The sequence below is a fragment of the Thermobia domestica genome, chromosome 2 (assembly GCF_964235325.1).
Source record: "Thermobia domestica chromosome 2, izTheDome1.hap1.1, whole genome shotgun sequence".
Taxonomy (NCBI): Eukaryota; Metazoa; Arthropoda; class Insecta; order Zygentoma; family Lepismatidae; genus Thermobia; species Thermobia domestica.
This window is the reverse complement of record NC_137455.1, coordinates 52,384,937-53,409,349: the sequence shown is the minus strand read 5'-3', so window position 1 is coordinate 53,409,349 and position 1,024,413 is coordinate 52,384,937. Positions and strand designations below refer to the sequence as shown.

The following is a 1,024,413-nucleotide window of genomic DNA, read 5'->3' as shown; positions in this document are numbered from 1 at the left end:
AAGTAATGAACATGTTTAGTATAATGTCCAGTCCATTTTATAGCTTGGAAACCGAATATAGGCGATTTGGCATGTTAGAGACAATGGGCAGTTTGATAAAACCAATTGATTATGTTATTGGACAGAAATTATCTTAAAAGAGAAAGAAAGGCGAGGTTTCGATGGAAACATTACAAGTGCTTGGAAAGTTTGTGCCTATGCGAAAAATGCTTAAACGATTTTTGGAGTTACCGAATGTTCTGTCAACGTTACTCCACTTCAAGAACAGTGCAGAACAAGAGACTGAAGTACTTTTCAGTAGTGTGCAAGGACTGCATTGGAGAAACGAGGTAACGTTTTCTGATGATCGTTTGATATTACCTTTATTTCTTTACTTTGACGATTATGAAATTAACAATCCTTTAAGTGGGCATGCTGGTACAAAAAAGATAGGGGTAGTTTATTATACAATTGCATGTATTCCACCGGAGTTTTTCGCGAAACTAGAGAACATATTTCTCGCCTTACTCTTTCATTCAAACTTTCGGTAATAAAGCAACCTTTTCAATTCTTATTGAAGAGTTGCGTTTCCTAGAATGTGAAGGTATATGTGTAATGTATAATGGTTTAGAAGTACAGATTTATTTTAAGTTGTGTGTTATTACAGGTGACAATCTTGGATTGAATTCCGTTCTTGGCTTTACAGAGTCATTTTCTGCTAAGTACCCTTGCAGGTTTTGCCTTACATCAAAAACAGATTTACAGGCGCAGTCAAGAGAAAACGTCCGGAATTTGCGGGACGTTGAGAATTATGAACTACATGTAATTCTCGGAGATGCTTCACAGACAGGAGTAAAAGAGAATAGCACTTGGAACATGTTGCCGAGTTTTCATGTTACCAAAAATTACAGTGTGGACGTGATGCATGATCTTTTGGAAGGGGTGGGGAACTATGATATGATGCATATTTTGAAGTACATCAACGAAACACGTCTTTTCACAATGGATATTTTAAACAGTAGGATTTCGGCCTTTGCAAGCATGTCAGATGACGTAAATAAGCCGGCACCTTTATCTTCTGAAAATCTTGAAAAGAATAAATTAAACTTGTCTGCTGCTGAAATGTTATTTCTCATAAGGTACTTTGGTTTGATAATGGGTGACTTAATCCCCGAGGAAAATATCGTTTGGAAATTTTATATTCTGCTAAGAGAAATAACAGTCATATTAACATCAAAAGTTATTCACGTAAACACTTCTGAATTACTTTGTACCTTAATTGAAGAACATCATGAGATATACAAATCTTTTTTTCAGGATACATTAAAACCTAAGCATCATCATATGGTTCACTATCCACGTTTAATGCGACATATAGGACCACTTGTTTTCACATGGTGTATGAGGTATGAATCCAAACACCAACCGTCCAAGATTGCTGCCCGTATTGCTTATTGTCGAAAGAATGTTCTAGAAACTATAGGTTTGAAACACCAATTGCAGATATGTTATAAGTTCTTTCAGAAAAACGGTTTTCATATTCAACAAGAAATTGGACCTGGAGCAAAGATATACCTTTCACAAGATCAGAATTTTCCATTGTTTTCAATGTGTTTACCTCCTTCGTTGTTGAAACTTTGTCGGTCAGTAGCTTGGTGCATATACAACGGATTTGTGTTCAAGTGTTGCATGGTAGCGTTCGAAATTCATGAAGATGGTTTAAACTTTTATAATATAAAAAAAATTTTGTTAGACGAAGAGTCGCACATTTTCCTTCTATGTAAGAAAATGAAAACAGTTGGCTATGACAGTCACTACTGTGCATATCATTTGTCTTTCACGCAAGAGTGGATCTGCATACCAGTAAATTTGAATTTTGCAGGGCCTCCTACGTATTATAAGATAATCGATAATGACAACATATATGTTTCTGTTTCGGTATGATTTTGTGTTGCATGTGGGGCAGTGTTTTCTAACATAATCGTAATAGGGATCGAGCATAAGAAAATGTTTCTTAATCCATGTGATTTTCAGTCAAACAATATTATATCCACTAGCAAAGCATTTGCAATGAAGCATACATTCCTGTACTACTAGATGTTTTGCCTGCATGGTCCTATGGCCACCGAAGTAGGAACTAAACTTTTAAAAAACATGGTTGGTTCTATGTAAATTTTATACAGATTTTTTGTTCGGAATAGAAAAAGGTTACATATCGAGTGTAAGGAAAAGATCGCACAGCTTGGACAGAATCTGACTCTACAGCTGAAATGAAACGAAAATGTCTTACGATATTTTGTCCTCCGAGGTTCCCTTTTGAAGTGACAGACGGGTAAAATTTGGACTATGAGGTAACACCTTGCAGTACTCTGTAGAAACACGTGATAGTTTTGTTTAGTTTAAACTTCTTCGTTATCTAAGGTTTTTTTAAATCAGTTTTTTTATTTTAACAACAAAATGGCTAGATTTGAAACGGCATGTTTTGTCATGATCTGGGCACAGAAAGCTTCTTTTTGTACGACATTTATTCAATTTGACATTTTAAATGTACGTTTTCATCTCTTCACATTTTCCCGCCACATTTCAGACCTTTTGCTGCATCCCATATTCCATACTTTTATTTAAAAAAAAGAAGAAGAAAAAGAAAAATGACAAAGAGCTTTGAAGTTAGGTACCTTCGTTTGAAGTACGGCACTTTCCTCTACTCCACGATAAACACCATTCCAAAGTCGCTGCTGTCAAGTGTTGTTACGGACAACCCGTGCGATATTGCCATATCGACCAAAGTTTACCGGTCTCTCCCTTCCAAAAGGGGGCCTTAAAGGACAACTTTATAAAGACATTTTCGTATCGTTTTAGCTGTAGAATCAAGTCTGTCTGCCTGTACTACCTTTTCCTTACACCCGATATATATAAAACCGCTTTGGAAAAGGAATCCGTGTACCCAGTCGCAAAAGTTTGTATGGGTTCGGTTCCTTTATAAGAATGTAACTTGGATTTGCTAATGAAAAGGATTTAGTGTTACCGAAATGGGTTTAAAACAAAAGTTAAACAATATTGCGTGAAAGAAAGGTAAATCGTTGTCTGCCATTTTTATTTCTAAGTATTTTTTTTAATTGGGAAGGATGTCATGCAGTGTTGAATTCAGACATTTTCACCCGGGGGGGAATGTGAACTCCTCGGGGGGGAGAGTTGTTTTTCTGTATTTTTGCAAGAAAACAGAATATTTAACAATTCCATTCACATCCACATCTTACCTAATATTGAGACTAATTGCTGATAAATATTCAATGTGAGATTATAATTAAAAAAAAAACAATCGTTTAATTTTATCTAAAACATTAAATAAAGACTGGCAAAATATTTTACACTGAACTTTAACTGCTATTTACAGTATCTATTTTTGTTATTATTTCCTATATTCAGTAGTTACTGTTTGTTACTAATGTAGAAGTTTTTAAAAAGATTTAAATTAACTCAAATATTTTTTGTCCTAAAACAAACATACATAGGAATATCTTAACAAAAAGTTATCATTCTTTCTCAAACTACTGATTCTAAATCAAGCATATTAGCCTTGGTTTCTTCACTGCATACACATCAATAGTTTAGTTTACGTAATCTTCAGTAGATTAGTGCCGTGTCGTGGAAAATCAGCGCTTGGCGCGAGAGTATACGACGGCACCCCCGTATATATGAGTGAGGTCGACAGACCAGCCGCGAAAGGTGAGAAAATTTTAAAAAGTAAACCATGCTTTTCCTTGATTTTGAGCACTTTTCATTACTTTTGTGCTTTCATTTTATATATGTGCACATATCCACATGTGTTTCATTCCTCTGTTTTTCTTACCTTTTCTTTTCTTTTCTTTTTCCCTCCCGAATTTTGCACCTCTTACTTCCTCTCTCGGGGCCGTCGCCCCGCTTGCCCCTCCCCCATGGCACGGCACTGAGCAGGATCTTCATCACCTTCAATAGCAATCTTTCACTTATATACTACTATTATATTGATAAATCTATATAAATCTCTAACCCAGGAGGGATAACTTCCTCCCTGATCCCTCTAAATAACGCCCTCTGAACCTCACCCTTTAACTGAATTATTTTTGATTAAAGAAAGGTGTGTTTACTTTAACAATCGTAAAACACATTTACGTCTGTTACTTCCGATGCGAGAAATGGGATTTAGGCGCCCTATTTCAAATAATGCAAGAACTGTACATTTTCAAGAACTGAAGTCTGCTGAATCAGAGATCATATGGAATGATCGAAAGATCTTCCCTATCTTTCCTTTCCTATCTCAATCTGTGCTAGTGCTACCTACTAATATATAATATCGGGCGAGAGTATAGTACCTACTAAAATACAAACCTTTCTTCAATAGTTAACAATTTCATGTTCTGCCAAACTCGGTCATAGCGTTAAGAAATACAAGTTTTATTGACTATTTAGTATTCTATCTTAGATGTTACATGTTTAATATTTATATAGAATGGGTCTGCGTCATTTATATGTATATTGAGAGATCGGATTTCGTCTGCACGTGCACAGAAAGAAAGCAAATAATTGGGTGAAGTAATTTCTACATTTTGTGACTGAAATTTTTTGTTTCTCCGGGGGGGAAAGGATTTTCTTCGGGGGGGAGATTCCCCCCCGGGCTACCCCCTGAATTCAACCCTGATGTCATGTGACACTAAGTTTAAACTACTAAAAATATATTTATGAAAGCAGTTTTTAATGGGTTTCTGCAATTCTAATATAAATGTGTCAAAGTCAAGAACCGTATCTTGGGAAGGTGTCCGTCTTAAGAAAAAACATATGATGCCATTAAATTCCGATTATGTGGTAGTATGATGTGTCGTACGTCGAAAAGAATAGCTTTTATTGATTACAAATACATTGCTAGTGGTCATAATATTTCTTTATTCAAAATCTCACTGAATTACATAACCATTTACTATAACCTTTACTGAGTTCAAACTATACTTTGTTCTAATTTTAGAGTTGAAAATATGCTATTGGACGTAAGATTGAATCCAGGACGTCAGCCTGACGATTCCTGTTCTGATCCTTGGTGCACTAACAAAATTTTTACTCCTTAAAATGTAGATACTTGCAGGAGCTGCTCCAATTTCTTTGTTATACATTTTGTCTCCTCATTTTATTTTAAACTTATAAAAATAAGGAAAGGTTCTAGGAGAAATCGAATACTATTAAGGAATGAAAACCACAGGCGTGACGTCGCGAAAATCAAATGCCATTAACTCTTAAAAAGAGATAGGTACGGAAACATGTAGCGAACCTATGATAGAACATGAATCAGTAGATATTCTTTCGTATTGTAACGTTTATATTATGTGTTACGAAACGTTACGCTAACGATGGTTCTAATTATTGTCCCTTGTATTTAAGTATTTTATTTGTCCTTATGCCTTTTCTTACAAGTCTTATTACTGCTTAGCAAATACTTTCGTATTATTGTTAGATGCAAATAATGCATATTGTACCAAGAAAATAATTTCAGAAAATGTAAAATAATAATAATTACTTCTAACGAAAATATTCGTCGTGAAATTGTGTCGTTTGTAATCCAGTCTGTGTGGGCATTTAATGTAAATTTTTGTTTGCGTTTATCATGTTAAATAATGTCATGTGTATGATGGGGTACTCAGTTTCCACAGTGTCTGTACAGTAAAATTCCGGCAGATGGCTCCTCGTGCATCACTTGGTGGTCAATGCTTAAGCGACTTTGTGCTAGAAGATCACGTTTAATTTTTGCATATATTTCCACTCGTGTGTTTCGTGATGGCAGTTTCGCTTGAGTGTTGTATACTGTTAAATCCTCGGCCCTTGAAGTTGATTTCCATTCTGAAGAAGAAGAAAATGTTACACGGTGCAGAGTTGGGTAAATCCGATGGAAAGTTAGTAGTATAATTTTTTTCACAGTCTTTACAGCAAGTCTCTACACAGCCTTTACAGTAATCCTCCCATGTTCTCTTCGTGGTACAAAATCCTATGCCGATTGACGGGTATCCTGAACGGACATTATTTTCAACCGATGTTCTGTCACTTTTAACATGCTCTTACGTTTGACCATGGCCTAAAGCATCTTTTCCAAATGTTGACTTCAACATTTCATGAGTTTCTGAAGCAGATTTTCTAGCTTTACCTAGTTTCATAAATTTCGTCACCTTCAATTTCGCTGTTACTCAGCGCATAACTGGGGGAAGATACGCTTAAAAACTAAATGCGACTTCCTAGGACAAAGCCGCTTAGGGCACTGACTCTCAAAGGATGTACGAGGAATTGCTTGGTGGTGTTTAATCATTCTAGCTTAAACTTCACGAGCTGCAAAACTATTCTGAAAACTTTTCAGTACTCCGTTATATACGGTACACTTTAGAAAGAAAGAAAAAAAAATTGAGAGATTAAATGACATTAGAAATACGCACTACCAACTCCAAAAAGCTTTTTGAAAAATAAGTAATAATAAAATGATAAGGAAAATTCAGTTAACATAGCGAAACACTAATTCAGTTCAATCTTCTAAGCTTTATTTTATGCATGTTTCCGTATTATTTATCAAGCGTAGGAAGAAACACATTTATTATGATGTAGGTATTGACCCTAAAGAACTACATGGTAGTTACAAAATTTTCCATTTAAAAAAGCAGTCTTGTAACATGTTTTGTATTTTTTTCATATTATTTACATTTTTAATGCAAACGGTTACCAAGTTTCAAAAGAATTCTGTATATTTGTTAAGTTGTACTCATTTTTTTTTCTTCTTGGTTTTCTGTCTAAGATAAAACTTAGCAGTTTTGGTTGAAAAATGATTTATTGTATCAGTATTAGGAATGTGGAAAATAAATTAAAAATAAGTGCAATATGATCTTACAACAATAAAGCATTAGTGTTAAATTCATTAATAATAAAACGAATCAGCCATAAATCGTATTATAATATATTCATTATCAGTAAAACAGTAAGTCTGCGTCTAATGGAATAATACATATATATATTTGTTTTCTTCTGATTCCTGTTCTGTGTGAATCAGTTTAAGCACAAATACTTGCCACTTAATTTTCAAGTTTGAATTTAGAATGTGAAATGAATCAGCATTTAATTTCATTTGATATTCATTTACATGCTCCTTACTAGAATCAATATATTTCTTGCTTGTATGCATACCGAAGTCGTAAGGAAATGAACTTTAGAACACTAACTCCTCTACTATGATTGACAGAGTTGATGTACCATATTCCGCTCAAGGGAGTAAAACTTTCAAATTTGAATATTTCATAGTTTTGTGTTGAAACGTAACGGATATGGTGGAGGCGGATTGTCCTGCGAAGAACGTTTTTCTTTGTAGTTTTAAGGACTTTACGAGGACCAGGGTATTCAAAGTTCATTTTCCTGCGAATTCGAGTTCTGAATCACCGTGTATATATGTGTATTGTATTAAGTGAATCTTGATTCTTCAAAACTTCTAGTTTATGTAATTGGGGCAATTCTTAGTATCCAAATTAGAATTATATCTTACAGTCTGGTTGTACACCTGACAGCATCTTCAGATAGAGAAAAATAGGATGGGAAAAGAATGGATTACAAAATTGAATACTTCGAGTTCTTCTCAATTTCCTTACCCGTTATTTGCCATCTTATTTCCTCTCTCTGAAGATGGTGTCAGATGTACACTGAAACTGTGTAAGATGAAAAATAATTCTAATTTGGACACATCATCAATATGTGTCTTCCGTGTTCAGTTACTTGGAATAACTGTTATTTAGTAACATCCACATTTTATAAAATACGTGTAAAAATATTAAGAAAGAAATGTAAATCAAAAGTATGTGGTATATTTTCATTGCATTGATTAAAAGATTTATATACTTTCATAACTGCATTATTGTAAAGTTCCTTTTCTGGTATTACTGTGCTGCATTTCTAATTTTTCTGTAATGTATACTTGATTAAAGGAAAATAAAAGTAGTTGTTATAAATGCTGTGTAATTTCTGATCTACATTGCATACCACCTCAGTTCCATTGTTATAGAAACAACACTGCATGGTTACGATAGCTATAAACACACCACCTTGATTCTGCTTCATATCAAACTTCACAGAAGATAAGACAAAAGTATTATTAGAAACATTTCCATTATTCATTTAAAGAAGTATTGAAATGGTTACTGGAACTGTTTCTAATAATACCTTTGTCTTATCTTCTGTGAAGTTTAATATGAAGCAGAATCAAGGTGGTGTGTTTATGCGTGTTGTTTCTATAACAATTCCGAAATTGTTCCACACACTATGCTAGATTGTTCTGTCAACAATCTAGCATGGTAACAGCAAACATACTTTATCTTCAATATTACAATACGGCATGGCTACCATAGCAATATAATATGGTTATAGTACCTATGCAGGTTGTTCCATCTACCATCTTACATGGCTGCTTCAACAAGACGTTCTTGTTCACATAGCCATACCGTATTGTAGATATAGTCATATCATATTGCAACTACAGCAATATAGTATGGTTACATCAAGTATAAAATTTGGTGCACCTACCCTGCTATATGGTTGTCTCAATAAGACAGTATTGTTAAAATAGCCATAGGGTATTGTAGGTACTGTAATTTAGTCTTGCAAATACAACAATATATAATGGTTACAATGACTATACGGTATGGTTGTCCACCTGTTGTCCAACCATCTAGTATCTTTGCAATACCTATACGGTATAGTATTCGAACGAATATGGTATTGTAGGCAGAGCTATAAAGGTATAGTTGGGATGTAGCTGTATTGTAATCTGCATGGTAATATTGACTATTAACTCCGATTATAGTTAAATTTACAATACAGAAATATGATACTATTGCACATATGTATGGTAACAATAACCCGGATTTAATAGCCATACCTGTATGCTATTACTGGCCATAAGCATAGCTGTCCCTATATAAGCAATACTATTCTGGTATTATTAACCATTTAATGGTTATGCCAACTATACCATTTTTTAGGGTGTACAAAGGTGATCCTCCTTGGAACTCATCTTGGGAAATGCTGTAGAATGCAGTGGCGGGCGGACACAGCACGACATTGTATGTGTGAATGTTCATGGGTATTGCGCGGACAGTGCATGGCAGGGGAACGACAGGGCACAGTACTCTACGTGTGAATAAGCCTTTAGCGTAAATACTATGTAGATAGTACGTGACTATGTAGATAGCGTACGCGCCTGTGGACCGAGATCAGTTTCCTGGTGGGAGCTTATGGGGCTCGAATCTCACGTTAAAATTTAGGTCCAAGTCTTATGTAATCTCGCTGCTGAAAGGGCCTGTAAACTCAAACCCTATACCCAATTTAGCTTAAAGGGCAAAATTGTGGAACGTAAGACTAAAAATTTCATTTTATTTAATTTATGAAGGTTCAGCAATTCTCTATAGATTGGATTTGAGTAGTTCCAATGAAGGAATAAAATAACGAGCATTCTGTTTCGTTTATTTATTTTCTTTGATATGAGTAAGGTGGTCATACAGCAAAAAACCTTGTTTACTAGTGTTACTGTTATGAGAAAAGGTACTTCATACGCACAAACAAGGGCGCCCATCAGAGGGAAAAGGTGGGGCGCTTGCCCCCTAAGAGGAAATTGTACTTGGGAATATCGAAAACCCAATAGAATTTTTACATTAGTTACAGCAAAATTTGAAACTATATTTGAAACGTCGTTTATACTTGCCCCCCCCTTGGAAACCACAACATGGGCGCCCTTGCACACAAATAAACGTTCTTACACACAAATTTCATATTTCTCATTACTCGAAAATTCGTTTATGAATTGGTGCAGTTTTAGCAAAAATTTTCTCTTGTATCGTTAATTTCGACTGCACAGAAGAGAGAATTCGTACGCTGAACAATTACTGTAGTTTGAAAGACGAGAAAATATGGAAAATAGTTGAATATGTCTAAATACATTGTAGTATTTAGTATTGATTGGTGGACTCTCTAACAATTACAAGATAACAGTAGTTTCCACAATATGAGAAGAGAAACGCTAGTATATAATAGGTTAACAAGTAGTTTAAGAAATAGGACAGAATACTACATTGTTAGAACAGCCTCAAGGTATACAATAACATGAATTGTTGTCCATTATCGTTCCAAATTCTATTGATAACAATAGACAGTTCACTACCACAACAAATCCCCGTGGTAACACACACAGATGTTCAGCAGTAACTGACACTATTATAACAATTCAATGCGCATTGTTCCCTCTTTCCCTGTTTCATACACTGTTTGTCTCATCTATGTACACACTCTCTATAGACCATATTGTAAACCTTATGCTGATACATGTTTTATTAAATACAAGGTTCTTGTTATGTCGATGCATCTTTCATTTTCAAAGTTGGGTCATTAATTGTTGAAGGTTTGTTTTGTTTTCTCATGTTAATGGTAGAAATAATGGTTATTTACTTGGTAACTATGGTTATCAGATAATAATTAATGAACCTATAGAGCTTATACGTAGGTGGCATGGTGTATCAAATTTTTCCCTGCTTAACTTGACGTTAAGGATCTTCACTGCGGTTACTTCTCTCTTCTAACCTCCTCTCTCTCTTTCACTTAGGGATGCGCACGAGACGAGTCGAGACAGGATTTTCCTGACAAAATTCGAGTCGAGACACGGCTCTTCCAATAGAAAAATATATACGTATTTTTCGAGTCGAGACATCACTTTTACAGCACATTTCCGAGTCGAGACAGACACAAATCTTGTCTCGTGCGCATCCCTACTTTCACTAAATAAGTGCCAATAAACTATACTATAATTTTCTAATAGACTACGTTTAATGTTTGTTACAAGTAGTTGAAATTCTATCGAGGAATTTGATGCTTAAAATATATAAAACGATAATCATGCCTGTTGTTCCCTATGGTTGCGAAATATGGTCACTTACTCTGAGGGAAAAACGTAGACTGAAAGTATTTGAGAACAAGATGCTCAGGCGAATATTCGGACCCAAGAGGAATGGGAATGGGGAATGGCGGAAACTTCATAATGAGGAATGACATCATTTATACGGTTTTACCAAACTTAGTTAATGTCATCAAGTCTAGGAGGCTCAGGTGGGCAGGTCATGTAGCCAGGATTGAAGAAGGTAGGAACGCTTTCAAAGTTTTAACTGGAAGCTCAATCGGAAAACGATCATAAGAAAGACCTAGAAGCAAATGGGAGGATGGATCTTGCAGAAATAAGAATACAAAATAGAAACTGGATTCAGTTGGCTAAGGATAGAAGTCAGTGGAGAGCTTTTGTGAAAGCGGCATTGAAGCTCTGGGTTCTATAGGCCATAGAGTTAGTTAGTTACAAGTAGCTGCCAACGAGACGAGACGAGACGAGACACAGTAATTTTCAATACTTTTCTGACCAGAGTAGTACAGCGGGTGTTCTAAAAATGGCGCCCACGCACCTCAGAGCACTATTCTACATATCAAGATAAACCAACATATATATATTTCGGGTCCTCATCTGGAGGCGCGAATTGCACTATGTGGCAACGCCGCAGAATCATAGATTAGATCTACCAATCAATCAATCAAATAATTACATTGATTCTTGCCAGATGATAGTTAAAGTCAATAGACATCGACGTTAGCACTACTTCTTACCTCAACAATCGAGGTAGCTGTTGGATACCTTTTTTTTTTTTTTTTTTTTTTTAGAACAATGCTGATGGTTCCAAGATAATGTGCGATGTTGCCACATACTGAAATTTTGATTCTCCATAGCGACTGAAGGAGACCCCAGTGGGCATTCCATCACATACCATTTTCGGTTTATTTCGACCTCTGTGGTCCATGGGCGCCATTTTAAGGACACGCGATATACTTTTCTTAAAAAATTAAAATAAGTCGGGCTTCATAACATTAAATTATATTATTATATAATTGTAATTGTTACATTTTATAGTTTTAAATTTTTAATATGAAACAATTAGGTTTTGTTATAAATTACTGTTTCATTTTAAATATATAACAGTTTTCTTTATCATAATTTTCACTTTTCCTTTTTTATATAAAATAATAAATTTTTAATAACTGTTATACATATTATAAATTTAAAATGAAACAGTATTTTATAACAATATCTAATTGTTTAATATTAAAAATTTAAAATGTAAGAATTAGAATTATATAACAATAGTAACTTAATATTTGAATATCTCTTCCAAGTAAGGTCTGATGAAGATAACGTTATTAAAACTGTTACTTCTTATTTTAATTTTAATTAAAAATGTATATACTCTGGTTAGAAAAGTATTAATTATTTATGTAGTAGTTCTAGATTTGAGATGGATGGAGTTACAATAATTTTCGTCTCGTCTCGTTTCGTCTCGATTCTTGAAGGATTCATTCTCGTCTAGTCTCGGTTCTTGAAAAGCTTTCCTCGTCTGTCTTGAATTTTTAAAGTAGGCTTTGTAAAATTTTGCATCTAGTTCTAGTCAACAGCGCCAACTTTCCAAAATTTATGTGGGTGCATATCAGTGTTGGGCAAAATCAATTAAAATCAATTGCAATTGATCAATCAATTGAAAGTAATTGCTCTGAAAATTAATTGTAATTGATTTCAATTGCAATTGATTTCAATTTGTAATTGACAATTAATTTCAATTGCAATTGAATTCAATCAAAATTTGTAATTAAATTTTCGTCAATTGTTAATTGTTAATTGGTCACCAGGCAATTGAAACTTTCAATTGTTAATTGTCAATTGCAAAGGGTGCAATTTGAAACATTTAATTGTTAATTGCAATTGACAATTGAAACTTGTAATTGTTAATTGTAATTGTTAATTGCAATTGAAATCAGCAATTAAAACAAGATAAGAAGATGTGAGTATATTGTGTTGTCCACTTGTTACTGTTTTACATATTTCAAATAAGGTACTTATAAGAAATGCTGGATAAGTACTATCCCTTCGCCCCCCTGGGAAGAAAGCCGTGAAACTAAGCATTTTTTAAATATATTATGTTTATGGTTCTATTTCTCTCGAAAGAACTCTATATGCCTGTCATGTATACAATAGGAATGGGCACAGTTCGAGCGAGTTTTCTTTAAAACTCAACTCGACTCGAAGCAGACATCTTTGAGCTCGACTCGAGAACTCGGCTCGAAAAAATTCCCCCAACTCGACTCGAATTCGGATCGAGTTTCCATCGAGTCGAGTCAAAACGAGCCAATCCGAACTAAATCCTTTGTGTAGTTCCAAGTACTACTCTCTTCAAGTATCCTACATAGACAATATAATTATCAATGATACTACTACTATTACTATAACTAATTATTATTATAACACCGTTCACCTGTATAAACATGGAATATAGGCACCTGTATAAACATGGAATGTTCCTACCGAGCCGGCTCAAGCCATCGACTCAATTGAGCCCAGTCGATGGGTCATCCCAACCAAGCCAGCTCAAGCTGTACGCTCAGTTGAACCGAACCGAGCCGGTTGACATCACTATCCCGGTTAGGCTTCTACTTTGGCTAAATATTTGGATGGTAAGAACTACAGTATATACTTATATTGGTGCTCACGGCGTCATTAATTTGTTCCCCCACCAACGAATTTCGAGGTACATTATTTTGCATATTTATTGCATGTTTTGTGTCGTTTTATGCGCCTATTCCCACATTTTGTGTGTCACCGGAAGTGGGTCAAAATGGGCCTACAAATGTGGCGAAACAAGTTATTGCTGTTCCGCCACCAAAATTTCAAGGTCGTTTCCTTCACATTGTGTGGTGCCGTTTTGTGCGTCTACTTCCACTTTTTGTGCGTCACCGGAAGTGGGTCAAAATGGGCTTCCAAGATGAGACGAAAATGGCCAAGAGTTCCGCCACTATCGACTTTCGAGGTCGTTAATTTCACATCGCGTACCCTTTTGTGCACCTATTTCGACGTTTTATGCGTCACTGGAAGACGGTCAAAATGGGCCTCCAAAGTGTGACGAAAATGACCCACTGTTCTGCCACTACCGAATTTCTAAGTCATTTCTTTCGCATCGTTTAATGCCTATTTTTTAAAAAAAGTTTTCTGTGCCTACTTCCTCGTCTTGTGCATCACCGGAAGTGAGTTAAACGGGCCTTTAAAGTGGGAGTTAAATCAGTCACTGCTCCGCCACTACCGTATTTCGAGGTCCTTCCTTTCACATTGTTTAGTGCCTGTTTTGTTCCGTTTTGTACCCCTATTTCCACGTTTTTTCGTCATCAGAAGTGTGTCAAGATGAGCCTCCACGGTGTGACGAAAATGACCCCTGTTCCGACACTATCGAATTTCTAGATCGTTACTTTCGCATCGTTTAATGCCTTTCTCTAAAGTTTTCTGCATCTATTTCTCGTCTTGTGCATCACTCAAGGTGAGTTAAACGGGCCTTTAAAGTGGGAGTTGAATGGCTCACTGTTCCGCCACTATCGAATTTTGGGGTCGGTTCTTTCGCATCGTTTATTGTCTATTTTGTACGGTTTGTGCGTCACCGGAAGTGGGTCAAAATGGACCTACGAATATAACGAAACAAGTTAATGCTGTTCCGCCACCAACGAATTTGGAGGACGTTTCCTTCACATCGTTTAGTGTGTATTTTGTACGTTCTATTCGCCTATTTCCACGTTTTGAGCATCACCAGAAATGCGTGAAAATGGTCCATCAATGTGTGAAGAAAAAGAGCCTTTGTTCCGCCACTATCGAATTTGGAAGTCGTTTCTTTCGCATCGTATAGTGCCTGTTTTGTACCGTTTTATGCTATTTCCACTTTAGTGCGACAACGAAAATGGGTCAAAATGGCCTACAAGTATAGCGGAATAACTTAATGCTGTTCCGTCACCATCGAATGTCGAGGTCGTTTCCTTCACATTTTTTATGCATGATTTGTTTCGCTTTGTGCATAAGTGGAAGTGGGTCAAAATGGGCCTTGAAAGTGGGATGAATATGTCTTTTTCTGCCATATTTGTAGGTCTTCTTTGACCCAATTTCCTTGGCGCACAAAACGTGAAAATATGCGCAGAAACGATACAAAACATGCAATAAACAATGCGATAAAAGCGACCTCGAGATTCGATACTGTTGGGAGAGTGGATCATTTTTCTTCCCACATTGAATGCCCGTTTTGACCCACTACCATTGATTCACAAAACATGGAAATAGGCTTACAAAACGGTAGAAAACACGCACAAGACGATGTGAACGAAACGATCTCGAAATCGTTCCTGACGGAACAGGATTAACTTGTTCCGCCATATTTGTAGGATAACATTGACCCATTTCCGATGACGCAGAAAACGAGGAAATAGGCGCACAAAACGACACAAATATGGAAATTTAGCTTAATTACATGGAAATTTTAAGTTTGTAAGCTTAATTATATGTATAATGTTATACATTTTTCTTTACGTTGGTCTATTTTACGTTGATTTGGGACTCAAATTTTATTCTTTTTTCCATTGAAAAGTATCTATAATTCAACAAGGAAATAATTATCAATGATAATTATAATAATTATCTATATAATTGAATTCATTGTAATTTGGTCCATGATAAACACTTTACCATTTCATACTAGCTGTTATGCCCGTTCTTCGCGCGGATCAGATAAAATATCAATGTAAACAAACTGAACAACGGGAGAACAATTAAGAAACATTTCTAAAATTGTATATATTTTGTGTGAATATATATCCAACAACGTACATGTGTTTTCATTGATTCAGCTGATGGGGGCTGTATTTGGAAGTCAAGGCCTGTGGAAGTATCACCATTCATCTCAGCGATAGCGAAAACTATGGATTTGACACTAATATCGGTCATTTTCCATTATTTTTACATGTCTCGCAATTCCCCACCCCCGGTGACTCCCGGCCCGCATACAATGGTGGCTAAATTTGAAAATCATCGCTAATGAAAGTATCACCATTGATCTCAGCGACTGCGAAAACTACGGATTTGACACTAATATCGGTCATTGTGGATTATTTTTACATGTCTCGTGATCCCCTTTTTAATGTCCCCGTTCCTTAGCTGTTGGGGGATAAATGTGAAAGTAAACGTGGTCTTGAGATTCACCATTGAACTCAGCGACCCCGAAAACTATGGATTTGACATTAATATCGTTCATTTTCGATTATTTTTACATGTCTCGGAACTCCCCCCTCTGGTGAACCAAGGCCAGCATACAACGGTGGATGAATTCGAAAGTCATCGCTAATGGTAGTGTCACCATTGATTTCAGCAACCGCGAAAACTATGGATTTGACACTAATATTGGTCATTTTGGATTACTCTTACGTTTCGGTACCCCCCCCCCCCCGTTGACCCACGGCCCGCAGCCGAATAGGGTGAATTTGGAAGTTAATGCGATCGGAGTTTTACCATTGATCTCAGCGACCGCGAAAAATATGAAATCGACACTGCGGTCATTTTTTACTACTTTTACATGTCCCGATAAACGCCCCCCTAAGACCCCCTGGTTCGAATTTTGTCAAAAACGCTTCGCCCTGGTGTGGGACCTGGACCAAGGTATCTTTGACCACAATTTGGTCAGTCAACCACCTCAGTCAACTTGTCTGCTCCCCAGGCCGGTCCCGGTGAACGTCACTCTGAGACCCCTTAGTTCGAAATAAGAAAAAAAAAAAAAAAAAAAAAACTTCGTCTTGATCTGGAGCCTAGACCAAGCTACCCGTGACCAAATTTTGAAAAGTTTCGGTCAACTCCTCTGGTCCACAGGCCGCGTAAAGATAGGCAGACAGACACGAACAAACTTTATTTTATTTATATTAGAAAGTTCAGATCCGCCCTTATTGTAATAGAGCAGTGCTTGAGCGATTGATCGTAGAAATTCAAACTCCGATGAGTGATAACTTCATAGGCTTGTTTTATTACAAGTTTAAACTCTTTAGTCAGTAGAGAAGAGGGCGTGAATCATGGGTCAGAGTTGATGACAATGGGTTTTGGTGGGTCTGTGGGTCACAGTGGGTGAGAGTGTTTCTTGGTGGGTTGTGGGTCAGAGTGGGTCACGGTGGGTTGTGGGTCACGATGGGTGGTGAGTCAGTTGGTCGTGGCTAAAGTTTTCATTGCCCCACGCCCTCTCTGAACTAGTGTTGAAAATTAATCAGTGAAAATCAATTGCAATTGATCAATCAATTGAAAGTAATTGCTGTGGAAATCAATTGCAATTGAATTAATTGCCAATTTATTTCAATTGCAATTGAATTACTGAATTCAATTACAATTACTTTCAATCAATTGATTAATTGCAATTGATTTTCCATTATTAATGGCCAACTGCAATTAACAATTAACCATTACTTACTTCAATTGTTAATTGGAATTAACAATTAAATTTACAGATTAATTGTTAATTGTTAATTCAATTGAAATTTGCCCAACACTGGTGCATATCAATGGCGGGACGTGTTAGCCTATATCTTTTCAGGGAAGTCGAGATATTTTTTGATTGATTTCCTTTTAGTTAAAATCTTCTATGAACACTGTCACAAAGGGCTGTGCTCGTGCTGTGATAAAGTAAAATATACAGGTACTATAAGGATAAGTTGGGGCTGCCCTAGCTCAGTCGATAACACGGCTGAGTTAAACGCAAGAGAAACGGGTTCAAACCCGGGTCTATGGTTAAGGATAAGTTACTGTAATGAATATTCTCAACATATGTAATCGTAACATTAAGTGTATGCTTTAAACAACTTACATGATGCATAATGATTGCAAGATATCAACACGTTACTAAAAGAAAATACCACATTCATACAAATTAAAATGAAAAGATCTTCATAAAAGCAAATCATTTAAATGGTAAGTGCAGACAGACCTTGCAAGGATTTTGTTGTGAACATAAACCACAAAGTGACTAACTTAAAGTGTGTTGCTTGGTTGCCTTTGCACAAACATATTTGAAACAAACGATTATGTTTTAGAGGTTAGAAATTTAAACTTTCATCGCAACGTTTTAATTGTTTAATTTTTTTTTGATAGTGACAAGTGAGAAATATTTATTTTATTTTGTTTTTATGAATATAAAGATCTTGTGAGTGCACCACACTCACAAGATTATTTGTGTGGGTGCTGGAATCCTGGAGCGCATGGTTCTAGTAACAGGGAATTCAAAAGGTATATAGTGATAACCGTCGAATAATAAGCATCAAGCCCTATCCAGGGGGGTCAAGGGGGGACGCCCCCCCTAAATTTTCGCTGCCCCCTAAAATTTTCACGGTAGGCTTGCAAATGAACTATAATATGGTGATGAACTATAATTTGGCTGGATCGGTTCCCCTAACTTCGGCCGGGCCCCTCCTATATTTTTGGACTGGCTACCGGCCTGACAAGCATTTATTAAAAAAATATAGATATCACCCAGGTACCCTCAGCAATGTTATCCTTCCCATTGATCTAGTTTATAGTGTGTGTGTCTTCGGTGCACGTGGTCCGGGGTTTAATTCCCGCTGGGAGAGCACAGAAAATTTAATTTTATAATCATTCTCTTTCATTAATCATCCGTCCTCTTCAACCTAAAGAGCATAAGTGTAGGACATTAAAATAAACAAGTAAGTTTCCTTTCACAGAGTGAAAACACGATAGACTTCCAAACTATTCGAATTCAGTATTCAAACTTGAAGTAACATATCTATAGCTACTGGTTTGCAGTAGATTAATAAGATTAAAGATAGAACCTGTTCCTCGGAAGTTGAATCTATGGTACATCTGAAAAAAGTAAACTAAGTGCTCAAAATGGATCTTTGTGCTCAAACGAAAGAGAAGTTTAATGCTCAAAAGTTTAAATGGAGCTGTGTGCTCAGGGAGTTTATTGCTCAACAGCAGCTATGTGTTCGGAAATTTAAATGGAACTGCACTGTAAAAAAATTCGCCTTAAATTTACTGACCGATTACCGTCAACTCTCGCTGCCATCTACCCTAAATTTATGGACCATCGTTTTTTCATAAAAACGGCAGACCGTATATTTAGAAGCAAAATAATATTGACCATGTTTAGAAACAAATTTGGTACCGTATATTTTACGGTAATTTACCGTAATATTTAGGTGTCTTTTTTTTTTTTTTTTTTTTTTTTTTTTTTTTTTAAAGCACAGGTGTGTCATTACCGTACAAGATTTACGGTAGTTATCACACCGATTTCCCATCTAGAGGTCCTTGCCGGTCCAGCATGCCCTCTTGCTATATCCAGTAAGAATTATTGCTGGGTAATATATATTTACCCAATTTTCATCGAATTGCTGCAAACTGTATCAGTACACACAGTGGCTAGCAATATTTTTTCCTGGATGGATGCAACTAGAGTGCACGCTGGTCCACTGGTGTTAAAGACTACTCAACTAAAGAAAACACAAAAGTGAAGGAAAGAAGCGTTGCACCTACGACGTGCATAATGTCCATAAGAATAAAAGTTGAAATTAATTCTTAGTTTGTAATATCGAACCCTTGTTCTGATATAATCTTGAACATACATTGCTTTTTCTTTTCAAAATTATTAATTTTGTCATGTATTGAACAAAACACCAGAAGAGGATTCGATATTACATACAAAAAAAAAAAAAAAAAAAAAAAACTACTTCTTGAATTTTATAGCTGAGTTTTCGCACACTTTGAAGATGTAGTTGGAACAAACATCCATGTCCTTTTAAGATATTCATAAGTCGATATTCTGTTGCAGTGTTAAGACTAGTTTTATTGCATGTATTTTCGCTATGAGTACCAGTAGACTAATAGACCTCAAATATTCTAATCAGCGATTCATTCGATTAGTCGCATTATTACGGTTTCAGATAACCAAGCAGGCACACAACATAGCTTAGAATGACCAGAAATACGACTAAACATGTGTAAAACCATATGACTTCTCACAACATTGCCTACAGTATCCAGTATCCGCTATCCCAAATTAATCAATACGTGTTTGCATAATTATGTAACAGTGGCATCAATGCTAAAAAAAAAAAAAAAAAAGTCACCAAACTTCCAGAGTATCGAACTTTTGCATATTTATTAAACGCTCAAATGTATTAACAAAACACTAGAAAAGATTGTAGGTACTCAGAACAAAATTAAAGATTAAAAAAAAAAAAAAAATACAGAAATATTTTTCAAATCTAACAATTCATTTATCCAGAAAAAGTAATGACAGCATGGGCGCCCGATGAAAATTTTCTAGTGGACTCATCTCCCTGGTTACTATATCCCCTATTACATTTGATATTTTTTTATTTGTATTAAAAAATTTAATACGTTTTCATTAGCTAGGGGAGCGACTCCCTGCCCCTCCTTCGGCCACACATGAGTGACAGTATACTTTTATTTCTGTAACATGAAAAATTCCAGTTGATGCAACACAATTTATGTAATGCTGTATTAAGTACGGTAAACTACGAAGCACTCCCCCCCCTTTTTTTTTTTTTAAGTATTTCAACATTGTGATTCTAATTCTAGCTTCACCACCACTCGTAGTTGGATACATTATCATAAGACTTTAGTTTATACGTCCAGCAGCTTCTTGGTTTCGAATCGTTGCACTTTGGAGCGATCTGCTTGCCACGATAGCCAACTAAAGTTTTGTTTGTCACCGAAGAAAGTTCAAATATTAACATGGTGCTTTCCCATACTTTACCTTGCTTAATGTTGAATTTCCAGGATATCTTCAACAGTAGTAGGCCTACTGTATATATCACACCGGAAAACCACACACTAAACTAGAGACCTGCACGGGCCGGGCCTGGCCCGAGGCCCGAACCCCGGTCCGGCTCGCGGGCCGGGCTTGAGCGGGTCGACTCTGTTATTTCTTTGGGCCGGGCCGGGCGGGCCGACACTGTTATTTCTTTGGGCCGGGCCGGGCCGGGCTTGGGCTGGCCGACACTGATTTCTCTTCAGGTCGGGCCGGGCTGGGGCCGATCAATTGTAATTCATTAAAAGCCAAATGTTGAAGAAGTGTGTCCGTGAAAAATGTTACAAAGAATGCAATAGCTATTTACAGTTTGTGTTGTTTAGCGGCTCCACTTTTACTATAGAGGATTGCAGGCATTATGCGGTAAATTGAGCACTGACCTTGACCTTCACTGATCTCAAAATATAACAAGAAGGGGTGGGAATGTTTTGCCTGTCGCTAAACAATATTGCCATCTTCACTTTATGCTAAAAATCAATTAAGTTAGATTTTTGTTACAGGGAATGGAGTTTTTGTTCTCTCGATGACAGGCAAAGTTCTAGGAGGCAATGGTACCATTCGGGATGCAAGCGTCAGGTTGTAAACCAGAGTTTGGAAAAGGTTTCTGAAGTTAGGTCAAATTTAATACTAAATTTTGAGAAAGATTGGGGCTCGAGCTATTTTTTTTTTAAATATCGGGCCGAGATCGGGCCAAAACTTTTAAAATTTATCTGGCCCCGGCCGGGCTTGGGCCAAGAATTTTAAAAAGCTTATCGGGCCGGGCCGGGCTCGGGCCGAAAATCTCCTAAACTTTTCGGGGCCGGGCCTAAGTATGTTCCTGCTGGATTGGGCTCGGGCCGAAAAAAATTCGGCCCGTGCAGGTCTCTACACTAAACAAACAAACAAAAGAAAGAAACAAAACAAAACAAAGCACAACACATCCGAACCTACTCGCCGTCAATCCTCGCCTCGAACATGTGCTTTTTCTCCCCAATGAACATGCCCGACATAAGGATCTGACAGGAAAACGGTCTCCTACCATTATTTTAGAAAAACGGTAAACTGTATATTTTTCATGGTAGGAGGCACTTATTTTCACGGTTATTGGTTACAGTGTGTGTGTTCACCAGGAGCTATGAGATCAGAAGTAGAGGGAGCCATTGTGCTCAAACGAAAGAGAAACTTAGTGCTCAAAAGTTTAAATGGAGCTGTGCTCAGGGAGCTTATTGCTCAAAAGGAGCTATGTGTTCGGAAATTTAAATGGAGCTCTGTACTCAACAGGAGCTGAGCTCAAATGTAGAGGGAACCACTGTGCTCAAAAGGAGCTTTTGTTCAAAAGTTTAGAAGCAGCTCTGAGTTCAAATGTTCAATCAGAGGGAGCTTAGATTGTCTTACGAGACCAGGGGAAGGTATTGGAAGATTAGGAAGATGTAATTTCATTAATAAGTATCAGGTCATGATAAATGAAAACAGATTAAAAGAAGAAAACGTAATTGTGTTCAATATGGATGATCATGTTCGTTTATATAACTTTTGCAGTATTATATTAAGTATTCGTTTATATTGCCTAAATTTTATGTATGTATTTATATTGACGTCATTTTCTGTGGAAATCGTATTTGGTATTAAAGTATACGTCTAGTGGTATATTTTGATAATGATCTGTTTGTAGTATGGATATATAACGTATTTATATATGAGGATGTTTATATGTAGTTAGCCCTATTCAGTAAGCCTAACACTAGGTAGATGGCAACTTCTTGTTTAACTATCTACTGCAGCACCCACATTATAATAGTTGTAAAAAAAAAAAAAAAAAAAAATGCACATAAAAGTCCTGCACAGCACAAAACAACTCTGTAATCATCAACATCATAGGTATTCTGCCATTATTGGCAGGTCATTTGCTGCAACTGAGAAGCTTTCATGCTCCACGTTCTTCAGTTTACCTCTTGTCTTCATACGATTTTTCTGTTTTGATATCGCCCATCAATTGTTCCACTCCCTCTCTTTCCTACCAACAAAAAAAGAAACATTTGAGTTTTATGCCGACTAGGCTAAAGGAGACGGTGATTATGAGAAATGAATGAAATGGTGGAATGAAGAAAGTGGGAGGAAACGGGAGAACTCCGAGAAAACAACTAATAACTGATGTTAACAAAGCAAATTTTCGGAGTATATAAAAAATGGAAAGCTAGTGGCTAAGCTTCTGACCTCTCGTAAGTATAACAAGTAATGTAACAGAAATAATAATAGACAATTAATCAAATAATAGACAAAACCATTCAAATAAAATTTAATTCCTGTAGAAATTAGGTACCCTTACTTTGAATATTACAATAATTCCCTTAATTACCAAAAAAAAAAGTGCTTATTGCTGTGTATTTTTCGTGCTGTTGTTGTACACACTTTCGGTCTATATGTTCCTTTTTAGTTTTAGAGCTCCTCCGTGGCTAAGCGGTTAGCGTATGCGCCTTTTGGCGTGGGAGATCCGGGTTCGATTCCCGGCGGGAGCTCATGTGGTTCGGATTCCACGTTAATCAGTAGGTCCACGTCTCATATAGCCTCGCTGCTGAAAGGGACGCTAAACTAAAATCAACTCAACTCCTTTTTAAGTTTGAAGATGCTCTAGAAATTACGAACGGAAGACAGACTGATAATAAATAAAAGCGAAGAAAGTATAAATGAATCCATTATAACTACTTATTGTGTGAATTTTATGACTAAACATTTACAATAGTTATAATACAGAAAATAGTTTTGTTTCTGTTAGCCTACAATACAAATACTTTAATTAAAGAAAAATGTGTTATTTTACAATTTTTACACAAGATTTATATACGTATTTTCTTTCACCCCAACGATGGGGTAAAACCGCATGATTTCACTTTTTTCATTTACAACATCGTTAATTAAATTATTGAGCTTTGTAAGTTTTAAGGTTATCTTATAATAATAAATATTATTCTGTACTTTTTCTGTGTATAATTTTACAGCACATTAGAGTCTTGTTCTACCGCACCTCCCTTTATGTCTCATAGGTAATATAAGTTACAAGATATTATTAAATGAACTACATTTATGGGGTTATCACTTTTAAACCCATCTGTGCACGCATCATAGTTTGTTACAATTTTTTTTTTTTTAAAGGTAACCAACCGACACGTTTTAGCCAGCACGGTAGTCCCTTTTTTCAACCATTTTTCCTTATTCTCAAACGAGACATCTAAATGTCCTATTTCAAAGTAAAAATAATCAAAATGTCCCGTAAGTGTTACTGAAAATATAATTGTTCAGAGCAAATACTACACACTTTCTTTAGAATGATTGTGCATAGATCTTTATTTGGTACAAAACTCACTTGGAATTTTTACGCCATGCCTGGAACTTTTGAATGCTTTACTTGGTTGAGTTGAGTTGATTTTGAATTTAATGTCCCTTTCAACAGCGAGGCTTTACTTCGTAATTTGTAACTTTATAACACTGCTAGTGCTCAAAATCAGGGGCGGATTAAGGTTTTTGGGGCCCTGACCGCTATGTTATAAATACAAATAATTCCAGAGCATACATTTTCTTTGCTGTCTTCCACAGCCTCATACGCTTATCAAAACACCGAGAACTATGCTATAATATTTTAATGTGCTCCAAGTTTACAATAATTAGTTTAATTACATTCATTATTAGCAATTAAACGCTCATATCCTGCAGTGTAACACACAAATGTCAAATACAAGCCAAATGATCAGCAGTCCCTGTAAAACCACTAACAGAGTAAAAGGAGAAAACTCATATACCAATAGGTAAAGCTGTACAAAGCAACATTGTTAGAAAAGTTTTCTTACTACATTTTTGCTCTGCAAAGGATTCTGTTAAGTCATTAAACGACATTGAAATGACAGATATATTTCAATGGAATTGTTACCACAAGCTAATAATTTGGTTTGTAATAGGGGCCCAAAATTACAACGACTCACCAAAGGTAGTCATCAACCCTGGTTCGGCTAATAATATAAGTATAACTTTAGTGGCAATAATTGTTTACACCTTAAAATATCTTCCGTAATTATATTCACTAGTATTATCACCTTTTCTACTGAAATTACAAGTCCATGATAAGTATTAGATAATTTATTCGTTGATTCTCCTTTAACGTATATTCACACAAACTGACTTGCAATCAAAACATGTCCATTGAGTATCTATAGACAACTACATAGCAACCAACTATACAGTAATAATGTATATTTCTTATATCTTAAAAACATTCTTCTTTTGTTATTTTTAAGTAACATTATATCAGGTATAGTGCTTGTGTAGAAGCACTTTCTGCCCAAGATACAGGTAATCATCGACCAATACAAAGTATCTCGTTGTATAAAAATGTCGCCCGATAATGGGACTAAATATAAAAGTTACAAGGTAGCTTGACTTTTATATTTAAGAACTACTGGTCCGTTTATAATAATGGTATTCTATTAATTGTGTCCTTTACATTTTGATCGCCCCTCGTATATAACTTCATTAAGTTTCCTTCATATAAATACATTTATAATAAGTCTTTTATTCCTTTAATATTTATCTTTTATTATAAAAACGTCGTCGCTTACTAATATAATCAACGAAGGGTGCGAAGTCAAAAACGTAAGAGGTAATTACATTTTAAAACATAAATCACAATGATCAACAGTTTCAATCATTATTAGAAACGGTGATGTTAAAAAAAATGTTTGATTTTTCCAGGGCGCATTATATAACAGCTACGTTAGATGATATTTTTAATGTATACATCGTATCAATAAGGCGTCAGAATACAGAAGAATCTTATTCGAGTAACATATAAGGTGGCGCATGTAGACAGTCGTCGGATAATTAGCTTAATAGAATGAACCTTATACTTAACATAATCTTTGACAATTAAGTTTCAACATAAATCAATATAATATAAATAACCTTTGCTTTTAATCAATTATAAATCGAACTATAATTCTTCACATTAACAAGAAAGAATTAAAATCATTTGAAAATTATAATTTGTGGAAACAAACGTGATAAAGTATCTAAAAGTCATAAGGGTTGTTTTCATTATTGACATTAACACATAAATTTGAAGATAAATGTGCATAAGAATCTATAACTGATATGGGTTTAACCCTTACTACATCAACTGCAGTCAGTTTAAATTCGTACTTGCATATGATTCTAATAAAGTACATTGTACTGCACAATCGTGATTATGTTCCGCATTGTTATTCTGTACAGGAATTGTATCATTATCTTGATTTTGATACGAAGTGCCATCTCTTGAATTACGATTACGTCTATCAAAGTAGTTTACGGTATTTCTGGAATTTCGCCATGTATTTCGTCTATTTTTGAATCTACTTTGGTTATATGGTCTGACGTAAGGATTGTCACGATTAATTAGGTTAGGTGGATTCCCAACATATCTTTGCCTATTTTGATCGTTCTGATTGTTTAAATTTGCTCGATTTAGGTTATGTTCCGTATTGTCTGCATTACGGATATTTAGATTCCGAACAGGTACAAGGTGATCTGAATTGTTTTTAATTTTACCTATTCCCGCTTGATGATTCAGCGCCTGGTATTGAGTTTCATAACATTGGACAAGCATTAATAGGTGATTAAAACTCATGCATTGCGTAGAAAACAGGATTTGTTGTAATTTAAACGGTAGTAGATTTCGAATAGATGCAATCACTCTAGATTCCGATTGCAACGGATTTACGACTTTTAATTCGTTATACGTATTTACAACAAAATCAACAACAGATTTGTGCAAGCGAGGATTAAAAGGTTGGTTTCTAATCGTGGCATCTCTGTTTGCAAGTAAAAAGTCGTTTTCATAATTTGCAATCAGCGCGGCTTTGAATTCCTCATATGTATGGACATGATCCCGTACTGTTTTAAACCATAAAGAACATGGTGGGAGTAATAAATGAGGGATTAGTTTCATATATTGCGATTTATCTATACACATTATACTGCACTCATCCTGAAATTTTTCTAGGAAAGAAGTAGCATTTTCATTACATTTACCACTAAACTTACTCATAGCACGTATTTCGCTCATCTTTACACTTAACTTTACATTCCTTTCACCGTTTCGTGTTCGTGTTGAGTGACAATTTCTACCTACTGCGTTATGCGTGGTTCCGCCATCTCTTTTCCGCCCATCTGTATTCCTTGGATGAATTCTTTCCAAAATAATGTCCTCATCGGATGGATTACTTGAAGAAGAGATAACGTAAGGTCCACGTCGATCTGCTGCGGGTGAATGCGAGGGCATCTCTTGTGAACAAGGGAACTCCAAACGATCATTAACCATGTTGTTGTGGTATGCGTTGTCCTTAATCTGTAACGTTCTAATTTCCTCTTGTAAGGTAGATATCAATTGAGTATTTGCACGTATTTGGTTAGAATTATCAGTGACCTGAATCTTTTGCTGACGAACAGAAGATTCTATTACTTCCAAATCCTTTTTTACACAATTGACTTCTTGGATTACATGGTTGTAATTATCCTGGCAATCTTCAGATAATCTTTTTAGCTTTTCATCAAACTGTAATGTGATGTCTCTCACCGCCTGGATAACAGATTGTTTCGTCTCTTCTGATTTTTGATCTATTTGCTCTAATCCCCTACTCAATTCTTCTGACTTTTGATCTATATGCTCTAATCTTCTACTCAATTCTTCTGACTTTTGATCTATGTGCTCTAATCCTTTACTCAATTCTTCTGACTTTTGCTGGACCGTTTGTTTTAATTCGTTAGACATTTGAGTTAAATTTTGTTCCAGTCGTTGTAATGCTAGTAGGATTCTGTCTTCTAATGTCAACATTCCAGGTGCAATAGGAGCTGTATTCTGCCTGTTGTCAACACTGTCAACAGTTTCATTCACTACTGTCTCATCAATCATGATTATTCTTGGGATTACTCTGCCACTTCTAAGAACGGTTGAGTTCGTATTCATGAACCTTCTTACTGAGGTAAATTCACCCTTACTTTAGATTTCGGGATATGAATTTACAAGAATCCCGGGTGAGGTAAACCAAAAATTTTACAACGACTCACCAAAGGTAGTCATCAACCCTGGTTCGGCTAATAATATAAGTATAACTTTAGTGGCAATAATTGTTTACACCTTAAAATATCTTCCGTAATTATATTCACTAGTATTATCACCTTTTCTACTGAAATTACAAGTCCATGATAAGTATTAGATAATTTATTCGTTGATTCTCCTTTAACGTATATTCACACAAACTGACTTGCAATCAAAACATGTCCATTGAGTATCTATAGACAACTACATAGCAACCAACTATACAATAATAATGTATATTTCTTATATCTTAAAAACATTCTTCTTTTGTTATTTTTAAGTAACATTATATCAGGTATAGTGCTTGTGTAGAAGCACTTTCTGCCCAAGATACAGGTAATCATCGACCAATACAAAGTATCTCGTTGTAAAATAGCTCACTCCCTCACAAAGTAAGTATCGTGCAGACGCTTGTCCAAGAAGACTTAACTCTTGCGATACCGCGAGCGGGGGAAAAAAATTAACATGCGTCTGAAGTTGATTACTATATTTTGGCATTAAAGAGAGGGATTTTTTTTTTGGAGGGGCCCTGAGCCTGGGGGCCCCTGGCTCCGTCCTTAATCCACTCCTGCTCAAAATGCAACATGGGAATAAGAGGTTTATCAAATCCCCGTACGTCTCGTGTTTGCAAGTTCAAATTCTGGTAATCTTATTCTCAATCCATGTTATGCACCAGTATCTGATGTTTTATAGAATTCCTATGCCCGTCCTTCCGTCTCTCGGCCAACAGGTATTAAGACCAAAACCTAAGAGATACCCAAACAAACCTTTCTTTTCAATCGATTCATCGTACTGAGTATAGGTTCCATCTATTCTATTAAAGCCCTATTCAAACCGGAAATGGTAGAAAATATAATTTCCGGTTTCAACATTATTTACCGTAGGAAGAAGCAGGTTCTTGAAATCAAGTCTGTGTCCGAGGAATAGATTTCATCTTTCTCCATATGTGTTTCCTAAAACCGGAAATGGTAGATAGAAATTTACAACTACTTCCGGTATCAATATTGTTCTCCATTGAGCAAAATGGTAAGATGTAGGGGGAACTTTTTTTTTTTTGTATGGATTCAATGTCAGAAGAATATTTACCATTTCGACATTTATTCCGCTATTCAAATCGGAAATGATAAAAATCCTAAATTTTCGGTTTCAACACTGATTTTATAGTGAGAAAATCGGTCATAGATGCTTGTCAACGAACTTAAAAAGTTCGTTGCTGAATTCTCTATTTCTGTGTGTCTGTCTGTCTGTCTGTTGCTTACGATTTTTTCAATTTTGAAACCTGCATTCGATAGAGCATCAAAAACTATCTGAAAAAGTGACTGTTTTTTTCTCGTCACTCTTACCGTTCCCGAGAAATTGATAAAAAAAATGGCCGATTTTCAGGGATTTAAGGAGCCATATCTCGGGAACCGTTGTCACTGTCCAATTGGCAACAGGCTAACTGGCCACCGTTCCCCAGATATTGGCCAAAAAAGTTCGAATTTTGGGAGATTTAAGGAGCTATATTTTGGGAACTCTAAGTCATAGAGAGATTATATTTTGCGAATTTTTTGCGAGAAACAACAAGGTGCGAATAAAAAGATTTACTTTTATATCTAGGACCAATCACAGTTATCCTCCCTGCTCTATCTCTCTATTCCTTATAAGTTCATTCTGGCAATGCTCTTGGAGTATTCTCAACTTAAAAAAAAAAAAAATAGATTTAGTACCGCAACGAACACGTTCCATCTCTCACCTGATAACGTTATTGCAACTGAAAGTTATAGATCTATTGTTTCCTGTTTCGTATTCAATTCACATAGTTTGGAAGTCTACAGTAGTTACAGATTGTGGAACGAAACCCTCTTGTCTTTGTATAGAAAATAGAATTTTCAGTTTAATTTCCCACGTCTATGAACTGTAGATTAAAGAGACAGATGGTAAATGAAGCGCTAGAAAAATTCAGGAAACGAAGGGAGCAACAGGGAACTCAAAGCCCCATCATGTACAGGGTTTGTTCGTAAAGTAATGTGACAAGCCACCGCTCGGCGCTCCAGTAGCCAACAACGCGCTCCTCGGTGGGTGAATTTGTGGTGAGTGGTCTAACCTAAGTAACGCAGTCGCGTCCGAGCTCTGATGCAGCGAGAAACAAGCGTGGCGCTAAAGCTGTTATCGAGTATCTGTCACGGTAGAGAGCGTGAGAAATGGAGCGTTCGTTAGAGCAGTTGTACACAATTAAATTTTACTTTTACCTCGACAAAACCGCTTCCGATACCCTTTCCTTGGTCAAGGAGGTTTTTAAAGACGACACGTTGTCAAGGGCCCAGGTTTTTCGGTGGTTCACTGAGTTCAAGAACGGACATTATAGCGTTAAAGACTTGGAGCGAACGACAGTGATCACTTTGGTCACACTTTTGTCCAACTTACTAGCTGAAGGGCATCCAGATTGCTGCATGTCTTCAATGGTATCCAGTCCGTTCTCTAACTCACTGAACAACCGGAAAACCTGGATCCTTGACAGGGAATCGGCTTTGTAAGCCTCTTTAATCAAAGCAAGCGTCTCGGAAGCAGTTTTGCCCGGGCGAAAGGAATATTTAATCGCGTCGCGCTACTCTAGCGAACGCTCCATTTCTCACGTTCTCTACCGTGATAAGAACTCAAAAACAGCTTTTGCGCCACGGGTGATTCTCACTGTGTCAGAGCTCGGACGTTATTGCTGCCAGATGCGTTGCTTAATTTAGACCTCCATCACAAATTTCCCCGTCGGGGAGCGCGATTCTTTCGATTGGAGCGCCGTGCGGTGGCCAGTCTCATTACTTTAGGGACTAACTCTGCAAATAATCGGACATTGTCTGCTACGGATGAAGCCAGGGACCTCTCAAACCAGAAATGAGAAATTGTTGCTTATTCTTCCTTAGCAATATCGATCCTATTAAAAAAAATAATAAAGGCCTATAACTTCAAAAGGAATTCAAAACATCTATATTTACACTGGAGATTTGTGTTTTCTTCACACTAAGAAAGAGAGCTGGTAAACACTTACCTACGAGAAATCAGGGAGCAAGATGGCTCAGTAGTAAAGCGCTCACCCCTGGTGCGAGGGGCCTTGGTTCGCTCTCAGGCCATGTGAATTTGTAGTGGAAAACATCGTAACCTTCGGTTTTCTCCGGGTTCTTCCGTTTCCTCCCAAATTCCATGCCATCAGATTCTTTCATATTCATTCACATTCATTTAACATCAGTCTTCTTTAGCCTAAAGAACATAATCGTGCGACGTAAAACTAAGTTTTATTTTCACGAGAAACATTTAGATACTCTCATTAACGTTTTAACCTAATCTACATAATTTAGGGGGATTATATTCCCTGAGGTTCCCCCTTTTGAATCCACTTCTGATCTCAGAAGAAAAGAAATGAAATAGAGCTGAAGTAATTAGTAAATATATTAATAAACAAAATGGAAAACACGGAGAGAAAATTTATTTGAAAAACACAATGTTAAAAAAAAAAAAAGAAAAAAGCAAAAGAATTTGTTAGAAAATGGAAGGGAATTTACAGTAATAAGGGCGGAAAGAGGGGAAAACAGTCTGCGTTAATTTGACACTCTGAGTTGTTATTTAAGCTCGCTGAACTTCGTCAGAAGAGTGAGTGAAACAGAGAGAGAGAGGGAGAGAGAGAGAGAGAGAGAGAGAAAGAAAGAAAGAGTGAGGAAGAACGGGGAAGCACAGTTAGGTTTAACTTCCATTTCGAAATTGGCAATTTGTATTACTCCTCGGTCATCAGGTAGATGGGTCTCTAGGATGACTTTCGTAGGCGGGGGTAAAGGGAAAGAAGCACGGGTGGGTGTTTAGTAGAACACGCAGCGAGAGAAGATATTTGGTTGAGGAGGAGTAGGAAACGGGGTGTGTTTAGTGAAAAAAAAATGTGTGCGTGTATTTAGAGAAAGGGAGAGAGAGAGAGAGAAGTGGAAAGCATTTATATTAGATGAATTCAAGAGGGGCACGGCAAAGTAAAAGAAAATAAAAACATGTATAGGGCAAATCGGGGCAAGACGAGATTTGGGAGCAAAGAGCTCAAGAATTCTAAAAAATAAAAAAAAAGTTTTTTCACGAAACCTCGCAGTAAATTGGTAGTCGCTCATTAATTATAATGTTTCTATGCTGAAGATTAATATAACAACGAAACACTACTTTTGTACTCTATGCAAAAGAAACAGAACTGTAATATAGAGAAGAAAAGGAAAAGACAAAAGAGAACAAGAAAAATATAGTGAAAAAGAGATATTTGTTTTTTTCTCTTTCTTTCATTCGTCCCTACTCCAGCCATCGTTATTACGTGTTTACCTAGTTATATAGCCATGAACAAGTTGTCAATATTGTAACAACAGAGGGCAGCACTAGCAAACAAAGAGAAAGAGAGCGAGAGAGCGGTCAGCGATAACAATGAAAAGGAACACATTTTTTGAAAGAGAGAGAGAGAGAGAGAGAAATAGAAATAAACTTTGGAAGGAAATAATGAAGACGAAATACATAAACCAGGTAAGGACTGACCAACTAGTCTATGCTACATATATATATATATATATATATATATATATATATATATATATATATATATATATATATATATATATATATATATATATATATATATATATATATATATATATAAATTATAAGAATTCTTAAAAAATATATTTAAAAAGCTGTGGGGGAAGACTTGTTCTGTTTGACTATATACAAGAGAAACTGGGAGAAGCGGGTAAGATTGAATGGAGCATCATTATCTCAAATATAAACTTTTTTTTGCTATTTTTAGCTTTATTGTTATATTTTTTTCAAGCTACACATATTTTTATTTTTTGAAAAAAAATCCCACTTATAACAAAGGTGGAAGATAGGGAAAAAAAACGTTACTTACCAGTAATCACCGATGCATACAAAATTGGTCAGTTTTTGTAAATCCCTTTTTTTCTGTAGACGGCAAAACTATGTTTCCGCTTTCCAAGAGAATAAGCTATCTCGTTGGTTGGAAGAGGTCGAGCATGCAGCCAATCAACGTGTCCAATAATAGCTTGCGAGAGAATGAGAGAGAGATAGGGAGAAGACTTGTGATCTAAACTTCACCATAGTAACAATATAAATCTGTATATTAGCGCTAATGATAGCAGAAGAAGGAAAATACATTTGTATAAAATGTAAAAGAAGGAAGTTTTGAATTATATATATATATATATATATATATATATATATATATATATATATATATATATATATATATATATATATATATATATATATATATATATAATACAGAGTACCAGAACGAGTCACTGTGTAGGAGAGAAGCTTGGCGAGATGGAATAGTTTATGAATTGCGCAAGAGTGAACTTGTCTTTTTCTTTCTCTCAGTCTTTCTTTTATTATTGCGAAGTAATTTGCAAACAAAATACATATTTTAACTAAGAAACTACTTTTAGTTTCAACAACACTTGACTAACAGTTATTTCAACTGAAATTCAACCAACAAGCCAAAATTACTTTTACGACGATTGAAAAGGAAGTCATGACAGAAATCAATAGACTACAAACTTTTTTATTGTAGGACGTACAAACGTTTATATATGCCTTCAATGTAATTCACAGCCACATTTACGACCTGCTGCAAGACGTTGAACACCATTAGCAGTCCCGTTTTTTACTTACGTTCACAATAGAGCTCCTCATCGCGCATAGAAGGGCGTCTCTAGGAAGAAAGCGTTGTCTTCTAAATGGTTCCTCTAGTTAGGAGAGAAGATCAAAGCTACAGGCGCTCACATTTGGGGAGAATGGAGGACGTTCAAGAACCTTGCGTCCCTAGTGTTGTGGTACGTTGTCCACAAAAGAATTGTTGTGATTACGAGCATTGAATTGTAGTACAATGGGCAGTTATGCTTGGAACTATTTCTGTTTCTTTAGCATAGCAGAACAAAGGATGATGTTCTAAGAACTGATGGCATTCACTATCTGGCCTGGAAGAACCACATGATGGAGTATGTCATCCTCCATATCATATGCCACTATCACCATCAATTTCCAACTACTTCGGAGTTCTTGTGAAAGAACGATGGATCATGACATCCACTGGACTTGTCGTTTAAATCCTGGTCGCGGCTAGGTTTTGTACATGCCGATGGTTCGGTACAGAAACGAGTATCTTACACGTCGTAACCCGCCAAGTAGTCACTTGAGGGCTGTGTGCTCACTTTTCAACCTTGTTAAAGTAATGTGGCATCTCTCATATTTCTGTCAAGAGCCTCCTCAAATATCTATATATGCTGCTCTAACTTCGAAGATATAGTTTCAGGATAGTCCTGATAGACATCGCTTGTTTATATGCAATGAGGCGAAAATGTTGCCAGCATTTTCTTTCGAACCCTCGTATATACACAAGGTGTTGATGAACTATACCGACAAACTGTAAGAAGTGATTCTTCATATCAAACTAAGGAAAAAGTTCATGTGAACATGTGGGCATAGGCTCTCCAAAAGCTAAAGAACTACATCCCAGCACGTGTATTTCCAAATAGAACTAATAGCGGATATACTGTATGTTTTTGTGTGTATTTTTTCCGCGACAGTCTCTGACATCTTCAATGTCTTCAATTCTGTTGTTGCCTTATCGTAATGCTGTTGCCCAAAGCGTCACAGTCCGATATTCTGAGGTTTGTTAGAGGCTCTGATGTCACTCGGATTTTCGCCGCGAGCTATCTTGGTCTGTATCCATTAATGCAGCTCCAAGTTTTAAGACGTAGCTATTTAGGGCAGTCCAATTAATTACACATCAACACTTCACAGCTGCGTTTTCGTCCATATGCATATACACGAGCGACGGTGAATACATCTACCTCTTCACTATACATGCTTAGGACAGCACTGTGCCCTCTCGTGTTTATATATAACTTAGCGACAGTGTTAAGTACTTTCTTTCTAGTCTTCATAATTCAAGCAACTATTTTTCAAAAAATATTTTTGCCTTTGCAGCTAGAACAAATAGTTTATCCTTTAGCTTTGAATTTAAAATTTCCTATAAAACACATACTCATTTTACCCATGAACATTCTGAAATTTCATAATAAATTTTGATTATCTCATTTTTGGTGAAAACATACGAAGCACTTCAACATTTCAGTTTAATTCATGTTGTACAGAAAGTCTCACTCGCATTTTTTTAAATAATTGTAACATAAATAAATATATTGCAACGAAATTTTAACAAGAGTACATTCATTGTTAAGAGATGAAATGTTCGTGATGTGTCACTTAATACAAGGAACAGCGACACATTAGCCAGTCAGCATGCAGAGCAGGGAAGCAGCGGTTGTCGAAGAATGCTTGCAGTTTTCGAGAACATTTGGCAGAGCATTGTCATACTGAAATACGGCGTTTGGTGTTGTTTCGACTAAGGGTATGATCTCGGCCTCTAGCTCCCTCTGATGTAGTAGTTACTGCTGAGATTGTTTTTAGAGTGTAGCGTTCAATGGAACCTTACACAATCACACTTGCCATTCGACATCTTCTTACGCTTGAAAATGCACGCTGGGATATTGTGTTCATCCTTATGGAGCCTAATGCATATGCTGCCATCACTGTAGGACATATTCAAGCAGAACTTGTACGAAAACAATGTACCTCAATACGCAAGAATAGGGCTCAGACATGTCCAGTTTGCAATCGGTTCTCACTCAGTCTTTCGTGGGCTCACAATCACGCTCTTCAATGAAGCTCGAGCTCAACTCAATTAGGCTTACGCTATCACAAACTCTCGCACTAGCTGGAGCTCAGTTCGTTATTCTCAACTAGGTTCTCCCTAGCCCAATCTCACACTTATTTACCTCATTGGCCTCGCATTCGCTATTCAGTTGTAGGGCTCGTGTTCGCCCATGCTTACACTCAATTTTTGAGCCTGAGATCCAGGTTTAAGAACTTGGACAACTCTGGAGTAGATTAGCCGGCTACTTTTCCTTGTACTTCTTTAGGAAAATTTCAAGACCAAGACTGTGACTTGTCATCCTGCCATATGTAGAATGCGTAGATCATGGGCGGTTAGTAATATGATTAACGGATCAACTGAGAATTACTCGGGTACATCACCTGGTAATAAAGTGAAAGACAGAGAGACATAGTTTAGTACTGGAAGTATGTTTATTCATTCTTAGTATGTCCCGACAGTTGAAATGTGCTTTTTTTGGGGGGGGGATGCCGAATACATAGTTCAACAGGAAAGAACTATGGAATATCAGCACTGCGCATTATGCTTCTGCGAAACATGTTGGATGAAGTGCACTCACAGAAGTTCGTTTGGTGAGGATCAAAACTAGAAGATGTGGACCTATAGTTTAATTTAGAAATCGAATCACATAAACTTCCTCTACGAATCGAATTCATATCTCCAGCCCGAAACATGTATATGCTAACCATATAATCATCAGAAAGTTTTACAGTGACGTGAATACGGAATCAGTGGCTTGAGGAAGGAGCTACTTAGCTATGATAGTGATTCCGATGGCCCTATTATATCACCGATCAAGAGGGTAGATCTGATCTGAATGGCTAATACGGATAGTACAATATCATGAACACTCAAGCAAGAATTCTGGAGTTACAGAACGACCGGCTGATATGGTACCAAGAACATCGCGTATGATGAAGCGAATGGTAAGCATATTCATCTTCGACGAATTCAAATTCTGTCTGGAGTCACACAACAACAAATCTATGTCTGGCGGAACTGCAATAGCAGAACAGGCGAGGCATGTATTTTACATTACCATATCCCATCATGTTTTCAGGCGTTTCCCGGTGCGTATCGGAGGCATAGCGGTCATGCCTACTACGGGAACCTTCTCTCTATTATCCTGTACATCGCTCATGCACTACTGATGGTTACGACCCAAATTAGCGACAATTATGTCCACCCGACCTGTCGCAGCTCTACTACACGTGAAGTCACTTGCTTGAAGAATAGGCGTTTGCTGGCACTGTTCTGGTATTGCAAACAAACTGTGGTCCATACACATCGGATTCACGCACATAAATACCCTCATGATGTGCATCGATCTTCAAACTAGGATCAACATACTCTCTACATACATACACATTCTGTAGTGCGAATTTCATTTGAATAGGATGATGTTATGGAGTGTTCTGAAATGTGTTTCCAGAAATATGTAGTCAGCCTCAAATGATAAAACAGGTCTATCTTGAAATCTACGTAAAAGGAGAACGAAAGCAACAGCAACACGTGAACATCAGGCTTATCTTGAAATCAAAGAAAAAGAAATCAACAGGAACAGCAACACGTAAACACCAGGGTTATCATGAAATGTAAGAAAAAAATAGAACAACAGCAACACGTAAATACCAGGCTTATCTTGAAATCTAAGAAAAAGGAAGACAACAGCAACGAGTAAACACCAGGCTTATCTTGAAATCTACGAATAAAGTAGGATAACAGCAACAGAAACAGGTAAACATTAGGCTTATCTTCAAATCTAAGAGAAAAAGGAGAACAACAGCAACAGCAACATGTAAATACCAGGTTTATCTTGAAATCTAAGGGAAAAAAGAGAACAACAGCAACAGTAACATGTAATACCTTTATTGAAGAGTTAATGTCAGTTTGCTGGGTAAACGGTAGGAAAGTTTGGAAAAGTAAATATCTAAATTTGTTTCCATTGTTTTTTTTAAAAAAAACTACGTAAACAAACATTTCTGCTATGAATTACCAAAATTTTGCTGATATATTCTTTATCTAACTAATAATGAGATAGAAGATCTGGCTGTAGCCTATTTTTGACACAGAAGAATTTTATTGTAAAGCAATTTAGAACAAAGAATGTTAAAAGGTGGTTTATACGAATCGTTAAATCAATTACCAATTATTATTCAGTAACTATTTTTAAATAACATAAATAAATAAATAAATAAAACTTTGAATAACGAAATTCTCAGCTGAAAAACTAACATTGAGAAATTATTGTGTGGTACGGCAAACATCCTAATACGGTATCGTGTGTACTAGTAAATGGCTACTGATCCCTTTTTCATTCACCGAAATGAAAGACTATATTTCTTTGAAAGTAGCTATCCTTTGTGTTCCAAATTTACCTGGTGGTCTCTCATTCCCCTTCGATACATGCATCCCCAATTCTCCCTGCAGCCTTTGTTAACCTCTTGATAACGAGAAGTTTCGATTTTGAACCACAATTTTTCTCTCTTTCTCTCTCCATATGTGTATGAAATGTATGTGTGTGTGTTTTATATACACTGTATTCCCCTTTTTAAATAAAATACAATCGATTCACGTCTTACCCTCCTTCAAAATGTCCACTAGCAATTGAAAATAATAATAATAATAATAATAACAGTACTAAAAAGAGATCTAACAAACCAACAAGAAATCAGGAAGGTTTGATGGATGCATCGGTAGAGTTGATAGAGGCTAGTTCTGGAGCTACAGAGAGAGAGAGAGAAATAAAAATAAAATAAAATGTTCCCTTGCCAATGCTCTTTTCAATACGAAGTCATTATTGAGTGATTCCAGAAAAACGAAATGGAAAAAAGTTAAGCATAGGGGTTGTTACTAGTACCATTCCGTTACAATTTATCTCCCCTGCCCCTTTAGGGGTCACGGGAATACTTGAAATTACTCTTGGTTGAGAAGAGTTCCTCTTCTTTTGCCTATATGTACGTACCATATATATTAGTTCTTTTGATATACGTTTTTTTTTAGAAATAAAAATAGTTTGGTTGCTCTCTCTAACAGAAATCGTTTATATTGCTAATGATCATTCTTATGATATATAAACATATATTCTTCAAAATAAAAATACTCTCGCAAAGAGGTTTGCTTTTATGGACATAAAAGTACAAGGACATACTTGTATATAAAATTAGCAACTGAAATGATTAATTGGTTTCTGAGACTTAATTAATGCTAATGTGAAGAATCAATGAGTATATACTTGTCAGTAGGTGATGCACACAAGCAATTATGAGCCTGTGATCTATTGGATATAGTTCAGTGAATAGGCGACAGGCTCAGCACTGTCAGTTGGCCATTTATCCGCAGTGATAAAGCCGAAAACGTATTGTTGGAACCACGCCTGTATCGACTTTGCCTTTTAGGCCGAATCCTGTTGGAAGACCCATTGAGTATTAGAAAAGAGAGTATGATTGAGATGTTCCACCACAGGTATCATATCAAACTGATAGTGCATAGCATGCATTTTCGCTCCAGGACTACAGAACAGGAGAGAGATGTATGATTCTATAATATGTGAACTCCCACCATACCATAACTGTGACGAGACATTGCACTCGTTGCACGCTGGAAGCGATAGTATGCATCTGGTCATTTTGGATGTTTAAGGACTCCTCAATGGTAAGTATTTATTTGTTTGTAAATAAGATGTGATTTTTAATCACCTGTGAAAACGCTGAAAACGCTACTTTTATGACGCTGTTCCACAGTTGCTGGAGAGTTAAGAAATGTTCTTTGTGGTGTTTGTAGTCCGTAATCACTAGATCATTACTCAGTATCTATGGATATAGTTTCATTTCTTTTACCATGACAACTTGCTTCTGCACTGGATTTCATTCCAGTCGGGCGCGCACATTTCTGATGGTCTGTTGAATAGTTTCAGTACGCAGACGATCCGAACGTGGACGTCTACTGATCTCTCTATGGTTCGGTAGACGAATACACAGGTAATCCCGAGCGGCTGCAGAAAGTTGAGGTTGAATATCTCACTTTCGGTCTTACCGGTAGGCAAACGCACAACGTTTTATCCATATTCTTGTACCTTACTCTATCTGAAACAAACATTGCAGGTTAAAGCATCGTGATCAAACATCGTTACTCTCGTATACGTAATGTATAGAGTTTCGCCAGCTTCTTCCTGTCTACTTCACTTACAGTAGCGTAAAATTTGTATCAATACTTTTGTCTAGATTGGGTCTCAGTAACAGCCTCACAAGGGAACATCTTATATTGATAGTAGCGTTGCCCAATCAAACAATGTGCAATCGATAGAGGAATTGAGGAAAAGTGAGATGGTTCTAATCATAATACCATCATCATACCATCTTCACAGGTATGGTTCTAATCATAATTAGATTTTCTACATGTTATAATTTGTATTCCGTGCCATTTAACAAAACTTCATTTTGTGCTTAGTTGACAACACTGCGTTACATATGATGTTATTGAGCATATCTGTGGGTACAATGTTTGCTTAAATGTCATTTTGATTACTTTAACCATTTTGAAGTTCTTTCAGTGCCAGTGTATCTTTTACATTGCTATCTTCACATGATTCTAGATTCTTCTTTCCTCTGTATCTCCTGTGTTTCTGGGTGTCGGCACGTAAAACTTAGGATTTCTCACTTTTCTTCACTCCTCTATCGATTGCACATTGTTTGATTGGGCAATGCTAGGTCTACTATCAATATAAGATATTCCCTTGTCAGAAGGTTTTCATTTTATCTGTACATTTTAAAGCGTACAATATTTCGTGTTTAATTTGTAAAATGTTTGTTCAATACAAAGTTGGTACTATTGCCTTCTAATTGCATATTATATGAATTCATATGTCTATATGTTGTACATGCAAATTATTATAACTTAGAAGGAAAAATGTTCTCTAGGATAAATATCGAATACAGATCGCTTCATTGGCTCAGAACAACTACAATTTATTGGAGAATAATTTAAAATATTTATATCATTATACATTCCTTTAGTTTATTTAAATGTTTGAAGTTTTGAGGTTTTCGTTATGTTTCCTGTTTCGATCTATTATACAAGGTGGCGCAAAAATCAGTTAACCATTCACAAAATTCAAGTTTAATTCTTTCGAAACGCGCGTAGTATATGAACACGTAAACCCCTAACGTGTCGCTAAAGTCGTTCCTAAAGGGTTAATTCCTTCACACTGTTACGGCGTACTTGCAAATTTCTTTCTGATAGTATTGTCGAATTTATGTAGACTCGTTACAAATGCATTACCTACTTTCAAATGTTTCTTGACCAGACCTCGACACAACTGCCACATAATCCATTTTTTCAAATTTCTTGTTCATTTCCACAGCTGTTGTTGAGGTGGTGAAGGTGGCTCATGAAATTTAGTACACAAACTTTCTGCTCTTTCGTTGTATCTTAATCATATTTCCACCACAATCGAAGTATTTTGTACTTCAAGAAACACGAGCTGATTTTTTGTATACTTATCCCTCTCAGGGGTGGATTCCTTATGGGTAGACAAGTAAATAAGTTCATATGACCATACGTCGGGAAATAAATCGTTACAGAGTTGTGGCCATTGAGGTGCCTGACAGTGTGAAGTAGTCACAGTCTGGACGCCCCGCAATGTGACTCAATTTAAACCTCAAAAAGTCAACTCTTAATTAAACTAGAAAGATAATTTTGGTATCAATGTCTTCCTGAAGGATGAACTACACGTAAACCACATCCAGATATAGCGTGTATGTTGTCGAGCGAGCATGTATCCAGATCACCTGCAGTGAGTGTAGTGTTTATCAGCAGAATGTACATAATCCTCATGCCGACAATAATCCTCATGCGTTCAGTCCTAGGAGACATGAACAACAGTTTGCTCTCAGCGTATGGTATGGCATTGTGAGTGACACTTTATTACGCCCACACACAATCCCGCAGAGGCAGACGGGAAACCCTATCGAGACTTCCTGAAAACCCACATTCCGGATGCGTTTGATAACTTGCCCTCAGCTCTGTGCCCACCCGTGAAAATGCATATCAGTGGAAAAGCTTCATTCTTCAGAAAGACATTGATACCAACAGTGGCGTAGGGAAGGGGGGGGCCCGGAGGGGCCGGGCCCCCCCCAAAGAGGTCCGACAATGTACTTTGGTACTTTGATGTTTGTAATTTTTTATATATTTTTATGTTTATATATTTTCTTCTTTGTAATTTTTCTATATGTACCTATAACAGCACTTGGGCCCCCCCCAAACACACATCCTGGCTACGCTACTGGATACCAAAATTATCTTTCTAGCTTAATGAGGAGCTGAGCTATTGAGGTTTAAATTGAGTCACATTGAGGGACGTCCAAAATGAGACTATGTCACACCATCAGGCGGCTCAATGGATGTAACTCTAACGATGCATTTCCCGACATATGGTCATACGGACTTTTTTACTTGTCTATCCATAACGAATCCATCCCTGAAATTTTGCCGTACCTTTTTGTTATATCCTGTATATCTATCTTTTCCTCCCTTTCTTGCCTGAGGTATAGTTTATATCTCTGCTGTGTTTACAACCTATATTATATAGTCAGTTAAGGTAAATGCTTTGGTTTCCACGAAAACTCTTCGCGTTGGAAATAATTACCCAATATGGCGGCCATAGTAACCAAACTCGACACGAGATTTTTTTTTTGGGGGGGGACTTTCTCTTAGTTGCAGAATAAAGTATCATGATCATTTTAGAAAGGTTTTTTTTTTTTTTTTTTTTGAATGGCCGGGTTTCATCTACTTTTGATCTAATTGCACTGAATTATGTGTAAATAAAAGAATATTTGAGTTATTTTCAAAAAGCTGTTTAAGATGGTTTGTAACAAATATTGTGAACTGTAAGAATTTATATTTACGCGGTGTATAGTCTCAGGAGAGTTTAATACATAAGCTGAGAGAGAGAGAAAATTAACTATAGTGCTATTGTATGGCGAATACGATTACGAATAAAGGATAAAGTAGATTTTCGGTTTTACTTATTGATAGTAGAGATTTTCTAGTAGAGAAAGTACTCAAAGAACAATTTATAAGGTTGATGATGGCTTCTTGTCTGCACGGACGACAAACCATTAGATTAACTTCAGTAGAAATTAATACTGGTATAATCTTAGAGATCAACGAACACAATCGTAATAGTAAAATCAAGGAGTACTTTATCAGGAATGTCGACAATTTTATTAAGGAATCATTGGTAACATTATGGAATTTACAGTGTGGCCAGTTTCTACAATACCTTTGTTATATGATGGTTATTTAGTAACGTTTCACTCTTATTTTTAACTTACCGTTAACATTCTTTTACCTTTTTGTTACAATTATTGCCCACAGTTCGATTAAGTCAACACGATCCAGCACCTTAATTTTTACTCATAATTACAATAGAAATTAGGCACATCAAATGCATATCACAATTAACTTTTATTCTTAAAATTCCATGAAAAATCTTTCTTCTGTAGTCATAGCAACGCGAAATAACTATATCTTGTTACAACAACTCTCATTACATGATTATTTTTATCTATCTCCACATATATTCTACCTTCTTCTTCTTCTTCTTCACAACAGATTGTGCACTTATAAGCACCGTTGCCCAAAATAGCTACAATTAGAAATGAAAGTAATTCACAGATGTCAGATATACAATATCGTTGTAATTTCGAAATAAGAAATCAGCACCTTTTTAAATAACATACGAGATGATGGAATCTCTAAAATGTTTGCACTGTCACGAATGTAAGACACATTCCAGTTTTCCACAATTGAAATTGGGATAATATGTGCAACTTATAATAGGGCCAATACAGGATCTCGATTCATATTGGCCCGAAAGTCTAACTATCCTATATCTACTTCCTTCTACTTCTTCTTCTTGTACAAGTTTAAGCCAATCCTAATCATTACAAAAAGATTACTTATTCCAAATGATCGCAAAAGTTTTAAATTCCACCGCTGTTTTGTATTTGATACCATCCATCAACATTCTTTTTTCTGGTTTCCGACTCCTATGGATAAATCTTTTCAAAACCACTATTTTATTCTCCTAGTATTAACTCCTATTGCTAATAAGATGAACAGTATTGTTTTCACAGCTTCAATTGAATCACCAAGCTGTTGTGTGGCGAATAATGACAGAACTCAGAACAACTGTTTACTATACAGATGCACTTCATTTATAAATGGGTAGTCACTTTTTGTTCAGCAGAAAAGTAATTAATTTATACAATCTTTGTAATCACATAACATATCTATATGAAGAAGTCAACATTCATTTTTTCCCCTTAGGATCCATTTTTATTTTATTGCTGTATTTCTCAATCCATTTATATGTGAAATAACTGTACTAATTAAACTTTTGTAATTTATATATTCAATTAATATGAGCAGTGGCGTATTTAGGGGGGTGGCTTCCGGGCTTAAGCCCCCCCCGAAATCTTACCTGGTATAGTAAAGTAAATGAAATATCTTGCAGAATTTTCACATTTCCAGTCAAAGCCCCCCCCCCCCCCCGAAAGTTAGCAAAGCCCCTCCCGAAATAAAATCGTAAATACGCCACTGAATATGAGGATGTGTTATTTTTAGTGAATGCACTTTTTGTTTAATTGAGTTAGTTGATAACACCCCCCCACATACACACACACACACACACACACACACACACACACACATATAATATATATATATATATATATATATATACAATTAATTATGAAAACACTTAAGTTTACTATTGTGAACAGTTAAACATATACAAATAATACTTAGAAAGAAGATTATTAGTGAAACAAGCCGCGATGGCACAGTTTTAGAGCGTTCACCTCTGGTACATGGGGTCCCTAGTTTGATCCTAACTCGTGCCAATTGAACTTTGTGGTGAACAAACACCGTGTGCATGGGTTTCCTCGGGGTCCTTCCACTTTCTTCATTCCACTATTCCGTCCATTTCTCATCCTCACCATCTCCTTTATCCTAGCCGGCATAACTGTAGGACATAAAACTTTAAAAAGAAGAAAGAAAATTGAAGATCACTTCTCTTTACAATTATAATTAAATAATTCACTATTTATTATCAATTCAGTTCAAGTTTATATTTTTCAATCTGTGTTAATGTTTCAAGCAATGTCACAATTAGTTCTTGCCAACACTTAATACAATGTATTAATGAAAAATGATAGTTACATTTCAGAACTACTATTCATATATCTATAAAATATCTCATGCGAATGACGACGATTTTTATCCTATAAACTATACAAGGCAACTATAAAACATAAAACAAACTCGATTTATAGCTACTTTAAGCATCTGGACAATTTATAAAACCTGTAATTTAATTATTTATATTAAAAAAAAACTGTATGCATAAAACAATTTCACATTTTTTTAGCACACTAGGACACGACATCATGTCTGGTGCACCATCTTAACATTAATAAAGATGATGGATAGGTAAATTAGATGATACCCAGGACTCACACATTTTTCCGGACATCAGAATCTCATTTAAAATGTAGTGCATTTTTTTTTAAAAAATGTAAAAGAATGAATAATGCAGTTCAATATTTGCTGCTCCTCTTTTATTTTACAATGCTTTTATTAGGTAACTTTTCTCTTTGTTTGTTTGTTAGAATCAAGTCTTGGAACTTAAATTTTACGCACGTCCATTCAAACTAAAACAAAAAATGTATATGTATATATATATATATATATATATATATATATATATATATATATATATATATATATATATAAACTCAATCATCATACAGGTGACACCGCGTAGCGTAATGTTAACGCTCTCGCCTTTGGTGCGAGCGGTCCCGAGTTCGATTCCCGCTGTGAGGACACTGGGTCGAAAAATGTAAAAGCTTTTTCAGGCCAAGGATCCTTAGTGAAGTTTTCCTCATTCACACCAGGCAAACTCCAGGATGCTACCTAACACATAGGTTCAACGCCGCTTCTTTCCTCTCCCAATCCTTTCTTCCTTCCCTTTCCTCAGATAGTGTAATCGCCGAAAGGACGTCATCCTTCATACGTGACTGGCTAACATGGCCATAGATGCCGAAAAACCCAGAAATCTAGCTCCTAATTAATCACTATATTTTAAAAAAATGGAGCTTTTTAACGGCTGTTTTGCCTCGGAAATTTTGGACATTTTAAAATAGTTCACTTTTAATGAAGAAACAATAGTACATTCCACTTTCCTTTTTCCACTATATATATATATATATATATATATATATATATATATATATATATATATATATATATATATATATATATATATATATATATATATATATATATATATATATATATATTTAAAAAGACGCTTAACACTAGAAGTCCGCTTAGGGGTCTTCTTTGAACCCAACATATTTTATTATACAGTGAAACCTCTCTAAAGCGGACAGCCGTGGGGAATCAAAAATTGTCCGCTGTAGAGGGGTGTCCGCCTTACAGAGGTTTCAATATTTTCTTACGTAAATTAGTAATCAAGGTGATATGTAATTAGAATTTTTTTTTGCATAAATCGTGTATTTAGGAATATTACCAAATGTTACGGTACCTGCATTATCCTCCGCCATCCAATACTCTATGATGCTATAGTTTACACTTATCACTACTTACTACGTTTTCAGTATGTCGCTTTAATTTGTGGGTTGTAAGTCCAGAAGTGTGTTTTTTGAGACAATATGCGTACCCGCGGGCAAAAAAAAAAAAAAAAAAAACTTGTCTTCTGCTTGGTTAGAGATTCCAGAGGGACAGTAGCATAACGTCATCCTAAACGGCGAGCAACTGTCAATCATTTTTATGTCTAAAATAGCTTGGGTGGGAGTGGGATGCAAGCAAAGGACATGAGAGTGTTGATAAACAGAGACGCATCATCTGAGTTGCTGAGCAGACAGTTGATGAAGCTAAATGTCACATTGCTTCCTTGGTGACACATATATGAATTACTAAAAATGATTTTTTACTATATTTTTAAACTTGTTTCTAGAGAAAGTGTCCGTAATACGGAGGTAAATATTACCTATAAAAGACAGAAAAGACTGTCCGTGTCCGTACTAGAGAGTGTCTGCTTTAAAGAGGTTTGCCAATACGTTTTTTTCCTATTGCAATGTTTGGGGATTACAAAATACGTCCGTTACGGAAGGTGTCCGCTTTATAGAGGTGTCCGCTAGTAGAGGTTTCACTGTATTTCTTACACTTCTACTAGTATTAAATATTGATAATAATTATATGGGTTATGCCCATGGATGTCTTACTATTATCTAAAATGCTTTAATTAACTTGAAGTCAGTGAAATAAATAAATAATCAAACGTAGTTACTGCTAAGATAAGTGTGAGGTCTAATTTGACTCCATGCGGACTTAACGTTACAATATTCAATGCAGACTTCTAGTGTTAATCAGTGCATTCTGAAGGACAAAATTGAAAAAAAAAAATATTAGTCTGGGTGCATAATCCTGGGACATTAAACTCAATTTAACACCAGTGTTATTAATAACAGTTTTCAAAATGTAATAAATTTCGGAGTCGAAATTTACCATCGAAAAGTTATGAAGAAACTAAAATCCCATTAACGATTATTAAAACCATTAAAATTTAGAAAATGAGAAGGTCGAAGTTTTTCTTTCAAACACTTTGACACTATGTTACAGTAATGAAAGTTGGAATTATGTGAATAATGAAGTTTTATTATCATGTTAAACTAATATCTTATACGAAATAGCCGTTTATGGCTTTAATTTTGAACTATATTAAGTTCTTATAGAATAGCTGAAGCTCAAAATAAAGTATTTCTCGATTGGAGAACAGAAATGTAAGCGAAAAAATGAAATCTTTGAGCTTTACGTGTCACTATTATGCCGGTTAGGCTAAAGGAGACAGTGATTTTGAGAAATGAATGAAATGGTGGAATGGAGAAAATGGGAATAAACGGGAGAAATCCGAGAAAACCCACGAGCACAGTGTCGCAAAGCCCACACGACGCGAGTTGGGATCGAACTAGGAACCCCAAGCACCGGAGGTGAACGCTCTACCACTGAGCCACCGCGCCCCAAAAAATGTAACTGACATTTTATGGAAAACAAAAATGGGTTTTGTATAAATTACTTCGTATATAAATTACGTTTTACTTTCTTACCAGTTTGAATTAAGACAGCGAGTAAGACAAATATGATAAGATGTATACCTTCCAGCCATTAGATAATATTGTTAGGCAACCAACACGACACTCGTGTTATGGTGGGTTGCATAATTGCCAGTAACAATACAATGCTAGTTTCAGAAGCGATCAAAATAGCCAGAACTCTCAAGTATTTAATGTTGTAAACAGACTTTCTTAATTGTAGAATCTACTACATGGAAACAGAAGTGGCAATTGAATGGAGAAATAACAAGAAGCTAAAAATATCAGTTTTTTCAAAAGAAGCCGCTTTTATAGAAAACATAGCGTCTCCCCCCCCCAAAAAAAAAGTAGTTTTTTAATCTTTACCGTCAGGAGAAGATAAACAACAGTAGATACCATACAATCTAGTGTATTTTATTACATATACACGACATTAATAAGTGAAGCCCAGCCATCCTGAGTAAGGTTTCTCCTTGGCTTTCCTCGTTCACACCAGGCAAGTACCGGGATGGTATCTAATATAATGGTCCCAGGTCACTTCCTTCCTTCCCTAATCCTTCCTTCGTCATCAATTTCCCGGGTAGCGTGATCGCCGAGGGACATCATCTCATATGTGTGACGGGTCAAAAGTCACAAATTTAATCAATAATCTTATCATTTGATAAAATAACCCTTTTAATCTCCATAAAACTGCGACTAAGTACTTCGTGTTTAATTTAGCAATGAAATCAGCTGGTAAAGTTTTTCTTTGTATGTTTAGGCTTAATGTTAGATATGGTAGCTTGAGCATATCTTCAAAACTGCAATAGATTAAGTTTTAAAATAAAGTTACTACGCGCATTACAGCATTAAAAGAAAAAGAAGTAATTATTCTGAAGCAAGATGGTGGTTTTAAAAGTTACAACATAATGTGAAATCAATCAAATCTATCTTTATGAATGGGAGTTGGTTCTTTCCTTAGGATCTACTTGTATTCATTCTTCTTAGCATCAGCTAAGTAACGTTGACCACTTTCCTTTCCTTCATTTTGAAGGACACCTTCCTCTAGGACACTTCTCTGCAGAAGCTTTGGGGGATTGATCCATCACACTGCAACTTTGACAATAACATATTTCTCACACTCGCGATATGACAGCTAATACTTAGCTCTATTAGAAGAGAAACACGGTGTGGTCATAAAGCCAACACCATTTTTGAGCTTTGTTCTGAATTACAAGGAAACAGATTGACACTTAGGTACGGATTCCCGTTACAACATAGACCCATAATACAACAAAAACACTATTTACCAAAAATTGGTACTTATCCCCATTAGAACTAAATACATTCAAATATCCATGACTAAATTTTGTATGATCTTAGACATGGAGAAACTCAGAACGGTCCCTACGTTAGAGAGCGTTGAAGTTTTGATTAAAAAGATCCAGATTGCTTATTGATTCACTTTATTTACGACAAAATTTCACTTTTATCTCTTCAAATTGACTAAACCAGTGGTCGCCAAACCTATGAAGTTTCTGTGCTACCGTAACATACTATGAACTACCAACCAAAAGAACCAAGAAAGAAAAGTTTGCTACTCTGTCTGGGGTTCCGCAAGGGTCTCATCTGAGTCCTCTGCTATTTCTGCTACTTATTCATGATATTCCGTTTTTTTATTGAAAATTCTGAGATTCTCCTACCAGCTGATGAACTCAAATTATATTCTAGAATTAATTTAACTGAAGACTGCTTATAACTACAAGACCTACAGCGAGTTCAAACATGGTACGATGACAACAAATTAGTAATAAATGTATCGAAGAGTAAATCCCTTTAATTTACAAGGAAAAGAAATCCTATCACCTTTGACTATACGTTGAAAGAAACTAAAGTGTCTAAACGACGTACTGTGAAAGATTTAGGCGTTTTTTTTTAAATCCCGAACTAAGTTTCAATCAACATGATAACAAACAGCGCATATAGAAAGAAACTTAGGTTTGATTTATAGAATAGGGCAAGACTTCTTCAGTGAGACAATGGTTGCAACACTTTATTTTGTATTTGTTAGATCAGAAGTAGAATATTGTTCTACTATATTGACCTCAATAATAAAAAATACATTCAAGAAATAGAAACGAAATTCTTAAAAATGCTTGCATACAAAAAAAAATTGTTATTATCCCTAATAGTTTTCCTACAATAATCTAGTAAACCATCTTAATTTTCAAACTTTATAAAAAAGAATATGGATGTTGGAGTTGTTATTCTTATACAAGTTATTAAATAATAAGATTGATTCTATACAGTTGGTCTCGAAAATATCACTGCGAATTCTCACTTGCAAAAACAGAGTAGAGAATACAGGGACATTTTATTGTGCGAAAGCTAGAAGTAATATATTATATAAATCCCCTATGTGGAGGCTGTGTACATTATATAATGACATTGTAAATAAGCTTGATAAAGTGGATATATTTACTTTCAGAAAATAGGTTCGGATCATATGGAAACAAGAAATTTTCTGTAGAAATAATTAAGAAATTTATATATGTAACATTTGCTGTATGTACACAACACTGTAATTGGGCATTAAGTCTGTTCTGTTGCATATTAAATAAAAATAAATAAATAAATAAACCACCAACTTGCTTTTTTTTTTAAAAAAAATTCTTGCATTTGTTTAATGCCTATAAACTTACCATTTATTAGTTAGTCAACCGGAACGTTAACGCGATCTACCGAAAATGTCTCCGCGAGCTACTAGTAGCTCGTGATCGATAGTTTGGCGACCACCGTGCTAAACCACTGTGTTGTCGCTCCTTTGAAAAGTCAAATGGTAAAGTAGGAGTGACATTCTGCCATGTGTTAGCTATTGGTGGTAATTTTCACGCTTACCTTAAGGGGACTTTCGATCTGCTTTTTTAAACTTATGAACAACTTAATTTTATTTATTTCCTGAATGTCTACTCTATCTAGTTAATTTACATTCACTGTAATTGACCCATAAGCAAAGGGGTATTTTCCAGACTAATGCAAAAATATGTCTAAAAAGACCCTGTGAGTGAATTTGTATCGTAATTATCTGCTTGTATTCCATAAGCCTTAATTTAGTGTGTGTGTTTGTGTGTGTGTGTGTGTGTGTGAGAGAGAGAGAGAGAGAGAGAGAGAGAGAGAGAGAGAGACTACCATTATTGATTGTTCATCACTTAAAAGATGTCCCCCAAGTAATAAGTTAAAAAAGGAACATTGTTTTAAACATTTTAACCCAATTTTTAAAATACATTTAGTCCAACATTATGAGCAAATGTGAAATTTATCTGACATGGTTGGAAAAATAATTTGATAAAAAAAAATTGTTTCCGGGAAGATAAAATCGTCAATTAGGGTTAAAAAAAATCAGAAAAAAATATGAAAGAGTCCTAACCACTTGGTTGGGGAGATGTGTGGGAGGGGAGAAAATAGGAATGGGTAGGTGTGTTTGGGTGTGTACAATCACACTTACATATACAACATATGGTAGATTATGCAATATAGGTGTAAGCTATTTAGCACATGAAGGAAAGTTAAAATAATAATGAAGTAATAATAAGAGTCAATTTCACAAGCAATATATTTTGTTTACTTTTCACATTAAAAAAAAATGAAACTGTCAAATCGTAATACTAATCCACTCCCACCGCCAAAAACAAACTAAACACTATGTGTTATGAAAGTCATAAAAAAATGATATCTATATAAATTTGAATCAATTATTGTTCCTTTTTTTTCAGTTGGGGAAGGGATCCATGGCAATATTTCATTTCAATAACCATATTAGTTTCAACTTATTACATCATTGTTTTTTTCTTTTTTGTAACTGAAAGATCTGTACAGCATGCTGCATGGAGAGAAAAAAATATCCAATTAACGCAAAATGAAACTTTATTTACCTCAAAATTTAATAATGTTTCACGCTAATTTCTTGTTTGTATATTTTTAAAAAAGTTTATTATTCTTGTTAAGCTCTCTAATTATTGGTTGTTGCTGTAATTGTTAGTATGTTAACAGTTTGATTGTCTTTTTTTTCATGCAGTATGTTTATAACTTTACAAAAAAAGTCAACGGTCTTCATGTGAAGAAAATCTTTAAAGTTCAGACAATATGGTATCTGGATAAGTATAAGAGTTTTGAATTATTTTTTTCAATACAAGTTTCTTAATTAATACAAATTCTGTTTTAGGCAGCTGATACTTTATGACCAGACTTTATATACTGTATGAATTATCTAGAACATATCCGGTGCCAAATTTACTATTATTCTCGAATATTTTACTTTTCATTACTTTGCAATTTAATACAGGCAGATTCGGACGTACGAGTATGCCCGTTGGTCCCACCTGTAACTAATGAATACTAATTAATGTAATTTAATATTTAATATACATTTTATCTTTTTCACAAGCTTCCTGCTGGAGTCCATTAGACCAAGTGCTGCGACCAGTGGAGTATTTACGGGGGTGGCTATAGGGGCCAAGCCAACCCCGAAATCAATTTGCTATATGCACAACTTCATTAAAATTTGTCGGCACACAAAAGGAAAAAATATAAGTAAATATTCACGTCTTATACATAGCCCCCCCCCCCGAAACAAAATCCTAAATACGCCCCTGGCTGCGACCTTAATATTACGAGTATATCTCGTAAGTATAAATTGTTGAGAAAAATACTCATAAAATGCTTCGTGTGGAGTATTGTATCTTACGGGTCAAAAACATGAATATTACGCAAAAATTATGAGAGACGACCGGAAGCTTTTGAAATGTGGGTGTGGAGAAGATGGGGCGAATTAGCTGGGTCGAGCAGAAAACGAATGAGAGGGTGATAGAAATGGTGGGGAAGGAAAGAACAGGAAGAGGAAGATAAAACGGTTGGGACATTGGCTAAGAAGGAACTGTATCGTGAGAGACGTGTTAGAGGGTACAGTCGCACGAAAGAGAGAGAGGGGGCGAAAGAGACTGAAATTAATGGACAATATCAAAACAGAAAAATCGTACGTGAAGGCGAAGAGGTTAGCGGAAGACCGTGGAGCATGGAAGCTTCTCAACTGCGGCAAGTGACCTGCTAATAATGGCAGAATACCTATGATGATGATCCCATTAGTGGTTGAGACAAAAGAAAGAAAAATCTTGCATCCTGCATTTTATGCTAGCTATTAAACTTAGTTGTGTGAAGTCCTTTTAGTAAAATTACTATTTCCTCTTTACAGAAATAGTACAGAAGATGAATTAATACAGAAGATGAATTTATTGTCTTTCTTGGCTAATTGTTGGATAACGTTCTTTTCCAGCACCAAGAATATATGAGACGGGACCTACTCATAATGTTTATAGTCTGATCCGAACAACTGCTTGGGTTTGTATTCTAGGAAACCTCTTCTTCGATGGAAATCAAATTTGGAATCGTGCGCATGGATTTGGAACTTCAGCTGTTCATTATTTTTGAGTCTTACATCATTGCGTATCGTTTGGCCGTAGTGCTTGTGATGATTTAAGATTTCTCCCGGGGGACTTTCAATACACAGTGGTTTAAAGGGTTATTATTATTATTATTATTATTATTATTATTATTATTATTATTATTATTATTATTATTATTATTATTATTATTATTATTATTATTATTATTATTATTATTAAGTATTCTACCTTTTGGCTAGTCCTGGGACTAATGAGTATTTTTTAAGGTTCGGGCCTGGGAAATGTTCTTCTATGTTTCTCGATTTTCAGCTTCCTATTTCCAACATTTCCTCCAACTTTTCAAATCATCGATCGAGGCACTCGCCATAGACTCTGCTCATGGTAGTACATTTTAATATTTATTGTTAATATAACTAAAAATTATTTACAAGTATACTTTTGAATAATATTTTTTTCTTTGAATGCAATAATTAAATAATATATCTACATAATAACAGTGTCGGCTTGAAATTCTACAAGTAAATATACAGGGTGGCCCAAAAGTAGGTATACACCTCTGAATTGATCAAGTATAACTTCTGGTTTATGCGTTTATTTGCTTCGGGTGTTTCGAGCTTAAGGTATAAGTAACACATTCAGTACAAATAATAAAGGAACTGAGTCTACTTGATAGATGACAATAAGAAATGATATAAAATGCAATGAGCTGATCAGTATGGTACTGTATACCTACTTTTGGACCTCCCTATATTAAAACATTCAATCATGTCTATTAACTACTGGCACATCAATTAAAACAGCATAAAGTGTGAGTTATGATTATCACACAAGATTACAAACGCTGTGTGCGTTGGTTTTCTCGGAGTTCCTCATTCCATATCACTTTTTTTTTTTTTTTTTGTCATTCCACTATTTCATTCACTATTATCGTCACCGCCTTCCTTGACCTCGGAGCATAATCGTGTGAAGCCAGGCTAGAGGCTAGGTGTTAAAAATAATTTCTTAAATTTGAGGAACCGTTTCTTATCTGTGCACCGAGACAATATTTTCTTAGAAATGAGATTGGGCAATTCTCATTCATAAGGAAAGTAACATTATATTTTGTTGTTCCGCCTTATACAACCTCATCTACTTTCCTTCATCCCTCATTAATGAGAGTTTTAAACATTTTCTGAATGTCTACTCTACCTAGTTAATTTACATTCACTGTAATTGACCCATAAGCAAAGGGGTATTTTCCAGACTAATGCAAAATTATGTCTAAAAAGACCCTGTGAGTGAATTTGTATCGTAATTATCTGCTCGTATTCCATAAGCCTTAATTTAGTGTGTGTGTTTGTGTGTGTGTGTGTGTGTGTGAGAGAGAGAGAGAGAGGGAGAGAGAGAGAGAGAGGGAGAGAGAGAGAGAGAGACTACCATTATTGATTGTTCATCACTTAAAAGATGTCCCCCAAGTAATAAGTTAAAAAAGGAACATCGTTTTAAACATTTTAACCCAATTTTTAAAATACATTTAGTCCAACATTATGAGCAAATGTGAAATTTATCTGACATGGTTGGAAAAATAATTTGATACAAAAAATTGTTTCCGGGAAGATAAAATCGTCAATTAGGGTTAAAAAAAAACAGAAAAAAAAGATGAAAGAGTCCTAACCACTTGGTTGGGGAGATGTGTGGGAGGGGAGAAAATAGGAATGGGTAGGTGTGTTTGGGTGTGTACAATCACACTTACATATACAACATATGGTAGATTATGTAATATAGGTGTAAGCTATTTAGCACATGAAGGAAAGTTAAAATAATAATGAAGTAATAATAAGAGTCAATTTCACAAGCAATGTATTTTGTTTACTTTTCACATTTAAAAAAAAAATGAAACTGTCAAATCGTAACACTAATCCACTCCCACCGCCAAAAACAAACTAAACACTATGTGTTATGAAAGTCATAAAAAAAAGATATCTATATAAATTTGAATCAATTATTGTTCCCTTTTTTTTCAGTTGGGGAAGGGATCCATGACAATATTTCATTTCAATAACCATATTAGTTTCAACTTATTACATCATTGTTTTTTTCTTTTTTGTAACTGAAAGATCTGTACAGCATGCTGCATGGAGAGAAAAAAATATCCAATTAACGCAAAATGAAACTTTATTTACCTCAAAATTTAATAATGTTTCACGCTAATTTCTTGTTTGTATATTTTTAAAAAAGTTTATTATTCTTGTTAAGCTCTCTAATTATTGGTTGTTGCTGTAATTGTTAGTATGTTAACAGTTTGATTGTCTTTTTTTTCATGCAGTATGTTTATAACTTTACAAAAAAAGTCAACGGTCTTCATGTGAAGAAAATCTTTAAAGTTCAGACAATATGGTATCTGGATAAGTATAAGAGTTTTGAATTATTTTTTTCAATACAAGTTTCTTAATTAATACAAATTCTGTTTTAGGCAGCTGATACTTTATGACCAGACTTTATATACTGTATGAATTATCTAGAACATATCCGGTGCCAAATTTACTATTATTCTCGAATATTTTACTTTTCATTACTTTGCAATTTAATACAGGCAGATTCGGACGTACGAGTATGCCCGTTGGTCCCACCTGTAACTAATGAATACTAATTAATGTAATTTAATATTTAATATACATTTTATCTTTTTCACAAGCTTCCTGCTGGAGTCCATTAGACCAAGTGCTGCGACCAGTGGAGTATTTACGGGGGTGGCTATAGGGGCCAAGCCAACCCCGAAATCAATTTGCTATATGCACAACTTCATTAAAATTTGTCGGCACACAAAAGGAAAAAATATAAGTAAATATTCACGTCTTATACATAGCCCCCCCCCCGAAACAAAATCCTAAATACGCCCCTGGCTGCGACCTTAATATTACGAGTATATCTCGTAAGTATAAATTGTTGAGAAAAATACTCATAAAATGCTTCGTGTGGAGTATTGTATCTTACGGGTCAAAAACATGAATATTACGCAAAAATTATGAGAGACGACCGGAAGCTTTTGAAATGTGGGTGTGGAGAAGATGGGGCGAATTAGCTGGGTCGAGCAGAAAACGAATGAGAGGGTGATAGAAATGGTGGGGAAGGAAAGAACAGGAAGAGGAAGATAAAACGGTTGGGACATTGGCTAAGAAGGAACTGTATCGTGAGAGACGTGTTAGAGGGTACAGTCGCACGAAAGAGAGAGAGGGGGCGAAAGAGACTGAAATTAATGGACAATATCAAAACAGAAAAATCGTACGTGAAGGCGAAGAGGTTAGCGGAAGACCGTGGAGCATGGAAGCTTCTCAACTGCGGCAAGTGACCTGCTAATAATGGCAGAATACCTATGATGATGATCCCATTAGTGGTTGAGACAAAAGAAAGAAAAATCTTGCATCCTGCATTTTATGCTAGCTATTAAACTTAGTTGTGTGAAGTCCTTTTAGTAAAATTACTATTTCCTCTTTACAGAAATAGTACAGAAGATGAATTAATACAGAAGATGAATTTATTGTCTTTCTTGGCTAATTGTTGGATAACGTTCTTTTCCAGCACCAAGAATATATGAGACGGGACCTACTCATAATGTTTATAGTCTGATCCGAACAACTGCTTGGGTTTGTATTCTAGGAAACCTCTTCTTCGATGGAAATCAAATTTGGAATCGTGCGCATGGATTTGGAACTTCAGCTGTTCATTATTTTTGAGTCTTACATCATTGCGTATCGTTTGGCCGTAGTGCTTGTGATGATTTAAGATTTCTCCCGGGGGACTTTCAATACACAGTGGTTTAAAGGGTTATTATTATTATTATTATTATTATTATTATTATTATTATTATTATTATTATTATTATTATTATTATTATTATTATTATTATTATTATTATTATTAAGTATTCTACCTTTTGGCTAGTCCTGGGACTAATGAGTATTTTTTAAGGTTCGGGCCTGGGAAATGTTCTTCTATGTTTCTCGATTTTCAGCTTCCTATTTCCAACATTTCCTCCAACTTTTCAAATCATCGATCGAGGCACTCGCCATAGACTCTGCTCATGGTAGTACATTTTAATATTTATTGTTAATATAACTAAAAATTATTTACAAGTATACTTTTGAATAATATTTTTTTCTTTGAATGCAATAATTAAATAATATATCTACATAATAACAGTGTCGGCTTGAAATTCTACAAGTAAATATACAGGGTGGCCCAAAAGTAGGTATACACCTCTGAATTGATCAAGTATAACTTCTGGTTTATGCGTTTATTTGCTTCGGGTGTTTCGAGCTTAAGGTATAAGTAACACATTCAGTACAAATAATAAAGGAACTGAGTCTACTTGATAGATGACAATAAGAAATGATATAAAATGCAATGAGCTGATCAGTATGGTACTGTATACCTACTTTTGGACCTCCCTATATTAAAACATTCAATCATGTCTATTAACTACTGGCACATCAATTAAAACAGCATAAAGTGTGAGTTATGATTATCACACAAGATTACAAACGCTGTGTGCGTTGGTTTTCTCGGAGTTCCTCATTCCATATCACTTTTTTTTTTTTTTTTTGTCATTCCACTATTTCATTCACTATTATCGTCACCGCCTTCCTTGACCTCGGAGCATAATCGTGTGAAGCCAGGCTAGAGGCTAGGTGTTAAAAATAATTTCTTAAATTTGAGGAACCGTTTCTTATCTGTGCACCGAGACAATATTTTCTTAGAAATGAGATTGGGCAATTCTCATTCATAAGGAAAGTAACATTATATTTTGTTGTTCCGCCTTATACAACCTCATCTACTTTCCTTCATCCCTCATTAATGAGAGTTTTAAACATTTTCTGAATGTCTACTCTACCTAGTTAATTTACATTCACTGTAATTGACCCATAAGCAAAGGGGTATTTTCCAGACTAATGCAAAATTATGTCTAAAAAGACCCTGTGAGTGAATTTGTATCGTAATTATCTGCTCGTATTCCATAAGCCTTAATTTAGTGTGTGTGTTTGTGTGTGTGTGTGTGTGTGTGAGAGAGAGAGAGAGAGGGAGAGAGAGAGAGAGAGGGAGAGAGAGAGAGAGAGACTACCATTATTGATTGTTCATCACTTAAAAGATGTCCCCCAAGTAATAAGTTAAAAAAGGAACATCGTTTTAAACATTTTAACCCAATTTTTAAAATACATTTAGTCCAACATTATGAGCAAATGTGAAATTTATCTGACATGGTTGGAAAAATAATTTGATACAAAAAATTGTTTCCGGGAAGATAAAATCGTCAATTAGGGTTAAAAAAAAAACAGAAAAAAAAGATGAAAGAGTCCTAACCACTTGGTTGGGGAGATGTGTGGGAGGGGAGAAAATAGGAATGGGTAGGTGTGTTTGGGTGTGTACAATCACACTTACATATACAACATATGGTAGATTATGTAATATAGGTGTAAGCTATTTAGCACATGAAGGAAAGTTAAAATAATAATGAAGTAATAATAAGAGTCAATTTCACAAGCAATGTATTTTGTTTACTTTTCACATTTAAAAAAAAAATGAAACTGTCAAATCGTAACACTAATCCACTCCCACCGCCAAAAACAAACTAAACACTATGTGTTATGAAAGTCATAAAAAAAAGATATCTATATAAATTTGAATCAATTATTGTTCCCTTTTTTTTCAGTTGGGGAAGGGATCCATGACAATATTTCATTTCAATAACCATATTAGTTTCAACTTATTACATCATTGTTTTTTTCTTTTTTGTAACTGAAAGATCTGTACAGCATGCTGCATGGAGAGAAAAAAATATCCAATTAACGCAAAATGAAACTTTATTTACCTCAAAATTTAATAATGTTTCACGCTAATTTCTTGTTTGTATATTTTTAAAAAAGTTTATTATTCTTGTTAAGCTCTCTAATTATTGGTTGTTGCTGTAATTGTTAGTATGTTAACAGTTTGATTGTCTTTTTTTTCATGCAGTATGTTTATAACTTTACAAAAAAAGTCAACGGTCTTCATGTGAAGAAAATCTTTAAAGTTCAGACAATATGGTATCTGGATAAGTATAAGAGTTTTGAATTATTTTTTTCAATACAAGTTTCTTAATTAATACAAATTCTGTTTTAGGCAGCTGATACTTTATGACCAGACTTTATATACTGTATGAATTATCTAGAACATATCCGGTGCCAAATTTACTATTATTCTCGAATATTTTACTTTTCATTACTTTGCAATTTAATACAGGCAGATTCGGACGTACGAGTATGCCCGTTGGTCCCACCTGTAACTAATGAATACTAATTAATGTAATTTAATATTTAATATACATTTTATCTTTTTCACAAGCTTCCTGCTGGAGTCCATTAGACCAAGTGCTGCGACCAGTGGAGTATTTACGGGGGTGGCTATAGGGGCCAAGCCAACCCCGAAATCAATTTGCTATATGCACAACTTCATTAAAATTTGTCGGCACACAAAAGGAAAAAATATAAGTAAATATTCACGTCTTATACATAGCCCCCCCCCCCGAAACAAAATCCTAAATACGCCCCTGGCTGCGACCTTAATATTACGAGTATATCTCGTAAGTATAAATTGTTGAGAAAAATACTCATAAAATGCTTCGTGTGGAGTATTGTATCTTACGGGTCAAAAACATGAATATTACGCAAAAATTATGAGAGACGACCGGAAGCTTTTGAAATGTGGGTGTGGAGAAGATGGGGCGAATTAGCTGGGTCGAGCAGAAAACGAATGAGAGGGTGATAGAAATGGTGGGGAAGGAAAGAACAGGAAGAGGAAGATAAAACGGTTGGGACATTGGCTAAGAAGGAACTGTATCGTGAGAGACGTGTTAGAGGGTACAGTCGCACGAAAGAGAGAGAGGGGGCGAAAGAGACTGAAATTAATGGACAATATCAAAACAGAAAAATCGTACGTGAAGGCGAAGAGGTTAGCGGAAGACCGTGGAGCATGGAAGCTTCTCAACTGCGGCAAGTGACCTGCTAATAATGGCAGAATACCTATGATGATGATCCCATTAGTGGTTGAGACAAAAGAAAGAAAAATCTTGCATCCTGCATTTTATGCTAGCTATTAAACTTAGTTGTGTGAAGTCCTTTTAGTAAAATTACTATTTCCTCTTTACAGAAATAGTACAGAAGATGAATTAATACAGAAGATGAATTTATTGTCTTTCTTGGCTAATTGTTGGATAACGTTCTTTTCCAGCACCAAGAATATATGAGACGGGACCTACTCATAATGTTTATAGTCTGATCCGAACAACTGCTTGGGTTTGTATTCTAGGAAACCTCTTCTTCGATGGAAATCAAATTTGGAATCGTGCGCATGGATTTGGAACTTCAGCTGTTCATTATTTTTGAGTCTTACATCATTGCGTATCGTTTGGCCGTAGTGCTTGTGATGATTTAAGATTTCTCCCGGGGGACTTTCAATACACAGTGGTTTAAAGGGTTATTATTATTATTATTATTATTATTATTATTATTATTATTATTATTATTATTATTATTATTATTATTATTATTATTATTATTATTATTATTATTATTATTATTATTAAGTATTCTACCTTTTGGCTAGTCCTGGGACTAATGAGTATTTTTTAAGGTTCGGGCCTGGGAAATGTTCTTCTATGTTTCTCGATTTTCAGCTTCCTATTTCCAACATTTCCTCCAACTTTTCAAATCATCGATCGAGGCACTCGCCATAGACTCTGCTCATGGTAGTACATTTTAATATTTATTGTTAATATAACTAAAAATTATTTACAAGTATACTTTTGAATAATATTTTTTTCTTTGAATGCAATAATTAAATAATATATCTACATAATAACAGTGTCGGCTTGAAATTCTACAAGTAAATATACAGGGTGGCCCAAAAGTAGGTATACACCTCTGAATTGATCAAGTATAACTTCTGGTTTATGCGTTTATTTGCTTCGGGTGTTTCGAGCTTAAGGTATAAGTAACACATTCAGTACAAATAATAAAGGAACTGAGTCTACTTGATAGATGACAATAAGAAATGATATAAAATGCAATGAGCTGATCAGTATGGTACTGTATACCTACTTTTGGACCTCCCTATATTAAAACATTCAATCATGTCTATTAACTACTGGCACATCAATTAAAACAGCATAAAGTGTGAGTTATGATTATCACACAAGATTACAAACGCTGTGTGCGTTGGTTTTCTCGGAGTTCCTCATTCCATATCACTTTTTTTTTTTTTTTTTTGTCATTCCACTATTTCATTCACTATTATCGTCACCGCCTTCCTTGACCTCGGAGCATAATCGTGTGAAGCCAGGCTAGAGGCTAGGTGTTAAAAATAATTTCTTAAATTTGAGGAACCGTTTCTTATCTGTGCACCGAGACAATATTTTCTTAGAAATGAGATTGGGCAATTCTCATTCATAAGGAAAGTAACATTATATTTTGTTGTTCCGCCTTATACAACCTCATCTACTTTCCTTCATCCCTCATTAATGAGAGTTTTAAACATTTTCTGAATGTCTACTCTACCTAGTTAATTTACATTCACTGTAATTGACCCATAAGCAAAGGGGTATTTTCCAGACTAATGCAAAATTATGTCTAAAAAGACCCTGTGAGTGAATTTGTATCGTAATTATCTGCTCGTATTCCATAAGCCTTAATTTAGTGTGTGTGTTTGTGTGTGTGTGTGTGTGTGTGAGAGAGAGAGAGAGAGGGAGAGAGAGAGAGAGAGGGAGAGAGAGAGAGAGAGACTACCATTATTGATTGTTCATCACTTAAAAGATGTCCCCCAAGTAATAAGTTAAAAAAGGAACATCGTTTTAAACATTTTAACCCAATTTTTAAAATACATTTAGTCCAACATTATGAGCAAATGTGAAATTTATCTGACATGGTTGGAAAAATAATTTGATACAAAAAATTGTTTCCGGGAAGATAAAATCGTCAATTAGGGTTAAAAAAAAAACAGAAAAAAAAGATGAAAGAGTCCTAACCACTTGGTTGGGGAGATGTGTGGGAGGGGAGAAAATAGGAATGGGTAGGTGTGTTTGGGTGTGTACAATCACACTTACATATACAACATATGGTAGATTATGTAATATAGGTGTAAGCTATTTAGCACATGAAGGAAAGTTAAAATAATAATGAAGTAATAATAAGAGTCAATTTCACAAGCAATGTATTTTGTTTACTTTTCACATTTAAAAAAAAAATGAAACTGTCAAATCGTAACACTAATCCACTCCCACCGCCAAAAACAAACTAAACACTATGTGTTATGAAAGTCATAAAAAAAAGATATCTATATAAATTTGAATCAATTATTGTTCCCTTTTTTTTCAGTTGGGGAAGGGATCCATGACAATATTTCATTTCAATAACCATATTAGTTTCAACTTATTACATCATTGTTTTTTTCTTTTTTGTAACTGAAAGATCTGTACAGCATGCTGCATGGAGAGAAAAAAATATCCAATTAACGCAAAATGAAACTTTATTTACCTCAAAATTTAATAATGTTTCACGCTAATTTCTTGTTTGTATATTTTTAAAAAAGTTTATTATTCTTGTTAAGCTCTCTAATTATTGGTTGTTGCTGTAATTGTTAGTATGTTAACAGTTTGATTGTCTTTTTTTTCATGCAGTATGTTTATAACTTTACAAAAAAAGTCAACGGTCTTCATGTGAAGAAAATCTTTAAAGTTCAGACAATATGGTATCTGGATAAGTATAAGAGTTTTGAATTATTTTTTTCAATACAAGTTTCTTAATTAATACAAATTCTGTTTTAGGCAGCTGATACTTTATGACCAGACTTTATATACTGTATGAATTATCTAGAACATATCCGGTGCCAAATTTACTATTATTCTCGAATATTTTACTTTTCATTACTTTGCAATTTAATACAGGCAGATTCGGACGTACGAGTATGCCCGTTGGTCCCACCTGTAACTAATGAATACTAATTAATGTAATTTAATATTTAATATACATTTTATCTTTTTCACAAGCTTCCTGCTGGAGTCCATTAGACCAAGTGCTGCGACCAGTGGAGTATTTACGGGGGTGGCTATAGGGGCCAAGCCAACCCCGAAATCAATTTGCTATATGCACAACTTCATTAAAATTTGTCGGCACACAAAAGGAAAAAATATAAGTAAATATTCACGTCTTATACATAGCCCCCCCCCCCCGAAACAAAATCCTAAATACGCCCCTGGCTGCGACCTTAATATTACGAGTATATCTCGTAAGTATAAATTGTTGAGAAAAATACTCATAAAATGCTTCGTGTGGAGTATTGTATCTTACGGGTCAAAAACATGAATATTACGCAAAAATTATGAGAGACGACCGGAAGCTTTTGAAATGTGGGTGTGGAGAAGATGGGGCGAATTAGCTGGGTCGAGCAGAAAACGAATGAGAGGGTGATAGAAATGGTGGGGAAGGAAAGAACAGGAAGAGGAAGATAAAACGGTTGGGACATTGGCTAAGAAGGAACTGTATCGTGAGAGACGTGTTAGAGGGTACAGTCGCACGAAAGAGAGAGAGGGGGCGAAAGAGACTGAAATTAATGGACAATATCAAAACAGAAAAATCGTACGTGAAGGCGAAGAGGTTAGCGGAAGACCGTGGAGCATGGAAGCTTCTCAACTGCGGCAAGTGACCTGCTAATAATGGCAGAATACCTATGATGATGATCCCATTAGTGGTTGAGACAAAAGAAAGAAAAATCTTGCATCCTGCATTTTATGCTAGCTATTAAACTTAGTTGTGTGAAGTCCTTTTAGTAAAATTACTATTTCCTCTTTACAGAAATAGTACAGAAGATGAATTAATACAGAAGATGAATTTATTGTCTTTCTTGGCTAATTGTTGGATAACGTTCTTTTCCAGCACCAAGAATATATGAGACGGGACCTACTCATAATGTTTATAGTCTGATCCGAACAACTGCTTGGGTTTGTATTCTAGGAAACCTCTTCTTCGATGGAAATCAAATTTGGAATCGTGCGCATGGATTTGGAACTTCAGCTGTTCATTATTTTTGAGTCTTACATCATTGCGTATCGTTTGGCCGTAGTGCTTGTGATGATTTAAGATTTCTCCCGGGGGACTTTCAATACACAGTGGTTTAAAGGGTTATTATTATTATTATTATTATTATTATTATTATTATTATTATTATTATTATTATTATTATTATTATTATTATTATTATTATTATTATTATTATTATTAAGTATTCTACCTTTTGGCTAGTCCTGGGACTAATGAGTATTTTTTAAGGTTCGGGCCTGGGAAATGTTCTTCTATGTTTCTCGATTTTCAGCTTCCTATTTCCAACATTTCCTCCAACTTTTCAAATCATCGATCGAGGCACTCGCCATAGACTCTGCTCATGGTAGTACATTTTAATATTTATTGTTAATATAACTAAAAATTATTTACAAGTATACTTTTGAATAATATTTTTTTCTTTGAATGCAATAATTAAATAATATATCTACATAATAACAGTGTCGGCTTGAAATTCTACAAGTAAATATACAGGGTGGCCCAAAAGTAGGTATACACCTCTGAATTGATCAAGTATAACTTCTGGTTTATGCGTTTATTTGCTTCGGGTGTTTCGAGCTTAAGGTATAAGTAACACATTCAGTACAAATAATAAAGGAACTGAGTCTACTTGATAGATGACAATAAGAAATGATATAAAATGCAATGAGCTGATCAGTATGGTACTGTATACCTACTTTTGGACCTCCCTATATTAAAACATTCAATCATGTCTATTAACTACTGGCACATCAATTAAAACAGCATAAAGTGTGAGTTATGATTATCACACAAGATTACAAACGCTGTGTGCGTTGGTTTTCTCGGAGTTCCTCATTCCATATCACTTTTTTTTTTTTTTTTTGTCATTCCACTATTTCATTCACTATTATCGTCACCGCCTTCCTTGACCTCGGAGCATAATCGTGTGAAGCCAGGCTAGAGGCTAGGTGTTAAAAATAATTTCTTAAATTTGAGGAACCGTTTCTTATCTGTGCACCGAGACAATATTTTCTTAGAAATGAGATTGGGCAATTCTCATTCATAAGGAAAGTAACATTATATTTTGTTGTTCCGCCTTATACAACCTCATCTACTTTCCTTCATCCCTCATTAATGAGAGTTTTAAACTCTTGTTTTTAAGAAAACATATTCTCGGTGCACATATAAGAAACGGTTTCTCAGGTTTAAGAAAGTGTTTTTAACAGTGTACCAAAAAAAAAAAAAAAAAAAAAAACTCAAATTTGTAATACGATAATAATGCCAGGAAAACAAAGAGACTTCTTTCATGTGCGCAAACATCATTATGAATATTAGTTTAGAAAATTTTTCAAAGTACATCTAATGATACATGTTTTGTAAAGATACGAGAAATGTAACAATTATTATATACCTACTCTTAACAATTTAAGATTTTTATTAAATTGAAAATTTGCGGCGAAACTTACCCTGGAGAGTTTAAGAATGTAAATCATCTTTAGTTTTATATTTTCTATCACGGAATTCATAACAAATTTTGAAGAATTCTAATTCTCCTTACACAAGAGCAGTAAACTTTTAGTTTCTGACAAAAATCAACAAATATTACGCTTTTCAACACACAACAAATACATTATTTCAACTGATATTTATATTTCAATTCACATTAGCAATCACATGAATAAAGTACCACGTTTATACATAAAATGATCCCTAGTTACAGGACGGGAAAAGAAAGTTTGAAAAGGCGCGCCATAAATAACAACCTCAACACACCCCACAAGAGAAACCTAATAGCACAGCAAGAGCGACACTGGATTGACCACGGATGCAAATAACCACTCGCCCGCTCTTCCAGGGCGAGTAGTTTATAGGTGCGCGAGTATTTAATATCATACCGAAGGTAAGTAAATGATTTCTATTGTGGGATGTGGGCTACCGGTAGTAACTTTTTTCTTGGGCGATTAAAATTTTGTTGCTTATTTGCATCCCTGTTTTAATCAGACTAATTACTATGACGTCACAAGATTCTCGAAGATCTGCACTCTGGTCTTGCATCATAGGGCACGTTGTCACGTTAGAAGAACTTGTAGCTGTCATTAAAAAAAAATCTTGAAATCCAATCTTTCTAATTACTCTTTACACATTACAACTTCCTGAAAGCAAGAAAGGTATCACCACCCATGCAGCACTGCACTCTAGTGTACAAACAGTGAGTCTCCTCATTAAAAACGTGTATTTTGGTGCACTTCTCCTCCCTGTCCAAACATAATTCGTTGTTTCGGAAGCGGCGAAACTGTTTTTTCCTTTATGTCAACGGGAGGGCGATAGCAGGTAGCAAGCAAGACGTCGCAGAAAGTTGCACATTGTTCAACTCCTTGCAAGGTGAAAAAAATGTGTGTTCCTTTCAAGACTATGTTTACATGGTGAAATATGGTAGGGTTTCAAGATTTTTTTAAAATGACAGCTACAAGTTCTTCTCGTAACGTGACAACGCGATCTAAGTTGTGTTAGTATTTGCCGTTTACGGATGTTTGTGATACTATAGTATCCTTAATTTGTAATGTCGAATAATAATTTTAGTTTTCTTTTACCATGTTGATTTGCAATATGTAATAACCTGAAGTAGTGACATTTAAAAAATATAACTAAATTGGGTTGGCAACACTGTTAATCTGATAGTATTGCGGAGTGCGTCAAACAATGTTCTATTATCGATATTTCTGTATTAGAAAATTTCATCTAATGTTATCTATTTGTTTTAAAAGTTACAAGAGGGGTTCAAGATAAATGGTCCACCCTGTATATCTGGAGTACATGAAGTTATTACTTTTGAGTCTCCACTTACCTATCGAAACATGACATTTCCATGTGTCCACTCAACCATATTTACTCACGTATTTTCGTGCTTCATGGAGTCAATGAAAGATTCGGTGCTTGGTGTGTGTGTATGTGTGCTTTTATTTTTTATCTTATGCCAAAAAGCACTAAAATTTACGGACATACTATACTGAAACAATATAAAATAGACAACGTATTTTTCATAAGGTCTCATAATACTGTATACTACTAATACTGCGGAGACAACATAAGGTCTTCCGTAGAATATACTGAGTAGTAAATGTGGTCCCCGCTTGATAAAAGGTAGAGAAACGTTGCTCTATATCAGCCAAGTGCAACATCCAGCCCCCGGGCCAGCTCCTGCCCATTGAACTCTTTCATCTGGCTCGCCTGACCCCTTATTGAAAATGTAATTCTTATATAATCTTAAACTGAATTGAAAATATTTCCTGGATAAGTGATGTCCATCTTGGAAAATATCATCCATGTTGGCACATTCAGTGTATCACGGAACATTGAGAGACTAATTCAGAACATGAAGAATCAAATTCCCCAATAAGGTTGCCAACCGTCCGGTATTTCACCGGACAGTTTGGTTTTTGACCTTGCCCGGTGTCCGGTACGACTTCAAAACCAGACGCGAAATGTCTGGTAATTTTTCCTTTTACTAGTTCTATTCTCTGTTCTGTAAAAGTACGTAGGCATTATGAGACATTGCCAGCCCCAGCGAAGGCGGTTAGATTTATTTTTCAAGTATATTTTGTGTATAATATAATTATATTACCAATTATATTTGCTTTTCTGTTTTAAATACAATGTATTATTGATGGTAGACTACAAAAATTACATGTGCCGACTCAACCAAAACTGGGATAAGAAAGCTCAATAAGTGGTTCAAAAGTAGCTAAAGTTGTTCAACTCGAACTCCAAATCCCTCAATTTTATGTGGAGTAACCGCTTTCAAGTTGTTCACATTTTTGACGAGCGATATTGTTACAATCTGAAGAGTATACGTACAGCTCACAGATGACGAGAAGAACCCTAAAACAGGGGAAGCGGGGAAAGGTCAATGACACGGTCAAGTCCATTTTCGGTTTTTTTAGGTGTGGTCTATACTTACATGTCGTCTGCCACTCCGGGTAAAGTTATATGTGTGCTGTTCCGTGGTGTCATTTGAAACCCCCGTGTGAAAAGTGGGCGAGTCCATATCTACGTCACACTACTTCTGCTAGGGTTCTTCTCGTCATCTGTGAGCTGTACTCCTGGAGGGTGCCCGGTATTTCTGTTTTCAAAAGTTGGTAACCCTTTTCCAGAATAAAATGATAAATAAATAGATTTTTCTGCTTTTCTTTAGTAAATACATATTTTGATTATCGTTATAACAGTCTCTGTGTTCCTGTGATGTTAGTATACGATGAACGATTTTCTCCATTAAATATGGCCATTCGATTGTTATGAAAATGTTATACAATATCTCATACGGCCATCTCACGCTAGTAAGTTCTCTATGATTGGTCCACTTCCTATTGCAACTTGCACATACTGTACCTGCTTTATTAGGGTGACCAGATGTACTGATTTTCTCGGTACAGTACTGTATTTCAAAGAGCTGTCCTGCGTGTTGCGAAGACGCCTAGAAAATCAAGAAATGTCCCCGTGCGAAATGTCCTGAGTTAACTTATTTCCAATATTTTAATGTTTTATTCTTTATTCACAACATTTTAAATCACAGGCACTCTTTTCCTGAATAATGAACTGATTTGTTTTTTTAACACTTGTCAAAAGATTAGGGAAGGAGAACAATCAACAAGCCATTGCTTTTACTGAGAATGTCTTGTTGAGATATGGGTAAGGTAGAAAAGGTTTCTTTTTCAACTTATGACAGTGATGTTAACCAAGTTAAGTAGAAGTTTCCTCTGCCAGTCTATTTTTTTATTATTATTTCTTAAGGGTCTTCACTACAGCGAAATTAAACTACCGCTAATTTTAGAGTTTTTCTGTAATATCTTGAAAACAAGTAAAAATATTCGAAAAGCAGGAACGTAGTGAACTAGACAATACGATTTTGCATGTGATACTTTTACCACAATTCATCTATCTGCATTTGGTATGCCGCTATTTACAGAAACAGAAAAAAAAAAAAGCTAAATCTATCTACAGTTGCAAATCGAAAGCAGATAGGTGAGTTGTGATAACGGTATCACATGCAAAATCGTATTGTCTAGTTCACTACGTTTCTGCTTTTCGAATATTTTTTATTTGTTTTGAAAATATTACAGAAAAACCCTAAAAGTAGCGGTAGTTTAATTTCGCTGTAGTGAAGACCCTTTAAATACCACGCTCCGAAAATCGTTAAAAAATATGTTTGGCCCAACACGAATTTTCACTGTACGTTTATAAAAATAAACCACTTTGTCATTCATCAAAGCATTTAGAGTTGGTTGAATTTCTTCAATACTTTTGTTTAGTACCTTTCTTTTTAACAAAAATGAATGATTAACATAAGGTTAACGTTAAATTAAATAAGGACTTGCGTATTGTCGACGCAGTAAACTATCATATACTATTATATTTGTGTCCTACTTTTCGCTTGTCAGAATCTGGTCACTCTATGTCTTATATAATAGCATTAAGTACAAAATAAGGGTATTTTATAATACTGTAATTTGGCAACACTAGCTTTGAAGCTGGGGCAGGGGAAAGTCACACTGGCAAGTGTTGGATACTGTCTGCTGACGTCGAGGCAATTATCTGCCACATATCTGCATAACCAAAGAGCCTTCAAGTGTTAGATTTTTGCCAATCGTGTGCTATTATTCAAATGCAGTACCACCCACTGTGCAGAAGGTAAAAAGTCATTTTTAGACGTGTTGCATTAATATAACCTTGTAGCTGGCACCCTGCAGAGACAATATGTAAGGATGTGGGTGGTACAGTGGGGCTTCGTCCGACCTTGGAACAAAAATAGAATATAACGGTATAATAGTTTTTTTGAAGGAGTAATGTATGTCATTTGTTACAAACATGTGACATAGTCAGCAATAACAAAGAATTAAATAAACACATTACAGTTATTGCAGAATAGTGGATCAGTGGTAGGATGATTGCCTCTTATATATAGGGTTGCCAACCTTTCAAAATGGAAATACCGGAAACCCTCCTGGAGTACAAATACTCTTAAAGAGTCTTTATCCCGGTGAAATTAAAATACCGCTAATTTCACAGTAATTATGTGATATCTTCAAATAGATAAAAGATAATTGAAATATGGAAGAAGAGTGCCCTAGACAATATTACTTTGCGTGAGGTACCGTTATCACAAGTCACCTAGCGACTTTCCGTTTTCAGCTGTTTAGAAACGCGAAAATAAATGTCGATTTTCAAAACGGCTCGAAATCGAAAGCAGATAAGTGAGTCGTGATAACGGTTTCTAACGTAAAATAATATTGTCTAGGGCGCTCTTGTTCCACATTTCGATTATCTTTTATCTATTTGAATATATCACATAATTTCTGTAAAATTAGCGGTATTTTAATTTCGCCGGGATGAAGACTCTTAAGATCGTGATACCATCGCTCGCCAAAAATGTGAACATCCTGCAAGTAGTTACTTTACATAAAATTGAGCGAAATTGGAGTTAGAATATAATAACTTTAGTTACCTTTGAAGTATTTATTAAACTTACTTATTCCAGTTTTGGTTGAGTCGGCCCATGCAATTTTTGTAGTCTACTATCAATAATACATCGTATTTAAAATAGAAAAGCAAATATAATTGGGAATATAATTATGCAATGTACAAAATACGGTATACTTGAAAAATGTCTTACCAGCTTTGCTCGGGCTGGTAATGTCTTATAATGCCTACATAATGTTACTGCATCTGGATGCATTATTTAAATGGAAGATGTAGATGAGAATGAAGCAGTGTTACTTGCACTCTTGGAAACGTACTTTTGTTGACCTTTAGCAGTTTTGATAAGTTCAGTAAATTTTTCCTGCCTTCAAGTCTTCAGCAGATGGCGCGCACGACAGCTCGATACCAAAGTGAATTAAAGCTCTGCTTTAACCATGTTCATTTCGTCACTATAAAATAATCTGAATAGAACAGACAATAGGACTAGTAAGAGAAAAAAGTTACCTGACATTTAACGTCCGGTTTTGAGGTCGTACCGGACAGTCGACAAGGAGGTCATAAACCGAACTGTCCGGTAAAATACCGAACGGTTGGCAACCCTACTGATATACAGAGTCGTAGCGAGATTTTTAAGCTCCAGGGGAAAAATCAGTCCCCGTCGTAGGGATTGGGGATTAGATTTTAGGGCTGGTGGCATCTATGCCTGTATAGTTCGTCACGTATATGAGGAATGACGTCCCTCGGCGAGCACACTATCGGGGGAAAGAAAAGGAAGAAAGGATTGGGGAAGGAAGGAAGCGGACTGGGATCTATATGTTAGGTACTATCCCGGCATTTGCCTGGTGTGAATGAGGGAAATCCACGGAAAGCTACATTCAAGATGGCTGGCCTAAAAAAAAAAAGCTGTTACACTTTTAGGACCAATTGTCTCCATCGGGAATCGAACCGGGATCGTATATTGGACATATTGCCACAAAACTTTGCAAACGTATTGAAAAACTTAAAAAGGTTTTTTTTTTTTTTTTGTGTGTGTGTGTGTTGCAGGTTCACTTCTGATTTGTTACACGAGAGCGCATAGTGAGCATTTATTGAAGATGGCGGTAGGCGCAAAGAAAGCTTTCGTTGTGTTCGAGTTTCATTCACATCAGTCTGTCCTAACAGTGCAAAGACACTTACGGACCAAGTTGAACAAATATTCAACTGCCAAGCCAATTACCCCCACTGTTTGAGGTTGAAACTGTCAGAGGTAAAAGGTTAAATTCGTCGTTTAAATAATAATAATAATAATAATAATAATAATAATAATAATAATAATAATAATAATAATAATAGTAGTAGTAGTAGTAGTAGTAGTAGTATCATAGGCAACCCGCATTATTTGTCATTTTAATATATAATAATTAAACACTTATATAAGTTTGACTTAAATGTAGCACATTCTTCGAGAACTCAATAGAAACAAACAATGCCAAAAGTACTGACGGAAATACAATATGTCATACTGGACATCCATAATAGAGATCAACTCTTACCTGAAAAGAAAAGAACAAATTAGGTTAGATTTTTGTTGGATTGGAGCTTAGCATCCTTTTCAAAACCGAAGCTAAAACAGACGTGAATGTACAGCTTAACGTAAGATCTAAACAGCATGAGTTTCCACCGGGAATCGAACTCCGGCCTCCCTTCACCAAAGGCAAGTACGCTAACCAGGGGTGGGTGGTTTGTCTCCATGAAAAGGATAGTGATGCAGATATTGAGACAGCGACATACAAGTTTGTCGGAGAGGTAACAGGTTTCATTTAGATATGTCTGTTAGAATAGACATCTCATGTTATGTGTAAAACCAGATATAATTTTATCTGGTTTGGGTACAAAACCTCGCGGCCCAAAATCTCGCCGGGCCGTAACCTCACTTTGCTAAAACCTCGCACCTCAAACTCTCGCCATACCCAAAATTTCGCCTGCCAAAATCTCGCAGTCCTGATCTCTGGACACAGAATCTCGCCTGGTCTAAACTACGCGGGAAGTAATCTTGCCTGGGAAGAAATGTCAGTATAAAACCGTCACGACGATTTCTTCGATATAGAATGCTCTATATATTGCTATATATATATTTTGTAATAACACATAATTGCATTAAAATAATGACAAGAAAATATTCTAACGCGTGCTTTGAAAATCTGTATATATAAAAATGAAAATTACTATGTTTGTGACATTATACCTCTTGAGCCACCCGACCGATCTCGATCAAATTTTCAACATAGATGGGGTTCAGGCCTGGGATGTCTTTTGTAATTTCACTTTGACGGCATAATGAAGTGGAGGGGGAGATATATAAAAATAAATAAAACTTAATGATTCTTGAACCAAGAGACCAATATCGATCGAATTTGCCAGACAGATCAGGTTACCGCCTGGGATGGTTTTTATCATTTCATTTTGACGAGAAGGCAGAGTGAAAAGGGGAAACACACAAAAATAAAAGTGGCTCAGTTTATGACTTAATAACTCTTGAACCACCCAACCTATCTCGATCAAATTTTCAATATAGGTGGGTTTTGAGCCTGGGATGGTTTTTATTTCACTTTGGCGGGACCTTAGAAAATTCTAACAAAATCGAATAATATTTATGAAAGCATGAAATAATATCTGAGTTTTACGTAACTCTATTATGTCCTGTAGGTTAAAGAAGACGTAGATAATCAGAATGAAGGAAATGATGGAATGAAGAAAGTGGGAGGAAACGGAAATATCCCGAGAAAGCCCAGGAACATGATGATTTGTATATTATTATTATTATTATTATTATTGTTATTATTATTATTATTATTATTATTATTATTATTATTATTATTATTATTATTATTATTATTATTATTATTATTATTATTATTATTTGTAATATGGACCTGCATATTAAGAAACTCATTGAGCAAATTTTAAGGAAAGGTTTCATTCAGCAAATTTTTGGCCAAGCGAGATGTTGGTCGGCGAGGTTTTGGCGCGCGAGATTTTGGGCGTCGATGTTTCGACCGCGAAATTTTGTCCGTATCCCATTTTACCTACAACGTAAGGCGTAATTTTGAAATTAAGATATTTTAAACAACAGTGCCGTTTAGGTTTGATGTTTGATTACAGAAGACAGTCCCGGCGCTCTGGCAATAGCTGTAAATTAAGGTTAGCAACCTTATATCCACCTTGAAAAGTTACTAGTATTGACACAGGTTCATGATGTACTTGAAATAGACCCTATTTGGTGTATTATGCCAGAAAAAAATAATATTTCAGGAAAATTTATTTATTTTATTTTCGTTATTATTTTCTTGGGGGGGAGGGGCTCATAAAGGGAAAGAACAGCGAAAAATTGTCTCGGATGTTTGAAGGACTAGTCCGTCCCTAGAGCTCTTTTTTTTTTTTTTTAAGTAAGTTGGTCTCGATCGGAACTCTTTCCTTTTAATTCATCTCGATTTTAAATTCTATATAATCCAATGCGACAGAGACACGAATGCAGAAACTTGTAGCACAGTTAAAAATGTCCATGCTCTCGGAGGGACTTGAACACCTGACGGACTTCGCTTCATGATCATCACAACCATATAAATCACAAGGGATGTTCGAGATTAGCTGAGACCCGTAGTCCCAGGAGACTTCTCAGCTTACTGTAAGTTACCTGCCAATGTTGGGAAAATACAGGTACTTATGTGAAATAACAACGACAAATTTTAGACAGAAATCCATCAACAAACATTTCATATTTAGTAGATTTTTTATTTTTCTATAAAATCCTCATTAAATCCGTAAATTTGTGTGTGGAAGTAAATGTGAAAATTTCATTTAATCCGATCCATCTAAAAATACAGACAGCTATTTTTCATTGATCCCTCTATGCATAATTTATTCCTAATGAGTTTTTCATCGGTGTGAAAAATTCGAATATAGCAATTCCCCTTCTCTCTCTCTCTCTTCCTCTTGGTATTACGCCCAAACAATAAACAATGATGTAAACAATTTGTTAATCTGTTATTATCACGGTATTTATTTATTTTTCTCAGTGGTTCTTTAGAGATTTACTCATATTTAATGAATATTAAACACTTCTATACCTTAAAAAAAAGTTATTAAATAACGGTCAAACGCGTTTCTCTTCATTGATATATTTAAAAAAAATCACATATGAACAGATCTTGCACTATTATAATATTCAGGTGAGCTTTTTCACACATTCAAATCATAAATCACAAGACCCACAGGATTGCATATTATGCGTTAAACACAGATAAAATTGCAGTTTTCACTCATTGTTAAATTTAAACATTTTTTTCTTTCTTCCCAATAAGACGGGGTTACTGTCCAATTAACTGAAATATGTGTTGTTTTCAATAGAGCTTATTGAAGGGTCTACCTCTTATGTAGTTCTATACAGAAAATATAATCACAGAATATGTGAGCTGATGGAAAATTTCTATGAGTCGAGTAGAAACAAACACTTCTCCCAACGGTCTTATAATCGATTTTTTTAAGTATTATTTCTCATGTGACAGTGGTTGGAAGACATTCACTACGGGAGTCATCTTCAACACTGTCCCGTCCAAATTTGAACAGAGTCATCTAGTTGCTAACAGTGACAAATGATGAAGCCGAGTTTCCCAACACTGTGTCCAATTCAGCTTTGATGGCTGTTATACTTATGAGAAAATAGAAGAAATTATAGATAGGGAGAAAAAGGGTGCATGCATAATTCTAATGGGAGATTTCAATGCAGTTGTGGGAGAAAAACAGGAAGGTAGTATTGTAGGAAAATATGGTTTAGGCGAAAGAAATGAAAGGGGAGAGGGACTGGTGAATTTCTAAAGACAGAATTCACTAGTAATTGGGAACACTTGGTTCAATCAGCACAAGAGAAGAAGATATACATGGAAATCACCAATAGACGGCGAAAGATATCAGATAGACTATGTTATGATTCAGGACAGGTATCGGAATAGCTTAAAGAACGCTAAGACCCTTCCCGGGGCTGATATTTTCTCTGATCATAATCTTGTGCTGGCCGATGTAGATATTCAACTGAAAAATGTAGGCAGAAGAAAAGTAGGTAACAAAGTGTTGAATACTGAAAAGTTGAAAAACGAGGAAATAAGAAATTTTTTCGTTGAAAAATTCGAAGAAAAATGTTCAAACGAGGAAAGAATAGGCGCAGGTAGTAACGCATGGTGAGAACATATTAAACGTTGCTTATAGCAGGCTGCAGAGGAAGCAGTAGGTTACCGCGAACAAAAAACTGCTAAGAAACCATGGGTTACAGAGCAAATGTTGCAGAAAATGAGAGAGAGGAAGATGTGGAAACAGGTTGATACAGACGAGGGCAGAAAGATGTACAGAAAGTTAAATAATGAATTACGAAGAGAAACAGACAGAGCGAGGGAAGAGTTTTACAAAAGAAAATGCGAGGACATAGAAGAATTAGAAAGAGTTGGGAAATATGAGGAAATGTATAAGGAGGTGAAATCTATGGAATTTCGGAGGGAACAGGGGTATATTACGATGGCAGTAGAAAATAAAAATGGGAAGGTAGTCAGCGACAGAAATGAGGTCATAGAAAGATGGAAAGAATACTTGGAAGCCTTATATGAGAGTAGGGATAGACCGTGTAGCCTAAATGTTGAAGTAGAAAATGAAGTAGGCGAGGATGATAAGGATTTAGCATTCTTCAGGATGAGTTTGAAAAGGCTATATCCGAGATTAGGAATGGAAAGGCAACCGGAATAGATAACATACCATTCGCATTCATTAAAAATATAGGAGACAAGGGAAAGAAAGAATTGTTCCGACTATGCAATGAAATATATGAAACAGGAGAATGGCCAAAAGACTTCCTGAAGACAATCATGATACCGATGGCTAAGAAATCGAACCCAAAGAGATGTGAGGATTATAGAACTATTAGTCTCATATCTCATGCAGCTAAAATTCTGCTCCGAATACTGAACAGAAAGTTATATGAAAGAACAAATAAAGAAGTTGAGGAGGAGCAGTTCGGGTTCAGAAGAGGCAAAGGCACAAGAGATGCAATTGGATTATTAAGGGCGATCGGTGAAAGATTTATAGAAAAAGGGAAAGAGGTGTATGTTATATTTATTGATCTAGAAAAGGCTTTTGACCGCGTGAATTGGGAATTGTTGTTGGGAGTTCTAACGAAGATAGGGTTGGAATGGAAAGATAGAAGATTCATAAGAAACTTATACATGAACCAACAAGTAAGTGTTAGGATAGGGGAAGAACTGACGGAAGAGAGTGCAATTGGAAGGGGGGTTCGACAAAGATGCTGCCTCTTGCCAACACTATTTAATGTCTGCGTTTAAGTCAGTCGTGTTATTGACTGAGCTAGGGCAGCTCCAATTTATCCTTCTAGTACCGCTATATTTTACTTTATCACAGCACAGCCCTTTATGACAGTGTTCATAAAAGATTTCAACTAAAAATAAATCAATCAACTATCGGGACTTCCCTGAAAATATATAGGCTAACACGTCCCGCCATTGATATGCACCCACATAAATTTTGGAAAGTTGGCGCCGTTGTTGTGTAGACGAAGTTAACACACATAAACAAGGCATTGAAAAGGCGGATTGGAACTCCAATTATTTGAAAGAATTAATCGCGGAAATTGCGCTCTAACTGGATTTAACCTGTTGAAAACTGATAATTGGAAAACCTACATAGTTCTGGTCGAATGTGGAGCTCGTATAAAATTTTACTAACCTTAATTCATTAAAATCCGCTGTGCCTATTTACGTTTCTCCGCCGCCATTGTGGCGAGGAGAAGAATCTACAGAGGGAAGGACTTTGGGAGGCCTGAAGCCTATAACCAGTAAATCATTCAGATAAGCTGAAATTTGAGATTGGCAAGGTCTTTCTCATCTGAAATTAATCATGCCTGAGATCCAAATAACAAAGTTTCATTATTTTAAACTTGAGTGCAGTCTGGAATTGTGAATTTCAAGATGGCGCCGACTGTGTTGATACCGTAATAATTATATCAGCAATACCATAAACTCAGTGTGAACATAAAGGTATGTGTATAGAATATCGAATTGTTTGACAAAATGGCACCTCCAATGCAGGATTCGTTTTCATGTAGATGAACTTACATCTAAAATTATTCACATTGTGACGAAAGTAATAACGTTTCAAAATGGCAGCCCTAATTATTGGTGAGATTTAAACGTCGACCGCCACAAAGTAAATCGATAAGTTCCGAAGCAGAGTGGCGTGCGTCTAATGAAAACTTGACCCACGACTCACTGACCCATCACCTATCATGACCCACTCTTATCCAAGACCCACCATGACCCACTCTGACCCACGACCCTCCGTGACTCACTCTGACCCACCACCTACGAAACCCTTCGCATCAATTCTGACTCATGATCCAGGCCCTCCTCTCCACTGACTAAAGTGTTTACACTTGTAATAAAACTATGTAATAAAATTATCAGTAAAAAATAATCGAAGTTTTAATTTCTACTGACAATCGCTCAAGCATCGCTCTATTACAATACCGATAGATCTGATCTTTACAACATAAAACGGTAAAATGTTTGTCATGAGCCCATATACAGATTCATTTTGTATTACGATGAATTTCAAATTAATTAACATATATAAATACTTCCTTGTTGAATTACAGATACTTTTCAGTGGAAAATAGGATGCAAATGAAAGTTTCAAATCAAGGTAAAGTAGGCGAATGTTAAATATATATATATATATATATCGACTGTTTCCCAAAAGCCAAGTAGTCAGTCCTATTGGCATTATTATCATTAAAAGTATCAATATCCAAAATTGGAGTTATTTTTTCACATAGATATACTTATCTCAGGTAAGTAAATAGGAAGAAATGAAAAAGGAAAAAAAAAATGAAGGCCTTGAAAGTAAAACGTAGTAAAAGTAAATTCACCAGTGTTCAGAAAGATACTGCCTAAATGCAGTGAGCAGAGTGGGTCGGTGGGTCGTAGTAGGTCGATGCGTCAGAGTGGTTCTGACGATAATCGCAGTGGGTCACAACACTCACAAATCTTGTCCCATGACCCACTGATTCACTCCACCTTTTTTTCTTGCACCACCTGGCGATGCTGATGCGGCTCATGTATTCAACACCATATATTACCATAATTTCTTTGTGAATTTCACTGGGCTTTTCCTCTTAACCCCACAAAAATCTCGTTGCTCCCCGTTGTCCGTCAATACTTGTCACGTTGACACACAGTTCTTCTACCAAGGCAACACGTGATATAACTACACCGCTCTCTAGCGTGAACTGACAAGTTACAATCTGTAAAGAGAATAGAAAATAGTGTAAGTTACTTTTCAATGTTCCTTATATCCTCCACCCTTCCAATTATAATTCATCTTCAATCGAAATGGAAGGATGAGAAGGCACCTCGACCCAAGTGTTAAAATGTTCACTAGCTTCCCTGATCCAAGCTTTTAAGTGTGATTTGCTCTTCCTCTGTCGTTCTGTCTGTCGTTGGACACAATATCCCTCGTTTTCCTCTCTAAATCTATTTGTTTCGTTAGTAGCTCTGGCATTGTTTTTTTTTTTTTTTTTAACCTCCCTTATGGGAGATTTATAAAGGAAGTCCCGGCCTTAGAGCCCTGTGGACTACGTCACTATATTTGTTGTAATTATAAATTGTTTGAAATAAGAATATGTACTAAATTGGCACGTGTCCTGTGTGGTTTGTTTTGAAGGATGTCTACGTTAGAAACTATGGAAAATATTTTTTTATGACGTGTAACAATGAAAAATGGATAATACTTAAATTTAATAATTAATAAACATATTGTTGCTTTCTGAAATATTATCTACTAGTAAAACATGTATACAAGTCAAAATAAAGCAAAAAGTATATGTAATTGTATACCTTTTGGGTTCTCTGGGGAAGCGAATTGCACTTTGTAGCAACATTGTAGATAAAAGAGCCATAGAGTAGATATACAATACCAATTCATCAAATAGTTACATCGATTCTTTCCAGATCGAGTTTAAGTCGATGGGCGTAGACACCTGCATCACTTATTCTTAGTGCATAACGATGTATGTAACGGCTTGATGGATTCGTAGAGCAATGCTAATGGTTCCATGTTAATCTATGACGTTGCCACATAGTGAAGTTTCTGATTCCTCGTACTGGCTGAATGAGGCCCTGGATTGATTGATTGATTGATTTTTGAGTTTTACGTCCCGTTCAGCAGCGAGGCTATATGAGACTGGACCTACTGATTAACGTGGAATCCGAACCACATGAACTCCCGCCGGGAATCGAAGAGGAAGCCCCGGAGGGTATACCATTAAACAGCATTTTTGCTTTATTTTGACCTGAAAAATAGCGCTCTGTTGTCCGTGGGCCTCATTTTTAGAACGCATTTTTAGAACTATGCGTGTACTAATGGAGAACTTAATTTTTGATGGTATTTTTCAAAGATTAAAATGGCAATGAAACTTGTAACGTCCCTCGATTTTGCTTTTTAAAGTGAAATGAAATGAAATCTTTCAGTTTAACGTCCCACGATTATACCTATTAGGCAAAGGAAGACGAATTTTTTAGACAAGAGAATGATGATGGAAGAATTGACGGAAATGAATGTGGGAGGAAACGGGAGTACCTCGAGAAAACTCACGGACACGATGTTGTCCACCACAAACTTACTTGGCCGATGATCGAACCAGGGAACCCACACACCAGAGTTAAGCCCTCTACCACTGAGTCACCGTGCCCCCCCTCCCCCCGCCGGTTCTACTTTTTATTCTAAAGAAGACAGATGACCAATCAATAAAAGTGATTGCATATGAAATAGCTGGTGGGATGAGAATGTGGAAGGAAATAGGAAAACTGGAAGATCCATGAACAATTTGCTGTCCACCACGAACTCAATATGCATAGAACTGAACCAGAGGTGAGCGCTCTACCACTGAGCCATCTAGCCTTCTCTGTTTGGGAAAAATAGTTAGACCCTATACACGGGACACTATGGTAGTTCTGAAAACCTGCAGGCAGTAGGATTGTTTGATATCTTAAGAGGCGTACAGATCTAATGGACGTCCCCGGATTTTCCTTTTCGATATTTACATACGAGTACAAATTTCACTTTATGTGATTACGGGAAAATAATGCTCTCGTTCGCAGTACAATTAATTTTAATTTTCGCAACTCAGGTAGTAAAACGTTAGTGCACACTCGCAAAATAATACATTTTCAAAAAAAAAAAAAAAAAAAAAGTAGAATAAAAAGAGGAGAACGCATTAGACAAATGTCTTCCACGGAAAGTCCTTCGTAAAGGTTTAGGTCAGATGGCAGAACGGCCAAGGCGCTGCGACGAGTCAAACCGAGCCAATCCTGTAAGTGGAAGTGATCTGACAGGGACCAGGGGATCTTCCAAAAGCAAGGCGAAAGGGAGGGAATAGTAATTTCATCAAGGGGCCATATAAACGCTGTAGTGGTAGTCCTAAGTAGAAGGGGAAAGAGAGGCAACATAGGAGAAGTTTAGCTGTGTTGCCTTACTTTTCCTAGTGATATGAAATGTCACTCGGGCCTAAAAGCCTTAAGTCCAGCCCTGGACCACTTCAGAAAATTATTCCCCCAAACTCCTTCTCTCCTAGATTCCTCCTTTCCCTTTTTTCTCACCACCTTTCTCTCTGTCTCTCTTTCCAACAGAACAAGTCTGCATCTCCAAAACATAGAAACCACCTCAAACTATCCCCTACTCCTCTTTGCTCTATCCACTTACCCATAGTATTTTCTGGTCTCTCTTCTCTTTCCACTTCTCGTACGAAAACCTTCAATCTTACCAATCAGCCTAATGACGTGTAGTGAAGCCTTTTTCAACCCTCCCCCTCCTTTCTCTATCTACTAGATTCTCCCCCCTCCTTTACCCCCCTGCGTCCTCTGTGAGAATCACATTTTCTTCAAAAACTCTGCGGAACTTCTCAATGCTTTTCCACCTTCAAGAAGTCAGCAAGATATGTGGCGAGAAAGAGCCTTCAGATTTTTTTTAAAGGAAAGAAACAGTCAAGTTTCTTGATGTGTGATATGTGTTCCTTTCTCTCTCTCTCTCTCTCTCTCTCTCTCCTTCTTTCTGTTGTTATTTTCATCTGTCTTTTCACTGTATCCAATATCTAATATATATCGCAAAATCCAAAAAAAAGTTATATGTATGTGAGCGTATTTGTGTTACTTTCTTGTCTATCTTCATTTATGAACTTCCCAATTTCTATATATATATACGTACGTGCTATCTGTATTATTGAAGGAAGAAAAGCATACAAAAACTTTCTGTTAAACACGAAACCTAAAAAAAGAAAGAAAAACTTATATTTCATCCTCATCTTAGTCCTCAGTTAACGAAAAAAGGAAACTTCAAAGAAGAAGAAGAAGAAGAAGAAGAAGAAATTGAACAGGCGCTATAAACTGTGGCACAAAACAGTAAAAGAAAGAGTTTTTTTAATAAAAAAACATTGAATTCTGCTTCTGAATTAGTCACTTCTTTTCCTCCTTTCCTTCCTTCTTCTCAGATAAAATAGATTTTCTGTAGCCTAAAAAGGAATAAACCACACTGACGGATGAGTTCATAGATTAAACGTGGAAACTTTCTGTAGAAATTTCTCGCTCTTTTGTATATAGTAGTACCTGGCTACTCTGTAAACTAAAAGTGGTTTTTTAGCCATTCAGTTATTCAATCCTTACACACACAAAACATACTCCATATATACGTGGTATAGTTTTGTCCAAAAGTTTTAGGACCACAAAATGCGACCGCGGTTCAGGATAAAAAACACACATATTCTGTAGTAGATATATAAGATATATGTACCTTAGTGTCTCTTTTATATATACACATTACGTGCACTTTACACACAGATATTTTCCTCTTATTTTATGTGTGTGTGTGTGTGTGTGTGTATGTGTTTTAAAATTAAAATCAAAGCAACAGAGGGCAAAGTACACGAAGGTAGCAAAACTGTTAGCTACTGGCTTCTCTCAGAAAACGTATTTATACGGATGTAGGGAAACTCTTTTCTCCACAGCAACTCAACATCCATTTCATTAAATGTTGACCTCCGAACTTTACGTATCTATCATACGATATAGTGGCTTTTTTTTTTTTTTTTTTTTTTTTTGAATGCTTTTCATCTGACTTCAATTAACGTTGTAAAAGCAAAAGAGACGTTGAAAAGGGAAGAAGTTTTAGAGGAGAGGGTATAGTTAATTCTGGCGTCCCCCACTTCCCCAAATTGTTTATGTGTGTGGGTTTTCTTTTCTTTCCTGTTAATATAAGTTGGCGTAACTATGAGTTGTAGTATTATTGCACAAGCTTTTTGGTATGATATTCAGGTTGGTTTTCTCCTTTCTCATTCATAGGAAAATACCACCACAAATTTTCATAAAAAGTATTTCTTCATCTATTAGTTTATTTTTTAAATGTACAGAAGTGCTTGTAATTCAGACTCTATATATAAGACTCTAATTTAGTACCAAGTTCGTGTTTTAAGAAGGACATAATAATTTTTTTTTTTTTTAAATGTATCTTTGATTTATTTTACAGCGTATTCTAGAACAAAATTCAATAGTAATGGAGACAATGCATCTCCTTCTTTCAGGCCATTTTCGATGTAAAAGCTTATATACAAGTATTTTCCTGCTCGAACTATACTTTGAGATTCATTTAAACACATATTAATTAATCTAATCAGCCTTTTAAGGTATTCTACATTCAATAAGAATGTCCTACGATGTTTTCTTCCTAATAAACTCGTAGGTCTTCATTGAAATCAATAAATAATTGATGTATAGGAATATTGTATACCCATTTCTTTTCGAGTGTTTGACGAATAGCAAATACCTTATCTATATACCTAAAACCGCACTCATAATCTTCAATAATTTCATCTGCATAAGGAGTTAATTCTGCTAACTAAATGTTTGAGGGGATTTTATAGAATGTTAACCAAAGAGAAATGCCTCTATAGTTATTACAATCAGTTTGTCGCTTTTCTTGTGAATCGAAACAATGATTCTTTCCACTATTGCTGTATTTCTTCCCTTTTTCCAGATGAGAAAAATGAGTTTGTGTATTTCGTTTCACAGTTTTTTTTTTCCTCCAGCTAAAATTAACTCAGCAGGAATTTTGTCTACAGCTGGAGATTTGTATTTCTTTAATTTCTTTATAGTAATTTCTATTTCTGTGTGGTTAGGATCTGGAATATACGGTTCTGCTGTATGTTTCCACTTCCTCCACGAACATTATTTTTAGGCTGTGTGTTCAGCAAATTGTCAAAGGTATCCTTACACCTATTCAAAATATCAATATCCATAAGAATAATTCTGTCCTCATTTTTTAATATATAAACACACAGGCTGTTAGTCTTCCTTAAATTTTTTGACATCCTAATATATATGTCCCGAATATATTTGATTTTACCACTATCTTCAAACTCAATAATTTTAATCTTCAAAAAAGTCACGTTTCTTTGTTCTGTAAGTTATGAAAATGATGTTAATGAAATTTTGTGCTGTTCTGTAATTCGAATTTTGAAGCCAACGCAATTTTGTATGTTTACTCTTTTCTGATAGTTTAGTATATTCCTGGTCGAACCATGGTTTGTTCCTAGTATTGCCCCCGTATCCCAATTTTTCTTTCCCCGATACTTAAATGCTATCACTAATTTTAAGCCAAGTATCCTGAACATTAGCCTATTCTAGAACATCTAAAACCGAGAATCTATTCGACACTTCAGTCTGGTATTCCCCTTTCGTCTGAACCTTTTCTAACGTCTTTAAATTACACCTCTCCGTTTACAGATCCTGAATAGTTCCTTATTTCAACAATAATGTCTCTCTTCTAATCGCTGGTATCGGGTAATGGTCAATGTCACAGTCAGCTGTTCTGAACAACCGAACACCAGTCTTGCCAGACTGTCTTCTTCTTGTACTAAAGCGTGATCAATTTGATTGTTTTTCATTTTGTTTTCATCTGGTAACGTCCAATAAACTTATAAATGTCGCGATGTGTGGAATTTATATATTCTTCACGGTAAGGTTTTTGGATGTTGCAACGTTCTGGAGTCTTAACACTGTTGTCATTACTTTCCTTATGCAGACTATCATTCTCTCTGACCGGTTTGAAGCACTTGATACTTACACCTACCCAACTAAAAATATCAAATTACTCTGCTAATAATGGCAGTGGTCCGGTAATACACAATATGTATTTTATAAACACTCGTCATTGTTGAGTGTTAATTCAGAACTTGGATAAAACGAGGAAAAGAAGAAAGGAATTATTATTGCAACACCCAGGCACTTATCATCTGCTGCTATGTAAGCTCGCATAACCAAAATGTAATGCTGGTTGTATACAAGGAAGACGTTTTTAGAAACTGCTGCAATTGTGCATACATTTTGACCCCTCGATAAATTCCCCCGAGACGAAAATCGTAAGATAGAATCGTAATCGTTCATATACTATTAGACATGGTGCAGATCTTTCCTGTGTATAAACTTCGGTGGCTCTACAGATTACACATGCATTATTTTATTATTAAAGATGAAAAAACTTGAATGCCTGCTAAAGGTATCTCTGATAAAAATGAAAAGTTTTCGGGTAAAATGTATTATTTTACCGAAAAAGAATAATGTCTAAGAAACTTTTTTAGCTGATGTAAGTGGTATACCTGTGGCCAAAGTTACAAAGTACTAAAAATATTAAATGTCACTTCGTTACAAAGTAATCCTCCAATCGAGAACTACTTTATACAATATGCACACGGTTTGGTAGTGAAACAAACTATATAAAGGTCTACGTAAGACATGGTACACTTAATGGGAAAATTAAATATTCAAATTCTGCATCGGATTTGACTGTTGCTCGTAAAACAAAATATTCCAAACCAAACATTACTTAGTTTGTTGAAAGAGTAATCGTTCTAAGTTCTACGTGAGACACATATTAAGTTAATTACAATTAGAAATTATTTCCAATTTCTACGTGGAACATTATTTAATTAATTGAAAAAGTAAATGTTCCAACTTCTATGCAGGATATTGTTCAATAAATTGAAAAATAATATTATAATTAACTCAAGTTCTACGCGAGACATTGATAAAGTAAATGTCCCAACTTCTATGCAGGATGTGGTTCAATAAATTAAAAAAAAAAAAAATAGTATTATAATTTACTCAAGTTCTAGTGAGACATTGATCAAGTAATTGTCCCAACTTCTATGTAGGATATGGTTCAATAAATTGAAAAACGCAATTACTTCCAAGTCCTTCCTGAGACATTGTTCAATTAATTGAAAAAGTAAATGTTCCTACTCCTGCGTATTATATGGTTTTAACAGTTTAAGTATGTAATTACTTTCAAGTTCTTCTTGGGATATGATTTAATTGATTGAAAAAAGCAAATTTTTTTAACTTCTACGTAGGATATGATTCAATAAAATGAAGTAAAAATGTATTATAATTGTTCCAAGTTTTATGGGAGACATAATATAATTAATTAAAAACATAGGGTACGGTTAAGAAAAATGAAAAAAAAAATACAGTAGACTCCCGAGTATCCGGCCTAATGTGTCGGAAGGGCAGGGCAGATAGGCCGGAGTTCTATGAACTTATTAAGAATACCTCAAGAACAATTTACGAATACAGTATTGTGTGTACTGTACAATTATAAACAGGAAAAGCATCAAGTATACTGTGTTGAGGTCCGTTACACACTGACGAAACAATGAACAAGGAGCAGAACGCTGCTCTTTTCCTGTTATAACTTGTATTTTGTACACGACACATAGGAGGATCGTAGAAGACGCCCTCTTCCAATGCCTTGGCAATATTGCCAATGCAACGCCTTTGCCTTCCTCATTTATTTACAATAAACGGAAACTAGACCGGATAGTACGGAGGCCAGATAGTCTCGAGCCGGATACTCGGGAGTCTATTGCACTTCCTGATTCTTCATAAGACATGATTTAATTAATGTTCCAACTTCTGCTTGGGATATAGTTCAATAAATTGGGAAAAGGAATCCCTCTAAACTTCTTCGTGGGACATAATTTAATTAATTGAAAAAGTAAAATGTTCCAACTTCTACGTAGGATATGTTTCCATAAACTAAAAAACTTTATTATCCCAAGTTCTGCGTGGAACATGGATCAGTCTTTTTATGATGATTTAAAATGGCTACTGTAGACTCTCTGTTAACCGATCACCAAGGGATCAGGGCCTGGTCGGCTAACGAAAAAGTCGGTTAAAATGAAAATAACCATTTCATAGGCCTAAATTGTATAGCATTTTTATGGTTAAAAAGAGCTTACAATATTATAACTCGTAGCGACGTTCTAGCATATCATAAAGCATCGTGAATAAGTTCATTGCTTAGTTTCTTTAGTATACAACGTGCCGATAAAACTTATGCCAATCCTTACTTGAAATTACTCCTACAACAAGTTCATCACTGAAAAATTTTACAGATTCACCTTTTTCAAGTCTTTCTATTACTTTTAATTCTTTTTCATAATCACTTCTATACTTATGTTTTATTCCACCACTCATTCGAGTCAAACTCTGTAGTCTGCATTAAGTGAAGACAACCCAGTCCTCAACATGAAATAAGAAACAACTGTCGAAACCGAATCAGGACAAAAACATCTACTCGTTGCTTAGTTACTTTGTTTATTGTTGCACGGTATATTGTGGAGCACCCACCGCAGCTAATATCGGAAATGTCCTTGTTTTCTTAAATATGAGCGGTTAAGTCAACTAGCAGTTAAGAAAGAGTCCACTGTGACATTTTGATGCTGATTATTTATGTAATTGACCATCACGTTACAAAGCGATCTTCTTTAACAATAGATAATAGACCATTTCTTAAACAATAAACGTAGAATAAGCGCCATTAGGTATGGTACCACAGCTTCAGGAACAGACGACCACTTCTTAAAAACAAAAGTTGTGGAACCTTCATATTCTCTTCTCATTCATCGCTTTAACACGGTCCTTGTCGAATGAATTACCCAAGAAAAAAAGAATGATTTAAGAGGCCTAATCACTTTGAAATTAAAATACAGCTAATGTTACAGGAATTATGTGATATCTTCAAATAGATAAAAGATAGTCGAAATGTGAAACAAGAGCGGCCAAGACAATACTATTTGGCATGAGGTACCGTTATCACGAGCTACCTAGTAGTTTTCCGTTTGCAGCCATTTAGAAGCGCGAAAATAAGTGCCGATTTTCTAAATGGCTGGATATCGAAAGCGGATAAGTGAGTCGTGATAACGGTATTTCATGTAAAATAATATTGTCTAGGACGCTCTTGTTCCACTTTTCGATTATCTTTTATCTATTTGAAGTAGTGATGAGCAAATGCAAGACCAAGACCAAGACCCGGGTGGTCTTGGTCTTGGTCTTGGTCTTGCACATGCGGTCTTGGTCTTGGTCTTGCAGTGGAACCCTCGGTCTTGGTCTTGGTCTTGGTCTTGCACACCTAGTCTTGGTCTTGGTCTTGTTCTTGCACACCCAGTCTTGGTCTTGCTTGCAAGAGTCTTGCAAGTTTTGCTTTTAAGAAATCTATGATTTTCATAAGTAAATTTTACTCTGGATATAAGGGATAATAAATCCTACATTGCGTCAATAGTGAGGGAAATACAATGTGTGTTTCTAAATGTAATATAGGACCTATTTTACCTTCGTGTAAGTGTGTTGATACTGTACAACATAGGCGATGACCTTTACTTTTGTTTTCAATGGGTGATCACGCTTCACTACTTATAAGATAAATCACAACATTTCGTAATATTTTTATATGTTTTAACCGATCCAATACTCCACTGGTTCCCAAACTGGGGAGGCTATCCCTGACAGTGAGACGCATGAAAAAAAAAAAACAAGACGGCACAGATTACTGAAATACCATAAATTGCAAAATTATTTTTACACTCTAAAGGCGTCAGATTTTTTCTTCCCTACCACGATTAGCTCATCTTTGTATTGAACAATCTTCCAATTAAATATTGAAATTTTGTTTTACTGATTCTAATATGTACTGTATGGGGCAGAAATAAGAACATACGCAAAAACGATGAAACAGTTAGACTTTCGAAATGTGGACATGAAGAAAAAAGGAGAGAATCAGTTGGGTTGAACGGAAAACGAATGCGAAGGTTTTAGAAATAGTAACAGTAGGGGAGAAAAGAAGAATTTTAGATGTAATGAAGAGGAGGACATTGGTTGAGGAGGAACTGTATTATGAGGGACGTGCTAGAGGGAGGGGGCGAAGGAGATCGTAGTTGAAGAAAGATATTGAGACAGAAAATTGCTACGTTAAGACGAAGAGACTAGCTGAGGACCACAGTCATCGAAGCTTCTCAGCTGCAGCAAGTGACCTGCCAATAGTAGCAGAAAAGCTATTATTATGACGATGATGATATGTTTTGCAATATTGACCAAAAAAGAGAGAACAAATTAAAATAATAATAATTAAACCTTTTAATATTTTAGAATATGAAATGAAATTAAATTTGTGAGTTTTACGTCCAAGGATTATGCCGGCTAGGCTAAAGGAGACAGTGATGATGAAAAATGAATGAAAATGGTGGAAAGAAGAAAGTGGGAGGAAACGGGAGAACCACGAGAAAACCCACGCACATGGTGTAGTCCACCACAAAGTTCACTTGGCGGGGGCTGGGATCGAACGCGGGACACCAAACACCAGAGCTGAACGCTCTACCACTGAGCCACCGCGGCTCCAATATTTTAGAATAATTTGAGTCAAAACTGAAAACGACTCAACTCTCTGTCTTTTTCTTATATATACTCAATTTATATAAATACTTTTGACCTACATTAGAAATACATAACAACGACATCAAACTTCAAGTTATTTGAAATAAGTACGAAATCACTCTCAGTTGTGAATATAGATTATTTATTGTTGTATAATGTTATATCGTTGAATCCTAGATATGCCGTATACCTAAGGGGGTTATAAGTTATATTGATAAACAATTATTCAACGTATAAGCATCCACCTATGAAATCAAACTTGCGGTCACATGCGCTAAGTTTTTGTCAATGTCATGAAAATGTTATTTCAATATTAATTTTATAAGTACACATTAAAAATTTCCAACGGATGCTTGAACCTCAGAGCCAAGGCCATACCCATGTAGTCGGCACCTATAGTGTACGGAATTGCCGATGTTCAATGCTACATTTCCCGTTAGTTTTGGAAGAAGAACACCATTCATATGTTTTTGAAATGAAATTAAATATCTACTTTAACGTCCCACGATTATAACACTGAAGCTAAGGGTAACAGTGATGATGAGAAATGGTGGAATGAAGAAAGTACGAGGAAACGGGAAAACCCACGCACAGGGTGTTTGTTCACCAAAAAAAGTTCACATCGCGCAAGCTGCGATCGAACCAGGGCCCCATGTACCAGAGGTGAACGCTCTGCCACTGAGCTACCGTATCTATAACATGCTCTAGTTTATTTTTGCTTATCCACTTCTTATGGACACAACTATTCTTCATATGATTTCCCAAAATCCAATCATGGGCCGTCTTGAATGATCAAATGATGACCAAAGTAAATCAGACACTCAAGTTATTATAGCTTGTAACAATTCATAGAATTATGCTGTCGGACGTCTCGTGAACAACCGATTCAAAAAACGACATACTGTAGCTATATGTTACAGGAGCAGATCGACTCACATGGATTGCATACACTACTGGGAACACATTTACTCCGGCGGTATTTTTATTGGAGCCAAGAAGTTCACGTGAAAGATGTAATGATTTTTCCCCTTCCTTTTTACATTCTATAAAAAATTCAAGTAGTGTTGGTACTTGTGCAAGACTCTTGCGCAAGAGTCTTGGTCTTGGTCTTGGTCTTGCAGGTATGGTCTTGGTCTTGGTCTTGGTCTTGCACCCCTTGGTCTTGGTCTTGGTCTTGCATCGGGATTCCTGGTCTTGGTCTTGGTCTTGGTCTTGGTCTTGCATGCAAGACTCTTGCAAAAACTGCAAGACCAAGACTCTTGCGCTCATCACTAATTTGAAGATATCACATAATTACCGTAAAATTAGCGGAATTTTAATTTCGCCGTGATGGGGCCTCTTAAAACCTATATTCATTTTCGAAAATAAATAATAAATAATACTATTGTGTTAAATCGCAGTAAAATGCTAATTGATCATGAAGGTCGGATGGAGCAGTTAGTGGTTCACCTAATTGAAAAATTAATTGTTCACATTCTACGTAAGACATTGTTAAGCAGCGCCAAAGTAGAACAATGTTTAGTATATTAAGTATTATTCTAAGTTCTACGCGAGACACAATTTAGTAAATTGAAAAGTATCTCAAGTTCTACGAGGGTAATGGTATCGTTAATTGAAAAAAAAGTAATTGTCTTAAGTTAAACAGAATCATACTTAAGTTGCTTAAGAAAGTAGACATTTGAAAGTTCTCAGTGGTACATGATTCATCCAATTAAAAAATAATTACCTCAAGATTCTTAGTAAAATATGGTTCAATAAACTGAAAAAAAACTTATTCAATCTTTTACGTTAAATATGGCCGAGTAAATTAAAAGAAATATTATCCTAAGCCCCACATGGAATAATGTTTAGTAAATTTGAAAATAAGTATTCCATGTTCTACATGGAACAGGATTCTGGTACTTTTTTTTTTTTTTTTTTTTTTTTTTAGAAAATATCCCAAGTTAAACGTGGAACGATGCTAAAGTTAACTGACAAAGTGAACATTTGAGAACCTATGAGGAACATGGTTTAGTTATAAAAAACATAGAATTGATCCAGTAAATTAAAAAAAATATCCCAAGATCTGCGTAGAACTGGCCAAGTAAACTGAAAAAGTAGCTATTTCAAGTTCTACCTGAGATATGACTTATTAAACAGAAAAGTATCACAAGTTGTATGTGAAACATAATTCCGTGAATTTTCAAGTTAAACGTGAGACATGTTTCAGTCAACTGGAAGAGTATTGATCTCAAATACTCTGCGAGGTACAGTTTAGTAGATTGAAAAGAAAATATTATCCGAAATTCAACGTAGAACAAGGTTCAGTAAGTTATAAAAATAATTAGCACAATAATTCTTGTGTCCTTAAACTGTTATAGGATTGGTGAATCTCAGAGCCTTTGCGTTTAAAATTTTATAATTTCCACTATTGTTTAGAACAGATAGTTTTGCATTGTGTTAGTATGGTATTTCGCATTTAATAAACATAGATCTTTTGCTACAGGGAATTCAGCCAGACACAACTGAAACTAGACGATCTTAGGTTTACAGGCAGGCCGGTGTTTACCATGTTGGGAGGCGTCTTTTCACTAAAAGTAGTAGGATTCAGTGAGAGGGTATCAATAAAGGAGCGGGTAAGGTAAATTGTATCCAATGCTTTGCTTTACAAGAGCTGGGTCTTATATTTATTTTTAGAACATATAGTCACTTTCAAAAGGTTTTCACAACGTTCATAGGAGACTTACTGTAGTCCGTAGAGACTTAGACACACACACAGACACAAAGGAGACATACGAATGAGTTTAATTCTAGAAAGACTGCATAGATAAATATCGTGTACTTTTTGTGGCGGCTTTCTCTCACCCGTCCAGGCTTTTTTAACATAGGACCAGTCCCTTCCTGTAGCCCTTATCGTGGTTAGTGTAAGTTTCTTTTTGGTGTCAGTTAGGGATGGCCTTTTTCGAAAAATCTGTTTTTCGATTTTCGGAAATTTCATTTTTCGTTTTTTCGTTTTTCGCTTTTTCGAAAAAAATTCGTTTTTCGTTTTTCGAAAAAATTTCGTTTTTCGTTTTCGAAAAAGTATTTTTCGAAAAATTGTGGTCATCCCTAGTGTCAGTATGTGTGTGCTTTAAATCACATCAATAAATTTAAAGAGAAATATCACTCACGACCTTCTCAAAGCTATTCCTCATTCAAAGTGAAGGCCCTGTCCGAATGAAGGTCTGGGGCTGAAGCCCCCACCCCCCACGCCTCTTCGTAAACCCAGGTTTGTTCACTGACCATGAAAAGAGGTAAAATACAGAATTATAAGTGAGGTGGCCATGGATAATATCATGTTTGTAGCGAAATTTGCCCTATACGAGTCACTATATGCGGTCATTTTCGTTGTGCATGTAACAGAAAATCTGATTGTGTTCCTATAGAAGATAAACAACATATTTATTCCTGACGTCACGTACTTCAGATCTTGTGAAAGTATCACATTTCGGTGTCCCTTTATACACCCATATTTCTCTAGGTATCGATTTAATAGAATGCGGGTGAAACTCTGAAGTCGTTATAGAATAAGGTGGAACGAGAAATAAGTCCTCTCCGGGATCAAACTCTGGGCAGCTAGTAGATAGGTATACTACGGCTCTAGTTGTATAGTAGTGCTTCTCGTAAATTATTTTCTGAATAGATCTACTTGAGTAAAGGGAGTGGTGGAGAAATTTTGTTGTGCGCAAGGATGATCTTATTGCAGAGTGTGACTCCTTGAATTGTTTCCTAACTTACCATCGACAGTGTCTCCAATACACAAATCCGTACTACTAAATGCTTACCACGTACAGAATATACCTTTTGCAGAACTCCTTGGGGCTATATGGTTAACGTTCGCGTTTTCGGTGCATAAAACCCGGGTTCAAGTTTCCGTGGAGGCTCATGTTATTTTAATTCCACGTTAAACTGTAAGTCCACGTTTCACATAGCCTTGCTGCTGAAAGGGACACTAAATCCTAAAACAACCTGCCAATGCCTTTTGCAGGCATAGTCCTGCGTTTCTATTAAAGTACAGATTTTTCTTTTTGGCGTTGATCTAGCATCCTGACGCGACCAAGAAACTACTAGAGAGAGGTATTTAGAGATAGTGAACTCCAGTATACAAAATAAAAATAATGACAATGGATACCAGTGTACTGACCACACATCACCCAATTGAAAGCCATCTGATTTGGAACGACAGGGAGTTTAGTTTTAGATTTTCAGCTCAAGAAAGGTGAGACAAAACTTGTTGATGGAAAGGGACCAAGATCTCTGTTTTTATTGGCACGATAATCTTTTATAATCACTCCACTAGCGATATTTTTTTTTATCAGTCTCTGTTTGAGCTGTACTTTATTCACCATCACGTTTTTTTTTTTTTTTTTTCTGAACTCAGCTTTAAATTTAGCTAACCTCTATCAATGCAAATCTGAACTCGGATCTCGGATATTGAGATCTGTAACAATAATCTATATTGACTTTCGCTCTTGGGTTGGAGCTACTGTAAAACGTTGAATAGCAGGGAAGATATTCCTAAGGGAATAACCAGCGTCGATGTTCCGTTCTACATACATTGGGTCGGTGAAGAAGGGTAAGTGAACGGGAGAGAGAGAGAGAGAGAGAGGTCAAAGAGGGAATTGAGGACCCAACCAAAAGCCTCTTCCTCCATCGTGTCCTGTCGTGGTGTCGCTATCAATCCTCATCGAGCCGGCAGTCGTCCGCCACTTGGAACGGAATCGTGGTCCATAAGCAGCGTTTAAGTGGCTCAATTTGGTCGCCAATATCCCGTGTCATCCGTTCATTACGCTACCGATCTGGTTTGGTGATGCAGGGAGCGCGGGTCAGAGGGAGGTTCGACAGTTGCGTGGCTGACTCAGAATAAGAGAGAGAGACAGAGAGAGAAGGGTGTCCTTTTCGTTCAAGTGGAAGTGAGGATACAATTAAATACAAACAGAAACAAATCGATGACGGTACTTATATGTGCTTCAGTCGACTTTATTACTGCGTATATACGGATAAGTGCTTGAAACAACAATATTGCGTGCTGCAGATAACTTGACGATAAATAAACCAAGTAAAGAGACAGCCAGTCTTCCTACTTCAGTCTACATTTACAGTACATAAATGAAACTTAAGTGTATCCTGAATTGGTCCTGTTTGCGAAACGATTAACAAAAGACTTAAGTCGTTTAAGTTTTACTTAACGAATGTAAATTCCTAATTAGAACAGAAACTAATAGAAGAGTTTTTATGTCCTATTATTGTATTTTATAATTAAAGAACATAAAGTAAGACGAATGCCCTCTTTCGAAAATGATTAGCCTTTGGTATTGGAGGATTGAGTTCGATTTCCAGTAGAAGTACATCTCGTAGCAGCACACAGTACCCTAACAATGGGAAATAGTGAGGTAAACAACTGCTCTATATTGTAACTGACCGCTATACTGAGTATTTAACAACCTAACCCCCTACGAAGGAAGTAAAATTTCGTTTGGGAGCGCGAGGTCGAAACTATCGGATAAATGAGGGCAAGTTATTAGTTGGCCAACAGACACTATTCCCAACTATGCCGACCATTAGCCTATTGTTGGATAAACGATGGCAAATTGTTAGTTGGCCAATATACACTTTAAACCACGTTGGAACAATATATTTGTGTAGTTACCTATTCCTAACTATACCGACCATTATTAGCCTACTGTTGGATAAATGAAGACAAATTGTTGGTTGGCCAACATACACTTCAAACTACGTTGGGCCAACCACTAGCCTACTTTGGATAAACGAGCGCAAATTGTTAGTTGGCTAATATACACTTTAGACTACGTTGGGCTAGTGTAATTTTTTAAGTTACCTATTCCCAATCAAGCCGACAGTAAATTGTTAATAGACCAACAAAGCTACATTGGGCCAAGATATTTTTGTAGTAACCTATTTCCATCTATCCGACCATTAGCTTACTGTTGGATAAATGACAGTAAATTATTAGTTGGCAACATACACTTTACATTTGGCCAATATATTTTTGTAGTTACCTGTTCATTCCTAGTTATGAAGACCAGTAGCCTACTTTTGAAAAAGTGACGATAAATTGTTGGTTGGCCAACATATACTATAAATTACCCCAGATTCATGTACTTTTGTTGTTACCTATTCCCAATCATGCAAACAATTAGCCCACGTAAGGTCTAATAAGTTAGTGATTAACCTCGTGAACTAACTGAATGGAAACAAGCAAGTTAAGAAAATTAGTAAGAATGGCAACGGTGCATCATAATGTGCTGACCACACAGAAGTGTCTACTTCTCAAAGTGGTGGTGTATCTTCCCCGGGAAATTAATACAACTTACTTTTATACTCTATCAACCTTATGCAGAGTCATTTTGACACACGATTAACGTCATACTAAAGGCCTGACTACTGCAAGAAACATATGTTAGTCGAACTCTTTAGTATGGCACCAATCACACGTCAGAACGACTCTGCATAAGGCCCTGTGACTCTAATCTTCAATATCTACCCCCTCCTTAATGTCTTCCGCCTTTGTTAACATACGTTTTTGTATAAATAACAACCTTTCTCGTACATTTTTTTAGTTGCAAACTGTCTCAACTCTTTCAAGCTAAGATATCTCAAAACCCCTTAAAAATACAAGTACTTTGCACCCTAACCAAAGCAATAACAGTTGACGGTACCAATGCACCGGAGCCTCGGACGAAACGGCCCCACACATGCTGTTTGAAGTTCATATTACTTATTACTGAGTACTTAAAGTTACCTTGTTACTTATTTTATGTATGAGATTTGTACTTTATGAAGTCCAGATTATCAGCAAACTTGATTTGATTCTCTTATATTGATTGCTATAATGCTAGTAATGTTCAAAAATTGACAAACTATTTACATTATAGAACAATTAAGATATCTCACAAGCCAGCTTAGACTGGGCTTTTGAATTCAGAAGATCAAAATAGTCATTGAAACGACGGCGAAACCGATCGTCATTGTATCGTTATAATAATTTAAAAAAAAAAAAAAAAACTAAAATTTGTCTGTTGAAATCGAAAGGTATAGTTGAAAATTTGTTTTGTTTTAATGTTGCTATCCGTTCCTGACGCCCAGGAGAGGGACAACAGTTGATGCAGAACCAACAATATATAAATCAAAGGGTCACGGTGTTATGGCTTCTGCCAATGAGTTCTTCAACTGTTACATTTTCAAAAGAACTCCTTATTGGGAAACCCCGCAATAACCTTCTACATTGGGCCAACTCGCTTATTAAGGGGTCCCAGAAATATTCTCCTGCACTGGGGCCACGAAAAGACTGACTCAGGGGGTAGGTCCTGGGTGTTGGAACCACTGAAATCCCGACTTTTCTGTAAATTTAGTATATTTAGGAGAAAGTTTTACAAATTTTGATATAATTTGACATTATATTGAATATGGACTTCTCCCCGAAATAAGTTTTTGCGTATGTCCCTAGACTGAGTATAACTATTCTTTTTGTGAGCACCTCTGGAGCACACATTCCCCCAATTGAAAATCGATATCTAGATATCTTAAGCTTTGTGCCATTTTTTAGTTCAAAGACATTTTACAAGTTGATAAACGCTAGGGCAAGTCCTCGGGTGGGCATATGTTGGAAGGCTTTGTTCATTATTCACCTGTACTCCATTCGCCTCGCCTTTGTTAGCCTTGTCTCAGTTTAATATGTCGCTATCTAACACCTGCATATGAGCGCTATCAATCTCTGATTCTATTGGTGTATAGACTGGTCAATCTATGCCAGAAGAACCTTCAGATTCGCTTTCAACACAGACGCTTGGTATAATTTTTACCTCTCAACTAGAGCAGCATCTTCAATTACATTGATAGAAATTGGCAGCAACTATAAAAGTAGTACCAACGTCCTGAAAAGCAGATTGAATTGCCCGAGCATTTGTCTTTATCGACCAACCAAAAACCATAATTTCCGTATAGTTGTATGCCGGAGTCTATAGTTTTATACATATATACATACCGCACTAACAAAACCTCTCGTCCTCAATTGATATCACGAGTTGTGCAGATTACTGGGAGAGACATCTGTCGAAGCGAGCAAAGCAGCCATCATTTGCCGCCATCACCACCCACCAAAAGCTAAAAGAGAATTGAATCAACTTTATATGCGTCTCCGGGGAGAGGGAACGCAATGAGATGGGCCCAGGAGGAAGAAGGGAAGTAGGTTTTACGGAAATGGTTTGGGAGAACTCCGCCCCAGCTATTTTTATTCCAGTTAGTCCACAGAATATTTTATTACGGACACAGGAACAGTGACAGCTGGATGTCGCAACTAATTATAAGAATAGCTCTCTCTCCACTCTACCACGTCACAATTGCTATAAGCAAATTAGATGAGTCACACACACACACACACAAGTACTTGGTAATACTATTCAAGATACTTCTCTTGTCTCTACCATGGCGGGAAAAGGAGGAGGGGAGAGACTCTGGAGGTACATATAATCCGTATTAACAGCAAAAGCTGTTTAATTCTCTTGTTATGTCATTTGTTAGTCTACTTGCACACTATATGTTGATGCGTCAAATTATATATATTCATACCAATACTACGCTACTAAAAATAATAATACGGTTTTACATTTTTTCGAGTTTGCACCAAATGCCCCACTTTCTTTTTCTTTTAACCAGGGGCGGATCCAGGACCGACTTCTGGGGGAAGGGTTGTCATAATGCTACTTTTAAGGGCTCCAAACTCTGGGACGGATTTTATTTATATATATAAAATAAGAAAGTTTTCTCTTCTGGGGGGGATCGCCCCCCCCCTGGATCCACCCCTGCTTTTAACTCTTGTTACACTATGTCCATAAAATAAAGAGACTATATCACAGAGCGATCGATATCTTTCTCTCTATAAAAATGACTAACGAACAATTTTTGGTTCTACTTGAAGAAAGAAACTACTGTAATAACATGTAATAACCATACAGAACCGTAAAAATCAGCGGTGTGAACGGTGATACGCACTAGGCCCCCGAACGAAAGCCCCCTCCCCTCAATGTTTGGAGCTCATATTATCTGTTACTGAATGCTTCAATTATACTGTTATTCCTTTATTATGCAGGGCAAGTGAAACTGATAGACTCGATTACAGGAAGTTATTCTGCGAAATTTAATAGATTAAGCTTATGCTATTGCACTGGCGTCTCTGGCATGTAAAATTTGGGGAGGGGGGGACATCAAAGAAATTGATTTAAATGGAACTTCCTAGTCCAACCTGTTTATTATCTTCGATTTCATTTTTACCCTTCTGCTTACCTTCACGGATCCCCTGAGGTATATTAAGAACTGTGTTATAATCGTTTCACACCCTGAATATTATATTCCAAATAAAAAATATTATTATTTATATATTATTCTATCGTTAGTAAATAATTAAATTAGAATAAAATATTGAATATTTTGTACTTCAAAATATTGGGGGCGTGTCCCTCTCGTCCCCCCGCCAGAGACGCCAGTGTGCTATTTGTAAGACATACGCTAAGAAAGGATAATTTTCGAAGTTTAGTTTCCACGAGGTGTTTCCGCTTTCTACCGCTAAGAGTCAGCAACGAGCATGAAATGAATTGCTCACATTGACTGCAATATGTAATGTTAGAGGAAGATGGAAAAGGTAAAATTGATGGAGAGCGTACCAAACGAAGATATTTTAAAACGAGTAAAAGAAAACAGGAAGCTTTTAGCCAGTATCCTTCATAGGAATGCGAATTGGATCGGACACATCTTGCGGAGAAATGGTCTTCTTCATACTCTCGTAGAGGGAAAGATGGAAGGAAAACGAGGAATAGGAAGAAGAAGAATACAACTGATCGATGATTTGAAAAATAGAAGATAATATTGGGAGTTAAAAGAGAAAGCTGAAGATGGAGAAACATGAAAGAAACACTCCCAGGCCTGAAAAAAAAAACAAAAAACATTAATACCAGGACTCGCCCACAGGCAGAATACTAATAATATTTATGTAGTAAGAAACTATGAATGGAAGATGAACTCGAGCTAGGCTTGGGTTTGCGGTGGCTCAGTGATAGAGCGTTCACTTTTGATGTGTGTGAGGTCTTTGATTCGATTCCAGTTTGTGTCAAGTGGGCTTTGTGATACACAAACACAGGTTTTTTTTAAATTTTCTCGTTGTTTTCTCATTTCCTTCCATTTACTTTTCACTCTACCATTTCATTTATTCTCAATATTACGTTTTCTTTAGCCTAAAAGACTTAATCGTGGGACGTAAAACTGAAAAAATTTCATTTCATTTCGAATTAGCCGCCCAAAATTATCTCGCCCTCCCCTGTCTTAGTGTTCTGGTTAAGGGTTTGAGTTGAAAGTGGGAAATCCAGATCAAGTATATAAATATTTCGCTCATAAAGGGGGAAAGGGAATACTTTTCTTATTGCTTTAATGTCCGATTTTTATAAGCACAAAATGCAGAATGCGAGAATTCGCTTAAGTAGGAAGATCTGACTTATTGATTATACACTTCTCGTTAAGAATGAGAAAACATATATTGCACCTTTCTCCGCTTTTAGAGAAACAAAAACTGAACTTCAGTGCTGAAATTTCTGAGATTTTATTCATTATTTTTTTGGATATGTAATACCCCGAATTCCCTTGCATACTAGTTAACATAGTTTGTGCTGTGTACTTAAGCCTTTTCCCTAAGCTCGGCCTCATTCGTTTGAATTTCATATATAGTGACCAAGAAGACAACTTAAAAGACAATTAAGAACGTAAAAATATAAGAAGTGAGCCAGATAGTATTTACTAAATGGTATTACAAGAACTAATCATAAATTGTTTCCTAGACCTTTCGTATAAAGTATAAATTTGGATGCCCACAAATTATGACGTCATCAACTGTCCATCCAAAATTTTTGATCTATAAGAAAAGGTTTACATTAGTTTCCTTAGTATGGTGTCAACTCATCGATCTGAATCTTAACGTAAATAAATGTTTTCTAATATCATACTCTCATAAGAACATATCTCTAAAACATAGCAACGTCAATGTTGAGAAGATCGAAGAGCCTAAGAGCTGCGAGGAATATGGGATGAAAATAAATGTGAGAAACACAAAAGCCATAGTGATTGGAACGAAGGGGTCGGTGTCAAATATAGAAGTAGGAGGGGAAAAAATAGAACAGGTGCCTAGTTTCCGACACCTCAGTAGTATTATTAGTAATGATATGAAGTGTGAATGTGAAATTAAAGTAAGGATAGGAATGGCAAAAGAACCCTTTAGAAGGAAGAAAATACTATTTTGTGGGACTTTTGAATAAAGAGCGGGGAAAAAGACTCATAAATTGCTTCGCGTGAAGTATTATACTGCATGGGTCAGAAACATGGACATAACACAAACATGATGGAAAACGACTTTAAGCTTTGGAAATGTGGGTCTGGAACTGTTTTGTGGGACCTTTGAATAAAGAGGCGGGGAAAAGACTTATAAATTGCTTCGCGTGAAGTATTATACTGCATGGGTCAGAAACATGGACATAACACAAACATGATGGAAAACGACTTTAAGCTTTGGAAATGTGGGTCTGGAACTGTTTTGTGGGACCTTTGAATAAAGAGGCGGGGAAAAGACTTATAAATTGCTTCGCGTGAAGTATTATACTGCATGGGTCAGAAACATGGACATAACACAAAAATGATGGGAAACAACTTTAAGCTTTGGGAATGTGGGTCTGGAACTGTTTTGTGGGACCTTTGAATAAAGAGGCGGGAAAAAGACTCATAAATTGCTTCGCGTGAAGTATTATACTGCATGTGTCAGAAACATGGACATAACACAAAAATGATGGAAAACGACTTTCAGCTTTGGAAATGTGGGTCTGGAACTGTTTTGTGGGACCTTTGAATAAAGAGACGGGAAAAAGACTCATAAATTGCTTTGTGTGAAGTATCGTACTGCATGGGTCAGAAATATGAACATTACGCAAAAATGATGGAAAATAACTTTAAGCTTTCGAAATATGGGTTTGGAGAAGAATGGAGAGAATTTGTTGGGTCGAGCGGAAAACGAATAGGAGGGTGTTAGAAATGGTGCGAGAAGAAAGAACTATTTTAGATATTATTAAGAAGACGAAGAAATACTGGTTGGGACATTATCTAAGAAGGAATTGTATCATGAGGGACGTACTAGAGAGTACGGTGACAGAAACGAGAGGGAGGGGTTGAAGAAGACTACAATTAATGGATTATATAAAAACAGAAAGATCATACGTGAAGACGAAGAGGTTAGCAGAGGACCGTGGAGGACGGAAGCTTCTCAGCTGCGGCAAGTGACCTGCCAGTAAGGGCAGAATACCTATGATGATGATGATGATTTAAAAAATGTGTAGGGAAGCTCATAGAAACCTGGGGTATACAGTAAGAACTGGAAGGAATTTCAAGAAAGAAGACACATTAAAAACGATATATAATGCAATCGTTGAATCGAAATTGGAATACGCTGCCGAAATCTGGAACCCTGCAAACAAAAAATATAGCTGCAAAATAGAAATGATACAAAGTACCTAGTTTTCAACTAAACAGGCATATATCCTAAATTTGAAACATATCAATGTTTAATTAAACAACTGAACATTGCATCCCTTGTGAACAGAGGAAATGTTCGATTACTCTTCCTTCCAACAATTTTTTTTTTTAAAAAGTCCAATTGTTAAATTGAACTTCTGAAATTTAAAGTTCCCATCATCAGAAGATATCCAAAAGCTGGCTTATTTCACTATAGAACAGTGATCGCCAAAAAGTCGATCGCGAGCTATTAGCAGTTCGCGGGAACATTTTCAGTAGATCGCGTTAACGCTCCGGTTGACTAACTTTGATTCCTCCACTGAGCTGAGTAACCACAAATGTAATTTTTTAAAGTTGGTACTACTTGTGATTGATAGCTCACAGTAGGATTTATTAAAAATGGTACGGTGGTTCAAAAGCTTCATGAGTTTAGCGACCACTGCTGTAGAACATTAGAAACCAACATAATGAAAAGCTCACCTATTTGGAGCATGTGTGATCTCTACAATCAACCTTTGGATAGTTGATCCAAATATTGATATATTCATAATGACCTTCACTGTTTTTTTTAAACAGTACATTCTTTAAGTGACAGAATCGATTATTAACCAATTCTTAAAATTATCATTTGTATGTTTATCCAACTGTTATATCTAGATTGCGCGAGAGAAACTGTACAAGTCAGAGATTTACCAAAATGAGATAAGTCAAAATTGCAGATCTGTGTGTCATGCTCCACTTCCGGTTACCTTGGTATAAGTCAATTCTAAACGTGAGTTGAATAATCGCGTCTTGGCACTGTTAATATACATGATTCATACTTATGCTTGGTAAAATAAAAACAAAATCGCCTCCTGAAAAACTTTTTTTTTTTTTTTTTTTTTTTTTTTTTTACTAACTGTTTCTTCCGTGCAGTCTAGATATGTTAATCTGTTTCTATAAATACTGCAAATGGTATTCGTCTCTCTTTTAAATAAATAAGTAGAGTTTTTTTTTTTTTAAATCGAGCTTACTTCCTACGTTTTTGATATTTAAGTTATTCATTAAAATTTAAAAGAAGTGAAAATAGCTTAGCGATGGGGCTCATAGCATTGCCAAGGAGCTTCAACGACCACGTATTAAAAGCTGATCGGGGACGTAATTTGATGCTGTTTATTCTTACGTTAGGCTATAGAAACAATGTAATACTCCTTGTAAAAATTAAAGCTACACGAATACATGTTTATCCTGCAGAGAATGGGAGTAAGCAATTGTATGAACACGAGAACACAAAGATGGAAGGATAGACTATTTCACTCCCCCACGCCCTGCCACCTCTCGCCACACCTGTCTTGAATTCTTCAAGAAGAAACCTTTTACTGTTGACCATTCTGACACACATAAACACATTGGTCAGTGAAGCTCTTCATGTTAGGAAATGCGTGACCAATCGAATCTGTTCTTTACAGGTGTGTTACATTCTTACCACCAGTACGTATATATATAATGAATATAGTGAGACCAAACAGTGGGGGGTCTTACCTGGCAACTCAAGTAGCCAGACAAGTTCATGGCTTTCTCCAATTGTTGGTCCATCAAAGTAGGAGTCATACCGAAGAGGTGGTAGTGAGATCCATTTTGAATTCTCCTTCTCTCGTTTCTTGAGTATAAATTCACCTTCTTTTTGCAGCGCGTCGTAGGAGAGAAATTTATAGCTATCCCAGTCCACACTAATATATTTACAAAAAAATACACAAAAGGAATCAGGTCTTTATATTCTTATGTAATGTCTCCCAGAAGTCTTTTCTCATGACCTTAACAAATACTATTGCCTGAACTAGACAACATAAATTCTTCAACTGTGACAACTACGGGAAGAAGATCACATTTTTGCCATGACTATAGTTAAAGACTTGCGAGTCATTTACGGCACAATTAGATGTCACATACGGAATGTTGCTATAGTGATTGCAGCCATTGTATGTAAGCTAGTACAATAGAGTGAATCGTAGTTCACCTATAACATTTAGCTTGGTGATGAGTCAGGGGGGGATTATTTGGGGGCGAGGAAAGTTAGGAGGTCAATCTCCTCCCCCAGAATTTGAGAAAAACACGTAGTTTTTAATAAATTGTGTAGTAGTATATTAATAAAAAAACATGTAGCTCTTAAGTCGGTGGTCACAATCTGAAATAACGCTACTACACTAAGTCAAATATGATTCCTATTGAATCAGAAATCATATTTACTTTAATTAGGGTTGCCATATTTTTTTGATCCTAAAATACGAACAAGCCTTAAAATGACGACCATCAAAGTTACGGTGCCCAAACATAATAAATAATTTGAAATTTCTTACCTAAAAAAGTCACCTTTTTAGGTTATCAAACAAATGTTTACTATAATACTTAAAACACTGTTGGAAACTAACATGTTTTATATGTTTTCATTAACATAAACATAATAAATCATGCAATTAAATTACGTATATTAAATCTAACCAAAAGAACCCTGGAATGGAAAAATTAGAAACTTTTTAAAAACATAACCTACTTTATTCATAGTAACTAAAACAGGGATGCAAATAACTCGCCAGCTCTCCCGCTCGCCCAGGGCGAGTGGTTCATCGGTGCCGGCGAGTAATTAATATCATATCGAAGGTAAGTAAATAATGTCTATTGTGGATGTGGGCTAGTAGCTTTTTTCGTGGGCTAGTAAAATTTTTTAGTTATTTCCATCCATGAACTAAAAAAAGTTATAGGGGTATATAATGAAAATACAACTCTTTTCGCCCGAGCTTTTAGCGATTTCCGACTCGGAAATTTTCAGACAGCTCCAAAAGCTGTCTAATACATACGGACATTTTCCTATTTCATGCTTTGTACGATACGCACACGGACACGGACCCAAAATACAAACAGTCCGTACAAAATACGGACATATGGTAACCCTAACTTTAATACTAATCAAAAATATTTGAGGTCAGTGTATTTTCTGAGATAGTATATCTTCTCCATTCCTCATTCAACCTCAGAACGATCTGAATCAACTTCAATATCATACCAGGAACGCCCGTAGGATTTTTTTCCAGCAAGGGGGCTGAGGGAATACAAAACTGAAGTCGTGAATACACTCCTTAATGCCCATACTAATTTATGTAAAATAATTATTATTGTTTCAGATTGCATTTTTGTATTAATTACAGTAAATGTACTAAATACTGTAGAGGGTGTGTAGGCAGTTCTAACGTGTTTGGACGTGTATTTCGAAGAATTGAAGCCCTCTCGAAAATCTAGACGGGGCAATTGTAGACGTCCATGATCACTAATAATAATGAGGGAGAATTGATTGGAGGCAAAATCGACTTTATGGAGGAGCCCACCTTTGTATACTGGGTTTCACGTTTTCTGCACAAATTGCATTGCACACTTTTTAAAAATTATTATTATTAACATGTTATCATCTTAAGCGCATGTCTGTCAAGATTGTACTATAGGCAATCTAAAATCTTATTCGAAACCTAATTGAATCTTACACCATTTATTTACCTTCTCTAATACGAATATTGACTATTAAAAGTAGTCATAATAAGGAGGAACTGCTTAAAGCAAAATCTAACCGGACGTCAAGTTTAACCTTCCGTCTTGCGTATAGAATCTGTAAGATGAAGAGCAAACATTTTTATCTGCCATCCTTAGAGCTTTCCCAGGAATGACATTGGCTCCTCTCTAGCTTCCAATTTTGCTGAAATCTATACAAAACCCTATATTGTTTCTCGTAGTTCAGTATGATCTGCTGTAGTGAGCTTGTAATCTGTGAGATTACTTGTGCCCGATCGTCTCACTTTTCGTTATTTTTCTAAAACTGAATTTTCTTTTCACGAATATGTCATAATTCTTGACCGCCAGAGCTTGCTAACAGTATCTTCTGTGTAACTTCATTTATATGAGGTAGTCTGAGAGATCAGTTCTAAACATTTTTTTTATTAATGAAAAATGAAATGAAATCTTTACGTCCCACGGTTATGCCGGTTAGGCTAAAGGAGACGGTGATGATGAGAGATGAGTGAAATGGTGGAATAAATAAAGTGGGAAGAAACGGGAGAACCCCAGGAAACCCATGCACACGGTGTTTGTCCACCCAAAGTTCACTTGGTGCGAGCTGGGATCGAACCAGGGACCCCATGCACTAGAGCTCTACCGCTCTACCATTGAGCCACGTTCCAGGAACACCTAATCGACCCTGACGTCTTGGTGATTTATTTGATCATTATATTTTGTTATCATATTTGTAGCATGCTACTATAAACAATACAGGAACATGGAACACCATTTGGTAATATCTGCCTTACTAATTGAACATTACTATAAATTGCACTGATCTTATGAACACAACAGCTCACGGTTTCGGCCTCCTTGGTCTAATGGTAGCGTTCCAAATTCTACTTAGTAGGTCAAAAATTTGACTTTGGTTCAGGCCGCATGAATGATGATGGGATGAATTGCACTGAGAAAAAAAATTGTAGGTGACGTACTTAAAAAGATAGGTTACATGCGTAATTCCTGTAGTTTTTGGACTTAACGTACAACAGACGTATAACTGAAAACGCATGTCTTATAATACTTTCTGTATAAGTGTTCCATCTATACGTACTTTCTGTATGAAACAATGTAGGCGGTCAGGATCTCACATACAAATGGACGTATATAACATATAGCTGAGGAGTGTAACATAAGTATATGCATGTGATATACGGAAAACTGTTAGATGTCAGACATTCTGCAACGGCATGATGTAACATCTAAGGGCAGTGCCTATGTAGCATACGGATAACGTATGCTCCGTAATTATTTCTATAATAAGCAAGAAGATACCGTATATTTGTACCATATACCGCTGTCCGGAGAACGGATTTTTCTCTGTGTGGTGGAATGAAAACAGTGGGAGGAAACGGGACCACCCCGAAAAGTCATACAATCGGTGTTTGTTCACCACAAAGCTCACATAGCGCGAGCAGGGATCGATCCGATGACCTCTAGCACCTGATGTGAGTGCTTTATCTACTTAGCCACCGTTGCCCCTCGTAGATCAAGCATTGGTTCACATTCTACGCAGACCGGCCATAATAACTAGCATTTCTCCGATCTTTTCTGTACTTAGAAGGTAAATTCTATACCACCAGACATACCAACTCTGACGTGAAGTCGTAGCAGTTGTAGTAGTATTAGCAGTTTTCGTAGTAGTAATAGTAGAAGTAATAGAGTACTTTACAGAGTAGTCTTGAACTTGACAGTATTTTACTAGAAGAGTAACTCCGAGTGTGTTGTGTTTGTCTGGTGTAGTAGTTATTAGTCAATTTGTTTTGATAAAATTATGTATCATTTGTATATTTGTAATGTTGTATGTATGTATATTTGTAAAATTACTAATATATTTCAGATTGCAATTAAAACAGGAATTTACAGCCTGATATAATAATTAGGAATCTGGCTGAAAGAAAATAACTCCCACCCCAACCTTCTTGGGAAAATAGAAAACGAAAAGAGAGCAGAGATAAATTATAGTAATAAGAGCGATTAAATAGAGTTAGGGGCAAATGCGTCTGCTAGTAAGACCACAAGAAGTGGCTAAGGCAGGGGTAGTGGAGGAAAAAAAAAGTATTGAATAAAGAGTCATTTTCCCAAGCACATTACGATTGACATTAGTTTCCGATCTATCTTCCACAGTGTCCGGGCCCTCAGCTCGGCCCGGAAATGCATGTGCCCGGTTCGGCCCTATAGCATTTGTGTCCGACCCGGAATGTGCACGGTCCGGTTCGACTCGGATAGGGTCCTATCCAGTTTGATATACTTGAAACGCGCAGGACCGGGCCGGGTAATCCGCCGGGCCAAACGGGCGCGCCCGGCCCGTGGAGGGCTCTGCACCATAGTGCACAACTGATCTGTCAGATTAATAACAATATTTTTTGCTCATTTCGCTATAATGAACTGTAAGAGTACTAAAAGAATTAAGTTTATTTAAATTTTGTACTAGAAACTAAAATTGAATATTAAAACAAGCATTACAATAATACAACTACACATTTCTTCTGACGCAAGGTCTTTCATGAAAGAACATTCAAATTACTTGAAGTTGGTAATGATTAATTTCAGAAAAAAATGCAGTTTTATTACTCTAATAAATGTTTCATTCTTCAATTTTAGATTCTACACGTTCTATATAATTTATATAATACTAGCAGCTTTCACCCCGCTTCGCTGCGGTCACCCCGGAACGCAATAAACTTTGTTACTTAGATAATTTTTACTTTTTCGCTTTCAAGTGATATGATAAAAACCATAGTAGATTGCACTAAATGTTAACATTATATCGCCTGTCATTTATGTTAACCCGCCGAGTGACACGGTCATGCGGGTTGCATATAAATACGTTTATTTTTATACCTATGATGAACTAACAAAGGATTTGTACGTTATGGACACTTGAATGGTCAATTATCTCAAGACACTGGTAATTAAAAATTAAAGTGATATGATAAAAACCATCTAGGGTCCAAATCCTAATAACCCCCCAAAAATGAAAGAAATTGGTTCAGCCGTATTAGCGTGATGAGCTAACAAAGGATTTGTGCGTTCTCTTTTATATAATAGACTAGCAGCGTTCACCCCGCTTCGCTGGGGTCACCCCGGAACGCAATAAACCTTGTTAATTAGATAATTTTTACTTTTTCGCTTTCAATTGATATGATAAAAACCATGTTAACATTATATCGCCTGTCATTTATGTTAACCCGCCGAGTGACACGGTCATGCGGGTTGCATATAAATACGTTTATTTTTATACCTATGATGAACTAACAAAGGATTTGTACGTTATGGACACTTGAATGGTCAATTATCTCAAGACACTGGTAATTAAAAATTAAAGTGATATGATAAAAACCATCTAGGGTCCAAATCCTAATAACCCCCCAAAAATGAAAGAAATTGGTTCAGCCGTATTAGCGTGATGAGCTAACAAAGGATTTGTGCGTTCTCTTTTATATAATAGATAATTTAATTAAATTTAATTTTGTTCATGGAAGACCTACTTTCAGAAAGGTATGTGCAGTTGTATTATTCTAATGGAAGTTTTATTCTTCAATCTTAGTTTCCAATACATAATTTAAATAAACATAATTGTTTTAGTACCTGTTCAGTCTATTACAGTGAAATTGGCAAATTATTAATGTTGATAATCTGACAGATTGGTGTTATAATTAATATTTTCCTCGACAGAGAGTTGTGGACACCATAATTAGAAAAATTTGTGTGTTAAATTGGCTACTTAGAAGTATTCAAAGATAAATTTATGTGGAAAAAGTTCCTACAAACGAAAGAAATAAATAGTAATTAAGGAGATAATTAAATGTAAATTTGCATAATATCCCCTTCCACGACAGCAACATCCATCACTGCCGAAACATCAAAATACTCGTCGAGATACATTTCACGGAAAGAAGGAAAGATGTAAAAGGAAATTCAATGTTTTATACGTAAAATGGTTGTCTCACTACACGCGGATAGAAGATGGCGGAGTGTTAGTGGATTGAATGTGTGTGTGTTATAAAATGATATAAAGTTATATGCCATTTTTATAGCGTTTTAACTTTATGATTCAACTACGTAAAATCAACATTATTCTTAATTGCTTATTACTAGACCAATATATACTCTTCAAACATTGTTTTCTATGTATAATCAATTATAACATGAATAATAAGCAAAGATTTTATCATTGGATTTTCCAAACTTGTTCTATTGCAAGAATGATAGAAGATCATTTTTACTTTACCAATAAATTATTTACTATAAATACAATTATTTATTATATAGGGTGTCCCGTAAATAACTACATAAACTTCAGGTGTGAATTCTTGAGGTCCAAAGGAGTGAAAAGCTTCATATGAATATAGATGCTTAGAAACCTCTGAAAGAAGATATTCAATGAAATTGAAAACGGCTGGTAGGTGGAAGCATCTTAATAGTGTTGAACATTCATTCTGTAGAACATGACAAGAACAACGTTATTTCATGTTTTAAAGAAACGGACGTGTAAATTAGCGATCACTTATTGAACTTTAGCGATATTAATTGTGGATTTCAAAGAACCCTTAAGGCTACAAATACAAACTTTTGGTACTTTATCATTAATGAAACATTGCGACAGCATTTACAGAATTCTATTCCGGATAATATACCTATTTTCACATCCAATCTGGTTCAGCAGTATGAATCACCAACATCAGCGCAAGAGTATTATCCGTATCTTGTTTAAGAACATTCGCTCTTTAAACTCCAACAGAATATTTGAGAAACACTGGCGGCATCTCATAACATCGACTGTAAATGCCTGAATGAAACAATTCTGAAAATAATCATTGCTATTTACCCAAATATCATTATTGCTTCGTTCTGACTTACTCCAGGATGTTGCCCGGGGCGGTGCTGCATTACCTCTTACGTGTTCCTGCCGAAACTTCACCACCACATTCTGAACAATATCCGGAACACGTCATTGCTACGATCTATTTTCCAGATCGAGTTATCACAGTACTAACATATCTATGTGAGGCCAATTCGACTACCGTCATATTGTTTCCCCACATATCTGGACCTACATTTCAAAACCTACGCTCTTCTGGCTGACATAAATTACTATTCTCGTATTGCAGCTCAAAAACAACAGTTTCATGACTTTCTTCTTACTGCGAGTGCCTCTTTCATTCAAATCCCACAGCCCACACTCCACGACAGTGGAACCACTTCCCATATAGTCATACTATTAAATAATCTTTTGACTTCTTCTACAATCGAAGTATTGGGAACTATAGGTAGTGATCATCTTCCAATTCTTTTTACCGCTAAGCAGCCCGAACGTACTTAGAATGTCGTGTTTTCATCTCTAAAATATAATTTCAAGAAGGCCAACTATAATATACACAACTTACATCACCGCACGGTTCGAAGATACTAATTCAATTCTGACTACCTTTGAATCAATAAATCTATTAACGGAGACGTTAATAGAAGCTATTACAAGTGGTACCGAACATGCTGTTCCTAAACATACTCTACTACAGCCTAATCTCTTTGCATACGCACTTACACTTCTAGCTCGTTCTCACGACTACCTCACGGAGTACAGATGAACAAATGATCCATATTTTTTTCATTTATGCAGTTTCAGAGAACGGTAAAACACTACATCATGGCAAAGAAGTGGATTACCTGGCAAAGAAGTGAATTCTTGTAATCATCTCAATAATGAGCGAAATTCAACGAAATTTTGGAATTCGTTTAATCGTTTGGCATTCCAGAAACATGGACCTCAGTATCTTTTTCTTGTTAATGGTATACGGCTTGACAAGACAATGACAAGAAAACTGCATTTGCAATGCACTTTGAGGACGTCCTTACACTCCACTCCAATGTTTGCATATCCTTCTCATCAACCTATCGAACTAGAGGGAAATCCAAATCAGCAGTTTGGCGCTCCACTCAGTCATGTCGATGAACTACTAGTGTCAGTTACACCTGAGGATATACACAATGGTCTGCGTAACAGACGCAATGTCTCACCCGGAACAGACTTTGTCAGCTATCGTCAATTTTCACAGACACCAACTATATTTCATATGCTCCTTGCCATTCTCTATACTACCATCTTAGAACAGGATGCTTTCTTAGTCCATGGAAACTTGCTAGACTCATAGTCTTCTTAAAACCACAGAAAGACTCGACATCAGTTACTTCCTACAGACACATTAGCCTAACTACAGTCTTCAGTAAAACATCGGTAAAAATCTAGTTAAAAGGCTTCATTTTTATACCTCACACTGTAATATACTTCCTCTTACTCAAACAGGATTTCGACCCTTCTTTGTTACCAATGATTATATATACCTGACCAATAAATTTGCTACTAATAATCTTCACTGTGCACCAGTAATAACAAACAAATCACGAGCATTAATGATCTTCAAATTATTAAATTTTATTACATATTAATGAAATTACATGTTAAAGTGTCTATTTACTCATGATATGTCTCTGTATATTTATTTCGAATACTAGGTAGGACAACATAGGCAATATTTTATTTCTTATTACGTGCATATTCTCTGCTTGAAAGCATAGATTCTTTCATATTTCACATCGATCTGTATTTTTTTAAGAATTGTGGATCTGAATAAAGATCTCTTGCCCTCGACTTTCCATCTATTAATGGGCACAACTAGACTCAGAATGATTGGGTGATTGGAGGGAAAATGGAAACGTCATCCGCATGGCCATTTGTTCCCGTTATAGTGAAAGCTACTAACCATATGCATGTGGGTCATAAATTGGGAGAAACGACTGTAAGTTAAAAACCACAATAATAATAATAATAAAGAAAACACATAAGAAGATCATGAAAACCAAATGCTGCAAGATAGGGAATAAACGAGAAGTGAGTATTGGGTGTAAGAATGCTCAGATCGAGGTCACGGTAGTTCAGTGGTACAGCGCTTACCTCTGGTGGGTAGGATTCCTGGTTCGATCATCGGTCAAGTAAATTTGTGGTGGACAACAACGTGTACATGTATTTGCTCGGATACTCCAGTTTCCTCCCACATTCTCATTCCACCATTTTTCCATCATCCTTCACTTGACTTAATCATCCATCTTTTCTAGCCGAAACGGCATAATTGTGGGACATTAAACTGAAATATTTCATTTCATTTTTTTCATTTCCGAATACTCAGAGAGACGATACACTCCTCACAATACAGACTGTCAATAGTACATAAATATTTGGTCTAGGAATTAATTCGTGCGGTTGGTACGCACACATTGAAGCTGTAGTACAAACACAAAATACATAAATACCTTAAGAAAAATATTGTCCATCGCTAGCCACCACTTTCGCCCATCTGTCAGGCAATGTACGGATTCCGTGGCGAAAGAAGTCCTCATCCTTGGAAGCGATCCAGTCAGAGACCCATGTTTCGATATCTTCTGAAGAAGTAAACCGCTGTCCAATCAAATCGTTGTTCATGCAATCGAACAAGTAGTAGTCCGAAGGAGCAACGTCTGGTGAATACGGCGGGTGGGGTAAAACTTCCCATCCGACATTTTCTAAATAGGTTTTGACCGGTTTTGCGACATGTGGGCGAGCGTTATCATGTTGAACAATAAGTTTATCATGTCTGTTCTCCCATTCTGGTCGTGTTCTGGCCAGAGCTTGCTTCAAACACATTAATTGTCGTCGATAACGTTCTCCATTCATAGTTTCACCCGGTTGCAGCAGCTCATAGTACACCACACCTTTCATATCCCACCATATGCACAGCATAACCTTTGCACAGTGAATATCTCGTTTTGGTTGTGATGGACCTGGTTCACCTGGTTTCACCCAGGCCTTTTTTCGTTTAGGGTTCTCGTAATGGATCCACTTCTCATCACCCGTAATAATTCGATGCAGAAACCCCTTTCTGCTCTGTCGTTGAAGCAGCAATTCGCAAATGGTTTTTCGTCTTTCAACGTCTCTGTCTTTCAATTCATGTGGAACCCAATGTGACATCTTTTGAATCATTCCCATGGCTTTCAAGCGTTTGGAGACTGTTGTTTGATCAACGCCTAATGCTGCTCCAAGTTGTTCCTGCGTTTGACACGAATCCTACTCGAGCAATGCTATCAATTCTTCGTCTTGAAATTTTTTTGGCTGTCCAGCTCGCTCTTGGTCTGCCAAGCCGAAATCACCACTTCTAAACCGTGCAAACCACTTCTGACACGTTCGCTCAGCTAGAGCATGGTCACCATACACTTCCACCAAAATACGATGACTTTCAGTTGCACTTTTCTGCATGTTAAAGTAATGCAGCAGGACACCCCGCAAAAACACTTTATCAGGCACAAATTGCGCCATGTTCACTTAACTACAAACTGGTGTTGTTGACGCTTTAATCCACTGCCCTATACTACGAACGATACGCGATGACAGGGGTTTGCAACACATGTGTGGATACACGGAACTGTGGGACGCTCCGTTCGTTGCGCCATCTGTTGTCCACCCGCACGAATTAATTTCTAGACCAAATAAGAGTGTGAGACAAGCAGGGGCGGATCCAGGAGGTGATCTTCCCGATCTCGATAAAAAACTTTCTTATTTTATATATACATAAAATCAATCCCAGAGTTTGGAGCTCTTAAAAGTAGCTTTAATTAGCAGTATTATAACCCACCGCCCCCACCAGAAGTCCGTCCTGGATCCGCCCCTGGGCAGTAGGGTCGAGCGTTTTGCAGTTTTGTTGAAAATTCGATGACGGCTAGTGCGGAAAAGGTGCCATTAGTGGCACCGACCTTACTATTTTTTAAAAAAATATATTTTTGGACAATCCCTTACCCTGCCCCAACGGACTTAAAGTTTTTAAGTTTTTGGTTAGGCAACACGCACAACACCAATGACAGAAAAGCTACTTGTGGTCGTTTTTAGAGTTACGTGATGGCTATAATACAATAATTTTAAAATGCTTATGAGTCAAAGTATAGCTATATTAGCTCAGTTGTTGGAATTAATGTCCAGATTTTGCTTGGAATGCCACGTTAACGATGATTATAGGCATAGCCCTTGATATAACACGATTTTCTTTGTGCAACTCTTCGCTTAATTTGCTGTGTACGCAAAATAACCCAGAACTCACCACGGAGAGGTGGTTGCACATCGAGTTCTGCCCACCCACCCACCCAGTAGGCATACGTTGACATTTGACCTTAGGTCACGTAGTTCTTCTTGGTCTTGAAGCGGGACATTCTTGTTTTAGACTTCAGTTTGGCTCTAATGTAGATATCTCTTGCGTTCTGGCCGCACTTTTTCGACGCTGCCTCGGACACCAGCTTCACTGTGCGTTTCACAGCTTGACTATGGCAAGGAAATGTTGTTAGAGTAGCTTAAGTTCGGATGTTTTCTTCAAGCTGCTGATCCGTTATGTTTCGTGTGATTGGCGGCTCTGTTAGACATTTAGGGCAATTAATCATGTCGTAGTAATTTTCAGTTGTAAAGTTTAATTTCGGAACAATGAAGTCACGTGGGCAGCTTGATCTCCGAGTCTTCTGGCTACGGCACTTTTTTTTATCCTTCTCCAGCCTAACGTTCGAATATGCGGATTTTCATCTGCTGTCATCGCTATCAGCAGGTTTTCATGATGAGTGTAGTATCCGTTTGTTTGTAGAACAGAATGAAATATGTGTTGTAGATATTCTGGCAGAAAACGTGATAGCTTAACTATGCTAAACAGATGCATGGCGCCCATTTCGCACGAAGGATTTCGCCGTATTGAAAACCAGACGGGAGCGTATACTTTAACAATGTACTAGCAAAGTAGGCACCAACTTGAACTAGGTTTATCAGTACTGATGTAGTAGCGAAGCATCCTGCAGGCCAATGTAAGTCATCGTGAATGTGATAATGGTCCTAGTTTTCTGTTTGCTAGATCGGTAGTACACATTCCTGTAGCAACAGCCTTACAAATTTCAAAGAGATAATTCTGGTCGCTGCTTAAACCATATGGGTTTTAAATTTCAGACACCCATTCAACGGGAGTGGGTGTAAAGGAGACGATCGGTGAACGTACACAATCCTTTAATTTCTTTCTGATGGGTCCGGAAAAAGCGTTGGACCCGGTCGTCCCACCATCCAATTCGGTAACAAGGTGTCGAAATGGCAACTCGTTGGTATGAAGAAGGCAAATGAGATGCTGCAGTTCCTTTCCTAGGGATCTTTGTATCTGACTTATCCCATCCTGTGTTCGTGGCTTCACCATCGCTGCCGACTGCCTCAAGACTTGACACATCGTACTGGTTCTTCTCTAAAAGCTCCAATATAGAGTCGCCAATATTCATGCCAGTGCCTGACTCAGGTATGACATGGCCCAAGTATTCTGAACCGGGCTCCGATTGAACTGTGATATGCTTTTCTGTAACCTCTCGTCTTCGTAGTTTGCCGTTAATTTTTTCTTGCACAAGAGTTACATCATTTTTCCGTCGAAGTAGATACTTGTAATCGCCCGGCCTAGGTGAGCCTTTTCTTTCTGGATCTTCTCACCCAGTTTATCTTTTCCTCTTCGTACCTTAGATCTGTCAACAACAAGATTTTTGTCCTCTGGCGTTATGAGACTCGCGTCCTGAAGTACGGCAGAAGCGATCAAAGCAACTTGTCTGTCTGAAGCTCCAGTTCTAAACGCTGCCTCCGCTGTATTTTGAAGACAGATGAGCTTTAGGCTATGTTTTCTTCTTGATCGCGCCTCGAAGTCAGATCCCGACGTGCTTCCCGATTCAACAGCTTCGTTGGATTCCCCTGACGACGCCAGTATCTTTGACCTGTACCTATGCCTAATCCCACTAGTTGATGGACTTGCTTCAACACTTCCAGCGCATTTCTTGGTTGTCTACCCCTTAAATCTGCTCACTTTACGGGAAAACATCTTTGACAGAGATTTGCTTGTTCGGACGTCAATGTTGCCAATACTCATTTTCCGTGATGTTCTCTGGTCCAAAGGAAACTTGAATTCTCGTTTTGGAATCTTGCGTGTCCTCTCACAGTTGCAATCTTCGGCGGTTTTACATTTGCAAAACGCAATATCAAAAAGAGACTTTTCCGCGTGTGCAACAAAACCCCCACGAAGTGTTGCTTCTTGTCCTTATCGACTGACATGTTTTTTCTTGGTGTGACACTTATTATAAAATGTTTTCAGCATGTCAAAAATTCTCTTTTCTGAAACCACAGGAATGCTTGCTTTACGCCAAATATGTACAACTCTTTGTCCAACTAGTTTACAAATGTCAGTCACTGGTAATTTAGTTACACTTTCGTCACCACTTAAACCACTTCGAAACCAATGATAATGTCGCATAAAGTCAGCGTATGTGGGTAACTCCACTTCACTCATTTCACTTGGAGTGCCAAATAAGCCCCTTTCACACTTTACTGCGTTGGTTTGCTATGGGGCTTTTTCTTCATATTGCTTTTCATTGCTTCCGAACTTGGAAACCAAAGTATACAAAATGTCTGAAAATCTCACTAAGAAGACTGTAACTTTAAGTACAATGCACAAACTCCCTGTCTTAACCGAAATAGTAGCGAACTAAAACCGTTAAAGCTTAAGCTGCAATAAACTGGCCTGTTGTATTGGTTGGCCAAAGTACGCAATATTTATACCACCGCCGAACTTCGAGCGAGAATATTCTAGAAACGTCGGCGTAGGTTCGTTCTGGAGCCAACGAGTCGAGCGGGAGGTGCGCGAATTTTCTGGACGGAGCTGGATGTTGCGACGATGCTCGAAGAGCGTGGCCAAAGTAAGCATCCACGAAGTTGTGTAGCCTGCCGATAGATGGCACTGTGTACATAACAAGCAAAGAGTTGCCAAAAACAAATCGTGTTATATCAAGAGCTATGCCTATAATCATCTTTAACGTGGCATTCCAAACAAAATCTGGACATTAATTCCAACAACTGAGCTAATATGGTTGTACTTTGACTCATAAACATTTTAAAATTATTTACTGGCATTGCTACAAGTTTCTTTTAATAAAATAATTTTATTATAGTCATCAGGTAACTCTAAAAACGACCACAAGTAGCTTTTCTGTCATTGGTGTTGTGCGTGTTGCCTAACCAAACACTTTAAACTTTTAGTCCGTTGGGGCAGGGTAAGAGGTTGTTCAAAAAAATAAAAAAATCAGCAAGGTTGGTGACACTAATGGCACCTTTTCCGCACTAGGCGTAATCGAATTTCCAACAAAAGTGCAAAACGCTCCACCCTACTGGATGAAAGGTGCGCAAACACGCCAGAAGCACTTATTTCGACGCCTAGTACACGTCGATGTTTGCCAATGTTCCAGAAGAGGCTTGATATCGTGAAGTGACACGTGTCTTGGAATATGCTTCATTGGAAGTGGTGTTTGTATCCCGAGGACTTAGAGTAGTGCCATACAGATGAGTCTTGATCTTTGATGACACTTTTTAGCCATACACTGCATGTGACTCGAATTAATATGATTGGGATAACGTTACTGATAAGAAACAACTTCGGTCTTTTTGCTCAGGGAGTAACAGTATTTTGATACTCACATATGATATACAATTTTGAATTATTTCTCTGTTTGCAAAGAATGGTGAAAAATCTATAAATTTTGCTAATGTCTCTATCTTTACGTTTGAATTTCAGGAAATTTCATTCGATTAATAATAAAAGAAATGACTCAGATGAGTAAAATTTAAGCTTAGTTTACTAACAAATGTATTCTAACAGGGTACATTAATCTGGTATTTTACAAATCTTTTAATATTAATTTTTGTTCAAGTAGTAAATATCCTTCAGGTTGTTACTTCCCCATCCATTAATAATATCGACATTGCGCTTACGAATGGTCGTTCCCGATTTTCCCTGTGCAACAAAGATAATGATCTCTGATTTACTGTCATTAATAAAGGGACTTCTAATGGCAATCTCGAGTTTCAATTTGTAATCTCTATTCTTTTGGCCTATTCCAATAAAGCATGGATTGCAGAACTCTTCCATGGCGTCTATCACTTGCAATGGGTCTTCTTTGTCTTCAATTACGGTATCAGACACTTTATGATCGATGGTAACGATGTCATTGCTTTCCAATGCCAGTGGAGCCTCGTCTGCAAGGCAGTTGATATCTAGCTTCAGCTTAATTCCCATATTGTAAGGTGGCGGCTCTACAAATCTGCAAATAAACAGATAAATACACTGTTACAACAGCTCCTTCAAACTGTTATAGGTAGATTGCAATTATTTTCTGAACAGCTATGACTTTTGTCGCGAAGCTAGTCAGCGAGCCAGAACATGGAAGGGGAGTGATGAATTGCGCACAGTGAAAGCGCTGTGGTCAGTATGTGCGAGCTGTTAGCCAATTGTTTTCGCGCTGTTGTAGAAACGTCATTCTGTGCGACTGGATTCAGAGATGCACGTACGAATGCTCACAACTGTTCCGAAAATAATCTACCTATACGTTCTATATTGCTGTTTCCAGTATTGGAGTTAAATTTTAAGACATTACTAAGGGAGAATAGGACATAATTTGAAACATTAGTAGTAACCTATCTCACAAGAACACAACATCAGTCTTGCAGATACTACCCTCGCACACGCTTACAACTCAGCATAGCGATTGTAATGGTTAGGAGAATGTGTTCTTCACAGACATCTTGAGTCTGCAATGGAGATGATTTGTCACACCACATTACTTTTCCAACCATCGGTGGTTCATGCTATATATTTTCAGACAGTGGTGTACGCAGACGGAAGTTATTCCATTTCCCCTTCAATAAGATAGTATGAAAAATCGTATATTTACCATATTAAGACACAGATAGTTATCAAGATAATAGAATCACCCGGAGTTCTAAACAGGTTAGATGTCCGGGTTGGAACAGTCAGGCGACGGCCGCAGTGCAGGGCTGTTGGCGTTAGTGTGTTGCTTCATACTATGTGAGGAGCAGTAGAACGGCAGTGTGTAGCGAATTGGCAAATTATGATATCAGCACTTCCCACAGAATGTGTCAATAATCACAACCTGTCGCGAGTTAAACGATATGGATATACAAGAGCGAGTTTCACAGGCGACACTGCTGATAAGGGATCATAACGTTTTAACACGACACCCACGATGCTGTGAAAATGCCTCATGGAGCGCTCATGACTTCAAACGTAAGTTATTGACAGATAAGTAATTCTTCATCTTATTTCAAACCAGGGTTCGTGTTTTCGTATCTCAAATGTCTCCGCCCAGCCTTGAAACAGAAGCAGCCCTGTGATGTTGTTGAACATGATATCCTGGTTTCCAGTGGGTCTTATGTTTACGTTTATCAGTTACGTTACTGCTCATGATTATGTTGCTATGTTAGGCTAGCATTAGTATCTTACGGCACGGATGTTGTTTTTGCACAATGACGCCATATTCCAGGATGATACTACGCCAATTCGCATAGCTGGAACTATTGTGTTGTTGTTTCAGGAACATTAAAATGAAGTTGAATATCCCCCTGGGCGGCTCAATCCCCGAATTTGTACATAATTGAACAGCCTTGATCCGTTTTGAAGACACGAATCTGACGAAAATTTCCGCCTTCATCCTCTCAGGGAACTGACTGATACACTGTGCGCAGAACGGTGTAATATTCCATTTATTATCATTCGCAATCTCTTTGACTTCATTTTACGTTGCATCAGAACTGTTCTGACAGTGAAAGGTAGTCCAATGTCATATTCATCTGTTAAGTTGCGTTTTTAAGGAGTTCCTATTATCTTGATAGTCATCTGTGTATATACAGGAGGAAGTCGGAAAATAAGTTTCTTCTCAGGGTTATCGCAGGGTTAGCAGTAAGTTCGGTTCAGCGGCTCATTCTGTACTCGACAAGTATGGAGGTTGAAACAATCAATGCTCAATTGTTTTGTCAGCGACTGAGAAGACTGAAGTGTGCTTGCCACCCTTAGTTAGGAGCACCTTGTCTATGCGTCGTACAGTCGTAGCCTCGCTCCCAGCGACTTCCGCCTCTTTCTAGCCTTGGAGAAGGCTCTCAGTGGAAGGTATTTTGGAAGCAATGATTAAGTGAAGACAGCTGTGAAGGACGTCGCATGATAAGCATTTCTCTCAAGAGGAGTGTTTAAACCTTGATAAGCAATATGATATACCTTAGTTGAAATAATAATAATACAAAACTTCTAATTTGGACTTAACTGCAGTACCTTGTATGAATTTACGATATCTGCCTATCGCTGTAAGAATCAGAGGCGGCGGAGCCTTCATTCCTAAAAGATCGAGTTGATGAAAAGGCGGATCTCCAGGCAAAAGCGGATTTGGCGCATCACCAAAAGGCATAGTTGAGTAAAATCATGAAATGTAAGATATGCCTGTTGCTTATTTCAGAGACAATATACATCAACGTTCTTGGTTCTTAAGTAGAAAAATAAAGTAAGCCAAGTTCTGTATTTCTGCAGTATATTATTTGTCTTACACTCACACCACTATTCATAGCCGTCAAGAGAAACTTACTTTCCGACCTACCATTGTACAAAAATCTTTAAACTTATGACGCCAACCTGGGGTCCGTGCGGACCCCAGGCTTTATTATGTTCATATATTTTCTCTGTTTGTTTCATTTTCTTATCCACGGCCTAGGACATCTCTTTTTAATATGTTTCCAATTCACTCATAACAATTTACTTGTTGTAGCTTTTGCATTTAGAAATTATAAACATATTTAAGAACCAAAACGTATTTAGCACACCTGGGGTCCGTACGGACCCCATGGTTTTCCATGCTTCCATATGTGCAGATATATAAATAAAGCTTGCTAATTGGTAGTTCCTAACAACGACAACATAAATAAAAGTAAATATTTATTCCTCTCACAAGTGAGTTGTGTTGTTTTAAAAATTGTCAGAGATGGCAGCACTATCTTTGTGTTATTAATCTATTAGAATTTGGATACCTCACTGGATGTTACTATACACATATTTTTAAAACAAAAAAGTTCTCTTTAACAAAAAGTGTACTTCCTGTATAATATTTGTGAGGAAATTGTTCAATTTTATTTGTATTTCAATGTTGCCGGAGTATATTACTACTCAAATATACAGAAAACGGTGCGTTTTAGGCAAAATTACATTGAGAAAGTTCTGTTATTTAGTTGCAGTGTCTCGTCTCGGACTGCCTAAAGAAAGCGTTCTGCGGATGTTAGAAGTAACTAATAGCAAAGCAACTGAGGTTAAATCGGACGACAGCCATTACGAGTATCAACGTGAATTGTGGGAAAGGAGGAAGGGAAAGGAGACTGAACTACCGGTAGCTTTAATGAACGTGACATGAACCTGTTTTCTAATTATGACCCTCTGCAGCGTTCTAGCCGAATTTTAGACATGTCAACAGAGCACGGAACAAAGACTACAGAATTTACACCTCCACGTGGAAAAAAAAATCAAGTGCACAGGACCCACCAGAACACCAGATATTGGCAGAAAATGTCGTCAAGGAACTCAAACCAGCGGAATTAGATATTCAGAATGAACTACCTGCCTTCCAAGTTTTCAAACTCCAGAATCAGCAAATCTAATTGTGCAGGAAACAGAAGCTCGAATCTATGTTGAGAAAGCAAAGGAGTAAAACTCAGAAAACGACGAAACTGAAATATATGCGTTCATAGACTTCATTATTTTGGCCCTATTGCCAAAATCGGCAGAAGAAGGCTTGAATGAATTGTGGCCAAGTGAAAATGGACGTCCAATATTCCAAGCAACGACGTCGCTGAATCGTTTCAACTGTCTCCTTAGCTTTTGTTGATTTCATAATATTCAAACTAGTCAAGAGAATCTGGAAACAGACAAGTTATCAGCATTCCGTGAACTCGGGGAAATATTCATTCTGAATTTCCATGACTTGTACAGATCTGGAAATTTGTAAGCTATGGATCAGTAACTGGTACCTACATGTGGAAGATATCTTTTTGTATGTTTACATTCCAAGTATGACCGGAAAATACGGTATAAAAATTTACTGAGTGTTCAATACTGAAACATCATAATGATTCAGAAACAAAATATATGTTTGTCAGCATCTAGGGCATGAACGAGGGAATGTAAAAGACCTGGTGAAGTGACTTGTAAAGCCATGGTTAGATGAGCGATGATATATAACAATGGATATTTATTTCAGAAGCACCGGGCTTGCCGGGAGTTATGTCTTCTCATAACAACAGTTCTTGGTACAATGAGAAGGCGCAAAAGGGATATCCATATGGAAATGGTTGAAAGCCGTGAGCGATCAGAAAACACGTAGAAATAAAGAAAATGTAGTATATATAAAATTTCAGTAGAATGTATTGTAGTACACAAATGTTGCACTACATACATACATATATATATATATATATATATATATATATATATATATATATATATATATATATATATATATATATGTGTGTGTGTGTGTGTGTTTAAAAATGGTTTGTGTTTAGTATATTTTTCTAGTAATATATATATATATATATATATATATATATATATATATATATATATATATATATATATATATATATATATATATATATATATATATATATAATTGTTACTATATTATAGTAAATAAAACTAAGGAACTGTATTTAACAATATAATAAAAATAAAACCTAACAAAAAAGTACCTACTAACAACGTTATTGGTTGGGGTCCGCATGGACCCCAGGTTGCCATTAAAGTAATTTTCAAGAATGGCGTCATAAGGTTAAAAATATGACATTAGGAGCTTGAATCTCTTCTTTGATGAAATTCATATACACCACTGTTTTTGTATCTTTTTGGTCTACTGACTTGCCGACGGCATAAGAATTTTATTATAGCAATCTGATCGTGAACGTTGAAGTTATGCAATTCTCATGACATTTCTACTGTAAAATGAGAGATTGATACAGTTACAGAGACTCGTTAACAGTTTTATGGACCCATAGCCAAACCAGTGTGCTACGACTAAATTTTCCATGTAAAAGAACACTATATAATTTTGATCGTGGGCCATTGGGGATTCTAAGACTAGTTTCTGTCCATTAGCCAACTTCTCTGATGATATCTTGCCACGAGTTCTGTATCCCGTCAACATCTTGAGCCAGTGAACACCTAGAAATTTCTTTTCTCGTTTCGGAAACGACGAAAATTGACATGCTTCCCGTATCATCTCGAATTTGAAACTGACGAGAAAAATCTTGCGTTTCGTGGGCATCACTAGTTCGCCTAAGTCTTTGATTTCAAATGGTGTTTTAATATTACATGATTTATAGTATAGAAATTATAAACTGATAAAGTGATTCCACGAAAATAATGACAAACCTTGTAAAAAAAAGGTATAGCCGAATAAAGAGGTGAATATTCCCCTTTCACGGATTGCCGTGAATGTATTCCAAAGGTATCGTCATCCGCAAAAAAAAGTTCGCATATACTGTAACTTCCACATTTTCATTAATAACTCAGTTTTCTTAATATATTATCGCTTCTTTGTGCTTTCCTTAACAAAGCAGTGTAGTAATGAATAATTATTTATGATTTTTGTGAAAAAATAAAGCAAAATAAGAAAATTATAAGCAAAAAACTGATTGTTATGAAACTTTAGTCTGTCAGATAATTACGCGAAGAATATCCCGAGGGAAATTCACTCCATACAGTGCACAGGTATTAGGAGCACTCACAAATACGTAAAATTGAAGGAACAGAAAATAATGTATTTTTGAGATGAACATACAATTCACACTTCACGTGAAGTTCCAATATGGGAAATCAATCAATATCTTCAGTTGAAATTACTGAAAAAAAAAAAAAAACAGAAAATGGCTATTTAAAACTCCAAGTGTAAACCTGCGCTTGGAGCGAGTCTATTTCTAATATCAGAACGCGTTATTTCGTAGCATGCCTGCGTGGCCAAGCGGGTTTAGCAATGCTGTTGAAATTCTAGAACCGAAGGGTGGTAGTTCGAGCCTGAGTGCGGAACGCTTTTTTTTTTCAATATAGTGAAATATTTTTTTTAAAATATAAATGTCTAGTTTGAAGTGCTTAAAAACACAAGACCAGATGAACAATCACTTTTCAAAGCTCAGTCACATTTATTCACTATGTTCATCAATTAGGCTATATACGAAGACACTAAAATGTGGAACGTTAACGATCCTTATTAACGTTAATACCACATCCGTTATAATGAGAACAGATTTGTGATCTGAATACCAACCTTAAACCATACGTCCAAAATGAAAATTATTCATGTTCTTGATACCTATTGCAACATTCAGTTGTAATATAGAGAGTGAGAGTGCGAAAGAGAGAGATAAAATACTGTATACAGGGTGCGGAAAAATTCCCGGAACGGTCCAATATCTCGCGAAGTATAAATATCACCAAAACAAAAATAACACATGTTAAATAGTTTTAAAGAAGCTATCCAATGACAGAAAACGCAATCACCTATCCCTACCTACTTGGGGACTACGGGGGATAACTTTAAAATTTTAAATGGGAACCCCTATTTCTTATTTCATATGTGGATTCTCCAGAAAAAGTTATAGTGATTCGATCAAAAATTGAAAACAGTGTGTGCGAAGATGAAGTTACATGGAATACAATATCGATAATTGTTTTGCAAAGTAGCTTTATGAAGTAGTTCTTAGTAGTAGGATTATTTACAACAAAAATAAGCCCTTTTTGTCACCATTTTTATTTTCTTGCAAATTAATAAATATGGACAAATGCATTATTTTATGGAAGTTAAAATGTATGAATTCGTTATGTGGGTAAAAAAATCACATAAAAATTTTACTCTGCGTGGGAATCGAACTCACGACCTTTCATGCCGGAGTCCCGTACGCTAACCGCATGGCCCAGAGCTCGACACTGAGAGGCCACCTTTTCATAAAGATTTACCGCCTCCATTTTTTATGTGTCGATTCAAGTGCTATCCGTGAAGGCACTGTTTTCAATTTTGGGTCAAATCACTGTTACTTATTCTGAAGAATCCAAATGTGCAACAAAATATGGGGATTTCCATTTAAAATTTTAAAGTTACCCCCCGTGTGGGAATGGAGGGTTGCGTTTGGTATCATTGGATAGATTTTTCAAAACTGTTTAACACGTGTTATTTTTGTTTTGCTGATCTGTAGATTTCGCGAGATATTGGACCGTTCCGGGACTTTCCCCGCACCCTGTATAAGCTTGTATTTTTAATTAAAACAGTTAGTGTAAATCATAATCTGGATTTTTATAAAGTAAATTAAACAATCATATAGAAAATGTATACAGTTTAAAATTGAATTAAATTGCAATTCCAGAATCTGTAACATTATACATTTCTTATTTATTTACATCGAATGTTAACTTATTGTATAGTTTATAGCATGAGTATCAGCTGATATGTAACACAAAATTATCTATAAATTGAATTTAAATAGGAAATGATATAGTTGCTATAAGAACAAATTTATGAAAATGAACTGTATAATAATGGTTGTATTTGAAACAGAGTTTGCGTAATGGAGTAAATATTTACACCGCCAGCTTTGCAATACTGTGCGGTTTAAATTGTCAATCTCATCAATTTTACTTATTTCGCTTGAATGCTTATGGAATTTAGTATAGCATTATGAAACATTCAACAACTGATCTAGTAGTGAAACATATTTAATAAGATTACCGCACATTACGGTAGAGTCCGAGATCGCTCCCAGCTTTGCGAGCACTTGATAATATTTTGTTATTATATTAGATAAAATATTATGTGGAAGAGCTAAATTAAATTAGAAAATGAAATGAAATATTGAACATCCCACTATTACGCCCTTTAGGCGGGAAGGTTCTAGATTGCTGGTCCTCACATAGAGGAGAATTTGGATTAGTAACCAGTTTGGTTCTTTCCTTTATCAAATCTCAATACACAATTCATATAGTAATGTCGAGCAAGCGATAGCGAGTGAAGGCAGGTTAACAAGTTGATTGCTTTCTTCATCACCACTCAATTGGTATACGGACCAGTGTTCTAGACTCCTGCTATTTTAGGCTAAGGGAGAAGATAATTAAAGTAAGAAAAATGATATAAGAATTGGTGGAATGAGAAAGTGAAAGGAAAGGGAAATGCTTTGAGAAAAGTCACGGACATAATGTTGTCCACCACAAGCTTACTTGGACGGAATAAAACCAGAGACCGCATGCACCAAAGGTAAGCGCTCTACCAGTGAACCATCGCGCCCCATAAATTAAATAAGAAAGATAAGTAGTAGGCATTTTATAATTGAATATTGTATGTAAGAAACTTATTGTCCATAAAGATTCTTTTTCTTCAAGCTTTTGTAATTGATGTTGCAAATTGTCCGATGCTTTGCAATGTGGGTCAAAGGAATAAATGCATTTTTTCGGGATAGTATCGTCTGCCCTTTGCTACTATTGGTGGTATAAAAGTAGTGTTGAGTTGATTTTTAGTTTCTTGTTCCTTTTGTTATGTGAATATAGACTAGACCAAAATTTTTTACTGGTGTTCATTTCAGGATCACTCGGTAGCATGTTTTTAGTGGAGGAATGTTACGTGAATATAGATTACACCAAGTCACAAATATTTTGACAAAGATATACATTTTTATTACACAAATAGTTTCTGCTTTTCCTTTTACTGCAGATGTTTGTTTCTAATAGTGATTTTTATTCTTATTGTATCCGTGAATACACATTCAAGACTTTTTTAAAAAAAATAAGTTGTTTAATAAGGCACTGAAAAGTGTTGGATTTTATAACACTCTAACACTTAAAAACATAATACTGAGTGATCCTGAAATGGACACCAATAATTAATTTTTGTCTAGTCTATATTCACGTAACACTTTCAACAGCGAGGCTATATGAAACGTGGGCTTACTAATTAACGTGGAATAAAAATAAAAAAAGTCTAGTGGCTAGCGCGAGTGTTTTTGGTTCTTGTAGTCTCGGGTTCGATTCCCCGTAAGGGTCGATTCAGGTTAAATTTTCAGGGGAGTTTATGGGAAAAACGTTAAAAAATATAATTGTAAAAGTCTGATGCCAGTGTTTTGTAAGCTATTGACAAAATAATAGAAAGACAGGAAAGAAATTCTCTTGAGAACTGAAAGTGAACAATGTTTTCGCATTTATGCTTAATTTGCTACTAGCGTGACACATTAAATTGAATATAATATAAATATTAGACACAAAATTCGCTACTTCACGGTTGATAACATGGTAAATGCTAGGTATTGTTAAACATTAAACGTAACACCTCAATTTTATATCAATAAATAACTTAAATAAATAAATAACAAGACAGAACAATACTATTAACCTATATTTGCATAGTATATAAATTAAAAACACGTTATATGAATTGTGTATTATCATAACGAAATGAATTATCGTATTATCATAACGAAAAATGGCTGAACCGTTTGAAATGAATTTTATTAACATAGTTAACACCTACCTCGGACTAGGTTGTTGTCACGCCATTTTTATTGAAATGCGTATCCAAACAGAAGAGAGGGGGTTAAAATGTATGCCAAAAATAGAATCTCTCACGTTTGTGAGATGAAATATGATACATAAATTCCTTATTTAAAACGAGTGTGCACGTGTCGGACCGTGTTTAGAAATTTCGGTACTAAATGGAGAAGAGGGGCAATTTGTATCGGTTTTGCTCAATATTTAAGAATGATGACATCGAGATTGTGTCTTGTCTTCACAGCAAAACGGATAAAGCACTTGAAATTATCTTTTAAATATACGGTATTTAGCATTTGGTCCAGTCGGATTCATTAACACATATGTCGTAAGAGGAAATGGATATAAACACCTTATTTTAAAATATGTGAGCCCATCTTCCGTTGTCCTTAAAAATCCACTTTTGAGGGGGAAATGGGGCAAATTCCAAATAAGGCGGTCAATATGTAAAAGTGACGTCGTGTTTGTCTGTCCGATCATCACGGGAAATCAAATCAGCCGTTTGAAATAAATATTTGAATACATTTAGTACTTGGAAGAAAATGGTTAGCTGACGTTCACTAGAAACTTGACAAAACTTCGATACAAATTAGAGGATAGTCAGCTATGCCTAAATCTAATATTGTAGGTGGAAGTGAAAACGACGAACGAAGTAACAGCGGATTAAAATTTAGCATTAGAAGTCATTGAAAAACAGAATGTGATGCGCGAAAACGAGAAAAAAAGAAAAGAAAAAACGTAACGTTGCCGACGATAACACACTGGATGGTGCTTATCAAAAGACCCATAAACGCTATTCATTAGCTCATTCTTCACGGTTTGGATTGCAAGAAATAAAACTATTTCTTTGTGCTAATACGCCTCTCAAAACGAAATGTTGTATTTCTGCAAAATTTGTTTTTCTCACATGACTGGATATTTTTTTAAAAAATTCTATTGTGCTGAAGAAAACAAAACCATATGACAAGCTGTATTTGATCTGAAGACCCCATGATCTTTACTACATGTTGTTATTCATTACATCAGCGAGACGTTGTTTGCAATGACACTGATACATTGAGTGGTTTGTTCGAGAAAGTTGCTTGTCTCGATTTTGTTTACTCTTTAGGTTTTTCGTAGAATACATGAAAAAGAAATACATTTTTCGCTTAGATATCCAGGAATCCTGTTTTAACTGATCAGAAAACAGCAATCTACTGGTGAAATGATATGGGGTAATGTGTAGCATTTTGTTTTCACGCCATCGATAACAGCAAGGGGCACATGAATTAAATAAAAAGAGAGTGTGTTGTTATGAACTACTAATATCTTTTTCAAAAAAAAAAATCTACGTGTTACTTCGTAGCTCAGGGGATAAGTGAGAGATTACAATACACAAGTTCGCACGATCGAGTCTTGTCCACTGCTATTATGTTTTTTTTTTTTCCATTTTCATTGAAAGTGACGTAGATACATTTTCATTGGCATTCAAAAAAAAATGGAAGGGAATACGTAGCCCTGAAAAGGGCTGTTTATATATAAGTGTCTAATAGGAGGTCCAATGACCTTCTACATCGATGACTGCCTGGAGCCTTCTGGACATGCTTGTTTGACTACAAGGGAGCACTTCACAACTGATTGCTGAGTGATAAGATCTGTGGTATTCTGTTCAACTTTCCTTTAGGCAATTTTAAACGTAATAGACAATATTTGTCTGACCTTGTCAGTGCCTGAGGCAGAAGCCAAAATCAATGAAAATGTTTTCAACATAACATTTTCGATTTATCTTTATCTCCTATCCGTTTTTATTACGATTGCCTCCTTTAGAAATATCAGCTCTCTTTTTTTTGGCCCGTATAAGGAAATGCTATTGCGGTTTTCCAACGTTCAATATTTTTGGCAAAATTGACACTTTCAAATAAAGCTAAACAAGCATATGTTTCACAGACAAAACAATATGTAAAGTTCTACTTTCCAGTTAGGCAACATTCCTTCAAAAAATTGCAACTATAGTTTGCATCTCAAGTAATTGGGTAAATGTGCCAGTAGTCGACCATTTAAGGAGATTTTCAACTTTGTTAAAGTATAAAAAAATCATTTTTAACTAATAACTTTTACTGCATATGTCATTAGAAAGAACAGTGTTTAAATTTTACGTTTGTGTAGCTCGCATAGGAAATCTTTTATAAATAATTACACAGGAAAAAGAAAATACCAGAAACCCTGAAAAAAACAGTAGTTGGCCTATGAAAACCAAAGGTCAGCCATTACTTTAACCAGTACTCAGCCCACTATAGAATTGACTTTTTTAATGGAATTTTAGAGATCAATTCCTCATTGCACTCAGAGTTCCTACAAAGAAAAACTAGGTGGAAAACAGGCCCGCAACTAGAGGGAGCTAGGGGGCCTGGCCCTCCTAAACTTTTCGTGGCCCCTCCAGACCTCAACACAAAAAACACAATTTAGATATGTGTAAGAGATTTTTAATGACTTGCCCCCCCTAACATATCTATGCCCCCCCAAACCTCTGTGGCTAGAAGCAGGCCTGGTGGAAAATATATTGCGATACAGGAAAAAAGACTTATTGTATGATATTTACCATAAACTAAGAAAAATGTGCCTCGGCCTAGACTAGCCTATTTAAAACTAATATATAGGCCTATTTATATTTACATTGATATTTATATTTAGCTATGACATTAACCCTTTAATATGAAGTTCATTAAGCACATTCAGGACACATAAGCACTTGTTTAGCAGGTTCCTCGTACGATAATTCACTGAGGCACGTGCATTTTAAGTGGTACCAGTGATCACAAAAGTGACACCCAATATATTTAAGTGTATCGTTCTCAATATCACTTATGAATTCTTCTTCAGGCCTTAGACGGCATTTCAACAACTTCTTGCGTCTCGTCTTTTTAACTACTGGTGCTACTTGGCTTGACAGTCCTTTTCTTTTTGTTTGACTTAAAATTTTTCCTTTCTTTTGTATTCTCTCCCTTTTTCATTTTAGACGTTCCTCTTCAAGTTTTCTTTTCTTTTCATTCTTTACCATCTGATAATTTCTCCATGCTTGGAGGATACTGCACTTTGAACTTTTTCTCTGGGCACATGTTTGGTAGTTTTGTTTTTGATTGGAGCTAGCCAGAAAAGATGCTAATCAAAGCCAGATGATATGGAAGTATTTTACGAAGGTTTTCTTTGAATTTCTTCTGAGATCATATGGAGTTATTTCTGGCTCTACTGACTGTAAAAACAGAAGCAGACCTTTCACCTTGCGTCGCTTCAGTACAAGATGCCATAACGGATATATTGTTTTCCTGGTTTGAGTTAGACGTAACGTCTATTTCTGATATCGAAGATATATTTGTAGGCTCTGGACGGCCAATTGCTAAAATTTGGTATGTTCCAGGACTAAGATATCGAACATTTCACTAGCAAGTATCTACTGATAGCAGATCAATCCTCTTCGGACAGAACAATAGCCTTATATGTGTTCATTAGTGTAGAATAAGAAGACTCTTTGGATAGAGTATCCTCAACGCACCTGATTGCAAAAACATCTGACACTGAGTCTATTCCAGTAGATGTCTTTGGACTGGTTGAAAGAAACGCTAAATCACGCGTTCTTAAACTGTTAGACATATTTTCCTCACGCTCACAGTGAGTTAGAATGTAAATATTTATGATTATTCTGTATTGTTTCGGCAATCAGGCAACTCTAGGAACAGAGCAGATAACAGATAATAATAATAATAATAATAATAATAATAATAATAATAATAATAATAATAATAATAATAATAATAATAATAATAATAATAATAGTTGAAGAGCAATTGCAGCCTTGGAATTAAAAACGTGCAGAAACGCGACATTGTGCGGAGTAATTTAAAAAAATAAATCAATTAGATATTGATAACCCTTACTTCCTCATAGCTACCTTAGATTAAAAGACTAAGCTATGATCAGGGTCAAGGGCGTCGATCCTGCTAGGGCCGGGGGGCCCGGGCCCCCAAAGCTTATGTGGGCCCCCTATTGTATTTATGAATATACAATATTTGGCATAATTTGAATGCAATTTGTCTTAAAATCCTAACCTTCCGCATCCGAATGACCCCCAAATTTACAGGGAAATCGGCGCCCTTGATTAGGGTAAAATAAATACTCATTACCTGTCCTTTTTAAATTTTAGAGAAATAATTCAGACCAGCCATAAATCCTTAACCTTTTTTCCCTTAGTTCCAGAAAAATACAAGAATTGAAATGGTTACAATACCAGACTGATATTAAAGTACGGGACAAAAATAAACGACCAACATCGTCATAAGTTTTAATGGCATTTTCGATCGTTTAATTTTGTCCCGTACTTTATAACTGTATTATACTTGTATGATGCAATTAGTGACATCATAACAGTTACTTTTTCATTAAATCGTTAGAAAAGTCTTCTACGTATTAGTTAAGTGTCTTAGTTGTATGTCATGTGTCATTTAAATTGAATGAATGATAAGTGGATGACTACTGGAGTATATGTATCCAGTAGCCGTCCGTTGAAAGTAATGGGGGGCTGACCATTGGAAATTGAAGTGAAGAGTCATTTCCAGTAGTCAGCCCCTAATGGCTGACTACCGGAAAACGTTATCAAAAATGCAACTTGTAGTCAGCCCCCTTATTTCTACGCAATATCTTGTTTTGTATCATAAACCACGAATTTTTAATAAGCTACGATACATTCATGCATAGAAGAAAGCAATAACTCGTACTATTTTACAATAATATAATTTTAACTTAACTTTGAAGTAAAGCTTCTTCCTTATTTTTTTTTATTAACAAAATGCACACTTTGCTCACTTGCATCAGCAGACCTCAAATGATAATTTTTCTTTTCTACCACGAGGAGTCACACCAGGCCAGAACAAATGAGGTTGAATACTGGAGCTCTGATTTAAGTTGTAGTTGATTATTTGTTTGATAACAAGCTACTGTATGTTTATTTAATATGCTTTTTACTGAAAAATGGCTGACTACTGGAGACGGCTGACTTTAGGCACACTTACCCTCCTAACTAACTAACTAATTCTATGGCCTATGGAACCCGGAGGTTCAATGCCGCATTCACAAAAGCTCTCCACTGACTTCTATCCTTAGCTAACTGGATCCAGTTTCTACTTTGTATTCCTATTTCTGCGAGATCCATCTTAATATTGTCCTCCCATCTGCGCCTAGGTCTTCCTAATTATAAGCTCAAGTAATATGTAACATAATAATAATAATAATAATAATAATAATAATAATAATAATAATAATAATAATAATAATAATAATAATAATAATAAGAAGAAGAAGAAGAAGAAGAAGAAGAATGATAATAATAATAATAATATCTTAGTATCAAACTTTAAGCGATTTTTATATGATGCATATATTCATGAAAATAGTCACTACTTGTTATGTATTCATTTGGTGTTCCCCTAGGGTTACTAGGAATTGAAATCACGATCTCTGACTGTGCAGTCCAGTATGCTAACTGTATGACCACAGAGCACGGATCTGACAAAAAACATTTTCATAACGTTTTGCTACCCCTCCTTTTCCCGTATCGATTAAAGTGCCATCCGTGAAGGAATTGTTTTCAATTCTGGGTGAAATCAGTCACTTTTCTCTGGAGAATCGAAATGTCCAATTAGAAATGGGGGTCCCACTTTAAAATTTTAAAGTTACTCCTACCGCCAAAGGGAATGGGGATGGCGGATTTTGTTTGGTATAATTGAACTATACATATAAAGCAGAAACATATATTCTAATTTTGGGCGTGTGTTTTCAATTTGATATTAACTTAGAAATCTATTTGAACTTTGGTAGAGCTAGCATTTCCATAGCGTCATCTTCGTATACAAACAGATGGTGAATAAAAGTGACAGAGGTTTGAAAGCTGACAGTTTATCTGATTTTGTTTTTATAACCAATTCAAATGTTAAAAATGTAACGTTGTATTTAGAAAAAATAAAATATCCTTATATTGAAAGAAAACCGGACTGGGCACCGAACCGTCAATCATTACTGTAATTTCAAGCGCCTCGCTAAACCCACTTATTTTCTTCTTAATTTACGTCGCGAAAGGCGGCCCCGAAGTTCACTTACCAAAGTCTGCTTTCCCCTTATCAGTAATTTCTGTATATTTCCTACTCGGTTATACACGTTTTACAGTAACCTTGAATGATAGGGACACAAACACAGACACGTCGAGAACATTTAAAATTCCAAAAGTTCTCCCACCGGGAATCAAACCCGGTACCCTGTACACCACAGACACACATGCCAGCCACTAGACCACACAGCCAAGTTATAAAGCCAGCGCGTTTTAATAATTCTACTGGAAATGCACGAGATATGCACTTGTAATACATTGAGTGATTTATTCGAGAGAGGCAAAGCACTTTACTTTGAATTCATTTCTTGGTTTTGTTTCTACTGTGTTTATTCTTTGTATTTTTCGTACACTACTTGAAAAAGCAAATACATTTTTCGCTACGGTGTCCAGAAATACTATTTTAACTGATCATAAAACAGAAATCTTTCGGTGAAATAATATGGGGTAATGTGTGCTATTCTAGTTTAATACCGAGCTCCTTCGTAGCTAAGCGGTTAGCATACGCACCTTTGACGTAAGAGACCCGGTTCGATTCCCGGTGTGAGTTCATGTGGTTCGGATTTCACGCTAATCAGTAGGTAAACGTCTCATATAGCCTCGATGCTGACAGGGATGTTAAAATCAACTCAACATTATTTTATACCACCAATTGAAGCAAAAGGTAGACGATACTATCCTGTTAAAAACATGCATTTATTTGTTTGGCACATATTACAAAGCATCGGACTATTTGCGACACTTCAAGAAAAAGATGCTTTATGAATATTAAGTCGCTTCAAGCGTTGAAATCGCTTTGTAAAAATCCAGATTATGAATTGCAATAACTTTTTACGTTGTAATTAAAATAACAGCATATATTGTTTTCTATCTCTCTCACATACTTTCTCTCTCTCTCTTTCTTTCTCTATATATACACACCTGTATATTACAATAGGTATCAGAACATGAATAATTTTCATTTTGGACGTGTGATTTAAGGTTGGTATTCAAATCAGAAAGTTGTTCCCATTATAACAATGTTAACGTTCCTCATTTTAGCGTCTTCGTATGTAAATGATGACAGGGTGAACAAATGTAACAGGCTTTGAAACATGATAGTTCATCTGATTTTTTTTTCAAGCACTTCAAAGCAGAACTTTATATTTAAAGAAATGTTTCCATATGTTGAAAAAAAATCAAAACTGCCGGGAGACAGATTCGAACTGCCGCCCTCCGATGCTAGACTTTCAAGAACACTACTTAACACGCTTGACCACCGAGACAATTCATGAAAAAATATGTTGTAATAATGCTCATATATCGCTCCAAGCGCACGTTCACACCTGAAGTTTTAAATAGTCATTTTCTCCCTATATCAGTAATTTCAACTGAAGATATTGACTGATTTTGCATATTGGAACTGTGCATGAAGTGTGAATTGCATATTAAACGCAGAAATACGTAGTTGACTCTTCAGTTCATGTTTCTGTTCAATAGCTTCACATGTTAGTGAGTGTTTCCTAATACCTGTGTCATTTTCCCTCTTTTTTCCCACGGGATATTCTTCGTGTAATTATTTGACACACTAAGGTTTCATAAGATTAAAGGTTTTTTGCTTATAATTTTCTTATTTTGCTTTATTTTTCCTCTAAAATAATAAATAATTATGCATTATTACACTGCTTTGTTAAGGAAAGCACAAAGAAGCGATAATATAGTCAGAAGAGCGAGTTATTAATGAAAATGTGGAAGTTACAGTATATGCGAACTTTTTTTTTGCGGATGACGATACATCATATCCAAAGATAACTTTGGCTAGAAAATCAACTTCAAATTCTTTCGAACTTCGAAGTTATTGTTGAAAATGCAAATATAAAAAAATGCTCATATCTCGAAAACGACTGAAACAAAATACGAGTATGTCTTACTTGAAGGACCTTACTGAAGACCAGAAAACAATGTATTTCGTCCTTCAAATCGAATTCAAATATTTTTACTTTGTGTTTGAGTGACCACATTCTATTTTCCACTGTAGAAGCAGCAGCAACCCACCTATAATGTTTTTTGACCATGGTTAGATACCCTAGGTGCAACTTGGTGTAAAATCAGGCAAACCAAAGTCGGACAAGCCAGGGAGATATGCAACCCGCGTTACACCATAAATGTTTTGTCCGGCACGAATACTGGTAGAAGTCAAGAATGGTTGAGTTTCGACGCGCTTTTCGCTAGAAATTTGAAGGGCGAAATACAATGACCTTCAACCAAAGTATATCATATTTTGTTTCAACCTCGTAACTTAAGTCGTTTCTAAGATATGAACAATTTTTGATTTTCGAATCTTCAACAATAACTTCGAAATTCGAAGGAATTTGAAGTTGATTTTCTGGCCAAAGTTATCTTGAATAATGAGTTACCTTTTGTATGAATATTAATTGCTCCTATATACTCAAATTAATTGCTTCTATTCTATTATGAATAATTGGGAATGTATAGAGAGTCAAAACTAACAAGTTTCAAACTTATTATTCTAATTTTCTTTCAACTTACCTATGAGTTGAGATTGATGTTTGCAGAGGGTAATAAACGGATATTCCCTATCAATGCTTTCACAAAATCCTCAGATACAGAGAGTTTGTCCTCATGAGGTGAGAATTTATGTGAACTTCGCACATTACAAAATTATATATATATATATATATATATATATATATATATATATATATATATATATATATATATATATATATATATATATATATATATATATATATATATATATATATATAGGCTATATATATATATATATTTATTTATTTATTTATATATATAAAATATATTTATCATACAGCACTTGAAACTAACTTACCGACGATAGACTTGAAATTTATCAACAACACCAGATCTAGTAACTCTTTCGTCCAATCGGCTATAGATGTTATATTCTCGGAACAAAAACTTCTCAATGGATTTTCCTCGCTCGTGAAGGCTCTCAATATCCCATGCCTCCTTCAAGAGGAAGAAAAGGTTGTTCCAGTGAACATTATTTCTTATATAACGATTTAAATTCTTATCTTCTCCCGTAGATTGGTTCACCTTAAAACTTGTGGGCACCGCATCTATAGTGCTAACATCACGAAGTTCATAATAACCTAAAACACGACACTTGTTATTATTTGGTTTACTGATAATTGCTAACAAAAAATTGCTACTAGCACAACAGTTCAGAATATCAACAATCTTCGTACCAAATGGAACACGATTCTCTATTGTTGGTTCCACGTGTTTATCAAAGAAATCCATAAATTTCTCCGTTCTGTAGTATAATCTGGATGTAATCAAGGGCTCGACATCACGAATGCTCATCCTACATTGCACCATGGAGTATACTTCATGGATATCATCCAAAATTTTACCAGCAAAGAAACAACAATCTCCATTGTCCACATACCTCCAGCAGGTTGCTGTAATAATTTGCAGTTCATAGTGAACAATTTTGAGAATATTATACCGGTAGAAGATGAACAATTTTTCAATCTGAGATTTGTTTCTTTCAGGAAGCATTTCGTCTTTCGTAATCAACATTTTACGTATGATCATTTTTTTAACTTTAAGGAAACCATATTTGAGAACATTGGCAGATATTTCAGAAAATCTTTGGCACACTAAACGTATTCTGACAACACTTTCGTAAGTCAAAAATCTAAATATATACTCAAGTACTCCCGTTGGCAAAGCAAGAAAATGGATGTTTGTCATCTCGTGTAACCAAACCACCTGTAAAGGCTTTCTTCTAACAAAAAAATATTATAATAATGAGTATTCAACGTATTTGTGAAAGCTATGCATTTATTGAATTTAACCCATATAATTCCATAGATTTTTGTAATTTTATGAATATCATTTATCATTATTAAGTTATACAAAGTAATTGTTGTTTTAATAAGTTAACAATATTTTTATATATATATTTTCATTTTCAATAATATGTATTTTCAACAAATATGATAATTGCAATAAACGTTTCTACGTTTACACATATTGTAGGACAATGTACGAGAGTTATCCGGGGGAACAAGGTGGCGACGAACATCTTTACACCTGGAGTGTCATGCTCTTACAATTGCGCAATTGTGAATTTGTTCATAATTTTAAATTTTGACAAAATTGAATTCTTTACAATTTTTATATATTATTACATCTTTTTTATATGTCCTGAGCCCCAAACCCCCAAGTAATTTTACAAATAGTGTAAAAACAAATTTACTTAGAACAGGCGAATTCGTCCATGTTGGAACGCGCCATTTTATACAAATATACGTTTTCAAAAACAATTAAAACAAATTTAGTGAAGCAGTCCACTGGGCTGCTATAAGGCTGGGACTTTCTTTATAAATCTCCCTAAAGGGAGATAACTAGAACTAGAGAGTTATCCAGAAAGTAAGGAACGGTTTGATGTGACAGAAACTTACATTATAGTCATTCAGGGGAAGATTGACAGTTGGGGAATACCGACACTTCTAAGCTTAGAACACTATCAAATCTACCTGGAAGTGAAAGTGTTGGCGTAATCAGTACTAAGTGAAACTATGGGGTGTATGGAATGTATATCTGTAAAAGTTTGAAAATAAGTAGAATAATTTGAAGAGAAAGGTCGAAGTTTATATGGTAAGGTGTGAGAGTTATGGGAGAATTGAAGGATCATTGTAAAATTTGTGTATGTTTTGTTAAGCTCTTGTTTGGAAGTAAAAGTTGTATTGTTCAGTATTCATGGTGGAGAGCATACAGCTGAAAGTTGTGTAATCATAGGTAGTACGCTCATCAGTGTGCAGTGTTTCTAACCTGCATAAAATATAGTTAAGTGCAACATATGCATTTGGGGTATTTCCGACACTCACATTTGGGGCACTTACGACAGATGCTTTTCTTTTTCCCTTTCGTTGTGATTTTAAAAAATTATATATCAAAAATACTATTTGTATTAACATATAGATAATAGAATATGTGCGTCCTTTTTCCATTGCATTAGATGCTCCTGGAATTTGAACAAAATGTCAGTAACCATAGAGGCCGTAAAGAATGCAATGCTACTTGCTACTTCTTCAAGAGCTTTTGAAGTCCCTCGGATACGTTGCATGACAAGTTATTCAAAGTTAACTGCAAGAAACATTTTGGTGAACATGCAACATTTGCTGAAGAAGACGAATTCGCACTAGAAGAAAAGTTAATTATATTAGACGAGTATCGGTTAATCCAAGAACATAAGATGTGGTAATGTAAATCGAAGGACAATAGTGCCAAACTTTTAACATCTGCACAAAAAAATAGAAAAATCAAAAAGGTAGTGACAGATAAAAGAATGTACATATACGTAAAAATGTTGCAAAACGCAGTAACAAAAATGAAAAAAACTCAAAATGAAAATTATTGTGCTATCTGCCGAGGTTGGTTTTACGGCAAAAACAATTCCGCTGATTGGGTTCAATGTATAAAATATTTTCAACGGTTTAACGAAGACTGTGTTCTTCATCCAGGCGATTCCTTCTTTGTGTGTCAAGAATGTGAAATCTCAGACAAATATGAGTATAATGTTTGCTCTTTCCTGTATATGAAGCTAACAATAATATTTTAATCTATAATCATACTTTTGATAACATATGATTAACATAAATTAACAAATACTTTTTCATGAAATACAGAATTTTTATGCTCTCTGCACTAGCTCACATTTAACATATTATGTTTTAGAAAAGAAATTCTTGTTTCATATATTTCTTGCAACTGAACAATTTTGTCATTATTCTTTCCCTCATTTGTAACTCACTGACATTTTTTTAATATTTTCTGTAGCTGTAAATAAAGGTAGTCTACATTCCTAAACTTACAGATTCCCATGTTTGTTTAAAGCACATGAACTACTTTACGAAGAATAATGTGCGTTGTGGAATTATTAGTGACATTATCATAGTACGTAAGGTTAATGTTGATGTCGGTATTACCCCAACAACCTGTCGGTCTTCCCCATAGATTTGAGAAAGTCCGACACTTCATGGTTCATTTCCATTGTGGCTCCATAGTCACATATTGCTTTTGTGTAACATGTATCTGTCAAGTAGTTGATATTGTATACTTCACCATGGGCTATAATTCGTTTCTTTAATAATTCGCTACAATGTTGTAGTAGTGCAAATGTCCTTAGGGTGTCGGTATTGCCTCAAATGACCATACATATTTTACTTTTCAACATATTTGCAACACACATTCTAGCGGTTATCATTGCAAGATACAAGTTCCTCATTGTCTTCTGTTGCCGCTAAACGTATTGAAAGCATCTGTGAGTTCACTAGCAATGGAAAAGTGTTTCCCGTACAGAGTCTTTCAGTTCTGGAACAAGAGGAAATAAAAAACCTTATAGCAGTGGTGCCTACCACCCCTTATGTCCATGACGCACCCCCCCAATTGTCTATCCGTAGGTGTTCTTCCATAAAAAAAATCTTTTCGATTAATTTTTACACCCCCTCAAACATATTTATATAGATTTTTAACACCCCAAATATTTCAATGACGCAGTTTGCGTCATAGCCCCCCTTTGTGGGCACCCCTGCTTATAGATTTCACATTTCACAGTTATGTGTCACCAAAAATGCTTCTTTCTTTCTTAATGACCATCGTAAACCACGAGAAGCTGTATTCCAGTGCAGCTAGGGTATTGACACTCACTTAAAAATTAATTAACCTAATTTGAGTAGTGATTCCAAAGTGACCATTTGCGTCTCATGAGCCACAAGAAGTGTTGCCTGTGCTAGACGCTTTACCATCGCAGCTTTTGCTAATACGGTTAGGCAGATTTAACTTCAAATTGAATAATTGAAATACTACTTAAAATTACAATGTATCTGAAATCTATTAATCATATTAAATCATTGAATGGTGTGGTGGCTTCGCAGAAGAAACTTTAGGAACAGTTGTTATAACTTAATGTGATTACCCTTGAACATTCCTGCACAGAGGTACCAGAAGGACACACTATTCCATTCAGAACTGATCTAGTGCTCTGCACACGGGAAATTTAAAATTAAATGGGATTCGGGCCGCGGTGGCTCAGTGGTAGAGCGTTCACCCCTGGTGCATGGGGTCACTGGTTCGATCCCAGCTCACGCCACGTGGACTTTGTGGTGGACAAACACAGTGAGCATGGGTTTTCTCGGGGTTCTCCCGTTTCTCCTCACTTTATTCATTCCACTATTGCATTCATTTCTCAATCATTACCGTCTTCTTTAGGCTAACCAGCATAACAATGGGACGTAAAACTGAAAAACTTCATTTAATTTTTGAATGGGACTCATAAAATTAACCTAAGCTAACTCTCGTTCATAAAATCATCTTCCATAATGAGACAATAACCACAATAAGAAATCACAGGAAAATAAAATAGCCGAAAATAAAACTGGAATCATATATTCTCAGAAAAATATATTCTATAACTCTCGGTTACTGTTTTAGGCCAGAAACGTTACATTTCTAGAGCTTGTCTATTTCAGTTGTGACCTCTGAAAATATGTGAAATATACTTCAAACCCTACCCCCGCCCGCCTCTGATGAATGAAACCCTCCCTCTGCTTAGGGAAAAGAAGTGAATGATCTCAGCAGTGTTGCCAATTTGTCATTCAGTCGTTTGGTCTTGACGAGTGAAGATCGTAGACTACTTAGAATGGCTAACAAGACAGCGCAAAGCGGTCTTGAAATAATTCATTGTGACAACGCTTCCGCATCCAACAATTGAAAGATCTCGGCCGCAGTAACTTGTCCCTCCTCTTTCAAGGTAGTTACGGGAAAACACACATCAACAGCAGCGCTAGTAGGGGCACAGTTGAAATAGAAAGGCTCTATCTATCTTAGTTTCGCCAGAAATAGTCTTCTACTTTATTGCGCTAGTAACATCGTTGCAAATAGGTTGGTCGACGTGAGAGCAACATTGAAAGTCATAGAATGGATTTGTTAAGACGTAAATTTGTGGTTTCATGTTTATATGGTAATTTACTGGTGGCTGCTTATCAATTACGTTGATATTTTTTCAAACAAATTTATAATTTAACTCGATTCCCCATGTTTTTAGCGGATGAAAGTTTTTTTTCGAGGGGTTCTATACCCGTTTTCTATTATACTGTTCTGAATAGTTGGTTGACATTAAATCCTAAGTTGTGTATTGATAAATTGTCTCTACAGCAGTTACGTTGTCTTCCATTATTGCACTCTTCAGTATTATATGTTCAAGGATCCCTCATATCAACTTCTCTTCTTTAGAAGTTAAATTTAATTTTGTTAGACGATTTGTTAAAGCCTGATGGAAAATGAAGAATAATTTCTGATTTTTCCTTAGATAATGAACGGGCATCTTCTGTACGAATTTTTACAAATTATGTCCAGGAAATTCAACGAAAATGCCAATGGTATACATATACATCAATGGGTATAAAATTATTCCACTGTGTGCAGAACCGTAGCTAGGGGGCGAGTGGGGCGGTGGCCCTAGGCGCTGATAGCAAGAGGGAGCCGAACGAGCAAGAAGGAAAAAAATATTAGAAAAGAGTAAGCGACGCGGCGTCCTGTAAAAGTATTTACGTCTTATTAAATCAATATTGTTGTCGGTTTGCAAAAAAATAGATTTGGTAAAAAACTTCTTGCTCGCTTCGCTCTCAATCCAAATGTTTCAATAAGAGTCTCAACAAGTTTTTACTTATTACTTAAAGGAAGTTATTATATATTATTTCGTAATGACAATGTGATATACATAGTTCCGAGCAATCAGTTATAGTGTAAGCACCAGCGTTTTCAAAATCACAAATGACGAAAGTCTGGAATACGTGTTCGGTGTTTTGATGGTGATGAATTTGCTTAGTTAATCATGCTTTTCTATCCAATCGGATTAATCACGACAGTGAGAATGAAGGTATGAAAATAAAAGGAGTGAAGAGACATTTCATTCATTAAGAAATTAAGTAATTACTATAATTTCAAACGTAAGTGTTAGCCAAACTATATTTTGCATTTTAAATACAAACATTACACATATTCTTTACCTCCATTGATCAATATTGAGAAACTCGCAAAGAAAGCTTCTTCTGAATTTCCGTTATATTTCACACTTTTTTTTTTTTTTTTTTTTTTTTTTACCGTACAGGAATCGAAATTAAAACGCTATTTGCGTGGTCACATTCAGGATAAAAATCATTACAACAGTTTATATTTATTACTGGAAAATAATGTTGTCACCTATTTGGAATATTAAAAAAAAAAAAAAAAAAAAAGAACAGTTTCTAGTGCATTGAAATTTCATTTCTTATCGATAGTATGAAACATTATAAATAGTTGTAAATTTCCATAACTGTTCTCCAAGTGAACCTGCATACAATCAAAGGTAGTTTTATCGAGTTTAAGAGAAAGTTCAAAATAAGCCTCTTGAAAACAGCTCTTATCTGTAAAAGAATACATAATGATCGTTTTAACTGTTGGAATGGTCTGCCCAAGAAGCTTAATAAAATTTCAGCGTAGTATAACAACAAATGCAGCTTCTCTTATATGTTAAAAAAGAAGAAAAAAGAAAGAAAGAAAAGAAAAAGAAAGAAAAGCTTGGTAAAGTGAATTTGAGGTCGCCGACTTCTACTACGCCCCTGGCGCTGTAATCTCTAGCTATGGTTCTGACTGTGTGTTAGTTTATATTTCAAGTTTACGATAAAGCTTATACTCCATTTTCAATTAAAAGTAATTCGTTTCTCCCTATTATTTTATATTAATTTCTATAAGCCTCACCCTTAAAACGTAAATATAATTACCAAAGCAGTATTTTCCTTAACAATAATTTCACACTTTTATTATCCATACGACTTAGGTATAGTTAACTCGCTCCATACAAATCTTTGTACTGTATCATCATATCTTGTAATGCCAGGTTACAACTAACTCCAATTAACTATTACTATTTAGAGCAGGGATATAAGTGGATGTGAAAAGGCAGGGGGGCGCACAACGTTACGCCCAAGGTGGTTGCGCCTTCCCCCATGCTTAGCTTTGTAGGTTTTTTTTTTTTTTTTTTTTTTTTTAAGGAAATGAGGTGATACCATAGATATATTTTGGAAGTGGAGTAACGACATCCACCCGCGTTTCTTCTCACTTTTACCCCTAATGTATAGCAGTCATGTCCTAAAGCCATTCCCGGCCCACTGAACCCTTTCATCCTGCCTGCCTGACCTCTAATTGAAAATATACTTCTTACGTAATCTTAAGCTGAATTGAAAATAATTTTTGAATAAGTAATGTCCACCTTCGAAAATATCATCCACATGCAGTGGAACATCCAGTGTACCACGAAACATTGAGAGACTATTTCAGAACACGAAGAATCAAATTTCCCACTAAATCATAAATAAACAGATTTTTCTTGTTTTCTTCAGTAAATAAATATTTTGGTTACAGTTGTAACAGTTTTTGTTTTCCTGTGATGTTAGTGTATGATGAACGAGTTTCATAATTAAAAATGGCCAATCGATTGTTATGAAAATGTTCTACATTTTCTCATATGGCCCTCGACTCCAGCAAATCCTCTGTGATTGGCCCACCTCTTATTCCAACGTGCACATTCCTGATTTAGAGTCTCTTCTTCTTCTTAAAACCTCTTTAACGAGGCGGAGATAAAATATGAGGCACAGACTATTAGTCAAAATTTTGCCTAGATTCAAATTATTGTCTTCAAACTAGTTAAAATTATAATTCTAAGCTTGTTATTCGATTTTCCCTCATAAAATTCGAAGTTAAGTTATTTTGAACGAATAATACATATTATTATTATGTGAAGTACAAGCCATAGTTAAGTTGAAATTCAGCACTAACGAAGGTCGTAGAATCTACAGAAACGTGTTTACTTCTTGTTCTTAAGAGGTATATGCTATGACGATGCAGATAATCGATAATATTCATAATAATGTTCCATTTCCCTGATGTTAAGATTTATGCTGATAGGTATATAGCGAACCACCTAACTATATAGTGACTTTAGCAATTCTTTTAGTTTATCTTTGAATAAGGAACATTCTTGGTTGATATTATTACTTGAATATTATTTGATACTAATAATAAAAGTAATGTATTCCTTTTTATAACAGATCTTATTGCAAACTACACACCAACACACACTTATTTAATGTTAAAACTTTACAGTTTAACCGTATACGCAAAATTTTTGTGTCAGTTCTTATAACTTTCACATATAAGCTGCAAAGTTTGTCACATACTGTAGGTTATATCACTGAATTATTAAGGGAGTCATGTTAGTTTAACGACACAGATCGAAGGCGGGGCCGTAATTCGGTAATTGAGCTTTTTTGCATTAGATGTAATGTAGTGGGAAACGATCTATACTTTGAGGATTAAACCTGCATAGTTAACCCCTCTGTACGCCTGCAAACTGCACGGGATTAAACCTGCATAGTTAACCCCTCTGTACGCCTGCAAACTGCACAGGATTAAACCTCTGGTGTGATTTCGGATCCCACATTAATAGTAAATCCAGTTAGAATGAAAAACATAGAAACTCAAATTGAAGAACAAATCTCAGGCAATTCTTGAATAATGTAAAACATTATCCCTTATGTTCTCGAATAACACAAATCACGGAGCAAGCAATTCTTGAATAACATAAATTATGATCCCTTATATTCTTGAATAACATAAAACAAGTCGCAAGCGATTCTTGAATAACATAAAACATGATCCCTTATATTCTCGAATAACATAAACCAGAATAAATAGTCCAATTACAATCGCCGTTATTCGTTAATCCTTTAACGGATTGACTCAAATAACGAATTCGACCGAGATAATCACTGCAGCTCTCTATTGCAGAAAAAAGAATTAAAAAGTCGTATCTGTTAAATAGTTATCGTGCGAAGTAACGAACGAACGGATGGACGTTCGGGTATACTAACAACACAATATTATAATTCTCACTGCGTGATTGTTATAACAGGAATTAATATTAGTAGGGTAAAAATAGCCGAAAATTTCACATAACCCAGAACTAAATACTATTGAAATGATTTTTTGCTGTAACGTTAATGGGTATGGGTACTCTTCACAGGCGAAATGCTAAAGCATGGAACTTTGCGAAAATTGTTCTATGAGTACTTGAATTTTGGACCACAGTTTAACAAATTTTGTTGTTTGGATTTATGTAAGACATTTGATATAACCATAATTATTGTTTATGTGTATATTTTACATATTTATTTTGTCTCTAGTAATGTTTTAAATTATTAAATTGAAAATACTTATTATATTGCGACATTTTTCTTATACAGGGTGGTTCAAAAGTCTGGCACCATAGGACAAATAGGTAAAATATATGTGTAACATATTTATATAGCTAAAACTTATTTTGTACGTTTATTTTACATATTTATTTTACTTTTGTGTAAAATATTTTACAATTTGCACTTATTGTAAGTATTTTCATTATCCTTTCAGATGTCTTTAAAAAATTGTAGTGAAGTATCAAATTAGTAAATGATTAATTACAGTTCCACAAAAATGGAAAGAACCAGTTACAAGGATGATCTATGCGTCATATGCCAGAAAAAACCGACGAAGAAACAAACACAGTAATCAGGCGAGGATTACCATCGCTAACAGCAGCTAATCTCAACAGGGAAGATAAAAGAACTGCACAAATATCTTAGTGAAATATCTGTCATGCAAAGCCCACCATTTGTTTTAGTACATCACAGCTGCCGCCGTCGTTACACGCATGAATATTACATAAAAAAGGATAAAGGAATTGCAGGACCGGGGTCCCCAATAAAGAAACGAAACTTAAGTTGGACGATGTACCTTTTGACTGGAAAAAGGACTGTTTTTACTGCACGAAACCAGTGCACCTAGCTCATCAAAATCGAGTAAGGCGAGATGGCTTCACCGTTCGCACCATACCATTTGGTGAACATGTTCTTTCAGTGTGCAAAACACGCCAAGACGAATGGGGAGAAAGAGTGGAATGTCGGATGCAAGAGTGTTTCGATTTAGTAGTAGCCGAAGCTGTCTATCATAGTAATTGCCATACATTGTTCATGTCTAAAAAGAAAGAAACGCTACCAATGACGGGAAAAACTGCAAAATACCGCGGGCGGCCAAGTAACGTGAAATTCGCAATAGCATTTGATGCACTATGTGAGTGGCTAGAGCTATGTTCTGATTCAAGTGTGTATAGTTTGCAGGATCTTCATGCAAAGATGATAGAACTTGCTGGGAATGATGATGTGTGTATTCAGAGAAATGGTTGAAAGTTAAGTTGCTTGAAAAATATGGAGAGCATATCACAATAATAGAGTTAAATGGAAAACCAAACGTCGCGTGTTTCAAAGATATGGCAAGTTATATTATTAACGAGAAATGGGATGAATCAAAGAGAGACAACATCGAGGAAGAAAAAATAAGAATTATTACAGCAGCCGCTAAGTTAATAATTGCTGATATGAGATGCCATAAGCAACAAGGGAATGTGTATCCTGCCCCATCTCAAGTTCGAAATATTCAGGAATTGTTAAATTTTACCCCTCTTTCTTTAAGAACAATGCTTAAATGTATAATTTCTAAAGACGTGAAGGTGTGTAGCATCGGACTTGCCATAATGCAGTCGGCAATGCCAAGAACTGTGCTTTCCCCGCTGCAATTTGGTCTTGCGGTAGAACTCGATCATGTATATGGATCTAGGTAGTTGATTGACGAATTATGGATTTTGTGTTTCGTATTCAGAAGTTCGGAAGTACAAGCAGGATGTGCTAGAGTGCAGTAATTATGACGTGATCCATTCCAGTGCTCCTCTACCTGCTTTTGTCCAGTGGTCTGCAGATAACGTTGATCACAATGTCGTCACTATTGATGGAAAGGGGATATTTCATGGTATGGGGATCATGAGAGCATGTGTCTATACCAGCACTCTTCCTCAGGATGCAGTCATCAAGCGAGGGGCAAAAGTTAAAAGCGTTGCGTCATTGGTTAAAAACTGTGCCATTCCCATCCGAAATATTCCATCAATTCGCCAACTTCAACAACCTGAGTTCGCTCCAATGTTGCACTTACAAATGCCACACACTCTGCTGCAATCACTCAATTTTGATCTCCTGTGGCACATCCATTCTACATTATACGACACTGAAAATAATCAATTCAGCTGGAGTGAGTTTATGCAGGCATATTCTACATCTGAAGCCTCTTCACCATCTCATATCACATTACTTCCCCTTGTGAACTTAAACCCAAATGATAAAATCTGTATCTACAGTACACTCTGCTATATTGAAGAGCAAGCCAAAAAGTTACAAGTATCCACTCCATCCGTAACTCTGGGCCAACCACTTCGGATAAAAGCCATTCAAATTGTCAATAGTATTGGTCTCAACGTTGTTTGTCGCTTAGGTCCGTTTCACATGCTAATGAGTTTTTTTTAGGAAGCATAGGATCAATAATGAGTGGATCTGGCATATCTGAATTACTTGGAACAGTATATGGAGAAAACACGGTTGTTCATATGCTCAACGGAAAAGAATTTTCAAGAGCATCGAGAGGACGTTTTCTTGCACAGAGCGCGCTAATGTCTATCTTACTATCATCAGTCTTGCCCACTATACCCTCCCATGAAGAATATGAGTATGTATTTGGTTCTAACCTCCAACATATCACAGATGCTGAGTTTACAGATCTGAAAAAAATCTGCAGTTATATTGTAAAAGTTGAAGGAACTACAATAAATCCAGTGCAGGGTAATATACTATCGAAAGTGGAACAACGTGTCAACGAGCTGAAGCAAGAATTGTCTGTGCAATCTCGAACCTCAAAGTTATGGGTACAATACATAGAATGCATCAACACTGTTCAGATATTTGTAAGGGGCGAGCGAGAAGGAAATTGGAATCTACATCTTGCTGCTGTGACATGCATGCTACCCCTATTTGCTGCGACAGGGCACAATATGTATGCTAAGTGTGGACGGATATACCTTCAGATGATGCAGCAGTTACAATTTACACATCCGTGGCTATACGATCAGTTTAAAAAACATGGAAGTCATGTCATCCGTCGAACATCAGAAAACTGGAAAGGAATTTCCTCAGACCTTGCAACTGAACAGAGTATGATGCGTGTTATAAAGAGTAGAGGAGGTTTAACCCACGGTCGTGGAATGACACAAAATACGTATGACACATGGATTCAACGCATGCATATATTTGGAGAGATGCATTCTGCTATGACATCTTTAACTGGAATTGAACGCCAACAGAGTGGACAACATCGTGAACTATTGCCCTCACGTATGAAGAGGGACCGGAGTGATCGAAGACTTATGATCCAATGGCTGAAAAAGCATAAACCTTTTTCAGTATACGACTCATCGTTGCGCAATGTACCCACTGGCGTTATAGCAAGAGTTGATGACAAAGTGAACTGTGAAGATGCAGACGTTGTTGATAATGGAATACATCAGAAGTTGGATGGCAAACCTGGGAATGCCGTTAGATTAAAGAAGACTGACCAAACAAAAACATTACAGCATGTAAGCAAAGGAGTTCACTATTTCGACAATTCAATTCTCTTCTGGCGACTTGCTACGCTCGTTGAGCGCGAACACATACCATCCCAGTATTTCGCATATGAACTCACTCCCACACCATCAGCGTTATTCTCTGGAGAGGTCATGAGGAAATCATCAAAAGCTGCACTAATTCATTCACTTATGAAAGGATTTGAGAGCCTTACGCAGCAGGTATCTGAGGAACAACCTGAGCTATCAGAATCATTCGTTATTGATGACGGATGTTTGCTTCGACGTGTGGTATGGTCTAAACACCAGTCATGGATGGATGTGCTTCAGCCATACTGCAATTTTTATGTCAGCATTTTCATATTCCATGCATAGTAGTATTTGACGGGTACACAAATGGCCCTTCCATCAAAGACCATGAGCATCAACGTCGAAGGATTCATCCTGCAGCACCCGATGTGAAAATTTCATTGAAGATACCAGCATACGATAACCAGTATGCGTTTCTCTCAAATGACAACAACATTAATCACCTAATAGATTTGTTGTCTACAGAGTTGAGTGCAAATGGTCACATCATCTACAGAGCACAGAATGATGCTGACACGTTAATTGTTTCAAATGCAATTAACATGGCTCTTAAGAAGGAACAAGTTACAGTTGTGTCGGATGACACGGATATACTGGTGATGCTGTAGCATCATGCTGATGACTCGATGGGTAAAATTTTCATGAAATCATTTGCAAAGGGAAAGAGGCATGAACATAAACCACTCTATGATGTCAGAAGTATTCAGCGTCACATTGGTCCACTAGTTTGCAGGCATCTCCTGTTCATTCATGCAGTTAGAGGATGTGACACAACGTCAGCACCCTACAAACAAGGAAAGGCAAAAGTTCTGAAAACAATTCAAAAGAATGTAACCACTCAAGAATGTGCAGAAGTATTTCTTTCAGATAATTCGCCAATGGATTCAATCTCAAAAGCAGGCAAGCAACTTTTCGTCATTTTGTATGGCGGTACACAAACTGATGACCTCCCTCTAGTTCGTTACACAAAGTACATGCGAATGACAGCAGTAGCGTCAAAACCAGTTCCCGAGCAGCTCCCGCCTACATCCCGAGCCGTGCATTTTCATTCGTTAAGAACTTACATGCAAGAACAATAATGGAAAACTTTATCAACGACAGAAATGGATCCTCTTGAATGGGGTTGGGTACTCAAAGGTCAACATCTTTATCACGAAACTACTATGAACCTCCAGCACCTGACTCCATCTTAAAAGTTGCACGTTGTCAGTGCAAAGCACTGGGAAGAATATTATGTAGTAGCATGAGCTGCTCCTGCAGAAAACATAGATTAAAGTGTGTGTCTGCATGTCGATACTGCCATGGCAATGGCTACACTAATGGTCATGAAAGCGTAAGCATTTCCGTAGACGATTCATCATGCGATGAAAGCTTCTAATTAGAAAAGAAATATGAAAAAAAAACCCTTAAATTCACGATCAAACGTTGTGCTAATGTGCGTCAATATACCGGAACACTCAAGTGTATGTATCGTAAACTCTGAATTCGTGAAGGAATTCGCAATGAACGCAGTGGGACGTGTGTGAATGTGTATGAGTACTGTATATAATGTAAAAAGTGTATGGTGTATAAGAGTTCATAAAAAGTAGTGCTTATATTAAAGTAAAACTTAGAACTCTCTAGCAAGGAAAGTGATCAAAATTTGTTTTATTAGTGAACCGAACACGGAACGGGTCATTAGGACTCGCATGTACAGAGGTGAAGGAGTAATAAATATTGGCAAGGAATGCAATCAAGACAGCATATAGAGAGTAACTTCACAAACAAAATAAATAATAACCAGCAACTTGGTTGCAGTTACTTGCATACAAGGTTCAGAAACAAGGAATGAAACATTGAAATTAACGAAACATAAAGTTATAAGAGAATTCATAGAAATATTTTGTGTTTAAATCAAATAATAAAGTATTCACACAGGATAGAAACAGGCTATGAAGTATAAATCATCATAGTGAAATGGGAATTCATACATATATATTTTAATTATTTTTACAGTGAGGAATCCGAAAACAACAATTCGAATTTTTTAAAGGTGACTCAGGGGCAATATGGTGAAAGCGCTGGGGAGACTTTCATTTTACAAAATTGCAAACTACGTTTGAAAATATTGAATTTTTATTTTCATCCATGTTTACCTCGCGACTCAGATGCATATTTTATCCGTTTGTTTTATCGTGCCCGACTTTTGAGTCACCCTGTGTATAACCATCTATACCAATATTGAAATTTCAACACATTTTGACTATAAATTGCCACTGTCTTGTTACGGACGAAATATATATTGTACTGCATGCATAAAACAACTTTTGTGTGTACTAACTGGTATTACTTCAATAGTAGCATTTGTTTCAAAAAGCCATTTTGCGTTACAACTTCAACCTGGAATATCTCGAATTTCGCAAACTTCCAGACTTTAGCATTCTCTGGTTAATTCACTCATAGCTACCTGATTTCATATCCCAAAGAACTTTTCAATAGTATTTAGTTCCGGGTCAACCTCTAATTTTACCCTACTATATGGTTATTTATTGTAACGCCTATTCATTATGTGTACAATATTTGACAAAGATGAAATAGCAATTTTTTTTTCTTGCATACAAACTGCTCCTAAAATGTTTTGTCGAATAAGTTTTGTTTACGCGATCATGAAAATTTTACTTTTGGGTTAGAGGGAATGCAAAATTCTTCAACAAAATACTTCTTTTACAATTACAGGTTCATTTCTACCAAAACAAAAGCATAAACAAACTAACTAACTTGACAGCCAATTAAGGGGCTATGATCAAACGAACAGCTTTTAGAGGGAAATGTGGTTAGCACCTTTAAACTCCTAGTTTCATTATTAAGCTGGATTTCGCTAACTGAGCACTCAAATACCTCTTTAGTTGTATCATAATCTTAGTTCAAAAATAGACAAACTATGTGATCCCACCGGAAATCGAACTCGAAGTTAGGCATTCTAAAGACAGATTCATTTAGTGGTGAGCAGTGGGAATATTCCCAGTGGGAAGGAAAATAAAAATGGGAATATTCCAGGGATTTTTCCTGGTATATAAATTCACGGGAAGGAGTTTAATTCAATTTCTTTAATTTATTTTCAATACTATAAGAACCATATAACTAATTACTTTATTTTAATTTATCATTTAATTTTAGGTTTTAAATAATTTCGAGGTTTGAACAATTAAAATTCTTTGATTGTTCTTTATATAAATAATAATATAATAATTTAAAGTTCCATTTCCATTTGCACTAAAAAATAGCAAGGTACAAATTTATAAATGATGAAAAGGAACCTGTTTGTAATGTATAAATTATGTAGAAATAGAGATGAAGTATTATTAATACACCCCGTACCACCACCGTTAGTAATAGACGTCTGTCTGCTGTCTCTGACTCGAATTTCTGAATAGGTACTCGAACTTCTCTTAGATGTGAATTAACGCATGAAATTTAGAGAAATGGGTAGGAAGAATTTGTGTGGCAATGTTACATGCAAAATATATTATAAAAATAGTCAATATCTCGCAATTATTGTGGACATAAATATGTATGCGCAAATGTTAACAAAATGGTGAGATATGTGTTTTTTGGCAGATACCCAACATAATTTGTTTATAACATTTAAAAATGTAATATGTTTATAATATCAGTAGTAGGGTCAAGTTTAGAATATACCTTTAGAATATTTAGCGGTGTAAAAGTATGTGGACTTCCTATACCAAAAGTTCTTTTTTTCAACATATTTATTCGTATAAAACATTGTAAGTAAATATACATTTATGCGTACTTTCTAAATACTGTATAATAAAATAACATAATACCGTTCAGAATATACATTTTAAAGAATCCTCTGGAGACAACAGTAATAAATATACTGTGATAAGAAAACATATTTAACTTTAAAATCATAATATAGTAATATATTGCAATTTTCTTTGTTTGTACATAAATTTCCGGAATATTTTCATTTTTGGGAATCTTTCCGAAAATTCTTTCCTTGAATTTGCCCATCACTAGGCTCATTAGCTACTTTTATTAAATTAGTATTGAGTTGAGTTGATTTTAGTTTAGCGTCCCTTTCAGCAGCGAGGCTATATGAGACGTGGACCTACTGATTAACGTGGAATCCGAACCACATGAGCTCCCGCCGGGAATCGAACCCGAGTCTCCCACGTATATATATTAAATTAGTATATATATATATATATATATATATATATATATATATATATATATATAACAAATAGCCCAGTCGCTAATGTTCATGTTCAATCCAACCCATTAAATACAATTAAATGCATGTTTTTCGTCTGCCCCTTGCTCCTTGCGAGGATATGAAAATAAAATACTACACATTACACCATATCATTCCGCCATTAAATTCTTATTTTCTGATCAGTTAAAACAGTATTTCTGGACTGGACAGGGTAAAGAAAAATGTATTTATTATTTATTTTATCACGCATTGTACGAAAAACACAAAGATTGAACACAATAGAAACTAAACAAGGAAAATGAGTCGATGTTAAATGCTTTGTCTCTCTCGAACAGTTCACTCAAGTATCATTTTCTTTTGTAATCAGTGTCTCCGTGGTGTAATAGATATCATCGTGGACTCGAGATCATGGGGTCCTCATATCGATTCCCACTTAAGCCATATATTTTGTTTTCCTTACAAGAACGGGATTACCTCGGTCGAGTTCATTAATGGAATCCATTCGTTAATAAAATAATTAATAACGGTGACTTTAACGATTAATATATATATACATCCTATATCTCATATATGTAAGCAAATTTTTGAATTCTGGGTTTTGCAATAGATGGCTAGAACGATTATCTCGGTGGAGTTTGTTATTAAGGGATAACCGCTACCTTAATGAGACCTCTCTACAACCCATATTCTATACATATAAGCGAATATTTATGTATTTATGTATTGCAACAGAAAACTAAAGCAATTCCCTCACGGTCAAGTGACTTTTTAAATGGAGTCAAAGGGTAATGTTGACTTTAACGATGTCTATTCATATCTCATCCATTCATAAATGTACGTTTCACGTCATCCTCTTTACTAGTCTTTAGCAGAGTTTATTTTTATTGAAAGTATCTATAATATTCCCATGTTTGAGCAGTGTTGCCAATTTAGTGGTTTTCCCAATAAATCTGATGGTTTTAAATTAATGTTTATTTGGTAGGGAAATTTTTCAGTCTGGTGGGTAGTGAGAAATATCAGTGGGTTGTGTATCATTTTTAAGCAAATCTAGTGTATATTACAAGGTGTTTCAAAATCAACATTGGGGTTTAAGGCCTTGTAATATTTATTACAATTAACTTACAATTATAATTAATACAACAAATGAAAGAGCAACTCAAACAGTTTTGTTCGCACGCATGCACATGCACTGTTTTCTCTGTCTGCCGTTAGAAAGCGCTAGTAAAAAAGATGGCGAAAAGTGAGCAGAAAGTTTTTTTGTATTTTACATTTTGCAAAGACTGAATCTGTAATTGCAGTGCAACTATGCTGTTGCTACAAGCTCTAAAGCTTACAAACTACGGTTTACGTGCCAACTTTGCAAATGAAATGTTGCTGCATGATGATAAAGATTTTCTGGATCTTGTCGTCTTCAGTGATGAATCGACATTTCACTTAAGTGGCGATGTGAACACTCATAATGTTCGCATCTAGGGGTCAGCAAATCCTCACGAGATGGTACAGTTACAACGAGACTCCCCTAAATTGAATGTGTTTTGTGCCATATGGGCCTTTCTCGCCTATCGACTCGATGTGTGCTATGTGACAAATGGTTTTCACATTGAACACTTGTAGCAAAAACTATTTGAGTTGCTCTTTCATTTGTTGTATTAATTATAATTGTAAGTTAATTGTAATAAATACTACAAAGCCTTAAAGCCCCGATATTCATTTTGAAACACCCTGTATTATTACAAATTGGTGATCAACTGTATATGCAATCTTGCTCACCGACCCCGTCTCAGTAGCGTCAATTCAGATTGGGTGCACTGAAATTGCGCAAACTTTCACTCCTTTATCTGTTGACACCGATAAAGCCTTAATGAGCAGATAATAAAACTGGAAAATGCGCAAAAAATGTTGTGCAACCTTGCCATCATTACCATAAGGATTTCGACTTAAAAAAAAACTGTCACCAAAGTCGTTTTAGGGAAAAATTACAAAGTAATGGGTGACAGTAAGCATTTTCAGTTATTCTTATTATGTGTGTTCACGGTCGTTGTTAGAGAGCGGGACAGGGGAATTTTTTCTATAATGTCTAACAGTAAGATTGCCTGTAAGATTAAAACTAAGAAAATAGTTATAGGAAACAGGGATAAAAGTGGATCTGAAAAGGTAGGGGGACGCATGACGTCACGCCGTCTCCCGTGCCTATCTTTGTCCATTGTAATCTTTTAGGAAGTGCAGGGACGCCATAGACATTTTTCTGGAACTGGGGGAACAGTGTCTCCCCGTCTTCCTACTCATTTTTACCCCTGGTTGGAAGCAAATAGTTATTGGAAAACTGTAAGGGAAACGAATTTCTAGAAATTCCCTTTAAACATTGTAGACAGGCGGTCTACCAGAGATAGGGATTTGTTTACATTTTCCAGTTTTGACCAATTACAAACAAACATTTGTTTACATATTTCAGGTGTGTCTTCCACGTATCTTAGCAACTGTCCTTTTAACTTTCTATAAATTAAAAAGTAAAAGTATAATAAATTAAAAGTACTATATTTGCATTTTACATATTAGTTACTGTTCTTAGGTGCTGTGAGAAAGATCTGTTATTCCATTTCAAAAGAAACCGAACTTTTGAAAACAAATAGTACCACTAGTGCCATCTGTTGTAATATTTTACCGGTAGATGGCGTAGTCCCTCATTGACAACTGGTATAAATGTCATGACATTTGGATGCACGGCAACAAAGTTATTGTGTTTCAACTGTCAGTGTGTTGTGTACATCGGTCGGAAAATGAGTTTCAAACAACGAGCTGCAATTGAGTTTTGTGTTAAACTGGGTAAAACTTTTAGTAAAACGCACCAAATGCTACAAAATGCATATGGTGATGAGTGTCTATCCCGTACGCAAGTTTACGAGTGGTTCAGGCGATTCAAATCGGGTAGAGAGACGCTGGATGATGACGAAAGATCAGGCCGTCCCAGAACCGGATTATCGGAAGAAAACATCGAAAAAGTGCATGAATTCATCAAACATAACAAAAAATCGTCGGTGAAAGTTATTGAAATGGAATTAGGCATTCCTCAAACAACCGCATACCGCATTTTGACCGAAGTTTTGGGCCTTAAGAAGGTTAATTCGCAGTTTGTACCACACAAACTCACCGAAGACCAAAAAGTTGATCGAATTGCGCATTGCAAAGACATCGTTAAAAGTGCTCGGCAGGATCGAAACTTCTTGAAATCGATTGTAACTGGTGACGAGACGTGGTGTTTTGAATATGAGCCCGAAACAAAGCGGCAAAGTGCTGAATGGAGAGCGCCGGATGAAGGAACACCCAAAAAAAGTCGCTTGGTGAAGTCAAAAGTTAAGGTGATGCTGATTTGTTTTTACGATTCAAAAGGAATTATCCACAAAGAATTTGTTCAGCCCGGCCAGACAGTCACTGGAGAGTTTTACTTAGGCGTCATGAAGCGTTTGCTGGCAAGAATTCGTCGTATTCGGCCCGAATATCGTGAAATCGGCAGTTGGACTCTTTTGGACGATAATGAACCATCACATCGTTCGCGACTTGTAACTGAATTTTTGGTCAAAAATCACATTATTCGGTTGCATCATCCGCCCTATTCACCAGATCTCGCTCCGTGCGATTTCTATCTGTTCCCGAAACTGCATTTGGCGATGAAAGGAAAGTGGCACGCATCGATTGATGCCATTGAGAAGGCGACGACCGCCGTCCTAAAGACCATTCCAATAAAGGACATGGAGAAGTCGTTTGACAACTTGCTGGAGCGTGCAAATATGTATATCGATGCAGAAGGGGAATACATTGATTATTGTTCCGAAATGTACATTGCTTTTTTGTTTTTTTAAAACGTTCGGTTTCTTTTGGAATGGAGGGTATATTCAGGGTGCGAATTACCGGGGGGATGAGGGGGATTTTCCCCCTCAATCACATTTTGTTCCCCCCCCCAAAGAAGTCAGCTGAAGTATCCCCACCGGGGATTCTCGCTTTCCCCCTCAAACTATGCTTAGTATAACTCCAAATTTCACTGATTTTTGTTATTTCTTGTAAATTTAATCTTCTAGCTGTATTTCGAAATGATCGATGTAAACTGTTCAGTTTTGGTCATTTCTACTTACCACCTAATTACCCACTATTTTCAACGTTGTTTAGTAGAACTATATTATTATGACTACGGTTGTTACTTGCAACTGTACCTTCGTACCCTTCAGTTCGTCATCGTTTGTGAATTTGAATGTACTAATTGTGTATAACAAAGCCACATATAGATTTATAAATGTTCTTAGCGGTTGGCCAAGAAGAAGTAAACAAATAGCTTCTTCTACCATACTTGGCGAAGTTCGGATATGTCACATTAATCCTCTATATTTGTATCGATTATCATCTTATTTTAATTTTTGTTATAACATGTTATTTCATTTTCCAGTGTACTCTTTGTTAGCACATGGTCTTCATTCCCTAGTAGTTTGTGTGTATGCAACTCAAAAGTTGCATTTAATTTGTGATAATTAGCATAGTAATCACTGCTTTTACAGTTTACGGAAATGAACTTTTGAAACTGTACTCAAAATCTGAGATATAGGGATTCTCTTGTAAGTATATGTTAACGTACACGCTGGGGGATACGCTCCTAGTGAGCAGACATGTTAATGAAGGTGATTTTTAGGTGAATAAGCGAATAATTCAAGATTTGTTTCAGCATTTGTTAATACGACTGGTTCTCCGTGTCATTGTCTGTGTCTGTATAAGCATTTCAACTGGAGCGGGTTTTTTTAAAGTTAACCCTTCATTTTTCCATCTTTTTGCTGTACAGTTTGCTGTCCACGCAATTAATGTTGTCTGAAAAACTTCAGTGTAATATTTTACTTTATTTGAATAACGTAGCCCATAGTGAATTAACTCATCTTCAACCTAACAGTAAAGTAATATTTAAGTGTTGACTTTCTGTGCCCATCACGGAATCGATATTTGGAGAAAAAAAGTCGTGATGAGCACAGCTTTAGCGGGAAGTAGAAGCACAAGCTCGAAATTTGAATTGAGATATTTTAAATATTTGGTCTTCGATTTGACCTTGATGTGAGAAATCGGGACCAGCAACAATCCATTTCTTATTTGATAGGCTAATATCTAGATTTTCTTAAATAATAATAATAATAATAATAATAATAATAATAATAATAATAATAATAATAATAATAATAATAATAATAATAATAATAATAATAATAATAATAATAATAAATAAAATGTCCGGTTTAACTGATAATTTTAGTGGTTTTCACAAGACTGAAGTAGGTTTCTTTTCGCAACCTGTATGTATTAATGCAAAGTGGAAGCTTTCAATATGAGTGGAAAAATTAACATATGCTTGTGATCATGACTATCGCTCGGGCCGAATTTTTAGGTAAGTAAACCTTAGAGAGCTATGGGGACAAGAGTGAGTACAACATTAAAACACGTTCAGAAAGGTTTAGTGGGATGTGTGTATGTCAGACAATATATATGTGCATAGTTATTGTCGGTAGATTTATTAAATTAATAAATCTCTTATTTATTACAGATGTCACACACACACACACACACACACACACACACACACACACACACACATATATATATATGGGGTAAGGCATTTATTGTCTCATTTTGAAATTTGAACCTTCAGACTATGTCCTTTGGCCTAATTTTATCCCCCCCAATATAGATTATCTAATTCGCACACTGGGTATATTATCGTATAAATTGTTACAGGAATGAGTGATCAGTGTGTTGGTTGCAAATATAATAAATAATATAACAAGCCAATGAGGAACGAGAATCACAACGAGTCATGTCGGACAACAAATGGACCAGAAGCTTTACATAGACACTACAATAATCAATTTACTTCACTGCTCCTGATGTTCATACGGTGAATTCGAATGGAATCTAAGAGATCCAAACGGAAACGAGTTCGTCATGAGGAAATAAGCAGCATTTAGGAATTCATAAATAAACCATAAGAAGGCACATATGGCATTTTTAGAAGTTGTAGGATTTAAATCCCAAGGATTCAAGCTGTAAACGTGAAATGTTCTGTAAACATATATATATTTTGCTTTGTAAATATTTGAATGCATTACAAGTATATCTCATAAAGGAATTGCGTTTATACATTTTATTTCGGTGCAAAATTTCACACAATTTTTCTGAATCCTGTTGTAGGCAACGTCGCGATGGACATACGCACAATTTTAGCACTTTCTGCTCCTCATATTAATAGGTCATAGATTACAGAGATTATCAACAATCTAATCCTTAGAAAAATTTGCGCAATGTTGTTGCACCGTTCAGATTTTTGCCAGAGGGGGATAGAATTACTCACCGACGTAAGAATTTCACATTTTAAATTAATATATTTTACAACTTATTAAAAAAGTATGTGTTTCTTAAACTGGATGGGGGTGCAATTGTCCATCCATATCCTCCCCAAATGGGCAATTGCATGTCTCCTCTCTTTCCGACGAAGCAACAATGAGCAAATCGGAACAATTCAAACGTCATCCAAAGATATTAATATAGGCAATATATTACAGTTACCGATATAGGCAAGCTGAGGAGTTTCCCTTAAAAATCTCGCCTGATAGGAACAAATAAAACGTCGCTCTAATCGATTTCCATAGTCATGGGCGGCGATTAGGGGGGGCAGTTGCCCCCCACTTTTCTGAAATGGCCTATTGATGTTTATAGTATCAACCAGGGAAATTTGTATATTAACATTGATATACAAATATTCAGATCATGTCTTGCCACCCCACTTTTAACGTCCAATCGCCGCCACTGTCCATAGTGATTCTAATATTGTGCAGCTGGGAAACAAGGTTGTACTTTTAAAAATCGTGCCATTTTGTTCTATGATGTACTAAACTACCTGCAAGAGTCAATAATTAAATTTATATCTTTGAAAGAAAAATGTGAACAACTGAACTCTCGAGTCACTATCATAGAGCTTCCTCTCGAATTTTATGTATAATTCTCTTCACATCACTTACAATTATATTTACTGAAAATGCTAACACATCGGACTCCATTTTGTTTGAGAAATTTGACATCTTTCTTACCTAGTGGATTTTCTGTGAGTTTTAAACCTTTCTAGTGTTCTAATGTTTTTGTTTGCATCTTTGATCTAGTGGGGAAACGCACTCATGTATGAATAAGTGTAAGCTTAATTAACTTAAGATTACATAATTATGACAGCTAGATACCATTCGAATACAGCAAGTACAGCAATTATATATATTGAGTAATTCTAATTATAAAGGTATGAAATGAAATGAAATCTTTTGTTTCATCACTCCACGATTAAGTCCTTTAGCCTAAGGGAGACGGGTGATTTTAGCAAGTGAATGATGATGGAATAATTGGTGGAATTAACATGTGGGAGGAAACAGGAGTACCCCGAGAAAACCCACGGACACGATGTTGTCCACCATAAACTTATTTGACCGGGGATCGAACCAGAGATCGACGCAGTAGAGGTAAGCGCTTTACCACTGAGCCACCATGCCCTCAGTTATTATAAAGGAAAAGCATGCAGTTCGTGAGTAAGCTAATATGCAAACTTCAAAACACTGAAGAGTTACCGGTTGCATAAAAATCTAGGAGGAAATACTTAGCTATTTTTAATCCTTATTATAAGATGTCTCAGTCCGTCAATCACGCTAATTTTCGATCAAGATAATAGTTGTCGCTAATTATGCTGCCTCCTACGTGGCACCAAGAGATGTCGCTAGGTGCTGGTAGCTTTGAGACGATTCGAAGACTTATGAGAGCAACTAATAAAATTATTCTTAAAATTCTGACTGTAAATTTCTTGACATTTCTCTCAATATTTATTTAAGAAAAGAGTCAACATTGGTTATTAAGTTACTGTCTGTACCAAAGAAATATAGCATATTCAGTTCTAATTCGATTTTGGCCATCTTTTCTTCATTGGTTATTGGTTTCCTGAGGATACGTTTCTTCATCTTGATGAGATGTTGTATGTTTTTTAGCGAAACTTGTCGCTTGTGAACCATTGTCTGTCCAGGCACTCTCGTTAGGGTAATCACTTGCTCTGTTCGGTAACATCCACACACTGATTTTGGATTCCTTACACTTAGTTCAATGCTAAAACAGTAATCTTTTTGCTTCCCTTGTGCCCCACTATTAGGTCTACAAAACACTTCCAATGCATTGGCAAACAGAATTAAATCCTCGTTCATGGTATTATGACAAGATTTTTCGGGCGCTTCAGTCAATTGATTGTCCTTCAATAGAAGAGGGGCTTCGTCCAGGAAACAGTATAAATCCACCTTACATCGGATCCCTATTTGTTTATTAAGTCCTTGCACATACCTTAAAACAGAAATTAATACTAATGAAATATCATATTTAAAGAATAACTAGGAAACTGTAACGAAGAAATTGATTTTAAAATATTTTAATCAATATTCTGTATGTTATAACAAAGGATGTCATAAAATAGAGGATCTGCCTATATGTATCTTCATCCTATTAATTCAATGAATGCATAAAACAACCGAGCATCGGCACATTTGATTGGCTACTCTCGTTTCTTCCGGGGGGCGCGGTGGCTCAGTGGTAGAGCGTTCACCTCTGGTGCTTGGGGTCCCGGGTTCGATCCCAGCCTCCGCCAAGTGAACTTTGTGGTGGACAAACACCGTGCTCGTGGGTTTTCTCGGGGTTCTCCCGTTTCCTCCCACTTTCTTCATTCCACCATTTCACTCATCTCTCATAATCACCGTCTCCTTTAGCCTAACCGGCATAACCGTGGGACGTAAAACTCAAAGATTTCATTTCATTTCATTTTCTCGTTTCTTCCATGAACGTTGGCTCAAAACATTGCGATGATAGTGGGTGGAGCTAGCAGAGTGGGGGTGGCGAAACTGTGACGTATGGCTTCACGGTTTTGTTGTATAGGCAGATCCTCTATTTTATAACATCCTTGGTGATAACATAAATAACATTGGATTTCTAACAAGGGAGGGTCACGAACTGGCTCCACTGAAATCCGAACGAGAGAATTGTGTTTGCATTTGATATGTTATAACTAGACGAATCCCAAAGTTATACGTGCCACCGGGCGGAATATCGTGAGTTACAACATATTTTCTAATGTAAGAACTACAAAAAATTACCTAGTAGAATAGTTTGAACCGGGTCATTTGTTTGGAAACGGTTGGGTAGATGGAAAACTCGACCAACAATTATCCAATCATTTTCAAGGGAGCACATTTTTTGGGGGAAAAGTTTGACCCGGGGTCTCCCGGAGGGTCCCAGTCGTCCCAGGCAAGTAGCTCATCGTTTGAAAGCTGTTGTTAAATGAAAGAAGATGGAACAAGTCTCGACTCTCTATGATAACCCTGTGCAAAATTACAGAGGGTCTAGATGTAAACACAAACATAATGAAAACTCTATGGCCAACTTGAATTCAAGATGGCCGCTTAAAACCTACGTCGAAAGTATAGGCACTCCAAACTACGAAGCTAGGCAAACCTAATTTCACATGAATGTTGATCTGTAAGGGTGGATGACGAAAAGATACGAAACGTTGAAAAACGTGATGTGTTGAGTTCAAAATGCCACACTATGTATCACGCATGTCCAGTTCAAACCAAAGGAGCTGGAAAAAAGAAATGTGGTATTTACGTTTTGTCAATAGTAGATATTCACAAAACGTCAAAGACGTATCATCTGTAGTCCAATATGGCTGCCATTGTGAAAAATGAGTTTGTATATAAATGCTGACAATTATAAAATGAAATCTTTAAGTTTTACGTCCCACGATTATGCCAGTTAGGCTAAAGGAGACGGTGATGATGAGAGATGAGTGAAATGGTGGAATGAAGAAAGTGGGAGGAAACGGGAGAAGCCCGAGAAAACCCACGAGCACGGTGTTTGTCCATAACAAGGTTCACTTGGCGGGGGCTGGGATCGAACCCGGGACCCCAAGCACCAGAGGTGAACGCTGTACCACTGAGCCACCGCGCCCCCCCCCCCCGCTGACAATTATGTTGCATTTGACAATCACAGCTGACAATTACGTTGCATCTTCATTCATTCGACCCGTTGAAATAAAGACATCTACGAATGATCTCACCAAAGTACAGAAGTTGTTGCCATCAGGCAACAGCTCTAACCGCCGCAGGAGACGATTGGAAGCATCATAGAAGGGAGACTACTATTGTTTTTAAAATCTATTTAGGCCTACCATTTCGATTATTTCTTATTTCTTTGTTATTCTCACTTTCATTTTCTATCCTGTTTGTATCATACATAAAATAGTCCATCATTGGGAACTCAACTTTCATTTCACAACAGCTTTCAAACAATACGCTACTAAACACTCCTTGCCTTCGAAACTTTTGAGTTGGATTCCACCTGGTACCCTGCGGGGGTCCTGGGACAAAATGTTTTTACTTTTTGTACTTTGAAAATAATGCCACACGTTCTTTCCTGTTTTCACATTTGTCTCGCCATTTCCGATTTATAGGGGTGGTCATGGACTTTTCAGTTAAGTTTGTGTTTACATCTTGATCCGCCTCTATTTTGCATAAAGTTGTTATAGAGAGTCGAGATTTGCTCCATCTTCTTTCATTTCACAACACCTTTCAAATGATGTGCTACTTAACCCCCTTGTCATTTGAAACTTTTGAGTTGGACCCCGTCTGCGACCTGCGGGAGACCCTGGGGCAAACATTTTTACCTCCAAAAAATGTGTCCTTAAAATGATGGGATACGTGTTCGTTGAGTTTTCCATCTACCCAGCCAGTTCCGAACAAACGAACCGGTTCAGACTATTCTGCCAACTAATAGCTTTTACATTATAAAATATGTTCTAACTCACGATATCCCGACCGATGGCACGTATAAGTTTGGGATTCGTCTAGTTATATATAACATATAAAATGCAAACGCAATTGTCTCATTCAGATCTCAGAAGAGCCAGTTCAAGACCTTCCCTTGTAAGTGTATTATCTATGCTAAAAATAGCAGCGGTCACATGAACGGTAACTTTGCACTTTCGGTAGTTATTAAAATTTGTAAATTGTTTAGGGTTTGAGTGTGTACTTTAAGAACATTTTTTTTTTATTATTATTTTACCAAGAAGTACCCAGTGCAAGCATACAGAAAATGTGTAACTTTCACTTGAAGTAATGAATTTAAATCTTTAAAAAATCAAATTTATACAGACCCAAACTGAACCCGCACCAAATATTGGATATGAAACAAAATGAAACAATACTTCAAGCATATTATACGCGCATAGAACAAAGATTAATGAGTAGTAGACATGAATGTACACTCGTGAACACTGCCACTAGGTGTGCATTTGTTGTGCTTAATAAACAATAAACAAATAAAATGGAAGAATTCGTAGTTCTCCCTGGATATCACATCTCTCATCCTGCATCGTAATGCAACTTGGGAGCTATTTGAATTGAAAAGTCGCGAAATTCTAGTCTAGAAAACAGAAGTGATGACGTTGAGAATAGACGCAAAACGTACAGATCACACAGTCGAATGTGCGCAATTTGATTATCTATATATTCATGCACAGCAGATACTATTATTATTAGGTATGGTGTAGTATTTGTTTATAGTAAAAAATTCCACCAAATTTCCATTCAAACTGTCTGTTTCCTCGCCCTTCCTCCCAGCTTTCACTCAAGAATAGTAGAAACTTTTTATTGCCTAAAATACATTTTTCTGTAACCAATTCTATTAGAAGCCCAGTTTATAGAACCATACATGGATTAAGGACTTATGTACTTCCTTTATCACGAAATCGACTTTTAATACCTTACAAATTGTTCCTTATGCGAGAAGTTACGTTAGTGGGTTCAGATTTACTTTAGAAGGGCCTAACCGGTATGATTGTAAATTCAGTATATGGACATATACCACGAAAGCTATATGGCAAAAAACACCAATTAACATGGCTATGTGGCTACTGAGAGCAAGAATTGTATTCAACACGAGTATGGGCAGGGTGAAGCTGGTGGGACCACGCGAAGTTTCATCCTTAGGAAGCAGGTGCAATAGCGACGGTAAGGATGTGCGCAAATGAAGATAGTCAAGAAATAAATTACATAATTCTTCTGTAAGTTTTACAAATGCATGGTGACATATAACAAGAAACTGCTATCAAGTATTACTTAGCACACTGCCTTAACATATCACTACAGTTTATCATGGCTTTCTTGAAATGAAATGAAATGAAATCTTTGAGTTTTACGTCCCACGGCTATGCCGGTTAGGCTAAAGGAGACGGTGATTATGAGAAATGAATGAAATGGTGGAATGAAGAAAGTGGGAGGAAACGGGAGAACCACGAGAAAACCCACGCACACGGTGTTTGTCCACCACAAAGTTCACTTGGCGGGGTCTGGGATCGAACTCATGGCTTTCTTATGTAGTACGCGATTAGAAACACACACTTTGCAATATATATATTTACCCTCTTACGCATGTCACAGGTAGCATACCCATATATTTTGAATATATTTCTTTTTTTAAAATCACAATAGATATTTCTTCGTCTTAAGTTTAGTTCCAGTTTGAAACCCACAAAAAAGCCGTTAAAACATTAAAAATTGTTAGGTTAGTTTAGGTTAGGTTTAGTTAGTTTATGTTAGGTTACAAGGTAAGATTTTAATTACACTAGAACAGTGACTAGACCCGGTTCTCATAGAAGCTTCAATCATCACTTAAATTCAGTAATCCGTTGCTCTCTTAAAACTTTAATAAATTTTCTTAATTATTATTATGTAATTCTGTAAACTCAATGCGGAAATATCACATTCAACGCATCGATTTGCCATACTATACGACTATTATGCTGCTGAATCATCGAAACCTTCCACATCTTGCAAATGGTACGCACTTCTACATATCTTTTCTCGTAATTATCACAACTTTATTGCCAAACTTACACACTAAACATCACGTAAGAACTCCAGATCATCATTTCCGACCTCATTTCTCCTGTAAATTTTCCTAATTTTTATAAAAACACGGAGGGACACTTCTAAACTTAACCTATTTTTTCTGTACATTTCTTCTGTACGTCCCACAATTATGCATCGACGCTAAAGTAGACGATGACAATAAGATAGATGAAAATGGTGTAATAACGAAAATGGGAAGAAACGGGAGAACCCAGACAAAGCCATGTAACGGTGTTTGTTCACCATAAAGCCTACTTGATGGTAGGGAGGATCGAACCAGGAACCTCACACACTAAAGGTGAGCGCTCTACAATAAGCGATAATCTATGGTCCCAGATTTTAGACTAGCATCCTCTTTCCGCCTACTCTATATGGCATTTATTCCGAAGTTGGTTGTCTGCCTGGTTTTCAACAAGAAACGTAATAAAGTTACGAATATTTAAAAATTACCAATTTTTAGGATCACTTTAACAGGGTATAATAGAGTACGGTAGAGTAGAGTAGAGTAAGGTAGCGATAAGTAGGGTAGGGTAGGGTCCGGTTAACTTAGGGTTAGGGAAGTTTTGACCCATTTTATTAACATTAATAGTGTAATTATTTTTTGTCTCAGCACAGGCCCGTATCCAGGGGGGTCTAGGGGGGCCGGGCCCCCTCTAAATTTTCGCTGGCCCCCTCTAAAATTTTCAAGGTAGGCTTGCAAATGAACTATAATATGGTGATGAACTATAATATAGTTAGATCGGGCCCCCCCTACATTTTTGGGCTGGCTACCGGCCTGTCTCAGCATAAGGCTACCAAATGGAACGTCTCTGTACACCTGCAGCCATGTTCAGAATACAAATGCTTGTTACTTTTCCACAGCCCAACCATGCAGTAACCCTGCTCGAAGTAGTTCCTTCCGCTTGCAGAATAGTTTCATGTTTATAACCGCTTATATATATATATATATATATATATATATATATATACAAGTTTCGCTCTCCTTACATATATTAAAAAGAAGACAAACGAGCAAATTAGATCTATTTCGGGTTAAGTGCTGTATCGCCGGACCAATTTTAGGAAATTTACTGGGTCAATTGGAGAACTTATTTAAGTTTGTGAGGAAGAATGAGTGAAAGTCGGGTAAGGGGAATAGTAAAAGTTAAGAAATTGGTTGCATTTGTTTATATATATATATATATATATATATATATATATATATATATATATATATATATATATATATATATATATATATATATATATATATATATATATATATATATATATATATATAAGCAGCACTGTATGTGGAGGCGGATGAACTATTTCGGGCAGAAGTACACTTGCTATGATATAATGCCGCGAAAGACAGTGTTGAAATGGCTCGTGTATGTCATGGGTGTGACATAGATTGTAAAATGTACACAAAAATTTGGGCAAGTCTCTAATTTGCCCATTTTATGTCGAGAACAGAACCCAACAAACCCCTGCGGGACTTCTAACCTATTCCTATTACTACTTATACTATGGATCCGTATAGTAAAGCTGCACGCCTAATGTAACGTAATCTAACGTAACTTAATGTAATACAACCAACTGTAACCGAATGCAGTACATTTTGGAACTTTTTTTTCGATTTTGAAATTGGTTCGGCGATACAGCACTAATGCCTCCATTTCTTCCCGTTAATTTTTAAAAATTTTTGCTAGAAACGCACGACCAACTTTAGAACTTAACCCATTTACATTTCTTCTATAACAATGCGTTCACTTCTATCATGTATTATCAAATATAGAATGTAAGATACGTAAAATAAAAAAATATTTACCTATGATCTATTAGAATAGTTTCCACATCAGATCCAGTATCTATTTCAACTTTCCGGCAAAACAACTTAGTATTCATGAACTGATCAATGACACCTGCACAATTAGGCGAAACCTCTGCATCAGACATGGCCTGCAGAAGGTAAAATAGATTATTCCAATGAATGTTGTTTCGCACATAACGATTTAAAGTAGGAATATCACCCGTTGAGTGGTCTGTATTCAGGATATCAGGAACGGAATCAATAATACTGATATCATGGAACTCATAATATCCAAACATATGAATGGAATCACCTGTATGGGAAAATACACATAATATATTGTTAGAAGCACAACAGTTCAAAATATCAGCAATCTTTATGCCGATAGGTATTCTGTCATTAATTGTAGGTTCCACATACTTGTCGAAATAATCCATAAACGATTCTGTGCTAAAGTATAGATTTGAGGTAAGTTTTGGTTCTATTTCGTGGATATCAACTCTGGATTGGACTAAAAAGTATATTTTATTGATCTCATCCAAGATTTTACCGCCAAAGAAACAACAATCACCTTTTTCCACGTATCTCCAGCAGGTTGCAATGACAATTTTTATCTCACAACTAATTATCTGCAAGATAACGTAATTACAAAAGAGATTAATTTCATCATTATGCGAATTATTTATTTTCTTCTTCTTTCGTTCCTCGTATCTTGCAAACAGTAGCTTGGATTTTAGCACTGACATACGATAATCAATCTTGCGTTTCATATTCAGTAAACCATATTTTAATACGTTTGCACAAATTGCTGCAAATCGTTTGCAAACTTGGCGAATTTTACTTACGTCGTGAAATGAGAGATAGCCAAGCATATGTTCCAGAACTCCGGTTGGAAGTTCAACTAAATTCGCTATATCACTCATATTAACAAGAAATTGCTAATAGTAGATAAAAAATTATGGTTCCCTTTGGTTTACATTATGTTTAAAATTTTGTTCGGAAGCTAAGATAAAAGAATCGTGCAAAATATTTTAAAAGCTAATTCTTGTATTTAAAAATTAAATGTTAATACATAACAGTGACATTCATTTGTTTTAAAGAATAATTGTTGCTAGTTTGCTTTACGAGAAAAATTCTTCGATATGGCTAATTGTCCATCTGTCATTGATTTATAATTTTCGGTTTTATTCTCAATTTGTGAAATTTTGTTGAATTTGAAACTGAATAAAATAGGTCTATATAAAAATGAAACTGATTTTGTGGTTGATCAAATCACGAGGAAACGAAATAAATTTTTAAATATTAAGGGAGCAGAATTGATGAAATGTAATCTTTTTTCTGGTATTGTGAACACAATGCTCATCAAATATGCATACTATTACATTTCGTTCTTTTTTTTTTTTCAAAAATTGTGATTTTAAAGTACATTTTGTATTTTTGCATATTTTGCCAATTTTTAACTTTCAGGCCATTTTCTCTGATTTTAGGTTACTTTTTGTCATTTTACCTAAGTTTTGGTGATTTTTCGTCATTTTTGGTATGTTTCGGTATTTTTCAAAATAAATTTTTGCCGTTATTTTGATTTCAGAAATATATTCGAGACTTTGCACTATGTAAACTGGACTACAGATTTATGTTTCTATGTTGTCAAGATAAGGGTGGTACTGTCACTAGGGTTGAAAATATATTCGTAGCATTTTATGTTTTCTTTTGTCCTACTACGATTTGTTTGCTGTTTGACGAAGTGTTGATATTTATTCGAAAGAACACTCTTTCTACTCTACAAAACTGTGCTAATCATTGTTTAATCTCTTTGGGAGCTTGGGTACCCCAGAGCTAACCGAGAACAACAAAGAGACTCGCCTTCAAATTGCTTCTAAACATCTTGCCCTTCACCGAGCAATACGTGGACATAAGAAACGTTTTTTTTTTTTTTTTTAAATTGAGTTGATTTTAAGTTTAATGCAGAACGTACCGGTTTTTTTTTTTTTTGTACTGAATCGTAACGAGAGATGAGAAATAATGTCTATACGTTAATCTGAAACAAACAAAAGACTGAGTGACTCCAGGGTGATATGCCGAACCCGAGAGTCAAGCGATCCCATGCTCATTTTGTTTTCTGTTAGCGAACATTCCAACAATTATTCAAGTAATTTGAACGATTTTATTTTTACTCTTTCATGATAGAAACTATTTTAATGAAAAAAGAAAGAAAAACAAATTAGGAGGAAATTTCCGGAATATGAAAAAAGATCGAAGTTTGGAATAAGGATAAACTGTTGGTAGGGTAGGCACTGGGATGATTGGAGTTTTTATTCACAACTTAAAATAAGCAAGCATATTACGCATTTCTCTTGCTGGTACTTCAAAAACGAAAAATCCCTTTTCCCCCTCTTTACATACATACATACACACACACACACATACAGAGAGAGTTGTATTGCACATGTAAATACATACAAACGAAAAAGAGAGAACGAGGTAGTTCTGAGGCCAATTTGCAGGTCTAGAGCTCAACTAAGGGAATGATGCTTGCCTTCCTTCATTTATAACGAAACACGGTCCTGCCGCTAGCCTCATTAGTGGCGTAATGAAGAGGGGTTAATTACGAGCAGAGAAACTGTGATCGTACCAACAACGACAGACTATATATATATATATATATATATATTCCAGAAGAACTTCAAATTAGGAAAAAAAAAAATACTGACAGAAGTTGAAAATACCTTTCTATATCTCTAAGTGTATGTGTTATATGTTTATGCGTTGTTAGAGGTTTAAAAAAAAAAAGAACTAGAAAGATACGAGAAAGCGCTTTTTATTAGGAAAAAAAAAATAAAATACTAGATAATTAGCACAGGTAAAATGTGAGAGTGTCCGAACAGCGGAACCGGTAAAGCATATTTGCTTATTAGTAATATATGTCATGTGTAAACATATATATACTACGAAATGGTGGAAATGTATGTTTTTCTACAAGTACTTCTGGCTAAACACTGAAAGATGTAATATCATATCCGTACAAATACACCGTGAATGCCACAGTTTCTGGTGAATTGGCTCCGTTCATACGGGCTTATCAACATACAAAGAAAAGAAACATTTTCAACTTTTTTTTTTTTTATTTGGTATCCTATGGATAGTGTGCGTCATGACAATAATTTGACTTAACCTATTGACCGGTTAAATATTGGTAAATATATTGATGGTATGAAGTGTGAACATGAAATAAAAGCAAGGATAGAAATGGCAAAAGAAGCCTTTAGGAGGAAGAAAATACTATTTGTGGACTTTAAACAAAGAGTTGAGAAAAAGGCGTTGAGTGCTTCGTGTAGAGTACCTACGTATTGTCCTTATGGGGTCTTCTTATTGTCAGTTGAAGCAAGTGACATGCAATACACTAAAAACAGGGACACCTATGAAAATTTACAGTACAATCATAGTTGTCATCACGCACTGTTTTTTCGTTCCTATTAGTTGAATATCTATGAATAATAAAAGCGGATTTTTTTAAATTGTACGAATTATAATTATTTGTTTTGAGAAAAAAACCGGAACATATAGAGTTCAAACAATTTTTGGGTTATGGGTAATGTAAATCTGGGACTGTTCAGGTTAAATCGGGATGTCTGGGAGTCCTAGGCATTAACCGTAGTAAACAGTAAGGAAATTCATCAGTCTTTGTAAGTCTTTGTATGAACACCATGTACACGTTATGCTGACTGAAGGAAAAGTATCAACTAGGAATCTTTACAATAGTTTACCCTACTCAAACACATAATTTATTCGCTTCAATCACATATACCATATACTCCGCACATTTACACTTCTACCATAATTCGTTTTCCATTATAAATTTTCTCCCATTTCCCCCAATTGTTACCTGAGTTCATTTTAGCATATGGTCGTCTTTCATTGTATGAACTTCTTTCCTGATTTCTAGGTTCCCTCTTTCCCAATTGTAATTCCTTACTTTTCTTGTTCTATTACTTTATCATACTTTTTACTTTCTGCATTTTTTTACTTCTCGCAATATCACATTATCAACCTGGGTTGTTACTCCTTCAAAATTGAGCTTGGAATGTAGCTGATTCTGTTATCGAGCACTTAGAGTACTCCCAGATTGTTTGCATTAGCTCAAAGTATATCCTACATTATCTATATTGCTAACATTAAATGAATGCACCTATGATGTGCTATGAGGTACTTTGGGGATCTCCACCACTGTTTTTGATACGACAAAACAGATCCGTGTATGTGTGTGTGTGTGTGTGTGTGTGTGTGAATGATAAACACTATTAAAACTACATGTATTTCGTCTCGTTCTAAATGTGCTGAAGTGTATGTTTGTGCAGCAAATGTTGGCAATGTATTTTTAAAGTGTTAGACAATTCTCAGGCAATAAGAGGATAGGTTAACTGAATCATACCTCACGTAGATGATGATGTTGACTTAAGTCCGGAAGTGAATTTGCTAAGTACAGCTATCTCTATGTACACTATATCAGTCTATTTAAGTAACTTTATAAATGTTAAGTGTAAATGTCGATGACCAACTATGATTTAGAGTCTGACTAACTCTAAATCCAACTTCCTTTGACAAAATACATTGAAGTATTTTATACAACAAAGATCCTTGCACTGCAGCTCGTGGCACCCAAAATTCGGGCTGAAATCACTACACGTGCATATAAAATTTCTCCGAAGAAATTTTAGTTAACCAATAGTGAGCATCATGTCGGCACTCTGAATTTTATCTAAGTTATATAACGCTGTCCAAAGCAATGTGTTTGTATTAACAAGAAAAAAAATACAAAATGCTTACATTAACAAAAAATTTCAGACGGGAGCAGGAAAATTCGGTGTAGGAAAACTTGGTGTAAGGAAATTTGGTGCACGAAAAATTTATTGTACGGAACTCTAGGGGAATGCTAGGTGTAGGTGTGGGGAATGCTAGGTGTAAAGAAAGATTTGTTGCAGTAGAGCGTAGGATTCACTAGAAACTTAACTTTGAAGATAAAGAAGTGTATTAATTTTAAGTTCAAAGTTTGTGTAGAACTTACTTTTACTGTCTACTATAAGGAATTAAAAAAAATAGTGATCTTGAAATAGCTTGAATTTGAGGGCCGTGTAATTTAGCAAAGCGACCGTCACTACCAATAGACATTTAATTTGAAACAAGTTTTTATGCTGTTTTAGAATGTCTTCTAAAATTTTCTACTTCCAAATATAAGTGTAGGTTACTGGAGAAGTGAAGTTAAAAATTGCAAGGGTTTCGACGCTCACATTGGTGGTAGTCATCCATCAATATGGAGATTGCTGGATGTCCTGTAAAGGGAGCAAACGTTACCAACCTTCCAAATTGAAGGGTTACATGCAGGTCACTCCCATAATAGTAATAAGAGATATAAATGCACCACTTCCAGATTGCAGTCGCTTGCAACTACTTTTGGAAATGGAAATATCTTTCAATATTTGAGAGAAGTGGCCTAAATTTGTCATTTTGACAAATAATTCTGAATCTCGCATTTGTTATGCATATATCGAGTCTTGAGAGCACAAATGTCATATGTCCAGTTTTCTAAATTTTTCGATAGACTGTTTCGAAGTGATAAATGTGCCCTACCAAAGCAGTGAGTTTGAGTTTTGAGACAACTGTTCACTGTGTATTGCCAAGGAGCTATTAATGGTGGATATATGATATTTGTGCACCTGACATAGCAGATATCAAGCTAGCGAAATAGTTGACAAAGTCAATATTTACAAAAAATCGACACATGACATCTGTGCTCTCAAGGCTCGATATAAAACCAACCTACTTTACATTGCCATCCGACTAAGACCTTTTTGATCAATATATTTTTGCATCTTATATATATATATATGGAAGGTGTTTTTAGTTGTTTCAATAAATTCTGTTCCTTTAACTATTATAGTTGTGATTGTTTTATATCTGACGAAGTGTCAGATTGATTGTGTGATGGAAACAAATTATAGCAATCTCCCTTAAAAAAAAAAAATGTAAGAGTTATCGGACAACCCAATGCAAGAAATAAATTTTCATTTCTTGAAGTACGTAATAACATTTTATTTGGTCCATTTTATGGCGTTTTTGTTTTCACAATATGAAGTCTATAAGTTATCGTAAGGCGTAATATGCAATAAGTATTACACCGAATCCACCTTACATCTAACTTTTTCCATACACCGAGTTTTCCGAACACCGAATTTTCCTACACCGAGTTTTCTTGCACCGAATCTTCCTACACCGAAATTTCCTAAACCCCTTTCAGACAATTTATAACATTCACAGACTGTGTTTTGTAAAACTGAAATTCCAAAACAAAAACTAACTTTGATATTCTTTTAAAAGCAGAGAATTAATATACACATTTTTTCTATTAATGAAAATAAAATATTAAACTCCGTGATAATATAGTACATTTTTTAATTGTCTAACTATGTAAATTGGTGGCAAGTCTTTTACAAGACGCTTGTCACTCAGAGAGCTCTTACGTTTTCTACCTTACAAATTACATGTAGCAGACGAACGACAGTGGTACGGCTAAATTGTTTGCAATGACACGAACATTATTCCGAGGGTCTGCTTCCACGTAACTCCTGAGGAGCTCATTTGAACATGATGTTAGTCGTTGCCCACAAAGCTTATGCAAGTCTGCGTCACCAGAACGAAATTTGCCAAACCAATGGCGAATGGTGTGTTCATTCACCATTCCTGGCTCAAATGCACTTATGTTTTTGCTTACTGTACAGAACGTGTCAACTTTAATTTGTAAAAGTAAAGCACTCGCAATTGTGTTTTCTCAAAGTGCATTTTCATACAAAGGACAAAAACAAATTAAAGAACTAAGGTCAGGTATCGTAGGTAGGATGAAAGTAAATTAAATGATTAAGGCTGTCCATTGTAAGTAGCATAAAATTAACGACTAAAGTCGTTCATTTTAAGGAGAAGCCACAATCAGGAATAAGATCAACCATGATACGTATCACAAAACTAAATTGTACGATTGAAGTCGTTCGTTGTAAGAAGAATAAAAATAAATGATTATAGTGAGATATTCTATTTATTTAAGGATCAAAGAGCTTAATTTTTCCGTAATATTTAACATTTTTGAAAATAATTGGGAGCTCATCTAGTGATTACTCTGTTTTAATTCTCAAATTAAGCTACCAAAACACATTAGTCTCAAACGGTAAGTTTTGGGTTCTTCTCATCATCAAAACGTTGATATTTTTTTTTTTATCCTTCCATTACTTTTTTCTGTTGGTTTCAGCGTATAACAATGCAAAGTATTCTCTTAGGCTATATACTGTATATCCTCTCGCAGATACATGAACTGGAATTATAAACAAAAGTTTTACCTTGTGTACAAAGGTGTAAATTCACAATCATTTAGCGTGTAAGAAGCACATCCTCAAGTTAGACATTAAAACAAACACGTGCTGCGAAAATACTGAATATCTCCAGCTTAAAATCTAAACAAGCTGAACAAATAATATTTTATATATCCACAGTATATACATATACATCAACATTGTGGGCTCTTGGAAATTTCTGTATGAAATATAAACTTGCATCCTCACGCATCTGTAATTTTTATTTTTGCCACATCAAAGAGCACCTTTTAATAAATTCTTTTAGAAAATTAAGTTTAAAACAAACAGTAAGTTAATACAAATCTACCAAAACACGGTCTGATTAACTCAACAAACGTCCAAATAATTCTACATACAGTTTTTCTTTACTTTTCACGTATATATATATATCTCCTATGTTTCAAGCTTCCAACCAACATTAAAACTCCATCCAGGTATGACGCACAGTATACAGAATTTTTTTTTTTTCAATCAACAAAAGAAAGATGCAGAGAATTGCTATATAATTTGTAAATAGGAATTAACACAGACTATAAACCAAATGGAATGAAGGCTAAAATAAAGTACACACAAAGCTCTCTCATTCGAGATATTTTTCCCCCTCATATTTCTTAACTGTAACGAGGAAAATACAGTTCTATGTACAGTACAATTTCTAAACTTGTTTCCGTATATACTTGCTTCTGTTTGCATATTGTTGTGTGCATATAAATAAAGAAAAACAATGAATTTTCAGAAATCATATCACATTTATGAGTCAACTTATTTGAAGAACGAATTCATATAACTCTTATCATATTGTACTTATAATGCGTTTTACTTTAATTGCATTTCTTTTTTTTTTAATTCTATTTTATTCTCCTCTAAACCTTAGAAATTTAATGATTTTGCTAACTCACGCGTAACTAACTTTAGATAACCTGAAGAATGACTTGTAAAACGTTGGCGATAAAACGTTGAAACCGATATTGAAACCAACAAACTTGAACCACTTCCGGTTTTAGTAGAGTGTTATGGACAGTAATGTTACATTGTCTTGAAGCGCTGAATCGTTTACAGAAAACAGCTTCTTGCTATCTGTTACTGATTTTGTTCTATGGCAACAAACGTTGAAACCGGCAATGGTAAAATTTGAACCACTTATCGGTTGAATAGAGGGTTAACGGAGGTGATAGAATCTATTGTTTGGAAGATGATTCGATTGAAAACACTACTTCTCGATGTTTCTTTGCTCTCATATCTGTCGATAGTTGGATGGACGGACAGTCGGACAAAGCCATTCTATAGGACAATCAAGTCTAAAAGACTTTGGATGTCTGAAAAGTTGTGAGATATGTTTCAGCCGTTACGCTTTCCCGCAGCAGAGTCTTCCTGAGACAGACGTCTCTTCTGAAAATGGCCTAGAAATGATCTTTCCTTTACATACGATTCGGAGAATCTTTCTCGTCATTAACTGTAGTTTCACTTCTTGCAGCATGCCGTGGAGGTCTGCAGGTGTGCTTGAATTCAGCAGCTCCTCTCAACCGGTGTACAGATACTTCACTAGACATGCATCCATTTGGAACTCCTTCGTGTCTAAGCTGTTAGAGTACGCGCATTTGGAAAACCCGGGTTCGATTCCCAGCGGGAGCTCATATGGTTCGGATTCCAAGTTAATCAGTAGGTCCACGTCTCATGTAGTCTCGCTGCTGAACGGAACGTTAAACTCAAAATCAACAACAACAACGTGCATCCATTTGCTTTCACTGTTTAGTTTCTTTTTTTCTTATTATTTTTCTCTTTTATTCTGAGTTCTGTTCTCTTTATTCCCCCAATGCTTTTATTAGGTTTGTATGGAGGAAATTGGCGTGTTATTTTCTCAATTAAGATTAAAACTGGAAGTGAAAATAGCTATCTAGTACTTCAGGTTTAAATAGAGAGATTGGAGTAGAGATGACATATTCTTGGGACTTAATAAATAGCAAAATACTTCTAGCCACTTATTACGCCTTTTATTCTATGACGATCAACGTTGAAACCAGAAATGGTTGATGTCTGCCACTTCCGGTTTGAATAAGGGTTACGAGAGAAGATGATACCAATTCTTTGAAAGTTAAATCGATTCCAAAAACTGCTTCTCGCTATCTTATTGTATTTCCTCTGTGTAGGATACATTATTAAAAACGGAAATTGTAGTGAATTTTTACCACTTCATGTTTTAGTACAGAATCAAGAATGTGTATGAAACGTACCATTGAGACACTTTGTCGGTTACAGAAATACGCTTTCCGTTTTTACTTTATAATGATCAACGTTAAAACTGGAAATGATTGATTTCTACTACTATCACTTTCAATCAGGGTTGTTTTGTTTAAAACAAAATGTTTAAAACAAATGATTAAAACTTGTTTTAAACAATTGATTTTGTTTTAAACAAATTTTATATACGTTTTAAACATTTTGTTTTAAACATGTGTATTTTTAATACTTGTCTTATTTATTTTTATTTTTATTTATTTTTATTTATAATAGTCCTCTACAGAGCCAAACTCCATTTACAAAGGAACACATGTATACACACATAATTTCATATGAAATACATATATATCTATATATTGAAAGAAATAAAAAAATACATGTAAACAAGGAAAAATACAAGTTAAATAATAAAAACAAATTAAGATATTAATAGAATAATTATATTTTAAATATATACTTATTTTTATTTTATTTCATTTTTGTAAAAAAAAAAAAAATCTGCCAGTAAAAGAAAATGGTCAAAAAGTGCTTCTCATTCAAAAGACTATTTTCTTCCCATGCGAATGTTTTGATTTCTCGTGGCTACAGCAGGTCAATGTGGTGATCTACAATTTCTATTGTCTCTTTTTTCCCCCTTGTTTTTAACGTTTATTGTATACTGTTTAAATGCCTATCAGTTAACTTGCGATAAAGTGTCGTAGTAGAAGCTTGGACTTCTTATAGAACTGATATTAAAAAATAAATAAAAGAATTATAACGGAAACAAGTTTTTGTGATGTATTCAGAAAACAAACAAAGGGTTCTTTGCTAAATTGTGCTTCTGAAATATTGCAGGAATTCGTTGATACAGTATTGGTTCTCAGTCTTCATACAGTATATACATCTTTAGAGAAAGAAAAAATCCAAAATGAATGAAAGAAAAACTACATGACAAAGTGCAATTTAGAGTTTTATATGATAGCCGCTAGAGAGGGGCGTCCGTTTAGAGGTCATCCGCTCCCTAGCCTCAATTTCAGATGTCGGGAGCAGTAATGCAGATTTAGAAAGCCTTTGCTGAGCAAAATCCACAGAAAAAAAATTGAAGTCCTTATACCGAATAAATACAGACTTTGATCACCATTTCTATTGACCGTAAGGAACTACAGGACTAAATTGCTCTCTTGTGTTTTTTGGCCTAGGATTTCAAAGGTGGATCTACTTTCAAGTTTCGAGCCTGCTTAAAATTCTGGAAATTGAGCCTAAGCAACGTTCCAGTTTTGATCATCTATATTTCCTCCGTATTTATTCGGTGTAAGGACCAGGGTTGCCAACTTCTCTTAAGAAAAAATCGGGACGGAACAATCCGTGTTGGAACCCGTTCCTCAATTCTCCCCGAGAAAATTACACATACGGCGAATCGTTGAAAACAATGTAAATAATCAGCTGAATAACACGAACTTGAACGAATGCAGCACCTTATATATATATATTCCCACCATGCTCATCACTACGTATCAGCAATAAATATACGCAACAAATTCAAACCAACACAACTGCAATTTATTTCATATAAACAAAGTTTAGAGAGAAAATTGTATAGATTTTTTTTATCACAAATGAGTGCATAACATTGCTAAGAAATTACTGACAAAAAGTATTACTGAAATCAAGTCTTATTCTTTGGCTATTATCATGCGAAAAAGGCAAGTCAAAGTAATTGTAATTTATTTAACATAGTCTAAACAACGTTTAAAACAGGTTGCAAAAACAATATTTTTAGTGCTGTATGGAATATACTATCATCATAATCGGCTGGATTATCAACTCAAAACAATTAGGGAATAACTATAAATTAAAGACGAGCTGCTATTTTTTCATGAGTCAAATTAAACACACACATTTGCTACAAGTGATTCTGTACATAAAACTGCATGTAAAAGAATGTTATTTCTTTGTAAAAATGGCCCAGTAAAATATTAATTAACTTTGAAAATCAATAAAACGGGACAATATGCGTCCCGACGAATATCCGGTCGGGACGCGGGACAAATAAGTCAGAAATCGGTATAGTCCCGACAGAATCGGGACGGTTGGTAACCCTGGTAAAGACCTCAAACTTGTTCTGTTGCACTTTTCTTATCTAAAGGTTTCTAAAACTGCCTTACTGTCCCCAAAATCTGAGATTCAGGGTGGGGTTAGGGGCGGCTGCTTCCTGCCCCACTGATGCCACTGTCTAGCGGCTGCCATATGAAACTATCCTACGCCATTTTACGTGGTTTTAGTTACATTTATTTCGGACTCTTGGCTGCGAAGATATTACGTTTTGAACAAGAATTCATTTCCTGAGTAACACTGAACCTTATTGAAAATGGACTTGGATCCATTCTGCTCTGAACGCCCCAAACATTACTTTTCTTCAATAAATTATTGGCTTGAAAAAAGGAACCAATTACATAGGCTTGCAGAAAATATTCTAAACTTAAAACAACGCGAAGTGTGATCCAAATATTAAACTAACTAACTAACTAACTCTATGGCCTATGGAACCCGGAGGTTCAATGCCGCGTTCACAAAAGCTCTCCACTGGCTTCTATCCTTAGCTAACTGCATCCAGTTTCTACTCTGTATTCCAATGTCTGCGAGATCCATCTTAATATTGTCCTTCCATCTGCGCCTAGGTCTTCCTAATGGTCGTTTTCCGATTGGTCTTCCAGTCAAGACTTTGAAAGCGTCTCTACTTCCTTCCATTCTAGCTACATGACCCGCCCATCTAAGCCTCCTAGACTTGACGACCCTAACAATGTTGGGTAAACCATATAAATTATGTAGTTCCTCGTTATGAAGTTTCCGCCATTCCCCATTCCCGTTCCTCTTGGGTCCGAATATTCGTCTCAGGATCCTGTTCTCAAATACTTTCAGTCTATGTTCTTCCCTCAGAGTAAGTGACCATGTTTCGCAGCCATACAGAACAACAGGCATGATTATCGTTTTGTATATTTTAAGTTTCAAATTCCTCGACAGAATTCGCGACGACAAGAGATTTTGAACCGAATAGTAACACGAATTCCCTGCTTTTAGTCGACATTTAATTTCTCCGTGAATATGATTTTCCTCTGTTAATATTGAACCTAGATATTTGAAAGTATCCACTTTATCAAAAGTATTATTTAGTATTTTAACGCATCCATAATTTGCTGTATTCCGGTCCCGACGCACTTCCATGTATTTAGTTTTCTCTGCATTTACTTCTAAACCCATATCCCTGCAAGCGTTTAATAATATCTCTGCATTTATTTCTACTGTTCTCCTATCATCTCCTATTAAATTTACATCATCAGCATATGCCATAACCTGGTGAATACCGTTCAACTGTAAGCCCTGGTTGCTATCTTTGATTTTCCTTATAGCGTATTCCAAAACGAAGTTAAATAATAATGGCGACAACGCATCTCCTTGTTTCAGGCCATTTTCGACGTGAAAGCTCGTGGACAAAAATTTTCCTACCCGGACTTTACTTTGGGATTCATTTAAACATATCTTAATTAATCTAATTAGCTTTCTCGGTATTCCAAGTTCTGCAAGAACGTTGTATAATGTTTCTCTCCTAACCGAGTCGTACGCCTTTCTAAAATCAATAAATAGTTGATATACGGGTATTGTATTCCCACTTTTTTTCGAGTTGTAGAGACTTTTATAGTGAGTTTGTATCATTGCCATTATATTTGCATAACGTTTCTCTTTTGTTTTTAAAAGCAGTTTGTGTGTGTGAGTGTCAGCAAGTTGAGCACCAAGAGATCCATACAAGACGGTCCTCCGGAATTCGTACAAAAAGACAATATAACAGTTGTAAGTGTTTCAGTTGTTGTGTAGTTAGTGCAAATAAACATGTATTCATTTATCACAATTAAGTTGTTTTGTGAACATTTATTCATCAAAAGACAGACAGAACATTGGTCAACTCCGACCGGATCACAGTGAACCAGCGTGTGATACAAACTGTGAATATGTATGTGAACAATTGTTACATTGCTCTTTGTTTAGTTTTGTTCGTGTGTGCAGTGACGTTTATTAATTCTTCTGGAACTTATGTGAATAGACATAAGTGAGAACACGTTCATCAGTGTGGACTTGTGTGTGGACTTGTGTTTATTAGTTAGTGTGGACTTAGAATCAGTGATGCCAATTGAAGGGAAATTTCCCTTGGCGCAGGGAAATTTTGAGTAAAGTTTGGAGGAAAGGGAAAAAGGGAAATTGCTTGTAATCTCTCAATATTGCAGGGAAATTTGAACCTTTCTTCAATATGGGCGAATACTGGGTCATTAGTGTATGTGTGTTGTGTAAGTTTACAAATTTTCTGGTGACTGTGCGCACAGAATCATAAATTCTGAAGAATTCCGCATATCTAAACTTTGATTTAGTTTGTATTGTGCTTACGAACATTCCTCGTGTACAGCCAAAGACAGTAGCAGGTAGAATTTTCTTTGTACCTGTTCGTATTTGTTTCAGTAAATATGGGAGTGCTGTTCCTAAGTACATACCAAATATATACTTAATATTTTCTTTGTACCTTAGGTTACATTAATATTAAAATCTATCATGATATCTAGGATAAAAATTAAATTTACATAATATTTATTTTATATTTTTTATTATTTATTTAGGTTGTCCGTCCTGACCAAGGTATTTATAGGGCTTTTCCTCAGTCACACCAGGCAAATGCAGAGATTACACCTTTAACATAGGTCCGACCTACACCTTTCCATATCCTTTCCCCTCCCCTATCGCGACGCCTTAGATACCTAAAGAACAAATCAAGTTCAAATTCTGCGTAAGCTCAAAGGAAGGCTGTCAGGTATCTGCTTGTATGTGGTTACAAGATTGCGGTGAGGGGGTGGAAGCGAAAACTATTAGAAATACGTTTACTAAATACAGTACTTGAACGGTTTGGATGAAGGGAAATTTTGACCAGAAAAGGGAAATTTTGAAGCTTGTGAAGGGAAAACGGCTCTGAAGGAATTGGCATCACTGCTTAGAATATTTTTCAAGATGGAGGATTCAGACAGAAGCAAGTTAGTGAAACAACGTGGTGTGTGCAAAAGTCAGCTGACAAGAATTCAAAACTACGTAAGTAATATTAATTCAACAACTACAATTAGTCAGGTGAAAGTACGTAAGACTGCAATGATTGAGTTGTATAAAAAGTTCGATGAAGTACAATCACAGTTAGAAATAAATTACGAACAAGTAGAGGACGATGCATATAGGGAAGAGTTTGAAACCAGTTACTATGATGTATTAGCGCAACTAGAGGATTTTATTATTCAGCGTAGCCAAGAATCTCATTCAAACAATTCCTCAAAAAATGAGAATCAGGTGTCAAATGATCAATTAAAATTGCCTCGTGTTGAATTGCCATCATTTGAAGGACGATACGAAAATTGGCTTTCATTTTCAGACAATTTTAAAGTTATGATTCATAATAACGATAACGTGTCAGTGTTGCAAAAGTTCCATTACCTTAGGAGTGCATTGAGAGGGGAGGCGTATGATTTAATAGCGAATCTGCAAGTTACAGAAGCTAATTATAAAATTGCATGGCAATTATTGAAAGACAGGTATGAAAATAAGCGTTTGATTGCAGCTACTCATGTCCGTAATTTGTTACATATTAAATGTATCACAAAGGAAACTACATCAGAATTAAGAGAATTTATTAATACAGCTACTAGTAACTTGAATGCATTACGAGCTTTAGATTTGCAGACACCACTAGAAGAGGTTTTGTTAGTTCAACATTTCGTTTCTCAATTAGACAGTAACACTAGGCGTGCGTGGGAGTTACAAATCACAGATCATTCTTTCCCTCCCTTATCAGAGTTCTTTGCTTTCTTGGAACGTAGGTGTCAAGCATTTGAAACTATAAAAAATACACCATCGCAAGAAGTAGTGTCAAGGTCAAGGGGCGATAAAAATAGACAGAGTGGTGAACCAAAACAAAAAGAAAAAAACAACCAAATCATACGTGACAACAACTCACTCTTTCTGTAACTTTTGTAAACAAAACCTAATACATCAGTTGTTTAAATGTCCTGCATTTTTAAACGCTGAAGCAAAAGAAAGACAAGACTATGTTCGAGATAATTTATTGTGTTTCAACTGTCTCAAAAAAGAATGTAAAGACGTGCAGATCAGGTGGCTGTAAACGCTGTTCCAAAAGGCATAATAGACACGGCGCAAGATAACTTTGCACTTTGAAACCGTTGCTTCTCGAGCGAGTGAGATGAAAATGAGAGGAAATGGTTGATCCTACGCATGCGCAAGATATGTTGCCAACCGCGATTATCCAAACTTCTCAGTAGTAGATCCTTTTTTTTTTTTTAATAGTTTGTTTATTACTGAATGTTTGCCTCTTTGCAAAGCATCACACATCCTCTCCACTGCTTTTGCAACTGGACTGGTACAATTGACAACAATAGACCGTCGTTTGCTCTTTCTTTCTCGAAGTAAGCTCTGACACTATATATCAATTCCCTACTTAGACTTCTGATCGTAGTACTGCTCCCGAGTTTTTTAAAAAAGATCTTTCATCTTCCATATCATAGCGTTAATTAACCAAAGTATAAGAGAATTTGAAATCAATTATTAAAATTAAGAATAACTGAATGTATCAAACACCTGAACGTGCCGGCATAAAAAAAGAGGTAAAGAACTCATACAAATACATCAACACAAACCCAGATATTAACACACAAAAGAATAGATACACATAGTATTTTAGTTCTACAAATCACAAAAATTCAGATTTATATACACCACTATAACACAATGCTAAGTAATACTGAGTGGAAAACATTCTTTCACCCTTCTTATTTTGACCTTTGGGTTACCAAAAAAAAAAAAAAAGTAAAGAAAAGAAAAGAAAAAGAAATCCTCCCACACATCTGTTGGTCAACAGAACACATGGTACATTTTGGCAATCGTAGCATTCCATTCGCTTAGGTCTAAAACAAGAGACATTGCTCACTCACCCCTCGAAATAAGATATTTCCGATGCTTGTGGAGGTTTTGTTCTTTCGCTGGGTTTCGTGTAGTGTGCTGGTAGATTGAAAATAAGGTGTTTGTTGTTACTATCGTATTCCGGTCCAGTGTAGTGTGGATAGGCTGTTGTAGTGAATTTAACGTGACTATAAATGTTATAAACCCCAAAGTGAAGCACAAAAAGATCCCAAGGATGGGTTGCTTCATGAAACACAACTTTCAAAATTAATGATGTTCAAAAAAAACTCTGTGAAATTAGGTTCGGGCAAATCGGGAGGAACGAATGGATATCAGTCTGTAATCACGTGAAGCAAATTGAAACTCAGTTGGGAAGCAGAAGGAATTATGGATGAAATTACTGAGAGGGTCGTTATCAGTCTGGGTGGCATCGATAGTGATAGCAACAGTGATTCAGAAGAGGACACTGACGGTGACTTATCGGGAATACTGTAGAAGAAATGTAGGTGAGTGTTTCCTTTATGTACGCATACACATAGATGAAAAAAATTTGACATTTCATTTTTATTTGTGGAATGCAACGTCTATTATTAATAGTAATGATCTAGATATATATAGATGAAAAAGTACAACGTACGAGTTATGAATAATATCTCACATTTCTAAATTCATGGCGAATATTTATTTCAGTTGGCAACGCTGATAAGTTCACTTTTCTTCCTCCTAAATCACGGTCAGATGGGAACCAAATCGCGAACAGCATTACGTCACTCAAGTGCAGAGTTGTTGTGCGCCGTGTCTACCTTGCTGCATTATGATGTAATGTCAAAAGCAGATGAGAAATCCAGTGTTGCTAATTCACAATCAAGAAATTTTTCGAGTCATTCTAATACGAATAGAGAAAATATAACACAAGGTTCTTATTGCAATTTCAAGGGAAAACCAAATGTTACTGTTATGTTATCTACTGCTATAGTAAATGTACGAGATGCAAATGGTAAATTACATCCATGTAGGGTATTATTAGATTCTGCCAGTCAAAGTAATTTTGTAACTGAAGATTTGGTTCAAAGGTTGCGTCTACCTAAAAATAAACACCGAGTTCCAATTCAAGGTATTAATAGTGTGATTAGTGAAACAAAGCATTGTGTAGATGTACATGTAGAATCAAGAATTCGTGAATTTGCAATTGATGTAAACTGTTTAGTTTTGCTCAAAATAACAAATAACATTCCAAGTAGGCCAATAGATCATACTGATTGGAACTTGCCGACAGACATAGTGTATGCAGATCCTAATTTTCACCAACCAGATACTATTGACATTTTGTTAGGCGCGGAAGTGTTTTTGGACATTTTGCGGTCGCATAAACTAACTAGACCAGGGAATTATCCAGTAGTACAAGAGACTGAATTTGGGTACATTTTGGCGGGTAAAGTTCCTACAACAAGAGGTTCTAGTATACCACAAGTGTCATTTTTTGTGCAAGAAAGTAACCTTGATAGACAGTTACAGGCATTTTGGGAGCTCGAAACTATACATTCAACAGTCATGACTCAAGAAGAAAGGCAATGTGAACGACAGTTTGAGGAAAACACTACCAGAGATACCAGTGGTCGATTCGTTGTACGTCTGCCAATTAAGCCAAGCCATAAACCATTAGGAGAATCATATAATTTAGCTCTTCGTAGATTTTACCAGCTAGAAAGACAGTTGCAGCAGTGTCCAGAAATTAACGAGCAGTACTGTAACTTTATGAGGGAATATGAAGAATTAGATCATATGAAACCAGTGAAAGAAGAACATGAAGATAATGGTATGAAATGTTATCTGCCACATCATGCAGTATTGAAACCATCCAGTACCACAACAAAGCTAAGAGTGGTTTTCGACGCTTCTGCAAAGACTTCAACGGGGGTTTCATTAAACGACATACTTATGACAGGACCAACAATCCAGCAAGATTTACATTCAATTGTCACAAGATTTCGAACCTTTCCTATTGCTTTTACGGCGGATATTCAGTCAATGTATCGAATGATTAAAGTTCATGAAGATGACATTGGACTTCAAAGAATTCTGTGGAGATATTCATCAGTAGAACCAGTCAAGATTTATGAGTTGCAGCGGGTCACATATGGTGAAGCATCATCACCATATTTGGCGACTGCGTGTCTTCGAAAGTTAGCGGAAGAAGAAAGAAATAAATATCCTCAAGCAGCAACAGTATTGGAACGTGATTTTTATATGGATGATGTAAGCTCAGGATGCCACAACGTTGAACAGGCGTTAAAGCTTCAGAAAGAACTTATTCAATTATTGCAAAGCGGTGGGTTTACTTTAAGAAAATGGTGTTCGAACGAGCCAGCATTGTTGGAAGCAGTGCCAGAAGAACATAGGGAAATTCACTTACCGTTTGAATTTGAGTCCGAGTCAGGTGTTTCAACATTGGGTTTATTGTGGAATTCTGCATCAGATAAGCTTCTCATTACCAACAAGTCAGTTAAAGAATGTCTCACGACCAACATACCAACCAAACGTCAAGTGACTTCGACAATAGCAAAAATATTTGATCCTTTAGGACTTATAAGCCCTGTAGTTACTCCGTTCAAGATTTTCTTACAACAAATGTGGATCCATAAGATCAATTGGGATGACCAAATACCATCAGAGCTCTATCAGCAATGGTTAGACCTGTGTCATCATCTTCCAAGTGTTAACGAAATACAAATTGATAGGTGTGTAGTGTTGAAGAATTATGTTCATGCCGAGATACATGGGTTTGCTGACAGCAGTCAACTTGCATACGGCTGTTGCATATATGTTAAAACTGTAGACATTTCAGGCAAAACTACTGTTAAACTTTTGGGTTCTAAATCGAGAATAGCTCCTATTAAAAAGGTAACGTTACCAAGACTTGAACTTTGTGCGACAGTACTTTTGAGCAGGTTGTATCACAAAATAATTCCGATATTAAACATTTCAGTGAATAATACTTACTTCTGGACCGATTCAAAAATAGTGCTTGCATGGATATCATCTCCAGCTGCCAGATGGAAGGAGTTCGTGGCAAACAGGGTTGCAGAGATACAGGAGATCACATCAGTCAACCAGTGGCATCATGTGTCGTCAATGGACAATCCAGCCGATATTATTACACGGGGAATGGATCCGAAACAGTTGAAGGAAGCAGATATTTGGTGGCATGGACCCGCATGGCTTGAATCATCTGCATGGCCCGAACAATCAGAAGTGGTAGACGAAGATGTTCCAGAAGAAAGGAAAGTAACGAGCATATCTTTAGCCAGTTATGAAGGTGACATAAGTTGTCTGGAAAAATTTTCATCATTGTGGAAACTATTGCGAGTTATTTGTGTGTGTCGTCGTTTTATTTACAATTGTAAAAATCACAACGAGAAGAAAGTAGGAACTATTTCCACTACTGAAATTGGTGATACTTTACAACAATGCATTAAGTTAACCCAACAGGTTAGTTATTCGCAAGAATTCAAGGACTTAGCTTCATCAGGCCAAGTTTCATCCCAAAGTGAACTTAAATCTTTGTATCCATTTATAGATAATGAACAGTTGCTACGAGTGGGAGGACGACTAAAAAACTCCGACTTACCGTATGATAGCCGACATCAGATCATCTTACCACCTAAAGAGCATCTCACCAAATTGATAATTGAAGCGGAACATAGAAGATTGTTACATGCTGGACCGCAGTTATTGATTTCATCATTGAGGCAAAAATATTGGATCCTATGAGCTAAACAAGTCGTTCGATCTATCACTCATCAGTGTCTAGTTTGTTTTAAATTGAAAGCGTCAGCCTCAGAACAACTCATGGGTCAATTACCATCAGCACGAGTACAGCCAGCTCGAGTTTTTATTCACGTAGGGGTGGATTTCGCCGGTCCCCTAATGATTAAGCTAGGAACTAGATCTCGTAAAGTGACAAAGGCGTATGTTGCAATATTCGTGTGCTTAGCAACCAAAGCGATTCATATGGAGTTAGTGAGTGATTTGAGTAGCTAAGCATTTTTAGCAGCTCTTCGAAGATTTGTATCAAGAAGAGGCAAATTTTCGAACATCTATAGTGACAACGGAACCAATTTCGTTGGAGCGCAGCGAGAACTTAAGGAGCTTCAACAACTACTCAGTTCACAACAATCTCAAAACTCAATTCAAGATGTTGCAGTGCAAGAAGGATTTACATGGTATTTCATTCCACCCAGAGCAAGTCATTTTGCAGGCATTTGGGAAAGTGCAGTGAAGTCATTTAAGTTTCATTTAAGAAGGATAGTAGGTTGCACGATTTTGACATTTGAAGAACTCAACACAGTTATAACACAAATAGAAGCCTGTTTGAATTCAAGACCAATCACCGTTCTATCCAATGATCCCGATGATCCTTCATTTTTGTCGCCAGGACATTTCCTTATTGGTGAACCTTTGATGAGCATTCCGGAACCAAATCTAGTGGACATTCCGACCAACCGATTATCAAGATGGAATCACCTTCAGAAGATGAAGCAGCATTTTTGGAAAAGATGGTCTCAGGATTATCTACATGAACTCTAGCAGAGAAGAAAATGGACAACAAAACAACCTAATATTTCTATTGGAGATGTAGTTCTAATCAAAGAAGACAATACTCCTCCATTGTCATGGAAATTAGGTGTCATTCAACAAGTGTTTCCGGGAAAAGATGGACTAGTGAGAGTAGTGAGTGTATAGTGTAAAACAGGGACTGTTAAGAGACCAATTACTAAAATTGTACCTTTACCTAAGAGTGATAATGTGGTTTATGTGTAAGTTGATTGACTTGGTTCAATCAAGAGAGGGGAGAATGTAGAGACTTTTATAGTGAGTTTGTATCATTGCCATTATATTTGCATAACGTTTCTCTTTTGTTTTTAAAAGCATTTTGTGTGTGTGAGTGTCAGCAAGTTGAGCACCAAGAGATCCATACAAGACGGTCCTCCGGAATTCGTACAAAAAGACAATATAACAGTAAGTTGTAAGTGTTTCAGTTGTTGTGTAGTTAGTGAAAATAAACATGTATTCATTTATCACAATTAAGTTGTTTTGTGAACATTTATTCATCAAAAGACAGACAGAACACGAGTATTTGACGAATGGTAAATATTTGGTCGATAGTTGATCGATTTCGTCTAAATCCGCACTGATAATCTCCAATAATTTCATCTGCGTATGGGGTCAGTCTTGCTAACAGAATATTTGAAAGGATTTTATAGGATGTTGACAGAAGAGAAATGCCTCGATAATTATTACAGTCAGTTTTGTCGCCTTTCTTGTGGATTGGAACAATGATTGATTCTTTCCACTCTTGTGGCAATTCTTCCTTGTTCCAGATAAGGAGAATGAGTTTGTGTATCTTGTTCCACAATTTTTCTCCTCCTGCTAAAATTAATTCAGCCGGAATTTCATCTACACCCGGAGATTTGTGTTTCTTTAATTTCTTTATAGCGCTTTCTACTTCTATTCGGTTGGGTTCTGGAATATACGGTTCTGCGGTGTGTATCTCCTTTTCTCCACGAACACTAGTTTTTGGTTGCGTGTTAAGCAAATCGTCAAAGAAATCTTTCCATATATTTAAGATGCTATCCGTGTCAGTGAGAACTGTACCGTCAGATTTCTTTAATATATAAGCACGAGGTTGATAGCCTTTCTTAAATTCGTTGATTCCCTTATACATGTCTCGTATGTTTTCATTTTTACTATTATCTTCAAGTTCCTTAATTTTAGCTTTCAGAAAATCGCGTTTCTTTGTTCTAGAAGTTTTGGAAGTTTCCCGCCTGATATCTGCGAAATTTTGTGTAGTCATTTCATTCGGATTTTGTAGCCAGCGTAATTTTGCCTGTTTTCTCTTCTCTGCTAGTTTTATGCATTCCTGGTCGAACCATGGTTTGTTCCTACGTATTTCCGCGTGTCCCAATTTTTCTTTTGCTGAAATTTTAATGCTATCTCTAATTTCAATCCAGGTATCCTCAACACTAGTGCACTCCGAATCTTCTAAAGCCGAAAATCTATTCGAAACTTCAATCTGGTATTATTCTCTTACCTGGCTCTCTTCTAATTTCTTTAAATTGAATCTCTCCGTTTTCGGACAATGAATATTACCTTTATTCAACGATAACCTCTCTCGTATTATCGCTGCTACTAGGTAGTGGTCAGTGTCACAATCAGCCCCTCTAAACGACCGGACATCAATTATGCTAGATTGCCTTCTTCTATCTACTAAAACGTGGTCAATTTGATTATGTGTTTTCCCGTCTGGTGATGTCCAAGTGTATTTATGAACGTCGCGATGTGGGAATTTTCTACTCTTCACGATTAGGTTTTTAGATGTTGCAAAGTTCACGAGTCTAACACCGTTGTCATTACTTTCCTTATGCAGACTTTCGTTCCCTATAATCGGTTTGAAAATATCCTCTCGTCCTACCTTCGCATTGAAATCCCCTAATAGAATTTTCATATGGTATCGCGGGAGTTGGTCAAATATCCGTTCCACTTCTTCGTAAAAACTGTCTTTTATACCGTCATCCTTATCTTCCGTTGGGGCATGTACATTTAAAACAATAATATCACACCACCGGTCTTAAGTGTAATAAAAGAAAGTCTGTCAGTAACAAATTCAACCCGTTTAATTGCTGGTAATATACGTTTATGAACGAAAAACCCTGTTCCTAACTGGTGATTTTTATTTCCTTCCCCGTAAAAGAACGTAAAATTTCCGGAATTCTCAGATCCATTTCCTTCCCACCTAACTTCCTGAACTCCTACTACGTCCATCCTGTATTTCTCTAACTCCCTCGTTACGGATTTTAATGCGCCTGCCCTATAGAGACTTCTAATATTCCATGTTCCAAATCTCTTGTCCATTTTCTTTTGCTGAGGTCGTGCCAAGTTATCAGTCCTTCTCCGAGGCTTTTGCAAATATTACTTTTCGAAAATTTATTATTTTAAAATAATTTTATTAGCATCAGTGTTCTGAAATAGTAATGAAATTTTGCAACTAAAATCTCACCCGTCTCACGATACGTGAGTTTAGCCCCTGAGGACATAACTAGAAAACTTCCAGAAACAGTAACTTTGAAATTATTTGTCTTAGGGCTAAAATAACCGCACAAGCGTATTTATGGTAAAATCCTAAACTTAAAACATGTAAAATGATTCCCTTTGCATTTGAAATTTCGAATTGCCATTGCATTTGAAATTTCGAATTGAAATTTCGAAATTTGAAATTTTAAAATCTACCTAAAAAGCATATTACAACGAAGAAAGTACTTATGAGAGTTATTGGCAAGAGGGTGTAATAAAAGGGGGTCGTAATATGAAAAAAGTTGAGAATTACTAATCTGTACTGAAATATTCTGTACCCAACACATTGTAGTCTTAACAGCGATAAAATAAATGAAAACCTCGGTTACAAGCAGTGGTGCTATTCAGCCGGTTCCGATCGATTCGCTAGAACCGGTTGTTAAATATTCCGAGTTCGCAGAACAGTTTGTTATATCCAGACATAACAATAAATTTTACCCAGTTATACTCAGTGTATCCATATTTTGGGCCCAGCGTCACACTCAGGAACAGTAAATTTTAGTTTAACTATCTTTGTTTTTAGAAATTCTCATAGCTAAAGGGTTAAACATATGATTCCGAGAAACAAAGTATACGGTAAGCGATTTATTTCTTAATCTCAAATGCTCAGATATCAAGAATGAAAACTGGGATTACATGAGTGTAGTGATAAGGGTTATTTAGGACTATGTATATTTGAAACGCACACATATTATCAACACTTGCCGATCCATTGCTGGATTAAGGTCTTTCCAATATTTTTTGACAACCATCTACGTTGGGTAATTTGTTTCCTAGATATTTGCAATAGTAAATGATTTCGTCACACCACCTTGTATTAGAATGCTGTGTAGGTCGCTTCTCGTCACTTGTGGTATCCAGTAAAAAACCGCTTTTGTCTACCTTTAGGGATGCGCTCGAGTCGAGACATGTCTCGAATCTCGACTCGACTCGACTCGAATTCGAGTCGAGATTCGAGTCGAGACACACTTTGTAAAATTCGAGACGAGTCGAGACAAACGTATTTCTCGACTCGAATTTTCGAGTCGAGACACGAGTCGAGTCGAGACGGCTCTTAAAAATCTCGACTCGACTCGAATGTCTCGAAAATCTTTCTATAATTTTTAATATTATTTTGAAGAAAGTATTCACTCAGAAACAGCCTTGAAACCAATTCCAGCTTTTATTCCTTCAGAAAGGCACAGAACACATAAGATTAATAGTTAATCTTTAAAGATCAAGATTTAATTTTCAGCTCAATTCAGTTAATTAGAACTAATAGTTAATGTCGTTGTATTTGGTTGTACTGCAAATATAATGATAATAATAATAATAATTGATTATCTAGTTTGTATAAAACTATTATCCGTAGTCTAAATCTAGTTTGTATAAAACTATTGCGATAAAGTGAACTTCATAAATTCTCCGAATGAGCAGCTGGTAGTCTATAGTAATTTAGCATAGTTATAATTATTGTGTTTTCGTTCCCATGAACGCAATAGGGTTACGTAACTTCTGGATTATTCGCTTGCCCAACTATTCTGAGGCTTTAATATGTTGCAGCATATCACGAGCTACGGATAATATATAATGTAACACTTGTTGTAAATCACATATTATGATACGAGACTATTTTACATAGTATATCTTATCTAATATAAATAAAATAAAGAGTTTGTTTGTGTGTTTGTCTGTCTGTCTGTGTGCGACCTGGGGACCAGACGAGTGGACCGAGAGTTCCCAAAATTTGGTCACGGGTACCTTAGTCCAGGCCCCAGATCAAGACGAAGCGTTTTTTTTTTTAAATTTCGAACCAGGGGGTCTCGGGGAGGGACGTTTACTGGGACCGACCTGGGGACCAGACAAGTTGACCGAGAATTACCAAATTTTGGTCACGGATACCTTGGTCCAGGTCCCAGTCTAAGGCGAAGCGTTTTTGTCAAAGTTGGAACCAGGGGGTCTCAGGGGGGCGTTTAGCGAGACATGTAGTAAAAGTAATCCAAATTGTTCGACATTAGTGTCAAATCCATAGTTTTCACGGTCGCTGAGATCAATGGTGACACTTCCATCAGCGATGACTTGCAAATTCAGCTACTACTGTATGCGGGCCGGGTGTCAGCGGGTGAGGAGTACCGAGACTCGTATAAATAGCCCATATTGATTTATGAAATGAATGGTGATACTTCCACAGGTGTTGACTTCCAAATACTGCCCCCATGCGAAGAATGGGTATATTAAGCTAGTATTACAATAAATGGACTGCTTGGATGCCAAGAACTAGTACAGATAAGTACCATTCACTTCTATGAATAGGTATTTTTAAAAGGATTTTTGTAAACACTAAGTTATAAAACAATGAACTACATACAGTAGTTATGGTTTTGGTTCCCAACATAAAGGAAATATGGATTGTTCATGAGATATTGAACTTCAACTTTCACTCCTGGAAAATTTCAATTTTGGAGTTAGGCCACTTGGCATCAAAGCAGTTCACTGTAAGATAAATACATTCCGCACATTAGTAACATAGTTGTTCAGGGGCCTTCGATTTCCATCCTCTCAAATGAAAGCTGAACGATAGCTTGATACATGCTGACTATATAGGAGAAATAGTGTATTAAGTTTTCGAGCTTTGGTGCGTATCCGTATTTACACTCTGATATAACTTTAAGTTCACACTCAAATCGAGCTAATTGTTTAATGCATTTCGAAAGCTTTTGTTTTTATGCAGCTCATTAACGAAAATCTATTTCATAATCGTAACATTTATGTACTAAGAAACTATGAACGTAAAGTGGACTCGACCTAGCCCCGTGGCCGCTGTGACTCAGTGGCACAGCTCTCACCCTTGGTGTGTGAGGACTCTGATTCTGTGTGTGTGTGTGAACTCCGCGGCTAGTGTACGCGTCTTTGCCGTGGAAGACTCGGGTTCAATTCCCGGCGCGAGCTCATGTAGTTCGGATTCCACGTTAATCAGTAGGTCTACATTTCATATATCCTCGCTGCTGAAAGAGACGGTAAAGTCAAAATCAACTCAACAATATATATGTGTGTGTGCTTATGTGAATTTCCTCGTGGCTGTATGGTTAACACATACGCCTTGATCGCGGGAGACTCTGGTTCGATTTACGGTGGAAGCTCATGAAGTTGTTACCGGTATCCCACTTTAAACTGTAGATCCATGCCTCATATAACCATAGATATAATACATATGCCTTTGATACACTTATTTTCCGACTTGGAAGCCATCGAAAATTTCCGGACACAGAGTCACATGGGTACAGAGTAAAACAGCCATAGAAATTTAAGCTTTTTAGGCTAACTTAATCCTTACATATAATGCAACTAGCTTGGCCAAGTTATAATGGAGGAAATGCTATCATTGCAACACTCTGAGAATAGAAAATGTTCGTCAGGTATTACTATCCCCCCTCTCCTGCAGAATGAAAACCCTGACTAAAACAATATATATATATATATATATATATATATATATATATATATATATATATATATATATATATATATATATATATATATATATATATATATATATATATATATATAAACTATTTTGTGTAATGTAACAAACAGTAGCGGATAGTATTCATGTTTCCTTGCAGAGGTCCTTACGAGGGTTCGCTTCCATCTTCCTCTCCCCAAGAACTAAAATAAATTTAAAAATTGCTATTACTTGTTAATCTTGTACAAAGGACGCAATTAAAGTCCCAGTGTAACACCCCTTCACATTTAGACTTTTCCCCTGGAAGAAAACCAGTTATTATTGTTTCTTGATTTCTCAGTCTCACCTACATAAACATACGAATAGAATTACAGGATAGGACATGTTTAGAGTGCTTGCACGTGGCATCTAACTATATTTCTCATCAAATGTGTCACAGATGAAAATTTCCGTTTGTACTGCCTCTATTTTCTGGTACATATGTTTCATTTATGTTATGTTGTTAAAATTCGTTAGGAAACAAGTACAGACTGCGCCTGTGTGCCTGGCAAAACGTAAATGTACTGGATAATTATTTCTTCATTTTCTTCCAGAAAAAAAGTAACCCATCTCATGTCGGCTAACAAAAGGAGGTAGCGGACCAAAGATAGCCGTTGTTTACCTAAGGTCGTTACACAGCAGGGGTTTCATTCAGTCAGAGGAAAAAGAAAAAATAATATAAGGTTTCTACATTTGTTTTGAACTGCAATATACTTCTTCCTTTTATTTTAAGAACCATTTCCTTCTCATTTGGCTGCATCAAAAAAAAATGCAAAAAAAAAATCACTAGAATGTGCCTATTTACCCAAATTACGTACTAGATCACTAGTTCAATAGTAAAATCACTAAATCGAAATCATAAATGTGACATCCCTGGGTTGGAGCGAAAGTAATGGTTGGAGTAAAAACTATTCCGTATTTCTACTGCGTTCTGTTGTTGAATTCACAGAAATGTTCAAAAATAAATTCAAGGAGTAAAACACGATCCTACAAAAGACTGTTTACTTGCTCACTGGTTTTCGTATTGTGAACTGAAACTCAAGTGCGCAGTCATGTTGAATACTTCTGTTCCTTTCTACTTTACAACTTGAGGTGGGATGAGGGTCAGGATAGATCTAGTGATATACCGCTAAAGGAAGTGCTTCAGTACAGAGTCGGAAGCGGTATGTGTTTTTTATACTACTTACAACGTTACCCCCCACATAAAATATAAATTCACCCTTTCTCCCTTCCCTTTTTCGAATACAATGAACCGACTCTTTTGCTGAAGAAATATGCTAAAAGAAAATTGAAACATCTGTGTCTAAACTTTCTTTGAAGCGCAGTCTTTTGTATTTGTAAGGTTTTGCGAGTGTTTTCGAGATAGCCAAATCTTTTACCATGGACTCCTGCTGCGAACTGACCGTAAGTAAACACCCGATCTCGCTGTGCTCAATTTCTCTCGCACACGTGAAATGGGTTTGTTGTTTCCAAAACAAATAGAAAGTTACCTTGTGCTTTTGCATTTCTGCACGCACACAGGTACCATTGTTGTTTTAATGATCAGAAGAAATATCAAAACCATCCGATATATATGATACGAAACAGCTAACAGAGGGAGGCAAAGATAAAAGTAGGCCTATACCAAGTTTTCCGCGTGGTACCATTATGGAGAATAAATATTTGATAGTCACGTAGATGCGCTTAAACCTATTCCATCTGTCCTTATAACTTTTCTGGTCTCATCAATTTCTCAGGAGAATACGTACAACATATGTCCAAATTCCATATATCTCTTTCTAAACTAATGAGTAAACTCATTAAGAACACCAACTGATATCAATAAACAGGAAAGAAAACAATAGTTTATACTTCTATCATTTGGTACACATCTCTATGAAGCACAGCTTGTTTCTTTTCGAAATAGCTCCTTCGTGTCACAGCTGTGGTTAGTTTTGTTTTGTGTTAGGATGAAAGAGAGAAATGCAACATTTGCTTCGCGGTGAAGTTATATATATATTATTAAGATGAGCGGTGATAAGCGAGGTTTAACAAAGAGTGCCTTTCGGATGCACAATTTAACGGGTAGTTGCAGTCCGTGTTGAGAATCGAACCAAAGCTATGTAAGACATGTTATGACAAATCCAAAAGGTGTGTTGTATCGGTGCAGTACCAGCTTTTCACGTTCTTCAAAATGTTCTAAAACCCAAAGAATAATCTTTAATTTCTGATATTTTAGTCGTCACAAATTACAATTTTATAATGTAGTCAATGTTTATAATTACTGGGCAGTTGGGCGTTTAAACTAATGACATCATAATAAAGTCAAAACCATAATTTTGAGTTGAATTGATTCTGAGTTTAACGTCCCGTTCAGCAGCGAGGCTATGTGAGACGTGAACCTACTGATTAACGTGGAATCCGAACCACATGAACTCCCACCGGGAATCAAGCCCAGGTTTCCCACGCCAAAGGCAAGTATGCTAACCGTTAGCCACGAAGGAGCTCCACCATAATTTTAGTGGGCGATAAGAAATATCTCGCCAGTGCTTTTACAATAAATAAAATTTTATAAGTATTAAAGAATAGTGGTAAGAGATTTTATAATAGCTCTTTTATTTATGAGATATGAGTATTTTGAAAAAAAAAAACAAAGAATAGGTTGGCGGAACCACAAAAGACTCGTAAAATAAACTTTCTTATAAATACATACGCACCTTACTCACCTTTTATAATTGCCATGCTTACGTTCTCCATAAAAACAGAAATTCTCTTTTAGTGATACTTTACACAAGACCATGAAGTGGGTTCAAATTTAATTAAAGGCAAAATACAATACACTAATTCACAAATATTGCCTCAAGTGAGTTTAAAGATTTCTAAACACTAGTGCGAAACCCGGCTCTGCCGTTGCGATCGATTTACAGGTCTTGAGACGAAAGTAAGAAGGGACTTACGCACACAGTAAGTAAAAACAATTAATATGCCTGTAACTTTCCCCCAAATGGGTGTATCTTAAAACTAACCTCACCATTATTTTTCTAATTAAATTCTAGCCCGAAATTATGTATCATATTACCCTATTCCCATTTTGAAAACTTGACCTTAATTCAAAATGGCGGATTTCAAGATGGCTGCCATCAAGGTCATATCTACCATACGACTTCCCCCCAGGACTTATATGTATCCACATGGTTTTTCTTCACTTTTCTTCATTAACGCTCCGTCTACAAAGGGTAGTAAGGGACTTCTGTAGTAACTTCTAATAATCACATCACAACTCTTAAAAGTTATTAAAAAAATAGAAAACATGCACCATGGCAAAAATTTGTCATCACAAGTAATGATGCATACATGCCTTCTATCAGCAAAAACAGTTTCATTGAAATTGGAGCCGGACATTTGAGTGATGTCCCTTGTGGGATGTGATTGAACGTGACGTCAGAGCACATCGCCCCCCTTCCCGGAATTTACGGGAATTAGGTGACCTGAGTGAGCACATGTGGTGCCAGCTCTCTCCAGCGACCTATCAAGGATCATTGCGTGTATGCCAAGACGTGTCGCCGTTTTTATCCATGCCAAAAGTCGACATACTGACAATTAGGTAGGTAGTCATGATGGTCTGGCTGATGTGTGCGTATATTTTAACTCGTACATTTTGTCTCGACTCGAATTTCGAGACGTCTCGACTCGAATTCGAGTCGAGTCGAGACAGAGACTGTCGAGTCGAGACAGAAACATATTTTCGAGTCGAGGCACGAGTCGAGACAACATTTTCTCGAGACGAGTCGAGACAGGCTTAAATCTCGACTCGACTCGACTCGAATGCATCCCTATCTACCTTGTACGGTTTGTTTCCTAAGAGAGTTATACCTATCCATCTACTCTCTCCCTGTCTATATATATGTATCACTGATTGCTAGGAAAGAGCAAGAAATCTTAACAAATAAATTATTACCCGATTTTGAAATATATGTTTAAAATCATGTTTAAACTGTTCAAAATGTTTAAAACATTTTTTCGTGTGTGTTTTAAAACATTTTGAATGCCTTTTCCATGTTTTAAACACATGTTTTGTTCTTTTTTTTAAATGTATTTTTTCCAACCCTGGTTTCAATATCAGTTATAAAAATGAATTCGATTCCTTCGATTCCCAACTTCTGATCCTCTACGTCCTGATCAAATTTGATGGTAATCCATGAAGTAGTTCTTGATATTTTTGTTTTCCTGACGGTCGGATATGCGGACAAGGTGAATACATAAAGGAGTATTGATTAACCAAAATCCTTAACTAATTATTGAGCACTGCTCTTTATACAACTCAAATACTCACGGGGGCCGCGGTGGCTCAGTGATAGAGCGTTCACCTCTGGTGCTTGGGGTCCCGGGTTCGATCCCAGCCTCCGCCAAGTGAACTTTGTGGTGGACAAACACCGTGTGCGTGGGTTTTCTCAGGGTTCTCCCGTTTCCTCCCACTTTCTTCATTCCACCATTTCATTCATTACTCATCATCACCGTCTCCTTTAGCCTAACGGGCATAACCGTGGGACGTAAAACTCAAAGATTTCATTTCATTTTCAAACACTCACAGACGACTAGGCAGGCATTCTGTCGACTTCATGTCAATAAGTTAGGGCATCGATACTTTTCCAGAACTTGCTCTGATACGTTACCGAGTGAATGGTGACGAGTTTTGATAAATCCTTCCCTCTCCACGTTCTGAGTCGCTTTCTAGAGATCCACGTATCAGACTTACCCAGCCAAGAGCAGTTGGATCTATGGATCGAGCCGGAGGAGCTGCTCCTCCTGGACAGCTATCCAAATGGGTCTTTCTACTTTCATCATATCATTCGTAGCTCATCAGCGCTTCATCATCAAGTGTCACGGCTCGCCATAACTCTATCAGTCTCCACGATAGCAGACCTAAGTGATATTACTTTTGGACAAAAGGTAGATGGACGACACGCTTGTCTTTCTGCTATATTTTCCATTCCATCCGCTTCGGACACGAAGATGGTCAAACGGAATGATACAGACAATCAACAGTGAACACAATCCGGAAGTTCTACCGCCTCTACAAGATCTGATGTTTCCACCCGGTCCAGATTTTCAAGAAATCAACATCTGTATAAAGATGCTATCAAGCAGCCTCGTCATCAGTCAAAGAAGCAGCAGCACCACGACATTTCAAAAAATTCAGACATGGATGTAACCGATGAAGATAGCATTACAGTCATTCAAGACTCTCAAACATCAGCCACCAAGAATTAACCTCATGATAAGCGCATTCTTCATTCATTCCTTCTCCAATATTATGATACCAAACACAGAAACGATAAATTCATCACATTACAACTCAGAAAATATCTCCTAAGCATACCATTAACGGAAGTAATTGAAACGCGAAACGGTGTCATTTTAAAGTCCATAGACCCCAGTTCGCCATCACATTATAGATGGGGTGGTCTACCACCATATTTCACATGCAATAAAGACATGCTGAGCGACCAGACCGAAGTGCTGAGTGGCAAGCAGTATATCTACTGCAGGAGTCGATCCTGTAGTGTGTCAGGTCCTTCCATGCTCTGCAGGCATGCCGGCTGAGCGTTACGAGAAGACAAGTTCACCTCCCGCTAGTCAAGCACTAGCTACCGGCTTCCACACTTTGAACACAACCCAGCAGAGTCTAACCCAATTCGGGAGCCCCACACGAGATCGAGGTACTTGATCATTCTCTGTCCTGCGTATTTCTATCGTTCAATGGCTACTGCCTTTCGCGTAGAAATTGAGATTGCCAGGATAAGATCCAAACCACATGGGCTTTGGTGGAAAACGCATACTCTGACCATATAGCAAGAAGGGAGTTACAGATAGGAGAAAGTTAAATGGAGTTTGATGAGACGCAAGTTAGCAAACTATATAGGTCGATATTAATAAGTACTCTATCACAGGAGGAGATAGTGTTTCCGATGTCTTACTAGAGGCTAATTTTAGATTTTTTTCCGGGGATTTTACGGAATGTAGCTAAATGAATGATGATTTGTTTTCCAAAGGTGACCATATCCGTGTGTGTGGGTTTTCTCGGGGTTCTCCTGTTTCGTCCCACTTTCTTCATTCCACCATTTCATTCATCACTCATCACCACCGTCTCCTTTAGCCTAACCGGCATGACCATGGGACGTAAAACACAGAGATTTCATTTCATTTCATTTGTGACCATATCCCTATTACCCATTCCTGTAGTCCCTTTACATTTCTCTCTAACATTTACTCGATGGTTCTAACCCTACAGTACCCAACCTCACTGTTTAAAATCTTGTTTTTCTAGTCCTTTCATTAAAAAACAACCACGTAATTTACGTCATGACATTCTCTCCCTTTGTGGGCACCTCTGTGTTTTGTACAATGTGTCATTATATCACTATCTTTGATTGACGGAGTGTAAATGTTATTTTTTTATTATTATTATTATAGCCAGTATTTAAAATCCTTGTAAATTAAACCTCATAAAAGAAAAGAAAGGGGAGAAAATAGAAGCAAAAACAGCACTAGAAATAGGAGAAGGGGAAGAGGGCACATTTCTGGTTCGCGGGTAACACTTTACTTTCCTTTTAATTATGATCCGAAAGCCTTTTAAGGTGCAGCCATTTCACATTTCATAACAGTCCGCTGATTCATTAACAGGACGGCTCATTAATACACAGCTGTAGGCAAATCTTCGTTCACAATGAAACACGCCATTAGGAGAGGAGAGACAGAGTCTCTAACCCCCCACCCAACTCCCCACTGAATCCTTTTTCGTTACGTTGTCATCTCTACCAAACGATTCCTCCGCCCTTTTTAAAAAAGAACACTATCCTTCCGCTATGCAACCCCACCACACTCACTCCCTCAGATAAAATAGTGCCTTCCTTTTGTTCCGTCAGGGAAGAAAATAAAACTATTTGATGATCGTAGTTTCCGGCTAATGCCGACAGGGGGAGAGAGGACTCGAGTAGTGTCTGCAGCCATCCTAAGGAAAGACGCGTGGGCTTAACGTTATTGAACTAATTTGCGGGCCGGATTTTGCCTTAGGCATATAACTACGAACGAATACCTTCTCATTTATTGTGTATATATAAGTATATATACATGTGTACGCGTATAGAGAAAGAAGTTACGCCCTTTATTTTCACAAAGCGTGAAATATATACAGGGTGTTCCACGATTTACTTTTAAAGAATCATTTTACGGATCAATTATAAATCTTTATATATATATATATATATATATATATATATATATATATATATATATATATATATATATATATATATATATATATATATATATATATATATATATATATATATATATATGTGTGTGTGTGTGTGTGTGTGTGTGTGTGTGTTCCCGTATAACTCTGGAACGCCTGGAGCAATTTTAACCAATCTTTGTACACATATTACTTATAGTCTGGAAAACAGTACTGTTGGGGTAGGACTTCCTAGCACACCTAGGGGGAGTAGAAGAGGTGATATATAAAAATAATCGAAAACGGCCGATATTATAGTCGATTCCATAGTTTTCGATTGCCTAAGTTGATTAGTGACAGTTTTGATGCCCCTTAAGTTCAAAGACATCTCCCAGTTGGGGAAAGACTCCCAAGCAATCTGAGGGGGAGGCATACAAAAATGGTCCAAAACGTCCAATATTAGAGTTGAATCCATGGTTTTCGGGGTCGTTTAGATAAATAGTAACTCTCGATGCCATTTAAGTCCAATTTAAATTACCATTAACACGCGGGAGGAAAAGGAGGTTTGAAGTGGTGACATGTACAAATATTGAAAAGGACACACATCAGTGTTGAGTCATTAGTTTTTAGTATTGCTGAGTTAATTGGTGGACGTCTTGATGCCGTGCAGGTCCAAGTTCAACTTTCAGTGGGCGCAAGTCCCCTAAGAACTACTAGGGGGAGCAAGAGCGGGAGACATAAAAAATATTAAAAAAAATGACCGACGTTTATATCGAATCTATAGTTTTCAGGATCGCTTAGATAAAGAGTGACACTACAGCTGTCATTTCAATTCAAGTTAAACCCCCACTGGCACTCGCGGAGGGTGAAATTATGATAAGTAAAAATAGCTGTAAATGACTTAATTAGTGTCCATCCATAATTTTAAGGGGGTCGTAAGTTGATTCATTGCGGTTCTATTGAACTTGAGCATAACCGTGGGACGTAAAACTCAAAAATTTCATTTCATTTTTTTTTTTCAAGTTCAGCCTCCAGTAGAGGTAAGATCCTCCTAGCATACCTAGGGAGAGTGGAAGGGGTAATATAGAAAATAATCGAACACGACCGATCTGAGCGTAGAGTCAGGGCCGGCTTTAGGTGGTGCGGGGTCCGATTGGGAACATTTTGTGGGCCCCCAGGTTTACAACTAACTTCAACTAACTTGCACCAAGGTCTGTAGAACCAATATATATCGCTCTCCCTGCTGGTCTAGTGGTTTGCGCCTGTGGTATATACTACATACATCATAATAACTATAAATACCATAGCTTCTTTGTTAATTTTGTCTTACACGAATTGACGTTCGAAAGTTATTTTTCAACTTAAGATTAAAATAATAGGCCCTACTTGCACTGTGTGGTAATATGACTGAATAAAACATATAACACCTACGTATAATATCTTATGAAAGGTCGCCCGTTACTAAAGGTATAGGGGTCTACTTGAAAATGAATGAATGAATAAGAAAATGAAATAATCTTCATTATTTCAGTCACACTCAATGATATACCATAATCTTTAACGATGTTATAATAAACATTTCCTACTGCTCTTTATGCTATTCTTTTAAAAATCAGTGACTTCATATTTGAGATACATTGTTTATATATTGATCACTAAAACTTACTTCAAATGATATAATATAAAGGTAACCAAGAAAATTCTGTCGCTTTTTCTGGAGGTATGTGTTCAATTTTCCCTCACACCGAGAGTTGAATGCGAATGGAGATAAGGCGAAGGTCAGTTGTTGGTGTGGGTATATCCAACATACTACCTGGTTCTGGCAGTTCAGACACGGTGAACATGCGTGAGGACAGAGTGAACATGAGACCTCCACACAGCGTCATAAAGGCGTCTATGCTCTATGAGTTCAAACTGGAGTCAAACGCCGCTGCAGCGAAGCTGAAGATATTTTAGGCTTTTGCTGAGGGTGTCGTGACTACGCGGACAGTGCAGTGGTGGTTTAACAAGTTTTAGGACAGTGACGAATCACTCGAAAACGCACCACATGCCGGAAGACCAACATATATACAAAATGAAGATCTTTAGGCAGCAATTGAGGCGAACAGTGGCCTGACGTGTGAGGAATTGGGACTACAATTCAGTGTGAGTGGAGAGATCATTCCGTAGCACCTTCATCAACTTAGAACCACGGCGCCGTCATCATTGGTTAGCATCACATGAACCCGTTCCAAAACAGCCGAAACTAGCACTGCACTAGAAGGTCCTGCTGTGTGTTTGGTGGACTACTCGCGGTATCATGCATCGGGAATTGCTAAGAGCTGGTCGGAGCATCAATGCAAATGTGTACTGTCAGCAGTTGGGCCGTGTTCAAGAAAAATTCAAAACTCTGGAGCCAGCATTTCTGAATCGCAAAGGGGTCCTCTGTTACAGGACAACGCTATGCCCCACGTGGCTAGGATGACCCGGGACACCATTCTACGCCTTGGATTGAAACACTATTGCATTCACTATACTCCCCGGACATTGCACCGTCCGATTATCACCTGTTCCATTCTTTGGGTAATCACCTTAGAAGACTCCAGTTCAAATCCCTAGTAGAGGTGAAAAATACACTTGATACCTTTTTCGCTGCACGGCCCACCAAGTTCTACCGCCATGGAATTCCATGGCCTTCCAGAACGTTGGTAGAAGATCGTTGATGCTGATGGGCAACGATCTTTCAGGTACGTCTTAGGTGATATATCGATGTTTGAAGGTGGTTGGGGGAAAAAAGCTTTATTGGTTACCTTTATTGGTTGGACGGAGCTTTATTGGTTACCTTTATAATCGTAAATTCCAATCAACTGTGTTCATAGCACGAAAACGCACACAAGTGACTCCCTCTTTCATTCTGAGGAACAAGCAGATGTTAATCTGTCGATGAGACGGACACTACTTTATTTTCCTGCAGATAAATTATACTAGCTCCCTCTTTCGATTATTTTTGTTGGTTAGTAAGGTTAGAGAAGAAGCAAGAAATGATGTGTGAAATCTATTGAATCTTAATTTAAAAATATCGATAATATGAGTAATGACAGCCACGGATTAATTTATATATTTATTTACTTATTTATTTTTACATACAGTTTCAGTAATAAATTTTGCAGCACTGATAACATATATCTACAAATTTTTACTCTCAAAAATGTGCCGAGATGAAACAATGCGATCCTTACTAAATCAAACGTCCTGAAAACGAAAATGCAGTCAGTTTTTCCGTATCACCCTCAGATTTTCTGCTATGATAATGATGATGATTAACTGCTGACAGGAGTAGATGTACGTAATTTGAAATATAAAATAAAAGGTGTTTATGAAGATAAATCCTAAGTTTTGATGAAAGAAATACATGTAAGTTGATACTTAAGGGTCTTCACTACAGCGAAATTAAACTACCGCTAATCTTAGAGTTTTTCTGCAATATCTTCATAAATATTCGAAAAAGCAGAAACGTAGTGAACTAGACAATACGATTTTGCATGTGATACTGTTATCACAACTCACCTATCTGTTTTCGATTTGGAACTGAAGATAGATTTAGCATTTTTTGCGGGTTCTGTGGATAGCGGTATACCAAAAACAGATAGGTGAATTGTGATAACGGTATCACATGCAAACTCGTATTGTCTAGTTCACTACGTTTCTGCTTTTCCAATATTTTTATTTGTTTTGAAGATATTGCAGAAAAACTCTCAAATTAGCGGTAGTTTAATTTCGCTGTAGTGAAGACCCTTAACATTGCAAACACATCATTTACAAACTTATGTGTATATCGTTATTACGTATTCATATACAGGTTGTACCGGGAAAAACCGACAAACTTCACATATGTTTTCAGAACCTCAATACAGAAAAAAAAAAAAAAAAACAGCAACTTTGATCGAAAACGCTTATAAGCTTGGTTAAGAAAACGATTAACGGCAAAGACAGTTTTGAAACATTTTCCCACTTCTATGTTGTGGAGTCCTCTTTCAGGAGGAACTAACAGTAATCTCTCATCACGGACGGGGCCCAATTTCTCTTTATAAGTTTTTTTGAATCTGCAACATGTTCTGGTGAAAATGCTTACCCTGTACATTGCTTATACAGTATTTTTTTTATTATTCAGAAAATAACCCAGATTGAAATGGACACAGTGAATGAATTTTAAAATACATATTCACCCTTGTACCTGGTACTTTTTCAAGAAGTTTCTGTGCCGGTATTTCACAGTTTTCTCCTCTTACAAGTAAACCTATCGATGTCGAAATCTAATTTCTTGACTAAACTTGACACAGAAGTGTGGAATATCAAGAAACGAGCGTAAGCAAAATTTAAAGTGCTTCCTTTCATAGACGGCCGCAGTGGCCAAAATCCTAATTGATCAGAATGATTCCTCCCTGTTTCGCCTTACATCCTTAAGCCATATTAGAAAACATGTTGATAAGCATCTTATCTTAAGGCGAAACAGGAATTCCTGTTTCGCCTTAATGTATGATGCAACACTAAGCAAAATTTCTCAAAGGGGAATTTTCTGTTCACATTGGGAATTTCTACAAACGAAGAAACGCAAACTAGAAGATACTCAGTATATTTTCAGATACTCAGCAAATAGGGCTCTTGAGTGAAACTGAGTTCTTAATGTGCTCTTTGATCTTTTGAAATTTTGTTAATTTTAACCAAATTACTTCTTAAAAGACACAGCAGTAGGCAAATTTCACTAATACTCAAGCGCTAAAACATACAACTACTATTATTTAATATTCTCTTACATACTTTTATATAAACTCTATGCACAAAATTTTGTATGTAAACAAATACCTGTTTTGTAGTGTGACAAATTATATAAAAATGAAAGTGACTATATTTGTAACTTAACAACTTCTGAACCACCAGACCGATCTCAGTAAAATTTTCAACGTAGATGGGGTTCGGGCCTAAGATAGTTTTCATCATTTCACTTTGAAGTTGCAACTTGGAGGTAGGAAGGGGGATATATATTGAAAATGACCGATATTAGTGTCGAATCCATAGTTTCCGGGACCGCTGAGATGAACAGTGACACTTTCGACGCCGTTTAAATCCAAATTCAGGTCCACAACTTTAGGGAGGAAAAGATGTATAAAAATGATTGAAAATGGCAGATATTACTAGTGTCAAATGAATAATTTCCGGGGTTGCTGAGATGGACAGTGACACTTTCGATCCTGTTTAAATCCAAATTCATTACCGTATATATATATATATATATATATATATATATATATATATATATATATATATATATATATATATATATATATATATATATATATATATATATATATATATATATAAGTGATGGAAAATGGCCGATATTAGTGTCGAATCCGTAGTTTTTGGGGTCGCTGAGATGAAGAGTAACACTTTCGATGGCGTTTAAATATAAATTCAGCGCCGTAACTTCATTGAGGGGGAAGGATCGATACATAAAAAGGATCCAATATGACCGATATTAGTGTGGAATCCATAGTTTTTGGAGTCGCTGAGATGAACAGTAACACTTTCGATGCCCTTTAAATCCAAATTCAGCGCCGCACCTAGGGGGAGGGAGAAGGGATAAATACATAAAAATGATCGAAAATGGCCGATATTAGTGTCGAATCCATAGTTTGGGGTCGCTGAGATGAACAGTGACACTTTCGATGCCGTTTAAATCAAAATTTATCCCTCATCAGGACTCCTGAAGGGGGATAGTGACATGTAAAAGTAATTGAAAATAACATACTAGTGTCGAATTCATAGTTTTGGGGATTCCAGTTCATTGGTGATAGTTTTGGTTTCCTTTATGTCAAAAATCAAACGTATTCTCCCTGTGCGAAGAACGGGTATTTTGCTAGTATTTAATAATAACGAACGGAAGTTTCACACGTTAATTTTTTTAAAATATATTTCTCGCTGCTCAAATTTACACTTGTGCGGTGTATAAGTATGTGTAAATAAGATCATTCCTCTTTCTGAGTTATTTGAAAAATATACAAATAATGAAGAGGGATTTTTCACCAGAAATCAGAAAACTAAAAAATAAAATTAAAACCTGCTGCTTTTTGTACTTTTCCCGCTAGCGAAATACATTTTGTATACGCTGCAGACACGCTACAGCAAATAAGATTAACATCAGGGGGCGCGGTGGCTCAGTGGTAGAGCGTTCACCTGTGGTGCTTGGGGTCCCGGGTTCGATCCCAGCCCCCGCCAAGTGAACTTTGTGGTGGACGAACACCGTGCTCGTGGGTTTTCTCGGGGTTCTCCCGTTTCCTCCCACTTTATTCATTCCACCATTTCACTCATCTCTCATCATCACCGTCTCCTTTAGCCTAACCGGCATAACCGTGGGACGTAAAACTCAAAGATTTCATTTCATTTCATTTTTCAACATCAGTAGAAGAAATAGTTTTTAAATTGAATTTTCCGGTTTTTGCCGACATTTCCGAAAGATTTTTAATGAGTTCAAAATTTCGGGCTCCATAATATATATTTGATTTTATTTTTATTTATATTTATTTATCCATAATATATATTTGATTTTAACATACCTTATTAACTAAAATGATTCTGGCCCCGTTATTATAACACTCTCTGCCATAAAGCGGGAACTTCGTAAGATTCCTTAAGATTTAAATGGGTCTCTTCATAAATTAATTTTATTTTAGTAGCCATTCTATCACGGTGCTAACATTAAAGGAATGGTGCACATATATTTGTTGACACAAATTTCCCCTATTCTAATACAAGAAACATAAGCACTCAATGATCTTAACTGTAAACTAGTAAATATATATTTTTTTATTTTAAAAGCATAATGTAGTAAAATATTCGAAAATTTCAATTTTTTCAAATTTTCGGTTTTTCCCAAGCTCGGGGAAAAAATGGCAAAAAACGGTAAAAAAATAATTTAGCTATTTTCTCCGTCGAAATTTGTATATATATGCTTCTGTACATCTGTAATTTCCAGTATACTATTGTAATTTTTCTTCTTTCTTTCAATGAATTTCAAATAGCTTTGTGAGGTGAATTACCTCTCTCTTAGATTGTAATCCTAGTAACATTCTTCTTTGAAACTAATTTCGTTAAATGATTGGCTTTCTATAGTGGTTGGACCAATTACGGCCTGTCTTCTGTAAGCTTAAGATAATATACATTAATAACAATTTTGTGAGGTGAACACGGGGCGGGGACAAAATTCAGGAACTGTGAAAAGTAACTATGATATTATTTAACTATAGAAGTAACTGAGATTATTAGGATGCCCATATGATTCTTTTCCTTGGATTTTGTACTGCACTCGTTGAAGTTCAGCTGTGTTTGATTTTTCATGTTTTTAGCAACATTCTTCCTTGAAACTAATCCCGCTGAATCAATAGCTGCAGCTTCCTATTGTAAGGGGTTGTCTCCTGGTTCGTATTTAGTAATCTTCAAAATAATTCAAACGTTTTAACACTTTCTTACCTGGTTTTTAATACTTAACCATGAGAAGCGTACATAATCAACTTTCTGCATATACAACAAGATGTCTACACCTTTATACATACTTATTTACTCGACAAGATGTCTACGTACATGTACATTTATTTACGACGTTGCTATAGTAACAACTCTCTTTTTAGTTAACGATTACAAAATCGAAATCTCTATGTGTCTTTCTTTTCTTTATACATAACATTGCTCAAATAATTCGCCTCTGATCCCCTTTTTGTAAGCTGGCACAGATTGCTAATATTATATACAACGTTATCGTTGTACTATACTGTGTAGACCAATCATAACCCGCCATTTGTAACTTTAAGAACATTTTCGTTTTAATAATAATTTTGTTGAATGAATTATCCCCTTAAAATACCCTTATTATATGAAATTTCCCTTCAAAGTGTAAGGCGAAACAGGAAAAGGCAAAACAGGAATTCCTGTTACGCCTTAAATCAAAGTTTGATCTTGTTATGTTGGTAAAGATGCCAGGGGGCAGAAAAAGCTGGAAAACTTGTGTAAGGCAAAACAGGAAAAGGCGAAACAGGAAGACACCGATCAGAATAAACCATAACAAAGGGTTTCAAGTTTAAAAATTTCATTTTATTTGTAAAACGGGTGAAGGAATGAAGAACAAAATCACATTAACCGACACCGGAAGGAAGTAGACATCTATTTGAGGATATACTTATCATGGCCGCCATCTTGTGGCCTCATGTAGCGTAGTCTCTAACGCTCTCGTCTACGGCGCGAGCGGTCACGGCTTCGATTTCCGGTGGGGGCACTCGGTCGAAAAAGTTTAAACGCTTTTCAGGCCAGACACCTTGAATGAGGTGTTCCTGGGTTTTCCTCATTCACACCAGGTAAATGCCGGGGTAGTACCTAACTTATAGGTCCCAGGCCGCTTCCTTCCTTCTCCAATCCTTTCTTCCTTCCCTGTCCGCGGATAGTGTGCTATCATCCGTCAAACGTGACGGGCTAATAGCCATAGATCCTGAAAGCCCAGAAATTTCAATCCTAAATCCTAAATCAATCTCCGCCATCTTGAAGTTGGCCATCTTGTATCTCGCTCGCCTTTTTTTCTTAATAGGAAGGGCGTTATGTAATATATCAAATTGGGCTAGAATTTTACGAGAAATACAATGCTGAAGATTATTCTTCCATAAGTTTATATTTGTAAGACATAATGAAATGCACTTTGATATGAATTCGTTGGTTCAAAGATTTCTTAACAACTGTATCTTTTCGAAAATAATTCAAGTCAGGGAAACCTAATGTACGCTAGTGAGAACATCGTAGGTAGCTACTTAAAAAAGGTATCATCATCATAAGTATTCTGCCCTTACAGGCAGGTCACTTGCAGCAGTTGAGAAGCTTCCATGCTCCACGGTCCTCCGCTAACCTCTTCGTCTTCACATATGATATTTCTGTTTTTATATCATCCATTAATTGTAGTCTCCTTCGCCCTCTGCCTCTCTTTCCCACTACCATACCCTCTAGGACGTCCCTCATGATACAATTTCTTCTTAGGCAATGTTCCAACCAGTTTCTCTTCCTCTTCTTAACAATATCTAAAAGTGTTTTTTCTTCCTCACCATTTCTAACACCCACTCATTCGTTTGCCCTCGATCCAACTAATTCTTTCCATCCTTCTCCACACTCACATTTCGAATGCTTCCAGTCGTTTTTCATCACTTTTACGTAATAACCATAATTCCGCCCCATACAGTACAACACTCCACACGAAGCATTTTGTGAGTCTTTTTCTCAACTCTTTATTGAAGGTCCCACAAAACAGACTTTTCTTCCTCTTAATGTCTTCTTTCGCCATTACTATCCTTGCTTTTATTTCACGTTTGGACTTCATGTCATTACTAAGAATACTACCCAGATATCGAAAACAATTCACTTGTTCTATTTGCTCCCCACCCACTTTTATATTTGACACAGACCTCTTCGTTCCAATCACCATGGTTTTTGTCTTTCTAACATTTATTTTCATCCTATATTATTCAAAGCCCATCCTCAGGTTTTCTAACATTTTATTGATTTTCTTTTCAGATTCTGCAACAAGCGCCATATCGTCTGCAAATCTTATGCATCTAATCATTCTACCTCATACCGAAATTCCGTCATCATCATGTAAACTCTTTTTCACTATCTCTTTTAGATAGACATTAAATAGTGTTGGCGAGAGGCAGCATCCTTGTCGAACTCCCCTTCCAATTGCACTCTGTTCCGTCAGTTCTTCCCCTACCCTAACACTTACTTGTTGGTTCATGTATAAGTTTCTTGTGAGTCTTCGATCTTTCCATTCCAACCCTATCTTCTTTAGAACTCCCAACAACAATCCCCAATTCACGCGGTCAAAAGAATTTTCTAGATCGATAAATACAACATACACCTCTTTCCCTTTTTCTATAAATCTTTCACCGATCACCCTTAATAATCCAATAGCATCTCTTGTGCCCTTACCTCTTCTGAACCCGAACTGCTCCTCCTCAACTTCTTCATTTGTTCTCCCATATAACCTTCTGTTCAGTATTCGGAGAAAAATTTTAGCTGCATGAGATATGAGACTAGTATTTCTATAATCCTAACATCTCTTTGGGTTCGATTTCTTAGCCATCGGTATCATGATCGTCTTCAGAAAGTCTTTTGGCCACTCCCCTGTCTCATGTATTTCATTGCATAGTTGGAACAATTCTTTCTTTCCCTTGTCTCCTATATTTTTAATGAATTCTATTGGTATATTATCTATCCCGGTTGCCTTTCCATTCCTAATCTCGGATATAGCCTTTTCAAACTCATCCGGAAGAATACTAAATCCTTTATCATCCTTGCCTGATCATAAAAGGTATAATCAGCTTGAAATCGTTATCAACTGCAAACAAAATGAAATGGTGATGATACGATCACACACCTTAAGCAACTGATGGAAGATGGATGACATATTTTCCGTTGGATTATTCGAGGATGGAAACTTCATAAGCAGCCACGTATTTAGTACGCACTAGTATACATTCGGTTTTCCTGACTTGATTTTAAAAAAATATATCCGCGGGATTTTTCGTAGGAGAGGGAAAAGTTTGCTCTTTGGTTTTGTATTTTTAATATAGCTATAACAGGATAAAATATATGCGTTGAGGTTGATTTATTTGATATTACCTCGGTATTCACGATAACATCACATAACAAAATCAGTAAGAACGCCAGAAACTTTTACTTAGGAGAGTGTTCAAAATAAAAGAGGATGTGTACCAAGAATAATGATATACATTTTTTCACAAAGTCAAAGAAAACAATATATTTAAGCCCAGGTGTATGTGTAATTTTGGGGAAATGTTAGGGGTGTTGGAGTGTGCAGAATACTCCCTGGACATAATATATATTTTTACAACATAAGTTGTAAAGGTAAAAAAATAAAGAAACTACTGCAGCATTAAATTCAGAAAATATTTACTTATGCCCGGAAACTTAATACAAACCATTCATGTACTTGTTAGGGAGAGGCCGTACTTTCCCTTGTGGAGTTCATGGATTGCACTATTGCATTATGTTGTGTGAACTTGACAACCGAGAGTAGCAGAGCCATCTTAACGGTGTCGTAGCCATTTGGCTGGGAGCTCCACGAGTAGAATGGCATGTATTAATTACATGTATTAGGAGCAAAATTTAATCATACAGACAACAACACACTTGTTTGCTCTGGGGCCTAATACGCTGTAAAAACGCCATAAGCGCGGGGCACCATTAGGCGCGGGGCCCGATTGGGAGCAATCGGCTTAAGGCCGGCCCTGCGTAGAGTTCATAGTTTTCGCAGTCGCTGAAGTGAACTGTGACGTTTCCAATAACGTTGAAGTCTAAGTTCATCCTCATCGGCAAAATGAGGGAGGAGCTGAAAAATTACATGTCAAAAGTGACTGAGATTTCGGGGTCGGGGAAACCTCTGACCCTTCTAAAACGACTTTTGAACGATAGTCAGTATCTATTTCAAACTAGAGTTTTAAATTATGTCAATTTGATTATAGGTATATTTTGTGGGGGTAGGATGTTTCAATATTTATGCCAAAAGATGAGTACCTTCTGTATTTTTATCATTACACTTTCTTATAAACAGGAAGGTGATTCAAATATTTCCCGTAAATCTATGCTCCTCGTGCGAAGAATGCTAATAATCAAATAAAACAACAATTTATTTTACCTCTGCCAAGAATCTCACTGATTGATACTATAAGAAGTCGCAGTGTCTTATCTCGAGATATTACGAGGAGTGATCAGAAACTAAGGTTACAGAGCTTGCAGTGAAATGTGTATATATTATTTCATAATCAATACAGTCAACAGATAGTAAATGCATCAGATTATTTTTCAACATATCGATTGACGCACTTGTCGCATCGTGGGATGATTTTCCCTCCTAGTAAAAATCCTGTCCTTGCGTATTCAGCCATGCTGTCACGAAGTGTTTTATCTCCTCGTCTGAAACGAAGCGACTGCCTCCTAGGTGCTCCTTCAAGTGCCATCAGATGACCTAACGTGATCTTCCAGTTGTCCTGAATCAGCTCCTCCAGGTGAGCTCTGTTCATAACTGTTGATGCCGTGCTGGGTCGGCCACTGCGGTCCTCGTTGGTGACGTTTTCTCTACCAGCCACAAACTTTGGACAACATTCTGCGACATACTAACAATACATTACAGTATCTCCGTAAGCCTCTACCAGCTTCAGGTGAATTTCAGCCGTGATTCATTTTTCGCCCACAAAAATCGAATAACTGAGCAGGCTTCTTCGCGAGACCAGCTTTCTAAACGAGCTGTCACTTGTGTTTACCTACAAAAGGCGTCGTAGGAATTGGGCGATTGAAACTCTGCACAGTTGCCAACTCCATGTACACACAGAGCCCCAAACGACTCAAAACGACACGAAAATGCAAATGTCTTCAAATTTGGACGTATTTGAATGTATACAAATGAATTGCCTTCTAACGGTGGACGTAATAAAATATGTCGATTTTTTGATATTACGAATATATCCGCCATGAATGTAAAAATTTGAAAAACTATAGCATGTCAAAATAATCTACTGACTTGTTTTCATTAGTTTTGACGGATTAGTATGTTATGTTTTAATCATTAGGGCAATGTTTGAGTTGAGTTGAGTTTAGTTTAGCGTCCCTTTCAGCAGCGAGGCTATATGAGACGTGGACCTACTGATTAACGTGGAATCCGAACCACATGAACTCCCGCCGGGAATCGAACCCGGGTCTCCCACGCCAAAGGCGCGTACGCTAATCGCTTAGCCACGAGGGAGCTCAATGTTTGAGTTGAAGATCTTGTATGTTAAAAATTTATACTTATGCCCGGAAACGTGAACGGTTGTCGTTTGTCTCTTGTTATCAGTGTTACCAATGTAGCACTTTGTCGCTTCATTTATAAAATTTTAAGAATATTTTATCAAAAAGAATTGGTTCATTTATCGTTTTTATAATGGGTATTTAGCATCTTTTAAATGTTGTCTAGTGACAAAACTAACATTATTTCCACTAAAATTCTTTTTTTCTAGCCTTTTCTTTCACTGTGCTTAGCGACAGTATTATTCACGTTGTTGGAAATATTGCTTGTCATTAAAAAATGTTGTGTTTGTAGTGATAAACGAAAACATTTTACTTTTAAAATTGTTAAGAAAGGCGAATGTCTACAACGAAGAAAATACACCAGTAAGTACTGTTAAAATTAGTAGAACATAGTGGGAACAAGACAAGACATATATGCGAGAGTGCAAGTTTAATAGGTGTTATAAAGCTTAAGCTCGTACTAACAAGGCAACAACATAATAAAAGCTTAGAGTGAACGAGGCTATAATTGTTGAAATAATTTTACTTTTCAAACGTAATTATTGAGTCTAGTTTCGTAGAGGGCATACTTCTGCAAAACTTACTAAAGTTCAGGTTAACTGTCGCAGAATGAGTCCACACTTACCAACAATTAGCAAAATTTACAGGAGAAGAAGGGTAATTTAGCTGATTTTGTGACCGTCTGCCCGGCCACAAAACTATGTTTTTGGACGACCAGTGTATTTCTTTTTAACTTTTTTTCATGCAACGAAATTATTATTTTACTCATAGAAACGAACAGCTATTTTTCCTTTTGGTGAGAACTTCAATTTTTTCTGTTGTATGCAGGTGTTCTTCAGTCGTTATCGTTTCTCAGGATAGAACAAAGTACTTGTTTTTCAATGCAATGTTTATTGTCTAGCCAGAGTGTTTCGTCGCAGCAAACTTATTTTTTTCTTTCCTTAAAATAGTTTCCAACTTATAGTCTTCGTCACCATGACTGTTCCGCATATACTTTTTTCTTAAGAACATTTATTAAGATTGGGAATATTTTTGGATACGAAGTTGATATTGTGTGTTTGAATGATATTGTGTTTGTCATGTTCTCACGCACTCATATTACGTCATCCTTCCTGCCGTGAGAACAAGCGTTCATATCCTGCAGGAGTCGTAGGTGGAATGACTCGGAGTCCTAAGCCGGACTCAAATTACGGGGCGAGACGCCCGCGCTTTTCAAATTGTGTGTGCAGCAAGGAAAAGAGAGATAAGGAGAACGGAGTCAGTTGAGGTTCAGATTGAATTAGCGACCTGATGCCTCATTGACACCAACCCACACGCATGTATTAGTGGTATGACCCTGGCTCTGATTTATTCAGATCACAGTGCCGGGTCCTAGATGCAATATTTAGGGAATACCACGAAAGCAATAAATACATGAAATCTATTATGTAGTTAGAGCTAGGTGTGAAATAAAAACTGTAAAAAATAAATGTAAAATAGGAATTCCAATCCCGGCGTGATAGAGAAAAATCATAGAAAAACTAGAAGTCTTAACCACTATTGAGCATGCGCATGAAAAAGTTTCTCCCAAGCTCGATGAGGCTCGTGACGTCGCTTTCGAGCGACGTCAGAAATGGCAGAAACGCGTGGGACGAAACGCCTTTATAAGCGAGGCCTGTTCGCCGGGCCGGAGGATTCCGCAGTAGACCGACGACGAGTGTGTGTGCTCCCTAGTCACGGCCGCTCTGTATAACACCAGGTATGTGATTATTTTTTCTAAGTTCCCCCTTCAACTCGGGACGAGCACTTGGAGATTTGTAGTCGCACCTTGAGAATGTTTAGTGACGAATATGAAGTTTTTATAACTCGAGATCAAATTCCCTCTTCGAGAATTAACACTTTTCCCTTTGGGCCAATGCAAGTTGCGATGTACGAAGTTCACATTTCACTATTTTCAATACATCGCGGTTTAGCATAAAAACCTTCTAGCACCCATTGAGTATTATAGGGGTTGTGCTCCCACTTAAGTGATGTAGTAAAACTTCCAAGTTGTAATTCCAAGTAACCGATTTTGTTAAATTCATCTGTATTCTTATTTTTATTTTTTTTAAATAAACGTAAAGTGGAATGGTCTCTTTAATTTAGACAAGCCATCCCACCTTTCTAGATTCAGCTCACAGTCTTCATATGTTACCTGGGTTTCGATTTCCAGTACCAAGCTCTACCACTGTTAGTGCACTTTCTCATCATCTTCGAACCAGTAAGCCAAAGACGTTTTCGAGACCGAGGCTAAAAGGGAGTTGGACTCCGAACCAACTTTGTAATACTGGGTGGAGAGTGAAGAAGTGATCTCAATTACGATTTCACAAAAGAAAGTGTACACAATTGCTACGCCAATCTCAGAACAAAATATCATATAACAGTTTTATGGTGTTCGGTGTTCGCCGGGTAACCAACTGTGTGTTCTTGAATCTCTAAACAAATCTCTGGTGCTCATTCACTTTATAGGGGAACCAAATATCTCAGTTGTCCTAAAACGCGATTTTTGCAAATCGGGAGTGATTTTTTTTTACCGAAGAGCTATCAATAGATAAAAGTGAAAAGTGTACGCGAAGTTTTTCTTTTGACTAGTCAAGGGGTGTATCTGTAATATGTAAAGTCAGTACAGTTCAGTGGCGTACTTGGACTAGGCGGTGTTCAGCCTATGACTCTGATATACAAGTATAATTTTTTCTGCTCTAAATAGTGCGTTTCACAAGTAGTGAAGTGGCGACGAAAAATTTTTTATTCTCAACTTCTCTCGCTTTAAGTTGTTATAAGTCAGCGGAATAGTTGCTAGGTTCCGCAGAGCAAGACTCAGTTCACCTCACGACGTTTTTTCTGTAGTAATGGAAATGGTAAATCGGGACGCGAGTGTTAAAAAAAAGAATTCAGCTCTTGTCTCATGTACTTGCAAAACCCTAAGTCTGCTTATGCTTCTGCTCGCTTTGGTAGGGTCACAGTCAGTTTTATCTCTGGTCAACAGAACCTCCCGTTTTACGGGATGAAAGTTCGACTAGTTTGTCCGGCGATAAGTGGCTAATACCCTTACCACTTATTTGGGAAGGATCACAGGCAGTTTTATCTCTAGACAGCAGAACCGCCCGTTTTACGGGATGAAAGTTCGACTAGTCTGTCCGGCGATAAGTGTCTAAAATCCTTTCCCATGCAACGCTTGGGGGTCACAGGTATCTTATTCTTTAGGTCCAGGAGGGCCCCTCTGTACTAGGGGTGCAAGCCCGACGGCTGCCTGGGAATAACTGCCTAAAACTCACCTTTATGCAAATGCAATACCAAAAATCAAAATGCAGGTACATGAACCAATGGTTGGATGATCGAAGTCCCCCTTGTGAATTTAAAAACAAAATAGTTTTTTAAAAAAATTGAAGTTTTAAAAAAAGAAAAAAAGAAAACAAATTAAAGAATAGAAGTAAAAAAGTAAACTCATCATAAGTGAACAAATAAACATTATCTGTTATAAACAGCTGTCTAGTCACTTTCCGTTTCCCGTTCTAAAAAAGTAAAGCCAAATTTATAAAGAAAGGGAAGTTGAGTATTTCAAGTTCAAAGGAAGTTAAATGAAGATATTGAAATAATAATAAGTCTCATAATACGTAAAAATTTGACGTAGCATTTCCGAGGGAAGTAGCTATCAGTGATTAAATTCTTACTATATCAGAGGAAATTGGTTGATTACCCACTGGCCTGGTTTAAGAGGCCACTGACTTGAAAGAAAAACAGATTTATTCATCAAAAATGAGTTTCGCGCAGAAAATAAAAGAAAAGCTATTAGATTTAGGGCAATCCCATTGTCCTAAGACACCCACGGGCAAACACCGTTATATTTTGGATCGGTGGAATAATTATTATTGTATTGAATGCAATAAAATAAAAGTACATGGGCATTCTCCTCCTGAATTTGGCCGTTGGAAAAAGAATCCATTACCGAGATACTTGGATACCTGGAGTCAGCCCAGATATCTTGAACCAAGGACCGCTAGCCCGCAAACTCCAGACGCTCCGGCGAGTGGCTGCGATCTAACGCCGCTGGCCGCGTCTAGCCCTATCCCGACTAAAAATGAGATAGAAATACAAAGTGCTGGTTCAAGTGAAAAACCAACGCCAGCTCCGAGGACGATATATGTAAATTCAGATACGGACGAGACCCCACCGGGGGTAGATCCAAAAACTCTAGTGACTGAAGTAAACTTAAAAGATGAACTAGAGATAGCCGAACTAATAACTGCAGGTCAGGAATGCCCTCAGGCAACAATTGAGATAGAAACAACAACAGGTGTAATGCCTGATGTTCCCTCGAACCAAAGTCCCTTAGATAATAATAAGTTAGCTGATAAGGAAAATAGACTAAGTGACTTAGTGTTAAGTTCAGAAAATAAAGACATTGGTGTATCTAAAGGGCCAGATAGCCCAGTAGCGCTATATTTTCCTATCAAATACGAACTGTCAGATCCTAGAACGCCGTTAGAAATGCAAAGACCGAACTTGCAATCTTTTTATGCTGGTAGTAGTGATGAAACAGTTTATGCTGAGATCGGTCTTAGAACTATGTATGCTAACTTAAATACTGACTCACGAATCTCAATGAGTAAAGAGCCAATTTACGAAAATATTGGTCTCGAACCCAAGGCTTTACCGAATAAAGAGCCAATTTATGCAAATATAGGAACCGAACCAAGGGAAACGAAAATTGAGAGCCCTGACGAGAATAATGAAAATGAATTGCGCTCTCTGACCCAACCTAACGATGAAGCATTAATAGACCAGATTCGGCATTCATTACAAACGGAACTGTCCCCGGCAGTAGGAAATTTAATTCGACCTTTAACTAGACAACTACGAAACAAGAAAGTACAGGTCACAGTTGTTCGTCGCCACGGTGACGACGACGAGAAGTTAGGTATTTTATTTCAAGCTGACCCCTCAGCCCCCTTTGAAGATTTATTACCTGAGGAAAATGTAGTTGGCAATTTTGACATGGAAATACAGACCGACGTTTTTCAAAAGAAAGATGTTAGTGTTCAGACCGAATATAAGTTTCCTAAAATGATCCGGATTGACACAGATCGTGAACTTAAGGTTCTACGGACAACTACTACTCAAACCAACCCTGTCATGTTTGAAGATAGCCTTACCCTCCAAGAGAAACTGCAATATTTGGACAGTATAGATAACATCCTCAGTGTAGTTAGTAAAGTTAGGTGGTCAAACGGAGATATTAGTAGTGCCGATTCAGATGGGGGTGAATCTTTGAAAGACGATTGGTTAGGATACGAACTACAGAAATTACAAAACGAAGAAATAGCGCAAATACAAAACGACAAACCGGAGTCTCCTCCTGCGTCATTCCTGGAGGATGAGTCAAAACCTTCCTGGAACTCCGAAGAAGAACTCCGATATGACCATTGGGATCCTCCTACGGTCTCTACTCCCCGAGCAGCGAACCAAGACCCTCCCCCAGAGGACGCTGACCAGAGAAATGACCTCGTCGCCCCTGCTCCAATTGAGAGGAGGTTAGGCGAAGAGAAGAAAAGTGATGATGCTTTTCCCTCAGTTTGCTCTGACCACCAGAAGCAAATTGAAGAGGAAGAAAAAGAAAATAACGATTCCTGGTCTGAAAGTAGAATAAACGAAAACATTGGTAAAATCTTTGATTATGCGGAATTTGGTGCGTCTGTAATTTGTTTAGATGAAGTAGAAAATAGAGACGATCCCTCAACCTCTCCAACCCAAAGTGAATCTAACAAACAAACTGATAGTGTTATAAATAGTGGTTTACAACCTTCAGCTAGTGCTAGTTCTAAAATTAGTTCCTATAATGAAACTGGTGAATCACCTGCGACTAAAGAAATGAAAAGGTACCAACAAGAGGAAAAGTTAGATCCCTTACAAATAGTGTTTGTTTCGCCACCTAGTAGCGTAATTACACCCACGACCCCAGTGGAGAAATTAGATTTTAGCGAAGGGGAAAAGACAGAAAATCAGTATTTAGCGAACATGATAGATCTTATACATCAGAATTTAGTTCAGAACAAATCTCTGAGTTAGAAAATAGAAGCGTAACTGATACCGACTATTTGTCCGTCTCTGAAAATTTCAACACCTCGGCTTCTTTAGACAGGTCCTTAGATCTGAAAGATGAGCCCGTTTCACATTCATCAAGTGAAGATAAGACTTCTGATAAGCAAAAATCAAATTTTTCTTCCTTTCTAAAAGTAGATCCTGAGAATAAGCCTCGTATAAATTTAAAATCTGAGCAAGAAATTAAAACTAGTCCGGTTACCGAGCCATCTATACCATATATTTTCGAGAAACCTAAATTTACGGATACAGTAATAACAGGCAAAGTTAGCAACCCTCCTCCCGAGGGTGACAATCAAAATTCTACTATTGGTGCTAAACCACAAGTATTCAAGATCTATCCAAATGTTGAAATTCCCTCCTTCTCTGGCAATAGGCATGAGTGTGTGGAACTTTTCCTGCAAGAATATGAATTAGTGGCTAGCATATACGATTGGTCAACCTTAGAGATAGTAAATTATCTTCCTTACTGTCTGAAAGGGGAAGCTTTCTCCTTCTATTTACTAGACCTAGCAAACATTTTACCTTTAAACTATAGCGAGATGAAGGAAAAACTTAAAAAGGCTTTCCCTAGTATTGAGTCTACTGCAAGATTAGAATATGACGTTGATACAAGAAAACAACAACCCAATGAAAGTACCTTAGCGTTCATTTATAAGTTAATAAAGGATTTGAAATTCTTACGAGGTTGGGTTAATGAAAGTGAATTGATGAGTAAACTTAGAATGAGTTTGTTACCTGACATCCTAAATAAGCTGATGCTTGAGGTGGATGATTGCGATAATCTCGAACAGTGCCTACAATATCTTAGAAAATTTCATACAGCACAAAGATTAGTTAGTCAGAGAATTAGCCATGACGTAATATGGGAAAACGACCGCTTGGACTGGTCATGCATTAAAGAACAACACCAACCTGGATTTGTACAAATTAGTTCTTGTTACTCAGACGAAGTAGTAGCAGAACCGGGTTACAAAACGTATAGGAACAATCACCAAAATACCTATGGCCTTGGCCATGGGCGGGCACAGCTTTGTACAGTCAAGATAAAAATAGGAGACCGCTGGGCGCAAGCTCTTATAGACACTGGCTCTGAAATTTCGCTGGCTTCGAAAACCCTCTTACCCCCAAGATTCCCACTAACTGAAAGACTGAAGGGTTATGTAAAGCTTCGTGGCGCAGGTGCCCAGCCCACAGATTACATTCCTGTAGTGAGAATAGCGTGTTGTTTCAAGGATCACTTGAAAACAACCAAACGAAGGTTTCTAGACGTAGCTATAGTTAATCCACAGTTTTGCGCCTATGACGTTATTTTAGGGATAGATTTCCTGCACAAGTATGTCACAACCATTCATTCCAAATACTTGGAACTAGCAGATAAACACGGGAATCACGTTGAAGACCTATGGTTTACAATCCCAAAAAGTACATATGGGTATCGTCAAGGTGTGATTCATACCTTAGATTTAAGACATGTTGAACGATACCCACCATCAGTAGGAAAAAGATCGTTTAACGATTCCCAATCAATACAGAACGATAATGCTAGACAAACGGCTTTCTCTATCCCCCCTCATAGAAACAAACCAATTTATAGGAAACGGAACCTCCGATACAAGAGGAAGGATCTGTCTCCAAAATTGGTCACCGGAAATCACATAAATCCCGTTGTTAGTGTACCTGATAAGAGACAAAAACTCCCTGTTGAAGAAATTACCTCTCGAGTATTCGTGTGTTCCAGGGAAACTACAAAATTTCCCTCGGAGCCTACGAATAAAACGAATGGGAAAGTCAATAGACGTAAAAAGACAAGACGTAAACGAACTAAGAAAAGCAAGGTATCTTCCAGTGCTCCTGAGCTGGAACTTACCAAATCGCCTGACTTAGACAGAGAGGAAAAGAATCTATGCAGTTTTGACCCTCAACCAAGCCCTAGTGGAACTTTGGCAGTTAGTTCTACAGAAAGTTCGGATACAGAAATTATTCCTAGAAAGAAAAAGAATGCGCCTTATGCGACAAGATATAACAAAAAGAACCAACACTCTGTAAAGCCACCCCTGACCTCCCAGGCGCATGAGCCTGTAGAGAAAAAATCGAGTAGAGGACATTTAGAAACATTAGAAAAACAATTGATAACGCAAGGAAGTGTAAATGATCCCGCAACCCTCCCTGATCTAGAGAGTTCTGCTCAGGATCATAGTAAGAAAGAGGTCGTGCCAGACCCCTTGGGGCTGAGCCACGAACTTTTTGATATTTATCCGGACACTACCTACAAAGTACACCTTCCAACAAATGTCCGCGTGCCGTCCAAAGCTTCATATGACATAGAAATTACCGCACCAACCGGGAACGTGCATATTTGGGAATTCTTACCGTCCAAAGGAATTCGATATTGGCACTCCTGTTTGATCCCAAGAGGTCCAGTTTTTACTGACAATGGAAATATTACTCTGACTATTTTTAATAGTTCAGATCGAACCAGATCTTTGTCTAAAAATCTTTATTTAGGGAAACTTGTTCCCCAGGTCGAGTCCTTAAATGACGAAACGGAGAATAACGTACAGGCCGTTAACCAGATCATACACCTTACTAACAAAGATGAAACAGATGACGTGGAAGTCCCTGAACAACCCCAGAAAGTCCCCCAAACAAAGGAAGAATTAGCTCAAGCACTAAATATTGGCCCAAATTTAAACCCAGAAGAAAGAAACCAATTACTGGACTTATTGATGGAATTTATGGATGTAGTAGCCTGGGACAAGTCTCGTCTGACTGCGGCTACAGATAAATTTATGTGTCCCTTAGAGGTCATTACAGATATACCTGTTTCTCACCCACCATATAGAGAAACACCAAAACAGAGAGAGATAGTCGCGGCAGAGATCCAGAGAATGTTAGACAGCAATATTATCCGGGAAAGTAGAGTCCATATTCTGCACCAATTGTGATAGTAGCTAAAAAAGATGGCTCCCCGCGCATATGTACGGACTTTAGAGGATTAAATAGGATATTAAGGCCCAATTATACGCCAGTGCCGCGTATAGATGAGATACTAGCGTTTCTGAATGGTACCAAATACATAACTACGTTGGACATGCAAAGTGGTTATAATCAATTATTAATCCGTCCGTGTGATACAGAGAAGACTGCATTCATCTGCAGCCGTGGAAAATTCGAATTTTTGAGACTACCATTCGGCCTAAGCACGGCCCCGGCCCTTTTTCAAAATATGATGAATGTTATATTTGGCGACATTATGTGGAAATATGTAATCTGTTATTTAGACGATTTGGTTTGTCCTAGTCCTTCTTTCCCAGATTTAATAGAAAGAACGAGAATTATTTTATCTCGACTCCGGGAGGCCAACTTAAAACTCAACCCTAAGAAATGTTACTTTGGTTACGAAGAAGCCTCGGTGCTTGGTCACATCGTCGGTAGGCGAGGAATTTGTGTAGATCCCGCAAAAACGGAAGCTATATCAAAGGTGCCATACCCTACTACAGTCAAAGAAATACGTAGTTTTATCGGACTTTGTTCATTTTACAGAGCTTTTGTCCAAGGATTTTCTTCCATTGCAAAACCACTCATTTCGTTGACTAAAAAGAACGCCAAATTCGAATTTGGAGAAACTGAGAAACAAGCATGGGATACTTTGAAATCTTGTCTTATCTCTGCTCCGGTCCTTGCCCACTTTGACCCGAATCAGGACGCCATAGTTTATTCGGATGCTTGTCGAGACGGAATAGGTGGATATGTCGCACAAATTAAAGAAGATAACAAAGAACACCCAATAGCTTATTTTTCGAAATCTTTGTCCCCAGCGGAGCTCAACTACTCTACGGTCGAGCTCGAAGCGCTAGGAGTTACTAAGACAATTCTGCATTTCCACTTTCTATTGGCAGACCGTCCCTTTATTGTGCGGACCGATGCGCACGGCATATGTTACCTCAGAAATAATAAGATGCTAAATTCTCGTTTCATGCGTTGGGCAATTCGTTTGCAACCCTATCAATTTAAAATCGAACACGTCAAAGGCCGCAATAACGTGACCGCCGATTTTTTGTCAAGATGTCCGCTAAAGGATGAGTTACCCTCCAAATTTGGCCAAGAAGAAGATTGTGCAGACGTGTGCAACTTAGTGTTATGTCCCAAAATAGATATCAAAACAATGCAAAAAGAGGACGATAAAATTAGAGAACTAATACAAAAGAAGAAAGATAACCCCACTGATCGTGCTCTAAAACCCTATGTCGTAGTTGACGATGTGTTATATCGAGTCATGAACAAAGATAAGAAACTAGTGATACCGGAAAAGGCTATCCCCGACATACTACAACAGGCCCATTCGTCTCCGCTGTGCGGAGGCCATACGGGATTTTCTCGCACTTACTCTAAAGTAAACGAACGTTACTATTTTCCGAACATGGGAAAAATAGTTAAGGAATACGTGCGCTCTTGTGACGAATGTCAGAGGGTGAACATCCCTCGAGAAAAGAAACAAGGTTTTCTTCATCCTCTACCTGTAAAAGAGGAATTGTTTTCCCGCTGGAGTTTAGAGATTTTTGGCCCGCTACATAGTAGCGCAGGCTACAGTTATATCCTGGTTATGATAGAATATCTTAGCCATTTCGCAATACTGGTACCGCTACGAAACATGAAAGCTCCGACAGTGGCTAGAGCCATGTTGGACGAGTTAATCACGCGCTTTGGCCCCCCTAAAGAGATCTTGACGGATAGAGGAACAAATTTTCTCTCGGCGATAATGGCCGAACTAAATGACTTATTTGACATTAAACACGTTCGAACTGCAGCATTTAAGCCGTCAACGAACGGACTGTGTGAGCAATTCAACTCTGTCATTGCAAATTTCCTCACTAAGTACACGGCTAAACAGCCTACTAAGTGGGCGGAATATGTCCGCTTGTGTGCATATGCCTATAATATATCAACCTCCCCTATTAGGAAATATTCCCCATATGAAATTGTCTTTGGCCAAAAGGCAAGATTTCCCACTCAGTTGGACACCCAGTATCAATTCACAAAAATACAGGAACATCAAAAACAACTAAAGTTAATCCGTAAGTTAGCCCAGCAGGCTTTGACACATGCACAGCAGCAGACTAAATTACGCGTTGATCGCACTAGACAACCTATTAAACTAAAGGTTGGTGATTTAGTATTGTGTAGAGATTATCTACCTAAGAAGGATATTTCTCCTAAGTTGACACCCAAGTTCATGGGGCCGTATTACTTAAGGAGTATTTCTCCCACAAATGCCTGTAAAATTGAACTAGTAGCAAACCCTAACCACACTCAGATTGTAACTATTGAAAGGTTAAAGAAGTATTTCCCCCGAGATAACTCACGCGAGCTGGAAGTTTCTAGCGATAGTGAGGAAGAGGAATGTTAAGCGTAACATATGGGTCGCTCATGAGACCTAGTCGCATCAATTTCGACAAATTAATAAAAAAAAAGTGGAGTACATGTAGTCACACATGACCTCTGGCATACCGGAACACTTGCATACACGGCTATAGATAGAGCCTGAAAGGAATACATTGTAAAAAAAAGTTATACTATACTCTTCATCAATCTGAGAACAAAAAGTTACTTCCTGGAATCCATTCTCCTCTCCCTTCGATGCTGTAGACGGCATTAGACACCCATGGCCTACTATGGGAATAAGCAGTCATCTTAGTGGGCGGCGCTAAAAAGTGATCTGAGGAGCAAATAAGTCATCTTTAGAATCAGGGCCCTTCCATAACTACAATACCAAAGAAAAGTTAGACGCGTCACAGAAAAAATTATGTCGAATTGATACCAAAATGAATGTTTTGCCAACATATTGGGATGAATATTTTTTTTGTTCTTTGTGTGAATGTGCCCGGGCACGAATGAGTTACCCCTCTTCTTCTATAGGACTCCCAATATGCTGCCAAACACAGAGAACCTATAAGGAAAATAAGTGGTGACATAGCTGAAAAAAAAATATTATTAGTAGCTACTAACATTAATACGTACAGATGTAATTTTTTCTTGTATACTTAACTCCGACTTTAAGCATACGTCGTTGCAGCTGCAGACTCCTCATTCACAGTACAGGATTCCATCCGTTGCCGCCGCCTGATTATTTCATTTCTCTCTTTCGTGAACCTCGCCGCTCTCCCTCTTCGTGTCTAGGAAAGCATTAACCTGGAAATTAAAGCAAAGTCAATATTGCCCGTTCTGGGTTGTTCCGCCACAAACTTATGCCTACTTAGGATACACGCATGCTTATGGGTCGTTTTCCTGTGACCCAGGTTATCTACCTGTTAAAAAAAAACGGAAAGGGGAAGCTGGATTCCCCCCCCACCAGATAGTTACATAGGTTACTCCACACAATGCCTACCCCATATGTTTTTCCTTGAGAAATTACTATTTTTATTTTATTTTTTTTCCGCGTAGTTCGAGCGGGAAGCATATTGGTTAAAATAAAAAAAATAAATAAAAAAAATAAAATAAAATAGAAAACGAAATAAGGAGAAATACGCCTTAGTCTTTGACATGTTGTTCTCTGCTGCTGCTGTGGACTCCATATCCATATATATATGTGAAAATTTTTCTGCGACCCCTTCTGGGTGAACACAAGTGACCTTATGCTGCTGTAAAAATGACCAATCTCTTAGCGAGGACCAACCTATTGGCAAACTACGGCAATGTACTAGCATACTGCGCATATTGTACATACTGCCTTTACAAATATATAGGTATCGGCCATCCATTGGTTTTCTAAAGAATGTAAATAGCTACCTGGGTACTATATTTCGCTACATTTAGTCATCCCTGTATCATCCCTGTGTAACTGCCTTCATACAAGTTAAAATCTTCGCTTGGTTCGATTAACAGGCACATAACGCTGAGAATACAACGCAGAGTGGCATTAAATCACGCTATCACTTGTGCATTAAAATAATAATATTATTAATAATAATAATAAAAATAATAAAACATTGGAAGCGAATCATTACGTATACAACATGTCGTAATGAGGTTTAATACTCGAATAATAGAATCTTTCATAATTTTCAGGACACATATTAAGGATACTCGAGCTCTGTCAACTTGTTTTTAATGAATCTAGTATAAAATAACTTAATTCTATTCAGAATTACACTTATGATTATGCCCGTCAAAAGATTTAAAACTACAAGTCAGGAGACTTTCAAAATTAGGTGGCCCCTTCATAAGCGGTCCTGTTTAATAGGTGGAAAACGCTGCTTCACAACAGCGCATGGCGCACACGAACTTTAGAATATAAATATAAGAACGTGACAGTATTTATAATTTTGAGTGAAATAAAATGTCAAAATAAACAAACAAAAGGGTATTCTTTAAAAATTAAAAGTTAATCGAATAGCATTTTGTTTTGATGCAAATATTTATAATGTTCACAGATACTTCCTCAACACTCGTCTTTCATTCAGCGTTAAAACTAAAAGCAAATCACCTCTTATCGGGTGACGGAAGTGAGTCCAGCTGTTAACAAGGACTCAGGATGTTGTTGCGTGTAGCGTCTATACACACCAACATTTATAACGGGAACATAGATAAATAAAAACAAAAAAAAATAGGGAAATGACATCACAACTAAATGAATAATAATAATAATGTTGCCCCATAAATCATCACGATTAGGATACCCCATAGTCTCAGATAAGCAATTGATTCTTAACGACCTCTGGTTCGATCCCCCGAAGGATCATTTCTTTTATCCTATATCTAAATTATCGCTCCGCACGAGCGCAAGTTTGTATTGGTTATGTGAAAGTAGGTTAGAATCAAATACTTTCAATAGACACTTAGTTTACCACATATCTTCATTATCTACACTAGAGGTCCCGAGTACGAGACCCGGAATGTTTGTCAAACTTAATATCGTTGTCAAAATGACATCACTTTCCGGTGATTATTGGCATTTACGCAATTGTATCCAGCTTTGAAAGGAAACAGATAAGTCGGAGATCGAGTCCCGACTCACGCACTTTTTGTATGAGTGACACGCACAAAACATCGTTTTTTGTTTTTCCTTAGGGAAACACTTACTAAACTCACAGATAATGCAAAATGCACTTTTTATAATCACTGTTTAACTACGACTTTGGCCACTATCTTTCATTGTGGCTTTCACTTAATTCAGTAGTAATAAAAATCGGTATGGGATACTCCCAGGATATGAACTGTGATTTCGTTGCACTCGAGTTAGCACTCAACTATGTTAACACTCACTAGTAATAACACACTAACATTTCAAGGAGATAGTACTTACCCTGTAACAAGAAACCTCCCCTTATTGTCTCTGGAGACGTACGTCTTCCCTTCTCCTTCTTTTGCGTTCTCCGAGCAACAGATGATACGTATACTCCAACAAGCTGAAAAATATGAACCACAAAGTTAAGATCTTATTTAAATTCGTTGGTTATCATACTTAATAATTAACACAGTGCAATAATTAGCATCATACTTAATATTTAGAAATTAAATAAAGGTAACTATTTAAATCCAGCCATGCCTTAACTACCAAGTTCGTTAATTTTCGGCTAATAAGTATTCGGAACACTACATTCAACTTCAGGTCCCCGCGTCCAGCCTATAATACTATGTGTGTGTGAGAGCATTTTTCGTTTCAGGTTTTTCCTTTCAGAAGCCTAAAAGCAGAACCTGCCCAGGTAAAAGCAGTGAAAGGACCTACGCCTTGGAAATAACTGAGTATTCGTTTTCCTTTTTTTATACTTCTATTAAAAATTATAAGTTTTTAATCACTTGAATATCAATTTACTTCAAAAAAATAAGGGGAATTTGACATTTTTCTTTGTTATTCTTACTAAGTTACCTACAAAGGGTTGCAAATATAATGAACAAATCACATTGTGCGCAAGATAAGACTGCCTCCTCTGAGGGTCTTAGTTATATTAATTAACTTTATAGAGCTCAAAAACCCTACAATATTATTTCAAGAAATCTATAACAATTGAGATAACATGCACGTTAACTGAGAATTTCTCAAGTGCTGGATTGCCCTATTGTTAGATACGTCTTATCTTGAACACTATGGGTACACAAGGTGTAATAATGTGTAAAAGTAGAAATGACTACCAATTAGGAAATAATACACAATTCAAATTCATACCAGTCTGATTGATATAATTGAAAATTTTCAATAAAGTGTAAAAAGTGTAATAAAGTGTAAAACTAGCCATGAATTTCAATTATGAAACAACTATAAAAATTTATACTCGTTTGCTTGAGCTTGTGTTAAATTTTTAGTTAAAATTGATTGATATAAATTTTGAAGATACTTTGGAACTAATTATGTTAACTGGCGTATTTGTAAAAGTATAATTAGATTTAATTAAATCTTGTTGAATCTCAACTCTGTTTAATAGTTCTGTGGTTTACGAAGTAACCTAAATTCAAATCTCACAATCTTTGTTAAAGTTTAATTTAAAAAAAGGGGTAGATAATATTAACATTTCAAGGTATAAAAGATTGTATACAATAGACTTCTTGTACTCATGCATAGAAATCCGAACGACTGACCACTCCTTATTCTCTAAATTAGTAAAACAATGCAAAAATACTTATCTGACAATGTTAAGAAGTCCATGGTCGGAAGCCGGCGTCTGTAGCAGTATACTAGATGAATTCTCTCAGTTGCGATGCAAAACCCCCTTTTTCCCTTCTCTCTCCGAACATTCGTCAGCTGAGCTGATAATTTACAAGCCACTTATCATTATACCAAGCTGTATAATTAGCTCATTTCCGCCACGCTGGCTAAATTCAAACTTCCTTTTAACACTCTAGCCCTCAACCTGACTACATCTGAAAACAAAATATACGGCAAATGTATGTCATTATGGCAATTACGTCCTGACGTTTTCATAACAAACCAGGTATTGCCCATCTTGTAAAGTACCTTGGATTTACTCACCATATGATTCATCACCCATTAATCATTACAGTAAATGAAAAGAATATTTAATAATTCAGTTTCCTCCATCATTATCATTCCACTCACAAAGAAACAAACCGAGTTAGGTACATCAATCAATTTGAGAAGAACTTGTCTTACCGTGAGGTTGTTTTGATCTTCATCCACACTCACGGCTTGAACACAAGAGGCATCCCAACAATAATGTGTGGTCAGCGCACATACACTTAATTCTAGGCTTCCGGTTTAGTTGTTCAATGGTACAAAATTGATTCTTGTGATATTACTACAATAACATACATTAATTAAATAAGTTTCTATACCTAGACTTTGACGATGTGTGGACAGTACCCCCAAGACATCTGAATGAGCAACATTTGGTATTCAATTCTCATTTTCGAATAGCCTCACTTCTGGGTAACCCTTGCAGGTTCCATCGATCACTATACCCTTCTTAGAATTGATGTGTGGTCAGCCCCGTTAAAAATATATATAATGAACCATTACAAGAAGGATTCAGTGGACTTCTTATATAAACAAATACTTCGAATAAGCCAAGGTTATTATGTAACGTATTAATGATTATGTAGTCTAATAGCCTCTTTGATTGCAGATCTCTATCCATTGCCTTCCCAGTGTGATGTCTAGAGTAAGGCCCCCCCTGGTAACTGGAGGTTTCCAAGGATCCAGATCACAGCATAAGGGGCCCATCCAGGGCTGATCCAGAGGGATGATATGGTAATCGATTACTGTTATTGATCGATCCATCACTGCTTAGTAATGGACAACCGTTATCTAAAATCTGAACTTCCATCCGGATACAAAACTTTCTCTGTGCCACAAAATATATAAACTCCTGCAGTGACAAGGAAATCTCGTTTATCTACGGACAGACTCCTATTTACCTATGTCAGTTCATTGCTTACAGATGAAAAAACTCTTCTCGTACCAGGACAAACACAGAAATCTGGACAAGTGATAATACTCAATGTAAAAGTAATAAAAACTCTTTCAAATCAGCGTTGTGACAACTCATAAGAACATTGTAACAAAACCTTTTTTTCAAATCTGCGTTGTGACAAATCATAAGAAGACTGTAAGCAACGTCAAGAGACTTTAAAACTTTTTCAATATATGAAATAACTCAACTTCATTGTAATAACAACGATCTAACGTAAAAAAAGAGAGAAAAAACAAAATCATGGAAAGGTATTGTCTAAATTTAAAAATTAAATTCCTATTGTTTGGTCAACTAAAAGCACAAGTTTGTTTTTAGACATTTAAAAGAGCCTATATGTGAGTATGGTAATCGAGTGTCCACATTTTCATTCCACCATGTTAAAGACCGTAATTTTTGGAACCCTCTGTATAGCTATCTCTTGGCAAATACCGAAGCGAAAAAGACAAGGAAGTAATTTATTAAATTATCCATTGCACATTGTAGTTAACTGTTGCTCAACAACAGGTCACCGTGTCGTCTCCATATAGAATTATTCTCCGCATAACTAAATCCCTTACACTATGTATTTAAGATTTAAAAAAACAGAAAAGTTCACCACAACGGAAATCAAGGCCTGTTATCAGTCAAGGCTAGTAGAATTAAAAGAAAGAACGGAACATACTTCCGGTGTGTTTTAAAAACATATCAACCATAGCTTATGTTGTGGTTAATTTTTGCGTTTAAAATCTATTCTATAAATCAACAAGATCCACTAACATGATGAAACATGATGTAACTTTACTTCGTAAAATTTCCTTTGTAACCGCAAAGAAATCCCTCTCGATTTCGGTGTGTATTTTTTAAAAAAAAGACATAAAATACGTTAATACTATTATTAATAATAATAAGAATAGGAAGACTAACAATACTAACCTATAAACCCCCCCTAACATTCCCCTCTAATTATAAAGAAACGTTATGTAGTCCCCTGCAAGAAACATGTCCTCTGGTATAGCAAATGTAACTGCATCCCTGATTATTAGATTTTGTATCTGATATTACCATAGGCCATTAGTGCATAAGCTAACACACTAACCATAGGGTCAGTATTTTAACCATTCAGACTCCCCCTTTGCTAACAGAACCACTCATGGAAAAATAAATCTAAAGTAATGGCATATAAATCCCTAGGTGCGCTAAAACGCACCAATCAGTTGTAATGTCTGTGTATTGTCAGTATACGTAAACATCAATGTGTGTAGCGTAATGCATACCACACAGGATGAGAGAAACTAAATTGAGGTCGCAATAGCAATCAAACTGAGTAGAAGTTTAGAAAAACACATGTACATACTATGATTACCCTGTATAGGACAGAGCTATACAGTAAGTTTGTAATATATTACATTTATTGCATTATCAATGTAGAGAGCAATAACTAATAATGTGAGATTCATTCTTCGATAACATTAAGATGAGTTTAATATAAAATGCGTATAGACGCACTTAAAACATTTATTAAGCATTAAGCAACTGTTTTAATCGCTAGTTGTTAATTATTCACGTTCTTTTACATACGCGATTTAATCATTTAGTATGCAATCGCTTCTATGTTACAAATAATTATATTACCAGTTATGTAATGGAGTACTCAAATACTTTCAAAGTTAGATTTTCCTTACAGGTCATAAAATATTCACTTGATTCTGAAAAGTAGAGTATAGCCTATGATTTATGAAGTATAACTGGTATATTGAAACAACATAAGAAATTTTGTTCACCAACTGTAAGGCACAACCCCGCAATAATTAAAAAAAAATTAAGGCAACACAATCAAGTGTACTAGTCTAGATCATTGCATGTTTTTCCCATTTGGTTTATACTATAAACAATGAGAACTACTCTTGTAATTTTATCGTTCATCACAGTCAAACTTTAAAGCGCTTCACGCTATTTTCTATTTGAGTGTATTTAATGTTGAATTTCTTTCATTTATAGTGGAATAAAATTAGTAGCCTCAGACAAGCACATTTAACACGCATAACTATAATTGTACTCAGTACCGTAAATACAAATTGTAATTAGCAAATCCGTGGACTCACAAAATCGTAATTTTCTTTATAATACTAGAAGTTGTACTCATAATCGGTTCGAAGTCATGCTTAATAATATGATTAGGAATTGGTTTAAAAAAAAACAAATATGCTATTGTGAGTTCACACGAAACCTTTTGATAGTTATAAGCTAGAAGGATTCCATGATTGTAAGGTTTCATCCTACATATTTTTAATCTACTAGTTTGTTAATGGAATTGAGTAACATTTAAACGTACTATAGTTAGTTAAGACACATGAAATCTTACAATCCCGCTCTCTTGCAGTTTATTCGTGCATAATCTCCAAATCCCTCAGGAAAGTTTTGTTTTTAGTTTCCTAGCGCCTTATGTAAGGCCAGTTCTATATCCCTTTAACCCTTTAACTCCCAGCAACTTGCCTTGGACAACCGTTTCTGTAATTGAATATAAATGCCAGAAAGATAACTTTCGACATTTTTTTTGTTTATTTTTTTTACCGAGGTCGGCGGATAACTGTTACACAGTTGTGCCTCGAAGTCCTAAGCCGGACTCAAATTACGGGGCGAGACGCCCGCGCTTTTCAAATTGTGTGTGCAGCAAGGAAAAGAGAGATAAGGAGAACGGAGTCAGTTGAGGTTCAGATTGAATTAGCGACCTGATGCCTCATTGACACCAACCCACACGCATGTATTAGTGGTATGACCCTGGCTCTGATTTACTCAGATCACAGTGCCGGGTCCTAGATGCAATATTTAGGGAATACCACGAAAGCAATAAATACATGAAATCTATTATGTAGTTAGAGCTAGGTGTGAAATAAAAACTGTAAAAAATAAATGTAAAATAGGAATTCCAATCCCGGCGTGATAGAGAAAAATCATAGAAAAACTAGAAGTCTTAACCACTATTGAGCATGCGCGTGAAAAAGTTTCTCCCAAGCTCGATGAGGCTCGTGACGTCGCTTTCGAGCGACGTCAGAAATGGCAGAAATGCGTGGGACGAAACGCCTTTATAAGCGAGGCCTGTTCGCCGGGCCGGAGGATTCCGCAGTAGACCGACGACGAGTGTGTGTGCTCCCTAGTCACGGCCGCTCTGTATAACACCAGGTATGTGATTATTTTTTCTAAGTTCCCCCTTCAACTCGGGACGAGCACTTGGAGATTTGTAGTCGCACCTTGAGAATGTTTAGTGACGAATATGAAGTTTTTATAACTCGAGATCAAATTCCCTCTTCGAGAATTAACACTTTTCCCTTTGGGCCAATGCAAGTTGCGATGTACGAAGTTCACATTTCACTATTTTCAATACATCGCGGTTTAGCATAAAAACCTTCTAGCACCCATTGAGTATTATAGGGGTTGTGCTCCCACTTAAGTGATGTAGTAAAACTTCCAAGTTGTAATTCCAAGTAACCGATTTTGTTAAATTCATCTGTATTCTTATTTTTATTTTTTTTAAATAAACGTAAAGTGGAATGGTCTCTTTAATTTAGACAAGCCATCCCACCTTTCTAGATTCAGCTCACAGTCTTCATATGTTACCTGGGTTTCGATTTCCAGTACCAAGCTCTACCACTGTTAGTGCACTTTCTCATCATCTTCGAACCAGTAAGCCAAAGACGTTTTCGAGACCGAGGCTAAAAGGGAGTTGGACTCCGAACCAACTTTGTAATACTGGGTGGAGAGTGAAGAAGTGATCTCAATTACGATTTCACAAAAGAAAGTGTACACAATTGCTACGCCAATCTCAGAACAAAACATCATATAACAATATATATATATATATTATTCCGTTCCGTACCCACACATATTCATACTCAATAAGTAGGAATTTACCTAAGTAAATATCGTCTTCATTCATGTGTGTGTGAGTTCCTGCGAGCAGACGGCTTGCCAGTTGCGTGTATGTATGCGTGTGCATACGCAAAAGTAAGTATAATACAACCTGAGTCTCAAAAGCACCAACGTGGCTTTTGCCAAATCACTTGTCATATCTCAATATTATCAATCAGCGCCCAGACAGAGTATGAGCCTGGACCAGAATTGTTATCAGATGTTTTCTTAGGGAGTCTTTCGGGAGCCAGCACCCAAGGGAAACGGCAGGTAGCAATTTTTTTTATTAGGCCCTCAGGGTAATGCGTAGGTCTTGCGCAAAACAACCAACCAACCTGTTCTAAGTGGCCACTGAAAAGAACAAATGCTCTCTAAGCGGGCTACTAAGAAGAACGAATGCTTTCGAACAGAATTAGCGGACGAGCGGAGCAGGGGCCACTGTATACATTTTAAAATTAGACATTTTAAAGCAACGGATGAAGTGGAGGGCTATGAGGGAAGTTGGGGGGCCCTTTAGAAAATGTTAAAAAATAATTTGTATTTCAAAAAATTAATGCTAACTAAATTTATTAAAAATAAAATATTCTTTTGATGGTAAAACAATTACAAACCTGAAATAATCAAGAGTGTGATCATTCCTAAAAAGAACTTTAAAAATCATTGTATTAGGTACTGGAATTTTGCTGATAGTTATACTGAATATACTGGAATTTTGAAAATGAAACTCAGTAGACACACTGGTGAATATAGGTAAAGAGGATTTTGAAAATCTACTGCTTTCATAATACAAAGATATCTTTTTCGAAAGTAATTCGCTCGTTATATTTAGGTTTGCACGGCGCAGATTAACTTTATTTTATAAAGATTATTTTCGCGAAAACACCAAATAACCTGTTCTAGGTGGCCACAAAGAAGCACGTACGCTACCTTGCGGAGACAGGGTAGGATATATATTTTTGCTCAAGTCACTTGCTCGTTGCATTGATGTATACATTTGCATTCCCGCTGCAGATTCGTTTTAATAGGTTTGGTGCAAAAGCACCAACATACCTGTGCTAGGTGGCCTCCCAAAGACCCCGAAGGTGATCTGACCGAGTTAGAGCAGGAGCATATCAGAGAGCGCGCGCGGAGCTGCGTGGGTCTTTTATAAAGACATCAAACAATTTGTGCAGGCTGCCCTCTAAGAAGCACGTATGGTATCTAACCGAGTCGGGACAGGGAGACAAGCGCGGTAATGCGTCTGTAGGCAGCAGACACAACAGCGATGGTGTGCATTCGCATAAACGAGGACTATGGAATAGTACTCCTTTCACAGTACAAATATACTTTTTATTCAAGTCATATGCTCGTTACATTGAGGTGTTCAATTCACGGTGCAGATTGACTTTAAGACCACGGTGCAGATTGTGCAAAAACATGAACCAATATATGTTAAGTAGCCACTAATAACCACGGATATCATATAATCGAGTGAAGACAGGAGCACAGCAGCTGATCCGCGCGGGAGTGCGTTGGTCTTGTGCAAAAACACTAACCAACTTGTGCCAGGTGGCGACTAAAAAGCACGAATTATATCGAACTGAGTCAGTGTAGGAACGCAGCAGGGGGCCTGTGCGAGGATGCGTCCGTAGGAAACAGACTCGTCAGGGATGGTGGGTATACGTGCATGCGAAGATTGTGGAAAACCACTTTCACAATACATAGACATCTTTTGTTGAAGTCATTTGCTCATTACATTTAGGTTTGCACATACATTCCGCGGTGCAGATTAACTTTAAGATGTTTTCTGGGAAAACACCATCTAACCTGTGCTGATGGTCCACTGAAAAGCACGAATGGTATCTAACCGAGTCAGAATATTTTCACAGCAGAAGGCTCGAGCGGGAGTGGATAGGTCTTAGGTAACACCAACCAACCTGTATTAGGTGGCCACTAAGGAGCGCTAACCCTATAAAACCAACTCAGGAAAGGAGCGCAAGAGGGGAGCCGAGTGGGGATGCGTCCGTAGGGACCAGACGCGTCAATGATCTTGGGTATATGCGTTACCGAGTATTGTAGAAAACTACTCCTTTCACAATACAAAGATTGTTTTTCTGTTAAATTGATTTTCTCGTTACATTGAAGTTTACTATTGCATTCCCCGATGCAAATTCACTTTAAGAGGTTTTGTACAAAAACTCAACCAATCAAATACGTCATTGTACGTGTAAGTTTGCTATATATTTTAGCGAGAAAAAATGTGTAATCTTTAATAATAAATATATCAAAGTGTAATGCCATATTTCCGCTTTAACCCTTTTAGATTCTTGGGAAGTGAAAATAAAGAAGGACCTGGATGAAGAAAACAGTATTTCGGTAGAAGGTAGAATGACTAGGTGTGCACAATTTGCAGATAATATGGAACCCATTGCAAATCTCAACAGAAAATTAATATTATGTTAGGAAACCTGAGGAAAAGCTTTGAGCAACATGAGATGAATATATAAATGTTAGAAGGACAAAAGAAATTGTGATTGGAACGAAGTAGCTTGTTTCAAGTCTAGAAGTATGAGGAGAGATAGTATAGTAGGTGATAGTTTTCGGTATCTAGGTTAGTATTATTAGTGAAGATATGATGTGAGAATATGAATAAAAGCAAGGCTAGGAATGGCGAAGGAAACAGTTAGAAAGGAGAAATATGCAATTGTGAGTGCAAAATCAATAAAATGTTCCAAGTAGAATATTATATTGTATGGAACAGAAACATCAATACTATGCAAAAGCGATGAAGAAAGTATTGGAAGCTTTCGAAATGTAAATGGGTAGAAGAGTGGAAAAAGTTAGTTTTGGCGAAAGAAAGATAAATGAGGAAGTGTTAGAAATGGTCTTCTTCTTGTTCACCGCAACCATAGGTTGGTGGGCAACATGGAAATGTTAGAACTTTTCTCTCGCTTGGGAGAGCTGTTTTATACTTTGATAACGTCTCTTCTTCGTAACTGCATCTAGATTTTCTATCCTTGGTCTTCCTCTTCCTGGTTTTCCTTCTGCCTTTCCCTCTATCAACACGGTGATCCAATCGGAGTGCCGAATAAGATGGCCAAGCATGCTGTTTCTTGTTTTTCCTATTATCTTCATAATCGGTCGTCCTTCATTAGCTTCCTTTAGTACGTCTTCGTTCGTTAGAAATGGTAGAAAAGAGAGAAAGCAATAACTTTAGATGTAGTTAAAAAGAGGAAAAAGCAAATAGTTGGGACATTAGCTGAGAAGAAACTGAATTCCAAATGATGTGACAGAAGGTACGAGTATAGGAAAAAGAAAGAAGAGAAGGAAGGCTACAATTGATGGACGATATTAAGACAGAATATTGCTACTTAACGACGAAGAAGTTAGCTGAAGATAATGGTGCATGAATGGTTTTCAGTTTGCGACAAGTGACGTGTCAATAATGGCAAAATTCCTATGATGATGATTTCTTTTTTGTATTAATTTGCACAAGTAAGATATTGTTTCCACAACATTCAGTATTTGCGAACTCTAGGTTCCGTCTTGATTGGTTTATTCAAACTAATATTATCTCTCTTCCTGCAAGCATGCAACCCAACTTATCTCTGGGATTGTTTGGGTTGCTAACCAACTTATCAGTTTCTGAAAATTGTGCATATTGATATATTTTTTTGGGAGGGGGGGGTGGTTAACTCAACTCAGATTTTCAGGCAATACTATCATGAACAAGAAAAGAGCCATAGAAGAATTATAAAGATATTTTTGTTTTTGTATAAAAGCATGTTTGCATGACGTTCTCATTTTGGCCAAAATTCGTCTATGAGTTATTTATAATATGATATATACTGAAATTTATAGTAGTATATATATCAAGAGCTTACATTAGACTCTTCAAATATTCTTTTGAAGAGCCTGATACAAGTTCTGTCTGTAAATTTACAAGTGAGGGTAGAGTATTTGGTTGTAATGATGGAAATGAACCCAACCAGGGCCGTAACTTGTGGAGGCAGGGGGGTAACTGCCCCTCCAGAGAAGCTTCCCGCTGTTCCAGGAGGCCCACTTTATGACAAAATTTTCTTACTCCATTTACGATACGAACATGAAATTATAATAAAGCATGGGTTCACTAACATTACATAGGTTCACTAAATTACATAAACAAAACAGCACACAAAAGGTAAATAAAACAAAAATGAGTCGTGGACCCATTTTAGTAAAGAATGTCCACTATTAGAGTCCCCAGACGTAATATTTATTCCCATGGCGCTGAAATCTGTCAATATTGTCTCCTTAATTCATTTGCCATGTATAGAACGGGCCCAGGGGCGTGCGGGAGGGTCCACAAACAGTAAAAGCAAGATGGAAAGAAGGGTCTATCTTCGAATTTTGCGGGAGGGCCCAAACACTTTTTCTAGGGGCCCAAATATTAATGCATGCCCCCTCCCCCAGAAAAAATCTAAGTTACGGCGCTGAACCCAACGTTTCTTTCTTTGTTCATGTTCTGTACGTTCTACTCAATGAGGATTTATGGAGTACTTTAAAAGAATGCAGCATTTCAGAACAATAAAAACATCTTCCTCATTGAGATGATCTTTCTCTCTCTTTGGATTTAGCAGGGCCGCGGTGGCTCAGTGGTAGAGCATTCACCTCTGGTGCTTGGGATCCCGGGTTCGATCCCAGCCCCCACCAAGTGCACTTTGTGGTGGACAAACACCGCGTGCGTGGGTTTTCTCGGGGTTCTCACACTTTTTAATATTATAGCTCCCTCGCAGCTAAGCTGTTAACATATGCCCATTTGGTGTGGGAGACCCGACTTCAATTCCCGGCGGGATCTCATGTGGTTCGGATCCCATGTTAAGCTGTAGGTCTATGTTTCATATAGCCTTCTGCTGAAAGGGACGCAAAAATCAAATTAATCAACTAAACTTTTCTTTACTGAGGGTATTTAAGACGAGCTACAGCGTGACGTGCGATTCGTATCAAATGAGCTCCGACCGAGAATCGAGTATTCTCACTGAAAGGCATTCTCTTATATACTGTCATTTTGTGTTATGGCTTCCACAAGTAAAAACAAATAAAACGGAAAAGAAAAAAGGGGAGGTGAAGAAGAAAGCGCAAATTCTATCTAGATGCAGTTTTCAGTTTAGATTTTTTGTCCTTTGTTTTGTTTCACTGTACCTTGTTATCATGTTCATGAGAGCAAAATACTTTCCCAATCATTTCTTTCAAAAATGCAATCTTCAATCTATATATTTTCTTGTCAGTAGCTATTCTCTATGAGACGAGACGATATATATTAGACTGATCTCTTCCAATCAAAACAGGTACACTTACCGGGACGGGACATCACTTTCGAGACAAGACAGCTCCTAATTTTGTTTCGTCATTAACTGTACTTGTCAGCCACTCTTGAACAATTATACGAATACAAACAATTTTCTGTGGCTTAAATGAGAAAACTATCTTCAGCATTTATCAAGAACAACCCTCTGATTCATTTCACCTTTCTAAAATTATTGACAAGATCATTTCCAAGGAGTGAGGTTCGTACTTTTGCAGGTGAATGTACATCGATACGTACATCAAATAAATTAGATTAACAACTGACACGACTGGGCAATGAGTCCACACATTTTACACGGTTGATGCCCGCCAATAATAATAATAACAAAAAGGAAGAAAAAATATATACAGTGACGCAGCAAAAAAAAGTTAGAAGCAATTTAACCTTGGTTCGTGCCAATGAAAAATGATTAAACGTTGTTATGCCGCTCTGCCAACATTGAGAAAAGTCCAGTAGCGTGTAATTTCTTCGCTGTGTAGGACAATATTAACTGGACGTTGTTGTAAATGAGTTCTATACACTTTTTCAATCTGTCACCCTTCGTTTAAATCTAAGGTAGCCAGGCAGGAAATTTATCTTTTTTTTCTTTCCTTCTCTCTTATCCTTCATTCTTTCTAAGTTAGGCACAAAATGAAAGAGAACAAAATCTTAAATAAAAAAAAGAGCGATGAAAGAGTAATGGTGCTTAAAGAAAATTTAACCCCTTTTGGCGTTGGATGAACTTCATAATATTTTGTCCGCCTTCGCAATCTCTTCCCTGACTTCAATTGTTATGTCCAAACTGTGGAAGTGAAGAAAAGAGGTTAAAATATGCTTTGTCATCTGTGATTACTACTTCTTTTACCTAGCATTCATTGACTACAGTGTTGCCAAGTCAATTCCCATTTATATATATATATTAGGTATTCGCTTTAGCTCAAGGAAATTATAGAGAGAAACAAAGAAAATTAAGCGTATTATATATTATTTCAACTTTAGGAGTGAACAAATAAAAGTCAATCTTTATTTCATTGAAACAATATAAAGAACTAGAGATGCCCTGCCCTATGTCGCAGTGTTGATTCGAGCGAGCTCTCGATTATAGCTTTTGATTCGAGATATCCTCTCCCAAGATGGCGTATTCCGCAAGTTTCAGTCAGCGTATAAATAATGACGGGGAGGCCCTATTTGGGAGCTCTCTAATTTGTAATACGAAACTATAGGCAATGCTGTATGTAAGAAGTGCGTAAACTTCACAATAACCCACAATAAACTTCACAATAAGTTACCGTAGATTTTAAAGAATACCATATGTTACAACGTTTTACGTTATCCGCTCTACGCTTTACGACACTAAATCGGAAATTATTATTTTTAAAGGTAAATCGTAGTGTGATTTTTAACTAACAAATTCCACCAAAACAAAAATAATCATATACTATACAGTTTACGTAATACAAATTTACAATTTTGTAGAACTGTCTGCTAAAGTGAACGTGAACTCATTTACAAATATTTTTTTTTTTTTTTGTACAGAATATCGATAAATAACGTGCGACTTGTATGTGAGATTGGCCTATTATTCCTGTTAACAGCGAGTGAGGATTTGTATGTGAGATTGGCCTATTATTCCTGTTAACAGCGAGTGAGGATTATTTTATACAGTAATTGCTCTCATTAGCAATTTTTAACGTAGACAAAGTAGGCCTACTCCCTCCGCAACCAAACAGTTGCCTTGTCAAGGTGTCACAGACCATAGGTGCAAGTTACATCATTTTGGCAAAATTTCTAACAACTCATAAACATATAGTTCAAAAAATACGCAAACTTAATAATAGTTTGACAATTCTCTATATAGTAATATTAAGTCTTTACGCGCCTTTTGACAGTGTAAATACAGTGCTTAGGCCTATTCACCCAATGTTATTACAAGTACTGTTATTATTGACTGTTACAAGGCAAAAGAAGAAAGAACATTACTTAAATTTGACATATTACGAAATTCCAATGAACGTTGACTTTTTTCGTCATGCATTTTTTCCTCCTAGGAGCACATACAATCAACGATAAAAGAGACATAAATTACTATGGAGCTTTACGTGAAAAACTTCTTTATCCTCTCCCAATATGGTGGATCGATTCGATATATGCGAGTTCGATACCATCAAAGATCTCGCATCAGGGCATCTCTAGTTGTTAGATTAACTCAATGTTTTATTTAAAATTTATTTTTCTGTTTATGAAATTCAATTAAATTTCCATGATTATACTCGTCACTCTTTAGGGTAAGGAAGACAGATGATGAACAGATGATGAATTAAAATGAATAATGACCAAATAATTAGTGGAATGAGAAAGTTGGAGGAAACTGAACCCGAGAAACCTACATACGTGATGTTGTCCACCACAAACATGCATGGTTTTCTATTAACGTTCGAATGTGCTCTTTAGCTTTTAAATACTATGGTGATAGTATACAAGTATGAATAACCCTGTAACTAGTCAGTTGAAGTTCTGTAAATAGGAACCATGTGAGCTTTATAGTACCTTACGAGTATATACAGAGAGAACCTCCAAATAACATCACCGATAGGACACTATTATTTATCCGTATGTGAAATATTTAAATGAATCCCAAAGTAAAGTCCAAATAGGAAAATTCTTGTCCATGAGCTTCCATGCCGAGAATGGCCTGAAACAAGAAGAGTTATCCCATTATTATTCAACATTGTTCTGGACTAAGCTATAATGAAAATCAAACACAATAACCAGGGCCTAGAGCTGAATGGTATTCACCAAGTTATGGCATATGCTGATGATAAAAATATAATAGGGGATGATACGAGAAAATAGAAAAAAATGCAGAGATCATTAAACGCTTGCAGGGATATGGGTTTAGAAAGAAACGCAGAGAAAACTAAATACATGGAAATTTGTCGGAATCGTAATACTGCAAATTATGGATGTGTTGCAATATAAAATAATTTACCTTCGACAAAGTGGATACTTTCAAGTATCTAGGATCAATATTAACAGACTACGACCTATTCATGAAGAAATTAAATGTCGACTAAAAGCAGAGTATTCATGTTATTAGATGGTCTCTTACTCTGAGGGAAGAACGCAGACTGAAAGTATTTGAGAACAAGATCCTGAGATGAATATTCCAATCGAAGATGAACGGGAATGGGGGAATAGTGGGAACTGCATAATTTATACCGTTCATTAAACATTATTAGGGTCATCAAATCTAGGATTCTCAGGTGGGCAGGTCATGCATCCAGAATGAAAGAAAGTAGGAATGCTTTCAAAATTTTAACTGGAAATCCAATCAGGGAACGATCTAGGCGCAGATGGGGAACAAAATTAAGATGGATCTCGCAGAAATAGGAATACAAAGTAGAAACTGGATCCATTTGGCTAAGACAGAAGTCAATGGAGAACTTGTGTGAACAGGTATTGAACCTTCGGATTCCATAGGCCATAGAGTTAATTTAGTTAGTTAGTTAAATGAAAGGTGACCGTTACAGACCCGTCACACAAATTTATATTATTCACAGTTCATGCAGTAATTGTGTGCAGTATGGGTGTACAGTAAAAACGAGTATAGTAGTTATAAATCGATACACTGTACTCAGGACTCGAATTACTGAGGGAGTTTTGAAAACAGGGTCAGAGGAGAAATATCCCTCGTTGAAATTTCACCGTAAAACTAATGACGTTTCTTTCTTTAACTTTGAAGTTGTAAGGGAAAGTGCAAGCCCCAAGAGAAAAGAAGAGTGAATTTATTATGGAATGGAAGAAGCTCTCGGATTTAGAAATGAACTTCCCGTCTCACTGGCAACACTTCCTACGAGACAAGAATTGAGTCTGTCTCGTCTCAGGAAGTGTATCTGTTTCTAATGGAAGAAATTTGTTGTATTTCGTATCTTGTCACGAAAATTCTGTCTTGTCTTGTAGTCAACTTTAATTACAACAGAAGTACAGATGCCCACATGTTTGAAGAAACAAGATGCATATTTTCGATGGTTGTCGTGGTTTATTTTGTAGTCGTTGTCGGCTAGGATATAGTTTAGTAAGGACTGTCTAAGAATCAGGAAAAGGCTCTCTGGATATTGATAGTTGTTATGCAAGGGGAAGTATTTCTCGAAGCGAAAGGAAAACACAAACAACAGACATAAACAAATTCTGAGCGTTCCATCTACCAGAAAATTATGCATCTGGAGAAACAACCTTGAGAAAAATTTGATAAAATACTTATCGTGGCTACATCAAATCTTTAAATCAAAAGTACATGATTGTGAACAAAGGAGCACTCTCGCGGCTAAGCGATAAGCGTACGCGCCTTTGACGTGAGAGACCTGGGTTCGATTCAAGGCAGGAGCAAATGTGCTTTGAATCCCACATTAAGCTCTAGGTCCACGTCTCATATAACCTTGCTGCTGAAAGGGACGCTGAACAATAAATGAAATTAAATAAAATGATCGTAAATAAATTTATTGTACGATGATATTTTGATCAATAATAAAAATTCGAAATTTCTTAACTTGTAGGTCAGTTCCGTGAATGCATACAACCTAACAATGCACAGAAGTTACCGTAACACAGGAGAGTATAACCTTTGATGATCTAAAATTCCCAAATAGGTGAAAGTTTTCTAAGAAAGATCATACAACACACACACACACAGATACACACACGCACACACACACACACTAAAAAAGAAAAAAAAGGTCAATTATAATTCAGAGCTGCAACGTGATCAAGAGTACAAGAATTAAGTACGATTAAATCTCAAATTACGAAGAAAACTGTTCAACTTTAAGAAAAAAATGCAAGCAGAATGCGAATTAATGTATTTATATAGTGGCATCTGGGGTGTCATTTCGGAAGAGAAGGGGACAATTGCTTCCTCTCTTGAGTTTGAAAAATACATTTATTTTTTTAAAAAATAAATTGTATACTAATATATTAACAAAAAACGTGAAGCTCTAGTGGACAGGTTAACTTATAAACTTCAACTACAAAATTTATGTATTACGTCACTATGTGTGACGATCAATCGATGGTTGTTGACGATTAATCTCAATCAAGTGACAATCAAACGATCTGGCCCAATTTCAATCAGATTTGTTTCCATGGGGCCGAACAGGTTAAATTGTTTAGCTTCTAAAGATTTTGAGTATTACGTCACGTTACATGGCGATCAAACGCGATTAATTGACGGTCAAACGATTTGGCCTAATTTTAATCAATTTTCTTTCTATGCATGGGGGCGAACAGGTACCTAGTTAATTTATCCTACAAAATTATGCTTATTACGTCACTATGAGTGGTGGCCAAATGACAATTGTTGCCGATCCGGGCCTAGGACAAATCTGCCAATGACCAAATGCGCCAATCGTGAAAATGGACAAATCTGCCAATTGACAAATCCGCCAATGGACAAATCTGCCAATTACCAAATGCGCCAAACGCGAAAATGATCAAATGCGCCAATTGTGAAAATGGACAAATCTGCCAATTACCAAATCTGCCAATTACCAAATGCGCCAAACGCAAAAATGACCAAATGCGCCAATTGCGAAAATGGACAAATCAGCCAATTGACAAATCTGCCAATTACCAAATCTGCCAACTACCATATCTGCCAATTACCAAATCTGCCAATTACCAAATGCGCCAAACGCGAAAATGACCAAATGCGCCAATCGTGAGAATGGACAAATCTGCCAATTGACAAATCCGCCAATTACCAAATCCGCCAATTACCAAATCTGCCAATTACCAAATGCGCCAATTGTGAAAATGGACAAATCTGCCAATTGACAAATCCGCCAATTACCAAATCTGCCAATGGACAAATCTGCCAATGAATAAGTCACCGAACTATCATTTTACTTTAGATGTATTGTTCAATCATCGTCCCACAGTATTACAAAGAAGAAGAGGAAGGAGAATTTATGAAAGAGCGGAAAAGGATATTTTCATTTTAATGTGTGTTACTTTTATAAATTCGCAATTATGTTTCAAAATGAATGTTTACTGATGTTGGTTGTTGGAGTTTAGTATCCCATTACTGTACTTAGGTTATATGAGACGTGACGTAACACGTTTGAATTTTAATGCCCTCTCACTGGGAATCGAACCCGAAAAGACTAATGTTTGTTGTAATTATTGGATAGCCAACAAGCTAATTTGGTCTTTCACTTAAGTAGCTATTGCTTCAATTCTGTTCATCCGATTATCTTGGTTCATATGCCATTCACTTCAGAATAAACCAAGCTTGCAAGTGGTACTATGCGCATGTGTACATGATGTATAAGAAGAAAGAAATTAAAGGTAAAATTGGGAATTTCCCGTCCAAAAGTCCCTTTGTTCAAATGTAGCACCCCCTGGTACGGCCCCAACTAAAGGCACCCAAATATAATATACCTTTAAAACTACTATAGTTTATAAATAATATATGTGCCAAGTTTCATTGTAATACCTACAATAGTTGTGACGGAAAAAGTATTTCTCAGTTCTGCTAGACAATACCAAATTTCATATAGGAAGAAAGTGAGATAACTATAAAATCAAATTAATCCGAACAGTATTATTTATTTGAAATGAAATGAAATCTGAGTTTTACGTCCAACGGTTATGGCGGTAAGGCTAAAGGAGACGGTGATGATGAGTAATGAAAAAATGGTAGAATGAAGAAAGTGGGAGGAAACGGGAGAAACCCGAGGAAACTCACGCACACGGTGTTTGTCCACCACAAAGTTCACTTGGCGGGCACTGGGATCGAACCCGGGACACCAAGCACCAGAGGTGAACGCTCCACCACTGAGCCACCGCGGCCCTTTTATTTATTTAAGTATGATGACTTATACGTCATTCTCTTCAGAATAAAACAAGCTTTCAAATGATATCATGATAATATGTGTGTGTGTGTGTTGTACGAGAAAAGGGGAAATTAGGGTAAAATTGGGAATTTTCCGTCCAACAACAATCGGCAAGAGCAGAGTTGCTCCAGTAGCCCTGATATCGTTTCTCCATCATAGATATAACTTGGTAGAAATGTTTCCCATGTTCATCAATGACTGCTCCACAATTTTCTGGGAAGAAATCTATGTGGGAGTGCAACATATGTATTTTTAGTGATACATTACACCCTATTGCTTGGTAGAAGGTATTAGGTGCAACTCTACTTTCTTATAGTTCTGAGACCGCTCGTTTTCCAAAACATTCGTCACCACTTTTCGGAAAGAATCTCATGCAATCCTCTCTTCATTTTCTAACACTGCATCAAATTCAGGATCATTGAGTTGAATTGAGGAGGCGAATTTGCGTGCCAATAAGGATTCATACCTGATTTTAGTTTCAGCAATTTGTGGAAGTTTACGCAGAATATATTTGAAGAATGTTTTGATGCGTCTATGAATAGCCGCCATTCATTGAGATTATCGTCTATGTTAAGTTTACTCATAAGACCAGTTAGGCCTTCATAGTTACAACGTAATATGTCACTTTCCACTGAAAATATTGTTTGGAGATTCTGACCTGTTCAAAACACGAACACTTTTAGATCTTCAGAATAAGCTCCCCATTTCTTGAGTTTGGATGCCAGCAGTTCTGCGCCACTTTTTGAAAACCCCAGGTAATTTAATTCAGGTTGAGTATCATATGGTGAATAGATAATGATATTTTGGTTTTGTGAGGTTATGATCGTTGGAAGACGATGAATCTGCAGCAGAATTTGACAATGTGGGTCGACATTGTTCACCTTTTGTTCTTCATCGGGTAAAACATTGGAGTAAGGTACGAGAAGTTGTGGAACCTTTAGTTCTTCAGAATGTGGCTCAGTGATGAACATTTCAAGGAATATTTGAATTGAATAAGTAGCAGTCCACTTTTTTCTTTTTTGGATATACCTTTAATTGGAAGAACTATGCAAAAATAGCAGTTTGAAGTATGATCTGTCGGTTCTCTTCATATCATTGGAACTGCAAATGGCACGCATGGCCTTTTTCCGTGTAGCCAGTCCCGCAAATTTGTAGAACAAGTATTACAACATATATGTGGTGCTCAGTTCTTGTCCACATCTCCCACTTTACAGCCAAAGTACAAGTGATAGGCTTTCTTTATGATAGGAGCGAAATACCACTTTTCGCTTCACTTCGTTAAAAACAACAATTTGCTCTTCACTGCAAACACATTTACGCGACATGTTTCTGCTTAGTATAGTCATAGAAAGATAAATAATAATAATAATAATAATAATAATAATAATAATAATAATAATAATAATAATAATAATAATAATAATAATAATAATAATAATAATAATAGCACGCACCCACCCACCCACCCAATATACCACCACCACTACGTCCGAGATGGCAAATTGTAACTACAAAATAACGTTACACACCATGTTTTCTCTGTCAAACTCTTCAATACAAACTAAACCGTGAAGTGGTTGATATTTCTTTGTCAGCGATGAAGTGCGAGCAATATGAATAGCCAGAGACTACACAGGAATTTATTTCGGGAGGGGCCCTAAGCTTTTCGGGGGTCCAAATACAATTTGAAGCTAAATTATATTAAAATTTGTAAAATTTAACCTGAAATTAGACTAAATTTACAAACAAGTCGGGGTGTCAAGACCCACAGGACCCACCCCTGCGTATGTCCCTGAGGGTAGCAATGAAACTAACCGTCAAACAATGGAAGTTTATTGAAATAAGTAGACAGCTTCTGTTGCTAGGAACCCTTAATTTGCCCAGCAGAGCACATCGGATGATAACGTATTTCTTTGAAACCAGAACCAATCTTCAAAAACTAATTTCATATCCGTTATCAGCACCCTAAAATTAGTAAGAATTGATTAGTTGTATCTCCGAAGCATTTTCACTGTTGACCAGTGTTTTCAGAGCAAGTTTCTCTTTATGTAGTTAATACGTTTAATGTGGATTAAATATGATCCAAGATTAGTTGATATAAAAGGAAAATTTGTATAATTGAGTTCACTTTTCATCTATTAGTAAATACACATTAGCAACTAGTGTTTTGTAACTTGTATGCTTAGTGCATAAAATAATTTTGTGATCTTGATAACAGATTCCTAAAGTGAAAAATATTAACTGTTAACAATCGGATTGTACCTTTTGTTGCTTGATTTCTCTTAACACTGACACACATATTTCCAAGAATGATATGCGTAGTCCTAACAGTCTTCCAATGACGAGACATATATCATTCCATTGATAATATTGAGGTAAACAAAATGCCATGTAAAAACCCGTGTAAACTTTAATAGAACATGTACTAAAACATCTATTCGTAGATATGAAAATTGATGCTTTGTTACAGCTACTTACTGATATAAAAGTGAAACTGAATTATATCGTCATTAACCATGCGCGCTGATCTTGGGGATCGGCATCCCTGGATGTAGATATCTTTATTCGAATTTGTGACAAGGAACTACACATATTTCAATGCCTCCCCAAAGTTATATAGAAGTCGTCGTCTCTGTCATTAAGATCTTTATTACACCAATTCTAAGACTACATTACTCAGTTAATGAAATATAGTCCAGAATGTTGATTGATTTTCTTACTTTAAAAATAATATATATATGTCAAACACATTATTTATGTATAAATCAATAAATCACATCGAACCAATTAAAATGAGATGCTCGAGTACAAGTTTACATGTTAAGTTTATTTAAAAAAAAAAAAAAAAATATGCTGCACTAACAACTGAATCTTTCGTTGCCAATAATCAGTGACAGCTTTCATTCATTGTCCTGGCAGTAACGAACTAGCAGCTTGCTTGTCTTTTCGTAAGGTGACACACATATACGTTTTCGAACATGCTAGTTGTAATCGTAAGTAATAACAATCAAGTTAATTAAGAAGTCTTGGTAATAAGTATTTTCAAATTGGTTAAAATGAATCCGAACCTGTTTCAGGACGGGTAATTTGAATAGGGACATCAAAATATAAGCCGTCACTTTAGAATCTTTTTAAAGAAAATTACAAAAGCGTTTACTTAAAATATTTACTTTATTGATTATTTACAAGGCTATAAAGATATTCTTTCAAATATTCACAACTTTCACAATTACAAATTAGAATTTCTCACTAAGTACAAAGTCGTACAAAAAATAAATACCAAAATTTATAGTTGTAAAACAATTTCTTCTGTTATAACTTTCGGTTTTAAATTTCACGACTGTAAATCAGGTCAAGAGGACAACAGTTACTTGTAACATGGGCAAAGTTCCTACAGTCTAAGAACCCAGCAAAGCTGACTCTCAGTGAACTAAAGAAGCTGCTGTATGTATAAACTAACGTCTTATGATAATGTAGCCAACTACGAGTGGTTCTTTCTTCTTTTTTTTTTTTTTAAAAAAAAAGAAAAAAATTAGGAAAAGTGCTTCGTAGTTTACCGTACTTAGTACAGCATTACATAAATTGTGTTGCATCAACTGGAATTTTTCATGTTACAGAAATAAAAGTATACTGTCACTCATGTATGTCCGAAGGAGGGGCAGGGGTCGCTTCCCTAGTTAACGAAAACGTATTAAAGTTCTTAATACAAATAAAAAATATCAAATGTAATAGGGTATATAGTAACCAGGGAGATGAGTTCCCTAGAAAATTTTCATCGGGCGCCCATGCTGTCATTATTTTTTCTGGATAAATGAATTGTTAGATTTGAAAAATATTTCTGTAAATATTTTTATCTTTAATTTTGTTTTGAGTACCTATAATCTGATCTGGTGTCTTGTTAATACATTTGAGCGTTTAATAAACATGCAAAAGTTCGATACTCTGGAAGTTTGGTGACTTTCTTTTTTTGAGCATTGATGCCACTGTTACATAATTATGCAAACAGGTATTTATTAATTTTGGATAGCGGATACTGGATACTGTAGGCAATGTTGTGAGAAGTTATATGGTTTTATACTTGTTTAGTGATGGTTCTGGCCATTCTAAGCTATGTGTTCGGGTGCCTGCTTGGTTATCTGAAACCGTAATAATGCGACTAATCGAATGAATCGCTGATTAGAATATTTGAGGTCTATTAGTCTACTGGTACTCATAGCGAAAATACAAGCGATAAAGCTAGTCTTAACACTGCAACAGAATATCGATTTATGAATATCTTAAAAGGACATGGATGTTTGTTCCAACTACATTTTCAAAGCGTGCGAAAACTCAGCTATAAAATTCAAGAAGTAGTTTTTTTTTTTTTTGTATGTAATATCGAATCCTCTTCTGGTGTTTTGTTCAATACATGACAAAATTGGTAATTTTGAAAAGAAAAAGCAATGTATGTTCAAGATGATATCAGAACAAGGGTTCGATATTACAAACTAAGAATTAATTTCAATTTTATTCTTATGGATATTATGCACGTCGTAGGTGCAACGCTTCTTTCATTCACTTTTGTGTTTTCTTTAGTTAAGTAGTCTTTAACACCAGTGGACCAGCGTGCACTCTAGTTGCATCCATCCAGGAAAAATTATTGCTAGCTAGTGTGTGTACTGATACAGTTTCCAGCAATTCGATGAAACTTGGGTCAATATAATATATTATATTATATAATATATTATATAATATGATATTATATTATATAATATTATATAATATAATATTATATTGCCCAGCAAGAATTCTTACTGGATCTAGCAAGAGGGCATGCAGGACCGGCAAGGACCTCTAGATAGGGAATCGGTGTGATAATTACCGTAAATCTTGTACGGTAATAACACCTGTGCTTTTTTTAAAAAAAAAAAAAGATCCCTAAATTTTACGGTAAATTACCGTAAAATATACGGTACCAAATTTGTTTCTAAACACGGTCAGTATTATTTTGCTTCTAAATATACGGTCTGCCGTTTTTATGAAAAAACGGTGGTCCGTAAAATTTAGGGTAATCGGATGGCAGCGAGAGTTGACGGTAATCGGTCAGTAAATTGAAGGCTAAATTTTTTACAGTGCATATGAAAAATAACTAAATATTCTAAACTTTCTAAATATAGTCCTCAAAAAAGATCTCAAGATACGTGTTTGTACACAAGTCATGATTATACTAACTACTGCTTACTTATTAACGATGTTATTATTGCTATAATAATTACATTTCTTCTTACTTTCCTTATCCATTTTCTGTTAAAGATTACAACTTCTTATTGAAGACTTTTTATTATTAACTGATTACCAGCTGCATTCTTCTATTATAATAAGGAATATATATATTGGTTTATTTCGAAATATAAAAAAGAAGCTGACATCCGCTAAATGAATTAGGTCAGCCATAGACAGGGCTGCTCGTAGATTTTATGGTCTTTTACACAAATTCTATGAGAGGTCCAACCAAACTTGCGAAATCTCCATCCCCGTAAAAGTCGTCAGCACAGTTGTAACTTTGTTTTTGTTGAAATAGTAAAGTAACAATATTTATATGGTTCAAGTCCTTTTTTATTATTTCTTCCACTACTTTTAAAGGGCCTGTGACACATCCATAAGTTGTCTGGGCCACAACCCTCGATTTTGATGAAACTTGGTAGATTAATAGGACACTTTGCAAAACTAATGTAACTAGCAGGAATTTGTCGAAAAAGCTGTAGTTTCTGAGATTCGATTCAGAGCCCAGACTATTCAATATATGGTAATATTTTGGTGACAAAATTACCAGTGACAAAATTACCGTGACGAACTTTCCGGTGACGAAGTTTCCGGTGACAAAATTACCGCCGCCCGTTTCCTCTCGACGTTTCTCCCATTGTGACCAGAGAAAAACAAAAAGAGGGAAGGAAGCAAAACCTTGCATGAAGCAACTGTAGGAAGGGGGACACCTAGCCACGTATTGGTTAATATCACCGGATGTAAAATGTTGCCAACTCAACACAAAGTTGTATTTTTTGAATAGCACTACGTTAAGTTATTACAAATTTTAAATCTACATACAAATCGAAAAAAAACAATACCACTTTTATTGTTCAGTGTTGCAAACTAATTATGCTATAATATCACAAAAATCCAGAAACATCCCAATTTTGGAGGTCTCTATAACAGTGATGACGCAAGTGAGACGGATGGTGCATCGCACATCGAAAGCACCTTAGTGTCGAATACTATGGTCAGCATATGATGTATTTCTATCAAACAGAAGAAAAAAGCTACAAGGAATTCAAAACTTGACTTCTTGCAAAGGGCTTTATTTCGAAAAAGAGCTGAGATAAGTATCACATCTAATTACGTAGATTATTTTCAAAAGATGTAGTGATCATAATGCCGTTTACAGCAATTTGATATTTTACACCGTTTAGGAGATATGATAATGAATGTTAAAGTTGGCAATACTACTGAAAGTCGTGAAATTAGGAGAATATGTGGTAATCACAACTACCAAAAACTGTTGGTCAAGTATCAAAGGTGCGAAAACAAGCAACGATCGCTTTATAAATTTCTTGCAACTGCGTCATTTTAAAAAGTATTGCCAACTGTAACATGTATATATGATGTCTAGTGATGGGTAAATTCCCGGGAAGAATTTTTTTCCGGAATATTCCCGGGAAGATTCCCCAAAATGGGAATTTTCCGGGAATTTATCTACAATCACATATAAAATTGCATTCTATTACTATATTATGATTTCAAAGTTAAATTCGTTTTTATATCACAGTATATTATTACTCTTGTTCCCAGCGGAGCCTTTAAAATGTATATTCTGAACGATGTTATTTTACTAATATTTTATTATATTTAGAGAGTACGCATAAATCTATATTTATTTACAAATATATATGTGAATGTGCTACGAAAGTAAATGTTTGAAAATTGGTATAGTAAGTCCACATACTTTTAAACCGCTAAAAAGTTTAAATTTACATGTAAGTGGATTATCTGAACTTGACTCTACTACTGATATAAACATATTAAATTTTTAAGTGTTATAAACAAATTAGGTTGGGTAACTGCCAGAAGACACATGTCCCACCATTTTGTCAACATTTGCGATTGCAAGATACTTTCTTATCTTTATAATTTTGCATGTAATATTGCCATACACGACATTTTTTCCTGCCCATTTCTCGAAATTTCATGCTTTAATTCATATGTAAGAGAAGTCCAAGTACCTCTTCAGAAATTCGAGTCAGAGACAGGAGACAGACCGACGTCTATTACTAACGGTGGTTCAGGGTTTATTAATAGTACTTCATCTCTATTTCTACATAATTCTACATTACTTTACAAAATGGATTCTTTTCATCATTTGTAAATTAGTACTTTGCTACTTTTGGCTATTGTTTAGTTTGGTGGGTCCAGATTTTGCACCTACTTTTTTGCGATATTCTATTCCGATGCGGTTGTTTTATGGTTTCATACGTTAAATTACGTTACCAACATTAAATTCAGACAGCATTGCCGAGCGAGAGTTAGCGAGTGAAGGCGGGGTAGAGCCCCGCAGGGCACGTAGTCTTCTATCTTCGTTACCAACAATTCACTTTCTTTTCTCACATAAATCACTTCCACTTACCTTTACGGTTTGTACAAATCCCCTACTGCCCTAAACAAAATTGTGTTCAATACTTTCTTGACTACTTGAACACCACTATCAACTCATTTGTTCCGTAAATCGTCCTACTTTTTGCTAGTTTTGGGCCCCCAATACTAAACAATTACCCTACATTTTAGTGCAAATGGAAATGGTACTTAAAAACTCATATTATTAATTATGTCAAGTACAGTAAAAAAAAATTAAATTTTTTAACCTCCAAATTCTTTAAAATCTAGAAGTAAATCATAATATATTAAAATAATGTAATTAGTCATACGGTTCTTATAATTTGGAAGATAAAGTAAAAAATGGATATAAATTCCTTCCCGGGAATTTATAGGCCAGGGAAAAAAACGGGAATATTCCTATTTTTTTAAAATCCCTTCCCACTGGGAATATTCCCACTGCCCATCACTAGTAATGTCCAAGAGGTCGGGCGCCCCAAAATATAACCTCAGTGCAGAAAGTGGCCAACCACTTCAGCAAATAACAAAAACATTCATTTTTAACAGTTATAAATCCATCAAAATTAACACATAATTACAATCAAATTATCTCTCATTGCCTTAGAGCATGTACGATTTATTGAACTTTTAGATCATATGTCTCTCCGGTCTTCACAAAATAACCAACTTTTTAAACATATAGGGGAGACCGGGGCTGGTTGGCAAACTTTTCGTTCTTTATTTTTTTATGAGCAGATTGTGCACTGTATTGCAAAGTAATGGATGTGTACGGATAGACCAATGTTTCCTCTAATAAATTCCATTTTTGTTTTTGTTTTGTTGCTTACAGTTTTCGAGAAATAATTTTTCTTTCTTTTAAAACGGAGTATGCCAACCAACCCCTATTAAGGGTCTGGTTGGCTGATAGCGTGGGGCCAGTTGGCATTCTTTTTAAATATAGCAAAGCACACAAAAAATTGGATTTATTAGAAATATACGTAATTTTTCTGAATTCTATCTATATTATAAAAGAGAACGTACAAATCCTTTGTTCCCTCATCACGCTAATACGGCTGAACCAATTTCTTTTATTTTTGGGGGGTTATTAGGATTTGGACCCTAGATGGTTTTTATCATATCACTTTAATTTTTAATTACCAGTGTCTTCAGATAATTGACCATTCAAGTGTCCATAACGTACAAATCCTTTGTTAGTTCATCATAGGTAAAAATAAACGTATTTATATGCAACCCGCATGACCGTGTCACTCGGCGGGTTAACATAAATGACAGGCGCTATAATGTTAACATTTACTGCAATTTGAAAGCGAAAAAGTAAAAATTATCTAAGTAACAAAGTTTATTGCGTTCCGGGGTGACCGCAGCGAAGCGGGGTGAACGCTGCTAGTTATATATATTGCAATGAAGTAGGCTATTTGAAGTTTGAAATTACTTTTATTCACAACATTTAAAAGAATCAGCATTACGAAATATGAAAACTTCTTTCTTTCATTCTAGCTTGGTTGTCATGACATTGAAAGCTACAAGATTATCAAACCACATCAGTTTTAATATGATTTGGTGTAGGTTAATTCTTCATATTATTTCAAAATGTAATTAAAATAACTGAACTATCAAGAAAGGTAGTTTATTTCCCGCTGTTCACAAAGTAGCTAAGAGAAACTAAGATATGTTTTAACTGAATTATCGAGAAATGCAATTTATTTCCTACTTTCCACAAAGAAAGAAAAAGCAATAGCTAGGCCTCTATTTTTGTAACAAAAGAGCACATGCAAAATATTCTTGATCCTGAGAATTAGGCCTATTCAGAAAATTCAGAGTCAGGCATACAGTCTTATCTCGATTTCTAAATTTTGACAGCAATCCAATCAATACCTGCATGCTATTCTATAACATTGAAGTAAAAGATTGGTAGAACTGTAAACTATATAAGAATAAAACAAACAATGTAACAATAAAAATAAAATGAAATAAAATTTCACATGAGGTTGTTTGGCGCACTTGCCAACCAACCCCAAATGCTATACGCCAACTAACCCCAAGCCCATTTTGTGCAACAAAGTCGTAATTACTCAGCAATTGTTTGGCATTTACGATTTATTGTTTAAATATCCATAAAAACAAAGATCAGATCTAACTAATGCTATATTACTTACCTCTGTACCCCAAGTAGTGACGATTCTGTGATGTTGTAACAGAGAACTGAAAAAAATACTTCAGACTGGCAAAAATACTCTTTATCTAACAGATACCATAATCCGCAAGTTACAAATTCCATATAAAGGTGGCAGCTATATCCATAGGTCGCTCTTTTATGACAGTAGCAACAGTTCATTATGTTAATTAATGAATGAGTTATATGCAGTTCGTCAACCAGCCCCGATCTCCCCCAATAAGTAAATGTTAATGCTATTGTAAATGGTTACCTCGTTCAAATCTTCAAATATTTGGGCGATGATTTGATTACTTTCTCTTAATTACTCTTAGTTTCTTGCTTGTTATTCATAAATACTTTCTTTCTTTATGTTTTTACTAGATTATCCAGTTATTTGATGATAATACAAACAGAGTTGGGTGTTTTCCGTTTGGCAGAATTGTCAATTGGAAGATTTGTCCATTTTCACGATTGGCGCATTTGGTAATTGGCAGATTTGGTAATTGGCAGGTTTGGTAATTGGCGGATTTGTCAATTGGCAGATTTGTCCATTGGCAGATTTGGTAATTGGCTAATTTGTCCATTCTCACGATTGGCGCATTTGGTCATTTTCGCGTTTGGCAGATTTGGTAATTGGCAGATTTGGTAATTGGCAGATTTGGTAATTGGCAGGTTTGGTAGTTGGCGGATTTGTCAATTGGCAGATTTGTCCATTGGCAGATTTGTCCATTCTCGCGATTGGCGCATTTGGTCATTTTCGCGTTTGGCGCATTTGGTAATTGGCAGATTTGGTAATTGGCAGATTTGGTAATTGGCAGATTTGGTAATTGGCAGATTTGTCAATTGGCAGATTTGTCCATTGGCAGATTTGTCCATTGGCTGATTTGTCCATTTTCACAATTGGCACATTTGGTCATTTTCGCGTTTGGCGCATTTGGTAATTGGCAGATTTGTCCGGGTCCCGCCGATCCAACGCGAACAAATAACAATCAAACGGTCTAGCCCAATTCAGATCAATTTTGTTTACATGGAAGGCTAATAGGTTAATTTGTTAACTCTTTACAAATTTTGTTTACTACGTCATTACGCGAGGCGATCAAACGTTGATTTTTGGAAATCAAACAATCTGACTCAATTCCGATCAATTTTCTTATCGTGAAGCAAACAATTTAACTTGTTAACTCCCCCTACAATATCAGCGTATTACGTAACTAACGCGTGATGATGAAACGATGAATGTTGGCGGTCAATCGTGATTAAACGACAGTTAAACAATATCCCCTAATTTCAATCCTTTTTATCTTCTAAGGGCTCAACAGATTAACTTGTTAACTTTTTATAAAATTTTATGTATATTACAACAATACGCGTGGCAATCAAACGACGATTAAACGGTCTGACCTAATTTGTGTCAATTTTTCTTCCATGAGGGGGGGAGGGGAAGGATCTAACAGGTTAACTTGTTAGCACCTTTATAAAATTGTGCGTATTACGTCACTACGCGTGGCGATCAAATGCAATCAAACGGCGACCAAATGATCTAATCCAATTCCGACCAATTTTGCTTTTATTGGGAGCTACAGGTGCACCAGTCAGGACTTGGTAGTTTTGACATCTCTGCTCAGGTGAGGTAAGACCATTAAGCCACTGGAATATGGGTGATATGGAGACTTGTCTTTCCCTTGAAATTTCGTAAAGAATATGGAAAGCTTGAGTTGAAGAAGTTGGAGTTGAGGAAGATTTTGAAACTAGGATTAGCTATACCACATAAACAGAAATTGAGTAGTGTTGCCAACCAGACGAGACAGGAAATAAGATAGAATTCTCGCCTCTCTTTCTTGAATAATCTTTTTCGTCCCATTTTGATTCTCGAAACAGCTTTTCTTGTCTTGTTTTGTATAGAAACCATATTTCCTTTTCTTTTTAATTTCACCGAGAACTTATCAGAATCCTTTTGCGTCATGAGAGGTCCACGAGAAATGTGGTAGACTCTATAGCAATACTTAAACCATATTTATAATTGGAGTATACTGTGTAATTACTTGCTTATCTTTAAACGCTAATAAATGTTCTTCATTCTGTTCGTACAGTCAATTTGCTTGGTTGACTCTTTCGAGTTTAGCATCCGTTCAGTACCGAGCAGAGATGGAGTGTGTCAATGGTTGTGGGCCAAGTGAGTCAAGATTTGAGTGGGTCAGTGGATCATGGGTGAACAGGACGTGACCCACAGCGACCCACCCCCACCATGACCCACTCTGACCCACCGACCCAGTACGACCTACCGACCCACTCAGTGCATTGTAGATAGCATCTTCTGAACACAGATAAAGTTGTCTACGTTTCACTTTCAAGCCCTTCATTTTCCTTCCTTTTTCATTTGTTTTTATTTACTTGACCTGAGATGAGTATATCTAAGTAAAGAAAGAACTTCAGGCACTTTTGGATATTGATATTTGTAATTGTAATAATAGCAATAGGACTTACTACTTGGCTTTCGAGACACAGTCAAGTTTTACGTCTTCCCCCCCCCCCTTTCCATCAGTTGGCCTACTTTCCCTTGATTTGAGACTCAGATTTCATCCTATTTTCCACTGAAAAGTATCTGAATTCAATAGGAAATAAATATATATGACAGTTAAATTGAAATCCATCGTAATATGGCTCACGACAAACACTTTACCATTTTCTATAGTAAAGGTCAGATCCACTGGTATTATAAAGGAGCGGTGCTTGAGCGATTGACCATAGAAATTCAAACTCCAATTAGTGATAATTTCATAGCCTTCTTTTATCACAAGTCTAAATTCTTTAATCAGTGAAGAGGAGTTCGTGGATGACGGGTCAGAGTCGATGACAATGTATTATGGTGAGTGGTGGGTCAGAGTGGGTCAAGTTCTACTAGGTCGGAGTTGATCAAAGTGGATGATGGATCATGATGGATAGTGAGCTACGGTAGGTGGTGGGTCAATAGGTAATGGGCCAAGTTTTCATTGACCCACTCCATCTCTGATACCAAGGCCATATGAGACGTGAATCTACAGCATAAAATGTGATTCGAACCACAATGCTCCCACCGGGAATCGAAGCCGGGTCTCTCATGCTGAAGGCGCGTATATTATCCTTATAATCACGAGCGAGTTCGTAAAATTACTTTATTAATTCATAGTTTTTATATTTGAATCATGTAACACAAAAACCAGTATTTGAAATCTAAGAATTGGGTGATCTAGTGTTGCCCATGAGAATCGACAAATTTGTTATCTCGTCTCAATTCTTGTCCCATAAACGAGACGAGAATTGTCATATTTTTAGTCTCGTCTCAAAAATAAAAAATGTACTAATCGTTTCCTGGGCAAGACTAGTTACCGTTAACAACCCTGCTTTAAAATGTCAGCGACTTGTCCTTCACAGAGAAGTTAATCCCATTTACAAATGAAATGAAATATTTAAGTTTTACGTCCCATGTTTATGCCGGCTAGGCTAAAGGAGACGGTGATGATGAGAAATGGATTGAATGGTGGAATTAATAAAGTGGGAGGAAACAGAACTCCGAGCAAATCCAAGCACAGGGTGTTTGTCCACCACAAAATTCACTTGGCGCGGGCTGAGATGGAACCAGGGACCCCAGACACCAGACGTGAACACTCTATCATTGAGCTGTTCCATTTAAGCTAAAAAGAAAATGTTTAGGTACACCGATCTTTCTAAGCTTGCCTGATTCACTTCAATTTACTTCTTAGCACAGCCAGCTCCCGGACCATCTCGACCCACTAAACCCTTTCATCCTACCCGCCTGAACTCTAATTGAAAATATACTTCTTACGTAATCTTAAGCTGAATTGAAAATATTTTCTGAATAACTAATGTCCACCTTGGAAAATATCATCCGAGTTGAAACATCCAGTGTACCACGGAACAGCGAGAGACTATTTTAAAACACGAAGATTCCCCAATAAAATAATAAATAAATAGATTTATCTGCTTTTCTTTAGAAAATAAATATTTTATAGTTATCATTATAACAGTTTTTGTGTTCATGTGATGTTAATGTACGCAGGAACGTCATTTCAGATTTTGCTTCGGAGGGAGGGGAGCAAGATTCCCTTGATACAAGTAAAATTTCGCGTTTTTCACTGATTTACTACTATTCTATTGATAAAATCTATATACATCTCAAACTCAGGGGAGCAATTGCCCCTCCCTACCCCCCGTAAATGACGCCCCTGAATGTACGACGAACGATTTTCTCCATTAACAATGAAGATTCGATTGTTATGAAAATGTTATACATTATCTCATACGGCCCTCGACGGCCCAGTATATCCTCTGTGAAAGGCCCATCCCCTTTTCCAACATATGTGGACTTTTGTAGTGGACAAACATCGTGCTCATGGATTTTCTCGGGGTTCTCCCGTTTCCTCCCACTTTCTTCATTCCACCATTTCATTCATCTCTCATCATCACAATCTCCTTTAGCCTAACCGGCATAACCATGGGACGTAAAACTTAAAGATTTCATTTCATTTTTTTTTCCTTTTTCCAACATGCACATACTTGCTTTAGCACTTAATTTACAAGTACCAAAGTAATTTGCAGCTAAATATAAAACTTACCTTATATGCATGATATTTAGAATCACTGGCGTCTCTGGAATGTAAAACTTGGGGGGGGGGACATCAAAGAAACTGATTTAAATGGTACTACCTAGCCCAACCCGTTTATTATCTTTGATTCCATGTGTTACCTTTCTGCTTACCTTCACGGACCCCCTGAGGTATATCAGGAACTCTGTTACCTATTATATTGCAAATAAATAAAATAATTATTACTTATATGTAGTTCTGTCGTTAGTAAATAAATTAAATTAGCATAAAATATTGAATATTTTATACTCCAAAATATTGGGGGGACGCGTCCCCCTCGTCCCCCCGCCAGAGACGCCCATGTTTAGGATTATATTTAAAAGTTTTGTCAAGTCGAAAAGGTGCTCTAAAATTACTATAAATTAAGAAATAATTTAAAGTTATAAAATGTCACTGAATTGGGGTGTTACTTATCTTACAATATCAATTTACTGTTAATAACTTAACACTGAAATAACTTATATATGGCCAGCCCATATATAAGACAAAATTGTTATTGTATTTTCATTTACAAAGTAAATAATTGAATTATTGCAAGAAAGAGAAAAAAAAGAGAGTAACTTCATGTCTAGAAAGGTTCCTTTATTTGCATACATTTTGCTTTATGTGCCACTAAACGAATCTGCATTCATTTCTTTTGAACTGCTTTCCATAATGTAGCAAAGGTGTCAATCAAACCTTGCGGTGTGCATACATTTTTATTTTTATTTTTTTATTTTCTTGCATGTGACAAAAATAACAATACCAGGGGGAACATAGAGAGATAATTCACTTCAACACATCAGTGTTGCCACCCCATTTTCTCCCGGTTTTTTTTTTCAATCTCCTGAGAGTTTTTAGTTCTAACAATTTCCCCATCATTCACTTTGGCCGCTGATGTTTTTTCTTTCTTTCAGGGTAGAAGAAAAAGTAAAAAAGAAAAAAAGAAAAAGAGGAATGCCTAGAAAAATCGCTCTTCTACTATTCCAAGCTTGTAAAGCAATTCCGGTTGAATCTAGATCCTTTTCCCCTCGAGGAAGGGTCTTTATTCCGCAGAATCATCACGTCCCGCTAGAGAGAAATCTTATTTATCTTGCTCGGCCGGCGGAAAACACAATAAGGAGTCTCCCGTGGCCTGATGGGTAAATTAACAAAATCATATTTTCCTTCTCTCCTTTTTTTCCGGGGGATTTTTTTCATCATCCTTGTATTTCCGTCTCTTACTTTCTCTTTTCACCGTATTCTTTCACTTGGGGGTCCTCTTTCTCTCTTTCCCGCCACATTTCTCCGTGTTTTCTCACTCCACTTTTCGCCTACCAGAACAATTTGTTCTGGTTAAGAGGGGAATAATTGGCCCCGGCTTCGGATGAGGTTAAGTAATGAGCGACTGACGCGCCACTTTCGGCAAGTTCAAGTACTACAAGAGTCCCGACAAGGCATGTTGGGTAAAGTAGGGGAAAAGTTTGGTAAAAAAAAAGGAAGAGAGAGAGAGAAAGTGAGAGATAAAGAAGAAAAATACTTGAGATTTTCTTAAATTTCTTTTCGAGCAAGCGAAATGTGCGAAAAAGGAAGAAATAAAAAGTAAATAGCAAAGAAAAAAGGGGAGAAAACTTGTGTAGACTCGCTTTAGATGTATCATTCTGGTGCTTCTAGAACTAAGCTACCTCAATGCTTTTCCCTAGAGCCCTTACCAGTTCCAGAACTATTTGTCCTACTTACTCCGCTTTACCCTATCTTTAACCTTAACACTCACAGATGATCTTGTTACCCCTTTATTTTTTTTAGCCCAATCTTTTTTTTTTAAAGTAGAAGGTGAGCATGGTAGAGGCAAGTGTAAAAAAAGAAAAGCAAAAAAGAAAAAACTGAATATGTGTGTGTGTGTGTAAGACGACGAGGGGAAATTTTGTTTGACCAAGAATGAAAGTTTTTTTGAAAAAAAAATCAAGAAAATGCTTGAAAAGAAAGAGCAAGAAAAAAGAAAATGCTATTTAAGAAGATGCAGATTGAAAGAGTTGAAGATGAAAGAAGAAATGGAAGGGGGTGGAAGAAATTCAGAATTCCTTAAAATATTGATAAGGAAGCAAAAAAAAGAAAAGAAAAAAGTCAATGGACAAACGTGAAAATGGAAATAAGAGGAGCAGGAGTTGTAAGCGAGAAATATGCTAAACATAATTAATTTTAATTGTTGTTGTTACTTCGATATAAAAGAAAACCTCTGAAAAATTAAGAAAGAGAAAAGGGGAAGTAGACTCCTAAATTTACAGTTCAGAAATTAGTGGTTGTGATTTAAAAAAAAAAAATCCCTCACAAACTTATAGTCCATTAATTACTGGATGCCCAAGAAGTCTGTAACCATTTCTGTAAAGCAGCCACCTTCAAATGAAGTGTTTATAATATCAAAGAAGACAACGTAGGCCTTATGCTGAGTCGTTTTGACGTATGATTAGCGTCATACTAAAGGTCTGACTACTGCAGAAAAACATGTTAGTCAAACTCTTAAGTATGGTACTAGGCACACATCATAATGACTCTGCGTAAGCATTTTCACAGCTCCCAAGAGGTTCATCCATTACATGGCTGAAGTAGCACTCTTATTGGCCACGTACCGATGACGTCACAAAGTTTCAAGTTCAACCTGCTACTATGCTTGTTGCTTTCGTTTCTGTGTGTGCGTGTTTAAAAAGGGAGAATGTAGATTATCAATATTACTACTTGTGAAATACAGCGAATTATAATTCTTGATTTATGTTCACTTTTTATGCGGTACAAATATATTATTCTTAAATAAGTCTTCGTCCAAATAAAAGTTTTAAAAGACGCACTACACATGAATGTTATTACTGTCTGCAGTTTTAATATTTTTACTGGATCACATATTAGCTGATGGTGCTCACAATGAATACACAATGAATAGAAATCGTACACTTTTGAATGCAGCACCTTTTGATTTCAAATTTACGTACAGAACTTGGGTTCCACTCACTTGATGATGCAAAATTAAAAACGTCTTAGCCTTCTTACTTTTACCATGTACAAAATGTTTCTCAAATTAACTTCACATTACACACTCCAGTTCGCCTTCATTTGCATCCAAGAGTCTGGTTTAGAAGTATTTTGCAGCAAATAACATTGTAGTGTCTTTATAGATAAGACATACTCTGTTCAATTGCACGGGAAATGCCCATCAACTTGAGCTAGATGGCCATATTTAGTTAGCATTGCATATGAATCACATAAGGATGCCAAGTGGAGCATACAATGTAAATTGCATTACGATCGTTTTCGAACACCAAGGTAATAATGGAACATGGACCTACTGTTACAGTGGAATCCGAACCACATGACGTCACGCCGGGAATCGAATCCGGATATCACGGGCTTAAGATGCGTACGTTAACGATATAGCTACGAGATAGTACCAAACAATGTAAAGTTAACCTTGTTTTTCTTTAAAATGAATATACTAGAGTCAACTTTACATCGCCTTAAACTTTAAAACCGTGGTTCCCAAGGGCTCGCCTCCTGGAGGGGACTTGAAGAACAAGGCGATGTATCACAAGCTAACGACAGAAATAAAATTATCAATAAACTTAACAGGTGTTACGTGTTTTATATTTTGTCTTTCTTCGACTCCCATTCGAGACTTTTAAGTAATTAAGCACTTAATAAATATAAACAGATGAAAACAAGTCGAGTGGTTTGAGGTTTGGAGTCCCATTCAGCAGGAAAACTATATGAGACGTGAAGCTACAGTTTAACGTGAAATCCTAACTACATAAGTTCTCACCGGGAATCAAACTCAGGTCTCCAGCGCCGAATAATCATATAGCCAATTGCATTATTATTATTTTTATTATTATTATTATTATTATTATTATTATTATTATTATTATTATTATTATTATTGACGATTTGAGATTTCAATGCTGAATCTAAATCATAGATGGATCAGACAAAAAAAGCGCATATGGCCAATGAGCGTGAGGGAGGTTAGCGAGAAGTATACGGGTTTAAGAAGGAGGCACCAGGTAAACACGGTTGAGAACCACTGCTTTAAACATTATCACTTAAATTTTATAACCTCCCGCTCGTGCTTCCTGCTTCACCTTGCCCTGATGCAGTTTTTATGCAAAACTAGCTTGTAAAGACTACCCAGCACAGATTGGCGCGTATTTTACGCATTTGACTACATAATTGCATCGAGAAACTCTTATCAATAAAGATACGACAATAATATATGTTACAAAATACTGCTACACGTCGAATGCACGTACGTACTGCAGGACTCTATTTTTTTTTTAAATTATCTTTATACGAAACTCGTAATCTGTAAATAGGCCTATTCCATCAGCGGATTTCCTTTCTGCTACAAATGCTTTCAAGAAAAGATTTGTTTCGTAATCCACTGGGAAGTGTAGACACCTTAATAGCACAGGGAGATGGTTTAAAAGTAAGGATAATAAATATGAAATCACAAGCCTTAAAACACCGCAGACAATTAGCCTATATGTTGCATTTGCTGCAGGTTTGGAAATCGGACGGCAAAAGCTGGGAATTTACAGGGAATTTGCAGCTGGGAATGAAAGATGTAGTAATTAAGATTTGATTTTCAATTTGAATTTAGCGTCCCTTTCAGCAGGAGCCTATATGAAACGTGGAGCTACAGCTTTACATGAGGCCCAAACAACATAAGCTTCTTCCGGAAATCGAACCCAGAGTAGTATGTTAAATAAAAGTAAAGTAAGTTCCTAATTATGTATTCATAACACGTAGCAAGCTGCTTTACTTTCTTGCATTTTACAATCAAACTTGACATTGATGAATAGCTTTGAATTACATATTCCGTGGAGATGTTGTACATAATAATTGTTTTTACGGGCGGTCTTTTTATAGTATGACAGTTTGAAGAATGGATATACCCTTTTACGCATACTAATGACACATAATGTATGCAGGTGCGGCCGGAGGTTGTATAAAGAACATGACATATAATAAATGTTTCCGGTGAAAAAGAAAATGTTAATTGGATAAGCAGAATACAGAAAAGACCTTTCGGAAATAAAATATGCAGATCACACACGTAGAACAAGGTAACGCGGCAGCTGCTGGAGAACATTCTAGAAATTTGGATCGTTGGAATGAGTGAAAGAAAGCACTGGAAACTTCCAGATCTTTTTTTTAATTTATTATTGTTGGAATAGGGGAAAGAACACACTCGAAACTTCTAGAAAGATTGAAGGGCATATAAATACTGAGGCATTTGCATGATGTGTACATTTAGAAAGAAGAGGGCACCAAGAACAAGTGTTAACTTTGCGAAGAAGATATTTTACTACTAGGAGAGATTGGAAGATTGGTAAGTAATAACGTTGTAGTTTTCTTGTATTAGACTTGTTCATTTTTATATGGGAAAGGGACATATTGTAATTGTTGGAAGTATAAGGGGGGCGGAAGTGTTTGGTTTTATCGGGAATTGATTGCGGATTTTCCGGCATTGAAAATGATATGACTCGGTGTACTTTTATGGAATTATAACTTGACTAAGATATAGTGTAATGTAATATGGAGGGAATCAACATTAATGATTGCACCGGGACTCGAATGAGTATTCTCCCACGTGGAGAACCGTACGCTAAATTGTATGCTTGAAGTGTGAACTTATTACTTATACATAGCTATGAATTGTGTATGACATAACAGGTATATATAAATTATATTGTACAGGAAGTCAACAGAATGCGCTCCCGGGAATCGAACCAGGGCTATTCCACGTGAAAAGCCGTACGATAAACATTTTGCTTAGCAGATATTGTTACTTATATGTAGCTATGAATTGTGTAAGACGTATAACTGGTATTTAGAAAGTATATGGGAAATTTTATTGAGCAGGGAGCCATGACACTGCCGGAACTCGAACCAACACTGTCCCACGTGGAGAACCGTACGCTTGCTTGCACTCTAGACTTTTCTCAGTTATAAATGGTATATTTTACAAACTTATATTGGAGAGGTAGTTAACAGAATCTGCACCGCGAATCGAACCATGGCTCTCTTACATGCAAAGCCAATATGGTTGAGAACGTTATTGTTACGTTGAATATTATATTTTGTAATTTGAAAAGTCGTAATACGGTAACTAAGTACACTTTTTTTCTTTTCTGTTTTAGGTGCTGAAGCAAATAAGTGATAGAATCGAGAAAAAGCAGAGAGCACGAAAGACGTGGATTGTAATTGGATCATTACTTAAACAGAGATAAACTAATATTCGGTAAGTATTATTATTATTATTATTATTATTATTATTATTATTATTATTATTATTATTATTATTATTATTATTATTATTATTATTATTATTATTATTATTATTTTCAAAATTTTGTTTGTTTACAGGTTTTTTAATCATTGTATACATATATTGATTGCACTTTTTTGTCTTGTATTTTACAGAAAAAATGGAGTTTTACTTTGAGGAATTTAACGTGATTGATGAAACCATTTTCCAGGGAAGACTGAGAGGCTTGGATACTGCTGAACGTGTTTTACATACGTGGCAGCAGGTAGTGGGCCTGCAAGTAGCAGGGTATATTGGATCGTCTGAAATTGTAAGTGATCTACTATCGCTTTTGTACCTATATTATAAAAATAATCAATATATTATACTGAATAATGTTCGCTCAGCAGCGGACATTATAGAGCTTTTTGACCACGGATTTTTCCGTGAAGATCGACTGTATGATGCGGCATTTATGTCATATTTAAATTATATGGCCACTGAGAAGGGTTAGTTAGAGCGGGTGAGTGATAAAAGTGTATCCGCGTTCTTTTCATTTACGGGAAATCGAGAAAATGTTCAATCAGAACATAATGATGATGATGACTCATTACATATTGATTGGGCACTATTAAATGAAATTAATTTGGATGAACCAGTAGAAATTCAAAATTCCGAAACTGACTTTACAGAGATGTTGTGGCAAAAATTACAAGAAATTGAGGAAGAAAATGCGCGTGTTGATCGTCTGAATAATGCACATTATTCAGAAGATATGCGACCCACAACTTCTCAGCACCCTCCATTGCGAGGGTATGGAGGGAATGAAAGAGAGTGTAATATGTTTGAAATTGTGGGGAGAAATGTGAGAGAGTACCCACGTTTCAATATGAAAGGGGTGGAAATTATTGTAAAACCAACTGTACAACATGTATTACAAATCCCATGGGTTATATTACATCCATGATGGATTATGCGCTTTCTACCGTTCTGAGGGATACACGACCTCACGATTTTGTTGGTTTAAGAATAAATTCCGACCGAGATCTTCTGAATAAAGAAGTGTTTGTTCCATGGAGAAAACGTCAAAATTTGAATACCGATGTGGTTCTTAGAACGGTGGAGAACGTATTAAATAGCAACGAATCATTTCTTTTAGGAAATCAATTAGAATTCCGGTTTGATATCGTTGATGGATTACACGGACAGGGTATAGGTAAACGCGCAGCGGTAAGAAAATATGCAGAAATGAGTATTTTTTTCAAGGATCATGTGGTGGCCACAAAGGCTAGTGATTTTCTTTGTCTGCCAAAATCCATAGTATATTGGATTACAAAGCATGAACAAAGCAGGCAGGCTTTATATGATATGACCCTGCCTACGAAGAAAACATGGGGAAATAAAGCACAAAAATTGTGTAACGATGCGAAAATGTACGTTGAACGGAAACAGGGATTTGATTTGGAAGATGTAGTTGCTTTTCAAAATTATTTAGTGAAAAAGAATTATCAAATTGTAGTATATGAATTACCGGAAAATTCCAGAACACCTGTGGTACGCTACCCAGGAGTAAATGCTGAGAAAAAGATATTTATTCTGTATCAAAGAGGGGATACTGTGGGCCATTTCCAGCCCATTAAGAATATTACTTCGTTTATGGGTAAGACAAGTTTTTGCTTTTCATGCTTGGAAGGATTTCATGGAACACGTGCGGCTCACCAATGTCAGATGAGATGTTCGTACTGTGAACATTTTCATGGTAAAGAAACTAACGCGAAATTGGTACATTGTACACAATGTAATAGAAACTTTGCTGAAGGCACTTGCTTTAATAACCATTTAACACTAAATAAAGTAAAGAAATCCACATGTGATTACGTAAAATTGTGTAACGCATGTGGTGTAATCTACGATGTGAGAAAAAGAAAATCAGCTCATGTATGCGGCGACTACTATTGTAGTCTTTGTAAAGTGCACGTAACTGTTGGGCATCGATGTTTCGTTCAAAAGTGTAAGCTAAAACGCACTGAACGGTTTTTGTATATTATATTTGATGTGGAAACCATGCTATTAGCACCAAATGAGAAAGGTGAACGGGAACATGCCGTAAATTTATGTTGTTGTTTGAATGTATATTTCCACTGCATAAATACTGGAGTAGATAGTTTATGTTTCAAGTGCGGAGATAAAATATCCGGGAACCGTATGTTTTCTTTCACAACCATGGAGGCGTTTATTGAACATGTGCTTATGGAAAGACCAGAGTATCAGATCATTGTGGCACTTGCTCACAATAATTCGCGATATGATGGCCTATTTTGTGTGCGGACACTTATTGAGAAACAAAAAATAACTCCACATGTTCTTATGCACGGTCAAAAGATATTTCAAATTAGTATTAGTAATCGTTTTTATTTTCGGGACACTTTTCTTTATCTTGGTGTAAAATTATCCAAATTACCGAAAACCTTAGGATTGAATGTTGAATTGAGAAAAGGAGATTTTCCATACCTCTTTAATACAGAGGAACATCAAAATTACGTTGGAGAATGGCCGGCATTGCATTATTATGACCCAGACTCACGTAGTACGGCAGACCGGGCAGAACTTATGCTGTGGCATGAAGAGCGAGTACGGAATGGTGATATTTTTGATTTTCAGAAAGAATTGATGGAGTACTGCCGGAACGATGTGCGTATATTGGCGGAGGCAGTAATTAAATTTACCTCCATGATTGAAGAGAAAACAAATGGTATTCAATGTTTTATTTCCAGCACGACGATCGCTAGTCTAGCAATGTTGACGTACCGGTGTCATCACCTGATTGAAAACACAATTCCAGTTATTCCTCCAAACGGGTTCCAACTTACTCAACAACAGAGTATTAAAGCATTAAAATGGTTGAAGTATTTGGAACATGTAACAAAGAGATCTATTGTTACTTCGAATAATGCGTTGGAGGAACGGTTTGGCAGATATAAAGTCGATGGTTTTGACGCTAAAACAAACACTATATATCAGTTCATGGGATGTTACTGGCATTCCTGTAAAAGCTGTTATAAAGATAATAGAAACAGCATTTTATGCAAAGAAAATGGTGCGTACAACACTTTTGAAAAGAGATACGAACAAACAGTGCACTGCCGCAACTATTTGAAAAAATTAGGTTATAATTTAATAGAAATTTGGGAATGTGAATGGGATGCAATGGTTAAACGTGATAAACATATACAGAAGATCCTCGAACAACGGTGCAAACATATTCGTGATCCTCTCATTCCGAAATCTGCCTATCAAGGAGGTAGAACAGAAAATTTTAAGTTATATGTAGATTGTGCAGAGGACGAATACGTAGTTTACGTAGATGTCACTTCGCTTTACCCCGCAACAATGTGTAAACGAGGCATGCCTGTGAATGTTCCTAAAGTACACAATGGCCCCAATTTCCCCAATGTGCGAAACATTCATGGACTTGTAAAATGCAGTGTTCTTCCACCCTCCGATTTATATTTTCCAATCCTCCCTTATGTTACGGGAGGAAGATTAATCTTTGGATTGTGTAAATCGTGCATGGATGAACAAAATGATGATGAATGTACGCACATAGATCTTGAACGTATCATTACCGGTACGTTTTGTACCCCCGAACTGCACAAAGCATTAGACAATGGGTATGAGCTAATTGAAATTCATGAAATATGGGAGTTTGATTTATTAGTCCCGGAAAAAGATGTTTGTGAAGGATTATTTGGGTCATATGTAAAATCCTTTTTACAAATGAAACAAGAAGCTTCAGGCTTTCCTGCAGAATGCAGTACAAAAGAAGAGCAGGAAAAGTACATTCAAGAATATTTCAGGCATGAGGGAATACAGTTAAAATATGAGAACATAGAATATAATCCAGGCCTGCGCAGTACAGCGAAACTGTTTTTGAATTCGCTGTACGGGAAATGGGGACAAAGAACAGACCTTTCACAGTGCACAATGGTTGATACAGCAGAGGATTTTTTAAAAATTTTAACAGATCCTAAATATGAAATTCAAGCTGTAACACTAGTTGGTGAAACTCATTTAATTGTTCAATATAAAGACTGTGAGAGTGAAAATATCCCATTAGCATTTTCAAATGTTGTGCTGGCAGCATTTATAACCTCATGGGCACGACTGTGGCTGTATGATCTACTAACAAGTGTTGGAGAACAGAATGTAATCTATTGCGATACGGACAGTATCATGTTTATACAAAGAAAAGATGAGCAACTCCCATTAAAATTAAGTTCGTATTTGGGTGGGTTAACAAATGAAGTTCCCGAAGGTTGGGAAATACGTAAAGTAATAGCATTAGGTGCAAAGAATTACGCCTACGCTTTACGCAATGCTAGTGGGGAAATGAAATATGTCTATAAAATACGTGGAATAACATTAAATCACAGAACAAGTGATAAAATTAATTTTGATAGTTTTTATGATTTAGTGACGGGGAATCGGGAGGCAACTGTAATCGAAATGCCATCCAAAATTGTTCGGAAACCAGATTTGCGCATCTTTTCTCGAAGAGAACTAAAGACACATCGAATGGTGACCAGTAAACGCAGACGAATAGACGCTGACATTGTGACTGACGTACCAAGAAGTGTTACTGTTCCGTATGGCTATAGATCTCATAAATGATTGGCCAGAGACTCGTTTTTTGGGGAATAAAAAGCAGAGTTTCTATCACATTGTGTCATTTGCAACGAAGATGTTACGTTTTAAACATCCGTGCACTATTCTCATAGCTGGTCCTTCCCGTGCTGGTAAAACTCACTTTGTGAATCGATTAATCAAAGAAAGAAATGATATGTTTAATGTTTCCTTTAAAGAAATTGTATGGTGTTATGGCGCAGTTATACCAAACTTGGACGTTGATGCAAAAATACGTTTTCTGGAAGGAATCCCCGATATAAATACTTTTGATATAAGTGAAAATTCATTACTCATATTAGATGATTTAATGTCAGAAACAAATGACGATGTGGCCAAATTATTTACCAAGTACGCTCACCACAAGGAATTAACCGTAATATTTATTGTTCAAAATTTATTTCCAAAAAACCGGCATGCTCGAGATATTAGTTTAAATGCACATTATATAGTGGTATTTAAGAATCCACGTGATAAGTTACAAATTGAATATTTAGCAAGACAAATTATGCCTCGTGAAAGCAAACAACTCGTAAATGTCTTTGAGGAAATTACACAAAAACCACACACGTATTTATTGTTTGATCTTACACAACAAACACATGATGCCCTACGACTGAGAACAAATATATTTCCCGGAGAAATAATGCATGTGTACAGTAGTGTTAAAAACGCGGCCACACCGTTTTATGTTTAGTTAGCATCAAGATGTTGAAGGTAAAACATCATTATAATACGCTCTGCACGCTTGCGAAATGCAAGCCATCCGATCGGAAAGTTATTCTTCAAAACGCACCGGGTGATTTGATTCGTACCATATCACAAGTAGCAAAAAATACTATAAAAGGAAATATCCCCATATCATTAATTCAGAAGCAAAGGCTCCGTAGACATAAGAAGATCTTACGTGCTCTCTCCTCAAAACTTTCTCTTAAAAATAAAAAGAAATTATTACTACAGAAAGGTGGTGCATTACTTCCATTAATTCTCGGGCCACTCATTGGTGCCTTAGCCTCAACAATTTTTGGAAGATAACATGTCGGAATTACGTAAAATGCTATTAGTTCCAGAAAATGCACTTCATAGAATACAATCTAATTTAAAGACGCATGAAGCACATCAATCAAGACTAGATAAAGATATGAGCGAAATCTTACATCGTACAGATTTGAGTAGAGAACAAAAATGGAAATTGTATCAGCAAGTATTACATCAATATTTACATTATAAATCGGGTCCCACACCGGAAAATCCTATTGCCTTACCCATTGTTGACTCAGAAAATGCAAGTAGTCGTACAAATAGTGGTATTTTAACTCTTGTACCCGACATATTACAATCAGTACCAAAAACACTTCGAAGGAAAACGGATTTATTACTTAAACAACTCATTAATTCACAGAAAATCTCGTGGGATCAAACAGGTACAGTAGCTATCAATGGAAATATCATTCCCGGTTCCAATATTATCGATTTAGTAAATGATGTCGTTCGTACACGGAAATATTCAACACAACCAGTAGGATTACAGCCATTTAAAACGTTATTGGATGATATTAATGTTCCTCGGGAATTTATTAGTTCACGTACACCAGGACCGCCTTCACCTGCTTTTACAACCCCGAAAGTGACTGGCAGTAAAATTCGAAAACGGCATTCTTCTTCGACTGCAGTATCTCCCGCAATTGCAGCTAACGTATTTCGGTATTGGGAAGAATATAAAATGTAAATAAGAAATGACAAAATTATCAAAAATCTATTACAAGTATTCAGATCCTGCATCTTTATCCAGTGTTAGTACATTAGAACGTAAAACAAAATTATCCCGAGAGAAAATTAAAAAATGGTTAGCATCGCAAGATGCATATACAATGCACGCTCCAATACGAAAAACATTTCCACGGAAACAATATTATGTTAGTGGTCCTAATGAAACATTACAATGCGATTTGGCGGACATGCAAAATATTGCAAAGTATAATGACGGATATCGCTATATTTTATGTGCAATTGACATTTTTTCACGGTACTTGTATTGCATTCCTGTGAAAACAAAGAAAGGGCCTGAAATGGCTAATGCAATAACTTCAATTTTAAACCAAGTGCCATTACTGGTTCACGTTCAAACTGATTTAGGGTCAAAATTTTATAATCGCCATGTAAAGAAAGTGTTTAAAGATTTTGGGATTAATCATTATAGTGTACATTCGGAAATGAAATGTGCGTTAGTAGAAAGAGCAATTCGTACCATTAAAAGTAAAATATATCGTTATTTTACTGCAGAAAATACGTATCGGTACATTGATGTGTTGGATCAAATTGTACACAATTATAATCATAGTTATCATTCAACTATTAAAATGGCACCCGCAGAAGTAAATGATTCAAATATCAATCAAGTGTGGAATACGCTGTACGGAAAGACTGTACATAAGAAGAAATTAACTTGTAAATTTCAAGCAGGAGATTATGTTCGTATTACTAAATATAAACATAAGCTTGAAAAAGGATATTTGCCAAATTGGTCTCGAGAAATATTTCTCGTTGATAAATGTATAAAATCAAATCCTGTAACTTATAAATTAAAAGACTGGAATGGTGATGAAATTAAAGGAATATTTTATGCTGAAGAATTACAAAAAATATTTCTAAGTTCAAACAAAACCTATTTAATTGAAAAAGTTCTTCAACGTAAGAAGGGGTGGGTTTTCGTAAAATGGTTAGGCTACCCAGAAAGTATGAATTCGTGGATTCGAGTATCTAGTATTCAGTCTGCATAATGAATTCGTCATTGAAACACGGTTTTTACGTGACGTTACCTTCCAATGCAAGTAGTACACTTTTTGATAATACAACATCCTCATTTCGAGTAAAACTTGCAAGGGCCATAGATTTAACGGACGGAGAGTGGGTTGTGGGCTTAACACAAATTAATATACCGTGGAGTTTTTATAATGTTGGTCCGGGTGAACAAATTACAATTGATACATTTATTGATGGTAAATATATTCGATATCCTGTTAAAGTAACGGAGGGATATTATGCATCCATTAAAGCCATCTTAAATCTAATTCCCGAGAAAGTACGTATAATAAAATATAATTATTTTAAGAATCAAGTGTATATTCAACATTCCTTCCGGTCACGTGATCGGTGTATTCTAGACATAACAAAAGGTTTACAACATATACTTGGTTTTGTGAATGAAAATTCAAAATTTTATAATTCAGTGGTGTATATAAAAGATCAACATAGGGAACAATTTCTGGCTCCTCAGGGAAAATATCCCTGTAACCTTGATTATAATATTCCAACAGAAGTTAACGTATGTGTGGATATTGTAAAACAACAAGAAGAAATTGGACCTTTACGTCGTAAAATTAGTATATTTTACGAGCGGTATGGACGAATCAAAAATATTTTATTTCATAACCCGCAGTACTTGAAAGTTGAAAAGAAATATTTTGATACGATAGAAGTAAACTTAAAAGATGAACTCGGTATAAACTTACCATTTCGTTTTGGAACTTCGAACTTGACACTTCACTTTAAACGAAAATGATTTCTGAAAGCATCGAAGACAGTTTCTACATTACACTGGTTTCAAATGCAAGTACAGACGTTTATCCTAAAAATAGTCCAACCCATTTCATTAATAATTTGAAAAATACTGTACGTTTAACAGATACGGATTGGTGTGTCGGATTAAGTGAAATACATATTCCTTTAACGTGTCATAATGTCACCGAAGATGAAAATATCGTTTGGTACAAATTAGAAGGTCATGAAATTATGAAAAGTAAAATTACGCCTGGATATTATGCAAACATTGAACACATACTGGAAGAATTAAATAAAGTTTCAGAATTTATACGATTTAACGCTTCCAATATTATTCATGTTACTTCTGAACCAAACGTTGAATTTATAACACTTTCACCTACTTTGGCTATACAACTAGGTTTTCATGAAAAAAATGACCTCGTTATTCAAAAACAGGGATTTAAACAACCATACTTAGATATTGGATATCCTTTTCAAATTTTTGTGTATACTGATCTTATTGAATATCAATTGGTGGGAGATACGCAAGCTCCCTTACTACGTATTGCAACTGTTGGCAATATGACTTATGGAAAAGTTCAAACGTTACGATATCAAGATATTCACTATATACCACTCTCTAAATTTTGCTTTAACAGTGTTGAAATACTACTAAAGGACCACGCAGGACGAAATTTACCATTTCGTTCTGGGACATTGACAGTGACACTTCATTTTAAACGTTCTCCTGGAAAATGAAAAAGCAACATACGTATTATCAGCTTGGACGTGGCCTTCCCTTCTTTTCAGGTCCAGTTTATCAACGGGGTCATGGGATTGGTAGTTTCTTTAAAGGTTTATTTCGTTTTGCATTGCCTTTATTAAAACAAGGGGCCAAAGCTGTAGGCCGGCAAGCGTTACAAACAGGAATACAAGTTGCAGGTGATGTACTAGAAGACCGTCCATTTAAAGAATCCGTTCGTGCACGCGTAGAAGAAGCTGGAGAAACATTAAAAACTAAAGCTGCAAATAAACTTAGTCAGTTGTTAACCGGTAGTGGTAAGAGACGTCCACGAAAACGTAAGGCTCCTGCTATTGTACAATTCGGCCCTCCGGTCAAACGTAATCGAAAATATTCCGGTGATATATTTAGTTAATCATGGCTTTACTCAGTGGAAGTAGTCCTGAATGTTGTACAAGTGAACTTGATTTGTTTACTATTCCAATGACTCAAACTGCTATTGAGTCATCTTCCATTGTTGAATATCGTCCGGTTTCTACTTTATCGTCAGAAGGACCAATTGAATTTGTTGTACCTGGTGAAACTGGTGATTTTATTCACACTGCATACTTGTATCTCTATGTAAAATGTAAAATTACAAAAAACGATAATACAAATTTAGTTGCGGCGGATATTGTTGCACCTGTAAATAATTTTCTTCATTCGTTATTTAGTCAAGTTGATGTTTTATTAAACGATAAATTAATTAGTTCATCATCTGGTTCATATCCGTACCGGGCTTATATCGAAACATTATTAAATTATGGTAGTGATGCCGCTCGAACCCATTTAACTGGGGGATTATGGTATAAAAATACTGCAAACCAATTTAATGTATTAGGTAATGCAAATACTGGATTTACAAATCGTGCCCTGTATGTTAGAAATAGTGCATCATTCGATATGTATGGCCGTATCCATGCTGATGTTGCCGGTGTGGGATGTATGCTTCCTAATAAAGTAAGCTTACGTGTAAAATTACATCGTACAAAAGATACGTTTTGTTTAATGTCTGCTGAAAATACAGCATATAAAGTCAAACTTGAAGACGTAACACTTCACGTGCGGCGTCTAGATATTGCTGCCGACTTAGCTATGCAAATCAATGCTGGCATGGAACACACTCCGGCCAGCATACCTCTTACTCGTGTTGAAACTCGTACCTATACCATTCCCGCAGAAGTAAGTTCATATAATCTCGATAATTTATTTTTGGGTAAAGTACCAAAAGGTGTTGTTATAGGTTTTGTATCAAACGCTGCATTTAATGGTCAACCACATGTAAATCCTTTTGAATTTCAACATTTTAACGTTAACAAACTGCAATTACAAGTTGGTTCAAAATCATTTCCACCGACACCCCTCACTCCTAATTTTGAAAATGGATTATATGTTCAAACATATTCCACTCTGTTTTCCGGTACCGGTATATATTATCAAGATCATTCACATACAATTTCCCGTGAAGAATTTCGACATGGATACACTTTGTACCCGTTCATTCTATCTCCAACAGGAACATTAGATGATTCTACGTGGGATGTCATACGTGATTCCCCTGTCAATTTAAAATTATCATTTTCTCAACCTCTACAAAATTCCATTACATGTATTGTGTACGCTCAATTTGACTCTCTCATTCAAATCGATAAAGACAGGAATGTATATACTGATCATACAATGTAAAATTTCGTCATTTGAGTGCCATGAGGGTTATTGTTCACTTCTCCGCGTTCAACGATAATGATGATCATATTATTATTAAGGAACTTGCAATTGTAAATCCTGATATCCCCTTTGTACAAAGCTGGATTTTTAAACCACCATATCCATTACATGAATTACGTGTACCGCTCATACTTTCGAATAAACATCTAGTACAACATGATTATGGTATTGACTGGTACAATGGCGATGTAGATTACTCATTGTTACCTACTATATTGAAACAATATTGTGCTAATACCTGTACCTTGTATACTTATGGTAAAACACGTCAGGACTATCTGCAGCAACTATTGGAACGGACTGTTGTGAATTTAGAAGATTTACAGTGCCCAAAAGCGTCTTCCTTGGGATTTCATGTTTACTCTTGTGCTTATTTAAAACATAGATTTGGACAATTTAAGTGTTGTGTGCGTGAAGCTTTATTATATGCCGAATACTTAAAAGTCTATGGTTATGTTTTATACGTAAATCCAAATAGTGCAACGTATGTTCCATCAAAAATAAAACAAGAGGAGGAAAGTAAGGATGAAATAGACTAATAAACATGTATAGTGATCAATTATTACAAGTGTTACTAAAGGACTGTATTACCGGTGCAAATGTGACTGGAATTTATCCCATTGATCGTTTACCTATACTTGTTCAACACCCTGTAGGACTGATTATTAATTTGGACAAGTCTGATTTACCTGGTAGCCATTGGGTAGCGATCTATATCAATAACAATAAACATGGATACTATTTTGATTCTCTGGCACAGGGTGTGCCTAAACTAATTCAACAGTTCCTACAAAGGAATTGTAAACTCTATTTTGTAAATACTGTACAAGTTCAAGATAATCATTCTATCATGTGTGGATATTTTGTATTATATTTTCTGTATTATATGATACGTGGTGTTTCATTTGACAAATGTATTGCAATGTTTAATCATAAAAAATTAAAAAATAATGATAAGCTTGTCAAAAAACATGTAGAAAACATAATGAAAAAGAAAAAAAGTAGATGTTTGTAGATTTTTAGAAATAAATAAATACCAATTTTTTAAACTTTTATATTTTTATTTCTCCATAAAATATATCTTCCTTACAATAATTTTAAGATTACAATGAAAACATTAAACTTGCTATGCCCTTAGTAAGGGTTGTGGATCGCTCATTTTTCCACCAATAATTCAATTGTTGTGCATTTCGATATGCACATGCCGATTTTGATTCTACTTGCTTATGAAATGAACAAATTTCATTACAAACAGTACCTTGTAATTCTGTTAATGGTGGACAACCTTTTCTTTCCAGATCCACAACGTTTGCTAACGCAAAGATTTTCTTTATCCAAATGGATTTTTCCCCACCTTTACAAAGGAAAGTTGCATCTGATGCACAAAAATCATACATAATATTCCGAATATGTGATACGAGATAGCCAGTCTTACTAGACCATGACAAGCCATGCAAGTGGTTTGTAAGCCAATCGATTTGTTTTTGGCAACCTATTGGTAAATCGTTAAATTCACATGGTACTTTTACTAAACAATGAAAATTTAATGTATCATCACACGCAGTAAGACAAAATTCACGTATCACAAATTCATTCGGGGAAATCTTAAATCCCTGTATGTCTACAATATACATTTTATGGCAAACTGAAATTTCACACGAACGTTCCATGACAACTGGAATAAGTTGTCCAATAAATTCAGTATTTTTTAAACATTCACCAGTTTTTAACACAAAGTTTGTGATTGAAATTTCACGATGCCGTTCATGAAAAATTTCAAAGAGTTCTACTAAAGTCTTATCATTCAACAAGTGCTTTTCAAGAAAAGTTCCAGGATTATGCTGCATACCACTTATTCCATTTGAGCGTAAGTATACAGTTATCGTTTCTAACACACAACTTTCACTAATGTTTTGTCCACAATTCTCACTATCACAATACATTATTACTAATAAAAGGAAATCAAACAATACACAATTTAACATATGTCCACGTATTTCCCATAATCTTTTTCCAGTAAAATTTTCAATAAAATGGGTCTGTATTCAAAGTCCCACACAAGATCTCGGAAACGTTCAATGAAATTCCATATCATCGCAAAAGGCTGTCCATGCTTTTTTCTGTAAATTGATAATAATTCTTCACGAACTTCAAATTTCGTTACAGCATCTATAGCTTTCCGTTCAAGAGATTCCGTATCCAACACCAAACAATCGTGTGTCCATTGACTGCCGTCTCCGAACCCGCAAGCAAAACAAATACATATATCGTCTGGTTTCCAGTATATTATACAGTCTTTTATACAATCCAATGATGTACGTTCCACAGTACACTCACATGGCAAATTCAAAAATTCTTCCAACTCCCAATTCTCCACTGGGGAATTACTCACTGTTGGCGAAGGTGTAGGGGGATATTCTTCTATTTCGTTTTCAACATCAAGTAACGGGAAAACTTCTGTTTCCAGTGGCGGAGGTTGTGGGCTAACCACCGGTTGGGATGAAACTTCTGTTCCCGGTAATACATCCAAGTTGGCCGGGGTAACTTCTGTTTTCAGTGGCGGAGGTTGCGGGCTCACCACCGGTTGGGGTAAAAATTCTGTTCCCGGTAATACATCGAAGTTGGCCGGGGTAACTTCTGTTTCCAATGGCGGAAAGTGCGGAATCACCAGCGGTTGGGATAAAACCTCTGTCCCCGGCAAAGATGATGATTCTGCGAGATCACTTTCACCTCTTGTACTAAGATCCAACGGTTTCGGTACATCCATGCTTTAAAACCAATTTATAACTCCTTTTTCACTAAAAAACACTGGGTATTTAATATGCTTCGTCCATCACGTGATATCCCATTCCAACGATCCAACTTTCTAGAATATTCTCCAGCAGCAGCTGCCGCGTTACATGTGCTGCATATTAATGAATTACCTTGTTCTACGTGTGTGATCTGCATATTTTATTTCCGAAAGGTCTTTTCTGTATTCTGCTTGTCCAATTAACATTTTCTTTTTCACCGGAAAAACGTTTATTATATGTCATGTTCTTTATACAACCTCCGGCCGCACCTGCATACATTATGTGTCATTAATATGCGGAAAAGGGTATATCCATTCTTCAAACTATCATACTATAAAAAGACCGCCCGTAAAAACAATTATTATGTACAACATCTTCACGGAATATGTAATTCAAAGCTATTCATCAATGTCAAGTTTGATTTTAACATGCAGAAAAGTAAAGCAGCTTACTACGTGTTATGAATACATAATTAGGAACTTACTTTACTTTTATTTAACAAACTACTACCCAGCCCTCCTGCGCCAAAGGTGCGTATGCTATCCACATACAAATGAGAAGGCTATGTGTAGTGATTTAGAAACGAAGACCATCTTTAAGAAACTAGCTACGTACAAACATCTTCCATCTGTTTATATTTATTAAGTGTTTAATTACTTAAAAGTCTCGAATGGGAGTCGAAGAAAGACAAAATATAAAACACGTAACACCTATTAAGTGTATTGATAATTTTATAGTTTATTTCTGTTGTTGGCTTGTGATACCCTGGCTTGTTCTTCAAGTCCCCTTCGGAACCAGTGGTTTAAAGTTCAAGGCGATGTAAAAACTGACCAAAGTATATTCATTTTAAAGAAAAACAAGGTTAACTGTACATTGTCTGGTACCATCCCGTCGCTATATCGTTAATGTACGCGTCTTCGGTCCGGGAGATCCCGATTCAATTCCCGGTGTAATCTCATGAAGTTTGGATTTCACGTGTAACAGTAGGTCCTTGTCTCATTATAAGCTTGGTGTTGAAAGGGACGCTAAACTCCAACGATCGTAATGCAATTTACATTGTATGCTCAACTTGGCATCCTTATGTGGTTCATAAACAATGCTAACTAATAATGGCCATCTAGCTTAAGTAGAGGACATTTCTCGTGCAATTCAACCGAGTTTGGCTTATCTATAATGACACTAAAACGCTATTTTCCGCAAAACACTTCTAAACCAGACCTACTTTCGGATGCAAATGAAGACGAACTCTAGTTTGTAATGTAAAGTATTTTACATGTTATATATAATCAAGATTGATTTCTTTGCTTCTCTCTCCTTGTATAGTTTAACATGTCTTCACCATTGTCGCTTGTTTATTTTATATGTAATTAGTTTCATTTTCACTTTTTATGTTTTATTTTCTTTGTATTGTTCTGTATGTCTGTAACTCTTTAACGTGCCTAAGTGTGTATATTCTTTTTATTGTCGTTGTAAAAAAAAAATTAAAAAAACTATTATGAGATCAGATTGTAAAAGAAAAAAATGTAAATTATTGAGTGGAAGAAAAGATTACTGGTATGCCTTAACTCCGCCATTTTAAATAATAAATAAATAAATAAATAAAGTTAACTTGAGGCAGTAATAACATTCTTGTGTAATGCGTTTTTTATTTATTTATTTATTTTTTTATTTTTATTTATTTTTTTTTGCACGAAGACTTATTTAAGGATACTATATTTGTACCGTGTAAAAAGTGAACATAAATCAAGAATTATAATTCACTGTATTTGTATCAAGAATTATAATTCACTATATTGATAATCTCCATTCTCCCTTTTTAAATACGCACACACAGAAACGAAAGCAACAAGCATAGTAGCAGGTTGAACTTGAAACTTTGTGACGTCATCGGTACGTGGCCAATGAGAGTGCTACTTCAGCCATGAATTGGATCGGCGAAAATGCTCTGCATAAGGCCTCGTAAGTAGTGATGGGTGAATTCCTGGGAAAATATTTTCCGGGAAGATTCCCCAAAATGGGAATATTCCGGGAATCCATGTATAAAAGAAAGAAACTTGCATTCTATTACTATATTGATTTAAAAAATTAAATTCCCTTTTTTTTATCACAGTATATTTATTACTGTTGTTTCCAGAGGATTCTTCAAAATATTTATTCTGAACGGTATTATGTTATTTTATTATATTTAGAGAGTACGCACAAATGTATATGTACTTACAATATGTTTTATGCGAGCAAGTATGTTGAAAAACATTTGGTATAGGAAGTCCGCATACTTTTACACTGCTAAACAGTTTAAATTTATACGTAAGTGGATTTTCTAAACTTGACCCTATAAGTATAAATACCATATAAATATATTAAATTTTTAAATGTTATAAACAAATTAAGTTGGTAACTGGTAATTGCCAGAAAACACATGTCCCACAATTTATCAACATTTGCGCATACATATTTATTTCCACAATATTTGCAAGATACTGACTTATCTTTAGAATTTTGCACGTAATATTGCAACACACGACCTTCCTTCCTACCCATATCTCGAAATTTCATGCGTTAATTCACATGTAAAAGAATCCAGAGTACCTATTCAACAACTCTGAATCAGAGACATCAGACAGACAACGTCTATTAGTAACGGTGATTAGGGGTATATTGATAGTACTTCAACTCTACCTCTACAGAATTTCTAGATTACTTTACTGACTTGTTCCTTTTCATTTATAAATTAGTATTTTGCTACTTTATAGTACAAATCGAAATGGAAATTAAAAAAAAAAAACATATTATTAACTATTATAGAAAGTACAGTCAACGAATTTCAATATTTTAACCTCCAAATTATTCCAAGCCTAGTAGTAAATGATAATAAATGAAAATAAAGTAATTAGTCATATAGTTCTTATATTTTAGAAAATAAAGTAAAGAAATGAAAATAAAATTCTTTCCGGGAATTTATATGCCAGGGAAAATACCCGGGAATATTCCCAATTTTTATTTTCCTTCCCACCGGGAATATTCCCACTGCCCATCACTACCCGTTAAGTCAACGAAATGACAGCAATTCGACATGAAAAGGCTTGCCAACCACACGATAACTTATCGTGATATACGATAATTTAAGCATGAATACTATGTATCATACTATAATGCCATTGCGATAACATGAATATATGATAATTTTAGAACGCACACTTTTATTTCGGTTTTTGAATATGCAAATAAATTGTAGATGTGCGCTAAATGATTATAAAACACACACATACACACACACTATAGTTTTTAACAGTCATTCTCGCTCAAATAAATCAATAACGATTTGAGAATTGGCAAATGGGAACCCTGCATCCATCCTTTAAACTCAATTACGTTTACGAGGGGACAGGCCGGTAGCCAGCCCAAACATGTAGGGCGGGCCCGGCTGAAGTTAGGAGGGGACCCAATCCAACCATATTATAGTTCGTTTGCAAGCCTATCGTGAAAATTTTAGGAAAGGGCAGCAAAAATTTAGGGGGCCCCGGCTCCTCCTAGACCGCCCTGGATACGAGTCTGTGAGAGGATGGGAATGTTGTTGCTCAGAATGGTGTTAATAAGGATTTAGAAAATGGTGAGGACCGTGATGCCGAGTTGGAGTTCGAAACTGAAGATCACTAGCTCAGTCTAATATATATATATATATATATATATATATATATATATATATATATATATATATATATATATATATATATATATATATATATATATATATATATATATATATATATTGTACATTGCTGGGGTAACTGTACACACTGACGCTGAAATGCGTTCACGCAGTGCTTCAAATCCCTAATCTTTGCCTATAACACATCTCCTTAGTCATATTTTATTGTAGGTCAGTTCAAGTAAAGTAATGCAGGTCAAGCAACGTAAGTCAAGTAATGTAAAACTTTTCTTTTTTGGTATACAGAAGAATATCTACCCTCCAAAACAAGAAAGAAAGAAAGGAAGAAAGAAAAGAAAAATCTGCCCCCGTTAGCTCCTTCCCCCAAGAAATTAAAGCTGGCGTCGTCACTGAATGACACGCTGATCAGATTTTGGAACTTCTGCTCGAGAATTCCTGTTCCGATAATTTTCTAATGCAGTAAATGATATAAAAGTGTATTGTTTTATTAAGAATTTCATTTTTTATTTTGTTGAAATATTAAAAAAAAAAAACTTTTTACCATGTATGTATGTGAAGTTGAACTTTTTTTCTTAGTAAGTATTCAGGTGAGAAAGCAAAATTATTTTTGACAAGAGTGAATGGGAAATTTAAGGACATAAACACTGTATAAGACAACTTTGTTTTTTACGTAGTTAAGTTTTTGGATTTTATTAAGGTGAAAATAATATTTATTAAAAAACCAAAATTATATAAATAGTTGAAAAAATTATACTGAACTTATTTTTTTTGGAACTTCGATTCCAATGGACACATACATGGACTCTTTTCTTAAAGAACAGAATTTTACAGCACATTAATATTTAGAGACATGAGAGAACTAAACTGATATTTGCAATGTAAGTTATACCTTTACTTTATTATTATTATTATTATTATTATTATTATTATTATTATTATTATTTTTTTTTTTTTTTTTTGAGGATTGTATTTCAATTGGTGTTTTCCTAAGGCTTACCTTACAGTATTTTATTTTTGCATTAATATTGCTTTTGAAACTTTAAAATGATTGTTATTCATGCAGACTAATTTAGAAAAGTGCACTTTACATTTTTTTGCTTAGTTTATTTTTGCTTATTACAGTGAAGAAAGAAAAGTTTGCAATTTGTTAGATTGAATTTTTGTAATAAATAATAAACAATGAAGTTTTTATTGTTTTTAAAAAATTGTTTAGAAAATGAGTTTCTTTAAGACTTAAATAAGGTAATGGATACTACCACTACTAGTACTGAAAGATATGCTTTCATTTTTAAACTTACTTTATTATTATTAGTATTATTAAAGAAATTCTAAATTGACTTTTTTTAATTAAAAAACATATCACATGGCTTTTGCCCGGGAACCGTTATAGGCAATATCAATAAAGCTTTTCAAGTTATGCAGTTCTTTGCCCTTCAGGCACCTTCACTCTCGATTAGTATTGCACTATGGATGGTACTTGCTTATTTTTCAAAACAAAAGACCACTAATACATTTCTCACAAAAGGCAGACTCACTACATTTTTCAATATTTATGCATGTCTAGTATTGGTAGTTTGCATCATACTTGTGCATGTAGGTTTATCCTTTGCTATATTTAAGTGTGTCTTTTTGTGGCTATTTAAAGTATTAGAAAATGTACCATTATGTCGCGTAGACAGCAGAACGCTAGTAGTGACCTCAGTGCTAACTCCTCATCTCAAACACCGGTTGCTTATCCGTCCTTTCTCGACACCTTTTCGAATGAACAAGGATAAGACGCGGAAGCTTTCATTCAACAGTTTGAGAAATTTGCATTATTGCATAACTTAAATGACCAAAAACGTAAACAAATATTTAAGCTCTCTTTGTCTAGTTTTCCTGCCCTTTGGCTATCCAACAACAGTAGTTACTTGAATCTATCCTGGGAATATCTCAAAAAAGTTCGAATTCACATATATACATGGTAAAAAAGTTTTTTTTAAAAAAATATTTCAACAAGATAGAAAATGTCATTCTTAATTAAAAAACACACATGGCTATTGTAAATACCTTCCCGATTTCAAAGTTTTGTATATTTAATCACAATGACATGCAACTTACACTACCGTCCAAAAGTATTTGAACACTTGCATATTTCGATGTACAGTCAAAATAAAGCAACAAAGACATATTTATTGGTTGTAGTTCGTTGAAACCTATCGCGTCAATGTTATTGATATCAAAATATTATCCATATTATTAGGTTCTGACCTCATTGTTAGTATGAAAAACAATAAATACAACGTTCTTTGCATTTAGATGTTTGTCACAATTTCGTTGGTTTCATTCGTACACAGTGTTCCTTGAGTTTTATTTTTTCGGTTGGGTATATCGGTTTTATATTTACGTAAGCCCAGGGGTAAAAGTGGATCTGAAAAGGTAGTCGGACGCATCACGTCACGCAGGCCAGTAGCCAGCTCAAAAATATAGGCCGAAGTTAGGGGGGGCCCGATCTAATTATATAATAGTTCATCACCATATTATAGTTCATTTGCAAGCCTAATGTAAAAATTTTAGGGGGGGCAACGAAAATTTATGGGGCCTGGCCCCCCTAGACTCCCCTGGATACGGGCCTGACGTCACGTCATCCCCTGTACCTATCTTCGCCTATTGTATTTTTTTAGAAAGTGGGGGGAAGCCACAGGTATTTTCTGAAAGTGGGGTGATGGCGTCCCCCCGCGTTACCCCTGCGTAAGCCCATATACTACGTTTATTTATCTTGTCCACATGACTAGAAAACATGCGTCAATATTATAAAGTTTCATTTCCTATAGCGTACTAATACGGTATTGTATATTTTTTCAACAGAATGGGCAAAACAAAGGAATATTCCGAAGAGAGTAGAGGAATTACCATCGGTCTTCATAAATCCGGCAAAAGTATTCGAGACATTTCAAAACTGCTGAAAATACCACTATCAAATGTGCACTAAATTATCAAGAAATTTAAGACTCAAGGCACACCATCCAACAACCATCGTTAAGAAAGACCCCGGGTTACAACTTTGACGGAAGATTTCAACATAGTGCTGAAGAACAAACGCAACAGACGATTGACTGCACCCGAAATAGCAGCAGGTGTCAATGTGGGCCGCAGTAAAGCTGTGAGAGTGTAACTACAATTAAAAGAAGGTTAGTGGATGTTGGTCTCAAGGGATGCATAGCAGTATCGGAACCGCTCCTCAAGATGATAAACAAGAAGAAGAAACTCAATTGTGGAAGAGAACATCAAAATTGGACAACTGCTGACTGGAAAAAGGGTCCTCTGGGGCGACGAATCAAAATTTGAAGTATTTGGGTCCAAGAGAAAAGTATTTGTTCAACGTCGGCGTGATGACAGAGCATGTGAACCATGCATCGTCCCTTCAGTCAAGCATGATGGAGGCTCTGTGATGATTTGGGGCTGTTTTGGTGCTTCCACTGTGGGAGATATTGTACGAATACAGGGAATGCTGAATAAAGAAGGTTACAAGGACATATTGAAAACTTATGTTGTTCCTTCTGGAATCCGTCTAATTGCGCCAGAGTTTATCTTTCAACACAATAACGATCCTAAACACATATCCAAGCTGTGCAAGCAGTTCTTGAAGGCACAACAACAACAAAACACCTTAAAAGTCATGACATGGCCCCACAGTCCCCCAGACTTGTATCCCATAGAGCTGCTGTGGGATGAACTGGAGAGACAGGTACGGAAACGTTGCCCTCCATCTCAAGAAGATTTATGGCGAATAATACAAGATCAATGGTGTAAAATAACCACATCCACATTAGAAAATTTAGTTGAACGTTTACCCAAAATTTGTGAGGCTGTAATCAAAAGCAAAGGACGACATATTGATGAATCAAAAATATGAAATGTAAATGACTGTAAATTGGTGTATCATACTTTACGTACGGAAAATGTATATTTTCTAAACGTATGACAATGCTTTATTTAATCTACCTCCTTCAGAATCATTGTTTTCGGGGTGTTCAAATACTTTTGGATGGCAGTGTATGTTAAATAAAAGAAAAATTGCGTACGTTTTGTGTTCCGCATCAAAGATGCTCAATATGATTGCCTTTTGTAATTTAGCACACATCAACCCAATAGTCTAATTCTTTCCACATCCTCTCCAACATCTCAAGAGTCATTAGAAGCGACTGCTTTTGCAATGTGTGTTAGAAGTTAAGGTAAATTTTTAGGTAATGGTGGTTAATTCATTTGGTTTGTAACATAATATCACAAAAAAGTCGCATGGAGTGATATCTGGGAGGAAAGGAAGCATAAACTGCATGTCTAGCTCGTCCTATCCCTTGATTTGGTAAATTTCTGTTGAATTCTCTCCTGACACCCCGGAGCCAATGTGGGGTGCCCCATCCTCCTGGAAAATAAAATTTTCCATGTCCTCTTCCAGCTGTGGGAAAAGCCATGACTGCAGCATATGAAGGCAGGAAAATCCGTTTATACAGTGTCTTTCTCGGGATTTTCTAGGCCCAGATTCTCACATTTTGTTTGCTTACTTTTTTTTTCTGAAAGGTGAAAGCTAGCCTCATCACTAAACACAATTGATTCAATCAAAGCATCTCTTTTCGTAAGGTCTTATATCGCAGCGCAGAACTCAAGTATCTTATTCTTGTTAATAGGTTTAAACACCTTCCACAGTTTCAATCGATGTGGGTGAAATTTCAAACGCTTTCCTGTGTTGTCCGCTTTACGTTCAATTCTTCGGTGCTTGCATGCACCGGTAATTTTTGTGGGTTTCTGGCGAAAGTCGCACAAACTCACAACCAACTGTTCCCTCATCAACTCCTGGTTGGCCTGTTGGTTTCCACATGCAAACACCCAAATTGTCTTTACCACTTCCAAACTGAATGCCTCTTGAGGAATCTAACCCGAACTTCATTCCGAATATTCGTCAAACACTAACTATAGACTGTTTTACATGAAATTCGAGAACACAAAATGCTTTCCTGTCTTCGTTTTCTGCTAATAACGTACGCAGGGGGGGGGTCCTGGGGATCCGAACTTCTCCATAAATCTCGATTTTTCTGTAAATTTAAGCCTAAGTAGCTTATATTGACTTTGGACCCCCAAAGATTTGCATCCCCCCGAAATAAATTCTTCTGTACGTGCCTTTTCTCAGTCATCTTGATTTACTGTCGCTGCAGCGGTGGAATGTATAACTAGCTTTGCCAGCCACTAAAATATTTTTTTTTTTTTAAGTTTTCTTACATTTAACGTAAATTGCATGTTATTGTGAATAAATAAACGTGAGTTATTAAACTTTGAAGCCGGGAAGATCATTTACAATAGCTCAGTATCAAGTTTTAAGATATTTTGTATAATCAATTATTTATGTATTATTTATTGTCAATGCCTATACGATAAATTCTAATATAATGTTTTGTTTTTCCTTTATATATATAAAAAAAAAACTTAACAGAAAAGACTTTTAAAATGCTGAAATAATTGTTAGTAAAATAACTTTTGAAAAGCAATTCTTGTAGCTTTCAGAAAAAAAAAAAACAACTACGAATTTTTGAAAAACACCACAATATGCATCCGCTGGAAAACTAGTATTTTAAGTCCGTCCGCAAAGAGTCAAAGAATCAAGATCTTATATTTTTAAAGTTACCACGACTGCAAGGAAGTTTACAGACGTGGAGCTCAGTGACTCAGTGGTAGATTCTTACCTCTAGTGCTTGGGGTCCTTGGTTCGACCCTCGGCCACGTAAGTTTGTGATGAACAACATGTATGTTTTCTAGGGATACTTCGGTTTCCTCACACTTTCTCATTCTACCAATTCTTCCATCATCATTTACTTGCTTTAATTATCGTATCTCTTATCCTGAAGGGCATAAGCGTGGCACGTTGAACTGAAAGATTTCCTTTTTTATTGCAAGAAAGTTTACATCTACCACTGCCTTAAGATACTCTTTTATTCGTAGTATTATTGACAATTACTTCTATCTCTGCAGAAGTTCTGGAACTTTGAAGTCTGTCCTAACTTTCCATAGCCTTACATATACATATCTCCAGTATACTTATTTATACTATATATATATATATATATATATATATATATATATATATGTGTGTGTGTGTGTGTGTGTGTGTGTGTGTGTGTATGTAGGTATATATAAGGCTATGGAAAGTTAGGACAGATTTATAGAATGTATACGTAATGAGAAGAGGACACCGTATATTGTACTTCGGGTGGAAAACTAGCAGTCTCTTTTAATAATAATGTCCTAACAAGGTCCAGCTCCGGAACAGATAAAACCTCCCTCCTCCTTCCGCCAGAACGATAGATATAACAAGCATTTCTTTTTATTTCCGAGCAGACAGCAGAATACGATGGACAACAAAGCTATCTCTTTCTGTGTCTTATTTGGTAGTCATTATTGTGTTTGTTTATTGTTGTACATATTTACCAGAAGGCTATTCTTTTTTTATTTTTATTGTTATTTCTTTTTCAAAATTTTTGAATTATTTTGTTATGAACGATAAAAGTACTTCTACCGATGTATCTTTGCTAGGCAACTGGAAATAACGTTTTCTTCCTTTCATTAAAAACCGAACCAGATTGGGAAAAGAGGAGGGAAAATTTAAAAAAAAAATGAAAATAAAAAAGCTGTACTTGGGTTGATGCTTCAATTTGTGATGGTCAGTTTGTTCATGTTGGTTGCAAAATAATGAGATCTTCCTGTAGAAGAGAAGAGCTATCAAAAGGAATATGTTCGTTATAATGATTATTTAAAAAAGCAAAAAGAAAAGAAATGGAGAAAAGAGAAAATATAGTGAATGATGCCATTTTTTTGTTATTTTCTAAAACTGCAGTTTGATAAATTAAGTTTTATTCCTAAAAAAAAAGGTAGGTATAAGTTTGTTTTTAACTAGTGGGTGTCACGAGCGAAGTACGATGTCCTCTACTTGATCGTACCAAGTAATTGTCATGTGACTATATCTAGCAATCAGCATAAGCTGTAGAGGACACACAATAGAACTTGAGACTTACAAATAGTGATTTTGCATAGGTATATATTAAGTTTATGGCGATTTAAATTTTGAGTGTTGGAACTGTGATAAGACTGTGTAGTCCAATCTTAGTAACTTTGAACAAATCACTTGCGTAGCTAGTGATGGGTATGTGGTGTACTTTCGCGTTGCTATTACGGTGGAAAGCTGATAAAACAGTCGCTAATCTCCCTTTTCTTGCTTTGTGTGTCTGAAGAGAGAGAGAGAGAGAGAGAGAGAACGTGTACATAAAAAATAGCATATTCTTTATAGTTTTTGTCATATTCTTAATAAATTTATACTTGTTTAGCGAAGAAATAATTGTTGTAGTATAAAAATTCAATCTAACACTTCAACTGTACTCTTTCTTTTCTTGTGAGCTCTTTCGTCCTAGTCGGTTAGCGTACGTGCCTTTGGCGTGGGAGATTCGGGTTCGATTCCCGGCGGGAGCTCATGTGGTTCGAATTTCACGTTAATCAGTTGGTTCACGTCTCATATAGCCCCACTGCTGAAAGAGATGTTAAACTCAAAATCAACTCAACTTTCTTTTCTTATACGAGGATGATTCAAAAAGTAATGCCTCCAAGGCGATACTTTTATTTATGTTTGACAGATAGCACCGTTAAGGGTATCAATGGAAAGCTTGCAATATTAGCTACAAATGGTGGCATCATTTTTCAACATAGTCCTCATTACGGACAACACACTTGCGCCAACGTGAAACAAGGTTTTTCATGCCGTCGGCAAAGAATTGTGCTGGCTGCTGGTGACCGCATTGCCGAACTGCTGCTCCCACCTTCTTGTCACGAATGTAGCATTGGTCCTTAAGGTGATCCTTAAGTTTGGGGAAGAGCCAACAGTCCCAAGGCGCAAGATCCGAACTATAGGCAGGATGAGGCTGAATATCTATAACACTCTCTGCAGATGGGTAACTTTGAATATTTTTTGGAAGAAGAGAGAACATGTGGCGGTACTTCATCGACTGACGCTCCGTTTCCGGGTTGTAATAGTATCCGTATCCACGACTCATCGCGGCGATGAATGTCCCTGGGCGCATAACCTTACGCAGGCAGAAACTCAATGACAGCCCGCTGTTTCAACCGGATGTCACCATTGGATGCCATGGATTGCTCCATTACTCTGAAACGAGAAGAGACAAAGGAAAGGAGAAGGTGAAACAAGATACATTGTATAGCTCAAACATTATAATCGCCTGGGGTTGAGACTCTGTTCGGGTGCCATTTTCTGTAATCGATTCGTTGTCCCTGTTCGGGTGCCATTTTCTATAATCCGCCTGGGGTCGAGTCCCTGTTCAGGCGCCATTAATTTATGTAACCGCTTTCCGTAGTCTGTCCTCCGTGGTCCTGCCCATGAGTATTTTCCGGAGACCTGGACTTACCTGGGTAGGACGTTGAAAGACATCTCCAAAAAGGGATTACTAAATTTTCTCCGAATTACCCGCCGGTCCCAATAATTAGATGAGCATTAGGCGCCGAGAAGTTCGGATGTCTCGTCTTGAAAACCCCACGGACGATCAGACGGTCACTCAGACCACAACGCACACAAACATTCATTCGTAGACACAACAAATACACACTGGATTAAACGACACTATGCTTATTTTTTAAAATACTATTTAAAGAAAAAATAACGGATTAGGAAAATAATCACAACACTTAACACTGCATATGTATAATTATTTCCTTTAATAAAATCACACTTTATTTTCTCACTATGCTTTAGCCCTTTGTCACTTTATATATTATGATTGAAGATTAAAATAATAATTAAACTAGATATACTTTTCGCACACCGCTAATGCACTTGGGGGATTAGCACTGGAGAAAAGTCGCCGGGATAATCCCACAAAGTAATATAAATGCTGCTCCAAACAATCCTCAAATGTTGACGTTTATCCACAGTAAAAATAGGTAGTCTCCAAAGCGGAATGATAATGTTGGACGGTGCGTTTATAACTTATACGCACAAGGTGTGTGAACCTGAGATTTACTGATCGAGGCTAGCCATGAGTAAGTCCTTAACTGGCTAATAACGTATACCCCTTAGCACAACATTATACTTGATGTCCGACGCGAGGTGCGTGGTTGCTGCCTCGAAATGTGGAGTAACACTCTTCAAACTCGGGGGTTCGAGATACAAGCTACATTGATCGAAGTATCAATGTTGGCAGTTCATTCTCAAAAGCACTCAGGTTAAATCACTTGTATGGGAACGTAAATAGAATAAAGAGTTGACGTTAATTTTAGTCCACTGGCCACGACGCACAAAACATGGCGATAACTTGACTGTGGGAACATTCAGATAACGAGCTACTGAAGCGATGTGGCTGGCGCTTCCTTGGTCGCTCCTGCACCTGGTGAGCTACGAATCGCAGTATTTCCATAAATGATTGGAGAATACACTTAATTCAGTTTCAAATGACCATAGAACACAGTTTTTGTATATTAATGAGTCAGAGAGAAACACTGAGAAGCTTCGTCGCTCACTGAAATGTTCTCACCATTTTTCTGTATTTATCAATAATATTTTATCATATATAATATAATATTTTATCAATAGAAATATTATTGATAAATACAGAAAAATGTATATGAATTAATGTATTCAATGGTTGCTTGCTCCTTGTTGTTTCTTTCTGGTAAAATGTTATGTTGTCCCATTGGTCAGTTCAGATAGATTTCCAATCTTCTGATTGGCTGTTTGAACGGGCCAATGAGAGAGCAGATAGGGAGATGAATTGTGTATATATACTTGAGTAATTTTTTGTATCACTCAGTGTACGTCTGATGAAGATCTTGGCTAGAAGATCGAAACGTCACGTGTAAATGTGTTTTTATATTAAATAAGTGCAGTCTTGTTCAGCAGTGTGTTTATTTTTCTGATTTTTTTCTGAAGGTAAAATTCGAACCACCACAGTGTCTTCTAATACACTCCACAATGCTCTCCCATCGGAAATCTAACCCTGTAACCCGTGCACCAAAGACTAACGCGCTAGCCGCTATACCAGCACAGAGTGTATAGTGTTTAACTTTAATATAAGCCTCTCTTCAATGGAATTTTGTTTTGTGTTGAATATTTTGGATTGATTTGAATTTAACATCCCTTTCCAGTAATGAGACAATTCGAAACGAGATTTATTATGCTAAGGTACCATCTCAACTACTACTCACCGGGTTCGATTCGCGGCGGGAGCTTATGTGGTTCGATTCCACGTTAATCAGTAGATCTACGTCTCACATAGTCTCGCTGCTGAAACGGATGATAAACTCAAAATCAACGTAACTCAACCAATCACTACTCGGGCTTTGTGTCCGAAGCAAAGACCCCACCACCACCAAGAATCGAACTGGAATTGAGTGTAAAGAAATTGAGCTCATTATAGTGACCGTGACGACACTACACACTAGAAGCCTGGGTTCTACACGAATCATTGAACTGCTTTTTTTTACTTCATGTGTGATGCATCGGAAGAATTCGGTACTGTTCGAGAAGCTGCTTTTCGAACACACACTTGAACAGTGTTTCTTTCAGAAAAAAAAATCCGAGACGGTACTTAGTATTCGAAGCAGCACATACTATTTTTACACGGTACTATTCTATTTATTATTATATTATAGACGTAATATTTTGGTCTCCTCTGGGGACCACTCTCAGACCTAGAGGGGGCAGTGCCTCTAAAAAAAGGGGGGGAAAGAAACACTGCACTTGAGAAAACGTGAAACAACAGAAGCGCACCAACAATGTTGCCAAACTTAGAAGTTATGGCGAGCGAGTGATCAAAACAGAACTATAAAACGAACACTAGCAATTATTGCAAATTAAACGGTAACATAATAATACCAAAAATATAAAACAACAACAATAACAATAATAAACCAAACCAAACTAATCCGACAACACTTGGAAGTTGTTCTCCGTATAGCACGAGAGACGATAGTGGCAACACTTCATGGATGGAGATTGATGACTGGGACGCACCCTCGCGTTTGATTGGATGCTGAAATTGATAGATCTAGATCAAGCTTCATGACTCTTTGCGATCACTATAGTCACTCAGACACGATAAGACAGGCACGTTTTGGGTTGAAGACAATGTACACAATGTGCATATAAATCTTAGAATCTTGTTTCTAAGCGTATAAACCTAATATGGTTGTTGGGTCTTCTGTTGGCTTCAAAGCGCCTTTTAAGAACGTATCCCATTTCTCGTGCGATGGTTACTGGTTCAAACCCTACTGGTAAGCTTAACTTTAAGAAGTTTCACTTAAATATTGTGCCGTAACATCGATGTTTCGCAAGAAACGTGATGATAACTTCATATCCTTATTTGATTGGCTGATATCTATAGAGAAAAGATGATCTTGTATATTTTCAATTGAAGAAGAAGCTGTAGATATGAAAAACGAAAATTGGCGGAAGCCAGATAAATAAGTGTAAACTAAAATAAGAAAAAGCAAAGGCAGAAACGAAACGACCAAAACAGACATAACAGACATTCCCGGGAGTTCACAATCGACCGGAAGGCTGCTTTCCCCAGGATTCCTTACACATGTCACGTCCGGGAGTAATCCGTCACTAACGAGTAGAAACTTGGGGCTGATGGGAGGGGAAATTGGGAATATAGGAAGAACGAACCAGGAGTTGTGGGGGAGCGCGAGAACTACTGTAGATGAAGAATACGAAGGTGTCGAGTACACGAGAAACAACGCTATCCTATGTGTTTCTACTCAGCAACAGTCTAGTCTTGATTTATCTACTTCTAATGGATAGTCATTATTCTAGGCTTTAGGACGACATATTAACTTACGGAAACACAGCAGGTGAGGTTGTGAGTTACGTCACAATTTAAGACCAGGAGCCACGGTAGCACAGTGGTAGAGTGCTCACCTCTGATATTGGGACCACTGGTTTGATCTTAGCTCGCATCAAGTGAGCTTTATGTTAAACACCGTATGTGTGTAATTTTTCTTTCCACCATTACCATCCATCTCATAATCACCTGGAGGCCGCGGTGGCTCAGTGGTAGAGCGTTCAACTCTGGTGCATGGGGTCCTTGGTTCGACCCCAGCTCGCGCAAAATGAACTTTGTGGTGGACAAACACCGTGTATGCGAGTTTTCTCGGGGTTCTCCCACCCTCTTCATTTTACCATTGTTTTTATTTCTCATTACCGTATCCCAGCGTTTTCCAACCTTTTTCAATTTGCGGCACACTACAGGTGTAACTTGAATTCTCGCGGCACACCCATATGTTGTTTTGTATTATTATTATGTATTGCTATTATTATTTATAAATATAAAATACTGTGGTATTTTTATGTGATTACTTATCTCCTTCTTACAGAGAAGAAAGCTCGATCACTAATTTTCCCCCGTGGTAAATCATTATGCATATTTTTTATTCTAATTTTAAAATAGAAAACAATTGCAATGAAATATAGGACTCGGGTTTTAAAACTCCACTTTCTCTTTCGAAAACTGTATCTAACCTTTAACTAAAAGGGAAGATCACTAAATAACGAATAAATAAGCAAAAAACACAAGTGTAGGTAATTTGTATGCATGTTTGCTTTGTTGAATTTATTGAATGATATGTTAAAATTTCAAGTTACGAAATAGTCTGCAACAATAAAGTAGCAATAATGATCATGACAATGATAAATACGTTTTTCAACATTAAAAATGTACAGAAAAGTAACACAGCATAAAACTTAAAATTGTAGATTTATAGTAGAGGTTCATAGTAATGTGAAATACAAATATACATTTTCCCCTATGTCTTGTAATTTGGTTCCTATAGAATTAATAATTTGTTTCGATTTCCTCGCGGCACACCAGCGGCCCATTCGCGGCACACCGGTTGGGAAACGCTGTGGTATCTTTTAGTCTAGCCGGCATAAATGTGGGGCGTAAAACTTAAAGATTTCATTTCATTTCATTTTTTCATAGTTACCGTTACCGTCTCCCTTAACCTCGTAGCATAAGGGTGGGATGTTAAACTAAGAAATTAAGACTAATACATGTTGTAAAGAATGTATAATACGTTTGACCACACTGAGAAAAATCTGTTATTTGGACAGCGGTATATTGTACAAATATACGGAAATTTGTACGAAGAATAGGTTATTCATATATTACATACGTACTGCCCGTTTCCCGTTTAGATGTTATATCATGTAGCTGCAGGATGTCCGACATATAACAGTCTTTCGTATATTACATATGTATACGTACAATATGTTACATACGTTAGCTACTGTATGTGTTATATGTCCATCCATCCATAACCACCTGACCGCCTATATACAGTTCTTTCTTTTGTACTGAAAGTACGTTTAATCGGAAAGTACGTATAAAACATACGTTTTCAGTTATATGTTTGCTATAGGATGTTACATAGGATTGTATGTCAAGTCGAAAAACCAGGCCCGTAGCCAGCCCAAAAATTTAGGGGGGGGGCGGTAGAAGTTAGGGGGGGCCCGACCCAATCATATTATACTTCATCACCATATTATAGTTCATTTGCAAGCCTACCGTGAAATTTTATGGGGGCCAGCCAAAGTTTAGGGGGGCCCGGCCGCCCAGCCCCCCCATGGATACGGGCCTGCGAAAAACTACAGGACTTTTGATCATGTAAGATGTAACTTACGTTTTTACGCACTCCACATATGTTTTTTTTTCTTTTCGTCAGTACAAGCTACGACATACAACAAGCAACAAAAGAGTCGTACAAAATGAGTGAACTAAATATTATAGTATTTTTCGCAAGTATGTCCTTTTTGTCTAAGTAAGATGTTTCGTAAGATTTATTTAATCAATTACATCACCCAACCTGTAGTAGCGGTACAATAGTCAAACTATAAATCTATCAAAACCAAATACTATAATGAAAAAAAAAATGAAATATTTAGTTTAACGTCCAACGGTCAGTGGCGGATTTAGAAGGTAAAAGCTAGGGGGGCAGCCAGAACCCATACTATGATAAGTACAAGGGCGCCCATCAGAGGGGTAAGGTGGGGCGCTCGCCCCTTCCCCCCTTTAGAGGAAATTGTGCTTGTGAAGATCGAAAACCCAATAGATATTTTAGAATAGTTACCGAAAATTTGAGATTACATTTGAAATGTCGCTTATACTTGCCCCCCCCCTTGGAAACCACAACATGGACGCCCTTGGATAAGTATATCATGAATTTGCAATTTTTCATGGGTCTTGTAAAAAATTCCAACTTTCTCCCGATGGGTATTATGACTAGTGTGGACGTTTACATTATAGACTTCAGGTATTGTTTTACACATTGCATAATGATAACAGCAAAACTGCAACTCTAACTATACCTAATGTTTCAAAAATTTTGCAATGTAGAATAAAAGGCAATGCTTGCCGTAAAGTTTCAAAAATATATAAATAATAGCTTCAATTACTTTTCCCACTGGAAAAACTGGGGGGGAGGCTAGATCCAAGACTGCGAAGGTTATATCCTATAAACTAAAAGGGACTGATTATTATGATGAATTTCTGGAATGGGAATGTGGGAGGAACGGGAGAATCTCGAGTAAACCCATAGACACTATGTTGTTCAGGGGATTAAACTCTGGACTAGAGGTCAACACTTTACTACAAAGCCACCGGATTATAGTGGAGACTAAAGAGATGACTTATTGATAGAAACATTTTAATTTTGATCTTTTATGGACGGTGTCGCACAAGCTCAAACAACACGCTAAAATAACAAGAAAACCAATGTTTTTAAAGCGAAGCGTCTTAATATTATATATATATATATATATATATATATATATATATATATATATATATATATATATATATATATATATATATATATATATATATATATATATATACAGTGGCGGATCCAGGATATGATCAAGGGAGGAGCTAAACTATAGTTTGCAGTTTTATCCAGTGTAAAGCAGGATTGAAGCCCATTTTATCCAGTGTATATCTGAGCGCCAAGGGGGGCTATAGCCCCTATAGCCCCCCTTGGATCCACCACTGTATATATATAATATTATTAAACATTCAATTGATTTAAAATGCCACAACTTTCGGCATCTCAAAAATGCTGCTGATGTAATAAAAATCTTATGTAACTGCTTCATTGTTGATAGGTACGATAAGGTTGATAAGATATTTTATGGATATTTCGCAGAATATTTACTGTTGTAAGAAATTGTACGTTGGAGGCTTCAGGGAGTCTTACAATGAAACGGGTCATTAAATTGACAAAAAAAAATCTACTAAATTTCCTTATTACAGAAAAAACTTAATATCATTTTTTTAAAATAAAAGTAAATCTTTAATATAAGTTCACACTGTGTTTGCAACATAGCTGGTCTACTGCTTTATCATTTATTCTCTTATGCCTCAAATTAAAGTTTAATAACAGCATTGTTTGATGCATTATTGTTTTATACTTCCGCTGCTCTTACTCCGAGCTTGGTCCAACCCACTTGTTTAGATCTTGCTGACCTGAAAGCACGTGGAGTCTTAATTTGAGGGAAATGTCCCTAACGTAGGGAAATTTCGAAGATAAATTTAGCAAAAAAAGGGGGAAAGGGATGTTTTTGATAAAACGTGAAAATTTAGGGAAATTATCGTGCTGACCGATTGATCAATATTAATGTTTAAATATTTCTTTGTTTTTCAGAAATAAACTAATACAAATGCAATAATGTGTCTGTTTAAAGTAGCATAATTTACACAAATTAATACATCTAAAATAAATAAAATAAAGAGTTTGTTTGTGTGTTTGTCTGTCTGTGTACGGCCTGGGGAACAGACGAGTGTACCGAGAGTTACCAAATTTTGGTTAGGGGTACCTTGGCCCAGACCCCAGATCAAGACGAAGCCCTTGTTTTTAAATTTCGAACCAGGGGGTCTCAGGGGGGGTGTTTACCGGAACCGTCTTGGGAACCAGACAAATTGACCGAGAGTTACCAAATTTTAGTCACGAATACCTTGGTCCAGGCTCCAGACCAGAGTTAAACACTTTTGTCAAAATTCGAACCAGGGGGTCTCAGGAGGAGGGGACGTTTACCGGGACATGTAAAATTAGTAGAAAATGACCGATATTAGTGTCGAATTCATAGTTTTCGCGGTCGCTGAAATCAATGGTGAAACTCCGATCGCATTAACTTCCAAATTCACGCTATTCGGCTCCGTGTCGGGGGTCACCGGGAGGGGGTGGGGAGGAGTGAGATACCGAGACATATAAAAGTAATCCAAAATGACCGATATTAGTGTCAAACGCGGGAGGGGGGATACCGAGACATGTAAAAAATACCCCAAAATGACCGATATTACTATCAAATTCATAGTTTTCGCGGTCGCTTAGATCAATGGTGATAGTCTCACAGGCGTTGACTTCCAAATACAGCCCCCGTGCGAAGCATGGGTATATTCAACTAGTAAATAATAAAATAAATAAATAAATAAATAAGTGAAAAATGAAATAGAAGCAAAAAGCAAATGAACAAAATAAATATGGTTGACACTTCCTTTAATCTAGCTAAATTAATCTTATCACATAGCTTTCTGTCATAGAAATTGGACACTCAACAAACTAGGGAAATTTTGATAAAACTTTGTGTCAGTGGAGGGAAATTTTCTTAAGGAAACCTACATGGAGTTAATCCTGTGTTGCAATTCAGCGCACATTCTTGGACTTCCCCAGCTGTACAGCTTTCGCTTATTGGCGTGACGTGGCAACAGCCGAATGCTTTCAAGAACATGAAGTTATTAGCAGCCAATGAGAGTCTCCTGATTTAGATGCTAGTGCTGCGTGATTGGAAGACGGTTCATGGAGTGACGTGACTATGAATGAAATTTTTGACAATTAAATTAGAAGTCCAAACTTTAATTTCGATGGCCAATAACTCGGGAACCAAGGACTGCATACCATAGTACTTCATGTACGAATTAAGGTTCTCAGGGCCTACCACTATGCCAAGTTCGATCACAATCGGATGAATCTTATTGAATACCGTAAGACGATGTTACTTCGCACAAAAGGGGCCGCGGCGGCTTAGTGGTAGAGCGTTCACCTCTGGTACTTGGGATCTTTGGTTCGATCCCAGCTCACGCCAAGTGAACTTTGTGGTGGACAAACACTGTGTGCGTGGGTTTCCTCGGGGTTCTCCCGTTTCCTTGGATTCTCCCGTTTACTCCCACTTTCTTTATTTCACCATTTCATTCATTTCTCATCATTGCCAGCCTAGCCGGGATAAGCGTGGGATGTAAAACTCAAAGATTTTTTTTTTTTACTTTGCATCAGATGTAAGGAATTCTAAAGGAAATCGCATGTAACCTACAAACGTAATTATTTAGAATACTGTATTTTAAACGTAGATATAATAGCTAGATATATAAGGAAAAAATTCGTGCAAGTGCATTAGTAAACATTAAGTATGACCACGGATATGGAAATATAAACTTTGGTGAGGATAAGTATTCTCCCATAGGTGAGGATACTTCGCACTACATACAAAAAAGTATTTTTAACATACGAACATAATGTTTCTTTGGAATGTTTTCTCTCCAGTATTCATACATGTCATTTCCTACACTAAACTTCATGCAGTCTGCAAATATTGATATTGGAATGATGGTACCGCTATCAATACTTAGTATGAATTATCGATATTTGTAAAGAAAATTATGCATTTTCTGGTACCGGCACAGGAACCACATTCTGATAGTTTAGCATATCCGCACAAAAATGCCAACTCAGGAACAGAAGAAAAATCCCCTTGAACTGATTTGCTTTGGTTGCTCTTTATGTCCAAGAATATCCCAACTGTAATCAGTGGAAGATTTACGAGGTTTAGGGCTTTCAGGCTGAAGCCCACCAAAATTGCAGGATTTCTTTTAAAACAAATCTGATGTTAGTCATTTCTATGTGTATAAGCTTCAAGGCTTTCAAAAAGTCTAGTGATTTCTAAAACAACGAAGCCTTTGTAAGTGAAGCCCTTCTTAAACTAGTTTCCTGGATCCGCCACTGTTAGTAATTTATTTTCCAGCAAGAAATCCATTCCGACATATACATAAATAGGAAATTTACCTAAAATTAGAAGGCAGGGGGTACCAGCAGTAATAATTTCCTATCTAAGGGACTACTTTGGACCGGTGCAAAGTAACCCCGAATAGAGACTGAAACCACCTTCTCCCAGTTTTATTTTTTCTATGACTTTAAAACGTTTCACATTTCAATTTCAACCATTGCATCAAAGTCCCATTATACACAGTAGTATTCTACGAAACTGACTTAACTTTGACGGAAATTCTTGTACTTGATATCTTTCGAATTTTGGCGGCCTTTACAGTGACTGGTTTTCATACCCCTGCAACAACAAACCCTTCAGGTAATTAGAACTTATGTTAACCGCCAATATTATAGCCAACATACAGTTAGATGTTCTATCTTACAGTGGCAATTGAAACTTTCTCTTTACAGTTCATGGTTTTACCGACAGAGGACTGTGCAACTTCTTTCATATTTTGTGCAAAGTTACCCCTGAAGTGCAAAGTCTTACGGTATATTTTTTGTCTATTTGATTTCTGTGAAGAAAGAAATAAGACTCTGACTTTATCTTTTTTTTTTTCAGAGAATTCAAGGGAAAGACAAAAATCATCCTCAAAAACATTACTGCCAGTCAAATTATTTCTTATAATAATATGACAAAACATATCTGACATTTTGTGAATTTCAGAACTTTTATTTCTTGAAATATTGGGTCGTGATAAGCGAGAAAAAGAAACAACACGCCGTAAAAGAACCAGATATGCAATCTTCAACCCAACTATATTCTCCTCAACCTATATTCTTAAAGTTGAAAAGAAATAAAACGAGCAATGTGAAGATGTATTTTTTGTGAATATATTTTTTAAAGAACTCATTACATGTAATCATCTACCGAAGTCAGAGCATGAGTCCTATGGTTTGTTTCTTTGCTAGAAATGCAATGAATACAATATATCATTGTTTCTCTATTACTAGGTACCATAAGTATTCTTATTGTTAGGTCTTATTTTGTTGTCTGCAGATTAGAAAAAAAAAAAAACAAGTATTATTGTTACTACAACAAAAACCCCAAGACATAAAATTATGGAGGCAACAATTTCTGATCGTAAAACGCAAAGCTTCCAACTAAAACAGAGCATGATGGGTGAGTGTCAGAAAAGCGCTAACTTGCATGATGTCAGAGGCCTGCATTTGACCATGACTTCAATCGCCCGGAGGCTTCTGCTCTTTGTTGAGTCTGCAATGGCTAACTATTATGCATTCTGGTCTCCCATAACAACTACATTCTTGTTGCCACTTCTTATTCATGTACTTTTTGTTATTTTTTCATTCAATAGAAACACTTCTTAAGAAGCTGTCAAACTAAGAAAGATATATATATACAGCATAAACGCATATAACTGCTTAAACAACGCTCGGTTAGTATAATACTTAAAAGGGACTTCAAAAGCATTAACTTTCAAATTTAATTAATTACCATATGTGTATTCTTAAGTGTAATTACGCTTGCTGATTATAGGGCAAAGATGTCGGTCTTGTAAGACCAGAGCTGAATAAGAAAATAAAGTCATAAATTGTGTTTAGTTACAGATTTTACATTTGATAGCAAGCAAAGAAGTTATAAGTGACTGCCGACCTGTGTTAGGATCAGTTTGCAAATAGAGCAGTAACTAGCTTTTAACTTTTAACGTTATCTATAAATAGTCTTATTATATGCAGCTATGCTATAATGAAGTAGGTTATGCATTGTAATTTTAGGTAAAATTGTCACGAACGACATAATAATCAAGGTTGCTCAAAGTTCAATTACAATTCAGATGAAGACAATATTAGGAATACAAGAATGATCTGTATTTTACAAGGATACGTCAACAAATTCGACACAATATACAGGATGTGCACGATATATGTAAAAAGGATACACTGTGGAGAAATAAGTGGTGGCCACAAAAACCGGTTAGGTTTAAACCGAAACCGGTTATCGGTTTTCTCCAAAAGCGGTTCGGTTTTTCACCGAATCCGGTTTCGGTTTCCTTCAAAACGGTTCCGGCTTTTTCCAAAATTTGTTCTATTTCTGACCAGAATAGTGTTTCGTTGTTCTCCGGAAGCCGAATCTGTTTCCACAGGAATAGATTTATGTGTCTTCCAAAAGTTTTCACCGAAACTAGTTTCGGTGAAAATCGAACCGGTTTTGAAGAAAACCGAAACCCGTTTTGGTAAAAACCGAACCTGTTTTGGAGAAAACCGAAATGTCGGTTTTTCGGGTTTCGGTTTTTCTAGAAACCGGTTTCCGGTTTTTATAAAAAACGGTTTTGCCCATCCCTAGGAGAAATATTCTAATGCAGAACATGTTCAATGCTTCTGCCATTTTGATTTTGAACTTCATTGAAGCAAACCACTGATGTTGATTACCCAATGAAACAGGTTTCCGGTAACTTCACTTCCATAGATACTTAACTCTAAAGAAATAATAAACACTTCTGACCAGAGTATATACACTTGTTTATTAAAAACTAAATTCCAGTGTAACAGTTTCAACAACGTAACGTTGTCTTCATCAGACACTAACTCGAGTTAGTGTCTGATGAAGACAACGTTACGTTGTTGAAACTGTTACACTGGAATTTAGTTTTTAATAAACAAGTGTATATACTCTGGTCAGAAGTGTTTATTATTTCTTTAGTGAGTTCCAGAGTCGTGATGGATAGAGATACTTAACTCTACTTTGAAATATTGCCGCAATCACCCTATTTTCCTGATCTGGCACCGACTGTCTTCTTCCTATTCTCACAGATGAAGAAAACTCTAATTCGGAGTCGCCATTTTGACAACACATGTAACATCATAATGAAAGCGGTACAATGATTTTCGATTCAATCTGATTCCCGGAGGGAGCTCATGTGGTTTGGATTCCACGTTAATCAGTAGGTCCACGTCTTATATAGCCTCGCTGCTGAACGGGACGGTAAACTAAAATCAACTCAACTGAACTCATTCCATTCAATCTGCCGAGTTCTGCAATGAAGGCATTCAATAGGTCAAAATAAAAACTAAAAAAGTAAAAAGATGAGATAAATGTGTAAGTCTGCACATTGACTACGTAGAGAAGTATTAATAATGGATATAAAACTCAAAAATCTGTCTGTATTAGTTCATGGTGATCGTTAAAACTTTTCCCATATCCCTCCGTATAGGTTAAAATCATGCTGAATGAAAGGGTCTAATTATTATTTATTTATTTATGTTAAGTTTACCCACTAACTATCCCAAAATCCATATACTGAAGTACTACGTTATACAGGAAAGCGATAGTGCCGGTGGCGACAACTTTTAAGCTGAATGTTTACTTACTACAAGGATTAACGTCAATATTGAAACGTTTGTAGTTTATTATTAGGATCAGGGGTAAAAGTGAGGTGGGACGCCATCACCCCACTTCCAAAAAATATTTATGGCGTACCCCCACTTCTTAAAAAATTACAACAGGCAAAGATAGGCATGAGGGATGGAGTGACGTCATACGTGCCCCTACCTCTTCAGATCCACTTTTACCCCTGTTTAGGATTATATTTGATTTGATGATAAATGATGATGCCTTAATACGATTTTCAGGCTTTATTTTATCCACTCAAGCCGGGAGTTAAATACCCATCAGCCGCTGCAAGAGACGTTAATTTTAAATTATCAAAACAGCAATTTTCGCACAGCGTCACAAAATTAAACATAATTTCATGTAATAAGATAACAAACAGATGGCAGCACATTGTAGTCTACCCTTGAATGACATGCTTTTTTGTTCATCTAGGAAAACAACAGATGGCAGAATGTGCATCATTTCGTCAGTACTACATGGGACGTATACGTGGACGTCGAACAGCATCTAGAAACATTATGCGGGTCCGAACATGTGTACGTCGAACCCGCTTGACCGGTTATTTATAATTTTTCTGTCAGAAGATAATCACTATAATTAAAATCGATATTTCTATGTTATGTATCGAAAATTTTCTCAGTTTTTACTGAAAGCTTTATTTACAACATTGAGATCATACAGAAACGTCGATGTTGCCTTATATTTTAACATGCTACCTGAAGCACATGAACTCACTCGGAATTAAAACACTGGTCTTCCGTTCCAGGAACGAGAAAGCTAACTATTTTCAAAAAAACTTAACGCTGGTCTAGTGGCTAACGCGTGCGCCTTTGCTGAACAAAATCCCGGATTCTATTCCTATTGAAACTGCCTTGAAATTTAAAGGCATTACGATAGTTCAGATTTCTCCTTAAACTTCTAGGTCCATGTATCATATAGCTTCGCTGCTGAGAAGGACTCTACACTCCAATTTAGCCAAGTTCATAATTTACTCAGGAAGGAGTTCCCTTTAGGTATTTCCGCAACAATTTTTCTAGAGCTAGTTGGGGAGTATTTCAAATTAAATGCCCGTAGCCAAACTCCCTCTATAAAAATTGTTGCGTAAGTACCTTAGGATTCTGAAACATGTATTTTTGGATAGCGCACATATAAGTTCTAAATTAAGTCTTGAAGCGACTACGGTATTTCCCAAAGTTTTGGAGCAATTAGGAATGCGCAAGTCGAGTCGACTCGAGATTTAAGTCTGTCTCGACTCGTCTTGACTAGAAAATATGTTTCTGTCTCGACTCGAATTCGAGACGAGACGTCTTGAAATTCGAGTCGAGATAAAATATACGAGTTAAAATACACACACACACATCAGCCAAAACATTATGACTACCTACCTACTTGTCAGTATGTCCACCTTTGGCATGGATAACAACGGCATCGTGTCTTGGCATGGATGCAATGATCCTTGGTAGGTCGCTGGAGAGAGTTGGCACTACATATGCACACACAGGTCACCTAATTCTCGTAAATTCCGGAAAGAGGGGCGATGCGCTCTGACGTCACGTTCAATCACATCCCAGATGTGTTCGTTTGGGATGTGTCCGGCGAGTTGGGCGGCGAGCACATCACTTGGAATTCGCCCCTGTGTTCCTCGAACCATTTCATCACACTCCTGACGTTGTGACATGGTTCATTATCTTGTCGAAAAATGCCACTACCGTTGGGAAACATGGTCGTCATGAATTATAGAAAGATTTTCGAGATATTCGAGTCGAGTCGAGATTTTTACGAGCAGTCTCGACTCGATTCGTGTCTCGTCTCGAAAATTCTAGTCGAGAAATACGTTTGTTTCGACTCGTCTCAAATTTTACAAAGTGTGTCTCGACTCGTGCGCAACCTTAGGAGCTATGGACTTTTAAAGTTCATTTTTTTTTCATTTTCGCCAGCGTATAACTCCGAAAGGAAGCATTTGTGTACCCAGGTTAGTCTACACTTTTTGTCTTATCTTGGTGTCAGGAATCACCTCCCAAACGTTTTCGGTATTGTTTTGAAACACTCTGCATTTTATTTCGTATAATATGGTATTTGTATTGTCTTTGGCTCATAGCTTTTGCCCCTGGCAACGCCCCTGCCAACAGAGGTTGTTGAATGAAGAGAAATGAATTGAAGACTGGCTGAGCAGAAGACCGCAACGGAAGAGAAGAAGAAAAAGTATTAAAAAATTTAAGACCAGAATTTGGCTGTTAGTGATTTAAGGAAGAAGCTTCATGACCGGTCTATCCATCTATCCATGCACGTTTCATCTGCAGTTAATCACCAGTTGCTGCTTTGCTCTGCCCAAACTCCAGATACTTGCACTTCACCTTGACACTCCTGGTTCTTTCCTGATACTCACGTTTGTTCTTCCTTACTGTTGATAGTTTTAGCTTAGTGTTCTAATGTAAAGTGAAGTTAACGAAATGTTGTTTTTTTTTTAAAAAAAAAAAAAAAAGAATAAAAAGTACCAGCGCACGCTTCTTTCAACAACCAAGAAGTCATCTTGTACGGTCATCGCTCAAACTCAGTACAAACAACTACCTTTAACTGATGGTTAACACCACACGACTTCTGACTAAATCACTGGTTCTCTTCTTTCTTGACTGAATTCCTATGAGCAAGCGACCAGCTATTTAACCACAAAGTTATTTACTATAGTCTAAAAAATATCTTTCTTTTAACCTTCACTGCGAGGTGTTATTTATCTCTAAGAGTCAATAGGTCGATAGTCATCAAATTTATAAAATAAGATTAGACGGGGCAGCGGTGGCTCAGTGATAGAGCTCTCACCTCTGATGCCTGGGGTCCCTGGTTCGACTTCAGCTCGCATCAAGTAAGCTTTGTGATGCAAAACGCGATGTACGAGGGTTTTCTCGGAGTTCTCCAGTTTCCCCCTTCATTCCAATATCTTGTTCATTATCGTCATTAATGTCTCATTTACTGGTTAAGCTAATCGTGAAACTTTAAATAAACTAAAATAAAACGTAAAAGTGGATGTTTATGTGCTTAAAATACCAAGTGAAATTTCAGCACGATTAAATCCTTCATGGCTAAGCGGTCAAAGCATGACCATTTTTGATTTCTAGTTGAGGTAGCCTTATATACATACATCCCCGGGTAGGCCCAGTGGTCGATGCTGGAAAGGGCGCTGAGCTCCAATTTGAATATTAAGCATTTTTTTGTGTTAATTAATATTCAATTTTTCCCGACAAAAACAAAAATAAGTTTCTCAGAATACCTAAAGTATCAGATTCGATTGATGGAGAGTATTACTCTGAACGAAAAGTTCCCCGAACGCGTTTTGTGGAAAACTGGTTCTGTAAACTGGCCGCTTAGAATATATGACGATCTCTCCTTCTGCATTATTTGGACTATTTTCTATTGAGTTACCTTAAGTCTCAGATCTATGAGAATAAGTCAGGAACAATTCGTGAGCTGAAACGGAGCATTCAGTTCAAAATTTCTCCACAGCACTGCACAATATGTTTATAAAAGTAGTGCAAAATTGAACCTTGAGAACCTGTTTCAGCAGGATGAGGTTAGATTTATATCCAAGTTACACCATCCGAGCTTGACGTAATGTCACATGGTATTATCATGGGGCAAAGGTGGAACAAAACGAGCCCTGAGGAGCATCTAAACTCCTTCGCTCGCTGACGTTTCTTCAGCTATGTTTCGTAACGTACAAAATCATTTTTTTAATCAACAAAGTTGTGTGGGGAAAGTGGACTACAACAGATTTCAGATGAGAAGCGGCATGGCCTTGAGTTGGCTTTACGCGGCGTCCAATTGGCTTTGAGCGGTGTTGACAATTCGCGACAAGCAGTTCTGCACGCTGACTTCTCGCGCTACTGCGAATTTTGACAATATTAGAGGCGCTTATTAGAAATATTGTATTAGCACATTAACTGCTCACTTTACGAAGTAGAGAAAAGAATTACGAACACATACGTGAAAACTACATCTTTTTATGATAACTGGTTGTCATGATACACGCTTTGAAAGGTTTCCATATAAAACAATTAGTAAAACGAGCGTTGAGTCCCGTCTAATTTCCAGTGGATTTTTCTTCGATTTGGAAATGGAACTCAACTTTTATTAAAGGATAATCAGGGGTGTAACCAACAGGTTGTTCTAGGGGAACATTACTTTCAGGGGGAGGAAAGCTTTTCACACATTAAAAACAGAACAAATGACCTCTTTCAGAATATGAAAGCATTTTAACTCACCATGTATACTATACACATATTATGTTTCCTCGATGCTACCTTAACAAAAGACGGATCTTAACAGTACTGAAGTTGAAAAGCGGATTGTAAGAGATAAATCAATAAGGTATTCATAAGAAAACAAATGAGGTTAAAATACTAAAAGGAAAAAACTCGAAAAAATATCAACTCAGATATTATTATGCAATAATATAGTAGTGAGAGATCCTGGGGGGACTGAGGGAGCCAGGGCCCCTCATTTTATTTGTAAATGTGCAATATTAGGCATAATTTGAATGCAATTTGTCTTAAAATCATCATATATGCTTTCTGCATCTGAATGCACCCCCCCCCCAATTTACAGAGAAATCAGCGTCCTTGTAATTAGGTACAGAAACTGTATTGATGATGTTTTCTTTTTTCTTTTTTTAAAAATCTTATTTTATTATAAACGTTCCTAATTTGCATTAATTATTAAATAAGTTTACTAAACATATACTAGATGAACCTCATTTCGGGGCTGGAAATAGTTTGGAAAGTCAAGGCCCGCTTTTCCCCCGTTTCTACACCCTTGAGAATAGTAAGCGATCGAATTAAATAACAAGCCTCTGCAATTTGATTCATATATATATATATATATATATTCGATTCCCGGCGGGAGCTCATGTGGAAGAACAGAAGGTATGGGACATTCGTAATATTGTTTTGAAATTGCCTTCATGCAAGATTCTTCCTTATTCGACAGAAGAAACGCAGTATGATTTTTTTTCTTCGTTTCAATACCTTACGTATGTGTGGCCAATTACGTACTCCTTCTTTACTCCTCTAGCAGGGACGCAAAAGCACCAGGCGTGTGAGTGGTGTCATAAATTATTGTAACCCAAAACAAACTCGACCATATCGTGTTGCTTACGAATCAGATGGATTGTTGTTGTGAGACCTACATCAAGTATAAGAGTATGTTATTACATGGAAGCAAAGGAGCTGATTGTGTGTGTAGGAACGTAACTTCTCTTCTTCTAGCATAAACAGAATTCATCAGTGTCTAGGTTGCTTTCTTTCGTGGTAGTTCATTTGTTCTCCAAAATTATAGTTGACAATGTCTTTAAGGAAACCGAGTACAAGTGCGGAATTTTCTTTTTTTTTTTTTTTTTTTTTTAAAAAAAAAAAAAGTGCTACGAAGTGAAGCTCGAAGAATTATTTTTTGTGTTTACAATTTTTGGAACTCATAATAAAAAATTTACAAGAGTCAGATTCAGACAATGGCGAAATATTAATTGACATAGACGATAGTGAAAGTAGTGTTGAAGACGAACGTTTAGCAGTTCCACTGGAATAAGTTAATAGGTAGGTTATTCAGTTGCTATATATACTTCTAGGATACACAGCCAAAATCTTTGAGTTTGCTGGAATAGTATATTTACATTGTGAATAATGTTGCCAATGTATGTGTAATAATCTCAACTAGAGGAAGAGCGAGAAGGGAAAGGGGAGTCCGAAATCCGGCAACACCGAGCGGAATATCGCACAGCATTGGCTACTGCCCGTGATGCTTTACATCTGAAAAACACAATAATTACTACGTGACATTACATTACGACCGGATGGTGCAACTTCGATGTAAATTTAACTAAAGTTCATTCAACGAACCTTCTGATCCTGATGTAAACATTGTAGAATGGTATTACTCCACCAGTTATCGGATAATTGGCTATCGGTCACCGCTTCGTTTGAGAAGCACGCGCTTGTACTCTGTCGGCGTTTTTCATATTCCCCGCACGCAGCCATATTGTAAACTGTGATTCGCGCATAAGGTGGGCCAAACCCAGTTTCTACGCATACGTATTCTCTTTTATTGCATTAATTCAATTTAGTTCTTAGATAGAGTGTTCTTTCTGTTATTTCACTGTAAGTAAATTGTATTTCTGGTAATGAGCCTTATAAGCAACAAAAACATTGAAAAAACAGCTTATTTGACAATGGACTATTTTCTTCTGCCGCATGGATGTTCCAAGGCTCTTTAACCAATAAAGTGAAACAATTACCAGGTGTATCTGTTTACATGAGATACTGAACGTTCCTTGAATGAACTATACACCCGTTTCAGACATTGAAACAGAGGAGGGCATATGAACGACACATCTTCATAATAAAATGGATTGTTTTTCACAGCAATGAAAACTGTTTTATTATCCGTTGTGTTTTCATCCTCATTTTCAAGTTATGTCATTCTTATTGATTTACCAATAATCCTTGGTACCCTCTTCAGGACTTTTACATACGAACTTGCATTATACCCCTATATACAAACGCATGTAACAGTTCATCTGGATAATGTTGTGATTTTATTTTTCTATTTTTTCTATAATACAACAAGTGCATACGAGCTTTTACCATTCGACTCAGCAAGCACTATCTCTCCTGTCTATTCCACGATAACCTTTGCAAAATGTATCCAATTTTAATGGTATGCCTTGTGTCCTCTGCCATACGTACGCATCCCGACAAGACACCACCTTAAATTCTCCGGAAATATTTCTCACAAACCAAAGTTTGCTTCTAAATTGTCTCAATGTCTCTTAATTTCTAACACTACTCGTTCCTCCAAGATATCTCCTTAACTAAAACATGTCGTTCTTGTATAAATTTATACACTTTTAATACAAAATTTTAGTTATTAGCTGATTTTAAATCTCAATTCTTCTGCTGCCCCCTAAAATTATAGTAACACACTTTGAGTCAACCTTACATTTTGTAAATAACTTGTTCTTCTCTTCACCCTTAAGAAGTAGACCAATTGCTTGGTCTTAAAAATCCGTGTAAAGTAAGGTGATAAAAAGAGACGTGATCTTGCATCCGTACTGTTTGAAAGCTCTTCCAAAGCTGAAAGCTATATATCAGAATGTCATGAACCATAGCGCCTTATGAGACATATTTAAGAGTCTTCATCCCGGTGAAATTAAAATACCGCTAATTTTACAGTAATTATGTGATATCTTCAAATAGATAAAAGATAATCGAAATGTGGAACAAGAGCGCCCTAGACAATATTATTTTACATGAGAATCCGTTATCACGACTCACTTATCTGCTTTCGATTTCGAGCCATTTTGAAAATCGGCATTTATTTTCGAGTTTCTAAACAGCTGAAAACGGAAAGGCGCTAGGTTACTTGTGATAACGGTACCTCACGCAAAATAATATTGTCTAGGGCGCTGTTGTTCCATATTTCAATTATCTTTTTATCTATTTGAAGATATCACATAATTACTGTAAAATTAGCGGTATTTTAATTTCGCCGAGATGAAGACTCTTAAGACTTATGTCTTATTGGTTAAGGTTGAAATTAGTTAGATATACAAGGAAATGAATAACTGTCAACTTAAAAAGACATCTTTAACTATTAATCTTATAAGTTTAATTAAAACACAACATGTTGAGGCTTCACGTAATGTAGCCAACAACTTGAAGTTGTCGTTAATAAATGACAAAGGAGAGAATTAACCTAATCAATATGTTTAATAATACTTGTAATTAATATTTGTAATTGTAATAATAGCAATAGGACTTACTACTTGGCTTTCGAGACACAGTCAAATTTTACACTCTTTTATTTTCGCTTTACGTTGGCCTACTTTTCCTTGAATTGATACTTTCAAATTTCATCCTATTTTCTACTGAAAAGTATCTGTAATTCACAAGGAAACAATTACATATGATAATTAAATTGAAATTCATCGCAATATGGTTAATGACAAACATTTTGCTATTTTATATAGTGTAGGTCAGATCTACCGGAATTGTAACAGAGCAATGTTTAAGCGATTGACCGTAAAAATTCAAACTCCAATTAGTGATAATTTCACAGCCTTGTTTTATTACAAGTGTACAGTAAACTCAGTTGACAGAAGGGCGTGGATCATGGGTCAGAGTTGATGGTGATGGGTCTTGGTGAGTCACAATCGGTCATGGTGGGCCATAGTGGGTCAAAGTGGTCATGGAGGGTAGTGGGTCAGTCTGGTCATGGCGTGTAGTGGGTCACAGTGGGTCAAGGTGGATCGTGGGTCACGGTGGGTTCGTGGGTCCAATGGGTCATAGGTCAAGTTTTCATTGACACACGCCATCTCTGATAATAGGTAGGTGACTAATACGATTTCCCCCTAGGACTTCAGATCCGCCCACGATTCACCACTTCAGATATGCAACAATATGAAAACTAAACTATATTTTAAGCTACTCTTTTACTATGTTGATAGTATTAATTTTTTTATTATACTACTTTTTTTATATTAATTTTGTGATAGTATAAAGAATTGTATTTATTTTTTTTTTCTTTTTCGTTAGCTACCATACAACTAACCTCCTTAGTACAAGAAACACGACATTGAATCCCAGTCAACCAGATTCAAATTCACAGGTTCAATTCCGTCATTAGCTCTGTATTTCCACTGAATTCTAACATCTCGACCCTTGTACTCACGTTTTTCTCTTGTAAATCCGAGCACTTGTTCCCTGCCTCTATTAGCTGCTTTCTCAAATCCCTGAATTTCAATGAAACATTGGCCAGATTGAAGCTTGAAACAACTGTTCAGTTCTCTTTTTTTCTTTTATTTTTTTTATTTTTATTAACCAATCAAGTTCTCTTTTTTCCCCTTCCATTCTCTAGATTTATTTTTTTTCTATACGTAACCTTTCTTGCTTTCCTTGGCCAAAATCCTATCTCAGCTACTAACTATTGCGCGGGTTGTTTTTAAAACCTGTAATTTTCGTAACGGCCTGACGGAACAAGTGAAGCATGACGTCACTAATGATCTGTGTCGTCATTAAGTGAAATACGAGCAGGGACTACTGAAGTTACATTTACTTCTGCTATTTTAGTACTTATTCGACCGGAGGAATGCACCCCCTACCCTACAATTCACATTACCTCTCTAACAAGGGAGAAAAGGGGGCATAAAAAAAATCGTTTTCGTTCTTTCAAATTAACAAGAAATTTCCTTGTACCCACAATTCCGAAAGAAAAAAAGAAAAAAGAAAACTAGATGTGGTACATTCTAATCTATCCACTTGTCACATATTGTACTCTGACTAATTAGCAAGAAAACAACAGAATTACGGAAAACGGGAACAATCTGTATTCTTAGCAGGGTTAGGCTACACAAAAGAAGAGTATTTGATTTGATTTGCAAAGAAGCATTCATTAATTAAATTCATTAATATTTAACTTACTTTAGAAAACAAAGGTTTATTGTTATAGTCAACTCAATGTACCGTACAGCAAAGAATACTTATTAAATTTGGTATGAACTAAATATAAGTATGTTTTCCAACATAATTTAACTAAAAGTTGTAAATATGTATTAATTATAAGAATTCCGTTATTTAAAACAAGTTGCGGTGTCACACGGATTTAGGATTTAGATTTCTGGGGTTTCGGCATCTACTGGTAAGGCCATTTAGCCCTTCACGATTTGAGGAATGACGTCTCTCGGCCAGCACACAATCCGGGGAAAGGAAAGGAAGGAAGCGGCCTGGGACCTATAAGTTAGGTACCACCCCGGCATTTGCCTGGTGTGAATGAGGAAAATCCAGGAAAACCTCATTCAGGGTGGCTGGCCTGAAAAGGCGTGTTATACTTTTTTGATCGAGTGACCCCACTGGGAATTGAATCCGGGACCGCTCGCACCGAAGGCGAGAGCGTTAGGGGCCATGCGGTGTCACGTGTAGGCTACTTGTATGATGTTATATTTTTTTCAATACACTACAGAAACAAGAAGTGGTTGTGGATTTGAAACACTTCTAGTTTTAGTAGAGTGATTAGAGATAAGATAGAACATATTATTGGGATGCTTATTTGATTGTAGGAAACCACTTCTCACTATCTATTACCGTTCTTATTCTATGGCGATCAACGATAAAACAGGATGTGGTTGGTTCGTGCCACTTGCAGTTAGAATAAAGGGTAAAGGTAAGCCCGACATACTAAAAAATAATACAAAATTTAATATTTTTTTCTGCTTTTTTTCATAAGTGAAAAGATATAATGAGATGCAACTTACCACAATCATAAATAATGCTATTCCACAACAGCAAATATGAACCTGAAGAATTTTCAGTGTTGCCAACCATAGAAACTACAGTGTTGCTTGAATAACATTTCCCTCAAAATCTAAGTTAAGGCAGAGACTAGAGGAACGAACTCAACTGCATTTAAGTTGAGTTGATTTTGAGTTTAACGTCCCGTTCAGCTGCGAGGCTATGAGACGTGGACCTACTGATTAACCGAACCACTTGACCTCCCGCCGGGCATCGAACCCGGGTCTCCCGCGCCAAAGGCGCGTACGCTAACCGCATAGCGACGAAGGAGCTTTCAATTGCATTTGATTATGTATCATGTTGTTTTGGTATCCTGTGAACTTCTTTTTAAATAACATTATTATTTAATTTTAATAACTGTATGTTAAGACTATTTTGTTTATTACGCGGTAGCTCAGTGGTAGAGCGTTCACCTCCGGTGCTTGGGATCCCTGGTTTGATCCCAGCTCGCGCCGTGTGGCCTTTGTGGTGGACAAACGCCGTACTCATGGGTTTTCTTGGAGTTCTCCCGTTTCCTCCCACTTTCTTCATTCCACTATTTCATTCATTTCTCATCATCACCGTCTCCTTTAGCCTAACCGGCATAAGCGTGGGACGTAAAACTCAAAGATTTCATTTCATTTTTCATTTAGATGGACAATCTAAGTGCGTATCCCCGCACATACGGAACTTAATAACTACGGTTACCGTTTACCTACATGAAACGAATAATAATATCAATATATATTAGATATGGAGTTCTGACACTGAAAACAGACTGATGCAAGTGTGTATATACTAGCAGCCAGGGATATCCAAATCCTCTTAGAACACCGTTGTTTTTCTCCCTAAAGCACCGTTGGACTTCAGGTTGAAACTGTGGTCGTTAGGAATATTTTGAGAAATAAGGTCATTAATATTAGTTCGGGAGAATTAAAACAGAGGCCAACAAAGGATTCCTGTACTTATTGAGTTGAGTTGATTTTGAGTTTAACGTTTCTTTTCAGCAGCGAGGATATGTGAGACGGGACCTGCTGATTAACGTGGAATCCGAATCACATGAGCTCCGGCCAAGAATCGAACCCGGGTCTTCCACGCCAAAGGCTCGTATGCTAACCGCTTACCACGAAGGAGCTCTTCCTGTACTTATATATGTATAAAATTCCTTACGTTGCCAAGGAACTGCTCGTAAGCCTGGCTCGTTGTGAAAGGAGTTCTACTGTGTAACGCATCTAAACATGACATCAAATATTGACAATGGTATATAATAGATTTTTGAACTTGACTCTTCTTGCAATGAGAGTTGCACTGCTGAGCACACCATGAGTGTAACGACAATGATGAGGGTTGCTCAGAATGTAATGTGAAAAGAGAATAAACTTTTTTTTTTCCTTTTTAGTTCATACGATTCTCAGAAGGACTACGTCGCCATTAGCAAAATATCTTAGTTATGCTAATCGATGTAATAAAGCGAAGAAGAATGGGAGGCAATAGAATAGAACCAACCTGAGGGAAAACCCGTAACAATTGGCGGCACAAGCGGTGCAAAATATTTGGGCCCCCGGGTAAAGGCACCTGCACTTGATTCGAAGCTCAAACTTACATTACTCTGTTATGGATGGATTTTGTTTATATGAGATATATATGATACATTATAAAATTTCAGATTAATAGCAAATTAATTTTGACCCCTTGTTAGAATGTAAGTATAATGTTCAAAAAATAAAAAGTCGATTAACTATTAAAACGATTAAAACAGCTCGCATTCTACGTATGTATTGTGCAATCAACGACGAAAATTTTTCCATTTGATAAAATTAGATTTCCATTTAAAATATAAACAACTTCAACATGGCAGGATAATTTGAGTACAGTTTTTCAGTATATATAATTTTCTGTACGTTCCAGCCATACCACCGGTTTTCACAAAATAAATTTTACAGAACAGAAAGAACTTCTGTCGCTGACTATACGAAGTTCTGCCATCGAATACAGAACAGTAAAAGAACCACTGAAACAACGGGGAAAAAGATTATCTGTATACAATTACGATAACTATCAACACTACATATGTAATATGTCTGTATTGAAATCAAGATATCCAGTAGGGCTGGTTTATTTTGATTTATTGGTGTTATCCGTTTATGGCCTACGAAGGAAATGGCAAGAGTAAAGGTGCCCGAAATCATGAGGTCGACACTCATGAGTTCGGAACTCACTCACTCGATCTTACCCTCACAAAGTAGGTGTGAGGTTGGGTGAGCGCAATAAATCATGACGTGAGTGTGAAGTCGAATCAGCGTTATGTCGGAATAATATTTTGAGTCATTGAGTCTGAGGTCAAGTGAGCGTGATGTCGAAAGGGTGTTGTGAGCGTGAGGCTGAATGAGCGTGATGTCGAAAAGATGTGAGCGTGAGGTTGAAAGGATGTTGTGAACGTGTGGTCGAGTAAGCGAGATGCTGAAAATATGTTGCGAGTGTGAGGCCGAGTGAGCGTGATGTCAAAATGATATTTTGAGCGTGATTTGGAGTGAATGTGAAGTCGAAAGGATGTTGTCAGCGTGAGGTCGAATAAGCGTGGTATCGAAAAGATGTTCTGAGCGTGTTAGTTCAAAGTGGGCACCTCTGTGCACGAGTCTCAAACTTCAGCTATTACATCTTGAAAATAGCTTGCTGACTGAAGGGGGATAAGCAAAATACCCTCCTGCATTAGGGGCGTGAATAGATTTGTTATGGCACTGTCTGAGAGAAGTGGATTACAACCCTGATCGATTTGTATTGGCACAGGGCACATCCAATGGTGGAGTGAGTGATGTTGTTATTTGTTGGAAGTTAAGCATCCCTTTTCACCATCGAGGCTATGCGAGAAGTGAATCTGCAGTTTATGCTGAAATTCGAACTACTGTAAGGCTTCAAATTTTAACGTTCTTCCACCGCGAACTTCGGAAGAGACAGGTATCATGATGACAGTAGAAAATAAGAATGGAAAGATAGTCAGGGAGAGAAATGAAGTAAAAAAATATGTTGAGGACTTATATGAGAGTAGGATTGAGTTGATTTTGAGTTAAATGTCTCTTTCAGCAGCGAGGCTATATAAGACGGACCTACTTATTAACGTGGAATCCCAACCACATGAGCTCCGCTGGGAATCGAACCCGGGCTATATGAGAGTAGGGATAGACCGTGTGGCATAGATATAGAAGTAGAAGATGAAGTAGGCGAGGATGATAAAGGGTTTAGTATTCTTCAGGATGAGTTTAGAAAAGCTATAACCTCACGCTCACATCTTTTCGACATCAAGAAAGGCAATCGGGATAGATAATATACCAATCGGATTCATTAAAAATATAGGAGACAATGACAAGGAAGAATAATTCCGACACTGTAATGTAATATATGAAACAGGAAAGTGCCCAAAAGACTTCCTCACGACGATCATGCCGTCGTGGGTTTGGCAAGAAACCGAACCCAAAGAGATGTGAAGGCTGTATTCATGTCATTAGTCTCGTATCTCATACAGCAAAAAAATTGCTTCGAATTCTGAACAGAAGGTTGTATGAAAGAACAAATGAAGATGTTGAGGAGAAACATTTCGGGTTGAGGAAAGGTAAGGGTACAAGAGATACAATTGGATTATTAAGGGTGATTGGTGAAAGGTTTATAGAAAAAGGGAAAGAAGGTATGTGGTATTTATTGATCTACAAAAGGCTTTTGTTCGCGTGAATTGGGAATTGTTGATGGAAGTTCTGAAGAAGGTGGGTTGAAATGCTCGTAAGAATCTTATATATGAACCAACAACTAAGTGTTAGAATGGAGGAGGAAATGACAGAGGAGAATGCATCTGACAGGAGAAGTTCGACAGGGTTTCTGTCTCTCGCCATCATATTTAATATATATCTAGAAGAGATAGTGAGAAAGAGTATACATACTGACGACATCATTTCAGTACAAAGTAGAATGATTAGGTGTATACGGTTTGCAGATGGCATGGTACTTGTTGAAGTCTCTGAAAAGAAAATCATTAAGATGTTAGAAAACTTGAGGAAGGGCTGTGAAGAATATGGATGAAAATAAATATAAGAAAGACAAACATCGTGTTGATTGGAAGGAAGGGCTTGGTGTCAAATATAGAAGTAGGACGGGAGAAAATAGAACAAATGACTAATTTTCGATATGTGGGTAGTATAATTAGGGATTATATGAAATTTGAAGGTGAAATAAAAGCAATAATAGGAATGGCGAAAGGACGCTTTAGGAGGAAGACAATACTATTTTGTGGGACTTTGAATAAAGAGTTGAGAAAAATGCTCATAAAATGCTCCGTGTGGAGTATTGTACTGTATGGGTCAGAAACGTGGACATTACGTAAAAATGACTGGAAGGTTTCGAAATGTGAGTATGGAGAAGAATAGCGAGAATCAACTGGGTTGAGCGAAAAATAAATGAGAGAGTGTTAGAAGTGATGAAAAAAAAAAAACAATTTTAGATATTATTAAGAAGAGGAAGAGAAATTTGTAGGGACATTGGTTAAGAAGGAAATATATATCATGAAGGACGTGCTAGAGAGTATGGTGGTAGGAAAGAGAGGAAGGGGGCGAAGGAGACTATAATCAATGGACGATATCAAAACAGGAAAATCGTACGTGAAGACGAAGAGATTAGCGGAAGACCGTGGAACATGAAAGCTTCTCAGCTGCGGCAAGTGACTTGCCAATAATGGCAGAATACATATGATGATGATGATGATCCACCGCGAACCGAATCTGGATTATCGTGTACCAAATGATGGAATTTTGTTTCTCGGTCGATGAACATTCGCGTTCTATAAGACACTGTGTAGACTTGTGCTGAATGTTACAGAACCCTGAGTTAATACGAGAGGGGTGGTGATTTTAAAAAATAAAATAAAATAAAAGCAGCGGTATCCAAGGTAACAGGTAGTCACAAGAATCGTAGTGCAAACAAGTGTTGTTCAACCGCGTTAGTAATCTTCTATAAGTGTAAAAAGAACTATTTACACGGGAATAAAGCTATATAGCTTATATATACAGACACATTAAAAGACCCTCGTCTCCTTCTTTGTGTATCATGTGTGTTTCCTATATGATTACGTGTAAGGGAGTGAAAGCCTTCTGCATTGCACCGTATGTTTACCGATTGAATCAAATACTGGAGGTAAGAGTTCTAGGAAAGGGGAAGAGGTGGAGGTAGAACTTTTGCCAGAAAGCTTGGCTATTAATATTTCACGACGTCTTCCTGTGTACACATTGACTGAAATTGCTACCTGCTTTACTTGCCAGAAAGGTAGTAGCTACAAGAAGTAGGCACACTTCAGGAACAGAAAGGAAGCATACATTATACATATACATGTATATGTGTGTGTATATATATATGTAAGAGGATGGGGCAATAACGGAAGTGAACGGCAACATGCGATAGACCATTTTTAACATTTTCAAAATTAATATATGAAAAAAAGAAAAATCAATTTATAGCTTACTAAACATATTATTTTAAACAAAACTGTATCGCATAGCTCAGTACCCTCTCAGGACACTTGTAGCATCTTCTTTCCGCCCTCCATTTGATTCTCTTCCCTCAAAAATCAATCAGGAAGACACTCACAGGGCATTAATGAACTCACTAGGGATGATTCCATATCGGGACCAAGTACTTGGATAAAATCTATATATCGTCTGAAAACTCTTGCCATGAGAATTACGAAACCGTTTTCAAATCACGGGCAAACCCACAACCTCACCCTACAGGGGGCCAGTTTGTTGGTATTTGTGACCCTATGTATGACATATTCGACAGAAGTAAAAACGAATGTTACGACCCATAACACGTAAGCATCTGAGCCCATTATGTTCCTTTTTGGCTCGTTGCTAGAACGTTACTCGGGCAAGGGTTTGGTAATATTACTATGCACCCAGACATACCCATTTGGTCAGTGTTGCCAACGAACTATAAATACAATGTAGCAAATAGTTTCTCTACCACTGAACGTATATCCATGTAACGTGGCATAAACATCATTCGTCATTAGAGAAAATATACTGTGGACGTATTCCTCTCTCAAGGACCCCAGTTTGTCAGTGTTGCCAACCAATTGTAAAAACCAAACAGGTCCCGTACGATAAGACATTTATACACCAAGCTTGGCAGAAACATCACACGATACTATAGCAAGAAGACGTTGAGTGTGACCATTTCCCAACCATTCTAGGTTGTCAGTGTTGCCAACATAATGTGAACATCACGATATTGCAAGTGACATGCTTGCAATTGAACCAATATATAACAAATGATTTGAAAACGGTTTCGTTCTTCTCATGGAAAGAGCTTTCAGACGATATATAGGTTTTATCCATGTACTTGGTCCCGGTATGGAATCATCCCTAGTCAATGCCACATATTTAGGAGCTGATTCTCTATATCAAGAGAAAGATGAAAGTTCTACGCGTAATAAACATGAGCGGGAAAATATATCCTTTCAGAGTTATAAATAGCCGAAAATGTAAAACATATTAAAGTGCTCAGGCTTAAAATTACGGGACCTTTTAGAAGCAGTTCAAGGAATTAGGAACTAGTACGTGCTCTATCTAAATATCGCTATTTCACAATCGTCTGCTACCCGTGCAAAAAGTACTCAATTAGCACTTAAAAGAGTAGCCCCATACCACAATTTTTAACTATGCACAATTCGTTACGCTTTTACCGGGAATTGTGAAATACGGATATTTAGATAGGGTGCACACTAATTCCTGTGTAATCGAGAGATCCCGTAATTTTTAAACCAAAGGTTTTAAAATGTGATTTTTAATCACATTTTCGGTGATTTTTAACTCTGAAAGGAGGTGTTTCTCGACCTATGTTTATTAGAACTTTTTCCTTTTATTTGATATAAAGAATCGCCTTATAAATATATGATAGGGTATACTGAGTTCATTAATGCCCTGTATAGTGTCCAGCCTTACGTTGTTTTGCCCTGAGGTCAATATGGATTTTTTTCTGTCTTTGTAGATTTTTTTGGAGTAAAGGTTAGTATAGTATCTGTAGTGCAGCGAAGCTGGTTGTGTTTCATCTTCTGTTTTAAGAGGAGCCGGTATCACTCTTTTGTTTGTAAGAGCTCGTGTGGTTTCGTTATTTCTTGACGAAGTGCTGTGATTTAGTCGCTCTCCTTCAAATTGCTTTTTTGGAGCAAATTTTTTTGTGTTGTGGAAATAATATCACTTACAGCACGCATACCTTTAGGGAATCGCTCGAGTCGAGTCAAGACGGATTTTCCTGACAAAATTCGAGTCGAGACACGGCTCCTCCAATAGTAAAATATACATTTTTCGAGTCGAGACATCACTTTTACAGCACCATTTCGAGACGAGACAGCCACAAATCTTGTCTCGTGCGCATCCCTACATACCTTGGTTTCTCTCAGATTGTGCATTGGGTACTTTACCTGTATATACCTATTGCTTGAGTGTGTAGGATATTTTGCTGTCACATATAGTAAAGCCCATATTTTCATACCATATTTTGCCGGTTTACTAGGTATATATTACTTGAAAGGGCAATGTCGTCTAATCCCTACCAACTGTCAACAGTGACATTTTCATCAGGATAATAAAGTTTAGGAAAAGCTTCTATCCACCTTCCGCATACATCTCAAAACGCTGCAAGTTTATCCATCTATCTTCTTTCTTGTCAAGTAAATTTATTGTCAAGTCGAAGCACACGTAATATAGTAAAGAATTTTTCAAATGGCATAGTTGCACGAAAGATAGATCTCCCTGATTTCTCATCCCAAAGATTCTTAATGTATTACCCTTACGATTAGCAGCGTCGCTTTGTGCACTTCACAAGAGCATGTGAACCACCAAATATTAAGCACTGTTTGTTACTCCTTAAGATATTTAATAATTATTATATTATAATTTCTTTTCCTTCTTTTATTTCTTTAAATTTAAAAGAGACTTTTTGCTTACTTTACCGCTTGCGTATATGCACTCCATCACACCAATTTCACAACTGGGCTGCGAGCGTGATAGGTCACTTTGCGTATAGTACAAAAGAGAAACTCGTTGCTTATTTAGAATAATGAAAGAATTCTAGAATTAAAGTTTTCTAACGGCTGTGAATACCGAAAATTATGTCACGAGACACCACTGCATACAATTTGTACACACTTTGCTAAAATTAATAGTCCAATAATAAGCATGGAAAACTGCACTTTCAATTTTTTTCCACTTTCTACCATACACTCGTTTTCCTTCAACTCTTGTTATTTTCATTATTTTTTATGATATTAGTATAAAAATAGATTCGCATGAAGACTTGATACCTGATATTCTTGTCACTGCATATCTTGTTCCACCTGGAGATGTATTTATAATATTAGGTGATGATGAATGTCCACAATCGTTCCTAAACATTTTTTTTTCTAAAACAAACGAAGAAACTTTTTAAAGTAGCCTCCCACTTCATCCCTACAATAAGAAACGAAAACGAATTAGCGCGTTACTTTTAGAAATCAAAGGCTGGAAATCGTTTTCTAATCCTTCAAATGAGAAGAAAAGCAAATTTATACACGTTTTTCTTATCCGAAAACGCAACATAGTTACACAAAGAGAGGGGAGAAAGACCGACAGACCAAGAAATAGAGACATGAACATAGTATATTTCAAAAGAAGAATCAGAAACGAGTTGAAAACTCATTCTTAATATATAATCGCACTGAAAAACTTATTTGGGTCACATTGACCCGAACGGTACATTAGTAACGTTAATAAAAATTCCGAAAACCGGAATACGAATTATCGGAGAACCGGAATTTAAAATACGAAATTTTCAGAAAACATAATCATCATCATCGTCATAGGTATTCTACCATTACTGTCAGGTCATTTGCCACAACTAAAAAGTTTCCACATATCAGGGTGTTCCGCTAACCTCTTGGTCTTCACGTACGATTTTTGTCTTTTCGTATCGTCCATCAATTCTAGCCTCCTTCACCTCTCCCTCTCTTTCCTGCCATCATACTCTCTAGCACGTCCTTCATGATAAAGTTTCTTCTTAGGCAATGTTCCAACTAGTTTCTCTTCCTCTTCTCAATATCTAAAACTTTTTTCATCCCCTACCATTTCTAACATTCTTTCATTCGTTTTCCGCTCGACCAAACTAATTCTATCCATTCTTCTCCACGCCCACATTTCGAAAGTTTCGAGTCGTTTTTCATCATTTTTGCGTAATGGCCATGTTTTTGACTCATAGAGTGCAATAATTCACACAAAGCATTTTACTAGTCTTTTTCTCAACTTTTTATTCAAGATCACACAAAGTGGTATTTTCTTCCTCCTAAAAGCTTGCTTTTATTTCACGCTAACACTTCATATCGTCACTAACAATACTACCCAAGTATCGTAAATTAGTCACCTGTTCTATTTTCTTTTCTCCTGTTTCTATATGATACCGACCGCCTCGCTCCAATCACCATGGCTTTTATCTCTCTAACATTTATTTTCATACCTATCTATATTCTTCACAGCCCTTCCTCAAGTTTTCTAACATTCTATAGATTTTCTTTTCATATTCCGCCACAAGGGCCATGTCATCTACAAACCATATACATCTAATCATTTTATTTCTTACCGAAACGCCGTCTTCATAATGTAGGCTCTTTTTCACTATCTCTTCTAGATATATATTAAATAATGTTGGCGAGAGACAAAATACCTGTCGAACTTCCCTTCCAATTGCATTCTTCTCTGACATTTCCTCCCCTATTCTAACACTTACTTGTTGGTCCATATATATAAATTTCTTATGATTCTTCAATCTTTCCATTCCAACTCAACCTTTTTTAGAATTCCCAACATCAATTCTTTTCACCGATTTCTCTTAAAAACCCAATTGCATTTCTTGTGCCCTTACTTCTCCTGAACCTGAACTGTTCCTCCTAACTTTTTCATTGTTTCCCCCCACAACCTTCTGTCCAGTATTCGAAGCATAATTTTTACTCCATGAGATATGAGACTAATAGTTCTTTAACCCTTACATCTCTCTAGGTTCAATTTCTTAGCCATCGGCATTATGATCTCTTTAGGAAGTCTTTTGGTCACTCTCTTGTTTCATATATTTCATGCCAGTGTCGGAACAATTATCTCTTGCCCTTGTCAATCCGATTGGTATATCATCTCTCCTGGTTGCCTTTCTATTCCTAATCTCGGATATAGCTTTTTCAAAATCATCCTGAAGAATATAAACCCTTTATCATCCTTTATCATTTTCTACTTCAACATCCAGGTTAAACAGTCTATCCCTACTCTCGTTTAAATTCTCAACATATTCTTTCCATCTTTCTAAGATTTTACTTCTCTCTAACTACTTTCCTATTCTTATTTTCTAATGCCAAATGCCCTTTTGTTTCCTTCGAAGTACCATAGATTTCATCTTCTTGTATTTTCCCTCATATTTCCCAACTCTTTCTAATTCTTCTATGTCCTCGAATTGCCCTTTGTAACAATCTTCCCTTGCTCTGTCTGTTTCCCTTCGTAAGCCGTTGTTTAACTTCCTGTACTTTTGTCTGCCCTCTTCTGTATCAATCTATTTCCACATCTTCCTTTTCTTAATTTTCTGAAACATCTGTTTTGTAACTCATCATGGTTTGTTAGCCGTTTTGTGTTCGCGGCAACTTATTACTTCTTTTGCAGCTTGTTGTATGTAAAGTTTAATATGCTCCAATGTCTATTACTACCTGCACCTATCCTTTCCTCGTTTAAAGTATTTTTCTTCGAATTTTTTAGTATACTTCCTTTTTTTAACAAAAGTTTCAGTATTTTACTTCTTGCTGCCTACTTGTCTTCTGCCTACCTGTTTTGGTTGAATATCCACTTCGCCGAGTATAAGGTTATGATCAGAGACAATGTTGGCCCCAGGAAGGGTCTTCGGGTTCTTCAAGCTTTTCTGATACCTGTCCTCCATCATAACATAATCTATTTGATATCTTCGGCTGTTCATTGAGGGTTTTCCATGTGCATCTTATTCTTTTATTCTGATTGAACCAATTATTCCTAATAATTGGTGAATTCTGTCTAAGGAAGTTGACCAGTCCCTCTCCTCTTATTTCTTTTGCCTAAACCATATTTGTTTACGAAACTACCTTGTCATTCTCCCACAACTGCATTGAAAGCTCCCATTACAATTAAGCATCCATTCCTCTTCTCCCTGTTTATAAGTTCTTCTATTTTCTCATAATTTTCCTCTAATTTTCAGTTGTATGCAAAGTCGTTGGTGTATATGTCTGTATCACCACTTGATCCCTTTTCTTTTCCTTTAAGTCTTAATTTCATAACTATCAACAACAAATTCTACTTTCACTACTTTTTCTTTCAAGCGCTTACCAAGACTATTCCTGCACCACTATGATGGCCCTTTTCATTCTATATCCTTCGCTGTTCAACATCCGATTACCTTCCTATCTAACTTCAGAAACTCCGATTAAATTTAGATTATCTTATTTCATTTCCTCTCTAAGATTTTGTAATTTCCTTCCCTGTAACATAATGCGTACATTAAATGTCCTTATCGTAAACCCTTTGCTCGTGCATACCTTTCTTTCCTTATCTATCTTACTCACCTTGTTACTTTCTCGTCCAATAGTTTATCCCAAGACATTCTCCTTCCAGATGTTAGAATAGGGAATACTGTACGTCCGGAACTATATTTTGACATAAAAATGACCACTGTACATATGTTTTCTTTCTACTGTTTGCAGACTAGGGAAAAATAAAGTGGTAGTTTCCCGTTGTCTTCCACAGCGCAGTATCCCAGTCACTAGAGTCACTCTGACCACGCCTGGCTTGGTCACTGAAGAACTGCTGTCTTCTCCCAGAACACTCTTCGTCTGGCTACTCCATCCGTCGACATAGCTCTTAATTTCACTATAGCACACAACCCTCCTTACTCGACACGTAAATATCTTCGTAAAATGAATCTAATAATAATACGAAGAATCGGTAATCAAACTATGATTTGAAGAATCGGTATAGGCCCATATGGCATACAAGTTCCACGTAAAATGAGACTGCTATGTTTAATTCCAAATAATAATTCATTTCTAGAACAAAATGAACTTACCTAAATGTTATGAATGAATATGAATGTACGTATGCATGAATTAATTAGTCAAGCAGAAGAAATATTTTCCATTTATAATTTTGGGATTAACTAACGATAATTTAATAAAGAGAACATATCTGTCACAAATGTTTTAGTGTGTTATGTTTCACACAAAATAGTATTTCAAATGCATAAATACTTTGCCATTCGTAGATTGATGGGTCACTTGGTGTCAAATGTATGACTATAAGATGCAAAGTTTGTATAGGTAAATTATATCTAACTGATTGATACATGATATGAAAGCAAGCCTTCTGCTAGGAGTAGCAACACTAAAAGACAGTAAGAACCAAGAAGGGGAACGGCGAGAAAACTGTAGAGAAGTATTGCCAGTGTATGAGTAGGCTTACTGGAGTCATGGATTTACGAGTAGCGTACTTGCAAACCATCATCATCATTAATATTCTTACTTCCTGTCAATACTGTCTTCATCAACGCCGATTTGCACGGTCTTTTCCTCATGTCCGTTTGTCCAGTTTACTAGGAACACTCGTTCTTTCAGAAGAAATGCTCCGGGGAAGGGGGGCATTGCTTGTACTATTCTATTTATTATTATATTATAGACGTATTATTTTGGTTTTCTCCGGGGTTCACTCTCAGAGCTCTGGGGGTGAGGGGGCAGTGCCCCCCCTAAAAAAACATGTCTGGAAGAAACACTGACTAGGAATAGGAGAACCAAAGAGCGGACTGGTGACAGGAATGTTAGACCCTTCTTAAAAGCCAGATGCAACAACACTAAAATCAATATTGCTGATCGGATTTGAATATGTGATACAAGGGGAAACAAATGATAACCTGAAGAATCGGCATATGTAATACAAAGTGAATCAAATCGTAATGTGAAGAATAGGTATATATGAAACAAGGTGAATCAAATGTTAATCTGAAGAATCGGTATGTGATACAAAGTGAATGAATAAAACGATAATCTGAACAAATGAAAAACATTCTGATTGGTACCATACTATACTAACTAACTATACCTATTTGCAAGCATTTAATATGGATTCACATAGGACCTGAAAGTACAAAAATAATGCACTTAACAATTGAATCAGTTTATTTTGACTAATGGTTTTCATAATACTGAGTGAACAGGCATTTTTAGGTGTGGGAAAGACTGCTTTTCTTGATCCCAGCATAAGTCTTTCTGAGTTGAATTCGAACATAATAATTTTTGGGAAGATTATCGACTTTTCCTAACAATTTATCACAACCATCTTAGGATGTGTGAAAGAAATGTAGGTGTGTCTCGTCCGAGTGTGGGAAATAATACTCACGTGCAAATCACGTAAACTCATTTCATGTGTGTGTGTGATAGAAGGGGAGGGTAATGATTCAGCCAATCATTAACAACTGCCCAATACATGACGTACAAGCTAGTTTTTTCAATCTGAGAAATAAAAGAGAGAAAGACAATGAACCAAAAGGATGAGAGAAGGAAAGATGAGGTAAAATGAGGAAATAAGCAAGTGCTGGCAGTATTTGCGTAATTCTGGATCCATTACTAGTATGCCTAATAAACCATTGACTATAGCTAACGATGTTCTTGCTTCCCTAGAATAAACAAGTGTTGGCAGCATTCGCGTAGTTGTAGATCCATGACTGCTATGAATGCAAAACCATCCACTATGCTATCCATGTCCTTGTTTTCGTAGAATAAATACGAGGTGTGACACAATAAAACTAGACTGGTTCAATAAATCATTGTACTTACAGAATCAGTTCTCCGTGACATCATCACCTTCAAAGTAGTCCCCTTCAGCATTCACACACTTCTGCATTCGGTGCTGCCATTGCTGGTAACAGTTCTGGAATGAGGTTTTTTGGAAGGCCCTACAGGAGATTCTCCGTTTTAGTCTGAACCTCTTCAACTGAGGTAAAATGAGTTCCCTTTAGCAAGATTTAACTTTATGGAATAAAAAATAAGTCGCATGGAGCTAAACCAGGAGGATGCCCCATCACAGTAATGTTTTTGCTGGTCAGAAACTGCTTGAGCATTGACAGTATGGACAGTATTCGTGTAGTTGTGGATCCATGACTAGTGTGCCTGCAAAATCATTGATTACGTTATCGAAGTTCTTGCTTTCCTGGAAGAAGCAAATGTTAGCAGTATTTTCGTAGTTGTGGATTCGTAACTAGTATGACTGCAAAATAATTGGCTATATTATGGATGTTCTGCTTTCTTTTTAACACTATCTTTTATGAATGTCAGGTTTGCTTGCTACCTGCTCCTTCCCCAAAGTATGTGGTTTACTGAAAAGGGAAGCATTAAACTACGACGTTTCAGAGCATTCAGCTGAAAATGGCTGATTTTAGGTACAAGTTATCAGAATCATTCTGTGTCTCGAGAGGCCCACGAAGGATGTGATACAACAACATTTAAACCGTATTTAGTATTGTAGTATACTGTGTAATATCTTTCGTATTTTTAAACGTTGATAAATGCTCTTCATTATGTTAGTGTACTCACTTTAAGAACTTCAGTTGTTACATTATTACTTATAAAACACAAAAACAGTGTTTGAAATATGAGAATTGGGTGAACTAGTATTGCTTACGAGACTCGAGACATTTTTTGTCTCAACTCGAGTTTAATCTACAAATTTGAAAATATTTCTAGTTTACGTCTCGTCTTGTGGGTAACACTGCATTTTAGAAACATTCATTTCTGGAGGCGAAAGAATCTTGTTTCGGGGTAAGAAAGATTTACATAACTATCAACTTTGAGGAAACTTATTTACGGGCATCATTGGAATATTTCATTTTTGGGAAACAGAGAATTAAAACTTTTTCCGTAACAATGTCCGTCGAATGGTGTATCACTAATGAGAGAGTGATTTTTTACTACATCTCCACTTTGACCAATATCGTGTAAGAACGAATTTGAAGAAACCAATTTTCGGAGGTGAGGGCTTACATCTTTCATGGAATGAGGCTAACCTTCTGGTTTCTAGTGTGAAGAGAAGAAAATTAAATCTTGACTCCGTAAAACACTATTTATGAATGACTGGGGAAAAAAATTCATTCCGGACTTTGGGAGTTAAGAATTTCCGTTTAAAATTTTCAGTTCATGAGGGTGGATCTTTCAATTTTTGTCTATGGCGAATCATTTAAAAGTCTTCATCCCTGCGAAATTAAAATACCGCTAATTTTACAGTAATTATGTGATATCTTCAAATAGATAAAAGATAATTGAAATATGGAACAAGAGCGCCCTAGACAATATTATTTTGCGTGAGGTACCGTTATCACAAGTCACCTAGTGGCTTTCCGTTTTCAGCTGTTTAGAAACGCGAAAATAAATGCAGATTTTCAAAATGGCTCGAAATCGAAAGCAGATAAGTGAGTCGTGATAACGGTTTCTAATGTAAAATAATATTGTCTAGGGCGCTCTTGTTCCACATTTCGATTATCTTTTATCTATTTGAAGATAACACATAATTACTGTAAAATTAGCGGTATTTTAATTTCGCCGGGATGAAGACTCTTAAGAAAGTTTCGATTTTTGATAAAATACGTATAATTAGGAACGGATTCACAAAGAATCGTTTTCTCAAGTCTAATGATTTGTAGTGTTGCCCATGAGACGAGATATATCTCGTCTTGGCTCGATTATCATCTCCAGAACGAGACAAAACATATACAGTATAACACAGTCAAGAGTATTTATCAACGTTCAAAAATATTCAAATCTTTACACAATATATTCCAATAATAAATATAGTTTAAATTTTATTGTTGGATATTGAACCTGGTAAAAAGTACTTTTAAATGTTACGCAATACTGTTGAGAAGTTGAAGATAGCATATAGCATGTGAAAACAGAAAGATAAATGGATGTTTCAGACAAGTCATGGAAGATTATAAAAGTTAATTAAGAAGATTAAGATTATTATGTAAGTTAGATAGTTTTTTGAGATACGACTGATGTGAAGACTCAAGATTATAGAAACGGCTCAGATATAGAATAAAGAGGTCAAATAACGATATTGTGTTTTTTTAGTAATAGAGTAATTCTGGACGTTACAGTAAGTCACTTTATGTAACATTAGGTATCTAACATTTATATCGCTACCTTTGAGGATCTCTCGAGACGCGGATGCAATTTATTAAAAAGAAAACCAGGACACAAATTTAGTACATAAATTTAGGGTCGTCCCCCTTGTCCCCTTCTAGCGTCGTCGCTGAATCTCGGGGGCATTCAATTATCTATATCCTTATCCATATTTAGCTTTCAATTGAAATCTTGAATAATTTATACCAAAACGACAATCCTGTGTCTAAACTAAGAACTATCAATTCAAATTATTCGTTTCCTAGACCTGTAACCTATGAGCTTCTGTAACATAGACATAACATGATTTTCGGCTAGTTTTTCATGCATCTCATTTCTTCCTCTTCGGAAAACGAGGATTTATGCTAATGTATAACGGATACATACAAGAGTGCATAAAAATTCGTTTCGAAGTTATTTGACTACGCTAGAGAAGCATAGACAGTAGGAACAACATTGCAAAAGGGTAGGTCAGAAAACTGCCAATGTTAGGGCCTATGTTACAGTTGGTTGCTTCGTCGAGTTATTTGATCAACCAACTCCGTTTTTGCAATGTGAACCTTACATACATTTTGTGTAACTCGAATTTTTAAACGTTCACCTACGCTAGACCAATGTATTTTCTGGTCGAGGGAAACCAATGGTGTGGGGTTATGGGAGTACGGGATCAAAACTATTGAATAAACATTGGGGAATCGTTAGTTGATCAATTTATGTTTTAACTACGCACTAGCTGAACCTGCGCTCTTTGCACAGCTCATCATTCATATATGAGCATGACTCTTCTTGTCATTCCTTACAACAACTGTACATGTTCCTTTACAGACACAAATGAAAGACGCTTTGATAAAATCGACAAGGGGTACCAAAAAGGAAAGATTTTTTCGATTATTTTTTTCAATATCTCGCACCGTTTGCAAGATTTGAGCCTACATCCGGTTGGAGTTTCTAATTCATATATGATCAGTGTTGTCTTTCTTCTTGCATGCAGTATGTAACAAGCAAATACATGTGATGTATGGTGTTCATTGGGCAAAATACTCCAAACAATAAAGATTCATCTTACATGTTAGACTGGAGAAATGGTTACCCTTCGTTTTTCATCATTTGACCATAAAACAAACGCCTGAGAGCCATATTACTCCCGTATACAGTTATGTGGTATTGGAATGTAAAATTCGTAGGATATGTTGCTTTACTTTTTAAAATTTGAACACTTGAAATGTACCCCTAAAATGTAATAAAGAAATAACGGCTATGTTTTTTAAATATTCAATTAGAACTGGACAATCTACACAAAATTTAGAATCGACCAGTGAAAACGGAACGTTTCTAGCACTTGTGGTTTTCGAGATCTCAGTGTCGAAAGGATTGGAGACAAACATATATACATTTCTTTGGAGAGAAATATATAAACCTATCATTTTAACATATAGATTGAGTCAACGCATTTTTTTTCTTTTTTTTTTTTTTAATATTATTTTCGCAACTACCAATTGCTGACCACGCCACATTAAATTTACGTGGAGCCAGTTAAATGTTCTGTTACAAAGTAAAGGTCATAGCCTACGTTGAGCAGGCAGAATTGTTTTTGAAGACTGTGGATCTACTACATTCTGTACACAAGTGTCATATAGTTAGCACGTAGGTATTTAGTTTTGCAAAAATAAAAGCAAACACAAATTTAAAAAAAGAATGCAGTAGTTTCTCACTTGAACGCCAGAGTGCTCTGTAGGTACTTAATTCGTATCCAAGGCTGTTCCAAGGAAATTGAACCCTTATGACTAGGAAATTATCTTTTTTTTTTTTTTTTTTTTTTTTTTGCCAGAAGACGATGACAAATATTGCTATTATTGACTTTTCTGTCTTTGTGTCGACTATTTTATTTTGGAAAGGGTAGGGGTAGGAAGAGTATGAGAGTGTTTCCAAGATGGAAACCAAGCGTCACATACATATGTTGCGTGTTCCTAAGCAGTTGGTTCACCAAGTTGACTGTCAAACATTATGAATTAATAATAAACTTCCCCAGACGACTCGAGAATATGTCCTTTAGTTTTTTTTTCTTCACATCGACCTCTCTCCCCCCGTTTACAACGGCTATGCTATCACTCTTAATGTGGCTCCTCCTTCCTATGAACGCTCATCAAATTGCCCCTTATTTTCTCCCTCGGTAACAGTGTTGCACAGTTGCGTGTTGATGAGTGTTTATTGTCATATAGTATTTTTTTTCACTTACAATAGATGAACTTAGTTTAAAAAGAAAATAAAAAAATAAGTTAGTGGTAAAAACTTATTCAGTGTTTCGATTAGATAAGCACCAAAGCGGGAGGCGGAGTGCAATATAACATTGTAAACTTTTTTTTTTTTTTTGCTTTATTCAATATTCAAGAAGCAAAACTCCAAGAAACAAAAACAAAATTTCTGTTAATATTTTATTACTTTGTGTGACATATTATTGCTGTTTCCCAACAAATAATAGTAATTTGAAAGTTCCGTTGAAAAAAAATAAGAAAAATGTTTATTGATATCGTTCCAATATGGCTAATATTTTAGTTGTAAAAACGAGAGGAGGAAGAAGTAAAAATAAAATATAATTTCAGGTTTCTATGTATAATTTTGTTCAAAAAAATCTAACCAATCGAGCTCAATCGAAAAGCCCCATGCACAACGAAAGTAAATCTTCTTTAGCCGCTGGGTGGCTCAGACATCACGCACTTTCGATATCACTTGTATTCAATGAGTTTCAAAGAAATGTGGCACATATGGACACAACAATTAATCAGCTCCGACAATTGGATTCTTCTTCGTGACTGTGGGAATGTCTTCCCATACAACTGTAACTAGCAAAGTTGTGTATCGATAAAGGAGCTGATTAGGTAAACAGTTGAATGGACATCATTTTCTTATACTTAATATTTTCACTTAATCAAATGAGTTCGGGCACTTTATTGTCATACCCTGTAGCTGTACAATAACAATTAAGAAATTATAGTAGCTAATGATATTCAATGATTATGTCAGCCAACTATGAGTCATAAGTCTTGAAATATTCTAGTACACAAAATTTCTGTATTTATTGGAGTACATTTTATTTTACGTAGCAAACTTTAATCTTTGAGGCGATACGACGGCTGGTGCTCGACAAAAATCCAATTACCTAAACCTCAAATTTAAATTAAGAACGGAATTGCCTTCTATACAGCTTCAGATAATCGAATAACTCTGTTACAAGTACTACAACGACCTGAATTTTGGCTTTAGCCTAAAATCTAGAGATGACTAGGGCCACAGGAGTTTTTGAGAGTCTGTAACATATTTTTTTATCTTCAGAAGAGTACGTGACTAATCTTTGCTCTATTGATAGCGTTAGCATATTTCTACTCTTTCAAACCGGGACACACTGGTGGGTGGTAAATATTCCAAATCGGGACATTTTCTTGGGAAGTTTACCTTCACTCTTTCCATTCACAGAAAATACTTAACAAGCATTAAAGCCATTTTGATTTCCATACTGTTGGATGTTTAAGTAATGATGGTTAGGAAAGTAACCCAGATCTTAGATCTAAAGATTTAGAAAGAACTATAGTGAGGATAGGGCAAACACAATAGGGCTGGTTTCACTAGTAGCTGGAAGTCTTGCCCAGTCCTCAACTGGTTTCAATATATCTGTAATTCTTCATTAAATGGTCTTAGAATGCACTGCACATAATATACACATACATATTTAAGATGCTGCATAAAATCTACATAAAAATATTTTGTATACGCACTAATTTCTTCTGGAAATTTTACATGTACTATGTAATTAGTCCTTTTGAACAAACTTCGTTACTGAATTCTCTCGTCTCTGGTGTGTGTATCTGTTATTTGCGAATTTTTCAATTTTGAGCTCTCCATTTGATAGAGCATCAAAAACTATCTAAAAGAAGTGACGGAATTTTTCGCGTCACTCGTACTGTTCCCAAGATATGTATTGGTAAAAAAAAGTTCCGATTTTGGTAGATTTAAGAAGCCATATCTCGGGAACCGTAAATCATAGAGAAGTTATATTGGTGTTGATCAATATCTAAGAACATGGTGAACATTTTGGTACCAAAAAGTAACCGGTGGCCAATGTTCCCCAGATATTGGCCAAAAAAGTTCGGTTTCGGGAGATTTAAGGTGGATTACTAGGTGTTCTCGATGCTATGCTAAACGCTGCTTGAATAGTGCTGCGTTGCCAGGTAGTATCGAGTGTTAACTGATGCCAGATAATAAAGGAAATAATCATCGATTTCTGCTTGGATACTTACTGGAGAAATTAGTTTTCGACCCTTACCGCAAATCACAGCTAAGTTCCGCTTCTCGAACTGCAACGCTAGAATCCAGGAATTAAACGTACAAATTTGGCTACAGCGCATTATGGCGTTCTGCGCAAGTTTCTTCTCAAACTCTATTTCCTTAAATGTAAATTAATGTTTAAATAAAATGAGAAACATAACAAAAACGGTCAAACAATACATCTATTTTGTAATAAGATCGTTACTTTAAAGTACTTTATACATTCAAATAAACATTTCATAAAATGGAGCATTTCTAGTAAGATCTAACAGCAAGTGCCATCTTGGGTGATCATTGTAAAACGAATCAAATATTTTCTTTTATTTGTTACCTTTTTCTATATCAGAAGACACAACCAAATGAATCAGTGTCTTGTGTTATAGCTAAAACATAACTCTATCTTGTAGTACAATATTTATAATATGTAACTTTTCATTGCGCAGTAGTTAAGGGAATGAGCTAAAATATGTAGTGACTTCCTGGTGGTGATCCACCTTAAGGAGCCATATCTTGGGAACCATAAGTCATAGAGAGTTGACATTTTGCGAATTTTTAAATTTTGAGCCTTCTATTTTGAGCATGTGTCTTCGTAAAACAATATGTAGAACATTTTAACAAAACTCTTAAGTCTCTTCATCCCGGCGAAATTAAAATACCGCTAATTTTACAGTAATTATGTGATATCTTCAAATAGATAAAAGATAATTGAAATATGGAACAAGAGTGCCCTAGACAATATTATTTTGCATGAGGTACCGTTATCACAAGTCACCTAGTTACTTTCCGTTTTCAGCTGTTTAGAAACGCGAAAATAAATGCCGATTTTCAAAATGGCTCGAAATCGAAAGCAGATAAGTGAGTCGTAATAACGGTTTCTCATGTAAAATAATATTGTCTAGGGCGCTCTTGTTCCACATTTCCATTATCTTTTATCTATTTGAAGATATCACATAATTACTGTAAAATTAGCGGTATTTTAATTTTGCCGGGATGAAGACTCTTAAACGAAACATGTGGGAAAAATTAGTAATCAAAGAAATTATAAGTGGATAGATATATTACAAGAAATGGTTTGATAAGTATAATAATAAAGTACATAGAACAATTAGTATAAAGCCTGTAGAAGTTAATAAGAGAAATTAATTCTTTGTAAGTTAGTTCTGGCAGTGCTCTTTTCAATTTTACAATCATATTTAAGGAAGTGACTATCAAATACCTCTATTAATATTCGTGGTATTTCTGAATCAGTTACTTCGAGAAACGATTAGACACGTGTGTACTAACAGCGTTAAAATGTCTACATGGTTGGTGTATGCAGGTAACTTGGTTCTAACGTCATGTAAATAACGAATATGTACAAGCTCTTGGGATGTGACATGTAGCTAGTTAAATATTCTCTTAACATCCTCTCCTGCAGTTTCGAGTGGTATGTTGTTTTTGCGTTAGTATCTCCAGAGGTACTGTGGAAAAAGAAAGAATAAAAGTACTTACATACGTGCATGTTACATGCTGAGGACTTCAGAGAACCAAATCAGAAACGGTGCTTTTGAAGACCCTATACACTTTCTAGTTCATTCTAAAAGGCTTGTGAGAAGGGACTTTTTTTTTCTTCTTTTAACTTTCTGGGAGCAAGCAAACGTTACCAAACTCACATGAAGGTTAAGGTGTACCTTCTGTAAATACGTTGGTTTCTTATTTGTTTACTTCTGGGAATGTTTGTCCGTGTTTGGTAGTAAGGTAATTTCATCAGTTGCCAGTTCCATAAATAATAATGGGGAATTGGGAAATTGCATTTCTTATTATATTTAACACAACTTAAAGAGTCATTTTAGTATATTTTATTGTTTGTCATATGTTTTTCTTAAAAAGAAAAATGTAGTTTGTCATAACAATCTATAAAGCAATGTACTGTACCATGTAAGTTCACATATAAAATGAACCTCATTTAGAGACACTATTTAGTTTAAGAAAATCTATAAAACTTTTTTTCTATTTATGCATGATTAGAAATAAATTTAATTAGTTTTAAGTTTAGCGCCCCGTTCAGAAGCGAGGCTATATAAGGTGTGAATCTACTGCTTATCCACATAGCCACAAAGGAACTTGGCCAAAATATAATAAAAGCACGGGAAGTGCTTTTATATACGATCAATGTGTAAATTCTTGGATCTTCATGTAATATTATACGTCAGTATACTTTAATTTGTATCAATAACTAGCAGCATATTCGTTCTTCGCACGGGGAGAATAAGTTTTATTTTGGACATAAAGGAGTGAATTTCGATTCAAACTACATTAAAAGTGTCACTGTTCTCAGCGACCCCGTAAACTATAGATTCGACACTAATATCGGTCATTTTCGATCAGTTTTAAATATCTCCCTCTTCCCTCTCCTAAGTTGAACCGTCAAAGTGAAATGATAAAACTCATCGAAGGCCCGAACCTAATCTTTGTGGCAAATTTGATCGAGATTGGTCACATGGTTCAAGAGTTATTAAGTTTTATTTATTTTTAAATATTTCCCCAATTTTGCCCGCTAAGTTGCATCGTCAAAATGAAATGATATAAACCATTTCAGGCCTGAACCTAATCTTTGTGGCAAATTTGATCGAGATCGGTTAGGTACTTCAAGAGATATGAATTTACAAATATAGTCACTTTTTCACTTATAGTCACTTGCAGATAGATATATAGATATAGATAAGAACGTTAGAATATAATATTAACATTATACTGTATTATAATTTTACGTCATATTTGAAGAATTCATCAAATGATCATGCATGAGGGCGCTTCCCATTAATTTGTTATTATTCGTGCATAAATAAAAACTTTTCTTAAAAAGTAACACGATTTTTTAAGTTTTGTTTGTTAACTTCTTAGAAATCAAGCAAGTTTTTCTAATACTTATTTTAATTTCTACTTTTTCTAATCATAATGAAATACATTTGCTATCGTTGCATAATTTCGTACGTTTCTTTCCTTCACGGTTGCCGAGACTCGGTGTCTTTCGACACGATATTTATCTGAGGAAAAGATTCAAAAAATTGCTCTCAGTTCATATATACGAGGAGCATGCCGAACGTTTTTAGTTACTAACATTGAAATAGCGTTGCCATACTGAAACGTATCAAGTTTAGTACCGTATGCCTTCTAGTAGTGAAAGGTATAGATGTAAGGCTGTAGGTTTTTCTTTCTTTAAATTAGACGACTGAATGTGGAGGGAGGTTATTTCGAGCCTGTCAGTCGGTAACAATGGAGTTCAAGCAACGATCTTTTACGATTTTAAGTATGGTTTAATACAAGAGCAGTGCCGAAATCATTTAGAAACTTATTTCAGGAACTCTGCCCCTTTACGCGTAACCGTTTTAAATTGTTTTGCAGAATTTAAACACGACCGAGAAAGCCTGGCAGATAAGCTTCGTTCTGTTCATCCCAGTACCGCAGTTACGGATGAAAGTGTCACTCACAGCAGTAAGAAATCTTGTGAAAGAGAATCACCATATTACATACGAGGAAATTCAGTCTATCTTGAAGATTGGATCAACTACTGTCTAGTCCATAATAAAGGACAATCTCGGCTTTTCCAAGCATTGAAGTCGCTGGGTCCCATACGTAGTTACGCTTGAACAAAAAGATAATTACGTGAACTAGTGATGCCATGTGCTTAAGATATTTTCGCAGAGCTAAATTAATATATATATATATATATATATATATATATATATATATATATATATATATATATAATATCGTTACAGGTGACGAAATATGGATTTACAACTAGAACTCCGAAACAAAACAAGAGCCGACACTATTATATTTTCAAAATGAAACTCCGCAGTGGAAAGTTAAACTTTGCACGGAGGGTGGGTAAACTTATGGTGCCATCTTTTTTCTCTAAGATCGGTCATGTAGCAACTATGCAGTTAGATAATCGTCGTACAGTGACAGCAGTGTAGTACATTACTTATTGTATTCTGAGTGTCTTTGAAGCTTGTAGATCTGCACACCGAAAATCTCCACTGTCTCACTTCCTTCTTCATCACAACAATGCACAACCACATACACACAGCACCAAAAACTTTAGGGTTTCTACTAGGGATGGCCAGAGCCGGTTCCTGGTGGAACCGGTTTTCGGGTCTGAACGGATCCGGTTCCGGAACCGGTTTTTCGGATCCAGACTGGAACCGGGTCTTCGGATCCAGGTCTAGAACCGGTTCTTCGGATCCAGGTCTAGAACCGGTTCTTCGGATCCAGGTCTAGAACCGGTTCTTCGGATACGGTTCTGAAAAACGGATCTCCAAGAACCGGTTCCTCGTGGAACCGGTTCCGCTAGAACCGAAACTTTGTGACCATCCCTACGCTAAACCCGAGTTGTTGGTAGGCTGTGAACAGTATGCTAGATGAAATGGTGGAAGCGACAGGCAGGCGCCCAGGCGGCGGCAGCTTGTCTCATTTGACTAAATAAACTGGGTAACTGGCAAACTCATTGGCTAAACAGGCAAACTGGCCAACTCATTTGGCTAAACACCCACTGGTGGACCAAAATTTTTTTCTGGGGGCACAAGCGGGTCTGGGCGGGGAAGGCACAAGCGCATGGTCCTCTTTGCATTTTTTTAAAGGTGAACTTTGTGCCTCCTTTACGGGTTTTTGGGGGCTTTCGCATCCAGGTCTGGAACCGGTTCCTAAGATCCGATTCTGGAACCGGGTTTTCAGATCCAGATCTGGAAACGGTTCTAAAAACCGGATCTCCGAGAACCGGTTTTTTGCGGAACCGGTTCCGCCGGAACCGGAACTTTGTGACCATCCCTAGTTTCTACAGGAAAGAGGAGTCCGTATTCTACCGCATCCGGCTTATTCTCCGGCTTAAACTACGTCGGCCTTATGCAGTCATAATGACACGTGATTAGTGTTTGATTACATATATTTCCTGCAGTAGTCAGTCCTTTAGTATGATGCTAATCATATGTCAAAACGACTCTGCATAAGGTGGTGTGTGATTTTGCCTTCTTCCCAAAACTCAAGAAGAGGTTTCAAGGACACTGCTTTCAAACAAGTAAAGAGGCTATCGCAGCGTGTAATAATGATATTTCTGGTATTCCAAAAAGCAAATTTTTAAAAGTATTTGACTCCTAGTTTTTAAGAATGTAAAAGTGTATTGATACTTGTAGGGACTATTTTGAGAGATAGTAGAAGATTTTATGTAAATAAATTGATTTTTTTCAAAGAATATCTAAAAACTTTCGGCGCATTCCTCGCATTTATAAAGAGTAACAATGGAATATTGTATTGTCACCCGATTTATGCTGCTGTGCAAAATGTCAACATAGTATGTCATCAGGAAATAAGTTAAATTAAGGTTGCGAGACTTGAGGACACGGTTGAACCATTGTATGTGAAAGAAAAGCATGTAATAAATAAATAAATAAATAATATTACTATATTACTAACCAACTGCAAGGCCATGACGCGGACATGTGTCATTCAAATTTTAGGTGGTAATGGAGAATGAGAGTTAATAGAAAACGTACGTTTAATTTATTCAAGAACAATACTTCTAATCAATGCCATATCACAAGTTGGAAAAGTCTAAAGGCTTCATATGCTATGTATTTTTTTATGTTAAATTGCATACAATTTGGACACTTCTTAATACAAGTAACTTGCAAAATCAATAGAACTGAGACATCATAGAACACTTCTAGGAAAGCTTACCTTCAATGATAGCATTTTTTTTTTCAGAGCTAATGTGTCGTACGTTCCAAGTTTCCTCGCTTTCTGTTATCCTTAAACTTTCTTGTTGCCTCATAGTGTTCATGCAATTCCTCCTTCATGAAATCCCTACGTTGCATCTATTGTATAAGAATACTTCTTACACTTGTGCAATGATGTCTATGTTTCTTTTTTGTGTTCTTTTAAACAAAATGAGTTGTTTACATCTTGACTCTTTATTCAACCTTCGATATAAATTTACGAATAAGTGTGGTCTGTGCATGAAGAATGGGACGAGTGTCACCGGCCAAACAGTGCAGGAGAGGTAATTTAAAGGACTTCAGCTCACTTTGCATTCATCTTTGCTTTGATCTGTCCGTTCCCCGTTGTTTCACTGAACTTTACAACAATAGGGAAGTTAAAGTAATTACACAGAGAATACCAGACGGACTTCCATATAGTTTTCATCGACCTAGAGAAAGCGTATGATAGAGTGCTACAGGATTTTATTTGGTGGACACTGAAGAAGAAGTGTGTGTTCCGAACACATACATCTGTACAATTCAAGATATGCATAATGGATGTAGGATAGGAGTGAAGAGCGTGTGCCTAATAACAGAAGAGTTCACAGTTAAAGTGCAGGACTTCATCAGGGATCTGGTCTTAGCCCATATCTTTTTGCAATTGTGATGGACGAACTTACAAAGAATATCCAAGAGTGTGCTATTTGGAATATGTTATTTACGGATGTCATTGTGCTGATGAGTGACACCAAGGCTACTCTGCAAGAAAAATTAGATGCCTGAGAGGAGCATTGGAGAGCAAAGGGCTCAGAATTAGTAGAATTAAGACAGAATATTTACATTGTCCTTTTAAGATGTAATCGAAAATATAAGAATACAACAGGACGAAAAACAGGTGGTAATGACGAAGAAATTCAAGTTCTTAGAATCAATTCTGCAGGAAAATGCAGGAATAGAGGGAGATGTAGGCAGCAGAATTAGCAGAGATTGGACGAAATGAAGAGAAGAGGCAGGAGTGTTGTGTGACCATAGGGCTTTAAAAGGAAAATTTTACAAAACAGTTGTGGGACCTGCCATGTTATACGGAGCAGAATGTTGGTCGACAAAGAACAGAGAGGAACAGAGAAGTTGTATGTTGTAGAGTGACGAGAAAGGACAAAATTAAGAAAGAAGTGATCCGGAGAACAGTAAAGGTCAGAGCAGTAGTAGAAAAATTGCAAGAAAGTAGACTGAGATGGTTTGGGAAGGTAAGGAGAAGATCTTTGAAATACGTAGTTTACCGGGTAGATGCTATAAAAGTGAGTGGTAAACGAGCTCGAGATAGGCCAAAGAAGAAGTGGGGAGATTGTGGGAACGTTATGGCGCAATGTGGTGTCACAGTGCATATGACATAAGATAGAAATAGGTGGACAACGACCCGAAAAGCCGACCCCAGCTATCTGAGGAAAAGGCTTAGAAGAAAGAAGAAGTAAGTGTTAGAATCATTTTTTTCTCAAGAACATCTCGACGTTTCACTGACAATCCGAACTTTGCTCATTTTTGGGGCTTGCTCCGTTTATCGTTCGAATCCGAAGGCTTCAAATATTATATGACTTTACTTTGGATTCCTTATAGTATATAAAGACTTTACTTTGCTATCTCCAAAAGTTCTTCTATGACCGTTCGAAAGTTTAAAAAAAAAATATATATATATATATTAGCATAGAAAAAAAGTGCCATACTAATGAGCCACAAAATGTTTCATGTATTATAAATTTTTTGGTACAATGTTTGAAAAATATTTTTGTCTTTTGACAGATACGCTCTTCAGATCTCTTTGTAGGTTACAACATCAGAGAATTTCTCAATAGCAGAGACGGCCTGGAAAGACTTTAAAAGCGTAGAGGAAAATGCCTAATAGAAAGCATAATCCACTCGTCTGCTTCCCTCCCTCTCTCTGCTAGTATAAATTTATTTTCCAGAAAAGCGGAAAAGCACGCTCTTTCAATCGTCGTAAAACGTGTTTGGCTTCTTTTAATCTGGCAAAAACCAATCCTTCTTTTGATAGCTCATACTGCTAATAAGCACTAATTGCTACAGTTTCATTGCTGGTTGCTTTTTGACTACAAAAATCATTATCGTTGTAGGTTTCTTTCCTTCCTAACACTGACAAAGAAATAATGAAGAAATACCGAAGGGAGGATATACACTCTTCTACTCATCATTACCGTCAACCCTTGTAACACCAACCTTGATGAAGCCTTCTTGACTCTCAATTTCCTTTTAGCACGCCCCGCCACTGTATCCTGTTCCCGTTCCATTCCATTTTTCTGCTTCTACTTACCGTGGTCCTTTTCTCGATTAATTGAGTCGCGATAATTAAGCAAAAACCCTGTTAGTAAAAGCCTGTAGGGAAGGGTAGAATGATTGTATATGCGTTCCGTCGTCAGATGAGACCGAGATATTTCTTTCTGTTTGATTAGCTTAACGCTGTCATTCTATGCTAAAATCGTTAAAACAACACAGAATACATTTCTCTTCTTCTTCTTCTTCTTCTTAATTCTTCTTAGGCTTAGAAAGACGAGAAGAAAATACAAACTGCGACAAATTAAGTTGTACATCGAATTTTCGCAAGTAAAGGAAGGTATAACCCTTTTCGGTAATAGATGTCTTTAAAAAAAATTCGAATGAAAGATTGCGCTCAGTCGGATTCAAACTCAATAATGGAGGACGAGCCCTATAAATAGGTAGCAAACAGAGGTCGAGTCCGAGCGAATGAAAGCGTGAGCCTGATTGAGATTAGTGAGCGCAAGTATCATTCAGAATATGAGTTTGAGAAGCGTGAGCTTCATTAAGATTAGTGAACGCGACACTTATTGAGAACGTGAATCTGAGATAGCGTGAGCCTGATTGAGATTAGTGAGCCTAAGATAGCATGAGTTTGATTATTGAATCTGAGATATCGTAAGCTTGATTGAGATTAGTGAGTCCGAGACTCATTGAGAATAATGAGTATGAATTAGCATGAGCCTGATTGAGATTAATGAATCTGAGATAGCGTGACCCTGATTGAGACTAGTGAATCTGAGATATCGTGAGCTTAATTGAGATTATTAAGCTCGACGTTAGAGTATAATGCACTTGAGATGTCGTGAACCTGTCTGAGATTAATAACTATGAGCTTCATTGAGAATAGCGAATCTGAGATGATTCATTCCGTTCTGCCTAAAGGTCCTCCAGCATTTAGCAGAAAATATTTTCAGTGATCTTATCTTTAGGCAGAATGGGAATTTAAGGAAAATGCTTCACCAAAATCCTTCGCTTCTAGCGTGTTTTTTTTATGCAGATGCGAACTCATGTATATTATTGGCTATAATAACGAGGGTGGGGACAAAATGCAAACGGTCAAAATTCAAGGAAAATTCTAACGAGGCGAACAAAATTCAAGGGAGAGAATCATAGCAGTATATATTTTATTTTATGTAACAGTGCACGCTCTATTTTTTCTTCAATTGTTGTATATTCTAAAATTTTATCTGTAATTTATCAATTTACTGAAATAACCTTTTCTCTTTTTTTAACACTGAAAACCCAATAAAACGTAAAACTGTTATAATAAAAGGTCAGATTAGCTTTAATTACTTTCACCCACACCAATATGAAAAGTTCTGAATACTCCTATTTATTATACATTTAATACTCTTGAAATAAGTTCAATGTCTTACTGTAAGATGGTTCATTTTAATTACGGAAAGTAATTTTGGTGCTATTTGATTTTTTTTTTAAACTTTCATCCTTACGAGGTAGCACATAACAGTCGTTTATTTTGAGTGTTGTATAAATATTTATTTATTTTAATTCTGAAATACTGATCAAGATTATTTTAAAAATAGATCAAAATGTGAAATGTATACTTACTATACCAATCTTACGTGTTTTATTGGGTTTTTAGTATTAAAAAAAATATTATTTCAATAAAGTGAAGAATTACAGATAACATTCTAGACGCATAACAGTTCAAGCAAAAAAAAAAAAAAAATCCTTTTATTAGACTGCGCCTACGATTCTGTCACATGAATTTAATCCATTTTGTCAGAATTTTCGTTCGTAATAATGTTTAGTTTGTAATTCTGACAGATTCTGTAAGAAGAATAACTATATCTTCATGTTTCATCATAAATTTTAGACGTAATTCTACTTGTTCTTCTCGGAAAAATGATTAGGATATTGTTCTATTATTAGCAGTGTTATTCGTATCTACTTCAGTAAAGATGAATGTGATTTTTTAAAATACCTGCGCGAAAAGGGAAATATGATTGACTCAGTTGTAAGAAAGCCATTTGACATTGTACTGAAACGAACACAAAACAGACTTACTATTGTTTCTAGTAATTTATTTCCGGCATACTTTCCCTTAGCAGCGAGCCTAAGCACGTTGGAGATAAGCTACTGGAAAACTGAATAAAATTTTATTGTGAGATTACGTGATATTAGACCGAAGTAAGTTTGTTTCAGTTACGATGTCAAACGGCTTTCTTGCAACTGAGTCAATCAATTTTTCATTTCCTTGCAGGTATTTTCACACATAAACAAAAAATCACATTCATCTTTACCAAAGTAGATGTGAACAATACTCCTAATAACAGAACTGTATCCTAGTCATTTTTTGAGAAAAATAATTAGAATAACATCTAAAATTTATGATGAAACTTGAAGAAATAGTTAGTCTTCTTACAGAATCTGTTACAATTACTAAAGAAAAAATCTTTAGAAAAAATCCCTCGCTGTGCAGAATTCCACGTCTCCAAACATTAGGCAGAATGGAAATTAGGCAGAACGGAAATTCCCGTTCTGCCTAAAGATAAGATCATTTAAAATATTTTCTACAAAGTGCTGGAGGGCCTTTAGGTAGAACGGGAATTACAGAGAACGGGAAGACACCTCTGAGATAATATAAGCCTGATTGAGATTCTTCAGCGCGACCTTAATTGAGAGTAGAGAACTTGAGATAGTGGAGCCTGACTGAGATTAATAATGGAATGAGATTAATAAGTGTGAACTTCATTGAGAATAGTGAACCTGAGATAATGAGATAGCGCAAACCTGACTGAGATTAGTGGGTGTAAGCTAATTGAGAGTAGTGAACCTGGAGAGGTTGATAGAGATTAGTGAGCGCAACCCTCATTGAGAATAGCGAATCTGAGACAGCGTGAGCCTGACTGAGATTAGTGAGCGTAAGCCTGATTGAGAATGGTGAAACTGAGATAGTGTGAGCTCGAGTGAGCCTCAATTCCGAAAATTATAAGTTTGGTTCGAGCAAGTATCAGTATTCCTATCGTTGATCAAAACTGAAGATTCTAATTTCAGTTGTTTTAGTAAAAACACTTATTATTTTCGGTACGCTTATTATTAATTGATATTCTTCCTATAACTCTATTCAACTTGTCTGGTTAACTGGCGTTTTGAGTGCTAAAGTTATTGGAGCAATAGCCTTTCTTCAGTCACTTTCTAAAGTCTTCCGTTTGCTAGCTTGTAACGTTCCCTTTCAATGCTGTTACATGCTTGTAATAATAGATAGCTAAGTGATTATCTCAGCTGAGTTCATTAATGGAGTCAATCCGTTAAATATTAACGACTAACGGCAAATTCAACGGTGACTATTTATAGCTAATAGCTAGTGAATTTTCGAATTCTTTTTTTTTTTTTTTTTGCTTTAGATAACTGGATTGACCGGATTGACTCAACTAACGAACTCCTCCTAGATAGTCGCTCCAGTTATCTAGGAATCGTATGTAAGTGAATTTTTGAATTATATATATATATATATATATATATATATATATATATATATATATATATTTGCTATAGATAACTGGAGCGACTATCTAGGAGGAGTTCGTTAGTTGAGTCAATCCGTTAGATTCAAACGAGTAATGGAGACTTTAACGGTGGCTATCTAGGAATCGTATTTCATACATGTAAGTGAATTTTTGAATTCTATTTTTTTTTTGCTATAGATAACTGGAGCGACTATCTAGGAGGAGTTCGTTAGTTGAGTCAATCCGTTAGATTCAAACGAGTAATGGAGACTTTAACGGTGGCTATCTAGGGATCATATTACATACATGTAAGTGAATTTTTGAATTCTATTTTTTGCAATAGATAACTGGAGTGACTATCTCGCAGGAGTTCGTTAGTTGAGTCAATCCGTTAGATTCAAACGAGTAATGGAGACTTTAACGGTGGCTATCTAGGAATCGTATTTCATATATGTAAGTGAATTTTTGAATTCTATTTTTTTTTTTTGCTATAGATAACTGGAGCGACTATCTAGGAGGAGTTCGTTAGTTGACTCAATCCGTTAGATTCAAACGAGTAATGGAGACTATTAACGGTGGCTATCTAGGAATCGTATTTCATACATGTAAGTAAATTTTTGAATTCTATTTTTTTTTTGCTATAGATAACTGGAGCGACTATCTAGGAGGAGTTCGTTAGTTGAGTCAATCCGTTAGATTCAAACGAGTAATGGAGACTTTAACGGTGGCTATCTAGGAATCGTATTTCATACATGTAAGTGAATTTTTGAATTCTATTTTTTTTTTGCTATAGATAACTGGAGCGACTATCTAGGAGGAGTTCGTTAGTTGAGTCAATCCGTTAGATTCAAACGAGTAATGGAGACTTTAACGGTGGCTATCTAGGGATCATATTACATACATGTAAGTGAATTTTTGAATTCTATTTTTTGCAATAGATAACTGGAGTGACTATCTCGCAGGAGTTCGTTAGTTGAGTCAAACCGTTAGATTCAAACGAGTAATGGAGACTTTAACGGTGGCTATCTAGGAATCGTATTTCATATATGTAAGTGAATTTTTGAATTCTATTTTTTTTTTGCTATAGATAACTGGAGCGACTATCTAGGAGGAGTTCGTTAGTTGACTCAATCCGTTAGATTCAAACGAGTAATGGAGACTATTAACGGTGGCTATCTAGGAATCGTATTTCATACATGTAAGTAAATTTTTGAATTCTATTTTTTTTCCTATAGATAACTGGAGCGACTATCTAGGAGGAGTTCGTTAGTTGAGTCAATCCGTTAGATTCAAACGAGTAATGGAGACTTTAACGGTGGCTATCTAGGAATCGTATTTCATACATGTAAGTGAATTTTTGAATTCTATTTTTTTTGCTATAGATAACTGGAGCGACTATCTAGGAGGAGTTCGTTAGTTGAGTCAATCCGTTAGATTCAAACGAGTAATGGAGACTTTAACGGTGGCTATCTAGGGATCATATTACATACATGTAAGTGAATTTTTGAATTCTATTTTTTGCAATAGATAACTGGAGTGACTATCTCGCAGGAGTTCGTTAGTTGAGTCAATCCGTTAGATTCAAACGAGTAATGGAGACTTTAACGGTGGCTATCTAGGAATCGTATTTCATACATGTAAGTGAATTTTTGAATTCTATTTTTTTCCTATAGATAACTGGAGCGACTATCTAGGAGGAGTTCGTTAGTTGAGTCAATCCGTTAGATTCAAACGAGTAATGGAGACTATTAACGGTGGCTATTTAGGAATCGTATTTCATACATGTAAGTGAATTTTTGAATTCTATTTTTTTTTTTTTGCTATAGATAACTGGAGCGAATATCTAGGAGGAGTTCGTTAGTTGAGTCAATCCGATAGATTCAAACGAGTAATGGAGACTATTAACGGTGGCTATCTAGGAATCGTATTTCATACATGTAAGTAAATTTTTGAATTCTATTTTTTTTTGCTATAGATAACTAGAGCGACTATCTAGGAGGAGTTCGTTAGTTGAGTCAATGCTTTAACATTCTAACGGGTAATGGAGACTTTAACGGTGGCTATCTATAGCTAATATCCCATACATATAAGCGGATTTTTGAATCCTGTTTTTTGCAATAGATAGCCAGAGTGATTATCTCGTCTGAGTTTGTTGATGAAGTTAATCCCTTAACATTTTAACGGATAACTGCAATCTTAACGACGGATCTTTATAACTCATATCCCATACATATAAGAGATTTTTTATTTTATTTTCAATAGGGAACTAAATAAATTATCTCGGCCAAGTTTGTATAATGGAGTCAATCCGTTCACATCTTAACGGATAACATTGACTTTAACGGTAGCTATCTTAACGGAGAAATGAAATGAAATTTTTGAGTTTTACGTCCCACGTTTACGCCGGTTAGGCTAAAGGAGACGGTGAGATGAATGAAACGGTGGAATGAAGAAAGTGGGAGGAAACGGGAGAACCCCGAGAAAACTCACGTACACGGTACTTGTCCACCACAAAGTTCACTTGGCGGGAGCAGGGTTTGAACTCGGGACCCCAAGCACCAGAGGGGAACTCTCTACCACTGAGCCATCGCGGCCCTACTATCTGAACGGATAAAGGTGGCCATGTATATCCCATACATGTACGTTACGCATGGTTCTCTTTGCTGGCTTTACCAGACTTCATGTTGTTATGTCTACATTACATAGTACTGTGAAGAATCAAGTCGTCAACATGCAGAACATACCCTCTTCTCCATCTTCCGTTTTCTAGTTGTTGTGTTAAACACAACGCTAAGTACTATATAATTGAAAGGAAATTAAGATTATATTAATGTTATTCTATTGGCTGAGAAAACAAGAAACATCTATTTTCATTCCGAGGAAGTTCGCCGGAAGGAGTCATTTCATGCTGAGTCAATCGTAGAACAGATTGCGCGGGACATGGCAATAGATCGGATGGTTGGAAACAAGTAATAACAAAAATACATTGACCAACGTAGTTTAAAAGGTATGTTGGTCAACCAACAATTTGCCATCATTCAGCCAACAGTAGGATAATGGTCGCATGTTTGGGAATAAGTAACTACAAAAATACACTGGCCCAACTAGTTTACACTGTACGTTGGTCAGTCAATAGTTTGCCGTCATTTATCCAACAGTAGGCTAACGGTCGACGTGTTTTCAAATAGGTAATTACAAAAATGCATTTACCCACGTAGTTTAAAGTGCATGTTTGTAAACCAATAATTTGCCGTCATTCAGCCAACAGTTTCAATCTCTTACTCCCAATTGCAATTGTGCATCTTTTATAGGAGTTACGTTCACATTGAAACGGTTGACAAATGATACAGTATGCAAAGATGCCAATTATAACTGAGGGCCAACGTTGGTAATTGACAATCAATTTCCACTGTTGGGTCTACTGTATACTGTATGCAGCTGGAGGAAGATATTTCCGATTAGATAAACTTCAATGGAATCCTTTAAAAGTAGTCGCTCTCTAACATTTAAGACAACTGCCCGGCTTTGCAACAGCTTAAAACAATTTTCTTTAAAAATATTATATTGGCGACTCCTATTTTAATTTGTATTGTACTCTTAATTTGCAGATCTTGCATTTGATTTATACTTTTTGTTTAATTTTGGAAAGTAAATTTCTAATGTGCAATTTATGTTGGCCATTTGCCTTATTTGACGAGAACAAATAACATGTCTGCTGACGTCTCCATGAAACTTTAACCAATCAATCAAGCTAACAATCGCAAATTTAAATGCAAATATTCCACTAAAAGTCTGGATATTTGGAAAGCGTTAATTTTGGAATAATGGCTTTACTAGGATGTGATGCGTGACCCTCCATACATTTGCCATCCGAATAAAAGTATCAGGTTCATCCCCACCGTAAAACTCTCGCAAAAAGACGGTGTTATTTCATGGGAAAGGCTAAAAAAGAAAATAATAATCCAATCTTTCTAATCTATTTACAGTAATATTGAATCTAGCGGCAGTTTTTCAGGGAAGCCATGGCGTAAAAATTTCAATGTTATTGCTGGAAGCTAAATGAAGATAACTTCACACAAGTTGTACCACAAGAAGTAGTACATTAGATTAGGTTTTTTCCCTTTAGCTTGTAAGCGATAAAATTTACACTTTTTACCTATGGTTCGTATATAAGGTGGGATCAAAGAATACAGTGAATGAAGCTGCACAATGCCATCTATTGATGCTGTATCCATTTCAACTAGTAAGCCCGGTAGCCTAAAGCTTTGGTACAATTAATGTCGAGTTTGAACGAGTTACGACATGTTAGTTTGCTTCCAGAGGCAGAAGAGTAGGAACGTGTTAAAAGTCTCTGCCGCGCGCCAACATTAAATTTTGTTGTAAGCTGCAAAAACATGCCAAAGAAGCTCATGAAATGTCAAAATCAGTGTATGGCGATGAAGTGGCGGCATTGAAGACCGTTTACATGTAGACTGAGAGCGATTCAAAAGCGGCAAGGAATCGATTAAAACCGAGCAACGATCGAGATGTCCTTTGAGGTCAAAAAACAAATGAAAGCATGCAAAAAGTGGCACAAATGATTTGTTCAAACGTGCGAATGACTAGTCGAGAGCTTTCCGAAGAACTAAACATCTTGCATGTATCTGTTAAAAGCATTTTAACCGCCGATTAAATGGGCAAATGGCTTCCTTCTTCACCACGAAAACGCGCAGTGCCACGCCTTGCTTTTGATTCAGGGGCTTTTGGGGGAAAAAATATTCCTGTTTGTCCACATTCGGTGTGCTCTCTAGATATAGCACCATGCGACTCCTGTCTCTTCCCAAACATTAAAACCGTGCTTAAAGACAAACTTTTTGACACTATTCCTGACTTTGAAAGGGCCACGACAGAACAGCTGAACGCCCTTCCAAAAGGAGTCTTCCAGAAATGGTAGCAGTCATGGATTCAACGTTGGGATAAATACATTGCTAGCCAAGAACAGTACTTTGAAGGAGACTAAATCAAATTCCATGTAAGCTTATTATTTTGCTTCTAATAAAATTCCATGTAAGTTTATTACTTTGTTTCTAATAAAATTTCATGTAAGCTTATTACTTTGTTTCTAATAAAATTCCATGTAAGTTTATTACTTTGTTTCTAATAAAATTTCATGTAAGCTTATTACTTTGTTTCTAATAAAATTCCATGTAAGTTTATTACTTTGTTTCTAATAAAATTCCATGTAAGTTTATTACTTTGTTTCTAATAAAATTCCATGTAAGTTTATTACTTTGTTTCTAATAAAATTTCATGTAAGCTTATTACTTTGTTTCTAATAAAATTCCATGTAAGTTTATTACTTTGTTTCTAATAAAATTCCATGTAAGTTTGTTACTTTGTTTCTAATAAAATTTCATGTAAGCTTATTACTTTGTTTCTAATAAAATTCCATGTAAGTTTATTACTTTGTTTCTAATAAAATTTCATGTAAGTTTATTACTTTGTTTCTAATAAAATTTCATGTAAGCTTATTACTTTGTTTCTAATAAAATTCCATGTAAGCTTATTATTTTGTTTCTAATGAAAGTATTCACTGAATTTTTTGATCACACTTCTTATTTTTGAAACAATAACATGAGACACTTTCGGTTTGAATAATACGGGTCATTTTTTTAAAAATCGCAATTACATGGTATAATAAAAGGGTATTTATTCCTTACATATTTTGTGAGAACACACATTCTCTGTGCCATTTTGCAGACACATGGCTTCATAGGTTACTGCCATATTAAATAAGGCATGCTTAGTTATTATCATATTCGCTATTTTCACTATTCTCGCAACATAACATTATTGACAATTGGTATGACATTTTCATGACGAATGCAATCGATTTCGTCGTAATTACGCGTTTAAAATTCACGAATGAGAACGTTAAACACAAATCCATAAATTATAGGACAATTCTGTGTCCCGGACAACTTTGTCGAGACACAACCTCTTACTATAAGGGATAATCCTGTAAAATGCAGGCTGTATACGATGATTAGTTTTATCGATTGACATTCCACAAGAGCCTCAATGGTTGAATAATACATATTTGATTTCCCAAACAGAATATTGAATATACTGTAGATGAAGAACTACTTCAATGAGTTATTATTATTATTATTTAACAAGAATTTTAGGAATGATCCAAAAATGCATCGAAAGGTTGCGATCTTGGCCAATAATTAGATGTTGGGTCAGGAGCCACAAAATTTTTGAACGGCCTCTAAATCGAGTTTCCGTATATTTTTATGGAATAAGCACATCATGCTGAGTTAAGTGGTAGTTTTGGTTTGGGTATACTATATGTAGTTCTCGAGATATAAGGCGTACAAGAAAATATTTAATTGAATGAAATGTATTGGATTTTTTTGGATGAGGGTCCACAAAAATTTTGAATGGACCCTAAATCCTATATGTAGTTCTCCAGATATATGGCCAACAAGAAAGTTTCTGCCTGAAATATATTGGATCTTTTGATTCAAAAAAGAAGGTTTGCGACAATTATTTATTTCTGTCAAAAAAGGAAAGTTTCAAATTGCTCGTATATTAAAAATGAATAGATTTCTTTATTCATCTTAAATGATTATTTACATATACCAGAAGCAAAAGAAGTCAACACATGTTATATTATATATATATATATATATATATATATATATATATATATATATATATATATATATATATATATATATATATATATATATATATATATATATATATATATATTTAAATAGGGAATGTGGAGCAAAATGGTGCACACGTTGAGCAAAGAAAACTAAAGGGACGTAATGGTTAGTAGGCGAAAAAAAAGAATACAATTTTTTTAAAAAAATAAAATAAAATGCGTCTCTCATTGCTTCTCTCTCATTAGAACTAGGTACTAACGCAAAGCAAGCAGAGAGTTAACCTTGAACATTAATTACAGAGTTAAAGCACCACCGTTTTTAACATGAGTTCAACTTTCGCTTTGGCCATTTTCCTCCCGTTTTAGGAACGACTCATTTTGTTGCTAATTGAATTTGGCAATTTCTCTCTCTCTCTCTCTCTGCTTGGTACTCACGACAACTTTAGTAGAATGTATATCCGTTACCGTCTACACAATGTGTACCAAGTACTTCTCTCTACCTTCCTGTCGTCTGTTTCAGACTTTTGCTTAATCCCTATCCATTCTCCAAAAAGGCTTAAAAAGGGATGAGATTATTGCAGGCAGTCGATAAGCATTTACAAAGAATAGTAACGACTCCTCTCGACTTGTTTCTTAAGTGTTATGGCCAAACTCTATGCTTACACTTAAATATTACTTCAGTTTCTGTTCTAAATCCTTCTTTATGTCTTTAAAACTTTCTTGTCCTGTGTTCAAATATCGTCGTCTACACTCATTGTATTACCAGTCGGATGCACTACAGTACAAGAGTTGATCCATTTATTTAAGCTAATATCTTTTAGTTTTCTTTCTTTGCTTGTCTAACACATGCTGTATTATGCAGTACATTTGAAAATATTTAAATAATTCATAATGGGAACTTTACTTAAATTTCCAGAATACATTTTTGGGAGTTCACATAGCTTTGAATGTAAAATGGGCATGACAGACATGTCCCGAAAATAAGCACCAGTTTTACTACTCATATATACTATCTTCTTTTTCTTCCTTTTGTTTATGTCTACTTTCCAACGAAGACCTAGGGGATCAAAGATCTATTATTTCCTAGTGAGCTATGGTTATGTCATGTGAAAATGTTAATACTATTGCCAGAAAACCAATGTTATTGTCAAATTGACGAGTAAATATTAGACGTACAATAGGTATGTTAGACACCAATAAAGGGAATAACGAATATTCTTGAGGTACACTAATATTTGGGTGTGTGGGTTGAGTTTTTACATGGTTATATTATTCTTTTGTTATTAAAATTATTGACTATTCTGCCTCTTGTTAGGCACTGGGACTAATGAGTTTCTTTTTTCTTTTTCTTTTTTTTTTTTTAATGTTCGGGCCTGAGAATGTTTTCTCCACGTTTCTCGATTTTCAGCTTCCTCTTGTAACTCCCAACATTTTCTTCTATTTTTCTTCTATTTGTCTTCTTCATTGTTCTTCTTCTTCCTACTCCTCGCTCTCCTTCCATCTTTCCTTCTATTATGGTATGAAGAAGAAAATTTCTTCGCACGATGTGTCCAACCCAATTGGCCTTCCTACGAAGAATACTGACTAAAAGCATCCTTTTCTCTCCTATCCTCTTTGAAAACATCTTCATTTGTTACTCTCTCTCTCTCTCTCTGTCCATTTTATCTTCTTCCAACACTACATTTCGAGACTCTCTAAATATTTCATCTCTAACCCGTAATATCCAAGTTTCCGAACCATATATAGTTCACTACTCCATGTATAAAACTTCCCAGTTTTTTTTTTTTTTTTTTTTTTTTTACTTAGTCCAACATTAAGCCTGTTAGTTAAGAATGATCTTTTCTTGTTGAATGCTTCTTTGGCTACGGCAATTCTTGAACTGATCTCTTTGGTGCTGTAAGTGTCTCTCTGTCAACATATTCCCCAAAATATTTTGAAATGATCGACCTCCTCAAGTTCTCTTTGTTCTACTCTGACCCGTAAGGTTAAGTATGTACGAATGTAATTTATTTCTGTCAGTAGTTTGCGTTCTCTTTGCTTACTCTTCACGTCTTCTCCTCCAGGGTGAGAGTGCGCTCCCAAGTTGGAAAGTACTGTTGGAAAAAATGATAGAAAGTAATGTTTTACAAAGGTAACAGTACAACATTTCTAACCATGATCGAAAAGAACAAAACTATTGTGGATTGAACAAGTATAACCAAAAGAACAGAATATACCGTACTTCCAATATTGTTTATATAATATTGGTACAAAGGCGAATAATTAGTGTTATTCGTGAAACACATAAAAGTATATATATATATATATATATACAGGGTTTGTCCGGGAAGTAATAGGACTGATTTTATTCCGCCATGACTGTACTTCGGAGAGTGCGCGCACCGACTGGATCCGGTAGAGGGCGTTCCTAGCTAACGAACGAGCGGCTGGTCAGTTGTCTCCGAGCACACGGAGAGTCAGGACAGGCTTTTTCGCGTGACGTGTTTCTGTGAGTGGTGCAAGCCGAAAATGCAGCATTCGTTAGAGCAGAGGTACGCGATTAAATTCTATGTTAAACTCGGTAAATCTGCGACAGAGACGTTTGATATAATCAAGCAGGCTTACCCAGATGATGCTTTAGCAAGAAGTGGTGTGTTTCGGTGGCACAAGGCCTTTTCGGAGGGCCGGGAAGAGGTCGCCGATGAAGACCGTGCTGGAAGACCTTCGACTTTGACGAACACCGACAATGTGACTCGTGTGCGCGAAGTTTTGAACTCAGACCGTCGACTAAGTATTCGTTTAATTGCCCAGATGTTAAATTTACCAAAAACTGTGGTTCATGAAATTGTGACGGAGCATTTGAACATGCGCAAAGTGTGCGCGAAGATTGTCCCAAAAGTGCTCACTGACGACCAGAAATTTCGGCGAGCTACCTGACCAAGGCCGGCATCCCAATGCTTCCGCAGCCGCCCTACAGCCCAGATATGGCCCCCCCCGGACTTCTTTTTGTTTCCTCGCCTGAAACGGCCGATGAAAGGCAAGCATTTTGAGACGACAGAGGGGATCCAAGCAGCTTGCACCGCGGCTCTCAAGGCTATTCCGGAGAATGACTTCCGTGACGCCTTCAATGCTTGGAAATCGCACTGGCAGCGCTGCATCGACGCAGAAGGAGCCTATTTTGAAAGTTTTTAAAGAATTGTAACGATTGTCTCAATAATTTTTTTAAAATCGACTCAGTCCTATTACTTTCCGGACAAACCCTGTATATATATATATATATATATATATATATATATATATATATATATATATATATATATATATATATATATATATATATATATATATATATATATATATATACGATTTTGTTTAAAGTAGTGTCGTATCGCAATTTGCTACACAAAATCCCGTAATTGTGATGCGAATACTAGAAAACAGCATAATATACATTTTTCTTCATGATGGGAGGGTTCTCTTTTGATATCATATAAACAAGGTGACCAGACGTCCCGTTTTAGCCGGGACAGTCCCTTATTTTCAACCGCTGTCCCGTTTTTTTCTAATTCTCAAACGGGATACCTAAATGTACCGTTTTTAAGCAAACATGACCTAGGTGTCCCGTAATTATTATTCAAAATATAAATGGTCAATGCTAATTCTATACTCTTCCGTACCAACACTCATTGGGAAGGTTCAGCCGTGCCTAGAACTTCTGAATATTCAAATGAGAATTGAGTGTTCTGTGGTTCAAGTGGGAATTGAGTGTTCTGTGGTTAAAGTGGAAACTGAGTGGCAATTCTGAGTATTGAAGTAGTTAAAAGTATTTTTGGGTAGTACTTAAGTTAGAAACGCTGTGTTATCATTCTTGCTTTTTGTATTTTGTAAATTGAAAACACTACTGAGTCCCAAAATGCAATGTGGAAGTACCCCCATCCCCACCCGTCACCGATTCGTATGCGTCCCGTTTTTGAAAGTGAAAGTTCTGGTCACCTTGCATATAACTGATATAAATCTCCTTCTGAAAACCCGACTTATCTCTTTAGGTGCCTCGTTCTCAGTAACCAATCCACTATACACACCAATTCCTGTGGATTAGCACCACATTCTGAAGAGCTGGCCGTAGAATAGACTACAGAAAGACCAAGTACACTTTGACATTTTATAGCATCTGGTAATAAAGAGTCTCAATGGGCTTAGTAAATGCAAAACTTCAGCTCACTCTTTCGGAAATAAGATAACTAGCGAAAACACAGGACTTTATCAGTACTCCCTTTTCTGTCCTGTTGTTTCAAGCTCTTGGTTAAAAGATCATTGACGTATCTGCTAGTTACTTCACAGCATTGCCCAGAAGTATTCTTTGATAACGTCTTCTTGACTTTTACTGAATTAATGACAGAAAAGTAGTGTTCACTTTATGTTAGTTTTTAAAAATAGAAATGAAAACAAACAAACTTGATCAGAGCATAATTTGGCTACATTATAAGTTAGGAAATTAACACTTGTGTAAAATTGAGCTACTGAGCTTTTGTCATAAAATTGCAGGTTCACTTTGTTGCCTGTGTAATATCAATTCCCCTTTGTTGACGACATTACTGATTCGGCATTTAATAAAAATTTCCGTGTGGACAGATTCAAAGTATATACCAGTCTAGGCAACGATTGAGAAAGTTACTGTAGAATGAAGTTAATACCTTAATGTATCTATAATCACTCATACTTTATTACTTTTCTTATTTTTGGATTTTATTATACACGTGTTTGTTATATTTAAAAAATGTTTATTTTTATTATTACGTGTCCACAGTAAAAGAGTAAAATAAATAAACACGAGAAGTGATCAGAAAGTAAGGTTACAATGCCTACAGTGAAATGTGTATATATTATTTCATACAACCAATACAGCCAACAGGTAGTACCTACATTAGGTTATTTTTCGATATATTCTCCATATCAGTTGAGGCACTTGTCGCATCGTGGGATAAGTTTAAGATTCCCTCCTGATAAAAATCCTGCCCTTGCGTGTTCAGCCACGTTGTCACGAAGTGTTTCACCTCCTCGTCTGAAGTCAAGAGACGGCCTCTTAGGTGCTCCTTCAAGTGTTGGCACAGGTAAAAGACTTAGTTTGGTCATTTTTATAGACGGAGTTTGGCTACAGGCATATAATTTGAAATACTCATCAACAACTGACTCTATAAAAATTGTTGTGGAAGTACCGGAGGATTCTGAAACTAGGATATTTAGATAGATAGGACACATACTAGTTGAAACACCCTATATTATATATATATATATATATATATATATATATATATATATATATATATATATATATATATATATATATATATATATATATATATATATATATATATATATAAGGTAGGCAAAATCCAGCACTGCCCTTTCATTTTTTAAACTTTTTGGGGAAAAAATGACGAAACTTGGAATGTGGGTAATTGAGGCGAGGGTGCACCAGATTGCCATTTAGCATCAGGGCGGCCATCTTGAAATCCACTATTTTAAAATTCAGGTCGAATATTTTAAATCGGAAAGAGTGCATGCAAAACATGATTTTAGGCTACAATTTCACCAGAAATACGAATTTGAAGTTATTTTGCACCTAACTTTAATCAGTAATGATATTTTTTGAGGTAAACGTTGTATGTGGGATCTGCAAGATATGCTCTATATGTTCCCCATTGTGTGCTAGATATAATGCAAGAAGTTTCTTTTTTCTGTCCTGATGGGCGTGTAATAACACTTCCGGGGTCACAGAAACACAAACGTGCCTGATTCGTTATTCGAGGTGACAGAGATCAGATCAGTGATTTTTTTTTCTTGATCAACAAATGCTTTAAGATGGTCCCATAGATAAAATTGTAATTGTCAGGTCGAGGGGACGGGATGGCCACTCAATTAGCCCTCAACAACCAATTCAGTGGTCAGGGAACTATTTATATCCCGCACCATACCATCACCTTTTCCACACCAATTACCCTCGAGGCATCTGTCCATGCTGGGCTTGTGTCTGACCAATAACGGTGATTCTGTTTATTGAACTAACTGTTCACAAGAAACAGAACCTGATTACTAAACAACACATTAAGAGGAATCGTTAGATCCTAGTTACACTTCGTCACAGCCCATTCTGCAAATTGTATTTTACTATGTAGGTTATTCTCCGTTAAGTATTGCTGGAGTTGGAGTTTGTATGGATACAATTTGTTTGTGTACAATACGCGGAGTATCGATCTCTGACTTACATGTGAAACCGAAGCTAAACCTCTGGTACTGCGTTTTGCGCTTGTCACCAAAGTTGGTACAAGTGCCGTTGGTGTTGCCTAATCCGTTGCAGTCCTCGAGCGTCTACTGCGTTGTTTGTCGTGTACAGATCCAGAAACTTAGTTGTCCCTCTCTGGATACCGGACATTGAAGTCATCAGTGACGGCTCTAGCAGTGCGTCTCACACTGATGAGAACAATTTCAATATTTCTTGGGGGGTGAGAGCCATGTTACATCACTTGAAAAGATAAACCAAAACCCATTACATGACAATATGTAATGTTTACTTCATAAAATTTCATTATTGATTAAAAGTAGCTTCAGAATAACTTCAGATTCGTATTTCTGATGAAATTCTAGCCTAGATTCATATGTCCCATGCCAACTGAATTCAAAATGACGGATTTCAAAATGGTCACTATAATGCCAAATGGCATCATGTGATGTGAAGCCACCCCAACTACCCACATGCAAAGTTTCTTCATCTTTCTTCTAGCAGTTTCAAAAATAAAAAGTGGTGGACAAACACCGTGTGCGTGGGTTTTCTCGGGGTTCTCCCGTTTCCTCCCGCTTTCTTCATTCCACCATTTCATTCATTATTCATCATCATCGTCTCCTTTAGCCTAACCGGCATAACCTTGGGACGTAAAACTCAAAGATTTCATTTCATTTTCATTTCAAAAATAAAAGGGTGATGCTGGACTTTTGCCTCATCCTGTATATTAAAATGCCTGAATTAAAGATTTGAGCTTCAATATAAATGAGGCGACCTTTCTTGAATAAAAGTCTTGAATACACAAAGAACTTCAAAACTGGTTTCAAGTTTAAAAGAATGAGTTTACAAGTAATATGTGAGTCTGTTGTAAATAAAGTGTGTCACTGTTAGGAGATCTACAGCAAGGGATACAATTTAGTAGTTAACAGTGTATCCTTTTTTTAAAAAAATGTGCACTACATAAATAAATGATCTCTCTCAAAAGATTAAAAACTATTGATTAGTATTTGGCAACTAATGACATATTTTTTACGCATGAAAGTTTGTCAATTTTCTCGAAAAGTACACATGAGAATTGACATTCAAGCATACTCCACAGTTGAGCTCAATATAATCTATCAATTTCTATATACAAGGATCATCTTTGCACAATAACATAATCCAACAAAAATATATATATTTTAATAGTTAATAATAATTTTGTGTTGTGTCTCATTAACTATACTGTATCCCAGGGGCGCACCAACGCGGGGTATCCACCGGATCCATACCCCCCGCAAAACTTCGTATGTCGACATACATTTGAACAATTTCTTAATAAAACTATACTTACCTGTAGTTACCGCGACAACTTGTGAAACCGGAGCTTTACACGAATCATAGAACTGGTTTTCCTCAAGTGTCATGCATCGAAAGAATTCGGTACACTCCGCATCAAAAAAATTGCGACAGCTAACGCCGTGCAGCTAGGCCACCCAATATACATCTTCTTATCCCATAATTTTGTCTGGTAAAGAGACCCCTTCTCTCTCCTCCTTTCTTCTCTACCATACTAAAATTAGCTAACAACATGAACGCAATTCTAATTTCAAACTACACATGTATTAGTATCGATAAAATGAAATAGCAAAACCGGGACGAAACAAGATTCATAAGTTAATTTAGGGAGAAACTGAAACACACACAATCAAAAATTGAAACCAATGAATGTCTATTACACAGAAGTTCCGTTGCCAGAAATCCAACAGTAATATAGAAATAACGTTTGTTTTTATATTTTTCACGACTTTTTAAATATATAGAGGATGCTTGAAACATTCATTAAGTCTCTTTCAAAAACGATAACATACTCAATTTCCAGTGGAACTGTAGATCTCACAGACACACCTAAGATAATGTCAACAGTTTAACACATACTTTGTTTTCGCGTGGTTCGGTTGTAAATTCGGTGGTGTTCATTGGACGTACTGATGCAACCTACATTCTAATAAACCCAGTAGGTAGCGTAGGTCATATTTTCCATCCCAGACTACTAATGCAAAGTTAACACAAAAGAAGAAAGAAACGAAAAGAAAAAGAAAGAAAGAAAGAAAGAAATTTGAATCAGTGCTATTTTACTGGTAAATTTTTATCAGAAATATCCTATATTAAAAGTCCAAACCGTATCATAATGAAAAGTTACAAATGTTCAAATGAAAAATTGGATGTTCCTTATACATGTAGCAGACCTTGCATGTTTCAAATTTCAATATGAATAAACGACATTGAATTATAGGATGAAAACAAATTTGTGTTGAACTAGTATAAATAAAATTTTGTTTTCAAATAACCAAAGATTTTGCCATTTTCTAGTCTTTTCCGAAGATTTATCTGTTCCGAACATCCAGCATCACTTTCATCTCTTGCGGATATAACGTTGTAATTTGCACAGATAGAATGAACACGCTAGAGCTCAAAGGGATCATAGTGGCAGTCGGATGATGTTGGTTACTTTATGGACCACCACTGGATCGAGGATTCAAACCACTAGAGTCCCGGTAATTCGACTGAGACTCGGTAACGCAGATGATAAAAAAGATATGTTGCTTATTCCTTTGCCTTTAAACAATATTTCTTTCAGAGATGACCAGGACTGGCGATGTTATGCCCAGAACACGAAAAACTCGAACTGAAGTTGGCAGTTAATTACATATTCCAGACCAGGTCTATCGGTCTCTTACTCCGTTTTAACTTTGGAACACCACACGCACATGAAGCTCGTGTGTACGTGAGGGAGGGGGGAGAAGTGAAAGATGAAACGACAGGATACGGAGACGTCACGAAAGAAGGAGAGAGAGAGAGAGAGAGAGAGAGAGAGAGAGAGAGAGACGAATATAAATATGAAACATATTTATCATTACAGTGTATGATTAAGAACGCACACACTGTTTATTCGAATTTTCGCCAGTGATGCTTTGTAAGTTCTCCAACAGAAGATAAATCTTGTTTGCAGCCATTACTTTATCCGAAGAAGTTAAGCTACCTGATGGGGAATCGAACTTAGATTTTCTGCTTGGAAGTCGGGTACTTTACCACTACACCACCGAATGCTTTACCCAAACTTTGATCAACAAATGCTGTAATATTTCTCTCTGAGAACGATAACACGAAAAGTGTTTACTGCAGATCAATGAAGTATTTGGAATTTCCTGGTAAATCCCTTGCTCAACCAACATTCGTAAATCGTCTCTATCCTGATAAAGGTGTTTGCTTCCACATTCTTAAGCATTGCATGTCTAATATGAGAAATCGATTCTTCACTATCACTTTGTAAAAAATCCAGCTTTGGCGTGAAGAAGACTTGAACCCATTCTGGACAGCTGTATTAATCGTAACTCCATTACGTTACCGCTACGCTACTATGCCACCTGAGAAAAGAAGCAAAATACTACTTACTTTAGCCTTGATCTTTGGAAGGATGAAGCTTCTTTCTGTAAGGTTATTTGCACCTAAATGCACAACGAAATTCATTTATTCGACGACCTAGAGATAAATTAGTACCCACTAATAAAGGAAACAACATACAATCCAGGAGAAATTACAGAAATAGAAACATATTATGAATTAATTTCACCCTGCAAGTTCAAAAGTACGCGAGTAATAATAATAATAATAATAATAATAATAATAATAATAATAATAATAATAATAATAATAATTATTATTATTATTATTATTATTATTATTATTATTATTAGCATCAATTGGCCGCTTTGCTGATCTAAATTGAGAAATAATAACAATATGCTCCGTTATTCAGTCACTTTTTACTATTACCAGAGCTTTATTTGATATCGTTGATTTTCGATGAGTTTTATATATCCCCTCCCCTTCCGATATTGCGTAGCACGGCATCTTCAGTGTCATTGTTCATCTCAGCCACCCAGAAAACTATGAATTCGACAATATTATTGGTTATTTTGGTCATTTTCATATGTCTTCTCCTCCTCCATGTTGCAGGCTGAATTTGGATTTAAACGGCATCAGATGTGTCACTGTTCATCTCAACGACTCCAAAAATTATATAATCGATACTAATATCGGTCATTTTTCGTTCTCTTTTAAATATTGCTATCCTTCCTCCTTCCTTTAGTTACACTATCAAAATAATATAAGGGAAACCATCTCGGGTTCGACCTTCATCTAGGTTGAACATTTTATCGAGATTGGTGCGGTGGTTCAAGACTTATTAAATTTTATTTATGTTTATATATTTCCCCGTTTCCCATTCCCCTTCTCTAATATCTAGTGTCAAAGTGAAATAATAAAAAAACATATCAGGCCCAAACCTCATCTATGTTAAAAATTTGATCGAGATAGGTCGTGTGGTCCAAGAGTTATTAAGTTTTATTTATTTTTATATATCTCTCCCCTCCCCTCCACTCCCCGAAGTTTTACCGTCAAAGTGATACGATGAAAACCACTCCAGGCTCGAACTTCATCCATGTTGAAAATTTGATGCAGTTCTGTCCGGTAGTTCAATACTTATTAACTCATTAACATAGTCACTTTTTTGTTAATTTACATTGATTTTTGTATATCTCCCCGTCCTCCCCCTTCCCTGCATTCCACCAACAGAGTGACATGATTAAAAGCATTCCATGCATAAACGTAATCTATGTTGAAAATTTCATCCAGATTGGTTGTTTGATTCAAGACTTAAGTTTTCTTTATTTTTTATATTTTTCCATCCTCCCCCTCCCCTAAGTATCACCATCAAAACGAATAGATAAAATACTCCCAGGTTCGAACATTATCAATGTTGAATTATTGATCGAGATCGGTCAGGTGGTTCAAGGTCACAGTCACTTTCAATTTTATAATATTGGCTATTATTATTATTATTATTATTATTATTATTATTATTATTATTATTATTACTCGCGTACTTTTGAACTTGCAGGGCGAAATTAATTCATAATATGTTTCTATTTCTGTAATTTCTCCTGGATTGTATGTTGTTTCCTTTATTAGTGGGTACTAATTTATCTCTAGGTCGTCGAATAAATGAATTTCGTTGTGCATTTAGGTGCAAATAACCTTACAGAAAGAAGCTTCATCCTTCCAAAGATCAAGGCTAAAGTAAGTAGTATTTTGCTTCTTTTCTCAGGTGGCATAGTAGCGTAGCGGTAACGTAATGGAGTTACGATTAATACAGCTGTCCAGAATGGGTTCAAGTCTTCTTCACGCCAAAGCTGGATTTTTTACAAAGTGATAGTGAAGAATCGATTTCTCATATTAGACATGCAATGCTTAAGAATGTGGAAGCAAACACCTTTATCAGGATAGAGACGATTTACGAATGTTGGTTGAGCAAGGGATTTACCAGGAAATTCCAAATACTTCATTGATCTGCAGTAAACACTTTTCGTGTTATCGTTCTCAGAGAGAAATATTACAGCATTTGTTGATCAAAGTTTGGGTAAAGCATTCGGTGGAGTAGTGGTAAAGTACCCGACTTCCAAGCAGAAAATCTGAGTTCGATTCCCCATCAGGTAGTTTAACTTCTTCGGATAAAGTAAAGTAGACCTGGAGCTACAAGTGGTAGACAAAAGAATTAATTGTTTTATTACCTAACCACTTTTTTGTCGATATGGTCGTGTTGGCCTTGGGGAGGTTTCTGGGGGAGGTGGTTTTATTACCCTGTTTGTTAGGTGGTTAGATGGGTTCCTGGAAAAGGTTGAGTGTTAGGAGGGATGGAGTAGTTTCTAGAAAAGAGGTTGAAGGACATGTATCACGTGATTTTGATAGGGTTGTTTCTAACAGCTATGCTAAGATCAAATTAATTATTCTTTTATTTTATAGGAAACTTATTCTTATTTGTATTCTCCTAATAAATTAGTCGGAACAATTGTATTGGTTCGCTTGCTAAGCAAGCTCCTTATTTATTGGATCGTTTTTCATTCTTTCGCTTCATTAGAAGCTCATTCTTATTTGCATTCTCTTAATAAATTAATTGGAACAATTTGTATTGGATCGCTTCATTAGAAGCTCATTCTTATTTACATTCTCTTAATAAATTAGTCGGAGCAATTTGTATTGGATTGTTTGCCCTGCAAACTTTTTTATTTATTGGATCGTTTTTTCATTCTTTCGCTTCATTAGAAGCTCATTCTTATTTGCATTCTTTTAATAAATTAATTGGAACAATTTCTATTGGTCGCTTCATTAGAAGCTCATTCTTATTTGCATTCTCCTAATAAATTAGTCGGAACATCTTATTTTACGGATTGCTTGCTAAGCAAGCTCAGAACAGCTACGCTGAGATCCTATGAAGAATGTGAACATATTATTTTTTTCCCAAATCGTATGCTAAAGCATGCTCGTTGTTAAATTTGATTGTGATCATATTAATTAATTTGACCATTTGCATAGCAACTTGTATTTTGATGAATCGTTTTTTCATTCTTTCGCTTCATTAGAAGCTCTTTCTTATTTGTATTTTCCTAATAAATTGGAGGGAATAAACTTTATTCATGCGGGACACATTGTGGATTCTCCGTCTGAAAGACGTCGTGTATATAATATGTAATGCTGGTACATATACAGAGCGTGGTTCTTGTACGTCTTTCGCTGCTGAACTTAAGACATGAACTGAACTTTTCGCGCGCTTTTTGGAAACTCGTTGTGCAACAGGGAAAGATGGCGTTGTTGGGTAACAGGTGCGTGTGAAAACGTGAAGACAAATACAAAAGAAACCGACGACGTGTTTAGTACACATCACAGAGTGCCGACAGAGTAATAAAAACAAGTTTGGCGCCAGGGTAGGTGAACACAAAACATTGTCGGCGAAGAATACAAAGAGGATTGAGGTTGTGGCAGGTAAACATGTTGAATCATGCCCCTATGCTAATTGGTAATAAAAACAAGTTTGGCGTCAGGCTAGTTGAACACAAGATATTGTTGACGGCGAATACAAAGAAGATTGAGGTCGTGAGACGTAAACATGTTGAATCATGCCCCTATGCTAATTGGTAATAAAAACAAGTTTGGCGTCAGGGTAGTTGAACACACAAAGAAGATTGAGGTCGTGGGACGTAAACATGTTGAATTATACCTGTATGCTAATTGGTAATAGAAAAGAAGTTTGGAACCGCGTTAGGTGAACACAACACATTGTCAATGGTGAGTACAAAGAAGATTAAGGTTGCGGTAGATAAACATTACAGAATACCGAGAGAGTAATAAAAACAACTTTAATGGTATAGGAAATGAAAATAAAACATTGTCGACGAGGAATACAAAAGAAGTTTGGCCCCACGAATGGCGGTACATGCCGCGACAGTGAACGGAAATACAAAAGAACTGTTGATTCTGTTGAAACATGAAGTGGTACTGAATGCGAATACAATAGAAGATTGTCACATTGATATGATACCGAATGAAAACACAAAAGAAGTTTTGCAGTATGAACTGTGTTGACACTTTTCTTTGTACGTAGATAACATTTTTAAGTGATTAGTACAGGATATGAATAACATTATTGAGGGAATACCGTTGTAAGATGTGAATGATCGTGGCACAATGTAAATAATATTGACGATGTTGTATCAAAAGAATGTTTGATCAATAAATGATACATGACAACATAAATGAAATGTAAGTATATGTTTTCTCCGTCCCTTATACCTATTGAAAGTTGTATAGAGAATTGGGAAAGTACATCTGAAAATATTTTAAATGATGTAAGGGGAGTGTTTTAAAGTACCACGTGATGTGACGTCGACATAAGTTTTCCTTATATATGTGGTATGATGAGAAGACGGGTATAGTATCATCATGGATTCGTCTGCCAGTAGAGTACAACGAGAAATTCAACTTTGCAACGAAGTAGATTGGGATTCTTCATTTGACTATGTTGAATCTCCCAACAAAAAGTTTAAATTGAATAGAGAATCTCCGGACTTGTTTATTGATGAAGAAACTTGCTATTTTTCACCGGCTTCTCCAGATGTTATTATAGAGGAAGAAATTTGCTCACCGGCTTCTCCAGATGTTATTATAGAGGAAGAAATCATTGATTTAAGAGAATAGCCAATATTAATTCCAACTTCGCCCGTTGGATCAAGAACAACTTTACCAGTACCAGTAGCAGGAACACCGGATCAAAAGTTTCAAGTTCCAGCGATAAAGTGGACACTTGCAGAAGAAGAAAGATCAACATCTCCTGATTTATTTAATGAGGAAGAGAAGGAAGAAATTTGTAAGTTATTCAGTGAGATAGAAGAGTGCAAACCCAGCACGCCATCACCAAGTGTTTCACCGTTGGACTTTCCATCTTCACCCCAAAAGGTCCCCCTGGTTGTACCCTAAATTATTTCAATCAGTTCGGGCACAGGTGCCTTCTTGTGAATATATTAACTCTCGAAGCAGAAGCATGGAAAATTATGGCCAGCAAAAATGTGAGAGACAAAGTGTATGAAAATTATGTGAAATCGCATTCTGCTAACAAAAGAAGTGAACATTTATTTCATGAAAACTATGACAACTTATTTAAGAACCCAAATTATATTGAAGGACTAGTGAACATTTTATTAGAAAAAGATAGAAACGCTGCAAAGTAATTTCTTTTTTTGTATGTAATATAATCTGTATATATTATTTTCTATGTCTGTGTGTGTGTGTTTGTACATATATATATATATATATATATATATATATATATATATATATATATATATACATATATATATATATATATATATATATATATATATATATATATATATATTCTATACTTGTTTGCCTGTATATATCTTTATCTCCAAATAAATATATACGAATTTCATTTCTTGATTTTTATTTAATAAAAGAAACTTTCCTAAATAAAAGGTATCATTGACATTTTACAAGGTGAAACTCATTTATGGTTTCTATCGTTTAAAATTGGTATTTGATGAGTGTTTTATATTTTTCTTGATTTTACTAATACTTCGAAGTATTTAAAAGTTTGATGAGTATTTTTACAAGTTTGCGATTTTGAAAACATAGATCCTCAAAGTTTGTGTAACAAACAAACATACCTTGAATAAGAAGAGTTTATGTAACGAAAGATCCACATAAATAAATAAGAACGAATTTGTGCAACAATTATTTGATGAATTACACTCTATGAGTATTGTGTTAAGAAAAGTAAGCAGACTTTCTGCAAGAATTTTTATTATATTCACAATCATAGATATTTCAGAGTTCCACAGAAACTTTTTAATATATTCACAATAAAAAAAATTAACACTGACTTTGCAATGAGAAAGGATTTTCTAAGTTCACACTTAAGTGTCCTTAGTATTTTACATAGTAATTATTTAACACTACATAACTATGTTGATGTAAGAGTATTACGGTAAGTAAAACGAAATAATAATAATAAAATAAGAAGATTGTTTATCGCATTCTTAATACGTTCACACAAAGTGTTCGAGTAAATAATTACGAGATATTAAATAATACAAGAGAATAAAAATTCAGTAATATTATAGTATGATTTATATACTTACCTTACAAATACAATAAGTTTCACATACATGTGATATAAAATGCAGAAACTGATTTTACAAACGCGAATCATAACATGAAGAAGAAAGTTTTTCATACATGTGATATAAAATGCAGAAACTGCTTTACAAACGCGAATAATAACATGCAACAACTTTTCACATACATGCAATATAACATGCAGAAAATGTTTTTACATACAAGCATCATAACATGCAGAAGGTGTTTTACATACAAACATCATAACATGCAGAAAGTATTTTACATACAACCATCATAACATGTAGAAAGTGTTTTTACAAACGCGAATCATAACATGCAGAAAGTTTTCACATACATGTAATATAAAATGCAGAAACTGTTTTTACAACCGTGAATGCTAACATGCAGAAAATGTTTTACATACAAGCATCATAACATGCAGAAACTGTTTTTACAAACGCAAATCATAACATGCAGAAAGTTTTACATACAAGCATCATAACATGCAGAAAATGTTTTTACAAACGCAAATCATAACATGCAGAAACTCTTTTTACAACCGTGAATCATAACATGCAGAAAGTGTTTTACATACAACCATCAAAACATGCAGAAAGTGTTTTACATACAACCATCATAACATGCAGAAAGTGTTTTTACAAACGCGAATCATAACATGCAGAAAGTTTTCACATACATGTAATATAAAATGCAGAAACTGTTTTTACAACCGTGAATGATAACATGCAGAAAATGTTTTACATACAAGCATCATAACATGCAGAAACTGTTTTTACAAACGCAAATCATAACATGCAGAAAGTTTTACATACAAGCATCATAACATGCAGAAAATGTTTTTACAAACGCAAATCATAACATGCAGAAACTGTTTTTACAACCGTGAATCATAACATGCAGAAAGTGTTTTACATACAACCATCAAAACATGCAGAAAGTGTTTTACATACAACCATCATAACATGCACAAAGTGTTTTTACAAACGCGAATCATAACATGCAGAAAATGTTTTACATACATGTAATATAACACGTAGAAAGTGTTTTTACATACAAGCATCATAACATGCAGAAAGTTTTTTCACATACATGTGCTATAAATGTCGAAAAGTGTTTTCAAAAACAAATAATTAATACGGAACTTCTATTGAAGTGATTGAACAAAATTAAAACTAAAAATACAACTTGTCAAATGAAATTGTAACTTTCAAAATTAAAAATGCAAGTTGTCAAAACTAAAATGCAACTTGTGAAAAAAAATGAAAATGTAACTTGCAAAAATGAAAATGCAAATTTAAAAAACAAAATGCAGAACCGTAAACTGAAAATGTAATTTTCAAAATTAAAAATGCAACTTGTGAAAAAATGAAAATGCAAGTTGTCAAAACTAAAATGCAACTTGTCAAAATGAAAATACAAATTTTAAAAAACTAAATGCAGAACCGTAAACTAAAAATGTGAAGTTTTTCACATGCATGCAATATAAAAGTGTACAAACAAATTTTAGGCACGCGGATCATAACATACGGATTTTTTGTTATATGCATATGTTAAAGTTTCATATGCACATGATAAAGTTTTTTAGTTGCATGAAATAATTTTCACAGAATATTTTAAGTACGATAATGTAAAACGCATTTACACAAAAGAAAGTTTTAAAATCATACATCTAAGGAAATAATAAAAAAATGAAAACAAGTAATATACAGTGATAAAATTTTATTTACAAATTACAATAAGATATAGATATATATAGTTTACATACAGATACATTTGTGATTTTAACATTCCTTGATATATTGTTTAATACAATCTATATTTATATTAGTATATGTACAATTACATATTGGCCAGTTTATTGCTGAAAGTTTTTTATCACTTGTTTTTGTTAATTTATACATATTGTCTTTATTATTATTTTGTAATTGATTAGCAGAAGAGTTTTTATTTTCCATTATTACTATTTTTTGTGCATATTATAATGTAAATCTTTTTGTAAGAATAACTCTGTAATTAACTGAATGTTATCTTTGTTTAATAAAATGTTATATAATGTATATGTAAATGTCCAATCATCAATTTCAGTATCACAATGCACTGTTGGAAAATCTTCATATAAGTCATCAAAAGTTTGTGTGCTCACCATTCTACGCCATGCATTATAGCATAACATATCATAGTCTAAAGTAATACACTCGTGCTCATTTAAATTAGCGCAATTTTGAAAACACCCGTAACACAAAAGTTCTCGCTGTGGTTTCCAACGGTCAATACATAATAACACACATTGTTCATCTATAGAAAAAGAAGAACACCGATATTCGCAATAATTGTATGTATTTAGGAAACGACATTGGTACTCAGAGTATGGATTGTTGATACACATTTTTATCGTGTTCAAGATATGCTTCTCTTAAATCAGAAATATGATAATCATTAAATGTAATCTCCTGATATGTATAGTTAAATTTGTTTATAAGATGGGGAATAATGTTTACGTCTATATATTTCACATGAATTTTTAGATATTGTTTTAATATTTCTTCGCGTGTTGATTTCTTAATTAGGAAATTCCACACAGTAGTATTTAATTCTTCATCACTTTCACTTACACATTTATGCTCAGTTTCTTTCTCACTACGAATTGCACAACTTTCACAAAGTAATGGTTCAGAAAGTTTATATTTTTCTAGTAACTGTTTTACACAAACTTCATTTACTTCATTAGGAGTACAACCACACTTCACATCATTGAATATCAGAATGTCATTAGAAATTGTATTTTGATTTACCACTACTACTTCCTCTTCAAAGGGTATTTCATTCGGGTATCTGAAATTTCGTCTATACACAGTATCGTCTATGGTAATTTCTTGTGTTGTATAAATAATCCTATATCTTTCAGCGTCTTCTTCAGGAATGTCAGGATCATTTGGATGTACAAGAATAATTTTCTTTTGTTTTTCAAGTTCAAAACGTTTTTCACGTGGTGAAATGTACTTTACATGTTTACTTTGTGATAAGGAAAGATTGGTTTCAATTTCACCTTTCCTTTTCTTATTATGAAAAGAAGAATATGTTCTTAATTGTTTAACATTATGCAGGTCTTTATTTATTTCTCGCTTTGCAACTGCTGAAACATCTACCTTTTGACTGTACATCTTAACAACGTATCACCCACTTTATTTGTGTTAGTACAAGTACACGCATGCGCAGGATTTATAGTGCAAAGGTAGGGGATGCGCGAAACAAATGCGCAGAAAATAAGTATGAATATTTTAAAAGTTTTTTTTTTCAATTACAATATTTGTTTACATATTGAATTAGATTCTGTGTATTTTAAATATCAAAAATATTTAATTTGATACATCAGACTAACTCCACTTTTATTTTCATTGAATATAATAATAACTTAAGAATAACATTAATTATATACATGATCTTATGAAAATATAGTGTGAGAAAGCATGATTTTATTCATACAGATTTAATTGGATGACAATTCAGGATTTGGATGTTACAGTACTATATCCATTTGTAATGTTTCATGATACAGCACATATACACAAAGTAAAGAAATATGCATGTAACAGTAGACATATACGTGTAACGGTTGACTTATGTTTGGCTTATGTTGCACATGTAAGGAAGAAGGTATCATTGAATGCACACATTGTGACGTCCAACATGTCTTAACAGACACATATTGTACCCCAGAACTTCATAAAGAGTTAAAAAGTGGATATAAAATTCTGCAAATTATTGAAGTATGGGAATTTGAACTGTCCGGTTCTGAGCTTAGTCATTTAAATATTTTTCTTTAAATATAGCAGGAATCTTTAAGATTTCTACCTCATGTCAAATCAAAGGAGACAAAGAAAAATACATGAAAGTGTATCATGTATATAAAGAAATAGAATTAATGGAAGATAACATTAGAACGAACCCATGCATGAAACATAATGGAGAAAACAATCTACACGTCTATGTACGGAAAATGGACATAACGATCAGACTTACTGCAAAACAAAAGATTTTGTTTTACTTGCTGTTAACGCAACGCCATGCTACGGGTGTGAGGGTAAACATATGTAAACTTACTGCAGGCAGCATTCCTGCATTTTGGCTGTGTACCGACTATTGTGTTGAAAAGTTGCAAGTCCGCAAAGATATTGTTAATCTGTACTGTGTGGGCTTCTTTCGTCAAGACAATATGCTGAAAGCTACGTGTGAAAAAAATTAGTGAATTTGTGTTTGCAGGGAAGACTACGGGATTAACTGCTGATGATTTCGACGAGTTAATGGGTGTTTTTTCGGGGTTAGTACGAGTTTTCCACCAGAACATAGTATATGTTCTACATTGTATGGTACAGGCACTCGGGATTACTTTCGCATTGTTAATAGTAGAACTAGGCACTATCCTTATTTTGGTCTGCGTGGAAAGGAAGTTACCATTGAATGTATGCACTCTAGTGGTATCGAAGACCCGCAAACATATGTTCGCTCATTATTCGAATTTGTATAAGAATATACGCTAAATGACGTCAATGATGATATGTTTATCGGTATTACTATTGAAAGTTCGCGTCAAAATTAAACAAACGATTTACATGACATGACATTCTAAAAAAGGAATTGAACCCCGATATATCGTTCCATATAGTTGAAAATGTTTTAAATACTAATGAACATTTGGAAAGAAGGGAGATCCACATTGTTAATCCATGCAAGGGAAAGGGTCGAACCCATGGACCAGCCAAATATGAAGATTATGCAGCGCTTTGGAAAAGTGTTCCACCCCAATGGAGAAACATTATATATTGTCATCCTCGAAATGGGTAAGACTGATCAACGTCGTAACTGCATGTACAAATTAAAGAATCATCCTGAGCTAGTATTAAAACAGGCTAAGGATTTGTGCATTGATCCCAATGTTAGTATTGACCATTAACATGGTTGTACTATTGCAGATGCAAAGAAGTTCGAAAACAAACTAACCTCTGAACACCAGATGATCATTTATGAAAAGAACAAATGAGATAAGAGTATAATATATCCGTGAATTAAAGATGGTAACAAAATTTACACCTTGTATGAGAACCAATTGATAACTAACATACATAAACGTTTGTAACCCAATGTTTTTGTGGTTATTGTTTGTAGGATCTTAAATGTATTATAGTGAATATCTTACTATTACTTATTTCCCAAATAATTCTAGCAGAAGCGTATCTTTCAATATTTTAAATTGGGTTGTACATAGTTTTCATTTTGTATTGGTGTTAATCAGTTCTTTGCATCATTTACTAATTTCTTTTCATCATTATCAAAACATATGTTTAAAATTATCGCACTATACCGAACTATGCAGTAACTATTGTCAACTTTCTTAGAGAATTACAGCAGTTAGATTCATTTGTTATCAGTTTTTACGCTCACAGAAGAAATCAAGTCATACCAAATCCTTTTTTACACTTTGTATGTGTAATACGCCTACAGAGGAGTAACATTTTCATCCATACGTCTATTATTTCTTCATATTTTCCAATCACAAACACTATCACTATCACTATGGTTTTTATTCCAAATTAAGAATTTCTTAAAATGTTTCTGCAAGAATATTTCTATCAGTTGATTAAGAAATGTATCATTATGAATGGCATCATCATATATATGAAAAAACTGTTCTAATTTATTAAAAGTATTGCCGTGCATCTTTTGAAACTCATACCAAATTTCATCCTGTATATCAATGTCCATAACAACACTTAGTACTTTTGTTTTCAATATATTTTTATCTAACAGAATACAGTCATGGTTTATTGCGTCTTTTAATCCACGTGCACATCCACTGCAAAGAAGCATACTTCTTCTTTTAGATTCCCACAGTTGAAACGCATTTATTAAGCACTGAGTGGTTATGCGAATGTTATCGCAGAAACAAAGCCATACGTTTTCAGCATTAGACATTTTTCAGCTCGGATTTTCAAGTTTTGAAAATATTGTTGTTTTTATGTATTTTTTCTAAAACACTAGGCACAAGTATTTTCACGGCCCACCATACGAAGAAGAAATCTTTTTTCATCGACTACAACAGCACAAGATTATTTATATGTACCTTTGTTAACTCGGGTATTTATACGTTTCACCGTGGGATGTATTGTATTATTTGGATTAACCAATGAAAACAGGTTTCAACAAGTTTAAGGTAGACCTGAAACTCATAGTTTCCACCCCCATTAGTTTTAGCTGGTATTCTTTTATGATTATGAAGTGATTCTTATATTCAAATTAACTTGAATATTTCATCTTTGCAACAGTTTTTTTACAACAGACAAAGTCACCCATGCCATTTACCCGAGCTTGCTTGAATATCACATCTTTGCAATAAAATATTTTCATTTTTACAAAAGTTTTTACAACAGACAAAGTCACCCATCCCGTTTACCCGCGCTTGCTTGAATTTTTATATACTGACATTTAGATTAATAATTAGAAATCACGATACCTGAACACCAATAGATCCTTTGCATGTGTTTGTTTTAATTAGACTATTGGATTCCAACGCAATGTGACAGTTTGACTTGATCCATAAATAATCCCTTTAAAAGTTGAAGGAAAGATTTTAACAATGTTTACTAGATTTTCCGATTCTTAAGTAGTCCTTTGCTCTTGTTATTTTCCAATAATGATTATCTTAAGCTGTACCTAATTATCATTTTCTTACTTTTGACCATTCTTAAGTCTCTCTCTCATGCTGAGTTTCCTACTTTGTCCACACTCGTCCTATCCTATTATCCATTGAAGCCTTAGCGGTTTACTCCCCTTTCTATTTCCTTTTGGTATTGCTTTTGATTTGGTTCCCGCGTAAAATTCAACAGAGTTGACACCGGGATGGGGTTAGTTGTTCTACAACAAAACATTACCTAAAATAATACTGGTCATAGGCAAGATCAATTGGGACTAATAAATTGTTTAAGAATCTGAGAAGTGAACTTTGTGCCGGACAATATTGTGTTCGTATCTTTTCTTGGGAATTTTCTCCGTTTTCCCTCATAGTTTTATTCATTTCGCCATTTCCTTTAGCCTAACCGACATAAATGTGGTACGTAATACTCAAAGACTTCATTTATTTTATTGTTTAAGGAGAACGAGCATGTTTGTTAGCATTGGTTAGTGTAGGTTGCGAATATATGTTGCAGTTGTACTCGCTGTCCAAATCAGCTATTCTGCTACAAACTTATACAAATTCTCATATTCAGTTGCTAAATCTCCGAATGCTGATATTGATCACAGTGCAGTACACTTTTTTATAGATAAATAGATACTGAGACCTTCATAGCTAACATGTCCTTAAAGACTGATAAGCTCAAACAAAGAAAGAAAAAAAATCTAATTCCTAATAACATTTATAGTAAACTGAGCAAATTATAAAAGTTTCCAACATCAGCCTCTGCCACCTTTCCTTCTTACGTTTCATGAAATTGGAATTTATTTTTTACGGATAAAGTGTGGTATATCGCCTATTTATCTGTTGTACAATCAAATAGCTTTATATGTAATAGGGTACACATCTCTGATGTGGTAGTTTGTGATTCGATTCCCAACACCCATGTTTTCCTTCATTTATTCACCCACGTGTCTTAAGAGGAGTTCTTCATACCCACTAGAAACAAAGATTTCAGTTCAAGTATACTTTCTAACTTGAGCCCATTCACCTTGTTGGTATTTAATAGCTTCAGCTATATATCAGGTTTAACTTTGAAGTGTTTACTTATCATTATTTAGTGTTCAAACAATTTTAACAAGGACTCTGCTACGCATATGCACTCTAAAATAATAATAATACGAAAAGATTACGGTGAGAACTATGAAATTGTTGACAAATCCATCATTAGGTTAGTTCTAGCTTCGTATTGCTTATGAGGAATTCAATTGAATATGAAGATCGTAATGTTGGGAAGAAATAAAATGATGTGGACTATCAAATCGTTGTAAAGATAGGAACATATTTCGCAAAACCATGAAGATTATTGAATACAAACTTTTTTGTAGTGTACATCTTTTTCTCTCCCTCCCTCTCCCTCTCTGTACCTCTCTCTGGACTTATCTCTCTCCCTCTCTGTACCTCTCTCTATCCTTCTCTTCCTCTCTCTCCCTCTCTGGACCTCTCTCCCTCTCTCCCTCTCTGGACCTCTCTCTCCCTATCTCCCTCTCTGTACCTCTCTCTCCTTCCATCTCTGGACCTCTCTCTACCTCTCTCCCTCTCTGGACCTCTCTCTCCTTCCATCTCTGGACCTCTCTCTCCTTCCATCTCTGGACCTCTCTCTCCCTATCTCCCTCTGTGTACCTCTCTCTCTTCCTCTCTCTGGACATCTCTCTCTCCCTATCTCCCTCTCTGTACCTCTCTCTCACCATCTCTGTACCTTTCTCTATCCTTCTCTCCCTCTCTCCCTCTCTGTACCTCTCGCTCTTCCTCTCTCTGTACCTCTCTCCCTATCTCCCTATCTGTACCTCTCTCTCCATCCATCTCTGGACCTCTCTTTCCCTCCATCTCTGTACCTTTCTCTATCCTTCTCTCTATTCCTCTCTCTGAATCTCTCTTCCTCTAAATGTACTACCATGAGCAAAATAAATGACGCGTCTCTTTATTTTGAAGTTTTTTGAAAATATCTCCGTTTTCTTTATATGTTCGAAATTTCGGAAGGTTTCCCCAGCAGGACAGGTTAATAACAAACCCGTTTTTAATATTTGTGTTAGATATTAGCTTAAAATAAAGAAATTAGAAGCAAAAAACTTTAAATCGACAGAAATCTCGAGAATTACCAACTCTGCTAAAGTGGGAAATTTTCAAGAACGCGAGGGAATTCTGCAGTTCAACACGAAGCAGCGACATCTATGTCATTGAGAGAAGCGTGGATTAGATCTACAAACGAAAATTTTAACGAAATATTTCTAGTATGTCTTATTATATGCATTATCAGCGAACTTCAAATATATGAATCTATGCTAAGTATTAACGTATAGATAGTGCAAATAGTGGAAATTACCTATGGAAAAAGACGAATTGTTAGCCCAATCGTAATGAAAAATCGTCTTTACTGTAGAACAGGTTCAGCTTACGTAAGAGAGCAAATAGTTCAGTTAGATAAAGCAACGAGTTTGTATACCGAAGGTAGACCGTTCGAATCCCGTGGAAGTACTGTTGTCATTTTTATCACTAAGGTTATTTTATTTCTTTTTTATTTGGGAAAGAATCAAATTGTAACATATGTGTAAAACTCATGACGATACCAAAAAAAAAAAAAAGAGAGAGAGAGAAAATATCGTCGCATTTGCATTAGTGTCTCTAATTTTTGTTTGCAAACAGATTCGTAATTATTTCCCCTGTGCTCACTGATGCATAACGAATGTTTTCCAGTAAATGTTAATTCTAATTTGGAGAATTTTATAGTTTCACAATGTTTCTCACTACATAGTCTTCTATCTACGTGTTTGGATATTTTGATAACAGATTTCCCTATTAAATGTTTAATTTTCTCTATAAATATTTGTCTTAAATTGAAATTGTTTTGAATTTACTACATAAGCAAAGTTGCCCGAAGGAGGGGAGCTCAAGTAATAGATATTCTACGTAAAAGCAACCTATTGTAGAATGATGATGCTTCTTACCTTCAGCACATAATCTTAACGTTAGAGAGTCAGACAGAGAAAAATCCTGGTTTTTCCTCCTCTATGACCACCCATCTTAAACCTCTACATATCATTGTTCGTCTCACATAATTTCGGCTCTCCAAAGACATTCATATTTATTATTATTATTATTATTATTATTATTATTATTATTATTATTATTATTATTATTATTATTATTATTATTATTATTATTATTATTATTAATGAATATGCCACCCTTACATAATGTTGTAACTTTACACATTTTAGTTTAAAGTGCTTTCTTTAGTAATAATTTAAGCAACCACGTCACAAAATTTAAAATGTATGAGGGGGCACGACGTTTTATTTCCCCTCCTCTCTTTTCAGCACCCTCCAACAGAAGGTATATAATTTCTGAGAAGCAGGGCAGACAAAATGAATAAGAAATATATTTAGAGCATCCTTTCCTCCTTCGTGAATGTAATATCACGTAGCATTTTTTATTCTACTGAAGACGACCCTAGGCCGTTATGGTTAGGTAACAAAAGAAATACCTAATATATTTATAGCGCATCTTATCTGTAATATTACCTCTTCTTTATTTGTTCGAGGCTTCCTTACACAACCAAGGGTGACAAAAAGAATGGGAAAAGTGTCTAAAGAATACAAAAGACTTTATATTTTGTCAGAAACAAGGCAGTATATACACAACATTGCTTTCGTTAACAAGTGTTTCACCCTTGAGTCGCTTATAAAATTATGCAGAATAACTTTTGCCGATCATTGTTCTAGAGGGATTTGTCCAGGATGGTTTGGTGTCGAGCTAATAACGATAAGTATATTTATTTACATCACTGTTAAAGAAATAGCAAACTTTCTGAAAGGAACTTACTTAGGAAACAGATCTTCCTTCTACTTAGCCAGAGCCCACTCTGAAAAATTGCATCTGGCATTCTGAGTGAAAGTTCTATGGGACTATTAGAAAAATATATTCCCGTTTTCACGCTGATGGTAGAATTTCTTAAACAGTTATTGAATTACGTTCGAAGGGTAGGCGTAAATAGCGCCCCCACAACAATGTGGCGTGGGGACCGCACAAGCTGCAAGGCCAAAAAATATACAGAAAGTACGCAGGGGCGGAGCAGGCCAAATTTTCACACGGGCAAAGTGACTTTTTGGCGCCCTTCCCCTAGTAGTAGCCTATATTTTACATTTTATCATAGTGTTTTTAATAGTTTAAACCAGGAGCGTCATTTCAGATTTTGCTTTGGGGGGGGCAAGACCTCTTGATATAAGTAAAATTTCGCGTTTTTTACTGATTTACTACTATTCTAATGATAAAATCTATATACATCTCAAACTCACGGGGGGCAAATGCCCCTCCCTGCCCTCCCTAAATGACGCTCCTGTTTTAAACCCATTTTCAAAAAGAAATCCATTACCTAGGAAAAGTTCACAAAGAATATGGCCCGCTATAAACAATACCAACTCCACCCCCCCTGGTCTAGTGGCTAGCACGCCTGCCTTCTGTGGTACCGGGTCCAATTCCCGGTGGATTACTGTTGAACGATAAAAGTGGTTCGGATTTCACTATAATTAGTATCCACATCTCCCTTGCCCATTAAGGCATAACCGTGGAACGCTAAACTCAAGCAAACAAACAAACAATACTTAATTCCCGGCACTCTTTATTCTACATGCCATCTCTCAATTTTTCGATACAGCCCCCTTAGTACTATGAAACTCTCTTCTTCCATAGTGAAATGGAAAAAGATCATATAATTGCCACTACTTTACAAGAATATAAACCAAAAACGTCCGTAGAAAGCACATTATAAAATTTACTTTTTGAGGCTCGTTTTGGTGCCCCTGTTTCTTTGGCGCCCCGGGCAGTCGCCCGGCCCTTAGTCCGCCCTTGAAAGTACGGACGCATAACTAAGGACTGCGGAGGAGAGGTTAACCTTCATGTTATGCCACTGGTTTGACGTGTTTGAAATGTTCAGTAAGTGATCAGTTGGTGAAATAATTTCGACGGTTACTGATGTTTAAAGTTTAGCTAAGACAAAGCTACCTAATCAAATACATTTGATATCGCGATGTCACAATTTGATTTTTCCTCACATAAAAAATATAAAAACAATAGTAATAAAAACCCTTACTCGTACTGGGCTCCTAACTAACTAACAACCTAATTCTTACAGACTAGTTGCTCTGACCAACTGAGTTTCGATTTCTTACGCGAAAGAAGTCTGTTATATTAAGAGGCATGCTTTTCATTATCAAAACTGTTCGAAGTAATACGAACATGGCTTAAGAACAGGGACGGAACTGAATTACCACTCGATTGACCTTGAGGGCAAATCACCAAAGCGTAGCTATAAACGTAAGTTCAGCATGCATTTCTCTGGAGTTGTGTTCAGTATTCCTATCTGCCAGTCATGCTTGTTCGTAGGAGTAATATGTTACAAACCTAACCTTTCGATAGAGCACAATGACAGAGAATCAAAATTAATGAATTCTTGCCCTTGTGAACTTGGGATACCACCATGTGCAATAAAACTGTCGCGTCTTCTGAAGTGATATTTTATCGAAAATAACTCGTTTTCCTTTATATATCCGAAGTTTTTGAGGGTTTCAAAATGAGGAAACGTTACTGACAATCAAGGACGCATTTAGGGGTGGGTCCAGGTGGTCCGGACTCCCCTCTGAAATCCCAACTTCTCTGTAAATTTAGCCTAAATTTAAGGATTATCTTTTAAATTTTATAATTTATCCTAATATTGAAGTCGGACTTCTCCCGAAATAAATTACTGCATACGTGCCTGCTGACAATTTTCAATATATTCCTTAAATAAGTAAAATAACTAAATTAGGAGCAAAAAGCTTCAACACGGGCTAACTTTTGTCCATTGCCAATATTGTTAGAAGGGATATTAATAGCAAAAACTGCTAGGCAATGCTGAACCTTGGAACTTCACTCCAAACAGCAAGCTTATTATTGAGAACTACATATGAAACATTTTATCAAAACTTATCTAGCTTTTACCTGGCATGAAATTATTATATACACCAAAATTCACTCTCCTAAAATGTGTATCTAAACATTGCTCTCCGTATCTACGAAGCAATGAAAATTATTTATCGAAATATGTGAGCAGGGAATTCTAACAGCCAGCCATTTTATTTAAATCGTAGTAAACCGTGTAACCGGGCGTTAACGTGAAGACAAAGCTTGGTCCATTGGTAAAGTGTTGGAAGAATTTAAACTCAATGTTCGTAGGTTCGAATCTATCCACTCACCATAACATTTTGTTCTTATGTGTAACGATGAAATAAGAAAGAAAAAATGTGTAACCGTTAAGACAAAACTTCAACCAAGTCTGAAGAGAACAATACTAAAATAGTAATACAATGACGTCAACCAAAAATTATTTCATGTAGCGTTTGGACGAAATTACAGCTGTTAACAATTGCAGAAATAAAAACAGGCTGTAATGCAGTCTAGACTTCTGAATGCATTTACTTCCTGAAAACTTCCGTCTCGTCATTGGTATGCCGTTTAATCATTGTAAAACCTTTCAATTGGAAGTGAAATGACACAAACTAAAACAGTTTTAAATCAATAAATGTCTATGTGTAAAAGTAGGTGTCTTTTATCTGTAGTTCTGAGTTCCTTTTACTTTGAAGTGACAAATGAGAGAAGAAAGTATGGTGTTCGAAAAAAAAATCAAATTTGAGATTTCAACGAATTTACACGTATTATAGCCCCTAACACCGAAAAAGTTATTTTTCGATACATGTCCATCTGTTCGTCCGTCCGTTCGCTACACTTTTCTGTGCACTCGCCTAGAAGCCATACCTGAAGCCATACCTCGCCTAGAAGATATACTTGAACATGCCGTAAATTAGTTGAAAAATTTACGGTATGTTCAACTTATCTGCACCAAATTTTAGTTTAAGATTTTCATAGTATTTCCTATAGTTTTTTTTATTTCCCTCCTACTCCCAAAACAAGGGTAGTTTCCTGTACGATGAAAATAAAAAAAAGATATTTTCTCATAACTGGCTCTAACGATCTTGTTTTCTTTCTTTTTTTATAAATCAATATTTAATTAGCAACCCTATTTTGTGGTATAAGGCATTTATCTCAGAAAAATCTACAAGGGGTAGTTTATACTAAGGGGGTGAGTTTTTTTCTCAGTGATTTTCTCAAAATGGACTCAAATGTTTTCGTTCATATTTCATAAATAAAGATTTCATTAATAACTTATCAATATGGCATAACTCGTTTGTCCTAAAAAATGCGAGGGGTAGTTTATTCTTGGTGGAGTGTTGTCTGGGCGATTTTCTCAAAAACGACTCAAAAGAGTTTATTCATATTTCAAAAATAAATATTTCGTTAATAACCGAACAATATGGCAAAACTCGTTTGTCCTGAAAAAATATGCGAGGGGTAGTTTACTCTTGGGGGTGTTTTTCCTCCACGGTTTTCTCAAAAATGAGTCAAGCAATTTTGTTCGTACTCAGAAATAAATATTTCATTAAAAACCTAGTAATGTGGAATAACTCGCTTACCCTGAAAGAATCCTCAAGAGATAGTTTATTCGGGGAGTTATTTTTCCCTCACGATTTTCTCAAAAATTACTCGGACAATTTTATTGATAATTCATAAATAAGTATTTCATTAATAACCCTATATTTTAGTATAAGTCATTTCTATGAAAAACAATTACAACGGATAGTTTATTTTTGGGGTCAAGGTTTTTTCCCCGACAATTTTCTCGAACGACAGGCGATTTTGTTCACATTTCGCAAATAAATATTTCATTAATAACCAAAAGTATATCTTAACTCATTGTTCGAAACAATTCACAAGAGATAGGTTACTCCTGACGTGTTCTTTTTGAACGACTTTCCCAAAGTGACTCATTTGATTTTTTTCATATTTCATAAACAATGATTGCATTAATTGGTCTATTATATGTCTAATGAAAATGTGCTCAAAGTGTGAGTTGTAGTATGGATTTTCTTCAATCGAAGTTTTTTATTCGATAATCTGACATTCGATGTATTTGAATAATACGATAATTTTATTCGTATTATCCAAATACACACTTCAGTAACAACTGCGGCCTAACACAGTTAAGAAATTGAATTGAAAAAGTTTAGTGCGGTGGCCCTGTAATTGAATATTTTTTGAGAAACTCCCTAGCTTTTTGTGGTTAACTCAGGCTTTTCTTTTTCGAGCGACAAAAGAGAGAAGAAAATATAGTGATTGTGAAAATAATATCAAATTCAGATTTCAACGGATTTACATGTTTCATGGCGTCTACATACCGAAAATGTGACTTTTCGACACCCGTCCTTCCGGTCCGTCCGTTCGGCACACTTTTATATGCACTCGCCTAGAGGCCATACCGTTCAACTTATCTACACCAAATTTTAAACTTAGGGTTTACTTAGTATTCTTACAGGAGCTTTTCCATTTTTTCCTAGTACCTAAAATAAGTGTGGTTTACAAACAGCCGAAAATCGAAAAACGCTATTTTCTCAAAAATGGTTTTAACAATTTTGTTTATTTTTCATTAATCAATATTTAATTAACAACCCTATAGTGCAGTATCAGATATTTCTCTTAGAAAAATTTACGAGGGGTAGTTTATTCTTGGAGATGACTTTTTCTCGACGATTTTCTCAGAAAAGATCCTGGCGAATTTTGTACACACTTCATAAATAAATATTTGACCTTACAACATGGTATAAGTCAATTGACCTGAAAAATATATGAGTAGTAGTTTATTCTTGGACTTGAATTTATTCCCAGTGAGTTTCTCAAACACGACCAGTTGGCAACCCTGTATCTCGACAACGAAGCTGAATTCGAAAACTGCAAGAGGACCATTTCTCTCCTTTTGATGTCACGAATCACCTCCCGAAGTTTGTGGACATCTTTCAGGTTCACCCTTAATGAAACTTCTTTTCGAAAAGTTAACTATTAACTTTAGGCATTGTTTATCTTTTTTTAAATCACAAATGTCGTTATTAATTTTAAGGCAGAGAACTACTTCTGAGAGAATAGATCTTGAAAAATAATTTTAAAACTTAGACTTTTGTTTTCGAGACATTCCAGACAAGACGAGACATTTTACAAGCTATCTCGTGTCCAAAACATTTGCCTCGTATTATCTTGGATGTCACAAAGCGCGTCTTGTCTCTTTCTCGAGACATGTCTTATCTCGTGCGCATTCGTTAACACTTGGGAAGGATTATCTTTCTACTCAAAGCATTGTTTTTATAATGGTTGCATATTTATGATAATTGCTGTCCACATAAATTACAGTCCTTTCAGTTGAATTAATTTTTATTATTATTATTGAAATTGCAATATCTAGTTTAACGTTGGACGATTATGCACCTACGCTAAGGGAGAATGATGATGAATGAAATGGTGAAATGAAGAAAGTGGGAGGAAAATGGAAAATCTCAAGAAAACACATACCCATGCACACGGTATTTGTCCACCTCAAATTTCACTTGGCACGAAGTGGAATCGAGCCACGGACCCCCTGCACCAAAGGTCCCTGCAATGCTTTATTATTATTATTATTATTATTATTATTATTATTATTATTATTATTATTAATAATAATAATAATAATAATAATAATAATAATAATAATAATAATAATAATAATAATAATAATTGAAGCGAGCTTAACGAGTTTCAACCGTACGACTCAACCAACGTTTGGGTGCCTGTTCGTTCGTCTGCTCCTCTCATAAAAGACATTTCATTTTAATGAAACTAGTAAGTGCCTTCTTTTAGCTCTGCGAAGTAACTATTGCTTGGAATATGAATCTGCAAAACATAAGAGGTAAAATTAACCAAATGGTGCAAGTTTCCACTTATATATACAAAACAATTTTGCAATATCAACTACGTGAATCTTGTCCCATAAAGAAGCCGAAACCCCTACACCGAAGAGCCCTCCGAGATTTGATCATTGTCCACACGGACTGAAATTGTCATTTGAAGCCAAGACTTTAATATGAAGCCAATAATTTCTTTAAAATAGACGAAAAATTCGGAAGTTATAAGCATTTTCATATTTTTGCCTTTTCCCATAAGGGAGCCGTAGCCCCCTATACTGAAGACCCCCCCGGAGATTTTATCATTGTCCACTCGGACTGAGTTTGTCATTTGGAACCAACACTTTAATACGAAGCAAAATATTTCTTTAAAATAGACGAAAAATTCGAAAGTTATAAACATGTTAATAATTTTGCCTTTTCTCATAAGGGGGCCGTATTAGCCTACACTGAAGAGTCCCATGAGATTTGATCATTGACCACTTGGACTGAAATTCTCATTTGAAACCAAAACTTTAATATGAATCCAAAAATTAAACTTTTACATCAATTTAAACTGACTGGGTTCCAGTTCCCCCACTATTGTTTAGTTTAGTTAACTGGTAATTTGTGACAGCTTCACATCATCAAAAGAATGTTTCACTTCCCCTCCCCTCCCCCAGGAGTTCATGCTGGATCCACCACTGGAATCAATAGACACTCTTCCTATTCTTTTTGTCACCCTCGATTGTGTAGGGGCTCCCTCGTACAAATAAAGAAGCGGTAATATTACAATCAAGGGGCGCTATATATTAGGTATTTTTTTAGTTACCTACCCCTAACCGCACAGGGCCATCTTTCGTAGAATAAAAAATATTACGTGATATTCCAATCATGAAAGGGGAGAGGATGCTGTAAATATATTTCTTATTCATTTTGTCTGTCCTGCTTATCAAAAATTACTTTCTGTTGGAAGGCTACTGAAATGAGAGGGGCAAAATAAAAAGTCGTACCCCCTCCTACATGGTTGCTCAAATAAGTACTAAAGAAAGCATTTTAAACTAAGATATTTAAGATTTAAACTAGGAAACTAAGATATCCTACATTATGTAAGGATGGCATATTCAGGATTATTATTATTATTATTATTATTATTATTATTATTATTATTATTATTATTATTATTATTATTATTATTATTATTTGAATGTTTTTGGAGCACCGAAATTTTGTGAGACGAACAATGCTATGTAGAGGTTTAAGATGGGTGGTCATAGAGGATGAAAAACCAGGATTTTTCTCTGTCTGACTCTCTAACGTAAAGATTATGTGCTGAAGGTAAGAAGCATCATCATTCTACAATAGGTTGCTTTTACGTAGAATATCAATTACTTGAGTTCTCCTCCTTCGGTCTACTTACCTTATGTAGTAAATTCAAAACAATTTCAATTCAATACAAATACATTGTAAAACTTTTCCGTAATTAAACATCTAGGGAAAATTAAACATTTAATAGGGAAATCTGTTATCAAAATATCCAAACACGTAGATAGAAGACTATCTAGTGAGAAATATTGTGAAACTCTATAAAATTCTCCAAATTAGAATTAACATTTACTGGGAAACATTCATTATGCGCCAGCGAGCATATGGTGAGCAGTGAGCACAGGGGAAATAATTACGAAACTGTTTGCAAACAGAATTAGGGACGCTAATGCAAGTGCGACAACAGCATTTTTTCTTTTTTTGGTATCGTCATGAGTTTTACACATACGTTACAATTTGATTCTTTCCCAAATAAAAAAATAAAAAAAATAACCGTAGTGTAGTGATAAAAATGATAACGGCACTTCCACGGGATCGAACCCGCTACCTTCAGCATACAGACTCGTTGCTTTAACTAACTGAGCTATTTGTTTTTTTACGTGAACTGAGCCTGTTCCGGTAAAGACGATATTTCATTACGATCGTCCTACCAATTCGTCCTTTTCCATAGATAATTTCCACTATTTGCTCTATCTTTATGTTAATACTTAGCATATATTCATATATTTGGAGTTTGCAGATAATGCATATAATAAGACATACTAGAAATATTCGTTAAAAGTTTAGTTTGTAGATCTAATCCACATTTCTCTCAATGACATAGATGTCGCTGCTTCGTGTTGAACTGCAGAATTCCCTCGTGTTCTTGAAAATTTCCCACTTTAGCAGAGTTGGTAATTCTCGAGATTTCTGTCGATTTAAAGTTTTTTGCTTCTAATTTCTTTATTTTAAGCTAATATCTAACACAAATATTAAGAACGGGTTTGTTATTAACCTGTCCTGCTGGGGAAACCTTCCGAAATTTCGAACGTATAAAGAAAACGGAGATATTTTCAAAAAACTTCAAAATAAAGAGACGCGTCATTTATTTTGCTCATGGTAGTACATTTTGTTTTGTTTTGATTGTCAGCATTATTCATTTCTCTTAGCTTACAGAGCATAAGGAAAGGAGATTACACTAAATGATCGATGTATCGATTTCACGTCTCATATAACCTCACTACTAAAAGTAATAATAGTTTTTCTCTTTGTTCTAGCCTGCCTATGAGATGAGACGAGATGAAACAAAAGTTTGTATGGTTAAGCGGATAGCGTACATGTCTTTGACATCTAAATTTTATTCGTACTTATATTTTTCTAATATCATTTTCCATTTATTTCACAAGTAGCTCTTAATATGTTCATAGACTTTAGTAATTCGAAGGATTTTTTATTGGCTCACAAATAAATTTGTTCATAGCTTGAACAAGCGATTCGTTAAAAATTGAAATTGGTAAGTCAAAATACATGGTGCAAAAGCAGATAATCCAATAAAAGAAATACTCAAAAGAAGAAGAAATAAGTAATAAGAGGATTCGATTCCCAAGTGGAATGTTTAAAAGAACTTCAAAGTCTATCAGTTTACTATCTAAGGACTACAAAGAAAATAGCTTTGATGATGGTGAACTCCAAACAAATTCATACATATCATGACTATCTTACGTAAAGTTTTCCTTAATCCTGCAACGCAAATGTGATGTCAAATAAAATAAGATTGTTTTCACATTACGCTCACAAATTCAAAACCAAGGGAGGTTTACACCAATTAAATGTTAGAATGAGACTTGACATACAACTTGCTTACTGTTCTATCCTCACGATTACATATTTTCAAACTAATTGTTGAACCAAACTTCACCTTAGATGGTTGAGATCCCGGGTTGACCAACTAAAATTATTGCTGAACATATTGTGTCTGTAACTTTTTTTTCTTGAGCATTTCCAAGCGTTCCCCTCAGAGTTTCTTCATTTTACCAATTGCTTTACCCTAGACAAAATAATTGTGAAGTGTCACATTTCATTTTAATACACAGTCAAGGGGAAATCATTTCAATACATAGCGAAGAGAGACCACTAATTATTTATTTAACTAGTAAAGAATCTGATTTCAAATTTCAATATAAGACAGCTGTGGGTCAGTGGTAGTACCACCAGTTAGACTTGTAGTGAAATCTCTTGGAGTTTTTCAAGACGAAACAACATTAAATCATTCATTTCTCATAAATACTGTCTCCTTTAGCCTAACCAAGTTTAAACTTTGATTAGTTTACCACAAGACAAAGAGAAATATTACTGGTGAAAAATCAAAAAAGCAATTCTCTTTCTTTCTTTTCAATTGTTTTGAAATCTTCAAGGTTTGCACAGTATAGTTCCGTGTACAGTTTGTTTTCTACTGAAAAAAAATCATGTAAGTACCAACTAAAATTGTTTCATGACCAAGTGGTTAGTATGATCGTCTTGGCTAACTGAATAGTACATCAGTGTTGGACATTTAATATTTTTATTTGTACGAAAACATTTTCTAATATCACTCGTCGAGGATTCGATTCCCGAAGATAGGTCATGTGACAACAGATTAATTCTTACAAGGAATGTTCTAAGAATTTAGAAAAAATAGAGACTTCTTGCTGAAAAATAAACTCAAAATTCAACCATTCATCAAAAATAGAACCTGCATTAATTTCAAGTATATATAACAGAAGAAACCTTATATGTTTGCACAAAATGAATTTTCATTACTCATTATCAAAATACCTCAGCACTGTTAAAAAGTTAGAAAGGTTTTAAAAATTCAGAGGAAAGAAAACACAAATTTCCCAGCACCCATCCAACAACACCACACGATTTATTTACAAAATATATACACTTTTATTTTTCATCTCATTTCTTCATTCGTTCTTCAAGAGCTATATATTTTAATACAGCACCAAATTTAATTGTCCGATTTTCTTTATCACAATCTTTTGCAAATATAATAAATATCTCCTCTATGTCTTTTTTTGATAATTTGTATGTTTTGATCCTTTGTTTCGTAACCTTGCCTACAGACCCTTTCTTCTCATCCTGAATTTTCGTTGATGATCTTGTTGGTTGGTGTTGGGACTCCATTTCTTCTGGAAAATAATAAAAAATAAAAATTATTAGTACAACATAATTTCATCAAAATAGTGCAAATTATAATTAATGTTTTTAATGTGTACAATATATACTTAATACTTAATAGAAATACAAATTCTGTTATTCTATCCACGTACGAAAATCAGTTTCTTTTAGCGTACAAAACCTATAAAAACTATCTTTAGTTTGCAAGAGCTATGTAGGATTCTGGCAGAGTACTTTATACATTTTCGAATTCTCAATAAATCTGTACAAGCAAACTGTGTTGTGTAAGACCCAAAGCTAAACGTACCGATAACTTAAGATCAAATCTAGTGTTCCCTCACAATATAATTGCTAACGCTCTTGCATTCAGTGCGAGCACCACCTGGTTCAATTCCCGGTAGGGGAACTAGTGTTCCCCTCACAGCGTAGTCGCTAACGCGTTTTGGCTTTAATGCGAATGGTTCCGTGTAGCATACTCGCTTTCGCTTTTGCGTTCAATGTAAGCGGTCCCGGGACCGATTCCCGGTATAAAGGTGTCGCGACGCGAACGTACCCGAAAGGGCCTGCGAATTCCGGTCCGAAGGGGCGAATATATTCACAACGATTCTGGATCAATTACCGGCGGGGCATTTAGTCAAAAATAATAATAATGTTTTTTCTCATTTACACCAAACAAATGTCTTGCGTGACACCTAATTTCCCTCTTTTCGCGAATAGTATGCTCGCTGGGAGTTGTCTGGTCTCACAGGTTAAAATGTTTAGAGATCGGAAATATAAAATTAAATCAATCTTTTACCAACGTATAAAAGATAAATCTAATTCACCCGCAAAAACTCTTGCACTTGTAAAATCCTATATCTCAATCCCGATAAAAAAAACTTATATGAGTCCACTCCAACAACATAACAAGCAAAATTTTGATGTTATAAAACGGAATTCATACAAAATTATTTATTTATTTAAAAAGCGGTAAGGTGTTCACTTCATATGTTTAGGGGGTCTGTAGTTCAATCCTAGGTCATACCAACTGAACAAACACTATGTCTGCGGATTCCTTATACTTTTTTATATACTAATACTACCAATATGTTTCCAAGAAAAAAATTCAGAACCAGTACATTAGCAATAGTGATTTAATACTATTTTAATAGAACTAGTAGTGACACCTAGCGGCAAAAGTCATAATTAAAAATTAGTTGTGCGTTGAAAGTTGAGCACTGCTGACGCGTGTATAATGGAGTTCCGTATATTTCTCAGGTGAGTATAGTATATATGTTTTCAATGTGTAATAAACCATAGCACATATTCACTTCATTCAAATACACATGCTTGTATATTCTGTTGGTCTTAATATTCTATAAAAGTATTGAAAATCAAACGAGTATAAGTAAAACTATTGGGTTAAATAAGGAATATAAACCCAAGTCTTTCAGTGACAGAACGAGTATTTACTTAAGTGGTGCCGTACCGCATCATTTCTGGGGTATGAAGTCCAGTCTTTCAGTGAGGAATCACTACCTCCTCATTTCAGGGGCTGACCCCTCTACTAGTATTGCTGCATACGTTTACATTGAAATCCTAGTGCCAAAAAGACGGAGTAAAACCACCATCTCTCTCTCTCACTGCAAAATACATGTATAAAACAAGTAACGTTTAGTAATGGGAGGCATTACTCTTAAACACGGGTATAGTCCCCCTCTTCCCCACGCAAAAAGAGCGCGTTCACTATTTGGAAAAGTTATGAGGAGGAATTCAGTCTTAAACACGGGTATAATCCCCTCTTCCCCCACGCAAAAGAGCGCGTTCACACTGCATTGGATTCTCTTTCTGCATCCCTAACAAGATATTTCGTATTTCATTTCATTTTACAAAGCCAATATTTATTTTTCTCACTCATTACCTTGCTTAATATAGATTTAGTATGTACAAAAAGCATGTGACTACCATATGATTAAGATTCTGAATACTGCAACACTTGTTTAAAATACGCAAGTTCATATTTCTTACCTTTTTTCAAATATATTCCCAACACTTATTCAGAAATAAAGAACATCTACCTTAAATTTCTCTCACTTAATTACATTCGTTTATTCGTCATGTCTTGGAAAAAGAAACATTTGAGTATTCACTACGTTTCGTGATGAACAAGCTATTCTAACACGAATGCAAAGGGGGAAGTCCACCGCTATGATCCAAAATGAATCAATGAACGTAGTTCTTTTCTTTCGAGTCTAACTGTGGGAAAGAAAAGTCTACACATTTACGTAAAAAATGCAATATTCGCATGTATCTTGGAAAATTGCATCCACTACAACTAAGAACTCTTTATATAAAACACTTAATACTGACTGATTTTCTAAATATTAGGGATACAAGCAAAACAAATGTCTTTCTGTTGAACTTAATTATTTTACACTAAACATTATATTTTGAACATTATCTATTATATAAAAGAGAACGCACAAATCCTTTGTTAGCTCATCACGCTAATACGGCTGAACCAATTTCTTTCATTTTTGGGGGGTTATTAGGATTTGGACCCTAGATGGTTTTTATCATATCACTTTAATTTTTAATTACCAGTGTCTTGAGATAATTGACCATTCAAGTGTCCATAACGTACAAATCCTTTGTTAGTTCATCATAGGTATAAAAATAAACGTATTTATATGCAACCCGCATGACCGTGTCACTCGGCGGGTTAACATAAATGACAGGCGATATAATGTTAACATTTACTGGAATCTACTATGGTTTTTATCATATCACTTGAAAGCGAAAAAGTAAAAATTATCTAAGTAACAAAGTTTATTGCGTTCCGGGGTGACCGCAGCGAAGCGGGGCGGGTTAACATAAATGACAGGCGATATAATGTTAACATTTACTGCAATCTTCTATGGTTTTTATCATATCACTTGAAAGCGAAAAAGTAAAAATTATCTAAGTAACAAAGTTTATTGCGTTCCGGGGTGACCGCAGCGAAGCGGGGTGAACGCTGCTAGTCTGTAGTAAATATTGAATATGTATCTGTTCTAAAAGTGTTCTTTATGTGTAAATTGTTTATTTTCCGAAAAGACTTCCCAATATGAATACATATTCACGACAAATCATTCAGACACAATGTATTTATATAAAATCTACAATCAAAAATATTGGACAGTACGCAATTCTGTTTAATCGCAATTTCAGTTATAAAGATTCAAAGAAATTGCACACTTGATTTTGCCGTAAAGTCCGTTAGTGGCGGGTCTTAAGGCACATTGCCAAACGTTTCTAAAACTATAAAGTATCTCATTGGTGGTTCTTAAGGGACGTCACCACGCATTTCTAAAACCTCCAAAAAATCTGCAGTAAACTATAAGTCCATCCGTCATTGACGGTTCTTAAGGGATGTCACCACGCATTTCTAAAACCTCCAAAACTCTGCAGTAAACTATAAGTCCATCCGTCATTGACGGTTCTTAAGGGATGTCACCCCACATTTTTCTCTAAAAAGATTAACACTGCCAAGATATTTTCTCGTGTAAAGTTCCCCACATATTCTTAACTATAATAATAATGCTAGTTCCATTCTTCACTCTTTCCTGTGGTTAACTTGTCCAAAAACGCAACCGAAACGGAATTAAAACTCAAACATAGTATTCAAACAACAGTTTAATTATTCGTAAAACAATTCATGAGGCGCTAATCTCTTTTTAAAAAGCAAATATTTCGTTCCTTCGTGGGGGTGGGCCAGCCCGTTCAGGAAGCTAGCTTTTCCCGGTGTTGGCAAACACGGTTGGGCGTTATGCCCCATGCATGGTTCCCCTGTTTCGGTAAACACGGAAGGCGATATAAGTCAAACGCGGTTCCCCAATTTTGGCAAACACTGTGGGCGCTATGCCCCATGCATGGTTCCCCCGGTTTTGGCAAACACGGAAGGCGTTATAAGTCAGACGCGGTTCCCCTGTTTGGGGGTGCTATGCTCCCCCACAAGTTGAAACATATTGACAAACTCTTAGTTCGTTTCTACACTGTTAATTATTTTCATAAGAAAAAACAATATGTGTTAATTTTCTAGGGGGAGTCCCACCATTCGATACTTATGCAAATATATCTAATCAATTATAATAATATAAAACTTACTTGAATATGATATCTTCTTTGAACAAGACACAGAAAAAAATCCAGAAAAAAAAACACTAAAGAAGCAAACGCAAAAGTCCTCGCAAGCAAGATTGTCAATACAGGAAATGTGTACTGCATTTATATAATATATTTTTTTTTATTTATTTATTAACATAAGGGGAATGGAATAGGGGGAGAAAAAAATAAAGTAAATGAATTTGCCTTGTAATACAGCATTGCCTCACTCTACAAAAAAGAAGAAAAGAATTGGGGTATTTCGTTTGTCGGTATCTTTCCGAATCGAAGGAAATATTTCTTTCTTTCTTTTTCTATAGAGGTAATACCAGGGAATTTTCACACAATGCCTAAAGTTTGAAAAACATCGCCAGCATGTCTGAATTCACCCCTCAAAGACGCCAAATTGTCGTATTTTTCACGGCAAATAGTTGTTTACCAAGCAATAAAGAAATAAAATTCGTTAAAATGAAGCTCAAATTTCGGGTTTATTTAGTAAACTATATAGCTATCAATTTTCAACATCTGTTTCAATAACTTGTATTTTGCCGAAAAGAACAGCACAATTATTTTATGTGGCAATACACAGAAACCATTCTACAGGTTTTTTGTGTGTGTTGTTTTGCAAACTCAATATGAGGTTATCGCCATTGAGTCCAAGGCCAAGTCTGGCAACCATCACCTTGTTTGTTTGTCTGAATGGGCGGGGGGAAGGTTGTTGTTTCCAGAACCAACCACCAGAAGTGGTTTGAAGTAAACATCCTTTGTGACGAGGAATGTATGTCAGTTGTCGCGGGGTGGGGAGAGGGTAGAAACCTGTTCACACAAGACATTGATGAGGCCATGAGAGGCGGGGGAGGGTGGGATCACTCAAAACTAGAGGAAATGATTGGCAGGTAACTATCTCGGTTTGGTTAAACATTGAAGGCGGAACAAACTTGACTTTCCTGGCCAATCATATCGCAAGGTTGTTTGCATAGGGTTCAAGATAGCTAAGTTTCATTCTTCCACCATTCAGTCATGCAATGGAAGTTGGAGAAAACACAGGAGCTTGCGTATCTTCAGCTCTGTACTGACCAGCGCTGAAAAATAGCAAAGTTAAGAACCACGCAAGCTAAACGAAAGAAATGCAGTTCGCAACAAAAAAAAATTAATGAAAATAAATAAATATTTCTTCCTTTCCTTCCCTTTTTTTCCATCTTAATACTTTACTCCGTAAAACAAAGCACCATTAAAATTCATTGCTAAACATTGGAGCTTAAAGGGTGTAATCATATTCATTATTCATAATTTTCTAGTTCAAATAAGAGTTGAGTTGAGTTTGAGTTTAACGTCTCGTTCAGCAGCGAGGCTATATGAGACGTGGACCTACTGATTAACGTGGAATCCGAACCACATGAGCTCCCGTCGGGAATCGAACCCGGATCTCCCACGCCAAAGGCGCGTACGCTAACCGCTTAGCCACGAAGGAGCTCCAAAGTTCAAATAAGAGTGTTCAATTAGTTACGAGCTTTACAAGTCAGATCATAATTAAATTAATGGGGAAAAAAGCTTGTGGGAGCTAGGGACCGCGTTTTAAGCCATATACTGAAGTTCTAATTATCTAAATCATAGTTTTAATTCTAATTTAATTATAATTTCGATTCAAAAAACGTATAGGTTCATGTTTAAAGCTAGAAACAGCGTTCAAAGCCGTATCCTAAATCAAAAATCGTGTTGGATCGCGTTCAAAGCCGTATACTGAAGTGCTAATTATCTAAATCGTAGTTTTAATTCTAATTTGATTATAATTGTTAAAATTTCGATTCAATAAACGTATAGGTTCATGTTTAGAGCTAGAAACAGCATTCAAAGCCGTATCCTCATTCAAAAATCGTGCTGGATTGCGTTCAATGACGTATACCAATGCTCTAATTATCTAAATCGTAGTTTTAATTCTAATTTAATTATAATTTTTAAAATTTCGATTCAAGAATCGTATAGGAGCGTGTCTCAACAAAAAAGAAGGTCATTCCACTTTTCCAAACAACCTCTATTGCACAACTAATAAAACCACTTCCCCCAAAAACCTCCCCCAAGGCCGACACGGCCATATTGACAAGAAAGTGGTTAGGCAATAAAGTAATTAATTCTTTTGTCTACCACTTGTAGCTCCAGGTCTACTAAGTAATGGCTGCAAACAAGATTTATCTTCTGTTGGAGAACTTACAAAGCATCACTGGCGAAAATTCGAATAAACAGTGTGTACGTTCTTAATCATACACTGTAATGATAAATATGTTTCATATTTATATTCGTGTCTCTCTCTCTTTCTCTCTCTCTCTCTCCTTCTTTCGTGACGTTTCCGTATCCTGTCGTTGCATCTTTCACTTCTCCCCCCTCCCTCACGTACACACGAGCTTCATGTGCGTGTGAGTGTTAAAAAGTTAAAATGGAGTAAGAGACCGATAGACCTGGTCTGGAATATGTAATTAACTGCCAACTTCAGTTCGAGTTTTTCGTGCTCTGGGCATAACATCGCCAGTCCTGGTCGTCTCTGAAAGAAATATTGTTTAAAGGCAACGGAATAAGCAACATATCTTTTTTATCATCTGCGTTACCAAGTCTCAGTCGAATTATCGGGACTCTAGTGGTTTGAATCCTCGACCCAGTGGTGGTCTATAAAGTAACCAACATCATCCGACTGCCACTATGATCCGTTTGAACTCTAGCGTGTTCATTCTATCTGTGCAAATTACAACGTTATATCCGCAAGAGATGAAAGTGATGCTGGATGTTCGGAACAGATAAATCTTCGGAAAAGACTAGAAAATGGCAAAATCTTTGGTTATTTGAAAACAAAATTTTATTTATACTAGTTCAACACAAATTTGTTTTCATCCTATAATTCAATGTCGTTTATTCACGTTGAAATTTGAAACATGCAAGGTCTGCTACATGTATAAGGAACATCCAATTTTTCATTTGAACATTTGTAACTTTTCATTATGATACGGTTTGGACTTTTAATATAGGATATTTCTGATGAAAATTTACCAGTAAAATAGCACTCATTCAATTTTATCTTTCTTTCTTTTTCTTTTCGTTTCTTTCTTCTTTTGTGTTAACTTTGCATTAGTAGTCTGGAAAGGAAAATATGACCTATGCTACCTACTGGGTTTATTAGAATGTAGGTTGCATCAGTACGTCCAATGAATACCACCGAATTTACAACCGAACCACGCGAAAACAAAGCATGTGTTAAACTGTTGACATTATCTTAGATGTGTCTGTGAGATCTACAGTTCTACTGGAAATTGAGTATGTTATCGTTTTTGAAAGAGACTTAATGAATGTTTCAAGCATCCTCTATATATTCAAATAGTCGTGAAAAATATAAAAACAAACGTTATTTCTATATTACTGTTGGATTTCTGGTAACGGAACTTTATAATGTTAGGTTCTTTTCTTACTAAGTTTAAAATTTCACATTATTATCTGTTCTTCCTTTTCTTTTTCTTCTTCTCTCGCCTTCTCTCTCTCTCTCTCTCTCTCTCTCTCTCTCTCTCTCTCGCTCTCTGCTTCATTTCTAAACCTATGTGTAATATACATCCATTAGTTTCAATTTTTGATTGTGTGTGTTTCAGTTTCTCCCTAAATCAAATTATGAATCTTGTTTCGTTTCGGTTTCGTTATTTCATTTTATAGATACTAATACATGTGTAGTTTGAAATTAGAATTGCGTTCATGTTGTTAGCTAATTTTAGTATGGGGGAGAAGAAAGGAGGAGAGAGAAGGGGTCTCTTTACCAGATAGGATTATGGGATAAGAAAGTGTATGTTGGGTGGCCTAGCTGCACGGCGTTAGCTGTCGCAATTTTTTTGATGCGGAGTGTACAATTCGTGGACTACCTTCCAAACGCATACTTCAGAAAAAGTCAAACTACAAGCTTCACGATTCCTTGCGATCACTGTAGTAGAGAAATTATTTATATAACCCAAATATTTTATCTTACACATCATCTGTACCCCTTTTTTTTACATATAAAAACAGTTTAGTTCTATCACTTTTCTTGAGAGTATAGGCGACAGTACTTAAGAATTACTTATCGCCTTTTAAAGAATAGAATAATACGGTTAATACTATATACACCGTACTGTGTTGTACTATTGGATCTCTCTGCTCAAACTTTGGATCACTCACAACAACAACAACAAAATTCTCGGTACGCTGTCATCTTGCTAGCACCATAATCAAATAGCTTGAAGAGAATATACTTCAAAACAGTCACGTACCCAGAAATTTTTATTGGGAGGAGTCTAACGTTTGAGGGGAGGGATCCAATACTACAAGCCACTGCTTCTATATAGTATTGAACGGGTATTATTCTGCACGACAATAAGTAATTGTAAAATATTTTGACCTATATTTTCAGAAAAAAACAATGATAAAAGTGGATTGTTTTTTGTAAGAGAAAGAGAACAGATGAGTGTTAAGATTAGATTTTCAATGCTACATCAATCATTTCCCTGTTAAACAAGTATAGTTTTATTCAAGGGTAAAAGTGGATCTGAAAAAGTAGGAGGACGGTAGGTAGCGGCATGACATCCTGTCGTCCCCCTGCTTATCTTTGCCCATTGTAACACTTTTAGGAACTGGGGGTACGCCATAGTTATTTTTTGGAGGTGGGGAGAGGGCGTCCTGCTGCGTTCCCCCGTACTTTTACCCCCTGGTTTGAGAAAGTGTACAAATGTATGTTGAGGTAAGAAGGTTTTATGGGATCCGAACCCGGGGAACCTCACACGTATGCGCCTGTGCTTCAGAATCACTTCAACTTCAATCTTAATAGATGATGTGGTTGTCATACAACATCGATTTTTAGATTTACAAAAACATAAATAAAACAAATAAAAATAAAAATACTTTCTCGAAAACTACTCATGAGGATCTACATTTACCTATACCATTTTGTTCAGCTCAATGAGGTCAATTTATTTATACTGGGCCGTGATGGTTCAGTGGTAGAGCATTCATCTGCGGTGCGTGGCGTCCCTGGTTAAATTCCCACTCACGCCAAGTAAGCTTTGTCGTGGACAAACATCGTGTGCATGGATTTTATCGGGATTTTCCCTCATCTTCACCATCTTCTTTAGCCTTGGCGTATTACGTGGAATATAAAACTTGAAGATTTCATTTTTAATCTATTGGTTTGTCTCATGTTTAAACCGTTTTTTTTTTTTTTTTAAGTATACAGTAAGAATTTTGCATAATATGTTTATTTACTTATTTATTTATTCATAATTTTATGCAATAACCTTGTTCTATATTCTTAATCAAGTTTCTGTATCTTTGATCATGTACGACGGGATTTCTCAAACTCGAGGTCGGGGTATTTTATAGAAGCATTCAGGTTGCAGCAGTTAAGATAAGCGAAACGATTAATTATTTTGTCGGTGGTGCCGAGGAAATTACAGAGGATAAGCATAAATTGTCTATAGAAGCGTTGAGTTTGTTGAGATATCAACAATGCAGAAAGATTTCATCGACAATTAGAAAGATTCTTGGTTTGGGATCTTTTGATATTCTTTGCAGGGTTGTATTTGTATGTAAGGCTTACGCGACAACTGTAAACAGGGACCGATCCAGGACACACTCCTGTGGGGAAGGAAGCAGTTGGGAGTGCAGTGATAGATTTTTTTTTTTTTTTTTCATCAGGCATCTACAGCACTAGTGCCTATGCCGCTGGAAGGGGTTGCGAATATCTTCGCCTCTCTCTGAATCCGCCTGCTCAAATAATCGAAAACCTTATTGCAGACCGAAAATTACTTTTGGGGGTCGCTGAAAAGAGAATGCTATAAAAGGCGTGCCATTATATGAAATAGGCTGAGAAAACCTAATGTATTGCGTAAGGGCACGGGTGAAAGTTAAAACACAAAGGAAAATAGACGCTACTAACAGGCAAATGTGTTTTTCCATTGCAAATGCCAACGCAATGATGCAGACACTGTTGACAGGTCATCTTATTTGCTACAATTCTGCATGAGGGTACGGTCTTCAATTTGTCACAATTTGTGGCGTACCCTCTTCACGTACTTTTGACGGGCATGAAGTCCAAGTTTCGTAGCTTGATCTTGATACGACGGACGAATTGTAGTGCATTTTTGGCTTTCCACCGCACATCATAGACGTTCACGTCAGCAAAGTTCAGAAATGCTCTTGGGCGTTCTTGTGGGACATTTGGTAAATTGGCGTTCCGTGGTACGAATGATAATTACTGAGTGTGTCGTCAACTAGTCTGTTATTTTCTTGGCATAATGGCAGGTTGTCAGGTCTTGCCAAAATAGTTATCACCGTAATTATTTTCTTAATGAATTGAGCAACTTGGGTAAACATCTCTTGGTGTATTTGTCGGCTGTGATTGTTAGACTGGTTGGGTGACATTAACTGTATATTGAAGAATGGTTGTGTGATACCCTTTAGTGAAATAGCCACCCATACCAGTACTTTCTTCTGAAATTTTTCCTTGCTTTTGTAACGTACTAACTGAAGTCTCTATAATATCGGAAGTATAATAACCATGATGATTATTGTGTAAGGATGCAAAATGTCGCAACGAAGTTTTCTACACTTGTTTCCTACTGTAGGAAGCTGTTTCTCTGTATATATGGGTGCTTTTTGACACTTAAAATATTTCACACCCATTTTCTGCAAAATACTAGCAATTGTTCTTCTGGAGTCCGAAATTTGTCAGCCAGTTTCTGACTACTTGTCCCAACACGGTTTTCTGTATGTTTTTTGAGTTTCTTCTTGTCACTATGGGTCAGTTTGCAAAGATGGCTACACCTTGGCAAGTCTTCAATCGAGAGACAATTTTGATAGCGTTTTATGATGATATATATTGTGTAAGACGAAAAGTTCTCTTTCTGAAAATGCTTGACAACCACTCCCATAGGTAGCTGTCCAAGAAGGTGATTCACAAGTCGTCGTAATGCAAGTTTCTCTTTTCTGTTCAGCCGCATACTGCTCAGTACGAAGCACAGTATCTATATTACTTTCGATATCCTATACTGGCTCACACTGCTCAATGTAACCTTGGTGCAGCGATGACACGTTTTTATATTAATTTTCGTCCATGCCCTTAGATTCAGGAACCATTAAAATATAGGGTGTTTAAAAATATCAACAACGTTTGGGAGATGATTCCTGACATCAAGGTAAGACAAAAAGTATAGACCAACCTGGGTGAACAAATACTTCCTTTCGGAGTTATAGGATGCCGAAAACATGAAAAAAAATGAACTTTAAATCTCCATAGGTCCAAAACTATGGGACCTACCGTAGTCGGGTCTAGACTTCACTTAAGAACTAATATGTGCGTTATCCAAAAATATGAACCTTAAGGTATTCACGAAGCAATTTTTATAGAGGGAGTATGGCTGCGGGCATATAATTTTAAGTACTCTCCAACTACCTCTAAATTGTTGCGGATGTACCGCAGGATTCTGAAACTCGTATATTTGGATAGGACACATACTAGTTCCGAGGTGAAGTATTGCCCCGACTATGGTAGGTCCCATAGTTTTGGAGCTATGGACCTTTAAGTTAATTTTTTCATGTTTTCGGCAGCCTATAACTCCGAAAGGAAGCATTTGTGCACCCAGAATGGTCTATACTTTTTGTCTTATATTGATGTCAGGTATCACCTTTCAAACGTTGTCGCTGTGGTTTTGAAACACCCTGTATAAGGATCAGGTAAATAACATACTAATGCCACATCCATTTATTTCACCTTCATCAGGGATGTACACCTACCTCATAGATATTCTTCTTTCTTCTCTTACTAAGTCTTATACCGCTTTTGCAGGGTCTACAAATTTGATGATTCGCTTCCATCTTGATCAGTCGCAAACATCATCTTCTTTTAACCCATTCTTCTTCTAAATCCATAATCACACAATTTATTCATCTTGTTTTTTGGTCTCCCCTTCCGTTATATTTACAATTTAGAACAGATTAGGATTAGGAATTTGATTTCTGGACTTTCAGCATCTATGGCCATCAGGTCCGTAGCCAGCCCAAAAATTTAGGGGGGGGGGCCCGGTCGAAGTTTGGGAGGCCCGATCCAACCACATTATAGTTCATCACCATATTATAGTTCACTTGTAAGCTTACCGTGAAAATTTTTAGGAGAGGCCAGTAAAAATTTAGGGGGGGGGCGCCCCCGTAGACCACCCCTGGATACGGGCCTGATGGTCATGTTAGCCAGTCACGTATGAAGGATGACATACCTCGGCGACCACACTATTCGAGGAAAGGGAAGGAAGAAAGGATTGGAGAAGGGAGCGGCCTGGAACCTGTATATTAGGTACTGTCCGCGCACCACGAGAAAAACTCTGATGTAGTTGTGTTACATGTGTCTACGTTGTTGACTTCACTCGCGCGAGGGAGGCCGTTTCTTTCGAGCACAGGACATCGTGAGATGAACAAAGGTTGCCAAATTATGAGCAATTGTTAAGAATTGGAAAAATAAAACGTATCTACAGCAAATAATATTGCACTTAACGTAGAACCATTGAATACATTTTGGCGATATTTTCACTGAAACATAGCTTAGAAATAAACTTGAAAAATAGCTACTTTTCGAGAAAAAAAAACTCCTTTGGTTGATATTTTAATATTCGAGGAAAACTGATAAGTGTTACACATGTTGATTTCTGGTCTTTAAAAAACTCTGGGGTAGAGAATATTACCGCCTAAGATATCTCCGAACCAACCCTAGTCACAGAAACACTATAGGGGGTGTTCGATAAGGCTGATAACCTATCGAACTTCGGGTGTGAAAATTTATCGAATTGTCATCGATTACTCGAAACCGTTTGAGTATTTGAAATTATCAAGGTTTCGGGTATTATCAAAATTTGGAATATTACCTGGCTTTTACAAAGTCAGAGCAGAAGTAGCTTCGAAGACCTATCAGAAGGAACACCTTGTTACTAGCATGGATCATATTGTTCATCTAGACGACATCAATAAGAAAAGGTATGTACCTGTTTCATATCTGTCAATGCCTAGTCATGAGTCAGTGCTTGGGAAGTTTCAAATAGACACTACTGATCAAAATTACTCACATTAAAATCATTCCCAACAGATTCTTTTATTTCAACCGAAATGATTAATGACGAATTCATTGGTGTACAACTTATCGATGTCTAGATTATTAAGAAAGTTTTGGTTATTGCTATGACACCTCTTGCATACGTCCCGTTTTATGTAAATCATAGAGCATAACCGCATGGTGGAGGCACCGGGTATCGATCCCGGTACCTCTCGCACCTTTACTTTTTACTTCAGTTCTATGTTCACACGGGGTATAAAATCACATAAGAAGCTCGATAGTGCTACATTATTTTATCTGCTCCTCAACCAAAATAAAATGATAATAATATTTGGTGTACCAAATTATTCATTTTTCAACAACAATTTGTTTTGATTCTGATGTTCGTTTACTTCAATCATTCATAGTTTCTAAATTACATAAATAAAGAACCTTTACAAAAAAAGAAAAGAAAAGAAAAAGATGAAAAACTAGCTCATTCTTTGAAATGTGATTGCGGTTCCCGGTTGGTAATTTCCTTAGGCATATATTCGAAGGTCAATATGCCTTGATATCTCATTCCTTCCACGCGGAAAGTATAAGCATAAACCATTGTTTATCCCCAGATTCTGAAAATAGAGTTGTTCTTCGTGTCATTCCTTACCTCGTCTCCCCTCTGTATAGAGTTTTCTCGTGGCGCGCGGGCTGTACTATCCTGCCTGGTGTGAATGAGAAAATCTCAGGAAAACCTCACTCAGGATAGCTAGCCTGAGAAAGCTTTTACACTTTTTCGACCGAGTGCCCCATACCGGGAATCGAACCCGGGACCGCTCACACCAAAGGCGAGAGCCTTAACAACTATGCCACGCGGGACCACAATTTAGAACAGAGTTGAAACTCTTTCTTTAAAATAAAATAAAGAATGTTTATTTTCCGAGTTAATTTTACGAAAGGAAAAGTCCTTTGCAGTTACAAGACGATCTAATTCTTTGAAGACAAGATTATATTAATCTTTATTTCTTCTATAGCAGAGAATAAAGCTTAATAATTGTATTTACTACTGATATTATTTATTTTTATTACTGTTAATTAAAATGTTATAATTAACAACAAAAGTTTCTACTAAGATCGTTAGCGCAAGAACTTTATAAGGAAGGAAAAACAAAAAAAAAATCAGAAAAGTATTAACATATCTCTCATAATTACCTTGTTTCTGAAATATGAACTTGATAATGAGCGAAGAGTTATCACATGAAAATTATTATGCATTATACTTTTTCTTTTAGTTTTTACATTAAGACTTTAGACACACATATATGCATACAAACACACACACACACACACACACACACTTACACTGTAGAAGAAAGACACTGAAGAAAAGATAGAAAATGAGAGAGTTTTGGTTTTGTGTATTTAAATTTTTCCCTCTCCCCCAAAAAAAAAATTAAAAATAAAAAAAGTGTCTTTTATCTTCGTAGGAAAACTTTTGTATTGAGGACGAGCCTTGTAATAAAAGGGGTGTAAGTTCCTTCCATTATCAAAACCAAACTTCTAATTAGGAGCTAAGGAATTAGAGAGAAAAGAAAGAGGTATTCGTAACTAAAGGCAGCTGTAATTAGCTTACACCTTAGGCTCTTGCTTTTTACTCCGCACTCTAGTTTTATTTTTTCAAAATTTCTTTCTTACTTTTTTTTGGAGGATAAATTTCCCTTGTCTTTCTGCAACACAAGAAGATAGACATTTGCTTCTTTTTTTGCAAAAATAAAAAGATAATAAAAATAAGAAAGAAGGAGACGTAAGGAGTAAAAGAAGAGAAGAAAGAGGCAGACAATATATCTACCTACCTACTGTATAGTTATAGTATACGAAGTTTTTAAAGTATGGCTTCCTGGAGTAATGATATTGAATCTCAATGCTAGGTGGCAGCACTTGTGCATGAGAACGAGTATTCGCGTGTTAAAGAAGAGGAGAAGAGCAAAAGAAAAGTATTTTGTCTTTCTATTTCTCTCTTCATGTTGATCTTGTTTTGTGTATATTTACTTGTATGTGTGTGTGTGTGTGTAAAAGAAAGCAAATGAGAAGAACTAACTAGTCCCCAACCCGCGCTCCTCTCTCTCTCTCTCTCTCTCTCTCGAACTAGTTTTTTCGCCCCACTCCTCTTTCTTTCTCTGTTGCTGTGAAAAGAGAGAAGAAAAAGAAGAAGAGGGAAAAGGTAAAATGAAAACGAATGATCGGTTACGCAGAAGCATCTTTTAGTGTTTCCTTCTAATTAAGTCGTTAATTAGAAAATGTAATTAGTTTCCACAAGAGTATTCGGGGAGGGTTCTTTTGGTATGCTTGTTTCCTTCTGTACTTTTACTCTCTCTCTTTTCACTCTATACTTTCCTTCTGTTTCTCTCTTTCTTTCTCTCCTTCCTTTCTTCTATATCTCTTTCTTCCATTTTCCTTGCATTGACACATAAAATCAAAATTGAAACTAATATAAAATGGATGGAAGAAAGGTTTATATAGATATTTTCATTAAAAGAAAAACGTAAGTAGTGCAATGTTCACTTTCTATAATATAAATACTTAAGTTTTCCTTGGTTATTGCTTCATATACATGTTTCCATAGCTGTGGTTATATTGTCTCTATTACATATGTAAATAAGTCACTTTGACATTTTATTAAATAACCTTACAAATTGTCTTGTAGCGATAATGAGATCTTGACAGGAATAAAGTACCGAACAGCACAAGCTAATTGTAAAGTTTGTTAATTTGCTGACTTTTAATGCACCAAATCTGTTATTACTTTAACCTTATTCTGAACTTTAATTTCTATCAGTCAATCCATAATACCTTAGGTGCTTGTATCGAATAATTAGTTTACTGAGTTGTTATCATTTATGTTTTATTATTATTATTATTATTATTATTATTATTATTATTATTATTATTATTATTATTATTATTTCGACCTCTCAAAAGCATTTGACATGATATCAAATTTTTTTATTAGCAAGTTCAGGATTGAAATGAAATGAAATGAAATCTTTGAGTTTTACGTCCCACGTTTAAGCCGGTTAGGCTAAAGGAGACGGTGAAGATGAGAAATGAATGAAATGGTGGAATGAAGAAAGTGGGAGGAAACGGGAGAACCCCGAGAAAACTCACGAACTCACACACACGGTGTTTGTCCACTACAAAGTTCACTTGGCGGGGGCTGGGATCGAACCCGGGACCCCAAGCACCAGAGGTGAACGCTCTACCACTGAGCCACCGTGGCCCTATAAGTTTGGGATTGTCACCATTATTTATAGCATGGCTCGAAAGCTTTCTTTGCAATAGAACTTTTAGGGTAAGAGCTAATAATGTGTTATCAGATGAGGGAGAAATTTTAAAGGGTATTGCTCAAGGGTCAAGGGGCTCCTTCGTGGCTAAGCGGTTAGCGTACGCACCTTTGGCGTGGGAGACCCGAGTTCGATTCCCGGCGGGAGCTCATGTCGTTCGGATTCCACGTCAATCACTAGGTCCCGAGTCATATAGCTTCGTTGCTGAAAGGGACGTTAAACTAAAAATCAACTCAACTTCTCAAGGGTCAACCCTAGGACCATTACGGTTTACAGTTTTTATTACTGACATAATGTACAACCTTGAGGATGTAAAAATTTTATTATATGCTGACGAACTAAAACTTTTTAAAACGGTGACAAGTGTAAATGACAAAACATGCATTCAAAAGGCATTATATATCATTCATAAATGGGCATGTGACAACGGTATGAGCATAAATAATAGTAAATGCAAATATGTAATGTATACAAAGAAAATTCAGTATTTGGCAACAAAATATAGTAACATTATAAATAGTAAAACTATAGACAAGGTGGAATCTGTCAGGGACCTTGGAGTAACTCTTGATTATCAACTCACATTTAACGTCCCTGTGAATGACGTTATCAAACATGCAACTTACTTAGAAACTGGTCGAATTTCAAAACCACAGCACATATACAATGTGTCTCAAAAGTCCCCTGACATAGGGCAACTCTGTTATTATCAGTTACAACAAAATGTAAGAGGGAAAACCATCTCCAAATATATTTTTAATCTAAAGTAAAGGATTTTTTTTTTTTTTTATCGAAGGAGCCGTTTGGCCTGTAAAGATGTTAAATGAAAATGTAATATTGCCATTAACCTGGGCCCACAACATAAATGAATGAAGTTACTGTTTCTAACACTAACGTGTCGATGGCTAACCTCCTTTTGAAATATGCCCCCAATCACTTTATGTTGTGAGTCCAGGTAAATGGCAACGTTGTATTTTCATTTAACATTGGGCACATACAGAATGTACAGCGCAAACGGCTCGTCCGACGTCCGGTTTAAAAAAGTTCCTTCACTTTAAATTGACAACATAATTTTTGGAGACGGTTTCTCTTCTTACATTTTGTTGTAACTGATAATAACAGACTTACCCTCAGGGGACTTTTGAGACATCCTGTATAAAACTTATCAGACCTAAACTTGAATCCGCAAGTGCGTTTGATCAAACATTAGCAAAACAAATAATGCTAAAATAGAAAGGGTCCAAAAAGATTTATAATATATTATATATATATATATATATATATATATATATATATATATATATATATATATATATATATATATATATATATATATATATATATATATATATATATATTACATTTGTAATAATATTGTGGCTACGAGAGATACAGGGTGTCTAATATACAATGTAACCCGGAGTTTGGGATAGTAATCTTTTGAACCGGAAGCGGTACACAAATAATGGTTATACCAAAATGAAGCCTTGTTCATACATATATTTTAAAACTAGGAAGCAACAATTGAAGTACACTAGGAACCACACAGTGTTGCCAGATGTAACCCAAGGTGTAAATCAATTTTTCTTTTTTCTTTTTTTCTTTCTTTTTTCTTTTTTTTCTTTTTTTCTTTTTTTACAAAACACGTAAATTGACTCATAACTCATACGCATGGATGTTCTGTCGTTCATTTTCAGTTTGAATAGTTGGAGTAGTTTGGAAACTATGGAATGGAAAAAGATTTTTTCATTTCCACCGATAACCAGTCGGATGAGGCCTCTGTAAGGGGTTACTAGGGAAAACGTGGTTTTCATAAATTAACATTCTGAATTGGCAACAGTGGTGATGTTTCAGTGCATCAAAAGGTGTGTTAAGGATCTGTCTACATTATGCAATTTCTGAAAACAATGAAAAACAAACTTTGAAATTATCGTGATAGAACTTTTACTTACATGTACCTGGCAACACTGCTATTCATTGAATCAAAACGGGGACATTTCCAGAATCTGCCGTAGAACTGACAATTCAGTTCGTGGTGAACAGTAATGTACTGGGTACGTATGAATTATGAGTCAATTTACGTGTTTTGTAAATAATAATAATTTCCACTTTCGGTTACATTTGGCAACACTGTGTGGTTCCTAGTGAACTTCAATCATTGCTTCCTAGTTTAAAAATATATGCATGAACAAGGCTTCATTTTGGTATAACCATTATTTGTGTATCGCTTCCGGTTCAAAAGTTCTACTATCCCAAACTCCGGGTTGCATTGTATTTTGGACACCCTGTATTAGAGGTTTTTAATATAGTTTTTTTTATCACAAAGAAGAGAACAACAAGCGTTAAGATTTTTGGAGTTGCCATACATAAATTATACAATCAGCATCTTGCAAATAATATCTCATATACATCGCTTGTATGCATACAGAGTACCAACTAACAGAGTAAGGAAAGCAAATTTATTGTATAAGAACGGTAAAGGAACTCTGTATTAAGTATCTTACTCACTATGTTTAATAACAGGAGATCGGACTCTTAGGGCCTTATGCAGAGTCGTTCTGATGTGTGATTAGTGCCATACTAAAGAGTTCGACTAATATATGTTTCCTGCAGTAGTCAAGCCTTTAGTATGACCCTAATCATACGTCAGAACGACTCTGCATAAGTCGGTTAGAAATGAGGGTAAAGTTAGGTTTTTAGTATTTTTATAGTTTTATCCTGTTATAACAACAATTCATACATGATTCCCTTTAAATAGTTGTATTTATGTTTTATTATTAGACAATCTAATCATTAAGATTAGGACAATTTTAGTGGTTTTACTGTGTCATATTTTGCTTTATATGACTCAGTTCTAAACTATGAAATTTTACAATTGTACTCTTACAAGGCACTAACATTGAATTTTAAGTCTTTAAATTATATTATATACAAAATATTCAATTACTCTGTACAGTGGTATATTTGGGTAGCGCTGTTCTTACCATAAATTAAATTAAATTATTATTGTTATTATTATTTACGAGTAATTCGTTCAAGGCTGAAAACAATGTTTCTAAGATTTTCTGAAAAGTTTAAAAATTAGTAAGTGTTATTATATCACATTAACCCTTCGAGTGCCAAGGTAAAAATGTTACGTAAATTACCAAGACTGGGTCATTTTGACCCGAACATTATTTTTTTTTTAAAAAAAAGAAACATACATTTAATTGGATGCAGTGGGTTATAATTTGAGATGCGCAATAAATAGGACAATATGCCTCATTGTGCCATATATTACATTACATGTTATGTACACTCCTGTCCAAAATTATAGTCGCATGTCTATAAATATGTTGTTGTAGTAATATAAATTGATAACGAATTCGCCCGGTATTTCTTATAATGCTAGTATGTGTATAATCGGCAAAGACATGTATGTGACAAATTTCATGTCAAAAGAGCAGTAAATAAGAACAATAAAATGAAAATAAAACTTTCTTGTCCATTTAGCAACATTTTGTTTTACTCATTCTAATTTTCGTATTTATAATTGTTTTCCTATGAAATTTACCACAAATATACATTTCCCGATTATACACATAGTATCAGTGTTAAAAGTACCTTGCAAAATCATTATAAAATTATATTCTTACAAGAAGACAGTTATAGATATGCGACAATCATTTTGGACATGAGTATACATATAATACAATGTGTGTTGTCTATACATATACAATTTCTAATGTGTCCTCTTTGAAGCAGTACTTGAAATAATAATTAAAAGTTAAAAACACTAACATACAAATAAGATTTCTCTTTTTGAAGAGGGGCCGCGGTGGCTCAGTGGTAGAGCATTCACCTCTGATGCTTGGGGTCCCGGGTTCGATTCCAGCCCACGCCAATTGAACTTTGTGGTGGACAAACACCGTGTGCGTGGGTTTTCTCGGGGTTCTCCCGTTTCTTCCCACTTTCTTCATTCCACCATTTCATTCATTACTCATCATCACCGTCTCCTTTAGCCTAACCGGCATAACCGTGGGACGTAAAACTCAAAGATTTCATTTTCTTTTAGAAGAAACTGGCATCACCATCACATATTATATCTTGATTACATTTTATAGTCCTTGTAGAGCGGTTCGCTGATTTAGTGGCTTTGCACACAAACTTGTCGCATATTGCAAACTTTTGAGAATACTTCTTGTCAGGGATAAAAGTGAGAGGAAACGCGGGGAGACGCCATCCCCCTGCTTCCAGAAAATATCCGTGGCGTCCCCCCACTTTCCAATAAAATTACAATCGGCAAAGATAGGCAGGAGGGACGGCGTAACGTCTTCCTTTGTCGTCTTGTACCTCTACCCCTGCTTCTTGTTACTTTCTGATAATGTTACACACGGGACGACACTAGACTGAATTTTTGGTAAGAAATACGATACGAGACAGACGTTTTCCAATATATATAAAGGTACAATTGTTGGGACGAGACTGTATTTCCATGACATCTTTCCAAGACAAGAAAACCCCAAATCTTATCTCGTAGGCAATATTCTTTCCTGGTATTGTATATACCAACTTCTGTGAAATGAAGTACAACAGTAAAGTGGATGGTGAAGGAGCAGTGCAAATATAATAATATGCCACTACGGTACTTTTTTTTTAAAAAAGGTGAAATTTCTAAAATAAATGTCATACGGGTCAACTTGACCTGAGTCTTGGTACTAGAACGATTAAATGATGTATATTCCAATCTTGCTAGTATCACAATAAAATGAAATTATTGAGAGGGGTTTCTGTATTTTACTATCAGTTTTACTTTAATAGATGGCGTATTTCTAAGCGTATTTTTATTGACCATGAATTACAGTTGTTTTACCCCAAAAACTAGTTTTGGTCAGTTTTCTCGGGAAACTACATGTGATTTAGCTTAACTTGTATGACGTCTGTAGAATGATAAATTAGTTATCTGTCTCAATTTTGAACATACAGGATGACCCAAAAGTAGGTACACAGTCCCTTACTGATCAGCTCACTATATTTTATATAATTTCGTATTGTTATCAAACAGATAGACCTAGTTTCTTCATTATTTGCTCTTAACGTTTTTTTTTTTTTTTTTTAGTTATAACTTAAGCCCGGAATAGTCGAAGCAAGTAAATCCATAAACTAGAACGTTATATTTGATCAATTTCTATGCGCTAATCGTGTTGTAAAATTATTTACTTTTGCACAGAAGTAGAGAAAAGCTTTCAGCACAAACAGAAATTTTTTAGATCAAATTAAGTTTTTTTTATCATCTCTCTCGCCTTTTCTTAGTTTTTGTAAACAACAGAATAAAAACAAACGCTAGAATTCTGACAAGTGGGCCATTTCCTAGCTACAGAACTCTATTAAACGAAATAACACGGAGTTGTTCTAATCTCAAGACATTTCATTAAGTGTCTTCACAGTTATAACGGCATAAATTGGGTATACCGATCTCTGGTATATAAGAAAAGAATAGTTATTTATTAGAATTAGTTTACTTATTAGTATTTTTTCTCTGTTACCAGATAATATCTGGTTCACTTTGTAAATGTATTATATGCTGTCTTCAATATTATTTACTAAGTTATTCACTCATTATTCATAATGTAAGTTATTAAAAGTTCAAAAATCTAACGTACACACAATTTACAAAATCGACAAAAACTTAATAATAATAATAATAATAATAATAATAATAATAATAATAATAATAATAATAATAATAATAATATTATTATTATTATTATTATTATTATTATTATTATTATTATTATTATTATTATTATTATTATTATTATTATTATTATTATTATTATTATTGTTGACGGTAAGTTTTTCATGGACAATAAAAGCAAGTTCAGAAACATAAAATCTATTAAGTTGAAATTGATACCAAAATACAGGAAGCTCCATCAACCTTTCGTTATGACACTATCGACATGACAGTATCATCATCCTTATCATAGGTATTCTGCCATTATTGGCAAGTCATTTGCCGCAACTGAGAAGCTTCCATGCTTTTCGTTTTCACGCATGATTGTTCTATTTGGATATCGTCCATTATTGTAGTCACGTTTGTCCCTTCCATATACTCTATGGTTAATTGGATATATTAATGAGATATCAAATGTAAGTTATTCAGAATCAATAAAAATCGTGGAGCACGTAGTGAATACCCTTAATTACCATTATATTGCTGAGTTCTCTCGGAACTAAGTGGATAGCGTATGAGCCTTTGGCGTGAGAGACCCAAGTTCAGTTCCCAGCGGAAAGCTCATATGGTTCCGATTCTACGTTAAGCTGTAAATTCATGCCCCATATAGCCTCGACGATGAAAGGGACGGATGCTAATTCAATCCATCCATTATTATATTGCATCTTGTGCATCCCAGTAGAAAATCATAAAATCTCAGCTATCCAACGCAAAAGTTACATTATTCTTAATTGAAGAATATAGTACCTTATTTAGACCTGTGATACTGTATTTAATTCATATGTGTACATCTATGCGTCCACAATCAAAGAAGAAGAGAATTCGTTAAATATTGTATACAGACTTTGGAACAACATTTCATGAATCCAAGCGAACGTATAAAATATTCAGTGAGGTTTGATTGAATCTGGCAATTTCTGACTTTGGTAGACTATGGTTTACTGATGGACGGACACCGTATAACGAATTCCTTCGGTCTCTTGTCCCTTTCTGAGATCCACAAAGTAGTCACTAGTGTAATTTTGCTTTCTCCCACTGAACATACAAACATATATATTGGACAGAGAGAGAGAGAGAGAGCAAGCGAGAGAGAGAGAGAGATTGTCAAGAAGGAGTTGGTTAATGAGAAAGTTTTGGTTCAAGCAGGAAGAAAAGAGACAGACAGATAGATAGACAGACAGAATGAGAAGATACAGTTGAAGAAGTATACTGTGAAAGAAGTCGAAACAATGTCTAGTGAACGAGATACAAGCTAATGCACTTCGTCTTCCAGTTTCTGTCCAGGAATATTTCATGGAGAAAAGGAAATTTCCAGGCTTTGTGCCTTTCCAAATGTAATGTACAGATGAAAGAAAAAAAAAGACGGACGGTTGAGGGAGTTGGATAGCTTGCTCTTCCTTCTCCCCTCTTGTCTTCCCTTCATTGTCCGTCTTGACGTCGCCTTAATAGGTCATTCGATGACCAAAACCACCAAGGCTCTCTAACTCTCCTGCTTTTGAGATGGTTAATTTATCCGCATGATCCCTTCCTTCCTTTCTACCTGTCTAGTTGCTTGGACGTCAAGTTACTTCCAACCTCTATGCTAGATGATGTCTTCCAGCTACCAATCTACCTGCCTACCTCAGGACTCATCAATTAAATTATTTTTCTTTTAAGGATTAGTTTGCTTGTTGTTGTTCTTGTAGATGGTACAGAATAGTTTAGCAGACATAATAAGCTAAGATACAGACATTTTCTTGATCTCCCGTCGTATGATTATTCTTCCTATATATTATTCACTTAATTACAAACGATGGCATAACTGAAGCCCGAAACTTGTAGCTTCCTCTGCTATGTTACACAGAACCATTGGTTCAACCTATAATTTTATAATTATTATTTTATGGGTCACGAATAATTATGTTGATGTTCTATTGAAATTATCAAATCAATTGTTCACTTCATTCAGAATGCAAAAACAGAATTCAAGACGATAAGATCAATTGTACCTCGGACGAAGCCGTTCATTCCCTATTTACGAAGTCTTAGAATTAATTAGATTTACGTACCCTTACCGCTGTCATAGTTATTTTCTCCTCAATTAATTTTCAACGAGCTTAAAAAATTCGTTACTGAATTTGCTATGTCTGTCTCTCTGTGTGTCTGTTATTTGCGAATTTTTCAATTTTGAATCATCCATTCGATAGAGCATCAAAAACTATCTCAAAGAAGTTGTTGAGGCTTTTTACAATTTCAGTTATTTATTTATTTATTTATTACATTGATCTGGCAGCAGTGAAAAATAGTAGTGAGTGATAGTGTTGAAGCATCAATATGAGCAGCAAAATTTTAATTAGGCTCATCAGAGCAATTTATTTGCGCAGTGTTAAGACATTTATGATCATTTTGTGTGTTTCACACATCTGCCATCTTAGATATTTATTTATTTATTTTTAATGCCCTTGACAGAGCTTTATGCTCCATTTAACAAGTGGCAAGTAAAAGAATACATAAGTTAAATTACAAGAAGAAAGTATACAAAATTCTAAGAGAAAAAGTCTACAAATATTTTGAAAATACTGTAGGACAGTATAAATAAATTGAGTGTGTTTCATTTCAATGTACATTTCAGTTCACTATTGCACATTTCGCAAGGTATTTCATGTATAAACAGAAGTGATGGAATTTTTCGCATCGCTCTTACCACTCTCGAGATATTGACCAAATAAGTTCCGATCAAGGTATATAAAATAACGGGTAGCCCCAGTTCGCGTTTAGCGTTCTGATTGGCTCTCTGTCCGTGACGTCTTGTGGAGGAACTTTTGCCCATCTTGAAACAGTATATAACATCTAGCGTAATTGATTATGCAGTATTTCACTTGTTCTCTTGAACGATACCTCGCGATACCCAAGAGTGTTATAAAATAGGGGATCTGCTCGTATGTATCTTCATCCTATTAATTGAATGAAGCCACCCCCCCCCAAAAAAAAACTTAGCACTGGCACGTCTGATTGGCTACTCTCGTTTCCGTCATATATGTTGGCTTAAAACATTGCGATCTTCTAATGTGGACATGTTCTACTTGTCATTTACATTTATGTAAGTCGTTGCATCAAATTTATGTTATACAATGATTACATGCTGCACGTATGGGTGTACAAATAGGACTCAGAAGAAATTACTCGAACCTTTAACCGTTCACAGGTAAGAAAATCACCAGTCATAGGATATGTATGGCTTCACGATTTTATGGTATGGACAGATCCCGTATTTTATAACATCCTTGGCGATACCTCCACGTGATGTCACTGACCGCAAAGTATCCTGGAAAAAATGAGAGCAGAAAGACTGAATCGAGAGACCCCTGAGTTCCGATTTCGGTAGATCTAAACAGCCATATCTCGGGAACTGAAAGTCATAGAGAGATGATATTTTTATTGGTCAATACCTAAGAGAATGGTGAACATTTTGTTATCAAATAGTAACAGGTGGCCACTGGCTATCTGCATTTTCAGTATATATACGGTGATAAAAAGTGGCAGCTCAATATAACTAATTGAATAGATCCCCTAATAAGCAGCTTCCAAATATGTAAGTGTATTATCTATTGAATTTAATCAAATAAATTTAATATACAATTTCATATGAATTAAAAAAAAATCTTTTTAAGTTCGTTCTTGAAATGCTCTTCGACCATTATCAACTGATTATATTTGGAATAGTGATGAATGATTTTTATTTTGTTTAGTTTACTTTAGTTTAGTTTAGTTTAGTTTTTATGTTGTCAATTGAGTACGGTCACCTCAGACGCCGTAATTCCAGTCTAAGTTACATATCCAACAAATTCCTTATAGAAAACAAAACTTATTAACTTCAATATATATCCTCACATTACAAAGATGCTTTTCAATATACTTCAATAACATGGAACACGAATAATGAGATTGATAATACAAATATCAAGGAAAACACGAATAATGAGATTGATAACATAAATATCAAAGAAAACACATAACATTAGGGCATTTAATCAAATTGAGAATCAATTTGATATGTCTTTTCGGACGCCTCTACATCAGGTTAAGTTACATGACCAACGAATTTGTTTGGGTTGCATCGAGAGTCACAAACCTGAATACAGTCTGTCGCGTTATTTACATCTACAGTTCTTTGTTTCTTACTTGTATTACTATGATACCTGCCATCTGCGCAGCGTCTCAAACAAATCGCATTATTTCTGTTGTAATTAAATGATGTTGTATTATCGACCAAATTAGGTTCAGTTCTTCTTCGTTTCACAGGTGGTGAAATATTGTGTCTCCTAACGGATCTGTATTTATCCTTTATATAACATCCACGGTAGTCTGTCCTGCCATGATTTCTGTTTCTTCTGTAGTTAGATTGCGTTATATTACCGGTCCAATTAGATTCGGTTGCGCAATCACTACCACTGTTACTGTCACTACTAGGTTTAGGTTTGGTTACATGGTTATTATTACGGTTGCTATTAAGATTAGGTTTGATCACCTTACCGGTAAAATTAGATTTAGTTCTCATTCCTTTTAATGGTGACAAGGTGTCATGTCTCCTAACATATCTGTACCTATTCTTTCCACAATGTTTACGGCACTTTGTCCTACCTCAGGTTTTGTTTCTTCTGGGATTAAGTTCAGTTGCATCACCGGTACACATGGATTTAACATCTTCTTGCTCATTGGGATCACACTTCAACCTCACATGAATACATCGCAATTGGTCTCAATTAAGGTTAGTTTGATTCAAGCTAGCACCGTATTGCATCACAGATGGATTTTCAAAACTTTGCAACGGCGTACCTGGATGACTTAAATCAACGCATCGCATTACGTTCTGCGAAGACACCATCGGATTGTTTACTAACATCCTTCCGGTCTTTTCGTTGAATGTACTTTTCTCCGGGGTTTCTATCGAGTCAGCAATTTGTTGATTTACCTGATTCAGTTGTTCCTGTATCAGTTCCCATTTGCCTTCGTCGCGTGTTTGCAATTGCTCTAGCTTTTCTTCGAAACGCTGTGACTGATCTTGAACGTGGTACTTATTTGTTATGACTGATCCTGAACGTCTTTAATCTGTTGTGATATTCTTCTCAGGATATCTAAAACGTTTTCTGAAACATTCCTCTCAGCCTGAACCATCGTTTCATTACTTGTAGTGCTAATTTTTTTCAAGACAATTACATTATTTTTAAACATTTCTTTCTCTTCTTTTTTTTTATAGCAAAACATCAGCCAGTCTAGTACAAAATTTGAAATATTTTATGACCCAAAATTACAAGTGAATATTACAAATTACAAGTGAATATTACAAAAATATACAATGTATCGTTGTAAGTTGGCCACCTGGTCATCTTGGCCTGGTTCTTCTTGAACCTGGATTTTTTTTTCATACTTAATACTGGCTATCTGCATTTTCAGTATATATACGGTGATAAAAAGTGGCAGCTCAATATAACTAATTGAATAGATCCCCTAATAAGCAGCTTCCAAATATGTAAGTGTATTATCTATTGAATTTAATCAAATAAATTTAATATACAATTTCATATGAATTAAAAAAAAAATCTTTTTAAGTTCGTTCTTGAAATGCTCTTCGACCATTTTCAACTGATTATATTTGGAATAGTGATGAATGATTTTTATTTTGTTTAGTTTAAATATTAAAGTTACTTTAATAATATAATACAATTTAAATTTCATCGTAATTAGTATTATTTTGTATAACGAATAGGATTTCTAATTTTTGTTACGAATCAGGTAATTAAATGCTAGAAGTAGACAGGAAAATTGTTGATCTAACAGTGGAAGTAGGGAAGGTGATGTGGTAGAGAGTAAAAATGGTGTATGCTTATAGTCCCTTTCTATTCGAATGCACTTTTTCTAGCTGTGCTCCAGTTTCTGATAATACACTGTAACCCGTCATATATATAGAATCCATAGCAGCTTCGTCTGTGCTGAAATACCTGCCCTTCAGACATGTTTCCACGACAGAATACAGATGACAACTTGAAGGTACTAAGTCGGATGAATAGGAGGGATGTTGAATAAATTTAAAGCCACAGATATGCAATTGCTAGAGTGTCCGGCGAGCAATTTACTACAGCACGTTGTCATGAAGAAAGAGAACATCGCATCGCGTTCCAGTGTGACTCTGAGTTCAAAAATATGGTTACATTGCTCTTTATTGGAGGAATTGAAAAGGATCATTTTGAATTAATATGCATTTTAAAAGACATTTTTCTCCCTTGCTTTGCTGCAAGCTAGTAACAGAGAAAGGAAATACGTAAAACTTTCTGAAGGTGACTGATGTTGCTATTGCTGCGCAATTTTGTAGGAAGTTTACTTGTCGAAGATTACTCATAATCATCATACAGGATACATTAATCATGATTTTGACAACGTGACGCCGCATTAATAAGCGGAAATTGGTTAAATAGTTAAGAATCTATGGATAAATCTAGAAATCTTGCTATTGAATTCTTCCGGCTGTGACAGTACACGTGTGTACATGTGTGTCACGCCACATATTCTGGGTGCGGCAGTCTCTAAGAGCCAATCAGAATGCAAAAGAGCAATAAGTTTCCATATTTGTGGAGATGATAAAACGGATGTACTGACTGATACGAGGGTAGAGTATGTCCCTCATAAAACAATAAAAAGGGACCTCAAGGTCTCAATGATTGATTCAGACACTCCGAGACGCAGCGATTCGGAGATACGTAGCTTCGAGATCCAGCATTTCAGGACGTCGATTATCAAGTTGCTAAGTGTTCGAAGACTTCTAATACAAGGTATGTAAGAGCACTTGTTGCATTACTAACTTCAATTTATGAGAAGTCATGCAGTTCTATAAAATGATTTGTCTGCCTATCGTAAAACTTTGAAGGTTAAGAACTGTTGTCGCATATTCGTATATCATCTTCCATCTCCAATAACTTAAATATCTGAATAACTTGCCTGTTAGTCGATATATATTAGAATATATAACAATCAAACGAACTATCAAATATCAAATTATTCTTGTTAAATCATTCAACTAAATGTTGTTGTACGTATATTACCATTTTAGTTATGTAATAAACTTACTTTTTATAAATAATGTTGTCATTCCCCTAGATTAAACCACTTTTCCCATGAAAATCATGGTGTACTTTGATTATATTTTCTTTGTGACATCCGCTACAGGATTAGCGTGAGCAGATCTTTACATTATGGTGGAATAAAACGAGCTAAGTAAACAGAAGAAAAAGTCTGCAAATCGTCACACAGGGCGCTTCAACTGAATCTCTCCTCACATGTACTGCAACATGTTTCAGTAAAAGTATGCACTAATAGTCTGTCATTGGGCAGGAAATCGCTAAGAAGAACACATCATGCGTTCCAGGAAACTCCTCATGCGTCACTTTCATGCAAGCGATTTCCTTAGTCTGTCGAAAAATATTATGGGATTGAAGGAGTGCCTATTGAGGAATATGCAAAAGAAGAGTTTTTTTTTTTCAGGTTTGGAAGACGAACTACTAGAAGATTTTGTAGAATCATTATCGACTTCTGTGAACAAAGAAAGAGACACCATAGAAAACATGATTTTGAACCCATAAAATGTAACGTAGGAGTCAAGTGCAATTGTGTTTCAAGTCTGCCTTCGATATGATTCTAGAGTATAATATGTTCTCATGGCTCTACACGAAACTATTTAAAGGTTATAAATACTTTATTACGTTGCCTGTAAACAAAGTATTGAGTGAGTGATATTTTTTAAAGTTTAAATATATATAAACCAGCTTCATTCACGACTTACTGATGAACATCTGGAATCTTTATTTGTGATTAATTCAGAAAGAAACATTTTGGCCCAAAATCGACTTCAATGTCACTACAGACAAAATGTGCTAGAGGAGCACAAAATTTAGAAGACTTCCGCGTTATTTTGAAATAGATTTCTTTTGTAAGCATAAGATTTTTTTCATCATATTAATGTTCATAAATGTTGAATGAAAATAAAAATCATTTAGGCTTTTGTTTGTAGTATCTTTATTCAATTTTATGTCTTATCTATATATTAAAATGATAGGTTTATATGTTTGCCTCTAAAGAAAAGCTTATATGTTTGTCTCCAACCCTTTCGACAATGAGATCTCGATTGTCCAGTTGAATATTTAAAAGAAACGTGGCCATTATTTATTTATTACATATTTAGGGGTACACTGGAAGTGTTTAGATTTTTAAAAAGTAAAACATCATATCCTGTGAGTTATACATTCCAACACAGCATAGTTGTATACAGGGGTTGTATATCTCAGGTGTTTGTTTCATGGCTAAATGATAATACAAAACAAAGGGTAAGAATTTCCCTAGGCTAAGATGAATCTTTATTGTTTGGAATGTTTTGCGCAATAAAAACCATATATATCACTGACATTATAATTAATTGTGTATGTAATATATTTGCTTATTAAACACTGCATTCAAGAAGAAAGAAAACACTGATCATACATGAATTGAAAACTCCAACCGGAAGTAAGCTCAATCTTGCAACCGGTGGGACAAAAATAATGGAAAAAATCTCCCCTTTATGGTACTCCTTGCCTACTTTTTTTTTTTTTAAATTATCAAGACATCTTTCACTTATGTCTGTAAAGGAACATGTACCATTGTTTTGAGGAATGATAAGGAGATTCATGTTCATATGTAAGTGATTCGCTGTGTGGAAAGCGCAGGTTCAGCTAGTCTTTTTATATTTTTTTTAGATTTTAATTTATTAAAACCAAAGATGTTACAAATATAGGATCTGCCCATATGTATCTTCATCCTATTAAACCGGTGAAGCCAAAAAGCAACGAGCATCGGCACGTCTGATTGGCTACTCTCGTTTCTGCCATCGTCTGATTGGCTACTTTCGTTTCCGCCATGATTGTTGGCTCAAAACATTGCGATCCTATTGGGCGGAGTGGACAGAGTAGGGGTGGCGAAACTGTGACGTATGGCTTCAAGATTTTGCTGTAAGGTCAGATCCTCTATTGTATAAGATCCTTGATTAAAACATTAACTGTTAACAATGGAGGCAGTAAACAAAGAGAAATACAAAGGAAAAATTCGTTCGTTGTTGAGAAGTCCGTTACTAAGATAAAGTGAATCAGGCCCTATGTTATTTGTTAATTTGTTTTCTACGTAGTCGGCGTTTCCTTGCTTTAAATTATTGTTTTCGCAGGATTTATTCAAATAAGACCTAGTTATTATATAGTGAAGGCGCTTCTACCTTCCTTTGTTTGATTGATTCCTTAGAAAAAGGCCTGATATGTTACAGTGTATAATGTTTGCTTTATTTGTTTGTCTTGTGGAGTGTATGCTGAAATGTGGTATTTATGGTTGTGATGAAGATAGAATCGTGGATTATGTTAAAAAGAGGTAAGAGAAAGTAAGCAGATCTGACGTGAGGTGTTGAGTTAGTGTTGGTGGTGGTAGCTGGTGTTGAGTTGAAATTATTGGAATATGTTGATGGCCGTTACTTTGCATCACCAGTTGTTGAAAATATGGTTGTGGTTGAAATGATGTTTCGATATGATGTGCCAGGACTTGAAAGCTGTGATTTCTTGAATGTTGTTTTTCTTGACTGGAGGAACGAGGGGAGGATCCTCTGGAAAATCTTAAAGGAAATACTGAAAACGGTGATTCGAGCCATTAGAAGGAAAAAACGGGCAGAGGCTTGCAGAATGTCGCGAAGCAGGAGACAAATTCGTAAGACCTAAGATAGGAAGAAGAAGGATAAGAAAGAGGGAAAGAAGAAATCTGGAAAGGGAAGGAAGAAAGCCAATGCATCAGCTAATGGGAGTAACAGTGAGTGTTCCTCTTCTGAGAGTTTCTCTTTTTTATGAAGATGGGTCAGGAAGTACTACCGAGGAGGATGATTTTGAGAGTGATGGTAGTGAAGGATATTATGATCTTGAGGACGTGGTTTCCAGTGCTGTTATCGTCGCACCTGCTGGAGCCCATTTGTTTCGTGGATATCAGGATGTCGGAAGGCCAGTCAGTGAAACAGTACCAACCCGTAGATTGAATAGAACGCCTTCAACAAAAGACAACAGGGCCGGAGTCACTCCCACACAGCGAAAGATCCACGGAAACGCATCCACAAATTAACGTTCTGACAAGACCTGAGAACTCCCAAGACCTATAATAGAAACAGCAAACGCAATAAATATAAAATTTTAACAAATTCTACATTATTTACAAAATTACTTCATACATACCACTAACAATAGAATTTAATCTCTTATTTACTACAGGTATTAGTATGTAGTCTTTAACATTACTATACCAGTTCCTTAGTATTAGAATCTCAGTTTTTCTTTCAGCTTTTCTTTCCTACAAAATGGGCTTCATGTAAACAGACTAATCAGAAATTGCCTCGCCAATTTCAAACAACTGGCTCTGTGGTGGAGAAGAACCGACGGCTCCAACCAAGTGTTCACACCCTTCAAAACATTGAAGCAGTTCCCGTTGCTTTCACTAGAAGTCCTACCAAATCAACAAAAATGATGGCTGCTGTGTTACGAATATCTCGCCCGTCCATACAAAGGATCTGCATTCTGATCTTCACATCTTCCCTTACAAGAAACACTTGTTCATAAATTCACAGCAGACCACAAGCAACGAAGACATCATTTCGGTTCAGAGCTAATGCAAGGGGATCACGTTCTACACAACACGCCTTTTACTGATTACGCGTATTTTCATTTAAATGCTCTACTGAATAAGCAAAATGTTCATTTTTGGGCAAGTGAACATCCTCACATTCTTCACGAAAGGGAAAATCATGGAGAAAAGGTCAGTGTATGGGCAGCAACTTTATTGCATGGCATCATCATACTATTTTTCTTTGATGAAACGGTAAACAAATATCGATATAAGGACATGTTGGAAAACAGATTTATTCCAAAACTGTTGGCAACAGGTCTCCCATTACAACCACAATGCTTCACACACTGCAAATGTTTTTGATTATCTGTATGGCATGTTTGATGGACGGGTAATGTCACATCGGTTTCCTGAGCGTCACCAAGGCGGGAGACAGAGGCCCCCGCATAGTCCTGGCATCAATCCATGTGATTTCTTCTTGTGGGGCTACTTGAAAGATAATGTCTTCCCAAGGAAGCCTGCAAGTGCACCTCAATTTAGGGCTCTTATCATGCAGTCGTCCTGTCTGATTTCTGAAGTAGGCTCAATCTTGCAAACGGTGCGAGATATTGAAAAGAGAATCGAAAAATCTCCCCTTGCCGATTTTTATCAAGACGTCTTTCACTTATGTCTCTAAAGGGACATGTACAGATGTGAGGAATGACAAGGAGATCCATGTTCATATGTGAATGATGCGGTGTGTAGAAAGCGCAGGATCAGCTTGTATTATACTTTTAAAAAAACAACATAATACGAGTTGTCTCTAACAACAAAAACTATAAAATTGTCCAGCGTAGCATAGTCGCTTATGCTCTCATCTTTGGTGCGAGTGGTTATAACAAACAACTATATCACATTATCCTCTATCCAACAACACAGAGAATACGGACTTCAAATATTCAGAATAAAGGGTTCAGGATATCGCTTCTCCAAGTTCGCTTTGGATTGGAATCCCCAAATGTAGTTATGGCTATTTATAATATTTTGGATTACACGACATTTCCTTAAAGATAGGGGTTTAAGATGACGTAAGTGTTATCAAAGTAAAAGTGTGCAGTTACATATTACCATATCTGTATGTACATTGGCGATCATTAAGATTAGGTCAACAGCGTGATTAATTAATTATATCGAATTCAAACACCAAGCCTTATTTTGTTCAGTTCGGCATAACATCAGCTCGAACCCGAAATCCCCTTTTTACGTGGAGTCCATCTGTAGCATCACTTGTCAACTCTAATATATTCCTTTCAGCCATCTAGTACATATCAGAAATCTATACACATACACTACTTCAAAATTTTATCAATAAAAGAAACTACGGCTTTAACGTCAGAACTTAACCATATTATCTTCATTTTATTAAATTAATTATACTGATTCTTCGATATACAGTGGCGGGTCCAGGATATGATCAAGGGAGGGGCTAAGTCATTGTTTGGCGCTTTATCCAGTATAAAGCAGGATTGAAGCCCATTTTATCCAGTGTGTACCTAAGCGTCAAGAGTTGGCTATAGCCCATCTCTCTCTCTCTCTCTCATATATATATATATATATATATATATATATATATATATATATATATATATATATATATATATATATATATATATATATATATATCTTATATATATATAAATTAATAATACGAAATTCAGTATTAATTATATATTTTGAAAATGTTAAATGGAAATGATATAGCCCACTGTAAACAATAAACACGTTTTTTTGTATTTTTTTTAAAGAAAAGGAAATATGAAGCTTAACTCAACATGCGTTATAACCAAATTCTATTTAAAACGATGCTTTTGTTTTGCTTTTCTGTCCCGTTGAAGGAGGAATAGGAGAGGATAAAAATAGGAAAAATTCGGTATAACCGTACCCTAAGTGTTACCCTTCCTCAGGGATCAAGGTTCTGACTCTTTAAGTTAATAGTCCTTATATTAAAGAATGATGAATTACATGAACGTAAATATTAGCTTAATGAATCCAGTTGGTCAGTTGTTATGTAATTTGGCATTGTTAATCTTTTTTGCATTACACAGTTGGCGTTAAGATATTTGTCTTTTTGCACGAGATTTCTTCTGCAAGAAATTTGTGTTTAAAAATTTGCTCTCTCTTGAATTTAAAAGGTTGTTGTTATTGCATGAAAGTAGTATTAGGTGCCAAGATTAAGCTTTAAAAATTACAGAAAATTCCTGATTTCTCGTGACTATGTTTTATACTGTAATATGCAGTCTACTTACAACTGATTCATACGTGAAGAGAATAATCCATGTCTTCTGTCCACCTACTGTTTTACATTTGTCTGTCTACATGTTCAACAAAAGGATCAAGATCTCCATCCTCTGCCCTATCAATTAGTGGCCCTGGCTATTTACCTATAAAAACAGAGGCTGCAGTAAAATAACATGACAAGATCCCAGTATATGACTCCTTGTATTAAATAAAGAAAAAGTGATAATAAACACGGGTTAGAAACAACTCCTTTCAAAGTTGTAAACCGCCGGTAAAAAAAATATTTTTTAAAAACATCCTAGTTTGAAACCTATGGCGGTTAGCGCAAGCTGGTCATACAGGAACTACGTAGTAAATGCTTTTAGATTTTTCTGACTGTGTTTTCTCACCGGGAATCGAATCCGGGACATTGTAACGGACCAAATTTTGGCCTCGTTTCGTTATAGATATATTTTAATAGTTTAACAAATAGTGTTGTTTTCATCTCCTAAGATAGCTGCTTCCGTAAGGAAGAAAAAGAACTTCAAGAATTATTCAAGGATCTTATAAAATAGAGGATCTGCCCTTACAACAAAATCTAGAAGCCATACGTCACAGTTTTGCCACCCCTACTCTGCCCACTCCGTCCAATAGGGTCGCAATGTTTTGAGCCAACAATCATGGCGAAAACGAAAGTAGCCAATCAGACGATGGTAGAAACGAGAGTAACTAACCAGACGTGCCGATGTTCGGTTGCTTTTTGGCTTCACCGATTTAATAGAATGAAGATACATATGGGCAGATCCTCTATTTATAACATCCTTGGAATTATTTGTTTATTTACTAAGATGTTTTACATTCAGAAATATATATTATTTTAATGCTGATTGGATACTCATACATATACCACTATTGTATCCAGAAGGATCGTTTGGAGGGGGCACATCGCCTCCTGTACGATTAATGCAGGCTTGAAATGCGGTGTTTCACACAAGATCCGAATAAAGTAGTGGAATATTTTGTGTATATATAGATCTAAAAAAAAGATAGCCTTTGGAGGAGGCGCAGGACCCCTACTGCCCTCCCAATGGATCCGCCACTGACACAACACAGATAACAGTTTTCCTTGCTTAGTTACGTTTAAAACAGGGTTGTAGGTGTTCTCTTTACTACTGTTGCTGCTTTAGGCGCAGAGAACTCTTTGATCTTTCTTGCTGCCAACTCTAATTTGTCTCTGAGTGAGGAAAATTGATCGCTAAACTCAGCATAAACTCACTGTTCGATTAAGGAGAAAAGCTGATTCGAGATAAGATAATTTAAAAGGGAATGATGAAATAGGAAAATTTTGGTATAACCATACCCTTACTTAAGCTTCTACATTTTGCGCTACTAAAGCATATCACCCATCAATATAAAATCTTCAGTCTGACTTAAATCAAGGATACGCCATAAGTTACAAGTGCTGATATGCAGTCTTGCAAACAAAAGTAGAAGTTTCAGATAATTCACACATTTTTTGTTGCAAAATTGTTAAAGAATCCAGCTTTTTCAAGGACATCAAGAATGCATCTGTCGAATATAATCATTTACAATATTTACCGAAAATAAATAAAAACTCTCATTCGAAATATATTTAAATTTATTACATAATGTGCATATGTACATTTACACACACACACACACATTATATATATATATGAAGGAGCCTCCATATATACAATGCGAATATTTACAATATATACAATGGAGTTATTGACATATGTACAATACAGTTATTTACAATGTGTTCAAAAGAGTAAATTACTTATATGCAATACAGCTATTTACAATATATACAAGTTCTGTACATTACAAAATTTAGGCTTATATACAATATTCACATAATTATTACCGTATTTACTCGCGTAATTTTCGCACTTTTTTAAACGAAAAAAGTTGTTTTGAAACAAGGGTGCGTAAATTGTGCGGGAAAAAAAGTTAGCCACATCAGTGAAGAGCATCTAATTTTTTTCCCCAGTCAAAATAGCACGAAAATACCGGTACACATTTTCTTTGTAGCAAGAATTGACAACAAACAACTAATTCTAAATTTGTAGAAAAATAACATTAAAAAATTGATTAAGAAGTTTCTTACCTTAGAAATCACTGTCAAATTCTCGGGTGCGCAAATTACGCGAGGAAAATAAAATATACAGAAAATGCCCTTCAAAATTGTGATGCAAAAATTATGCGAGGGCGTAAATTACGCGCGTATTTACGGTATATATTTACAAAGAAAGAACTATTTACGTGATTACCTATAGGTAATTACAAAGCCTATTTACATACATTGGAACTGTGTTTCTTAATTTTTTGTATTTTTTAAAGTTTTTTGATTTTTAAATTTTTTATATTTCATATTTTTTTTTAGCTTTTTGAAGATTTTAAAATTTTATTTTTTGTATTATCTGGTTATTTGATGTGTATATACACATTCACATAATTATATATAAACTACTTGAACTTCATATGTATACTATATATACAGTTGAACTTCAAAAACAATTCCAAGGCGATAAGAGAAAAGAATAATGTTGACATCGACAGACGAATCTCCTACAAAAGTTGGATCTTCTAAAACTAAATCTTCTTTCCAAATTGTGACACTATTGCTTTTCAAGTTCTGTTAATTTCACAGCGAAAATATTTACCTCATTAAGACTTGTTTTGATAATTTTCATCTCTCTTTCTTGCAATTATTTTAAAAGGAAAACAGGAAGGAGCCGACTGATTACTGCTGAAACTTTTTTGGAAAGCCAGGTATAAACTTACATATCTGTAATGCACCGCAATTATATAACTGAGCATCCCTGAGGATGTTTTAAAAGGATAGCGGTCCGTATCAGATGATTTAGAAATTGCCAAATCTAAAAAGAAATTAATTTTTTCGAATCGTTTTTTGGATAAACAATTTGGTATAATATGTATGAAGGAAGAACCATTTCCTGAATTAATTGGTAATATGTATTTTAAAAATATGTCTGTAGTAACATGTGAGCCTCGGATCGAACGTCGAAGCTGTGCCAATTGTAGTTTGTCCTTTTATATTTTGTGTAAAATTAATCTATCAGATAATACAATATGCAGTCTTTATCAGTGACCAGTAGATTATTGTATGATGCCTATATGCATATGCATTGACGAGATGATTCTAGTGTTTCTTATTAAAACAGCTTTCTACGAATTATAATGAAATAAAGATGATTTTTAATAATAGTGAAATATGGAAAATTAATATACAGTAGATACAAATAATATAATAATATGCGATGAGTGTACGCTAATTATAATGTGTAAATTGATGAAAAGTATGTTAAAAAGAGTTCGGAATTAATCTTCAATTTAGGTTGCCATGTACGTACGTCTAATATATAGAGAAGAGAGGACAACATTTTTTCACTGCGGGAGTTTCTCCATCAACACAACGAATCTAATGTATGAGAAACTATGGAGTTGTAACACCCTTCTACAGAGTAGTGAAAGTGGGAGTTTTATATACCAAACTTCTTCAATTCTTCTATCGACAGTTCAATTACTTCTTCGGGTGCTTGGAGACTTCTCACCTTCAGCACAATCTTGCTTAATTGCTCTTCGAAACAGCACCTCATTTTCTCTTCATTTTCGACGACCAAGTTCTTGAGGACATTGGGGAGTTGATCATAATCATTAACGGATGCTGTTTCCGTCATTTCACTAACTTCTTTGGTTTCACCATCGGCTACACCCTTGTTCTCAGCTGTATTGGTTTCAGATGGTGTGGTGGCGCCAATACTATCAGCTGGAACAAAAACCTGTAACAATGTTAAGCAATTAATCCTGATAAGGTGATGCGGATGCGATGTTGTAGCCTCCATAGCTATACTTGAGATACACAGAGGTTGTATCAACCGCTGTCGCAATCCGGTGAAATTAATTGCAAGGTGATGATACGTTTCCACAGATGACGTTGTGAACAAACAATTTGCAGCAAATGGTCTCTGCAATGCAGCTAGTGATGTCTCTGCTACACCACGTATCATGACTGCAGTTGCAAATGAGATGTTAACAACTGTTCGTGATCCGTTCCAAATGTTTTCATATTGCGCTTAATCTAGCTGGTATTTGGAAAATGATAATGCCCTGCGTTTTTTGACCCTTGTTTCAGGTGGAACACAAAGTGGTCTTAACCAGTGACCCATCGTTAGGTGTTCTTGTCCTCTTCTTTCAGCCTCAGTTATGAGATAATAACCAATTCTCTGCAGTGTTGTCACATTTCCCAGTAGAACGGTGAGAATGAATGGTGAGGCGTCTGTGCAGACGTAGGTTTACCTGCGATCGTTGAAGGAATTTTGGTGTTCTCACCGAAGAGGCAAAGACAATGCAAGTATGAAATAACAGTTGTTGGCTTATGAAGAGTTTTAACCAGCCAGTGAGCAACGTTTTCCTAATCAGTATGAATTGATTTATAGATGACACTCGAGTACTTGAAGGCAGCCCAGCAGTCCAGCTCAACCCAAACTGTTCCGACTTCACAGAGCTCATCTTAGGATTGGCCAGGGTTGGTATTTGACCATATCTTGTAACTCTTCAAACGAAACTATCGTATTTAAGCTAATTGGCCAATCAGAATGTTGTTGGAAACATATGGCATATTCGAATTTGATTTGCCGTTGTTTCCAACTCACGTAGTCTTCACGAAGCACGTGGTTAATTCCGAAGACTGAAGTAGTAGGTCTTATGAGTGAAAAACTGGAACATGTCTTTAACTGGTCACCTAGAAGAAATACGAGGCTACAATAGGATGGCACCAGCAAAAATGGCTTGGAAGATTCATCACCACGTGGAGGCTCAGCAGGTGTTCGTGAGGCTTTACTCAGTTGGGGACTGAAAGATGTTGTTCCAAGCTTAAATTCTTTTGATGGAATCACTTCTGTCTGGGGGATACTGTACTCCGCAGTTGGAGGATGGCTTGTTGACTCCATTACCATGTTCCTTTCTTTATAACGGCATATTTCATCAACTGGTGAGAAAGATCGAGCATTAGTTTGGTTCCTTAAACATGAAAAGGCGTCTCCACCTCCTGCCATACATACCATAGCTTCAGCGTTTTCTCATGGAGCCTCACAGTCCAATTTACCTGGATGTAAAGCATCACATATCTACTTTCCTGATACAGTAAAACCTGTAAACTTTTTAACGGTTCGTAGCTTCTTATTACCTTAAAATTGAGCCTTTATAACGTAAACTTTCATTGTCATACTTCCATTTATTTATCTATCTATTATTGTTTGGTTGCTACAGACTACCTCGTATCCAAAGTCCTATTATTTAAACATTATAACATTTGAATATCTATATCTTTATACATTGACATGCCAATTAAATTATTTTTTAAATTATTTTTAAACATTTCTTTCTCTTCTTTTTTATAGCAAAACATCAGCCAGCCTAGTACAAAATTTGAAATATTTTATGACCCAAAATTACAAGTGAATATTACAAAAATATACAACATACCGTTGTATATTATGGCTCCCGACGGACTTTTCTTTTTATTCATTAACCTCATAAAAAGAAAAAGAATTCTGGACCGTTTACATATACATGTGATTCATTCGAGTTTTCAAATGCACCTTGTATATTTAAAAATTACAAATCATATAACTATACACATATATATTATACGTAATCCTATAACAATTTCATTATCATATTTATTTATCATATTTATTTTAAACTTTATCCTCATTTTAATTTATTTATACGTTTCATCGACAATAATGCTCGTTCGAAATTAGATTAACAGGTTACTTAAGTCCTTTTTCGGGTCCATTTGCAAGTTATTTAAGTTCCTTTTCGGGTCCATAAAATGCTGATTACAAGCGATTAATTATTTACTTAGGCTTCAAGGAGAATATTTCGAGAAAGATGTATGTGAATACAACTTGATCGAATACAAGATGTAGTTAAACAAAATATAGATTGAGATTGAAATATCGATGATAATCAAGATATAACATAAGAATTAATGTCTTATTAACATCATAACATGAATAATGAGACTGATATTATATGTTGGCAATCATAAAAAAAAAAAACACATAACATTACGATATTTGTAGACAATTTGAGTAATTGCAATCATATATATGAACTCAAGATACGAACAACACATGAAATCATAATGACGTTTGAAGCAAAATCAATTGAGTACGGTCACCTCAGACGCCGTAATTCCAGTCTAAGTTACATATCCAACAAATTCCTTATAGAAAACAAAACTTATTAACTTCAATATATATCCTCACATTACAAAGATGCTTTTCAATATACTTCAATAACATGGAACACGAATAATGAGATTGATAATACAAATATCAAGGAAAACACGAATAATGAGATTGATAACATAAATATCAAAGAAAACACATAACATTAGGGCATTTAATCAAATTAAGAATCAATTTGATATGTCTTTTCGGACGCCTCTACATCAGGTTAAGTTACATGACCAACGAATTTGTTTGGGTTGCATCGAGAGTCACAAACCTGAATACAGTCTGTCGCGTTATTTACATCTACAGTTCTTTGTTTCTTACTTGTATTACTATGATACCTGCCATCTGCGCAGCGTCTCAAACAAATCGCATTATTTCTGTTGTAATTAAATGATGTTGTATTATCGACCAAATTAGGTTCAGTTCTTCTTCGTTTCACAGGTGGTGAAATATTGTGTCTCCTAACGGATCTGTATTTATCCTTTATATAACATCCACGGTAGTCTGTCCTGCCATGATTTCTGTTTCTTCTGTAGTTAGATTGCGTTATATTACCGGTCCAATTAGATTCGGTTGCGCAATCACTACCACTGTTACTGTCACTACTAGGTTTAGGTTTGGTTACATGGTTATTATTACGGTTGCTATTAAGATTAGGTTTGATCACCTTACCGGTAAAATTAGATTTAGTTCTCATTCCTTTTAATGGTGACAAGGTGTCATGTCTCCTAACATATCTGTACCTATTCTTTCCACAATGTTTACGGCACTTTGTCCTACCTCAGGTTTTGTTTCTTCTGGGATTAAGTTCAGTTGCATCACCGGTACACATGGATTTAACATCTTCTTGCTCATTGGGATCACACTTCAACCTCACATGAATACATCGCAATTGGTCTCAATTAAGGTTAGTTTGATTCAAGCTAGCACCGTATTGCATCACAGATGGATTTTCAAAACTTTGCAACGGCGTACCTGGATGACTTAAATCAACGCATCGCATTACGTTCTGCGAAGATACCATCGGATTGTTTACTAACATCCTTCCGGTCTTTTCGTTGAATGTACTTTTCTCCGGGGTTTCTATCGAGTCAGCAATTTGTTGATTTACCTGATTCAGTTGTTCCTGTATCAGTTCCCATTTGCCTTCGTCGCGTGTTTGCGATTGCTCTAGCTTTTCTTCGAAACGCTGTGACTGATCTTGAACGTGGTACTTATTTGTTATGATTGATCCTGAACGTCTTTAATCTGTTGTGATATTCTTCTCAGGATATCTAAAACGTTTTCTGAAACATTCCTCTCAGCCTGAACCATCGTTTCATTACTTGTAGTGCTAATTTTTTTCAAGACAATTACATTATTTTTAAACATTTCTTTCTCTTCTTTTTTTTATAGCAAAACATCAGCCAGTCTAGTACAAAATTTGAAATATTTTATGACCCAAAATTACAAGTGAATATTACAAATTACAAGTGAATATTACAAAAATATACAATGTATCGTTGTAAGTTGGCCACCTGGTCATCTTGGCCTGGTTCTTCTTGAACCTGGATTTTTTTTCATACTTAATACTCTGTAAGTTGGCCACCGGTGTATCTTGGAAGTTGGCCTCACTGAAGCAATGTTTAGTCTATGATGATAATTATAAATTTACCTGCGTGTCTTGGCCACGCAAAATACCGTTTTGTTATTTTTTAAATAACTCTTTCGTATTCCCATATGAGAGGCAGATGTTCTGTATTTTGACTGAAGGTAAATAGCCAGGACATAACCCTTATAAAGTGGTGGTGAAGGAAGATGTGAATAAAAAAAGCATATACAGGAATTCAGGAAATGGTTTATGTATTTGTTTACCCTGTCTGATTAGGTAAAACCATTAGCTATATCGGCTCCTTTCATCAGTGGGGAGCTCTAGTAATTCCGGAAAGATTAAAGCTAACCATCTCAATTGTCCACTACTGACACATGACGGCTTGTCGAAAAGTAGCGGAGGTATTGAGATCTAAATTTCCTTAAGATTTTCTCGAAACATCTTTTGGTCCGAGGGAAACACTTGTAGCTCATTAACAAGAGGTAGTTAACTACAAAATTAGAATGTACATATGTGCTAAAAGGAATAAAAGAAATACATCTAAAATGAACCATCTATATTATAAAAGAGAACGTACAAATCCTTTGTTCCCTCATCACGCTAATACGGCTGAACCAATTTCTTTTATTTTTGGGGGGTTATTAGGATTTGGACCCTAGATGGTTTTTATCATATCACTTTAATTTTTAATTACCAGTGTCTTGAGATAATTGACCATTCAAGTGTCCATACGTACAAATCCTTTGTTATTAGTTCATCATAGGTAAAAATAAACATATTTATATGCAACCCGCATGACCGTGTCACTCGGCGGGTTAACATAAATGACAGGCGCTATAATGTTAACATTTACTGCAATTTGAAAGCGAAAAAGTAAAAATTATCTAAGTAACAAAGTTTATTGCGTTCCGGGGTGACCGCAGCGAAGCGGGGCGGGTTAACATAAATGACAGGCGATATACTGTTAACATTTACTGCAATCTACTATGGTTTTTATCATATCACTTGAAAGCGAAAAAGTAAAAATTATCTAAGTAACAAAGTTTATTGCGTTCCGGGGTGACCGCAGCGAAGCGGGGCGGGTTAACATAAATGACAGGCGATATAATGTTAACATTTACTGCAATCTTCTATGGTTTTTATCATATCACTTGAAAGCGAAAAAGTAAAAATTATCTAAGTAACAACGTTTATTGCGTTCCGGGGTGACCGCAGCGAAGCGGGGTGAACGCTGCTAGTCATGAATAAATTTGTTATTAATAACTGATTACGTATTTTTCGAAAGGTATCTACAGAAAATATTTGTCACTGTTGAAAAAAAAAGTCATATAAACTGCACATAAATTGTTCAATTTATAATTTTGCTTTTCTTTTTTTCAATCTGAATAACTCAGTGTGCTACAACATCAATTTCAATAAACTGTCTACATACATTTTTATTTTATGGTTGTTTGTGTTGATGTGTTTTCAAACCGAATAATTCAGTGTACCAGACTAATTTTCAGGAAGGGAAAGGTACGTATATTAAACATACAATAGTATTTTTTCTAGTACTGTATATTGGTGTGATTAATCTGTATACATTATTTAAAAGTAGCTGTCTCACGCAATAATTTTTACGGAGCTAGTTGAAGAGTACTTCAAATTATATGCCCGTAGGCAAACTCCCTCTATAAAAATTGTTGCGTCTTCTTTGGTTCCATTTTTATAGACCATATTCAGGTGGCTCGTTCTCATTCGGTTACCATGTGTTTGTTGTTCTTCGTGCCACACGTGTCGTTATAAACAACAGCACTTGTCGCTTGTAAACATATGCTCACACTGTGATGTGGAGATCCTTACAATACAGGGTGGCACAAAAGTAGGTATACAGTACCGCACTGATCAGCTCATTGCATTTTATATAATTTCTTATTGTTATTCATCAGGTAGACTTAGTTTCTTTATTATTTGTTCTTAATGTCTCTTTACTTATGCCTTAAGCTGGAACAACCGTAACAAGTAAACCCATAAAATAGAATCTTATACTAGATCAATGCAGGGGTGTATACCTACTTTTGGGCCACCCTGTATATATACATCCGTACATAATTTCTGTTGTTTCTAGTTGCGGATAAAGGTCGCAGTTTGCACCATCTTTATTATAAGAACAACAAAACCTATGACTTGACATGTCTGCAATCAAAATGTAATTAAATGTAAATTTGACACAGTTTGACGTAGTAAATTACAATGTGCTTGTGCAATTTGGAGCCCTTACTCTCATACATATATTGACGATATAGAACGTTTTCAGTATAAATTTATATAATATTTGTATAAAACTAACCAAAAAAATCTGTCGCTTATGTGGAAGTCTGTGCTCAATTGGCCCACACGCCGTGAGTTGAATCCGAATGGAGATAAGGCAAAGGCCAGTTGTTGATGTGAACATATCCAACACACTACCTGGTTGCGGCAGTTCAGTAACACCGTGAACTTGCGTAAGGACAGAGTGAACATGGGACCTACACAAAGTGTCATAGGGGCGTGTATGCTGTACGAGTTCAAACGCCACTGTAGCAGGCCGGACGATATGTCAAGCCTTTGGTAAGGGCGTCGTGACTACGCGGACAGTACAGGTTTAACAAGTTTAAAGACGATGACGAAACACTCGAAGACGCAGAACGTGCCGAAAGAACAACACATGTACAAAAATAAAGATATTTAGGCAGCAATTGAAGCGAACAGTGACCAGATATTTAAGGAACTAGAACTATAATTCAGTGTGAGTGGAGAACCTATTCGACAGCACCTCCATCAACTTGGAAAGCACTACAAGTTGGGCCGATGTGTTCCACATGATTTGACTTCGGGCAGAAGGCAACGCGAGCAGACACCTGTGTTTCTTTACTGTCTCGTCCGAGGAAGAAGCCATTTGTTGACAGGGTGTTGACATGTGATGAGAAGCTCCACGGTTCCGTCATCATTGGTTAGGATCTCATGAGCCGGTTCCAAAACAAGCGAAACCAGCACTGCATCAGAAGAAGATCCTCCTGTGTGTTTGGTGGACTGCTCGCGGTATCGTTCATCGGAAATTCCTACCAGCTGGTCAGAGCACCACTGCTACTGTGTACTGTCAGCAGTTAATTCGTGTTCAAGAAAAACTTTAAAATTCTGGAGCCAGCACTTCTGACTCGCAAAGGGGCCCTCCTGTTACGGAACAACGCTAAACCCCACGTCGCTAGGATGACGCGGGATACCATTCTATGCCATTGATGGGAAACACTATTGCATCCGACATACTCCCCGGACATTTCACCGTCCAATTATCATCTCTTCCATTCCTTGGATAGTCAGCTTAGAGGACGCCAGTTCAAATCTCTAGTAGAGGTGCAAAATGCACTTGATACCTTCTTCGCTTCACGGTCCACTAAGTTATGTCGCGATAGAATCCATGACCTTCCAGAACGTTGACAGAAGGTAGTCGATGCTGATGGGGACTATTTTTGATCTTCAAGGTATGTCTTAGGTTGCATATCGATGTTCGAAGGTGGTGGGTGAGAAAGTGACAGAACTTTCTTGGTTACTTTATATATTTTTTAAAAGTATAACAATTCAGCTACAATAAATAGAATACGATATTCTAATATGTTGCTGGAATTTTCTATTCCTACGATAATTACTCAAAATATTTACGTAGACTGTCTGCTCAAAATATTTTATTGTAAAAAATTATTAATTACTTTCTGGTGTGCATGACTTCATAAAATATAATAAACTTAATGTTAAAAATCTGCGGTTGATAGCACTTATACCCAGAGCTGAACACAACAATTTTTCTTGGGGACAAGACTTTTTCAGGGGGAGAACTTTTACACACTAAAAACAAGTGAGAGTCTGGCTTGAGAACGTGATAGCATTAATAACGCACCATACACTAGAATATATAGACATTGCACATTATATTATTATTATTATTATTATTGACGTGGGAGACCCAGGTTCGAATCCCGGCAGGATAGGGATAGGCATAACTCGAGCTAAAACTCGACTCGAGTTTCGAGTCGAATCAAAGTTAATTTTCTAGAGTCAAGTTCCGAATCACTGTTTTTGAGGTCGAGTTTCGAGTCGAGTCGAATTTGATGAATAGCTCGCTCGTTCAGCTCATTTTAAATCATTTTGAAATCATGGCCTGATTAGACTGGAAAGCGAAAGCCTGAGAAATGTAAGCAGTAATGTGGAATACTTTTAGTATTGCTTACGACAGGACACACTACCCGCATCTTGTCTCGTCTTTATAACGAGACAGCCTCAAATCTTCTGATCACCAATACCATGAAGACTGAGAATTTTATCAGCACGGTCGAATTGTTTAGCCCAAGCAGAAGCCAACCTGGGTAGTGATGTCAACCGGCTTTTGGATCGAGCCTGAATACTTGCTCTCTGGAACTCAAACCCAGAACCTCTTGAATAATATCCTTGCTTCCTGAAGACTTCTTGATGACCGAGATCTGCAGTCAACTAGTTTTCAGTATTCAGATACAAACCTCCTATCTTTCATAGTTATACACGGTGTTGTAATGATGATGATGATAATAAATAATACTAATAATACTAATACTAATACTACTACTACTAATAATAATAATAATTATTATTATTATTTGTAGTATCATTTATAATTATATTGTCTATGTAGGATACTTGAAGAGAGTACTTAAAACTACACACAGGAATTAGCTCGATTTGGCTAGTATTGGCTCGACTCGACTCGAAATTCGATCCGAATTCCAGTCGAGTTGGAGGAAATATTGCGAGCTGAGTTCTCGAGCCGAGCTCAAAGATGTCTGTTTCGAGTCGAGTCGTGTCGAGTTTCAAAGAAACCTCGCTCGAACTCGTTCGTGCCCATCCCTACGGCAGGAGCTCATGTGGTTCGGATTCCACGTTAATCAGTAGATCCCTTATCATATAGCCTCGCTGCTAAAAGGGACGTTAAACTCAAAATCAATTCAACTTCTTTGAGCTAGTCTTGCACAAGAGACTCACGAAATGTCTCATCTTGTCTCGAATTGAAGTGTGTTCTTCGCGTTTCAGTCCTCGTCAAAGGAGCCACGCCAATTATGGGAGTGTTGTCTGTGCAGTGGCATCGATTTCTGTATAACTTTGTGGCAGGATTCAGGATTGCCAGATATCATCTAACAAGGCATCAATAAGTATTTTAATACAAAAATATAGGCTCAAGCAAACTTCAGGAAAGGGTGAGCACGATGGCTCAATGGTAAAGCGCTTACCGCTGGTGCGTGGGGTCGCTGGTTCAATCCTCGGCTAAGTAAGTTTGTGGTAGACAACATCGCATCCGTAGGTTTTCTCGGGTTTCTCTCGATTCCTTCCACTTTCTCATTCCACCAATTCTTCCATCATCATTCCCTTGCTTTAATCATCGTCTCCCTTAGCCAAAAGGGCATAATCGTGGGACGTTAAATTGAAAGCTTTCATTTCATTTCACCCCCTCCCCTCCCCCGGATCGGTGTCCTTTTGCGTATGTTGCTTGGGAAGGAAGGTGATATTCAGTGGCGTAGTATGGTTTCTTAGTTAGGAGGAAGCTGTCAAATTTTTATTACTAAATAATGACTAGAATCAAGATTGTTTATTTTAAGTATTGTGAGAAAACGAAAAAATAATTACCTTATTTCTATTTTTACTATAAAACGAATTTTCAATAATAATATTGTGAATAACACATTATTTTTAATGTTGTAAGACATTGGCGTTACGCCCATGGTGATGTTAATAAAATTGGTTTCAATTTCCCTATATTATTTAGTTATTTTCAGTTTATCTTTTGAATATGATTCAGGGGTAAAAGTGAGGGGTAACGCGGGGGGACGCCTTTACCACACTTCCAAAAATATATATGGCGTCCTCCCACTTCGTCCCCTTACGTTTTCAGATCCACTTTTACCCCTGATATGATTCATCCCTACCAGCAAAGCGCTACACACTTCCTTTGGCAGAACAGCAACTAGAATTCTTAAGCTTTTGCTTATGTAAATTTATGAACATTGCAAAATCACTGACAGAAACAAAGTTACCGATCTTAGAGAACAAAATTGTCGTTTTTTGTCTTTAAAATTATCGTTTATTCATTATCCACGTAACAATTGTATAAACAAGTATAATACTATTCAGGGGCGGGTCCAGGATATGATCAAAGGAGGGGCTAAACCATATTTTGCCGTTTTATCCAATGTAAAGTAGGATTAAAGCCCATTTTATCCAGTGTATATCTGAGCGTCAAGGGGGGCTGTAGCCCCCCCCCCCTTGGATCCGCCACTGATACTATTCATAATAGCAGTAATATATATTAAAGTTATCTAATAATCTTCTGTTTCGAACTCCAAATCTGCGTCACTGTTCTTACCAGTTTTCAAAATCCTTATTAACACAAACCCGAAGAACAATAACATTTTCACCCCTCGCAACGTAATTGAATTTTAAAAATGGATTTAGGGCTGCCATTTTCCAATTCTCAAATTGTTATTGATTTATTTTTAGGGAATATGGCTGTTTAAAACCTCAGTGTGTAAATGGGTGTGTGTTTGTGTGTGTGTTATAATTATTTAATGCACATCTACAATTTATTGTCATATTCAAAAAAGTGCCAAAATGTGTGCTTACTAAAATTATCGTATTATCGCAAGAGCACTATCGTATATATATAACATTAAGGCTTGAATTATGGTATATCACGATAAATTATCATATGGTTGGTAAGCCTGGACAGAAAGCAAAGTACAGAGTGGCCCAAAAGTAGGTATATAGTCCCGTACTAATCGGTTATGACATTTTATATCATTTACAGGTATTGATTTAGTTTCTTCCTTGTCTGTTCTTAATTTATGTTCCTTTCAGCGTTGCCAATGTGTGTGTAATTGAACAAAATGTGTGCAATTTTGGCCTGTTTGTGCATTTTGTGTGTAATGCCAATCTCTGTGCATTTTGTGTGTAATGCCAATCTCTGTGCATTTTGTGTGTAATTTGGCACAATTAAAAATTTTGATCATTGATGATTTTTACGAAGTTCCTTTTATTCAAATATACATTATTTACACCATTTTTTCCCTGAAAATTGCCTTCTAAGAACTACGAGCTCCAACGCCTGACTCCAGGCCAGCGCAATAAAACCACAGAGAAAATAACAAGTTATTTGTTATTATTGTTAATCTCTTGTTATTTTTTTACAGTATGATAAAACCTATCTTGCTTCCTTGGTACCTTACTTCTTGTTTTTCAGAGGCGGGTGTCACCCCCAAGCAAATACGCTTTGTTCAAGCAAGCAATGTGAATGAATGTTGACCCTCGATGTTGGTCAAAACATTGGGTGGAGGTGGTAAGAAGTCTTGTCTTCTCACCATTTGTGAAGAAAATGCCATTTTGCAAACGGATGAACGACAGAGTGGCCGATGTCCAATTAAAAACATTAAGTACGTTGAAACCAATGGCGCAGACTTTCCAAGATTTATGTGGGTGCATATCAATGGCGAGTCATATTAGCCTATACGTTTTCAGGGAAGTCTCGATGTTTGACTGATTTACTTTTAGTTAAAATATTTTATGAACATTGTTATAAAGGCCTGTGCTGTGAGAAAGTAAAATATACCGGTACTATAAGGATAAATTGGGACTGCCCTAGCTCAGTCGGTAACACGACTGATTTAAACGCAAGAGAAACTGGTTCAAATCCGGGTTCAAGCTAAAAAGCTTGTGTGTGTGCCGCACCAATAAGATTATTTATGTGGGTGCCGGAGCTCTGGAGCACCCACGTAGTCGGCGCGCATGGTTGAAAGTAAAATGAAAGTGACAATGGGCGGGAAGGTGACGGTTATACAATAATAATAATAATAATAATAATAATAATAATAATAATAATAATAATAATAATAATAATAATAATTAATAATAGTAAATCAAACACCGAATCCTTAAACAATGGCTGGTCAATGTACACTCATGTTCAAAATGATTGTCGCATATCTATAACGGTTGTGTTGTGCGAATATAATTGGATAATAAACTCGCAACGCACTTCTAGTACTGTTACTATGTGTATAATCAGGAAATGTATATTTGTGCTAAATTTCATAGAAAAAAATATATAAATACGAAAATTAGAATGAGTACATCAAAATGTTGCTAAATGGACAAGAAAAGTTTTTTCGTTATATTGTTCTTATTTACAGATCTTTTGACATGAAATTTACCACATGCATGTCTGCCAATTATACACATAGTAAGAGTGTTAAATATACCCTGCGATATCATTATCCAAATTTATTCGCTCAACAAGCCTGTTATAGATAGGCGACAATCATTTTGGACATGAATGTACGTACAGGTATGTACGTCATTAGACATAATATACATATAGATAGGTAGTTTGTATTGCGTAATGCTGTGTGCAATGTATTACAACTTATGTGTAAAATTGTGCAATTTGGACGGAAGGTGTGTGTAATTTTGCTTGTTGTGTCTGGCAACACTGGTTCCTTTATACCTTAAGCTCGAAAAACAAGCCAAAGCAAACAAATTCATTATTTTAATTAATTAAAATGTCATACTTGATCAATGTTTGTATACGTACTTTTGGACTACCTAATATTATCCTAATATTTCTGCTGGAGTTATGAATGAAGATAAATTTCTTTGTTAACAAAAAGATTCTAAAATATTTGATTATTTTATCAATTACTATTCGTATTAATTCAGTTTTATTTTGAGAAGCTGTATCAAATTTCGAGCAACTTTCCAAAATGTATTTTAATTTTGTATGTGTTCGCTAATAGCTGCGAACTTTTGCCAATTATAATTACTGGTCTCCAGTGGAATTTGGCATCCCATCTGCTGATGGAATGAAAAGCATTAGTTTTTCATGATTCAGCTATCTTACATAGGCCCTATATACTCGTAGATGAAACAACTTTATTCAGCATGCTTTTAATTGCAATAATTTGTAGATTTGTGTCTGTGTGCGCGCTTGTGTGTGGATTTCTGAAGTTGACTGACGGCTGCGTTATTCTTACTTCGTAAATTACTTGCTTTGCATCTGAAATATTGTGTTTGTGTCAATGTCTCCGAGAATTCCAAATACTCTCTTCCTCGTCTTGTATCAGAATGTATAGTCATGCAGGTAGGCAGAAATGAAATGAAATCTTTGATTTTACGTCCCGGTTATGGCTAAAGTTATGGTTATGCCGGTTAGGCTAAAGGAGACGGTGATGATGAGTAATGAATGAAATGGTGGAATGAAGAAAGTGGGAGGAAACGGGAGAACCCCGAGGAAACCCACGCACACGGTGTTTGTCCACCACAAAGTTCACTTGGCGGGGGCTGGGATCGAACCCGGAACCCCAAGCACCAGAGGTGAACGCTCTACCACTGAGCCACCGCGGCCCCTGCAGGTAGGCAGGATTTCGTAAACGGGGGAAGGGGGGGTTCATGACATGAAATACTGTGGTTATCACACCAAGGACTCAATCATTCTATACTATTTTATTGGCAACATATATTGATTCATTAGGACAATAAAATGAGGATATGTTAGTAGTTTAACAACATACTATGAAGATATCTCGAGTAAAAGAATAAAAAAATAGTATTGAAAAAGATTATACAATATTTACATTCCTTCCTTTGTTCATTCAAATATAACAATTTTCCTTTCATTATGAGCTTAGCTATTATAAAAAAGTACATATCCACTATTATAAAAACTACATATTCAGCAATGTCTTGTAAAATATTTTACAATATCTGCGTTCCTTTCTCGAATCAAATGTTAAGAGAACTTTCTTTCCATATAAGTTTTTTGTTTTCATTATTCCGTCAACTACTGTTTGCTCCAAATGACAGGTTAAAGAAGCAGTAGAAAACTTTCTGAAATCGTAACATGTTTGATACTACACAGAAGCAATGACGAAAAATTATGATAAAAAAATGTTTACACGGTTATAGACCGGCACTATGCTTTCGAAAGCTTGACATTTCCCTGACTGGTAGCAGAAATTCTGAGAATTCCGTAACTTTTCTAGAAATTTCAAATTCCCGACTTTTCCATGATATCCCGCTCATTTACCACTATGTATGCAAGTAATACAAATCTCCTCACAAGAAAGAGTAACCAAACGCTTGCTGTAGCTTTTTATTTTTAACGCTGATTCTTCTTTTTCTCTTTCTTTTTGTTTCATCCTTCCTTAAATATTTCATTTCTGAATTCGAAAGGGAGGTCCGGACCCCCCCTGGTTACGTGCCTAGTATAGCCCGATGTTTTTCAAAGGCAACATTACAAAATCGTACTACGAAAAACTTAATAAGATTTCTTATCTTAAAACGAAAGAAGAAAAATTATCCTCAAGAGGGTTCACTCATCAATATTACCATCCTTTTTTCCTTTTTATTTTGAGTTATCATAGCGTAGTTATTAATGAAATAAAGGGCCACAGTTGCTCAACGGTAGAGCGCTCATTGGCTCAAGTCTGGTGCAAGGGGTCACTGATTCGATACCAATCCAAGGAGTTTGTGCCGGACAACATAGTGCCCATGGTTTTCCCATTTCCTTACACATTCTCATTCCATCAAATCTTTCATAGTTATACACTTTATTAATCACCCTGTCCTTTTGACTACAGGGCATAATCATGGGATGCTAAACTAAAAATTCCATTCTATTTTCCACTTAAAAAAAATCCAAATAGAACTTACCCATATCAACAGACTACCCTTTCTGAATAACTTCTAAGGAAAACGCCTAATGTTATACCATATTACGAGGAAGCAGAATCTACGTTTTTTTCTTTGCATGAACCAAATAGTGCGAACGTGTTATTATCACTGTCAGTTGGTGATCTTCAAGCACAGTGGTTCAGTGGTAGAGCGTTCACCTCCGGTGCTTAGGGTCCCTGGTTCGATCCCAGCTCGCGCCGTCTGGACTTTGTGGTGGACAAACACTGTGCTCGTGGGTTTTCTCAGGGTTCTCCCGTTTACTCCCACTTTCTTCATTCCACCATTTCATTCATTTCTCATAATCACCGTCTCTTTTAGCCTAACCTGCATAACCGTGAGACATACAACTCAAAGATTTCATAGTTTCCCTTTTAAACGTACAGTTTAACTTGGAATCCTAAACGACGTAAGTTCCCAGCAGGAATCAAAACCCTAGTCTACTAGGTCCAATATGTGGACGGTAACCACATACGACGCCCCAACGAGCCCCAAACATCCTTGAGTATCACTTTTCAGTGATATCACTGTATTGTGTCATGACAACAAGGTCTCTCCCTTTCTTGGACCACACCAGGAATCGAACTCAAAATTATGCACACTAAAAATATTTTAGCCATTCAGCTACATGGAAACACCGAAAAATTTATTTGTCTTGAAATGATATAATTTTTAATATTGGCAAGTGTATTTTAAATAGTTATCTAAAGGATCAATCTAAAATTCATAATATGGTGGTTTAAAAATAAGGGAGTTATGTTTATCAGAACTACTCTACATATTTGCTCTGCGTCGCAAGGGCGCCGATCCTGGGGAGCCGAGGAGCCCGGGTCCCTCCATGGCTCATGTGGGTCCCCATATACTTTTATGAATATGTATTTTTTATTGTTATATGTATTGATATATGTATTTTTTTATGAATGCCCCCCCCCCCCCCCCCGCCATAGGTTGCACAGAAATCGGCATCGTTGACAATAACTCAAGAATACAATGTATAACCGATGGGACAAGCAAGCAATATTACTTATACTATTGCCAAGCAGTGCCTGATGCTTGTGAGCGAAGTATCATAGGAAATTTCGGTAAACAGGAAATTCTATCCGAAACTATACTTCAGCTAAGAGACAAATAAAGGCTGTAGGGGTAAGAGAATTTCTTTGACCCCCAACTGCGTGTCGAAATTGCTGTAGAAGAAGTGAGGAACGGGAATAGCCTAAGAATGAAAAGATTGACATTAAAGCAATGGCTAGGAAACACAAAACAAAGACAAGGGAAGAAAGAAATCTGACAGAACCACTGAACAAGAGGGTATCATCATTCGGGTGCATTGTATGTGTCTTCACCTGTGAAATGGAGTCTCGCCTGACCGCGTCTGTGAAATGAAGAATATATCGTGAGTCTGATATAAACAGGTTTGGAAAAAAATGCGAAAGAATGATTAACAAAGAAAATAACTGTTATATGATTTTTTTTCTGTCCTAGAAAGTTGTCAGTTTCAGATTTCAGAAACAATTAGAAATGCCAGTTACAGATGCAGTAATCTTTATTTAGTCTTTTCCACCCTTCTCGTGATTTTGTTAAAGAAAAAGTGCATAATATAATATTAGTCGTAAATTACTTTTAAAGAACGAGACGATTGCAATATTGAAGAGGACATCAAACTGTCCTTTAACAGAAATTTATATATATATATAAAAAAAATACCAACAGAATATGGCTATAGCGGTCTGTTAGTATTTTTGTCTGGGCGCCCACAGCGGGGAACAAGAAGGGAAAACAGTATTTTGGAAGGTACTTCAGTTATTCGAAATGCATGTCAAAATATATTAGATTTTCTTACTCATACAATAGTATTTACTATAATTTACTAATAAGTTCTACAGTACGTATATTCAGGGCCAGCACTACGCAATTTGCCGCCCCATGCAATGGCATTATTTGCCGCCACCCCTTTCTCAAGAAAGAATAAATATTAAAAGCCATGATTTTAAGTATGCTACCCCAAAATGAACAACGAAGGGGAGGGAAAGAACACTCGCACTCAGAAAGGCTAAACACTACAAATACAATCTCGTTGTTTGTGAGTTTATTTTCTTTATATAATAATCTATTATGTTAGTGAAAGATAAAGCAAACATCATCTGCAAAGAAAGATGGTAATCCGTTTTACAGAATTCAATACCGAGCTTCAATCTTAATATATCAGTTTGCAATTCCAGTGCAACTTGTTCCTTTATATTTATTTGTTGATTTTCCTTCTATATCTGTGATTTTTTTTTTTTTAAAAAAAGCTTGTTTCCTCTGTATAGAGAATACCTTTGTGTTAATTTGCATGCTATTATTGTATCAATTTGCATATTGATATTTAAAAATTTCTTCATTTACATATGACATTATTTGCGTATTAGGAGATTACGTCAGAATTATTCTTTTTCAATTACATATTTTTTTCAAGCTAATAGCCTAATTGGTTTACATAATAAAAGGGGATGACTACTTTATTTGATGCAACTTGTCCCTTCTAACAGTTGCTTTCCTCTATTTTTTCCTTCCTGCACGTGGTCATAACAATCAGGCAAGAAGAACTGTTTCTATGACAACAGTACGTTCGGCCAATTATAGTGGCTCATTTCTCTCGCACTGCAATGGTAAACATCCCACCCCTTCCGCACGTTGCCAATTTGAATATTTTTTTTAAAAAAGAATGCACATTGTTTTAGTCGAATATCAACTTGAGTAGTGGACCTAATTTTCTTTTGTAATTCGCACCTTTAAAACTTTCCGATCTTTCCTGAGGTTCCCCACTTGTCTACAAATGACAGAAGGCCACATTTCGTAACTTTATCCGCAAAATTTGCGTATCGTAACTAGGGATGTAAAATACCTGGGTATTTATTTCAGCGGGTAAATACCCTGGGTAAATACCCGGGTATTTGCCCAAAATGGGTATTTTAGTGGGTATTTTATGTTTCAATTACCAATAAATGAATTTTATCGTTGTCAATGAAAAATATAATGGTCATTTGTATCACCTGCAACAGGAGCACTAAATAACCATTACATTAATCATTTTTTTCTATTAATTAAAGAATGAAGTAACACAGTACTGATTTCCTAGCTACTCCCCGTTATTTTTCTTTCTACTCGCACTAAATTTCCTACTATTATCCTTGTCGGAAAATAATTGTCCATTCTACCCCGTAAATTCTTACCTTAGTGTGCCCCTGAGGCGTCCAATCAGTTGCACGGTATAGAGTTTGATAGTGAACAAACCAACACGAAAATATAAAATTTATGATAGAACATGACGATGACCAAAGAAAGTGAAGTCAGTTGTCACCAAACTAATCATACACTATTATTAAGTATTTTGTCTGCCAGCAGCTTCTGGTACTAACACGAAATTTAAGTTATTCCTTAGGTTCGCGTTTGATGAAATTGCTTTCTTCATTTCTCTCGATCTGGCACATTTTTTATTTCCAATACCTTCTCCAGTTTTTCAAATCACCGATGAGCACACTAACTAAACTATTTAAGTAACAGTGGGACCTCTATAACTAAAATGAAAACCACTTTTTCTTTAGGTTTACCAAATTCATTAATTGCAGAAAATGAATTATTAATAATTACTTTCCTATTATAAGGATCTAAAGTTTACATTATCTTAAAAATGTGAATAGTACTGATGAAAAACAACTTCTTTAATAATTTAAAAAAAAAACTGAACTGATATTCCAAATACAGCTGGTTACTTTTTTCACGCAAAATAATGTTATTTTTGGTATTTTATCTATTAGGCAATGAGATGTACTGAATTGTCAATTATGCAAAAAAAAAAAAGCAATAAATTTCTTGTATTTTACTCCTGGTTTACTGAATTAACATATTACATCTGATTGAGAAACTATACTGTAACATCTAAGTTGTGGATATAGTTATAAGTACAGAAACTCGACTTTAGTAAGTAATAACCTAGAAAATATTCAGAAACTAAACAAATTACACATTTACTAATTTGCCATTCTGTAGAAGTAATTATATAATTACGAAAATTGCAGAATAATCAAAGTAACTGAATTTAATAAATTGTTCGATCAAATTATTTACTAAATATGCCGTTGAAAGAAAATGATCTATAAAATAAGAAATAACACTTCGTAAAACACTTAAGTAACTAATTCCTGATTTTTAGAAGTGTTCACTAAATGGAGTTTAACACAATCGACAATCCTTTGTGAAAGTACTTATTGGAATAGCATATTTAAAATACTAATGTGATAAAGAAAACGTTATGCTGTATAGTAACTACGTGAGGGTAATATTTATACCTTAAATTATTCAATATAGAACAGCAATTAACCCCTATCATATTTGGAGCATTATAAATAAAACGATCACAAGTTTTACTGTTCTACTCAGTATCAACCGTAAGTTTAGAGTCAGAATCATCACACATTTCTTCAGTATCAATTGTTTCATTATTTTCTTCTATGTCACTCATTTCTTCTGTATTCTTTTCCAATGTCTCTGGTATTTTGTTCTGTTCCATGCCAACAGCTGGTGACTTCTTCCTTCTAGACCAGCCAAAAACTAATGTGCGTGGAGAAAAGGAGATACACACTGCAGAACCGTATATTCCAGAACCCAATCGAATAGAAGTGGAAGCCGCTATAAAGAAATTAAAGAAACACAAATCTCCGGGTGTAGATGAAATTCCGGCTGAGTTAATTTTAGCTGGAGGCGAAAAATTGTGGAACAAGATACACAAACTCATTCTCCTTATCTGGCACAAGGAAGAATTGCCACAAGAGTGGAAAGAGTCAATCATTGTTCCAATTCACAAGAAAGGCGACAAAACTGACTGTAATAATTATCGAGGCATTTCTCTTCTGTCAACATCCTATAAAATCCTTTCAAATATTCTGTTAGCAAGATTGACCCCATACGCAGATGAAATTATTGGAGATTATCAGTGCGGATTTAGACGAAATCGATCAACTATCGACCAAATATTTACCATTCGCCAAATATTCGAAAAGAAGTGGGAATACAATACCCCGGTACATCAACTATTTATTGATTTTAGAAAGGCTTACGACTCGGTTAGGAGAGAAACATTATACAACGTTCTTACAGAACTTGGAATACCGAGAAAGCTAATTAGATTAATTAAGATATGTTTAAGTGAATCCCAAAGTAAAGTCCGGGTAGGAAAATTTTTGTCCCCGAGCTTCCACATCGAAAATGGCCTGAAACAGGGAGATGCGTTGTCGCCATTATTATTTAACTTTGTGATGGAATACGCCATAAGGAAAATCAAAGATAGCAACCAGGGCCTAGAGTTGAACGGCATTCACCAGGTTATGGCATATGCTGATGATGTAAATTTAATAGGGGATGATAGGAGAACAGTAGAAATAAATGCAGAGATCTTATTAAACGCTTGCAGGGACATGGGTTTAGAAATAAATGCAGAGAAAACTAAATACGTGGAAGTGCGTCGGGACCGTAATACGGCAAATTGTGGAGGCGTTAAAATATTAAATAATGCTTTTGATAAAGTGGATACTTTCAAATATTTAGGATCAATATTAACAGACGAAAATCATATTCACGAAGAAATTAAATGTCGACTAAAAGCAGGGAATTCGTGTTACTACTCGGTTCAAAATCTCTTGTCGTCGCGAATTCTGTCGAGGAATTTGAAGCTTAAAATATATAAAACGATAATCATGCCTGTAGTTCTGTATGCTTGCGAAACATGGTCGCTTACTCTGAGGGAAGAACATAGACTGAAAGTATTTGAGAACAGGATCCTGAGAAGAATATTCGGACCCAAGAGGAACGAGAATGGGGAATGGCGGAAGCTTCATAACGAGGAACTACATAATTTATACGGTTTACCCAACATTGTTAGGGTCATCAAGTCTAGGAGGCTTAGGTGGGCAGGTCATGTAGCTAGAATGGAAGAAAGTAGAAACGCTTTCAAAGTCTTGACTGGTAGACCCATAGGAAAACGACCATTAGGAAGACCTAGGCGCAGATGGGAGGATAATATTAAGATGGATCTCGCAGAGATAGGAATACAAAGTAGAAATTGGATGCAATTGGCTAAGGATAGAAGTCAGTGGAGAGCTTTTGTGAACACGGCACTGAACCTCCGGGTTCCATAGGCCATAGAGTTAGTTAGTTAGTTAGTCACTCATTTCTTCTGTATTCTTTTCCAATGTCTCTGGTATTTTGTTCTGTTCCATGCCAACAGCTGGTGACTTCTTCCTTTTAGACCATGGTTCCGAGAGTTGCATCCGTGAAACTTCCGGTAATTTCTTATTTAAAAGCTTCCAGTTATATGAAAGATATTTTAGTTTCCCTGCCCTCTCCGATGATAAACAATTTATTGTTTTACTATGGTCCAAGTAAATGTAGAGAAAGTTCTTTCTGTGGCAGCAGATGTAACCGGAGCACTAAGGATTCGAATGGCAACATCAGCTAATTCAGTGATGCCTCGAAACCCTCTCTACCAAAGTAGTGAGCTCATTTGTTCCAGTCCGTCCCACAAAAGCTTCCTTGCCCATATTCCTTTCTTGTCCCTGTAATCAGTCAAATGTGCTCTCAGTAAAAGAGAATTCAATCCCATTTGTTTTCTAACTTTACAAATGAAATGTATTCATCAAGCAATTATTCAGCTGTCAATTTGCAGCCCTGAAAAGTGGAATTGAGGAGATATGCAGCCAGATGAATTGGACCCAAGCCGAATTCACTTCATTCTTTAAATTTTTCCATTATTGACTGCTCTTCTGTTTTTGAAAGGATTGACGATGGTAACTGTTCTGTCCGAGTTTGATGAATTCTCTGGAATTTTGAATACATAATGTCTATATGAGGCTTATTTTACTCGAAGCAATTAATCAAATCCACTATAGGTTTCAAAATGGCTGCAAGTTTTTCAATACAAACCCAGAATACATTATCAAGAGGTCTTTTCTTGATTTCTAAAGGTAATGACAAATCCTCACTCACAGCGAGCGTCTGAAGCCTAGTTTTATTGACAAGAAACTTTAGGCAGTGTAAATGGCTTTCCAATCTTGTTTTCCAAGCAACTTTAACGAAGTTGCAACCCTTCTTTCCTTTGAGATTTGTGTAAATAGTGCTTGGAAGTGATGTCTATGTTTGTATTAACAACATCAGTTACACTTCCCAGTAATGTCTTTACTGGGACATCCGAGGATGTCAGAACAAAGCAAATGGAGATGAGCAAGACAACCCAAAGATACTATATTAAAATACTTTTTTTTTGCTAATATAAAAGCTGCTCTCACGCGTTGTCTCCTATGATTACTAAATTTTTTTTAGGGTTATATTGTTTACAGAACATTCATGATCTCTTCAGACAAGTAATGTGTATCTTTCGACAACTGAAATCAACAAAAACAGGTCCAGACTTTGAAATGACGAAATAACTGATAGATTCATTTACCCATCACACTGTAAATCTAGATTTGCAGAATTCCTCTAACTTCATTTTAACTTCCCCTTACATTTCACTGTATTGAGCATCCAAGTAACTCGTAACCAGGCGATACGAAGGACGAATTAAAAAAAAAATCAATCCACAAAGGGTGACCAACAAGTGACAGGGGACACCCACTAACGAGATCGCGTTGGCAAGGCTTTCTTTCAACATTTCCTGTAATATACTTCCCGTATGACTTCATTAACGTTCCATACGTCGTTATTTGTTTTAAGACTTCATTAACGTTCCATACGTCGTTATTTGTTTTAAGAAACGTCTATATTAAGATTCTATCAAAAATCCTAAATAGTAACGTTGAACCTAAGAAGCCATAAAAGTTAAGGAAAACCTGTACATTTGATGGAAATTGATGTAATGTTTTTTTATTTCAGCATATTTTCATATAATAAATGCGACTACATCAAATATATCGAACTCATTTTCTCCTTTCATGATAAAACTACTCTCAAATGTCCTTTTAAGTTCCAAACTAGTAGACATAGGGCACACTTTTTTCATGATTAACTTGAAGTCCATAATGTTCTACTCGGAAAGAGTTTGTTAATTTTGGTTGTCTTTATTCAACTAGTTATAGCCTCTGATATGTAATGCTTTAGAACATAATCCAGCTTTCGTTTATCTTTTATTTATGTGTCGGGTGTCTGAGTTGTTTTCTGTGAAACGGATTGTAGGAGTCTCAAAACATCTGCTGAAATGAAAATACACAGTAACTTGAAAGGGTTCTTGAAAATTGATGGCGTATTGCAGACTTTACATTTAAAACTGGGGCTGTCTCCCAAAGATTCAACAAAGAGGGTTTATGTACGATTTCTATGTTTGGACAACCTAAGGCTTGAAGTCATACTAAGATTTGTTATTTTTTTTTAAGTCTTGGTGTAAAACTAATCCAAGTTTAAAAGCCATTCACATCTTGTTGAAGAAAGGGCATAGACGCATAAGTATAGTAAAATAGCCCCAGATAAATCTTGAGAGGCAATGTAGGTATCCCGAGGAGACATTAATCCCTCAAGTTTGAACTCTGATTCTGATTCTCAATCTGATTTGTTCGTGAGCGAATACGTAAAATCGGCAATGTGGTGTGAATTATTTCTCAAGATTGGCTTGATCGACGTTGATCAAACTTTGATGTACGTATAGGTGTACGCGAGGACTTCGTCTGAAAAATGTAACAACTCACCCCCACCATCTTCCCCTTTCAAAACATTCGATTCAATATTGTGATCTCTTTACCTATGAAGTTCATCGAGAAAAATTATTTTTAAAAAATAGGTTTTAGATATCGCTTTAACCTAGAACAACCTATAATGTCCAAAATTGTACCGCTAGTGCGCCATGGTTAAAATTGCCTTCAAACCCGCACCGCACCTGAACGGGGTCAATTGGTTATTATTTTGCATATTTATAGTGAATGAATGAGAAAACACGCTCGACAGACCCTAAAATATTAAAAAGAGGTCACCTGTATGGTTAACAATTCTTAAAACTTCATAATAACTGAACTTTCGTAAAATACCCATTTTTTGGGTAGGTAAATACAAAAGGGGTAAATACCCATTTTTTATTTACCTACCCACTGGGTATTTACCCGACCCACATCTCTAATCGTAACACAACACAAATAATGCAACAAGTTATACAGTAGAGCGTCGATTATCCGAACGTCGGTCAACCGAACGACCGCTCAACCGAACTGTGTACTCGCTCGCACCTGTTACTCTCCCACCCTACCGTCCATCATCCCCCTCACTCCCAAACCAAGTTTCCCACAGTAGTCGCCGCACTGAGCCACCGCTGGCGGAACATTGCTTCTAATGGGGCGCTGCTGACCGGCCAAGCCGCCAGTCACTGTGTTTCAACAATCAGCACACTTCTTTTTATGAATAAATTTACTGTACAGTACTTCTTTTTGGCAAATAAACATGTACAGTTCGATTATCCGAACAAACCAGTTTTCCGAACACCCATGTCCCCCAATTACTTCAGATAATCGACGCTCTACTGTATTATAATTGTTATACCGGGTAAAACGTAGACAAAAGCGAAAAAATTTGCTTTGCGTTGCCGCAAATCGTTATGAAATACAGTATGTTCATCTGGGATTTATAAACATTTACCGGTACTTTATATCACAATATTTCTCTCTGACACATAGCGTAAACATTTTTAATTAAAAACAGTCTCACAATAGCCTCCAACGTGATAGTAAATACAGAATGAAGTTGTTATTACAAAGTTAATATAAAGTAATGACATAAGTATTAGAAGTAAATACATTAAAATAAATTTAAATATTTCATCTTTGTCACTATTGTGCTGCCAAAATGTCTTGAGCCGTGGCAAAAATGCGAACTAAAGCTCACACCCTCACACACCCATGCGTTGAGCCAATAAGGGTTCAGCTGTTTCTAAGCGAGAGAAAGCGAGTGGAATTCCTTCAGCCGATAGCAGCGCTTGCTACGAAAGACTAGGGATCAAGTCAATGTGGCATATCTTTAACAGCTACAGAGTCTTCCGTTTGACAAAAGATTCCTCCTATACTTGGTAACATTGACTGAAGAAAGTCTGCTGACCTTAAATTCACATGTGCAGGAGGCTACTCCACAGCCAGTGTTCTTAGTTTGAAGGAAATTTCGCTATCTACGGACATTTCGTAGGTAAATTTAGCAAAAAGGGACTTTTTCAATAAAACATAAAGATCCAAGGAAATTCTGGCGCTGATTAATTGACCGATATAAATGCTTAAATTTTTCATTTTCCAGAAATAAACCATTACGCCTCTTTCACACTACATGCTGAGCCGTGAACGGCGCCGCGCCGTGTGTACAAAAGTTGTGACGTGATACATACGGCTTTTGTCGTGAAGATCACGGCAGCTTTTTTTCTTTTTTTTTTTTTTTTTGCCGAAAAAACAAATTGTCGTTTTTACGGTAGAGACAATATGGATGATCGAGATAGGTTATTATATCTGTACTGGTTCTATTTAAAATCTAAAAGACGAAGGCTTAGAGGAAGAAAATGGGTTTATTTCTTGAATATTCAAAGACCTGTAGCTGGTGCGTTTGTGATATTATTTAGTGACTTAACAACTGATGAAACGAAATTTTAAAATTATTTTCGTACCTTTGATGAGTTGTTAGAGAAAATAAAATGACAAATTTTAAGGGAAACTATCCACTTATAACATGCCATTTCATCAACTGAATGACTTGTCATAGTTCTGAGATAAGTAGTTGGAAATTCTACGTTTCGAAAATGTTTGATCTTCATATTTACACATTTTTATCCAATTGTAACTTGGTTTTGAAAATATATATCCCAAGTAATACAATATCAAATTTAATTTTAAAAAACAGGATCTAAATCACATTCCCCAAAGTATTAATAATACGAGATTAAACTAAATGCTATAATATACTTTTTCTCAATTTTTACTTAAATTATGCAAAGAATAAATGCAACACGAAACACTCATTGCACTTCATCAAAAGAAAATTTTTATTTTTCTCATTGTCGCTGAAAATCTTAAAATTGGAATTCAATCTAGTGCAAACCTCACTCCAAGCAGCTGTTGTTTCGTTCTTGGACTTGTATGAATTCAAAGATTTGTCCCACAGTATGGACCTCTCCTCCACCAAACTAATTAATATCTCTATATTCATCTCTCCCATAGAATCCATTTCTTAAGATAGCCAAAAGCAACTCCTTCTAGCACCTTTCAATACAGAATTTTGTCAGGCTAGCGTCATCTAGTCTGAAGAGAACCATAAGCAACAATAGTAATCAACACGTCGTGTACGGCACGGCGCCGCGCAACGTCTTGAAGAGCACCGTGATGTTTACGGCGCCCGCACGCAGCGAGAACGCCGTGGGCAGATAATCTGAAAAGCCTCATATATACTAAAGGTAATCAAATAATCACGGTGCCGTGCCAGAAGCGGCACGCGGCAAACGCCGCACAGTCTGAAAGAGACGTGACAGTAGCAACTATTTGTGTTTATGTGTGTATGTGTGTTCAAGTAACATCATTTTTAGCCATTGTCAGCTGTGTGTATTTTTTTGTAAAAAAAAAAAATAAATAAATAAAAAAAAGTGAAGGAAAAAGAAAAACGTAGAAGCAAAAAGCAAATGAATAAAACAAAAGTGTTCCTTTAATATATATAATTTAATCTTATCACACAACTTCTGTAATAGAAATTGGACATTCAACAAACTAGGGAAAATATGAGAAGAAAAGGGAAAATTTTGGAGTCAGTTGAGGGAAATTTTCTTAAGAAAACATACGAACACTGCTCACAGCTTCCTCCGTGCGATTACTTGCATTGAAATATATAGGCCTGCTCCCCTTAAATACCTAAAATTTTCAATGTTCGTTCGCAAATTAGAGTGTACGTTACGCACAGTATAAAGAGGAACAAACAGTATTTGCAACGTGCCTCGCTGTTCGTGGTAGCGTGTTGTGATTCATTTGAAGAAAAATCACATTTTATGAAAATTATTTTAAAAAATTATTCAACATTCACTAAGTAATGTGCATATGCGAATTTGCGTATAGACAGTAACCCGTACTACTGCTATTTTAGTAATCTGTCTATGAATGATGGTAATGAACATTAGGATATCCACCAGTGAAATGAAAGTTAAATGATACCTTTTATTTAATGCTCCACTTAAACATTCTAAATATAAAGTAAACAGATAATAAATGGACGATCGATGGAATATGAAGAGTGGAATGAAGCGGGAATTCGGCATTAAAACTTCACGGATACGAAAGCTTGCATGCTATAGGTCGAACAAAGGACCCTTTGCATTAGAGGTTACATCTCTACCACTAATCCATACGTGCCATAGTTATTCTAATGTGCCAATTCCTTCCACATTTCATTAAATATAAAGTGTAGGTCAGGATGACATTGCTTTGGTCTTCAGTAATAATCATATCTCTGTGTGTAATAGACATACTGTAAATCTTGTTGAAGCGAAATTTTGAATGTAATTGAAGATATTCACATATTCACAATCTATTTCTTTTCCGTATATATTCTCTTTATACATGAGCTACAAAGTTAGCTTGTATATTTACTTCATATCCCATATTTATTGATTTGTGTTCAGTATCACAAGAGATCCGCATAGACAAGATCTCTCCCTATTTGACTGCCGTTTCTTCTTTTCCCGTAACCTTGTCGGAAAGCTGACCAGCTATATAGTCGGCCACTTTAGTAGGTAACAACGACAACAATGCCCAAAGGGCTGAAGCGCACAAGAGTATCTCCTTAATGGTCGTTCAGACTAGCTATCTCCTTTACCCTCTTCAAATCGATACAAGTTGTTTCAGTCGACTGAATGTCCGTTACACTAATGGTCGTGTCCTTTTCTCTATATCCCCTCTTACTCCAGATCCCTAAAAGAGCCTCCCTCCACTTGCAGAAGTCTTGGTCTGTTTCAAGCAGAAAGCCTTGGAATTTCTCCCGTCAACCCACTCAATTGGCTTCTTATTAACTGGACAATCCCCATATAATAGGGACCCTGTTCTGCTTTCATGTTGAATAGATCCACGATGGAACTATATTTCTCCCTTCTTCTAATATATATAAATTGGACTCTCTCTCTATTATATATATGCAGCGACTTTGTCGTTCTACCTCTCTTTGTGAATATATTCACTACTGAATATACAGTATATATCGTAATTTGTGTGTACATCTTTAGAGGTTATTGCCTATTACTTTTCTTAATGGTAATTTTCCTGGAATTACTGTTAGAAACAATGCTTATATGATCTGTTGACCATGTCTGATGTAACTAAGTTGTATAAAAAAATGAAATAAAATCTTAAGTTTTACGTCCCAGGGTTATGCCGGCTAAGCTAAAGAAGACTGTGATTATGAGAAATGAATGAAATAGTGGAATGAAAAAAGTGGGGGGAAACGGAATAAGCGCGAGAAAACCCACGCACACTTCACCTTCACCAGAAAGTTCACTTAGTGGGAGCTGGGATCGAGTCCGGGACCTCACACACCAGAGGTGAACGCTCTACCACTGAGCCACCGCGTACCCCTAAATTGTATAAAAAATTTCGATTGCTCTATAGGACCACTCATTTAGGACAGAGACTCCACATTTATAGTAGCCTTATGATAAGAGACTTCAGTGGTGTATGCACTCTGTTTGAAGATCTGTTCTAGAAGATATGACAAGAAAGTTCCAGGACTGTTGCTGGTACTCTGTAATTAATAGTGACAGAAGATTGTTTGTCATATGAGGTTAATGTTATGATATTATTCTTGTGCAGGATATGTGAAAATTTGATCGAAAACACTGTGGTTCCCATTGCCAAAGATTCTTACACAGAACAAAAGGCGAACGATTTAGCGACGGACGTGAAGACGTTCCTAATGACTCCAGAAGTGGATATCCGACAACCAGTCCCTCAGAGGAGAATGCCGAGCGTCTTCGTGACCTGTTCCTGTCAGACCATCGCCTGACCGTCCGCATCATGAAGGATTTACTGCACATCAACCTCGAAACGATCCTGGGAGATCCTGACATGAAGATTTAAAACAAAAGATTTGTGCGAGGTTTGTGACTTCTTCTTTGACTAAAGAGCAAAAAGCTTAGAGAGTCATTTGCTGCAGAAAGTTAATTGAGTACGTGGAGGCGGATCCTTCATTCCTGGATCGCATCATCGCATAACATGAAACCTAATTCCATCAATATGATCCATCAACAAGAAGCCAAGACATGGAGTGCAGGGCAACAAATTCACCACCATCCAAAAAGATTCGTCTCTAGGAATCAAGGTCTAAGATAATGTTTTTTTTTTTTCTGCAAAGATATCATTTAATAAGGAATGGGTTTCTGAGGGTGCAAAATTCAATGATTCTTTTAATCGTGACATTCTTGATCTCTTGCTGAAGTGAGTTCATAGTGTCAATGCACACCTGCAAAAACACGTTGTTTTCTCACGGGTGACTCACTCACTAGCAATTGTGATATAGATAGTTCTTAGCAAAGTATGGGATTCCCCGAATCACTTATACTCTTTATTCCCCGAATTTGGCTCCAGTAGACTTCTTTCTATTACTCAAACTCTAACTGGCACTAAGGAAAACTTATGACTGCTCAGGATATCCAGACATCCATAACAATATAACTCATTCTAAGGAATTACTCCAAAACCAATTTTAGAGACTTTTTGAAACGGGAAAATCAGAACATTAAGACAAAGAGAGACTACTACGGTCTGACTGAATAACTTCAACTTTCCAGCTGCCAACATCAATTCTGAAACTTTATTGTTAAACCTTACATTTACCACATTAAGATTCCTCATCACTGCGAAATTAAAATACCGCTAATTTTACAGTAATTATGTGATATCTTCAAATAAATAAAAGATAATCGAAAAGTGAAACAAGACCTCCCTAGACAATATTATTTTGCGTGAGATACCGTTATCATGACTTATTTATCTGCTTTCGATTTCCAGCCATATTGAAAATCGGCATTTATTTTCGCATTTCTAAATAACTGCAAACTGAAAGCTAGTAGGTGACTCGTGATAACGGTACCTCATGCAAAAATAACATCGTCTAGGGAGGTCTTGATCCACTTTTCGATCATTGTTTATCCATTTGAAGATATCATATAATTAATGTAAAATTAGCGGTATTTTAACTTTGCAGTGATAGGGACTCTTAAGATACTGATACAAAAATCACGCCAGATGTCATAGACTGCTAATACTTTTGCAGCATTCGTTACTGAAATGAATGATAGTGACAGTACGCATGTTACTAAAGGAGGAGAAATATGGTGCTACTGACGCACCGGCCATGCGAACGTTTCAGTCGGTGACGGATGGACTGTGCATCGGTATATACAGGGTGTTACAAAGATGTGTCACAATATTTTGAGAACAGATTCTTCATATCAAAATAAGAGAAAAGTTTATACGGACCTATGCTCAAAAGTGGATATTTTCGGAGTTATAGGCTGCCGGAAACGTGAAACAAGTGAAATTTAAATGTTCATAGCTTTACTACTATGGGACATATCGTAATCGGGTCAAGACATCAAAGAGGAACTGGTATGTGAACTATCCAAATATACATGTTTAAGAATGTTTCCATATCAATGTTTAGAGAGGTAGGTGGAGAGTGATCAAGGATTCCCAAAAGGTATCTCTAAAATGACTGTGCAAGTGCCGGAGGTTCTGAAAAATGGATATTTGGATAGTTCACATACTAGTTCCTCAGTGATGTCTTGACCCGACTACGATCGGTCCTAAAGTAGTGGAACTATGGATCTTTAAAGTTCATTTCTTTTACGTTTTCGGTACCCTATCACAGGTTCACATGAACTTTCTTTTTTTTTTCTATTTTGATGTGAGGAATCTATTCGCAAAATATTGTGACAAATTTTTGTAATACCCTATATATATATATATTTCAAAACATAGGACGTTTCAAAACAACGCCGACAACGTTTGGGAGATGATTCCTCACACCGACATACGACAGAAAGTATAGACAAACCTGGATGTACAAATCCTTCCTTTCGGACTTATAGGCTGCCGAGGAAAACATGAAAAAATGAACTTTAAAGGTCCATAGCTCCAAAATCATGGGACTTACCGTAGTCGGGTCAAGATTTCACTTAAGAACTAGTATTGCCCTATCCACATATCCAAGTTTCAAAATCGTACGGTATTTCCGCAACAATTTTTATAGAGGTAGATGATGAGTATTTCAAATTATACGCCGAAAGCAGTTTTCTGTTATCAGTTAGTATATCCCAAAAGTATATTCTATCTTAATTCTAATTTCTTTACTGACACCGGAAGTGGTAGAAATCTACTACCACTTCTAGTTTCAATATTATTTAAGAAAATATCACGCTACACTAACCAACCACTTTCACGAGATGTACACGTAACACTTCTACTTGTTGATTCAAGCACTGATGATATGGAGAAAGCCACAAAAAAAATACGTATAAGGGAAGTTCCTCTAAGAGCGCGCGGCCTCTAAGAGTACGATCAACAATTTGCCAGATCTGGCAACGCTGTACGATGTTCGTGTGCATTCCTGCAGAAGCGTCGCTGTGTGAAAGGTGGTTGTACGCAAGTTGTCAGCTTCCAGCATCTGTGCCCTATGTTTTATTGGTAAGTATATATGTTTGATACTTCCAGTGTAATAATTGAGATCCCACTAATTAGTGTGTGTAGTTGAATACAGATATATTCTGTTTCTAAACTTAGCATCAAATGTTAGGTATCGCAATCAGGTTTGGGCATAAGGCAGATAATACCATCATATCTGGAAACTATTGCACACTTGCGATAGATTTGTAAAATGAGTGTGATTCCTCTAAGAGTACGCATTTTCTTTCCTTCAAGAGTACGCGCGCACTCTTGGGGACCGGTGATGCCGTACTTTTGGAGGACTGTGTAGACAATTGAATTTGATTATCAGAGAAGAACACCTTGTCAGATTCTTTTCCAATTCTGACACTGCAGGGTTACTTTGAGGCAAAATAAATAGGTTTCTCTAATATAAACACTAGCGGTGTGCATCGCTGTTGATTCGCAGAGCCCGAGAAAGTAGGTAGGCCTAGGCATGATGTGAATCGCCGGCAATTTACACGGCTCACTAAAGCAATACTAATGTGAATCACCAATGATTTACATTATAGCAATGTGTCATCACGCTATTCCTGAAGTGAATGAAGTAGGACAAAATCTCAGAAAAGTAGATATGATTATTTGCAGAATCTGATGATGACAAATTTGAACCTACTGCATGCGAACTAACCTTAGAAAAGAATCTCATAATTAAACTAACCTACTGCAATGAGTTTTTTAATGGTTTTTGTTTAGCTATAGTTCCCTGTTTTTTTTTATTTTTCCAGGGCACTGTTCCAACGTGTCTGCCACGGATAAAGAAAACATTCAGTCCTCTGCAAGAACAGGAATTGGCTTAGCACGTAAGGGACCTTGACTCCATACTTTACGGTATCACATGCCAACTGATGAACCTTGCGTTTGACTATATAGAGAGAAATCCCATCAACACAACTTCAACGGAGAGAAGAAGAAAGCCGGAAAGAATTGGATATATGCATTTTGCAAAAGGAATAATAACTTAATATTGAGCTCTCCGGAGAAGTGCAGCCTTGGAAGAACAATTGGCTTCAACAAAACTCAATATACGATATTCTTCAGCAACTTTCAGGCAGTGTTACAAGACAAACAAGTTCTATCTCATAGAATGTTTAATATGGATGAAAATGGAATTTTAACTCTCCCAAATAAAATCCCAAAAGTACTTTCGCCAATCGGTAAAAGGCATGTGGGTAACGTTGTGTCTGGTGAGAGGGAACAGACGATTACTGTTCTCTGTTACATGTCTCCAACTGGAGTTTACGTGTCTCCAGCCATCATATTCTCCAGAAATAGAAAGAAAATAGTGTTGTATGAAGATGGACCTGCAGGAACTTTACCTCTGGTCTCAGATTCTGGATACATAACCAGCGAACTTTTTTGGATTGGTTGAAACATTTCTCTCATCTCGTGATGCCAACTCAGAATGATGAAGTGTTGCTCTTTCTTGATAACCACACCACACATTGCACTTTGGAAGCAGTGCTGTATTGTAGGGATAAATACATTACCTTTCTTTCTCTTCCTCCGCCTGCAAGCCACATGCTGCAGCCCCTTGATAAGGAGTTTGGACCTCTGAAGACTGTCTTTGCAGCTAAATGTGACAAATGGATGGTCAATGGATGTGATGAGCAGTACACGGAACCCATCATCGAAGATTAGGTGCAGTGTCATGCCTACAGGAAGTGGTGGCATGAGGCATGTTCAAATTATGAGGGCATCGGTTTTTTTTAATGTGACAGCTGCTAATGATCATAAAAATGTTAGGTTTTAGATGCACAACTTCATTATAATGTTTCTATTTGTTTTATTTGCGCATATAAGTTTCTGTTTAGTTTAAAGGCAGTGTCAATTATATTTTGTAATAATTTGGCAGTTTTCAATTTTATTTTGTAATTGCACTTTTTAGGCCTAGGTTAATTGTAGGCTATCTTTTGGTTTCCCTCATTATCAAGAATTTGAATACTTTTGATGTTACATTTATATTTGTATTCATTTATATCAATTTCTCGCAAAATCAAAAAAACTTTGGGCCTCTTTCCGTATTTCTCTCATAATTTTCTTTGAATTGTGTAATGTCATCTTCATTTGCTGCCTTGTAATAGTATTATTCCCACATAGCAAATGCGTACTCTTGGAGGACACATTGCGTACTTTTAGAGGCATAGTCCTTCAAGAGTGCGCAAATGCATTGTTTTATAACAATGCGTCTATTGTTGTAACTATTGTGTCACTGTCTTTATGTTTGCCTCCAATTTTAACCTTAAGGAATGAATAAAGATTTGTGATAGAAATTATCACTCTGGGTGATTTCCCTTTTCTTCGTTACGTGTTTAAAGACTAAGTGCGTACTCTTTGGGGAACAAAGGTTTTTCAAAAGTTAGCGTGAAAAATCGGGAGAAGGAGGAGGTAATTCAGCTATTTATTATCCACTGATTTTAGCTCTACACCGAGGAGATGATTAAGAAACCTTAAGAGTCTTCATCCCGGCGAAATTAAAATACCGCTAATTGTACAGTAATTATGTGATATCTTCAAATAGATAAAAGATAATTGAAATATGGAACAAGAGTGCCCTAGACAATATTATTTTGCGTGAGGTACCGTTATCACAAGTCACCTAGTGGCTTTCCATTTTCAGTTGTTTAGAAACGCGAAAATAGATGCCGATTTTCAAAATGGCTCGAAATCAAAAGCAGATAAGTGAGCCGTGATAACGGTTTCTCATGTAAAATAATATTGTCTATGGCGCTCTTGTTCCACATTTAGATTATCTTTTATCTATTTGAAGATATCACATAATTACTGTAAAATTAGCGGTATTTTAATTTCGCCGGGATGAAGACTGTTAAAGAAAATAAATTCCATATTGCAAAGAGCCAAAGATTCCTTTTACGAAAATTATCGTCGAACATAGGAAATTTCATTCTTTCATTCTAGGTAGAAAATCTCTCTTCCTTTTTAAGTGTTACGTCCTATGGTTTTGCCGGTTAGGCTAAAGGAGACGGTGATAATGAGAAATGAGTGAAATGGTGGAATGAAGAAAGTGAGAGGAAACGGGAGAACCTCGAGAAAGTCCACGCACACTGTGCTTAATCGACCACGAAGCTCTCTTGGCGCGAGCTGGGAACATTCTAGATAGGTTTGAGTCCCCAAGATGTGAGGATCATCCGAATCCATTATATTTTCACAAAATTTAATAATTTTTACGCAGTTTATACTGCAGATTTGTTTTATAAGTATATGCACATACTTGCAATATGAGGTGAATTTGACCGTCTTGCACCCGCTTATTCTCCGTGCATTGCAAACACGAACTTCTTTTGGGAAAATTGGAGAAAGATATACACCAAGTTTCAGGTAAGTTTTCATGGTTCAGATAAACTAAAATCAAATAAATTTTACGAGAGTTATCGCGGAACAGAAAAACGGACAAACACAAATGGTGATCGAGTCGAATAGTAGAAACTCGCTATGCTCGCTTCAATCATACTGGACAAAACCAGCTGCTCAAGCGACAGCTGCCGCTAAATATTAGAAATATTTCGTAATATATATATATATATATATATATATATATATATATATATATATATATATATATATATATATATATATATATATATATATATATATATATATATATATATAGGAGTTACATAATAAAAAGGTTTTAGAGTGCACTGCAGAATATTTTCGAAACAAAACATTGATTTTCTAATAGACAGGGAAGGGAGAGCAGAAAATCTCTGTATTAGTAAGACTTAAAAACACTAGTTTCTGTTCCTCACTAACTAATTTTCTTTAGTGATTTGCTTCAGCTTTCTATTTCTAATATACGTATCTCACTTGTTTTTAGTTTCTCGTCTTTTTAGCAAAGCTTTTCCTCTTTTGACCCCCTTCTCTCTCTCTCTCACTCTTTGTTGTTCCTTTTCTAGCATCTGAACTCCCTCCCTAGCCCCTCTCATTTGGAGCGCTAACAAAGAGGGCATCATTTAGCTGTTGTGGTTTCATTGATTGAGGGCCCTCGCCTTGGATAATTACTGCTCCCTGATGAGAAGACGCCCTGGGCCAATTAGCATCACTGCCGGTGTGGGTGGCTCAAGGGGTGCTGGGAGGATGAGAGGAGGCTGCTTGCCTGCCAGGCTGAAAGAGAGAGGGAGGGGGGAAGAAATGCTCAGTAGAGATGCTGGGAACGAGTACTTTTCCCTATTCTACAGTAAGAAGTGTGAGTATTAGTAGCTGCAAGAAATGGTCAATACACGCAATACATAACAAGAACATTTTACAGTAAGATTTGCACACACACACACACTTTAATATCTCTGTTAAATAATAATATCTATAAGGAGAAGCGGGTTGTGTTGAGTACAGTAAAGGATTAATTAATTTGCTTCGAAACTAACTGATTAGATAAGAGATTAGACCGTTGCGTGGACACATACACGTACGTAAATCAAAACACTACGACATATTAAAGAACAAAACTCTTAATTCTTACAAAATAGTGGAAAAGACAAGTAATAGATATTTATAGGGCAGGGTTTCTCAACCTGGGGTCGCGACCTCTAGGGGTTCGTGAGAGGGTTTTATGAGGGTCGCGAAGATAAGCGGAAGAGAGAAATATAATTAGAATCTAATACCGGAAAATATTTTTTAAATATTATTTTGAATTTTGTTCTGATAGGCATATTTTTATGTTATACATACTGTTAAGAACAACAAAAAATAGGTCTATATACTAAACATTCTCAACAGGTACGGACTTGTTTAAAAATCAATTTAAATGAAAGAGGTACGATATGAAACTAATCAGAACTGCATATTGAAATACCAGAAAAATACAAAATGCAACAAAACCTGCATATTGAAATACAATTAAAATTGAAAACTAATGAGATAACCAGCGTATAGTGTGATTTCACTACTACGGCAATCTCCGGTTCAATCTTCGGATGCACATTATCAAGTCATTTAAAATATTCAATAACTTTTTTTTTAAACAACTGTCCAAGTTTTTTTTAAAACGAAAATTAGAAATCACTTCATATTTTTATCATATAACCCAAAATTAAGGAAGTTATAAAGTTTTAAAATTTTCAAGCGGTCTCTCTTTCGTAACAGTATGACGAATTGGATTCGATATTTGTAAAATGAATGAACTGATCAAATTTGGTTTTAATCCATTCGCTTTTAGGGAAGTTACTGTATCCACTACGGTATATAGAAGAAATGGTTTCTACTATTATAGAAATACATGGATTTCGTGAAATCTCCGCAATAGGTATATCAAAAGCACTACACAATCTTATTACAAACCAGAAATTAAAAAAAAAAAAAAAAAAGGATCGTTGGCAATAGGACGTGATAAAATGGGGGTCGTGATAGAAATTAGGTTGAAAATTACCGGTTTCGATAGTTGTGTGGATACGTATGAACGTAAATCAAATCACTACGACACATTAAAGAAGAAAACCCTTAATTCTTGCAAAATAGTGAAAAAGGCAAATAACGAATATTTCTAGGATATTTCGACTTTTGAAGAATCTATTTGAGTATTTATTTTAAAAAAATCTACTTGTTACAGTTTTAACCAATCGATTTCTTCAAAGATCTTATAAAATAGAGGATCTGCCCTTACAACAAAATCTTGAAGCCATACGTCACAATTTCACCACCCCTACTCTGCCCACTCCGCCCAATAGAATCGCAATGTTTTGAGCCAACATTCATGGAGGAAATGAAAGTAGCCAATCAGACGATGGCGGAAACGAGAGTAGCCAATCAGACGTGTCTATGCTCGGTTGTTTTTTGGCTTCATCTATTTAATAGGATGAAGATACATATTTGCAGATCCTCTATTTATAACATCCTTGGATTTCTTAGAAAAGAAAAAGTGATTTTTGAGAAAGATGAACATCATCCTCAATCATACATTGTTTTCATTGTATTATGATTTGCATAGTTGACCCTCACAGAACTTTCATAAAAGATTACATTATATTTCCTTTCTTTTAAGTAACATGAGAGTTTGGCAACATACATATGCAAATTCTAGTATACCTTACTTTTCTTTAATTTATTGAAAAAATATGCAAATGTTCATGTACTCTAATTTTCTCTTAATTTATTTTGATTTTGAGTTTAGCTTCCCTTTGAGCAGCAAGGCGATATGAGACGTGGACATACAAAATATGAAATGAAATCTTTAAGTTTTACGTCCCACGGTTATGCCGGTTAGGCTAAAGGAGACGGTGATGATAAGAAATGAATAAAATGGTGCAATGAAGAAAGTGGGAGGAAACAGAACTCCGAGAAAACCACGCACACGATGTCTCTCCACCACAAAGCTTACTTGGCGCGAGCTGGGATCGAACCAAGGACCCCATGCACCAGAGGTGAATGCTCTACCACTGAGTCACTACGGCCCACGTTAACATACAGCTTAACACGGGATCCGAACCACATGAACTTTGCCAGGAATCGAACTCAGGTCTCTCACGTCAAAGGCGTGTATGCTAACCGCTTAGAAATGAGGGAGCTCTACCTTATCATAAAATAAAACTTAAAATTCTGCTCCAAATAAGATTTGAATTTTTACATTTTCAGTGACACCTCTTATCCAGTGTGTTATAGCGTCACACGCTAGCGAAAGAAAGCATACCTTATGTAATTAATTATTTCACACAGCTTTCTGAAGTAGTATGAAACCACCTTCTCTTTGGTTTTACTGATATTATTTAAATATTTACCAATGTGACTTCCTCAAGAGATGCCCCTGAAGCTATTAAGTTAATTAAATGTAAAATTAATAGAAATTATAGCCTGGTTTAAGAGAAAAATGTGCTTCTACTTTAATTACAAAATTGAAATCAACTAAAATAAGAGACGATTTAACTTAGAATTAGGCTATTGTTTTAGCAATCGCTAAAAGCCACTGGTCTATAGACCCATTTTTGTTTCGCAACTAGCCTAGTGTAGGCGTTAGCAAACAGTGAAGTTTTTCGGAAATTACAAACTTCTATAAAGTAGGGATTCGTAAAACCAGTTTTTAAATGTCTATATATTAAAATGCTAGGTTTATATGTTTGTCCGCAAATCCTTTCGACAATGAGATCTCGAAAAACCATAAGTGCAAGAAACGTGCGTTTTCACTAGTCGGTTTCAAATTTTGTGTAGATTGTCCAGTTCTCATTCAAATTTTCAAAAACCGTGTCCTTATTGTTCTATTCAACATTTTAGGGACCGTTTTGAGCCCATAAGATTAACGTTGTTGCAGGCCGAAACTACAGTGTAGGCAACCAGTAGAGAAATTGCGTATGGTGGGTTAACAGACATTGCAGGCGCTTTGCTTAAATCTGAATGGCAAAATCTATTGCATGCTGGCAACTTCAAAGGCCTCAAGAGACGCAATGAGGCGTACTCGGACGAATTTATTTAAAAAATATATTTCCGTTTGATATCGTGTTACTTCTACAAATTTGCTACAAACTCACTCCAACATCTATACGTAGCAATTCACTTTCTTTGTGTGTCTTCTATTCTTTACTTGTGTGAGTATGGAGACATGCACTGTGAGGAGATTCATGGTCATAACTAGGGATGGGCAAAACCGGTTTTATAAAAACCGGTTTCAAGAAAAACCGAAACCCGAAAAACCGACATTTCGGTTTTCTCTAAAAACCGGTTCGGTTTTTCACTGAAACCGGTTTCAGTTTTCTCCAAAAGCGGTTTATGTTTTCTTCTAAACCGGTTCAGTTTTCACCGAAACTGGTTTCGGTAAAAACTTTTAGAAAACACATAAAACTATTTCTTTGGAAACGGATTCGGTTTCCATAGAAAAACGAAACACTATTCTGGTCAGAAATAGAACAAATTTTGGAAATAAACCGGAACCGGTTTTGAAGAAAACCGAAACCGGACCCGGTGAAAACCGAACCGGTTTTGGAGATAACCGATAACCGGTTTCGGTGAAAACCGAACAGGTTTAGAAGAAAACAAACCGGTTTTGGAGAAAACTGAATATACTTATTTCCTAATAAGTTAAGAAAAAGACAAAATGTTTTTGAAAGGAAGTGGTGAAAGAGCGACCTGTCATAGAAAAGTAAATGACAAAATACGAAAGAAATAGGCTGTATCAAGAACGGTTATTGGATCAGCTATAGAAAATCGAAGAAGTTTTAAGAAGAAACCTAGGTAATACCATTAGTGTGGATTTGAAATGTGAATGGAAAAATTGAAACAAGGATAGGCATCGTGAAAGAAGCCTTTAGGAAAAAGAGATTTTGTCCGTCGTTGAACTTGTGTAAGTATAGGAAAAATTGCGAAAAATAACTAGATGTAAAAATGATGTATTCGTGAAACTTGCGGTGAAACTTGAACTAGTTAAAAACAAGGGGAAAATCTGACTAGGAGAGACAGGAAATCGTACTCTAAGGACATTACAATGGTGTGAAAGAACTGCAGAAATGTTTGGTATTACCGTAATTACTATTACATAGTAATCAATAAACGGATACGATATGGAGAGAGACATTATAATATCTGAATGCAATGTCATACAGCATACCTTTTGAACAGGAAATATCAAATATTACTGAAAAAAAAAACACTTTTTGCACATAAACTTTAAATCTTTGTAGCCACACCAATTGCATTACGCACGAATGATAAAGGGAAATACGCTATTGCCTGCGTAACATAGGTAGGGATGGACGCGAGAGAGTTCGAGCGAGTTTTCTTTGAAACTCGGCTCGACTCAAAACAGATATCTCTGAGCTTGGCTCGAAAAAATTTCTCCAACTCGAATCGAAACTCGACTCGAATTCAGGTCGAGTTTCGAGTTCAGTCGAGCCAAATAGAGCTAAATCCTGCGTGTAGTTTTAAGTACTCTCTTCAAGTATCCTACATAGGCAACACACAATTATAAATGATACTTTATATTATTATTATTATTATTATTATTATTATTATTATTATTATTATTATTATAACACCGTGTATAACCATGAAAGATAGGCGGTTTGTATCTGAATACTAGAAATTAGTTGACTGCAGATAGGGATGCGCACGAGTCGAGTTGAGACAGAATTTTCCTGAGAAAATTCGAGTCGAGACACAGCTCTTCCAATAGAAAAATATACGTTTTTCGAGTCGAGACATCACTTTTACAGCAGATTTTCGAGACGAGACAGCCTCAAATCTTGTCTCGTGCGCATCCCTAACTGCAGATCTCGGTCTTCGAGAAGTCATCAGAAGGCAAGGACATTGTTTTCGAGGTTCTGGGTTTTAGTTCCAGAGAAGTAAGTATTTGGGCTCGAGCCAAAAATTGTTAAAAGTTATAGGGCACCGGTTAAACATGTTCAAAACTGATCGATTCTGGTTTAGGGTCGTCAACGGCTCGAGCGGTTCGGCTCACAGCTCATTCATTATCGAGCCGAACTGAGAAGTAAGTCAAGCCAACAGCTCACCCAACCGAGCGGGCTCGAGACGATGAACTCGTTTCAATGGAGCCGATTGCTCACCTGAGCTGAGTCGGTGGTTGATCCCAACCGATCCAGCTCGAGCCGTTCGCTCCGTTGAACCGAGCCGAGCCGGTTAACATTACTACCCAGGTTGGGCTCGTGCTTGTGCTCAAAAATTCGACCGTGCAGGTCTCAGCCTTGATGGTAAGCATTATAGTATATACTTATATTAGTGCTCACGACATTTGAGGTTGTCTCGTTATAAAATTCTATTATTGTCTCGTTATCGAGCAGACGAAATGTGAGCAATGTCCCCTCTCGTGAACAACAATAAAAGTATTCCAGATTACTGCTTAAGTTTCTCAGGGCTTTCGCTTTCCAGTTTAATCAGGTCATGATTTCAAAACGAGATAAAAACGAGCTGAACGAGCGAGCCATTTATCAAATTCGACTCGACTCAAAACTCGACCTCAAAAACAGTGACTCGGCTTGAACTCGATTCGAGAAAATTACCTTTGACTCGACTCGAAACTCGATTCGAATTCAACTCAAGGTTCGAGTAGAGTCGAGTTTTAGCTCAACTTGTGCTCATCCCCAGGGGTGTAGCCAGCAGGTTTGTGTAGGGGGGGCCCGTCGTTTTTGAGGGGGGGCCAGCTACAATGTACAAAGCTAAAAAAAAAAAAGGTGTTGCTGCTAGTGTTTTTGAGGCCTGAAAGAAAGGAAAATTTTGGTTTTCTTCTGGAAAACTAAAAACACTATTTTAGCTTCTTCTTCTTCTTCTTCTTCTTCTTCTTCTTATTATTATTATTATTATTATTATTATTATTATTATTATTATTATTATTATTATTATTATCCATAAATTATATTCAAGATAGTTTTTATTATGCTTAATCAAGAACTACTGCCCGGGACCAAACGCTATACTTTTGTGCATAACTGTAAAGGTAACCAAGAAAGTTCTGTCCATTTTCGTGGAGGTCTGTGTTCAATTGGACCTCACACCGTGAGTTAAATGCGAGTGGAGATAAGGCGAACGTCAGTTGTTGGTGTGGGTATATCCAACATACTACCTGGTTGTAGCAATTCAGACACACCGTGAACTGCGTAAAGACAGAGGGAACATGGGACATCCACAGAGCATCATAAGAGCATGTATGCTAAACGAGTTCAAATGGAGGTCAAACGCCGCTGTAGCGGGACAGAAGATATGCCAGGCCTTTGGTGAGGGTGTCGTGACGACGCGGACATTGCAGCGATGGTTTAACAAGTTTAAGGACGATGACGAAACACCCGAAAACACCACGTGCCAGAAGACCAACACATGTACAAAGAGGAACTGGGACTACAATTCAGTGTTTGGAGAAACCATTCGGCAGCACATCCATCAACTTGTGAAGCACTACAAGTTGGGTCAATGGGTCTCACATATTTTGCCTCCGGGCCAGAAGGCAACGCGGCAGTCGCCTGTGTTTATTTACTGTTTCGGAGCCATTTCTGTGATTTCGGAGTCGTCGACATGTGATAAAAAGTGTGTCCTATACGAAGCTCCACGGTGCCGTCATCATTGGTTAGCATCCCATGAACCGATTTGAAATAGCCGAAACCAGCACTGTACCAGAATAAGGTCCTTCTGTGTGTTTGGTGCATCGTGCATCGGGAACTGCTACAAATTGGTCAGAGTATCAATGCAACTGTGTAGTGTCAGCAGTTGAGCCGTGCTCAACAAAAAACTCAAAACTCTGGAGCCATCGCTTCTGAATTGCAAATGGGTCCTCGTTTACGGGACAACGCTAAGTCCCACGTGGCTAAGATGACTCAGGACACCATTTTCCGCCTTGGATGGAAAACAATATTGCAACCACTATATTCCCCGGGTATTGCACCGTCCGATTATCACCTGTTTCATTCTTTGAACAATCACCTTAGAGGACGCCAGTTCAAATCCCTAGTAAAAGTCCAAAATGCACGTGATACTTTCTTCGTTTCATGGCCCACCAAGTTCTACCGCGATGGATTCCATGGCCTTCCAGAACGTTTTCAGAAGGTCGTCGATGCTGATGGGACTATTTTTGATCTTCCAGGTTAGGTGGCATATCAATGTTCGAAGGTGGTGGGTGAAAAAACAACAAAACTTTTCTTGGTTACCTTTATATTTAAATTTAAGACCTTGTATACAGAACCTATCTACACAAGATTGATTTTCTTTGAAATTTCCCTTAATTTCTTTACGGTTTCCTGACAAAAATATTTATTATTCGTGACTAAAAAACATAATTATTTTATTACACTGAGTAGAAATAAGAGAGAGAGCGAATGAAATCCAAATTGAATAAAAACATTGTTTCTCACCAAATTTTCCATCTTCTATGTCTTTTAAAACACTTGTTAAAGCATATAAAAATATACTGTAGTTACAAATCAGTTTAATACCTTTGTTTTATGGCTGTATTTGTAGTACTTTGTTAATACGTTTGTCTTCAAACTGTCAAATATAAATCGCAGTAAATTGTGTAATCTGCTGTCACAAAAAAATGTATCCTATTTTTCGATCGGTATGGAAAAAAACAATATTTCTCCTTACTATTTTACCATAAATTATTAATTGTCAATAAACTTTGTTACTTTTAAATGAATGAAGCGAGATAATTTTACTATGATGTTTTAAAAGCTGGTCATTTGGGGGGACCAGGAAACCATTTGGGGGGGCCCGGCCCCGATGGGCCCCCCCTTGGCTACACCCCTGCTCATCCCTAAACATAGGCTTCCAACTGTCAATCTTATGTCGTTTCCTGCAGGCCATCTCCTCTAGTACAGCCTACAATTGGTAGTCCAGAGAACTAATAAGTAAAGGTCCGTATGTTTGTCGCGCAAATCTGACGGAAAGATATGGCATTTTATTGCGCATAAAAGAAATAGAAACCATCAAAATTTAAGCTGCTATGGACCATATGGAGAGGAGCTAAGGAAGAGAAAACTGAATTTTGCCGAAGAGGGCAAAGCAGTAATGACTGTGAAATTGAATATCTTTCAATGAGTGAAAGTAAAGACCGCATTGCCACGTTACATAAATCTTGTAGCTGTCATTTAAAAAAATCTTGAAACCCTACCATATTTCACCATGTAAACAGTCTTGAAAGGGATATACAACATTTTTTTCCAACTTACGAGGAGTTAAACAATGTGCAACTTTCTGGGTCGTCTTGCTTGCTATCTGCTATCGCCCTCCCGCTAACATAAAGGAAAAAACAGTTTCGCCGCTTCCGAAACAACGGATTCTTTTGGACGGAGTTACGGGTTGTCATAATAATAGGTGTGATCGATATAGATATGATTGTCATATCGATGAATATATTGACTATGAACAGGCGAAAAGTGTATTCAATATAACATGTATATATAACGGAAAGCTGTAATAAACGGAAATAGTGTATGACAATGATTATGGCATTTTCGAAAGCATGAAGTTATTGCTTTGTGCCTGTAATTGTCTGTCGATAATGAATTTAGGCGCTTCTTTCTTGAGGGAAAAGCGGAAAGAAAAGGTTTGGATTGAGCAGAAGTCTCACTCCTGGTCACTCGTGGTTAATAAAAGAATTTGCTGGTAACGTATATCTATACAGATGCTGTATCAATTGTCAGTTTCACCGAGATTCTTCTAGCATTTCAATCACTAGTAGAAAGTTCTCTTGTTTGTAATTGATTCTTCACTGGGAAAAATCTTTATTTCTTATGAATTAAGATGAGCAAAGTTTGAAGAGAATCCTTACTTAAGTGGGAAAGGTTCGTCTCATTTCCGAATGGGAGACTTGCATGAGTTTTTGATTCCAGTAGTTCACATCATATCTTAGTCGTATTTTAAGTAGACAGGGCCTCACTCTAACTCCTTCCTGATTTCAAAGGAGCAACTGAGTTGGATTTCGCCAGGTGTTAGGATGCCTCTTGGCATCAAGTGAGGGATGTAAGATCACCCGCTTCGGCGTCAAACCCGAATATGTTGGTTGACTCATACTCGCTAAAGAGTTCCCTCCATCGGTAGGTAGTTGGGTGTGTTCATTGTGTTAATTGCGTAGCCCATTATCATTCTTGGGAATGGTTTGTAGTAATAGATATGGGAACGGAGCATATTACTTTCAGACTGAAACGACGCAGCGGTTTAAATTGTTCAGGTATTGATATTAAAGGAGTGTAGCTGCTTAGCTCATCACGAGTAATGGTAAAGTTGAAATTCCATTCTATTAACCAATATCCCTTCACACACAAAAAAAGCCTTGTTATGCAGTCTGTTGGGAAATTCAATTTACCTAGTGTTCAATATCATCCCGCGGTCGGAGAATTCCGTGGCCTGTGATGGTCCAATGAAATACTTCAAGAAAGAGACAGGATCTTCCATGGGTAGGTCGATCAAAGTTCACACATACTGCTGGGGAGGAGATGTTCATCCTACTCCCGAAGTGGCAAGAATTATTGGTTCCATCGTAATACATGTGGTGCCTCAGCCGGAACTGCAGATAGACAGGAACCGGTACCAGAGTCTTTTATTAGTTTTCAGAGGCCTAATGGAATTTGTTGGACTCTACTCGGTTTGATTAAATCGTGGATTATAGTACCTTCTAGTGTTGGGACTCTTCCTGGCACCAAGAGAGGAAGGTAAGCATGGCTTATGGCTACGATTTGGAAACTACACTAAAAATGAAATCATTATTTGATTATTTGAACATTTTTTAAAGAAATCTCTTTTGGTTGTTGTTTAACAGGTATATGCAGAAATGATCTACATTGTTCTACCAGTGAACAAACAATGTCTAGAATGTATCCTGACAGTGGTTAATAAGAACTGCTCTAAGCGTGTTCAACATGTTCTTAAACTTCGGATGTATCCATTGAAAATACGGGCAGAAACGACTTGTAAATATGTAAATGGTAATGTGTAAGATGTCCTAATACTGTTTAAAAGTCATCTGTGTGCCCATATAAGCATTGGACATATATCGAAAGTTCAGGTACACTTTGAACACTCAAAGGATAGTTCCCATTAACCATTGTTAGGAGACAATTTTTGTTACCTGATTGAATACTTTAGAACATTTTGGGACATACTTATTAAATAATGACGAACAGTCGTCTTTTAGAAAAAAATATTCGAACGCTGATTTATTTATTTATTTTTTTTTCAGTGAAAAACGTCGGTAGATCCGTACTTGTTAAGGAAACCGGTAGGTACTAAGTATAAATCGTAGAAGTCTTTTCAGCCCATTGCGGTAACGGACATATCGCATTAACTTTTCTGTGAAAGGTCTCGTTGTAAACTACTTGTGACAAGAACGAAGCATACATGTTACCGTCCAGTAATAACTAACGTAAGAATCGGTTTAAATGGTAAAGTACCGGTCTCTGTACAAGAATGGTGCCTGGCTAGCCCATCGTGGGTGCGGGTATTACTCGATTGTCAATCAACATGGTTGCATTAAAGGAAAGCTAATGTACGTTCTAGGATATATTAATACTTACATACTGTGTGTGTGTGAGAGAGAAAGTATAAAAGATGTTTCTTCAGATGCACTCTCTTTCTCTCTCACACACAATCTTTTTTTTTTTTTTTTTTTACCATTTATTTCTTTTTGATTCTTTGTGAATGTGATTCCCTTCTTCACACAGTGGCGGCGCTGCTGGGCTGATGCTACACTACTGAATGATGAATAATCTTTTCACTTCTGGATGAAGGGACTTGAATTGCAACTGTTGCAGGTAAGCGAATGGGAAGGGAGAAGATTAGTAGTAAGCCCCGTACAATAGAACCGCACGTGTGTAAGGAGAAATTTATATATATATAGGGAGAGAGGACTGAGTGTTTGTAGTAAATCCTTGAAGAAGATCAAGAGCTTTTTTTTTTTTAAGCACACCAAAGGGAATGAGGTTCTAATAGTACCATTCGTTCAAAATAAATACTCTTCTTCCGTGGAACTTGAATGAACACACAAATCCGTTTTCTCCCTTCCTCCTTCAAGGGAAAAGCGGTTCAGAAAATCACAGAGACAAAAATAACCAAATAAATACTGAAAATTTGCTTGTTGATACGTTTTAATGTGCAGACCTATCAGATGAAACTACACATTTTAAGCACAAAGTAACACTATTTCATTATTGAGCGTTTTGTTTAAGCGATGTCGCATTATTATTTGTCACGCAGAATCGTAAAATTCCTATGCAAACGAAAAATGCGATGTATCTATGGGCTAGCGGAATCATTTGAGTACGGCAGGGGGCAATTCCCCCATAAATTTCAGTGGTTCATACTTCTCAGTTGATTGTATACTAATATAGTAACTAGGTAGGTATGCATTAATTGCAAATTTGGATCGAAACGGTCGACCTTTATTGATTATTCATAGATTTTTTTTGTTTTGTTTTTTTAGTGCATCAATTCTTTTCGTGATGATGAACACGACGTGCAAACAGTTGAATTTGGTATATCAGCGAAAGGCATAATGACTTTGAAAAATTGTGTTCGCAAAAGAAAGGAAAAGGCCTTAGCCCTATTTTTAATGCTGAAAATTCTGTTTTCCATTGTTTACATTGAGAATTCGTGCGCAAATGCTTTCCCAAAGTTAAGTCTACGGGCATCCCGTTCTTCGGTTATTGTTTCTCAATGGTATGCTCGATTGGGATATGGGATCCTTGCAACGCTTTCAAACCACTGTCAAATTTGGTTAAGCAGGATTCAGGCATCTCGGAGGAATATCCGGATAAACGAATGCCTAAGTTTGTAACACCTCTTTCCATAAGTTACGTTTGTTTATCAGTATGAGTATGAAAATATTTTCTTAAGAGGCCTCATCCCGGCGAAATTAAAATACCGCTAATTTTACAGTAATTATGTGATATCTTCAAATAGATAAAAGATAATCAAAATGTGAAACAAGAGCGCCCTAGACAATATTATTTTGCATGAGGTACCGTTATCACAAGTCACCTAGTGGCTTTCCCTTTTCAGCCGTTTAGAAACGCGAAAATAAATGCCAATTTTCAAAATGGCTCGAAATCGAAAGCAGACAAATGAGTCGTGATAACGGTATCTCATGTAAAATGATATTGTATAGGGCGCTCTTGTTCCACATTTCAATTATCTTTTATCTATTTGAAGATATCACGTAATTACTGTAAAATTAGCGGTATTTTAATTTCGCCGGGATGAGGCCTCTTAATATTATTATAAAATTTGTTTGGGTCGCCATGTTGCTTCACAACACCAATTGTTTTAGTACCGTAGTTTTGTGTTCTCAAAATAAACCTTCAACTATGTAAGATAGGACCAGAACTCTTCTAACGCATCTCTTGTAACTGTACCAAATTTTTGCTTAATATATTTTTCGCTTAAACGCAAATTCTGCGTTAGTACATTATGTGACGTTCATCTAAATTTGTACGCTTTGTGTGGTATATGCTTCTCATTGATTATGCTGCCGCCTGGTGGTGTTAAAAGACAGAGTAGAAGAAAAGGAAAAGGAAAGAATGGAGGGTTTTGAAACGCAATAGTTGGTTTTGGTGTTAGTGTGTAAAGTATGATTCGGCAAGTTTCACTAATCTTACGGTAGTTTTATCTCGACGCCAGAATGCATTTTAATAATTTAAAATTATGTTATGTTTTAGAAAAACTAGAGCTGTCTTTGAAGCTCCATAAATGATCTGTGAGAATAATAATGCAGAAACTAGTATTTTTCGTAAGTGTTGTGCAAGTTGTTGTTAAAGTAAATCAGCCCCAAGTAATACTTTATAACGACAAGGGGACGTGATCGAGATTACGAGTGAAACAAAGGACTCGGCAAGGTGCACTTGAAGGTAATGAACTCCTGATCACCGACTAACACGAAAAATGTCGGAACAAGTCAATTCTTCAACAGAAATCGCAACATAAGGCTGTCATCACGTTTGCCTGGAAAGACTGTTTATTAAATTCCTTGAATTGGAAGAAAGGACAATTACTACGAGAGGATTCGTCGGATACTTAGTGTTTCTACTTAAAACGTGATCACGAATATAGGCGCGCCATGGTGAACTAAAACTGTTCTTGTGAGTAATATTAAAGCATATTTACGAATTCGCTATGTAACTGGGGCAACGTAATGTAAGAAACATATTTGTTACAGGTACGTTTATCCATTTCTAATAAACGGCACTATAATATGTAGTTTTGTCAGTTCATTCTTTTCACAGATAGCATGACGAGACGAGAACGTGGTTGTTGAATTACTTGTGAACAATTCATGAAAGTAGGTGATGTTCTAATCTATTTTCCATAACACGCCTTAGGTCTCCTCCCAGGTGGTTCCGTCCGAATCTGGACCATTACGGTAAGGTGTATCGTGCCTTCCTTGAACGATTGTCGCGGGGACGAACTTTCTGAACCTCTAAATAAAATAGTGCAAAGCTATATTATTCGGGGACAAAGAGTAGAGAGTTCTCCGCGGTGGCCGGTTAAGGATGGTGGGTGCAGATAAAGTAAACAGATTATACTACTAATATGATATCTCAGCAGTTTCGAACTTAAAATATCAAGGAAAATAATTATTAATTAAATAAACAGTCAAAGATTTTAACATTTCAGGAAGAAAAAAATTATAACACAACTTCTACATATTCCAATTTAGGCGAGATGATACAATCAGTAGTTTTAGCAACGAACCTACAGCAACGTGTCTAGAAGCACTCATAGTTTCATATGCACATTTGGTTTCAATGTAGGAACAAATTATTAAATTACAACAGAACACAGCAGAGTGCAATTGTCAAGTAATCGGTTTTCTTTTTAATTTTTCATAAACTTCATAAAACAATTATCGTCGACATTAATTTTCTACATATATTAATTTCATTCATTATCTTTTTGCATTTATTGAGCCTTGTATTAATTATAATCTTCCCCTGTTGATGATACAACTCTGACATACGATATTCCGTTGAAACTTCTACTATTCCGACATTTGCTTCACGTACATTTAATGATCAGATTGCTGCTACAAATAAACCTAACTAGGAAACAAGTCTTCAGTTTTGGTATTTTAATACTACTGATGGCTTAACTTTAGAGTTGCCCCTCCAGTCTGAAGGTGCCCTTGGACTTTGCAACATACAAAAAACAGTGCTTGAAGTATTAAAAATTGTTACATTTCACTTAACTTTAGTACTCCGTGGGCTTCACAAAAATTTAAAAGGTTTTCTTCATTATTTTTGAACATCCGTTACACCTGTTCTCCATATTTTACAACTACCATGCTGCTGAAACCTTCCGCGAATGCTTCCGCATCCGGCAAATAGTACTAACTTCCACATATCTTTTCTCGAATTAAACATAACTCTCCTGCCGAACTTACATTCCTAAACATCAAATAAAAACTTCAAATTTCTTACCTCATTTCTCCTGTAAATTGTCCTGATTTTTATAAAAAGCGGAGGGATAACTCTAAACTTAACCCCTCCTCATATTTATTTCATTTACATAGTAGAGATATCAAACTAAATTTGCTTGATATAGTCTTATAAGTTATAGATTTCGGAGTATGTTTAGTACAAGGGGTCCAGAAGCACGTGCAAAAACACAAAATTTACAGGAGAAATTAATGATGCAAGTACTTAGACGTAACAGAATGTAACCAAATCTAACCTAACCTAATCTAAAGTAGCCTAAGCTAACCTGAACTAACCTAAACTAACCTAATATTAGTAGAAATAAGCGAAATTCTACCATTTTGTGGAAAATTATGCTGGACCCAAACACTAATATAGCATAAACCTAACATATACTAACCGAACCTAACCTAAGCTTACCTAAACTAACCTAACTTACCCTAAACTAACCTAATGTGAACAGAAATTACCAAAATTGTAACACGTTTTAGAGAAAAGAGCTGAACCCCTTCTGCTAAACATAGGCCTATATATTTCTTTTTGGTAACTTAAATTTTAGGCATAAAGCATAGTGACATATAGGAATTAGCGACAAAGATCTACTTAGAACGACATTTCTCTTAATCGCAGCTACTCAACAATTTGTATTAAAACCTTAATTATTTGATAACACGATTCACGAAAATTAAGTACAGTACTTTTCTATGTCTAATTGCAGATTACCTAGTTTTGACATAAAAAGTATATTTTAAGATTAATAGTGGCACTTTTTTTTGGGTTAAATTCCAAAGTTGGGCGTCCGTTTCCAGCGAAATTTTTAAAATTTACAGGAAATATATGGATAATTTGATCGTTTGTGTGCTTGATAATATATAAGAGTCACGAAAAATCTGTTTATTTGTTATATATAAGCGGTTATAAACATGGGACTATATGGCGAGCGGAGGGAACTACTTGGCGCAAGGTAACCGAACAGTTGCATTGCGGGAAAGAAACGAGCATTTATGTTACTAATATGGCGAATGTACAAGGGCAATGAACTAGCAGTTTTAACATTTGTGAAGGAATACATTGATAACGAGCAAAATCTTTTAAAAGTTTGTGAAGAGCACGGATTAATGAACCTAATAACAAATTGCAGAAAGTGTGGAAAGGAGATAACAGTGAAAAACTTGACGAAAGCGGACGCCCAACTTCGGAATATATGCCCTTTTTATTCATTCAGAACTATCATTTTTCGTTCTTTTTTTCAAGACTTCAGTACTTAGAGACCAGAGAAATGGCATTCACGGAGATGACAAAGTTTCCGTACAAAGTACCTCCAACTTGTAAATATTCTGTAATTGTACCAAATAATAAATAATGCAATCATAAAATGGAATACATGGCACATAGATTGCCATAATTGATTGATCAAAATCAACATTAACCATTCTTCATAACATTTTAAACAGGTTAATTTAAAGAATAAGGGCGCACACAAACAAGATCACATAAATTCCTGTAATGGATCAAACTGGTCCATTGCAAGTTGAATAAAGAGAAGCTTCGCTGCAATAAATACACGTGACATTCTTATTTCGGTGGAATATCGTGACTCCTCCCTGGAAAAATCTGAAATAAAGCTATATACGTACGTATGATCATAATTTATTACTAGAAGTTTAGGTGCTACCTTAATTTTTTCTATTAAAATGCTCAAATTAGCTTGTGTGGCTTAGAAAATACATTAAGTGAACATTACTAGCAGTGTTTTAGCTGCACCTCTTTACACCTTTTCGCAATACCGTCTTCTTGTAAGCACTTTATTCGCTTCTTTGCGCATTTTTTTCCTATGCTATTTATAATGCAAAAACATATCAGTCTGTCAGTCCCGCTAATTTCCAATTGATTGATTGATTGAAGTTAATGGGGACGTCAGCATCGAAGATGTTTGTCCCCGTCACGGTCAACACGACTTCTCAAACACGCACTGCTGTGAATAGAATTTAAAAACGAACATATCAAAATAATACGAGAGTAGTTGAAAGAACAGAGTATATAAAATGTAATATTAAAAAAAAAATTAGCAGTTGCACTTGCGCATCACATGAAGGAATTTAGCATAATATTTTGTAAATTAACATTTAAACCGGAAGTTGATTTCTACCCCTTTCTGTTTTAGTAGACAAATTATTATTAACAACAACTATTAAAAAATATCATTGATTGAGATTGTATTTACAGATCTTTTACGACAAAAGAAAAATCACAAATAAGTTGTGCTTCAGTAATTTGAGTAACCCTCACCACTTATTGTCCTTTGAACAATGAATCACTATGTAAAGAATTAATGAAGCGATGCTACTTTGTCAATTTTGTCCAAGTGTTCTTTGATCTTATGCATACGTTCCAACCTATTCATTTATTACCCTTTTTGAATCTAACAGCAAAAGCTAGAACAGAGCTTTATATCAAACTAATGATATATATAAAAATGAAAACGTATCTGTTTGGTATAAATATAGTATACTTTGCTAGATGCGTGAATAGAAGAACATCTTTAATTTTAATGGCGAATCTAGTGAACTTAACGCTATAATTGTCAATCTTTAATAGACGAACCTAGTCACTCATGATCAAAGTAAATGAAAATACTGAGAGAGACTCCACATTTGGGGAAGGATCTTTATAAGCAATAAGTGCGTAGCCGTTCAAATTTCGAGATGGGTATATGAGATCACTCATAAATTTTGGAAATTGCAATATTTTTTTTTAAATGACAGTGTATATAGGACATATTATATACCTCTATAAGTTTGGGCGGTCCATCTCGTTCCCTTTTTGGGTAAAAAAAAAAAATACCCAAAAGTAAATTTGGGAAATTCTTGATCTAATCTATCATCCTGGATGAGGCTTTATAACGTTATGTATGAGTAGAGGGGTTCATTTGTAACGTTATATTTATGTTACAGTCTAGCCCACAGTTCGCGTAATTTTAGCTATATCAACATGATCAAATTGCATTAAATAAGACGCACCTCCTTGTATCACTATTACCTTTTATTATCCTCAAAACTTCATTAATAATACTTGTTTTTCCGGTGGTTGTCATAGCAACATTTAAATAAACGACTATCTACTGTGCGGTAACTAAGATCATCGATTATACCAAGGATGTTATAAAATAGAGGATCTGCCCATACTACAAAATCGTGAAGCCATACGTCACAGCTTCGCCACACCTACTCTAGCCACTCCGAGCCACTAAGATCGCAATGTTTCGAGCCAACAATCATGACGGAAACGAGAGTAACCAATCAGACGAACCGTCTCAGACGATGTTCGGTTGTTTTTTGGCTTCATTGAGTTCATATGTTGAAGATACATATGGGCAGATCCTCTATTTTATAACATCCTTGGATTACACACATAAAATCAACATATATCTTGAGCTACTAAGATTAAATCTTAAGGACTAACTCGGGAGAGTAATGCTCCGGAAATAGAAACGAGAAACACAATTCTGATTGGTTGGCGTTATCCACTTCTTGCCACGTTGAATTAAAATAGCAGAAATCAAACGCTTACTGGCATCGGCCTTCGTGGTCGAGTGGCCGCTATATGCTAGTAATAAAATTCTCTTTTGGCGTGAGTTCAAACCCGGCCCGAGGAAAGTTTTTTTTACGTTTTTATAACACTTGTTAAATTAAAATAATATGAAAATGATATTTAAAAAAGTGATTTATTTACTTTGTGCAGATAAGTAGTTGTGGTACTTATGCCCTTGTACTCCATGATATAGGGCTCGTTTTGTTCCCTTGTACTTCATGATATAAATTTTGTTACCAACTTAAAACAACTGGCTAGGATAGCGCGTAAGACAGCTGGCTAGAGTAGCGCGCGGAAAAACGTACTTCCGGTAGTATTACTCTCCCGAGCGGGTCGTAAATCTTATTTCTTTCTATTTAGAATCAACAACCTATATATTCTTTTCTTCTTCTTCTTCTTCTACACAACAGATTGTGTACTTTTATGCACCGTTGCCCAAAATCAAGATATAAAAGAAGAAATTCACAAAATAAATATACAATATCGTTGTACATTCTCTTCCAAAGGACATGGGTACATGATATGACCCTCTCAAATTTCGGGAGGAGTGCATAGGACTACTTAAATTTTGAAAAGTGTTAAATTAAAAAAAAAATAGTGCGATAATAGAGGGCTATAGTGCATAATCTTTAGTAAGTTCGGTTGGTCCATCTGGTTCCGTTTTATGAGTAAACAAAATGACATTTTTTACCTATCTGAACCTCTTGAATGAGGTTTTATTGTATTAAATTATTATATACAGAGGTCTACTCTTTTTAAAGGACCTGGGTATATCGATGCTCCGCTATCAAAATTTGGAAGGAGTAAATTGGTTTAAAAAAATTAACAAAATTGTATTTGGCCTAATTTATCTTCTTTAAGAAAATCAAGGTCATCGTAAAATACTTTGAGGTAGGTATGGGGCACTCCTATATTGATGCTAAATAATACTTCGTCATATGGATAGAATACATGTTAACACATAATATAAGGTCCCTAGTATTGACACAATAAAATAATCTCAGGTTCGATTCCCGATGGTAGCTTTTGGCAAGTCCTTGTTTGATTTTGGAGGTAGCTTTTTATTTGGCTCTTACATTAACCTATAGGTGTGAAATGATGGACCCCTGTTTGATCTATGGTTATGAATTGACGCGAAAATCCGGGTTTATTGCTGTGAAACTCGCTAAATCCTCGATTGAAACATCCTGAAGACGCTGTTTTAGATCCATTGTAAGCAAATGCGAAACCCATCTAGCGCAGTTTTTTCAGGTCCAAATTTTTAATCAGTATGTGATGTACAGCACTTTTTGAAATACGTACGATGTCTGTAGCTTGCGCACTTTCAGTCGACAGTCATTCAATACCATTTTCTGGATTTTCTTCATCATATTTTCTTTGGTTAAATCTTTTGGTAAACCACTGTGATCTTTGTCTTTGCAGTTCGTATGGCCTCTTTTAAACTTTGCCACCCAGTATTTTATTGCTGTAAACAAAGAAGCAGAGCTCGTCTTTGATATTGGTTAGACTGAGACCTTTCAAACGTAAGTATTGTATCATATAAGGATGATCCTTTTCTTTTTCATGTTTACAAATTCACTGAGACCGTTCAGTATTCATGGCTAGCAAACAAACCATAAACAATGTAGCGTCTTCAAACTTCAAACCTAAGCTTTATAAGGTTGGTACTTTGGACCAAAGTAATGTTGTCCAAACCACAACCGCCATCTATACGTCAGGTCGGGTAACTCTAGGATTACCCATGTAATCCTACGTATATCTATGCATGTATATAAATTTTCAATTCTGTCTTTGCAATAGATAGGCCTATTTGGAGCTATTGTTTTCGCCGCGTTCTTTAATGGAGTAAATCCATTAAGATCCTAACGGCTAACGGTTCCTATCCATATCCCATACATTTATTTCGTGTGATCCTCTTTACTGTCTATACCAGAGATTATTCTCAGCATTCTTATCAAAACATTGAGTTTGGATATCATTTACCATAAGCTGATTAATGAGCTTTATCAAATGCATTAATCAACCGTCCAAATTTAGCGATTTACTTGATATGTTCCCTGAGAAAGCTATCTCTGGTCTAGAACGGAGGAGAGGACAGATGTCTCACTTCTAATGCGAAGGGTCCCTAGTTCGATCTCAGGCCAAGTGAGTTTGTGGTGAACTACAAGATTCCCATAGGTTTCATTGAAGTTCTCCCGTTTCCTCCCACACTCCCATTCCACAAATTATTTCATAATCATTCACTTTCATTAGGCGTTCCTTTCCTTCATCCTAAAGGACATAACAATGAGACTAGAAATTCTTATTTTACTTCCAGTCTCTAAGATCAGAAATAGATGCGATAATCTCACCGGTTTGGGTACAAAACCTCACTTCCAGAACCTCACGGCGAAAACCTCCCTTGGCGAAAAGCTCGCCTCCCAAACCACCGAGGGTCAAAATCTTGTCTATCCAAAACCTATCCCCACAATACCTCGCGGGCCAATATCTCGCCTGGTTAAAACATCGCCGCCGAAAAACTCGCGACCCAAAATCTCGATTGGCGAAAACCTCGTCACAACGATTTCTTCAATGTAGAATGTTCTTTATATTGAAATATGTATATATTTAGTAAAATTCTGTTTAGGTACTCCGACCACTTAACTATCAAAAGCCGCCTGGCTGATCTTAGCCCTCCACAGGCAGTAACACCAAAAGAATTAATAACTAACTAACTAACTGACTGACTAACTAACTCTATGGCCTATGGAGCCCGGAGTTTCAATGTCGCGTTCACAAAAGCTCTCCACTGACTTCTATCCCTAGCCAATTGGATCCAGTTTTTACTTTGTATTGCTATCTCTGCGAGATCCATCTTAATATTGTACTCCCATCTGCGTCCTAGGTCTTCCTAATGGTCGTTTTCCGATTGGTCTTCCAGTCATGACTTTGAAAGCGTTTCTACTTTCTTCCATTCTTGTTACAAGACCTGCCCACCTAAGCCTCCTAGACTTGACGACAATAACAATGTTGGGTAAACCGTATAAATTATGTAGTTCCTCGTTATGAAGTTTCCGCCATTCCACATTCCCGTTCCTCTTGGGTCCGAATATTCGTCTCAGGATCCTGTTCTCAAATACTTTCAGTCTATGTTCTTCCCTCAGAGTAAGTGACCATGTTTCGCAGCCATATAGAACAACAGGCATGATTATCGTTTTGTATATTTTAAGCTTCAAATTCCTTGACAGAATTCGCGACGACAAGATATTTTGAACCGAATAGTAACACGAATTTCCTGCTTTTAGTCGACATTTAATTTCTTCGTCAATATGATTTTCGTCTGTTAATATTGATCCTAAATATTTGAGAGTATCCACTTAATCAAAAGTATTATTTAATATTTTAACGCATCCATAATTTGCCGTATTACGGTCCCGACGCACTTTCATGTATTTAGTTTTCTCTGCATTTACTTCTAAATCCAAGTCACTGCAAGCGTTTAATAGGACCTCTGCATTTCTTTCTATTGTTCTCCTATCATCCCCTATTAAATTTACATCATCAGCATATGCCATAACCTGGTGAATGCCGTTCAACTCTAGGCCCTACTTGCTATCTTTGTTTTTCCTTATACTGTAGTGTATTTCAGCACAAAGTTAAATAATAATGGGGACAACTCATCTCCTTGTTTCAGGCCATTTTCGATGTGAAAGCTCGTGGACACAATTTTTCCTACCCGGACTTTACTTTGGGATTCATTTAAGTATATCTTAATCTAATTAGCTTTCTCTGTATTACAAGTTCTGTAAGAACGTTGTATAAAGTTTCTCTCCAAGCCGAGTCGTACGCCTTTCTAAAATCAATAAATAGTTGATGTACCGGGGTATTGTATTCCCAGTTTTTTTCGAGTATTTGGCGAATGGTATATATTTGGTCGATAGTTGATATTATTGGAGATTATCAGTGCGGATTTAGACGAAAGATCAATCATCTGCGTATGGGGTCAATCTTGCTAATAGAATATTTGAAAGGATATTTAGGATGTTGACAGAAGAGAAATGCCTCGATAATTATTACAGTCAGTTTTGTCGCCTTTCTTGTGAATTGGAACAATGATTGATTCTTTCCACTCTTGTGGCAATTCTTCCTTGTTCCAGATAAGGAGAATGAGTTTGTGTATCTTGTTCCACAATTTTTCGCCTCCAGCTAAAATTAACTCAGCCGGAATTTCATCTCCACGCACATTAGTTTTTGGCTGCGTGTTCAGCAAATCGTCAAAGAAATCTTTCCATGTATTTAAGATGCTATCCGTATTAGTGAGAACTGTTCCGTCAACTTTCTTTAATAAATAAGCACGAGTTTGATAGCCTTTCTTAAATTCGCTGATTTCCTTATACATGTCCCGAATATTTTTATTTTTACTATTATCTTCGAGTTCCTTAATTTTAGCTTTAAAAATTCGCGTTTCTTTGTTCTAAAAGTTTTAGAAGTTTCCCGCCTGATATCTGCGAAATTTTGTGCAGTTATTCCATTCGGATTTTGTAGCCAGCGTAAGTTTGCCTGTTTTCTCTTCTCTGCTAGTTTAATGCATTCCTGGTCGAACCATGGTCTGTTCCTATGTATTTCCGCGTGTCCCAATTTTTCTATTGCTGAACTTTTAATGCTATCTCTAATTTCAATCCAAGTATCCTCAACGCTAGTGCACTCCGAATCTCCTAAAACCGAGAATCTATTCAAAACTTCAATCTGGTATTCCTCTCTTACCTGGCTCTCTTCTAATTTCTTTAAATTAAATCTCTCAGTTTTCAGATATTGAATATTACCTTTATTCAACGATAATCTCTCTCGTATTACGAGTATCGCTACTAACATTCAGTTGTCAGCGCCACAATCAGCCCCTCTAAACGACCGGACATTAATTATGCTAGATTGCCTATCTACTAAAACGTGATCAATTGATTATGTGTTTTTCCGTCTGTTGATGTCCAAGTGTATTTATGAACGTCGGGATGTGGGGATTTTGTACTCTTCACGATTAGGTTTTTGGATGTTGCAAAGTTCACGAGACTTTCCTTATGCAGACTTTCGTTCCCTATAATAGGTTTGAAAATATCCTCTCGTCCTACCTTCGCATTGAAATCCCCTAATAGAATTTTCATATGGTATCGCGGGAGTTGGTCAAATGTCCGTTCCACTTCTTCGTAAACACTGTCTTTTATATCGTCATCCTTATCTTCAGTTGGAGCATGTACTTTTAAAACAATAATATCCTACCTATATCGTATTTCTCTAATTCATTCGTTACGGATTTTAACACGCCTGCCCTATAAAAACTTCTAATATTCCATGTTCCAAATCTTATGTCCATTTTCTTTTGCCGAGGTCGTGCCAAGTTATCAGTTCTTGTCTGAGGCTTTTGTGAATGTTTCTGAACAAGTGCTCTTTTTTATAGAATGAGGTTGTTAGCCTTACCCAAACCCCCAAGCTGGAGGACTACTCCAAATCGTCTGTCCGCGACTGCTTATTCAGTATATTCGCAGCTAACCTCTATAACTAGAGGCCTTCTCTTCGATCCGCAACCTGAGGACGCGCCATGTTGTGGTGACAGGAACCCACGTTACACGGACAAAAGAATAAATTAATCCAAAAGAATTAATTTATACTTCATATATTAAACCAAGATAATATTTAGATAAAGGAAATATATCGATGAAAACATAATTAAGGTCATTGCTTATAGCCTAAATTAATTAATTGGAGTGCTCAATATCAATTAAACTCACGTTCAATCTCTGTAACAGCATGGGCTATTGAAATACAATTTACGGTAATGAACAGAACTCAATCATGTAATCTGACCCACAGTACTATTTTCTAGACGATTCACAAAGATATTAATGAAAGGTGTTTATTGTGCTAGTTCTGAATCGGCTCCCTTCTATCTTTAACTGATTTCAATCAATGCTAATAAAGGAAAAGAAGATAATAAGCCCAGAAGAACGGAAATTTATTTAGCAGTTCTTCTTACGCTAGACAAAATGCTTGTTAGTTTGGAAACTCTGTCTGTAGTGGTAGTACTACATGCTGTTGTCATTCGTAACTATCACAGCTACCAGCATTCTCCACATCGATCGAAAACAAATGAAGGAAGACAGTTCGTTGAAGTTTCTTGTTACATTAAAGCCTAACATTTCTACGATCGATTTCTCCAATGGGGTGGCAAACTGGTACGCGGAGTAGGGTGGATGGATATTACAAGCTAGGCGTTAGGAGTGTGTATGTGCGGGGCAAAGGGGAGAGAAGGTGACAGCAAGTTTCCAAAAGAGTGAGAAGGAAAACGAGGAGGGCTATTTTGAGTGATTAGAATTGCAAGGTTAGGGGGGGAGGTGCTTAAAGGAGAACTAAGACAGGAAAGGGTGAGAGAGGTGAAACAGAGGCTGAGTAGTACTGGAGAAAGTTCATTAAGCAGATCGTGTTAAGGGCGGCTCATCCTCCAGACTGTAGGTCGTATTTTACGTCAAACACGTTTAGCATACACACTTCTTCTCCTTCGTTGCCACTTTATCTAAATGTTGGTTTTTAGTCTACACCAGACGGTAAGAAGACAACGCGACTAAATCAAGTGTTTATTGTGCACGCTAAATATAATCACACGCCTTTGATTGATTAATTGATTTGAGTTTAACGTCCCTATCCTGCATTGACGCTATATGGGACAGAACTTACCGTTTAAATTCGGATTCGAACCAATACTCGAGTTTCTATCCAAGACAGTTTGTTTAAAGGCTAAGATCCTGAGTTCGAATTCGTATCTGGATGCATGTGTGATCCTGGTACTTCAAATATGGGAATTACGAGCCATCTTCATAGTAAGACTTCTGCCTTCACTAACATAGATTAGTTGCCTCAAAAAGTGAGAAATTTCGTTCTAACTTACTAATTTTGTTATTTATTAACTTTAGATTTAAGTTTTTTATGAGTGATAATAAAATGCACATTATTATATTTTAAATTTATTAAAACACAATTTTTTCATTCTCTTATACAATCCGCATCCATAACTTTTGATTTTATTTAACTGTTGCATTTAGATACGCGCGAGAAAGATGGTACTTGATCTTTCTGATTACCAAACGGGAAATGTTCTCTTCTTTGAAGAGGACCGTCTGCTGCTGAAGGTGAGCTTTAAATTAAATAGATAAATAGAAATCTTTCCTATTGATGTATTCCATGTTGCATGTGAAACAACTCAAGACGATTAATTTGGGAAGAGGTCATACGATATTTCTTCTCTGTGTAGCTTATAACCGCAAATAAAGAATCTCAGTGACGTAGCGGAAAAAGGAAAGTAGAAGTGATACCCTATTGGAGCTTGCTGAGCAGAAAAAAAGCTAATGTTGAGGCCTAATGTTCAAATAATACAGTAAGTTACTGGTTCAGAAGAGGACCATAGTTCTTAGAGATGGGAATTTTTCCTTGGAGATGGCGTTTCGTGCTCATTAAGAAGTTTCGTGTTCAGAAGAGGAGTTTGAAAGAAAGGGGAAAAAAGGAGGAGATCAGACCTTATTAACAGCTTGCTAATCAGAAGAAGAGCTAAGCAACTGAAACTTAGCGTTCAAACAAGGATTTTTTTCTAAGATGAGGTTGGTTCTCGGGTATGGAGTTCTTTTTCTCAGAAGTGGAGTTTTGTGCTCGGTAGAGCAGCTTCTTGCTCAAGAAAGAAGGAGAGGAGAGGTCACACTCAATTAAAGCTTTCTGAGCAGAAGAAGGGGTAGGCATTGAAGCTTAGTGCTCAAACTAAGAGCATATTATTCAGAAGAGGAGATCGGACGGAAGGAAAAGAAGGAGAGGTCAAATCCTTTTGGAACTTACTAATCAGAAGAAGAGTTAAGTACTGAAGCTTAGTTATCAAACAAGAAGCTTGTTATTCAGAACAGAAAGTTGGTGCTCGGGTATGAAGCTATTTTTCTCAGAAATGGAGTTTTGTGCTCGGTAGAGCAGCTTCTTGCTCAAGAAAGAAGGAGAGGAGAGGTCACACTCAATTAAAGCTTTCTGAGCAGAAGAAGGGGTAGGTATTGAAGCTTAGTGCTCAAACTAAGAGCATATTATTCAGAAGAGGAGATCGGACGGAAGGAAAAGAAGGAGAGGCCAAATCCTTTCGGAACTTACTAATCAGAAGAAGAGTTAAGTACTGAAGCTTAGTTATCAAACAAGAAGCTTGTTATTCAGAACAGAAAGTTGGTGTTCGGGTATGGAGCTCTTTTTCTCAGAAATGGAGTTTTGTGCTCGGTAGAGCAGCTTCTTGCTCAAGAAAGCAGGAGAGGAGAGGTCACACTCAATTAAAGCTATCTGAGCAGAAGAAGGGGTAGGTATTGAAGCTGATTTCACAAACAAAAAGCATGTTATACAGAAGAGGAGCTTTGTGGTCAGAGAAGGAGTTTTTTCTTCTTCTGAGTACTGTAATTTTGTACTCCATAGAGCAGTTTCGTACACACAAGAGAAGCTTGGAAGAAAGAAGGGAAAGGAAAGATCTGACCCTGTTAGATCTTGCTGATCAGAATAAAAAAATATTTTAAAGCTTAATGCTCAAATAAGCTAGTTATTCAGAACAGGAGCTTGATGCTCAAAGACGAAGTTTTTGATGAGGTGGAATTTCGTGCTCAGAAGAGAAACTTGGTGCTCAACCAGATAACTTAATACTCAGAATTGGAAGTTGTGAAGGAATTCAAATTACGAAGTAAAGTGTTCGAAGTAAAGTTCTAGAAGTTTTGTTTATTTAAAATTTAAAACAGTGATGAATAAGTCCCCGACAACTACAGAGAGAGGAGAATCCATATATTACCACACTGTCCTACCATATATTAGATGGCGAAATCATGAGAAAATGTATAACCTCCAAAAGTATTAGTGACTGTGTAGACTACATTCAAACCAACACAATCAAAATTAAAAGGCAGTTGCATGTATAAAATATCATCTAGTAATACAATATACAGTAGTATTTCATTGCATCACAGGTCATACACTTACAGGGCCTCTTTATTTACACCTCATGTCTCCTTTCGCCCATAATTCACTTTATATTGCACTATTTCCTATGAATCACTTTTGTGATACACTATGTTTGAACCTGTAAATCATTGTATCTATATCGACAAATTCTTAAAAAGCTTGATTAGCAATTATCCAGACAAATTAATTTCATTTCAATAAAGTAATTTCTACCCAACAAAACCCTTACGAGTATTTATGACCCATCTAATACCTCTGGGAGCAGAATAATACGTGTATACTGTAATGATTTCAGGAGTAGCCCGGTGGGAAGGAATCCCTCTAGGCATTTCTCCAAACTCGCTTTTGCACAGTCTCAAAAATGAGTCAAGTCTGGTGATCATCACAATAGCCATTATCATAGTTACCCCTGATCTACTGACTTAGCAATGGATAGAACTAGATATAGAAAATACAGTGTGTCATGTGACACGTTCAGACTATTGGGAGAATCAAGTTTATAAAAAAACATATTTCTGAAAATATAGCCAATTATGATGTTTCGTATAGTTTGTGAATACGGCATATATAGAAACGGATGCAGAACTTCGTTAAGAGGGTTAAACTTACCCATGTGTTATTTTATGCATTGTAAAGTACGATCGGCTGTCATAAATGTCATTGTACCTAGTGTAAATTTGGAGCTTAATGGCAAACCATAGCCTCTATAACTCCTCTTAGGTGTTCTTGTAACACTCGTAGTAGTTGCAGCATGTTGGCTTTCATTAATGCCTGTTTGCTAAGGATTAAAATATATATATATCTTCTAGTGTGGTTACTTGGCGAGATCATTCACTTGGTATAATGTGGTGCCCTTTCTTCTTCTCTTAGTTTACAAGTACTTTATATTATTTCACACGGGTACGTTTTCATAATCTACTTATCTTTAATCTTCGAAAGCTTCTTCTTCTTTCGGAAATTCAATCAAAACGTACACTTGTCTCTCTAAATACGGTATTATCTTTATAGGTCAGGGTAGAAAATACACATTGTAAATTCCATAAGTAGCACATGTTTCTTTAGAACTCAACATGAAACAGTTGATGCCGAAAGTACCGGCGGAAATATGCCATGCTTGGCCCGCCCATTGTAAGTTCCATATACAAGGTGTTCCAAAACAACACCGACAACATTTGGGAGGTGATTCCTGACACCAAGACAAGACAAAAAGTATAGACCATCCTGGGTGCACAAATGCTTCCTTTCGGAGTTATAGGCTACCTAAAACACGAAAAAGTGAATTTTAAAGGTCCATAGTTCCAAAACTATGGGACCTACCGTAGTCGGGTCAAGACCTCGCTTAGGAACTAGTATGTAGTCTATCCAATTTTTATCCAAGTTTCGTAATGCTATGGTACTTCCGCAACAATTTTTATAGAGGTAGTGGAGAGTACTTCAAATTATGTGCCCGTAACCAAACTCCCTCTATAGAAATTCTTATGTGAGTACCTTAGAATTCTGAAACATGTATTTTTATATAGGGCACATATTAGTTCCTAAGTGACGTCTTGACCTGACCCGTGGTGGGTTCCCAGTGACTCACGTATTGTTGACCCACAACCTATTGATCCACTAACAAATCTTGACCCACCTGACCCACGGCCCACTGACCCACTCCATCTAATCACTCTAATTTTCTCTTAAAATAGTGGAACCGTTTTGTTTATTCGGGATCATATGCAAAATTAAAGAGATAACAATTATCTATTGTACCCACATATGAATCAGGATTCAAAAAAAAAAAAAAAATAAGCAATTGTAGGAAAACATTGGAATAGCTGAGCTATTAGCAAAAGATTTGATACTGTGTTGTTTACTATACCACATAAATCCCTGCCTTACGAAATCTAATGGCTTTAAAAAAACTCGGTGACGAGTTTCAATCCGGTAAGGATCCTTGTAGTTAGTTTCAAAACCCACAAGCGTATTTGCAAATTTTGAATCACTCTGTAGTTTAAAACAAAAAGAAAAAAAGAACCTTACGATCCTATTTGAGAATAATTCATTTTAGTTGGGATATGACAAAAGGGGTGGTAGAAGGTAAGAGAAAGAGAGGAGACGAAGGTTATAGATCGTATCCCTTGAATTATGCTAGACTGTAATTTAAACATAGTGATATTTTACAATTATTTTCCGTAATTTAGTGAAGAAGCATACTCTGTAATTGAAAGAGTTCAGAAAGCAATTAGAAAAATATTACTTTTCTTCCTCACTGCTGCATAACAAGTAATTAGCTTATGTTTCACTGCATTCAATCAGTGTAATATACAGTAATATATATATATATATATATATATATATATATATATATATATATATATATATATATATATATATATATATATATATATATATATATATATATATATAAACTCTTATTACTAGAGTGGAATGGCGAATCCTGCTGTGGTTCAGGTATTTGTTTATCAGTCGAAGTTAATTCTTGCTGTATTAGAGGCTGTTTCTGGGAAGGCATGATGATGGGAGGCTGGGGCGGAAGCTGGTTGAGAGGAAGGAAGGGGCATGGAAAGAGAGAGGGAGAGAACTAGAGAACTCAGCTGAACGGAATATCAAGAGACTGACCAAACAATGGGAAAAGGAATATAGCAAGTGAGATGTAGAGTGCTAGCTTCATAATTAGGTCTTGCTATGACGACCTATTACTGCTAATTAAACGAGATAACAAATGCTGATGGTCGCCGCTGAGTGCGTAGGATAGCGTTTTTCCTACTTCGTTTTAATTATCTCAACCTCTCTCTCTCTTTTTTTTTCTATTTTATGTATATTTCTCAAGCACTCGTTCTCATCAGTTAACTAAATTCATATGCTATATATATATTATACAAGTAGTTGAGTTGAGATGATTTTGAGTTCAACATCCCTTTCAGCAGCGAGACTATATGAGTTGCGGACCTACTGATTAACGTGGAATCCGAACCACATGAGCTTCCGCCGGGAATCGAACCCGGGTCTCCCAAGTCAAAGACGCGGACCCTAACCGCTTAGCCACGAATGAGCTCATTATACAAGTAGTGTGTGTGTTGCTGTTAGAACAAATTAAACAACAAATACTGTGCTGCTGTGTAACAATTGCTGTGTAAAAAAAAATCAAAACATATTAGTGAATAAATAAATAAATAAATAATCTAATCCTGCAGAATAAAAAAAACACCTACTGAATTAGATTAGCAACATTTTAGCGCTATAAAAATTGTTTTTTTCTCGATTTTCTCAAAAGCTACGCATCAGAATTTACTCTTAAGCAATGTCAGTTTGTTCAGCTTGATCTGATCAATCAATTGGACCGTTTGGATGCCAGGAGATCTAAACTCCAAAATGGAATTTTTTCCAAGAGTGAAATTTGAAGTTGAAATATCTCATGAACGATTCAATTTGCTGTTATGTTGGCTACAAAAATCATAACTTTGGAGTTTATAGTTTTATAATTTTACAAAAACATTTTAGAAAAGGTACCTTATCTATAGAAGTCAATAAAAACCTTAGCCTTTCTTTGGTTGTTTGGAGTTAGGTCACTTGGGATCCCAAGCAGTCCAATTGTTGTATGTCGTTTTCTTGGACAATTTTATAATTCATTGTTTACAAAAATCTTTTACAAAAGATACCCAATTTATACATGTAATAAAAACATTAATCTTTTTGTGTTGTTGTTTGGAGTTATTCCACTTACCATCCAGTTTAAGAGATTAATAATATTGGACTATATGTAGTTTACTGTATACTACCCTCTAGTAGAGGTCTGCAGAACGCAACACGAGCAGATACCTGTGTTTCTTTGCTGTCTCGTCTGACGAAGGAGCCATTTATATCACTTCCGATTATAGTACATTGTTATAGATGGAGATGAAAGGTCTTCTTGGGACGCAGGATCAATTGCAAGAAACCATGTCTCGCTATATGTTACTGTCTTTGCTCTATAGTAATCAATGTTAAACCGAAAATGGCTAATTTCTACCTCTACCGATGGGTAAATCATCTTCATTAACGAACTTCTCGAAATAATTATTTTTAGCCATCGATTCCAGGAGACGGAATTCAATAATTCACTTGCATTTAGTAGTTTGTGTGTGAAGCAAAAGTCGTACGGGCGTACGAACTAATATTACAATATTGTAAATCCCACTTGGGTGATCCTGATAAATCTACGTGTGTTTGTCATATTTGGATATATTAGGTAGTAATCATGTGGAACAGAGAACGTTAAAGTATTGAAAGTTTAGGTCGTGTTATATGAATAGTTTTCGTTATGTTGAGAAAGTGGTATCGTATACCTTGATATTGAAAACAAGAAAACATCAAAAACTATTCAAATATTGAAAACTATCGAAAAATCGTCATCGAAAAATCCCATTTCAAACTATCGATCGATACATCGAAATATCGCAAGTCCTACCCACGACACTGTGCACCAAAGGTGCGCGTGCTAGCCAATAGCAGGGTTGTTTTGTTTAAAACAAAATGTTTAAAAGAAATGATTAAAACTTGTTTTAAACAATTGATTTTATTTAAAACAAATTTTGTAAACTTTTAAACATTTTGTTTTAAACACGTATATTTTTTATGACTTGTTTTAAACATACGTTTATTTTTATTTTATTTTATTTTTGTAAAAAAATTGCGAGAGAAAGAAAATTGTCAAAAGTGCTCCCCATTAAAGACTATTTTCTTCTTATGTGAATGTTTTGGTTTCTTGTGACTATAGCAGGTCAATGTGGTGATCTGCACACATGGGAAACATTTTCTCTCTTTTTCCCCTTACTTTTAACGTATATTGTATTGTTTCAATGCTTCTCAGTTAACTTGTGGGAAATTGTCATAGTCGAAGGTTGGACTACTTGTAGAACTGATATTAAAAAATAAATAAAATAATTATCATGGAAAATTGCTTCTGATGGTTCTAACGTCAGTGATGTGGTTGAGATGCAACTGGAAACTTCAGATAAAAATTAATTTTGTATCAACAACATCTTTTTCATTATGTTATGAAACTTTTATTTCGTCCCTCTTCCCCACTTCAGTTCTAAATTTTCTTTAAAACTTTACACCTTGGCACAGATTATATGAATTAACTGGGTATGTCGCAAGGTATGGCCGTCGCCCGCCTAACCATTAAAGAGTGATACTTACTTTTAACATCAGTGCCGAACGTCAGTGTCTGGGACAATTTGATCTCAATTTGTTCGTCTGTCTGTATGTATGCACCAAGCAATTTTTGGTCTTTTAACATTAAATTTTGAGGGTAGAGGCCGAGACGTCGGAATTTGCTGTATAGATTTTGACTGCAATCCGACGTAAAATTTCAAAATCTGTGGTTCATATCCCATTTTTAACAAAAATCCATGTCTCTTATAGCCTTGCTATTGATGCAAGACTGTGAGCAATCAAACTAAACAAACTAATTTTATGCGAACAAACTTGGGTTGCAGGATAAATTTGACTCCAACTCAGTTTTTATAAAATATTTTTAGATATGGAGTGGTTCAGAGCACAAGGGGATCCAAGTCCATTTTCAGAAAAGTTAACTTTTGGTCAGCAAACGTAGTGTTTTCATAGCCAAAGGTACGAAATAAATGAAACAACAGCAACGTGAAAGGGTGTGTGGACTAAAGTTTCATAGGACAACCGCTAGACAAGAGTATTGATGGAATGGGGGACGAGGGCTAATTTTCCCCTCCTTGCTCAAATTTAAGATATTAATATTATAATGTATACGCTGCAGCGTGGGAATGATTAGCAAGTCAAGCTTCGAATGCTATAGTCAGTGATGCATAATTACGTTAAATAAATGTAGGGTGTGTCCAAAAGAATACACCGACGTAAAACGTCATATTTTCACAACTACGAATCCGATATGAAAGAAAGAAAAACTACATGACAAGATGCAATCTAGAATTCTATATAACTGCCACTAGAGAGGGGCATTCGTTTAAAGGTCATCCGCCCCTTATCCTGAATTACATATTTGGAGGCGGTAATGCAGATTTAGAAACCTTTTGCTGAACAAATTTCAACATAAAAATTTTTGAAGTCCTTACACCGAATAAATACGGATTTTGATCAATTATAATCAATTTCCATTGGCCGTAAGGAGCTACAGACCTATATTGCTCTCTTGTATATTTTTTAGCCCAAGGATTCCAAAGGTGACTTTACTTTCGAGTTTCAGATCTGCTTAAAATTCTGGAAATTGGGCCCATGCAACTTTCTAGTTTTAATAATTTGTATTCGGTATAATGACCTCAAGCTTGTTCTGTTGGACTTTGCATATCAAATGATTCCTAAAACTGCCTTACTGCTCCCAAAATCTGAAATTCAGAATGGGGATGGAGGAGGATGTCCTCCTGTCACACTGACGCCCCTGCCTAGCGGCTGTCATATGAAACTATCACACGCCTTTCGCATGGTTTTACCTACAATTGTTTTGGACTTTTGACTACGAAGATATTACGTTTTGAAATAGAATTCATTTACTGAGCAATACTGAACTTTATTGAAAATGAATTTGGATCCATTGTGCTCTGAAAGCCCCAAATATTACCTTTATTCAATAAATTATCGACTCAAAAAACACCCGATTACATGGGCTTGCAGAAAATATTTTAAACTTAGCACACATGAAGTGTGCTTCAAACGTCACTTTTCGAAAATTTATTATTTTAAAATAATTTTATTAGATCAGCGTTCTGAAATAGTAATAAAATTTTGCAACAAAAATCTCACCCGCCTCCATGAAACGCGAGCTTAGCCCCTAAAGGGATAACTAGAAAACTTTGAGAAGCGGTACCTCCGAAATGGCTTGCTTTAGGACTAAAATAACAGCACAGCCGTATTTCTGGTAGTGTCAGACCACTTCCAAGTTTCATCATTCTCCCTCAACCCATTTTCAATACACAAGGATGGTGAGGACTTTTGTTTTGCTATGTATATTGATAGATTATGTGAAATCCCTATAGTAGGTAGATTTTAAAATCTACGTAAAAAGCTTATTAGAACCAAGAAAGTACTTACGAGAATCACTGGCAAGAGGGTGTAATAAAAGGAGGTCGTGATATTAAATAAGTTGAGAATTACTAATCTATACTGAAATATTCTGTACCCTATAGTCATAACGAGAATAAAAGAAATTTAAAGATCGGTTGCAAAAACAAAAATGTCTTAATAAATAAGTTAATACACGGTTTTGAAATGTTTAAAATCGTGTTTTAAACTGTTCAAAATGTTTAAAACATGTTTTTTTTGGTGTTAAAACATGTTTAAAACATTTTGAACACCTTTTTCATGTTTTAAACACATGTTTTGCTCTTTTTTTTAATGTATTTTTTCCAACCCTGGCCAATAGGCTAGCGGAAAAAGCTGTGCCCAAACTCACGAAATCGGCGCTCACGAGTTCGGAACTCACGCTCACTCGACCTCAACCTCACGAAGTGAGCTTGAGATTGAGTGAGTGTGAGGTCAGACTAGTGAGGTGAGCGTGAGGTTGAGTGAGCGTGAAGTTAGAATGATGTGAGCGTGAGGTCAGGCTGGTGATGTAAGCGCGATGTTGAGTGAGAGTGAGGTCAGACTGGTGGTGTGAGCGTGAGGTCGAAATGAGTTTGTGAGCGTGAGGTTGAGTGAGGTTAGGTCAAAATGGTCACCTCTGGTCAAGAGTTCTTGGGAGCAACTGACTCGTTCCTGCTTTTGGAGGGTGGTTAGTAGCTGGGAAACTCATCGGTCAGACATGTTTTATGCAAGTGCAAACACTCATGCATTACTTTTTCAGGTTCCATACTAATCTTGACATCTTCAGCTAGTTGACAAATAGTCATGAAATGATCTTCCAGACATCTTCCAATAGACTGTTAACTTAGCATGAAAGTATTACATTAACAACGAACTCTACAATATTTGACTACATCATGTAGACACCACTTCCTTACGAAGTTTCGTAGTCTTTTCCTAGTAACGACGCTCACAGAGCATGCTTGTCTTTTGAAGGGCACAACGGCGTACTAGCAAAGTAAAATGGACAGGAGATTTGGAACATGGGATATAAAAAGTATTTATAGAGCAATCGCGTTAAAATCCGTAACAAATAAGTTAGTGAAATGTAAAATTGACCTAGTACAAGTTCAGAAAGTTAGATGGGAAGGAAAGGAGCAGTAAAATCAGAAAGTTTTACATTCTTTTACGGGCACCAATTAAAAGCAGCAAACAGAACTTCTCATTCACAAACGAATAACATCAGCATTAAACGGGTTGAATTTGTTAATGATAGACTTTCTTTTATTACTCCTAAGGGTCAGCAGGGTCAGGACAAAAAAATAACGACGAATATATAAAAGATGGCTTTTGCGAAGAAGTAGAACGGGTACTTGACCAACTCCCGTGACCAGGAAAATTCTATTCGGATTTCGATGCGAAGGTAGGACGAGAAGATATTTTCAAATCGATTATAGGAAATGTACTGTAAGTCTGCATAAAGAAAGTAGTGGCAATGGCGCTAGACTCGGGAGCTTAGCAATATCTATAAACCTCTTTGTGAAGAGCACAAAATTCCCACATCGCAATGTTCATAAATTTCCACATCGCGACGAGATGCACTTCACCAGACGGCAAAACACATAATCAAATTGATCATATTTTAGTATAAGAAAGACAGTGTAGCATATTGATGTTCGGCCGTTCAGAGAGGCTGATTGTGACACTGATCAATACCTGGTAGCAGCGATAATAAAAGAGAGATCATCGTTGAATAAAGGAAATATCCAACCTATGAAAACGGAGAGATTTAATTTAAAGAAGTTAGAGGAGAAACAGACGAGAAAGGAATACCAGAATGAAGTGTCGAATAAATTCTCGGTCTTAGAAGGTTAAAAAATGCACTAATGTTGAGGATACTTAGGTTGAAGTTAGCGATAGCATTAAAATTTCAGGAAAAGAAAAATTGGGGCACGTGGAAATACATAGGAACAAACAATGGTTCGACCAGGAATGCACCAAACTAAGGGAAAATAGGCGAAACTGTGTTGGCTACAAAATCCGAACGATATAACCACATAAAATTTCGTTGACATCAAGCGAGAAGCTTCCAAAACGTTTTTAAAAAATATGGTTTTCTTGAAAGCTAAAATTAATTAACTTGAAGATAATTGTAAAAATAAAAATATTCGGGATATGTGTAAGGGTATCAACGACTTCAAGAAAGGTTATCAACCCCGCATTTATATATTAAAGAAAGCTAACGAAACAATTCTCACTGATTCAATAAATGAAAATATTTCTTTGATATCAAGTTTAACACACAGACAAAAACTAATTTTCGTTGAGAAAGAGAAATGCACACAGCACAATCGTATGTTCTAGAGTCAAACCAAAAAGAAATGGAAAGAAATCACTAATTCTTGTTATCTGGAACAAGGAGGAATTGTCACAAGAGTGGAAGGAATCAATCATTGTACCAATTCACAAGAAAGACGACAAAACTAATTGTAATGATTATCGAGATATTTCTCTTTGTCAACAACCTAGAAGATCCTCTCAAACATTTTATTAACAACATTGATCCCATGCATAGGTGAAATTATTGGAAATGGACCAAGGTACCCGTGACCAAATTTTGGTAACTCTCGGTCCACTCGTCTGGTCCCCAGGCCGCACACAGACAGGCAAACACACAAACAAACTCTTTATTTTATTTATATTATCAGTGCGGATTTAGGTAAAATCGATCAGATATAGACACATACTTACCATTCGACAAATACTCGAAAAGAAATGGGAATACAATGCCGTGGTACATTATTTACTGGTTTTTAGAAAGACCTACTACTCGGTTAGGAGGGGAATATTGTATAACATTCTTACAGAATTTGGAATACTGGAAAAGCTAGTTAAATTATTTAAGATATGAAGAAATAAATTCCAAAGTAAAGTACGAGTAGGAAAATTCTTGTCCACGAGCTTTCACGTCGAGAATGGCCTGAAACAAGATGTGTTGTCGCCATTATTATTCAATTTCGTGCTGGAGTATGCTATAAGGAAAATAAAAAACAGGAATCATGGCCTAGAGCTGAATATTATTCACCAAGCCATGGTGTATGCTGCTGATGTCAATCTGGTAGGGGATGATAAGAGAATGATAGAAAGAAATGAAGATGCCTTATTAAACGCTTGCAGAGACCTGGATTTAGAAGTAAATGCAGAAAAAACTAAATACATAGAAGTTCGCCGGTATCATAATACTGCAAATTATAATTGTGTCATAATAATACTTTCCACAAATTGGATACTTTCAAATATCTAGAATCAATTTTAAATGACCAAAATTATATCCACAAAGAAATTGAATGTAGACTGAAAGCAGGAAAATTATATTATTATTCAATTCAAAACCTTTTGCCTTCGTGAATTCTGTTGTGGAATTTGAAGCTTAAAATATGTAAAATAACAATAATGCCTGTTGTGCTGTATGGTTCCGAGACATGGTCGCTTACTGTGAGGAAAGAACGCAGACTGAAAGTATTTGAAAATAAAATTCTGAGAGGAACATTCGCATCCAAGAGGAACGGGAATGTGGATTGACGGAAACTGCATAACGAGGAACTACATAAGTTATAGCGTTTACCAAACATTATTAGGATCATCAAGTCTAGGAGGCTCAGGTGGACAGGCCATGTAGCCAGAATGAAAGAAAGTAGGAACTCTTTCAAAGTTTTGACAGGAAATTCAATTGAAAAACGTCCAATTGGAAGACTTAGGCGCAAATGAGAGGACAATATTAAGATGGATCTCACAGAAATAGGAATACGAAGTAGAAACTGGATCCAGTTGGCTAACGACAGAAATCAATGGAAAGCTCTTGTGAATGCGGCATTGAATCTCCAGGTTTCATACACTATTGAGTTAGTTAACGGCGCACTAGTGTCCTCTAGTGATATATTTATATTAGTACACACACAAAGAGAGCAGTGTGAACATATGTTATAGGTAAATACCCCTAGCAATTGTGAAGAAGTGTATTTATAAGAGGCGTCCTTGTCCTTAGTTCCATGCTTGTAATTGTCGTTTCTTACGTTCGAACGTAGACCAGAGAGTAGAAGAAAGGAAAGTCGAGGCAAGTAACCCATATTACACGTGGGTCTTGAAAGAAAATATAATTAGATATCGCTTTAACTCATATTTTCCCAATTACAGGTGAAGTATAGTGATATGGTGAACCGTCTTACTTTCTTTTAAAAATATATAATATAATAAAATGACGATGTCTCTGTGATTATATTTAATATCCTTCCGGACAGCATTAAAGATGCATCTTCTCGTATGTCAATCAAACTTAACTTCAAACCCGCTCCTCTCTGCTTCTTAATTCCACTAGATTTTGAATCATGAATCCAGAACATGAAATTAAGAAAAGCCGTGTCGTCTGAAACACGTTTTATGATGTAGCTAAACAGAGAAATTAATTTCATTTTTCTTGCTTTCTTTCTTTATTTTCTTTTCCCCCCTCAAAATGTTCTTTTCCATTCTATAAGACACCTTGTTCTCTCCTCCCCTCCTTTTTTGTCAAGTGTCCCGAGGCAGTGTTTTAATTGGATGAACTTAGATCCTCATCCTCTCTCTCTTTTTAAGAGAAAGAGAGAAAGAAAGAGATAGCTCTTTTTTTTTTCTCCGTCGACCAGGCAGGCATCCGCCCTCCGTTGATAATTTTAGCGATTCAGGCCTCATCAGCAGCTTTTTCATCTCATTACTGGAAGTTATTCTGCGTCCGTAACTAGGTTTAAATGATTCAGCCCCCCTACTCTCTATTCTCCTCCTAACTCCCTTCTTCTCCGCAGAACGATTTCCTCATTTAGTCTACCTCTAAAAGTCTCCCTTCGTCTCTCCCTCTTTTTCTTGCTTTCACCACTTCTTCATACTTAATAATCGTGACGTCACTAATGACGACACGATCTAATTAGCTTCTATGCTTGTTTCGTCATATGGTTCTTTCTTTCTTTTTATTTTTTCACTATTTGGCGCTCCGCAAGAAGGGACACACAAAATCTAGAAGAAAACATTCCACGAACATTCATACCCCTTTTCTTTTGCTTTCAAAATTACTTCCGAAAACACAAAATAAAAAAATTTAGCGATCATTAAATACTTAAGAAATTGTTATGAAATCAACTTAAATGTCCGTTCTTCGCACGGGGAAAATAGGTTTATGAAAAATATTTGAACTCCGTTTTCCCCATGGGATACGGATTTCTATGAAAGTGTAACTATAAAAACCCACAAGATACTCTATTTTTGGCATAATAACTTTTGGTAAATAATAAGATATGTTTCAAACTTCATTTCAAAGTCTACAGCCATTTTCCCGCGATGCGATCAGAAACCACAGACAACAACGCTTTCAATGCGGAATGATAAAATAATAGAAAAGGCCTCTTTCCTCCTAAAACGGGATTTTTTTTAAACGCAGAGACACATGTCCGCTTACTTTTAATGATGAGTTTATATGCGAAGTTTCATCTCCATATCTTTAAGGATTTATGTGGTACGCTATTTTGGACAAAACATTTGAATCTTCTTTATCTTCCTTAGCACATATGTTTCAAACAAAAAAAAAATGTTCATTGCTATAACAACAAAAGGAATTTTTCTCTTTGTACAAATCTCACGTTTCTAGATATAATTATATGGCCTGAATGTTGAGTGAGCCATTTTCACTCTTCCATATAATCGTGTAACGACCACTTTTGTCTGTTTTATATATAACGGTACACTATAGCCCACAGTTCGAATATGTCTAACATCTAGTCTACTATTTTACCAAAATCCACATAAACACTTCATCTTGATATTACCTTTTATTATAATACGTAATGAAGTAAATATTTTACACCTTGTAAATAACATACATGTAGATTATACAAGATGGATCCTTTGTTATATCTTATATCTCTCGTTGCTATGACGACCAATAACACATGTCGTCAGATTACTATATTAACAGAACATCAATCATAATATCAGAAAGAAATTAAATTCTATTTCTTTTTTTATATATTCTTCTTCTTCTTTTAACTAGCTTGTGCATATTTTAATAGCACATATTACCCGTAAATACGAGTAATGATATTAAAAATACAAGTAATGATATTAAAAATACACAATATCGTTATAATTGTACCTATTGCTCCCTCTTCCTCTTCTAGAAGCGGAATTTTCGAAAGCGTTGAAATATGCGTGTTTCCCTTACTTTTAATTGAAAATTTACATAACAAATTTCTGTTTGAATAATGGGAAGTAAATTATCCTCTTTACACTCTTTAGAAGGGAATTTTCGCAGACGCTGAAATGCGTATTTAATTATTTTTATTTACCGATTCATATCTCCAACTTAAGCAAACCCTGACAGTGACCAATAAATAAAGGGAAATTTGGATATTATAGAATTAACTCCAGTTTTCCTTCTTCGAGGCGGAATTTTCAAAAACGCTGAAATATGTCTTCCCTTGATTTTTATTTATTTATTTGAGTTTATGTACAGTTCGAAGCATACAAAATGTTACAAAAAGTTTAAGCCCAACTTAGAAACAAACTCTTGCGCCGTGTGCTTATGCATTTGTAATATGCCATTACAGTCTAATGAGATTATGTTTTTAATAGGAGGGTGCCCGAAATTTTTTGCACCGACTGTACTTGATGTTTAACAAAAAATTTCTGGCTGTTCATATAATTCGTAATTTTGTTCGTTATTTTATTTCAAATTAACATGGAAAACTGTAAAAAATTTCATTAGGAATTATAGTTTTGGGAATCAATATCTTTATTTATATTTTAAATTAGTTATAAGTCTTGTATATGGATGTGTAAATGGATTATTACAATTCTTACGGTGTCAGTGCTATCTGAAAACATAGGTCCACTATTGGACGGAACTTCCAGATCAAATAACCTATCTAAAATTCGACAGAATTTTCAGGACCACCCTTCACCCCTCTTTTAGATACCTAGGTCCTTCTAAAATCTAGTTTAATCCAGATTTTACCAAATTTTATTCGTTTCAAAGCCCCACCGCCAAAATGCTTAGTTTTGATTGGCTGATAAACCCACGCTATGATATTAGGGCGCAATTATTCCATTCCGTGCCGGGAAGTGTTACTAAAGACGCTAGATTCTTATCGTCTAGCTTAAAACCTCGAAAAGGGAGTTAGAAAAGCTGCAAATAAAGGTAATATTGGGACTTTATTAACGTCTACAAATCACTGGAAGTCTTGGGGAGCCAAAAACTATTAAATTTCATAGTAGAAACTGGACAAAAAAGCAAAAATAGGAAGCATAATTTAGTAACGCCATGTTGAGCAGATATAGTTAATAGTGGACAGGTTTGGTGAAGTGCATCAGTTCGCGAGTTGTTCTTAGGGACCCACAAACAGTTTCGGAAAGTGGTGTTTTCCCCTTAAAATACTTTATCCTTAAAATTATTCCTTTTCTAGTTACGTAAGACCTGCCCCACTACCGTTTGTGTTCGTGTATATAGTGGATGTGATTTCTTTTCGTATTTATTCATTAGTAACATGGCGGTATTTAATTTCTTTGTAGTTAAGATAGGTAGAATAATGCACTTGTAAATTTACAGTAAGGGCTCCTATCTGACTCCCAAATTGGGAGTACGGCTTCCAGCGGGATGAGTTGAACATGTAGTTTGTTCCGGGTTCCGGCCCCTTCAGGGCAGGGGTCCTATTGTTAGTTCATACTTCGATATGTCCCCTCAGGGCATCGATTAAACAGGTTGAGTAAAGAATGTGATTTAGTAAATATAAGGGCCAGTTGGCCCTGTTCATTTCTTTCCTTTTCCTTTCGAGCCGATTCAACATGGTAAAATATGAATGTTTTCTGTGTATATTTATTAGTATAACATGTATTAATGTAGTGTGTAGTATGAATGTGACATGTATGTGTTCGTAATGTAGAAACATGTTCTAGTAGTAGTAATTGTGATAGTTAAGTGATGAAAGAGTGTGTGAGATAATTAAATATGGACAGTGTAGTATTTACTATGCGATAAATATTTTATTATTCCGTCATTAAGTGAACTCATACACAATATTTATAAAAGTGAACGTAATATAGTATAATAATTCCGTGTACAAGGTCACATTCAGTTGTTCAAGGGTTGATTATATCGTCGCTAGCCCTAGTGTCAAAAGTCAGTACTAACCGCCATTCTTCTGTCGAGGTGCTTAGTGATTTAGTTTTCATGAAATTGACCTTTCTTTCCGAAATAAAACCTAGAAGGTATAATTCACAGCCCATATGAATGTACAGTTAGGTCAAGTGACCCAAAATTAATATATGCTGAAAATTTCAACATTCTGCCTAGTCTAGAAATCGAAATATTTAAGTAAATAAACAATACGTAAATTTTTAACAGAAGTCGGGCGATATGATGCTAGTTCTTCGCTTTGAAATTATATTAAATGTCCATTTTTTCTTCGTGGCTGCAGAAGTTCATTGTTGCTGCAGAATTTCATAAACATTAAACATTATCGCAGATAATTCTATTTTCAGTGAACATACGTAGGATTTTTTTTCTTTCTTCTTAATAAAGCTACCGAGTATTACATAGTATTGTGTGTGTGGTGAAAGAGTCCTGAGTTCGAGTGAGGTTGTCGTGCAGTGATCGGAATGGGAAATGTTTGTAGTGATTATAGATTTTAAAGTGTTATGATGAAATGTGTATATAGGCTGGGCGTAGATAGAGGAAACAGGGTGTCTGTAAAATATAGCGTCGTAGTGAATGAAAAGAATGATGATATGAATATAATATGAATATGAATATGAATATAAATATGAAAGTATATGAATATTGTAGTAAATGAATATAGAAGATAGGACACCCATATAGTTAAATATATATAGTAGCCCAGTGAATACTTCGCCGCGTGTTGATATATAGATATTGAATAGATACGTGTAGCTACAAACATCTCGGGTTCTGACCCCTGCACCATAATATCACGCGGACCGGAGGGCGATATATAGTCGGACTATGGTAATACTTTGTAGTTTAATGTAGTTTAATCAACCATAGTAATACCATCTGATAGAATGGGTAGCATCATATAATCGCTGACTAGACATATTGAATAATAAATTATGAAAAGACAGTAGTAGTTATACAACAGGGCTGTATATTTTCTGGTCGGTTTTTAAAATAGAATATCTTGCTCTGTGAGATTTTTTTTTCTTTCCTTCACGTTACCTACTCGAGCTAGCTTACAATGTTCATGGAGGCGACGGCGCTGACAGGGTGACAGAATCAAAACAATTAGATATATATATATATATATATATATACATACCGTACCCGGGCATCGACCTCTCCCACCTCGAATATTTTCGTTTTCTTTTCTTAGTTTTCAAACTGGATAGTGATGGAAATTAATCGATGCCTCAGAATTTAGCGCATTCTGCGAAGGGGAGCTATCGGTGAAGTTTGGCAATAGAAATCACCGATCCAAAATTCAGTTTATTTAATTTTTTTTTTATTTTGGCAAATCATTAATTAGGGATATCTTAGCTATTACTTTTACTCTAGTTTCATTACTGTCGTAGAACCTCCTTAGTTCTTCTGAGGGGTCGAATGTTTTTTTTTCTTACTTAGAGATTTCAAAATTGGGGACGCAGTTACCTGGTCCCTTCCCCCTCTCCTTTTATCCTGCTGGTTTGGGCCGGATACGGTTACTAGATAATAATTTTACAAGCAATAACTTGTGAAGTTATTATTTACAAGACACAGAACTTGCATCCTTGGCAGCAGGGCGCCCTTTGAGTCTACGTATTTGAGTAGACCACCCTTTTGGCATGTTAAGAATATTTTGGCTATGGATTTTGTTGAGAGCGAAATTCGACTTCTATCTTTGTAGCGTTAGTTATTTCTCACTTAAGTCTTTGGCGCCCCTATTCTTCGTCTTCCTTCTTCTCTATCTCTCTCTCTGTCTTCATTACTTCGAGATTTTTTTCAAATTTTCAACCTCCCCCCCCCCCCCGATTTTGAATTTGTTGCTTACAATTTATTTAACGTACAACTCTGATCTGAAATTACCAGCTGAGACGTTGCAAGACACGATTCATGGATAAAGTAGATAATGATTGGGTCCTCCGTCACATTTTGACCTATCGCCGAAATGAACAAAGACTTCATATTTAACGACACTTCAATTACGTTCTGTCACCGTCGTCCTCTTAAGTTTTTTTTTTTAAAATCCATTGGTCACTTTCCTTTCTGTTTTGGTTTTCGATTACCTTGTAGTTAACCTGGGCCCAGAAATTGTATTTTGGTTTATCTAGTTATATCTTTAGAAATGCTCTGTGTCACGTGCCTGCCTCATAAAGTTTTTTTATTATTATTTAAGCACGAATTGATTATATAAAAGTTAAAAATTTATAGACGCGCGGTATCAGATAAAAAATTCAATTCTTTTCAAATGTAATGTTGGAAGTCATTTGTTTTCTTGGACAATTATGCAACCTTTTCAAAAAGTATTGTTGGGGTGATTAATTTAAATGTGTGCGCATTTATTATAAATATATATATATATAGAGAGAAATGAATACGTCGAAATGTATACACTAGCGGATCCAGAAGGATCGTTTGGGGGGGGCGGTTCTTTTCCTGGAAGATGAGCGTAGCCTCAAGGTGACCAGAATTTTACTTTTAAAAAAATCGGACGCATATGAATGCGGGAATTGAGGGGGGGTATCTAAACCTGATTTAGCTAAATCTGATTCCGATTCCATTTTGAGAACCATTTTTTTTTAATGAGAGTATTTTGAAGATTTAAATTAAATACGCACTTTCATTTCGGAGACATGGCGGTGTCATGATTTACTAGTCACCGCAATATATCAGATGCGCTGTCTTGCACAGTAATTGCACAAAAGAAAATACTGTATTGACTACGGCATTCATTTTAGCGGAAAAGTGTAGAATTTGCTCTAATCATTTATATTTTGAATACAATTGCGGAGCAGCAGTTGAAAAAAAAAAAACAAACCAAAACAAAAAAGACAGATTCGGTGTACGCAAAAATCAATATCAAATGTATACATGCATAAAGAATAATACAAAATGTCAACAAATAACAAAATACATTATTATATTTCTGTATACGTTTCTCGGTAGCTTAAAAAAATATATTAATTATAAAGTGATGTTTAATAGTATATGGCACACAGTGTTCAAATGGGCCAAAATATAGGGGAGCAATCTTTACATATTGCTTTCATTTCTATTTATATCAGATATAATTCAGCAAATCGAAAATTGAAAAGAAAGAAATATAATATTCAAACTGAACTCCCAGGATGTTTAGTGGCTCCGTGATTATTCCTCGTAGTAGTGATTGCCCGAACTTGAATTTCGTGGCTTTCCCCCGAAATAAGGATGTTATGGCTTTTGCCTTAAAATAGCTATGGCCTGCGCTTTCAAGGGCACAGATCTAGTGCAGAAGAATGAAATAGATACACTTTCTAATGCATAATACTAATCATAGCTAATACATAATACTAATACATCATAGTACTAATCATTGTACTGTACTGCTAACGAATCCAGAGCGACGATTTGAAGTTAACCTACAGAATTAACATACAAAGAAATGAATTGTGAAGATAAATCCTACATAAATATAATATATTGCAGTACTCCTTAACCATATAAATCATTACGAAGGTAAACGCACAATTTATTCAGTAAAATACTGCAAATAATATAATAACAAACACATCAATACTAAACTTTCTCTTACACAAACTCAACATAAATTTTGTCGTATCTAGCACGAAATGTGTATAAATTTTACACGAACTAAAATTATATAGAATTACAATATAAGCCATTATAATGTATAACTAGTAAAAAAAACAAAGAAAGATTAGCGAAGTCTAGTACAAAATGAATGAAAGAAGATCAGAAATGTAAAACCAAAGTGATGTTTCCGTTATTTACAGCACACAAGTTATATTTCCTAAAACATACCGACTGGCGATATTATTTGACAATATCAGATATTTTTTTTAAAAAAAAATGCAAATTAAAATTTAATTTTGAAAAAAAAAATTATCACTTTTAAACGAAATTACCAATAGAGAATAAAGTACGTATAACTTGTTTTTCTTTCATCTCAGATATAATATGGACCCCGTTTGGTCTAATGGCTAACACGCTTGCCTTTCGTGCGCGTGATCCCGGATTCGATTCCCGGTGGGGGTACAGTTGAACGAAAAACTGGTTCGGATTTCACTATAATCAGTAGGTCCACGTCTCCTTTAGCCTTTCTGGCACACACGTGGGACTTAAACAAACAAATATTATATGTATAATATATAACTGTTTATTAAAAATATAATATAGTCTATATACCGGTACACTTCTTTTACGATTGTGGTTGTACCCTTTTGTTTCAGTTAAAGATTTTAAAAAAGCAATTTCAGAAACTTTTTCGAGTTCGTTCATATTTCTTGATTTTGTTTGCGATTCAGATACATCCAAGGAGTTCAACTTATACTCAGGCTCATGACTTTTGTGGAGTACCCACGAGTTGAAAATAATTACGAGGAAACACCACTACGGGCGAAAACAAAACAACAGCCTTAGTCACCTTGCATTGCATCTCTGTGAAAGTTACAACACAAACTCAAATCTACGTCCTTTCTTGTTCCTGGCAAATCTGTCGATGATACGAGCGTTATCTACGTTTGTCTTGATGCGTATATAGTAGTGCCAGGTCGCTAAGTCGATCTGCACCCATCCAGGACCGTAGCCATGTCTTCAACCTCTTTAGCGTTGAAATGTTCTTTCGGCTGATGCTTTGTATAGGGTATTTTGTACGAATACACCCCCTCTTTTGCAGTGGTATAATTGAGTATGTAAACAAAAAAAAAGGATTATACCAGAGTAAGAATACGGGGTTGGAAATTGGCTCTATTAGGTAATTTCTTAAATACAGTTGTTAGAAACATAATATAATTATAGCTATGCTTACAACAATAAAATTATATTATACTAACCTTCGCCTAGGTAGGGCTTCGCACCCAGACCCCCAATTTGCTCTGCATACGGCCTCACACAGTATAGCAAATGCTCCTACGTTTTACCGTGGCACAATTTTCGCCTTCTTCCTTCTATGTATCTCTTTCATATAGCATTGGATTGAGCTAAAACTCTGTCACGAAAGTCAAACACCTCGTAAGGCATTTTAGTGAACCACCCCCACCTCTTTTCCTTCTCTTCTACGTTAAGTGGCAAAAAACGCTCAAATATGTTTAATTATTTTAAATGAAAAATTAAACTACTAACTTTCATGTCTCTAACCGTAAAGGATCCCGAGATATGAGCACCTTATAATAATAATAATAATAATAATAATAATAATAATAATAATAATAATAATAATAATAATAATAATAATAACCGTCCCTTTTCTTTCCCTCTATGTAAAATATCAAAAACGCTGAAATAGATATTAAATTATTTTGAGTGAGAAGTCCATACACCAAATTTCATGTTTCTAACCTTCGAAGATTCTTAGGTATTGATATTTTATTTTTATAATTGCAAACCCCGCCCCCTTTTCTTCCCCTCCCTTTTTTCCACATTTTACTAAAGTATCAAAAAACGTTAAAACGCATGTCAAATTATTTAAAATCAGAAATCCAAATACCAAATTTCAATTCTTCATCCTTAAGGGATTCGGAGAGATGGCCACCCCTTCCCTTCGAATTTCCAAGAAATCCTTCCTTAGTGATATCCTACGCCAGAAATCTTATCTACAGTCCGAATCCCAAGTTTCTAGCTTGAGCGGTTTGGCCTATGCGATCAGTTACTCACTCAGGACTCAGATGAAATGCCATTAAAAGTCACAATAAATCCCTGGTCCCTTCCTAATGTTACCGTGTTTGAACCCCAAAAGTCACGGCTCTCTTCGTTGATCTAGTACCTAGCGAACGTATCTTTGATGTATGAGTGAAGTGAACTCATACACAATATTTATAAAAGTGAACGTAATATAGTATAATAATTCCGTGTACAAGGTCACATTCAGTTGTTCAAGGGTTGATTATATCGTCGCTAGCCCTAGTGTCAAAAGTCAGTACTAACCGCCATTCTTCTGTCGAGGTGCTTAGTGATTTAGTTTTCATGAAATTGACCTTTCTTTCCGAAATAAAACCTAGAAGGTATAATTCACAGCCCATATGAATGTACAGTTAGGTCAAGTGACCCAAAATTAATATATGCTGAAAATTTCAACATTCTGCCTAGTCTAGAAATCGAAATATTTAAGTAAATAAACAATACGTAAATTTTTAACAGAAGTCGGGCGATATGATGCTAGTTCTTCGCTTTGAAATTATATTAAATGTCCATTTTTTCTTCGTGGCTGCAGAAGTTCATTGTTGCTGCAGAATTTCATAAACATTAAACATTATCGCAGATAATTCTATTTTCAGTGAACATACGTAGGATTTTTTTTTCTTTCTTCTTAATAAAGCTACCGAGTATTACATAGTATTGTGTGTGTGGTGAAAGAGTCTTGAGTTCGAGTGAGGTTGTCGTGCAGTGATCGGAATGGGAAATGTTTGTAGTGATTATAGATTTTAAAGTGTTATGATGAAATGTGTATATAGGCTGGGCGTAGATAGAGGAAACAGGGTGTCTGTAAAATATACGAAAGTGATCCTAAAGAAAGGTCTCATGACGTGTCCCAGTGTTAAATAAATAACTTAAAACTATTCAAATAATAAGTTTGGAAATGGACTGTCTAAGAGGAGAACATCCTCTAGTGAAAGTTATTTTCTCAAAATCCCTAGATGGGTAAAGCGTCGTAGTGTGCGATTGCAGACATAAACTGTTAAGAGTTACAAACCAAATATAGACGATGAATGGTTTTTGTAAACCAATAGTTAGATATATATATATATATAGATATATAAATAAACACAAACTAAGTTAAATGGAGCGAAATGTTTTGGACACTACGAGTAGTGCGTGATTTGTGATTTGAACGCTCAAAATCATTAATATTTTATTACCCAATGTGAGGTAGAGACTCATATAAGTTCTGATACACCTAAAAGTTTTTTTTCTTTCTTTCCTCTTTGTTCATATTTTTTTTAAAGTGAAATAAGTGTCTTTTTTGCGTTTGTCGCAAATCATAATTTTGCTTTAGCATGCCTAAGATATGATACATGTAAATATTTTTTTTCTTTCCATTTGTCAATGTGATTGAATATATAAAAATTTACTAAAATATAACACTATGTACTCTATTAATATATAACTAAGAACTTGTGCTTCTAATATTTTCTTCATAATTATTTGTTTTGTCTTTTCTTTCACTATGAATGTAATAAACTATTTGTACCCTTGTAGTTAGTTGGTTTCCTTTGAACATATATACACTGTCCTGAGTGAGTGAGCGTGTGAATGCATGATGGATTTAATTTAAGTAATTTGTGTGATATCATTTGTCATATTAACATCTGCAATATATGTGTCATGTTTTAACATATGTGTTAAGGTAAATAACCTAGGTCATGAAGGACCGTCACTAACGGTTTAAATCGGCTCGAGGAGTGAAGCAAAAATAGCAGGATGAGCCTAAATACGACATCTTTCTTCCAGGAAGTCGAAACTTTTATTGATACGATACATAAATTTATATTGAGTTTATAAGTTTGATTTTTTTTTTTTTTTTGACTAATTCATATGTGTGGTCGATCCTAGAGGACAGAGTTCAGATGCTGGATGGTTATCAATCACCGGTTGGAATAACATTACAAAGAATTAAATTTCACTTTTCTCATTTCCAGGTCTAGGTCTGGGCAACCCCATGATCGTGGTGCCTGGAGCTAGGTCTGGGTGGTATGAGGGAACATGTGTCTATTCCGAAGTATTCCAAAATTGATTAGTCGTTAATAACATTTAGAATGATTCATCTTTCAACGACTTTCTCGACTTTTTACTATATTTCCGGAATTATCCAGTAATCTGTTTCTTATTAAAATACCCTCTGTCTTTTTCTTTCTTCTTTTTCTACCTCCTTCTTTACCCTTCTACTTTCTTCTCTTTCTTTTATATTTCTGAATGAAAGAAAACGGAGTCATGACTGAGAGTAGTCGCTATTGGCGCGGTCAATAAGTTGTTTAGATGAGTTTTCTTCGGGAGTCCGATATGGAATAATTAACAATAACAAGAAAGTTTATTGGAAGTTACTTTATTGGAAAATAATCTGGATTTCAATCAGTAGGTGATGTTTCTTAAATCGTCCTCGTTAAAGAGAATTAATTTTAGCGACTCCTCTACATTGTGCTTTTCTTCGTTTATTACTATTTTTTTTTTTTTTTTTTTACGTTTTCTTACAATTGGCAACGGACAAAGTTTTCTTTCACATTCCGAAATACACTTCCCATGGACTAATTACTTCCGGTATTCAACCAATTCACCTCCCTCCTCCACCTCTCCTTGTCTAAACCTGTGTGTGACGTAATGTACTCTTTCCATTCAGACGGAAAAATAGGAACCAGTATTTTACAAGCCTTATAGCTCTAAAACAATCTCTTTCATTCGTTTGTTCTGAAATGCCTTTCTAGAGCATGAATAAAATAAAACGTAACAAAATGTTCCCATAGCTTCATAAACACTCTTATTTGCATTCTTTCCCTTCTTCAAAGGCTGCATATCACATCAACCTAGGAAGATGCTCCTTGTGAATTCTATGGAAATTATTAATTATGGCAATAGGATTTTTGCTTCCCAAAGTCTGTAATGTGGGCGCAAAGCTCTAAAAGGTACTGACAGAAATTAGTGTTATTCATTTCTTGTCAGTAATGTTAAGCAAATGTTCCAGTTGGCGTCATTAGGGCAGGACAGAAGTGTGTAATTGTCCCCTCCCTTGAGCTTGAGAAATACATATAGTTTGATGCAATGTGTAGTAATATAATTTTAAAAACAGTTTGATCCCAGCTCGCGCCAAGTAAACTTTGTGGAGGACTATCATCGTGAGCGTGGATTCTCCTGTTTCGTCCCACTTTTCCATTCCACCATTTCCTTCATTGCTTATCGTCACCATCTCCTTTATCCTGCCACGCATAATCGTGGAACAGAAAACTTAAAGATTTAATTTCATTTTTTACTAATAAAAATGACACTATTATGTCGGCGGAGAATCTCCGCCTCTCTCCCGGACCCGGGGAAAATCTAAAATGACGCTGCTTTTAACAACAAACCTATATTGTTACGATTGCACATTGCTAGAGCGCTTATATTTGGTTTGAAGAGTCGAAGGTTTGATCCCAAGCCATAACAGTTCATGGACGACATTGAGAGAGAGAGAGAGACTCAAATATGCAGACAGAAAGGAATGATCTACATATACAAGTTTAGAATTAGAGAAAAATGATCGGACAGCATCTGTATTATGATGAAAATTGTGAAACAGAAGAAGGAAAGGTCTCCAACTGCGAGTACAACATTAGGCAGTTGTTGAATTAAGATGGAGAATTCTTCTTAGAGCATCAGATGATTACGAAAAGAGGGAAATATCTTAAGATCTGGAGAATTGAGAATTTAATAAAATCTTTAGCTTCCGAGCCGGGTTTCGAACCACGGACGTTTTAGTTATCGATCCGTGACTTTATCCACTAAGCCACGGAGATCTCTACGTAGTCTGTCACATACTTTTCCTCTACCTACTAGAATGGGATATTCCAAACATTGACTCGGTGGATGCGCCGTTCAGATGGGAAGCAGACCTCTTGTAGCTTACTTAAGCTTTTTGTAACATTTTCTATGCTTCGAACTGTACCAAGTTTTTTAAGTCCAAGTTAAGCGAATCTCTACATCTAGAACATATTTGGAAAAGTAAATGGTTATTTCAGTACTATAGAAATTAGATCGTTTCCTCCCGTCTTAGAGGCAAAATTTTCGAAATCACTGAAAAACGTATTTCTTACATTTATTTCAGAGTTCATAAACGGAATTTCACATCTCCAACTTCAGCGAATGCCTATACTCAGTACTTTGAGAATAAATAATTGAGCATTTCAATCTTCTTGAAATTGCTCCATAATTACTCCCCAGGATTTGAAATTTTCCAAATCGCCAAAACACGAATTATCTTATTTTTATTTAAGAGTTTATATACTGAATTTCAAAATCTTCAGCTAAGCGAATCCTCAAATTGAACACTTTCTCAATAAAAAAAAGGGATCCGACCAAGGAAGTTTGTGGTAGACAGCATCGTGTCTGTGGGTTTTCTAGAGGTACTCGCGTTTCCTCCTACATTCTTACTCCCCAAATTCTTCCATAATCATTCACTTACTTTAATCATCCGTCTCCCTTAGCCTAAATGGCATAATCGTTAAACTTAAAGATTTCATTTTAATTTCAATAAAGAAAGGGAAGTTTGTGTATTATAGAAGTGGTTCAAATTTCCCGCCATTAGGAGTGGAATTTTCAAAAATTGCTGAAGCATCTATTCCCTTATTTTTATTTAATAGTTTATATACGGAATTTTGCAACTGCAAATTAAGCGAATCCCTACACTCATTACTTTGTAAATAAATAAAGAAAAATTTCAATATATATATTTCCTTATTTTTAATTTAAAGTCCGTATACCGAATTTCAGATGCCCTACATAAGTAAATTCTCATATTTAGCTTTCCTAATTAAACAAAGGAAAATTTGATATGTAGATGCCCCTCTTCTCACATTTGGAGCGTAGTTTCCGAAAACGCTTATTTTTAATGAAGAGTCATATGCCAAGTTACATTTCTCTAACGCCAGAGATTCATGAGGTACACTATTCTTAGGGGAAATTTTGAACCCCCTTTACCCCTCCCTCATCAGAATAGATATTTCCAAAAATCTTTCTTTATCCAAATTTCACGTTTCTACCTTCAGTAGTAGATATATATGGCCTGGGCAATGATGAGTCATGCATTTCTACTGTTTTATATGATCGTATAGATAGAATATAAATACTTTTAAATGTATTATTAGCTGAAATGGCCGTTCTTCGAGAGAAATGAGAACTCAAGAATATCTTCCAATATTTCCATAAACCCAGTGGCAATTTTGAGGGAAGTCATATCGATAAAAATTAAAATTCTATTGCTTCAAATTAAGAGAAGAAAACTTCACTAATAGACTAATTCTTCTATACAACAATTAGTGCTTTAGCTAATTTCAAACCCATGGAAAGTATTTGAGATGTATTTGAACCCCCTTTCCTCTCTTAGGATTCGTATTGAAATCGAAATGAAAATTTTAAAACTAAAATCCATTCAAGTGCTGAAAATGTTCAAAAACGTATTTCAAACTATGGAGCCGTTATTCTTTAAGAAAATTTTAAACCCCTCCTCCTCCTAGGATTGACATTTCAATCAAAGCCTAGCTCGATAAATGCAGGTCGGTCCAAGTACTAATTATTCCAAAAAAAAAATCAAACGGTTCAATCGTTTCTTTATTTTTGACATATTGAGAATACAAAATAGTGAATTAAAATAGATTATTTTGCCCTCTTTCCTGCCTTAGAAGATATTTTTTAAGCGGTGGGACACGTGTCTAATTAATTTTTAATGAGGAGTTTGTTTACATACTGAGTTTCATTGCTGTAACTTGAGAGGCTCTTGAGATCCTTTATATCCCCCTTTGACCTTAGAAGACGCATTTTAATCAATGATAGAAACCCAGTTCGACGTAATGTAGATACTAACTATATATATATATAAAAATCTTTCCTTTATATTTATGTTCCAATACTATCTATATTTGGTAGTACCTTTTACTACTCCCTTTATATAGGGTGCAATGTTATTGAAATTTTGTTTTGCACTCTGCTTTACATATTACTTCTTCCAATAAAACTGCTGGAAATTATAATGGAATTCCTCTTAAACAGTGGCGATTTGTCCATACAAAATTCGAAGGTAATCCTACATTTTCGTAATGTTTTGAAAGGAAATGATTTTTTTTCTTATTCAAAATATATCGATGCCTAGACGCAGTGTTACTTCCTCTAGCGTTAGCTTTCATATACGGGAAGATTGTAATGAATATCTATCACAAGCAAGTTGCCTGCCAAATCATATGTACAGAAGGACAGAGTGAGGCAATTACAGTTACGTTATCATATAACTCTAAATCCCAGGAGACAAGAAGAAGTTACGATCTGGAAATATTTTATATGGAGAAGTTACGCTATCGAGTAACTCCTATGATTGGTTAGTTGGAGTTTAGCATTCCTTTCAGCACCGAGGCTATATGCGACGTAGGCCTACATTTTAAGGTGGAATGTGAACCACTATAATGAGTTCAAATGTCAAGGCACTCTCACCGAGAAGTAAGTAATTTGAAGGAGACAAGGAGTTATGATGTGGAAACAATCTTCCGAAATTAAAAATCCACGAGATGTTCCTATGTGGAACTAAATCCCCGAATTATAGTGGCCATGGCGAAGTCGTGAAGTCTAGGCTTTACAGCAATCCGAGAATTGCTTTGTCTCACGTGTGCTGCATCGAAAGAATTCGGTACGGTTCCTACGGCTACAAAGAGGATATTAAGAAATTTGAAAACAACAAAGAACAAAGGACTAATATTTAAGAAAAGCAGTAATTCCAACCTATATGGATATGCAGATTCTGATTCAGCAGTAGAAAAAAACGACAGAAAAAGTTTTAGTAGAGCTATGGTATTTCATGGAAAGAACCCAATAAATTTCGAAGAAACAAAATTGTGTACCATTGTCTTTAACTGAATCAAAACACATAGTAGCTTCATCACTAGTTCAAGAATTGATAAATCTAAAAGGTGTCAGAGAACATTTAGGACAACGTGGGAAAATAAAGTTATTGATAAGGAGTAAGTTGTATGACAAAAAGTTTCGAAAATTCAAAAAGAACAAAACACTGATGTCAGTGTACATTTCATAAAGAATCTAATTAACATGAGCGTGTTAGATATTGAATATGAAGAGATAAATAATAATATTACAGATATCATGAGAGAAAGCTTTTCAAACAAAAGTTAGTATTTTGTGAACCAATTGCTAGTGTAGAGTTGTAAAACTGTATATGTTATTAAGTATTTAGTAATTTTATTTTATTTGTTATGAAAATGTATTAAATCGAGGAGTGTTATGAAAGGAAAAATGAGTATTAATATTAATATAGAAATATTGTATCTGTCTTTTTATATAGCTGGCAACCTTGTAAGGAAGCAGTCTATTTGTCTGTGCCCAGAAACATGGTGCAAAGTTTTTGTGATGGTGAGTTTTGTTGTGCACAGTATTATGTATTAATTAACATAGGAAATATGTTTGCACGAACAATAATAACTGCTCCTATGTAATACCTAGATAGATAGCAAGCGCTCATTTTATTAGATTTCATGGAGGTGGGCTGGGCTTCTACATTTCAACACTGAAACAACAAGACAAATTCATAATATCATATATTGTTTCTAGGTTACCTTGAGGTGATTGGTCCCTGTAATGATATTTTCTGTAATTGTTCCACAGCTTTTAAAGACAATTTCTATTCACTACGACGAGAAAACACCTCATGTCACTTAGCTCACTTTACTGAAAACACGAGCGCGCGAATAACATCAACTCATAGAACTTATCAGTTGCCATCCTTTCTCAGTCACCTCTCTCATAGAATACAATAAATTTTCTCAAATTTTTATCTTAACTGTTTAAATATTTACACAATAGCGTGATTTTGGGGACCTATCTTCGAGTGGGACACCCGTTATTCACGTCTTTTGTCAAAAACAAGGCTATATCGGACAAGACTTAGAGTCGAAACTGTAGTGCTATGCTCTTTCATCGGGAATCAAACCCGGCATCCAGTGCACCAGTGGCACACATTAAAACTATTTTCCTAACCTCACCTCAACAGGGACAACTGTCTCCATGGTCATCTTTGTATTCCTTATTTTCTATTTAATCCAAGGCCAGGGAACACGAACACAGAAACTTCGAGAAGAGTTAAAAAACATCCGCCCATACTCTTAGAAGGGTTAAAGTTCCTAACGGGTTTCGCTTCTCTAACACTTCATCTAACGCTCAACTATATCCACCGGCAGTCACTAGCCCACGGAGGGGGCCTTAAAAAGACATATCTGTTTTAAATTCCTAAGCCTAATACTATAAGTGGTTTTAAATAAAGCATAACTATACTATTTTAAGGTTGCTTGGACTTTATGTTATTGTGATAAGTTACCATCTCAGTTTCAGAAGGGCCCTCATGTTTGATCAAGCCCTTTAATAACAATCGTGTCGATTTTTTCATGCTAGTTTAAAATTAATAAGAAATTATACAATTTCATTTCCTTATATATATAAGGCACATAGCCAAGGGGGTCCGGACCCCCCTTCGAAACCAGAAATGAAATATTTAAGGAAGGATGGAACAAAAAGAATCAGAGTTAAAAATGAAAAGCTACAGCAAGCTTTTAGTTACTCTTGCTTATGAGGAGATTTGTATTACTTGCGATACGTGGTGGCGATTGAGTGGGATATCCTGGAAAACTCAGAGAATTTGAAATTTCTAGAAAAGTTACGGAATTCTCAGAATTTCCGCTACTAGTCAGGGAAATTTCAAGCTTCCGAAAGCATAGTGCTGTTCTGAACAGTATGAACATTTTTATAATAATTTTTAGTCATCGCCTCTCTGCAGTATCAAACATGTTATTAGGGATGCGCAAGAGTCGAGTCGAGTCGAGATTTAAGCCTGTCTCGACTCGTCTCGGGAAAATGTTGTCTCGAGTCGAGTCTCGACTCGAAAATATGTTTCTGTCTCGACTCGTGTCTCGACTCGACAGTCTCTGGCTCGACTCGACTCGAATTCGAGTCGAGACGTCTCGAAATTCGAGTCGAGACAAAATGTATGAGTTAAAATATACGCACACATCAGCCAGACCATTATGACTACCTACCTAATTATCTGTATGTCGACCTTTGGAACGGATAACAACGGCGACGTGTCTTGACATGGACGCAATGATCCTTGGTAGGTCGCCGGAGAGAGTTGACACCACATATGCACACACAGGTCACCTAATTCCCGTAAATTCCGGGGAGGGGGCGATGCGCCGTGACGTCACGTTCAATCACATTCCAGATATGTTCAATTGGGTTCAGATCCGGCGAGTCGAGGGGCCAGGACATCACTTGGAACTCGTTCTTGTGTTCCTAGAACCACTCCATCACATTCCTGGCCTTGTGACATGGTGCATTATCTTGTCGAAAAATACTACTATCGTTGGGAAACATGATTGTTATTTGGGAGTGTCCGTAGTCTGCAAGCAGTGTGCGATACGCCTCGGCCGTCATGGTGACTTGCTCGAGCTCCACTAGACACATGGATGCTCACGTGAATGTTCCCCAGATAATAATTAAGCCGCAGTCCGCTTGTCACCGTCTCGCAGTACAACTGTCAAGGAGCTATTCCCTTGGAATCCGACGGATTCACACCCTCCCATCATGATGAAGAAGGTATTGGGATTCATCAGACAATGCAACGCTCTGCCACTGTGCCCAGGTCCAGTGGCGATGGTCACGTGTTTATTTCAGTCGTAGTTGCCGATGTCGTGGTGTTAACATTCGCACATGAATGGGTCATCGACTGCGGAGGTCCATCATTAGGAGTGTTCGGTGCAATGTTAGTTCAGACTAGTGTTGTGAAGGCCTGAAAAAAAAACGGAAATTTTTGGTTTAAAAGAACATTTTTTTACGGTTCTCTCGAGCTTGGAAAAAAAAAACGGAAAATTTGGGTAAAATTGAAATTTTCGAATATTATTTTATTATATTATGCTTTCAAAATTAAAAGTGTTTTGTATTTACTAGTTTAGAGTTAAGATAATTGAGTACTTATGTTTCTTGTATTAGAATAGGGAAATTTTGTGCACAACTCATCCAAACACTTCAAAGTTAGCACCGTGATAGAACGGAGTTATGGCTGCAAAAGAAACTAAAATATAATCCTATTTAGCTTAATTAGTATAGACGCATTAAAATTATCTTAAGCAATATTATGAAGTTCCCCCTTGATGGTAGGGAAGTGTTAAAATAACGGGGCCAGAATCATTTTAGTTAATATGTTAAACATATATTTTATAGAGATATCTTCCTTGTTCTATGTAAAATTTCCGGAAATTTTGAATCCATTAGAAAAAAAATGTTCGGAAATATTGGCAAAAACAGGAAAATATAGTTTAAAACTATTTTGTTGGCCTGATGTTAGTAATCTTACTTGCTGTAACATGTCTGCAGCATATACAGTAGGAAGTCGAAAATCCGAACTAATTGGGACTACAGGTAGTTCGGGTTTTCTAAAATGACAAAAAATGCCATTTAGACTTAGATGTACTGTACGACATGTTCTTCAATCGATACAGTGATTATTAAGTACATACAGTAATTACAATACCGAACGTAAGGCTACTTACATTTAATGTTTCTGAAGAAATTGCTCATACACTAAATTACACTGATCTTGTAAGTCACACTTAAAACTTAAGTGAAAATAAAAATAAAAATATGTATGACAAACAATTACATATGAATGAACTTTTGTAAAAACACTGACTTCACTCAACGTCGACGGACACACTATTGTTTGTTTATCGCTAGCGTTAAGACAAAATGTAAAAAGATTCTAGGGACCGGGTTCGGATTTTTGACATTCGGATTATCGACGTCCTACTGTATATACAATGTATTTCGCTAACGGAAAAATATTTAAAGCAACAGGTTCTAATTCTACTTTTTAGTTTTCTGATTTCTGGTAAAATCCCTCTTTATTCTTTGAATATTTTTCGAAAAACTCAAAAAGAGAGATGATCTTATTTACACATACACACATATACCGCACAAGTGAGTGAATTTAAGCAGCGAGAAAATATTAAAGTGGTGAGTATGTGAAATTTCCGTTCGTTATTATTACAGACTTGCAGAATACCCGTTCTTCGCACCGGGAGAATAAGTTTCATTTTGGACACAAAGGGCACAAAACTGTCACCAATGAACTTATGGAGCCCCAAAACTATGAATTCGACCTTAATATCGGTAATTTTCAATTACCTTTACATGTCACCATCCCCCTTATAATACTAATGGGACTGAATTTCTATTTAAACGGCCGGAAGTGTCACTGTTCATCTCAGCGACCCTGAAAACTATGGATTCGACACTAATATCGGTCATTTTCAATAATTTTTATATATCTCCTCCCTCCTCCAAGTTGTGGGGCCGAATTTTGATTTAAAGGGCATCGGAAGTGTCATTGTTCATTTCAGCGACCCCGAAAATTATGGATTCGACACTAATATCTGTCATTTTCCCTTCTCCCCTTCCCTAAAGGTTCACCGTCAAAGTGAAATGATAAAAATCATCCCGAACCTCACCTATGTTGAAAATTTTATGGAGGTCGGTCTGATGATTCAGGAGTTATTAAGTTAGAAACATAGTCACTTTCATTTTGATTGTAATAGATAATTTGTCGCACTAGAAAACATGTGTTTGTTTACATACAGGGTTTTGTACATAAAGTTTATATAAGTGTCTATATTAAGATATTAAATAATAGTAATTATATGTTTTAGTGCATGAGTATTAGTGAAGTTTGCCTACTGCTCTTTCTCTTAAGAAGTGATTTGGTTAAAATAACAAAACTTCACTAGGTCAAAGAGCATATTAAGAACTCAGTTTCATTAAAGAGACCTATTTGTTGCAACAGAAACACTTCATGTTGATAGGCTTGTATGTAACTGTAAAAGTTCTGTAATTAATGCACATTCACGAATAAATGACGTAATAGAAATAAGTGCAAACTATACGCTGCTGAAGTCGTCTGCTGCGAATTTTACTGGGCGCAGCCATGTTGGTTACAAACAATCTGTTGCTAAGGTGGTTGTCAAGGCAGTTTCAATGGCGTTGTATGTGGCAGTTGTGAGTCTTGTGAAGACGAACTTAAAATTATGAAAGAAAAGGCTACATGTTCACGAATAGCAGTGAATATATTTACTTTATACGTAGAGGAAGGCTATATTATCATAATATGAAATAAAATTACTCTACATTTTAATTCCTTCAATCGCCAATAACTTGCTGGACAACAAGTGAGTGAGAATCACAACCATGTACATGAGCGCCCCGTAATGATAATTTTAGATTGAGTAGTTTAATTAAAATTATTGAAAATGGTTATGCTATATACTTCTGTCATATTGTTTGTTTAGCTTCAGTGAAAAAGTTTAATATGAAAAAACTTGTTTATAAAATTAGTGATCAGATATTCGAAAAAAAAAAATACAGCGCTAGAATAACCAATGCATTTTAAAGCATACAATTACGAATACATAATCTCAGAAACTTAGCATCTTCGTGGAAATAATTTGCTGATTTTATTCTTCATTCTTTTGTTAGCGGGTGTCCATTCTTTGCTTGGCACTGGTAAAGTTGAAATGCGTCACCAGAAATAATTAAATAATTTAAAATGTATAACTCTGTAACTATCCTATATAATGTCCTAATGTTATCTGAATTATTTTCTTTGCGTCTAACACAAACGACGTACAGATTTGTAACATGTCACCATATACATATATTAAAATTCATAAGAACACGTACCAATTTACGCTGGGTGGTCACTTCACGTAACACTACATTTATGATGATAAAGGGCAGCTTGAAGCTCGAGCGCATGTAAGGATGTATCTATAGGGAGCGGCGGATCAGTGAAGTTGGGTATGCGTGAAAGAAAGACAGGTACGAAAAGCGTACCCAAGCCAGAGCTAGTAGTCACTACAAGTGGATTTGCATTTCAATTTCTTAGTAACTATGGCACCTTTTTTAACGCTGTTTCTATGTTCTCCCTCTACATAAATAATTTTCTTGCACAGAAGTATTTTCGTAGATTAGACAAATTTTACACATAAATTTACAAATAATGATCCCGTATTTTTCATGCGTACTTAGCGTAGAACGATAGGATGGAGCAATTATATTTTATGTCAAACGGGATGAAACAAATTAACAAATTCGGTTTAAACTTTACTATACTGCCTGTACTATACTCTTACCAAAATTCATATGCGGTAAGGTACGGTTAGGTTAGGTTGTGATTACTTAAATGCGGTTGTTCTACATATGTATATGTGTAATGCCGATTTACCAATTTTAAAATCATCCATTGCCTGCAAATCCAAATTGTATCAAGAGTTTCAAATATATAATCACAAAGGTAAAATTGTTATCGAACTTACGCTGGTGAGGATCGGAAAGAGGGGAGGCAGGTGAGTATCACACTCATGCTGGGGCAGGCACTGTTCGAAGATTATAGTATGCCTTTAAGCGTGTGATTCAATTATCAGTTTACTAAGAAACGATTTTTTAGTGTTCTGAGTATTAATATATATTAAACAGCGAAATTAGCCTAAACATATCACAAACAAACAAACAACAACAAAAAGATAGAGCAAGGGAGCTTTGGAAAAATATGTGTATTTTAATTTCTTTCTGACAGAATATGCAAGGAGAGAAAGTGTTCTTCAAAAAGATTGAGTTATATCTGTTCGCCCAATAAGTAATTAATCACTATATCGCTTGTTGTACAGTGTGGCTTTGTTTTTGTCTCTCTTTAATATGTTATATGGTACAATATTTCTAATTTCATTCTTGGGAAAACAAACAAACAAACAAACAAAAAATTGCATGTACCTCTTAAACTGTTATGGTTATATACGAAAACGAAACAAATCATTTTCATAGGCGAATACCATGTGAACTTCTTCATATAACCCGCTCGAAGCTGGTTTGTTTGTAACCATAAGGAAGCGGAAATGACGTTTACTTCACCAGCGTATTAATTTTCAGCTAGCTGAACCTGCGCTCTCTACACAGCGCATCATTCACATATGAGCATGAATCTTCTTGTCATTCCTCATATCTGTACATGTCACTGTACAGATACAAGTGAAGGACGCCTTCATAAAAATCGTATTTCCCGTGTAAGAAGGAAATTTTTTCGATTATTTTTTTTTCAATATTTCGCACCGTTTGCAAGATTTGAGCCCACTTGTAGTTGGAATTTCTAATTCACATATGACCAGTGTTTTCTTCCCTTTTGCATGCATTATGTAATAAGTAAATAAATTACACACACAATTAATTATGTCAGAGATATACGGAGTTCATTGTGAAAAAAACTCCCTAAACAATGAAGATTCATCTTAGACTGGAGAAATGGTTATCCTGCTTTTCTTATAATTTGGCCATGAAACAAACGCCTGAGAGATATACAGCCCCTATATACAACTATGCGATGTTGGAATATATAACTCATAGGGTATGATGCTTTACTTTTTCAAAAATTTCAGTACTTCCACTGTACCCCTAAAAATGTAATAAAGAACTAATTGCCATGTTTTTTTAAAAAAATATTTAAATAGAACTGGACAATTTACACAAAATTTGGAATCGACCAATGAAAACTTCACGTTTCTAGCACTTATGGGTTCAAGATCTCATTGTCGAAAGGACTGGAGACAAACATATACGCGTAAATCTAGTATTTTAATATATAGTTTTAGTTTTATTTTCGAGTGCTATTTTTTAATATTGGCAATATTGAAATTTTTGAACTTATATTTTTCAAGCGTTTGAAGGAAAAATATATGATTACTAGTAAAATTAACCTAATACAAATATTTTTATTTTTTCAATTTTCAAGAAAGAAAAAAACGTTTTTTTTACCATATTCAAAATTTCCGGAAATTTTACAACACTAGTTCAGACATACTTGTACTTTGCCCAGCATTAAACTCTGATGTTGGTTCCGACGCAGTTCGCTGCCTGTCCTGTTTTACCAGTCTGCCCAGCCTACGACGTCGGACAAATGTAATGAGGTGGGGGCGCCCAACCCCTCGACGTTTGGACGTCGTTTCCCCTTAGTTTCGCCTCTTGTTGAAGACACTCACCACAACACTCCTCGAACACCTGACAAGTCCTGCAGTTTCCGAAATTCTCGTGAAGAGTGTTTCTGAATGAGTACTTTCTTCAAAATAATATTAAAAGTTATAGAAAGATTTTCGAGACATTCGAGTCGAGTCGAGATTTTTAGGTTCGAGTCGAGAAATACGTTTGTCTCGACTCGTCTCGAATTTTACAAAGTGTGTCTCGACTCGAATCTCGACTCGAATTCGAGTCGAGTCGAGTCGAGATTCGAGACATGTCTCGACTCGTGCGCATCCCTACATGTTATTTCAGAAACTGTTTTCTAAAGCTCCTTTAACCTGTCATTTGGAACAGACAGTAGTTGCTGGAATAATAAAGACAAAATGTTACGTAGAAATGAAGTTCTGTTAACATTTGATTCAACAGAGAAAGTAACGCAGATATTGTAAAATATTTTACAAGAGATTATTGAATGTGTACTTTTAAATGGTAGTTGAGGTCATAATGAAAGCAAAATTGTTATTTTTGAATGAACAGAGAAAATGGTATGTACGGTACGTCTTAAATTATGTACGGTAAGTATTGTAAAATCTTTTTCAATACTTTTTAATTCTTTTACTCGAGATCTCTTCATAGTTTATTCTTAAAATACTTACTAACATATCCTCATTTTATTGTCCTAATGAACCAATATATGTTGCCAGTAATATAGTTTAGATTGATTGAGCTTCTGGTATGATAACTACAGTTGGTCATGTCATCCCCCCCTTACTAGGAAATTCTGGATACGTGCAAGGGCGCCGATTTCTCTGTAAATTTGGGGGGCCCATTCAGATGCAAAAGGCATATGTATGAGGATTTTAAGACAAGTTGTATTCAAATTATGCCAAAATTTTATATTCATAAATACAATGCGGGAGCCCACATGAGCCCCCTGGGATCGGCGCCCTTGACTATGTGCCTGTATATATATGCTAGTATTTGAATTGCTGGAGAATCTGGTATCCCTCAATGATAACTTTGTCGCACCCCTATTCATTCCCACTGGAACAAAGACTGTCAGTGCGTGCCTTTTTTGTGTGCTCTTCACCTCTTTATTATTACTATTATAGGTTATAACGACTTTATAGAAAAGCGTCGTCAACCTGGTCCGTCTGGTAAAATATAAGTTACGAAGCGATAATAACTTTTCTTTATGCAAAAATCAACTCAGATATTCAAAGATCATTAGCCTCACCTTTATTGCTTGATATGTCTTAAATATTTGTTTTTAAGACCTTGAAATACATGAATTCACTTGACTAGGTCAACACATAACATGTACATAGCCACAACTATCCCATAATAATCTCTTACATATATCTCAAAAACATTCTTCTTTTTTTGTTAATTTAAAATGAACATTCTACTAAGTATATTACATATTTATGAGCACTTTTTGCCCACGGTACAGGTAAATATTATACAAACTAAAGTATTTCGTTATAGAAAATGTCGCCCGACAAAGGGACTGAATATAAAAGTCATGAGTAGGCTTGGCTTTTATATTCAAGAACCACTGGTCTGATTAGATTAATGTTCGTACATTACATATGTTCTTTATATTTTGATCACACCTTGTATATATCTTCATTATTTTTTTTTTTTAACCCTCATATATATATAAAATATTAATTATTATCATTCACATAAATACATTTACAATAAATCTTTGATTTCATTAATATTTCTCTTTTATTACATTATTATTTATTCTTTTCGAGCGCATTGTATAACAAATAAGTTAGATGTTGCAATTGTAATGTATACATAGTAGCACTAAGATGTCATAAATAAAGAAGAATATCGTTCAAGTTTGTCGTTGAATAATTAGTTTTATAGAATAGAGCTTCTTTTTAACATAATCTTTGACAATTAAATTTTCAACACAAATCAATCTAATATAAATAATCTTTGCTTTTAATTAATTATAAATCGAATTATGATTCTTCACATTAACAAGAAAGAATAAAAATTAAACATAACCTACGTTTGAATAATCAAATGGAAGTAAATAAATTTATTTTACAGAAACGTCATAGGAAAGATCATTTTCATAATTAGCATGAACCGGTAAATTGGAAGATAAATGTTCATAGAAATTATCGCTTAAATTTTTAGATAAATGCTCATGAGAACCTACAGCTGACATGTGTTTAACCCCTACCATATCAGCCGCAATTAGTTTAAATTCATACTCGAGTAGGGTTCCAATAGGGTACACTGTACAGCACAATCATGATTATGTCCTGTATTATTGTTTTGTACAGAAATTACTTCAATACCTGGATCTTGATGTGAAGTGCCATCTCTTATCCTTCCATTACTTCTATCCACGTAGTTCGCTGCGTTGGTGGAATTTCTCCATACATTTCGTCTATTTTTAAACCTATTTTGACTATATGGTCTAACATAGGAATTATTACGATTAATTAGGTTAGGCGGATTCCCTACATAACCTTGTCTATTTTGTTCATTTTGATTGCTAGAGTATACTCGTCTTAGGTTCGGTTCATTATTATTCACACTTCGGATATTCAAATTCCGAACAGGGACCAAATGATCTGAATTATTCTTATTTTTACCCATTCCTGATTGTGTTAGATTCATAGCATGGTATTGAGTTTCGTAGCATTGAACAAGCATTAATAAATGACTGAAACTCATACACTGTGTGGAAAATAAGATCTGCTGTAATTTAAATGGAAGCAAATTGCGAATCGATGCAATTATTCTTGATTCCGATTGCAAGGGGTTAACAACCTTTAATTCATTATAGACATTTATAACAAACTCTACAATAGATTTGTGCAATCGAGGATTGAAATGTTGATTTCTAAGAGTGGCATCTCTGTTTGCCAGCAAAAAGTCATTTTCGTAATTCGCGATCAATGCCGCTTTAAATTCCTCATATGAACTAATGTGATCACGTATTGCCTTAAACCATAAGGAACAAGGTGGGAGTAATACATGGGGTATTAATTTCATGTATTGTGATCGGTCGATAGACATTATATTACATTCGTCTTGGAATTTCTCTAAGAAAGAACTAGCATTTTCATTGCACTTACCACTAAATTTACTCATGGCTTTGATTTCGCTCATCTTGACACTTAGCTTTACCTTTCTTTTCTCACTCCTTGTTCTTGTGGTGTGATTGTCCCGGTCCGTAGCGTGCTGTGTCATGATACCATTTATATTTCGTTCATCAGTGATCTTCGGACAATTTTCCTCTAATATAATATCCTCCTCAGATTCCGGCGAAGGCGTATTTATATCCGGTGATTGGGGAAACTCGAAGCGATCACTGCCCAGATTATTGCGATAAATGGTGTCTCTAGCCTGTAACTTTTTAATTTCTTCCTGCATAGTAGCCAACTGGATCTTTTGATGTTTAACGGAAGATTCTATTAACGTTAAATCCTTTTTTACAGCACAGATTTCATGATTTTGATGATCGTGCTTTTCTTGACACTCATCGGCTAACCTTTTTAACTTCTCTTCAAACTGCGAGGATATGTCGTTCATCACCTGGACGATTGTTTGTTTCGTATCGTCTGATTTCAGTTCTATCCGTTCTATTCGTTTACTTAATTCTTCATACCGCTTGCTATCTTCATGAAATTTCAGTTCTATCTTCTGTTCCATGGTCTGGTTAGCTTCATAGAACTTCTGTTCCATGGTCTTGTTAGCTTCATAGAACTTCTGTTCCATGTTTGTGTTAGATTCATTGAGCTTCTGTTCCATGGTTTGTTTTATCTCAGTCGTCATTTGCATAATTTGTCGCTGCACAGCTAACAAAAGTCGATCCTCAGATGACAAACTTGGTGTTGCACTAATTTCACCTGAATTACTGGTATTAGATTCCTGTTGCACTATTTCACTATCCATTTTTCTTTTGATGACCTTACCGCTTCGTAATACGGTTAAGTTCGTATTCATAAATGGTAATCTCCAAGTAAATTCAGCCCTACTTTCCTTCTTCGGGAACTGAATTTTCAAAAGTCCCGGGTTTGGTAAACCAAATTTTTATAACGACTTTATAGAAAAGCGTCGTCAACCTGGTCCGTCTGGTAAAATATAAGTTACGAAGCGATAATAACTTTTCTTTATGCAAAAATCAACTCAGATATTCAAAGATCATTAGCCTCACCTTTATTGCTTGATATGTCTTAAATATTTGTTTTTAAGACCTTGAAATACATGAATTCACTTGACTAGGTCAACACATAACATGTACATAGCCACAACTATCCCATAATAATCTCTTACATATATCTCAAAAACATTCTTCTTTTTTTGTTAATTTAAAATGAACATTCTACTAAGTATATTACATATTTATGAGCACTTTTTGCCCACGGTACAGGTAAATATTATACAAACTAAAGTATTTCGTTATAAGGTAGCCATGTTTTCCCTATTTTCTTCATATCTTCATGTACACTTCTTTACCTACATCTCTTTTTTGTCCGTCTCCTTTGATTTACTTTTGCTTTTCTTCACTTTCCTAAGATTTTTTTTAGATCTTCCCAATCATTCTTTAGTGTATATTCTATTTACTTTCATCCCCCCCTTATAAATTGCAATGACAAAGTGTACGACGACTTACACTTAAAACGTCCTTATTTTATGCAACATGAAACAGTAAATATACCATAACCTCCTTGGACCCCGTGTCGCCAATAGGCGACTTGTTTATTATACATGATGTATACACTGAGACCCCATGTTGCCTATAGGCGACATGCACTCAGCGGACAACTGACAAAGATACAAAAATGAAAAACTGAAAATTGGTTAACAGGGTATACAACCGAAGGTAATTATAATATTGGAACATAAAATTTCTAATCCATAAAAAAAAAAAAAAAAAAAAAAAATGCTGAGCCCGAGGAGGATAAATTCATGATTGGTTGTAATGTGTTAGTTAAAAATCAGGAATTGTATCACACAAGTTCGTAATCAACAAATGACAATGTTATTTTTATATATATTATATATATATTATAGTGGCGTATTAAGGAGGCTATCAGAAGGTTCAAGCCCCCGAAATAAATTTGTTAGTTTTACGTACTACAACAATAATCCTTCTTTCCATTTTAAAGAATTTCATTGACTTTCAATTTTCTTATGCTCTTTGTTCAGAAACAATACTGTATTTACCGAATCTCATTCCATGTAAGAACCTCATTCCATTTCATTTCCATTCCATTTACCGAATCTCATTCCATTCCGTGTTCTTTTATCTTTTTTTCATCCATTCTACTCTTCTATTTTTTTCTTAGTTGACACTTCCTTTCGTTTCTCCTATCATACTTTCGACGGTAGTTAGTTGTGATTGAAGTCGGCCGTCGCCAGTTAACACCAAAACTCAAGAGGAGCTGATAAGCGAAACTGATGTTCCACACCAACTTGCACGGATATCAATATAACGGGACTTCAGTTATTATAGCAAAGGAATAGTTACATCGTTTAGCTATAAAGAAAGGTAAACGTTTGAATTAAAGAAAATCAAGAGGGAGCGAATAAGTAGCCCGGGAAATTAGGTAGACCAAGAAGATACTTCTTTTTTCTTCTATGAATAGAATAAAAGGTTAGATTTACTGGTAACTTTTTGTGTGTATAATATCACATAAAATTCACCAGTCTGCCATTCTTGCCATTAAAATTTCAATTTATGCATAAATTAAACTACATTTAATTCTCAAACTCAGGTGGGCAACATATATATATGGCCATCCTTGATATGCTGATTTATCATGAATTATAAAATCGAAATCCAAATCTTTCTTCCAAGGTGTCCGTTGATAAAACTGGAAAAACTTATTAAGAAAATAAACGCTTCTATGATCTCTAATAGATAAAGCTATTATGTACACGTAAACACAAATGTTCTCTGTTTACCTTTGTTATTTAAAACTCGAAAACATCCACCTTATTACATATTAGCATTGTTTCCCTATTATTTGTTTAAACTTCTTTTAAGTGCTTGGTAATAGAAGGGGAGAGCGAGAGAACAATTTTTAATTACAATTTCCCATCGCAAGATGTCCCTGCGATTGCCCATTTACCAGTCGAATAGAAACCTAAAACGGTTATTTCGTGGCGCGAGATATATAACACAATGCTAACAGGTTTTGCATTTATTAAACAAGAGATGGTAGTTTTCGATAGGGGTGACAGGGGGGTGGGTTTTACTACTGTTTTAATGGGGATACTAAACCACTGAAACATCGAAAGCGCGTAAGTTGCCCTGTCCACGTGGCCATACAAATAAACAATCGTTCAGACGAAGAATACAGTGTTAGTTAACTCTTATCAAAAAATTGCACACACACTCAAAATGACTAGACCATCATACATTAATCATCGTTGGACATGATTCCACCATCCACCTCCCAACAGAATCACATTTAAACAAAGAAAAAAAAAACTAATCCGAACCACAAAAGAAGAGAAGAGGGGGAAACAAGTACTTTGTTTAAAGAAAGTCCTCACATTCATTTTTTAATTCCCTCTTTTTTATTATTTCAAAAAAAACTGTATAGTATTTTTTCATACTCTACCCCTCATAATAGTCTATTGCATTCTAGGAAAAAAAAAAGATAAAAATCATTCGTTACTTGATTTCCATCTACTTAATTAATTTAGGTGAGGTTGTGGTAGGGGAAGGGGTTATAGTCAGCTTGATATAGTAATATGGTTTGCTTTTTAGTGGAACGGTGGCGGAAGGGAGAGAAATAAATTAAAACCTACACGGGTATGTGATTTCGTTTAATGAAAAAATAGGTTATATATGCTACCTACCTATATGCTACACAACACACAGTATGTCGAACGAAATTAGAAACGCAGGTATTCTCATGTAAGTACACGTATTGTGTGATAAACTATTTTTTCGTAATTTACTGGAACAATTAAATTAATCCAGTATAGCTTGTATATCCCTTTATTGAATATCTATTTTCATTTTCTATAGTTATAAAAATGAATTACTTTATTATAATAAACATACATTCACAACTTTTATATTATAACAAAATAATTATTAACGATCCCAATTGTAAAAGGCAAACATATTAGTTTGTGCGCCTTATTTGATCTAACACTAGGAATCCCGGTCTCGAAGTACGAGTTATTTGCTTCGAATCAGGCTTGCCAATCTTAATGGTATACACGATAATTTTAGAAAGCATGCTTTCTTGCAGTTTTTAAATGTTCAAATAAATTGTAGATGTGCATGTAGTAAAAAAAAAAAAAAAAAAAATCACTACTTCTACTGTCTGTCGCACTGCTTTTTCTATTGAGTGGTGCGGACTGTGTATATGCTGATACATTACTAGATCGTTAATTGTTGTAGTATATCTCTTCTTCACGTTGACGTGCATTGATGTTATCTGGAATTCCGCGTTTTATAATACCACAACAATAACGTTACAGTTGTTAAATTTATTTTTCTTCATCAATATTTGTTTATTTATGGGCTCGGTTCTTGATTAAGTATTCAGAATATTTCCTTGCGCGAACTGAACCACTGTTGGCCCATTAGACAACGGTCGCCATCCCACTTATCTTGAATTACGGGAGAATATTCAGAATAATGGAAGGTTCAAGGTGATAAGAGGAATAATGTCTTGGAGAAATAGATTCGAACTAGTGCTGTTGAATTTTTGTGACATTTGCGGTTTTCGGTTTTTGAGAAAACCGGTTTTCTGAAAACCGAAAACCGCAAAAGCGGTTTTCAAAACCGAAACCGCAAAAGCGGTTTTCAAAAACCGAAACCGCAAAAGCGGTTTTCAAAACCGAAACCGCAAAAGCGGTTTTCAAAACCGAAACCGCAAATGCGGTTTTCAAAACCGAAACCGCAAATGCGGTTTTCAAAACCGAAACCGCAAATGCGGTTTTCAAAACCGAAACCGCAAAAGCGGTTTTCAAAACCGAAACCGCAAATGCGGTTTTCAAAACTGAAACCGCAAAAGCTCTTTTCGAAAGCGAAAGCCGCCCGAAACCGTGTTTGCGGTTTTATAAGGGATTGTCCTTTTCAAAGCAGAAACAATGTTTGCTGTTTTTAATTACACCTTTTAACAATTGTGAAAGCATCTATCGATCGAGACAAATGTATTGATTTATATGTGTGTTTTAACTTTTTTTTATCTGCTCCAAAGCTATTATTGTAATATGTGCAGCACAGTGCGAAAGGGATAGTTCGATGGTTGTACAAGTGACAGCTAAATTAGGGTTGCCATATTTTAAAATCAGAAAAGTGAGGGGGTTCTAAACCGTAAATATTGATGTGAACTTCTGTGTTACAAATACTGACCTGCGATCCTTAGTACTTTTTTTTTTTTTTTTTTAGTTATTTCTTTGATGATACTTCCAATGTACTTTTCGGCTGCAGGGAAGCAAACTGGACTCCACCTGATTTTCATATATGTTGTAAATTAGACCACAAGGAACACAAATCTGAAGGAATTTTGACATTTCGAATGTCGGAACTCGAGATATTCGAACATAAATTGACCATGGAAGCAAACTGGACCCCACCTGATTTTTATATATTTTGTAAAGTAGACCACAAGGAACACGTATCTGAAGGAATTTTGACATTCCGAATTTCGGAACTCGAGATATTCGAACATAAATTGAACACGGAAGCAAACTGGACCCCACCTGATTTTTATATATTTTGTAAAGTAGACCACAAGGAACACGTATCTGAAGGAATTTTGACATTCCGAATTTCGGAACTCGAGATATTCGAACATAAATTGAACACGGAAGCAAACTAGACCCCAACTGATTTTTATATAGTTTGTAAATTAGACCACGAGGAACACGAATCTGAAGAAATTTTGACATTTCGACTTCCCGAACTCGAGATACTAGAAATACAGTAGTTTTATGTAATATGTATAAAAGTAACGAAGAAAGTTCTGTCGCTTTTTGACCTATCACTTAGAGCATCGATATGTCACCTAAGACGTACCTGGAAGATCAAAAATAGTACCAATCAGTATCAATGACCTTCTGCCAACGTTCAGGTTGGGCATGGATTCCTTCGCGGTAGAACTTGGTTTGCCGTGAAGCAAAGAAGGTATCAAGTGCATTTAGCACCTCTACTACGGAGTTGAACTGGAGTCTTTTAAAGTGAGTGTCCAAGGAAAGGAACAGGTTATAACAGGACGGTACAATGTCCGGACAGTATGGCGGATGCAATAGTGTTTCCCATCCAAAGCGTAGGATAGTGTCCCGGCTCATTCTAGCTATGTGGGGCATAGCGTTGTTCCGTAACGAGGGAACCCCTTAGCGATTGAGAAGTGCTGGCTCCAGGGTTTTGAGTTTTTCTTGAACACGGCTCAACGGCTGACAGTACATAGTTGCATTGATGTTCTGCTCTGACCACCCGGTAGCAGTTCCCGATGCACGATGTCGTGAGCAGTCCACCAAACACACAGGAGGACTTTCTGCTGCATTGCTGATTTCAGCTGTTTTGGAACCGGTTCGTGGGATTTTAACCAATGATGACGACGCCGTGGAGCTTCGTACAGGACCCACTTCTCAACACATGTCAACATCCTGTCCAGAAATGGCTCCTTCCTCAGACGAGACAGCAAAGAATCACAGGTGTCTGCACGCGTAGCCTTCTGGCCCGGAGACAAATCATCTGGGACACATAGACCCAACTTGTAGTGCTTCCCAAATTGATGGAGGTGCTGGAGAATGGTTTCTCCACTAACATTGAATGTTAGCCCCAGTTCCTCACATGTCTGTCCACTGTTCGGCACCCTCACGAAAGGCCTGAGGTATCTTCCGCCAGGCTGCAGTGGCGTTTGATCCAAGTTTGAACTCGTACAGCATACACGCCCTTATGACGCTCTGTGGAGGTTCCATATTCACTCCGTCCTTACACGTCCTTACAAGTTCACGTTGTAACTGAACTGCCACAACCAGGTAGAATGTTGGATATACCCACACCAACAACTGACCTTCGCCTTATCTCCATTCGCACTCAACTCACGGTATGAGGGTCAATTGAACATAGACCTCCACAGAAAGCGACAGAACTTTCTTGGTTACCTTTATGTATCTCACAGGACATGTTTCGTATAGAGAATATTGTGTTTTTTTTTCATATAGATAGATAGCGTCTATATTAAACTTTAAGTTTTAATATCTCGAGTTCCGGAGGTCGGAATGTCAAAACTACTTCAGCTTCGTGTTTCTCGTGATCTAATTTACAAAATATATAAAAATCAGATGGAGTCCGGTTTACTTCCGTGGTCACTTTATGTTCGAATATCTCGAGTTCCGAAACTCGGAATGTCAAATTTCCTTCAGATTCTTGTTCCTCGTGGTCTAATTTACAAAATATATAAAAATCTGGGGAGGTCCAATTTGCTTCCCTGCATCCTACGTTTCAAACGAAACAGTTTTCCAGAGTGTACGTTTTGCTTCAAACTGAGTTCTGCCCTGGCTAAGAAACGTAAATTCGCTTCTATAAGAGTCTTGAAATTGTCGTTCGGCATTCTTTGTAGCTTGTGAAGGCACGAATAATTCAAGTATGTTTGTTACAACATCTACAAACGAATATTCATTCGTATAGAACCTCCAATACATTACATTAAAAACACATGAACTACATAAAGAAAACCATTGTGCATTAGAGCAGATCTCTTATTAGCAAATGATTCTGCACACGTGCACTGCTCAGATAGCCCAGAGCCTGAGCCTGAGCGCGAGTCCAAATTTAACTCAATCGCGATTGAGATTGTCAGAGATGTAGCGGTTTACGTTGAATATACCATACCAACACTTTATCAACTAAGTCCTCTTAGATTTTTCTCCAATCCCCAAAAGCGGGTGGTTTTTCGTGATTAAGATATGTTTAAGCGGGAGACGAATATAGAATCTGAAAATCGGGTGGTACCCGCTAAAATAGGGTAATAAGCCAACACTAAGCTCAATAGAAATAAGGTATATCCCTATTTAAGATCACTACACATGCAACTCATGAAATTCAATTTGAAATATCATCCACTTAAACTGACATCTTTTATATTATTATTACTCTTTCCCCTTGTTTTTAAAAATAGTACTGCCATTCTTTCTTTTGTTAACAAAAAGGCACCACCTCCCTTTCTTAATAAAAAAGAAAGAAAAGAAAGAAAAAATCTCTATCTCAATACACAATTTTATTGTTGATTTGTTGCCACTCCGATAAATGTGAATGTTGTGGTTTTGCATGTGTTGACTGGCTTCTTATCGCAAGTCCCAGACACCTGCAGTAGTTTATACGTGAAGGAAACACCGATCATATTTTATTCTGTATTTTTTTACTTCCCAATAACGATAGCCGTGCCTCTTTGAGAAATTGCAACTTATTTTTTTATTCTGCCAATTGTAAAAGTATATTCACCAAGAATTTTCCTACACTTTAAGCAGTAGCGTAGCGTGATATTCTGAAAGGGGAATGCCAAAGTTAGTCATTTGTTCGATATAGCACTACTGCAAGCAGCAATACATAGCTATTCCGAATGGAAATATAGGGTTATACAAAATTTAGGAGGAAGCCCCCCTAATTGGAGGTCTAGTGGGGCATAGAGAAGCGAATGCGTGGATTACGTTAGAATTTAATAACAAATTGTCTCAGCTCCTTCTTGTCACTACCATTGTGACGAGAAAACTAGGCCCCACTTTTGTATGAACATTGTTTCCAGTATCGTTCCCTTCATTTCTTTCTCGTGGGCGGCTTTTTTGTCCATATACCACACGTCAATCTCGTTCTTTCAAAAAAAAAAAAAAAGAAATATATATATATATATATATATATATATATATATATATATATATATATATATATATATATATATATATATATATATATATATCGCCCCTAAAAATTTGTTATCTTGGGTCCGGCACTAAGACGCCCGTTCGTGAATATGGGCCTGAGTGTATGTATCATTTGAAGATGTAAATACAAAGCACTTAAACCAACTCTGGGGGCCTGGGGCCAAGATACTGAAGTCAAGGGCGCAAATCTGTCTTCAACGATCGTGGGATGGGTAAGACTGTTCCCATAATCCTTTCCTTTTTTAAGGATGTTCAAAATATTTATGAAGTTGAAAAAAATGCTGTGGAGGATTAGGGGAGCAGAGTTGTCTATAACATTGGCAGGAGGGCACATTTTAAAGCTTATTGTGGGGGGAGGGGAGAAAAGAGACTCATATTACAATAGATGAATCAGATTTCTGAGGTAAACCTGTTGTACCCGTATATTATATACCAAGTGATGTAGATGAAATAGTGGTACATATCATTATTACAACTCAGTGCCGTGAGAACATTCTGAAATTTGAATATATGCATAATAATAATTGACATGTTTCTACTCACGCATCCACAATGATCCACATTAAAATTTTAGGACATTTGTTTTATAACAATACAAATAATGACTTCCCCAAAACTATGAAAGGAAATCAATCAGGCCTATATTTGGCGCAACAATACTCTTATCTGAGCAAAATTATGATTACCACAATAGCATTATAGGAATTGTTACAGGAATTAAACAAATAGTTGAAAATAGACTACTAATAATTAATGACAATGACATATTAAAGAATACGATTCTTTTTTAAAAATGAAACAAGTCAAAGCACATCAGTTTCCTTTGTGGCAGTCGGATAGCAATCATCATCATCACAATCTCAAGATTATTGGGGGGGGACAAGATTGTAGGGAACATGTTCCCCTTATGTCTCCGAGATTTGTGGCAGTGACTGAGGGGCCCTGGCACAATCTTTGCGAGTGACGGGAGTGGTGGCTTTCTTGCTCTACCAGATCGGTGACCGTAATTCTACAGAATGCTTAAATTTATGTCTGTGTCTGTGAGCTCTTTTACGATGAAGATTACAATTACGATGCATTTAGTTACGATTAAGGCATAACTATTTTAATACTATTATTTACATAAACGGCATGCTTCAAAAATGCGTTGAACTAACCATTTCCGTTTTGTTCTATTTCCTTTATATTAGGGCTCGTACGTTCTGTTCAGAAACTATAGCTTAGTTCAAAATATATACAGCTGGAAATACTTGAATATGCCAGCGTATATCTAAAGCGAATGTATGGTTGCAAGGGATGAGGAGGAGTGAGAAAGGAAGTATTGCGCATGCGCATTCAACAGAAAGCAGATGAAAACCCCGATGCTTTCAGTAGGCCTGGAAGCCCGAGGAAAATAGCATACGACAGGAGGAAAGACGGAAAATGTGCATCTGAGCGACGCGCATGCGTAGATTCCTCTTGTCAAAGTAAGTCGAGAGAGCGCGCCAGAAGATTGCAGTGGAAATAATTGTGATAATTACAAGCAGACAATTTATATATAATGAAATACGTACTTTTTCTTATTAACAGGGGATGCCGGGCATACCGGCGTTGCCTTACGCTACGCCGCTGACTTTAAGACATTTTAAGAAAAAATACCTTCTTTTCCTTCTGCAAATTTTGATCATTTTTTCCCTATGCCGAGGGAAATTTCCCTCCATCTGGCAACTGTGAGCCGGAGTGGGGAAAGATTCTTCGCTGTTTTCTCGTCGTTACTTAATATTAGTGTGACATTTGCGGTTTTCGGTTTTTCAGAAAACCGATTTTCTGAAAACCGAAACCGCAATACGGTTTTCAAAACCGAAACCGCAAAAGCGGTTTTCAAAACCGACATTTCGGTTTTATGAAATTTCACTTTTTTCAAAAACCGGTTTTCGGTTTTTTCAAAAACCGATTTCGACAGCACTAATTCGAACAATGTTGGATACTAAAATATGAAACCTTGTCACAAAATGTGAATATCTATATACATCAATCTACCACGAAACAGAAGAACTGAAATCAAAAAACTAAAATTTCATCAATTGGTTTAATAACATATTTGCTACATGCATTATACACCAGGTAAGTACAACTCTTTCTTGTTTATTTTCCCTTTTTCTTTGAATAAATAACTTCAGGTAGCGTATTATAGTTGTCAGTAAAACATATACGTTCTGGAATAACTTAACATATATAGTACTTCGGGTAGAGATGCCTATAGGGGAGAGATGCAAGTTTTGCTATAACTCCGTCGTAACAACAACTGATTGTACGAGCTTGCACAGGCTTAGCGGAAGTCAAGAAGCAAGGGACGTCGTCAGTCACGTCGATGATTATGTTATACAATTGCTTCATGGTAAAATGTAGAAATTATCAATCAATTTAATCATGTTTTTGTTTGTAAATAAGTTGTATGCATGAGTTTGTAATACAATTAATAATGACACGAGATATGTAGTTGCTGTGCGGAGAAGGGTGCAGCGTTGAAGTGTATGTGAGTCACAGCATGTTGGCAGTTTTGGCGCGGAAATTCAACTGGCATCTTTCCCCGATGTTTCCGTAAGATGCAACATCAGTATCGGGTAAAGACGCATGTGTAATGTTTTCTCGGATTAAGATGAAAGTTTAATTCTCACTAGGGTAAAAGTGACCATTGATTTTTTAATCACTAAGAAAGATACTGTTATGTTATATGTAAGAATAATATTTTGACTAGAACATTGGTCACGTGTACTATTAATTAGGATGTAGAGAAAGGGAGAGGGGACGAAACAAAGTAGATTTTTTTAAAGTGTACTATATAAAAGAATACTAGTTGTCAGACAGATATCGCCCATGGAAGCATTTTTTCTAGAGCTGAGTCGCAGTGACAATGAACACGTCAACATAGAAAACTATCCAGGACACAATTTCCTACCTTTTTTTGTAAGGCCTGGGATAAAGCTGCAACACACAAAAACGATACTTCAGGTTTCCAAGCATGTGGGATCGTGCCGTATGATCCTAATATTATCCCTGATGAAGCTTTTGCTATTTCAGATTTTAGTGTTGTTTTAACTAACAAACGAAATTCCGCTTCTCTCTCTCCATCAAACGGCAGTACTCTTTCTGAACACCTTCCTCGAGATTCTGCAAGTCCTAGCTGCTCAAATGACTTTTCTCAATCTTCTATTTCTGAATCTTCCTTTAATGTTGTACTTTCATCTTTTCTCCCTCAAAAAACACCTTTTGAAGATATATGACCAATTCATTCTCTAGATCGTGAAGAAACCCCAATTGATAGGAAATGGAACGTTTCGGTGCAGGAAGTTTCAGTGTCAGGAAGTTTGGTTAAAATGGATGTTTTGGTGTAAAAAATAATATTTGAGAGCATTAATTATATACTCCTAATGAAGAAAAAAGGAGAACTAGTTCACGTAGAATAAACAAAATAAAGCTTGATGTTTGTTAAGTATTTTGAATTTCGTGATCTTACACTCGAAGTACCGTACTGTAATTACCGTGCCATAGCGTAAACTGCTTAAAATATTATTGGCGCATTTACAGAATTATATTGGAGTGCGTTCATGATAGAATGAAATGTGTTCATGATTATATATTCAACTTATAATAGAATAAAAATAATACTCAAATTTAGTTCAAATTTATTTCAAAGTATTCAGCATCAACAAATAAGTCTTTTAAACAATGTTCCTGAGAAATCCACTTACAGACTGAATCACAGTAGGAGGGTTCTTAGGGTGCTCCCTGAATTTTAGTCTAATTGTAGGGGCGATTTTACAAATTATAATATACTTTATCCTCGTATTGAATTTGGGACCTTCTAAAATAAATTCCTGCGTATGTGCCTGTCTGATAGGAATTCTGTTGAAGAAAATATGAACAACTTCAGTTTCCTCAGAATCACCAAATTTAGAATTTAAAATTGTATGCAACTCTTCTTAGCAAAGTAATTACATCAAGTTTGCATTTGTACAAATGTTGCTCCGCCTCTTTTTTAAAGCCGTTTTTTTTAAGTTCATGTAAGCCAGTAATTCGTTCCACTTGAATAGCACGTAGAGATTCCTCTCATTATGGAAGTTCTTAAATGCTCTTGTAAGAGAGGAATCTCTACGTGCTATTCAAGTGGAACGAATTACTGGCTTACATGAACTTTAAAAAAAAAACGGCTTTAAAAAAGAGGCTGAGCAACATTTGTACAAATGCAAACTTGATATAATTACTTTGTTAAGAAGAGTTGCATACAATTGACTCATTTGACTCAAATTCCGATGCACGTATCTTTAGTCGTCCTTTCATCCCAAATGTCAGCAAAGTCTTGCTTCTTTTCTGATTTGACACTTCTAGTAATACATGCTATGTATAAGGATATTTGTATTAAGTTTCTAGTAAAATTTCCAACTCCTATTGGTATGAATATTAAGAAATCATTAACCATTTGCTTCTAGTTCATATTGTAAATGAATGGATTTATATATATATATATCGGGTGTTGCAAAATAAGTGTTAAAACTCTTGGGAGGTGACTCCTGCCACTGAGACAAGAAAAAAAAGTTATTTTAAACTTTCGGCTATCGGACATAGTTTCGGATCTACAAGGTGCCGAAAGCGTGGGAAAATGACTTTCGGACGCCACTAGTTCGGAAACTATCAACATAAAGAGGGCGGGTAAAAAATTCACTGAAGAAGTCATACCTGCTCTATTGAATTTTACATGTTTCACAATCCTACCATGCACGCGCAAAAGATTCCCCAAAGGAATGTAGGGAGTCGCGGATAATCTGCCATATGAAAATTGATCTAAATGGATATGAATTGATGGAGTTTCCACCAGGTAACCATAATTCCTTTGTATTAAGTCAATATCTGGAACAAATACAAAATGGCGGACACCTTCATGCTTGTTATGTGTGGTTGCATAATCGCCAGGTACAGATGCTGGCCAACAGTGACGTTCTGAGTATTAAGTGTAGCGAATTTGTACTCAAATGCTCTAGAAAGACATCTGGAGTGTCGGTAGAGCACAACAGATGAAACAGGGTGATTCACATGTGTGGAAACACTTAACGAAAAATGTCCAGAAATGTCCAGAAATGTACCCATACTAAGTAAACGTGAGTTCAAAGCGTCGGAAATGTAAGGATTAGCAAGAACATGAGAGCTATTGTCAATTCACCAATAAGATTCCCTCAACCCGATGCAATATGTTGCGCAAGGTTGCATACCAATAAGAAATGAAATGAAATCTTTAAGCTTTACGTCCCACGGTTATGCCGGTTAGGCTAAAGGAGACTGTGATGATGAGAGATGAATGAAATGGTGGAATGAAGAAAGTGGGAGGAATTGGAAGAACCCCGGGAAAACCCACGAGCACGGTGTTTGTCCACCACAAGTTCAAACGGCGCGAGTTGGGATCGAACCAAGAACTCCAAGCACCGGAGGTGAACGCTCTACCACTGAGCCACAGCGCCCCCATTGCATACCAATAAGGATGAAACAACTGAGACCATGTTGAAATTGTGCAAGGGGACTCACTAAGAAACTGGATAATCTAAATGAATGTCACTAGTGGGATCACATGATCGATATCGAAATGTGGCGAATGTGTGTGTTGATATCGACATATAGCTAATGAACAAATGTCAACATATCCCACTACTGCTGGGACACCGTCCCACGTGCGAAAAATAGGAAAATAACTACTCGGGTCTTGAATCTAAGGACGTGGGCTCCCAGTAAGATAGAAACTGCGACCACGCGAGCGAAAGCGAGCGCCCTAGCCCTAAGGCTTCGAGGGAGCCTCACTTTCTCTGTATTCATTTCTTTGAGGAGTACCCACTTTGTTTGGCAAGCGCTCTTGTACAGCCTCCCGACATGCTTGTGTGTTTTATTTTGTTAATCCTACTACACAGTTGTAAACAATCAGAGCTTTATGACGTTTCTTCCTATTTCAAATGTCGTTTTATTTTTCATATGTATGATATTCCAGAAGTAGTGTTACATGTGCCAAATTGGTTCATTTTCGTCTTTGTCTTGTCATGTGCACTGTTGTTCTTCCACATGTGCGTATGTGGAAGATACGAATTTCTGGAGGTAGTTCCCTATTTTTCGAGTGCGTCATATGTCCCAGAAGACGTGGGACATAATACAAGTTTGTTATTTTTACACTCTATCAGAATTTGAACCATGGGTTAAGAGATTTCTTTTCATATATGTCGACTGTGGGACAATGTCCCAAACAAAGAAAGACATTGATACAATCGTGTTCTAGTTACGTTCTACCAAAAAGTGCACCAGATGTAATAGCAGAATGTACAACGTTATTTTCCTAGTTTTTGCACATTGGACCATGTCCCAGCAGTAGTGGGACATGTTGACATTTGTCCATTAGCTACATGTTAATTTCAATACACACATTCGCCACATTTCAATATCGATCATGCGATCCCACTAGTGACATTCCTTTAGTTTACCCAATTTCTTTGTGAGTCCCCTTGCACAATTTCAACTTGGCCTGAGTTGTTGCATCCTTATCGATATGCAACCGTGCAGATCATATTGCATCGGATTGATGGAATATTATTGGTGAATTGACAATGGCTTTCATGTTCTTGATGCTATTCCTTACATTTCCGACGCTTTGAACTCACGTTTACTTAGTATGAGTGCATTTCTAGACATTTTTCGTTGTGTTTCCACACATGTGAATCACTCTGCTTTATCTGTTGTGCTCTAAAGACACTCCAGATGTCTTTCTAGAGCATTTGAGTACAATTTCGCTACACTTAAAACTCAGAACGTCACTGTTGGGCAGCATCTGTACCTGGCGATTATGCAACCACACATAACAAGCATGAAGGTGTCCGCCATTTTGTATTTGTTCCAGATATCGACTTAATACAAAGGAATTATTGTTACCTGGTAAAAACCCCATCAATTCATATCCATTTAGACCAATATTCATTTGGCAGATTATCCGGGACTCCTTACGTTCCTTTGGGAAATCCCTTGCGCGTGCATGGTAGGATTGCGAAACATGTAAAATTCAATACAGCAGGTATGAGGGAACCGGTCAAAACCCCCACAGCCAAAACACCCACACTCAAAAAATGTCAAAACGCCCACACAAACGGTCATAACCCCCACACAAATGGACAAATCTCCCAAATACACGAACGGTCATAACCCCCACAGCCAAAACCCCCACACTCAAGAAATGTCAAAACGCCCACACGATCGATCATAACCCCCACACAAATGGACAAATCTCCCAAATACACGAACGGTCATAACCCCCACAGCCAAAACCCTCACACTGGTAATCGGTCATAACCTCCAACGGTCATAACTCCCACACAAATGGACAAAACAGCCACACATAGCAACGGTCACAATCCCCACATAAATGGACAAAACCCCCACACAAATGGACAAAACTCCCACATGCAGAAATAGTCACAACTGCCACACAAATGGACAAAAACCCCACACAATCGGACAAATCTCCCACACTCTGAAATGATCCTGGTTGCATGTCTTTTTAATAACATTTTTTTTTATTCCACTTAAACTGATGTTGCAACTATTCTTCTTGCACTGTTTTCTAATGACAGAAACACTAAAGTGGGCGTCATAAAGAGTCGCAACAAAGACGTGCAATCACGATCATTTCAGAGTGTGGGGGATTTGTCCGATTGTGTGGGGGTTTTGTCAATTTGTGTGGTAGTTTTGACAATTTCTGCATGTGGGAGTTTTGACCATTTGTGTGGGGGTTTTGTCCATTTATGTGGGGATTATGACCGTTGCTGTGTGTGGCTGTTTTGTCCATTTGTGTGGGAGTTTTGACCGATTTTGTGGGCGTTTTGACATTTCTTGAGTGTGGGGGTTTTGACCGTTCATGCGTTTGGGAGATTTGTCCATTTGTGTGGGAGTTATGACCGATCGTGTGGGCGTTTTGACATTTCTTGAGAGTGGGGGTTTTGGCTGTGGGGGTTATGACCGTTCGTGTATTTGGGAGATTTGTCGATTTGTGTGGGAGTTATGACCGATCGTGTAGGCGTTTTGACATTTCTTGAGTGTGGGGTTTTGGCTGTGGGGGTTTTGACCTAGACCCCAGGTATGACTTCTTCAGTTAATTTTTTACCCCGTCCTCTTTATGTTGGATAGTTTCCGAACTATTGGCGTGCGAAAATCATTTTCCCACGCTTTCGGCATCTTGTAGATCCGAAACTATGTACGATAGCCGGAAGTTCAAAAGAACTTTTTTTCTTGTCTCAATGGCAGGAGTCACCTCCCAAGAGTTTTAACACTTATTTTGCAACACCCGATATATATTGCACGCAGATTGGCAACATTTAATTTTTCTGTTAAATCTTTTATTTTTTCGTGAATTTTATTTCTTCCTAATGAATAAGTTGCGTTACGTTTGTTAATTCCTGTTGAAAACTTTCGTTAGAAAGACTGAACGTTTCGGTGTAAAGATTGGAAACTTTACACCGAACCAGCCTCAAGGTTTATTTCGAAATACATTGTGTGATAACTGAAAACGTTGATAAATGCTCCTCACTGTGCTCCTACAAGCTCTTTAGTAATTTATAGTTATTGTACTATCAATCATGTAACGCTAAAATAGTATTGCTTGGGATCTAAGACTTGAGTAAACTATTGTGCTGTTAAAATGTCTTGAGCCGTGGCAAAAATGCGAACTAAAGCTCACACCCTCACACACCCACGCGTTGAGCCAATAAGGGTTCAGCTGTTGCTAAGCGAGAGAAAGCGAGTGGATTTCCTTCAGCCGATAGCAGCGCTTGCAACGGAAGGCTAGGGATCAAGTCAATGTGGTATATCTTTAGTATTACTCATAAGACTCACGAAATTTCTAATTAATTTTCTCGTCTCGCGGGCAACGCTAGGTAAGTGGTCTATCAATGAAAGCAATATATCTATGATCACGATGATTTTTAAGTAGTAATCTTAACAAGTTGACTGCCATGAGTACTCATAATGGTACTCACATTACTTGCCACGGTTGCCATGAGTACCAAATTTGCCATGAGTACTCGCCACTTGTTTTCCTTTTTTTCTGTGAGCCTATATCGGTACTCAATTTCATGTTGTTTTTTTTAAATCATGCATTTCAACAGAGTAAAAATCACTCTTTAAAAAGGTAGTTTTAGCGTTCAAATATCTTTATTTTTAAGAAAGTTATTTCATTGCAGGCTCGAATTGAGGTTAATGTGGATTTCTGCATGCTCAATTTCGTTTGACCCCACAATTGGAAAAAATTGCTGACTTTGGTGAGGTATGCAAGTTGATGACGTAATTATGCCCGAGTACCATCTTTGGCACTCATGGCAACCGAATTAAAAATTTGCTCCTTTCCCATGAGCACCAAATTAGGTACCGGTACTTGGTCATAATTGCGTCATCAACTTGCATATCCAGCCAAAGTATTTTTATTTGCAGATGTGAGGGACATATTACTCCTTGTTCCTCCCTGGGATTCATTCTTTGGATGGATATGCAAGTTAGTGACGCAATTATGCCCAAGTACCAAATTTGGTACTCATGGGAAAAGAGCAAATTTTTATCTCGGTTGCTATGATTACCAAAGATAGTACTCAGACCCAATTTCGTCATCAATTTGCATATCCCGCCAAAGTCTGCATGTTTGCAATTGTGTGGTCAAACGAAATTCCTAATATAAGAAAAGTAATGTGGCCTCGCGGGCAATATTCACGATAATGCTTTGGCAGTCAACCTGTTAAATAATTCAATGGGTGGTTGATTTGAAATTTAGCGTCCCTTTCGGCACAGAGGCTACATAAAACGCTTAACATGGAATTCGATCTGTATTAGCTCCCGCCGCCAAAGAAGCTAGCCATGTAGCTATGAGGGAGCTCCAACTTTCGCTTTAAGGCTGATTCATACAGAGTGTGCCGTTTCAATGCTCTGCCGTGGTCCACGAAGTTCCTTTTTAGATTTTCACATTGAAAATGCATTGTTCAAAAAAAAAAAAAAAAAAAATGACGGGCCGTGCTCCGACAGGTCGCCTTGAAGAGAAATCAGTCCGGTCGTTGTTCTAGTCGGCCGCGATCGTTCGGCTTTCTTCGGAGCACAGGAAACGACACGAAGTTTACCAGAGACTTGCTTCTTGCAATTTGTCTTGAGAAATGTAGAAAGCAGCAGCAGCACGGCACGGCAAGCCTATGTGTGTGAACAGTGCTGGATTTACGTATAAGCTAAACAAGCTATAGCTTAAGGCACCACTTTCTTGAGGGCCCCAAAAATGAAAGGAAAAAACTAGATGTACATTTCCAAAATATAAGAAAAAACAATAACTAAAATAAAATCTAAATATAGTTACAATACTTCTTGTTATATAGCTTCATATGATGTAAGCAATGCGGCCCCTTACGCTTGCCTGTTTCATAAAATGTCACTAGGTTTTTCATTTCTGTATACAGGGTGACTATGTTCATCTGGACATATAAAGGGCCTCATTACCTTCAATAGCTTAAGGCCCAACCAAACCTGAATCCGGTTCTGTGTGTGAATCAGCCTTTATAGTAACACAGAAGCATAGCCTCGCTCTTGGCATTTCCACCACACCTCTAATTAATCAATCCATGAAGGCCCAAGGCTGACCAGACGCCTTTAGATGATAGATAACATACATGTGGTCAGAACATTGTCTTCCGTCACCACCATTTCTGAGTATGAAATTACATAACTGGAAAATATATAATGTTCTATACAGAATTTACACCATGTAGGTTACCCCCTTAAACACAAAAGATTAAAGAATGAACCGCATAATGTTCATTAATTGTAAATTTATTCCCCACATTACAGGTTATCATTAATGCGTGTGTGAATTTGTGTATTGAAAACAGGAACTTTTTATTATTATTATTATTATTATTATTATTATTATTATTATTATTATTATTATTATTATTATTATTATTATTATTATTATTATTATTATTATTTCACTCTTCAGCAATCAGCATTTAATCCCAAACCGATAATTCCTAATCAATAACTCATAAACTGAATTTCTGACATACAACATTCATCTATCTATCATTACGTTTCCAACCGTCACACCTTCTCATACACAATACATGACAGAAAAAAAAAATATAAAAAAGTAGCCGTAGTTGTTGGGGAAAAGAAGACATTTTCATTTTGGGGGAGAGTGTTTGTATTGAGGTTGTAGGGCTAGAAACGTACATATAACACATACTACCAAAAGACGCTTAAAGCGTATACAATGAAGACCGATAGGAAATGAGCATTTTATTGGTGCTTCGGTGCACGCTAAATGTGCGTGACACACTGCAACTTTTACTGAAGGTGGACGACTGACTCTCTCTCCCTCTCTCTCTATCTTGCAGGCGAACTGAAAAACATTTTGGCTTGGAGACTAATTTTTATATCATGAGGTTATAGTTCTTTTACCTTGTAACATTTTTTCTGTCTATGGCTGTGTGTGTGTGTGTGTGTGTGTTATTCAACACAGGAAATTTAATAATTCTTTTTATTCCGAAGGTGACACGAAAATCTTTTCTTTCTTCAACCCATTAATGCTTTCTTCATTAAACATTATACAGAGATAAAGAAGAAAATTTTTTTAAAAAAGTGCATAAGTTTGATCAAGAAATGTTGATAAAGAAGGGAACAATTACTCTGTTATAATTAGGAATGGAGATGGACAGTGGCGTAACTAGTTTTACTGCGCCCTGGATCGATCGATCATCAATTTATTCATACCCGCCCCCTGCCCCACGCATTTAAGCTGCTGCGTTATATATGTACTAACAGTATACAAAGTTATTTTTATTAAGAAACTTGAAGTTTTTACTTATCTTTTTCTTAAGTTTTCACTACATACGTAATATGAATTAGGAAATTAAAAATGGTTTACTGCACTTAATCCAAACTGCTACTTTTATACTTTAAAAGTAAAATGATACTGCTTATAATTCTTAATATAAATGGGAGTACAGGATAGTTTTTATAAGTGTCAACTAGGTTTCAAACAGGCCCAACTTTCCTTTTATTCCCGGGTGGGGATGAAATCCGGGAGGAGGTGCGGCGCGCTGATTGCAATGACTCATTATGCAAATCTTTCACTTGGCAGGTAGCTAGACAAACATTGCAGCGATGATTGTCCGGATATCGCCTAGTGGAGAACCAGAAAGGGGATGCGGGGCTCGCGCGCCCCTCCATGAGGAGTAAAATATATAAATTAGTCCCTAATGAAGCGCTTGTTCAAAGGCTGTGGAAAAAAAAAAAAGTTTTAAAATTTCTCTCAAAAGGAAGATTCTGAGTGCGTTCTCCACTTATTACAGATAATGTATGCGTTTCCAGTTCATGGTAATCCTGGATTCTCTCCTGTTGAACAACATGGCTTTCCTCAATGCGGAGATAAATACGTATTATCAAGCACTGCAGTCCACATTTTTAGTTAGCGTACCAAATATCGAAAATGTCTCAAGTTTATTTTTCAAACCTGCGCCTCCCCTCTCAAAAATTCCTGGGTCTGCCCCCGGTATCAGCTGTTGCCAATTAACTGCTAATAGTCATAGCGTACCTTTTGAAATGTTTTCAAACGTTCTTTGCATGAGGAACAGTTTCTGTATTCTTTTTTCCGCTCTTGCGCCCTTTTACTGTGCGCCCTGGACCAACTGCTCCATTCGCTCCATTGTAGTTACGCCACTGAAGATGGAAGTATACTGTAGAAAAGTATACACCATTAAATGATTAAAACAAACTGATATGGTGAAGAACTCTACAATGGAAAGAGCTTTGAAAAGTATTTGTTTGAAGAAACGAAATTCATAGTTACAAGATTATAGAAAACGGATGATTAATGAAAGGAAACGATTATGAAATAATTAGTGGATTGGTAATGTGGAAGAAAGTGAAGAAAACCGATACAAAATCCACATGTTGTCCATCACATATTCACATGGCCTAGGCTCGAACTAGGGACCCTTCACACCAGAGGTGAGTGCTTTATCAACGAGGCACCAAACAAGGAAATAAACGCTTATTTCGATTTCTTTTCTGTAATGGGTCAATCTCCCTAAAATGGAGTCAAAAATGTATAATAATAATAATAATAATAATAATAATAATAATAATAATAATAATAATAATAATAATAATAATAATAATTTTAATAAATAGGATATCAATTTGTCTTCTCTTTTAAAGTTAACAATTTTTGTTTTAAATAGGTTTCATTGCAATGTTATGGTAACTAAATCTTAAATTATGTGTAAAATTGTGAAATTTTCAGTTATACAGAAGACTGTGATTTGGTTTATTTAGATTAGAAAGCGGTTTTCTGAAATAGAATATAACAATTTTTAATTCAGATTCGGAACTATGCAGAAAAGAAAATTATTTCAAAACACTATATCCGAAAATTTTGCCTGCGCCCTTCAAATCATGACGAGGATAGCTCCATCGTCATACATAAAATATTACTTTTCAACGCCATTTTCACAGCAAAATCAACACTTAATTTTCCTCGGGGTTCTCCCATTTCCTTCCAAATTCTACCAATTTTATTTAAGAATTATTGACTTTCATGAATACATCCGTCTCCTTCAACCTAGAGGGGTTAAACATGTCCTGTAGAACTAGAAATGCGATTTGATATGCCACGACTTCATTTGGAGACAATATGTACTGACAGTGGCGTATTTACGATTTTGTTTCGGGAGGGGCTTTGCTAACTTTCGGGGGGGGGGTCTTTGGCTGAAAATGTGAAAATTCTGCTACTTAATATACTTTACTATAGTAAGAAAGATTTCGAGGGGGCTTAAGCCCGGAGGACCCCCTAAATACGCCACTGTGTACCGAGCTAGGACCCTCTACGAACTAACGACAAAACATTATAGCTTAAAGTGTAAGGTGGTGCCATTTGATAGCCGATGCTATTATCTAGTATAGACCCTAGGAAACTAATTTAGTCTTAATATTAGCCTAGTAACAAAATTATGGACCTAAGCAAAATGTTTGACGTATCGTCGATTTTTGATACGTTAAACAAGGTTGGGACACAAGTAATATTTATGGTAGTCAAAAAGTTGATTGCAGCAAACAAAATTTCACTTGTAATCCAACTGTAATTTATGGTTGCTAATTATCTTGAATTCAACCAATCAATATTTACCGGTAGGTTACACTAAAGTACAAACGCTGAGCAAACCAACGTTTTATCAAAAAATAATAAAATAATAAATGTAACAGTTTCGGGTATCTAACATATTCTTCTTCAGACACTATCGAAAATAAATGAAATTGCATATATATATATATATATATATAGTCATTGTTATGACAATTTTAAAATTCTTTAACAGACATATATTCATTCTTAAGAAAAATTTAATTTCATTTTTTACATATATATATAGTCATTGTTAAGAATTTTTAGTGTAAGTTATTGAATATAGCAAAGCTAGCATGAATCAGATAATTACCGGTAGGGCCAACGTCTATTTTGGGTTTTAAGCAATGTCTGAATTAATAATTTTTTTCTTATATTATTATAATTTTTTTACAGTTTACCAACAAATTTATTACAATTCAAAATTATTCGACACTCAACTAAAATAACAGCAGGCATAAATGACGAATGGAACAATAATTGCTAACGGAATAACAGAAAAATATAATAATTTGAATAAAATTGTAACAATTGCATTAAATAAATTTACGAAACAATTAGAAAAAAATAATATTTTTATTTTCAAGAGAAATGGATTTTGCAATGAGAAAGTTGAAAAACGTAATTAGTGAAACAAAATATTTATGACAAGTATAAGCTGGAATGATTACACTCCTTGTAGGGATGCGCGCGAGTCAAGTCAAGTCGAAATTTAAGCCTGTCTCGACTCGTGTCTCGACTCGACAGTTCGTCTCGATTCGACTCGAATTCGAGACGAGACGTCTCGAAATTCGAGTCGAGGCAAAATGTACGAGTGAAAATATACGCTCACATCAGCCAGAACATTATGTCTATCTACCTAATTGTCGGTATATCCACCTTTGGCAAGGATAAAAACGGCGACGCGTCTTGGCATGGACGCAATGATTCTTAGTACGTCGCTGAAGAGAGTTGGCACCACATGTGCACACACAAGTCATCTAATTCCCGTAAATTCCGTGGAGGGGGCGACGCGCTCTGAAAGATTTTCGAGACATTAGAGTCGAGTCGAGATTATTACGAGCAGTCTCAACTCTACCCATGTCTCTAGTCGAAAATTCGAGACGAGAAATACGTTTGTCTCGACTCATTTCGAATTTTACAAGTGTGTCTCGAGTCAGGTCGAGTCTAGTCGAGATTTGAGACATGTCTCGACTCGTACGCATCCCTAACCGCTTGGGACGAATGGATAAACTATTGCACTCCTTTTTTCTGATTTGATAGAAAATTTCATATTTGCAGCCCACATTAACCATCCAGAAAGCAATCTGGCCTCTCCAAGTGACTTTTCAAGATCAGCTAGTGCTGTGCGGAAACTTGAGAATTTTTAATAACCGGTATCCTGAACGTCTGAATGAAGCCAATAGATGCAAGGAGCGATTGTGAAGTTTTCAAAAAAAAAAAAAAATCGTAACATTGAATGCAACTTTTTTTTTGCCACCTTCCAACTAAGGCTTCTCTCTTTCCACCCATACTATTTAGTGTAAGAATCGTATGCGTACTGTCCCAGTAATCTGCAGAAGGCAGTAGCAAATCGTTAGCAATAACGTGATTCATACATACGTGTAAAATGCAGAAACTATTTGATAGAAATTGTTATTCATTTCGCCGCAGAGTGGCGCAACAAGCGGTAACCTGAAGTGCGATCTTACGGGCAAGCCAGTAACTACGTGAATACGACAGAAATCGAAAGACAAGTAGACCTGTTTATTAAAATGGAAACTTGTATTATACTTATTTTACTTTTTCTAATTCCTTTCTTTTTAAAAAATGTTTCAAAAGTGAATTTAAAGAATTGTAACGAAGTTTGTTCAAAGAGCATGAATTTCGTTTTATATACACGAAGATTTTTATCTAGAAAATCAATAGTTTCTTTGTAGATACACAGTATTTTACTTTCAATTTTCATTATGAAAAAGAAACCTTTTTTTATTTGAAAAGAAATCCTTTGAAAGCATAGATAGTACTGCAATATGAGGTAACCTTTTAGAGACGAATTAACCTCCCATTACAGTTGGAGTCCCCAAGGGTCAGAAGCAAAAGTAAACCACTTGATATTTATTAAACTAAACGTAGAGTTGGAGAACATTATTTATAACTAGGATTGCCAACTGGCCGGTATTCCACCGGCCTGGCCGGAAATATTGCTACTATTTTGATTAAGGCCGGTGACCGGTACAAACTTGTTAGCAGCTCCTTTATGACCGGTATTTTGAAATTTGTAATCGAGAATAAAACATCGAAATTCGTCAACAATGTCTTTACAAATACAAATTTCCGAATGTTGTATTATACATTAAGCGCCATATCTTTTTTTTTTAACTTGCGGCAGTTTTTTCAGTTATTTAAGATAAGAAATTTGATAACCATTAGAATTTATTGAGAAACATTGATTTCAATAGTACAGACAGAAATGTATAATTTCTCATAATTGTCCAGCATAAATATAACGATAAATTTAAATTGTCCATCGATTGTTAGCAAATAACTCTTAGGCATTTAATTAGTACGATATTGGTTGCATTGTTTAATTTCATGTCACTATTGCACAAGATAACTTTCCTTAAACTTTCAACTTCCTTCCTTAGGACTTCTTAAAGCAATTTCCTCTAGTTGAAGTATAAGTTTAAAGAGTAAATTTCATTTCGTAAATCCAAAATTGTCACGTTAAGGATTAATATGTTTTTGTTCATCTGTTTCGATAATTTTAAAGAAGTGGCAGTTACTGGTAAATACAATAAAATAATCAATACCGACCACACTTCCTCATTTTTTTGCACAATGTATCTATTAAACTTATTAGTGAATGTACTAAGGAAATGCAGAATACAAGTGCTAATACACTTTTGTCCACGATAGTACATTTCTTTCAAATGGATTGGTCCAGAGATGCTGCACATTTAGGCCTATAACATAGGGAATTTTGAGGGGGTGCCGGTAATTTTATTTTCCTGAGTAAGCAATCCTATTTACAACAAATACATTCTTAATCAGGAAAGTAATGATCTATTGTAATAACTTCATTTCTATTAATGTTATTAAGTGTGAACCCATTTGAATTCACTGAAAACAACGCAATGTTCGTACCTCATGATGTCAAGTGGGTTCTCAAGGTGACCTGTGACCTTGATCTGACAGTGACCTCTGACCATGACACTTGATTGACGCATATTTGGTCGGCTTGCGACATAGAATCATACCATACAGCTTTTTCTTTGTTATCATATATATAGGGTGTTATATATATAGGGTGTTAATGAACTATACCGATAAACTGTAATAGGTGATTCCTCACATCAAACTAAGAGAAAAAGTTCATATTTACCTATGGCAAAAAAAAATGCATAGTTTCAGAGCTAGGGCTGTCCAAAATCGATAAAAAGCTAAATTTCAATGGCCCCTATTTAGAATTCCAGAAATTGTGGATGGTGGTTCTTATCAGCGTAAAGGAAGTCACGTATACACAATCCAAAAATGCATATTTTATTAATTGTCAATAGGTGTAGAGTTTATTCCCTACAGGATGTAGTTCTCAGATCGCGATTTTGGACAGCCCTAGCTCTGAAACTATGCACTTTTCACCATAGGTCCATATGAACTTTTTCTCTTACTTTGATGTAAGGAATCGCCTCTTAAAGTTTGTCGGTATAGTTCATTAATACCCTGTATATATATAAACATGGCATGAAAACACGTTAGGTGGCATGATGCAGTACGGAGCTCCGTTTTCCTCAAAAATCCCTCTCTACACAAAATTCCCATCTCGAAATATTAGCACGACGGGAAGACACCCTTAACTATGCTCATGCGCACACTGTAAATTTTACGCTTACAACTATATAACAAAAATCGTAATGGCATATGTAGGCCTATAAGTACGTTTACACATACAAAATAGTATATCATCAGGTACACACAACATAATAATAATAATGCGAAGAAAAACATGCATTCAACATACACAAACACAAGTACACAACATACAGATAACTATTTACTAATACGCATACAATAAAGTTAGATAAAACCCAAAGAATATAAAAAAACATATAAGAAGAAAGGAATAGGAAGAAAAAATGAAAACTAAAATCATTTTTTTTTTATCAGGTTTCATTTGAATAGATTGAATTCTGAGGAGCTTGCTTAACCGAGTTTTTAAGTGGTCTATGTTATTGTTATGTGTCGGGTGGATGGTTATTACTCATTAATATGTCGTTTAACTTCTAATTGCATGCAGTATATGTAAATTGAGCAGGTATAAAATATTTTGTCCCCCTACAGTTGCGCACACAAGGAAGGTTTCGGGGTCAACCCCCTTGGACAAGATATTATGAAAATGTAAGAGTTATTGTACAGGCCCAATACAAGCGTCTTTTCAGTTATTTCTGGAGGGAGGGGGAGGGGAGTCTTCGATATAAGTAGTCTACTTTTCATGTTTCTCAATTATACTATTACAGTGAAACCTCTCTAAAGCGGACAGCCGTGGGGAATCAAAAATTGTCCGCTATAGAGAGGTGTCCGCCTTAGAGAGGTTTCAATATCTTCTTACGTAAATTAGTAAAAGGTATTGTGCAATTAGAAAAATATTTTTCCATTAATCATGTATTTACGAATATTACCAAAATGTTACTGTACCTGCATTATCTTGTGCCATCCAATACTCTATGTTCGAGACACAACATGGAAATAAGATGTTATAGTTCTCTGCACTTTACACTTATTGCTACTTACTACATTTTCGGTGTATTGCTTTAATTTGTGAGTTAATTGCAGTCCAGTAATGACTTTTGAGACAATATGCGTATCCGCGGGCAAAAAATACCAAATCGCCAAAATACTAATCTCGTTAGCTTGGATAGAGATTCCAGCGGACAGTAGAATGACTTATCATCCCAAACGGCGGGCAACTGTCAATCACTTTTGTATCTAAAACAGGTTGGGTGAGAGTAGAATGCAAGCAAAGAACATGAGGATGTTGTTAAACGGAGACCTTTCATCTTGAGCAGACAGTTGTGGAGGCAAAATGTTGTCACACCCCATGTGCTTCATTGCTGACACACGTATGAATCACAAAAAAATGTATTTGTTTTTTACTGTAGTTTTCAACTTGTTTCTAGAGAAAGTGTCCGTAATACGGAGGTAAATAATACCTATAAAGACAGGAAAGACTGTCCGTGTCCATACTAGAGAGTGTCCGCTTTAGAGAGGTTCGCCAATGTGCTTTTTCCTATTACAGTGTTTGGGGATTACAAAATATGTCCGTTATGGGAGGTGTCCACTTTATAGAAGTGTCCGTTAGTAGAGGTTTCACTGTATATCGGAGGTTTTAAAATGCATATAGGAGTTTTAAGGCTTTTGTAATATTTATTCCATTTAACGTACAATTACAAATAATACATGAAATGAAAGAGCAATTCAAACTGTTTTTACTACAAGTGTTCAATGTGAGCAGCACTGTATCGAAAGGGGAAAAAGGAACATAAACTTTCTGCCGGGGCATGGCACAAAACACATTCAATTTAAGGGAGTCTTGTAGCAACTGTACCATCTCCTAAGGATTTGCTAACCGCCAGATGCAAATATTATAAGTGTTCATATCGGCACTTAGGTGAAATGTCGATTCATCACTGAAGACGACACGATCCAGAAAATCTTTATCATCATGCAGCAACATTTCATTTGCAAAGTTATCACGTAAACCATAGTCTGTAGGCTTTAGAGCTTGTAGCAACTGCAAACGATAAGGACGTAGTTGTAAGCGTCTCCTTAAAATTCTCCACTCATCTGCACTGTAACTACAGATTGAGTCTTTGTAAAATTTAAAACACAAAAAACTTTGTGCTCATTAGTCGCCATCTTTGCTACTAGCGCTTTCTAACGGCAGACAGAGGAAACAGTGCATGCGCATGAGTGCGTACAAGATTATTGGAGGTGCTCTTTCATTTGAAGTATTATTAATAATTGTAAGTTAATTCTATAGATACTACAAAGCATTAACCGCTTAACGGTTTTACCCGAATTATTACGTTCAAGGGTAATATGTAAATCTTGATTATCCCGAGTTATTACGTTGAAACTATATTTTTCCGTTCGAATCTGTATTTAAGCGAAATGTTTCGTTGTGAGAAGAAAAGGTGCACTCTGCAAATCTTAACAAGCAAATTAACCGTCTTTTGTTTTGGTTTATTGACTTTTACACCAGGCGGCAGTGTATTATTCCTGCAGTGCCCGAAATATTTCGGGATAATCCCGATTGAATGTTTTCACGTTTTAAATAGCCTCAACTTATAAGACGATAGAAATTTTGCCATGATTCTGTTCAGGACTTAGCAGATAAAGCTTTTGTTTAAATAACACATTTTTTCAGCACGCAAATTCATTTAATCTTACAATTATTTTATTTTCAATTGTCCCGAAAAAACTCTGGATAATCCAGAAGTAGTATTTTGAGGGGTTATAACTTTCGAAATTTGGTTCTGAATGACAATTAAAATACATCGTGTTAGCACGCATTTATGATAAATTTAAAATATGAAATAAAATAATATGACCTTTTTGGAACGTTTCTCTAAAATAAATTCGACCGTTAAGCGGTTAAAACCCCAATATTCATTTTGAAACACCTTGTACTATTGATTAAAATGTATATAAATATTACACTCGTGGGGAGAGGCAATTGCCCTCTTGTCCTCCCTACATGACGCCCCTGAGGTATTTATTTTTCTAAACATAAGCACAGCTATTTTCTTACAGCCACTTCTCAATTTATAAAGAAAATTTGATGCGGAATTACGTCAGTAAAGAACAACTTACAGTATATAAAATCAAACAACTCGCTTGTAAATATCGATAGAAGCATGATATTGGTATTGTTTTAAAACTCTTAAAATAGTTTGTAATTTTAGTGTCAAGATGAATGCGATTTCTTAAAACTTACGGTGAAATTGTGTACTTAAATTTTAGGACAGATAGTTAAAAATTTAAAAAATCTTGTTTTTGTTACTATACCTGGAAAGACATGTCAAAGATACACAAAACACTCTATTGTATATATTTTCCAATCATTTGTCTGTAATTTGATGCAAAAGCTATGTTTTTATTTCTATTCTGTGAGAAGTTATATTCCTTCATATTTTACATTAAACATTCATTGCGGCCATATTGATGACGTCACTACTCCTAAACTCGATACGTGATTTTTTGAAACTTTTTAAAGAGATACAGGTCAAGTAGTAGAACATATTTCAGCAAGTTTCGTGTCATTATTTTCAATATCTATGTTCAACCATAATTGGATTACCGTCTCACCTGGAGTACCTATATAAACGAAAAGATTTCAACAAGTGCGACTAATCACCCTTCCTCTAGCTTGCCTGGAGCTATGAGAAGAACCTAACCCAGTGTTTCTAGTTTGCTCGGAATTCTAGGCTTTCTCTCTTCCCACTCGGCTTCTCGGAGCTTCGTTCGGAGTTCTAACCTCAATCCCTTAGCTTGTTTCGGGGCTCTGTGACTCCTAATCTCCGCTCTGCTTGCATGGAGCATTGGGGATCCTAAATCTACTCCACCTAGTTTGCTTCGGAGTTCTGTGGATATCTTCCCCTAGGTTGCTCGGGCCTTGGGTTATCTCCCTTTACATTACAGTAGAATTTACATTATAGTAATACTTTTGTAATATACTGTTTATAGTAGAGTTTGTAATAAAGCCGGTATTGGGAAAAACGATTCCGCACTGTAATTTGCTCTATCTATGCTCTAGCTATTCCTGCATAAGCAGAACTTTACTTTTCAATAATAATAATAATAATAATAATAATAATAATAATAATAATAATAATAATAATAATAATAATAATAATAATAATAATAATAATAATAATAAATTTTAATTGTCATTAAGCTATACATAGCACAAACCGAGGTCATAGTTGATAATATTAGTAGTACATGTATATGAATGAATAATAAGCTATAATTATATAAGAAACAAAATGTCCATATGAAACAAATACTAACAATAGTTATTAACATACAGTAGAGCGTCGATTATCCGAACGTCGGTCAACCGAACGACCGCTTAACCGAACTGTGTACTCGCTCGCACCTGTTACTCTCCCACCCTACCGTCCATCATCCCCCTCACACCCAAACCAAGTTTCCCACAGTAGTCGCCGCACTGAGCCACCGCTGGCGGAACATTGCTTCTAATGGGGCCTTCATAAGGCGCTGCTGACCGGCCAAGCCGCCAGTCGCTGTGTTTCAACAATCAGCACACTTCTGTCGGTTTGGCACTGGCTGTAGAAGTAGCGGCAGTATCAAAGCTGTTCACAGCAACAGCTGCGCCAGCTTAGAGTTGAGGCGTGCCGCTCCGCGCATGACAAATAAACATGTACAGTTCGATTATCCGAACAAACCAGTTTTCCGAACACCCATGTCCCCCAATTACTTCGGATAATCGACGCTCTACTGTATATTCAAAATTAGGAAATACTTTACATTTCTATTTAACAGTCAAAATACTCCTATAAAGATTAAAAAGGAAGGCGTTGTTACTAACCATTTGGACAACTTAGTCTTAAATCTTTGTACAGGCTCATTTGTTAGTGTTTCAGACAACTTCTTATACAATTTTATTCCGACTATCTCATAGCTGTTTAAAGTTTTAGACAGTCGTTGATAGGGAACATTTATATGGTTTGTTATTCCTGCTGTTGAACGAATGGATCTCTTGTCTAATTTGTAAACTATGAATATCACATTTAACGAGGTGTGTTCAAAAAGTATCGAACCTTTGATTGGCAAAAATTCATTTATTGATTTGGAAATCCGAAACACTAATCCCCTTGAACAGACCCAGTAACAGAGGCAGATCTGTAGATTGATATAGACGGATGACAAAGGCATATCTTCAGACCCACAAAAAGCCAGTAACAAAGGAAGATCTATAGATTCAAACAGACTCGGTGAGAAAGGACGATGTGTAGATACACACAGACTTGATGACAAAGGCAGATTTGTAGATTCACACAGACTGGTGACAAAGACAGATCTGTAGATGTCTATAGATCTGGTGGCAAAGACAGAGCTGTAGATATATACAAATTCGGCAACATAGATATCGGCAGAAACTGGTGATAGAGTCAAATCTGTAGATCCACAAACATCCTGTAACAAAAGAGAATCTGTAGATCCAAACAGACCTGGTGAAAAGGAAGGTGTGTAGATCTACACATACTCGATGACAGTTCTGTAAATCCACGCAAACCCAGTGACAAAGACAGGTTTGTAGATTTATTTAGATCCGGTGACAAAGACAGATCTGTAGATCTATACAGACCCGGTGAAAATGTAGATCTGTAGATCTAGATAGATCGGAGAATCGGTCGGAACAGGCTCGGATGAAGCCGAAATCGTATCAAATCTTTAGTATTATTGCAGAATTTTGTACTATATTAATGATACTTAGGGTATTTTAAAAACAATTATATTTGATGTTAGAAATTGTATTTCATAGCTTGTTATTAGACAGGGTGTTTCAAAACACCGACAACGTTTGGGAGGTGATTCCTGACTCCAAGATAAGACGAACAGTATAGAGCAGCCTGGGTGCGCAAATGCTTCCTTTCGGAGTTATAGGCTGCCGAAAACATAAAAAAAAAAAAAATTAACGGTCCATAGCCCAAAACTATGGGGCCTACCGTAGTCGGGTCGAGACTTCACTTGGGAACTAATATGCGTCCTAGCCAAAAATACATGTTTCAGAATCCTAAGGTACTCACACAACAATTTTAATGGAGGGAGTTTGGTTACGGGCATATAATTTGAAGTACTCACCAACTACCTTTATAAAAATTGATGCGGAAGTACCGCAGGATTCTGAAACATGGATATTTGGATAGGGCACATACTAGTTCTTAAATAAGTCTTGACCCGACTACGGTAGATCCCGTAGAATTGGAGCTATGGACCCAGATTAGTCTATACTTTTCGTCTTATCTTGGTGTCAGGAGTCACCCCCCAAACGTTGTCGGTGGTGTTTTGAAACACCCTGTATTTGATTTATGGTTTACTATGAAAGCTTGGATTACATTTCAGTTTATCGTCTTTTTCAGCAATGATGCTATTAGCGAGGGGTCTGAATCACATGAGCTCCCTTCAAGAATCGAACCCGGGGCTCCCGCACTGAAGACGCGTACGGTAACCATAGGTAGCCACGAGGGAGCTCTACTATGAAAGCCGAAAATGTGTTGTTTAATTAATCCTTGCAATCGTATCTTCCTTATAATGTATTTATCTTATTATTTCTTACCTAATGTGCAACTCTGTACACAAAGTAGACATATGGACCCAAAGTTAATAACGATCTATTTGGATTACTTTTTATGTGATGATTTCAAATTTCCAGTGTGCATTGACCGAGTGGAAGATATGATGCTGTGAGACACCATTGGATATAATAGCTTGCTGCTACGCACTGAAATAAATACCTATACATGAGAACAGTTTTAGACACAGAGATTATACCCTTAATTCAGAAAAGTCTGGACTCCATATTTCAACAGGACAATGCCCGACCATATGTATATAGAAATATGCAAGCCTTCTTCGAGGAATGACGAGGACAGCTGTTTCTGTGGCTACACGCCACCCTACATATCGCCCATCGAACGCAGTATTATTGGTCATCAAAATGTTCGTTACGGTTGAGTTGAGTTGATTTTAGTTTTGCGTCCCTTTCAGCAGCGAGGCTATCTGAGACGTGGACCTACTGATTAACGTAGAATCCGAACCACATGAGCTCCCGCCGGGAATCGAACCCGGGTCTCCCAAATGTTCGTTACGGATCTTTAGTAGATAGTGTCAAGCATTTAGGAATCGCACACAAACAACATTGCAGGCGGTTCTTCAAGAAAACTGTGTGATTTGGTGCAATGTCACATAAAGGCTCTTGTTGCAGCACGTGAAGGCCTAATTCCATACTGATGTATTAAGGTTAGAGGTATTGTACGGTTCTGAAACAGTACGAATTTCTGTTTAGTCATGCAACGAATCTATGATGTAAATTATACTTCGCTCGCAGTAACTATCTTGGTGTTGGTATATTTACAAACAGCAGTGTATAATGCTAGAACACATTGTCCTGCATATCTGTCCTATTACTTCATAATTTCCATCTTTTATGTTTTTCGCTTCCCAGTAATTATTTATTTTTCAACATTTGTAGAACCATAGTTTATTAAATATTAAGGATCATTAAATTTCTCATAAGCCTGTATAATAAATACTCATTTTAAATGAAAACTTACCAAGTTATTTGTGCAAAACAAAATGATATTCCAAGCCCGTATTAACTCCTAGGCTGAGTAAACTGGAGCCTGAGGTGGCATGCAGCATATTTGGCTCCCTTTTCCCCTCTTTATAGGCTATATTACAGGATAAATTAACTTATTAAACTAGAAATTTCCCATATGAGCTCTTCTGCATTACAGATGAGAATATGGAACTCCCTTTCCAGGTATCCTACCGTATAACTGTACGTAGCCTATATATTCTACGTAGCCTATGTGTTCTACTTATAACAAAATATGTATCGAACACAAAGAAATTTACATATGTAATATGAACTCAATGTTAAGAAAACTATTGTAAATTTATTATGTAATACACCAACACTATAATTGGGCTTATGTCTGTTGTGTTGATGGAAAATAAATAAATAAATAAATATTGAACAATTAGGCTTTGTGTAGCAGTGACTTTGTGTAAACTGTGGTGCTGGATGCATTATCGATTACAATAATTATATTCGTTGCAAATTTCAAGTCTAAAAAGTCGATCAAAGTGTAAAATGTTCTTCATGTGTGAGACTTGATAACAGCCTCTTAAAATTCAATAAATAGAAATATATTTGAAATTCATTATTTTTTTTTGTGGACGTATAACCCCCAGCCTATGGTGAACGTGTGAATTCGGCGTTGGGTATTTTATGTCTCCGTCTTTCCTTTACCATGACCCAATGGCGGGTTCTAGCCCGGGGCCGAAGGACCTAGGTCCCCCTCAGTTTTTATAAGTGACAAAAATAATTGAAGCTGCTATTTATATATTTTTGAAAATTAATAGTAAACTCATGATATACCTATCATAGTCTGGGTTCTGGCTGGCCGTTAGTTTTTACCTTCTAGATTCGCTACTGCCATGTCCACTGGTATCAACCATCATGTTAGTGCCACCATTTCTCCATAATGGAATTCAGAAAACTGAGAATAAGATAAATTTTGAATGAAAAACAGGGACGGATCCAGGACGGACTTCTGGGGGGGGGGGAGACGATATGTTGTAATACTGCTACTTAGAGCTACTTTTAACAGCTCCAAACTCTGGGATGGGTTTTATTTATATATAAAATAAGAAAGTTTCCTCTTCTGGGGAGTGGGGGCAATAGCCCCGATCCCCCCTGGATCCGCCTCTGATGAGAAAGTAAGAAAAGCAACGGATACGATGTCCAGTAGAAACTCTTATCCTGAGAGGGACCGAAGATCTCTTCGCACAACAGATGAACTTTCTACCACTGAGCCTTTCCTTCGTACTACAAGAATATAAACGAATTTGCAAATGCAAAAGTAAGAGAAAATGACAATATCAACGGATATGATGATGTCCCTTGGAAACTCTCATCCTGGGATCCATCCTGGATCTCCTTGCACCAGAGATGAACACTTCACCATTGATTTGTTTTTCCCTTTAGATTATAAGAAATTGGAATTGTTCCAATTTTCTGAGAAAAAAAATCATATTTGCATTAGCTACCGGTTACTGGATCGTTAAATAGACCATCTCTCAGAAAGTCAAAGCAGTACGAGCAATCATTTGAACCTATTATAAGAAAAACACGAAAGAAATCCCAATAAAATGACGGAAGGAAGCAATAAAAAGAGACAATGGAAATAGGAGAAAGGCAAAGACTATTTTGGAATTTCAACAGGATAAACTGACATTAGGAAGACTCATTAGTAAACGCTAACATTGGCAGATTTGTCCTTCCTTTGTCGATTGACACAAGAAGTCTTCCGTGGTTGAAAGTTAAAACGAGAACTAAAAAAAAGGGGAAGCCATTATGACGGCGCTGAGCCAGGACTAGAAGAGGGTGTTACAGGAATCAACACAGCGGAGATAAATGCACTGATTCATACCTTCCGTAACGAGTGTGGTTAACCATCTCCAAGGTTACGTCGACGGACTTCCATGGTGACCTGTTCGAGATAGAAAGGTTACTTAGAGGCTGGATGGATAGATGATATAGCCGTCAGTGTAAGTGGGAGACTGCGAGAGAGAGAGAGAGAGAGAGAAGAGGGGATAAAGATTTTACCATTGGAAAGCGTTGGTCATCAGCATCCGAGATCTTGAAAGCACTAGATCGCGGGAGTGATTAGAAACCTCTACAGACAGACACATATGAACTAGTACGGAGCGCCAGAAGACCTCAGAACACAACCAGACGAAAAGATAGAAAACCAAAAAAAGTTCGAAGTAACAAATCTTTCGTTTTACAGATTGCCCTTCTTTGGAAATCCAGAAAAAAAATGGAAGACAATATCAGTGGATTTTCTTCTAACATTTTGGCCAACCCCTGTCCTGTCTTCAATCCCTACCAAATAGTGCTGTGCGCAGCAAAAAGTAAAACCGAAAAAAAAAAAGAAATTACTCCCCACCAGACTTCTACTCCTGGAAGTTCTTTTCCAACAGTGAAAAGGAAAATAAAAATGAATTTAGGTACTACATTTGGGTGGAGAACATTATGACGTCATTTGAGGGTAAATTCTCTCTCCTCCCCATCCCCAGGCTTTTGCGTCCCCAAAATCAAATCTCAAATACAATGAGGAAGAAAAGAATGAAAGACAAAAGGGAAAAAATACAGTTTTCGGAAGTTTTGTTTCGGCAGAGGAGGCGTGGTCAGTGAAAAAACCCAACGATAGCTGCGATTGGAGATCAGTTGGAGATTCTCTTACATTAGGAAAGAGATAGATACTTACCATCATTATTAAAGGATTCATGAAAGAGAGGAAAAAAAAACTATTGAAGAATCAGATTGCAGTAAAGGGAAGTTTAAAAAGAGGCTGTCGTCAGGGTTTTATTTATTTGATCTTTTCTTTATACCTTATTTCTTTCTCTTTGTTCCGATTGGTGAACTTTCTAAACCTTCCTGATGACATTACCAATTTCTTTCCGTTCGCTATTTTCCGTTACTTATCTTTGGCTACCATCAAATGATTCCCTTCCCCCCAATGTGTTTCCACGCTTTCATTGACAATAAAAATCTTCAATTAAGGGTAATAATAAAGAGGATAAATAATGTTATTAATCAATAGAACAAAAAGAGCAACACAAGAATTATTTATTTTCGTCATGGCAGCCGTAAGGTGTGAAACTGGAATAGGAAGCGCTCCTTTCCAACTAGTGTCAAAATCAAGACCTTTTATAACTTCAATACGAACGTAACAAAATAGTTTAAAGGTACAGTATATTAGTAACGATATTGAATTTTTGCACGAAAACAAATTCAGTGACGGGTGAAATGAAGGACGACTTGCAACAGGAACTTACTTTTTCCTTTCTTCTTGTTTTCCTCTTCCTTAAATTCAGGGACGGGTGTAGCCGGGAGCCGAGAGGGCCTAGCTCCCCCCCCCCCAAGTTCTTTGGGTGACAAAAATAATTTAAGCTATTATTTATGTTTTTGAAAGTTGAACAGAACTCATGGTATACCTATCATAGTGTGGGTTCTGATTGGACTTCCCAGTTTTTACCTGTTAGATCCGCCACTGTTTAAATTACTTCTATCATTATACGTTAGTAGATTCTTAGGGTTAAACGAAGTATTTTATCTCCCTCAGCATCACTGGAGTTTATAATCCGCTTGCATACCGATCTTATTACAGGTAATAAGACCCGATGCCCTCTCGTTACAGGTAATAAGACCCGATGCCATCTCGTTACAGGTAATAAGATCCGATGCCCTCTCGTTACAGGTAATACGATCCGATGCCCTCTCGTTACAGGTAATAAGATCCGATGCCCTCTCGTTACAGGTAATAAGATCCGATGCCCTCTCGTTACAGGTAATAAGACCCGATGCCACCTCGTTACAAGTAATAAGATCCGATGCCCTCTCGTTACTGGGCAGTGTTCTCGTTATCGATTGTGTGTTTATATCTTCGACCCTCAGAACACAAATTTGGATAAGGGCGTAACTAACAATTCTTCAATTTTTCAGAACAGATAAACAAAAGTGCTTATTCAATTAACCAACGTATTCTCACACTATTTTTGGAGACAGGCGTTTGCTACGGTACAGAGATATTACGTTAACACCATCTAGACACATACGGACATGCTGAAACTAGCAGAAAATATGTATATCTCATTTTACCGGAAATAGGTCGATATGCCCTTATCCAAATTACCCGTTGGGACATTAAATTGAGGATAAAATATAATCTCTAAAGAACAACGATTTCAAAATATTCCGATAATGTAATTTCTAACATTAATGTGTTTTTGTGACGGAAATATTTAACAGAGTTAATTCAAAATATTTAAAATGTTTTACTGTAACAATAAACAACGGTTATAAGCATTATTGACGTTATTTTCGTCATTTATAAATAAACATGAAATTGAATTAGTATAGAATAGGTCATGGGGTATACGTAATTCGTCTCTTCATGAAATTTCGTAGTGTTTAAATGTAAAAATATGGTTAATTTATTTTACTATTCGGATTATTATATCTTGAAGAAAAGTTTGAGAAGTAAGACGAAACTTTAAGAGAAAATTCAAAGCATGAAGCCTGACAGGAATCGTGAATTCAGTTCTGGAACTGAACCTATTGCAAAGCCGTCACCAATAAAGTTTTCAACGTGTCTAGATAAGAAATTGCGGCGATCTCTTCTTGGTTGTTTTGTCCGCGAATGGAATGAAAGTCAATCGGACGATCAAGACACGCGAAGTGACAAGCATTCACTTGCAGAATTTATGTTAAACCACCCAAACAAAGATTTGCTCAAGCAGAATATGATTAGTGATACTGTGCGAGATACGCTGAAGAAAGCTGTAGCAGCAAACAAAACAATTACCAAAAAAATTATCTTACAGAATCTGTCAACATTGAGGCTAGTCGAATGCCAGGTAAGTTTGAATAACTAAGCTTAGGATTAGGAATTAGATTTCTAGGCTTTCGGCATCTATGAGTGATGACGTCGCTCAACAATCACAGTGTCCAGCGAATTGGATAGGAAAAAAATTAATAGGGAAGGAAGGAAGCGTCCTAAAATCATTATGTTAGATATACAATTTCAAGAACCTCTTCAAGTTCAGCGTGTTTGTATATCCAGTCTCCTAACTATGAAAATATTTACGATCACTTCAACCGTAATTGGTTTAAAGAGATTAAACCTATTTTGAGTAAGTTATTATGATGTAAAATAAAAAATAAATGACTTGTGCGATAAATACGTTTATACATTGTAGGAAATGTAACTTCTAATTATTCACCACAAACTCAGTCGTATCTGACTGTGAACATAAGCAAGTATGAAACAATAAACGTTAAAAAAATGTTCCAGATAGCATAAGAAATTTTCATGCTGTTTGAATGGAAAGATTGTCAGTGCAATGTTCGTGTGACCAAACAGTGTAAAAGGTTTCTTTTTACTTTATTTTTTGCTCGCTATTACCTTAATCCGGAGAGTAAGAACATTCCTCTGAATACATATTTTTGCAACTTCTTTTCTTTCAACTTCTATTGAGAAAGAATATGATTTTATACTAATTACAAATTTAAAATGCTATAGGCTGAAAACAAAATATAACTATTTTCACTATTCTGTTAGTCTATTCTGATTCAAGCAGGCTCAAGAAGTAAGTTTTTTTTTAAATAATATTTTATTTATTTCTTGTTATAGTCCTACATTCTGAAATGACAAAATCATAACTTCTTTGCAAATGAATGAAACAATTAGGGGTATATATAATGGGAGTAAACGTCCAGTGTGAATGCTTGATTCAAATGAAAAGTCAAGTATTATTTCGGATTGCACTGGGAAGAAGAACCCCTCTTATATTAAACTGGTACTGGAAAGAGACATTAAGCTCAAATTAATTAATCAATGGATCAATCTAACTCAGTGACGAATATAACATAGATCATTATAGAAACGTAGTAGTAATATCGAGTAATCATACCTAGTTATAATGTGGTGATATTTCCATTATTCGACACTGTATACAGTTTTTCTCCTTCTTGCTCAGCCCAGTGGCATATTTAGAATTCCATCCATGTGGCTAATAACTGCCTGTCGAAGTATCATACACACACACACACACACACACACACCGAGAGAGATACAAACATAAATACCTCGAGAACAGTTTAAAATCGACTGTGCTCTAGTAGGACTCAAACCAACGACTAATAACTGTAGCTACTAACAGTTAAACGTTTCATTCGAGGCGGCTATGGTCATCGGCTAGCAATTGAATCAAACATATTTCAATAAGTTCTCTTGCTGCAGGATGAAGTATTTTCTTGTGTTCTGTTTAAACCTAATTCGCCGTGGCGTTGTAACTCTATTGCATTTGTGTATGTGTGTGTTTACGGTATTTGGTAATTCGACGAATTGTAGCTCCTTGATATTGATAGTTGTTTTACTTCATACTCGTTCATTAACGTTGTATAAATTACTGGGGTTATTTAGGATGTTTTATGGAAATTCACCGTTATTACGCCCATGCCCAATGAAAACATATGAAGATTCACTTTGTTGAAACTTCTATATGAGCCACAATGGGAAGTTCTAACATATTGTGAAAATGTCTCGCCCCAGGAGTTGTTATAAACTATCTGCTACTCTACAATGAGAAATGGAAATACTTGTTTTTTCTAGTTTAATGTTCCACTATTATGCCGTTTACAGCGAAGGAGACGGATGATTAATAAAAGTTAAATTAAATTTGTGATTAATAAAATTGATAAATAGTGATTAATAAATTGATTAATAAAAGTTTGTTAAATTAGACTGTGATATTAAAATTTTGTGCTCTTCCACTAAGAATCGAATCCAGCACTATATGCACCAAAGACAAGGCAGCCAGCGGTGTAGTCAAAGTTGATTTGATCCCGCTAAAAAGTGCAATATGTTCCATTTGTGATCTCCAATGTTACGACTTTCTAAAAGTTATTACAAAAAATAAGTATAATCGGTTTTGTACAAAAAAAATCCAAAAGCTCTATATTCAACCCTTCATATGATTTCATTAAATTCTTTATACACTGTATTCACTTCACAAATCATTTTTCAGTTACAAAGAAGCTACACACACACACACACATACACACACACACACACACACACACACACACACACACACACAGTAACGCAGAATACACGGTAGGATTTTCCCAACACAAATATTCCATTTGATTTTCGTGTACTTGTTCTTGCTTATTTAAAAATATGCCCCGTATATTTGCATGGTTATTCTATTGTTTGATTGTACTTATAAATCCGGGCTCTAATTATAATAAATAAAAATGATATAAAGTAGCTTCACCCAAGTTTAATGTTCCTTTCCAGCAACGAAGTTCTGTTAGATGATCCATTAATATTTCAAACTGTGATTTAATGGATATTATTTTTAATCTGTAATCTTTCTATTCCAGATCAAAGTTGTCGATAAACGTTTGCGTGAATTGGAAAACTTAAGAGTGTTGTCACTTTGTCATAATGAGGTTGAAGATTTACGTGGATCTGTCCTTCCAAGAAACCTAGAATTTTTGGAATTGTTCGGAAATCAAATTAGCAGCTTGAAAAATTTATGTGATGAAATATCTCCTAATCTTTTACATTTAGGACTAGCGTATAATCGTCTGGATGACGGTAAGTGTTTTATGTGTAGAATATATTTTCTCATATTTTTAAAATATCTTTTATTTGGCATTAGTAACATTATGTTTTTTTTTTTTTTTTTTAATAATCCTTGGTGTAAGTTTATTTTAGTGAACCCACAACTTCAAAAATTTAACTGAAAGTCATTACTCAGGCGGGAAAGATAACACAAGGTGTAGAACGCCGGTAGGACCAAGATTCCGCTGATGGTTCCCCATGATCGGAGGAACATAAAGTTGTTTTAAACGTTAATTTCTTAACTACTTATAGTTATGTGAATATACCCATAGTTTATCACTGAGTATGCAACCATATTGTATCACTACGCAAAAAAAAAAAAAAGAAAAAGAAAAAAGAAAAGAAAAAAGAAAAAAGAAAAAGAAAGAAATACCTTTACACTATTCAGTTTTGCAAACTCTGTCATATTCAGAAATAACGAAAACTAATGTTTCAATGGAATTATAAATTTGTTTCCTTACGTTGTTACTGTGAGGGAGCTCAGTGCATGAACTGAACATACTTAAAAACACAAATCAACTTATCCTAAGTGGCCACTAAAATGCTATCTAATGAGTAAGGGCAGAACTTCAACTAAGCTTATAAGCACTTCAACTAATCTTACAAGTAAACTTATAAGCACTTCAGATTGGGAAACTTTTTTTTTACTATTTTGCACATAATTTGTTATATCTGAGATGCTACGTTTTTTTTAATGTACTTAAGCACAGAATTTATATACTCAAAAAATGTGTCCAGACTTTTGGAAGAAGTATACAAGCCATTAAGAGATTATGTATTTTATTGATGTTTGTTATTAATGGAAGAACAGTAAAGAGAAATTAGATTCCATTTACTTGTAATAAATTAAGATGCGACTAAGGAAGGTGACTTCCAGAGTTGATCACGCTCGAAACAGAATTAACAAAGATCTACCACTTGTTGTTCCAATATTGCGTCCCTATATAATGAAAACAATAATAATTAAAAGATTATGTTAACATTAGGTTTAGCATTTTAACATTATTTTAACAGGTATTAATTTTAACATCTTAAGATTAGGTTTCATCATCACCTTTATATCTCCATTGAATCTTTTAAGTTCTAGATAGTACCGTTTTTGATATCAATATTGTATTGCCACATAGTAAAATGGTGGGGGGATAGAGTGAAACTATTTTATTTGGATTCAGCATGCTAAAGATGCATTCACCTTCACTCTATCCCTGTATTAAAAATGATAAATCTATTACTTTTCTTTTTTAATATTATGAAGCATTTGATGAAAAAGTATAATCATGTATCTAGCAAGATTAAGACTATACATTACAAATATTAATTATCTTACAAAAAAGACGTTTAATTTTACTTTTTATATATGTATCCGATAATTTTAAACAGAATCATCCTTGAATTTGTCCATCGAGTTAATTCAAAAGACTAATACACTATACGTTTTAAGGAAATCTTCTGCAATGTCCGCAAGGTTGTAAATAGGATAGTATTTATTAGTACGAGTAAATTCTGGATTTTCCACAATGCTTCCGCATATCATTATACTGTTTATAAGATCAAAGTATTTCCCGCTTACTGTTCTGCAGTTTTTTTCCCTACAGGCTGAGGATTTGAGTGCACACTTTGTAATGTTGATAATAGTTTATTTGATAACGTTTGACAAATAATTTTACGAAAAAAAAAACAGAAAACAAATTACATAAATAATGTAATAAAAATATTACTAAAGTAGGAAATACGTTGAAATAATAATAGTAATAACTAGCTAAATCTATGCTCTCTACACAGCACATCATTCACATATGGGTATGAATCTCCTTGTCTTTCCTCACAACATCTGCACATGTCCCTTTACAGACACAAGTGAAAGACATCTTGTTAAGAATCGGCAAGACATACCACATAAAGGGGAGATTTTTTCGATTTTTTTCAATATCTCGCACCGTTTGCAAGATTTGAACCTACTTCCGGTTGGAGTTTCTAATTCATATATGACCAGTGTTTCCTTTCTTCTTGCATGCAGTATGTAATAAGCAAATACATTAGATACACAATTAATTATAATGTCAGTGATATATGATGTTCATTGGGGAAAACAATCCAACCAATAAAGATTCATCTTAGACTAGAGAAATGGTTGTCCGTTTTTCATTATCAATGAAACGAACGCCTGAGAATATGCAACCCCAATATACAAATGTGTTGTGTTGAAAAGTTTAACTCATAGGATATGGTGCTTCAGTTTAAAATTTCAACATTTCCAGTGTACGGTACCCCTTAAAAATGCAATAAAGAAATAACGGCCGTGTTCTTTTAGTATTCAATTAGAACTGGACAATCTACACAAAATTTGAAATGGACCAGTGAAAACGGCATGTTTCTAGCACTTGTGGTTTTCGAGATCTCGTTGTTAAAAGGATTGGAGACAAAAATATAAACTTTTCTTTTTGGAGACAAACATATAAATCTAGCATTTTACCTAGGTAGTATAACTTTAAAAATAACTTTCTTTAAGTGCTATGAACAGCTCCTAAGCAAAAACACGGCATTATGTTAAAACCATTATATAATAATTTTAAACAGACCAGAAAATTAAAAATAAAGAATGAATGTTAGAGCAGGTTAAGGCCCTTGTCAGAATGTTAATACGTTTATACTCAAATTACACGGCTCCGACTGATTTACAACAAGAATAAAATAAAAAAAATAGTCAATTTGATTATACAGAGTGGCCCAAAAGTAGGTGTACACCTCTGCATTGATCAAGTATAACATTCTAATTTATAGGTTTATTTGCTTCGGCTCTTCCGAGCTTAAGGTATAAGTAAACATTAAGAACAAATAATAAGGAAACTAAGTCTACTCAATGGATAACAATAAGAAATGCAGTGAGCTGATCAGTACAGTACTGTATACCTACTTTTGGGCCACCCTGTACTATATCAGTCAGAGAACTAGGCAAATTAAAGTTTCATTCAATTACTATTTAAAAGAATGAGTCAACCTTGCTTAAAATGGCATACCCTGCATACAAAAATCTTGATCACTTATTGTCATATTTCAAAATAAAAGATTGGTTCTTTGAATAAAGGATTATCACATAAAGATATACTGAAGATATATAACAACAATAAAATCAAGATTGGCATCTAGATCCTTTGTCATAACGTTAAAATAGTTTATTATTATTATTATTATTATTTTGTAAGAATTCCTGTGTTATTTCAGTTAACATATTTTTATTTTAAATTACTATAAGACATTGCCACACTTCTCAAGTTTAGAATTTAATGCTATTAGTGTCAATCGATTCCTAGCACTATAAATCGGCATTCTTATTCCTATATTTTCTAAGTAATATTTGCTACCATATTTGTTATCCAATACTATTTAAATGAAGAATTTATCAATAAATTTCCTCCTTTCCGATAGGGATTGAAGTCCCGAAAAAGTTAACCACTATTATTATTATTATTATTATTATTATTATTATTATTATTATTATTATTATTATTAACTCTTTATTGGGAAGTGTTGCTCTCAAGCAACATGGCATTCTATTACGTTATCCGCACGAATTATAACTTCAGTGATCATTTAATTGGCATTATTGCTTTCATACAATATTCATATACATGATTTGAGGGTTGCTTTTTTTTTTTTTTTTTTTAGATACTTCTAATCTTCGTCAACAGGGGACCGAAGTATGTCAAATTTAGTATTGTAGAAGCTTTATCTCCTACGTTCCCCGAAAGTTCTTTTTTATTTGTGGTTTCTTGCTCTGTAGGAAAATATTTCAACGAAACTGTTGGTAATTACTGACAAGTAAACCTTACGTTTGGGTAAATCGAGTTGCTGGCTGAGACACATATGAGAAAGTAGTACTAAATGTGGTCAGTACTTCAGTGAAGTTGTAGGTGCGAAGCTCCAGGGATTTAGGAGATACAGCTACCAGAGCATCACATGGAAGTACAGAATAGTCTTCATACAGTTGGAGGTAAAAGCTCTGTAAGACCTCTTGTAACGACAAAATGTGAGTAACAAATATATGGGTACATATTAGGACTAGGGGGAAGTCATATAGTAAGGGTATACCTGACGGTGGCCATCTTGAAATCCGCTATTTTGAATTACGGTTAAGTTTTTAAAATAGGAATAGGGTCATGTGATACAAGATTTAAGGCGCAAATTTAATCAGAAGAACAATGATGACGTTAATTTTGATTTACGCGCAATTGGTAAAAAGTTACAGGGAAATTAAATATTGTTGCAGCATATGTATTAGTCCTTTACCCCACCTTGTAAATTTTGTGTTAATGATAATAATTAAATAAAAAAGCAGATGGATAAATATTAGATCTATGGTAAGAGTTGCCTTGGTGACGGCCATGTTTAAATCCGCCATTTTGAATCAGACAGAAGTTTTAAATAGCGAGCGAGAAATAGATGTGAACAGGATACAAGAAAAACAACGAAATGGCGTGCAAGTACAGCATCAAACAACTAACATTGTAACGCCACCATTATATTTCTGATTAACTTCTAGCCCGAAATCATCTATTGCATTACTCTATTCCCATTTAATTTTGTGCTGATAAAGCAAAAATGGTTATACCGTTGGATTTATGGTAAATTTGTTATTAATAAGGTGTCACTATTATGCGTTTTGTTTAAAACTTTTGTCTGATTCAAAATGGCGGGTTTGAACATGGTCGCCATCAAGGCAACTCTTACCATAGACCTAATATTTATCCACCTGCATTTTATTTAATTATTATCATTAACACAAAATTTACAAGGTGGGGTAAAGGACTAATACATATGCTGCAACAATATTTAATTTCCCTGTAACTTTTTACCAATTGCGCGTAAATCAAAATTAACGTCACCATTGTTCTTCTGATTAAATTTGCGCCTTAAATCTTGTATCACATGACCCTATTCCTATTTTAAAAACTTAACCTTAATTCAAAATGGCGGATTTCAAGATGGTCGCCGTCAGGTATACCCTTACTATATGACTTCCCCCTAGTCCTAATATGTACCCATATATTTGTTACTCACATTTTGTCGTTACAAGAGGTCTTACAGAGCTTTTACCTCCAACTGTATGAAGACTACTCTGTACTTCCATGTGATGTTCTGGTAGCTGTATCTCCTAAATCCCTGGAGCTTCGCACCTACAACTTCACTGAAGTACTGACCACATTTAGTACTACTTTCTCATATGTGTCTCAGTCAGCAACTCGATTCACCCAAACGTAAGGTTTACTTGTGAGAGTATTCTTATGATATTTTACCATAATAGGGCAATGCTACTCAGTAGCTACACATAAGATCTATTTTATGGCAATGTTGGTTTGAAATAAACACCCTGTACTTTGTAACCAAAGTACAGAAATACTTTAAAAATTATGAAATTATGATCAGGAAGACATGGTTCAACGAAAGCTTCCTGGTTATAGCATTATATCATAATGAGTAAACTGTATTCATTTGATATGTTGAATCATTAGAACTTAAAATTTACAACTTAAGAAGGATTTAGCTGTTTCTCAGTATTTTGGATTTTTAAAGAAGTTAGAAGACGTGATGTTCTATCCTAAAAATAAGGTCTAAAATATTCTTAACAATTGTTGACCATTTCCAGATAGGATATACTATTCATATAGACACTGGAATTATCTCTGAGAAATATATGACAAACAGGATTACAACATTGAAACAAGGCTTCCGTGTGTCTAATAAATATTAAAGAGCCTACAATCTACCAACCGTAGCTACGGAACGAACGAACATGGTTTAATTGCAACCTGTCTCTGGGACCGAGAGTCAAGATAGATAACGTCAAAATTTCTGCAAATAAGGATTATAGATGGAGCGCTGTTACGACATGACGCAAGCAACTTAATAATGACAAAAGACTAACAAATTATTTTGTGGTATACGTGCTTTTCTACCTACACTTGACTTTTTTTAAGCTATTATTTCGTTTGGAAAGCTGCCCACATCATTATCCAAGTTGGCGTGAATCCGTCAGACTTGTCAAAACACGAAGTAACTAACATTTGGTTTACCAATTCTCTCTTCCTCGGTATTCGTACACAACTCTACTAATGTGCTAAATTCTACTATTTCCTCCCCCTACACCGTTTTAGTATATTGCCTACCTCTACAACCAACTGTACCTGCATTCCAGTTAATTGGAAGAAATGGACAGTTGATTCATTGCGAAAACCTCGCTTTCTGTTGGTTAATTATGAAATGACGAGACTGGTTCCTCGCTGTCTAGTTTCCTACCACCATTGAGCTATAACAACACAAGAGCTCATGTCAAAATGTTAGTTTGGAAAAGTGGCGCAGGTTGGCGCTGTCTAACGACGTCGTTTATCACGGAAAATTTGACATCTCAAAACGTTCGGACTTAAAACTTCAGATATACGTGCTTTCTGGAACTGTATATGACATGACACTTCATCTCCCTCGGTGCTCCGAGTACCAGCGAACACATTGGGCCCACAGAGGATTACAGAAAAAAAAGGACAAACCAGTACCAGAAAATAAAACACATACGAACTTTTCCACCTTTTCTCTTTCCCTCTCTCTCTTCTATTAAGGAGAATCAATCAAATTAGTATCAACCTTGAATAATAGATGGCAGAGGGAACGAACTTTTCTCGTTGCGTTTTTATTTCTATTTACTCACGGCTTCAATCAACCAAACTCATCATATTTTCTTTCTTGCTTATTTTTCGCTGTCGTAGCACAATTGTAGTGAACGTTATATTTTTCTTTTAAATATAAGTCAGAATTATTTATATGTATCACATGTCACAATAGTGTTAGTTAATAAATAAAGGCTTAATTTGGATAACGCCTTATACAGATATTTGAATTTTTTTGGTGGAGGTTATTTTCTAGATTTTGTGTCATGATTTAGACATTGTATTATTATTAATTTAGCTTAGACGAGTATATGGGGGCAATAAAGAATCTAAACAACAGAACATAATATGTAAAATATGATACGCAAACTTGAAATAAAAATCCTAACTATATCTATATATAGCAATAAAACTACATGAACTTACTGACATAAAATAACGGGTACTTCCGCTTGATGTGAAAAATTGAAATTTAGCATGATTGCAACTTTTCGGGGCTAACCGACAGGAAAATTGTCAAAAGTGAATACTTTTAATTTTTGAGGTGTCTAAAGGAGGGATGAAGAAATTCTCCATGTTATTTAAATGGGCCTTTTTTTGGCGTGTTGCCACGTTTCGCCTAATACTTATTTCGCCTAACCAATTATCTGACACTTTTATAGCAGATAAATAACATTTGTGTCCGCCATTTTAGGCGAAAAAGGATCCTCGTTGGCCTAATTGTCGTTACGCCTAAAATGGTGGACAATTGACTTGACTTTAACGTCCCGTTCAGCAGCGAGGCTATATGAGACGTGGACCTACTGATTAACGTGGAATCGGAACCACATTAGCTCCCGCCGGGAATCGAACCCGGGCCTCCCACGCCAAAGACGCGTACGCTAACCGCTTATACACGGAGGAGCTCTGGTGGGCAATTGAAAAATCGCAGAAATAAAACTGGGGGAAATTTCGAAAGAATATTCCCTTGTATATGAAGAGTTAAAAAATGCGGAATATATTTGTACCGTATTAATATTGATATATTAACCCGCAACCACTATTTTCAAGGAGTTAGGATTACCAAAAACTCCTTTATGTATACCTTGTCCGTCCGAGAGACGAAAAGATCACTATCATACACTTTAGATTCGTTATTATGCTCACCAGTTAAATTTGACTGTAACATACGTGTGTCAACTCATACAAGAATTAAGCTAAAACTGAATTTCTTAGTTGATAACATTGTGTACACTAGTTAAAAGCTGGATACAAATGTGCACGACGGTTGTGCTCTTATTTTGTGTTATTTTGAAAAAAAAACATAGGTGAGTAATTGTCGTTAGTTGATTTGCACATTTTGTTGTTCGTAAATTTCAATCTCATGGATGTAAGGAATTCATGCATTATAATACTGTATTTTGAATACAAAAGTCATCTCGTTTATGGTAACCTACAGATATTGCATTATCACTACCCAGCAGAGGATGGAGCTTTCCGATTACTTTCTAACTGTAGAGTTGCAAATTACTAAACATTGTCATTACGTATAATATGGACATATTCATTTTGTAGAAAATGGGCAGTTATAATAAACATGCACTGAACAATTATCAAATAAACAATGAAACATTTTCATATTATACATAAGCTACCCTTTTCATGTTAGAAGAGAATACTTTGAAAAATATTGTAAGCGCAAAATTATATTTTACTTCAAAGTACACCCCTGTCTGATTCCAGATAATTGGCTATAACCTGAGGGCCGCGGTGGCTCAGTGGTAGAGCGTTCACCTCTGGTGCTTGGGGTACCGGATTCGATCCCAGCCTCCGCCAAGTGAACTTTGAGGTGGACAAACACCGTGTGCGTGGGTTTAATCGGAGTTCTCCCACTTTCTTCATCCCACCATTTCATTCATTACTCATCATCACCGTCTCCTTTAGCCTAACCGGCATAACCGTGGGACGTTAAACTCAAAGATTTCATTTCATTTTGGCTATAACCAACTGACAAATCTCTCTTAACACCATGAAAGAATATACATTACAAATTTGTACTAAGTATTTAAATTCGTGATCACAATGGTCGATCTTTAGCTAAACTTGGGTTTTGCCACATTTTAGAACAATTGTGGTGAAAATTGGCAAATATGACAAAGAAAGTCAGCGGGTTCCGCGCTCGGCCTTTCTAAACCCTAATGCAACAGCAAATGACGTTAACGTTGGAAATAAACTGAAACATATGAGCAAAAACTATATTTTACTTTTATCATATCACATATATTTAAATTTATCCAGTTTGGTTTAGGTATAACATTGTAGTTTTCAAGAACCTAAGAATATTTCAATGCCCATTGTGTGTTTTCTTGTTAATGTTTTCATGAATTTTGCAGTGTAATTCTACAGCTTAAATTTGTTCAGTATTTAGTACCATTTCATCCATTATTATATCTTGCTCTTAGTTTCTTATGGATAACTTTAGTACAAATGAGAGGCACTTGTTCATTTAATCCATAATGCCTGCCTATATTACACATACTTTTTTTTTAATATGGCCAATTGCAGTTAGGTTGTTAGTATTTTTAATTTTCTCGACAACCATTCAAATATTTTAAAAACAAACTCTATGAGAGTAAATACAAGGTTTCAGTCTACACTGCTGTAATATTTGTTGTCAAATTATACAGGGTGGCCCAAAAGTAGTGTACAAACATGTATCGATCAAGTATGATATTTTAATTTATTAAGATAATGAATTTATTTGCTTTAGTTTGTTCCGAGCTTAAGGCATAAGTGAAAATAATTTAAGAACAGATAAGGAATAAACTAAGTCAATACCTGTATCGATAACAATAAGTAAATGATATAAAATGTCATGACCGATCAGTACGAAACTGTATACCTACTTTTGGGCCACCCTGTATTTTAATATCTATGAGAAATTTTAACATTTTTCTTTTACTATCCATATTACCTCACATTACCCTAGCATAAGATTATCCTTCACTACTATTATTCAATTTTTACATCATCTCACAGGCATAGCAACGTTGCTTCGAGACTTATGATATGGGCATTCCCGGTAGTACGTGAAACGAGTAGAACTTCAACTCAAAAGTTATAATTTCATCAATAAAAATAAAAACTAGTTGATTAAGTGCTTCGAGAAAATTCATATTGTAATGCATTGGGACGACAAAAGTAAAAAGAAGCAGAACTGTATTTAAAAAAAAAAAAAGACTGCTAGGATATGAAGAATACTTGTTTATCTTGAGCTTCTTTAAAATGTGTTCCTACTTCAGAATATGTTGTAATAAAAAAAATACAAATGCTGAAAGTAGTGAAAGAGCTTTGAAGTCATTTGCTACATTCGAATTTCAGAGATTCGAGCAAATTCTGAAAAAATAGTCCATTATCATGTGAAATTTACTTTCTACAAAAAAAAAAAAAATACAGTGGATCTATAATGGAACATGATATTAAGAAATTGTATGACCAAATAATTACACAAATAACAGATACGTTTGAATGGAATGAAATATTACACTCAAATGCACTTTTACAAACATCGTGTGTCAGGGTTATTTAAAGTTTTATCCGTTTCCTTCCACTTTCTTCATCCCACCATTTTTATTCAGTATCATCATCACACCTTCTCTTAGTTTCATAGAGCATAAAAATGAGATTCAAACTAAGAGAAAAAAGAAAATACTACCCCTTCTTCAATAGCGAATTCTTAGAAATATTGAAAGGATAGAGATCTAGCTAGAAGTTTTATATGAATTAAAATTATATAGAATCGCAACAGGATTCCTTATAATACATTAACAGTTTACAAAAAAGCATTGAAATTAGAATGAAATTCCCTGAAAGATCAGCAAAACCTATAATCAAATAACTTCTGCATCCAGATAAGAACGAAACAAACAGAAATATAAAATCCAAATAATATTTCTGTTTATACTCACACAAACTATATTTCCTTTAAGATACCGAATAGCAGTACTTTCACAATATCAGATATTTGGAAACAAATTACAAACTAAAATTTACTTTTAAAAAATATTCACCTATAAACAAAATTAATAACAGGGTAAACCGTAATTAAACTATAAACTAAGAGTAACTTGTTTTTCTCTCATCTCAAATATAGCTACTATATACACTGTGAGGACATTGACCTCAAATCAAAAGTATATCTAATGTTCTCAAGATGAAAAGGATAAATAACCGAAACACAACTGTGGAAACGTTTTTCCGAAAGCAAATACTCGTTTCGAAATTTCCCTCTACGAAATTTCCGTGATTGTTTTCTAGTTCGCCATTTTAGGAAAAATGAAGACTAGGCCAAACAAGGATCCTTATTTCGCCTAAAATGGCACACACAAATCTTTTATCATTTATCTGTCATAAAAGTGTCAGATATTTCGTTAGGCGAAACGAAGATTAGGCCAAACGATACAAGATCTTTTTTTGGAACTATGACCTCATGTTTCAGGTACTTGGAATTGGAATAAAAACTTGAAATTCGGTATGCTTGCACGTTTTCTATAGGATTATTGAGCAAATTCACTAAAAATAAAAATTTCGAACTTTAGAGTGGTGATATGGGGAACTGTCATAAATCTTCCCGATGTCATTTATATGCAGAGCTTGAAAAATCCACTCGTCTGCTCACCAGTGGTGAATACTTTTTACATTTGGCGAGTAAAGTCATGGCAAGCAAAGTACATTTGGCGAGTATAAACACTGACTGCAAAATGGTCTGTTATAGTAGATTTTTCGATTTGCTATAGGACGGAAGGTATAGCGTCGTTGGTTTCCCGCGAAAAGTTGTAGTGACTTTTATGGGGAGTTGCCAGCTTGGTTACTCGTGGCTCGCTGAGCGCGGAGATTGGCGGGTGGTGATTGGCTATCTTCTTACTACACCCCCAGTGATGAGCAGGTCCAAGCGCGGGAAGCCAACGATGTTATAACTTCTGGACTTTAGTACTTGCAAGCAAGATTTCTCAAACCCTGTTTATATGGGACATCTTCTACACCCCAAAATGTTTAGGCACTTCTTGTAGAGTTAGAATGATTAAATTTGGCATGATTGTATCCTTCCGAGAGTAACCAACAGCAAAATTGTCAAAAGTAAATATTTTTAGCTTTTAGGTGATCTAAAGGGGAAATGCAAAATCTCCACATTATATAGATGGACGTTTTCCTGGAATACAAAATATTATCTTTTAGGCAGTAGAAATAGGAAAAGAAAATTGAAATTCGGTAGAAGTGATTTAAAAGGTGTGAGGCCGTAGGCCGAGCAAACGTGGGGGTCTGGAGACGGAACCCCCAGCTAGCCAAAGACTAGTAGATCATATAAAATTTAAAATTTGTTACGTGAACCCGATTCAAATCAATTCTTCAAATATTTGTAATTAACTTAATCAGCGAAGAATCAGTGAGTCTCGCATTCTCTTTCGTAACTTGACAGGGAACATGAATAGATCCATGTTAGTATAGATAACACTCTTCGCTCGTCTTGGGTAGCGCGTGAACCTTTGGTGCATGTGGTCCCAGGTTTTGTTTCCTGATGGGAGAGCACTACAATTTGAACTTATTACGTTGATTCGGATTCAACTTTAAATTCCAGGTCCACGTCTCGTATAGCTTTGGTGCTGGAAAGAGATGTTAAACTCCAACAAAACAAACAAGAGCTAGTATATACAGGGTGTTACAAAAATTATAACAATATTTTGGTAATAGGTTCCTCACATTAGATAAAATAAAAAAAGGTTCATATGGACCTGTGGCAGAGATGGATAGGGTCGGTGGGTCGATGGGTCAGTGGATCAAGTTTTCTGAGTGGGTCAGTGGATCGTGGGTCAATAGCATGTGACCCACTGTGACACACCACCCACCATGACCCACTGCGACCCACCACCCACCATGACCCATTGCGATCCACCGACTCAGTCTGACCTACAGACTCACTCTGCTCTCTGCATTGTAGACAGGATCTTCTAAAGACTGGTAAATTTGTCTCTGTTTTACTTTCAAGACCATTTCCATTCATTTCCCTTCCTTTTCCATTTGTTTCTGGCTACCAGGTGAGAACATCTAAGTGAAAAAAAGAACTTCAGGCACTTTTGCATATTGATATTTGCAATTGTAATAATGGCAATAGGAATTATACTACTACTTTGCTTTCGAGGCCTGTGAGCTTTTAGAGGAGCAAACTACTGGAAAAAATACATTTTTGAATCACTATCTATATTATAAAAGAGAACGTACAAAACCTTTGTACCCTCATCACGCTAATACGGCTGAACCAATTTCTTTTATTTTTGGGGGGTTATTAGGATTTGGACCCTAGATGGTTTTTATCATATCACTTTAATTTTTAATTACCAGTGTCTTGAGATAATTGACCATTCAAGTGTCCATACGTACAAATCCTTTGTTATTAGTTCATCATAGGTATAAAAATAAACGTATTTATATGCAACCCGCATGACCGTGTCACTCGGCGGGTTAACATAAATGACAGGCGTTTTAATGTTAACATTTACTGCAATTTGAAAGCGAAAAAGTAAAAATTATCTAAGTAACAAAGTTTATTGCGTTCCGGGGTGACCGCAGCGAAGCGGGTCACTCGGCGGGTTAACATAAATGACAGGCGCTATAATGTTAACATTTACTGCAATTTGAAAGCGAAAAAGTAAAAATTATCTAAGTAACAAAGTTTATTGCGTTCCGGGGTGACCGCAGCGAAGCGGGGTGAACGCTGCTAGTAATATATAAATTATTATATAAAAATTGAATGTAACTAGGTATGTCTGATCATCACGGCCAAATTGCAAAGTCAAATGAAATGACTTTTGGTATATAGTTAGCTCTTAATCCAAATTGGGACGTTATATTACTTTCATTATAATAGCTACATATCGTAAGGAGGTAGTGAGGATCCGAATTTTTGCGAAAAAAATTGAGTATCTCGCAAGCCGTTCAACTTACTGAGCTGAAATTCAGAGTATTAACTCTTTATTGAAAATAAACAGAATGTGTCCTAGCATTTTTTTAAATTCTCCTTTATGGGGGGGGGGGATTTTCTATACATGGTAAAATTGGTAGTGAGTTGGTTTGTAAAAATGATGGAAAACGATCGATATTAGTTAAGAAAAAATTCAGAAACAAAAAATAAAGTTGCTGAAGCTTATATTTATTATATGGAGCGCTTACAACAGAGGGTAATCAACTCATAAAGTTGTGAGAAAAATAGACATAAAACTGTAAGCTTAATTACACGGAAATTTTAAGTTTAATTTTGGATTGTACTCATAATTATATGGAAATTTTTGCACTTTTTTCCCCTTTACGTTTGTTTACTTACCTTGATTTGGGACTTGCAAATTTCATCCTTTTTTCCACTGAAAAGTATCGATAATTCAACAAGGAAATAATTATACTATGATAATTTAATTGAAATTCATCGTAATTTGGCCCATGACAAACAGCAGTGTGGTAATTGAAGGGGAAGAAGGAGGGAAATTCCTATCACCTCTGAACACTTCTCAGGAACCTCGTTCCCTTTTGCTTTCTAGGGGGAGGGAACTTGGTAATGACATCAAACTTTCATGTGTAATTACAAAAATTAAATTTATAAACAAATAAGAAATCATCAGTTTATCAGGCTTTAATTGATAATAATTTATTCACAAGATTCCTTATCGAAGGCGTGGTAGATGAAGTTTCTGTTCTACATGTGTCGACATTGCCAACTGACATGGTCGATATGGAAAAGATGTTGTATGGTGATAGAGAGATGATACTTCTTGCTGAGTATTTCAAACCTGACCAAGAAAAATCGTTATCAGACTTAAGTCTAACAAGTAGATTGTCGATGAGAAGTTGCAGAAATCGGGTAGAAGTATTATCAATTTCCACGACAGAGTGCGAACAGGGATTTCCCCTTATGAATTTACAGATGACTGATATTAGAAATAGACTAAGTGCTCAAACATTGTCTAACTTGTTGCTCATCAATGTTAATGGCCCACCGCTAGAAAAGCTCGAAATAGACGAGCTAGTTATTTCTTGGCTGAAGGATGGACATCACTCTGCTGCGGATAATTTACCACGAAAAAGCTCTGCAGGCCAACAGGAAATAAACCCGATTTCAGATTTGTTTTAAGTTGGCAAAGTAGAGTTATGGAAAATGTATACTTGTATTACTAATGGCTTGTTTGTGTTATTTAATTTTGTGCCTAATTTTGTGCCTAAAAAAATGTTTTTGGAATAACATATTTGATACTGCAAGGATATGATGACGAAAAATTATGATAAAAAATGTCCACGCTCTTACACAACAGCACTATGCTTTCGGAAGCTTGAAATTTTCCTAACTAGTAGCAGAAATTCTGAGAATTCTGAAACATTTTATAAACATTTCAAATTCCCTGACTCTTCCAGGACTCGCTCACCTCGCCACCATGTATTGCAAGTAATACAAATCTCCTCATAAGAAAGAGTTATCAAAAGCTTCCTATAGTTTATTTTTAACGCTGATCCTTCTTTTTCTCATTTCATTTCATCCTTCCTTATTTTTTTCATTTCTGGTCTCGAAGGACCCCTTGGACACACACACCCTTGGCTACGTGCCTGCTAGTCATCATGGCCAAATTGCAAAATTAGTTAGGCCCCAATCCCAACTGCGAAGTTATCAGACGCGTATCGCTTTCATTATAATACATATCTAATACATTATAATACATAATACATATCTTGCGAAAAATTTGAGTATCTCACAAGCAGTTCAACTTAGGGAGCTGAAATTCAGCACATTAAAACTTTTATTAAAAATTAATAGAACGTGTCCTAGCATTTTTTAAAATTCTCTTTTATGGGGAGTCACTTTCTATATAGAATATGATATGGGAAATTGGTAATGAGTTGATTGGTAAAAATAATCGAAAACGATAGATACTAGTTGAGAAACAATTATTAATTGAGAAGCAAAAAATACAGGGCTTCGCATTATATATCCACTGTTTTCTGTCGTAATAATTGCTGAAGCTTATCTTTATTATACTATGGAACATTCAGAACACAAAGCAATCAAGGCATAAAGTTGTGATAAAAATAGACATAAAATTTGTATTGTAAGCTTAATTACATGGAAATTTTAAGTTTGTACGTTAAGTTTAATTATCCGGAAAATTTTACACCCCTTTTTCTTCTTTACTTTGGTCTACTAGGTATATCTTGTTTTGAGACTTTCAAATTTAATTCTATTTTGCACTGAAAAGTGTATGTAATTCTACATGGAAATAATAATTATATATGATAATTACAAGCACTTTACCATTTTACATAAAGATCAGATTGTAACAGAACAGTGCTTGAACGATTGATTGTAGAAATTCAAACTCCGATAAGAGATAATTTCACAGTCTTGTTTTATTACAAGTGTAGACTCTTCAGTTATTGAAGAGGGCGTGGATCATGGGTCAGAGTTGATGACGATGGTTTTTGATGGGTGATCGGTCATGGTGGGTCAGAGTGGATCACGGTGGGTCGTGGGTCACTATAGGTGGCGGGTCAGTGGATCGTGGGTTAATTTTTACTGATTCATGCCATTTCTGTACATAACATGAATGATGAATGTGAAATACAGAGTACTTGAACGAAACTCTTCTTAAAATTAAGGATAAGATTAGCATTAATATTATAATTATAATTTTACTCCAGATACCTATCTGATTTCTTTTTTTACATTAAACTTATAGGTGTTACTTGATTCTTGTTTACAATTAGCATTTGTAAATTATTCTATTGATAAGTAACATTTGTAAGTAATATAAATTACTTACTTAAACTTCATTTAAATTATAAGACCCAATTCTGCAAACTTTAGTATTATTAATCATAGTAATGTACTCAACAAAGTTATTTCAAATTTTGCTTCGGGGTGGAGCAAAACCCCTTAGATGTCAGTAGATTTTCAGGCTTTCCATTGGTATATTATTATCTTACAGATTAAAATATAGAGCTCCTTCGTGGTTAAGCGGTTAGCGTACGCGCCTAAGGGTGGGAGACCAGGGTTCGATTCCCCAAATAGGGAAATCGCGGTCGAAAAGTGGGAGGGCCACAGTCGACGGTGGCGGACCGCCAGTACGGATCATACACGACTATGTACAGGAAAACCATCTTTTTGCCGGCTCGGGTCAGAGGCAGCAGGTAGCCGCCGACCCTTTGCCGACTGTACGTCGGCAGAGAGACGACATCCGGGAGGGATGGTAACAGTTCTAACTCTCTGCCGAAGAAACTGAGAGCCTGTGCGCCGCCGCCGTTTTCGAGACGACTTAGTCGCTAGGCCGCCTAATTCTCGATCCTAAACCAGCCTTTGAAACGCCATACTGCCTACCGCACCGCTACGTCGCCGTTTTGTTGACCGTAAATCAATCGTCAGAATGTTGTCTTTCCATCCTTTTATAACCAATGTCGTAGATTTACCTCGCCTTTGCCGACCCAAAATCGACCTGTGGGAAGTTGTTTCGACGTTCTTGTGCCGGCACGGCTACTTTTGTAGCATATTTTCCGCGAGGCGGACAGTCGCGGGTGGCCCTTTCGCTGCGGAGACGAACATCGGCAGCAATTCCCTATGGGGTAGTTCGGATTCCACGTAACCAGTAAGTCTGTCTCATATAGCCTCACTGCTAAAAGGGACGTTAAACTCAAACTCAACTCAACTCACTAAAATGTATACAAATGTCAAACCCAGAGGAGTAATTGACTCCCCCTGAAACCCCAAATGACGCTCCTGCTATGTACTTCATCCTTTTTGTACACCTTATTTTTAATTCCAGATTCTAATGTGACATTGCTATCTGACCAATGTAGATATCTGAGGACTCTGGATCTCGCATATAATTTTATCTCTGATATTGATCAAGTAATTGATGTGGCTCAAAGACTTCCGTATGTGGCTGGGTTGAATTTACAAGGAAATCCTTGTGCGGTAAGTGCCGTAATGGAAAACAATGAATCAGTTTAGAGACCTGTCAACGTTTCCACATGTGAAGGAACAGTATTTTTTCTTTTCTTTTTCATTTGATAGATTTGTCTATAAAAGTTAAAGAAAACAATATTAACTGATTTTAAGGAAAGCGCTAAAAACTAATAATAATGATAATAAAACGCTAAAAGCAAAAAATAATTAATTACTATTATCTATAGAAAAATTAAGTCGGTGTCAAGCTAATAAATTAATTTCAATAAAATTATCATTCAAACTAATTTGGTATCAGGCATTAATTCGTTTGATTTGACACAAACTTAATTTTTTAGTAGATAATAGTAATGAATTATTTTCTGCTTTTAAACGCTATATTATTATTGTTGTTTTCTGCTTTTAAGAGCTTTATTATTATTATTATTATTATTATTATTATTATTATTATTATTATTATTATTATTATTATTATTATTATTATTATTATTATTAAGAGTTTTATTATTATTGTTTTCTGCTTTTAAGCTCTTTAATATTATTATTTTCTGCTTTTGCTGAAATCAATTAATATTGTCTTCTTTTAGTGTTTACTTTCTGCTTTTTGGTATGTTTTGAAGTTTTTCTTTTTAACTTCGTTTAGTTTTTATTTTATTATTATTATTATTTATTTTTACTTTTTCGCTTTCTCAGTAGTTTAGTTAGAAACCTAAAGATAGGACACTAATTTAGTATAAAATTAATAGGCCTAGAAAACTGTGAACAAATATAGTTTTTTTTTAAAAAAAAAAATCGGTTTACGCGTTATGGGATATGTGAATATACGAGAATCATGACAACTGTTTCTTTATGAAAATGGGAACGAAACAATGCATCCTGAAATATGCTAATGAAAGCTTAGTACATACATAAATATTATATATAGCAAGTTGGATAAACATACGTATCCCCATGAAAATGTAGCACGAGAAAAAATATGTACAAGAAATCATTCGTTACATTTACGGAACGTATTGCAATTCAGAAAGCAATTGTAATGGTGGTAAGAATGTACTCTCATTTCAGTTGAAGAAACGCTATTGTTTCATCATCTATAGATCTTAATTTCTAACATTTTAAGCATGTGTCATTAGATTATTTGAAATCCAGAAGCGGCAAATGAGTAAAACTGATCCCAGCTATGATAGGCATATTTTGGTTTCCATTCCCATCCCGTCTTAGGAATGCGCACGAGACGAGTCGAGACAGGATTTTCCTAATAAATTTCGAGTCGAGATACGGCTCCTCCAATAGAGAAATATACATTTTTCGAGTCGAGACCACTTTTACAGCACATTTTCGAGACGAGACAACCAAAAATCTTGTCTCGTGCGCATCCCTACGTCCGGCTCTTCTAATTCAGTTTATCACTAGTGAGAGTCGAGATGATCTTTCATGCTTTGGTATTCATCGATTCTTACTTAGTTTCCATTGTTGATATTTCTATTGTAAAATGATTTTCAACTATATCTGGAGCAAAGCAATATTAATGAACATTTAAACAGTAGATATGTATAGATAGACACAATAAATGAATTACAGGGAATTCTAAAGTATCTGAGAAAATCTGGAAGCTCGATTTTGGAACGATTAACTGGCATGGCTTGTAACTCTGAGCATGAATTGGAGACTCAAGCAATGTTTTTTGTAAAGAAAACTTAACTGTAAAAAAGGTGATTAAGACTTGATTTTGAGATGTAGCAAATTTCTTGCTCCCTGAAATTTGGCTTAGCCTTATACAATATCTAAATGCATGGGGGAGGTTAAGAGGCCTAATCACTGCGAAATTAAAATACCGCTAATTTTACAATAATTATGTGATATCTTCAAATAGATAAAAGCAAAATGTGGAATAAGAGTGCGCTAAACAATATTATTTTGCATGAGGTACCGTCAAGATAACAATATTATTTTGCATGAGTCACCTAGTAGCTTTCCGTTTGCAGCATTTAGAAACGCGAAAATAAATGCCGATTTTCTAAATAGCTGGAAATCGAAAGCAGGTAAGTGAGTCGTTAACATGGTATCTCATGTAAAATAATATTGTCTAAGGCGCTCTTGTTCTACATTTCAATTATCTTTTATCTATTTGAAGATATCGCATAATTATCGTAAAATTAGCGGTATTTTAATTTCGCAGTGATTCTTGGCGCTCTTGTTCTACATTTCGATTATCTTTTATCTATTTGAAGATATCGCATAATTATTGTAAAATTAGCGGTATTTTAATTTCAGCAACAAAACAAATCCTCTACAAAATGTGCTATACAAAAGTAAATAGCGAAGTGTTATGTGACAAGGTTCGTATTGAAAGTCAAAAGAAACGGTCAAAAGTCACTTCACACGCCCGATACTGTAACGGAAACTGGTACAATCCGCGGCGAAAAACCTGCAACATGAGGATGTAAGTTTATTGTGAAACTACGCCTAACAGCACAGGGAATGAACATAATGTCTAAGTGGAACGAATCACGCCAGGATAAACCTCGGCCTCCTCCCATGCATACTTATTTTGGAGCAAAAGACTTCGTCATTTCACAATAAACTTATATGCTCATGTTGCAGGTTTTTTGCCGCGGATTGTACAATAATGCTAGAAATCCAAACCAATCATAACTTAGAGGCAAACTTCGTATTTTTCAGTCAACAGCTTTGAAAAATCATGAAACGAGATGTGCAATTGCACCCATTCAAAGTATCGGTGACGCATCAGTTATTGAAAGTTGGTAACCAACGCGAGAGCGTTTTTGTAAATATTTTATAGCAAAAGTTGTTTTAGAAACTGCAGAGTTAAAACACGTGCTTATGTTGAACGAGAAACGGTTCCGGTCGTTAGGTTATGTGAACTCGCAGAAAAAGAAGACCACATGCGAAAGTTGCTAAGATTGAGTTGTGATGTGCAGTGTTCTCTCTTGTCAAACTATTAAATAAGGTAATCAACTTCCAATCTTCTTGATGACGCTTCAGCTTACACAGCAACAGTAATTCTTTAGCCAATCGACAGGTCTTTCTACACGTCAGGATCAGCAGCAAAAAGACTGCCTAACTTTGGCGTCCTCATTCCTTTGATCTGTCTTTTCTAACTTTTATCTTTAGGGTAAACTGAAAGCAGAAGTGTACAGACCAACCCTAGAATTCTCTATCAGTTAGCATATGAACTCAAGTATCACATCTATTTCACTCAACAAGCAAAGGTGCAAACATGCCTTAATGCCAATAGTGGACAATTCTAGTACTTCCTCCAAGCTCGAAGAATCTATTCATTTACACATGTTACATGATTTGCATGTTTAGGTGTTGAACTTTCTTGGGGTTACTAACAAAATATTCAACCTGTATCACATAGTCCCTTGTATATAATTTCAAAATGATAGAAGACATATTTTTAATTAATAAAAAATGTCTCCTTCCTCTTTAATCTCCTCTTGTTAGATCTTCCTACTTACTTTTCAGTAGCTAAATCTGCTACGGTCTCGTGTGCTTTGCTAGGATCGAATTAGGGCAGTAGAAATCTGAGATCAAGAAGTTTATCTTATTATGTCAGAAGAGTTTTGAATTTTTATATTCAGGAAATAAATTCATTGATCTACTTTTGGTATTGATTGCGCAAGTTCCCAACTGGATCCAACCCAAAAATCAAGCAGATAAGACCTCACTAGAGAGGACTTAAAAGGTATGGTAAGGACGGGGCAGATGGATGGTGGGGGCAGACGGACAGGAGTTAAGAAATATAGTAATAGGAAATATGCTAACCTGGCAACAGTGAGTTGAGTCATGTGTGGTGTTTGGTTATAGTTCGTGCTTCACATCGCAGGAGTAGGATTCACTGAATATCGTATGTGTACAGCACTATTGCAAAGAAATTGGCACAATTACACGGAGGCAAGTGTCCCAAAACGTGACTTCTAAAAACTCGACTTCAGAAATTAAATATTTGACAAGGAAGGAAAGTTGCAAAACATTCGCGGGAGGAGCAGCAGACAATAGATGGATAGTCACACGCACAACTAGAGTAAATGAATGTTGCGTGCCATCTATTGAGTAGGGTCAGAAATATTTGAAACCAATGTGTGTGCGGGGCAGACGGACACGCAATTAGCGGGGCAAACGGACAGTGACCTAAATGGTTAGTATGAAATAGAAAAACAATATTTCTGTGTATGTATATTACTTAAGAGGTTTCTTACTAGTACTACCATTTCTTCCAAAGATGGTACGTTATCGATCTCGTACAACACACAGATGCAAATAGGAAAATGAGTCCATAGCCGCTGCTGTTAGAGCTGTACGTGAAGACAAGATGCCTTTGTCAACTGCAGCGACAGCTTTCAATGTCCCTCGTAATACACTACGACGAGCGTTATGTCATCGCACATAATCCGAAAGTTTGGAAATCATACAACATTCTCAGCACAGCAGAAAATGAATTAGAAAAGCATCTATCTACTTGCCTTGGACGAAATGGGATTTGAGCTAACTCTACGCGAATTACGAAAGTTGGCGTACAACTTTGCTGTTGAGAACAAATACAAACACATATTCAATAATGATGCAAAAATGGCTGGTTAAGATTCGGAGCATAGTTTCATACAACGTCACAAGACACTTAGTGCGCTTGTAGCGCAATCATTTTCCTATGCTACAGCTAGAAGTTTAACTCGTGGAAACGATATCTCGAGGGAGAAGACTGGGTAATGTGTACAGGTTGTTTTTTCTGGTTCCGTGTGAAATGCGATCCAAATGGTCGTGATGAATACTTTGTACGCACTCATTGTAGCAGTGTTAGTAATTTATAAACTGTAACTGTAACTGTCCGTTTGCCCCACTATTTTTGTCCTTCTGCCCCACCCCATGGGGCATATGGACATCTTGCACCCTTGTATACTAATTGTTCAATATATCCTTGACTAATTGACAAACTGATTTCTTTGTTATACTTTTACTTTGTACAAAGCATACTGGTTTGTAAGAAATATATTGAGTTCTCTTCGGTCATTTGTATTCATACAAGCAACAGAAAACTGCTTAGCATGTCCGTTTGCCCCGTCTTTACCATACGATCTGCTACTAAAAGGTCCCCTTAAAACTATTTACAATGAACACATTACAGTAGTAACACTACATAACGTTTACTAACTATATATTATATATATTTTTATTTAGATGTGTGTCTGTTATCCAGTTATATTTGGCCATACACGGCTTTGCTATATAGACGATATCCAACTATTAGAAACAGACAAAAAAGTAGTACCAGGACTTGACCTTCAAAAATGTAGGAGGTTGGCAGGAATTGAGGTTACCTGTTATAGGTTGATGGGTATTCCAAAGCCACCTGCAACAAAGGTAAGAATATTAATTGCGTTTCTTATCATGCCTAATTATCTTTGAATTGTCTCTTAAAAATCTCCCGAAATCCATAACTTCAATATGAATAGGCTACTCTGATCGTTATCTAGACTAGTGCATATTTACAAATTTATTGCATGATATAAATTTGAGTGGATCATTGGTTCGAATCACACTGGAGAACATGGGCGAGGTTTTACCTGTCCTTAGTATGCCTGTGTTAATTTTCCTACTCTTTGGATTTGATAGAAACGTGTAAAAAAAATTACAGGGCAGATGCAAATAACCACTCGCCCAGGGCGAGTACTTCACTGGTGCGGGCTAGTATTCAATATAATATCGAAGGTAAGTAAATTATTTCTATTGTGGGATATCGGCTAGTAGCTTTTTTCCTTGGGCTAGTAATATGCTGTTGCTTATTTGCACCCCTGTTATAATATATCGCTCCCAGAAAGCAGAAAGGTGCTAAGCGCCACTTTCCTTGATTTTCAACTAAGTGCATATCCTGACTACCTTTTTCATGTTTAATGTTGTGCAGAAAGGGAACAAGTGGCAGTAGACAATATGAAAGATCTGCAGTGAAAACTGAATTCCAGAAGGAAGAAAGAATCGGAATTAATTAGTGTTACATTCGTTTTTTATGCTCTCCTGAGAAATTATGCATTTTAGTGCTTAGCACCTTTCTGCTTTCTGGGGGCGATATATTTTCAAAAAAGGTTCAAAATGCGGTGACAAAAAAGGAAAAATGGGCTCCATCCGATACTTCAGTTTAACACATAAATAAAACTGCAATACATAGAACTGTAGAATACACAATATATTGAGCTGATTCGATGAAATATCCTACTGACGTATGTCACTTTCAAAGGCTAATAAAGAAAATAAAAACTACAGTCCCTATCCATCCAGTGTAGTCTTCGACTGCAGCCAGACTCTTGCCATTGCTTAACCAACAATTAATGACAAAACAAATGTAGTTTGTGACGCGAAGTCCTCAACCGCATGTTTCGTAGCCAGGTCATGAAGGAAATTATTCCCTGTCAAGAAGTAATTGAGATGCCGAATGAAGTGGTAATCAGCATGAGAGACGTCAGCAGAATATGATGGGTGAGAGATAAGGTTTCCTACTCAATTCATAGAGAGTCTGCACTGTATATGAACGTATATTGCTGTGCAACACAAGAACACCATGCCTGTTAACAACTGATAAATAGTTGCGGGTAAGTATGCGATGCATTTCATGCAGTTCAACTGTAACAATCCGCAGTGATGGTTTTGCCTCTATTGAAGGAAGATATCGATCACTCACACCATATACTGTCATAACAACAACTACACATGTGGGTTGAGAGCTGATTCAGGGAACCGTCCTGGATGCTGATCACAATTCAACCATTGTCCTGATCGTTCACGATTGTCAATTTTTCATCTGAAGTGACAATCGGATATAAGAATCTTTTTGGGATATTCCTTACACTTAGAAAACTGCATCCTCCAGACTGTGATCCTTCTTGCCTAGTTTTAACTTATATAACACCCATGTGTTCAACTTTTCCATATTACCATTTGTGCGAAGCTGTCGCATGGCAGTGGTATAATATTTTGCTACAACATATGAGGTGTGTTCAAAAAGTATCGAGCGAAAAGTAAAAAAGTATATTTTCCCGCATAAACAAATGAAGCGCGGGTGACTTTCAGTGTAGATGGAAAGGGGACACTCATGCGCAGTCGTGAATTTTTTTCTGCCAGCAGAAAGCGTCAGTCGCTGGTAGTTGGCCAACGAGTGAAGACGTGTAGTGAGCGGTCGTCAGATTTCAGTTCTTTTTTTTTTTTTTTTTTTTTTTTGTAAAACGACAAAACTTGAGCAGCGATATTGCATAAATTTTGCCAAAAGCTTGACGATGTTGAAGTTGAAAACATTCAATGGATCAGTACATTCAATTTTCAACAAGAATTTGGGCATGAGAAGAGTGCCCGCGAAATTTGATTCAGGCATTCACCACCAAACACAACTTTCCAGAGTGTCGTCACGCTTCCTACTCAACCGACATGTCTCCGTCTGCCTTTTGGTTATTTCCCAAGCTGAAAATGCCACTAAAGGGAACCCTATTTGAGTCAAGAGAAGACATCACGCAGATGCAACAGAATGGTTGGTCGTCATTGCAGAAACTCCGTTCCAGAAGTGTTTCCCACAATGGTGGGAGCGCTGGGAGAAGTGTGTGCATTTTGCCAACCAGTTTCGATACTTTTTGAACACACCTCGTATTTCTGGTAATGTATAATTTTGTCAACATTCCTATTGAATGTGTCATGTTTCATATGGAGTAAGTCACCAGGGAGCGGTCAATAATCATAATAGTATGTGGTAGATGTAGAAAGGTAAGTACGTATAATTTTTCGTATTTCTTTATCCATTTATGCACTGTTGCTTTCTATGCAGTTTATTACGGGTATGTTATCAGTTTCTTTGCTTTTAATCATGATTTACGGTTCACAGGCGGTAGGCTACCTGTTAGAAGAATATCCAAGAATCTTAAATGAATGTACACCCAAGAGGAAGGGTGATGCAGGACAAATATTAAGTAGTGTGAAAGCAAGCATAGTCAGTCGTTGTTCTAACGGTCATAAAGAGAGCAGTCCAATGTTGTCAATTGTTCGCTAATTACCGACACTTCATGTCTGCAACGGCTAATATACATAATTAGATTACAAAAAATAAATAAATAAATAAATAAATAAATAAAATACAGTATTGAATTTTCAATCAAGAACATTAACCAGTTTTATGATAGTGTAGAATACCTAATACATTATAAAACAGGAAATTCAACACTTTTACCTTAAAATAACCACTTTCATACTGAGTAGATTGAATCAATTCTACATTTTGTCGGGAATCAATGGGATCACTTGTTTGTACTATAATAATAATAATAATAATAATAATAATAATAATAATAATAATAATAATAATAATAATAATAATAATAATAATAATAATAATAATAATAATGTGTTATAATAATTATTGATCTACTTAATGTTTGCATAAGACAGAATCTGTGCAAAAATGATTTAGCTATGTTTTAAGATGAAAACGAGCTACTATTCATATGGCTATAAATATTGAGGTTTGGAGAGTCTTACGAATAGAACAAAAAAAAAAAAAAAAAAATTGACAAAGTATGCATGCAAGAAATACTAGATAATGTTTGTATCAGTGATTAATGTTTACGAAACCAGTTTTAAAGTACCCAATCATAGCGCAAGAAATTCTACGATTTTAGTTCCTCTGAATTGGAAATGTGAAATTTTGAAAGGATTGACAGATTTTTTAAGCACATTTTAGACTTACTGTATAAAGCAAGTGAAAATTTTATGAGACCTGATTAATAGTTTTTAAGCAATTACGTTCAGAAACATTAAGCTTAAATGTAATTTTAAAGACTGCTGTTCTTAGCTTTTCGTTGTTTTAGATAGATAGAGAGCTTGACAATATTTACAGTGTTGACAAGGAATTATTGCTTAATTGACTTTTATCTACATTGTGTTTTATATTAGTGCTCCTCTTTTTACTATTTTCTTATTTATTATTTTTACTGTTATTATCATTAGTACGAAGGACATACTGAAAAGTGTGAGCAACATTTTTTCACAACCGTAATCTTTATTTGTAAGTGAAACCAAATATTCACCTCAATCTACAGACCTTTCTTTCACATTTCCACATAGTCTCTCTTTTTTTTCACACATTTTTCCCATCGTTCTGCAAGTGTGAAAATACCTTTGCGATAGAATTTCGTTCCAGCTACCCGTAGACATTGACGCACTGTTGCCGAATATCCTCCAGTGTCTCGTACTAATGGCCTCGCATCTGTTCCTTCACAAAACCGAAAAGATGGCAGTAGGAGGATGTCATGTCGGGGCTGTAGGGAAGACGTGGAAGTGTTTTCCACCCAAATCCCCTTATCTCCTCCATAGTGGCACGTGCAGTATGCGAATGCGCATTGTCCTGTTGAAGGACGATCTTTCCAGGACGTTTATCACGCAAGGCACGACGGAGCTTCAAAAGTGTCTGGATATAGCGGACAGAATTTATGGTTTGTCCAGTCTCAATAAAGTCAACCAAAATGCAACCCTGTGCATCCCAGAAGACGCTTCCCATAACTTTACCTACTGATTGCACTGTCTTCGCTTTTTTCTTCGATGGCGAATTCAAGTGGTGCCATTCCATACTCTGTCGTTTTGTTTCAGATTTATAATGATGGAACCACCTTTCATCTCAGTCACAATACTTGTCAAAAAGTCATCATCTTCATGTCAAAATCTCTGAAGAAGGGTTTGAGCAATGGTTAGTGTCTGACGTTTGTGGTCCTTGGTTAATAAACGCGGGACCAAACGGCACAAACCTTCCGATAACCTAAGCTGTGAAGTATTTCTTGCACCGCACTATGTCCAACACCAAGTTTTGCAGCGATTTCATTCACAGTGATACGCTATCTTTTCTAATCAGCTCATCAACCCTTAACTTGGGGCCTCGACCTCCCAAGGATTAGCACCCATTGCTATACACCGCTGACGTCGAGTGAGATTTGGTGAAAATATCTGTCTGGATAAAGATAAAAATATCTTGTTCTGTTTTAATTTTGTCCTATAATAAGCTTAATTCAACTAACTTTGTCCGTGTCACTCTCTTTAGCGATTTAATGTTTAGAACAGCCATTTCAATCTTTATACTCTTCGACGTCTTAGTTCACTGGTTGCATTCTCAATAAACGACACTGACAGAATAAGGAGGCAGACAGAAACCTGGGATTGGTAAGAGACAGTGGTGCTAGGCAAACAATGATATCTATGTTGTAACGATAGATTTGCAGATATGCTAGTAGCGGATCTATATTACTAATACACTGCCTACACTTACTTCATTCCATTTCCATACTGCGTCCTCTCCTCTCCTTTGCTCCACAAATTTCTCACAGAAAAACCGAAACCAGTTTTTGAAATCTTTAAAAAGCAGTTTTTTAAAACTGATTTAGTTTCCTAGCTAACCAGTTTTGGATTTTAAAATGTAGCTCAGTTTTTTTTTCAAATCGGTTTCGGCTTTTTATCAAATCGATTTCGGTTTGAAACCAGATCAGTTTTATGTGAAAAACTTATCACTTTTTTTTTCTTTAACTCGTTTAGAAATAAATACTGGAATGAAAAGTATCGGCCTTTGCGAAAATTACACTTTAAAAAAAGAAAAAGAAAAGAAAGAAAAAAGAAAACAAATTTCACTAAAAAAAAAACAAACCGGTTTTAGATAAAACCAAAATATCAGTTCTGTGTGTTTCTAGAAACCGGTTTCCGATTTTTTTGAAAAAACAGCTTTTGCTCAACCCAAATTTCCAACTGCCCACAGCAACACGTCTAAGCATGTTTTATGTAATGCTTGAAGCAACTGCTGAAAGCAACAGGCAAAGCAGAGTAGTGGAGGGATGAGTTGCGACAAAGATGTGAAGAATGTCCGATAAATTTAGTGTACAAGTTTATTATTATTACTATTATTATTTTGCCTATTATCACTGTCATTCCTTTATTGACGCACCAGGCTCGTTGTCCACTTTTTTCCTGTCCGTTTGGTTTTCTGAGAATAGGAGCAACACGCGATGACGTCACAGAGTAAAAAAATTGAAATTGTTGTTCTAGTACACGGTAGTCCAAATATAAGAGCCCAGGACCAGTCTTACGTACATGTCCAGGCCATTTTTATTTAGTTCACCCTGATTAAAATAAAACTTGTTTTTTGTTTCAACAGGGTGTAAATTTCGCTTTCTACATCGAATGCTCTTTACCACCGATTCCAAAACCTCCCGAAGAGATACCTTTACCAGTACAGGAAGACAATGAGGAAGAGAAAGGAGGTAAAGGAAAGAAGGATAAGGGAAAGAAGAAAGGGAAGAATATTGCCGAAGACATCAAAATAATCCCTTACGATGAAGTAATGGAGGCAGAAAGAATCACCAGAAGCCTACCAGCTGTTTGGGCACCGATCATCACATTCCCAGCACCCATCCAAATTAAGACGTGTGATCTTTCTGCGTTGCATAGATTCATGTCTGGGCAACAGATGAATGTTAAAATCCTTCTTGAAAAGGTAACTAATTAATTACAATTAATATAGTGTAATACTTAGCAACAGTTTATCTACACTGAGAAAAAATTGTAGGTGGCGTACTTAAAAAGATAGGTTACATGCGTAATTCCTATAGTTTTTGGACTTAACATACAGCAGAAGTATAACTGAAAAGGCATGTTTTATAATACTTTCTGTATAAGTGTTCCATCTATACGTACTTTCTGTATGAAACAATGTAGGCAGTCAGGATCTCACATACAAATGGACGTATATAACATATAGCTGACGAAGGTAACAAGTATATACATGTGATATACGGAAAACTGTTAGATGTCAGACATCCTGCAACGGCATGATGTAACATTTAAGGGCAGTGCGTATGTAGCATATGAATAACGTATGCTCCGTACTGATTTCTATAATAAGCAAGAGAATAACGTATATTTGTACAATATACCGCTGTCCGAAGAATGGATTTTTCTCTGTGTAGAGGAACTGGTCACAGTAGGTATAGAGATGTCCCACTCCTGGAAATGTTTCACTATACAGTAATTCCTGGATATCCCCCACTATATAGGAAATTCAACGAAATTCCTGGAGACATCTCAGTATACAGTAACTTGTGGAAATGCCTCCTCAATGTCGTTATTATTAGATATGGTCCACTATACAGTAATTCCTGGATATGTCTCACTAAACAGTAATTCCTGGAGATACCCCATTAATCTGCTGTAAACACTTGAGATGCCCGACTAAACTATAATTTGTGCAGATGCATCACTATACAACGCGGAAATCATTTGGAAAGGGTAGAGAGGGCGATTGTAGCCCCTGAGTTTAAGAAACATATGCTTTTTTAATAAATTGTAAACTAATATACTAATAAAAAACGTAAAACTCATGTCGGTGAAAAATCTTGCCCTTCTGACAAAATCTGAAATGACGTTATTGCTATACAATAATTCCTGAAGATGCCTCACTATACAGTAATTTCTGGAAATGTTTCATCATACATTAATTGTCTCACTATATAGTAATTCCCAGAGGTACCTCACTATACAGTAATTTCTGGAAATGTCCCAACTATGCAGTAATTCCTGGCCAATCCTCCACTATACAGTAAGTCCTGGATATGCCCTGTTATATACTAATTCCAAGAAATGCCTTACTACAGATTAATTCCTGAAGATACTTCAGTGCAGAGCAGCGTTTCCCAACCTTTTTCAACTTGCGGCACACTATGGGTAAATATAAAATATCATGGTATCTTTTTTCTGTGATTACTGATCTCCTCACAGAGAAGAAAGTTCGATCATTGATTTTCTACCATGGTAAATCATTATGTTTATTTTTCATTCTAATTTAAAAATAGAAAACAATTGCAATGAAATATTGGACTTAGGTTTTTAAAAATACGCTTTCTTTTTCGAAAACTGCATGCAAACTTTCACTAACAAGCAGGATCACTAAATAACGAACGAACAAACAAATCTCTTTTACTTTTAAAACACAAATGTAGGTAATTCGTATGCATGTTTGTTTTGTCGAAAGGATTGAATATTTTAAAATTTCAAGTTACGAAATAGTCTGCAACAATAAAGAAGCAACAATGGTCATAACGTCATAACAATGATAACAAATACCTTTTTTAATATTAAAAATGTACAGAAAAGTAACGCGGTATGAAACTTAAAATTGTAGATTCATATTAGAGGTTCATAGTAATGTGAAATACAAATATACATTTTTCCCCATGTCCTGCAATTTAATTGCTATAGAATTAGTAATTTTGTTTCGATTTACTCGCGGCACACCAGCGGCCCATTCACGGCACACCAGTGTGCCGCGGCACACCGGTTGGGAAACGCTGGTGTAGAGGAATTCCTGAAGATGCATCACTATACAGCTTGAGCGTCATTTGAGAGGGCAGGCGGCAATTACAGCTCCTGAGTTTGAAAAACTCGTTTTTTTTTAAATAAATTTTATACCATTATACTAATAAAAAAAGTAAAACTCTTATATCGGTGGAAAATCTTGTTCTTCCCCCTTGAGAAAATTTGAAATATCAATAGAGATATCCCACGGTACAGTGATTCCTCGAAATCCCTCACTATACAGTATTTCTAAGTACCTCACTATGTAGTAATTCTGGAAGTGTGCCATTATACAGTAATTCCTGAGAATCCCCAGTATACATTAAGTCCTGGAAATGAATCACCATACAGTAATTCCTAAAGATGTCCCACTATACAGTAATTCCTGAAGATGTCCCATTATCCAATAAATTCTGGAGATATCTCACTATACAGTAATTTCTAAAGATCTCCCACTGAACTGTAATTCATGGAGGCACCTCACTACACTGTAATTCCTGACGATGCTTCAATATACAGTAATTCCTGGAGATGCATCATTATACAATAATTCCTGGAAATACTCCACTGCTCCCAGGGGTTTATCCACTGAGGGATGATGAGAGCCCCGAAATGACTTTGTGGCCCCGAAATGAAATTCGCCCTCTAACAAGTTTACTACACCAAAAGACCTACTCTTATTTCTATTAGTTATAAATGACCAACGGTCTTAATTCATTATTGTAACACTCTTCTATTCGCGAACGACCTTAAAATATTCTCCAAGCTTAATTCGCTTTAGGATTGTGTAAATCTGCAAATAGACTTGTGCAATATTAACTCTTTGCGGCATAGTGATGCATTTTTTGCATCACCGATTTATTAAACGATGTTGCATAGTGATGCACTTATTGCATTTCCTTAGTGAACGCTCAGCTGATACTTGCACAGTGCTGCAATTTTGAATCACTTATTCGATGTAATTACGATGTTTGTTACTAGGTGGCCCGTCATGTTATTTTCAGTCAATTGTCATATTTTCATGTTTTGTGGTTCTGTTATGGTTCTGTTTGCACGTAGTGAATGCGGTGATAATTAAATTGGTAATGTTATTGGTAATCGTGCTAATTTATGTATTTTGTCTATGAGTTCTTGTATTTTAGATTCTTGAAATGTAGTGCAGGTGATGTAGAAGTTACCCGAGTTAAATTAGTAATTTTTTAATGTTATTTGTTGTGATGCAGAAGTTGCATCACTGTACAACAAGCCGATAAAAAGTATATTGGTTATTTAAACGTGTGTTCCTCATACGACGCAAGTTACGTGTAAAATATTCATTGATGGTACCATGGGCGGCGATTAGGGGGGGGCAAAGGGGGGCAGTTGCCTCCGCACTTTTTTTAAGTAACCAATTAATGTATATAGTTTCATTTGGAAATGTAACGATTTTGTATGTGTTACTGATTAATAGGAAAAAATGCTGCCATATAATATTTGCTGTTGCGTGAATACGTATTGGTTGTCTTCCCGTGGAGTAAAGAAAGCTACAGTAATTGCATTTTAATCGCCACAGAAAATAACCCCAAAAAATAACCTATTCGAGCACAATTTCAGCATACTATAATTTCTTCTTACAAGGGCTCGATATGTTAGTGAGCCACTTTGAAGCTAATCGAAAGAACATTATGCAAAAAAGTAGGGCCTATTTCACAAGTTATTCTTTACTTGCACAAAAATTGACAGTTCCTAAAATGTCTTTTCTTCTTTCTAAAGTAAGGAATATCGATTAAAAAGAGCGTGATAAGAAACAACTTCTACCTTTTCCATTGTTTTGTAGTGTAATATACGAGTGAAGTGTTGTGTTTAAGGATGTACGAGTGTATATACAATAAAATTTAGTAAATTGAACATAATTCTAGGTTTTAAGTTTATTTTGTATAACTGAAGTGTGGATTGTAAGTATTGTTGTGTTTTGATGTGTTCCAAGAAAGTGAAATCTGCACCTAATGGCAACGAACATATTTCAAGAAGTTGCAAAAGCAAATATTTCTTTAAATGTCGTAGCATATGCTTGTAGTATTTACTATCTTTCATTTTCTAAGAGTAATAACATACATTTAATAGCATGTGTGGAATTAAATATTATGTTTTTCATTAATCCTCAGTTTCAATATAACTTTTGCAAAACAAGCATCATTATTCATTACCATGATTAATATTATCCTTTCTATTTATTTGTTTTGCAAATTTAGTAAATAATCTGATCACACAATTTTCCAGACAGAATTTAAAGATGCTCATGAGCAAGGAATCAAATCTCTTCTTACACTTTCGTTGTTTATGAGTACAAAGGGCTAGTATCTACTTGCGTTGTTCTTCTCAATTTACTTAATAAACTATTATATACGATATACGGTATTTTAACTGAAAATATAGTATCGTATTAGGTATACAACCTTTCGTCAAACAAAATGTTAGAAACAATCAGGAAAACTAACATTTATATACAAATATTCAGATCATGTCTTGCCCCCTCACTTTTAACGTCCAACCGCCGCCACTGGATGGTACTAAGAAAATGATAGAATACAATAACACCAATAATGTAATCTTGGGGGTGCTCTGAGGGTACAGTCCTACCTCAGAAAATTTCGTTTCTAAGAAAAGCCTTGAGAAATGCCGTCCTTCCACTTCAAAAAATTAATTTTGGTGTCCTTTCCCTGCCAAAAAGAAATTATAATGAACAAAGATAGCCCATGGGTAACGGCGTGACGTCATATGCGTTCTACTTATTTCATAATACATAATATTACTTAATATTACATAATACATAATTTCATAATACACAATACATAATTTAGTTTTAGATAAAATGCATCATATTTATGGAAAGGCATTAGTGTTGTTGCACAGTGATGCAATAAAGGCATCACTCCATTTTGGCGCCAATAATTATAAACTACGATAAAATATATTATAGCTGTATTTTATAGGGTCTAACATATTCAAAAATACATGTGGTTTATATTTACTAAAGAATTATTTTTCGCGTGCAACATGGGGGTATGAAGAAAATATTTATTCGTACCGCAAAGAGTTAAGGGGTCAGACTACTAAATATTTTTCAGAAGCTAACAATTTTTCTTTTGCCAGTTTTTCGTAAATGAAAAGAAATAATGAAATGTAACTTACCTCAGTAATAGATAATGCTATTCTACAACCGAGAATACGATTCGGAAGAATTTTCAGTGTTGCCAGAAAATTTATTATGAGAGTAGCCATTTCTTTATTATGAGAATAGTAAAGAGTTTCAAAACGTGTTACATTAATGAAACTCTACTTCTGTTTTGTGAGATCTCAATTAGAAAATGGGACTCTATCTTAGTCACCAAAAACACTGAAATACATTGATGTGATTGAAAGGATATACATGTTCACTTATTTTTTATTATGAATATATATATATATATATATATATATATATATATATATATATATATATATATATATATATAAATTTCATACCTCCAACTTAAACGAACACTCACATTGTGTTCTTCTGTATTTAAAAAAAGTCGTAAATTTGAATGTTATAGAACATCTTTTTCCTTATTAGAAGTGAAATGGTCGAAAACATCCAAACATGTATTCTCTTACTTTTAAATTAGAACTTAAATGCCGAATTCGAACACATCTAACCTGAATGAATCATCACGTTAAAATTGTGAATGTGCTAAATTCGACTTTGGGTTATAAGCATTTTAATATTCAACTTACCCCGAAAAATCAGTATATAGATTTAGGTACATGTTTTAGGAATTGACGGTAACATCTAATATACTCATATTTCACAAATAGGACTTTGGTATTTGAATCTGTGTGCCCCAAAGAACATGAAGCTGCTCTTAGGTGAAAATAGCAAAAATTGGACATTCGCGGTTTTGGTATTGGACCGAAGATTTGTCAGTTTCACAATAAAGAGTCGAAATTTGTAATATGCAGGAAAATTGCTTCCTTTCCCCAATTTAAAAGCTCGTTTTTCAAAAAATGCTGAAATGCATGTTTAGGTATTTCTAATGGTTAAAACATGTGCCGTTTTCACCTAACGTGAGATACGTTATTAAAAAAAAAAAAAACTAAATGAAAGGATTTGAATATGATGTAACCTTCCTTAAGACATGCATTAAAAAAATCCCTTTTGTATCCTTTCTTTTCATGAGAAAAGAAGTCTTGTCCAAATTTTATTTCTAGCTATAGTATTTTGGACTTAATACCGATAAATGAGTCAGGTTTATTCTTTTACGTAATAGTAACGTGTGCTACAGATTTCAAATTGCAATGACGTAATATCTTAGAAACTTTTACGGTTAGGGGCCCATCAGAAATTTTTAACAATGTGTACTAAGAAAACCTAAGGATGTAGGCCTATTTTATGAACTTCTTAGGATAAGAAACAAAATAATAGAAAATTATTATTTCACTAAATATTTTGGATATTTTTGACTCACACTCAAGCTATCAGGACTCGAAATGGTCTTAATTATAAGAATTTACTAAATTGTAATGCCACAGAAATTTAACCATTATGTCTATTCAACATCGTAAATAAATGTAATACTCACTGGCTAATTCAGCTTACGAGGGAACCTATCCAAGTGTAACTCTGACTTCGAGTCGAGACTATGGCCGTTGGATACCTTGTCCCAAAAGAACATAACACGAAAAGGAATACATCCTCGATCTGAACCGTTGCAGAGATATGAGTGTGAAAAGTTAGAAATTGAGCTCCATACTATACATTACAAAGTCAGATTCCGGGTCAGATTTTTCGGAAACGGCCGGGTAAGGAAACTCAGCGAATACATATCAAATTAGTATGGGGAGCCCAGCACATTTTAAATGAAAAGATTGTGTCCCCTGGACACTCGCAGGGTTCCAGGTGGGGTTCAACTCAAAATTTGAAAATGGAACTGGGGGTCAAGTAGTATAGTGTATGAAAGCTATTGTTAAATAAAAGAAGATAGAACAAATCTCAACTCTCTACGATAACCCTGTGCAAGCGGGCAACTGGTCAAAATGTCAATACAACCTACATCAGAAAATCTATGGCCACGCTTCTAAATCCGTTAAGTTGAAACAATACCAAACAGAAAAACACGTTTAAAAGTGCAAGGTATTGAAGTAAAGCAAATTGCTGCAGAGTCTCTCACAGAGTCGCACAACGGACCTTATCCAAGTATAAGTGGGACTTCGAATGACCAATGGACCATAGAATGACCATGACCATTAAATTTCGTGTCCTAGAAGAGAAAGGATACATTGTCAATCGCAGCCGTCGTGGAGGGTGGGAAGTTCAGAAAGCAACGGTATATGCTTCGCGAATCGGGACCCCATATTCGCAGATTGCACCGTGAAATTTCTATCGCGGGATTTGCTGAACGAGAAACATAATGGTAAAGACGAAAAGGAGTGACCTTGAAACTGTGAAGCAACTTGGAGAGGAGTGGGGTTGGAAAAAACTGGAATAATGGTGCAGAAATAAAATATATCGCGGGGTGCTTTTCTAGGGCTATAGGGAATGGTCAAGAATAATATTTCGTTAAAATATAAAGTTGGAAACCAGTTTAATAGTTGTAAACTCGGGAAAGAAAACGATAACCAAGTGGGGTGAGAGATGAGCCAAAACATAGTGAACGCACCAGAAGGTAGTGTTTCATAGAATATTGACACACAAAATACCCTGTGACAATACAATATTGATTTACATCAATATGCAATTTATTGGAAGAATATGTGGATGAAATATAAGTAAACAAAACTATCTCTAAAGAAAATAGACATTCAACTTCGCATATATGTGTTGGTATATTTACAGAATGTTACTTCAATTAAGAAAACATATATTGCACTAGACACAATGAAAACAGACTCTCTCCAGAAAATGCATTAAAGAAATACACTTGTTACAATAAGCACATCGAATAAACACTCCATCAAAACAGGAACTCGTAATTGGTTATGTACCAAAGATTGTATGTTTAAAAGAAACTGCGTATTTTGGGCAATGTTAATATTGTCCAGTGAAATTCGAATAGTGTCGTATGTTACCTGGCCCGTTACCAAGCATTTCCATTGCCGGAGGAAGTACATATCATTAGGCTAGACTAAAGCTGTTGTTCCCGGAGGGATTGTAGCCAGGTCAATGCAATGATCAAGTGCACATTTGCAGTCTTCGGGGTGGTCGGCGTCATCTGGCAGGATCGTTGAATCCAACAATTCGGCAAGGAGTGTTTGCATGCACAAGGTGTTTTGCCCGCACCAGCAATCTAACATAACCAATGTTTTACCTTCGGTGGGTATCGTTGCCTTCACGAAGTTGTTTACGTGAGCTCGGGACATCTTTGCAGATTTACTACATGTGACGAATAAATTCCGTGATAGAGTGCCACTCAATTGCTCAAGAATACGGGGTCCGAATTCATTACCCGTTGTTTCTTGTAAACATACAAATAGTGGGCTAAGGAAGTTGCCTGTTGTGGTTATGGATGGCATTATTATATGTGTAGGTACACTTGTTTTTGTTGCCCACGCATAGATAGGTTTTGTTCTCGCCAATATCGGTTAGCGTACGAGTAGACGTGAATTCCATTGCAAAACCCGCCTGATCGGCGAACTTAACGGATTTAAAAGAATGGCCATAGATTTTCTGATGTAGGTTGTATTGACATTTTGACCAGTTGCCCGCTTGCACAGGGTTATCGTAGAGAGTTGAGATTTGTTCTATCTTCTTTTATTTAACAATAGCTTTCATGCAATATGCTACTTGACCCCCGGTTCGATTTGCAAATTCTGAGTTGGACCCGGCCTGGGACCCTTCGAGTGTCCCGGGGACACAATTTTTTCGTTCAAAATGTGCTGGGCTCCCCATACTAATTTGATATGTATTCGCTGAGTTTCCTTACCCGACCGTTTCCGAAAAATCTGACTCGGAATCTGACTTTGTAATGTATAGTATGGAGCTCAATTTCTAACTTTTCACACTCATATCTCTGCAACGGTTGAGATCGAGGATGTATCCGTTTTCGTGTTATGTTCTTTTGGGACAAAGTATCCAACGGCCATAATCTCGACTCGAAGTCAGAGTTACACTTGGATAGATTCCCATGTTAGATGAATCTCCTAACTTTGGTTTTTCACTATCAGATCTTAATTTAAACTCCCTGAGTCAACTCTTCGTTCCCAACCAGCACGACTCTTTTCTGGGATCCGGATGCTTCCTAGTAGTAGCGAAGACCTTAGCTCAGACCTTCTAATGAAATCCCTTATACTGTTATTTCCTTACAGGAAAACTTCCTATAACTGTGGTGAGATGCCTATGTAACTTTTTTTTTTATTTCCTTAAACAAATAGCTTGATTATCACTACCTTATTTTACAATAGCCAAAACAAATTTCCAAAATATATGTTTGAATTTTCAGTACTTTGCAATAGTATAAATGATGAACGCATAGTCACTTTAATAATAAGCTTCATCTTAAGAGGTGGGTTGGTTATCATAACTCTTAGGTTTTCAGAATACGAAGTTTTTTTTCGAAAATTACTCATGAGAATTGACTATCATCCATATCATTTTATTAAGCTCACTGAAATATATCGATTGGTAGCGTATATCGTCTTTAGGCTTTATTTTTTGTTATAGTATAATGATAATGTAGAATGTAAACTTTTGATAGTAATTCCCCTTCAAACACAGGGATAAATACCGTATTGACTTTCGTTTTTTTTAGATTCCCAAACATTTGTAAATATTACATGAAACATTATGGCATGGCTGTTTACCGTTTAAGGCAGTGGTTCCCAACTGGTGTGTCGCAAACTTTTAGAATTTTAAAAATCATCAAGCGTTAATAATTAGTTAAAACAAATTTTGAGACTGACAGTAGGGTGGGGTCACTTGCGGGTGTTTTTTTTCCTACTGCGCATGCGCAAACCCTCGACGCTGATTGGCTGGCGCAGGTCACGTGACCCCGCCACGCCCCTTGACGCTGATTGGCTGGCCACGCCCCCGGCCACGCCCCTTCACGCTGATTGGTCGGTGCAGGCCACGCCCCCTGGCCACGCCCCTTGACGCTGATTGGCTGGCCACGCCCCTTGACGCTGATTGGCCGGTGCCGCCCACGCCCCTTCACGCTGATTGGTCACGCTCTTTTACGACCTCCTATCTACTGCGCTGACTGGCTGGCAGCGGACCCCGCCCCGTTCACGCCGATTGGCTGGCAGCGGACACCCACCGATTGGCTGGCGTCAGACCTCGCCCCCTTGACGCTGATTGGCCGGCCACGCGCACGGTCCGCGCAGATCGACCGGCGCCGGATTACCGTCCACGCACATGCCACATAAGATCCGTTCCCTTTTATGACCACTTTTAACATAGCAGAAATTACACAGAGACTACGAACACATAACATAGCACATATAACATAAGACTATCTAACATAGCAGGGGTGCACTCGTTCCCTTTTATGAGCACTTTTAACATAGCAGAAATTACACAGAGACTACGAACACATAACATAGCACATATAATATAAGACTATCTAACATAGCAGGGGTGCACTCGTTCCCTTTTATGAGCACTTTTATCATAGCAGATATTACACAGAGACTACGAACACATAGCAGAAATTACATAAGACTAGCAGAGCTAATAAAAGACTATGGCTTATTTAACATAACATAGCAAAGATTCGTTCCCTTTTATGAGCACTCTTTTTAAACATAGCAGAGAATAATGGGGGTGTATTCGCCCTCCATTTTGAGACCAATTTTTGACCTACTGCGCATATGCGCAAAACTGTTCCGATTTCGCCGTTAAAAAAATAACAACACACACAGCAGACCGCAGACTGTTCCGGTTAATTGACAGATTACGGCTATGCGCAGAAACATAAAATAAGACATAACACCTCCGTTCTCTTTTACGAGCACTTTATAGCAACATAATAGAGCAGAGAATAAAAAATAACAACCACACACACACACACAGACACACACACTTGATTGCTTATGCGCAGTAAAATTAAATTTCCAATTAATTACACATTGCACGCATGCGCAGAAAAATTACACTAGACTACAGCCTGTTCCAGTTGCAGTGCCGGTTCCGGTTCAATAAAGCAGACTACGTGCAACAAGCAGGCCATAAAAGGCTATGACCTATTTTTCATCTCCTAAATAACATAGTATACACCCACACTTGGTTGCGTATGCCAAATCCAATTTAGTAGAAATAACACGCATGCGCAGAAACATTTATATTTCCGATTCGACCATGCTGGTAAGAATACCACACTTATTTCTACCTGGGTCTTATAATTTATGTGGGATACGCCCTTTCTATGACAATTTTAACCGATTTGGATGAAACTCGGTATATGAGGGTTTTCGAACATGCTGATTACGAATATCATACTTATTTTTACCTGGGTCTTATGGTTCATGTGGGATACGTCCTTTCTATGATAATTTTAACCGATTTGGATGAATCTCGGGATATGGGGGTTTTCGGCCATGCTGATTACCAATACCACACCTACTTTTACCTGGACGTCGTTTGTATGACACTTAAAACCTAATAACTCAAAAACGGGTCCACATATTGAGGTCGTGTTTCCACATTTAGTAACGGGTCACCACCAACCACAAGTTCCAAAATAATGACCATCGAGGTCAAAGGTCAACCTACTTAAAACCTAATAACATGAAAACTGAGCCACATATTGAGGTGCTGTTTCCAAATCTAGTAACTGGTCACCAACTACTACAAGTTCCAAAATAATGACCATCGAGGTCAAAGGTCAACATACTTAAAACCTAATAAAACGAAAACGGAGCCACATATTGAGGTGCTGTTTCCAAATCTAGTAATTGGTCATCAGGTACTACAAGATCGAAAACATTGACCATCGAGGTCAAAGGTCAACCTACTTAAAACCTAATAACACGAATACTGGGCCACATATTGAGATGGTGTTTCCAAGTCTGGTAATTGGTCATCAGGTACTACAAGACCCAAAACATTGACCATCGAGGTCAAAGGTCAACCTACTTAAAACCTAATAACACGAAAACGGGGCCACATATTGAGATGGTGTTTCCAAGTCTGGTAATTGGTCATCAGGTACTACAAGATCCAAAACATTGACCATCGAGGTCAAAGGTCAACCTACTTAAAACCTAATAACACGAAAACTGAGCCACATATTGAGGTCGTGTTTCCACGTTTAGTAATTGGTCATCAGGTACTACAAGTTCCAAAATAATGACCATCGAGGTCAAAGGTCAACATACTTAAAACCTAATAACACGAAAACTGAGCCACATATTCAGGTCGTGTTTCCACGTTTAGTAATTGGTCATCAGGTACTACAAGTTCCAAAACAATGACCATCGAGGTCAAAGGTCAACATACTTAAAACCTAATCACTCGAAAACGGAGCCACATATTGAGATGCTGTTTCCAAATCTAGTAATTGGTCATCAGGTACTACAAGATCCAAAACAATGACCATCGAGGTCAAAGGTCAACCTACTTAAAACCTAATCACTCGAAAACGGATCCATATATTGAGGTGCTGTTTCCACATTTAGTAATCGGCCACCAACTACTACAAGTTCCAAAACATTGACCATTGAGGTCAAAGGTCAACCTACTTGAAACCTAATCACTCGAAAACGGATCCACATATTGAGATGGTGTTTCCAAATCTACTAATAGGTCATCAGGCACTACAAGTTCCAAAATAATGACCATCGTGGTCAAAAGGTTAAAATACTTAAAACCTAATCACTCGACAACTGAGACACATATTGAGATGGTGTTTCCAAATCTAGTAATTGGTCATCAGGTACTACAAGTTCCAAAACAATGACCATCGAGGTCAAAGGTCAACCTACTTAAAACCTAATCACTCGAAAACGGAGCCACATATTGAGATGCTGTTTCCAAATCTAGTAATTGGTCATCAGGTACTACAAGATCCAAAACAATGACCATCGAGGTCAAAGGTCAACCTACTTAAAACCTAATCACTCGAAAACGGATCCATATATTGAGGTGCTGTTTCCACATTTAGTAATCGGCCACCAACTACTACAAGTTCCAAAACATTGACCATTGAGGTCAAAGGTCAACCTACTTGAAACCTAATCACTCGAAAACGGATCCACATATTGAGATGGTGTTTCCAAATCTACTAATAGGTCATCAGGCACTACAAGTTCCAAAATAATGACCATCGTGGTCAAAAGGTTAAAATACTTAAAACCTAATCACTCGACAACTGAGACACATATTGAGATGGTGTTTCCAAATCTAGTAACTGGTCATCAACTACTACAAGTTCCAAAATAATGACCATCGTGGTCAAAAGGTTAAAATACTTAAAACCTAATCACTCGAAAACGGAGGCACATATTGAGGTGCGGTTTCCAAATCTAGTAATAGGTCATCAACTAGTACACGTTAAAAACGTACTGACTTTCGAGGTCAAAGGTCAAATATTTAAACCTTAATAACTTGTAAACGGAGTCAGCAAGAGATTTCTGTGTCCTATTCTTTTTTTTGTTCCAAGCAGAAAAAGTGAAGAATGAATAAATTTTAGTGACGTATTTGCTATTGTACTAACGAGAAAAAAAATCAAAACAACGCCATTTTTAACTAGCTCAGAATTTCTGTACATTTTGGTTATTCAAAATAATTTGGATGGACTAACGAAAAAGAAAGCAGAGATATGCCACTTTAGGTAGCTGAGAATTTAAAGAAACAAAGGGAACCTACTCAATTTTCTATCAACGAGAAATGCCATATTTCAACTACCTCAGAGTTTATGTCTTCTTGTACTAATTAAATAAACGAAGGAATAATGTACCAATGAGAAATGCCATTTTTTTCTAGACCATGTTCTAATATTTAAACAAACGAAGGGGTGAATTTGAGTGACCTATTCAATTTTGCACCAACGAGAAATAACGGCGTATTTTAATTCATTTTGTACTATTTAAATGAACAAACAATCGGATAAATTTAACCGGCTCAGAAGTGTACTATTTAAACAAACGAAGGTCTCATGAGTGAGATTTCCAATTTTGTAGCAAGAAGGACTATTTTCTAACTAACTCAAATTTGGATGGAGTGATTAGTTTTGTTCGAACCAGAAAAATTTGATTGGATTATTTCCTTATGTACCAACTGGGAAAAGTGAAGGAATAAATTTGGGTAGAATATTTAGTTTTGTACCTAGCAAAATAAGAAAAAGAAGTGAAGAACGAATAACATGTACCAACAAACAAAATGGAGCACCAGCGACAAAAAAGAAATCGAAGGAGGAATAAATTTGGGTGACCTAATCAGTTTGTAATAAGCAGAATCAGCATTCTATACTTTTTTTCTCCCATTCATTGGGGTTGTCCTATTTCCTTTTGTACCAACGAGAACCATATTTAACAGACATAGAATCTGTACCAAACAGAAAAGACGAGCTACACGATTAAACAAAGCAATCAATTTTTAACTAGCTCAGAATTTATGTGCCTTTTGTAACGAAGAAACAAATTTGAAGGAAGTTCATTTTAACTAATCCTGCTGCGAGTAGATCAATTAGTACATAGTAAAAAAATAAAACAATATGACATTATTGCGACTTTCATTTTCGAATACATACGAATTAGGCCACTATGGCAAAAAAATTCTCGAAAACTCTCTCCTTATGCTTTAGAAACCCGCTAGTAGGGCGTCGATTCAGTAATCCATATTGGAGTATACCTTTTATACAACAAACAAGTCTACTGTCTTCGGCACGCATTTTAGACCAAGGGCAGCAAGACACTATATTAAATAACACTTCTGCTGGATAGAAATTCGATTCTCTCGATCTTCTGCTTTACTTGGAAATTATCCACATCTTAGAATTTATCAGGTTACATCTAGTAAAAGAAAACGAACAGATAATTTTGAGACAGTTCCATATGGGTAAATACAGTATTAGTAGAGATAAGGAGAGAGTGAAAAAAAATGGAAAATTAAATTTTAAATCATTATTATTATTATTATTTTAGAGGTCAAAAGGAAGAATAAATGAATTTGAGTGGCATATGTACGGAATTTAGTTTTGTAAAGGGCAAAAAAATTGAATGGAATATTTTATTTTGTACCAGCTGGGAATTTAGTGTTGCACCATTGTATCAATTTAAGTATTTTTGTACTATTTAGTACCACCGAGAAGGTGTAGAATATTTAGTTTTGTTGGCTTCTTTATTTTGTATTAACGACTAAAGCCTTTAACACATACTTGGTTGTGTGCATTATAATGGCCGAAGTTTTTCATTTCCCCGTGGTACAACGTAATGGTCGCCCCGCTTATTCTAGGTCTACAGTTAGATATTTTCGATTGGATAATGGTAAAAAGCCACGTTTTGTTGAGCACAATGCCCACTATAACGATGTGGTAGACAATTATTTGATGGATAGATATTTGTTTAATAGTCGATATAACAAATGGTATATGATAGAATTTGTTAAGCATTTATCGCATGTAGATATTAAGATAGACTTTTTTGTCGTTGGTTACTCGTTTAACTGCACACAGTTCTCTTTTCCAATCAGCTACCTTTTTTGCCATGAAAACTAAGGGTAATAGTTATACTGTGATAGCTTTCTTTCGCTATGGGGGAACGCAGGACACTTTGGATGAGTTATTAAAGTTTTGAAATCATGTGTGCGAGTTCAGGCCAAGTATCCAGATTGCAGATTTACTTGGCTGCTTTACACGATGTGGTAAAACTGGCCTTTTTGTGGTATCTCCTGATACCTATCTGTTGGACCTCGCGGTATTTGGAAACTTGGTGAAAAAGAATAACAAATGGTTTTTCTCACAATAAAGCTATACATACAGAATTATCCATTATGGCAAAAAATACTACTTTCTCCTTATGCTTAGTTGGAGTAGACTTCGATACATTGTGTAAGAATTTCCAAATAATAGCGGTATTGCACTGTACTTATAATAGTCTGTAATAGTGCAGTTTATTGTAGTCTACCAGCAATAATGATCTTATCTAAGAGAGTTATTAGGTAAAGATAACAATTACACCTCCATTCTGCGAACACATTTATAAGACCATATTCTGCTACTCAAACAAACGAAGGAATAAGCTCAGAATTTCTATACCTTTTTTGCGCTATTCAAATAAACGAGGGAATAATCCTATTCACTTTTAGTTTTGTACCAACCACAAGAAAAGGGAAGAAGGACCATTATAACAAGCTCACTATTTTTATACCATTTTGTATTATTCTATTTCATTTTTGTAACTATCAGAAGAAAAGCTCAGAATGTTATACCTTTGTGATGCTACATTTTGTATTATTTTTGTGTCATCCAGAGAACAATTTAAATTGCCTCTCCCGTCACTAAGAAAGGCTTATAAAATATTTCAACGTAAGATTTAACAAACCAGGATTGCGTCATAATTCAATTATAACTTAATTCATAGCAATTAGCGTACTAAAGAAAACTGATGAAGGACGACGAATCATAACAGCATGCATGACCATTTTTGATCACAGTGGTGATTGAGGAAAAAAGCAGAAGGAATCATATAAGAGTAAGAAAAGTTTTCAAAGTTCCATGTTGCTGCAGATATTTAAGCAGCGTTACGAATGCGTTACCTAACACTTGTATTGCTAAGGTACTGCCTATTGCTCAACGATTCAATTATTTTTTAAACTTTCTTTCCTCGTCTAAGTCCAAAAGACAAATATATATTTTTGCATTTATGTATTTTATTATAATGGAATATAAGATTATGGAGTATATTTGGAAATAATAGAACATACATCATGACGTTATATTAACAAATTATTTTATATTGCTTGAAACATATTAAACACGGAGAATGCATAGAATGCTTTTATTGTAGGTTTATAAGTAGATGTGTCACACTCGATTTGTTTTTGCGAAAGAGTAGAAAAATGACTAGCACGGAAACTGCTTATGTTTCACCTAGAGAAAAAGAAATTCAGCGTGAAAACGAGAAACCTATACTGTTAATCCAGCCGTCTGACCCCGATTTGCCAGATGAATTACGTGATAAAGTGAGAATCATATATCCAACACAAGAAATAGAAGAAGTGTATTATTTTAGACGTTATAATAGATATAATGATGAAATACTCCCGGAAAGTGATGATGACAGTGTATCAAATATTACCTGTTTTGAACTGGAAGCTAATGAGTGCTGGTGTACTAGTGAAATTATTAGTCATACATGTGTTATACAATTATTTAATGAGTATACACCAAATTCGGTATTATTATGTGAGGCATGTTCTAAACATAATGAGAATGAAAAAGATCACAAGTGTTTGCTGCAGTATGATTACGAATTATTGCAAAAGGTGTGGACAATCTTAATTAAACGTGAAATGAGAGAGAAAATCTATAAACTCTATTTAAAGAAGCATTTTAAAAATTGCAATATTAAGAACACTTATACTTTGGAGAAAAAATTTAATCTGGTATATGAATACATTACAGAGTGTGATTATTATATCAACAAAATAGTAGAAATGTTTTTAGAGAAAGATAAACAATTATTTAATTCTGTAAATGAACACTGAGCCCACTGTAGCATATGCATTTGATTGTGTAAAAATAGAAGAACTTGAACTGTTAACTGGATCAATTTGTAGTACAGTAATATTAAGAATTTAATAGATAACTAACATTGGACTCTGGCAACCGATTTGTCAGGGAGAGGCAATTTAAATTGTTCTCTGGATGACACAAAAATAATACAAAATGTAGCATCACAAAGGTATAACATTCTGAGCTTTTCTTCTGATAGTTACAAAAATGAAATAGAATAATACAAAATGGTATAAAAATAGTGAGCTTGTTATAATGGTCCTTCTTCCCTTTTTTTGTGGTTGGTACAAAACTAAAAGTGAATAGGATTATTCCCTCGTTTATTTGAATAGCGCAAAAAAGGTATAGAAATTCTGAGCTTATTCCTTCGTTTGTTTGAGTAGCAGAATATGGTCTTATAAATGTGTTCGCAGAATGGAGGTGTAATTGTTATCTTTACCTAATAACTCTCTTAGATAAGATCATTATTGCTGGTAGACTACAATAAACTGCACTATTACAGACTATTATAAGTACAGTGCAATACCGCTATTATTTGGAAATTCTTACACAATGTATCGAAGTCTACTCCAACTAAGCATAAGGAGAAAGTAGTATTTTTTGCCATAATGGATAATTCTGTATGTATAGCTTTATTGTGAGAAAAAACCATTTGTTATTCTTTTTCACCAAGTTTCCAAATACCGCGAGGTCCAACAGATAGGTATCAGGAGATACCGCAAAAAGGCCAGTTTTACCACATCGTGTAAAGCAGCCAAGTAAATCTGCAATCTGGATACTTGGCCTGAACTCGCACACATGATTTCAAAACTTTAATAACTCATCCAAAGTGTCCTGCGTTCCCCCATAGCGAAAGAAAGCTATCACAGTATAACTATTACCCTTAGTTTTCATGGCAAAAAAGGTAGCTGATTGGAAAAGAGAACTGTGTGCAGTTAAACGAGTAACCAACGACAAAAAAGTCTATCTTAATATCTACATGCGATAAATGCTTAACAAATTCTATCATATACCATTTGTTATATCGACTATTAAACAAATATCTATCCATCAAATAATTGTCTACCACATCGTTATAGTGGGCATTGTGCTCAACAAAACGTGGCTTTTTACCATTATCCAATCGAAAATATCTAACTGTAGACCTAGAATAAGCGGGGCGACCATTACGTTGTACCACGGGGAAATGAAAAACTTCGGCCATTATAATGCACACAACCAAGTATGTGTTAAAGGCTTTAGTCGTTAATACAAAATAAAGAAGCCAACAAAACTAAATATTCTACACCTTCTCGGTGGTACTAAATAGTACAAAAATACTTAAATTGATACAATGGTGCAACACTAAATTCCCAGCTGGTACAAAATAAAATATTCCATTCAATTTTTTTGCCCTTTACAAAACTAAATTCCGTACATATGCCACTCAAATTCATTTATTCTTCCTTTTGACCTCTAAAATAATAATAATAATAATGATTTAAAATTTAATTTTCCATTTTTTTTCACTCTCTCCTTATCTCTACTAATACTGTATTTACCCATATGGAACTGTCTCAAAATTATCTGTTCGTTTTCTTTTACTAGATGTAACCTGATAAATTCTAAGATGTGGATAATTTCCAAGTAAAGCAGAAGATCGAGAGAATCGAATTTCTATCCAGCAGAAGTGTTATTTAATATAGTGTCTTGCTGCCCTTGGTCTAAAATGCGTGCCGAAGACAGTAGACTTGTTTGTTGTATAAAAGGTATACTCCAATATGGATTACTGAATCGACGCCCTACTAGCGGGTTTCTAAAGCATAAGGAGAGAGTTTTCGAGAATTTTTTTGCCATAGTGGCCTAATTCGTATGTATTCGAAAATGAAAGTCGCAATAATGTCATATTGTTTTATTTTTTTACTATGTACTAATTGATCTACTCGCAGCAGGATTAGTTAAAATGAACTTCCTTCAAATTTGTTTCTTCGTTACAAAAGGCACATAAATTCTGAGCTAGTTAAAAATTGATTGCTTTGTTTAATCGTGTAGCTCGTCTTTTCTGTTTGGTACAGATTCTATGTCTGTTAAATATGGTTCTCGTTGGTACAAAAGGAAATAGGACAACCCCAATGAATGGGAGAAAAAAAGTATAGAATGCTGATTCTGCTTATTACAAACTGATTAGGTCACCCAAATTTATTCCTCCTTCGATTTCTTTTTTGTCGCTGGTGCTCCATTTTGTTTGTTGGTACATGTTATTCGTTCTTCACTTCTTTTTCTTATTTTGCTAGGTACAAAACTAAATATTCTACCCAAATTTATTCCTTCACTTTTCCCAGTTGGTACATAAGGAAATAATCCAATCAAATTTTTCTGGTTCGAACAAAACTAATCACTCCATCCAAATTTGAGTTAGTTAGAAAATAGTCCTTCTTGCTACAAAATTGGAAATCTCACTCATGAGACCTTCGTTTGTTTAAATAGTACACTTCTGAGCCGGTTAAATTTATCCGATTGTTTGTTCATTTAAATAGTACAAAATGAATTAAAATACGCCGTTATTTCTCGTTGGTGCAAAATTGAATAGGTCACTCAAATTCACCCCTTCGTTTGTTTAAATATTAGAACATGGTCTAGAAAAAAATGGCATTTCTCATTGGTACATTATTCCTTCGTTTATTTAATTAGTACAAGAAGACATAAACTCTGAGGTAGTTGAAATATGGCATTTCTCGTTGATAGAAAATTGAGTAGGTTCCCTTTGTTTCTTTAAATTCTCAGCTACCTAAAGTGGCATATCTCTGCTTTCTTTTTCGTTAGTCCATCCAAATTATTTTGAATAACCAAAATGTACAGAAATTCTGAGCTAGTTAAAAATGGCGTTGTTTTGATTTTTTTTCTCGTTAGTACAATAGCAAATACGTCACTAAAATTTATTCATTCTTCACTTTTTCTGCTTGGAACAAAAAAAAGAATAGGACACAGAAATCTCTTGCTGACTCCGTTTACAAGTTATTAAGGTTTAAATATTTGACCTTTGACCTCGAAAGTCAGTACGTTTTTAACGTGTACTAGTTGATGACCTATTACTAGATTTGGAAACCGCACCTCAATATGTGCCTCCGTTTTCGAGTGATTAGGTTTTAAGTATTTTAACCTTTTGACCACGATGGTCATTATTTTGGAACTTGTAGTAGTTGATGACCAGTTACTAGATTTGGAAACACCATCTCAATATGTGTCTCAGTTGTCGAGTGATTAGGTTTTAAGTATTTTAACCTTTTGACCACGATGGTCATTATTTTGGAACTTGTAGTGCCTGATGACCTATTAGTAGATTTGGAAACACCATCTCAATATGTGGATCCGTTTTCGAGTGATTAGGTTTCAAGTAGGTTGACCTTTGACCTCAATGGTCAATGTTTTGGAACTTGTAGTAGTTGGTGGCCGATTACTAAATGTGGAAACAGCACCTCAATATATGGATCCGTTTTCGAGTGATTAGGTTTTAAGTAGGTTGACCTTTGACCTCGATGGTCATTGTTTTGGATCTTGTAGTACCTGATGACCAATTACTAGATTTGGAAACAGCATCTCAATATGTGGCTCCGTTTTCGAGTGATTAGGTTTTAAGTAGGTTGACCTTTGACCTCGATGGTCATTGTTTTGGAACTTGTAGTACCTGATGACCAATTACTAGATTTGGAAACACCATCTCAATATGTGTCTCAGTTGTCGAGTGATTAGGTTTTAAGTATTTTAACCTTTTGACCACGATGGTCATTATTTTGGAACTTGTAGTGCCTGATGACCTATTAGTAGATTTGGAAACACCATCTCAATATGTGGATCCGTTTTCGAGTGATTAGGTTTCAAGTAGGTTGACCTTTGACCTCAATGGTCAATGTTTTGGAACTTGTAGTAGTTGGTGGCCGATTACTAAATGTGGAAACAGCACCTCAATATATGGATCCGTTTTCGAGTGATTAGGTTTTAAGTAGGTTGACCTTTGACCTCGATGGTCATTGTTTTGGATCTTGTAGTACCTGATGACCAATTACTAGATTTGGAAACAGCATCTCAATATGTGGCTCCGTTTTCGAGTGATTAGGTTTTAAGTATGTTGACCTTTGACCTCGATGGTCATTGTTTTGGAACTTGTAGTACCTGATGACCAATTACTAAATGTGCAAACAGCACCTGAGTATGTGGATCCATTTTCGAGTTATTAGGTTTTAAGTATGTTGACCTTTGACCTCGATGGTCAATGTTTTGGATCTTGTAGTACCTGATGACCAATTACTAGATTTGGAAACACCATCTCAATATATGGATCAGTTTTCGAGTGATTAGGTTTTAAGTATGTTGACCTTTGACCTCGATGGTCAATGTTTTGGTTCTTGTAGTACCTGATGACCAATTACCAGACTTGGAAACACCATCTCAATGTGTGGCTCCGTTTTCGAGTGATTAGGTTTTAAGTATGTTGACCTTTGACCTCGATAGTCATTATTTTGGAACTTGTAGTACCTGATGACCAATTACTAGATTTGGAAACAGAATCTCAATATGTGGCTCCGTTTACGAGTTATTAGGTTTTAAGTGTGTTGACCTTTGACCTCGATGGTCAATGTTTTGGATCTTGTAGTACCTGATGACCAATTACCAGACTTGGAAACACCATCTCAATATGTGGCTCCGTTTTCGAGTGATTAGGTTTTAAGTATGTTGACCTTTGACCTCGATGGTCATTATTTTGGATCTTGTAGTTGCTGGTGACCAGTTACTAAATGTAGAAACACCGCCTCAATATGTTGACCCGTTTTCGTGTTATTAGGTTTTAAGTGTCATACAAACGACGTCCAGGTAAAAGTAGGTGTGGTATTGGTAATCAGCATGGTCGAAAACCCCCATATGCCGAGTTTCATCCAAATCGGTTAAAATTATCATAGAAAGGACGTATCCCACATGAACCATAAGACCCTGGTAAAAATAAGTATGATATTCGTAATCAGCATGTTCGAAAACCCTCATATACCGAGTTTCATCCAAATCGGTTAAAATTGTCATAGAAAGGGCGTATCCCACATAAACTATAAGACCCAGGTAGAAATAAGTGTGGTATTCTTTACCAGCATGGTCGAATCGGAAATATAAATGTTTCTGCGCATGCGTGTTATTTCCAAGTGTGGGTGTATACTATGTTATTTAGGGGATGAAAAATAGGTCATAGTCTTTTATGACCTGCTTGTTGCACGTAGTCTGCTCTATTGAACCGGAACCAGCACTGCAACTGTAACAGGCTGTAGTCTAGTGTAATTTTTCTGCGCATGAGAGCAATGTGTAATTAATTGGAAATTTAATTTTACTGCGCATAAGCAATCAAGTGTGTGTGTGTGTGTGGTTGTTATTTTTTTATTCTCTGCTCTATTATGTTGCTATAAAGTGCTCGTAAAAGAGAACGGGGGTGTTATGTCTTATTTTATGTTTCTGCGCATATGCGCAGTAGGTCAAAAATTGGTCTCCATTCTCTGCCATGTTGAAAAAAAGTGCTCATAAAAGGGAACGAGTGCACCCCTGCTATGTTAGATAGTCTAATGTTATATGTGCTATGTTATGTGTTCGTAGTCTCTGTGTAATTTCTGCTATGTTAAAAGTGCTCATAAAAGGGAACGAGTGCACCCCTGCTATGCTATATGTGCTATGTTATGTGTTCGTAAAGTGCTCATAAAAGGGAACGAATCTTATGTATTATCTGCTATGCTATGTGTTCGTATTCTCTACTGCAATGTGGCAGGTGCGGTGATCCGGCTTCGACCGATCTGCGCAGACCGTGCGCGTGGCTGGCCAATCGGCGTCAAGGGGGCGAGGTCCGACGCCGGCCAATCGGCGTCAAGGGGGCGAGGTCCGGTGCTAGCCAATCGGCGGGGGTCCCGCGCCAGCCAATCGGAGTGTACTGGGCGGGGTCCGCTGCCAGCCAGTCAGCGCGGTACATACTCCTAAAATGGCGGTCGTAAAAGAGCGTGACCAATCGCTGTTAAGGGGGCGTGGCCTGCACCGACCAATCAGCGTGAAGGGGCGTGGCCAGCCAATCAGCGTCAAGGGGCGTGGCAGGGGGCGTGGCCTGCACCGACCAATCAGCGTCAAGGGGGCGTGGCCAGCCAATCAGCGTCAAGGGGCGTGGCGGGGTCACGTGACCTGCGCCAGCCAATCAGCGTCGAGGGTTTGCGCATGCGCAGTAGGAAAAAAAACACCCGCAAGTGACCCCACCCTACTCTGACTGTACAAGTCAGTGCTTCCAGCGACAGAAGCAATAATGCTCAGTACTACACAGAGTCACTACTCCATAGGAATCTATAAGCTTATATTATTATAATGTATATCAGTGGCGTATTTACGATTTTGTATCGGGGGGACTTTGCTAACTTTATTCCTCGAAATTTGAAAATTTTGCATGCTATTTCATTTACTTTAAAGTAATAAATAAAATTTCGAGAATGGCCTAAGTCACCCTTAAATACGCCACTGATGTGTATTAATATTAATAAAAAATAAAAAAAATAAGAGTATCACGATGTCCTGGGCAATCAGTAGTGTGTCGCCAGTTAAAAGAGGTTGGGAATCGCTGGTTTAAAGTACCAGAAATCACAAAATAATATGATATGGCCTCACTTTGGTACTGGTTATTTTGGTACTATGTGCAACGTCGTTTGATTTAATATTTCTGCGTATTTCCAGACTGAGGTTGTGTCAGCCAAGAAACCAAAGAAAGACAAGAAGAAGGACAAAACGAAAAGCAAAGAAGGAAAGGAACAAACTCCAGAAGCAGAACCGGTAAGAATTTGTTTAAATACAGCAGCTTTTAAGTGTATCTCACCATTTTTAAGAAATCTACAGCGTACCCTCAAAACACTTGTTGATGAAGTGATTGTAAAATCAAAATTTATCCGAATATTCTTTTACTTAAGTTTCATTAACTTATTTGTATTAGTTTATCACAGACACTCGATGTGCGTCTCAAATGATCACCAGCAAACATCGATGTGATAGAGCTCGGACAACGCTCTGCGAAGCATATCCAGCGTGATCGCGTTGAGTGGTCCTTTCTCTGATCACAAATGCATCTGTCCTCAACAAAATTGTAGTACCACTTCAAAATTGACTTGCTTGTAGGAGGGTTCGCATTAAGTTCGCGTTTCATAGCACTTTTCACCAACACGAACAAATTTTGTTGAATGACATTCTAAGGCACAGCAGCTGCGTTGTTGTCGGATGAGCGACATTTTGAAGTTGATTTCACTGCCCTCTAGTGGTACAAGAATTCTGAAGTTAGACAGGAAGCAAATGTTTTGCGTCACTGTATTTACTGACACCTGATATTCCAACATATTTCAATGAGTTCTGATTTCATAGCAACTTCAAATCAAGAAGTGTTTATGTAGGTACATTGTATATCTAGGTATAAAAGTAAATATTGCCTCCTACGTGGGAGAGGCCATGAAGACCCAATGCCTGCGTGTGGACGCAAATACTCTACACTTTCTTGACTTGTGCACTCATGGAGGAATGTAGTCAGTGCCATCCTCCGGTCCCTTTACTTTCCCTGGTTGCCCTAGGTAACCATTTAAAATAGGGTAGGTGAATCTCAGGGCCACGCTGTAACGAGGGTGGGAGAAAGGGTTTCCAAAGAACTTGACACAGATATCTTCAATACTGATGACAAAGCCGTGGGTGTACTGGAACAAACAGTTGACCGAAAATCATGGTGATTACACTGAAAAGGAATAGGTATCAGTACCCTATTATTGTGTAAAATGGAAACATTACGAAAATAAGTGTTAGAGCAGCATATGTAAAGAAGTTAATTTATATTTCATTGTTAGCTTGTAAAATGTACTTGTGCTACAATTTTGAAATAAACTGTAGCATAAATCGTGTGATGTCTCAGAATAGCAACGACCATATATGCGCTAGTTTCGGATACGAAGCCAAGGCTCAGTACTACTTGAATCCTAACTGAAGTTTCACTCGTATCTAGAGGTCTGCACGGACTCGGGTCCTAAATTTTTAAATATACAACCATATTTCTCGGGCCTTTTTAGGCCTAACTTTGTAAATATACTATAGAACGATATTTATTGCACCATTCTTTCTGAAGAACTTTTAAAGTACAACTGCAAAATTAAACCTCTTACTGCTGTAAATAAAAATACAATTTTGCGTTAATTATTAAGTTTTGCAATTCAGGCTTATTTCAAGCTCATATCGCACGACCTCGGGCCTAAATGCTAAAACATATTTCGGACTCGGATCGGGCTTCACATTATGAACACATGGGCCGGGCCGGGCCGGGGCCGGGCAAAAAATTCCTGCCCGTGTAGACCTCTACTCGTATCTGCGAAGTATAAATTAATATCATTCTCAGTGATTATACAGGAAGATTCATAAGCTGACACAAAGAAAGTAAAAATGGATATATGTTGGCGCATATGTCGTTATTCTCGAGGTCTTATATCAATTCAACCTTCCATGAAAACATCCCATCTTAGCCACTATCTCTATTGACAATGGAAATTGTAGATTTCCAGTTTCGTTATTGATTTCACAAAGACCATAAAGATCATAGATAGATAAAGTTTTTTTTTTTTTTTTTTTAACTTATGGTTTACCGTCTGAAGAATAGGTTCTTGGTAGATATATTACTACCGGATTTAGTATTGAAGCACCATAGCATAAAGGTATGTTGTGCATTTAAAGAATGGAAGGAAGTTCATTTAATATTTATTTATTGAAAGGAGCGAAGAGGTTCCGTGCACAGTAGGTCTAAGTCAACATTGTCATCAGAGTCCAACGTCCACAAGAGTGACTTTTTTCTATGCACACCATCGCAATGCTGTTTCTAGTATCTCCAAAGAGGAAAGGAAAATCTCAAGAAAACTCTTATAAATGTAAAAATGTAAAGCATAATGTACCAGTTTTTCAAACACAATTCTTAGAGCCTTGACTCCACATAAGCATAGTGCATAAGAGTAAATATAAATAAAATTAATATTGTATTTCTTTTTCTTTTTTTTTAAGGGTAAAGCTAAAAGATGGTACACGGAAATTTGCACTTTCGCATCACCTTCTATTATAAACGTTTCTTCTTATATACGGTAGTAATAAATATTACAGATAAAATATAAGTTCCTCTAGTTATTTTGGTGGTTTGTTGTGAATTTGTAGGAGCCAAATGACCAAGCGTCTTAGGACGATAAGAACCAAGGCTCTTGCGGCCAAGGTGTAAGTAGGTGTCTCTCAATGACCAGGGGTCTTAGAGAGGTGGTACCCACCAGAGACCAGGCGTCCTACACATTGGAGGATAAGGAACTCTCAGAGAGTGGTGGATGATTAATCGGTGAAGATTGATGCCCTCTGAGGTGTGTTGGCTTCTCTTATCTTGGGGGGGGGGCGCGGTGGCTCAGTGGTAGAGCGTTCACCTCTGGTGCTTGGGGTCCCGGGTTCGATCCCAGCCTCCGCCAAATGAACTTTGTGGTGGACAAACACCGTGCTCGTGGGTTTTCTCGGGGTTCTCCCGTTTCCTCCCACTTTCTTCATTCCACCATTTCATTCATCTCTCATAATCACCGTCTCCTTTAGCCTAACCGGCATAACCGTGGGACGTAAAACTCACAGATTTCGTTTTTTTTCCCTCTTATCTTGAAAAGTCGTCTGACTTCGTTGATTTTCGTTATTTTGCAATTGTTGACGATGGACAACGACGTCTTCTTCGTGGTTATTGTCTGAAGTTGTTTACAGCCAGCACGGTGTTGGAAGCACATATAAAACCTTGCAATATAAAGTAAAATCTGTTTAATTTTGACCACCTTATGATTTCAGCAAAACACTTCAAACTTACAAAAGTACTCAACTTGCAGAGTAATAATGACACATGATTGTACTTGCGTGGTTACAAAGTGACGTGGCCTATTTACACAGATGGCCACTTAACAGGATCTACTGTATATAATATTTCAGTATTGTTTGTTTATCTGTTTATAGGAAGAGCCACTACCTCCACCTCCCGAGATAACAACCATTGCTGAGTTTCTTGTTCCTCTGACAATACCAGTTTGGGATGCACAGAACTTTGATTATAGTTGGGTTCCAGGATCAAATCCCGTCGCTAAACTAGAGAATATAAGTCTTAAGGTAAGCATATGCCACTTTGTATAACTTTATACAGAGCTCACAAACGGTGCGAAAGACCCGGGTTCGATTGCCGTGGGAGTTCATGCAGTTCGGTTGTCATGTTAAGCTGTAGCTCCATGTTCCATATAGCCTCGGTGTTGGTACTAAAGGGGACTCTAAACTCCAAACTATCCAACAAGAACACACAAAGTGAACTTCCTCTCAGTACAGTTCATGAAGGGCTATAGTTGGCCAGATGTCGTAGTTTAACTGAATAGTATGTGATAAATGCAGTACTCTTGTCTTTCCAAACTACCGTTCGTTACATTCAAGTACGAGAGCGGTATGAAAAGCTCTTCCCCTACCAATCAATTTGCTTTCAGACATAATGCATTTATTTCAATGATATTAATAAGTCATTGTTTCTCGTATGGCTACCAAATCCCACTCGATAGTGCTGCAATCGCACCAAGATTCGAATTATAACATTAATCAGCGAAGAACTGATTGAGTTTTGGGACTAAATGGAAGTTAAAGGAAGTTAAATCTGAGGAATAGGACGGATATTCCAAAAAGCCATAGTGCAGATCCTTTAGTTTTCCAATTATTTTAACATTCTTGTAAATGGATGCGTTATCCTAATGGAAAATGACTCTTCCTTCTGTAAACCTAACATTTCATGAATTATTTTGTCTAGTCTAGTTAAAACATTGTCTTAATGTCTACCACTTATATTTTCATCTTTTTCAAGGTAAACAATAAAAATATATATTTTTTTCATTTCGAAACACCGAATGTCATGATCTTTCCTGCCGACGGAACAGGTCATTTCTTCTTTGGAGCCGAACAGTCGGTTTCTGTTCTCTGTTTTGATTGTTGTTTGGATTTCGTGCGTAATAGTGAATCCACATCTTGTCTACAGCGATCAATCGACATAGAAATCAGTTTCAATCACCTGAAAAATCCAACACACTTTTGTGAGAGCCTTATCTGAATACGTTTTTGATCTGCCCGGGTTCAATCCCAGTGAACTTTGTGGTGGACAAACACCGTGTGAGTTTCCTCGGGGTTCTCCCGTTTCCTCCCACTTTCTTTATTCCACCATTTTATCCATTTCTCATCATCATCGTCTCCTTTAGCCTAGCCGGCATAATCATGGGACGTCAAACTCAAATTAGTACTCCAGGTTGCATGTATCCAAAGTACCGAGAACTTTCCATTAATTTCGACAGTTTGTTTTAATTTTCCTTACTTTAATTTCTTCTGGTAACGACCCGATCAAAATCAAAGTAGTCTTCTTCGAAAACTGTAAATGCTAACTACAGAACAACTAAGATATCAGTGTCATGTACTATAACTCTAAGCAGGGGTAAAGTGGGTCTGAAAATGTAAGGGTACGCATAACGCCTATCTTTGTCCATTTTATTTTCAGGAAGTAGAGAATGCCATAGATATTTTTTGGAAGTGGGGGAATGGCGTCCAAGCGCGTTCCCCCTCACTTTTACCCCTGGATCTAAGCAGTTTCTATGAGCTTGCCCCCCTTTTAGTGGCATGGGAAGCATTTTACGATATTCTTTTGTAACCTCTTCTTGTGTATTCGCCAAGTGTTTGAGACAAATCTCTGGACCTTCTGTGGTATTTTCGTAGGAGACAAAAATCTTCTTATTTTTGGGATTTAATTTTCTGAGTAGGTTTACATTTAAATCTCCCCCTAAATAAAGCAGAAGTTTTAAATTAGCATAGGCTACCCTGCTGACTTTTATAACGACCAACGCATATCAATGCAATTTCAAGCATTGTGTCGAAAACCATATGAATTTCGAATTAATGACGTACTTCTGAAAAGTTTCGATTTTCTAGTCTCGTAATGTTTTAAGATGGTTTGTGTCCAGCTAACATACAGCTAAAAAACTATGGTAGAGAGCTTAATGGGTACACAAGTAAGATATAACGTTCTACTTTTTGAAACCTGCAAGAAAATAAAATCAGCATAACACTGATCCAAACTATAGGGTTTTTATATTATTAGTTATACAAAAGAAACCGTTAATTATGAAGAAAGTGCATTACTTACAGAAATGTTTCGTACATCACTAAAACCGGCATATTGAATACTATTTTTTTTTATTTTTATTTACGGGTGTTCAATATTGGCACCTTTTATGTCTGTATCCATGATGATAATCGCTTGTATTATCCGTTCCAGCAGCTCGTATACGGTTCTGGAAAGAGGGAGAAGAAACATATTTGTTAATGTACCCCAAGATAGAGAAATAGATGGGAAAAAGTCAACGAATGAGATGGCAACGAAATCGCTCTACCAAGACAAATCCACCCAAGCACTACGCGAATAAGATTATTGGTAATTTCATTATGGAAATGCAGAGGTGCACCATCTTGCTGAAAATCAAATCTACACTCATACTTCGACATAATTGTGGCATTAGATAGTTCTTAAGCATATCGAGGTAAGATATGCCAGCGATAATGAGTTCAGCAAAACAGAAAGAGCTGTAAATTTTGCTCACATTTAAGGCACAAAACACATTTAGGCTATGTTTGGTGACTTCAGTACATGTTCGATCATCTAATATGGATTCTGCTCACTCGATATTACAGTATTATATCTATGGCCCTTACCGCTGATGTGCAAATGTGGCCTCATCTGTACAATTCTGCACATAAAATCATCATCAGCCTCAAACCTGTTCACCATTTCCTCACAAAATTTAGCTCGATCTTCATTGTCACTCTTATTTAAAACTCGCAAAAGTGGCAATTTACATTGTTTAAATTTCAACCACTTATTCGGTACCTTTCATACTGTAGGTTTAGGATTGTTCAGCATCAATCAGGGAGATTTCTGTGCACTACGCAAAAATGTTTGACAGATTTGTTTGATACTACGAGTATCTTCAGAATCCTGATCTACTGTTCTGTGTGCTAAACTACCGGTATCGATGTCTTTAGTATGGATCTTTGTTATAATGTATCCTAAAGTTTCTCTCAATGGTTACAGCTGATCGGGATTCATGAAATCAAAAGAAACACTACGCAGGTTCTGCACTCATATCGAATGCATGAAGTCCTGTGCAATATTCACTGCAGCTGCACAGAAACATGCGCCATCCAAAAACTGCATATGAATCTATAAAACTTGACGATGTGCCGGTGTCAGTGTTGTATGAAACATTTCTGTATGTAATACGCTTTCTTCACAGTTAATTAACAGTTAATTTTGTATGACTAATATATAGAAACAATGTACACTCATGTCCAAACGGTACTTTTAATACTGATACTATGTGTATGATCGGGAAATGTATATTTGTGATAAATTTCATAGGAAAAGTATTATAAGTACGAAAATTAGAATGAGTAAAGCAAAATGTTGCTAAATGGACAAGAAAGTTTTATTTTCGTTTTATTCTTCTTATTTACTGCTCTTTTGACATGAAATTTGGCACATACATGTCTTAGTCGATTATATACATACTAACATTATAAGAAATACTGGGCGAATTCGTTATTAAATTATATTCCTACAACAACATATTTATAGACATGCGACAATAATTTTGGATATGAGTGTACATAGCCTTTCATTTTTTCTTTCAGTTTCATATTAATTACACAACAGTATTACATAAAATATGTTATTGTAATACGTGTATCAACCTTGTTTTTCTTTCTTTTTAAATAAAAAGTTGTATGTTAAATTTTTTTGTTCATTTCTATTTCAGGATTTGGCATATGGTGGAGGTAAAGGGGGTAAGTTCTCAGTTGCACATCACATTTCTCAGATGATTATACGTAAGTTCACTTAACCTTTTCCTGCTGGTCTAGTGCCTAGCGAACCCGCCTTTGGTACTCAGAGTCACGGATTCCACTTCCAGTGGGAAAACAGCGTTGAAATTTCAAACGCATTACGGGCGGTTCAGATTCCACCTTAAACTATAAGTCCACGTCGCATATAACCTCGATACTGAAAAGGGACGCTAAACTCCAATCAACGAACAAAGCAACATATGTTCATTTGAGCTAATTCTTTTTCATATCGTATCGGTAAACATCTTCATGCAACAGTAATTGGATTTGAAAAGAAGACGAAACAAAGAGATATATGATCGCTAAACTGGCTCGATCTCAGAGCATATAAGTTTTGGTGGTGAACATGATGTTCTGTATTTTTTTCATGGTCCTTCCGTATTCACCCACATTCCCATGCCATCAACTCTTTCATATTCATTCCAAGGGCGTCATTTAGGGGGCAGGAGGGGGAAATTGCCCCTCCCAAGAGTTTGAGGAATACATATACTTTAATCGATTGTCTATAAAGATACTAGTACAAAACGTGAAAGTCTTATTTCCGTGGTGATCTTGCTCCCCTCAAACAAAGTCTGAAATGACGCACTTGGTTCATTCACTTTCGTTGGCCACATGTCTCTTTTCGCTTGAAGGACAAAAGTACGAACGTTAAACTAAATTTTTAATATTCCTTTGTGATAATGTTACCGCTTATTCCTCGATCCTCGAGGTCTATGTTTGGAAAACTATTAGAAAAAGTAGCAGCAAAAGCAATAAATAATAAATGATTAAATATTGATAAATGCAAATTACAATTTGTTTTTTAGAAAATACAAAAGCACAGAAGATGCAATAAATAGGTTGCTTTGCATAAATAATCGAAAATGAAGGCAACAAGAAAACAGAGCATCAAATGATCATTTCTGTTGGTATTGCGGTGCAATCTATGGTAATCCGCAATGATAAAAAAAACTTTATAGACCTTAGAGTTAGTAACATCATCCTAGAAAAGATTGCCTGGATGCTACCAATGTTCAAACAAGGAAATAACAAAAATAAAAGCTAAAGGATATCGACAGGGGTCTGTTCTTGGACCACTAAGGTGAGAAACTACATTGCAGACTGCGGGCAACAAATCCTAGAAGAAATGCAAGAGATTGCAGGAGTCATTGGCTATGGATACAATATGGCTATAATTACCAGCGGTAATACAAGAGCAGAATTGGAAAACAAAGGTAACAAAGTTATGAACAAAATTCTCACGTTAATGAATAAAGACTACAAATTATCATTAAGTTACTTTCGATTATCATCGGATATTGCTCCAGTGTTTGGGGACATAGAATATTAGAAAATATAAGGGTTAGAGAAGAGTTTGATGGGGCACAATGTCAAATATTGTTACAACTTACTGGAACCATGTGAAGAACACCAGAGTAACGTTCCAAATGAATAGATGTAATATTTTCTAATAATGCATTTCCATTAGTAACAATTCCTAATAATGAATAGTCACACTAATAGGTGTTTCTATCTGCGCTATCGCTTGCCTGTATAAAGTTAATTCCTAATAATGAATAGTCACGCTAATAAATTTTGCTACCAGCGCAATCGCTTACCTGTATGGCGGTTATTCTTAATAATGAATAGTCATGTTAATAGATATTTGCTATGTCCGCTATCGTTTGTCTGTATAACGCTAATTCCTAATAATGAATAGTCACGCTAATAGATATTCCTGCACTATCTCTTGCCTGGTATGGTGGTATGGAGTTTAGGAAGGTTGATACACAGATTCAGTATAATAATAAATTTGTTATATGTAATGAATTATTTGGAGCTTTAAATTCAGTACGATTTTAACTTATACTGTATTACACGACGCAGGCTAAGGCGGAACAACTACACTGAGAGAAAAAAGAAGCTGACTTTTAGTCTAGAAAATCCGAAGAAGCGAAATGTAGTAGGATTCTGTATAACACAGAAGATTTCTATACCATGCTATGTAGAGGTTCATTGCTTAGTCAGGACCAATCTGTACGTACAGCTGCAAATAGACGGAAATCATATGTGTCTTCCGTCAACACGTACAGAATACAGATAATCATGCTTATGTACTTTGATAAACATTACTTATTTGTTGTATACAGACGCTACACTATTCAGAAAATCTGCACCACAACGGATTTTCTAGGATTGCAGTTCTCCTACGCTGGCAGAAGCAAAGGAGAGCTGCTACAGGCTGCCTGTAGCCGGAATCCACGGATTTTCTTTCTAAATACGCTTGATTTTTTTCTATATATAGTAAGAATAAAAGAATGCATAAATTTCTTATTTAATTTTCGTTTTTTAAATCTTTTTTCCCCATAGGTGGAGGTGGACAGAAGCTGACAATTCCGGAGGAGGTGACTTGCCATTTAGGCGTTAATTTAAAACGTGTCATTATGAAACCTCCACCTCGAGAAACGACCGTGTCTAAAGGAAAATCCAAGGGCAAATCCAAAAAATGAATTTTGTTCTTAAATATACATACAAGAATTAATCATTCGTAACTAATTCGAATTTTTGTTTTAGTATTTTGTCTCTCACAAAACAAAAGCTACCAAACCGTTATTCTTTTTTATAATATTGTAAACATTGTAGATAGTTACTAACTAATAAATGTTGCTGTATTATCTTCTTTCATTATTATTGTGTTCATGACGTTCAGTGATTTAACGCTACGGTTAACGTCCTCTTTTGCCCGGACATATCCTCTTTCTCAGGCCCCAAAAATAGTCCGAGCAGATTTTTAGAAAAATGTGGGGAAATATCCTCTTTTTTGGGGGTGTATAGACAGCTGCCTCTAGTATTTTATATTTTTTTATTATTGAAATGCAAGCTCCTTATATAGGGTTATTCAAGAAGCACGCCGGTTTTGTTACATCAAATTATGAATTTTATTTTTTTCAAAACACACTAACAAAATTTTTTTAAAAAATGTTAATCACACATTCCGATTTCAGGTATAATGAATGACGTCGGGCGTATGACCTTCTCTACTTCGATGGTGTGCAATAACTCTTGTTTCTGAAATTCGCTATGACTGCCTGACAAGCGCCATCCATTTGGATTTCGCCGATGACTCGTCGAATTGCTCAGAACGACTACTACCCGCTTCAATGAACGTTTTCATAAGTCTGTGAACTGTTGAACTGTTGATTCATTCGGTGCCTCATTTCGCTCTAGAACCGCGCGAAGTCGCCTGACAGTTGCTGCACAAACGTTCTCCGTTCTGATAAAAAATTTTACAATTAGCACACACTGAGCTATAGTAAACTGTTCCATGACTAGACACAGACTGAAGAAATGCGAGAAATTCAGACTAAGGCGACAATCGGAATATTTGTAGGTAGAGCAGCAATACAAAACAATGATGGCAACCGAGAAACAAAAATTTGCCAGATGATCCAAAACCGGCGCTCTTTTCGAATAACCTGTTATGAAACGTGATGCAATATTGAATATCTAAATGTTATTGAAAATTATCCACTGGATATTGACCTATTGATTAAATTAATATCTCTGTAATTAGTATTGTAAATGTTTAGTTGTAATGACTATATTTTCCTAGTAAGTGTCTGCCATGTTCTACTCTGGACAATATTTTGCGTTCTTCTGCACCTTTTATTTAGAATTTGTCTGAAATCGAAATCTCGCACGAAAAATTTGAACGTCTTGTATGGACATCTTAGTGAACTACTCCACTCTTTTTTCTTTCAGTTCTAGGTCAATAGGCATCTTAGTGAACCACTCCATATTTTTTCTTCAATTCGAGGTCAATGGACGTCTTAGTGAACCACTCTACCCCTTTTTCTTCAGTTCTAGGCCAATGGACATTTTAGTGAACCACTCCACCCCTTTTTCTTCAGTTCTAATTCAATGGGCATCTTAATGCGTCACTTCATCAGTTTTTCTTCAATTCTAGATCAATAGGCATTTTAGTGAACCACTCCACCCATTTCTTTTCAGTTTTGGGTCAATGAGCATCTTAGTGCACACTCCACCCCTCTTTCCTCAATTCTAGGTCAATGGGCGTCTTAGTGAACCACTCCACCCATTTTTCTTCAGTTCTAAGTCAATGGGCATCTTAGTGCGTCACTTCATCACTTTTTCTTCAATTCTAGATCAATAGGCATTTTAGTGAACCACTCCACCCATTTCTTTTCAGTTTTGGGTCAATGAGCATCTTAGTGCACACTCCACCCCTCTTTCCTCAATTCTAGGTCAATGGGCGTCTTAGTAAACCACTCCACCCCTTTTTCTTCAGTTCTAAGTCAATGGGCATCTTAGTGCGTCACTTCATCACTTTTTCTTCAATTCTAGATCAATAGGCATTTTAGTGAACCACTCCACCCATTTCTTTTCAGTTTTGGGTCAATGAGCATCTTAGTGCACACTCCACCCCTCTTTCCTCAATTCTAGGTCAATGGGCGTCTTAGTGAACCACTCCACCCATTTTTCTTTAGTTCTAAGTCAATGGGCATCTTAGTGCGTCACTTCATCACTTTTTCTTCAATTCTAGATCAATAGGCATTTTAGTGAACCACTCCACCCATTTATTTTCAGTTTTGGGTCAATGAGCATCTTAGTGCACACTCCATCCCTTTTTCTTCAATCGTAGATCAATGAGCATTTTAGTGAACCACTCCATGGCATCTTAGTGCACCACTCTATCCTTTTTTTTTTTTTTTTTTTTTTAGATCAATGGGCATTTTAGTAAGTCACTTCTTCAATTTCTTCAGTAATTTTCTTCAATTTCAATATTTCAAGTTTGTAGCTTAAGATGTTTCGCTTGGCTATTGATCAGTCAGTCAGGACTAATTAACTGACTTAATTCCAAGGCCTACAGATCCCGGAGGGTTCAATACTGCATTCATAATAGCTCTCCATAGACTTGTGTTCTTAAATAATTGGATCCAGTTTCTACTTTCTAATTCTATTTCTGCGAGTTCCATCTTAGTATTTTTCTCACATCTGCGCCTAGGTCTTCCTAATGGTCTTTTTCCAATTAGATTTCCAGTTAAAATTTTGAAAGCGTTTTTTTTTAAATCTTTTTTCTCACTAACGTTTCTGTAAAATAGTGCCTCTATATAGTACTGATCATTGTTGCTGTCGTTAGAGATGAAGTGAAATGAATTCTTTCAGTTTAACGTCCAACGATTATGGCTTTTAGGCTTAGAAAGACGATGATTAAGACAAGTGAATCATGATGGAAGAATTGGTGGGATCAGAATGTGGAGGAAAACGGGAGTAGCACGAGAAAACCCACAGACACAATGTTGTTCATCATAAATTTACTTCACTGAGGGGTTTTCTTGTTAATTAGAACTCAGTTCTTATTGACGATTTTAATGGTATCTATTCCAGAAAATCTAGAAAATATCAGTTTTCAGTTTTCTTTTTGAAAGGTCGTTGCTACCCTGTTAATTTTCTTATCTCTTCCCTCAGAAGGTCTATTCGGCACAACACCTGCTAAAAATTAGTTTATCACATACTAACACAGAGTCCATCATGCATCTGATAAAGATATGTTGTTAAGTGGCAGTCACTAAATCACTTTTCAGATATCACTTTATTTTTTCATCGAAGTTGCTTCATTAATTGCATTTTAGTCTGCAGTGATCATAATATTTAAAAAAAGAAAAATCACTTTTGAAAGTTTTCTCTTCTAATTTGTAATTGCAATATAGGCCTACTCTAATTTTTAGTTCTTGCGATCTCAGACAATGATGATCGTGTGTGCAGTGTTGCCAACAATGTTTACAATCGTGCCACTAAACGATTGACACATAAATTGTTTTCTTGAGTTTCAGCTAGTAAAGAGTTTTCAGATAGTCATCTCCGCTGGTCATCATAGTAAATATGAAAGTCATATCCGTTGGTCTAATAGCTAGCACATGTTCTTTTTTTGAAGCTTGTAGCCCCGGCTTCGATTCTCGGTGAGAGGGCACAAAAATTAATTTCACAATCCTTCGTTTTAATTAACCATCTGTCTCTTTTAGCCTAAAAGGCATAATTGTGGGACGTTAAACTATATTTTTTTTAAAGGAATGTGAATTGTTGGGGATAAAATAGGTAAAGAAGAAGCTTTCTCTCCATTTTTTAAAGGCTTGTGAGATTGGATAACTTGCCTTTCTGAACTGAGTTCTAAAATTGAATTATAGTAAATCTTTTTTAAAGACTATTTTCGAAGTCGAAGTCTTTTGGTAGAATTAGACTGAAAGTATTTGATAAAACATGAGTGTATAGGTGGTGTAAGTATCATTACTTTAGCATATAATAAATACACAACTTTTATTTATGAGGACAGAAATTTCCTCTGGACTTCCTCTGAATTTACCTCTGGTTCTAGCACTCAGGTGACAAAGAATTAATTCTACTAACTGGTTACACACACACAGTGGCGTAGCCCACTTTTGCGGGTCACCCCCCGCAAAGTATAGAGAAGGAGCCCTAGTTGTAAAGCCGATAGTTATGGCGACAATAATAAAAATGCCTTTCGGCCAAACCTACAAGGTGAGGTAGATTGTAAAATTTGTATAGGAGAAAAATGTTATTGGTTTGAGTGTAACTCATGTTATGCAACCCGTTTGACAACTAAGGAGAGAGTGGTTGCCGAATGGAAAGGATAATTACTTGGGTAATTTTTCGAGGAATTTTCGCTCGTTATCCAGGCTTTTCACCAGGCCGGATTTCAAGTGATTTATAACAAGTTTAGTGTGTAACAGTTTTAACTGACCATGGTTTTGAGGTCTATGGACCATAAAACGGAAAACTGTTGAAACGACTGTAATATACAGGTTTAGATTTTTTTTCGAAATACAGGAGTATACATAATAATAATAATAATAATAATAATAATAATAATAATAATAATAATAATAATAATAATAATAATAATAATAATAATAATAATAATAATAATACATGCACTTTCTACTTACAATTAATCTTGAACTTTAAAACGTCTTTTTCGTGCAGCATTCTTGCGAGCAAAATCTTCCACTAAAGAGTGCAGATTTAACTTGCGTGCTCTTTCAACTTCGGTGCTTATTATACTAAGAGATGACAAACGTTCCTGCATCATCGAACTGTGCACATGATTCTTAATTAATTTTAGTTTTGAAAAAGATCGTTCTGCTGAAACCACTACCACAGAAAGAGTTAGAAACAATTTCAACGCCACAGAGACGTAAGGGATACTGGAAATAATTACATGATTTTTAATAAGGACCAATTCCGCAAAATCTTTCACTGTTCCCACTTTTAAGCATTTGATATCATTTCGAAGTACACTAGGGGTCATAAGTAACTGATGAGGGAATTCTGAAGAAATATCATTCAAATAGCTCACTACAAGTCTTTCCGCCTTTGAATGGAATTCCTTGTCACTACTGTTCATGAGAACACTGGGTTGCAAACATTCAATTTTTTCAGTGATGATCATCATGCTTTCAAACCTGGTCTATAATTGACCAAATAACCAAATAAGCAATGATAACATTAATTCTGAAATATTCTTCTGAATTACTTAGTCTTTCATCCTCACATAATTCGTAAAAAAAAGAATAAAAACTTTTTGCTCTACTTGGACGTTTACTTGTGAAACGACATTCGATCCCCCACATTTGTGCCATTTCTTCGGACTCTTTCTTCACTTTGTCAAAAGAATTCCTTAATTCTTTAAGAGAAATAAGTGCCTCACCCAGTAATTTTGTTAAAGCTTGTACATCTTCATTTGGTGACTGCATTTTTTTTCGATATGATAGTTATCGCGTCTAAAACTTTGTTGTACTACCACTTGAACTACAAACTCGTAGGATTCCATTTGTTTTCTTAAGGAAAATTGCATCGTCGCGTTCCTCTGATTTTTTTTGATGTCACAGTTATGTTGCTTAAAGCCTTCAGAATTTCTCCATAACGAAAACGGACAGCTAATAACGCGTCGTAAGCTGAACCCTACCTTGATGGACATAGTCTTTTAAGAGTCGTGGCTTTATTATTAGTTTCTAGAAGTTGCCATCTTTTAATACTGGAACTAAAAAATACATAAAATGTTTCAAGAATATTATAAAAGGATGTTGTCTGCGGAATTTTAGCTGCGTCTCTCAGCACTAGATTCAAGTTGTGAGCAACACAATGTACAAACTGGCTGAAGGCTCAAGTCTCTTGATGCGCGCTCGCACTCCCGAATACACTCCGCTCATCACTTTCGCCCCCATCGTAGCCCTGTCTCCTCCACTGTCTTATTGAAATTCCCTTTACTTCAATGAATTGTAAAATTGTACTTACTAATCCTTGCGGACTTCCATCCAATACCCTCAAAAATCCCAAGAAACTTTCATGTATAATGAGTTCTACGGGGCTGTCGCTTACATCTGTCTTTATTAGAACGTATCGAAAAATGAAGCTTAATTGGTCGTGTTTTGAAATATCTTGAGTAGGATTCAAAATCAAAGAAAAGAAACAAACGTCCTGTATTTCTGCGATTATTTGTTTCTCTATTTGCGTTGACAACATTTGAATAATTTCATTTTGTATTTCGAGACTTAATTATGTAATTTTGCTCTTTGTTTTATCATTTATTAATCGAGATAAAGTGAGGTCGTATTTACTCAAAAGTTCAACTACCGCAAGAAAATTACCACTGTTAGGTTCACCCAGTTTTTCTCGATGTTCCCTAAAGGCAATATTACACATTGCCAAAGTGAGTGTGACGTCGATTATTCTCCTCAGTATTTCTCGAAAATAATTTATCTCGTCTTCCATTTCAAATACTAAACTCTCTCTCACAGTACTATTATTTTTCCATGTCGTGTAAGTAATACAAGCTTGCAAATGATATTGAGCTTGTTCGTGCTCTTTATTTTTTTCGCTAGTCCTTGCCAGTCACTTATTCCTTCAATCCATGCTGAATGAAAGTGAGTTGCTTTCCTGTCAGCAAAGAGCCAGCAGGGCTCACAATATGCGCGGTTCAGTTTTTCCGAATAACTTAACCATTGTCGTGGGATTTTGCCGTGTTGCGTATTTTGAAAATAATAATCGGAAGAGAAACATCAATTTTTCTCGTCTCTAATAAAAGGACCGGATGGTTTGCAGGGACCATAACTCAAAATGCACTCTTTTAAGTTTGCTGGGATTTCGAAATTAAAATTACCTCGATCGGTTGAATATTTATGATTGAAATCTAATGCTTCAGCAGTATGGTCAACATTAGATTGAGAAGTGGAGGGGAAGGAGGAACTAGTGTTGATTTCGGTAAGTTTGTTATCCGAAGGGCAAGAAACACTATGCTCACTTTCCACGGGTTCACATTCCATATTTGCAGACACCTCAAATTCACAAACACTCTCAGATTTTTGGCCTTGTAAAGTTTCTGGTGAAATACGTTGTTCACTTTCTTTGATCACTGAAAAATGTGAAGAAATTTTAGGGATCCTTAAAAAAAAAAAAAACAATCTTGTTTCGTTTTTTTTTACCCGATCGTCGCTCCGCTGGGATACATACGTTTACTGGGCATAGTAATTGGGCGGAGTGAGGCACAACAGAGGGGGAAATCACAGCCTATGATTCAAAAAATCACACATCAGATATCACACTCACCACTAGAAGGAATACTGTTAATCTATAATGCAATTCACTTCAACAGAATATCACACACAACTACCACTTTGCTGCTTGTATTTGCTTGACGTCCTACCAACAAGCAAGGCTTCTCGTTATGAAATGCATGTCACATGATCAACATTTTATTACCCCTTACCCCTTTTCATTCCATTTTCAAACTCTCTGACTCATTCTAGGTATTGTTCGCTAGTTTTAGCTGAGGAGGCGGGACACGGAAGAATGTTTTTAGTTTTCTTGCCCCTCCTCAAAATAACTTAGCGACCCGCGAATGACAACCATTAAGTTGAAGGGGTGGGGACACTTACTGCTCATCTCTGAATTCCCATCCTAGCAACGGGGGCAAGCGACAGTCAGTTGAGGACCCCAAAGGCCACAATCTCGGAGAGGGAGGAACAAAAGAACATTCTTCTGCTGCGAAACTGAACTAAAGTTCAACGTACTTGTTGATGATTTTCTTTTTCGAAACCGAGAAGTCTTTGTGGCTTGGAAATCACGATGTACACACAAATACACACAAATGTTTGCAAATGGAATTATTTAGTGGAAATAAGGTTGAAGTTCTACTTCTTTAAATCTTTATTCATCGCAAGACTTCGGGGTCCCCTATATCTCGGGGCCCCCCGCACTGCGGGAGTTGCGAGGGTAGCTGCTACGCCACTGCACACACAGTTTAATTTTCAAACTTGGGAGCCTTGATGACGCGAACAAAACCGGCCGCCTGCACTCATTCGCTGATCGAGATATAACAACCTTAATTACTTGTTCTTACCTGAAAAATTTCGCGATCTTTGTTTAATTTGATTTGCTTGTTTTTACAGATCAAAAACATCTTTATAGTTTCATTTATTGTACAAAATACGTCCTTAATGACCTTTGATTGACATTCAATAAACCTTCTTAAATTTCCAATCACCTCGGAAGCTTTAGGTGAGTTTGACACATGGTATTTCTTTACTTCTTATCAACAAAGTCTGGCAAAAATGATCTCCCATATTTGGAGAGGGCGGTGAGTTGTGGAGGAGATACGGCAGAGGAGAGAGTATCGTCCGATATCGGTATACTTGTTATTGTCAGTAGTCGCAATGGCGTGGCGCGGTGAGGATCGTGCGTTTGTTGTGAAGGAGTATATTCGTAATGGTGGTTCTGTGATTAGCTACTACTCAGCGAATATTTCGCACTCGGTTCGGGCTTGACCGACATGATACTGTTCCAGATAGAAAAACTATTCAATTTTGGGTATCAAACTTTAGAGCAACAGGCTCTCCACTGAGAAAAAATTTGACTGGCCTACCTTGGTCTGTAAAACGCCTAAAAATGTGGCGCGTGTAATACCGTCCATTCAGCAATCTCCAAAGCGTTCAGCACTTTAACAGGTCGGTCAGGCGATTTTTTTTCTCAGTGGAGAACCTATTGCTCTAAAGTTTGATACCCGGAACCGAATCATGTCGGCCAAGTCTAAACCGAATGCTAAATGCCCGCTGAGTAGTAATCACTGAAACACCATTGCGAATATACTCCTCCACAACAAGAGCTCCTTTGTGGCTAAGCAGTTAATGTACTTACTTTGGCGTAGGGGATCCAGATTCGATTCCCGGCGGGAGGTCATGTGCTTCGGATTCCTCGTTAATCAGTAGGTCCACGACTCGTATAGCCTCACTGCTGAACGGGATGTTAAAATCAACTCAACTCAACTCTTCCACAACAAACACATGATGCTCACCGCGCCACGCCATTGCCACTACTGAAAATGACACGTATACCGCTATCGTTCGATATTCCCTCCACCGCCGTATCCCCACCACAATTCACATAGCGCCCTCTCCAAATTCAAGAAGTCTTTTTGCCGGCCCCTGTAATTTGTTTTCATGTTCTTTATCAGCATCAGATAGATTGTGGTTTTCTGCCACTCTTTTCTATGGCTGCTTCTGGTTAATTGAAAACCAGTTGCAACCATCATACATTATCCTGTTACCATACATTACCATACATTAATCTGTTTAACAATTAAAATTCTTGCACTGTAATTATTTTGAATGACTCAAACTAGAGATTCGGTAGTTCGATTTTCACACAATTTTTATCATTGTTCTCAATACAGATAAAGTGGACACTTTCAAATATCTAGGATCAATATTAACAGATGAAAACCATGTTCACAAAGAAATTAAATATCGACTAAAAGTAGGGAATTCGTAATATTATTCAGTTCAAAATGTTTTGTCTTCGCGAATTCTGTAGAGGAATTTGAAGCTTAAAATATATAAAACGGTAATCATGCCTGTTCTTGTGTATGGTTGCGAAACATGCTCGCTTACTCTAAGGAAGAACGTAAACTGAAAGTATTTGAGAACTATAGATCCTGAGACAAATATTCGGACCCAAGAGGAACGGGTATGGGGAATGGCGGAAATTTCATAACGAGGAACTACATAATTTATAACATTCACCAAACATTCTTAGGGTCATCAAATCTAGGAGGCTAAGATGGGCAGGTCATGTGACCAGAATGGAAGAAAGTAGGAAGACTTCCAAAGTTTTAACTGGAAGAGCAATCGGAAAACGACCATTAGAAAAACTTAGGCGCAGATGGTAGGACAATATTAAGATGGATCTCGCAGAAATGAGAATACAAAGTAGAAACTGGATCCAATTGGCTAAACATAGAAGTCAGGGGAGAGCTTTTGTGAAAGCGGCATTTAACCTCTGGGTTCCATAGGCAATAGGTCATAGAGTTAGTTAGTTCTTAACACAGATTTTAAGAGAAATAAACTTTAGTTCAAATTATCCAATATTTCGAGCTATCCAAATTGGAATTAACGAGAATCCGCCGTATTAAAAAAGAAGTATAATAGTATCGTTTTTTTGGGAAGATAATAGTAGTAAAAATTTGCATTAACAATGTAACATCTTCTCCTGTTCCTTGAGTAATACCTCTAGTAGAAGGAATAAGTAATGTTTGTATTAGCCACCCCGATGTCATGGTTTTTTTTCATTAAGTGAGTATTTTTTTTAAGTACTTACTTTGTACTTCCTTCAGTGCAGAAGTTTGGATGAAGCGATGTCTCTACATACAAGTTCCTGCCCATCCACCTCAGTCTAAAAGGCTGTAATCTCATAACCATGCCAAGGATACCTTAGTATTTGATCATAAAAGAAATGTGAGTTTGTGGTGCTCATCTAGTCCGTGGGTTTTCTTCGGATTCTCCCGTTTCTCCTACATCCCTATTCCACCAAATTATTTCAAATCATTCACTCTCATTGACCATTCGTCTCCTTTACCTTAAAGGAAGTAATCGTGGAACGTAAACATAGAAATCTCATTTCAATTCTATTTATCTGTTTCATATATTCTAACTTATGGATAAAAGTGCACGGAAGTTTAGAGAGACGTGGGTGGCCATTTTTTTTTTTTTTTTCATAAATTATACTGTATTTTGGTTCATGATTCTCCGTTTGCTCTCTTTTACCTTCCACAGTTTCGTTATACTTGAAATTAAAACTTTTACATTTAGTTTGTTACGCCAATCTCTTCAATTATTTCTGTTTTGGTTCTTACGCGTTAACCTTAAAAGAAAAAGAAAAAAAACTAAGTCAATCACAGTTGTAATTTTCCTAAAACAACATACCTAGAGGAGCTTGCTGTTCGTTTAACGAAAATATTCCCCAGTCACTTAGAACTCGCGGTATTACTGTGTATATATACACACACACATTAAAATTTTCGATAGAGACCAGGTCAAGAATAGCCATAACCAAAAAAGCATTCAACAAGACAAGATCACTCTTAACTATAGTACTCGCGCCGAGTCATGAAGCTTTTGCTCTAAACCAATTATAGAAATATTTTGCTTGAGCTCCAACACATCGGAAAACTTCGGTACAATTCGTGGAGCCGCTTCCCGAGCGCACACATGGGGAAACGTCAAACAGCTGAAATCCACCAACAATGTTGCCAAACTTTGAAGACATAGTAAATGAGTATTTTAAAAAAAAGCATTTAAACTTTACCAATAATAACACTGCACAACAATAACCACTGTAACAATTATTCTAAAACAGTAACAATAACAATAACAGTAAAAACGAAAACATAACGCAAGAAAAAACAATTCACAAAACGGAAGTTGGCGCCAATCCGACAACACTGTACTCTAGAGAGATGTCTTCTGTGTAGCACGAGAGAGGACACTGACAAAATTTGATGGGTGGGGGTTAACGGCCGGAACACACCCTCGCGTTCTATTGGGTGGTGAAATTGGTAGATCTAGGTGAAGCTTCATGACTCGGCGCGAATACTATAGCAGGCTCAATATTTTATTTGGGAAGAAGTTGGTCAGATACCATAGAAATATGGAGCATTGGACTGTATGGTTCAGAGACTTGGACATTACGGAAATTAGAGGAAAAATATTTAGAAAGCTTCGAAATGTGGTGTTGGAGGAAGATGGAGAAGATGAAATAGACAGAGAGAGTAACAAATGAAAATGTTTTAAAACGAATAGCAAAGAAGAGGACTGTTCTAGCCATCACCCTTTGTAAGAAGGCCAACTGGATTTGACACATCTTGTGAAGAAATTATCTTCTTCATACCACCATAGAAGAAAAGATAGAAGGAAAGCGAAGATTAGGAAGAAGAAGAACACAGCTGATCGATGATTTGAAAAATAGAAGAAAATATTGGGAGTTAAAAGAGGAGGCTCAAGATCGAGAAACATGGAAGAAACATGGAAGCCCAAATCTAAAATTTAAAAAAAATCCTCATTAGTCCAGGACCTGCCGAAAGGCAGAATACTTTATTATTATTATTATTATTATTATTATTATTATTATTATTATTATTATTATTATTATTATTATTATTATTATTATTATTATTATTATTATTATTGAGAAATTAATTACCAGTCAATACCTATTCATACAGTAACTAGATCAATACTATTAGAAACGTACACCTGCATTCAGAACACTGCATTTCACTCAAAAGAAGTCCCCGCTAACAGTATACACTTTGGGACAAAATTGTTGTGCTATTAGGGCATATGGTTGGTTCGAGCCTACCATCACTTTCTCTTTCAGACTTAGTTTGTTCCACACGTGAATAGCGAAAGATTTACGTAGTTTCACTATTGTGTCTTTGCTTTTGGCTCCATCAAAATATAACTTCCAACTTGGATAGTAAATGGGATAGAAAAAGTCGTAGGGATACACCATAAAACCATCACAGTTCTCCCGCGTCATATTCCCGACGTCTTTAGTATGACATATCGATTCTAAAACTCGAGTTATAACTTCAGGACCATTCTGTCTCCAGATATGACCATTAAAATTCTTAGCGAGATCTAAGCACGTGAGTGCCACCGGATGGCCATATTCAAAGTTCATAACACCGGCAGCCAAGGAGGACGAACTCTCAGCTCCAACATAATTTTTAAGCTCTTCCAAAGATTTGAGCACCACAACATCAAGATCAAGGTACGTGCCACCGAACTTCCATAGGGTCAAATATCGCAAAGCATGACTTGTATGAGAGACTAACCACTAACTTGTGTTAAGCACGCCACTGTTGTACCATTTCTCAAGTGGTGTCCTCGCAAAATATTCTGCCAAATCGATTGTCTTAATATGTATATTGGGATAAGATATTAATTGCGCCATTGCATGATGGGAAAAATTAAGACCAGAAGATGCCATTAACAAATATACATCAGTATTTGGGTTCATTTTGGCGGCTGATTCCACTGCACAAGCTTGCCTCACATTCACAACACTTTTACCGGACGTTTCGTGGAAAAATATGCTATTTGGTTTAGGGGCCGAAGGACTGCTTAAATTGAAAGCTACGAAATAATGTTCATTAATTTGAATTTCAAAATGTCTTCCATCTTTGAAGGAGATTAGAGTTATAAATAAAAATATTAACACAATAATTGTCACAAATACTGGAATATGTTTTCGCTTCATTAAAAAATAAAAGTATGGAAAAAGTAAAAGTCACAAAGAACTAATGTTAACGCTCTGCAAAAATATCTTGTAATGCAAAGTCTAAAGCAAATTGAAGCTATCCTTGAGTATGTAATCTGATAAGATATAGTTGTAAATGAGTGTTTGAAGTAATGCTTCAAGCTATTTGAAACGATGCCGAAGTTAGAAGCCTTTTGTTTGAAGAAGAGATAAAACGATAAATGATAACTTATAAATGTAAATTTGTTTTTTTAAAGATGAATGATATGTCACCTCTTCAAGATTTTTGCACGCATAGACCAGTTGTTCTCAATCTAATTCCTATCACCACTCCCATTTTATCACATTTAGGATTTAGATTGCTAGGCTTTCGGCATCTAGGGTCATTTAGCTCATCAGGTTTGAGAGATGACGTCCCTCGGCGAGCACACGATCCACAGAAAGGGAAGGAAAGAAGGCTTGGGGACGGAAGGAAGCGGTCTGGGACCTATAAGTTGGATACAGGTACCACCCCGGCATTTGCCTGGTGTGAATGAGGAAAACCCAGGAAAACCTCATTCAGGGTGACTTGCCTGAAAAAGCGTTTTACACTTTTTCGACCGAGTGTCCCCACCGGGAATCGAATCCGGGACCGGTCGCACCGAAGGCCATTTTATCACCTCCTCTTGCCAGCGACCCCATTATAATTTCTCGTTTGTAATAAGCTTGTGTGGCATTTTTGACATACCTATTGCGGAGATCTTACGATGTCCATCTATTTCTATGCTAGTAGAATCCATTTTTTGTATATAGTGGATACAGTAACAGCAATACATTCCCTACGATGAAAGTGCTGGTTCAAGATGGATATTAATCCCCTTCATTGAAGAGGCCACCAAAATAGCTGATCTAAGCTCACAACTTCTCGACCAACTAATACACCCTGTTTCAAAAAGAATATACGTATTTCGAATGCATATATTTATTAAACTTTAAGACATACGAATATGAAATTTTACACACATATTTATGAACCTCTCAAGTTCAAATTACAGATGTTCAATATGTCCTCCATCAGCGACACGAACAATATCACATCGATTCTCAAATTCCTCCCATACTCGGGCAAGCATGTCCTGTGTCACTGATGTTATGGCAGTACGGATCCGGTTTTTCAACTCTTCCAGGTTCTGTGGGAGTGGTGGTACATAAACATTGTCTTTAACGAAACCCAACAGGAAGAAGTCACAGGGTGTCAAATCCGGTGACCGTGGAGGCTATCTGAGACATGCTAAGTCGCCAGCTCCTTGACGACCAATCCAACGGTTCAGTAGTGTTTCATTCAGATATTCACGCACTCTGCGGCTCCAGTGAGAGGGTGCCCTGTCTTGTTGAAAAATATAGTTGTCTTCGTGCAGCCTCGGAAACAACCAGTTTTGTAACATAGCAAGATACTGCTGATTGTTAACAGTGTTTCCATTAAAGAAGAATGGGCCGGAAACAGATGATCGGGATATCGCACAAAACACATTGATTTGGGCGAATCTCGTACATGTAGGGATGCGCTCGAGTCGAGACATGTCTCAAATCTCGACTCGACTCGACTCGAATTCGAGTCGAGATTCGAGTCGAGACACTCTTTGTAAAATTCGAGACGAGTCGAGACAAACGTATTTCTCGACTCGAATTTTCGAGTCGAGACTCGAGTCGAGTCGAGACAGCTGGTAAAAATCTCGACTCGACTCGAATGTCTCGAAAATCTTTCTATAATTTTTAATAATATTTTGAAGAAAGTACTCGCTCAGAAACACTCGGCACGAGAATTCCGGAAACTGCAGGACTTGTCAGGTGTTCGAAGAGTGCTGTGGTGATTGTCTTCAACAAGTGGCGAAACCAAGAGGAAAAGACGTCCAAATGTCGAGGGGTTGGGCGCGCCCTACTTCATTAAAGATGTGGAGAATAAGAACGAGGAGAGAAAAAGAGAAAGAGAACACTGACCGTTGGGAATTATCCCTTGTTGAAGCGATGGTTGGAGTAATAAAACCAGTTAGTATTTCCGCTGTTGTATTGTTGATTTCACAGAAATGTTCAAAAATAAGCAAAACGTGACTCTGCACAAGATGTTTACTTACCCATAGTTTTATTATTGTCAACTGAACCCTGAGTGTCTGGGATGTTTCTGTCCCTTCTCACTTTACAACTTGAGAAGGGAGGTGGTATTATCACCAGGGTACCACTAGTAGTACACCGCTAAAAGAAATGCTTTAGTGCTGCATCGGAAGCGGGTTACATGCGTAGGATCGAAACTGCGTAGCATCGAAACTGCGTACGATCGAAACTGCGTACGACCGAAACTGCGTACGACCGAAACTGCGTACGATCGAAACTGCGTACGATCGAAACTGCGTACGATCGAAACTAAACCCGGCGTAGGATCGAAAACAGATAAGGTCTTATGATCGAACAATAAAAAAACAATTATTTTATAATCACAGAATATTAAGTAATAGTATTTTTTTGAAGTTATATAGGGAAAAATCGGAGTAGGATCAAAACTGTATACGACCGAAACTGCGTAGCGTCGAAACTGCGTAGGATCGAAACTGCGTACGGTCGAAACTGCGTAGCGTCGAAACTGCGTACGATCGAAACTGCGTAGCGTCGAAACTGCGTAGGATCGAAACTGCGTACGATCGAAACTGCGTACGGTCGAAACTGCGTACGATCGAAACTGCATAGATACGAAACTGAGAAATAAAATAGTGACAAATATAATTAAATAATCATACAGGGGTGTACCCAGGAAGTTTTTCTTGGGGGACTATGACTTATTCAGGAGGACCAAAAAAGCTAAGTCTTGTCTCAGCAGGGAGAAAGGAGAATCCTCCCCCCAAAAGCCACTACTTCTGATCAAGTTGGCAAATTCCTTGTTCAGAAGATTGCCGTTAAGTTCAATTGACTTAGCTTAACATTTTCTTAGTTACCTAGTTGCTGTGAATTGTCACTTCTTTTATAGACTTTGCAGGTGGCACAATCGAAGGTTCATGTAATTAGTTCAAGTTTTTGCTAGTTTGGGCTTCGTCCCAAATTTACTAACTTCCAGGGTTGTTTTGTTTAAAACAAAATATTTAAAACAAATGATTAAAACTTTTTTTTAACAATTGATTTTGTTTAAAACAAATTTTGTTTATGTTTTAAACATTTTGTTTTAAACACGTTTATTTTGAAGACTTGTCTTAAACATATGTTTATTTGCATTTTATTTTATGTTCGTAAAAAAAAGAAATCTTCCAGAGCAAGAGAACTGTCCAAAAGTGCTCCCCAATCAGAAGACTATTTTCTTCCCATGTGAATGGTTTGATTTCTCGTGGCTACAGCAGGTCAATGTGGTGATCTACAATTTATTTTGTCTCTTTTCCCCCTTATTTTTAACGTATATTGTATTGTTTAAATGCTTCTCAGTTAACTTGCGAGAAAGTGTCGTAGTCGAAGGTTGGACTACTTATAGAACTGATATTAAAAAATAAATAAAATAATTATCACGGAAATAAACTGTTGTGTTGTATTCATTGCGACGTTGAGGTTCTGAAATTAAAATATCGCAAGCATTCGTTTGTACAGTACATGTTAGTTCTGTCTCCGTACAACATGGAATCGTTTAACATGGATTATGCGTGAAGAAAAGAAGGACATGATTTGATACAAATTTATTAGAGTAACTCAAACTCAATCAGGTAAGTAAACGATCAAACGAGTTTGTCACAAAACGTGTAAGAAAGAAATGGGTGGTTTAGTTCCAAGAACGAAAATCATTATAAAAAATGCAATGCTTGGTAAAAATGGAAACCCAAACAAATGGTAAAAATGTTGATCCGAAAATTGCTTCTGATGAATCTAACGTCAGTGGTGTGGCTGAGATGCAACTGGAAACTTCAGGTAACAACTAATTTTGTATCAACAATATCTTTTTCATTATATTATGAAAATTTTATTTCGTACCTCTTCCCCACCACAGTTCTAAATTTTCTTTGAAACTTTACAACTTGGCATAGCTTGTATGAAGAGACCAGGTGAGAAACGCAAGGTATGGCAGTCGATCACGTAACTAACCAAGTGTGATACTTATTATAACGTTAGTGCTGAACGTCAAGGTCTGGGACAATTTGATCTCAATTTGTTTGTTTGTATGTATGTACCACGCTACAGGGTGCAATATTCAGTCTTTTAACATTAATTTTTGAGGATAGAGACACGAGGCGTCGGAATTTGCTGTATAGATTTTGACTGCGATCCCACGTAAAATTTCAAAATTAGTGGGTCAGATCCCACTTTAAACAAAAAGCCCTGTCTAATATAGCCTTGCTACTGATGCAAGATGTAATCAATCAAACTAAACAAACTAATTTTATATGTTTCGAACAAACTTGGGTTGCAGGATAAATTTGGCTTCAACTCAACATTTAGAGCACAAGGGACCCAAGTTCATTTTCAGAAAGGTTCACTTTTGCTCAGCAAACGTAATATCTTCGTAGCATAGGGTATGAAATAAATGAAACAAAAACCACGGGAAAGCGTGTGGACTAGAGTTTCATAGGACAACCGCTAGACAAGGGCGATGACGGAATGGGGAGGAGAGCTAATTTTCCCTCCCCCCTCCTTGCTCATACATTTAAGATATTAACATTATACTTGTATTGTGTATGTTGCAGCGTTGGAATGATTAACAAGTCAAGCTCCGAATGTCATAGTCAATGATGCATAATTACGTTACATAAATGCAGAATGTGTCCAAAAGAATACATCGACGTAAAATGTCATATTTTCACAACCACGAATCCGAGATGAAAGAAAGAAAAACTACCTGAAAAAAAGGAATCTAGAATTTTGTATGATTGCCGCTAGATAGGGGCGTTCGTTTAGAAATCATCCGCCTTCTACCCTGAATTTCAGATTTTTGGGGCAGTAATGCAGATTTAGAAACATTTTGCTTAGCAAAGTCCAACATTTAAAAATTGAAGTCCTTGCACCGAATAAATACGGATTTTGATCATTGGCCGTAAGGAGCTATAGGCCTATATTGCTTTCTTGTATATTTTTTTTTTACCCAAGGATTTCAAAGGTGGCTCTACTTTCGAGTTTCGGGCCTGCTTAAAATTCAGGAAATTGGACCTAAGCAACTTCCCAGTTTTAATCATCTGTATGTTCTTCGTATTTATTCGGTGTAATTACCTCAGGCTTATTCTGTTGGACTTTGCTTATCAAAAGATTTCTAAAACTGTCTTACCGTCCCCAAAATCTGAAATGCAGGGTGCGGATGAGGGTGGTTGCCCTCCTGTTCCACTGACGCCCTTACTAGCGGCTGTCATATGAAACTATCCCACGCCTTTTCGCATGGTTTTAGTTACATTTGTTTTGGATTCTTGACTGCGAAGTATTATTTTTTGAAATAGAATTCATTTGCTGAGGAAAACTGAAGTTTATTGAAAATGGATTTGGATCTATTGTACTCTGAACGCCCCAAATATTACCTTTCGTCAATAAATTTTTGACTCAAAAAACAACCAATTACATAGACTTGCAGAAAATATAAAGTTAGCACAATATGAAGTGTGCTTCAAACATTACTTTTCGAAAACGTAGCCCTATTATTATAAAATAATTTTATTAGCACCAGTGTTATGAAGTAGTAATCAAATTTTGCAACAAAAATCTCACCCGCCTCCACGAAACGCTAGCTTAGCCCCTAAAGGCATAACTACAAAACTTTTAGAAGCGGTAACTCGAAATGATTTTCTTTATGGTTAAAATAACCGCACAACAGCATTTCTGGTAGAATTCTAGCCCTCATGTAACATGACACCATTTGCATTTGAAATTTCGAATACTAAGCACAGATGTTCGCCATGATGCTTGATAGCACCATCTGATGTGTCAGACCACTTCCAAGATTCATCATTCTCCCTCTACCCGTTGTCAACGCACAAGGATGGTGAGGACTTTTGTTTTGCCATGTATATTGATAGATTGTGTGAAACCTCTATAGTTGGTAAATTTTAAAATCTACCTTAAAAGCTTACTATATCCAAGAAAATACTTACTGTATGAGAGTCACTGGCAAGAGGGTGTAATAAAAGGGGTCGTTATATGAAATAAGTAGAAAATTACTAATCTATACGGAAATGTTCTGTACCCAACACTGTGTAGTCTTAAAGAGAATAAAATAAATGAAAAGATCGGTTGAAAGAGCAAAAAGTCTTAATAAATACGTGATTACACGATTTTGAAATATGTTTAAAATAATATTTTAAACTGTTCAAAATGTTTAAAACATGTACTTTTACTTTTTTGTGTGTTTTTTAAAACATCTTTAAAACATTTTAAACACTTTTTTCATGTTTTAAACACGCGTTTTGTTCTTTTTTTTTTTAAAAAAAATGTATTTTTTCCAACCCTGCTAACTTTTGACCAAGTTGGAAAATTAGAATGCGTTGCTGCCAATATTTACTTAAAAGACTTCCGTTTCTTTCAATTGACATTTGGATTAGCATTTTCTTACTTACCCAGTTGCTGTGATTTTCAATTTCTTTATGAACTTGGCAATTGGCAAAATTGAATGTTTATATAATCAGTTTAGTTTTAAGTAGGTGGGAATTTGTCGCCAGATACAAAATTTCTCATCCTACGGCCTCGCGCCTCATAAACCTACTAACATACCAAAATTCCTAGTTTTTATTCCGATTTCAATTACGGTACCTAAAATATGAGATTTTGTACATCCAAAAAGTCTATTTAAATTACACAGTTTTTTGTCTCTTTAAAGCTGCTAAAAATGGAAAATATTCACTTTTGGAAATTTTCTATATAGTCCCAGGAGGCTAAAAACTTTGCCAAATTTAATCCTTGTAGTTCTACTGGAAGTGCCTATACTGTAAAAAATCGTTGTATTATTTCAACGACATGCCTATGTGTTAGCACGATTGTGTTAAAATATAACACAAACAAGTGGTTAGAACAACTCACTCTCCGTTTGGAGTTGTGTGTCAAATGCCGCTAGTTGAAATGACACACAGCCTGTGTGTTAACACAAGTGTAGAATCTTCGGTGTTGTTTTCTGCGTGATTGCCATATATGTTGGGTATCTAATTATAAAGGCTTATGAACTGAAGCTACAGGCAAACACAGTAGAAAGAAATACTTAAACAAATCCAAGTATACGCAAAATTTCAAAATACAAACCGCGCGATGTGTTTTCAATTGTTTTACAAAATGTTTCTGAAGAAACCCTAACAGCACAAGATGTACTAGGCATGTACCATTTTGGTGTTCTAAATTCATCTCCCACATTTGATGCATTTATTGCTTCTTTTTCAAAGCGGTTGTGTACTAGAAGCAACAAACGCATCAACTTTATTAGATGGCAACTGGCGCCGATCATTTGAAAGTGAATATGGAAGAACTACAAAATAAAGTAAATAGACAGTCGTCATTTTGTAATAAAATTAGGTCTACATGGCGAGCAGATTTTATCCCGAACGGTTATCGTCGAATATACGCGGGTTAAAGGAGCACTCTGATTAGCCAAATTCAAAAGACCTTAAGAATTTATCCCTCTACAAGCGACGGTTTACGTGTTATAGGCTGCCAAAAACATGAAAAAAGGAATTTTAAAGGTCCATAGCTCCAAAACTATGGGACCTACCGCAGTCGGGTCAAGACTTAACTTAGGAACTAGTATGTGCCCTATCCAAAAATGCGTATGTCAGAATCCTGAGGTGCTTCCACAACAATTTTTATAGAGGGAGTTTAACTACGGGCCTATGATATAAAGTATTCTCCAACTACCTCCATAAAAATTGTTGTGGACATCTTAGGTGAATTGAATTTTGGACATCTTAGGTGAACTTTGGACATCTTAGGTGAATTGAATTCTGTATGGAAATGGAAAAAACTTCAGTTTTATTTAAATCTTGGAAAAGAAACATTCTCTGTGTGCAAGAGGTTAATCTATACACATGACGATACATCACTCCAAATGTTTTAAACATATTAACTGGCAGAGTATATAGTTATCCTGGGGGCAAGAAAACAAAGGGATTTTTACTGAAATTAAAAATCGTAGTATGGTGGTACGTACCATACGCATGAACTTACTTTGGAGGAGGGGTCCAAATTCAATGCGAAGATAAAGTATTTTCAGATTTGTCAATTTTCGAAGTTTATGTTTATAATTCCGTACCTATACGTCCGAGCGCAAGTGAACTACGTCAGTCAAACATCGGTCCTTACTGAACAAACTTGGGCACAGATCGTTGCAATTGCGTAATTAGGAGGTGCACCATAAATTCGTATTTAGGTTCTAAACATCGTGTGTGTGGGTTTTATCGGGGTTCTCCCGTTTCCTTCCACTTTTTTCATTCCACCATTTCATTCATTTCTCATCATCAGCGTCTACTTTAGCCTAACCGGCATAACCGTAGGACGTGAAACTAAAAGATTTCATTTCATTTCATTTTCGTATTAAGGTTCTAATCCTTGATTTTTCTCACTTTTATATTTACCATAATCTATTAATTTTTAATTACTAGCTTCGTTTATTCAATATCGACATGATACTTTCAGGATATATTAGTGGTGGGCTAAGGTTTATTTGAAGATAGTTGCATCTGTCTCTTAGCAGTATTTCCAGCCATAGAACTATTTATTTCCAGACTTTTTTTGGTAAAAATTTCCTTTTTTCCCTTCTAAAATTTGCCTCTTATTTCCTTCTCTTCTATTGGCTACATTGGAACGAACATACCAGATTCTGGAAGCCTCATCCTTGACTTACACAACGCACTATAAAAAGTTTCACTTGGATAATTGGGGACACTACAATTCCGGTCTTACAGTATACCATATTACATAATTTTAAGGATAATAGTGACTTTCTAGGAAAAATGATATACTTTTTAAAATTACATGCTTAATTTGAGAGATATCATCATGATACTAGCTGAATATATTATTGGTGGGCCAAAGATTACTTTAAAATTGTTTGCTTCTGAGTGGTAGCAATGTTGCCAGCTACAGAAAATGTTAATTGTAATTGTTTGTAAAAAATTTGGGAAGTTTATCCTTTCCCCCCTATTATTTCAGTGTCCTTGGCTATATTCAAACCAACGTACAACTGTCTGGAATCATTCTTGGCCTACAAAACGCACCATAGAGGAGCACGATTGAATAATTAGGGAAGACGGTGAACCACCATGTATGCTGATTTTTGCTTCTGACGCGTAAGAAGTGCCAAAATTTGATGTGTATTATGAGAGAGTTTTTTCTTTCTCTCTTTGTATGGCAGCCAGCGACTTCAGGTTTTTACTGTACCTTGTCAACATACCAGAAAATTCTTTTTAGGTGACTTGAACCCCTGTGGCTTCGGTGTTCCCAGCTAGAAAAAATCATGAAATTCGGCTAGGGATTTTTTTTTTTTTAAATTTCACTCCTACATTTTTTCAATAATCCCTCCCGTTAGCAACACTGCAATCTAACTTACACCAAAAAATAGCCATGTCCCTCTTCTAAAATACAAGACGTAAACGATATCAATCGGGATAACAGTGTTTGGGCAATAAATCATTAACTGAAAGTCTACCAAAAACCCCAAAATCGATTTTGTCCCAAAAGGGTTAATGAGATATGCGCGCCAAAGATTTCGGGCTCTAATTTAACGTGAGCCCCCCCCCCCCAAAGTTTCTGGGCTGGTCCAGAGAATGAATGGCCTACATAGTACTGTCTACGGGCTGGATAGGCTACCAAATTTCAGCTTTCGTTCTCCCATAGTTAATGTGATATAGGCGCCGAAAATTTGGGGGCTAACTTCACCAGAGCCTCCCAACTTTCTGGGCTAGTCGAGATAAAGATCGATGGGCTAACAAATTTCATCTTTTGGGCCAATATAGTTAATAAGGTGTGAAAATCAAAGTTTTGGGGCGTTAACTTAACGTGAGCCCTTAACTTTTTGGGCAAGTTGAGATAATGAGTGTACCAGGTACTAAACTTCATGGGCCTTCCAACCCATTATTATTTAGCATTTGGGGCACTCAAGGAACACAGATACAGGGTCTCCAAATGTGAAAATGAAAATGCAATCTTTAAGTTTTATGTCCGACTGTCATCCTGGGTAGACTAAAGGAGACGCAGATGATGAGAATAAATGGAATGGTGAAATGAAAGAGTTGTGGGAAAGGGAAACTCCAAGAAAACCCTCACACACGGTGTTTGTTCACCACAAACCCCACTTTGCGCAAGTTGGTATAGAACCAGGGCCCCGCAGCATGTGTGAACCCTCTGCCACTAAGCCACTGCGGCCCGGAAGTCCTCGAGACGAGACACATAGGCGTATACCTAACGTGTAATTTGTTCGTAGCTGGAATTTCTGTTATGGTATAGTTAATTACATACAATGAAAAACCGAAAATGTGATGTGGACAATCGCGAACAAGCAATAAACAATCTGCGTGATTTGTTTTAGATTTCGGAAAATAGGTTCTGCCAGATTTACGCTTATCGACTGTAATCGTTTGTTTATTTATTTATTTATTTGGGAGGGAAGCAAAGTATAATACATTTCAGTCATTACACATGCAAAGAGATGTTTTATGGTAATTGTTTTTTGCTGAAATATAACTTCGGTATCTTTTATACGTGTTTAGGAGCTGAGATTATTATCTAATAATTATAAGGAAGATACGTTTTTTATTTTTTTTTTTTACGAAGATACAAGTTTTTCACCTTCGTACAACAATTCATGTTTAATAGGCGTATAGAAGGGGCTCATGCCCAAAACATTGGGACTCCATTTCTGGGGCCCCATGTTGGGGGCCCGGTTCCTGACCACCACTGTGCTGAGGGGAATCGGATCTTTCCAACGTCACCATCTGTATGCAACAACTCCATGCTGAAACGAGAAATAGAGTGGACTCAAGCCCAACATTTCAGAACCACATTTTCTGGAGCTTCGAGGCCAGGGCCCAATTTCTGACATTACCGCTTTCGTTAATCGACCCCGACCTTTCAAACGCTAACACTATAGTACAACACCATGTTAAATAGGCAAATAAAAGAGACCTGAACCCAAACTTTTGGGATCTCATTTCTGGAGTCTCAGGTCCCGGAGCTTTCCAACACCACAATATGTATCCAATAACTCCATGCTTAAAAGAAAAATATAATGAAGCCAAGCTCAAAATTTCGGGACACCATTTTTGGACCTTTGAGACAAGGGCCCAATTTCTGACGTTAACACTGTGCTCAGACGACCCGAACATTTAAAAACTTCACCACCCACCCACATACAATTCCATGTTTAATAGGCGTATAGAAAGAACCCGCGCCCAAAACTTCGGGACCCCATTTTTCTGGAGCCTCATGGCTGGGGCCCGGTTTCTGATATCACCACTGTGCTCGGGAGACCCGGACTTTTCCAATGCCACCATCTGCATCCACTAACTCCATGTCTAACACGGCTTCCCCATTGTAGGAGGATTTTGACGAATTTTCTGCAGGTTCTTTACAACTATTTACAACGTTTCAAACTATTCATAAGAAATGAAATTTCAATACATTAGAAACCATGTTCTTTTAAAATGTTCAAAATGGATGACAGCATTGATTTCCAGTAATAGTTGTAAACTTTCGTAATTTTATTCTCTATTTGAATAGTAGTTTAATTTCGAATCTTTTACGGTTAAAAATATTTTTGTGAAATGTAACGGAATACATTGAAATGCTCCTACCCCCACGGGTACGTGTTCCAATTATAAATCGATTTGAGGTTCAGCGTACAAATGAGAAACTCCCAAAGCGAAGTACAATATTGTAACGTTGTTGACATACATATGAATAACTGGTGATTAGGTCGTTAAGCTGTACATAAAATCATATAAATTTTCATTCATATTACGCAGACAAGTACACACAGAACAGCATATGAATCTTTATCTGACTTTTGTTTCTCTAACTTTCTGATAGCCTTTAGAAATAATATCTTTACAATCGAAATATTCGTTAAACATTATTATTATTATTATCCTTCAATATTCATTATACATCATATTCTTCATTACTTTAAATTCTTCATATTACATAACTATTTTACATTATATTCCGTCGAAGCTGTTTCAAAGTTAGTATTACACTTCTGACATAGTCATCATTACAAATCATAATTGATTCTCAATCCATACGCCTGTAACTTGTCCATCCTACCTGCAGTGTGGATCCTACGCAGTTTCGATCGTACGCAGTTTCGACGCTACGCAGTTTCGACCGTACGCAGTTTCGATCGTACGCAGTTTCGACGCTACGCAGTTTCGACCGTACGCAGTTTCGATCCTACGCAGTTTCGACGCTACGCAGTTTCGACCGTACGCAGTTTCGATCCTACGCAGTTTAGGTCGTGTAGAGTCCATGAATATAACCCTAATTTATAGCTGCACAGGTTAAACAAATTAAAGAGAGAGAAAAAAAATATATTTTTTGAGCGCATGATTAAAACTTAAATTATTTCAGGGCAACTGCGTAGGATCGAAACTGCGTACGGTCGAAACTGCGTAGCGTCGAAACTGCGTAGCGTCGAAACTGCGTACGATCGAAACTGCGTAGGATCGAAACAGGTTTTGAGCTGAATTTTTCGATCGTACGCAGTTTCGATGCTACGCAGTTTCGATCCTACGCCGCATTCCCTCGGAAGCGGCATGTTTTGTATATATTTCTTAAAATGTTATCCATTCATAAAGTATAAATTCCCCCACCCTCCCCTCATTCTGTTTCCAATACAGAGAACCGACTCTTTAAATGATGAACGAACCCTGAACCTTCCCGAAAATGCTAAAATGATTGATGCGTACAAATAAGAAATCTGTGGATGAATCAGAAAATGCAGATACATGAGAAGATACTTGATGCAGTGCAGTCCAACACATGTAAATAGATTTGAAGTGTTCATATTTGTGTATGTATACGTGTGTATGTGCTTGTTTCTGAGTATTGATATGCGCGTGTGTCTCGTAATTGTTATATTAATATCCACTGGATTAAGTGAAAGTATAAAATGGATTTGATGACTGCCAAATTGACGTCACATTGATAAGTCATTATTTTTTAATATTAATAATATTAAATTAGATTATAGTTTAGCGTCGTTTTTAGGAGCAAAGCTCTACAAGACGTGAACGTACAGTTTAATGTCGGATTTGAAACACATGAGCTCCTACCATGAATCAAACCTCGTTCGAGAAAGGCGCATCGCTAACAACATAGCAACGGGGAGCTAAACATTTAGTAATATGTATATTAAGTTGTAAAATTATATTCGTTTAATCTTCACTAATATAATCTTCACAATGTAAAGCATTCGCTAGACACGTTATCTTGTTTAAAAACAAAAAGCCTATCTCTTATGTTTCCGTCTCGGGGTTGGACTGCGGGATAATAGAAATCCGAAAGAGATGTTTTTATTATATTTTGTACAGTAGATCTGCTCCTTCATAATCTCCGTGTTTGATAAGAATGAACCTCCCTGGCTCACGAAAATGTATACGTAATATAACAAACCATGAACATTAAATGCCAGACTAATATAGCAAACATTGAAGATGTTCCCCTTCGGCCGTTCATGTTTGGAGGTACACAATTTCGCAACTCAGTGGATACGATGTGGATGTATTCAAAGTCCACTGATTTACCCATCAAATTTAAATTTTATAAAAATATTATCAGTGAATACTAATCTGAGGAGAACTATTTTTTTTAATTCGAACGCAAAAGCAGTTTTTTTTTTCCACCAGGTCTCGGTAATCATCCGGTACGAAAACTGAAGTTTGTACAAGTGTTTGAGAAAGGGGTCCTCCAGGAGTGTTATTTATGGGGTAATTCCTGCGTTTGTTATATACATATATAGATATAAATATAGATATACTGTATACATATAAAGATAAGTAGGAGCGGGTCTTTAAAATTAGTTCGGAAAGATAATATGAAAATCTGGTATAATTTCCAAGAATCTATCTAGTCTAATAAATAAAATAAACAGTTTGTTTGTGAGTTTGTCTGTCTGTATGCGGTCTGGGGACCAGACGAGTGGACCGAGAGTTACCAAATTTTGGTCAGGGGTACCTTGGCCTAGGCCCGAGATCAAGACGAAAAGTTGTTTTCAAATTTCGAACCAGGGGAGTCTCATGGGGAGGCGTTTACCGGAACCGGCTTGGGAACCAGACAAATTGACCGAGAGTTACCAAATTTTAGTCACGAATACCTTGGTCCAGGCTCCAGACCAGAGTTAAACGATTTTGTCAAAATTCGAACCAGGGGGGTCTCAGGGGTTGTTTACCGGGACATGTAAAAGTAGTAGAAAATAACAGATATGAGTGTTGAATTCATAGTTTTCGCGGTCGCTGAAATCAATGGTGAAACTCCGATCGCATTAACTTCCAAATTCATGCTATGCGGCACCGGGTCGGGGGTCAACGGGAAGGGGGAGTTGAGATATCGAGACATATAAAAGTAATACAAAATGACCAATATTACGGTAGTGTCAAATCCATAGTTTTCACGGTCTCTGAGATCAATAGTGACACTTCCATTAGCGATGATTTGCAAATTCAGCTACAATCGCATGTGGGCCGGGAGTCAGCGGGGAGGGGGGAAAACCGAGACAAGTAAAAGTAATCCAAAATGACCGATATTAGTGTCAAATCCATACTTTCGCGGTTGCTGAGATGAATGGTGACACTTTCATTAGTGATCACTTGCAAATTCAGCTACCATTGTATGCGGGCCGGGAGTAAGCGGGGGCGGGGATACCGAAACATGTAAAAGTAATACAAAATGACCAATATTACGGTAGTGTCAAATCCATAGTTTTCGTGATCGCTGAGAACAATGGTGACACTTCCATTAGCGATATTTGCAAATTCAGATACCATTGTATGCGGGCCGAGAATCAGCGGGGGGGGGGGATACCGAAACATGTAAAAGTAATCCACAATGACCGATATTAGTGTCAAATCCATAGTTTTTGCGGTTGCTGAGATGAATGGTGACACTTTCATTAGTGATCACTTGCTAATTCAGCTACCATTGTATGTGGGCCGGGAGTCAGCGGGGGGGGGGGATACCGAAACATGTAAAAGTAATACAAAATGACCGATATTAGTGTCAAATCCATAGTTTTCGCGGTCGCTGAGATGAATGGTGACACTTTCATTAGTGATCACTTGCAAATTCAGCTACCATTGTATGTGGGCCGGGAGTCAGCGGGGGGTGGGGATACCGAAACATGTAAAAGTAATTCACAATGACCGATATTAGTGTCAAATCCATAGTTTTCGCGGTCGCTGAGATGAATGGTGACACTTTCATTAGTGATCACTTGCTAATTCAGCTACCATTGTATGTGGGCCGGGAGTCAGCGGGGGGTGGGGATACCGAAACATGTAAAAGTAATCCACAATGACCGATATTAGTGTCAAATCCATAGTTTTCGCAGTCGCTGAGATGAATGGTGACACTTTCATTAGTGATCACTTGCAAATTCAGCTACCATTGTATGCGGACCGAGAATCAGCGGCGAGGGGAGGATATACCGAGACATGTAAAAGTAATCCAAAATGATCGATTTAGTCTCAGATCCATAGTTTTCGCGGTCGCGGAAATGAGGGTAATACTTCCACAGGCCTTGACTTCCATGCGAAGAATGGGTATATTTATCTAATATATATCTACATCTATCTATCTATCTATCTATATGTATATGTATATGTATATATATATATATATATATATATATATATATATATATATATATATATATATATATATATATATATATATATATATATATATATATATATATATATATATATATATATATATATATATTGATCAAAAAAATTAGGGAATCAGATGAAAACACATGTAAAACTTCTTACGAATAATGTGAGAACACTGTATCTTGTCCAGTTCAGATTAAAATCCTGAAGGCCCAACGTGCAAACGAACCGTTTGAAACATCTGTGCACGTGATCAGTGACGTGGCGCTAACAGATATCATTTTGTAGTGTGGCGCTGCCAATACATTCCAGCTCCAGGATACCTTTGTTTTCATTGTGTTTAGTGCGTCACAAATCTACGTAGTGAAATTGCGCAACAACGTGATTTGCCAGAATCGTTGGCATGGCGAGCTGTCGGCAGGTTGGAAGCTGGTCAGTTACAGCGGGAGGTGTCACATGCCATAGGAGTGGCACAAAGTGTGATTTCCCGATTGTGGAATCGATTACAAACAACTTGAAGTGTTCGAAGAAGACAAAGACAGAGCCGTCCACTAGCAACCAAAGCCAGAGACGATCGTTATCTCTTGTTAACAGCCCGTCAAAACCGGCGTCAGAATACAACTCTGCTCCCGCAAGCCTTCCGAACAACAACAGGACGCACAATATCCACTCAAACGGTCCGCAATCGCCTTCGAGAAGGTGGTCTCTACGCACGTAGGCCTATGGTGTGTGTCCTATTAACTGCACGACACCGTGTTGATCGAAGAGCAAAGGTAGAGGAACATCGTGGGTTGGGACGCAATGAATGGGGCAATGTGTTGTTCTCTGACGAATCTCGATTCAGTGTGGAGCCTGATAATCGACGTGTTTTCATCTGGAGAGATTGTGGAACACGACAGAATCCCATGTTTGTGCGAGAAAGATCCCAGTATCATGGTGGTGGACTGATGGTGTGGGCAGGAATCAGCATTGGTGAGCGTACTGAGCTCCACATCATCCGAAATGGCTCTTTGACGGCTCTCAGATATAGGGATGAGATTATGAAAACTCTTGCTCTTCTCTTCCCTATGCTGGTGCCATTGGTGATTCGTTCCTTTTCATGGATGACAATACTCGTCCTCACAGAGCTCGGTTAGTGGATGAGATGCTGGATGCTGAGGGTATCGCTCGGATGAAGTGGCTAGCATGCTCTCCGGATCTCATTCCAATTGAGCATGTCTGGAATATGCATGGCAACGAATTGCCGCTAGGCCAGTAAATCCATTAACCATTCCAGAGCTGGAAGTCGCTCTTCTGGATGAGTGGCACAACATTCCCCAAGAACTCATCGATAATCTGATTGAATTCATGCCACGCAGGTGCGAGGCTCTGTTGGCTATTCGAAATGATCATATGACATATTAAGGAACAATCAGTGTTGTTGCCTTGCCTGTTTGTGAGCAGTTCGAGAGGTACACACATAACCGTCTTGTGTCATGAGCCATGTGAACAAGGTTTTCCGTGCCCCAACACCAGTATGTGCCCCATTTTTCTAGTGTATCTTAAAGCATTCCTTTTTGTAAGATATATATGAGTCAAACACAAGCTTATTCATACACCATCTTAAGGTCTTGTGTGATGTTTCAGCTGAACCCCTAATTTTTTTGAGAATTATATACAGTATAGTGGCGGATCCAGGATATGATCAAGGGAGGGGCTAAACCATAGTTTGCAGTTTTATCCAGTGTAAAGCAGGATTGAAGCCCATTTTATGCAGTGTATACTTGAGTGTGAAGAGAGGGGGGCGATAGCCCCCTTGGATCCGCCTCTGTGTGTATATATGTATATATATCTACCTATATATACATACATGATTGAAAATGGCCTCGAATCCATACTCGCTGAGATGAACAGAAGATGCCGTTTAAATCCACAAATTCAGCCCCATTAGTACTCTAAGGGGGATGGTGACATGTAAAGATAATTGAAAATTATCGGTATTAATGTCAAATTCATAGTTTTGGGGCTTCACAACTTCATTGGGGACAGTTTTGGTGCCCTTTGCGTCCAAAATGAAACGTATTCTCTCCGTGCGAAGAACGGATATTCTGCTAGTCTGTAATAATAACTAACGGAAGTTTCACTTAATATATTTCTCGCTGCTCAAATTTACTCACTTGTGCGGTATATGTGTGTAAAGTAGAACTAAAACCTGTTGCTTTAAGTATTTTTCCGTTAGCGAAATACATTGCATATATAGTACGACGTCGATAATCCTAACGTCAAAAATCCGAACGCGGTCCCTAGAAGCTTTTTACATTTTGTCTTAACGCGAGAAACAAACAATATCGTGTCCATCGACGTTATGTGAAGTCAGTGTTTTTACAAAAGTTCATTTATATGTAATTGTTCGTCATGTATTTTTATTTTTATTTTTTTTATTAGGCCTATAAATTTTAAGTGTGACTTACAAGAACAGTGTTATTTAGAGTACAAGCAGGTTCTTCAGAAACATTAAATGTAAGTAGCCTTACGTACGGTATTGTAATTACTGTATGTACTGAATAACCACTGTATCGATAGAAGAACATACCGTACAGTATATGTAAGCCTAAATGGCATTTTCTTGGTCATTTTCGAAAATCCGAACAATTTGAAAATCCGAACTACCTCTGTGGTCCCAATTAGTTCGAATTTTCGACTTCCCACTGTATATGTTGCAGACATGTTACAGCAAGTAAGATTACTAGCATCAGGCCAACAAATAGTTTTTAAACTATATTTTCCTGTTTTTGCCAATATTTCCGAACAAATGATTTTTTTCTAATGGTTTCAAAATTTCCGGAATTTTACATACAACAATGAAGATATCTCTATGAAATATGTTTGATTTAACATATTAACTAAAATGATTCTGTGATTAGCAAAAATGATGATTCTGATAATACCCAAATTTTCCGTTTTTTCCCCAGCTCGGGAAAACCGTAAAAAACTGTTTTTTTTTTACCCAAAATTTCTGTTTTTTTTTTCACAGACCTTTACAACACTAGTCTGAACACACGGTGCATCGAACACTCCTACCGATGGCGAATGTTAACACCACGACATCGGCAACTACAACTGAAATGAATACGTTACCATCGCCACTAGAGCTTGGCACAATGGCAGAGCGTTGCATTATCTGATGAATCCCGATATCATCTTCATCATGACGATGTGAGGGTGCGAATCCGTCGTGTTTCAAGGAAACAGCTCCTTGACATCTGTACTGGGGGGCGGAGACAAACTGGCTGCGGCTTAATTATTATCTGGGGAACATTCAGGTGAGCATCCATGTGTCTATTGGAGCTCGAGGAAGGCACCATGACGACCGAGGCGTCACACGCTGCTTGCAGACTACGTACATCCCTTCATGACGGCCATGTTTCTCATCGGTAGTGGCATTTTTCGACAAGATAATGCACCATGTCACAAGGCCAGGAGTGTGATGGAGTGGTTCGAGGAACACAGGAGCGAGTTCCAAGTGCAAACTCTCCGGATCTGAACCCAATCGATCACATCTGGGATGTGATTGAACGTGACCTGAGGGCGCATCACCCCCTCCCCGGAATTTACGGGAATTAGATGACCTGTGTGTGCATATGTGGTGCCAACTCTCTCCAGCGACCCACCGAGGAACATTGCGACCACGCCAAGACGCGTTGCCGTTGTTATTCGTGCCAAAAGGTGGACATACTAACAATTAGGTAGGTAGTCATAATGGTCTGGCTGATGTGTGTGTATATTTTAACTCATATATTTTGTCTCGACTCGAATTTCGAGACGTCTCGACTCGAATTCGAGTCGAGTCGAGACAGAGACTGTCGAGTCGAGACACGAGTCGAGACAGCAACATATTTTCGAGTCGAGACACGAGTCGAGACAACATTTTCTCGAGTCGAGTCGAGACAGACTTAAATCTCGACTCGACTCGACTCGAATGCATCCCTACGTACATGTTCAATGAATGCATGTGGAGTCTGTAGGCCCCAAATTCGAACACTTTGTTTGTTTACCTGACCAGTAACACGGAAAGTCGCTTCATCACTGAACACGATGCGTTGTGCAAAAGTGTTATCATTGTAAATAGCACCCAGAATCTCGTTACAAAATGCCACACGTTTGCGTTTGTCATCAGGACGCAGAGCTTGTAACAGCTGTAACTTGTACAGATTCATAAACAAACGACGTCTCAAAACACGCCAAATTGTTGTTGTCGGCACTTGTAACTCCTGACTGACACGACGAGTTGATTTTGAAGGACTACGTTGGAAAGCAGTTTGAATTCGTGCAACATTTTCTTCAGGAGCACGAGGGCGGCCAGGACTCTTTTCTTTACATACACATCCTGTATCTACAAACTGTCGATACCATCTGCGAATCTTCCACCCATTCGGACGATCAATTTGGTACCTCAACCTGAAACGTCTTTGCACTATAATCACGGAATTGCACTTCGCAAACTCGAGGACACAAAATGATTTCTGCTGCGGAGTAGCCATTTTAAACATATGACGGATACCAAGCAAAACAGAAGACAACTGACATCTAGCGGCTATTAATATAAACTAGACTATGTATTCGTTTCTCCAATAGCCAAGCCGAGGCGCAGCGATCGATAGTTTGGACAAAATAATTCTTCGTAATACGTATATTCTTTTTGAAACGGGGTGTAGAATTATCGTGCGACAAATCCTTGCAACTGGTTTTCTGTAATGAAGACTTGGACAAGTCCTGGCTGAAGAACAGAGAAGAATATCCTGGTCTGGTATCTGCTGCTTCAAAAGTAATAATTCCATTTGCTACATCGTACATGTATGAAAGTGGTTTTCCTTCCATTGTAAGCGATGAAACAAAGACAAGAAATCGCTTATCAGTTGAAAATGACTTGATAATGTGCGTCACGAAAACTGAACCGGACATTGTCGCACTAGTGAAATCACACCATACTCAGTGGTATCTCATTAGATTTCAAATTTAATTGTATTTCAATATGCAGGTTTTGTTGCATTTGTATTTTGGTATTTCAATATGCAGTTCTCATTAGTTTCATATTGTACCTCTTCCATTTAAATTGATTTATAAACAACTCTGCGCCTGCTGAAAATGTTTAGTAGACCCATTTTTTTGTTGTTCTTAACAGTATGTAGAAAAATAAAAATATGCCTATCAGAACAAAATTCAAAATAATATTTAAATATACTTTCCGGTATTAGATTCTAATTATATTTATATCTTCCGCTTACCTTCGCTACCCCTATGAAACCCTCTCGCGATCCGCACATTGAGAAACCCTGGCATAGACGAACGGAATCCCTTCAGTGTACCGACAGTCTCTCATTGAGTGATGTCAATCTGGTATGTTCCAAAATTCCATCTCATTGTCAGAAGCCAAAAATTCCCTTTTTGCTAGCGTAAATTCCCATGCTAGAGAAATTACGAAGCTTCTATAAGAAAAAATTTAAGCAAATGATTCAACTTTATCAGTATACGGCTGTGTGATCCAGATAATTCTAATTCTCCGATGGTAATTATAGACTGCACAAAAATTCAGCAGTCAATAAATCACTATATTTAGGGTGGATCATTTCTCTTAATATGTCCTTGTCACTTTTAAACAAATCAGAATTAACTGGAAGGTGTTTCTTGATTTCTTTCGTTGTAGTGATATAGAATTCTAGGATTTAAGCCTCACTTGATGCATATCGTTTTTGCATTCAGTCGACAATGTAATAAGTTCTCACACTCTGGGCCAACATTAACTGACTCTAGAGACACAAAATTTATAGGAAGAGAAACATTGATATTTTCTACTTCTTCAAGGATATGAGGTAACAAAACGTTTTAACCAAAATTCCACAATAATCGTTTTCAGTTATTAAATAGCTTATGAATCAGCACTTGTCTTGGCTGAAAAAGAGCATTGGAACTGTTAAAGAAGACTATAGTATATAAAAAAAACATATATCCCTTTGTCTATAAGAGCTATTTAGTTCGTGAAAATAAAATAAGCACTATGCAAGCAACTTTAAAATAATGTTGAAGCACATTTCAGTTTTCTAGCATTTTACTATGAATGAATGGAATACTAGCCATCTAATGCTTCACAATTTCAAAGGTTTATGCATTTTAATATTAAAACATTTCTAAAACTCTTGTAGACCTAATACTGCACAATACTTAGCAGTATCCAGTAACATCAGCTTAAATTTATTGGGGGAAAGATAAAGTATTTTGGGGGGCAGCTATTTTTTTATACCGAAAATAATAGGTTTATATCACTTACCTTCATTACAATACAAGTCTGGGGCCGACTCGTAGCTACGGAGAGGCATACGGGATTCCTCCCCCCCCCCAAAAAAAATGAGTCGTGCTCCCCAAGTGAAAGAACAACATAATTAATTTGTTTGATATCTTTTATATCAGGTTTATTAGTTTGGAAATATCATCGATTGAACTAGTTTTCGCCAGTTTGGGGGGAAAGGTTGAAGTAATCGGGAGTAATTGGGGCACAAAAGAATCAAAACCTAAATAACTTTTAACCTAATCTCAACATTATTCACTGATATTTACACTAGGTGTGCTTTGACTGACAAAAGTTCGTAGAATAAATTGTATGATTTATTACATCAAAACAGTATATATTTTGTTCAGTTGTCCTTTCGAATCTCACTAGATTACACTCAACATGTGAAACATATTTTTTGTAAAGAGCAATCATACTAATAAACAAAATACAACCACTCTTAAATTCATACTTGAATTCATGCTGAGGCTCGTGACATTTTGTCTTTCATTTTTTAAATCAATACTCCACATTTGTTCCTGCATAAAGCTAATACGATTAGCATTACATAAGTATTATAAATAGCTCCTGTTAAGTAGTTTTATTGGAGAATCTCAGATAGCGCAAGCAATTTAAACTGTGGATTCAAACATAAGTATAATAAAACTGTTTTAAAAATTACACTTTTGAATCAAGAAATATTACTCACAATAGGTTAGTGAATCAGTGTAGAAAGTTGTTAATTTGGAACATACTAGTGTTATCTAAACAATATTTTTTTTCGAATTCTCAAGGTATATTATTTTATGTACGTATTTATTATTCATCTAAAGTGTGAGTGTCAGTACGAGAAAAGAAAATAATGTGAGTTTTGAAGGGTTCTCAGGTTAGCAGATTGAGTATGACAGATTAAAAAGTTAGAGGTTCAGGCTAGTCAAAGCCCATGCCTCTTATATGTGGTGATGACAGCATATGTGATATCTGCATATGAGGTAACAATGAAAGCAGCGCCTGTCTGATGCTTCCGTTGATATATGTCATTAAGAATGTTGGAATGATGAACTTGAACTGCAAGCCTGCGCTGATCGATGGTGGAACTGGAGAATGGCAGTTGAAGAGGTGAAGTCAGCTGATATTGTTTAAAAATAAGCAAATCCTGATTGGCAGATGGAGTAGCCAATGAAATGTTGAGTGGAGTGGCCCTCATAACGGTTTGATCCTCTCTTGTCATCCTGATGCCATCCAGACAAATCATGACCAGATGTAGCACTGCTTGAATTTTGAGTTAGATGAAGTCAGCAAGAATTTCCATTAAAATGGTAATTTTCCCAAAAGTGTCTGTAGCTTGGCGCGTAGTTAAGGCATCTTTTTTTCGATAGCATTTACAAATGCTGAAAATAACAGGTCTCGGAAAACTGAAAGAGTTCTTTGCTAGTATCGAGTCTTTGGGGTGGTCCTTATATGTCTGGAATGGAGATATGGGAGATCGTCTTCTGGAGATAGTTTTACTGGCATAGATAGATGCAGTAACTGGGCGTGTCGGTTGCGATGGAGTAGGTTGTTCAACCAACGACTGGAAATTTAGTTCGGCGAATTTTGCATCTGCTGTGGCACGTCTTGCTTGGAAGCTTTTAATGATCGGGCATACCTTGGAAATTTTCTCGATGGTCTTTGCCGCAATTAGCACATTTAGATGTGTGCTCTTCATTACTTTTGGTGCATTGGTATGTAAGATGATCTGTACATTTCATGCATTTCGGAGTGGCATAGCAAAAGGAATGTGTATGCCCTAAAAGTTGGCGTTTAGAACACTGTTGGTCTGTACGGTTCGACTGAAATTTTGTAGATATGTGAGATCATAGGTAGCCTTTGATGCTGGGATCTTCGCTAAGATGATGAGAAACAATGAGAGTAGGGTTTTGCGTCTCCCCTTCATCTGTTGTACGTTCAGGACGTCATATCCTCTATTAGTGGGGTTACTTTTAATATTGTCCAATGGGGATCTATGGAAAGTTAGTATCACTACTTTAAAGTAAGGGTCTGAAGGTAAATTTTCCATAGCATAAAAAAAACTTATACTCTTAGCAGATTTTTTCTAGTACTTGGTAATCTTCTTGATTGACACATTGAAATTTCATACCGTTCTTAGTAATGACACAATAAGGTATCTCTTTACATATGGCTGTAGCGCCATGACTGATTTTGTACTCTTTTTCAGGTGGGTAGTCATAAATGTAGAAGGACTTTATCTTCCTTCGAATTGGTACTAAAATTTGAGCGGTACTGGTTTGGGAGTCCTCTGTAGACACCGTTGTTTTCTCAGTGTCTTCGGCACTAAAAGAAGCCGCAAACTTGTTTCAAGTTGAGATTTTCGTCGGAGTTGGTGAAGAAGAAGGCCGACATGACTTTTTTCACTCATTGAAAAATATTCTCCTTCGAAATTGCATTGGTTTGTGAATCTGGTTTCACGCTGTCTTGATGTGTCGAAGCAACACTAGGGTCACCATAATGTATTTTGTGACAATATGACGAATATGGTCCTTGTGGAATTATTTCGGTTTAGAAGGTATCATGTTCACACAACAGCTATTAGCACAGGTGGTACGTAGGTAATACTCAGCTCTTCTTCATTTTCAAGGGATGCCGTTTTTTGTATATATCTTTTCCAAATACTACAATTAAATTTGTTATTCGCTGGCTGGCAGAACCAATGATCCACAAGTACCAACATGAACAGTTACAGTGAAATACCTGGCGTTGAAGATTCTGTACATAATAGTCAGAGCAAGTTGTCAAGTGCAAAAGCTACACCTCAAATTGCAATGCACAATCGACGGCTCTTTGGGACGAAAGACCTATTCAACCCCAGCGACGCAACTAGGCTAGTTTTGCCCGGCAACTCAGTTTAGCGTCTCTCTCCTTGATAAACCAAACCAAAACGCTCTCCGACTACTCCTGATATTGTCATCACACAGTAATTCCCCTATTCCATTTTTCTTCAAGTGATAAAGCTTGATTTCAAAATTGCAGTACATAATTTAATTTTTAATACAAGATAAAGTACCAAACTAATTAGTATTTAATTACCAAATAATCTGAGAGTAGCATGCTTTTTATAATCATATTATAATAACTGCAAATCACAATGTTTTTGGAATTATATCGGGATGTGCATATCTGCAAAATGAATCAACAGTCTGTTGCTTTAGAATAGAATACTTAATTATGACAAACAGTCAAAGCTGTTGTACCGATTATTATACTCTACATTTTGCAGATCTCTTAAAGCGACGTAAGTTAAATGAAAACTCAAAAATCTGGAACTAAAAATTAACTTTGCGGGCTCTTTTGGCTACAAGGGTTTTTACAATGTCCTCAAAAGATAGCTTTGAAATTAATTTATATTATATATATATGATCCTAAGATTGGGGAGTCGTTCTTGGCCTGTTAAGTTTTTGAGGTATTTTTTTTTACAATTTTCTTTAGTTTGCTAAAACTCCTTTCCTTGCTTTATAGTGAAAATAAATATTTGCCCAGTTTTTCACCCCCAATCCGACGCCCGGGGCACAAACTCCGTTTATGCTCCTCAGTTACGTCACTGCTCAACAAAATCTTCATATGCTGCAAAACAAAGTTCAGTGGAAAAGAACATAGCTTCCGAAGTCAGTGGAATCACACGAAGCCTTGGTTAGAGTATTCTGTTTTAAGAAACCAAGTATTCTGCTATCCTTTTAGGAAGACTTTATGGAACCGTTTACGGGATCAGACTTTTACCGTGACTGAATTTTGCAATTGGAGGTCAGAATTGGAGTGGACAGAGGCGGAAAGGATTTGATAAGCATGCTTCCTCTAAAAGCCACATGAAAGCATTTCAAATTTCGGAAGAAATTAAATTAAAACACTGAAGTAGAAAGATGTTACAGTATTTCATCAGCTAGTTTATCACCGAGCAGCTGCTACACTCTATAGAATAATGCCACGTTGCCAGATAGTGGTGTTGACTGGTGCTAGATAACAAGGGAAGTAATCATGCAACGTTGCTTGGTTGCTTACTGGAGAAATATTGCTTTTACTTTTTCGTTGTCAATTTTCAGCACAGGAAAGCAGGGAAAACGACGCATTTTCTGAAGTTTTCAATAGAAACAGGGCTCCTGCCAAGAGGCAGGCAGTTCAAGGCATAGAGTGATCTAAAGAGCAATCATAATCGGCCGTCGCCGATAAAGGAAAATACACTACACGCAGGTGTACGTACACTAAATATAACATAAGTCCTCTGCGATATTCTAATTGATATAACTTTTACATTTATTAGCTTAGAACAATAGTTTTTTTTTGCGTCATGTTAAAAATATTCTGAAAAAGTAGTAAAGCGAATTTCATAATTCTATGAAATTCGCTTTATTACTTTAGGCCTGTACTGTATTTATACCTTCTATCTTCTTAGTTATAATGAAGTATAATTGTTATAATTATTATCCAGATAGGGATAAGTTGTCTTGGACGACACGGCAGTGGCACGGTAGCTCTGGTAAAGTATAGCCTTACCACTGTTGTTCGGCGGCTGTATGCAATGGGTATGGTGAGAAAGTTTAACTCATGAGTACCACATGATGAGACACTGGCCAACAAAAATCACTGTCTAGAAGTGTGCAGTTCGCTGAGTGTAAGGAATAACCGGAAAAGGTTTCTGCATCGGATTTTGTCAGTTCAGATTGAAAAATGGATCTGATACAACAATTGTAAATAGTCAGGACAAAGTCTAGGACAATTTCGAAAATACCTAGAAGATGTTGTTGTTGGTATGGTAATATATGGTGGGGTTCAACCATCATGTCTTTCTCTATCGAGGCGAAATCATTGCTGCTCAGTTCCAATATGTTGTTGCTGGAGTGATGGACTACAAGCCTGGAGAAGGCAGACAGACAAAAATTAGAAAAATATAAATAATTAGTCTTCATCGTGAGAGAAGAATAGAAAACCAAAAATGTGAAGATAATACCAATTTGTACGTAATATCGGATTTTTGAGTGATACACAGGACGTCGAAACGGGCACTTAAAGTAATTAGAATTGAAAAATGAAATAAAGATAGAACGAAAGAAATTACAGAAAAAGTGTAATGTTGGACATATGCAGAATTGTAAGAAACAACCAGGAAACTACATAATAATAAATAAAAGAAACACAGACAAAGAGAGACAGACAGACAGAGAGAAAGAGAGGTAAAAACAGTAATGCGCATATCCAGTAATAAAATATTCGAAGAAATAGTAATTGAATAATCAATACATTACTATATTATCTGTTCAAATAAGCAGTGGAGAAAAATAAATAAATAAATAAATAATAATAAGCAATCTTGTTTGTAATTACATACAGTAATTAGTACTAAAAAAACAATTTATATGTAAATTCTATATACACCGATATGACGAAAATATAGTCTCTATTGACGTTAATTTTAAAATACAATCAGGTATATGATTATTTTCATTACATATTAGCTATTTCAAAAATTATTTATCAAATAGAATCAATAGAAAAATATAATATACATCCAAGGTAACACGGGAATGGAATACCTCAAGGATCTTCCTTAGGGCTGCTTCTCTTTCTGTTATTATTTATTAACGATTTCACTGGAATCAATATGCTTTATGTAAAGTTCTTTAGGATAGCAAATAATGAGTTTTATAATTATCTGTTGCAAAAGGATTTAGATATTGTCTGTAATAGATGCAAAAGCATCATATTAGAAATTAAACGTAAAACAAATGAGTTTCATTTCACAGTGGACTTCTAAACTATGGCGATTTAATGAAAGTGTTGATTCTACCACTTCCAAATTTTAACAGTGGAATAGGGGCTGAGATGGAACATATTCTCGTGACGCTGAATTAAGGTTGCCAGACCTCTCAGAGGAAAAAAAAAAAAAAAAAAAAAAAAAACACGAAGATTTTACGATTTTTAGAAGAAAAAAAGGACTAGCCTATGTTATCGTATATGATATTCAGAATTTACATATAACAAACGCATGTGGTTTCAGATAGTAACAAAGATTAATTTCAATAGAACACTAAGGTAATTTCGTTAAAAATAATTGCAACATTTAAAACAAAAAAGTACGTTACAATTCCTAGTGGGGAGCTTATGTGGTTCGAATCCATCCAAGTACCTTTTACAAATAGATTTATTTTCTTTTTAATTATATTTTAACATAAATTTTGCATGTTTTAACAGACCCATCTTCTCTCTCTTTCTCTTTCTATAATGAACTATATCCACAAACTTTAAAAGGTGATTTCTTAAATTCTAAGTGGTGACTCGTTGGTGGAGCGCTTACCTCTGTTGTATGTGCTCCCTGGTTCGATCTCCGGTCAAATAAATTTCTGGTTGGATAACATCGTATTCATGGGTTTTCTGTGTGTACTCCCGTTTCCTCCCACACTCTCATTCCACCGATTTTTACATAATTCACTTACCTTAATCATCCACTTTCCTTAGCCTAAAGGGCATAATCGTGGGACGTTAAACTGAAAGATTTCATGTCATTTTCATTTCAATACTGAAACCGAAAGTTATAGAGAATGTCTATCACTTCCGGTTTTAGTAGAGAGTTGAACATGCAGATGAAATGTATTCTTGGAACAGTTATTTGATTGTAGGAAACCGCTTTTCGCTATGTAGTACCATTTTGTTCTAGAATGATCAACGTTAAAACCGGAATTGATTTATTTCTACCACTTCTGATAGATGTGGATCATATCCATCCATCTGGATTCCTAATTTGAGCTTTCTCGTGCCTAAGCTGTTACCGTATGCGCCTTTCGTGTGGGAGACCCGAGTTCGATTCCTGGCGGAAACTCATGTGATTCAGGTTCCATGTTAACTAGTCGGTCCCGTCTCATATAGCCTTGCTACTGAAAGGCATGTCAAACTCAAAATCGATTCAACTCAATCGATTCCTAATTTTTGATCCTCTACATCCTTCAAAATTAATGATTCATTGACTACCGTAAGACTTGCACAGTCCTCTGTTATAGATATACCGCTTTAACCTGACACCTAGTCTTCCATTCCAAGCGCTGCTATCGGCTGAAGGAATTCCACTCCCTTTCGCTAAGGCTCTCTCGCTTAGCAACAGCTGAACCCTTATTGGCTTAACAACGCGTGGCTGTGTAGCGGGTGAGAGCTTTACTTCACATTTTTGCCACGGCTCAAGACATTCTGGTAGCACTATAGTAAAACTATGAACTGTAAAGATAAAGTTTCACCTTCCACCGTAAGATAGAACATATAACTGTATTTTGGCTATAATATTGGCGGTTAACTTCAGTTCTAATTACCGGGAGGGTTTGTTGTTGTAGAGTTATGGAAAGCAGTTACTGTAAAGGCCGACAAAATTTGAAAGATATCACGTACAAGAATTTCCGTTAAAGTTAAGCCAGTTTCGTAGAAAACTAGTGTGTATAATGGGACTTTGAGACAATAGTTTAAAATGAAGTGTGAAACGTTTTGAAGTCATAAAAAAGATCAAACTGGGAGATCGCGGTTTCAGCCTCTAATTGAGGTTACTCTGCACCAGTCCAAAGTAACCCCTTAGGTAGGAAATTATTACTGCTGGTACCTAATGTCTCCAAATTTTAGGTAAATTTCCTACTTAGGTAGATCCCGGAATACATTTCTTGTTGAGGAATAAGTTACGAACAGTGGCGGATCCAGAAAATTAGTTTCAGAGGGGCTTAACTTAAAAAAGTTTTTTTTTTTTTTTTAAAGAAATCACCAGACTTTTGAGGAGGGCTTGAAGCTTATACGCATTGGAATGACTCAGATTAGATTTAAAAAATAATAATGCAACTTGGGTGGGCTTCAGCCTGAAAGTCCCAAACCCGTAAATATTTCAGTGATGACATTTCAGGCGATATTCTCAGACATGAAGAGCAATCAAGTCAAATCAGTTCACGGGGATTTTTTTTTCTGTTCCTGAGTTGGTACTTTTGTGGGGCATATGTTTAACTATCAGAATGTGGTTCCTGCTCCGGTACCAAAAAATACATAATCTTCTTTACAAATATCGATAAGTCATACTAAGTACTGATACCGGTACCATCATTCTATTATAATATCAATATTTGTAGACTGCATGCAGTTTTGTGTAGGGAAGAGAAAATATTGAACAGAAACATTATGTTCGTGTGTTGAAATTTTTTTTTTTTTTTTTTTTTTTGTATGTTGTGCAAAGTATACCCACCTATGGGGTTACTTTGCACCAAAGTTTATATTTCAATAACTATGCTCATACTAAATGTTAACTAATGCACTTGCACAAATAGCAATTATACAGGGTGCGTTCACAAAGTTTCAAGACTGGTCTCAAAATAACAAATGCATTAAACATTTTTGTACAACAAACTAAAAGTCTTCAAAATATGATCCTTGGGCATCAACACACCGTTGCCAGCGGGTTTCCATTGTTCATAGGCTCCCTGAAAGTGTTCGCGGACTAGGCTGTGAAAGGACATCATCGAAGCCGCCTGGAACGCTGGAATCATGCTGAATCGTTTCCCTTTCAGGTCTTTCTTGATTCAGGGGAACAAAATAGTCACTGGGAGCTTGGTCGGGGCTGTAGGCTGGATGCGGCAGTGTTGCTACGTTGAACTGTGCCAAAAACTTAACTGTTCTCATCTTCAAATCTTCTGTCATTAACTTGAACATACTAGTCGGACCCAATCCTAGTTCATCGACAATTAATCTAACACTAAGACCATGATCAATGTTTAAGAGTTCACGCACTTTCACCAGATTTTCTTCAGTTAAGCTTGTTCCAGATCTGCCAGGGTGGTCATCCTTTTTAACGTTCTCGTGGTCCTCTTTGAAGCTCGTGTGCCACATGCAAAGCATTGTACGTTACATGATGTCTTCTTTGTAGGCTTCCTGATGTAGTTACATGTGAAGTTGGCCTACCCATTGGTTTTTGTGTATAATTTCTTTAAAATCGCTGAACTAACGTAACTTTAGTAAGAACTAATGGGAACTAACGAGGAACTAACGATTCGTGTCGAAAAATGTGGGAAAGCTTGTTGGGTACACCAACTTCACCTGTGAAGTTAGTCTATCCACACATTTTTCTTTATGCTCTAATTTGTATAGAATCGCGGAACTAACGGAACTTTTGTAAGAACTAACGGGAACTAACGAGGAACTAACGATTCGAGTCGAAAAATGTGGAAAAGGTTGTTAGGTATGTTAACTTCACGTGTGAAGTTGGCCTACCCATTGTTTTTTGTGTATAATTTCTTTAAAATCGCGGAACTAACGTGACTTTAGTAAGAACTAACGAGGAACTAACGGCTCGTGTAGAAAAAGTGGGTAAGCTAATTTGGGTAGGCCAACTTCAAAGACCTATAAGTTCAAGGCGTAAAGTTTTTTTTTAACATGTTCATGTAAAATTATATATATTTAACTAGCAGAATATCCGTTCCTCGCATGGGGAGAATGCGTTTCAATTTTTACATAAAGGGTGAATGTGGATTTAAACTGTATCGGAAGTGTTACTATTTGTCTCAGCTACACCGAAAACTATGGATTCGACATTAATATCGGATTTTGAAAGCATTTTCGATCGCTTTTAAATGTCTCCCCGGCCGGAACCTCATCTATGTTAAAAATTTGATTGAGATGGGCCGGGTGTTTCAAGAGGTATGAATTCACTTTAATTTTCACACAGATTTTGCATTGAAAAAAATGTTTAATTCTTGGAAAATTGTAGTTATTGTCTGTTTAATTGTTAGCCTAATTATTGTAACAATAGTTACAGATACTTTTTCAGTTTTAAATTTTATTTCGAGAAACAATGAAAAACTGGAATTTCAACAATATTTTAAAGAGTAAAAAATAGTTTTCTTGATACTTAAATTTCAAACTTAAGATTTTAAGATAATAACTACAGTTCTGTGCATCGTACGAAGTCATAACTAACAGTCAAAGTGGGGCAAGGAGAACGGAAGTGTAAAAAGAATCACCTATGGGTAATAGAATGTTTTGACTTGGAAAGTTCGTATAACTGAACATTCAAAATTAAACTATGTAAGATTTAAGGATGCCATTAACTAATTGTTGACCTAGTAAGTTTAATTCCGCCTACAGGTGAAATATATGTTAATTAGTCTTCAGCGCCGTAACTTAGATTATTTTCTGGAGGGACAAGCAGTAATATTTGGGCCCCCTAGGAAAAGTTTTTTCGAGCCCTCCGACAAAACTCGAAAATATTCCCCTTTCTCCATCTTTCTCTTACTCTTTGTGGGCCCTCCCGCATGCCCCTGGGCCCGTTCCATAAGTGAAAAATTAATTAAGGGGACAATATTGACAAATCTCAAAGTCATGGGAATAAATATTATTTCTAGGACCCCTAATAGTAGACTTTTTTTTTTTTTTAAACTGAAATGGGTTTACGATTTATTTTTGTTTTATTTACCTTTTGTGTGCTGTTTGTTTATGTAATGTAGTGAACACGTTTGATGCTTCATTTAGTTTCATGTTCGTATTGTATATGGAGTAGAAAATTTGTCTTTAAATGGGCCTCCCTCGAACGGCGGGGAGCTTCCCTGGGGGAGGCAATTGCCTCCCTGCCCCCACCCCAAGTTAGTGCCTGTTAGTGCTATATATGAATTGCTCGATCTCGAAGGTTCTGCGAATAGGAGATCATTTTATTCACCCGCAGTAAGTTTTTAGTGATAGGGAATTTCCTCCCAGAAATAGTGTGAGAGGAGAAATTCTCCCTTATTGCTCCCAGAATTTTGCCTCTGGTTTTGTGAGAAACAAGGCAAAAATTAAAATCACATTACAGTATGTTTGAAGGTTTAACGGCTTCATGGACAGTGTTCACTTTGAACAAAATTTTTCATAATCTGATTCAATTGAGAAAACGCATAAATTCCATTAACCGTACCAGCTTATAAAACACAAGTTAGGTTTAGGTATATTTAGGTTAGGATAAATTCTGTTTATTATGACGTAAGTAATCGTAGCCCCTAATAATAAGGTACAAACGATAATAGTATTCAATGCCACACAAGTGTGCTTGCTTCGCCTCCAATGTTGCCAACTATCTCTGAAGAAAATAGGCTAGATGGCCTTCAAAAATAAGTTTTTTTTTTTTTTTACTCAAAAAATGACTAGATTTTGAACTGCTAACCTATAACCCACATTGTAGATTTTAAACCCCTTTTTTGTGTGTAGGATTATAAGTGTGTTAGTAAAATTTGAAATGTTGAATTTTATTCGCTGAAGACTAACAAGCAACATACATAGCTTTAAATCACAATAAAATCCATCAATAACTCATCTGATTTGTAAAAATCAACAGCCATATTATCAATTGAATTGAAATAAGTCACCATCGATGACGTCGCAGCTAGCCGAGGTTTTGGAACTGGATGCACCATCGTTGGATTGTGGATTGGTTGCGGTTGTGTAGACTGCCGTTGTCCCTGTTTTCAGTAGTACTTATTTCGGCAGGTCACAGTTCTTAGGAACACTTGAATCCTTACACCCACATGAATCATCATGATTGCATTTAGCGTTTTTAAGGTAATTAGATATCCTATTTGTTTCCTTTAATAAACAAAAACAATCTCTGTAGCTTGAAGAACCAAACAATTTACCAAATCTGCATTAGTAAACCTTCATTCTTGTAATGAAATGCGAAAATTAAAACAAGTTTAAAAAAAGCAAACGGAGCTGTTACGGGAGCGACATTAAAATTTTTTCTGAGTCGATATGTATTGTTAAGAGGCCTCATCCCGGCGAAATTAAAATACCGCTAATTTTACAGTAATTATGTGATATCTTCAAACAGATAAAAGATAATTGAATTGTGAAATAATAACGCCCTAGAAAATGTTATTTTGTGTGAGGTACCGTTATCACAAGTCACCTACTGGCTTCACGTTTTTAGCCGTCAGAGCGCTCGCGTAAATAAATGCCGATTTTCAAAATGGCTCGAATCGAAAGCAGATAGCTAAGTGCATCGTGATAACAACATCTCATATAAAATTATATTGTTTAGGGCGCTCTTGTTCTACATTTCGATTATCTTTTATCTATTTGAAGGTATCACATAATTACTGTAAAATTAGCGGTATTTTAATTTCGCCGGGATGAGGCCTCTTAAGTAGTTGTAAATCTGTGGGTGGGGAGAGAAAAAAAGAATGAATCATAAGTATTTGTTGCGTAGTAAAACCAGGGGCGTCATTTCAGACTTCGCTTGGAGGGGGCAAGTGTACCACCGACATAGGATTTCCACGTTTTGTACTAGTATATTAGTATACAATCGATTAAAGTATATGTATTCCTCAAACGCTTGGGGGGGGGGCAATTGCCCCCTCCTGCCCTCCCTAAATGACGCCCCTGAGTAAAACACCCTGTGCGTAGAGAAATCAATTGATATGATAGTATGTAATGACAAATATTTAAAAACTGCACTTTATTTTCAGAGAAAAACTATTTTTAGAATTAATTTAACGGCTAATAAGAAAGCCAAACGTGGCAAAAGAAGGCTATAAGCATTTCGTAGATTTGTATGGCTAAATGTCTCTCCAAATAAGCTAGATTTAGCAACAAAAAAAGGCTAAATTGGCATCACTGCTCGCCTCCCCAAATTTTTTCTTGCCTCTCCTCTTGTACCCAACTATTACGAGCCTAGCGCCGCCACTGGTTCTGAAAGGATAAGAGATTGGGTGCTTAAATCTCCCTTAATGAAATTCTGAGTACACCCCTGGCGACACAGACGCCTAGAATCTCATTCTTAAGCATTGCTTTATTAATATTACAGTGTGCAACTAGTTAGTTTAACTTTACACAACTGTCAGAATATAGGCCTAAGTCTACAGCATTTAATTTCAGTTTATTTGGTATGAAAGAAACAGGATTTGTAAAATATTAATACATAGTCAAGAAAAAGCTATTTAGAATATTTGCGTTCTATTATTTGTGTTAGGAACAAGTTTAAAACAAAAACGTAACAGATAATTAAGCATAAAAGCAAATACATGAAGTACAAAGTGAGCTCTTCTAACGAAAACGTAGCATCACTTATATTAGCGGAGAAATGATAATACAGACAGACACTTTAAACATGTATATTCCCACAGAAAATTTACGTATATACAAGATGGTGGTTTAGCACTACTGTTATACTAGTTATGAACAATCGGAAAAATCATTATTCATATTCATTTGGAAGGAATGTTACAACAGACAAAATCAACTGCGCTTCACTTCACATATTATCCGCGCAAGAGGGCGCTAGCATTCCGTCAGCCCCTGTGGCCTAATGGATAAGGCATCGGTCTCCTAAACCGGGGATTGCGGGTTCGAGTCCCGCCAGGGGTAGAAGTTACTTTTTTATATTCACAATTATCACCAGTTTTCTGATAGTAACTATTTTATATTATAATTTTAGGTAAATTGACTTCGCAGTACGTTCTTTCAAATAATTCATCCTTAATTTGGTTTATGACAATTAACTGGGTCTACAAACTGTTGAACACTAATATGGAACGTTGAAAAGTTACATACAAAGTAAGCTAAAGTTCACTTTCAGAGATATTTATTTGTTACTACCTGATTCTTTGAGGGTAACACTCCACTAGGATTCAGAAATAAAAATAGATTAATCGATACTAAGATGCTACCAACAACAAGATACCTTTTAAAAAACATATGACCTTTATATATACGTATTGGCGCAAATCCCGGGAGGATAAGAGGGACATGTCCCCTCCAATCTTGAAACTGGGGTACTATCCCCCTCAATAATCCGATTTGAAATGTGTTTTTTGGGGGAGAAATGTGATGATTTGTGTCCGATTGCCACAAAGGAAAGTGAGATGAAATTGATGCCCCCCCCCCCCCAGAATAAGGCTCAAATCTGCCCGCCTCCCAATGTTGAAGACAACTCTGTGCTCCCCTGGTTCTGTACAGCTTTGTTTCACAACTTCATAAATATTTTGAACATTGCTTTTTAAAAAAATAAATAAATAAAACAGACTATAGGAACGTTCTTACCTGTCACCTCCAATGTTGAAGACAGATTTGTGCCGCTGATACATATAACGTCTCTAAGATTATTACCTATATATAACATGTAACATCTCTAAGATTATTACTTATATATGGAATTTTTAGCTTGGAGGTTATGATGGTTTTATCGTTCCCTTTTATGGGTATAAAATTACTAAAACAAGGTTTGATCTCTTTCTTGATGATCTATTACATTATGAATTAGTAGGCCCCAGTAATAGTATAAATTAGTATTAGTATTAATATGAAACTCGAAAACTTTGGGGTTCGTCCGTGGCTAAGCGGTTAGCGTATGCCCCTTTAACGTGAGAGACCAGGGTTTGATTCTCGGAAGGAGCTTATGCGGTTTGGATTTCACGTTAATTAATAAATGGTAATCAAAGGGGAGGTGTATGTTTATCCCTCCCCTTTGAGGAAGTTATGGAAAATAAGCATTTATGTGTGAATTAGAATAGAAAGCACTGTAAGCGTTCATAAATAAATAATGCTATTATAGTGAAATTGCTAAAACAAATTTCGACGTCTACGAAGATTGGGTATCAGTGGTAGAGCGTTCACCTCTGGTGCTTGGGGTCCCGGGTTCAAACCCTGCTACCGCCAAGTGAACTTTGTGGTGGACAAACACCGTGTGCGTGGGTTTTCTCGGGGTTCTCCCGTTTCCTCCCACTTTTTTCATTCCACCATTTCCTTCATCTCTCATTATCACCGTCTCCTTTAGCCCAACCGGCATAACCGTGGGACGTAAATCTCAAAAATTTCATTTCACGAAGATTGGGTACTCCCTGTTTACCACTTCTTTTACAAGGTTACCCTTTTTGTAAAAAAAAATACATAAAATAAATAAAGAATAAATTAAAAAAGTGTATATAAAGGAACATTTTTTAAAGTATTAAATACCATGCTACAAACTATGCTTCACCTCAACCAGCTGAGAAAAAAAAAGGCAAACAGAAGCGAAAGATAAACTGGAATGAAGTAAAAGAAATAAAATAAAGGCAGAGGCAAAGTTGCGACTGCCCTGTAAGTCCGAAAGTAATTTTCATTGGCAAGGGAATGTGGAGGTCTTAAAAAAATACTGTTTACTAAAATATATACTAAAGTTTCATATTTAGTATAAAAGACATTCGTTAAAATTAAATAATGATACATGTCTACTTTTACAGTTTTAAAAGAAACTGCCAGTGATTGTTTCAGATTTCCCTCGGAGAGAATTTTGATTAAATGGAAGGTGAAAATGGTACCGCGAAAATAACCCAGGATGAGTATGATCGGAGAAATGCACGAGGAGGAAATAGCTCCGGGGGAGTTTTCTCTGGGCAAATCCTTAAATTGTCACTGTATACTGCTATTCAATAACGTCTGCACTTGGTGGGCACAAAAACCGGTTTTTCGGTTTTTAGAAAAACCAAAACCGGTTTTTGAAAATTAAAAAAACGGTTTCGGTTTTTCACCGAAACCGGTTTCGGTTTTCTTCAAAATCGGTTCGGTTTTTCACCGAAACCGGTTGTCGGTTTTCTCCAAAACCGGTTCGGTTTTTACCTGGTCCGGTTTCGGTTTTCTTCAAAACCGATTCCGTTTTTTTTTTTTCAAAATTTGTTCTATTTCTGCCCAGAATGGTGTTTCGTTGTTCTCCGGAAACCGAATCCATTTCCACACAAATAGTTTTATGTGTTTTCGAAAAGTTTTCACCGAAACCAGTTTCGGTGAAAACCGAACCGGTTTTGGAGAAAACCGAAATGTCGGTTTTTCGGGTTTCGGTTTTTATAAAAACCGGTTTTGCACATCCCTAGTCTGCACACACACCCTCAGTTTCTCTAACAGCTAGAAACACTGTTATTGCTAAGAATTGATAGGTAAATACCGCAAAACAAGAATAAAATACCGCAAAACGCTCCTATTAGTATTACTGGCATTTTTTTTCTGTACTTTATGTTTGCTATGAAGATTTTCTACAACTACTAGAATATAGCTACTTGCTTTTCTGTGAAGATTTTATTACTACACTAGCATGTTGTAGAACCTTAAAAATATTAATACTTTTTTTCTGCAAAACGTCATTCCAAGGGTTTCTTCCAGACATTCTTTCGGAAGGTCAGTCACCTTCTCGGAACTAAGATAAAGAAAATGGCGATTAGATGCCACTCTTGTGCAGGGCAAATCTTTAAGCATGTTCCTAGGTAGTGACCAAGTGCAGCCACCTTCACTCATTTTCATTCCTCCGTCCAGGCCTTCCCCAGACAAAATTTTCGGGGAGAAAGCTTGAGTGCAATATGTCTGCATCCCTGTCACACTTATTAACACTCACAACTGTCACTTTGCTGGTATATGTGATTCGTTTCTTATCCTTGCACAGCCTACAGATGATGAATGTCTGAAGTACATTCACTGAATTGTATATTTTAAACACATTGACTTTTCACTTGCCTTGTTCTTTAACATGTATCTGCTTTTTTTTTTCTGTAATGTTATCATCCATGGATATCTTCAGACTCAGGTAGCCGTGATACTGACGTAGGTATTCAATTATAATCCCGGTTTTTCAACTTCTGTAATAGACTTCTTCCGAAGTTGTTAAACATCAATTTTGTCTTTATTATATTCAATTTAAATCCTTCCTTCATTGCTCCTTGCTCTTCAAATTAAACTCTTCTATCATAGGCTGTAGTTATGTGATGTTGTTTGTAAAGACCACCAAATCATCATTAAATCGAAGCCGAGAGTGACTTTTTTTTTTTTTTTTTTTTTTTGTAAGGCTGATGGAATAGATGTGACGAAAAAGGGTAAAATTCTTTGTTTGAAGTTGGATAGTTACTCAATACACATTTAAAAATCTTATTAATTAGATCTTGTTTATTGTTAATAATCTTCATAAAGATATTTCTCTTGGCAATACAGTATAGTTAGCTTATGTTCTATTGGCACGGGAGACCCAAGTTCGATTCCCGGTAGGAGCTCATGTGATTTGGATAACATGTTACGCTGCAGGTCCTGGTCTCACTATTGAAAGGAACCCTAATTCAACCAATTAATCTTAATTAAATGTATTGTTTAAAATATTGTTTGTTTACGTACAGTACCTCTACTTCTTTCGTGATCATTTTTCCTTTTAATCGTTGTGACGTTCAAGGGTGCCCATCAGGGGGACAAGGGGGGCGCTTCCCCCCCTAAGAGGAAATTGTACTTGGGAATATCGAAAACCCAATAGAATTTTTACATTAGTTACAGCAAAATTTGAAACTATATTTGAAACGCCGCTTATACTTGCCCCCCCCCCATTGGAAGCCACAACATGGGCGCCCTTGATGACGTTACATAAAGAGTCGTTTAATGGCTGATGATTACTAGCTACAAAGTTAGCTCACGTCATTGTTTTTTTTTTTTTTTTCCTTTTTCTTAAAGGAAAGCAGCTGTTAAACCTTTTGTTTAAATATAGATTTAACTAACACACAGAGCCGTAGCTAAGGGGGGGCCAGCGGGGCGCCCGCCCCGGGCGCTGACAGCAAGGGGCGCCGCACGAGCAAGGAAAAAGAAAAAGTGGTGTTGAACATGAGTAAAAGACTAGTCGCCCCCAGAAAGAATTGGCGCCCTATTAGATGAATATTGCTGTAGGTTATCAATGAAATACATAGATTTCTTAAAAATTTTCTTGCTCGCTTCGCTCGCAATGCAAGAGTTTAAATGAGTCACAACAAGTTTTTACTTATTACTTCAAGATTTATTATACATGATTTCTTAATGACATGTGTTATACAAGGTGCCGAGTAATGACTTAATAGTGTACGCATGAGCATTTTCAAAATCAGAAACGAGCAAAGTCGTGTTTGGCGTTTTGGCAGTGATGAATTTGCTGACTTCAAAACGTTTTTCTACCCAATCGGATTAATCACGACGCACAGTGGGGCCAAAGCACTGAATTCTTGGCAAAAATAAGAATTCGCAATATGAAGCGAAAAGTTGAAATCAATTAGTTCGGCGTATGCAGTGGCTACAATAATGTTATTTCAACATTATTTAATCAAAAACATAGAGTTTTACATCATAAAAGGAAATATTCCTTATATTCGCGCCTAAATTATATAACAGATTATATGATTGGCATAAAGAAACGCGTGGGCAATATGCTTTGATTTGGCAATTTACGATTGGCTTATATTCTTATGTATGAAAGGAAAAAGTGTACTTATTCATTTTACAACTGAAGAGTAATAAAATTGAAGAAAAGTTCTTGCTTCTCAAAATTATTTCAAAGTTGTGGAGGATTCGTTATGACAATGAAGATGCAAGGACGCTTCAATACATAAAAATTATCTCATCACAAGTTCTCAATATGAATATATTATCAGATATATTAAACATATTATGATTTACAAGCATCAGTAACCTGTTCAGGTTGTTTCATATATTGCATCGTGCATTACGTGAGCTCATTTCAGAGCTTGATTGGAACACTCTGAGATGGAGCGAGCAGAGGCTCATTACAGTTGATTCCAATGTCACTTCTGTGCACGCATCACAAAATACACAATACTGAATTGATCAACACCATTTTAATATGGTTCTATCTTATGGTCCATAGATTGTTTAGCATTGGCGTTTCAAAATGTCACCACCATTAATCAAATATGTTTGACTAGAGTTTAGTTCTGTTGGTGAATGACAGAGAAGTATGACTAGATGTTGGAAACAAGATGGGTCTGGAGGCAAAATTCCCAGAATCGACCTATATTCAACTTTGTCACTGCGTGCATGTCTAATAACCAAACACTTGTTCTCACATTCATCCCAGCTCAATTCAAAAGCAGCATTGCATCCAGAATGTGGTTTTCCTCAAACATTTTCATGTGCTATATTTTCCAAACGTGCAAATATGTGCAGGTTTTCTCTTTGCATATAGTAAGAACAATGTTTCTGTTACGACATATTAAAAAATCACAGACATATTATGCCGTATTTTCTAGTAAAATGCCATTGTATCGTTTGACCATAGTTTATATGCTTTCAGTACCACAGCATTTTCCAAATATGATATTAAGTAGGGGATTATCATAAGGATATGATAATGATATTAGCATCATTGCTAATATGATTATTGACTACACATCACATCAATATTCTAAATATACAAAACGATACATACATGTTGGTCGTGTCACCATGTTTGCCAGCCACTGAATATCTACACGCAATGTAGGAATAGTCGCATTCAAAATCAATTTCCTATTTTCTCTCCGGCTTCAGCGGATAGCCAAATTTACACGTCCCATGAGTTCATTGTAAGTTGCTATCACTTATTTTCCTGCACACTATCTTACGTGTACTCTATCAAGGCTTCATTATAACAAATTATATTAAGTCAATCTTTTACTTCATTCTTCGAGTTTTTGCTAAGAATTGCCTGGTTCGGTCCCACTGTGCGACGGTGAGAATGAAGGTATGAAAGTGAGAAGAGTGAAGAGACACATTCAAGCTGTTGTTTGTGCGATAATATTAAAAATAAAGGTAAACGAGGGGAACAATAACATTTTCGAACTTCAAGCAGTTGTAGAATAGGGACTTAAGGGATCAGAACTTAGTCCAAAGAAGTTCAACTTTTTTAGATACTAATCACTACCAATGATTTATTTTTAAATTCCATTAACATATGAAATTCTTCCAGTTTGAAGGAATTTATTGGGATCATTTTTTCATCAACTTTTTGTGTTGCCAGCATATTATTTTGTGCATACGTGTCTAGTTGTGTCATGTTTTTATCTATCTACATACATACAAAGCATAAGTACGCACACTCTTAATTAAAGTACGTGTTAGTGTATTTTAATATGTTAATTAATAATAAGTAGCTTAAATTCGGAACTTTCATTCATTAAGAAATTAAGTAATTACTATAATTTCAGACATATGTAGTAGCCAAAGTATATTTTGGATTTTAAGTACAAACATAGAACATATTCTTCACCTCCATCGATCAATATTTAGAAATTCACAAAGAAGGCTCCTTCTGAATTTCCATTACATTTCACAAAATATTTTTTACCGTAAAAAGATCGAAAATAAAATGCTATTGATGTGGTCACATACAGAATAAAATTAAAATGTTTACAATTATTATTGGAAATTAATACTGTCACCCATTTCGAACAATTTAGAAGCACATAGTTTTTAATGAATTGAAATTTAATTTCTTATCGATAGTATTAAACGTTGTAAATAGTAGTAATTTTCCTGAACTGTTCTCCTCGTGAATTTGTATACAACCAAACGTAGTTTTGTCAATCTTAACAAAAAGCCCAAAATAAGACTCTTGAAAACAGCTCTTATTTGAAAAAGGATACATAATGATCGTTTTTAGTTGCTGCAATGGTCTTTCCAAGAAGATTTATAAAAATTCAGCGTAGCATAACAACAAAAGCTGCTTTTCTTATATATATATATATAATGATTGGTAAGATGAGTGTAGGGGCGCCGAATTCTACTTCGCCCCGGGCGCCGAAATCTCTAGCTACGGCTCTGCTAACACATACCCCTGACATATTTCAACCTTAATCAATAGGGGTAATAAGTTATCTTTATTTATTTATTTATTACTTCCCACGATTATGGCCTTTAGGGTAAGGGAGGCTGGTGAATAATGAAAGTCAATAATTATGAAAGAGTTAGTGGAATGCAAATGGAGAAGGAAATGTGAGAACTTCCGAGGAAACCCATCACACAATGTTGTGTACCACATACTTACTTGGTCTGGGATAGAACCCAGTGCCTCCTGGCACCAGAAGAGAGGACTTCATAAGTGTAAGTTTCAAGGGAAACACACGATACATACACTGTATATTTCATGAGAATCAGAGTGTTATTTTTATGAAATTTACTGTGAAAGAGAGAGAGAGAGAGAAGAAGAAGAAGAGAGTAAATTCGCCCTTTGTTTATGATCAATGGCGTTCGCAGAACTTTATCAAGGGGAGTTCAAACACTTTATACACATATTTAAATAGTAAATGTTTATCTTTCAATAATATATTGCTTAAGGAAAAGCGTGTATCCAGAAATTTTAGTTGGCTTGGTTCCAAAGTTTCGAGGGTCCAATCATGTTTCTACCAGACATTTTTTGGGGGGAAGGGCACTGTCCCCCGGAGCTCTGAGAGTGCCCCCCGGGTGGAGATCAAATTATACGTCTATAATATAATAATAAATAGAATAGTACCAGCAATGCCCCCCGGAACATTGTTTCTGAAGGAAACACTGGGTCCAACATTACAAGACACTACGTGTATGTAGTATTGAACCGATATTATTCTACGCCTGAAAACACGATAAGTAATTGTTACGTACAGCCACCTATATCCTCAGAAAAAATTATAAAAGTATTAAAAAAAGAAAAGAAAAGAAAGAGTACAGATGAAGTGCAAGATCAAATCTTCATGCTATAGCCCTATCAATCATTTTTCTGTTAAACATGTTTAATTTTATCAAAAAAAAAAAAAATTAGTACAAATGTATGTCGAGTTTACGAAGTTTTGAGAGGAAGGTCCGGACCCGATGCTCCTCCCGCATGGGTGCGCTCCTGCTCAAGGAAATAAAGTCCGAACTCCATCCCCTTTGCGTACGCCACTATTTATGACATAAAGGCCTATAGCCTATATATAAATCTCAGACAGCAAGATGATTGGGAATCATATTGATGTTAACTCGAACTACTGATGCGAAGCCTCGAAGAAAATGCACAGGTTTTAACATAAATTTTCGTATCAATTATTAAAGGACACTTGAAAAAAAAAAGACACAAAAACGCATGTTGTATAAAATAATACAAGCTTTCTTTATATATTTCCTTTTTAAGCTGAACTTAAACGAAACAAACTAAATGCATATCAATTACCTTTCCATCCTAACTTCGTTACGGTTTCTGTATATCGCGTAATGCCTTGCCATCTATAAGCCAACGTTAGAATTCCTACCGCTCAGGTTAGCACTATGCTCATTTCGGCCATCTAGTGGGAAGCTTTCCAAGCTCTAGCTTCAATTGTTCTCACTGCTAACAGATGGCAGGACAAGTACCAAATCCAGTAACTTCTACGTAATTGTGATGATAAAACTTCTCAAGTAGTATCCAAGCATCATTATTAGTATTTCAACTGAGAAACTTTCATATAGTTTTCAGCTAACCTCTTCGTCTTCGCGTAGCAGTTATATGCGTCTTCTTTTTAATCATTTCCATCAATTGTAGCCTCTTTCACTTCTCTCTCCCTCGTTTTGATTTCCATCACAGATGTCATCATGTCCTTCAGTAGGCCTATATAGTTCCCGTTTCCTGCACACGCAATGTGCCAACACAACGTCATTTGAAAAGGAGTAATATTATGACTGTTTGTTCACAATGTATATACAGCGGAACTCATAATTTTAATAAAATGTTCAGAGACATCATTTAAGGAGTGCAAACAGACAATTGCCCTCCCCATGAGTCTTAGAAACGAATGCTTTTTAATAAATTGTACAGTACACTAGTACACTACTGAAAAACGATAAACTCTTTATCTCGGTGCACAATCTTGATCGCCCCTTTTCTCTAGCAAGATCTGAAGTAATGCTACTAAAAATGTATAGAGTTTAATTAGGGTTTAACGAAAAAATAAAAAAGGTATGCAAAAATTAATCTAATATATAAAATTGAAAGTCCTATATTTGTGACTTCGTGCCTGTTGAACTACGCGACTGATCTCGATCAAATTTTCAACATAGGTTCGAGACTGGGGCGGTTTTTATCATTTCACTTTGACGGTACAACTTAGGGGAGGAGGAGAAGGGGGAGATATATATATATAAATGATCGAAAATGACCGATATTAGTGCCGATTACATATTTTTTATTGAGGTAATATATATATATCATTGAGATAAACGGTGGCTCAGTGATGGAGCGTTTACCTGGGTCTCTGGTTCGATCCCAGCTCGCGCCAAATGGACTTTGTGGTGGACAAACACCGTGCTCGTGGGTTTTCGCTGGGTTCTCCTTTTTCCTCCCACTTTCTTCATTCCACAATTTCATTCATTTCTCATCATCAGCGTCTCCTTTAGCCTAGCCGGCATAACCATGGGACGTAAAACACGAATATTTCATTTCATTTTCATTTTCATTATTGAGGTAAACTGGTACACGTCATGCGTACAAGAGGTTATAAGAGGTCATGCGTAGTTTTCGAAGAAATCAAGAAAAACAATTTTCATTGCAAACCTCAAAATTGGCACTGTAGAAGAACCAGCTACATATTAAGTTGAAACTAATAGTGGACTCTCCATTAACTACGAAGACAACAGTCCATAGTATAGTTAATGAAATAGGAAAACCTAAAATTATCATTAATTCTTAAAGTTTAATTTCAGTTGAAATAAAATATTGTTCAGTGATGAGATTGTATTTCAAACGATAGATCATATTGAAGTGAACAAAATGACGTGATTAAGGACAAATACTCATGTGTAGGCTTCGATAAACGCTAGAAAAATGAATTTTTATGCGTAGTCTTCGATAAAAGCTAGAAAAATAAATGGTTATGCGTAGGCTTCGATAAAAAAGAAGGAGAAAATTAGTTTTTATGCGTAGGCTTCGATAAAAGCGAGAAAAATGAATTTTTATGTGTAGGCTTCGACAAAAGAGAGAAAAATGCACTTTTATGCGAAGGCTTCGATAAAAGTGAGAAGAATGAATTTTTATTCATAGGCTTTTAGGTCCACGTCTCATATAGCCTCTCTGCTGAAAGGGACGCTAAACTAAAATCAAAATCAGCTTCGACAAAAGCGAGAAAAATGAATTTTTATGCGTAGGCTTCGACAAAAGAGAGAAAAATTAATTTTTATGTGTAGGTTTCCATAAAAGCTAGAAAAAATGAATTTTTATGCGTAGGCTTCGACAAAAGAGAGAAAAATGAATTCTTATGCGTAGGCTTCGATAAAAGTTAGAAAAATGAATTGTTATGCGTAGGCTTCATTAAAAGCGAGAAAAATGAGTTTCTATGCGTAGGCTTCGATAATAGCGAGAAAATAAATATTCACAGGCTTCAAGAAACGCGAGAAAAGCTAATTTTTATGGCGCTATATATTCTAGATCCATTCACTCGTTTCAGTTCGATGCAGTTCGTTGTTTTTTTTTTTTTTTTTTTTTTCGAGAGGACACTGAAAGAAAGAAATAGCGAAATCCAGTCTAGAAAGCCAGCATTAACGCCAAGGGAAATCGATGTGCTCACCACACACAACACCTCAAAACGCATAAGTGTCACGAGCCAGCTGTTAAGCCCCCTAAAGGCTGTTGCGCAAAGAGTTTAGTATAAAGTTGGGACTGAAATTGTTGAAAGGTATAACACTCTATCACAACGGTTTGAATTTTACGTAGTTGATTTCACTTTACGGCCGAACATGGGCCTAATACTCGTTATGAAGTAAACCGAAAGAAGATTAGCTATCATAACGGTACTTAAAAACCTTGTGTTCTTTTGCGTAACGCCCTGTAGAAAAATACGAATAAGTAATCGAAGACTAATTGCTGTAACGAGCTAAGTTGACAATGGTCGTCATAATGAAATAACAAGACTCATCCGGTGGAATCAGGGACGCGAAGACAAGAGCACTGGTTGGAGCTTAACACTGCAGTGGTCGCGCGTTCTACTATTGTAGAACAGGTGTTTTATTTTTAGAATCCTGAGCAATTGGCAACACGCTCGACCTTAAGCGGTTATGTACCTTTCTCCGAAAGCCTTTTGTACATTCGAGTCAATTTTCAGTGCTTGTTCTAGCACCTGCTCAGATTTGTTCCATGATTTCATAAGTGTTCTACTATTGTAGATCGCGCGACTATTGGCGTACAAGTTTGTTTCGTATTAGCGATTTAATTGGTTTTACATTTTCACGTTATTTTTGTGGAATACGTGTTTGTAATATATGAAATGTCAGTGTATGACAGAGAACAAGTGCGTCTTTAATTAGTAGAGGCAGAAAGTGACTGTGAAAGTGCATTTGAGATTGAAGGCATGTAGGAGCTCGAGGAAGATTTTGATGGAGAAAAAGTTGAGTGCAGTGATACCGAAGATGAACGAGCAATATACAGGAAGAAAAGGAATAAGAAAACATACCAGTACAAGCCAGTATTGAAGTCATGGATCTTGCTCCACCACCTTCTCTCGATACTCGTGCGTTTTATATCGGTAGAGAGAAGAACATAGAACCTTCTCGCTGGTATGTAGATCACATAATGCCAAGAAACCCACGAACTCGCAATTTCAATATAATACCAGCTTTTCATAGGCTTGGCCCACAAGGAATCTTTTTTATGCCTAATTGATGATGAATTGAGGAAAAACGTAGCTGGTGTTAATGCTATATTTAGAGCAAATAAGAATAATGATAGTGTCAGACGAAAGAATTTCCCCCATGATCTAGGTTTTGATCTAGGTTTATAAAAGCAGCAATAAGCCAACGTTTAGCCGTGGAATCCTTGCCAAACGAGCTTCGACGTAGAGGAGGACTTCTGATTGGCTTCAATGAAGGTGTTCCATTACCACAAGACGGAGATTCTGGGTTGGGAAAATGCGTCCTTTTTTACCATTCTCGCAACAAGTAAGAACTTTTGGAAAATGCCAGAGATTTGTGTGCCCACACCAGCAGAAAATCGTGTGTGACGATTGCTTGGAGTAGGCAGTCAGTCAAAAAGAGTACATCATATTCTACCTGTACGATGTATAATAAAAAAGATTTATGCTGTTATATAAACACATACCGAAACACTTGCTCGATTTTCAGTTCAACATTGTCATATATTAAATACGATATACCAAATGTTTATTTCTGCCAATGTTCTTGCATTAATCAAGCAAAATAATTTTAGATTATTTTAAAACGTGTATAATACTATAACTAACATATCCAAGACCGAATATCGCTAAAAGTCATATCGCTATAGAAAAAATACAGATGTTCTACAATAGTAGAACGCGCGACCACTCACGTAAAGGTGGAGGGCGCGACCAACGCAGTGTTAATAGGAAACCCGATCCAAGGAAGGAAGGAACATTACAGAGAAAATCTAACACGGCGTTTTAGAATAGCTTTCGATTGTCAGGACCATTGTTCAAGACTGTATTAGTCTTTAGTGAACAGCATCTTTCATTTCAAGACGTCAGTGGTAAGTATCTTTGTTTTGTTTAATCTGTGATTGAAATTCAGCACAGCAATTTATTCCAAAGTCATTATTATCATCAAGCTAAAATCAGAGTATTTGTACCGAATATAACAAGCTCTTTTGTTGGGGAGTATTTTCATTCATTTAACCAGAATGGAACTTTATTCATTATACTATGTTAGTGGCGCACCCACGTGGTGAGTTCACCGGTCCGGACCTCCCCCCCCCAAAAAAAAATTCTTACTTGACATACATTTGTACACTTTCTTTTTAAAACTATGTTTAGCACAGAAGTGATTAATATAGACTAAAAGTTCGATCTTACTTATCTGAACATTTTCTCATTAAAATAAATCCAGTTTTATCATTTTTTTTTCTGAGAAAATACATGTGGCAGTACTTGAAAATAACTTATATTTTTCGATTGTAGAATAACACCCGTTCGATACTATACGTAAGTAGTGTATTGCATTATTGGATCCCAATGGAAGATGTAGCCCGGGCTCGGGGGAGTTAGCCCCCCCCCCCCGAGTTTTTTGAATGACAAAAATAATTTAAGCTTATTATTTATATATTTTTTTCAAAGTTTATAGTAAAGTCATGATATAGGCCTATCTCTCATAGTCTGAGTTTCCGCTGGCCCCCGCAGTGTTTACCTTCTAGAGCCGCCTCTGTTGGACCCCTCCCAACAAAAATTTCTGGGTGTACGCCTGCACTGTTAAAGCTAGTATTGACAGTGTAAGGTATATGATGTATGTATACGTGAACGCTGTGTATTCACCTTTAAATATCCCATAACCAAATTTGCACTTATCTTTACGTGATGTACTGAAGAAGTAGCATACGCAAGAAGCTTGGGAGTAAGAGAGATGCTCCAAGTTGTCAGCCATCTTCTACAAGATATTATGGAAAAATATTTAATATATATATATATATATATATATATATATATATATATATATATATATATATATATATATATATATATATATATATATATATATATATATATATATATATATATACCGTAATATAATATGAATACAATTAGTATTCCCCCACGGAACAAGATGAGACGAGGAATAAGATTTTCTCGCCTCATCTAGATTCTTGAAGAATTATTTCCTGTCTAGTCTTGATTCTCGAAAAGCCTGTCTCGTCTTGAATTGTTTTCCTAGTCCTGTTTTGCAAATGTATGTGTGTAACAAAATGTAGGCCTTAATTTTTTATCTAGAAGTTATCACAATCCTTCTGCGTCACACAGTGGCGGATACAGGGGGACGATCGGGGCAATCGCCCCTCCCCCAGAAGAGGAAAGTTTCTTTTTATTTTATATATACAGTGAAACCTCTACTAACGGACACCTCTATAAAGCGGACACCTCCCATAACGGACATATTTTGTAATCCCCAAACACCGTAATAGGAAAAAACATATTGGCAAACCTCTCTAAAGCGGACACTCTGTAGTACGGACACGGACAGTCTTTCTTGTCTTTTATAGGTATTATTTACCTCCTATTACGGACACTTTCTCTAAAAACAAGTTGAAAAGTACAGTAAAAATACACTTTTAGTAATTCATACTTTGTCACCAAGGAAAAACATGAGGATGTGACAACATCTTGCCTCCTCAACTGTCTGTCCAGCAACTCTGAGGAAGGGTCTCTGTTTCACAACACCCTTATATTCTTTGCTTGCATTCCACTCCCACCCAACCTGTTTCAGAAACAAAAGTGATTGACAGTTGCCCACTGTTTGGGATGACACATCATTCTACTGTCCCGCTGGAATCTCTAACCAAGCAGAAGACAAGTTTGGTATTTTTGACCACGGGTACACATATTGTCTTTTAAAAAAGTCATTACTGGACTGCAATTAACTCACAAATTAAAGCAACACACCGAAAACGTAGTAAGTAGTGATAAATGTAAAGTGCAGAGAACTATAACATCTCATTCCCATGTTGTGCCTCGAACATAGGGAATTGGATGACACAAGATAATGCAGATACAGTAACATTTTGGTAATATTCATAAATACGTGATTCATGTAAAAATATTTTTTCTAATTGCATATTATCTTGTTTATTAATTTGCGTAAGAAAATATTGAAAACTCTGTAAGGCGGACAATTTTTGATTCCCCACGGCTGTCCGCTTTAGAGAGGTTTCACTGTAAATAAAACCCATACCAGAGTTTGGAGCTCTTAAAAGTAGCTCTAAGTAGCAGTATTACAACCCACTGCCCCACCCAGAAGTCATCTTTAAAAGTCGATGCATATTTAGGTTCGTACAATCATTTTACGAACTTATAGTTTTTATACTGTGAATCATGCGACACTAAAACAGTGTTTGGAATCTAAGATTTGAGTGAACTGATGATATTAAAACAGAAAGATCATACGCGAAGACGAAAAGGTTAGAGGAGGATCGTGGAGCATGGAAGCTTCTCAGCTGCGGCAAGTGACCTGCCAATAAAGGCAGAATACCTATGATGATGATGACTCAAAATATATATAAAACATTCATCAATATCTGTCAATTAACAAAATCTGTCAGTGGCAGAATTTATAACAAACTACTCTGAGCATCGGATTCCAACTCCCTTTATTTGCTTAATGACAGTATGTTACATCTTAGTCAAATCATGGAAACACTGTACTGTACTAGTGACAGCGCCTCAGTCTTCCACCGCCCGAAACAGAGAGTAAAAACAGTTTATTTTTCATAAGACTTTCAGCCCCTTGCACTCTCGTCTGCGGAGTGGGAGTCTTGGGGAGGGAGGCCTAGGAGGAAAAACAGTGCAGCCACCACATCATATATCACAAACGTCGCAATGATTGTGTCCAATATAATCACATAGCTTAGAAAATAATAATATTAGTATTTTCTAAGCTATGTGATGAGAAAATAATAATATAAATTAAGAAATTTTAGATTGGAAAGCTTTCTTGTATTTAATGTACGTAAATACGGGACATCTTGGCGTCCCGGGAAAATTTTTCGGGATACCGGGAATAGTAGTGAAAAAACGGGACAATCCCGTTTTTACGGGACGGTTGGTCACCCTACTCTATACCCATGGACTTTGAGATGTTTTTCAATTCAGGTCTTTAATTTGAAATATTTTTGTATTGTTACGTACAGTTACAAGTTCAAAGTATTAATAATTAGTTACATTTTAATATGCTAATGAAAGACGGGGAATTTAACTTTTAAAAGGATAATCTTGTCCTGCCCCCCTCCCCTCCACCACCCCCACCAAACATACACATACAAGAATACTGAAATCGCCCACTGTGTTGTTTATAATATTGTTGACTGATTGTTGTGATTTACATATTGTTCTGACATTACGTATACAAAAAATGTACCGAAATTAGACAGCTTTTAGAAACGTATTGTCGCGCCGACTTCAAAAGGCAGGCGAAACAGTTCATTACTGTAGTTTATGAAATACCTGCGAGGCGATTAACTTTGGTTTTTCGTTATTTGCGACTGCAAGTCAAATAAAGCATTATAGCCGTAATTAAAGTTCATCACAGTCATTAAAGTTCTTCACTGCAGTGATGTGATTCGCCAGAATATACAGAAATTTTCTAAATCCCTAAAATGAATTGAATTGAGGAATTACTCATCAAAAGTGGCGTGTCATTTGTTCGTAAAATCAAACATAATAGTCATTGTAAATGATGTCTGATTTCGATATTACGAGCACTCGTAGATAATACTTAATTACGTTTCCTAAAAGCCATCAAATCTACAGCAATGTTTTTCTTGTTTCTTTTAGTTGCATACAATCTTCAACTCTGGTTTTGTGCTTCGGTATGAATGACATTTCTTTTGTTTGACGAGAAAATAGGTAATACCTTTTAATGTTTTCTTTGCAGAATTTTCTCTATACTGAGGATTTGATCTCCTGTTATTTTTGTAAGCTGGTCTTTACTTACTAGTCGCTTTTTATTATGCACACTCCTACTCCATCGCATACGGTGGCTCACTGGTAGAACCTACATGTCTAGTGCGTGGGGTACCTGGTTCGATCTCAGCTCGCTTCAACTGGGCTTTGTGGTAGATAAACACCGTGCTCGTGGGTTTTCTCGGGGTTTTTCCACTTTCTCTATTTCACCACTGCATTCATTTCTCATCATAGTCTCCTTTAGCGTAGCCGGCATAAACGTAGGACGTGAAATTGAAATACAGTATTTATTTTTTTTACTCCATTGCAGGCATTCTTGTCAAAAAAAAGAAGCCACACAGCTAGTACAAAATCTGTTTTTTGGTTGGAAATCTTTGATTTTTCAAATTTATTTTTATATTGGCTGTCACTTCAATCCGAAAAGTAAATAATGATCGTGCAGAGACATGGTCCTATACTTTCTGTACTTGTGAATTCATAACAAGTAGTTTCGTTTGCCAATACATTTTTATTATTATTATTATTACTGTTTTTAATTCTCTATTTTAGTTTTAGTTGTGATTGATTATCAATTATATTTAATTTTTAACATATATGAGCTTATTTTAAGGTAAAATAGACTATTTATCACCTAAAAGGTTTGAGCTTAAACATGGAAACTTTATATAGGTCCGCTATCAGAGCCAGCCCTAGGCAATTTGCCGCCCCGTGCTGTAGCATCATTTGCTGGCCCCTCTCTCGAGAAAGAACAAATCTTAAAAACCATGATTTTAAGTATGCTACCCCGTCATGAATAACGAAGAGGGTGGGGGGAGTGAAGCGTACTCCCTCAGAAAGGCCTAAACACTACAAATACAATCTCGTTGTGTCTGTTTTATCTTTAAATAATAAATTATTATATTAGTGAAAGATAAAGCAAACACACCTACAAAGGAAAGATGGTATAGAATTCAATATCGAACTTCAGTCTCAACATATCAGTTTGCAATTTCACTGCAACTAACTCTTTTATCTTTATTACTTGATTTTCCTTCAATATATATATATATATGTTGATTTAAAAAAAAAATGTTTCCATCTTTAACGGTCAGTGGCGAAGCGTACTATGAGGCTCTGCGGCACTTTGTTTTCTATCGTATATTTTCTTTATCTTTAGTTTCTTATAAAATAAAGTCAATACTTCAAAATTTCGCTTTCTTTTCGGTAACAAAATAGTAGGTTGGAAACACTCAGAGTCCCTTCCGTCTGAGCCTCGCCAGCTAGCTAGACAGGTTTATGGGTTATGCTGCTCCGGGAGCGAAGCTATTATGCCTGGGGATTGAACGCATTGTTGGGAAGGTGCGAAGGCTCGCCTCTGGGAGTTTAGTTTTAGCGTTGAAGGCATCTTTCAATGCTAATATGTTATAAAATTATTTCCTTAACATAGAATAAGAAGTTTCTGTGTAGAATTATGTATTTCTATTAGTGATAACTTATTTAATTTAGGTATGTACTCTCAGGAGTTATTCAAAGTAGCTGTTTTTCTTTCTACATGGGGCATGGTCCATAATAGCATGTAGAATATAAGTCTGATGCATGAAACAAATGTATAAATTTACATTAAACACATGTATAAATTTACCAAACGCTATCATACAGAATAAAATAACTATATTTGTGTGTAATTTTAGTTGAGTTTTCCATTTCATAGAATCAGTGGGGTATTTACAATTTTGTTTCGGGGGGGTCTTTGCTTGTTTCTGGAGGAGCTTTGCTAACTTTATTCCTGAAAATATGAAAATTCTGTAATATATATAAAACAATAAAAAAATTGCAATAAAAGTTCGGTGAGTCCTTAAGTCCGGAATCCACCCCCTTAGATATGCCACTCCATAGAATACAATATTAAACATCTCGCGTTGATTCAAATGAATTTCTTTCTGAGCATGAATATTTTTAGTGAAGCCATTATCACTAAAAATATGCAATGTTGTACTTAGTTTAAAGTGAGAGATGCAAGTAACAAATGCTTATCCAAGAAATTTGACAGCTAACTGTAAGAATGTACTTTCTTTTACTCTCACTCCATTTTCAAATATGCAGAATATGAAAACAGCAAGTGAGGAGGAAATTCCCCTCATCCCCCCTGCAAATCGCAGACAGAAGAAAATATGAACTGCACTTCAAAATATTTATAGTGGAGCTAAATGAGAATATTCCATTAATATATATTGCGTGTTTTCCTCATGTAAATATTTGTTTAATAATAATAATAATAATAATAATAATAATAATAATAATAATAATAATAATAATAATAATAATAATAATAATAATAATAATAGACTACTTTCCGTCTACTTTTGCTTATATAAATATTAATTCTTTTTTGTTAAATTAAACAACAACAAAAACTACTATGTATACATTCACATAAATTCAACTCTAAACAGTGTTGGAAATACAGCTAAGAAAGTTGTTTAAAATAAATAGATTTGGTAGTTTTGTTTGTTTAACTTAGTAAGGAAAATATAATTCTGACTGTAATATTAAACAGTTTATGATACATTAAATGTTATTTGTGTTATTAATTTGCCGGGCCTACCCTACTTGTGGGATTACGCTTCGCCACTGTTAATGGTACCGGTAAGGAACTTGTTTGTGACAAAGACAAAGCTAAAAAAACTGTGATAACTAAATGGAACAGGTGTTGAGCACTGTTCGAGAATAGCGTTCTTGTATTTGACAACAATCAAGCAATTCATGCTGGATTTTGTTTGACCATTAGCTTTAGCACTGTCTATGCTATCTTAAATTAATGCGACCTAAACATGATTTATAAATGTAGTAGGCCTATTCAAATAAGTCAGACAAACACCGTGTGCGTGGGTTTTCTCGGGGTTCTCCCGTTTCATCCCACTTTGTTCATTCCACCATTTCATTCATTACTCATCATCACCGTCTCTTTAGCCTAACCGGCATAACCCTGGGACGTAAAACTCAAAGATTTCATTTCATTTTTTTTTTTCAAATAAGTCAGTTTAGTAAATTTAACTACCATCATCATTAAGTCTATTTCCAACAAGAAATATTTATTTTAAATAACACAGTTATGATAGAGTTTGCCACCCTGTGCAAATGCATGTGTCGCACATATGGTAAAGACGGCCCTGTCTGCTATACTGGTGTAGATTAGTAATGCAACCAATTTTCATTGCATTATCTCCATGCGAAGCGAAGTTATGAATGTTCGAAAATTAAATAAAAAAGTTGTAGTTGCTTCGTGTAAATAGACACGCAGTGTGCTCACCTCTGCCTCCGAGTGAGCGAGAACTTGGTTTACTCCAGGTGTCCAAACTGGTTCAGGAGAGGAAATGAACCTATTTCCTGTCAGGAAACGAAATGAAAATATACGAAACGCAACTTCACCACGTCCAGCTATGTTGAGTGACATTCTTCCTACGTTTTTCCTCGGTCCTCAAAACCAAGCGAGTGCTGGAATGGATTCTTTCATTATTGGCTTTAGTGCCTTGCTACCGTATTTCCATTTGTGAGTTGTTTACGGCGTTATTATATGTAATAGTATTTAGTTATTATATGTATGTTCAGTACAAGTGACAAAATGTATAATAGATCTATATTTACAGTTCTTGCACACACAGAATATTAACAAAGGGGAGAGGATTCAAGAACCCAAGATGATATTGCGAATATTTTAAATAATAATAAATGCATTTAAATGTGTAATATTATGTGTATACCTTATATCAATGGTTTCAAACTTGGAGGAAGAGAACATGACGAGCGAGCTACTGAACTACATTCGAAATCTAATCTTATGACCTTTTCACACGAGGCTACTGAGTTGCGCCACCGCTTGTGAAGCATTGCTTTAAATTTGAGCTTTGGTGCGGGGCAACTGCAGTTGCTTCCACTAAAACAGTTGCCGCTACCGTTTGCTCGAGCGCAACCGTCTCGAGCAACTCTCAGAGTCCGCCACTCGTGAAGAAGCACAGTCTTAAATGGAAAAATTCGTACGGTCGACTGCAGTTTCCACCACCGCACAAGTTGCCAGTGTATAGTTTTTTTTTAAAAAAAAAACAAAAAAACATAAACGTAGTTGGGTTATGATCAGAGACGAAAACTTCACAATCTTTATCGCTTAAAATTTAAATTATTTTACACCATGTACTGGTGTTCTCGACTCTCTTAAAACAATATATATATATTAAAATGGGGCATTATTTCTGTGATTTACGCATAAGATACCAAGAACAGATTGTTGCCTGCTTCTTTATATTACTATCATCTTCCAAATTACTTTTATAATCCTGATCTTTCTGTAACGTGAAACGTGCCCATGGGATCTAACTAGTCGTCTATTATGTTTTGTTCTTTGTGTTAATAATCATCCGGTTTCCATCCATCCGTATTTGCCAAAAGAAGCATATCTGGACCTAATATTATTATTATTCAATCACTTACGAAAGAAGTAAATGAGAGAAATATGTTGTTAACAAAACCAAACATACATCGAAGGGATTCCTCGCAGCTAAGTGGCTAGAACTGATTCCCCGCGATAGGTACTGTGGTTTGAAAAATGAAGTGAAATCTTTCAGTTCAACAAACAGGATGGCTCAGTGGTAGAGCGGTTAGTTCTGGTTCGTGTGGTCCCTAGTTCGATCCCCGATCAAGTAAGTTTGTGGTGAACAACATCGTGTCCGTTCAGAGGCGTCATTTCAGACTTCGCTTGGGAGAGGCAAGAGCACCACTGACATAAGAATCTCACGTTTTGTACTAGTGTATTAGGAGACAATCTACTAAAGCATATGCACTCCTCAAACTCTTGGGGGGGCAATTGCCCCCTTCTGCCCTCCCTAAATGACGCCCCTGTGACCGTTAGGCTGAGGGGGACGATGATTAAAGCAAATGAATGATAATGGAAGAATTAGAGTAGAATGAGAATGTGGGAGGAAATGGGTACCCGAGAAAACCCACGGACATGATGTTGTCCACCACAAACTTACTTGATCGGGGATCGAACTAGGGACCACACGAACCAGAACTAACCGCTCTACCACTGAGCCATCCTGCCCTCCTACTGTGGTTTGGATTAAGTGGCTACAAAACAGAAAACTAAAGAATTCCTAGTATTAATTTCTAATGTTGAACGAACTAAAGCCTGTGACAAACATCTTGGCATTTCAGCTAAACGAATAAAACGCAAGCTCTGACGCGACGTTGCCGAGTGCTAAGGGCTGTGGCTATGGCTAAGCAGACGAACTATAGCGCGATCAGGTGGCAGAGGATAGACCTTGATGTGTACAAAATAAATGTGGCAATACCGCTGGCCTCTCATTTGCTAGCAGCATTTAAAGGGAACTGGGAGCGCTTCCTTCAAATGCCAAGATGTTTGTCACGCCGTTTAGCTCTGGCAGTGCACAGTTTCTCACAAGAAACTATTATATTTGGTGAAATGAGTCGAAGCGATAACCGATGGTTTACAACTATTGCCACTTACCTACACTAAAGGTACTTAACTGTTACAATAATAATCATCGAACACTATCAAGAAGAAAATGATAACAAATAGGAAAGAATCAACTCATAATAATAACAAAGTTGAAAATTGAGAAAGATGAAATCTAATCGTTTTTAAATACTAGAAAATTGTCTGCTAACCAAGCAGTATATTTACGCAAGTTTATTAATACTGAACCCAGTGGCGGCCGATGGGTTGTGATTTCGGGTGTTGCAGTACGAACGATCGGAGACAGAAGACATAAAGTGGACTCATTGACCAATCAGCATAACTTTATATGCAAATGCTATGTGACATGTGAAATTAAATAAAATTTTGTTTTTTAAAAAATAAAAAAATGCAGAACAATTTATCCGATTAATCACCTTATTTAATTAGTAAGTCCATTCTGCTCTCTTTGATTGGTGGGGTGCTGACTGCCACGGGTGCTGACTGCCACAGCCAATTATTGGTGCTGATTGCCACGACTGGCGCTAATTGCCAATATCAAGGTGCTGACTGCCACGATGGCGTGCTGACTGCCACGAGCCTGAGAGAAAGTTGCTAGGCGTAACATTACCGGATGCCAAGAAGCATGAAAGAAATTAGGTCCTTAGGATCGTGTTGTTCACACCAACACCTAACAAAGGTAAATAGGTCCCTGTATGTACACTCATGTCCAAAATTATTGTCACATGATTATAAATATGTTGTTCTAGTAATATAATTTGATAACGAAATCGCCCGGTATTTCTTATAATGTTAGTATGTGTATAATCGGCAAAGACAAGTATGTGGTAAATTTCATGTCAAAAGAGCAGTAAATAAGAACAATAAAACGAAAATAAAATTTTCTTGTCCATTTAGTTACATTTTATTTTACTCATTATGATTTTCGTATTTATAATTTTTTTCCTATGAAATTTATCACAAATATAAGTTTCCTGATTATACACATAATATAAGTTTTAAAAGTACTCTGCAAAATTATCAAATTATATTCTTACAAGAAGACAGTTATAGATATGCGACAATAATTTTGGACATGAGTGTACTTTCAGTTTTGTCAGGGAGCGGTGCGTACAAAATTGGTACGATTTATGTATTCTCACTTGAACTCTCTATGTCAGCATGAACTGTACAGCTGCGCAAATTGTTTTGAGCAGCTCTTGAAAGTTCCATCAAAAAAGCACTGCTGGCTGTACCTCACAAGGGAAGTTCAGGACAAAGCACTCGCCTGCAGAGAAATTAAGCATGCCATTTGAAGTTCCAATTTATGCTGATTATAACAAGCTAATAAAATTCCTGTACGGTTGAGAACGGTTCGAGATATTCAACTTGGAAGTTTATATGAGAAAATGAGGATATACGCATTTATACGCGTTAAGTACAACATAATTAGTAACGAATATTGACATACGAATTGAAAGCTATCGGAAGTAACAGAAAAAAAGTGTTTCGCAATAACTAACGGGTTTGTTAGATACAATTAGTCATTACATTGTTCACAATAATCATAGGTTGTTAGAGATGAAAATTGATCACTGTTGTTCTTCTGTTTTATGAATAAATGACGCAGGCAAAATACTCCCTTGCACCATGAACATTTTAGATGTGCAATTGTGTTGCATCCGTCAAGAGAACAGTTCGGAGAACTAAAGCAAAAAGCAAATTCGACAAGTGATTCAAAAGTTATAGGCCTATAATTTGTTCGTAACCTGCCTTGCAGAACGCAAACTGAAACAATTCTATGTATCGCGGTGATCGGAAGTGATTCGTATGGACACGAACTTTATTTGATTATTTCGTTGGTACATTATAACGTCCAGATGAAGAAAATTCATACTATGTACAAATCTCCTGCTATAATCTTTGATTGATCGGAATCAAAACACATCAAGTGGTTGCACAAATCGTGTGCAATTCTTTGGTATCTTCTCAACCATTAGGTCTTTGCCATCCGTCATGCAACCTATAATGGACAATTTGTCTGCGAATGGACCCCAGCGATCAAGCAATAGCAATTTCAAACCATCAGGCTTCGCCATGGGTGAGAATACTTAACGCATTGAAACGTGTATCCACTCATTTTCTCATATAAATTTCCAAGCTGAATATCTCGAACAGTTGTCAACGTACAGGAGTTTTATTACCTGTTGTAATCAGCATGAATTGGTCCTTCAAATGACATGCCTATTTCTCTGCAGGCGAGTGCTTCTCTCAAACTTCCCTTGTCAGCTGGCTTCAGACCATCATATCCATTAAATAATACAATAAAACAATTAATATAAACAATGAAATGTGCAAATTGTACATATAACAGAAAAGACAAATCCTTTATAAACATCCAAGTGTATGTCGTTCCACTTAGTGAGCAACTTTGTAACTTATAGGATGCCACATAGATTTGCTGTGATGATTACTAAATTAATCCCTACTAAATTAATTAATAATCATAAATTTAGTATGAGGGATTAATTCCTCTCTTTCCAAATACAGTTTCTCCCAGGCTCGTGGCAGTCAGCACGCCGTCGTGGCAGTCAGCACCTTCATATTTGCAATCAGCGACAGTCGTGGCAGTCAGCACCAATAATTGGCTGTGGCAGTCAGCACCCGTGGCAGTCAGCACCTATCCCTTTGATTGGAGCAAATCTGCCTGTACATGCTGGTTGAACTCTGGTATTCTTATTGTCAGGTCTTTTTCAATGGAAAGCATAACCAATGGTGATTACCTTTCTTGGAACATTCAATCCCTTGAAAGTGTGAATTCTTTAGCTTCTTTTGCTGACGCCATAGGTACAGTTAATATTAATTTCAGAAGCTTTGTAGATTCACTAAATAATTTTTCTAGATTATTGCGAACAATTCATTCTAGCAAACTCAGTCCCTGACAGTGTTCCGAATTTCCCTTCAGCAAATCAGCATAGACTGAAGAGAGCTCGTACCTGAGATTAGTATTATAAAAAAATGTACATTGAACACACTTTATTCACAGTTTATCTAGGAAAATTTAAAACAAATTGTGGAAATATATCTAGTGCAAACAACATTACTGCCATATGATGTCCTGTAAATTTAAACCAGATTTTTTTTTCGAACACTCTCCTGAATTGCCCTTTGTTTGTTTTGTCTAAGCCTTAATTACAAGTTTTTCCTCAGTTAAAAGCTGGGTACTTCTTTGTAAGTTATTTACAGAAGTCATGGTATACAATTCATTCAGAATTTTTAGATTATTTACAGAATTAAAGCACACACAATAAAATTAAATCTAATAACTAATAACCAAAACAGCTGATACAAAAGAAGTACTGGTATATGAATTGCGAATGTCACATATTCATACATCAACACACACATGTGTGTAAAAGAAAAAAACTACATTCCAAATCATCTCCTTGGTTGTTACGCAATGCACGATGAACACAATATACTTCCACATGAGGCGAAACAATGCTTATTAATGTCATACATTCTGGAAAGTAAACCTTGAGACTCGCCAGATGTAGGATCATCATATAACAGAAACCATAAGCAAAGAGCGTCAAAACAAACAGCATTGCCAGTTCTACACCCAGAAATTTTAGCTAGGAGGGGTCCAAAGTATTTGAGGGAGGTCCAATACGTCTACGTAAAATCGAACCTGTTTTATACTTCACCCGAAAAGACGATAAGTAATTCTTAATTACTGTCACCTACATTTTTAGAAGAAAGGATAGAACGATTATTTTTATAAGAAAAGAAAGAGTACATGATGAGGCGTAAAATAAAATATTTAGCCTACATCAATCATTTCTCTGTTAAACAAGTATAGTTCGTTAGGAAAGTCTACAAATGTTTCGAAATTTTTGGTAGGTCCGGACCCGGTGGACCTCTCTCATGGCTACGCCCCTGAGCATTGATAACTAGTCCCAAATTCAATGTGGCATTCCCCATCATACAGTTTTATGTGGAAATTATCAAGAGTATAAAATATACTTATTTTATAAAAGAAATATGTATATACTAAAATACTATCCACAGAGGGGGGGTTTGCAGTGGCGGATCCAGTGGGCGATCGCCCCTCCCAAGAAAAGGAAACTTTCTTTTTTATATATATAAATAAAAACAATCCCAGAGTTTGAAGCTTTTAAAAGTAACTCTAAGTAGTAGTATGACAACCCACCGCCCCCCAGAAGTCGGTCCTGGATCCTCCCCTGGGGGATTGTATATATTGACTTACTAATATTTGGTTCATAAACAACTGTAGAAGAAGCCTTCATTATCTAAATAAGATAAGAATTAACTTGTAGCTGCGGGTCTACTTTCATTTGTTTTCTACTCTACTACATATTTTCTTTCTTATTTTGTAATTCTGCAATCACTTTTTTTTTTAATTATCATTATATTGATTTCCTTCAGTATTAGTCCCGTAATTTAACAATATGAATGCATAAAAACAAATTCCATTTATTAATTGGTACCGGTACTGAAATAAAATTCAAAAATCTTATTTAGCGTGAAAAACCTTCTCGTTCACTGGAAACTGTGCTGTGTTGCAGAAGCACTGCAACGACCAGAGCCTTTAATTTCTGAGATAAGGAAATAGAGACTTAACATTCGCTCCAATTGCCGCGCTGAAGGAATCTGGTCGTTGTATGCTCGCTGCAACGCAATATAAATTAAAGACTCTGTGTTTGTTTTTCGCTTTCTAAAACGGATTAACGGAACGGAGTTACAGAAGTAAAAAATATGTTATTTAAAGTATATGTGGGAGTATTAGAAAGTATTTTTTCTGTTCTTTACTACTATTGCTAATAATATTTTTTTTCTTGAAATACTTTGGTCGTTACGCAACGCTGCAACACTAACATTAGCCGCCACTGTGAACCTACTATAATCGAAATGTTTTCGAGAGAAGAATGCGTAGGTGAACAGCAGTAAATCATATACCAGATATACATAGATACTTATCTATTTAATAGAAACACGTAACATATCTGGGTTGGCAAGAGTCAGGCGGCAACCGTAGTAACCTACTTTAGTACTTTGTAGTAAAGTTTATTATAATTAGGAGCATGGCGCGACTGTACTTGATAGTATCTTCGTTGTAAAATGTTTGATTATGCAGTTTGGCAATAGTCAGGAACAGAAAACGGTGTGGTAAAAATGTCAGACAAAGGTTTTGTAACCTTATCGATCCAATCAGCTTTACTTATCCATCAGCGCATTGTTCATGCGTCCTGTTCACTTCTTTGTAATGTCAGCTATGATCCAGTTTTACAAGAGTACTTAATAAACTTAACAAGAAGATTAAATAGGCCTGTATGAGCTCCAGTGTGCAGAATGAACTAACGGAACACACACAAGGTGTATTATCTCAGATAGCTAAGCTAAGTAAAATTATCATTACTATGAGATTAAAGCAAATTAGAACAGAAACGGAATGAAGTTGAACACCTCCTCTGTCTCGCCCAATCTCCGGACCTGAACATAACTGAACATCAGTGGTCCGTTTAGAGACACGAATACTTCACATATTTCCGCCTCCTTCCCTCACGGAACTGATTGAACGCACTGCACGCAGAATGGTGTAACATTACACTTAATACCATTCAGATGCTGTATTACTCCATTCCACATCGCCTCCGAGTTAGTCTCAGGGCGAAAGGTTGTCCAACACCATAAAATATTACTGTTTCCATGAAATTGATAGGTTACTGTAAATACTCACAAAGCAAGGAGAAGCGAGTATTATCTGCAAGATGTGAGGAAAAATAACTTGGAAAATAGGAGAATTGATATTTCAGTAGACGAAACTGATTTCAATTTATTTGCACAGTGTTCATAATATATTCACAATTATTCAGGTGAAATTTCAATTGATTACTGTTTATATAGAAGAGAAAATAGTCATAGTCCACTTCACGTATATTTGGTATTCGAAAACAAAGGAAATCATTTTAATATTATTTATGGTTTGTTCGTGATTGTTCACTTAAATTTTCGTTTACTCATGACTTGCTTACGATGTGCACAAAACAAGCTTTGTACTCCGAATTTTATGTCCTGTACCTAGCAGAATTCATACTCGGAAATAAATAAAATAGTAAAAAAAAAAAAAAAAATCATTTTTTCGTTGTTTATTATGATTGTTTCCACAAATGTCTTGATTGTATACCTTATCTTAACGATTTATACAGAAAGAAAATTTTCCTTCCTTCCAACCTCATGCAACATACTCAACCCCTTACTGCATGCCGTGCCATATATGGCACATTCTCCTTTTTCACTTTAGCTTTTGTGTGATTTATCAAAGGCGCCAAATGACTGTTTTCGTCTGCTATGTGAGATATTGCCGTGTATGAATAAGAGATTTTGGTGTCATCTGGCATGTTCTTTGTGAGTTGTATTTGGCGGTTAAACGTTGACATGTGGTTTTAGCGAAGCAGTGGATTTTTGTCAGTGATTTTTTTTTTTTTTTTCGAAACATTGTGCTCACTTTTCCCAATGAACTCAGAATATAGTATAGATATAGTAGCCTTATAGATTAGATTCTATCCGCTATGCTTATAGTATAGCATAGATATTACTGCATGAAGTGATATATATAGCAAGATCCATTCGGTGCACACTTCTAGGAAAGTTTACCTTACTGCATAGTGTGTCATATATGACACGTATTTATTTCTCGTCGGAATTAAGTGAAAAATCTAAAAATTCAAGTTTTAATTCATTTTTCAAGTTCCCATATGAGGATTTCCAATACTGATTATTTTTTCGCTAAACGGAAATGTCATGTAGAAAAGGATTAAAAAGAAAAAAAAAAGTAAATAAAATAAAATTAAAATAATTTGGTGTTGAAAACCAAAAGTGTGGTATCGAATTTGGCTTTCCCAAGAATGTGTGAAGTAGGATTAATTTCCATTCTCCAACTAACCGATGAATGAAGTAGGTACGTAGGAAACAGTTCTTGTGAAACTCAAATTATTGTGTATATCTCCCTACGGGTCTAATGGCTAGTGCGTACCTTTGGTGTACGGGGCCCCGGGTTCGATTCTTGCTAGAAAAATGTTGAATTTTAAAGACATTATAGTGGTTCGGATTCCACTTTAAACTGTAGGAGCATGTCTCATAGGTCTGTAACCAGCCCAAAAATATAGGGGGGGGGGCGGTTGAAGTTAGGGGGGTCCGATTCAACATATTATAGTTCATTTGCGAGCCTACCGTTAAAATTATAGGGGACAGTAAAAATTTAGGGGTGGCTCGACTCGCCCTAGGCGCCCGTGGATACTGGCCTGATGTCTCATACAGCGTCGGTACTGAATGAGAAGCCAAAAACCAACCAATCTATCAAATTATATTGTAATAAATGAAATCTTGACTTTTATGTCCCACGGTTATGCCGGTTAGGCTAAAGGAGAAATATTGTAATAAAATAGAGAAAGTATCATACTGTACATATTCCAATTAGTGAATAATAACACAAAATAGTGGGATATTCTGTTAACACCAGTTCTGTTATATACAAATGGTGTTACATAAACCAGTTGAGACGTTACAATTGCATGAGTACTAGCCAGGGTACACCCACGAGGGTGAGGTCCGGACCCCCTCCTCCCAAAACTTTCTAACTCAACATACTACATTTGTAGACGTTCTGAATAAAAATACATTTCTTTAACAGGGAAATGATTAGTGTAGCATGAAAATTCACTTGTAAGCCCTACTCTTTCTATTATAAAAACAATCTAGTTCTATCGTTTTTTGTTTTTTGTTTTTTTTTTTTCCTTGAAAATTAGGTGCAAGTGTTTTACAACTACTTATCGCGTTTTCGGGTGCAGGTTCGACGTTGTGGCTTGTACATTGGAACTCCCCCCAAAAAACTTGGACCACTTACAACAAAATTTCTTGCTGCGCGCATTGTTACAAATTGAGTATATCTACACAGCAACCCTTCCCCCCGATGGGAAACCATTGAAGGAGTGACGGTGGTTCGTATTCCACTTTAAACTGTAGGGCCATGTCTCATTTATAACCTAGGTGTACAAAAGAAAGGGGTGCCCACATGTAGGTTTTTAGGTCGAAGGTTGCGCCCATGAGATGTTTGAGGGAACATACAGTATGTTTTCATTCAAAATGACACAATTGAATTTTAATTACATCACAATGATGCTTTTAAGGATGGCAAAAAGTTCTGAAATTGAATAAAATTTATATAGTCTGCAAAGCAAGTTACCTTGGTTTTGTCACAACCTACTCCAGTTTTATTTACTACTTGTTTTTTAGGGCGGGAAGTAAATTTCGAAGGATTGCTCCCAAAGACTTGGTGGGGGACACCTCTGAGCAAAATGGGCTCTCAATTTCAGGTAACAGTAACAGCAACGATAGGCGCGCACCCAGAAATTTTTGTTGGGGAGGATACTACAAGTCATTACGTATATCTCTACATAGTATTGAACGGATATTCTTCTGCACCCGTTGTAAAATACTTTCACCTTTATTTTCAGAAAAAAAATGATAGATTGTTTTTATAAAAGAGTACAGAAGTGTAAGATCAAATAAGTGTTTATGCTACATCAGTATTTGACTCAGAAAGTGTAAAAATGTATGTTGAGTTACGAAGTTTTGGGGGTGTCCAGACCCGGTGGATATTTATTCTTCTTATATGAAAAAAAAAATAGTGATTTTGAATATAAACTATACAAACAACTTTAATAAAACATGTTTGAGCTGAGCGATGTGGTTCGTACTCTGTGCAACACGTTTTATATGCTTGCTCGGTCAAACTTTGACAATCCTTCATATATTTTTTAAAAGTTGTTATTGCTTTCTGTAATTCTCAGTAGCATTGTCCAGGAGCCAAGCCGACAAATTAAATTTTCTCTCGTCTTGTCACGGATTTTTTTTTTTTTTTTTGACGTCTCGTTTGGTTTCAGTTCTCGAAAAACTTTTCTTGTCTCGTCTCGAACTTTTTCTGGTCTCGTTTGCCAAATTTATGTGCAAAATTTATGTCCTGATTTTTTTTTTTTTAATTTCAACTAGGAAGCTATTAGAATCCTACCAGGTCACGAGAGATCGCGAAGCGTGTGATATAACAACCACAGATGGCATGGGTCAATGAAAAATTGACCCATGACTCACTAACCCACCATCCACCGTGACCCACTCTGAACCACTTTGAATCACCAGCCACCAAAACCCATCACATCCTGTTGACCCACGACCCACTGACTCACTCCACCCAGGTCCGTATCCAGAGGTTCTAGGGGGGCTGGGCCCCCTAAATTTTTGCTGCTCCCCCTAAAATTTTCACGGTAGGCTTGCAAATAAACTATAATATGGTTGGATCGGGCCCCCACTAACTTCAGCTGCCCCTGACCCCTACATTTTTGGGCTAACTACCGGCCTGACTCCATCTCTGATAACATTTAAACACATTTATTATTGGAGTATATTGTGTAACGACTTGCGTATCTTTAAACGTTAATAAATTCCCTTCATTATGTTCGTACAATTACATTATCAACTAATAAATTGTGTTCTAAGAATAATGTAAACACTGTTTGAGACCTAATACGAAACTTGTGAAATTTCCCGTCTCGTCTAGATTAGGTGGGAAACACTAATTCTCACAAATAAAAATTTCTCCAATGTGACTTCCGTCAAGTGCCGTTACTGAATGAAACGAATCAGCGTTTTCCGCAAAGCAGAAGGAAAACTTATGAAAATTAAGAGACATGCGGATTCCTAGAATGTTTTGCTCATGCGTGTTTAATATGTTGATGAAGACATCTCTGCAAGGCCATTAGAAAAGAAAGAAAAAAAGAAGGAGAGACATGTCTAAAATAAACTTGTTACAAGGACTTGACATGACGTACAACGCCATTATATCTTGTAAACTAGAAAAACTCGAGGGGGCTGACTTGACTCATCCTTCCTTCCGGTACGGCCTTGTGTTTCAGAGAGAAGAAAGTCGAAAAGAGTGGAGCGTTGAGAATTTAGTACACGTCGTTCGTGAATTACGGTGGATGTTTCTCATAATGTGTGGTTGTAAGGCGGCAAGTTTATACGCAGGTAACTTAGTTTTTATTAACGGAACCATGAAATAGAATAGCATATCTTAGGACCTTATTCTGTATCAGGCTTTGCAAATATTAACAAGAATTACGCAACACAAAATGAACAAAAATCAGTTATAACTGATCCTTTTATGTCGCAAACTAAAACGCATATTTTATGTTGCATTGACGAGAACCGTTACGGTATAACCCCCTTAATTTATGTATGTCAAAATCAATTTACTGTAAGTTTCAAAGCGGAAAGTAAACAAACCTGTGCTATCGGGATAATAAACCTTAACACAAACTGCCTTATGCAGAGTCGTTTTGACTCATGATTAGAGTCATACTAAAGGCCTGACTACTGCAGGAAACATGTTAGTCGAACTCTTTAGTATGGCACTAATCACCCGTCAGAACGACTCTGCATGAGGTCCAAGTTATTCAAAGCACTCTGTCTCTAGCAATGTGTAATCGTCAAAAGTAAATCGAAACTTCCCCACGTTAATTGGTTCTAGTTTTAGAAAGAAATCCTGAAGGTATTCACACTAAAGACAATCTGAAACAACAAATGTTGCGTCAGAATGATCCAGAACTGACTAATTTCATTGTATAACTATCAGATCAGTGATGACAATTTTTCATCTGGGAAAGGGATTTCTCAGTACATTGTGATTATAAATGTCTGGGTGCATTGAGATATATGCCTTTAACCATATTTTATAATATATTTTGTCGGTTTTCAGGCCTTATAATGGAATGACATATAAGATAATTTTAGCTAATCTGAAAAAGTATTGTTTCAACCTAAACGCTTATGATCGTGAACGAAAAATATAGACCCTAAATATATGATTTGATATAGCATGATAGATGTCGTAATCCAGTTACCAGGGCCGGCTTTTCCCATATATGAAACACGTGCATTTGCAAGGGTCGGTAAGTTTCGAGGGGCAGCAAAATCTGTCATAACTATATTATTTAAAATAAGTATTTCTTCTTAGAAACAGACTTTATAATGACTAATTAAATTTACTAAACTGACCTTCTATTTGTATACTCCTTTTTTCATTAGTTTGTCACATGAACACAGGCCCGGAACCAACCACAGATGTTTGAGGGTGACAAGAATATGTTAGGGGGGACAAGTCATTAAAAATTCTCTTACAAATAGCTAAATTGTGTTTTTTGTATTAATAATAGCATTTTGTGTTAAGATCTGGAGGGGCCACGAAAAGTTTATGGGTCCAGACCCTCCTAGCCCCCTTCTGGTTACGGGCCTGCTAAAGCAATGGTCAAACAAATCCCAGCATGAATTGCTTGATTTTTGTCAAATACAAGAACTCAATTCTCGAACAGTATCGAACACCTATTCCATTTAGTTAATTATCATAATTTTAATATAAAAACTAGTCTTGTTTTTTTCACAAGCAAATTCCTTACCATTGAAGGTGGAAACAAGTTTTTTTTTAAATAATTTTAAAAAAAATGTAGAAGGAAAATCAAGAAATAAGGATAAAAGAGCTAGTTGTACTGGAATTGCAAACTGATAGGCTATATTGAGATTCAAGCTCGATATTGAATTCTATTTTAAAAAAACTGTTATCATTTTTCCTCTGCAAGTGTGTTTGCTTTGTCTTTCATTAACATAATATATTATTATTATTTAAAGAAACACAGACACAACGAGATTGTATTTGTAGTGTTTAGGCCTTTCTGAGTGCGAGTGCACTTTCCCTCCCATTTGTTGTTCATGATGGGGTAGCATACTTGATTGTGGCTTTTAAGATTTATTCTTTCTGAAGAAAGGGGGTTAAATGATGCCATTGGACGTAGCGGCAAATTGTCTAGGACTGGCCCAGCCAGTTACATATTATCTACTTATGTCAGGAGTGGGGAATTTGCGACCTTCAGAGTTGGAAAATGTGGCTTGTTGTGAAAAAATGTGAATTATATGAAGAAATTGAAATTGAAATATAGTAAGAAAAATAAATGAATAACAATTTTTCTTACTTATCTTTTTTTTTTTTTTTAATATGGTGTTCTACATTCTCATATGATAGTAATATAATTATTTTAACTAATAACTTTAAAATAACTAGTAAAATTAGATCTATTCAAAACCATTAGATGAGGCCCTATGGGAAATGGGCATTGTCAGTGTAGCCTCTAGAAAAAAAAATCCCCATCCTGACTTAGGTAGTACTATTTAATAGTACCCCGAACAGAGATGACGCATCTTTTATTTATTGGGGGGGGGGATCGGAGGGGCAGATTTATTTTTTATATCAAGAATAATATTTTTTTTATGTTACTTGACCTGTGTTTTATCACATCATGTCTGGAAGAGCAGTCGAGGAGACGGACATTGCCACTGGGGAGCACCCGCATCTTTACTCCCCCTCTAGTGTCGTCAGTACCCATCAATATGTATTACAAATATTTGTCTGGAAATATTGCTTTTCTTCCTATAATAATTACACTTCTGGGTCATATTTTGTACTTAGAATAATAATAATAATAATAATAATAATAATAATAATAATAATAATAATAATAATAATAATAATAATAAAACGACAAAACTGCTATAGGATGCAGAAGGCACCAAAACATGCAATTCTGAGAGAAAACTTTCTTTATTGTCTAAGGTTTGTCAGCTATAGGACATAACTGGAAACTTGCAACTATGACGTCATCAGTTTCGTCCTTTGCTAATAACTCAGTAAATACTGTATTTAAATAGTACATTCAAACAAAAATCAAGTTAGAAACTCTGGTATACAGAAAATTGAACTTGCAAACGGAAGCACAACTTGAAAATGCCAACTACGCAAAAAACAAGGATAAATCGAACTTTTATTTAGATGAAGTATTAAATACTACGAAATGTAAACATCATACTACACACAATGTTGATTTCATTTTTCCCATTCTTTGAGATGACAAATTACACGTACGCCACTGCGTTTCTAGCTATAGCCGGTGCATTCTACACTTGCAATTTTATGATTTGTTTCATTACGCTATGCCATGTACCGTATAGTTCGAATTATTCGAGACGAACAAAACTAATTTCATATTTATCAATTCCCAATTTGTAGCTGTCAGATCGTAGACACTATAAAAAAAAATCCCAATGTATTATGGTGTCATTTGCGTACTTCCCCAGTGTGTTTGTTGGTTTAACTTTTTCTGCACATAATATCATTTTTATAGGTAATTTTTAAAATTTAATATACACTTTTTTTAAAATGAAAGTGGAGACATCAAAATTTTAAATGGGATTTTATTGTCTCACTTACGGTTTCGAAGCGCCGCCCCTGTACATCCGCCACTATATTTGAAGGAGAACTTGTAAGAAGGTGTGTTAGAAGCTTTTTTCTATATTTACATATACAAAGAATAAAAAAAAGAGGCAACACACAATTAAAGGAACGCTTAGAGCGTTGTTGGCAGAGATCCACCAATACCCAATAGGAATCAAACAAAATTGGGAAGTCAGAGCACGAAATCGTGTTACACACAGAAACTCTCCAACACACACAGTTGAGAGCAGAGAGCTCGTGCTTCGTTCACATCTTTTTAAGTTCTGCTGTTGTAAATGATTCAAACAGAACGGGCGTGCTCTATTGGAAACTGGCCAGGTCGAAAGTTATTTTGGAAGATTGGATATTATCCGAAGCGTGAAACTAAGAACAGGTATGTAAAAATATTATCTACTAACAACTTTTTTGAATAAGTACTGTAGTTTATTTTAATTTTCCCGTGAAGTAACCTCTGATTGTAAGAACATGGCAGCAAGGCCTTTTAATCTGTGAGAACGGAATGAAATCCGAAGATCCACGTGTTTCAATTATACCTTGTACGCCAAAGGACATTCCTTTGTTTTCGTTCAATGCTCCTGTTCTGCACCGACACTGCATGAGATGGCTTGTGTGTTTAACTCAGAACATAAACAACATAATGTTCCTTCCGGAGATCGAAGTCGTGTCTTCTCATACTGTAGTGAATGGGAAAGGAATAGTGAAATAAATTGCTGAATGAACACAGTGGCGCAACATTACATAAGCGACTAAAAAGCTATGTTGTAAACTTATATGATATACTATTGTATTTTCGAACGTACAAGGCTATTTCTTTTCAAAATACGAATACTAAGGCTAAAAATTTTGGGGTATGGTCCTGATAGGCCTGTGAATGAAAACTTGTATCCTAAAAACATATCGATATAGCCTACTGTACACACGACACGACTTCTATCTTCATTCCTAAGAGGATACGGTGACAGTAGAAGAGCACTGTGCGTGGTGTCACTTGCTCAATCAGCGGCCAAGTTAAGTCTGTGGTGGACAAGATTGTGTCCATGCGTTTTCTCGGGATACTGCCGTTTCCTTCCACATTATCATTCCACTAGTTCTCCTATCAACATTCACTTTCCTTAATCATCGTCTCCCTTAGCCTAAATGGCATAATTGTGAGACTTTAAACTGAATTTTTTAAAATTTGTATATGTATTGCACATATGGACGATGACCCTGGGAACAGAGGGGGCCCAAGCTCCCGAGAAATTTGCTTGAGTCACTCTGTTTGTAGTGGTACTTATTGATTTCTTGTAGATGATATATGGTAACGAAATAAATGCCTGAAAGACCCCCACCCAAAATTATGCAGAAATTTTCGCCAATGATTCGTTGAAGAAAAATGAGGAAACATTACAACATTTAGTTTTGAAAAAAAAAAGAAGAAGAATTAGCTGCATTAACACTTTAAAATCCATCATTTTTGACTGAAATGATAGCGCTTTTCTTTAAATTAACAACTCCTCTTACCTCAAGTTGGCAGATCTAATGTTTTCCCATAAAGTTTACGTTTTTTCTAACACGCTTACGTTTTTATTTTTTTTCGTAAAACGCTTTTTTCCTTCTTTTCAATAAAATTAAAAGAACTTATAGCATAGTCCAGTTGCGTCATTTGTGGTGGGCAGGGAGGCAATTGAGAAATACATATATATTTTAATCAAGTAGACCTATATGCAGGGGTGAATCCACGGGGGGGGGGCATCGGGGCCAGGCCTCCTCAAATGTTTTCCTGCCCCCTTCCCCCCAATGACCAGCTTTTAGAACATCATCGTAAGATTACCTCGCTTCAGTCATTTAAAATAACAAAGTTTATGTATATAATTAATAATTCACAGTAAAATAGTGTTAAAAAATACGATTTTTACCATATCGATCTAATAGTAGTATGGTATCTCTTCCTCATACTGATCGGAAAATATCATGGTATACTTTTTTTTGTGACAGCACATTGTACAATTTACTGCGATTTATGTACAGTGAAACCTGACTATGTTGGCCACCATCGGTTCCATTGAAAAGTGGCCAACTTAGACAGGTGGCCAACTTACAGAAAATAAGTGTGATTGATGTATTTTAAAGACAGAATTTCTAGTATTACTTGATTGTAAAATTTTAATAAGCAATGGCAGCATAGCTACTTTTAAATAATGTATATAGAGTAATCATAACAATGTACAGTACTAGAAAAAGTACTACAGTATGTTTAATATATGTACCTTTATCTTCTTGAAAACTAGTCTGGTGCACTTAGTTATTCGGATTGAAAGCGCAATAACACAAACAACCATAAAATAGAAACATACTCACGCAGTTTATTGAAATTGATATTGTAGCATACTGAGTTATTTAGATTGAAAACAGGGGCCGCAGTGGTTCAGTGATAGAGATTTCACTTCTGATGCATGGGGTCTCTGGTTCGATCCCAGCTCGCGTCAAGTGAACTTTGAAGGTGGACAGATACCGTGTGCGTGGGTTTCATCGGGGTCCTCCCGTTTCCTACCACTTTCTTCATTTCACCATTTTACTCATTTCTCCGTCACCTTCTCCTTTAGCCTACCCGGCATAAACGTGGGACGTAAAGATTTAATTTCAGATTGAAAACAAAAAAAAGCAAAATTATAAATTGAACAATTTATGTGCAGTTTATATGTCTTTTTTCGACAGTGACAAATATTTTCTGTAGATATCTTTCGAAAAAAATAGCAAATCAGTTATTATACTTATTCATCGTGGTTCATTCTAAACGTACTTCTTTTATTCTTTTTAGCGTTCTAATTATGTAGTTAACTACTTCTTGTTAATGAGCTACAACTGTTTCTTCGTAGCAAAATATGTTTTAAGAAAATCTTATGGGAATTCATGGGTCTAGGAAAATTCGGTGTAGGAAAATTCGGTGTAAGAAAATTCGGTGTAAGAAAACTCGGTGTAGGAAAATTCGGTGTACAGAAAATTCGGTGTACGGAAAACTCGGTGTGGGGAAATTTTGGTGTACGGTAGATTCGGTGTAATACATATTGAATATTACTACTTACAATAATTTACGACATTTCATATTGTGAAAACGAAAACCATATAATGTAACGAATAAAATGTTATTACCCATTTCAAGAAAAGCAAATTTATTTTTCTGCCTTGAGTCCAATACCTCTTGCATGTCTTTTGCGGGGTATTACTATAAACTACTTTTCATCACACAATGAAGCTGACACTTTTTGTCAGAAATAAAACAATTACAACTATAAGTTCAGAGAATAGTTATAGGAACAACTAAAAACACCTTTCCTATATAGTACATCAAAGAACATATACAAGGTGATTCTTTTAAAACTCACGGATTTCATTTGGGGATCTAGATTTTCTAACTGAAGTCCGATTTTCATGCGGTTTGTGGCAAATGATCAAGGAACGTTGGAAGATTTATGGAACTATGCTTACTGGTTTACATTCATTTGGGGTAATATAGGCCGCGCCTCTAGAAAAGCAGCAAATATTCGCCACTGTACCGAATTGGAATTAGGTGAGGTGCGGTATGGAGATTTGAGTTTCTTCGTTAGATGGTAACCTCGCGACGGTCAATAAGAAACAGGAAACTGGGCCTTCGTATTGAGAATTATGCTGTGCTACTGTACCAATATGATCAGGACGCAGTTACAATAATGTACTCTTTGGAGCAACGTTATTTTATCGTTAAAAAGATTTTAAAGGCCGGGATCTGTTGTTGCTACGCAAAAGGCAGCTACACGCAACTTTGCCTCACGTTCTGCCCCAAACAGGAACATAATATGGTCGCTAGTGAATAAATTGCAGGAAACAGGATCTCTTCTGAGTAAGGCAGGGAAGCATCGGACACCGCTGGCGGATGTTGTTGGACATAAAACTTACAAGATTTCATTTCATTTCAGTAACACTTAATTTGTATTCTCACTAACACTTAATTTGTATTCTTCAATTTCGCTTCAAATATCCAATATCTCATTCGAACTGTAACGTACAATGGCGAATATTTGCTGTTTTTCTTGCGGCCTGCTCGATATTACCCCGGATGAATTTAAACCAGTAAACATAGTCCCATAAACCTCCCATTCTCCCTTGATAATTTGCAACAAACCGCATGAAAACCGGACTTTAGTTGGAAATTCTAGAGCCCAATGAATCCGGGAGTATCACTCTGCATATACATATGTGAGATGCAAAAATATATTGATCAAAAAAGTCTTAGTGGAAAGGGCAATATAAAGCAGGATGGTTTTATCATATAATATTTGTACAAATAGTATAATTCTCCTCCAATCAGACACTTTAGTTTGTTTGCCTTAAGGTAAACAAGTACTGCAACTCTATTGACTCCTTATTGACTTCTCCTCCAATCAGGAGTAGATACTTTAGTTGAGGCATTTATTTTTACACCTTTGAGTAACATAAATAAACTATGTCGTTTTTGAAGAATTTAAATTTAAATATTTTTTTATAAAATATACATAAAATCGTCAGAACATTTTTGAAAAATCTACAATTTTCAATTTTACCCGTCTAGTAACCTACTTTTTTTTTTTTTTTAATATAAAATTCTAGGAGACATCCTCCAAAACAGCATAAAAACTTAAGTTTTAAATGAAATGTCGATTGGTATCGATGATCGCTTCGCTAAATCACACAAACGGACATCAATAAACAAATTTCTCGTCATGTAAGGGCCATGAAATGCTAAAATCCGTCGAAATCTAGAATTCAAATTATTTCACGATCACAATTTTTCAAAATTTGGTATAGCAGACAGTAAAAGTACGCTCTACACAAAGTTTGAACTTAAAACTAATACGCTCATTTATGCTCAAAGTTAAGTTTTTAATAAATACTACTGTCTACTACAACGAATCTTTCTTTACACCGAACATTCCCCACACCGAGTTTTCCGTACACCGAATTTTCTGTACACCGAATTTTCCTACACCGAGTTTTCTTACACCGAATTTTCCTACACCGAATTTTCCTGCTCCCGGGAATTCATATCTCAAAACTTCCGCTATCTTTCCACAAGCCGTCAGGTGCCAATACTTGACAATTGACATGGTTAGCTTTAACCTTGAGAATTTTCCGGAATTACTAAAGCTCCCCATTGATGAAAGGAGCTGATATAGCTAATATTTTTTTTTTTCAAAACAGACAGGGTAAACAAATACGTATAACCATTTCCTGAATTCCTGTACGTGCTTCTTCATATTCACATCTTCCTTCACCAACCCTTTATGAGGATAGTGTTCTGGCCATTGACCTCCAAGAACAAATCGTGCGAATCCATGTTTCTTTGTGTCTAGTCACAAATACAGAACATCTGCCTCTCATATGGGAATAAGAAAGAGTTAAGAAAAATAACAAAACGGTATTTTGCGTGGCCAAGATTCGCAGGTAAATTTACCATTATCATCATAGGACAAACATTGCTTCAATGTGGCCAACTTCCAAGATAGACAGGTGGCCAACTTACAGAGTAATAAGTAACGAATGTCTTATGGGAAAATGCAGGTTCAACACGAACCAGGCCAAGATAAGCAGGTGGCCAACTTAGAGAGGTGGCCAAGTTCACAGGTTTTACTGTATATTTGACAGTTTGAAGACAAAAAAAGGACCATAAATACTACCATGAAACAATGCTACTAAATTAATTTGTAAGTACATTATATTTTTTTATATGCTGTAACTAGTGTTTCAAAAAAAAAAACATTTTTTATCATGCAAAATTTGGTGTAAAACAACGTTTTTATTCAGTTTTCAGTTTGGATTTCATTCGCTTTTTTTTTTTTTTTTTTTACTTGGTATAAAACAGGAAGTGAGATATAACTGTTAATAAAATAAGTTTTTTTTTTTTGTAGTCACAAATAATGAGTAAATATTTTTGTCAGAAAATCTTAAAGAAATCAAGTGCAATTTTAAAGAAAATCAATCTTATGTAGATAAGTTCTGTGTACAAGGGCTTAAACTGAAATAATTATGCACAAAGGTATAACGTTTGGTACGGGGCTGTAGTTATTGGCCAACCCTCGAAATGACAAGCTTATTTCATAACGAATAAGCTTGCGATTGTTCATAATAACAAGGTGAGGGTATGAGGCTCATATGTATTTTCATTTACTATGCACGCTGATACCTACAGGCAAATGTTTCTGTTTTATTATAATTGCGCGTACGTACTTGTTAATAACTCTATTGCTGATTACCATTGTTATAAATAGTGTTTACTCGTTTCTTTGATTAAACTTTACTTTTAATGGTAAATGATAAAAGTTAGCAATACGTCACAAACAGTGGCGTATTTACGATTTTATTTCGGGGAGGGCTTTGCTAACTTTCGGGGGGGGGGCTTTGCCTGAAAATGTGAAAATTCTGCAAGATATTTCATATACTTTACTATAGTAAGATTTCGGGGGGGGGGCTTAAGCCCGGAAGCCCCCCTCTAAATACGCCACTGGTCACAAATAATGTATAATGTTTTGATAGTATACATGTTTTTGGTATATATAGTTTAGAAGAACCTAAATTTAATCACTCACAGAGAACGGTTCACTTCTTTTGACAACGTACACAAATTCTACTCATCTTGCTGAGCTGCACACATTTTTCTTAGATATATAAAATGTATGTTGCTGCATTCTTGACTTTTCTTCCGGATCACACACATGACATTCTATGCTTCTTTACCCCCGCTTGATTGTCACATATCTGAGCACTCCTGTAAATTACGACAGAGTTCCACACCCAGTTTTGTATCATTATGTAAGCTAATGATGCTACATCGATTGATCTAAGGCAGCCGTGTGCAACAGCCGGCCCGCGTGCCATATGTGGCCCGCCTAATCCTGTCTTCCGGCCCGCTGGTCAGTTATTGAAAACAATAATTAATATAATTTTATGTTATTATAATTTTTCTAAAAGCTCAGGTACTTGGGGGAAATTTCCCTCGGTATAAGGATTGCTAGATTTACAGACAAAAGTTCCAAATACATTATTCTGCTCCTCTTTAGTGAGTAAATACATTATTTTGGTTACCAGTTTAACAGAAGTTGTGTGTTACTGTGGCGTAAATTACGGTGAACATGTTCCATCACTTAATACTATACTATTCAATAGTCGTAAAAATTATATACCTACAATGAGGCCCGCGACGCCATTTAGTGCCCGCCTCTGTTCCAAGTTGCACACCCCTCACCTTAGGTTTTATCAATGCATTTGCTACTGAAATCAAAAACCAATACCTTTAATCGGTGGTAGTCACATTCCAGTTTGGGTGGCTGTTAGTCCAAATCACGTATACTGCCACTTCACAAGCATCCAGAAGGTTCATAAAATAAGCAAAATGATATCAATTCGTTTTCCTTCTGCATGTATAGCTGTTAACCATCTAACCAAAGGAATGAAACAGCCTTTTTGTTTCGTTGTAATATACAGGGTGTTTCAAAACAAGACCGCCAACGCTCTGGGGGTGACTCCTGACACCAAGACGAAGAGTAAAGACTAAGCTGGGTGCACAAATGCTTCCTTTCAGAGTTATAGGCTGCCAAAAACGTGAAAAAATGAGTTTTAAGGATCCATTGCTCCAATACTATGGGATCTACCGTGTTCGGTTCAAGACTTCATTTAGGAACTACTATCCAAATATCCATGTTTCAGAATCCTGCGGTATTTCCACAATAATTTTTTCAGAGATTTGGTGAGTGCTTCAAATTATATGCCCGTAGCCAAACTACCTCTATAAAAATTGTTGCGTGAGTACCGCAAAATTCTGAAACATGGATATTTGGATAGAACACACATATATATTTTCAGCAGCCTATAAGTCCGAAAGGAAGCATTTGTGGACCCAGATTGGTCTATACTTTTCGTCTTATTTTGGTGCCAGTAGTCACCTCCCAAACGTTGTTGGTGTTGCTTTGAAACGACCTGTATAATAATATATGACTTATTATTCTTGTGTGGATGAAATTTATTGTCGTGATGCATGCCGGATAAAAGTACAATTGAAGAGATTTCTTTCGAAACATAAGATACAAGCGTGAATTTGTCATTATACACGAATAAAGATGTGTGAGGCTCTCTGTGTTGCATAAAATATGGCCACAGTTCCTTAGGTGAGAAAAAAATATACTAAACAGTAAACGCTGAGAAATAACTGAATTTTAAATAGCATGTACAGAAAAAAAAAATACATTCACTGCAATAAGTTCATCTGCCAGTGCTGCCATCTAGTGACCACTGAATATTGTAATAATGAAGAATTTAAAAGAAAAGTACTAACGTTTCATTTTAGTTTCAGAGGTTTACTTTGTCATGATTAAGTATTAAAAAAAAAGCTGAAACAAGTAATTAAAATATCATTCAAGCTGAATGATGCATATTATGAATGCGTGTACAGAAGAAGCTGTGAGAATTCATAAAATATTAAAAATCTTTAACTTTCATTAAAGCAGCTTCTTAATAAAAATTGTGGTCATCAGCCTCAAAGGCTCACCTTGTCATTTCTAGGGTTAAACATAGTAAAAACTATCTGGAATATAATTTATGGAGAAAAAGCATAATAATAATAATAATAATAATAATAATAATAATAATAATAATAATAATAATAATTTAAAAAACGGATTTCAGACCTCAAAAACACTAGCTGCAACACAATGTTTTTGGCTTTGTACATTGTAGCTGCCCCCCCTCAAAAACGACGGGCCCCTCCTACATAATTTACGCGCGTAGTCACGACACCCTCGCCAAAGGACTAGCATATCTTCTCCCTTTCTATAGCGACGTTTGACCCCAGTTTGAACTCGTACACCATACTCGCCCTTAGGGCTCTCTGTGGTGGAGGTCCCGTTTTCACTCTGTCATTACGCAAGTTCACTGTGTAACTGAACTGCCACAATCAGGGAGTATGCTGGTATATCCACACCAACAACTGACGTTCGCCTCATCTCCATTCGCATTCAACTGACTATGTGAGGGCCAATTAAACACAGACCTCCACAAAAAGCGACAGAACTTTCTTGGTTACCTTTATAAAATTAAAGTTTAAAGAACTTCGCCTAATAACTTTCAAATAGGTTACTGAAATTTGAATAAATATGACGCTTATTATACGCTGGCTTTTAGCGTCCATGTACAAATATATATTTGAGGTTTATTTTGTTAGGCATGCGCCTATTAGAATCAGTCGCATGTTATGACCTGGAGGGGAAGAATCTTCACATTTTTGCTATCATGGCTCTTAAATGGTTTAACAATTTTCCATTCGAAATTTTTTGTATATCGGCTATACCTATAGTTCCGGAAAGTCGGAAACATAATAATAGGAAAGTTTTCCATATTATTTTGGTTAATTTATTTTTATGCTTTGATTACGGAAATCAAGCGATCACACAAGAGATAGCCTATATTATTAATAACTTTTTCTACTTGATGTTAATCACAATGAAAACTGTGATACATGGGAAATGCACAAAGAGTAGTCTACGCTTATAATTACAAATGGTAGGGGTAGATTGGTACAGAGCAGTGGGTGCACATTGGTCCGTACCAATCCACCCCACATGCATGTATACGGCAAGATTCTAGAATACAGGTCCCCCTTCGCACTGAGCTGTAATAGAGAGAGAAAATAACTGTACCCTGCGGGTCTCTGACCCGCCTTCACTCGCTAACGCTCGCTCGGCAATACTATGCGAATTAAATATTAAACTTTGGTACAGAAAGAAACCAAACTAGCTACTAACCTATATGAGGGGACCTGTGTTCTAGAACCTTCCCCATGTGTACTAATGTGCCCCAACCGAACTTCAGGATCATTAATTCCTATAACTGAAAAATTACTCCACGCAGGGCAATTGATCCTAAATGAAATTATTTGTAAAGAATTACACGTTCATGCAACATACATAAGTTTTCAAAAATCCAGTGCTTATTACAAATATAACCTATCGCCCTCCCACTGACATAAAGAAAAAAAAACAGTTTCGCCGCTTCCGAAACGACAGTTCTTTAGGATAGGGAGGGGAAGCGTGCCAAAATACACATTTTTAATGAACAGGTTCACTATTTGTCTACTAGAGTGCAGTGCTACATAAGTGAAGATATCTTTTTTGCTTCCAGAAAGTTGTAATGTGTAAATAGTAAATACAAAGATGAGGGTGAAAGTTTTTTTAATGATAGCTAAAAGATTCTTTTAGCATGGCAACTGGCAACCTAGCTTCAAAAACAGTAAAATCTTTCTCTTTCTTCCCCTAAAATCATAAAATCTTCCTTCTTTTTCTCCTAAAAATCGTAAAATCTTTATCTTGAAGAGATGGCGCTGTAAACAATAAGTATTGGAGAGCTTTGCTCTCAATTTTTATTCAATTTTAAATCTTTACAATTCATTACTTTGGACAATTTTATTATTTGCTACAATTTTAATATATTATATACATTTTTAATATGTTAATGCGCCGCTTATCCTTCTATATTATTACATTAATAGTGTGATAAACAATTTCATTTAAAACAGGCAATTCGGCCATCTTGGCTCGTGCCATTTTAGTACATTTACTTATTTGAAACAATTTATAATTAAAAACAAATATAGTGATATAGTCCACAAGGCCCTAATGGCTGGGATTTCCTTTATAAATCTCCTGTAAGGGAGGTGGCAGAAAGAAAGAAAGAATCTTTATCTTCCTCTAAAAAAAATCGTAAAATCATTGTTTTTCTTCCCCTAAAAATAGTAATATCTTTTTTCTTCCTCTAAAACTCGTAAAATCTTTCTTTTTCTCTGAAAAATCTGATAACCCTACTGCTATCATATTTATTGGAAAATTACTATTCAAATATACTTTTCTACAGCAGAAGAAAGATTCTCGAATAATGTCATGATTGCAAGCAGTTATAATTTTTGAAGATTTCCCCCTCTGGAGGGGAGCATTTCAATACACTGGATGTGAAAAATATTGCAAAAATACTGCAATACACTGAACACGAGTGGAGATATGGCTCAGAGATTGCAGCTCTGAGAAGGGGGAGAAATCTCGTCAGACCACCCCTGAAATCATAATTGCTTGCATCATGTGTCTGCGACATCCATCCATCCATCCATATATATATAAAATTCTTTTAAAATAATAGCGGTTAGCGTACGCGCCTTTGGCGTGGGAGGTCCGGGTTCGATTCCCGGCGGGAGCTCATGTGGTTCGGATTCCACGTTAATCAGTAGGTCCACGTCTCATATAGCCTCGCTGCTGAAAAGGGACGTTAAACTCAAAATCAACTCTTTTAAAATATATTATTTTCAAGGTTTTGTCGTCCCTAGCAAAGTACTACTATCTGTAGTTGTAGAGACAAATATGAACAAAGAAGGAAAATAAAATAAAACAAATGTTGCGAGTCATGGATTTATAAGTAATATGCTTGCAAAGCCATCGACTACAGAGTCGAAATTCCTGTTTGCCTGTTGTTCTTCCTCAATGTTACTTTTCCTGCCTCTCTGTTCTCTTCCTGAGCAGCAAACTACGACGTCACAGTGCATCCAGTTTGGAATGACTGGTACAAATAGTTCATGTAACTTGTGCTTAGAAGTGGTTTCAAGGCATGTCGTTTCGTGTCTTATTTGTTACATATGTGTAGATAATATACACTGGAGGAAATGCATTTGAGATACCCAACATAATTCACAAATATTTTATCCTTAAGTTGGTACACAAGAAAATGGTGATTATAACCAACAGTATCATTCTTGATTTTGCTTCGAGGGGGAGTCTCCGATATAAGAGAAATTTCACATTTTTCACTAATATATTGTCGTAGTGATTAAAATGTAGTACATAAATATTAAAATCAGGGGCCATCAAATGACACCACTGATGATAGGTAGTAATGATCTCAACATGATGTCCGTGGAACGTCCCGAACAGGTTATATAGGATGTTAAAAATCATTCGTGTCCACAGAAGTAGCTGTTTGGGTTAAAAAAAAAAAAATGCTGTGGATAATGGATATCTGAGTATGGTGTTCCATACTTAACTATATTTCTAGATGATGTATATAGCTGGTCATTGCTCATTGTCAGAGGTGGGTCGAATATTAGGCTCCATTCCGCCATGTCCCACGCGTGTGCTTAGGTCGGGAGACAAAGCAGGCCAAAATAGAAGTCACTTGTGAGTGGAGCACACAAGATCATTCTGGCGAATTGGGGACGCGAATTATCCTGCTTAAAGATCGGGCCCTTAAAATGTCTTAGAGAATGTCGGAGAACGGCGCTCCGACTGTATGATGAATTAGTCACACCCCTATGAACGAAGCAGAAAGGCAAGCGGACTGTGTAACTTACTGCACCTCCTCCACCCCATTGCCAGAATGTAAGGTATGAGTGTTGTTTGTATGGCAAATTTGAACATATGTTGCAATTCATCTCTCACCTGAATGTCTATGGAGACGCATACCGCCATCACTACGTTCAAAATAGGAACGACATTTGACATTTCTCCTATTCTCCTTTCCACTGCAGTACTTTCTGATACCTTTGAAGACGTTCTTGGTGATCAGTGGCGTAGGGAAGGGGGGGGCCCGGAGGGGCCGGGCCCCCCCCAAAGGGGTCCGACAATGTACTTTGGTACTTTGATGTTTGTAATTTTTTATATATTTTTATGTTTATATATTTTTTTGTTTGTAATTTTTCTATATGTACCTATAACAGCACTTGGGCCCCCCCCAAACACACATCCTGGCTACGCTACTGTTGGTGATGAACAGGTGTCAAGAGTCTTGTGAGAAATGAATTCTGAAACTAGGTCCAGCACATATGGGAATGCATATGGGGGAGAATTTTGGCTTGTATTTGCACTGGTAATCACCACCCTCTCAATTAAGTTGGCCTAAACAATCCTTCTATCAAGAAGTTTTCGGTGCTTCAGGAGAACACTGTGTTACCTGTAATGTTTGCCATGAGACGAGACGAGTAATAAGGTTTTATCGTTTCGTATAGGTTCTCGAATGATTCGTCTCGTCTCTCGAAAATTTCTCGCCTCGTTTTATAAATGTATGTACTTGACTTTTGGAAGTAGTCCTGGTAATTTTGCACTTACAAGCTAGTTATAAGAAATTCAAATGCTATATAAGGATAGCTGTTGAATAATTAGCATTAATTTAAAAAAGATACTAATTACCCAGCTTCCTTAATCAATGTTCTCACCCAGATGAACATAAAAGTCGTTCACAGCACATAACTTATTAGTAGCTGATTTTATCAAGGGAAATTTTAATACGAATACGTAGTAAATACTAAATGCAAGGTGATGCCAACGGGACTCGAGAAATTTCTCATGTCGTAGATTCTCAAGTTTCTCCTCTTGTCTCATGAGCAACAGTAGTTACATGTGTGCTGTGAGAGCCCTCTGTCTATCAATGGACCACTGACACGTCATGACCCCGCGTGAGCAAAAGTGTTGAGAACGACCATGTGGCCTACCGTAGCCTCTTTCGTACAACCTAGTTCAAGGTTATTTAATTGAACAATAGATGTTTACTGGTGTTCTAGAATTGCAGAAATAGATTTTGATTCAGACATAATTACTTTTGTCGTATTCACAAAATACACTCACGGATGGGTCCGTTCCACCCCTAAACTTCGTAATTCCTTTTAAGTAATATACTTGTGTTTTATTTGAATCACAAGCACACTTACTCACTCTGATTCCTTTGAATCTTTTGACTTCGACTCTTCCAATAAAAATTTGTGTGCGCGCTTGGTTGTGTTGCACAACCACCTTCAAAATATTAGCACATTGGTCTCGACAGATTCTCTCTACATGCCAGATGCGCTGAGCTGAGACCCTCAAACCCTTTAGTACGCTCACTACAGATACACATTCTCTGGTGAACGTTTCGTTCGAAATAAATGGTGTACAAGGGTAGTTCACAAATACCAAGTTAAGAGCCTGCCTTACTAAAAATAACACAAAATTTACAATTTTTCTTTTGCTTGTTTTTCATAAGTGAAAGACATAATAAAATGCAACTTACCACAATCATAGATAATGTTATACTACAACAGAAAATATGAACCTGAAGAATTTTCAGTGTTGCCATCCATAAAAATTACAGTGCTGCCAGAATAACAATTTCCCTAAAATCTAAGTTAAGGCAGTGACTAGAGGAACGAACTCAACTGCATTTGATTACGTATCATGTTGTTTTGGTTTCCTGTGAACTACATTTTAAATAATAGTTGTATTTAGTTTGTAATAAACAAAATAGTTTTAACATACTGTTAATAAAACTAAATAATAATGTTATTTAAAAAGTAGTTCACAGCAAACCAAAACAACACAATACGTAACCAAGTGCAGTTGAGATCGTTCCTCTAGTCGCTACCTTAACTTAGATTTTAGGGAAATTGTTATTCTAGCAACACTGTAATTTCTATGGATGGCAACACTAAAAATTCTTCAGGTTCATATTTGCTGTTGTAGAACAACATTATCTATGATTGTGGTAAGTTGCATATCATTATCTCCTTTCACTTATGAATAAACAAGCAAAAGAAAAATGGTAAATTTTGCGTTATTTTTAGTAAGGCAGGCTCTTAATTCCCAAGTTCGTTTGGCACTCTTTTGGTGCTATTTTTAACACTTTGTATTATTGTTGATGACCCCGTTTCCTTTCCGATGGCACGGCATCTTCCGCATCATGTGGTTCTCGACTAGACTTGACAATTGCGTCTTCAACTGATTTTTTTTTTAAAGTTAATTAGTAGGTACACAATCTCTTCAGTTGAGAGATGTGCTAGTATCAAGAGATTTTTTTTTTAATTAGGATCAGTAGTTTTCTGAAACTTTAGTGTCCCTTTCAGAACCAAGAAGGACTATATGAGACGGGAACCTACAGGAATCCAAAACAGTGCAATACGTTCAACTTTCTCCCAACGGGAATCTAAATCGAGACCTTGTGCACTAAAGGTGGACGTCTAGTCACTAGGTCAGCGAGGAGAGCATTTTCATACGCATCTCCAGTATGATCTAATGGCGACTTCTGTGAAGGTCTGGAGTATGTTGAATGCTATCAATCATAAGTGTGAAATATGGTCATATAATTATTGTTCATATGAAAAGAACCATAGATTACATCTACCAATCCATCAAATAACTACATCGATTCTTGCCAGATGACTGTTACAGTCAGTAGACGTTAACATTAGAATCACTTTTTACCTTAACAATCGACGTAACTGTTTGATGGATTTGTAGAGCAATGGTTCCCGGAGGGCACTCCATCATATAACGTTTTCGTTTTATTTTGACCTGTAGAATAGTGCTCTGTGGTCCGTGGGCGTCATTTTTAGAACACACGATATATATATACAGGGTGACTAGTAATTCAATACATTCTTTGCAAGGGGTTATTCTACAAGTACTTTGGAACATTTTCACCTATATGAACTGGGGTCGCAAATCAATAGTTTCTGAGTAATTTACACATATGTGATTTCATTGAAATTTGCCGGCTAACGAGAGGTGCGCGAGAAAGTTTTACCCTGAGCCACTTCCACATATCGTAGAGCGATGAAATTTTACTTGTATAATCCTGCGTACTTCTGGAAGTCATGCGATAATGTACAGCTCAAAACTCTGCACCGTTATTGCGTTATAGGTCCGAAATTGAAGTAAGGTGTAGTAGTTCAAAATCCATTACTGCACCACAGAAAGCAGCGTGGCAACATCGCAGAAGTACTTGCTCGTAGGAAATGACTATGTGGTAGGGAAGAGGTGGAATGAAGAAAGTGTGCAGTCAAGAGAAAACTCGAACTATGACGGATTTCATACTCAGGGCCGTGCATCTGTTTGGTCAACATTCGAGCATGAATGGGTGCGTTGTTTTCCAGGAGGCGGATACCTTTTGTCAGCATGCCACGTTCTGGGATGTCACAGAATCCCGTAATGCACGCAGCAGTAAGGCATAGTATATTCTGATAATTGTGGTACCCTTTGCCTGGAAATCAAGTAGTAATACCTCATTTTAATCCCAAATAAAATGATCATCACTTTGTTCGCTCAGAGTTGAACACGGACTTTCTTTGATGGTGGTACATCGACACACTATCATTGGTTTTGACTAGGTTTTCCCTGGTTTTCTTCACTCCCACCAGACAAAGGCCGAAATGGTACCTTCTAGAAGGTCCAGGCCAATTGCTTCCCAAATTCTAGACCCACATATATAAGAACAATGTGACCCCAAAGTTGGAGATCTGAACCCTTCCTTGAGTCTTTCCCTTGCATAAATACATGCATGAAAAAACTAGTCAAATCAATGTCAGCGTGCCTACGTAGCAGCACAAAGGAAGTCCGTGTTTCAAGATTAGATCTTTGGTAATTCTTTATGCGTTTGTTTGATAATTCTTTCCAAATGTTTGTTATAACATACAACAGTTTAACTTTTGCTTCAATTACTCGTATGCGTCACTCGTCACTTAGAGATCTATTATTATTGATAAAAAGAATTCTGTTTTATTCTTTAGCTATGTTTAATTAATAATAAATGCTCAGTTCTCACCGAAGTATCCAAATAGCAGTCACAAAAGTAGACGTTTCAACGGTGATTTTTCGCCATTGTCAATCCATATTCATTAAAAAATAAATAACTACATTGTTGGTAAATTTCCAGATATAATAATTATGGTTACTAAAGTAATGCTTTTAGTATTCTGGACTTGTAATATGTGCTATCTTTCTATTATCTGTAAGTAAATAACTTTTCTATAGAAGTAATAATTTAGGTTAATGACGTATTGTTCGCAAGTTTAATTTATTCTACAATTGTGCAGTCTTGTCATTATCAGTACAGTAGAGCGTCGATTATCCGAAGTAATTGGGGGACATGGGTGTTCGGAAAACTGGTTTGTTCGGATAATCGAACTGTACATGTTTATTTGCCAAAAAGAAGTACTGTACAGTAAATTTATTCATAAAAACAGGCATCTCTTTAAGTATTACAAAGTAACGTACAAAGGCAACTTTAGTAGGAATATATAGTATGTGGTACAGTTCATTAAACAAAAATATGTACATATTACATACGCATTTTGCATGAACAATACACACAGTACACAAAATTAACGTTTAAAAAATCCTTTAAGCGAGTGAATACACAGTTCGGTTAAGCGGTCGTTCGGTTGACCGACGTTCGGATAATCGACGCTCTACTGTATTTACAATTGAAGTGAAGAACTGCAGATTGTTATTTCTACAGAGAGATTTGTTCACAGGTAATAGAAAGATAGTACAGTTGCCACATATGGAATTTACAATGGTCATATTTTACGCTAACCTATAGTCAGTATGACAAGAAAGAAATAATAATATTTGTGTATATTTCCGAAAGAATGAACTTTATAATATAATGGATCAAAAGTAACCAAGGAACGGGTACATATACCGATCTGTTTATAGTTAGCTAAAAACTTTGAAACTGAAAAATAACTTTTGCAATCTCGCACTTTCCTGGAGATCGAAGATTACCAAATTATTTGACTCTACATTGTTCAGCGTAAGCTCTAAACTCCGATAAACAAAATATTTGAATCCTTCCGCTTATCACAAATACGATTGGCTAGTGATGTATTACTCCCACTCCCCACAGGGAGGAGCAAATTATGCACGTGCATTTTGACAATACTGTCTCGTGTTGTCCAGATACTTACAACAGCAGCAGAAAAGAAAGAAAAAAGAAACTCGAAAGATTAAAAAAAAAAAAAAGTATTTGAATTCCGCTCGTAAACAACTGTTGCTTAGTGAGTAAGGGTTTGCCTTGTTGGTGTTTCACCACAACACTCGCGGAACCGGGATTCATGCCAGTCATCTTTCAGACTTTAAAAGCAGAACACACGTCCACAGTTGAGTTGGCGCCATAATTACTGCGCATGCTTAGTGTTTATTTCTATTGTTTCATTAGCCATATTCGATTGCAGTATTATTAGATAATCCGTATTATATTTTTGTCATTTATATTAATATAGCAGTTTTATATGAAGCTTCATAGTAAACGTAATAATGCAATCACATGAACTATTTTGCGGAGGAGTACAAGCGTCAGTAGGACAACAGCAAATTAGCGAGATTTAGTTTCACGTGGCTTTGTTTATCGCAGTTTAGAGCTTACGCCGAATAATGTATAGTACTTTCGATTAACAAAGCCATTTCTAAGTGACCAATGAAGAAGAAAACAGAAGGAAGTAGTGTAAGATTTTAATCAAATAATATCCATTTGCTAACTTTTGTCTGTTTCTTTATCTTGTCTTAGATAATTTATAATGGAAGGTCAACTTAAACCATTGGCCAGAAATGACGTGTCTACTGCCGAAAAGCTTGACATCGAAGAACCCTCACGAGCCCAGTGGAAGTCAAAAGTTGAATTTCTTCTCTGTTGCATGGGGTATGCTGTTGGGATTGGTAATGTCTGGCGATTTCCTTATTTATGTTACAGAAATGGCGGTGGTAAGTTTTCCTTTTCTTTTCTTCACTATTTGTCTTAAGTAAGGAATTTAATTATCTTAATGTATAAGGTCTACTTGGAATATTACGCGTAAATGTCTGACTACAATCAATCAGAGGAAAAAAGGAACTTTGTACTTATCATCTGCTTTCGATAAATAAGTATTATAAAAAAGCAGTTTCAAGCTTATGCGCGACTTATCTCCAACCGTGTAGAAGAACTGTAAAAGGAAGGAACAGAAAATTAAAATGTAAATATGACATTATTTAGTCTGCAATCAAGATAAAAAAAAAATTCCATATATCGTCACATGAGAACCAGAGAAACGTAACTCCAAAAATGCGTTTTTTTCTTTCTTCATGTTTGGACTTAATTTTGAACGCCCCATTTGGTGTAAATGGAACGTAACGCCATCTGTTTTTCTTGTCGATCATCTGTTGTAATGTAGCTCAATGATCATCTTATTGAAAACGCATCTTTCTAAGAAAATGATGTTTTTGCTCTCTCGCCTGTAAACCTACGACAATGGAGTTACGTTCCTCTCGTGCGACGATATGATCTTATTGTATGTATCCTTCGATTTTTTTAAAAATTTGGAATAGTGAATCAATAACTTGTTAACCACAGATAAAATTCTTGTCTTTAAAATAGAACGAATCATTAAGCTTTTAGAAGTTTGTATGAAGTATTATTATTTTTGAATTTAAGGACAATCTTTGTAATAAATTTATTGAATCTGCACCCGGTATACAACTACTGTTATCAACTAATGCTGAACTTCTTGGTGCAGCTCTATCATCAGAAGCCAGGATGAAAATATTGTTAGAGAAGATTTCGAAATTAGAGTTCTTGTCACGCTTATTAAATTTATCAGCTCATTCAGCATTTTATTTATTGCGAGCCCCATTTTCAGTACCAAGATTACAGTATTTCTTCCGATGTTCTCCATCCTGGCATGAAGTGGATTTTTTTGAGAAATTCGACGATACTATAAGAACAGGATAGGAATCTATCCTCAACTGCACCCTAAGCAATGAGTCCTGATTACAAGCATCATTACCAGTCAGAAATGGAGATCTCGGAATCCGTCGGGCCACAGATGTTGCTATTCCGTCATTACTTGCTTCTTTCTATAGCTCAAGTCAGTTAACTAGTGCTCTGCTGTAGTGGGAAGTCGAATTGACAACGATTCAGATGTACAGGATTGCATCGTCAATTGGTCTACTTTAGTGAGGTCTGCTCCTCCGGCTAACAAGAAATCTTCAATCAGCCTGGGACGAACCCATAGTAAAACATCATGTTTCCTCATTATTACTTTCAACTCATAAGATCGAAGACAAGGCCAGATTCCTTGCTGTTTCGTCCCGGGAAAACGGTGCATGGCTTCAAGCTCTACCGTCATCTTCTGTTGGTCTACACCTACGCAATGAAAGTTTTCGTATAGCTACAACTCTGCGGTTAGGAGCAGATATTTGCGAACCGCACCGTTGTCGTCCTTGTTAATGCTCTCATTGATAAGAGAGACTTACATGGCTTATCATGCAAAGAGCAGCGCAGGTGACAATCACGGCATTCAAGCGTGAACGATATCGTTTTGAGAGCTCTCATATCTACAGGTGTCCCATTAGTACGAGAACCAAACGGATGCAGTCGTTTAGAAGGAAAAAGACCAGACGGAATGACATTAGTGCCTTGGAAGAAAGGGAAAGTTCTAGTTTGGTACTTCACCTGAACCGATACCTATGCTCCCTCCAATTTTCCACATTCGTCATCACGCGCAGGTCTCGTATCTGCTCGTAAGGAGCCCGACAAAAGGAATAAATATATTGATCTCCTTGATAAATATTGGTTTGTTCCAATTGCCATAGAGTCAAAGTGGTACTTGGGGTCAAGAAGGAGCTAATTTTATCAATGAATTCGGCCATCGTATAACGCTTATATCGGGAGATAAACGATCTACATCATTTCTTATTCAACGGATCAGTATCGCCGTACAACTGGGGAACGTTTAAGCCATTTTGGGTATGTTACCCACTGGTAAAGAATTACAGGAGATCTATCTCATATAAGGAACCCCGTAATTATTCAGAAGAATTTCTTTCTTTTTTTAATTACCATATTATTATTTAGTGTAATCGCATGGAACGTTAAATTTGAACAAACTATAACAAATAAAATTCACTAATTACAACTTCGTTATCAGACATTTTAAATCGTTGTGTGTCAATAATGTATTAATAATTGTAAATTGAAACAAAATTTTATTGTTAAATAACTCCAAATTGAATAATTATTTTACCACATTATGGAGACTGTACTAAAAAGTACTACGTTAAGGAAATGTCTTGCAATCCATATTTAGTATGAATAAATCCTGTAAATAACTACATATAGAAAAAAAGAACAAAATATATTTCTAATAGAATGAGTTGGCTATTGGCAATTCCCTATAATCTTTTCCTTGTTAAGTAATATCCTCAGTTACTTTGAATCAAACTTTTAAGGAATCAAATATTGAAATTCCTTTGGTATTATGGTCCCGGGTTCGATTCCCGGTGGGGTCACTCGGTCAAAAAAGTGTAACACGCTTTTTCAGGCCAGCCACCCTGAATGAGATTTTCCTGGGTTTTCCTTATTCACACCAGGCAAATGCCGGCGTGGTACCTAATTTATAGGTCCCAGGCCGCCTCCTTCCTTCCCCAATCCTTTCTTCCTTCCCTTTCTCCGGATTGTGTGCTCGCCGAGGGACGTCATTCCTCAAATCGTGACGGGCTAAATGGCCTTAGGTGCCGAAAGCCCAGAAATCTAAATCCTAAATCCCTAAATCCTTTGGTATTATAGGTATGTGGATGATATTCCATTTATTTACAAATGTGAAGCTGTTTTTAAATAAGGAAATTCCTTTTAGGAGCATCTGTGGGAAAAGAAAATAATTACCAGCTCACGTTTGTAAATTTAGTAATATACCCCAAGAAAAATAGTAAATTCTATTCTAAAAGGTTTATAAAATAGAGTGGCCTGATTTGTGTGTTCACATTATGAATTGTTGCAATCTCGATAAATGAAACGTTTAAGTAAACTTCAAGGGCGCTGTGTTATTAACCTCTGAGAAAGAAATGAGAAATGAAGAAATCAAATACTTTCTTTAAAATTAGAAGGAGAGAAAGGTTACCTCAAATGGCTACTTTAGAATTGGTTCGAGCAAATCAGGGTACGTTGCTCCCTTATCATAAAGAACAAGAAACAAATAAAATATATACCAGGTGTGTTAAGAGTATAGGATCATCGGCAAACTCTGTTATGAATCTGTTCAGCTACGTATCAAAAATTAAGGAAATGGATAAAGAAAATCTCTAACAGATGATTCATTACATCAAATTAACATGAAAATTCTATTTGGAAAACATGTTTACAGGTTTCGGAAGAGCTTTAAAAATATTATGAAAACTTAGCCTGGAATTATGAGACCTAGAAATAAAGGGAATTTAAAAAATATTACTCACAATATATTCACTACATAAAAATTCCGTGTTTCAAAACTAACAACTATTTTATAAGACAAATTTGAGTCACAGGGGAAAATCCTTCCGACCGCCAGGTATATCTTCTACAAACGTAGATATTAGGACAATCTGTATGATTTCTGAAACAACGTTTTCTGTAAAGTCGGTAAATTAGATTGATTTATGAATTTATTTTCCAGCGTTTTCTGCAAATTTTAGCTCTGGAAGAACTTTTTGACTATTATTAAATCCGAATCATTTCATTATATTTAATACAATCAAGCATCTCTTCATATTTATACAAAATAGTTATTCTAACTCCGAGCAAAACTAAATAAAACAGCAGGTTCAGCATTTGATCAAATACTATAAAGTCTTTCATTGAGATTCATATCTTTTGACTAATAATTTTTACAAATCGTAAACACTGTTTGTGTATTGTGCTAATAGAGGTCTGTATTCCTAAATAATTAAATATTAAAAACAGGAATTTTAGGAATGATCAAAAAAAGGATCAAAAGATTGAGATCTTGGCCAAGAATTTTAGGAGTGATCAAAAAAAAAGCATCAAAAGATTGCGATTTTGGCGAATAATTAGTTTTTGGGACCAGGAGCCACAAAATGTTTGAACGACCCCTAAATCAAGTTTTCGTATTTTCTACGGAATAAGCACATCGTACTGAGTTAAGTGATAGTTTGGGTTTGGCTACACTGTATGTAGTTCTCTAGATATAAGGAGAACAAGAAACTTTTTGATTGAAATATATTTGATCTTTTGATCCAATAATACCTTCAAAAATCTTTCAAAATAAAGAATTCATATTTGAGAAAAGTCTCTCTTAGATGCTGAAATTGTTCAATTGTATCTAAATTCTGTAAAAATAGAAACATTTTAATACTAGTGTAATTTTAAGATATTAACATGTTTAAAATAAAGAGCATTGAAAATATTTTGTAAGGACTTTAATAATAAATGTTTGTAAGGTATTCTGACTGCAAACGTCTTCCTTTTTTTAGGTGCGTTCCTGGTACCTTATTTGATGATGCTATTTCTATGTGGAATTCCATTGTTTTTCTTAGAAACTTGTTTAGGGCAATTTACTAGCCTTTCTTGTACAACATTGTTCTCCAAATTAACACCTTTATTTAAAGGTAAGTATTTCTCTCTCTCTCTCTCTCTCTCTCTCTCTCTCTCTCTCTCTTTCTCTTTCTCTCTCTCTCTTTCTCTCTCTCTGTCTTCGGGACGATTAGTTTAAACAATGTAATTTCGAAATTTCGTATTACATTTCAATAAGGGAGATGGTTTTGCTTTTTTTTTTATTATTTTTTTTTATTTATTTATTTTTTTTTTTAAGTAAGGAACACAAACATACTTCCAAGAACTCATTTCTATAGCCAGTTTCTGCAATAAAGCAGACAAAATAATTGAATTAGTCGTTTTTGTAAAGGTCATGAGTCAGAAAAGTAAAGTTAAGAGAACAAAGAAAAAACTTCTTTTAGTTTTTTTGAAAAATCCTGATAGACATCAAATGATCCACCTCTCTTTGAAAAAGTAGTGTTTTCTTGTCATTGTATGAAATGAACAACTTGTTGTGAGCAATTGGTGTTAAAAATAAATAAATAAATAAATAAAATATTGAACTAAAAGCAAAATCGCCACTTTCTGACTGATAGTCTTTTTAAAACTACTGATTCAATTATTAAATATATTACATATGTATAATAATGTATGTTTAAGATTAAACAAATAGAGAAAATAAATAAATTCAAACCAGTTATGAAGTGTAAATCTGAGATCCTAAGATTACGCTATCTTTATGAATATGAATTTAAATTATCTACGCCACTGATTAAACGAGCTCCTTCGTGGCTAAGCGGTTAGCGTACGCGCCTTTGGCGTGGGAGACCCAAATTCGATTCCCGGTGAGAGCTCATGTGGTTTGCATTCCATGTTAATCAGTAGGTCCACGTGCCACATAGCCTAGGTGCTGAACGGGACGTAAAACTCAAAATCAACTCAACTCCGCTGATAAACATTCAGTGAGTGGCACAACTAGAGGATACTCGTTTCTCTGAGCCTTTCTAATTTGCTTGACAAGATACCATACTATGTTTTTTTTTTAATTTTTTTTATTTATTATTACTTTTTTTAATGATTAAGAGAATTTCATAACTTTGTACAACTAAAAATATGGAAGCTTGCTCCCGGGATTGTTAACTTGCTACGCTGAAAGTGTCATGCAGAAGTATTAAAATTATCATGTTCTGTAAAAAGGTGGTAGAAAATTTGGTGTAAGAATACACAAATTGCACATTTATAAAATTTACATTGGATTAACAGGTCTCTGTAGTGTGAATTTCTTTTCCTTTCTCCCCCCTACAGCTTTTTTTTTCTTTCTTAACGGCTTTGATTAGTTCCAGTTCAGTGAGAAGAACCTTAATATCAATACAAATTTCTGTTTTTGTAACAATAAGTACAAATATCTGTCTGATTCTGACAAACAAAAAGTAGGACACAAGTATAATGTGTATCATAGTATACTGTATTGGTAATACGCATGTTCTTAATTTATTTAACATTAATCTTAAGTTAATCACTTATTTTAGTTAAGAAAAGAAGAAAAAAGTACTCAACAAAAATATTAAAGGAATTCAACACATCTCTAATACTTTCATAAACTTCGTTGGCATCATTTCCTCACTTGAAATAAGAAATCCTTCCTTACCGACATCTCAACAAGGCCTTCTCAGTATAAAAAAAAAATAAATAAATAAAAAAAAAAAGTATTGCAAAACAATTATTTTTGATTGTTTTCCTTTCCTAACATTTTTTTTTTTTTTTTTTTTTTTTTTTTTTTTTTTTTTTTGTCGGATAATTACGCTCATAGACACAGTAAATTGGGGAATGGCAGAAATGTAGTAACTTATTTTCCAGGAAGCGGTAGAAACATTGAAGCCACTGTGAGACAGGAATCAATCTTCAGTTAGACTGTATTGAAATAAGAACATAGCATTTTTAAAATAATGGTTTAGGGATGAAGAACAAGATCAACTTTTACATACAGGTGTATATTATATGTTGGTAAATGAACTAATAGCATATTTTTGTTTTTGTAGGTGCTGGGTATGCCATACTAATGATAAACTTCCTGTGGATTCCATACTACAACGTTATTATATCTTACCCCTTATATTTTTTCGCTATGTCGTTTACTTCCAAACTGCCATGGGAAGACTGCAATAATACGTGGAATACTGAAAATTGCTTAAGGGTAAGGTATGGTATAGAAACGATAGCATTTTTTTCTTCTAAGCTCTTATTATAAATGTGGAAACTGATTTGGGGAATGGTAGTTAGAAGCCATAAACTTAAAGACCAACGATACAAGTGACCCAATGTTTGTATCTGTGGGATTAATCTAAAGATTTTCTGATCAATTCCTGAATCAATGAGATCTTAGAATCAACAATATCTTGAACAGGGTTGCAAGTGGAAAACACACATTTTTGTTGTAGTTCAGCTACTTTTTAAAGGAATTTGATTTACCAAAATTTCTTTATATATTTATCCCGTCTATCCGTCCGCGCGAAAAAAAAAAATCAGGATGTAGAGGCTTAAAAGTTAGGAATCCAGATGGTTTTTGGAGCGAATATTCGAACCGATCAGATTAAAATTTTGAAAGCACATTTACTTTCTGCAATTCTGACTAAATGATTTGCCCACCTAAGCCTCCTAGACTTTATGACCCTAACAATGTTAGGTAAACGGTATAAATTATGCAGTTCCTCGTTTTGAATTTTCTGTCATTCTCGCCTTTCTGGGGTTTAAATATTCGCTTCAGGTTTTATTTTAAAATGCCTTGTCTGCGTTTTTTCCTCAAAGATGCGACTATGTTGCGCAACCAAATGGTACAACCGGCATAATTATAATTTTATATATTTTTACTTATTTACACATAGTTTCGAATTTTTTGACAGAATTTTCGAAGAAAAAAGAATTTAGACTGAATAATAATAATAATAATAATAATAATAATAATAATAATAATAATAATAATAATAATAATAATAATAATAATAATAATAATAATATACGAACTCTGTTTCAGTTCATACTTAAATTTCCTTATGGATGTGGTTTTTATGTGTTGTTGTTGATCCAAGATATTTTAATATCCACTTTGTGGGAAATATTACTTGATACTTTAACGTATCCATAATTTGCAGTATTATGGTTACTACGAATTTCTATATTTACCTTCTGCAATTCTGCATTTACTTCTAAACCCATGTCCTTGCAGGCGTTTAATAAAACTTCTGCATTTCTTTCTATTGTCCGCATATTACCCCTATCAGATTGACATCATCAGCATAACCTACAACGTGGTGAGTGCCCTGGTTGCTTCTTTAATTTTCTTGTAAGTTGTTTTTCTACATAACTATTCTAAATAGATATTGCGTTGGGTACATTTCTAAATTACCTTTGTTGAAATAGTATTATATTTTGTTGTATATTTAGATATAAAATACCAAATTATGTACATTAAAATCTGTTTTATGCTTCAGTTAGTTCTTTCCAGATTAACATATCAAAACTCTTGAACATTTTCCTCCTAACTGTGATTTTAACTATTGTTTATACTTATCCACTTTAAGGTGATTAAATCATTCAAAACCAATATTATATATATATATATATATATATATATATATATATATATATATATATATATATATATATATATATATATATATATATATATAGGACCGTAGTCTAGTGGTCACTTCTGATGCGAAATTCCCAGGTTTATTCCATGTCTGTGAGCCTATGGTAGACACTATCATGTCTCGGAATTTTCTCCGAGTTTTCATTCCATCAGATTTTCCATATTAGTCATTTGGATGTACAGTCGGTCTACTTTTACGTCGTATATCCTCTGCTTAATCTTAGTAATTAGAGTGTACCTTCGGCTTTAAAGCGTATAGTACTGTAATACGACGTTAATATTATCAGTGATGAGAACAATTTCCACATTGCCATGTTTCACAGCAGAGTGCGAGCGAGGATTAAGCTTGATGAATAACATTATCATTGACTTGAAATCATCATTGCTGTTTACCCACGTCTCCAGTCTTTATATTCATCAAATCAAATGGACCACCACTTGATCAGTTCATGGTTTAGATTACGTGAACACGTGGCTTCAAAATCACGGTGCTGCAAATGACAGCAAATCAAGAGTTTGTACAAAAAGCACCAGTAACACTCGTGGAAAAAAAAAAAATAAAAATAAAAATAAAACTCTTTGGAGTATTTTGAAGTAAACCGGTGCGAATAGCTCTAGAACACAACTGTAGTGTTGAAGATAAATAATAAGATCTTTAAAATAATGTTATTTTATTCAAGCTTTTAAAAATCTTCTACCAGTGTTATTTAATTATTAAGGGCCTTATGCAGAGTCATTTTGACGTATAATTAGCGTAATACTAAATGCCTGACTACTGCAGGCAACATATGTTAGTCGAAACGCTTTAGTATTGCACTAATCACGCGTCAAAATGACTCTGCATAAGGCCCTAAGAGTTTATATGTGATAAATATGGAGTAGGTTCGAGTTAAGAGATGAGAATAGCTCCATAAGAAGAATTTCTTATTGCAGAGGGAGCTAATGGTGGGTGTTCAAACCACTTTGTTTAAGCTTTCTATGTTTTGTGTAAATAGTGGTATTTAAGGTATTTTTGAAAAGTGCTCTAGTGACAAGTGTGAGGACAATTAGAAGTTTCACTTTAGAGTTTTATTGAGCAAACGGACGCAAATAGCTTCCGAGAAAGACTTTAACAAGGTTAGTGTCACGTCTTATATTTTATGTGTTTACATTGTTACTGTTATTACTAGCTATTATTATTTGGATGTTATTATACAGGAAGGAACCAAGACACAAACTGTTAGTTTTGAGATGAGGGAATAGATCGATGCAAAATGGCACATTTTTGTTCTGAGAGGATATCCAAGCGCTTTGAAGGTCGACGGCTGTGATTTTCCCAATTGCTTGAACCCTTGTTCTCTGCTGAAAAGAACCAAACTCGTTCGACATTTTTAAACTAAGATATGAATATTTTCAATATCACGCCAATGTTAATACGTAACTTTAAGCAATACAGAACCTATTAATTGAAACAAACATTTCATGCCTTAATGATTTTATAGTTATATTTGGAAACAATTTTCTTACTTCTGGCTGATCAGGCGCAATTTTTTCTGTTTCTTCTCGGAGTGAGTTGGTTCTTTCTCCATACCTACACTCATTTATGTTATTAAGGGTGTGATGTAAAGAGTGTCACCAAGAAAATAACATGAAATGCTTTTAGACTATAAAACCGTAATATATCCTTTATATTTTAATTTGCCTTTTACATTGTTCATTAAAAAAAGCCTTATGTCTTTAATGACAATCATAGATAATCACAATACAGCGTATACTCTCTGAAAATTTTAGGACTACAGCACTGTATATATATAATTTTTGTAATCGTTTAGAAGCACGTAAGGAGGAACAATACATGAATATGAGTGCTTAATTCAAAGTTCATATAAGCTTCATTGCACTTGAAGAAAGTGTCGTTGAAACAAGCCTATTATTAAATAAGAAGCACTGAGGCTCAGTGGTAGAGTGGTCACTTCTGATGCGAAATTCCCAGGTTTATTCCATGCCTGTGAGCCTGTGGTAGACACTATCATGTCTCGGAATTTTCTCCGAGTTTTTATTCCATCAGATTTTCCATATTAGTCATTTGGATGTATAGTCGGTCTACTTTTGCATAAGCATGGAATGAAACTAAAGTATTATTTCATTGTTATATTGCGTGTTAACATGCGTATGTCATATTATAACAATAAGAAATAATGTACTTAGGCCAGTGGTCGCCAAACTTATGAAGCTTCTGAGCTACCGGTACTGTTTTTAAATTCTACTGTGAGCTAGCAACCAAAAGTACTACAACTTTTCTTTGTTACTTACCAAGAGAAATCTTACATTTGTTTATTGCTTATAAACTCACATTTTTAGTAAATATAAAATCACACTATCCAAGTTAGCAAATGTCTAATATACACACAAAAAATCAAACTATCTAAGTTAGCAAATGTCTAATATACACACAAAAAATCAAATTATCTAAGTTAGCAAATGTCTAATACATACACATACACACACACACACACACACACACACACACACACACACACACACACACACACACACACATACACATACACACACACACACACACACACACACACACACACACACACACACACACAAAAAAACGTGCACAACCCCAAGCGTATACAATCAACTGTGAGATGAAGCTGCCCAATGGCAGTTGCGCGGAAGAAACAAGCAGTCGTCCTCAGCGCGCCCTGTCGTCATCTCAGCGGAGGAATCAAGGTTAGTCAACCGGAGCATTAAAGCGACCTACCGAAAATGTCCCGTGATCTACTAGTAGCTCGCGACCAACGGTTTGGCGATCACTGACTTAAGCAATTCTCTTATAACTGAGAATATAAATCTGTATTTACACTCGATGTTGAATTCAACTGTTACATCCTTAAGAGCCAATGGTGTTAAAGATAAGTATAATAAAGAAGGATAAAAAAGAATAAAAATAATAAGGATAATATAAACCGTAGTAATATATCCTAAAGCAAATAAAATACGAAGAAAAAAAGAGACTATGAAAGAAATATAGGTTAAGTATTTGGTAAATAGGAATTGGTGCTTCTTACCAAGGCATATTTCAAACCAAGAACAAGAAGTAATTTTTAAACCTTGTTACTCCTCAAGAAAAAAAAATTACCTATGTTTCTGGATTACTGGAACTCAAAAAAAATTATGTACGTTAAAAAGAAGTATCTTGAAGAAATAAAATTGAAATGCATAGAGTTTAAAATAAAGTAAGTAGTAGTATTGAAGTGAAAACTATCATTTATATTGATTGATACTTTTCATGTACTTCCAGACAATAAACAAAGGAGATAACACTTCACTTTGGAATAATACTTTATCTGTAAATAAATCACTACTGTCTAAAACTCCAGCTGATGAGTTTTTCCAGTAAGTAATAATATTATATTTTACATTTTTCTCTGAAATTCCTTGTATTCAATTTTCTAGTTACTTCCGTCGAGAGTTTGAATGCTGAAAAACATTATATTTATGGGTCTGACCCCATCCTGCCCACTACTTGTGCATCTTCTGATGATACTACCATTTCCAATTATATTGTTTTGCTCTTATTTCTTCTTGAAAAGAGAGTTCGAGTAAAGAATAGTATAGCATTTACATTATATTTACTTGCTATTATTCCTTAAGTTTGTTAATACCTCTAGAAGAATGAAAAAGTATTGTAAAAAGAATAAAACTTAGTTATCAACCCTTCTTTCACTTGGCATATTATCAGATACGTACATAGAACAATCAAGTATTATAACTTGAAAGAAACATTTTGAAGTGCCAAAGAAGATTGAAATTTCATTTAGTGCTGGATATGAATATAGGGCTTTTTAAAAAGAAATGACGAGGAAGTTTTGAAGAAGACTTAACATGATCCAGCTTGTGCGGAAAAATTGTTTCGAATGATGTTAGCTACAATTCTGGGAAACAAAATTGAGAACCACACAATAAGTAGTACTGACTTTGTTGTAGTTTTTCAAATACCAAATGTTACATAAGAAATAGTTTCACTCTATAAGTACTCAATAAATCTCCCAATTACAGTGGAAATGGGCTTTAGCGTAGTGTAGTGTTGGATTTGAATAGTACATTGCATGCCGTTGTACTTTCACTACTGTATTTTTGCTTTGATACCGTGTTAACACTATCTTCATATTGTTATATAAATTTCATATTATCAGAATCTTTCTGTAATATATATTTATATTACAAAAATAATTTCTGTATTAAATACTTACTTGTACAAGTATTGTTGCTCACTATAGATTTGGAAATATTCAATATGTATTAATAAAACCAATTAGCAAAAGCATTCAATATACGTATTAATAACACTTTCGACAATTTAACATTATTTTCATCAGATACGTTATAGTAAAGTGTCTGATGAAGACGGTTATATTGCCGAAATGGTTACATAAGTATTATTAATATATTTCATGCTTTGGTTAGTTTTAATTTATTAGCACATATTAAATATTTACATGTTTTTTCACGATATTTTTTGGTAGATTATTTTTTATGAAACATATAAGAGTATTTACTTTAAAGAAACTAAGATAGTTTTTATTTGTTCGTGTATTTTTACCTTAATACCATTCAGAAGCAAGTAAGTAAGTGAACTGCACTTCTAGTTTCTGGTAATAATAAAAAGAGAAGACGACATTAAAATGCTATGTAATTGGAACATATTAACTGATTTAAGGCATGTATTCTTTTTTATTAAGATATCAGTCCAGTATATTAGAAATTATGAATACTCATGATTTTCCTTCAATATAGTGATAAACATTGAGATTTCTTCTTTCGCAAGTAATGTAATTCATTAACTGATTTTTCTTTTATTTCTCTGTAGCGAATATATCTTGGAAATATCTGACGGGATAGATCATCCAGGTGGAATTGTGTGGAATGTCTTTATATGTAATTGCGTTACATGGACTATCATATTCTTCTGTATTATGAAAGGGGTCAAATCAATTGGAAAAGTAAGTAAAGTACACAATCAGTATATTTAACGTAATTGTATTTGCTTTTAGAATTAAATACTAAAATGGATAAACTCTAATTATTATTATTATTATTATTATTATTATTATTATTATTATTATTATTATTATTATTATTATTATTATTATTATTATTATTATTATTATTATAAGAAGAAGAAGAAGAAGAAGAAGAAATGAAAATGAAAATGAAATCTTAATTTTACGTCTCACGGTTACGCCATGTAGGCTAAAGGAGATGGTGATGATAAAATTCAATGAAATGGTGGAATGAAGAAAGTGAAAGAAAACGGTAGGGAACCCGAGAAGTCGCACGTACATGGTTTTTGGCAACCACAAAACCCACTTGGCGCGAACAGGGATCGAACTAGAGACCCGACGCACCAGAGAAGAGTTGAGTTGATTTTGAGTTTAACGTCCCTTTCAGCAGTGAGGCTATATGAGACAGCATCAGTGATTAACGTAAAATCCGAACCACATGAGCTCCTGCCGAGAATCGATCTCGGGTCTCCCGCTCCAAAGGCGAGTACGCTTACCGCTTAGCCACGAAGGAGCTCTGTACCAGAGATGAATGCTCTACCACTGAGCCATCGCAGCTTCCTAATAGTAAAAGAAAAATAGTAATAACTGTTTTGGAATATAGACTTCTCTTTTAGCTATTGCCTCAATTCAAGACAAGTTTTACGTTGGCTTCTGTAAATTATATTTTTTTCTTTCAGTTATATTGTTTCTTTAAATATTGCATTATACTAAAACTAGCTTCAATTACAGCTATATATTGAACGAGATTTCTGTTTTGAAAGGTTAGTTTTTTCTCAATTGAAACAGAAGTCCATATGATTTTTACGTAGTTCAAGTTGAAGTAAAATATTATGCTACTTCTGTTTTGATTTATCACAATCCTGTCTTGTAAGGAAACTTTATACAAATAATCTTGTACATTTTATAACAATAATGACTTGTTATAGGTTTAATGCGAGAAAACTGTATAATAACAATTATTATTAGGAGAACGCGGTAGAGCGTTCACCTCTGGTGCCTGGGGTCCCTGATTCAACCCCAGCGCGCCAAGTGGGATTTTTGGAGGACAAACACCATGTACATGGGTTTTCTCAGGGTTCTATAATTTTTTCCCACTTGTACGTATTAGAGATTTATAGTTCAATCTAATCAAATAGTCTATGAACAAGAAATTCACAACTGTATTTCTGAAAACAAGATTTTAGAGTATAGAGTGATGTTCTAGCTACTGTCTCAGTTAAAGATAACTTTTACTGTAACTTTTGCGAATGAGGTTTTCTTTTCTTTTAGTTACCCTTTTTTCTTTTTTTAATATTGTATTGTATATTAAAACTACTTTTAACTACAGTGATGGATTGAATAGAAGAGAATATATTAATTTACTAGTAGTCTGTTCTCAATTGAAACTGAAAGCCATCTAGTTTCCATTTGCATAGATTATAATTTAATAATAATATACTATTTGTTTGAATTTATTATCATTCTATCCTATATATAAACATAAAAGTTCTTGTTAAACATTTTATACTTTTATTACACTTCCAAACTATATCATTCATAAGTATCGGAAGTCTTATATAACGCCTATATCCATCGATCTACAGGTATTAGAGCAAATATGGTAAGAGATATTGAAAGCGGTTTATTAGAATTAATTCAGCATTCCAAGAACAAATTTTATTTCCTTGGTTAAATCTCCGTGCAAATTGAAGATAGTAGAAATTAATCGTTTCCGGTTTCACATAGAACAAAAACCGTGGGCTATAGTTACAAGCGGCTTTCTGGAATCGATTCAGCATCTTAACAAGTTCTATCTATACCATTTTAATCCTCTATTCAAACCGGAAGCAGTAGATTTTAACCACTTCCAGTCTCAACATTGATCTCCATACAGCAAAAACGGTAAGAGATAGGGACAAGCAGTCTTTTGGAATCGATTCAGAACATATCTTATTTCCTCTGTTAAACAACCATAAGTGATAGAAATTCACAATTTCCAGTTTCAACATTGATCTCCATACAGCAAAAACGGTAAGAGAGAGAGACAAGCAGTCTTTTGGAATCGATTCAGAACCTATCTTATTTCCTCCATTAAACAACCATAAGTGATAGAAATTCACAATTTCCAGTTTCAACATTGATCTCCATACAGCAAAACGGTAAGAGATAGGGACAAGCAGTCTTTTGGAATCTATTCAAAACAGATCTTATTTTCTCCGTTAAACAACCATAAGTGATAGAAATTCACTATTTATTTATTTATAACAGGTTTCAGATACAACACGAGACCATTTTACACTGAAACATTTTAATAATTTGATAACATAGCAATTTAATAACAATTTGAGATCAAGATGGTACAACATCGATCTCCATACAGAGAAAACGGTAAGGGATAGGGACAAGCAGACTTTTGAAATCGATTCAGAACAGATCTTATTTCCTCCATTAAATAATCATAAGTGATAGAAATTCACAATTTCCAGTTTCAACATTGATCTCCATACAGCAAAAACGGTAAGAGAGAGAGACAAGCAGTCTTTTGGAATCGATTCAGAACATATCTTATTTCCTCCAGCAGTCTTTTGGAATCGATTCAGAACAGATCTTATTTTCTCCGTTAAACAACTAAAAGTGTTAGAAATTCACAATTTCCAGTTTGAACGTTAATCGCCATAGAACAAATATACAGTACTAGATAGTGACAAACAGTTTGTTGGAATCGATTCACAATCTCAAGAAAGGTACCATGTTCACCCGTATCTCTCTTCCAAGACCACAAGTGGTAGAAATTTACTAGTAACCAGTTGGAGAAAACCGAAAGCGGTTTCGGTGAAAACCGAACCGGCTTTGGAGAAAACTAAAAAAAACTGTTTTTGTGCCCACCCACTAGTTTGCATACTCTACACAAACCTCTCCTCATGCGAAGAACAGACATTTCAGCTAATAAATTATATTTTTGGGAGACTTTATATTTCATACTTTGTTTACTAAATAGATATACTTCGCAGTAAGTAGACACAAATTGAAAACTAAAATTTAAAGAATGCTGATAATCTTCATAATCATTTATTATAATTACACTGAATATCACTAGGTACTGAAAAATGGTAGATAATACAACAAATTTTACCGTTAGACTGATGAAGATTCCAACTTTGATCTTAGGAACCGACCAATTAGAAATCGATCAATTTTTCTTTATATAGGCGTTTCAACCTTCCGAAAAGTGTGAGATTATGATCGAATTCCGCCAGTCCAGTGGTCTTTTTGTTTTGTAATAGTCATTATTTTGTACCAGCTGGTGTTTAGTACTTTAAAACAACATAAATAATTTTATTTACAGCGCACCAAAGTTCCCTCAACTGTAACATCTACCTTTCTTAGATTACTTCTACAAATTGCTAGCAGATGGCTGACCAGAAGTAGTTTGAGGAACTAAGTTTTGAAATTCTCAAAACTTTATTATGCCGCTAGTAGTTCAAAGAATCTTTCCACTACTTCTCTTAGGTTTATCTTCTTAGGCTTAAAAAAGGTACTTTCGCTAAAATAGTTTATCAGATGTAAGAAGTGCAAAGAAAAGAAAACACAAATTAAAGAACAGAGGAAAAACTTAGAAGCTTCTAAATGAGCATTATATTGAAAGGCAAGAGTCACATGACAATTTTGTCAAACTGTACATGGCTGGAGTTGAATGGAAAAAGATAAAACTAATTGAACGTGTGAAGAAAACATTTGTATAATATAAAGAAAAGAATTGAAAAATGAAAATTAATGAACAAATTAACAAGTAATAAATAAATTAATTAATAACTAAAAATTAAACTTGAAAGTTGGAAAACAATAACAAAAAGAAAGAAAATATGAGTAAAAATGGGAGAAATAATGTAAATAATAATAATAATAATAATAATAATAATAAAAAAACTAGTAACAATAAAAGACATTGGCAACTTATATATGAGAAATAGGGTGAATGTAATGTGACTGGATATTATAGACAGTCAAAAGCCAGGGAGAGGGGAACGACTTGCTAACAGGATAGTAATGTATTTTTTCGTGTCTTTCAGTGGGACATGAGTCTGGGATGAAGGATTTTGGGAATACTTACGCAGCGGGTGTAATCAAATGTATTGTTGTAATGGGTTGAATGTTTTAGGACAAAAAATAGTTGAACGAAAACTCTCCAACCTTCTTACGGGAAATGGTCACATGACAGATCGCATATCTTCAGTAAAGAAATAACAAAAACCCATCTGTAAAAGTTGTCCAATATGCAATCCTCCTTACAAAACTAACACACATCTTCTGCCATTCCGGTAGTTGTTATTTGTCAATCTAAGTTACATTCTTAAATGCATTCACTAATCACTGGTGAAATTTTATTGGTGTCATTTATCCACACCTCTCACCACTTTTCGCAACCAAGAAATAGGTAATTCATGGTGTACATTACTATATACGACTCACCATAATTCACAACCCAGGAATGCGATCCCATGGTATCATTTGCCCTATGTCAATCGTTGCAACTAACTAGCTTCATCAAAACTGTAATTAGGGGGCCACGGTGGCTCAGTGGCATAGCGTTCACCTCTAGTACATGGGGTTCTTGGGTCGATCCCAGCTCGCACCAAGTGAGCTTTGTGGTGAACACAGTGTCCGTAGATTTTCTCGGCGTTCTCCCGTTTCCTCCCACTTTCTTCATTCCACCATTTCATTCATTTCTCATCATCACCGTCTCCTTTAGCCTAGCCGGCATAACCGTGGGACGTAAAACTTAAAGATTTCATTTAATTTAAAAACTGTAATTATGTACCAACTGTTCTAACCTAACCTAACATTACTATGTATATCAAAGCGCATTGATCTTCCGCAATGTACAGCGACATTCATACCTGATTTATATATTTTTTGTTTTCATGAATACGTTCACTTCCGTATATGTACCATTCCTATAATTTAGAGTGACCACACGTACTGATTTTCGCAGTACAATAGTTTTTTAAATAACTGTTCTGCGTGTTGCGAAGACACCTAGAACATCAAAAAATGTCCTTTTTTCCAATGGCCTGAGTTAACTTATTTGCAATATTTTAATGTTTTATTCTTTATTCACGACATTTTTGAATCACAGGGATTCTTTTCCTGAATGATGAACCGCTGTGTTTTATAACATACCTCAAAAGATTAGAAAGGAGAACAATCAACAAACCATTGTTTTGTAATACATTGTTTTTACTGAGAAGGCCTTGTTGAGATGTCAGTAAGGTAGGAAAGATTTCTACTTAAAGTTAGGACAGTGATGCTAACCAAGAAAGTAGAAGTTCTATCGTTCTGATCTAAATTTTCCCTCATTCCTTTTCCTTAAAATAATCCCACGCTCCGAAAATCGATTAAAAACATCTTTAGCCCTACACGAAGTTTCACTGTACATTCACAAGAATAAACCACTTTGTCATTCATCAAAGCATTTGGAGTTGTGTTGAATTTCTTCAATACTTTTGTTCAGCACTTTTCTTTTTAACAAATACAAATGATTAACTGAAGGTTAACGTTAAATGGAATAAGGACATGCGTATTGCCGACGCAGTAACTTATCAAAACATACTATTATACATCATATACATATACAGTATACACATACATCATATACATATATAGTATATACTATTATACAGGGTGCGGAGAAAGTCTCGGAACGGTCCAATATCTCGCGAAATATAAAGATCAGCAAAACAAAAATAACACGTGTTAATAGTTTTGGAAAAGCTATTCAATGATACCAAACGCAACCCTCTATCCCCACCCGCTTTGGGGGTACGGGGATAACTTTAAAATTTTAAATGGAACCCCCCATTTTTTTATTGCACATTTGAATTCTCCAGAAAAAGTGACAGTGATTTGACCCAAAAATGAAAACAGTGTCTTCTCAGATGGCGCTTGAATCGACACACACACAAAGGGGGTGGGACAAAACATTATGAAAATGTGGCCTTTCAGTATCGTACTCTGTAACCATACGGTTAGCGTACTGGAGTACATAATCAGAGATCGTGAGTTCGATTCCCGCGCAGAGTCGTACTCTGTAGCCATACGGTTAGCGTACTGGAGTACATAATCAGAGATCGTGAGTTCGATTCCCGCGCAGAGTAAGTTTTTTGTGAATTTTTTATACCCAAATAATACATTCGTACATTTTAATTTCGATGAAAATAATGTATTTGTCCATATTTATTAATTTTGAAAGAAAATGCAAATGACGACAAAATGGTTTATTTTTGTTGTAAATACCCTATAACCTCTAATCATAATAATCCTATTACTAAGTACCCCTTCATAAAGCTAGTTTGCAAAACAATTATCAAAATTTGTATTCTATGTAACTTGAAAAAATACTAATTGAAGTTAAAACGTATGGAATTTTCTTTTTTTTTGGGGGGGGGAGGGGAATAAAAGGAAAGAGATTGCCTTGAACGGAAATCGACCTCAGTACCTCTAATTACGCAGCCCAATACGCTAACAGTACGGCCACAGAGCACGGGCCTAACAACTAGCCTTTCGTAACGTTTTGATGCACCGACATTTTTTGTGAGTCTATTCAAGCACCATCTAAGAGACTGTTTCCATTTTTGGGTCAAATCACTATCACTTTTCCTGGAGAATCCAAATGTGCAATAAGAAATAGGGGTTCCCATTTAAAATTTTAAAGTTACCCTCCGTACCCCCGAATTGAGTGGGGGATAAGAGGTTGGGTTTAGTATCATTGGATAGTTTTTTTTCCAAACTATTTATCGCGTGTTATTTTTGTTTTGCTGATCTTTATACTTCACTAGATATTAGACCGTTCCGTGACTTTTTCCGCACCCTATATATATCATATAACTATCATGTACAGTAACCTACTTTTCGCTTGTCAGAATCTGATCACCCTACTATAATTTCATTACCTAGGTAAATATTCTCAATGTTAATTAGAATAAGTTAAGATATTTGGGAAAGGAAATATTTGTAATGTTATTTTCTTTTTTGATTTCAAAATTTCCAGGTTGTTTACTTCACGGCAACTTTCCCATTCCTCATCTTGTTCACTTTGTTCATTCGAGGAGTAACTCTTCCAGGAGCCTCTGAGGGAATTCTGTTTTACATATCACCCAAATGGAGTGAATTAAAAAATTTGAAGGTAAGTTTAATGATATAAGTCACATTTTAATAGTAATAATTTTTCTTGTGTTATTGTTCTAAATAAGGAGAATGAGGTAACGGAGAAAAAAAAAAGTACATGAAATTACTATGTCTTATTATTTTTAATTACTATGTCTAAATATTAAACATTATTTATTTCTTGCAAATTAGTCACAAAAATTATATGAATTTATTAACATATTCCGTACTTTTTCCTACCTATTAATATACTATGTAGATAAGTTTCATTTTCGTAATATTCCGCAATAAATATACGTAACTTATGTTTCAACTTTCTGAAATACTCCAAAGAAGAAGAAATAATTTAAAAAATAATACTTAAACACAATACTTTTCGGAACTTCATGTTTAATAATCTATCTTTTTAACTCTTCTTCAACAATCTCAAGCAATATTGATAAGAAAGCTCTGGCATTTACTATCGTGTATTTCCAAATATAAAAATGCCAAATTTATAAATATGTTGTTCTAATGATGATATTATTTGCGAATACATGCTATTTATATTTATTTTTACTGGTGAAATCATTCTAAAATTTGTTTTTATAAGGTTTGGGTTGATGGAGCGTCTCAAATCTTCTATTCCTTGGGCCCCGGTTGGGGCGGAATTATTAATATGGCAAGTTTTAACAAATTCAAAAATGACTGTAAACGGTGAGTAGACAATAAGTATTATAGGCATAAATGTTCTGTGTGATTAACTATGTTATGTCAATTTCCTGTGCAACCTGTGGAAAAAGAAATAGCATGTTACGCATACAATCTGAATACTTTTTCTTTTGTCTGTAACTGTTGTAGTCTTCATCTTTCATGATGGGAGCACATGTAGTTGGATGCTATCTAAAGTGTGGAGTCTTGTTTGATATAGCTTCGATGAATAGTTGTGTTAAATTCTTAGAAAATAGCAAAAAAGAAACATATATACGTAGAGGCTGTCAAACCCAGTTTCATAGAGCCAAAGGCGGCATAAGCCCAATGGTTCCCGGAGCAAGTGGAATTCATCGAGATGAGCTTGCAAAAGCAATTTAAGCACACACTGGTACTATTTGCCGGAATCATTATATTTCGTTACCAGTTATCATCGCGTTTGGTCAGGTTTTAATGGCCATGTATTTTTATGTTTATTTTTTATTATTTTTGTGGTTTTAAATGTATTTTGTGATGTTTATTTTTGTATTTTTATGGAACTTCTTGTGGTATGATCTGGATACATGGTATTCAGTATATGTTGTTACATGAGATGATATTTGTAACTACCATGCTACAGTCTCGCTAGCCTATTTCTGCTTAATATATATCTGTTATTTATTTATTTATTTATTTATTTATTTATTTATTTACTAGCAGCGTTCACCCCGCTTCGCTGCGGTCACCCCGGAACGCAATAAACTTTGTTACTTAGATAATTTTTACTTTTTCGCTTTCAAGTGATATGATAAAAACCATAGAAGATTGCAGTAAATGTTAACATTATATCGCCTGTCATTTATGTTAACCCGCCCCGCTTCGCTGCGGTCACCCCCGAACGCAATAAACTTTGTTACTTAGATAATTTTTACTTTTTCGCTTTCAAGTGATATGATAAAAACCATTATAACGCCTGTCATTTATGTTAACCCGCCGAGTGACACGGTCATGCGGGTTGCATATAAATACGTTTATTTTTATACCTATGATGAACTAACAAAGGATTTGTACGTAATGGACACCTGAATGGTCAATTATCTCAAGACACTGGTAATTGAAAATTAAAGTGATATGATAAAAACCATCTAGGGTCCAAATCCTAATAACCCCCCAAAAATAAAAGAAATTGGTTCAGCCGTATTAGCGTGATGAGCGGACAAAGGATTTGTACGTTCTCTTTTATATATATAGATTGTATTTTTATTATTTTTCAATGAGGGTTATGTGCAGTAAGTATAATATGCATAATTGATTCTTCAGTATATATCTATATATATAAAAGAGAACGTACAAATCCTTTGTCCGCTCATCACGCTAATACGGCTGAACCAATTTCTTTCATTTTTGGGGGGTTATTAGGATTTGGACCCTAGATGGTTTTTATCATATCACTTTAATTTTCAATTACCAGTGTCTTGAGATAATTGACCATTCAGGTGTCCATTACGTACAAATCCTTTGTTAGTTCATCATAGGTATAAAAATAAACGTATGTATATGCAACCCGCATGACCGTGTCACTCGGCGGGTTAACATAAATGACAGGCGTTATAATGGTTTTTATCATATCACTTGAAAGCGAAAAAGTAAAAATTATCTAAGTAACAAAGTTTATTGCGTTCGGGGGTGACCGCAGCGAAGCGGGGCGGGTTAACATAAATGACAGGCGATATAATGTTAACATTTACTGCAATCTTCTATGGTTTTTATCATATCACTTGAAAGCGAAAAAGTAAAAATTATCTAAGTAACAAAGTTTATTGCGTTCCGGGGTGACCGCAGCGAAGCGGGGTGAACGCTGCTAGTTGTTACATAAGATTATACTTTCAACCACCACACTACTATTTCTAGCCTGTTTTTTTGTTAACATTCAGAATGAAACCTTTCGTGCCTTAGTAGCTTCGAAAGGTTCAATTATTTTCCCAAAATCAGGATCGAACTGGCAAACATAGGGCCCACCCTACAGATTAAAATGAGGGCCTACTATATTATGTTAGGTTTATATGTTTTACGAAATATCAAAATATCTTCTAACCTGTAAATAGTTAGAGTTTAATAACATAAAAGTAAAAGATTAATTTTCAAAAAGTTGCTGGAGAATACTGCTGAGAACAATTAAGGCGTTTAAGTGAAAAAAAAAAAAAAAAAAAAAAAACGTGGAAAACTATCTAAAATCGTTCTGATGCACCAAGGTCAGAGGTGTAAATACAAATGGCTAAGAAATAAAATATTATTTCACTGAATTTAGTACCCTGAAACTTTTTTTCTGATCCCTACTTAATAAATTATAATAATGAACTACATTCTAGTAATGATGAGTTATTAGGACTGATAATGATTTTCTGAACACAAACTCAGGATTTATTTTCAGTTTTACTAAAATATTATGGATAGATGTAAGAACTGATTTGCATTAAGGAGAAATCACATTGGGATATATGAAAAAAGTTTTACGCCTGTGCAACTTCTTATTTATTTATTTATTTATTTTTTATAAATTGTCAATCAGCCCCATGTAATAAAACTGTAGGGGAAAAATAACTGAAAAGTTACAAAATATAAATAAATAAAATCACTCGGTGAGATCTGACCTAGTTCAATAGTATTGAATTCCCACAAAAAGAGAGAACACACATTGCTATCGAAACAACTACAAAGCTTTCTTCCATTTGTATGGATAGACAACGAACATCTTAACAACTATCTTGATTCTTTTAACGATTTCTGTGGTTGAAAAATGTGTGTGTGTGTGTGTTTTACCTACAATCAAGTTTTCTGCATTTGTCAACGTACTATTTTGTTCTAAAAGTACCTTTACATTAAGTAACAAAAGAGAAGCTGAGTAGTAAGATATTGGTAAGTACTAAATATTTCGAGTAGATGAATGACTATTTTTCCTCGACAGTAGGTTGGCATAAATCATATAAGCAATTATGCGTGCTTATTTTACCAGGCACAACAGAAACTTTTCCTATAGTCATAGAACTTAACTATGTGCAAGATCATTAATGAGCCAACACAGTACCGCAACATCCAAAGAATGTTAAGTCTGACTAAGAATTTGCGAGAGCTGTATACGAGCTATTGATGAAAAATTCTGTCTGTATTAATGAGGAGATTTTGCCTCCTGACTGAAGAAAGGAGAGAGAGAGAGAGAGAGAGAGAGAGAGAGAGAGAGAGAGAGAGAGAGAGAGAGAGAGAGAGAGAGAGAGACAGAGAGAGAGAGAGAGAGAGAGAGAGAGTGAGAGAGTGAGAGTGTGAGAGAGTGAGAGTGTGAGAGTGTGAGAGAGTGAGAGTGTGAGAGTGTGAGTGAGTGAGTGAGTGAGTGAGTGAGTGAGAGAGAGAGAGAGAGAGAGAGTGAGTGAGTGAGTGAGAGAGAGAGAGTGTGTGTGAGTGAGTGAGTGAGAGAGTGTGTGTGTGAGTGAGTGAGTGAGAGAGTGTGTGTGTGTGAGTGAGTGAGTGTGTGTGTGTGTGTGTGTGTGTGTGTGTGTGTGTGTGTGTGTGTATGTATGTATGTATGTATATATATCCTAACTATATATAAAACTACATGAGCTGACATAAATTATTGAGCACTTCCTGTAGGGCTACAATGACTAAATTTGGCATGATTGTAGCTTTCCGGAACTAACCCACAGGAAAATTGTCAAAAGTGAAAATTTTTAATTTTTAGAGGGTCTAAAGAGGGGATGAAAAATTTCCCCATGTTATTTAAATGGACCTTTTTTTGGACTTATAATCTCATGTTTTAGGTACTTAGAATTGGAATAGAAACTTGAAATTCGGAATGCTTACACATTTTCGGTAGCACTACCTAACTAAATCAGTACAAGTAAAAAATTCCGACCTTAGAGTGGTTTTATAGGGAACTAAAAAATATTTCCCATGTTATTTATATGGGACACCTTTTACACCCTCAAATTATTGAGCACTTCCTGCAGGGCTACAATGATTAAATTTGATATGATTATAGCTTTTCGGGACAAACCCACAGGAAAATTGCCAAAAGTGAATATTTTTAATTTTTAGAGGGTCTAAAGAGGGGATGAAGAATTTCCCCATGTTATTTAAATGAGACTTTTCCTGGACCTATAATCTCATGTTTTAGGTACTTAGAATTGGAATAAAAACTTCAAATTCGGTATGCTTGTACGTTTTCGTTAGCTTTACCTAATTGAATCATCAGAAATGAAAATTTCTAGCCGTAAAGTGGTGTTATGGGGAACTGAAAAATCTTTCCAATGTTATTTATATGGGACGTCTTCTATACCCCAAAATGTTTAGGCACTTCCGGCAAGATTAGAATGATGAAATTTGGCATGATTGTAGCCTTCCACGACTAACCGACAGAAAAATTGCCAAAAGTAAAAAAATCCAACTTTAGAGTGGTTTTATAGGGAACTGAAAAATCTTTCCCATGTTATTTATATGGGACACCTTTTACACCCTCAAATTATTGAGCACTTCCTGCAGGGCTACAATGATTAAATTTGACATGATTATAGCTTTTCGGGACAAACCCACAGGAAAATTGCCAAAAGTGAATATTTTTAATTTTTGGAGGGTCTAAAGAGGGGATGAAGAATTTCCCCATGTTATTTAAATGAGACTTTTCCTGGACCTATAATCTCATGTTTTAGGTACTTAGAATTGGAATAAAAACTTCAAATTCGGTATGCTTGTACGTTTTTGTTAGCTTTACCTAATTGAATCATCAGAAATGAAAATTTCTAGCCGTAAAGTGGTGTTATGGGGAACTGAAAAATCTTTCCAATGTTATTTATATGGGACGTCTTCTATACCCCAAAATGTTTAGGCACTTCCGGCAAGATTAGAATGATGAAATTTGGCATGATTGTAGCCTTCCACGACTAACCGACAGAAAAATTGCCAAAAGTAAAAAATTCCAACTTTAGAGTGGTTTTATAGGGAACTGAAAAATCTTTCCCTTGTTATTTATATGGGACACCTTTTACACCCTCAAATTATTGAGCACTTCCTGCAGGGCTACAATGATTAAATTTGACATGATTATAGCTTTTCGGGACAAACCCACAGGAAAATTGCCAAAAGTGAATATTTTTAATTTTTAGGGGGTCTAAAGAGGGGATGAAGAATTTCCCCATGTTATTTAAATGGACCTTTTTTTGACATATAATCTCATGTTTTAGGTACTTTGAATTGGAATAAAAGCTTGAAATTCGGTATGCTTCTACGTTTTCGTTAGCTTTACCTAAGTGAATCATCAGAAATGAAAATTTACAACCGTAGATTGGTTTTATGGAAAACTGAAAAAATCTTTCGCATGTTATTTACGGTGTATGTGGGACGTCTTCTACACCCTAAAATGTTTAGGCACTTCCGGTATGATTAGAATGATGAAATTTGGCATTATTGTAGCCTTTGAGAACTAACCGTGAAATAATTGCCAAAAGTGAATATTTTTATTTTTTCAGGGGTCGAAAGGGAATGAAGAAATTCCTATGCTATTTAAATGGGCGTTTTCTTGTGATACAAAATCTTATCTTTCAGATAGTTGAGATAGGAAAAAAAAGAAAGTCGGTAGAATTCCGCTCCGCTGCAGCTGCCTTTGTCCCCACTTTGAACTCGTATTGCATACACGCCCTTATGACGCTCTGTGGAGGTCTCATTCACTCTGTTCTTACGCAAGTTCACAATGTAACTGAACTACCATAACCAGGTAGTATGCTGCACATACGCAGAACAACAGCTGACCTTCGTCTTATCCTCATTCGCATTCAACTCACGGTGGGAGGTCCAATTGAACACAGACCTACAAAAAAGCGACAGAACTTTCTTGCTTACCTTTATAAATTAACAGAAATAAAAAATTCCAACTTTGGTGGGGTTTATTTATAGGAACTACTTTTATATCTCAAAATTATTGGGCAATTTCTTTAGGATTACAATGATTAAATTTGGCATGTCAAAGGAAAATTGCCAAAAGTGAATATTTTTAGTTTTTAGGGGATTTTTGAAACGGGTATTACGGAACGTGTTTGTTACAGTTGCTTTATATTTTGTATTCTTGTTGATCCCTTGTTAAAATGCACCGTTATTGTTACCTTAAGTTATCATTATAGCAGTTGATGTTAATTGTTTAATTTTATTTAATGTTATTTGTTTTAAACAGTTGTGCACTACATATCAAATCAGTATCTCCGATAATTGTAATCGTTCCGAGGACAAGTAACTGCGCTCTCTACACAGCGCATCATTCGCATATGAGCATGAATCTCCTTGACATTCCTGGAAACATCTGTACATGTTCATTACAGACAAAAGTTATAGACGCCGTGATAAAAATTGGCAAATGATACTATAAAAGGGAGATTTTTTCGATTATTTTTTCAATATCTCGGACCGTTTGCAAGATTTGAGCCTACTTCCGTTTGAAGTTTCTAATTCATGTATGATAAGTGTATTCTTTCTTCTTGCATTCAGTATGTAATAAGCAAACAGATTACATACACAATTAATTACAATGTCAGTTATAGATGGTGTTCAATGGGCAAAACACTGCAAAAATAAAAGTTCGTCTTAGACTGCAGAAATGGTTATCGCTCCTTTTCAATTTTTGGGCATAAAACAAACGTCTGAGACATATACAACCCCAATATACAACGATGTGGTGTTGCAATGCATAATGCTTAGGATATGATGCTTTTTTTTTTTTTTTTTTTAATTTCAACACTTGCAGTGTACCCGTAAAAATGTAATAAAGAAATAACAACTATACCCAGGGAACAACACCATTGGACTTTCATTTCGGAGTATGATACATGTCTGCTGCAAAAATTCCTTTTCACTTATACTTGATAGTAACATAAGAGTCTACACAAAAAGAAATCCCTTTAAGCTTCTTTATGGAGAATGCTTGGTGCCTGTCCAAATACAAATCATATTGAACTTCATTTTCACACTATGATACGAACCTTCCCAGACACAAATACCTCTTACGTTCCAGTTTTTTTTTAATATACGAAAGACATGACGAAGCAAAAGCTTTCATTCAAAGGAGTATGCGTGTAGCAGGATACCACAGGGGTGGTGTGGAAATACTACAAAGTTACAAGAAAAAGAATCGACCTTTGTCTTACAAATATGCAAGAGTTATGGTCGAACAAAAATCCCAGATTTCTTTTTTGAAAATTATAAATAAGAAAAAAAAACTCTGAAAATGAGAATCCAACATCATCATTCATTATATAATACGTCGATAAATTGTGGTTGACAAAACAAAGGTTGATATAAAAAAAATGTGAGTTATTAAACAGAGTATTAAGGAGCAAAGGATGATAAATATGAGATCTGGGAATGTTGGGCCGATTTAAGGAAACATTAAGAATAAATGCACGAACATATGACATGCGAGGCCGTAGGCCGAGCAAATACGGGGGTCTGGGGGCGAAGCCCCCAGCTGGCCAAAGGCTAGTATATATATGTGTATATATATATATATATATATATAATATATATATATATATATATATATATATATATATATATATATGAGAGTGTTTCCTTGTTAATCCTTCTTAAATGCATGCATTTCCATAATATAATTTGGAATCCTGATTATTATAACTATCAACAGTAAAAGATGTTTATTTAATTCAAAAACTGTTCAAATATTGTATCATATTATTTATTGTGTTATCTTTATATTTTACTGCGCTATGTGCTGATGTTCCTATAAAGTACTGACAAATTCTGTACCTGTTTTTAACCATGTATTGATACTTAAAATGCCTAAAGAACAGTAATACATTTAGACTGAGTCTGAATATAAATGTAATATTGAGTTAGGTCGAAAGGTACTCATCGAATAAGATTTAGAAGAAAAATCTAAAAAGTTGGATCAAAATCTACGATGCAATACGATGAACAGCATAAATGAAGTGTTCGGCTCAAACCATTTTCTGACACCGTCTTAATTCTTCTGTGTTCCATTCTCTCTCTCTCTCTCTCTCTCTCTCTCTCTCTCTCTCTCTCTGTTTGTGTGTTTGTTTATGCAAGTATACACTAGACTTATTTAAAAAAAAAAAATGCCCTCATGCTATTTCTATTTTGAATGATGGCCAATCAGACAATCAACTAAATTGTGATGAATTAATTTGTCTTAAAAATAAAGAAAAGAAAACTGGAACAACTTTTCAGTAAGTCGAACTTGAGTTTTTCTTAATGTGTGATTCTTATAATGTGTGCTTACAACATGTATTTTACTACAGTATGTGTTTCAAATATTCATACTGGAACTCCTCACGTCACCAATTTTAATAAACAATGTTAAACCATATAATATCTATTAGACGAAGACTGTCTTCATGTTAAGCTGCTAATGTGTATATTATTACATCGTCCCGAGGACATTTATTAAACGCTTCAACAAATACTTTTTCCTCTGATTTCTAATAGCTGTCTGCACTTAAGCACAATTTTAACTTCGCATCTATTCAATCTGATGACAAATTTATCTAAATTACGATTACTACAATCAGATATAGGCAAGTTTGACTTTCAATTTCTTTTCTTACTTATGAATTTACTTACTTACTTTTCGTCTTCTATTAAACTACTGTTTTCATAAAATTCCACACTATTTAAAACTACAAAATTCTCACAGGTAATCTCCATATAATCAAAACATGACTGACTTGCGAAAATTCTTGATTATAGCATGTGATAATATGAGAGTCCAACGTGCTACAATGATTTTTGAGCTCATCATAAACGAATGAGCTTTTCAAATAAAAGAATTAGTTATTTCGTTGACTGAATTTTTATGTTCTATACTGGAAAAATATATATTTCACAATAAATATACACAACTTTCTTTTGTCAATATTGAAACAATGTAATAGTGCTTGTATATTCTTAAACATTAGAATTCAGTTAAACGATCAGGTATTTATATTCTCACTTTATAATCGGGAGGTTCCAGTCTTGAGTTCCACCATCACTCGGTATTCTTGACTAAGGATTTACCAAGGGTTTTCCTCGTTCCCATTAGGCAATAAGTGAAATGATGTATTCAGACTTGTAACTTGAATCTGGCTGATTTTCTTCAAACATGCTGTTTGATGTTTTCTGTTAATTGTTTCAAGTTTAAAATGGATTTACAATTTTACCTGGAATTGTGTTAATTAATTAAATGAAATGTGTTGCGATAATATTACATTTACATCTCATTATTCATTTATAATTAATTTTATTATAGAAACAGATATATCACTTTCATGTCCAGTACGAAGGTTGTTCACTTTAGTTTACATTACATTAACATTCGTTTTACAACGAAACATTTCACAAATGATTAGCCCTGTTTCCGGTTTCCAGTGATCTAGTTTTGAGCATTAACTGAATGAAAAAAATTATTCTTCAGTATGTGTAATATCTATTGACTCATGTCTTTGAAATAAAGATATGACACTGTAGGATAAATGCTATTTAATTACAGAGCATTACATAGCATGTGTACTTCCAGAATTTTAATCTTTACTGCAAATTCTTAAGCTATAACTACATTGTTAACTTCGGTTATTCTTATCCTGTTTTCGTTCAGAATATCTAACTACAGCGTTGCTACACGACATTGAAAAGTTACAGAAATTAAGTGATTATTGTCTTTCATTTCCTAAGCAACGAAAAAAAAGTCAATTTACCGTCAATCCCATTTCAAAATAACTAGGACAAGATCAAAATCTAGAAATTTATTTGAATTACAGAAAGTTTATTGTTCTGGATTTGATTCTCGTAAATTTTTTTTATTCAAGATTCCTTATTTGGACTCGAGAGTACCAATAATTTCGTTAGCTGCTTGCTTTATATCAAGATTTTTCATCTTGCCAATTTTGCACCAATACAATTTTCTTCCGTTGGAAGAACTCACTAGCATGTGAATGTAGATATAATAACTAATTTGTGTTTTGCTCTTCCTTTCAGGGATTGTGTTATTGTTCCAATTGTCAACTCTGCCGCCAGCATTTTTGCAGGATTTGTAGTGTTTTCAGTGCTTGGTTTTATGTCTCACCAAACTGGCATAAGTGTGGAAGATGTTGCCACAGGCGGTGAGTATAACTCAAGATGATTATTACTATTATTATTTACAAATATTCCCAAAAGAAATAATGTAGAGAACATTGTTATTAGTGTCTACAAAGTAGGTTGATAAATAAACAAGCCCTAATTGTTATTGATACCATACAAGAAACTAGTTTCAGAAAACAAAGTAGCCAGAGAAAATAGTAATAAATAAATAAGTCAAATAAAACCATGTAAGAAACTGTGATGATCTTTTAGAAAGAGAACGGAAGTATAAAAATATTTCAGCAAAGGATTGAATGGAATTGTAAAAGCTCTAGTTTGACTTCCGCAGTTATGCCTGTAGATTATAGAAGAGAGGATGATGGTTATAAACGAACGATTATGGAGAACTTGATGGAATGAAATAGTGGGGAGAGGAGGGATTGGAGGGCATTGTGGGTATTTATAAACACAATGTTATTTATCATAGTCTACTTCTAGTACCAAAAGTAGCACTAAGATATGTAACCAATAATGAAACAAAATAACTCTACACTGATAACCATAGTTACTCTCTAGGCTGGCGAAAGAGCCTACCAAACCATGTTACAAGATTTTTCTTTTTTCTTTCTTTTTTTTTTTAGTTATAATGTTGATTTTATGTATTTTGTGTATTTTTCCTTTATATTTGTTATTCTTACATTAATATATTTAATAGTTAAGTATAAGACAAGGCAAAGTGTCTTAACCTGCAATTTAAAATAAGTACTACTACTATTATGCAAAGGGATTTTTTGATAACACGCCAATGGACTTACAGATTAAGGATACAATCAATAAATGTAATAACATCGACGACTCCTTATCTTCCCAAAAGTAAGTCGCAGTAATAGGCCGAGAAACACCTAGAGCTTCGTGTCTATGATTACTGTATGCGTCTTTGCCGTGGGAGACCAAAGTTAGATTCCTAGTAGATGCTCATGTGGTTCGTATTTCACATTGTTAGGTCAAGTCTCATATAGCCCTTGTGCTGAAAGGGATGTTAAACTTCAATCCCACAAACAACCAAGCCAACGAACATCTATGTTAAGGTCCCAAACAGAAACTGTGGTAACGTGGACGACTCTTCGTTTTCCCGAAAAGAATTTTTCAACAAATGGCCAACGACATGTAGATTAAGGTCTGAATCAATATCTACTAACATGGATGACTCTTTATCTTCCCAAAAAGAATTCATGATGACAGGCCAACAAATATCTACTTGTAGATTGACAGTCAATAGACCTCTTGGTAGGAATCCCAATAAGTGGCTACCAAACTTTGTAACCTCAAATGAAATGTCAGTTTTAATTGGGGTTGCAATGATTTTGTTGACTGATTTCTTGATATGGTTCACATTTTATATTTAAAACTACAATGAAATAACTAACAAACAATAGTTAATAAAAGTAAACATATTGATTGTCATTTTAAAACATTTTTCTGACCAGAACAAAATGAATTATTTAATAACTATACTATTTTTGTTACAGTTTCAAGGACCTAACGTCCTCTTCATCAGACATTATTTTATATAAAGATCAATAGAATTGTAAAATGTATTTGTATTTGGAGATTAAGAACATCAATGGGTATTTACAGAGGGTATAATGTAATTGTTACTTTCAAAAAAAAAAATAAATAAAATAAAAAAAAATGTAAAATTGCATTGACAATTAACATGTATTAACAATGTAATTATATGATATTGTTACATATTACAAATTTAAAATTTTATATATATAAAATCAACAATTAAAATTATACAAATGAAAATGCTAACTAACGGCTGAGGAAGATATAAGATTTGCTGTCATCTGTCTTTTCTCAATGTCTGATGAAGAGGACGTTAGGTCCTTGAAACTGTAACAAAAATAGTATAGTTATTAAATAATTCATTCTGGTCAGAAAAATGTTTTAAAATGTTATTGTGATTATCCAGAACTCTGGAGTATATTTATATTGATTGTCATCTACAAGATTTGATAACCCTTGATGTAAAGTATGAAACAAAACAATAGATTTTTTAAACATAGCTTATTCCTTTTTATCATGTTAAGACATCACTACTACTGTTTTAAATTCTTATTTCTTTTTTACTTTTACTGCAGAAATCAGACTAAGATTCTTTTAAGTACGAATTCAAAATATGATACTCTAAAATTAAAATTACACTTTACTTACTACTTTGCCTTGATCAGTTTTTCAGTTTGTTTCGGTCATCTCCGACACCTGGTTCCCTGGCGTTTTTTTCGTTACAGATTGAATGAATCTACGGCTACTGAATTGTATAGTGGAATATCTTCTTAACCATAAAAAAAAAAAATCTGGTTGTTATTAAGAAAAGAGTCTTGTCCTTATTACCTTCACATCCCACTTCAAAATTCTTTTAATATTGTCTCTTACTCTTTGGGACCAAAAACATTTTCACCAATGGCGAAGCTTTTAGTTCTTCTATAGGACATCATCTGAGCAATTAAGAAATCAGAAATTAGTTTTGAGGCAACTGTTTTCGCAGTCTTGCATTTTGCAATTTACATGATATGTAACACTACGGTAAACTTGAACAAATCTCTGTTACGGTGATAAGGTCAGATTCTTCAAAATCTCATTCCACAAAGAAGTTCGATAAAGTTTCATTGTTTCTTAAATTTTGCTGTTTGCTAATGTTAGTTTGATTTGCTGTGCGTTTGAATGACCGCGCCATCTTGGGACGTCACGGTGAATATTTGATTGGAAAGAATACCGAGTGTCGTAAACTCGTTTATTTTGACTTTCGTAACCATTCATGGATTCAAAGAATCTTGCACCATTTATCTTGAAAGAAGTCGTCTTTTCTGGTGTACTCTTACCGCATCTTCCATATGTTACTACATCCTTCCAACTCCGTCCTTCCAGAATGAATGATTTCGTTCCTGTAAAGTGGTGTCATCTATCCTTTTGTCGTTACGTGCAAGGTGTTATTGCAGTAGACTACTAGAAGTTACAGTATCCTCAATTCTACATAAATTGTGTTACTTCCTCCATGTTTACTCTGGAATTATTATTTAAATAATTATTATTTTTCTCACCATTATTTATCTTTATTACCTACATTAATATGAACATACCTATTAACGTCTGAGGAAGATAACGTTACGTTATGGAAACTGTTACGAAATAATTTATTTTTGATAAAGAAATGCATACTCTGGTCAGAAAAATAATAATTATTTAAGTTGTTTTAATTTAAAATGTATTGCACAGCAGATTCAACAACCACCATAGACTATTAGTTAGTTGAACTAACACAGGTTCGCTTTCTGGAAGGAATGCGAAATGAAGAGAGGGTGAGTGATCATTATGACAGTAATAGTGCACAACAATGATGATGATGATTCTTGTTAACAGCTATCAATTGTGGAATAAAACCAATGAGTTTTATTATGTTCTATATTATTTTCTAATATTAAAAAATATAAAGACAGCATCTGCATTTGATTGTAATGTAATAAAAATAAAATTGCGCATATAATCAATATCTTAGTTGTCTTCCAATCAATATTAGAAACTGTCCGTTGTGCTAATTCGAGCCGCGTAGGACAAAATTCACATCCTGCAACCAGTGCTAATTTTACCAAGGTCACTAAGATTTTTGTTTTGCTTCCAGTTTCTCGAAACAAATAGAATTTACGAATAAGAAATTATAAGACAATTAATTATATGCAAGGAATACAGAAATATGACCTTTTTAGAAGAAAAGATAGCAAATATAAAATTTAAAAGTTCCCTATCAGACTTATCGATTTCGACTAGTTTTTACAGATGTGTAATACTTCAATATTTGATCCGATACTAAATGAAATATATTCTTTTAATCATTCAATAGTCTATTAGATTGCATATCAAATACTAATGAAATTTGTACTCACATAATTTTATTAAAGAAGAAAGTCAAATAAGATGGTATTTAATAAATCAGTGTATAGTGGTTGGTAGTGCAAGGATTCTGAAATCAATGAATACAACTATTCTGTATCTATAATAAGTGAACACTTAGATAAGAAATAGTACAACCTTCAGTGAATTCAACATTGTTGTTTTTAACGCAAGAGTTGTAGAGACAAGTCTAAAAGTTTTTTGATGTATAGTTTAAGTATACCAACTCTCGTCCCTGAGTTTGGACCCAGTAAAAAAGAGGCAACACAGGTGAAAATTGAAAGAGAATTCAGATTATTGCGTCGTAAACCCTTCAGTATGTTCATTTTAAAGTAAAGAAGTAAATTCAAAGTGAGTGAGACGATAACTTTGAAAATAATTTATTCTACAGTGCAAGAATATTCAGAGAATGTGATTCTTCAAGTGACATTAAAATTCATTAAAGGAATCGTATCGAAGAAAGCGAATAACCTGTACGTGAAACGTATATGGTGAAGATGTACATAATAGGTGTATAGATGAGTACAAACTTTATTAATATATTCTTATAACTCAAAATGCCGAGTCATACGTATTGTCAATCTAATCACTCATCTACATTAAGCTGATTAGCATTTCAGTTCCTGAACACTTCAATATTCAGGATATGATTACAAGGTTGCCTGAACTGAAAGTCCTCTTGTGTGGATTGTTCAGACGAATTCTGGACAGTTAATGACCTTAATTCACTTAGTTACTTTTTAAAAACAATAATATGTAAATTCATCCATAACTACAGTGTAGCGAGCCCCATAAGGAAGCAAAGCCACAAGAAACTAAAACGATCCATTGTTTTCGTCAGAACACAATGCAGATGTATTTGTTTGCTATCAAATAATGTTGAATACTATTTACTTCTATATTAATATTGTGTAGCTTCCAACTTCGCTGGTTAAATATATAGTTCACGACATCTGAACCTTATGGATTTAACAAACATTAAAAGATAACTTCCCCCTCTACAAACATATACACTCAAACTGTCGACACTGGTTTGTCTAAGGTACCCTTAACAGAAAAGGACGATTACTATTATTAATGACACGAGATGATACGAAATTATCTAATCCAGTGTTCGATAAGCGAAAGTTCAATCAATTGGACTTAGTTGGTAATAATATTGAAATACCAAAAAGAAAAAGAGAAGGCTAGATTCTACAGGTGCAGAATCACTGATAAAATAAAACTAAAATATCTTGTTTAATTATGCTAAAAAAATGTCCGTATGCTCAGAATATTTTAAAAAGAAGCTGCTAATATAACGAATGCATAATAAACTAATTTGAATTCTACATAACCTATGTGATTATTATGTTTTTATTTTTTATAATTAGTAAAGCTTTAATTTTATGTTTAAAATAATATGTATGTTTCCCTTTCTGTTTATGAATTTTTCATGTACATATTTTTGTTTTTTAAGGTCCGAGCCTTGCCTTCGTCACATATCCTGAAGCCATTAGCATGCTACCATTACCTCAGCTTTGGTCTGTATTGTTCTTTGCAATGTTGTTTGTGTTGGGAATTGGTACAGAGGTGTGTAAACTAGTATTTCATAATACCAGGTTTAATTTCGAAAACTAATGAATGATGAATTGGTACATTTCAATTGATGAATAATAAAGAAAGACAACATTTTTTAAAAAGAAAGTCAGCTCATGACAACTCTTCACTCAACTGTAATAGTCTGCAAATGTTTTGTCAGAAAGTTTATTCTGGGGTTACTACAGAAAGAGATACATAATATTACTTGAAGACAGGGTCGGCTCTATTATACTTGTGTAATGCGTGCATTTGCGGGGGGAGGCAAGTTCCGAGGGGCGGCAAAATCTGTCATAACTGAAATATATTATTTAAAATAAATATTTCTTGTTGGAAACAGACTTCATGATAATGGTAGTTAAATTTACTAAGCTGACATATTTGAATACTACATTCATAAATCATGTGTAGGCCGCATTAGTTTAAGATAACATGGACAGTACTAAAGCGAATGGTCAAACAAATCCCACCATTAATTGCTGGATTGTTGTCAAATACAAGACTCAATTTTCGAACAGTAGCAAACACCTGTTTCATTTAGTTAGTTATCACAGTTTTAATATGGAAACTAGTCTCGTCTTTGTCACAAACAAGTTCCTTATCATTGAAAACGGAAACGATTAAAAAAAATAACAAATGTAGAAGGAAAATCAAGAAATAAAGATAAAAGAGCTAGTTGCACTGGAGTTGCAAACTGACATATTGAGACTGAAGCTCAATATTGAATTCTATAAAAAGGATTGCCATCTTTCAGCTGCAAGTGTGTTTGCTTTTTTCTTTCACTAATATAATAGATTATTATTTAAAGAAAAAACAGACACTACGAGATTGTATTTGTAGTGTTTAGACCTTTGAGTGCGAGTGCACTTTCCCTCGCCGTCGTTGTTCATGATGGGGTATCATACTTAAAATCGTGGCTTTTAAGATTTGTTCTTTGTGGAGAAAGGGGAGGTGGCAAATTATGCCATTGCACGAGGCGACAAATTGCCTAGGGCCGGCTCTGCTTGAAGATCATATCTGTTCTCAACGGCAATATACTCAATCTATTGAGAGCAGCGAGGGAGGGGGGGGGGCGAAGGAGACTACAATTAATGGATGATATTAAAACAGAAAGATCATACGCGAAGACGAAAAGGTTAGCGGAGGACCGTGGAGCATGGAAGCTTCTCAGCTGCGGCAAGTGACCTGCCAATAAAGGCAGAATACCTATGATGATGATTGAGAGCAGCTATGCTTTCGGAAAATATATGTATTACATATTTCTTTACTGAGTAACTCCGAAACACCCTTATGACAAAATATTGTAGATTTATTATAGATTGGATTAGAGTTATCATAAATTGTTTCTTTCTTATAGGTTGAGTTAGAGTTATCATAAAGTGTTTCATTTTATAGCATAGGAAAAGGTGGAGTTAGAGTTTTCACAAAGTGTCAATTTTTAATAGGTTGAATTAGTTATCATAAATTGTTTCTTTCTTATAGGCTGAATTAGTTTTCTCATAAATCCTTGCTTACAGGTTGAGTTAGAATTTTCATAAAGTGTTCCTTTCATCTTTTTATTGATATGTGTGGGGAAAATACTAATATAAATATACTAGCAGGGGTAAAAGGGAAGAGGAACGCAGGAGGACGTCCTTCCCCCACTTCCTATAAAAATAGTGGGCAAAGATAGGCACGGGGGATGGAGTAACGTCATGCGTTCCTCTACCTTTTCAGATGCTCTTTTACCCCTGTATACTATTATTTCATAGATAATAAAATGCATCATTATTTTGACCTGTAGGCTAAAAGACATATATGCTCCTAAAAAGTGAATGGTTACAGAATTGACGGAAGGATAATAATGAGGTGAAACGGGTGTCCTTCTGAGAAAAACCACAGAGATAGTGTTTTCTTGAGCTCAAACTCCTATGGTTTGGAATCAAATTTGCTAGAAGTAAGCACTATAGCACAAAACCATCGTATCTTAACAAATTTATGAGAACATTCCTGTAATTAATGATAATTGTATTGTTGTACCCATGTTTACACTGAAGTTAGAAAGTATTATTATTATTATTGTCATCTTTGAGAGTTTTGAAATAGAAACGATATAATATACACTATTGTTTGTGAAACTAGCAACACCAAGAAAGACACAAGTGAATATTATGAAATGTATACCACAGATTCGTTACATGATTATAGAGAAATGATTACTGTTTAAAACTGTACAACACATCTGATAAATGTATGGCGTGAAGCCTTGGGTGTTGCAAATCAGTCTCTGACGTGGCATTGATTTAAACAGGCATTAGATGTATACCTGAGAAATCACCTGCCACGCTTCTTATATGTGTGTTCACAGGACGTCTACAAAAGACATACACAAGACATCTGTTCCTTCCATGACATTGATTTTTTTATTTTGTGGCAGACAAATGTTATATAGTATGCGTAAGTAAAGAATCCAAATATTTATTATATTATATTATAATATATATATAATATAAGTTCTGATCTTATGGCACCTTTTGTTCGTTTTCAGTTTTAAAATGTTTTCGCTAATTTAATATTATTTTTATAATATCTCTCTTTCTCCATCGTTATCAGTTGTTTACTGCTGTCGATCTTACTTCTAAGCTTCGGTCATTCGGTAGCCATATGACCTGTTGCGTCTTGGCCATTCGGTAAGCGTTTGTTAAGTAATATTTCTGCAGTTTGCAAGTTTATGAAGTAGATATCTTCTTTCTTAACAGTTGATAAGGTTTCTTAATTTTTCTTCCGATATTTCGTATAGCGTTCTCGATAGATTCAATTTCAATTTTTTTCAATAACCTTTTCTAGTTTTTGAGTTTAGTGTTCTGTAAAACATTCTGAAAATCTTAATTCGACATTCAGTATGCCTCGAGTCTTGTTCCTTTATTTGGCACGTCTCGCAGAAGTACTTTGCACACCGAACCAAGGAAGCTGCTGGGCCCCCAATCATGTATTGTTACTCAAAAATTGTAATTAGTAGTACGCTATATCCTGTCATACAATCCTCTTAGTTCACACACATTCTTTCTTGGTGTTGCAATTTCCACAAACAGCAGTGTACAACTTCTATAGTCGTGTTCACCTACATTTTAAACCTCGTAGGATGATGAAGATCATCTTTTTATTAACTATCAATTGAGGATAAATATAATTTTAAATCTCAAAATATGTCATTTCAATTCGAGTATTTTTACGAGTAATTTATTATTACATTTATTTTTTTTAAATTGTACACTCGGTTATACGGACCGTTATTTAACGGATATCGGAACTAGTACTCAAGGTCCAGCCGATTTAGTTTGAAAGTCCTGATATTAAACTAAAACTGTTATATGTTGAATAAAAATGTGTTCATTTGCGATCTGCGGGAATTCTCGACTGTCACATTATTTAGTGTGCTTGATTAAAAGTACGTTATCCTATTATTACTCTTTCCTTCTTAATGCAATTGTGAATATTAGCCACTGCAGACGTAGTGTCGGAACTTACTGCGAATCATAGCCACTGCAGACCTAGTGTCTAAACTTAAATCTAAAGTTGAAACTTACTGAGAATTATAGCTAGTGCAGACCTAGAATCGGAACTTACTGAGAATCATAGCCAATGTAGACCTAGTGTCCGAACTTATGGAGACTCAGCAACATCGGAAACTATTACCCGCTTTTCATCCGTTAAAATGAGGGATGAGTATAGTTAATTTTAGTTTTTGCGAAAATTTTCTTATCGCGATTTACTCTATACTACATGTAGTATCCTATTGAACTACTAGAATTTGTTACCAATTAAATATTTATATTCACATAGCATTATGTTATACTCTATTGCTGGCCCTCTACGTTTTATTGGCCACACGTCAATGGGTAGCTTTTAGCTTTAAAAAATACATTGTGTTGCGTAATATATACAGTACTTATGCAATGATTAGTGTATCAGATGACAATCAACTTATTTTGATATCAACCACGAAGAAATGTTAGCACAAAGCAAACAAACCCACAAAAAATGTATTACTACTATCAACAATCTACGAATTCTCAGCGAAGGAAGTTCTGTGGCACATACTGAAGATCATCTTCTGGCGTGAATATTATATAAGACCATTTCTACAAATTTTGTCCTATAAAGTGAAGGTAAGAAAGGCAATTAAGTGAATCTTACCCTACTCTATACATGATAGATTTACTTTAACTAAGATATGTATTATCTACTTGAGAAATATTTCTCGTTTTACAGTTGTTACAAGTGGAAGTGGTAGTCTCATGTATTTTGGACGAACATCCTCAATTACGTAAAAAGGAGAAGTGGGTAGCTTTTATATGCTGCTTTGTCATGTTCCTCGTTTCAATTCCATGTGTGACAAACGTAAGTAAATAGCTGTTATGCATATTCAATAACAAAGATTATGATAATTATAATTTCTTACCTTGTTGCGTAAAATTTACTAATCCTTGACAATAATTCATCGGACTATCGGCAGCCATCGAAAAGTCAGTTATTAATGTGCTGATTGAATCCAAAACTTTCTTACATGTCTTCTTTGCTTGAACTACGCATTATGACACAAACACCTTTAATTATATTGTTCTGTACCTGAAGAGAACTTTTATTATATGAAAGTATACATAAATATGTAAAAACTAATATTTCACACAACCATTTTTCTGAAGCTAGTATCAATGTTGTCATGTTATGATTCTGCAAGATTTTCTACGTAGTTTTGATTTTTATTGAATGTTATTTCCATGGTATTTTTGGTGCAAAATTATATCTACAAAAATTGTTTATCATTGTTGGTGAATTAAATTGTTTGTTACAAAATTCCATTTTTTTAAATCTTAATTCCTTGCGTTCCAGTTACATCCAGGTGGATGTCATGATATACCCCGTTGCAAAATACCACAATGAAAACGTATCCATTATTAAAGGTCGAATCAATCCTGGAGGTAATGGAAACTTTTAGTGGACGCAAGACACCAGTTAGTTCTACTGTTTCTTCTTAGGTGACAGCACCTTACTGACAGAAAAGAAAGAAAAAAAGTCTTGTTTTACTAGATGTCTGGCGTAAGGGAGCATTCAATTATAACACATTGTTTTGACGATAAACGATTGGCAACTTTGAGCTCATATTTCGAGATCGGAAAGAAGAAAAATAAAAAAAAAAACAACTTTTTTTTATCTTTGATCTTCGGTCAGTGTTGCCAACCTGAAGTAGCATAAGACCTTTTCAAAACATCAAAATTTCCCTTTTTCAGCCCAAATATTCTACAATGTAAATATTTTTTTTTTATCAGTAATGTGAATGATGTCCTCGTGCGTGCATGTGTATGTGTGCGCGAGCAATTGTACAGAAATGTTACTCATTGAACTTTATATAGTAACTATGCCCTATAAAACAGACTAGTCAGTCTTCTAACAGTAAATGAAAACCTGGTATTATAGCACGCACATAAGAAAAATGATAGGTGGAACGCAAGAAGTTAATTCAACGTTCCATGATTATGCTCCAGAGACTGTGATAATGATAATAAATAAAATTATGGAATAAAGGAAGTGAGAGGAAACGGCTTAACCCCGGGAAAACCCACGCACACGTTGTTTGTCCGCCATAAAGTCCACTTGGCGTAAGCTAGGATCAAACTAGAGATCACGTACACCAAGGTAAGTGCTCTACCATTGAGGCACCACGAGTTTACAAGATTCCATTGCTTATCTAAGTTATCTTTATCTAAATTTAATTTTTAATTCTTTGTTCTGCTGAATTATGATTCCTTTCTTTATCACCTTTTTTCTCTACCGCTATCCTTTTCACCATGGAAGATATCTTTTACAAGATCTTTAGATCTTTAATGGAATGCTTAGACTCGCACAAATATTTTGATAATCCTGATATCTCTGAATATTACCTTTGGCGCTCCTGATATGTTTCTTTATTTTAGTGTGTGTATTTCTCTTTGGCAGGTCGATACAGTACATATTTGATCACAATAATGTATGATTTAATAGATTTTGAAAACTAAATAGGATAATAATAAAAGTAAAGAAACTTAATAAATTGATCTAATTAGCAAAGTTGTAAAAATCGGTTTCACGTCTAACTATAATAAAATATCAATAACAGAAATTCAATCCATTATTACCACACTTTAGTTCGCCAATCATAAAAGCGCCATAGAATAATGACTTGACATGTTATAGGATGAGCACCGTAAATAATCACATACAAATGAGTGCTAGTGTATTATTAAATCTAGTGAAGGTAACGCCTTCCACTATAACTGGGGAATGTGAATATCAAGGAAATTTTTATGGGACAAAATTAATAATATAGATTATGTTTTGGTTCAGTCCACTTTCAGAAGTTGTTGGAAAAGTCAACAAACTGTTGCCGTTCGTATATAAATTGCTTAAATTACACAAAGAAGAGTATATATATATATATATATATATATATATATATATATATATATATATATATATATATATATATATATATATATATATATATATATATATATATATAATATACACTGGTTAACACCGGTACTGTAAATAGCGTCAATTGATACAGTAGATGCATTAAAATATATACTTTTGAGCCTAGTAATTCAAGGCATGTAATGGTTAAAAAGACAAATAAATGTACAGACTTGGAAGTATACAAAACTATGAAAATATTGCAATTCCACCTCCCAACAAATTTCCTCATTTTCAAGAATAAATTCTCCGAACAAGTAGAGGTACTAGACATGGGCTACTCCTTCTCTCTGTAACTAGCAAACGTAGTAGTGATTCATTAAAAAATATCGTTTTATAGAAAGAACAGTTTAATACTACAGATTTGCAGACTACATACTTTTCATTAAAAAAAAAAAAAAAAAAAAATGATGATACACAGGTATTTCTTACTGGATTAAATAACATCTATCCTAAATTTAAGTTTACCACTGTGCTAGCAGAAAATAATGAAAAAAGCTCTGCTACATATGTTTGGTAAAAAGTTGCGAGAACACTGCTCTTACGTCAGAGGGCTACACTACAAGATTTCCGTAGCTGATAAGGGGATGTGAAGCGATGAAGTGTGCCGAGTGGTAACGACTGTGTATCAGTCAGTCAGAAGCGTCGCGACAAAACTCTGTAACTTCAGTTACATTGTTTTGTCGCTATAAGCATTTTTGAATTTCCCGCCACCGATATTTATGTTCACCAGGCCCAGCATTGAGCTGAGTCAAATACTTTTGAAAGTATACCAAAGAGAATTTCGATGTAAGTAGGAAATTAGCCGGTCTGTAGCGACTATACGGCTGTTTTTCTCAGGGCCGGCGCTAGCAGTTTTGCCGCTCTGGGCGGTACTATCACATGCCGCCCCTTTAGTCCGCAAACCTTATATTGACAGAAGACGTTCAAGTGTCACGAAAAAGATGCCCCTTTAAAAGCATGTATGAAATGGAAAAGTAAACAAAAAATTGAACTACTTCTCTTGAATGCTTACGTAATATTTGAGGGACCACGGTGGCTCAGTGGAAGTGTTCAGCTGTGGTACATGTGGTCCATGGTTCGATCTCAGCTCATGCCAAGTGAATTTTGTGATGGACAAACACCGTGTGAGTGGATTTCCTCGGGGTTCTCCTGTTTCCTACCACTTTCTTCATTCCACCATTTTCATAATTTCTCATCATCACTGTCTGCTTTAACCTAGTCGGCATAATCGTGGGACGTAAAACTCAAAGATTTTTTTTTTTTTTAAATTTTGCTTACATACTCCATACATGACACAATATTTCGTATGCTCGATTTCGCTGTGTACCTGGGATGTACAGCAGCACATACAGAAAATAAAATAAAAATGCTTTAGTCACGGCTAAGAATTTTACTTTTTAAGCTTATTTTATATCAAAAGGTGTTTCCAATAGAGTATGGAGCATAAAGATAATAGAGTGAATCAGATATTACGGCAAAACTAAGTGATTATACTTTATTGAAAGAAACTTCTTGCTTTGATACGAGCAAATTCCATTATCACATTCGCGTAGTCCAATGTTTCAGCCAATTCGTGTTCTATTGATATCGCTAGACCACACAAGCGTGTTTTAGATGTGCAAGAACGTAAATAGTTTTTAATAAACTTAAGTTTCGAGAAACTTCTTTCTCCACTTGCCACTGTTACCGGTAAGGTTAACAGAATCCTAAGTCATGGGAGCAAAGTCGTGTTCCTTAATTTTAAAGTCTCTTTTGGTGACCTTTCAGGCTTAATTATAGCGGATAACACTTTCAGTTCGACTTTCAAATCATTGAGGTTAATATCTTTCGATTAGGAGGTGTGTTAAAATGCTGGCAAGTTTAGTCACTTTTCAGACAAAAGTTCAGGTGGCATATCTTTAAGATTACTTATATCGTAAAGAAAATCGAAATACTCGCTGTGATGTTTAAACCTTTCTCTTAGAGCTAACACAATCACGTGTAGAACTTCGTAGTAAAAATCGATCTTGTATCTTATTTGTGGATCTTCAATAACTTCATCCTCTGCCTTTACTGAAACTGTCTCTTCTTTCGACTTCGAGCTTGCACTGTATTACCTATCCATGGATCATCCATATCTAATGTTGATGCCAACTAAATCGCATTATTTCTGCTCCTCTCAAAGTACTCAAATGCATTTTCAAGAAACCCGACTGCATCCAGCACATGACAATCAATGCTTTGGAGACTTTGGCTTACTATGTTTATGTGGAGTAAAAAGTCATACCAGATAACGAGTGAGCAAAGGAAAGTAGCCACGCAGCTGGTTTGCTATACACTAGAACATCGTGGGTGACCATTCTATCTGAACTATTGTCGTTACTTACTTGAAGTAAGGCATCATAAACCTCCCCTATTTGATATCTAACATAAGTTGAGTCAGCATCAATTTGGCTCTCCCACGTTGTGGTGCTTAATGGTTTTAAAATGAGACTGCTAATATATTCCTTTAGTATGGTCCAACGTTGAACTATACAAAAACTGAAACGGCGTACTGAGGTGCTGTGGCTGCATCGTTAACGACAAGGTTTAATGAATGACTACTGCAAGGAACATAGAAGGCTCGGGAATATATTTCTAAAATTCTCTTCTGAATACCTGAATGTTTGCCTTTCATATTGGAACCATTGTCATATCCTTGGCCCCTCATGTTTTCGATAGGAATGTTCATTTCCTTCAAATGTTTATTATTAGTACTTCTGTCAGTCCTAGGCCAGCGGTGTCTGTTCCCGGTACGAAACCAATGAGTTTTCAACCAATTTGTAAATTAGTTAAAAACTCGCTGCTAGAACCTAAATGTCTTTAGACGCTGTAGACTAAACGGCCTGTATCAAGTGGAAGTGTACCTTTTGCATATTTGGAGTGGAGCGTTAGAACATTGCTGAATAGAAAAAATATAAAAGACACCTTGAAAATCTTATGCCCCCTAGCTGAAAATCTTCGTTGCTGCAAGGGAAGTATTGAACGAGATACCTGTGGCTAGTAGTGCGATAATTGAAAATGAGAGGGAATGCTGTGAATTACCTGAGTAAATAATTTCCTGAATGTGAGTGAAGTAAGTTCAATTTCATTCTCAGGTGAATACAGTTTTATGTTCCATTTGTGGGCCTATTACGAAGCATTATATTTTAATAGTATTCTTTTCTCTTTTTTCAAATTTTGCCGCCCATTAGACTTGCCGCCCTGGGCGGTGGCACGGCTCGACCCCCCTCGCGCCGGCCCTGGTTTTTCTCAAAACTGCTCCGCCAAAGTTACAGCGTTTTGTCGCGACAGGGCAGTGCAGCAGTCCCGTAAAGTAGAGGAGGAAAATGGAAGCGCATAGCAATATGTTTCGGAAAGACGAACAACGTACATGGATCAAGATTGAACTGGCACGGAGACGCAGTGCACAACAATGCTTCCAGGGACTTCGTGACGACCTTTTTGCCAAAATGAAGAAACAACTGCGGGTGAAGCACTATATTACAAGAAAAGACATCATCCGTGTTATATGGTAGTCCCTGCAGGACATCGACAAAGATTGACAGTCTGACGATGTACGACGCCTTCAACACGTATGGAAGAAAGTGATAGAGATGTGAAGCGATTACATTGGAGAAATAAAACAGGTGTTCTTCTGTGCATAAAGCTTGGCACGCATTATAAACAATGTTGTCATGAGTTTTATCCATCCTTTGTAAAAGACAGTAAAGAGAATTACATGATTTTATATCCATTTATAATACGCAATCAATGTTTGTTTACTACTGTGCAGGTTGAATAGAAGCTAGAAAATGTCATTATAGATTTTGAGTGGGATATGGACAGCCACAGCTACCTGTAAAAATGTTAACAGGTTGATTCCATTAACGAACTCGACCGAGTTAATTGCACTAGCTGTCCATTGTAAAAAACGGAATTCAAAAATTCGCTTTCGTTCAAGAGTTGTTGTGTGAAGCAACGGTCGGCCGGATGGATGGACGTACTAAGTGCGTGATCCTAATAAATTTCTTAGGCTTGACGGTTAGCAGACTAGGCAATAAACTTATTACTTAATCTATGGAAAACCTAATGTGTGCAACATCTGTATATAAATGAAAAATCTTGACTTTCTCTTAGGGGGTAAATTAAAATGTTAAATAAACATTTTCTTAAGTACATACAGGGCAAATCAAAATGATAGACCCAATGCGAGAAATCTAATAAACAACCTGTGAAATGTTATTGTGAGACATGTATACTAAGAAGTTCTGAGTAGTAAACAATCTTCCGCTCAGCAAATTCTCCTATCATGTCATAGGTTATTAGCACAGGATTGTAAGGTGCAATTCTGCTGGGTTCCGAGCCATCTTGCCATAGCTGGTAATAGAAAACCAGACCGTGCAGCGAAAGTTATTCCCCATGAAGGAAGAGAGCTTCGTCTCCCTATACCGAGCACGGATCTGCGTTCGCTATTAACTAGTCAGTTGCATCAGCGTTGGCAGCTATAATTTGATCAGGCTGTCGACAATAAATTAAAATATACTCAAACCTGTACCTCATATTTGGATCATCAGCTCAAGATGATCTCGACAGGAGGAACGAATTCTAGCTCGACTTGACATTGTACATTCACACTTAACACACTGATTTCTACTTTGTGACAAAGACCCACAATTGTGTGCGGCGTGTAAAGTTAGACAAAGTATTCAACACCTGCAGTAGACTTACCAACACTGCTTGGAGATAAACACCGAACGATTTCTCAAGTTTTTATATTTCTTTGTCACCTCCATGTTCTATCAGCCTTGCGATTGTCCTAGTGTTTATACTTAACTCATTTCTTGCTTCCTCCTGTGTGTTTGTCTCCTGTCTATCGTCAGTAAACTCATTTTTCATTTCCAGTTCAGTTGACAATCCTGACAAGTATTTGACTTATGTTATCTTTTATACTAACTCGGATCTTCTTTACCCTTGCCGCGTAGCCCCGGCAAAAGACGACTAATATCCTCTTGTGTTACTAGTTTTACTCTAATGCTTTTATCATTGTGTTTGGCATATTTTCTATCTTATATTTTCTTTCATGACAGGCTTATTACTGCATTTTGGACATTCACGGGTGCAAAAAGACCTTTACAGTATAACGCACCCACTCAAATTTTTTACTCTTACTCTTCAAAAACTTACATTTAATTATGCATTCAAAGTTACATTCAACTCTAGAAAATCTAGAGAAGTCATAATATAGCTTCAAAACTTGCCATGTGGTTGACGAATGAAATGTGCATATACGAAGACAAGGGTGACTGTAATCAAACACATATCGGAAGGACGAAGAGAAGTAGAGACACTATAGATAAGGAAAATACATCAGTGACGCTAAAGGTAATAATACAGTGGTATTAGGATTATCAAAACATTTCTGTGAGTCATCCTATTAAAGATTTTATATAAGACATTTTCCATGGTAGATAGATCCATTTCGAATCCAATTAAATTAAAATAAAGGGTCCAAAATTACATTTAGCTAGACAATGGGATTGTATAACAAACTATTCAACTCCTAAACAATGATAACTTTTTACCTTCGTACTACTTTGAACCGACAATACTATAGAAATGAAATTCAGTAAAAATCAAACATACGAAGAAAATCTTGCAGAACCACAGTATAACAATAGTGATACTAGTTACAAAAAAATGTCAACCTACAATGAGTTAGTTATATGTGTGCAATAATATAAATTATTTTCACGAACACAACGAAATAATTAAGTGTTTAGGTCATACTACATTGTTCAATCAAAAAGCATACAGAAAGATATAAGGAAATTTTGAAATAAATTAACATCTGAACTACTAATGGACCCGTCTATGACTCCAGATCAATTTGTCCGTCGAAATTATTATCAAGGTAAACGAAACTTACGCAGCAAAGTAAAAATTTATAAACTTCAACTTTAAGTACGTGTACTTTCTGAGTACGTATCTGAACTGGCTGGCTAATACATTTTGTATGTCACAAGTATCAGACTTTGCTGTAAATATGTATGCCTGAAGGAAAATCTTTTATAAATTTGCTATGATAATTATTGTTATGTTTCTGTTGTAATTGACAATAATTTATTCCCAAGCAAACAATGCGTATTTATTTTAAAGTTTTCTTAATAAGTGGATTGAATAGTAATTTTAGAAAATAGACTACATTAAGCTAAAAGAATGTGTTAAATTTTTTCTTCATTCATGATGTCCATGTTTGCCTCAATACTCTCCTAGTAGCAATGTGACCAATATGATAAGTTTCCCTTCGTGGTATACAGGAGGTAGTACTGTTTTTTCACAGATAATACTTTGTTGTTACAAATTGATTTAATTAAATGTGATGAGTATTTATAAGATAATTTGTCATATTAAAAGTGCTCCGAAAATTTTTGTCCCAAGGTCCATGGAATTTTGAGCATTTATCAACGTATTGAATGAATGTATCTGAATTCTGAGATTCAGATTTATGTTAAACTGTAGGTTAACATCTCATATAGTCTCGGTGTGCTAATAGGGGATGTTAAAACTCTAAACAAAGCTTTTGAATAAGATAAACGGATTCCTTCAATTGAATAACATTTTTAATACATTAACATCTTCCGGTCGCGCATTGCCTTGCAGGGGAAAAGTACTAACAACTTACATTCTTTTTTTTTTTTTTTTGTTTGTTTTCTTTATTGAATACAAGTTTAAATGTTTAAAAACAATTTTATACCATTACTAAGAAAAAATTATCGTAACAATGTGATTTTTTTTCAAATTTCGGCCAACTTTAGAGCACATGCGCGACTAGAAGATAAAAACCGATTTTATTTCTTTTTCATTCCTTTTTAGTTCCCCCAATTTGCAACTTTTCTGTGGTATTACAAGTTGAATTTTTTCGGCCCACTCCAGTCTCTCTCTCTCTCTCTCTTTCTCTTTCTCTCCCTCCCTCTCTCTCTCTCTCTCTCTCTCTCTCTATATATATATATATATATATATATATATATATATATATATATATATAATATGGGGTGTCCATAAAGTCCGTTGCCATCCCGTGTATCGTCGAAACCATTGCGAATATGATATGACGAAACGCAAAAACACATCTATAATTATTTTAAGGGGCGTGAGTTTTTAGCTATAAAAGGTACACTCCAGACACCCCCATATAGGAGTACGTGGGGCTCTTGTCGAGTCCTTCCCAACGATATATTACTCGACTCCCTTTACTATTTAAATTTTTCAAGTTGACCCCCGTACTTCTATATGGAAGTGTCTGGGGTGGACCTTTTATAGCTCAAAATGCAATCCCCTTAAAATGATAATGAACATGTTTTTGCGTTTTCTCATATTCGCAGTCGATTCGAAGATAAACGGGGTGGCAACGGACTTTATGGACACCCCACATTATATATATATAATATGGGTATTCTATCCGAAGACATATGTACCCCATTGTACCAGAGCTAAACTATGCTACAAAGCTAATAAACCAAGTATCGTGTGACCAGTTTTTCTTTTTTGGTTTAAGAATATATGAAAAAGCGGAAGTAGAGGAGAGTGAAGAAATAGGTTGAGAATCAAGATTAGGAATGCTCCGTTTAAATAATAATAGCTACATTGCTTAATATCTGATAGACTTATATCAGAAGAAGTCATACTCCTTAACACAGCTGAGTGAATGATATGATCAAATATGAACAACAATTTTATTGCACTGTTCTTGTAGAATTGGACAAACATGTGCGTATGTGAACTTCCCGTTAGTAGTACTAACATCTCTTCCCCGTCCACTATCTCTTCTTGTCAATTGTAATAATGATGTCGGAATAGAAGGTGTATATATATATATATATATATATATATATATATATATATATATATATATATATATATATATATATATATATATATATATATAATATAAAATATTTGAAAATAAGGTGTCAATGCATATCAGATTTCTGCGGGACTTAAAACGCAGTTGGAGATGTTTCTCTCAGTCTGGTATGTATGATTGGTTCAAGTCATTTAAAGATAATTGAAAATGAGCATATTCTTTGTCCAAGAACCTCAACCAAAGAAGACAAGCACATTGCTGTTGAATCACTTGTTCAATGAGAACGAGGAATTACTGTTACAGAACAACAAAAACATCATCATCATCATTATTATCATTATTATTATTATCATCATCATCATCATTATCTTATCATCATTATCATTATCATCATCATTATCATCATTTATTATTATTAAAAATGTAAGGTTATATATATTGAACTGTAGTCATTCAATGTCATTGATTCCCCTAACTCGCATTAATTTGACATGAATACATAACATTTGAGAATTATTCTGAAATTCTATTTAATTCTTAAATACTGTTCTCTTTTTCAGGGAGGAATGTATGTTATTCAATTACTGGATTGGTTTTCTGTATCTCTACCGTTGTTACTTATTTGCATACTGGAAACTGTAATGGTTGCATGGATTTACGGTACGTAGAAGGCATTTATTTTTTGAAACTTTGTTAACATATAACCAGTTATTTCTTGTTATATCCATTTCGTGGCTCTTTCTTAATATATAGATACAATATGTGTGTGCGGGGATGAAAAATTAGAACAAATTACATTTCATACGCTGTGCTATCTGTACTTGTATTTACCGCGTCAAGATAAGAAGCTTATGTATTCAAATCTGTGCAAATATTAGGAAATGCCTAATTTACCTTTTTGTACTTCCTCAGTTAGAAAGTCGTGGAGTAGCACATGTAATACTTCCTAGCATTAAGTATTTCTATTTCAACATACTTTGTATAGTAACATTCAAGGACAAATTTTATCAATTTTTCAACTTCACCTTTTTAATTAACGGAGGGACATTATTGACTACAATTTTATATATATATATATATATATATATATATATATATATATATATATATATATAATATTTAAAAAATGATTCATTTCTTAAGTAATAAAAATATTTCAGTTTATATTTGAGAAATTCTGCCAACAACCGATTTTTCTTGATGTCTAATTTTTACTGCAGGTGAAATTACATCCAATTTCAAAGTGCAATAAACGTGAAATCGGATCGGGATTGAACGTAGGCCTTTAAATTACAGTGGTTGAACATTAGCCATTATAATGCCCAGTCCTTTCGCAGACTAGCTATACTTCAAAGCGATGTTGTACGTCCCAGATTGCTTATTTTAATATCGGTGTCAGTCAAATAGCGTAATTTGCGTTATTTGTGTGCAAGGTAAACTTAGATCCAGAATAGCATTTGAGTAAAGTATTATAATGCAACAAAACAATTAAATTTATAAAACATATTTAAGATATAGTTAATTTTCTTGCAAGTAAAATAAGTAAATGGTAGAATAATGATTAGATAGTCAAAAGAACTGCTTTTCTTAGTAGAATATAATCTTGGTATTTGAGTTGGATGGAACAAAGTCTACTGTACTTCGGGTTAAAGGAAAGAAAAGCGAAATTTTTAATTTTCTAAATTTTTCACAAGCACAGTGGGGCAGATATAAACTCCAGTACATTTATTTTTTACACCGATTTAACATTACAATTCATTATATATATATAATATAATATAATATAAGGCATTACTGCTGTATCGCCGGACCAATTTGAAAATCGAAAAAAGTACCAAAATATACTGCATTCGGTTATATTTGGTTGGATTACATTAAGTTACATTAGATTACGTTATTAGGCGTGCAGTTTTACTATACGGATCCATAGTATAAGTAGTAGTAGTAGTAGTAGTAGTAATAGAAACGGGTTAGAAGCCCCGCAGGGGTTTGTTGGGTTCTGTTCTCGACATGAAAGGGGAAAATTAAAGACTTGCCCAATTTTTTTGGTGCATTTTACAATTTATGGATCTGTATAGTAAAACTAGTGTACCTCTCCGCGAAATAATCCATTCGCCTCCATATACAGTGCCGCTTACATCAAAAACAACCAACAAATGCAACCACTTCCTTATCTTTTACTATTTCCCTTACCTAACTTTCACTCATTCTTCCTCACAAACTTAAATAAATTCTCCAATTGACCCGGTAAATTTCCTAAAGTTGGTCCGGCGATACAGCAGTTAACCCAAATATAAGGCTACAATAATATTTCCTTTCTTTTTTAAATTGTGTATTTATTTTTCTTTTAAGTGCCAATGTCGGGTATACAACATTGTATTATGATACTGTATCATTTCTTTAAATGTTGCCAGACACATTCCGTAAGTCAAGCGAGAAATAACTGTCGAGTTAGTAATCTCCGGCTTTCCGGAACGTATGTGAGTGAAAAGTGCGCACTATTTCCTCTTCTAGTTCGGGCCGATTTGATCGAAGCGAAATTCGATTCTGTGTAACTGTACAAAGCGATCTTAAAGTATCAATGCCAATAAAATCAACTGAGTATAATAGTTGCAGCAATCCTTTCATGTTTCTTTGTTTCACCTTCAACAGGTCTCGCTTCCCTTTCAACAGGACAGGTCTAATCTCCGGAGATATATATAATATAGCAAAAATTCTTTCAAACACTCAGTGTAGAGCTTACTATTATGAAACCGGAATTGTGCAGATATCTCAGACAATATGGAATCGATAGAACGATTAGTATCAATGAATTGTTCGTTCTTGCTGTCAGTTAATTATTGTAAGATCATAATTGAATAATTCTGAGTAACAAAATGTTCATCGTCGTTAGAACTTAAACTGAGTAATCCCAAGCAACGAATGATTCATTGTTGATCAACTTAGTGTATCTAGTGTTGTTGGTGAGACGGATTTTAACATCTGCGCCAGTATAAAACACCTCTTTGGAGGTGAACTTCAAAACTCAAGACTCATAACTGAATAATCTCTGTTAACGAATGATTCGTTTTTGTTAGTGAGAAGAACTGACTTTAATAGTGCGCTGAAAATGGATTATCATTTGCTAGTGTTATATCCTCTATTTTAGGTGTGTTTGGATGTACAGAACATCAGATTTCCAAGTTTCTATTCTTTATAAATATGGACATTTAGAGCGCATGGTAGAGCACGAGAAGATGAATGGTTCTCCACTTATATATTGGTGCGGGAGACCAATGTTCGATTTCCGATGGGAGCTCATGTGGTTCGGATATCACGGTAAACTGTAAATCCATTTCTGACATAGCTCTCGGTGGTGAAAGGAATAATCTCCAGCCTACCAATATATAGTGTGTTCGCAAACAATACCAAAAACTTTGGAAAATGATATATGCATTTAGACACGTAAACATGCATATATATGTACCAACATAATTTGATAAATGCCTCACTTCAAATTGATCAAAATGACAAAACATACATAATAACCCAAGAACGAAATACATTAATGTACCAGCAGATGTAGAACAGGGGCTGTCCTCGAAGTATAGGAAGAAATCCATGAGGTTTTCTAAAAATGAAAAATGATGTATTAGGAACTGAAAACTAACATTCTAGGAATAACCTGTATATTTCTACTTAATCTTCTTCTGGCATTTCGTTGATTTACCTTCTTTTTATATCATTTCGAGCGATTTTTGGCAGGCTATGACTGAAATGACGCATTTATGCACCAAAGTTGGCCTAGCTTTTTTTTTTTTGTGCGACAATTCATTTCCCAAAGTATTTTGATGTTTCCGAACACCATATATATATATATATATATATATATATATATATATATATATATATATATATATATATAAGAGTGAAAACTAATTACAAATTGTTATAACCTAGAAAGTAAATTCAGAAATCACTATATTTTTATTCTGTCTCCTTTTCATTCATATTTTTTTTATTATAATTATTTTCATAGGCTGTGACAACTTTGTTCGAGATGTTGAATTTGTAGTAGATCAATCTCTATCCTTGTGGTGGCCTTTTTGCTGGAAAATTGTATCTCCAACTGTTTTACTGGTAAGTATAAAGAAATATTGAAATCCTCTTCATCATATTTTATAGACAACTCTGTGTTCTTTGATTTGCTGATACCGTTACCTATGTAATTTATCAAGTGATCTGTTAGATTTTATGAGCCAGAAATTTACATTTGATGAAATCTGGCCATCTTGATCCAAAGATCTTAATTCCGATAGTTCACAAATGGATCTCTGAACTATCCAAATCTTAGTAGATTTTCATTTGCTTAACAATTTTTCGTACCTTAGGTATCCATCAAGTAAGTCACATTTCGAACTGTTCTTATCACCACTAGGGCCTAGAGACATAGGCGGCGCCAGGATTTTGGTAATGTGGGTGCGGACAGGGAAACGATAAGACATAGTAAAAAATATTAACATGGTACGCAATAAAAACTTTTATGTTCATATTTAAAAAAAACTTCATACATGGACTTAAGGATTTATCACAGAAATATCAGAATTTTTAAGTGTATAAGAGTACTTTTTTTTTTGTAATGACATCAATTACAAGAGCTTTTATAAGCACATTTTTCTGTTGAATGAAACCGTGGCTTTAATGACATGGCTTCAATGTCTATGCTCACTGAAATCGACTTTTCAACAGAAAGCAACTTTATGGAGTTGAGTCTCTGTTGAAGCATAGTCGAGCTTAGTTTGAACTTGTCATAATTCATCTTAGAGAAACTCCGTTTACTTTAGCAACTAGTAACCAAAGACGCTCTGCTAACACATTCTAACATTGTTGCCAGAACGCTCTGTACTATTGAACTTAAAATAACCCCTAAGTTCTCAAAAATAATCCCTAAGTTTTACTAAAAATATTAGAAAAACACTGTATGATAGCAAGTAACTTATGAGAGACTTAAGTAGTCACTCAAATATATCTAAACATAGGAAACAATAAAAATACAAAATAGAAAGGATTATTGTAGGAAATCTGAAAATCGAAGTTAATGTGGGTGCAGCTGCACCCACTGCACCCACTGCACCCACTGTGGCGCCACCTATGCCTAGAGAAGAATGGTATTCACCATGTTATAGCTTGTGCTGATGTAAATCTGATCGGCAATGATAGGAGAATAATAGAAAGAAATGCAGAGGTTTTATTAAACGCTTCCAGCGATATGGGTTTAGACGTAAATACATAGAAATTCGCCGGGATCGTAATACTGCAAATTATGGATACGTCAAAATATCAAATAATATTTTCCACAAAATGGACACGTTCAAATATCTAGGATCAATCATTAACGAACCAAAACCATATCTACGAAGAAATTTAATATCGACTGAAAGCAGGGAATTCGTGTTATTCAGTTAAAATCTTTTGTTTTCCGAATGCTGTCGAGAAATTTGAAGCTTAAAATATACGTATATAAAACGATGATCGTCTGGTGTGCTTATCTGAGGGTGTATGATTGCGAAACAAGGTTGCTTATCTGAAGGAGGAACGTAGACTAAAAGTATTTGAGAATAAAATCCTGAGGCGATTATTTGGACCCAAAAGGAACGGGAATGAGGAATGGCGGAAACTTCAAAATGAGGAACTGCATAATTTATACCGTTTACCAAACATTTTTAAGGTCATGAGATAGGCTCAAATGAGGAGGTCGTGTAGCCAGAATGAAAGAAAGTAGGAATGCTTTCAAAATTTTAACTGGAAATCCAATCGGAAAACGACCATTAGAAAGACATAGGCGCAGATGGGAGGACAATATTAAAATGAATCTCGCAGAATTAAGAGTACAAAGTAGAAACTGGATTCAGTTGGCTAAGGACAGGAGTCAATGGAGAGCTTTTGTGAATGTGCCATTGAGCCTCTGGATTCCATAGGGCCATAGAGTTAGTTAGTTTAACGAATAAGTTAATTATTAAATAGATGTACAATTTGTGAGGGTGCATGTCTTATCATTAAGATGTATCCATTTCAGATCATATTCATCAGTACCTTGCTAACTGACAATTCGTCTGTGTCGTACAAAGGAGTTCTTTTCCCCACCTGGGCCATTGTATTAGGATGGCTAACTGCGGCTGCCTCTGTTATTTTAATTCCAATATATGTTGTGTACAAACTACTTCATACTAAAGGATCATTAGCGAAGGTAAGGAAGAAGTTATTACTATATTTAATATTAATCTCTGTTTAATTTTATGTTTGTTGATTTCTTCTGACGAAAACACGTCGATAATTTATTCAGGTGCTTATAAAATTCGAATATTCTCCTCTGTAGTATTATAAATACTACATTGATAAATGAACCGCTTGGATGCCAAGTGGTCTAATTCCAAAAAGAATCACAAATGTTGTTATTCACTTCTGTAGATGGGTAGCTTTTAAAAGATCTTGTAAACAGAAAATTTTCAAAACCATAAACGATATAGCTATTGTTTTGGTTGCCAATAATAGAAATATTAATTGTTCATGAGATGTTGAACTTTTAAATTTCACTCTTAAAAATCTTTATATATATTCCCTATCTTTCCGATGTATTTTGTATGAAGAGACAATATTCAAATAGATGGAAGTATATTTTCCTTATCTTTCCAATGTATTTTGTTTGAAGAGAGAATATTCAAAATGATTCAACCAAATTCATGACAACATTTCAAAATTAGTCCAAAGACAAATTAAATACGTAATCAGGAGACAATTCGTGCACTCTTTAATACTTATTGTTTTCTCATTGCTGTGAACACTTAATTTTACTTTTCAGAAATGCACTCCAAATAATGAAATTGTACAATGAAAGACATATAATAGAAAACTGCACGAATTTTTCTGTGATCAATGATTCAATTTATTTTGGAGTAATAATTGAATATTGATCTCTTGAATTTGATTGTCATTCTTAATATTGTGGCTGCATATAAATTACATTGGATAGATAGGGAAAACTTGCTGCCATCTGCTAGTTATCAACGTTCCTCTGAACTCACCTTAAACATCTATGGCCTACATTATTACTCTTCATAAGCATAACCATTCTGTTCTCAACAAAATAATCACAGCTTCACTTTTCACTTGCCACTTGTGAGGAGCTATAGACATCTGTTCATCTATCTTGAAGTCTAGTTGCTTCCGTACTTCTCATTTGCTTTCTCCCCAGATCATTACTTCGTCTGTGAACATGAACATGTACTACTTTTATTTCTTTTAATCAAACTGACCATTAAAATTACTGTAATATTTAATCATTCATAAACTTCCTAAGCATGTTTAACATGCTTTATTTTTATTTCTTTTAGCGCCTTCGAAAGAACCTATCAGTTGATAAGGATTGGGGACCAGCCAAAGAAGAGAATAATGCTCAGTGGAAGCTATATTGCTCTCAATATATTTCACGGACCAATCTTCTAACATATTGGTTTACTAAGAAACAAGGAATATTCAGTTAAATTGGTATTTATAGTATATTAACAAAAAATAAAGAAAAAACTCAAATATTCAAGTGTGAATAGAAATATGTAAACAAACTTCGGAGACTGGTTCGTTACATTTAAATAGGATTTACATATTTTTTTTTTTAAAGTCTTCATATTCACAGTCACAAGTATACTTCGTTTAGAGCATTTAGAATAATTAGGAATGGACAAATCCACTCATCTTAATAACGTAAGGTATTTTCGACACCCTCTAAAAATCTTGCGACATAATATGAGTAGTATTATGTGATCTAACACTTCTTCCAGGCTGGTAACACAACTACCCCCACGACCCAGTTTATTCTGCTGGGAACAGTCAAGGTGGGTGTATTGCTCAGTAAAATGTTTCTGAGGACGTATTTAGTACGTGAACATTGGTTGATATTAGCGGGATCGGATAATAGGCAGATTGGAGTAAGGCTAAAAGTAGCGACAGGTGTGTCAAAATTAGAATAACGGCAATAGCATAATCATGTGACTGAAGAAACGACTCCAATAAAACGGAAATATTATGGAAAAGCTCTCTCATGTGCCACAATCTAAGCTGAAGATCACTAGCTTGTACTGGGCTTCATCGTATCACATTGATAGGGACCTTGTAACAGCAAGTGAAACACAAGTCTTCCGATGTACTTGAAGATCGTCAGCTGAAAGAGGTTGCTCTATATTCAATGCAACCCGTGAAGTCCTACATTTCCTCACATAACAGCAGCTCTATGTTCATCTAATTTGGAGTACTACACACTTTACTTGAATTTTAGAACCGTAGAATTGTATATTCTTTACAGACGTCTCGTGTCGGACTGATGAGTCATTCTCAGCATCTGTTCACCTGCCTGTTCTGACCCTAGGGATGTTCACTAGTCTTCATTTGAAAAGAGACCATGCTCCAGCAGGATATTAAGAATGGCTTGTTCTGTGAGTCATCTAGCAATAATGCAATATAGCCCGTATTGCCAATGTATCTGAGTTTAGTCTGATGGCCCATAATGTCCGACCCTGCAGGGACTATATGAGTCTCCGGATAAGACGATTGTTTCCTTTCTTAGATCTCAATCCTGTTTTGATACACACTTGATCGCGAGATATCAGCTCTAAACTCTGTCACCATCCGAAAGGCCTTGTTTAGTACTACTTAACAAGCTAAAGGCCTGTCAGGGAACTGCTGTGTGACTATGTAGCCATTTGAGCATTGAAGGTATTCCAGTCTTCGTGCCCTATGTTACTGAGTCGTTTGAAAGTCACATTGGCCGGAATGGTTTAGCCAATACGTCTGGCTGCCACAAACCGGAATATATCATGCTTTTCCTATGATTAATTTGTTTCGGTGTAACTAGTTGCAGTGACCAACGGTTAAACGGTAGAACAAGGAATTGTTCGTATAGATAATCAATTTTTGACAGTTCACGTAGTGTTTTTTATACGTAACAATTTATTTTTTCTTGCTTACTGGGAGTGTGGCATATTAGAATAAATCTAGTTTTTAATGAAATCCAAACCGCAAGAACGCCCACCGTAATCAACCCTGACAACGCGGTCCAGCACCACGTGTGTTAATCCGTAAGCTACTTAAACCCACTTTTTTACTAGTTATCAGCTGATATTTCTTGAAGTAAGTCAAATTTATATTATATTAATTCAGAAAAGATCAGAATGAAAAGCTCACCGAATCCTTCTGATAAATTTCTGATCATCAATATGTATCGATTGTGCATATTGTGCATTTAATTTTGTTTTCTAGATTTTAAAAAAAGGCAGGAAATGCCTGGTGTTTGTATCCCAGCTCTTATAATAATGTCTAAAATTCGGTCTTTTTGTTTAGGGTCGGAAGCTTATCAGTCGTTCCTCAGAGATCAGATGTAATGAATACTTTTCTACGAAGTTTGTTGTGAACTTTTTCACACCTATCAATATTAATGAAAAAAAAACGAATGAAGACTGATCTTATTATAACTTCATTACGCATATATGTGTGTGTTGTTACTATGTGTATTATCGTAACCGTTTGTTATTCTGTAACAGTACTTTTTTTATATATGCTGTATATTGTTTATAATCATAGTTTGGAGCCAATTTTAACCCAAAAAGCATACGGGTGCCCTGAAATCCTAATTCAATTTTTTATTTGGAATAAAAAATAAAAAAAATATAAGTGGTAGCTTTATTGGAGGTCCAGATATCGATTATAGCTCTATTAATACCAGTCTTGAGAAGTAACGCGTTACTTTTGAAGTAACGTTTCCTAGTAACGCGTTATATTTTTTCCAAAGTAATGGTAACGCGTTACGTTACAAATTTTTAAGTAATGTACCTAGTTTGCGGTACATTTCGGATGAGTAACTTCAATATATGTATATATATTTTTCGGAAACAAAAGTTTCTTTCCTGTAAGTGAATTTCTTAGAATGGAGCAATGGAGCATGAACTACGTCAGTGCCCGACAGTCACCGACACAAAGAGAAATAGATAAGATCTTACAGTTAGTGCCACTTGGAAGATGAATCTAGCCTTAGGGAAATAATGTGTACTGTTTGCAAGCACCAGGAAGATTTTGTTATAGATTTTGACAGCTCCAAATCAATGCGTTCACTGAGTGAACTGCGACTGCAATGGTAATCTAGTTTCCTTTGGTTGATGTTGCTTTCATAAAGATGGAGAACGAAAATAAACTTATTTTACCGTTCGAACATTTGAAAAAATACTTTTTCTTAAAAGCTGAGGATGATGACGGACATACTTTAAAAGTAAAGTGTTTGAAGTACTCCGGCGAGAAATATTTATCAACATCCAGAAATTCGTTCGCAAATTTGAGGAAGCATCTAAAGGTAAGGTTTTTTTTTTTTTTTTTTTTTTTTCTAGTAGTTAAATTTCTAATGTAGACCGAAACACACACACACACATTTGGGATCAAGCTAGTGTCTAACTGATAATAACTTATTTACACATGCTCTTACTAATATTATATTAATGCTTTCTTCAATACAAGAACTAAGATCAATTTGTCAGGAGAATTAGACAGGAATTTGGAAGATCTGCTAGCATCTAACTTTACGAGTACAGAGGTACTGTTCTGGTAAAAGTGGGGGGAAAAAACACGAAATTCCAAGTGGGACGGCCAACTCCAAATGGAACGAGACATCTCGAATACGAAGAACGCTTTCATTGCACCACCTCGCTTGGTATTCGTGTTATTTGTGAAATATATGAAAGTTATATAGTGGTATTCTGTTTATAATTATGGACACATCAGAAGTTGCAATTTCGTGGGGAAAAAGGTTTCAATTGCAACAAAGTAAGAAAAAATATAAGATTCCATTTTCTCGAGAGATTAAGGGTTTTAGTATCAGTGACCGGAGGCTAACTGAGGACAGTTTAGTTCAAAATACGTATTCAAGTAATGTTTTCAGTTCCGACAAGGAGAATTAATTTATGGGAAACGGGTCCCTAGCCCTTCTCTTGACTATAGATCTGTTTGTTAGTGATTACTGCGTTTTATATATATATATATATATATATATATATATATATATATATATATATATATATATATATATATATATATATATATATATATATATATATTATTATTATTTATTAGGGTGGTCCTTAATTACATGGCGAATTTCTTTGCTCCCAATCCCTAAATTGGTTCCATGTCGGACCCAATTTATCCATGACAAAAATGGGCTCAATCGAAGAATATTTAACCGACCCCCAAGGGACCTAAAGTTTGAATGCATATCCAATATGTTAATATATAGGAAAAGTCTGGAATAAACCCTCCTTACTTTAAAGCGACTGAAGGGAAAGGAACCAAATCTTGGATACAGGGGTTGGAAGTAATCCACATCTGACTCTGAGAAATAGCATGATGGCGGCCATTTTGAAGTCCGCAATTTTGTATTCGGACCCAAAATTTTAAATTGAAATGATGTTTTGTGACATCGTTTTTGGGTAACCTTTCATTATAAAAACATATCTTCCTATACTTTTCAACTTATCTCTGGTCATTTAATTCTTTTTAGCTTTGAAATAATAGTTTATTATCTTTCAATATTGTTTATTTCTCTATAGGTTACTGAAATATTAATAAACTATTACATACATGTAACAGGGAAGTAATTATATATGTTGTTATATAATTACATCCCGTCGAAATACACACCAGCCTATATTGAAATTATTTTTATGTAATGAGATTACATAAATAATATAATGAATGTTTATAATTATAATAAAAGAGAGCTGAATGCTGCGGATAACTAGCCAAATTCTACTGCATCATTAAGCCAATTTTTGTAGCATCTGGATACTTTTTTCTGTGTTCACTGACTATCTGCAATATGTATTGTTTCTCTGTTTCGTCCTTTGTTAAAATGTTCCTGTATTCTTGTATCAGTTTCACATCTCTCTCTGCAATATCATTTACCACCATAATGTTTTTCAATGTATTCAACCCACGTTGAAAGTTCATATCTTCTTTCCACGTAGATATATGGGCATGTGCATTTCTTTCTTTACTTTATGGTTTAATTCAAATAAGGAAAACTATTCAGCAATCTTATAAATCTGCAGCCCGTACAGAGATATAAACTTACAGAATATTAAGTTTTATTACTTCGGAGCTTTTATTTTCCATAGTTGATAATTATTACATGTTCAGAGATAAGTGGAAAATAAAGACAGACGTCTGTTTGTCGTCAAAAGCTACCTCAACATGATATATCATACGAGGTCATTTCTATTTAAAATTTTGTGCCCGAATCCAAGATGGTGGACGTAAAGATACGCCTTATCTCGATCACTACTCAGTATCAGATATGGATCTACTTCTACAACCTCTATCCAAGATATGACCCTTTCCCTCAGCCATTTTTAAGATACAAGAGTTTATTACAAACTTTTGCCATATACTATATACATTGTAAATGCATTCAGATGTTTAGGTCGCTTGGGGGTCGGTTAAATATTCTTCGATTGAGCCCATTTTTTTCACAGATTAATTTGGTCCGACATGGAACCAATTTAGGGGTTGGGAGCAAAGAAATTCGGAAATCGAAAATTAAGGACCATTATATATATATAATATATATACAGACTGTTCCATAATTCGTGTTATTTTCTACAGCGCTGGGAGAAGATGAAGTTTATACACTATTAATGTAAAATTTGGCACTCTTATTGAGAAATATCTGAATTTTTCGAATTTCTAAAGAAAATAAGAGAAAATTGCTGTTTAGCCCCCCTTTTAGGGGTGTAAACACGAAAGTTCATTTTCCTTATGGGAGATTCAATGTTAAATTTTAGAAGCAGTTTTCTCCAATAATTATTCGTGAAGATTTTGGAGCAAATGAGTTGTATTTGTTACAAAATGCAAAAACACTCATTCACAAAGCTAGTAAAGCCGTCTCAAACATTATTTTGCGAAGGTCCCCCTTTTGGGGGGCAAGGGTCGTAAAAAGGTGGTGGGTGATATGTTACCAAAATCCCAAAATTTATTTTCGGAATGCCAGTAAGCGTGAGATTAATCACAAATGTCACAGAATAATGCTCCAATGTCCTTACATGTAAGAGTGACTGATAATGGGGCTACAGCCCCTTTCAAAAATAATAAAAAAAAATCACCATAAATATCCTTAGTAGGGACATACGAGAAGAAGGTATCTTTGTTAATTAATGTGAAATTTTGCGTCATTGTATCAAATGAGTATGCGTTTTTGAAACCTGGAATGTTATTTTGATAACGCGCCGCCTTAGGGGGGCACAGGGGGCGAAGTATTCGATGATGAATCTTTATAAAAATTCAAAATTTTGTTCCGGAAATGCCAGAGAGCGTTAGATTTTCACCAATGTCACAGAATTAATATTCTAATGCTCCTTGCATGTGCCAGTGACTTATATGGGGCTATAGCCTCCTTTCAAAAATAAAAAAAATCACCATAAATATCCTTAGTAGGGACATACGAGAAGAAGGTTTTTTTTTTTTTTAATTAATGTAAAATTAGGCGTCATTGTATCAAAAGAGTATGCGTTTTTCAAATCTGGGATGTTATTTTAATAACGCACCGCCTTAGGGGGGCACAGGGGGCGAAGCACTCGATGATGGATCTTTATAAAAATTCAAAATTTTGTTAAGGAAATGCCAGTGAGCGTCAGACTTTTCAGAATGCATGCTAAGAGATGTGTGTTTAAGAAGCACTGGAACACGTCCGAATCTTTTGTTGGCGTCCCACTGTAAGCTGATTTTAAGCAATGTCAACAAACTTTTCTTTATAAAACACCCTCTAATTCCTGACTCATCTTCTTGTTCATGTGTACTGACAACAGTTTCAGACCTTTTCTTATCGCAATACACCAACAATTTACGAGTTAATGTGTTGACAGTTCAATAGGATTTCGTGTCTGTAATCAACACCTGGGTTAGATTGACTTTTTCGGAAATGGACATTATATAGCAGGTGAATCTCGGGGATAGACTGGCTTAATCATTTGATAATTACTTGTCGTTTCCAGTATACTTTAAGAGTGCATTCATATTGTAGTGTCCTTCGATCATGCAGTCTTTAACTCAGGATCAGCGTGCTAATGTAATTGAATGGTATATTTTATCAGAAAAATCTGCAAGAGCAACAAGATCCCGTATAGTTAAAGAACTCGGATTAAAAGTACACGATATGCAAATTCACCATTTGTACAAACAGCTCCACAGGAATTGTTTTCACACTGCCCATCTTGCATCTAGAAAAAGTGCCGGAAGATATCCAAGTGCATCTACAGAAGAAACAAAAAGACAGGTGTTGTTATCTGTTACTAGTTCACCGCGGAAATCCCTTGCTCGTCGAAGCTTAGGCTTAAATATTAAGAAAACTACGCTACAAAGAATTTTAAGAAACTTGAAGGTAAAACCATACAAGGTCCGAATGGTTTCTGAATTGTGTGCAAGTGATTATGGTGATCGTGTTTATTTCTGTAACTGGTTTATCGAGAAGTTAAATGAAAACCCTATGTTCTTATTTCAAGTGATGTTTTCCGATGAAGCAAAATTCTTCTTAAATTTCCTCATCACATGCAAGATATTGGTCATCGATACAGCCGAACGTGAGATCAGAAGTGTCAATGGACAAACGAGGAATGGTTTGGTGAGGTATAACTGCGACTGAGGTGATAGGACCTTTCTTTTTTGATGAAAATGCAATAACGTCATCATACCAAAAGCTACTAAGAGAAAAAGTATTTGCTGAACTTGATCGTTTAAATTTAGGTCAAAGTGATGAATTATGTTTTATGCAAGATGGAGCACCAGCGCATCGCTCAAATACGACTATAAATCTTTTGAGAGAGAAATTTTGGGAACGGATTATTTCTATGGGGTCAAGTGTCGAATGGCCACCAAGATGTCCGGACCTTACGCCATGCGATTTTTTCTTGTGGGGATTCCTAAAACAAATTGTCTACCAAAAATCATGTAACAGTGTAGAGGACTTGAAACAGAGGATTGTCCACAGTATAGAGATGATCACTCCAGATATGTTGGAGAAGGTGTTCACAGTTTCTTTAGTAAATCGCATTAATTTATGTCTTGTTCGTTCAGGAGGGCATGCCGAATAAAAGTAAGTTGATTTTATGGGTTTTACACTTAGGTTAATGATCTTTTTAAACAATTAGTGATAGTAGAGCCAAAAAGAGTTGTTTTAAACAAAGAATAATTTCCAGCAACTGATTCTTATTCCTCGGGAAATATTTGTTTCTATTACAACCGTGTGTCCGTGTGTATTAGGTCTGCAGTACATACGAGTAAGTTGTTATATGAAAAGTTGGATAATACGGTTATTGTGTAAGAAGTAATGAAGGTACATGCTTTTTCTTTTTACGAATAAAGCAAACAATATTGAAACTTAAAGCTCACTTTTAATTTTTAAGATCTTACTTTTCATTATTTTTTTTCCTGCTACGTTTTTCATTGTCATTTTGTGTTCTATTTCGAGATGGTTCTGCTTAAGTGTGTAGAAAATACGTAGGTGATTTGTGTGTGAGATTTTCTGCTATAAAAAGAGCCCTAATTGATATTTAAAAATATAAAATTCTTTGATTATATTCCAGTGACACCATAACAACAATGCTATATGCATAATCAGTTACGCTGACAGAAGTTATTCATTTACAGTAATTTCCAGGTTTATTGTATACTTTTTTTTTGTTTTGCAATAATGACAACTTACTTATTAATTATGACATACTTATTGTGAATTTTTGTGATTTTTGGAAGGGGGCTGTAGCCCATATAAGTCACTGGGACATGCAAAGAGCATCGGAATATTAATGTTGTGACATTTGTGACTAATCTCACGCTCATTAGCATTTTCAAAATAAAATTTGGAATTTTCATAAAGATCCACAATGTTATGCTTCGCCCCCTTTGCCGCTAAAGGTGGTGCGTTATCAAAATTATACCGAATTAAAAAAAAAACGCCAGCGCCAAATTTCACATTACTTGATTTTAAAAAAATAGCTTCTTCCGGTGTGTCCCTGTTAAGGATATTTATCGTGATTTGTGGAAGGGGCTGTAGCCCCACATCAATCACTGGCACATGCAAGGAGAATCAGAATCTTAATTCTGTGTCATTTGTGATTAATCTGATACTCATTCACAATTCCAGAATAAAATTTGGATATTTTTAAATAAAGATTCAAATGCTTATGGTGCGCGCCCTGTGCCCTCCTAATCCGGTGTCACCAAAATAATATTCTATATTTCAAAAACGCGTACCCTTTTACTAAGATAAATTATTTTACATTAATTTGACAAGAAATAATGGTTTCTCGGATGTCCCTGCTAAAATATTTATGGCTAATTTTTTATGTGATTTTTTGGAAGGGGGCTGTAGCCCCATATCAATCACTGGCACATGCCAAAAAACATCGGAATATTAATTCTGAGAAATTTATGATTAATCTGGTGCTCACTGGCATTTCCAGAATAAAATTTGGAATTTTTATAAACATCCATCATTTTATGTTTCGCCCCCTGTGCCCCCTAAGGAGGTGCGGTACCAAAGTAACATCCCATATTAAAAGACACATAGCTTTTTAGCACAATAACACAAAATTTAACTTAATTGATTTTAAAAAAATAGTTTCTTACGGTATGTTCCTGCTAAGGATATTTATGGTGAATTTTTAATATGATTTTTGGAAGGGAGGCTGTAGCCTCATATCAGTCACTGACACATGCAAGGAGCATCGGAATATTAATTCTGTGACATTTGTGATTAATCTGACCCTCACTGGCATTTCCAGAACAAAATTTTGAATTTTTATAAATATCCATCATCGAGTGCTTCCCCCCTGTGCCCCCCTAAGGCGGTGCGATATTAAAATAACATTCCAGATTTGAAAAACGCATACTCTTTCGATACAATGACGCCTAATTTTACATTAATTTAAAAAAATACCTTCTTCTCGTATGTCCCTACTAAGGATATTTATGGTGATTTTTTTTATTTTTGAAAGGGGGCTATAGCCCCATATAAGTCACTGGCACATGCAAGGAGCATTAGAATATTAATTCTGTGACATTTGTGAAAAATCTGACGCTCTCTGGCATTTTCGGAACAAAATTTTGAATTTTTATAAATATCCATCATCGAATACTTCGCCCCTGTGCCCCCCTAAGGCGGCGCGTTATCAAAATAACATTCCAGGTTTCAAAAACGCATACTCATTTGATACAATGACGCAAAATTTCACATTAATTAACAAAGATACCTTCTTCTCGTATGTCCCTACTAAGAATATTTGAACCACTGATTGGAAAAAGGGAATAAGTACAATTTTTTGCGATTTTAATCTGAGATAGCAGATGTGTTCCTTTAAGATAGTTGCATCGTTGAGTAGAAAATTGGAATGTTTGGGCAACTCTATGTGACCAATGTAGAAGGCAAAATCTCTTGCTGATTAGAAAAAGGGAATAACTACGTTTCTTATTTCCTTCTTACAGTCACTACAGGACACGACCACAACTGTGAGACTGTGTGTAAGTAGACAACCACCAGAGCCCTCTGCTTTCGTTACGATACTTCGACTTCTTTTTGCATTGCACAATCTATGGAGAACTTTTTGCTCCAATCAGTTACAGATTTACATGTTTTCAGTGATACAAGTGGTGGTCAAAACTGCAATCATTCAATGACATGAATGCTTTTCAGCCTGACCGTATCATAACGGTTCCCACTATACACCAATATTTGCCTGTCAGAGGTCACAGTTTTTACCATGTGACCGAAATTTTGCTGTAATCAAACCAGAACTCAAACGACACAATCGCATTTATTTACCAGCACAGTATAACCACATGATTACGAATGCAACAAATACTGATCCTCCATTTCAGGTTTACGAAGTTGTCAATGGAGAAATCTTAGATTTTAAACATTGGTGGTAACCGCTTTAGAAATCTTCAGGTAGCATTGTGGACAAAACAGTGAAATTCCAAGTAAGTAAATAGAGACACTGTTTACAAAGCAGAATCTCCAGGTTATGTCCAAGCTCATAAGTTTATCAATGGACTAAGAACTGATATTTTTCGATTACTCAAAAGTAATGTCACAAACGTTGCACTGCCAACGTCAAAGGCATACGATTGGCAAGTCTCGATCAATCAGAAAAAGATCAACGATTCTTCACAAATCATCAAACACATACCTGACCAATACAAGCAGTTTTATAGGATGATTTGTTCATGGAAAACCACTGATCAAGAAACTGTAGAAAGATGCAGACGGATAGGACCCTATGTAAACCCATTCTAATGTGACAACGTATTTTGCTACGTATTTTGTTCAGTTGTCTATTGTATTACTTTTCTTGCTGTACGAATAACATGTGCTGTACAGAAAAACGAACGGTGACAATAAAAGTGTTAGAAGCCTAATATGCGTGATATTTCGAATACATATATCCAAGATTAACATACAACATTGCATTCAACATGTACATTTTCATAGCTTTCTATCAAACTGCACATTACATACCCTACACACAATTACAATTGCACCCAACTTTAATTGATTGGAAAAAGGGAATATTTTTTCCATTTTTAAGCTTTTCTAACCAATTCCAGGGCTGCAATACAAGATTCTTCTTGTTGTCTTAGTGTTTGTTAGTTGTTTTGCTACAAGTAATCAATTATACACTTTTTGCAACAAATACAAACAACGCTTCTAGAAGGTTTTTTAACGTTATTGAAAACTTAGGTCTGATGCACTTATTCCCTTTTTCCAATCAGTGATTCATTTATGGTGATCTTTTTTTTTTTATTATTATTTTTGAAAGGGGCTGTAGCCCCATTATCAGTCACTCTTACATGTAAGGACATTGGAGCATTAATTCTGTGACATTTGTGATTAATCTCACGCTTACTGGCATTCCGAAAATAAATTTTGGGATTTTGGTAACATATCACCCACCACCTTTTTACGACCCTTGCCCCCCAAAAGGGGGACCTTCGCAAAATAATGTTTGAGACGGCTTTACTAGCTTTGTGAATGAGTGTTTTTGCATTTTGTAACAAATACAACTCATTTGCTCCAAAATCTTCACGAATAATTATTGGAGAAAACTGCTTCTAAAATTTAACATTGAATCTCCCATAAGGAAAATGAACTTTCGTGTTTACACCCCTAAAAGGGGGGCTAAACAGCAATTTTCTCTTATTTTCTTTAGAAATTCGAAAAATTCAGATATTTCTCAATAAGAGTGCCAAATTTTACATTAATAGTGTATAAACTTCATCTTCTCCCAGCGCTGTAGAAAATAACACGAATTATGGAACAGTCTGTATATATATATATATATATATATATATATATATATATATATATATATATATATATATAATGTGTTTTGCTGCTTTACTTTTATTTAGGTATGTGTAACGAACAGGCTGGTAGCCAGCCCAAAACTCTAGGGGGGGCCCGATCCAACCATATTATAGTTCATCACCATATTATAGTTCATTTGCAAGCCTACCGTGAAAAATTCAGGGGGCCCGGCCCCCCCAGACCCCCTTGGATACGGACGTGGTAACGAACACGATTCTTTTGATTTATAATACGTGTAAACACAAAAGAAAAATATAAGGACCTCCAAATCAAAACGAGCTTTGTGCACATGTGAACGAAATTAAGTATTTTACGGATTCCTCACAATGTGCATCGATCTGCGAAATCAGTTTGGTAAGAAAAAAATTTACTACGAAAAACTCGTCTGAAATATCACGTTTGCATATGAAATGATTGATTCCACACATAGATTTTGGCTCTCCTGAAAAATTCTAGCAGATAAAGCATGTTTTGGTTCAGAGGTCCTCAAATGAAATAAATGGAAATTGAATACTTACTTATTACTTTAATTTAATGTGCGAAATTAACGGGAGGAATGAGGGAAATTCCCTCTGTGGTATTGGATATCTCCTATAAGCTTTAGATTTTCTCATGTTAATTTCTGTGAAGCACACTTTATCCACCCTTTAAAATGCGCCTTAATTCGGGTACTGCTTAATTTAATTATTGTTTAAAAACAAACTTCGAGTTTGTAGTTTTTATTTGATTGCAACCTAGTGATTTATTGGGTATGATCCCAATTAATCTTTGCGTGATCCTTTAGCTCGGTTTAACCGCATAACAGCAAGGTAAGGTGTGTTGCATACACAACAGTTATTAATAAAATTAAATGTAATTGCTCAATATTTCCTTTGATTAAAAGATTATTAGGTCAACATTTTTCCTGGACAACTCTGATGAAATTCATAACGCTAATAGAGCTTTATGAGTAATCTAAGGTAAGGCGCGCACACACACACACACACACACACACACACACACACACACACACACACACACTCACACTCACTCACTCACTCTCACTGAAAACACCAGGATTAGTCAGGATAATCAGCGCTCTACTGTACTAACTCACTCACTCACTAAATCACTTTATGGCCTATGGAACCCGGAGGTTCAATGCCGCGTTCACAAAAGCTCTCCACTGACTTCCATCCTTAGCCAACTGGATCCAGTTTTTACTTTGTATTCCTATTTCTGCGAGATCAATCTTAATATTGTCCTCCCATCTGCACCTAGGTCTTCCTAATGGTCATTTCCCGATTGGTCTTCCAGTCGAAACTTTAAAAGCGTTTCTACTTTTTTCCATCCTAGCTACATGACCTGCCCACCTAAGCCTCCTAGACTTGATGACCCTAACAGTGTTTAGTAAACTGTATACATTATGTAATTCCTCGTTATGAAGTTTCCGCCATTCCCCATTCCCATTCCTCTTGGGTCCGAATATTCGTCTCAGGATCTTGTTCTCAAACAGGCCGGTAGCCAGCCCAAAAATGTAGGGGGGGCTGAAGTTAGGGGGGGCCCGATCCAAAAATATTATAGTTCATCACCATATATAGTTCATTTGCAAGCCTACCGTGAAAATTTTAGGGGGGGGCCTAGACCCCCCTGGATACGGGCCTGTTCTCAAATACTTTGAGTCTATGTTCTTCCCTCAGAGTAAGCGACCATGTTTCGCAACCATACAGAACAACATTCATGATTATTGTTTTATATATTTTAAGCTTCGATTTCCTCGACAGAATTCGCGACGACAAGAGATTTTGAACTGGATAATAACACGATCTTCATATTTTATTTAATTGAACTTGATAAGAACATTATTTGGTTTCTTTCAGAACATCCATGGATTCCATACAAAGTTGAAGGACCAAAGAATTTGTCGAAAAGAGAGCAATCGGAATCGGTTAATTCAACGTGATCAATGAAGCAAATGAAGCTGGCAGAGTGTGAAGGGAGACGGGCTTGTACGCAAGAAACAGTTGATAAGCTTATTATTGATTTTGTTACAAAAGGTCTTCATCCCTTAGCACAGTTGAAAAGCCAGAGTTTATGGGACTGATTAAAGTATTGCAACCTATTAAAACTGTAATGTGTCGAAAGATTTGTGCAAGGATCGAGAAGGGAATAACTGAACAAAAAGAGGAGTTAATGCGAATACTTGTGGATGTTCCTTACGTAGCTACTACTGTAGGTTGCTGGAAATCCTATAACAGATGTTTTCTCGGTATGACATACCACTGGATTGACCCAACTACTCTCTCAAGAAAACTGTCAGTTCTAGCTTCCGGACTAATCAAAGGCCATATAACATTTGATGTCGTGTGCGAAAGAAATTGAGAAGATACACCAAGAATATGCTATTCGCAATAAGGTTGTTTGAACAATTACAGACAATAGCTCAAACTTTATAAAGGCATTTTTCAAATTTATTCGTCCTGCTTCGAACAGTGGGAAAGAGGAGGAGTGCGAGAGTGAAGATGAGGTCATGGAATTTTATTGAACTGCGTCCAATTTTGAAGAGGGCAGAACGGGAGACATTATTTTGCCAAGCCATGAGCGGTGTGCTGCTTATACAATGAACTTAATAGCAACGAAGAATGTAGAAAACTCTGAAAGTGGTCGTAATCAATAAATTACAAAGTAGATCCACACAACCACTGTTACGCTTTGTGGAATAAGCATAGCAGTATCCCAATATCTCATGATGATCTTGGAAAGTATTTACAAATTCTGAATGCAACTCATTGGAATTCCTTCTACAGTGCGTTCCTGTGCCTAAAGACTCTTCTTGTTTAAAAAGAACGAAACGATGAATGTCATTTGCGATCGCTTAGGTCTCTCAAGGTTTAGAAAACACGACATAAAGTTTATTGTTGAGTACTGCAGTAGCGTCGTGGGTCCTCCTGCTCAGATTCTTGATGCCATTTAAGGGGAACATAATGCGTATATGGGTTTATTGCTTCTCATGTTCAGTCTGCCAAGAAGACTCCTCAAGAAGAAAAAAGAAACAATGGAGTATTGCACACCACTAGCGCAATCATTAATTGGTGCAATCGATGAGAGATTCAATTCAGTATGGTGGAGAAGAGATCTGATATTGGCTGCGTGTTTGCATCCAAAGTTCCAGCATTCATGGATCCTGGACCCTGAAACAGAAGCGAAAGCAAGATCTATTGTGATGGAGGAAATTCAGAAAGCAAGTCTACAGGGGCCTAAAGACGGAAACCGGGCTACTTCTTCCCAGAATTGCAATGAAGATAGTACAGTTGACTTGCAACAACCAGAACCGAACAATGTTACTGATTTGAATGCTGCAAAATGCTGCCCTCGCCTCACACAACAGTTGATTCTCTCAAAACGTGCTGGATGGAGCGGAACGAGCTTTCAGTGTTCAGCAGGTGACGTTTTCCGCAATAAACGTGGCCGTCTTACGGACAAAACATTTTGACTTTCTACTAATTTTGAAGTATAGTGATCCATAAGAACAGGTTTTGCAGTGAACATTTATTGATTGCAACATGAACACGTTCTGTATATAATGATAGCAGTATATCTTCAAAATTATGTGAAAACTAGGGCTCATAGTATGCTAAAATAGTGGAAACTAATCTTACAATGATTGATTTACAGTGACAAGTGCGATATGATAAACCATGTTGATTAAACTCACAAACTGCAATGACTGCTAAGTATAATAAAGAAATGTATATTGAGTGTGGAGGTGTAATGTGTTGATTGGTTATCGTGACAATGATATAATTATTTTCTATCACCATATTCTTTCAACTATACATTATTCAGCGTAAGCTCTAAACTCCGATAAACAAAATATTTGTATCCTTCCGCTTGTCACAAATACGATTGGCTAGTGATGTATCACTCCCACCTCCACGGGGAGGAGCAAATTATACACGTGCATTTTGACAATACTGTCTCGTGTTGTCCAGATACAGCAGCAGCAGAAAAGAAAGAAAAGAAACTCGAAAGATTTTTTAAAATAGTATTTGAATTTAGCTCGTAAACAATTGTTGCTTAGTGAGTAAAGGTTTGCCTTGTTGGTGTTTCACCACAACACTCGTGGAACCGGGATTCATGCCAGTCATCTTTCAGACTTTAAAAGCAGAACACCCGTCTACAGTTGAGTTGGCGTCATAATTACTGCGCATGCGTAGTGTTTATTTCTATTGTTTCATTAGCCACACTCGATTGCAGTATTATTAGATAATCCGTATTATATTTTTGTCATTTATAATAATATAGCAGTTTTATATGAAGCTTCATAGTAAAAGTAATAATGAAATCACATGAACTATTTTGCGGAGGAGTACAAGCGTCGGTAGGACAACAGCAAATCAGCGAGATTTAGTTTCACGTGGCTTTGTTTATCGCAGTTTAGAGCTTACGCCGAATAATGTATAGAATAAGTAGGCTTTTAATTAATTAATGAAACATCAAAACTTCGATGTAAAAACTATTGCAAACTGTTTCACACGATATGATTATCCTTATAAATCAATAATTAAGAATAAGGGTTAATATACAATTTTTTACTTTTCAAAATATTCTTTTATTTGTCAATAAATATGTTTACATTATGCTACAGCAACCAGGGGTAAAAGTGAGAGGAAACGCGGGGGGACGTTGTTACCTCACTTCCAAAAAATATCTATGGCGTCCTCCACTTCCTAAAAAAATTACAATGGCCAAAGATTGGCACGGGGGACAGCGTGACTTCATGCGTCTCCCTTACCCTTTCAGATTCACTTTTACCCCTGACAGCAACCATGAATAGGGCAATACACACTGTAAAAGATCCTACACTTTTTTTGTACGAGTAAACTACAACGAGTTTTGATCACTTCTTTAAAAACACAATGCAGAGTAAGTATATTTTTCACTATTTACATTAATGGTAAATAATTATTTAACAAATAGCATCAACCACTACTGTAAAAGTAATTCCCTACTGTCATTAATCAATTAATCGTGTACATGTATCCATAAGTGGGAGAGCAGGCCTACCCAAAATTAAAATCTTAAAGCCTCCCTTGCTATCTTTCGTGCAAATCTAGAAATCTTTATGATGAGAGCAACTTATCCTATAATCAAATATTATTAATACTTTGAAATAGTTTAGACAGACGTTTCATTCTTTCTTTTTGTTTGTTTTAATCAGTGCAAATAACGATTAGATGGGCAAGTAGGCTCTACAGTAATCTCGATTTTCATTGCCACATTAGTATATGTGGGTGTTACCGTACTGTGTTTAAGTCAAATTTAAGTAAAAAAAGAAAAATAAAAAAAGAATAAATAAAAGAAAGAGTGTATCGTATTGTGTTGTTAAGTGTACATTATGGATTTACAGAAGTCGACATAAAAAGAATAACTCGCTGCACTGTTGCCAGGTATGTGCTAACTACAGTAGAAAGCTAGAAGTGTAAATATAGTTGTTGTCTTATGAGAGTTTGTTTCATTCAGCAGTGAGGCCATATGAGTCATAGACCTGCTGCTTAAGGTAGAATTCAAACCATATGAACTCCAAACCGGAAGTCAACCCCGATCTCCCGCGCCGAAGGTGCGCACGCTGACCATATAGCCACGAGGGTACTCCGGTACAAGCATAGTATACCATTCTTTTACAAACACATATTTACAAACAAACAAAAAGAAAATGAAATCTTTCAAGTTTACGTTCCCTCCTAACCCTATAGACTTAAGGTTGATTTAAAGGGAAAAGTTTGACAATAGATGTCACTACAGTCTTCGTATCTCTCATGTATTTTTTACCTTTCACGAAAACTCACGATTTCTCTTACAAATTTCAATCTTAGAGACTTCAAATTTTTAGAAAAGGAACTTTGTAACCTATCGAAGGCAATAATTCGTGCCAATTCTTTATTTAGAATTTTCGTCATTGTTGGAATGGCTTGATTGTTGAAATGGATATTCAAGCCTTTACCAATATACGGTGTAACTGTTTCAACAATGAAGAAAATTCTAACTTAAAAAATCGGCACGGATTGTTGACTTCAATAGGTTATGAAGTTTCTTCTCTAAAAATTTGAAGTCTCTAGGCTGAACCTTGCAAAAAAAAAAAAAAAAAAAAAAAAATCGTGAATTCTCATGAAAGATAAAAACTACATGAGAGATACGAAGACTGTAGTGATATTTATTGGCAAAGCTTGTCCCTTTACACCAACCTTAAGGAGACAGCTAATTAATATAAATAAATGGTTATGAAGGAATTGGTAAAATGAGGTATGGAAGGAAATGGAAGACACCCCCCACCCAAAAAAAAGCAAAGACACTCTTGTGTGCCACAAGCTTACAGTTTTCATTGAGTGTTTCCAACATATCAAATGAGCGAAAAAGTTTCCATATCTTTCTGGATACATTAGTCAGAGATGTATTTCCTCCCAATTAGGTGGTGCATGATGGCACGGTGGTAGAACGCTTATACCTCTGGTGCATGGGGTTCTTCGATCCCCGGTCAGGAAGTTTGTGGTGTACAACATCGTGTTCGTAGTTTTTCTCGGGGTGCTCCCTTTTCCTCCCACATTCGCGTTCCACCAATTCTTCCATCATTCATTTGCTTTACTCACGATTCTCCCTTAGCCCAATGGTCATGAACGTGGTACATTAAACTGAGAGATTTCATTTAATTTCTCCTCCCAGTTAGATAAAACCTCTAAGAATCTGGTAGAGTTTCTGTGTCACGTGCCGATCCTGGATGTCAGGTGGTATCCACGGGCGCCGATCCTGGGCAGATACGGGAGCCCGCACCCGCCACAGTTTGATTGGAATTTGAATATGCTGCATTCGCTTGAATTTTTTTGCTTTGTTATATGACATATCCAGGGACGTACGCAGGGGGTGGGTCCTGGGGGTCCGGATCGCCCCGAAATTTCGACTTTTGTGTAAATTTAGCCTAATTTTAGGGGCAATTTTAGGAATTTTAATATAAAATATCCTCATATTGATTTGGACCCCCCCGGAAAAAATTCCTGCGTACGCAACTGGACATACCTGATGCTCTGCGGCCAAGAAATCGGTACCGATAGTCGTCTCCAATTCGATCAGAGAAATGGGTGACAAAAAGAAATATTTTCGAGCTGAGTTTTAAGTATGTAAATGGCAGCAACATAATATTCAATAATAATTTTAAAAAAAGTAAAAATGTTTGCAACAATAAGTGAAAATATCCTAATGTGCATGAACCATTAATTAGCCTATTCCACATGAAGTACATAAATAGGAACAATAAGATTCAAAAGTCAACTTTAACCTAAAGAAGAACATTTTGTCAACTAAACTGAAGCCCCAAATAAACAATTAGCTACCCAGAAGAAAAGGTACACAACGATTAATATCGTTATCTCTTCTACAAACGCCGAGCATCGTCTGTCTGTGGCTGTGCGCTTCTCTCGTTTTGCTCCTGTAGTGATGCAATATCACCAGCCTATTTAGCATTATTTTTGCGATATGATCTAACCTTATTACTCTATTAACCTTGAGTTCATTGTTTTTAAGCTTACTTAAGTGAGGCAAATAGTAGTTACCAAGGTACCGGTATATGAGTAGTTACTAATGCTTTAACTATTTTTTTCTCAATCCTACCCCTTCCCCCTCCATTTCAATGATGTACTTTGCATCATGGCCCGTCATGCGGAAACCACAGTACTATATTGCTAGTTTTCACGTGTCTTTGGTATTCACTATTTTTTTTTTTTTTTTAACCAGATTCACTCATATTCGTTTAATCTCAGGCGCAAACAAAATGAGTCAGTGCAAAAGAGGTAGAAAAAAAAAAGATAAAAACTACAGTTTCGGTTCTGCATTATTTTAACCGTAGTCTTTTTAGTCGGTTTTCTTGCATTTTGAAGTAAGTTCGTTCTTTGGTGGTATGATGCTATTAGTTTTAACAAGATCCGTTCATAAATCATTTGTTAATCTTCTCTGATTGAACAATGCATATTTTCCTTTTCCACGTACAAAGAAACATCCTACGAAGTGGTGAAAAATACTAGTTCAGAGCAGCTATACAAATATAGACGAGCATAAAATGTCAGGGCCTGTCTGAATGATAAACAACGTGTTATTGAACTTAATCCCACAAACATAAAACAAGCTTCTTGCATTTTTATTATCTAAAAGGGTAGAAGTAGACGATTTGTACGTATGGAGTTGTAGTTACTCAAATACTCAGTGGAAAAATGTTGAAAAAGTCGTCTCATTTTTAGTTTTCGCATTTACTGTAATTTAAAACGCAGTAAGTATGAACTATATGTTATCTTTTATTAGTTCGTTATACTAATTAACACTTTGAGTTCTGGTTCATTTATGTCAATTGTTCTCTGCTCCTGACCATATGTTGACAACTTTTAAAAATTACTGGATTTATATTTACTAACATTCCTTAATAAAAGTTTTGTTGAGGCAAGGAGATGTGATCGACATTTTACAAAACAATACAGAATTTGTTGAATAGTATTTTAAACAAGAATTTTAGGAATGATCAAAAAAATAATGGATCAAAAAAGATTGCGATCTTGGCCAAGAATTTTAGGAATGATCCAAAAAGTGCATTAAAAGATTGCAATCTTGGCCAACAATTAGTTTTTGGATCAGGGGCCACAATTTTTTTGAACTGCCTCTAAATCGAGTTTTTGTATTTGGCTCGGAATAAGCACATCATGCTGAATTAAGTGATAGTTTGGATTTGGCTACACTATATGTAGTTCTCCAGATATAAGGCGTACAAGAAAATTTTTGGTTGCAATATATTGGATCTTTTGACGTATTTTTGGATCAGGGACCACAAAATTTTTGAACGGCCCCTAAATCGAATTTTCGTATTTTTCTTTTTTTACGGAATAAGCATATCATACGGAGTTAAATGATAATTTGGGTTTGGCTACACTATAGGCCTATGTAGTTCTCCAGTTATAAGACCTAAAAGAAAATTTTTGTCTGGAATATATTGGATCTTATGATCCAAAAATATTGTGAGCCCTTGCTGCTGGTTTAGTGGCTTGCATCTAGCTAGTGCATGGAGTTCCAGTTTCGATTTCTGGGGGAAGGGAAGAGTATTTAAATTTGAACGCATTATGGAGGTATGAATTCCACTTTAATATGTTGGTTTACACCTTGTGTAGTCAATGTCCCTTCCAGGCGAACATCCAAGGAGGGCGGCGGGGGGAACCACACTCCAGAATAAAGAAACATTACATGTTACTCTTGTACAGGCTACGTCTTTTTCCAAAGGGTGTCCCTTGGGAATCTCCCTTATATTTTTATCCCCCTCCAGGACATTTTCTGAAGAAAAAAAAACTGCATGTGGCTTTGATACTGAAAGAGACACAAAACTGCAATCCAAGCAATTGAAATACTGAGTACATGTGATAGTTATTCTTACATTTTATTACAGTAAAAGCTCCTTATTCGCGCTTCCTTCATTCGCGTTTTCACTATTCGCGGATTAAAAAAATGCAACCCAATTCCTATATTTGCGGCTAGATTTCTTTATTCGCGCATCTAATCAGTACATACATAAATAATAATAAAAAGGATTCCAATAGGTATCCAACCCAATATCCTTTGTAAACGCCGTCAAATGGACTAATAAAATGTAAAATAGACCTTATTACAACTTTGCCTAAAGTATGTTGTTAAATGATATCGCCGCTGTATTGGCTCGGACTTTGACATAAACTGCCTTCGCCGCGATCGGTGTTTTTGAGAATGTAAACAAACAGAATGAAAGCAACCTTATTACTCAATGAATAAAGTATATTTTTTAATGCAGCCACATTATTAGACGTTCCGTCCTTTGGTAAGAGCCGCTTTGCGTGTTTTATTGTTTCGTCTTTCTATTCATTACAAAAATCGTGATCGAGTAACATGTCTTTACCGCTGTCTTCCTAATTTATACAGTAATGTCAACTAAAAAAAATGAGAAACGAGTTTCGACACGAAAAAAATCTGTGTTACCGCTTAAAGTGAAAATAGAAATGCTTGATCGTTTACGCCTTGCAGAGTCGTTTGCATCCATATCACGCTCATTCAATGTCAACGAATCAACTGTACGATCGATAAAAAAATCCGAAGATAAAATAAGGTCGTCTGTAGCTTCAACTTCACTGTCAGCGAAAATTGTTCGTGATCCAGCAATAGAAAAAATGGAAGTGGCGTTGTCATTATGGATCAAAAACCGCAACCAAAAAAGGGTGCCCCTGAGTGGTCCAATGGTCCGGGAGAAGGCAAAGCGTCTTTACGCTCATTTTAAAGAACCTGATGGTAGTTGTAGTGGTGAATGTACAGATGGAGGATTTCAAGCATCGGAAGGTTGGTTCAATAAATTTAAGGTGAGACAATCATTGCATAACATTAAAATCGTTGGAGAAGCTGCATCTGCAGACACTGCTGCAGCAGAACGATATCCAGAAGAATTTGCAAACTTAGTAGCTGATGGAGGATACAAACCTGAGCAAGTATTTAATGCAGACGAAACTGCATTGTTTTGGAAGAGAATGCCAAACAAAACATTCATTTCTAAAAGCGGAAAGTCTGCTCCTGGATTTAAGGCAGCAAAGGATAGAGTTGCATTGCTGCTATGTTCTAATGCATCTGGAGATTGTGTCATTAATCACTGATGCTTTACGGATCGTTAAATCCTCGGGCTTTAAAAGATCAAAACAAGGACGACCTGCCAGTGTTCTGGCGTGCTAATAAGAAAGAGTGGGTTACAAGCGCTATTTTTTGTGACTGGTTCCGGAATTGTTTCGTTTCTGAAGTTGAAACTTATTTTAAAAAAACAGAATTTAGACTTTAAGGCAGTTCTAGTTTTGGACAATGCACTAGGTCATCCTCGCGAACTTGAAACTATGCATCCAAATATGAAAGTAACATTTTTACCTCCCAACACGACGGCTTTGCTTCAACCTATGGACCAAGGAATAATCCAGGCCTTTAAGCTCTATTACATTAGACGAACCTTCAAAATCGTATTGGATAATATGGAATGTAAATCCTGATATGAATGTTATGGAATGCTGGAAGAAATTTGACATAGCAAAACGCATCGTAAACATAAAAGAATCATTGGAAGAACTGAAGCCACACACATTGAAGTCATGCTGGAAAAAACTGTGGCCTGCTCTGACTGCGGAAAATGACGAAGAATGTGTGCAAATTCAAACTTTGACTGCAAACATAGCCGAAATTGCGAATGGAATAGGACGAGATGGGTTCGAACAGATATAATCAAGTGACATTCAGGAATTGCTTGAATCGCAAGATGAAGATTTGACTGAAACCGACTTGGAGGAAATGTTAAATTCACAGCCCATTGAAGAAGAGGCTTCAACAAGCACTGGAAACGTGACATTTAATTTGAAAAATCTTAGTGAAGGTTTAAGAATGGCAAATGAGCTTTGTGATTTCTTTATGAAAATTGATCCATCTATGGAACGAAGTCTTATTTTTAAGAGGCAAATTGCTAATGCCAGTGCTGAATATCAGTCTGAATTGAAGGAGCTTTTAAAACTGCCAAGCAAGAAAAAATTACAAAATTCTTCAAACCATTACCTAAGCCTGAAGATAATAATTAATCAATATGGTCAAAAACTTCAATTACAGTAAATTGATTGTTTTATATATGTATTTGTTTTTTTTTTTTTATTTATTTTGTCACCTAGGAACGTATCCCCTATAATCCCATATAAATTACCATTCCGTATTCACGGTTTCTGTATTCGCGGCATATTTATGGAACATATACCCCGCGAATGAAGAGCTTTTACTGTACAGTACTTATTTTTCACTTCAAATATGAACATATAAGTAATGGAAGGGCCAAATAGTTATTTGTGCTATGAAATAAGCGAAATAACAAATAATCTTATACTTTTTACCCATTTAATTTCAAAGCAAATCCTGATTGAGGTTTCCGAGGGTTTCAGGAAAAGAGATGGAGTATATAGTCAGTTCTCTTTCTTGAAGCTTCATGTAAACAAAGTGAAAATACTTCTGAATAGAAAAGAAAAATGTAAATAAAATAACCACAAGATTGTTTTATAACAAAAATTATAGGCCTACTTAAGGTTCATTGTAATAAACTATTTTTTTTTTTCTTAGTGCTCAACTCAAAGATTGGTACTTTTGGAATTATACATAACTGCAAATGCTTTACAAAATAGTTTTGAAATGTTTGAAAGCACAAGTTAACAGTATTGTTCAGTATTTTTCAGTTTTTCAATATTTTAATTAGTTGCAATATGGCCATTGCTGAGCAGGGCAAGGGCGCCGATTTCTCTATAAATTTGGGGGGTCCATTCAGATGCAGAAGGCATATATGAGGATTTTAAGACAAATTGCATTCAAATTATGCCAAATATTATATATTCTTAAAAATACAATAAGGGGAGTCCACATCAGCTTTAGGGGGCCCGGGCCCCCTCGCTCCCTCCAGGATCGGCGCCCTTGCTGGAGAGCCAAGTTTTTGAGGGTGTCTAGCCCCTCCAGGGTCTTCTTAACTTCACCACTAACAATTCATTATTAAGTACAACAAAACAAGATATTGTTCAATTATTGCTTCGTTGTTCGTTTGTACTGTACAATGCAGTAGATGTAGACCTACATTCAACATAGAATAGCACTGACCTTCATTGCGTTCTAAGCAATACTTTTCTGATACAATCCTTTCACAGATTTTTTCACGTGTATATTCTCTTTGACATACCAATTATATACATCAATACTAGGAGTTCTTTCAAGTGCATTGTGGAAAGCAGCTACCATAAACGTGCCCACCAAAAATTTTCTGGGGGGGGGGGGAGAGGCAGTACCTTTGCTTTCACTCAACACTGTGAGCTGAATTTAAAGAAAGGCTTATGGTACTACAACCATCCCCAAATTTTCAAAATGTCATATGAAATTAATAAAAGTGCTGTAATTTGGGTTACATCCTATCAATGATGGGTAACAGGTTCTATTCCAGCGGCACGAAAAATCTTATTTATGGTTCTGTTGACAAAATTTATTCAAATTGATGGGGTTTCAAGGACAATGATATTGACTTGTATGTTTCGAGACAGCACAATGAATTTAAGGTCAGTGACTGAGCATATTATTCAAGTTCATGTCTTCATTTATTGGTTGCATTGTTTCCCATTTTGACGCTGAAAGTGGACCTGGAAGTGTCCTGTTAAGAAGCTCCTGCCGGGGACGAGAGAGCCTAGGTTTCCCCAATTTTCTTAGTGACAAAAATAATAGAAGCTAGAAGCTCTTATTTCTAATTTTTGAAAGTTTTCAGTAAACTCATGACTATCCTTTGGCTGGCTGGGGGCTCCACCCTCAGTCCCTCGCCCTTGCTCGGCTAACAGCCTCGCACCTCTTAAACCCAAAATTCTACCGAATTTCTAGTTTCTTTTCCTATTTGAACTATCTAAAAAAAAATAATAATAATAAGATTTTGTTTCCCAAGAAAACGCCCATTTAAATAACATGGGACCCTTTAGACACCTTAAAAATAATCACTTTTGGCAATTTTCCTGTCAGTTAGTCCCGGAAGGTTACAATGATGCCAAGTTTCATCATTCTAATCCTGCCAGAAGTGCCTAAACATTTTGGGGTGTAGAAGACGTCCCATATAAATAACATGGGAAAGATTTTTTAGTTCTCCATAAAACCACTCTAAAGTTGGAAATTTTTATTTTTACTGATTTACTTCGGTAATGCTAACGAAATCGTACAATCATACCGAACTTCAAGTTTTTACTCTTATCCCAAGTACCTAAAACATAGGGAAATTCTTCATCCCCCCTTACCCCCTAAAACTTATTATGGCAATTTTCCTGCCAGTTAGTAACGGAAAGCTACAATCATGCCAAATTTCAACTTTCCACTTCAAGCGGAAGTATCCCTTTAATTCATGTCAGTTCATGTAGTTCTATATATATTTAGGATTAGGGCCGCGGTGGCTCAGTGGTAGAGCGTTCACCTCTGGTGCTTGAGGTCCTGGGTTCGATCCCAGATCTTTGTGGTGGACAAACACCGTGTGCGTGGGTTTTCTCGGGGTTCTCCCGTTTCATCCCACTTTCTTCATTCCACCATTTCATTCATTACCGGCACTCATCATCACCGTCTCCTTTAGCCTAACCGGCATAACCGTGGGACGTAAAACAAAGATTTCATTTCATTTCATATTTAGGATTAGTCTGGGTTCTGGCTGCCCCCAGTTTTTATCTTCTAGATCCGCCACTGATTGTGCCATATCTATTGCTATTTTATTCTATTAGTATTAAATTGAGTTCGTTGATGGAGGTTATAGCTATTCAGTCCTGAAGTGGTAGAAATCAATCCTTTCCGGCTTTAACATTGATCGCTTTGGAGTAAAAATTTACAATAGATAGCGAGAAGCGGTTTTCTGTAATCGATTAAGTGTTCCTAGAACACATATCATTTTCATCCTCCAATCTCTACTGTAACCAGAAGTGTTAGAAACCACTACAACTTCTGGTTTCAATATCAGTGGTGCCCACTCCCCTTTATGTCCATGACGCACCCCCCGCAATTGTCTATCCATAGGTATTCTTCCATGAAAAAAAATCTTTTCGATTAATTTTACCCCCCCGCCAAACATATTTATATAGATTTTTAACCCCCCCAAATATTTCAATGACGCAGTTTGCGTCATAGCCCCCCTTGTGGGCACCCCTGTCAATATTAATCTACCCATACAGAGCACAACAATAAGACATAGCGAGAAACGGTTTTTAATCGATTAGCGCTCTAAAAGAAGGTACCATTTTCTCTCTTAACCTCGGATGGTGAAGCGGGGGACCTTAGACCCCCCACCGGCTGCTTTTTCGTTATTCACTCTAACAAATAAGTTGAAAAGTATTGATATTCTTGCTATGTGTCGGGGGCCGCGGTCGCTCAGTGGTAGAGCGTTCACCTATGGTGCATGGGGTCCTGGGTTCAAACCCTGCTCCCGCCAAGTGAACTTTGTGGTGGACAAACACAGTGCGTGGGTTTTCTCGGGGTTCTCCCGTTTCCTCCCACTTTCTTTATTCCACCATTTCATTCATTACTCATCATTACCGTCTCCTTTATCCTAACTGGCATAATCGTGGGACGTAAAACTCAAATATTTCATTTCATTTTTTCTAGCTATGTGTCGCTTTGTAAACTACTGTCTTTTGGAATCCTTGTGCTTACTTTTGGCTCGGCCATTTAACGACGAAATAACATTTAATCGTATTGGGGTACCTTAGGTACCCCGCTCTTCACGTATACGATACCAAAATTTTTCATTCATAATAAGTAAGAACGGGGAGCCTAAGGTCCCCCAAACATTTCAACTTAATTTATAAACTTCTAGCAGAAATTCGTTGCATCTAAATATGTTCCAATTTATTTTTTTTTAAGTATAATAATGTAATTATTTTAAAATTATGCTCAAATAAATATTGTGAGATTCCTTTAGTGTTAAAATTTCCCACTCATAAAAAATCTAAAATACGTGGAACGTATGAGGGAAAAGAAACGTAATATTTCAAAATAATTTTTACCAGCACGTTGTCGCCTTCTCAGTCAAGTCTTTTTGGATTCAATGGAGATACAACGCTAGTTTTATACGTTCCCGGTATAAACATATCTGTAACAACATACATCAGGTGAAATTTCAAACATAAGTGACATAAAACAGTATTGCTCTACAATTTCACAAAATATGGTGCTGACGTTGGAGGCCAAACGGCACAAGAGTATACATGTGTTTACATTAATGGTCTCTCGAATAAGAATGAGACGAAATATGAACAAGGATATCAAGAAAGATATTGAGGCATTTCTTCCCGAAGCACTGTTAAAGGAAGGAACTGAAGAAGGGATGACTTCGGGTTAAAATCAGGGTAGAAATGCAAAACGAGGAAGGTGTTTCTTCTGCACAATGAAAGAATACAAGAAGTCCAAAATGAAATGAGACTTGTGCCATAAGTAAGTGTGTGCGAAACTCAAGTGTTTTGGGTGTGACAAAGCACAGTTATAAAGGAAATAATTGGACCTAGTAGTGCCCGAAAAATAAACTAAGGTAACCTAAGCTTTGTGTTATTAGGTTATAAAAAAAATTTGTAGACAAAGAAGGATAAAATGATTTAAAAAGATGTCTATATGTATATTTCTAAAGAGATATTATAATAAATGTGTTTAATATTTAACACAAAGATTGGGGTCACTTAGATGCCCCACTTTAACGTTCGGGTAACTTTCAGAGTTTGGCCGTCTGAGGGTTAACCTTCTATTCAAACCGGAAGTAGCAGCAATGAACTACTTCCTATTTTAACGTTGATGGCTATAGAGTAAAAAAAGGGCAATGAATAGTGAGAAGCAATTTCTGTAATGAGCTCCTCCGTGGCTAAGTGGTTAGCATACGCGCCTTCGGCGCGGGAGACCCGGGTTCGATTCTCGGCGGGAGTTCATGAGGTTCGGATTCCACGTTAATCAGTCGGTCCACGTCTCATATAGCCTTGCTGCTGAAAAGAGACGTTAAACTCAAAATCAACTCGTTAGTAGTAGTCTGTGACATACAACGAGAGATCTGTTTGTTGTAGTGACTCGCCTTACAGACACTTGGTCGGTCTGGGAAGCATAGCAGATAACTGTTTTGAGATTACATATGCAACTGACCACATACCCAGAACACGTCTGATCTGTTTGTGAATAAGGAATATTTTGCTTCAAATATAATTACTTCTGTAAGTTGGTCGCTTTTCAATGGAGCAGACGATATGATTGATTATATTGAACTATTGATTACAAGTAGAACTTTTAAGTAGGACGTAACGACGATCCTTATCAAATATTTCAAGATTGAAGCTAAAGCAGGTTGGTACTGGAACTGTGTGATTTGTTTATCAACTAGAAAATATAACGAAAAAAGGAAAAAAACTTGAAAATTTGTGGTGAGTTAGTTGTTATTGCTCATTCTTACTTTAAAAGATGTTCATTTGTGATTTGAACGCATAAATAATCGGTTACTTAATGACACTGTAGTTTGGTAGATAGCATTGTCAGATTTATTATATTTCTAAAAACAAAAATAACTTAGTAAAAATTAAAAATAAAGTTAATTAAATGAAAGGAGTTTCTCTGAAAGGATTTAGGAGAAAAAAGGAAGCTTTTCAGAAAAATAAGTTTTGTAAAGATCCTGAATTTTACCTTCCTGAAATTTAATTCAGTTACCTGCAGCTGATGTTGAGTATAATTCATGAAAAATAATTTAGTGATTCTAATGTTCATTTCTGTAATTTCTGTAATCAACTAATGGTCTCAAGAATATTTTTCATCTCCACCCTAATATCTCTAGTAAAACCGGAAGCGGTAGAAAATCTACTACCATTTCCGGTTTCAATATTAATTGAGAAAATTATCACGATATTCAAACCAAACTTCTTCACATGGTGTACACAAAAATCATTAAAGCTGCTCTAAGAAAATTTGTTCTAAACCAATTCTGCCAGTCAACTACCCATACTATCCAAAACATGAACCCCTCCCAAAACTTCACAGGGAATCATTTTAAATATGATAATTTGTAATTATGGTTAAGGTTGTAAATAAAACAAAATTTGACATTGGGTTCTCAGATAACATATTATTTTCTAAAATACATTCGTTTTCCTTTACGATTGCGACAGGATGAATTAAATTTTGCCAAAAAAATTTATATAAATTTGACAGTATACATCTTATGGCTTAAATTATAACAGACTCACTTAAAATTTGGCAACGAACCTCTTACAACTTGACAGCTCTTCAAAATTGTTCATTTAAATTCTGGCTATAGATATGTATGCTCTAAAATTTTGCTGGCCCTCTTAAAATTTGAAAGGAGAATACATATAAATCAAACATTCTCCAGTCTCCAGTAAAAAGTCTCCAAGTCTCCATGTCTCCAAGAAAACTCTAACAATTATATCTCTCGAGTTATATGGGTTTAAAGTCACGCGATGTCATGAAAACTGCGTGAAATGAAACTGCAATCTGAGCTTATTCCACTGACATTCCGCGTGATACATTATTCGCCAAAATACTACTTCGGAGGATACAAAGCCAGTTAGTCAATGACATCAAAGCTAGGAAAAATGAAAATGAACCTACTTCAATTACCGCTACAGATTTGAATGATTTTTTTCATTAATAAAATAAATGAAATAGTAAAGAAGATTAAGGCAAAAACTCATAGTAGAAATTTTTATAATTATCTGAATTCTATTCCTCAACCATCTTGTACTTTTAGCTTCAAATTAGTAACTGTTAAGGACGTTGAAAAAGCAATTTTGAAGATGAAAAATAGTTGTACCTGTGATGTATATGGTCTTAATTCTATTATACTTAAAAGTGACATACATTTTATTGCTGAACCTTTAACACACATTGTCAATAGTTGCATATTAGAGTCGATATTTCCTGATATGTTAAAGTAATTCCAGTACACAAAAAGGGCAATAATTCAGAATGTGACAACTATAGACCTATATCTATAATCCCTGTAGTAGCCAAGCTTGTTGAAATATTACTCAATGATCAAATAGTTAAATATTTTGAGAGTAATTCATTGTTTAGTAGCTCCCAATTTGGGTATAGAGAAGAATTAGGTACAATTAAAGCAACAACTTCTTTAGTTAAAGATCTTTTAGACAGTTTAGATAGTAAATACTTTACTAAAGTTAGATTTTATGACTTGTCAAAAGCGTTCGACACGGTATCTCATAAGATTATTTTAAGTAAATTAAAATACTACGGTTTTCAACATGATGCGTTAAACCTTATAAAATCATATTTATCAGACAGATATCAAAAAGTAGAATTCCATAATTCGAACTCCAAATACTTACAAGTGGGTTCTAGGGTACCACAGGGATCTGTTCTGGGTCCCATTTTATTCCTTATTTATATCAATGACCTTCCCAAAGTAGCTACTATTCCCGCTAAAGGCTATCTTTTCGCTGATGACTTTGGAGTCTGTGTAAGTTCTAAATCAACTATCGAAAGAGAACAATTAACCCAAAATATAACAACCGTAGTTGAGGATTGGTGTACCGCAAACCTTTTGTGTTTAAACCTGAGTAAAATACAAGATCTTAATGTTACATATAACAATCTAGATTACACAGAAAAATATTCTACAGTTAAATTTTTGGGATTTGAACTTGATTCAAAATTAAACTGGTATAATCACATTGAAATCACGGCAGCTAGTGTAACAAAGGGTATATACATGTTGAGAAAATTAAGAAGTTGCGTTAGTTTGAAAATCTTAAGAATTGTTTACTTTGCCCAAATCCACAGCTTTCTATCATATGGTACTATTCTTTGGGGTGGACCTAGTAACATTTATAAGCTTTTAAAGCTGCAAAAGAAAGCTGTCAGATTGTTATGTAGTCTTCCTTCTCGTAGTCACTGCAAACCTAGTTTCAAGCTACTCAAAATAATGACTCTTCCTGCTATTTTTGTTTTTCAATGTTTAATGTATGTAAAAGAGAATAGAGATAACTTCCCTGAACATTCCAGGTATCATTCATATAACACAAGATACAAATATAATATAATGGCAGGTACAATTAAAGGGTACAAGGTATTTACAATTATACCAAAACACAAAAGAGTTTTATTGGCACGTCTGCAAAATTATTCAACTCTCTCCCAAAAGCACTGAGAGAAACCTTAGTGGGTACTTTTAAAAGTAAACTCAAATCACTCTTATTGGATAATCCAATATATGATATAGAAGAGTTTTACGAAATTACAAAGCAATTAAAGTGAAAAATTGAAGAGCTATGAGAGAAATAAATAGACATGTATAGTACGAGTAGTTATCTATTGTATTGTGTTGTGATCGTTATTCTTTGTATTGGAATTACAATTGATATGTATTACAGTTATATCTTTATATATTTTTTTCTTTCTTTCTTTTCTGTATCCATATTTGTAAATATTATGTATCCAATTTTTTCCTTTTGTAAATATTGTATATGCATTTTAATCTGTAACTTTAAGATCTGACGATCGTAATGCTTTAGATGTCCTCTGAAGTTTCTGTAATAAAGACGATATGAATATGAATATGAATATTGATAATGAAGGTTTCTTTTACAGTAATTTGTGAATCAAATATTAATAAGTCAGTATATAGAATCACTCCCCCCCCCCTCTGTGGATAGTATTTTAGTATAAACATATTTCTTTTATAAAATAAGTATATTTTATACTCTTGATAATTTCCACATAAAACGCCACATTGAATTTGGGACTATTAGCAATGCTCTGGGGGGTAGCTACGAGGGGGGTCCACCGGGTTTGGACCTCCCAAAAATTTCGAAACTTGACTAATATTTTCTTAACGAACTATACTTGTTTAACAGAGAAACGATTGATGTAGGCTAAATATTTTATTTTACGCCTCATCATGTACTCTTCTTTTCTTATAAAAATAATCGTTCTATCATTTTTTCTAAAAATATAGGTGACAATAAGTAAGAATTACTTATCGTCTTTTCGGGTACAGTATAAGACAGGTTCCATATTATGTAGACGTATTGGACCTCCCTCAAATACTTTGGAACCCTCCCAGTTAACATTTCTGGGTGTAGAACTGGCAGTGCTGTTTGTTTGGATGTTCTTTGATTTTTGGCTTCTGTTACATGCTGATCCTTCATCTGGCGGGTTTCGAGGTTTCCTTTCCAGAACATATCACATTGGTAAGCGTTGGTTCGACTCATGTGGAAGTATATTGTGTTCATCGTGTATTGCGTAACAACCAAGACGGATGATTTGGAATGTAGTTTTTTTCTTTTATGTATGTATGTGTGTATGTGTGTGTGTGTGTGTGTGTTGATGTATGAATATGTTTTATTCGGAACTCATATACCAGTACCTCTTTTGTATCAGCTGGTTTGGTTTTTAATTATTAGGTTTAATTTTATTGTGTGTGCTTTAATTCTGTAAATAACCAACAAATTCTGAATGAATTGTATACCATGACTTCTGTAAATAACTTACAAAAAATATTGACCAGCTTTCAACTGAGGAAAAATTTACAATTAAGGCTTAGACAAAATAAGCAAAGGGCAATTCAGGAGAGTGTTCGAAAAAAAAATCCAGTTTAATTTTACAGGATACCTTATGGCAGTAGTGTTGTTTGCACCAGATACATTTCCTCAATTTATTTTAAATTTTCCCTGGATAAACTGTGAATAAACTGTGTTCAATGTACATTTTTTTATAACACTGATCTCTGCTACGAACTCTCTTCAGTCAACGCTGAAGAGGAATTCGGATCACTGTCAGGGACTGAGTTTGCTAGAATGAATCGTTCGCAATAATAATAATAATAATAATAATAATAATAATAATAATAATAATAATAATAATAATAATAATAATAATAATAATAATAATAATAATAATAATAATAAAATAGTGAATCTACAAAGCTTCTGAAATTAATATTAACTGTACCTATGGCGTCCGCAAAAAACGAAAAGTTTTTTTCCACATGAGAAAGAGTTGACACTTTCAAGGAATTGAATATCCCAAGAAAGGTTATCACCATTGGTTATGCTTTCCTGACAAAAAGACCTGACAATAAGAATACCAGAGTTCAACCAGCATGTATTAGACAGATTTTCTCCAATCAATGAGAGGACAATGGACTTACTAATTAATTAAAGTGATTAATCGAATAAAATGTTCTGCGTTTTTTATTATTTAAAAACAGAATTTTATTTAATTTAACATGTCACATAGCATTTGCATCTAAAGTTATGCTGATTAGTCAATGAGTCCACTTTATATCTTCTGTCTCTTATCGTTCGTACTGCAACACCCGAAACCACAATCCATCGGCCGCCACTGTTTAAAACTCCTGAAATAGTAATTATGAGGATCTAGCATAATTTGACCGAATCTAGCATAATTTCAATCAGGTTTTGGAATAATTCCGAGCTGTCAGTCTGGCAACGCTGACACGTGTCTTAATTCTTATCTCCTCGATGTATTTTTACACTTATTTGTTGCTTCAACCAAGGCCAGTTCAAGAAGTTTAATTGTTGAAACTTCGCATTCAAAAATGATAACGCAAATGTAAAGTAAAAAAAGAACCATCAGACAATAACAGCAAAATATAACCTTATGGAATTCACCAGGTCTCACAATTTTAACATTCTCGGTTGACATTTTTATCGACAGCGACGAATTATATTTTAGAGTAAAAAATACATTCGGGAGATAGAAAGATGCAGGAGCGACGGAGGAACGCCTATAGGTTCCTTTTTGTCTTTATTGGATCTTTTTAATTGGTGTCCAACAATTCCCCAATATCCTGAATAGTATAAATAATAATTGAATTATATTTTGCTTCAAATTATTTGAAATTCTTTGTTTATCGTTAATAATTGTCAAAACTCCTTTGTCAGTTTGTTGTCCACGTCCTCGTCCCACTCGCCATATTGTCCGCCTCCTTAATTTTCCACCAATTAGCAGGAAGCTTCTGCCAACACAGAATACTGTACTTTGTAGCCCCAAAACGCCTGACGTGATTTATTTTTTTTAACAATAGCTATAGTAAGAATAAAAAGAAATTGCTTGTTCTTAATGTAATTGTTTTATACTTATAAATGGTTATTCAAATCCACTTTCTCCCATTTTTATTCATAGAGATTTTGATTCAAAATCTGCAGGAACAGAATGAAGCAAATGATATTCCTGCAGATTTTGAGCCAATGCTGTGAAACCTCTATGAATAAAAATGAGAGAAAGTGCATTTGAATACCCATTACTTCAAGAGCAAGCAATTACTTCTTTTTATTCTTAGCTATGGTTGCTATAATTCAATCACATCAGGCAATTTTTGGGCTACAAAATATGGTGTTCCATGTTGGCAGAAAAAGCATCTGCTAATTGGTGGAACACAGCGTTTCGTCGCGGCGGGACCGCCGATTTCTATCACTGATGGGCCACCCAACAGTAAAATTGGAAAAAGGAAACCGGGCCGCCTGCGAGCGTCGCCACTGACCCACCAATTTCTAGCGACGCGTCGCTGGTGGGCCACCCAACTGTAACATAACAAAAATATATAAGCGGGCCGATGGCGATTGTCGCGGCGGGACCACCGATTTCTGTCGCTGGTGGGCCACCCACCAGTAAAATGGGAAAAACGGACACTGGGTCGCACGCGAGCGTCGCTTCCGGGCCACCACTTTTTAGCGACGTGTCGCAGGCAGCCCATCAGTGGCCCACCGGCGTTTACGGCAAGGAGTCTGTTAACAATTCAAGAAATAACTTCGGAGAGGGGAACTGAAAAACTTACAAATACCTTTTAAACTAAGAAACGGTTAACTATTAATTCTTAACAACAACTGGAAGTGCATTAGGTCTATTTATTAATACGAGGGCTCTCCAGAAAGTAGCAGACGTTTTTCCTTATCACGTCAGTGGTCGGGGCTTAGAGTCGCCATTTTGGTGTCAGAACGTTGCCACTCAGTACGCATCCAGCTGTGGTACTGTGAGGACTGTGACACTCTTACTGTGCTTTCTGCAGCATGTTACAATGTGTGCTGCATTAGAAGATACTGCCTCTTGTGAGATGCGTTCTGTGATTAGGTTTTTGTTGGCAAAAAAAGAAAAAAACAAGCTACCTGAAATCCACCGTGAGAAAACTTAGCACGAAGGTGATTTTTCACGACAACGCACGTCTACACACGGCCAAGCGTACCCGAGAGCTTTTGGATGGTTTTGGGTGGGAGATGTTCGATCTCCCATCATACAGTCCAGATTTGTCGCCGGGCGACTACAACCTTTTCCCCAGCGATGAAGACATGGCTCGCTATACAATGCTTTGATACTGACGATGAACTACAAACCAGTGTAAGGTAGTGGTTGAAATTGCGGGTGGCAGATTTCTAAGGAGACGGCATTAAAAAAAAATGTACCAGGATATGATAAGTGCTTTAATTTGCACTATCACTATCAAGAAAAATATAATACAATTTATTTTTATTTATTCTGTTAATTTTTTATTTCAAAACATCTTTTACTTTCTGGATAGCCCTCGTATTTACGTGCATATATGAAATTAATTTAATCTATTACTTGCATTATGTATTGTGAGCTTTTCAAGTCCGTAAATATAAATCGTTCTTTTAATTTCACACGTGTTCTTTATGATTCCTCTTGAATTCACAAGGATAACAGCTTCTTACATAACATGCTATCAGACGACACCAATCAATTTATAATGACTTCCATCCGGTTCTGCAGTACAAGGTAAAAGGGTATGGAATGATAGGGTAAGTCAGACCTTGTGACTTATTCAACAGCTATTCAATGAAGTGAAGAACTTAATGATTTATACATGCTTTACAATCAGTGTGAAACATTCATCTTGTACTGTTAAAATAGGACGATCAGTATTTGATGGTATCTGTAAGTATTGACATTTTCTTATTGTTAAAAGAATGATTTGAAATACAGGGTGTCCGAGAAGTCCTTCCCTGATTACAGAAATTGATAACTCAGGCTAGAAATAAGATAGAAATATGAAACTGGTGTTGAATTGTTTACAAACTATAAAAGTTTTTGTCTGTGTTAGGTTTGTTCTGGGACATTGTGTTAGGACATTTCCTGGGCGATGGATTGGTCGTGATGGACCAACAGCTTGGCCTCCACGCTCTCCTGACATAACCCCATTAGACTTCTTTTTATGGGGTTATGTCAAGGATGAGGTCTACCGAACACGTGTACCATATCTTGAAACCCTGCAGCAACGAATAACCACAGTCGTTGCATCGATCCCTCCAGTGATGTTGGCTAATGTGTGGATGGAAATTGAATATCGCCTAGATGTGCTACGTGCTACCAAGGGTGCTCATGTGGAAGCGTACTGATGTGACCAAAACTTTTATAGTTTGTAAACAATTCAACACCAGTTTCATATTTCTATCTTATTTCTAGCCTGAGTTATCAATTTCTGTAATCAGGGAAGGACTTCTCGGACACCCTGTATATTCTGTTGACAATGGCGTATCTAATCCTTTATGGAAAGCACCTATGTTTCCAATTTGTATATATTTTACTCCCCCCGCACGAAGAGAAAAATCGACCACATTTAGAAGGAATTATACAGGCGGTTTTCCTGACGCTGTTCCTGCTACGTCAGGAGAACTACAATTTGTGTTGTGGTGCAGATTTTTTGTAGTGCGTTGAAATCGGGTCAGCCCAGTCTCGTATCGACTGGGGGTCTAGGGGGACCGACCCCCTAAATTTTTGCTGGTCCCCTAAAATTTTCACGGTAGCCTTGCAAATGTGTGACTGCTAAATTATTTTCTAAAACACTCACTAGTACTTCCCATTTTCTTTCTATAGGAACAACCATTCGTTGCCCTAAGAAAACTTTAACTTTTATATAATTTGCATTTCGGACTTCTATTACGAGTAGCACCAGTAGAACAGGTCCGGATATCAAGCGTGGAAGCAGATTCACAGCATTTAACAAACATAACCATAGTTATACAGATTCCAAATCTCAGTTCCAAAATTTTAATGTTTATTTCTATTACCAGGATACAAGGGCAATATTACAGCTGTCTGCTTTCTAACGATCCGGATTATAGGATACATCCGTTATCTCATAACCATTTTACTTCCTACACCAAGTACCTTGATTATTTATTACAAAGCATTCGACGTATATACTTCAATTATAATATTTAACTCATTAATTATTTTAAGACAGCGACGTATTGGTACATGACTGCGGAGCTTTGTATAACAACAGTTAAGAATATGTACTTAAATCATCCATCTCGTATTTTGAACATAAGCTGTAATATTAGCATTCCAGATTCAGGAAACTCCTTATTATTTAATAAAATAGTTATTTCATGTAAAATCTAAAATAATAATTTAACATTAGGAATCATCTGGGATAAGGAAGTAGGCGGTGCTAGGCTCTTAGCAATTCATATTATGGTACATTTCAACGATATTCCACAAACACGTCTTACCATTTATATTTAGTTACTGCACAAAATAATATACTTTTCAATATTTTATGGCAGTTTCATTAAATAGCACTTAAAACTTGGCTTTAAACGTCAAATTAATTCGATTTTACGTTCATCAACTTTCACTGTTTATTCTTGTATATCCATCAATCGATCAATAATTAGAAAAAGATAAAAATGCATGTCTACAGAATTTAAAGCACTTTCCGCCCAGTGATTCATTTAGTATCCCAGAAAACTATAATTTATCGACTCGTTTTAATAAAATTTGTTTTGTAGATTAATGGTAACGTATTAAAATTAATAACAATAAGCTTAAAATTAAATAAACAAGTATTTAGAATAAAATAAAACAATCAATTAATGACAATGTAGATCAAACAAAATCAGATTTGTAACGATCGTTTTCAGATCGTTACAAATGTACTATAATTTGGTGATGAACTATAATATGGTTGTATCGCCCCCCATAAGTGCAGCCGATCCCCCCTACAATTTCGGGCTTGCTACGGGCCTGGGTCAACCTCTCCGTATCTTTGAACGTATGTTTCGTACAGATTTTCTATACGAAGGACATATTCAATTTCTTAACCCGCGTGTTTACTCGTATTTCCAACCAAGAAGGAATTTCTAGATCGTGCAAAAGAGTGATACTGTGTAGTGTCCGTTCCGTACAAAACCAGATATTTGTCAAAATGCATAACAGTGATTTACTGTACCCTCCACGTGAAAGATACAAATAAGATTCCGTCTATTTGCAGCTATACAGGTTGGCCCTGGCTAAGCAATAAAACCTGCACGTAGCCTAATACAGAAAAAACACCGTGTGCGTGTTTTTCTCGGGGTTCTCCCGTTTCCTCCCACATTCTTCATTCCAACATTTCATTCATTTCTCAACATCACCGTCCCCTTTAGCCTAGCCGGCATAACTGTGGGAGGTAAAACTTGAACATTTCATTTCCTAATTCAGAAAATACCGTGTATGATACAGAATTCTGCTAAATTTCGCATCTCCGTATTTTCTAGAATAAAAATAAGTTTTTCTTTCTCAGTATGGTTCACTTTGTGAAAACGTTACTAGTTTACAATTAACAGAAATATTGCTACCTTAGGACCTTTGTTTCTTGCTCCGCACAATTAACCGTTTGCGTTCTAGGTGTCATTTTCCTATATGCGTACTGTAGTAAAGTTTTCATTTGCTGTTAGAAGATTGTCTAGACTGTTATATAGAGCACAGTTATTGTGCACGCGCGAGGAGAGTATTCAAATTACTGATATAAGCATTATGGAACATTTGGACTGAAAAAGGGAAATTCTGATGTTCTGAAGGACTTTTAGGCTGCTTCAAGTTGGCAACACTGACCAGAGATCAAAGACAAAGTTTTTTTTTCTTTTTCCAATCTCGGAAAACGATCTCGAAGTTGCCAATTGTTTATCTCGAAAACAAACACATGTGTGTCGTAATTGAATGCTCCCTTAGGCCTGGCATCTTCTGAGACAAAACTTGTGTGTGTGTGTGTGTGTTAGTAAAGTTCTGTCACCTAAGGAGAAATAGTAGAAACTATCGCTCCTTTCATCCACTAAACAATTTCATCAACTCCAGGATTAATAGGAGCCTTATTAAGGATACGTTTTCATGACATCCCCATGGATGCCACTGGTATTTTGCAACGGAGTATTTTAAGACATCCACGTGGATGTCACTGGTATTTTGCAACGGAGTATATTATGACATCCACGTGGATGCCACTGGTATTTTGCAACGGAGTATTTTAAGACATCCACGTGGATGTCACTGGTATTTTGCAACAGAGTATTTTAAGACATCCACGTGGATGCCACTGGTATTTTGCAACGGAGTATTTTAAGACATCCACGTGGATGCCACTGGTATTTTGCAACGGAGTATATTATGACCTCCACGTGGATGCCACTGGTATTTTGCAACGGAGTACCGGTATTTTAAGACATCCACCTTGATGTCACTGGAACACAAGGGGTTAAGAATGAAATGAAATTGGAATGTAATAAATAAAAAAATCAAGTTGACGTTGTCTTATCCTTTTTTTTGGCCCGAGTCTGATAATTAATAAAAGTGAAATGATTATGAAGGAATTGGTGGTCTGAAAATATGGGGAAAAAATGAAAGAACCTCAAAGAAACCTCACTAATACGATTTTGTCCACAACAAACTCCATGGCCTGCGGTTTAGTCTTGAATCCCTCGCTGCAGAGGCCATTACTCTATCACTAAGCCACAATACTTTACTCAGTGTAAATTTTATGCTATCCAGTCATATCTTATACAACAAATTATAGTTAAAAACTATTTTTTAATGTAAAACTCTTGATTTACAATCAAATATATTGTTTAAGTGTTTGCTCATTTATTTTTTCTTTATGTAATTTCAGTTTAATGGAGGCCCAACCAATACCATTAACAGGACCCCTAGTCTCTAAAGATGAACCATCACGAGCACAATGGGCATCTAAACTGGAGTTCCTTCTTACTTGTATGGGTTACGCCATAGGACTTGGAAATGTGTGGAGGTTTCCTTACATGTGTTATAGAAATGGTGGGGGTAAGTTTACACACGAAAAGAATGAACATTCGCAACTCATTCATTTCATATGAGCCTCATGCAAGGAACTTTCTTCATGAGATACAGATCATTAATCCACGTCGCCTTTATCTTCGACTTACGAGGAGTGGTCAGAAAGTAAGGTTACAAAGCCTGCAGTGAAACGTGTATATATTATTTCATACAACCAATACAGCCAACAGATGGTATATATACTAGGAATGCAATGGATGTACCCGATTGCAATGAAATGAGCTGAGCGAGCTTAAACTACCGGTACGTAATCATTCCTGGCCATTATGCAATAATAAATAATAATAATATGCAATAATTTTTAATTGTTGACAAAAAAATCACGTGAAAACTTTTTCCCCATGTTAAGTCTATGCAAGCGTTTTTCGGAGATTATTCCTCGATGGTACATCGGATTTTTTATTTCGACCTATGTTGTCACTTAGCACGACATACTCTATCAGCGTGCTAAGTTTGGTTGAGATCGGCCAAACGGTCTAGGAGGAAGCGTTTTTCGGTGATTATTCCTCGATGGTACATCGGATTTTTGATTTCGACCTATGTTGTCACTCAGCACGACATACTCTATCACCGTGCTAACTTTGGTTGAGATCGGCCAAACGGTCTAGGAGGAGTTTGCGGACAACCAAACGGCTAACCCGAGTATAAGAGCTTCGCTTCGCTCAGCTCAATTAAGTTATTTTTCGACATAGTCTCCTTAACGGTTGAGGCACTTGTCACATCGTGGGATGAGTTGGAAGATTCCCTCCTGGTAAAAAATCCTGTCCTTGCTCGTTCAGGCACATTGTCACGAAGTGTTTCATCTCTTCGTCTGAAGAAAAGCGACGGCTTCCTAGGTGCTTCTTCAAACGTGGGGACAGGCAAAAGTCGCTTAGAGCGAGGGCTGGGCTGTAGGGAGGGTGGTCGATGATGTCCCAGCGAAACTGCTTCGACAGCGTAGTGGTCTACTGGGCATTATGAGGGCGCGCGTTGTCGTGAAGGAAGATGACGCCCTCGGTGAGAAGTCCTGGCCGTTTCCTCCTGATTGCTTTGCGCAATCGTGTCAAAGTCTTACAGTATCGGTCAACGGTCACTGTGCGCTGTAGCAATCGAATAACTGAACGGACTTTTTCGCGAGATCAGTTTTTCAAACGAGTCGACACTTGTGTTTAGCTAGTACCCGCGCCATAGGTAGCAGGTGGCTGAAACTCTGCATAGTTGCCAACTCAATGTATAAAAATTACCCTATACTCCTTATTCCTCTATAATAGACGAAACTCCAGAAATATCGACCTTAAACCTTAGTTTCTGATACTCCCTGTGATCTTGAAATTATATTTTTTCTCGTATTTAGGAACAAAGAATACAAGACATCGTATTCATCGTATTCTATAGTGTTAAATCTTTTTAGGTATTTTTTTTAACATCAACTTTGATTGTTAAATACACATAGATCCATTAAGTCCAATAGGATCATAGTGTACAGTTTAGATTAAATCAACAGTTGTAAAGTCAAGACAGAAAAAAAATCATAAGACTGAACTAAAATGATCCACTGCGGTAATTTTTTAAAATTCCAAACTGTGTTATTACATAGTCGAATCCATAGTTTTCGGGGTCGCTAAGATGAATAGTGACACTTTTGATGCCGTTTAAGCCCAAATTCAGCCCACAATAGTAATATTTAATTTTTATTTATATAAATTTTTATTATTTTCTGATTATTATAATATTTTCTTTATTTTTATCGATTTGAGATAGCTTCAGTAATGGTAAAGAGTGACTGACTAACGGAATATATTACTAATTTTTCTTATTTTAACACAGCGAAGCGGGTGATTGACGCTAGTACAGGGACGGATCCAGGACCGACTTCTGGGGGGGGCGGTGGGTTGTCATACTGCTACTTTTAAGGGCTCCAAATGTTGGGATGGGTTTTATTTATATATGTAAAATAAGAAAGTTTCATCTTCTGGGGGGGGCGATCGCCCCCCCCTGAATCCGCCTCTGCGCTAGTATATAATAATAATAATAATAATAATAATAATAATAATAATAATATATTAACTGAAAGTTTTTAAAGTTCTATTTTCCTGTATGAGGCAGGAGGATCATATATATTAAGTATAAAACTCATAATTTTTCCTTTCTTTTCAGGTGCCTTTCTTGTTCCGTACTTCATTATGTTGTCTCTCTGTGGCTTTCCCTTGTTTCTACTGGAAATCTGTTTAGGACAGTTCAGCAGTCTCTCCTGTATCACCTTATTTGGAAAATTAACCCCAATATTAAAAGGTAAGATAAAAAAAGGAATTCATAAAAATAGAAGTTGTCTTTTATTAGAAATAACATGTGTATTATTCTCCCAACGTTGAGTTACCTGTTATTGATGTTAGGTATTGATATTAGGTATCCAAAAACGTTCTCTGTTGGATTTTAACAATAGACAAACGTGGAAAATCAGAAATAGTGTCCATCAGCTGAAATAGTCTGTCTCCATCGATCGACTGGGAAGATTATAACTCAGCGGAACGTACATCAAATAATTTACCACGTTGAGAGTACGGAACCATTGCCCTCGCAGATAGTAATCGAATGAATGGAAGGAGTGGTAATACGACGGTGCAGTGTGAAGGGAATATGGAAGGTGTATTTTGCAGGACGCTAAGTTTCCGGTCGCCAAATATTTTAGTTTGGCGGTTTGCATTGGGCATTTCCTCTGTTTACCAAATTGCAATCATATCCTCTGATCCGACTACTGGATTCAGACCTGAAATTTTGTGACTTGAATTAGAATTTCTCATTCAATGGTGTCATTGGTGCTTCGCGCTGTTCAGATGCAGAATAACTCCTATACTACTCACAAACACTAGCTCCACTGTTTTCAATTTTTTTATACACACAGTTGCATTGGATTATCTAGCAAGGTGACAGCAGTTCGTAATGCGCAGTATCCCGAACAGTTTGCCAAACAGAAAATTGTTGTCGGCTCTGTTGAAGAAGTGGTCATTTTAGTTGTTGAGAGTTAATTCACCTTGTGCTAACCAATAATGATATCGCCGTGAAGGATCGTAAAGAATCTGCTTGTCAATGCTGTCTACAAACAAACCCTTTCCCTGACTAAACAACAAAGAAACATAACTATTTCTAATATCGTTTTCTAAGGCAACTCTTCTTCATGTGAAACCCATTGTCACATTTTGTCGCAACCCAAATTGATATAAACGTAGGTTAACGGCTACATCACTGCAATTCATCAATTCATCTTTTATATGTTTAGTCATTATCTTCCCCAATAGCTGACTTAAATACCTCGCGTCTACAGATGAACGTCTCATATATGATACATGTGAGTATGTGGGGATTTATTCCTGTTTTTAAATTTGTTAAATCACCATTGTATTGTTTGCTCATTTAACACATCTTCACCAAATGCTTATTTTTCTTCCCTTTTTATTAGTATTTGTTCCCAGTTTAAACTCATAGAGCATACAGGTATAGCGCACTGATATCCTCATCAAACTGTATCGACCACAACCAATAATTGACAAGAGAATAAACTCATTAACATTGTACCTTTATTTCTCTCTCTCTCTCTCTATCGAAATGAAATGTGTAAGAAGCGTATGTTATTCTTAATACATTATCCTGACATAAGTGAATAGATATCCGAAAAGTAAGCCTGTTGGTATTGATACGTACCAGTGCACAGTAAGAGCCACTCCTGAACCTGGAGTTAATACTTAGCCTATAAACTACGGGATATTTTGTTTCAAAATACCATGTTTCTTGTCTTAACTATGGATATTTCGATTTCGAAATGGTACTACAATAACTTTTGTAACACGTTTTGTTTCATGTGTCTTCGATAAATATGAGTGAAGAAATGGACTTCTTTGTAAACCCTTACAAAAACGCTTTAAATGTAGTTTAAAGGTTAAAGGTAATTTACCTCCGTAGTTTAAAGATTAATGGGTCTAACTTCGGCAATATGTAAATATTCAACTCTGCGTGGCATTGTTATCCACTGACATAGGGCTGGCCAAACAATCGATCGCTGTTGTGAAACTTCTTAGAAACAAAGTGATATTATATAAAAATAAATCTTACACACCAATCCCTTTTTTCTTTTAGGTAAGTTTCAGTTGAGATAAAATACTTTCACATAAAAGGACTAAGACACGCTATTCATATGAAGAATGATAACATTATTTTTCCTTTGTTATGTCAAAGAATAAATGCATATGTTCGTTGTATAACTCGTATGTTGCTTTGGTAAAGAAAGACAATCTGAAAAGGGGTTATTCCACTTTGCGAAAGAAGAAACATAACTCCGACTTCCCCCTAAAAGTGAATTAAGAGTCTTCATCCCGGCGAAATTAAAATACCGCTAATTTTACAGTAATTATGTGATATCTTCAAATAGATAAAAGATAATTGAAATGTGGAACAAGAGCGCCCTAGACAATATTATTTTATATGAGAAACCGTTATCACGACTCACTTATCTGCTTTCGATTTCGAGCCATTTTGAAAATTGGCATTTATTTTCGCGTTTCTAAACGGCTGAAAACAGAAAGCTACTAGGTGACTTGTGGTAACGGTACCTCACGCAAAATAATATTGTCTAGGGCGCTCTTGTTCTATATTTCAATTATCTTTTATCAATTTGAAGATATCACATAATTACTGTAAAATTAGCGGTATTTTAATTTCGCCGGGATGAAGACTCTTAAGGGAAATGAAAATGCAGTTCCAGACACAATTTGGCAATAGGTAGTAGAGGTCTGCACGGGCCGGAATTTTTAGCCCGAGCCCGGCCCGTGAAGTTACAACGTGAGGCCCGACCCGAGTCCGAAATAAGTTCTAACATTTAGTCTTGAGCCCGGCCCGACATCGTGTGGTACTCAAATGAGCAGGAAATAAGCCCGAATTACAGAAACTTAATAATTAACGCTAAATTGTATTTTTATTTATAGCAATTAGAGGTTTAATTTCGTAGTTGTGCTTTAAAAGTTCTCCAGAAATAACGATACAATATATATCGTTGTACAGTATATTTACAAAGTTAGGCCCGAGAAATATGGTTGTATATTTAAAAATTTACGACCCGAGCCCGGCCCGGGCCCGAAGTGATATATGCTTTGTAGGCAAAAGCCCGACCCGCGGGCTCGGCCCCGAGCCCGTGCAGACCTCTAATAGGTACATCGCCAAAGATTTTTATATCCTGAGGTAGATCATTTAGCCATCCTTGTCACTCAGTAAGAAATCGCTGTGAGAGGTGGTACTAGTCATCACAGGGTGCCTCAAGTAATTGTCGTTTGTTTGTGGGTGGTATTCGTTTGTCATATATATATTTGTTGTAGGAGATGACAAATATTGTCCCCAGCAGACTTTGAAACCCATTTTGTATCCATTTTGTATCTTGTCATCCATGAATTGTGTATTGATTCGCATCAGTTGGCCTATTTCAAAGGGTACCAATCCATCTTGTAGTCCATGAACGATTGAAAAAAATGGGATGCAGAATTAAGTCCTTTCGTCTGAATAAACCCCAGGCTATGTTGCTTCAGCACTATATATATATATATATATATATATATATATATATATATATATATATAGCGAGAGAGAGAGAGAGAGTACATCAAAATAATACATTGGCTCCCACATCTGATCGTAGTCGGATTTGAATTGGCGTATTTAGAGGGTTATCGGGCTCAACCCCCCCCCAAAAAAATTTGTTAGTTTTTTGCATTCCACGTACAACAATAATCCTCCTTACCATTTCTAAGAATTTCGTTGACTTTCCATTTTTCTTATGCTCTTTGTGCAGAAATAATACTGTATTTGTCAAAATTTATTCCATGTAAGAACTGCGTTCTTTTTTTCTTTCTTTCGTCCATTCTACTCCTCTGTTTCTTTTTCTTAGTTGTTACTTTCTTTCGTTTCTCCTATCATACTTTCGACCGTTGTTAGTTCTGATTCAAGTCGGCCGTCGTCAGTAACACTAAAACTAAGAGGAACTGATAAGCGAAACTGGTGTTCCACATCAACTTGCACGGATATCAACATAACGGGACTTTAGTTATTATAGCAAAGGAATATTTATATCGTTTAGTTATAAAGAAAAGGAAAAGTTTGAATTAAAGAAAATCAAGAGGAGGGAATAAGTAGCCCGGGATATTAGGTAGGCCAAGAGGATGCTTTCTTTTTCTTCTATGAATAGAATAAAAGGTTAGATTCACTGCTAAATTTTTGTATCATATCACATAAGATTCACCAGTCTGCAATTCTTGCCATTAAAACTATACAATTTATGCATAAATTAAAAATATATTTAAATCTCAAACTCAGGGTGCGCAATTGCACCCTTGCTTCCCCGTTTTATGCATAGCCCCCCGAAACAAAATCCTAAATTCACCACTGTAAACTACTATATCCAACTAAAGTCGAATTTGAGCACGCACGATGATTTTATCTTTTTAGAAATCACACCAGATAACTTAGGTCGTTCTAGGCATTCAAGATGGTAAATGTTTTTTGTACTAAGCAGTCACATGTTTTCAAAGTATTGGGAAACCAATTACAATATAGTGAAGATACAGGTTATTAAAACATGTTAAAATAAGTTAATTAATATTTCTTCATTTTTTTTCACAGGTGTCGGATATGCTACGGTTATCGTCAACTTCTGGTGTGCCGTATACTATAATGTGATTATTGGTTATCCACTTTACTTTATCGTAATGTCGTTTGCATCCGAACTTCCTTGGGAGAGCTGTAACAACACATGGAATACAGAGAATTGCGTTAAGGTATTTATTATTTATTATAAAATTTGATTAGTTTTGAAGCATGTCAGAATCTGAAACATAATAATTGTAAAAGGCGAAGTTGCAAAGGCAGCCAGGCACAAAGCAAGTGTTTACTTCTTTTATAATTTCGAGGATGTACTAGATATAAGTATATTGTTTTAAATATGTCTAAATAGATGAAGAAGGTGATAAATTCATTTTCTAAAACTCAACCAAATGTATTCTAAAATCTTATATATATATTTAGGATTGTTTAGCTTTTTCAAAAAGAAAAATACATTGCCATTATTTTACACACATGATCCCAAGAAAATTTTGCGCCCTTTACCTTCTCTTTTGTTTGTATTCAGTATCAGCCTAAATGGCAAGGATGTTATAAAATAGAGGATCTGCCCATTCGTATCTTCAACATATGAACTCTATGAAGAAAGAAAAAAAAAAAAAAAAACGAACATCGTCTGATCCGGCACGTTTGATTGGCTACTCTCGTTTCCGCCATGATTGTTGGCTCGAAACATTGCGATGTTAGTGGCGCGGAGTGGGCAGAGTAGGTGTGGCGAAGCTGTGACGTATGGCTTCACGATTTTGTTGTGTGGGCAGATCCTCTATTTTATAACATCCTTGCTAAATGGGGACACCGTAGTCTAGTGGTTAGAGCTTGGACTCATGTTTGCGTGATACCGGATTCGATTCCCGGCCGATGTTTCACAATTTTGGGGCGTTCACCGAGCGTCGTGAGGCAAACTGGGGAGTCACGTGAATAAAAGACGTAACGGCCACTAGATCTAGAAAGCTCCTCAAACCCCTGTTAAAGACAAGATGATGCAGCGCGCTGACCACGTGATCGTTGCTATGTTGGACGTAATTGAGCAAGTCGCTAATAGATGGCGTTGGAGTGGCTTAGTCCTACAAAAGGGCTCTTACGCAAAATGGTTTGGTTTTCTTAGTCTAAATAATACGGCCGCTTACATTAATCCACCAGCAGCTTAGCGGAGCGTACAGAACGAAATGAACAGACTACGCTGGCAAACAGTAAGCAATAGCCTCAGCCCCTTCTAGCGCCAGTAGCGTCGTAACAAGTAAGTTCTTTTATTTTTGTGATATTAAAAACTGAAGTATTTTCTTAATCTGTCGGGGAAACCAAACAATAAACTAGTAAAAGTGAAATATTTTAAATAAAGTATCGAAAAACTTCTTGGTAAAAATAGTGAAAGTTAAAAACAAATATTATAAACACGAAAGACTTTCACAAAGGAAAATAAGCCATTTCATAAACAATCCTATTTTCTTAAATCCGAAATAGAAAATGAAAGTATGAAAACGTATGCTCTAGAAATTTTACAAAAATCATCACTTCACATTACAACTCAACCTCAACGCATTCGCACAACATCATTGTCAATGGCGCTCTACTTAGCGTTAGTGGTGTACAAACTCAGCTGTCAATTAACCAGGGGTGCCCACAGAGGGAGGCTATGACGCAAACTGCGTCATTGAAATATTTGGGGTGGTGGTTAAAATCTATATAAATGTATTTGAGGAGGTGTAAAAATTAATCGAAAAGAAGATTTTTTCATGGAAGAACACCTACGGATAGACAACTGGGGGGGGGCGTCATGGACATAAGGGGGGTGGGCACCACTGAATTAACTGTGCCTAATCATAAACTTCAACCAAGTATAAGTACGCAACCATAAACTCTGTTTGCTATTGTAATAAAATATGCATATGGCAATCTTAACATAAAAACAAAAATATGTAACCCCATGTAAATCAAAATATTATTTATTATTTTCTCCATTCCCTTATTTACTTTAAATATTATTCATTTCTCTCTTATCATTTTGGTAACGGTCATATATTATATACGCATATGCAATAAGCCCACGTTTTGTATTATTCTTTTAAAAATCTATTTGTCTCCTTTCAAGCACTATACTACCTGCCCTATGGCAATCAATCATTTTTTTTTAACGTCTTACAAGGAAAGCTAAGATGCACTCTGGTATCAACATTGTTTTCAATACATATCTCTCTTAAATTCATCTCGTGGACAGCCTGGTTTATATGTATATAGAGTACCACACTTATTTTTTAATGTACCGCCCCTAGAAATTTGACGCCCTGGGCCCGGGCCCGTGTGTAAATACGAGTTTGGTTGCAAGCAGGTAGTAATTTATTTAGAAAATTTGTATCTGTACTAGTACACAGTCATATATATATATATATATATATATATAGAAGTAGATATAGATAGATAGATAGATAGATAGATAGATAGATAGATAGATATAGATAGATAGATAGATAGGTAGATAGATATCAGTATATATCAGCGTTTTTCAAGCAGTATCACATTGCAGTTTGCGATACAAAAACATGGAAATGCGATGCATCCTTGCATCATTCATTATTACCACGGAAGCTAAAATAAGGAGTAAGCTGAAAAAATATTATTATTTCAAGAAACTTTTCTTTGAAGAATTAGTTGCTGAAAAAAAAAAAAAGCCTTGACTTTGGGTTATAAAACAGTTTTCCACTCTGTCTTTCCTTGCCTTTGCTGGTTTGTTGCTAGTGGGTCATCCTCCAGACCTCAGGTTTCGGGGCATCCTATCCTTGTTCTTGAGTGTGTAATAATAAAAAATGTGCCTTGAAGAAAAGGCACATTGGCAGCAGAGGAAACAAGTTCAAACTATATTGAATCTAGTTGATATGTGTTGTAGCATGAATGGGGCTTGGGTATGGTTAGTAAAACGCAGAAGTGCGTTTGCATTTTAGTTTCCATATATATTAAGCTTGTAATGAACCGACCAACCGTTTGGGATTTACCAATTTTTTTTATTTTTATTGCTGCGTAACTATAGATAATAATAATAATAATAATAATAATAATAATAATAATAATAATAATAATAATAATAATAATAATAATAATAATAATAGATTCATAAGAGAAATCCATTAAATACGAAAGTAATTCACAATTCCATTCATAATGAATGGAATTGTGAAGTACTTTCGTATTTATTGGACTTCTTTTAAGAATTTATAATTACTCATTATAGAACAGAAAATGCGATACAAAATTTACAAATTACGATACAAATTTCAATTTGTATCGCAATTTGCTACACAAAATGTAAATTGTAAATAAAAACGCTTATTTATATATATTGGTAGTTTAATTTTCGTAGTACAAATAGTAGTATAAATTTAAATATAGAAGACAGACTTATAGCTATCTTTCTTTAAATAACAAGTTGAATTTGGAAAACAATTGAGCACTGATTACATAACACTTAACTATTATGTGCCCTGGGAATTCTGATTGGATTGTAATAGTCCTAATATAATTTCGGCAATCAATCCTGTTGTCTTCAACGGCTTGGTAGTAATAAAAAGCTTCGGCTTCACAAACATTTTTACATTTTATTGCACATATTCTTTTTTTTTTTTTTTTTTAACTGAAAACTCTAAAGACAGCAATAAGTTACTGATATGTTGGTGATCAATGCATATACTAATTCATAAAGTAGTGATACCAATATAAAAACAGTCTAAGATATTACATTTTACATATGCTTCATACAGTTTAAAATATTTTACTTTACTTCACTTTTAGTTACTCTCTTCTTGTTCTTAACCCATACGAAAATTACATCAATGTCATCGCCGTAGATTACACTGAAACTAAACACTCAATGTTAAATTTAGACAAAGGTGACCTCGATGACAATGGTAAAATATTCATAAATACTAACCTCTGTGCCTTTAACTTGTATAGATGATGTAACTCTTCAGATTTGTGTAAATTGATGCAAATATTCTATGGGTTAATAAAAAAGTAGGAAGCAACTGAAGTGAAGTGAACTGAAATATTTTAGAATGAAACGTGTGTAAATAGTAAAACACCTTACATTTTTTATTGTTATTAGATATATTGGTACGGCTAGGTTGTGAGTTAATATGTGTAGTGATCACCAACATTTCAGAGCTCCCTAGTTGCTATTTGGTTAGTGTGCACGTTATTGGTGTGAAAGATCCGGGTTCGATTCCCGACGGGAGCTCATGGGGTTCAGATCCCATGCTAAGCTGTAGGTTCACGTTTCATATAGCCTCGCTGCTGAAAGATACGCTAAACTCGATTACAATCCAACCAAGATTTTAGTAATTTATTGCTGATTTTAGAATTTTTCTGTTAGAGAAGTGAAAATACAATAAGTTGTAAAAATATTTGTGAAGTTAAAACAGGATTGTTTGCCAAAATATTATAATGAATATTATTTAAAATTAGGATATCTAGCACGCAATAAGTAAATAATCAGTGCTCAATTTTTTTGATATTGCTTTATACTTTATTTCAGTCGGTAAACAGGGATTTGAACAGTACAGTGAACGATTCGATAGTCCATAATAGTTCTAAGTTATCAAGAACACCGGCAGACGAATTTTTCCAGTAAGTATTATGTTCTGATTACTACTACTTACATTAGCAAACAATTATTTTAAATTCACAAAACAAAACCATATTTTACAGTGATGAAAGTTGAAGTGAATCAAGCATTTTTGTATCATCCTCTTCCTCTTTTTGAATGAATTTTCTTACGGTATTGTTTTAATTTTAATTAACCAATAAATACGGAATATTTTCGACCAATAAGGAACTGACTGCAATATAGCCTGACAAAAATGAATAAATCTCTGAATAACGTAAAATTGTAGCTAAATGTGCCATGACAAACTGTTATATTGTCCAATACTGAAGACAATAGCTATGAATTCTGTTCTAAGTACGTAGATGGGTCAATCCATCTGAAGTCGTCTAAAGATGGTGGAAATGGTTGCTCGCCCATCTCTGAAAATTATAAAAATTTATGTGTGACGAACTTTGTGTATAAGAAGGTCAATAACATCATTCACGTTGTCGTATGTACAATTGTTGCTGAATGGCGGCCATCTTTGTGTTGGTGGAGTGCCAATTTTTGCGTCTGCAAACGTTTACGAAAACTGGGTCATTCCATATCAAATCACCTAGAGCACTGTGCTTCAATGTCTCAGATTCTCTTCAAATTTTTTTCACATATAAATACCAATGAAATTATGCTAAATTAATTTTCTCTGATTTTTTGGATGAGAAATGGGCCGAGGAGAAATTTTTGAAAAATGTGAATTTTGCTTCAATTTCATTTTTTTGCACTCAGCATCATGAAACAAAATTTTCATAACTTCCTTATTTTTCAAGTTATTGGGTTCATCCAGGTGTCAAATGAAAGCTTAGTTTTTGTTCTTTTAGTAGATCTTAAGTAACCTTGCAAAAGGTTACACTGTTAATGCACATACAAAGCAAATTTTATTATTTTTACAAATTGTGCCATTACTCAAAAGTTACAACTATGAAACTTTTAAAACCATTTTTGTACATTCATCTTAACACGAATATGGTATGGATAAAAAGTAAAGAGTTTTTTTTTTTTGTATTTTTGTAATTAATATTTTTTATGTACGGAAATATACAGTTTTAAGTTTTGTTACAAATTGGGTCATTGCTCGTAAGTTACAACTATGAAACTTTTGAAACTTTTAAAATAAAATCATCTTAGCACATACATTGCATGGTTAAAAAATAACAAGGATGCTTTTGGTATTTTTGTAATTATTATATTTTTGGTATTTTACATGTACGGAAATATACAGTTTTAAGTTTTGTTACAAATTGTGTCATTGCTAGTAAATTACAACTGTGAAACTCTTGAAACATTTTTATAGGATCATTTTTAGCACATACATGATATGGTTTAAAAAATAAAAAGTGTGCTTTTGGTATTTTTGTAATTATTTTTGTACGTCAGAGTTCAATTCATGAATCGCTCTGGGCCTTCTATATTCTACTGGCTAGAAAATTAAGAATTTTGTTGGATACCTTTTGAAAATATCATCTGGTAAGAAAATACCATCTCTTATAAGCCAATCAGCCCGGATTTACGCAACTGAAAGCAAAATTAAAAGAAGACATCATATCATCAATGAAAAGAATAAGCTGTGAAATATAGGACACAACATTTTGTATGTAAATCTATGTAATTCTAAGAAGTATTACTGGTATGTATGTTTATTCTTTTAATCTATGTACATTAGTCTATTATTTCTTATTTCTGTTGATAGGGTTTGTAATAATCACTCAACCCCTTACATTGCTAGGCCTATATTTTCCATTCACAAAACTGCAAGATTATTACAAAAAAGGTATCCCATTTTGTTATTTAATACCTAGTAAATGCAAACTAATCCTATAAAAAGTTGCAAAAGATTGATAGTTGTAAGCGATGGTATAATTGGGAAAAAAGTTGAAAGTCATAGTTAAAGTACAAAAATATATATTATTGTAATACAAAAACTACACATTGCACCTGTTCTATTTTTAAGCATACCTAATATTTACTATGATGATTATTTGAAAAAGTTTTAAAGTATGACAGTTGTCACTTCAGAGTAGGGATGGCCAAAATTTACCTAAATCGGAAATGTTACTTTCCGGAACTTTTCCGAATTCCAGATTTTTCCGAAACCGGAATTTTTCCGAATTCCGAATTTTTTCGATTTTACTTTCCGGAATCCGGAAAGTAAAAATTCCGGAATTGGCCATCACTACTTCAGAGGAAAGGCATAATCTGTTAACAACAGTAAATCTGTATATTTCTGTACATTTAAAACACAAATAATAATAATAATTGCAAAAATACCAAAAGCACCCTTTTTATTTTTTAACCATATCATGTACGTGATAAAATGATTATATAAAAAGAAGCTTCAAGAGTGTCATAGTTGTAACTTATGTCCAATGACACAATTTGTAACAAAACTTAAAACTGTATATTTCCGTACATGTAAAATACCAAAAAAAGCACCCTTTTTATTTTTTAACCATATCATGTATGTGCTAAGATGATTCTATTTAAAAAGTTTCAAAAGTTTCATAGTTGTAACTTACGAGCAATGACACAATTTGTAACAAAACTTAAAACTGTATATTTCCGTACATAAAAAATAATAATTACAAAAGTACAAAATACACCCTCTTTATTTTTTAACCATACAATGTACGTGTTAAGATGAGTGTACAGAAAAACTTTGTACTTGTAGTGTACTTTGTTTGTACTTGAGTGTACAGAAAAACTTTGTTTCATAGTTGTAACTTTTGAACAACGGCACAATTTGTAAAAAACTCTAAAATTTTCTTTGCATGTCCAATACTGTTTTACAGTGAAACTTTTTGCAATATTACTTAGGATCTACTGAAAGAGCAAAAATTAAGCTTTCATTTGACACCTAAATGATCCCAATAACTTGAAAAATAAGTTTGTGATTTTGATGCCATTTTTGTGGCGTAATATCTCGGGAGAGCAAAGTGCTAAAATTGCTGCTTAGGCCACAAAGAAATTCTGTATGTGAATAAACTATTGCAAAAAAAAAAAAAAAAAAAAAAAAAAAAAAAAAAAAAAAAATCAAAAATCATGACTGATAATACATAGAGAGAAACTGAGGACATGGTTAAAACGCGAAGAAAACACGTGCGAGACGATGGTCGCAGCCTGGAAAAATTTAAATGTTTGGATATGTTTCATGCTAGATCTTAAAAACTACGCATGGTGCAGCAATGAGGCTCGCTTTGGTTGTGTTTAGTTTTGCAAAAGCTTGCGAGTGACGTTTGTTCCATCTTTGTAGCTCCATGATCATATTCACTTCTATATGGTAAGGGGGTTAGCTTCCTCTTGCATCAGCGACACCCATCGTCAAATTGGACCGCGATATTAAGACACTTAATGTATCAGCAAAGCGTCATTGAAATCCAATCCCAGTTACGGAAGTTAATATGTTCACAAGGTTGCATTACATCTGTCCTAACTATATTTAAAACCACATGAGCTGACATAAAATAAAGGGATACTTCTGGTTGATGTAGGAAGTTGAAATTTAGCATGATTGTAGCTTTCAGGTACTAACCCACAAGAAAATTGTCAAAAGTTAATATTTTTAATTTTTAGGGTGTCTAAAGGGGGGATGAAAATAATCTCCATGGTATTTTAATAGGGCCTTTTTAGGACTTATAATCTCATATTTTAGGTACTTGGAATTGGAATAAAAACTTGAAATTCGATACGCTTGTACGTTTCCGTTAGCGTTACCTATTAAATCACCAAAAATAAAAATCTTCAACCGTAGAGAGGTTTTATGGGGAACTGAAAAATCTTCCCAATATCATTTATATAGGATATCTTCTACGCTCCAAAATGTTTAGGCACTTCCAGCATGATTAGAATAATGAAATTTGGCACGATTGTAGCCTTCTGGGACTAACCCACAGAAAATTGTCAAAAGTAAATATTTTTAGTTTTTAAGAGCCCTAAAGGGGATCTGAAGTAATTCCCACGTTATTTAAATGGGTATTTTTTTGTGATATAAAATCTTATCTTTAGATAGTTGAAATACGAAAAGAAACTTGAAATTTGGTAGAATTGTAGGTTTTACAAGTTCGAGGCCGTAGGACGAGCAAACGCATGGGTCTAAGGGCGGGACCCCAACTAGCCAAAGGCTAGTCTATCCTATATAAAGCAACTGTGTGAACATATTAACTTCCGTAACTGGGGTTGGATTTCAATGATACTTTGCTGATACATTCAGTGCCTTAATACCGCGGTCCACTTTGACGATGGGTGTCGTGGGTGCAAAGGGAAGCTAACCCCCTTACATGTAGACGTGACAATGATCATGGAGCTAGAAAGATGGAACAAACGTCACTCGCAAGCTTTTGCACAACTGAACACAAACAAAAGCGAGCCTAATTGCTACAACATGCGTAGTTTTTAAGATCTAGCATGAAACATATCCAAACATTTAAATTTTTTCTGGGTTTCGACGATCGTCACGCACGTGTTTTCTTCGCGTTTTAACCGTGTTCTCACTTTTTCTTCATGTAATATCAGTCATGATTTTCTTGCAGTAGGTTATTCACATACAAAATTAGTTTGTGGCCTAAGCAGCAATTTTTAGCACTTTGCCCTCCTGAGATATTACGCCCCAAAAATGGCATCAAAATTACAAACTTCAACTTTCGGACACCCATAAATCTATGTTGCCATTAGTATCATAGCTGTGGATATTTCTGCAGACTCTTTACATGCAACAGTATTCAGCACAAAACTTATGAATACCCCACTTTATGCCATTCCAAAATACAGCCCCTTTAAATGTGTAATTTTCTATAGTTTTTCTGGTGATTTCATGTATTGGGTTTGCAACCCTGCATATTTGTTTAGAAGCAAAAGTTCGTGTACGTCAGTCGTTTCTTCGTGTATGTCAGTCTTTCCTCTAAATATTCGTTTTTGTTTGGTGTTCGTCTGGTTCGTACGTCCTGAGCAACTGTAGTTTTCGTAAACGCTTGCAAATGCAAAAATTGGCACTCCACCGACAACAAAGATGGCCGCCATTCAGCAACAGTTGTACATACGACAACGTGGATGAAGTTATTGACTTCTTATACACAAGATTCATTACACTCCAATTTCTATAATTTTCGGAAATGGTCTAGCAACCTATTCTGGATCACTTCGTATGAATTGACCCAGATGTCAGTGTTTTATTAGTTTATACCTTACTCCGATTTTGAGCGCCTCAGATATCACTATAGCTGCCTTGCTAGATTCATAAAACTCTCAATAAACAAGGCTTGTATATGGAAGTATGGTAACAGTTTCTTTATGTATATTAGTAATATCACTGTATTTATGTTTCTCTCAGAGCCTAATTTAAGTGGTTAAGCACTCCTTGGCTAAATTATTATCAGTGTCTGTATCCAAAACAAATTCAAATTATTTTTCACACTGTTATACAGGGACGTGGCGTCAATGTAACCAGTGTTACTGGCGGTAATAGTAAAAAAATACTGAAATTGACAATAATTTAAATGACACATAACAATATTCTAAAGCAGTGGTTCTCAAACTTTCCGATAACGCGGACCCCCTATGCATTCGAAAAGTGATCCGCGGACCCCCTGTTCATTCAGAACGTGATCTGCGGACCTCCTTGAAATACTATCTGAAATTTCACATTGTATTAAAAACTATACTGATTAGAATTACCACTGACAACAAAAAGATTAAGAAAAATATTGCAATAAGTAATTTATTCTAAAGATACATCATTATTTCCTAGTGAACGAAATTTCAATTGAAAATACAGTAACTTTCAAGACTGATTTTTGTTTCATGGATTGATATGTAAGTTTTTGTTATTACCGGGAAAGAAAATTGTAACAAAAAAAAAAAAAAAAAAAAAAAAAAAAATAGACGACGTTGACTCGTGTAATTCCATAGTTTTGCCGCGAATCAAAACATAACGCCTACTCGGAAGCTATGTTCCTGTTCAGTTGCAGTAAAATACCAGCTTGTTGTGTATGGGGAGTGCCAGCCAGCCTTTGTACTTTTCTTATGCATGTTCGTCGAATGCTTACTATGATAGAAAGAACCGCTTGTTGAGGTGGCTAGTTTCTGTTTCAACGTCGTGACACCGTGTTAGATCTATTCTTGCAAAAGAATCGATGACTGGAACCGTAATTCAAATAATCCACAGTGAAGAGGTAACTCTGCACGTAGTTATTAGTTTATGATTATTAGTATTGTGGTTGCTGCTTCGGCTAACAATAAATTCTTCTCTGTAAATAGTGACTGGTAACATTCGTGTACTACACACGCTATGCTGCTGCTTATGCGTACAAAACCTACCATACTTAACACTTGAAAATAACTTTAATTCCTTATTTATGATTCTTCGGAGATTTTCAGAATTCCATACAATTTTCTATCTTTGAATATGATTATACTCTATGCCATAACTGAATAATTATAAGATAAATTAAGGAAACAGCCATTTTTCTACCTCGCCATATTCTACAGTCGCGAAATCAATGAAGACTAAAGAGTGTACGACTAGACCTAGAATCGAACTTGGCTTTTCAGTATACTAAACTTACTGGTGCAGTATGCCGAAGATCCATGTTAGATTTCTGATCCAGTCGTATAATTTTCTCTCTTTGAATTTCATTATAGCCTGGTGAGCATATTTAGAAATTTATGTCTGATACTCCTTGCTAACTGTTGCTATTAACAATAAAATATCAAGTTATTGGCACGCGCAAGTTATTAGCACGTGCGATTAGAAGGTCCTGCTGTATTGACATATCTCAGTGGCAATAGTACTTTGAAAGGAAAATACTCTGTATTATGAGGTCTATGAACAGTGTAGTGGTCAAGAAAACATCGGAAATGTGGTTTTCCAGTTATAAAAGCAGAGATATGTGCTTTCACTGGAAGCACTTTTTAATATTGTTAGATACGGACGTGACTGTTTAGTGAAAAGTTCACTAGTTCTCAAGACTCTAATGTGATAAAGGTGAAACGGTACACAAAATCAATTTAACTGTGAAAATTTTATTTTCTTTGTGTATAGTGAAATTTTGTATAGTCTGTGAAAAATATATTCCAATAAATTAGCAGCCATTTGTAATCACATACTTTCCAATTCTATGAAAATGAGCGCTGTCAACTCACTTCGTTACAACTTTAAGAGTTCACTCCCAAATTATGGTTTTAGGAAAATCATATTCATACTAAAAATTGTTGATTGTGTATTTATGTCAGAATATAGAACTGTAAATAGTATTTATGATTTACAATGGAGGCTGTATTTTATATCACTTGTGAAAAACTACAAAGAGAAGTGAATTCAAAAATGGAAGATGCCTTCACGAAACAAATAATAACACATATGTTAACTGAAGATATTTTACATAGTAGTGAAGGGCAAAACTCCTCTCAAAATATAAACAAAATGTAAACAAAACACTCACTATAAAGTGAGGTTGTTAAATGTAATCGTGCTGTCCAGCTCAATTTACAAGAAAGCAATGTATATCTACCGGTGAAAACAAGCAATGTCCATCAATCAGTGGAAGCTAATAGTATCAATCAACGTATAGGTCAAGACTCAACAGAATATGTCAAGAATGTTACGCACAAGAAAAACAATGTAAATGCAAAATACAATAGCAACAATTCCCGAATACGGTTCTTGGAGAATAAGCGCAAAGTTGCAACACAGAAAACAAAAATCAAGACATACCGGTACTTTGAAATCACAAGTTCTTGCGGATAATATAAATAGTAAGTCATACCATCTGGTAAGTGTACGACAAGACATAAGAATTTACAATAGATTTGAAGTGTTTGAAGATGAAATGAATAAAGAAAATTTTGGAAGTAGCTCATCGGAGGACAAGGAAATTATTTCGGACTCTGATGGATATATATTTAATAACATGACAGCTAAACTCTCAGAATGAGTAAAAGTGAATAACTCCAAATAAATCGAAAACAACAACAATGCATTTTAGTGAGGGAAAACATTTTTTTAAAATTACACATCAATTGCACCTAACTGGGCGAACTCATACACGTATTTGACATTTCTAAATAACCTGGGATGAACATGTCAATTATGTGTGAAGGAAACTAAGTACGAGAATTTATCTTATGCGCAAACTCCGTAAGATTCTAATTTTGGAAACATAAAAAAAAAAAAAAATCATTTACCTTGGCGTGATCCAGTAACTTATATCGTAAGGAATTATATTTTTGGCCATTTACAAACAAAGCCATTTACAACGCATATCGTCTTCAGAATAATGCTATCAGTTCCATTTTACACGTAGGAGACCACTGTTTCGAAAGCTAAGAATATTTCCTTTACCCTGTATCTATATTCTCGAAACAATATTATTCATACATATGAATAAATGAAATTTTCCAATAAATTCGAATCTACAGCAATACAACACTAGAACCATATACAAAATTTCCGATTAACAAAAACTCAAAACTCGTTACACCACATAGAAATAAAACTATATAATAAATTACCAGATTCTATCAAACAAATGCCAAATTTGCAGTTTAAAAGATATCTTAACTTATTGTTTCATAATCGCCTATTCTATAGCATAGAGAAATATCTTTAAGCAGATCTTTCTGTGTAGAGACATTAAAATTTATTTGTGTTGTCAAAATATATATGTTATAAGCACCAATTAATATTTAAAAATTATCAAAATACATGCGTTGTAAGCACCAATTAATATTTAAAAATTATCTTACTATTTTAGTATTATTGTTATCTTGTACGAGGGTAAGTCAAAAATTATCCGCAATGTAACTATAACTTTTCTTACATTGTTCGTACTGGCCTATGTCCTCGTTTATTTTATTGTTATGCTGTGATGGTCATGCTATGAAAGTTTATTTATGATTCCTCCATTTGTCTTTCTTCCTTTGCAGATAGATTATGGCCGCTCCATTAGAAATGTGCACCAAAAAGGAACAACGTGCAGTGAATGTGACATGGTTCTATTAGACAGATGAGTAACTATTGATGAAGTGGCATATCGTCTGGAATTAGTCATGGTTTTTGCGTAAGAAATCATCCACAACAGACTTCGGTTTCATAAAGTCACTTCCTCGTGTATAACACTTGTGCAACCATTTTTGAAGTTTTCAATCCATTTGTAGACACTTCGTTGGGTCAAGACACTGTTCCGCCGATTTTGATGTACTGCGGCCTCTGATACATCTTCAAAAAAAAAAAAAAAAAAAAAAAAAAAAAAAAAAAAAAAATCATTGCTCGTTGTTCCTCTTCGGTGCCAACTTCTAATTCTGCGGCCATGATCTATTTGCAACAAAAGTAAGACAAATTTAGGAATTACGATCAAATTTTCATAGCATGACCACAATAGCGTAACAATAAAATAAACAAGGGCAGAGATCAGTATGAGAACAATGTAAGAAAAGTTATAGTTACATTGCGGATAATTTTTGACTCACCCTCGTATCTTTGAATTTGTCTGAATGTATAATATCTATAAAGTGTATTTTGTTTCATGTAAACATTTTGTATCTTCTAACGAAGCCATGAACTCAGAGTTCCTAAGGCGGAAAAATAGATAAATAGAATGAAGGTATGCTTTTTAAGTGTAACTATTTCAATATGCTTCAAATGTACGAAATAAATATATATCAGTCTGAGTCAGGGGCGCCGGAACCGGGGGGGCAAGGGGGGCAGTTGCCCCTCCTGAAATTTTCAAAGGGGGCAAGATACTCGTTTTGCCCCCTCACTTTCAGAGTGTAAAAACATCACACAACACTGATTATATGAACTAAATTTTGCTTTTTATAGTAATGTGAAAAAAATTCTGTATTCCAGATTCATCTTTCTCTTTGAAACAAGGGACCGGGCGCTTTTTCTGCCCCCATGTTAGACAGAAAGAGTTAGGAAAAAGAATTGAAAATGCTTTTTATTTCCATTGGTGTACATTCTCGAAACACTGTAAATTCTTTTAAAATTGTTGTTTAAGTAATCATAAGTCTGCAATATGAAACGAGTCGTCGAGCGAGATTTTAAAGTTTGAAAAATATAAAGTTTAAATGAGTAACAGGACATTTAGGGCCTAAATACATTTTCCATAAAGTTAAATTAATGTTCTTACAAACAATATGCAGAGTACAGTAAGTTTTATAGTAAGGAGGAAGTATAAGGTAGGATTAATAATTCAGAGCATATGAAAAATGCGAACTCTATTGTAGTTCCGTTTGTTTAATCCTTTCACTACCATTTTTTACGGAGTAAGAAACATTAATATATGGCTATTTTAAGTTGTTTTCAAACGTATAAATATATATAAAAAAACATTTTCCACCGTTTCGTTTTTCGACGTGGAAAGAGTGGGACATTATGTATCCCTCTGATATTTTTACGTGGGACCTATATGTCCCAGTGGTATTGACATGCATGATCATCTTGTATTTTCAATTATGAAACATATATTGTCAGAGAAACAATTGGGTCATATTTATGATTACAAATATTTTACATTTCGGCATTCTTTTCCAAATTACAGTACACGCAACCACTGCTTTATCACTAGCACATTGTTCCTCACTTTCATCTGTTCCATTATCACTTTCATTGTTCACGTTCACTTCCACTCCTGTCTATTTTATAATGTTAATAAGAATTCTGTGAACCATTAGCAGGCTTCTCTTTACCAGTGGAACATCGATTCATAGCAATAAAATGTGGTAAATTACTAGGGGTCCTCTGAGAATGTATCGTGGGACACATATGTCCTAGTGGTAGTGAGTGCAGAAACAGAACACATTCTCTTCTTCAGACCAAGTTTGTAAACAAGAATAAGGAAGACAGTCACTGCTTATAATAACTAGTAGTGTTAGATATTTAGCTCGCAGTGGTCAAGCAATCAGTGGACATTTGCAGAGTACGGGTAATTTGATGTCACTTCTGGATGAAAGAAAATGGATGTGTCTGTTCTTAGCCAATGGATTAATCGACAAGATAACTGGCTTACAGCTGATTGAAAGAATGAAATTTTAAAGATTATGGGACATGCAATATAGAGAGACTTGGTAGCAGAAGTTAAAGAGTCTCCATTTTATGCAATCATAGCCGACTCCACGACTGATATTGAAAGAAAGAACAGTTGTCTCTGTGTGCGCTGTATTGACTCTGATTCGTCAAACCCAACAAAATATTTATGGAAATGATCACCCCACGCGGCACAAAATCGGAAACAGAATTCACGATCAAAGATATTCTAACGAAACCTAACCTGAATGCAGAAAATATACGCGAACAGTGTCATGATGGTGCAGCTATCATGTTAGGACGAGTGAATGGTGTGCAGAAGATAACTTCGACTCAACATCCGAAAGCTGTATACATTCATTGCAATAATCATGCATTAGATCTTCCATTGCAGGAAGTAGCAGGAAAATGCGAATCTTTGTGTGATGTGCGGGCCATAGTGAAAGACGTTTGAAACATTAACCTGGATTCTGCAAAACGATAGACAACATACGCACGCCGACATTGTTGTTGAACCCTGTAAAACTATCAACGAAAGTAATCCTAAACATTTGAATAAAGAAAAACACAGCTTTCTTACAAGGCTGGCTAGAATATTTGTTTTAAAATAAAAAATTAAACTAGAAAAGTAACGGTTTCGGAAGTATAGCACTTCCTTCCTCAGACAACACTCCTAATGATCTCCTTTCTTTATTGCATATAATTTTATTTCTGATTTCAGTTATAGAGTGTGTCTGGAGAGTGTAGTCTGAGGAAGGAAGTGCTATACTTCCGAAAATGTTACCTTTCTAGTTTATTTTTTATAATAAATATTCTAGCCAGCCTTCTAAGAAAGCTGTGTTTTTCTTTATTCAAGATGGACACAAGGCCATATTGTCATAGTATCTAAACATTTGCTGCCTATTTGTCCTACTCGCTGATGTGTTAGGCGAAAATCTCTAATCAAATTTCAATCTACTACAAACGAATTCAAATCACGTTGGAAAAGAATCATCAGTAATACAAGTGGTCCAAATGATGATCAAAAAGTAATTCTAAAACGGTATTTGAATAGAATGAACAAATTCGGAATGATATTTTTTCTGATAGTCAGTATACGTGCTTTTGTACCTTGCGGACAACTGGCGAAAGTGCTTCAAAATTCTGAAGCTTCTGCTTTTGGAGCTAAAAGAGCAGCAACACTGAGAAACCTACGAACGGACAGTGCATTTGAAAACATCTATAAGGAAGCAAAGGAAAATGCAGACATACTACACTTAAAATTGCCCACTTCATCAAGATCAAAGAGAACACCAATTAGATTGGAGGAAACTGATAATCCTTTTATAGCAGCTACCCTAGGACCTGTATCAGATCTTCCAAGAATGTACTTCGAAATCATTGACTATTTGTTGAATGAAGTGCAGCGTCGTTTCAATCAGCCAGGCCTCTTAACAACTCATAAAACTCTAGAAGATACTTTCTGAAGGAGCTATATGAGCTGGCGGGCCTCTCTCAAGAGAATATTTGAAGCAGGAATTGGGAGTTCACTCGTCGGATTTCAACCTGGATAGATTATGAGCTCAGCTCAGGCGGTTTCCACTTACTTTGATGACGACTGAGCCACTGACAACCATCAGAATATTAAAAACTATTAGTGCTGAAACCCCAACTGTTCGCAGCCTTCTCGACCAAGTTGTTCGTCTAGGGACATTCGTTCTCACAATGTCAGCTGCTTGATCATTTGCGAAAGATCATTCAGCTATTTGTGTCGTCTAAAGACATACTTGAGAATGTGTAGGACGCAGGAAAGATTGGCTCATCTGCTATTGTTGCATATGTGTAGCGACCAGACTTGCAAGAGAACCACCACCATTGCAAGAGAATTCATATCAAAGACAAGCGAAAGAAAAGATACTATTGGTCAATTTTGAAAAGAAATAAATGTAGAATTACGTAAGTGAAAATATTATGCGAATTATAACCAATTATTTAAATTACAAAATAACACTTAAAATTCAATATAAACTTGAATTATTTCTTATTAATTGTGTCGTACTTTATTAGTGTGAAGTGAAGTGAATATAATGAGATTAGGAAGAGAGGTGAATGTAATAACAAACTGGATATACTAAAGTAAGTATAGTAAAAAATACAAATAACTGGATAATTAGTATAATTGAATTTTCTACATAAATTTTATGAAGTCTTTAGTGAAAATTACATTTTTCCATTTCTGGTACGAAGTCAAGTAGATAGAAAAAAATATATTTTCTTATTTTTACTTAATTATGTAGCCTGTTTTATAATGAACAAATTACTTTCTACTACAAAGTGCTACAAAGTTTGTAGTTCTAAATAGCAATTTCTAATATTACAGTGTACTGCAACACCAGAACTGGATTTTTAAAAATATAATTTTAATTTCATCATTTCCAAGTGATTTAAGTAGCTTTAAGATTCTTTAATAGTGTCCGTGTGACCATATCCAATACAGTTAAAAATATGTACCAGTATATGAAATGGTAAAATTTGTACTTACAAATAGTCATTGTGAGCAGTACAAATTTTACAATTTTATATGTTTTTAATTCTGATTTCAGTGGTTGAAAATTTCTGCACCAGACCAAAATCCAGCACAAAACTGACACGGGATTAATTAATCTAAAGATGTAAACTAAGATGCCTCTAATATATGGAAATTTCACTCTCACGAAACTGTTTACAGCTTAATTATATTATTATTATTATTATTATTATTATTATTATTATTATTATTATTATTATTATTATTATTATTATTATTATTATTATTATTATTATTATTATTAACCAATCAAATCAAATTATTGTTACATTACAAACATATATTTCGTATTATCTTACCTATGTTACATTCCCGTGTCTATTTTCAAGACAGCATTTTGCCCCCCCAGCTGAAAAATACTTCCGACGCCACTGGTCTGAGTATTTATAAAATGAATAAATTGATCAAAAATGAGGTAATAATATGTGTGACAAAAGTGTTTTCTTCTCTGTCATGTAAAACAGGCTAATTTTGTATGTAGACATTTGATTCTAAATCATTTCCATCATTTTCTTTTTACTTATTTAGTGAGTACATTTTAGAAATATCCGAAGGTATTGGATCTCCAGGTGGAATAGTTTGGAATGTGTTCTTCTTCAACATAATCACCTGGATATGTGTGTACTTCTGTATCATGAACGGAGTAAAGTCTATTGGAAAGGTAAGAGCTATAGGAAACGGTTGCAAATAATTAATGATATCATTATACAATTAGAAATATTTCTTCCTCAAACATTATACAATATTTTCATAATGTAAGAGTTTTATCTTCAGGGAAATCATGTGAGAATAACATAGAAGTGTAAGTGCAGGAGTATATGAATAGGAGATGGAAAGGTATATTTTAACCATGAAAAATTTTGAAAAAGAAATACTGTACCCACTTGATCCTATTAATTATAGTAATTTATTACTTTCATGTATTATTTATTATTAATTGTGAGGCTCTTATAAAGAACAGTTTTAACTTATTTATACACACACACACACACACACACATATATATATATATATATATATATATATATATATATATATATATATATATATATATATATATATATATATATATATATATATATATATATAATAAAACTCAACTGACCAAAGCAGTATACATATATTTTAAGATTATATATCTGTGTTACAGTTTCGGGTATGTAACATAACCTTGCTCAGACACATTATAAGAGAGATATCCAATTTTGACAGCTTATATACCATCTGAATGCAAGACATGCCTACTTTCTCTTTAAAAAACGTAAACTTTTAATTGGCTCTAAAAATAATTTTTTTATTAGATGAAGTCACTTTCTCTTTTTGCGCACCTGTCTTGCATTCAGATTGTATATAAGCTGTCAAAATTGGATATATCTGTCATAATGTGTCTGAAGAAGGCTATGTTATAAAACAGGTTGCAGAAGATATAAGAGAAGGATAAGAGAATAGTAGAGTGAAAAACACAGAAGAGGTAAAAAAAAAAAGTGTCCTAGAATGAGTGGGAGACAGAAAAGAAAGAACTATATTGTTCAGTGTTGATGTAAAGGCGATGTTTCCGAGCGTCAAGAGGAAGTACGTGTTAAAAACAATGGAAGAGGAAATGGAAAATAAGATTATAAGAAAATGGAAAATTGAGAAAGTGTTGAAGGTCCTAAAGCTGATATGGGAGAATAGCGTATGCATGATAGGTGAAAAATTGGTGAGGATAAAAGAGGGGCTAAGCATAGGTTCGAGACTGAGTCCGGTACTAGCAGAGATTGTAATGAACAGATGGGAACAGAAAGTAAAAGAAGAAGGAGGACAAAATCTTGTAATGTTTTGTAGATATGTAGATGATTGTCTTGGAATATGGAAAGGAACTAAGAGACAGTTGGAGAAATTTGTTAAAGCAATTGAGGACGAAGAAAAGGGAATAGGCTAGAAATGGAGATAGAAAAAGAGAGGAAAATCAACTTCATGGACATGAGTATAGAGAAAGTAGGAGGAAAATTCGAGACGAGCTTGTACACGAAAGAATGCAATGCCGGGATATACTGCCACAAGAGGAGTGATGTAGACAAGGGGACTAAGAAGAATTCGATACAGAACATGAGAAAGAGGATAGAAATGATAGATAACCACCAAGAAAGAAGGAAAGAAGACATATAAATACTGTGTCAGTTATTAAAGGAAAACGGATACAGAAGAGAAGATTTAGAAGAAAGAAAAAAGGAAGAAAAGAGGAGGAAGCAGAGAAAGAAGAAAAGAGATGGTTTGCTATTGAAAGTTAGGCGAGAAAACAGAGATCCTGAAGAACTTGTTGAGGAAGGAAGGGATTAAAACTTACAGGAAAGGAGGAAAGAGGATAATAGACTTAGTGAGAGATAAAAGAAAGACGAAAGAAAAGAAGATAATATCAGAAGAGGAAGGAGTAGCGTTCCAGGTTAATTGTAAAGAGTGCGACATGAAGTATATAGGAGAAACAGAAAAGAGATTAGAACAAAGGATAAAACAACATAAGGACGATGCCAGACTAAAAAGAGAGAACAACGCAATATATATAAATACATTAAAGAAATGGGACATAGGATAGATTGGGAAGGAATAAAAGGATTAGAAAGGGAGAAAAGGAGTGTGATAAGAAAGTGGAAAGAAGCTCAGTGGATTAAGAAATATGGGAAGGAGAAATTGATGAATTGGTCTAGTGGGCTTGTGATACATGAATTATGGGAAAAGATGGTAGACAAAATAGAAAGGAAGAATTAAAAGGATCAACACAATCTATTAGAATAGGAGTACAATGGAGAACAGCAGAAGGACAATAGTGAATAGGAAGTGTAAGTGACAAACACCTAATTAAAAGTTTCATAACAGGTGCGCAAAAAGAGAAAGTGACTTCATCTAATTGAAAATTTATTTTTTAAAGCCAATTAAAAGTTTACGTTTTGTAAAGAGAAAGAAGGCGTGTCTTGCATTCAGATTGTATATAAGCTGTCAAAATTGGACTCTCTCATAATGTGTCTGAGGAAGGCTATGTTACATACCCGAAACTGTAACACAGATATAATCTTAAAATATATATATACTGCTTTGGTCAGTTGAGTTTTATTAGCTATCTTGAATTTTCCAAGGCTATAATGAATAATTTACAATATAATAATTTACAATTTGAAATTTTACACGAGAGGTTCTTTTTGCTTGGTTTTTGACTCATCTGTTACAGATATTGTTCTCTTACTTGGTATATATATATATATATATATATATATATATATATATATATATATATATATATATATATATATATATATATATATCGTTATTGTGTCGTATACTTTGATAAGCTTTGTGCGAACCTAAGTTTATCTTTAAACATAGTAGTCTATGCAATAGAAATGCATTGTGAAGAAAATAGTACATAAGCCCTTATCCAAATCAACCTTTTTAAATACATGTGTTACTTACATGTGTAACCAATATGTGTATTTAACAAAATTTACAAGTTTTGGATAGTTTCGGAAACAACCGGAGCAAATTTATTATGCTTAGCAAAAGGTAAAGTTAAGAAGTTTTAACATAATTTTTTTTTTTATTCACAGTAGTAACGTGTGCTACAAATTTCAAACTGAAATAACTTAATATCTTAGAAACTTTTGTACTTGGGGGCATAGCGTTGCTCATCAGAAATTTATAACACCTTGAATTAAGAAAACTTAAGGATGTATTTAATGAATTTCTTAGGATATGAAATGAAATAATTTCTTTGGATATTTTTCAACATCACACCACAAGCTATCAGAACTCGAAATGATCTTAATAATAAAAATCTACTAAATTGAAATGGCATAGAAACTTAAGCATTATTACTATCCAACATCGTAAATAGATGTAATACTCACTGACTAATTCAGCTTTGATGATTTCCTATTTTAATACAGTGAAACCTCTCAATAACGGACACCAATGGGACAAGAATTTTTGTCCGTTACTGAGAGGTGTCCGTTACAGAGAGGTTACAGTAATTTAATTTCTCGCAACGATAGTTGTATGGAGTAATATACAGTAGATATATTATGTATGAGCGTAAATACGTAAAATTCAATATGAAAATACTCTATTTAGTACGTATTTGAATTACTGGAAGGGATGAAGGAGAAATTAATTTATGTTAAATAGTATTATTGCTGGGGAACGTTAATATATTCGTATATTGCAAAAGATAATGCATGTATGATCATTTTCTTCCTACATGGGAGAGGAAAGCGGGAGGGAAAGAGTTTTTCATTTATTTCAAATTTTCAGGACCTTCTCAAAAAATGCGTTAGGAACCAACTAACCGGCTAAACTCATTAGCTAGTGTCCACTGAGAATCCTCAGTACGGTTGCGGAAAAAATATCTGTGTGTGTGTGTGTTTGTGTACTGGCGTAATGGATGAAAAGGCAAGTTATTGGGAGTGCATATGTTTGTTGACTCGCCCCAATCGCAAAGAATATCATCTTAGAGAAAGTTGCTTTACTAAGAATGTAAGAGAGGAAACATTGTTCGTTGAAAATGTTATTGTAAATCAAACAACGTTTGTTTTGTTATCTATGAAATTGTCGGAAAGATGCAAGGTCCAGAGGAAAAAGGACTAAATTTGTTAGGGAAGGAAAGATCTTTCGTATAGAATTCTTGGCCATACGACTGACCCTGCATGAGTGTTATAGCTTATTGAAGGTTTTCTAGAATTTCCCCCAGAAAGCAATTTATTGAGGGCAGAATAAAATAATTTGAAGTTCAGCTTGAAGGTGTTCTGTTTGATGGTTCACCGGTCTAGACTCATGATAGATACACTTGTGGGGAAAATACTTTTGTCTCCTGTAATATATCGCAGAATCGAGAAAAATTCCTATCCGTTATGAAGAGGTTATTGAAACGTTTGGGGGAAAAAAGGACTGTCCGCGTCCGTATCTGAGAGTGTCCGTAAAAGGGAGGGTTTCGTTCCATAAAAGAACATATATTTTTGCCGGGACAAAAAAATCTGTCCGTATTATAGAGGTGTCCGTTATTGAGAGGTGTCCGTTAAGGGAGGTTTCACTGTATTGTCTTTTCACTATCAGATCTTAAATCCCACTCCTCGATTGAGCTCCTCGTATCAACCAGCACCATTCCCTTCCGAGATTCGGACACTTGCTGGTTGTAGCGTAGAGCTTAACTCAGGTCTCCTTATGAAATACCTTACTCTGCTATTTGCTTATAGGAAAAATTTCTATAACTGTGATGTTATGCCTATGTTATCTGTTTTTATTTCCTTAAACAAATAGCTTGATACCGCTTCCTTATTTTACAGTAACCAAAATAAATTTTCAAAGTTCATGTTTAAATTTTGGGTACTTTAAGTTTATAAAAATAAATTTGAACGTGATTTTGAAGAAAATATTGAATTTTTTAAAGGCATATAGAAAGACAGATGAAGTTATTTTGCTTGATAATTTCGCTTGGTGGTTACAATCTTTGTTAGGAAAGCTTCAGGAAAAAGTTAATTTAGATATCGAAGTTGATAGAAAATATTAATAACAACTGTATCATTTTCAAATCAAATATCTGATATTTTAGACAATTACAATATCCGACAAAATTACAAAATCTGATATTTTGTCGGATATTGCCGAAGTCATAGGCGGAAAAACAAAGCGCAGCCAGTTACCTGCACTATTCTCCACACTAACCTCAACTTGCCGACTATGTTTCAATGGTACCAAACGAGATACCATGTTTTCGTTATTAATTAGTGCTGAAATCAGTTGTATTGAGAGTTTAATTTTATTTATCAACTGAAAAGGAGTGATATATAACAGATATGATATATAGCAATGTTTTCTTTATTGTCAGGTTGTGTACTTTACAGCAACTTTCCCTTTTGTAATTCTATTTATTTTGTTAATTCGTGGAGTGACGCTACCTGGAGCTGCTGATGGTATTATGTTCTATATATCTCCTGACTGGAGTCAACTCAAGAATTTAAGGGTAGGTTTTATATATATATATATATATATATATATATATGATTATTTCCAATTAAGATATTTTGAAAAGACAAAAAGAGGTGGTAGTTTGTGGGAGCAATATCAAAAGAACATGTGGGAGGGAGTTAAAACTTCCTACCCAAGCTCCGCTATTTTCTGCTTGGTCGTTAAAGAAACATGAGGTTTTGCATTATCATGCAACAGAATGAGACCTATTATGTTCGCTACAGCTGGCTTTTTTTTTAAAGTTTTGTACTCAAGATTTCCAAATGAAGTATTTTTTCAGAATTGATTGTCTCGTTTGCTTTTAATAACTCATGATGAATTGGTTCTTTCAATCCACCATACTGATAACAATATCTTCTTTAGAGTTAAGAATGTCATGGATGTAGAGGGAATGGCTTACCTTGGTTGACAGTAAGCTCTTTTTGTAACCATGTTTACGTAGGTGATCAATTTTTCACATTAAGTTTCTAGACGATCTAGAAGGACCCTATTCCATACCTAGCCAGGAGAGAACAGATAATCACGGAGATCTTTCGATTTTCCTCAGACAGTTCATGTGGAATCCGTTTCGAGTAGTTTTTCACAAATCTCAGCTGACTGATATGACCAAAAATTGTTTGTTGACCAACACCAAGATTCTGTACAATTCTGACGTAATCAAAAGCGTAGCTCCTATTAAAAAAAATCCAGACTGAGGTTCATCTTCAACCGAGTTGTATAATTTCTCGAACTGCCTTCTGCATGTACTATCAGATACTGATCCTTTTTAAATACAGTACACAAAATTTTAGTGGCATCTGTTGCATTCTTCTAGTACTGGAACTCATATAATATGAAGTGACACAAATGAATTTTATCGCCAAACATTTCTATGGCCACAGATCCTGCAAGAAATGTAGAAAAACTCATTACCATTGTAAAAATTATCCATACAATAAAAGTACGTGACGTTTGATGCTTATGCAGAAATTATTAATGTGTGAAAGATAATAGAATTTAATGCTGCGACAGCAAAAAAACCTTTCCGGTAGAGCGCAACATACTTTCAATGGGATATCCTTAGCATGCTATACAGGGTGTTGAAAACATATAGTACTCGCCGTAATAGCATCTGTAACAATCCTAAGCGACCACATAACAGTATTTCGGTTAGTTATCTCGTCACACAGATCCTGTGTGAGGCATATTCCATGCTTTTTGAAGATCTTGGTGTAGCTGGATGAATATCGTTGCTAGAATCAATACGGTCACATTATCTTGCACGCGTTGGATAGGACTTAGGTCTGGAAACCTAGCAGGGTCTCGTACTAGATTTGAATTGTTATTGAGCACTCTGAGCTAGCCTGGCGGTATGGGGAAGAGTTTAACTTGCTGCTAGAAGATGGAGTCCAACAAAGTACCTAGATAAAATCGGAAGACACGATTGAAAACGTCACGATCGAGAGGAGAATGGAATATATAGTTCACTATCCCACACCAGAATACCTGATGTTGATCTTGTATGGCTAGAGCGAACATTGATGCGTAGTAATCATGTAAAAGTAACGTTGCAATATCTACTTCCAACAATGGTTTATTTTGTCTTTGTACGCTCACAAAGAACCAAAGTAACTTTGATTACACTGGTAATCGCCGTTCTCTCAGTAAGGGAGGCTCGACTGATCATTCTATTCATGTGCTCTCATGTGTGTCGCGGTGACTCTGGGTGTCACGTATACTGTGTGAACCCATCTATCTCTCACTGTGTGCACTATCGATGGGCCATTTATACGTCATAACCCAGGCAAGTAGCAATTCTGTGGATGACCACTAAGCTCCTAGCATACGTACTATATGGTCAAGCCTGAAGACATTTAATTACTTAATTTGCAATCGCTGTCATTACAGGAACAAACTGTGGTCGACGTTCAATGGATTTACACACAGTAATACACTTTCAAACTACTAGCACTATGCCCTTCTGAGACACTGCCAACAACCTGCCCTCCATGATAGCAGTTGCGCCGGAATCTTCGAACTAATATCATTATACCTTTTATACACACATTCTACAGCATGTATTTTGTTCGAATTTGACTATCTATACTGAGTATTCTTAAGTGTATTTTCACCAGCGTATGTGCTAATGTTATTTATACATATATACGCGTGTTCCGGGAATAAACTGACAAACTTCGTATACTTATTCGCAGATAGTTATCTTGAATTGACCCCATTTAGCCGTTTCCAACTAAAGTCGCAGATAGACATTTTTCTCGTGTTGAGATCCTGAAAACATATGCGAAGTTTATCGGTTGTTTTGTTCAGTGTAGCCAAGGACCAATTTCATTAATTATCTTGATTTGGTCCTAACTTTTGTAATTAGGCGTTTCCGACCAAAATCGCAGATTTTTTTTTTTTTTTAGATATACTTGATTGAAGTTCGTATGTAAAGTTATTCGGTTTATTCCTGGAACATCTGTATACATATGAACCAATTCAAATAATTTATAAAATAAGTGCAATAACCACTTATTTAATGCGTAGTGCAAAGTAACTTTTTATATAATAATATCACTTTCAAAAGTCAAACTCTAAAATCTATTAAATAAATTTCAGTTGCTTCATATATTTACATGTCGCATAGTTTATTAATTTAAATTAGTATTTGTATTATTTTTTTCTTTAGAGGAGTGCATTTGTCATTTCCTCATATTTTCGTTTGCTGAACATTTCTCATTTCTTGGAGGTTATTTCGAGTTAGTTTGCAAACTTGAATGATAATAATTTCATTTCTTTATAGAGTATACTTAATACGCTAGCTGTGACATAGAGGAAATCCTGGTGTTTAGCTCTCACACAAATATTTGAATACCCTATATTAGTTACAATTATTTTTCAGTTTTATACTACAATAATTGACAACACTTCTTAAGCATCAAAAATTTTCTGAAGTGAAAATAAATATTCTACATCTTTAATTTTCGCATAAATTTTCCACAAACTATTACCATCTATTATTATGCTGCTATTTTTAAAATTACTGTTATTCTTAATTGTCCTGACAAAAAAAAAAAAAAGTTATTTTATTCCCACCTTAAACTGTAATTTGATACTAGATGATAATTGATAAATTGAGCTGAGTGTATGGTCAACTTAATGATAGCATAATTCTGGAACTCTTGATATTGGATGTACTCCCTTCATGAAGCGAAGTAGCACTTGGACTCTGCAAGCAATATATACGTAAATATGTACAGTCCGCAGCAGAAAACCTGCAACATGAGCGTATAAGTTTATTGTGAAACTACGCCAAACAGCGCAGGGAATCAACATAACGTCTAAGTGGCACGAATCACGCCAGGAGAAACCTCGGCGTCCTCCTCTGCACACTTATTTTGGAGCAAAAGATTTCGTTGTTTCACAATAAACTTACATGCTCATGTTGCAGGTTTTTTGCTGCGAACTGTACAACCGTAAAGAAAACATACAAGAGAAATTGATAATATTTGATTTTTTCCGCATTCCTTTTGGCAGTCTCATATATCATATGTTGCATATATAGGATGTTAATTTTATTTTGTCGTAAGTTTTTTTTTTTTTTAAATCAAACTTGCAACACTTAAATAAAATATCTAATGTTATTTATTGCCATAATTTTGTTATTCTAGGTTTGGGTAGATGCTGCATCTCAGATATTTTACTCACTAGGTCCTGGTTGGGGTGGAATAATTAACATGGCGAGCTTTAATCAATTTCGAAACAATTGTAAAAGGTATGCAGTATATTATTTAATTTTATACTATTTGGGAGGAAGTAACTAGTGAAATTAGCTTTAATATTTACATACGTAATGTACGGGACAAAAATAAACGACCAAATCGTCATTCGTTTTAATAGCGTTTTTAGTCATTTATTTTTGTCCCGTATTTTATATTTTTCGCATTAAATACATTTTTAGTATAATAGAATATTATTGGCTAATGCCACGTATACACCGTGAGCATAAAGTCCTGCCCTGATTATAAAAAATTATTACGGAATAAACGTTGGACAGAATAATGTAAATTCTAGTACGTTGCATAGGTTAGTATTAAGTTCTTTTAAAGACCAATAGATGGCACTAGTGCTATCCAAGAGTGACGCAATACGTTACTTGGCGCGCGCGGGTTAGTTGGCGAAATGGCATCGAAGCAGGAGAAAGCGCAATGCGTGCTGTGGTATCACGAAAGCAAATCGCCTATCAGTAACGTAAGTAACGTAAGTGGTCTTTAAAAAACCTATAATACTAACCTATGTAACTGACTAGTATTTACATTATTATGTCAAACGGTTCTTCTGTAATAAATGTTTGTAATCAGTGCAAGACTTTATGCTCACCTGTACTTTAACAATATGATATAAGGAATAAATAGTGTATGCCTAAGTTAATAAAAAATGATAGAGTGATGATATTTTTAAGAAAGTAGCTCACTTAGTTTGTTAAACTACTAAAAAGATAAGTCAGTGGTCCTCAAACTTATGAAGTTTGTGAGCTATCGTACCGTTTTTAAATCCTACTGTGAGCTACCAACCAAAAGAACTACCAAGTTTTTTGAAAAATCTTACGTTTGTTTATTGTCTATAAACTTAGTCAATCAAGGTTAGGCAACCGGAGCATTAAGACGATCTACCGAAAATGTCCCCTGCGAGCTACTAGTAGCTCTCGATCGATGGTTTGGCGATCACTGAGATAAGTGAAACACATATTCTTCGTTGACTGCGTCTATACAGTAGCTTTCACAAATACAGTTTCGACCACTTGTTCTATGACCTTGTTTACAAGCTAAGTCACTCACATGAAAATAGAATCGCTTTAACACATTTTATAAGGGTTCCAAATTTGAAGTTAGACATCTTGGTAAACAGCTGTTTACGTTGAAAAAACACTTTTACAGTAATTTCTTCGGGAAAAAATTGTATACTTAATAATTTTTCTGTATATGTTAACGGTGTGAGAGACATGTAAAAACTAGCAATATGAGAATCTTACATTTCTATGCAAAAATTAATTTATAATTAGTGATGTAAGAAATTGTTGATATGTAACCATTGCCAGCATTCTTTTTTCTCTGCTTCTTTTAACGTTTATTTTTCTAAAAAAACATTAAAAAAGAATCCTAATTGAAAAGTGACTACAAGTTTGTAAAATATTCTGATTTTGATTAGAACCTTACTACTGAAATACTCAGTGTAGGTTCAGAAGAAATATTTTCTTTTTTTATTTTACTTTTTTTCTTTTTTTTTTCTTTTTTTTTTCTTTTACAAAAAATCATTTCTTAAAAGCATAGTTAGAAAACTTGCTGCAATACAATTTAATTGAAACTTAATGGTTTGAAATTATTTTTTTGTTTGTTTTGTGTCTGTATAAACATAGATAGCTGTAAATAATTTCAGTGTTTTGTTTTCATTTGTTAGAGATTCCATCATAGTTCCCATTTTGAACTGTTCTACAAGTATATTCGCTGGTTTCGTTGTTTTTTCCGTTCTTGGATATATGTCCCATCAAACTGGTGTCCCAGTGGCAGATGTTGCTACAGGAGGTAAGTAGTGTAGTTAATCTGTTCCACAATAAGCACCTGAAAACTAAACCAGTTAGAAAAATAAGATAACTGTACTAAAACGAAAAATAAGAAAATTGATTAGTTATTCGTGGAGTGATTTAATTTATAAGAAATTTCTTTAGATTTTTTAAAATTATTAAAGGATACACACTGCATGTAGGTATTTTAACTTACTAAAAAAGCTGAACATTTGATAAAATTCATCAACAAACATAACTAAGTAATAAATTTTTACTACTGACTAGTACGTATCTGATATTTTCCGTATTTGATTCAAGATCTGGATAAAACATCAGAGAAAGCTTAATTCCATAATGCTTTCATGAATTTATGTGTCCTATGTGTGTTGTATGTATACGTTCAGATTGACGGAAGTTATTTTATTGATTACAGTTATTTATAATTGTACAGAAGTTCCTGGAATTTTGTGATTATTTCTATTTGATCAATAACAAAATAAAATTTTATGCTTTATTTAACTACATAAATGCAGCAGAGGTATTTACATGGTTTTTGTAGTTTAGTAGCGGCTTAAGCCCATAAGGGCTGTCATGCCAGTGGTTATTTAGTTAATTATAATATAATCTTTTCCTTATTAATGATTCCAGATCTACTTACAAGTGCCAGAGAAAGCTTAGTTTCGTAAGCCTTTCTTGAATTTATTTGTCAAATTATATTGTTGTTTGTATATGCATGTTGATATTCACGGAACTTATTTTATTGATTACCATTATTTATAACTGTATAAGAGTTTCTGAACTTCCTTTTTCAATAAAATTTTGTTTGTTTATATAAATATAGGAAAGATATTTACATTATTTGCATCTATAATTTCTTCTAAAAGAAACCTTGTTTTAGCTAACTAAAAAGTTAATTTCAGGTCCAGGTCTCGCTTTCGTCACGTATCCGGAAGCTATCAGTATGCTTCCCTTAAAACAACTGTGGTCTGTCTTATTCTTTTTTATGATCTTCATTTTGGGTCTTGGTACAGAGGTATGGTATTTGTTGTGTATTGTCTATAATACTGTTACTATTCAAATTTAGAATTGTACCTAGGTAATTGTATTGCAATTGCAATAATATGAAGAAATTCTTTTATTTATTTATATATTTATATATAGTTTTTCCTATATATAAATATGATTAAACTTAGACAGGAATCAATTAGACCAAAGTTGAATAGAAATTTGAATGTTTTTGAAATGTAGAAGGTTTATTATCAATCTGAAGCCAGGTAGCATGACAGAAAGACATGTAACATTATTAAAGAAACAAGAAGGCAAAATCTCCGTTTGATTTTTCATTATAATTTTCACGCTAATTTTAGTTCCTTTTTCTCTTGTATTCCTTAAGAAAGGTGGAGATGAATCCCATATAGATTCAAAATGTTGTTTACAAGAAAGACATGAGGGGTAAATGGAAGATAATTTCTAAATTTGATTCATAAAGGAAGTTTGCTTTCAAGATCGAACATTTTATCATCATAATGTAGAAATATATTTTTTCCCCGAATTTCTGCACCCACGCAGCCACCATTTTTCTTCTTCTTTTATTATTGCAACACTGGAGTTTTCCTTCATGTTTCGCTCTTTCTACATTCTCCACTATTTTACATTTCCCTTATTGTATCTACATGTTTATATGCAGTGATCTTCTGCGAGCCATGTTTCTATCTGTTTAGTATTTTCTACTCTTCCAGTACCTACTATGTTCTGATCATAGGTTTTCTTTCAGGACATTTTAATATAACAATCAATATGTAAAACACGAGATTAGGTGGATGTATTTTTCTTTTACTTCCTCTTTGCTATAGTCTGATGACATGGTATATTGAGTCTGGAAAATTATGTTCCTTTATTTAGCTTCTTTAGCGTGTTTTATTTATGATTATTTATTCGAGTATGGAAATTCAAGTGTAATGACATGAAGTATGCAAATTAAAATTAAAAGATGTGGTATAAGGAAATTAAAATTATGTCATTTGGAATATAAAAATTAATGTATAGAGAATGCATAATGTATTGTTAACATTAAAACGATACTTTTGAATTTCCACTGTGTACAAAAATTCCGAACCAAAAACTTTTCTTAGAGGAAAGTGTTCTGGTTAATCTGGCTTTATATCTTCCTTTATATCTTTAATCAGGCTTTATATCTTCCTTTATATCTTTAATCAGGCTTTATATCTTCCTTTATATATTTAATCAGGCTTTATATCCTCTTTTATATCTTTAATCATGTTTTATATCCTCCTTTATATCTTTAATCAGGCTTTATATCTTCCTTTATATCTTTAATCAGGCTTTATATCTTCCTTTATATATTTAATCAGGATTTATATTTTCCTTTATATCTTTAATCAGGCTTTATATCTTCCTTTATATCTTTAATCAGCTTTATATCTTCCTTTATATCTTTAATCAAGCTTTATATCTTCCTTTATATCTTTAATCAGGCTTTATATCTTCCTTTATATCTTTAATCAAACTTTATATCTTCCTTTATATCTTTAATCAGGCTTTATATCTTCCCTTATATCTTTAATCAGACTTTATATCTTCCTTTATATCTTTAATCAGGCTTTATATCTTCCTTTTTATCTCTAATCAGGCTTACAGTCAGCTTTATGCGATTACGTTATATTTTGTTATTTTTAGGGCAAAAATCCATACATATTTTCACAGTGTTTAGGCCATAGAAGTCCCAATTATAAGTAATGACGATTAATTTTTAAAAAAATCGAAATAAAATTAACCTTGAAACAACAGAACAAGAAAAACTTACAAATAGAAAGGAGATCTGATGGAACAGAATGGAATAAAGATGAAACGTGTTAATGACAAGAGATAAACCTCAAATTTGTAACAATATTTACTTTTATCAATTATTAATGTAAAGCAATTAATTATTAACATATGAATATAAAATTAAATACAATTACGAATACTAATGTACATTACAAACTTATATCTTGAAATATTGTAAATAATTATTATAAATGACTATTGGAAATATCAAATATTATTTAAGTAAATGAATTTGAAGATTCATCATATAAAATAATAATGGTCATGTGAAAATCAGAAATTTTATGTGGGTCTACATAAACAATAAGTAACTTTAGAACATATTGTCCGCCATAAATACTATTTGTACCTTAAATACAAATGTACACTTTGTGTGGACAACATGGACTTGTAGATCTGCGCTGTTCTACAATATCTACATGATATAAATAAAGAGATGAATGATTAAACAGCCTCCATTAACGAGTAAATATGTTATTGGTTTCTATCGCTCATATTTCAACAGTTATTTGGGAATTTTATTAATGTTGTCAAACATTTTCTTTTAAATTAAAAGATAAATCAGAAATGAATTGTTGTTTTGATGTTCGAAGTTTTGTCGTATATATTCAAGGTACGTGCACGATATTGGGATCATGGTTCTTTATGAAAGCAAGTTTACCATAATTTCAGATAAAATCATGTTCACTTGCATCACAAGATAATTTATTTATTTAGAGAGATGAACACTACAGGTGAAGATACCCAGTATAGTATTCACAAAAAACAGATAAACATAATAACAATAGAATAAACAGACAAGTGATAATTTCAATGAATGGTTAATCATCGATTCTGGCACTTAAAGAATTTACTACTTTTTAAAATTTAGTGAAGGTCATTCTGAATATGTCAATATTTGTACCAACCACATAAAGTTTGTTGTAGGGATCACACATGCTCCAAATAGGTGAACTTTTCATCATGTTTGTTTTTAATGTTCTACAGCAAAATAAGTATTCTTAAAAACAGTATTTGTGTAAAGTTTCAATCAATAAAAATTTGTAAAATTTTACTGTAGTTAAGTAACCAAATCATGATAAAATGAATGGTAAGATTTATTGATGCTTCTTCTTTGTAGTTCGTGCAAGCTGAAGTTGTTATCTCATGCATATTGGATGAGTATCCCAGCTTAAGGCGGAAGGAAAAATGGGTGTGCTTTGTAGTCTGCTTCGTTATGTTCTTAGTTTCACTATTGTGCGTGACGAATGTAAGTGATAATACCATATGTTAATAGAATTATCTTATTTATTTTAGTATGGTAATTTTAGAATAATTTTCTAGGTACATATACGTTTTGTACAAGGTTTCTTCTATATCATATACTTTAGCTACCTAACTTTCACAATATTTGAAATATTATTCAGGGTGATGCACCGCCGACTCCCCGATTTCAAAGGTTTAGGTTTACTAACAGGGGACGTTTAGGAAAACAGTAAAGATATCTGCTGAGAGGACATATCTTGCCATTAATTACTAGCGTATTATTAGCCAAGATTATTAGCGTATAATGAATACAAATATCCAAAGATGAGGTATATATCAATCAATATATCACACTGAGATGAACAAAACACCATGCTTGAAGGTAATTAATGACATGAGAAAATTGATAAAAACTTTTTTTTTGTTTACATCAGTATTAATGCTTTTCGAGAATCACACAACATATTAAGTTGAAGCTGATACTAAAATATGATACCATCAAACTTTTTACTATGAAACTAGTAAAGACGGCATTACAGACTATCGTCAATCAGATATAAAATAAAATTATAGTTAACTCTTAAACTTTTTTATTATAAATAGTATTTTACGTATGTTGTACAACCATAAAATATAAAAAAAGAAGATACAGATAGATTATATCCTTGGATAGATACCTAAGAAATTAGAAATTAAGCCAAAGTGTATTTATCATCATGTAATTGAACTTAACAAGCTACTGACAGCTTGCTACCTGTAAATATGAATTTTGTTGTGAAGTTAGCCAACATATATACAGAGTGTATCAAAGCAATACCGGTGACGTTTAGGAGGTAATTCCTGACACCGTGATAAGACAAAAAGTGTAGCCCGACCTGGATGCACAAATGCTTCCTTTCGGAGTTCTAGGCTGCCGAAAATATGAAAAAATGCACTTTAAAAGATCCATAACTCCAAAACTATGCGACCTACAGTAGTCGGATCAAGCCTTCACTTAGGAACTTGTATGTGCCTTATCCAAATTTCAGAATCCTGTGGTATTGCTGCAACAATTTTTATAGAGGTAGTTGGTGAGTACTTCAAATTATATACCTGTAGCCAAACTTCCTCTATAAAAGTTGTTGCGTGAATACCTTGGGATTCTAACACATGTTTTTGGATAGCGCACACATTAGTTCCTAAGTGAAGTCTTGACCCGACTACGGTAGCTCCCATAGTTTTGGATCCATGGATCTTTAAAGTTCATTTCAGGCTATATGTCCGAAAGGAAGCATTTGTGCACCCAGGTTGGTCTATACTTTTTCTCTTAACTTGGTGTCAGCAATCACCTTCCAAACGTTGTCAGTGTTGATTTGAAATACCCTGTATAACGTATATTTATGTGTATCATTATATACTTGGAAATCGAAGCCTTCGATGTAATATATCAGATGGTAGTCTAATTTTAACAATTATTAAGAAATAAGAGTTAAGACTGACAAAACTAGTAAGGAAATTTAACACTCATGGAAAATTAAAGCTGTTAAGTAAAAATTTACCAATTTACCTTCTGAACCTAGTAGTAAATGTATGATTAGTAATACTTCTATTGTATTGAATACGTAAAGTTATACTTTCTGTAACCAGTAAGATCACGACGCAATGTAAATTTTAATTTTTGTAAATTTTACTTTTCTTCTAGCTCTCATAAATATTTTTAAATATTAATTTTCGTGGGTTAATACCAGGGTAGAAATGCGTTCAAGTTTCTGTAGTTTAATTCTACGCTCAAAATAGTTGGTCCAATAAAATGCATTAGAAGCGTCGAAATAAATGTTCGAAAACCTATTATTTAGTGATCGTGGAATGCTTGAACGGCAATCTACTGCAAAGTGACGTAGCATTTTTTGTTACATCTTACTGGTTACTGAAAGTGTGAACATTTTCCATCTACGCAGTCACTGTAACCACACATATATCCAAGTCTACCGATTTCCTTAGTTGTGATTTGGATACCATAAACATGAGCAACATTAAAAAAAAATACTTATACAAACAAGTTTTCTTTAATACTTAGTTCTTATCACCGTTATTTATTATTGTTAATTAATAAAGTTATTAGTTGTGTTAATTAATTAAGAATCTATTCATTTTATAATCATATCAAGTTTTTTTTTTCGAAAATTATTAACTTAAAGTTAAAAATACCAAAGAATTTTAAGAAGTTTATTTCCATTTTTCTTGGAGGTTCATTATCTGGCAAGTCCTAAAGTAAATTATGGTTATTCTTTTATTGCAAAGAAAAGAAAACCTTTTCAATATTCATAATTTGAATATATCAATCTCTTTTTTTTTTCTGTTTCTAGGGAGGAATGTATGTTATTCAGCTCTTGGATTGGTTTAGTGGATCGATACCAGTCATTCTCATTTGTCTTATGGAGCTTCTTATGGTCGCTTGGATTTATGGTAGGTAGAGCTATAAATATACAGGGTGGTAGGTAACTCCACCGACAAACTTTGAGAGGTGATTCCTTATATGAAATGAAAGAAAAAAGTTCTAATAAACATGGGACGGAAAACGTATCCTTTCAGAGTTATGAACCGCCGAAAATTCGAAAATTCACGTTTCGAAACGCTCTGCCTTAGAAACTACAGGACCGATCCCAAGCGGTTTAAGGAATTACAAAGAAACTAATATGCGAACTATCTAAATATCCATATTTTACCATCCTCCGTTATCGGCGAAACGAACTGTAAAAAGGAAATTGAGGTATAGGGATACTCCTCTAAGTACTAATAACGTGAAACGAACTGTAAAAAGGAAACTAATGTATAGGATACTCCTTTAAGTACTAATAACGCGTTCGTTTCGCCGATAACGGAGGATGGTAAAACATGGATATTTAGATAGTTCACATACTAGTTCCTGTGTAATTCCTTAAACCGCTTGTTATAGGTCCTATAGTTTCTATAACAGAGCGTTTCGAAACATGATTTTTCGAATTTTCGGCGGTTCATAACTCTAAAATGAGACGTTTTTCAACCTATGTTTATAAGAACTTTTTTCTTTCATTTCATATAAGGAATCACCTCCCAGAGTTTGTCGGTGGAGTTACCTACCACCCTGTGTATTCTACTTATACAACGATAGAAAAAGGTCATAGTGAAATACAAAATTCTACAGACAAAAGTGAAATAAGTTAATGTCAACATAATTATGAATATGAAGTAAATTTACGAAATTGATTTTTTTTTAAATTTTAAAATCCCACGGTTATGCCCTTTAACCTAAAGAGGTCGAATAATTATTGCAAAGTGAATTGTGAAATTAAATTTTTGTGCCCTCCCACCGAGAATCGAATCCCGGGATTACATATGAATTGACAAATTACTAGAATTGTACAATAATTAGGGTTACGCTAGTTGGTCTTATACGATTGTAATGTTATTAGGATCATTCTAGTGGGCCTTATAATATTGTAATGTTATTAGGATCACTGTAGTGGGTCTCATGAGATTGTAATGTTATTAGGATTAGGCTAGTGGACTTTATAAGATTGTAATGTTATGAGGATCACTCTAGAGGGTCTTATAAGATTGTGATGTTATTAGGATCTCGCTAGTGAGTTTCGTAAGATTGTAATGTTATTAGGATCTTGCTAGTAGGGTTTGTAAGATTGTAAGTTATTAGGATCACGCTAGTGGGCCTTATAAGATTGTAATATTATTAGAATCATTCTAGTGGGCCTTATAATATTGTAATGTTATTAGGATCACTGTAGTAGGTCTCATGAGATTGTAATGTTATTAGGATTAGGCTAGTGGATTTTATAAGATTGTAATGTTATGAGGATCACTCTAGAGAGTCTTATAAGATTGTGATGTTATTAGGATCTTGCTAGTGAGCCTTGTAAGATTGTAATGTTATTAGAATTGGGCTAGTGGATTTTATAAGATTGTAATGTTATGAGAATCACTCTAGAAGGTCTTATAAGATTGTGATGTTATTAGGATCTCGCTAGTGAGCCTTATAAGATTGTAATGTTATTAGGATCTTGCTAGTGGCGTTTGTAAGATTGTAAGTTATTAGGGTCACGCTAGTGAGCCTTATAAGATTGTAATGTTATTAGAATCATTCTAGTGGGCCTTATAATATTGTAATGTTATTAGGATCATTGTAGTGGGTCTCATGAGATTGTAATGTTATTAGGATTAGGCTAGTGGATTTTATAAGATTGTAATGTTATGAGGATCACTCTAGAGGGTCTTATAAGATTGTGATGTTATTAGGATCTCGCTAGTAAGCCTTGTAAGATTGTAATGTTATTAGGATCTTGCTAGTGGAGTTTGTAAGATTGTAAGTTATTAGGATCACACTAGTGGGCCTTGTAAGATTATAATGTTATTAGGATCACTCTAGTAGACCCTATAAGATTGTAATGTAATTGCAAATTTTGAAGAGAGAGAGAGGGTTTATTTAGTTTAAAATAGGAATCGAAGCTCAGAAATACTATATTGTGAATAGAGATATTATTCTAGCAAACAGTTGATAATGACGTTGTTGCATAACTACATGCCTTACTCTGCTACTCTGCAACATGTAGAAGAAGAAGAATTGCTGGAAAATTTGGTTATTTTCTCCTGAAACTGCATGCAAGTAATTTTTGAGAAATTATATGTAGCATGAAGCAGAAATACATCGTATGCTACTATCAACATGAAAGAAACTACGCTGACTTTTCATGCTTTTGCATGGAGAGATTTCCAAGGTCTTTCTGGATTATATTCCAGAAGCTCAAATTTTAAGAATATAATAAAAGTACTGAATTTTCATTTTAAGATATTCCATCCGTACGATTATTTGAATTTTGTCGATGTAGTAACACATTTTGTACATACAAAACAATCGATCCTCAGCGACATGCAATTCACTGTTTAAAATTCTTCAACTTACTATTTTTTTTTTCTTTAGTTTTTGTAAGTTATTTAGTTTTGCACAATGGAAACTGAGTCAAGTTGTAATGTTTAATTTATGGAGATCTTAAGGAAAGTCTTGTTGGTAAATAAATAAATAAATAAATAAATAAATACAATAAAAATAAACTTTTATTGTTATTAGCTACTGGTAGAACACTTATCTAATGACTTAATTCGCGTATACAACAATTATTACATTAAATTTCACTTGAAGTGATAAAAACTTTTTTTTACCTATTTGACATCCTCAAGAGCCGCCACTGATTGTGTTACACGAATACTTGTTTTACTTACATGCTTGAATGTACTAAAGAGCAAAAGTACTTTATAATGTTTATCTTGTCATTATTTACATTTACCTAGACGTAGATGGGAGGACAATATTTAGGTGGATTTCACAGAAGTAGGAATACAAAGTAGAAACTGGATCCAGTTAACTAAGGACAGAAGTCAATGGAGAGCTTTTGTGAACGCGGCATTGAACCTCCAGGTTCCATAGGCCATAGAGTTAGTTATATTTACATAATTTTTATTATATGTTAAATGATAATTGTATTGTGTTATTTTTACAATAACTTCTCAAGAGATTGTCTACTTTTTTCTTATTTGTTTTAATTAGCTCATTTAAATTTCTTAATTTCTCACCAGTATTCATGCTTTTTTTTTTCAGGATGTGAAAATTTTGTTCGTGACGTTGAATTCTTTACAGATCAAAAACTTTCAGCGTGGTGGCCGTTGTGTTGGAAGATTATTTCCCCATTTGTGCTCCTGGTAAGTAACCAATTCATACGTAAGAACATATAGAGTATGTTCGAAATCATAAAGTTGGAATAACTTTCTTAAGGGTTACTTTGAAAATATAAATCCTACATTATGAATATACAGGGAAAATGTGTTTATCTCGGTTATCATAGCAACAATCATGTTTTGTTTCTAAGCAAATAACGTATTAGACCACGAGCCCAGATTTAAAATAAGTTAACTTCTTTTCCATGAATTTTATAACTTCAGATGTGACATTGGTGTGAGACTAAAGTACTCGTACATCGACTTGTCAAGCGGTTTTTGAAGTGAATTTTAAAATCATGCTTGGTGTCAACGAAGTACAACTTTTCTATGAACAAAAATTTTGCTGGTAATATTAGTCCACAAATAAACGTAAAAAAAGGTTAATATATTCGTATTGAAGATGATGACAAGAAGTAATTGAAGCGTATATTAATAAGTTAATAATATGGGTGCTTAAGTTAGTTCAAGATTAGTATTTTATTATATAATATGTATTCTGTCAGTTCATTAAATAATTTAAATATGCATTAGTTGTAGTCCCTATATAAATTCTTTATCTCTTCCTCTATAAATTTAAGGAACATAGATCTAAACGAAATCTAAATCTAAACCAGAAGTAATAACTATTGAATTATCTTTCCGAATATTGCTCGTACTTTATGGATAAACTACACAGTCTATTATTATTATTATTATTATTATTATTATTATTATTATTATTATTATTATTATTATTATTATTATTATTATTATTATTATTATTATTATTATCATTATTATTATTATGAGAATCGAAGTTTTACAGAATAAATATTAAACTTATGGAGTCATATTATTATCATTCTGAAGGGAACACACTACTGTAAATATAAAAGCTAAAATCCAAATAATGTAAGATTAAGAAAAATCTAATGTATAAATTAGTTTTGGTAGACATTATTATTTAAGTGCAATAATCATCTATATATTAAAATGCTAGGTTTATATGTTTGTCTCTAGAGAAAAGTTTATTTTGTCTCCAATCCTTTTAACAATGAGATCTCAAAAACTACAAGTGCTAGAAACGTGCCGTTTTCACTGGTCGATTCCAAATTTTGTGTAGATTGTCCAGTTCCAATTGAATATTTAATAAACGTGACCATTATTACTTTATTACGTTTTTTTAAGAGTACACTGGAAGTGTTGAAATTTTAAAAAAGTAAATCATCATATCCTATGAGTTATACATTTCAACACAAAATTGTTGTATACAGGGGTTGCGTATTTCTCAGGCCTTTGTTTCATGGCCAAATGATAAAGAAAATCGAAGGATAAACATTTCTCCAGGCTAAGATGAATGTTTATTGTTTGAAGTGTTTTGCCCAATGAACACCATATATCAATAACATTATAATTAATTGTGAATCTAATGTATTTTCTTATTACATACTGCATGCAAAAAGAAAGAAAACACTGATTATACATGAATTAGAAACTATAACTGGAAGTAAGTTCAATCTTACGAGCAAACGATACGAGATATTGAAAAAATGATCGAAAAAAATCTCCCCTTTATAGTGCTCTTTGTCGATTTTTATCAAGACTTCTTTCACTCGGGTGTGTAAATGGATATGTACAAATGTTGATAGGAATGACAAAGAGATTCATGCTCATATGTGAATGATGCGCTGTGTAGAGAGCGCAGTTTCAGCTAGTATTAAATATATAAATTTAAGGAGTTTGGTATCAATGTTAACATTAGGGCTATTGAATGCTAAACTCAATATTGTTTTTAATTTAAATTCTAGCTCTGTTTAGTTTTTCTGTCGATAAAATTTCTGGAAATTTGAGAGGATGATTGACATTCAGTTTTTACAGATTGGAGATCAAAAATTCAATATCCTTCCTGTAGCCTACGAGATAATAATAATATTGTAATTTCATAGTTATCACATTAAATTTTGACAGAGTTCAAGGAAATTCCTTTTTTAATCCTCGCTGCAAATATACAGTAGATTATAGCTAAGGTTCTGGTGACTGAGACAATTTTCAGCCATGTTTTAATGAAAATTTACTATCAAAACCTTATATCGTTTATTAAGACTTACAGTTAATTTTATAATCGATTTTTTGTTGACTGAATTCCTCTGACGTTTTACATCTTTTAGTTAGTTTATTGACTACTACTTGGGTTTGTATTCCAGAAAAACATTTTCACTGATAATCGATGCGCACTTTTAACTAGTAGCTGCTTTTTTTAAAGAATATTTTCTTCTTATTCTACATCAAGATAAACATGAATATTTTCGAAATGGGAGCTGAAGCTTTCCTGGTGTCGTGATGCAAATATGTGTTCTCAGAATATCAACCAGGTGAAGTGCTTGTCGTCCAAGCTTTCGAGAACAGACATTATTGTCATCTTCAGAGTCAGTATGAAGAGATCAAATCCATATATACTCTCTGGACCGCGCAAGGTGTGTTCTGATTGTACAATCCATCAACCAATCAGAACCACCTTGCCCGGTTCATACTGACCCTGAAGATGAGAACAATGTATGTTCTCGAAACGTTGGACGCCTCTCGAGAACAAATATTTTTCATGAATATTTTTACCAATATTCTTTAATTTTGTTTAACCTTACAATAGTTATGCAATTTCATATTAATGTATAATTACATACAATAAAATTCGTTAAGTGTTATTTTGTTCGTGTCTCAACTATTGTTTTTAATATCTTGTTTTTAGACAATATTTATCACAGTCATAGTCAGTAATGCGTCTGTAGTATACAGGGGATTTACTTTCCCAACATGGTCAATATCAATTGGTTGGTTAACTGCACTTTCATCTATGCTTTGGATTCCCTCATATGCTGTGTATAAACTACTAAAAACTAAAGGAAATCTTCGGGAGGTAAGTACTTACTTTTGCTTCGAAATAATATTTCTTCAATCTTCCATAAACTCAAATACCTTGGGAAAAAATATATACTTACCTTGCATCCTGGACATGAGAATCGCAACCAGTCTTGTAATTAATTCGTTAAAAAAATTAACGATTAAATTTATTCGTCGAAAATTTGTAAATTTTAAATTCAATAAATTAAAAATTTTGCAAGGGTTCATTTTTAATTGTTAATCTTTAAAAAAAATCATTAATCGTTACTTTTTGCCCGAAAATCATGTGAAATGTACACTTTGCAAAGCTTATTTGAAAAACTACACAGGTTCCACTATAGAAGTGGATAAATGCAGGCTCCTTTTCCCAAAATTTCCTCAACTTGCCTTGAAGTCTAGGTCATGTATTCATGGAATTTGTAACGATAAAATCATAAATACTGAAAATTATTATTATATGCACGTGGCATTTGGAATGACTTCGACACGATATATAGTTGCCATTGTTACTACATTTTAATATACGAGGGGCAGTCAAAACTTCCCGGAATTTTATTGTAGCTCCAAATGACCAAACTATAAGCACATGGTTACTTAATCATCTTCACAGTAGGCACCTTTGGAATATACACACAGCATCGTAACTTAGATTTTTTTTCTGGAGGAGCAAGCATTAATATTTGGACCCCTAGGTAAAGTTGTTTTGGACCCTGCCGCAAAATTCGAAAATAGGCCTCTTTTCTCCATCTTTCTCTTACTCTTTGTGGTCCCCCGGAGTCTGTGAGCCCTCCCTTCGTCCCTGGGCCCATTCCATACATGACAAATTAATTAAGGGGACAATATTGACAAATCTTAAAGCCATACGAATAAATATTATTTCTAGGGCCCCTAATAGTAGACTTTTGTTTTTTACTGAAATGGGCCCACGACTCATTTTTGTTTTATTTACCTTTTGTGTGCTGTTTTGTTTATGTGATGTAGTGAACCTGTTTGATGCTTCATTTATAATTTCATGTTCGTATCTTATATGGAATAAGAAAATTTTGTCTTACAGTGGGACCACCTCGAACGGTGGGGAGCTTCCCTGTTGGGGAAGCAGTTGCCCCTCCTGCTCCCCACAAAGTTACAGTGCTGCACACAGAGGTGCTCCACCATTCCTGTTAGTACTGGAAACGCAGACCAAAGTCTTACTTTGGTATCTTCCGAACTTCGGCCGCCGTCGCGTTGGTTTTGATTCTATTTTTAGCCTACCTTTGTGGCTCATTTTCAGCTTTGGGAAGAGCCAAACATTCGATGGTGCTAAACTGTTTCTAACGTTATCAAAGTCTCTGAAGCAGGTTCTCTCCCCCCCTCCCCCTTTGCACATGAACTTGATGTTTTGGGCGTTGCTCAAACTGTGATATTACACCAACGGATCACCACATACTACTCCGTTCAGCTACACTACTCATACACTGCTTGTTGTGACCTGTTCACACTTGTCAAATACGAATCATCGCAATTGCATCACAAACACCAAAACTACAACATTCCGGGAACTTTTGATTGCACCTCGTATGTAATTTAAAAATTGTGTTTTGTGTAAAAATAACAAATACACAAAAATATTTCAAATATATAGTTTTGTTAATTTTTTTTTCAATTTTATGATTTTTTAATTTTTCTTTTATTGTCAGTTTTGATTGAAAATGGTATCCTGTCATAATAAGCGATTAATTTTTCCATTGTCTTAATTTTATTCATTAAACTTTACACGAATTTTCACAACTCGAGACATTTCTAATTGCATAATAGTGAAAATTGCCATTTTAATTTTAATTTTAATTGAGAAATTCACATACAGAAGCAAGTCGACAGAAAATAGAAATTCTTTTGTCCTTGCATTGTAATTGAACTATTATGTCGCGCTGAAAGAAAATGGAAATTCAAATATAATATTAATATTAACATATATTATACATAAAAGTCGCATTAAAGCAGAAGACGACGAATTCATAAAAGGAATCATTAATTATTCTTCAGTCTTGTTCAAAGCACAATTAGTAAAATAAAAACATTTTAAGATTTCACCACAACCAACAGCACCATCAAGAAGATTGTAAAAGCTGCCACTCCTAGAACACACATCATTTTCCGACTTCTTTTCTGATGTTTCTCTGCTTTCTGCAGCTGCTGAAGTCCTTCTTGTACCTGCACTTGGCCTTGTTCTATGTTGTAGTCTATTCGATCTAATACAGTTCCCGGTATTAGCCATGACTTCAAACAATATATATTTATCCAAACTGGATTCAAAACATTCTTCATGAACATAGTCAATGTGGTTGTCAGCCTCCTCGGATATGTCTCCTTCCGTCTTATTGTGTGTTATAGAAGAAAAATCTCGTCCAGTTCTTTACCAGGAGGTAATGTGCCTAAGATCGATGACACATTCCCGCGCTGGATGGCGATGCTGATACGTTGGAAAAGGAATGCAGTAGCTCGGGGGTCACCAGTTTTGATTGCTATTCGATGACCAACTTCATTAATTAAATTAAATCCTTCGTGACCCCAAGACCCACTGGTTTCTATTGCTACTGTTACAAACCAATATTTGTCCAATAGGTTTGAGTATTTTAGTCTTTTGTCTGATTCTCTGTGAGCGGCGACGAGACCTGCCTGAATTGAAGAATGGGGTAAGTTGGAAGGAGCAAACGTATCGGAACATGTGAAATCCCAGACTAGTGCTTTTCCATTTTTCCACGGTACCAAGGTCATGCCATCAGGCCTTTTACCATCAGAGCGGCAACAACCATTTGGTTCTTTTATTGAAGGAACTCCCGCTGAAACGAGGGCTCTACAAATAATGTCGTTTACAATATGATGTCGAGATTGTCTTCCCGCACTTTTTTTACATGAAAGGCCATGTAATCCTTTATTATCAACATATGCGTTGCAAGCAGGACAAAAATGAGGCTCACAAATATTAGCACCTAAGCGCAGAGCTGTAGCACAGTGATGCCAGTTGGCGGGAAATTTCCCGTAAAACGGGAAATTCTGAGAACTGCCGGGAATGCGGGAATTTTTCTTTAAAATAGGTTAAAAACGGGAAATTCTGACATTGTCAAGTTTTCTGGCGATGGTTTTATCATTCATTCATTTTCCCTTCTTTTGCTCATTCTCTCTCACGTGAACAACTCCTTCACTGACTTATCTCAATGTTGACCAACTAAGCAGGCATATAGCCAGCAACCACATGACAGAAGAAAGCGACTACATAAAAACAAAATAAAACAAAAAGAGTCTGGTACTATGGACTCCTGCTGCGAACTGGCCGGAGTAAAAACCTGATCTGTTCGCTGTGCTACCTTCCCCTCGCACACGTGAGATCGGTTTATTGTTTCCAAAACAAATGGGGGTACAGTTGTCTGGTGTTTTTGTGTTTTGGCATGCACATAGGTGTCACTGCTATGTTTCGATAATGAAAGGAAATATCAAACCCGTCCGATATACTGTATATGATAGGAAACAGCGAACAGAAGCAGACAAAAATTGTAGCAGGCCAAGTTTTCCGCGTGGGGCCATTGTGGAGAGTAAATCTTTTGATAATGTTACGTAGATGCGCTTAGACCTTTCCTACCTGTCCTTATCACTTTTCAGCAGGAGAATATGTAGGATGTCTCAAATGATCTGATATCAATAAAGAAGAAAGAAAACAATACTTCACACTGCTATCATTTATTGTAGGCTTACATCTTTATGAAGTTGTTTTCCATAGAAGCATAGCCCTATTTTCGAAATAGCTCCTTCGTGTCAGAAGTGTCTAATTTAATCTTGTTTCGTACTAGGATGAAAGAGAGAGATGCGGCATTTCTTTTAATTTCTATTTAAAGATGAGCGAGAGTAAGAAGCGAGATAAAATTAAGAGATCTAACAAAGAGTGGCTTCCGGATCCACAATTTAATAGGGGTTACTGTCCGTGTCAGGAATCGATGCGAAAGCTAGGTATAAGATCTGTAACGTCGAGCTCTTTTGTAGTAAAAATTAACTTCAGTATCACCCAAAAAACTTCAAGCATCTAGTTAATGTAATACAATAGCAAAATAACTTGCCTATTGCTACAGCTTTTTTTGTGGCAAGGAAAATGTAATGTGCAGCAACACAAGACCAGAAAATTGTATTGTGTAACTTTGCCGATAAAGAAACGCATTGTGTTCGTTAAAAAAAAAAGGGGGGGTTCACAGTGTTCTTGAAATCATTTTTTTAATATTGTGCCATCATCTTTGTGATATTATCATGCATAACTGTAAATACTAGCTTTTATATTACGAGAATGAGTTCAACTGTATGTTATAGGCCCTCTAAAGTGATATTTTTCAAAATTATTTATCACTAGGTGTTGTAAATTGTATCTATATTAGTTGGCGGGAAATTTTGCGTCTAATCGGGAAATTTCATGGCTTCGGACGGGAAATTCGCTCTTACAAAACTGGCATCACTGCTGTAGCAATACGAAAGCTCTCATTAGAAAGGTGTAGCCCGAGTGTCTGAGAAGGTAGGGCTTGAAGCCATGCTCCGTTTTTGGAGGAAGAGACAGCTAACAGCCTGGCTTTGTCATCTGGGTTATTAGTTGATGATAGGAGTGAAGATAAACGAAGCTTGACTATAGGTTCATCCCAAACAGACTGAACATGTCTTTTGTCGATAGGTGGGGGATCCATTCCAACCAGACTAGTCCATTTATCGGTGCATTCTTGTACATCTCGAATCGAGTCTAAGTCAACTTCCTGTTGAAGAAGAGATCCAATTAGTTCTCGTGAGCCATAGAATGATGCGAGGAAAGAAGGTATGGCGATATCCATGGCTCGACGAATCCCAAGGCCTCCATTCTCAACTGGTAAGGAAGCTTGTAACCATGAACTGTCTTTCAAAGAACAGTTTAGAATGGATTCCAGTCCTGTTCTAAGAGTGTGGTCGAATTTGTCAAGTAATTTATCATCCTGCCAAGAAGGGGAGCAACGGAGGAAATACAGTAATCTTGGAAGTGAGAGTGAAGCTCGTAGTAAATAATAAGCGGAGTGTGCAGAAAGTTTTGATAATTGAGAAAAGAAGAATTCTAATTTTGATATCTTGTCCAATAAAATTTTGCTCCTTGATTCGGTAGAGATGGCAGCCCCTAAAAGTTCCGCATTGGTAGGTGATAAGAGTTTGATTTTGATGAATTTTGATTGATTTTGATGAATTTTAATCGATAATTTTTTTCTAACATTAAATTTTAGTTTAAATATTTTTTTCTTTATCTTAATTTTTAATTTAAATCCATTAAATTTTTAATTGATTTTTACAACTATGATTACAATATACGGTTTCAGGAATTTTCTGCATCCTTTGTCATATTTTCTACTACTTACCAAAAATACTTTCTCATCTAGTATAGATTGAACTAATTTATTTACTCTTTATAAAACCTTTATATCTAAATATGGGCTTTTATGAATGGACAGGATCTCTAACCATGTTCTAATGGACAGTGTAACGGTATAAGATACATAAATAAAGGGAAATTATTTTTTGAGTTTTACGTCCCACGGTTATGCCGGCTAGGCTAAAGGAGACGGTGATGATGAGCAATGAATGAAATGGTGGAATGAAGAAAGTGAGAGGAAACGGAAGAACACTGAGGAAACCCACGCACACAGTGTTTGTCCACCACAAAGTTCACTTGGCGGGAGCAGGGTTTGAACCCGAGACCCCATGATAAATAAAGGAAGTAGAGAAATCTTGACACATAATTTTGTGATTCACATGTCCAGAATGTAAGGTGAAACCATTGTTTTCCAGTATTAAGTATGTATCCAATAGTTCCCATAAATAGACTCGAGTTCTGTACGACGTAAATAAGAATAAGAAAATTAATAAAACGTTTATTTATTTATTTATTACTTTCGTAAAACTGATAAATTATACGATATGTGTTACAGAAGTCCACAAGCTGTGATAAGTAGCACTCAGATTTAGACAATAATACTGTTAACAGTTCGAATAATTTTGTATTCGGATACTTATACAAAATGTAATTCGAGTAACCATTCAAACGTTGTGCTCAAAAAACACTTTTACTTTTTCAAATAGCGAATAATTACCAGAATTAGGGATAGTCACATTTTTTTCGGAAAATACCTTTTCGAGAAATGAATTTTTCGAAAACGAAAAATCATCGAAAAGCGAAAAATTATCGGAAAATGTAAAATGAAAAACGAAAAATTTTTCAAAAAAAAAAAAATCAAAAAAGAAACTTTTAAAAATCGAAAAACTTTTTTTTTTAAAAAAAAGGTCATCCCTAATCAAAATAAGTATCCACATAATTATCTAGTTTCTTAATATCAGAAACTAGAGCGCCTTACATTGTAGAGGAAATTAACACAAGAGAACATTCGAATCACAGATTAACTGCAAGAGAATATTTATGTTACGAAGTCATAATTACGCCGTGATATTCTCATTCAGTTCCTCTCATCCGGCTTCCTAACTTCCAATTTTCTTATACCCTTTTGAATCATAAAGAAAGGAATAGGGCTGTGCGATATAGAAATTTCGATATCGACATTCGATATTTTTCTGATATCGATATCGAATAGATATATCGATATCGACAATATCGATATCGATATCGACAATATCGGATATCGATATCGAATATCGATATCGACAATATCGGATATCGAATATCGATATCGACAATATCGATATCGGATATCGACAATATCGTCAATATCGATATCGAATATCGACAATATCGAATATCGATATCGACAATATCGAATATCGATATCGATAATATAGAATATCGATATCGACATCAAATATCGATATCGACAACATCCAATATTGATATCGACAACATCAAATATGGATATTCAACATATTGATTGGTCTTGAATATTCATGTTGATGGGGACCGCTGTGGCTCGGTGGTAGAGCGTTTACCTCTGGTGCTTGGGGTTCCGGGTTCGATCCCCGTCCCCGCCAAGTGAACTTTGTGGTGGACAAACACCGTGTGCGTGGGTTTTCTCAAGGTTCTCCCGTTTCCTCTCACTTTCTTCATTCCACCATTTCATTCATTTATCATAATCACCGTCTCCTTTAGCCTAACCGGCATAACCGTGGGACGTAAAATTTAAAGATTTCATTTCATTTCATTCATGTTGATATAAACAATCTGGTCTCAAAACGTTTCAATGGGGGATATCTCAGAATACTTGTTAGTCACAGAAAACAGACTTGTGTTCCTTCTAATCCACCAGTCTTTCCTCAGAAAAAGTTAATAAAAATATTCATTGAATTATCTTTACCATATTGGTCATCATTGCGGAAATAATGAGAGTGAAACACAGTGACATAGAATATGCGTGTTTTATTTGTGTGTAGGTGTTTATTTCATGTATATGCATTTGTGAATGTGTACGTGTGGCGGTATGTGTTTGAGAGAGAAAGAGTTCTTTCTATATCATAACACGTGCGTGTGTTGTATTTTAAGCTCACGCACAAACAATACTTGATCCAGATATGGACGATAGACAGGGATTTATTTGTAGCCAGGGAAGCCTGGGAATTTCCCCCCTTCTAAGTTTTGGTTTCCCTGTCTCTAGGTTTAATTCCATCTTCCCAGCCTGGGAAGATATTTTCCACCTTTTTTAGGCTATACAATCGGTATTAAAGTACAATAATTCAACTTCATATTTTAGTAACAGTTCTTTACTTTTTAGAATGTTTATTGTTGCGAGCTATTCTGGTCTTGCTTATAGAATTGTTTCCCGAAGAAAAATCTTGCAACTGATACCACTGATTATCATACTTCATTTGAGTAGCATAATAATAATAATAATAATAATAATAATAATAATAATAATAATAATAATAATAATAATAATAATAATAATAATAATAATAATAATAATAATAATAACATTTTCAGTTATTAGTGAGCAGTCACTGCAGTTGTGAATTGGTAGTTTTTTCGTTGGCAAGCACCTTAAAAAGAACATAAGGAAATGGATATTAGACTATATTTTAATAAAGGAAAAACTCCTGACGATTAAAGGCAAGTAATTCCGGTACACAAACTAAGAAAGTAACAGGCTTTCGTGTTAATTGCGAATGAAATTCGTGTTGAAAAGACAACTGTGATATTTAGAACTGCTTATGTTATTGCGCAAAATCGTCTGTCGTTTACCGTGTCTCATTAAATAGTAAGAAATAAATGGAATGAACCTCGAACAAGTTGTCTACTCTAATGTTACATGTTCAAATATTATTGACTTCGTAGCTACATAAATGAACGAAAAATGACCCAGCGAATTTCGATCAACCCTTCGCGCTAATGATGGACGAATCCTCCACTGTGTCTCATAAATCTGTTTTCATTGTGTATATCCGTACTGTAGTTAATCATCTGTGTAGCAATATATTTTTAGGTTTATTTGAGATATAGGTAACAATATGCAGAAACGTTGTGATTTCATAGTTAAAATATGTGAAATCTTTCCAAAATGATATTACGGGAAAGACTTATAACAGTTTGTATTGATGGCGCAAATAACATGCAAGGCGAAATAATGGTGCCGTTTCTATACTCCAGCGAGAATTAGACGCCAATTTATTCGTGTTTCACTGCATGAGTCATAAGCTGGAACTGTTTGTTCACAACGTTGTAAATACGATTTCAGATATGGTTCATTTTCAAAGCCTTGTAGAGCGATTGCACGGTGTTTACTCAATGTCCCCGAAGAATGAGAGAGAATTCGAATTAATATCACTAAAACTAAGTATTCGCTCCTATAATATTACTAAAGTTTTTGATGTACGGTGGTTAGGCTCTTCATGCCGTTCAGTTGAAGCATTGCGGAAGTCCTATCCTGCTCTAGTGGAACACTTTTGAGAAGCTTGTACAAATTTGCAGAGAAGCTTTCAGTAGCGTGCAATATTTTCAGATCTGTACGTAAAACTCACTGGATAAGAAATGGACATCATGACATCATGCTACTACTAACAAACCAACTGGGAAAAAGACCGTATCTTATGTAAAAGAACCTCATATTGCTACACAATTTAAAATGAGGTACGGTGTGAAAGTATTGTTAATTTCTAAAGACAATGTTAGATAACATTCCGTTAATAATGCTTCAGCTTAACCCTATCTTTGTTCAATTCTGGATTCATTTTAATGCCAGTATGTTTCGTTGGCCAAAAGTTTACTTTTAGCAGAACATTGATAGGTGCACACACCCCTGAATCTAATTTTATTAAGTACAGGGAGCAAAATGGTACGAAGACTTACTTATGATAATGAGAAATGACATTTAGTAGCGTCTTCCCCCTTCTATTTAATAAAATTAGGCTCAAGTATATGTGCACCTATTACTGTTCTGCCCAAAGTAAACTCTTACCTTTTGTTGTATTTATTGTTCGGGCGGGGAATTCGGTCTTTAAGGACCAAATTAGAGCAGACTAAGAATTACTTGTCATAGCAAAACCCTTTTACGTAGGAATGTGACACTTGTTATGACAAGGTGTGCAGATTGCATCGCAACTATAGGGCTTTTACACTTGTCCTCAGCAGTAGGACAAAAAGTAGTAAGGTAACTAACGCATGCGATTTAAACTACCTAACCAAATCTTATCTAACGTACATATCCGTATTTATCATAAAATTGTTTTTAAAAAGTTTAAAAAATGATGAACTTGGAGGGCCCCCTATCAAACTAGTACCATAATTTCAAAGTAGATAGGTTTAAAAATAACGTTGTCCCAACCCCACTTTAAAGTTGTTCTGTTATACGGAACACAATATTGCATAAATATTCACCCCTTCTACAAAATCCACAAATAAATCACTGACGATAGAGGCCGTGGTGGCTCAGTGGTAGAGCGTTCACCTCTGGTGCATCAGGTCCCGGGTTCAAACTCTGCTCTTGCCAAGTGAACTTTGTGGTGGACAAACACCGTTGCGTGGGTTTCCTCGGGGTTCTCCTGTTTCCTCCCACTTTCTTCATTTCACCATTTTCATTCATTTCTCATTATCACTGTCTCCTTTAGCCTAACCGGCATAATCGTTGAACGTAAAACTCAAAAATTTCATTTCATTTCAGATATGGACGAATGACGTACCCGATCAACAAAAGCAAAATCGGGGAATCCCCGTTTCTCTTTTGTGATAATCAATTGATGTCTCACTACAACAGGAAATCGATGCATATCTTTCAGTGCCATCTATAAACAGTGGTGCTATTCAGCCGGTTCGCACCGGTTCGCTAGAATCGGTTGTTAATATATTTCGAGTTTGCTAAACCGTTTGTTATACCCAGGCATAACAGTAAATTTTATTCAGTTATACACAAGAACGAGCAAGTTTGTTTGTTTAGCTTTGTTCTTAGAAATTCTTACAGCTACAGGGTTAGATATATGATCTCTCAGAATAAGGTATAAGCGATTTTTTCTTAATTTCAAATGGGCTGGTTAGATATCAAGAATGAAAACTGGGATCACATGAGTGCAGTGGTGAGGGTTATTTACATTTGAAACGCATACATACTATTATCAATAATTGTTGATCCATTGCTGGGTTAAGGTGTTTCCAATACTTCTTGACAAACATCTATTTTGGATAATTCGTTTCCAAGATATTCGAAGTGCTACCTAATTTTGTCACAACACCTTATATTGGGTTGCTGTGTAGGTCTCTACTTGTCATTTGTGGTATCCAGTGAAAAATTTGCCTTTGTCTATCTTGCATGATTTGCTTCCTAAGAGAGAGGGAGAGAGACAGGGTTGTAAATAAGGGCCCCGCAGACTCCGCATTGCGGGGGGCCCAGGCCATCACTAGGCCCCCAAATTGTGATGTAGGACGTAGAAAAGGGCCCCATTTCACGTTGTCTGCGGGGTGGCCCCCAAGCCCTTAGTTACGCCACTGGAGAGAGATATCTTTCTATGTATCCATCTACTATCTCTCTCTCATATATATATATATATATATATATATATATAACCCAGCGTTTCCCAACCGGTGTGCCACGAAGAAATCGAAACAAATTATAAATTCTATAGGAATCAAATGCAAGACATAGGGGGAAATGTATATTTGTATTTCACATTACTATGAATCTCTACTATAAATTTTACAATTTTAAGTTTCATACTGTGTTACTTTTCTGTACATTTTTAATGATGGAAAAACGTATTTATCATTATCATGACCATTATTGCTTCTTTATTACTGAAGACTATTTCGTAACTTGAAATTTTAACACATCATTCAATTAATTCAACAAAGCAAATATGCATACATTTGTGTTTTAAAAGTATAGGAGATTTGTTTATTTATTCATTATTTAGTGATCTTCCCTTTTAGTTAAAGGTTAGGTACAGTTTTTGAAAGAGAAAGTGGATTTTTAAAAACCCGGGTCCTATATTTCTTTGTAATTGTTTTCCATTTTAAAATTAGAATGAAAAATAAGCATAATAATTTACGACGGGCAAAAATCAGTGATCGAGCTTTCTTCTCTGTAAGGAGATCAGTAATCACATAAAAATAAAACGGTATTTTATATTTACAAATAATATATAAAATGGGTGTGTCGCGAGAATTTATGTTACACCTATAGTGTGCCGCAAGTTGAAAAAGGTTGGGAAACGCTGATATAACCAGTCACCAAAAATTAGAATAGCACCACTGCCTACAGATATGGAAAAAAACCTCCTTCACTGGAGAAAATCTCATGACAGTGAATTTCCAAAATTAGCTCTTCTGGCTCGTAAGTATTTGTGTAGGTACCAGCGTTCTATCGGAAAGAGTATTTAGTTGTGGATGCAATATCATAACTGATGCTCATACTTCACTTACAGTTAGTGCAGAACATGCGAAACAACTGATTTTCTTTCCATTAACAAAAGAGCTCGTTCCTAAATAGCAGTGTCATGAACTTCAATGCATCATACATTTCTAGTTGAATACTCAGTGCTAATAGGCATATTTCTAAACAAGACAGTTATTGTTCATTTTTCTCTGTATGTGTGATGTGTGTGTTTGTGTTCTAAGTTAATCCGTTGGCTTTACAAATTTAACACTTGGACTCTATTTTAATATCCAATTAAAAAAAGCATGCGATCAATCGAGATCTCTTTCATGTTATTATTAAATTGATAATATTTTTGTATTAAAGAGCTTTACGCAAAGACGTGACATCTCCCACATGAACTTAAGAGGTTTCTTTTTATTGGTTTTGTGCAAACTCATATCTGCTAAACCTTACGTCTTATACCATTATTCAGTTCTGCTTATGAAATCAATTTAGAAAGGTTCTAAGTCATTCCTAATAACAGCGCACCTAATAATGCATATTCTAATACTTAAGCAAATCCAAAGAAATAGGGAAGTGTTAATACTCTCTAAACAGAATATGTAGTGTAGTGAAATGACAGAACGGAGGCTTTTGTTTGTTTTAGTGGGCTGAGTTATGTGGCTCAGTTTACCTCTAGTAACCACATACAAATAATCGGAAAATTACTACTTTGCACAAAAAACTAGTAAATTCTTGTTTCCCTGTCTGTTTAGATTTAAGCAAATTTTAGCACAGGCATTTGATTCTTCACTCGCAATGGCAATACAGCACAAACATTAATTGTAGTGAGGATATCAAGTTGACTCGGTTAACGAATGCAGCCGTTAATGATGAGAAATATTTTGGAGGGCATAGCTCCCCGGCTCTGCACTGGTTTTGGATTTATCTTCGAAAGGAACATCATTTCTGCCCAATACAATTTTTGCACAAAGTTTGGTTTGATTCGGTGAAGAAGTGTAGCCGATAATATAAGTTAAATACACAATATTTAGGTGGATTAAGTAGACGTAGAAACATCCCTACCATACCGCCGCCGATTTAGACTATCTTCAAAAGTAACCAAATTTTTAACCTATACTAATCCTCTGTAAATTTGGCTTCATTCTGTTAAGAAATGAAGTCAAAAGAGAAAATTAATTATTAACATGGAATGTTGAGAAGCATAGTCCCCAAGCCCTACATTAATTTGACTCATGAAACGGGGCGTTTTCCTGCCTCATACGAGTATCGTGCAGTTTGGTTTCATTCGGTTAAGAAATACAAATGCAGCTACTATCGCGAGCCAAAAAGCGTTATATATATATATATATATATATATATATATATATATATATATATATATATATATATATATAAGCAAAACCCGCCGCAATTTTTTCGAGGAAGTGTGAAACACCAATATCGGATATCGATATCGAATATCGACAATATCGGATATCGATATCGAATATCGACAATATCGGATATCGATATCGAATATCGACGATATCGGATATCGATATCGAATATCGACGATATCGGATATCGATATCGAATATCGACGGTATCGGATATCGATATCGAATATCGACGATATCGAATATCGACAATATCGGATATCGATATCGAATATTGACAATATCGGATATCGATATCAAATATCTACGATATCGATATATCGACATCGATATTTTTGCAATATCGATTATCGATATAAGATGATATCGATATCGACGATATCGATATATCGACATATCGCACAGCCCTAGAAAGGAATTACTTACTTATTTTTGTTTACGAGTAGTTAAATGAACTAGAACCTACCTTTGGATAGGACATTCAGATAAGAACGAAAGCAAAAGCCATTAAGTTTCATGGAAATAATGCGGAAAAAAGTGTGTTTTATATCAATATTTCCATGGAATTTTGCTCTTCTATTTATTATTGTTATTAAGTATTCTGCCTTTCGGAAGTCCTGGGACTAATAAAGGATTATTATTATTATTATTATTATTATTATTATTATTATTATTATTATTATTATTATTAAATTAGGGGTTGGAAATGTTTCTTTCACGTTTCTTGATCTTTAGCTTCCTCTTTTAAACCCCAATAATTTCTTATATTTTTCAAATAATCGATCAGTTGTATTCTTCTTCTTCCTACTCCTCCCTTTCCTTCCATCTTTCCTTCTATGGCGGTATGTAGAAGACAATTTCTTCGTAAGATGTGTCCAATCCAGTTGGCCTTCCTACGAAGGATGCTGGCTAGAAGTGTCCTCTTCTCTCCTATCCGTTTTAAAACATCTTCGTTTATTGCTCTCTCTTTCCATTTTATCTTCTCCATTTTCGTCCAACACCACATTTCGGAGCTCTCTAAACATTTCTTCTCTAAGTTCTGTAATGTCCAAATCTCTGAACCATACAGTCCAATGCTTCATATAAAGCAATTGACCAACTTTTTCTTTAGTCCAACATCAAGCTTGCTAGTTAAGAGTGATCTTTTCTTGTTGAATGGTTCTTTGGCCATGGCAATTTTTGACTGATCTCTTTGATGCAGTAAGAGTCTTTCACCAAAATACTTCCCAGATATTTGAGATTGATCTCGTCAAGTTCTCTTTGTTCTACTTTGACCTATAAGGGCGCGTTTCCAGCGGATATTCTCATGACCCTCGACTTGCTAAAATATTTACTCTCAGTTCATGCAAGTGCATAGTCTACCAGCAGTGGTGGCTTTTGAGGGATATCCACATCGGAAAAGAATTAAATCTTATGGCTACAGGCTAAGGGGGAAGAAAGTTTCATACAGCTTTACAAAGCTGTGTAAAGAAATTAGTACTAGATAAGCTTTCTTCCCTTAATTTCTGGCGACAACATTTGAACTTTTGCCGATGTGACTTCCTTTAAGAGCCATCACTGCATATTTTAACTTTCCTTCAGATTACGTATAGAAACAAAGGCTATGTTGATTTGTTGGAATTTTCAGGATAATTTTTCTTATAAATGAGAAACTGTGGCTTGACACTCTTGTTTCAACACCTTCATTTCGTATAATAGATATATATTGTAAAGATATTTTGTAGATTATTATTCTTGTTTCTTTACAGAGACTTGTGACAAACTTGTCTCACGACAAAGCATGGGGCCCAGCTTCAGATGAAAACAGAGCCGAATGGAAATCATATTGTGTAGCGCAAAGACCACATTGGTTACCTTCATGGCTACCTAGAAAATTACTGAAAGAAGTACAAGAATGAAGCGTGATAAAAAAAAAGCTTCTGTAAGAAAATAATTTGTTTTGAATGAATGTGAAATATAAATGAATGTAATAAATATTATTTTTATTACTTGTGGTAAATATTTAATAGTGTTTTCAACCTATTACCTTCTTTTATTATTGATGTGGTTTGTGATTCTATTTGTAAATGAGAGTCTCAGTGCGTCTCGCAAATTTCTGATAATAAAGAGTAACACTCTACTTAGGTAATAAATGCTGCTACCTGCGCTATCGTCTGCCAGTCTGACGCTAATAGACATCGCTAGCGTAGAGGTAATTTGACTTAAAACCATATTGTGACGATTTTATTCTAACTTGAAAAGCTTGTATGTTACTACTGAGATGCGAGTTTGCTCTTCTGTATTTAATATTCTGGTGTTCTGGTGAAGTAAGGAGTTTCAAGGAGTATTATATTATGTACTACTTCCGTTCTGGTTTTCCATTACGAGGATATAATTCACGAATTTTTAAAATTTGGTCTGTTATATACTGGAAGCAAACTCTCTCAGAGATATGTAATATTTAATGTGAAAGACTTGGAGTACAAACACAAGTTATGCGAGAATTTAGAAGGACGAAAATTGATCTTGTGCCTCCCTCGTAAAGTTTCAATCTGACATACAATCATAGTCATACGTCTTGCAAATCAAATAAAAAAATTAAAAAAATAAAAAAATAAAATAAACACACTGCTGAACAAGACTACACTAATGTACGTCTGATGAGGATCTTGGCTAGAAGATCGAAACGTCACGTGTAAATGTGTTTTTTTATATTAAATAAGTGTAATCTTGTTCAGCAGTGTGTTTATTTTTCAAAGTTTCAATGAATACAAAAATTTGCGAGCTAAACACAACCGTTCTGTCACACTAGTTTAAAACTTCCACATAAAAAAGAAGTACCAGTTACACACACACATGTACACCACGTGAAGAAGTTCGGTTTGTATGTCGTGATATTTTCTAAGTTTATTAAAACCGGTAGTGGTAGTAGATTTTTACCATTTCCGGTTTCAATGGAGAGATTACAGTGAAGATGGAATATACTCTTGGGGCGCCCAATTTCTCTGTCTATTACCGTCTTTATAACGATCACCGTTTAAACCGGAAGTGGTTGATTTTCTACCACTTCCGGTTTTAGTAGGGAGTTAATTAAGGTTGGAGATGAAAGTATTCTTGAGACGCGTAATCGATTACAGAAAACCGTTTCTCACTATCTATTATCGTTTTGGCTCTATAGTGGTCTATTACCGTTTTGGCTCTATAGTGGTCAATGTAAATGGTTTATTTCTACCACTTCCGGTTTTGGTATTAGCTCGAAAGAAGTCGATTTCTAACTTTCGACTCTCTACATCCTTACTAAATTTGATAGTGTTTCATCAATTAGCTCTTAAAGGTTTTTTTTTCTCCTGGACCTGGACGAACAGACGGACAAAAGAACTGGTTAAATATCTAGTGTGTTGGTAAACTAGACTCTTAAAAAAAAAAAGTCATACTTTCGTCTTCCAAAATGCATCCTCTTTTATGATGAATTGGTTTATTCAGGAAATGTAAGCATATGGTAAATATCCTCTTTTTTTTCTGTTAACAAAATATTGAAATGGATTTAATGAAATTTGTCCTTTTTGTTCTTTTATTTCTTGCATCTTCTCTCCTTCACAACACACTTACAGTTTGTTATGTCTAGCTTGAGTTATAACTTTAATGGAAGAGGTTTAAAATGCATATTGTTATCACATCTATATCATTTCTGTATAGTGTAACGTGCTGTAACGGTCTCGTTGTAAATTCAAGCTCCGTTTGCGGGACACTAGCTATTTCAGTTAGACTAGGACACATATTTGCCCGCAACAAGGGAAATTATACACGTACCTATTATTAATAATAGTAACAATACTCCTAGACAGGAAAGTTGTTTCAATAATATATGGCAATTCTAGATCTGTGCAAAAGTAAATCTTGCAAAGTAACAAAAAGGTGAAATTTTCTTTTTAAATAAACTTTATAAGCTATCTCTACTTTAAAGAGAACGAGATAAGAATAATCTCTCAATACAAATATGTAAAAAGGATTTTTCAAAGATACTATTTAACAAGTTACCAGCATAACGATAACCTGGCAATAAGGCCCATATACTATGATATCCTTATATTTCTTAATTATTTCATTTTTGAAATTTTGCTTTAAATCTTGCAGTTTAAATACATCACTAATAATCCAAATTATAAACTCACCTTCTTGACACTGAGGTTAAACGAAATATGATCGACCCACAAAATATAGTCCAGAATCTTAATGAAACCACATACACTATATCAGAATATAAATCCACTAACTGTAGCAATATGAAGTATATTCGTATCATAGAGACAAAAACATCAAATCAACTTCTGATACTTTCAAAACTCAATAAGATTCTTACGAAAATTCCAACACCATAAAGGCTCATTATAGTGCCCATAAGATTTCCTATAACGATTCGAACTTTCCTGTATTCCAAGAGTTAAACCTCCGCTTCAGCTATTACACTCTGAATGACGTAAACGTCATCCAGAGGTAGGCGGCTGGAATAGCTAGTTCATAAACCTGCCAGATATAGCCATGGGCGCACGAAGGAGAGGGCAGGTGGAGTCCGAGCCCCTCTGGCTCACGGAATGTATTAAATTTCTTAAGATTATCTTAATACAAATAAAAAATACCAAACATAATGTAGCAACCAGGGATTTGAGCCCCCCTCTAGATAATTTTCTTCGGGCGCCCATGAATATCGCGCTCACTTTCAATATATCCGAGTTGCATAACTAACTCATATCATTCAGAAGAGAGAAAGGAAAGAAAAAAATAATCTTAACGTCAATACGGCACAACAATGAATGAAGTACTCTGTGCTTCTTCTACTGATACTTAGTGCATTATTTTAGATAAACATTAGATAATAGAAGATAGGATAAATAACTTAGAAGAAGGAGAAAAAGAGAAGCTGGAAAAACTAAGAGGATTCGTAAAGTATAGAGTAGAAGAAGGAGAAAAAGAAGAAAAAGAGAAACTGAAAAAACTAAGAGTATTGATAAAGTGTTCAGTTACTTCTGGATAATACGCGTATATACACGTACAAGGAAAAAGAAAAGAAAATAATAGAACGACATTGAGATCAACTTAGATGACATTTAGCATTTGTAACTATTCAAAGTACAATAAAAAATAGCTTTAATACATAATACTGAAATCCATAATTATCGGTAATTCAATTTTGTTTCTATAAAATTGAAGAACTCTTAATTAATTTGATTTACGTTATTTTTAACGGTATAATTTATTTGCACTGGCGAAATTTGATTAAGAAAATAAAGAATTATTAGAATTTCTCAGTTATTTTTTAATATATTAATTCTCCTGAAGGCTAACAATCCCTTTTTTAAACTTTCATTTTTTCAACTTTCATTTGTTAGTCTGTAATGTTAGATTTTATTTTGTCTCCAGCAGGCTAAATAGCCTTCTCTGATTAAGATACTGTAGGTAACATACCTGACCTATCTGAGTTTTGAAGATATTGACGTAGATAAGATCAGGAGCTCTTTCTACGTTTAAAGCAGAGGATTCTCAATTCAGTTTTTCTGCTCTCCTTTTTCCCAGGATACTTTGCGGTCGGTGACGTTACGTGGAGGTATCGCCAAGGATGTTATAAAATACAGGATCTGCCCATACCACAAAATCGTGAAGCCATATGTCATAGCCATATGTATCCTATGATTGGTGATTTTCTTACCTGTGAAAGGTTATTTTGGGTAATTTTTTCTCACTCCTATTTGTACGCCCATAGGTGCAGCATGTAACCGTTGTATAATATCAATCTGCAGCAACGACTTAAATAAAAATAAACGACAGACACACTACATGTCTACATATGAAGACATATATGGCGAAAACGAAAGTAGCCTATCAGATGTGCCAATGCTAGGTTGTTTTCAGTTAATAGGATGAAGATGCATATGGGCAAATCCTCTATTTTATAACATCCTTGGGTACCGCGAGGTATCGTTCAAGAGAACAAGTGAAATACTGCGTACGCAGTTATTCTAGTTGGTATACTGTTCAAAGATGGGCAACAGTCCTTCCACATGACGTCACGGACATGGAGCCAATCAGAACGCTAAACGCAAACTGGGGCTACCTGTTATTTTAAATACCTTGTTTTAAAGTGTAAACCTATTTTACTTCTTAACATTAAATTCTGTCGGTAACATTCGTGAACACTCAAATTTCTTCGCTAGAGTCAGCGACATTTGGATAAGTGTTGCAATTAGATAAGAAAAATCATCTTTATTTTTTGCTAATATACGCTACTAGCATCAATTACCTGCTTCGCTGGGTTAAATTAAGAAAAAAATAGTAATATGTCCCGTTAGTCAGTCACTTTTTACTATTACTAAAGCGCTCTTTGATATTGGTCATTTTCGATGATTTTTATATATCCTCCTCCCTTCCCCATGTTGCGGGACATGGCATCAAATTATCATTGTTCCTCTCAGCAACTCCGAAAACTATGAATTCGATACTGATGTTGGTAATTTCGATCATTTATATATATATATCCCTCCCCTCCCTCTCCCCCAAGTTGCGGGCTGAATTTTAATTTAAACGGCATCAGAAGTGTCACTGTTCATCTCAGAGACTCCAAAAACTATAGATTCGACATTAATATCGGTCATTTTTGATCATTTTTAAATGTTTCTTTCCTCCCCCACCTTTAAATTACACCGTTAAAGTGATATGACAAAATCCATCTCAGGTTTAAACTTCATCTTTCTTGTAAATCTGATCGAGAACAGTCCGTTGCTGCAAGAGTTATTAATTTTTATTTATTTTTATATATCTCCCCTCTATCCCCCTCCCCTAAGTTCTATCGTCAAAGTGAATAGATAATACCATCCTAGGCCCGAACCTCATCCATGTTGAAAATTTGATCGAGATCGGTCGGGTGGTTCAAGAGTAATGAAGTCACAAAGATAGTCACTTTATTTTTTTTTTTATTTTTTACATGTACCACTCCCTCCCCCTCCCCTACGTTGCACCGTCAAAGTTAAATGGCAAAAATTATCCCAGACCCAAACCTCATCTATGTTGAAAATTTGATCGAGATAAGTTAGGTGGCTCAAGAGTTATTAAGTTGTATTTATTTTTATAGATCTCTCCCCTCCCCTCCCCTCCCCTCCCCTAAGTTCTACCGTGAAAGTGATATGATAAAAATCACCCCAGGTCCAAACCTCATCTATGTTGAAAATTTGGTTAAGATCGTCCGGATGGTTTAAGCGTGATGAAGTCACATTACTAATGAACGGCACTACGACGCTGGATTATACTTTTCATTTAGAACTTTTATCACCCTAATAAGTATGTTACTGTAATACTACTTCTTTACGCTGAGTCCTTTCCCAGGTGTTTTCATTCTTATTTCTCTTTTTATCTATCTTAACCAAGGCTCTAAGTGAGATTCAAAAGCTACATCTTAGGTGTTTTATTTTCATTTCTCTTTTACTTACCTTGACTATAGTTTCAAGTTATAGCCAAAAGCTAAGTCGTAGCTTCTTATATTATTATTTACCTTGACTAAGGCTCCAAGTAAGAGCTGAAAGTTACATCCTAGGTGTTTTTCTTTTTCTTTCTTCTTTTTTTATTATTTTTTTATTATTATTATTAATCTTGACTACGCCTCCAAGTAAGAGCCTAAGCTACATTCTAAGCATAAAGTAATAATATAGTATAAGAGGTTTCAGCTGCTCTTCCCACTAAAACTGTGGAGACTGTGGCGCCGCCACTCAAGGAAGTTGGGTACTACGAACTACTAAAAGTAAGGACAAATCAAATCATTCAGAGCACGTGAGCCTGATAGAATTCGCGAATGATAGACTTAGCTACTACTAAGTAGCAGACGATGCACTTAGTTACAACTCTAGCCGATAGTGTCGCAGAGTCACTTTTGTTGCATTGTGGGAACGATTTGGATTTCCATTAGGAATATAGGGACTGCTTCATCAGGGTAATCAGTGATCCTAAGTGTTTTGACTCTTACTTCTCTTTTTTATTTACTTTGACTAAATCTTTATGTAATAGCCGGAAGCTAAGACCTAACTTCTTTCATTCTTATTTCTGTTTTTATTTACCTTGACTAAGGCTCCAAGTAAGAGCTGAAAGTTACATCCTAGGTGTTTTCTTTTTCTTTCTCCTTCCTTTTTTTTTTTTTTATTTAACTTGACTATAACTCCAACAGCTGAAAGCTACATCCTAGATGCTTTTATTCTTATTTCTCTTTTTATTTACCTTGACTAAGACTCCAAGTAAGAGCTCAAAACAACATCCTACGTGCTTTTATTTTTATTTCTCGTTTTATTCACATTGACTAAGCTTTAAATAATAGCCGGAAGCTAAGTCCTACCTTCTTCCATTCTTATTTCTCTTTTTATTTACCGTAACCAAGTCTCGAAGTGAGGGCCGAAACCTATATCTTAGGTGCCTTTAAACTTATTTCTCTTGACTAAGACTCCAAGTAAGAGCTGAAAACTACATTCAAGGTGCTTTTATTTTTATTTTGTTTACCTTGACTAAGGCTTTAAGTAATACCCGGAAGCTAAGTCGTAGGTTTCTTTTATTTTTATTTCTCTTCTTATTTATCCTAAGACTCCAAATTACTGAAAGCTACACCCTAGGTGTTTTTATTCTTATATCGCTTTAGTTTCCTTGACTAAAATTCTAAATAAAAGGCAAAATCTATATCCGAAGTGCTTATATTCCTATTTACCTTTTACTTACCTTGACTAAGGCTTCAAGTGAGAGCCAATAATGAAGTATAAGGTTATTTTATTTTATCTTTTTTCTCTTTGTTAAGGTTACACGTGAAAACTGCAAATTCGGCATAAATACACCTTTTATAGATAAATAAAATTCTTAAAATGTCGTATTAGATAATATCTTAGTACCCCAAAGGTCATAGTATCGAATGTCTTATCTTTAGTTTTAAACTGTAATTATAAACCTTACAAGAGTAGATGAGAAATTCATGTTATAGTTTGTTAAAAATAATACAAAACAGGTACACAAAAATCCTTATTTATTGGCAAACTGAAAGAAATGTTCATCGGAATTGATGTACAATTCATCTTTTTTTGTTGTTAGTGTAACATGTGATATAAACATTATATAGAAGACAATATTATGTGCTTTACATTCAATAAATAAGTTCGAAAAAGAAGGAAAATAATGTTCATAATGTTTGTATACCACGTTACACAAAGATATATGTATATATATGTAATATTTATTCACTTATTTATTTACATAAATAAGTATGTTTAACAACTTAACATCAACATGATGACTAGCATTTCTTTGGCTTGAGTAAAAATAAATTAGGTGATAAGAATCATACAAATGAATTACGTAAGAAAACATTTTTTCTGTATTGAGAGATAAATAAGAGATTCAATCTAGCTTTTATCCTGAGGTAACATTGGAAATGTATGAAATGGTTTGGTAGATTGTTTTTCCCTGATATAAAAGAACATATAGGAAATGTTTCTTCTTACATGATATATATATCTTTTTGGATACGGAAAAATATAATAGTTTCATCAAAATAATAAGTACCGTACCAGCTAAATAAATGATTTACAACTGTTTTATCACAACGATTAAAGTACAAATTGCTGAAATAAATTAACAATATTTGTAGAATAATAAACAAGTAAAAATAACATTGAATTTCGTACTTCAAAAAGAATATCACATTTGGATGTACAAATAATTAAATATAATAATAAAAAAAAGGTTAAACTTCAGATATGTGACCGTCAAAGTAATAGAATATTGACTAGAAAAATAAAAATCTTAGGAATGTTGACTAGGATATTGAAATTTAATTCTCAATCCTAACTAGGATAGAATTTCTTGTTTAAACTTCAACGTTCGAACTTTCAATATACATAATTTTTTACGATTATCAGTCTAGAGCTCTCAATAAACTAAAGAAACTAAACCTATTAATGGATAATTTGCCATACGCTATACTTTTGAAATATAAAATTGTGAAATTAATCATAGACTGTACTGAATTCGAAATGTTATTAAGAAATAATGTAAAAAGTTAAGATCAGGCTTGATGAAAAGCTTCTCATTGGAAAAATGATTCTAATCTCCTTAATTCTTGAAATTTTATAATTCACAAAATTTACTCGTAGAGTTTACCTTACATTAAAAATTTTCCTTATAAATTTTTAAATATATTTATAAATAGTATGTTTCAATTTTTTTACTAAGTGTGAAGACAACTGTGAAAACTTAGACACACAATTTTGAAGTATATTTTATATAAACTTATGAATAAAAATTAACTTTTATAATATTCCGAACAAATGAAAAAAATACAATTTTAGTTCACTAAAGGGCAGTCCATACAAATACAATTTTTCACTATACTACAAAATTTACAATAAAAATATAAATGACTGATATATAATTATTTATTAATATAATCAAAGAGTATAATTTAATCTACAAAAGGCTGTTTGGCTCTACCCAGATATCTCTGTTCACAATCCTTGCGAGTTGTTTGGTTTTTCAGGACACAAAATATAGAAAAGAAAATGTAAAGTGAATGTAAAATCAGTTCAGTAATATTATCAAGAAAACTATGTACAATGTGTTTACTTGCTGGAATTACACTTCAAACACACAATCGCTTTCAGTCGTTCTTTCAGAAAAAATGTTCCGGGGGGTACACTTAGTATTCCTGAGGGGGGGTCACTGCTGGTACTATTCTATTTATTATTATATTATAGACGTATTATCTTGGTCTCCTCCGAGGGGGCACTCTGAGAGCTCTGGGGAGGCCAGTGTTCCTCCAAAATCATCTCTGGAAGAAGCAGTGATTGCGTTGATCCATTGTGTTCTTTCGGCTTATATTGAAGTTTATAGTCTCCCCTTATATAGCCGCAATGAAAATAAATCACAAATGGCATGGCTGTGGGGGGAAGATTGTTTATGCTGTAATGTCAGCCCGTCCGAGCAAATGCGTAAGCTCGAATAGGTTCTTTTATTTCGCAGGGCTCAAACTTCCCAGTGGAGGTACATCGCAGGCGCTATTTCCTGTTCTTGAGGTAGGGTGCAAATTTTCCAGGCGCAAAATTCTCGACACCGTTCGAATGACCTCGGAAGACTATATCTTTTTCAATACTTTTTTATACTCTTTTACTCTAGATTTGTTCATAGCTTCTTATTAAAATACTTACTAACATATCCTCATTTTATTGTCCAAACCAATCAATATGGGTATGTTGTCAGTAAAATATTTAGATTCATCGAGCTCCTGGTGTGTAACCACAGTATTTCATATCATCCCCCCCATTAGAAATCTTGGCTAAACGAAACAATATATGTTGCCAATAAAATAGTATAGAATGATTGAGCCCCTTGTAAATAACCACAGTATTTCGTGACAGACCCCCCTTCTTATTACCATATTCTAGCTACGTGCCTGACTCAGCTAATTCTCTACATTCTTTTCCAAGCACACATTTTCTAAAGCGGAAAATGCTCTCTAAATACCTAAGCTTATTATTTTCAGCAGATGCACAAATTGGGTAACATTCTATCTACATGAATGTTATATATGTCGATTACTGGAAACCGCTTCTTGCTATCTATTACCATATTTACTATATAATGATTAACGTTAAAACCGGAACTGGTTGATTTGTACCGCTTCCGGTTTGAATATTACATTTATCAGGGAACTCGATTCTTAACTATTGACTCTGTACATCGTGGCCAAAATTGATGGTAATCCATCAGATAGTTCTTGAGACTGTTTGTTTCACTGACGGACGGAATGAATATATAGCTATAGAGTTTTGATAAACTAAATTCGTTAATGAGTGATGATGGAACAAATACAAGAAAGGGAACGAAGAGTACAACCGGGAAAATTTTCGAACACAAAATTAGCCATCCAAAACCCACATGTTCTGGGTTAGAATACCATAGATGTAAACTCTACCACTGAATCATCAATCACCCGCTTATTAGTTTTATTAATTATTATATTAATATAAATTAATGAATGCCTGCTTAAGTTAATTATCGAACAATTACATTGTATACTTCGTAAAGTCAAAAATTATAAATTTGTATTTACTGTACATAGGTATGTTGACAATAAGCGAACGTTATTATAATATTTGTTGAGATTTCTTTTCCTTCACTGCCTTTCGTCTGGTTAAAAAGTAGTTTGCAGTACTTTGGAGCAGCTGCAGGTGGGAACATGATAATGTTTGAGACATACCGGCGACTTTTTTGTGTGTGAAAATAAGACCTTCCTCATAAAGCAGTAAATAACTGCAGTAGCAATTGTCTACGTAAGTGATAGACATATCCAACTACAAGAAACTAATACAAGTATATACAGACTGTTCCATAATTCGTGTTATTTTCTACAGCGCTGGGAGAAGATGAAGTTTATACACTATTAATGTAAAATTTGGCACTCTTATTGAGAAATATCTGAATTTTTCGGATTTCTAAAGAAGATAAGAGAAAATTGCTGTTTAGCTCCCCTTTTAGGGGTGTAAACACGAAAGTTCATTTTCCTTATGGGAGATTCAATGTTAAATTTTAGAAGCAGTTTTCTCCAATAATTATTCGTGAAGATTTTGGGGCAAATGAGTTGTATTTGTTACAAAATGCAAAAACACTCATTCACAAAGCTAGTAAAGCCGTCTCAAACATTCTTTTGCGAAGGTCCCCCTTTTGGGGGGCAAGGGGCGTAAAAAGGTGGTGGGTGATATGTTACCAAAATCCCAAAATTTATTTTCGGAATGCCAGTAAGCGTGAGATTAATCACAAATGTCACAGAATGAATGCCCCAATGTCCTTACATGTAAGAGTGACTGATAATGGGGCTACAGCCCCCTTTCAAAAATAAAAAAATCACCATAAATATCCTTAGTAGGGACATACGAGAAGAAGGTATTTTTGTTAATTAATGTGAAATTTGGCGTCATTGTATCAAATGAGTATGCGTTTTTCAAATCTGGAATGTTATTTTGATAACGCACCGCCTTAGGGGGGCACAGGGGGCGAAACATCAGATGATGGATCTTTATAAAAATTCAAAATTTTGTTCCGGAAATGCCAGTGAGCGTCAGATTTTTCACCACTGTCACAGAATTAATATTCTAATGCTCCTTGCATGTACCAGTGACTAATATGGAACTATAGCATCCTCTCAAAAAAAAAAAAAAAAAAAAAAGAAAAAAAAGAAAAAAGAAAAAAAAGAAAAAAAGAAAAAAAATCACCATAAATATCCTTAGTAGTGACATACGAAAAGAAGGTACTTCTTGTCAATTAATGTGTAATTTGGCGTCGTTGTAGCACAAAGGTATGAGTTTTTCACATCTGAAATGTTATTTTGATAACGCACCGCCTTAGGGGGGCACAGGAGGCGAAGCATCAGATGATAGACCTTTATACAAATTCCAAATTTTGTTCCGGAAATGCCAGTGAGGGTCAGATTAATCACAAATGTCACAAAATTAATATTCTAATGCTCCTTGCATGTGTCAGTGACTGATATGGGGCTACAGCCTCCCTTCCAAAAATCATATTAAAAATTCACCATAGCAGGAACATACCGGAAGAAACTATTTTTTAAAAATCAATTAAGTTAAATTTGGTTTTATTGTGCTAAAAAGGTATGTGTCTTTTAATATGGGATGTTACTTTGGTACCGCACCGCCTTAGGGGGCACGGGGGGCGAAACAAAATGATGGATGTTTATAAAAATTCCAAATTTTATTCTGGAAATGCCAGTGAGCATCAGATTAATCATAAATTTCGCAGAATTAATATTCCGATGTTTTTTGCATGTGCCAGTGATTGATATGGGGCTACAGCCCCCTTCCAAAAAATCACATAAAAATTAGCCATAAATATTTTAGCAGGGACATTCGAGAAACCATTATTTCTTGTCAAATTAATGTAAAACAATTTATCTTAGTAAAAAGGTACGCGTTTTTGAAATATAGAATGTTATTTTGGTGACACCGGATTAGGAGGGCACAGGGCGCGCAGCATAAGCATCTGAATCTTTATTTAAAAAAATCCAAATTTATTCTGGAAGTATGAATGAGTATCAGATTAATGACAAATGTCACAGAATTAATATTCCGATGCTCTTTGCATGTCCCAGTGACTTATATGGGCTACAGCCCCCTTCCAAAAAATCTCAAAAATTCACAATAAATATGTCATAATTAATATGTAAGTTGTCATTATTGCAAAACAAAAAAAAAATATACAATAAACCTGGAAATTACTGTAAATGAATAACTTCTGTCACTGTAACTGATTATGCATATAGCTTTGTTGTTATGGAGTCACTGGAATATAATCAAAGAATTTTATATTTTTAAAAATCAATTAGGGCTCTTTTTATAGCAGAAAATCTCACACACAAATCACCTACGTATTTTCTACACACTTAAGCAGAACCATCTCGAAATAGAACACAAAATGACAATGAAAAACGTAGCAGGAACAAAAAAAAAAAAAAAAAAAAAAAAAATGAAAAGTAAGATCTTAAAAATTAAAAGTGAGCTTTAAGTTTCAATATTGTTTGCTTTATTCGTAAAAAGAAAAAGCATGTATTTTCATTATTTCTTACACAACAACCGTATTATCCAACTTTCCATATAACAACTTACTCGTATGTACTGCAGACATAATACACACGGACACACGGTTGTAATAGAAACAAATGTTTCCCGAGGAATAAGAATCAGTTGCAGGAAATTATTCTTTGTTGAAAACAACTCTTTTTGGCTCTACTATCACTAATTGTTTGAAAAGATCATTAACCTAAGTGTAAAACCCATAAAATCAACTTACTTTTATTCGGCATGCCTCCTGAACGAGCAAGACATAAATTAATGCGATTTGGTAAAGAAACTGCGAACACTTTCTCCAACATATCTGGAGTGATCATCTCTATACTGTGGACAATCCTCTGTTTCAAGTTCTCTACACTGTTACATTATTTTTGGTAGACAATTTGTTTTAGGAATCCCCACAAGAAAAAAATCGCATGGTGTAAGATCCGGACTTCTTGGTGGCCATTCGACACTTGACCCCATAGAAATAATCCGTTCCCCAAATTTCTCTCTCAAAAGATTTATAGTCGTATTTGAGCGATGCACTGGCGCTCCATCTTGCATAAACCATAATTCATCACTTTGACCTAAATTTAAACGATCAAGTTCAGCAAATACTTTTTATCTTAGTAGCTTTTGGTATGATGACGTTGTTACATTTTCATCAAAAAAGAAAGGTCCTATCACCTCAGTCGCAGTTATACCACACCAAACCATTATTCCTCGTTTGTCCATCGACACTTCTGATCTCACATTCGGCTGTATCGATGACCAATATCTTGCATGTGATGAGGACACGCTTCATCGGAAAACATCACTTGAAATAAGAACATAGGGTTTTCATTTAACTTCTCGATAAACCAGTTACAGAAATAAACACGATCACCATAATCACTTGCACACAATTCAGAAACCATTCGGACCTTGTATGGTTTTACCTTCAAGTTTCTTAAAATTCTTTGTAGCGTAGTTTTCTTAATATTTAAGCCTAAGCTTCGACGAGCAAGGGATTTCCGCGGTGAACTAGTAACAGATAACAACACCTGTCTTTTTATTTCTTCTGTAGATACACTTGGAGATCTTCCTGCACTTTTTCTAGATGCAAGATGGGCAATGTAAAAACAATTGCTGCGGAACTGTTTGTACAAATGGCGAATTTGCATATCGTCTACTTTTAATCCGAGTTCTTTAACTATACGGGATCTTGTCGCTCTTGCAGATTTTTCTGATAAAATGTACCATTCAATTACATTAGCACGCTGATCCTGAGTTGAAGATTGAATGATCGAAGGACACTACAGTATGAATGCAGTCTTAAAGTATACTGGTAACGACAAGTAATTATCAAATGATTAAGCCAGTCTATCCCCGAGATTCGCCTACTATGTAATGTCCATTTCCGAAGAAGTCAATCTAACCCAGGTGTTGATTACAGACACGAAATCCTATTGAACTGTCAACACGTTAACTCGAAAATCGTTGGTATATTGCGATAAGAAAAGGTCTGAAACTGTTGTTAGCACACATGAACAAGAAGTTGAGTCAGGAATTAGAGGGTGTTTTATAAACAAAAGTTTGTTGACATTGCTTAAAATCAGCTTACAGTGGGACGCCAACAAATGATTCGGACATGTTCCAGTGCTTCTTAAACACACATCTCTCAGCATGCATTCTGAATAGGCCAGAGAGAAGCATGGAAGATAATAAAACAAAGTGGTCTGGTTCTTTAAATGATTTTGGGACCGGGAAGGGGGAATTAAATCACTAAAGTGGTCGCTGGCATATGGAGATAGCTTCTAAGCATTAATTTTGGTATATTTCCAAATATTTTGACGCTCACGGGAAATAACGAAAAGTTTGAATTTTTCTTACTGCCTATCTTCCCCAATTTAGAGGTTTGGCGTAATAAAACTAGAAACGCATGTACCATCATAGATGAAAGGGGAGGGAGAAGAGGAATGGTATCGTATTTTCTACCTAAAACTGCTAATTCACAGCAAAATTCGTATAAATATAGAGCAAACTGCTTTCCGCATTTTACATTGAAACTCCAGTTAGGCCAATCAAATTTTGAGTTGACGCCACTAAAAGAGATCAACACATGACCAATATCATATTGTCGCTTTAGCTCTTTTTCTAAACAAACATTTTTCGACAATAATGCCAAATTTCACTTTAATAATGAAAAATATTTACCTTCTGCCAGTAGGTCCTTGCGTATAAGGACATTCATAATGAATTTCTATTGTTTTATGAAAGAGGATTGTAGCCTAATACCAGTCACTGGTACAGTCCGCAGCAAAAAACCTCCAGCATGAGCATATATGTTTATTGTGAAACGACGAAGTCTTTTGCTCCAAAATAAGTGTGCAGGGGAGGACGCCGAGGTTTCTCCTGGCGTGGTTCATACCACTTAGACGTTATGTTGATTCCCTGTGCTGTTAGTCGTAGTTTCACAATAAACTTAAATGCTCATGTTGTAGGTTATTTGCTGCGGATTGCACATGGAAATAGCATAGGAGCATTAATTCTGTGCGCCTTGCAATTAATTTCATGCTCATTGGCACTACCAAAATAAAATTTGGAATTTTTATACTTCGGCCCCTGTGCCCTCCAAAGCCAAAAATTACCAACCGCGCCCTTTGTCCCCTGTTATCAAAATAACATTTCAGATTTGGAAAATACATAACTTTTTATTACAATAACGCCAAATTTCACATTAATCGACCAATAGAAAAAAGCTTCTTCTGGTAAGTCCCTGTTAAGGATATTTATCGTGATTTTTGGTGATTTGTGGAAGGTGGCTGTAGCACCACATCAATCACTGGCACATGCAAGGAGCATCGGAATATTAATTCTGTGTCATTTGTGATTAATCTAATACTCATTCACACTTCCAGAATAAAATTTGGAAGTTTTATAAACATCCATCATTTTATGTTTCGCCCCCTGTGCCTCCCTAAGGCGGTGCGTTATCAAAATAACATTCCAGATTTGAAAAACGCATACCCTTTTGATACCTAATTTTACATTAATTAAAAAAATACCTTCTTCTCGTATGTCCCTACTAAGGATATTTATAGTGATTTTTTTAATTTTTGAAAGGGGGCTATAGCCCCATATTAGTCACTGGCACATGCAAGGAGCATTAGAATATTAATTTTGTGACAGTGGTGAAAAATCTGACGCTCACTGGTATTTCCGGAACAAAATTTTGAATTTTTATAAAGATCCATCATTGAGTGCTTCGCCTCCTGTGCCCCCCTAAGGCGGTGCGTTATCAAAATAACATTCCAGATTTGAAAAACGCATACCTTTTTGATACAATGACGCCAAATTTCACATTAATTAACAAAAATACCTTCTTCTCGTATGTCCCTACTAAGGATATTTATGGTGATTTTTTTTATTTTTGAAAGGGGGCTGTAGCCCCATTATCAGTCACTCTTACATGTAAGGACATTGGGGCATTCATTCTGTGACATTTGTGATTAATCTCAGGCTTACTGGCATTCCGAAAATAAATTTTGGGATTTTGGTAACATATCACCCACCAACTTTTTACGCCCCTTGCCCCCCAAAAGGGGGACCTTCGCAAAAGAATGTTTGAGACGGCTTTACTAGCTTTGTGAATGAGTGTTTTTGCATTTTGTAACAAATACAACTCATTTGCTCCAAAATCTTCACAAATAATTATTGGAGAAAACTGCTTCTAAAATTTAACATTGAGTCTCCCATAAGGAAAATGAACTTTCGTGTTTACACCCCAAAAGGGGGGGCTAAACAGCAATTTTCTCTTATTTTTTTTTAGAAATTCGAAAAATTCAGATATTTCTCAATAAGAGTGCCAAATTTTACATTAATAGTGTATAAACTTCATCTTCTCCCAGCGCTGTAGAAAATAACACGAATTATGGAACAGTCTGTATATTCATTACAGTATTTTTTTTCTTTTAACAGCTACTAGCTAGGAATGGCCAATTCCAGAATTTTTACTTTCCGGATTCGGGAAAGTAAAATCGGAAAAATTCCGGATTTTTTCTAAATTCCGGATTGTTTCCCGAATGTCGGAATTTTTCTGAATTCCGGATTTTTCTGAATTCCGGAATTTTTCTGAATTCCGGATTTTTTCCAATTCCGGAATTTTTCCGAAATCCGGAATTTTTCCGATTCTTCGTAAAGGTGGTGTTTCTCGGGGAGGTGGTGTTAATCGTGTATAGTATGTAATATTTTCTATACAGTAAATATTCTAAATATCTTGATCTATTTATTAATATTTCATGTAACCAGTTTCTTTCATATTTAATGAACTTTCTACTTAATGTACTGTAAAGAGATATGCTTTACTTGAGTCAGTTTTTTCTATCACTTGGGTGCGCCTTAGAGGTGCATATACTATACACAGAAAGGAAAAGTAAAAGATGCCACCAAAAAGTACAGAAAGTGCTCAAGTTCAAGAGATACACATAATTATATTATATTATTAAGTGCATAATTCTTGTGCACTGTTTGTATACACGACTCCAAAAGTGCATTACCACTTGCTATTCTCCTTTTCCTGCAATAGCAGGCAACCCAGAAGCTCGGCGGTCAGGTTGGTTGCGAATTCGAAAGGCGTTGGACCAAACCTCAATTTTGTAACAAATATATCAGTGTGACAAACTCCAAATAAGAGAAAAAAACAAATTGTTAAGAATGACAATTTTATTATCGTGACGGAGTTGGATAACATCAAAAGTTACAAAATGATCTTAGTTAAGCAGTTCAAGCAAAACGAATGGCAACAAACATATACCAGAGGAAAGCATTTCTCTTTCCCCCCAAAAAATAATCTCATAAGAAAGAAAAAAAGTTACATAATGTAAAGTTTTACTATAAAACCCACAAAAAAATTAAGAAAGTTGACACCCGAAAGGCAAGACCAACTGAACCGGAGTGAATGAAATTGTGCACAGATATTTAAAACATAAAATGAGGGAATACGAGTTTCGTATTTTCTTGAAAAAAAAAAACTGTTGGGTGGGGCACGGACCTCTCCAAACATTTGATCACAAAATATCAAAAGTGCTACTAACAGTATGTCAGATGTGTGTAAAGGACATGACGAATTGCAACGAAACTATGCGCATGGCCCATGTGCAAAAAATAAAAGTATACTTTTTATTTATTTTTTGCGGAAAACGGTTAAAGGGGGCAAAAGCCCCCACCTAAAGTTTTGAAAGTTGACGCCCGAAAGGCAAAAAGAAGTGAGCCGAAGTGAATGGAATTGCACACAGATATTGGAGACATAAAATGAGGGAATACTGGTTTCGTATTTTCCTTGAAAAAAGGGTTGGGTTGGACAGGGTACTTTCCAAACATTTGATCACGAAATATCAAAAATGCTAGTAACAGTATGTCAGATGTGCGAAAAGAACATGACGAATTTGCAACGAAACTATGCGCATGGACGATCTGCAAAATATGAAGGTATCCGTTTTATTTATTTTCTGCGAAAAAGCAGTTTAAGGGGGCATAAGAACCCACCCGAAAATTTTGAAAGTTGACGCCCGAAAGGTAAGAAGAAGTGAACCGAAATGAATAAAATTTGGCATAGACATTGTAAACATAATATGAGGGTATACGGGTTTCGTATTGTCTGAAAAAAACGGTTAGGTGGAGCACGGACCCCTCCAAACCTTTGATCACGGAATATCAAAAGTGCCATTAACAGTATGTCAGATCTGATTAAAGGACAGGAAAAATTCCCATGAACTTTGTGTATGGACAATACGCAAAAAATAAACGAATACGGTTTTTTAATTTTCTGCCGAAAAACGGTTTTAGGGGCCAAAACCCCTTTCAAAAATTTCGGAAATTGACGCCTGAAAAGCAAATAGGAGTGTACCGAAGTGAATTAAATTCTGCACGGATTTTGTAGACATGAAATGAAGGAATACGGGTTTCATACTTTCCGGGAAAAAAATAGTTGAATGGAGCACGGACACCTACAAACCTTTGATTAGGGAATATCAAAAGTGCCAGTAACAGTATGTCAGATGTGTTTAAAGAACAGGAAGAATTGGAACGAAACTTTGTGTATGGACAATACGCAAAAAATAAACGAATACGTTTTTTATTTTCGAGCGGAAAAACGGATTTTGGGGGGCAAGAGCCTCCGTCAAACGTTTTGGAAATTGACCCAAAAAGGCAAGAAAAATTTGACCGAAGTGAATGAAATGTGCACAAACATTGTAGAGGTAAGATGAGGGAATACGTGTTTCGTATTTTCATGGAAAAAATGGTTGAATGGGGCACGGACACCTACAAACCTTTGATCACGGAATATCAAAAATCCTAGTAACTGTATGTCAGACGTGTGTAAAAGGACATGACGAATTGCAACGAAACTATGCGCATGGAGAATGTGCAGAAAATGAAGGTATACTTTTTATTTATTTTCTGCGGAAGAATCGGTTTAAGGGGTCAAAGCCCCCGCCTAAAATTTTGAAAGTTGACGCCCGAAAGGTAAAACAAAGTGAACCGAAATGAACGAAATTGTACACAGATATTGTAGACATAAAATGAGGGAATACGGGTTTGTATTGTCTGGAAAAAACGGTTAGGTGGAGCACGGACCCCTCCAAACCTTTTATCACGGAATATCAAAAGAGTTAGTAACAGTATGTCAGATGTGTGTAAAGGATATGAAGAATTGCAACTAAGCTTCGTGTACGGACAATACGCAAAAAATGATGGAATACTGTTTTTTTTATTTTCTGCGAAGAAACGGTTTTTGGGTACAAAAGCCCCCACCTAAAGTTTCGAAACTATTCGCATGGACGATGTGCAAAAAATGAAGGTATACGTTCTATTTATTTTCTGGGGAAAAACAGTTTAAGGGGGCTTAATAATCGACCCGAAAATTTTGAAAGTTGACGCCCGAAAGGCTAAAAGAAGTTAACCGAAATGAATGAAATTGTACACAAATATTGTAGACATAAAATGAGGGAATACGGGTTTCATATTTTCCTGGAAAAAAGGGTTGGGTGGGGCAGGAACCCTCCAAACATTTGATCACGAAATATAAAAAATGGTAATAACAGTATTTCAGATGTGTGTAAAAGAGATGAAGAATTGCAACGCAACTTTGTGTATGAACAATACACAAAAAATAAACGAATACGTTTTTTATTTTCGAGGGAAAAACGGATTTTGGGGGGCAAGAGCCTCCGTCAAACGTTTTGGAAATTGACCCAAAAAGGCAAGAAAAATTTGACCGAAGTGAATGAAATGTGCACAAACATTGTAGAGGTAAGATGAGGGAATACGTGTTTCGTATTTTCATGGAAAAAATGGTTGAATGGGGCACGGACACCTACAAACCTTTGATCACGGAATATCAAAAATCCTTGTAACTGTATGTCAGACGTGTGTAAAAGGACATGACGAATTGCAACGAAACTATGCGCATGGAGAATGTGCAGAAAATGAAGGTATACTTTTTATTTATTTTCTGCGGAAGAATCGGTTTAAGGGGTCAAAGCCCCCGCCTAAAATTTTGAAAGTTGACGCCCGAAAGGTAAAACAAAGTGAACCGAAATGAACGAAATTGTACACAGATATTGTAAACATAAAATGAGGGAATACGGGTTTGTATTGTCTGGAAAAAACGGTTAGGTGGAGCACGGACCCCTCCAAACCTTTTATCACGGAATATCAAAAGAGTTAGTAACAATATGTCAGATGTGTGTAAAGGATATGAAGAATTGCAACTAAGCTTCGTGTACGGACAATACGCAAAAAATGATGGAATACTGTTTTTTTATTTTCTGCGAAGAAACGGTTTTTGGGTACAAAAGCCCCCACCTAAAGTTTCGAAACTATTCGCATGGACGATGTGCAAAAAATGAAGGTATACGTTCTATTTATTTTCTGGGGAAAAACAGTTTAAGGGGGCTTAATAATCGACCCGAAAATTTTGAAAGTTGACGCCCGAAAGGCTAAAAGAAGTTAACCGAAATGAATGAAATTGTACACAAATATTGTAGACATAAAATGAGGGAATACGGGTTTCATATTTTCCTGGAAAAAAGGGTTGGGTGGGGCAGGAACCCTCCAAACATTTGATCACGAAATATAAAAAATGGTAGTAACAGTATTTCAGATGTGTGTAAAAGAGATGAAGAATTGCAACGCAACTTTGTGTATGAACAATACACAAAAAATAAACGAATACGTTTTTTATTTTCGAGGGAAAAACGGATTTTGGGGGGCAAGAGCCTCCGTCAAACGTTTTGGAAATTGACCCAAAAAGGCAAGAAAAATTTGACCGAAGTGATTGAAATGTGCACAAACATTGTAGAGGTAAGATGAGGGAATACGTGTTTCGTATTTTCCTGAAAGAAAAAAATGTTGAGTGGAACAATTCGTAAAATAAGGCCTTTCGTGTTTTATAAGTGTCGTGTCTTCATTCGATTTTTTCAAATTTGGTATATCAACTACAAGCACAAACAATATAGCGTATTTTATAGTATTTCAGGAGGAACCTTTAACTCTTACAATGTGTATGCGCATAAAAAAACAATTTATTTCCAGTTTGCTGTTGATCTGCCAAATTTGAAGCAAAACGGATAGGGACACTTGAGAAAGACGAAAGGCCCTATTTTACATTGGGTCTATATAATATCTACACACACACTTTCATTTGCTTCAGTCCACTGCTTCCTGAGCTATTACGGTAATATTTACTTTTTTTCGGATGGGGCCTAGGCCCCAGAACTGTTTTTCAGGAAATATTAAAACACGTTTCAATTATTGTTTTGCAAATAGTCTCTATACGAATTTCCGTTGCAATTTTCCAGTCTTTACGAGGTTCTGACGTATGCTTATTTGCACTTTCGATATTGCGTAATCAACGGTTTAAAAGATCTGTACCTCACTCAACCGTTTTTTTTTCAGGAAAATACGAAACCCAATTATCTCATTTTACGTCTACAATATCTTTGCACAATGTCATTCAATTCGGTGCACTTCTTCTTGCCTTTTGGGCCTCAAATTTCAAAATTTTGGGTGGGTATTTTGCCCCCTAAAATCGTTTCTCCGCAGAAAATAAACAACCGTATTCGTTTATTTTTTGCGTATTGTCCCTACACAATGTGTCGTTTCAATTCTTCATGTCCTTCAAGCACTTCTGGCATACTATTATTAGCACTTTTGATATTTCACGATCAAAGTTTTGGAGGGGTCTGGGTCCCACCTAAACGGTATTCTTTTTCTCAGGAAAAAGGAAACCCGTATTCCCTCATTTTATGTCAACGATATCTGTGCACAATTTCATTTACTTCGGTTCACTTAGTCTGGCCTTTAGGGCCTCAACTTTCAAAATTTTGGGTGGGGCTTTTGCCCCCTAACAAAGTTTCTCCGCAGAAAAGAAAGAAAACGTATTCGTTTATTTTAGCGTATTGTCCCTACACAATGTGTCGTTTCAGTTTTTCATGTACTTCAAGCACTTCTGACGTACTGTTATTAGCACTTCTGATATTTCACCATCAGGTTTGGAGGGGTCTGTGTCCCACTTAATCAGTTTTCTTTTTTTCAGGATAATAAGAAACCCGTATTCCCACCGGTGGCGACGAAGAAAAATTCTCCTGTAGAGGGATAAATGGCTGAGATCTTTTTAATTTGGCCGATCAGAGCTCCTTTAATTGTGTATATTCGACGATAACAGCTTTGGATCAGATAAAATGCACTTGCCATGTAATTTTATTACAAAATGACGCGTGTCTTTGTTTTATTTTATAGTTCTCCCATATTAACTTTCTATTGATCGGCTACAGTTTCCACTTAAGAGGACTGAATACCGCCGAAATTTTAAAAATGATCCCCGTTGATTCATATGGAAAACTATTCCACTTTTTGAGCCGAAACGAGACGGAATTTCAATGTTATGATTGTATGTTAACATTTGTAAGTGAAATTAGTGGAATTCAAATCATTAATTGCTAGTTTTTCGTAACTGCGTCTTATATTGCCATCTAGTGGCAAGCAAAAAACTCAGTGAGGAATGGATGCTGGTCTCGCGGAGGAATATCAAGCTCGTATGTTTCTGCTACTCTCAACCGCTAAATTACAAGTTCAGTACCTGTGTGGGGAAAAAATCATACCATGAATAAGTAAAAAAGGTCGTTAGTTTTTATCAACGAAGAGAAAGAAGGGGATTGAACTTAAAATCTTGGAGAGAAGAACAAAATATTGTAAGCGAAGTTCAACGGAAAATATACAATATAATTTTTGTCATTATAAAGAAACCTTGAATGTAGGTTGAAAGAATCACTCAGAAGTTTCAGCTCGTATTTGTTTCAGGCGGGCTCGTGTGTGGCGTTGTCAATTCTCCTTTTCGTGTTCTGAGTGCGGCACAGTCACTATTAGATCAGCTGAGGGGAAAAAAGAGAATAACAGCTCGCACAATCAGCGAGTTGTTATTATTCTCACTATATTTACATTTTATTTTCTTACTATATTATTGTTTATAACTAAGCCATGACCTTCTGTGCAGATCACAGTCATCTCCAATAATCAGTGCCAGATCTATGGGAAAGGGGCGAACGCTCCGAGCAGCAGTTTAGGGGACGACAAGGTGCAAAAGTAAAAAGCAAAAGCTCGTAAAAAGGAAATACAGTCACCTATTGAATTCAATTTGGCCTAAACGTCTTTCAAATTTCAATACCAGTATGCTCATACATTTGTATTGTTAAAGCATACAACCTACCTTCCTCTGCAATTCAAAATACGTAGGCAGGTCTCCATTGAAAATTTTTTAAAAATGGACTACATGATGCGAGATGAGGTTCAAGCCTGGGATCGTTTTTATGATTTAAATTTGATGGAGCACCGTGAGGGAGGAGAAGGAGTGGGAGACATAAAAATCAATTTATATAAGACTGAAAGTGACTACTTTGTAATTTAATAACTCTTGAACAATCTCACCGATCTCAATCTAATTTTCAAGATATATGAGGTTTGGATCTGGAAACATTTTTCTAATTTCACTTTAAGGTAGATTTTAGGGGAGAGGGAGGAGAGGGGGACGTATAAATAAAAACTAATAAAACCCAATAACTTTTGAACCAACCAACCAATCTCGATCAAATTTTGAACATATATGAGGGTCGAGCCTTGGGTGTTTTATCGTTTCACTTTGACGAGCCAACGTAGGAGAGGTGGAGGGGGAAATATATGTAAAAAATTAAAATAAAAATGACTACTTTTGTGACTTGAACCACCTGACCGATCTCAATCAAATTTCCAACATACATGAGTTAAGGGACAGGGATTGATTTAGGCTATTCACTTTGACTTTGCAAAGTAGGGGAGTGGGAGGGGAAGAAAAATTTTAAAATGATCAAAAATGACCGATATTAGTGTTGAATCCATAGTTTTCGGGGTCGATGAGAGAAACAGTGACACTTCTGATGTTTCAATCCAAGTTCAGCTCTGATGGTTGAGGAGCGGGAGGGTACAACGTAGGGGAGGGGGATAAACATTTAAAAATGATCGAAAATGAGTAATATTAGTGTCAAATCCATAGTGTTAGGAGCAGTTGAGATTAACAGTGACAATTCTGATGCCGTGTGCCGCAGCACGGAGGAGGGGTAGGGGAGCTATATATAATGATAATAATAATCGAAAATGGCCAATATTAGTGTAATCCATAATTTTCGGGATCATTCTGATGAACTGTGACATTTTCGATCCGGTTTAAATGCAAAATCAGCTCCACCACTTGCAAGAAGGGGAGAAAGAGATATATAAAAATGGTCGATAATGGCCACTATCAGTGTCGAATTTATAGTTTTCTGGGTCGCTTAGATCAACAGTGGTACTTTCGATCCCGTTTAAATTCAAATTCAATCACACAACTTGGGGGAGGTGGAGAAAGAGATATTGAAAAATGATCGAAAATGACTGATATTAGTGCCGAATCCACATTTTTGGGGGTCGCTGAGATGAAGAGTGACACTTTCGATACCATGGCCCGCAACATGGGGGAGGAGGAAATATACATATAAATGACCGAAAATGACTAATATTAATGTCGAATCCATGATTTTTGGGATCGCCGAAATGATCAATGATCTTTCCGATGCTGTTTAAATCAATGCCATTGAAAACGAAAACAGTGTATTTCACGGGTACTAAACACATGAAATACGGAGTTGTGCATTTTATTTTTAATTTCAACCCAGCGAAGCGGGTCATATATGCTAGTAATACTAATAAAGCTCAGGTACTGTCCTTTCTCTATTTCAAAACCAGCTACAAATCTCTTTCCTATATCTGTTATTGCAGCTATCAGTATAGTTTTGTTTTTCGTTTTTATACAAACCAAGGTTATAAAGGATGGTCTATTTAATGTGGGTTCGGAGCTTGAATCTGATAGGCCGTTTCCAACCATACTATCACGCCTCCAGGAAAACTTGATTACAGGGGAGAGTCTAAAGCAAGAAATTTAGGATATTTCTTTTGCTAAACAAATCTTTAGTTTGCATACTAGTCATAGCACATGTTGAGAGTTTTTTTCAACGAATCTGTATGAAACGAGACCTGCAAATGAAATAGGACTGAAAGTTGAACTTACACCAGGAGTCGAATTTGGTATCATTCTAACAAAAAAATCCTAATGGCTGACTACTTAAATGCTCATATTTCATTCTCGTGTAAAAATTTAGGGTGAGCCCGGCTCCCTAGACTCCCCGTGGATACTGGCTTGTGTGATCCCCACCCTCGAACACAATTTTCTGGGATCCGTGACTAAGCGGTTAGCGTACGCGCCTTTGGCGCGGGAGACCCGGGTTCGATTCCCGGCGGGAGCTCATGTGGTTCGGATTCCACGTTAATCAGTAGGTCCACGTCTCATATAGCCTCGCTGCTGAACGGAACGTAAAACTCAAAATCAATCAATCAATCAACAATTTTCTGGGAGAAATCCTCTATTCTTCATTTTGTCTGTCTAGGTGAGTTTTGTCTGTCTAGGTGGGTACCGTTGATGATTTTGCGAGATTTTCCAGGGACAAAATTCCCTTCAGAGTTATTTCTCCTATACTAAGTACGATGACTGTTAAATGAATATTTTTTCATCTTGAATATATTGTGATAATTTTCAACCTTATTTAATAATGTCATTTTTAAAAAAAATAGCATTCTCTTTTCTGTAACTCACTACAGTATACAAGTTAAATATCAGACAGTGTGCAAAAGAGGGGAAGTGACTACAACGTACGATGGACTTTCTTGTAAACCATTCTTGTAAACCGATGAACAAAACCTTTCTTGTAAAATTCAGCGTTGCAAAGAACCTGTGTGATTGACTGATAGCTACACATAAATTGACAGAATGAAAGTCTTAATTTTAGTACTGAAGCTGCCTCAGGCTAAAAGCAAACTGCCCCCAGGCGTTGTTTTGTGCCTTGTAACATTGTGTTTAAAAAAAAACAGACACAAGGTCAGTTGTCAGAGTTGCTTAGTTCTTTGTGAAACAACTGATAAGGCTAGTTTTCTGTTATACAAAATTATATTTCTCAATTTGTTGTTTGAAGCCTCTTTATTCCTTATAAAAAACAATATATCCAGGTTTATATTTATCATGAAAATATATTTATCATTCAGATCCTTTATTATTATTATTATTATTATTATTATTATTATTATTATTATTATTATTATTATTATTATTATTATTATTATTAGTAGTAGTAGTAGTAGTAGTAGTGGTATTATTATTATTATTATTATTACCGCATAATATTTTTCGTTAGTCCTCACAGCAATTAATACTTAGCAGCAGGTGTAAAAGTGCGTGGGAACGCCGGGGAACCCGGCCCCTCACCTCCAAGAAATGTGTACGGCGTCCCCCCAGTTCCTAAGAAATTACCATGGGCAAAGATAGGCATGGGGGAGGCGTGACGTCATGCCACTACCTATCGTCCTTCTACCTTTTCAGATGATTAAATCCCATCTCGCCTAATCCTACCTCACCTAACGATTTATCAGCCACTTATATCTCTAAGATAAAAATGTCTGCCATTTTAGACGAGATGGGAATTTCCATCTTGTCTAATCCCATCTCGCCTAATATGGCGGTAGGATCCAAGGAGGGAAATTCTGTACTAAGGAGGGAATTCCTCTACTAGCATTTTAACCAGATATTTCAATCAATATTGGCAATCTCTGTCAACTACAATATAAATATATAATAATTACTATACAAGAAGAAAGCATAGGGGAAAGTGATTTAGTTAATTTTTATTTTACGGCTTGTCAGTACACTGCCAGAATAGTAAATCCGTTCTTTCCCGCGTGTCACTGTACTGACACAGGCGAAAGGTCTACTTTGACCCACGAGCACACCGGTTGAGAACCAACGTTTTTGGTTCCTTTCACTATGGTCTATCTCTTCATACAATAAGGCACATCATTTAAAAAAAAATATGTGTGCTCGCGGGTCAAAGTAAACCTTTCGCCTGTGTCAGTACAGTGACACGCGGTAAAGAACGGATTTACTATTCTGGCAGTGTAGTGACAGCCGTAAAGTAAAGGTTAATTTAGTTACTTTTGGTTTGTTTTGGGAATACTGGAAATTGATTGGCAAATCAGAAACTAATAAGGAGCTAATCAGAAACAGGATAGAAATATACAGGGTGTTTCAAAACAACACCTACAACGTTTGGGAGCTGATTCCTGACACCAAGATAAGCCAACCTGGGTGCACAAATACTTCCTTTTGGCGCTATGACCAGCTAAAAACCTGTCGGAAAAATGCCCAAAATGTAACTCGAGAACAAAACGTCGGATCGAAGTCGGGGGAAAAGAAATGTATATTATTTTAGCTATAGCTTCCATTAATGCACAACTCGATATGGTACAGGGGCAGCACAAAGATCACCCCAAAGAAATTGAAGAATTATTGGGATATTTTATGAAATGTTGACTGAGGCAAGTTAACTACAATTAAATACGATATTTCAACTAACAGGAATCTTAGAACACGGTCGAAGTTACAAGAACATCGTTAAAATTATAAAAAGGGAAGATCCACATATTTGATTGATCTACTTTGTCTCAGTATAGAACTGACTATCGAGAAAGAACTGAAATTATTTGAAGTCCATAAAGTTTAAATGTTATGCCTTCTAGGCTAATGAAGACAGAGAGATCACGCATGGCTATGGGGTAGCGTGTGCGACTTTCGCATATGAGACCCGGCTCCGGTGGCGGGAGCACAAGCAGTTCGGATCTCACGTTAATCCGTAGCTCCATGTCTCATGTAATTTTGCAACCGAAGGGATGCTAAACTGAAATCCGATCCAGTAATAGAGAGAGATAATAGATGGAAGCTATTTTTTGGGAAATAGTTCGTGAAAGGAGAATGTAGGAGAAAACGGGATAATCCCGGGAAATCGCAATTGATTGATGCGTGATGGTATCCACTACAAACTTTTATAGTCTGGGATCGAACGAGGTCCATCCCGCACCAGAAGTAAGCGCTCTATAACTAAGTCACCCTTCCCCTACTTTGGATGAAACACTATTATTCTGACAGATGTATCGGTATACTAAATATTGTGTGTGATAAACCAAAATACAAGAAGGACAAACGGTCAGAATGTGGAATTCGTGAAGTTACCTTCGTGCGAAAATGGTAAGTACGTTTTTCTATGTTAGTTATTGTTAACTGGATGCCCGCGTCTCTTAGGGATTGGGGGAGGACACGGTGACTCAGTGGTAAACACTTACCTCTGGTACGTGGGACCTCTGGTTCGATCCACAGCCAAGAAACTTTGTGGTGGACACCATCGTATCGTGTGTGGGTTTTCTCGGGATTCTCCAATTTCCTTCCACATTCTCATTCCATCATATCTTCCATCAACATTCACTTGCCTTAATCATTGTCTCCCTTAGCCTAAAGAGCATAATCGTGGTTCGTTAAAATGAAATACTTCATTTCATTTCACAGGGGTTGCTTACAGTTTATCGGTTGGTTACCGTTAATATGTATTTTTGATAGGTTGTATTATTGATACTATTATTTGTATGGTAGAAGGAGTCTTTGGGGCTCATAATTTTCGAAAGGCTGAGGACTATAATTGTACGTTGATTGTAAGAAATACTAAAGGTACGAACTAAATTCGATCTTTGAGTCTTTTAGCATTACACTGGTAGGCATGAAAATCCTCCCACGAGGATGAAAGGGTGTACCGGATAGATTTCGAGACGCTGATTACGAATATCTCATCGAGAAAGTTCCAGCACGTAAGGTTTTTTTTTGGCGGGGTGCTGTTTCCATAATAGACAGAAAAATCGTATTTTTCGTATGTAATATGTGTTTTCCTTGTTTGGAGTGCATAATTCTGAATTTTTACGAGGGTGAAAGGGTGTACCGGATAGATTTCGAGAAGCTGATTACGAATATCGTATCGAGAAAGTTCCAGCACGTAAGGTTTTTTTCGGGGGGCGGGTTGCTGTTTCCATAATTGACAGAAAAATCGTATTTTTCGTATTTAATATGTGTTTTCCGTGTTTGGAGTGCATAATTCTGAATTTTTACCTTAATCCAAGAACTATTACTAGGCTATATCCCAGGAAAATTCTTTTCTCTAGCTCACAACCCCCCGAAAACGTACCCCCTCCGCTTGGGTTGCAAAGATTTATTGTCGTTCCACACTGCATACACTAAAACCTAGGCGTTATTGACGGAGAAAGATTTAATAATCAACTTCCGATCATTTGTCGGCTTTCTTTTGTCTAAACGACAGACAGATTGTTGAAAAAGGCGCCAAGACGTTGTCGTGGGAAACAAAAATTTTAATTTCGAGTTGATCTTCGTGTTAGAAGGTGGTGTTACGCTGTGTCTGTGTATGCCGTAGATGAAAAATATTTCTGCGTGAATATTGACGTTTGTGTTAAACGAACATGCCGAGAACTTGCAACAATTCGACAGATCCATTCTGCTACGTAAGTGGGGAAGTGATTTTCAAGGGATAAAGTAGGCCATTGTCACCATTCCTGAAGACAGCCTAAAATCTGTACTTCGGGTGTAAAATCAGCGACCAGGATCGCGTTTGGGCTCCGAAACAAAGTTGTAACTCGTGTGCGCGCACTCTCACAGGATAGTTGAAAGCTACACATACATCGATGCCGTTTGCCGTACCTATCGTTTGGCGCGAGGCCTGTGATCAGTGGCGGATCCAGGATATGATCAAGGGAGGGGCTAAACCATAATTTGCCGTTTTATCCAGTGTAAAGCTGAATTGAAGCCCATTTTATCCAGTGTAAACCTGAGCGTCAAGGGGGGGGGCTATAGCCCCGTAGCCCCCCCTTAGATCCGCCCTTGCCTGTGATCATGTTTCAGACTGTTACTTCTGCCTGACTAATATAGAAGGTTTCTCAAAAAACATGGAGCATAAAATACAGTATCTTAACTTGGATTCCGCGAAGAGACCTGTGAAACATGATGTTTGTCTGCCTGTACCCGTACCATCAGACTCATACAACCTGTGCAGTGTTTCATCCGATGAAGAACCTGCTGCTTGTGAGGATGTTGCACAATCTTCGAGTACACAGTCAGATCCCAATTACGATCCAGTGCCTGACACTAATGAACCACATGTGATAAGTCAGGAAGAGCTGAATGATCTGATCAGAGACGCAAACCTCCCCAAGTCTAAGGGCCTGTTGCTTGCATTACGACTTCAACAATGGAATCTACTAAACCAAGATGTGAATATATCGATGTATAGGAAAAGAGAGGTGAGCCTAGTTCCTAGTTTTACAAAGGATGGTGATTTGGTGTATTGCAGTGACATTCCATCGATTATGAGACAACTGAAGTTGAACTACAACACTGAAGATTGGAGGCTATTCGTAGATTCGTCTAGGATAAGTCTCAAGGCAGTGTTACTACACAATGGCAATGAAAAGCCAGCCATCCGTATTGCTCATGCTGTACATATGAAAGACACATACGAGAACATACGAAACCTATTGCAAAAAATAAAGTACGAACAGTCCCAGTGGTCTATATGTGCTGACCTTAAGGTTATTGCCATCCTCACCGGTTTACAAGGAGGTTACACAAAGCACTGCTGCTTCTTGTGTCATTGGAATAGTCGAGCCAAAGACCAGTACACCATCACAAAATGGATGCCAAGGAAGCAACTGGTCTCAGGGGAGATGAACGTGGCTAATGAACGTCTTGTGGATCCGGAGAAAATATTCTTATCACCCTTTCAGAGTCAGCGAGGCCAAGATGAAAGAAGGTGTTTTTACGGGACCTTAAATCAGAGACTTTTCTAAGGATACTACATTTTCTTCTAAGCTTAATGAAGTGGAAAGTGAGGCTTGGGAAGCTTCGAAATGTGTGCAGTTACTTTCTAGGGAATTATAAGTCACCTGATTACAAAGACATTGTGAGCAGGTTAATTACTTCATTTCGTAACATGGGATGTAATATGTCCCTAAAGTTACAATTCCTGCATTGTCACCTGGACTTCTTCCCTGAAATGTACAGCTTGGGGGAGGTCTCTGACAAACACGGGGAAAGGTTTCACCAGCAAATAGCTACCATGGAGAGGCGCTACCTTGGTAAATGAAGTGTGAATATGTTGGCAGACTTCTGTTGGAGTGTGACACGCGAGACACCCTGTAGTAATTACAAGAGGAGTAGGAAAACCAAGTGACACGTAAGTGTTTAACTTTTTATTCAATTTTATCTGCATAATTTATATTGATATTTAAATTATAACGTGCAAATTATTATGGGTGGAGAATAGCATCTTTGAGCGGATATTGAAACACCCCCTCCTTTCTGAAAACTGGTACGTCTTGGAGAAAAACGGGTTACGGATTCGAACTCAGGAGCTCGAAACCTATAGGAATCACCTATTTTCGTTCGTGGGAGCGAAAAAAAGTTTCATTTTGCCGACCAGTGTTATTAGTCGAATTATGGACAAGAAATGGCTCACATATCTACAACAAAGAAAACTACAAAGGTGGTTCAAAAATGTTTTGTACAGTGGTCTCTATTTTTTTTATTTGTTGCAGAAGGAGAACGAAATTTTTTGTGATCATACTTGGAACATTTAGCTATACACTGAGCTTACTCAAGGTAGCCTCCATCAACTGTGACGCATCTGGTCCAAAGTTCTTTCCATGATGTAAATGCACTTTGGTAAAATTCTGGAGATTGACTTTTACACCATCGCTTGACACAGGATATAAAGTCTTTCTCACTATCAAATGTTTTACCGCGCATGTGGGCCTTCAGACGTCTTTTGCCTTCAGATTCGGACGAAAACAACCATGTTTCATCCTGGGTAATGACGCCATCGAAACACTGTTTCCACTCTTCAGTAAAGGTCGTGATGAGACCCTCGCATCTTTTTCATTTCTCTTGTCAATAATCTAGGAACCCAACGTGCACAGATTTTTCTGTACCCTAGTGGCTGTACCAGTGATACCACACTACTCATTGACAAACCAGTCATTTCAGCAAACTGTCGTGAAGTCACACGTCTGTCATTTGGATGATTTGATTAATGGTCTCCTTATTCACATCACTCACTACCGTCGATAGTCTACCGCATCGTGGATTTTCCAGAAGAGAAATCACCTTCTTTAAACCTCTGCAACCACCGCTGGATACTGCTGCGATCCAATGTGTTCTCCCCATAAACAGAGAGCAACTTCCTGTGAATCCATGTGGCAGAGTCATCGCCAGTCTTGAAGAGGAACTCCATCACCGACCGTTGTCGCAATCTGACATCTACTTCACGGTCCGTTATGGTTAACCTGTAATTAAAAAAATACTTTAACATATCAACTTATAGCTAAATGTTCCAAGTATGTTCAGAAAATAAATCATTCTCCTCCTGCAACAAATAAAAAAAATAGAGACCACTGTGCTAAACTTTTTGAACACTTTTTGTAACAGTGAAATTTGATATTCGACAGTGAAATCTAATAATATACAACTTGGATATCAAATTTTGCGGTTAGTTTTCTTGGCTTTGGATTCAACATACGAATATCAGTCTCCTAGCTTTTCGTAATAACTATGAAGATTATCTTAAATCTTCCAAATAAGTACAGATAAGGACCACTAAAGTTCATAATTGAATTTTGAGAACCTGCTGGCACTAACTGATATATCAAATCACTACTTTTCCATTTCAAAAATTATCACAGATTTCAAAATGGCGGATATCAAGATGGCGCCGGAGGTTCGTGATCTACTTTGCCCATTCTTCTCTTGTCATTATGTGAAACTACCACCGTTTGCATTGTCTATCTTTCACTATTTTCACGATTCAATAGTTTATTTGATATATTTCAATAACATAGCATAGCCCTTCTCCCATCAGTTTTGACCCCCTAGTTTCTTATGGCGTTCAGCACTTATAACTTTGCACATATACATATTTCCACACCTCTATCAGTAGCTCTACGTCTCATTCCGCAACTCGATTAATCCATTTGGACCTCTTACTTGTCAGACAATTTCTTATTGATGGAGGAACAGGGAAAATAATTCTACAATGACTGACAAGTAACACTTCCCAAGTGTAACACTCCAATTTTGATAAAATTTGCCACATTGATACTACACATAAAATAAACGAATACGTGTTTTTTTATTTTCTGCGGAAAAACTGTCTTAGGGACCAAAAGCTCCCAGCCCAAATTTCGAAAGTTGACGCCCGAAAGTTAAAAACAAGTGGACCGAAGTGAACGAAATTGTGCACAGATATTGTAGACATAAAATGAGGGAATATGGGTTTCTTATTTTCCTGAAGAAAAAAAAGAAAACCGTTTAGGTAGGACACAGACCCCTCCAAGACTTTGATCGTGAAATATCAAAAGTGTTAGTAATAGTATGTCAGAAGTGCTTGAAGGACACGAGGAGTTATAACGACACATTGTGTAGGGACAATATGCAAAAAATAAACGAATACATTTTTTTACTTTCTGCGGAGAAACAATTTTAGGGGGCAAAAGCCCCCATCCAAAATTTTGCATTTGAGGCCCAAAAGGCAAGAAGAAGTGCACCGAATTGAATGACATTGTACAAAGATATTGTAGACGTAAAATGAGGTAATTGGGTTTCGTATTTTTCTTTAAAAAAATCGGTTGAGTGAGGCACGGACCTTTTAAACCGTTGATTACAAAATATAAAAAGTGCAATTAAGCAAATCAGAAGTTCGTAAAGAATATGGAGAATTGCTTCGTATAGGGACAATTTGCAAAGCAATAAATGAAACGTATTTTAATATTTGCGGGAAAAACAGTTCTGGGGCCTAGACCACATCCGAAAAAAAGTAAATAATACCGTAAAAGCGCAAGAAGGAGTGGACCGAAACAAATCAAATTCTGTGTAGATATTATATAGACTCTATTTAAAATAAGATCTCAAGTATCACAGATCAACAGCAAACTGGAAACAAATCGACACATGTTTTTGTTTATGCGCAAAAACATTGCACGGGTTAAATGTGCCTCCTGAAATACTATAAAATACGCTATACTCTTTGCGCTTGTAGTTGATATGCCAAATTTGAAGAAATCGGATGAAGACACGACACTTCTGAAACACGAAAGATCTTATTTTACATATCCAATATCTACATACAATTTCATTCGCTTCGGTCCACTCCTCCCGCAACTCAAAACCTCGGTCCACTCAACAGTTTTTTTTCCTTCAGGAAAACAAGAAACACGTATTCCCTAATCTTACCTCTACAATATTTGTGAACATTTAATTCACTTCGGTTCACTTCGTTTTGCCTCTCGGGCGTCAACTTTCAAAATTTTGGATGGGAGCTTTTGCCCCATAAAACCGTTTTACAGCAGAAAATAAAAAAACCGGTATTCGTTTAGTTTTTGCGCACTGTCGATACACAAAGTTTCGTTGCAATTCTTTATATCGTTTAAACATATCTGACATACTGTTACTGGCATTTTTTATATTCCGTGATCAAAGATTTGGCGGGATGCGTGCCCCACACAACCGTTTTTTCCAGACAATACGAAACCCGCATTCCCTCATTTTACGTCTACAATATCTGTGCCAAATTTCAATCATTTCGGTTCATTCTTCTTACCTTTCGGGCGTCAAATTTCAAAATTTTGGAGGGGGTTCTTTTGCCCCTTAAACCGTTTCTCAACAGAAAAGAAAAAAAACGCATTCCTTCATTTTTTGCGTATTGTCCATACACAAAGTTCCGTTGCAATTCTTCATGTCCTGTACACACATCTGACATACTGTTACTAGCTCTTTTGGTATTTCGTGATCAAATGTTTGGAGGGGTCCGTACCCCATACAACCGCTTTTTTCAGGAAAATTCGAACACCGTATTCCCTCATTTTATGTGTACAACTTCGTTCATTTCGGTTCATTTCTTCTTGCCTTTTCTGGAGCCAACTTTACAAAATTTTGGGTGGGATCTTTTGCCCCCTAAAACCGTTTCTCCGCAGAAAATAAAAACCCTTATTCATTTAGTTTTTGCGGTTTGTCCATGCGCAAAGCTTCGTTGCAATTCATCATTTCCTTTACACACATCTGATATACTGTTACTAGCACCTTTGATATTTCGTGATCAAAGGTCTGGAAGGGTCCGTGTCCCACCTGACCGTCTTTTCCACCAAAATACGAAACCCGTATTCTCTCATTTTGTGTCTACAATATCTGTACAAAATTTCATTCAGTTCGATTCACTTCTTACCTTTCGGTCATGAAATTTCAAAATTTTGGGGTGCGTTCTTTTGACCCGATTTTCGGCAGGAAATAAAAAAAATGTATTCCTTTATTTTTGTGTATTGTCCATACACAAAATTATGTTGCAATTCTTCATGTCCTTTACATATATATGACATACTGTTACTAGTACTTTTGATATTTTGCGAACAAAGGTTTGGAGGGGTCGGTGCCCCACCCAACCTTTTTTTCCAAAAAAAAAACGAAACCTGTATCCCCTCATTTTATGTCTACAAAATCTGTGCACAATTTCATTCACTTCGGTACACTCCTATTTGCTTTTCGTGCGTCATTTTCCGAAATTTTGGATGGGGGCTTTTGCCCCCTAAAACTGTTTCTTCGCAGAAAATAAAAACAATATTCGTTTATTTTTTGCGTATTGTCCATACACAAAGCTTAGTTGCAATTCTTCATATCCCTTACACACATCTGACGTACTGTTACTAGCTCTTTTGATATTCCGTGATCAAAGGCTTGTAGGTGTCCGTGCCCTATTCAAGCATTTTTTCCTAGAAAATATGAAACCCATATTCCCTCATATCATGTGTACAATATCTGTGCACAATTTCACTCACTTCGGTACACTCCTATTTGCTTTTCGTGCGTCATTTTCCGAAATTTTGGATGGGGGCTTTTGCCCCCTAAAACTGTTTTTCCGCGGAAAATAAAAAAACCGTATTCGTTTATCTTTGCGTACTGTCCATACACAAAGATTCGTGGCAATTTTTCCTCTCCTTTAAACCCATCTGACATACTATTACTGGCACTTTTGATATTCCATGATCAAAGGTTTGGAGGGGTTTGTGCTCCACCTAACCGTTTTTTTTTCAGACAATACAAAACTCGCATACCCTCATATTATGTTTACAATATCTGTGCCAAATTTCATTCATTTCGGTTCACTTCTTCTTACCTTTCGAGCGTGAACTTTCAAAATTTTGGGCTGGGTTCTTTTGCCCCCTTAAACCGTTTTTCCACAGAAAATATATGAAACGTATACCTTCATTTTTTGCACATTGTCCAGCGCATAGTTTCGTTGCAATTCGTCATGTTCTTTACACACATCTGACATACAGTTACTAGCATTTTTGATATTTCGTGATCAAAGGTTTGGAGGGTCCGTGCCCCACCTAACCGTCTTTTCCAGGAAAATACGAAACCCGAATTCCCTCACTTTGTGACTACAATATCTGTACAAAATTTCATTCATTTGGGTTCATTTCTTCTTACTTTTCCGGCGTCAAATTTCAAAATTTTGGAGTGCGTTCTTTTGCCCCTGAAACCCATTTTCCGTAGAATACAAAACAAACCGTATTCCTTTGTTATGCGTATTTTCGATACACAAAGTTTCCTGGCAATTCTCCATGTCCTTTACACACATCTGACATACTGTTACTAGCATTTTTGATATTTCGTGATCAAATGTTTGGAGAGATCCGTGCCCCACTGAACCGTTTTTTTTCAAGGAAATACGAAACCCGTATTCCCTCATTTTATGTTTTAAATATCTGTGCACAATTTCATTTACTTCGGCTCAGTTGTTCTTGCTTTTCGGGTGTCAAATTTCTAAATTTTTGTGTGGATTTTATATTAAAACTTTACATTATGTAACTTTTTCTTTTCTATGAGATAATTTTTGTGTGGGGGGAAGAGAAATGCTTTCCTCTTGTATCTGTTTGTTGCCATTCATTTTGTTTGAACTGCTTAAGTAAGATCATTTTGTAACTTTTGATGTCATCCAACTCCGTCACGATAATAAAATTGTCATTCTTAACAATTTGTTTTATTCTCTTATTTGCAGTTTGCCACACTGATATATTTGTTATAGAATTGAAGTTTGTTCTAACGCCTTTCGAATTCGCAACCAACCTAAGCGCCGAGCTTTTTGGGTTGTCTGCTATTGCAGGAAAAGGAGAATAGCAGGTGGTAATGCACTTTTGGAGTCGTGTACATATTTCGAATCATCTTACATAACTGCGCAGTTACATTTAGAAGAAAGCTATTGCTTATTCATTGTTGGCGGAAAGTTTTCTTCTTTTTCTCGTTGTTTCTTTTCTCCACTTTAAAGGATTACTCCGAAAAGTTTACAGAAATAAAAGTAAGCTTTTCATTGTTGCATTGTTATGTTCTCAAAGATTTTGCATTGTAAATATTGGTTTTAAAAAATATTAATAATGTATGTTAAACTTGCAGTTAAACAGAATTTTCCAAGAATTGTGCTATATATTTTAAATTATGCTTTATGTTTTATTTTCTAAAATTATGCTTTATTACGCTTTTAAAATAAGTTTCTTCTGGACCCTTAGACAACCACAACCATGTTCAAGGTACCAATCATATGTGTAAATTGCTATTGTGCTTTTTATGTTTTTGGGTTGCCCTAATTATTAGCATATGACTTCCGTATTTTAAACGTTGTTAAATATTTTTCATTATCTTTGTACAATCGCATGATTAATTTATAAATGTTATACTATAAATCATGTAACATTTAAAACAGTGTTTGAATCTAAGGTTCGGTGAACTAGCGTTACCCACGAGATTCAAGAAATTTCTTGTCTCATCTCAAATTCGGATGTTTAATTTTTCGAGACGAGGCAATACTACTGTCTACAGATCTAGAGATGAATCAAGGGAGTTTTCATATTTATAGTGTGGAAATTCTGCAACTTTCGTATTTTTTCCCCTCTCCCTCTCTGTTAACAATTCAAGAAATAACTTCGGAGAGGGAAACTGAAAATCTTTTTACAAATACTTTTTAAACTAAGAAACGGTTAACTATTAATTCTTAACAACAACTGGAAGTGCATTAGGCCTATTTATTAATACGAGGGCTCTTCAGAAAGTAGCAGACGTTTTTCCCTATCACGTCAGTGGTCGGGGCTTAGAGTCGCCATTTTGGTGTCAGAACGTTGCCACTCAGTACGCATCCAACTGTGGTAGCGTGAGGACTGTGACACTCTTACTGTGCTTTCTGCAGCATGCTACAATGTGTGCTGCATTAGAAAATACTGCCTCTTGTGAGATGCGTTCTGTGATTAGGTTTTTATTGAAAAAAAAAAAAAAAAAACAAGCTACCTGAAGTCCACCGTGAGAAAACTTAGCGCGAAGGTGATGAAGACATGGCTCGCTATACAATGCTTTGATACTGACGATGAACTGCATACCAGTGTAAGCTAATGGTTGAAATTGCAGGCGGCACATTTCTAAGGAGACGGCATTAAAAAAAAAATGTGCCAGGGTATGATAAGTGCTTTAATTTGCACTATCACCATCAAGAAAAATATAATACAATTTATTTTTATTGTATTGCATTATGCAATACTTGCATTATGTATTGTGAGGTTTTCAGGTCCGTAAATATAAATCGTTCTTTAATTTCATACGTGTTATTTATGATTCCTCTTGAGTTCACAAGGATAACAGCTTCTTGCATAACATGCTATCAGACGACACTAATTAACTTAAAATAACTTCCATCCGGTTCTGCAGTACAAGGTAAAAGGGTATGGAATGATAGGATAAGTCAGACCTTGTGACTTATTCAACAGCTATTTAATGAAGTGAAGAACCTAATGATCTATACATGCTTTAGAATCAGTGTGAAACATTCATCTTGGTCTGTTAAAATAGGACGATCAGTATTTGATGGTATCTGTAAGTATTGATATTTTCTTATTGTTAAAAGAATGATTTGAAATATTTTCTGTTGTCAATGGTGTAGCCAAGGATCTTATAAAATAGAGGATCTGCCCCATATATATCTTCATCCTATTAAATAATGAAGCCAAAAAACAACCGAGCATCGGCACATCTGATTGGCTACTCTCGTTTCCGACATCATCTGATTGGCTACTTTCGTTTCCGCCATGTTTGTTGGCTCAAAACATTGCAATCCTATTGGACGGAGTGTGCAGAGTAGGGGTGGCGAAACTGTGACGTATGGCTTCAAGATTTTATTGTAAGGGCAGATCCTCTATTTATAAGATCCTTGGGTGTAGCTAATCCTTTTGGAAAGCACCTGTTTCGAATTAGTATATCTTTTACTCCCCCCGCACGAAGAGAAAAATCGACCACATTTAGAAGGAATTATACAGGCGGTTTTCCTGACGTTGTTCCTGCTACGGCAGGAGAACTGCAATCTGTGTTGTGCAGATTTTTTGTAGTGCGTTGGAACCAGGTCAGCCTAGGCCCGTACCCACTCGGGGTCTAGGGGAGCCGCCCCCTAAATTTTTGCTGGTCCCCCTAAAATTTTCACGGTAGCCTTGCAAATGTACTATACTTTGGTGATGAACTATAATATGGTTGTATCGCCCCCCCCCAACTTTAGTCGGTTCCCCTTACATTTTTGGGCTTGCTACGGGCCTGGGTCAACCTCTCTGTATCTTTGAACGTATGTTTCGTACAGATTTTCTATATGTTGCTACATACTCAATTCCTTAACCCGCATGTTCACTTGTACTTCCAACCAAGAAGGAATTTCTAGATCGTGCAAAAGAGTGATACTGTGTAGTGTCCGTACCGTACAAAACCAGATGTTTGTCAAAGTGCATAACTGTGATTTACCATACCGTCCACGTACCGATGAAAGATACAAATGAGCTTCCGTCTATTTGCAGCTATATAGGTTTGTCCTGGCTAAGCAATAAAACCTGCACGTAGCCTAATACAGAAAACACGGTGTGTGAGTTTTCTCGGGGTTCTCCCGTTTCCTCCCACATTCTTCATTCCAATATTTCATTCATTTCTCAACATCACCGTCTCCTTTAGCCTAGCCGGCATAAACGTGGGACATAAAACTTAAATATTTCATTTCCTAATACCGAAAATATCGTGTATGATACAGAGTTCTGCTAAATTTCGCATCTCCGTATTTTCTAGAATAAGAATAAGTTTTTCTTTCTCAGTATGGTTCACTTTGTGAAAACTTTACTAATTTACAATTAACAGAAAGAGGGCTACCTTAGAACCTTTGCTTCTTGCTCCGCACGATCAGTGGTGCCCACCCCCCCCACGTCCATGACGCACCCCCCCTCAAATGCCTATCCGTAGGTGTTCTTCCATAAAAAAAAATCTTTTCGATTAATTTTTACACCCTCTCAAACATATTTATATAGATTTTACCCCCCCCCAATATTTCAATGACGCAGTTTGCGTCATAGCCCCCCCTTGTGGGCACCCCTGCGCACGATTAACCCTTTGCGTTTTAGGTGTCATTTTCCTATATGCGTACTGTAATACCAGGTTTTCATTTGCTGTTAAAACATTGTCTGTTACCAGGTTTTCATTCTATGTTACATAGAACATAGTTATTGTGCACGCGCGAGGGGAGTATTCACGTTACTGATATAAGCATTATGGAACATTTGGAATGAAAAAGGGAAATTCTGATGTTCTGAAGGACTTTTGCAACCGTGTGTACCAACGCAGTTTAAACGAGCGTTCACTTAAACGCGTTCAAAATTAAACTTTCAAGTTTAAACGTGGTTCCCGGACTTTTGTTGCACAATTGAAAATCGAAGTTCAGTAAACCTCGTTTAAGTAAACTTCGGTCAATTTGTAAAATCGACTCTGATTGGTTGTCGTCTTTTGTCTCTAACCTTCGTTTAACAAAGTGACAAATGAAGAAAGCATACCGCGTGCCGGGGTTTTCGACTTTCGAGATTGTGTGCATCTCGAGTGAACACAACATCAAACAATGAACTAATAAATTATATATGTAATGAAATAAACGAGTGATACTTGGTGTTGCAATATTGGTAGTAGATTTTAGATTAGATTGTAGCGTGTAGTTTCATTATACGGATCCATAGTATAAGTAGTAGTACTACTAGTAGTAGGAAAGGGTTAGAAGTCCCGCAGGGGTTTGTTAGGTTTTGTTCTCGGTGCAGTTTTACTATACGGATACACAGATTGTAAAATGTATGGAAAAATATGGGCAAGTCTTTAATTTGCTCATTTTATGTCCAGAACAGAACCTAACTAACCCCTGCGGGGCTTCTAACCCGTTCCTACTATTACTACTACTTATACTATGGATACGTAGAGTAAAACTGCACGATGTTCTCGATATCCTATCACCTCGATATCGACCATATATCCTATCATCCTCAATGTGGATTCCTAGTATTTTCGTTACTAATACATTCCATCCCCAGTATATTAAATTCGCCATCACTAGAAAATTAAAATAATAATAATAATAAAAGAAAAAACTTCTGGAATCCACTGATGGGGAAAATTGATTCAACAGTTATTCATATTTGATCGTGAAAATGTTATTCTAATGCCTTTTACATAATTTTCCCTGTTGGTGTTTGCCCACAATTCCTAGTTATCGTAGGTAAAGTTGAGGAGCGCTACCATTTATTCTTTTCATTTATGATTTAACGACTTCTGCATTTTTAGTTTCTCACCTGTCCATCAGCTACGCACACATTTATAATATGTTAACAAACTTATATGTTATAAATACAATAAGTGCAAAAACCTCGCACGAATCTGTGCTAAATGGACAAAGCAACCGAAGTTTGTATCTATTCCGATTCGAAGCAGGGCACAATTTGAGGGATCGCTCGTGATTTTGTCCGCGAAAGCAGGCACATTAGCGATGGTGGTGTGTGCATAAGAAAAGACCACTGTTTAAAATATCATCCTCCTGTTTTGCGGTGGAATTTTCTCTAAATACATTCGTTACACATGTAAGTAATCTGTGATTATAGAAACAGCGTTAAAATGTATTGTTCATAATTATGCAATTATAATGCAAAACTAGCTTGTAGTGATCACCTACTACAGATTGGTACGTATTTTTTGTACTAATTTGCTCATCAGTCCAGCAGATGGTTCTACCGAATTTTGACGCTTTTTTAAATTTTTTTACATTTTCAGGTTAGATTAGAGCTTTCTTTTACCAGAGCATGCACTAAATGAAGAGCTCCATTACTTTAGGATGGCTCAGTAACGTATAAATAAAGTGTGGACGTATAGCATAAAAACTACTGTGTATAAAACACAAACCAAGTTATGCTAGGTGGCCACTAAAAAGCACGAATGCTATCCAACCTAGTTAGAGTAGGAACGCAGTAGGGGGGCCCGAGTGTTTGCGTCCATAGGGAGCAGGCGCGTCAGCGACGGGGTATACACATAAACGAGGACAGTGGAAAAGCACACTTACACATACTATAATTTCTTTATCACTAATAATTAACTTCAATATGCTGTGATAGATGGTAATTACTTATATTCACACTTTCATTCCTTCGTGATAAATATTTCACGTCGTTTCTTACCTATAAATTTTCTATTTGGTAGAACTGCCTGCTGAAGTGAACCATTAATTTGCTTACACGTGTACCTACCATCGCAAATTTGCCTGTTCACTACGGACGCACCTCGAATATAGCCCAGCAGCTTCACCTTGGCGTAAACCGTAATAGGTTTAAAAATAACTTGTAATGAGTAGCTTGCGAAGTTTGGTACGTGGTTTTGAGACGTGTGGCTTTCACTATAGTAGCTAAGTTTCTATGTGTCTTATACGATTGTACGCATTTGGTTGATAACACTGTAGGAATAACTGGATAATGAGTTTACCAAGGAATAACTGGATAAGTTTTACGCTGTTTGCATGGAATTTTGACAAGAAAATACTGTATTTATAGACATAACTTGTATGCCCTCCTAACGTTAATCTTTACTGGAAAATTGTTTAGAAAATACGTTGTTGAAAATGCTGAGCTGATTTTGTAAAAAAAAAAAAAAAAAGTAGTTTATTTCTAGTGGGTTTTCTATTGTAAAGCTACAGCCTCGCAGGTTTTCTAGCTACATATCCTCCTTATTTCTTTTTGCTAGTTAACAGACTTTACCTGAAAATTAAAAAGAACTGTATTCCTAAAACTTCAGAACATTTATTTCATTTTATTGATATACATTATATCAAGAAAAAAAGAATGAAACCACGAGCAGAAAATTTCTCCGATCACAAACAGACTGACTTGGATCAACGAAGTTTAAACCCCCAAATTCGGCCGTTCAAGCTAAAACCAAATTCATACACCATTTGACCGAGACATAACCTTGAACGTTGTTAGTGCAACAGACATTTTCACTGAACTTGGCTATGATCCTCGTTCAACAGTTGAACTTCGTTGGTGCACACGGCCGTTAGGCTGCTTGAAGTTGGCAACACTGACCGGAGATCAAAGACAAAGTCTCTTCTTTTTCCAATCTCGAAAAACGATCTTGAAGTTGTCAATTATTTATCTCGAAAACAAATGAATGTGTGTCGTAATTGAATGCTCCCTTAGGCTTGGCATCTTCTGAGACAAAACTTTGTGTGTGTGTGTGTGTGTGTGTGTGTGTGTCAGTAAAGTTCTATCCCTTAAGGAGAAATAGTATAAACTATTGCGCCTTTCATCCACTATAAAAATTCATCATCTCCAAGATTAATACGAGCCTTATTAAGGATACGTTTTCATGACATCCCCATGGGTGTCACTGGTATTTTGCAACGGAGTATTTGAAGATATCCACGTGGATGCCACTGGTATTTTTCAACGGAGTATATTATGACATCCACGTGGATGCCACTGGTATTTTGCAACGGAGTATTTTAAGACATCCACGTGGATGCCACTGGTATTTTGCAACGGAGTATATTATGACATCCACGTGGATGCCACTGGTATTTTGCAACGGAGTATTTTAAGACATCCACGTGGATGCCACTGATACTTTGCAACGGAGTATTTTATGACATCCACCGATGCCACTGGTATTTTGCAACGGAGTATTTTATGACATCCACGTGGATGCCACTGGTATTTTGCAACGGAGTATATTATGACATCCACGTGGAAGCCACTAGTATTTTGCAACGGAGTATTTTAAGACATCCACGTGGATGCCACTGGTATTTTGCAACGGAGTATTTTAAGACATCCACGTGGATGTCACTGGTATTTTGCAACGGAGTATTTTAAGATATCCACGTGGATGCCACTGGTATTTTTCAACGGAGTATATTATGACATCCACGTGGATGCCACTGGTATTTTGCAACGGAGTATTTTAAGACATCCACCTTGATGTCACTGGAACACAAGGGGTTAAGAATGAAATTAAGTTGGAATGTAATAAATAAAAAATAAAGTTAACGTTGTCTTATCCTTTTCTTTTTGGCCAAAGGAGTCTGATAATTAATAAAAGTGAAATGATTATGAAGGAATTGATGGTCTGAGAATATAGAAAGAAATGAAAGAATCTCAAAGAAACTTCACTAATATGATGATGTCAACCACGAACTCCATGACCTGGGATTTAGTCTTGAATCCCTCGCTGCAGAGGTCATTACTCTATCACTAAGTCACAATACTGTACTCAGTGTAAATGTTATGCTATCCAGTCATATCTTATACAACAAATTATAGTTAAAAACTATTTTTTGTTGTAAACCTCTTGATTTACAATCAAATATATTGTTTAAGTGTTTGCTCATTTAATTTTTTCTTTATGTAATTTCAGTTCAATGGAGGCCCAATCTATACCATTAACAGGACCCCAAGACTCTAAAGATGAACCATCACGAGCACAATGGGCATCTAAACTGGAGTTCCTTCTTACTTGTATGGGTTATGCCATAGGACTTGGAAATGTGTGGAGGTTTCCTTACATGTGTTATAGAAATGGTGGGGGTAAGTTTACACACGAAAAGAATGAACATTCGAAACTCATTCATTTCATTTGAGCCTCATGCAAGGAACTTTCTTCATGAGATGCAGATCATTAATCCACGTCGCCTTTATCTTCGACTTACGAGGAGAAATTAGACAATAAGTTCACAAAGCCTGCGGTGAAACATTTATGTATTATTTCATACAATTAGTACAACCAACAGATAGTACATACATTAGGCTATTTTCCTACACAGTTTCCTTATCGGTTGAGGCATTTATCGCGTCGTGGGATGAGTTTGAGGATTTCTTCATGGTAAAAGTCCTGTTCAGTCACGTTGTCACGAAGTGTTTCATCTCTTCGTCTCAAGAATAGCGACGGCTTCCTAGGTGCTTCTTCAAATGTGGGGACAGGTAAAAGTCGCTTAGAGCGAGGTCTGGGCTGTAGGGAGGATGTCGATGATGTCCCAGCGAAATTGCTTCAACAGCGCAGTGCTCTACTGGGCATTATGAGGGCGCGCGTTGTCGTGAAGGAAGATGACGCCCTCGGTGAGAAGTTCTGCCCGTTTCCTCCTGGTCGTGTCAAAGTCTTACAGTATCGGTCAGCCGTCACTGTGCGCTGTAGCAATCGAATAACTGAGCGAACTTCTTCGCGAGACCAGCTTTCTAAACGAGTCGCCACTTGTGTTTAGCTAGTACTCGCGCCGTAGATGGCAGGTGGCTGAAACACTGCATAGTTGCCAACTCCATGTATGAAAATTACCCTATACTCCTTATTCCTCTATAATAGACGAAACTCCAGATATATCGAATTTATAACCTTAGTTTCTGATTCTCCCTCTTATCTTGAAATTATATTTTTTTTCTCGTATTTAGGATCAAAGAATACAAGATATCGTATTCCATAGTGTTAAATCTTTTTAGGTATTTTTTTTTACATCTACTTTGATTGTTAAATACCCATAGATCCATATAAGTCCAACAGGATCATAGTGTACAGTTTAGATTAAATCAACAATTGTAAAGTGAAGACTGAACTAAAATGATCCACTGTGGTAATTTTTAAAATTCCAACCTGTGTTATTACATAGTCGAATCCATAGTTTTCGTGGTCGCTAAGATGAACAGTGATACTTTTGATGCCATTTAAGCCCAAATTTAGCCCACAATAGTAATATTTAATTTTTATTTATATAGATGTTTTATTATTTTCTGATTATTATTATATTTTCTTTATTTCTATCGATTTGAGATAGCTTCAGTAATAGCAAAGAGTGACTGACTAACGGAATATATTACTATTTTTTCTTATTTTAACACAGCGAATCGGGTAATTGACGCTAGTATATCTTTGAAATCTTTGAGTTTTACGTCCCACGGTTATGCCGGTTAGGCTAAAGGGGACGGTGATTATGAGAAATGAATGAAATGGTGAAATGAAGAAAGTGGGAGGAAACGGGAGAACCCCGAGAAAACCCACGCACACGGTGTTTGCCCACCACAAAGTTCACTTGGTGGGGGCTGGGATCGAACCCGGGACCCCAAGCACCAGAGGTGAACGCTCTACCACTGAGCCACCGCGGCCCCCTTGACGCTAGTATAATACTACTACTACTACTACTACTACTACTACTACTACTACTAATAATAATAATAATATATTAACTGAAAGTTTTTATAGTTCTATTTTCTTATGAGACAGGAGGATCATATAGGGGAGACCGGGGCTATTTGAGTATAGTAAGGGAAAACTCAAAATTTCCAAAAAACGACGCACTTTAAAGTTTAGATAATTAGACCATAATCAACATACATTATTATAGTACAACATATTAAAGAATAAAGAACCTGTTAAATCATGGAAATTCAGGAAACGAATTTAAAATAAAAATGGCAGAATTCGAGATTAGCATAAATCACGGGGCTACTTGGGTTTCTCAAGGGCTATTTGGGTACTTCACTGTATCAACATTGTTTACATTAATCACATTGGCATTCATATATATTATTAAATTATACCCTTTTATATATAACTTGTAAAAACATAAGTCAAAAGGAAAAGTAAATAAGTAGAGAAAATCTTTAAGAAAGGGTGTTAAGAATAAGTTAAGAGTAAACTCCTACAGCGTCCTAATAATACAAGGCTATTTATTTTCTTATCTGTTACATAATACCGTACACGTACAGGTTCGTCTGCGAGTAGTTTGACTTATCCTTTTTGAAATAAATATTTGTAAAAGCAAAGAAAAAAGGCAACTCTGACAAAATAACATAAAAAGAAACGTCGTATACTTCTACATTTTCTGCATTAATTTTCAGTAAATAAAAACAACACACGTTAATAATGAAAACTTTAGTTCAAATTTAACTTTTAAAAAAATTGAACTGACAATAACACCTGTGTTCAAAATCACGTTTAACTAGTAGTCTTATACATTAAAATCAAATGTATAGTAAGAGAAAAAACAAACCTTGTGCTAGAGAAACCTAAGAGAATTATAATTATTTTTTATATGAACATCAGAGAAATCACTGTTTCTCAAACTTCTGAAATACGAGACAATGAAAGTTATCGAGAAATGTGAAACTCAGAGACACTTGCCACATACAAACTGTTTTATCCTATTAGCTCCAACACATATCTCATGGTACCATTGTTTACAATATTGGCAGCGAATCCACTCCCCTTTACCGACTGATTCTTTAGAGTAATATTTCACATTGCAGAATCCGCGTGGTACATTGTCCTCGGATTTATTCTGATCACTATCATTATCACGTGCAGCATACGTAACACTTGAGGTCATAGGTCTGTTTAGTATTGTCTTCTTAATGCTTTTCGTTTTCGAGCCAGTTTTGCCAAATCCCTTCACTGATAACTTCCGTTTCATACAAAGTTGTTGGACATTTTCGGAAGAAGTGAGTAGGCGAGTAGTTCGCTTCTTTTTCGTGGAGATACTTTTGAAATTTTTTGTAGGAGTGCGAAGAATTTGAAAGAACGTCGATGTTGAGCATGATGGTGTTGCTGATGGACGTTCTTCAGATTGTGATGTTGAGGTTGAAGAGGGAATATCTGCTGTTGTTTTAACTCCTGCAGTTGAACTTAAACTTGTATCTTAACGTAACCACTATCTGATAAGGAAATATGAGAACCAGGTGGTAGATTGTTTATGAATTCTTCTCTCATGCGCTGACCTTTAAAAATAACAAATGGTGGGATGTATTGTCCAACTGCGTTGCAAGCAACTATTACAGTGACATTCTCGACTCTTTCGACGTCAGTGAGAGCAACCATCTCTTTTTTCCCCTTCTTGGCAATTACCTTGCTTGGGTTGTTGTTAAGAGGAAAACCTGTTTCATCCACGTTGTATATACGTTGTGGCTTTGTGTTGACACCAATCGTCGAAGAAACAGATTTCAACAGTTGAAAAAAGGCACTCACTGTTTCCTTATTAACGCCCTCAGTACGGGCTCTTGAAAGTCCCTCAGGCTTTCGTAATGATAAGTTCGGATGTCTTTTCATGAAACTTGAAAACCAATCCTCACCAGCTAATCCTTTGTTTTTCCAAGGATGCGGAATTTGATTTATCGTTACATATCGATGCACAGCTATTCGAATCGTTTCAGGGGTGCAGCCTACTCCCTTTTCCGCAAGAGTCATAATTCGCAACACCAACTCCTCCTCCTGTTCGTTTGTCAGTACTGTGGGGTGTCCTATGACTTCCGGTTTTGTATTTTGAACTATTTCGTTATTATCACCCAAAGTTAGTCTCAACCTTTCGATCTGTACTTTTCTTCGCAAAGATTAAAAAGGAACATTGCAGAGCTGTGAAGCTCCACGCAAACTCAAATCACCTTTTGTTACACTTTGCACTGCCTTTTCCATGTCTTCATTATTCCACTTCTTGTATTTATGTTTTGATTTGTATGTCCGTACCATCTAAAAAGAAAATAAAGTGTTTTGTTTTACATACATGACCATATAGGAGGCTGAATCATAATACAAAATTAAAATTCATAAATTAAATATATTCACATAAGTTTACACCTGACCCAAATAGCCCCAATTGACTCAAATAGCCCAATTTTTTTCGACTCAAATAACCCCATTTTGCTAAAGCTTACGCAGGAACGTATTACTTTCACACAAAACAGAGGGCAGCACCAAAACTTGCCCTTATAACATATGGACGTTCTGTTTTACGCGTACGGTAATAACTTTACAAATATTTTCATTTACACAGATTCAGCACCTTATGTCGTAGAAACACAATTTTATATCAGAGCAAAATATGAAGTATTGCAACTCACCTTGCTCAGAATAGTCGCACATTCACAGCAAGCGATAAGAAACTAGAAGATCAAAGATATACACAACCTTCCCTTAGCCAACGAACTCACAACTGAACGTAGGTTCAGCGTACTGGTGCGCATATTAAATACGCAGTGACCTTTTTTCTTATGTTTGACCCAAATAGTCCCTTGACTCAAATAGCCCCAGTCTCCCCTATATTAAGTATAATACTCGTAATTTTTCCATCCTTTTCAGGTGCCTTTCTTGTTCCGTACTTCATTATGTTGTCTCTCTGTGGCTTTCCCTTGTTTTTACTGGAAATCTGTTTAGGACAGTTCAGCAGTCTCTCCTGTATCACCTTATTTGGAAAATTAACTCCAATATTAAAAGGTAAGATAAAAAAAAGGAATTTATAAAAATAGAAGTTGTCTTTTATTAGAAATAACATGTGTATTATTCTCCCAATGTTGAGTTACCTGTTATTGATGTTAGGTATTGATATTATGTATCCAAAAACGTTCTCTGTTGGATTTGAACAATAGACAAACGTGGAAAATCAGAAATAGTGTCCATCAGCTGAAATAGTCTGTCTACATCGATCGATTGGGAAGATTATAACTCAGCGGAACCTAAATCAAATAATTTACCATGTTGAGAGTACGGAACCTTTGTCCTCGCAGATAGTAATCGAACGAATGGAAGGATTGGTAATACGGCGGTGCAGTTTCAAAGGAATATGGAAAATGTATTTGGCAGGACGCTAAGTTTCCGGTCGCCAAATATTTTAGTTTGGCGGTTGGCATTTGGCATTTCCTCTGTTTACCAAATTGAAATCATATCCTCTGATTCGACTACTGGATTCAGACCTGAAATTTTGTGACTTGAATTAGAATTTCTCATTCAATGGTGTCATAGGTGCTTCGCGCTGTTCAGATGCAGAATAACTCCTCTACTACTCATAAACACTAGCTCCACTGTTTTCAACTTTTTATACACACAGTTGCATTGGATCATCTGGCCAGGTGGCAGCAGTTCGTGATGCGCAGTATCCCGAACCGTTCACCAAACAGAAAATTGTTGTCGGCTCTGTTGAAGAAGTGGTCGTTTTAGTTATTGAGAGTTAATTCATCTTGTGCTAACCAATAATGATATCGCCGTGAAGGATCGTAAAAAATCTGCTTGTCAGTGCTGCCTAGAAACAAACCCTTTCCCTGACCAAACAACAAAGAAACATAGCTATTTCTAATGTCGTTTTCTGAGGCAACTCTCTTCCTGTGACATCCATTGTCAAACTTTATGTCGCAACTCAAGCTGGTATAGACGTAGGTTAACGGTTACATCACTGCAATTCAATGTTTCTTTTATATGTTTAGTTATTATCTTTCCCAATAGCCAACTTAAATGCCTCACGTCTACAGATGAACGTGTCATATATGATACATCCTGTGGGGATTTATTCCTGTACTTAAATTTGTTAAATCACCATTGTATTGTTTGCTCATTTAACACATCCTCATCAAATGCTTATTTTTCTTCCCTTTTTATTAGTGTTTGTTTCCAGTTTAAACTCATAGAGCATATAGGTACAGCGCAGGCCCGTAGCCAGCCCAAAAATGTAGGGGGGAGCAGCTGAAGTTAGGGGGGCCCGATCCAACCATATGATAGTTCATCACCATATTATAGTTCATTTGCAAGCCTACCGTGCAAATTTTAGGGGGGAAGCAAAAATTCAGGGGGGCCCGGCCCCCCTAGAACCCCGCTGGATACGGCCCTGGTACAGCGCACTGACATCCTTATCAAACTGTAGCGACCACAACCAATAATTGACAAAAGAATAAACTCATTAACATTGTACCTTTATTTTTCTCTCTCTCTCGAAATGAAATGTGTAAGATGCGTGTGCAGTGGCATTACTCAGATTGTACCGGTACTATTCTTAATCCTAACATTAGTGAATAGACATCCGAAAAGTAAGCCTGTTGGTATTGATACGTACCAGACCAGTGCACAGTAGGAGCCACTCCTGAACCTGCAGTTAATACTTAATGGATCTAACTTCGGTAAAATGTAAATATTCAACTCTACGTGGCATGGTTATCCACTGACATAGGACTGGCTGAACAGTCGATCGCTGTTGTGAAACTTCTTAGAAACAAAGTGATATTATATAAAAATAAATCTTATACACCAATCCCTTTTTTCTTTTAGGTAAGTTTCAGTTGAGATAAAATACTTTCACATAAAATGACTAAGACATACTATTCATATGAAGAATGAGAACATTATTTTTCCTTTGCTATGTCAAAGAATAAATGCATATGTTTGTTATGTAACTGTTATGTTTCTTTGGTAAAGAAAGACAATCTGGAAAGGCATTATTCCACTTTGTGAAAGAAGAAACACAACTCCGACTTCCCCCTGTGAATTAAGGGAAATGAAAATGCAGTTTCAGACACAATTTGGCGATAGGTAGTAGAGGTCTGCACGGTCCGGAATTTTTTAGCCCAAGCCCGGCCCGGCCCGTGAAGTTACAATGTGAGGCCCGACCCGAGTCCGAAATAAGTTCTAGCATTTAGGCTTGAGCCCGGCCCGACATCGTGTGGTACTCAAATGAGCCGGAAATAAGCCCGGATTACAGGAACTTAATAATTAACGCTAAATTGTATTTTTATTTATAGCAATTAGAGGTTTAATTTTACAGTTGTGCTTTAAAAGTTCTCCAGAAAGAACGGTGCAATATATATATATATATATATATATATATATATATATATATATATATATATATATATATATATATATATATATATATATATATATATATATATATATATATATATATAACTCGTTGTACAGTATATTTACAAAGTGAGGCCCGAAAATGCCCGAGAAATATGGTTGTATATTTAAAAATTTACGGCCCGAGCTCGGGCTGGGCCTGAAGTGATATATGCTTTGTAGGCAAGAGCCCAACCCACGGGCTCGGCCCGAGTCCGTGCAGACCTTTAATAGGTAGATCGGCAATGATTTTTATATCCTAAGGTAGATCACTGAAATCAAAATGTTTAGTCATTCTTGTCACTAAGAAATCGCTGTGAGAGGTGGTACTAGTTGTCACAGAGTGCCTCAAGTAATTGTCGTTTGTTTGTGGGTGATATTCGTTTGTGATATATTAGTTGTAGGAGATGACAAATATTGTCCACAGCATTCGAGTTTGGGGATTGTCTGAGCCACGCCAGACTTTGAACCCCATTTTGTATCCATGGTATCTTGTCATCCGTGAATTGTGTATTGATTCGCATCAGTTGGCCTACTTTAAAGGGTACTAATCCATCTTGCAGCCCATGAACGATTGAAAAAAAAAATTGGGATGCACAATTAAGTCATTTCGTCTAAATAAACCCCAGGATATGTTAGTCACTAGATATTGCAAAGTCATATTTTTACTTCAGCATCAACACATTTCAGTTTCCCTAGTCAACAATAAAAAAAGAAGATATATATACATCAAAATAATACATTGTCTCCCACATCTGACCGTAGTCGGATTTGAATTGGCGTATATAAACCATCAGTGGCGTATTTAGGAAGCTATCGGACTCAAACCCTCCAAAATAAATTTGTTAGTTTTTCGCATTCCACGTACAACAATAATCCTCCTTTCCATTTCTAAGAATTTCGTTGACTTGCCATTTTTCTTATGCTCTTTGTTCAGAAATAATACTGTATTTGTCAAATTTCATTCCATGTAAGAACTGCGTTCTTTTTTCTTTCTTTCGTCCATTCTACTCTTCTGTTTCTTTCTCTTAGTTGTTACTTTCTTTCATTTCTCATATCATACTTTCGACCGTTGTTAGTTGTGATTCAACTCGGCCGTCGTCAGTAACTTCAAAACTAAGAGAAGGTGATAAGCAAAACTGGTGTTCCACAACAACTTACACGGATATCAACATAACGAAACTTTAGTTATTATAGTAAAGGAATATTTACATCGTATAGTTATAAAGAAAGGTAAATGTTTGAATTAAAGAAAATCAAGAAGGGCAATAAGTAAGTAGCCCGGGAAATTTGGTACGCCAAGGGATGCTTCCTTTTTCTTCTATGAATACAATAAAAGGTTAGATTCACTGCTAAATTTTTGTGTGTATCATATCACCAGTTTGCAATTCTTGCCATTAAAACTACAATTTATGCATAAACTAAAATATATTTAATTCTCAAACTCAGGTGCGCAATTGCCCCTTGCTTAACCGTGTTATTCATAGCCCCTCCCGAAACAAAATCCTAAATTCACCACTGTAAACTAATATATACAACTAAAGTAGAATTTAAGCACGCACGATGATTTTATCTTTCTAGAAATCACACCAAATAACTTAGGTCGTCCTAGCCATTCAAGATGTTAAATGTTTTTTCTGCTAAGCAGCCACGTGTTTTCAAAGTTTTGGGAAACCAATTACAATATAATGAAGATGCAGGTTATTAAACATGTTAAATAAGTTAATCAATATTTCTTCATTTTTTTTTTCACAGGTGTCGGATATGCTACGGTTATCGCCAACTTCTGGTGTGCCGTATACTGTAATGTGATTATTGGTTACCCACTTTACTTTATCGTAATGTCGTTTGATTCCCAACTGCCTTGGGAGAGCTGTAACAACACATGGAATACAGAGAATTGCGTTAAGGTATTTATTATTTATTATAAATTTTGATTAGTTTCGAAGCATATCAGAGTCTGAAACATAATAATTGTAAGAGGCGAAGTTGTAAAGGCAGCCCTGCACAGAGGAAGTGTTTACTTCTTTTATAATTTCGAGAATGTACTAGATATAAGTATTTTGTTTTAAATATGTCTAAATAGATGAAGAAGGTAATAAATTCATTTTCTAAAACTCAACCAAATGTATTCTAAAATCTTATATATTTAGGATTGTTTAGCTTTTCCAAAAAGAAAAATACATTGCCATTATTTTACACAGATGATCCCAAGAAAATTTTGCGCCCTTTACCTTCTCTTTTGTTTGTATTCAGTATCAGCCTAAATGGCAGAATGTTATAAAATAGAGGATCTGCTCATACGTATCTTCAACATATGAACTCAATGAAGCCAAAAAACAACCAAGCATCGTCTAATCCGGCACGTTTGATTGGCTACTCTCGTTTCCGCCAAGATTGTTGGCTCGAAACATTGCGATCTTAGTGGCGCGCAGTGGGCAGAGTAGGTGTGGCGAAGCTGTGACGTATGGCTTCACGATTTTGTTGTATTGGCAGATCCTCTATTTTATAACATCCTTGCTAAATGGGGACACCGTAGTCTAGTGGTTAGAGCTTGAACTCATGTCCGCGTGATACCGGATTCGATTCCCGGCCGGTGCTTTACAATTTTCTGCGTTCACCGAGCGTCGTGAGGCAAACTGGGGAGTCACGTGAATAAAAGACGTGACGGCCACTAGATCTAGGAAGCTCCTTAAACTTCTGTTAGAGACAAGGTGATGCAGCGTGCAAGGTGATGCACGTGTTCGTCGCAATGCTGGACGTAGTTAAGCCAGTCGCTAATAGATGGCGTTGGAGTGGCTTAGTCCTACAAAAGGGCTGTTACGCAAAGGTTTGGTTTTTTATTAGTCTAAATAATACGGCCGCTTACATTAATCCACCAGCAGCTTAGCGGAGCGTACAGAACGAAATGCACGGAGTACGCTGGCAAACAATAAGCAATAGCCCAGGGCCATTTTTAACCTCCTCGGCGCCCTAGGCACTTCAAATTGCTACACCCCCCACTATTTCACCAGCATCCTCTCCTTTAGTTATTGCTTTGCCAGTTTTGGTTCGGGAGAGATTTTCGCTCTCTAACTTTTTTTTCCCTTTTTTTTTTTGTTTTCGCTCTTTGAAGACTCTTTCCATTATCCACCACCCATGGACCCGCCGTATGACCTTGACTGGGCGCAGCCATGATGATTACTAACAAACACTGATAACTGCTGCTAAACAAGCAAGTGACACGATAATCCCATGCATGTACAGGAGATTGAAATTTATTGAGCGCGCCTTTAATAATAATAAATTGAACTCATCAGAAGTATATTATAAAGGTAACCAAGAAAGTTCTATCACTTTTTCACCCACCACCTTTGAACATCGATATGTCACCTAAGACGTAGCAAAAAGATCAAAAATAGTCCCCATCAGCATCAACGACCTTCTGCCAACGTTCTGCAAGGTCTTGGATTCCATCATGGTGGAACTTGGTGGGCCGTGAAGCGAAGAAGGTATCAAGTGCATTTCGTACCTCTACTAGAAATTTGAACTGACGTACTCTAAGGTGATTGACCAAAAAATGTGACAGGTGATAATCGGATGGTGCAATATCTGGGGAGAATGCCGGATGCAATAGTTTTTCCCATCCAAGGCGTAGAATGGTGTCCCGGGTCATCCTAACCACGTGGGGCTTAGTGTTGTTCTGTAACAGGAGGATCCCTTTGCGATTCTGAAGGTTTCTTTTTTTAGTTTTTCTTGAACACGGCTCAACTCCTGACGGGACAAAGTTGCATTCATGCTTTGACCAGCTGGTAGCAGTTCCCGATGCACGATGCCCCAAGCAAGTCACCAAACACACAGGAAGACCTCCTTCTGGTGCAGTGCTGGCTTCGGCTGTTTTGGAACCGGTTCATGGGATGCTAACCAATGATGACGGCGCCGTGGAGTTTCGTACGGGACCCACTGCTCATCACATGTCAACATCCTGCCCAGAAGTGACTCTTTCCTCTGACGAGACAGCAAAGAAACACAGGTGTTTGCTCGTGTTGCCTTCTGGCCCGAAGTCAAATCATGTGGGATCCATCAACCCAACTTGTAGTGCTTCTGAAGTTCATGAAGGTGTTGTCGAATGGTTTCTCCACTCATACTGAATTGTAGTCCAAGTTCCTCACATGTCTGGCTACTGTTCGTCTCAATTGCTGCCTGAAGATCTTCATTTTGCACATGTGTTTGTCTTCCGGCACGTGGTGCGTCTTCGAATGTTTCGTCACCGTCCTTAAACTCGTTAAACCAACGCTGCACTGTCCGTGTAGTCACGACACCTTCACCAAAGGTCTGGCATATCTTCCGTCCCGCTCCAGCTGCGTTTGACCCCAGTTTGATCTCCTACATAATACACGCCCTTATGACACTCTGTGGAGTTCCCATGTTCACTCTGTCCTTACAGAAGTTTACGGTGTAACTGAGCTGCCACAACCAGGTAATACCCACACCAACAACTGACCTTCGCTTTATCTCCATTAGCATTCAACTCACGGTGTGAGGGACAATTGAACACAGACCTCCACAAAAGCGACAGAACTTTCTTGGTTACCTTTATATAATTATTGTTTTCTTTCTTTTTTATTCTTTCATCATGTTGATATTCAATTTATCATATTGAGTGACAAGCTAGTAGTTTTAAATGGACGGAGATTGTATTTGTAGCTTTCTTGTAAATTATTATAATTAAAAAGTGCACAAGGAATCATTTCCACAGTCTCGGCTTTTGTCTGCTAATAGCAGAAAACACGTATTTTTCCACATATTAGTACAATTACTAGTTTGTTTTCACCCCCCACTTCAAGTTATCCTCAGACAACTGTAGGCCTATTCTTATTTGTCAAGTAATATAAATCTCTATTTTCAATTAACAAAAGTAAAATTATACCTAAAACATTTACATTAGCCGCGGAGATCTAGTATGATTGTAACCAGGTTGCTCAACCAAAACGGAAATTACGTTTTCAGCACCAGCGTATTTTAATTTTTATCTTTTTTCTCCCTCCAAGTTTTGCGCTCCCAAATCTTCTGCGCTCTAGGCACCTGCCTAGTGTGCCTAAGTGGAAAAGCGGCCCTGCAATAGCCACAGCCTGTTTTAGCTCCAGTAGCGTCGTAACAAGGAAAGCTAAGATGCGCTCTGGTATCAACATTGTTTTCAATACATATCTCTCTTAAATTCCTCTCGTGGACAGCCTATTTTATACGCATATAGAGTACCATGCTTATTTTTTAATATACCGCCCCTAGAAATTTGACGCCCTGGGCCCGGGCCCGTGTGTAAATACGAGTTTGGTTGCAAGCAAGTAGGAATTTATTTAGAAAATCTGTATCTGTACTAGTACACAGTCATATATACTGTATATATATACAGTATGGCGCTAAATTCGTTGTACAAAAGCAGAGGAGTGATTCCTGAGAGTAAAACAAACAAAAAAGTTCCAATAAACATAGGGCGAAAACCCCATCGTTTACGTGTTATAGGCTGCCGAAATCATGAAAAAATGAATTTTAAAGGTCCATAGTTCCAAAACTATGGGACCTACCATAGTTGGGTCAAGACTTCACTTAGGAACTAGTATGTGCTCTATCCAAAAATACATGTTTTAGAATCCTAAGGTGCTCACGCAACAATTTTTACGAAGGTAGTTGGAGAGTACTTTATATCATACACCCTCCATTCCAAAAGAAACCGAACGTTTTAAAAAAACAAAAAAGCAATGTACATTTTGGAACAAATCATTTTTATTAATCAATGTATTCCCCTTCTGCATCGATACACATATTTGCACGCTCCAACAAGTTGTCAAACGACTTCTCCATGTCCTTTATTGGAATTTTCTTTAGGACGGCGGTCTTCGCCTTCTCAATGGCATCAATCGATGCGTGCCACTTTCCTTTCATCGCCAAATGCAGTTTCGGGAACAGATAGAAATCGCACGGAGCGAGATCTGGTGAATAGGGCGGATGATGCAACCGAATAATGTGATTTTTGACCAAAAATTCAGTTACAAGTCACGAACGATGTGATGGTGCATTATCGTCCAAAAGAGTCCAACTGCCGATTTCGCGATATTCGGGCCGAATACGACGAATTCTTGCCAGCAAACGCTTCATGACGCCCAAGTAAAACTCTCCAGTGACTGTCTGGCCGGGCGGAACAAATTCTTTGTGGATAATTCCTTTTGAATCGTAAAAACAAATCAGCATCACCTTAACTTTTGACTTCACCAAGCGACTTTTTTTGGGTGTTCCTTCATCCGGCGCTCTCCATTCAGCACTTTGCCGCTTTGTTTCGGGCTCATATTCAAAACACCACTTCTCGTCACCAGTTACAATCGATTTCAAGAAGTTTCGATCCTGCCGAGCACTTTTAACGATGTCTTTGCAATGCGCAATTCGATCAACTTTTTGGTCTTCGGTGAGTTTGTGTGGTACAAACCGCGAATTAACCTTCTTAAGGCCCAAAACTTCGGTCAAAATGCGGTATGCGGTTGTTTGAGGAATGCCTAATTCCATTTCAATAACTTTCACCGACGATTTTTTGTTATGTTTGATGAATTCACGCACTTTTTCGATGTTTTCTTCCGATAATCCGGTTCTGGGACGGCCTGATCTTTCGTCATCATCCAGCGTCTCTCTACCCGATTTGAATCGCCTGAACCACTCGTAAACTTGCGTACGGGATAGACACTCATCACCATATGCATTTTGTAGCATTTGGTGCGTTTCACTAAAAGTTTTACCCAGTTTAACACGAAACTCAATTGCAGCTCGTTGTTTGAAACTCATTTTCCGACCGATGTACACAACACACTGACAGTTGAAACGCAATAGCTTTGTTGCTGTGCATCCAAATGTCATGACATTTATACCAGTTGTCAATGAGGGACTACGCCATCTACCGGTAAAATATTACAACAGATGGCACTAGTGGTACTATTTGTTTTCAAATGTTCGGTTTCTTTCGGAATGGAGGGTGTAGATCCGTAGTCAAACTCCTTCTATAGAAATTGTTGTGGAAGCACCTCAGGATTCTGAAACATGCGTTTTTGGATAGGGCACATACTAGTTCCTAAGTGAAGTCTTGACCCAACTATGGTAGGTCCCATAGTTTTGGAACTATGGACCTTTAATATTCATTTTTTCATGATTTCGGCAGCCTATAACACGTAAACGATGGGGTTTTCGCCCTATGTTTATTGGAACTTTTTGTTTGTTTTACTCTCAGGAATCACTCCTCTGCTTTTGTACAACGAATTTAGCGACATACTACATATATATATATACACACACACACACACACATATATATATATATATATATATATATATATATATATATATCAGCGTTTTTCAAGCGGTATCGCATTGCAGTGTGCGATACAAAAACATGGAAATAGTAAAACACCTTACATTTTTTATTGTTGTTAGATATATTGGTATGGCTAGGTTGTGAGTTAATATGTGTAGTGATCACCAACATTTCAGAGCTCCCTTGTTGTTATGTGGTTAGTGTACACGTCATTGGCGTGAAAGATCCGGGTTCAATTCCCCACGGAATCTCATGGGGTTCAGATACCATGCTAAGCTGTAAGTTCACGTTTCACATAGCCTCGCTGCTCAAAGAGACGCTAAACTCAATTCCAATCCAACCAAGATTTTAGTAATTTATTGCTAATTTTAGAATTTTCTGTTAGAGAAGTGGAAATACAATAAATTGTAGAAACATTTGTGAAGTTAAAACAGGATTGATTGCCGAAATATTATAATGAATATTATTTAAAATTAGGATATCTAGCACGCAATAAGTTAATAATCAGTGCTTTTATATATATATATATATATATATATATATATATATATATATATATATATATATATATATATATATATATATATATTACTTTATATTTTATTTCAGTCAGTAAACAGGGATTTGAACAGTACAGTGAACAATTCGATAGTCCATAATAGTTCTAAGTTATCAAGAACACCGGCAGACGAATTTTTCCAGTAAGTATTATGTTCTGATTACTACTACTTACACTAGCAAACAATTATTTTAAGTTCACAAAACAAAACCATATTTTACAGTGATGAAAGTTAAAATGAATCAAGCATTTTTTTATCATTCTCTTCCTCTTTTTTAATATATTTTCTGACGGTATTGTCTTAATTTGTATTAACCAATAAACACGGAATCTTTTCGACCAATAAGGAACTGACTGCAATATAGCCTGACAAGAATGAATAAATCTCTGGATAAGGTAAAATTGTAGTTAAATGTGCCATAACAAACCGTTATATTGTACAATGCTGAAGGCAATAGCTAGAAATTCTGTTCTAAGTACGGGTCAAGCCATCTGAAGTGGTCCAAAGATGGTGAAAATGGTTGCTCGATCATCTCTGAAAATTATAAAAATTTGTGTGTGACAAACTTTCTGTATGAGAAGGTCAATAACATGATTCGCGTTGTCGTATGTGCAACTGCTGCTGAATGGCGGCCATCTTTGTGTTGGTAGAGTAACAATTTTTGCATTTGCAAGCGTTTATGAAAACTACAGTTGCTCAGGACGTACGAATTAGACGAACACCAAACAAAAACGAATACATATTTAGAGGAGAGACTGACATACTTAGATGAATTTAGAGCAGAGACTGACATACACGAAGAATATAAATTTTTGCTTCTAAATAAATATGCAGGGTTGCAAACCAATACACGAATCACCAGAAAAACTATAGAAAATTGCACTTTTAAAGGGGTTGTATTTTGGAATGGCATAAAGTGGGGGATTCATAAGTTTTGTGCTAAATACTATTGCATGTAAAGAGTCTGCAGAAATATCCACAGCTATGATACTAATGGCAACATAGATTTATGGGAGTCCGAAAGCTGAAGTTTGTGATTTTGACTTCATTTTTGGGGCGTAATATCTCAGGAGGGCAAAGTGTTAAAAACTGCTGCTTAGGCCACATAGTAATTTTATATGTGAATAACCTACTGCAAGAAAATCATGACTAATGTTGCATGGAAAAAAGGTGAGGACATGGTTAAATCGCGAAGGAATCACGTGCGTGACGATTGTCGAAGCCCAGAAAAATTTAAATGTTTGGATATGTTTCATGCTAGATCTTAAGAACTACACATGGTATAGCAATTAGGCCAGCTTTTGTTTGTGTTCAGTTGTACAAAAACTTGCGAGTGGAGTTTGTTCCATCTTTCTAGCTCCATGATCATTGCCACTTCTATATGGAAAGGGGGTTAACTTCTCCTTGCACCCACGAAACCCATCGTCAAATTGGACCGCGGTATTAAGACACTTAATGTATCAGCAAAGTATCATTGAAATCCAATCCCAGTTACGGAAGTTAATATGTTCACAAGGTTGCGTTACATCTGTCCTAACTATATTTAAAACCACATGAACTGACATTTAAAATAAAGGGGTACTTCCGGTTGGCGTAGGAAGTTGAAATTTAGCATGATTGTAGCTTTCAGGTACTAACTTACAGGAAAATTGTCAAAAGTTAATATTTTTAATTTTTAGGGGATCTAAAGGGGGGGAATGAAGATAATCTCAATATTATTTCAATGGGCTCTTTTTTTGGACTTATAATCTCATATTTTAGGTACTTGGAATTGGAATAAAAACTTGAAATTTGTTATGCTTGTACGTTTTCGTTAGCATTACCTATTAAATCACCAAAAATAAAAATTTTCAACCGTAGAGAGGTTTTATGGGGAACTGAAAAATCTTCCCAATATCATTTATATAGGGTATCTTCTACACCCCAAAATGTTTAGGCACTTCCAGCATGATTAGAATAATGAAATTTGGCACGATTGTAGCCTTCTGGGACTAGCCCACAGAAAATTGCCAAAAGTTAATATTTTTTAGTTTTTAAGAGCTCCAAAGGGGGGATGAAATAATTCCCACGTTATTTAAATGGGTGTTTTCTTGGGATATAAAATTTTATCTTTAGATAGTTGAAATACGAAAAGAAACTTGAAATTTGGTAGAATTGTAGGTTTTACAAGTTCGAGCCCGTAGGCCTAGCAAACGCATGGGTCTGAAGGCGGGTCCCCAACTAGCTAAAGGCCAGTCTATCCTATATAACGCAACTTTGTGAACATATTAACTTCCGTAACTGCGATTGGATTTCAATGATACTTTGCTGATACATTCAGTGCCTTAATACCGAGGTCCAGTTTGACGATGGATGTCGTGGGTGCAAGGGGAAGCTAACCCCCTTACCATATAGACGTGGCAATGATCATGGAGCTAGAAAGATGGGACAAACGTCACTCACAAGCTTTTGCACAGCTGAACATAAACAAAAGCGAGCCTAATTGCTGCGCCATGCGTAGTTTTTAAGATCTAGCATGAAACATATCCAAACATTTAAATTTCTCCAGGCTGCGACCATCGTCACGCACGTGCTTCCTTCGCGTTTTAACTATGTCCTCACTTTTTCTCCATGTAATATCAGTCATGATTTTCTTGCAGTAGTTTATTCACATACAGAATTACTTTGTGGCCCAAGCTGCAATTTTTAGCACTTTGCCCTCCTGAGATATTACGCCCCAAAAATGGCATCAAAATCACGAACTTCAGCTTTCGGACTCCCATAAATCGACGGTGCGATTAGTATCATAGCTGTGGATATTTCTGCAGACTCTTTACATGCAATAGTATTCAGCACAAAACTTATGAATCCTTTAGTTTATGCCATTCCAAAATACAGCCCCTTTAAAAGTGTAATTTTCTATAGTTTTTCTGGTGATTCCATGCATTGGTTTGCAACCCTGCATATTTGTTTAGAAGCAAAAGTTTATATTTTCAATATTCGTTTTTGTTTGGTGTTTGTCTGGTTCGTACGTCCTGAGCAACTGTAGTTTTCGTAAACGCTTGCAAATGCAAAAATTGGCACTCCACCGACAACAAAGATGGCCACCATTCAGCAACAGTTGTATTATCTGTCAGAAAAGTAAATGTACACCTATTTTTCGAGTCTGGCATTCCTGCGCTCCATCCGTGGAGAGTATGAGAATTAAATCAATCAAATGTTTACTGAGGGGCAAGAAGAAAAGTCTAATCTGAATAAGACATTGCAGAGGGGCAAAAGCTATGAATACGAATAGTGCATAGTGTAAATAAAGGACGACACCCAAAGAGAAAGCCAGAAACAGCTGCTGAACGAAAAAAAGAGTAAAAATTGTCGAAGTGGGAACATAAAACACCAATACAACAAATACGCCGACAACTAAACGTTTAACACGCCATGATCTTGGTATAGTGGTTAAGATGCTGGCTTACAAATGCAAAGGACGTCAGTTCGAATCCCCAGCAAGGACATTTTTAAAATTTTTTTGTTAATAATACATACAGCTCATGAGAAATGGTAAAAGAGGTCGTATTTAGTCTTTCGTAGCAATTATTATTGGTAATATTTAGTACTGATAACACTTTTTCTCTTTGCGTATTGCTTTTATTCTTGTCTTCATTTCGAAAGAGAATAATATCCGAACAAATGTCACCAAAATTCCTCTTATTTTGAATGTAAATGCCACTTGAAATTAGTAAAGAATAAAAATTGAACTTTCCGACATAGCTGCAAAAAGTAAAAAAATATGGAAGTAGAGGGGTTCGAACCCATAACCATGGTTATTAAAAATACAATCTCTACATTCCTTACACCTCTCAACCATGTTTCTACGTTAACAAATAACAGGCTTGTGTTTAGGTTAGGCTGGTCAATACGTTTTGCAAAGAGGCCCGGTTTACCTCTGACGCAGCACAGGTGCGAGAAGGGAGCAAAACACTTTTTCTCTCTCCCTCTGTGTGTCTATTTATCTATCCTTCTATATATATATATATATATATATATATATATATATATATATATATATATATATATATATATATATATATATATATATATATATATAACGCTATTTGAGAAGGCCATAACCACCCTAATTTTCAGCGGATTGAGACGAAACTTGGCACAAACATTAACTGTTGAAATATCTTGATAAGTTCGTTAACCAGAATAATCAGATGAAAACGTTCAAAATGGCGCCCCTTCAAACTCTTAAAAAGTTCCAAGGGAACCAAATTTCGCCCATGAATAGGTATTCAAAAAGTTTGAGTAACTTTTCCTCTTTTACTGAAATATTGTGTGCAGGGACTTGTCATCTTTTATTGAAATATTGAACCCGATTAATCGCCTAAAGAGGGTTCACGCCCTTTCGCTACGGTCAGGCTTTTTTTTTGCAGGAGGAGGGATATTTTCCTATCGGAACAAGATGATTGTTACTGACGATATGAAATTACACATTGAAAGTGAAGTAACTTGTAAAATGTTATTTGAAAGAATAATATAATAAATGTGCTTTCCCCTAACACAGAGAACTGTAAATCATGTATTTCGAGTTCGGGAGCGTGAATTGCGAGGAGTGTTATTTGATTTGCTTTTTAGTAACACATTGCAATGCAAATAAAGGTAGGCAACATTAGTGGTAAGTAAAATAATAATAATAATAATAATAATAATAATAATAATAATAATAATAATAATAATAATAATAATAATAATAATAATAATAGGAGGTGTTGTTTGTGGCAAGGCAATATATTCCTCAATTCTTCTTCAAACGTAATGATTGTAACGCCATATCTCCCATACAAACAAAATATTAGCAATTTATATCGAGAGAACTGGAAATTGTATAGTGATGGGAGCAACGTTGGACAGTATGCACTCATAGTACTTAGAAAAATAAGCGATTTCAATGCAAAATGAACGAAGAGTCATGTCATGGGAGTCATGGGGCCACGGCAGAGCCCTCTTTAGGCAAAATGTCGATAACTTATATCGAGAGAACAGGAGATGATAGTGGGATGGGACCAACGTTGGACACCGTGGACCCATAAGGCGCATCAAAAAAATTAGAAGGGGGGGCGCTAGACAGCCTTACTTATTTCCACATAATAATATAAAATTATATTGTCGAAATACACACACGAATTAGCTAGTAATATTTCATATTATTATTATTATTATTATTATTATTATTATTATTATTATTATTATTATTATTATCAACAATGTCTTTTCATTACGTGTGCATGTTTGACATGAAACCAAAGAGAAGATACATCATTCGTAGAAAGAATAAGAATAGCCAGTTACTTTAACTGTGAAGGACGGCGAAAAATACGAAAAGAGTGACTACCTGTAGCGAAAAGAAACAATACTTTCTCTCAAATGGATAAAAAATCAAGCCGAGATACATTCGAACTCGCATGTACGGCGCGAAAAGCCAGTGTTTTGTCCACTTTTTTAACTGACTCACCGAACGTGTTTCAGTAACTGACTTATTGCTAATTTTACTTGCTTCACTCGTTTAACTTTTTTTCTAATAACTTATAACGAAGGGACACGAACACAGAAACATCGAGGACAGTTAAAAATCATAAATGCTCCCCCGCCGGGAATCGAACCCGGGACACCATACACCAAAGGCGCACGCGCTAGCCACTAGACCAGCTGGTAGGACACCGCTCTCCCCCTGTGTCGTTAGGGACTTCGACCACTGTATTGTCAGCTATCACTTCTGTGAGCTGTATACTATGATCACATGTTCCTTCTTTGCTGGAAGAGTTAAACCTACATTCTATGTAATACATGAGGTATTTACACCTACATGCTCTTCATGTAATGTAATAAAAGGGTCATAAGAAAAAGAATAAGAAAAAGAACATTGCTTGGACAAAACGGAAACTATTGCCATCAGAAATATTTATCTACGAGGCATGCGCAGTAGTATAATTCAGAATAGTTACTGTTTAGTTCAGCAAACGAAGAAAGGGGTATAAAAAAGCAAATATGTCGCGATCAACGAGATCGACCAGAGTTGACAGAGGCGGAAGCAGACGTGTAGAAATACAACAACTTGGTTAAATTGATAATTCGTTCTGTATCATGTAGTAGATCGTATCGCAACTTTACGGGAGAGCAGAGAAGGATTTACTAACGTTATCATATAATAAGCTTTAGTAACAAGATCATATAGACACAAATGGATGAAACTGTGAGTATTACAACGTGGATTTCACGAAAGCCGTTTAGATATTCAGTGGTTTGCAGGGTTGTATAAGGCACGAAAAGATAAGACACAATAGAATTCTTCATACCTCAGCTTCCAGTAGCTAGATACATGCAATTTCTGGTTAGATACTGAAACTCCTGTCGGATCTTAATACATGACGTATTGCAGGATACAAAATGCTTTGCATTACTTGTTTGTTTGTAGACAGCTACTTGCTTATTGTTCTGAAAGATTGTGTATAAAATAGGGATGGCCAATTCCGGAATTTTTACTTTCCGGACTCCCGAAAGTAAAACCGGACAAATTCCGGAATTCGAAAAATTCCGATTTGGAATAATTTCGGAATTCGGAAAAATCCGAAATTTAGAAATTTCTGATTTCCTTAACATTCCGGAATTCGAAAAAATCCGGATTTTTTCGAAATCCGGAGTTTTTCTCAATTCCGGTTTAAGAACAGCTCAAGTTATTAATGTAAACTTTGCCGACATCATGAAAGAAATACGAAAGACATTTTGAATCGTAGAAATATAACATACAAGTTTGCAAGCGGAGACAAAGAAACCTAACGTAACCAGACTAAAGACGAATCGTTTACCGCGTAGCGATCGCAGTTCAGTGGTCAAGGTGCTTGTGCGAACCCACGTCGCATTTTTTTTACTTTAGGATTTTTGATGGCGATTGATCGGCGATGACATATGTTTTATTATATTCAGATATTTGAATACTCGGATGTTTCAATACTTGAAATATCAAATCTTCAGGAATAATAATAGTAATAATTATAAACTAATAATAATTATTATTATCTCGTAGAAGATTAAAAGCTAGGAGTTAATTATCGCTCAGGTCATACCGTTACAAGCAGAAACGTGACATTTGGAAAGAATATTTCGGTTTGGTTTAATGTTGCCCACGAGAAGAGGAATTTCTCATCTCGTTTCTAAAACAAACAAAATAACATGAGAATTAACATTTTACATTTGAGACGGGACAAGGCTAACTCAAAATTTTCGTCTCGCTTTGGAGATGAGAATCGAGACGAGACGAAAAGTATCGTAAACATTTCCCGTCTTGTCTTGATTCCCAAAATAGTGTATGTCCATTCTTTAAGTAACAATTGCTCTGTAGACTGAATCTCATAGGCTATTTCGTTACATTGTATTTCAGAGCTCATTGAATTATTTTCTGTGTAGGTATTTTTGTAGGAAAGCTTTTATATTTACCTCTGCATATCCTAAAAAATAGTATATTATATGCCTTACTGTTGCGTGATATTCAGTTATTACAGTTTTATTACAGTTATTTTCCTTAAAACATACAGTAGAATACTTTCTACATAAAACTTCAGTGGAACGCTCTAGTTTAAAATTTTGGTAGTTGCAGAGGTGTGTCTTGAAGGTACAGAACCCTTTCCCCGAAATCTCTAATTTAAGTAAGTTTTGCCAAATTTTAGGGCAAGTTTAAAACTTTTAATTCCATTATTATTATTATTATTATTATTATTATTATTATTATTATTATTATTATTATTATTATTATTATTATTATTATTATTATTATTATTATTATTATATCAACACCGTGTATAATATTTAAAAGATATGCGGTTTGTATCTGAATAGTAAAAGCTAATTGACTGTCGATCTCGGTCGTCGAGAAGTCTTCAGGAGACAAGGACATAGGTCACGTTCTGGGTTTGAGTTTCGAAGGGGGAAGTATTCGGGCTCGAGCCAAAAATTGTTAAAAGTTATAGGCTTCAGCCAAACATGTTCAAAACAGCTGGGATCGGGTTTAGGCTTCTCAACGGCTCAAGCGGCTCGGCTTATAGCTCATTCACTACCGAACCGAACCGAGAAGTGAGCCGAGTCAACAGCTTACCCAACCGAGCCGATTTGAGCCATCGGCTTAGTTGAGCTAAGTCGAACCGTGCCGATGAACTAGTTTGAACTTGTGGCTCGAACCGGTTCACATGAGCCGAGTAGGTGACCCATCCCAACCGAGAAAGTTCGAGCCATCGGCTCAATTGTGCCGAGTCGATGGCTCGTTCCAACTGAGCCGGCTCAGGTCATCGGCTTAATTGGGCCGAGCCGACGGCTCATCCCAACCGAGCCGACTCGAGCTGTTCGCTCAGTTGATAGGAGCCGAGCCGGTTGATATCACTACCCGGGTTGGTCTTCTGCTTGGGCTCAAGAATTCGACCGTGCAGGTCTCAGACATGATTTTAAGAACTACAGTATATACTTATATTGGTGATTACGACACTTGAGGCTGTCTCGTAATAATTAAAAAAAACTCTTGTCCTCTCGTTATCTAGACGAGACGAGATACACTAAAATTGCCCCACGAGATGCACTAAAATTACGAGACGAGATGCACCCCTATCGTGAGCAACACTAAAAGTATTCTACATTACTGCTTACATTTCTCATGGCTTTCGCTTTCCAGTCAAATCAGGCCATTATTTCAAAACGAGTTAAAACGAGCTGAACGAGGGAGCGAGCCATTATCAAACTCGACTCAACTCGAAACTTGACCTCGAAAACAGCGCCTTGGCTCGGAACTCAACTCAAGAAAAATACCTTTGACTCGACTCGGATTAAACTCGAGTCGAGTCGAATTTTGGCTCGACTCGTGCTCATCCGTATTCGTATTTGTATTTTGTTTCCACTTCAACAATTTCTACTCTTTTTTTCTCCGTTTACCTACTGTTTCTGGATTTCTCTGTCGGTGTCGTCCTTTATTTACACCATCCACTATTCTTATTCCCAGCTTGTGACCCGCTTCAATGTCTTATTCAGTTTAGGCTTTTCTCCTTACCTTGACTACACATGTGATTGATTTAATTCTCACTTTCCGCCCAGAACCGATGAAAAATTATTATTATTATTATTATTATTATTATTATTATTATTATTATTATTATTATTATTATTATTATACTATTGAACTTGCACGGCGAAATTACTGTATAATACGATATCATTTCTGTAATTTTACTCCATTGTATATTATTTAGTTTATTAATGGACACTAAATTGTCTCCAGATCATCGAATATATTAACTTCGGCATGCACTTTGGAGGAAATATCATTACAGGAGCATTACCGGTTCGTTCCAAACATCAGAGCTGAACTTAGCAATATTTAGCTTATGATGTTGCATGAGAAGATAATGTAGGGGTGAAGTGCTGGACTTGTGAGTAATACAGCTAATCAATGTAGCTTCAAATCCTTTTCAAGTTATTTTATTTTCAAAGCAATCGTGAAGAATCAAGGAGTGACTTCTCATACTAAATGAGCAATTCTTAAGAAAGTGGACGCAAACACTTGCATCATGATAGAGACGATTTACGCATGTTAATTGGGAAAGGGCAAGGAATTACTAGGACATTCGAAACACTTCGTTCGTCTGCAGTATGCACTTTTTAATTTATCGTTCTAAGGAAAATACACTACACCATTTGTTATTGTTAAACTAACTTGGGCTAGCGCAATCGGTGGAATATGATGGTCTCTGTAATAGGCACATTTTTGAGGAAGTTTGCCTATTGTAGAGACTCACATGTGTAAAATGAAATTTCGTTTTATCGATCACCGCCCTCTGATTCATAACCCTGATTAGATATACTTGCTTCCTCATTTTCATTGTATCACTTCTCTAATAAATGTCAGTGGAATTTTTACCAAGTTTTCACTTAACATCTCAAACGGTTAATACGCTCTCTTTTACCACCTCTCACATGCTGTATGCATTATTAAAAAATCATTCTATTTGTAGTGGATTCGAACTTACGTCCTTTGTATTTTCAAGCTAGCGTCTTAGTCACTACATTCCTGCGTTCTAACCATCTAGAATATGAGAATTAAATCAATAACGAGAAAGCAGAGAAAAAGAAAGTAGAAATTGTCGAAGTGGGAACATAAAATACAAATACTAACATATATTCCAACAACTAAACGTTTACCAAGCAACGATCTTCTTGTAGTGGTTAAGGCGCTAGATTACAAATCCAAAGGACGGCGGTTCGAATTGCTCCAAGGAGTATATTTTTTAGGTTTTAAAAATAATGCATAGAGCACATGAGCGGTGGTGAAAGAGAACGTGTTATCCATTTAATACGTTAAGTGAAAAATAGTTAACAATTTCGGTGAAATTTATTAGAGAAGTAAAACTGAAAACGAGGAAGCAGGTATATTTAATCAGGGGTATGTATCAGAGGGTGTTAATTTCAAAAACTGCAAATTTTCCCAAATTTCGCACATGTGAGTCTCTACGATAGGCAAATTTCTTCAGAAATGTGCCTATCGCAGAGACAATCTTGCCAGAAATGCCGTAAAATTTCTATGCAATTTTGCCCTTTTGTCTATCATCACCTCGGAAACGGAAAGAGAGAGAGAGAGAGAAAGAGAGAGATGTTCCCGGAACTGAGAGTGAGGTGCTTCCATTCAAATCAACGAGTTGACAAATAGACGCTTACATAATGAGAATGCGGAATACAAACAACTATAAAACATCAAGGTGATAATTGCAAGCATTATCACCTAAAGTTCCGGAACCGTGACGGTCAGTGAAACATGATCCGATGTCGGACGTCGAGAAATAATTTGATAATGAAATGAAAACAGAACTTTAGAAAAGAAATTATTATGATGCACTAGACACAACATGATTACCTGTTTCTTCTCCTCATGTTAAATTGTTTCATTTTAGCGATGCGAGACGAAGCCTGTATCTCGTCTCGTGGCTAACCCAGTGTCATCTCGTGTTTCCGAAACAAGACAAATTGTTATCTCGTCTCCTTTCCTTTAATTTTCTTTCGTAAACCTCATAACAATAGAAGTAAAATTGGAAGCCATGCGAATTCGAAATGTAACGAAGTTTACAAGTTACAATTGATAATCGGACAAGAGAGGGCTATGGAATGCTTTCGAGACATTTAAAACGCAATGAGGCCAGACAAGGACATGTCACGTCTTGTGTCGGAAAACGAGACGAAACAGACGCTTTGTCTCGTCTCGTCTCGGATTTAACAAAGCCTATAATGTCTCTCCCACACTGAATTGGAAGCCTCTCACCAGAATTGAAGTGGGTCTTGTGTCAAGTGAGACATGTGGGTCAAGATGTGTAAGTCGGTTAGTGGGTCGTGGGTCAACAAGATGTGACCCATTGCAATCCACCACCCACCGTGACCCACCATAAACCAGCAATCCACCATAAGCTACAGACTCACTACGACCCACCGACACACTCTGCTTAGTGCATTGTATATAGCATCCTCTGAACAGTGGTGAATATGTCTACAATTTACTTTTAGGGTCTCTATTTTCTTTTTTTCTTTTTTTCTTTTTTAGGTTTTTTTTCATTTGTTTCTATTTACTTACCTGAGATGACTATATCTTACAAGAAGAAAGCAGACTTTGTTAAATGAACTTTCGCGAGGTAGTAGTGCATATTTAAAATGTTAATATTACAAACTGGGAGAACGCAATAACCAGAAATTGCCTAGAAAATGCGTCTTCAAGTTTCGACTCGCCGTATGTATGATACGACGCCTAAAATTTCCAAGTGACGGTGTGGCAGAGAGTGGAGCATTCATGATTCACGTGTAAAGGATCGCGAGTTCGACTCCCGTTCAACTTGTTTTTGCTTTTACCAATAAAGTACTCATTTATAACTACAAGTTAAATATTAATTCACCATATGTTTATAATGCATGAAACAATAGGAATTTTTAAATCAGTTGTAAAACTTTTCAATGTTTCATGTGAACTAGATACAAATATAACCTATTTCGTAAAGTCGTTAAATGAAAAATTTTCTTGACGATTCGTGTCTATATCTGTGGACAGAGTGCGAATTGTAAGGGGGAATATTCGGAAATCCCCTTTGGCTATAGCATACATCCAGTATTCCCTAGCGGATTTCCCCCTCAACCCCCTTGCAATTCGCACATTGCCCTCAGATATAGACACGAAACTTCGGACACAACGACTGTGGTAACCGTAATACAGCTAGTGATATCAATATATTTATCAATTAGGTTATACTTTGTATCTAGTTCACATAAAACATTGAAAAGTTTTACAACTGATTTGAAAATTCCTATTGTTTAGGACATATGAACATATAGTGAATTAATATTTTACTTGTAGTTATAAATGACTACTTTATTGGTAAAAAGCAAAAACAAGTTGACTCGAGCGGGAATCGAACGCTGGACCCTTTACACGAAAATCGTAAATGCTCCACACTCTGCCACACCGCCACTTGATAATTTTAGGCGTCATACCATATATACGGCGAGTCGAAACTTTGAGACGCTTTTTCTAAGCTATTTCTGGCTATTGCGCTCTCCCAGTTTAAATGTGCACTACTACCTCGCGAAAGATGGCCCCTAAATTCATTTAACAAAGTCTGCCTTGTCTTTGTTAGATATACTCATCTCAGGTAAGTAAACAGAAACAAATGGAAAAGAAGAAGAAGAAGAAGAAAATGGAGATCCTAAAAGTAAAATTTAGACAAATTCGCCACTCTTCAGAGGATGCTATATACAATGTACTAAGCAGAGTGTGTTGGTGGGTCGTAGTTGGTATGTAGGTTATGGTGGGTCACGGCGGATGGTGGGTTGCAATGGGTCACGGCCCACGATCTACTTCATCTCTGGTGAGAGGCTTCCAATCCAGCATGGGCGAGACAATATAGGTTTTGTTAAATCCGAGACGAGATGAGACAAAGCGTCTGTCTCGTCTCGTTTTCCTAGACGAGACGTGACAGGTTCTTGTCTGGACTCGTCGCGTTTTAAATGCCTTGAAAGCATTCCATAGCCCTCTCTTGTCCGATTATCAATTCGAACTTGTAAACTTCGTTACATTTCGAAGCCGCATGGCTTACTTCTATTATTATGAGGTTTACGAAAGAAAATGAGACGAAAGGAGACTAGATAACAATTTATCTCGTTTCGGAAACGCGAGATGACACCGGGATAGCCACGAAACCAGTGGCGGATCTAGAAGGTAAAAACTGGGGGGCTGACTGAATTGAGACTATGATAAGTATATCATGACATTACTATAAATTTTCAAAACTATATAAATAATAGCTTAAATTATTTTCGTCAATCTGAAAGTGGGGGGTCCTAGGCCCCCCGCCTCCGAGCTAGATCCGCCTCTGCAAAGACGAAACACAGACTTTTTCTTGCCTCTCTAAAACGATACATTTTCACATGACGAGACGAAACAGGCAACCATGTTGCGTCTAGCGCATCATAACCATTCCTTTTATAAAATTCTGTTTTCATCTCATTATCAAGTTATTTCTCGAAATCCGACCTCGGATCATCTTCCTTTCATTGACTGTCATTGTTTCCTTCACTAACTTGTGTTCATAATTGTAATTTTTTTTTTAAAAAAAATCATTCTATTTTCTACGGTTTTCATTCCACGGTCAGTCTACGGTTTTCATTCTACCACTTGTGAAGTGGAATTAACATATGATAGGTTATAATGGCGTTGTGAATGTTTGTTATGTCTAATTGTTTGAAACTAATGTATATTTAGACAATCGATATTATGTGGGATTAATTCCATTCATCTATTACTACTTAATTGTCTATGTATGGTATATCTATCAGTGTAGTGTTCTACGTTTTCCTTCGTAGAACACAGTTGTTTGAAGGCCCTGGATTAAGTGCAATGGAACTGTATAATAGTCTAGGCATGTAACGTTGATGGGGAAATGGAAGTAAAAACTACAGCATGAAGTGGAAAGAGGAATCTTTCTTTTTTTCTCTTGAAATGTCTGTAATGCATTGCTTGTTCCGTTTACTGTATCGCTATTCTCGCTGCTTCCTTCAGGCGTTATTCAGCGTGCCTCGGTAGCTAGCATGTGCACAGCAAAACTCACGAGTGTAATACGCATGACTCACTGTGTAACGCAGTGTTGCAATAACTTAGCTTTGTCGTTAACAAATATAATGCTTTTGCTGTCTTGAATATCAATAAAACTGGTTGTGGAAAAAAAATAACTGAATACGAATCTGCTAGAAGTCTACTTATATAGTTTAATATTGTAGTTTCAATATGGTCCCTCATCCCAAAACTTGTGTTTGTTTTCACAGGACACATTTGGGGAGAGGGGAAGTTGTGTAAGTCACAATATTTTGGCATTCGGGATATTAGTGAATGTTGTTCGGATCTTGGAACCTTAGGTGATAACGCTTGCAATTATTACTTTGCTGTTTTATGGCTGTTTGTATTCGGCATTCTTATTATGTAAGCGTCTATTTGTCATCTCGTTGATTTGAATGGAAGCAGCACACTCTCAGTTCCGGAAGCATCTCTCTCTCTCTCTCTCTCTCTCTGCAATAGGCACATTTCTGAAGAAATTTGTCTATCGTAGAGATTCACATGGGCGAAATTCGGGAAAATCTTCAGTTTTTCCGGTCACCACTCTCTGATACAACCCCTGATTAAATATACTTGCTTCCTCATCTACATTGTCTCACTTCTCTAATAAATTTCACCGAAATTTTTAACTCGTTTTTACTTAACATATTAAACGGGTAATACGCTCTCTTTTACTACCTTTCATGTGCTGTATGTATTATTTTTAAAAAATATATACTACTTGGAGAAGATTCGAACCGCCGTTCTTTGGATTTGTAATCTAGCGTCTTAACCACTACACCAAGATCGTTGCTTGTTAAACGCTTAGTTGTTGGCATATTTGTTGTCTTTGTATTTTATGTTCCCACTTCGACAATTTTTACTCTTGTTTTTTCGTTCAGCAGCTGTTTCTGGCTTTCTCTTTGGGTGTCGTCCTTTATTTACACTATGCACTATTCGTATTCATAGCTTGTGCTCCTTTGCAATGTCTTATTCAGATTAGACTTTTCTTCTTGTCCCTCAGTAAACACGTGATTGATTTAATTCTCATACTCTCCATGGATGGAGCGCAGGAATGCCAGACTCAAAAAACAGGTGTACATTTACTTTCCTGACAGATAATACATACGACAACGTGAATGACGTTATTGACCTTATACACAAGGTTCATTACACTCCAATTTCTATAATTTTCGGAAATGGTCTAGTATGAATTGACCCAGATGTCAGTGTTTTATTAGTTTATACCTTACTCCAATTTTGAGCGCCCAGATATCACTATTGTTGTCTTGCGATAAAACTCTCATTCATAGAAGCGATTCATAAAACTCTCAATAAACAAGGCTTGTATATGGAAGTATGGTAGCAGTTTCTTTATGTATATTAGTAATATCACTGTATTTGTGTTTCTCTCAGAGCCTCATTTAAGTGATTAAGCACTCCTTGGCTAAATTATTATCAGTTTATGTATCCAAAACAAATTCAAATTATTTTTCACACTGTTATACAGGGACGTGGCGTCAATGTAACCAGTGTTACTGGCGGTAATACTAAAAAATATATTGAAGTTGACAATAATTTAAATGACGCATAAGAATATTCTAAAAGAATATTAATAAGAACAGTATTTTTGCTTGGTCTTGTTTCATGGATTGATATATACGTTTTTGTATAGAATGCTGTTACCAGGAAAGAAAATTGTAACAAAAAACACAATAGACGACGTTGACTCGTGTAATTCCATAGCTTTGCTGCAAATCAAAACATAACGCCTACTCGGAAACTATGTTACTGTTCAGTTGCAGTAAAATACCAGCTTGCTGTGTATGGGGAGTGCCAGCCAGCCTTTGTACTTTTCTTATGCATGTTCGTCGAATGCTTACTATGACAGAAAGAATCGCTTGTTAAGGTGGCTAGTTTCTGTTTCAACTACTTCGTTCAGTGACACCATGTTAGATCTATTCTTGCAAAAGAATCGATGACTGGAACTGCAATTCAAGTAATCCACAGTGGAGAGGTAACTCTGCACGTAGTTATTAGTTTATGATTATTAGTATTGTGGTTGCTGCTTCGGCTAACAATAAATTCTTCTCTGTAAATAGTGACTGATAACATTCGTGTACTACACACGCTATGCTGCTGCTTATATAGTATAAGTACAAAAACTAACATACTTAACACTTGAAAATAACTTTAATTCCTTATTTATGATTTTTCGGAGATTTTCAGAATTCCATACAATTTTCTATCTTTGAACATGATTACACTCTATGCTATAACTGAATAATTATAAGATAAATTAAGGAAACAGCCGTTTTTCTACCTCGCCATATTCTACAGATGCGAAATCAATGAAGACTAAAGAGTGTACGACTAGACCTAGAATCAAACTTGGCTCTTTAGTATACTAAACTTACTGGTGCAGTATGCCGAAGATCCATGTTTGATTTCTGATCCAGTCGTATAATTTTCTCTCTTTGAATTTCATTATAGCTTGGTGAGCATATTTATAAATTTATGTCTGATGCTCCTTGCTAACTGTTGGTATTAACAATAAAATATCAAGTTATTGGCACGCGCAAGTTATTAGCACGTGCGATTAGAAGGTCCTGACGTATTGACATATCTCAGTGGCAATAGTACTTTGAAAGGAAAATACTCTGTATTATGAGGTCTATGAACAGTATAGTGGTCAAGAAAACATGAGAAATATGGTTTTCCAGTTATAAAAGCAGAGGCATGTGTTTTCACTAGAAGCACCTTTTAATATTGTTAGATACGGACGTGACTGTTTAGTGAAAAGTTCACTAGTTCCCAAGACTCTAATATGATAAAGGTGAAATGGTATACAAAATCAGTTTAACTGTGAACATTTTATTTTGTTAGTGCATAGTGAAATTTTGTATAGTTTTTGAAAAATATATTCCAATAAATTAGCAGCCATTTGTAATCACATACTTTCCAATTCTATGAAAATGAGCTCTGTCAACTCACTTCGTTACAACTTTAAGGGTTCATTCTCAAATTATGGTTTCAGGAAAATCATATTCATACTAAAAATATTTGATTGTATATTTATGTCAGAATATGGAATTGTAAATAGTATTTATGATTTACAATGGAGGCTGTATTTTATATCACTTGTGTGTATCTAAAAACTACAAAGAGAAGTGAATTCAAAAATGGAAGATACCTTCACGAAACAAATAATAACACATATGTTAACTGAAGATATTTTACATAATAGTGAAGGGCAAAACTCCTCTCAAAATATAAACAAAATGTAAACAAAACACTCACTATGGAGTGAGGTTGTTAAACGTAATCGTGCTGTCCAGCTCAATTTACAAGAAAGTAGTGTACATCTACCGGTGAAAACAAGCAATGTCCATCAATCAGTGAAAGCTAATAGTATCGATCAACGTATAGATCAAGACTCAACAGAATATGTCAAGAATGTTGCGCACAAGAAAAACAATGTAAATGTAAAATACAATAGCAACAATTCCCAAATACGGTTCTTGGAGAATAAGCTTAAGTTGCAACAGAGAAAACAAAAATCAAGACATACTCTGAAAACACAAGTTCTTGCGGATAATATAAATATTAAGTCATACCATCTGGTAAGTGTGCGACAAGACATAAGAATTCACAATACATTTGAAGTGCTTGAAGTTGAAATGAATAAAGAAAATTTTGGTCGTAGCTCATCGGAAGACAAGGAAATTATTTCGGACTCTGATGGATATATATTTAATAACACGACAGCTAAACTGACAGAATGAGTAAAAGTGAATAAACTCAAATATATCGAAAACAACAATAATAAATTTTAGTGAGGAAAACATTTTTTTTTTTAAATTACACAACAATTGCACCTAACTGGGGGAACTCATACACGTATTTGACATTTCTAAATTTTTAGGATTAAGAGTAAGTTATAAGTTAACCTGGGAAGAACATGTCAATTATGTGTTAAGGAAACTAAGCACGAGAGTTTATCTTATGCGCAAATTCCGTAAGATTCTAATTTTGGAAACATATAAAAAAAATACCTCGGCGTGATCCAGTAACTTATATCGTAAGGAATTATATTTTGGGGGTAATACATACCACGCGACAAAGCCATTTACAACGCACATCATGTTCAGAATAATGCTATCAGTTCCATTTTACACGTAGGAGACCACTGTATCGAAAGCTAAGAATATGTCCTTTACCGTGTATCTATATTCTCGAAACAATATTATTCATACATATGAATAAATTAAATTTTCCAATAAATTCAAATCTACAGCAATACAACACTAGAACCATATACAAAATTTCCGATTAACAAAAACTCAAAACTCGTTACACCACATAGGAATAAAACTATATAATAAATTGCCAGATTCTATCAAACAAATGCTAAATTTGCAGTTTAAGAGATAACTTATTGTTTCATAATTAATTGCCTATTCTATAGCATAGAGAAATATCTTTAAGTAGATCTTTTCTGTATAGAGACATTAAAATTTATTTGTGTTATAAGCACCAATTAATATTTAAAAATTATTAAAATACATATGTTGTAAGCACCAATCGATGTTTAAAAATTATCTTACTATTTTAGTATTATTGTTATCTTGTACGAGGGTAAGTCAAAAATTATCCGCAATGTAGCTATAACTTTTCTTACATGGTTCATACTGACTTATGTCCTCGTTTATTTTATTGTTATGCCGTGGTGGTTTAATCATGATTCCTCCATTTGTCTTTTTTTTTTTTTTTTTTTTTTTTTGCAGATAGATTATGGCCACTTCATCGAAGTGTGCACCAAAAAGGAACAACGAGTAGTGAACGTGAGATGGTTCTATTAGACAGACGAGTGACTATTGATGAAGTGGCATATCATCTGGAATTAGTCATGGTTCTGCGTACGTACGAAATCATCCACAACAGACTTCTGTTTCATAAAGTCACTCGTTTGGCTCCTTCCTCGTGTATAACACTTGGGCGACCATTTTTGAAGTTTTTAATCCATTTGTAGACACTCCGTTGGGTCAAAACACTGTTTCGCCGATATTGTGCCGATAGTTTTTAATGTACTGCGGCCTCTGATACACCTTCCGACAAAAAAAAAACAAAAGAAAAAGAAAAGAAAAAGAAAAGAAAGAAAGAAAAAAAGAAAAATCATTGCTCGTTGTTATTCTTCGGTGCCAACTTCTAATTGAGCGGCCATGATCTAGTTGCAACAAAACTAAGACAAATTTAGGAATTAGGATCAAATTTTCACAGCATGACCACAACAGCATAACAATAAAATAAACAAGGGCAGAGATCAGTATGAATAATGTAAAAAAAAGTTATAGTTTCATTGCGGATAATTTTTGACTCACCCTCGTATCTTTGAATTTGTCTGAATGTATAATATCTATAGGGTGTATTTTGTTTCATGTAAACATTTTGTATCTTCTAACGAAGCCATGAACTCAGAGTTTCTAAGGCGGGAAAATAAATAAATAGAATGAAGGTATGCTTTTTAAGTGTACCTATTTCAATATACTTCAAATGTACGAAATAAATATATATCAGTCTGAGTATTCGTAATATGAATAAATTGAACAAAAACGAGGTAATAATATGTGTGACAAAAGTGTTTTCTTCTCTGTAATTTAAAATAGGCTAATTTTGTGTGTAGACATTTGCTTCTAAGTCATTTCCATCATTTTCTTTTTACTTATTTAGTGAGTACATTTTAGAAATATCTGAAGGTATTGGATCTCCAGGTGGAATAGTTTGGAATGTGTTCTTCTTCAACATAATCACCTGGATATGTGTGTACTTCTGTATCATGAACGGAGTAAAGTCTATTGGAAAGGTAAGGACTATAGAAAACGCTAAATTTTGAATCTCTGTTATGTTGCAAATAATTAATGCTATCATTATGCAATTAGAAATATTTCTTCCTCAAACATTATACAATATTTTCATAATGTAAGAGTTTTATCTTCAGGGAAATCATGTGAGAATAAAATAGAAGCGTAAGTGCAGGAGTATATGAATAGGAGATGGAAAGATATATTTTAATCATGAAAAATTTTGAAAAAGAAATACTGTACCCACTTGATCCTATTAATTACAGTAATTTATTACTTTCGTGTATTATTTATTATTAATTGTGAGGCTCTTACAAAGAACATTTTTAACTTATATATATATATATATATATATATATATATATATATATATATATATATATATATCGGGTGATTCCGTTAGTCCGTACCAGGCCTTTAGATCGAAAACGGTCCGAGAGATGTACAAACTGAAAAACACGTATCCCATTAGTTGCAAAGGACAACAGAGCAGAGTAAAAAGTTTCGTCCCAGAATCCCCCGCAGGGTCCCAGACGGGGTCCAACTCAAAATTGTCAAATAGAAAGAGGGGTCAAGTGGTATATCGCTTGAAAGCTCTTGTAAAAAGAAAGAAGCTACAAAAAGTCCCGATTCGCTACGATCACCCTATGCAACATGGCGGTGGGTCAAAATGTCATCAAACGTTGCATTGAAATGAATGTGAAGAAACACATATTCCAGTGAAATTGGCGGTAAAATTGCTGGACAGTGCCCAGTAGCCCTGGAGAGTTGTGGTGTTCATCATAAAAACACATCAGCGAGTGGTGCACACAGCCGAAATATTGAGTCAATGACACTAGTCGGTCGGGAGAAAACAACTGTTTTCACTTTGCTTGGACAGAATTCTTCGAGATGTGGAACAAGGCAAGCATGCTCTACCAATGTTAACTGCATCTATTTTGTAAGAGGTCTGGGGCTCTTCCCAGATCTTGACCTTGGTGTCCGCACAGGATGTGTTTTTGAAAGCCCTTTGTCGGTAGTTGTGATGTTGCTTCTTAGGGTAGCCTCTCCCCTCCTAGACCTCCGACACTATGGGATCAAGGAAATTAAACACTGTATCCTTCCGACTGGCTAGTGCAACGGACGAAATATTTCGGCTGTGTGCACTACGCGATGATTTGTTTCCATGATGCACACCATAACTCTCCAGGGCACAGCAATTATACGGAATATTCCCCTGGGACATGTTGTTTTGCACCATTTGCCCGCATTCAGCCCAGAACCCAAAACGGCGGGCCTAGGACAAATCTGCCAATTACCAAATGCGCCAATCGTGAAAATGGACAAATCTGCCAATGGACAAATCCGCCAATGGACAAATCTGCCAATTGACAAATCTGCCAATTACCAAATCTGCCAATTACCAAATGTGCCAAACGCGAAAATGACCAAATGCGCCAATTGTGAAAAAGGACAAATCTGCCAATTACCAAATCTGCCAATTACCAAATGCGCCAAACGCGAAAATGACCAAATGCGCCAATTGTGAAAAAGGACAAATCTGCCAATTACCAAATCTGCCAATTGACAAATCTGCCAATTACCAAATGCGCCAATCGCGAAAATGACCAAATGCGCCAATCGTGAGAATGGACAGATCTGCCAATGGACAAATCTGCCAATGGACAAATCTGCCAATTGACAAATCCGCCAATTACCAAATCCGCCAATTACCAAATCCGCCAATTACCAAATCTGCCAATGGACAAATCTGCCAAAGGATAAGTCACCGAACTATCATTTTATTTTAGATGTATTCTTCAATCATCATCCTACAATATTACGAAAAAGAAGAAGAATTATTTATGAAAGAAAGCGGAAAAGGGTATTTTAATTTTGATGTGTTTTACTTTAATTAATTCGCAATTATGTTTCAAAATGAATGTTTACTGATGTTGGTTGTTGGAGTTTAGTATCCCATTGCTGTCGCTGTCATTAAGATCTTTATTACACCAATTCTAAGACTGCATTACTCAGTTAATGAGATATAGTCCACACTGTTGATTTATTTTTTTCCTTTAAAAATAACATTGTCAAACACATTATATATGTATAAATCGATAAATCACATCGAACCAAATAAAATGAGATGCTCGAATACAAGTTTAGTTTATTAAAAAAAAAAAAAAATATGCTGCACTAACAACTGTATCTTTCGTTGCCAATAATCAGTGACAGCTTTCATTCATTGTCCTGGCAGTACTGAACTAGCAGTTTCCTTGTCTTTTCGTAAGGTGACACATACACTTTTTCGAACATGATAGCTATAGTTGTAATCGTAGGTAATAACAATCAAGTTAATTAAAAAGTCTTGGTAATAAGTATTTTCAAATTCTTGGTTAAAATGAATACGAACCTGTTTTCGGAACGGGTAATTTGAATAGGGACATCAAAATATAAGCCGTCACTTTAGAATATTTTTAAAGAAAATTACAAAAGTGTTTACTTAAAATATTTACTTTATATTTTACAAGGCTATGAAAATATTTCTTCACATTCTTTCAAATATTCACAACTTTCACAATTACAAACTAGAATTTCTCACCAAGTACAACATCGTATAAAAAATAAATACCAAAATTTATAGTTGTAAAAGAATTTTTTCTGTTATAACTTTCGATTTTAAAATTCACGACTGTAAATCAGGTCAAGAGGACAAAAGTTACTTGTACTATGGCCAAAGTTCCTACAATCTAAGAACCCCGCAAACCTGACTTAATAAATTATATATATATATAAAAACTATATATTCTAAACGTTCTAAATAGAGTACTCAAAAAAGATCTCAAGATACGTGTTTGCAAACAAGTCATGATTATACTAACTACTGCCTACTTATTAACGATGTTATTATTGCTAAAATAATTGCGTTTCTTCTTACTTTCCTTATTCATTTTCTGTTAAAGATTATAGCTTCTTGTTCAAGACTTTTTATTATTAACTTTTACCGACTGTATTTTTCTACTTATAATAAGGAATACATATATTGATTTATTTCGAAAATGTAAAAAAGAAGCAGACATCCGCTTAATGAATTAGGTCAGCCATAGCTCGTAGATTTCATGGTCTTTCACACAAATTCTATGCGAGGTCCAACCAAACTTGTGAAATCTCCATCCCCGTAAAGGTCGTCAGCACATTTGCAACTTCGTTTTTGTTGAAATAGTCAAGTAACAATATTTATATGGTTCAAGTCCTTTTTCTTTATTATTTCTTCTACTAGTTTTAAATTTGAAAATTGAAAGAGCTTTTGTGTAAAGTGTATCCCTCTCATAGTGAACTACTTACATGATGATGCACCACAGGCACTTCGTCGGTAACTTCAAACTTGAAATACTCATAACGGAATAAATTGAGTTGAGTTGATTTTAGTTTAGCGCCCGTTTCAGCAGCGAGGCTATATGAGACGTGGACCTACTGATTAACGTGGAATCCGAACCACATGAGCTCCCGCCGGGAATCGAACCCGGGTCTCCCACGCCAAAGGCGCGTACGCTAACCGCTTAGCCACGGAGAAGCTCTCATAACGGAATAAACAAAATAAACAAAGAAAAGAAATAAACTGTCTCCCCAAAGACCCGTTTTTCCACAATTTTAGCCACGGTTACCCCCTTTGCGGTCATATTAGTTAAGAAATACAGTTTGTCCTTTACAAGACAATATTTCCTCGACATACATTTAGATTCTTTTTAAGAATAAATAACATACGATAAGCCAACACATTACTCACATATTTATCTTCGTATTCTCTTGTATTTCTTTCATTATAATATATTCATGGGCATATATAGATTGATCCTTTGGAACAAATGCTATAACTTCAATAAAAGTATCACAAATTGCTTACTTATAATACAGCATATATAATGTATATATATCCTCTTATTATTTGTGTAAGTGTTATTCTCTTACATACAATTTTTACTTTATGGTTTTCAATGAATAGGTTAGGTTCTCTAAAATAACGATGTGTATGACATGTTCCCTTTTCTGTACTTATAAATTTATTCATACAAAACTTAACATTTCGACTCATATTTCTTTGATTTACTAACTAGTTATATATTTTTCATTATTCATTTCGATAACCTGAGAATAGTTTTGACCGTTCGTGCGTTGGGAGATTTGTCCATTTGTGTGGGAGTTATGACCGATCGTGTGGGCGTTTTGACATTTCTTGAGTGTGGGGGTTTTGGCTGTGGGGGTTATGACCGTTCGTGTATTTGGGAGATTTGTCCATTTGTGTGGGGGTTATGACCGTTTGTGTGGGCGTTTTGACATTTCTTGAGTGTGGGGGTTTTGGCTGTGGGGGTTTTGACCTAGACCCATTAGTTGCATCGCTTTTGGTGTTCTTTTAGGTACCTCCTTGCAACCACAACCTTGAGCAACACCACGAGATGTAGAAAGAGTAGAAACAACATTCTAGATACGTGTGTTAAGTCTGGTGAAGATACTATTATAGTATTGAAACTTTACATTTTATACAGTGTTTTTACTAAAAAGTGCTGTACCTTGTCATGACAATTGAGTTAAATATAAAATTTGTTTACAAGGTCTACAGGTGGTTTATTTAACGTTAGAAATATTCTTTGAACATATCGTTGTGCATGTTAAGGAGATGCACAGAATTTTCACCTATACAAAATTAAACATCACTTTCATTATTGCTTACAGTAACTGTTTACATATACTTAATTTTCAACTCTTTTCATCTCTGAAGCAAAAAAAGATAATTTTTCCAGATATGTTTATTTCCTTTCTACAGAAAGTAATTTATTACTTGAATTATTAAAGGTAAACTAAAATATTGCTCTGAATTTTACCACTATTTTACGTATTTATTTATAGACCATTCTCGTGGGTAATGATGTATATAGTTATTCGCTGTAAGTCGTAAGTAAGACACGTGCGGATAACCATAATTGATAGGACGATCACTACCAACTTCATTGGAACATGTGTGGGCCCATGTGAACGCACGAACAGTAACCAATCTACTATTGAATCGCACGTTTATGTTCTTTTCCTACGATTTTTCTCCATCTGTTCATCGCTTACAGGATCTTCGCCATTGACTAGGCACATGGAGGACGCTGATATTTGGATAATATTGTCCTTTTACCCTTTAACACAATGACGACTATTGAGTGTGTATGAATTTCGCATATAGGATGAATACCAAAATTTTACTATAGGGCATTAAGCTACATATCTCACACATCTGTTGTTCCGCTATGGGTGCTTTTAACCTCAATTGTCATCTCTATAAATATTTGAACAACATTTTGCTATTTCATCTTCGAAGAGGGTAACACATTTTCATAACATGAATCAGGTGTATTCTAGTCACTGTACACCTTCTACTCTTGTTTGATAACCTACCCTTGGTTCATCAAACATAGCCCTAGCATGCGATTCTGACAGACACATGATTATGACAGCATTTCCTACGACCACCACCTAGCTACTTTAAGACTATATACCTGCTCAAATACCAGTTTGTATTTGTGCTGGAAGGTGATATTAACATGAGTACTATGCGTTTTTTTTACAGCCTTTATAACGTATGTCTGATGCGAGCAAGTGATGCAGTCATGAACACCAAGTTTCTCTTCTTCTTTTGAGCAAGCTTTCGTATAGATGAATGAATTCTTATTCTATGTACTTATCTTGAATGGGGGCAGACATCAAAGGGTATAAGAGTTAAAATGGTCCTAAACTAATATTGTAATCTTCTGAAAGTCCTTTTTGCACATTTATCTACAATATCTATAAACCCTCCCTTTGTGCTTTCGCGTTAATCTAGTCGCTAGTACGTTAGCATTTTGTATAAGGGGTCCCGGCCTTGATTCCTGCTAAGAGATACTTTGTGATTTGGACTGTCCGTTACATTTCTGTTTGTCACTAACGTGTATGCTTAAGTTGAATTGCAACCAAAAAAAGATGACTACACAGTCGGGTGTCGCTGTTGCAACTAATTAAAGGAAATTAAGCTTGTATAGTGGCTGGTGGGTGGGTTTTTGGTGTATGGGTCCGAGGTTTCATCCGCAGTGGAGATTCTCTGTGATTTTAACTTTCCTCGATCTTTCTGTGTCCGTGTCTCTGTCATGTCTCATTCAGTACAATTAGAATCAAAAGATAATTATAGAGAATATTGTCTCAGTTGGGGCGAGTTAAGAGACTGACAGCTGCTCAGGAAATGCGAATTGCATATTTAAGTCGACCATACATTGATGTATTTTTCGGTCGTAACCATAAAATTTCATACGCTAGTCTTGTTAGCAGCTGTCAATACGTTAGTGTATGGGACCTGGCGTAAGTTTACGTAACGAATTTTTATACGCTGGAAAAGTCTGTCTGCTTTTAACTTCGAGCGTAAATACGGCGCGTAGAAACGGCTCAGATGAAAGAGTTTTCAAGCAGCAGGTGGTCTCTTGCCCTTTCCAGGCCTTCTCCCCGTTCTGGTTTTATTGTTTTCAGAAGAGAAAACCTGTTCTTGTGTTGTCCGCGCGGATCATTGCTGAGGTTTGCTGGCGGACTCACCAGAAATCATCATTCCAATCTAGTTTCAGTCTTTCTATACAATACATGATTTTGGCTAAATTAATATTTTCTATTGCACAAAACGAGATATTATTTCCTAATTAAAATTCATAATTAATTTTCAGTACATAGAGAAAAAGCTATTTAAATCCAATACTTCCTAATCAGAATTCGCAAATGATGAGAGCTCCTCCGTGGCTATATGGTCAGCGTACGCTTCTCTGGCGCGGGACATCCTGTTCAATTCTCGGCAGGAGCTCATGTAGTTTGGATCCCACTTCTCATATAGCCTCGCTGTTTAAGAGGTCGCTAAATTGAAACCCAATCCAATCGAACATGATGTCTTTCGACTACGAATTTAACATTAAATTTAGTATTTGCATATTAGTCCCCCCACACACACACACAGACACAGAGGTCGAGATGGTTATAAAGATGAAGTCACACCTTTAGAATTGCTCATGTTCTGCTATTAAAAAGAGAAGTATAACATGACTTTTAATAGGGTGTGACCAATTCTCGGCAAACTGAAAATGTTACGCTATTTATAAAAGAGAGAGAAAGCAAGAGAAGGGAAAGAAGGAAGGTTAGGGCAACCAACAGCAATGTTACTTCCAGATATACTTTCGGGCACTTGGTTCTCTCAGTCGAATATGAATAAAAAAAGTCCCCAGTAGCAAAGATAAATTACATTTCACTCTTGTGAAGAACACTTCACCAAATAATGTCCAAGTGCAGCTTTCTGATAGTTTGTTTTGTCCCACGCTACCCATACAATACTTTTAGAAGAAATCATCACCAGTATAGAGGCTAGAGGTACCTACTAGGTATATTTAAGATAAAAAGTAGTAATCCTGACCTTCAACAAGATACTATCTCGATATCTGCCTGATAAAACTGAGCAAAAATTTGCGTTTGAGTATCGAAATTCGATAAAAGTTTTTTGCTATTTCGACCACCTGCTGCTTGTTATTTTAAGTACCTTCTCAATCTTACAAGAACTTGTAGCAAAATGGGTTCAGAAAGTCACTATTTTTTTTCACGTGACTTTACTCGTGAAAAAGAAAATGTGATAAACCACAATACATAGCCTAATGTTTCTTTCTTTGTGTATTATTTCAATCCTCAGAATGTATACATATTTAAATTTAATAGACCTAATAATCCTATTTCTCTATTAATGCTCACATACTAAGTATAAATAGAAGAATCATTGTACCGCTTGTTTTAGTGTGCTTGCTTTCCAGTGATAAAAGTTCTAGTTCAATCCAGGATACCAGCTATGTTGAATATTTTTCAACATTATATTATATCTCGTCATGATGGGGACTGTACCACCACTTACTTGAAAACTTATGTAGGTTCAAAACAGAACATACCTAACATCAACATTTAAATGGCACCCATTTGCAGGAAATAGGAATACACTCATAATAGTTCATGTTAACTTGTAGTATTCCATTCAAGCATTTCTCAACCTTTGTGGTATGGTTACTATCAATCTTTCCCAGACAAACGTTAGCTTAAGGTATATTACCACAAAATATTAAATAACAATGAATACCTGACACTTAAATAATTTCTTTCCTGAACAACTCAATCGTTTTACTGAGCTCCTATGTCACTAAACGGTTAGCGTACGTGTCTTTGGCGTGGAAGACCCGGGTTCGCTTCCCGGTGGGAGTCATGTGGTTCGGATTCCACGTTAATCAGTAGGTCTCATATCATATAGCCTCGCTGTTGAAAGGGACGTTAAACTCAAAATCAACTCAAGTTATATCGTTTTACTATGTTTGTAAGTAACATGTCCATCACTGTCAGGAGAATTGATATAATAATTGACGCAATTTCATACTTAATAGTGTGTTATTTTAGTGGTATTTTAACTACTAGAGCTTCGAAATTAATTGATATTTAATTGTTTCAGTTTCGTATAACATACAAGTTTGTTTACATTTTTCCTTTTACTTTCTCCTTAATTCCTTATAACCACGATTTCTTACAGTGAAATATGCCTTATGTAATGAATATAAGAACTATGAGTATTAAAAACATACAATTCGACGGGATCTTTACACTGAGAGAAATGAAAATTTAAAATAAAACAAACCTGTTTATTTTCTGAACCAGTATGGAAACTCTTTCGACTTAGATTCCTTCAAACTGATTGCTTCATAAGTTGTGAAACAAATGTAGTAAAAAAAATAAATTTAAATGAACGAATGGATTTGGTTCAAAGTGTCTTTAATGAGTTAACAGTTTAAACATTTGAAAGAAAAAATCTGAACCAAAATTGGGTAGTTCTCAATTCATTTAATTAAGCAGTTAGATGTTTGTACCAACATGTAGTAAAATTTAAACAAACTAGTAGTTCAGAATAGTTTAGCTTTGTTTGAAAATAACCTAATCTGAGTTGAATTGTAGGATAGAGAGTTGTGAATGGCTAATGTTTGAACGGAATTTGACTACTATAAATTCGAAATTAAATAGGCCCTAAATTAAGGTCTATATTATGGTAAAGCTTCGTGATAATATGCCAAATGTCATATCTACGCCAAATTCATGAAACAGCTCCAATGATTTGTAACAACCCTACATTTTATTATATGTTGTTCCCATATAACATACACGTGCAAACCTCTCTTTTTAGAAAAAATCAATATATAGTATACTAACTAACTATAACAATTTTAATAAAGTGTTAAATTTATCTTACTTTCCGTGATCGATTGTAGTTGCGCAAAAACAGATCCATTCACTTGTAATAGAAAGTACGGCAATTGGGTATGAACACTAAAAAGTGGGACAAAACACTACTAATATAAAGGGGCCATGTAATTAGATTATAGTGTAAAGCTAAAAAAGTGAGAGCAGCAATTACCTCCACGCACCTAATCGCCGATGGACAGCAAACTTGTTAATATTATTCCCAATTTAACAGAATTTTAAGACATTGTTGAGGAATAATTTTAGTAGTATATAATTATATCTATACGCTTTTATTTGAATCACTTCACTTCAGATCTACAATTAGTTTCATTATATTTTCATTAATTGTTAGTCATCCAACGATGCGTTCAAACATAGAATATTCACTAACAATCATTGCATTGGCCAACAACTTAAATTAATTTGTTTACAGTTAACTAAATAATTTAAAAAAAAACACTAAATTTGTTATATTTAATTTGAACATGTGGTTTAGTCCAGTCATTTGAATCAATAATTTTTCAATTTAAAAGTTGGTTTACATCGATCAAAAGTGTCTGCATACTGTGTCAAAATGTTTTCAGTAGACCTTACATTGAATGCTGTAAAATTTCTTATATCATATACACTAACATGAGAGACGGACATAGGGCGTATTGTGAAGTTATACACTCAGAAAAATGTATGTGGCGTACGTAAAAACGTAGGTTACATGTGTAAATCCTGTAGTTTTTGGACTTAAGGTAGAACTAAAAAACGTATAACTAAAAAAGTATAACTAAGACATACTTTCCGTATAAATATTTCGAATAAACGTACTTTCTGTACGAACGAAAGAACTGTATATAAGTGATCAGGATGTCACATACAGATATACGCATGTAACATACAGCTGGCGTATGTAACATACGTATACGTATGTGATACATGGAAGACTGTTAGATGTCATACATCCTAAAACGGCATTATGTAGCATCTAAGTGAGGAAAGTCTGTAGCATATGGATAACGTGTGCTCCTTGCAGATTCCTGTAGTAAACAATGATTCCGTATATTTGTACAATGTATCACTGTCCGGATAACCGACTTTTCTCAGTGTATTAATTAATAAGAATTTGCGTCCGGTGAAGGGCAGCTGTTTTTTTTACAAATAAGACACAGATTATTGCAACAGCCAAAAGTGATCATTCTCTATTCTTTTACAAATAAAAGCTGTTTTCAAGAGACTTATTTTGGACTTTTTGTTGAATTTACAAAACTGCCTCTGGCTGTACACAGATCCATCTTGAGAACAGTTATGAAAATTTACAATGTTTATGTTTCATACTATCTAGAAGAAATGAAATTTTAATATGTTTGAATCTATGTTTAAAAAGAAATGTTCGAAATGGGTAACAGCTTCAATTTCCAGTAATAATTGTAAACTTTTGTAAATGTATTCTGTATGTGACCACATAAAGAAGATTTTAATTTTGATTGTTTTACAGTAAAAAATATTTTGTGAAATGTAACGGAAGCTCTGAATGGACCTTCTTTGCGAATTTCTTAATATTGATCGATAGAGGTGAAGAATAGTTTAATGTTTGTACTTGAAATCCAAAATATAGTTTGGCTACTATATACATTTAAAATTATAGTACTTACTTAATTTCTTAATGACTGAAAATTTTGAATTTAAGGTTACTTATTATTAATATACATACAAAATATCACATAACTAGATACGTAAACACACACACACAAAAGAAATCCTGGCGATACAAGTGGTTGATGGGGAAATGATCCCAATCGTGTCTTCACCGTTCGCCTTTTCCCGTTTTGCCTTATGATTCTTATCACAGGAAACGTCAACCAAAAATTGGTACTTAATGACTTGTTATCATAAGGCAAAATGGGAATTCCCCTTTCGCCTTACAATAATTTTCATATATTGGTAGCCCTGCTTTAGCAAATATAAATGTAATTAAAATGTTCAACAGAAGGATACTGAAAAACTGGAAAGAAATAAGTTGCATTGAAAAAGAAGGTAACAATGTAATGGATTCGAAATCAGAACTAAGAATTAATTATCACAGAGCAGGGGTGGACTGGCAAACTTTGGCCCACCATCAAAATTTTGACCCATGAATCCGACCATTATGGCTCACGAATCCGGATTTTCGACACCCTACTGCAATTCACGGGAACAAAGTTATACCTAATTACAAAAAAGAAAAAAGAAAAAAGAAAGAAAGAAAGAAAGAAGAAAAGAAAAACGGCATAAGCATAGTCCTACAAATTCTGGAGGGCGTAAGTGTTTGTTTTTGTACGTAAAACAGTAGAATCTCTTTTAACAAGGGCAGATCCAAGGGGTGATAAGGGGCTATAGCCCCCCATTGACGCTCAGGTTTACACTGGATAAAATGGGCTTCAATTCTGCTTTACACTGGATAAAACGGCAAATTATGGTTTAGCCCCTCCCTTGATCATATCCTGGATCCGCCACTGCCTTTTAACCTTACATGTATCCACCTTAAATGGATTTTATTTCTTTTACCTCAATATAAATCGTTTATTCTGCTTACAGAAATATAATTGTAACTCCTCGAAAACAACTTAATTTGGATCAGGAACGCAGAAAATTTTTGAAGAGTGCAAAAAGTCTTCACCGACGCTCAATGCTTATGTGTAAAGAAAAGAGACAAACTAAAATGATAATGTTAGTTCTCATAATCATGTTTCATTTATTGCGGAATGAAAACATTTTTGCACAAATTCCGATTCAGAAAACTTCCCAGATATCAAACAGTCTGAGCCTAACGTTCCATATAGGGATGCACACGAGACGAGTCGAGACAGGATTTTCCTGACAAAATTCGAGTCGAGACACGGCTCTTCCAATAGAGAAATATACATTTTTCGAGTCGAGACATCACTTTTACAGCACATTTTCAAGACGAGACAGCCACAAATCTTGTATCGTGCGCATCCCTGGTTCCATAGTATACAAAAAATTTCAAGCAAGAAGTGTACAACTATACTTAGGCAGAAAAAAATATAAATGAACTCTTTCACAACCTAAAGGGAGGATAGGTTTATTTGGTAAAGTTGACATTAAAAAAATGCAACAAGGAACTTGCAATAAGAGTACAATACAGAAGGGTAACCAGAGAGTGGAACGAAGAGCTGGACCTTCAAACCATATCCTGCCAAATAGAATTCGCTTATATGTTAATTAAACTTTTTTAATACTTACATACAGCCAGGGACGTGAGTGAGCAGGAATTCATTTCGGGGGGAAGCTGTCCAAATTCAATATGAGGACAAATTGTATTAAAATTTGTAATATCGCCCCTAAAATTAGACAAAATTTAAGGAAAGTCGTGATTTCGGAGAGGGGTTTTCGGATCCCCAGGCACACCCCCTTCCTACAGCAAATGAAGAATATAGTATAAAATGAAGTACTTTTTAAAAATATGAACAATGCTAATACGTTAAAATAGTTGAAAGAAATGATTGCCGGGTAGCCAGGTAGGCAAGTCCGCTCTTGTCAGTGGGATAAATTATTGAAAAGGTATAAGAATTAATGTTTATATTCATGTAATTGGATTATTTCTATGTATTTGCAAAGGTAGAGCAGGAAAGGGAAGGGATTTTAGAATTTTTGTGTAACTTTGTTTTCTGTAAGATTATTGATTATTACGAGTCAATCAGGTAACAGGTTTCAGATTAGATGTCACATTTGAAGATCTGTACGTTGCTCAACTAGTTTCACACTGTGTATGATGAGTAAAAGTTCCTGATTAGTACTGAGTTCGTCACTGGAAAGTGTATAAGTGCAAGTGTGTTTAAGTGTGTTAAATGGCTATATCTTTCATTGCATATAAACGAAGGGGAAGGTTACTGTGTTAGGAAGAACATATTTATCGGATAAACTATTGTCGTGAGTCAAAATAATATTGCAATTGTAGTGAAGGGTGTAAGGTTACTGTTATTCTAATTTGTGTTGAATTTGAATCTTTATCTGGTGAATACACACATCCTCCAAGAAATGAGCAGATTGAAAGTTCTCTCATACGAAATGAAATGAAAGTTTTACGTCCCACATTTATGCCGGCTATGCTAAAGGAGACGGTGATGATCAGAAATGAATGAAATGATGAAATGAAGAAAGTGGGAGGAAACGGGAGAACCCCGAGAAAACCCACGCACACGGTGTTTGTCCACCACAAAGTTCACTTGGCGGGAGCATGGTTTGGATAATTTATTTACATATATACAGTGCAAAATATAGAATAACGTTGTAATTCTCACAACTAATGTTTAAATTTGTGTTATTTGATGTGGAAATGTATAGCAAAATGCAGGAATAACTAAAAGTTATCCTGTCTTCGATCCTCCGGATCGAAATTTCTTCAAAGTGGAAAATACATCTGTTACCTTTTATATATATAGTAACCATATGTTTAGCCAGATAATTACATATATTTTCAAGTATGTCAGTTAAGTTGGTATACTTACGTACCGCGGGTCTCATGCCGTCATGTTGTAGGTGATGTGTGACATGTAAAAATTTGCTCACATAGTTTTGAAGTTATACTGACGAGGAACGGCTGCTTCAGCACGTATGGTAATTTTGACACTACGTTTAATGTTTCTAGGAAGAAATGTTAAGTTTGTGCTGGTTTAGTAACATAACTGAAAACAGTATAAAGGAAAACAGTTGAAAGTCAAAGTTGTACCATCTTTATTTGTATATTTACAGACCACAATTTACATTACTTCACGCTTGATTTGTCAGAATCTCACACAATAAACCGAATTTACAAAGCACTTCCACATCAACATACATTTGCACAATAAAGCTAGGCAAATACTAACGTGTTTTCCAGTGCGTATTTTACGTCCGTAAATTTCCGACCGAAATGTCTATCCGCATTTTGGCCCTTACACCTAGCGTAAAAATACGTGCGTAAAGAAAAGAAGAAAAAGTAGCGGTCGCTTTCCAGTTTCCTCTTTCTAGTTGTTTGAACGGGTGGTTATTTTCCAACGTACTCAAGTTGTTTGGACAGGATAGATCGATCTAAAGCCATGCTTTTAAATACAGGTGCTGTAAACATTATGCTATTAAGAAAACGAAAACACATAAGGAATAGTACATAGAAAGATGTTAATTAAGAGCTAACAATTAAAATAACTTAACCGGCGGTTTTCATTTGATAATCAGACAAAAGTGTCTAGGATAAGCGCAGATTATAATTACACATGAGACTGGATTTCAGACAGGTCTAGTGCCTAGGTGATGTCTGCCACGCAGGGAGTCCCGGGTTCAATTCCCAGTGGGAGAAATTTTAAGTTTAAGCGCATTGTGGTGGTTCGGATCCCATCTCAAACTGTAGGTCCAAGTTATATATAGTTTCGGTGCTGGAAAGAAACGCTAAACACTAATAATTAACTAATTCGATAGATGCTTCAAGGATCAAAGATTTATAGAGGATTTTAGATTGGCGTTCAGCACCCATAGAATTTTTCGCTGGAATTTATTTCGAAATTTATCCACTCTGATGCCAATCGATGCAGGGGAGAACATGATTGTCACTTTAATTGAACTTCATCAATGAATATCACTATTTAATTTCACGAATCACTCTTAAAACGGTAGTTACAATCAATCCAAACCCACTTTCCCTCTACTATTTGTATCAGGCGCATACGCAGCAATTTCTTTCTAGAGCGGGGATCCAATTTCAATTTGAGGATAAAGAATTTTAAAATTTGTAAAATCGCCCCTAAAATTAGACTAAATTTACAAAATTTTTTGGGGAGGAAGAGGGGAGTCCGGACCACCAGAACTTATCGCTTGTGTATGTCTCTGGTTTGTATTTTATTGGTTAAACTAGCTGAAATGCCCGTCCTTCGAACGGGGAGATCAGGTTTATAAAAATATTTGAACTCCCAACTACCCTAACAATATACATTTCAATAATTGATTACACGGTTCATTCCGACTATACATGTCATCCCCCATGTGACCCCGAAGGGTTGATAGGGGTTTCTTAGCCATATTTGGACGGAAACGCCATCGGAAGTCACCATTCATCTCCACAACCCCGAAAACCATGGATTCGAAACAAATATCGCTAATTTTCGAGTATTTGTACTTCATTCCCCCTGTGACCCCCTTAGGGATGGTAAGGGTATCTGACCTCCACTGGGACTGAAACGCTATCGGGCCTGTCACCATTCATCTCCGTGACCCCAAAAACTAAGAATTCGACACTAATACCAGTCATTTTCGATTATTTGCATAAGTCATCCCCCTGTGACCCTCTTGTGAATGATAGGGTATCTCACCCCTACAACATTTTTTCCTGGTTATAAGTAATATGTGTACCAAGTTTCGTTAAAATTGCTCCGGGCGTTCCAGAGTTATGCTAGACAATATATAGATACATACAGACACCTACATACATTATTTTTTACATATCATCCTCCTGTGACCCTCCTAGGGATGAAAGGGGTATCTTTCGCCCATAGTGTTTGTTTTGAAGTAATACGTGTACCAAGTTTGGTTGAAATTGCTCCAGGCGTTCGAGAGTTATGCTCGAACATACATACATACACTAATACATACATACATACATCCTATTATATATATATATATATATATATATATATATATATATAATGTCTTAACAAGTTTGATGTTTTAAATCTATGTACAGTACAATCTCGTTTATCCGGCCCTCATTCACCCGGATCTCCGGATAATCCAAACCAGATTTGAAGAAACTTTTTATAAATTTAATGTCCCCATAGATAATAATTTTTAACTATGATAGCAAGAACGTAACCATAAATACGACAAACATTTCCTTTTTTGTTTTGATTAAATGTACAGTTCGTGTATAGATTTCACAGTAAATTATGGTAATACTGTACATAAAATGCTTCTTATCGAGTTCTAGAAAGCTTTACTCACAAGACGTTGAAGTGAATTGACTCAGGATTTGTTTTGCTTATTATCCATATTATCAGGATTATTCGGATTTTCGATTTTCCAGATTGCCTTTGGTCTCAGATAGTCTCTATAAAAGTGGATGTACTGTATTATATAATATTATATATATATATATATATATATATATATATATATATATATATATAAAAAGACGTATGTATAAAGGTATGTAGGCCTTATGTGTATGTGTGTATATTTTCTAGCATAACTCTGGAACGCCTTGAGCAAATTCAATCCAACTTGGTACACGTATTACTTACAATGAGGAAACAAACACTATGAGCGAAAGATACCCCTTTCATCCCTAGGAGGGTCACAGAAGGATGACGTGTAAAAAATAGTGTATGTATGTATCTATATAGGTGTCCCGACAAAACGTACCAGCGACAAAACGTACCACTTGAATTTTCGCGACAAAACGTACCACCTTTGACGACCTGTCATAAATGACAACCTGTCATGGATTAATTAAAGCATTTCTGATATTTATTCCACGACAAAACGTACCACTTATATAAATTACAACCTGTCTTGGACTAATTAAAACATTTCGGATATTTAATCCGCGACAAAACGTACCACTTGAAGCTTTTTTTTTTTCAGCGTGTTCACAGATTATTCTCCAGATCGAACAAACTTTTCTTAAAGGTTCTGTATGTGACAAACGTAACATTAAACACGTTTATCAGCGAGTAAGAGAACACGAGTCTTCCAAAATACATTAGACCAATGTGGGTGCTTACATATCTAACAAAAGAGAACATAATGTTAAAAAAACTACTTCCTCATGAACAGGTAAAACAACGGCAGTATAAGGTTGAGAAGAACAGACAGGTAATGTATCGAGTTGTCAAAGTGCACAAACTCATTGGTAAAAGAGTGCTAATTTACAGAGGAAATGTAGCAGCCTATAAACTGAAAGACACAGCTATAGATCATGGAAACTTTTTGGATATTATTCCTTTCTTAAGCAAATTTGATCTTCCGCTTAAAAGTAATTTAGATAAGGTCACCGAGAAGAGTCATATACGAGGAAGTAAGCAGGATAGTGGTCGCATAACTTTTACTAAACACGGTGAACTTTGTTTTGAATGCTATCAGCACACTTATCAGAGAAGATATTTCGAAAGAAGTCTCTCAAGCTTCAACATTTTCTGTTCTATTAAACAATACTCATGATATAGTAGTTTCAGGCCAGTGCTCTGTTGTTTTACGGTATGTTGTTAAAATGGTTGTTAAACAAAGTGTTGTTGTCATTGTAAAATGCATATCTACCACAGGCCAGTGTCCTTGCGGTTTACTGCTGGAAATTCTGCAGAAGTTGAACCTTGATATTAAGAAGTGTATCTGAAATTCAACCGATGGCTCAAGTAACATGCAAGGACAATATTCGGATTTTTTAAATTCACCTATGATCAGTTACACGTGTGATTTAGTGATTTTGAGTTTAACGGCCCTTTTAGCAGCGAGGCTATATGAGAAAGGACATACTGATTTACGGGAAATCCGAAGCACATGAGCTCCCGCCGGAAATCGAACCCAGGTCTCCCACGAAAAGGCGCATACGCTAACTGCTTAACTACTAAGAAACTCAGTTACACGTGTGGTGTTACGCTTATATAATCATGTCATATGTGATCTGACAAAAAAATGCATTGATTCTGTGCCATTGTTCTGCTGAATGACTGTGCGATATTTATACATGAGTCTTATCAGTGAATGTACATTTGGAAGGTCAAATGTTAACAAAGGCGTCTTACAGTTATTGCGGAAACAAGATGGTAGAAAACACACTGTTTTTCAGAAAAAGTTTGGTCATTTTCCTAATCCAAAAAGTGCTTTGTATATAGAGTTGACCATAACAATTAAGAAAATTGCTTCGACAGAAAATATCAAACCAAAAACTAGGTGTAAAGCGAAAGGATATATAAAAGATCTTCTCAAGTTCAAAACAATTCGGACAGCAGAAATGTTCCTTAAGATATTTCAAGTGACGACCTCTCTGTCAAACTATCTCCAAATAGAGCGTGCTGCTAGTGTAGTCCTATGGATGGTGCAGACTACTCTGTTCCAACTGAAAGAGTAGAGAGATGATTTTGAATCCGTTAAGAATGCAGCATTAAGCTTTGCAGAATGGGCCAATAATAAATTTGAAGACTTAGAATGTGATTTCTTTTTTTCTATTGACCTATCGACAATTCGCCTTCAGAGATAGACAAAGATTTTTCCTGTGAATATGAAGATGAAGCTGCTTCTATCCAATGACCAGGTACTGCATCGAAGCATTCAACTCAATATTGGACATGGTAGTTTTGAGTATTTCTTCAAGATTCAAGAAGCAATGTACTTTATGGATTATTTGGACCCTAGCCACTTCAACCAAGTAACAGAACCTCCAGACGTGCCTTTCGATAAACTTACATATTTTCTGAAAAACTTCAGTTAAGAGGTTTCCAAGGATACTATAAATGTATTCTCTTGGGTTTTTGAAGGACGTGGATATCCTTGAAAGGCAGTCTTGATGACGAGCACAACCGAGGTAAAATGAATGTGCTGATGGTGCAAGTGACTCAGAATTAGGAGAAAATACATTTGTTTACAAGGAAAGCGAATGCAAAACGTGTTGCAAAATTGTCCAATGTGCTGCCTTTTTAATTTTGCAGAATTGTAATTTGTGCAGTAATACTTATCCAGGTTTCCAGCATACAAATTTTTATTGACTTTGCCCGTAACTCAGGTAACATGTGAAAGAAATTTTTCAAAATTCAAATTAACTGAAATACATTAAAAATAGGCTAACGAGTACCATGTCTCACGAACATTTGAAAACATTTATGTTGATGTCTATTGAAAAAGATTTATTAAAAAGTATTTCGAATGCAAAAGTGATAGATACAGTAGCATCAAAAACTAGTACACTAAAACATCTGCTAATTTTGTAATATAGTATAGGTTCTTCTTGAACTTCATATAATATTTTTGAACAATTCAGAATAATATACTGATGAAAGAATATCAGGTATTAATTGTCAATTGTTAATACTATTGACTTACTGTAGAAAGAAAACTGTGCAATTGATTTGTGACATTGAGATGCTGGTGGCCCTTATGGAAGAAAGCGCCCGCACCCCTCTAATAATGCCTGTCCGTCTCTGGTCCAAAGCCTGGATAAAGTGTGATGGAAATCAGCAAATATTCAAATATTACATATGCAAGATTCTTGCTGGTCTTGGTCTGGCAAGAATCTTGCAGGTATGGTCTTGGTGTTGCGAGAATCTTGCAGGCATGGTCTTAGTCTTATCCTTAGTCTTAGTCTTGGTCTTGCATCGGTACTTTTCTCAGCACCAATCTGTTCAACTTTTAACCTTATTTTGGCCGATATATATATACTTATATACCGTCCTATCAAGTGGTACGTTTTGTCGCCTGACATTATTTGATTTGATGGTTGATTGGAAGACTCTTCGCAAGTAGCCCTCCAGGCAAGTGGTACGTTTTGTCGCTTGTCATTATTTAAAGTGTTTTTAGAAAACCCTTCACAAGGAGCCCTCAGGGTAAGTGGTACGTTTTGTCGGTGGTACGTTTATAGTACACTTTGTCGCGTATTCCACACCTATCATCCCCAAGAGAGCCACAGAGGGATGACATATGCAAATAATCGAAAATGACTGATATTAGTGAGGAGAAGTTAAAAATAAAAAGTCACGGTGAGTATAACATGAACAAAGAATAGATTCAGTCGAGATAACCGGGTAATCAAACGTTGAAATGAGCATTGTATGGGGAGTTGGGGGATTTAAATATTTTCACAATCTTCGTCATCCTGTGCGAATGACTAGCATTTTAGCTAGTATAAAACGGAAGGCAATGGCTCCGAATTTTACTCTAAGGAATAACAGCGATAAGGACTCTGAGGAGTTTCAATTATAGACAGATTTCCATTTTATTCAAGTTCCGGTTTCTACAAGTACCACTGGATATACACTTCCTCTTCTGAATGGCTTGTGGTAGGCGCATACACTTGAATCACTTGTAGTGTATATCTCTAGGAGAGTTTGACTACAAGCCTTGCTACTCGACTAGATATACTATCTACCTCAAGGACCTTGTTTTTCAATTTTTCGTTGATAAGAAATCTCACTCCGCCGATCTTGCCACATTCTGATCCTCTGTAGTAGAATAAGTGTCCGTTCTTCAATTCGCTTAATTCTTCTCCCTTTCTTCTTACTTCGCTCAATCCGACGATCTCCCAGTTGATTTTCTGTAGCTCTTCTTCCAGCTCCTGGAATCTTGTTTCTGAAGCCAGGGATCTTGAATTGTATGTAGCAATTGTCAGTTTTAAATGGTAACCTAGTCCGTAACTCCGGGGATTCTTAGCACCCTCTGCCTGCGTGTGATTCTGAACGTTGCCTTGCCCAGACACACTTCTGCTTCCAGAGAATGAGGGTCTTGGCTTACTGTGTCCTATGATGATTGTTTAAAGAAGTTGGAGGTATTTGGCAAAAATCACCGTGCCGGTCAGGCATGTTGGTGATAGCCCTCCCTGTTCGCCTTCCTATCATTACGGAAACCTGTAAGTTTCACCGTAGACAGGAAGTTACCAGTCTGCACCACTAGGAGGTACGGGTAGGACATAAGTGGCTAACCCGGGCGGTTCCATACATCGTCGACTAATTCTCAGCGTGCGGGTCTTCTTCCGGTTTACTACTAGGCACCATTTCGCACATTATATATATATATATATATATATATATATATATATATATATATATATATATATATATATATAGAGAGAGAGAGAGAGAGAGAGAGAGAGAGAGAGAGAGAGAGGGTACGTCATTTATAATGTCCAACCTTGATAACAGAAAAACGAGAAGAGGGAGGGAAGCGAAACCTTGCATGAAAAAACTGTAGGAAGGGTGACACCTAGCCACGTATTGGTTAATATCATCGGATGAAAAGTGTTGCCAACACTCAACACAAAGTTGTATTTTTTTTTTAAAATAGCACTACGTTAAGTTATTACAAATTTTAAGTCTACATACAAATCGAAAACAAACAATACCACTTTTATTGTTCAGTGTTTCAAACTAAGGATGCTATAGTATCACAAAAATCCAGAAACTTCCCAATTTTGGAGGCCTCTAGAACAGTAAGGACGCAAGTGAGACGGATGGTGCATCGCACATCGAAAGCAAATTAGTATCGAATACTATGGTCAGCATATGATGTATTTCTATCAAACAGAAGAAAAAAGCTACAAGGAATTCAAAACTTGACTTTTTGCAAAGGGCTTTGTTTCGAAAAAGAGCTGAGATAAGTATCACATCTAATTACGTAGATTATTTTCAAAAGATGTAATAATCATAATGCCGTTTACAGCAATTTGGGTGGCGTGTTGTTTGCAACGGTGTTGTTTGCCACGACTCGATTTTCGAGTTGTTTGCCACGAAGTATTTGCATTCCGATCTTATCATATCTTATTATCGTGAAAATTTACACACATCTAGAGTAAGAGGAAGGGTTGCCAGGCACCTCTGTTTTTGATCCTCTGGAACAAGTGGTAAATGTTCTCGCCTTTGGGACGAGAGAGGTCTCATTAGAGTCACTGTTGAAAGAGACTCAAAACAAACATCAAACAAGTGACATTAAACAAAACAAGAGACATTAAACTCAAAACAAATGAACACAGAACATCATTAATATCACAATAACTTAATAAATTGATATAATTGCATTTTCTCTTCTAACGGAGTTTTAATATTATCTCCTGTTGTATAATTTTCTGTTTTCAATTTCAATTACGCCCTACCACTGGCGCAAATCCCAGGGGGGACGAGGAGGACATGTCCCCTCCAATCTTGGAACTGAGGGGGACTGTCCCCCCAATAATCTGACAAAAAGTTCTTTTTGGGAAAGTGTGATGATTTGTGTCCGACTTCCACAAAGGAATGTAAGATGAAATTGATTTCTCTTGGCTTTTCCATTTTTTAAAAAAGAATCGTATTCTGTAGTATTTCAAACTGAACTTCGTGCTGTAGTGCGTTTAATAGTCTCATCAATATGTATTAATTCCACTTCCGCTACTTGGGCACAAATTGTAATAAATGCCAGAGGAGGATATGCCTCTCTCCTCATGCTGGAAAGTTGTCTCAGCTGTAGGCACGGGCACAAATTCCGGGGAAATGGGGAGACATTTCCCCGCCCCAACATAGGAACTAGAGACTCTCCCAATAATCCGATTTGAAAAGTGCTTTTTGCAGATAAGTGTGATGATTTGTGTCCGACTGCCACAAAGGAAAGTGAAATGAAGTTTGTTTCTCTTGGCTTTTCCATTTTTAATGAAAATGAAGGCGTGCAACTGTGTGTGACGTAACCTGATATGAAATCTTATCTCCTCCTCTCCCCTAGGCCCTAGCACGGGAAGAGTATAGAATATCCAATGTCAGTAGAACCCATCTTTTCAGTAAATGCGTATTTAATCTATTTGTAGTATCAGCCTAGGCATCTACTCATGCTTCGTAAGCTAACTACCTCTGTAGCCTATGGAACCCGGAGGTTCAATGCTGCGTTCACAAAAGCTCTCCACTGACTTCTATCCTTAACCAACTGGATCCAGTTTCTACTTTGTATTCCTATTTTTACGAGAGCCATCTTAATATTGTCTTCCCATCTGCGCCTAGATCTTCCTAATAGTCGTTTTCCGATTTGTCTTACCGCTAACACTTTGAAAGCGTTCCTACTTTCTTCCATCCTGGCTATATGTCCTGCCCACCTAAGCCTCTTAGACTTGATGACCCTAACTATGTTTGATAAGCAGTATAATTTACGTAGTTCCTCGTTATGAAGTTTCCCATTCCCATTCCTCTTGGGTCCGAATATTCGTCTGAGCATTTTGTTCTCAGATACTTTACGTCTATGTTCTTCTCTCAGAATAAGCGACCATTCCTCAACAGAATTCGCGACGACAAGAGATTTTGAACTGAATAATAACACGAATTTCCTGTTTTTAGTCGACATTTAATTTCTTCGTGAATAGGATTTTCGTCCGTTAATATTGATCCTAGATATTTTAAAGTATCCACTCTATCAAAAGTATTATTTAATATTTTAACGCATTCATAATTTCCCGTATTACGGTCCAGACGCACTTTCATGTATTTAGTTTTCTCTGCATTTACTTCTAAACCCTTGTCCCTGCGAGCGTTTAATAACACCTCTGCATTTCTTTCTATTGTTCTCCTATCATCTATTAAATTTACATCATCAGCGTACGCATAACCTGGTGAACACCGTTCAGCTCTAGGCCCTGGTTGTTGTCTTTGATTTTCCTTGTACCGTATTCCAGGACAAAGTTGAATTAAAATTGCTGACAACGCATCTCCTTGTTTCAGGCCATTCTCGACGTCAAAGCTCGTGGACAAAAATTTTCCTATCCGGACTTTATTTTGGGATTTATTTAAACATACTTTAATTGATCTAATTAGCTTTTCCGGCATTCCAAATTCTGTAAGAACGTTGTACAATGTTTCTCTCCTAACCTAGTCGTAAGCCTTTCTAAAATCAATAAATAGTTGATGTACCGGGCTACTGTATTCCCACTTCTTTTCGAGTATTTGGCGAATGGTAAATATTTGGTCGATAGTTGATCGATTTCTTCTAAATCCACACTGATAATCTCCAATAATTTCATCTGCGTATGGGGTCAATCTTGCTAATAGAATGTTCGAAAGGATTTTATAGGATGTTGACAGAAGAGAGATGCCTCGATAATTATTACAGTCAGTTTTGTCGCCTTTCTTGTGGATTGAAACAATGATTGATTCTTTCCACTCTTGTGGCAATTCTTCCTTGTTGTAGATAAGGAGAATGAGTCTGTGTATCTTGTTCACAATTTTTCGCCTCCAGCTAAAATTAACTCAGGCGGAATTTCGTTTACACCCGGAGATTTGTGTTTCCTTAATTTCTTTATAGCGATTTCTACTTCTATTCGGTTGGGTTCTGGAATATACGGTTCTGCGGTGAGTATCTCCCTTTCTCCACGCACATTTGTTTTTGACTGGGTGTTAAGCAAATCGTCAAAGAAATCTTTCCATCTATTTAAAATGCTATCTGTATCAGTGAAAACTGTTCCATCAGCTTTCTTTAATGTATAAGCACGAGGTTGATAGCCTTCCTTAAATCCGTTGATCTCTTTATACATGTCTCGAATGTTTTTATTTTTACTATTATTTTCAAGTTCTTAAATTTTAGCTTTCAAAAAATCGCGTTTCTTTGTTTGGAAGTTTCCCGCCTGATATCGACGAAATTTTGTGTAGTTATTTCATTCGGATTTTTTAGCCAACATAATTTTGCCTGTTTTCTCTTCTCTGCTCGATCGAACCATGGTTTGTTCCTACGTATTTCCGTGTACCAATTTTACTTTTGAGAGAGGATGCTTCGTAAGCAAAGAAAAGAATTCAAATGCTGGAATATTTTTCTCCATAATCTTAAGGTTACATCTGTTAACTAAAGAGTATATGACATGCGTCAGATTTCTGTAACGATTCATGTAGTGTTATTGAGATTATCATCATTTTGCTCAAACAGTATTGTTGCGTCATACATAATTGATATTCTTTCTTCATAGTTTTGGGGAAGTCATTTATATTGTTATATTATTATAAAACAATTTTAACGTTGATCTTTGTGGATGCCTAATTAGAAATATACCAATTATAAATATGCGTGTATTCAGATTTAAGAATGTGTTCACGGCAGTGATTTGTAATACTGATATGAACAACTACTTTACCTACATCACCTAATATATAATATACTCCACAACAGTTGATCAAATTCATCTACCGTAATATGAGTTTCATCTCCCTTCTCTAGAATAAGGCGTACTTAGTATTTTGTTTCGAGGGGCTATGCCCAACACAAGGAAGGAAGTCGGAGTGCAATTGCCCATCTGAGTTTGAGAATTAAATATATTTTAATTTATGCATAAATTGAAGTTATAGTGGCAAGAATTGCAGACCGATAAATCCTATATATGATATGATACAAAAACTTATGAGTGAATCTAACCCTTTACTCTATTCATACAAGAAAAAGGAAGCATCCTCTTGGCCTTCCTAACTTCCTTGACTAATTATTCCCCCGGTTTGATTTTCTTTAATTCAAATATTCCCTTCTTTTAAAAATAACTAAACGATATATTTTTTTCCTTTATTATAATAACTAAAGTCCTGTCATGTTGATATCCGCGCATGTTGGTGTGGAACACCAGTTTCGCTTATCAACTCCTCTTAGTTTTGGTGTTACTGATGACGGCCGACTTAAATCACAACTGACAACGGTCGATAAAGTATGATAGGCGAAATGAAAGAAAATAACGTCCAGAAAAAGAAACAGAAAAGTAGAAAGGACGAAAGAAAGAACAAAAGAACGCAGTTCTTACATGGAATGAAATTTGACAAATACAGTATTATTTCTGAACAAAGAGCATAAGAAAATGGAAAGTCAATTGCATTCTTAGAAATGGTAAGAAGGATTATTGTTGTACGTGGAATGCGAAAAACTAACAAATTTATTTCGGAGGGGGGGGGGGACTTGAGCCCGATAGCCTCATAAATACGCCACTGAAGACAATTCTGCTCCTCTGATTCTTCACAGCATTGTTTTTCAACTTCATAAATATTTTGAACATCGCTTATATGTATATATATATATATATATGAGAACGGTCTTACTCGTCCCAACCAATGTTGAAGACAGATTTGCGCCGATGCGTCCTACCCTTATGCCGTGTAAGCTAAAGGATATGGTAATGATAAGAATGAATGAAAAATAGTGTAATGAAGAAAATGGGAGGAAGAAGAACTCCGAAAAACCTCAGACACACTGTGTTTGTCCACCACAGAATCCACTTCGCGCGAGGAAATTCTGAAGTTCAGGAAACACAAATATAACATCAATTTATAATTTTTATTGTGAAGATCCGAGAAAGTAGCTGCACAGAGACTGACTTATATACTTGTTTCTCTTTGACAAAATTACAACTGAAGTCATCAGAGTAGATTGTAATTAATTTCTTAATTGTGACACTGTCATCCAAAGTGTTTACTCTGAGAATTGCTTGGAAAGTCAAGTAAATACATCTCATTTCTGTACACCGAGAATCCACCTGAGATACGATCTTGTGTACGATTACATCAAAAAGCCAATATTTTAAATTGTTCTTCTCTGATTTCTTCTCGGAGTGGTTCAGTATCAAATGCGGGATTCAATTTCTTACATTGATTTGATCTAGATTTTATCTTCAAACGGCCGGAAGAATTAATGGTTGTAACTTAGAGAAATGTAACCTACCCGTTTCTTCTGCCATAGTTTTATAGTCTTAAATCGTACACAGGGTTCCCTTGTGGCTATGTGGATAGCGTACGCGCCTTTGGTATGGGAGACCCGGGTTCGATTACCGGCGGAAACTCATGTGTATCGGAAACTATGTTAAGTTGTAGGCCCAAGGCTCATAGTCTTCTGCTGAATGTGATGCTTAACTCAAATCCACTCCAATTCGTGTACATTCCATCTTGTTTCAGAAATGCTATGGAGGGATTGCCGACCCTTGTATTTTAATAATCTCTGTGGGACAGATTTGATTTTCAGTCTTAGCGTCCCGTTCATCATCGAGGCTATATGAGAGGTGGACTTACAATTAAACGTGGAATCCGAACCAAATAAGCTCCCGCCAAGAATCGAACCTGGGTCCCTACGCTAACCGCTCATCCACTAGGGAGCTCTTTGTGTGGACTTGAAAATACCCCAGTAACTATACATAAGTCACTAAATTTTTGTATTACCAATAGACTAAATTTTTCTCCTTTCACCAAAGGTGTTTAAAAGATCGTTAAATCCAGATTTTTAAATCTAATTTTAATTTGATCTCTAGAAAGGTTATGAAATATATACATATATATATATATATCTCGCGTATCGCGCTCCCTCTAGAAGGTTTGGGTCCCCATTTATCGGGATTCCTATACCCGCTTATTGTTAGTACTGATGATATGCCTAGATTTAACGTTGGCTACACAGTCGAACACAAACAAATTGTAGGCAATATCAATTTTGAAAATGCACTTGGAGAGTTTCTAAGCAAACAAATTATTATATTGAGTGCTTGAACTCACCTTGAATAAATTTAACTGTGGCGTGAACAGCTGATAGCGTAGTAACCCAATAACGTGCTTGGGACAATTCGTATTGTATGCATTCTGTTTATAATATAATAGATTTGATCATTATAATATACTCATCTGGCAACCCTTAGCTTATAAGTCGATTTTGTATAAGTCTTCACGATTGTGGTATAAGATAAGCTAGAGAGAACAATACCGTGGCAAATAACACCGAAATGGAGTCATGGCAAACAACACGTAATAGCAATTTGAAATTTTACATGGTTTAGGAGATGTGATAATGAATGTTAATGTTGGCAATACTGCTAAAAGTCGTGAAATTAGGAGAATATGTAGTAATCACGACTCCCAAAAACTGTTGGTCAAGTGTCAAAAGTACGAAAACAAACAACGATCGTTTTAAAAATTTCTCGCAACTACGTCATTTTAAGAAGTATTGCCAACTGTAACAAGTATAGTGTAATGTCCAAGAGGTCGGGCACCCGAAAAATATAACTTCAGTGCAGAAAGGGGGCAATCACTCCAGCAAATAACAACAACATTCATTTTTAACAGTTATAAATTCATCAAAATTAACATATAAAAACAAACAAATTATCTCATTGCGTTAGAGCATGTACGATTTATTGAACTTTTACATCATGTCTCTCCGGTCTTCATAAAATAACCAACTTTTTTTTTTTTTTTTAACATATACTGAGTAAACGTTAATGTTATTTTAAATGGTTACCTCGTTCAAATCCTCAAATATCTGGGCGATGATTTGATTACTTTCTATTAATTACTTTTAGTTTGTTGCTTGATATTCATAAATACTTTCTTTCTGTATGCTTTTTACTAGACTATCCAGTTATTTGATGATAATACAAACAGAGTTCGGTGTTTTCCGTTTGGCAGATTTGTCAATTGGCAGATTTGGTAATTGGCAGATTTGGTCATTGGCAGATTTGGTAATTGGCAGATTTGGTCATTGGCAGATTTGGTAATTGGCAGATTTGTCAATTGGCTGATTTGTCCATTTTCACGATTGGCGCATATGGTCATTTTCGCGTTTGGCAGATTTGGTAATTGGCAGATTTGGTAATTGGCGGATTTGTCAATTGGCAGATTTGTCCATTCTCGTCATTGGCGCATTTAGTCATTTTCGCGTTTGGCAGATTTGGTATTGGCAGATTTGGTAATTGGCAGATTTGGTAATTGGCAGATTTGGTAATTGGCAGATTTGGTAATTGGCGGATTTGTCCATTGGCTGATTTGTCCATTTTCACAATTGGCGCATTTGGTCATTTTCGCGTTTGGCGCATTTGGTAATTGGCAGATTTGGTAATTGGCGGATTTGTCATTTGGCGGATTTGTCCGGGTCCCAAAACGGCGTATAAATAGATCTGTATTGTGGACTTGACGTGTGCTATCCAATGACGTATAAATCTTGCCAATCCCCGAGTGTCACGTTGCGATCCTCTCCGCGTTATTGTGTTATTTCAGTTCGAGAATGCATTCCCCCCCCCCAATTCCCGACATACGTTTGAATGATGTCACAGCCTGGTTCGTCTGTATACCTATCTTAAGCTCAGTGTTCCTCAGTAACAACAGGCGAATAATGGAATTGACGGAAGGTTCCACCTCTGTCCTTACCTGCCCTTTTCTTCCCTATGCGTCGTGTAAAAGTGAAATTCATGAGACATTAATGCCGTGAAACGTATAACTTCAAATGAAATACCGAAATGAATAAACATACACATCTTTGATAACGATTACTGCAACTGGATTGTGCTGTTTTATGGTTTATGTTTGTTGTACAAAACATACTCCTTTCGAGAGAAACAGTCGCAGACAACCTTGAATTGAAAGGCACGAACGTGAGGTACACTGTAACACAGTTTGTTCCACAGTAAGTTGAGCAGGCTTTGCTGAAGGGTCGTTAGTACGAATTGTAGTGAAGTACTTGTGCTGTGCAAAAGTAATACACGCTACGAATTGAGTTGTGTGTGTGTGTGTGTGTGTGTGTGTGTATGTGTGTGTGTGCGTGTGTGTGTGTGTGTGTGTGTGTGTGTGTGTGTGTGTCAGAAGGCTTCCATTTCATTGTAGAAGGTGGCACGTACTGCCCTAATATCGTGTGTTAGTGCAGTGTCGGCTAAAGATAGCATTGTATTGGAACAATGCCATATACGAACGGGGAGGCATTTGGCATGCTAATGGTGTTAGGGAAATGTAGGCAAAACAATACAGCTGCAGTCCGAATTTATAACGCAAGGTTCCCACAGCGACAATCAATTTCCCATAATGTACTTCGACGGTTAGAAAATCGTCTGAAACAAACAGGGCGCATACCTCCTCAATATGGGGGTCACAAACATGCTCCAATTGTAGATGACAACGATGTCGTTATTGATGTTTTGGCTTCTGTCGACGTACGTCCTAACGCATCCTCAAGAGATATTGTCCGGGATCGCGGAATTAGTCAAACAAGTGTACTGCGTATACTGTGGAAGCATAAACGCCACCCGTATCATATCTCCTTGTGCCAGGTGCTAACAGATGCCGACTGTAATAAGCGCCTTTAGTTTTGTAATTGGGCCCGTCAGAAATTGAGGACAAACCCAACGTTTTTCAGTATGTACTCCCATGCGCAAAAAATATTGCGCGTATACTGTAACTCACAATTTTTCGCAATTATTCCATTTTCCATATGTTTATTGGTAAAATTCAGTTATTAGTACGTGGAGATAATAGAAAGCAATCCATCTAAGGAGATATTTCCAAAAAATATAATAAAATAATAAAAATATAAGCAAAAAACAAAATTATGTTCGGTTTTGTGTATACTGGCAATAATGTTTTCGAGGGAATTTTTGGAGTAGCACAGCACGATTGCAGAGGGAATAACAAGATTAGCTGAATCAAGGAACTGAAAATTGGAGCAAAATATTGCATTTATTGGCTTAAATCTAGGGTGTAAATTGTCTGCCAAATATAAATTAGCTTCTGTAAGCAAGATGTTATACGGAAAATATAAACAAAGAGAAAAACTGTTGTTTTAAGTTTGGAAGTGACATGCTCTATAGCCATGAGCATTTATTTCTTAAGAAAAAGATAGGCAACAAAAGAAAATCTGTGTGGGCAAGTGGGTAGAGTGACGGACTAGTAATTCTTATACTGTTTTGACACCAGATCGAATCCCATCCGGTCATGTTCAATTTTTTTTCTTTACAAAACATTGTAGAAAGTGTATAATTTTTATGTTAATAAGAAACGAAATAATATAATAATGAAATAACTTTTTGTTTTTCTGATGACGTATTTATTCAGAATTAGCTTACTATTTATTACTAATAGCGATTGTTTTTAGTTTATGGTATGGTATGCTTAACCGTTCCCTCTCCGTTTTTACACAGCTTCAACTCACTGCGAGTGTCTGTGAGTCAGGAACAGGAAAAAACAAAACAAGAGCAACCTGCAGCTTTTCACACAGCGTGAGGAACACAGTCACAGCGATAGCTCGTTGTCATGAAGAAAAAAACTGTTCTAGTGTTTCTGTGTGTGTTTCTTTTTAAAGTATTGACTCTCTCTCTCTCTCCTTTTGTTTCATATCCACAAGTGCAACAAATGCAAGTCTGTGTGAAAAAAAAAATCAAGAGTACTTTCTTTAAACAAAACTAAATTTTACAGCTCTCTTTGTGAGGAACGCGAATGCTTCCAAAAGATGCCATGAATATTAACTATAATCGTACCGAATTATACAGTAGCGTGGAAAACTGATAATAAAATGATGTAACATGCATAAGCTTTTTTTTTTTTTATTAGAGTAACCACACATTAAACATAACAAATTAAATTTTTGGGATTACAAATTATCACATTACGTGTCGGTGTAGGCCTATTCGTTTTCACATTCGAGCGACGAAAAAAGAAAGTGTGGTGATAGTTATAAAAACCGAATACCAGATTTCAATAAATTCAAGTTACATGGCTCCTACATAGCGAAAAAAATGATTTTTCGATGTCTATCCATCTATTTGTCTCTCGGTTCGTCACGCTTTTACACGCACTCAAATAGAGGCCATACTGTTCAACGTATCTGCACCGAATTCTACACATAACGTTTTAGTAACATAATATCTTTCGAATTTTATGTCCTTCGACACCTAAAAGCAAGAGTAATTTACTGAAGGATTAAAATTTAAAATAATTCAATTTTCTCAAATAAAAAAAAGCTGTGACGATTTTATTTACTTTTGATAAATATATATTTTATTAACAAATCTCCACCACATATGAATAATTTTTCTGAAAAAATATATATGGTGTAATTTACTGTATGGTATGCGTTCTTTTTGCACAATTTTCTCAACCACATTTCATAAATAAACGTATCATTAATTACCTAACAATATGTCAACTCGTTGGAAGGAGTAGCTTAATCTTAGGGTGAGCTTTCCCCCGATGGTTTTCCCATTAACGCTTCAGGCAATTTTGTTCATATTTCGTAAAGAAATATTTCATTAATAAACTAACATAGAGCATAAATAGTTTATTCCGATAACATACAGGAAGTGGTTTTCTCAAGGGTTGATTTTTTTTGGACAATTGTCTCAGTTATTACTGAAATTTCTATTTTTACTGAAATTTGTTCTAATTTCAGTAAAAATATTTTTTGTAATAATCTTACAATATGGTATAACTCGCTTGATCCGAAAAGAAAAATCCAAAAGAGATAGTTTACTTTGACAGTGAAATTTTTCCCGACGATTTGCTTAAAAATTACTCGATATACTGTCAAAATTACAGATAGAAGAGTTTACCTTTGGGGGTAAGCTTTTGCCGATGACCTTCCTAAAAACAACTCAGGAGATGTTTGTTGTTCATATTTTATAAATACGTATTACATAAATAACGGTATAATTCTCTCATCCGGAAAATCTAGAAATGGTATATTACTTTTGACAGTAACTTTTATCCTGCGATTTTCTCAAGAACGACTCAGGCGATTGTGTTCGTATTTCATAAATAAATGTTTTATGAAAACACAAACAATATAGCATAGCTCGTTTATACTGAAAAGATCCACAAGGGATAATTTATTCTTGGGGGTGACTTTTTGCATAATTTTCTCAGAAATTACTCAGACGCTTTTGCTTATAGTTCACATACAATTATATCCTTTATAATTCTAATATATGGATCAAGTTATTTCTAACGGAAATATGACCAATGGGTACTTTACTTTTGGGCCTGAAGTTTCTTCTAGCAAAGTTTTCCAAAACATTATTTTATTCGCAATTTCCCAAATAAATGTATCAACAACAGTTGCAGCCTAACATAAGTCAGTGTAAAATATTCGAGCGAGAAAGTACAGTGCGTTTACTCCGTACCCTTTCTTAAATATATTTTTAAATGTTACACCTAATCACAATTTTCCGAACAAAATCGAAACTTCTTTTTAAATGTGCCTTGTTGTGGTCAAATGGTTCAAGTGCATTGGTTCTGGATTAGATTTCCAGTGAGAGCTAGTGTATCTTCATTCAAGAGATGTGACACGTCGGTGCAAAGAAGAAAGTGTTTAAATAAGCTTAACCAAGCTAATCAACAAAAGAAATAATACAATGTTACGAAATTATCGTAGAAACGTTGTTAATATTAGGTAGGTTCGACTGGAATGTCCAAACAATTGTCAATTCCAAAGGTCTTTGTTTTCGTCCGGCGGGAGCTCATGTGGTTCGGATTTCACGTTAATCAGTAGGTCCACGTCTCATATAGCCTCGCTGCTGAAAGGGGCGAAACTCAAAATCACATCACACATCTTTGTTTTCGCCTTTGTTTTAGCTCATAAATGTCTCTGTTCATAAGCTCCTTAGTGGTTAGCGTACGCGCCTTTGGCGTGAAAGACCCGGCTTCGATTCCCGGCGAGAGCTCACGTGGTTCGGAGTCCACGTTAATCAGTAGGCCGACGTCTCATATAGCTTCGTTGCTGAACGAGACGTTAAACTCAAACTCAATGTCTTTATTCATAAATGTCTTTGTGTATGGTTTTTCATCATATATGTGGCATGGACATTAAATTTTGATTTCTACGCCATATGTATCTAATTACATACACACCTATAGAACGAACACAACAAACTTGGAATATCTACATTGTTTGCGTATGGAAAATAATCACGCTCTACTGTACAGGACAGCCGTGTGTATGGAATTCCATACACATGGCAATCAACGTATTAAGAAATGTATAATAATAATAATAATAATAATAATAATAATAATAATAATAATAATAATAATAATAATAATAATAATAATAATAATAATAATAATAATAATAAACAGAAAACGATACGATCACTTACATAATTTATAAATATAAGTTAACATTTAATAAGCATATAACTGCAATGGAATTAAGTTGTTTTTCTCTCTCCCTGAACGCTACAGCCCTTATTGTTCTAAGGCGTAGAAGAGAACTTGTGGCACCCACGATTTGGGGCGGTGTGTGGTCACAACTTGGTATCCCTTTGTTGTTAGTCCTAGCTTTCTAGACGGATGCAGTTATTACCGGTAGAATATACAAGCAAATTGACTTTTGTATTACTATTAAAGTAAATAATTACACTCATTCCTTCAATGTGATACTTGTGGTTGCTTAACCGTATACAGACAGCTGATCCATGGAAAAATCGTTAATAATAATAATAATAATAATAATAATAATAATAATAATAATAATAATAATAATAATAATAATAATAATAATAATAATAATAAATAACAGGAACTCGACAAATATTCTTGCAAATAATAGGAAAAAGTTTGCGTCACACTGTTCACTTTGCTGGACACACCAGTGTGGCGCGTTATAGCGATTGTGGCACACTGGAATATAGGGTATGTTTTTTTTTTATTTTTTTTTCCAACTGTTCCAACTGCTTCAATTGAAATGGATCTATAATAATAAGAGAATGAATTTAGTCTTCTTACCCTTCAATTTAGAAATAAGGTTCGCGAGAATTTCATAAAAGAATAATAGGTCTATACTCAGAATTGTATATAGTAGTTTGTTTTATTCGGTACTTCCTGCAACTGTTTTTTGATTGAAATGATTTGAAATGAAATTTTTAAGTTTTACGTCCCACGATTATGCCGGATAGGCTAAAGGAGACAGTGATGATAAGAAATGAATGAAATGGTGGAATGAAAAAAGTGGGATAAAACGGGAGAACCTCGAGAAAACCCACACACACAGTGTTTGTCCAGCACAAGGTTCACTTGGCGCGAGCATAGATCGAACCAAGGACTCCATGCACCAAAGGTGAACGCTCTACCACTGAAACACCGTGGTCTCTGAAATTACTTATGGAACTACCGAGAACTATGCTGTAATATTTGAATGTGCTTCAAGTTTACAATAATTAGTTTAGTTAAATTCATTATTAACAATTAAATAATTGCATACATTATTAACAGGTAAATGCTGCTGATGCAAAGACTTAAATCTAGCGATACCGCGAGCGTAAGTATTAAACAGAGGGATTTTAAAGGGCCCCCTGAGCTGGGGGCCCTGGGCTCCATTGGCTCCGCCCTTAATCCGCTAATGCCTATAGATTATAAATTAAAGGGGACGGGCCGGGTCCGTTCTAAAAATTCCGGTCCGTGCAGACCTCTAGCTCCTGTGTATATGCTATCTGAAAATACAGTAGAGTTTCGCTTATCCGACATAAAACAGGCAGGCAGAACGCCGGATAATATGGATGTGTTAAGGAAAGACCTATAAAAAGTCAAACTATGATATAATTTTACACATTACGCATCTAATTATCATCTTTGCAAGAAACAAATATAATGCATTGACTCAGTGACGTATCCAGCGTGAGGTCCTGGAAGCTGTCCCTTACCAAACCTCAAGCGCTTTTTAATAAACCTACTTTTTCCCTTTTGAGGTTTTTTTTTTTTTTTTATTATTTATGTCAGATTACTTTGAGTCAGTGTCCAAACTGTGGACAATGCGTTGTTGTTATAATTCTAACAAGTAACACTTCCCAAGTGTAACACTCCGATTTTCATAAAATTTGGCAGGTAGATACTATACATAAAATAAACAAACAAGTGCTTTTTTATTTTTTTGCTGAAAAACGGTTTTAGGGGGCAAAAGCCCTCACCGAAAATTTGAAAGTTGACGCTCGAAAGGCAAAAACAAGTGGACCAAAGTGAACGAAATTGTGAACAGATATTGCGGACATAAAATTAGAGAATACGTGTTTTGTATTTTCCTGGAAAAAACGGTTAGGTGGGGCACAGATCCCTCCAAACCTTTGATCATGAAATATCAAAAGTGCTAATAACAGTATGTCAGAAGTGCCTAAATTTACATGAAGAATTGGAACAAAACTTTGTGTTAGGACAATAAGCAAAAAATAAACAAATTCGGCTTTTTTATTTCCTGCGAAAAAACGGTTTTAGAGGACAAAAGGTCCCCCGCATGAATTTTGAAATTTGACGCAAGAAAGGCAAGAAAAATGTACCGAACTGAATGAAATTGTTCACAAATGTTGTAGAGGTAAGATGAGGAAATACGTGCTTCGTATTTTCCTGAAAAGAGAAAAAAACCTTTTGAGTGGACCGAGGCGTTGAGTGTCGGAAGGATTGGACCGAAGCGAATGAAATTGTCTGTAGATATTGGATATGAAAAATAAAGCCTCTCGTGTTTCACAAGTGTCTCCATCAGATTTCTTCAAATTTGGCAGATCAACATCAAGCACAAACAGTATAGCGTATTTTGTAGTATTTCACGAATCAACTTTAACCCTTAAAATGTTTTTCCGCATAAACAAAAACACGTGCCGATTAATTTCCTGTTTGCTGTTGATGTGCCAAAATTGATAGGGACATCTTTAAAACACGAAAGTCCTTATTTTACATACAGTCTATACAATATATACACACAATTTCATTTGCTTCGGTCCACTCCTTCCTGCACTTTTACGGTAATATTAACTTTTTTTTGGAGGGGCTCTAGGCCCCAACACTGTTTTTTCATACAAATTAAAATGCATTTTATTTATTGTTTTGCAAATTGTCCCTATACGAAGTTTCGTTGCAATTCTCCATACTCTTTAGGAACTTCTGACGTACCGGTATACATACTTATTTGCTCTTTTGATATTTCCTAATCAACAGCTTAGAAGGTCCGTGCCCCACTCAATCGCTTTTTTTTCAGGAAAATACGAAACACAATTACCTCAATTTACGTCTAGAATATCTGTGCACGATTTCAAAATTTTGGGTGGGGAATTCTGCCCCCTAAAACCAATTTTTCTCAGAAAATAAACCCTTTTTTTTGCGTATTGTCCCTACACAATGTGTCGTTCCAATTCTTCATGTCCTTTAAGCACTTCTGACATACTGTTATTAGCACTTTTGATATTTCACGATCAAAGTTTTGGAGGGGTCTGTGTCCCACCGAAACGTTGTTTTTTTTTTTCTTCAGGAAAATACGGAACCCATATTCCCTCATTTTTCGTCTACAATATCTGTGCACAATTTCATTCATTTCGGTTCACTTCTTCTTGCCTTTCGGGCGTCAACTTTCATCATTTTGGATGGGGGATTTTGTCCCCTAAAACAGGCATTCGTTTAGTTTTTGCGTATTGTC

At 35.8% G+C, this 1,024,413-nt stretch overlaps 5 protein-coding genes, 1 non-coding gene and 1 pseudogene across 13 annotated transcripts in view; 5 read left to right on the top strand and 2 right to left on the bottom strand.

The window, feature by feature from the left end:
• Positions 1-118,461: 118,461 nt before the first annotated feature.
• LOC145672148 (uncharacterized) lies at positions 118,462-584,357 on the bottom strand. Of its 6 annotated transcripts, none has more exons than XM_081741523.1 (3): positions 583,961-584,357; positions 137,225-137,364; positions 118,462-118,935 (listed from the first exon to the last, which is right to left on the bottom strand). In XM_081741523.1, exons 1-3 carry the CDS (start codon positions 583,964-583,966, stop codon positions 118,530-118,532), a joined length of 552 nt encoding a protein of 183 aa, XP_081597649.1. In that variant the 5' UTR covers positions 583,967-584,357; the 3' UTR covers positions 118,462-118,529. The 6 variants fall into 6 exon arrangements, with proteins under 6 accessions (XP_081597649.1, XP_081597612.1, XP_081597621.1 ...); XM_081741495.1 differs by lacking the exon at positions 583,961-584,357 and adding an exon at positions 169,068-170,096 and having other exon boundaries at positions 118,826-118,935; XM_081741504.1 differs by lacking the exons at positions 118,462-118,935; positions 137,225-137,364 and adding exons at positions 162,107-162,638; positions 169,068-169,198 and having other exon boundaries at positions 583,943-584,344.
• Positions 574,497-641,106, top strand: LOC145672139 (leucine-rich repeat-containing protein 43-like). Its single transcript, XM_081741466.1, has 9 exons — positions 574,497-575,001; positions 577,535-577,751; positions 595,267-595,418; positions 600,612-600,794; positions 606,598-606,936; positions 631,199-631,294; positions 634,502-634,651; positions 638,374-638,401; positions 640,808-641,106. Exons 1-9 carry the CDS (start codon positions 574,657-574,659, stop codon positions 640,945-640,947), a joined length of 1,650 nt encoding a protein of 549 aa, XP_081597592.1. The 5' UTR covers positions 574,497-574,656; the 3' UTR covers positions 640,948-641,106.
• An 11,910-nt stretch (positions 641,107-653,016) lies between these two features.
• Positions 653,017-654,070, bottom strand: LOC145679008 (alpha1,4-N-acetylgalactosaminyltransferase 1 pseudogene; annotated as a pseudogene).
• A 35,412-nt stretch (positions 654,071-689,482) lies between these two features.
• TRNAR-CCU (transfer RNA arginine (anticodon CCU)) lies at positions 689,483-689,555 on the top strand. The gene has a single exon. It is a non-coding gene; the product is annotated as a tRNA-Arg (tRNA).
• Positions 689,556-702,278: 12,723 nt separating this feature from the next.
• On the top strand, positions 702,279-804,607 carry LOC145672130 (sodium- and chloride-dependent glycine transporter 1-like). Of its 3 annotated transcripts, none has more exons than XM_081741454.1 (15): positions 702,279-702,414; positions 743,533-743,726; positions 748,245-748,379; positions 750,345-750,499; positions 755,247-755,341; positions 756,816-756,948; positions 764,039-764,173; positions 764,747-764,850; positions 774,850-774,974; positions 780,347-780,459; positions 784,717-784,845; positions 795,385-795,484; positions 798,843-798,943; positions 800,880-801,050; positions 802,195-804,607. In XM_081741454.1, the coding sequence occupies exons 2-15, from the start codon at positions 743,543-743,545 to the stop codon at positions 802,342-802,344; spliced, it is 1,830 nt and encodes a 609-aa protein (XP_081597580.1). In that variant the 5' UTR covers positions 702,279-702,414; positions 743,533-743,542; the 3' UTR covers positions 802,345-804,607. The 3 variants fall into 3 exon arrangements, with proteins under 3 accessions (XP_081597580.1, XP_081597571.1, XP_081597560.1); XM_081741445.1 differs by lacking the exon at positions 702,279-702,414 and adding an exon at positions 721,752-721,883; XM_081741434.1 differs by lacking the exon at positions 702,279-702,414 and adding an exon at positions 725,203-725,569.
• A 17,565-nt stretch (positions 804,608-822,172) lies between these two features.
• On the top strand, positions 822,173-907,253 carry LOC145679678 (sodium- and chloride-dependent glycine transporter 1-like). The gene is made up of 15 exons (XM_081750252.1): positions 822,173-822,543; positions 842,752-842,921; positions 845,091-845,225; positions 849,594-849,748; positions 854,113-854,204; positions 868,332-868,464; positions 873,655-873,789; positions 877,445-877,548; positions 879,231-879,355; positions 880,257-880,369; positions 883,304-883,432; positions 885,774-885,873; positions 889,055-889,155; positions 891,899-892,066; positions 907,009-907,253. The coding sequence occupies exons 2-15, from the start codon at positions 842,756-842,758 to the stop codon at positions 907,156-907,158; spliced, it is 1,806 nt and encodes a 601-aa protein (XP_081606378.1). The 5' UTR covers positions 822,173-822,543; positions 842,752-842,755; the 3' UTR covers positions 907,159-907,253.
• A 44,956-nt stretch (positions 907,254-952,209) lies between these two features.
• The window catches only part of LOC145679677 (sodium- and chloride-dependent glycine transporter 1-like), a 112,688-nt gene continuing 40,484 nt past the window's right edge, over positions 952,210-1,024,413 (top strand). Inside the window, exons 1-5 of the mRNA XM_081750251.1 lie at positions 952,210-952,356; positions 956,885-957,019; positions 961,163-961,317; positions 967,349-967,440; positions 987,161-987,293. Of these exons, the coding sequence (XP_081606377.1) occupies positions 952,290-952,356; positions 956,885-957,019; positions 961,163-961,317; positions 967,349-967,440; positions 987,161-987,293 (582 nt within the window). The 5' untranslated portion in view covers positions 952,210-952,289. The remainder of the gene's footprint in view (positions 952,357-956,884; positions 957,020-961,162; positions 961,318-967,348; positions 967,441-987,160; positions 987,294-1,024,413) is intronic.

What these genes read in the sequence shown, in the direction of transcription:
- LOC145672148 (XM_081741477.1), bottom strand. Translation starts at nt 169,972, where the DNA reads ATGAGTGATATAGCGAATTTAGTTGAACTTCCAACCGGAGTTCTGGAA. An exon ending in ACTATTCTAATAGATCATAG is followed by an intron (nt 162,639 to 169,067) that starts GTAAATATTTTT and finishes TTCTGTTTTAAG; the next exon opens with GTATGTGCAAGGACTTAATA.
- LOC145672139 (XM_081741466.1), top strand. Translation starts at nt 574,657, where the DNA reads ATGAAGCCTGACAGGAATCGTGAATTCAGTTCTGGAACTGAACCTATT. An exon ending in GTATAATCGTCTGGATGACG is followed by an intron (nt 577,752 to 595,266) that starts GTAAGTGTTTTA and finishes TTTTAATTCCAG; the next exon opens with ATTCTAATGTGACATTGCTA. An exon ending in TTAAAATCCTTCTTGAAAAG is followed by an intron (nt 606,937 to 631,198) that starts GTAACTAATTAA and finishes GCGTATTTCCAG; the next exon opens with ACTGAGGTTGTGTCAGCCAA.
- LOC145672130 (XM_081741454.1), top strand. Translation starts at nt 743,543, where the DNA reads ATGGAAGGTCAACTTAAACCATTGGCCAGAAATGACGTGTCTACTGCC. An exon ending in GGAAGATGTTGCCACAGGCG is followed by an intron (nt 774,975 to 780,346) that starts GTGAGTATAACT and finishes TTGTTTTTTAAG; the next exon opens with GTCCGAGCCTTGCCTTCGTC. An exon ending in CAATTCCATGTGTGACAAAC is followed by an intron (nt 784,846 to 795,384) that starts GTAAGTAAATAG and finishes TCTCTTTTTCAG; the next exon opens with GGAGGAATGTATGTTATTCA.
- LOC145679678 (XM_081750252.1), top strand. Translation starts at nt 842,756, where the DNA reads ATGGAGGCCCAACCAATACCATTAACAGGACCCCTAGTCTCTAAAGAT. An exon ending in GTGTTATAGAAATGGTGGGG is followed by an intron (nt 842,922 to 845,090) that starts GTAAGTTTACAC and finishes CTTTCTTTTCAG; the next exon opens with GTGCCTTTCTTGTTCCGTAC. An exon ending in ATACAGAGAATTGCGTTAAG is followed by an intron (nt 849,749 to 854,112) that starts GTATTTATTATT and finishes ACTTTATTTCAG; the next exon opens with TCGGTAAACAGGGATTTGAA.